Here is a 1,153,433-nt window from a genome sequence, read left to right on the forward strand (position 1 = left end):
TCAAACTGTTGCACGAAGGCCATTGGGGTATTTCTCGGACTAAGTCCCAGGACCGCAGGCAGGTTTATTGGCCCGGTATTGATTCGGACATCGCCCACATGGTTGCTGCGTGTGGTCAGTGTGCTCAACAACTGGCTGCACCTCATACAATGCCCTCTCCGTGGCCTGATCCAGCTCAGCCATGGGAACGGGTGCACACCGACTTTGCCAGCCCCTTCCTCGGTACTTATTGGCTACTGTTGATTGACGCCTTCTCGAAGTTTCCATTTGTTGTTAGATGTCCGTCACCCACCACTGCAGCGACGACGCTGGCTTTGTCCAAAATCTTTGCGCTAGAAGGTCTTCCATCCACGATCATCATGGACACTGGCCCTCAGTTCTCTTCGCAGGCCTTCCTTGATTTTTGTACTGGACAAGGGATTCATCATCTTACAGCACCTCCCTTCCATCCGCAATCAAATGGGGAGGTCGAGCGCCTTGTCCGCACTTTCAAATGCCAGATGAAAAAATTCCTTAGTGATTTTTCCACAGATGACGCTCTGCTGCAATTTCTGAGTTCTTATCGCTTCACGCCTCTGGGTGATTGCAGCCGTGCTGAACTCTTGCATGGCCGCCAACCGCGCACTCTACTGCACCTGCTTCACCCTGTCAGGCCTTGTGCTGTGTCCCCTAGTGCGGGAAAATACTCAGTGGGCGCCGACGTGTGGGCACGAGGGTATGGATCTCGCCCTAAATGGATTCCAGGGGTGGTCAAGGCTTTTCGCGGCCGCCAGCTTTGTGAAATACGTACGGGCGATGGCACGGTTGTTCGCCATTACGACCAGATGCGCCCACGAGTGGTGGCCACGCCGGTGCCACCGCCCCCTCCTTCGCCTCCACCAGCCCGAGAAGCCAGTCCTGTCGCTGCTGCCGATCTACTGTACGTGTTGATGCAGCCGACGTTGCTACCGCTTCCGAGTATGCCGGAACCGGCCCCAGTCGTGACGCCGCCTTCTCCGGGACTCATCTCGCTGGAGCACACTTCCAGGTCCATGACACCTATGGATGCTGCTCCAGAGTTTTCACCCATCATTTCATCCAGGAGGCACGTTCCACACACGATCTTCCGTCTTGGACGTTTTCGACCATACTCTCGTGTCTCTCCGTGAGATCTCCGTGGGGCCTCACAAGAGGCCATGGATGTCTCCGCACTGTCCATGTCTCCAAGGAAGTGAGAGTTTTTTTTCCAAGGAGGGAAAAGTGTTATGACAGTGCCACGACATTTAACAGTGCTGCCACGACAGTGCGCCCAAACGGCGATAGAGGCGCTCCGCAAATCGGCTGAGCGCGGGAGCGCCACCTAGCTACAAACGGCGCCGGCCGCATGTCACGGCACGGCAGTCGAATACGAGAGACTGAGTTGTAATCATGTGATCAGCTATTGTTTCTAAGAGAAGGTGTTGAATATCCACGCAATTATTGTGATTAAAGGTTATAACAGCTCTGTGCATATTTCACTTCCATGTGTTCTTGATGAATCTCAAAGTATGATTTTTTTGTTTATGAAAATTGTTTTCAAGCAATCTACAATAAATCAGGAAGTTACCCTGTGAATAATAATTTTATGAATACTTGCTTGAATAAGAAACTAGTCATTTTACATTACTCTTAGTATACAGTATGTATTACATACATAATAGAAATAAAGGGGAAAATTATCTTTAAGGAGTGGAATTGTAGCAAATGGAGCCATCCTGCCTTGGTACATCTCATCAACCTCCTTTGGACTACACAGATAATTATTACCAGTAGGTAGCTGTATATACTAGTGGGGGGAAAAAAGGACAGTGTATGGTCTGGGGACATTTGGAATAACAAGTCATACATGGCAGCACTAACAGTGGAGGGTGTATAAAGCATTCAGGAGGAGTGCAGAAAACAGTGAAGTAGTTGTTGTAATGCAGAAATGGAGTGATTTATCTGATGTCCGAAAGATCTTCACTGGCTTTTGGATTAAGGATCTAAGCATTTCTGAAATGACTAAGTTTGTAAACTGTTTGTGTGTGACCATGGTTAAAGTATACAGTGCATGGCAAAATCACGATATCCAAAACCGTCAAGTGTGGTGCACCATGGGCCATAGATGACAGGGATGAGTGACAGCTGTGGAGCTGTGTACAGGTGAATAGACATGCCACTGTTGAGCAACTGATTGCCCAGATGAACCAAAGGGCTACCAATACTGTCTCCTCAGTGACTGTTCATGAATATTGCTGCATATGGGCCTCTGCAGCAGGCATCTAGTTCATGCACCCATGCTGACTGCAGTTTATCAGCAATAAGGCTGGAATTTGCAAGCCAATATTGCTATCCAAAACCAGCACCAAGGCAATTGTGGTGCATCATGGACCATAGATGGTAGGGGTGAATGACAGCTATGGAGCAGTTTACAGGTGATTATATGTGCAACTGTTGAGCAATTGACCACACAAATGAACCAAGGGGCCACCAACATTATCTCCTCAGTGATTGTTCGGTGGACGTTGCTGCATATGCACCTCCACAGCAGGCACCTGGTTCATGCACCCATGTTGACTGTTGTTCATCAGCAATGAAGGCTGGTATTTGCATGCCAATACCACTACTGTACAAGCACCAAGTGGCCAAAGGTAGCCTTTTGAGCTGAATCACATTTTATGCTCCCTCAGACTGACGGCTGTTGGCCTTCACACCCCCTATCAACTGTTGGAAGGGTCCACACCAGAGGAGGGAGCATTGTGGTCTGGGGACTATTTTTGTGGCATTTCCTGGGTGTTGTCATCATTCTGGAAGGCGCAGTGGATCAACACAAGGATGCATTTGTTCATGGCAACCATGTCCACTCTTGCATGTAGTTTCTTTTAATTGGATAGATGAAAAATTTACTCACCAAGCAATGACAGAACACACACATAGAAGATGTTTCTAATTAGGCAAGCTTTCGGAGCCAGTGACTCCTTCTTCAGGCAGAAGGTTTGAAGGGGAAGGAAGAGGGGTGAAGGAAAAGTACTGAAGAGGTTTAGGAAAAGGGGCTGATTTTGGGAAAGTCACCCAGAACTGCAGGTCGGGGGTCTTATCATATGGAATGAGAAGGCAAGACTGGTTGTTGGGGACTGTATTGAATGAGCTTTGAAAAGCTGAGAGCTTGGAGGTGGAAGACAGGGTAACATGCAGGACAGTGATTACTGTTTAAACATCATGCATGTGTTAATAAGAGAAAAAAGCTAAGTGCATTATACATAACAGAGGTGGGAGGGGGGGGGGGGGGGTGAATAATAGCTTGGTAAGACTATGAAAGATATAGAAAACTAAAACATAATGAAGAAAAGAGTAGTTACCGTGAAGAAATGCTGAGACAGAAGAAATTAACATAAAGTAAGGTCAAGTGGGTGGCGAGAACCACGGACATGCTGTAATGGTAGTTCCCACCTGCAGAGTGCTGAGAAACTGGTGTCTGTAGGAAGAATCCAGATGGTGAAACAGGTGCAGAAGTCACAATTGTAGAGCATGCTCTGCAACAGGATATTGCATGTTACCAGTATATGCCCTCTGTGTATACCAATTCATTTTCATTGTTATATTTAGCCTATATGAATTTTGTTTTTCCTTGGCACAGTGGCATCTTCCTGCAGTACCATACAATATGTGACACCATTCACAATGCACTGCATGGTTTGAAGAGTTTGCTGCACTGCTTTGGCCTCCATACTCCCTCAATTTAAACCCAATTGAGAATCTGTGGGGCCACCTCGATCAGGCTGTTCATGCCTTGGATCTCAGCCAAGAAACCTAGCACAGCAGGCCATGGCACTGGAGTCAGCATGGCCCCACATTCCTGTCGATGCTTTCCATAACCTCACTGACTCTCTTCCTGCCTCTCCACACTGCGAAAGGTCATTATTCAGGCATTTGACAGCAGGCCACTTTAATGTGACTAGACTGTGTATCTAACATCAGTTAGTAGGGAAGTTGCTGTTTTGAAAATTGTAGCTGTGAGAATTACATAACATACAATCTTTAGATGGTCTGTAAGTTTCTTGGAAAAAATATTCAATTTTGAACCATATAGTGTAGCAATTTAGAATTCTAGCCAGTAGTCGCTTCCCACATTACACTTTAACACATAATACAGGGTCAAGGTGATCTTCATCCTACAAGACAGAACTTAAAAAGTAATTAAAATACATGTTATTTAGCTGTAGAAAGAAATTAAAATTTTTAAACCATTTTAATAATATGAGAGATTTACTTTTGGTCCTGAAACACCTTTCATTGAGAAATTTAAACCAATATTATACAGTCCCTATCTGTCACGAGAAAAGACAATGCATCCTTTATTTATTTTTCACTCACTATACCTGTCTTCAGAAGTTCCAAGTACTATTGTCCACAAGCTCTGGGTATAGCTCCCACTGCCTGGAATCCACTGTTCCACATATTTTAATATCATCCCAATCATTTTCTCTTGCGTGTTAGCTGTTCATGTTACATTACAATTGAGCAAATATTTTACTTGAAGTATATTAAAGCAAAATTGCATTCTTAATGTAAATTGCTTTTTATTAAAAAAGAAAATTAAACATACTTTTCATGTAATTAAATGTTTATTATAAAATTTCATTAGTGTTCCTTGTCTAATCAGTCCATTTTCTTTCAGTGCTGTTTACAAGGGACTGTTTAAGGGAAAAAATCTCAAATGTTTCATAAAACATACATATAGAATACCCTAATACTCAAATTTTAAAGTTAATTATGTTTGTGACATGCCATTATTCTGATAGAAACACATATTATTAATGTCAATGAAAGAAAGTTAGTCATATAAAATAAATCCATAATACAAAACCTCCTAAAAGAAATCCTTGCATTACAAAGTGCTACAAACAAACCATGTTCTCCAAATCTGGTTGGTTCAAATAGCTCTGAGCACTATGGGACTTAACTGCTGAGGTCATCAGTCCCCTAGAACTTAGTACTATTTAAACCTAACTAACCTAAGGACATCACACACATCCATTCCCGAGGCAGGATTCGAACCTGTGGTTCCAAATCAGGTCTCCAACATTCCTTCTCATCACAATATTATGGAAAGGATAGTTGCTACTCACCATTAGTGGAGCTGCTGAGTCGCAGAAAGGCACAACAAAAAGACTGTCACAGAATAAGCTTCCAGCCAACAAGGCCATTGTCAAAAATAGATATCTCTCTCTCTCTCTCTCTCTCTCTCTCTCTCTCTCTCTCTCTCTCTCTCTCTCTTACACACACACACACACACACACACACTCGGGATAGCAGGGTGGGGGTAGAGGACAGTGATGTGCTGCCTGGGTGCTTGCAGGGAAAAGGTGGGGAGAGGGCAGGGCAGCTAGATGCAGTTGGGAGGCTAGACAGAGGGCAGGGAAGGGGTTGGGGAGGGGCAAGCGAAAAGGAGAGAAGTAAATATACTGGATTTGTTGGTGGAATAGGGCTGTGTAGTGCTGGAATGGGAACAGGGAAGAGGCTAGATGGGTGAGGACAATAACTAACAATGGTTGAGGCCAGAAGGGCTACAGGTATGTAATATATATTGCAGGGAGAGTTCCCACCTACGCTATTCAGAAAAGCTGGTGTTGGTGGGAAAGATCCATATGGCACAGGCTGTGAAGCAGTCATTGAAATGAAGAATGTCATATTGGGTGGGATGCTCAGCAACAGCGTGCTCCAGTTGTTTCTTGGCCACAGTTTGTTGGTGGCCATTCATGCGGACAGACAGCTTGTTGGTTGTCATACCCACATAGAATGCACCACAGTGGCTGCAGCTTAGCCTGTAGATCATATGACTGGTTTCACAGGTAGCCCTGCCTTTGATGGGATGGATGATGCTTGTGACCAGACTGGAGTAGGTGGTGGTGATAGGATGTATGGGACAGGTCATGCATCTAGATCTATTACAGGGATATGAAGCATGAGGTAAGTTGTTGGGAGCAGGGGTTGTGGATGGATTGATGAGTATATTGTGTAGGTTCGGTGGATGGTGAAATACCTTTGTGGGAGGGGTTGGAAGAATAATGGGCAGGACATTTTCCACTTCAGGGCACGATGAGAGGTAGTCGAAACCCTGGCGGAGAATGTAATTCAGTTGCTCCAGTCCTGGGTGGTACTGAGTTACGAGGTAATGCTCCTCTGTGGCTGGACAGTGAGACTTTGGGTGGTGGTGGGTGACTGGAAAGATAAGGCATGGGAGATTTGTTTTTGTACAAGGTTGGCTACACTGTACGGAAGGGACGTCTTGGTGTGGAATGGTTGGCAACTATCGAAGTAGAGATACTGTTGGAGGTTAGTAGGTTTGATATGAATAGAGGTAGTGATGTAGCCATCATTGATGTGAAGATCAACATCTAGGAAGGTGGCTTGTTGGGTTGAGTAGGACCAGGTGAAGTGAACGGAGGAGAAACTGTTGAGGTTCTGTAGGAATGTGGATAGGTTGTCCTCAGCCTCGATCCCGATCAGAAACTTGTCATCAGTGAATCTGAACCAGGTAAGGGGTTTAACATCTGGGTTTTTAGGAAGGATTTCTCTAGATTGTCCATGAATAGGTTGGCGTAGTATGATGCCATGGGGGTGCACATAGCTGTAACCCAGATTTGTTTGTAGGTAGTGCCTTCAAAGGAGAAGTAATTGTGGGTGAAGATTTTACTGGTCACAGCGACTAGGAAGGAGATTGTTGGTTTGGAATCCATAGGGCTTGGGAAAGGTAGTGGTCACTAGCATTAAGGCCTTGGGCATTAGAGATGTTAGTGTAAAGGGAACTGGCACCAATAGCGACGAGCAGGGCACAGTGTGGTAAAGGGGCAGGAACTGTGGAGAGTCAGTGGAGGAAATTGTTGGTATCTTTTATAAAGAAAGGTAGGTTCCAGATTATAGGCTGAAGATGTTGGTCTACGAAAGCAGAGATTCTCTTTGTGGGGTTACAATAACTGTCCACAATGGTGTGTCGTGAGAGGTTGGATTTATGGACCTTAGGAAGCATGTATAAGGTAGGAGTGTGGGGAGTGGTAGGGGTGAGGAGGAGATGGACTCTAGGGAGAGGTTCTGGAATGGACTTATGGATATGAGGATAGACTGGAGATCCTAATGGATTTCTGGAATGTGGTCATTGTGGCAAGGTTTGTAAGTGGATGTATATTACAGCTGGCAGAGTCGTTCTGCCAGGTAATCCTTGCAGTTCAAAACAACAGTGATGGAGCCTTTGTCTGCAGGTATGATTATAAGTTTGGGATAAGTTTTTAGATGGCAGACTGCGTTTCTTTCTGTAAGGTTAGTTTGTATGTTGAGGGATTTGGGAAATGATGGTGAGGCAAGGTTTGAGGTTAAGAAATTTTAGAATGTTAATGATTTGTGGACAGTGTGACTGGGTCACAATTGGATGGAGAAGTGAAATGAGTCAGACACAGTTGTTCAACATTGGTATATTGTTCTACTTGGTTATTTGAGGATTTAGGTTTATCACGACAACCACAGGTCACAATCAGTTAAACATACTGGTTATGTCTTGTATCTGTCCTGATAAATTTAATTTCAACCAATGTTGTTACCCCTGTAACAGTGCCTGCTATACCTAAATTTGAGGATTCATTATCCAATTTGGGCTATATCTGATGAGTAAGAAATTACAGCCATTCCTGAACCCAGTCCTTCATGTGTAGTGCTTATTGCCTTCCTTTTCAATTTGTCTGAAACAGCCTGCTGGATGTGGTCAGCTTCTGCACTCAAGGGCAAAATGTATTGCCTGTCTGGTGTATTTAGATTTGTGTGTATCATAAAATGGCTATTTCTCATGTTTTAAAAGTTGTGGACATGATGCCCACTAAAACACAAAGTGCTTCAGTGGATGTCATCCTGTAAGCTTTCACTATTTTTAAGTTGATTAATCATTGTACTCTGTTAATTCTGATGCAGTTGTATTGTTTCCGTAGTGCTTCTACCCACACTGGCAAGCAAGGTGTATTACAATGTTGATAATATCACTCCTTTATAAATATCCAATTTTGCTTCATTTCACCCATACAAGTTTAGATAATCTTGAGGGAGCATTCATTAAAGCCATACATTTATTTTTACAGTGTAGATAATCTTGAGGTAGCACTAATTAAAGCCATACATTTATTTTCACAGTTTAGATAATATTGAGGGAGTGTTAATTAAAGTCATACATTTATCTGTAATGTGTTGAATGTAAACTTACTATCACATTATGACTCCCAGATACCAACCTGTGGAAGTTCTGCGTTCCTAAAGTAATGCTAATAATGGATGGATATTAACCAGCAAGGGTGCCTTTCATGTCATTTTGTTCATTATCTACACATTTACATTTTCAGCTACATCCATTGTCTGCAAACCACTGTGAAGTGCATGGCAGAGGGTACCTCCCATTGAAAAAAATGGTTCAAATGGCTCTGAGCACTATGGGACTTAACTTCTGAGGTCATCAGTCCCCTAAAACTTAGAACTACTTAAACCTAACTAACCTAAGGACATCACACACATCCATGCCTGAGGCAGGATTCGAACCTGCGACCGCAGCGGTCGCGCAGTTCCAGACTGTAGGGCCTAGAACAGCTCAGCCACCCCGGCCGGCGTTCCCATTGCACCAGTTACCATTGTAGTGATGGTATTGTAATGGTATGGTATTTAAAGGCCTCTGCCCATACTGTAATTAGTCTAATTTTGTATGTGTGATCCCTATATACTGAAATTTAGGCAGTTGTAGATTCATCACTTGTTGATTCTAGAAACTTTCTAAATAGGCTTCGACAAGTTAGTTTGCATCTAACTTCAAGAGTCTTCATGACACTCTCCCATGGATCAACAAACCTGTGACCAGTTATGATTCCCTTCTTTGTGTATGTTCAGTTCACCTTTTAGTCCTATTTGGTGCAGGTGTCAAACACTTGAGCAATATTCTAGCATGGATCGCACAAGTAATTTGAAAGCAATCTCCTCTGTAGACTAATTACATTTTCCTAGTATTGTGCCAATCAACAAAATCTACTGCTTGCTTCACCCATGTCTGAACCTATGTGATCATTGAATTGAATTGAATGAAATTTTATTGTCGTTTAGCTATTACAGCAATTGACAAAGTCAAGTTCATACATACAAGTTATAAAGCATATATACATGAAGATCAGTATGTCTCTATTGGTTTTCCATAAAATACAGTATTTAAAATCAAACAATATGAAAACATTACATCATAAATTACTCTGTTAAAGAAATTATGCTGTACTCTCCAAACCGGTACCACTATGATATTTTACAGTCATAAAATTCCTGAAGTGAGTAGCAAGGATTTGCAGCTAACAAAAGGAATAATTTGTCTTTAAATAAATCAAATGGTGCTCCTACCCATTCTAGTGACAGTTTGTTAAACATCTTCATACCCATCACTTCGTAGTTGTTCAGTAACTTGGATAATCTGTAGTAAGGTACGTCAAGATGGCTACTATTTCTGGTTCCATGAGAGTGTACATCTCCTGTATGCTGGTATTCTGCTAAGTTGCTCTTTATATGCAGTATTGCAGTGTAAATATACAAGTTTATAACAGTTAATATTTTTAAGTTGATAAACAGTGGTTTGCAGTGGGCCAGCTTATCACTGTTTGTGGTAATTTGAATTACTTTCTTCTGAAGTACCAAAATGCCCTGAAGGTGTAAGCTGTTGCCCCATATTAAAAGCCCATAAGATATAATGCTTTGAAAAAAAGCAAAGTAGGCCGATCTTACATAGGCCGCAGGTACATGGTTTTTTAAGTTCCTTAACAAATACACCACTCTAGACAGCCTTGCACTAATGTATTTAATATGTGGCTCCCAAGTCAATTTACTATCTATAAAAATACCTAAGAACTTAACACTATCCATGAAGTCTGCTACTGGCAGATCTCTTAAACTAAATACAATCTTTTGAGCTTTACCCTCATTAAGCAGGAACCCATTAGCTCGAAACCAGACTGATGCTTGTAATATTGTGTCATTTTCCATAGTTTGGAGTATATCCATGTCTGAGCTGATATTGAAAAAAGTGGTATCATCTGCATAGAGAATGGAGTGAGTATTTATGTAAGATGGTAGATCGTTTGTCATTAGGATAAATAGCAGAGGTCCTAATACTGAGCCTTGTAGCACACCGCACTTAACTTCAACTAGTTGTGATCTCTGTTTACCAATACAAACAATTTGTTTATGGTTGCTGAGGAAAGATTCGAAGATGTTGTTAACTTCACTGTTTGTGATTCCATAATAAACTAGTTTGTTGAGGAGTGAAATATGTTCCACACACTCAAAGGCTCTGCTAAGATCACAAAAGGTAGCCTGAGCAAATTTTTTTCCTTCATAAGTGTTAAGTACTCTTTTAATCAGGGAGTAATGGCATGGACTGTGAATCCCTTCCTAAAGCCAAATTGTACCGCAGTAATAATGTTATTACATGTCAGATAATCACACAACTGGGAGTTGATGATGGATTCCAGAACTTTAGATACAATAGGTGTCAGAGATATTGGGCGATAGCTAGATGGGCAATTTTTGTCTCCATTCTTGTAAATGGGCACTACCCTGGATAATTTTAATACATCTGGGAATACTCCTTCAATTAGACATCTGTTTATATATTTAGTAAGAGGATATACTATGTTCCCAATTATCTTTTTTAGCATATTACAAGAAATACCATAAATATCTTCACTGTCAGAGGATCTAAAATTATTTACAATAGTTAAAACAACATCTGGTATGACCTCTGTTACAAAGAATCTGTCTTTCAGGGTGTAGTCTACATTATGATTTTTAATGAGATCAGCTACAGTTTCTTTCGGCCTCCCAATGCTTTCCCTAATTTGGTTAACACATTTTGTACAGTAGTTATTAAATTCATCTGCTGATATTTCTTCCTCAGCTTTCTGCTTGCTTTTGGCTACTTAATTTATTATAGTCCATGCTTTTTTGCATTTATTTTTTGATGACTCAATGCTGACTAGGTTATGTTGTTTTATGGCCTCATTTAAAGCATACTTATATTCTTTCTGTGCTCTTGAGTACCTTTGTTTAGCCATATCAGTTTTCTGAAGCCTGTAAGAAACTCTATACAACAACAACCTCCTTTTCGTAGGGGCTAGTTGAGCGGTATACCATGGATTCTTATCTCTGTCTATTACTGTTACTTTTAGGGTTAACTTTATGTTTGTATTGAGGGCAGTTGGGTTCGAATATATTTAAGAAAGAATGAAAAAATCTGTTGAACAATGTATTTGCAGAGCCCTGGGCATTATTATTAAACATATGTGTCCAGTCATAATTACTGAGTGAGACCATGAAGTTAGACAATGTTTCTTGCATTATTGACCTTGTGATGACTATTTTAGGGGCTTTAAACTCCTTATAGTCCATATTAGGCCTGTCTGTACCCATTTTTACCCAAACTGAGTCATGGTCTGAGAAATCAAAGACAGCTACATCTGAAGACAGTAACTCTCTATTGACATTTGTATGTTGTCGAGACAAGCGGACTGTCGTGTGGGTTTGCAGCTCGTAAAAATGATTCCATTTCACATCCTTACAAACTGTTACACCCAGGTATTTGTACGAGTTGGCTGATTTCAACTATCACTAACTGAGATTGTAGCCAGAGGATACTAAGTTTTTTCATTTTGAGAAGTGCACAGTTTTATATTTCTTAACATTTAAAGTTTCTGGTCTTTGTACCACTTTGAAATCTTATCAAGAACTGACTAAATATTTGTGCTAATTGTTTTCAGACAGTAATGCATTATCGATAACTGCATCATCTGCAAAAATTCTGAGGTTACTATTAATATTGTCTGCAAGGTCATTAATATACATTATGAACAGCAGGAATCCCAACACACCTCCATGTTACTTCTACGTCTGTTGTGGCTCTCCATCCAACATGACATGCTGCATCCTCCATAACACAAGACTCCCAACAGAGTCCTAAATTTTGCTTCATACGCCAGATGATCTTACTTTCATAAAAAGCATAGGTGTGATAGTGAGTAAATGCTTTTCACAAATCAAGAAATACTGCATGTGCGTGACTGACTTAATCCATGGCTTTTAGGATGCCATTTGAGGCATGCGTGAGTTGGGTTTCACATGATCAATGTTTTCAGAATCCATGTTAGTTGCCATGGAGGATGTCATTCTGTATGAGATACCTCACTACACTTGAGCTCAGAATGCACCCTAAGATTCTACAACAAATGGACATCAAGGATGTGAAATTTTTTTGTTCAGAAGATCTACAGTAGATTATGGTTAAAAGAGGTGTTAACTAGGCCACAAATTTGGTATAGCATCTGACAGAGACTCCTCTAGGCCTTGAGCTTTTTCCAGTTTTACTTATTTCAGCTGTTTCTCAGCAGCACTGAGACAAATATTTGTATCACCCATATTTGTAATAGCATGAGAATTAAATTTGGACAATATTCTGGGATTTTGCTTTTTAAAGAAACATTTTAAAATGAAATAAACATTTCTGCTTTTGCTTTGCTACCATCAATTTCAGCTTCTGTCTGATCTAAGAGAGTCCAGACACTAATTTTTCATCTTTTCAAATGAACAAATGCATTTGTTTACAAAATTGTGGTAATGTTGAGTTTCATAAAGAATCACTATATTTTAAACTTGAAATCCATTACAGTTTAGTTTTTTTGTAGAAATAAAGTATAATGCCAATATTCCGAAACTTCAGGCATGCAAAGCTCTGTATCAGGACATGTGATTAGTTTAGAAAGAAGAAAATATCATGTTATCCAAGACAAAAATATATGACATTTTGCTGTCCCTAAAGACGGTTTGAAGACACAGGAACATTTTGTTAAAAATCATGACTGTCCTGGAAAAATCAGGACAAATGAGAACTCCAATATGTGAATGCCTCTTTATCTAGCTTAATGAATGTGCAAATCTTTCTGCTTGCTTTAGTTTCCTATTGTTCTTGTTAATGCTACCTCTTAGTCACTGATACTAGTTTCAAAATGGACATCTCCAAAGAGGTCTGAACTGTTTGTTGCCATTGGATGTATCATATTTCATCATGAACTAGCCTACATGCTATTTATTCTATGTGGTTTTCAGAGAAAGAGTGTAATATATTTTCTCATGAAGTTTTATTTCACACTACACTTAGAAAACTGTAACTACCTCAAGAAATTGTTGGATGATTTAATGTCTCATCCAATGATGACAGTATGATCGGAGGAAAATATATGTTAGCAAGCTGAGATTTCCTCTAATGTTTTTCGACTGCATCTTGAGGTGAATCTAGTGGTTGATAAAAGGATAAAATTATAAGTTTATGACCAGCCTTGATACTGTTTCTTGTCCAGATAATCTTACACACAGCCTTAATTTAAATCCCTGTACCCTTTGACAAATGTGGCCATCTTCTCATTACCTTATACTTCTGGTATACACTTATACCTAGCCCAAACATCTCACTGCTGTTAATTTTGGGTTTTAGTTAGCTTTCTGTGCATAGTATTGTAGGATATAGCTTACTTTGTGCACTAGTACACACAGTTGTAAATACATGTTACATAAAAGTAACACTGATCAACAACACAAATAAGTTTAAGCACATAATACAGTACAGTAAATCATTGAAACATGGTACATTAAAAATAGTTTAAATTCATCCACAGTGTGATAACACATGTCTTACAAATATGTTTTTAGAGCCACTTTGAATTTTTGTATTTCTTTTATTATCTTGATTGGATGGGGAAATTTATTGTAAGGTGTTTTGTCAGTTTACTGTGGTCCATTTTGTCTGAGAGCTGTGCATGCATACTCAGTGTGAAGGTCCGATTCTTGTCTGGTGTGCTGCGTGGGGTAGCTGCGCAGTCTGAGGAGCCTTGTCATGGCCCATGCGCCCCCCCCCCCCCCCCCCCATCCCCCCATCGGAGGTTTGAGTCTTCCCTCATGCATGGGTGTGTGTGTTGTCCATAGTGTAAGCTAGTTTAAACTAGATTAGGTAGTGTGTAGGCTTAGGGACCAATGACCTTAGCAGTTTGGTCCCATAAGACACTACCACAAATTTTCAAATTTGCCTGGTGTTATGTGTGTGGAGTGCTTGATTTGTACATGCTCCATTGTTTTTAGTCTCTGAAATTTTCTTTATGTTAGTAATTATGTCAAGAATTTGTGGGTATGGCAGTGGTAGCATCTGGAGTGCTTTATAAAGGAGTTTGCAAGAGTTTCCAGGTGTGGTACTTTCAGTTACCCTAATGATCCCCTTCTGTGCTATAAAACAGCTTTTGCTTCTTGGTGAGTTTGCCAAAAAATTATCCCATATCACAGTAGTGATTTTACTTGGGCATAATACACATTTTTGTATGTTTCTTTTGTTTTCACCTAGCAAGTATTTTTATGCCATAGCATGTCATGCTGAGCTTCTTGCTGATGTAGTAGCACTTCATGTTGTCCTGAATCCATATTCTGAGAAATTTTGTTGAGTTTACAGTTTCTAATTGTTTATTAAACAATGGAAAATCCAGGGCGGAATGTAACAATATTATGAGAAGGAAAGTTGCTAATCATCTGCACTCGCGCAGACGCAGCTCACACACGCAACTGCAGTCTCAGGCAACTGAAACCACACTGCCCGTGTGGTTTCAGTTGCCTGAGACTGCTGTCGTGTGCGTGAGTTGCATTTGAGTGTCTATTGTTGATGAATGCCAATGGCTGAAAGCCTTAATTGTGAGAGCCTTTTTGTTGTGTCTATCCTCAACTCAGCATCTGCGCTATATAGTGAGTAGAAACTTTCCTTCTCATAATATAATTGTTTATTAAATAGACTTATGGTGGTGGTTAAAGGAAGTTTATTTTGTGGGATATGAAGGTTCATTGCAACAGGTTTCTGTGTGTTAACAACAAGATTGTTTGTGGTGAACCACTTTGCAATGTGTGTGGTACAGTTCTGTGGCTCATATTGAAGCTCTGCAGCAGTTTTGCCTTTTACCAATACATTTGTGTCATCTGCAAATTTTATATGTTTTTGGGAGTTACTGGATGACTTTAGGTCATTGATAAATGTCAAGAACAGCACTGGGCCCAAGATAGGACCTTGGTGTGCACGATACTTACTTTCTTTTCTTTTAGATTGTTTGATGTATACAATGTTTTCTTCCTGATGCACAATTTCTACCATCTGCTCTATTCTTTTCAGGTATGATTCACTCATTCACGTGCCAAGCCCCTAATTCTTACCTATTCCAATTTTTGAAGTAGTAAGTTGTGACCTATCACATAAAAATCTTCTGTGAGGTCCAGAATATTGCCGATAACATGTTCTTTCTGGACTATTGCAGCCAAGGCTTCATTACCAAAATTAAAAATGGCAGTCTCTGTGAACTTGAGTCTTCTGAATCCATGTTGGATGGCTGATCCAAAATTATTTTGTTCTATGAACGAAATTGTTGTTGTTGTTGTTGTTGTTGTTGTTGTGGTCTTCCATCCTGAGACTGGTTTGATGCAGCTCTCCATGCTACTCTATCCTGTGCAAGCCTCTTCATCTCCCAGTACCCACTGCAACCTACATCCTTCTGAATCTGCTTAGTGTAATCATCTCTTGGTCTCCCTCTACGATTTTTACCCTCCACGCTGCCCTCCAATACTAAATTGGTGATCCCTTGATGCCTCAGAACATGTCCTACCAACCGATCCCTTCTTCTGGTCAAGTTGTGCCACAAACTTCTCTTCTCCCCAATTCTATTCAATACTTCCTCATTAGTTATGTGATCTACCCATCTAATCTTCAGCATTCTTCTGTAGCACCACATTTTGAAAGCTTCTATTCTCTTCTTGTCCAAACTATTTATCGTCCATGTTTCATTTCCATACATGGCTACACTCCATACAAATACTTTCAGAAACGACTTCCTGACACTTAAATGTATACTCGATGTTAACAAATTTCTCTTCTTCAGAAACACTTTCCTTGCCATTGCCAGTCTACATTTTATATCCTCTCTACTTCGACCATCATCAGTTATTTTGCTCCCCAAATAGCAAAACTCCTTTACTACTTTAAGTGTCTCATTTCCTAATCTAAAACCCTCAACATCACCCGACTTAATTCGACTACATTCCATTATCCTCGTTTTGCTTTTGTTGATATTCATCATACTCAAGTTGATAAGAGTTCCTGATAAACTGTTGATAATTCTCAGGATAATAACTCAATGATTCCATGAAATTTTGGACAATCATCCAAAATTTCATGCAGAATCTGCATGACAAGAAAGTTTAAGATCTCACAACACTTAATACTTCTGACTTGACTTACCTTTCAGGTTTTATAACCAACAGGGAGCAAAGTCTTCATCTACATCAATTTATTTTCCCACAACCATTGTGTGTTTTGACATTCAAACTGTTGTCTTTCATCCACAGTCAGGGGTTGCAATGGTGAATTCTCCTCTGTGCAGTATGCAAAGTGATGTCAAACAACTATTTTGGTAATCAAGATAATTACTATGAAGATTTTTGTAGTCTGTGCCAGCTCGAGTGGTATTTATTTCAAAGGAGGTCATGAAGAAGTTGAAGATGACAAAGACTCCAAGGTCCAACAGAATCTCCATCAGGTTACATACTGAGCTGTCAGCTGAGTTAGACACTCTTTTATCTGTAACCTGTCATAGAGCCCTCAAACAAAAACAATGGCCAGTAGTTGGAAAAAAGCACAGAACACAACCATTTAGAAGAAAAATAATAGAAGTGATCCACAAAACTACCATCAGGTACCCTTAACATTGATTTGTAGGAGAATTTTTGGACATATTCTGAGCTGAAACATAATAAGTCATCTTGAACATAATAAGGCATCTCCTCCATGCCAACCAGCATGGATTCTGAAAACATAGATCATGTGAAACCCAACTTATACTGTCTCACATGACATACTGAACACTTTGGATCAAGCACTCAGGTAGTTGCAGTATTTCTTGATTTCCAAAAAGCATTAAGCATCTGACTCCTTACTACATCTACACCTATTGTCAAAAGTGTGATCATACGGGATACCTACTGAAATTTGTGAGCGGATTAATGATTTTTTGGTAGTGAGGAGGCAACATGTTATCTTGGATTAAGAGACATTGTCAGATATAAAAGTGACTTTGGTTGTGCCTTAGGGAATTGTGTTGTGACCTTTGCTGGTCATGTTGTCTGTTAATAAATCTTGTGGACAATATTAATCATAACCTCAGACTTTTTGCATATGACACAGTTATCTATATTGAAGTACTCTCTGAAAGAAGCTGCATAAATGTTCAGTCAGATCTTAATAAGACTTCAAAATTAAAAACTTGCTCTCAGTATTCAAAAATGTAAAATTGTACATGTCACAAAATGAAAAGAAAACTTATTATCTTACTACTATAAATCGATGAGTCACAGTTGGAATTGGACAACTCATACAAGTACCTGGGTGTAACACTTTGTAGGGATGTGAAATAGAATGATCAAATAGATTCAGTCATGGGTAAAGCATGTGGCAGACGTCAGCTTATTGGTACAATACTAGGGAAATGCAATCAGTTTACAAAGGAGATTGCTTACAACAAATCACTCATACGACCCATTCTAGAATATTGCTCAAGTAAGTGGGATGCATGCCAAATAGAACTAACAGGGGATGTTGAATGTGCACAGAGAAAGGCAACATGGTCACAGGTTTGTTTGACCTGTGGGAGTGTCTCATAGAGATATTGAAGAAACTGAAATGGTAGACTGCTGAAAATAAATTATCCTGAGAAAACCTTCTTAAAAAGTTTAAACAGCCAGCTTTAAATATGACTGTAGGAATATACCCTACCCCATTCAAAATCACCCAAAATCTTATTCAGGCAGTATTTCACTAGATTTCATTATTCACAGTATAGCTTATAAACTGTTGATAACAGTACTATATTTACATCATATGAAAACATTTTATTTCAAGAAATACACATATTTTGCAATACCTGTAATTCATTTGCACATCAAAATTCAACCCACTACAAACTGTTGGTTTTAAGATTGACAGCTTGTTCAATAGCCATCATTTTCCACTTCCAAACAAACATTTTACTTTCTCCATAAACTTGTTATTTCAAAAGTTGTTCATATAAAACACATTGTGTTCTGGTATATTCTAATCTTAATATTTAATTCTTTCCAAAATCCAGTGTTAGTTTTGTATGCCTCATTTTTATGTTTCCAAAACTGTATACTTTCACAAAAATAAAATGTTAGCTTGTTAATTATTAAAATTAGAAATTTTCACTTTTGAGAAAATTCTTGTCACTTTGGAAGTCCCTGTGCACATTAAAACTTCTTCTTCATAAGATAGTACTGTACCTATCATTTTGTCATTTTCTTATTATACATTAAATGGATTTACTTCACTGCCTATTGTATTTTTGTATCTTTTGTAATTTTAAATCTTTTAATATCTAAAATGTAGCAGTCCTGTAATTCTGTAATATGTGCATCTGTAAATTGATATCATACAAAAGCAACAGGCAGTCACTCTCTGGTGATGATCTTGTGAGGTAACATATCATTCACCATTGTTGCTGAGAATTATTATCAGACAGCAGTCAAAATTTATACTTCCTTAGTGAGTGTGCACAGTATTTCCAAGTCTGCATTCAGAAAGCACAATGTGCTGTTCTAAGTCAGTCATTGCCACTTGTGAACTTTGTGAAACCCCTCCTAGTTTGTGTAGCATGCCAATCAGTGATATGATATTGACATTAATACAGTTCAAGAAAGCTGAGAATAATGTGGCGTTAATAAATATGTACGAAAAGTAAGTGTAATATGTTTGATAACAATGTTTGTTCTGAAGTGTTGAATCTAACGTCAAGGTGTTGAACCACACCTGATGAAGTGGCATTTGGGAAGGTGAGGTATGGGAGAGGTAGTGGCATTGTGGGAACCTGGGTGTGGGGGACTATTGTTTCAGGGGCTGGATGTTTTGAGGTTGATTGTAGGGTGGTGGGTTGACTGATGATGTATATATTTGTTGGGTTAATTGAGGAATATTCTAAGGAGATGTCTATGATTGTTTCAGATTCATTTTAATCTTATAGGGATTTAGAGTTATGAAGTTTCAGCATTTAGTAGTGAACAAAGTATGTAATCTAAAAATTATAAGGTGGGGACTTGCACAAATACAGCAGATTACTATAGGGGATGGTTAAATCTATGGTAGGGAGGGGGAAGAAGCACTCTCCCACTTTGCAGAGTGTTCACTTTTTCTATATACATTTATTGAGATTGGCTCTACCAATTCGGTGGATTTCATTTGCTGATTTTTGTGTAAGTTTTGGTATGCATTAAATATTATGAATGTTGCTTATTAGCTTGTACCTTTCCAACACTTCCTAATTCCTGTGGTTGTCCTGTTAGTTCCGTGTTCTTTGAATTATTTTGATTATAGTTAGTACAAACTTTTTGCATCTTGTATGTGTGATGTCATGGTTGCCATATTGTAAAAGGGAAAAATGGTGGCTCGAAGCTGATGGCTGGTACTGGATATTTTGGTATTTCCCAATTTTAACAGCATAGTGTACCATGAATTCTTACCACAAGATCAAATAGTCAATAAGGAGTACTACTTACTAGTTCAATGTCATTTGCTTAGAGCAATTGGAAAAAAATGACCAGCTTTGTGGCAAAACAATTCATGCCTTTTGCGCTACAATAATACACCTGATCACACTGCATTGCTTGTTCATAAGTTTTTGGGCAACAGCAATATTTTAATGATGCCCCAGCCTCCATATTTGCCAGATATGGCCCCATGTAACCTTTCTTTTTGTTCCCAAAAATAAAGAAATCCTTAAAAGGCTGTAATTTTGCAAGCACGGTTGAGATAAAACACTCATTGCAGAGTGAAAAGCTATCTCCAACATCTAGTTCCAGAACAGTGTAAGAAAATGAAAAAAGTGCTGGCATAAGTGTATAATATCTAATGTGATAATTTTGAAGGAGATAGCATTGATACAGATGAAAAAATACAAGAACAAAAATACCCATTATTTTTAACACACATTGTACTGCCATTAAATTATTTCTGTATTGAAATATGAAACTCTAATGTTGTCTTTTTATTGTGGTCACTTAAGGTTTTTGTGATTTGAGAGATTGGAGGTTACAAAAAATACAGGAGATTTTCCAGGGATTTTTCAGAAAGGAAATGAGCATAATAGATATTTTTAATTTATATTTTATTTGCATGAATATGACTGTGTAGGAATAAAGTCTTAATCTAAATATTATACATTAATCTGTAAAAAATACATGACAAATTCTCAACTTTTGTTAAAGCATCAGGCTACTCCTTTTGCCTGCATATGAGATCATGTTTACTAATATTCTACTTTTGTAATATTTCAATCACATGTTTTTGTATTCAGTGTTATAACTTTCACTGACATGGGACTGTGATTTCATAATAAAACAATACTGAAGAAACATTAAATAATAATAGATCTCATTCTTATTTGGTTCTGTAAAACTGACTCATGCACACAGTTTCTGAAGATATTTCAGTCATTAGTTTAATTTATCATCTGCAGCAGTTCTTTCCCATGTCTAAGGAAAACCGTAGCATTGCCTCCTCTAAATTAGTTATCCAACATACAGTGTGGACTTCTCACTGACAATGAGGAGGTTATTCAATTTCATGAGTAATTACACAGACTTCAGTTTGAGTAAGCTTTCATAAAATTGAATGCTGCAGCTTTCTTTAGAGAAACTATACATATACAAAACTGAAAATTACATATTTAAGACATAAAACAGTTTTTTCAGATTTTTTTCAGTACAGCTGCATTAAAATCATAATCAGACCCACTTTGATTGATTCAGATACAGTTAACAATAAGACAAAATTACAGTTCCTAAAACTATATTTACAATATAACACAAGAACTAACTCATTAAGGTATATATGAACTAAATACAGTTTTTTTTCTGGTACTGCATAACTTTACGAGTCATGTAATTGCCCAAGTGGTTCTCAACAAGCTGGTTTATGAAGTATATGCAGTTCTATGTTACAAATAAATTTCTGTAATTCATGACATCCAATAATGGAGATCCATGAAGGTATGATTTCTCTGTGAAAAAAGAAAAATCACTGCTATAGGACTTCGGGATCTCGTTTTACAACCACCAACATCAGAGGTGTCGTACCATATCTGTCTTGTTCCAATGTATAAGAATTATCACACTTAAATAATAAAGTTGCTTGTTATGGTAGCTGTAATGTCCACTTATGTTTCTGATTCAAATGCTGGTTATTGCATGTATTTTCCTCTTAAACACAAGCTGTACAACTGGAATACAAATAAAGTATTACAATCCTTTGAGTTAATTTGACCAGTTGCATTCTTTCTGAATGTGACATTAATTATACAAGTTTTATAAAGTCTACCATAATTTTAATAATATATTGCTTGCTTTATCCGCCCATTAATCAATACCAGTAGCAGAAGCAATCAGAATATTGCTGTATTTGGCATTGTCTCAAACTTTTATGAAACATCTTATTTGGCTCTTATTATTTGTGGTGTATATTTATTTTCATCCATATTTACACCTGTCTTTGTTAATTTTCAGTTTAACTATTTCCAGTGCCTGGACTAAAAAAATACAGTATGTCTTTTGCAAATAATCACATCAAACTTGTACATCAGTGCCTGATAGGATATTGCACAACACTATGGCTCTCTTGAATAATTTCTGGTATACTGTGATGTGATTCACATTTCAAATTTTGTCAAAGTGCCAGGTATGGAGAAATTGCAGTAACTGCAGAGGAGATGCTGAAAAACTTGTGCTATGTGAAGTGCCAAAGAATTTAATTACACATTAATTCAAATTTGGTTGATAGATTATGTGATTCTGAAATTTTTGTGTCTTTGGCTTCGGAGACTTTTTTTAAACATTTCAGACAGTTTAGATTTATAAGGAATCAAGTAAACTATGGACCTTATAAAGTAAACCATGTTGTTAGCACATATAATTTGTCTAGTCCTTTCATTGTCTTCTGGAAGTTATTTGAACAAAAGATCTACAGTTTTATTATAAGCATTAACTAACTAAGAAAATTTTTGCATGATACTGGTCATATGGTCAAACACTGTGGTTACATTCAGGCCCCTCATGCCATGTCAGCAACAGATCAATAAGGTTACACAAAACTTTGTGTGATCCTATCATCAGCATGCCATGGGGGCTACTACCTGAGATCCCTTCTCACCTCTCTCACCATTACTCTTCTTTCTGAGCTGTCTGTATGCACTTAATTGTCTTGAAATACATATCTTGCAACACACAACTACTCAAAAGAGCTCTGTAACACATATACTGTTACCACTTCATAATAGCATAAAGATAAATACTCTAATACAACATTAACTATAAACAATACATTTGCATAATATATAGAAATTATGTACAGCAATACATACATGGGTTAATTATGTTACTCTATGAGTCATTCTATAAATACATTTACAATACTCCTGTACTGTGTGATAATTTTAGTTCAAACACCATAAATACATTATTCCCATGAACTGTTAATGGGAGACACAGATGACTGCAAATATCTATAAAACTGAACAGAATGGGGTGTTGAATCTGAAGTGAAGTGTGACCTACAGTCTATAACAATGGGCTAGATTTCACATCACAGGTAGCAGGCTGCATGAGCCTAAACTTTCTACAATCAAGTCATCGTCCTCATAAGTACCTGTTTGCTGTGGTGTCGCTATCTAGTACAGTGTTGGCAACAGCAGCTGAAACAAACAAAGAGAAGTATATTTTTATTCCCCTTGTAACCTGTTATTGCAAGATACCATGCTTGCTACCAATTCTTTTCTTTACTGTTCTGTGCTAACTTACAACTTAAATTACACTTATTTATAATGCCAAAGTGTAATCTTCATACCATTTATCCTCTATGATTGGAGCCCATATTTTTAAAAAAATATTTAATTATAAAATAATTTTTTGAAAGTACAGGGGTTGAAATATATAGGTCCTGATGAAAGTGCTTCACATGGTGACTGATTCTTGATGGATAGTGCTCACCTTAAATGCTGAGTCGTATACAACTGGTGACAGAGATGCAAAGCTTGTTATTCTCATTGTTTGTTTCAAAGAATTTGTTTAGAGTTACTTACATATTAGCTGATGAACAACAATTGGAGAATCACATATTTTATTATGGATGCTGATGTCTTTTTCTACCTTGTGCCAATACAGTGAGTTATGGAAATGCTGCTGAAGTGATACTATCTAATAGCAGAATTTTATTCTTTATATTCATCCTTTTGTTGAAAATGTCATTATCAAATTATGGGCATGATCATAAGAAGAACTTTTAAGATGGTATGGAAGTTTTATATTGAAAGAAACTCTCAGTAATAGAGTTATGTTCATTTATCAGTTGCTTCTTGTGCTAGCCAATGTATTACATATTGTGTGCCACATCATTCTTAATAACTTATTTTGTCAATGCAACAGCTATCTAATGATTAATGGTATGTTATCAAATTTATGTGAATTGTGATTTATTTGTTTCTTATTGTGTATTTACTAATCATATGATTGGGGGGCAGGAGAGTAATAAATACGTCTAATATAATTTCAATTATGCAAAACTAGTGTCATTGAGAGGCAGCAATTTTTAATACAGCCCCCCCCCCCCCCCAGCTGATACTATTAAAATAATAGAAGTTAATTAATTGCTGAAGCATTTACAGCAAAATGCCAGAGTCTGATGTGCTCCTGAAAAGCTGCGAATGTCACATAATACTAGTTACAGAAATTTGTGTGAAACCTGAAACTGATAGCAGTGAGATTTTTGGGGATAACTGAAGTGTATATCAAAATAATAAGCTAATACCAAAAGGAGGTGTTGTATTTGTCAAAGTACACAAGAAATTCAAATCTACCAAGCTAGAAAGAAACAGAAGCTGTGTAATGAGATAGGAACTGAAGTTGAGGGTAGAAACACAAAAGCTGAAATGCTTAACTCCATTTTCAAATGTTCATTTACAAAGGAAAACCCAGGAGAACAGCTCCAATTTAATCCTCATACCTCTAAAAAATAAGTGAAATAAGCGTTGGTATCAGTGGTGTTCACAAACAGCTGAAATCATTACAGTTGAACAAGGCTCTAAGGTCCAATGGAATCCCAAACAGGTTATATACTGAATTTTCAGCTGAGTTAGACACTCTTCTAACTATAACCAGTCATAGATTCCTCAAACAAAAACAATGCCCAGTAGTTGGAAAAAAACACAGGTTACATTTGTTTACAAGAAAAGTAGCTGAAGTGATCCACAAAACTACCACCAGTTATCCATGACATCAGTTTGCTGCAGAATCTTAGGACATATTCAGAGCTCGAACATAATAAGGTACCTCAAAAAATCTGACCTTCTACATTTTCTGAAAACATTGATCATGTGAAACCCAATATACACTTTTCTCACATAACATGCTGAAAACTTTGCATCAAGGCAGTCAGGCAGATGTAGCATTTCTTGATTTCCAGAAATCATAAAGCATATGACTCAGTACCACATCTACACTTATTGTCAAAAGTATGACCGTATGGGGTACCAAGAAATATTTGTGACTGAGGACTTTTTTGGTAGAGAGCAGGCAGCATGTTATCTTGGATTAAGAATCTTTGTCAGATGTAGACATAACTTTGGGTGTGTCCCAAGCATTGTGTTGAGACCCTTGCTGTTCATGTTGTATATTAATGACCTTGCAGGCAATATTAATAGTAATCTCCACCTTTTTGCAGATGATGCAGTTATCTTTAATGAAGTATTGTCTGAAAAAAAGTTGTGTAAAAATTCAATTAGATCTTGATAAGATTTCAAAGTGGTGCCAATATTGGAAATTTGCTTTAAATGTTCAGAAATATAAAACTGCACATTTCCCAAAATGAAAAAAATGTAATATCCTATGACTATAATATCAATGAGTGACAATTGGAATTGACCAACTCGTACAAATACTTGGATGTAGCACTTTGCAGGGATATGAAATGGAATGACCGTGTTGGCTCAGTTGTGGGCAAAGCAGGTAGTAGCTTTGATTTTTTGGTAGAATACGGAGGAAATGCAATCAGTCTACAAGGGAGATTTCTTACAAATCACTTGTGCAACCCAGTCTAGAATATTCTTCAAGTTTTATGGGATCCTACCAAGTAGGTATAATGGGGGATATTTAATGTATGCAGTGAAGTGCAGGACGAATGGCCACAGGTTTGTTTGACTTGTGGGAAAGAGTCACAGAGATGCTGAAGAATCTGAACTAGTGGACTCTTGAAGATAAATATAAATGATCCCAAGAAAGCTGAGCTACAAGGTTTCAATATATGACACTAGGAATATACTGCAACCCTCTATGTATTGCTTCCATAGTCACCATGAGAACAAGAATAGTTACAGCATGCACATAGGCATTTAGACAGTCATTCTTCTCATGCTCCACGTGTGATTTGATTGGGAAGGAACCCTAATAAGTGGTACAATGTGACACAAACTGTCTTGTACTTCACAGTGGTTTGGGTTTGCAGAGTATAGCTGTTGCTGTAGATATAGAGAAACTGCAATCTATATAAATTACCAGTCTGTCCTTCATGAACTCTCCCACTGAGTAGATGTCCCAGATTTATATGACTGATGTAATTCCATAAATTAGTACCACACTTCCTCTATAGAGTGGATGAACACAATCCATTTGAGTTCCTCTGTTTGAACAATGTGGCACTGTGACCAGTGGTAGTTTTGTCCTTAAAATTTATTACATATCTCACCTTTGTTTGTAAATAACTTAATTACAAACCACTGCATGTGTCACGTCATTATACTTTTCTGTTGACTAGCTCTGTAATGCTGCTACTGAGAGAGGTGCCCCAGTGGGCAGTGGAGGACAATGGTTTAAACTGCTTCTCCACCACCATTATTTCACTAAATCATTTAAGACACATGGTGAAATGATTACTATGCAATTGACACAGCCAATTTGCTTCTCCATCTGTTTCTCTGAGTTTGTGCTCTATGTCTAATGGTTGCTAGACACTGTAGAAAAGCAAAAAGTTCTTACAGTGTAGGTTTCATGGCCATTGTGTATGCCCTTGCTGATACATGGTTTCTGGTACTTAGGCTACCATGTTAAGTATAACTTTCAGTGTAAAATTTCATCTTCTGTTACATGAGATATTATCAGAGGCTATCCTGATAAGTTTTTAACTCTCTGCTTTTAAGTGCTTTGAAAAACTGTAACTCAGAACATTGTTAGAAACAATGGTTCAATATGCTCATCTATAACATTCAAGTCACTCAGTTACTGAGGATGAGACACCTGTGCACACCTTCATGTGATGAATGAGACAGAAAACAATGCATTTTGACCCTACAAGGGAAAAAAGACAAACTCAGTTTCATTTATTGGAATGATTATGACCAGTATGCTATGGGGTGCAAGAGAAAATAATCTTATCAGTTTTTTAGTAAATGGTATAACAAGAACTTAAGTCTCCATGACAAATGTATGGTGAAATAAATAGAGTAGGTGTGCATTATAAAAGAAATTAAACAAACCCTCGTCAGAACAATGCATCATCTCACAGAAGTGTTTTGGCAAAGAGAAAACTGGTGAATTTGAAATATTATTTGTTGGAACATCCATCCTTTTCACAAAATTTGATACTGTCTTTCACCTATCTAAAGAAATTTATGGTTGTGCTTTGAGTACATTATGATGGGTATTTTGCAGACTTTTCAGAATCACACTTCAGAGATGGAATCATACAGTTAATGAGGGAAACTTTTTACCAGTCAGGATATCTTAGTACCACTTAACCACTATTGTTTTAAATAGCTGCTGACCTGCCAAATTGCATTATTTCTTTCATGATTTCTAGCTAATACTTCGTTTGTCTTTCCAACTTCCTGCCACCTCTGAGGTTTGTGATTATCCTTTAATTGCACTGTCTATGAAGAGAGTTTCTGATGACAGTGATTTAAGTTGAACAATGCCAGGTTGATACAAATATCTTGATATTTCAGTACTGAATTAATGCTGTTTGTTTTTACTTCTTACTAACACATTATTTCCTTCTGAAATGATCTAAATTTAGCTAGAGCATTGGATACAGAAAAAATTCTTCGTTTTTAAAGACTGCTCTAATGTCTACCTGAATGACACTGTAGCTTTGTACCAGCTTTGAAATTGGAGCTTTAGTCTAATAGGGCACAGTTAATATACATTTTCACTTTGCCAAGCACTCAGTAACTATAGATGTAAAATGTTCCACTGTCTGCTGCAATGTGTAATTTATTTTGTGTCCAGTATTAAACAAAAAATGGTAAAAAGTGGTGCCAAGGTGCCCCAACTGACTGTAGTTACTGGCAAAATTTTAGACAAAGTGCACTGTACTAAAAGGAACTGTTGTTGTGGTCTTCAGACAAAGGACTGCAGCTCTACATGCTAGTCTAACTTGTGTAAGCCTCTTTATATCTGCATAATTGCAGATATCCATTTGTAGCATAGTTCTATGAGACTAATGACCCCTTGATGTCTCAGGATGTTCACTATCAACCAATTCCTTCGTTGGTCGAGCTACATTTAACACAGGATACTTTCCAATTGCTAGCCAGAGTGCCTGCCTACGTGTGTGGGTAACCTGACTGCTTCCACTCCCTACAGGTTTGGGAGCACATTCAGAGGCTGACTACACCTGCTGGCAACAACAAATCTGACGTGGTTCATGATCCCAGATGTAGAATCACCGTATCACAGAAGGTAGAGTAAGGTACAGCAGATAGGGAAAGAAACTCAACTAAGAAAGGCAAAATAACAGAAAGGCTGACTTCCTGATCATGGGCAGAAACAATGGAAAGAGACAGTGTTCTCACAATTTAGATGCTTGCATGTCCTTAGTCTACATAATGGTTTTCATAATCATAGTGCTTAGCATAGTGGATGAATCACCTTAAACTTGCACCACAAATATTCTGGTAATGGAAAGTGCTATTGATGTGTGGTTTTCAAAGAATGGATTGGTAATCAGGGGTTCATATTGTTAGCCAATAAACAGATTGTAATAATACTTAGAAAGAGTATTTTTGTGTAAATAATACTTAGAAAGTATATTTTTTGTGTAAACATACACTGTTTTAATGGAACAATACCTACTGACACCAACAGACTGAAAGTAGTGTAAATTAAAATGTCTGTGGTGTTTGTTGCAGGATTCTAGTGTGAGTCATTTACGAGATATCATATTTTGAAAAGTTGTCACACCAACACCTTTTTGTGCCATTCAGCTTGCGCAGTTGCTAGGTACTATGTTGTTTGCTTACAGTGTGCTTGAGACCTGCTAGTCAGTTAATGTGTGCAGTAGGTCGTTAGTAGACAATGGGATTTACCAGTGCAGAAAAAGCCAACATGCTCTTGGCATGGTAGGTGGAGAATGTAGGAAGAATGCAGATCATTTTTGTATGGTGCGTGTGGCAAGACAGACCAACAGATGTCAACTATCTCAGCAGTTATTTATCAACCTCTTCAACCAGTTACATGAAAATGATACTATAACACCTAGACAACATAACAGAAGTAAACAGAAGAGGGGGGGGGGGTGAGGGGGGGGGGAATAAAAAGTTCTTGTTGCTGTTGCTTGCAATTGATCTGCACATAAGCTCCCACACAATCGCACAAGGATGTGACATGAGCCTGGCAAGTGTCCTAGACATTCTCCATTGACATAAGATCCATTCCTGGTGGGAGAGACAATGCTTCAATGTGTGAATCACCTCCTTATCTCCTCAAAATGTATTCCATGAATGGCATCCTTTAATGCATGTGTCCTCATGAATGACAATATCAGCTTGGTGCATGTCATGTGAGGGCTGTGGATGGTCTCCCCAAAAGCTGCAGATCATGGAGCTTCGCCGAATCACCTTCTGATGACCTCACCCTTTGTGCCCAGGGACTAACTGTACTTTTGTCGATAGCAGATGCTCCACAGACTTTGCACAAGCGTTTGGGAATATTCCCCGCAGTTTCTTCCCTGTAGTGAGAAATTCAAACTATGATGTGCCATAAATGACTTGCACTAGAATTCTGCAACAAAGACCACTGACATTCTCATTTACCCTAGTTTTAGTTTGTTGGTGTCAATAGGCATTGCTCCACTAAAATTTGTATGTTTACACAAAAAAATACATTGTCTAAGTATTTTTACAATCTCTTGATTGGCTGGTGATATGAGCCCTTGAGTACCAATCCATCAAGTGGGAATTGCACACCAGTAACACTTTCCATTTCTGCAATAGCTGTTTATTGTGTTTTCACTGTATGACGACCAGTTTCATATCCTCAAAGTATATCCTTAGGTCATATCTGCATATAGAATGAAAGAACATAATAAGTAAAAGCAGTAATAGTCAACATAACCTACCAAACAAAGTAGACAGTAAAGCGATGTATGCAAAAAACTAAGACTTTTTGTGCCATGATTTCCAAGCTGCAGGTGTGCATAAAAACATGTTACTCCTTGGGAAAACCGTGGATGAAATGACAGATGGGCATCTGATCTGAACCATGCATGATCAGTAATAAATCTCTAAAACACTGTCAAAAGATGAGCCTGGACAGCAAATGGCAATCCACGTATGATAGGATGAAACCTATGACCACAAAACATTGTAGATTGAAGGTAATGTAAATTAAAACACAGCTCCCAGTGTCAGGGGAGTATAAAAAAGGAGAAACTACCTTTGTCAAAATCTGCTGGGGAAACAAAGAAGTAAAAGATAAACATAGTTGTTGTTGTGGTCTTCAGTCCTGAGACTGGTTTGATGCAGCTCTCCATGCTACCCTATCCAGTGCAAGCTTCTTCATCTCCCAGTACTTACTGCAACCTATATCCTTCTGAATCTGCTTAGTGTATTCATCTCTTGGTCTCCCTCTACGATTTTTATCCTCCACGCTGCGATCCAACGATATATTTGTGATCCCTTAATGCCTCAAAATATGTCCTACCAACCGGTCCCTTCTTGTCAAGTTGTGCCACAAATTCCTCCCCAATTCTGTGCAATACCTCCTTGGGAGTCATCAACAGACTAAAATATATTGGGAGGTATCAAATAGAACTGCATGTTACAGCATTAGCTACACACTGAATACCGTGAAGCCAACCGTGCGCCACACCATCGTGGGTTGAAGATTGTAATGTCTAACAGTAGGAACCAAATTAAAAGGACATGCAGACTGGACCCTGGAAATCACAGTAACCATGGATTGTCATGTGCTGTTTGGGCTTGTCATTTGACAGCATTTTGGAGATGTACTAATGATCATGCATGGTTTGCGTTGGATGCCCATCTGCTGTTTCATCCAAGATTTTACCAAGGAGTGATATGCTTTTACATACACTTACCCTTTGGAAGTCGTGTCACATAAAGTATTAGTTTTGAGAGTACATAGCTTTACTGACTACTTTGTTCCATAGTTTTTATTGTCTATCACCATTTTAATTGTGTAGTTTCAGGCTTACCTGCAGGGTATGAAACCAATCATAATATAGTGAAAATACAATAAACAGTTATTGCGGATTTGGACTTTTACTCAGTTTAAATAGACTATTTTACCATCTCTGATTTTAAATTGTTTGATTGATGTACAAGTTTTTTAGCTGTTGTTGTCCAACCTATAATGTTATTTGTGCCTTCCATTTCTGCAATATTTGCACTGCAAGTTTTAGGTGGTTCACCCTGTATACTCAAAGCAGTGAGTGTACGCTTTGATTTTATGTTGTGAAAATTATGATGTCAAATTTGTGAGAGTTTGTAGCTATTGCATGACATATGGCACAGTGACATTAGCAGTGACACATCAAAAATAAACTCATTTGTAGGAAATTTAGTTTGAAGATTTCAATAGTCATTAAGTTTTCTGATAAGATAAAAAATAAAAAAAATAAAAAAATTCATGCTTGCTATGTGAACTTTAAGTATTTATCTAAACCTTTGCAGAGAATATAATCATTTTAAATTATACTTATGTGTAATTCTTATTAATGATCCAAACAATTTGCAGGTATCACATTGCTCTGTTAGCTCCTATGAACCTGGTTTTAACTTGTAGCTTTTTGTACTTGTTAAGCAGTGAAGCATGCATATAAAAATAAATCACATTTCTGAATGTACTTATATAGTACAAGTAGCTGTCTGTGCATCATATGACCATAACTGCAATTTCATTTGGTCTAGCAGTTCTAGGCGCTCAGTCCGGAGCCACGCGACTGCTATGGTCGCAGGTTTGAATCCTGCCTCGGGCATGGATGTGTGTGATGTCCTTAGGTTAGTTAGGTTTAATTAGTTCTAAGTTAGGCGACTGATGACCTGAGAAGTTTAGTCACATAGTGCTCAGAGCCATTTGAATTATCTAAAGTCCAAAATTTTAGAGGTTTTAACTGCCAACTACCAATGAAATTGATAAACTCGGCAAAATGAAATTTTGAAACTTTCTAACCTATGATTATTTCAGTAAGATTTTTTATGATGTTGTAAAAGCTATAAGTGTTCTAACATGTGATTTTCCTGACTGACAAAAATACAGTTTCAAACAATTCTTGTTATTTTTCTGGCTACCATTGTGTTGTGAAAATAATTTGGTATCTTGATACCTTTAAAACATTAAAATAGTAATGAATCATGAAAGAGGGCATCCAGGATTTGCAGAATGAGTGTCTAATGTAGTGAAATACTTGTTTGTTCTAAAATAAAAAAAAAAAAAAAAATAAAAAAAAAACAAAGTAAAACACAAATGTGACAGTAGCATTGATTTATTTTGCCAATGTGTCATGTGACAACAACAAGTAAATATAGTGAGAGTTGTTCAAAATTTATAATATTTATTTAAAAGATATAGAAATTTTGTCAAATTTAAATAAGAAAAGGCAGCATCACAGTAAACATGTACAACAAGAATGTTTGAAATACAAAAATTAGGTTTTTGGCGTGAGCAACCAGAGAAAGTAATAATGTATGTGTGAGGTCTGCTTGCTTGTGTGAAAGTGTATGTGCTTTTCTTTTCTAATGAAGGCTCTGGCCAAAAGCTTAACACGTAACAGTCTTTTCATTGTGAATGTCAAAGGATTTGAATGCTTGGCGTATTTTTTTGATTTAACTGAGGCATTTGAATGTGTTGATCACAAAATATTGCTCCAGAAGTTGGACCATTATGGAATACGGGGAGTAGCTCAAAATTGGTTCACCTCTTACTTTAACAACAGGCAGTAAAAGGTCATTATTCACAATGTTGATAATGGCTGTGATGTGGAGTTTGAGTGGGGTACTGTCAAGTGAGGGGTACCCCAGGGGTCAGTGTTGGGCCCACTGCTGTTCCTTATTTATATAAATGATATGCCCTCTAGTATTACGGGTAACTCTAAAATATTTCTTATTGCTGATGACACTTGTTTGGTAGTAAAGGATGTTGTGTGCAACATTGGCTCAGTTTCAAATAGTGCAGTACATGACCTAAGTTCATGGCTTGTAGAAAATAAACTAATGATATATCACAGTAAGACTCAGTTTTTACAGTTTCTAACACACAATTCAACAAAACCTGACATTTTAATTTCACATAATGGGCATATGATTAGTGAAACTGAACAGTTCAAATTTCTAGGTGTTCAGATAGATAGTAAGCTGTCGTGGAAAGCCCACATTCAGGATCTTGTTCAAAGACTTAATACAGCCATTTTAACTATTTGAACGATATCAGAAGTGAGTTATCATTCGACATGAAAATTAGTCTTCTTTGCTTATTTTCATTCGCTTATGTCATATGGTATTATATTTTGGGGTAACTCTTCCCATTCTAAAACGATATTTTTGGCTCAGAAACAGGCGGTTTGGGCAATAAGTGGTATAAGTTCACAAACCTCTTGTCAACCCCTATTCACAAGTCTAGGTATTTTGACATTGGTCTCTCAATATATATATTCCTTAGTATCATTTCTTGTTAAAAGTATTAGCTTATTCCCCTGAATAAGCAGCTTTCACTTGGTTAATACTCAGCAGAAATCAAACCTGCATTTGGATTGGACTTTCTTAATGTGCTAAAAGCTGTGCAGTATAGTGCTGCATCCATTTTCAATAAGCTACCAATCGAATTAAAAAATCTTAGCAGTAATCCACGCACTTTCAAATTGAAACTGAAGAATTTCATCATGGGTAACTCCTTCTATTCTGTCGAGGAGTTCCTTGAAAAATTAAGCTGATTCTTACTGTATTGTTGATTGTATTTACTTAAACTTATGGACTGACATTTTTCAGGTTCATAAACATTTATTTTTTATCTGTTATTACTTTTAAGTTGCAATTTCATGTACTGAAACGCTCCATGACCCAGGAGATTTGCTCCTCAATTTGGTCCTACAGAACTTGATGTATAAATAAAAAATAAATAAAATACAATTCAACATGTCATATTTACAGTGAGTAGCAATTTATTCTTCCCATAATTGTTGATATTCTGACCTAGACTTTCCACTGTTCAAAATCACAGTTCTTTTGCTAACATTTAATGGAGCTTCCTAATACAATTAGTGAGAAATACTGGTCTTTGTTGACATTAAGAGGAGAATTTAAAAGTTAAAATAAAAAGTTGGGACATATTTTGCATTGACTAGAGGCATCAAGTCTTTCCTTTTATTCTTGGAGATTACCAATGGTGTTTTATAGGCCTCCATTAGTTTCCAGTCATTAATGATTTGTTTCCTTTTTTCTGGTGAATAGCATTTATGTTTTTCGTGATGTGGATATCTTCTACCTTTCCTCACCCTTTCCCGATATGATGTGCTTTTTTCCTTCGATACAGACTTTACTTCAAATATTTCCTCTGCTTCATAACTCCCACTTTAAGATGTTTGGTAGAGCAACCTAAAGAGGTCTTTTTGAAAAATCAATTCATTTCCAATAGAAAATCATTTAAGGTTTGTGTTCACCATTATATGTGTGCCTAGTTTATTGAAAATATCTTTGAAATCAATGAAATTGTTGTATGACAATTCAAAGTCATCATAAAATTGTGGCTTTCTAATGACCTGAAAATATTGAAGTGCAATATATACTAGGCCTCACTTATTTGCTCTCCTTATCTCTTTTTCAATCATCAGATGTGTTCTATCACCTTAATTCTGTGTATTCCCTTTTGTAAAGTATTTATGGGTAATTTACTTAGTTTTCTGGAATTTGTGAAAGATGTACATGTATATGACAATTGTATATCTATTTTTTGTTGTTGTTGATGGCAGCAATTGTCTTCCTTGTTTCGTTTTGTAGTCAAATATTGTCAGATTGTAAGTAGACAGTTTACCTTCTCCATAAAAATTGAGGTGTCCTTCATAGGTATAGGAAACCACATAAAAAAAGAATCTCAATTCAGAGCTGAATATTTTTGAAGACATAAAGAGAGTACCATTAGTCTTGCCATTCTTTTTGTGATCTTCTATGCAGTCTCTGTATAAACTCACAATAGTTCTTCCTCCTTCTATAATCTTGTGGATGCTGGTAGGTAATGACTCTCAGTGCAAGGGATTGATTTAATGTGTGTATGCATGTTATTTGTAATGTTGTTACCAACTAAGGCATGATAACCTTGTTTGCCCCAAAGATCCTCTAGTACAACTTCACCTTTAATTCATTCAGATCTACTTGACACTGTTCATCTGATAATATCCAAAGTAGACAACAAATAATAATAGACTGTCAACCATTGTCCATCCTTTACAGAATGGAACACATGCTTTATATCCTTCTTGGAATATCTATATTGTAGCTTTATTTCAGTGGTATGATGTACGATATATTCCCATTGCTTAGACAAATCCCCTATCTTCTAGTAGTTTGAAAAAATCACTCTCCTGTCATCTTCAATGAACTTTGAGGTACAAGTTTAAGAACGGTTTTGACATGGTAGCTTAGTACTCCTAAATGCTATATATTTTAAAGAAGTTACAAAGGGCTTGTGCTTTTCTGTGCTTCCATATGGTAGGATGTGGCTTCCTTCTTTTCTTTGGAGTTTATTTTATTTTTGGTAGCCTGGTTTTCTTCATTGCTAGTACTAGAATGAGAGAGAAGCCGATTGCAATCTAAGTGATTGTTCTTTTTCACTTGTTGATCCTTAGAAGTAAATGACTTCATGCTTTTGGTATTCTCAACTGAAATTTTCATAGGAGCTCAGCCTTTTTTATGCTGTGTGTCCACTTGTTGTCAATGTGATCTTTAGATAACCGTATACTTCTTCTGATGTCAAAGGATTTTCTATGCTGACATCACTGTTAAGAAGGTGTTCGTAGTTATTTTTTGGTTGGAACCACATTCTTCTGTGTGAGCATTTGACTGGAGGAGGAGATGGCAAAAACTGTCTTCTAAAAGGAATCAAGTCCTGCTTACTTTAAGACTGCAAGTATTGAGCACATTCATAACCACACAGCACCCAAACGTTCCCACTATTAATCTGCTTCTTAAAATTAAAGCAAGCATGGTTTCATCTAGTTCTTTCATCTTACGTAATCATTCTGGTTCTGGATGATCCTCAGTGTTTTGTGCCTTTGTGGTTAAAACATTCTGGAGAAATCAATAAACATGCGAGGCAATACTGACTCTGCAGCTTATCTCAGAAGATAGGTTGGAAAAAGGAAAACCTATGTTTATAGCATTTGTAGATATAGAGGGAGCTTTTGACAATGTTGATTGGAATACACCATTTTAAATCCTGAATGTAGCAAGGATAAAATACAGGGAGCAAAAGATTATCTACTACATGTGCAGAAACCAGTCTGTAGTCATAAGAACCAAAGGACCCCATACGGACATAATAATTGAGGAGGAAATGAGGCAGGGTCAGGTGCAGCTACAGGTTCAGAAGGGTAGGGCATTATCACAATGTGAAATGTGATTTATTCATCTCGTTAAATACAATTTTCAAATCATTTCATTTGATGTGACAATATTGACAAGAAGATCCAAGCTACATGTTAAATATATTACTGCTTTTACTTAAATTAAAATTTTTAACTCCTTATAATATTCTGGTGGTTGGGCATAGAGTTTTAAACACTACATCAGAAGTTTAAATTCTCTCTGTGGTGAGTGCTGCAGGTGTGGTGAAAATGGAAATTGTCAAGTCTATTTTTTTTTCTTTTCTCTTTTTTTTATTTTTAATAACAATAGCAGATCCTCATAAATGTGTTGTTGTTGTTGTGGTCTTCAGTCCAAAGACTGGGTTTGGTGCAGCTTTCCATACTACTCTATACTGTGCAAGCCACTTCATCTTTAACTACTACAACTTGCATCCGTTTGAATCTACTCACTGTATTCATGCTTGTCTCCCTCTCTTCTCTCAATACTAAATTTGTGATCTCTTGATGTCTCAGAATGTGTCCTATCAACTGATCCCTTCCTCTAGCCAAGTTGTGGCACAAATTTCTTTTCTCCCCAATTCTGTTCAGTACCTCCTCATTGGTTATGTGATCTACCCTTCTAATCTTCAGCAGTCTTCTGTAATATTACTTTTCAAAAGTTTCTATTCTCTTCCTACCTAAACTGCTTATTGTTTCTGTTTTGCTACCCATGTGGCTTCAATCCATATAAATACTTCCAAAAAAGCATTGCTAACACTTAAATCTACATTTGATGTTAACAGAACAGAGAGGAAACCTTTATGTCTTCTCCCTGTACGTTATTTCCTACTCCAAATTCTTCTTTGGGGTCATTCACTGCTTGCTCATTGTACAGTTTGAAAAACATAGGGATGTACTGCAACTCTGTTTCACTCCCTTCTCAGCCACTGCTTCCCATGCATGTTCCTTAGGTTTCTGTACAAGATGTAAAGAGCCTTTCATTCCCTCTATTTTATCCCTGCTGCTGCCAGAATTTCAAAGAGAGTGTTCCAGACAACATTGTGAAAAGCTTTCTCTAAGTCTATAAATGCTATACATATAGGTTTGCCTTTCCTTAATCTATCTTCTAAGATAAGTCGTAGAGCCAGTATTGCCTTGCGTGTTTCTACATTTCTCCGAAATCCAAACTTATCTTCCCGGAAGTCAGGCACTACCAGTTTCACAATTCTTCTGTAAAGAATTAGTGTTAGTATTTTGCAATCTTGTCTTATTAAACTGATAGTTCAGTAATATTTACATCTTTCAACACCTGCTTTCTTTGTAAGTGGAATTATTGCATTCTTGTTGAAGTCTGTGGGTATGTTGCTTGTCTTGTACATCTTGCTCATCAGATGGAAAAGTTTTTGTCATGGTTGGCTCTCTTAAGGCTCAGTAGATCTAACAGGATATTGTCTACTCCCAGGGCCTTGTTTCAGCTGACGTCTTTCAGTGATGTGTCAAGTTCTTCTGCCAATATCATATCTCATCTTCATCTGTGCCCAATTCCATTTCTATACTACTCCATTCAAGTTCACCTCGCTCCTATAGAACACCTTCCACCTTTCAGCTTTCCCTTCTTTGCTTAAGACTTGATATTCGTACAGCTGTTCCCCTCTCCAAAGGCCTTGCTTGTAACTTTGTGTGATATGAACAGCAATAAGTCTTTTTTAAAAAGCAGCCTAGTATTTTTTATTTTGTCATCCATTTCCTCTTCTCAAGACCAATTCAAATACATATTACAGTGAACAATTCATCTAAACATACCATTCTTAAAAACAAAGCACAATCCTGAGTTTGAGACTCCTGTACTAGCACACAGTTGATGTACCTAGGAAAACAACTTGTCCTCTTGCCGAAGTTAACAGTAAACAAATGGAATCATAAGGAAAATGCACACCAGCCATTTAGTCAACAATCTTCAATTGGTGGTTTGTGTGAGTTGAATGTACACCAAAGAAAAAATAGAAGCACTACTCATCTATGGAGAAAGTGTGTTAGCAGAACAGCAATTGCAGTTATGTTTTCTTGTTTATAATATGGGTAGATGTAGCATAGTACTGTAGTAACTTTTTAAACAATATCTTGTCTACAGTAAAGGCAATAATGATGATGCAGCTTTTAATCAGTGATTGACTTTACAATACACAACACATCACATAAAAGTAGAGTACAACATGTACCAATATTGTAAATAAAAAAACATTATTGCAGTTACTGTTCTGCTACCTTATGTTCTCCATAGATGAGTAGCATTGTTACCTTTTCTTCATTGGTGTACTTTGTACTTCAGCTATTAGATTGTTTTACAACAGGTACAGTGTGAGTCCGTGACGATGTTACACACTTTCATCATGGTGGAGAAGAATAAATGTATCAATTTGAGGTAAATGACCCTATCCAAAATCATTTGAGTCAAAAGGTATAAGTAAAAACCTACACAAGTTTCACCTTAGCCTCACACAGTGCTCAAACCATGGGCCTTAACTTTGGAACCCTGATCATGGTGTGCAGAGTTTCCACTGAATACTCTACAGTGCACTTTGATCATTTCTCCGGTTGATGGATTAGTAATGGTGAATTTAAGTTGATGTCAGGGAGGGAGGGAGAGGGTGTGTGTGTGTGTGTGTGTGTGTGTGTGTGAGAGAGAGAGAGAGAGAGAGAGAGAGAGAGAGAGAGAGAGAGAGAGAGAGACTAAAAACAATAAAAAAAAGGTCAATACTCAATAACCATTTAAATTATCATAAAATATAATTTGAATGGTTACTGAGTCTTTTGTGTTGTTATTCACAATGTCTCTGAGCCATGTTTGTCCTTTCCAGACAACTGTTCGTAGAAACTGAAAAAACCTAAGCCTATGGTTCAGTAATAATAAGTTTCATTTACCTGCACATGTTTCACAAGCTGCTGCATTTACAACAGTTGTTCAAAATCGGGTCCCCCGGCATCAATGCAGTCTTCGCATCATAACACAAAATTCTGTCATACCAATTCTAATATCCCCAATGTCATTTGAACAATGTCACAGAGAGTGAGAACTCTTGCCAGGAGATGCTCTTCAGTCTCAATAGGCTTTCCACAAGCCCCACAAGTAGAAATTAGGTTGGGTGAGATCAGGTGAATATGGTGGCCACAAAACAGGACTTCCTCTGTCTATCCACTTTTCACAGATTGTCTGGTCCACATTTTCTTGAATCCTCAGTCCAAAATGAGGTGTGTATCATGTTGGAACCGATCTATTGATGGATAACAGACTATGTTCCCAGAACCAAGGTATCATACCTCTGATAAACATTGTACACACTGGAGCATTCAAGTGGTGAGGAAGAAGAAAAGGGCCTACTATGTACTTACTGCCTATTCCTTTCGCTACATTGATAGATAATCTGTGTTGGTAGCTCTTCACAATTGTAGTGCGGGGATTCTCATCGCTCAAAACATCATTGCTGCGACTATTTAGCATTTAGTCTCTGGCGATACAGGCTTCATCCGTGAATAGTACCTATGCAGGAAAGTGGGGAATGATCGTAAGGCGTTGCAAAAACTATTTACTGAACACAACATGAGGTCCAAAGTCAGCAGGAGTTAAAGCATGCACTTTCTATGGATGGTAGGGATGTAGCTGTGTCTTCTTTAATGGTCACCACACAGTACTCCATGAAACATTCATTTCACCTACATGTGATCAATTACTGACTGCAGATGCCTCATCCACTAGAGCAAGCACTGCATCTCCTAAGTCGAGAATCTATGTAGTTCATTGTCTCCCTCTGTTGTTGTATTGAGGTACTAACTGCCCTGCTCACTTAATCATTAGAACAGTTTTAGAAACATGGTATGAGCCAGATGTTTTCTACACAGATATTTAATACTGCAGAACCTTTCCACTTCTCTGATGTTTCCATAAGCTTGCCTGCAAGTTCCATTACCAGGTACAACTCCATTTGGTTAGGGCTGATCGACATTAGTACTTCACTACCCTACATAACCTGCAGTCTACTACAGTACAGACATTGTACACCAGGACTGCACATGTCACTACACAATACGCCATCTGCATTGGATTAGTTGAGTCATTTTCCAAAGCTCTATGCCTTAGCGCTTGTTGGTATTGCCTACCAACAGTACTAGTACATGTACTCCAATGTCAGAAGTTAAAAAAGATTTCGCATATAAATTTCAACTCGGCCCCTTACCTCAAATTGATACATGTTGGCCATGTTATCCAACTCTCCACCTTCCACATTGTTTCGTGTGAGTACACGTCATGCTTCCCCACGAACACACACACGATGTTTGGACTTAAAGTTGTCGAATGTTTCTTTCGTTTATTTTTATTGGGCTGGTGCATAACTTCGTAGTGTTTTTCGATAAGTTTAAAAAACACAATAGCTACACATAACAGGGACTTTGGTCATCAATAATATTTCTTTCTTCACTGTTTACAACAGTCTGTCAATCCTGGCGTAAATTTAGATTCCGCGTCTGAAGAAATCATGTCGTTTTGAGGTGAAGAACTTGTTGAGCCATGTTCGAAGCGCATTTTCACCCAGAAAGGAAGTTCTTTGAGTGTTGTTCGACATAGAGCGGAAAAGTTGAAAATCTGAGGGTGCAAGATCAGGTGAATAAGGTGGGTGTGAAATGACTTCCCAATTTAACTCCTGTATAGCGTTTTTTTGTCTTTCTAGCAAAATGTGGGAGGGCATTATCGAGGAATAGCAGTGCTTCATACAATCTTCCTTGTCGTTGTTCTTGGACTGTGTCTACAAGGCCTGTTGACAATAAATGTCAGCAGTGATGGTTAAACCGTGGGAAAGCAATTCGGAATACACCATACCGTCGCTGTTCCGCCAAATTCGCAACATTATCTTTTTTGGATGAAGGTCTTTGTAAGTGAAACTGATTTGTTTGGAGTCAACCATTTCTTTCTTTTGCTTACGTTAGCACAAAGACATCATTTCTCGTCACCAAGAACGATAAAGGGTATGAATGGTTAGTGTTGTTCACGAACCAGTCGATAATGAGCAAGCGGAGATGCACATTTAGGCATCCGCAGATTTTTGTGATTTGGCATAGAGCATGTGGTACTCGTACACCCGATTTCTAAACCTCCCTCATTGCATACAAATGGTGGAATGATCACAGTTTATCACATTTGCCAGTTCTCCAGTTACAATGACTTGGATCAATGCGTTTAAATGATCTTCATAAAATCCCAAAAGTCTTCCTGACTGAGGAGAGTCTTTTTTTTTTTGTGATCAGTCTACTGACTGGTTTGATGCGGCGCGCCACGAATTCCTTTCCTGTGCTAACCTCTTCATCTCAGAGTAGCACTTGCAACCTACGTCCTCAATTATTTGCTTGACGTATTCCAATCTCTGTCTTCCTCTACAGTTTTTGCCCTCTACAGCTCCCTCTAGTACCATGGAAGTCATTCCCTCATGTCTTAGCAGATGTCCTATCATCCTGTCCCTTCTCATTATCAGTGTTTTCCACATATTCCTTTCCTCTCCGATTCTGCGTAGAACCTCCTCATTCCTTACCTTATCAGTCCACCTAATTTTCAACATTCGTCTGTAGCACCACATCTCAAATGCTTCGATTCTCCTCTGTTCCGGTTTTCTCAGAGTCCATGTTTCACTACCATACAATGCTGTACTCCAGATGTACATCCTCAGAAATTTCTTCCTCAAATTAAGGCCGGTATTTGATATTAGTAGACTTCTCTTGGCCAGAAATGCCTTTTTTGCCATAGCAAGTCTGCTTTTGATGTCCTCCTTGCTCCGTCCGTCATTGGTTATTTTACCGCCTAGGTAGCAGAATTCCTTAACATCATTGACTTCGTGACCATCAATCCTGATGTTAAGTTTCTTGCTGTTCTCATTTCTACTACTTCTCATTACCTTCGTCTTTCTCCGATTTACTCTCAAACCATACTGTGTACTCATTAGACTGTTCATTCCGTTCAGCAGATCATTTAATTCTTCTTCACTTTCACTCAGGATAGAAATGTCATCAGCGAATCGTATCATTGATATCCTTTCACCTTGTATTATAATTCCACTCCTGAACCTTTCTTTTATTTCCATCATTGCTTCTTCGATGTACAGATTGAAGAGCAGGGGCGAAAGGCTACGGCCTTGTCTTACACCCTTCTTAATACGAGCACTTCGCTCTTGATCGTCCACTCTTATTATTCCCTCTTGGCTGTTGTACATATTGTATATGACCCGTCTCTCCCTAGAGCTTACCCCTACTTTTTTCAGAATCTCGAACAGCTTGCACCATTTTATATTGTCGAACGCTTTTTCCAGGTCGACAAATCCTATGAACGTGTCTTGATTTTTCTTTAGCCTTGCTTCCATTATTAGCCGTAACGTCAGAATTGCCTCTCTCGTGCCTTCACTTTTCCTAAAGCCAAACTGATCGTCACCTAAAGCATTCTCAATTTTCTTTTCCATTCTTCTGTCTATTAGTCTTGCAAGCAGCTTCGATGCATGAGCTGTTAAGCTGATTGTGCGATAATTCTCGCACTTGTCAGCTCTTGTCATCTTCGGAATTGTGTGGATGATGCTTTTCCGAAAGTCAGATGGTATATCGCCAGACTCATATATTCTACACACCAACGTGAATAGTCATTTTGTTGCTACTTCCCCTAATGATTTTAGAAATTCTGACGGAATGTTATCTATCCCTTCTGCGTTATTTGACCGTAAGTCCTCCAAAGCTCTTTTAAATTCCGATTCTAATACTGGATCCCCTATCTCTTCTAAATCGACTCCTGTTTCTTCTTCATCACATCAGACAAATCTTCACCCCCATAGAGGCTTTAAATGTATTCTTTCCACCTATCTGCTCTCCCCTCTGCATTTAACAGTGGAATTCCCGTTGCACTCTTAATGTTACCATCGTTGCTTTTAATGTCACCAAAGGTTGTTTTGACTTTCCTGTATGCTGAGTCTGTTCTTCCGACAATCATATCTTTTTCGATGTCTTCACATTTTTCCTGTAGCCATTTCGTCTTAGCTTCCCTGCACTTCTTATTTATTTCATTCCTCAGCGACTTGTATTTCTGTATTCCTGATTTTCCCGGAACATGTTTGTACTTCCTCCTTTCATCAATCAACTGAAGTATTTCTTCTGTTACCCATGGTTTCTTCGCAGCTACCTTCTTTATACCTATGTTTTCCTTCCCAACTTCTGTGATGGCCCTTTTTAGAGACGTCCATTCCTCTTCAACTGTGTTGCCTACTGCACTATTCCTTATTGCTGTATCTATAGCGTTAGAGAACTTCAAATGTATCTCGTCATTCCTTAGAACTTCCGTATCCCACTTATTAGCGTATTGATTCTTCCTGACTAATGTCTTAAACTTCAGCCTACTCTTCATCACTACTATATTGTGATCTGTCTATATCTGCTCCTGGGCACGCCTTACAATCCAGTATCTGATTTCGGAATCTCTGTCTGACCATGATGTAATCTAATTGTAATCTTCCCGTATCTCCCGGCCTTTTCCAAGTATACCTCCTCCTCTTGTGATTCTTGAACAGGGTATTCGCTATTACTAGCTGAAACTTGTTACAGAACTCAATTAGTATTTCTCCTCTTTCATTCCTTGTCCCAAGCCCATATTCTCCTGTAACCTTTTCGTCTACTCCTTCCCCTACAACTGCATTCCAGTCGCCCATGACTATTAGATTTTCGTCCCCCTTTACATACTGCATTACCCTTTCAATATCCTCATACACTTTCTCTATCAGTTCATCTTCAGCTTGCGACGTCGGCATGTATACCTGAACTATCGTTGTCGGTGTTGGTCTGCTGTCGATTCTGATTAGAACAACCCGGTCACTGAACTGTTCACAGTAACACACCCTCTGCTCTACCTTCCTATTCATAACGAATCCTACACCTGTTATACCATTTTCTGCTGCTGTTGATATTACCCGATAATCATCTGACCAGAAATCCTTGTCTTCCTTCCACTTCACTTCACTGATCCCTACTATATCTAGATTGAGCCTTTCCATTTCCCTTTTAAGATTTTCTAGTTTCCCTACCACGTTCAAGCTTCTGAGATTCCACGCCCCGACTCGTAGAAAATTATCCTTTCGTTGATTATTCAATCTTTTTCTCATGGTAACCTCCCCCTTGGCAGTCCCCTCCCGGAGATCCGAATGGGAGACTATTCCGGAATCTTTTGCCAATGGAGAGATCATCATGGCACTTCTTCAACTACAGGCCACATTTCCTGTGGATACACGTTACGTGTCTTTAATGCAGTGGTTTCCATTGCCTTCTGCATCCTCATGTCGTTGATCATTGCTGATTCTTCCGCTTTTAGGGGCAATTTCCCACCCCTAGGACAAGAGAGTGCCCTGAACCTCTATCCGCTCCTCCGCCCTCTTTGACAAGGCCGTTGGCAGAATGAGGCTAACTTCTTATGCCGGAAGTCTTCGGCCGCCAATGCCGATTATTTATCAAAATTTAGGCAGTGGCGGGGTTCGAACCCGGGACCGAAGTAGTTTTGTTTACGAATCAAAGACGCTACCCCTATACCAGATACTAATCTGAAAACGATCGTCCTTTGTCATGCTCTGTCCAATGGTATTAGTCCCATACATGGCCCACATGTTTCAGGCTCCCTCTGCAGCTGTCACCCCTCTGTTGAACTCAAAAAGAAGAATATGTCGAGTAGCCGACTGGTTCTAGGCGCTACAGTCTGAAACAGCGCGACCGCTACGGTCGCAGGTTCGAATCTTGCCTTGGGCACGGATGTGTGTGGTGTCCTTAGGTTAGTTAGGTTTAAGTAGTTCTAAGTTCTAGGGGACTGATGACCTCAGAAGTTAAGTCCTATAGTGCTCAGAGCCATTTGAACCATTTTTTTGAAGAATATGGCTGAAATGTTCCGATTTCTCCGCTTGGCACTCTATGTTCCAGCGTCAACAGCTCCACTCACTACCTCTAAATGACAAAACGACAATATGTACACTACAGTAACAGTACAGTAACAGACAGTAACAATGAACTAAACCCACAGCATCCGGAATATCAACATGCAAACCATAAACGCTTCGGATTTATGCACCAAGCTAATATTTCCTGCTTCGCTTTAATATTTTAGAAAGCCAGAAAAGGAAATGAATGAATACCTCAGAACATCTGTAACTTAATGTTTTTCGCGTACGATTGTGAAGTCGTTGGCTCACGCAGTGGCAGAAGCATCACATTGGATAGTGCTAGGGCACGGCTGGCGGGGCTCACCTCCGCTGGCTGCCTTGCAGTGCCCTGCGAACTGGGTCTCAATGACGAAGCCCGTGGCGCAGGCGTCCTTGAGCATGTGGCACCAGGTCTCGTACGTGTGGTTGTTGGTGCCACAGATGGGGCCGAAGGGCGCGGCGTCGGCGTGTCCGTGAGCCCTGCGGTGGCCGCCTCCCGCGCCCGCCGCCGCCGCCGCCCCCGCCGCTCCCGCGCCTGCCCGGCCGGAACCTCGGGGGCGGGGGCGGGAGCGCGCCCGGGGGCAGCGGTAGCTGCACGTCACACAGCGGGGGGCGCCCGTGTCCGGCTCGGTGAGGCACGTCTGCCGGTCCCCGCAGCGCACGCTGCTGCAGCTAGCGCCCTCTGTAACAGCACACCAGCCGCTTGGGACGCCCGCCTCCACACTAGCGCGTCACAGCATGCACAGCCAGAACAAAACACATGGGACTGCACAGAGCTATAGGAACACCGTACAAAAAAATTAGTCACCCCATGAGACATCACGCTACTACCCACAGCCTCGATAATGCTCTTATGGTTCCTCCAGTATGCCATAATTTTTATGATTACATCATGTAGTGCCACCAAACTATGGGGATGTTCATTGTTTCGTTTCATTCGCTGTTCCAATCCTAGACATCGTCAGTGGGAGTAAGATCGATCGAAACTTGAGTTGCTCCTGGCGTATACAACTTTCAAATAACTTCCGGGAATTCAGCCAGGTAACACTTTCAGCGACCGCCGATATTTCGGCGGAGCACCCTGCCATTTTCATGGCGAACTGCAACGGACAGGCTGCGTACATGCAAACCTCGGTTCTCGGACTGAAGCACGAAAGATAACAAACACACACACTGAACACTGGTGCCACCAAAGATAACCAAAGTCAGAGCCATCGATAGTGAGGCTATGAATTCGCAGGTGAGGTGTTTATCGTATTCCTTGTAGCTGCGGCATGGCATATATTGGTCAAACTATCAGGTCCGTGGAGGACCGATGTACTGAGAATAAACGGCACACACAATTACAGCAGCCAAGTAGATCTGCTATTGCGGAACATTGCTTGGATACTTGTCACCCCATGTCATATAACAACACCGAGATATTGGCATGCACGTCCAGCTATTGGGACAGTGTTATTAGGGAGGCAGTTGAGATTAAATTAGCGAGCAACCTCGTTAACAGGGATGGAGGTTATTGTTTGAACTCTGTTTGGAATCCGGCTCTCTCCCTTGTCAAAAGACTGAGGAACAGAGTCAATGCTATCTCACCTGCGGATTCATAGTCTCACTATCGACAGCTCTGACTTTGGTCATCTTTGGTGGCACTAGTGTTCAATGTGTGTGTTATCTTTCCTGCTTCAGTCCGAGAACCGAGGTTTGCATGTACGCCGCCTGTCCGTTGCAGTTCGCCATGAAAATGGCAGGGTGTTCCGCCGAAATATCGGCGGTCGCTGAAAGTGTTACCTGGCTGAATTCCCGGAAGTTATTTGTAAGATCGATTGATTTAACAGGCCAGTTGATGTGCACTAGGACGCCTGAGGGTTTGCTCAACCAGGAACATATGCTTGCTGGCCTCCACCACGCTTTTTATCATATTGGAAGACGGTAGTGTGCACAACAAATTCATTGTGAAGATTTAGGGGCAACACTTTTTCATCGAGAATGTTCAATAAACATTCTGCTTCATGCTTCAGTGGTTAACGAACGATGCGCCGGATAATGTTGTGAAAACTGCACAGTTTTTCAACGAGACAGATGCTCGTCATCTACAGGTGCTTGGTGACGTATTGCTGCAGTGGCTCGTCCTCAATAAATGCGCTGGCTCGCTAGAAGAGCGCAGTCACTGCGGGATGTAGCAATAACATCATCGTAAACGAATCACAAAGGACGACGACAGCAGGGGGGCACTGCACGTCATCGTCCTCTATGCTTTGTTTACGATGATGTTATAGCCCCATCCCTTGGTAACTGCGCTTTTCTAGCAAGCCAGCGCGTATAATGATGAGCCACTGCAGCTAGAGCAGCTGTCTCGTTGAAATACTGTGCAGTTTTCACAATATTATGCGATTCGACGCCCATGAACCACTGAAGCAGTTACTACGCCATACCCAACCATGGTATGAAAAACACTCGCAAAGCTTTACAAAACCATCTCCAGCGTGAACTACAGCCTCCACGCACTGCTGTTTAAATGTATTTGGCCGTAGTGAATTCGACGCCTATCATCGTTTGAAAAATTCGCGACTTGTCAAACCACAGTACAGACTACAGTCAGCTAATGACCGAATTTTCTGTGTTGATTTCGCCAGCGAAGGGGTGCAGTTTTATCTGCCGCCGTGGGCAAAGGTTTTTGCGAGGTATTTGACTAAATGTCCATTATATGTCACTTCACAATGTTTGTTCAAAAAGTGGTTGTCTTTTGCGAGGTATGTGACTAAATGTCCATTACACGTCACTTCACAATGTTTGCTCAAAAAGTGGTTCAGACAAGGCGTGACGCTCGTCTGCAGTTCCTGTTGGTTATTGTCTTTTTATGACGACTGCACTTATACCGCATTGTGCTGTTACGAATGGTACATCACTCCGTGCAGACAAGTTGGACAGTCCGTGTTGGTACATCAACAAATCGGGCGACTTCATTCATTATGTGGGAATGGTACGACCTAACACGAAAGCTCCTTTCCACCATCGTCTCGCATCTCCACATCGAACCGCCATACTTTGCTAATTCCATACAAGCGACTGGTATATATAAGGGGCAATATCTGCAGTGTATATGTATTGCATCACGACACCGATGGATGTGTATAAACACCGATATGTAGGCGAGGGCTAGTGTGGCATTCGTGTCTTTCGACATACGTGTGATAAATGTGGAAACGTGAACTATGGGGATGTTATTGCCAAATGCGTCCAAACAGGTCCAATGTGCGGTTATTATTTTCTTGAATGCCGAAGGAAAAATATTGATAGACATTCATCAGAGAATGAAGAGTCTATAAGGGGCAGTATGTGTATCGAAAAGCACCGTTGTGGAATGGTATACCAAGTTCGGTGCTGGTCGCAGTTCGACACAGGACACTGCGACCTCTGAGGCCAGCCTCATCCATTACAGACAACAATGAGGGGGCAGTTGATGATGCGTTTGGGGTGGACCTGGCGCACAGCCATTTGTGCATTAGCAAGGGATCACGTCGTTTGCTTCGGTAGCGTGCAACACATCATCTGGCAGGAGTTAGGCACTGTAAGGTCTGCAGCCAGTGGATACACCGAGAGTTGAACGCTGAATAAAAAGTAAACTGGATGGCTGTCTGCCTGAAGCACATGAGTTATTTCAGTATGTTCAATACGTTCCATTGTTGCAGGCGATAAAAGATGGTGCCACCACTGGGAGCCGGAGTCAAAGGCGTCGACCCATCCCTTCGTCCCAAGAAGTTCAAGACCAACCCATCTGGTGCAAACGTGATGTTCACCCTGTTCTTTGATTACTGGGGCCTATTGCTTATTGATTTCAATGAACCTGGTGTCTCCATCGTTGGGGAATGGTGCTGCAGAATGCGAGCAATTAAGGTGAACGTCAGAGAAAATTGCGACAAGAGGTGCTGGTGCTTTGTGATAACGCACGTCCCCATATCGCAAATGTCGTAATGCAGAACTTACACCAACTCAAGTGGGAGACACTTAAGCATCCTCCCTATGGTCGTGGTCTCTCCGCATGCTCTTATCACGCATTCGATCCCTTAAAAAGGGTTTGAAGGGTCGATAATTCCTGTCGGACGAGATGTATAACGCTCAGCTTCGGACTTCTTCGTGCTGCAGGACGCGGTGTTTTACCAAACGGGTATCTTCAAACCGATGCGTCGGTGATATGACGGCCTCAATGATCATGACGATTCACTGCCATGACAAGCACCAGTGTAGGGTCATATGACCATGTACCAGTCGTACACCATCTACAGTGCTCCAAAGGGAATACTGTGCTCTGTTAAGAGGTGACTAATATTTTTTTTTTTTCTGGTGGGGGTATCATAACGCACAAAATGGCTTCTATTGTTCTCGAAGGTATTGTATGCGCAGAAGTAACTGTAGCGACATGCAGCAAGACTTAGTTTACTTATGTGTCCTACGCAAGTAGTGAAACATATTTGTACAAGATGTTAAACGTAAACTTTTACAATCGCTCATTCTGCCGAAAGTCCGTTATCTCTGTGTAATACAGCTTGAAGCAAGTAGCGAAATCTCGTGACTATCAGAACCAACCAAGAATTCTTGCGTGCAGTAGATCTGCAACACATAGTTGGCGTTTTCAGTGCTTCGTACACCCATTTAAAATGGTTGCTGCCAATCAAGTTAAGTTGCCGTGTAACATATCTGTCACGACAGCTTACGTCTGCTCGTCCTCTGGCTATTGCGAATGCCAGGGATGGCTTCTAGTGCATGGGGGAAAGGGGGTTGTCCAGCCAGGAGATGATGCCAGGGTCTTTCCAACGCATGAATTCTTTCCTTGAAGCTGTTTCGCTGAAATAACTAAATTTTAAAAATACTTTCGTGGCGCAGTTTGAAGCTAGTGAAATGGAAAGGAAGGTATGTGTCACTCCTTTTGGGGCGCCAGAAGTAAACTTGAACCCTGTGGGGCGGAGGTGATCTGTGATGTAGGAGGGCGCACTGAAAAGTAATTCCTCCAAAGTTTGTCTGAGATAACTCTTAAAGCTTTTTAAGTAAAACAAACTTTCTACATCTTTATTCTTCATGTCCACGCATTTGCAATCCTCTGCCGCTGGAAGACTGCAAATTGTAGCGTGTAACATGGCGTTGCATAACCTAACTATGTCTGTCCTTGAGAAACATCGTGCTGTGGTCGAGTTTCGAATTCGAGGAGTTCATCCAAACGCGGAATATCTTCTGCTTCAGCACGACAATGCTAGACCACCTAACAGCGCTGCAACATCTGTAACAATCCTACGCTTTGGGTTCAATGTAATTGATCATCCTCCATACAGTCCCGACTTGGCCCCATCCGATTTTCGTCTATTTACAAAACTTAAAGAATACCTCCTATCCCCATGAACCATGGACCTTGCCGTTGGTGGGGAGGCTTGCGTGCCTCAGCGATACACATGGCCGTACCGTAGGTGCAACCACAACGGAGGGATATCTGTTGAGAGGCCAGACCAACGTGTGGTTCCTGAAGAGGGGCAGCAGCCTTTTCAGTAGTTGCAGGGGCAACAGTCTGGATGATTGACTGATCTGGCCTTGAAACCCTAATCAAAACAGCCTTGCTGTGCTGGTACTGCGAACTGCTGAAAGCAAGGGAAAATTACAGCCGTAACTCCGGTAGTGGCGAAGTGGTGCAACTAGAGGTAAGGTTGTGGCTCCGTCAGCAAAATCAAACATTCTGCAGTGATGGTATCAACAAATTGGTCTCTCGTTGGGAGTAATGTGCAATGTGTTCGCCGCCGGCGTGACTAAGCTGGGAAATAAATATGTAGACACGAGAATAAAGAAGAGGAATGATAATAAAGTCCGTTTTATTTAAAAAGCGTAAAGAGTTTTCACGTAAAAATTTCGGAGACATTACTTTTCAACTCGCCCTCGTATTTTCGAAGTCGGGAGTAGGTGATCATTCGTAGACTACCAATTATTTCTTCCATCAGGGAAACCAGAAAGAATACGAAACTACAGTCCCCTGTGATGGAGTGAATTTCGGATCTTTTTGGTTTTCCAGGCCAGTGTTGTCGTTTAGTGACTGTGCAAACGCTCAGTAGACAGAAACCTCGAATTTAGTTCTGGAACCGAATGATGATGTTTAGTGAACGATATGGGCTTGAAGCCAATAAATTATATTTGTTTACATGGAGGCCTGAAGTGTAATGTATTGGTGTGACTTTCATTACCTACTGACTCTGACCTGTTTTCGTTTTATCTTTGCTGAAGATTATCAGCGAGGGTTGCCAGAACTAGCTGGAGGCGATCTATGTACTGTTGGCAGTGCTTGTTTTCCAGCCTAGTCGTCCGATCGCGGAATGTTCTGAAAGTGCTTGGATTGCTACAGGACAGTTACTGTTGGCATGCGAGTAGTGAGATTTTTAATCCCGTCTCGCGCGTCAAAGCGAGACTGGTGACCCTTTTTCAGACTTGCTTAATAGTGTAGCAATGTTGAATATTAATCCGGGTCCTCGGTCTGGTCACATGTGTCCTGACCGAGTCCGTGTCCAGATACGTCCGAGTATCGGCCGTGACCCGTAGGACGAAATGTACCATCAAAATACACTACTGGCCATTAAAAGAAGACGTGCTACAGACGCAAAATATAACCGACAGGAAGAAGATGCTGTGATATGCAAATGATTAGCTTTTCAGAGCATTCACACAAAGTTGGCGCCGGTGGCGACACTTACAACGTGCTGACATGAGCAAAGTTTCCAACCTATTTCTCATACGCAAACAGCAGTTGACCGCCGTTGCCTGGTGAAACGTTGTTGTGATGTCTCGTGTAAGGAGGAGAAATGCGTACCATAATGTTTCGGACCTTTAGGTCGGATTGTAGCATATCGCGATTGCGGTTTATCGTATCGCACATTGCTGCTCGCGTTGGTCGAGATCCAATGACTGTTAGCAGAATATGGAATCGTTGGGTTCAGGAGGGTAATACGGAACGCCGTGCTGGATCCCAACGGCCTCGTATCACTAACAGTCGAGATGACAGGTATCTTATCCGCATGGCTGTAACGGATCGTGCAGCCACGTCTCGATCCCTGAGTCAACAGATGGGGACGTTTGCAAGACAACAACCATCTGCACGAACAGTTCGACGACGTTTGTAGCAGCTTGGACTACCAGCTTGGAGAACATGGCTGCGGTTACATCACATCACAGACAGGAGCGCCTGTGATGGTGTACTCAACGACGGACCTGGGGGCACGAATGGCAACACGTCATTTTTTCGGATGAATCCAGGCTCTGTTTACAGCATCATGATGGTCGCATACGTGTTTCGCGACATCGCGGGGAACACACATTGGAAGCGTGTATTCGTCATCGCCATACTGGCGTATCACCCGGCGTGATGGTATGGGGTGCCATTGATTACACGTCTCGGTCACCTCTTGTTCGCATTGACGGCACTTTCATCGGTGGACGTTACATTTCAGTTGTGTTACGACCCGTGGCTCTACCCTTCATTCGATCCCTGCGAAACCCTAAATTTCAGCAGGATAATGCACGACCGCATGTTGCTGGTCCTGTACGGGCCTTTCTAAATACAGAAAATGTTCGACTCCCACCCTGGCCAGCACACTCTCCAGATCTCTCACCAATTGAAAACGTGTGGTCAATGGTGGCCGAGCAACTGGCTCGTCACAATACGCCAGTCAGTACTCATGATGAACTGTGGTATCGTGTTGAAGCTGCATGGGCAACTGTACCTGTACACGCGATCCAAGCTCTGTTTGACTCAATGCCCGTTATTACAGCCAGAGGTGGTTGTTTGGGTACTGCAGAATGGATGGGTCGGGAGAGCTCAGTGACTTCGAACCTGTACTGGTCATTGGATGTCACCTGAGAAACGAATCCAGCAAAGTCACTTAATCCTTCTAAACACGCCCCTAGTCGTTTTTTGGTGACGTGATTATGAACTGGAAACTCGAAGCAAAACCAAGGCCAAACAGGCCATAGGAAGTGTCGGGCATTGGGGAGGGTGGTTGTGAAACATAGCAAGAAATCAGCGGAAGGACTCACTCTTGAGTTTCAAAGCGCTTCAAGCAGACCGTCCAGTGCAATGATCGTGCGTAGGGAGTTAAAAAGAATTTGGTACAACCGTCGAGGAGCTCTTCACAAGCCACACGTTTCCGTAGTCAATACTAATCGACACATGAGGTGCTGCAAAGAGAGATGCCACTGGACAGTGGGTAACTGAAAATGAGTGATGAATCAAGCTGTACTAAGTGGCAGTCTGATGGAAGGGTTTGGGTTTTGGTCATGTATGTAGAACTTTACCGTCATCTTTGTAGTGCCAACAGTGGAGTAAGGAGTTAGTGTTACGGTATGGGGCTGTTTGTCGTGACAGGGTGCGGTTCCTCTTTGTGCTTAAGAAAACGCTAAATGCGGAAGGATATGAACACATTTTATAGCATTGTGTGCTACATACAGTAGAGGAACAGTTCGGAAACGATGACTGATTGTGTCAACGTGACAACGCACTCTGCTATAAAGCAGCATCTCTGAGGCAGTGATATGTGGATAGTAACGTTTCTGAAATGGACAGACTGCTCCGAAGTCTCGCCTTGAACCCAGTGGAACACTTTCTAGCGAGTTAGAACGCTAACTTCATCCCAATGCCCAGAGTCCATCTCTGGTTTCGACTTTTAAGGAATAATGGACTGACGTTCCTCCGCAGACATTCAGACACCTCACGGAAAGTGTCCCCATCGGAATTAAGCCATCATAAATGCAAGGGTTTGACACATTCCATATCAGTGTCCACTAACAAGTGTCCGGACATTTTTGAACAGACTGTGTATCAAGTATTCTAGCTGTGCCCGTCCATAAAACAAACACGTTCACAGACATCTTTTCCACTGCTGCTGTCCCCTTATGGAGCAAGTTACTCAGTAGGGCTGCTCTGTGCGCAATTCGGTGTCCTGTTGCATTCGAGAGAAAGCTGAAGCCCTTCCGTTTGTTGGTCTCACAACTTTTTCCTAAGAAATTATCAAGTATGGTCGTTTCTCTCTTTGGTTACGGTTAGTCACATTCAACATATAGTCTAAACTTCCCAATTACTAATAGCTTTATTGATTTGATTCTTTTTCGAGAGAAGTGGCATAGTGGTTAAGTCTCTGAATTAATATTCGGAAGGCGCAGGGATCAAATCGACATCTGTCCGTCCACATTTATGATTCCGGTCGCTTCCCTAAAAATCACTTTGAAGAGTCGCTAAGATGGTTAAGGCCACGACCATTTACCTGCAGCATGCTTCCCAAACCTGAGTTTGTGTACCGCCTCTAAGATCTTAGTGCTCGATGGGACATTAAACGGAACCCTCCTCCTTCCTTTTATGGTTTTTCCTGCATTTGTGAAAACCAGTGAACTTAACTCGTAACGAAGCTGGCGGAGAAGAACGAAGTCACTATCGTTTACTGGAGAGAGAAGTTAAGTGGAACAGAATTTCAAACTTCGTTACCACTGTATTACCGCATCCTCTTATTTTGAATTGCTATTCACTGAAGACAGAACGTTGTATTCAATTTGAATTGCTATGCAGAAAATCTGCGGAATAACTAGGTGTGCTAAAATCTGGATTACATTCTTCCATTGTGTAACGGCCTTAGAAACATCCTTTTTTAATGCATTCTCTTTGTATGCCTTCTTTTTTTCACCTAATTGCTACGAGGCAGTATTCCATTTTTCCTCTGAAATCTCTGTGATTTACTAATTTCCTTTGTCAATGTGTAATTTTTGCGTCGATCTTCCATTGTATTATGCAAGACTTGAAAAGCTGTAGAACATTTGTTATCCAGACGATTGCAGGCATCCTCTGACAGCAAATAGTACAAACATAAATTTTCACATTAAAAGAAACGTACTTCTTACGAGAGCAGCAGCAAGTTAAGTACTACATACAAAGATCTGCAAAGATATCATCTGAAATGAAACAAAAAGAAAAGAAAGCGCTTTATGCTGGCTACATAACATTAAGCTCATTTTTCCAGAGACGATTAAACATTCCATACAAGAATTTATTAGAGTAGGAAGGGAAATAAAGAATGAGTGTGCACAGCTAATCACAACTACTTTGCTCTTGAAATCAAAATCGACAAATAGAGGCTATGGAGTTCAACGCATACCAACTGCAAAACACAGAATATACGAATGCAGCGTATTAGCTCATGCAAAGCCGTCTTCGTAAATGTGCAAGAAACCAGGTGCTCACCCAGAACCAAGAGACGTGAACCTCAAAGAAGGACAAAGAGTGAGCAGCCCTTAACGCTCTGTGCTGGTTGAAAGGCAGCTCATGCAGATATCTGGGTCTTTGAAATTTTATGACAGCAATGAGGTTTCCAGCAAGTGTAATAACATTCTATGCTGCGCTGTAACTATAAGGAACTGACTTTACAGCCACTTAAGGGCTAATTCAAGAAAAGAATCATCTGAATGCTATTCTGCATAAAAATACTCATATTCGGTAAAGTGTTGGTGTCAAATGAGTGAAGTTGCGCGGTGGGCACCGGACTTTCTTGCAGGAGGAGCGAAATTCAAATCCGCATCCGACCATCCAGGCATACGTTTCCTTTGGTTCCCTTCGTGTGTTAAAACGAATGCCGGGGTGGTCTGTCAAATTGGAACTTGTGTTTCGTTTCTAGTTGCCTTCTCTATGTTTTTTAGGGAGGAATGACTGAAATTTGTGTATACGCATATCGTTATTTCCATTGCGAAGTCGACTGCATTTTCAGTATCACAAAAGCATGAACAATAATTGATAAAAGCGGAAAGTAACACAAATATTACTTTTGGAGGTGGAGGCTGCGAGAAATAAATGTATTAATAGGCAATTTAAATTATTAGCCGTGAAAAGGGTAATATAAATTGACTGAAAGAAGATCTCAATTTCTGGGTATATTCTTCGAAAACGGTAGGTTTTAGTTATACCAGTGAGAGTAATTACACCAACATGTGAGTAAGATTCGAAATTAAGAAGAAAGGGCGTTTACCTATTGGAACCACGACTATTGCAAAGGTTTTCGCAGACAATACTACACAGAATTAGCCCTTTAGACAATGAACAGTAATCCCTGATTCCTTAAAGAATCAAACTTCTGATTACTTCACAAATGAGTTATTGTGTTAAATATTTGACTTTAAGCGTGTAAGCGAGAAGAAGTTTGGGAAAATTTTGAAATTTTGTTAAAAGTTTGTTGAAATTCGCTAAATGCTACCATTATGAAACCCTGGATGAGTGGAGTCTGGTTCCCGGGTTCGATTCCCGGCGGGGTCAGGGATTTTCTCTGCCTCGTGATGACTGGGTGTTGTGTGATGCCCTTAGGTTAGTTAGGTTTAAGTAGTTCTAAGTTCTAGGGGACTGATGACCATAGATGTAAAGTCCCATAGTGCTCAGAGCCATTTGAACCAACTGAGTCTAGGTTGTATGCGCTCCGTTCTAGGCAAAAGCTAGATTTCTTTCGAATCTCAGTGTTCATGACATCGTATCTCCTGAAGTACGTGGCGTACAACGATATAATTTTGCACGCACTTTCAGTGGTACATGTGGATACTGTCTGCAAAATGTGTTGCGAATAGAGTTAACTGTAAAGAACTAATACATGAAAATGCCATGTTAACAGTAAAGAAGTAGTATATGAAAACGCTATGCCTAATGCTGAAGTCTGCAAGAACAGTGAAAACGTAGTAAGCTATAAATTTCTTTCCTTTCATTATTTTGTGGGTGGTGTCAGCGAGTAACAGTTTCAGAATGGTCTCAAATTATATATTAAGTGTATTGGAAGTCGCTAAGTGCTGTCATCCTCAAATGCTGGAAGAATATAGTCCTTCTATTTTAGCGCTGGCTCAAGACATGTACACTGTTTCTAACTGGAAATCTTTTCTTATTGTGTTATACGTGTAACGTAAGATTACACCTCCTAATCAGTAGATTTTGACAGTCTTTAAAAAATTTAAATTCGATCAATATTTGTTGCCCCTGAAAGCCATTAGATAAAAAAAACTTTCTACTGTTCCTGGTTACTTTGTCCCGGGTTATTTGCAGAGAAATATATTAGGTTGGTGCATAAGTTCGTAGCGTTTCTGTTTTGCATATTGGTATTCCGATTACTATGGGTTTATTTATTGACTGTCATTTTTTATTTGTAGTTCACTGTTGCTATTTCAGTTTACATATTGTCATTTTGTTATTCGGAGACAGTGGGAGGAGCTGTGGACACTAGGAAAGGAAGTTTAAAATGGAGGAATCAGAACGTTTCAGACATAGTCTCCTGTTTAAGTGTATGGGTGGCAACAACGGAGGTAGCTAGAAACATTTGCACCATGTATGGCGATAATGTTACTGAACAGAGCACGGAAAGAAAATGGTTTTCTCATTGTAAGGAGGATTTTCACATTAGTGACTTTCCACGGTCAGGAACACCTGGGGGGTTTTATGATGATCGGTTAAAAGCATGAATCCATACCGATCCACGTCAGTTACTCGATAACTAGCGAATGTGACGAACTGTGCTCATTCCACCACCGTGCAACATTTGCATGCAGTGGGAAATGTTCAAACATTGGGTGTGGGGAGGCTGCGTGCTCTAAGTCAAAATTACACGGTAAATGGTGTCTTTATGCTGGAATAAAGAAAACAAAGGATTTTTTGGACCTAAACAAAGCAGCAAATCCCCGTACAAAGACATGCACACATCCACAAAAAATAATGTTATGCATCTGGTGGAACTGCGACGATGTGGTGTGTTACAAATTGGTTCCAAAGGTTTAACCATCACTGTTAACATTTACTATAAACAACTGAGACATCTTGCAGAAGCAAACCAAGAACAACAATCAAGAAGCCATGACAACGCCCGACCGCCTTCTGATAGCCTGGCAGAAAATACTACACATGAGATGGTTTAAGAAATAATACTGCACACCCCTTATTCACCTGATCTGTGCCCTCAGCTTTTCGCCTTTGCGGCTCTCTATCGAACACAACCTTCAAGGAATTTCCTTCCCGGATGAAAATGGGCTCCGAACAGACTCGACGAGTTCTTTGTGATTTCTAGTCACAGAATCGAAAAGTTACCCCACGGTTGGAAGTAGTAGTGAAGGAGAATATATTAGTGATGACTAAAGTCTTTGTTATGTTTATCTGTTGTGTTTATTTAACTTATGGAAAAACGCTACGAACTTTTGCACCAACGTAATAGATATTTCAGACGTATTATGTGCTGCATATACTTTAATGTTAGTTAAAACACAAGGCATGTCAAGTCAACTTGTGGTAACCACATTAACTGATGCAATATTGTAACATGCCTATATCTCTTTATTCTTCTGTGCACCACTCTACATCCTAGATAAATACAATTCGTGCACATACATACACACAACCTACGCACCAGTCTACCAAACAGGAGTTCTCAGCTCATGACTTGCTTTTCATGCTTTCTCGTTAAACTGTTTCTCAAAACATACTTAAATACAAATAATCTCCCAGAACTGATTATCTCCAATAGGAGTTCTTCACACATTTTTTTCATGCATGACGCATTGTTGTTTAAAAAGCTTTACTAATATCGTTAGTAATTTTTAATGTTATCGATAAAAATCTAGTTTCTGAATGACACTAAACTTGTTAAATCTTACATTTGATGATGTTCACATAACAACTGTCATAATATAACTGTTATCGATTCAGTTAATGTGTTACTGCCTAACTCGTAATTCTCACCATATTTTTTTCGGAGATTTCGCAGTATTATGACTGCGATCAAGAGCTACCGATGGAATACATAATTTCTGTATATCAGTGTATCAGAAAATTTTGCTAGCATTATTTGCGTGTTTCAGTAATAATTAGCAAATGGCGTTATCAGAACATACAACGTTAATCAGCCACAGTATTTAGTAGAAACTGATCTGCAACTACCGTCCTGAAAGTGTTCGTAGCAAAATTATGTCATCGTGCTAAACTTTCAAATTACGAATTAAGTTCGTGTGACTATTACGCAACCAAAGAGAGCACAGAAAGCATAAGGAGGTCGCAGCAGTTTGTCGCTAAAATTTGCGTGATGTTTACTTGCAAATCGAGGTTTATTCTTCAGAAATAAATCAAACTGCCAAAAATAAAAAAAAGTCATTCATTACTGTTAGGACCCTTAACGCTGGCTACATGGTTATAGAGGGTCAAATTCGAAAGCGGTTTTCCGGTTCCTCTGTTTACCTCACAACATAGAAAAAGTCTTTCAGGCCGTAGGGTATTTATGTTTACTTCAGTATTGGGAGAAGGTTATTCCATTCAAAAAGTGAAAAATTTGGCGCACATGTGTGTGTGTGCTATGTGAATCGAAGTAAAAGTCGTTGTCATATGAACAAACTATATGTAATTTTCATTTTTTCATTTCCCAACCAAAACTGGCAGGACGAGTGTTGTAGAGGTGTGCTGTTGCCACCTCAGCTCAGGGTTCTGAGATGAGATGGGGATAGTTGTAATCGAGAGTGTAACGCTAGCAGAGCGTTTCGGGCTGTCACTTTCAGTAGGAAGAGGAAAGGAAGCGGACGCCACACAGAACAAAACAGAAGAACGGCTGCTAACCTGAGATGTGCCTCGTTCGATTCTCGTCTGCTTCGACCGACGGCCCGTGGCTTCCTGGTGCCGAAAAGGAGGAATTAAAATTATACAGGTTCGCATGGTCACAGGTACGAATGCAAAGCTCTCATACATGCGCACAATACACATACATATTATATTGCTCGTTGCCCTTTCTCCTAGCCTCCCTTCTTTTCTCTCTCTCTCTCTCTCTCTCTCTCTCTCTCTCTCTCACTCTCTCTCTCTCACTTTCACTCGTAAACATATGCACACATTCACATCCCCAGACATACTGACACGTACATATATTTTATGTATGTTTGCAGCTACGCTTCGGTAAGTGCCAGTATATATACAGTATACATCAAAACAAAGTAGCGGCAGGTAGCAGGGAAGCTAATACTTGACACAACAGTTGATTATAAAGTTTCCAGCGGTATCGATCAGTTCAGTGCAGGACTTCCTGACTTGGTGTCGGGAAGTTCAGTGTTGTTGTCGGAAAGTCTGGTATCGGTCACTACACTGTTTTTGTGACGTGCGGTATCGGTTTTTTTTATGCTTTTCGCGAGGCGAAGTGTCGTATATTTCTTATATCAGTGTAATTTTGTTAGTTCAAGTCAGTTTTGTAATAATGCGAATCTCAAACGTGTTTTAATTTTTCTCTATTTGTGTTATGAACTTCGTAAACTGCAACGTTTACCATTATTACACTGAAGTTCAAAATGTATTTTATATAGTAGCTTTACTTTCCTGCCTATTCTAGTAAATGTATGCTTTGTAAAGTTAGTTCTTCGTCAAAACTTTGCTTGAAAAGTCATAGTGAGCGGACGTAATCTGGCGGGTCACTGAACAAAGTACACTTAGGTGACAAAGGTCAAGAATGGATGGAGAGGGTTTTAAGGGCGCACGACGGCAAGGTCTTCAGCGCCCGCTCAGTAACAGATTGAGATTGGTGTCAAGAAAAGACTCAGAACAATAAGATAAAACAGAACGTAATGCGCAGGAAACTAGCTTGGAAAAATATATGCCTACCCACACTGAAGCGTGGGACGAGGCATGCCGCCAGCAATAAAACATGGACAACTGAGGAAGAAAGTGGTAGAGGGAGCAGAGTGGCTGGCTGACCGCAAGGAAAAAGGGAGGAGCCAGTCATTTTGCAATACACTAAAAACTCCAGCCTAAAAGTTTAGACCAGAGTCCAGACACATCACAAAACTTTAAAACCCTAAACACACACATCTCATCATTAGCTAAAAAACAGGGCAGATCCCCATCAATTTGTGCTTCTGCCCTTGCACCACGGTATAAAATGCAGTCTGTTAAAATGTGCCGGATAGAGATGTGCACACCACAAGCATTACAAATCGGGGGATCTTCCCGCCGTAATAGAAAGCTATGTGTGAGAGGACAGTGCCCGGTCCGAAGACGTGTGAGGGCCACCTCTTCCCGCCTGAGCATCCGGCAGCAGGAACGCCACTGCCAAGTTGTTGACTTCACCGACCGCAGTTTATTGGCCGTCACAGCCAGCCATTCTTCCTCCCACAACTCCATGCACTTCTTATGGGGTGCAGAAATGACAGGCTGCAAGGGAATAGGACACTGGACGACATCCTGCTCTCTGCATGCCTCCTTGGCAGCCCGATCGGACTGTTCGTTGCCCTATATTCCTACGTGACCAGGCACCCAGCAGAAGGACACCTCATCACCCCGCCGTTGGAGCAAGTACAATTGGTCATGAATCAGCTGGACCGTCTCTTCAGTTGGGTACAGGTTCTACAATGATTGTAAAGCACTAAGAGAATCGGAGCAGAGGAGAAATCGATTGCCCCGAACACGATTCATCCACTCCAGTGCCTTCAGGATCGCGTGGAGCTCCGCTGCAAACACGGTATATTCATCAGGGAGGCGAATCCGGATAATATGATCAGGGAACACTACAGAACAGCCAATGAAAATCTCCTGTTTGGAGTCATCGGTGTAAACGACGGTAAAACCGTGATGCGCATCTAAAGTGTTAAAAAAAATGAGATTGGAATGTAAAATCTGGTGTACTATCTTTCTTAAAATTAGTCAAATCTAAAATAAGCCTGGGTCTCCGGAGGAGTCAAGGTGGAAATCTGCACCACCCACGTCGGAAAACATGAAGACCAGCCATATCCATCGCAGAGAGGCAATCCTGTGCGCGAATCGCATAGGGCCGAGTCGCTCGTTGCCGGTTATGAAAGAGCCGTGCCAGAGGAAGCTGAGCAACGGTATGGTATGCAGGTGTGTATGGTGTGGAGAAAGTTTTATACGCCTGGCGCACCGTAAGTAGCCGCCGCGGCATATGAAGTGGCGGTTCACCAGCCTCTGCACAGGCTTGGTATGGGGCTAGTTCTGAATACTCCAGTGGCCAACCGAAGCCGTTCGTGGTGTACAACGTCCAACATCTTTAAGTAAGAAAGCCTCGCAGACACATACACTGTGCACCCATAATCGAGCCGAGATCGCACAAGCGCCCTGTAAAACTGGAGCAGACAAGTCGTGTCGGCTTCCCATGTATTGTGGCTAAGACACTTTAAAATACTTAAAGCCTTAAGTGGCCGTCGTTTCAGGTCTTTAAGATGAGGTAACCACGTAAGCTTCGAATCAAAAATGAGCCCCAGAAATCTCACCGTGTCTTTAAAAGCCCGGACAGTGTCCCTTATCCTCAACTCAGGAAAGGTTAAAATGGGATAGCGATATGCAGATATACAGATAGCGGTGGTACCCCCTACATAAGGTATAAAAGGGCAGTGCATTGGCAGTGCTGTCATTTGTACTCATTCGATCCACGTGAAAAGATTGCCGATGTGATTATGGCAGTACGAAAGGAATTAGCAGACTTTGAACACGGAATGCTAGTTGGAACTAGTCACATGGGATGGTTCCATTTCGGATATCGTTACGGGATTCAATATTCCAAAATCCACTGTGTCAAGAGTGTGTCGAGAATATCAAATTTCAGGCATTTCCACTCACCACGAATAACGCAATGGCCGACGGACTTCACTTAACGACCGAGAACACAGCGTTTGCGTAGAGTTGTCAGTGCTAACAGACAAGACACACTGCCTGAAATAATCACAGAAATTAATGTGGGACGTATGACGAACGTATACGTTACGACAGTGCGGCGAAATTTGGTGTTAATGGGCTATGGTACCAGACGATCGATGTGAGTGCCTTTGTTAACAACATGACACTGCCTGCACCAACTCTCGTGGGCTCGTGACCATATTGGTTGGAACCTGGACCACTGGAAGACCGTGGACTGGTCAGAGAGTCCCGATTTCAGTTGGCAAAACTGATGGTGGGGTTCGAGCGTGGCGCAGGTTCTCAACAAGGCAACTGTGCAAGCTGCTGGCTGCATTTTGGTGTGGGCTTTGTTTAGATGCAATGGTCTGGGTCTCTGGTCCAACCGATCATTGACTGGAAATGGTTATGTACGGCTACTTGAAGAACATTTGCAGCTATTCATGGATTTCATGTTCGCAAACAACGATGCACTATGTCGCCAGGCCACAATTGTTCACAATTGATTTGGAGAACTTTCTGGACAATTCGAGCGAATGATTCGACCACCCAGATCGCTCGACATGAATATCGAATATTTATGAGACATAATCGAGAGCTCAGCTGGTGCACAAAATCGTGCACCAGAAACGCTTTTGCAACTGTGGACGGCTATAGAGGCAGCATGGCTCAATTCTGCAGGTCACTTCCAACGACTTCTTGAGTCCATGACACGTCAACCTGCTGCACTAAGCCGGGAAAAAGGAGGCCCAGCATGATATTAGGAGGTATCCCACGACTCTTTTCACTTCGATGTGTATGATGTTCAATTTTCATAAACAAAAAGTCATTTGTTATAACGATGTTAATGAACATTATTTTTTGAAATACCAATGACCATATAACGAATCTTTAAATTATCTGTCAAGGATCTGAAAGCGAATTATAGTTGACATTTAAACAATGGACATCGTGCTGTATAACTACAAAGGATAATTAATTTGTCTACTATATTCCTATTTTGCTTAGTTAATTTCTGTTACATAACGTCCAAAATGTCCGTTACATGCATCGATACAGAACCAAATTTAACTACCGAGCCGCTGGTAGCAAAATTTGGAAGTTACAAGATACATAGACTGAACTGGCGTGCTGAGCAAATAAAAGTTGAGTGCCAGGAAACAGGACAACTTTAGAAATTGGTGAGAGAGGGCAGTTACGGTTTAGAATGCGTTCAGAATAAGCAGAACTGTGTCTCGATTCAGCTGTTGACAAACAGCAGAGGAGCTCGCTTGATACGACCACAAGTTTGACTGTTGTTCATTACCCTTGCGTACAATCTAGTTCCTACTACACTAGTGTCGAAAAGTTGCCGCACTGTCAGGAAAAGAAACACATGGGAAGAGCAAAATTGGATAATCGCGGGGAATTGCTGTTAAGGGTTTCCCAAACATCAGGGTTGTCCGTACGAAAAGAACATTACCTGCTACAAACAGGCACATGCTTATACAATTTCCGAAAGTGCATTTCACACATAATATGTGAAGTTTGTTTGTATTCTATTTTCAAATACGCGTGGCACTTTGGTGAAGTTTTTAACATAACGACACAAGGCCGCCATTAGGACACTTATGTGCAAGGTTGAATTCTCGTGCAAAAAAATCGGGCGCTGGCTGCAACCTCAGTGCTGTTGAATGTACCAAAAATGTAATTTGAAGGCCTCTACAAACGTTCGGAGACATAGGAAGTGTTTGATATGGATCAGTACAAAGTAACCACTATAGAGCAATCACCACAACATGACTGATATGCCTTTCACTGCATGACGAAGTCAGTGATGCCTGCAGAAACTTACAATTGTCTAGGAAGTTCGGATTTCTCCACAACCTGTTTTAGGTGTTGGGAAAAGCTGATCTGCATGGCACAGGTTCGACAAAAAAGACGGATTCGAAAGATAGTGAATAGAGTTCTCTAGAACTGAAATGGAATTATCGTAATTTGTAACCTAGCGTGGGGTAAAAGAATAAGTGGAGAATATTACTAAAGTCCTCCGAACCAACAGAGCGACAAAAGGGGTACAAGAGACAGATTGGTACAGAGACAAAAACTCATCATTCATCAGGACAATGCAGGCATCTCAGAGTACTGTTAGCTGCGGGAAAACAGAGAGATCTGAAATATAAATTATTTTAAAATGCCCCTCATTCATCATATTTGGTACTGTCTGACTTTTGGCTATTCACACGTCTAAACCGAATTTTTGGTAGAAAATTTTTTCTGTTCAGTGAAGAGTTTATGAAAGTCGTATTTGCGGATTTACAGATCTTCCAGCGTCGCGCTTCAGAGATAGAGTCTAATCATTGGAGAATCGTTGGACATATTAGCTGACCTAAGAAGGGATCACGTCGAAAGATTAGTGCTTCTTTTCGTTAAAAGATGCAGCCCTTCACTGCCAGACCGAAATATTTTGACCTGATTCTAGTAAACTAAAGACATTGATACCTAAATATGCCAGCAGCGATGGCAATTTCTGCGATATGACCTTCTTTCGATTCAACTATATTGTGCCCCGCTGGACTAGCCTAGCGGTCTAGGGCGCTGCAGTCATGGACTGTGCAGCTGATTCCGGCGGAGGTTCGAGTCCTCCCTCGGGCATGAGTATATGTGTTTATCCTTAGGATAATTTAGATTAAGTAGTGTGTAAGCTTAGGGCCTGATGACCTTAGCAGTTAAGTCCCATAAGATTTCACACACATTTGAACATTTTTTGAACTATATTCTCCCAAACAACTAAATGAAGAAAATTACGCCTTCTGGGTTCGGTGTCAAGGCTAGCTTGGTCGATCCATTGGCTGTGGAAGACAGCTGTCAGAGGCAATTCCCCTCACAAGCTGCTGAAGCAGAACCCAGCCCCCCCTCCCCCTCCCCCCTCCCCCTCCCCCCTCCAGCTTCTCAATAATATTTCACTTAATATCGAAAGATTTATCTATAAGAGTTTGCCTGCACAATTTCATGGAATATGTGAAATGTCCTTCCATGAAGCAGTCAAAGTGATTTTGTCGCCCAGTTGCTCTCTCATGGACGAACAAGGGTATGAACAGACATGCTGTCTTGAACAACGTAAGTCAGTAGCCTAATGTCTCTATTACAGTTATGTATGTCTTGGAGTAATATATCTCCTATACAAATTTAGATGAATAGAGTGCAACACAGTACATAGAGAGTGATTCTCCTAAGAGTCGTCAGACGCATTTACTCTGGTATTTCGGCAAATATTGTTAATCTTATGTTTGAAACTTGTAGCTGGATGCCACTCATCAACGTCTTTCAAGCGACGCCCAGCGGCGATGGAAAGCATAGGTTTGTTTCCCGTTAGAAACAAAATTATATTTAAAGCGCAATTTTACGTATCTATTCGATTAAGTGGTCCCAAATTAGTCTAGTGCGGTATTCGTTTTACCGGTATGCACTCGTATTAAAAGGGATAGTAAAGCATCGAGAACTACGAGTACTCCAGTAACGAGGTCACTGTCCTGGCCCGCGATCATGCGATCGCCACGCTGAAACGTGCTGCTCAGTCGCTGTTAGAGCACTGGCTATTCCCCGTATTTTACTGTTTCTGTTAACACATATCGGTAAAACGAATATCGCACTCTAGTAATATGGTAGCGCTCAGTCGAATGGGCACGTAAAATATAGATTTAAAAATCATTTTGTTTCACACGGGAAACAAACCAATACATTCCGTCGACGTTGGGGTCTCATGAAAGACATGACGAGCAGAATTTGTTTGGGCTGACACCAGCTGCACGCTGTAAAAACGAAATTGCAAATAACTGCCGAAATACCAGAGAAAATGCGCCTGGCCTATCACGGGAGAGACAAGCAGTACAGAAATACGAATATACAGGATGTCTCAAAACTTTAGGGTCAAAATTATGCAAATGGCAAGGGAAGCTATAATGACTACTATGATATAAGAAACTATTGGTCGGATATCAATCTATTAGGCACAGCAAGAAGAACATAGCAACTGTTTCATAAACAATAGCATTCATGACTAGGGAGCAAGAGCCAGACTAAACTTACATTTACCAAGACTGAACAAACAAAAAACACAAAACAGCGTTTTCTACAACGAAATAAATTGTAAGATTAAGAGCTGGCCGCTGTGGCCGAGCGGTTCTAGGCGCATCAGTCGGGAACCGCGCTGTTGCTACGGTCTGGGTTCGAATCCTGCCTCGGGAATGGATGTATGTGATGTCCTTAGGTTAGTTAGGTTTAAGTAGTTCTACGTCCAGGGGACTGATGACCTCAGATGTTAAGTCCCATAGTGCTTAGAGCCATTTAGACGATTTGGAAGATTAAGAACCAATTAGAAAGCAAATATTTAAATATATAGTTAAAGCATACCTCTTAAATAACTCATGCTACAAAATCAAGGATTATTTAGGAAACTCAGAACAAGAAGTGGCAAATACGACAGTTATTCCGTAAGTCATAACAACTATGGTATATCTTGTGATAAAGCGGCAGCATGAAAGTTCCACGATGTGGATTGAACTGGTATAGCAGTGTGTATATGAATGCCAACGTAAAGTAGGGTTCCAGTAAAGGAGATCACGGCAGAGGTTGAAAAGAAACACATGCATTGCAACTCTGTAAATTTATTGTCGAAGAGTAGAAATGGAACAAAAATGAACAAAAATTAACTACCGTGCTTCAAGATAGTCCTCCAGTGCATACAGACGGCATTGCCAACAATGGGGAGTGCACTGAATGCCATTGGCATTCCCATCAATGTGTGCCACCTACCGCCGAAATGCCGCTACGACCTTCACCCTTCTGAAAAAGCGCCTCCCATACAATGGTTTTCTCAGTTGTGGAATGAGGTCGAAGTCACGTGAACTGAGGTGTAGTGAATAGAGTGGCTGGGGGAAGAACCATCTTGTACTACGGCTGACCTCACGTTGAACGTTTCAGGCGCTGGTGTCGAGCCATACTCGCATGCGGCCGCATTGTCTCGGTTGATTTTGGTAATGTTTGCCAAGGGCTTTCGAATGTATTTACTTCGATTACGATTATGCCACATATTCGCACTATGTACTGTTGTTGCCATGACTTATAGGATGACTGTCGTATTAAAATTATTTAATAATAAACAACACTCATTCTCCAGTAAATTGCCATATTTTAATTAATATTGCGGTAAAATCTTACGGCCAGCTCTTTCCATTTTCTTGAGCTTCAAATCTCATTAATTACGAAAGGGTGCTTACTCATTTCTTTTCCTGCAGGCCAAAGGTACAACGTAAAGAACTGAAAAGAATGGCTGAAGTATCTTGTAATATTTCTGACACAATTTTGCGAATGTCTTAAAGTAACTACCATAGCTTGTGCAAGTTTTAAAAAATGAGACGTTAGCATCAAAAAATGAATGGCCTTTGTTTTGAAAGCTCGTCCACTCGCGAAATGTAGGAGATGATACACTAACAACTAGGTGACATACCTCGAATGACTGTGTCTCAGTTCATGCACTACAACGGGGCATAAAATATTGCCATCCTCAAATATCCCTGTTGTCTGTTTTACATTGAGACAGGCGGGTAAGATCTTAAGAACCAATCCCTCTTCAGTTTAGTTTCAAACAACAACGACTTCATGTAGCACCGTAGGGAAAAAATCATTAGGGAGAGATCTGACGATCTCGCTGCCCATGGGGCAGGAGGATCCCTTTCAATTTATGTATCTGTATATGTATTTATATCAGATAGATGCCTCGCATAAACATCCGGCAATGTTCATCAGTCAAATAGAGTTGCACCAAATAAGATCGGAATAGTTCACGTAATGTAATTTTAAACCAGAAGTTGTAGAGAATCGTTTTTGGTGGCCTGAGAGAGACTGGCGTATTAATGTTTATTCCTTAAGACACAGCTGTTTCGGTAGTTGGAAACAGCATCACAGTTAAAAGAGAACTTATCTGTAAACTATACGTGCTATAGGAAGTTCGGCCCCGCATTACAACACTGGATAATTCGTTGACAAAACTGTACACTTGGTTGAGAATCATGTGACCCAATTGCTTTCACATGTTTTGTATTACAGGGCTGTTGTTGCCGCTCCACCAACACTCTTCACACCACATTCTTCGAATTTCACTGTGAAGCTGAAGGTGCCTTCATGAATTGTATACTACACGATCTAGCTCTCCATCTGCTCAAATTCTCTCTTTGTAGAGAGTCTCGATCAGAACTCTGTCGTCTGAACGAAGTGGTTCCTCTTAAGTTTTCATCCCTGATGATAAATTTCTTCCAATTAGGAAGTTGCGTAACTTTTCTCTACACATTAGTTCGGCACTTCGGGCACCATCCTGCAGCACCATTCATTAAATGGGTGTCCGTTAGTTCCTGCAACGTGTAATTCTCCATCTTTGACCAACTAATCATGAACTGTGAACAGTAGTAAGTACACTTCATCGTATCCATATCATATACAACTGTACATCGTTTTTCAAGGGAGTGTCACGAGCGTCTACGCTCCGAAAACTTGTTTGTTACATAAACTGTAACTTTGCGATTTCAGGACCTCGTATGGTCTGAAACATACGACTCGAGCATTGATTCTTCATCTCAGAATACTCATCTTAGGATCGTGTAGCGTCTACATAATTTTCACTCTAATGGTTCGCGACAACGAGTTCAAACAGTAGAGGCGAGCGACGAAGAGAGACAAACAGATGGTTGTAATACACTTTGCTTATGAAATATACACTTGTGGAAAATAGAAGTGTTACACTATGAACACCTTGACATAAACTTACGAGAAACTGATAATAGTTTATTACGACGATGAAATTTTAGTAAACATTTCCCACAGATACGAAAGTATAAATAAATTCTGTCCTACAGATGAAGAATGCTGTAAGCACAGCGTGGCTGTTGGTTGTGTCTAACGTTTCTGGAAGTTTCCAGGTGGAGATCACAACACAGCGCACCCAGAGGCCGTGCGCATGCAGCTTATCGCCATCTATACCATTTTCTGAGTTATACCTGACAGTCTACATCTACAACTACATGACTACTCTGCAATTCACACTTAAGTGCCTGGTAGAGGATTCTTCGAACTATCTTCTGATAATTCCTCTACCGTCCCAATCACTAACAGCGCTTGGGAAAATTGAACGCTTAAATCTTTCTGTGCGAGCTCCGATTTCTGTTATTTTATTGCGATGATCATTTCTATCTAAGGTGGTTAACGATAGTAAAATATTTTCACATACGGAGGAGAAAGATGGTGATTGATATTTCGTGAAAGGATCTCGCCGCAACGAAAAACGCCTTTGTGTTAATCATTGCCACCCCAACTCGATCGTCATATTCATGAAACCGTCTCCCCTTTTTCCCGATAGTACAAAACGAACTGCCCTTCTTTGGACTTTTTCGATGTACTCCGTCAATCCTACCTCGCAACGATCCCGTCCCATACGGCAGTACTCAAGAGGACGAATAAGCGTAGTGTAGGCAATCTTTGTAGTAGAGCTTTAGTATCTCTCAAATGTTCCGCCAATAAAATACAGTCTTTGCTTTGTCTTCCCCACAATATTATCTATGTGATAGTTCCAGTTTAAGTTCTTCGTAATTGTAATTCCTAGATATTTAGTTGAAATGATAGCCGTTAAATTTGTGAGATTCATCATGTAACGAAAATGTAACGGATTTCTTTTCATACTCACTTTTCGTTATTCAGAAACATATGCCACTTTTTGCGCCTCACAGATATTTTGTCTAAATCATTTTGAAATTGGTTTTGATCTTCCGATGACTTTGTTATACGGTAAATGACAGCATCATCTGCAGACAATCTAAGAGGGTTGCTCAGAGGGTCTCCTAAATCGTTTGTATAGACTGAGAACAACAGAGGGAGTATAACACTTACATGGGGAACGCCAGATATCATATTACTACGTACTGTTACCTATCTGACAGGAAGTCACGAATCCAATCGCACAACTGAAATGATACTGGACAAGCATGCAATTTGATTAGAAATGTCTTGCGAGGAACGGTGTCAAAAGCTTTCTGAAAATCTAGAAATATAGAATCAAGTTGAGATCCCCTTTCGATAGCACATTTTACTTCATGTGAATAAAGAGCTAGTTGTGTTTCACAAGAACGGTACTTTCTGAACCCGTGCTATGTGACAACAGACCGTTTTCTCCAAGGTAATCATATTATTCGGACACAATAAATGTTCCAAAACTCTACTGCAAATGGACGCCAGTGATATGAGTCTGTAATTCATCGGATTACTCCTATTTCCTTCCTTCAGTCTCAACGCTACCTCTGCAACTTCCTAGTCTTTAATAGTACCGATCTTCTGTCGAGCCAGCGGTTGTATATGATTGCTAAGTACGGAGCTATTGTATCAGGATACTCCTAAAGGAACCTAATTGGTCTACTATTTGGACGGAAGAGTTGCCTTTATTGAGAGACTTAAACTGCTTCGCTACATCGAGGATACCTACTCCTAAGTTGCTCATGTTGGCAGCCGATTCTTGATTTGAATTCTGGAATATTTACTTCGTCCTCTTTGGTGAAGAACTTTTGGGAAACTAAGATTAATAACTCCGCTTTAGTGACGCTGTCGCCGGTAATATTACCATTACTATCGCACAGTGAAGCATTGATTGTTTGTTGTCGCTGGTGTCTAATCATTGGCACGAGGGACATAGAAGCATCATTTCGAATGATCGCACACAAAGATGGCTCTAATGCAATCATTGTAGAGCAAATGTCGAGGTGCTCTCAGGATAATAGCGTGGCAAGGAGAGCAGGCAAGTGTCCTTCCAGAAGAGCTACACCGCCAGAAGATCTTAGAACTGATCATTTGGCTCTGACGAATAGACAGATGACGACTGCTGAAATCCGAGAACAGTCTGTAAGCATAGTGACAGCACAAACAGCTGGGAACAAGGCTACTGGAAGCTGGGTTGAGACCTTCATTTGCTGTATTTGTCTTTTACTGCAAACACTATATGATAGACAATGGTTACAGAGCCAAAGTCAACTGGGACATTGAGTGGCACTCTGTTGTGTTCAGTGATGAGTTTCATTTCTGTAAATGGCAGTCAGATGGACGCTGACGAGTCCATAGGTGACCTGAAAACAGGTCTGAATAAACAGTGATCCTAAAAACCCATACCTCTCCATTTCCTGGAATCATATTGTGGGGAGCTATTGGATATGACAATTGGTAATTGTTAAATGAAGGCTGAATGGTCGCCAGCGTGTGACAAGAATGTTAAACGTTGTTGCCGAATCCTTCATGATTATGGTCTCACTTCCCATATTCCAGTAGGATAATGCAAGAGCCCCACTGCAACTGACACAACAAACGCCTTGAGGAATGAACATGTCCATATTTGGCCTTTCCAGTCTCCTGATTTGTCACACAAAGAGATGTCTGTGATGCGATTGGAAACGGCTACCATTGTTCACGAACCAGCAGCATTTGTTTTCAGGCATGACAAGAAATCAAATAAAACTATACGGTTCCAGAGGTCTTTCCATGTCTCAAACAGCTTTTTTGTATATATGCAGACTGCAGCGACGAATGAAAATTTATACCAAGTTCAGAATTCGAATGTGGTCTCCTGTTCATTAGGCAGATGCGCTAACCACTATTCCTCCGTACACATTGACTTAGCACAGTTGATCAAATCCCGGCCTTGGCACAAATTTTCATTCATCGCTTCAGTATACAGGGTGTTACAAAAAGGTACGGCCAAACTTTCAGGAAACATTCTTCACACACAAAGCAAGAAAATATGTTATGTGGACATGTGTCCGGAAACGCTTACTTTCCATGTTAGAGCTTATTTTATTACTTCTCTTCAAATCACATTAATCATGGAATGGAAACACACAGCAACAGAACGTACCAGCGTGACTGCAAACACTTCGTTATAGGAAATGTTCAAAATGTCCTCCGTTAGCGAGGATACATGCATCCACCCTCCGTCGCATGGAATCCCTGATGCCCTGATGCAGCCGTGGAGAATGGCGTATTGTATCACAGCCGTCCACAACACGAGCACGACGAGGCTCTACATTTGGTACCGGAGTTGCGTAGACAAGAACTTTCAAACGCCCCCATAAATGAAAGTCAAGTGGGTTGAGGTTAGGAGAGCGTGGAGGCCATGGAATTGGTCCGCTTCTACCAATCCATCGGTCTCCGAATCTGTTGTTGAGAAGCGTACGAACACTTCGACTAAAATGTGCAGGAGTTCCATCGTGCACGAACCACATGTTGTGTCGAACTTGTAAAGGCACATGTTCTAGCAGCACAGGTAGAGTATCTCGTAGGAAATCATGATAACGTGCTCCATTGGGCGTAGATGGAAGAACATGGGGCCCAATCAAGACATCACCAACAATGCCTGCCCAAACGTTCACAGAAAATCTGTGTTGATGACGTAATTGCACAACTGCGTGCGGATTCTCGTCAGCCTACACATGTTGATCGTGAAAATTTACAATTTGATCACGTTGGAATGAAGCCTCATCCGTAAAGAGAACATTTGCACTGAAATGAGGATTGACACATTGTTGGATGAACCATTCGCAGAAGTGTACCCGTGGAGGCCAATCAGCTACTGATAGTGCCTGTACACGCTGTACATGGTACGGAAACAACTGGTTCTCCCGCAGCACTCTCCATACAGTGACGTGGTCAACGTTACCTTGTACAGCAGCAACTTCTCTGACGCTGACATTAGGGTTATCGTCTTCTGCGCGAAGAATTGCCTCGTCCATTGGAGGTGTCCTCGTCGTTCTAGGTCTTCCCCAGTCGCGAGTCCTAGGCTGGAATGTTCCGTGCTCCCTAAGACGCCGATCAATTGCTTCGAACGTCTTCCTGTCGCGACACCTTCGTTCTGGAAATCTGTCTCGATACAAACGTACCGCGCCACGGATATTGCCCCGTGCTAATCCATACATCAAATGGGCATGTGCAAACTACGCATTTGTAAACATTGCACTGACTGCAAAACCACGTTCGTGATGAACACTAACCTGTTGATGCTGTATTCAGCACAACAAATACTATAAGAATCACTATAAAAATTTGAAACAATTTTTTTCATTGCAGACCTGTATTATTAGTTTAGTACTTCCTTGACGTTGTTACTTCACATTAGCTTCATTAACAATGGTTCTGGGAAATCGTGCTGATGAAATGTCTGAACTTGTGCGGCACTTCAAACATATCCTGTTCGGAATGAATTAGTCCCCTCTGTCCATTCGTGTTGATGGAAAGCACGTCAGTGATGTTGACAAATGGTGCATACACTTACACATCTCGGATGAGGCTTGTCTAGAGACTTTTGACCAATAGTGCATCACAGGAAGCGAAAGGCCACCGAGAACGCTCCACCCCTCCCCTCCCCCGAGGGTCGCTGCACTGCAACGGGGCAAGTTCTCTTTGCCCCGGCAGTAAGCTTTCACTTGTCTCTCGTAAAGTTTGATTGAACACAATCCGCTGGCTCACGTATCTCGAATGGCAAGAGAGAAATATAGAGACGCTGTTAATGTAGTCCATTTAACTATCTAAGTCCCCGTGCTACGGCGATATTATGGCTTACCGACAAAATACAACCTTTCCGAAATTGCCCCGAGCTTTAGCTTAACGTGTAGATTACCACTGCAGAAAGTCTTCTTGCATCCCCCTTCCCTCAGCCCCGCCAACCCTTCCTGCCCCTCTGTTCCGTAAATTAAAGCGACAAACATCTGAGGAGGACACATCACGACGACATTGACGACCGCTTTTAACTGCACGTAAAACGTAATAAACTGATGTACCGAGAGGCCTGTCCGGCCGCCTTCCTTTTTACTGTTTCCCTTCCCCTGCCCCCTCCTCTCTGTCTCTTCGCGGCCATTAGGCCGTTAGCAAAGGCTGCCCGCCAGAAGCTTCCTGTAAGCTAAATCCCCTGAGTAATAAAACGGTAGCGTTTTTTTCACACTCATACATCTGTTGCCAGCGACCGAGTCAGATAATAAAAATAGAATACATCCAGGAGTGTATCTACGAGGAAAGCAATTTCACGAATACCTCTGACCTTTTTTGTCATGTTAACAAGATATATAAATAGTTCCATACTCATGGAATTAGCGTAGAGAGAGCAGGTGCAGGAATTCTGTATGGCTGCTCGTGGCGAGGTCCTACTGGAGGTTGTTTGCCGCTGCCTTCCTCCGACCTGCTACGAAGTGCCCAGTGTGTATCTATGTCGTGTGGGTGACTGGTATGAGTGATTTTGCAGTGCTGTGTTGCGTTTACGTTGGGATGAAGGGAAGCGAGAGTGTGATACCCAGTGCCGGCTCATAGCCAACTCCTCTCGAAAAGCGGTAAGGGGACCGCTGAGATTAACATCGCTATCCGACTGACGAATCACCATTGACAGATTAGATTAGATTAGTACTTGTTCCATAGATCATGAATACGACACTTAGCAATGATGTGGAATGTTTCAAGTTAATAAAAGGTGTTTATACAATATATTACATTAGACAAAATATTACATGACACTCAATAATTTTTTTGTGGAAGTTGGGAAATTACCCACTTACTATATCCAAAAATTCATCTAATGAGTAGAAGGAGTTGCCATTAAGAAATTCTTTTAATTTCCTTTTAAATGCTATATGGCTATTTGTCAGACTTTTGATGCTATTAGGTAAGTGACCAAAGACTTTTGTGGCAGCATAATTTACCCCCTTCTGAGCCAAAGTTAGATTTAACCTTGAGTAGCGAAGATCATCCTTTCTCCTAGTGTTGTAGCCATGTACACTGCTATTAGTTTTGAATTCGTTCGGATTGTTAATAACAAATTTCATAAGTGTATATATATATATATATATATATATATATATATATATATATATATATATATATATATATATATTGTGAGGCTACAGTGAAGATTTCTAGCTCTTTAAATAAGTGTCTGCAGGATGATTTTGGATGAGCTCCAGAAATTATTCTGATTACACGCTATTGTACAATGAACACTCTTTTACTCAATGATGAGTTACCCCAGAATATGATGCCATACGAAAGCAGAGAATGAAAATAGGCGTGGGAAGCTAATTTACTCAGATGTATATCGCCAAAATTTGCAGTGACCCTCATAGCATAAGTAGCTGAACTCAAACGTTTCAACAGATCCTCAGTGTGTTTTTTCCAGTTCAACCCCTCATCAATGCATACACCTAGAAATTTTGAATATTCTACCTTAGCTACCGATTTCTGATCGAAGTCTATATTTATTAATGGGGTCATTCCATTTACAGTGTGGAACTGTATATACTGTGTTTTGTCAAAGTTTAATGAGAGCCCATTTGCAGAGAACCACTTAATGATTTTCTGAAAAACATCGTTTAAAATTTCACCAGTTAATTCTTGTCTGTCGGGTGTGATAGATATACTTGTATCATCGGCAAAAAGTACCAGCTTTGCATCACATCCTCTCAATACGCGAGACACTGCGGAGAGGTTTTGGAATATAGCCTGGACATTGACGCAAAGACTGGTGATGAGAAACTTTACGCCACCACCTGTTAAGAAGACACACTGACAGAAAAAGGAAAGTGACACATCATGAAATATCGGTCCGATACTAATCACTCTGTCGACACTTTCATGACGTAACGGATTTTACATATTAAACTTTTCAGTCGATTCGGAAGTGACGTCCATCATCAACATGAGATGTGACCGCTACAGTCACGAATACACTTCTGCATTCGTCGTGGAGTGGAAGCAAATACCATGCGAATGTCATATTGAAACATTTCTTGCTGTGTGTATTTGCAGACTAAAGCGACGGATGAAAATTTGTACTAACTTCGGGATTCGTACTTGGTTCTCCTGCTCACGAGGTAGATGCGCTAACAAATACGCCACCCTGGCATCGGGGCTTTGCGCAACTGCACAGACTACCCTAGAACGCCTCCCTCCACAATTCAAATTCCCAATCACGCCTCAGCCAAAAAATGGTTCAAGTGGCTCTGAGCACTATGGGATTTAACATCTGAGGTCATCAGTCCCCTAGAACTTAGAACTACTTAAACCTAACTAACCTAAGGACATCACACACATCCATGCCCGAGGCAGGATTCGAACCTGCGACCGTAGCAGTCGCGCGGTTTCAGACTGAAGCGCCTAGAACCGCTCGGCCACGGCGGCCGACACGCCTCAGCCCACTTGGTGTTTCTCCTGACTCGAACCGCATTGCAGAGGCTCCTCCCATTGTCTGCTCTCCACTGCAAGGTCGAGCTACTGTCAGTGTGGGTGTAGTCACTCTGCTGACCACATTTCCATTATTCCTTCGCTGAAGTGAAATTTAGTTTTGTGTTTATTTTGAATTCTAGAGGTTGTGTGAACTCTCCTGATAATTTCTGCTATTCTTGTGGGGCTTATATTGTTGAAAACAAAAGGGAAACATAACTGATTTTGTTAAAAAGGTATATTTTGCCTACTTTGGTACTAAACTGATCGATCGAGACAAATCATGTGCTCCTTACAAAGTGTGTTCTGTGTGTGTAGAAAAACTGAGACAGTTGTTTCCAGGTAAGAATATATCATTTCGTTTTGTAATGCCTATGATCTGGAGATAACCGTAAAATCGCAGAAAAATACTATATTTTTTGGTCTTGCTGTGGGCAACATTTTAATTTCAAAAATGAAAAGAAGATTTTGTATCCAAACATTCCTTCAGATATGCGCCTTGTTTCTCATGGGCTTCATTTACTTGAACCTTGTTGTGCAGCTACAATGTAAACAGTTTAGATGATGCTGATCAGTTGTCCCATGGCAGTGATGACGATGACAATGTGGTAGTTTTGAGCCCCTCAACAGTGAGCCAAAAATCTTCACACAGTAGGAACTGAATTATTTACTTAGAGACTAACGTCTTCCAAAGGATTTAGCTGAGGTTTCAGGATTGAGGTTGAAACAAAAGGGTTTGTTGGCTCCTAGAACATCCTTTTCTTGGTAAAGAAGTAGAGAAAAAGAGTTTGTGCCATTTTCTCTCTAGTGGGTGACCCCGTGTTTTGTACTAATGTTCCTCAGTTGGTGGAGATATTCAGTATCAAATATGAACCTGATGGATGCAGAATTTTCAGTAAGTCCCCTAAAAGAAGCCTAAAACCTGTTCTTCTGCACAACAGCGACCAATATCCATCTGTACTAGCAGGACATTCAGTTCATTTGCAAGAATGTTATGAGAACCTTGAATTGGTCCTTAACGAACTTAAGAACTCTGATCATAAGTGGACCATTTGTCCTCACAAATGGTCCGCTTATGAGCTATGAGCAGAGAATTCTCCATGCTACTAGGCCAACAGAGTGACTACAAACTGTTCCCCTGTGAATGAGATAGCTGTGATCATAAACAACATAATGTTAAAACAGAATGGTCAATAAGAGAAAGGTTGGTTGCTGGAGTTAAGAACGTTGAGAAGGAGAGTCTAGTGGATTCTAAAAACATTTTACTTCCGCCACTTCACATCAAGTTGGGCTGATGAAACAATTTGTCAAAGCATTGCCTAAGAAGTAGAGTGTTTTAGATATCTTTGTGAGCAATTCCCTGACCTCTCTTAGGCAAAACTTAAAGAAGGGGTATTTGTTGGGCGTGACATAAGAAAGCTTATGAAGGATGAAAACTTCATGTTGAAAAGGGAAGATCAGGAAAGGAAACCATGGAAGTCTTTTAAAGAAGTGGTAACCGGCTTTCTAGGAAATACGAGGGTTCTTTGAAAAGTTCCCGAAATCACCACGAGAGGTCTCCGCTGGAGAAACAAGATGTTCACGCGATATTAATTGGACTGTTGCCTGTAAACACTTGCCATGTCAGTGCTCATGGAAGAGAGCAATGGCGGCGACGTGGTTCTCTTGTTGATCCCGGGTAGTAATTTGCGAAAATGGAAAAAATCTAGACTCGAGCAGTGATTAAGTACTTCGTAAAGAAAGGTATGAATGCAAAGGAATTCATCCTGATTTCCAGACTACACTGGGTTATTCTGCTGCTTCATATACATCTGTTTTCAAGTGGACAAATGAATTTAAATTTGTTCGGTAGAGCTTAGATGATGATCCATGCAGTGGTCGACGAAAATGTTCAGTACTCCAGAAGTCATTGCAAAAGCGCACAAAATGTTCATGGAGGATTGCCGATTGAAAGTGCGTGAAATTGCTGACACCTGCCTGATGTCATCTCAAAGGGTATATCGCACTTTAACTGAAGAACTATAAATGAAAAAAATTATCTGCAAGACGGGTGCCGCGACTCATGACGCGCCCTCGCACACATGTGCCGCCGCCATGGCAAAATTACACGAACTAAGGTATGGATTGTAGCCACACCCGTCTTATTCACCTGATATGGCTCCGCCAGACTTCTACCTCTTCCCAGAACGGAAAATTTTTCTTGGTGGACGAAGATCAATTTCAAACGAAAAACTGATAGCCAGAGTTGACTACTATTTTGCAGGACTGGAGGAATCTCATTTTCGAGATGGGATCAAGGCACTGGAATATCGTTGGACCAAATGCATTAATCTACAAGGAGATTACAATGATAAATTTAAAAAAAACGTTTCAGTGATGTAAGTACTTTTTTTTTCTATTTCGTTCGAGAACTTTTCAAACCACCATCGTAGAAAAGACCCAAACTGCAAATAATTGTTACTGATCTGGTATCTAACTACAAATTGTTGGGCTGCAACATGAGTGTTAAAATTCGTTTCCTTCATTCTCATCTGAACTATTTTCCGGAAAATCTTGGAGCTGTCAGTGAAGAACAAGGAGAACGATTCCATCAAGACATAAAAGAAATGGCACGAAGATATCAAGGACACTGGGACGTGAACATGATGGCTGACTACAGTTGGATGTTAAGAAGAGAAAATCCTCAACTCTACAGCGGGAAAAGTACAAAAAGAAGTTTGGAAGAACAAAGGAAACGTTACTACAAAGACAGTGTTTTAATAAAGCCTTACCAACTAATCTTGTATCAAAATGGTTCAAATGGCTCTGAGCAGTATGGGACATAACATCTGAGGTCATCAGTCCCCTAGAACTTAGAACTGCTTAAACCTAACTAGCCTAAGAACATAACACACATTCATGCTCGAGGCAGAATTCCCCGAACCTGCGACCGTAGCGGTCGCGCGGTTCCAGACTGAAGCGCCTAGAACCGCTTGGCCATACCGGCCGGCCGTTCTTGTATTGTATTGTATGTTAAGCGGGGGCTTTGAAACGACAGAGAGGCTCTGTCTCCGCCGCAGCCGCAGTGGTCCACAACCCCACGACGACGACCGCTGTCCTCTTCACCCCTACACCACCCCACATCAAACTCTTTCAGGTTTATTGTGCGGTTCGGCCCCCGATGGACTCCTCCCCCCCCCCCTCCCTCCAGAGAACGTCTCACACCAGACGACAGACGAGTGTAACCCCTATGTTTGCGTGTTAGAGTAATGGTGGTGTACGCGTACGTGGAGAACTTATTTCCACAGCAATCGCCGACATAGTGTAGCTGAGGCGGAATAAGGGGAACCAGCCCGCATTCGCCGAGGCAGATGGAAAACCGCCTAAAAACCATCCACAGGCTGGCTAGCTCATCGAACCTAGACACAAGTCCGCTGGGAGGATTCGTGCCGGGGACCAGGCGCTCCTTCCCAATCCGAGAAGCCGTGTTCGACCGCAGGGCTAACCCGGCGGGCTATCAACTAGTCTTATTCTATGTTTATGATTAACCTGAGTTTATTGTGGTTTAATAACATTGAACATAAATAACACTGATATAAAAAATTGCCTTTTTAGTAACTTTCCTAAAAGTTTTACCTCTTTTTGTAGACAACCCTTACATGATAGAAAAAAAAAAAACATTTCTGAAATCAGCACCAAATACTACATTAAAATCAGTATCAAAACGAAAAAAAATTCAATTTTTTTTTTCAGACCTGTGTAATTATTCTGATTGGTCTAAGAAACTGTCTAATAAGGACCTCCGAACACTGAAGCATGCAGTACGATCCAGTTTAGACCATATCTACATCTATATCTATATTGCACAAGCCTGCCAACCTTACGGTGTATGGCAGAAAGTATTTTCTATTCCACTCCCACTCATCCCCCTTCCCCTTCTGCTCTGGGTCTCATCCAGTTCACGATCAGTGCTCGGGAAAAGAAGGACAGTTAGCAAACCACCGTATGAACCTGACTCTTTCCAACTCTAGTTTCATAACTTTTTCGAGTGACTTATGTAGGAGGAAACAATATGTTGGTTAGCTTTTCTAGGAAAGCGCACTCCCTGTACTTAAACAGTAGAACACACTGTGCACACATTTGCACAATCTGCTGATGGATTTATACGAGCATCTTCATAGTAGTTACTGATGCGAGTCACTATGGGCCCAAAACATTTAACAGAAGGATTGTTGTTGTTGTGGTTTTCAGTCCTTAGCTCCCCATGCTACTCTATCCTGTGCAAGCTGCTTCATATCCCAGTACGTACTGCAACCTACATCCTTCTGAATCTGCTTAGTGTAGTCATCTTGTAGTCTCCCTCTACGGTTTTTGCCCTCCACGCTGCCCTCCAATACTAAATTTATGATCCCGTTATGCCTCAGAACATGTCCTACCAATCGATCCCTTCTTCTAGTCAAGTTGTGCCACAAACTCCTCTTCTCCCCAATTCTATTCAGTACCTCCTCATTAGTTACGTGATCTAACCATCTAATCTTCAGCATTCTTCTGTAGCACCACATTTCGAAAGCTTCTATTCTCTTCTTGTCCGAACTATTTATCGTCCATGTTTCACTTCCATACATGGCTACACTCCATACAAATACTTTCAGAAATGACTTCCTGACACTTAAATCTATACTCGATGTTAACAAATTTCTCTTCTTCAGGAATGCTTTCCTTGCCATTGCCAGTCTACATTTTATATCCTCTCTACTTCGACCATCATCAGTTATTTTGCTTCCCAAATAGCAAAACTCCTTTACTACTTTAAGTGTCTCGTTTCCTAATCTAATTCCCTCAGCATCACCCGACTTAATTTGACTACATTCCATTATCCTCGTTTTGCTTTTGTTGATGTTCATCTTATATCCTCCTCTCAACACACTGTCCGTTCCTTTCAACTGCTCTTCCAAGTCCTTTGCTGTCTCTGACAGAATTACAATGTCGTCGGCGAACCTCAACGTTTTTATTTCTTCTCCATGGACTTTAATACCTACTCCGAATTTTTCTTTTGTTTCCTTTACTGCTTGCTCAATATACAGATTGAATAACATCGGGGACAGGCTACAACCCTGTCTCACTCCCTTCCCAACCACTGCTTCCTTTTCATGCCCCTCCACTCTTATAACTGCCATCTGGTTTCTGGACAAATTGTAGATAGCCTTTCGCTCCCTGTATTTTACCCCTGCAACCTTCAGAATTTGAAAGCGAGTATTCCAGTCAACATTGTCAAAAGCTTTCTCTAAATCTACAAATGCTAGAAACGTAGGTTTGACTTTTCTTAATCTAGCTTTTAAGATAAGTCGTAGGGTCAGTATTGCCTCACTTGTTACAATATTTCTACGGAATCCAAACTGATCTTCCCCGAGGTCGGCTTCTACTAGTTTTTCCATTCGTCTGTAAAGAATTCGCGTTAGTATTTTGCAACCGTGACTTATTAAACTAATAATTCGATAATTTTCACATGTTTCAGAAGGATATCTGAATGTGAATTAAACTATCTCGCTCCATAACATAGACAACGTCCATCTATAGTCAAAAACAGTTATTATAAATGGCAAGCTTGTGGTATCCATAATGTTTGCACATGAACATTAAAATTTCGATGGGTAAGTCTTTGCTCGTGGCCAACTGTGACACAGAACCAGCGATTTTGTATATCTCAATAGCAAATTCCGACAGGTCTTTTTTGGCCAAAACATAGAACATAATGTTACCTGTTCACAGATATTGTGTTGAATTGGAGTAAGGTTCCAGTATACTTTGCAGCAGTGTGTTTCACAGAACGGTTAGCTGAGGTGGTGCATCTGATATTGAACAGCAGGAGAAGCGGGTAGTCTGACGAGTAATGAGGCGCCTAGCTGCGCAGCCCTTTTCTATTCGACTATTTTCTGCGCTAGTCGGCGGTAGCACAATGCTCTAGGCGCGGTCGATGAGCATGAAGGGGAAAAAAGAAGCCGACGGGCAGGGACTGAATGCCTCCTATATAAGACTCCTCCACCTCCGAGATCCAGGTCTGCAAAACGACGTCTGTACGGCGTAACGGTGCTGTCTGCCGATACACCGAGTCTCGCTGCTGGGAGAGTATATTCCTCAGGGAGACGTGCATTCGTGTATTGAAGCAGGTAGCCGCAACTAATCTGACGTAGAGCTTCCCCGTTTTCTATCGTTTCCAGATAGATTCCACCTTCTCGTTGTTTGAAGCTACAATTTCCAATACAGGGAGTCCAGAGCAAATGTGAGCTATTCTCTGTTGTTAGGGCATATCTGATTCATAAGTTTCTTGGCGATGGGTATCTTGCTCGTTTTTGTAGTCCTCTTACACAGGATCAGAAGCAATGTCTACAAAATTGAGACCTCGCAACGAAATAAATGTTATGGAATGACTGTTGTAACATTGCAGAGACCCATTTGAACACAGTTTAAGAAACGCCTACCACGTCGGAACTGTACATTGCAGCCACTAAAACGAAACGAAACTTTGCTTATTGTTTGCAAGTAGAAAAGTAGGAAGTACACATGATTAAATATGTAGGTGATTCGGAGGTATACAGGATGCAAAATTTATTGGACATTGTTGCCAACTTCGGTAGCGACAAAGGCTCTAAATCTTGGATTACTCTTCCCGCTGCGGCAACCAATCCTTGTAAACAGTGTTAACACACATGGCTCGTGCCTCAACCGACCCGCCCTCAAAATGTTACTTTCTTCTACACACTTTGTCATCTGGAACTCCCAGTTCTGTACTTTGATTTCCGGCCAAGTCCTGTATAAACCATAAGTTTGGACGGAATCGGTGATGACGAGTAATGGCGGTCCCCTTGTGAGTGGATGAAGATCCCCGGAGTCGCTTCTCAGAATGAACAGTTTAGCTCTTCCAGCGCAAGTCTACATCCTAACTGGTGACCGTTGGAGGAGGTCTTTGGAAGGCCAACGCCAAGGTAAGGCAGCCCCTGGGTGGCCGTGCGGTTCTAGGCACTACAGTCTGGAGCAGAGCGACCGCTACGGTGGCAGATTCGAATCCTGCCTCGGGATTGGATGTGTGTGATGTCCTTAGGTTAGTTATGTTTAATTAGTTCTGAGTTGACTGATGACCTCAGAAGTTAAGTCGCATAGTGCTCAGAGCCATTTTGAGCCAAGGTAAGCATATCGCACACGTTTTCTGGAGCAGACCTCAAACGAACGTGCTTTCAAGAAAACGACAGTAACGGTGCTCGGAAGAACTGTTTAGCAATCTGAATAAGATGGGTCATTATCCCTCTGGAATATCGCCGCAAGTCACTGCTGAAGAAGTGGTAGTAATAACTACTGCTAAGAGGGGGCACTGTCTAAGAAGGAACAATAATACCTCTTGCTATGATCGCTCCTAATCTCGATCAAAAAGTTTCAGTTCGAAGACCGTAGAGAGCAGTATCGGTATGCCAATCAGGTAAAATTACCGTGAGCACCTACACACCACGTTGAAGATATCCGTTTGGCAGAACACGATGTCCTGCTGCGTGAAGTACGTGACTGCCTGCTGACCAATCTTGTCGACTGGTATCGTCGACCTTTCAAAGCCTTTTTAAGGAAGAGACGGAGTGATTATCCTTTGGGAAGAGATCAAGACTGTAGGGTGGGTGGCTGAGTGTCTCCCGTTTGAGTTGGGGTAGCATTTGCCATGCGGGGGCGTGCGTCATCATGAAGCAGCAGTACCCCTTGTTACGCAATTCCACAACGGTGCTTTTGGACAGACTTTCTGTCCTTCGGTAGCCAAAAACCAATAACAGCACTTTGATCCTGTTTGGACGCATTTGGTAATAACGCCGCCAAATTTCACGTCTTCTACCGCACACACATTGGAAAGACACGAATGCCGCCATCACCCCTTGCCTACATGTCGGTCCTTATGTAGCCGCATAGGAGTCACGGTACGTTGCATATATGCAACAGCAACGCCCTCAGATGAAACTTTTTTATCGCTCCATATAGATACCTCACAGTTCGTAACATAGCACTGAGTTGCAGTCCACGCTCCATTCCGCTATATTCAACCTTTGTGCTACGTGTTGCGTAATAATCTCACTACCTATACTAATTATTAATTCTATGTAACTAACTGCTGTTAGGAACTACAGTGTGCTGGACATATGCACAGAAAAATGCATAGGAACCGAAGCATTGTGAGCCAATATGGCCGACTTCACGGCACTCCTCGCTTGGAGATCGCATGTGGCACTGGTTGAAGGAATAGGGAGCCTCCAGATACAGTTTGGGTTGCTAGCCTCGAAGCTTCTAGAAAAACGGCGCATTGATACTTCACCTGAATTCTTATGTCACGGGGTAGTTTCTCTGTGCGGTCACCCCTTCGCTAGAAGAAATGGGACCGCCCATTTACCAGAACAGGGGAAGACATAGTGCGCAAGTTTTTTTATATTTTTTAAACACTCTGCTTGTAGTTGGAGAACGGAAGGTATGACAAATTGCCTGAACATTCACAATCGTGGGCTAATGAACACTTAGAATTTAGAAATTACTGGCAATTTTGAGTAAATGTGTTGTGCATGAGGGTTATTTTGTTATCATATGGTGTTGTTGTTGTTGTTGTTGCTGTTGTGGTCTTCAGTCCTGAGACTGGTTTGATGCAGCTCTTCATGCTTCTCTGTCTTGTGAAAGCTTCTCCATCTCCCAATACCTACTGCAACCTACATCCTTCTGAATCTGCTTAGAGTAGTCATCTCTTGGTCTCCCTCTACGATTTTTACCCTCCACGCTGCCCTCCAATACTAAATTGGTGATCCCTTGATGCCTCAAAATTTCTCCCCAATTCTATTCAATACTTCCTCATTAGTTATGTGATCTACCCATCTAATCTTCAGCATTCTTCTGTAGCACCACTTTACGAATGCCTCTATTCTCTTCTTGTCCAAACTATTTATCGTCCATGTTTCACTTCCATACATGGCTACAATCCATACAAATACTTTCAGAAATGACTTCCTGACACTTAAATCTATACTCGATGTTAACAAATTTCTCTTCTTCAGAAACGCTTTCCTTGCCATTGCCAGTCTACATTTTACATCGTCTCTACTTCGACCATCATCAGTTATTTTGCTCCCCAAATAGCAAAACTCCTTTACTACTTTAAGTGTCTCATTTCCTAATCTAATTCCTTCAGCATCACCCGACTTAATATGACTACATTCCATTATCCTCGTTTTGCTTTTGTTGATGTTCATCTTATATCCTCCTTTCAAGACACTATCCATTCCGTTCAACTGCTCTTCCAAGTCCTTTGCTATCTCAGACAGAATTACGATGTCATCGGCGAACCTCAACATTTTTATTTTTTCTCCATGGATTTTAATAACTACTCCGAATTTTTCTTTTGTTTCCTTTACTGCTTGCTCAATATACAGTTTGAATAACATCGGGGAGAGACTACAACCCTGTCTCACTCCCTTCCCGACCACTGCTTCCCTTTCATGTCCCTCGACTCTTATAACTGCCATCTGGTTTCTGTACAAATTGTAAATAGCCTTTTGCTCCCTGTATTTTACCCCTGCTACCTTCAGAATTTGAAAGAGAGTATTCCAGTCAACATTGTCAAAAGCTTTCTCAAAGTCTACAAATGCTAGAAACGTAGGTTTGCCCTTCCTTATTCTAGCTTCTAAGGTAAGTCGTAGGGTCAGTATTGCCTCACGTGTTCCAACATTTCTACGGAATCCAAACTGATCTTCCCCGAGGTCGGCTTCTACTAGTTTTTCCATTCGTCTGTAAAGAATTCGCGTTAGTATTTTGCAGCTGTGACTTATTAAACTGATAGTTCGGTAATTTTCACATCTGTCAACACCTGCTTTCTTTGGGATTGGAATTATTATATTCTTCTTGAAGTCTGAGGGTATTTCGCCTGTCTCATACATCTTGCTCACCAGATAGTAGAGTTTTGTCAGGACTGGGTCTCCCAAGGCCGTCAGTAGTTCCAATGGCATGTTGTCTAATCCGGGGGCCTTGTTTCGACACAGGTCTTTCAGTGCTCTGTCAAACTCTTCACGCAGTATCGTATCTCCCATTTCATCTTCATCTACATCCTCTTCCATTTCCATAATATTGTCCTCAAGTACATCGCCCTTGTATAGACCTTCTATATACTCCTTCCACCTTTCTGTTTTCCCTTCTTTGCTTAGAACTGGGTTTCCATCTGAGCTCTTGATGTTCATAAAAGTGGTTCTCTGATCTACAAAGGTCTCTTTAATTTTCCTGTAGGCAGTATCTACCTTACACCTAGTGAGATAAGCCTCTACATCCTTACATTTGTCCTCTAGGCATCCCTGCTTAGCCAGTTTGCACTTCCTGTCGATCTCATTTTTGAGACGTTTGTATTCCTTTTTGCCTGCTTCATTTACTGCATTTTTATATTTTCTCCTTTTATCAATTAAATTCAATATTTCCTCTGTTACCCAAGGATTTCTAATAGCCCTCGTCTTTTTACCTATCTGATCCTCTGCTGCCTTCACTACTTCATCCCTCAAAGCTACCCATTCTTCTTCCACCGTGTTTCTTTCCCCCATTCCTGTCAATTGCTCCCTCATGCTCTCCCTGAAACTCTGTACAACCTATGGTTCTTTTAGTTTATCCAGGTCCCATTTCTTTAAACTACCACCTTTTTGCAATTTCTTTAGTTTTAATCTACAGGTCATAACCAATAGATTGTGGTCAGAGTCCACATCTGCTCCTGGAAATGTCTTACAATTTAAAACCTGGTTCCTAAATCTCTGTCTTGCCATTATATAATCTATCTGAAACCTGTCAGTGTCTCCAGGCTTCTTCCATGTATACAGCCTTCTTTTATGATTCTTGAACCAAGTGTTAGCTATGATTAAGTTACGCTCTGTGCAAAATTTTACCAGGCGGCTTCCTCTTTCATTTCTTTGCCCCAGTCCATATTCACCTACTACGTTTCCTTCTCTCCTTTTTCCTACTACCGAATTGCAGTCACCCATGGCTATTAAATTTTCGTCCTCCTTCGATATCTGAATAATTTCTTTTATTTGATCATACATTTCTTCAATTTCTTCGTCATCTACAGAGCTAATTGGCATATAAACTTGTACTACTGTAGTAGGTAGGCTTCGTATCTATCTTGGCTACAGTAACGCGTTCACTATGCTGTTTGTAGTAGTTTACCCGCATTCCTATTTTCCTATTCATTATTAAACCTACTCCTGCATTACCCCTATTTGATTTTGTGTTTATAACCCTGTAGTCACCTCACCAAAAGTCTTGTTCCTCCTGCCACCGAACTTCACTAATTTCCACTATATCTAACTTTAACCTATCCATTTCCCTTTTTAAATTTTCTAACCTACCTGCCCGATTAAGGGATCTGACGTTCCACGCTCCGATCCGTAGAACGCCAGTTTTATTTCTCCTGGTATCGACATCCTCTTGAGTAGTCCCCGCCCGGAGATCCAAATGGGGGACTATTTTACCTCCGGAATATTTTACCCAAGACGGCGCCATCATCATTTAATCATGCAGTAAAGGTGCATGCCCTCGGGCAAAATTACGGCCGTAGTTTCCCCCTTGCTTTCAGCAGTTCGCAGTACCAGCACAAGGCCGTTTTGGTTATTGCTACGAGGCCATATCAGTCAATCATCCAGACTGTTGCCCCTGCAACTACTGAAAAGGCTGCTGCCCCTCTTCAGGAACCACACGTTTGTCTGGCCTCTCAGCAGATACCCCTCCGTTGTGGTTGCACCTACGGTACGGCTATCTGTATCGCTGAGGCACGCAAGCCTCCCCACCAACGTCAAGGTCCATGGTTCATGGGGGGCCGATTATTTGGTGAATATGCTTATATTAGCTCTGAATACAACTGCTCGCCTTTAACCTGTGTGTATGGGCACCATCAGTTGTTTTAGTGGGAAGGCACTACGGCAGAACACTCGACATGAGTTTCTGAGCTGAAACGACTGACAGTCGAGCATGTTCTGGGGCTTATGCTACCAAGAACTCGAGAGAAGCTTCGCTATTACCGTTGTTTTTTTTTTTTTGCCACGTTGTATTCAGCCGAGGGCCGCTCGAGCGTCGTCAAAGAGATCCGTGTAGTGGAGTTTAAGATGGATGTGCAGTACAAACATCTGCCGCACTTGTTAGATAAGTCTCCGATGAGCTAGCACTTCGTGTGTGTCTTGGCGATATTAACAAGAGGCTAATGGCTGCATGGTCGCGATTAGAAACTTTTCCCTGTAAGTGCTCAGGTTTGTAGTGAGATTTTTCGATTTGTGAAGTACAATGAGTTGTAGGTAAGAAAATATTGTTTTTGGTGCGTTAATGTAAAATATTCGCGTAGCAGAGCACGGGATAGCGTGAGCAGTACTAATTTATCAATTGTTCAGAAAGGTGAGGGATCTTACACTATCATAAAATAGTGGTAATAGAAGCGTGTCTCGGGAGGAACATGCTCACAGTATTGAGATCGGTTTTGCCCTTACTGTGGACAGGCAGAAGTGTATTCGGGGAAGAGCTATCTCGTGTATGTATAGTTTTGTGGGCCAAAGGCCTTGCCCCAGTGGTAACACCGTTTCCCGTCATACCGCCGAAGTTAAGAGCTGCCGGGCTTGGCTAGCACACTTTGGTGTCCGCCCCCGGTAGCTGAGTGGTGCTGGCACGGTAACTCAGCGTGTTTGGTCGGATGGGTGCGTGCTCTCTGTAATAAAAAACTGAATCGAAGAATCAACGATCAACTTGAAGGGATGTCTTGTCACGTCCGCCCAGACCAAACGCAGCGACCTACAGCGAAAAAAAATGTAGTGGTCAGCGCGACAGAATGTCAATCCAAAGGGCCCGAGTTCGAATCCCGACTGGGTCGGAGATTTTCTCCGCTCAGGGAGTGGGTGTTGTGTTGCCCTAATCATCATTCTTTCATCCCCAACGACGCGCAAGTCGCCGAAGTGGCGTCAAATCGAAAGACTTGCACCCGGCGAACGGTCTACCCAACGAGAGGCCCTACTCACACTCCGGTGGCTAACAGTCCGTTCTGCCGAGCGCAGCTGGCAAGCGAGATGCACTCATCCCTTGTGGGGAAAATTGAGGAGCTACTTGAGTGAGAAGTCGCGGCTTCGGTCTCGTAAACTGGCGTACGACCGTGAAAGTGGTGTCCTGAACGCATGCCCCTACATATCCGCATCCAGAGACGCCTGTAGGCTGGGATGACACGGCATTCGGTCAGTACCGTTAGGGTCTTTCCAGACCTGTTCGAACGAAGATTAGTTCCGCTTCAAACTACACTACTGGCCATTAAAATTGCTACACCAAGAAAAAATGCAGATGATAAACGAGTATTCTTTGGACAAATATATTATACTAGAACTGACATGTGATTACATTTTCACGCAATTTGGGTGCATGAATTCAGAGAAATCAGTACCCAGAACAACCACCTCTGGCCTTAATAACGGCCTTGATACGCCTGGGCATTGAGTCAAACAAAGCTTGGATGGCGTGTACAGGTACAGCTGCCCATGCAGATTCAACACGATACCACAGTTCACTGGCATATTGTGACGATCCAGTTGCTCGGCCACCATTGACCAGACGTTTTCAGTTGGTGAGAGATCTGGAGAATGTGCTGGCCAGGGCAGCAGTCGAACATTTTCTGTATCCAGAAAGGCCCATACAGGACCTGCAACATGTGGTCGTGCATTATCCTACTGAAATGTAGGGTTTCGCAGGGATCGAATGAAGGGTAGAACCACGGGTCGTAACACATGTGAAATGTAACGTCCACTGTTCAAAGTGCCGTCAATGCGAACAAGAGGTGACAGAGACATGGCATCACGCCGGGTGATACACCAGTATGGCGATGACGAATACACGCTTCCAATGTGCATTCACCGCGATGTCGCCAAACACGGATGCGACCATCGAGATGCTGTAAACAGAACCTGGATTCATCCGAAAAAATGACGTTTTGCCATTCATGCATCCAGATTGAGTACACCATCGCAGGCGCTCCTTTTTGTGATGTTGCGTCAAGGGTAACCGCAGCCATGGTCTCCGAGCTGATAGGCAATGCTGCTGCAAACGTCGTCGAACTGTTCGTGCAGATGGTTGACTCAGGGATCGAGACATGGCTGCACAATCCATTACAGCCATGCGGATAAGATGCCTGTCATCTTGACTGCTAGTGATACGAGGCCGTTGGGATCCAGCACAGCGTTCCGTATTACCCTCCTGAACCCACCGATTCCATATTCTGCTAACAATGATTGGATCTTAACCAACGTGAGCAGTAATGCCGCGATATGATAAACTGCGATCACGATAGGCTACAATCCGACCTTTACAAAAGTCGGAAACGTGATGGTACGCATTTATCCTCCTTACACGAGGCATCACAACAACGTTTCACCAGGCAACGCCGGTCAACTGCTGTTTGTGTATGAGAAAGCGGTTGGAAACTTTCCTAAAGTCAGCACGTTGTCGGTGTCGCCACCGGCGCTAACCTTGTGTGAATGCTCTGGAGAGCTAATCATTTGCCTATCATAGCATCTTCTTCCTGTCGGTTAAATTTCCCGTCTGTAGCACGTCATCTTCGTGGTCTAGCAATTTTAATGGCCAGTAGTGTAAATTCAGTTTCTTTTCAAATGGTATTTCTGATTAATTGGCCGAAGGCAATATACCATTTCTCTATGAAAGCACTCGTTACCCCTTAATCGTCTGTGTAATCGGCGGAGCTCGTTTAATGCGCATTTTGCTGTGATCCACAAGTAGGTAAGCGTTGCAGAGCTGCAACAATATTCTGACCATCAGCAAAAATGTGAGCGGAGGTGTCTTCCTCACTCGGTCCTAATTAAACAGCCAGTAGTACGCCACGCCGCAAGTTCGTAGAAGTAAGTCTCTGGTAGAGCATCCGTCAACAGTTTCGGTCATCCTACGAGTACTGACCCACTGACACAGCAGTATCGCTGTGAGACTTGCGTGGGGCACGTGGCGGTGCGCATTCTACTGGGGGCGGTGTGGCACAAAGCGAGTGCTCTCCTCTGTCCTCAGCTGTCCACCGTTGCTATGCGGTGATCATTTACTGAAGGGCTGTTCCGTAGCAGCTTTCCAACAGAGCTATCGCGCGATCAAACCTTTTCTATTGTTCGCACTGCGTCCTACGTTTGTCGCCGCTGGGACATAGCCTGGCAGGAGAAACACTGTATCAGTCCGGACAATCGACTTTCACTGCTTGTAGTTTTCCCAATGCCCCATTAATCGTACTCGAGAATGGATAACTGAGCACAGTAACTCTAAGCATGAGGGTGTGTGCGCAGCTATTCGGAGATAATAGCGTCACAGGTAAACGCAGTTGCGCACCGCGAGTATCAGCTCAGGCCTTTCCACTGTTCAAAGTTTTCTATAAAGGCAGCGTATTTATTCTTTAAAAAAACCGAATTGCTGTTAATTTATTCACTTGCCGTCTCTTAGGGTCTTATGCAGGGTATTCAGAAGCAAAACAAAAACAAGCATTGCTTACAAGAGCAATCGGATTGTTGTAACTTTGTGTATTTATGGTACTTGAATATCAGAACTCAAATATTAATTCCCCAAAACAGGTCGATGCAACTCAAAAAAACTGACGAGCAAATCGACTTTGAAATTTTTCAGCCGTCTTTTATTTGCTAAAGGAGAGTCAATTTTTCTCTAAAGATCGTACGGCTATATGGTGGACAATTGTCTGCCACATAGGAGCTTTCTGTTCGATTCCTGACTGATGCCAATTTTTAAACAGAGGTACATGTTCTACAGGCAATTCCGTGAAGTTTAAATTACATAATGATGGAAAAAAGCAGACTGGTAAACGTTCGTTCCCGAGTCTTGTTTCGTTCATTATCTTTTTTGTTTTTCCCGTTAAGTTGACTCCCTATGTCATATAAATATAAAATTCATCTAATGTATGCCAATTAACAGACATCTAATTGCTATTTTTACGAAAATGCACATATTCTTATTTCTAATTATATAATGCACACAAAACTCCAATTCTCGTTGCAAATGTAAATTCTTCTTTACCGATCGTCTATAAAACAGTATTTAAAATTTAAAAAAATACAAATGTATTTCTTTTTCGTCCTTATGAATTTTACGCTTTATGATAATGTTCATGAACGTGTATCTTTGTTTAAAATTTTACTTGTGCTTGGACTCGAACCCAGGCCACACCCATGATTGGTAAATATTCTACCACACAGCAACGCAACCTCTCGACAAAAACCGACTATGGTGAAAACTCAGGTTCTGTATGTCTGGAGCACAGCATTGAATGGAAGAAAAAAATCGAAGCGTTTTAGATGTGGTGCTACAGAAGGATGTTGAAAATTAGGTGGACTGATGAGATAAGAAATGAGAAGATTCTTCGCAGAACTGACGAGGAGAGGAACATATCAAAAACATTGACAAGAAGAAGGGACAGAATGGTGGGACATGTGTTAAGACATCAAGGAATAGCTTTCATGGTACTTGAGGGAACTGTATCTGTAGGGGAAGACAGAGACTGTAATACACACAGAAAATAATAGAGGACGTAGGTTGCAAATGCTACTCTCAGATGAAGCGGTTGGTACGGCGGAGGAATTCGTAGTGGGCCGCATCAATAGTCGGAGTAATGATAACAAAAAAAAAAAGGCTCGAGTTCGCTGCCAGCCACTGGGAACCTGAAACCCAGATGAATGCTGCACTGTTTCCTCACAGAACGGTTCCAATTACATTTTAGCAAGTTCATTTCAAAATGTGTGTGAAATCTTATGGGACTTAACTGCTAAGGTCATCAGTCCCTCAGCTTACACACTACTTAACCTAAATTATCCTAAGGACAAACACACACACACCCATGCCCGAGGGAGGACTCGAACCTCCACCGGGACCAGCCGCACAGTCTATGACTGCAGCGCCTTAGACCGAGTTCATTTCACAAAGCATTTGCACTACAGAAGGAAAATTGTATCTAACCAAAAAGAAAAACATTTAGTGACAAGATAGCTCCCTAACTGGTAATCCACTTCCATGTATTTATTCGCAGTTGAAAAACCCTCTGAAAACAGACGAAATATTATACAAGTACTTCATATGTCATCAGACTGATGTCCACTGCGTTCGGAAAGATCTTTCGCACTGTGTGGTTTACTCACGTTTGCAACATTACTTCTAGTGACATCAAGAACAAATAAGTTTTATTTTAAACCGAAACTGCAACACAGAAAATTTCTCTTACAGATATCAAATTGTCAAATACATTTGTTCGTAGAGAAATTTGAGAGAATAACTAGAAATCAACGATCCCAGCTAAGCAAATGAGTCCTTTCGTTACGCTGACCTTCACACGTGTCGTGTGCGTGGCGTAGGCTGCACAAGAATCCACGCATCCTGCGTTGGCGCAACAGTGGCAGATCTTTATCAGGGAGTTGAGGACACCTGCGGTCTGTTATATGATGGTAACACTGATCACCACTGTGCCGCCACAGTACTGTTTGGCAGCATATATTTAACACTAAGGCAGATACTCAGGAGCCTTCGATAATGTAAGGTGGAAGAAGGTGTATGAGTTACTGTGACGAATGGAGAGCTGTCAATGTTAGTAGCTGTCGATGTGGACTTTTCTTCTTTAAAAAACTATTTGTACATAGTTATTACTGTAAAAAAACTTTTACGTACTATGGAGGGCTCAAAAGAGCAAATTACTTTTGTTCAAATCTATATATATAAAAGAAAGTCTTGTTAGTTACACTACTTATAACTCAAGAACGGCTGGACCGATTTGGCTGAAAATTGGTGGAGAGGTAGCTTAGAATCAGGAGACAGACATACGATACTTTTTATCCCGTTCGACCGCTATACAACGTGGTATAACAAAAACGCATCTGGCATGGAAAAACAAAACGCAAATGTCAGCTAAACGTCACTATAAAACGTGGTATAACAATAACGCATCTGACATGGAATAACAAAACGCAAATGGCAGCTGAACGTCTACGGTTAAGTATCAGTATATATATCATTAATTAAAAATTTAAAGAAACAATTTGTAGCCGGTCTGGGTGGCCGAGCGGTTCTAGGCGCTACAGTCTTGAACCGCGCCATCGCTACGGTCGCAGGTTCGAATCCTGCCTCGGGCATTGATGTGTGTGCTGCCCTTAGGTTAGTTAGGTTTAAGTAGTTCTAAGTTCTAGGGGACTGATGACCTCAAATGTTAAGTTCCATAGTGCTCAGAGCCAAATAATTTGTATTTTATTTTATGATGGAAATGGTGGTTTATATTTCCTGGATGCCCCTGGTGGCCAAAGTTTTATCAGCATCCAAGATCATCATCTGGGACGAATGCACAATGGCGCATAAACGTGCATTAGAGGCACTTAACCGAACACTGAAAGATCTACGCAATGACACGAGATGTTTTGGAGGAGCAATGATTTTACTCTCTGGCGATTTGCGCCAAACACTGTCAGTACTTCCAAGATCAACGGCTGCAGACGAAATAAATGCTTGCCTCAAATCATCAAATCTATGACTTTATGTGAAGAAACTTTAGCTGACAACAAACATGAGAGTTGCATTGCTTAATGATACATCTGCTGAAGATTTCTCTGAGCAGTTGATGACTATCGGTAATGGTCGAGTACCTGTCGAAGAATTGAGCTGATTGATTTCATTTCCTCATAATTTCTGTAGCTTTGCCTCATGGAAAGACGAAGTTATCAGCAAAGTATTCCCAAACATCATTAATAACGACAAAAGTAATGAATGGTTGAGTGAGCGAGCAATTTTAGCGGCTAAGAATAAAGATGTAGATGACCTAAACTACATAATTCAGAATGAGACCAGTGGTAAAATGCATTCAGTCAAATCTATCGACTGTGTTACAAATGAAGATGATGTCACCAACTGTCCAATTGAATTTTTAAACTCCTTGGATGTGTCTGGCTTACCACCGCATAATTTACGCCTAAAAGTTGGCTCCGTAGTAATCATGCTTCGAAACATAAACCAGCCAAAACTGTGCAACCGTACGCGTTTGGTGGTAAGCAAATTGATGAACAATGTTATTTACGCGACGATACTCAAAGGAAAATTCTAAAGTGAGGAAGTTCTCATTCCGAGGATCCCGATGGTCCCAACGGATCTGCTGTTAGAGTTTAAACGATTTCAATTTCCGATCCGTCTTGCATTCGCCATGACCATTAACAAATCATAAGTCCAATCCTTGAAAGTTTGTGGTTTAAATCTGGAATATCAATGTTTTTCACATGGTCCATTATACGTGGCATGTCCACGGGTTGTAAGACCATCTGCGTTGTTTGTTCTTGCGCCTGATAATGATACAAAAAATGTCGTGTATCACTAGGTACTTAATTGAAGAGTGGAAGCTATGCACAAAAAAAAATATAACGAATAAAGAATGATTAAAATACTGAATTTTTATATTTGTATTTCCTAATAAAAAATTGAACTTAACATTCAAAATCTGATTGTTTATTGGATTTAAGGCGGAACAGAGTTCGCCGGGTCAGCTAGTTATGGAATAAAGTTCCTGCCGCAAATTGTGTAAAATAAAGTACAGCCTAAGGTTTCACCATGAGTTTTAATAATTATTTGGCGGCTGAATATCCCCACATGCAAACATACAAAAACATCGTTATTTGATGCTATATAGATCTCGTTTAATTTAGATGGATTCAAGGTAAACGTATCACTGATAGTTACGACGACAGACTTCACAGTGTACGCTGGTAACATGGAAAGAATGGTTCAAATGGCTCTGAGCACTATGAGACTTAACTTCTGAGGTCATCAGTCCCCTATAACTTAGAGCTACTTAAACCTAACTAACCTAAAGACATCACACACATCCATGCCCGAGGCGGGATTCGAACCTGCGACCGTAGCGGTCACGCGGTTCCAGACTGTAGCGCCTATAACCGTACGGCCACTCCGGCCGGCAAGGAAAGAATGAAATGACACCGATTTCATTTATCACACTCCAGACAGATTTTTAATTCTATTGGCTGCAGAAAACATAGGAAAAGAAATATCGGCTTAGTTATAATTACGAGAATACATGACAATGTATAAGGAAGCGTACAACGAAGGAATACCTACAACAGGTCATGCCTCGTTGATTCCCCTCCCTTCCCCCCCCCCCCTTCCCCCATCTGTCTCCAACAGCTACAGCTCCGTCTCTATTGTGGTCACCGTCTACGAGAAGTTAAATTCTGAAACTTTCTTGCTAAATTACGCTGACGTGATTCAGAAGAAAACAAGGCGATGTTAAAGTTCAAAATACATCCTTCTAAATTACGATTACATCATTCACCGCTGTACACTGTGGGAACAATCGCCCATTCAAAGGGCAAGAGTCTTAGTTATTTCTTTGACACTGGTGTCAGTTTTAGGTACTAATCTGTTTCTGCATGTGATAAGGATCCGTATGCGCACAAATTCTTGATATGTCTTGAAGTTAATAGATGGATGAGTCCCGTATGTTTTGAAGTGTGTATACGCAAATTCTTTGCAGATTGCAGCAAGAATTTTGAGCATAAGTTGCGTGCTAAGTAAAAAAAAAACTCATCTGTAATTTCAGACGAGACAGAAGAACTCAAGAAAGGGTAATTAGAATGATTTTGCATTTGCGCGGCGAGTGTTACTGCTTGGGCCACCTATTGGTAGGAAGAAGTTACTGCCGGGTTGTCGACCACTGAAAGTAGCCCCCGGCGTCCGAAGGTATCAACTAGAGACGGGCTGAGACGTCTAGACTCATCGATCGCCGTCCACACTGATGGCTGGATGAAGGCGGCTGCAACGGAACTAAGAATTTTAAGTCGCTCTCGGACAAGGAAAACGTACGAAATGTTGCCGGCTGATGCTAATGAGCACACTACAGGCAATCATAAATAAAATTATGCACATATCTGAGCGCGTGGCGCTGTACTGTCCTCGGGCGAAAAGTCCCGTAGTAATTGCCATGCAGTGCGGATAACGGTTGCTCAATGGCGTAAGCAATCAGAACAGATGTTCCGTTTCGAAGGATGAAAACGGTCACTGACTGTAATGAATCAGCACAATAATTTCGATAATCAATTCCCAAGTTTCGTTATGCGGCGTACAAGAAGCTGTCTATCTCGAGTGTATTGAAAATGATTTTGCAAATATTGGAAGATTGAATTAATCCTCGCTGTTGACGAAAATAGGGGAGTAGTTGCGCCAGTGCAGCGTAGTGGATAGCGACGCGAGACCCATTTTACCGTAGAACTATTAGGCTTTCAGAGGTGTGTGTGAATTCCGAGCGGAGTGAAAAGAACACACCTATTTATGCCTTGACCGTGTCGGATTTTGTACCGTACTTACAAAAGTGTTACTCATCTGCTTTCATCTAACGAAATCTGCTGCGGAAAGTCATCGTCTATGGAAGCGTTTGGAGCACATGTTCTGTCGGAAAGGACATCAGAGATTGATTTCGACGATTCCAGGACAGCATTTTTGAGGTACGTGACTAAATGCGTCCTGGTCGATGTGGCCTAGCGTGAACTGTTGCAACTTCGTCAGAATGCTTATGCCGGACGCTAAGAAGCACAATAACACAATTTGAATTGCGCATTTCAAGAGAAATACCCGAAATATGTTCAGGGAGATGACAAAGTCATTCTGCTTCAAGCCGATTCCAAGTCACATGTTGAAAACCGACTGAAGGAAACCCTGAAGGGACTTAGAGGGGAGGTCTCAACCCACCCGCCATATTCACCAAACATCGTGCCTTCCGATTTCCGTTTGTTTCGTTCCAAACAGCACGGCCTTTCTGAACAACACATCCTTTAACGCTCTTCGAAACTGCCTCCATTAGCAGATAACCTTAAAAGAACCTTATTATTATTTTGCCGCTCGAAAAGGTTGTAGCTGCCGAAGGAAACTACTTTCAGTACGTCATCCATACCACTCTCCTAAGTTAAACATGTGTTTTCCGTCCAACAAAAGGCGCGAATTGATATAAATACCCAGTGACTCCAGATTAATTCTGTCCTAATTTCCCATTTACTCGTCTGTCTGTAACAAACTGTCTGAATCACCGTTTTCTAATGTGTCACACGTCTTCTATTTCTCATCGACATTCTTTCGTCTTACAGAAAAAAGATGCAATTTACATGCGTGGGACACAGGCTCTTGTGACGTGCGCACGTCGATGAGTGTAGAAGACACTGATGGCTTTAAATATCACCTTAGTCAGAAACCTGACGAATTAATGTCAGCTAAACGGGGAAACCTTGCTATTGGGCCGCCGCGACCATTCTACCTCATATCAAACGCGCGTGTTTGGTGATATCGTTCGTGTTCGCGTGTTGTACCACCGTGCATAAGCCATATCGGATGCTTCCAGGAAAGGTTACTTCATCCCGTGCATTCTAACACGCTTTTCCAAACATGGCATGATCTTCACACTGCCGGCGAGACACTGTTATCCAATCTGGTCCCATTATGGGACGGCGGCTGTCCTGAAGTCATGCATTGTGCGATGGGAGTTCAGCGTGCAGACGTTCAGCGCACCACAAGTTTCTACTGACCCCTAGCATATGCAGTCGGGTTAACATCAGCAAATACTTAAGGATCTTCCATTCGGCTGGTTCCTGCCTCCTACGGGAATTTGTCCATGGGGTGGGCGTGATATGTCAGAACATTATCGTTTCGAGAGGTGACCCCGTCATTGAGAACTCTAGACAGGAGGATCCTGTCTATAGTCCGCACAGTTCTCAAATTGCCGCCATTCCCTCGGTAGCGATGAGCGGAGATTGACACCCGACCTTCTTCTGCTTGTTCTTCTTGTCTTTTAGTTTGGGCCATCAGTCTTCTGACCAGTCTGATGCAGCCCACTATGAACTCGTCTCCTGGATAACCTCTTCGTCTCAGAGGGCACTTGCAGCCTGCGTCCTCAGTTGTTAGTTGGACGCATTCCAATCTTTGTCTTCCGCTACAGTTTTTACCCACTTAACTTCCCTTGAGCTCCCTCTAGTATCTAGGTGATTACTCCGTGATGTCTTAACACGTATCCTATCATCCTGTCCCTTCTTCCTCTCAGTGTTCTCCATGTTTCCCTTCCCTCGTCGTTTCTGTGGAGAACCTCCACATTCTTAATCTTATCAATCCACCTAATTTTCAATATTCTTCTGTAGCACCACAGTTCAAACTCTTCGGTTCTCTTTTGTTCTGGATTTCACTCTGTCCATGATTCACTACCATATAATACTGCGCCGCAAAAGAACATTGTCAGAAATTTCTTTCTGAAGTTAAGGCCTATGTTTGATACAAATAGATTTTTATGGCCAAAAATGCCCTCTTGTGCTAGTCTGCTTTGTATGTCCTCCTTTCTTCATCAGTCATGAGTTAATTTGCTTCCAAGCTATCAGAATTCCTCAACTTCGTCTACTTCGTGATCACCAATTTTGTAGTTAATTTTCTCGCTATTTTCACTTGTGCTACTTCTCGTTACTTTCGTGTTTCTTAGGTTTACTCTCACTCCATATTATGTACTCATTAGACTGTTCATTCTATTCAACAGATCTCATAACACTTCTTCGCTTTCACTGAGAATAGCAATATCATGAGCGAATTTTATCACTGATATACCTTCACTCCGAGTTTTAACCCCACTCTTGAACCTTTCATTTACTTCTTTGACGTATAGACTGAACAAACTACATCCCTATCTTACACACGTTTCATTCCGAGCACTTCGTTCTTGTCTTCCACTCTTATAGTTCTCTCTTGGTTCTTGTACTTACACTACTGGCCATTAAAATTGCTACACCAAGAAGAAATGACGATAATAAACGGGTATTCATTGGACAAATATATTATACTAGAACTAACAAGTGATTACATATTCACGCAGTTTGGGTGCATAGATCCTGAGAAATCAGTACCCAGAACAACCACCTCTGGCCGTAATAACGGCCTTGGTACACCTGGGCATTGAGCCTGGGCATTGAGTCAGAGCTTGGATGGCGTGTACAGGTACAGCTGCCCATGCAGCTTCAACACGATACCACAGTTAATCAAGAGTAGTGACTGGCGTATTGTGACGAGCCAGTTGCTCGGCCACCATTGAACAGACGTTTTCAATTGGTCAGAGATCTGGAGAATGTGCTGGCCAGGGCAGCAGCCGAACATTTTCTGTATCCAGAAAGGCCCATACAGGAGCTGCAACATGTGGTCGTGCATTATCCTGCTGAAATGTAAGGTTTCGCAGGGATCGGATGAAGGGTAGAGCCACGAGTCGTAACACATCTGAAATGCAACGTCCACTCTTCAAAGTGCCGTCAATGCGAACAAGATGTGACAGAGACATGGCACCCCATACCATCACGCCGGGTGATACACCAGTATGGCGATGACGAATATACGCTTCCAATGTGCATTCACCTTGATGTCGCCAAACACGGATGCGATCATCGAGATGCTTCAAACAGAACCTGGATTCATCCGAAAAAATGACGTTTTGTCATTCGTGCACCCAGGTTAGTCGTTGAGTACATCATCGCAGGCGCTCCTGTCTGTGATGCAGTGTCAAGGGTAACCGCAGCCATGGTCTCCGAGCTGATAGTCCATGCTGCTGCAAACGTCGTCGATCTGTTCGTACAGATGGTTGTTGTCTTGCAAACGTCCCCACCTGTTGACTCAGGGATCGAAATGTGGCTGCACGATCCTTTACAGCCATGCGGATAGGATGCCTGTCATCACGTCTGCTAGTGGTACGAGGCCGTTGGGATCCAGCGCGGCATTCCGTATTACCCTCCTGAACCCACCGATTCCATATTCTGCTAACAGTGATTGGATCTCTACCGACGCGAGCAGCAATGTCGCGATACGATAAACCGCAATCGCGATAAGCTACACTCCGACCTTTATCAAAGTCGGAAACGTGATGGTACGCATTTCTCCTCCTTACCAGAGGCATCGCAATAGCGTTTCTTCAGCTAACGTCATCTTGGTGGTGTAGCAATTTTAATGGCCAGTAGTGTAACTTAGGGCGTGCCCTAGCGGAGTGTTATAGGACCATTACTTTTCACAATATAACGTCGGAAGTTCCACGAGGCTTTTAGGGGCTGGTGCTGTTGTATGCAGAGAAGTCGCAACGCTAGAAAATTACAGCGAAATGCAGGACGCCTGCAGAGGATTGACGTTCTGTGCAGGAAGTGGCAGTTGACACTAATTAGAAACGAATTTAACGTATTGGGGACACGTAGACGGAAATACGCTTTATAGTATGATTGCAAATCTGCAGAACGATCATTGGAAACATACAGCCTACTCCATAAAATATCTAGGAGTATGCGTACTGAGCGATATGAAATGGTACGAACACAGAAGTTTAATCGTGAGCAAGGCAGTGCGAGACTCATGTTCACTGGAAGAGACCTCAGAAAATATAGTCCACAAATGATGAATGTAGCTTATAAAACACTCGCTCGAATTGCTCCCCATTATATGATCTGTATCAGATAGGACTGACAGAGGAAACAGAGAAGAAAGATACAAAGAAGAGCAGCACATTACTTTATAGTTAATTTAGTAAGCGTGAAAGTCACACACACAGCCAATCCTAGTGGCATACGCTACAGGAGAGGCGTTCTACATCACGTTACGATATAGTGTTAAAGTTCCGAAAGAGCACATTCCTGTATAAATCAACGAACATATTGCTTCCTCCTGCGTATATCTCAAGAAAAGACAATGAAGATTAAACTAGGGAGTGCGAACCCGCACGAAGACACCAACAATCCTTCTTCCCGCGGCTGACATAGGAAAAGGGAGGCAGTGACACGGTAGACAAAGTACTCTGCACCACACGTCGTACGGTCCCATGCGGAGTACATATGTAGATGAAGATGTAAATTCGTGAGAGATCAGGCATCTTGCTGGTCAGAGTAGTTGTTTCCGTATGTGGGCTTGCATAAACGCTAGGAAAGATACTGAATAAATCAGCAGCTGGTAGTCGACGGTTATAGAGTCATAAAAAAAATGCAGCAACTGCGGTCCCAGGTTCAAACAAAATTGTGCACTATTTTGTTGTTAACTGTCAGGCCGGAAGTGTAAAGAAAGCTGACTGCATAGGTTCGCCGAAAGGGATCCTGGGGACTGTGCACGAGGACGGGAAGAAACTAGCATAGCCTTGAGGCGACCAAAAGAGCGGAGAGAAATGAAGGTCAGTGTGGCGGCGTTCCATTAATCACACCACATCGCAGTCACGGTGACTGGCAGATAATTGAGCTCACGCATACCACCGCCCACCTGACCTCGAAACGCCCGCCGGCCCAGACAGACGGCTAGCATCCCAGCAGCCGCGCGCGTCTTTTCGCGGATACGGCCGCCGCGCAGGATCCATGTGCGCCGATCGGCAATTGCGAAGCAACAGTGAGGTTTCTACGGTGGACGATTTTGCTGTGAGCGTGTATCCTCAAGTAGCTACTGGTAGGCGATGCCGACTTACAGTCTTTGTCCATCTAGAACAGCTCTATTGGAACACTCTTATCACAATTTCCTGCAGCCATTCCGAGAATCCAAGAGATTCTCGAAAACGGAAGCAACTAACGGCAGAGTGATGTACACTGATGTAACAGAAGTCATGGGGCAGCGATGTGCACATATACAGATGCTATAGTAGCACATACACAACGTGTAAAAGGGCAGCGCATTGGTGGAGCTGTCATTTGTAAGCAGGTTATTCATGTGGAAAGGTTTCTGACGTGATTAGGGCCGCACGATACGAATTAACAGATTCTGAACGCGGAATTCTAGTTAGGGCTAGACGCAAGTGTCATAGCATATCAGTAGTCGTTGTTGTTGTTGTTGTCTTCAGTCCTGAGACTGGTTTGATGCAGCTCTCCATGCTACTCTATCCCGTGCAAGCTTCTTCATCTCCTAGTGCCTACTGCAACTTACATCCTTCTGTATCTGCTTAGTGTATTCGTTTCTTGGTCTCCCTCTACGATTTTTACCCTCCACACTGCCCTCCAATGCTAAATTTGTGATCCCTTGATGCCTCAAAACATGTCCTACCAACCGATCCCTTCTTCTAGTCAAGTTGTGCCACAAACTTCTCTTCTCCCCAATCCTATTCAATACCTCCTCATTAGTTACGTGATCTATCCACCTTATCTTCAGTATTCTTCTGTAGCACCACATTTCGAAAGCTTCTATTCTCTTCTTGTCCAAACTAGTTATCGTCCATGTTTCACTTCCATACATGGCTACACTCCAAACAAATATTTTCAGAAATGACTTCCTGACACTTAAATCTATATTCGATGTTAACAAATTTCTCTTCTTCAGAAACGCTTTCCTTGCCATTGCCAGTCTACATTTTATATCCTCTCTACTTCGACCATCATCAGTTATTTTACTTCCTAAATAGCAAAACTCCTTTACTACTTTAAGTGTCTCATTTCCTAATCTAATTCCCTCAGCATCACCCGATTTAATTTGACTACATTCTATTATCCTCGTTTTGCTTTTGTTGATGGTCATCTTATATCCTCCTTTCAAGACACTGTCCATTCCGTTCAACTGCTCTTCCAAGTCCTTTGCCGTCTCTGACAGAATTACAATGTTATCGGCGAACCTCAAAGTTTTTACTTCGTCTCCATGAATTTTAATACCTACTCCAAATTTTTCTTTTGTTTCCTTTACTGCTTGCTCAATATACAGATTGAATAACATCGGGAAGAGGCTACAACCCTGTCTCACTCCTTTCCCAACCACTGCTTCCCTTTCATGCCCCTCGACTCTTATTACTGCCATCTGGTTTCTGTACAAATTATAAATAGCCTTTCGCTCCCTGTATTTTACCCCTGCCACCTTTAGAATTTGAAAAAGAGTATTCCAGTCAACATTGTCAAAAGCTTTCTCTAAGTCTACAAATGCTAGAAACGTAGGTTTGCCTTTTCTTAATCTTTCTTCTAAGATAAGTCGTAAGGTCAGTATTGCCTCACGTGTTCCAACATTTCGACGGAATCCAAACTGATCCTCCCCGAGGTTTGCATCTACCAGTTTTTCCATTCGTCTGTAAAGAATTCGCGTTAGTATTTTGCAGCCGTGGCTTATTAAACTGATAGTTCGGTAATTTTCACATCTGTCAGCACCTGCTTTCTTTGGGATTGGAATTATTATATTCTTCTTGAAGTCTGAGGGTATTTCGCCTGTCTCATACATCTTGCTCACCAGCTGGTAGAGTTTTGTCATGACTGGCTCTCCCAAGGCCGTCAGTAGTTCTAATGGAATGTTGTCTACTCCGGGGGCCTTGTTTTGACTCAGGTCGTTCAGTGCTCAGTAGTCGTTATGGAACTCAATATTTCGAGAGCCACGGCCTCAAATACCCTCTCAGCACAGGTAACGCAGTGGCCGACGAACTTCACGTAACGACCGAGATCAGCGACGTTTGCGTATAGATGTCACTGCTTACAGACACGCAACAATGCGTGAAATTACCGCAGAAATCAATGTGGGACGTACGACGTTCGTATCCATTAGAAAAGTACGGCGAAATTTGGCGTTAATGAACTACGGCAGCGGACGACCGACGCGAGTGCCTTTGCTACCGGCACGAAATCCCCTGCAGCGTCTCTCCTGGACTCGTGACCATATCGGCTGGACCCCAGACGACTGTAAAACCTGGCCTGGTCAGATGAGTTCCGATTTCAGTTGGCAAGAGCTGATGGTACTGTTAGACTCCTTGAAACCATGGAACCGAGTTGTCACCAAAGCTGTGTTCAAGCTGGTGATGTCTAAACGATGGTGTGGGCTGTGTTTACATGGAATGGGCTGGATCCTCTGAATGTACTGCAACTTGGAGACCGTTTGCAGCCATTCATGGACGTCATTTTCCCAAACAATAGAAGTTTTATAGAAGACAATGTGCTATGTCACTGGGCCACTGTTATTCGAGATTGGTTTGAAGAACATTCTGGAAAATGTGAATGGTTTGGTAACCCAGACTGCCCGACATGAATACCATCGAACATTTATGAGGCTTAATGGAGAGGCCAGTTCGTGCACAGAATCGTGCACCGGCAATACTTTCACAATTACGGACGACTATCAGAAGCAGTATGGCTCCATATCTCTGCGGGGAACTCTCAACGATTTGTGGGGTCTATGCCACGTCGAGTTTCTGCATTACACCAGGCTAAAGGATAGCCGACGCGATACTGGGTGGTTTCCCATGGTTTTTGTCACCTCATTGCAAGTGGGAGCAGTGAATAATCCTGTTGAAGTGTGACTGCGAGGTGTCGTCTCTGTGATTGTAGTCGTAGAAGGGCAACTGATCGGCTTCAGGCGAATGAAAGTCTCAGAGATGTACCTAATTTAACAAACAGCGTCGATTATTTGTTTATAATATTCGTTATTGCTTTTACAGCCATGTGGTCGTTATCAACTGAAGCACTGCGGATATTGTGCTTAAAAATGTGACGCCAGTGATTCAGAACATTATGACCAATGTCCCATGCGAGACTGAATGTCACCTGGTGGTGTGACACCGTAAGGAAAGTATTAAAGTGGAGAAGCGACGAGTGGGGGATCATTATAGCGACTTGAGGAAATCTACTGACAACGCAACTTTGACAAAGGGCTGATTATTATAGCCCGGCGTCTGGAACCTTGGAAACGGCGAAGACGTTCCGCTGCTCACCTGCTACTGTCGCGACCATCTGAGCAAAGTGGTTGAAGAAACCGGAAGTAGGCGACAAGGTTTTCTCGATCAACGCCTCAGAACGTGGAGAATGGATACTTGCCCGCTCTGTAAAGTACGATTAGCGGCGATCTTCCGCAGATTTGACCGCAGAGCGCTGTGATGATGGAGGCACAAGTGAACCAGAGCACACTGCTCTCTGCAGATCGTTGAACATGGTGCTTCGCAACTGACGATTTTTACGTGTCCCTATGTTGACCAAACGATGTTGTCGGTTACAATTGCACTGGGCACATGATCATAAAGATTAAACTGTATATGAATGGGGATGTATTGTTGATCAGTTTAATCATGTTTCTTGTTACACCAAGTCGATGGTTGTGCCCCGACACATCTAGACGAACAGCTGCTCGGAAAATGCACCGCGTCACGTATGCATGCTAGTGGGCGCTGTACTATGCTATGAAGGACATTCATTTGAGTTTCCATTGACCTGTGACAGTAATCGAAGACACTATGGCAGCAGTCGTCTACGTGAACATTACTGTGAACAACCAGTGGCAATGGCAATGGCATCTTCCAGCAGGACAACTACGTCACAGCGCCAGAAACGTACTACAACGGTTTGAGTAGCATAATAGTTAACACACGTTGACCACTTGCCTACCTGAACCCGATGGGAATCACGTGGAACGATATCGGAAGCCACCTCCGCGTCTACAAACTACAGGCCAGTAATTTAGGCGAAATGCGTGACCCGTGCCTAAAAGTCCGGTACCACATATCTCCTAAAACCTACAATGACTTGTCGAATCCATGCCACGAAGAATCACTGTCATACTGCATTCCAAAGGTGGACCAACACGCTTAGAAGGAAATATAACGTTTGGCCTAATCAGAATATCTACTCTACTGGTCATTAAAATTGCTACACAAAGAAGAAATGCAGATGATAAACGGGTATTCATTGGACAAATATATTATACTAGAACTTACATGTGATTACATTTTCACGCAATTTGGGTGCATAGATCCCGAGAAATCAGTACCCAGAACAACCACCTCTGGCCGTAATATTGGCCTTGATACGCCTGGGTATTGAGTCAAACAGAATGGCGTGTACAGGTACAGTTGCCCATGCAGCTTCAACACGATACCACAGTTAATCAAGAGTAGTGACTGGCGTATTGTGACTAGCCTGTTGCTCGGCCACCAGTGAACAGACATTTTCAATTGGTGAGAGATCTGGAGAATGTGCTGGCCAGGGTGGGAGTCGAACATTTTCTGTATCCAGAAAGCCCGTATAGGACCTGCAACATGCGGTCGTGCATTATCCTGATGAAATGTAGGGTTTCACACCGATCGAATGAAGGGCAGAGCCACGGTTCGTAACACATCTGAAATGTAACGTCCACCGTACAAAGTGCCATCAATACGAACAAGAGGTGACCGAGACGTGTAACCAATGGCACCCCATACCACCACGCCGGGTGATACGCCAGTATGGCGATGACGAATACACGCTTCCAATGTGCGTTTCCCGCGATGTCGCTAAACACGGACGCGACCATCATGGTGCTGTAAACAGAACCTGGATTCATCCGAAAAAATGACGTTTTGACATTCGTGCACCCAGGTTGAGTACATCATCGCAGGCGCTCCTGTTTGTGATACAGCGTCAAGGGTAACTACAGCCATGGTCTCCGAGCTGATAGTCCATGCTGCTGCAAACGTCGTCGAACTGTTCGTGCAGATGGTTGTTGTCTTGCAAACGTCCCCATCTGTTGACTCGGGGATCGAGACGTGGCTGCACAATCCGTTACAGCCATGCGGATGAGATGCCTGTCATCTCGACTGCTAGTGATACGAGGCCTTTGGGATCCAACACGGCGTTCCGTACTACCCTCCTGAACCCATCGATTCCATATTCTGCTAATAGTCATTGGATCTCGACCAACGCGGGCAGCAATGTCGCGATACGATAAACCGCAATCGCCATAGGCTACAGTCCGACCTTTACCAAAGTCGGAAACGTGAAGGTACGCATTTCTCCTCCTTACACGAGGCATCAGAATAACGTTTCACCAGGCAACGCCGGTCAACTGCTCTTTGTGTATGAGAAAGCGGTTGGAAACTTTCCTCATGTCAGCACGTTGTAGGTGTTGCCACCGGCGCCAACCTTGTGTGAATGCTCTGAAAAGCTAATCATTTGCATATCACAGCATCTTCTTCCTGTTGGTTAAATTTCGCGTCTGTAGCGCGTCATCTTTGTGGTGTAGCAATTTTAATGGCCAGTAGTGTATATATAATGTCTCATTTTTTTAAAAATTGGGACACTGCTAAAATTGTTCTTCAGAACGTGTCAATATTTTTAAAATACCGGATATTTCTTAACTACGAGGGCATGGTGAAATGTAATACCTCCGAATTTTTTTGTGGACACTCTTAAAGCTTTTTGGATATGACAAATGTTATTAACATTCTACATCTTTATTCGTCAAGTCTATACACTCGTGTTTGCAGCCGTCTGCCGTTAGAGAACCCCAAATCGAGCATATTGCATGTAGTTGTATAATGTAATTACGTCGGTCCGTAAGAAACAGCCTGCTGTAATCGAGTTTGGAATTAGAAGATTTCGTCCACACGTGGAGCATCATCTCCATCAACATGACAATGCCAATCCACACACTAGCGCTGCGATATCTATAACAATCCGACTCCTTGGATTCACTGTCATCGATCATCCTCCGTACAGTCCCGATTTGGCCCCATTCGATTTTCATCGGTTTTCAGAACTTAATGCAAACCTTCGACAACTTCAGTTTGATAGCGATGAAACGGTGGAAGCAGAGGGGAGGTTGTGGCACCGTCAACGAAGTCAAACATGCTACAGTGACAGTGCCAACAAACTTGTCTCTCTATGGGAGAAATCTGTTCGTCGCCAGGATGACTACGTTGTCAAATAATTATATAGATATGAAGAATATACAAGTAGAATGTAATACCGTATGCATTATTTAAAAAGCTTTAAGAGTTTTCACAATAAAAAATTGAATGATTTACTTTTCAGTACGCTCTCGTATTTTGAGATGTGATGGATCACAATTTTCGTAATATTTTACTTCATAATAACATAGGACCGAAATGACAACACTAGATTTCATGAAAATAATTTTTACAGTCAAATACGACCACGAAGTCGTTTAAAAAATTTTACACAGCTTAGAAACCCAGCCATGAGAAGTTAATGAGATGAGCGTAACTATTGGCCCTCTTCGCTGGCATCAGTCAGTTGCAGAACTGCGAAAGACACGTCACGCTCTGGTGTACGATCTTCTCAGACAACGAAAAATCTCCTCTGTGGGAATCAGCAAGGACTGCATGGTTGGCTTATCTTTGCAAAACCTAAAGAACGAAACGAATGGCAAACTTAATAGTAAAATCTATCTACTGGCTTTTCAGCAGCGTTTCTTCTTCGCCATTGCCCATTTCTAAGAACAGCTTCATCATCAGGACTTCGTCTGTTATCGGAGGACCTTCACAGACATGCGTTTCTGGCCGTTGACATCGCAGTGAAAGTCATCTGGTAACAACTGGAGCACTGATGATGAAGTTAAACTGCGAAATGTGCAATGGCGGAGTAGAAACACTCTTTAAAAGACTGTAGAGAGGTTCTACTATAAAGTTACCAAGTACAAATTTTGCAAATAGCCATCTTACAAATTTCAGAACGCAGTGAGAGATACAGGTCGATGCCGTGAATATTGGCCTCGTGAAGTTTTGGCAAAGTTCTTCTACACTCCTGGAAATTGAAATAAGAACACCGTGAATTCATTGTCCCAGGAAGGGGAAACTTTATTGACACATTCCTGGGGTCAGATACATCACATGATCACACTGACAGAACCACAGGCACATAGACACAGGCAACAGAGCATGCACAATGTCGACACTAGTACAGTGTATATCCACCTTTCGCAGCAATGTAGGCTGCTATTCTCCCATGGAGACGATCGTAGAGATGCTGGATGTAGTCCTGTGGAACGGCTTGCCATGCCATTTCCACCTGGCGCCTCAGTTGGACCAGCGTTCGTGCTGGACGTGCAGACCGCGTGAGACGACGCTTCATCCAGTCCCAAACATGCTCAATGGGGGACAGATCCGGAGATCATGCTGGCCAGGGTAGTTGACTTACACCTTCTAGAGCACGTTGGGTGGCTCGGGATACATGCGGACGTGCATTGTCCTGTTGGAACAGCAAGTTCCCTTGCCGGTCTAGGAATGGTAGAACGATGGGTTCGATGACGGTTTGGATGTACCGTGCACTATTCAGTGTCCCCTCGACGATCACCAGAGGTGTACGGCCAGTGTAGGAGATCGCTCCCCACACCATGATGCAGGGTGTTGGCCCTGTGTGCCTCGGTCGTATGTAGTCCTGATTGTGGCGCTCACCTGCACGGCGCCAAACACGCATACGACCATCATTGGCACCAAGGCAGAAGCGACTCTCATCGCTGAAGACGACACGTCTCCATTCGTCCCTCCATTCACGCCTGTCGCGACACCACTGGAGGCGGGCTGCACGGTGTTGGGGCGTGAGCGGAAGACGGCCTAACGGTGTGCGGGACCGTAGCCCAGCTTCATAGAGACGGTTGCGAATGGTCCTCGCCGATACCCCAGGAGCAACAGTGTCCCTAATTTGCTGGGAAGTGGCGGTGCGGTCCTCTACGGCACTGCGTGGGATCCTACGGTCTTGGCGTGCATCCGTGCGTCGCTGCGGTCCGGTCCCAGGTCGACGGGCACGTGCACCTTCCGCCGACTACTGGCGACAACATCGATGTACTGTGGTGACCTCACGCCCCACTTGTTGAGCAATTCGGCGGTACGTTCACCCGGCCTCCCGCATGTCCACTATACGCCCTCGCTCAAAGTCCGTCAACTGCACATACGGTTCACGTCCACGCTGTCGCGGCATGCTACCAGTGTTAAAGACTGCGATGGAGCTCCGTATGCCACGGCAAACTGGCTGACACTGACGGCGGCGGTGCACAAATGCTGCGCAGCTAGCGCCATTCGACGGCCAACACCGCGGTTCCTGGTGTGTCCGCTGTGCCGTGCGTGTGATCATTGCTTGTACAGCCCTCTCGTAGTGTCCGGAGCAAGTATGGTAGGTCTGATACACCGGTGTCAATGTGTTCTTTTTTCCATTTCCAGGAGTGTATATGGCGTTGTGAAGAAAATGAGAACCTACTTCGCCGTACATTGTATAGTGGTTTGTGGAGTTATGACGAGAGAACTTGGCGGCAGATAAAATTCATCATGTCAGTCTGATCAGGGACTAATCACCAGGTACAAATGTGACTTCAGACGAACCTAACGCGTGCGTCGTGGGCCGTCACCGGTGACGACGTGTTTATGATCTCGTTGATAACATCAAAGCTCTGTGAAGCATTTCGTCGATGAGATTATTGTACACAGAATATTCGACACAAACGAATTGTAGACTTTTGTTGCGAATGGTCACTGATTGAAATCAACGGGAAAAGTTGAAAATTTGTGCCGGGCCGGGATCAGAAAGCGGGTCGCCTGCTTATTAGGCGGATGTTATGACCACTGCGCCATCAGGACACAGTGGTGATCGCAACTGCACGAACTATCCAAGCACGACTCCCGTCACACTCAAATTCTCAACTTACCCACACGTTACTGGAATAGTGCCCCTTTCCGATTATCCCCGTTACTCGCAGCATTTAACCGATTCCCGTAAGAGTTCCAGCCTGTTGTGCATCTGTGCTGAAGAGAGCACTGGCCACCTCGCCTTAATTACCACATATGCATACAGTGAAACTCCAAAGAAACTGGTATAGGCATGTGTATTCAAATACAGAGATATGTAAATAGGCAGAAGGTGGCGCTGCGGCCGGCAGCGCCTGTATCTGACAACAAGTGTCTGGCGCAGTTGTTAGTCGGTTACTGCTGCTGCAATGGCAGGTTATCAAGATCTGAACTTGGTGTTATAGTCGGCGCACGAGCGACGGGACCCAGCGATGAATTGGAGAATTTCCCCCTACGACCATTTCACGAGTGTACCGCGAATATCAGGAATCCGGTAAAACATCAGATTTCCGACATCGCTGCGGCCGGAAAAAGATCCTGCAAGAACGAGACCAACAACGACTGAAGAGAACCTTTCGACGTGACAGAAGTGCAACCCCTCCGGAAATTGCTGCAGATTTCAATGCTGGGCCATCAACGAGTGTCAGCGCTCGAACCATTCAATGAAAACGTAATCGATATGGGCTTTCGGGGCCGAACGCCCAGTCGTGTACCCATGATGAACGCGCGACGCAAAGCTTTACGCCTTGTCTGGGCCCATCAACACCGAAATTGGCCTGTTGATGACTGGAAAAATGTTGCCTGGTCGGACGAGTCTCGTTTCAAATTGTATCGAGCGGATAGACGTGTACGGGTATGGAGACAACCTCATGAATCCATGGACCCTGCATGTCAGCAGGGGACTGTTCAAATTGGAGGACGCTCTGGAATGGTGTGGAGCGTATGCAGTTGCAATTGTATGGACCCCTGATAAGCCTAAGTCGGACTCTGACAGGTGACACGTACGTAAGCATCTTGTCTGATCACCTGCATCCATTCATGTCTACTGTGCATTCCGACGGACTTGGGTAATTCCTGCAGGGCAATGCGACACCCTACATTTCCAGAATTGCTACAGAGTGGCTCCAGGATCAATCTTCTGAGTTTAAACACTTCCGCTGGCCACCAAACTCCCCAGAAATGAACATTATTGAACATATCTGCGAAGCCTTGCAACGTACTCTTACGGACTTCTGCGGGATTCATGGTGTCAGCTCCCTCCAGTATTACTTCAGACATTAGTCTAGTCCATGCCACGTAGTGTTACGGTATTTCTGCGGGCTCGCTGAGGCCCTACACGATATTAGGCAGGTGTACCAGTTTCTGAGGTACGGTTTGTTCTTTCGGACGTGTCCAAAAGAAAAGGCTCCATTATTGATCCACTAGCCATTATGAATTAAGACACAAATGAATTGTAGACCATGACTGCGAAAGGGCATTGACTGAAATCAATGGGGAAGGTTAAAAATTTTGCAGGACTGGGATTCGAATCCAGGTCTTCTGGTTACTTTCTGGATAAGTTGAGAATTTGGGTCTGATGGAGCGGGAGCTAGGGCAGTCCATGCAGTTGCAATGATCACTATGTCTAAGTGGCTCAGTGATCAGACAGTGCCTAATGAGCAGGAGACCGGGGTTCGCATCCTGGACCATCACAAATTTTCAACTACCCCCAGTGATTTCAAAGGAACGGACATGTTGGAAATACCAGACACCACATACATACAGTATATTCGCAATATCTATAAATTGTAAGAAATTTCTGGAAGATCTGAAGTTAATCGACTCTGAGTGCGGGGACTGTTGGCTGACCCTCAATACTAAGAAATGTATCGCACTGCGCACAAATAGTAGTAGGGAAGACGCATTATTGTTCTATTACGCGATTGGCGATAAATCACTGGAGACACTGAGAGACTAAAATGTCTATGTGTACACGACCTCAGAATCTAGAGAGAGACGGCTACGGCTACTTACCATAAAATATCTGAGAATAACCATCCCGTGACCTAAAACGTAATGGCCGGAATGACCATGTAAAGGGAAAGCAGATGCCAATCTGAGATTCATAAAGACAACGTAATGCGCAGGTAATTCACTCACGAAGATATATGTTCTAAAACGCTGCCGGCCGGAGTGGCCGAGCGGTTATAGGCGCAACAGTCTGGAACTGCGCGCCCGCTACGGTTGCAGGTTCGAACCCTGCCTCGGGCATGGATGTGTGTGATGTCCTTAGGTTAGTTAGGTGTAAGTAGTTCTAAGTTCTAGGGGACTGATGACCTCAGCAGTTAAGTCCCATAGTGCTCAGAGCCATGGAGAAGATTCAATGAAGAGCGGCGCATTTCAACGCGGGATCTTTTAGCAGGCGAGAGAACGTTACCGAGATGTTCAACAAACTCAAGGGACCGGTGCCACAAGAGAGGCGTTGTGTTTCACGGAGAGGATTAAGATTGAAATTCCGAGAGGGTACGTTACAAGTACAGTCTAGGGAAGCGTATTACTTCAGCACATTTTCCCGAAATGATCACGAGGAAGAAATCAGAGAACGTAGAGCTCATACGGAAGCTTAGCGACAGCCTTTCTTCCCATGCGGCATTTGCGAATGGAACACGGAAATAGCAAAGTGACAGTACTGACGGGAGTACCGTAATTCACAAGCCGTAAAGTGGCTCGCGGAGTGTAGATGTAAACGTAGATAACGTCGCACTCTCTACGATGCTGTTCGCGGATCACGCTGTATACAGACAAATCGCAACGACAGACATTTGTACTGAAATGCCGAAAGACCTACAGAGGGTCAACTCTTCACGCAGTGATTGGTAGTTGAACCTCAACATAAACAAATGCAGCATACTGCTCATAATTAAGAGGACGGAACCAGTACTGTATGATTAAAATACTGCAGCACATTTACCAGGAGCAGTCATTTAAATATCTGGGAGTACACGTAAGGACATATGGACAGAACTAATCGCAGGAAAGGTAGATGCCAAGCTGAGATTGGCTGTAAGTATCCTCAGCAAGCAAAACTCGTCGGACAGATACTTAGTATCACAGTCTCTGATCCGTTCAAGATAGAATTGAAACGAAAAACAGAGAAGATCCCAAGAAGAGCGGCACGTCCCAACGCAGCTTCGTTTATTAAGCGCGAAATCATCAAAGAGATGCCCGTCCAGCAGCAGGCGCTACAAGAGAGGCACTTTGCAATTCAAGATGCAGTTTACAATTAAAATTCCGAAAGCGTACGATTCCATAATATATTGCTCTCTCCTACGTTTATAAGATGCAATCAAGTGAAAAGGAGACAGATGGAAAAAAGTAAGTGAACTGTTCATTATTTCAAAAGTAATCGCCACATTTGTCCCACTGTGAGACAGGGTAGATAATGCGTTTATGGAAAAATGTTTGTGAATGCCAACGGAGTCATGACTGCACTCAGGCGAGACTTTCTTCGTCCTAAGCAAATCGACGGCCACGAAACATCCTTAGTAACATCCTTGGTAACAGGCACTCGGGAATTTTTGTGGCAGATTGTTCCGAGTTCGCTGCAGGAGTTGTGTTGGGTAGCCCTTACACATACTCCATACAGTCCCGACCTCTCCCCATGAGATTTCCAAAATTTTGGAACCCCGAAGAGAGATATTCGTGGCCATTGGTTTGCTTCGGAAGAAGATATGCACGCCCGGGTACAATTAACAGAAAATTGTTTCTCACGAAGACGCTGGCCGTCACGCCCCACATAAGATAAATGTATTAACAGTTACGGCGATTACCTTTGAAATAATAAAGAATTTCCAGAATGAGATTTTCACTCTGCAGCGGAGTGTGCGCTGATATGAAACTTCCTGGCGGATTAAAACTGTGTGCCCGACCGAGACTCGAACTCGGGACCTTTGCCTTTCGCGGGCAAGTGTTCTACCAACTGAGCTACCGAAGCAAGACTCACGTCCACTACTCACAGCTTTACTCCTGCCAGTACCTCGTCTCCTACCTTCCAAACTTCACAGAAGCTCTCCTGCGAACCTAGCAGAACTAGCACTCCTGAAAGAAAGGATACTGCGGAGACATGGCTTAGCCACAGCCCGGGGGATGTTTCAAGAATGAGATTTTCACTCTGCAGCGGAGTGTGCGCTGATATGAAACTTCCTGGCAGATTAAAACTGTGTGCCCGACCGAGACTCGAACTCGAGACCTTTGCCTATCGCGGGCAAGTGCTCTACCAACTGAGCTACCGAAGCACGACTCACGTCCGCTACTCACAGCTTTACTTCTGCCAGTACCTCGTCTCCCACCTTCCAAACTTTACAGAAGCTCTCCTGCGAACCTTGCAGAACTAGCACTCCTAGAAGAAAGGATATTGCGGAGACATGGCTTAGCCACAGCCTGGGGGATGTTTCCAGAATGAGATTTTCACTCTGCAGCGGAGTGTGCGCTGATATGAAACTTCCTGGCAGATTAAAACTGTGTGCCCGACCGAGACTCGAACTCGAGACCTTTGCCTATCGCAGGCAAGTGCTCTACCAACTGAGCTACCGAAGCACGACTCGCGTCCGCTACTCACAGCTTTACTTCTGCCAGTACCTCGTCTCCCACCTTCCAAACTTTACAGAAGCTCTCCTGCGAACCTTGCAGAACTAGCACTCCTGGAAGAAAGGATATTGCGGAGACATGGCTTAGCCACAGCCTGGGGGATGTTTCAAGAATGAGATTTTCACTCTGCAGCGGAGTGTGCGCTGATATGAAACTTCCTGGCAGATTAAAACTGTGTGCCCGACCGAGACTCGAACTCGAGACCTTTTGCCTATCGCGGGCAAGTGCTCTACCAACTGAGCTACCGAAGCACGACTCACGTCCGCTACTCACAGCTTTACTTCTGCCAGTACCTCGTCTCCCACCTTCCAAACTTTACAGAAGCTCTCCTGCGAACCTTGCAGAACTAGCACTCCTGGAAGAAAGGATATTGCGGAGACATGGCTTAGCCACAGCCTGGGGGATGTTTCCAGAATGAGATTTTCACTCTGCAGCGGAGTGTGCGCTGATATGAAACTTTCTGGCAGATTAAAACTGTGTGCCCGACCGAGACTCGAACTCGAGACCTTTGCCTATCGCGGGCAAGTGCTCTACCAACTGAGCTACCGAAGCACGACTCACGTCCGCTACTCACAGCTTTACTTCTGCCAGTACCTCGTCTCCCACCTTCCAAACTTTACAGAAGCTCTCCTGCGAACCTTGCAGAACTAGCACTCCTGGAAGAAAGGATATTGCGGAGACATGGCTTAGCCACAGCCTGGGGGATGTTTCCAGAATGAGATTTTCACTCTGCAGCGGAGTGTGCGCTGATATGAAACTTCCTGGCAGATTAAAACTGTGTGCCCGACCGAGACTCGAATAATAAAGAATTTACTTACTACTTTTCCATCTTTCTCGTTTTCATTTGACTGTGCCTTCCATTTCACGGGAAAACCAAGAGGATGGATAAAGAGACGGGCATGCCCATACGAAAGCTTATCAAAAATCAGTCTTCCCGCCCTTCGTCCCCACTGGAGCAGGAAATGGGGGAAGTGTTAATGGTACAAAAACTTCTCTCCGCCACATTCCCTAAGATGGCTTGCAAAGTACAGAGGTAGGCGTGCGTAATATAGATATTGGCTACAGTTACTTGAGAAAGGAAGTCCAAAAGTTACTTCAGCTATGCCATAACAGTTGAAGTCACTTATTGATTATTAGGTTCCTTTACACTACGAACTTTCGTTGTTTTTACTGCTACAGTTTACTCGCTGTTCCAGTAAAAAAAAAAATGGCTCTGAGCACTATGGGACTTGACATCTATGGTCATCAGTCACCTAGAACTTCTTAAACCTAACTAATCTAAGGACAGCACACAGCACCCAGTCATCACGAGGCAGAGAAAATCCCTGACCCCGCCGGGAATCCAACCCGGGAAGCCGTGTGTGGGAATCGAGAACGCTACCGCACGACCACGTGCTGCGGACGCTGTTCCAGTCAGCTCGAGCAGCTACAATCTTAGCAAAATCAGTACCAGTACATTTACGGTTCTCCATTATCGCTGAAATTCTGTAACAGCATCGTGGAATCACTCTGTACGAGTGTATTGCATTCCGGTGTGCAAGCTACCAAAACACTTACACGGACTAGGTTATCGATTTAGCGAAACACAGTGACTTTTCCATACCCTTCTTTATTATATGTTTCAGCCTCAGGTCTCAAAATGGTTTCGTTACAGATTACCATGTCGTCATCTGAAAACAGACTAATGAAAAACAATCTGATGACAACTTCGTAACAAGTCGGACCAGGTACTGATACCCAGTGTTTGACCTCAGGCTGAAATATACAATTTAAAAAAAAACTGCCAGGAGATTTGCGCTGTTCGTGGAACAAAACACGTATCGCATTCGCAACATTGGAAAGTTATCTCAAGGTCGACTTGATCATCACAGTTCATTACTAGGCGCAGACGTAGATTGAGATGACAAAAGTCATGTTATACCCCCAAAAATCGTGTCGGACCTCCTTTTGCCCACCGTAGTGCAGGAACTTGACGTGGCATGGACTCAAGTCGGTGGAAATCCCTTTCCTAAATATTTAGCCATGCTGCCTCTATAACCGTCCTTAATTGCAAACGTGTTGGCGGAGTATGATTTTGTGTAGGAAATTATCTCTCGATTATGTTCCACAAACGTTTGATGGGATTCATGTCGGACAATCGGGGTGGCTAAGTCATTTGCTCGAATTGTCCAGAACGTTCTCCAAACCAGTCCCGAACAGTCGTGACCCAGTGTCATGGTGCATCGTTGTTTGGGAACATGAAGTCCATGAATGGCTGCAAATGGTCTCCAAGTAGCCGAAAATAACGATTTCCAGTCAATGATCGGTGCAGTTGGACCAGAGGACGCAGTCCAGTCCACATAAACACAGCCCATACCATTATTGAGCCACCACTAGGTTGCACAGCGTCTTAGGTCCATGGCTTTGTGGGGTGTGCGTCACTACGATCGGATCTTACCAAATAAAATCGGGACCTGTATGACCAGGCCACCATTTCCCACTCGTCTGGAGTCCAACCGATATGGTCGCGAGCCTAGGAGAGACGTTGCAGACAACGTCGGATGTTGGCAAAGGCTCTCGCTGCGGTCGTCTGCTATCAAAGACAGTTAACGCCAAATTCCGCTGTACTGTTGTAATGGATAGGTTAGTCGTACGTCCCACATTGATTATTGCAGTTATTTCACCCATTGTTGCTTATCTATTATCACTGACAACTCTACGCAAACGCCGCTGCTCTTGGTGGTTAAGAGCGTCGGACACCGCGTTGCTCGCGGTGAGAGACAATTTCTGAAATTTGACATTCTCGACACACTCTTGACACCGTTAATCTCGGAATAATACATTCCCTAATGGTTTACCAAAAGGTATGTCCCATGCATCCAGCTCCAACTACCATTCGTGTTAAATTTCCGTCATGCGGTGATAATCAAGCCAGAAAATTTTTCACATGAATCACCTGAGTACAAATGACAGCTACCGCCATCTGTGTAACTGCATATTGCTGTCCGATGACTATTGTCATCTGAGCGTACTGGTAGTGCTTTGCCTTTCTCCAACACAAGAACCGGCTTTCATAAACAGTTACAAAAAATGGTTCAAATGGCTCTGAGCACTATGGGACTTAACATCTGAGGACATCAGTCCCCTAGAACTTAGAACTACTTAAACCTATCTAACCTAAGGACATCACACACATCCATGCCCGAGGCAGGATTCGAACCTGCGAACGTAGCGGTCGCGCGGTTCCAGACTGAAGCGCCTAGACTCGCTCTTCCACACCGGACGGCTAACCTGTTACATGGTAAACTGCAGTTTAGTATGGAATCGTGTTGCACGTTTATATTTACGCTTTACTTTAGTTACGCCCCAAGTGAGTTATGTCAATGAGCAAAGGAAAACTGAGAGATGGTTTGATCATTTGCTGCTTGAGAGCACTGAAGTTACACCCACGATCTTACGGCGACCGACTGAACCACTGCTTCCTTCATTCCGCCCGGCGCATGCTATACAGAGAGATGGGAAGAATGGCATCTTCATTACTGTGAATGTAAGGGCCCAAGACTGGCAAGCAGACTAGCGGAATTCATCTCCCACGAAGAACTCTACTCGGTGATTCAACAGAGAAAAAACAGATAAGTAAGACAAAGGGAAGATCGTTTTCTCTGCAGCGGTCCACCGGAGTCGTTCATATGCTGATAAGGAAAGGACGCTAGCGACAACAGTGGGTGATTTATTCCCCGATTGTGGGCAGCAGATATAAATCGTGCACCGCCTACCGCATATATTTAGAGGAGCGCGCCACGAGAGGCGAAAACAGAGATAAATCTGGATGGGAGATAACGTCTTTAACAGGAGACCTGCCCCCGCCCTCCCCCCTCCGCCGCAGGTCGTTATTTAATGCTGTGTGCAACAAGCCACTGTTATTGACAGATCCCCTGTAATACGGCTCCGGCCAGTGGTCTCGTCGCTCCCTGACACTCGGTAGACGAGGAGAAGCATACTTGAAAAAGAAAGATACACCAACGTACGCTAGGAATGCAGTGCACAGAATCTCTCTGGTCAGCGTTTCCGCTCTCACAACGAAGTGAATCAGCGACTCGCGGATTCGTGCGCCTGTACGCTGACGGGTAGAGCGTCTGAAGAAGGAGTGCTTTTAACGCAGTCAGTAAACATGGGCGACTCCGTCCCACGAGACATCACAGTCTACTATTAAAGAGGAGCAGCCGTAACGGCGTGTGACAGTAAGAAGAATATCCCGGAGCAAGAGGTCCTCGGGAGGGGAGGGGGGGGGGGGGGGTTGGGGAGCGTCTGCCGTAGGAGTTTCGTCAGCATCCCCGTAACGTTCTCGCGCTTACTAAACGAACACGTGACAAAAGGCTCCGTTATTATTTAGACCTTGTCTAATAATCATAATTAGTAATAATCTCAAGCTGATGATCAGTACTCGAGAATGTCGAACATCGGTTTTGTAAGCTATCCATTTAGTGTATATCGTATCCTTGGAACTCTTCCAGTTTCTCTCATTACGGTCACTGCGTTTCCTACAGCTTTTATCATGGGAGAATTATCTGTATTGGATAATTTGTTTCACCATTATGGAACTCGTACTTTTTGTACTGTCCGACATTCAGTGTGATCAGCTTGGACTACGTACTTCTTGGAGATGTTAGCTATAGATTCTGTGTGTTGAGAAAGAGTTGAAGACAACGCTAATTTTATGTATCTATGTAAGAGAGATATTTTTACAAAGCGAGAGCCAACATATGCTTAAAATGAAGTAGTGAATTCTGTAACGTGTTTTTATCCTAAGTCATTAATTAAATAATAATTTTGTGTTACCCCCAAGAACCATGGACCTTGCCGTTGGTGGGGAGGCTTGCGTGCCTCAGCGATGCAGATAGCCGTACCGTAGGTGCAACCATAACAGAGGGATATCTGTTGAGAGGCCAGACAAACATGTGGTTCCTGAAGAGGGGCTCCAGCCTTTTCAGTAGTTGCAGGGGCAACAGTCTGGATGATTGACTGATCTGGCCTTGTAACCAAAACGGCCTTTCTATGCTGGTACTGCGAACGGCTGAAAGCAAGGGGAAACTACAGCCGTAATTTTTCCCGAGGGCATGCAGCTTTACTGTATGATTAAATGATGGTGGCGTCTTCTTGGGTAAAATATTCCGGAGGTAAAATAGTCCCCCATTCGGATCTCCGGGTGGGGACTACTCAAGAGGACGTCGTTATCAGTTCCTTTATCGTCAAACCAGTCTCAGGACTGAAGACCACAACAACATGGTAACAAATAGGCATTACTCAAAATGGAGTACAAATGAAGTTCTTTTAGCTGTAACAGCGTATCTAAATATGAGTCACGGATCACGGATCAGCAGTACTAAGGCACCCCCCATGACGAGCATTACGAGGGGGTGGGGGGGTGGGGGGGGGCAGATGGGGGTGCTTTATGTCCACCCAAAAAAAGTAAAAAACAAAACTCGTTAGTTGTTCTTAACTCTTATAAACAACACAGTATTTACAGAGGTACTGACGTGGTAAGCAGGGAACAGAAAGTGAAAATATTTTTTACCACCTTATTTGCTATATTCGTGCATTATCAGTAACATATGCTACCAAGCTTGGACTACTTTATGACCACTACAAAAATAAAAAAAGGAAATGTTGTTAATTGTTGTTGACTTTTACTCAGAACATACAGTTTAAAGAGAGATTAATGAGAAAGCAAGATCTTAAACTTGACAATGTTGAATGTGACAATCATTGTAGAAAGTGGCATCTAGGGGAGTTGCCGAAATTGTACGAGCTCCAAATTTGTACAAAAAGTATAAAATTTGAATCCCTTCCACTATCCGACATTCAATACACTCAACGTGATCTACGTGTTTCTTAGGAGCATACCCTCAGCTTGGAGTTCTGGTTTTGAGGAACAGATCGCCTGAAGACAACTTTCATTTTGCTGTAGTTTTCGTCTAACTTCTTGTGTATGTAACGAAGAGATTTAGTGTTATAAATTATGCGATAACATAATGTTTTATTTGTATGTAAATGTACAAGAAAGAACCTTAGTTTGCAGACAGTGATGAATCTGAATTCGTTGGGGTTCGTTTGTACGAAGCCGACAAATGGGAAATGGAAACGTTGCCTCTAATGAACCCCTGTAAGTTTCCGATATTGTTTTTGTGCAATTTAAGACACTTGCTCGTATAATGACCTTGAAAACATGCATTTATATAATTAATGCATCATAACGTCTGTAAGTGACGTGGCGAATTTTCCAATGCCTTCTTTATCCCAATTTTATAAATAAGTAATTATTTTCTAATGCAGTGTGGCAACAGGAAGGTATTACGGAAAGTGTAACACGGATGAAATTCATTTAGCTCTAACAGTATATCTTACTGGGTTCATGGATTGAATTAATGCGGACGTATATGTAACATTCGTAAGACAGCAATTATGGGGAACAGTAAAATAATAATAAAAATGTAAACAGGTATACAGAAACTTTTGGCCGCAATAAAGTGTGCTCCAACGCAGCTGAAAACGAAATTCTTACAAGTGAAAGGATGAGATAGGTTTAAGCATGTCGGTCGTAATAAAAGTTCGATATTGCAGAACGAAACGGACTGCCTCACAATTTCAGTACAGAAGAAGCCATCGCAAGCAAAAAGTAGGTCGAAGGTGTCCATCCAACACATATCGCCAAACCGAGGGCAATTATGAAAGCTACCAGCAAACTTTTTTTAAAAAAAAAGAAAAAAAGAAAAGAGCTGACCGACGCATAGGAAAAGAAATCCAGAGCTACAGCCCAGCCTGTGGAAAGGAAGTGTTTTAGAGGCTCCTTGTGGACAGAAACTCATTAGTAAAACAGAGGAATGGTAGTGCGTGTTGTGCGAGGAAGAAATGATCAGATGCACGAAATGCAAAACGTGGATTCGTACAAAGTTTGCAGAGGTGGGGAAAGCAGTGAGAAAGTTATAGTTGCAATGCCTACAGATAGTGATTTAAGAACTGAAATACGGAACATTCTCTTAAACGTAGACTAATACAGATCTTTAAGCTCAAGGATTTAGTCTAAAACGGTGGTACAGTTTATTCAACCACTTGTAAAAATTAGGGAACCAGATTCCTAACTTGTATTACTTGCAGACGTTTAGAAAATTAAATGTCGTGTGTTTCTCAGAATTTCCATTCTTTCAATTACATACCAAGAACAACAGCCTCCAGTTGAAGATGTAATTGTTAAAATAGAATTGTAACTTACTGTTTACGTTAAAATAAATAAAATCTGAGATGTGTTACAATTTAGGCAACTACCCGTACTATTTCCACTGATTTGTCGTCAATCGAACCGTTATGGATGTCTTCCTTTGTTTATACGCAGTTCGTTACATTAATTTACATTCAGAGTTAACTGCCAGCCCCTCCACCAATGATCTATCTTCCTCAGATCTTCCTGCACTAAGCAGCAGTCATCTGGCGTTGCAACTTTCATACAGACTACAGCAGCTTCTGCCGAGTGCCTCAAAGGGTTACTGATGTTACCCACTATATGATTTATGTAGACGGTCCAGTCACATTAATATGACCAGGCCTATGTTCGATGTCAACGTGTACTAACCACTCACAGATGGTCGGCCGGTGTGGCCGAGCGGTTCTAGGCGCTTCAGTCTGGATCCGCGCGACCGCTACGTTCGGAGGTTTGAATCCTGCCTCGGGAATGGATGTGTGTGATGCCCTTAGGTTAGTTAGGTTTAAGTAGTTCTAATTTCTAGGGGACTGATGACCTCAGATGTTAAGTCCCATAGTGCTCAGAGACATTTGAACCATTTGAACTCACAGATGACAAAGGGTAGCACGAGCAGTAGAGGGTATAAGCATGTTCGGCAATTCCCTTTTCAAACTTCTACGAGTTGTAGAGGGGAGTGAGTATTTTAAATGGGAACGCATGCCCGGAAACACAGTTTCAGTGCTACCACCTTTTGAATACATGTTTGCTACATAAGTATGCAACAGAGTGGTCACGGTGGGCCGCTGCTTACGTCGGACTGGCTGATGTCGTTTGACATCTACTCTACCTCTCTGAACTGCTTCGAGCCTCATTCACGTGTCTGTTAGTATTAACGCAACATGGGTGAATACGCTTTTGGTGCTCTAAGGAGACGCCGCACACTCGAATTGGAAACGGCCGTATTGCATCACGGTAAAGACAACCCGACAACGAGTAAACAAGCAATTCCTTTGGCTGTTAATGAGTGGAATTGTAAAACAAGTGATGTACTGGATCACGCCTGATCAGTTACTTGTAAAAGTGGTCGCATTGTCAAGATGTTTTCAAATGGTTGTAGCACGGAAGCCGTACGTTTCCAGGCATGAGGTCCAGTTCAAAATATTATCTGTTCACTCCTCCCTACAAGTCCTAGAAGTCTGTAACGGAAATTTTTGAACACTCTGTAGAGTGCGTATCGGGTGAACGTGGAAAACAATACATTCGTCGACGTAACGCGGAAACGGAGAGATTTATCCGACGTCCAAAAGGGCGTGATCATTGGCTTTCGGGCTAGGGGTGGAATCAACTCTGAAACGGCGAATTTCGTAAACGGTTCGCATGCCGCCTTCTTAAAGTATACCGTGCAGGACAAAATCGTGGTGTTCAGAAATGACGCGGAGGCAACTAGGATGCAGCAAGCGCCATAGATGACAGGTGTTAACGACGGCTGAAGAGATGTGTACGGGCGAATACACGTGTAACGGTTAGGAAAATGACCGCCCAGATGAATCAAAGGCCTACCAACAGTGTCTCCTGAATGATCGTTCGGCGAACGTTGCTGCGTTTGGCCCTCCGCAGCAGACGCTGCTGTTCATCGGTGGAGTGTGAAAGCCCATACTGCAACTGGAAATCCTCTGATTGGCTACAGGTGACTGTTTCAAGTGATAGAGGGCTAGATGGCCGCTTGCGTGTACAACGTGAAACATCTGAAAGCAAAAGCCGTGCAGTAATTGTCGGAAGGGTACAGCCCCGAAGGGGAGCGTTGTGATCTGGGAAAGTTTTGTGAAATTCTCTGTTATATTCTGATTCTGAAATACTAGTACACGTCTACCCTTGGGGACCATGTCCAACCCTACATGCAGTTTGTGTTTCGTCGCCACAGTGGCATCTACCAGCACAAAAATGCAACGTGTCACACAGCTCGTAGTGTACGTGCGTGGTTAGAAAAGTATCGGGATGAGTTAACCGTACTCGACTGGCTACCAAACTCTCTTGATTTAAGCCCAATAGAGAATTTATGGAACCACATCGATCGGGCTGCTCGCACTTGGGATTATGGACGGAGAAACCTAACCCAGCTGGTACCGCACTGGATGCAGCATGTCTCCGCATCCCTGTCGATACCTTCCAGTACCTCACTGACACTCTTCCTCCACGTATTGCAGCGGCCTCCGTTGCAAAAGGTGGTTATTCAGGCTTTAGTTAGGTGGTCACATTAATGTGACTGGACAGCGTATTAGCAAGCAGTAACGGTCCTAAAACACAGTCTACAGGTACTCCAGAAGTTACCTTTACGACGGCCGATTTCGTCTCGTTAAGAATAAAGTATCGAGGTCTGTCTGCTAAAAATTCTTGACTTCAGTCCTGACTACAAATCTGCTTCGATACCCAGTAAGCTCGAATTTTGTTCACTAGACAACGAGGCTGTAGCGATATTAGCGCGAAGTCTCCTGGATCTGACCGATTTTTTAACCGGTGCTTAATTTGGTTGCATTTCCGGTGCTCGCAGCCCCTCTGAGTGCGAGAACACGCCGCACGGGCTCGCGGAGCGGGTTGCGGGCTCGACAGGCGCGGGGCGGCGGACGGCGGGCAGAAGCACAGGCAGAGGCAGATGCAGATGCAGGTGGTGCCAGCACATCCGACGCCCGCGGCTGCAGCGTGACCGGCGCTCTCCTTGAGCGGTCTAGACGGCCGCTAGACGCGTGGGACCGAGCGCTCCCCTAGAGCCGGTTCCATAATTGCGGCTAGCGTACTCCGTCAGCCGCCTGATGGCCCCACTTGAATGCATATGAACCTGCACCAAATTCTACCGTGCGGAGGCAGTAAACGCCACGCTTCTTAATTGATTCTCAGCTACTGGGACGAGTTGCAGGGCAGCCTCCAGCTCCGTTAACCGAGGCGCACTGTTATGAAAGAAAGATTGTTTCAGTCACTTTTACTTACATCCCTTTTATTTACATCCGCTGTATTTGAAGACTAGTCGCAGTTACAACACGAAACATCCGCTATTTTATCCACAGCCGCATGATCAATGTACATAATGGGCATACATTGCTTCTAACGTAACTTACGGTACGGACAATACACACACACACCCATGCCCGAGGGAGGATTCGAACCTCTGACGGCCGCGCGAAACATGACAAGACGCCCGGGACCGCGCGGCTGTTCGTCGAAAAACAGGTGCATAGATGAATAAATCTCTTATGAATGAAATGGAAAATGGAAATGTCGTGTGGCTAAGGCCTCCCGTCGGGTAGACCGTTCGCCTGGTGCAACTCTTTCAAGTTGACGCCACATCGGCGACTTGCGTGTTGATGGGGATGAAATGATGATGGTAAGGGCAACACAACACTTGGCGCAACACGTATTTACAAATGATGCAAATAATGCGGTAATAACTAATTTTGCCGTTTGAACACATTATGAAGTGCTGTGTAAGTAACTAAATACTTACGGCATGTCAAACTGAATCGCTCATCGAGATACACTACGTGTGTTGTTTAAACCGATTTTAATCCCTCATAATTACTCCCCAAAATATATGTGGCACGCCATCGATTGGCCCCTGATATTTAAGCAACATTGTGCCAACATCCTAACAAAAAAGAAAAAAAAGCTTGGCTTAAAATTGAATTTCCTGCAGAAGCTAGCAGGAAACGGTGAAGGTATGCTACTGGCGAATACTGCACTCTTAAGCAGGGAAATAAAAACTTTGAGGTTCGCCGATGACATCGTAACTCTGTCAGAGACAGCAAAGGACTTGGAAGAGCAGTTGAACGGAATGGATAGTGTCTTGAAAGGAGGATATAAGATCAACATCAACAAAAGCAAAACGAGGATAATGGAATGTAGTCGAATTAAGTCGGGTGATGCTGAAGGAATTAGATTACGAAATGAGACACTTAAAGTGGTAAAGGAGTTTTGCTATTTGGGGAACAAAATAACTGATGATGGTCGAAGTAGAGACGATATAAAATGTAGACTGGTAATGGTAAGGAAAGCGTTTCTGAAGAAGAGAAATTTGTTAACATCGAGTATAGATTTAAGTGTCAGGAAGTCATTTCTGAAAGTATTTGTATGGATTGTAGCCATGTATGGAAGTGAAACATGGACGATAAATAGTTTAGACAAGAAGAGAATAGAAGTTTTCGAAATGTGGTGCTACAGAAGAATGCTGAAGATTAAATGGGTAGATCACATAACTAATGAGGAGGTATTGAATAGAAATGGGGTGAAGAGGAGTTTGTGGCACAACGTGACAAGATGAAGGGACCGGTTGGTAGGACATGTTCTGAGGCATCAAGGGATCACAAATTTACCATTGGAGAGCAGCGTGGAGGGTAAAAATCGTAGAAGGAGACCAAGAGATGAATTCATTAAGCAGATTCAGAAGGATGTAGGTTGCAGTAGGTACTGGGAGATGAAGAAGCTTGCACAGGATAGAGTAGCATGGAGAGCTGCATCAAACCAGTCTCAGGACTGAAGACCACAACAACAACAACAAGTAGGGAAAAAGTTACTTGTAACAAAGATTGACATCCAACTGAACGAAGTAATGAGAACCAATAGCGGCATCTTCAGGTGTTACCAATGTTAGTAAAAACTGCTTCTGGAGCTCTGAAAATCGAAACTGTCAAGATACGAATGTTAGAGAAGAAAATATCCTGTGCGTCTATCTTTACGAATATAAACTAACAGCGAATTTATTGTCTAGGATTTAGGGACTTACTGATTCCACTTTGCTTCTTACGATAGTTTTTATTCAGTTTGCTTTGCGATTTGGGTACCTACTATTACATATTCAATTCGTTTTGTTTACAAGTGAAAATGCCTAGAAAAGGTAGAGTCTTTCTGCATACCCCACAACGGTTAAGAGACTGAGGACTATGAGGTATTAACAATCCAGTGACAATGGCGAGGCGAGACTTTCTGCGGTTCGAGAACATCAAACTTTAACTCGCTCTTTGGAAACCCCTTCCGAAAGCGAGGCGCAAGGTAACTCTGATCAAGAGCATCATGCAATATCTCGCTCATCAGAACCCGTCACTAACAGAGACTTAAAGTTACTTCTCTCCAACGTTACTTCATACAAGTGGACATTTAGACGGGAAGTAGGGCAGTCGTGCGAGATTTTATATCCCGAATCCCGCTTATTCCTAATAGTTTCCCCATTTTGCTTTAAACGTATATAATTCCCTGTGAGATTATGCTATGCAATGACCATAAAAAAATCACAAGGCTAGACGCTGCGTGTTGTGGGCATGGAAATTAATGTCAGCTGCTTTTCGTACAACCACCTCTACGTGGCTCTCTGTTCTGTTGGTGATGCAAAAAAATCCTTAGTTCATGTCCCCAACCATGCTACTTCAAACGTTGTATACAAAGAAGGTTTAATAAGCGACAAATAAATTTCACGCGTACGAAATCTCACATACAGCTATAATTAAATACCTGGGCGACGCCAGTTTTCTCAGCTAGTACGACAATAATAATAAAAATAAGAGTAATAATAATACGATTAATAATACAATATTTCGTCTTTAGATGGGCACTTCCGTTGGTGTGGTAACGTTATGGATGTGAACCCAATCTGTCTGAGTTCGACAGGAACGAAGTTAGACCACCCTATGTTGAACAAAAATTGGCCATTATTGCAAGTAAAGTGATTTATTGTAACCGAAGTTCTTTCCGCAAAGTGCTGAGGCCATAGTTTTCTTATGTATGTAGGAGGTTCTCTGTGAAAGTGTCGTGATAGTGAGAGTAATCTGCTACGAAAGGCTGTTATTTGTAAGTAAAGAGATGGTTTTTCATGATGAACGTCTCATAGTTATTGCTGCATACTGCGGTAACCGACGCTGGGATAATATGAAGTCCATTACGTTTTTTGTATCTGGAGCGCGTCCGGAAGCTACCTAGTTTGATTTTTTCATTCGCGTTTCGATCTCTAAAACAGCCCCAGTAAGAGACGGAAATCTCCTCAGCGTATACGTGATGCATGTAATTACACTTTTGAACAAACATTTTATCAGAAGGGGCGAAGCTAAGAAGCATTTCGGCAGGCGTGTAGTATTGCTTAAATTATAGCAATAACACCTCGTTAAAATTTCATTGGCCGTAAATAATTTACCGAGTAGGTAGCAGATTAGATTTAAATTGCTGGCTGCTCGATCGTTTCCACGGTAATAGGGGTCACACACTTTCCAGTGCGCGTCTTCTCGGACGCGTGAATCTCTGAAGCGAACCTTCTTCTGCTTCGTAAGTTGATATGATCTGCTCAGGACAGAGACCCTTCGTATCCCCTCGCGGCGAGGAACAGTAATGCCTAAATTCGTAACACATGTCGTGTAGACCTTGCAGTGTCCCAGAAATATGACGAGTGCATTTGTATCTACTCGTATTATGGACTGCTGATAAAGTAATTTTTTATCGTATTAAACACGTAATACAATTTTACAACGGGAATCTGATACTTGATACGTAGTTTAATACCTCTTATACTGTCGTACGAGCGATGCTGTGGGACATAGGTGGAAATAGTTTCGCTGTGTAGGTCGTTGGAGGTCGTGGGAGGTAGGACATCCGGTGCGAGTACATCGAGGAGGTGAGGTCAGCGATCTCTTCATCTACATCTACGTCCCGCAAACCGCCTTGTGGTATATGGCGGAAGATCCTTTGAAAATAATTTTAATTATATAGCATAATAACATTTATTCCGCCTCCGTAGCTGGGTGGTCAGCGCAGATGAATGATCGAGCTCGATTCCCTGGTGAGAGGAATGGTACAGAGGTGCAGTCAGCCCCGTGATACTACTGACCGACTAGTAGCGCCTCCAAGGTCGGCAAAATCTGCAAAACGGCCGGGAGTGGCTCAAATGGCTCTGAGCACTATGGGACTTAACTCCTGAGGTCATCAGTCCCCTAGAACTTAGAACTACTTAAACCTAACTAACCTAAGGACTACACACACATCCATGCCCGAGGCAGGATTCTAACCTGCGACCGTAACGGTCGCGCGGTTCCAGACAGTGGCGTCTAGAACCGCTCGGTCATTCCGGCCGGCCGCCGGGGGTGTATGTCCTTCCATACCGCATCCACACGACGCCGCAAAGCAGAGGATGAGACGGTGACCGGGGCTTTACTGCGTGGATGAAGAGCTCCTTTTACAGTAACATTTGTTTTTAACGAGGTGACTAGTTTGAGCCGTTTGCATACATCCCTGTATTATAATGTACCTTGTAATATGTAAGAAGTATGTGTGGACTAATGGATGGCCTGCTGGAGTGACCGAGCGGTTCTAGGCGCTTCAGCCTGGAACCGCGCGACCACTACGATCGCAGGTTCGAATCCTGTCTCGGGCATGGATGTGTGTGATGTCCTTAGGTTAGTTAGGTTTAGGTAGTTCTAAGTTCTAGGTTACTGATTACATCCCATAGTGCTCAGAGCCATCTGAACCATTTTTTTTACTAAAGGTTTCTAGTAATTAGTCCTACATTTGGTACTTCCGTGTTACTCGAATCTTTTGTAAACAGTGTTAAATTTCTATGTGTTACCATCTCCTTCTGAAATAGGTAATTTTATAATTAATGAAACCTAGGTAATTTTATAATTATCGGAACCTGGGTCAAGTGTTCTAATAAACAAGTCTTACGCAACTGGCTGACTGATTCTTTCATCCTTTCTGAGTCTTCTGCGAAGGCATGCTCTCGGCAGTGATGCGCGCCCCTGTCTTGCAGCATATGCCACTGGAGTTGGGTTAGTAACCTCTTGACACTTTCGCGCTTTTTGAATGCAACTGTGACGAAACGCGCTGCACTTCTTTGGATCTTTTCTGTTTCCTCTACCAATACCATCTGATAAAGGTCACGAACTGACGAGCAACCTCAAATATCTGTCGATGGAGGGTTCTATAAGTCACGTTCTTTGACGTGACTGTACACCTCTTGATGATTTTTTCCAATACATCTCATTTTTCCATCTGCCTTTCTTATTGCTGGTCGTGTGAGATCTTTTCATTTAAAATCGCTCAGTACGTATGCATCTAGATGTTGAATGAATGTGAATGCGTCCAGTGATTGTTTGGTAATAACGGGCCTGTGCGCTTATTTAGAATACTTTGCATCAGTTTAGGTTGAGGGTCAGTTTCCATAGCCTACGCCAAATGTTTACACCCTCAGGTCTTTCTGCATTTCACTAAATTTCTAGCGTTGCGAATTTTGTATGAATAACATCTTCTCGGAGCTCGCGACTTTATCGGATAGCACATTTTCGATGATCAGTGACGAAGTCTCCTATGACGTTTGTATATCAAAAAACTCTCATAAGACGAAGTCGAATTCCAGAAACCGTTTCTAGCTCTTATCTTTACAAGTTAAGTTAAAACCGATTTTGCTTTCCGTTGAACACTAACGGTCTCTCTGAAACCGGTTCCGAGAGTTCCGGAACCTGTACAGAAAATAGGAATGGAGATCAACATAAACATCATTTCCGCCCTTTTTATTGCTCATGAAAACCACACGTTGCATAATAAGATTTTCACTCTGCCAGGAAGTTTCATATCAGCGCACACTCCGCTGCAGAGTGAAAATCTCATTTTGGAAACATCCCCCAGGCTGTGGCTAAGCCATGTCTCCGCAATATCCTTTCTTTCAGGAGTGCTAGTTCTGCTAGGTTCGCAGGAGAGCTTCTGTAAAGTTTGGAAAGTAGGAGGTGAGGTACTGGCGGAAGTAAAGCTGTGAGGACGGGGTGTGAGTCGTACTTGGGTAGCTCTGATGATAGAGCACTTTCCCGCGAAAGGCAAAGGTCCAAAGTTCGAGTCTCGGTCCGGAACACAGTTTAATCTGCCAGGAAGTTTCACACGTTGCATGTTGCACCACCATACAGCGAGACCTTCAGAAGTGGTGATCCAGATTGCTGTACACACCTGTACCTCTAATACCCAGTAGCAGTCCTCTTGCACTGTTGCATGCCTGTATTCGTCATGGCACTATCCACAAGTTCATCAAGGTACTGTTGGTTCAGATTGTCCCACTCCGCTGATTCGCCGTAGATCCCTCAGAGTGGTTGGTGGGTCACGTCGTCGGTAGACAGCCCTTTTCAACCTATCCCAGGCATCTTCGATAGGGTTCATGTCTGGAGAACATGCTGGCCACTCTAGTCGAGCGATGTTATCCTGAAGGAAGTCATTCACAAGGTGTGCACGAAGGGGGGGGGGGGGGGGGGGAATTGGCGTCCATGAAGACGAAGACGAATGCCTCGCCAATATGCTGCCGATTGGTGGCAGTATGGGTAGGAGGATGGCATTCACGTATCGTACAGCCGTTACGGAGTCTTCCTTTACCACCAGCGGCGTACGTCGGTCTCACACAATGCCACCCCAAAACACCAAGAAACCTCGACCTTGCTGCGCTCGCTGGACGGTGTGTCTAAGGCGTTCAGCCTGGCCGGATTGCCTCCAAACACGTCTCCGACGATTGTCTTGTCGAAGGCATATGCGACACTCATCGGTGAAAAGTACATGATGCCATTCCTGAGCGGTCCATTCGGCATATTGTTGGGCCCATCTGTACCGCGCTGCATGGTGTCGTCGTCGAAAAGACGGATTTCGCTATGGACGTCGGGATTGCAGCTGCGCGTCTTGCAGCCTATTGCGCACAGTTTGAGTCATAACACGACGCCCTGTGGCTGCACGAAAAGCATTATTCAACACGATGGCGTTGCTGTCAGTGTTCCTCAGAGCCATAATCCATAGGTAGCGATCATCCACCGCAATAGTACCCCTTGGGCGGCCTGAGCGAGGCATGTCATCGACAGTTCCTGTCTCTCTGTATCTCCTCCATGTCCGAACAACATCGTTTTAATTCACTCCGAGACGCCTGGACACTTTTATTGAGAGCCCTTCCTGGCACAAAGTAACAATGCGGACGCGATCGAACTACGACATTGATCGTCTAGACATCGCTGAACTACAGACAACACGAGCCGTGTACCTTCTTCCTGGTGGAATGACTGGAACTGTCGGACACCCTCCGTCTCATAGTCGCTGCTCATTCATGGTTGTTTATATCATTGGGCCGATTTAGTGGCATCTCTAAGAGTTAAGGGGGCTGTGTCTGCGATACAATATTCACAGTCAACGTCTATATTCAGGAGTTGTAGGAACCGGGGTGATGCAAAACTTTTTTGATGTGTTTATTATGACCATTGCCCAGCGGGAGACGGGAGACTGACGGACATCTGTTGGTATTGCGACCACCTGGCACGTTTAAGAAAGGTGTGTGGGGAATCATTCTAGCCATGATACGTGTCGTAAGAGGGGGAATCCACTGACATATGCGACTTTGAAAAAGAACAGATTGTTATGGCTCAGCACCTGGAAACGGTTCGCGTGCCACTGTCATGCGCTTCGATGGAAAATGGTTGAAGGGCAGTGAATGCAAAAGTAGGCGACAAGGGATTAGACGCCCCTTGTCCCATTACAGAATGTGGAGGCCGGAGGTTTCTCCGCTCTGTAAAGCACAACAGGCGTTGATCTGTGCTGGACCTGGCGACAGAGTACAGTGCTGGTACAGGTAAAAATGTTCCGTAGAACACTGTTCAGCTAAATTGTTGAACGTGGGGCTCCGCAGCAGACGAAACTTACGCGAACATTATTGCTGACCAACACACGTCGGTCTGGAATCTGGAGTACAGAGTTTTTTTACTCGTTATAGAATTCTCACACACTTCTAAGGTTCTTTGGGATGTTATACTTTTTCATATCATCTATAAAAGTTGGTTCTGAGTCACACACACGCACACACAGACACACACATAAACACACACACACACACACACACACACACACACACACACACACACACATCACCCAATTTTTTAAAAACTGCAATCATTTGTTTCTCTGAACATGTACACCACAGCTACTGATTTCCGTCCCATTCGGATAATTCATTCGTGGTGCCTAATTTTTTTTGACTTGAAGTGTACGCTTCATTCAGATTAAGAGCATGTTCTGAGCACACTTGACCTTTCATTTTACTGTGGTTTACTGTATTATTTAGCTAATGTGCACCCGATAATAAATATAACTTTGTTTTCAGATGATGTTCTCGTTTTGACTTGTATCCCAGTGGCGTCCTTGATAACAATCTACAATGTATATTTTCAATGTATATTTTCATTTCACCTTAAAGCTACCATACACTTTGTTGCTGCAACGTAAGCGCATCCTTAAAGTCCGTAAATCACGATCTTGCAAGCCAGTTTGGTTTCAGACTGTGGTGCTGAAGCTGTCTGTTCCACTCTTTTTTCCACGTATTAAATGCCCTCACTTTTAGTTGGGTGGTCGGATGCACTGTAATCGGCGAGAAGCTAGTGACAGTTGTGCTTTTGCGCATTGCGGAGGACTCGTTTTATAGAACGCCTAGATACGCTAGCATCCAGGTGGTTAGACACATTTATGCGCTCCTACTAAGGGGGAAGCAGGCCTTCGCCTTCTGTTTACCTTCCGCTTCCCCGTCCTCAATTTGCTTATCTATCTCGTTACTCCCTTATTACCCCTTTCTTTCTATAACTGCTAAAGCTGATGGAGCAAATAACAAATTCCAAGCCACGTAAAGCGAATTGCGTGGTGCACAGCAGTTTCCAGGCATCATCTCCGAGATCATTAACTGAGGTTGGTTGTACTACGTCTCGCGTCGCCGATAAGTGCCTTAAGCTACTAAACCAGATGTGAGGAGAGATAACGTAATGTTCAATTCTTTAACAAAGAAGTTTTTCCTCCGTGAGCAGCTCGTAATGGTCGGAGGAGGTTGCAAGAACGAGGATCGGCGGAAAATTGTAGCACAGCGGGCGCGCCATGGTGCAAAACTGTAATTTCGCGGCAAAGTGATTTATCAGCGCAGGCCATGCAACCGAGCTAGGGCTTCGAGCGGAAAATATGAGTATTGCGTGTTCAGTGGCCGGACACGGAAAACTGCACTAGAGAAAATTAAGCGCGTCTCACAACATCGTTACCGTTCATCATTTGTTGTTCACAGAAAAAAGGGTAATGCTGAGATGGAACGTTCCTAGGAGCACATTCCTGAGCCTACACTTGACTGAGGCTGGGTGGTTCGAGAATACCAGAGCCGACTAGGGGACAACGTCTCTTACTATCCCAGCTGTCTAATCGCTGCAAACTTTTAGACATTGCAAACAAGAGACAGCATTATTATTGATATTCGTCCTAGAGATTTCGTTGTAATATATTTCATAATTCTAAAATAATTCTAAAATCAGTTCGCCATTAATACGATTGGCAATTGTGCGACTACTGCACATTGTGAAAGAAACATTCTTAATCGAAATTTACAGACAAGTTACTACAGCAGACCCAACACGACACGTCAAGTGAACATACGTTTCGAAATGCTTCGCTTTTGTAATTATTATTGAAAGCACATTTCGTTTAATGTTTTCACCACAAACATTCGAGGGCTATGAAACACTCTGGAAGATTAAAACTGTGTGCTGCTCCTGAACTCGACCCCGGAACATAATCAGGTGAAGAAATTTCGATTAAATAGCCTTTTTATCAATGAAAACGTCGCTCTATTAAAATGAAAAAATACAGTTGTATTTGACTTTATTTAAAAATACAATGGGTAAGTTAAAAAGGGTCTATGTATTGCTTTGTAAATATTGTTCGATGTGTTTTATGTATATATTTTCTCTACCACACAAATATCGATGTTCTCAAGTAATTGAACGATTTCACTTCTCCTTTTCATGAATATGCGTTATAAATTTTGCTGTGCCCATTAATAAACATTATCCTTTAGTCTGATAGCATAAAGGGCATGTATAAAAAGTAATGAGTCAAAATTCTGAAAAAAGATATGGGGAACGGAATGAGAAGCGGTTCATGTTAACTTACGTTGGTGGCCGGTCGCGAAAGGCACAGCCGGAGGCTCTGCCTTCCAAAAAGATGTCTGTTCTGCTCGACGTCTGGATTACAAGAGAAGAGAAGCAACTGTGTTCTGCCCAGCAGGACGCTCCGGCGTCCACACACGTGATCGGTATCCCGGGCACGCTATTGGCTAAAATCAATGACGCGTGAATTCGCTAGCAGTTGCGGCAGAGGGTTCAGGGCGTCTCCTGCCAGCAGCTTTAACTGGACAGAACCGCCTCGGTTTTGAAAGGCAAGCGACTTGTGTCACGTAGACACGGCGTCAATTACTCTGGGAGAAAACTTGTAAAGATTCCACTGTGCCTTTGAAATAAATTTCTTAAACCAATTCCCTAAAATATTCCTTGACTGGCTGCCATCCTGTACAGTATTGTTACTAACAAATAAAACTTTTAAAATAGGACCACTGAAGTCCACTCACATCATCCAAAGGAGGCTGTCTTCGCGCAGGCAAATACAGTGGGGTGACAAAAGTCACGCGATAGCGATATGCACATTTACAGATGGCGGTTGTATCGCGCACACAAGGTATAAAAGGGCAGTCCATTGGCATCGCTGTCATTTGCATTCAAGTAATTCAAGTGAAACTGTTTTCGATGTGATTACGTTCGCACCACGGGAATTAACAGACATTGAATCCGTAATGGTAGTAGGTGCTAGATGCGTGAGACAGTCCATTTCGAAAATCGTTAGGGAATCCAATTTTTCGAGATCCACAATGTCAAGAGTGTGCCGAGAAACCAATTTTCACCAAGGACCACGCAGTGTCCGACGGCGTTCACTTAACGACCGAGAGCAGCGGCGTTTTGGTAGTGTTTTCAGTGCTGACACTGCTTGAAATAAACGCAGAAATTTCCACGCGGAGTGGCCACGCGGTTTAGAGCACCATGCACGGACTGCGCGGCCGCTTCCATTGGAGGTTCGAGTCTTCTCTCGGGCATGGGTGTGTGTGTTTGTCTTAGCATAAATTAGTTTAAGTAGTGTGTAAGTTTAGCGACCGGTGTTCTCAGTAGTTTGGTCCCTTAAGAATTCACATACGTTTGAACGTTTTTTATACGAAGAAATCAATGTGGGGCGTATGACAGACGTATCCGTTAGGACATTGCGACGAAATTTAGCATTATTGGGTATGGCAGCAGACGTCCGACGCAAGTGCCTTTGCTAACAGCACCACATCGCCTACAGCGCCTCTCCTAGGCTGGTAACTCTATCGGTTGGGCTCTAGACGACGGAAATATCGAGGCTTGGTCAGATGAGTGCCGGTTTCAGTTGCTGATGATGGGGTTCAAGTGTGGCGCAGACTCCACGACTTCTTGGACCCAGATTGTCAACAAAGCGCTGTGTAGGATGGTGGTAGCTCCATAATGGTGTGGGCTGTGTTTACATCGAATGAACTGGGTCCTATGGTCCAACTGAACCGGTCACTGACTGGAAACGATTATGCTTGGCTACGTGGAGACCATTTGCTGCTATTAAACGATGGAATTTTTATCGATGACAGTGCTCCATGTCACAGGTAATAATTATTCGAGATTGCTTTGAAGAACAGTCTAGGCAATTTCGAGCGAATGGTTTGGCCATCCAGATAGCCCGAAATGAATCCTCTCGAACGTTTGTGTTACATAATAAAAAAGTCAGTTCGTGGACAAAATCCAGCAATGACAACACTCCCGCGTTTATGCAGCCGCACAGAAGGACGGTATCAGAAGGTATCCCATGCCTCCCTCCGAGAGGAGGGACTTTACTGGAGTTGCGGAAGCACTGCTATGATGTACCAGACCATGTTGTCTTTGTCCTTTGAATGCTATATTCACTCGGGCGAAAAGGATGAAGTTCTTCGGGATCACATGAGAACGTAGGCAAGCTGGGGAAGTGTTGCAATGCTGCTCGAGACCACGCTTGTCATTGACCACGAAATAGCTGTGGCTTGGTTCATTGTCATGACGCAGCTTCAAATTGGCGGCAGTGCCTGGCCCCACTTGATCAACGGTTGCGTGCAGTCTTTCCATCATTTTCACATCGATCGAGAATACAAACCACAAAGAAACTCTGGACAAATGATACAAGGTGCATTTCGATTATGTCTCCCCCCCCCCCCCCCCCCTTTTCCCTCCCATTCACGGATCCTGTCGAGTTGCTAGATAACACTTAGCTGTACAGAAATGTATTGATCAATTTGTCGTGAATGTAAAAAGACGCAACAAAGACGAAGGTGACTAGCCCACGGACTAAAAGTTGCACTTCATTGTATGGATAAAGAAGAACTGTGGAGGAACGCTGCTGCTGAATTTGGTGGTGAAGCTTCAGGCTGTCATATTGGAAGAATAATCTACTGGGCAGATATTTGTGAGTCTTCTGGGGCACTCTGCATATTTTGCACCCGTCGCAGTTCGTTAAGACATTCGTAATCATTCCAGGATCCTCAGACGTAGGAGTTCGTGACGTTAAGACTGACTGAGGAACGAGAATGACGCTAACTAACTACTGTTTATTGTTTGTTCATTTCTAGACATGGTGATTGATTAGCTGAAGTTGTTATGACGCTTGCAAATACAACAAAATAGACGAACAAAATAATGATTTATTTGGGACACAAAATAGAAATAACTTCGGCCGAACTAATGCTGGAGAAACGCATGCGTGACTGTGCAGAACATAAACGAGATAATAAACTAGCTCCAAAGAAACTTGTTGATTATTTTAATGTATAAAACTCGATTTCTCAATATCGGCCCAAATGTTGTGGGAAGGTAATGTATAATTCACATGATTACGTGTAAATAATTGTAACGTATATGTTTATGGCATTCAACCAATCTCTTTCCAATTTTTTTCTCAACTTCCAAGTTGTCAATCTTCCAGGTAATACAGATGACCTGTGCTCCCATCTAGTCTAGGAAAACGAGGTTCCACTGTATGTCGTAACCTCACTTTCACCGTTTAGTATTAGGCTAAGCCAAGTGACATTGCATTGTCACAGCTAGGTGACGTTTACCAATTCTTTTGCGTCTGTCGACGTCGAGGAAACCATCTAATTCAGTGAAATGAGGTTCACTTTCACCATTCAGTATTGGGCTAAGCAAGGTGTTGTTGTGCTGGAGCCACAATTACATGTTGTCTTCATTTCTGTTGGTGTCCGATGTGTATCGACTGAGTGGAGCTGAACCGTATGAAAAGTGTGGAACAAGAGCAGTTTATGCGACTAGCCACAGGAATTCAGTGCCCCAGTTAAGACTCCCAGCAACAGTGAGGAACAAGAGCGGCTGACGTTACTACGGCGTGGGAATGCAGTGCTCCAATTAAGACCGCCAACAGTGGTAAGGAACGAGAGCAGGAGACATGACTGCGGCGTGGGAATGCAGTGCTCCAGTTAGGATCCCCAGCAATGGTGAGGAATGAGAGCGGCTAATGCGACTACTCTGCGGGGATGCAGTGCTCCAGTTAGGACTCGCAGCAGCAGGCTGCAGCCTAGAGGGAGGGGTTTGGCTTTACTTTGCGAGGCAGCAGAGCAGAGCAAGGTGCTTGAGATACTCACGCTTGCAGCGGCCCTTGTAGGCCTCAGGGATGGCGCGGCCCTTGAGGCAGGCGGCCTCGCGCAGGTGGCAGGCGCTGGGGTAGGTGACGCCGTCGGCGCCGCACACCTGGCGGCTCGCGGGTTGCGCCGAGGCGGCGGCGGCGGCCGCGCTGGGGCACCGCTGCGCGCATCGCACGCAGTGCGGCCGCAGGTTCTGGTCGAGCAGGCAGTGCCGGCCAGCGCCGCACTGGACGCGCTCGCACGAGCCTGCGCACCAAAGCATACGCCCACTTGTACCGCAGTCGAGCTGTCGCGACAATGGTGGCCGCGTGGCAGTTGCAGGGACGCCTGCGCACCCAGCGGCGAGAAGCCAAACGTCTCTTAACATCAGACTCGACTAGAAACAACAGTCATTGTATTAAAATATCAAAATGAATAAATAAGTGGGTGCCAGAATGAGATTTTCACTCGGCAGCGGATTGTGCGCTGATATGAAACTTCCTGGCAGATTGAAACTGCGTGCCGGACCGAGACTCGAACTCGGGACCTTTGCTTTTTCGCGGGCAAGTGCTCTACCAGCTGAGCTACCCAAACTCGAGTCTCAGTCCGGCACACAGTTTTAATCTGCCAGGAAGTTCCATATCAGCGCACACTCCGCTTCAGAGTAAAAATCTCATTCTGGAAACATCCTCCAGGCTGTGGCTAAGCCATGTCTCTGCAATATCCTTTCTTTCAGGAGTGCTAGTTCTTCATGGTTCGCAGGAGAGCTTCTGTAAAGTTTGGAAGGTAGGAGACGAGGCACTGGCAGAAGGAAGGCTGTGAGGGCGGGGCGTGAGTCGTACTTGGGTAGCTCAGCTGGCAGAGCACTTGCCGGCGAAAGGCAAAGGTCCCGACTTCAAGTCTCGGTCTGGCACACAGTTTTTATCTACCAGGAAGTTTCAAATAAGTAGGTGGCTTGGAAAACATTCGTTCGACCTATACTTGAGTATCGCTCATCGGTGTGGGATCCGTACCAGGTCGGGTTGACATAGGAGATAGAGAAGATCCAAAAAAGAGCGGCGCGTTTCGTCACAGGGTTATTTGGTAAGCCTGATAGCGTTATGGAGGTGTTTAGCAAACTCATGTGGCAGACTCTGCAAGAGAGGCGCTCTGCATCGCTGAGTAGCTTGCTGTCCAGGTTTCGAGAGGGTGCGTTTCTGGATGAGGTATCGAATATACTACTTCCCCCTACTTATACCTCCCGAGGAGATCACGAATGTAAAATTAGAGAGATTCGAGCGCACACGGAGGCTTTCCGCGCGAACCGTACGCGACTGGAACAGGAAAGGGAGGTAATGACAGTGGCACGTAAAGTGCCCTCCGCCACACACCGTTGGGTGGCTTGCGGAGTATAAATGTAGATGTAGATGTAGAATTCAACAATTGTTGCTCAATGAAGACTTTGCCTGTTGCCGTATTTGCTGAGGAAGCTTCCAGGTGGTATAGTCGTAGCCCATGACACTTTCGTGTATTCTATTTCGCCCAGAGTTGCGTTGGACATCTTCAGTTGTCCAACACATCTCTGAACGAGAGTTACTCCTGGTCAGTCGGCAAGTTTCAGCGTGACCAGGAAAAACTCTGAAGGTATTCAACACAGCTCTAGCCGAGATGTGTTCCTGGTAAATCGACAAGACTTAACGTAGCCAGGAGCACCTCTGAAGTTGTCAAACATAGCTATGGACGAGAGGAGTTCCTGGCCAGACATCAGTACTGAATATGAAGCAATTAAGAGGGCGTGCTGAAAAATAATGCCTCAGAATTTCTCAAGTGAAAACTATTAAAACTCTTTAAATTAAAGAAACATTACTAACTTTCTAAATCTTTATTCGTCATGTCCACGAATTTGCGGCCCACTACCTCTAAATGACTCCGAATGGCGGCGTGTAACATGGCGATGTGTAACGTAACTATGTCGGTATTGAGAAACAGTATGCTGTAATCGAAGTTCCGATCCGAAGAGTTTGTCCACACGAGGAGCACCCCGTCCTTCAGCATTACAATGCCAGACCACACACGAGCTGTCCCATATCTTGGGTTCATTCTGTCATCACTCATCCTCCATACAGACCAAACTTGGCCCCACCCGATTTCTATCTGTTTAAACTTAAAGTACACTTTCGGTGACTTCCCTTTGGTAATGATGAAGCGGTACAATCTGAGGCAACTTGTAGTTCCCTCAACAAAGTCAAACATTCGACAGTGACTGTGTCAACAAACTGGTCGCTCGTGGGGAGAAACGTGTTCGTGCCCAGGTTGACTTGTTGTTGTTGTGGTCTTCAGTCCTGAGACTGGTTTGATGCAGCTCTCCATGCTACTCTATCCTCTGCAAGCTTCTTTATCTCCCAGTACCTACTGCAACCTAAATCCTTCTGAATCTGTTTAGTGTATTCATCTCTTGGTCTCCCTCTACGATTTTTACCCTCCACGTTGCCCTCCAATACTAAATTGGTGATCCTTTGATGCCTCAGAACGTGTCCTACCAACCGATCCCTTCTTGTAGTCAAGTTGTACCACAAATTTCTCTTCTTTCCAATTCTATTCAATACCTCCTCATTAGTTATGTGATCTACCCATCTAATCTTCAGCATTCTTCTGTAGCACCACATTTCGAAAGCTTCTATTCTCTTCTTGTCCAAACTATTTATCGTCCACGTTTCACTTCCATACATGGCTACACTCCATGCAAATACTTTCAGAAACGACTTCCTGACATTTAAATCTGTGGTCGATCTTAACAAATTTCTCTTTTTCAGAAACGCTTTCCTTGCCATTGCCAGTCTACATTTTAAATACTCTCTGCTTCGACCATCATCAGTTATTTTGCTCTCCAAATAGCAAAACTCATTTACTACTTTAAGCATCTCATTTCCTAATCTAATTTTCTCTGCATCTACCGATTTAATTCTACTACATTCCATTATTCTCGTTTTGCTTTTGTTGATGTTCATCTTATATCCTCCTTTCAAGACAATGTCCATTCTGTTCAGCTGCTCTTCCAGGTCCTTTGCTGTCTCTGACAGAATTACAATGTCATCGGCGAACCTCAAAGTTTTAATTTCTTCTCCATGGATTTTAATTCCTACTCCGAATTTTTCATTTGTTTCCTTCACTGGCAGCTCAATATACAGATTGAATAACATCAGGGATAAGCTACAACGGTGTCTCACTCCCTTCCCAACCACTGCTTCCCTCTCATGCCCCTCGACTCTTATAACTGCCATCTGGTTACTGTACAAATTGTAAATAGCCTTTCGCTCCCTGTATTTTACCCCTGACATCTTCAGGAGTTGAAAGGGATGTACAGGTTGACTATGTTGAGAAATAAAACTGTAGACATAAAGATGCAGAATGGTAATGACGTTTGCTTTATTTAAAAATCTTTAAGAGTTACCACATAAAAATTCGGAGGTATTACGTTTCAGCACGCCCACGTAGATTGAATAAAATTATTCATATGTTGGAATATCGAATGAAGCCTAAGAATGCACAAGTCATCAGGCTCCGTTATTATGTGACAAGATAAGAGGTTAACGGAACAAAAATATCATAGAAACCGAGGTATGAAAGTCAACCATATTTTAAATAAATACTTGATCCTCTGTCTTAAGAAAAAAGACCCTCTTACCTTATTCTTAAACCAGATCAGGATGCCGATAAAGGGAAAGTATCGGGCGAGATGGGAAGATACGTTTGAAAATATTTCCTCAGGCATATATAGTAGCCGCGCGGGATTAGCCGAACGGTCTAGGCGCTGCAGTAATGGACTGTGCGGCTGGTCCCGGCGGAGGTTCGAGTCCTCCCTCGGGCACGGGTGTGTGTGTTTGTTCTTAGGATAATTTAGGTTAAGTAGTGTGTAAGCTTAGGGACTGATGACCTTAGCAGTTGGGTCCCACAATATTTCACGCACATTTGAGCAATTTATGAGTTTTGACTCTGGATTTATTTTGAACCTGTTCATGTCTCTTAATATTTTACTGATGCGATGATATAAATATTCTTTGGTAAATCATCTGACACCGTTATTATATGATGAGGAAAGTGACGATCGTATTAAAAATAGACTGGCAGATAAGTACCATAGAAACCATCTTAAGAAAATGAATCATATTATTAATAAATATTGGCTCCAGGTTCTTAAAAAAAGACAGCCTTTAATTATTGCTAAGCCAGATCAGAATTCCACTTAAGCGAAAGTATTGGGCATAATGGAAAGATATGTTTGAAAATATTTCGTCAGGAACATGCTGAGTGTGGCGGCGCAGTGTTTATCACAATGGACTCGCATTCAAATCTCCGTTCCAGTTTTACGTGATTTACCAAACTTGCTTCAGGAAAATGCCGGGATGGTTCCACTGAAAAGGGCACGAATGATTACCTTCCACATTCTTTTATAATCAGTGCTGTAATGACCACACTGTCGACAGAACATTAAACTTTAATCTTCCGCCGGCCGCTGTGGCCGAGCAGTTCCAGGCGCTACAGACCCGAACCGTGCTGCTGCTACGGTAAGGTTCGAATCCTGCCTCGGGCATGGATGTGTGTGATGTCCTTAAGTTAGTTAGGTTTAAGTAGTTCTAAGTCTAGGGGACTGATGACCTCAGATGTTGTCCCATAGTGATTAGAGCCATTGGAAACATTTTTTTAATCTTCCCTCCTTATTTCCTTCAGAAATTCAATGTAGCTTATGTCATTTCATTGATGAGTTTATTTATTTCATTATTGTGTATTGTATTGTTTATTGAATCGGGGTCCTAGCACCGACAGAGAGGCTTCGTCCCGACATAGCCCTCAGTGGTCACAACACCAGAACAGGCCACAGCAGTCCACCCACCCCATCGCCGCTCCACACCGAACCCAGGTTATTGTGCGATGGATCAACTCACCCCTTCCGGGAGCGTCTCATACCAGACGAGTGTAGCCCCAAATGTTTGCGTGGTAGAGTAATTATGGCGTACGCATACGTGGAGGCAGTGTTTGCACAGCAATTGTCGTCATAGTAGTTTATCGTTATTCATGTCTCTCAATATTTTATTAATATTTCAGATGCAATAATATAAAAACTCATATGCTACTGTTTGTAAAAAGTGAAACAATGGTCTGCAACACGCCACGATAAGAGGACGCGTAGAACGGCTGAACAATAACAAGCGCTTTAAAGGACAGAGAGTTGGCGTGGACGTAGGCTCAACGGTACCCTCTTTTGTGTGACCGGACACCTCAGTGTTACGCAAAGCTCAGCCGGTGTGGAGCCATCATACATAGTGGAAACGTGTAACCAAGTGCCACTATGCCTCCCGACATCACGAGGTGGAATATCAGCATGTGGGTGCATTCGAACGGGGCAGAATGATTGGTCTCCGAGAGGCGAGTCTCTCGTTCCGTGACACCGCTTCGTTCAGGACACGCTGCTTCAACAGTGAGGCATACGTGGAACCAGGTAGAGGGCCGTATACAGTGCCAACAAGATACTGGACGATACAATGTGACCACAGTGCGAGATGACCGCCATCTTGTCCGATTGGCCGTGATGGACAGAACAGCTTCGTCCACAGCGTTGGCACTAATTGGAAGCACAGTATCAGGTGTGGACATCTCTGCGTCGACGGTTTTACAACGTCTTCTGCGGGCTCAACTGGCAGCATCTGTTATGTCTGCAAACAGACGGCCCCTGCCAGGCAGACTACAGTCAAGACACCTCAGTGTACCATATAACATTCACAAGCACTTGCAGGCGCAACCAAGAGGAAAACAATTCTTCAAAACAAACAGAACTTGCTAGAGACTAATGTGAACCTTTTTCTACAGAGGTCGCCTCACAGATACAGGGAAAGTTGGAGTACTCCGCCAGCTTTATAAAGCCAGTGCCGCAGTAGTACTGCCAGTTCCTCGCCGAGCTAGGACCAGCTCCTACAGACCCCACCGACGCTCTTGATGAATGGTCGTCTACAAGCTATTTGTTTTTGTGTGTATATAGATATTGTTCAAGAAGTGTCGTTCAGTTTCAATAAACGACAGTATACTGAGTGTTCTACAGTACTGAGTATTCTCCAGCATCCCTGCCATTGCGTCGGCATCCATTGACTAGAACCCACCAACGCTACAGACTACAATGGGCACGTGAAGGCTGGAACTGGCGTGCCGAGAGGCAAAAGTTAGTGGTTTCGGACGGGCCCCCATTTCAACTTGTCCTACAGTGATGGCCGCATATGCATTTGACGCCGCCATGGTACTGCAACTGTTTTGTTGAACGGAATAAAGCTCAAATGCCAAGTTTGATGGTTTGGGGTGCCATAGCGTATATGACTTCTCTCCATTGAGAATGACATGCTGCGTTCTGTTATCTAGAAACTCCTCAATCCAATCACACAATTGGTCTGATAGTCCATATGCTCTTAATTTGTTCATTAAACGACTGTGGGGAACTGTATCGAACGCCTTGCGGAAGCCAAGAAACACGGCATCTACCTGTAATCCCGTGTCTATGGCCCTCTGAGTCTCGTCGCCGAATAGCGCGAGCTGGGTTTCACACGACCGTCTTTTACGAAACCCATAGTGATTCCTACAGAGTAGATTTTTAGTCTGCAGGAAAGTCATTATACTCGAACATAATATGTGTTCCAAAATTCTACAAATTCTACAACTGATCGACGTTAGAGATATAGGTCTATAGTTCTGCACATCTGTTCGACGTCCCTTCTTGAACACGGAGATGACCTGTGCCATTTTCCAATCCTTTGGAACGCTACGCTCTTCTAGAGACCTACGGTACACCGCTGCAAGAAGGGAGGCAAGTTCCTTCGCGTAATACTAATGTTGGTAAGCTAACATGTAAGTGCCCATGTCCTGGCATTTTACAAGATGAAGAAGTCTGCACAGGATAGAGTAACATGGAGAGCTGCATCACACCAATCTCTGGATTGGAGACCACAACAACAACAACGGAACTGAAGCGAGTTGAAAACTACATGTACCCTTGAATAAACGTAAAGTGTGAATATTACTTACAGAAATGCTGTATAGGTGCTATGATGGCAGAATAACGCTCGAACAGAAGACACATCCATCCTGCAAGAGGTGTTCAAAAAGTTCCCCATCCATCTCAGGGCGTTGGAGGGCGTGTTGTGTGTGTTGGACATCATCTTGGGGGGCTTTGATGCGGGCTAGGATATCACAAAGGGGGGCCCGAGAGATGATTGAGAGACCAAAGTTGGTGACGTAACAGAAGAAGGTGAAGGTCAGAGTGGCAGAAGAAGCCGCGGCGCGGGCGCGGGCGGGAGTTGGGAGGCCGGCAGTGGGCGGAGCGGCTCGAGGCAGAGCGAGGCGGCCGGCCGGCTCGCGCACGCGCAGGCGGGCCAGGATTGCCCGAGGTTCAAGGCCGGCGCCGCCGCGTCACAGGCAGCGTCACCGCCACCGCCGGCGTCATTCCCGCGGGCAGGCCTGCCCGGTGCCCAGCGCTGTCCCTGAGCCCCCCCCCTCCACCTGCCCTCCCCCCCCCCCTCCTCTCTACCGTGTCGACCCAGTCAGCGCCAAGTTCCGCTTACTCGGCCTCGCCCTCACAGGAAGTACTCGTTACAGTGGAATGTACCTTGAACTGATGCTCGGGGCTCTCACCCTGTCCGTTCTCTCCGATCTACCTCCAAGACGATAAAGGCTACAATAGTCTGCAGATTTTGCCTTTTCTTCTTTGCAGGTTCGAATCTTGCCTCGGACATGGATGTTTGTGATGTCCATAGGTTAATTAGGTTTAAGTAGTTCTAAGTTCTAGGGGACTGATGACCTCACAAGTACTCAGAGCCAGCCTTTTCTTCTTCGAGCTCCTCCTGCTCCTCCTCCTCCTTTGTAATGGTACTTGAATTACGCAACCATTACGGCAACTCACCTGAACCTCTCGATACCAGCAGTATTCTACTGTGTTTCTGTAAATTACTTAACGCATTTCTGAGACAACATTCAGATTTGATTTCATTTGTGACACATCGATATGTATATATGAAACAGGCGAAATACCCTCAGACTTCAAGAAGAATATAATAATTCCAATCCCAAAGAAAGCAGGTGTTGAAAGATGTGAAAATTACCGAACTATCAGTTTAATAAGTCACAGGTGCAAAATACTAACGCGAATTATTTACAGACGAATGGATAAACTAGTAGAAGCCGACCTCGGAAGCGATCAGTTTGGATTCTGTAGAAATGATGGAACACGTGAGGCAATACTGACCCAGCGACTCATCTTAGAAGCTAGATTAAGGAAGGGCATACCTACGTTCCTAGCATTTGTAGACTTAGAGAAAGCTTTTGACAATGTTGACTGGAATACTCTCTTTCAAATTCTGAAGGTGGCAGGGTTAAAATACAGGGAGCGAAAGGCTATTTACAATTTGTACAGAAACCAGATGGCAGTTATAAGAATCGAGGGCCATGAAATGGAAGTAGTGGTTGGGAAGGGAGTGAGACAGGGTTGTAGTCTCTCCCCGATGTTATTCAATCTGTATATTGAGCAAGCAGTGAAGGAAACAAAAGAAAAATTCGGAGTAGGTATTAAAATCCATGGAGAAGAAATAAAAACGTTGAGGTTCGCCGGTGACATTGTAATTCTGTCAGAGACAGCAAGGGACTTGGAAGAGCAGGCATTTGAACGGAATGGACAGTATCTTGAAAGGAGGTTGTAAGATGGACATCAACAAAAGCGAAACGAGGATAACGGAATGTAGTCGAATTAAGTCGGGTGATGCTGAAGGAATTAGATTAGGAAATGAGACACATAAAGTAGTAAAGGAGTTTTGCTATTTGGGGAGCAAAATAACTGATGATAGTCGAAGTAGAGAGGATATAAAATGTAGACTGGCAATGGCAAGGAAAGCGTTTCTGAAGAAGAGAAATTTGTTAACATCGAGTATAGATTTAAGTGTCAGGAAGTCATTTCTGAAAGTATTTGTATGGAGTGTAGCCATATATGGAAGTGAAACATGGACAATAAATAGTTTGGGCAAGAAAAGAATAGAATCTTTCGAAATGTGATGCTACAGAAGAATGCTGAAGATTAGATGGGTAGATCACAAAACTAATGAGGAAGTATTGAATAGGATTGGGGAGAAGAGAAGTTTGTGGCACAACTTGACCAGAAGAAGGGATCGGTTGGTAGGACATGTTCTGAGGCATCAACGGATAACCAATTTAGTATTGGAGGGCAGCTTGGAGGGTAAAAATCGTAGAGGGAGACCAAGAGATGAATACACTAAGCAGATTCAGGAGGATGTAGGTAGCAGTAGGTACTGGGAGATGAAGAAGCTTGCACTGGATAGAATAGCATGGAGAGCTGCATCAAACCAGTCTCAGGACTGAAGATCACAACAGCAACAACATTGATATGTTTATATTGGAATGATAATATTCTTATGTGTATTCTCTCTTTTGTCACTACGATCTTTCACGTACTTGTAACTCTGATTTTTGGGCGCGTAAGCGTTTATTAGTTAGTTAGAGTCGCACCTTGAGAAAGTCAAGTCTTGGACGTCATGTTGGAAAGACGCATATTGTAGCCAGTTTATAAAATGTGATCTTTAACAGCAGGGAAGATGTTTTCAAGTATGTTTTGTATTGTGAACTGATGTTATGTGTGTTACGTGTTATTGCAATAAAAGCAATTAAAGGGAAGTGTAACTTAAATTCGGAGTGCTGGTTATTTTTTTTTTTTTTACATCACTATTGTGCTATCTTTGAAAGGTTTTATCTTCAAGAATGGTTTGTGAAGCGCATCTACAAAACTTTTAAATATAGCAGAATAAAACACATGCCTCTTTGCATCCGAGCTTGGAATCATCACCACCTAGATTTTCGACGATTGAGCCATGGTTTTACAACGAGAGCAGCGTGGGAAACACGAAAAGATGAGTGCCTAGTTTATTCATTATTACATGAAATGACTTTATTAACTGTGATCTAATGACACCTGCCACATAATAACTTTGTTGTTACCCGAAAATACAGTATTTAGCAGCGTGAGCAACACCACAATCATTAAATTTTGACCTTTGTTGTGGTAGGGTTGTTAGAACTTGAAGCGTTAGATCCCTCAACTTCAACGATCTCAAAAGGGATCTTAACGGATCGCCGATTTTAATCTTCTTTCGAGTGAGTGTAGCACTTAGATGGTGCAACTGCTGCTCTTAACACTAGGCATTTCTCAAGCGTTTCACTTCAGTCTGGAATCGGGCGACCGCTACGATCGCATGTTCGAATCCTGCCTTGGGCATGGATGTGTGTAATGTCCTTAGGTTAGTTAGGTTTAATTAGTTCTAAGTTGTAGGGGACTGATGTCCTCAGATTTTAAGTCCCATAGTGCTCAGAGCTATCTGAACCGTCAAGCGTTTCACAACTGTATACCATACGGTAGCGCCACCCGTCGCTAAGGCGCATGGCTGCCCATATTGCGTTCTACTCGACTCATTTTTTCCTCAGTTCGCAACCAAACAGTTTTATCTCTTCAGCGAATCATGTTTCTTTGGAAAGGAACAATAACAATAATGATAGGCATTCTGGCGAGATACGTGGGTTATTCGGAAAGTAAGGAACGATCGCTCGCGAAATGGAAATCACAGTGAAAATCCGACGAAGTTTGGCACATGTGTGTTGCGCAGTGTCTCTAGTATGCCCGTCGATCATGTTACGTCCTACTTTTTAGTTCTGAGCACACAAGGGGCACATAAAGATACCTAGAACAATAGTGTCTCACGCCAAGTACAAGGGCCTGGTAAGAAGTTTCACTTAAAACTATGCAGCCAACATTGTCGTGCGGTTTCTTCTTCACGAGAATTCTCAGACGCATTCTGTAGGGGCAATGAAAATGCTCCTGCATTGTTTTCAATTGGAAATGTTTGATTACCAACAATACAGCCCGTTATTGTCTCCCTCTGAGCTTCATCTCTGCTTTCATGAACGGCTGGCTATGAAAACAACCGTTTGGCACAGACAACGACCGCTAGGCCAGCGTAGAGAACTGGCGGAAAGCACTGGCGGCTGCCTTCTATAACGAGGGTATTGGAAAGTTGGTACAAGCTACGACAAACGTCTAAGTCGGATCGGCGACTACGGAGGTAAGCAGCTGGAAGTTGTAGGTAACTGTTCCAAATGAAAGAGTTATAATTTTCACTGTGGTTTCCATTTCGCGACCTATCGTTCCTTACTTTCCGAATAGCTCTCGTATAATGTGAAATCGTGATGAAATGAAGCTTTTAAAAATTTAAACAAACGTTCACTAAAATGTTTAATATGTCAGTATTTCTCCAAGTGCCGACGGCATATTCCAAAACGAACATTTATTTATCCACATTCACGAACGTATCCCAAGTACTGTGTACATTATTCAGAGCAGGTATATCCCTCTGGGATACGTGCATGGATGTGTCCATAACCAAATTTTCATTTTTAATATACACTGCCGGAAATAAATTAGTAGAGCCGGAAAGACGACGTCGATTTTGATCCTATGACGGCATATGCCACCTCGGGACTAGGAGATGATATGTACTGATAATGGTTTCAACGTCGTGCGCCAACAATAACGTAGTGGCATAGCCAAAAGAGCGCCGTCTGTGACTACCCTTTAATGGAGAATATTTACAGCCGGAAAACTCGGTGTGATGCAGACATATGAAGCAAGCAGGCAACAGTGCATTCGTGCTCCTACAGCCTACTAAGCGAGTTTGAGAAATAGTCTAATTTTGGCCTTCCGATTGGCCGAAAGGTTCTCTAGGATAACTGTCACACAAGCTGAACGTGCTGCGTTAGTTGCGCTACGATTCTGGTATCAGTTGTTACTTGAACACTCTCACAACAGTAGGCGTTGTTCTGAACGTCCACGCAGCGCAGAAGCCCGACAGGATAGTCGTATTGTAAGGGCAACAGTGGCAGATCGTACAGCTGCACTACAGATAAGAGGGCTTGTGAGGCCAGAGGTGTCAACGTGAACTGTTGCGAACCAGTTATTAGCAGCGGGACTTCGGGCCTGCACACCTCTAGATCGCCTTCCACTCACGTCACAGAACCGACGTGCTCGGCTTGACTGGCACCTTCAGAGGATCACTTGGAATGGCGCGCAGTGGTCTCCAGTGATGAAAGCAGATTCTGCCTGCACGCAAGTGATGGTGAGTGTTGTAGAGTGCATTCGTCCTAGACACACTGGTCCCATCCCACGCTTTATGATCTGGGTTACAATAAGATAAAATTCTCTTCCTCCTTTGGCTTTTCTGGAGGGGACGCACTCGATACGCGCAAAATGTTGTTGTTCCTGTTCTTTAGCCGTTCTTGCAACTGGAAGGTGATTGGTTACTCCAACAGGATAATGCTCGCCCAAACACTGCCCATGAAACTCAACGTGCCATGCAAAACGTGCTGGAGCTTCCATGACCAGTATGATCTCCTGACTTGTCTCCCATCGAGCAAGTGGGATATGATAGCCCGAGAAGTAACTCGTGCTACTCGTCTACCAACTCTTGCAGAACTACGTGGAAAGGTCGAGCAGGCGTGTATAACGTATCTCAGAACATGATTCGTCATATGTACAATAGACTGTTCGCCAGCACCAGCATTAGCGCCCATGGAAGCTACACCGCGTATCAACATAGGTGTTTGAGCACGAGTCGAAACCTCAAAACCGTTTGATCTGTAGATTTCATGTACTCCATATGCACAGGCCGGCCGGAGTGGCCTAGCGGTTCTAGGCGCTACAGTTTGACACCGCACGACCACTACGGTCGCAGGTTCGAATCTTGCCTCGGGCATTGATGTGTGTGATGTCCTTAGGTTAGTTAGGTTTAAGTAGTTCTATGTTCTAGAGGACTGATGACCTCAGAATTTAAGTCAAATAGTGCTCAGAGTCATTTGAACCATTTTGAACCATATGCACAACTGGAAACCTCTAACGTGGTGCAGTATTTTTTTCCTGCAGCGCATTTTTATTACAGTATATTGTCGCTACTTGTCTTTTTAATGATTACCGGTTTCGTTCAAATTTTGAAACAAGTAAAAGACAGGCCAAGTTTGACCTTCCTAATCTGAAACACACACATGATAAAAATAAAAATATATACGATTGTATATTATTATTGAAGAGCAACCTACCAGTTTTATATGCTATGTGCAGCATCCGTGAGGTATTAATCTGCACACACTACAAGTCGTGAGTCGTGCTTGGGTATCTCTGTCGGTAGAGCACATGGCCGCGAAAGGCAAAGGTCCTGAGTTCGACTTTTGGTCCGGCACACACTTTTAATCTGCCAAGAAATTTCATATCAGCGCACACTCAGATGCAGAGTGAAAATTTCTTTCATGAATACTACGAAATTTTCTTCTCCTTTCTCAGATCTCTACTTTCAAAAAACTATACACGGAGGTGACGATCAAGCTATTGCCTGTATGGCAAACGAGAATATTACTTCATTTGTGAGAAAAACAGTGGAATGCAGCAGAAACCTCCCATTCTTAGTGTACAAAATGCACTTCAACTAACACGAGGTTGAACCTGGGCTAGAGCCGGCCACTGTGGCCTAGCGGTTCTAGGAGCTTCAGTCCGGAACCACGTGGCTGCTACGGTCGCAGGTTCGAATCCTGCCTCGGGCATGGATGTGTGTGATGTCCTTTGGTTAGTTAGGTTTAAGTAGTTATAAGTCTAGGGGACTAATGACCTCAGATGTTAAGTTGGATAGTGCTTAGAATCATTTGAACCGTTTGAAACTGGGCTAAAGCAGTGTCTCCTCGATTTTCTTGCCTCTTTGCGTTGGCCGGACAACTAAATTCGAATGAATAACCAAAACTTCTTAAGTGAAAGCAACCATCCTTCTCACCATGGCCGGGTCTCGCCTTCGATATTCGTGCAATAATATCAAACTCAATTATTCTTCGAGGACGGCAGAGGCAGCATAGCGTCCCCTCCTCTCAGCTAGTTCAGGTACTGGCTCTGATCGCAAAAGCAACAAGCAGGTTGCAGTCATTAAAACTGGTGAGGCTTGTCTCTCCTAATGAGATACATTGACTGCCTTCTCCCGATATGAGGACCCTAAGACGACAGTGAGAGTACACCTTCCCAGTGTGAAAAACGCGAAGTCTTGGGGTATGAGAGGACAATTTCATCTTGATCACAGAGTTAGTACAGATTTATGGCGTGAGAGAACGGACACCTCTGTAAGTGGAGCTCGAACGTATTACTTCTTCGCAAACGTGAGAGAGTGACGCCAAACGGTTCGCAACGAACAGCAGATATTGTTGTACACTATCTGACTGGAAGTAGCTCATTCCCTGAATATTTAAACAGAACCAAAAATAAGCCAGCTGGGATTTGAGAACTATTGGTACATCTAACCGCATCCTATCAGAATATTCTGTTTATGAGTTATTGTTGGAAGAAGGGAGACAGCAGCCTCAGGCACTCCTGCATATGGGGCACTGAGCATGAGGCGAAATTGAGACTTTTGAACGCAACAGCTCCATTCTTCTCGCAGACAGTCAAAGGAGATCGTGCTAACTAATGCGCAGCCAGGGCAGAGAGGAATGATCTGTCGAGGAAGAGGGTAACGGCTTCTCCAAAGCCGAGTTTTCTTCGGAACCGATGTCGAGTTCTAAAGGGGTACTGTATTTCCAGCGTCCAACCCTGTACGCAGGCGGCGAAACTGGAATTGTTTCGATACACAGTCGACTTGCTTCCGGAGCCAAGACCCCTGTAGCTATTTCTAAAAGGAAACTGATTGAATACTCTAGCCTCTGAGATAAGATTACCAAAACTTCACCAGCTTTGATTCCATAAGGAACAGTTGCGCGCAGCGACTGTATATTTTTACGAGGTAGGATTGGAATACAGCAATCAGTCGCAATCCCACTGGTATTTTTATTGGTCTTGCATATCTAGATTTCAGCCGTAAATAGTCATTTTCAGTGCTAAATTATGAGAAAATCACAGAATCAGAACTTATTTGCCATAAAACAATAAATAAAACGCCACATTGTCCAATAAAAACGATCTATTTTAGTCAACATACCATTTGAGTGAGTTATAACTCCCAGTAGTACAAGTCACCATATGACATTACTGGTGTAGAGGCAGAAGGAAACTGCGCCTATTGTTGTTTACAACAACTTATTGCACAAAGCTAAGAAGGGCAGATTCATGGACCTCCTGCAATGGAGGAAGATATACTGACATCCGAGGTCACGTAGCGTTCACCTGCTCGACGCGCAAGTGCTAGTGAAAACGACCCGGTTTCGGAAGCTTCTCAATGGTCTCTCTCTTTAGGACAGGACACGTCACGACCCAGAAGGGCATTAATATTGGAAGGCTGGCCTGTCTTAAATATGACAACACTAAGCATGGTAGTATGTGTGAACATAACTTATTATTATATGTGGATCGGCTTGTCATCCTTTTCATTGGCACTATCCTGTGCTATATCGGTTTTATCACCAAACAAGTGAAACATCATTCAAGCATTAGCCTTAGGGGCTAAGCATAAGGCAATGTGTTATAGCGTTCTTTGCAAGCAGTGCTCCGTAATTGGACCTTACATGTTATGTAAGCAAATTACATCAATAGAGGCCGTTAGTAGGTTTTATTACTTTTATCTGGTTGAAGTAGCCCTGTCGTCTTGACCTTCAGTGTTTTATTATGATTTTAACAGATCTTTAAAAAACGATTTGTCTGAACTTTTATATTTCTTTTAAATTAGTTATTTAGTGGATCACTGAACCACTATGACACTAGCGACTACTCTAGATTTTAGCTTTTGACGAATTCCAATTTGTATGTAATTATACTGTATACGATCTTCAAAGAATTTTTAATTTTTAGGTCGAATGTGATGTGAAAGATTTGTAGGGGACTGCTGTATGAACTGATTAATGATCTGTCGCTTACGATTTGGTAGATCGTTTACTACTAACATATGAATACGTACATTGAAAATCGGCTTTTGATTATGTATTTTAAAGATGATATGCCAATAATCCTACTGATTTTATTTAATAAAAATGAGTTTGAAACTAATATGTCAGAAAGAAACTGAACTAGTTAGTTTTGGAATACACAAGGCCTTACTTACACTACGTGACTCAAGACTGAGGCTGCCGCACTTGTTTTTTAAAGGACAACCTCAGTTTCCTTCTGACAGTATGCCAGTTAAATCATATGATGACATGTACTGCTGGCAGTTATAATTCACTCAAATGGTGTACTGACTGAAATGGATCATTTTTATTGGATAATGTAGTGTTTTGCTTATTGTTCTGTGCAAATTAATTCTGATTATGTAATTTTCTTGTATTTTAGCACGGAAGTTGATTACTTATAGCTGAAAGCTAGATACGCTAGAATAATAAAAGAAACCTAGTGGAATTGCGACTGATTGCTGTTTTCCTATACTTCCTTATATGACCAAAAACTGTCACAGTAATAGTCAAAAAAATGGTTCAAATGGCTCTGAGCACTATGGGACTCAACTGCTGTGGTCATCAGTCCCCTAGAACTTAGAAATACTTAAACCTAACTAACCTAAGGACATCACACACATCTATGCCCGAGGCAGGATTCGAACCTGCGACCGTAGCAGTCGCACGGTTCCGGACTGCTCGCCTAGAACCGCGAGACCACCGCGGCCGGCAGTAATAGTCGCTTGAAGTAAAGAACTATATATTAGAATTCTGATGGTTTAAACTGATTTAGAGTTAGATTAAAAAATCACAACCCCAAAGACTTTTGAGTGAAACAAATCTGACTGCGATATTTCAGCTCACAAAACATCTGCATGTTGGAGGACGGGTACTTTATTTAGATGCAAATCCGATAAACCATGCACTTACCTGTTCATTCTCAGTGAAATACAAATTCATTCTACGGTAGAGGAAAAGTTTACTGCTCTTTTAGAGCAACCTCTGGGGACAGCAAATAGTTCCTGACAATAAAATCGCACCGTTCCTATCTACCGCTATGTGGTCGAAAGGAAATAGGGTGTGCCCGTGAAGTGGGAAAGGCCGCAGGGACATGGGCAGGGTGGGCAAATTACTATTTCCTACTGGTCTATTTGCAGGGCGCTGCGGCCGCGACAGGAGATTGGTCCGCTGATTGGCACGTGCGGACGAGCCAGGGGCGCGGCAAGCGGCAAGCGGCTCGCTCATTAGCGCTCTTCAATTGTCCGCGTCCACACGTGGTGCGAGCCGAGCCAGACATTTGGACACGACCGCCGGCCGCAGACGGTATCCATTTGCTCGTGCCTGTCTGGCGCAATCGCTTCACTGTCGGCGCTGTCCTTTTGGGACCATTTTCGCACCTACGGTGCCAAGGTCGTCTGCATTGTTCATCGGTCTACCTGTACCCTAAAAAAGGACCGTATACCATTTAATTATTGGATTTTTTCCCTTTTATTTAGTGCTTCTTGCGTATTCATTTCGTGCTAGAAACTAAGGCGTGGTGTACGAATGCGTGGTCTCGCGGCCATACAGTTTAATAAAATATACTCAGACTTCGAGCCTCAGAGCCGGCCGCGGTGGTCGAGCGGTTCTAGGTGCTTCAGTCGGGAACCGCGTGGCTCCTACGGTCGCAGGTTCGAATCTTTCCTCGGGCATAGATCTGTGTGATGTCCTTAGGTTAGTTAGGTTTAAGTAGTTCTAAGTTCTAGGGGACTGATGACCTCAGATGTTTAAGTCCAGTAGTGTTCAGAACCATTTAGAGCCTGATCACAATCTAGGAACTCTATGGACGAGCACACCGCGCTAATTATACCACGGTAACTACTGACTGCAGGGCGAATGACGACGTTGTTCCTACGCAGTTGCGCTGCCTGTTCAAAAATGGTTCAAATGGCCCTGAGCACTATGGGACTTAAAATCTTAGGTCATCAGTCCCCTAGAACTTAGAACTACTTAAACTTAACTAACCTAAGGACATCACACACATCCATGCCCGAGGCAGTCCCGCGGTTCCGGACTGCAGCACCAGAACCGCACAGCCACCGCGGCCGGCTGCGCTGTCTATCTTGGTGCCACTGGCGCCTAGCTGTAATTCTGGATAACCTCGAACTAGAGAGGTATACGACGCCGAAAGCAAGTACGGCCTATGATAAGAACCACTTTTCGCTGATTTCTCACGACACTTCATAGAGGGCCGACAAGATCTCTGAGGCGCGCAACAACGGTGTTACATTCCGAACGTTTTGTCTCGATTATGATAACAGTTAACTGATTTTTGAAGCAGCAGGTCTTCCAACGCTCAAATATCGGGCAATTTTTGAGGCCAGTGAAGAACTACATGATACCCAGAACGCCCAGTGCATTTACAATACCGTTCGACAGAGCACTTTTGGATTGACAGCCAGGAATGAATTCTTGGCTTCAAATGGCTATGAGCACTATGGGACTTCACTTCTGAGGTCATCAGTCCCCTAGAACGTAGAACTACTTAAACCTAACTAACCTAAGGACATTACACACATCCATGCCCGAGGCAGGAATCGAACCTAAGACCGTAGCGGTCACGCGGTTCCAGACTGTAGCTCCCAGAACCGCTCGGCCACCCCGGCCGGCGTAATGCTGAAAGTTCTTCAATAAAAATACCAATGGGATTGCGACTGGTTGCTGTATTCCAATCCCTCCTCGTAAAAATATACCTCTGAGCCGCTTTAAAAACTTTTCGTTCGGATGGTTTGACTATTTCCCCATCTATATGAAAAGAAAACAAATTTTTATGTGTCTCGTATGGATTTTCGATACTCAAACAATACTGCAGGATTCATCCACGTCATGGACTTATGAGTAATACACACACACGGTCCAGTCACATGAATGTAATCCCGCTTACGTTCGACGTCAACGTGCAAAACTCATAGACGGCACGTGGCAGCACTGGCAGTGGAGAATATACAGTATAAAACGTGTCGCGGAGACGCGGAAAAACAGTATGCTTTGTTATAATGCGGATACTGAGCGATTTATCTGCAATACAAAAGAGCATGATCATTGACTTTCGGGTTAAGGGTGGAAGCATTTCCGAGACACTTCACATGTCGCCCTGGTTATAGTCTACCGCGCATAGGAAAATGGGGCTACCAAAAACCGGTGCCGAGACAACTGTGGAGTACCATGAGCCATATACGAGGTGCGACGGTAAAGTAATGAGACTGATTTTCTTTGCAAGATGTGGCAACCCTGCAGGCTTGCGTAGGCACAATATCTTTGACCTATAAGCTGCTTCTAGTCCAAACTGCACATTGATGCAACTGTTCAGTCGTGAATTGTTCTGTTATAAGTTAACAAGTGTTTGTGCCTCTCGTCGCGGAAGTGGATCCGCATAATATTGCACAACAGTATGCCATTTCTTTTTGCGTTACATTGGGTGAAAACGCGACACCAACTTAAAGTAAGCTTTAAAAGACTTTTGGACATGAGGTTATGTCGAGAGCTCAAGTTTTTCGTTGGCATAAAATGTTTAGTGAAGGCAGAACAAATGTTGAAGATAAACACCGCAGTGGACGACCTTCAGCCTCATCGACGGATGTCAATTAGGCCAGGGTTCGTGAACTCGGACGATCTGATCGAAGATTATCAGTGAAAATGATTGCAGAAGAACTGAACATCAATCGAGAAACGGTTCGTCTAATAATAACTGAAGATCTTGGCAGGAGAAAATTTGTACAAAAATGGTCCCCAAAAGTCTCACACTACAACAGCGAGAAACACGGGAAAATGTGGCAAGCGATCTGTTAGAGCAAACGGAAATCAATCCAGAATTGATGAGCCGTGTTATTACTGGTGATGAAAGTTGGTTTTTTCAGTACGATCCAGAGACAAAACGGCAAAGTTCGCAATGGTGTTCGAAGGCATGACCCATACCAAAAAAAGCTCGCATGTCAAAGTCAAAAGTGAAATGCATGCATGTGTGCTTCTTTGATTCCAAGGGAATTGTTCATAAAGAGTGGGTGCCTCCTGGACAAACAGTTTGTAAGAGGTCCATGAGTAAGGAATTTATTGCTAGCGCACTCGAGCAGATGAAATTCCGATGGATTGCTCACACGCTGCCTGCGATATGTGAGCTATAAGAGAATCTCAGACCAGAGAGCAGTGTTGTATGCAGTAGGAACTGTGCAGCAGTAGTAGAAGTAGTAGATAGCAGTCTGGTGTATCGAGTTGGCTGGGCCGGTCGTGGAGAGCGATGGCGGTGCGTGTGCGATGTAGCATATGGTAAAAGCAGCCCCTCGCATATGTACTATTGTTATATCAAGCCCATGTAAATGTTTTAAAAAAAACCTCTTAGTAATAAACTTCCTCGTAAAAATTAACTTTTGTCAATCATTCATCTTAATTTAAAGAATTTGCTAATTTCACCAATCCATGGTCATTTCGATTGCTGTATAGAAATATCAGTTGTTTCTTTTTATACATGACAAATCTATCGGCCATCATTGCACTGGGCTGTGCCAGAAAAATTTCTTGTAGGAGCAGATATATACGCGTTATCCGGCGACCTTATTGAGGTAAGGATCTTCAATTTATTCAGTATGATCTTTCAGGGCCATGACACAGCACTGCTGACGTCCAAATTTACGAGGTTAGATTCACAGTCAATTATTGAAAGGTTGTAAGTGAGCCACAACTTTATTGAGAGATTAGTCACATTTTTATTATTGGTAGGTTACGGAATTTGTCTGTTGGTAGGTTATACTGAATGTGAATGAATGATGTAGTTATATATTTTTAAATGTTGGGAGGTTACACTAAATGTGAATATACTTAATATTTTTTTCGAGGGCAGGTTACAAGTTAACCAATATTACTACAAAGAAATTTTAGAAAGGCTTTATGAGAGAGTTCTTCGTGTCCGTGCCAACATTGCTGACAATTGGATTCTGTATCACGATAATGCGCCGTGCCATACTTCTCTGTCAGTAAAGCAATTTTTAACCTGAAAACAAATTTCAGCACTACGACAGACACCTTATTCACCAGATATAGCTCCGTGCGACTTTTTTCTATTTCCGAGAGTCAAAACGGTGGTCAAGGGTCACAATTTTCAAACAACACAAGGTGTCCGAAAAGCTGTGGCGAGGGTCTTGGAGGATATTACAGAAGATGAGTTCCAGAAATGTTACTATCGCCGGCCGCGGTGGTCTCGCGGTTCTAGGCGTGCAGTCCGGAACCATGCGACTGCTACGGTCGCAGGTCCGAATCCTGCCTCGGGCATGGATGTGTGTGATGTCCTTAGGTTAGTTAGGTTTAAGTAGTTCCAATTTCTAGGGGACTGATGACCACAGCAGTTGAGTCCCATAGTGCTCAGAGCCATTTTTTTTTGTTACTATCAATGGCAGAAGCGCTGGAAAAAGTGTGTGTAATCAGAAGGGAACTACTTACCGTTTTAGTCAAATTTAGTGTTGTCTTCTTGGAAGGAGACAACACTAAACTTGACTAAAACAGTAAGCAACATGTTTTTTTCACATCAGTCTCATTACTTTATTGTCGCACCTCGTATGACAGGGGTGACCGACGGCTGTGGAGATGTGTGCGGGCGAATCAGTGTGCAACTGTTGAGCGACTGACGACCCAATAAACCAAGGTACTACCAACAGTGTCTCCTCAACGACGTTTCAGCGAATGTTGCTGTTCTTAGGCCTCTACAGCAGGTGTCTGTTCCACGCCATCATACAGACTGCCGTTCATCGCCAACGAAGGCTGGAATTTGCAGGTCAGTACCGCATCTGGACGTCTGGTGAGTGGCGACAGGTGGTCTTATCAAATGACTCACGTTTTATCCTCTTTTGGACAGATGGCCTTTGGCGTGTACGACCCTGCACCATTCGTCGCAAAGATTAAGGCCGGAGGAGGGAGCATTATGGTCGAATGTTTTCGTGGCATCCCCTGGGTGATCTCGTCATTCTGGAAGGCGCAACGGATCAACACAAATGAGCATCTTCCATTGGTGACCACGTCCGCCCCTATGTACAATACGGTTTTTCCTCGGCATGATGGCACCTAACAGCAGGATCGTGCGCAGTGCACATGGGGGTTTGAAGAGTACCAGAATGAGTTTGTGTCCTCCCACAGTCACCAAAACCCCGGATTGAAACCCAAACGTTAATATGTCGGTCCACTTCGATCGACCTGCTCCTGCAATGTATCCTCAACAGAGAAACCTAGCACAACTGGCAATGGCCTCGGGTCGGCAAGTCTACACGTCTCTGTCGGTAGCTTTTAGGGAATCTCATAGACTCTCTTCCTGCACGTCCGCGCCGCAGAAGGTGGATATCCAGGCTTTTAAGAGGTGGTCACTTTAATGTGACCGGACCGTTTACAATACACCTAGACGTAATACACGCCTGGAAATTGAAATAAGAACACCGTGAATTCATTGTCCCAGGTAGGGGAAACTTTATTGACACATTCCTGGGGTCAGATACATCACATGATCACACTGACAGAACCACAGGCACATAGACACAGGCAACAGAGCATGCACAATTTCGGCACTAGTACAGTGTATATACACCTTTCGATGCAATGCAGGCTGCTATTCTCACATGGAGACGATCGTAGAGATGTTGGATGTAGTCCTGTGGAACGGCTTGCCATGCCATTTCCACCTGGCGCCTCAGTTGGACCAGCGTTCGTGCTGGACGTGCAGACCGCGTGAGACGACGCTTCATCCAGTCCCAAACATGCTCAATGGGGGGGCACAGATCCGGAGATCTTGCTGGCCAGGGTAGTTGACTTACACCTTCTAGAGCACGTTGGGTGGCACGGGATACATGCTGACGTGCATTGTCCTGTTGGAACAGCAAGTTCCCTTGCCGGTCTAGGAATGGTAGAACGATGGGTTCGATGACGGTTTGGATGTACCGTGCACTATTCAGTGTCCCCTCGACGATCACCAGAGGTGTACGGCCAGTGTAGGAGATCGCTCCCCACACCATGATGCCGGGTGTTGGCCCTGTGTGCCTCGGTCGTATGCAGTCCAGATTGTGGCGCTCACCTGCACGGCGCCAAACACGCATACGACCATCATTGGCACCAAGGCAGAAGCGACTCTCATCGCTGAAGACGACACGTCTCCATTCGTCCCTCCATTCACGCCTGTCGCGACACCACTGGAGGCGGGCTGCACGATGTTGGGGCGTGAGCGGAAGACGGGCTAACGGTGTGCGGGACCGTAGCCCAGCTTCATGGAGACGGTTGCGAATGGTCCTCGCCGATACCCCAGGAGCAACAGTGTCCCTAATTTGCTGGGAAGTGTCGGTGCGGTCCCCTACGGCACTGCGTAGGATCCTACGGTCTTGGCGTGCATCCGTGCGTCGCTGCGGTCCGGTCCCAGGTCGACGGGCACGTGCACCTTCCGCCGACCACTGGCGACAACATCGATGTACTGTGGAGACCTCACGCCCCACGTGTTGAGCAATTCGGCGGTACGTCCACCCGGCCTCCCGCATGCCCACTATACGCCCTCGCTCAAAGTCCGTCAACTGCACATACGGTTCACGTCCACGCTGTCGCGGCATGCTACCAGTGTTAAAGACTGCGATGGAGCTCCGTAAGCTACGGCAAACTGGCTGACACTGACGGCGGCGGTGCACAAATGCTGCGCAGCTAGCGCCATTCGACGGCCAACACCGCGGTTCCTGGTGTGTCCGCTGTGCCGTAGGTGTGATCATTGCTTGTACAGCCCTCTCGCAGTGTCTGGAGCAAGTATGGTGGGTCTGACACACCGGTACAATGTGTTCTGTTTTCCATTTCCAGGAGTGTATTATCGTAGTAGTAACAGCATGTTACAAGTCAATTACAACCCAAACCTCGGTCTTCGTAAATATATCCTCCGATAGCCAGATCATGCCTACATACTATGTAACCTTTAAACACTTAGCTAAGAGCTATTTGTAAGCAATAACCAACTGAGGACCGGTTACCTGAATACTGGATGGAACCTAGTCGTTAAGAAGCTTAGAGTGCAGACCGGGTGCGAAATGGAAACATCCTCTCTTACAACAATCGATCAGGTCCTGGCCACGTACCGACCGATATCGCGGATATTTAACGATAACACCAGCAACTACACGACTGACAACGGAAAGGAGTAGTAAGAATAAATCTCGTAGAGTCTGAAACACTTGACGTGTATGGAAGCACTGGAAATTCAAAATGGTTCAAATGTCTCTAAGCACTATGGGACTTAAAATCTGAGGTCATCAGTCCCCTAGAACTTAGAGCTACTTAAACCTAAATAATCTAAGGACATCATACACATTCATGCCTGAGGCAGGTCACGGTCGCGTGGTTCCATACTGAAGCGCCTAGCACCGCTCGGCCACACCGGCCGGCTGCACGGGAAGATTTCGTTATAAATGTAACGGTATGTGCCTGTATGTCGCCCGAATGTTGTGGCCGAAGCCAACAATGCGTAGGTGGATCTCCAGTACCCCAGAGACAATGTTGCCACACACGAAAACTACCGCGCAGAACGACTAGAAGTGTTCGACAGGCGAGCGTCATGTCGTTTTTGCAGAGCCATACCAGGAAACTGACAGTGTACAGTGTGATCGCCGCCGATTTGGATGAAGGGTGCCAGTAACACGTTTCTGCCGCGACTGTAAGGTAAGGCTTCAGCAGACGACGATCAAAGTGAGTACCTTTGCTGAAATTTCGAAACAGAACTCGACGATTGGCGTGATACCGCAAACAACGCCACTGGACCATGAGAAAGTGGAGACTTGGAGCTCGCCCGATGAATCATGGTTCCAATTGTATCGAGCTGAAGAGCGGGAGAGAGTGTACATTACGTCCCATGACGATATTGACCCTGCGTGTTCAGGAGGTGGTTCAGTTATTCACAAGCTCGCAGTTATGCCTCATTGTCCGCTGCACGAATCAGTTGGATTTGTCCTTTATGTGCACACTCTTGCAGACCTTCTGCAATGATTTCTAGCATCTGAGTACCCTAAAGGACATTCCATAGTTCAGCAGGATAATGCAACCGTTCACCACTCTTCGTTTGCACGCAGGTTGCTTGATGAACACTCCAACTGATTCGAGGCCTCGGATCGGTTCCGCCAAATCACCCAAGCAAATATTTATGGGGCGCTGTCGATATGTGTGCCAAACTACACAAGTGCAATTTTAGGTAGCAGTGCAAGATGCGGAGCTCAATACCTTTCCAGAACAATACCGACGCTTCTTAATGCAGTTTTAAGGGCTTGCGGAAGAGCAGCTCGGTGCCTAATCCATGACTTTTACTCACACGTGGTAGGGGAAGGGTGGTCATAATGATCGTAACAGCCATTTGAACTGTGAGTCTATGTAGTGCTGCAGTTGTGCGGCAACTGCGTATAGGTTTTACTCGAAACGCCCTCCGTTACGCATAGTCATTTGAAGGAGAAGAATCTGTGTGTCTATGTAGTGCAGCAATTGTATGGAAACTGCATAAAGGTGTCACTCTAAACGCCATTATTCATAGCCGCAGATTCTTACGTTGTCTAACAGTGAGGCTTTGTATCGTTTTGTGACCATATGATGTAAGGTACATTCTCACTTCATGTAATTATTACAAATTTACGTAACACGTTAGGTTTTACCAACATAATAGTATTGGAAGAGTAGTTACTTAGCGACAAATTAGCATGTCGGCGATTGCTTCATCGGAGGCCGTCGCCAACAACTTCTGTGGAATGGCTTCTAGGCTGGTACTTTGGCCACCCAGTGACCAATATGACTGCCGCTTTCTTCCTTCCATTTTACTGTTATTTGCGATAACAGTTATTGAATGTAACTACAATAAATCATAAATAAGGAATCGCTTCTAGACTGGTACAATGGCCACCCAGTGGCCAATATAACCACCGCTTTCTTCCTTCCATTTTTACTGTTATTTACGACAACAATTATTGAATGTAACTACAATAAATTGTAAATAATAATATATAATAATTATTTTAATAATAAATAGTAAATGTAATATGTACGCAACAATAATTATTACAAAATAATAAAAATAATTCATTGTACCCATACAGCGATCATGTATACATACGAACACAAAGGAGGTCGTCAGTCATGGGATTCATTCGACGTGGAGATATCAATAGCGTCAGTGAAGGACAGCATTGCTTGCAAAACTGCTGCAATTACGTATCGAGTTCCAAGGAATAAGTTTAAGAGGAAAGGTATTGCGGGAATTTCAGTCCGTTTTCACGTCAAAACAAGAGGAGGAAATTTAGAACCATCTCCTGCTGTTGGAAAGAAGATTTTTCGGAACGACAGTTAACGATATGTGATGTTTAGTAATTCAACTGGCCGAGAGGAATAACTTTCCTCACGATTTTAGTAAGACGACCAGAATGATCGGGAAGAGGTGGATTGCTGGTTCCCAGAGAAGGGTTCCATCGTTGAGGTTGAGGCCAAATGTCCAGAATGCGCGATGTGAGCCCACGAAACTGAGCTGCTATTAGTGAAGACAAAAATGACTGTATATACAAAAACTGAGCCTAAAATTTTTAGAACCACTTTGGTTTCCTTTGTAGTGATAATGAATTTGTTTCTTTAAAAAAATGGCCAGGACTCGCGCACTGAGGGTTCTGTACAAAATTAATTATGTATATAGACAATTTATCCATTCCGGGAATTGAGGATATTTACGATTTTTACCTGTTACCAGCATTGATACTAGTACGATTTCAGTCCCAAGGATTCCAAAACTTCAGAGAATGTTTGAATTTCAGGTTTGATGTCGAATAACGAACGACAAGAGAAATATTTTTCGTATTATATAATTACAAATTAAGAATTTCCTAATTTTTTCCTTTACTTGTACTGCGATAAGTTGCTGCTTGAAAATTTTCATGATTCTAGGTCAACGGGAAGTACTCTATAGGTTTTGCTCAGTGAGTTTTCCAGTATCAAAATATGGTCATATATGGTCGTATTTTTTGATTGAATTGGCTTAGAAGTTTAAACTTTTCACACCGGCAAACGACCATCGGCCTTAATGTGTATTACAAAGTTAAACTTGATACATCAACTCTTTGCTGACAAAAAGGGTTCTTAACAGTCGGGCAGACAGACTGGTGGGCAACATGTCGAACCTATATAAGGGTTCTGCTTTTACAGAATGAGGCAGGGAACCCTAAAAAATGAATTATAATTATATTGCGTAGTTATTATTTTACTCTCAACATGTAATTTTTACTGCAAATAAGTTCCATTTTCCTTCGACACATATTTTCAAAGTTAAAAACCGGTTTTCTCAGTGTATTTAACTCTTTTTTAGCTGTGTGTCCACTATGCACTACAATGGCCACTTGGTTTATTTGTAGGATTACTGATTATTTAGGTGCTTTACTTTCGTACAAATAGAATGCAAAAAATCAGGCCGATAGGAGGGTAGTCTAATAAGTACACCACACGAATTTGGAATTACTAGATTGATTAAAAGTTAGTAGGAATATTCCCAAACCTCAGGTTGGCTCTTATGCGCGTCCTTCTCCTACACCTGTGCTCATTCCCTGCGACTGGGAATAAAGTTGCTATGAAAAATCATTGTTACACTCCATTTTTCGTTTCGCCACGTTCCCAAATATCCCCCTGTCTAAGGCACACAATAACAACAGGACGAGCTCCTGCACTCATTGCCAAGCAGTCACTTCTCATGGTAGACCTTCGTAGGCAGCCTTTCTGCAGTGTTTGTAGTGATCAGTCGATATAAACAAATGAATGGCAAAGGCGTGCATTACAGTCCGCACAAAAAAGCTATAATTCCACGTAAACACGGCTTTCTATGAGGTATGTTGAATACGTCAGAGATATTATATACGATCTTTACTCGGGCGAAGGCTGGGCAACCGACCGGAGGAATGATAGGAATGGGACCAGACATTTTATTGGGGGATTATTCGGAAAACAGTCAAACAGAGAGCCGCAGCGATTCGAGGAATTCCTGGGGCGCAAGCAGCCGGCGGCGGCGGCAGGAATGCCGTGTTTTTGTTGCCTACGTGTCTCAGGTCTATTTATACCGTCCCTATACATATCGCGCGGCGGTGCAAGCAGCGGCGATGATAAACAGCGAAAAATCTCAAAGCGGGGACCCACGTGCCCGGCGCGCAGGTCCACTGCATTGCTCTTCCCACCACTCGACACCACACAACACGGCCTTGTCGTAACAGATACAACTAATATGTAGTCCGTGGTACTAGGGCATAAGTGCGTAAATTATTCGGCTTAAACAGGTTTTATGATTAGAGTCGTGGTAACAATGACTCATCTGTCCATGTGTAGGTTTGTTCTCATGAACTGATGACGGTGATTCCTTTTGAAGTGAAATTACGTGGGCAGTACTGGATGTAACGACGTACTGCGTAGTCCAGTTGCGCAGTTTGTTATAAGCATTCTCAATCCAACGTCTAAGGGAGCTCCTATTCATTTTGTTTCAATCTTGTGTGAGGGACAGTCGAAATGAGTTGTTAGCGAGCATTCGGTGAATGTTTAAATTAAACTGTGTTGAGTCATAGCGAATTGCCTCAGTGGGAGAGGGTGAGACGGTTTCTAAATTCCGGGGAGACAAATATTAGTCTTCAGTCATCTTTATACGCGGTGTTGGCAGGTTTCGGGGTTGGGAACAAAGCTTGGAGTGAAACGCCAATTACATTTATATATGTAATATACTTGGTGATCGATCTAGAAATGAACCTACCATAATCCGTCCCAACAGACAGTGAATGAACGAATGAGCGTATGGCATTGTTGGCCGCAGAGGCCACATCCGGGGGAAGTTCGACAGCCGAGTGTCAGTCTTATTTCAGTAGACGCCTCATTAGGCGACATGCGTGCCGATGATGAAGATGAGATGATGATGACAACACAACACCCAGTCCACGAGCGGAGAAAATCCTCAACTCGGCCGGGAATAAAACCCGAGCTCGCTGCACGGGAGGCAAGCATGTAACCACCCAGCTAAGCAGGCGGACCCAACAGACATTGAATCGATTATATAGGGTGTAACGGGTATAAGTGTAGATATTTCTATCGGTGGTTGAAGGCGGTGTACTGGACAATATTACATCAGTATTTACGTCATTTGCAGACTAATAATTACAGCTATTACGAGTTGTAGAAGAAATAAAAACTTTGAGGTTCGCCGATGACATTGTAATTCTGTCAGAGACAAAAAGGACTTGGAAGAGCAGTTGAACGGAATGGTCAGTGTCTTGAAAGGAGGATAATGGTATGTAGTCAAATTCAGTCGGGTGATGCTGAGGGAATTAGATTAGGAAATGAGACACTTAAAGTAGTAAAGGAGTTTTGCTATTTGGGGAGCAAAATAACTGATGATGGTCGAAGTAGAGAGGATATAAAATGTAGACTGGCAATGGCAAGGAAAGCGTTTCTGACGAAGAGAAATTTGTTAACATCGAGTATAGATTAAGTGTCAGGAAGTCGTTTCTGAAAGTATTTGTATGGAGTGTAGCCATGTATGGAAGTGAAACATGGACAATAAATAGTTTGGACAAGAAGAGAATAGCAGCTTTCGAAATGTGGTGCTACAGAAGAATGTTGAAGATTAGGTGGGGAAGATCACGTAACTAATGAGGAGGTATTGAATAGGATTGGGGAGAAGAGACGTTTGTGGCACAACTTGACTAGAAGAAGGGATCGGCATCAAGGGATCACAAATTTAGTATTTGAGGGCAGCGTGGAGGGTAAAAATCGTAGAGAGAGGCCAAGAGATGAATACACTAAGCAGATTCAGAAGGATGTAGGTTGCAGTAGGTACTGGAAGATGAAGGAGCTTTGCACAGGATAGATTAGCACGGAGAGCTGCATCAAACCAGTCTCAAGACTGAAGAGCACAACAACAACAACATTACGAGTTGTATGTTGTTAGGTTGGTTAGTATCTCCAAGTACTGATGGTAAGAGCAAGCAACCGTTCCCCTGGGCAGCAGATCTGGAGTGTGGACGCTTGGATGTCAAATGATTAGTCTGTACTGACAGGCGCAGTCCATTGAGTGGTGCAGTTACGACCGTGGAGAAAACATCATGAAGTAAATTACGTGATTTATTTGCGGGAAGATTATTAGATATAGAGAAAAAAAACAACTAACAGACTGACGTGCGTAACGTATTAAGTCACTACATGCAAAAAAATCTGCATTCATATGCCTTAAATCCTGTATATTTATACTTATTTTTACTCTTCAACAATTGCCCTATTCTCCTATTCGCCCGCATTCACGACCACTGCAGTCTTTCTCTTTCAGGTCTGTCTTCATCACCATTTCAACTACTCCCGCTCTCCATGTTATTTTAGGCCGTCCGCGCTTCTTCCTTCTCGTCGACGACCATTTCAGATAGCTTTTGCCCATTTCCTTACTCCATTCGCCATAACTGGCAGTAACATTGAAGAGACCTGTTCTCAATTCTTTGCACGACCGGTTGCTCCATATCCAATCTTTTCTGAATCTCATTTCTTCTTCCTTTGTCTTGGCTATCGTAGTTGCTCTTCTTATTCCATCCGTCTCTACTAACAGTGCTCTACTTGTCTGCTGCTCCCCCTGGCTCCATTCTTCTGCACTGTATGTTAGCATACTTCCCATCACTCCTTGCAGGATTCTCTTCTTTGTTTCTTTCGATATTGTCCTGCTCCACAAAACCCGATTATGTCTTATCTCTATTTTCAGTTCTGACCTCACAGTGACCACGTAAGAGCACCCCGTTTTCTGGCCACAAGTGGCCTATCGGGACCATCCGACCGCCGTGTCATCCTCAGTTCATACGGATAGGAGGGGCGTATGGTCAGCACACTGCTCTCCCAGTCGGTATGATGGTATTCTTGACCGAAGCCGCTACTATTCGGTTTAGTAGTTCCTCAATTGGTATCAAGAGGCTGAGTGCACGCCGAAAAATGGCAACAGCGCATGGCGACCTGGATGGTCACACATCCAAGTGCCGACCACGCCCGGCAACGCTTAACTTGGGTGATCTCACGGGAACCGGTGTATCCACTACCGCAAGGCCGTTGCCGAGCACGTAAAGATTCTTAGAAAATAGTATTTCCCGTCAAGTACGACGGGCTGGTGAGAAATTTCGCCTGAAGCTATGCAGACCACATAACGTAACTGTCATGCGTTTCCTTCTTCGTGACAAGTCTCGAGTGCGCTCTGTAGGAGCAATGTAGGTGCTGGTGCCGCTTTTTTGATAGGAAGTGTTTGATCACCTGCCATACAGCCTGTAGTTGGCTCCCCCGATTTCATCAATGCTCACATGAACCACTGGCTATGAAGGCAGCATTTTGGCGCAGACAACGAGCTGTAGACCAGCGTAGAGGATTGTCGGAAAGCCTTCTGTGACGAGGCTGCTGGGAAGTTCGTACAGCGCTACAACAGCTGTCTAAGTGAATACGTAGAGAGAAGCTGGAAGGTGTTGGTAACTGTTGTAAATAAAACAATTTTGATTTTCACAGTGGTTTCTGTTTCGCGACCAATCGGACCTCACTTTCTGAATTGCCGTCGTATTAGGTGTACTTCCTGGCTATTAGGATATACCTTCCCACTTATTTGTATAAGGCTAATAATACGATTCTTACAAGGTCGTCCAACCGTAAAACCTGCCTGATCCTCTCGCATCTTTCTCTCAGTTTCATTCTCCAACGAGTTTTTCAGTATAGCGTTAAAATGTCTGCTGATAGATGTTAACACCAGTCCCCCTATAATTGCTCAGATGATTCTTGTATCCTTTTTTACGGATAGCAGACATGTATGACACACACCACTGTTGATATTTCCTCTCGCCTCAAAACAATTGCAATTGAACAATTTACATGTTAAGTATCACCCTTTGAGGGAGGCCCTATTTTCACAAGTCTGTCACAGATCTCCCGGTTCCGCTTGCATTTCCATTTCTTGCCTTTTTTGAGAATCTCTTTTACTTCCTCCTCTAGTGTTACAAAATGTAATGCTTTTGTTGTAGACTTCTGTCACCTCATCTCTCTCTCTCTTTCTCTCTCTCTCTCTCTCTCTCTCTCTCTCTCTTTTTCTTTTCTTTTTTTTTTATACAAGAGCTGCTTTAAAGTGTTTTTTCCGCTGTCCAATATACAGGGTGAGTCACCTAACGTTACCGCAGGATGTATTTCGTAAACCACATCAAATTCTGACGAACCGATTCCACAGACCGAACGTTAGGAGAGGGGCTAGTGTAATTGTTTAATACAAACCATACAAAAATGCACGGAAGTACGTTTTTTAACACAAACCTACGTTTCTTCAAATAGAACCACGTTAGTGTTGTTAGCACATCTGAACATATAAACAAATACATAATCAGTGCCGTTTGTTGCATTGTAAAATGTTAATTACATCCGTATATTGTAACCTAAAGTTGACTCTTGAGTACCACTCCTCCGCTGTTCGAACGTGTGTATCGGAGAGCACCGAATTACGTAGGGATCCAAAGGGAACGGTAATTGTTAAGCTAATTAATTGTTAGTATTTACAGTGAGAACAGTTGAAATAAATTATCGCTATTATTTAACTTGCATCGTGAGTTTTAATGTGTCTCTAATATGCAGGCTTAATAAGTGCAGGCAAGGTATTGACTATTACGTTTAAGCAACAAGTTTTGTATTGAGATGTTGTGAGCATCTGATTCAACACGCAGTAAGTTTCTAGGTTTTACCGCCTAGCAGCGACCAGTTTGATGTATGAACGTGTTGGTGTGATACATTCAAGAGTCACTTCGCCGCCTTAGAATAGCCCCCCGCCCCCCAAAAAAAGAGAAGTCAGCGTAAACAGATGCGGTAAAAGAACGGGGGTACAGAAGCAGCGACTATACACAGCGAGGAATAACCTGTACTACCACAAGGTATGTACGCACACGTTTGTGATTCGTTTGTGATTCTTTCAGGAACACTGAAGAATGTGTAGGGCTGAGTATTAACCACATTGAGGACTTTCTGTAGTGTCAACAGCATGCTCAATGTGTTTGCATGATCCATGTGCCTACAAGTATTTGTTTCTGGACACACTTTTATAGGAGCTTGACAAGAACTACCTCCTCTCAAAATAAAGACACTTCTTTTCAGTTACCTTGTACAGCTATCTATGTCTCCCCTGCTGCAAATAGTAATAATAATAATAACAGTAATAATAATTCTTTGTTCTAAATCTACAGGGTGATTCAGAACAGCTGTACACACTTCGTGGTGTGATGTATGCTTCAAAACAAGAGTAAAACGTTAAAGTTTTGTGTGCATTTGCTTTATTTCAGAGTTATATACCAGAGTAGGGATCACAGATACAACATAAAATTAATTCTCAGATAGCAACAACGCGAAGGAACCCGAAATTCAAATCAGCTACGTACTGTACGTTTACCCAAGGTCATGATTCAAACGATGTCCACGTAGATGAAAACAATGGCTTGCTCTACTTCTTACAGCTCTCGGAATTTTGGAGGCCCCGTTTATCTGATTCTGCACACCGACACAGCCATTTTCAATTCGCTGCTGTAGTTGTACTACACTACTACGAGACAGCACCAAAAGTAGCGATCCGGAGATCTGGCCGACTAAGGAACTGGTCTTGCACGAGCTGTCCACTTGCCGGGATAAACAGCAATGGGATACTGTCTTGCCTCCCCAATGAGACGTGCCGTGAGTCCGTCGACAAAGCAACCTCAGTCGGTATGCAGGCGAACACAATAAGCCAAAAGTCTGTGCTGGCCCATGATGTAATGCCTACCGCAAATAATATTGTGCATCGTAACTCGGTTCAAGTAGCTCTAAGCACTATGGGACTTAACATCTCTGGTCATCAGTCCCCTAGACTTACAACTACTTAAACCTAACTAACCTAAGGACATCACACACTTCCATGCCCGAGGCAAGATTCGAACCTGTGACCGTAGGGGTCGCTCGGCTCCAGACTGCAGCGCCTAGAACCACGCGGCCAAAAGTCTGTACTGGCCCATTGTGTAATGCCTACCACAAGTAATATTGCACGTCGTAACTCGGAAATAAAGTGTTTTTTGACAAAAATTTACTTAATATTTTACTCTTATTTTGATCTACACATTAGACACTTTTGAATCATCCTGTATATCCACGTCTACAAACATACACCACGAGCCATCGTACGATGCATGGTGGAGGATAACTTGTACTATTACAGTCACAATTAGAGCGAGGGAAAAACGACTGCCTATGTGCTTCCGTACGAGCCTGAATGTCTCTTCTCTTATATTCGTGACCCGTATGTGAAATGTGCGTTGGCAGCAGTGGAATCATTCTGCATTCAGCTTCTAATGCCAGTTCTCTCAATTTTCTTAATACTGTTTCGCGTAAAGAGCGTCGGCTTCCCTCCAAGGAATCCGATTTGAATTTATGAAGCTTGTTGGTCGAACCTAAAAGCAACAAATCTAGCAGCCTGCCTGTGAATTGCTCCTATATCTTGATCCCAAACACTCAAGCAGTACACAATAACGGGTCGTACTACTGTTCTATACACTGTCTCCTTTATTGCTGAGCTCCACTTTCCTAGAATTCCCCCAGTAAACGAAAGTCGACCGTTCGCCTTCCCATCAAATTAGTAACCCCTTCCATTGTGCTTGGTTCGAAGAGGTTAATCAACCCGTGAGACGTTGGTATAGAGCAGTACCAATCCCTTGTTTTGAGAATGAAAACATGGTCCAAGTACGCCGTATTTTTTGGTTCAAGTAGGCTGCACCCTTTTTATTATCTGTGCAATTCCCAATTTTAACTGTGGGTCACTTTCAAACACCTATTTTAAGCTTCACACCTCATTCCATTCTTATACATTACACGTGGACAGGTATACATCGCATTTCTGTGCGTATGTGGCACAGAAACTATACAATAGCGTACGTGATTACGTCTTGTTTCTTAAGGTGCTTTCCGTATGCCATGAGTGGGAAGTTTCTGCTGCGTTCTCCAGTTTCGTCGTTAAATACGTAATATGCTGGTTCTTCACTTTTGGCAACAGCTCTGAGTCGTCCCCTACCTGTGGAGTTTTTTAAATGTTGAGAGTCAATAGGACGTCTATGGGATATTCATCTCCTGGAATCCGTCTGGTGCCGGGGAGCACCCTAGCTGTGTGTAAGTGTTGCAATTGCAGTAGGGCGATCAGTATTCTGAGGAACTCACAGCTTACCTGTACTACCCTGCAACTTGTGTTGCATATTTGATTATATTTTTTGATCTCTTTTGTTTCGTTAACTATGAATTCGTGAACTGCGCAAATGAGGAAATCTTGCTGCAATTTCTCCACACAGTCTTCCACGCAGTTTAGTACTCCGCACAGAGCCAGTGCTACTTTGTGTAATTTCCATTGAGAATTTACAGAACTTTGTTCTCTCTCAGTTCCATGTGAACTGTGTGCATCGTAAAGAGCAAATTAAAAATCTGTTACACTCAAACTTGACCTCGATTTCAAGATCCCACGACTGTTCAACACTTTTCCATGGTTAGGCGACGCGCAAATTGATATAACTTGTATAACCGATTTGTTGTTCTCACAATGACGACATTGTCGTACTGTACAATGACCAAACACAAACAACTGCTGTTTAAAGTGAAAGACGGACAACAACGAGATTCACAGACACAATATTTCCCAGTGACGCATGCTCTTTATTTTATATTGCCTGCAACACTACATTTTTCATTTATTTTTTTGTTTTATGAAATTTTATTCTGGCGGAATGTGGCCGATCTTTCGTTGATTTTTATTTATGCAACTATTTCGGACTCTAATGAGAAACTATTGAATTTGAATGTCCATTTTTGTCAAATTATTGGCCTTACTCACATAACATACGAATACAGTAGTCTGCAGGCAGCATAGGCGCAGCTTACAAGCTACGCGAGAAATACGGTTTTTCACTGGCGTAAGCTGCCGACCTGCACCTTCCCTAGCGCGTCGTGGTCGTACACGACAGAGCTCCCCTCAGCACTGCTTTGTCTCTTTCTCTGCCGCACCTTTTGTTTGGGTACAGGCCGAGTCATATCGTGCGCACTCTACCTACATGTGGGCATAACTGAAGAAATCTGACTTCATTACAAGGCCGGAGGCGGTGTTACATGGTATTAGCACGATATCTGCTGTGTAGTATTAGCACGATATCTACTGTGTATTAGTATTCGGTTGTGGGATGTACTTATTTAGGGAATTATTATTGGCTAACAGCCCAGGAAGCGTGAACCAGACCAGAGAGACAGAGAACGTACGGAGAAATTCCGAAGGGTTATTTAGCACGTCCTGCCGTTCCACGACCTACTATCAGCCGAAATATTTTATGTGGTCAATGTGCAGTTGTTCGGAAAGCAAGAAAGTTCGTGTTTGGTTTTATAAGCGACACGGTTTCCGGAATCGACGCGGCACATGCTTAGCGTATAAATGCAGGCACATACCTGGACGTTGAATATAGGTTCACATAAATTTTGGATACATTGCGTAACTGCGCACAGTATTACGTGCACATCACTGTATTTGTTTACGTGTGTAATAAAGCTTGTTTCACTCAAATTTTCCTTGTATACCGTACGCCAAACAACACTAGCGGAAACTTATGACGATAAGGAATCTTGATACAAGCTTGTAGAATGGTTTGTAAAATTTCCAAAGCACCAGGCCATGACTTTTTGTTGCGATTGAAAATTTTATTGCTGGATAGAAAGTACGATGAATTAACTATTTTTTGTGCTAGAATTGTAAAGCAACTGGTTCAATCGTTTGCAATAGGCACTACACAGCTATTTTTTGAGGCTTTCTTCTAAATTTTGAATATTTTCACATTAGAAACTACGAGTATGGATGACAGTAAGGCAGGTAATTAATTGTGAACAGGTGAGTATGAGTTTTAAATTACAACTTCAAATCTTGATGGGAGCACTTTGTACACAAAGAAAAAAATGCGAAGGGTCAATTATTTTGTGAAACGTAATCTTGGTGTCTATTAGTACATAGGTAGACTTTTGCTAAAGTTTCATACATATAATATGCAAATGATCAATTGATTCAGGAGGGAGACGGTTCAGCCTGGCGATATCTTGACTATTAATATCATTAACTTCGTTGCATATTTAACTGTCTGAGTGCGATAGATCGTATTGTAGTTGATCTGTGAGGCGATGTTTCTGTATTTTACCCGTGTAAACAATTTTAAAGGGAACCACATGCCACTTACAATTTATAAAGAGTGTTAAAAAAGTATTTCATTCTTTGAGAGATAGTAGTAAGGATCAAAACAAGAGAAAAATGTTCGGAAACGTGGCTTTACAATGCATCCCTTAAGAGTTATGAGCAGTTGTTCATCTTCGCTACTATGAAACACATCTCTTCCACTGGAAGGTCTTTGCTGTTAAGAACAACCTACGCAAAACAGTAAACAAATGAGAACATATTCGTCTGTTATTGACCGTGGATACAACAAGCAGCAAACATCTGTTAGTGTTGTTACTGCAAACCGCGTTCATAGTTCTGCAAATGTGCAGTGCTTACATTAGTTCTAAAGGAACCAGTGTGTGTTCTAATTAGTTTGAAACATGCTTACGTTGTAGTTTTATCTTTGAGCATACCAGCATAGTAGAAGCCTGTTATTTCACGTGGGAAACGGCAGACAGTACTGAGCACCTCCTTCAGCGGCGGCTCGCCGCGCGGAATTAGCCGAGCGGTCATAGGCGCTGCAGTCATGGACTGTGCGGCTGGTCCCTGCTGAGGTTCGAGTCCTCCTTCAGGCATGAGTGTGTATGTTTGTCCTTAGGATAATTTATGTTATGTAGTGTGTAAGCTTAGGGACTGATGACCTTAGCAGTTAAGTCCCATAAGATCTCACACACATATGAACATTTTCAGCGGTGGCTCACAGTGTAGGTAGTGTGGAATGGCAAGCAGATGACGTTAGAAGCTCCGTTGTTTCACAGTAACAGAATTGCGTGTTCTCATTTGTTTACTGCATTCTGTTGATCGCTCGTAATAGCAAAGAGCTTGCAGAGCAAAAGAAATGTGTTTCATAGCTATTAAAGTATTCATTTTAGAGCCCACGTCTGTTGGATTCTCTTTTTTTCTTAATTGTTTCGGACCCTACTACCACCTCACAAAATATGGAATACTTTTCTTTGACATCATGTGCAAAAATCAACTTTTCTATGACCTTTTGTTTCTGTTCCTCTCCGACAATAGTGGGTTACACTTATTTCCGACACATTTTGGTATTTTTCCGTATTAGCTTCACAGCATATATCACGCAGAAAATGATGTATGGAACAACACAAAGACAGAATCAAACAGATTTTCCAGACCGTCTTCTCATTGTATCATTCTGCTGATCATCTGAGAGTACAGCATTTGTATATACAGGGTGTCCATAATTAAAGTTCCTGATTCTAAACGCTGTATAAAGAGAATCGCTGCTCAGAATGACGTCAAATTCGAACAGCATAATGTCGTCGCAGGGGAAAACGTCATGAAACAAAAGAAAAGAAAAAAATGTAAAGAAAATTTTACCAATAGATAGCATTGTAACCGTCCTGAAGTAAATGGGGTCGGCTGTAAATGACAGATGGATCGCAGTACGACAGCTATGGTCTGAGCTGCACATTGCACCATCCGTATTGTTTAATGTGGATGTGTACTGTTTAATGCGCACAAGTTCGGTAGACAATAGTTGTGGCACTGCTAGTTAGGTGAGCCCATGCACCACGGCTAGGTGGTATCACATCGGATGAGAAATATCGAATCGTCATGATGCCAAAAGTCGCATAAAAAACTAAATGACATCTGTTTTTAATTGTCCTGAGGCGCAAAAACCGCACAGAAAGCAAAATGACGTGGATTTTTAAATGTTCTAGAGCTTAAATTATACAAAAAGCAAAATGACATCAGTTTTTAATTGTTCTGTGGCCAAAAACCGCAAAAGAAACGAAAATGACATGGGTTTCTGTCTGCCGTGAGACAGGAGCAAGACATGCTCAATATGCCACAAACTGAAATCGAGACACTGCACGTTCCGCAACAGAGAGAGTCTCGGGTGTCTCATTGTGTACGTCTATTGATTTGTGTTCGTAGTTGGAGCACTGAACGCGACGTAACGAAATGACGGTTTGTAATTCTAGAATTTGCGACATGCCAGAATGCCTCTGCAGCAGCCGCTTCATTGGCTGTGCATTGTGAGGCGGAGAGCCATCTTGCCTAAAAATGATCCTGCACAGACATCCCCGCTCTTGAAGGGTCGGAATGGCGTTGATGCGCAAAAGACACTCGTAGCGTTTACCAACGATATTAAAGGACTCATCTCCTCGAAAACATACGCCCCTGCGATAAACGATGCCGTCAAACCGCACAACACGGTCACCGTTGCGAAATAAACTGGCACCGGTCGACGTGCGTGCCGATTTTCCGTTGCCCATATTCAGCAGCTCTGCATATTGACATGCCCGTAGAGATGGAAATGGGCTCGGCCTGTCCACAGATCGTTCCATACCCATTCATTGTCCACTTCCACGTGAGCAAGAAATTCCAGAGCGATCGTTAGTCTCGCTGGCAGCTCAACGGGAAGCAATTGCTGAACATGGCAATGCAAGGCGCTTCATAGGATTCGAGCAATGCACACCACCGCTGGAACCCTCCTGCAATGTTGTGGCCTCTCCTTTCCTCCTTCTGCCACAATGCCCTTCAAAAGAACTTTTCTTTTCGATTTTTGTAGTCACTTTGTCCAGATTGTTACCAGAGATCGGACGAATGTCTTTTTACATATTCTTGAGTGTCCGGAACTTCTCCACGCCAACTGGCTTACAATCACCGTTCTTGCGCAAGCGCCTTACCAGCAGTTGACGTTTCCCCCTGCGTCAGTAATATTCTGTTCAAATTTGACTTCATTTTGGCTGGCGGATCTCCTTCTACAGCATTTTCAAGCTGGAGTCTTATCTATGGGCATCTGCTGGAAGTCGATGCACGTGAGGAGTTCGCTCTCTATAATCGAAGGTACACTACTAGCTATTAAAATTGCTACTCCACGAAGATGACGTGCTACAGACGCGAAATTTAACTCACAGGACGAAGATGCTGTCATATGCAAATGATTAGCTTTTCAGTGCATTCACACAAGGTTGGCGCCGGTGGTGACACCTACAACGTGCTGATACGAGGAAAGTTTCCAATCGATTTCTCATACACAAACAGCAGTTGACCGGCATTGCCTGGTGAAACGTTGTTGTGATGCCTTGCGTAAGGAGGAGAAATGCGTACCATAACGTTCCCGACCTTGATAAAGGTCGGATTGTAGCCTATCGCGATTGCGGTTTCATCGTATCGCGACATTACAGCTCGCGTTAGTCGAAATCCACTGACTGTTGGAATATGGAATCGGTGGGTTCAGGAGGGTAATATGGAACGCCGTGCTGGATCCCAACGGCCTCGTGTCACTACCAGTCGAGATGACAGGTATCTTATCCGCATGGCTGTAACAGATCGTGCAGCCACGTCTCGATCCCTGTCAACAGATGGGGACGTTTGCAAGACAACAACCATCTGCACGAATAGTTCGACGACGTTTGCATCAGCATGGACTATCAGCTGGCAGACCATGGCTGCGGTTATCCTTGACGCTGCATAACAGACAGGAGCGCCTACGATGGTGTACTCAACGACGAGCCTGTGTGCACGAATGGCAAAACGTCATTTTTACGGTTGAATCCAGATTCTGTTTACAGCATCATGATGGGCGCATCCGTGTTTGGCGGCATCGCGGTGAACGCACATTGGGAGCGTGTATTCGTCATCGCCCTACTGGCGTATCACCCCGCGTGATGGTATGGGGTGCCATTGGTTACACGTGTCGGTCACCTGTTTGCGACAGTGACGGTACTTTGAACAGTGGACGTTGCATTTCAGATGTATTACGACCCGTGGCTGTACCCTTCTTTCGATCCCTGCGGAACCGTACATTTCAGCAGGATAATGCACGACCGCATGTTGCAGGTCCTGCACGCGGCTTTGTGGATACAGAAAATGTTCGACTGCTGCCCTGGCCAGCAAATTCTCCAGATCTCTCACCAATTGAAAACTTCTGGTCAGTGGTGGCCGAGCAACTGGCTCGTCACAATAGGCCAGTCGCTACTCTTCATGAACTGTGGTATCGTGTTGAAGCTACATGGACAGCTGTACCTGTACACGCCATCCAGGAGTATCGAGGCAGTTAGTACGGCCAGAGGTGGTTGTTCTGGGTACTGATTTCTCAGGATTTGTGCACCCATATTGCGTAAAAATGTAATCACATGTAAGTTCTAGTATAATATATTTGTCCAATTAATACCGGTTTATCATCTGTATTTCTTCTTGGTGTAGCAATTTTAATGGCCAGTAGTGTAATTTCTTTTTCAGTTGTAGCTGCTGAATATTAACAGTTAGAAATTATCTCAGAGTTACGTGACGCTTTATCTAGCGCTACCGTACACCAAGCCCGTTTGTTTTGACAACGTAGAAGACGGTGGTGGTGGCGGTGGTGCGGGAGGGGGTTCTCAGTCGCAGCGGTGGAGCTGCGGTGACACTGCCGGGGCGACGGCGGGGCAGGCTGGGTTGCCTGAGCGCAGGGGCGAGCGCGTACTCACTCTGACACTTGCCGGGGTAGTCGACGGCGAGCGCGGGCACCTTGCGGCGACAGGCGCGCCGGCGCAGGCGGCACACGGAGGTGTAGGAGCGGCCGTCGGTGCCGCAGACCGGGCCCCGCAGGCGCGCGCGCGCCTTGCAGTCGGCGGCGCACACGCAGCGCGGCGCTCCCCGCCGCAGCACGCAGCGCCGGCCCTCGCCGCACTGCACGCCCGCGCACGACTCTGCAACACCGCACCGCTGCCCGGTCAGTCGGCCGCTCCGCTCCCGACCTCCACCTGTTGCACGAGCCATCGGCTCAAACACTTCTCCCGTACGGGAGGCGGCTTCTCTCGTGGAATCGCCAGCGATTCAGGAAGAACCACACGTGTCAAAGTTAGCTCGCTTTCATCTACACGATACTCTCCTGTTCACAAGAATTTGTTCACAGAACGACTTTCAGAGTACGGGTTGACAAAAAAATGCAAACACCAAGAACTCATTAACGTATCTAATAAGCTGTAGCAAAAAATGTTAGCATTCTAAAGAGCTTCCTGGCGGCTGTTTCGGAACGGATAAATACCGGTCCTGTATGGTTTCCAAGGGAATTGTATACCATTTGTAATGGTTCTTTATTCACGTGATCATTACGGCACTCCAACCCCAGTTCTCGATACCAGTAATATCGTACTACTTTTCTGCGAAGTAACAGACATATTTTCTTGACAATATTCACATTTAGTTATATTAATGTATAGGTACTCCGATGTATCGATATATTACAGTGATATGGTGCTTGTGTGTATTCATTTCTGTGAGACTGTCATAATCTTTGACTTACTTGCAACCGTTTTGGCGCGAATGGGCACAGAGCAGTCTTTGTTTCACTTTGCGGAACTTAAGTTGCTATTTCGCTTCGTAAAAGAACAGTCAAGTCTTGTGTTTGGTTAAAGCGGAAATTAAATGTATGAAGATTGATACAAAAATTTTTTCTTTATGATGTAACAATTAAGAAGAAGTATATGTGAATTTACAAGATGTTTAATAAAAATGTGGCTAGTGAACACCAAGTCAAAAATTATTTATACCATACCATTGTTCTCATCTGGGGTTTTTTGGTCATTAAGAATTTCCAGATACACGCAATTATTAGGTCTTCAAATATTGCTAAAATACAGATCTGGACCTTCTAGCAGTCAAAGTGGAATCACCCTAGAATCAACAAGATGAGCCATAACAACTTCGAGGAAATTTACGTAGGAATCCATTCAAGATAAGTGTAAAAATTAATGGCTTTTTTACAGTGACTTCATTATTTCCATTCTGACGATACTATCCACGGTCAATAACTTCGTTGTTGGCCGATAAAGCGAACATATGGTGCGTGAGCAACATTATTAATCTCATTTCTAACCTACTTTGCAAGTGGTGGTATTGTTAGACATTCTTCCTGCAAAACAGTGGCAAGTTTCGGTAACGACGATGGAGATGGATAGCGAATACGCTCCCGTCTCTCCAAAGCAGATCAAATGGTTCACAGGGCTCTGAGCACTATGCGACTTAACTTCTGAGGTCATCAGTTCCCTAGAACTTAGAACTACTTAAACCTAACTAACCTAAGGACATCACACACATCCATACCCGAGATAGGATTCGAACCTCCGACCGTAGCGGTCGCGCGGATCCTGACTGTAGCGCCTAAAACCACTCGGCCACGCCGGCCGGCCTCCAAAGCAGATCGCAAAGGCTCAGTAGTACTGACATCTTGTGACCCTCTTGGCCAGAGACGATACGAAAATTCATCCTCGTGGAGACAAAACCAGTCCTGGACAATGCGAGGTGTGAGAACAACTGCTTTGTCCACAATGAGATTTTCACTCTGCAGTGGAGTGTGCGCTATTATGAAACCTCCTGGCAGATTAAAACCGTGTGCCGGACCGAGACTCGAACTCGGGACCTTTGCCTTTCGCGAGCAAGTGCTCTACCATCTGAGCTACACAAGCACGACTCACTCTCCGTCCTCACGGCTTTACTTCTGCCAGTACCTCGTCTCCTACCTTCCAAACTTTACAGAAGCTCTCCTGCAAACCTTGCAGAACTAGCACTCCTGAAGGAAAGGATATTGCGGGAGACATGGCATAGCCATAGCCTGGGGGATGTTTCCAGAATGAGATTTTCACTCTGCAGCGGAGTGTGCGCTGATATGAAACCTCCTGGCACATTAAAACTGAGTGTCGGACCGAGACTCGAACTCGGGACCTTTGCCTTTCGCGGGCAAGTGCTCTACCATCTGAGCTAAAACTGGAAACATCACCCAGGCTGTGGCTAAGCCATGTCTCAGCAATATCCTTTCTTTCAGGAGTGCTAGTTCTGCTAGGTTCGCAGGAGAGCTTCTGTAAAGTTTGGAAGGTAGGAGACGAGCTACTGAGAGAAGTGAAGCTGTGAGGACGGGGCTTGAGTCGTGTCTGGGTAGCTCAGTTGGTAGAGCACTTGCCCGCGAAAGGCAAAGGTCCGAGTTCGAGTCTCGGTCCAGCATACAGTTTTAATCTGCCAGGAAGTTTCAACTGCTTTGTCGTCTTGGAACACAACATCATTATTGGGAAACAAGTACTGTACCATGAGGTGGACCTGTTCAGCCAAAATTGTCACTTAAACCTCTGCAGTAATACGACCTTGCAGAGTAACAGTGGGGCCCGCGGAATACTACGATATGGCTGTCCAAATCATAATCAAACCCCTTCCCCCTTTTCCACTCTTGGGATGTAAATTCGGCGAGAAGTTGAAAACAGTAGCAACAGGACTGATACGACCAAATGACATTCTTCCGTTGCGCCACGGTCCAGGTTTTACGGCTTGAGCACCACGTTTCCCTGTTACGTGCATTTTCATCACGCATGTGTGGTTTCGGAATTGTAGTTCGCCTCGTAACTCTCTAGTTATGGAGCATCCTTCGTCTTGTTTTGGTACTGAAAGGATTAGTGAGTGTGATATTCAGTTCTGCTGTGTCTTTTGCAACTGCCCTCCCCTTGTTTTTCGTCCCAATCCTCTTCAATAACCGTCTGTCACGATCACTCAACACACAATTGCGACCGCGTTGTGGCTAAGTGGATGGCGTTTTCTGCTTTCCCTGTATGTGGTATAAATCTTCGATATGGTGTCTCTTGACACACCAATCACTTCCTTCCTTAGCTACGGAAACACCCACCATACGAGCACCAACAATTGGCTGTCAACATTCTAATTTACTTAGCTGCGACTCAGTGCACTCACAGCTACACACAACACTGTTCAGACCACGAATGAAACTTTTTAGCGTATTGAGGACGTTTCACATGTGCCAAACACAACAGCACAATCTTCAGGCTTAACTAGTATTTGTATCTATGTCCGAGCATCAATTTCTCGCGGTCCTTCCATATTTTTGAGCAACCTTTGTTTTTCCTACCGTTCACTCTTAAAATAAACATGTAAATCTCTCCTTGATAGCTCTGATTTCTCTTATTTTATTATCTCGTTATGACTGGGTGTTGTGTGATGTCCTTAGGTTAGTTAGGTTTAAATAGTTCTAAGATCTAGGGGACTGATGACCATAGCTGTTAAGTCCCATAGTGCTCAGAGCCATTTGAACCATCTTATTTTATTACGGTAGTCATTTCTTCGCATGTAGATGATAATCAACAAAAATTTTTAGCGTATTACGAAGAAAGGTAATGATTGCAATGTACTGAAAACATATCGCCTTTGTTTTAATGATTGCCACTCCAACTCGCTTACCTCAGATTATTTTGCTTACTGCTGAATGAGTTGTTTTTCTAGTGTTAAAGCAGGATCATCTGTTGCAACTGAAACGGGGTAGGTAGGTTTTCATCGTTCATTCATTTGTTTACTCATTCGCTTGAAGGGACAGGCTTTGCTGGCCTCAAGGGCCCGTAGCCGACTTTCATGGATTCTGCGTCAGCTTAGGCCTAGTCTGAAACAGCTTGGCATCAACGTATACCCCAAGTTGGCGATGAGGCAGAGAGGGACTTTGAACCAGTGTGTTGGCTGTGGGTGCGTGGTCGCCAATTCCCGGTGCTGCGTCGAAGTGTCTCGTAGCTTGTCGAATTTCCTAAAGAGGCTGACTCTTTCTTCCGGATGGCTTCCTGATCGTGTCCATTTGCGTAGCGTTGTGCATGTCTCGAATTCGTTCCCAATGGGCTGGGGAGATGGGGCGGGGTGGTGGAGAGGGTGGAGGATTCAACGAATAACCCATTTATTAGTTGTTGAGTTGCGTGTCTGATGCAATTTACCAGGCAGTGCTGCCTTGGAGGAGGGCAGGTAGAATAGTTGCGTGGTGTAACCGTATCTTAGTGTGTTGACGTATATCAAGGCGAGTGAAGAAGGGAGTGAGGCCATGCGCCATTTGTAATCACCTTCGCCGGTTGCCCTAGATGTGTTTGCTGAAGTATAGTTGGGAGTCTAAAGTGACACCCATGTAATTAACGCTGGAGGACCAAGCTGAAGCGGCGCTGGAACAGCCGAGCAGTCTGAGGCGCTTCAGTCATGGACTGTGCGGCTGGTCCCGGCGGAGGTTCGAGTCCTGCCTCGGGCATGGATGTGTGTGTTTGTCCTTAGGATAATTTAGGTTGAGTAGTGTGTAAGCTTAGGGACTGATGACCTTAGCAGTTAAGTCTCATAAGATTTCACACACATTTGAACATTTGAATACCAAGCTGAGTGAGAAAAACGTTGTACTAGTGGAAGACGCTAGTTTCGCAATCTCATAGGGTATTGAGGATGAGGAACAGTGGTTTTAGACGTCCTTTGAAGGTGTTTGCTTTATTTCTTGTTATTGGTGGAAACAGATTACTTGACTGGTGTTTTGCTGTATTTCCTACCACTGGTGGAATAGGCTAGTGAGAAACGTTCGACAGTTGTGGCTAGTGCTGGCTGAGGCGTGCCAGTACTCGGTGTACTCAAGGCCAAGGCCGCTGTGGTCTCCAGGGCGACACTGTGGGTTGCTTTTCGAGAGCTGTCGTAGCTCTGTTACTGCTGGCAACCAAGACGCTTGAAGTCTGTATCCATCTATTTGTTCATGTTCCGGAACCGTCGGAGAATTTTACAGACTGACAATGCTGTCACATAAGGTGAAGGATTTTACTGATAACACTTAAATTTGTTTGAGTTTTCATGTAACAGAAATTCATGAATTTTTTTAGAAGTCATGTGGAGGACCTCACACGATTTATATTTTAGGGCCATCTCTCACATTTCGGAGAGTGTATATCCTGCCTAAAACATTCTGGAATTCGTTTTGATCATCTGACGACATTACTTGACGGTATATGACCGCATCAGCTGCAAACAATCTAAAACGGCTGCTCATATTATGTGCTTAAGCGTTTACATTACTGAGGAGCCCCTGATATCAATGCGGTAAAGAATCCAGTCGCAGAACTGAGACGATGTTGCACAGACACGCAATCTGATTACAATCTGCTTGTGAGGAACAGAGTCAAAAAAGCCTTCTGGAGATCTGGAAGTGTGAAATATACTTGATCACACAGCACTGGTTTTCAGCATCGATATTTCCTCGGTGACTGCTGACTTATGGACATTAGTTGGTGGTCTTAGGCATGTTTCCTTGCGTATCATTTCGTCTGCTAATACTGGAGATAACATTCTGGGACTATAATTACGTAGTCCACTAGGGCTATTTTTTTAACTTCCGATCTCTTGCTAAATTAAAACCACAGTGGAAATCCGGCGAAGCTTTGCGCAGATAGGTTGCACAGTGTCTCGGGCATGCCCGCCTATGACATCACGTCGCATTTTTCAGTTCTAAGCGCTCAGTGAGTATGTAAAGAAACCTAGACAATAGTGTCTAAGGCCAAGTGTGAAGTGCTTGCTGAGATGTTCTGCCCGATTTCGTGTAGTCCACATAAAATTGTTAAGCATTTCGTTTTTCACGACAGTATTCAAAAAATGGTGCAAATGGCTCTGAGCACTATGGGACTCAACTGCTGTGGTCATCAGTCCCCTAGATCTTAGAACTACTTAAACCTAATTAACCTAAGGACATCACACACATCCATGCCCGAGGCAGGATTCGAACCTGCGACCGTAGCAGTCGCACGGTTCCGGACTGTGCGCCTAGAACCGCGAGACCACCGCGGCCGGCGACAGTATTTTCTCGAATGTTTTTTATTCCAGTCTTTGATCACAATATCAATTATTTTGACTATGACCGGCCGAAATGGCATCGTCAAAACATATAAATATACTCAGCACAGCATCGTCACATAAATCTAAAATAAGGTGTAGAATAGGCCACGTCGTCCATCAGAAGGGAGGGTGAAACGAAACGAATTTTCACGGGCCACAGGGTATGTGATTTTATTTCAGTGATTACAATATCGAATTAAATTTAGAGACAACTGGGCAATATGAGCTAAATTATCAGCATGGCAATGCACACAGCTTGCTTGGATGCGTGCACTGATTCGGTTGGGAAGGAAACCACAAAGCAGTTGCATGTGATCTTGAGGCGGGCTCGCCCACATCTATTCCAACTGGCCCTTGACACCCTGGATATCGATAATGGCAAGGCGTTGACGTCAAAGCTGGTGCCACACACGTTCCGTCGCAGACGGATCTGGTGATCTTGTTTGCCATAAGAGTCCCTCAACATCATGGAGACACTTCATAGAGACATCAAGTGTGGAAGAGTGTCCTGTTGAAAAATGGCACCATGATATTGTTGCAACGAAAGGTACTGCACGAGGACGCATAATGTACGTGACGTACAGTTGAGCCGTCAGAATTTCCTCGCTGTATCTCCACAAAAGATTGGAAAATTGGGACCTCTCCTCAGTTCCCGACCATACTCGCCGACGATGGTCATCCGGGGGTAGTGCAGAACTGCGATTCATCGCTGATCACTAATAAACGCTGTTCATCAGCAGTTCATGCTTCCCGGTCGCGACGTCACTTCAAAGCAACCGTGTCTGTTGTGGCGTTAAAGGCAGTCTGCGTATGCGAAGGTAATTGCCCAGCGTGGCTGCTGCTGCTCTCCGACCAATGATGCGAGATCACACACAATGCTGCTGAATCTCCATTACTTGTTCACGGATGGTAGGCGCTGATGTGAAGGATTTACGGTTTGCTTGTTGCGCAATGCGGCGGTCCTCTCTTGTGGTAGTCAGATGTAGTCGATCGGCTCCTTAATCTGTATGTCATTGACATACAGATTTTTGTCAAGCAGTGAACACTGACGTGACAAAAGTCATGGGATACTTTCTAATACCATGTCAGACATCATTTTGCAACTCGACGTGACATGGAAGCCCCCTGCAGAAATATTAAGCCATGCTGTCTCTATAGCTGTCCATAATTACTGAAGTATTGCAGGTGCAGAATTTTGTGCACCAATAGATCTCTCAATTATGTCCCACAAGTGTTCGCTGAGGTCTATGTTGGGCGACACGGGAGGCCAGATCATTAGCTCCAATTGTCCAGAATGTTCTTCAAACCAATTGTGTCCCGGTGACATTTCACATTGTCATCCATAAAAATTCCATCGTGGTCTGGGAACAAGAAGTCCATGAAAGCACGCAAATGGTCTGCAACATAATCATTTCCAGTCAATGATGGGCGAAGCTCGACCAGAGGACTCAGTCCATTCCATCTAAACGCAGCCCACACCGTTATGGAGCCACCACCAGCTTGCACAGTGGCTTGTTGAAACTTGTATCAAGGGCTTCATATGTCTGCGCCACACTCGAACCTTATCATCTACATCTACATCTACAGCCATACTCCGCAAGCCACCTGTCGGTGTGTGGCGGAGGGTACCCTGAGTACCTCTATCGGTTCTCCCTTCTATTCCAGTCTCGTATTGTACGTGGAAAGAAGGATTGTCGGTATGCTTCTGTGTGGGCTCTAATCTCTCTGATTATATCCTCATGGTCTCTTCGCGAGATATACGTAGGAGGGAGCAATATACTGCTTGACTCTTCGGTGAAGGTATGTTCTCGAAACTTTAAAAAAAGCCCGTACCGAGCTACTGAACGTCTCTCCTGCAGAGTCTTCCACTGGAGTTTATCTATCATCTCCGTAACGCTTTCGCGATTACTAAATGATCCTGTAACGAAGCGCGCTGCTCTCCGTTGGATCTTCTCTATCTCTTCTATCAACCCTATCTGGTGCGGATCCCACACTGCTGAGCAGTATTCAAGCAGTGGGCGAACAAGCGTATTGTAAGCTACTTCCTTTGTTGTCGGATTGCATTTCCTTAGGATTCTTCCAATGAATCTCAGTCTGGTATCTGCTTTACCGACGATCAACTTTATATGATCATTCCATTTTAAATCACTCCTAATGCGTACTCCCAGATAATTTATGGAATTAACTGCTTCCAGTTGCTGACCTGCTATTTTGTAGCTAAATGATAAGGAACCTATCTTTCTATGTATTCGCAATACATTACACTTGTCTACATTGAGATTCAATTGCCATTCCGTGCACCATGCGTCAATTCGCTGCAGATCCTGCTGCATATCAATACAATTTTCAATTGTTGCAACCTGTCGATACACCACAGCATCATCTGCAAAAAGCCTCAGTGAACTTCCGATGTCATCCACCAGGTCATTTATGTATATTGTGAATAGCAACGGTCCTATGACACTCCCCTGCGGCACACCTGAAATCACTCTTACTTCGGAAGACTTCTCTCCATTGAGAATGACATGCTTCGTTCTGTTATCTAGGAACTCCTCAATCCAATCACACAATTGATCTGATAGTCCGTAATCTCTTACTTTGTTCATTAAACGACTGTGGGGAACTGTGTCAAACGCCTTGTGGAAGTCAAGAAACACGGCATCTACCTGTGAACCCGTTTCTAAGGCCCTCTGAGTCTCGTGGACGAATAGCGCGAGCTGGGTTTCACACGACCGTCTTTTTCGAAACCCATGCTGATTCCTACAGAGTAGATTTCTAGTCTCCAGAAAAGACATTATACTCGAACATAATACGTGTTCCAAAATTCTACAACTGATTGACGTTAGAGATATAGGTCTATAGTTCTGCACATCTGTTCGACGTCCCTTCTTGAAAACGGGGATGACCTGTGCCCTTTTCCAATCCTTTGGAACGCTTCGCTCTTCTAGAGACCTACGGTACACCGCTGCAAGAAGGGGGGCAAGTTCCTTCGCGTACTCTGTGTAAAATCGAACTGGTATCCCATCAGGACCAGCGGCCTTTCCTTTTTTGAGCGATTTTAATTGTTTCTCTATCCCTCTGTCGTCTATTTCGATATCAACCATTTTGCCAACTGTGCGCCAATCTAGAGAAGGAAGCACAGTGCAGTCTTCCTCTGTGAAACAGCTTTGGAAGAAGACATTTAGTATTTCGGCCTTTAGTCTGTCATCCTCTGTTTCAGTACCATTTTGGTCACAGAGTTTCTGGACATTTTGTTTTGATCCACCTACCGCTTTGACATAGGACCAAAATTTCTTAGGATTTTCTGCCAAGTCAGTACATAGAACATTACTTTTGAATTCATTGAAAGCCTCTCGCATAGCCCTCCTCACACTACACTTCGCTTCGCGTAATTCTTGTTTGTTTGCAAGGCTTTGGCTACGTTTATGTTTGCTGTGAAGTTCCCTTTGCTTCCGCAGCAGTTTTCTAACTCGGTTGTTGTACCACGGTGGCTCTTTCCCATCTCTTACGATCTTGCTTGGCACATACTCATCTAACGCTTATTGTACGATGGTTTTGAACTTTGTCCACTGATCCTCAACACTATCTGTACTTGAGACAAAACTTTTGTGTTGAGCCGTCAGGTACTCTGTAATCTGCTTTTGGTCACTTTTGGTAAACAGAAAAATCTTCCTACCTTTTTTAATATTTCTATTTCCGGCTGAAATCATCGATGCAGTAACCGCTTTATGATCGCTGATTCCCTGTTCTGCATTAACTGATTCAAATAGTTCGGGTCTGTTTGTCACCAGAAGGTCTAATATGTTGTTGCCACGAGTCGGTTCTCTGTTTAACTGCTCAAGGTAGTTTTCAGATAAAGCACTTAAAAATATTTCACTGGATTCTTTGTCCCTGCCACCCGTTATGAACATTTGAGTCTCCCAGTCTATATCCGGCAAATTAAAATCTCCACCCAGAACTATAACATGGTGGGGAAATCTACTCGAAATATTTTCCAAATTATTCTTCAGGTGCTGAGCCACAACAGCTGCTGAGCCTGGGGGCCTATAGAGACATCCAATTACCATGTTTGAGCCTGCTTTAACCGTGACCTTCACCCAAATCATTTCACAATTCGAATCTCCGTCAATTTCCTTCGATACTATTGCACTTCTTATCGCTATAAACACGCCTCCCCCTTCACTGTCCAGTCTGTCTCTGCGGTATACATTCCAATCTGAGTTTAGGATTTCATTACTGTTTACATGTGGTTTCAGCCAACTTTCTGTCCCTAGTACTATATGGGCGTTGTGACCGTTTATTAATGAGAGCAGTTCTGGGACCTTTCTATAGACGCTCCTGCAGTTTACTATTAGCACATTAATATTGTTATTCCCTGTTGCGTTTTGCCTACTCCTGCCTTGCCGCGTCTCAGGAGGCGTCTTGTCGGGCCTAGAGAGGGAATTCTCTAACCTAAAAAAACCCCATGTGCACTCCACACGTACTCCGCTACCCTCGTAGCCGCTACCGGCATGTAGTGCACTCCTGACCTATTCAGGGGGACCCTACATTTCTCCACCCGATAGCGGAGGTCGAGAAATTTGCACCCCAGCTCTCCGCAGAATCGTCTGAGCCTCTGGTTTAAGCCTTCCACTCGGCTCCAAACCAGAGGACCGCGATCGGTTCTGGGAACGATACTACAAATAGTTAGCTCTGATTCCAACCCGCGAGCGAGGCTTTCCGCCTTCACCAACTCCGCCAACCGCCTGTACGAACTGAGGATGACCTCTGAACCCAGACGGCAGGAGTCATTGGTGCCGACATGAGCAACAACTTGCAGTCGGGTGCACCCAGTGCTCTCTATCACCGCCGGTAGGGCCTCCTCCACATCTCGGATGAGACCCCCCGGCAAGCAGACAGAGTGAACACTGGTCTTCTTCCCCGACCTTTCCGCTATTTCCCTAAGGGGCTCCATCACCCGCCTAACGTTGGAGCTCCCAATAACTAATAAACCCCTCCCCCCGTGTGCCTGCTCGGACCTTGCTGAAGGAACAGCCACATGTCCACTCACAGGCAGAGCGGGCGATGCCGCACGGCCAGCCTCCACATTGACCCTCCGCCTCGTGCGCCGCGAACGCCGCTGAACCCGCCACTCCCCTTGGGGAGAGGGTGGTCCAACCGCGCCCGGTACCCGCGAAGATGTCTCGACAGCAGGGACAGTGGGTGAAGCATGTAACACCTGGGGTGTACCTTGCGACGCACCAGACTCCCTGCTGCCGCTACACTCATCAGCTCCTACCAACTGAAATCGAGGCTCATTTGCCCAGGCCACGGTTTTCCAGTCTTCTAGGTCCAAACGATGTAGTCAAAAGCCCAGGACAGGCGCTACAGGCAATGTCGTAGTGTTAGCATCTGTCCTCTGCTTCCATGGCCCTTTAGCGCCAGCCTTCTCCGCAATGTTCTAACGGATACGTTCGTTCTGCGGTTATTTCACACAGTGTCTCTTGTCTTTTAGCACTGAAAACTCCACGCAAACGCCGATGGTCTCGGTCGTTAAGTGAAGGCCATCGCCCACTGCGTTGTCCATGGTGAGAGGTGATGCCGCACATCTCATATTTTCGACGCTCTCTTGACACTGTGGGTCTCGGAATATTGAATTCCCTGACGATTTCCGAAATGGAAAGTCTCATGCTTCTAGCTTCAACGAAAATTTTGCTCTCAAAATCTGTTAATTCCCGTCGTGTGTCATTAATCACGTCGGACACTTTTCACATGTATCACGTGATTACAAATTATACCTCCGCCATTGCATTGCCCTTTGATATCTTGCGTTCGCGATACTACCGCTATCTGTATATGTGCATATCGTTATCCAGTGATTTCTGTCACAGTGTAAAGAGATCTTGCGCCATTAGACTTCCATCTGTCCGATCCACTCGAAGCTCGCCGATATCATCAGTTTGCTGATGCGGAGACGTTTAAAAATTCTGTGGATAAATCACGTGGACAAAGATGGTGAAAATTGACAAACTGATTACGAATTATGTAGCTGTTACCCTTGTGTATGGTATTTACCTTCTGGATGACACTCGTAATGAGGTGACTGCAAGAGGGCAACGGAGGGGCGGCATGCACGCCAAACGGGTGCGCACCACCCCATAAGACCGTGGGCTGCCACAGGGAATTCCTTGGCGACGGCGGTTTAATGGTGGACAGGAGCATACGGTGGGCTCAAGGGCACACAGCAACAACTTGCACGAGGCAGCGAGTCCGTTTAGAAGAAGAGAAAGCAGCTATGCGACAGAGACAAGCACGAGATACGTTTAGCTAGGTTGGTGCCAACATTAACACTGACGTTTCAAAACCAGCCGGACACGAAACAGTTACACCGTGAAGAAATTATAAGTTCGCCAATGTTCTCACAAATCGTTTATATATTGAAAACATTGTCCTGTTATGATTTCCTGGGGCACATCAGTCGTTCCTTTCGCCACCCAATATCACGGACTAACTACATATTCATCAATCCAGTCACACATTTGCGGCGATAATTAATGCATGTGATTGTACACAGGTGTCCAAAATTATAGCAACAAACGGAATTCTTGCAAGTTTGCTTTTATTTTGCCACAACACAATGTAAACAGGTGGTAGTAAAGTAGAAACAAATCGCATCAGTTTGCAACTGTTGTGCTTCCACTCTTCTTATGGCCCTCCAACGCAGAGAATCTGGTAGGCGTCTTCTTCGTGCCGTACTGCAACATGCAGTTGTTCTTCGTTTTCTCCAGCTCAACGGATTTGCACATACATTCAGATAACTGGTTGATGTGCTCACTTTGGGGTGTGACCACCTCTGGCAGCGGTACAGGTCTGACAATGACGGGGTATGCTGTGAGTAATATCATCAGTTCCATGTTGAGGCAATAACTTCCATTCTTCCTGCAGAGCTGCTCGTAAGCCTTGGAAAGTGGTTGGTGGATGCTGACGAGCTGCAGTCTGTCTCCCTAGCGCATACCAGACATTCTCTGTGAGATTCACACGGGAGAGCGAACAGACCACGCCATGAAGACAATATCTTCCGTTTCCAGTAACATCAACCACTTGTGCTCTATAGGGTCGAACATTATCGTCCATCAGTACAAAATGTGGGCCCACACCTTCTCGCAACAACCGCACATGAGGTCCCAAGAACCGGCCGGTGTGGCCTTGCGATTCTAGGCGCTTCAGTCTGGAACCGCGTGACCGCTACGGTCGCAGGTTCGAATCCTGCCTCGGGCATGGATGTATGTGATGTCCTTAGGTTAGTTAGGTTTAAGTAGTTCTAAGTTCGAGGGGACTGATAACCACTGATGTTAAGTCCCATAGTGCTCAGAGCCATTTGAACCATTTGAGGTCCCAATATCTCGTCGCGATACCTGATACCAGTTAAACCTTGCCGATTCACCTGTACCGTTTCATGAAGAGTTGTTCCAGTGGTCAATATAATCCCTGCTCACACCATTAAGGAACCTCCTCGATATAGGTCTCTTTCCACAATGTTTGGATTCCCAAATCATGTTCCACGAACGCTCCAGATGCGAATGCGCCGAGAATCACTCTCCAGACCAAATCGGCACTCATCTTCCAAAATGAACATTGGCACGCTGTTCGACCGTTCAGGTGGCATGTTGACCACTCCATTGTAGACGATCCCTTCTGTGGAGACGCATGAGATGTACACATACAGAAGGCTTCCCACAATACAGGCTACTCTGCCGAAGCCTTCTGAAAACCGTTTATCTCGATACGACACGTCCAGAGGATGCTGCGAGGTCAGCCGTGCAGTACTAAGGCGGTACCATCGAGCCCTTGCGGCCAAATAACGGTCCTCTCTTTTTATACCTCTTGTCTTCGGGATACCGTTTCGGTCTCTATAAAATGTCGCCACATCCGAGAAACAACAGAACGATTCACAATAAGCCTTCGGGTCGCATCAGTTTGCAACTGTTGTGCTTCCACTCTTCTTATGGCCCTCCAACGCAGAGAATCTGGTAGGCGTCTTCTTCGTGCCGTACTGCACCGCCTGTTACTGTATATACAGCGATTGTGGATCTGGGACTACCTGGCATACACTACCACGTTTGGCGAGTGCCCTGACATCATCGTTGACGTGGTTGTTCATTCACCGGAATGTCATCTTCCATGCAGAACACGATTGCACGGACATTTGTTGACATTTTGTTTGATTATACCGCGAATTAGACACAGCACGGGGAAAAAGTGGTTTGTTGCTGTAATTTTGGACGTCGTATAAGGGGCGATCAAAAAGGTTGCATTCAAAAGCAGCGGGGTCCATAATTTGTATGAGATTCAGGCAAAATCCCCTTAAGCATTGGGGCGATCATTCGACAGATTCACCTGGCTGAAGACTCCCGTTTACTAAATCGGCATACTCAACTGCGTTAAGAAAGCTGTAACTGCCTGCTACACACCCTCGTCCGACAGGAATCGTCAACCATTCGAGGCCTCTTTTGAGGGAACGAAGGCGCACTGGGAGAGATCAGGATTGCAGGGCGGGTACTGAGGGTTTCCCACTTGAGTTGGAGTGACGATATGGGGACGCGCGTTTTCATGAAGCAGCAGCATCCCTTGTCGCAGTTTTCCCGGATGTTTCGTCTTAATTGCACCGTTGTGCAGTACCGTTCCCCAGAGATGGAGACACCAGGTTCCTTGAAATCAATAAGGAATGGGCCCCCATAAGCAAAGATCTGGGTGTGCATCACGTTTCCAACAGATGACTGGCTCTTCTTAGGACGAGGAGATGATGAATGACAGGACTGTATCGTCGATGTGGTTCCGGTTCCCAATGGTGGCACCAGCTTCTGTTGTATGCGCTCAAGGAACGTGTTTGACTTCACTATTGAAAGATGTCAGGCGCTTCAGGTAAACAGCCATCAGCTTTAGATTTTGTTCAGGATTCAACGCCCAGGGTATCGATTGACTGCAGACCTTACGGTAGACTAACTACTGCTGGACGATGTGTTGCACGCTACCAAAGTTGATGTCGAGATCCTTTACTTGCATATAAATGGCTACGCGCCGGTCCCTCCTAATCACATCATCAACCGCTCTCTTGTTCTTGCCCTTAATGGATAAGGCTGGCCACTGAGCTCGACCAGTACCTTGTCTTGAACCGTGACCAGCACGGAACCTGGCGCACCATTCCACAGTGCTGCTTTTCGTCAGATATGCTGCCCCATACTCATTCATCGTTAGAAATAATTTTAACACTGGGGCAACCACAGCTAAAATAAGTATACACGATTTACTGACAATTCGTAGAGCAATGAGTTTTTTTAAATAGCGGTGTTAAAATTATTAAATATGAAATTGAATGAAAAGTCTAGTATCCGCTTTAGCTGTATTTATTCAAGTCAGTTATTGACCCACATAACGGTTTCGAAACTTTTGATTTTTTTGGTGTATACATGGTGGTCCATTGGTCGTGACCGGGCCAAATAAGCGTAAAAAAAAAACTACAAAGAACGAAATTTGTCTAGCTTGAAGGGGGAAACCAGATAGCGCTGTGGTTGGCCCGCTAGATGGCGCTGTCATAGGTCAAATGTTTCAAGTGACTCTGAGCACATGGGACTTAACTTCTGAGGTCATCAGTCCCCTAGAACTTAGAACTACTTAAACCTAACTAACCTAGGGACATCACACACATCCATGCCCGAGGCAGGATTCGAACCTGTGACCGTAGCGGTCACGCGGTTCCAGACTGAAGCGTCTAGAACCGCACGGCCACACCGGCCGGCCACAAACACATGGCTCACAATTTTAGACGAACAGTTGGTAACAGTCAGGTTTTTAAATTAAAATACATAACGTTGGTACGTTTGAACATTTTATTTCGGTTGTTCCAATGTGATACATGTACCTTTGTGAACTTATCATTTCTGAGAACGCATGCTTTACAGCGTGTTTACCTGTAAATACCACATTAATGCAATAAATGTTCAAAATGATGTCCGTCAACCTCAATGCATTTGGCAATACGCGTAACGACATTTCTCTCAACAGCGAGTAGTTCGCCTTTCGTAATGTTCGCACATGCACTGACAAAGCGCGGACGCATGTTGTCAGGCGTTGTCGATGAATCACGACAGCAAATATACGTCAACTTTCCCGCCAGAAAGAAATCCGGGGACGTCAGATCAGGTGAACGTGAGGGGCCATCGTATGGTGCTTCGACGACCAATCCACCTGTCACGAAATATGCTATTCAATACCGCTTCAACCGCACGCGAGCTATGTGCCGCTCATCCATCATGTTGGAAGTACATCGACATTCTTTCATACAGTGAAACATCTTGTAGTAACATCGGTAGAACATTAGGTAGGAAATCAGTATACATTGCACCATTTAGATTGCCATCGATAAAATGGGGGCCAATTATCCTTCCTCCCATAATGCCGACCATACATTAACCCGCCACGGTCGCTGATGTTCCACTTGTCGCAGCCATGGTGGATTTTCCGTTGCCTAATAGTGCATATTATGCCGGTTACGTTACCGCTGTTGGTGAATGACGGTTCGTCGCTAAATAGAACGCGTGCAAAAAATCTGTCATCGTCCCGTAATTTTCTTGTGTCCAGTTGCAGAACTGTACACGACGTTCAAAGTCGTCGCTATGCATTCCGGGTGCATAGAAATATGATACGGGTGCAATCGATGTTGATGTAGCATTCTCAACACCGACGTTTTTGAGATCCCCGATTCTCGTGCAATTTGTCTGCTTCTGATGTGCGTATAAGCCGCTACAGCAGGTAAAACACCAACTTGGGCATCATGATTTGTTGCAGATCGTGGTTGACGTTTCACACGTGGCTGAACACTTCCTGTTGCCTTGAATAACGTAATTATCCGGCGAACGGTCCGGACGCTTGAATGATGTCGTCCAGGATACCGAGCAGCATACATAGCACACGCTTGTTGGGCATTTTGATCACAATAGCCATAAATCAACACGATATCGACCTTTTTCGCAGTTGGTAAACGGTCCGTTTTAACACGGGTAATGTATCACGAAGCAAATACCGTCCGCACTGGCTGAATGTTACGTGATACCACGTACTTATACGTTTGTGACTATTACAGCACCATCTATCACAGAGTGAAAAAAGTGGTCCACCTAAAACATTCATATTTCTTTACGCACCACACGAATATGTAATAAAAAATGGGGGTTCCAATTTTAAAAAATGCAGTTGATATCCGTTTGACCTTGGCAGCGTCATATAGCAGGCCAACCATAGCGCCATCTGTTTTCCCCCTTCAAGCTAGAGGAGTTTCGTTCTTTGTAGCTTTTTCGTTTGATACTTATTTCGTGTGATATTTGGCCCGGTCACTATCAATGGATCACCCTATATAACTGGACTAGGAAAAGTTCTCCGCCCTCCTAAATTGATAAATAATCATCATCAATTGATAAAAAGAAACCATCATCTATTCCCACTGGACGTCTACCGATGTTTGTCCTTCGGCATCCAAGAAAAGCATAACAGCATGTTGGTCCTATTTGGACGCGTTTGGTAATAACGTCGACGCCAGACTCATCCCTTGCCCACATGTCGGTGATTATATGAGCGCATCGGAGTCCCGCTGGATTGCGTATAGGAGCAGAAACGCCCTCAAACTGAAACTCTTTGATGATCCCTTATGTCTTGGTAAGTAGTCGCTGATGTGGTGCGGTGTCGAAAGAGTTTCGAAGCCGGCCGCGGTGGTCTCGCGGTTCTAGGAGCGCAGTTCGGAACCGTGCGACTGCTAAGGTCGCAGGTTCGAATCCTGCCTCGAGCATGGATGTGTGTGATGTCCTTAGGTTAATTAGGTTTAAGTAGTTCTAAGTTCTATGGGACTGATGACCACAGCAGTTGAGTCCCATAGTGCTCAGAGCCATTTGAACCATTAGAGTTTCGAAAATGTAGGAACGTGGAGTCTGTACTTTCAGCAGCATCTATTGTTTGCAAAATCTGATGTGTGAATAAGCTGTTTCACACTTGTAGTTTTTTTTTTTTTTTTTTTTTTTTTTTTTTTTTTTTTTTTTTTGAGAATCAAGAGCAAGAGTTTCATTTGAAGACAGCCAACTGCATTTGTTTTAGAAGGACAATTTTTGTTAAAAGGCAACTACAGGGTGGACAAAATGAAAGTAGCCCGGAAAATACACTCCTGGAAATGGAAAAAAGAACACATTGACACCGGTGTGTCAGACCCACCATACTTGCTCCGGACACTGCGAGAGGGCTGTACAAGCAATGATCACACGCACGGCACAGCGGACACACCAGGAACCGCGGTGTTGGCCGTCGAATGGCGCTAGCTGCGCAGCATTTGTGCACCGCCGCCGTCAGTGTTAGCCAGTTTGCCGTGGCATACGGAGCTCCATCGCAGTCTTTAACACTGGTATCATGCCGCGACAGCGTGGACGTGAACCGTATGTGCAGTTGACGGACTTTGAGCGAGGGCGTATAGTGGGCATGCGGGAGACCGGGTGGACGTACCGCCGAATTGCTCAACACGTGGGGCGTGAGGTCTCCACAGTACATCGATGTTGTCGCCAGTGGTCGGCGGAAGGTGCACGTGCCCGTCGACCTGGGACCGGACCGCAGCGACGCACGGATGCACGCCAAGACCGTAGGATCCTACGCAGTGCCGAAGAGGACCGCACCGCCACTTCCCAGCAAATTAGGGACACTGTTGCTCCTGGGGTATCGGCGAGGACCATTCACAACCGTCTCCATGAAGTTGGGCTACGGTCCCGCACACCGTTAGGCCGTCTTCCGCTCACGCCCCAACATCGTGCAGCCCGCCTCCAGTGGTGTTGCGACAGGCGTGAATGGAGGGACGAATGGAGACGTGTCGTCTTCAGCGATGAGAGTCGCTTCTGCCTTGGTGCCAATGATGGTCGTATGCGTGTTTGGCGCCGTGCAGGTGAGCGCCACAATCAGGACTGCATACGACCGAGGCACACAGGGCCAACACCCGGCATCATGGTGTGGGGAGCGATCTCCTACACTGGCCGTACACCTCTGGTGATCGTCGAGGGGACACTGAATAGTGCACGGTACATCCAAACCGTCATCGAACCCATCGTTCTACCATTCCTAGACCGGCAAGGGAACTTGCTGTTCCAACAGGACAATGCACGTCCGCATGTATCCCGAGCCACCCAACGTGCTCTAGAAGGTGTAAGTCAACTACCCTGGCCAGCAAGATCTCCGGATCTGTCCCCCATTTAGCATGTTTGGGACTGGATGAAGCGTCGTCTCACGCGGTCTGTACGTCCAGCACGAACGCTGGTCCAACTGAGGCGCCAGGTAGAAATGGCATGGCAAGCCGTTCCACAGGACTACATCCAGCATCTCTACGATCGTCTCCATGGGAGAATAGCAGCCTGCATTGCTGCGAAAGGTGTATATACACTGTACTAGTGTCGACATTGTGCATGCTCTGTTGCCTGTATCTATGTGCCTGTGGTTCTGTCAGTGTGATCATGTGATGTATCTGACCCCAGGCATGTGTCAATAAAGTTTCCCCTTCCTGGGACAATGAATTCACGGTGTTCTTATTTCAATTTCCAGGAGTGTATTTCCTGCACCTTTAGATAGGTAACCCCACTTATATTATCCGTACCGGGTGTGGCCGATGTAAGTTGGGTTGCCTATCTAATATTTTCCGAGCCAGTTTCATTTTGCTCGGGCCAGTTTCATTTTGATCACCTTGTAGTTGTCCCGGAAATACTTGCCGAGCAATAGCTGTGTGAGATTATCGACGCGCGGAAATAACACACGTCATGGCTCTCAACGGCAATATCGCTGCAGGCGCCGCTCGTCGGAGTGTGCTACCGTTAGGTAGTGGTTGACGGAGCCGTAGCAGAAGCAACAGGACGCCGTGCTCCGGCAGTGGAGCGGTCACGTACCGAATAACTAGAATTAGATTGCCCGTGCTGCGCTGCCTGCAACAGGATGCACCGCCACAGGCATCACGCACCGAGGAAACTTGTGCTGCAGCTGCGCAGCCCCTGATTGCTGCTGGGACTTTCTGGAAACAGGGCGGAGAGCCACTTAACTTCATCAGCGCGTCGTGCAGTGCGGCTCCTGCTGGCGGGGTGCTCCGATCCCTGACCCCTAAGCTCGAGCTGTTTCCGTTGCAGGTCTGCATCGTCTCTAGCTGCAGACGCCTTTCTGAGAATTTCGCTTGCCACTCCGCACGATATACGAAAACACCGTCCAGTGAAAACCACTGCTCACTGTTGCGGACTACCTGCACCCTGGGAGACTGAGATTAGGCCTTCACGCACCCCGAAAGCCCTCGCCCGACCACAGTGGGTGAACCCTCAGACAAAAACTCTCAGTAGGACTTTCGTGGTGGTCATTTCGTGCGCCTTGTGTGTTTCTGTACTTATAGGCAGGAGAGAAACAATAAGGCTGTTCTTCCGGTAGCAAGAGGTATACGTTGCTGGTCATTTGCTTGACGCCACTGGTGACCGACATTACGTTCTACTATATTTCCCTCTTACATATTCGTATTGCACTGATTTTAATTGATTCAATAATTAAATCTTGCTTCTTCTTTTTTACGACAATTACTAGGTCCTAATATGATAAAACCATGTAATGTATTGCCACCTTAAATAATGTTTTCTTTTTTATTATACAAGCTGATTTTTGGTGTATAATCTATTCTTTAAATATGCGGGAGTCCGAGAAATACTGTGGCAAACGTCGAGGGATCGTAGAGGGTGTCTTGCGGAATAAATCGAGGGTAGGAATCCTTATCCGAAAATGTCATACAAAGACGCTACAGAGCGTCGAAGTTACAAACGCTAGCGCCTGCAATTAGGTCACCTCTTCGGCTGAAAACATGACTGTATGCTGACAGACTACAGTCGAAACTTCTTGCAATGTTGTTCTTATTTATCTACGCAAACTGCTTCCGAAACTTTAACTCAAGAACCTAAAGCTGGATACCTACCTCTCCCATAATGCTGAAACATCGTTTGTAAGTAATTCGTCCGAGAACTGGTAAAACCATTACAAATATCAAATACTGTATATCAAGTGGAATCCGTTAGTTTTTGGCTAGTTGTTATTCATACAGATGTCTGATGTACCTATTAAAGTGCATATCTCGGCAATATACTTCTTGGCACAAACCAGTTGCAGTGCTTTGGTGTGAGGAATCGGCAAATTCATTCAAGCAGTTTGAAGTTACAATCAAATGTTTACGTTAACGATTTATCCAGTTTCACTAACATAGTAAGAGAACTATTAATTTAATAAAGCGATACAAAAAAATCTCTTGGCGAATTGCTGCCCATGAAGCACACGTGCTGTAGCTTTAAAAACGTTCAGACGCCTAAACAACCGTGGGACAAGCCGATCACTTAGGATCTGTTAGTTAACTGACCGAGGGTTTTGATATTACGCTTCTTACGTTACGCTGGTAGAGAATCGATACGGTTAGTCATCAGTAATGACAGAAACAACTGGACGTGTTTGATGGTAGAGAATCGATAAGATTAGTCATCAGCAATGACAGAAACAACTGGACTCGTTCGATGAGTGACCCCTTACAACACTCCATTTTCAGTGTTCAGATACATCTCTGTGAAGTAATGATTCAGCAGTTTCAATCGTTCATAAATTATCTCTCGCTCTCATGTTAGATATTCGCATGGACACGTCCCGTCTGTATGGAGTCGCTTTTGCTCGTTTCAGCTCAGCCTTTTGAAGCCTATTCACAATGGTTACTCCTGCAAGGTAGGTGGGATTGATCGTTTTGAAATACAGCGGCTTTTGCTGCGTGTGTGGCGAGTCGGTGCTACAAGGGCGTGGGACGCTACGGCGAGACGTGTCTTCGCGTTTTATCTGCACGGGAGGGAGTGAGTTGCAAATCTAGGACCTGTTTCCGTAGTACAGCCGGCGCGAAATGCTTGCTTGGTCACGCGCATATCGGAAGAGTATAAACTGTCGACCTGAAGCGAAATACCTGTAATTTTATTTCACAGGACTCAGAACAGCAGCGCTGTCGGCGTGAGAAAGAACAAGCAAGGCTGAGAGAGAGAGTGAAGCATTTACAGACCAGGAATACTCTCCACTTTTTGTAGACAATAAGGGCAACACCTCAGCAGTGCGATGCAACTACCTACAACAGCTTGTTCCATGCACGAGTATTGTCGCGCATTGCAGCAAAGACGTGAAAGGGAAACAGTACTTCGTATGCGACTAGATGGACGTTCGCTCGTCAAACAATTGCGATCGTCCTTTGCGGTGGTATATGCGTGTGGAAACATCGTCTCTGCGATATTCAAGACCCACCCTACACACTTTTGATTTCGGAAAACCGAATTTTTTGTAATCTCTGACAATGGCGTAGCGTGGCATTTTTGTAAGGTAGCCCCAGAATTACGAATTTCGAAAAAAGAAAAAAATCTTAAAACAAATCCTTTAAAACAGGAATACTGCAAAAGTAGCTTAGTTACATATTTCTAATAAGACTGAAACTACTACAGAAACTCTTATAAATAAATGCAAAAAATATTAAACAGCTACGCATTCATAGAAATATAACACATAGTAATGCACCTTTACATCTTTTTTAAAAAAATTGTTCTCTCCTCCTGTCTTTCTTCTGAACATCGATGACACGAATTATGAGATCCCGCCGATTGGTTGAAGACTCACAGTTCTCTTCTCTATGGCCAAAGTCGCCAACTATGACAGTCTGTCATTTGTCATTGTGGGCTTTTACGCGTTTTCATTTACCCATGCTTCTTTTGCAAGACGCAGTGGTTGCTGGAATAGCAACAACCAACGACTGTAATTTGACACATTCAGAGAATACATTTTTTAATCCGTTGTTTTTTTAATCCATTGTTTATATTGGTTTCAAGATGTCCTGAGGCTCTAGACGTTTATCCTCACTACTGTAAATAAACGTAAGTTCCCTTTTCGGTTTTCCATTGTAATTAAAGGATATATGTAGTTCTTCAACTTCACATATAGGGAAATTGATTGGCCAGCTATAATCTAACACCTTCTTCTCATTTACAAGTTCTGCAATATCTGTTTCACGGAAGTCCTGGAACCTAGTTTCGATGTTTACTACTATTGTGTCTCTTATTTCGAATATTAGCCTTCTCAAGTTCTGAATACTTACTTATGTTTCGTTAAAATTATTTTCAGATACTCCTGCTGAATTTATAAGGCTTTTAACTTCCACTACGTATTTCAGAATAACTTCATCACATCTTAGTCTTTCACCAGTCTTAATGAAATTTTCAATTTCAAGCTCACAGAGTCTTAGGTTGTTTTCCTTTCCAAGATGTCAACAAGATATTTACATTCTGTAAAATCTTATTGTACAGCAGCAGTAGAAAAGGAAAAGCCTGGTCATCCTATTTAGCCCAATTACTTGATGTAAGGAATTACCATCTCACCCTTCATTGTATATCACATCATTAAATGCTGCTCTCAGGTCTGTATATTGAAGAATAATGGTTTGTAAAGAGCCTGAATGAATATTGCACCTTGTTTCACAAGGACCTGGTAGTTTAAATCCCCTTTCCCTCAGAATTTCACTTCTTTTACTGAAACGACTATAAAAAGCGTGAAATCCTGGTATATTGCCATAAAATTTTAAACTGGATTATTTTTTTGCGTGAAATCCTGATATATTGCAACAAAATTTTAAAGTGGGTTATTTTTTTGCAAGCGTACAGGAGGACTAGTTTCAACTGATGCGCATAGCAGTGGACAGAGAGAACATGAGGACACGCTTGTTTCACAATAGAATGGACACCATAATTTTTCCGTGCCATTGTACTGCAGCAGTCGTATGTTTGCAATACTAATTTGTTTTTGTCAATATTCCAACTGCTTTGCACTGGCAACGAAACAGTGGCTACGCCTTATGCACCCCGGTCTTTAGATACATTATAAAACCCTACGAATCACTCTTATATTTCTCCCGATTCGTTATTTTCAAAACGAAAAATTACACTCACTTCTAGTTGACACATCCGTTTTTTCATCGGCAATAAAATGACTATTTTTAACTTCACCGGAAACGTCCGTAATAAAAGCTATTAAATCATTCTGTGCGTCAGAGGCAGTGCCTTTAACTACTCCATCGGATGCTAAACAATGTTTCATGTATTGTTCTTCTTCTGAGAAGAAATCCAAAAGTTCTAAATAATTTCCTTTCCTCAGGTTCGTCATGACTTCGAATAGCTAACTCTTGCCATACTAAAAAAACAGTCTGTTCAAATAAGTCTCTTCATTATGCTTCTGTTTCGATCAATCTTCTCGTTGTGTTCCAAAACTTGCAAGAGTATTGCTTTTGAAAGGTCATTGTCAATTCTTTCTGTGCCTAGCTGATTGTATTTAACAGTTCATGTGGTATGTGAAATGGAACATTCATGCTTTTTACCTTTGGAAAGGAAATTTTGAAGGTTCTCTTCGCCTACTCCCCACTTACGATATTCAAAACTGTCATCACCCATGCCAAATACTACACAGTAAAAGAAAAAAAATGGTCCTTACAACGCTGCCACTTAGCCACCTATTTGAATTGTACCATTGTGTTTGGAAACGTCGTAAAAATACTCCATGAGATTTTTTAATAGACAGACTTGACTTCGGATTTCGTTTTTTCACCGGGAATTTATCTTCCAAAGAAAGACGAAAGAAGAATGCAGGGATTTCAATTAAAAAATTCGGTGGGTCATGCGGTGAAATAAACGCTGCCTTGGGAGTTTCAGTCAGCAATACCGTGCTTTACAACATAATGATTTAAGTATTAGACAACTCTCAGTGTCCTTTCAACAACACATTATTAAGACAGATTGGCGGTGACACCTCACACGTGACAGGGCATACCGAAATACACTTCACTGATCAGTTAATCACTACCACTACTTACTACATTTTTGCTAGCAAATTCATGTTCGGGGTTTCACCAAAAGCACGTCTAGTACTGTTGATTTGAAAACCTACAGACACGCTACAGAACTACCAACGCTTGAAATAAGTAAGGCTACTAAATGTTAATCTGAGGAACAATGAACATACATCAGCTATTTCCTGTCATCTTGCAACAACATCCAATGACGCATTCACATTTATTTTCTGTGAATTATGAATGTATTCCTGTTCTTTGTGTTTTGAATTAACACTTGAATGAAGAGTTAATGGTTTCTCATTCTGCCCCTCTTGCTACTGGCGTGCTAGACGATGCAAAATAGCGCTATCTGTTAAGAAACTGCTGAAAGACTTTTCATTACACTTAGGTGTTTATCCATGTGCTGACGAGAAGTATAAACAAATCAAACGTCAGCTTTTAAAAATGCTATCTACGCTGTAGAAACCGCCGTCCGCCAAGTAAAAGAAACGGGCTTAGTGCTGTAAGTAGGCTGTTCATGTGTTTGTATGTTGGCAGCGCTATGTAGTGCCCTGCATTAATAACTCTGACAGCGCTGTGTGCACTCTGTAAGAGACTCTCTGTGGCTGGTCGAACGCAGTTGGAGGTGAACATCCAGCATTGATGGAAGTTGGGAGTGAGTAAACAGCAGCGATGGAGGTTAGAGGTTAATAATTAGCAGTGTTGGAAGGTTGTAACATTAGCGCGAGCGGAGGGTCTGAATGTGTATACGGCATGGAGATTTGTTACTGTTGATCATATAATTTTTTTGAACTGGTTGTCACATGATTAAGGTAAAACCTGGCAAATGCATTGCTTGCTGTGCAACAAAATCTTTCCTTTGCTAACCACATGCCTATTAGTAGTCAGAGACTACGGTAGTTAAAATCTTTTATTTAGCTGGCTTTGTTGGTGTTTGCTGCATTGCAGTAATTCATGTAATGAAGATTTTCTGTGAGGTAAGTGACTTGTGATATGTAAGGGTTACTGTTAGGAATTCTTCTTATTCAGGGCCATTCTTTTGTATTAATTATTTGAACTCAGGTTATCAATTTTTTGAGCAGTCACACTGCATTACGCTAGAATATTATGGGTCAGTGTTGAAATGGTAAAGACAAGCAATGAGACAGTGCGTTCAGTTTCACTCAGCAGTTAATAAGCAGGTTCACTTGCATTCAATATCACTCAGCAGTTGAAGCAAAAATCTTTATTAAGAAGTTTGACTGCGCATGCTCGGAACAAGCACAGAATTCCGAGCTGGCGTTGGTTGCAAAGCCTGAGGAATGATGCATACTGTCGCGTGCACATACGACGTTCAAACGTAAAATACTTGAAAACATTTACTAGGGTACGTGATCAGATCGGATTAAATTCGGTGTGGGCGAATTATTTTGAAATTTCTTGGGTAGGCTCGGCCTTAGAGCCTTAATGGACGCTTCGCCACTGATCTCCGGTTTGCTATGACTGTAGATCGACGAACATTGCGAAAGCTACAGTTTTTAATGAAATATTGCGGAAAATACAGCGGTCTGAAAAACGTAAGGACGAAAGAAACTTCCGCATGATGTGTCACTGCCAAGTGAGATAGCTCGATGGAATTTGGCCCGTAGACAGAAATTACTGCTACAGTTGTTGTTGTTGTGGTTTTCAGTCCGGAGACTGGTTTGATGCAGCTCTCCATGCTACTCTATCCTGTGCAAACTTCTTCATCTCCCAGTGCCTACTGCAACCGACATCCTTCTGAATCTGCTTAGTGTATTCATCTCATGGTCTCCCTCTACGATTTTTACCCTCTACGCTGCCCTCCAATACTAAATTGGTGATTCCTTGATGCTTCAGAACTTGTCCTACCAACGGATCCCTTCTTCTAGTCAAGTTGTGCCACAAATTTCTCTTCTCCCCAATTCTATTCAATACGTCGTCATTAGTTATGTGATCTACCCATCTAATCAGCATTCTTCTGTAGCACCACATTCCGAAAGCTTCTATTCTCTTCTTGTCCAAACTATGTACTGTCCATGATCCACTTCCATACATGGCTACACTTCATACAAATACTTTCAGAAACGACTTAAATCTATACTCGATGTTAACAAATTTCTCTTCTTCAGAAATGCTTTCCTTGCCAGTGACAGTCTGTATTTTATATCCTCTCTACTTCGACCATCATCAGTTATTTTGCTCCCCAAATAGCAAAACTCCTTTACTACTTTAAGTGTCTCGTTTCCTAATCTAATTCCCTCGGCATGACCCGACTTAATTCGACTACATTCCATTATCCTCGTTTTGCTTTTGTTGATGTTCATCTTATACCCTCCTTTCATGACACTGTCCATTCCGTTCAACTGCTCTTCCAAGTCCTTTTCTGTCTCTGACAGAATTACAATGTCATCGGCGAACATCAACGTTTTTATTTCTTCTCCATGGATTTTAATACCTACTCCGAATTTTTCCTTTGTTTCCTTCACTGCTTGCTCAATACACAGATTGAATAACAACCCTGTCTCACTCCCTTCCCAACCACTGCTTCCCTTTCATGCCCCTCGACTCTTATAACTGCCATCTGGTTTTTGTACAAATTGTAAATAGCCTTTCTGTCCCTGTATTTTATCTCCTGCCACTTTCAGAACTGCTACAGCATAGTGCAGAAAGTGACTGAAATACGCAGTTAGACGAACAGAAAAGGACACTGTCATTCAAAGATAATAATAGCACTGAGATCACTGCGATCTGAGATTATCCCCAGGAAATTAAAGAAGTCGAGACGTGGTTCTTAATAGGATATCTGATTGCCACGGATGGCGATATGCTCCCATACTGGCCACAAGGTTGGTAAAGAAGTTCTGTTAGTAGGGCGTTCCATTCATCCACCAGAGCGACTGACAACTGCCGGGAGGTGGCTGGTGCATGTGGACTACCTGCAGTACTTTTCAGTTCAATAAACTTTACCAACAACCATACACTTTAAGATATTTTATTTTATTTCGAACGCAACCAGTTTCGTCAATTCATTTTGCCATCTTCAGGCCCCATACGCTCTTTTTGAATTAAAAAGCTTATTGTATAGCGCCATAAAACTGGATATTGTGAATCCCAGTCGTTGTGCAGCTGTTTCATACGAAAGCGTGACAGCAACTGCTGTATGGGGCCTGAAGATGGCAAAATGAATTGCCGAAACTGGTTGCGCATGTATTGAACGGGATGGCGGTTATGTGGTAAACATTCTACAAGTGTGTCGACAATATCAGGCAATTCTTTTTCTAATACACTTTTCGTAAAAAAAAAGTATAAAAATCTAGAGCACACACTTTTTGAACATGTCTCGAGGGCAAAGTTGAAACTGACTTTAAAATGCACGTGGAGACATATGTGCCAATAAATGGGTTAAAGATGAGAAAGACTCTCCGTGGTTTAGTAATCAGATTGAGAAAACGCTGAGGAAACATAGATTGTTGGACTCTCGGTTCAAGAAAGAATGCTTTAATGTCGACTAGAAAAATTTAGTAGAAATTCACGCGTCCCTAAGAAGATGCACGAAGCATACACCAACTTCCACAGTCACACCTACGCGAAAGAACCCGAAAAAATTCGGGTCGTGCGTGAAGTCACCAAGCGGGTCGAAGCTTCTATCCATACACTTTTTGACCAATCTGAGGTGTCAACAGAAGACTGCAGAAGGAGCTGATGGTTTAAATTTTACGTTTAAGAAATCATATGTGCAGGAGAATCGTACAAACATATCGTCGTTTTCCTGTGGCATAGACCCCCGCTTGGCTGAAATAGAAGTAGCCATCCGCGGAGTAGAGAAGCAACTGAAAGAGCCGAAAACGAATAGGTCGTCAGATCCAGATGGGATCAGTTGGCTTTGAGCCGAAAACGAATAGGTCGTCAGATCCAGATGGGATCAGTTGGCTTTGAGCCGAAAACGAATAGGTCGTCAGATCCAGATGGGATCAGTTGGCTTTGAGCCGAAAACGAATAGGTCGTCAGATCCAGATGGGATCAGTTGGCTTTGAGCCGAAAACGAATAGGTCGTCAGATCCAGATGGGATCAGTTGGCTTTGAGCCGAAAACGAATAGGTCGTCAGATCCAGATGGGATCAGTTGGCTTTGAGCCGAAAACGAATAGGTCGTCAGATCCAGATGGGAACAGCTCGCTTTTACAGAGAGTGCTCTGCGGCATTAGCCCTTTATTTAGCTTTCATTTCTCGCGAATCTCCCACCCAGCGTAAAGTCCCAAGCGAGTGGAAAAACGCCCATGTAACTTTTCTACGTATGTAAGAAAGGTAAAAGAACAGACCCACATAATTACAGACCAATATCCTTAACATCGGTTCGCTGCAGCATTCTCGAACACATTCAAAGTTCAAGTGTAATAAAATTTCCTCGAGACAGGAAAGGCTCTGCCCACAGGCCAGAACGGGATGAGAAAGCAGCGTTCTTGAGAAACTCAACTTGTCCTTCTCTCACATGATATCCTACAAACCATGGATGGTGCACGCCCGGTTAGCCGTTCGGTCTAGCGCACGGCTTTCCGGGTTGGGAAGGACCGCCTGGTCCTCGGCACGAATCCGCCCGGTCAACGTGTGTCGAGGTCCGGTGAGCTGGCCAGTCCGTGGATGGTTTTTACGTGGTCTTCCATCTGCCTTGGCGAATGCGGGCTGATTCCCCTTATTCCACCTCAGCTACACTATGTCGGCGATTGCTGTGCAAACAAGTTCTCCACGTACCCCTACACCACCATTACGCAAACACGCAAATATAGAGGTTACACTCGTCTGGTGTGAGACGTTCCTTGAGTGTGGGGGTCCACCGATGGCCGAACTTCACGATAATCCTGAAAGAGTGGTTCGGTGTGGGACGGCGGACGGGTGAAGTGGACTGCGGTAGTCGGCGTGGGGTTGCGGACCCCTGCGGCTGCGGCGGGGACGGAGCCTCTACGTCGCTTCTGGGCCCCCGGTTAACATACAGTGCAATACAACACAAATATGGATGGAGGGTAATAGATTCCGCATTCCCAGATTTCCGGAAAGCATTTGACGCAGTGCCCCACTGGAAACTGCTGTCGACGGTCTGAGCATACAATTTAGGTTCCAAGACATGTGTGTTACACCAAGAATTGTTAGATACCAGAACCCACCACGTTGTCATCTACAGGGAGTCTTCATGAGAGACAAGGGCGTCGTGAGTAGTGCCCCAGCGAAGTGTGATAGGACTGCTCTTATTCTCTACATACTAAAATGATCCGACAGACAGGGTGAATATCAACTTACGGCTGTTCGCTGATGGCACTGTAGCGTACGGGAAGGTGTTGTTGAATGGGCGCAGTAGTACACAAAATGATTTAGACAGAATTTCTAGTTGTGTGATGAATGACAGCTTCCGCTAAATGTAGAAAAAATGTTAGTTAACGCGGATGAGTAGGAAAAAGAGCCCTGTGAAGTGCGAACGCGGCATTAGTACGATGATGCTGGACACAGTCACATCGGTTAAATATCTAGGTGCAACGTTGCAAAGCGATATGAAATGGAATGGGCACTTCAGATTGGTGATAGGGAAAGCGTATACTCGACTTCCTTTCACAGAGAGAATTTTGGGGAGGTGTAGCTCACCTACAAAGGAGACGGCGTATTGAAGCAGTTCAGAGGCAAGCTGCTAGATTTGTTACTGGTAAGTTCTATCAGCACGTAAGTATTGCGGCGATGCTTCGTGAACCCATATGGGAAGCCGTGGAGGGAAGACGATGCTCTTTTCTCCAGGCACTATTGCCGGAATTTAGAGAACTAGTCTCTGAGGCTGGCTGCAGAACTATAGTGTGCCCCAACATACACTGCGCGTACGGCTTATACGGAGGCTTTTAGAGAGTCGTTTTTCCCTAGTTCTATATGCGAGTGGAACAGGAAAGGAAATGACCAGTAGTGGTATCTGCTACTCTCTGCCATGCAGAAAGCTGTGGATTGCGAGTACGCATATACACAGAGGTGACAGAAGTAATTGGATACCTCCTAATATCATGTCAGGCCTCCTTTGGTCCGGCGTACTGTAGCCTCTGCAGAAATACTGAGCCATGCTGTCTCTATAGCCGCTCATAATTGCGAAAATGTTGCGGGTGCAAATTTTGTGCACGAACTGACCTCTCCATTACTTCCCACAAATGTTCAGTGGGATTCATGTAGGGTGATCTGGATGGCCAACTCATTCGCTCCAGCTGTTCGGAATGTTCTCCAAACCAATCGCGAACAATTGTGGCCGGGTAACACGACGCACTGTCATCCATGCAAATTCCATCGTTGCCTGAGAGCATGAAGTCCGTGAATGACTGCAAATGGTAAATGATAAGTTTGATTGGACAAGAGGACACGGTTCATCCCATGCAAACCCAGTCCACACCACCGTGGAGCCACCACCAGCTTGCACAGTGCCCTGGTAACAACTTGGGACCATGTCTTCGAGGAGTCTGCGCAACACTCGAATGCTGCCTCAGTCCTTAAGAACTGAAATCTGGACTCATCTGACAAGGCCACGATTTGCCAGTCGTCTAAGGTCCAAACGATATGGTGGTGAGCCCAGAAGACGCCCTGTAGGCGATGTGCTCTTAGCGACGGCACTCGCGTCGGTCGTCTGCAGCCCATAGACGCCAAATTTCAACGCACTGTCCAAAGGGATACGTTCGTTGTACGTCCCTCATTGTTTTCTGTGGTTCTTTCATGCAATGATACCCTTGCTCTCAGTCGTTAAAAGATGGCCTTCGGCCTCTGCGTTGTCCGTGGTGCGAAGTAATGACTAACATTTGGTGTTCTTGGCACGCTCTTGACACTGTGGATCTCGGAACATTGAATTTCCTAGCGATTTCCGAAATGGAAACGCTTCTAGTTCCATCTACCATTCTGACCGTAATCACGTCGAAAACCTCATATGAATCACCAAAGTACAAAAGTCAGCTCCGTCAATGCACTGCCATTTTAGACTTTGTGGACGCGAACTTTTGCCATCTGTATATGTGCATATCGCTATCTAATGACTACTGCCATGTCAGTGCAGCTGCAGATATAGATACAATTGAGATACTCTGGAAAATGCTGCTTCCTGCAAGCAATTTCTTTGCAGTGTGTGCTGGAAAGTACTTACCGTCCAGTGAAAGTCATAAGTACTTAAGCCAGCCTAACGGGCCTTGACCACAAGGCATATGGTTGGATTACTGAAAGACCTACTTACTACTTCCAAGCCGAACGAAAGCCCCCATCTCGCAGTGCACCCTCCCCCCAGTAGCGAAGAGGACGGGCACATAGACGCAACAAGGAAGTCATTTATTCTGTGCTTGTTGAAACAATGTTATTCACATTGGTTTAGTAAACAAGTCACTTGTCACTTGATTATATAAGTGGTCTAGCGTGAACTGTCTTAAGCGAAATCTGGAACAGGAAGAAAGGCAGATAATTGTTGGAGGGGCGTTCAATAAGTAATGCAACCCTTTTTTTCTCTCGGTCAGTTTCTGTGCAAAACATGCGGAGTTTGCTATGGGATATCGTGGAATAATACCGCTTCAACTCCTATAGTTTCACGAAGTTTCGATAGGTGCCACGTAGCCTTCGAAATAGAATCTGCAAAGGAGGTGCGTTCAAGGTAGGGAGCTGTCATTGAGTTTCTTTTGGCAGAAAACGAGAGCATCGCGAAAGTGCTTGCAAAGTGTCTGTGGAGACACGGCAGAGAAGAAAATGATGGTGAGTTGTTGGGCGAGGCGTTTGTAATCAGCGCAAACCTATCCAAATTACCACGTGCCGGTCGGCCGGACACAGCTGTGACTCCTGCAATGTTGGAGCGGGCGAATACTCTTATTCGGGACGATCAACAGGTCACAATGAAACACCTCTCTGCACAACTGGACGTCTTTTTGAGTAGTACTGACACTCTCATCCACCAGTTGGGGTACTCAAATGTGTGTGCCCGTTGGGTTGCTCACCGACTATAGTGCGCGTCATTCACGACAGCGGCCGAGTTTAGGTTAGTTCTGCGCATCTGACGTCACAAAACACAGTCAGCCAATGAACAGAGAACAACGTTGCCAAAGCTCGACTGCAGTACAGAGCACGGACGAGTATCTTCAGTTTTAGAAACGTTCAGTCACAAATAAAGTAATTGAACAAAAGCAATGTCTTCGTAGCAGACTTCTTTTTATAGAAAGCTTGGTAAAACATTCTGTACACCAAGTGCTTCGTATTCTATTAATTAATTAAACCAAACAAGCAATAAGCCTCCTAATTCACTCAATATCGAGGAAAGGTGTTTGAATCATTCTCACGAACGGCTTTTTCAAAATAAAGAACAGTGGTAGTTGTTTATTTCCTGTGGTGTCACCGCCAGACACCACACTTGCTAGATGGTAGCCTTTAAGAAGTGGGATACGAAAATTCTAAGGAATGACGAGATACGTTTGAAGTTCTCTAACGCTATAGATACAGCAGTAAGGAATAGCGCAGTAGGCAGTACAGTTGAAGAGGAATGGACATCTCTAAAAAGGGCCATCACAGAAGTTTGGAGGGAAAACATAGGTACAAAGAAGGTAGCTGCGAAGAAACCATGGGTAACAGAAGAAATACTTCAGTTGATTGATGAAAGGAGGCAGTACAAACATGTTCCGGGAAAATCAGGAGTACAGAAATACAAGTCGCTGAGGAATGAAATAAATAAGAAGTGCAGGGATGCTAAGACGAAATGGCTGCAGGAAAAATGTGAAGACATCGAAAAAGATATGATTGTCGGAAGGACAGACTCAGCATACAGAAAAGTCAAAACAACCTTTGGTGACATTAAAAGCAACGGTGGTAACATTAAGAGTGCAACGGGAATTCCACTGTTAATTGCAGAGGAGAGAGCAGATAGGTGGAAAGAATACATTTAAAGCCTCTATGAGGGTGAAGATTTGTCTGATATGACAGAAGAAGAAACAGGAGTCGATTTAGAAGAGATTGGGGATCCAGTATTAGAATCGGAATTTAAAAGGGCTTTGGAGGACTTACGGTCAAATAACGCAGAAGGGATAGATAACATTCCATCAGAATTTCTAAAATCATTAGGGGAAGAGGCAACAAAACGACTATTCACGTTGGTGTGTAGAATATATGAGTCTGGCGACATACCATCTGACTCTCGGAAAAGCATCATCCACACAATTCCGAAGACGGCAAGAGCTGACAAGTGCGAGAATTATCGCACAATCAGCTTAAAAGCTCATGCATCGAAGCTGCTTACAAGAATAATATACAGAAGAATGGAAAAGAAAATTGAGAATGCGCTAGGTGAGGATCAGTTTGGCTTTAGGAAAAGTAAAGGCACGAGAGAGGCAATTCTGACGTTACGGCTAATAATGGAAGCAAGGCTAAAGAAAAATCAAGACACTTTCATAGGATTTGTCGACCTGGAAAAAGCGTTCGACAATATAAAATGGTACAAGCTGTTCAAGATTCTGAAAAAAGTAGGGATAAGCTATAGGGAGAGACGGGTCATATACAATATGTACAACAACCATGAGGGAATAATAAGAGTGGACAATCAAGAACGAAGTGCTCGTATTAACAAGGGAGTAAGACAAGGCTGTAGCCTTTCGCCCCTACTCTTCAATCTGTACATCGAGGAAGCAATGATGGAAATAAAAGAAAGGTTCAGGAGTGGAATTAAAATACAAGGTGAGAGGATATCAATGATACGATTCGCTGATGACATTGCTATCCTGAGTGAAAGTGAAGAAGAATGAAATGATCTGCTGAACGGAATTAACAGTCTAATGAGTACACAGTATGGTTTGAGAGTAAATCGGAGAAAGACGAAGGTAATGAGAAGTAGTAGAAATGAGAACAGCGAGAAACTTAACATCAGGATTGATGGTCATGAAGTCAATTAAGTTAAGGAATTCTGCTACCTAGGCAGTAAAATAACCAATGATGGACGGAGCAAGGAAGACATCAAAAGCAGACTTGCTATGGCAAAAAAGGCATTTCTGACCAAGAGAAGTCTACTAATATCAAATACCGGCCTTAATTTGAGGAAGAAATTTCTGAGGACGTACGTCTGGAGTACAGCATTGTATGGTAGTGAAACATGGACTGTGGGAAAACCGGAACAGAAGAAAATCGAAGCATTTGAGATGTGGTGCTATAGACGAATGTTGAAAATTAGGTGGACTGATAAGGTAAGGAATGAGGAGGTTCTACGCAGAGTCGGAGAGGAAAGGAATCTGTGGAAAACACTGATACGGAGAAGGGACAGGATGATAGGACATCTGTTAAGACATGAGGGAATGACTTCCATGGTACTAGAGGGAACTGTAGAGGGTAAAAACTGTAGAGGAAGACAGAGATTAGAATACGTCAAGCAAATAACTGAGGATGTAGGTTGCAAGTGCTACTCTGAGATGAAGAGGTTAGGACAGGAAAGGAATTCGTGGCGGGCCGCATAAAACCAGTCAGTAGACTGATGACAAAAAAAAAGAAAACCTTTAAATCGACCGCGTTCCGGTAGTATACGTCGGACCCGCGTGTCGCCACTATCAGTGATTACAAAACGAGCGCCGCCACACGGCAGGTCTAGAGAGACTTCCTAGCACTAGCCCCAGTTGTACAGCCGACTTTGCTAGCGATGGTTCATTGACTTCTACGCTCTCATTTGCCGAGACGACAGTTAGCATAGCCTTCAGCTACGTGGTTTGCTACGACCTAGCAAGGCGCCATTATCAGTACTATTGATATTGTAAACCATGTATCGTCAAGAGCGACGTTCGTCATTAATGGATTAAAGTTAAGTATTCCACCAGCTACGTCCGTTTTTCTCAATTCTAATTCCCTTGTCATGTTGCAGACCTCACGCCAGCCTGCGTGAGCTAAAACGCGTGCATTTCGGCCTCCTTTAGTAGCCCTGTGTTGGCTCTCCTGCCAACCATAACATTTCCTGTTGTACGTCGGCAAAACGTGAGTAATTCATAGTCATACCAACAGTGTTTGAAGGTATTTTGTGTGATATTTTAGAGTCCTTCAGGAGTTCAGTTGAATGACGAGCCGCGTTAGCGTAATGGTTAATGTGTTAGGCTGCTAAGTGAAAGGTTCTGAGTTCAATCCTTGTACAGTGTTTATTAAATTCTTTATTTAAAAACAATATCGAAGTGTCTTACTTCATGAATTTTATTCGTTAGAATGTAATTTTTTGAAATTTCTAGTGCTTTGTCTCTTCATTATAATCATAATAAGTTTTCAGTTTTTCTAGTTTTGTCCTCCGATATTTCTTTTCACAGCAATTAAAAACAATGAAAAGGCACACATACAATATTCATGTTATCTGTTTAGTTTGTTTATCTTCTCTTCGGCAGTCGCTGTTTTACAATTCATATGCGACAGTATTAAAAGTATTATTTAGAGCAGAATTTCGGTTTGTACGTTGCCGAGATACTTGATTGTCTGACGCAATTCTTCGCTTCGATGCTTTGGCAACATCATCATATTCAATGTTTTCGTCGACTGATCTATTTTTTGGCAAGTATTTGCCTTCTGTTATGGCAAACACAAATTGTTTGCGCACTGCGGCTCACTGACAATATATTTTAGTTTCTATGTTTTTTTATGTCCACAATTCAGTTTTGTTTACCTCGCCAACTTATTTTTTATCAGAACTTTTTAGAATAAAGCGAAATGACTCTGGTATAAATAAAACTTCTATTACAGTCGCGAAAGACGGAATATTTCTCAATATTACATACGACACCTATCTGGTACTTAAATGAGATATTATTATACGGTAAATTTTATATGAAATTTAGGTGTCTTGTTCACATTTCATTCTCAATATTGTGGCAACTAAAATCGACCATACGGAAAGTATACGCTATGGAGTTTTACCTCTGCAAACTCTTCAAAATTTCGTGCAATGGTTCACTACATTTAATGCTGCACAATAACTACTTTGAACATCGAAACAAAATTGTCATTTATGGGGGGAAAGGTATCAGCCAAGAGGATTTGTAAAAATCAAATTTTTGGGGCAAATAGTTTCTGTGAAATCGAATAACAAGTGTGTCAAAGCAGTCGGAACACCATGTGTCTGCACAAGCAAGCAGTGCAGTGATGACAAAATCGCGCACAGAGCGGAATGCGGGGAGCACGTCTCTGTAACAGCGAAAGGGTTAATGCGGCCGTGGTGGCTTTACTTCATAAAATGCGTGCTCCCCCCTAAACGTAAGTTTGCGAACTATACTACACTATGGCGCTGCTTCTCTTGGCGCGTCCGTCGTTTGCAACTGGCAACGCAGCAATCTCCCTCATCTGGGCGGGCATGCGCGAGACGCTAAGATAAAAGAATTAAACTATAACAGAAGACTGTAAATAGCAACGAAGGGCCGTCTGCGCGGAGTTTATTGCGCTTTACGAGGCTGATCTTGGCAATATCATTTTTTTTAACATGGGTTCACCGAGCCGGAAACAAAACAGCAATGCACGGAGTGGCGGCGCACCACTTCTCCTCCGAAGAAATCCACTGGGACTCGAAAGGGGTTATTCTGTTTGATGTCTTCCCTCACGGTGCAACGATCAGCTCTGAAGATACCTTCAGGAAATTGAAGGAAGAACTTCAGCGTATGCGTCGCCACAAAAATGTCTTCTTCATGACAACGCTAGGCCTCACACAAGTCTGCGCACTCTAGATGAGTTCACAAAACTTGATTGGTTTGTTCTCTCTGATCTACCGTACAGCGTGAATCTCGCGCCTCCCGACTTCCATCTGTTTGGCCCACTCGGCGGGAAGCAGTACGTGGATAAAGCAGCAAGACGTTGGCTCCGACATCGACCAGTAGAGCGGCACCGCGCGGGCATACAAGCGCTCCCAGTGAGATGGCATAAGGCCGTCACATTGGTCGGAGATTATGATGAAATCCAGAGCTTTGTAGCCAAAAGAGAGGGGAATAATATATTGTGTAGGAATTCTGAATAAAACGAATCTGCTTTCAGAAAAGAAATGTGTTGCATTAGTTATTGAACGTTCCTCGTACAATTGCGCCACAAGGGATTGCGTGCGCAACTGCATTCACGCCGAACGTTGCCTGGACAGAGCGGTGTCCGTGGGTCACCTCCCGCGGTTCAATGGAAAGACGGCAATAGCAGATCGCCAGCGCCCTGAAGGTGACCTAGAGCGAGCCGAGACGCAGGTGTTTGGCGGATTTCGAAAGAGGCGGCGCGGCGGCTGTTTACGCTGAGGCGTTCCCACGCCCCGGCCACAGAATCCGACACCCCGCGGGCACACCTGCGGCCGATCTCTTTGTGAGAGGCGCGGCGAGCACGTGGGAGCCGCAGACGCGGCAGTAACTGGGCCGCCGCAGCCGCCGCCGCCGCGGGCCACCTGCGGGTGACGCGGCCCGCTCGCGACTGTCACGCGCAGCGAGCGCGCCGTGCCAGGCCTTTCCGAGAACGCCGCCTGACGCGGAAACGTGTGCGATTGGCACGTAGCACCTATCCCACGCCAGCCGCCGCGCTCCAGCCGTTGCGCTGACAAACGCAAACGCTTCACAACAGACTCAATGGGAGTCAGTGAAAACCTCGCAACTCTTTCTTTCTGTCACTTGCAGTGACCAGTAACTCCATTATCAAAGGGACATTTGGAAGCGCGTGATTTCTCTAATCGTAATTACACTATATAGACCCTAGGACTTGTAGACGGCAGTGATTACATAAAATTTTTAACAGGGATCCTCGTAGCCACACGGGATTAGCTGAGCGGTCTAAGGCGCTGCAGTCATGGGCTGTGCGGCTGTCCCGGCGGAGGTTCGAGTCCTCCCTCGGGCATAGGTGTGTGTATTCGTCCTTAGGATAATTTAAGTAGTGTGTAAGGTTAGGGACTGATGACCTCGGCAGTTAAGTTCAAAGATGGTTCAAATGGCTCTGAGCACTATGCGACTTAACTTCGACCGTAGCGGTCGCTCGGCTCCAGACTGTAGCACCACTCCGGCCGGCTGGCAGTCAAGTCCTATCCAAATCCTTGTACGGAAACATATCATTCCGTGCTACAGCCGTTCGGAAACATGTTTGCTAGGTAGGTATGCAACAGGGTTGTATTGGTGAGGGAGGGGGGTTTCTGTCGGATCTGCTGATGTCATTTGACGAGTATCCTACCTTCTGACCTCGTTCGAGACTCATTGAAGCATCGGTGGGTGCTAGAGCAACATGGTTGACTACATGTTTGCAGAATACGCCAACATAATCCTCCTGAATGCCGAAGCTCACGGCATCGGAAGAGCTCCTCGTCGCCTTTATCGAAATCGCTCTCCACAACGTCCGGCTTCATCGCATACCCTTTTCGTCACAATTACGGAACGGCTTCGAGAAAGTGTAGCTTCACCGTCAGCACATGTGTCCGTCGTGCTCCAAGGAGGCGCCGCAAATCGAACTGGAAAAGGCCGTACTGCATCACGTTAAAGAGAATCTGTAAAAACTGTCGCGTTACTAAAATACTTTCAAACGGTTGTACCACGGAAACAGTACGTTTCTGCACGTGGGTTTCTATTCAGTATCTTCTCTACTGACTCTCCTCTACAGCCGGCCGCTGTGGCCGAGCGATTCTAGGCGCGTTATTCCGGAGCCGCGCTGCTGCCACAATCGCAGGTTCGAATCCTGCCTTGGGCATGGAAGTGTGTGATTCCTTAGGTTAGTTAGGTTTAAGTAGTTCTAAGCCTAGGGGACTGATGACCTCAGATGTTAAGACCCATAGTGCTTAGAGCTTTTGAACCCCTCTACAGCTTCAGGAAATCTGGAACAGGAATTCCCGAATACCCTACATGGTTACTCATGTAGCAACTTTATCAGTATCGTTTTATATTATTTTTTATGAAACAGTTTTCGCTTCTCCCGTAAAATTTAACAAAATGGAGGTACGCGGTTTCCTTCAGCTACCATCGCGATATCGCCAAATGGTTCGAATACTTCCTACAACATTGTTCACTCGATGGCAACATTGTAGAAAAAAAAATAGGAAGTGTATGTAGATAAGGTAGGTGAAGCGATACTGTCGGAAGAATCTGAGAAAGCACTGTAAGACCCAGATCGAAAACGAGGCGCCTGGAGAAGACGACGTTTCTCCAGAATCATTAACGTTTGGGAGAATCATTCAAGATAAAACTTTCGCTTAACACACAGGTTATACTGACAGGCCACTCAGGGTGTATAAAAAATTATCACACATTCCTACAGGAAGTAGTATTCATCAAAAATAGAAGCAAATTTCCTAAAAAAATGTGATTTTGTGACGAAGCTTCTATGGTTGTTTAATGTGATTGTACCATCTATACGCAACGACATTAATTATGTAGTATACTGTATTTACTCGGGTACGAAAGTGCTGTCTGTTTGCTTATAATGAATTCTGTTTCTGTATTGTATGTAACTGGGAAACATTGTACTGGGGTTATTCGGAAAGTAAGGTACGATCGGTCGCGAAGTGGAAACCACTGTGAAAATTAAAATTGCTTTATTTGCAACAGTTTGCTACACCTTCCAGCTACTTCTGTACAACGTCTCCGCTCCGATGTAGGCACCTGTGGTAGCGTTGTACCTGCTTTCCAGTACCTTCGTCATAAAAGGCAGCCAGCTGTGCTTTCTGCGAATTCTCTACTCTGGCCTAAGCTCGTTGTCTGTGACAATATGTTGTCTTCATAGCCAGCGGTTCTTCCGAGCAGAAATGAAATTGGGGGGGGGGGGGGAGTCAGTTACAGGCTGTACTGTGGGTGATCAAACATTTGCCATAGTAAACGCTGCAGAAGCATGTTCATTGTCCCTGCAGAGTGCGGCCGACAATTGTCAAGAAGAAGAAAATGCATGACAGTTATGTTATGTGGGCTGCATGACATCAGGCGAAATTTCCGGCCCTCATATTTGGCAGAAGACACTACCTCCTAAACATATTTACGTGTTTCCTGCGCGCTGAAAACTGAAAAGAGCGACGTGATGCGATCGACGGACATACTGGAAACACTGCGCAACACATATGTGCAAAACTTGGTCAGATTTTCACTGTGGCTTTCTGAATAGCTCTGAATATGGTCATCGTTGAATGAAATTAATTAGCCTAGCTTATCAACGAACTTATGCAATCCGTGGCTGTATCTATATCAAGAATTGTTTCAGGAGCAAGTAATGTATCTGGGTTCACTACAGGGTGAGCCAGAATCTAGCAACAAACTTCCAGTGGTTGATTCCAGTTGTCTACTGAGTGCTTTGATACAAGAAACGCTTCGCCTCCAGTTTCATCATTAATCGTTTTGTTGCATACCCCAGTTGTCTTAGCATGTGACCTCTAACGTATCAACTTACTAGGGCAAATTCGTTTTGGTTTTTGTAAAAAACGTGTTTTCATTTACTCATGAAACTATCTATTGACAACGCTGTCACATGCCCACTTGGATTCATAACATTGAAGAACTCGTATTAACGTTCGTGTGGACTTACGATTTTCAGGAGCGCGTTTTGACACTAGTACTGCCACTAATCTAAGTTACGGTAAGAATGTCTGACCATCAACGATTCTATGATGAACACCACATTGAGTGGTCATAGTGCTAATCTGAAAGACTTTCTGTTCTAACAATTTACCAACACGGTAGCATCCAGGCCACGAACAACAATGCGCACCAGTTATCAGTTTCAAGATATGCGTAATGTTCATGTCGACCTTGACTCTCGCAAACAAATTTAAAAATCGAGGACGTGATGTAGTTTCGGGGTGATTGGTTAATGTAGTAGTTCAGATGATTCGACGACAGAGCCAGTCATCTTCTTTAGGTGCAGCGAACTGTGTTGTTGTGTGTTCTCGTTGCCTGGACTCCAACCAGCCTGAAGTACTGTTACAGCTGAGTTCGGCTCCCGGGGCCCGCTATGCTGTTTGATGCACATTTGTTTTGCAGAGCCCACGATGTTTTGCGTGAAATACAAACTCTCTTCACGTTTTGCAGCTCTTACGAACGAAATGGCTGGCGAGATTTTAGTGCCGGACCCCAAGCCTTTCTTCAACTGAAAACTCTGTACTGGTTTGTTAGCTTTTCCAACATCTTTATTTCAATAGCCTCCTTTTTACGCTATCCCTGAAACTTGGTGATAGCATCGAGATCATGGTTTCGTCGTATTTCTTGACTGCACTCGAAGCAGAGTTCGGCGACAACTGGTTCACGTGGTTGTTTCAGTTGCGTGTATCGTTCATGTTGCTCGCACCTCTTCTCGACTGTTCTAGTAATCTGCCCAACGTAAGACGAGATACGCAGTACACACTCGGCTTTCGGAGACCTAGAGCGCCTTTAAAATTACAAAGATGATGTTTTACCTTTGTCGACGGGAGCGAAATACAGTGTGACCCAATAGTCCGTCAACATTTCAAAATTCAATACTTCACGGAATAATGTAGTTCAAAATTGAGACACATGCCTGAAATGACAGTAGGTTTTATTGAAACCAAAGAAAAGTGCACTAAACAACCAACAGACGGCGCTTCACGTGAAAAAGAGCAGTAATAAGCATAACAACTGATTTTTAGCAAAGACGATATTTTAAATAACAAGTGCTCAATATGACGGCAGTCATTCGTCAACAATACTTGTGATCCAAGGACAGTGTTGTGGACAGAGCTGTACGGCATATCGGCAGGTATGGTACGTAATTGCCGTCGGAAGTTGCCATTTAGGATTTGTAATGAAGTCGGACAACCGCGGTAGACTTGCGACTCCAGGTAATCCCACAAGCAGTAATCGCACTGACTGAGGTCAAACATGAAGGGCGTGCCGTGTCAGCACGTGATCCTCAACAAACGACGCGCGCGAGACACCTTTTACGATTGTAGCTATATGGGTGTGGAAGTAGGCTGTTTAGGTTTTCTTATTGGTAACGCCACGTAGCGCTCTGTATGAAAATCACTGGCTGTGCTGTGTGCGGTCTATGGCTAGTTTGCATTGTTGTCTGCCATTGTAGTGTTGGGCAGCTGGATGTTAACAGCGCGTAGCGTTGCGCAGTTGGAGGTGAGCCGCCAGCAGTGGTGGATGTGGGGAGATAGATGGCGGAGTTTTGAAATATGTAAGACTGGATATCATGAACTGCTATATACATTATTACTTTTGAACACTATTAAGTTGGCAGTAGTGGGGCTCGCTGTATTGCAGTAGTTCGAGTTCCGAAGATTTTTGTGAGGTAAGTGATTTGTGAAACGTATAGGTTAATGTTAGTCAGGGCCATTCTCTTGTAGGGATTACTGAAAGTCATATTGCATTGCGCTGAAAAAAAAAAGTAATAATATTGTGTGTCAGTTTAAGCACAGTCTTGTATAATTTTTCTAAGGGGACATTTCAGCTGGATCACCATTCTGCATAAATGTTATACCTTCCTTTATCAGTCAGGCTAGGGAAGATCTAAATCCCTCTCTCACTACATCTCATTTTATACGTGATTCTGTCCAGTGCCATCTGCTGGCCAGTTTTTGCAGTCGTTTTTAGTTTCAATAAAACATCATGTCATTTCAGACACATGTGTCTGTTTTTTCCTCTCTACCAATATTATTCCACGAATCAGTGAATTTTCAAATGTTAACTGACTTTTGAATCACCCTGTACACTGGATGCCTTGTTTCTGTAAGAGTCTTCCGATCTTTCCGGAGATTAAACCAACAAAAAGCAGATAAGCAATTCTTATTTTTGTATTTAATTCTCAGTCTTAATCTATATCTTAGGGACAGAGCGAGGTGGCGCAGTGGTTAGCACACTGGACTCGCATTCAGGAGGTCGACGGTTAAACCCCGCGCCTGGCCATCCTGATTCAGGTTTTCCGTGATTTCCCTAAATCGCTTCAGGCAAATGCCGGGATGGATGCTATGTGAAAGGGCACGGCCGACTTCCTTCCCCATCCTTCCCTAATCCGATGAGATTGATGACCTCGCAGTTTGGTCTGTTCCCCCAAATCAAATGAAACCAAACCTACATCTTAGGTCAATTTTGAACTTGACAGCAGCGCACGCTTATTTTGCGAATCTGAGTACCAATTCCTCCAGAACACTATTCGCAAGTGTTTGGTGACGCTCTCTCCGCCTTGCTGCGTTAGAGAATTATGGGCTAGAGTCTTTAGCTGGGAATTTCTTTATGATCTCGGCTGTAAACAACGGCACAACAGGTCAGTCCAGTTGGAGTCCAGGCAGCGAGTACACACAATCGCATGCAACACTCGAAGAAGGCGACTGCGCTGGTCGCCAAAATATCGTGCAGAGAAATGGAAATAAAAAACGTGAGAGGGCGCAAGTGGAGAGTGGCTCACCCTTGCAGGCGGTGCAGGGCACGCCCCCTCCGAGGACCCTCCAGAAGAAGAGCGTGCCGGCGTCCAGGTCCTCCTCGCTCCAGGCGGTCGCCACGCTCGACGACGTGCAGCACTCCTCCTTGGACACCTTCTGACTCAGCAGGTCGGTGCAGCGGCCGTTGCGCACTCGCAGCGACCAGCAGTTCCCTCCTGAAACAACGCCGCGCCGTCCCCTCTGTCAGCCGCCGATCTACCACCTCTTTTATGCTGCTGCTATCTGCCGCTGTTACACAGGTAAATGTGCATCCGATCGTACGGGGTACCCAAAATGTAACTCTTAAACATACCGCAGAAGCAAGCAAAGCGACTGTCGAGAAAACGTATCAGTTTCAATGAGTTTATATTGCAACTCTTCCATTTGGTCCGTGTTTGCGTAGAAAAACAGTAATATCAGAAAATTGAGTCGGTCTTGATGCAAAACACCCTGCTATTCGTTTATTTATTTGTTGTTGTTGTTGTTGTTGTTTTTGTTGTTGTTATGGTCTTCAGTCCTGAGACTGGTTTGACGCAGCTCCCCATCCTGTGCAAGCTTCTTCATCTCCCAGTACCTACTGCAACCTACATTCTTCTTAATCTGCTTAGTGTATTCATCTCTTGGTCTCCCTCTACGATTTTTACCCTCCACGCTGCCCTCCAATACTAAATTGCTGATCCCTTGATGCCTCAGAACATGTCCTACCAACCGATCCTTCTTCTGGTCAAGTTTTGAAACGAACTTCTCTTCTCCCCAATCCTATTCAACACTTCCTCATTAGTTATGTGGTCTACCCATCTAATCTTCAGCATTCTTCTGTAGCACCACATTTCGAAAGCTTCTATTCTCTTCTTGTCCAAACTATTTATCGTCCATGTTTCACTTCCATACATGGCTACACTCCCTACAAATACTTTCAGAAATGACTTCCTGACACTTAAATCTATACTCGATGTTAACAAATTTCTCTTCTTCAGAAACGCTTTCCTTGCCATTGCCAGTCTACATTTTATATCCTCTCTACTTCCGCCATCATCAGTTATTTTGCTCCCCAAATAGCAAAACTCGTTTACTACTTTAAGTGTCTCATTTCCTTATCTAATTCCCTCAGCATCACCCGACTTAATTCGACTACATTCCATTATCCTCGTTTTGCTTTTGTTGATGTTCATCTTATATCCTCCTTTCAAGACACTGTCCACTCCATTCAACTGCTCTTCCAAGTGCTTTGCTGTTTACAATGTCATCGGCAAACCTCAAAGTTTTTATTTCTTCTCCATGGATTTTAATACTTACTCCGAATTTTTCTTTTGTTTCCTTCACTGCTTGCTCAGTATACAGATTGAATAACATTGGGGAGAGACTACAACCCTGTCTCACTCCCTTCCCAACCACTGCTTCCCTTTCATGTCCCTTAACTCTTATAACTGCCATCTGGTTTCTGTACAAATTGTACATAGCCTTTTGCTCCCTGTATTTTACCCCTGCCACCTTCAGAATTTGAAAGAGAGTATTCCAGTCAGCATTTTCAAAAGCTTTCTCTAAGTCTACAAATGCTAGAAACGTAGGTTTGCCCTTCCTTAATCTAGCTTCTAAGATAAGTCGTAGGGTCAGTATTGCCTCACGTGTTCCAATATTTCTACGGAATCCAAACTGATCTTCCCCGAGGTCGGCTTCTACTAGTTTTTCCATTCGTCTGTAAAGAATTCGCGTTAGTATTTTGTAGCTGTGCCTTATTAAACTGATAGTTCGGTAATTTTCACATCTGTCAACACCTGCTTTCTTTGGGATTGGAATTATTATATTCTTCTTGAACTCTGAGGGTATTTCGCCTGTTTCATACATCTTGCTAACCAGATGGTATAGTTTTGTCAGGAATGGTTGTCCCAAGGCCGTCAGTAGTTCCAATGGAATGTTGTCTACTCCGGGGACCTTATTCTCCCAAACTAGTTTTGGCGACAAATATCGCCATCATCAGTGTTTTTTTTTTTTTTTTTAAATCTAAGACTTGCAGGAAATAGCATAGTTATACAAATACACTACCACGTTATTTCATTTTTACTATTCGTGTTTTTAAATACAGTTTTCTACGGACTCTTTTATACTACCATATTATTGTATGTTACAGCATGTTTTAAGCAATATTTGTCGCTGCCTGCGACATATTTTCTGTGCGCTTTTTGTTTCTGTTGCCGCTTTTTACTTAGCATGTGCAAACATGTGAGCGGCTGTTAGTAAACAAAATACTAAAAGGTGAACTTCGTATGTCAGCAATATATAATTGGGGTTGTGGTAGTGTTGTGGAAAACCAGTTCTTTGGTATGTACTGAGCTGTTACTTAGCTATTCGTGTACTCACGTTCGTTGGATGGTTTGTGGCTGTTTTTATACACAGAAAAACAAAACTTTTGCACTCTGTTTATGATTCAGAAGATTACACCATCTTACTGTACGCGTGTGTCGCGAGAGGTGTATCCCATGTGGCGAGAAAGGCTATGAAAAACTATAATGATCGCGTAATGTTCTGGATCAGAAACAGAGTGCGAAAGTTTTGTTTTTGCGTATATAAAAGCAGTCGCATACCATCTAACGAACGTGAGTACACGAATAGCTAAGTAACAGCTCAGTACACACCAAATAACTGGTTTTCTACAACACTACCACAACCCGAAGTATATGTTGCTGACATACGAAGTTCACCTTTTAGTATTTTGTTCACTAACAGCCGCTCACATGTTTGCTGATGACATGATGTTCGCTAAGTAAAAAACGACAACAGAAACAAAAAGCTCAAAGAATATATGTCGCAGACAGTGACAATAATTGCTTAAAGCGTACTGTAACATACAATAAATAAGGTAGTATAAAAGTGTCCATAGAAAACTATATTTAAAAAAAACGAATGGTAAAAATGTAATAACGTGCTACTGTGTTTATATAACCATGCTATTTTCTGCATGTCTTAGACAAAAAAACACTGATGATGGTGATATTTGTCGGCGAAACTAGTTTGGGAGAATAAATAAATAAATGAATAACAATGTGTTTTGCATCAAGGCAGACTCAATTTTCTGACATTACTGTATCAGTTTCCCACATTCCTCCACGCGAGTGACAGTCTTGTTCCCGATTTACGCCTCAGATAAATAACAGGCGACCAATTAAACCGTGATGTGAAACAGAACGACATATACGTAATTCATAACTTTCCCTCTCGCCTTAAATTGCTGACTGGTGACCAGAATAGGCTCCGGTCAAGCACGGAATAAAGAGAGAAAAAATATCGCCAGGAGGGGGAAAGAATGAAAGTGAGTAAGTGTGTAATTGAGAGAGAATGAAAGAAAGAGAGAGAGAAAGAGAAAGGCAGGAGACATATTTATTTTAATGCGCCTTTCGTATCAATGCGAATAATCTTCTGAAAATCGTTTGTCGGCTGCAGCGTTGATACCACAGGGTGGCGAAAATTGCAGAAGTTACGTCGAATACTTTCTTTCGTGTACATTATACTGAAACTGTTTTCAGTTTTCCACTGTTATGTTGAAACAAGTTTCCGACCTTACTCCCTAGGGAATATGAGTCAGCCAAAATTCTATTCTTCTCGTTAACTGGTCTCGGTGTAACAGTGCAGAACATTTATAAGAATAAAATATTTAACACCGGGATGCAGAGGCTGATTTTCAGTAGACTGGTCAACAAGCGCAGTTGTTCTAAGAAATCTCCCAAGAAGGTCAGGACTAACGTCACCGACAAGTGAGAAAGCGCGTCACAAAGTGGAGATGACTCTGTCACGAATCTCGAGGGACCTACGACGCCAGGTGTGTGGTGCAAAACCACACCGGGAAATCAGTGAGGACATGGGAACCAACAAAACTGAAATCGAATTATACTTAATGATAGAGAAATAGTAGCAGCTACTAAAAACGACAGACGTACGACGTATGAAAACTGGATATTTATTTTAAAAAAGGATAAGAAGTAAGCATAAAAAGCAAGCACCGAGCGGGAGGGTTGCCCTGCGATTGGGTCTCGATTCTCAACGTGCTATCCTGGCAGACCTCGTGTGCTCTGTCCGTGAGAACGTTCAAGGACATACAGGGTGGTCCATTGATAGTGATCGGGCCAAATATCTCACGAAATAAGCGTCAAACGAAAAAGTACAAAGAACGAAACTTGTCTAGCTTGAAGGAAACCAGATGGCGCTGCCTTAGGTCAAACGGATATCAACTGCGTTGTTTTCAAGTAGTAACCCCCACTTTTATTACATATTCGTATGGTACGTAAAGAAAGGTGAATGTTTTAGTTGGACCACATTTTGCGCTTTGTGATAGATGGCGCTGTAATGGTCACAAACGTATAACTACGTGGTATCACGTAACATTTCGCCAGTGCGGACGGCATTTGCTTCGTGATACATTCCCAGTGTTAAAATGAACCGTTTACCAATTGCGGAAAAGGTCGATATCCTGTTGATGTATGGCTATTGTGATCAAAATGCCCAACGGGCGTGTGCAATGTATGCTGCTCGGTATCGTGGGCGACATCATCCAAGTGTCCGGACCGTTCGCCGGATAATTACATTATTTAAGGAAACAGGAAGTGTTCAGCCACGTGTGAAACGTCAGCCACGACCTGCAACAAATGATGATCCCTAAGTAGGTGTTTTAGCTGCTGCCGCGGTTAAACCACACATCAGTAGCAGAAAAATTGCGCGAGAATCGGGAATGTCAAAAACTTCGGTGTTGAGAATGCTACATCAACATCGACTGCACCCGTACCATATTTCTATGCACCAGGAATTACATGGCGACGACTTTGAACGTCGTGTACAGTTCTGCCACTCGGCATTTCATTGCGTGGCAATTTGTAACCAACAGAGGCTAAAACAACGATATATGGGAATGGTTTGACGCAATGGCGTCCATATCTGGGATAAGACCCCACTGCCCACCCTCCCCCCCCCCCCCCAATCCCTAACTCTCAGAGAAAGGAAAAAATACAGTATAGTCAGTGTTTTTCTTTCACGGGAATGATTTTATGGCTACTGACAAGATTCCATTTGTCTTGCGAAATATTAAAAATATTCCTCACCGCAGGTCCAACCCACCCCCTAAGGCTATTGCGGGGGCGCCACTGGTTTGACGTAATACTGCACGTGTCCTGCATCTGCCGACATAACCACAAACGCTGTTCCAGGGAGTCGTATTCCGTCGGCCGCCTGTTGGTTGGCATCATTTCTTTGTACCTGCACCGCAGAGTGAGGCGCCCGCGACAACGGATTTCCCCGAACGTCAGCGACTCGTCCTGCGGCGGGCGGGCGTTCCCACGCGCTGCGCTGCGCCGCGGCGCGCCGTCAGACAGTGGCTTTCCTTGAGTGGCGGACTCGTGTTTCGCCGGCGCGGCGTGGCGCGCGCTCTGCGCAGACGCGGGGACAGGTCGCAGACTGCGCGGTCCCGGCCTTGTGGAGCGGCTGCCCCGTCAATGGGCAGGCGCCGGCACCGCTTACGACACCGGCCCGTCCTCGGGATGGCCGTGGGGCCGCTCACCCACTTACCGCTCAACATTTAAATACGGGACTGACCCTCAATTAACTTCGCCTGTGCACACGTAAACGAAGAGAACGTGGAGCGTGCACCCTGACGCAACGGCACCCTCAGCTCTGTTGTTCTCCGATGATGGTCTCTGGCGTGTAGCTGTTCTAATGCCACAGTTCGCATCCGTTTGCGGTGCAACGTGTCTGTCTTCAGCTTTAACACGGGGTCTGTCTTTCCGTGATTTGTCGAAATGGTTTGTGGTCGCGCGGTTCCAGACTGTAGCGCCTAGAACCGCTCGGCCACTCCGGCCGGCTTCACAATACTAGCTTCATTCAGATTTCACGTGCTACAAACACGTATTCTGAGACATTTTGCGCACACCACTTCCATGTTTCAAACTTGTATGAAATGGTTCAAAGTTTGTAATAAGGTACAGAAATACTTGTAATTAGTGGTCGTCGTCTTTTTTTATGAAAGCTTTATCCGTTGCCACGATATGAGCAACATGGTTCGAAAGACAATAAACAGACCTATACCGGATCAGTCGTCATTCGAGTCAATAAAAATATATATCAGTTGCCAAGCTAAGGCGGTTTAATGTCAAAATTATGGTAGAGTAAAAGTTGGGAATCAGAATGAAAGTTGGGCCTATCGCGGCACATAAAAGGCGAATATGTCCAGGGCAGAGTTAGGGATGTAAAGGAAGGGAAATAGCTTTTCCACTTATCTGGCAGTTTCAAAGACATTTAAATGATTGGTTGAAATGGCTCTGAGCACTATGGGACTTAACATCTGTGGTCATCAGTCCCCTAGAATTTAGAACTACTTAAACCTAACTAACCTAAGGACATCACACACATCCATGCCCGAGGCAGAATTCGAACCTGCGGCCGTAGCGGTCACGCGGTTCTAGACTGAAGCGCCTAGAACCGCACGGCCGCACCGGCCGGCCATTTAAATGAAAACATTTTAATATATCCGCACTTCGTTGCGAGATAACGTACTTTCCCAGAGCAGTGAGCTCTCTTAAAACCACCCCCTGCAGACAGATGGGATGTATCTGCATTAGAAAGTATCTAGGAGTGGGTGTGCATATACAGGGTGTTACAAAAAGGTACGGTCAAACTTACAGGAAACATTCCTCACGTACAAATAAAGAAAAGATGTTATGTGAACATGTGTCCGGAAACGCTTAATTTCCATGTTAGAGCTCATTTTAGTTTCGTCTACCTACGCTCAACGGAGCACGTTATCATGATTTCATACGGGATACTCTACCTGTGCTGCTAGAATATGTGCCTTTACAATTACGACACAACATGTGGTTCATGCACGATGGACATTTCAGTCGAAGTGTCCTTACGCTTCTCAACAACAGATTCGGTGACCGATGGATTGGTAGAGGCGGACGAATTCCATGGCTTCCACGCTCTCCTGACCTCAACCCTCTTGACTTTCATTTATGGGGGCATTTGAAAGGTCTAGTCTACGCAACCCCGGTACCAAATGTAGAGACTCATCGTGCTCGTATTGTGGACGGCTGTGATACAATACGCCATTCTCCAGGGCTGCATCAGCGCATCAGGGATTCCATGCGACGGAGGGTGGATGCATGTATCCTCGCTAACGGAGGACATTTTGAACATTTCCTGTAACAAAGTGTTTGAAATGCTGGTACGTTCTGTTGCTGTGTGTTTCCATTCCGTGATTAATGTGATTTGAAGAGAAGTAATAAAATGAGCTCTAACATGGCAAGTAAGCGTTTGCGGACACATGTCCACATAACATATTTTCTTTCTTTGTGTGTGAGGAATGTTTCCTGAAAGTTTGGCCGTAACTTTTTGTAACACCCTGTATAATAGGAAGTATTCCAAAGTGAGGATCGATGCATCCTAAACTTTATTGACACGTTGTGTCGTACAGCATGACGAGACAATTGCCAAGTTGGAAGACAATTTGGCCTCCATCATGTTGTACGAGATGACATCATACATTATGTTACTTTTCTTGACGCGATGCTTTATACTGGACAACGGATGCTAATAGTAACGAGTTAAAAAGCGCGAACATATCAACATGTTTTGATCGAAATTCTTTAATTTTTTTTGTGTTACGATAGTAGCATTTTGTTCTTCTGGTAGTTTTAGGTATATCTGTTTCCAAACTTCTCGGGTAACTTACTGGGAACAAAGTACGAGGGCGTGATGAAAAGTAAACCCTCCGAATTTTTTATTCCGTTCTCAATATCTTTCAGGTATTGCATGTCATGCGTATTACTCGATCGACTTCCGCTCTGCTCTGACGCAATTTGCTGCCCTCTCCAAATTTTAGCATGTGACTTGGCGGTGTATAACGTATCTATGTCAGTGCACGATAAACCCTCATAAAACTAAAAACACCAATTCGAAACACACATGGAGCAAACGCTCCTTCAGCAGGAAAACTCCACACCACACACAAAAGCTGTGACATCTGCAAGAATCCGACACCTTTGGTTCACTCTCATCGATCGTCCTGCATACAGTTCTGACTTAGCCCAATCCAATTCTGGTCTGTTTCCAAAACTTGAAGAACCTTCGAAGGCCTCGCTTTCAAAGTGATGTAGCGTCGGAAACAGAGGTTAGCTTGTGGCTCCTTCAACAAAGTCAACATTCTACAATGACGGTACCAACAAACTGGTCTCTCGTTGGGAGGAATGTGTTCGTCCCTAAAAAATGCAGAATAAAGATTTATAATGCTGATGAAGTTTGTCTTATATAAGAAAATTTAAGAGTTTTCTTATAAAATATTCCGAGGCAGTACTTTTCAGCATGTTCTCGTTGTACGAAAACAGAGTTTCCAATCTCGAAATTCTAGAAGGATAGTGTGGTATCGTCCAGAGACGCTTATCGATACGACAGACGTTAGGCAGGATTCGGTGCATTCCGCAACGACGCGGTCGTGTAGAACACGGCGCTCCCCACCACTGCAGGCGCCCCCACTCTGAGGTCAGTATAGTATCGAGCATGCAACAGTTCTGTCCACTTCGCTATAGCCCAGCTACAGCATTCAGCATCATCGTCTAGGGCCATCAAGTAGTTACAGTTTCAGATGAACTTCTACCGTTGTAAATGGAGAACCTTATACCTCAAGAGAAAAACTTTTTTTTTTTTTAAATTAGTGCATCAAGTGTTGCCTTGCTAGTTTATGACAGTTGCAAATCTTCCAGTATTTCTGTGGCAAAGATGGATGTCAACGTTAAGAAAATCCTTAATTAATTAATATAATAAAGTGAACTAATATCTCATGTGTTTTAATTCGATGAGCCTTCTCCCAGATCGAGCAAAGAACCTACAGTTATGATCGGAGTAAAATACTTTCTTCTGGTCACGACAAATACTTTTCCAGTTCTTGTTCACATGGATTCGCGTGTGGTAGAAAACATTCGGTCCAGGTAGGCAGCCATTCATCAGCTGACTGCAGCTGCTGCCGATAACAAATCCGAAACAGTTCAAGAATCTACAGGTTTATCCGGAAAACGAGAAGAAACTGAGTAAGGTATAAGAGAAAGGAAAAGTACATCCTCCCCGCTTACCGTCCCAATGAGAACGAAAATAATAAAAAGACCTGTTTCCCAGACGTAAGAGGAAATTATCTAAAGAAACAGCTTTTCCCTCGTTTATTGCTCGCATAGCCATAGTGCACAGACCTCCGTTCACAGTCGCAGGTATTGGTGATTGCACACTTCAATTTCACATTGTGTGACTTTTGATGTTCTGAAAGATGTGGGAATCTGTTGCTATAATCGTTCTGAACTCGAATTACATGGCACACCAACTTCTCAGTTTTAAAGTGACTAATTTACAGATATTGTAGGTTGTTTTTCTGAAATTCAGTTTCTGGGAAGTTACGCTGAAGTCATGTACGAACCATTGATGTTAACGAATTGTTATTACTGTTGTATTCCTTAAAAATAATTTATTATTATTATTGGTATCGCACGCGTAAAGGACACCTTAAAAATGGTGCCGAGAGAAAATTAGATTGGTTAGAGAGGGGTAGGGGGATAGAGATGAGGGGGAGGGTTAGGGTATAGACGGGGGTGGAGGGAGGGAAGACTGTAAGAGATTGTGATCCCGAGCCCCAAAACCAGATTTTGGATCCGTACCATGACTTAAGAGCCAGCGAATTGCCCATATTGGCAGGCTTTTTCGAGCAGATACAGGTTTCGAACTTCTACCTGACCTTCTAGCGTAACTCACACTGCAATAGATTGTAGGACAGGAAGGTGAGTTAGATAAAATCCGCGCGGCTGATTAATGGTATACTTGCAAATCTGGGTGTGATTCTGCTAGTTTCCCACGTTCGTTTATGTAAATGCTGGACTGTTCCTCAATTTCCGCCTCACAGAACATGATTCGCAAAAAGTTACATTACGATCCAACACAGAACAAAGTTTCCACAATTCACAGACGTAGGGCGCACACATTTTCCGCCTATTAGGTAACTGAACTATGGGAACGGCAACCGGCCACAAACTTAAATGCAGTACATTGCCACAACGTGAGTACAGGAGAGCCATTCTTAGTTGGGGAAAACGTAGCCGCAAACAAAGAGTGTAAGGCTGGTTGTAAGCCTCTGAAAAGCCCTGGCAGGAAACAACACATTGCAGGGGAGTGCTATTAGTGGGAGGAGGAAATGGCCAATTATAGCGCGGGCCTGAATTCTGTTATGGTGACTAATTAGTTGGAAAGGCCCAATAATGAAACTAGTTCGAGGGACCGTTCGGAGCTCGCAAAATCGAGGAGTTGATTGAGACTATCCTGGGTGTAGGAGTCGTTGTCCCTTTTTAGGGAAGATGCTCACTTGACTGATTTCTCTGTTAGTAACCCAACGTGATCCACTAAGAGACGGGTTACCTCCTCCCTCCGCATAATAACCAATAAAAGGAGTTTGTTGATACATTTGGTAGTAGAACATACATTAAATTTACGTACCACAACAGTGTTCATTACATTACAAAATGCTCCTAGATTTGGGCAAGAGGTGCCTTAAAAATACATATTCTAACATCGGAGCAGTTGCAAATACATACAGAACACACGAAGACATCTGAAGTATTTGGACACCTATTAGTGTGGATGTACGCCCTTCGCCTTTATGACAGCCTGAATGCTGGGGACACTTTCAGTGAGGTGTCGGAACTGAAGGCCTGTCGAGAAATGGCAGTGGGGATAAAGGTAAATGCATATGACCACCCTTACTCTGTTATATATAACACATCAAATTTTGCTGTGTTGCTTAAGCACTTTACCAGCCTCACTCACGAAATAATTTTTAATTACATCTGTATTTATTATTGTTGGCACATTTGTTCTTCTCTCGTCCAAGTTTGTGGCAGACTCAAATCCTTTCACGGTAAATGTGCCCTCAGTTTGACGCCCGTCTCTCTCACATAAGTAATTACGCAGAACACAAAATGGTTTTGTTATGCCAATAGCGACATCGAATTCCACGTTCAATGACGGCTAGAAAATTTATTTGACGACATGCCGAAGTATTAGTCAGCGTAGCTACGGGCCACTGACAAACGGCAGTTGAAATTCTTCTCTCATGCTACAACATTCTACATCCATGTCATCGTAGTACGTGTTCTGATTGGAAAAATGCTTCCCCATCAACAAACACATACGGCGTAACTATCTCTCTCGCGTTTGGTAAGCCAGAGGGCCCTGCTTCGTAAAACATATTTTCGTTCACACTGTTCCACAACTGTTATTTTTTAACCACTTTTCCGCCTGAATGCTTTCCAACGGGTCAATTTCGACAGAAAATAATCTGTAATCTGAGTCGGCCACTGCTGAGAGAACAATGTGGAAGCAGTACTTATAGTTGTGAAAGATCGACCCACTCGCCTTCGGCTTCACCAGCCGTATATGTTTCCCATCGGTTCCTCCTACGCAGTTTAGGCTTTTCGCACGGGTTTGGAATCCGTTTGCAATGTTCATTGTCAAATTCCGATGCCAGACTGAGAGACGAGTAAAAAAGTTTATTTTATCGAATAGTTTCCTGACAGTCGAATGAGAAAGACTGCACAGCGCAGAAGACAAGCAAATCTGAAAAGAGTGCTTTTTAACTTGTGACGCGAATGTATCATTGCTTTTTTTGCCAGGAAGCACCTTTTTTAGAAGGGCAGCAGGTGACTCGATAATTGGCCCTCCTAATTTGTTCCGAAGCAGGTAGCCGCATGGCTACCAGGACTCTTGCGTCTCTCCGCCCGTTGGCGGAAAAACTCCACTCGTGTGGCTCCGACCTAAAAGTGCGATTCCAGTGCGGCGGCTCTGGACACACAAGCCACGCGGCACTGAAGTTGCGAAACACCAAAGCGGCCGTCGACGGGCTTGATCGGCCTAGCACATGGACAGAATCTTCCGCACGCTGCACTGCGCTGCTAAACGAGGTGTTTGCTGCTAGTCATCCTGTACGACGTTTGTAGCGTTTTTCCTCCTCCACCACGATCGCTGCTCGCTCTTTGATTTACAAAGAGACTACAGTGTGTCCCACTTATAACGGCCTCCCCAAATAACTTTTCGTCCAGAAGCAAAATGAAAAATGTATCGAGCAAATATTGTTTAACTACCACTTCAGCTGTTGCCCTTTGATGGTGATGAGATGAAATGACGAGGACGACACAAACTCCCAGTCTCCGATCGGAGAAACTCCCTGACCGTGCCGGGAATCGGGCTCTAGACCCTGAAAAGTAGAGAAAGCAACGCTAACCACTAGACCGAGAGCTGCGAACAACTTTTAACTGAAGACCGCTGACTGAATGATTGGTGTCCTTTTTCCGTGTGTTTCCTTTTTGGTTACTGTCAACTCCTGCAAGTTGACGAATTACGTACGTACAAAAGTGGCTATGACCACTATGAGACCCAACTGCTGAGGTCATCAGTCCCCTAGAACTTTTCATAAAACAATAATAATTATACAATATTAACCCACCTCCAAAGATGATTAGTGGGTCATAAAATGATACAAAGATTAGATTACAATGCAGCTTCTACAGTTATGTTAGTGAGTTACAGTTGAACTACTACAATGTGTTAGTTTCAGTTTTCTACGACAGTGGGCAATTCGATCTAACTACTTATTACTTAACTAATCTACTATGACTATTACCTGCAGCGTCACAGGTGTGCCAGTTGTATATAAACCTACGTAGGATAGCCAGGCTCAACGAGGTAAACCCGAGGAGCATGCCCCTGGCACTAGGATGGCCAAGGTAAGTAATCGCTGCAGTTCCCTAAATTAGTGTCCTAATCTAAGTCCTACAAAACTAACTACCCCCCCCCCCCCCCTAGTCCTGTACGTGGCGGATTTCAACTATGATGGAAGTCGGCCAGCCCAAGCACAGGCGCTATGGGAATGGGATCTGGACTCAATTGGTTTGATCTACGAGTTGACACTTAATGTAGGTCCCTCAGGTATTCTGCTAACACTTTTCGTGATACCCCATCTGCCAATGCATTCAAAGTGTGAAAAGTGTCTTCTTGTCTGAGTACGTGGTATGTAGAACTTAGAACTACTTAAACCTAACTAACCTAGGGACATCACACACATCCATGCCCGAGGAGGGATTCGAACCTGCGATCGTAGCGGTCTCGGGGTTCCAGACTGTAGCGCCTACAGGCGTGACAGTCAGTTCTGTGTAACGTTTTTAATAACGTCAAGTTTACGTGTTTAGTACACTGTGATAATATATTAAAAAAACTAATAACCCGCCTCGATTGCGAAAAAAGCACCTAGTGTTAAGTGTTAACCCAGGTTTCGGCGTAGATAGCTACACCTTCTTCAGAACAACAATAAAACCCACAACTGCCTAAGAGGACCTTTGTCAATGAGTAGAAGAACACCATAGCTATACATTTATAAACTAAAAATAAAAGGCTTGTAAGTGTGCGACCGTTTTTAGCTGCAGTTTATGGTGGGTCGTGGCCCATTGAACATAGGCTGGTGTGAGGTGGAGCGTACACCATTAAGTTAAGAAGTGATTTTGACGTTGTACATATGTACTGTTTGCATTTTCCTTTTCTTTTTCGTTTATAAAAGTATAGCTAATGGTGTTCTTTTAATCAATGACAAAGGTCTTCTTAGGAATTTGTGGGTTTTATTGTTGTTCTGAAGAAGGTGTAGTTATCTACGCCGAAACCTGGGTTAACACTTAACACTAGGTGCTTTTTTCGAAGTCGGGGCGTGTTATTATTTTTTAATATATTAACCAACGATTGCTGACACTGTGCGATGTTGAAGGTTCTTACAATGTGATAAGTTTTCGAAAAGATATTCAGCAGAGGAAGTTGATTATCAAATTAAAAGCCTGCCGGAGAGGCTGTGCTGTTCTAGGCGCTACAGTCTGGAGCCGAGCGACCGCTACGGTCGCAGGTTCGAATACTGCCTCGGGCATGGATGTGTGTGATGTCCTTAAGGTTAGTTAGGTTTAATTAGTTCTAAGTTCTAGGCTACTGATGACCTCAGAGGTTAAGTCGCATAGTGCTCAGAGCCATCAAATTAAAAAAGGTTATATTTAAAAAATACGTGCTGATATTCATCATAACGAACAGATGTACCAGAAAGGCAGTTATGCTCGTTACTTATGCTGATTACTGTTCCGTTGGTAACTAAACAGCCCTTGCTTGATACGTTTTTTATTTTGCTTCTGGCCAAAAAGTTATTTGGGATGATCAAGGCAAATACGACACGCTTCATACCCAACCTCGTTTTGGCCGTCAAATCTCGGCAAGGAAAATACGTTCGGCCACAGGTACCAGCTACCTCCGGTTCGAACGAACGCCACTGTAACAGCGAGCGATAACGACCTCGAATACGGAGGCGGATGCTGTTGTAAGGAGACCACGTCAGGCGGTTACGTAGACGACGAGTCAAGGATGGCGGTACGTGTTACAGCGTATAGGTGTCCCTTCCCGCCACGACCGCAGTGGCCGTGCGATCGCCGGGAGCTGGCCAGACGGCGTCTAGTCTTCCGCGGCGGCTTCGGCGGCGGCGGCGGCGGCGTATCGGGTGGTAGCTGTCTGCGGCGCGGGCAGGCCGGGCACCGCTGCACGCTCAAGGTTACGTCACCGCGGCCGCAGTTCATTCATGGCGCGGGCGCGCACAGGCGGTCTGCGCAGGCGCGGCCGCCGGCCCGCTGTTCACGCCGGCCACATATTTTATACGCCACCCACTGCCGCTCAGCCGGGCAGCAGGTTGGTCGTTCCGTGACAAGCTCTTTAATAAGTCTCCGCAATCTGCGATCCCTTACACGCGTCATTAATGTGCTGGAAAGCTCTCGTCGATATTCCGATCGTAGCAAGGATAAGATACACGGGGTGGAATATTATATGCCACTTGTACAGATACACGATGTAATCAAAAGTATCCGGACACTCCCAAAAACATACGTTTTTCATATGAGGTGCATTGTGCTGCCACCTACTGCCAGGTACTCCATATCAGCGACCTCAGTGGTTCAAATGGCTCTGAGCACTATGGGACTTAACATTTATGGTCATCAGTCCCCTAGAACTTAGAACTACTTAAACCGAACTAACCTAAGGACATCACACAACACCCAGTCATCACGAGGCAGAGAAAATCCCTGACTCCGCCGGGAATCGAACCCGGGAACACGGGCGCGGACCGACCTCAGTAGTCATTAGACATCGTGTGAGTGCAGGAGGGGGCGCTCCGCGGAACCCACGGACTTCGATCGTCGTCAGGTGATTGGGTGTCATTGTATCATACGTCTGAACGCGAAATTTCCATACTCCTAAACACCCCTAGGTCCACTGTTTCAGATGTGATAGTGAAGTGGAAACGTGAAGGGATACGTACAGCACAAAAGCGTACAGGCCGACCTCGTCTGTTGGCTGACAGAGACCGCCGAAAGTTGAAGTGGGTAGTAATATGCAATACGCGGAAATATTTCCAGACCATCACACAGGAATTCCAAACTGCATCAAGATTCACTGCAAGTACTACGACAGTTACACGGGAGATGAGAAAACTTGGATTTCATGGTCGAGCGGCTGCTCTTAAGCCACACATCATGCCGGTAATTGCCAAACGACGCCTCGCTTGGTGTAAGGAGCGTAAACATTGGACGACTGAACAGTGGAAAAACTTTGTGTGGCGATCTGATGGCAGAGTGTGGGTATGGCGAATGCCCGGTGAATGTCATCTGCCAGAGTATGTAGTGCCAACAGTAAAATTCGGAGGCGGTGGTGGTATGGTATTGTTGTGTTTTTCATGGAGGGGGCTTGCACCCCTTTTTGTTTTGCGTGGCACTATCACAGAACACGCCTACATTGATGTTTTAAGCACCTTCTTGCTTCCCACTGTTGAAGTCCAATTCTGGGATGGCGATTGCCTCTTTCAACACGATCGAGCACCTGTTCATAATACGCGACCTGCGGCGCAAGGGTTACACGACAATAACGTCCCTGTGATGGACTGCTGCGCTGGGGAAAGGTATCGGTTCTGAGCACTATGGGACTTAACATCTGTGGTCAGTCCCCTGGAACTTAGAACTAATTAAACCTAACTAACCTAAGGACATCACACACATCCATGCCCGAGGCAGGATTCCAACTTGCGACCGTAGCAGTCGAGCGGTTCCGGAGGGAGAGGTATCGGTGTCGGTCGGAGAGGCCTGGCTCGAAGTCGACGTTCCAAAACATCCCAAAGGTGTTCTGTAGGACTCAGGTCAGGACTGTGCAGCCCAGTGGAGTGACGTTCGCTGTTTTACAAATTAATTTGCATGTATGCTTCCTACGTCCTTTTTGTGTTCTTATCTTGTTGCTTTAGTGTTGCGCGAGCAGAGAAGTGATAGTCGCCGATTCCCACTAGCTCTCGGAGCACACTGGAACGGAGGACAAGTACTCTAATACGACGCCCTGGATCAAGACTTGTCGTTTTACGTTGAGACAAGAACTAGAATGTATGGTGGCTGTTCTTGTAAAAGTTATTGGTTCTCGGATATCTGTTCATTTTCATTTTTGTCTGTTGATTTTCGTTTTGTCCAACTATTTCTTACTACGGGAGTACACTGACGGGAGTCACGTCCGCAAGCAGCCCTTGCTCTGGTATCCTAGCCTGTAGAGCCGCGCGGGATTAGCCGAGCGGTGTCAGGCGCTGCAGTCATGGACTGTGCGGCTGGTCCCGGCGGAGGTTCGAGTCCTCCCGCCGGCATGGGTGTGTGTGTTTGTCCTTAGGATAATTTAGGTTAAGTAGTGTGTAAGCTTAGGGACTAGTGACCTTAAGAGTGAAGTCCCATAAAATTTCACAAACATTTGAACATCTAGCCTGTTGATGATAAACGTAGAGAAAATGCCATTATGAAAACCGGGCTTCCAACGGGGAGGGAAAATTTTAGGTAACATAGCTTTTAACCAACAGCTATAGTTGTTTCAAAGATATTTCTGTGTAATAAATCGCAGAGAGCCGCACGGTCAACACGTATTCGAAACTCGCTAAGGCTGTAACTAACTCTGTGGTAAAGCGTAGAGCTGTCGAATTAGATGCAGAGTAGAAACTTCAAATGAAAATAAATATGTGTGCGGGTCCGGGACTCGATCAGTGAAATCATAACTTTTGCGGGAGATGCTATTACTGGGTAAGCAAACCAGGTGCAACTCACGACCTGCCCTCACAGCTTTACTCAAGACTGGAAGTGCTTCGGCGTCAGCTACCATAACACGAAACAGCAACGCAACATTAAGAGCTATGTCAACAGTTCAACCACTTCAAGATTACATAATGTTCTAGTGTATTTCATAGGGTGTAAGGTGTTCTCAAATCTGTCTTTTTTGTTTTTATAGCTACATTTTCTGCAAGATGCTTTGCAGTTACTTTTCATTATAAGGGGAGATGGAAAAGTTACCGTTTGAGTACGTTGCTGCAGTGTGTATGCAATGTAGCGCGAATCCGATGCGGGTATACAAACCCTGAAAGGAAGGCAAGGGACTTAGTAACCATACGTGTCTACACTATGTGAACGGGGTAAATGCGGAAACGTGAACTAATGCGACGTTTTTACCAAATGCGCCTGAACAGGACCAACGTGCTGTTATTCTTTTCTTGCGTGCTGAAAGACAAACACCGTCAGACATCCATCGGAGAACGAAGAATTGGTATGCGGCAGCCATGGTTGTGGAACGGTACGCCAAGCTCCGTGCTGGTCGCGAATCCATGCCGGTCGATCTGGGAGGCCGGCAGAACTAGCGTCAACTCAAGGGGGAGACACTCCAGTATCCGCTCCACTGTCTTGATCTCTCGTCATGTGATTATGACGCCTTCGGTTCCTTAAAAAATTCCTTGGAGCGTCGACGGGTCCTTTCGGACGAGGATGAGCAGGGGGCAGTTACGGGCGTCTTTAAGCAGCAGGACACGGTCTTTTACCAAACCGGTATCTTGAACTTGATGCGTGGATGGGATGACTGCCTCAATGCTCACGGGGATTTTGGGTAACCGGCGTACCGATTCTCGACTGTATGGCCTTCCAAAGCAAACTTTTTGCTTCTTACATGTGCAACAACTTGACGTATTTTATATGTAGTGAAAGCAAACATTGCGCAATCAACGATCGGCTATTTTAGTCATAAGAGCGAGTTCGACAGTCATGTAGCAAGCCAAAATAAATTTAAATAGCATGAAAAGTGCTAAACAGGTAACTATGTACTTCGCGACCTCTTTACCATCAAAACAAGCGTTGCCGCAGATTTACTGAAAAACTAATAAACTATCTGGAGATGGCTGATTAGATTGTGGTAAAGAAAGAAATAAGGTGCTAAATATTGATGTAGAGAGGAATGAATTCTTTTTCCACAGCTGTTGTTCATTCATCGTAAGTTGGACGGCTGCAATCGGTCACTCTTTTCGACACCCCACGCACGATCGACTTGCCATGCAAGTTCAGTCAGTATTAAGAACACCACTGTGTCGAGAAGTTCTGCATTGGAAAATCAGCTACCATGTATATCAGCAGTTGCAGTGGATTTCCGAAACCCCACGAGTGCTTGCAAAAAATAAATTTTTAACACACGAGAATTGTAACTTATTAAACTTTATTAAAATACTTTTCTCAGGAACTCTACGTTACTTCGCAGAATATATTACATGTTGCACTAACGCCAAGTAGGGCTGGCCGCGGTGGCCGTGCGGTTCTAGGCGCTTCAGTTCTGAACCGCGGGACTGCTACGGTCGCAGGTTCGAATTCTGCCTCGGGCATGGATGTGTGTGATGTCCTTAGGTTAGTTAGGTTTAAGTAGTTCTAAGTTCTAGGGGACTGATGACCTAAGATGTTAAACCCATAGTGCTCAGAACCAAGCCAACTAACGCCAAGTGGGTTCTATACGTGTTTCCAGTGTGCTAATATAATTCATTTTTCGTTCATTAATCCTCAATTCCTTTGTATACATTAACTGTAAGTATTCACACAATTATGTTTATGTTGGAATGATTGGACTATCAAATCAATCAGCCATTCAATCAGTTAATACCAAAATTACATTGCATTACATGAGCGGCATTGCAGCTGGGGGGGGGGGGGGGGGGCAGAGCACGCGCAATGTGAGGCCGACCCGCATTGCAAAATCTGCCGAAGCGGAAGTCCTCACCCGCTTGTTCAGAGAAGCCACAGAAGTGCACAAACACGAATAGCTTCAACAAGAAAGAAGAAAGCCTCAAACGAATCCTGGATTCCTATTCTGCAGCGAACGGCCGTTGCAGGTAACTAAAGGAGAACAGCACCGAAAATGAAGGAGGAAAAGCACTTGGGCGCGCTTCTGCGGCCGCGAGCTCGGTTCCAGTTCACAACGAGCTTTGACAATGCCAGCCACTCGTGCTGGTAAAACGCCAGAAAAATCATCAGACAAACTACGGCCTAAGAACCCGACATAGAAGCCAACAGACGGTTTGACGCGAAACTTCCTGGTAGATTAAAACTGTTTGCAGACCGAGACTCGAACTCGGGACCTTTGCCTTTCGCGGTCCGGCAAACAGTTTTAATCTGCCAGGAAGCTTCATATTAGCGCACACTCCGCTGCAGAGTGGAAATCTGATTCTGGAGACGGTTTGACATTTATACCTTAGTTTAAAATCTCGAAGTGTCTGTATATAGCGAAGATGTCAATAGCAGCACTACTGATTACCATATCTCTTTATATAAACTGAGAGAGAATTAGATTATATGAAACGTCAGGGGACTTGAATATAACTGTGTAATAAAATTGCCTGAACATTAAAATTAAAGTGTCCTCTTCACATTACAGTAAATATGTCATTTTCTTTACAAGTTAAAAGCTTTAACAGCGCAATCCACTCATAAGCAACTCAAAATCATCAGACGGAGCCCAATGTATCGCGACAATTTCTATGAACTTTCCATCAATTCTACTTCTATAGCACAAGGTACGACACTGTTAATCGCTGCAAAATCGAGGCGTGTATTTTGATTTATTTCTTATATAAATGACAATTCCAGTACCTACTTCATTTATCCGAGTAGCTCGTGGTCCCTGAAGAACTACAAATTCTTAACATAAAGTTCTTAACTCAACGTGTGCCAAGTGAAATGAAACAAAACTGCAGAATCACGCTTAATAACAAGAGAAGAGAGTCGCAGCCACACACCACTGCTAAAAGAGCTAGGCAGCCATACTGTGTGCACCAATCGCTTGCACTCCTACAAACTGCCTGGGATATCCATGCGATCAGCAACCAATCGCACACACGGTTGATCAATAAGCGATGTATCGTTCATGCGAGAAATCGCTGCGATCCGTCACTCGCGTGTGGGGTGGCGTGCACGGTCAGCGATTGGTCGACAGCCGTAGTGCATGTCCACTGGGCGTTATAGCGCCCCTGGAAATAGTCCCTGCTCATCCATCAGTTACCTCGATACAATTCTAGCGAAAATAGTACAATGATGCACGCTAAAGCACTGAAAGTAACCAGAGTTCTTGCTGATCGCCATGCTAACTATTTAGCCGACATACTACTTATTTCAAGCCTCATTCGACGGTCACTACCACTGCCTCCCCCTTCGTGCCCATGTGCCCATGTGCACCTTCAGTGTGGATTTGTTCGTGTGCCATAGTGGAACATAGGTGCGGAAGACAGTTAAAAAGCGGCCAGAAACAGATGGTGTGTGAGTAGAGTAAAACGATGTACCGAACGTTTTCACGAAGTAGAACGGCGCAACATAAGAATGTAAACTGTAGGCCTCCGATTGCTTCATGGATGCTGTTACTGATCGGCTGCTCATGAGAGTGACCGATAACAAGCTCCGGTTCTGCTCTGGAATCTGGAATTCGTTACGGAAAGATGTGAGGGCTACGACTGATAACCGTAAGTTCTGCATTCATTGACTCCGCAACCAGGCACGGATCCCAGCTTTCCTCTGTGACGGCAGCACAGAAGCAGGTCGAAGTGCGAGCAGCAAGGCTAGATCATAAAGGTCCCCTAATAAGCACGCAGCTCTACTCAACAGAACGTGGTTTACATTTCCCAGAAAGGAGAATATAACGACAAAAAAGCAAACGACTATTAGTGAATAACGCAGTGTTGATTTCCTTCTTAAACTACAGTGAACAGAATGTTATGCACAATGTTATTGCAATAAAACGCATTACATCTATTTTGATAACACAAAATTCTGTTCGCACTGGCGAACACCAGTTTTCTGGGACTGGCAAGGGGACCGACCCTGCTCATCCAAATTTTTGGTATATGCAGGACTTCGTCAGAAATCACTATGACAGATATGGGAGCTCCAGATGACCAAACTCATTTTTGGGGCGGCATGAGACATTTACGGCTTAGAGTGGTATCCAGTTAGCGGTTGGCGCAACTGATTACGGAACGTTAATCCTAGGGTCATGGGATTGTATCACCACTATGGGGTTCTTTTTATTTTCAGTTTTTAGTTATTTAAGCCGCAAATAAATCAAAATAATGCTGAGTATATTGTATTTATTAATATTTTCATAAAAGGCGTGAAAAGGAAAGGGTAAGAAAATTAGGAATAGCAAATAAATTTCCAAGTAAGGGTTGTTCTTATAGCATCCATGAGGACTGTGCAAATAAATTTCGAGGAAAGACGTACACGAGTTCGTATACAAAATAAAATCCTCGTCTTCCTCTACAGATGATTTACGCGTCCTGCGGTTAGACCCGTCGTAAAACAGGGGAAGCAGCAATCTTCTCAGCATCTCGTACACGTTATAAACTCTTGCTTTTTACAAATACATGGTTGTCTTAAAGTTTTTGTAGGGAAACAAACTATGTTTACATTCATCAAAGGTTCTCTATCATCGCGCAATCTGCAGCAAAAACACGCGTTTCGTCACTTCCATTATCGTGTGTGTAGTCACTAGAACTGCTGTCAGAATTTAATGACACATCATATAAAAATGTTCTGTGTTATTTACCATTACACACTCACTCTGCCATGCTTTTATTATTACTTCCTTCGTGAGTTTTACAACATTATGCACACCTGACGACGAAGTGTGGTTTATAACGTCCTTTCTCAATCTTTCCATTTCTCTCAGTGTACATTTTTTGTTGTTCCTTGCCACATAAGCCTTAACTTGAGAGCATACGAGTCCAGTGGAGTTGAAATGGCAGTGGTATGATAGCACTCTGAAGACTTTATGACCATATTTTTTTCAGTTGATAAACAACACATAGAGGTAAAGGTCGTTTATTCTGAGCCGTGAGGCCCAGCAATTCACGCTTTCTACTATCTTCTGGTATGGGAATATCAACAAGAGCTACAGAACGATTCACGGATTCCATCTGCATCTCTTTATCTGAGACAAAAATTCCATTGCATTTTAATACATCGATAGATACCAGAAACCAAAGGATAACGATTAATATAAATTCTCAGCTTATTAGTTTGGTGCATAAGTTTTTCCACAAGTCCTATAAAAACAACAGATACATATAACAGAGACTATTTACAACCATGCCGATGCTGGGGTAAGTGCTCGATTCCGCTAGTGTAGAAATCACGTCGTTTTGAGGCGAAGAACTCGTCGAGCCATCTTCGAACTCAACTCCTGTATACCGTTTTTTTTCCAGTCTAGGACAGTGCGGGTGGTGGAGTAGCATCACTTCACGCAGTCTTCCTGGTCGTTGTTCTTGGATTGCGTATGCAAGACATTCCAGCTGTTGGCAATAAACGTCAGCAGTGATGGTTACACTTTGAGGAAGTAATTCGTTCTACACCACACTATCGCTGTTCTTCCAGATGCATTTCATTATCTTTGGTAGCCTCATTCAGATCTTTGTACGGTAAGTTGATGCTTTGTTTGGGCTCAACCATTCCTTTCTTTTCCGTATGTTAGCATAAAGACACCATTTGCCATCACCAGTAACATTCCAGGATACGACTGGTCGGTATTGTTCACGAGCCACTACATGACGGGCAAGCAAAGATGCACCTATGGCCATGTTTTTATCATTTTGGCTTAGAGCGTGCGGTACCGAAACACACGATTTTTGAACTTCCACACTGCATCCAAATGTCTCAAGATGGTGGAATGACCAGTTCATCTCATGTGCCAGTTCGCGAGTACAGTGGAGTAGATTATCGTGGTTTAATGCCTCTGAACGATATTCATTAAGCCGCGCATGTCTTCTTGAATGTGGAGAGTCGCTAGTGTCGAAACCACCTTAGAAAGAGAAAACCATTTTATTGCCGTGATCTGTCCAATATCATTATCCCTATACACGGCACAAATATTCCTGGCTGCCTCCGCTGCTGTCACCATTCTACTGAACTCAAAAAATGGCTCTGAGCACTATGGGTCATCAGTCCCCTAGAATTTAGAACTACTTAAACCTAACTAACCTAAGGACATCACACACATCCATGCCCGAGGCAGGATTCGAACCTGCGACCGTAGCGGTCGCACGGTTCCAGACTGAAGCGCCTAGAACCGCTCAACTCAGACAGGGGAATATGTCGCAAGTGTTCCGATTTCTCTACCTGGCATTTCATTTTGTAGGGTCCACAGCTGCAGTCACTATCTCCAAATGACGAAATGACTATTATGTAAATACAAACAGCAACAGTGAACTACAAATAAAAAATGACGATCGATAAATAAACCCATAGGAACAGGGCTATCAACATGCAAACGAAAACGCTGCGAACTTGTGCACCGACGTAATAGAAATAAAATAACAGAACAATTTATTACATTGATAGAAGTGTTATACCGACTAAAACGGGCGGTACCACGTTAGCATACCCTAGTTTCTTAGAGAAAATAACAATAAGCTTAATAAAAGGTTAAATGTGTATTTGAACTCACAATACTCCGATTAACAGTCCAGTGCTTTGCTTTTACCCTAATATGTCAAAAAGACAAGTAGTTAAATTTAATATTGTTACAGTACATTGTAGCTGCAATGTTAACTTCGACTAAAGAGGTGATTGCATCATTAATTGCATAAGAAACTAAGAAACAGGGACACAAAACATGAGCATAGTGGACGGGGACAACTTTGGCTGCACAGTGGCGTTATGCAAGTGTATAAGTTATAATTATCCCTCATTTTAGTGAGAGATGGCGCTAGTTCCATTCTTAAAAACGATTTCGCCATAGGAAGCGGATTCGAACGGGCAAAGGTCCGTTGACAAATGCAGCTGTGGCGGGAATGATTTAGAAGTTCGAAGCCACGGGTTGTTTAGACGATAGACCCCGTAGTGGCCGACCGAGCACAATCGCACGTCGCACCGGCATTCCATACACTACTGTTTGGTTGGCACTTAGGCGTATCCTCTGTACAAAATCCATCGGCATCATGAACTATTACCTGGCGATTTAGTGAAACGGAGGGCATTTGCGGTGTGGGCGTTTCAAAAGATGGCGGAAGATGACGATTGGCTGAGTAATGTGTTGTGGACCGACGAAGCTCATTTCACGCTCCGAGGGTCTGTCAACGCCCACAACTGCAGAATTTGGGCTACCGAAAATCCTAGAACTGTCGTGGAAACTCCATTGCAAGACGAGAAAGTCACGGTATGGGTTGGATTTACCACATCTACCGTTATCGGGCCTTTTTTCTTCGAGGAAATGCGTGATTCTGGTTTTGTAACTGCTACAGTGACGGGTGAGAGGTACGCCGATATCTTACAGATTCGCATCCCCCTCAGCCTGGCTGTTAAACACCTGCTGGAACGTACGATGTTTATGCAGGATGGCGCTCCACTCCATCGTGATCGACCGACATCTCTAGGGATGCTGAAAGACAACATCCGACGCCAATGCCCCACCACAACTACGGACATGCTTTACAGTGGTGTTCACAAGATAATTCCTCGACTACAGCTAATGTTGAGGAATGATTGTGGACATATTGAGCGTTTCCTGTAAAGAACATGATCTTTGCTTTGTCTTACTTTGTTATGCTAATTATTGCTATTCTGATCAGATGAAGCGCCATCTGTCGGACATTTTTTCAGCTTTTGTATTTTTTTGGTTCTAATAAAACCCCATGTCATTCCAAGCATGTGTGTCAATTTGTACCTCTCTATCTACATTATTCCGTGATTTATTCAATTTTCAAATTTATACTGACTTTTTGATCACTCAGTACAATAGATAGAGACCTTGCTCCGGACGGCCATATGGCTGTACCGAGAGGGAAGACCATCATGTTTCGGCGTATGGCTCTGACGCATCGCACAGCGTCTGAAACATCAATTTAAGTAGCAGTTGGCACCACGTTGGCACAACGAACTGTTACATATCGGTTACTTCACTCGCAGTTCCGAGTCAGACACCCAGTAATGCGCGTTCCACTGACCCCAAACCACCGCCATTTGCGACTTCAGTGGCGTCAAGCGAGAGCTCGATGGAAAGCAGGGTGAAGGTCTGTTGCGTTTTCTGATGCAAGCTGGTTCTGCCTCCGTGCCAGTGATGGCCGTGTCTTGGTTAGAAGGTGGCCCGTGAGGGCCTGCAACCTACCTATCTGCGTGTTAGACTCACTGACATTCACCAGGATTTTTGGCCAAGGGGCGATTTCGTATGCAGCAGGAACACTCTCGTGGTTATCCCAAAGTTTCGGTGCCACTCGTGAACATCATTCCAGGGGGCGTTTTCCAATCGGATAACGCTTACTCACATATCACTGTTGTAACCCAACGCGATCTGCAGAGTGTCGATATGTCACCTTGCCCTGCTCGACTACCAGATCTGTCTGCAGTCTACCACATACGATATACCATCGGTGACAACTCCAGCGACCTCTACAAATAGCATTAACTGCCCTTTATTGACCACCCAAGTGCAGCAGGCATCGAACTCCATTCCACAGACAGACATTCGGCACCTGTACAATACAATGCGTGCACGATGGCACGGTTGCGTTCAACATTCTGGTGTTACCGGTTATTAATGTACCAGCATTTCACATTCGAGTATCTAGCGCTTATATTAACCTGTGGTTTTGTAATATTATTCACATAAGTATGTTACCTACACAAAGCCGGCCGCTGTGGCCATGCGGTTCTAGGCGCTTCAGTCTGGAACCGCTCGACCGCTACGGTCGCAGGTTCGAATCCTGCCTCGGGCATGGATGTATGTGATGTCCTTAGGTTAGTTAGCATTAAATAGTTCTAAGTTCTAGGGGACTGATGACCTCAGATGTTAAGTCCCATAGTGCTCAGAGCCATTTGAACGATTTTTACCTGGACAAATGTATCCTCCAATTTTAATTACTCTACATTAATCATTTTTTGGTGTTGCTATTTCTTTTTCTGTCAGTGTAGTTTATTTATGATCGTGGGTTAACGACTGTGAATCTAACAGTTTCCTTTTCAATATTTTTGAGCAAAAACTAAAACGTTTAGCAAAGACTAGGATAAAATATTTTTGTAGTGAGGCAACAGAATATGCAGATATAGATGCGTATTGGCGCCCCTTCCCTTCCCCTTCCTTGCCGACCTTGCCGCCTGCTATGCCTGGCCTTCTCCCAGCCCCTGGGAAAGCTTGTGTTCGCAGAACAGGCAACCCAGCGAGCGCGAAACAGCTGCGGTTGGCAGATGCCTGGCACCTATCACTAATCACAATGAAACATCAATCACAAAGCAATTTTAATTCTGATACTATATTCCGATTTTTTAAAAATCTTGGATGGTATCTCATTACCTCACTTTCACAGTTCAGTTCTCGGCTTAGCGAAGCATCTAGTGCAGTGGTCGTCAAACTCCAGCAAGTCCAAAGGGATAACGCTCACTCCCATATCACTGTTGTAGCCCATCGCCATCTGCAGTGTCGATATGTTACCTTGCCATGCTTGACCACCAGATCTGTCTGCAGTCTACCACACACGGTATGCCATCTGTGTCAACTCCAGCGACCTCTACAAATAGCATTAACTGTACCTGTATTGACCACCCAAGTGCAGCAAGCATCGAGCATCAAGTATTCTGCGACTCTCCGCAGTATTTTATAGTAATACGAAACTAGTAACTAAGAAGGAAATCCAAAAAGTCAGATACGTTCAAATTTTTTTTAGAATGTAGTTCTCCTGCTCAGTAATAAACAAAATTAGTTGCAGAGCTAGGAACATTATTTTCACGTTCATTTCCGAAAAAGAGTTTAGAATCTACACATCGATAAAATTTAGTTGCTGTCAAAACGGCGCGTGTCATCCCTCGACTTCTGTTTTCTACATGTCTGGAAATCCAGTTGTCGGCAAACCAGCACATGGCAATTGAAAATTCTTATTCGCTATATTGCAGGACTTTAATATCATAAACATAGTCGATCACTGTCAGCAACTGCACAATAATTTTATTCAACGAGAGAGTCTAGTACAGACGACAGTTACTGACAGCCAAGTACTTGTACTTTTACCGGCATCGAATAAACATTTCCATTTGTAACAGACGCTAATGTTTAATCGTTCGTGAAAGAAAAAACTTATAAACCAGTAAAGAATACATACTATCTGCAATAGTTGGCTGTACCTGACTCCCTCGCCGAATCAAAAATAGACTGGAGGAATTACAATAGAGTGCAAAAGTTGACCAGTCATCTTATAGGCGATGCTGCTGCAGGGAAGGCTGTGTTTGCTGTTGCAAGATGAGTGGGAATGTTTTCTTGTTAGTCTTCCAGTGCTGAGAAGTCATGAGCGTGTGTGTTCGTTGTACCGATCAGCTGCCACGGTATAAAGTTCAACCGAAAGTAACATGGATTTGTGAATGCACATTATAGAGACTATAACTTCAAACCGGTACATATTTGTTGCAAGCAATATGATATTAAATTAAGGATGTTATAATAAAACTCAACGAGCAGAAGAAAAGCGACTTTTAAAACATATAGTAAGCATTTGTGATCATATCTCACATTGCATAGTGCATTTACATACAAGAAACAATTACCGTTATCATACAATTAACCATCTGCTCCTACGGATACTACAGGAACACATCGTCAGGCAATTTTAGTGTACAGCTTTGGAGTCGCTGAGAGTGGCAGCAGTCTGAAGTAGAAGATAGTCAACACGCAATCTTCCGAATTTTGTCGCCTTCTGTTGACCAGTAGTTTGTGGCTGGCAGCCAGCTCATCACGCGCTTAACCCTTCGGTGGGCGCGGCTTTCATACTCCCATGAGTGGGCGCATTGCGGCTTTTGCACCGCAATTAGTTTTACATTTTTAACCTAAGGAAAAATTATCATCCCATCAGTAATAAATAGGTAAAATGCATCAATTTCTTTTTCCGTAATTTCGTCACTTGCCTTTGGACCTGGAAAAACTTTTAGGAAGTTCTTGGCCTTGATTTTAGGAGAAGGAAGCGGTTTATTTATCCAAATAGTTTCTTTATCTTTTCCAACGTAAAATCTGTAACCCTCTGTTTGTTGTCTCCCCTCTTCAAGCAGGTGGTCATCTGTTTTCTCTGTTGATTGTTCGGAATCACTGCTGTGGTTTTCTTCATCAATAACTTCCTCATCCGACTCAGATTCCCATGAATCTGACAATTCTTGTAATTCTTCTTGTGACAATTCCCGCAGTGCTTTCTCATAGTCTTCAGAACATTCAATTAGACGGTGCCTGTCAAATTCCTTCTTTTTCTCCATTTCCACGCTTTTATGAGACCTAATGAAACACATGTTTTGTAAAAGTGATATAACTGTAGCAAATCAATATCCAAGACTGCAAAAAGTGATGAAAATTGCATATGGGAACTTTTATTCGATTCGAATGTTCATTACGTACTAATATGAAAGAAAGGCTGCCTTGAAGCGAAAGAAAACACAAGTATAGAAAAAACCTACATCACAAGGCGCATAGCGGCAAACACACCGCAAACGCAACACTCACGTTTCAAACAACAATAGCGACCAAACTGCTGAAAGCATGAATAGCGCAAATGTAGTATGTGGTGACATCCGTTAAGAACAACAAATACGTATCTGGACGTGGACACAACTGTAACGCTATCTGTGATACCAACAGAAAACTAAATGTTGCGGCTGTCTGCGGCAGGCGCGCCCACCGAAGGGTTAATATACCTAGTCTATTGGGTACCCATAACATACTGATTCATGTATGCTACCAATTAATAATAAGGTCGGTGCATTTGCGGCCCACGGAGCCGCCCGATAATGCCAGCATTGGTTCTAGAGTACAAGAGTTTGACGACCACTGGTCCTGTGCGAACACACCTCCACTTGACGATGACGTCAATACACGTTCCTTTCCGTCGACGTTTAGGGTGACTGGACCTTGGAGAACAGCAGCAATCTGTGAGGTACGGCCTGAAGGGCTTGAGAGTAGACGCGACCAGCGCGCTTCCGACCGGCGACGGCGCTCGAGACGCGGCCTTCGCGGCGCAGTGGAGCGGCGCAGCGCTACGGCAGGACGCCTCTTCGCCGAAATCCTTGACCGTCGGCGCGCTGCCGTTGAATGCCGGCTTTATTCCGCGCGCCGACAGGCGGCAAGGTCAGGGGGAGCGATACGGCGGCGCAGGCGGCGCGATAGGCGGCAGCCGACAGCGCGCACAGCAAACCTGGCCGCAGATACCGCGCCGCGGCCCCCGTCCCAGTCGCGAAACGGCCTCTGTCTCCACGGGCCGCGGAGGTGCACGGCGTTCCCTCACTGTTGCCGTGATATTCGTTAGGAGGCCCTTGCGGGCTGTCACGTGGTACGCTGGACGGTCCTGAGCGTGCGTCAGCGGCACCGTCTGTCTAGGAGCGCTCCCTGTAGTACGACGCGCAATGGCCGAGATAACCGCACGAACAACTGGGCCGTGTAACTTCCTGGCAGATTAAAACTGCGTGCCGGAGCGAGACTCTACATCTACGTCTATATACATACTCCGCAATCCGCCATACGGTGCTTAGCGGAGGGTACCTCGTACCACAACTAGCATCTCCTCTCCCCGTTCCACTCCAAAACAGAACGAGGGAAAAATGACTGCCTATATGGCTCTGTACGATCCCTAATCTCTCTTATCTTATCTTTGTGGTCTTACCGCGAAATTTAAGTTGGCGGCAGTAAAATTGTGCTGCAGTCAGCCTCAACTGCTGGTTCTCTAAATTTCCTCAGAAGCGATTCACGAAATGAACGCCTCCTTTCCTCCAGAGACTCCCACCCGAGTTCCTGAAGCATTTCCGTAACACTCGCGTGATGATCAAAGCTACCAGTAACAAATCTACCAGCCCTCCTCTGAATTGCTTCGATATCCTCCCTCAATCCCACCTGATAGGGATCCCAAACGCTCGAGTAGTACTCAAGAATAGGTGGTATTAGTGTTTTATAAGCGGTCTCCTTTACAGATGAACCACATCTTCCCAATATTCTACCAATGAACCGAAGACGACTATCCGCCTTCCCCACAACTACCATTACATGCCTGTCCCACTTCATATCGCTCTGCAATGTTACGCCCATATATTTAATCGACGTGACTGTGTCAGGCGCTACACTAGTAGTGGAGTATTCAAACATTACGGGATTCTTTTTCCTATTCATCTGCATTAATTTACATTTATCTACATTTAGAGTTATCTGCCAATCTTTACACAAATCACAAATCCAGTCCAACTCATCATGTATCCTACAGTCACTCAACGACAACACCTTCCCGTACACCACAGCATCATCAGCAAACAGCCGCACATTGCTATCCACCCTATCCAAAAGATCATTTATGTAGATAGAAAACAACAGCGGACCTACCACACTTCCCTGGGGCAATCCAGATGATACCCTCACCTCCGATGAACACTCACCATCGAGGACGACGTACTGGGTTCTATTACTTAAGAAGTCTTCGAGCCACTCACATATTTGGGAACCAATCCCATATGCTCGTACCTTAGTTAGGAGTCTGCAGTTTGGCACCGAGTCAAGGAATATTGCATCCGTGTGACACCCTTCATCCATGGTTCGCAAGATATCATGTGAAAAAAGGGCGAGTTACGTTTCGCAGGAGCGATGCTTTCTAAAGCCGTGCTGATGCATGGGCAGCAACTTCTCTGTCTCAAGGAAATTCACTATATTTGAACTGAGAATATGTTCGAGAATCCTGCGACAAACTTATGTTAAGGATATTGGCCTGTAATTTTGAGGATCCGTCCTTCTACCCTTCTTATATACAGGCGTCACCTGCACTTTTTTCCAGTCGCTCGGGACTTTACGTTGGGCAAGAGATTCGCGATAAATGCAAGCTAAGTAACTCGAACTCGGGACCTTTGCGTTTCGCGGGCAAATGCTCTAGAAACATCCCCCAGGCTGTGGCTAAGCGATCTCTCCGCAGTATCCTTTCTTCCAGGAGTGCTAGTTATGCAAGATTCGCAGAAGAGCTTCTGTGAAGTTTGGAAGGTAGCAGACGAGCTACTGGCGGAATTAAAGTGGTGAGGATGGTGCGTGAGTCGTACTTGGGTAGTTCAGGTAGTAGAGCACTTGCCCGCGAAAGGCAAAGGTCCCGAGTTGGAGTACCGGTCCGGCACACAGTTTTAATCTGCCAGGAAGTTTCATATCAGCGCACAGTCCGCTGTAGAGTGAAAACTTCAGTCTGACTCCGCCGCGTCTCCCCGCGCGCGGGCTGCGCGCTTCGACAATCGCCTGCAGCGGTTACTAAAATGTTCTGAGGCGTAGCCATCTTTATGCAATAATCGCTGGACAGGAAAAACAATTGGGGGAAGAACAGTCAATGCTCCGTGGATTTTGCTCGAAAAATTTTGCTACAGTATGTAAAATGGTGTGTGTCTCTTCTTAGGATAGCCAGGAGCTTTTTCTCTGATGCCACGCCAGATTACTTTCTCTTGCTAAGGAAGGTATAAAACTTGACTTTTCGGGACAAACCAAAATCTTCAGCAACAAACGTATAGCGCCACACCACCTTGGTAGTTAGACTGAACTGGGAAACAAAGTTTTGTACAGAACTTCCGAACAGAACAGCTAATCAACCAGTCCTCCCACCCTTATCTCTCCTTCCCCTTACTTCCTAACATTACATGTAATATCAGCCAGTATCGTATCAGAAAATATTTCTTGTGCTCTGTAGCTAAATATCTTCTACTGTAAATATTTTTATAAAAAAGTCCAATGACATAACAGATATGCTTATCATAAAATGTAGTACTCAAATGTGTGCCGGTCACTGGTGGCAAAGAGGTTCTAGGCGCTTCAGTCTGGAAGCACGCGACCGCTACGGTCGCAGGTTCGAATCGTGCCTCGGGCATGGATGTGTGTGATGTCCTTAGGTTAGTTAGGTTTAAGTAGTTATAAGTTCTAGAGTACTGATGACCTGAGATGTTAAGTTCCATAGTGGTCAGAGCCGTTTGAACTCATGTGTGTGAATTTCTAAGGGCCCAAACTGCTGAGGTCATCGGCCCCTAGACTTACACACTATTAAAAACTAACTTATACTGAGAACAAAACACACACTCATGCCCGAGGGCGGACTCGGACCTCCAGTGGGAGGGGCCACGCACTCAGTGACATGGTGCCTCTAACCGCGCGGTCACTCAGCGCGGCTCTAGTACTCACATAGATATTATCATAGTAAGCGCAATAAACAGAATCTGTATTTATCATAAGCCTTTAATTAGAGGCCATATTATTAAAAGAAGGAAATAATGCAGTACTTCACTTCGAAGTTTTATTCAGTAAATTTATTGTTAATACAACACGGTCCAGTCACATTAATGTTACCACCACCTACGTTCAACGTCAACTTAGTAACCATTCACAGACGGCCTGTGACAGCACTATCAGTGGAGGGTATATAAAATGTGTAGTGTGGAACGCAGAAATCAATGCAAACGTGGTCGCAATCTGGAAACGGAACGATTTTTGTGATCCATTCTGGAAACATACCCCAGGCTGTGGCTAAGCCATGTCTCCGCAATATCCTTTGTTTGAGGAGTACTAGTTCTGCAAGGTTCGCAGGAGAGCTTCTGTAAAGTTTGGAAAGTAGGAGACGAGATACTGGCAGAAGTAAAGCTGTGAGGACGGGGCGTGGGTTGTGCTTGGGTAGCTCAGCTGGTAGAGCACGTGCCCGCGAAAGGCAAAGTTCCCGAGTTGAAGCCTCGGTCCGGCACACAGTTTTAATCTGACAGGAAGTTTCGGTTTATCTGATGTCCGAAACGGAATGCTAATCGGCTTTCGGGGCAAAGGGTGCAAGCATTTCGGAAGTCTGTAAGCTGTTTGCCTGGGGCCGTGGTTGAAGTATACCGTGCATGGTGAACTGGCGCTATCCAAAGCTGGCGCCGAGGTAACTGTGGTGCACCGCGGGATGCAGATGACAGGGGTGAACGGCAGCTGCGGGAATGTTTACCGGCTAATAGACTTTTGAGAAACCGACTGCCCAGATGAACCACAGGGCTACCGACACTATCTCCTGCACTACCGTTCAGCGAACGTTGCTGCGTATGAGCCTCCACAGCAGGTGCGTGGTTCACGCATCCGTGTTGACTGCTATTCATCGGCGACGAAGGCTGGAATTTGCACGCCAGTACCGCCACTTGACGTCCACTGAGTAGCGACAGCTGGCCTTTTCAGATGAATCACGTTGGCCGTTGGCGTGAATGACGTGAAACGTATGAAAACAAACACCCTGCAACAATCATCGGAACGATCAAGTCCGGAGGAAGGAGTATTATGGTATACAGGACATAAAATCCCGCCTGAGGCCTGTGATCATTTTTATGTTAATTGACAACCAAGGCTGTACAATCGCAATAAAGTCACGAGATGTTCAATTTACTCTTTTATTAGACCATCTTACGCGTTTCGGGAAAGTTTGCGTTGTCAAGGCTGTACGCCTGGTTGGTTAGGAAGGACTTGAAGTTTGTGATGTCTGAAGATGGGTGTAATCCCGAAACTCGCAGCATGTTCTAATAAAAGAGTCAATTGAACATCTCATGCTACTCGGCTCGTCTCCGCGTTGTTTCTGCGGCAGTGTTAGTTGTGTGTTAGCTGGCCGCTATGGACGTCGTGTTTGCGATGTTATGTTGAGGTAATTTCGCAGCGACGGCAACCACAGCGCAGTGCGTTTTTTGCATCTTGAATGTAGACTACATTGTCCGTGGAGCGTATCAATCTGGTGCTATACTCTGTTTAAGACAACAGTCGAGATAGCAATAGCATTTTTTTTATTACGACCGGTTTCGGGTTATGTTACAACCATCCTCAGGTTTTTTTGGGCCCCCTATGGCTAGTGGCAACCGCCTTGCCGCAGTAGATACACCGGTTCCCGTCAGATCACCGAAGTTAAGCGCTGGATGGGTGACCATCCGGGCCGCCATGCGCTGTTGCCATTTTTCGGGGTGCATTCAGCTTTGTGATTGCAATTGAGGAGCTACTCGACCGAACAGTAGCGGCTCCGGTTAAAGAAAACCATCATAACGACTGGGAGAGCGGTGTGCTGACCACACGCCCCTCCTATCTGCATCCTCTTCTTAGGATGACACGGCGGTCGGATGGTCCCGATGGGCGACTTGTGGCCTGAAGACGGAGTGCTATGGCTGGTGCTGGCGGCTCCTAGGTTTTTCACAGTGTACGATGGTGGTATTACGTGGAAAATCGAGGAGCACCAGCTACAGGGGGCCCAAAAAACCTGAGGATGGCTTTAACATAACCCGAAACTGATCGTAATAAACGAACGTTATTGCGATCTCGGATGTTGTTTCAACCAAAGAATTTGCATCTCTACATAAGGCGCATTACTTTCTGTCGTATGTTGTGTGTTGTGCTATTGCAGAACTGCGTGTTACAGAACGTTCCACTATTCTGAAGTTATTTTCTCAGAAAGCGTGGTAACTGGGATAGCAAAGAAATCATAATCACAGTATAATTCTGTAAGGAAGTATTGGAGACCAAGGACTATTACATAAAAATACATAGAAAAACATCCTTCGAAATTTAGTACAGATGTTTCCTAGACAACAATTTCCTATTAACAACTAACCAAACGACAGACAAGGCTAGATCAGGTGATGGTTTTCAACAATGGATCTTCACTTATCTTCACTTTCCTAAATGAATTCGATTAAGGTATGAGCTCTATGTACAAAAAGAAGGTAGACCCCCACCATGCTGAACATGAGAGCGCCGATGAACAACTAGAAACATCTACTAAAACGGAAACCTGTTTCTTATTTTTAAGATGTCCACCGCTCCAGTGAAATAGAGTCGAAGAAGATACGGTGCCGTTGCCTAGTATTTTCGTTAGCTTATCGACATGTTCATCATCTCTGATTATGCATACACGTAGTTGTGACATTAAGCTTTACAAGTGCTGGTTCGAAACTGTTTCAGTTTTGAGTTTCTCATCTTGAATTAAACAAATTCGATGAGTTAAAAGTAGATGGGCAGGAAAATGATGTATCTTAGCACATTCCGGGTTCGGTTATCGACTAGATACCACATGAAGACCGAAATCAATCTGATATGATTTTCTATAGACAATAGTCTATGACGTCTCGTCTGATGTCTGAGGCAGCTCTCCATGATAGTCTATCGTTCGAAAGCTCCTTCATTTCTGAATAACTAATGCAACATATACTAATAACGTGTTTAATGTAGTCAAGACTTGATCTCCCTGTCTATAAGTTTCACTCCTCGCACACTTCACTCAGTAACCAATTTTAGGATTCTTTGATGCTGCAGCATGAGCCCTATCAACCTGACCACTATTTTAGTTAAGATGCGTCAATTTTTTTTCTCCACATATCGATTCAGTATTTCCTCGATATCTTCAGTATTCTCTTGTAGTAGAACGTTCCAGAAGCTTCTATTCTCTTCTTGTCTAACCCGTTTATCGTCCACATTTCATTACCGTACAAGGCTACGCTATAGATATCTTCAGGAGAGATCTTCTAACATTTGAATTTACGGGATCGTTATAATTAAATGTTCGCTGTTTGAGCCAGCGTAGACGGAAAACTGTTTACCATATGGGTGTTCAACTTAATACGAATAACGTTCAGACTGTGCGTGCACGATTTGGGTTCTTAGCAGTGCTAATATCATGACGTGTCATTAGGCGCTGTTGGTGGTACGGCGACGTAGGGTTGAAACACAAACACCTGCACACTGGACTCGCATTCGGGAGGACGTCGGTTCAATCCCGCGTCCGGCCATCCTGATTTAGGTTTTCCGTGATTTCCCTAGATCACACCAGGCAAATGCCGGGATGGTTGCTTTGAAAGGGCACGGCCGACCTCCTTTCCCATCCTTCCCTAATCCGAGCTTCTGCTCCGTCTCTAATGACCTCGTTGTCGACGGGACGTTAAACACCAATATCCTCCTCCTCCCACAAACACCTGTGTGCATTACTGTTGCAGACCGTCAGCATGGGTCTGGACAAGGCGAGCAGAGCACTACTCGTAAAGCTGTTTTATCCAAACAACAGCAGTAGTGCAGCTGTTCGGCGCGAGTGTCGACGCATTAAAGGAAGATGGAGATCTCCTCTTTCCGCAACGGCGTTGAAGAATTTGATGCGGAAATTCGGATTGTTTGGTGATTCAAAATTGGTCCTGGGAGAGACCGACGGCCGAATGCGCCACAAATTGTTGAAAACGTTACTGCTGCCGTAGCTGAGACTGCTGGACGCAATGTGCGATCTTCAAGCAGTGCCACGAGCTCCCACGACAGCCGAACATTCAGTGGACCACCGTTCGAAAATAGCTGCGTGCTATTGTGAAATGGTATCTCTAGAGCGGTTCCACGCTCGCGTGGAAGCAGATGGTCTTAATACTGAGCTACGTTTATAACCTGGAACCGAAACACGGTACCCAATTAACAAATGTCGCTTTTTCATGCCGAAATTAAAATGTGATTCTTTCAACAGTTCATTCGTTATTTCTTGTCCCCAAGTCCTTAAAAATATCTCCAACATTTGTTATCCTACGCCGGTCTACAGTCTGGAACCGCACGACCGCTACGGTCGCAGGTTCGAATCCTGCCTCGGGCATGTATGTGTGTGATGTCCTTAGGTTAGTTAGGTTTAAGTAGTTCTACGTTCTAGGGGACTGATGACCTCAGAAGTTAAGTCCCATAGGTTTCAGAGCCATTTGAACCATTTTTTTTGTTGTCCTACGATCAATTGTTTTTTGTGCTGACCTTCTCGAGTAGTGAAAGTTTAATTATAACGACTTCTCTGTGTTTAGCAAATCACTTTTTTCCAAAAGGCTTCTCTCGCTGTTGCTAGTCTGAATTTTCTAGGCTTTGTATTTTGACCATATTTAGTTATTTTGCCAACAAAGCAACAAAACTAATCTACCATTTAAGGGGGTAGGACGTAAAACGGGCCGACTTGGAGCAGGACAGGCATCACAGTACATTTTAATTTACACTGTCTATACTTTTACAAATAAATTCATAAAACTTTGTTAGCATGACCAGGAAGGATTCAGGATTCAGACTCATAGCAGCTGAAGTTCAAAAACATAACAATACAATTTCTTTTATATGTGAAATTTCGTCATTTTTCCACTTGGTATTAGCTGCATTTGTTGCTGTAGGTACACTTTTCTTCATAAGTAAGAGAGATTCTTTGATGAATTTTGCACAGCATACAAACCATTCTTACAGGTGTATGAAACTCTAGAATTTCCCAAATCTGTTAAAAACTGTGGTAAAAATTGAGAAAATTAACTTTAAAATTCGAGTTTTCTCTTAACATGAAGTTTAAAACGTAACAGCCCATTCATTTTTCCATAGATTAAATAAATTCTGGAGTTTCATTCACCTGTAAGTATGGTTTGTAGGCTGTGCAAAATTCATCGAAGAATCTCTCTTACTTATGAAGAAAAATGTAACTATAGCAACAAATGCAGCCAACAGTAAGTGAAAAAAATCATGAAACTTCACATTTCAAAAAATATATTTTTTTCCTGTTTTTGAACTTGCACTGCTATGAGTGTGAATCCTGAATCATTCCTGGTCATGCTGATAAGTTTTATGAATTTATTTGTAAAATTATAGACAGTGCAAATTAAAATGTCCTGTGGTGCCTCTCCTTCTCGAAGTCGGCCCGTTTGCCCCTTAAGTGCCCAATTTCCTAATCTAATTCAACATTCGCCAATTTAATTCGAGTTCATTCCAATATTTCCCGTTTCATTGACGTTCGTCTTCAATCTCTTTTCAAGACGCTATTCATACCGTTCAAACGTTTCTTCAAGTGCTAAGCCGTCTCTGACAAAATTGTAAGGTCTCCTCCGTGAACGCAAATTATCTTTCCAAATTTCTATTTGGTTTTCTTCACGGCTTGCTCAATAAACTCGCACATATTTAATAACATCTGGGGTTGACTACAACCCCGTCTGAATCCTGTCTAAACTACTAGTTCACTTTCATGTCCGCCTCTTGTAACTGAAGTCTTAGTTTCTGTACAACATTAGCAATCTATAAAAAGGGTAGAGAATCGGATGCACATAATTACCTGCCAATTTCACTGAGATCGATTTGTTGTAGAATCATGGAACATATTTTGTATTCAGACATAATGACCTTTCTAGACTCTGAGAAGCTCATCTGCAGAAACCAGCACGGTTTTAGGAAACAGCGGTCATGCGAGACACAGCTGGCCCTCTTTGTGCGTGATATACAACGGGCTCTAGATACCGGCTCCCAGGTCGATGCCATATTTCTCGACTTTCGAAAGGCGTACGACTCAGTTCCGCACTGTCGCTTGCTACAAAAAGTGCGCGCTTACGGTCTATCCGATGACTTATGCGGTTGGATAGAAAGTTTTCTAACAGACAGGAATCAATATGTCGTACGGAACGGGGTAACTTCAACAAAAACAAGCGTAACTTCAGTTGTTCCCCAGGGCAGCGTAGTAAGTCCTCTGTTTTTTATGATTTACATAAACGATCAGGTTGATGGTATTGACAGCGGCCTTAAACTGTTAGCCGATGATGCTGTAGTCTACAGGAAAGTAGTATCACTCTTAAGTTGTGAACAAATCAATGAGGATTTGCAGAAAATAAATGCGTGGTGAAATGACAGGTAGTTACCTCTCAGTATTAGTATGTGTAATCTACTGCGTATAACGAGGCGAAAATCCCCATTAACGTATGAGTACAAAGTAAATGATCAGTCTTTTGAAGCGGAAACATCAGTCAAGTATCTGGGTGTGACTATTCGAAATGCTCTCAAATGGAATGATCAGATTACACAAGTAACGGGTAAGGCGAACTCTAGATTGCGGTTTATTGGTAGAATCCTGAAGCGATGAAGTCCTTCAACAAAGGAAATAGCTTACAATACGTTAGTTCGTCCAGTCTTAGAGTATTGTTCATCTGTATGGGACTCTTACCAGTTGGGTTTGATTCAAGAGATTCAGAAGGTCCAAAGAAGAGCGGCAAGATTCGTGACTGGTACATTTACCCATCGCGAGAGCGTTACAAATCTCATAGAAATTTTGAAGTGGGACACACTGCCGGCCGGAGTGGCCGAGCGGTTCTAGGCGCTACAGTCTGGAACTACGCGACCGCTACGGTCACAGGTTCGAATCCTGCCTCGGGCATGGATGTGTGTGATGTCCTTGGGGTAGTTAGGTTTAAGTAGTTCTAAGTTCTAGGGGACTGATGACCTCAGAAGTTAAGTCCCATAGGTCTCAGAGCCATTTGAACTATTTTTTTTGGGACACACTTGCAGGTAGGCGACGCGCTAAACAGAAGGAGCTGTTATCTAAATTCCGAAATCCAATCTTCACCGAGGATGTAGAGCATATATTATTACCACCAACTTCCAAATCGCGTAATGATCATCATTCAAAGATAAGGGAAATAAGAGCTCGTACTGAGGCGTTCAGTCATTTTTCCCTCGCGCGATTCGCGAGTGGAACAGCGGCGGGGGGGGGGGGGGGGGGGGGGGGGGAGATGACTTTGGCGCGTATTGTGCCCTCCGCCACACACCGCTTCGTGGCTAGCGGAGTATATATACGTAGATATATAGATGTAGATGGATGTAGAAACATGAAGAATGAAGAAAACTTTTGGTTCCCCGTATTTTATCGCAAGTATCTTTTATAATTTCATAGAAAGTAATACTGTCTCTAAATCTGCAAGCACTGTAAACATCTATTTTTCTTTCTTCAGTCTATCTACTAAGGTACTAGTTGGGTATTTTCAGCAATGTGTGCTTCTGATGTTTATTCTCTTTTCAATAACACGTGTAAGCCCGTTAACAGCCGCAGTACGCGATTTAAGACCATGGCGCTTTTTGTTGATGCAGATCTCGAAAACGTATTGGGACGAGTGGTGCGCGCGTGTTGCGTTTGTGCGTTTGCGACGACAGGTGCACGGCGGGCAGTGGTGGAGGTGGTGGGTTGGGGCGCTGCACGCCGCCGCCGCCGCCGGCTGGTGACGGAGCAGGTTCTGCCGTCAGACGGCGCCCTTCTTCTCGGGCATCGAACCCCGGTCCGCCGGTCCACGGCCCGGCTACCTGCACGTCGGCCACCGCCCGTCCGACACACGCGCCGCTCAGGAATGCGCTGCGTGCAGCCTTGAGAAATGGCCCCATGTCGCGCTGGGAAACTAAATGCGTTCCCTGTGCCGTTCGTAGGTTTAAAGGTAAAAAAAGAGGGAGACGTTAGAAGGTCTACCTTTGTGTACGTGAAAATGTTTCAAGTACATTAAATATTTCGCAGTGCTGCTGATTTGCAGAAACTTCTTTCACACTTGCAAATCATCATATGAGACACGACAATGGTGCTTTCTGAGGTACACCTAACAAGGGAACCTCCCCATCGCACCCCCGTCAGATTTAGTTATAAGTTGGCACACTGGATAAGCCTTGAAAAACTGATCACAGATCAATCGAGAAAACAGGAAGAAGTTGTGTGGAACTCTGAAAAAAATAAGCAAAATATACAAACTGAGTAGTCCATGCGCAAGATAGGCAAAATGAAGGACAATGAGAGCTCAGCAGCGCCGTGGTCCCGTGGTTAGCGTGAGCAGCTGCGGAACAAGAGGTCCTTCGTTCAAGTCTTCCCTCGAGTGAAAAGTTTTATTTTTTATTTTCAGACAATTATCAAAGTTCAGGCACTCACACATAATCAACTTCGCTCTCGAAAATTCCAGGACATGTTCAGATTTGCTTGGACATATGCAGGATTTGACGGTCTACACACGGAAAAATTTGAAAAAGTTAAAAACATATGTTTTGACAGAGCACAGGAAAACTGTGCGACTGTGGAATTGTTGCATTCATTTGTTGCAGTTTATGTGAAAAACTCTTATGTTTTCATCACTTTTTTGGGAGTGATTATCACATCCACAAGGAAACCTAAATCGGGCAAGGTAGAAGAACCTTTTTACCCATTCGCCAAGTGTACAAGTTAGGTGGGTCGACAACATATTCCTGTCATGTGACGCACACGCCGTCGTATATCATATATCAGACGTGTTTTCCTGTGGAGGAATCGCTTGACCTATGACCTTGTGATCAAATGTTTTCGGTTCCCATTGGAGAGGCACGTCCTTTCGTCTACCAATCGTACGGTTTTGCGCTGCGGGCGCAAAACACAGACACTAAACTTATTACAGTGAACAAAGACGTCAATGAACGAACGGACAGATCATAACTTTGCGAAAATAAAGAAAGTGAACTTTTCACTCGAGGGAAGACTTGAACCAAGGTCCTCTCGTTCCCCAGCTGCTCACGCTAACCACAGGACCATTGCGCTCCCGAGCTCGACTCATCCTTGATGTTGCATATCTTGCGCATGGACTACTCAGTTTGTATATTTTCCTTATTTTTTCATAGTTGCAAACAACTTCTTCCTGTTTTCTCGATTGATCTGTGTTCAGTTTTTCAAGGCCTATCCACTGTGCCAACTTATAACTAAATCTGAGGGGGATGCGATGGGGAGGTTCCCTTGTAAGATCCGAACGGCATCAGTCTTGTGTACTCTGCTGCTGAGTACAGTGCACCTGTCTGGTTGGAAAGTGTACGTGTGAAGAAGGTAGACACAAAACTTAACGACACAATCCACTGCATTACTGGTTCCATCAAATCAACCCCATGCCACTGGTTACCTGTACTGATTCACATCCCTCCACCTCACTTAAGGCGAAAACAAGCCCTACTGAGGGAGGCCAAGAAAATCTCTGCATCACCCTCTCTGCCACTGCATCAGGAATTCTGTCATCCGCCACAGCAACGACTGCGATCAAGAAGACCAGCAAGTGTCACTGCAGGACAACTCATCGCGGATGGTTTTGATCTAAATGAAAGCTGGAAGTATGAATGGTCAACAAAAACATTGGGAACAAGAGCCCATCACCTTGATCCCACGAAGAAGCCAAAAGGTTTTGACCTACAGAGGAACCTTTGGTGACCCCTCAACAGGTTAAGAACTGGACATGGTTGTTGCAGCTATTTCAGGTACAAATTGGACTGGATCAGTTCACCAATGTGTGAATGTAATCAAGAAGAGCAGACATTTGAACATTTAGTCCAACGCTGTCCACTTCATTCATATCCTGAATTCCCGATGACTTGTTCTCTCTCACACCCCGCTTAATTAACTGGTTGAAAAACATAGACTTTAAGGTTTAATCTTGTCTTATATAATATGTATATTGTATAAAATCATTTGCCTTATATCAACTGAATATGGTTTAAAATCAGGATTAAATAAATAAATAAATTTGGGCAAGTATTTGCAATTTCATTTTTGTAATCTGAACTGGAGTCAGCCAAGACAAATACTGCTCATCAGGTCCTTCGTGCGACACCCAGCGCCGCCGGGACTCGTCGATTTTTTTCCCGTTACAAACAAAAAGATTTTTAACCGGAATTTTACGTGAACTTTCAACAGAGCTATCATCTCAGATTAGTCTAGTCGCTAGCGTAAAATTGGTTTTATCGCTGTGTATTAGTCCGTGGTCTAGATTAAGCGTCTTTGACTAGTAACCAAAACGTCCTGAGTCCTGCGTTCGAATCCAGCCACAATTTGAATAAAAATTATTAGCAGTGGCCGCCGAAGACTCCCGGCATTAGATGTCATCCTCGCCAACGGCCTTATGAAAGAGCGAAGAAGTGGACAGAACTTTAGGGCATTGCCTTGCCCTTTTTGTGAGATACTGCCATTAAAATGTGGGACAATCAGCATTGATCAAAGGCATGAGAATGCAGATTTTGATGATGTATCTACTGGCAAAATACTCCGAATTAGTCCCCCATACCGTTCTCCGGGAGAGGACTGCCATGGGCATCGTGACCGCGAGAAAAGATGGAATAACCTACGAAGGGCTAAAGTTATACTAGTCGGAGCACAGAATATCAAACACTGGACGTAATAGAGAGCTTTAAAATCTGAAAAAGGAAATGCAAAGCCTCAATGTAGAAATAGAGGGAATCAGTGAAGTAAAATACAAATGATATCTGGTCAGACAAATATAGGGTAATATCAACAGTAGCAGAAAATGGTACAATGGGAATAGGATTCGTTATCAATAGGAAACTACTGAGGGAGGCAGCTAGTGTAGACAGTCCAATGATAGTGTTGCTCTGATGAGATTCGACATCAAACCAAAGCCAACAACGAAAGATCAGGTACCCATGCCGATGTCGCAAGCAGAAGATGAACAGACGGTGAAAGTATGTGTGGACATTGTAAGGCTAATTCAGTATGTAAAAAAGGATGAAAATCTAATAATTATGGGTGATTGGAAAGCTACTGTAGGGGAAGGACTAGAAGAAGTTGTTATCGGATTATCTGGGCTTGGTAATAGGAATGAGAGAGGAGAAAGAGTAATTGAGTTCTACAACAGATTTCAGCTAGTAATAGCGAATAATTTGTTCAAGGATCACTAGAGGATGAGGTATACTTGGAAAATCCCTGAAGATATTCGAAACTTCTAGCTGGATTACGTCATACTTAGGCAGAATTCAAATCAGGTATTAGATTGTAAGGCGTACCCAGGAACAGAAGTACATTCAGATCAGAATTTAGTGACGATGAAGCGTAGACTGAAGTTTAAGAGAATTTCAGGAAGAATCGCTGTGGGAGTATACTGAGATACTGAGCAATCATGAGACGTGTTTGAGGCTTGCTAAAGATATGGATGCTGCATACTGCGATAAGAAACACCAGAAAAGGTAATTCATTTGAAGGTCAATCACACATATTGAATTGTCAGTCGTAGGTACGAGGAACGGAACCCCGAAGAAACCTTGAATAACAAGAAATATTCCAAATGATCCACGAAAGAAAGAAGTAGAAAAATGTTCAGGGAGAGACAGGGATACAGCAATATAAATCACTTAGGAATGCAATAGGAAGGGCAGAGCAGCCAAGTCGAAATGGTTGCGGAAAGAATGTGAGTAAATCGAAAAAGATATCATCGTCGGAAGGGCTGACTCAGCACACAGAAAATTAAAAACAACCTTCGACGAAACTGAAAACCAGAGTGGTAACATTAACAGAGCAATGGAGTTCCACTGTAAAATGAAGAGAAAAGAGCAGATAGGTGGAAAGAGTACACTGAAGGGTTTTGCAAGGGGGACGACTTGTTGAGACGAACCAGACAGAGATAATTTTTAATTCCACTCTGAAAATTCATTCTGAATAAATTGAAAAATCTTACCTCAATGAAGTTGCCGGATAACGCATATATATGTGCTCCTATAAGAAATTTTTGTGGCACAGCCCAGTGCAATGCTGGCCGATAGATTTGTCACATATAAAAAGAAACAACTGATTTTTCTTTACAATAATCGGGATGAACATGGATTGGAGAAATTAGAAAATTCTTTAAATTGAGATTAATGATTGTCAAGAGTTACTTTTTATGAGAAAGATTATTATTAAGTATTTTTTTAAACATTTACATGGGACTTGATATTACAGTAGTACATTACGCGAGGCTACTTTTTTTACCTTATACTATGAGGCTGCTTTTACCTTATACTACAACGCTCACGCACCGCCATCGTTCCCCACGAGCGGCCCAGCCAACTACACACTCCTAGCTACTACTTACTCCTACAGCTACACAATTCCTACTGCATACAACACTGCTCTGTGGTCTGAGATTCTCTTATAGCTTACATATCGCAGGCAGCGCGTGAGCAATCCATCGAAATTACATCGGCTCAAGTGCGCTAGCGACAAATTCCATAGTCATGGACCTCTTACAGCGTGTCTGGCAACACGTATGTAAACTTACTTACGACAGTGCGATTGTAAACGAGAACATTCGGTAGCTCTTAGAATTTATGAGACTACTAATTTCAGCGCATCGAGATGAGCAGAGAACAGTGATTGTTGAATATTGCCGTTCGCTGCTCAGGCAGAAAACACCGCGTGTGCAATAGCACAGTAGCTAGAGCTACAAACATACACACAGACACACACACAGACACACACACACACACACACACACACACACACACACACACACACACACACAGAGCGAGTGAGAGAGAGAGAGGGGGGGAGGGAGGGAGAGGGAGAGGGAGAGAGAGCTGCCGGCGCGCGCCGAGACCGCCGCGGACCGGAAGCGCCGCTGCCGTGGTGCTGGCGGCCGCAGGCGGTGCAGCGCGGGGCAGGGTGGGGCCGGCTGCCAGACGCGCCCTGACCTTCACGTCTGGCCGCCAGGAAATCGATCTGGATCCCCGGCCGCCACCCACACAGCCAGCGGGTGCGACCCAGGTGTTCATTAGCATAAAGTCGCTCCGGCCCCCACTGGCTCGCCAGACGCGACGGCTGGTCACTTGCTTTGGTTATCTCGCCTTCAAGAAATTTTCATCACCTTCCCAGATATGCTGCAATAGCCACTGCAACTATTTTGTCTTGGTCGCGTTCATAGACTCGTCCTCAGAATATTGTAGACGCCACAGCGGTTTTTTTTTTTGGGGGGGGGGGGGGGAGAATGAATTTGTCCAGGTGGGAGATTATGGGTGGGAATTTTCATTAACAAATAACAAGTGCGTACTGGAGTTGAGATACTCGAGTCTGGCGTACACACACACATTCAAGACACGACGTCCACATCAGAGGACGATTCAACCTCTCTACGTCGGACGGCGACCGCCCGTGGAGGGGACAGCAATTGCCCGAGTGTAAGGGAGAACGACCCCATGTTCGGCTTAAAAGCAAATTCCGCTACATTGTGTGGGAGCGCCCAGCCTACACATTCCTTACAAACATAGCATGCAGTTTCAGAGGTTTTCACAGGGAGACAGCAAACGCCAAACGCCGATCCTACAGATTTCCGGATTGGTCGTCTTAAACGAAACGTCATTCTCCCATTTTAGAAGAGCAATGCTGAGTGGCAGATGATATTCCTGAAGCCTTGAGCTGAAGGAGTAATGGAAGAGACTGAATGATATACCCCTTCACGTGTGGCGTGGAGAGGGACCGTTCCGTTGTCGCTCTTGGAGCGAGAACACGTAACGAGAGCGTGTGCGCTCGTACGTGTACTCAAAGAGCGAGGAACAAGTCTCTACTCAGTACTTCACTGGGAAAGCACCTCTGTTGAGAGCTAATCAGAGTGCGACTCTGTATTGAGTCCTTGCGATTAAGCGTTGTTCACTGTGTTGGCCACCACACTTATTGTGCGGTGTGAACGGACAGAGTTATAGTTACACGCCTGCGAGCTAATTTTTGAGTGGCATCGCAGTGGACTGGTTATCTAGCTGGTGGACCACACCAATAGTTAGACTAGGAGCGAATAGGAGTCTTTGACTTCATCAAGGCGTAGGGAGAGTTTGATTGGTAAAGGTCAATCCAGATAGAATGAGAGTTATCTTATTTGTCAGCCGTGAGCGGCGCAGACAGCAGTCATCACAGCTTACGGTATTGTGCACTACAGCTCTTGCGAGCCCCATATTTCCACCACAACAATATACTTCACTGCATTTCACATGGGACAGCCTCGACCGTACCTAGCAACATTCGAACAGATAATTATTCAAGTTGAGTAGGTGCGGCTCTCAGCCATTCTGCCAAGTCAATAACATAGAAATTACATTAGCGAATCATATCCTTAAGAGGTAACTTCACATTCCGAATAGAACCCGGAAATAACTTGTTCAGTTCATATCTAAAAGTTCCATTGTGATTTCTCAGAATTTTTGCAAAATAAATAATAATTTTCGTTAGTTTCATGTTTTTCTTGCACTAAGTAGCACTACTCCAGTACCCAAGTATCCCACTAGTTACGTAAAAAAAATTTTGAATTTTTGTGTCATTTCCTTACGGCAGACGACTCCAGAAGATATTTATTGCCTAAAGCTTTTCAGGCATTTATCTTTAGAACGTTAGGAGCGCCTGTCTGACTTCTGCAGTAGCGTGGGGGTGGAAATTGCATCTTGCAGGAGCCACAGGGTAAAGGGTACATCACAGATTAATCCGTTGCTCAGAATGACAGAATAGCACCCACACGCTCACAAATGGTCTGGCCAACGGTCTTTCCTCAGTTGTAACAATGATTCCCATAAGATCATCTAAGTTACGTGCTGTCAGACTTGGCTAGCAATTGGATGGGAGACCGTCAGAGCCTACCGAGCGCTGTTGGCAAACAGGGTGCGCTGAGGCCAACTTTTTAGGCACTAATTCACAACCGCGCGAGGTGGCGCAGTGGTTAGCACACTGGACTCGCATTCGGGAGGACGACGGTTCAATCCCGTCTCTGGCCATCCTGATTTAGGTTTTCCGTGATTTCCCTAAATCGTTTCAGGCAAATGCCGGGATGGTTCCTTTGAAAGGGCACGGCCGATTTCCTTCCCAATCCTTCCCTAACCCGAGCTTGCGCTCCGTCTCTAATGACCTCGTTGTCGACGGGACGTTAGACACTACCCACCACCACCACTAATTCACTGAGAAGTAGCGTCCCCGTTCACGAAGACCGACAGTGACCAGGAGAATGATGTGTTGACCACATGCCCCTCCACATCCACGTTCTGTAACGCCAATCGTGTGAGGATGACAGGGCGGTCGGTCGGTAACGTTGAGCTTTCCGAGCGCTGTCCGGACGTGGATCAACTTCTTTAACAAATGGTTTGTGTTTAAGCTCGATTAGGTTGCCTTAGATGCCGGTAACTTTCCACGAGGGCAGGTGATTTATACCACTTCTTGGAGATAATAGGTGCGATGTTGATAGCGAGTCAGTCCTCCGCAAGTCCTCAAAGATCAGAAATTTTTCGTAATCTCCGATATACAAAGATCCATATGTCTTGCAACGATTATCATCCCACGTTGAAAATCGCTTGACTCGTGACGTGCTGTCGTATACTTTATACACAAGTCTGTTACAGACGGCTCAGATAACATTTCTAAACTCGCGCAGTGCGCCGCATGCAGCTGCAACATTTGGGCGTCATTAACTGCACATCTTCAAATTGGACAACGTTACCCATGACTTTCTTGCACCCAGTTTGAAAGCTCATGTGTGAGTCATACGCAGTGTTTTACATTCACCTGGATCTAAAAATTCTATCTCTTTATCGTTTAAATTGCTGTAATGAGCAATGAACGATTTTCTCTGCTTTTTTTTTGTGTCATCAGTCTTTCGATTGATGTAATGCGGGCAGCCACGAATTCCTCTCCTGTGCCAGCCTTTCCACATCAGAGTAGCACTTACTGTTGGATATATTCCAATCTGTGTGTTCTCCTAGAATGTTTACCCTCAACAGCTCCCGCAAGCATGATGCGAGTTGTTCCTTGATGTCTTAACACATGTCTTGTCATACTGTCCGGTCTTCTTGTCAGTGTTCACTATATGTTCCTCCAATCGCCGATTATAAAGAGAACCTCATTTCTTCCCAGTCCATCCAGTTTTCAAGATCCGTCTATAGTACCACATCTCAAACGCTTCAATTCTCTTCTTCTCGTTTTATCCATAGTCCATGATTCCTTTCCGTAGAATGCTGCGCTCCAAACATAAAATTTTGGATAGTACTCCATCAAATTAAGACCGACGTTTGAAACTAGTAGAATTAATTATCTTCGTGGGGGACCACGTCATTTACTCGTAGAGCTTTTTGAAAGAAATTTCCGCCATTTAACTGTCAATTGTTTTACAGAATCATGAATTTGGCTTTGTAGCCATTCTCAAGTGCATGTTGAAATGAAAAAAAAGCGTACTACCATACAGAGTAGGTATCATATAGTGTTGGGCATAATAAGTTACTACGTATTTATTTACACGTTAAAATACATCTACCTGCCTGTGACATGTCATCGTCCAAAAAATGTGTTTCTGGTCTTACAGACCAGGTGTCGCATTACAGGGTATGATTACATGTCGGAGATACATAGCGTGACTGACACTGTGCACATTGAAAGGCCTTTAATACAAAATATGGCGTATTTAACAATCAATATATACCTGTGACGTGCAATTGTCACTTTTATCCACCAACTGACATTAACATATTTGAAAACAGTGGCAGAAATCTTAACAAAGCGGCATGACTGTTTGAGTCACATGATCTTTGCATTACCAGAGGCATTAGCAGAAAAGGGAAGGTGGATATTTATTAAGTAATGCTGTCATTGTATTACATGTTCACAACAGCCTTTTACAGGGATACACTATATCCCTTAAGAGGCTTCTATGAACGTATATTGCAACGACACGTTCAGCATTTAGCTAAATAAATATCCATCATCCTTTTCCTGGTAACGACCCTGTCATCTTCGCTCTTTCTATACCGCCACCACTGTCACGTTATCTTTCAGTATTTATTAATTCTCTGTCTCTCTCTCTCAACATTAAAAAGCGTGAATATGTTCACGAGCAAAAATTTTTGGAAAGTTTTAAAGGTGCTGAGGAAGGTAGAGTGAAGCAGCTGGTACCACATTTTTTAGTTCCAGTCTTTTAAATAGGAACATATTCACCTTTTTGTGCTCTGATAGGAGCATTTTTCCTCTGGTTCCCTTCTTTTCTTTGCTGCAACAGGGCATTCAACTCATATGAAAAGAACTTTATGGGTCCATAAAATTTGGGTAGTTTACTTACGTGAAATTGAAATAACATAAAACTATGTAATTTTACATCTCAGATCGGGTGTGTACAAAAGTTTTGCACGTACTTCAGTACTAGAATAACATGGTGTTCCGAGAACGCTTCCGATGATATCGGCGATTCTTTACAGTATATTTCTCGGTGCTACATCACTTTATAAACTAGGATTTCATCTCACACAGGATTTTATGTGTACAAGTAGGGTAACTTTTCCTCTGTAACTTGGAAACGCATAAAGGTATCAATAAATTTTTCAAGGTTTTTCAAGATCTGGATGTTAGGGGCATATTGTATAAATTTCAGCAATTTGCTGTGCATAGCGGTCTTGGAATCCGCGGCTCGGTTTTGGTACCCAAAAACCACGTTTCTCTGGTTTTCTCAGGAACCGCCCATGAACTAAATGGTGAAGTAACTGATTTGCTCCTTTTATCCATGCTGGAGAAAGTGTGTAGTAGTCAAATTATTCCCTGTACTGTAAAATAGTTACAGTAAGACGATCCTTCTGTCGGCTGTACGGATGGTCCCTAGCGCAAGGGCTATCCGGAACACTTGACCCTACCATGGTACGACCAATAGAACCCAAGACCTATCCTGAAAAGAAAACGTTTTTATGGGAGACGCTTTGGAACATCTTGGGTAGCTGTCGCATGTATACCGATATCCCCTTATTTTTCTCATCTATGGGAAAGCATGAAGTCAAACGGGCAAATGCTCCATGTGCAGTTTCGAAACTACCGTAGATTACAGCAGAGTAGTGACGTTTTCCTAGGAGCTTTGGTCAGTAAAGGTAATACCCGCTTTACCTGTACGTACGGTGTGTTGCGTACGCAATGGGCTTTACCTTATAACGATCGCTTTCTTTATGTAAGCCATCAGGGTCTTACTAGAACATCTAAAAACCGTAAGCGGTGAAATGTCTAGTAACTGATTGAGGATATACACACATCAAAAAAAGTTTTGCATCACCCCAGTTCCCAGAACCCCTGAAGATAGACATTGACTGTGGATATGTCTTGTATCACAGAGACAGTCACTTTGACTGTTCAGAGATGTCACTAAACCCGCCCAAAGATGTAAACAACCATGCATGAGCAGCGCCTATTAGACGGAGGGCGTTCGACAGCCGATCGGTTCCACTATTCCACAAGGGAGGGGGTACACAGCTAGTGTTGTCTGCAGTTCAACCATGCCTAAACGGTCAGTACCGCGGTTCGATCGCATCCGCATTGTTACTTTGCGCCAGGAAGGGCTCACAACAAGGGATGTGTCCAGCGTCTCGGAGTGAACCACAGCGACGTTGTTCGGACATGGAGGAGATACAGAGAGACAAGAACTGTCGATGACTTGCCTCGCTCAGGTCGCCCAAAGGATACTACTGCAGTGGATGACCACTACCTACGGATTATGGCTCGGAGGAACGCTGACATCAACGCCACCATGTTGAATAATGTTTTCCGTGCAGCCACAGGACGTCGTGTTGCGACTCAAACTGTGAGCAATAGGCTGCATGATGCGTAACTGCACTCCCGGCGCCCATCTTTGCAACCATGACACCATGCAGCGCGGTACAGATGGGCCGAACAACATCCCGAATGGACAGCTCAGGACTGGCATCACGTTCTCTTCACTGATTGTTGCATATGCCTTCAACCAGACAATCGTCGGAGACGTGTCTGGAAACTACTCGGACAGGTTGAACGCCTTAGACTTACTGTTCAGCGGGAGGTTCCCTGCTGTTTCGGGCTGGCATTATGTGGTGCCAACGTACGCTGTTGGTGGTCATGGAACGCGCCGTAATAGTTGTACGATGTGTGAATGCCATCCTCCGACCAATAGTGCAACCTCATCGGCAGCATATTGGCGAGGCATTCGTCTTCATGAACGACAATTCATGCACCCATCATGCACATGTTGCACTTCCTTCAGGATAACGACATAGCTCGATTAGAGTGGCTAGCATGTGACCCATCAACCACTCCGAGGCCTCTACGCCAAATCGCCGTTGAGGAGTGGGACAACAGTACCTTGATGAACTTGTCGATAGAATGCCACGACAAATATAGGCATGCATCAATACAAGAAGACGTGCTACTGGGTATTAGAGGAACCGGTGTGTACAGTAATCTGGACCACCACCTCTAAAGGTCTTGCTGTATATTGGTAAAACATGCAATGTGTGGTTTTCATGAGCAATAATAAGGGCGGAAATGATGTTTATGTTGATCTCTGTTCTAATTTTCTGTGTAAGTTCCGGAACTCACGGAACCGAGGTAACGCAAAACTTATTTTGATGTGTGTATAAAGGGCTGGTTAACCCACTGAACATTATCCGTAAATTGTTGAATTCTAACGTGAAACAGAGAAATGTTGTAGCGGTAGGAAATGCAGTTACTACAACAAAAACGGAAAATAAAAGAAATGCAACGCGAAAATATATCAAACATCGCTTCAATACTTCAAGGAACCTGAATAAAACACGTTTGAGTTATTCATAAACAGCTTCCGCATTTACACTACTGGCCATTAAAATTACTGCATCACGAAAATAACGTGCTACAGACGCGAAATTTAACCGACACGAAGAAGATGCTGCGATATGCAAATGATTAGCTTTTCAGAGCATTCAAACAAGGTTGGCGTCGGTGGCGACACCTACAACGTGCTGACACGAGAAACGTTTCCAACCGATTTCTCATACACAAACAGCAGTTGAGCGGCGTTGCCTGGTAAAACGCTGTTGTGATGCCTCGTGTAAGGAGGAGAAATGGGTACCATCGCGTTTCCGACTTTGATAAAGGTCGGATTGTAGCCTATCGCGACTGCGGTTTATCGTATCGTGACATTGCTGCTCGCGTTGGTCGACATCCAATGACTGTTAGCAGAATATGGAATCGGTGGGTTCAGGAGGGTAATACGGAACGCCGTGCTGGATCCCAACGGCCTCGTATCACTAGCAGTCGAGATGACAGGCATCTTATCCTCATGGCTGTAACGGATCGTGCAGCCACGTCTCGATCCCTGAGTCAACAGATGGGGACGTTTGCAAGACAACAACCATCTGCACGAACAGTTCGACGAAGCTTGCAGCAGCATGGACTATCAGCTCGGAGACCATGGCTGCGGTTACCCTTGACCATGCATCACAGACAGGAGCTCCAGCGATGGTGTACTCAACGACGAACCTGGGTGCACGAATGGCAAAACGTATCCAGGTTCTGTTTACAGCATCACGATGGTCTCATCCCTGTTTGGCAACATCGCGGTGAACGTACATTGGAAGCGTATATTCGTCATCGCCATACTGGCGTATCACCCGGAGTCATGGTATAGGGTGCCATTGGTTACACGTCTCGGTCACCTCTTGCTCGCATTGACGGCACTTTGAACAGTAGACGGTACATTTCAAATGTGTTACGACCCGTGGCTCTACCCTTCATTCGATCCTTGTGAAACCCTACATTTCAGCAGGATAATGCACGACCGCATGTTGCTGGTCCTGTACGGGCCTTTCTGGATACAGGAAATGTTCGACTGCTGCCCTGGCCAGCACATTCTCCAGATCTCTCACCAATTGGAAACATCTGGTCAATGATGGCCGACCAACTGGCTCGTCACAATACGCCAGTCACTACTCTTGATGAACTGTGGTATCGTGTTGAAGCTGCACGGGCAGCTGTAGCTGTACACGTCATGCAAGCTCTGTTTGACTCAATGCCCAGGCGTATCAAGGCCGTTATTACGGCCAGAGGTGGTTGTTCTGGGTACTGATTTCTCAGGATCTATGCACCCAAACTGCGTGAAAATATTATCACATGTCAGTTCTAGTATAATATATTTGTGCAATGAATACCCGTTTATCATATGCATTTCTTCTTGGTGCAGCCATTTTAATGCTCAGTTGTGTACTATCGTTAACCTTTGATTTGCTACGTCATTTATACAGTGTACCAAAACTACCGTGCCGTAGTTATGGCAGAGCGCAGCTCTACCTATGGGGCTTCTGCTTGCCCATGTGGGCAGTACGCTTAAGTTACCTTTGCTTAAGCAGCAAGGCTTTGATAACGTCATTAGTAATATCTGATGAGGAAATTATAAGAACGGGGAAAACGTGGACGTGGGCGGGGAGCGGCGTGCCCGGCGGCGTGCGGCCCAGCCGGTGCAGGTGCCGGCGGCTGAGTGGCCGTAGGCGCGCAGCCGGAGTTGGCATTGTTCGCAGCTCTCCACGACAGTCGGGAGTGCTCGCGAGGGGCGGTTCTTTGATCGCGGCCACCGCCACCAAGCTCTCCACAATGCGTTTCGCGAGAGAAGAGGAGAGGGGCAATAAAGGCCGCAGCCAGCCACTCACGCAGCCTCGCCGCAGTTCGTGTTGTTTGCCGCGACCACCGCTCTCGAGGCAGCCGGCTAATGCGCGGCGCCAGCTGCGGCCCTCCCACGTACGTCCCTGCTCGGCTGCGGAACTCGCGCAGTTCTCTTGTTTCATTTTAATATTTAAACTATTTTCCCTTATAAAGCTCAAGTTTTAACTTTTCCCATTTAAGAAATCGTTCACGCTGGAGAATAGTGAAAGAGACTGTCGTTTGACCATCTGTTGTGACAGTAGAAAATTTTTATTGTTATTCTCGCTTTTTATTTACCATAATATGAGTCCTGGCTCCATAGGCAAACAGCCGGCCGACATTAAGAAATAGTCCACCAGGACGTAGTGGCAACATAAGCGGCGGAGGTTGCCAAGTATGGCTTGTTGATCAAATAACTTAGTGTTTGACTTCCTGCCAGAGGAAGCAGCATGAATCAAACTTGCGCAATGGAAGAAGCAAACAATAGGGCGATAATACAGCAAGAGAGACTGTCAATCACGTGCGGAAAAGACTCGTGTGGAACCAAATTAAGTTGTGTGCAGCTAGAAACGAAAGTGTCGTGTGGAACCGAAAGCATTCTTGCGCAAGCCGACCAATTAGAAACGAGAGTGTCGTGTGGAACCGTAGGCATTCTTGTGCAATCCGATCGCTTAGAAATGAAAGGGTCTTGTGAAACAAATTAACTCGTGTGTACCCAAGTACATGAGAAACGAAATAAAAGGCCAGGCAGCAGAATAGCTAGCAGCAGAGATTCAGATGCAGACTCAGAGCCAGTGCCGGCAGTTTGGAGATTCCACAGTGAGATGTCAGCGGGGGCCGAGTAGGCTCATAGCGGCCGATATAGCTGATAAAGACTTCAGCTACGAGAAGACGGTGATAGACTCTGGCGGACACTCAGGAACTGCAGGTCAAGTAGGATTTTTAAAGGTTCATTGGAATAGAGTTGAACAGAGACTGTCAGTTTTTGTCTCAATTACTTAAAAAGATTTCAGTGCTAACCAAGAACAACTGATTGCTTTGTACTTGTTTCTTATATGTACTGGCAATTAGCATTGAAGTAGCAAGTCTCAATAAATAGACTGAATCTTACTAAGGGGTTTATGGTCCAACACTTGAGATAAATATATGTGAGAATAAACTTGATAGCCGGCCAGAGTGGGCGAGCAGTTCTAGGCGCCACAGTCTGGAACCGCGCGACCGCTGCGGTCGCAGGTTCGAATCCTGCCTCGGGCATGTCCTTAGGTTAGTTAGGTTTAAGTAGTTCTAAGTTCTAGGGGAGTGATGACCTTAGAAATTAAGTCCCATAGTGCTCAGAGCCATTTGAACCAATAAACTTGATAGAAACTAACCAATCTTTTCTACCTATTGCAATTCTGTAACCTATTTACAGAAAACTTATTTGCTTCAAACCAAGGAGATTCTCTCCCTCTCATCAGCAATTTATAACCAACCCATTGCCGTTAACGTCCCGATTGCGCTACGCAGTTCGCACTTACTTCATTCTGGTATAGTGAGACTGAGCCAGGACGCGACACATCGCAAAAACTCTCGCATGGAGGACGTAGTAATAAGCATCGGCGATCTAGAGAAACAGCTGAAAGAACTGAAAACAAACACGTCGCCAGGTCCTGAGCGAATCCCAGTTCGGTTTCACAAAGAACACTCTACGGCGCTGGCTCCTTACTGAGCTTCCATTGATCGCAAATCTTCACCCAGCGTAGAGTCATATGCGACTGCAAAAAAGCGCAGAGGACTCCTGTATATAAAAAGGATAAAACAACGGATTTGCAAAATTACATACCTATATCTTTAACATCGGTTTGCTGCAGAATCCTTGAACATATTCTCATTTCAAATCTAAAAAATTCCCTCGAGCATCGCTCGTGCGAAACTAAGTTCTTTTCTCACATGAGATCCTGCGAACCATGGACGAAGGGCAACAGACGGATTCGATATTCCTAGATTTCCGTAAAGCATTTGACATGGTACCACTCTGCCGACTGTTGAGGAAGGTATACTATATGGAATAGGTCCTCAGTTATGTGAATGGCCCGAACACCTCTTGTATTGTAAGTAGACTGTTTAGGTTTTTATGTTGGTAACACCACGTAGCGCTCTGTATCAAAATCACTGGCTGTGCTGTGTGCAGTCTGTCGCTGGTTGGCATTGTTGAAATATTCGCTATTGTAGGGTTGGGCAGTTGGATGTGAACAGCGTGTAGCGTTGCGCAGTTGGAGGTGAGCCGCCAGCAGTGGTGGATGTGGGGAGAGAGAGATGGCGGAGTTTTGAGAGCTGATGATCTGGACGTGTGTCCATCAGAAAGAGTAAATTTGTAAGACTTGATGTCATATATATATATATATATATATATATATATATATATATATATAATGACTTTTGAAATTTTTGTGAGGTACGTGATTTGTGAAAGGTATAGGTTAATGTTAGTCAGGGCCATTCTTTTGTAGGGATTTTTAAAAGTCAGATTGCGTTGCGCTAAAAATATTGTGTGTAATTTTAGTGTTGATCAGAATAAGTAAAGAGAGAAATGTCTGAGTAAGTTCAGTTCTGCTCAGCTGTTTGAAAATCGAATAACGCAAGAGGTTTACCAGCTCAGTAATTTATAAATTTTTTCTAAGGGGAAGTTGTAGTATGTTCTGCTCGATGGCCAGTTTGCAACAGAGACATGGGTTTCGTCAGGAGTGCCCCAGGGAAATGTAACGGTACCGTTGTTATTTTCTGTTTACATAAATGATCTGGCGGACAGAGTAAGCAGCAGTCTGTCTGCTTACGATACTGTGGAGTATGAGGAGTTGTAGTCGTTGACTGATTGTAGGAGGATACAATATGCCCTAGACAAATGTTCCAGTTGCTGCGATGAACAGCAGCTGTCTCTAAAGATAGAAAAATGTAAATTAATGGAGATAAGTGGGAAGAACAAATCACTAATGTTCGAATGCGTATTAGTAGTGTGTTGATTGACAGTCACGTCGATTGCAAAGCAACATGGAACGGAATGTGCTTGTAAGGACTGTAGTGGAGATGACGAGTGGTCGACTTCGGTTAGCTGGGAGTCTCATCTGCAAAGGACACCGTATGTAGGACACTAGTGCGATCCGTTGTTGAGTACTGTTCCAGTGTTTGGGATCCGCACAACACGTCAGATTAAAAGAAGATATCAGAGCAATCCAGACGCGGCTTCTAGGTTTGTTCCCGGTAGGTTCGATCAACACAGAAGTATTACGGAGATGTTTCGAGAATTCAAATGAGATGTTCTTTTCGAGCAGCATTTCCAATCTGGAGGACCGGCCTTTGAGGCTGACTGCAGACCGATTCTACTGGCACCAACGTACACTTCAGCCAGGGGACAAGAAGATAAATTAGAGAGATTAGAGCTCGTACAGAGGCATATAGGCAGTCGTTTCTCCCTCGCTGTATTTGCGATTGGAACGGAAAAGAAAAATACTATCAATAGTAGTGGTACAGAGTATCCTCTGCCAGGCACCATGCAATGGCTCGCGGAGTATGTATGTGGATGAAGATGTAGATTAGGGATCTGACACTTACTCCGACTGATGTCGTAAAACGTGACAGACAAGTCTCGAATTTGTTGTACAAAGTCTCTGCTGCCCATTGCTGAAAACATTGGGCGCGCCAGGAATGCTGCAAAGAGACCGTAGTGCATTGTCACATGCTCTAGAGCAGAATATTACACACGCTGTTTTAACAACATTTTAATGAATAAAGTCCCGTGGATTTTGTAACTGTGAATGACCTGACAGTCGAAAAAGGCGAACACACTAAATCGTCTCTCGAACGAATTTTCAAGTTGTAGTGGAGTGAGCGCCAACTTGCCCCTAAAGCTTCTCAGACATTCACAGTGTACACGGCAATCGAGAAAGAGATTGTCAATGAGGGCAGTGGTAAAGTTGCATGCTGAAGAGTACCCAGACATTGCCAAGTACACACGTTATGGCTTCGCAAACATTATTAAAAAAAAAGATCTAGAAACTGGAAATGTGGAGGGTAATACGCCAGAAAAAGAATAGCAGCTGATGAAACAAATGAAATAAACATTTTAACAGCAGTAATTAACTTTTCAAATCTCACTAAAAGGCACCTCTGAAGTAAGAGAGGGATCAACCAAACGTTATTCTACGAACACCATATTCCGTCACATTTCCTTCTCTTCACATTTCATTGAGTCTACAATTTCATGGCAATGTCTTCACCGAATGTTATCTACGAAAAGTGCAAAGTGCTGCGACACATCTATGCAAAATTTTGTTTCAGGAAGAAGCATCGTTTACAAACCAAGAGCAAATCAATTTTCGCAGTATGCACTAATCTTCAGTTCAAAAACAACGCTGACTCAAAGTAGCGGGTGAAAACAACACTCTTCGTCTATCGGTGTCTGGTGTGTTTTTTTTTTTCTTTTTTTTTGTGAGACCCGAGTCACTGGTCACTGTTTTAATTAATGGGAAATTAAATAAAGTATCTCGAGTTTCTCATATATGCTGCTGCCACAATTGTCGAAAGATACCCCACTGAACGTAAGGTATTCAGTGTTCCGCGCATGTAATGACAGGCCCTCTTGGGAGACCATTTCGTCACATTCATCAAACTTAACACTTTTATACTTTCATCTCTGGTGAAAAATAAGACAAGAAGTCTATTAGGGAAGACTGACGCTATCGAAAGACATGAAATAGCTTACAATAGAGTCCTGTGCTACCGTTAACAACAGATGAAATTCAACGTGCAGTTTTGTTTCTCCAGAATCATTGTAAGCACCTGGTGATAATAAATATACGTACCGTATCTGAGTTACCCTTCTGTGTAAATCTAATATAATAAGGCAGACGTTTGTAGAACTTCTATTCCAAATAGCACAACAGTGGCTAGCGGCTCCGTTATCTAGATGCTGTGTTTATCAAGTCACATACATGTTATGCAGTTGACCGTCTCTTAGAAACTTCTTCCAAAAGAATAGCAAAAATTATGTAGTTCCATTAGAAATTAAGTCGGTGTGATAATTCGGCCACTATAAACAATAAAAATTACTTGTGAACCTCAGGAAATTCGCCATGCTGTCCGCTATAACTGTACCTCGACATATTTATTCATTCTGGGTGTATTTGTGGTGGCCTGTCTTAGCTACCTTACCCTGTACACGTAGGTGGCAGAATGTCGTGAGTTAGCCATGTACTTCATAACCATATATTTTGGAACATAATATTATGTTCCAACATTATGAAACTACTCGAAGAAAACGATCTATCCAGACATCCTTATTATGAAACACAAATGGCTCTTTATTCTGATGAAGTAATGAGTACTATCGACAGAATATCTCAAGTTGATTCAATATTTCTAGGTTCCCAATAGGCTGTGGACGCTGTGCGCTGTGCTCTCTATTTTCCGCTCAGTGTTCTCTGTCGGGTAGCGACCATGACGATATGACCTCACTGCTGCGACTCTGATTGAGAGGCGCATCTTTTTAAGCAGCTTCAGGCAGAGCAACGCCCTCAGCAACGAATATAAGGGTACCAGCATTCAAGACGATTTGTTACAATCAAGAACTTTACTCTGTTTTTATACATATATCAGTACCACAGAAGAAACCACCGCACTGGAAGTTATGTACAGCTCAATTATGAAGTGCACATAATATAAATAAACTATTGATGTGTTACCTTGTTGTACATGTCTGGTTGTGTTTATTGACCAGCTCCATTATCGACCCAACACACTGGATTCGTGATGTCTGCCCGAAAGGTCACAGTTCTTAGTAATTGATGGGAAGTCATTTAATGAAACCGAAGTCATATCTGGGGATCCTCAAAGAGACGTTATAGGCCTTTTGCTGGTATAATCTATACAAATGAGTTTTGAATCTCAACAGCGCTATTAGATTGTTTGCAGATGATGCTGTCGTTTACTGTCTAGTAAAATAGTCAGAAAATCCAAACGAAATGCCGTTTTTTTCAGCAAGGTATCTGCATAGTGTGATATATGGCAACTCGCAAAAGTGTGGGGTTTTCCGTATGATTACTAACAAAATTGCATTAAATTTCGGTTTCAGGCTATTCCACTTCAAATCGGACTAGAAATGAGGAAACTGACTTTGTATTTTTTAAATTCATTAATCATTTAACCATGTCAATTACTGTAAAAGAAAACAATTTTCACAAAGTCATCTCTTAAATGTTTACTAGTTTTAGACTTAAAATTGGGTAAATTTTCCGACTGGGACAATTTGTCTGCTTTGTAACTCAGAGCTTTATATCGGATTTCAGTGAATTGGATTTCATTTTGAAGCTGAATATCTGTTCTTCTGTATATAAAAACACTGTAACAATCAATATAATTTTAAAAAGCTTCTATTCGTATATTGAGCTTAAACACCATTTTCATAAAGATTGAACTTAATTGTCTTGAATCTTTTTTGTTACACACTGATTTCAGTTTTAAGAGTTATGGAGTCCCTGTGCCTGAAACTTGGAAAAAATAATTAAATAATGAATATTGAGGCTCACGGTGTACTTAGGTTGCGATGGGTTGCCGTGAAACATAAGCAGCAGGCGATCGACAACGGCCTCGTCGTGACTCAGAGGTGTTGCTGTTGCTTCTGTTTACTTTTTATTTTTTCTACAGCTCTCCATTGACGACACCATACAAACTTTACTGGCATTGTTTTTAAATTAAATGATGGTAGATATGGCATAACTTTTATTCCACTTTAAAATGGTACGTATTTTTTAGAAAAAATATGAAAATTAATATTAAATTTAAGTTATAAAAATACCGCATGAATACAATCTCAAGCTATACAGTACTACCTAAATTTTGATTTTTATGTTAGAATTTTACTTCGAATAGTTTTTGAGCTACGAGGCTCAAAACCGCGGGATTTAAATTGAACTATTGTAACTTAGACCCTTAAAAACACGGAAGCACGTGTTTATCACACCTGCGAGTTTGCAAAAGATGACAGAAAATTTAACTCCCAGGAAACTTTAAGGTTTCCTGTTTCCCGAAATGAGATGGAATTGCACTTACACGGTATGACATAAATTCAAAGGTTGTTGCTGCGACTAAATAGTTAGGGATAGCAATCACGAACAACTTAAATTAGATCCACTACTGGAAAAGTCATCATTGATAAATTCTGCTACAATTGTAAAAATTATTTATTTTTAAAAAGAGAAACAAGACCCTTTTCAAGACCTGTGTCCCATTTTCAGGTGCACAAACGATGCCTTACTGAGGTTAAAATAGTTTAAAATAGTACATCCCTGGTACATAGAACGAAATACGATATCATCTTCAACGCTACGTCTGCCACAAAGCCTTTTGCAGAGGAAGACCAGTAACACAGGCACACCCACCAGACCCGCAGCAAGCACTGCCCAAAGTTGAAAATCGAAGTCCTCTTCCGCGAAATGCGTTCTGGCAGACCTACGATTAAAGAGGATATCCTATTTCGTGCTATGTACGAGGTGTGTACTATTTTAACATATTTTAAGTTCATTTATGCATCCTTTATGGACACACATTTTAATATCGTCTTGAGATGGGACAGAAACACTGAAACCGGGTTGTGCTGTTCCTTTTTGGAAATAAATAATTTTTACAAGTGTAGCAGAGTTTATCATTGATGACAAACATTAGCTGTGGATGTTCCGTCAAGAGAAACATGCAAAAGATTGCTTTTTATTGACAGAACGCATGAAAGATGTATCAGAGAGACTCCGTACACTACGCTTCTCCGGCCCCTCCTGGAGTATTTTGGCGCAGGGCAGGATCGTCACCACATAGAATTGGCGTAGGACTTCGAAAAAGTTCGAAGACGGGTCACTCGTTTTGGGTTATAGCGAAATAGCGAAGAAAGTACCACGCATACGATACGAGAGTTGGGGTGGCAATAATTAAAATAAAAGGCATTTTTCATTGCAGCGAAATACTTTCAGCAAATTTCAATCACGAACTTTCTTCCCCGATTGAGAAAATATTTTTTGACTCCCACCTACAGGTGGAAAGATGGTTTCCAATCGATTTGTCATAAACAAACAGCAGTTGACCGGTGTTGCCTGGTGAAACGTTGTTGTAATGCCTCGTGTAAGGAGGAAAAAAGCATACCATGACGTTTCCGACTTTGACAAAGGTCGGATTGTAGCCTATCGCGAATGCGGTTTATAGTATCGCGACATTACTGTTCGCGTTGGTCGAGATCCAACGACTATTAGCAGAATATGGAATCGGTGAGTTCAGGAGGGTAATACGGATCGCTGTGCTTGACACCAACGGCCTCGTATCACTAGGAGTCCAGATGACAGGCATCTTATCGGCATGTCTGTAACGGATCGTGCAGCCACGTCTCGATCCCTGAGTCAACAGATGGGGACGTTTGCAAGACAACAACCATCTGCACGAACAGTTCGACGACGTTTGCAGCAGCATGGACTATCAGCTTGGAGACCATGGCTGCGGTTACCCTTGACCATGCATCACAGGCAGGAGCTCCAGCGATGGTGTACTCAACGACGAACCTGGGTGCACGAATGGCAAAACGTATCCAGGTTCTGTTTACAGCATCATGATGGTCTCATCCCTGTTTGGCAACATCGCGGTGAACGTACATTGGAAGCGTGTATTCGTCATCGCCATACTGGCGTATCACCCGGCGTCATGGTATAGGGTGCCATTGGTTACACGTCTCGGTCACCTCTTGTTCGCATTAACGGCACTTTGAACAATGGACGTTACATTTCAGATCTGTTACGACCCGTGGCTCCACCCTTCATTCGATCCCTGCGAAACCCTACATTTCAGCAGGATAACGCACGATCGCATGTTGCAGGTGCTGTACAGGCCTTTCTGGATACAGAAAATGTTCGACTGCTGCCCTGGCCAGCACATCCCCCAGATCTCCCACCAACTGAAAACGTCTGGTCAATGGCGGCCGAGCAACTGGCTCGTCACAATACGCCAGTCACTACTCCTGATGAACTGTGGTATCGTGTTGAAGCTGCATGGGCAACTGTACCTGTAGACGCCATCCAAGCTCTGCTCGACTCAATGCCCGGGCGTATCAAGGCCGTTATTACGGCCAGAGGTGGTTGTTCTGCGTACTGATCTCAGGATCTGTACACTCAAATTGCGTGAAAATATAATAAATTGTCAGCTGTAGTATAATATATTTGTCCTATGACTACCCGTTTCTCATCTGCATTTGTTTTCGGTGTAGCAATTTTAATGGCCAGTAGTGAAGGTTTATGGTCGGTGTCGGTGAACAATCTTCATTAGCCGTGTAGAATAATTTCTTCTTTGGTAGTAGCTACAGTGACGTACACGAGTGGGGCGCAGCTCGTAGTGACGGGGTAGTCCACGCGGTTGCGACCGAAAGACGGGTAGCGGCGTCCGACTCGCCTCGCGATCCGGAAACAGTTCCGCGCGGCAGGGCGGCAGAGCGGCCCGGCGGCGTGCCCGGTGTGTGGCAGGAAGCGGCCGGCGGCCTCGGCCTGGCTGGTCTTTTTGCAGCGCGGCGCCACGCCGGCACACGCTCGCCGCCACCTTTCGCGAGCCGCCTACGACACGGCGAGGCGAGGCCCCGCCGTTGCGCAACCGCCGGCGCGCAGATAGCTTCCTGCAGCACACTGGCTATGCACACATGGCTGCACCTGTGCAAAGTGCGCGCGCCACTGGCCTTCCCTTTTATTTGTAGTACTTTTCATTCCCTCCTGTTCCAGTGAAGAGCGCGCTGTTCGAATACTACGATTATGTCCTTTTCAGACGAGGTACTATGTTATTCTGTTCGCATCTTTGTATTAATATCTCTGTGTTGCTGTGTGCGTTCTTGTATCTTTCAGATGGAAATTAATTTGGAGGGTCTTGTTGGGGACGGTATTGGTATCTTACAGGCATGCAAAACTTCGTAAGAACTCTGCCGGTGTTGACATCATCAGTACAGCTACTGTCGTCTCACGCATACGCATTCTGTCTCTGTTCGCGTAGTTGATTTTTATCTAATTTTTGTCGTAATGTCTATTTCGTCCGTTTGCGACCTTCGGTTAATCAGTTCGCTTCGGGGCGAAACGTTCTTCTGTCCACGTACATGTGCCCCTTACTGCGAGGTGCTCCCTTTTGTTCCACGTCTTTTATAGTGGCATATCTACCAGAGGTTAGCGTTTAGTTTCCTCTCATTTTAAACGTCTGGAAAAAAAGAAAAAAATCTCTCTGTGGTCTGTGCATTCTCTGTGTTTGTTCTGGCCGCTTATCTACAGACATTCGCGGTTTCAATGTATAATGGTAATCGATAATACGGCGGTGTTTTTCAGCTAAGAATCCAACCTGGATCGTGTTCCGCAGTAAAGAGTAGGTATTTCCACTCAAAATTTCCAGCTGGCCAGGCTGTATTAATGCTTTCTATACCTCTGTCGTGTTAGATGGGTAGACCACATAACTAATTAGGAGGTATTGAATAAAACTGGTGAGAAGAGAAATTTGTAGCACAACTTAACTAAAAGAAGGGATCGGTTGGTACGATATGTTCTGAGGCATCAAGGGATCAATTTAGTCTTGGCGGTCAACGTGCAGGGTAAAAATACTAGAGGGAGACGAATACGCTAAGCAGATTCAGAAGAATGTAGGTTATAGTAGGTACTGGGAGATGAAGAAGCTTGCATAGGATAGAGTAGCACGGAGAGCTGCATCAAACCAGATTCTGGACTGAAGACCACAACAACAACACCCGTCGTGTAACGTTGAGAGCCGGCCGTTGTGGCCGAGAGGTTCTAGGCGATTTAGTTCAGAACCGCGCGAGTGCTACGGTCGCAGGTTCGAATCCTACCTCGCGCATGGACGTGTATGATGTCCTTAGTTAGGTTTAAGTAGTTCTAAGTTCTAGAGGACTGACGACCTCAGATAGTAAGTCCCATAGTGCTCAGAACCATTTTAACCATTTTTTGTAACGTTGAGCAGGCATAGGCTGAAGAAAACCTTTGGAGTTTACAAGCAAGGCAACCAGATATAGTCTCTAGTTCATTGTACACTTCGGGCTTAAACAGGCTGGTCGAAGAAATGCTTAAGGTCTGTTTTGACTATCTGTAGCGCAACGTTATCCAAACCTATGTTCTGATCTGTCGCTACTTTCCTTTTGTATTTTTCGTATGTCTCTGAAGCGTGCTCATGATAGTGTGATAAAGTTTGAGAATCAGGCACGTTCGAACGACATCTTCATGGAGATGTGCTTACCCCAGGTGCTTTTCACTCATCTGTTGTGTTTGTTTCGAATCATCGGTTTAGATATACAAAGCAAAAGCTCTTGAACCAAGAAATACTTTTCAGCCTCAGTTGAAAAGAACATCAACATTACGTCTTTCTGACTTGTTTGATCTTTTCTGCCCGCGTCCCGTTCGTAACCCGTTACATATATTTCTGTGCGTCTCTCTTGCTGCCACAGCGCCAGCTTTGCACCTGCTGGCCGAAAAGGAACTACTTATTTCCAGCGCAAAATGGTTCCGCATTGACGCATTAGTTGACGTAACAGGTTTTGCTGCCATATAATATTCACAACCCACATTGCATCTCTGTTAGTAGCTGCACTTTAATTGTAACTAACCCTTACATGCACTTGAGTGATACTGTCTAAAGGACTTGTGCCTAAAAATGCAGTTTACAAAATCTGTTTACAAGACGGTCACTACGTCCTATGGCAGTATGCCTAGTCTCTGGTAAATACATGAGATAGCAGAAATACATACAAGGCAAATGACTTATCCATTACTGTTGTCTCTGTTTAGTACCGCCAAATTACTTACGAGTTATGGCAAGACAGTGCACAATTTCTACATCTATATTTTCCAGCCATTGTGCGTCTGTGACAGAGGACGCTTTGTGTACTGCTGTCACTTCCTATCCCCCTCCCCCTCCCTATTCCATTTGCGGAAGCCGGCCGCGGTGGTCTCGCGGTTAAAGCGCTCAGTCCGAAACCGCGTGACTGCTACGGTCGCAGGTTCGAATCCTGCCTCGGGCATGGATGTGTGTGATGTCCTTAGGTTAGTTAGGTTTAAGTAGTTCTAAGTTCTAGGGGACTGATGACCACAGATGTTAAGTCCCAGAGTGCTCAGAGCCAGTTGCGGAAGAACGATGTCGATGCACTTCTGTTCTATATGGACTCCGATTTGTGTACTTTTTTATGTCGTCATTTCGTGATATGCGAATGAAGGAAGAAGCCACATACAGATACATTTAACTGCCCATACCGCTTGGTTTTATGAAACACAAAACGCCTTCAAAATGGATCAAATGGCTCTGAGCACTATGGGACTTAACAGCTGAGGTCATCAGTCCCCTAGAACTAGAACTACTGTAATGTTGTTGCTTTAATTTGTTATGTGACAGCGGTGCTGATAGACAATAAAAGAGGGTTAAAAGCTGTGAGCTATCTGAGGAAGTTAACGTTGCATTACTGAGCAACTGTTTCACCAGGTATCCAATGTAGCTTACCAAATTTCCAACCATACTAACATTAATTATAATCTTTTAATAGTCATACGAAAACATGTGATACATATATAAAAAAGAGAATTTAAATAAAAATAAATAAATCAGTTTATATTTGGAAATTTATTTTAACATTGATCATTGAAATTTCAGCATATTATACTTGAGTCATAACTAAGTTGGTGCCTTATTTTGGATTTGTGAAAATGTGAGTTTGTCATCTTACGGAACACATCAAATAGGGAGCCAAGATTGGGAGACTGCATACAACAATACATTCATAAAACAACACACGAAGAACATTGAAACATATGTAAGAGGAAATTAACCACAACCAACCGATTCAATTTTCACCCAAAGAAGTAACGTTCGTAGCGCAATCCTGTCTGTCATGTAATTACCACACACTGGTATACTAAATTCATACTAACTCTCTGTGAAATCTTCCCGAAAAGAATAGCTGAGAGCTACTTTGATGACTACACCACATGCTTCACGTGGTCAACTTGGTTTACACAAAGAGTGTAACTCCACAATAATTTTGATAATTAAAATAAATTAGATCGAAAAGCAATTTACAAAAGAGAAACCTCTAACTGGTTACTATCGTCTTACTATTAACCTGATGGGTCAAACAATTGTATAAGCACGTGGTACTGGTCTCACGAAGGACACCCCGCGTGGGTTGAACATAAAGAAAAGTTGCTATATTGAACAATATTGTTAAGGCGAGACGTTATAATCTCACGCACATTCACATTTAAGATTTATGATCTTAGTTACAGTTACTGATCAACACGTGGTTCCACTTTACTCACAAAGTAGTGACAAAGCAACTACTGTAAAATATTCTGAAGCTCACACTCGAAATACACTGCGTTGCAATTTAAGATAACATTAGATATTTTAAAGCTAAACCTGAAATAAAGTTGATTAAATTTTCAGTTAGGCTGAACTTAAGAAATCCATTGTCCTGCGGAGTTAGCAGACACGCGCTTAGCCGGAGATCTTACCACTTCAGACGCTCGCCGCGGACAGACTGACCTGCGCTCCAACCACGGGTGCTTCCGTATACAAAACGGAAATGGCCAGAGGGGCAGCTTCCTATACCGACATGACAAGGGACGGACAGAACCATACTAAGGATAGAAACCTCTTTGCTTTTAGAAAGCATAGCTACCTGTTCCGACGTTGGTCTCTAGCAGACAGGCTTGTCTGCTGCCCTCAAGCATGCAACTAGAAATACATTTGCTCATTCATCCTGTCACACAGAAGGGAAGGGGGATGACAGTATCTTATCATATACAGTACATAAAAGAAAGCGGATGTAGGTTCCGTATGAGACTGTGTGACATGAATTGCATATAAACTGTGTTTTAAAGTGTAGTAGTGTGACAGATCGTTCTTGTTTATGTGTAAAAGTAACACGTTCCACTACTCAGTCTCCTCGCAGATAGAAACGCCACAGTAAATTTAGAAGAGGAATTTATGCCGTAAATGACAACAGATTTAAGAAACTAACATGAAAGGAATCCAACAGAGACCTTTCACTACTTAAACCGAACTAACCTGAGGGCACCACACACTTCCATGCCCGAGGCAGGATTCGAACCTGCGACCGTACCAGTCGCATGGTTCCGGACTGAACTGCCTAGAACCGCTCGGCCACCGCGGCCGGCGCATAGTGGAAGATGATCTGCAGAGATAACGAACTGTTATCACGAGGACTGTTGGTTGGCAACCAGTCTAATGGAGCAGAGGCTTTCTTCAGTTGATGTCAGCAGGTCACAACAATGATCACCTAACTGCGATGAGAGTCACTATGATTAAGGCTCTTCCGCCGCCGAATGTTCAAAAACATAAAAAATAATTTACGTCAAGTCGAATACATATCTCGTGCTAACTATAACCGCGATCACGATAGTAGACATAACGTGGTTTGGGCGTTTTCCTTTTGCGCCGAACTCAATAGGAAGAACTTGGATGATGCTCGTACGACGTGTACCCGACGATACACTGCCTATGGTGTTTATAAACTACGGATTTAGGTGCAGAACATCTAGGACGTATTAAAGGTGAACATCCAGGATGGTCACTTCTCAGCTTAATTGACTGCTGGATAGATAGACAGCTCTTATCTCAACTATTCTGTCTTGAAGCTGTCGTCGGTATGCTACTCGTCTTGATATTTTATACATTTCTACGTGTTAGGAACAAAGACAGGTATTCACTCTGATACCAATGTGTCCAGCTCTGTGCCTGTCTATTGCATCCACAGCATGTAGATCTCTACACATAGACGAACCATTAAGTAAATCCTTAACGCTGCTGGAAGGAAAGCTGGTTGGTATTGGCTCACAAGGGAACCTCCCGATCGCAACCCCCTCAGATTTAGTTATAAGTTGGCACAGTGGATAGATCTCGAAAAACCGAACAAAGATCAATCGAGAAAACAGGAAGAAGTTGTGGTGTCACCGCCAGACACCACACTTGCTAGGTGGTAGCCTTTAAATCGGCTGCGGTCCGGTAGTATACGTCGGACCCGCGTGTCGCCACTATCAGTGATTGCAGACCGAGCGCCGCCATACGGCAGGTCTAGAGAGACTTCGCCCCAGTTGTACAGCCGTCTTTGCTAGCGACGGTTCACTGAGAAAATACGCTCTCATTTGCCGAGACGATAGTTAGCATAGCCTTCAGCTACATTATTTGCTACGACCTAGCAAGGCGCCATTATCAGTTACTATTGATATTGTAAATAATGTACCGTCAAGAGCGACGTTCACCATTAATGAATTAAAGTTAAGTATTCCACCAGCTACGTCCGTTTGTCTAAATTCTAATTTCCTTGCCCTGTTCCAGACCTCACGCCAGTCTGCGTGAACTAAATCGCGTGCCCTTCGGCCCCCTCTAGTAACACGGTGTTGGCTCTCCTGCCAACCACAACAGAAGTTGTGTGGAACTATGAAAAAAATAAGCAAAATATACAAACTGTGTAGTCCACGCGCAAGATAGGCAATATCAAGGAGGGTCTGAGCTCAGGAGCGCCGTGGTCCCGTGGTTAGCGTGAGCAGCTGCGGAATGAGAGGTCCTTGGTTTAAGTTTCCCCTCAAGTGGGAAGTTTACCTTCTTCATTTTCGCAAAGTTATGACCTGTCCGCTCGCTCATTGACGTCTCTGTTCACTGCAATAAGTTCAGTGTCTGTGTTTTGCGACCGCAGGGCAAAACCGTGCGATTAGTAAACGAAAGGACGTGCCTCTCCAATGTGAACGGAAAACATTTGATCGCAAGGTCATAGGTCAACCGATTCCTCCACAGGAAAACGCGGCTGATATATTGTATACGACACTGGTGACAGCATGTGCATCACATGACAGGAATATGCTGTCGACCCACCTAACTTGTGCACTTGACGAATGGGTAAAAAGATTCTTCTACCTTGCCCGATTTAGGTTTTCTTGTGGATGTGATAATCACTCCCAAAAAAGTGATCGCATCGGACTGACGAACGGTCAGATAATAATTGTCTGAAAATAAAAGAAACTAAGCCTTTCACTCGAGGGCAGACTTTTTTTAAAGTCTCATTTTGTTCGTTTTTGTTCGTTGCAACTTCTCGGGGCGGACTTCGTAAGACATCCGTTTAAGTTCCTTGTTAATTGATTAATTCAGTTTTTTATTACAGAGGGCAGTTAAACCGTCTGATCGAACACGCTGAGCTACCGTGCCGGCCGACTTGAACCCAGGTCCTGTCATTCCGCAGCTGCTCACGCTAACCACGGGACCCCTGCGCTCCTGGGCACACATTGTCATTGATGTTGCCTATCTTGCGCATGGACTACTCAGTTTGTATATTTTGCTTATTTTTTCCATAGTTCCACACAACTTCTTCCTGTTTTCTCGATTGATCTGTGTTCATCTTTTCAAGGCCTGTCCACTGTGCCAACTTATAACTATACCTGAGGGGGGTGCGATGGGGAGGTTCCCTTGTCAGTAATCTTTTATTTCGACGTGCAGCTATTTAGATCAGCCTCATTAAGTTATAAAAATTGACTTTTTGGCCAAAGCCGCGTGGAGGGAAGTGAACGGCACTCGTTCCCGCTTGATTCGCAGCGCGGAGATGGCGGCCCCAGACAAGCGTTGCGCAGCGACCTCGCTGTTGACGGAACGATAAACTAGGATAAGAAAAGAGAACCGAGTGCCTGCGCCGTGCCGCCGCGTGAGCCAAGCGACCTTGCTCCGTCTGTGTTTACGTCTGGCGCTTGGGCTCAGCTCCGCGAGGCGCCAAGTGCACCGGAGCAAAACACGGCGGCCGACAGGTGCGGTGCCGACTTGGCCTGCGTCCCGGCTCAGGCGACGATTCTTCCGAAATTAAGGTAACAGGAAAAAGTTTATTTAGGAAATCAGCAATATACACTGAAATGACGAAGGTCATGGGGTTCCTCCTAATGTAGTGTCGGACCTTCTTCCGCCACTCCTGGTTCTGCAACTGGACATGGACTCAACAAGTCGTTGCAGAAACACTGAGCCGTGCTGCATCTGCAGGCGTCCATAATTGCTGTTCTGTGGAATATACTCTCTTCCGTTGTTATTGTGTATAATTTTCGTTCACTGCGGTGTGCAAGAAAAAGGGTCGACGAGTGTTTCTTGTGCTCAACTATGCAAGAACAGTGTCACATGTGAATTGTTGTCTCGCCTTCATACAAAATATATTGGTGCACCCTCTCCCGGTAATTCGATGATATATAGACCAGTACGTTAACATGAAGAGACTGGATTTGTCTCAGACAAAAAGTCTAGAAAATGAAATGATATAAGCGCCAGAACAAAACCCAATAAATCCACTCTTGCTGTATTCGCGTGTTTGAGCTGCAGGGTAATGCCTGCTGCCACAAAATAATTTTCAGCACAACGCGACATCACGTGTTTGTATCGTCAACTGGAAAACGCAACTGAATCAAAATCCGATAACTGCCGGGAAGCACTTATTTGACGCTCGGAAAACAACGTTTAACTCTGTGGTTGCACAAGTGTTGAACGTGGTATAATACCAAAATATAGGAGCAGAAAGTACGATGTAGAACATTATAGTCCCTCAGAGCATTCACTAAAAACGTATGGAGACGTCTGGTTTTGTTCCAACCGCTCGGAATTATCGGACTTCGATCCCACCGCGCTGGAGTAGTCCAGCAAGGAACACACTATTGTGACCACAGGGCAGGTTTTATTGGCCACAAACACGTTTTATAATTACATAATGCAATATAGTTCTTATATTATCAATATCAGTTCATCTTCCAAACAATCACACTGTTCATCTGCGGGTACCTTTTCTTCATCAGCGTTTTCTTCGTGAATTTCACTACCATTAAGCAGGTTCTTGTACCACAGGAAACGGGCATCCATTGCCCAGTTCTTTCCAAATTGCTTGACCAGCAAACCTCGTAAATCATGTTTCTTGGCCGCCGTGAGACTATGCCGTACATGTACAGTCTCCAATGTCTGTGGATGGTTTCTGCGGCCCTTCAAAATACAGAACCGCTTCCTTTCCGCAGTTTCATGCTTGTAATTACTGTAGCATTTTAACTGGACTAATGTTTTTGCCTGTCTGTTCTGTCCTTTTCCCTGAACGACGATGTATTTCTTGAAGTTACATCGTTTTATGTCTCTTAATCCAGAGACCTTTCTGTGGGATTCTCCAAGGGATTTAATATTTTGTAAAACAGTCCTGTCCTAAGGTTCGTTCAGTACCACGCTCCTTGTATATAGTTTGATATTCGTCAATTTGTGTTATAACCGGCGTTGTCCTAACGTGCTTTTCAAGTCGTCCGAACGCAAGGTCTGCCGGGAGAAAGCTATGGCTTCTTATGGAAATGTCAAATTTATTTCCTCTAATTGTGCAGGTGATTTGCTGACAAGCCATAACATGATTGTGTGTATGATGTGGGAATTTTTGTTTTGACCCTCACACCCATCACAGAATAATCTCAACATTCTTGTTCCGTCCAATGCCAACGAATCCAAGTAATGGAGGAGTACTGAACCATCCTCCGCAGCACCTCTGCCGCCTACGTCCTCCGTCCATTGATAAAACGTTGGGTTCCACGAGTCAATTTCGACGAAACAAAGAGTATACAAACTGATTTGTCGAGCATAAAATAATTCTTGTATAGGTGTTCGTGGCAGGGGTTGGACTTGTTGTAAGTCAAAACAGAACGACACTGAGTCAGTATCACTGGTTTTACACAAGTTATAAAATGCCTTTGTTCATAAGTTATGTACTCGTTTCTCCGTCATTAAGACACTCTTCCTATGAGGATCTGTTGCATCCTTTATTTTTTGTGCTAGTACTGTAAGCATCAGACGAAGGTGACGGAAAACCAGTATTAAACGAGCGCGTAAATACCTAGTGAAACATAAACTTCTTGATCTGCAAATGCAGACAAACCTAATCGTTGTATAGTTTCTTTAGTTTCCTTTGACTTAGTTTACAGGACAAATAAATACGTTAGGATTTACTTCTGTTATAGTGGCTCTCAGTTGCCGGAAGTTTACCTAAAAATTCTCTCAATTTTACCTTCTTCTCAGCTGATTTTACGAGCTTCCGATCCCCACCTCGTCGTTCTTTAGGAATCCCTCCCTCAAACACTGTCTTAGCTGTTGCATGCACCCTATCCTTTGACAGAAAATACCTTCACAAACAATTCTCTACATACAGGCCTATTTTTTCTTACATCTGTTAGGTAATATGTTGTACGAAATGTAGGTCCTCTGCTTTCCTTTCCTGGTGATACACTACTTTCTATTCGCCACCGTGGTGCATGTACTGCAAGTAAACGGCTAAGCAACACGTCCTGTGCCACTTTGCCTGTTTCAAAGAAGATATTTCATCGATATTCTTGAACATTGTAACTTTGCTGAATTATGGTTCAAATGGCTCTCAGCACTATGGGACTTAACATCTGAGGTCATCAGTCCCCTAGAACTTAGAACTGCTTAAACCTAACTAACCTAAGGATATCAAACACATCAATGTCCGAGGCAGGATTTGAACCTGCGACCGTAGCAGTCGCGCGGATCCGGACTGAAGCGCCTAGAACTGCTTGGCCACCGCGGGCGGCGCTGAATTATGTTTTGCAAGGCTATGGAAGGTCTAATGCTAGAGGATCAGCACCACGAACTTACAAAAAGCAAGCAACCCTTACAAGCCATGAAGGTCAAATGTCCCAATAATGTAATACGACAATACGTTTACCATACAATCCGGTTTGCTCATTCCACTGCTGCTTTCCTTTCTCGTCTTCTGGGTCGGAGCAGGCCTATGTTAATTATCTTTCACTATGCGTCCTTCATCCATTTTAAACCCCACAATACCACAACCCCAACGTGTTGCATGTAGATATGACGGAGCCGTATTACCGTCTGGATGTTTGCCCCACTTGACTGGCATCAAATGATCAGTGTCGAAACACTCCTATAGTCGCAGTAAGATACTATCGAACTACGCTGCTTAAACAAAACCCGGTATATCCAATGCGGTCGGAGCATGATCCGATAACTCCAAGCGGTCGGATCACAACCAGATATCTCCCTTTTGTTGCGTTTAATATCTGCGTAACAGAAAGAGGAATCTGGTAATCAATTGAACACACTGCGTTTCCTGTTACTGCGCCATGGTGTGTTTCTTCTTTCCATAGCTTGTGCAGGCACTCAGAGCTCACTAATTGTTACTTTCTGCATTAACAGCAAATATGGATTTATCGGTTTTTGTTCGGGCGCGCCTCGACCGAAGCCATACAAATTGATGGTAGTTATTGCCTGACGAATTCAGATACTGCTGCTCGTCAGGACTGCAACTGGCCAGTGCAGTCTCTGCATTATGAAGAGGGCGATCCTGCAATGTTCTTTTTTTTTCTCTCTCTAATGAATCGTAGATTCATTTATCTGGATACTTAAACTCACGGAGTAACCGACGATGGAGTTCCGAAAATCCCCACCACCTACATGAAGAGTCTCTGTGTGGTGTAAAGTGCAAAGTACACACTTGGAAATTGGTCAATGACAGTATTATGAAGTGGTGTTGATGACAGCATCAGTTACTAGCCTCATATTACAGACTTCCACCTACCTTCGAATTGACTTAAGCAACATTTCCTTCAGTAAGGTAGAAAAGTCAGTGCAAAATAATTCTGTTTCGTTATCTAGGTAAAGGAGATCAGGTGGGAAGAATAGAGTCGATGAGATATTTAGAGAGGTATCACAAACGCGGATTGCGGAAGGATGGCTCAAATGGCTCTGAGCACTATAAGGCTTAACATCTATGGTCATCAGTCCCCTAGAACTTAGAACTACTTAAACCTAATTAACCTAAGGACATCACACAACACCCAGCCATCACGAGGGAACCCCTGACCCCGCGAGGAATCGAACCCGGGAACCCGGGCGTGGGAAGCGAGAACGCTACCGCACGACCACGAGATGCTGCCGAACGATGGTGAATGAAATCGGGCTGTCTCCTTTTCAAAGAAACCACTCCAACCTTTGCCGCAGTCGATTTATGGAAACTAAGGAGAATCTGTGTGGTGGGGCGGTGATATGAACCGACGTCCTCCCGAATGCACCCCTAGCGTCTTTCTTAAGTAGTGCGCCACATTGCTTGGTGGCTTTTGCTGTCTCAAAAGTCTGTGAAACTGCACTATGTTTTGACGGCAATAACGAAATATGTGTCAATATACACTCCTGGAAATGGAAAAAAGAACACATTGACACCGGTGTGTCAGACCCACCATACTTGCTCCGGACATTGCGAGAGGGCTGTACAAGCAATGATCACACGCACGGCACAGCGGACACCCCAGGAACCGCGGTGTTGGCCGTCGAATGGCGCTAGCTGCGCAGCATTTGTGCACCGCCGCCGTCAGTGTCAGCCAGTTTGCCGTGGCATACGGAGCTCCATCATAGTCTTTAACACTGGTAGCATGCCGCGACAGCGTGGACGTGAACCGTATGTGCAGTTGACGGACTTTGAGCGAGGGCGTATAGTGGGCATGCGGGAGGCCGGGTGGACGTACCGCCGAATTGCTCAACACGTGGGGCGTGTGGTCTCCACAGTACATCGATGTTGTCGCCAGTGGTCGGCGGAAGGTGCACGTGCCCGTCGACCTGGGACCGGACCGCAGCGACGCACGGATGCACGCCAAGACCGTAGGATCCTACTCAGTGCCATAGGGGACCACTTCCCAGCAAATTAGGGACACTGTTGCTCCTGGGGTATCGGCGAGGACCATTCGCAACCGTCTCCATGAAGCTGGGCTACGGTCCCGCACACCGTTAGGCCGTCTTCCGCTCACGCCCCAACATCGTGCAGCCCGCCTCCAGTGGTGTCGCGACAGGCGTGAATGGAGGGACGAATGGAGACGTGTCGTCTTCAGCGATGAGAGTCGCTTCTGCCTTGGTGCCAATGATGGTCGTATGCGTGTTTGGCGCCGTGCAGGTGAGCGCCACAATCGGGACTGCATACGACCGAGGCACACAGGGCCAACACCCGGCATCATGGTGTGGGGAGCGATCTCCTACACTGGCCGTACACCTCTGGTGATCGTCGAGGGGACACTGAATATTGCACGGTAAATCCAAACCGTCATCGAACCCATCGTTCTACCATTCCTAGACCGGCAAGGGAACTTGCTGTTGCAACAGGACAATGCAAGTCCGCATGTATCCCGTGCCACCCAACGTGCTCTAGAGGGTGTAAGTCAACTACCCTGGCCAGCAAGATCTCCGGATCTGTCCCCCATTGAGCATGTTTGGGACTGGATGAAGCGTCGTATCACGCGGTCTGCACGTCCAGCACGAACGCTGGTCCAACAGAGGCGCCAGGTGGAAATGGCATGGCAAGCCGTTCCACAGGACTACATCCAGCATCTCTACGATCGTCTCCATGGGAGAATAGCAGCCTGCATTGCTGCGAAAGGTGGATATACACTGTACTAGTGCCGACATTGTGCATGCTCTGTCGCCTGTGTCTATGTGCCTGTGGTTCTGTCAGTGTGATCATGTGATGTATCTGACCCCAGGAATGTGTCAATAAAGTTTCCCCTTCCTGGGACAATGAATTCACGGTGTTCTTATTTCAATTTCCAGGAGTGTATAAAAATTTAAATGCATGCTTATAATAACTTTCTTTTTTATATTTTATTATTGCTTGGAACATTGGAAAGGATGTAACCTCGGTTTCGTCGGTGCTGTGACTTTGTGGCAGATGTTTATTCGGATACAAGTTTATAGCGGCTGTGGAACCTAAAATACTTTCTTTTCAAAAGCTTGCAGCTCTACCTAAGCTATGTATCGGTGAGGAAGGTTAAGTCTGTTCCCTCCCTATCGTTTGCATAAACAGTTGACTGGGTCCCAAGTGACAAAGTAAACATCGGAACTTTAGTCAGTACTAAGCTACGACACCGCAAAATACAGAGTTCTACCTCGTGTAAACAGCATTTGGACAGGCAACGGGCGACATGGTGGCAGCGTACAACATGTGCACAGTGAGTCTCGATCTTCGTGATATGATTGTTGCCGTGCAGGCACTTAGCGTAATACGAGCGTCTTCCAGGCGAACTAGCTACGAGCCCTGGAGGACGCCCGTAACCTGTGGATCGAAACTGTTACAGCCAACACCACTGAATACAACTTAACCATACCTAAATTTACAGCTTTGACAATATCCCCAAAGAAAAAAATCGTCGGACCGAAGAAATCTTTTTAAATGCAGATTGGCTGTTTCTATATAACTAAATACTGTCTTGTTGATATACAGAATGTAGCTACACAAATAACTTTTTTTTGGGAGCTCTTTGGAAACTCACTTTTATCGATAGGCTACCTGTAACACTTATCATGAATGTGGTCTCTGAAAGATATTACTAGCTAAACTAAACTTCGTCACCGAAACATTATAAAGAAACTTTCATTTCTTTCTTTACCCTCTCTGCACTTAACGCAGCGTAAGGTGTACTGCGTATGGCAATAGGAGACGGATACTGGTAGAAGTAAAGCTGTGAGTACGGGGCGTGAGTCGTTCTTCGGTAGCTCAGATGGTAGAGCACTTGCCCGCGAAAGCCAAAGGTCCCGAGTTCGAGTCTCGATAGGGCACACAGTTTTAATCTGCCAGGAAGTTTAATAGCAAATTGATTACGCAATTTGTTTTCGCCGCAGCAAACTGCATTGCATCTGGCTTGCAATGATCTTATCATAGTTCATAGTTTTTGTTACGTAAGCTGCATGCTTGATAATGACGTGTTAGTCGAAACACGCCAATAGCACAGCAAATAAAAGGTATAAATATACAGCCTACAACGGAAAATGTTTTCCTTTACGAAATGTGTGGACACTATGGATCCACAAATAAACAAGAATATCAAGGAATAATATGAAAAACGTTACGCTTGATACAGACAGTGTTGTACAAATTCAATATATTTAAAACGGCGCCGATGATGCCGCTTTTTAGAAACACGTTATCGTTATCGGAGAATTCAATTTTTTGCAGTGTGAAAATGCACACTCGCTGTAATCTTGAGAAAGTTGTGGATTTTACGCCCCTTTCATTTTTCCGATCACATCTGTATGTGCTAGAAGCTGCGTTTCGTATTACGCCAGCAACTGCACTTGGGCAACGTCGCAGAAGCACTACGAGCTGAGTTATAAAACTGTTTTATTCTTATTTAACGTGACTTTTACGTCCTGCGGCTCGTATCACTTTCTACACTTGCGAAACTTTCACTTTTTCTGGGACGGACTGGCTCAGATTTTCATGCTGTACTCTGCACGTTCTGCGCTGTTATAGTACAAGGGCAGCTGAACTTTTTCCATGATAAAATGAAAGAAATTGTAGTTTGTACGTTTCCAGAAAAAAAGCGATGCTGCTATAGTCATTCATTTACGAGGGCAAGTTTTGAACTGACTTGGGTGCACGGGCTAGGGGGCATGACCTGGCTCTGCTCATCCCTCCCCGCCGCGCAGAAATAAAACTTTACTAAAAGCGTTTATATTTTCACGGATATCAATTTCCAAATTACTTAGATACCTTTGGAAAATGAAAAATATCAAACTGACGAGGTGTTTTAGAAAAATGTTAACTATACTTAAAACAATACATTTTCAGTTGCTCGCTTGAGGGACGCTCATGCAGGCTGACCAACTCCTGAGTGCATTTGATGCAGGCCGAGCGGTTTAAGGCGCTGCAGTCACGGACTGTGCGACTGGTACCGGTGGAGGTTCGAGTCCTCCCTCGGGCATGGGTGTGTGTGTTTGTCTTTAGGATGATTTAGGTTAAGTAGTGTGTGACTGATGACTTTAGCAGTTAAGTCCCATGAGATTTCACACACATTTGAACATTTGATCCATAAAAAGGCGTCTGCAAACGCGCTGGTCACATCTGCTGCCAACACCGAAACCGGCACTATTCTGGAGATGACAGGCACAGCTGGCAAACAACAGGCAGCTGGTAATCGACGAAGGAAAGGGCAAGACGCTGCGCCGAGGAAAGATAAACACAGAAACACTGAATTTCCAGAACGTAGGGGGAGAGGACTGAAGGAACATTCCTCTCATTTTCACGCTCGTACAACCATAGTCTGCAGACTTGTTTTCACAGTCGTAGTGCTACTGAAATACTGATACAGTTGAGTGTACAAAATGGTTCAAATGGCTCTGAGCACTAAGGAACTTATCATCTGAGGTCATCAGTCCGCTGGAACGTAGACCTACTTAAACCTAACTAACCTAAGGACATCACACACATACATGCCCGAAGCAGGATTCGAACCTGCCACAGTAGTGGTCACGCTGTTCCAGACTGAAGCGCCTAGAACCGCTCGGCCACACCGGCCGGCGTTGAGTGTACACATCGATTTTATAATGTGTACATTATTATTATTGTTAGTTATGTTAAAGCGATGAATTAAGCATTAATGTAAGCAAATTATAATATCAAAATATTTTATGTTTTACTATTATTGTTATTAAATATTAGGAAACTGTGGTACATTAGAAGTGGGGGAGACAAATAATTGTATTGAGAGAGTGGAAGTCAGGGTGGAATAAGAAACTGTGATCCCTCCCTTCCGCAAACCAAAACCTTGATCCGTGCCTGACTAATGCAGAGGAATCGAGGAGCATCGATTAAAAATCATTGATTAAAAATATCGATGGCGCAGTACTTAAACTCTGTAAGTTACTAGCAAATGCTTTGTCTGAACTCCTGGCGATACCGATTCATTTATTACTACATGCAAGCCAGTGATCGAGTCAGTAATGGTTACAAAGAGTGTATCGTTGTCTCATGTCACGAATGTCCAAACCTATGGTAACCGGCTTCCACTATGAATAACACAATGATGAACAAAACTTAAGGACAAAAGTAACTTTCGCGTGATTTGTCATTACGAAGAAACATAGCGTGGTGAAACTTGGACCATACACAGAAAGAGCTGCTACAGTATAGTACAAAAGTTAACTAATAGAAAAAAAAATCAGTGAGACAAATAGAGATGACACTTCTGTTCAGTGACAGTAAGAAGTTCGAAATATTGCGCGTACGTCAATGCAAGATGCTTTTAATAATTTCCACAACGAAATTCTGTATCTAAACCTGGCAGAAAACCCAAAGAAAATCTGGTCATACATAAAGCACATCTGTGGCAAGACGCAATCAATACCTTCACTGCGCGATAACAACGGTGAAGTCACTGATGACAGTGCCACTAACGCAGAGTTATTAATCTCGGGTGCCAGCCGAGGTGGCCGAGCGGTTCTAGGCGCTACAGTCTGGAACCGCGCGACCGCTACGGTCCCTCGTTCGAATCCTGCCTCGGGCATGGATGTGTGTGATGTCCTTAGGTTAGTTAGCTTTAAGGAGTTCTAAGTTATAGGGAACTGATGACCTCAGAAGTTAAGTCCCATAGTGTTCAGAGCCATTTGAACCATTTATTAATCTTTTCCGAAACTCCTTCATTAAAGAAGACGAAGTAAATATTCCTGTATTCAAATCCAGGACAACTGCCAAGATTAGAAACATAGAAGTAGAAGTCCTCGGTGTAAAAAAGCAGCTTAAATCACTTAATAAAGGCAAGGCATCCGGTCCAGATTGTATACCAGTCAGGTTCCTCTCGGAGTATGCTGATAAAATAACTCTATATTTACAAATTGTATACAACCACTCTCTCACAGAAAGATCCGTACCTAAAGACGGGAAAATTGCTCACGTCACACCAATACCCAAAAAGGGAAGTAGGAGTAATCCGCTGAATTACAGGCCTATATCACTAACGTCGATTTGCAGTAAGGTTTTGGAGCATATACTGTATTCAAACATTATGAAGTACCTCGAAGAAAACGATTTATTGACGCATAGTCAGCACGGATTCAGAAAATATCGTCCTTGTGAATCACAACTAGCTTTTTATACTTATGTGAAACCAATACTGACAAAGAGATAGAGGGGCTGGCCAGTAATTACCTCAGCTCACTACAGCCGATAGATACACAAAAAACAGTACCGAAAATTTACGTTCCTAGCTTTCGGAATAAATGTTCCTTCATCAGGGAGGAAAGAGGGGAAAGAAAGGGAAGAAGGGAAAATGGATTTAATTACTCACAACCCAGGTTATGAAGCAACAGGGAAAGGAAAACAGGGAGGGTAGCAAGGATGGAGGCATGGTTGTCAGAGGGAAGCCAAAGATATTCTACTGTAAGTACTGTGCCAGCTTCAAACCAATGAGGGTGCATACAGAAGTAAAGAGGTGTGTAGTATAAAGATAAACACAACTATGTACGATGAAAAGATGCGTGAATGGCTAAAGAGGAAAGGGAAAGAGGAGAAGGCTGAAGAGTAAATGGGAGTGAGGTTGTTTAACGTAGGTCCCGTCCAGGGGGATGGCGGGATGAAAGGATGTGTTGGAGTGCAAGTTCCTATCTCCGCAGTTCAGAGGTACTGGTGTTGGATGGAAGAAGCCAAATGGCACATACGGTGCAGCAGGTTCCTAGGTCCCTAGAATTATGCTGGAGGGCATGCTCCGCTACTGGGTATTGGACATCTCCTAGGCGGACAGTTCGTCTGTGTCCGTTCATGCGCTCAGCCAGTTTAGTTGTTGTCATACCGATGTAAAAGGCTGTCTACAAAGCTGTTACCCAGGATCCCATTCCCTCCATCCAGACTGAACTGCAGAAAATCCTAAAAATCCAAGGTCCCTCACAAGGCCTCACAACGGCTTACTCACTCCACCGGAGCCACGTACCCCTACCTTCTACCTATTACCCAAAATCCACAAAGAGAACCATCCTGGACGTCCCAGTGTAGCAGGCTTCAAAGCCCCAACAGAACGTATCTCAGCTCTGCTAGACCAACACCTCCAACCTATCACCTGCAGACCCCCAATCTACATCAAAGACACAAACCACTTCCTGGAACGCCTCAAATCCATTCCACCCCTCTCCCACTTGAAACCTTTCTTGTCACCATAGATGCTACATCCCTTTGCACAAACATCCCACATACCCATGGTCTCTCTGCCCTTCAGCACTACCTCTCCCAACGCCCACCCAAAGATCTTCCAAAATCCTCGTTCCTCATCACACTTACCAACTTCATCCTCACCCATAATTACTTCACTTTTGAAGGCCAGACCTACAAACAAATCAGGAGAACGGCCATGGGAACCAGGATGGCTCCGTCCTATGCTAACCTCTTCATGGGCCGCATGGAGGAGGCTTTCCTGAAGACCCAACAGCTGCTTGCCCGGCCCTGGTATACGTTTATAGATGACATCTTTGAGGTCTGGACTCATGGTGAAGAAACACTCCTTAATTTCCTCCATAACCTCAACTCCTTTTCGAATCTGAATTCCACCTGGTCCTTCTCCAAAACCCAAGGCACCTTCCTGGATGTTGACCTTCATCTTGTTGAAGCTCACATCCACACCTCTGTCCATATCAAACCCACAAACAAACAACAGTACCTTCACTTTGATAGCTGCCATCCATTCCACATCAAACGCTCCCTTCCCTACAGCCTAGGTATTCGTGGCAAACGTATCTGCTCCAGTGACGAATTCCTCAACAATTACACCAATAACCTGATCAGTGCTTTCCTCTCCCGCAACTATCCTGCAGACCTTGCCCACAAACAGATCCCCCGAGCAATGCATTCCTCCCCGTCCAACAACAATGTTCCTACCCCCAGACCACACAGAAGCATCCCCCTTGTCACCCAATATCATCCTGACCTCGAATAGATCAACTAATTACTCTGCCAGGGATATGACTTTCTCAAGTCAACCCCTGAAAAGAGATCATCCCTTGACAAAATTCTCCCCACACCTCCCAGAGTTGCCTTTCGTCGCCCCCCTAACCTCCGTAACATCCTTGTTCAACCCTACAATATTCCCAGACTACCTTCTCTACTCAGCGGTTCTTACCCCTGTAACCGACCCCGCTGCAAAACCTGCCCCATGCATCCCCCCACAACCACCTACTCCAAACCCCGCTACTGGTAAAACATCCCCCTGGACTGAACCTACGTTAAACAACCTCACTCCCATTTACTCTTCAGCCTTCTCCTCTTTCCCTTTCCTCTTTAGCCATTCACGCATCTTTTCATCGTACATAGTTGTGTTTATCTTTATACTACACACCTCTTCTGTATGCATCCTCTTTCGTTTGAAGCTGGCACAGTACTTACAGTAGAATATCTTTGGCTTCCCTCTGACAACCATGCCTCCATCCTTGCTACCCTCCCTGTTTTCCTTTCCCTGTTGCTTGTGAGTAACTAAATCCACTTTCCATTCTTCCCTTTCTTTCCCCTCTCTCCTCCCTAATGAAGGAACATTTATTCCGAGAGTTAGGAACGTAAATTTTCGGTACTGTTTTTTGTGTATCTACCGGCTGTACTGGCTGAGGTAAGTACTGGCCAGCCCCTCTATCTCTTTGTCAGTGTTTCACATCTTTATATGAGATTTTCCATTAATCATTTTTATGCTTATGAAGTAATAAGTGCTATCGACAGGGGATGTCAAATTGATTCCAAATTTTTAGATTTCGAGAAGGCTTTCGACACCGTTCCTCACAAGCGTCTTAACGAAATTGCGTGCCTACGGAGTAGCGCCTCAGTCGTGCGACTGGATTCGTGATTTCCAGTCAGAAAGGTCACAGTTCGTAGTAATAGGCGGAAAGTCATCGAGTAAAACAGAAGTAATATCCGGCGTTCCCCACGGAAGTATTATGGGCCTTCTATTGTTCCTGATCTATATTAACGACATAGGCAACCCGAGTAGCTGTCTTAGATTGTTTGCAGATGATGCTGTCATTTACCGTCTTGTAAAGTCATCAGATGATCAAAACGATATGCAAAATGATTTACATAAGATATCTGTATGGTGCGAAAATTGACAATTGATCCTGAGTACTAAAACACATCCGCTAAATTTCGATTACGCGATAAGTCACACATATCTGAAGGCTGTAAATTCAACTAAATAGTTAGGGCTTACAATTACAAATAACCTAAATTGGAACGATAACATAGACAATATTGTGGGTAGAGCAAACCAAAGACTGCTATTCATTGGCAGAACACTTAGAAGATGCAACAGGTCTACTAGAGAGACTGCTTACACCACGCTTGTCCGCCGTATTCTGGAGTATTGCTGTGCGGTTTGGGATCCGCATCAGGTGGGACTGACGAATGACATCGAAACAGTAGAAAGAAGGACAGCTCGTTTTGTATTATCGAGAAATAGTGGAGATAGTGTCGCAGACATGATACGTGAATTGGAGTGGCAGTTATTAAAACAAAGGCGTTTTTCTTTGCGACGGGATCTTCTCATGAAATTTCAGTCATCAGTTTACTTCTCCGATTGCGAAAACATTCTGTTGCCACCCACCTACACAGGGAGAAATGATCATAACGATAAAATAATTGAAATCAGGGCTTGCAGAGAAAAATTTAAGTGCTCGTTTTTCCCGGGTGCCGTTCGAGAGTGGAATGGTAGAGAGTCAGGTTGAAGGTGGTTCATTGAACCCTCTGCCAGGCACTTTATTGTGAATAGCAGAATAATCACGTAGATGTAGAATTACACTGAAGTCATCGCGATTCATGATAGTACTGTAGATATTAGAGCAGACGGGCTATGGTTCTTAATAGGCTGTTTGATCGCCACGGACGGCAGTGAATGCTCTGCTCACACGCTGGCCACAACCTTGGTAAGCATTTCCATTCCTCGGTTGACTTCTGCTGGATAGTAATTGGTACAATTGGATGTGCTGCAGTACTCTACCCAACGCATTCCACACGTGCTCGATGGGACTTAAGTCGGCGGACAGTCCATTCACTGAATATCCTCTCGTTCCAAGAGCACCTCCCCCTGCGTTTTTTGATACGGTGGTGCATTTTCAGCCATAAAAATGAAGTCAGGGCCGTACTGCTGTATGACAATAACCTCCGGTGTACCGTGATTTGGAGGTGGGTACATCCTTGCAATGTTATGCATCTCCACACCGTTACACCTGGACCACCGAAACGATCAGTTCGACAATGCTGGACTTACCCTCATATGGCGAGAGGTGTCAAAACGTAATGCACCCAGGGACGTTATCGAACGTGGTGACGTTGTTGCTGTAGTGGCGTTGTGGTACTTGTGTGAATGTGTTCGTGTGTGTGCCACCTTTCAACACTGCCGTGCATACTGATGTTTTAAACGCCCTTCTCGTTGCATTTGAGCCTTGAAAACGATTGTGCACCTGTCGGAATAGGCAGTTCTCCAAGATGTCACCCAGTCGGCTGCATTGCCATGAAGTGTTTGAACATTTTCCGCCCCAGGAAGAACTCGAGTTTCACATTGTAACACTGATAGCAAATTGGTACCGAGTAAAAAAAAAAAAATGGAAATGAGCGTATGGCTTCATTTGCCGGGAGACCCCATTCGGGGAAGTTCGGCCGACAAGTGCAACTCTTATTTCATGTGACACCACATTGGGCGACTTACCCGCCGGCAATGAGGATGAAATGATGATGAGGACAGCACAACATCCAGTCCACGAGTGGAGAAAATCGCCTACCCGGCCAGGAATCGAAGCCGGGCCCGCTTGTATCGGAGGCAAGCACGTTTCCACCGAGCTAATCAGGCGGACTGGTACCAAGTAAATCGTAATTTTGTGCAGTATGCTGCAATCCCTGTTGCGTAGGTAGAATAATGCGATGTTGTTGCGCTTCGTCGAGGGATATGGCGCTACAATCCACTTGGAAAAAGCGTCTTAACTTTTCATTGGCTGACCTAAGCATGACCGTATAAAGCAGCGGTGGACTTTTTTGGCCTGTGGTTTGTTGAAACGTTCGAGGTAGAAGCTCCATTGTTGTTGCTGACGTAGTTGACTGGCGGGTACGGTGACGGTGGCCGAAGTGAGCGGTCGCGAGATTGAGGTCACGGAATTGGAAGTCTGAAAAGTGTTTTAGTTGGTCAGAGATCCCAGTGTACTGAAGGACAGAAGTCAGTTACAAAATAAGTAATTTATTGCAGATCTAGATTTCGGCTCTTAACATAATCATCATCAGTGCATTATCAGATGAGTCATATAGGCATAACCACGTCATAGCATAAATGTCTGACGATTGATGCCAGTATTTAGACTCAAAACATATTCTAGAAAATATTAATTGTATTACGAGGCTATAAAGTGTGATATCATTACTCAAAAGAGTTAAATAGTGATTTACGTAGTTAGAGAGTTGCGTAACATTTTATGTGTAGTGACAACAGTGCTGTGGTAAGTGCTGCAGCACGAAATAAATGATAGACATCGTCCCTTAACACAAATTTACGTGCTTTTTACTGAGAAGCTCACCCGTATTCTCCTACACTCGCAGTACCAGTTGATAAACGGAGCCACACCTAATGGTCTGCAGCGAGAGGGACATTCAACTTTAGAAGACGACAGGTGAGATATGTACTTCCGCAGTGTGTACCTGAAGATGTACACAATCAAACAGAGCGCTCTCGTGTACCCCAGCCACTGGGGTATAGCTTTTAGACCAGAATAGTTGTAAGATCCACATCTAATTGCTGTGAATGGCAGTTCTTGCATGTAGTGTACGACTTCGAACAAAACGGTAACGAGAAAAGGGCTACAGAGTGGTGCGGCAACTGTTGTGTTGAGAAACATGGACAGGAGCAGAAATGATTACTGAACAAATTAACATAAACGACAGAAGATTTACGTAACCAATATTTTTCCAAATGTACAGAAACTCGTTACAAATGATGCAAAAAGAAATAGAGCCCAGCTATCACAATGTGAATAGGAAGAGAATCTCTGAACAAAAGCACGAACTATGGTGCCGGCCGGAGTCGCCGAGCGGTTCTAGGCGCTCCAGTCTGGAACCGCGCGACCGCTACGTTCGCAGGTTCGAATCCTGCCTCGGACTTGGATGTGTGTGATGTCCTTAGGTTAGTTAGGTTTAAGTAGTTCTAAGTTCTAGGTGCCTGATGACCTGAGAAGTTAAGTCCCATAGTGCTCAGAGCCATTTTCAACGAACTATGGTTTCGAAGTGTAGTGGCTCAAAGCGCAAGTTGAGATGAGTGGCTGCCGCCGGTCGCCTTATAAGAGGGGAGTGGCGCGGGCGGGGGGGGGGGGGGGGGGGGGCGCTCTCGAAGTACAGAGGAGTTGGAGGCGTGCCTCAGCGGTCAGTGGGAGCGGACGACTGGTTCTGCCAGATCCAGCGTGACTGCTGGCGGCGTCAGACAGAAACTTGCAATTCCGTTGCTATGATTCCCGAGAGCTACGTAGCACAGTAATTACATGTTAGCTCTAAGGGTGGCTTGTAACAAATATCGAAACTGGTATGCCAAATAACAATAAAATGTTATCAATATGGTGTCTCTTCCTGTTTCTCTTCTTGAATCGATTCGATAGCCACTAAGGCACATGTGTCGAGTACGACACCAGAGGAACGTTTCACTGACATCAAGCCTGCCGCAAAGGTTAAAAGCCCCTGAGGCAAGAGCAGAAAATCGAGGCAAAGAAGGTGCCATCCTCAGGCAGCCGTCGGCAGCCCGCTCCCCGGGAAGATACACGAGGGAGGGCGAGCGATCGTAGCCGGCAATTTATTGCCGATTATATTTCAGAGCGCTCCTTTGGCTGCCGCCACCCCAGAGCCTCTCCATCCAACCCCTCGTTTCACGACGCCCCCTAATACACACTTTCGTGACCCCTCCGCGCGGTATTCGCTCCTAAAGCGGCAGCGTAAATGGAAATAGTCGTTACTGTGGGTGAGGTATCGGGCCGGCTAGCGCACGAATTATACTGGAAACGGGCCCGAGAGTTTAATAGCGTTTTAAGAGACGCCGGTCGGAGCGCGGCGGCCGCCCACACGCAGCCAGCCTCTCTCCAAATGAGGAACAGGTTTTAAGTGAGGCTGGCGCGGCGGAGGCGATGGCGCTGGCGACGGCGATGGTGGGCCCAGATCGTCACGCCCTAATGGCCCGCCACGCACCCTCGTGATTTGTGGCCGGCGGTACCTGGCCGCGGGACGGCCCGGGGCGCAGCACACGCGCCGCACCGCACCGCGCATCCCCCCTGCACCTGCACCTGCCGCGGCCATTCGTCGCGTCAGTTTCACCGTTGAAGGGAAAGCGAAGCGCCGCTACGTCCTCATTACGTCTGCCGACAGCCTGCACTTGCCTCTGAACCGTCTCGTCCAGTGTCAACACCTTGTAAGTAGGCTGTTTAGGTTTTTATGTCGGGTACGTCACGTAGCGCTCTGTATGAAAATCACTGACTGTGCTGTGTGTAGTCTGTGGCTGGTTTGCATTGTTGGAATATTGGCCATTGTAGTGTTGGGCAGTTGGATGTGAACAGCGCGTAGCGCTGCGCAGTTGGAGGTGAGCCGCCAGCAGTGGCGGATGTGGGGAGAGAGATGGTGGATAGTGCCGGCCGGAGTGGCCGTGCGGTTCTAGGCGCTACAGTCTGGAACCGAGCGCCCGCTACGGTCGCAGGTTCGAATCCTGCCTCGGGCATGGATGTGTGTGATGTCCTTAGGTTAGTTAGGTTTAATTAGTTCTAAGTTCTAGGCGACTGATGACCTCAGAAGTTAAGTCGCATAGTGCTCAAAGCCATTTGACAAAATTTTTGAAGAGATGGCGGAGTTCTGAGAGTGGATGATCTGTTTGTGTGTCTATCAGAGACAGTAAATTTGTAAGACTGGATGTCATGAACATATATATATCACTACTAAGGTAAATACATTGTTTGTTCTCTATCAAAATCTTTCATTTGCTGACTATGCCTATCAGTAGTTAGTGCCTTCAGTAGTTAGATCTTTTATTTAGCTGGCAGAATTGGCGCTCACTGTATTGTAGTAGTTCGAGTAACGAAGATTTTTGTGAGGTAAGTGATTCATGAAAGGTTTAGTTTATTGTTAGTCAGAGCCATTCTTTTGTAGGGATTATTGAAAGTCAGATTGCGTTGTGCTAAAAATATTGTGTTTCAGTTTAGTATTGATCAGAATAGGCAAAAAAGCGAAATGTCTGAGTACGTTCAGTTCCGCTCAGCTGTTTGAAAATCAAATAACGTAATAGGTTTATCAGCACAGTAATTCACTATTTTTTCTAAGGGGACGTTTCATATGGATCCTGGCAGGGTCGCCATATGAAATATGAAATGTCCCCTTACAAAAATTAGTGAATTACTGTACTGATAAACCCCTTACGTTATTTGATTTTCAAACAGCTGAGCAAAATTGAACGTGCACAGACATTTCTCTCTTTACTTATCCTGATCATCACTAAACTGGCACACATATTTTTGGCCCAATGCAATCTGACTTTCAATAATCCCTACAAAAGAATGGCCCTGACTAACAATAACCATACCTTTCATGAATCAGTAACCTCTCAAGAATCTTCGTTACTCGAACTATTGCAATACAGCGAGTGCCAATACTGCCAGCTAAATAAAAGATCTAACAACTGAAGGCACTGACTACTAATAGGCATAGTTAGCAAATGAATGATTTTGATAGAGAACAAACAATGTATTTACCTTAATAATGTTAAAAAGTCATCACATATATATATATAAATATATATATATATATATATTTATATATCAGTTCATGACATCCAGTCTTACAAATTTACTGTCTCTGATGGCCACACGTCCGGATCCTCCACTCTCAAAACTCCGCCATCTCTCTCCCCACATCCACCACTGCTGGCGGCTCACCTCCAACTGCGCAACGCTACATGCTGTTCATATCCAACTGCCCAACACTACAATGGCAAATATTCCAACAATGCAAACCAGCCATAGACTGCACACAGCACAGTCAGTGATCTTCATACAGAGTGCTACGTGACGTTACCAACGTAAAAAGCCTAAACAGCCTACTTCTCGCTCTTTCGTATGGAGCACAAGAGCAGGGGCGGGAGGGTGTGTGTTCAATAAGTAAGTAATGCAACACTTTTTTTCTGAAAGCAGGCTGATTTTATTCAGGGTTCCAATACACATTATTCCCCACTCTTCGGCGACAAAACACCGTTTTTAAACATAACCTTCGTTCAATGCGACGGCCTTCCGCCGTCTTACTGGGAGGACCTGTGTTGCCTCATGGGATCACTCTACTGGTCAACATCGGAGCCAACGTTTGTTGCATCAGTAGCTCCCCCATATCCACGTACTGTTTCCCGCGGAGTGCATCCCTCATAGGGCGATATAAATGTCAGTCGGAAGGCGAGGAAACCAAAGAGCACAAACTTTTGAGTACCCCACCTGCTGGACAAGGGTGTGACCACTACCATCAGTCCCGTTCAGTTGGCAGCGAAGTCTTTGTAAACCGTCGATCATCTTGAATGAGACTGTCCGCACGTTCTAACATCGCAGTAGCCCAGCTGTGTCTGTCCGGCCGGCACGCGGGAGTTCGGACAAGTTTGCCCAGCCATGTTGCGGTGACGACAGACCCATCACCCAACGATTTACCGTGCTTTTGTTCACTGCCAGGGCTCCATAGGCATTCTACAGGCACTTGTAAACATCTGCGATGCTCTCGTTTTCCGCCAAAACAAATTCAATGACAGCTCTTTGTTTGAAACGCAATTCTGTTATAGACGCCGTCTTGGAAGCTATTTATAGCGTCGCCACTTACCGCAACTTCACAGACGAAGGGCATTTCTAGTAGTCATCTGGGTCGTAAGTGGCATAGTCGTGAATACACTGTTGGCCGTTAAAACTGCAACACCATGAAAATGACAAGTAACAATGGTGAAACTGACACGAATTGTGAAACGTCCTTTTCTGCGTCCTCGAATTTTCAGTGGCGTCGACTGAAATCGCACTCCCAGTCGCAGCCAGAATCGACCCACTCCAGGCGACGTGCAGCGGGCCACACCACTGCATGCAACAGAAATATCTCTCCTGTAACATTGTCGGTGATATGCCTATGCGACGAAGGTAGGTGGTGGGGTGAAGACCTGGATGTTACTGGGCTGGTGCTGTTACCGCGTGACAGCTGACGTGCTGCTGGTGAGAACCAAAAAATGGTTCAAATGGCTCTGAGCACCATGGGACTTAACATCTGTAGTCATCAGTCCCCTAGAACTGAGCGCCTAGAGGTGAGAACCACAATGAAGTGGGTTGGGTCTGCCAGTGTGCAGCGCTGAGAAGACTGCTGGTGCTGCCCAACTTGTAGCGCCGAGAGTGAACTGCTGAAGCGATCAGACGGAACTGCGGCTACTGCTGACTTGAGACGTAAGGCTCAACTGCCTTCACACGGTCCGGCAGTGGCCACTGGTTATCCGCGAGGCGCTGCGAGGACACGTAAACTGTGGCAGCAGAACAATGCCCTACCGACAGCGCTCTCTGCTGTGAGAAGCACTCCTTCTGCCGGCGAGGCTGGCGCACCCCCCCCCCCCCCCCCCCCCCCCCCCCCCCGCCCCAGACTCTGTGGAGGCGACGTGTTTACTCTGTGGTATACAGGCCAGGTCATGACCGACCAGGTTAGCTGAGAGCGCTAATATGATGCTTCCCGGACTCAGGTAGGCCTGGATCGAATCCGCCCGTCGGATTTACCACTAGTGTGGGTGTGCCGACCATCCTGGATATGGTTTTTAGGTGGTTTTCCACATTCCCCTAGGTGAATACCGGGCTGGTCCCCACGTCCCCCTCAGTTACACAGCTCGCGGACATTTGAAACACATTCGCACTATTTCATGGTTTACACTAGACGCAGACAGCTGGGGTACAGAAATTCTGTCCCGAAGGGTATGGGGTGGCGGCAGGAAGGGCATCCGGCCAGTCCGTAAAATTCACCATGCCAAGTTCGTACTTAACTGTGCCAACCCTGTGCAGATGCAGGACAAAGGCAGTAGCGAAAGAAGAAGAATAATACTGCCCGTGCCATACAAGGCAGATTGTTTTGATGAGAGCCGTTTAAACACATACTGCTGGCAGGCCGGCCGGCTGCATGGACTGCCTGATGTGTGGAGGAAACGACTAACAGGCGGATACAACAATGCGTTCCTCATTAGAGACAAAATTTTTACATAACAGAAAGTCTTAATTTTTTTTCCTAATGCGTTTCAGAATGTATTTGACATGTTGAAATGTAAATGAATCTGCCGCAGTCAGTCATCAGTACGCAGTACATGTGCCTCACTTACTGTAAACAACAGGCAGTTCTATGTACTTTACCCTTCATGGTGTGTAAAAATTTCTTGTTTCCGTTTCTTTCCCGTCACTGGTTGTAAACACTTCTGTTGTCTTAGGTTCTCTGAGCTTCGTCTCTATTCTTACTATATAACTGCTTTTTACGTGTCTTTTTCTTATGAATCTATGCTAAACTTTTAGATGCCAAGTTGTGCAATCCTAATCGAACTGACCTTTTCTTCTGGAATGGTAGAATGATCTGCATCATTTGGGCCGCTGAGATGCAGACTGCTCGGCAAGAACTCAGATATTCGATAAAAATGTTACGCTGTTCATTTTAATTAATGCAGTTAATAAAAAAGTGTTGGCTGTAGTACTGAGTATTGAGTATCAACACTTCCACAATTTAGTTATTATAAACTGAGTGAAAAGGAACCGTTAATAACGATAAAACCAAAGGCTTGGCCCAGGTGAACCCAGTTTTATTATGAAGAGAACATCCATTGTACAGGGACTCTCTATAGAAATTAGTTGAACACATGACAAAAAACATCTGATTGAAACAAGAAAACAAGTTATAATATAATGAACACTAATAGTCCTGCGAACGTTATCTGACAAGGAATGAGGTACTTAATAATCAGTTCCTAACCTATTAATTTCGCATACATCGACGCAGGTGGACAAGTCACTGTGCAGAAATAGAAAGGGAATAACAAATACAAATACGAGTGTCCCCCTGTTGGTGGCAGAGTCTGCATGAATTTACTGAAGTACTGGAAAACTACTAACTTCGTACTGTCCTAACCAGCTGTTGCCGCAAGATGTTCTCACCATAATTGTTCAAATGGCTGCAAGCACTATAGGACTTAATGTCTGAGATCATCAGTCGCCTAGACTTACACTCCTGGAAATGGAAAAAAGAACACATTGACACCGGTGTGTCAGACCCACCATACTTGCTCCGGACACTGCGAGAGGGCTGTACAAGCAATGATCACACGCACGGCACAGCGGACACACCAGGAACCGCGCTGTTGGCCGTCGAATGGCGCTAGCTGCGCAGCATTTGTGCACCGCCGCCGTCAGTGTCAGCCAATTTGCCGTGGCATACGGAGCTCCATCGCAGTCTTTAACACTGGTAGCATGCCGCGACAGTGTGGACGTGAACCGTATGTGCAGTTGACGGACTTTGAGCGAGGGCGTATAGTGGGCATGCGGGAGGCCGGGTGGACGTACCGCCGAATTGCTCAACACGTGGGGCGTGAGGTCTCCACAGTACATCGATGTTGTCGCTAGTGGTCGGCGGAAGGTGCACGTGCCCGTCGACCTGGGACCGGACCGCAGCGACGCACGGATGCACGCCAAGACCGTAGGATCCTATGCAGTGCCGTAGGGAACCGCACCGCCACTTCCCAGCAAATTAGGGACACTGTTGCTCCTGGGGTATCGGCGAGGACCATTCGCAACCGTCTCCATGAAGCTGGGCTACGGTCCCGCACACCGTTAGGCCGTCTTCCGCTCACGCCCCAACATCGTGCAGCCCGCCTCCAGTGGTGTCGCGACAGGCGTGAATGGAGGGACGAATGGAGACGTGTCGTCTTCAGCGATGAGAGTCGCTTCTGCCTTGGTGCCAATGATGGTCGTATGCGTGTTTGGCGCCGTGCAGGTGAGCGCCACAATCAGGACTGCATACGACCGAAGCACACAGGGCCAACACCCGGCATCATGGTGTGGGGAGCGATATCCTACACTGACCGTACACCTCTGGTGATCGTCGAGGGGACACTGAATAGTGCACGGTACATCCAAACCGTCATCGAACCCATCGTTCTACCATTCCTAGACCGGCAAGGGAACTTGCTGTTCCAACAGGACAATGGACGTCCGCTTGTATCCCGTGCCACCCAACGTGCTCTAGAAGGTGTAAGTCAACTACCCTGGCCAGCAAGATCTCCGGATCTGTCCCCCATTGAGCATGTTTTGGACTGGATGAAGCGTCGTCTCACGCGGTCTGCACGTCCAGCACGAACGCTGGTCCAACTGAGGCGCCAGGTGGAAATGGCATGGCAAGCCGTTCCACAGGACTACATCCAGCATCTCTACGATCGTCTCCATGGGAGAATAGCAGCCTGCATTGCTGCGAAAGGTGGATATACACTGTACTAGTGCCGACATTGTGCATGCTCTGTTGCCTGTGTCTATGTGCCTGTGGTTATGTCAGTGTGATCATGTGATGTATCTGACCCCAGGAATGTGTCAATAAAGTTTCCCCTTCCTGGGACAATGAATTCACGGTGTTCTTATTTCAATTTCCAGGAGTGTAGAACCACTCAGACCTAACTAACCTAAGGACATCACACACATCCATGCCCGATGCAGGATTCGAACCTGAGACCGCAGCAGCTGCGCTGCTCCTGACTGATGGGCCTAGAACCGCTCGTCCACAGCGGCCGACACACAATTGTTGTTTATTGACAAGTATACTATCTACAGTGCAGATGAACACCATAAGAACTAGTCTGCAATTCAGGCTGTCTCACAAGAAGGGAGATGTCTAAATGCAAGTACCATCTACTGTCACGTCAATAGTATCCGTGCTCTTCGTCGCTCTACTGCTAAGTCTGTCTGCTATGAAGTTGTAACGTCCCCTTAGAAAAATTATACAAAACTGTGCTTAAACTGACATACAATATTTTTTAGCGCAACGCAATCTGACTTTTAAAGATCCCTACAAAAGAATGGCCCTGACTAACATTAACCTATACCTTTCACAAATCACTTACCTCACAAAAATCTTCGTTACTCGAACTACTGCAATACAGCGAGCGCCACTACTGCCAGCTAAATAAAAGATTCAAACTACGGAAGGCACTAACTACTGATAGGTATAGTTAGCAAACGAAAGATTTTAATAGAGAACAATGTATTTACCTAAATAGTCATAATATATATAGCACTTCATGACATCCATTCTTACAAATTTAAAAACTCCGCCATCTCTCTCCCCACATCCACCACTGCTGGCGGCTCACCTCCAACTGCGCAACGCTACGCTCTGTTAACATCCAGCTGCCCAACACTACAATGGCGAGTATTACAACAATGCCAACCAGCCACTGACTGCATACAGCACAGTCAGTGATTATCCATACAGAGCGCTATGTGGCGTTAGCAATAAAAAAACCTAAACAGCTACTTACAAAGTGTCTTTTCAGAAGAGCTGTATAAAAACGCAGTAACTGCTCTACAAAGTGTTTTCTTCCTATAAATCACCCACCAATGAAAAAAAGTTCGTCCAGCTCTAGTCAATGGTGCAACTGTCAAGTAACCACAAAATGTGTAAAAGTTATTCTCCAATCAGCCGTCTTTCCGCTTGTGCTGTTCCAAAAATCCAGACTCGTGAAATTGCATCATCGTCTCGTTCCTTTATTTCGCCGCTCCAAGATCGTTTCACACACAGAATTTCAAAAAACGGTTCGTGGCCTCCCACTCCAGCTATTTTTTAAGAAAATCCAGTGCGTTTCACCTCTCCCATTCCACCAGGTCTTGGCGTCTGTTTGTTGACACACTTTTAACGAACGGTGAAAAAAGAAAGTACAGAATCTGAATTGTTAAGCTGCTCCTGGGAGTGCAGGTGGATAGTGATCTGTTCAAATGCTTCGTCTTTTCGCCCGCCTCCTTAGAATTCATTGGGCAAGGTACATTGCCCTCTGCAGAAAGAGTTTTGATGGGAAGGCCTAGCAGTAAAACATTTATTTACACAGGCGAATCTCCAAGGGCCACCGTTTTTTGCACGTTTTCTAGAGCACTTGGAAAACGTTGGATACGAGCTCTAGAACGACACCTGAGTTGGAAAAACAGTAGCTGGGCTCGTGCCTGCCACGTTCCGCTGGGTCGACGCCGGCTACCGCTGGGTTGCCAGTTGTTCTCAAGTCATGGCCGCTGCCTAGAAAATAATACAGCGGTATGTTCCCTACTCTGTCTTCCCAATACCTCGTGTTACACAGGTGAAAATTCCAACATTACATGCACATAAGTTCAATTAGAATATAGAGAAGGATTAATCGCTGTCTTGAGCTTTACTATCACTGCTATTAAACTTCAATAAAAATATGTTGATAGGTCTAAACATGATTTTAATCGATGATTAACTAAATCTGCTTATAAAAAATCTGGGAAGTGTCAGATTGAGATTAGACTGATGCTATTAATTAAGATTTTGTATTTTATTTTAAAGCATTGTACTTGCGTCATTATTATTTGCCTCCCTCTATTCACCTCCCCTGCTCTGTATAAGCCCACCCTGCAACCTGCCGCCGGCCGCGGTTCTAGGGGCGCAGTCCGGAACCGTGCGATTGCTACGGTCGCAGGTTCGAATCCTGCCTCGGGCATGGATGTATGTTGTGTCCTTAGGTTAGTTAGGTTTAAGTAGTTCTAAGTTCTAGGGGACTAATGACCACAGCAGTTGAGTCCCATAGTGCTCAGAGCCATTTTTTTTGTTTTTTTTTTTTTTGCAACCTGCCTATTTAAGTACTGCCATTTCACATGTCTCGTCAGTTTGGCTGCCCACTCTCACAACGGAAGTCTTGTATGTTCTCGTTATAGGTATTATTTTCTTAAATTGTAGACTAGTTGTTGTACAACATTATTTATTTTCTTTGATGTTGTTCGTTGTTCAAGAAGGGGAAGCAGGAAGGTGGAAGGAGTATATAGAGGGTCTATACAAGGGCGATGTACTTGAGGACAATATTATGGAAATGGAAGAGGATGTAGATGAAGATGAAATGGGAGATACAATACTGCGTGAAGAGTTTGACAGAGCACTGAAAGACCTGAGTCGAAACAAGGCCCCCGGAGTTGACAACATTCCATTGGAACTACTGACGGCCTTGCGAGAGCCAGTCCTGACAAAACTCTACCATCTGGTGAGCAAGATGTATGAGACAGGCGAAATACCCTCAGACTTCAAGAAGAATATAATAATTCCAATCCCAAAGAAAGCAGGTGTTGACAGATGTGAAAATTACCGAACTATCAGTTTAATAAGTCACAGCTGCAAAATACTAATGCGAATTATTTACAGACGAATGGAAAAACTAGTAGAAGGCGACCTCGGGGAAGATCAGTTTGGATTCCGTAGAAATATTGGAACACGTGAGGCAATACTGACCCTACGACTTATCTTAGAATCTAGATTAAGGAAGGGCAAACCTACGTTTCTAGCATTTGTAGACTTAGAGAATGTTGACTGGAATACTCCATTTCAAAATTCTGAAGGTGCCAGGGGTAAAATACAGGGAGCAAAAGGCTATTTACAATTTGTATAGAAACCAAATGGCAGTTATAACAGTCGAGGGACATAAAAGGGAAGCAGTGGTTGGGAAGGGAGTGAGACAGGGTTGTAGTCTCTCCCCGACGTTATTCAATCTGTATATTGAGCAAGCAGTGAAGGAAACAAAAGAAAAATTTGGAGTAGATATGAAAATCCATGGAGAAAACTTTGAGGTTCGCCGATGACATCGTAATTCTGTCAGAGACAGCAATGGACTTGGAAGAGCAGTTGAACGGAATGGATAGTGTCTTGAAAGGAGGATATAAGATGAACATCAACAAAAGCAAAACGAGGATAATGGATTGTAGTCGAATTAAGTCGGGTGATGCTGAGGGAATTAGATTAGGAAATGAAACACTTAAAGTAGTAAAGGAGTTTTGCTATTTGGGGAGCAAAATAACTGATGATGGTCGAAGTAGAGAGGATATAAAATGTAGACTGGCAGTGGCAAGGAAAGCGTTTCTGAAGAAGAGAAATTTGTTAACATCGGGTATAGATTTAAGTGTCAGGAAGTCATTTCTGAAAGTATTTGTATGGAGTGTAGCCATTTATGGAAGTGAAACATGGACGATAAATAGTTTGGACAAGAAGAGAATAGAAGCTTTTGAAATGTGGTGCTACAGAAGAATGCTGAAGATTAGATGGGTAGATCACATAACTAATGAGGAAGTATTGAGTAGGACTGGGGAGAAGAGAAGTTTGTGGCACAACTTGAAGGGATCGGTTGGTAGGACATGTTCTGAGGCATCAAGGGATCACCAATTTAGTATTGGAGGGCAGCGTGGAAGGTAAAAATCGTAGAGGGAGACCAAGAGATGACTACACTAAGCAGATTCAGAAGGACGTGGGTTGCAGTAGGTACTGGGAGATGAAGAAGCTTGCACAGGATAGAGTAGCATGGAGAGCTGCATCAAACCAGTCTCAGGACTGAAGACCACAACAACAACAACAACAACAACAACAACAACAACAACGTACGTTGTTATTTTCTGAGCCATACAACTTATTCGATTGTACTTTGTTTGTCAATATTGTTTAGACAGCCAGTGGACGATGGTCCTGTGAGCCGAAACCGGCCGAGGCGTTTAAAAGAAAGCTAAAAGTGTAACTGGTGCGCTTTTCGATTGCAGATGAACATTACTCTTGTTGAGCCTGCCGCACAAGGCTCCGTAAACTGTGCAATAAACTTTAAAACCAGGCTAAATAACGGACAGCAGCTTCACTTCGACCAATGAGACAGAGATAAATTTCTCACTACTTCAAAATTATAAACAAAGCCCTGTAGCAATCCCACTACTTTCAGAAAGATTTCGAGCTCCGGCCGCTGGACTGGAATATGTTCATCTCTTACAGTTCTACATCGCCTCTAATTTCTTTCTGACAATTTTCGCCGATACTGCCCATGTAACAATATCAGAACACACTTCAATGTCAATAGGAAAAAGTCATACAGAAGCAGCAGTCTCAAATTTCCATGGAAGGGAATATGGTTTTTTGACTTTAATGAAAACCTCGCCAAGATCTCCTCGTTCACTAAACACTACCGTCCACCTGAGTAGTTGGCTGCACACCCTAATTGCGCGTTTGCACTTTCGCTAAACGGCCATACTCGTGAAGAAAAACTGCATGACTTAAATCGAATTCGACGTCCGCACACAGGAACGCTTCCGGAGTCTCTCAGCGTTCCGTTCTGCAAGAAATAACTCGGTTGACCGCGAAGGCTCGCCTTCTCCCAACTTCTGAAATTCTTCGAAAACACCAGACCTTTCCCAGAAGACACACGTCGTCGACACCTCACAAGGACTAACGGCCGAACCCTTTTTCTTGCGAGCTCCAAGCTACTCGGCTAAATTATTACACATTTACGGCTTCTAGCCAATCAGGATAAGGAACAAAATGCAGGCATTATCAGTGGACACTTCCTGCTTCCGCTTAGAGCGCTTGTGTAAGGTGCTCTTTATGGGCAGAACTTAAAGATTCTCCGCCACGGAAACTGGAAAACACGAGCCGTCAAGTGGAAAACACTCGTCCTTGTGTCGGCTACTTATGCCCAGACTATTATCCATTTAGGAGGGGTAGGGGAAGACCGATCTATCATTTATAGACGGAAGAAACACCCTCCCCCCGCCCCCCCCCCCAGAAACCTTCCCTGTCGTAGACAATATCCACAGAAAGAGGCCATAGGCGTGGTCCGGAAATTATATTTTGAAATTTTACGGCATGTTTGGAAATTCAATAGTTGGTAGAGTAGCGCCATCTAAATTCTGTATTATCCAACTGGTTTCTCATTCAGAAATCGAATGTGAATGATGCCCGTTTGTGAGAAGTTCGTGTTATGCCTTCTACAAGATGGAGAACGGTATTACATACGTGTGTTGTAATTCTACAGCGTCGGGATATTAGCCAGCACACGTAGTGGTTTACCGTCTGCGACATTGCTGCTCGTGATAGTTGGAATCATGTGAATGTGTAATTGACTGGTTCGGAACGGCTACGCTCATCGCCATGCAGGATCTGAATGGCCCCACGCGACTAGCGCCCGAGATGAAACACATACTCTTTGTTCGGTCGTGCAGGATCGTACTGCCACGTCATGTACATTGAATCAGGAAACGAGTTTGTTTCCAGCACGTCAAGTACCATCAAAGACAGTGCGACGACATCTGGAACATTATAGAGGATAGTGACCATTGTTGCAGATTCATTTGGTATTGTTTTCTTTGTCCAACACGTTTTTGAAAGATGAAGGAAATGAAATTTGCATATTAGCCTCTAACATCTTATAATTTACGGAGGCATTCTAGTCCAGGAACTTCCTCACTCTTTGTGTTTCTTAGAGTTTTGTCCAATTAAAGAAACTGCTGTTTTCTTCATTGCCATTTTCTTCGATTATTGCGTTTTCCATCAGGCCATCACTTAGTGAAACGTTCCACACGTTCTGCTTAGTCTATCATATTTAGACGTGCTTTTTCCTTTCTCATATTATTTAGGTTCGAATCAGTGTTGGAAGAGACAAAAAAATAACGAAAAATAAGGGAGGATGTTGGTTCAGTAGCTTGTCGGACCATCTAACTTCAGATTTTACGTGATTTTCCTAAAAAGTGAACGGTAAATGTGGAGATGATTCCTCGGAAAAGCCAATTTCCTTCCCCCATTTTTCCTGAATTAGAAATTGTGTTCCGTCTCTAATGACTTCGTCGCCCTCTAGTCGTTAAACTCTAAACTATCTTTTTGCATGCCAAACCTTGTTTCCAAATAGCAAGTTATATGTCAGGAAAAAAGTCTTCCAGCTCTCTTGAGGTATCTTCCATATGGAACATTACCCAGCTTTACTCTTGCTTATATGTTATGCCAACGTTCAGTTGCGCCGCATCATGGAGACGTCGCCTGTTTTTCTTCTGGCAGCTGGAACCCAGTTCCATAACTACAACTATGGATTAATGATATTTAACGTTGTAAAATTGGATCAACGGTCTATTTTGAAAACTACTTTTTTTATTCACAGCTGTCTTGATTACGTTTGGTGGACTTACGACCGTTTACCGATTTCGATTCTTATGAGTCATCTTGAGAACCAGTGCTTTGATCCGAAAGTAAAAGTGAAGATGATTTCAAGTAATAACGATGTGAACTATTTAACTACTGAACGTGTTAATTTCTTAACAAGATATCGGTCCAAGATACCACTCCCGTTGATATGTCGTATAGGCCAAACTCTATCAGCTGTCGTAAGTTCTCCAAATATAATCGAGACAGTCGTGAATGAAAAGGTATAACTGCGGTTGGAGCTGGACATCGTTACAACATTAGTTAGCTGGTTCTAAACGTAATGAGAGTTACAATAAATTACTATCGCTTGTTGTAAATGTTGATTTACACATGTGGTTCACATATGGATCTGAGTTCTCAGACAAACCACTCTCTGTCCAGGATCTCTCATCTCTACAAGATGTAGCCGAGTTCATATAAAGAATTTAGGAACACCCTGGGCGTGTAATGTAACAACGATTCTTAAAGTCTCAGGTCTACCTTTGTGTGTCACCTGCGTCGTTAGGTTTCCTTTAAAGCTTGGAAATCTCGGATAATACTGTTTCTGCGTAGAAGTGATCACAATCGGTAAACTTAGCAATAGTCTCTGTTTATCCATCGTGTATTCGGGACAGTGGCCGGTCCAAATAAGTACCAAAGAAAACTCTCCAAATAGCCGTATGTTTTCAAAAGTTGTTATTTTATTCTCACAAAAGATAGCAACTTATGAAAACATACTGCTGTTCGGTGGTTTTTCTTTGGTAAGCTTAGCAACAGGGTTGCTATATTTTCGCCCGCATCTCGTGGTCATGCGGTAGCGTTCTCGCTTCCTGCGCCCGAGTTCCCGTGTTCGATTCCCGGCGGGGTCAGGGATTTTCTCTGCCTCGTGATGGCTGGGTGTTGTGTGTTGTCCTTAGGTTAGTTAGGTTTAAGTAGTTCCAAGTTCTAGGGGACTGATGACCATAGATGTTAAGTCCCATAGTGCTCAGAGCCATTTGTAGCATTTTTTTGCTATATTTTCGTGTAATGATTCTTGTGAAAAGAAACCGATGATTGTTTTCTCAAGGATGGGTGGTCACTGCGAGGGTGACTCGTGTGGCTAACCACTTCAAGATGCAGCTTATATCATTATTAGCACAGTGGAATAACGTCTTTCAAAATACTAACGAAATGAAGAGCAACAAATTTTTCTACAGATGCGACGTACGCGTCAGCCAAGTTATTAATTTACAAAGTTAATTAGCGCATATTACACTTCAAGATCCGGAACCGGTTATGACTTACAATGCACGTCTGACGAAACTGTGGAGTGGGGAACAGGTGTGTGAGTGAACCAAGGGCGTCACCCCGTTACTGGAGCGTAACTGCGCATAGTGGCCCGAAATGGACGTCAATGTATTCCTTGGCACGGATACAGTTAAGCGGAGTCACGGACTCGAGTTCATTAAAAGTGAGGCAGGAAACAATGTCGTACGGGAGAAGGAAGCAGGAACTGGGAGTACCGGATGTAGGACACGGTTCTGCCGCGTTGCATGCCGGGGTCCAAAGTGCCGAGGAGAGCAGTGCGTTTTAAGACGCTTTATAGCGGCTGTCTTGCAGCTTACACTCCTGGAAATTCGCACACCCATGTTTACGGTCTTCCGAACACCCTCTTGGAGATTCCTGACTCCATTACTGCAATGACATCTGCCACTCATCTTCGATGCAGTCAACCTATTTCATCCATTATTGCCACTCATCTTAGATGCAGTCAACATATTTCCGATTTCTCTTTAGGATCAACCTCCATATTTTCTTTGGCCGTCTGTTATTGTCATCATCTATTCGTTCTAAGTGGCTATGCTGTAGCAACCTCTTCGTCTCAATAGCTTCCATCCTGTTTCCTTTCACTCCGATAATTTTTCTGATTTTTCCATTTCCGGTGTGATATAGCCCTCGTCCCCAGTAACCCATTTCAATGACATGTATTTCATTTTTTCCTGTCTTTTTTATTTCCCAAATTTCTGAGAGTTCTACTATAGTCTGTACGTAATCATTTTCGTTTTGTTTCTGATCTAACTACTCCAAAAGATTGTCTATCTGTCGAATAACACGATTACCTTGTCCTATCCTGTTTTTAATATATTCTAAACTTTTTCCAGTCGCAATTTCAGCTAGATCTTTGGCTCTTAAAATAAGAACATTAATACTATAATTCTCACATCTAAATCATGCTGTTCGCCACATCCCAATGTCACACATCCGTTTTTTTTTAAATTTTTAATTCCACTTTTTTCCTCACTACCTTCGGTAATTATAATCTGGTCATCAGTGAATAGGTGAGCGCATAGTTTATCATCCCCAACAGATACTCCCCTGGGGATACATTTATGCCCACGGCTCGTGGTCGTGCGGTAGCATTCTCGCTTCCCACGCTCGGGTTCCCGGGTTCGATTCCCGGCGGGGTCAGGGATTTTCTCTGCCTCGTGATGGTTGGGTGTTGTTTGATGTCCTTAGGTTAGTTAGGTTTAAGTAGTTCTAAGTTCTAGGGGACTGATGACCATAAATGTTAAGTCCCATAGTGCTCAGAGCCATTTGAACCATTTGATTTGATACATTTATGTATTGCACTTATTATAAATTTAATACTTAGAAATTGACCCTGTCTTGATACCTGTTGCATTAATACACAGTTACGAGTACACAGCAGTAATTAACTTTATACTAAAAGAACAAGAGGGAGAGAGAACTGCAAAAGGAACAAAAATCCAGTAAGTTTCTGTTAGAGTGGCGCTCGAGAAACGTAATGTTCGTCAAGTTACAAAACTTGATACACCGGCTACACTACTCGTATTCCCTGTTAATTAGCTATAGCCGGTTTCCTCGTGCATTTATGTTTCTCCAGCCTCTTGCCGACATGAGACTTGCACTTGTCTTTCCTTTTCCGGCTTCGTGTTCCCAAGTAATAAACTACCACGAGTACAAGGTCAAACAGAAAACAGCATTAAAAAGAAATACTTTTCTTAGGGGAAGCTATAAACTTAGAACTTGGTGCTTTTCGCTGTTTTTTTTTTTATCTTCGATCAAGCAAAGTGTTTAGCAAAGGGAAGTGGCAGATCGACGTAGAAAAATGTCTCAAATGAATTTTCATCCTCCTTGTGAACGGAGTGTAACCTTTTGATGCAGCTCACAACGCAGTGTCATAAAGATGACAACTGAAACTTTTTTTCAGACTGGAATCCTATATAACTGTGAAAGCTCAATGCCGAGACGGGTCGCAGTAAACACAGTGCCGAATGTGCAACTTAGTGTCATTTTAAGTCTTTGGTGAGGATTCTTAGCCGCAGGCAAAGACAGAATATTACAATCGGCAAAAAGTAAACACTGCCCAAGGGCAACAACTGCCCACTGGTGCACGACCAACTACTGCGTGCACAGATTAACCCTCTAACGGTAAGGTGAAGTTTCCTGACATCAACGGTAAGTTGGGGTTGGATCAGACCCCACCCTCCAAATATCGATTTTTCGGGGTAAAAAAACAATGAATAACGGGAAAAAGTTTTATTATCAATTAAACACATACAATATTTGTTATAACAAGTTTTTTTTAATTTTTATAGTCAACAAGTAAGAATATAAAGCACTTTGGAAAAAAATGGGAACCTGATTAGAAAAAAAACCTTAATAGAAATATTCTCTATAAAATTATTGAAAACATAGTAAAAGTCAATAGATTCAGTCATCAACTAGGAACTTGAGTGCTTTAGAATTTCGAAAGATAGGAACTAAATGAGAAACATCTCTTACTACTTGTAGAAAATAATTAGTGTCAGCAGTTTCGAAATATAAAGTTCTCAATAACAAATGTCTTTGTACACGTTATGTAATATGTGGTTTCTGAACAGTTTTCTGCATCGATATTGTCGCCATCCTCTGACACAGCCTCCTGTTGGAGAAACTCGTTGTATATCTCCTCAGGAGTTCTAAGGAGTTGATGCGCCATTTTAGTAAGATACTAGAAGAGAAAACAAAACTTAAATTTAATATAAACATCAATATGGGGTTGTATCCTCCCCACAAAAGAAACTAATAAGTGTGACGTAAACAGTAAGGTTGGGTCGGATCCAATCCGAGCGCGGGTAATGTAGGTTTCGGATAGAGAGGGTAGCTGCAGGCCATTCACCAGACTGACGTGGCCTCCTTGGCGTTCTCGGGACGACCGGCTGGTAGGGTAGCTGGAACCACGGTGCTCTGAGAAAAGGGAGTGGGGAGTTATAAACAAAACAGACTCGCTGGGGTCGCATCCAACCCCAACCTTACCGTTAGAGGGTTACGAAGAATGTGATGTTGCAGGGAAGCAGGAAACGACTCGGTACAAGGAGAGGAATGGAGGAAAACTGTTTAACAGACAGCCAGCTTCTCTTTGTTTTCGAAGTCAAGCTGTCTTTGAACCCGTAGTGTAGTCTGAAATAGAGACAGGATCTTCAATACCTCGGTAAATGGACATACTCTGGTACATCGTAGACTAATTCCTAACCGTAGTGTGATAAGGAAACAGGACATTGTGTATCCCAGCTACTGAAATTAAAGTTATGTACGGTTTTCCAGTAACTGTCTAAATACCTACTTACCGGCGCTTCAAGTGTTCTTTTTAAATAATAAATTTCTGTCTTTTCTATTAATCTTTCCATTCCTTCCCTCTCACATTTTGTTGTCATTAGTTATCTCTCAATATTATTTTAGTTTTTTTCTGTAGCCTCGTGTAGTGTGTGTGTTTAACGGTTGTTGCAATGGATAACTTATTAATTGATATTTAGAGCTACATTTTAGAAGAAACAAATGCAGATGAACACCCCCATCGGAGATAACCATCATCCACATACAGGTTATGAGGTCACTAGTGCAGTATGTATTAGGTACTCTGAGAAATTAAGAAAGAACAAGAGGAATACAGGTACACATGTTCGTCTTTTTTATCCAACTTCTTTCAAAATGAAATATATAAAAACAGCATATTTAATTAGCTGTGTGATGTACTGGAATTACAGAAGACTCTCATAAAAATAACACTTATCAGTGGTTAGAGCATCTTTCCAAATTTAGATTCGTAGTTCAACTAGGTGCCAGCATTTCAGAGCATACAGACAAATCATCTGCTCGCCATTGTCGCATCAAACTACACACATCAAAAAATGTTTTGCATCGCCCCAGTTCCCAGAACTCCTGGAGATAAACATTGACTGTGGATATTGTATCACAGAGACAGTCCTTTTGACTGTTCAGAGATGTCAATAAACCCGCCCAAACACGTAAACAACCATGCATGAGCAGCGCCTGTTAGACGGAGGGCGTTCGACAGCCGATCAGTTCCAGTCACTCCACCAGGAAGGGTGTCTGTAGTTCAACCATGCCTAAACGGTCAGTACCGCGGTTCGATCGCGTCCGCATTGTTACTTTATGCCAGGATGGGCCCTTAACAAAGGAAGTGTCCAGGCGTCTGGGAGTGAACCACATGGAGGATATACAGAGAGACATGAACTGTCGATGACATGCCTCGCACAGGCTGCCCAAGGGCTGCTACTGCAGTGGATGACAGTTGCCAGTACCACCCCACTCTCCATTGTTATATCCAAAATGGCGGCGATGACGTCATTCAAGTTGGCTGAATTTGGCGGGAAGACAGGTCAATTGGGCTATCTCCACTATTCTAATCCCCCTCCTCTCCCCTAGAAAAATGGTGGGAAGTTCAAATCATTTTTTCACAATTCTGTCGATTTGCTTATGTTGTAACTCTCTTTTATTTAAAATCATCCAGTGTTTGTGTGTGTGTGGCGGGTTTAGTGACATGATTTGCATTGTGCGATGTCTAGTTTTCTGCAAGAGGTCGTGGATCAGAACATCTTAATGTCAGTTTAGAAGCTGACACAGACGTCAAAGTCATGGCAGAGAAAAAAAAAGGTATGGCGATGTATAAAGTGTGCTACAGCAGAAACAATAATTCTTCAAACAACGAGATAGACCCACAGGAAACGTCTCTTGTGATTTACAGTATTGTCCACGGGATACGAACATTCTCCTACACTACAGGTGATGAAACCTTAAACTGGCCCCTGCCAGTGGATCGAGAGCTGTATATTTAATAGGATCGTCCCACACCGACATCAGCAGAGGTTTGACAGGTAAATTTACTGACGGATGGGCTGTTCCGTTAGGAATGCTAGGAGGAATGCTATTCTGGGAAGCATCACGACATCTCTCTATCCGCGCTGGAACCCCGCCACAGCTATGTGTCAATGCGCCAGCATCGGTGTCTAGGTGAGTTCTATGGCGGAAGAAGTTAGTGGAGCTTTAATAGTTCGCAATTTTTTTCTATTGAATGGTAAAGAATAACGATGATAGCATGTTGGGCTGATAGATGTGAAATGTTGCAGATCTGCTTCGGACTGTGGTACCTGTATCTGGTTTGGAGACCACCACAATGATTGCATTTCCTTCAAATGGTCAAAACACGGTCCTGTTTCACTAACTCAGGTCATTCTGTTTCTACAAGGGTTGCGAATGTTGGTGGATATGGCTTTCTCCGACTTCTGCTCAGTTCTGCCGTATATTGGGACGATTACTTGCGCTAAGCTGTAGAAATGGGATCACTTGAAAGATGCGTAGGGGTGACTAAAACCATTTTGGAATTTTACTGTAGCAGACAGGCCTGAGAAAGGTGACTCGTTTCGAGATATGAAAGTTCCAGAAATACGACTGAGTAGTTGTTAAGTGAGCTTTTATGTATAATAACCCAATATTTCAAAGCAAAGGGAATTTTAACAATAAACATTACTCCATTAAAAAAAATTATTTACAAACGAAAAATTTTACGCATTCGGGATATATAGTTGGTGGGCCAGTGACCTTTACAATACTGAAAACTTGTATGTTTTAGTCTACAGTCACAGTTTATTTATTTTTCTGACTAGCTACCGGTATCGGTTCGCAGTTCTATCTTCAGGCCATCCTATGACCAAAATATTCCAAAATAAATGGCTGTAAGCACTATGGAACTTAACATCTGAGGTCATCAGAGCCCTACACTTAGAACTACTTAACCCTAAGTAGCTTAAGGACATCACACACATCCATGCCCGAGGCAGGATTCGAACCTGCGATGGTAGCAGCAGCGCGTTTCCAGACTGAAGCGCCTAGAACCACTCGGCCACAGTGGCCGGCAAAAAATATCCATTACATAGTTTTAGCACCGCCGCGGTGACAAGGTGACGTACCGGATTTTTACCTGGTTATTAATAAAAGATTTAAAAAAATAGCCTCGGTCCACCAAATACCCAAAAATATCGATTATTCAGAATTAAAATACCGGAATAGATTTTAACCAGTCGGTTTCTCTCATCCCTATTTCAAGATAGAAAAGCGGAAAAAGCTGGTCTGAAGTGGTCAGAAGAGAGGAAGACAAAAGATTAGAGATGGGAAAAATCGACCGGTTAAAACCGATACCTGTATTTTAGTTCTGAATAACCGGTATTTTTCAGTATTTGTTTGGTCTCGCTTATAACTGGTGTTTTTGATTTCTTAGTCATAACAGAGTAAAAAAATCCACATATCAGTTAACCATAGCAGCAGTCCTAAAAGATGTGGTTTTCAAATAAACCCTTTTAAAAAAGTTAGTTGTTATTCGTTAAATTTCTATTGCTTTGAAGTATTGCGTTACTATAGAAAACGGGGAAAGCGATCGATGCTGTTTTAATAAACGAGCAACTCACACATGGCATAAGAATTGGTGCAGCGTTTATGAGACGATAATGCACCTGCTGTCGTGTGGGGTGGACTATTGGATCGTACGCATGTATGTGGACGACGCGAGACTTGCCTCATGTGATCTATATCAGCTCCTTGCTGTCAACGAAACATATTAGTTGTACTACAGAATGGTACCATGTCTAGTCTGGAAGTATTTAACAAAGTGCGGTATCAATGAAGTACAATGCTCCATTTGCTTTAAAAGATTAAAAATGAGAGAGCCACAACAAACTGGTGACATTATATAAGGAGAAAAAGCTTAACAGTTCGTTCATAACTTACAATAAAGATAGGGAGTAGCTGCTTTGCTACCTGTGTCTACATAAGTGCCTTTATCTGCTTGTGCCACTTGAAAACGGACAAATTAACACGAGAAATAACGTTCTTCGACCTCAGTTTTCACCCTTTAGCACTGATTTTTCGGAATAACCAAACAGTGGTATGATACTCGATTACTACAAGATTTTTGAGCAGAATTACAAAAAATTAGTATCATTAGGAGAATAGTGTTCGTTTTTTGTAGTATTCAACCACTTTTCGAGGAAAGCAGTGAATGGTGGATGGACTAAGCTTTCTTTTAGTTGTCTATTTAATTTAATATTCTCATTCCATGTGTCTTGAGATTGCACGAGTTAAAATTTTTCACAGGAAATAATAGAAATAAAAACGGATTTTTTTTTCAGAAACCGGAATTTTGAGCTGCTTTAACACTCGGGTTAAACTAGCGTTGAGAATAAAAACCGCGATATAACCGAAAACTAGTTAAATGGTAACCGATATCTCTGCAAAACATAGTGAACAGATGCAAGAGCATTGGAAGAAAAGAAGAGATCAACGAATATGGGACTGAAATTGGCATGTCTTCCTTGGATGGCCTTCCCGAAAAGGAAATATCTATTACGATGGTGATAATAATAATAATAATTCTGGTAGTTGGCAGGAGAGCCAACCGTGTTTTTCTAAAGGAGGCCGAAATGCACGCGTCTCAGCTCACGCAGGCTGGCTTGAGGTCTGGAACATGACAAGGGAATTAGAATTTAGAAAAACGGACGTAGCTGGTGGAATACTTAACTTTAATCCATTAATGGCGAACGTCGCTCTTGACGGTACATGATTTACAACATCAATAGAAACTGATCATGGCGCCTTGCTAGGTCGTAGCAAATAACGTAGCTGAAGGCTATGCTAACTATCGTCTCGGCAGATGAGAGCGTAATTTGTCAGTGAACCATCGCTAGCAAAGTCGGCTGTACAACTGGGCGAGTGCTAGGAAGTCTCTCTAGACCTGCCGTGTGGCGGCGCTCGGTCTACAATCACTGATAGTGGCGACACGCAAGTCCGACGTATACTACCGGACCGCGGCCGATTTAAAGGCTACCACCTAGCAAGTGTGGTGTCTGGCGGTGACACCACAATAATAATAATAATTTATTCATCAGTGAATAGGGCATTGTTTTATCATAATGTTCACAAATTGCAATTCAGAAAGCTGAAGCTTTTGAAGAGCGTACTGTACACCCAATCTTGCTTGCGGTGTACGTACAGTGAGTCTAAAAAGTATTCGTCTAGCTGCAAATCTTTTAGAAATACAAAGTCTGTGTAACACGAAAAGAAATGTATACAAAATCTAAAAAGCCAGTCATTTAAGAAGTAGTTCAGTAAGTCATTTTTGTTGAAAAGGAAGAAACGAAATACATCCAGATCGACAGCAAGGTTAACTAAATAGAAAATGTAATACAAGAACTAGTTCATAAAGTATTCGTCCACCATCTGAACCTGCCGAAATTCTGCGCGCAGTGATTAAACTATAACGCTTACCCACGTCACACACTAGAGTCAACCGTGCACGGCCCCACTCTATCACCTGTTGTGGTTCTGAACGGCTCCGATACAGTGCAATTAGCGTTATGGGCCGCAGGGTAGTGAGACGACGCTGACCGAAAGGAAACTGATTCTGCGCTTACATAATAAGTGCAAATCTTCTTACGAGATTGCTAAAGTAGTCGATAGACCTAGACCGACGATCAGTCAATAATAGATCGATTTTGAGCAACAAAATCATTAAGAAACCAACCATGTATCGGACGCCCAGTGCCAACACGATCAGAAATACCTTCAAAACGTATGGGTATTACGGCCGGGTAGCGGGCAAGAAATTTTGGTTCAGTGAACAGCATCGAAAGAAACGTCTTCATTTTGCAATGGAACATAGATTCAAAAAGAAAGACTTCTGAAATAGAGTAATGTTTTCCGATGAGAGTAAATATAACGTATCCGGGTCGGACAGCAGGCGAATTTTGGTTCAAATGGCTCTGAGCACTATGGGACTTAACATCTATGGTCATCAGTCCCCTAGAACTTAGAACTACTTAAACCAAACTAACCTAAGGACATCACACAACACCCAGCCATCACGAGGCAGAGAAAATCCCTGACCCCGCCGGGAATCGAACCAGGGAACGCGGGCGTGGGAAGCGAGAACGCTACCGCACGACCACGAGATGCTGGTACAGGCGAATGGTGTGGAGTAAGAAGACTGCAGAGATGTTGCCACGCAATCTTGTGCTAACGGCTAAACACAGCTCCCTGATAGTGTGGGGCTGTATCAGTGCTGCAGTTGTTGGAAAATTACATTTCGTAGAAGGTACAATGGGTTATGTATATATCAACATTTTAAAGGACAACCTGAATCCTGGCGCCGAAAAATTAGGTCTGCAAGGAAATTATATTTTTCAACAAGATAACGACCCAAAGCATACGGCTCTAAACACAAGGCTGTGGCTCCTCTACAACTTACCACCCTTACTCAGAGCCCAGAAATTAATCCTATTGAACAATTTTGGAAAGTACTGGAAGATAGCATCAGGAGGAGACACGTTTCTAACAAGAGAGACCTAAAAGAAGCACGTCAAGACGATGGGGCAAAATTCCAGCCTCTCTGATGACAAACTTGGTCACGTCGATGCCCAGACGACTACAAGTAGTAATAGCTGCCAAGAGAAACCCCACTAAGCATTAATTTTTGTAATTGAAATCATATTTTCAGATTGTAAATTAAAAAAAAAGAGTGAAGTAGCCCTTGAATTAATTCTCCAATTTCTCAAATTTGTTATCGCTATGAATGTATTTATTTCCTTGCCCATCAATAAAAATGACTTACCAAGGTTTGTTGCATATGACTGGATGTTTACATTTTATGTTCCCTTCCTTTCACGTGATATATACTTAGTTATTTTAAACAAAATTACAACTAGACGAATACTTTTTGGACTCACTGTAGCCGGCCTGATTGACCGAGTGGTTCTAGGCGTTACAGTCTAAAAACGCGGGACCGCTACGGTCCCAGGTTCGAATCCTGCCTCGGGCATGGATGTGTTTGATGTCCTTAGGTTAGTTAGGTTTAAGTAGTTCTAAGTTCCAGGGGACTGATGACCACAGCAGTTAAGTCCCATAGTGTTCAGAGCCATTTGAACCATTTTTCGACTCACTGGTTGTAGATGCAGAGGTCTACTGGCAGATGACCACAACAACACTACTTACCAGTGAATAAATACCGAGCGAGGTGGCGCAGTGGTTAGAGACTGGACTTGCATTCGGGAGGACGACGGTTCAATCCCGCGTCCGGCCATCCTGATTTAGGTTTTCCGTGATTTCCCTAAATCACTCCAGGCAAATGCCGGGATGGTTCCTCTGAAAGGGCACGGTCGACTTCCTTCCCCATCCTTCCTTAATACGATGAGACCGATGACCACGCTGTCTGGTCTGCTTCCCCAACCAACCAAAAAAAAAAAAAAAAAAAAAAAAAAAAAACCACGAAATTGTGTATGTGAATGTCAACACCGAAGGTATTGTGTGTGTGTGTGTGTTTGTGTGTTGGTGTGTGTGAGTTCTTAAGCGACCAAACTGCAGAGGCCATCGGTCCCTAGGCTTACACACTACTTAAACTAACCTATGCTAAGAACAACACACACACCCATGCCCGAGGGACGACTCGAACCTCCGGCGGGAGGGGCCTCCCAGTTAGTGACATGGCGCCTTTAACCGCGCGGTCACTCCGCTAGGCACGAAGGTATTCCCACAAGAATTTGTAGAGGGTCAGAAGCCTGTAGGGCACCATCTAGTACTATGACAGCTGTGTGTGTGTGTGTGTGTGTGTGTGTGTGTGTGTGTATGTGTGGTCGGGGCGCTTAGCAGTTAGTTTTTTCTTGTGGGCGCCAAAGCAGCGTCCTTCCTCAACGGCAAAATGCGGCCCAGTGTAGCGGCAGCTAATGGCAGTGACGCAATGTTGTGGGGAGGTACGGCTGGGCCCGGAGCGCTCGCAGGGTGTGCTGGGGGCGTGTCCGCTATGCGGCGATGATTGATGGCCGGCGCGCGGCGCGTCCTTGGGCAGCGGCGCGCTACTCCGGCCCCGTGCGCCACCTCCTGGCAACCGCCAGGCCTCGCAGGTGCTCAATCACTGCGCTCTGCCCACTGCATCCTCCTGACAGCGCGCCCGGCTCCGGCAGCACTCGCGCAGATGCACGCGTGCACACCTAGGCAGCAGAGTAGCTAACAGATCAGCGGCTCTACATTCTAGGCTCCTTGCATGTGGATTACATTACTTCAACAAAGACAGCAAACAGGCACCCTGTTTATTGCTCGATTTACGCCAAAAAATCGTTCAAATGGTTCAAATGGCTCTGAGCACTATGGGACTCAACTGCTGTGGTCATTAGTCCCCTAGAACTTAGAACTACTTAAACATAACCAACCTAAGGACATCACACACATCCATGCCCGAGGCAGGATTCGAACCTGCGACCGTAGCAGTCGCACGGTTCCGGACTGCGCGCCTAGAACCGCGAGACCACCGCGGCCGGCAAAAATCGTTCAAGATTGTCACCCATTCAGTTGCCGTAAAGCACTTATACATTGAAACTTCGCAGGAGAGCTTCTGTAAAAGTTTGGAAAGTAGGTGACGAGGTACTGGGTACTGGCAGAAGTGAAGCTGTGAGGACGGGGCGTGAGTCGTGCTTGGGTAGCTCAGATGGTGCCGGCCGGAGTGGCCGTGCGGTTCTAGGCGCTACATTCTGGAGCCTGCCTCGGGCATGGATGTGTGTGATGTCCTTAGGTTAGTTAGGTTTAATTAGTTCTAAGTTCTAGGCGACTGATGACCTTAGGTTTAATTAGTTCTAAGTTCTAGGCGACTGATGACCTCAGAAGTTCAGTCGCATAGCGCTCAGAGCCATTTGAACCATTTGAACCATAATAAGAGACAACAGTAACAATTCGTCATAGCCGGCACGGTATCTCAGCGTGTTCAGTCAGAGAGTCGGTTGGCCTGTGTAATAAAATACTGAGTGGAAGGATCAACCACCGAACTTGAACAAGATGTCTTGCGACGTCCGCAACGACCAAACACAACAATCAATAACGAACAAAATTGAAAGAATAAAAAAAAAAAATGGTAGAACACTCACCCGCGAAATGCAAAGGTCCCGAGTTCGAGTCTCGGTCCGGCACACAGTTTTAATTTGCCAGGAAGTTTCAAATCAACGCACACTCCGCTGCAGAGTGAAAATCTCATTATGGTGCTCATACTTACATGTAGACATGCTAGATTAGATGTTACGTGGAATTTACAGAAATCTCATCAGCTGATTTCCGGGATTCATCCTTCAACAAGGTGAAGGTGGCTACAAAAACGAGATGCTAAACGCTGGCATTTCTCCATACTCTCTATACTCGGACTTGAGAGATCCACGCTGGCAGAAACTATGATGGTATCAATTCAGTGCCTTCTTTGCTTCTGAATTCTATTCATCTCAGAATAATTTGTCTCTCCAGTGATTCTTCCCATAATGTGCTTTTTTTAAACATATTTCTGTCAGTAGCTATGTGATAAGAGTTCTGGATATCCAACCACTCCAATTGCACTCAAGAAAGGGTCAGTGATGACGCTGTAACTGACAAGCAGTAGATGAGCAGGTGAGTTTGAGTTAAGTTCCTATGGGACCAAACTGTTGAGGTCATCGGTCCCTAGGTTTACACACTACTTAATCTGACTTTAACTAACGCTAAGGACAATACACACACCCATGCTCGAGAGAGGACTCGAACCTCCGACGGGGTGAGCCGCACGAACCGTGGCAAGGCTCCCCCAAGACCGCGCGGCGTCCATCATATGTGAGAGGTATCACCTTTGGAGAAAATTATGTATTTGTCACCAAGGAAACTGTATTTAACTTGAATGAAATTTTCACTCTACAGCGGAGTGTGCGCTGATATGAAACTTCCTGGCAGATAAAAATTGTGCGACGGACCGAGACTCGAACTCGGGACCTTTGCCTTTCGCGGGCAAGTGCTCTACCACCTGAGCTACCCAAGCACGATTCACGCCCCGTCCTCACAGCTTTAATTCCGCCAGTGCCTCGTCTCCTATCTTCCAAACTTCACAGAACCTCTCCTGCGATTAGACGTCTATGAGAAAATATACAAGGGGCGTTCAATAAGTAAGCAGAGAGCTGTCATTTAGTTTCTTTTGGTGAAAAACCGGACCATCGCAGATATTCATAGGCTCTTGCAGAATGTGTACGGAACCTGGTGGACAAAAGCCCTGCGAGGCCTTGGGCGAGTCTTCAGTCATCATCGCTACAATGTCGCTCATACCTGTCCGATCTCCCTCGAGCCGGCCGGCTGCGCACAGCTGTCACTCCTGCAATGTTTGAACGTGCGGACTTTCTCATTTGAGGTGATCGACAGATCACAATCATACACATCGCTGAACTACTGAACGTCTCAGTACCTAGAGCTGACACACTCGTCCACCAGTTGGGGTAGTCAAACGTGTATGCCAACTGGCTCCCTCGCCTTCCGGCTTCCTTCTCTTTGACCCAATGAAGGATGAACATCGCGGAAAGCAGTTGTGGATGGTGGGAGGTTGTTATGCAGCAAGACGTTGGCTCCGATATCGACGAGCAGAGTGGTACCGTGCAGGCATACAAGCCTTCCCAGTAAGGGGCCGAAAGACGGTCGCATTGAACGATCATGTTGGAAATCTGGTTTTGTAGCCAAAAGAGTGGGGTATAATATGATGTATTAGAGTCCTGAATAAAATCAACTTGCTGTCAGAAAAAAAGTGTTGCACGGTCATAACTGCAACTTTTGATGATGGCATAGTGCTGTTTTTGAAATTCGTCAAAGCTGTGCATACTGTTTACAGAAAATGTACGCTGCGGTATTGAAACAGTCGATGGTGCACTTCAGTTCTGCGTGAGCAGTGTGATTTTACCAGAACTAAAATGAAAAGATGTACAATACTGGACATTAAAATTGCTACAACACGAAGATGACGTGCTACAGACGCGAAATTTAACCGACAGGAAGAAGATGCTGTGACATGCAAATGATTAGCTTCTCAGAGCATTCACACAAGGCTGGCGCCGGTGGCGACACCTACAACGTGCTGACATGAGGATTTTTCTAATCGATTTCTCATACACAAAACACATTGTAGCCTATCGCGACTGCGGTTTATCGTATCGCGCCAGTGCTGCTTGCGTTGGTCGAGATCCAATGACTGTTAGCAGAATACGGAATCGGTGTGTTCAGGAGGATAATACGGAACGCCGTGCTGGATCCCAACGGCCTCGTATCACAAGCAGTCGAGATGCAGCTTATCCGCATGGCTGTAACGGATCGTGCAGCCAGGTCTCGATCTCTGAGTCAACAGATGGGGGCGTTTGCAAGACAACAACCATCAGCACGAACAGTTCGACGACGTCTGAAGCAGCATGGACTATCAGCTCGGAGACCATGGCAGCGGTTACCCTTGACGCTGCATCACAGACAGGAGCGCCTGCGATGGTATACTCAACGACGAACCTGGGTGCACGAATGGCAAAACGTCATTTTTTCGGCTGAATCCAGGTTCTGTTTACAGCATCATGATGGTCGACCCCGTGTTTGGCGACATCGCGGTGAACGCACATTAGAAGCCTGTATTCGTCATCGCTATACTGGCGCATTACCCAGCGTGATGGTATGGGGAGCCATTGGTTACACCTCTCGGTTACCTCTTGATCGCACTGACGGCACTTTGAACAGTGGACGTTACATTTCAGATGTGTTACGACCCGTGGCTCTACCCTTCATTCGATCCTTGCGAAACCCTACATTTCAGCAGGATAATGCACGACCGCATGTTGCTGGTCCTGTACAGGCCTTTGTGGATACAGAAAATGTTCAACTGCTGCCATGGCCAGCACATTCTTCAGATCTCTCACCAATTGAAAGCGTCTGGTCAATGGCGGCCGAGCAACTGGCTCGTCACAATACGCCAGTCACTACTCTTGATGAACTGTGGTATCGTGTTGAAGCTGCATGGGCAGCTGTACCTGTACACGTCATCCAAGCTCTGTTTGACTCAATGCCCAGGCGTATGAAGGCCGTTATTACGGCCAGAGGTGGTTGTTCTAGGTACTGATTTCTCAGGGTCTATGCACCCAAATTGCGTGAAAATGTAATGACATGTCAGTTCTAGTATAATAGATTTGTCGAATTAATACCGGTTTATCATCTGCATTTCTTCTTGGTGTAGCAATTTTAATGGCCAGTAGTGTACATACCGACCGTTTCCAAAATTTATTGCAATTACTAAATTACAGTTTCTAGAAGTATTTTGTGATATTAGATAAAGTAAAACAGGGACACGTTTATGTTGGAGGACTGTACAACATTTACTTAGTGGCTGACAGCTGTTGTTCAGGAATTCGCCTTGCTTTACTCGTGTTCCTCGAGTACCTCTGCAAGCATGCGTTTAAAGCTACGTTTCTTCGTGTGGCCAATTTTCTTGTTTTCATTCGAAAAACAAAACCAATTTTCTAGAAGGTATTCTCGTCGCGTAGTGAACATGCTGCCTCGATTCGAACCTTTACTCCATTTCTTGTAAGGACTCTGATTTCATCACGATCTCAGTAGAAAAACGCCGAAGAAACAGATATACCTGCACTAGCGTAAGACTGCGCTTTAAATGCAGCTGCGACTGGTTCTTTGCGGCACGAGGATCACGTACCAGCCGCAGGCGAGGCCGCGCTCTCCCGCGGTAGTTCAGTTACACTGATCACTATTTGTAACGGCAAATTGGAGCTTGTAAGAGCCAGAGGACGCGCCGACCGACCGCAGAGCATCGCTCGCCCACCCGGCTCGGTTCGCTTTTTCCGCGGCCTACCCTACAGCGACGGCTGTGGCTCCCACTCACACCGGGAGTGCAGTGGGCTCAGCTGCCGCCGCGGGCGAGGCGGGTGCAGCTCGCCGGCCGCCGGCTGCATACGTGCGCGCCAGCAGGGCGGCCTTCTCGTCTGATGCAACTTACACTTGCGTACCTTCTCTGCACACCAGTGGGATGTGCGTGGCTTGGTACCACTCACTAGGGTCTCTCCCCATTCCAACCGCGTGTGGTACACGGAAAGAATGCCTCTGGTACTGAGCCGGCCTTTGTGGCCGAGCGGTTGTAGACGCTACAATCTGGAACAGCGCGACCGCTACGGTCGCAGGTTCGAATTCTGCCTCGGGCATGGGTGTGTGTGATGTCCTTAGGTTAGTTAGGTTTAAGTAGTTCTAAGTTCTAGGGGACTGATGACCTCAGCTGTTAAGTCCCATAGTGGTCAGAGCCATTTGAACGATTTTTCTGCGACAGAGTCGGTTCGGCACGGCGCCATTTTGCCATGGACGGTATACTTTAAGCGCGGCAGCACGCGAATAGTTTACTAACTTAGCCCTTTCGGAAATGCTTCATCCCTTATCTCCAAAGCCAATGATCATCTCATTTCGGAAGTCAGATTAATCGCTCCGTTTCCGCATTACGACAACGACTGCACTGTTTTCCTCGTCTCCTTCACTGCTAGTGCTGCTACCTACCCTCTGAGAATGGTTACTGCACGTTGACGTTGAGCACAGACAATGGTCACATCAATGTGACTGAGTCGTATAAGAATAATATTGCAGTGGTACTCATATAGAAGACTGGAGTGTAACGATCAGTTAATTCGTTTAAGAATGCCTTGTGTCCTGCCTAATATGTAAGTTGAGTTCTTGTGTTGACATCTTTGAAGTACTGAAACCTTTATTTACATTGTGAGCTCTTTAAACTTGCCACCTTAGCAATGTACTTCTCAGTGTACGTATGAGGAAGAAGTTTCATTGGGATGTTACAAGCCAGAAAGCAGCAACACTCTCGGGTTCTTCACATTTTCTAAAAATTCTAGTTTTGTTGTAAAAATAAAAAAAATGAAAGGAAAAAATTTAAACGCTATTATAATTGCGTTATTATAAATGTTCTGCTTGTACGATTTTAGACTATTCGAACTTCCTCTCTTACATTTCAATTGTAGATGCAGGCAGCCAACTTCAAGGACACCAGGGCGTGTCAAAAAATGAAGAAAATTCTCCTTACTTGGTTCCACTTCACTTCAATAAAAAAAATACTTCATACTGTTGTTAAATATACTCTTATTTATACAGACATGTGATACATAACACTAGTAATACTTCATACTTTAAGCAGTAAATCTTTATCATCCTCCTACACACGAGAGAGAGAGAGAGAGAAACAAAATTATGTACGAAGAAAAATGAATGACGGTTTTTTTCTCATTTGTCTGCGCCTTACCGCGCATTCATAAATAATGTCTTTGCCGATGCTTATGGTAGACCGGTGCTTCCTTTTTTGTTTTTAATAAATTTTAACTTTACAATACCCTGGAGGTTTTTTTTCGTTTGTCTGCGCCTTGCCGCGCGTTCATTATTAATGTCTTTGCCGACGCTTATGGTCGATCGGTGCTTCATCTTTTGTTTTTCATAAATTTTAACTTGTACGATATCCTGGGAGTGTTTCACCATGTACCTACACAATATACCGTATTTTTTTGTGTTTATTCTCACGAGCTGCAAGTGCGTTTTTTGTCCTCTTGACATCACAATCATGGTGTTTCAACTATCAGATGCCCTTCTTTTTAACAATGACCATTGAATAGTAATAGATCGATTTTTGCCTTTTATTTCCGTACACATAAATGAAGCGAGACTACTAGTTGCATCTGCGCTTGTAATTGAAATGGTTCTTCTTTGTCTATATTTTTTTTCTTTGCGGGTGAATTACCGATTGCAAAACGAAGAAACGTACTGCCCTGGGCTTATGGCAAAGGAGGAGTGCTCAAGCCGTCCATTCGAGGATAGAGAGAGTGTGAGTGCAGTCCACAAATGGTTGATCAATCTTAACAAGCAGAAACAATCACCAACAACAAACAGTAGTGTGAGGTATCACCAACTTAGATAATTGGCGCCATTTATTAGTGTGACGATAAGTTGCCTCTTGTCACATTGCCACACAGAAGATTATAGAAAGCTTGCAGTTTTGGATAATGTTTTCAAAGAGGGTACCCCAGTGATTGACGTCAGTTTGGGCTGGTCCCTTGTCGCTTATCCACAGTATAGCCCGGATCTGCCGCCGTCCGACTTACGCCTGTTTCATCTACTGAAGGTAAATTCGGAAACAACGATTTTATGACGCAGACGAGATAAAGAAAGCTAGCTTTTTTGGAGTAAATTCTAAAGTTGTGATCAATGATGGCGCCAACACAGTTATTTAGATGAAGATTACGTTTAGTAAGTATTCTAGAATCAGAAATAGCGCCACTAGAAGAAAGATTTGAAAGGTTCATATCAGTTAACACAGAGGTTATAATCACTTATAACCGTTACTTTCGGTACAGCCTGCGAACTCCCATTTTATTAGTATAAAGCAACTCGCGGATTGGCACGTAACTTTAATATTCTGTAGCTCGTTGTGGGAACAACCAACTGCAGAGAAGCATTTGAACTCAGATCAGCCACCCGTCGTTAATGACATTCAGAATAAAAAGAGAGAACAAACAACAGTAATCATGTATAACAAATTTATGTAGGTGTGGTGCCTGTACTTTCGGACTCATGTATATGAATTGGCGAAATGCAGCGAGAAATGGGGAAAATGGGCAAGGGGCACTCCATTAGTAGTGTGTGGATAAGTTGAAAATTTGGGTGTGATGTGACGCGTGCTAGGGCAGTCCTCGACCTAGCACTGGCCATTGTGGCCAGAGGACCTGCCCAGTAAGCGGGAGACCCGCAGCACTGTTTCGCCGTTCTGGCGAGGCAGTGCACGAACACTAACTCACTTGAAGATGGTGGCCAGCTGGTCCGCTGAAATATTGTGTCTGGACGACGACATGATCCGGCTGCAAACCCGTGAAGAATATCAGAAGGGAAGGCTGTGAGAAGAGGTCAGCCAATCGCACACTGACCGACCTCCCTTCCTTCCAGGACGACAACGCTACAGCAGCGGCCCTAGGTGAGAAGGACATAAGCACCACGCCCGACTATCGTCAGTTCAGTTCAATTGCAGCTTCAAGATTAGCGACTTAGGTAGCAGCGCCAACGCTAGTTCAAAAATAGATCAAATGGCTCTAAGCACTATAGGGCTTAACATCTGAGTTCATCAGTCACCTAGACTTTGAACTACTTAAACCTAAGTAACCTATGGACATCAGACACATACATGCTCGAGGCAGGATTCGTACTTGCGACCGTAGCAGCAGCGCGGCTCAGGACTGAAGAGCCTAGAACCGCTCAGTCACAGTGGCCTGCTCAACGCCAGTCACTTCACTTGTACTCTCTATGTAGCACAGACTTGGGATTGCCTATAGTGAAGAAGACTGATTATTTTGTGTGATGTGCTAGCGACACATCTGTGTAATTACCAAAGTTAATTATTGTATCTTTTCTTATTGTAATAAAAGTCATTAATTCGAGTTGACTGATTGATTGTCTAGCTAACCGAGGAAGGTTTCCTAGACGCTACAGATTTTATATATTAATGCAAAGTATATTGGTTATGGCGAAGTGCGTGCCTGGAACGGTTTCTCGATTTAAAACACGTTTAAGTGTTCAATGTGCCACAAATAATGAAATAATATTGAAATTTTTTTTTGTTATTTGTATTGTTGAGAAACATGAATTGTGAAACCAAGTCGTATGCAGTCCGACTGCTGTTTCCGTGGTTTCCCCCTCTTTCCCCACCTCGCACTCGTACATCATGGTGTGGTGGTGGGGGAAGTGTGTAGCCATGTGAGAGCTGAGGCAAGCGATCCGGAGTCCTCCTAGTGTGTGGAATTATAGGGTATTCCTGATAAGGTATTCCTGATAAGCATAACAAAATGTGGAATCTTATGCCAGCTTGTACCTGTCAGCTCTGAGAACGTATTGCAGTTGAAATAGAACAATAACAGTAGCACTAGTTTATATATAAAAGCAAAAGTTAAATGTAACCATTACCATTAGTTCATTACACACACACACAAAAACTGAGTTAATGGATCAATGATGAACTTCAGCGGGCGTCAGAGGACGTCCGCCAAGAACAATTGGTAGAGCACTTGCCCGCGAAAGGCAAAGGTTCCGAGTTCGAGTCTCGGTCCGGCACACAGTTTTAATATGCCAGGAAGTTTCATATCAGCGCACACTCCGCCGCAGAGTGAAAATCTCATTCTAGATACGACATCGTTTAACGTCACAAGCAGAAAAGAGGAGCCGCCGTATTTTATGGAGTTAAACATCGTATTTGGTGGATTTTCTTTCTCACAGAGTATGAATCCCTCGAAAAAGCGTCGTTTTAACGATTAGTTTAATAAAATAAAACTACGCACCGGTAGGTAGGCAGGCAACGGCTTCCTATAGTTGATGTTTTTAAGTTATAACTTGTGTGCTACAAAGGCACAGGGTTTCAGTACTACAGCATAATGATAATATCTCAAAAGAGTGTCTTTTTGGTACAGTTTGCATATTAAATAATGGTGGTTAAAGATACAATTTTTAGACGGTGAACATCATATACAGAGACGTGGAAACTGTGTTGAAACTGTAGCACAGCTGATAACGTCCTCAGATGCAAAATGTGAAGACAAAAGTTGCAGGTTCAACCAAACTTTCTCCAAAAAAATTTTTTTCCAACATTTCTTTTCTAGTCTGGGTCTTTCTTATTCATCTAATAGAGGTATCACCTCAAAAGTCGATGTTAGACATTATAAATAATGTATTTGCTGCAATTCTTGTTGCACATGCTAACGACTGGAATGTTTCTCCAGTGGCCATAAATCTTAACGTGGTAGCGAGTCTACGTCAGAAATGTTTTTTTTCTTAAGTGCAACCGCAGCTGAAATTAAGCTATGTTTCTGAAAGAACCAGCTTTCAGCCGTATGTGAGCTTTTACAGGAACACGACCGGTTTCGTGATGTCAAATCACATCTTCAAGTGTACATCCATCAGTAAAACAATTAAACCCTGATACTGGAAGGAGAAAGACACTGGAAACTTTCCGGTAAATACCATTTCAGCGATTGTGACCTGCTTCAAAAAACTCTCCTCTTCCACTCGAATGAAATTACGAAACGAATCTCGATCTTTAAATCCAAATGACGTTGTTTTAGAGTGTTGGTAGTGAATGCAACATCGAGAATGTGGATATTATGTATACGCAGACTCGCATTATGCACTGCACTTCAACTATATTCAATACAAAACCGAAAATGGCATACAAATACGATTGAGTTAACGAATAACTTTTGCTAGTATGTATCTCAGATCGTTGTACAGCATCATGTAGTGTTCCCCTACAAGCAATTCGCTGTTCAATCCATCGAAGAGTTAAAAATCTTCTTTGCGATTTTCTCCGCTCTTCTTCGACAGTCGCTAATATAGTTAACACACCTCTTTTAAGCGCCTGCATTTTCGTAAGCAAACTGTGTGGCTCTCAAACCAAATAAAGGGAATAATGGCCGATGGAGAGCCCAATTCACATTAAGTAGCTCTTCCTGTGTGCAGATAGTGCTGATCGTCGTGAAGTCGGATATCCCGCCCGCTTCCACGTCAACGTTAGCTGCCTCGTCTCGTGTGACGATGACTTTAGGGCCTTTCCAACTGGCCTACTACTGCCTACAAGGCAGTACGAGAAGCGATATATGGGCGTGGAGCATGTGACCAACATGTCACCAATCTCTCCAGCTGTTATTGCCAGAAGAAGAATCCAGGTGATGCCGCTGCTCCTATGTTCACGTAGCTCCTCATTTGATCTCACGAAGCTGAACGGACCACGTTCCAGACCTACTAACCTCAGGAAAATCCGAGCAGGTACCGATAACTGAGCCCGAGTGCTTCCGCAGCAGAGGTAGCGACGCAATCCAGTCGACTACAGAGGCGGCCGACATGACTCTTCATGTGCTATAATTAATCTTGTTCTCATAGTCCCCACGGGAGCAACACTTAGGGGCTTAACATATTTCTTTATGATGATGGTGATGATGATGATTATATGTTACAGATCCGTCGTGCAACTTCTGCTTTCTCCAGTCGCGCCGATTTCTCGCCATCCATTTTGCAGCTGTGTGTAATTTCTTATGGCTCTAAAGCGCTCCGCAGTCATCATTCTTTCTAGCGCATCCCTTAATAGCAGTCTATTCTAATATAGTATCCTACCGATTTTCTGCTCTATCCGTTGCAGTATGCTTGTTTCAGCACCATGCAGGGCAACACTTCAAACAAAGCATTTCACAATTTTTTTCGTTGTTTACTTAATTGGCCACAGGAAGTACTCTTTCGCAATGTTTTTATTTCCCGAGAACACGTTATATTATTGGTAATTCTGAATCCTGTGTACCTGAGTTTACCAACTTGTTCCACAGATATTCACTTTTATACTCCTCCTTGAATGGCTTCTAAAACTCCTTGGTTCGTCTTCTTCCTATTTATCTTCATTCCATATTCTTTGCAGCTAACGAAGTGCACTCATCTTCTTCGGATCTTCAATATTTCGTCTAAGAATCCTATCTGATAGATATACAGACTGACGAACAGTATTCAAGTATTGGTCGAATGAGGGTTTTCTAAGCTACCTCCTTTAGGGTGGATAACATTTCCTCAGAACTTCGAGTGAATTTCAAGTCTGGAATTTACCTTACCTGCGTTTAGTTTTATGTGGTCATTCTTCTTTAAAACGCTCCGTACGCTTACTCCCACTTTTGTTTACGTTGAGAGTCTATTGCCTGTCCCTGCACCACACGTTGACCCTGTGCAGGTCTTCCTGCATTTCCCTACAGTTGTCTAGCGTTGCAGCTTCTCCACATGGATAGCATCATCCGCGAAGAGCCACATGGAAACTAGTTTTTTAGTCCATTTACACATAATGTGAAAAGGAATGGTACTGTAACACTCCCTTGGGGTATGGTTCAAATGGCTCGGAGCACTATGGGACTTAACTTCTGAGGTCATCAGTCCCATAGAACCTAGAACTACTTAAACCTAACTAACCTAAGAACGTCACACACATCCATGCCCGAGGCAGGATTTGAACCTGCGACCGTAGCGGTCGCGCGGTTCCAGACTGTAGCGCCTAGAACCGCTCGGCCACTCCGGCCGGCCCTTGGGATATGCCAGAAGTTACTTTTACATCTGAAGATTTATTACCATTAAGAATGACGTAGTGTGTTCTGTTTGGTAGAAATTCTTCAGTCTTGCCACACAGCTGGTCTGATGTTCCGTACGCTCGTATGCTGTTCTTTAGTCGGCAGTGCGGAAATGCATCGAATGCCTTCGTTAATTCAAAAAACACTGAACTGTATCGAACGCCTCCTTGCATTCGAGGAACGCTGCATCAACCTTGGTGTCGGTGTCTACTGCTTGCTGATTGTCGTCGACGAGCAGAGCAAGCTGGATTTCTCACGATCTTTGTTTTCGGAAACTATGTTCATTTCTAGAGAGAAGACATTCACCTCTAGAAATTTCATAATTGCGAGATTAAAAACATTCTACAATCAAATGTTTTATAAACTGGTGTGAAAAACTTAAGGACGAAAGTAACTTTGGCATGATGTGTAGCTGCCAAATAACGTAGTTCATTGAAGCTTGGACCATACGTAGAAAGAACTGCCACAACGAGGCGCAGAAGGTAACTGGCAGAAGTACGCAATGAGACGAATAGGAATGAGACTTTTATTCAGAAACATTAACTGCGATTTATGATGGTCCCTTGAGCATTCGAAAAGTCTAAACATGGTTCTTAATAGCAACTATGGACACCATGGACACCAATGCAAGCTCAGCAGCGTGCTACCATGCTGACCACAAGCCTAGCCAGAAGTTGTCGTCGTAGGGCGTGCCATACCTCCACCAGAGTGGCTGACAACAGCTGTGTGGTTGAGCTGCGGTACTTCTCTCGCTAGCCACACTTGCACCATGTGAATTAAGTCTGTGGAACAGGTGGCTAGTCCATTCGCCGAATATGTCCATTCACCGAATATCCTCTCGTGTCAAGGTCTTCTACTTGCACTCTTCGAAACAGATGACCAATATCACCCGTAAAAACGAAGTCATGGCCGAATTCACCGTTGAAAAAAAGGCACATGTGGTAAGAGCACAGCGTCACAGTAACATTGACCAGTGAGTTGCCGTGGTCAATGACGGTCAGTACGCCCATGCAACATTATGCCATCACGCATCGTGACACCCAGACCATCAATATGACCATGTTCAACAGTATTCCTGGGTACATTACCTGTTCCCACGTCTTGCCAAATGGGAGTACGTTCAGCAGTGTCAAACAGAATCGTTTGGTTGCCCAGGCGCTCTGGTATGACGAAGCATGATGTTGCGTGAGCGTAATGGCCAACACGGTACAGTCACTGGTCAACGTTACTGCGACATTGTTCCCCATCCCGATGTTCGTCTTTTAGAGGTCGCATTCGGTTCTGACTTCATTTTTTATAGATGGCAATGAGCGACCGCATCGAACAGCGCACATGAAGGAGTTCTTGGGTCGAGGGGGTATTCGGCGAAAGTTCAGCATGGAAGCACGTTACAGAGCTTGCAAAGCTGTCTGTAGTGATGACAGGCACTATGAAGAATGATATCCCGCCGTTTGTGATGTCCAAGGTACCATCATAAATAGCGGTAACTTCAGTGTAAATATTGTCTTTAAATAAAAGTGTCATTTCTATTCGGCTCATTGTGTTAAAAATGGCTCTGAGCACTATGGGACTTAACATCTCAGGTAATCAGTCCGCTAGAACTTAGAACTACTTAAACCTAACTAACCTAAGAACGTCACATACATCCATGCCCGAGGCAGGATTCGAACCTGCGATCGTAGCGGTCGCGCGGTTCCAGACTGAAGCGCCTTTATTTTATCAGATTATGTTTTTTCCGTAAATGATGACTACATCTAAGCCGACAGTAGCTACATCTAGGGAGGATGTAGGCAAACAGATTTCTGGTAGTTGCTGTACTTCAGTAGCCAGTTGCAATAATGACTGTGTGGACGATGTGGCCTATCCTACACCTTATTTTAGATGGTGGTGGTGGTGGTTAGTGTTTAACGTCCCGTCGACAACGAGGTCATTAGAGACGGAGTGCAAGCTCGGGTGAGGGAAGGATGGGGAAGGAAATCGGTCATGCCCTTTCAAAGGAACCATCCCGGCATTTGCCTTAAACGATTTAGGGAAATCACGGAAAACCTAAATCAGGTTGGCTGGAGACGGGATTGAACCGTCGTTCTCCCGAATGCGAGTCCAGTGTTTATTTTAGATCTATATGACGATGCTATGATGATTATATTTATATGTTTTGACGATGCCATTATGGCCTTATCACTTTAGGACATGGTGTAAAAAAGGTACATTTTACCGTATTTTCTGTACATTTCCCTGGTTGTATGATAGTATATTGTGATACGTATTGCTGTATTATGTTGAAAGACACACTGCTCACTAGGTGTGTATATATTCGTATATTATAGATCTGAGGATGGTCATTACGGACTGAAACCGGTCATCGACCTAAGAATTCATATTATGATCAATGTCTGGAATAAAAAACGTTTTTAAATGTGACACACACATCACCAATGTCATGTAAATAATTTGAACAATAATTGAATACGCAAGCATAACATTATCCACTAATATGTCTTACCTATTTGCGTATGTGGTGTCACCGCCAGACACCACACTTGCTAGGTGGTAGCCTTTAAATCGGCCGCGGTCCGTTATTATACGTCGGACCCGCGTGTCGCCACTATCAGTGATTGCAGACCGAGCGCCGCCACACGGCAGGTCTGATCTAGAGAGACTCCCTCGCACTCGCCCAGTTGTACAGCCGACTTTGTTTGCGATGGTTCACTGACTACATTCTCTCTCATTTGCAGAGACGACAGTTTAGCATAGCCTTCAGCTATGTCATTTGCTACGACCTAGCAAGGCGCCGTATCAAGTACGAATGTATTCTGAGCAGATAATACTGTGAATCATGTACCGCAAAGAGCGACGTTCATCATTAATGGATTAAAGTTATCAAACTAATTACATCCGCTTTCTGAATTTTAATTCCTTGTCATGTTCCAGACCTGACGTCAGTATAGTTCTTCCCTCCTCACGCCAGCCTGCGTGAGCTAAAACGCGTGCATTTCGGCCTCCACTAGGAACACGGTGTTGGCTCTTCTACCAACACAACACTGTAGTTTTTGTGTTACGTTGCAAACTTTGATAATGTCGTAAGGCCGAAACTAGCTAGTGATTTAATTTACGAGGGCTGTCCAGAAAGTAAGTTACGATTGATCGCGAAATGGAAATCACAGTGAAAATCAGAAATGTTTCATTTGTAACAGTTAGCTACACCTTTCAGTTATTTCTCTACGTAGTCGCAGTTCTGACTCAGACATTCGTTGTAGCGTTGTACCAACTTTCCAATACCCTCATCATAGAAGACAGCCGCCAGTGCTTTCCGCCAATTCTCTACGCTGGCCTAAAGCTCGTTGTTTGTACCAAAATATTGTCTTCATAGCCAGCGGTTCGTTGGAGCAGAGACGATTGCGGGCTGGTATTGTGGGTAACCAAACATTTCCAATTGAAACTGGTAGCAGTTACTTCTATAAAATATCTGGGAGTATGGGTGCGGAACAATTTGAAGTGGAATGATCACATAAAATTAATTGTTGGTAAGGCGGGTACCAGGTTGAGATTCATTGGGAGAGTTCTTAGAAAAATGTAGTCCATCGACAAAGGAGGTGGCTTAAAAAACACTCGTTCGACCTATACTTGAGTATTGCTCATCAGTGTGGGATCCGTACCAGGTCGGGTTGACGGAGGAGATAGAGAAGATCCAAAGAAGAGCGACGCGTTTCGTCACAGAGTTAATTGGTAACCGTGATAGCGTTACGGAGATGTTTAGCAAACTCAAGTGGCAGACTCTGCAAGAGAGGCGCTCTGCATCACGGTGTAGCTTGCTCGCCAGGTTTCGAGAGGGTGCGTTTCTGGATGAGGTATCGAATATACTGCTTCCCCCTACTTATACCTCCCGTGGAGATCACGAATGTAAAATTAGAGAGATTCGAGCGCGCACGGAGGCTTTCAGACAGTCCTTCTTCCCGCGAACCATACGCGACTGGAACAGAAAAGGGAGGTAATGACAGTGGTACGTAAAGTGCCCTCCGCCACACACCGTTGGGTGACTTGCAAAGTATAAATGTAGATGTAGATGAAACGATGCAGGAACATCTTCATTGCCCCTGCAGAACGAGGCTGAGAATTGTCTTGAAGAAGAAACCGCACGACAGTTATGTAATGTTGGTTGCTTAGCTTCAGGGGAAAATTCTCACCAGGCCTTCGTACTTGGCGGGAGACACTATTTTCTGTAACATCTTTACGCGCTCACTAAGAGCTCAGGAATGAAAAGAGCGACATAATTCTACCCAGAGTCATACTAGAGACACTGCCCAACACATCTTTGGAAAGCTTACTTTCTGGACAGCCCTCGTACATGCCAGGTGCTTTGAAGGATTAAAACTGACAGCCTACGGTGGTTAAAATGGAGCAATCATTTATAAGAAAATAATAATAAAAAATCGGGACTCGGATTTAGTTGTGTTGACCACGGCGGCAGGAGTGTGAACAGGCACCCCGGCGGCGCGCGCTGCGGGCAGCGGACCACGCTGCGCCTAGCGCGGCCGCAGACGGGGCGTGGCGGTGATTCAGGCCGGGCGGGCGAGAGGCCGGCGCGCGGACACCGGCCTTGAGCGCGCCAGCCGATCTTATCAGCGCCGGCCGAGCCGCGGCCGCCGATTGGCTGTGGCGCCTCAATGAGCGCCGCGGCGGCACGCAGCCGGCCGTGTACTCACTGCCGCAGCGTCCACAAGGCCCAGCCTGAGCGGCCCCTGCACTGTCCTTAATATCGTGCAATACCTCATACTGCAGAACATTCACAGTCTACCGATAAGACTGACGACTGTGCAACATAGCGACGGATCTACCGAAACTGTATATTTTGTGCGAATTGCTTTGATTGGATAGTCTCTTGCTTGTATCTTACACACTACTGGCCATTAAAATTGAAACACCAAGAAGAAATGCAGATGATAAACGGGTATACATTGGACAAATATATTATACTAGAACTGACATGTCATTACATTTTCACGCTATTTGGGTGCATAGATCCTGAGAAATCAGTACCCAAAACAACCACCTCTGGCCGTAGTAACGGCCTTGATACGCCTGGGCATTGAGTCAAACAGAGGTTGGATGGCGTGTGCAGGTACAGCTGCCCATGCAGCTTCAACGCGATACTACAGTTCATCAAGAGTAGTGACTGGCGTATTGTGACGAGCCAGTTGCTCGGCCATCATTGACAAGACGTTTTCAGTTGGTGGGAAATAGCAGAATGTGCTGGCCAGGGCAGCAGTCGAACATTTTCTGTATCCCGCACCGTACCTGCAAAATGCGGTAGTGCATTATCCTGCTGAGATGTAGGGTTTCGCAGGGATCGAATGAAGCGTAGACCCACGGTTCGTAACACATCTGAAATGTAACGTCCACTGTTCAAAGTGTCGTCAATGCGTCAATGCGAGATGTGTAACCAATGGCACCCCATACCATCACGCCGGGTAATACACCAGTATGTCGATGACGAATACACCCTTCCAATGTGCGTTCACCGCGATGTCGCCAAACACGGATGCGACCATCATGATGCTGTAAACAGAACCTGGATTCATCCGAAAAAATGACGTTTTCGCCTTCGTGCACCCAGGTTAGTCGTTCAGTACACCATCGCAGGCGCTCCTGTGTGTGATGCAGCGTCAAGGGTAACCGCTGCCATGGTCTCCGAGCTGATAGTCCACACTGCTGCAAACGTCGTCGAACTGTTCCTGCAGATGATTGTTGTCTTGCAAAGGTCTCCATCTGTTGACTGAGGGATTGAGACATGGCTGCACGATCCGTGGATAAGATGCCTGTCATCTCGACTCCATATTCTGCTAACAGTCATTGTATCTAGACCAACGCGAGCAGCAATGTCGCGATACGATAAACCACAATCGCGATAGGCTATAATTCGACCTTTAACAAAGTTGTAAAAGTGATGGTACGCATTTCTCCTCCTTACACGAGGCAAAACAGCAACGTTTCACCAGGCAACGTCGGTAAACTGCTGTTTGTGTATGAGAAATCGGTCGGATACTTTCCTCATGTCAGCACGTCGTATGTGTCGCCACCGTCACCAACCTTGTGTGAATGCTCTGAAAAGCTAATGATTTGCATATCACAGCATCTTCTTCTTGTCGGTTAATTTTCGGGTCTGTAGCACGTCATCTTCATGGTGTAGCAATTTTAATGGCCAGTAGTGTATCTCTGTCAGTTCAGTCTGCTGTGCTAAACTGTTCACGTTGCACAATTGTGTAGTGAAGTGGAAATGTCCGTAGGAGGAAAGGTGTCTTCTGGCCAGAAAATCGTTGACATTAGCATTTTTTCCGGAGTCAGCATTCGGTGTCAGATTACAGATTCGTGGTAAGCCTCTCCCGTCCCGTCCCCATCTCTCCAACCCATACACTCTCTTCTCCTCCCCCACTTTGCTCTCAGCCAACATGAGTCATTCGAGATCTGTGAGGGGAATAAATTGGTCAGTAGTCTGCGGACACATCATTTGAGGTCTGTGGTCTGTAGTGGAAATATCTGTCCCCACTCTGTACTGGAACCATAACCTACTTATTTATCAATAATAACAACATATTTTGTGTGCTAAAAATAATTTCTATTGCAACTACATGAGCCTAGTCACCATAGTGAGAGGATCAACGTATTCTTTCTAAATAATTTACAGATTATTAACAATAATTTTCCCTCCCTAGAGCAATTTGTCATTTGTGTAGGCCTATGGTTGAGAGAGGATTGGGATGGTCAACAGGAGTCATTCAAGGTCGGTGCTCTGTACTCAAATTTGGCCATTTCTATAGTCCCAAACACGAACATTTGTGTGATAGGCTCTAAAATTGGCAAATTGGCACTAAAATTGACAAATTTGCCAGGATAAGGTCTAAAGTTGGAAAACTGCCAGGATAGAGTGTAAAACTGTTAAAAAATGTCGTGTGACAAGGGCCTCCCGTCGGGTAGACCGTTCGCCGGGTGCAAGTATATCGATTTGACTCCACTTGCGCGTCGTAGGCGATGAAATGATGATGATAAGGACAACGTAATACCCAGTCCCTGAGCGGAGAATATCTCCGAACCAGTCGGGAATCGAACCCGGCCCCTTAGGATTGACATCTGTCGCGCTGACCACTCAGCTACTGGTAAAGTGGTAGTATAGGCCTTACCATTGGTAGGATAGACCGACTGCCTTGTGTAAAAAATGGTGTATGCCTGGGACGGACTAGTCTTTCGTTGTTGCATGAGATCACAAGCGCCAAGTTCTGTCAATGGCGGTGGCCAGGCCACTATTGAGCTCCACCCACACACGTGCCGGCCAGCCTAGTTACCCTGCCAGGCAGCAGTGCACCACCCCGTCTCACCTCACACCAGCCATATGAGATAATGCAACGTTATTCGAGAACCTGTTTCCGTTTCACGGAAATGTACACCATATAAACTAGACTGGAGCGCCGGGGAAACTGGTATAGGCATGCGTATTAAATACAGAGATATGTAAACAGGCAGAATACGGCGCTGTGGTGGGCAACGCCTGTATAAAACAGCAAGTCTCCGGCGAAGTTGTTAGATCGGTTACTGCTGATACAACGGCAAGTTATTAAAATTTATGTGAGTTTCAACGTGGTGTTATAGTTGGCGCACGAGCGATAGGACAGAGCATCTCCGAGGTAGCGATGAAGTGGGGTTTTTTCCGTACGACCATTTCACGAGTGTACCGTGAATACCAGGAATCCGGTAAAACATAAAATCTCCGACATCGTTGTGGCCGGAAAAAGATCCTGCAAGGATGGGAAAAGCGACTACTGAAGAGAATCATTCAACGTGACAGAAGTGCAACCTTTCCGCAAATTGCTGCAGTTTTCAATGCTGGGCCAAACAAGTGTCAGCGTGCAAACCATTCAACGAAACATCACCGATACGGGCTTTCGGAGCCGAAAGACATCTTATGTAACCTTGATGACTGCACGACACAAAACTTTACCCCTCACCTGGACCCGTCAACACCGACAGTGGGCTGTTGATGACTGGAAACATATTGCATGGTCGGATGAGTATTGTCTCAAATTGTGTCGAGCGGATGGACGTATACGGAAATGGAGAGAACCTCATTAATCCATGAACCTTGTATGTCAGTAGGAGACTATTCATGCTGGTGGAGGTTCTGTAATGGTGTGCAGTTGAAGTGATATGGGACCCCTGACACATCTAGGTACGACTTTAACATGTGACACGTAGGTAAGCATCCTATCTGATCAACTGCATCTAGTCATGTCCATTGTGCATTCCGGCGCACTTGGAATTGCTACGGAATTGCTACAGAGTGGCTCCAGGAAATCTCTTCTGAATTTAAACACATCCGCTGGTCTCCAAACTCCCCAGACAAGAACATTATTGAGAACATCTGGGATGCCGTGCAACGTGCTGTTCAGAAGAGATCTCCACCCCCCTCATTCTCCTACGGATTTATGGACAGCCCTGCAGCATTCATGGTGTCAGTTCCCTCCATCACTACTTCAGAGATTAATCGAGTCCATGCCACATCATGTGCGGCACTTCTGCGTGATCGCGAGGACCCTACTCGATATTAGGTTGATGTACCAGTTTCTTTGGCTCTTCAGTGTATATACCATTGAAAGCATCCAGACATTAATATGAGGTCTGCTGAGAGAAATAGCGTAGAGGTTTTTAGCTGGAATAATACGATAATTTCAAATGTTTAGACACACATTAAACACCAGTCTTCCATAAACACAAAGCGATCTAATACGTAGGATAGAATCAAGTAAGCAAGTCAGCTGCAGTGACCCTGACCAGCCAATCACACATGCGGTTATGTGGGTGAAGTTACAAACAACGTGGTACACAAGAATTCAGGGAGGAGAAGGCGACTACACATCGTTGGCCGTTTACGAGGAACTGGACTTGGAATCCGCATATTTACGTACCGGGTGTCCTGTTACTTTGTTCGTTACACGACCCAGTGACTTAACAACAGTGGAATCGGTAACCATTTGCAAACTGCTTGAATATGTTAAATGCAATTCATGACAATAAATATTTGCGTATGAATATTTGCAATCAGGGAAAAACTTCTGAAACACCCTTGATATCGGACTTGACATAGGATTGCAGACATTCAGAATAAGAAAAATTAGCAGTCAATCACCCACCATATAGCTACTCCGACGATGACTCCAATGAAATAATTGGACGTTTACAGGTAATCACATCTTCGACCACTGAATGAAATCTTTTTAGTAATTTCAGAGCTTCGAGAAATACGTATTATCGAATAATTATGGCGCACCTGCTTCATTTCCATTTCCCCTCCTTAACTACTATACTTAAAGGAATAATTCCTCTAATAAGGATCAACATTATTGAGATTCATGATCGATCTGTTGCATGATGTTTCGCCAAACCTTTATTTGCAACACACGCTAAATCGATATTAGAGCGTTTCAATACAGCTCGTGTTATCCTTTGCAAGAATCATTCACATATTCCTGGAGAACCACACAGCATGTTCAACTCGTGGATTGTACGTTTGTTCTCAACTTTTCAAGCATGGAAGCACGCGGTTTGCCCTGCATCACTGGTAAAAAAATATTCAACTTCACTTACAGGCAACCCCTTGAGTGCGACGTCGCGAAAGGACAATGACGTTTACGGCATTCGGCGCTCCACATGTTGTCTACCACGCAAGCACAATATTGGCTGCTAATGGCAACAGGGGGCGGGGCTGGACTGGAGGTATCCAATGGTGAGCACAGCATGAGGCTGTGGAGCGTAGTTGAACTGGTTAGTCGACGAGTAACTCACAATAGTGCTACGGTGTCAGTGGTGTTGATACAAAGCAGAACAATGGAAAGGATAAACAAGTAAACACTGTATTATATGTACAACAACCAGGTGCTGAAGTCGACGTTTTATCAGAAAGGAACCCAAGCAATTTCGCAGAGTAAGAAAGAAGTGGCAGATGAAATATTGGCTTTCTGTAAGATGAGTCATTGGATGTGCAGTGTCGTATACGTGCTTAACAAGCGAAAAGTGACATTGAAACAGGCGTCGAGCCACGTAGCTCATCATCCTTGTTAGACAGAGCGCCAATTATACCGTCTCCAGTGAAACGTAGTAAAGGACAATTGTCGTCCAAAGAGCGGGTACTAAATATAATTACGTACATGGAACATCAACTGCTGCACATTCAAAGGCCAATTATGAACAGATTTAGGACAAGCCCGCAGAGATGTTCGATGCTTTTACAGGATGTGCGTGATACTGACCTACTATGTTACGCACATCAAACTGCGCGCGACATAGATTACAGTGCCTTCAAGAGAAGCAGTGGATGGTTGTATAACGTCAGACAGTGCTACAGGACTGGCAGCCGTAAGATAATGCAATTTCAAGCAAAGTTTCAACTTGATAATGCACAACAAAATTTGCAGATGAGGTAAACAAACTAATTCCATCGTTCAGCAAGGAATTTGCTTTTAACTCTGACCAATCGGGATTAAAAGAGGAAATGCATATGTGTGCGTGATCTTAAAAGGGCAGTGGGGAATATTTTCGTCACAGCAAGCATGAGTGGGAAAATGCTCGTAACAGAAATATGGTATGAGCACTGATTCTGGCCAATAGTTTGTAAAAATTTCTTGCTTTTGCTTGATTCCTGGTCTTTGTTTATAGCAAATAACCCCTCCTGAATAGTGTGTATTGCAGTTCATACCATCTGCAACCACTGGACGAATTCAGCCTCTGGATGTTTTGTTTTTTCCGAGCCTAGAAAGAATATTATTGCTCTATCTGTAGCTACGCCTTAAGGATAGCCAGTTTCAAGATGAGCTCCACAACAGACTGTTTGGCATTCAGGTGCATGCCATCACATTCTATCACTTCTCATCACCCCGTTACACCAATTCGACTGTATTGCATTCACCCAGTTTGTGGACAACCCGCTGAACAAAAGTTCCCCAAATCAGAGAAATTCACTCCTGTCACAGAGCGCGCTTATATTTATATAGCAACAAATATTACATCAATTATTTCTATTAATTTCATACTATTTTCCCACAATCTTTCAGGAAACGTGCAAATGAAAAAAAAGAAAAGAAAAATGTGGTGTGCGTACTGTAAGACCTTTGGTACACACAGCATCAGATTATTTGACTTGTCGCTTTAACGAAGTAGGCGAGTGTCAGCAATATGTCTCGAGGTCTTATCGTAGCGTGTTTATCTTCTGCCGTTAGGTCAGACGATAGAAATGCCACTTGCACGCTTAGAGTAGCAGATTTACGGTGACCAATTTTAAACAGAACTTGATTAATTTTCACACACATTTATTAAAATAGTAACAAGCATAAACCTTATGTAACTTGCTTCTGGATGTTATTTACAATTGACAATCGGAAGTTCCTTTGGTCTTGGTACGTTAATCTTATTCTCACATATCTCTGATACTTGACAAAGTGTCTATACATTTATCTTCATGGATATATACAGGAATATGATAATCTTATTAGGCGCAGACTGAAACATGACCATAGACTGGTACAGACTAATGTAGACTGGTACAGACAGGTGCAGATAAATGCAGACTCGTACAGACTAATGCAGACTGACTGATCGGAGGTCTGTAAGCTCGTTATAATACCTCGCGCGTTCAGGTATCGCTGCGCGAGTGTGATCCGTGAGGAGAAAAGGTTCTACGTTAGCAGCAATCTCATTGGCTGCGTTACATATTAATACGCGGATCGACGGAAGCAGAATTTGGTCCGTCTCTAAGGCAGCGCCGTCTGGTAGTGCGGAGACGGACGAGCCCTGCGCCTGCGCTGTTGTGCTTAGCGGGGCGCGCTCTAGTGGAACAGTTGTGTACGCGCTGACTATGCGGAACTATGTACACAACAAAAAGAAAATGGATACAGCGGGACGAGAACCCTCAGCCCATCTATTTTCGGCTCTGTATGGCGCTGCAACTGTTGATTTCGTTTTCTTTACTTTACCCACCTAACGTTATTGACACTGAATTATAACAAATCCTAACAAGAACGACACGTTTTCACGAATCTGAAATGGGTCGTTGCCGTAAAATGGCTTTCTCTTATAACACACGAGTTATAACACGAAAATAACTAAATACCAAAATTCCTTAACGACCAATACGTTTCCCGCAATTTTATTATAACAAACGTTCCCATAATGAATCGTTCCCGAGTCATTCAACGTGCTGGTGCTTAGAAACTGCATATATTCATAGTGTGTAACGTATAACATAAAACCTACCGAATATGGGCTTCTGCTGCACACGACAAATACAGTATGGCGTCTTGCTTTCTGCTTGCCATGTGGGGGCGTGCATGCTTCCTAATACTTCTACTGTACGTAGCACGTTGCCGTAATATGGCAAAACTGATTTTAATTTTATCCATTGTTTACCAGTGTTTCGTCCGCGACTGTTTTACTTTCGTAAAATAAAGAACAAACCGCCTTCAGTCACAAGTTGCATTTATTTATTGCACTATGCATTTCGAGCCCTGGAGGCTCATCTTCAGGTGCTTTTTAGTGATTTACTTCATGTGTTTTAGTTGTTTGCCTGTTGATATTACATTTTTGGTTACAACATGGTATATTGTAAATATAAGTTTAACAGCGTTAATAATATGAAAGTAACTTACAGTTAACATTGTATACTGTCTGACAGAAGCAGACAGTATACAATGTTAACTGTAAGTTACTTTCATATTATTAACGCTGTTAAACTTATATTTACAATATACCATGTTGTAACCAAAAATGTAATATCAACAGGCAAACAACTAAAACACATGAAGTAAATCACTAAAAAGCACCTGAAGATGAGCCTCCAGGGCTCGAAATGCATAGTGCAATAAATAAATGCAACTTGTGACTGAAGGCGGTTTGTTCTTTATTTTACGAAAACTGATTTTGTGTTTCACGTGACGATGTGGCTTCTCAACGAGATATAACACTGTTCCTACTAACATGAGTGTTCCAGCAAGGGTCGCCGCCCGCTGTGGCCGAGCAGTTCTAGGCGCTTCAGTCCGGAACCGCTCTGCTGCTACGGTCGCAGGTTCGAATCCTGCCTTGGGCATGGATGTGTGTAATGTAATTAGTTAATTTAGGTTTACGTTGTTCTAAGTCTAGGGGACTGATGACCTCAGATGTTAAGTCCCAGAGGGCTTAGAGCCATTTGAATCAGGAAGGATCGATAGCTGGTACCTCAGAACCGCTTGTGTTATTGAGCTGTAAATGTAATCATGTACTCCAGATGTATTGTTGCAACAATAAATCTTGAGTGATTGCAACTGTTGTGTGCACAGTTCTGCGTAGTCAGCGCGTTCACAACTTTCCCACTAGAGCGCGCTCCGCTAAGCACAACAGCGCAGGTGCAGCGCTCGTCCGTCTCCGCACTACGAGATGGCGCTGTCTTAGAGACGGACCAAATTCTGCTTCCGCCTATCCGCGTATTAATATGTAACGCACCCAATGAGATTGCTGCTAACGTAGAACCTTGTCTCCTCGCGGATCACACTCGCGCAGTGGTACCTGAACGCTCGAGGTATTATAACGAGTGTACAGACCTCCGATTAGTCAGTCTGCATTAGTCTGCATTTGTCTGTAGTCAAGTTTCAGTCGGCGCCTAATAAGATTACCATATTCCTGTACATAGCCATGAAGATAAGTGAATACACACTTTGTCAAGTATCAGAGATATGTGAGAATAAGATTAACGTACAAAGAGCAAAGGAACTTTAGATTGTCAATTGTAAATAGCCTCCAGAATCAAGTTAAATAATGTTTGTGATTGTTATTATTTTAATTAATGTGTGTAAAAATTAATCAGTTTCTGTTTAAAGTTGGTCACCGTCAATCTGCTACTCTAAGCGTGCAAGTGGCGTTTCTATCGTCTGACCTAACGGCAGAAGATAAACACGCTACGATAAGACCACGAGACATATTGCCGACACTCGCCTATTTCGTTAGAGCGACAAGTCAAATAATCTGATGGTGTGTGTACCGAAGGTCTTACAGTACGCACACCACAGAAACCTCTAAAAAGTTGTAGTATTTCTTTTCGGCAGTGCCATAACAGATTGTTTTGTGGTATGGATTCACCCACAACACGTATTTTCGTATGACGATGATGAAGTCCAATACTTCGAGGAGTGTAGAGTACTATGCGGAAGACCCGCACCGCTGACTAGGCAAGGTCGTAGCGGTGGTGGTTTGCCATTGCCTTCCTCCGACCGTGATGGGGATTAATGATGATGGTGATGAAGACAATACAACAACACCCAGTCATCTCGAGGCAGGGAAAATCCCTGACCCCGCCGGGAATCGAACCCGGGACCCGGTGCCCGGGAAGCGAGAACGCTACCACAAGAGCACGAGCTGTGGACATTTTTCTCATGGAGCAAGGTACGTTTTTTCATCAGCGTTTGTCGACCCTGGAGACAGCACTAAAACCGCTATCCAACCGTAGCGCGAAATGCGCTAAATGCGAAGGCCAAGGCTGCTGGCACGGCGCAGTTTGTGCCACGCTATGTCATTTATACGCGACAGTCTAATGCTGCACATTAAGCGCATTCTCCGCCTGCTATTCCAGACAGTGCCTCTGAAACATTAAGGATCTTTATATCACTGTGCATCGCATTTCAAAAGCTCTTGAATGTTACTACAGAAATAGCCTCTGCCCGTGGATAAAAGTAGCTGTTGTTACCTATACAAAAGATTTCTCTCCGTTTGCTTACTTTACAAGGTGAAATTTTACTTAGATGCGTTGAAATGTTTATGAAATATTATGAGTGTCTGTATTACAAGAAAGAATCTATGTATTGATGAGTTTCAAGATAAACAGGTAACACAAAGATGAAAATAGTTGCCGGCCGGAGTGGCCGAGCGGTTCTAGGCGCTTCAGTCTGGACCCACGCAACCTCTGCGTTCGCAGGTTCGAATCCTGCCTCGAGCATGGATGTGTGTGATGTTCTTAGGTTAGTTAGGTTTAAGTAGTTCTAAGTTCTAGGGGACTGATGACCTAAGATGTTAAGTCCCATAGTGCACAGAGCCATTTGAACCATTATTGAAAATAGTTATCAATCGTAAATTGGTACAGGCATATTGTCATCTCTATTTGTCTCTTTGACGAATCATAGCAGCAAAGATGATTTAAAAGTATCGGGGAAAATGTAGCAGTAAATGATATACTCGTTCATTCACGCTGTTCGCTTCAGACCATTTAGGATATCGTAATTCTGTTTTCACTCAAATAAATTGTGGAGAAGTTCTCATAAAATGATATACAGTCTCATTTCAAAGCTGTATTAATTACAGAGAAATCGATATCAAGTTCGCTTTTTCGGCCTTTTCGTATGTAAGTATCGTAGTTCATTCTCCAAAGCTCGCTTCGCAGTTTCAGTGAAATCACAGTATTTATAACATAAGATTTATCGGCTGTGAACAAAATACCAATTAGTGCCTTTGATAAAGTTCGTGTTGTCCGTGACTGACGCAAGCTGATGAATCGCTCCAATTTTACGTAGCTAAGATAGCGTAGTACTTACAAAAGAGGAATGGTGGAGAAAAAGTGTAATTTAACACAGATACTAATTACACTTTCTTACGTGTTGCTGGACACACCAACTGGAAGGCGAAGGAAATTGCATCTAAGGACGATTCACTATATGACCGCGGCAACCGTTCTGCTCTTCTTTCTGCCAGAACCTTGAAATAAAGAGGCACGTATCTTTGACCCGTTAAGGTTTCTTCAACGATGTGAGAATATACCACAGAGTGTCCAATAATGGCGCTCCAAACTTTCACACTCCATTGCCTCTGATTTTCAAAGTTCTTCAGCCAGTGCGAGTTCTCAGTGGGGCAATAACACATATTTATTACGTTCACCTTACCTTGATTTGTAAAGGTACTTTCATTTGTGCAGAGAATTCTTTGAAGAAAGAACCTGTGTTATAACAGGGGCCTGTGCTGCCGTTAACAGATGAAATTCAACGTACATTATTACTTCTCCTCAGTCACTTTATAGCGTGTAGCAATGCTCAAGGTAAACATTTGGAGCACTTGGTATGGTAGTCGTGATAAGCACACAAACCGCGTCTGAGTTACGTATTTACTTACGTTTTGTATAACAGGGAGACGATCGTGGAACCTCTTCTCTCGGCGAGGCGAGACAGTGGTTTGCGGCGCTGTTATCTTGATACTATTTGATCGAGTCCCATACTTGTTATGTCGTTGAAGTTCTCTTAGAAGTTTGTTTCAAATGCGCATAAAAAGGGATATAGTTCCATTAGGAACAAATAAGTCGATGTCGTAATTCGGTTACTATAAAAGGTAAAAATTACTGAGAAATGTCAGGAAATTTGCACCATGTTGTCCGATGTAGGTTAGCGAAAAACCACGCCTCATATATATATATATATATATATATATATATATATATATATATATATATATATATATATATATATGCGCAGAGTACGAGTGACAGCGCGGGATTAGCCGAGCGGTCTGAGGCCCTGCAGTCTTGGACTGTACAGCTGGTCCCGGTGGAGGTTCGAGTCCTCCCTCGGGCATTGGTGTGTGTGTTTGTCCTTAGTATAATTTAGGCTAAGTAGTGTGTAAGCTTAGGGACTGATGACCTTAGCAGTTAAGCCCCATAAGATTTCACACACATTTGAACATTTTTTTGAGTACAAGTGACAGACAGACGGACAGTATTTTCTGGTAAGGCCAGGAACAAGGTTTTCATTAGAGCAAAACAGGCGTAAAGGCTAGTATATAATGTCTGAATATCAAGCGACTAACAAGGGAACCGAGCTACTGCGCCAAAACACAGAGTGTTTCGAATGGCAATATGTGAGAGAGGTCTGGACTGAGCAGTCAGTAAATCGGAGTGCTGCAGCCCGGTGGAATCCGCTCAGCCGGTTCGCAGTGCCATAAGGAGGAAAGCCGTCGAGTGCACGCTATTCCTGGAGGACATTAATGTTCTTTCTACCTACGCTGCTACTGCCGTTTGCGCTGCTTAGTTGAGATACTGCCGTTCGTAAAGATGTTCCGGAATTATACCGGACTGAATGTGCAGAACCAGCAGTAGTGTCAACCTGACCTCCCTGCTCACCAGCTGCTTTCGCCAGTGAGAAGTGTGGTGGGAGACTTGCACTAGCCTCAGATCGCTGCTAAAGTTCAAGTCACGCCACTCACCGGAAATTGTCAAACAAGAAACTAACTTAAAGTAGAAAAAAAATCGGATAGATAGACTGCGAGAGCCTATATTGTATGAAAAGAACATTGGAAGAGAGAAGATCATGGCGTAATGTACAACTGACGTCAGGGCGTTAGACACTGTGCCGCATCGGAGCCCACTGACAAACAGTTGAGCATAAGAAGTATCCGAACACTTAGCAGGGTATCTGACTAAATGAACCTGGTACGTTATAAGGCATGGCGAATGTTACACAGAAACGGAAGTAACATCGGGTGTGCCTGAATGAAGTGTAACAGGTTCTCTGATGTTTTAAATACACATAAACGAATTATCAGACAGGATCATCAGCACAACATGTTCGATTATAGTGCAAATGTGTACAGGAAAGTACCATCGGTGGACGTTCGTTAGCATTTGCAGAAAGACTTGGTGTTATAAATGATAGCTTTTATTAAAAGTGGATAAATGTGAGGTACTGTCTACAACACATAGAAGAAAACCATACAATACACTATTCGCCTTTAAAATTGCTACACCACGAAGATGACGTGCTACACACGCGAAATGTAGCCGGCAGGAAGAAGATACTGTGATATGCAATTGATTAGCTTTTCAGAGCATTCACACAAGGTTGGCGCCGGTGACGACACCTACAACGTGCTGACATGAGCAAAGTTTCCAACCGATTTCTCATACACTAAACAGTAGTTGACAAGCGTTGCCTCTTGAAACGTTGTTTTGATGCCTCGTGTAAGGAGGAGAAATGCGTACCATCACGTTTCCGACTTTGATAAAGGTCGGATTGTAGCCTATCGCGACTGTGGTTTATCGAATCGCAACACTGCTGCTCCCGATTGTCGAGATCTAATGACTGTTAGGAGAGTATGGGATCGATGGGTTCAGGAGGGTGATATGGAACGCCGTGCTGGCTCCCAACGGCCTCGTATCCTATGCGCATGTCTGTAACGGATCGTGCAGCGACGTCTCGATCCCTGAGTCAACAGATGGGGACCTTTGCAAGACAATAACCATCTGCACGAACAGTTCGACGACGTTTGCAGTAGCATGGACTATCAGCTCGGAGACCATGGCTGCGGTTACCCTTGAGGCTACATCACAGACGGGAGCGCCTGCGATGGTGTACTCAACGACGAACCTGGGTCCACGAATGGCAAAACGTCATTTTTTCGGATGAATCCAGGTTCTGTTTACAGCATCTTGATGGTCGCATCCGTGTTTGGCGACATCGCGGTGAACGCACATTGGAAGCGTGTATTCGTCATCCCCATAATGGCGTATCACCGGGCGTGATGGTATGGGGTGCCATTGGTTGTACGTCTCGGTCACCTCTTGTTGGCATTGACGGCACTTTGAACAGTGGACGTTGCATTTCAGACGTGTTACGACCCGTGGCTCCATCCTTCAGCCGGCCAGTGTGGCCGTGCTGTTCTAGGCGCTTCAGTCTGGAACTGCGTGAGCGCTACGGTGACACGTTTGAATCGTGCCTCGGGCATAGATGTGTGTGATGTACTTAGGTTGGTTAGGTTTAAGTAGTTCTAAGTTCTAGGGGACTGGTGACCTCAGATGTTAAGTCCCATAGTGCTCAGAGCCATTTGAACCATTCTTCTACCCTCCATCGATCCCTGCGAAACCCTAAATTTCAGCAGGATACTGCACGACCACATGTTACAGTTTCTGTACGGGCCTTGCTGGATACAGAAAATGTTCGACGGCTGCCCTGGCCAGCACATTCTCCAGATCTCTCACCAATTTAAAACGTCTGGTTAATAGCGGCCGAGCAACTGGCTCGTCACAATACGCCAGTCACTACTCTTGATGAACAGTGGTATCGTGTTGAATCTGCATAGGCAGCTGTAACTGTACACGCCATCCAAGCTCTGTTTGACTCAATACCCAGGCGTATCAAGGCCGTTATTACGGCCAGAGGTGGTCGTCTGCTTCTGATTTCTCAGGATCTATGCACCCAAATTGCCTGAAAATGTAATAACATGTCAGTTTGAGTATAATATATTTGTCCAATGAATACTCGTTTAGCATCTGCATTTCTTCTTGGTGTAGCAATTTTAGTAGCCAGTAGCGTAGCCCGTCGCTAGATTGTAACACTGACATAGGAACATCATGTGTGCCTAGGTGCACTCTCCTCCAGACACAACGTGTAACAACAGGTGCGCTGCTATTGTCGTGGTGGGTCATAGTAATCCATACGAAAGTGTAACATAAAGGCTCGGGGAACTAATAGTATGAGAATACGCGTGAGGAGGACGGCGCAGTTCTCGCGAAACGGTTTTAGGTAAATTTAGAGAACTTGTATTCCGAGATGACTGTGCGACCATTATGATACGCCAACATACAGGGTGTTTCAAAAATGACCGGTATATTTGAAACGGCCATAAAAACTAAACGAGCAGCGATAGAAATACACCGTTTGTTGCAATATGCTTGGGACAACAGTACATTTTCAGGCGGACAAACTTTCGAAATTACAGTAGTTACAATTTTCAACAACAGATGGCGCTGCAAGTGATGTGAAAGATATAGAAGACAACGCAGTCTTGGGTGCGCCATTCTGTACTTCGTCTTTCTGCTGTAAGCGTGTGCTGTTCACAACGTGCAAGTGTGCTGTGGACAACATGTTTATTCCTTAGAACAGAGGATTTTTCTGGTGTTGGAATTCCACCGCCTAGAACACAGTGTTGTTGCAACAAGACGAAGTTTTCAACGGAGGTTTAATGTAACCAAAGGACCGAAAAGCGATACAATAAAGGATCAGTTTGAAAAATTTCAACGGACTGGGAACGTGACGGATGAACGTGCTGGAAAGGTAGGGCGACCGCATACGGCAACCACAGAGGGCAACGCGCAGCTAGTGCAGCAGGTGATCCAACAGCGGCCTCGGGTTTCCGTTCGCCGTGTTGCAGCTGCGGTCCAAATGACGCCAACGTCCACGTATCGTCTCATGCGCCAGAGTTTACACCTCTATCCATACAAAATTCAAACGCGGCAACGCCTCAGCGCCGCTACCATTGCTGCACGAGAGACATTCGCTAACGATATAGTGCACAGGATTGATGGCGGCGATATGCATGTGGGCAGCATTTGGTTTACTGACGATGCTTATTTTTACCTGGACGGCTTTGTCAATAAACAGAACTGGCGCATATGGGGAACCGAAAAGCCCCATGTTGCAGTCCCATCGTCCCTGCATCCTCAAAAAGTACTGGTCTGGGCCGCCATTTCTTCCAAAGGAATCATTGGCCCATTTTTCAGATCCGAAACGATTACTGCATCACGCTATCTGGACATTCTTCGTGAATTTGTGGCGGTACAAACTGCCTTAGACGACACTGCGAACACCTCGTGGTTTATGCAAGATGGTGCCCGGCCACATCGCATGGCCGACGTCTTTAATTTCCTGAATGAATATTTCGATGATCGTGTGATTGCTTTGGGCTATCCGAAACATACAGGAGGCGGCGTGGATTGGCCTCCCTATTCGCCAGACATGAACCCCTGTGACTTCTTTCTGTGGTGACACTTGAAAGACCAGGTGTACCGCCAGAATCCAGAAACAATTGAACAGCTGAAGCAGTACATCTCATCTTCATGTGAAGCCATTCCGCCAGACACGTTGTCAAAGGTTTCGGGTAATTTCATTCAGAGACTACGCCATATTATTGCTACGCTTGGTGGATATGTGGAAAATATCGTACTATAGAGTTTCCCAGACCGCAGCGCCATCTGTTGTTGACAATTGTAACTACTGTAATTTCGAAAGTTTGTCTGCCTGAAAATGTACTGTTGTCCCAAGTATATTGCAACAAACGGTGTATTTCTATCGCTGCTCGTTTAGTTTGTATTGCCATTTCAAATATACCGGTCATTTTTGAAACACCCTGTATATTGCACATAGGAACCACGAGGAAAAGATAAGAGAGATTTACTGAGAGGCATACAGGAGTCATTTTTCTCTCGCTCGTTAAGCGAATGGAAATTACTGAGTTCTCAGTCAAGTTCAGTTACGTTTGCTCTTCGTATAATTGCTAATCTTGGAAAATGACGAATCAACCTCTTCACTTTTTTTGTATATTTCCACTCACTAATGTGTTATGGAATAATGTTATGTGGTAACTCAGCACGTAGAAAGAGATTATTGATTCTACAAAAGCGAGCAATAAGAATATGTGGTGTTCACCCACGAACGTCTTGTACGTAACTCTTCAAGGAGATAGGAATCTTAACTGCCCCATCACAATACATACATTCGATAATGAAATTCTTCATAAATAATCCATGATGATCTGAGAAGAACAATGATGTCCATATCTACAGTAGTAGAGAGAAATGACCTGTTTATCCATTATTAAAGCTGTCAGTGGCTTAGAAAGAAGTTCAATATTCAGCAACAAAAATCTTTACCAATAACGTAAAATTTCCGACAATTAGCAAAGCAAGTTTTAAATCTAACTAAAAAGCATTTCTCCTGGACCACACCTTTTCTACTGATGAATTTTTTCTTTAAAAACGGGTAGCTCGTAAAAAATAAAATTTTTTGTTTATTAGTGTAGTTTTATGAGTAGGACTAAAAAGTGTTAATACGAATCACGTGTACGTATCCTGTAAAGTGACTCGTCCCACATCATTTCGCTAAAAGAATCATTCAAATGATCTATGGAAAGTGTAACTAACTAAAATTTCAGGAAATAGGTACCCCTGTGGTATGCATTGTACTGTGCCTTGCGGGATATTTATGTAAATGTACGTCTCAACGGTATACCTTTGTTGACAATGACACTGAACGTGGCGGACATATTTTAGTTTATATTCTTTGGAGTTATTACTAAACATGAGATCTTTGTTGTCTCCTAGTCAGCTAGGGCAATTCTTTATGATGATTCCTTTATATTGGGTCGTGTGTTATTGTAAAACCAAGATGTTGCTATTTAAGCTCATGATACATAATCGAAGGCATGTACGGTCATTGTAAATTTGAGAATTTTCGAAACATGTAACAGGAAGATGAGCCGCTTTTCCACCCAGTATATTTGCTTTTGTAAGTACTTTTATATTTCTCTTCAACCTTTATGTTAACGTTCTGGACGTAATGAATACGTTGCTTTTTTCATTCTTCTGTTGATAGTCTCCCAGTGACGATGGTCTGAGTGACAGAAATCGGCAGCGAATAAAGGTTTATTTATGCAGCAGATGATGAAAACTCTAGTTCTTTAAGTATATGACGACTGGAGAAAGTCACCTCACTAAAATATTAGAAACGTTGACGTGCACTGTGGACTGTCAGCTGTGTGTAACATGTGCGAGTTCCTATTTAAGAGGACAACAAGAAATTCCTAAAGGTGCTAGAATAATGCAGCAGCTTACACAACGCAAACACCATGCCGAAAAAGTTATCATACACGGAAAGTGTTTGGGGATATACCGGCTTTATCTTTGTTAACAGTGATAACTATCACGGGTGAAAGTATACGGAAAAAGGAGCGAAGGCGTCCCAGTGAAAGTGCGTCCGCACACGTTTGCAAGATAATGTCAATGTGTTGTTACGAGACACCACTAATATCTGCACGGAAAATTGTCGTAGTTGATACAAATGTAAATTTTTCGATTAAGTCCCTATGAAATCTGGCTGAAATTTCACCCATGGTCTACCGTTCGGGAATGTGATGCTTGATGGAACACTGGCACATGTTTCTGCTGGAGTAAGATGAAAACTAACTCACCAGTATGTCCAAGATGAGCAGAGTCTTGACCTTGATGCTTGAGATCACATGCCATCTTTCCTTTGGAATTTTCTTTTTGGGGTCATCTAATTAATGAAGTGTACGACGCTGTCGTTGATAAGATTGAAGAGCTTGAGCAGTGAACCGTACAGCCTTGTCAACATTTACAAGATGATTCAAGGGTGTTTGAAAGAATTCGCGGTTCTCCGCGGGGACGAATGCAGTATCGCATCAAAATACACGAACCTCTTTTAACAGGGGCGAGCACTTTATTTCTTGTTTCCGCAGGTCACGGGTAAAATTTGAGACAGATTGTGTGGGGAATTAATAGAAAAGTTGTTGTATTTCCAATACAGCTGTACTAAGGATAACGTTTCAGACTGATGTCAGTGGCAGCTCATAATCATAAAGTAGTAATTATTTCACAAACGCCACTTTTGTCATCGTATACATTCACCCGTGTCAGTTTCCGCTATTAGTTATTATACAGGGTGTCCCACATAGAATTGGTACGCCTCACGCACCGGTTAATCATCTCTAGTCGAATTACTTGTGAGTTGGCAACATTGTCTCGAAAGTTGGCTACAATTCATTTTATCGGACAGTGGAGTGCAGCTGTGTGTTTATGCGTCAGCTGTTTTGAGAAGGTCATATTGTTGAGAAGAAATGGTGTGCATTAGAATAGGTAATTGAAATTGTGCAGTGTTATATGAAGGCGGTCTCCATCACAGAAAGTGGGGAAATGTTGCAAGCGAAGTATCCTGGTAACAAACTCAAAACTACCAGCTCTATTCAAGATCTGTAGAAGAAATGGAGGGCTATAGGAGCGGTTCAGATTGTGCAATGGAATAGGCGACCAACAGAGAACACCCCTGAAACGATAGACAGAGTTCGCATGGACGTTAAGAGAAGCCCGCGGAAGTCGGTAAAGAGGTTACTGCAGCAGGCTGGTGTATATCGTACATCGTGTCATAGTCTACTAAAGTTAAAATCCTATCGTGTGAGTGTGGCGTAACATCGTTTGCTAACGTTTACTTGACCTCCTTGCTGCACTTCATGTCAGAGAGGCCTGGTTTCATTTTGTCAGGTTATGTAAACTCCCAGATTTGCACATACTGGTCGCAGGACGATCCACATATTCTGCAGGAAGAACTTGTCCACTCAGCGAAGACAGGAATTTGGTGTGAGTTGTCCAGTAAGCGCATTATTGGCCCGTTATTCTTCTATTACTCATTAAACAGTGCAAAATACCGAGAGATCTTAGACTCCTTCTGTACACAGTTAAGAGAAGCAGAGATGTTGTATGCCGTATTCTAACAAGATGGAGCAACCTCTCACACATCCGACCGAAGTATGGCCCACATCACCAACGTGTTCCCTGAAAATGGTTCAAATGGCTCTAAGCACTATGGGACTTTATATGTGAGGTCATTAGTCCCCTAAACTTAGAACTACTTAAACCTAACCAACCTAAAGACATCACACACATCCAAGCCAGAGGCAAGATTCGAATCTGTGACCGTAGCAGCAGCGCGGTTTCGGACTGAAGCGCCTAGAATCTCTAGGCCACAGCGGCCGGCTCATGTTCCCTAAAGACAGACTTGTCAGTAGAGGCTTCTTGCCCCCCAAGGTTCCCAGATTTGACGTTTGTATATGCGGTACATTAGTGTGTGGTGACGATCTTCGTACAATTGACGATCTGAAACGGAACATTTCCAGAGAAATTAACAACATCAGGGTGGCAGACTTACAGCATGTTCTTGGTAATGTGCCTGGATGCCAATGGCCACCACTTCCAGCATCTCTCATAAACAGGTAACTCCGTGTTTTTTGATGTTACTACTGTCTTTTCTTTCTCAAATAGTTCATTGTTAAATGGCTCTGAGCACTATGCGACTTAACTTCTGAGGTCATCAGTCGCCTAGAACTTAGAACTAATTAAATCTAACTAACCTATGGACATTACACACATCCATGCCCGAGGCAGTATTAGAACCTGCGACCGTAGCTGTCGCTCGGCTCCAGACTGTATTGCCTAGAACCTCACGGCCACTCCGAACGACGCAGTTCATTGTTACTCGAATCTCGAGCGTGAGGCATACCGGTTTTATGTGGGATACCCTGTGTAACAGGTACATCGGGAGAAAACAAAACCAAAACCTTGTACTTGTCAAATAGAGAACGTTCAGCGTGCTCGTAATCTGTTGGCGCGAAGGAAGATTTATTGCTCTACAAAAAGAAACGAGACGTAGCAAAAGAGAAGTAATTAGCAGTTCACCAGAGGTAGATGAATAGGCAAGGAACAGAAGGTGTTCAAGGATGACGTGTGGGACAAGGCACAGAGACTGGTTCCAGTACGATCGGCCAGTGCCTTCGGAGCTCGGAGCGTTTCGCCATATGAAAGCCGCTTTTGAGACGGCTTCGCAGAAAACGCGGGTTGCACCACGGGCGACTTACGTCAGGCCTGGCAGCTAACGCGAGCTCCCACGTAAATAAACGGTGCCAGGGAGGGCGTCCTTTACCCGCTGGCCGGCGATAACGCAAGCGAGCCGAGTCGTCGACCGGCGTCGGCGGCGGCGGCGCCCGCGCCTGCGCGCGCTTGTTTGCGGCGGGCCGGGCAGCGCAACCGCCGGCGCGTTGCGAAGGTCAGGAAATCTGCCGGGCAGAGGCGGCTCGGCGCGCACAGTGGCGGCGGCCGGCCGCGGCTCGCCGCGCGCCAAACACCGCCTGTGCGAACCGCAAACATTTGCCAGCCGCCGCTGCACCCACTGTATGTACACCCTCGCTCACACGGACGCGCACTCACACTGCACACGCGCCCCAGCTGCAACTGCGCAAACAGTGGCCGGTTCGCGTCATACTGCTTCGCAGAACGACGCGCCGACTTATGCGTTGCTGCACTTCGAGCGGCTCCCAGCGAGGAGGCGCGTCGCTTCAGTCGACATTTTTCCTAGGAATGGCCAGTCAAAACGGATACCGGCATTTTAGTTCTGAATAACCAGTATTTTTCGGTATACAGAGGGGTCCAAAAATTTGTATCCACTGTTTAAAAGACCATAACTTGTAAACTAATTGACGGAGTTGTCTCATTTTCGGTGAATGTGTATCTCAAAGTACAACTTAAAGATATCACTGTAGGTGAAACTGCCTGGCAGATTAAAACTGTGTGCCGGACCGAGACTCGAACTCGGGACCTTTGCCTTTCGTGGCCAAGTGCTCTACCAACTTTTTTTTTGCTCATTTTGTTCGACACTGTTCTTTGTATTTGGTCTGGGGGGACGTCACAAGACATCCGTTCAAGATGATCGTTGATTCTTTGACTCCGTTATTTTTTATTAGAGTAAGCACGCAGCCTTATGACCGAACACGCTGAGCTACCGTGCCGGCACCAACTGAGCTACCCAAGCCCGACTCACGCCCCGTCCTCACAGCTTTAATGCCGCCAGTACCTCGTCTCCTACCTTCCAAACAAAACAGAAGCTCTCCTGTGAACCTTGCTCAGTTGGTAGAGCCCGCGAAAGGCAAAGGTCCCGAGTTCGAGTCTCGGTCCGGCACACAGTTTTAATCTGCCAGGAAGTTTCATATCAGCGCACACTGCGCTGCAGAGTGAAAATCTCATTCTCGATCACTGTAGGTGTTCGAAATGGTCACCATTAACATCCACACACAAACGATGCCGCCGAACTGCAGCACGAACTACTGACTACAACGTGTTCAGTTGGATATTTGCACATGAATGTACTATGGATTCTCGAAGTTCATCCAATGTGCGTTTTTTGTGGTTTTAGGACGCACAACTACAATGGTCATTAGCACCCAGACTAAGTTATGAATACACTGCGAGGTACAAGGTTAAAACAGCAACTAAAAGGGACAACAGTACATAAGGCACATTAACAGCCAAGGGATTAAAAGAAAACAGCATATCAAATGTCCTTAGACAGGTTTGTCAAGTGGATAAAACGAAGAATGCGAGCAGCTGCTCCTGGGTCATCCGCTAAAATGTCATCCAGAGTACATTGCAGGCCAAGATCAACGCGCAATGTATTAAAATTCGGACAGGACGTTAAAATGTGGCGTACCATCAGCAATTACCCACATGGGCAGAACGGTGCCGGCGCAGCCGTCAGCAGATGGCGATGGCTTAACTGGCGGTGTCCAATTCGTAACCGGGCCAAAACGACCTCCTTCCGCCGAGAAGGGCGTGAAGAGGTCGTCCAAGCCGTGGGGAGAGGTTTCAAGGCCCGAAGCTTGTTGTCAGTAAGTGTAGCCCAAACGGCATGCCACAGCGATAAAATGCGCTGACAAATGACCCGGCTAAACCAGATGAAGGCACACAACAAGAGGCTGTCCGAGGCTGGAGGACCACAGCCTTAGCCGCGGCATCTGCAGTTTCGTTCCCTGGGATACCGACATGGCCAGGAACCCACATAAAGGTAACCGGAGAACCGTCGTCCGCCAGCTCCTGAAGAGAGCGTTGGATCCGGTGCACGAAAGGGTGAACCGGATACGGATCACTGAGGCTCTGGATGGCGCTCAGGGAATCAGAGCAGATGACATAAGCAGAATGTGCGTGACTTTTGTCGATAAACGACGTCCTTTATTGTTCCCCACGCCACGGGAGTTAGGTCTAGGGAACGTGGTGGATACTCCACAGCACCTCTACGGCCTATCCATCTTCCTGGAAGATTTTCGTCGAGATACGCCCTAACACGATTTTGGTAGTGGTCTGGGGCATCATCTTGTTGAAAGTAAACTCTTCTGTCTCCATACAAGTCTCGAATGGCAGGTAAAATGGATGTCTGAAGCTTCTGAAGATACACCTCACCGGTAACTGTGCCGTCAAAGAAGAATGGCCCAATCAAGCCCCGATAAGACAACCCGCGCCCCACATTTACTCCTGACAAATTCACAGCTTTGTCTACATGGACCTTCGGATTTTCGGCGGCCCTGTAGATTCAATTGTGGCGATTTACGTCACCATTGAGTTTGAACTGTGCCTCATCAGACCACACGATCATCTCTGCAAACTCTTCATCGTTGTGCACCATGTTAGTAAAACACTCGCAGTACTGCATTTTACGATCTGTATCGTCCTCGTTCATTGCGTGTAGCAATCGTGGAATGTAGCTCTTCCACTTTGCTGTCTTCAAAATTCGCCGGACACTTGAGCGACTCACTCCAGTTTCACGGGCACACTCGGTCATGGATGTGTGTGCTGTCCTTAGGTTAGTTAGGTTTAAGTAAGTCTAAGTTCTAGGGGGCTGATGACCTCAGATGTTAAGTCCCATAGTGCTCAGGGCCATTTTAACCATTTGAACTACCAAAGATAAGACATCACCGTCAATTAGTTTGCCAGTTATGGACTTTTAAACAGTGGATACATTTTTTTGACTCCACTGTATTTTTCGTCTCGGTTACAACAGGTGTTTTTACTTTTTACTCATAACTGGGTGAAAAACCGAAATATTAATTGGCCATAGCAGCAGTGCAATTTTTTTCCTTTTTAGATAAAACTTTTTTGAAGAACGAGTTATGTGTATTCGTAAAATTTGATTTGCTTTGAAATGTTGCGTTATTATAGAAAATAGGAAAAGCAAAAATGCAATTACAACAACAATGCCGACAGAAACGAGCAACATACACATTGAATACGAAATGGTACAGTAATGTAAGGACAATATGTATCTGTTAGCATCTGGCGTGGCCTATTACATGGTATGTGTATGCGTGTGCATGCAGCGTGCAAGACTTGCCATATTGGGCTATATGGTCGTTTCTCACTGTCGGCGTCGTACACCAGTTGCATTACAAAATGGCACTATTTGTAATCGGGAAGTGATTTTATAAAACGCAGTATCAATGCTGTAGCATGCTCCGTTTGCTTTAAAAGATTAAAAGCAGCAGGTGCGACAACCAGTTTGTGACACAATACAAAGAGAAAACTTAAAATTTAACAGTTCATTCGTACATAACTATAAAAATGCAAAGTAGCAGTATCTGCTGCCTGTGTTTACATAACATGCCTTTATCTGCTTGTAGCCCTTGGAAATGGACAAATTACTACAAAAATAGAGTGTTTCAAACACAGTTTTCCTCCATTAGCACTGCCTATTCGTGACGTCCAAATTGTGGTGTGATCCCTGCTTACAACATGCTTTCTGAGCAGAGATTCCAAAAAATTAGAATCAGTAAGAGAATACTGGTGATTTTTTTTTGTACTATCCAACCATTTATCACTTTTAGAGAAAAGCAGCAGGACGGAGTACGTTTTCTTTTCTTTACTTATTTAATTTAATATTTTCATTCTACATATCCTGAAACTGGTGGAGTCCAAATTTTCCAATCTTTGTTCGATTTCTACGTTTATTACAGGAAGTAACTAGAATAAAAGAACCTGAAAATCGATAATTTCAGAAACCTGTTATTTTTAGCGGTTTCCAGTAGTCTGGTTAAATTTGTGTTAGAAAAGATCGGTGCAACGAAAACCGGTTGCTTCAGCGATAACCGTCATCCCTAATCTGTTCTCCGAAAGTCATGTTACGGCGCGTGCGGAGGGGATTTGCAGCACAACGATCATTTCTCCTCCTCCCTTGGTCCACTTGTCAATGGTGCATTGCAGGAAGGACTGTCGATAAAGTATGCTTACGCGAACCATATGTGGCAGGAAGTAATATGCTGCCCTACTCTTCATGGGACGTACACGTAAAAAGTTCCTTTCGCTTGTCCTCGAAGCTTCCGTGGCGTTGAGATAAATCTGCGCCCGCCTCCACACACTCTTGACGGTGTGCGTATCTATTCGAAATTTTAATAGGAAAACTTTAGTGGACCCAGATAATATCCTGCTGTGTTACACTGCCAATCACTCTGGGTAAGTCACCAGCCTCTCTTAGTTCCACGAGAAAGGATTATCCTACTCAAAACTCCAAAGTCAGTAATAAAAGCGCTGTAGCTATCTAACTCCTTTCAGGACCGCTTCTGAGCACCGATGATTTGACTGGAGTACATTTACCTATAACGTTTCAGTAGTTATTTCCAACGGCCTACAAGCAAGTTCCGTCGGTTACAACAATCAAGCGAAAATCTTCAAGGAAGAGTCACACAAAAACATCTCTCTCAACTTTCTACGGGGACAACTATAATTTATTGGCTTCTCCTAAACTTCGCCAAGTGTTTCTCATTCATAAAAGCATCTGGCCATCCTGATTTAGGTTTTCCGTGATTTCCCTAAATCTCTCCAGGCAAATGCCGGGATGGTTCATTTGAAAGGGCACGGCCGACTTCCTTCCCCATCCTTCCCTAATCCGATGAGACCGATGGCCTCGCTGTCTGGTCTCCTCCGCCAAACAACCCGACTCATTCATAAAATACTACTGTCCAGCTGGCTGCTAGCTCCGCGGCCGCGTGTAACACCTTTGCCTACCGACTGTGTACACACTCGCGCAGCCGGCCGAAGTGGACCGAGCGGTCCTAGGCGCTACAGTCTGAAACCGCGAGACCACTATGGTCGCAGGTTCGAATCCTGCCTCGGGCATGGATGTGTGTGATGACCTTAGGTTAGTTAGGTTTAAGTAGTTCTGAGTTCTAGGGGACGGATGACCACAGCAGTTAAGTCCCATAGTGCTCAGAGCCACACTCGCGCACGGGAAAGCACTTTCGGATTCTCTCAATTTTTCGTACTGCAAGAAACAACTCGGTTGAACATGAAGGTTTATCCTCTCTCGGCATCTGAAATGCACTGCGAAACAGCCATAGAGGGCACATGACTTATCCATTCCAACGAGGGCGGCCGGCAGACTAACTTCATTTCTACGAAATTATTTAACGTTTAGGCCTTTCTGTACCTACGTCTACATCTACATGAGTACAACTCACACTTAAATGCCTGATGGACCGTTCATCGAAAAACCTTCCTTTCCTGCAAGAGTGCTAGTTCTGAAAGGTCTGCAGGAGAGCTTCTGTGAAGTTTGGAAGGTAGAAGAGGAGGTACTGCCGGAATTAAAGCTGTGAGAAGGGCTGGTGAGTCGTGCTTGGGTAACTCAGATGGTAGAGCACTTGCCCACGAAAGCGTCGGTCCCGAGTTCGAGCCTCGGTCCGGCACATAGTTTTAATCTACCAGGAAGTTTCAACGTTCAGACTGTTTTTCTACCTTTCCACTCTAGTACAATCGTGGAAAAAAACGATGACTTAAATCTCTTCAGGCGAGCTCTGATTATTACGATAATCATGTCCCTATGTAGGTGGACACAACAAAAAAGTTTGGTATTCGGAGGGGAAATTTTGCCATTGAAATTTCGTGAAAAGACCTCACCGCAGCGGAAAACACCTTTATTTTTAATGATTTCCACTCCAACTCGCGTACGTATCCGTGACACACTCTTCCTTATATCGCGATGGTACGAAACGTGCTATCCTTTTTGGACTTTTGTGGTGTTTCTCGTCAACCCTATCTGATTTGGATCCCACACCACTGGCAGTAGTGCAGAAGAGGACTGCCAAGAGAGGTGTCGGCAGTCACTTTGGTAGACCTGTTGCTTCTTCTTAATATTCTGCCGCCGCGCGGGGTAGCCGTACGGTCTAAGGGCGCCCTGTCACGGTTCGTTCTCGCGGCTACCCCGGTCGGAGGTTCGAGTCCTCCCTCGGGCAACGGTGTGTGTGTGTGTGTGTGTGTGTGTGTGTGTGTGTGTGTGTGTGTGTGTGTGTGTGTGTGTGTTTGTGTGTGTGTTGTCCTTAGCATTAGTTAGTTTAATTTAAGTGGTGTGTAAGTGGTTCAAGTGGCTCTGGGCACTATAGAACTTAAACATGTGAGGTCATAAGTCCCCTAGAACTTACAACTACTTGGACCTAACGAACCTAAGGACATCACACACACACCCATGCCCGAGGCAGGATTCGAACCTGTAGTGTGTAAGTCTAGGGACCGAAGATCTCCGCAGTTTGGTCCCATAGAAGCTTACCACAAATTTCCAAATTTTCCAATATTCTGCCAATAATACGCAGTCTTTGGTTCACTTTACTCGAAAAATTTTCTATGTGATTGTTCCGGGTTAACTTATTCGTAATTGTAATTCCTACGTATCTCTCTCAAATGACGTCCTTTCCGAGCGGTCTAAGGCGCTGCAGTCGTGGACTGTGCGGCTGGTCCCGGTGGAGGTTCGAGTCCTCCCTCGGGCATAGGTGTGTGTGTTTGTCCTTAGGATAATTTAGGTTAAGTAGTGTGTATGTTTAGGGACTGATGACCTTAACAGTTAAGTCCCATAAGGTTTAACACATTTTTTTTTGACGTCCTTTAGAATTCTGTGATTTATCGTATAAGCGAAATTTAAAGGATTCCTTTTAATACTCATATGGATGACTTTACACTTTTCATTATTTAGAGCCAATTGTCTCTTTTCGCACCATACACATATCTTGCCTAAATCTTTTTGCAACTGGTTTTGATATTCTGATGACTTTACCTGACGTAAAACGCTACGGTCGCAGGTTCGAATCCTGCCTTGGGTATGGATGTGTGTGATGTCTTTAGGTTAATTATGTTTAAGTAGTTCTAAGTTCTTGGGGACTGATGACCTCACAAGTTTAGTCCCATAGTGCTCAGAGCCATTTGAGCCTGACGTAAAACAACAGCATTATCCTCAAATAGTGTAAGATGACTGCTCAGATTGTCTCCTAAATCATTTATAAACTAGTAGATTAGGAACCACAGAGATACTATAGACTATAACACTACTTTAGGAACTTTCTGTCAATTACTACGAACAGTGACCTTTCTGACAGGAAAACACAAATCCATTTCACAAATGAGACGATACTCCGTGGCCCAGGTATCTGACTAGAAGTCGCTTGTGAGGGACTGTGTCAAAATCCTGCAGGAAATGAAGAAATATGGATCATTTTGACATCCCCTGTCGATAGGACAGTCATACTTCGTGTGACTAGAGATAGTTATGTTTCACAACAACGATAATTTCTGAACCCGTGCTGACTGTTTGTCAATAGATCGTTCTCTTCTACGTAATTCATGATGTTCGAACACAGTGTATGTTTCAGATCCTACTACAAATCAACGTCTGTGATATGGGTCCATAATTCAGCGGATTACTCCTGTTTCCTCTCTTTAGTATTGATGCATTGGTGCGACCTGTGTAACTTTTCAGTCCGTACGTACGGATCTTAATTCGAACGAGCAGTTGCATACGATTGCTAAGTATGAAGCTATTGTATCAGCATACTTCAAAAGAAATTTAATTGATATACATTCCAGACTGGAAGACTTCACTAAGTGATTTGAGCTGCTTCGCTGCACCGAGAATATTTGCTTCTAAGATGCTTACGTTGGCAGCTGTTGTTGATTCGAATTCTGGAATATTTACTTCGTCTTCCGTGGTGAAAAAAATTCGGAAAATCGCGTTTAGAAACTCCGCTTTAGTGGCATTGTCATCATCACTTTCAGTTTATCAGAATGAAGAGCAGAATAAATGCACTTTCATTGGCCATTTTCCGCACCGACTTACAGCGCTTGTGCGAGGCTCGGCTTCATGCGAGAGGTTTCGGAAACCTCTCACCAATGAGTGTTAGACAACACTGGTCGTCATGGGGACATCACTCGACGAAGGCAGTACCATTCAGGAGGATTAGCGAAAGACCGGCCCATTACCTCCAGGCTGGAGAATCATCTATCACCCACTTAAGCAGCCAATAAGTGTCCTACATGCTCTTGCAGATGGAGTAGTAAACCTCTTCGTGATACACAACCCCTTTATTGTAGTGCCTACCACTGGAGGTCGTTACGCATCACTGTAATGCTTTCCCATTTGCTAGTACTGTGACAAAACGTAGCGCTCTCTTTCTCTCCCCTCATCTCTTTCATCTGTTAATCCAACCTCGTAAGAAACCTTGAATGATGAGCAATATTGAAGAATTGAATAATGTAAAAGTAAAGCGAATTAATTACTGTGTAACCCCCAAATTTTCAGTTACGTTGCCACTGAACCGTCCAAGATGAACATTACCTTGTTTTTCCACGTCGCTGTCCATGGGTAATATCTTTTGCAACGGTGTCCATCAGAATTGTATCCTCTTTGGCGACTACAGTTTAATTCTGGTGAAGACCATGTAACCCGAAAACCGTTTAACGAAATAAATTAACACTGTCGAATAAGCACAGTTAAGTGTTTTTCATTTATAAGTACTATCACTGCTTACAGTAAGTAACCGCAAGTTACTTTCATGTTTACGTTGTTATTGACTAGCGATGATCGATATTTTTTTCTTTCGTGTTTGCAAATTTGCTGCCAGATGAATTTTAATCGTGTATCACTGACCAGATCATGGTTTGTAAATGTCTAGAAGTATCCATTATTGTGAATGTTTCGGATCAAACGTCACATTCACACACGTGTACTGGGTGGTAATAATTAAACTGACGGTGTTCCGAATGCTGCAGTGCGGGCTGTATACATCACAGGACGCTGAAACATCGTAGGCATATTCATTAATCGATGTGCTCTCGCAGTATACTGAAAAAATAATCATTCCACCATGTGAAAATATATGGCGCTCTAAGCAGTCAGAATGTGGTGTGGGTGCAGGAAAACGGGAGGAACGGTTACACACATGATAACGTTGGTTCTAGTACGTTTATTAAGATATCGTCACAAATTGAAAATACGTTCAATATGACCTCCTGACTCAGCAACGTGCTGCATTCGTAACACGGCGTGGTCAACAGCTCCTCGCAGCATATCCGATGTAATCAGCGCGATATGTTGTCTTATGCTATCGTTGGTTTAGGAAGGTTCCGGATACATCCCTGATAGACACGATCTTTCAGATATCCCCACAACCAGAATTCGCATGGATCTAGGTCGGGGGATCTGGAAGGCTACATATCTTGAAACTGCCTAGAGATGATTAGGTCGTTACCGAAGGTTTCTCGAAGCAAATCTTTCACCTGGCAAGAGATATTTGGTGTCACTACATCTTGAGTGAAAATAGTGTTGTAGACACACTCGCGTTCTATCAAAGCTGGAATCATGTGTTGCGTAAGGAGGTCTCTTATAAAGTGCAGATGTCGCTGTACACTTAACAGGTTCGCGAATGCCATCTCCTCGAACATAAACGAACCGAGAATGAAGGAGCTCTTGAAGGCAAACCACACGCTCACATAAGCTTAGTTCAGTGGATGAACCCCATAAGCGACAGTTCTTTGCATTCACGGCACATAAGCTTAGTTCAGTGGACGAACCCCATAAGCGACAGTTCTTTGCATTCACGGCACCATACAGAGTAAAATGTGCCTTGTGGTCCAAAGAATATTCCCCGGTCACATGTCATCCATTTCTATGTGCACGAAGAAACGAAGGTCAGCACTGCCTGTAGAATTTGAGCCATGCGCCGCACGGTCTGCTACAGCTACAGAAACTTTATTAACAACTACTGGGGAATGGACCACCTTCTTCTCCCTGCTGCACCACCTAATTCACTAGTTTCTTCATATTTATTGATCATATTATACAGCCCATTTATTGACATGGGGCCTCTTCGCACCTGTTCATCTTGGCGATATTCCTTTAATGCTGTGCTAGTATCACGGTCGTTCACATAAAGGAACTTCACCAGCAGTGCACGGTCTTTCTTCTCAACAGACATCCCGTTTCTCATGTGAAACTTCAACCTTCTTAACACTTTACGCCAACAGTCACTTCACAAAGGAAATCAACACGCGTCGCCAAGCGCCAAAAGGCATACTGACATAGGAACAGGAAACATTTCACACAAAAGGCATACTGGCATCAGAACAGGAAGCATTTCACACTCTGACTGCTTACAGCGCCACATTTTCACCTGGTGACAGAAAGTGGAACTATTATTTTTCAGCACACTCCACGAATGCTCCGACTGATGATCATACCTACGATGTCTTAGTGTCTTATAGACAGCCAGTAATACAGCACTCGGAACATCCTTAGTTTGATTGTGCCACCCAGTATAGTGCACGACCGGTATGGTGTCCCTATTCAACTTTCAGCCAAGATACGATGAATTACGCCTGTAACTTGTGATCCAGTGGTCAGTTAGGCTGCCTTTAGATGACGGGGTCCCAGGTTCGAGTCCCTGGGTGGTTAGAAATATTTTTCGTGTTATCTTAATCATTTCATCTCACCTTCAGTAAACTCACAAGTCACCAAAGTAGAAATACTTGCGCCAGGCAGACAGACTAGCCCAACCGTGGTCTCCCGATAAATAATGCCAGACGAATATTCCATTTCATTACCGATTATCTTCTCAGATACCAGATACACGAATGAAGGGCTTTAGTGATTGACCTCTGTACGTAACGAAGTACTGCATTCAACATTACTGACGATGGTTCCATCCCGTGAACGCGTATCATATTTTCCGCTTGTTAACACCACATCCACTAAGGCGAACAGTCGTTAATTAACAGTCTGCAAGTCACCCTCATCACTTTACATGACAATGTTCGGGGGGCATATGGCACAAGTTTGATTTATTCAGTCGCTTGGCTTGGGAACTGCCGTACTACCAACCACACTCCCCGTACTCAAGCCCTTGTGATTTCAACTTATTTTCTAAGATGAAGGAATCACTTCATGGCATTTAGTTCAGAACCGTTAGCGAGATTCGTCGGAAAATGGACTGCTGCACTCGAACTAGCAACTCAAATGGCGCTGCTAAGGTTATCCTACGACTTCCACATTGCTGCTATATGTTATACACGATACTGGTGAGTAATGTAAAGGATCCTCTGGAGCCATGGCTGCCTACGTGAATGTTCTCTACAGCATAATGGAGCCGCCGCCAGCTGATATCCGTTCCGCAGTACAGGTGTCAATGAGCTGTTCCCCTGGAAGACGACGAATTCATCAGACCATGCAACACTCTTCCACTGCGCCAACGTCCAGTGTCGATGGTCACGTGGCCATTTCAGTAGTAGATGTCGAAGTCTTGGTGTTAACATTGGTACAATCACGAGTCGTCGGCTGTGGAGCCTCGGATGTGGAGGCCCATCGTTAGGAATGTTCGGTGCACTGCGTGTTCAGACGCACTTGCTCTGCCCATCTTTAAAGTCTGATGTTAGTTCCGGCACAGTTCACGGCCTGTCTGTTTTACCAGTTTGCCCAGTTTACGACGTCCGACATCAGAAACCTCATGACGTCTAGTTGTGGTTTTCACCTTGATTTTTCCATATCTTGAAGACATTCACCATAGCACTCCTCGAACACCCGACAAGTCGCGCAGTTTTCGAAATGCTCATGCCGAGCCTCCGGGCCACCTCAATCTGCCCTCGGTCAAACTCAGATGGATCGCGCGCCTTCCCCATTCTACACACGAACAGCACGCTCATTGATACTACATACATCGTGCGTGTGTCTGACTAGCAGTCATTCCTCTCCAGGTGACGCTGCTATCACCTGGGCGGGTTTATATAGATAGTGCGTCGGTGGTCATAATGTTCTGGATGATCAGTGTATCATCGTTTCTCCTGAAAGCGTTCGGGGTGGACACGCCTAAGTGTTGACAGTGGGGACTGATGCCCTTAATTGTCCGCCCATTTTGTAATAAAATATTATGGGATGATTTCGCATAAATATGCGTGTGATACTGCATTTGTTTATGTTGATAGTCGCCTGCCAGATAGTGTTGTATTTCTGCAGGTTCGGTATTTCAAAAAGCAAGTGATGCAGTGCGAGTAGTCTCGGGTAAGTTTTGGCTTCCTTTTGCATAACGGATTGCCGCCGATCCTTTCTCGTTTGAGGATACCGCGAGGTCCTGACGTAGATTTGAAAAGAAAGATCCGTTTAACAAATTAACTGGTCTGATCTGCACTTTTCACAGTTTTGTTACCAAAATACTAAAGCGTCTATGAACACTGTACTGACTTGAGTATCCCGCTTCTTACAGCTATTTTTCCCGCTGTCGGGGTCCACTTAGCCCTGGTGCTACGCCTGATGCTTTATGCAGCTGTACGATAGTCAGTGAACCTGCGACACGTGCGGCGGTGCTCGGGGACTCCCCGAACTGATGGTTCCCAGGTAGTCATTTGTATAATCGGCTAGCAATGACGCGTCTGCGTCTGTGGATGAGGAAAAGATACGCAGATAGGAGTAATGCCACTGGTCTGCGTGCAACCGGGAGCCGTTCCTCTACCACAGAAAATACCCTCCTGCATTACGCTTTGACTACTTTAAATCAATTCGTGCACATCAGAGTGTCAACAGACAGGCATAGGATAGAATAATAGTGGCACACAGAATAATGTGTGCATGTTTCATAAGAACAGAAAAGAAGAAAGCTACCTGAAGACTACGATCTAACGCAACGAATGTCGAGTCTTTACATCAGTCGTACAGTACAAGTCCGAAGAGCAGATTCGTATTCCAAACTTGGTCGTCCGCCAAATTGTAAGAGCTGTTGACGCCGTGTTCCTTGACTCCCAGATCGCTCTCAATACAGTGCCGCACTGCCGCTTAATGAACAATATAGGAGTGTACGGGATATCGAAATAGAGAGACGAATTTGTAGCAAATAGGACACAGCGGGTTGCTCTCAACGAAGACAAACCTTCAGACGTCAGAGTAGCTTGGAAGTACTCCACAGGAGTGATACAGAAGCATAACTTTGCACAAGATACATAAGTGGTCTAGTGAATAAGGCAAGAGGTTCGGTGTGGCTTCTTCCGAATGATGCCCTCGCAAAGAGGTCGCAACGCTAGAAAACCGTAGCGAAATGCAGGAAGACCTTAGGAAAAATGTAGCTTATTACACGTTCATTTGAAAGAGGACTGGAACTTCTAATTCTAACAGGTTCTCTACCAGGATCTGATTGTAACAGTTACTTTAGGTTCACTCGTATCCCTTCATGTGGCATTCTGTAGAACCGTTAATTCATGCGGAACCCATTCTTGACAGATTCGTGTAAGAAAGCCACCTCGGAAAAATACACTCCTGGAAATGGAAAAAAGAACACATTGACACCGGTGTGTCAGACCCACCATACTTTCTCCGGACACTGCGAGAGGGCTGTACAAGCAATTATCACACGCACGGCACAGCGGACACACCAGGAACCGCGCTGTTGGCCGTCGAATGGCGCTAGCTGCGCAGCATTTGTGCACCGCCGCCGTCAGTGTCAGCCAGTTTGCCGTGGCATACGGAGCTCCATCGCAGTCTTTAACACTGGTAGCATGCCGCGACAGCGTGGACGTGAACCGTATGTGCAGTTGACGGACTTTGAGCGAGGGCGTATAGTGGGCATGCGGGAGGCCGGATGGACGTACCGCCGAATTGCTCAACACGTGGGGCGTGAGGTCTCCACAGTACATCGATGTTGTCGCCAGTGGTCGGCGGAAGGTGCACGTGCCCGTCGACCTGGGACCGGACCGCAGCGACGCACGGATGCACGCCAAGACCGGAGGATCTTACGCAGTGCCGTAGGGGACCGCACCGCCACTTCCCAGCAAATTAGGGACACTGTTGCTCCTGGGGTTGTCTGCGAGGACCATTCGCAACCGTCTCCATGAAGCTGGGCTACGGTCCCGCACACCGTTAGGCCGTCTTCCGCTCACGCCCCAACATCGTGCGGCCCGCCTACAGTGGTGTCGCGACAGGCGTGAATGGAGGGACGAATGGAGACGTGTCGTCTTCAGCGATGAGAGTCGCTTCTGCCTTGGTGCCAATGATGGTCGTATGCGTGTTTGGCGCCGTGCAGGTGAGCGCCACAATCAGGACTGCATACGACCGAGGCACACAGGGCCAACACCCGGCATCATAGTGTGGGGAGCGATCCTACACTGGCCGTACACCTCTGGTGATCGTCGTGGGGACACTGAATAGTGCACGGTACATCTTGCTACACGACTGGACGAATCTACAAATTTGACGAAGCGCACGGACACATGTCTCTCTGCCCCTCCCCCTCCCCCCCCCCCCCCCCCGCTCCTTTACCAATTCCACAAAGATCAACTAAGTCCGCGGACATTAACCTGCTAATAATATCAACAATCATCTTATGGACGCCTCCTCAAGGAAGTAGGAATTTCAACCACTTCTTCACAGGGTTTATATTCGCTGATGAAAATTTTTATTAACAATCCATTTCAATTTCATGATAATAATGATCCCGAAATTCACAACGCTATAAGAAAATTGACCTTTATTGCTCATGATTAAAGCTGTTAATGGCTCAGAAAGAAATTCAGTATGTAGGTGCAAGTCATTTCCTCAATAATATAAAGTGTTCTAATAATATAAAGAATCCTACGAGTAGTAAAGAAGAGGAACTGTGAAATACCCGATTCACGTGTTAGTAAACTTACTCGTTTCACGCAGTTTCCATAAAAAGCGTGGAACTTATCTACGGAACATCGAACTAACTAAATGGGATCTTAAATGTCGCCGTGTCTTCTGTGCGGATTATCCATCACGGAACGTTTCTAACATCTCTCGTAGCAATAGGACAGACATCATGTCCCCATATATCATTAGATGTAACACCCAGTTGTATAGTGCACTACACTTATCACTCAAGTGATCCACTCTCTGTTCACATAAACAATTGCACCTATACATGGACTAGGTTTTCACATTTTCTGTTTGCGATAAACAGTCCCATAATTATAATAAAAACAGTTCCCATCCCTCGGTTCTGACCAGTTTTAAGAAGGATTCCCTTGGTTGTAAGGCAAATGCTGGAAACGGTAATCCACCCCAAGCTATTCCTGATTGGGACTCCCTGTGCCCCATTAGCATCTAGTGTGGGATTTGGCTTAAAACTCCCTGGCCCTGCAATGAGTCATTACCTGAACAGCTCCCTCTCCCTTCTGGGACAGGAAAAGAACAGTTCAAAACACAATTGAGACACAAGTTTTTTATTTCCGTCTGGGACAGTGGATCACATTGTCTCAGAAATAAAAATAGGTTCAGTTCCCAGATTTCGATCAAGATTTTCAAGAGGTTTCCCTTGGTCATGAGGCAAATGGAGTATTTGGCAACGCTAACCAAATATTTCCAATTGCGACCCCACTGTCCGACTCCCAGCCAACTATGTATTTTGCTCGTCTGGGATTTGGCTGACACCTATACCTGGACTAGGTTTTCATATTTTGCTGTCTGCGATAAACTGTCCCAGAATTAAAATAAAAATAGTTCCCTTCCCTCGATTCTGACCAAAGTTTTCGGGAAGTTTCTCTTGTTTGTAAGGGAAATGCTGGAAATTGTAATCCCTCCCAAATATTCCAGATTGGGGCTCCCTCTGTCACCTTACATCTCATCTGAGATTTGGCTGAAAACTCCAGGACTCTGCAATGGGTCATTACTCGAACAGCCCTACCCTCAAGAGTAGGAAATGAACAGTTAAAAAGACACACAATTGAGAGAAAAGTTTTTGATTCCCGTCTGGGACACTGGATCATATTGTTCCAGAAATAAAAATAGGTTCAGTTCCCCGATTTCGATCAAGGTTTTCGGGAAGTTTCCCTTGGTCACGAGGTGAATGGCGGAACTGACAATGCCTTACCAAATATTTCGATTTGAGACCCCTCTCCACGGCTCACAACGGACTACATATTTTGGCGAAAAGAACGATATTCTACAACAACCTCTAAAACTCTCATGATAAGTGTTGTGACCAAGCGAAACTGTGGGTTCTTTGATTTCTCTGGGAGAAGACTCGTCATACTAGAACACACGAAATATTATTTCACTTTATTACGTAAATGACTAAAGGATTTACTTAACTTTGACACACATTTTTGCCACAGGAGCACTGGATGATTTAGAACCGTCATGGACAAGCATAGCAATACTTGATAGACGAATTAAGAAACTATTTTCTTGATGTACAATATTCAACACTGGCGAAATGCAGTTCATCAGAAACTTTGTCTCTGTCCTATTCGATGATGTTAAGCCACGCGGTATTAGCCGAGCGGTCTGGGGCGCTGCAGTCATGGACTGTGGGGCTGATCCCGGCGGAGGTTCGAGTCCTCCCTCGGGCTTGGGTGTGTGTGTTTGCCCTTAGGAAAATTTAGGTTAAGTATTGTGTAAGCTTAGGGACTGATGACCTTAGCATTTAAGTCCCATAAGATTCCACACACATTTTGATGATGTCGACTGCTGTAGGTGAGATCTCTAACTGGGGCAGAGCTTTTCTGTAACTCGACACTATACTGCCCTCAGCGTGAGGAAGCTGCTCCGTTGAGAGGGAGGAGTAGTGGTGTTAAGGAACGCCTCCCATACGTCTTAGCGGATTGCAGTGACCCTCTTTAACGTCGTGGTATCGATTCGCGTTGCCACGTGACATCTGTACGATAGCGTAATAAAAAAAAAAGGGAACGCGTAAAGAAAGGTAAAGAAAGCTGCCGCTCCAGTACAAGATCGTGACTTTATAAAAGGCCGCTCCGCTCCTTGGAGAAGAGAGTGGAAGAAAAATAAATTCATTGTCCGAGTGAATTACTTCCAGGTGGTGTAGCTGCTTTGAGTACTGCGAACGGCCATTGCTCTGGGTACCGATCTAAGGCGATAATAATGTGACTGCATACGTTATGCTAGTGTTTGTAGAAACATAAACTCTCAGCAAGCGCACAATAGCAAGTTGTCCCGCCGTCTAGTGTACTCGTAACCCTGTAAGCGAGGCGCCGTTGGTATGACGGGCAGGTGCGGCCCCTGCTCTGCGTAGCGCGTGCAGCGGTGACGGTCTGATGAGAGCCGGCGATGAGGGCTGCACGCAGGCAGGCCGTGGAGGGCCGCTCCTCTGCCACAAGGTCGTGGAGCCTCAACATGCGGCTCTAAAAACGTGTCCCTCCGGTGTCGTCCGCAGAACAAGGTCTGATGCAAAAGTTAGTACCTCAAGGCTGCACCACAAGCGCAGCAACGAATCGGAAATATCGGCGTAGACACGCCCCCAAATGTTTCCTCATGCCGTCACCGCAAAAAAATTATTTGTGTCCGCGTACAGCGCAGCTCAGGCGACTGACTGTACAATCAGCGACCAATTGTAATTGTCGCCTGCGATGACAGTATAGCTGTAATACAGATTCGGCTGCGTGTGAATAGAACAGTTATTCTGAACATTATATTAGTCAAAGAATTGAACTCTGATGAGAAATTACTATTCTGAAATGACGCACCTACTTCATGTCATATGTGCGAACACTACTTGTTTCCAAAGTTAAGTATTTACCATGTTCAAGTTTTAGTAAATTACTAGTAATTTGTGTGCGTATCGTAAAAATCCGCACTACCACCTCCTGAGCTACACTTGCTGCAATATGCCACAAGGCGTACCCGCGAAGGACACCGTAGAAGAAAAATTAAACTCCACCTGAACTTTTATCATTTGCCTTCGAAGAAGAAAGTTTTCAGTGTCGAACTAATAGACACTCTGAAACTTCCTGTCACATTAAAACTATGTGCTGGACCGAGAATCGAAGTCGGGATCTTTGCCTTTCGCGGGCAAGTGCTCTACGAACTGAGCTACCCAAGCACGACTCACGCCCCATCCTCACAGCATTAATTCCGCCAGTACCTCGTCTCCTACCTTCGAAACTTCACAGAAGCTCTCCTGCGAACCTTGCAGAACTAGCACTCCTGGAAGAAGGATATTGCGGAGACATGGCTTAGCCACAGCTTGGGTGATGTTCCTAGAATGAAATTTTCACTCTACAGCGGAGTGTACGCTGATATGAAACTGCAGGGTTCGCAGGAGAGCTTCTGTGAAGTTTGGAAGGTAGGAGACGAGGTACTGGCGGAATTAAAGCTGTGAGGACGGGGCGTGAGTCGTGCTTGGGTAGCTCAGTTGGTAGAGCACTTGCCCGCGAAAGGTAAAGAATCCGGGTTCGAGTCTCGGTCCGGCACACAGTTTTAATCTGCCAGGAAGTTTCATATCAGCGCACACTCCGCTGCAGAGTGAAAGTTTCATTCTAAGTAATAGGTACTCTATTTGCTTACAAGACTCAGATGATTTGGAATTCGGAAATGTGATTTCCGTCTACTCAACGACGCATCCTCGGCGATGGTTGTGTAATCAGACGAAAAGTTATGGAGTCCTCTCAGTGCTTGTGCTCCATATTCACAGGCTAAGAGAAAAGAAAAATTTGAAAACTGGACCTTGGTTGTGAATTAGCGTATGTGTTTCTCGCCAAAGAAAAACTAAAAAATTACGTTCCGCATACCTGCTGCAAATATTTCTAATCATGTATATATCTTTAGAGATGAGCAATGGATAATACCCAACTTGATAAGTGTCGGAAATTTCCATAGAAATAGTCTTCCTCAGGTTGCTTACAGTAAATCTAAATCTGCACCCCCCCTCCCCCCCCTGCCACTTAGATGGTCATTCCATCTTAAATAGACAGACACCTGTGAGAGACTCCAGTGACTGAGTCTAGAGGGGGAGGGGAGAGAGAGGAGTGTTGTTTAATGTTCTGTCGACAACGAGAACGTTAGACACGTGCCTGAGTCCAACAGACAGATCGCCGACCCGCACTCAAACGCTATCAGTTTTTCTATGTCCATTACATTGCATCTGTTTATCTCTATATCAGGCGTTGGTCATCTGATCTTCTGATAGTCCCTTTGCGGTGTGTAACAAATTTCTAACGGTGCCATTTTCCTATACATCATGTGACGTATTCGGGCATCGTTGTAGACTTACAGGCATTGCCCGACATGTCATTCATACACATCGTAAACAGCACCGGTTGCTCTATAGGCATTGAAGACACATTCGTCGTTGGTCTTTATAGATGGCACGACATAGATCTGCTAGCCAGATAGAAATATATAGTATTTTTAATTAGCATAAACTCACATTCTCAGGCCCCACACTAATTTCCGAGAGTCAGTCATTTGTTACTTGTTCCATACATAAAATTCACGATAAAGGCTATGATGGAACGTGTCGACGGCACAAACATAGATCACAAACATGCGTCTAATAAAAATGAAATAACATTTACGTGTGTGATGTCCTTAAGTTAGTTAGATTTAAGTCGTTCTAAGTTCTAGGGGACTGATGACATCAGAAGTTAAGTCCCATAGTGCTCAGAGCCATTTGAAGCATAACATTTACATGGCTACAAAAAATGGTTCAAATGACTCTGAGCACTATGGGACTTAACATCTGAGGTCATCAGTCCCCTAGAACTTATAACTACTTAAACCTAACTAACCTAAGGACACCACACACATCCATGTCCGAGGCAGGATTCGAACCTGCAACCGAATCGGTCACGCGGTTCCAGACTGAAGCTCCTAGAACCGTTCGGCCACACCGGGCGGCTTACTTGGCTACATATTGGCCATTTACATGTTTTTTCTTTAAAAATGGCCAATTATTTCTATTCAAGAATACCTCTGTAGTGAACAACGAGGTGTTAAAGAGAAATATCAATAATCTACTTTCAAAAACACGACTCTTATCTGTCATACATCTTACTTCCATGGGCAGACAGTGAAATAGTTTTATAGTTGCATATTTCACATCTTTCTTAGCCAAAATTAGATTTATTAAAGGGTGACACAGATGATTAACCTTCAAGTATATTGGAAATATCTCTTATTGTTAAACTCATATAGATTATTGATAAAAAAATTCATAAGTGAATAAGTGTACTGTGAGGATGTAGTCAATATTCGGAGCTCATTAAAGAGATGCCTGCAATATGTGCATGTGTGAACCGCACACATAATTAATTTCTTTTGTGCAATGAATACTTTTTGCTTAACTAAGAGTTACCCCAGAATATTATACCGTAAGACATAATTGAACGAAATTATGCAAACTATGTCACCTACTGAGTTTTATATCCTCAACGAATACATTTCACTCCGAAGAAAACTGCTGTGATCTAAAGTGTTCAAGATTAACGTTCGTGGCAGCCATGAATTAAAAAAGTAGCTGAAGCAGCAATGAAATTTGGCTTCAGTATTAGTGAAATCTTTCTTCTGTCCTTCGCAGTAGTTTTACCATTTTGTAGTGCACTGAAGTTTATTATGTAAATGGGTATGTCAGTGAGTTAAGGTGACGTGGTGAATCACCAATAAGTTTATATTACTGGGAAATTTTTTGGTAGGATTTAAATGTGCCCACTGCCGGGTTATCACGGAGCAAGCACTTTCGAGGTGTCTGGCGAAAACATTGACAGTTTGTCATATTGTACTGTGGCTCCCACCTGGACTGACTTTCTATACTATTAGAGAAAAATCAATCAGCAATGTTGGTCTTCAATTTGAGCCTCTCCACTCTCGAATGGAACTCCACTGACTGACAAGTAGATGCTACCAAGTCTCAACGGTGTGTAGTTTGAAAGAAAGTAATACTGGAAGGATGAAGCTTTGTGGCGGACTAAGAGGTGTGTTGGCATACTCAGTTGGTAGAGATTTTCTCGCCACAGGCAAAGGACCGAAAAGGTGAATACGAAATCTTATTAAACATACCATTCAAATACATGAAGACGCTAAAAAAATGATTCAGATCGTGTGTATGTAGCTACCACCATAGCGTTCTAAAATTGTTACACATCTGTATAACACACACAAATACACAGAATGTTTCACAGTTCTTATTAGAAGTATCTAGAGCTTTTAGAGGGGACTTAGTAGATAAAGTTTTGATAAGAGACCCACAACTTTGAAGGTCCGATCTTCAAACTTATTTTACACGCAAACAGTACATTTCTCTACATAGGTTCCTTTATCAAAACTTTATCTTAAGCCTCTCCCCCCTCCCCCTAGAACGCCTAGAAGCCTGTAATAGGAATTGTGAAACATCCTGTATGTGTGTGTGTGTGTGTGTGTGTGTGTGTGTGTGTGTGTGTGTGTGTGTGCGTGTGTGCTTGTGTGTCGACGAGAGAGAGAGAGAGAGAGAGAGAGAGAGAGAGAGAGAGAGAGAGAGAGACAGAGAGAGAGAAAGAGAGAGAACAACGCACATTGATCAGTATATATGTTTCAGTCACTCTGAATATGATATTAACTTCATGAGATGCAGTTCACTTTTTTGCTCATGTGCGACCCTCTACCGTCGGCTAGAATCAGCAAGAACTGCGTATTTTACATGCCGCAGATAGATTTCGGAATGCCAAGCCATAATATGCCGGAAAAGTTTGCCAATTTAATATGACTTTAGATCAAATACGAATTCGATGCACCAGATTTATGAATCTGTCCCTTTTCTGCATCGTATGTCTCTTGGGACGGATGTAACTGGAATATTAACGACACGCTTTACGGTTAACTAAACAGTGTTATGCTAAATAAACTCTCAGTTGCCAAAGCGGACGATCCGGATGATTTATTGTGTTGCTAACTGACACAAGCAGTGATAAATGGGGTGGAGAGACTCCGTGAGCCAGATACCTGCTTGTTCTGAGAGACCGAAAGAACAGTGGACGCTCTTGCTTTTGATATTAAGCGCTTCTTTATAATGGCAGTTAAACACAGTTTGCACGTACGTAGTGACTACAGCATATAAATGTTCTCACATGTAATTATTAGAAAGTCTTTATTGAAAATACCAAATCTAGGCAGCTCTGGATTTTTTCCAACGTCCAAATTCTAAATTTCATCACAACATGAGATGCGGTGGTCTCGCGGTTCTAGGCGCGCAGTCCGGAACCGTGCTACTGCTACGGTCGCAGGTTCGAATCCTGCCTCGGGCATGGATGTGTGTGATGTCCTTAGGTTAGTTAGGTTTAAGTAGTTCTAAGTTCTAGGGGACTGATGACCACAGCAGTTGAGTCCCATAGTGCTCAGAGCCATTTGAACCATTTTTGAACAACATGAGATGTGTGCTGAGAGCGTTCAATTCACCCTGGTCACCTCACCAAGACCGCTGCCTTTCAGTTGATGCCCCTATTGCAAATGTCACAAGTAACGTTTCTGAGAGGTGGCTCTTGAACTGAGTGATCTTCAGCCGCAAAGTACCACGATACTAATCAAAACCGCTATATAATCAAAGCCTCGACTCTGAACAATAAGTACCAGCTCACCGACTGACGAGTGATCCAGTCCCATCAATCAGACCTCTACAGTAGATGACAATGGTATTGATGATTGGTCATAAAGCACGCTTTATGTTTCATCAGTCTACTTCTTAAAATTCAGGAACCGTGAAGTGGCGCTGACCTGAACTGAGTGGTATAGACAGAAAGAAACGGCGCTACTGCATCGGCATGACAACAGTGGCACCGAAAGTGGAGCGATGCGGAAGAGAGTGCCTAACAGGGATGTAAAAGTGACCAAAATTGCTTGTTCACATAGCAGAACCGACACATTTGAGCAAATCCGATGATGTTCGGCTATTGACGAATTGCTGCTAGCATCTTCAGTAACATCTTCCAACACTGGTAGAACTCTTTTTGCTCGTAGCACCATTTTCGGAAATATGTACCACGAAATGCCACGCCGGTCTTCGGCTGCATTACTACCGTACTGTAGCAAAAACACAACTTCAGCTTTCCTTCGCATTCTGTGTGTTGTTCCACTGTATGTAGGCCAAACTGATGACTGGAATTAGCACTTCACGTAACAGCTATCCTGCAAACAGTGGAACCAGGGCACGTATGTCCTGTAAAATACCTCTGATGGAACTATGCTGTTTATGGGCTCCTGAAGTCAACTCTCGATCGTAAGAGTACCGTCTCCTCCGTTGGTAATTCTGACAGAAAGTACATCTCAATGCTAACGTATACACTCCGATGCGCAGTGTTACGTCTCGGATTAAAGAGAGCACTTTCAGCCGTGCATCTGGTGGCTTTTGACCACACAGCAGATATCCGGCTGAGACAGTTGTCTTCAGGCACACCAATTAGAAACTGCAACATCCGCTATGTTTGAGGACATGTGTTAGGGTAAATAATCAATTAATGACATGTTCCGTAGATTATTTGCACAACTTCTGTCAAAATGATGACGAACCTTATCAATTTACATGACTTGTTTTTGTGCTGGCTGTACGCAGGCCGTTTAGAGATTACGGTATATCACTATTATCCTGTAAAAGAAACTACTGTAGTTGAAGCGTTTCATGAAACCTACAAAAAATACAATCTAGGCATCCAGAGAGATTAGTATGACGTTCTTCCAGAATTTGATATGTGGTTGAGTAGAAACTGCTTGTATCCCGGAGTCAGTCACTTACTTTGGAAGGCATTTCTTTCTCTAAACTAGTACTAAAGACTAGACTCTCACTGGGGAGAACTGAGGTTCAAACCCCCGTCCGAGCAACACTGATCAGATTTTCCATCGTTCCCCTAAACTGATTTGGGCCTATACCACAATGGTTCCTTGAAAAAGGGCTTGTCTTATATCCTTCCTCATTCTTATACTACGTGATTTCTTGCTCAGCCTCGTCGATGAAGCGTCGCAGATCTCTAGTCTTTATTTCTGTCACTCTTCTTTAAACAGTGACAGGTAATGAAATTTTTCCTGCTCATATTTTTACGGTTTGCATTCATTGAGGATTTATTAGGGCATAATTTTATTTTGGATGATGCACACGCTCGATTAATTGGGAAGTATCTCGTTTCCGATACAAGTGGCACAACGTAAGCACTACACACGTCGCATCGTTGTAAAGAGACACTCGATGCTTTACACTGTAGTGACGAGAAACTGCGCCAATTATGAAATTTCCTGGACCACTACAACTGTGATCGGACCGGCACTCGAACCAAACGCCGTGTTTCGCGGGCAGTGCATACATGTCCTTATTGAGTGAGTGTCCCACTCCCCCTCACAGCTGTATTTCTGTCATTAACTCTTACTTTCCAAACAGTTTTAAAATGGTGCACACTACCCTACAGAGAAAACATTTCGTTCTGCATACCATCTCCTAGGCTGTGGCTAACTTCTCCGTAACATCCAATTTTCGAGGAGTGCTAGTACAACAAATGATGCTGGAGAGCTAATGTGAAGCGTGGGAAGTATAAGAGAGGTAGTGGGGGGGAGTGAAACTGTAAGGGCACATCGTGAGTCGTGCCTGGGTGGCTCAGCCGGTAAGAGCATTGTCCGCGAGAGGCAAGGTTACAAGTTTGAATCCCGATCCCGGACACAGTTTTAAATAGCCAAAGAGTCTAAAACAGCGCGGGCTCCACCGCAGAGTTAAAGATACATTCTGGACTATTTACGTTTGTAACTTTAGAAGCGACATTAATGACTGAGCAGCCATGTGTTTCAGGTTATCAGGCTTAAGGAAGCGTGTTTTGATGCTCATGTAAAACGTGGTGTGCAACAGACAAGACATGCACATTCCATACTGGGAGAGGCGTTTATGGAAAACTGATTCTTGTTATTCCAGTAGCAGTGTATCAAATCCATTTTGTTGTTATTAAGTGGATAAGGAGAATATAGGCAATTTTTTCATTTGTTGAACCCACAACAGTAGCATGCACAACTTCACAGTTTCTTCTTGTGCGTTAGCTGAATTACTATAGCGAAGAGTTTTATTTGCAGTGATTTCAGAGCATGTTAGTAAGAGTGCTACATTGTCTGTATGCACCAAGAAAGAATTTACGGGAGTGATATGCTTTCTATACTCTGGACGGACTAGGGCTGCAGCGATTTTCACAGAACGCTGCTGTAGTACGACGATAGCTTTTCCAGTGAACGAAGAATTTAGGATGGATGAATCACTTTGAAAGGGGCCCTATAATCGTCTCTGACGAAGAGCGTTCCGATAGGCGACCCGTTATAAAGATGGACAGGAATATAGAGACAGCTTATCGAATGATATATGACGAGACAGCTTATGGAACGATTTATGACGATCTCCGTGCCAGAATCGCTGATACTGCCCATTAGTTGAACAATAGCGGTGAATCAGTTTTTTCAGTTTTCTAAAAATGCGTAAACTACTGTAAAGTATACTACTGGCCATTAAAATTGCTACACCAAGAAGAAATGCATATGATAAACGGGTATTCATTGGACAAATATATTATACTAAAACTGACATGTTATTACATTTTCAGGCAATTTGGATGCATAGATCCTGAAAAATCAGTACCCAGAACAACCACCTCTGGCCAAAATAACGGCCTTGATACGCCTGGGCATTCAGTCAAACAGAGCTTGGATGCCGTGTACAGGTACTGCTGCCCATACAGCTTCAACACGATACCACAGTTCATCAAGAGTAGTGACTGGCGTATTGTGACGAGCCAGTTGCTCGGCCACCATTTAACAGACATTTTAAATTGGTGAGAGATCTGGAGAATGTGCTGGCCAGGGCAGCAGTCGAACATTTTCTGTATCCAGAAAGGTCCGTACAGGACATGCAACATGCGGTCGTGCATTATCCTGCTGAAATGCATGGTTTCGCAGGGATCGAATGAAGTGTAGAGCTACCGGTCTTAACACATCTGAAATGTAAAGCCCACTGTTCAAAGGGTTGTCAATGCGAACAAGAGGTGACCCGAGACGTGTACCCAATGGCACCCCATACCATCATGCCGAGTGATACGCCAGTATGACGATGATGAATACACGCTTTCAATGTGCGATCACCGCGGTGTCGCCAAACACGGATGCGACTATCATGATGCTGTAAACAGAACCTGGATTCATCCGAAAAAATGACGTTTTGCAATTCGTGCACCCAGGTTCGTCGTTGACTACACCATCGCAGGCGCTCCTGTCTGTAAGGGTAACCGCAGCCATGATGACCGAGCTGATAGTCCATACTGCTGAAAACGTCGTCGAACTGTTGGTGCAGATGGTTGTTGTCTTGCAAAAGTCCCCATCTGTTGTCTCAGGGATGCAGACGTGGCTACACGATCCGTTACAGCCATGCGGATATGATGCCTGTCATCTCGACTGCTAGTGATACGAGGCCGTTGGGATCAAGCACGGCGTTCAGTATTACCGTCCTGAACCCACCGATTCCATATTCTGCTAATGTCTGCGAGCAGCAATGTCGCGATAGGCGACGATCCGACCTTTATCAAAGTCTGAATCTTGATGGTACGCATTTGTCCTCCTTACACGAGGCATCACAACAACGTTTCACCAGGGAACGCCGGTCGACTGCTGTTTGTGTATGAGAAATCGGTCGGAAACTTTCCTCATGTCCGCACGTTGTAGGTGTCGCCACCGGCGTCAACCTTGTGTGAATGCTCTGAAAAGCTCATCATTTGCATATCACAGCATCTTCTTCCTGTCGGTTAAATTGCACGTCTGCAGCACGTCATCTTCGTGGTGTAGCAGTTTTAATGGCCAATAGTGTAGGTGATCGTTGGGTAGCACTTCAACAGACGGAGATGTCGAAACCACATATAAGGCATTCTGAAAGAATCAAGTGCATCCATCCTGCAGCATCATCGTGTCGTCCTGGCTCAGTTCCAAGTGATTTTCTTCTGTTAGGTCCGACGAAGGCGTACGCTTGTGATTGTAATTTTTCATCTATAATTGGAAAAAGTGCACTGAGGTTGAGGGAGATTATGTAGAGAAATGGTGGTACTTGCAATGATGTTCTGCTAGTGAAGTGTCTCTCTTTTTAGAAAATGTCTTTAGTTTTGGACGTGACCAGGCATTCATAAAACAGACGGTCATAGGCGAACTGAGTCTAATAAAGTTATCATATGAAAGAGGAGCCCGCACGAAAGCTTCTGTTGGGGACGGGGTGACTGCCAGCACGAGCTAGAGAACTGGCAGACCCGAGAGTCTAGAGCGTCCAGCTCTGCTCTTGCGTAAGCGTCGGATGCCTGGCGTCTCCATTCGCTAGACTGTTATTTTGACAAGATGCTTACGCAACGGCCATAACAGTGAGAATAATCCGCGAGCGCCTCCGCGGTACGGGCCGAGTGGCAGATAAGCCGGCGGACAGGCGGTGAGATGTGGGGCGGCCGGCGCGTAAACCCGGCGCGGAACTGCACGGCGCGCGCTGATTGCGCCGCCTCGGTTTACGAGCGCCCGCCGACTGTCGCGGGGGCCCCGGCCGCTGCAGCGGCAGCCGCCGCCTCGTCACGCCTGCCAAATTACTCAGCGATACCGCGGCCGGCCGCGCCACGTTTACTGCGGCCACTTCCCTCCTCCGGAGTTCTTGGGCTTTGATGCCGCCCACCACGACTGCCTCTCTCTGACAACCTCTTCATCTGCCACGCACACTTCATACTCAAAGGGTTCGGAGACCGCCTCCGTAGCCGAATCTTTAGCATCGCAGTCTCCTGTGCAGAAGGACTAGGGTTTGATTGTCGGCAGCTCCTCGGCTTCTCCCTGAGGTATGGGCACCGGGGACCACTCAGCCTCGTGAGGTCATCTACATCTACATCTACATACATACTCCGCAATCCACCACACGGTGCGTGGCGGAGCGAGGGTACCTCGTACAACTAACATCTTCTCCCCTTGTTCCACTCCCAAACAGAACGAGGGATAAACGACTGCCTATATGCCTCTGTTCGAGCCCTGATCTCTCTTATCTTATCTTATCTTTGTGGTCTTTCCGCGAAATATAAGTTGGCGGCAGTAAAATTGTACTTCAGTCAGCCTCAAATGCTGGTTCTCTAAATTTCCTCAGTAGTGATTCACGAAAAGAACGCCTCCTTTCCTCCAGAGACTCACACCCGAGTTCCGGATCATTTCCGTAACACTCGCGTGATGATCAAAGCTGCCAGTAACAAATCTAGCGCCCCGCCTCTGAATTGCTTTTATGTCCTCCCTCAATCCGACCTGATAGGGATCCCAAACGCTCGAGCAGTACTCTACAATAGGTCGTATTAGTGTTTTATAAGCGGTCTCCTTTACAGATGAACCACATCTTCCCAAAATTGTACCAATGAACTGAAAACGACCATCCGCCTTCCCCACAAGTGCCATTACATGCCTGTCCCACTTCATATCGCTCTGCAATGTTATGCCCAAATATTAATCGACGTGACTGTGTCAAGCGCTACACTACTAATGGAGTATTCACACATTACGGGATTCTTTTTCCTATTCATCTGCATTAATTTACATTTATCGATATTTAGAGATAGCTGCCATTCTTTACACCGATCACAAATCGTGTCCAAGTCACCTTGTATGCTCCTACAGTCACTCAACGACGACACCTTCCTGTACACCACAGCATCATCAGCAAGCAGCCGCACACTGCTATCCACCCTATCCAAAAGATCATTTTTGTAGAGCAACTGCTCGAATAAAAAAGCAGTGGCATCATCAGGATTCATCTACTGGCGATAATGGCTGGAGGGATTGGCGATATGCCGATCATATGTGCCACGAACATAAGTCGCGCCCCGTGCTATCTTCTAGGCAATAATCGGCTGGGAAAAGGCCTCAGGCCTATTCCGCGAGTGGGATTTACGTTTAAAAGGTTTAAAGATTAGTGCCTGGACATCAGTTACCCAAAGAAATACGACGCAACTGCCAAAAAAGCCTCAAAAAACCGCCTTCGAAGGTTTGAAAACATTCGAGAATTGTCAAGTACAAAAGACCGTCGTAATTAGACGGGACTTTAATCATCCAACAATCAGTCAGTAAAATTACAGTTCTGCAAGCGGTGGACCTCCTGCGAAACATTACTAAATACATTATCACGGAACTAATTAGGACTGATTCTCCGGAGGACCACTCATGATGGAAATATATTGGATCCAGTAGCAACAAACAGGCCTGTTTGAGATTGTCAGCTTAAAAATCTGGTATCAGTGATCATGAGGCAGTTGTAGCAACAATGATTATTACAATACAAAGTGCGACTGAAACAAATAGAAGGATTTATATGTTCAACAAAGTAAATAAAGAGGCAGTAATCTCGCCTCTCTCAATAAGGAACTCCGAAACATTTAGCTCTGAAGGGAAGAATACAGAAGAACTGTGGCTCCGATTTACAAGAACAGTTGATCATGCACTTGAGAGATGTATATGCCCAGTAAAACAGTCCACTATGGGACGGGTCCTCCATGGTATACAGTCACTGTAAAGAAACATTTAAGGAAACAGAGATTATTCCATAATAGGTGTAAAACAAAGCATAGGAATATAGACAGGAAGATACTACATGACACGCGTTTGGCTGTCGGTAGGGCAGTGCGTCAAGCCTTTAACGACTACCTTAGCATGGCATTACCTTACAGTCTCTCAAAAAACCCAAAGAAATTCTGGTCGTATGTCAAGCCTTTTGTACGGAAGTTAGTGTCCAGACACTCCTGGACGAGACAGGGACTGAAAGTAAGGGTAGTAAAGCAAAATCAGAAAATATGAAGTCAGTTTTCAAATGTTCCTTTACAACAGAAAATCGAGGGATATTGTCCCAATTTTATTCTCTCACCACTGCAAAGATAAGTGACAAAGATATTAGTGTCAGTGGTACTGAGAAGCAGCTGACATCGCTAAAATTGAACAGAGCGCTATGGCCCGATGGAATTCCTCTAAGATTCTATACCGAAATTGCAGCCCGATTAGCTCCTCTTTTAATTGTAATCTGTAGATCCCTCGAATAAAAGAACCCTGACAAGTAGCTGGTCACATTCGCCCACAAGATTAGATTAATTATAGCGCACACAATGGCATTTAAAGTTATTCTCCTCCGTTTCACACGAGAATGGAACGAAAAAAGGTCCCAATAACAGGTACAATGGAAAGTACTCTCTGACCCTGCCGTCCACATCACAGTGGCTTGCAGAGTATGAACACAGGTGAACTTACACTACTGGCCATTAAAATTGCTAAACCACGAAGATGACGTGCTACAGACGCGAAATTTAACCGACAGGAAGAAGATGCTGTGATATGCAAGTGATTAGCTTTTCAGAGCATTCACACAAGGTTGGCGGTGGTGTCAACACCTACGACGTGTTGATATGAAGGAAATTTCCAACCGATTTCTCATACACAAACAGCAGTTGACGGGCGTTGTTTGGTGAAATGTTGTGATGCTTCGTGTAAGGAGGAGAAATGCGTACCATCACGTTTCCGACTTTGATAAAGGTCGGATTGTTGCCTGTCGCGATTGTGGTTTATTGTATCGCGACATTGCTGCTCGAGTTGGTCGAGATCCAACGACTGTTAGCAGAATATGGAATCGGTGGGTTCAGGAGGGTAATACGGATCGCCTTGCTGGATCCCAACGGCCTCGTATGACTAGCAGTCGAGATGACAAGGCATCATATCCGCATAGCTGTAACGGATTTTGCAGCCACATCTCGATCCCTGATTCAACAGATGGGGACGTTTGCAAGACAACAACCATCTGCACAAACAGCAGCGTGGACTATCAGCTCGGAGACCATGACTGCGAATACCCTTGACGCTCCATCATAGACAGGAGCGTCTGCGATGGTGTAGTCAACGACGAACCTGGGTGCACGAATGGCAAAATGTCATTTTTTCGGATGAATCCAGATTCTGTTTACAGCATCATGATGGTCACATTCGTGTTTTGCGACATCGCGGTGAACGCACATTGGAAGCGTGTACTCGTCATCGCCATACTGGCGTATCACCCGGCGTGATGGTATGGGGTGCCATTGGTTACACGTCTCGGTCACCTCTTGTTCGCATTGACGGCACTTTAAACAGTGGATGTTACATTTCAGATGTGTTACGACCCGTGGGTCTACCCTTCATTCGATACCTGCGAAACCCTACATTTCAGCAGGATAATGGACGACTGCATGCTGCAGGTCTTGTACAGGCCTTTCTGGATACAGAAAATGTTCGACCTCTGCGGTGGCCAGCACATTCTCCAGATCTCTCACCAACTGAAAACGTCTGGTCAATGGTGGCCGAGCAACTGGCTCGTCACAACATGCCAGTCATTACTCTTGATTAACTGTGGTATCGTGTTGAAGCTGCATGGGCAGCTGTACCTGTACACGCCACGCAAGCCTTGTTTTGCTCAATGCCCAGTCGTATCAAGGCCGTTATTATGGCCAGAGGTGGTTGTTCTGGGTACTGATTCCTCAGGATCTGTGCACCCAAATTGCATGAAAATGTAATCACATGTCAGTTGTGTGTGTGAAATGTTATGGGACTTAACTGCTAAGGTCATCACTCCCTAAGCTTACACACTACTTAACCTAAATTCTCCTAAGGACAAACACACACACCCATGCCCGAGGCAGGACTCGAACCTCCGCCGGAACCATCCGCACAGTCCATGACTGCACCGCCTGAGACCTCTCGGCTAATCCCTCGCGGCACTCATGTCAGTTGTAGCACAATTTATTTGGCCAATGAATACTCGTTTATCATCTGAATTTCTTCATGGTGTAGCAATTTTAATGGCCAGGAGTGTATGTTAATTGTTCACTGAATTATCAGCTTGAATGAAAAAAAACTGAAGTTTCTCTTGGCATCTTTTCTACGTATACAGTAAACTCAATATTACTTGTTGGATTCGAGGCTTGTAAGCTCGTTCATCCAACACCCACAGAGTACTCAAGTTAGTCTGTCCGAATACGTTGTTGACGCATGCTCTTAATTCTAAATCTATATCTACATCATACTCTGCAAACCGCTGTTGAGGGTATGGCTTAGGGTACTTCCCACTGCACCAATCAGTAAAGCTTCTTCCCATTCCACTGGCGTGTGGGGCGCGAGAAAAATATTTTAATGCCCCCTGTTCGAGCTGTAACTGTTTAATCTTGTCCTGATGATCGCTACTAAAGCACTACGTTGTGGGTTGTGGCCTATTCCTACGATCACCATTTAAAGCTCTTTCTTGAAACTTTGTAAGTAGGCATTCTCGCGATAGTTGGCGTGTGTATTCAAACATTTGCCAGTTCAATTTCTTAAGCATCCCCTAGACACTTGCACATGTATCAAACAAATCTGATTCCTGATTGATCTGCTGGTTAAAGTAGTACAAGTACTAAATCTTTTACACAATACAACACACGAAAAATAGCATGGGATTAATTCTAGAATCACGAAGTGCCACACGAAATTTCCCCACGGATACATGTGCCTGTATCTAATAATGACTTTCCCATGGTTTCTCTACGAGACAGCCTCCACTCTCGCAGGAATAGTTGAAAAGTGTGAACAAATTTTTCTCAACGAATAGCTCTCTACATTTTGTGTAAAGCGCCAATGAGGTCAGTTATCTTTGAGAGCCTAGTTCGTCTTGTGTTAAGTTGAAAATCCAAAAGGATTCTGTTGAAGTTTAGTCGAGACCAAACGTGACTCTGAGCCTTCCAGTCCACTAGTAGTGTGCCGCTAGTGCGAAACCAATCCGAGAGGCGAAAATGGTGCTGTTCGTGTTAGTGAATAGAGCGGTCACCTGCTATATAGTCCTCGGTGGCACGGAGCAAATAATAGATGAGCAAATCTTCGTAGGCTGCAGCCGTGACTTCGCTATAAAGATCAACAGTAAATCCCTGCTCTCTGATCGATAGAAAGCACGTAAGTAGGTGTATTTCGGGTAATAACAGGTATTTAAAAGTCGATGTTTGTTAAAAATGTCCATGGAGCGATTTCTCGAGAAGCGTTTGTGTATCCTACTACCAGTGAGTGTGAAGACTCGTGCCACAACCGAATGATGCAACACATGTAAATTATTTCTTTTTACGTATAACTAAAAATACAACACAGACACACACGATTTCTGTAAAAGAGTACAGAATAGAAATAGTAAGCAGAAAATGCGTTTACAAATTTTATATCGCTTTTAAGAATGGGAGGAAATATGACGGAAACACATTCAGGTTGACTGTCAACAAAAGTAACCGCTGATAGCTTTAAGAAAACGAAACAGATCCTTGGACAAAAATCGGTGACTGTCTTTCAAACTGACATAGGAGGTATAGCAACGACAGTATGACTGTTTGATCCAGCACCTGGAACATGGCCTTGCAAGAGTCCGAAAGTGTAATAATTACTTGGAATCAAATAATAGCTCCATCTGCACTTTTATTTCCGATCGCCAAAACCGGGTTCGGCCACTAAGGTCTTTTCAAGACGCTCTCCAAAAAATATTGGAAAACAAGGGACAATAGAATAAGTTATATGAAAAAGAAAGTAACAAAAAGCAACGTCAAAAGAAGCGTAGTAAAATAAATAATGTTGTACTGTATGATGTGATTTCTGGGCGAGTTAATTTATTTTACTTTGCTTGTTTTGACAGTTTTTGTTTTCACTTTCATTTTATTACCTATAAATTATTCTAATGCACGTTGTTTTCAAGATTATTCAGCTAACCACCTGAACATGGCCTTGGTTGCCGAAACCAGTCGTTGTGGTCGATAATGAAAAGTGTAGTTGGTACAGTTACTTGAGTCCAAGACAATACTACTGCCATCCTTCACAAAAGAAAACTATGCTTCCGTTTTCATGCTCGACAAATTACAGCAGACAATATGTATGGAGACAATTCAAATTTCGCTGCAAACCATTATGACAACGGATGATCTGATTTTATCAGTTATAGCGATCGTAGGTTAAACAGACATCGAGGTTACAATGAACACCACATTTAAATGGTCGATCTGAACTGCACCCTCCGCACACGTAGCTGTTGTCAGCGAATGCAGGACCATCTCACCTGTTTCGGAGGGAACATCGCGCAGGAGACTACATGCAACGGACATTCAGTTTCCATTGTTAAGTTTTGTCCGTGTTAGGTCATCGTATCTCATTACTGCTACTGTTTAACTTCATGTTTTTCCAGACGATTTTCGACGTACTTGTCAAATTTTTACTTAACTTTTTTTTAAATGTCATCTGAAGTTGCGGACAGCCCCACTCTAGTAATGACGAATAAAATTAATGGGTCTACAAAACATCTAATACCTACTTTTCACCGGCCGGTGTGACCGAGAGGTTCTAGGTGCTTCAGTCTGGAACCGCGAGACCGCTATGATCGCAGGTTCGCATCCTGTCTCGGGCATGGATGCGTGTGATGTCCTTATGTTAGTTCGGTTTAAGTAGTTCTAGATTCTACGGGACTCATGACCACATATTATAAGTCCCATAGTGCTCAACGCCATTTGAACCATTTGAATCTATTTTTCCGCGGTCATCCAACTTTTATAAAACGCTTAGCTTTTGTTGTTATGATGGTCACACACCTCTGTCAACCCTTTCAGTCAAATTTACGATAGTCGGACTACACCACACGCCTCCAGTCAGCTACTATCCTATCGCCCACTGGTGAAGTGCAGCTCTATGCTCCGCTGTCAGCAATGGTCTTTTGCGAGGTACCCGTTCTACAAGGTGTAACGCTATGAAATGAGCCTTAAGATACAAATGTGTCGATAGGGAACACTTGTTGTGAACGAGCCTTAATTTTTTTTATTTGGTTGGTATGATATCTGTCAAAGATATTTAGCGTAGATCAAGTCATGGAACAAGCAACATCATATGTTGTACCAGAAAGTGATGATTTGATGAAAGCATTAATTTTTTGTTTTCATTTGAAAAAAGTGCTGCATAGTCGCATCGAATGCTTGTCGAGGCATATGGTGAACATGCTCTATCAGAAGCAGTATGCAAAAGGTGGTTTCAATTGTTCAGAAGCAATGATTTTGATGTAAGAAATGAAGAACGTGGAAGACCACCAAAAAGTTCGAAGGCGCTGAATTGCAAGTAATATTGGATGAAGATGATACTTTGAGTCAGAAGCAAATGGCAGCAATGCTAAATGTTGCACAACAAACGGTTTCTGACCGTTTGAAAGCTATGGGAAAGATCCAAAAGAGTGGGAAATAGGTGCCACATGAATTGAATGAAAGACAGATGGAAAACCGAAAAACCATTTGTCAAATTTTGCTTCAAAGACATGAAAGAAAATAAATTTTGCATCGAATTCTTACTGGCGATGATAAATGGATTTATTTTAAGAATCCTAAAAGGGAAAAATCATGGGTTAATCTGGGACAACCATAACCATAGACTGCAAAGCCAGATCGATTCGGCAAGATGGTGGGATCAGAAAGGTGTGGTGTATCATAAGCTTCTAAAACCCGGTGATTTGTGAATACTAATCGCTATAGACAACAAATGATCAATTTGAACTATGAATTGATCGAAAGAGACCACAATGGGCCAGAAGACATGGCAAAGTAATTTTTTTTACACGACAATGCACATAAAGCAAATCTGGTTCAGGATACAATCAAAACACTTGGCTGGCAGCTGCTACCGCACCCGCCGTACTCACCAGACTTGGCCCCTTCCGACTACCATTTGTTTTCATCAATGGGACACGCAGTGGCTGAGGAACACTTCGATTCCTACGAAGAAGTGGAAAATTGGGTATCTGATTGGTTTGCTTCAAAAGACGAACATTTCTATTGGCGTGGTGTCCACAAATTGTCAGAAAGGTGGTCAAAATGTATGGAAAGCAATGGTCAGTACTTTGAATAAAATGTTTTTACTTTTCAATTCAAAATTAGTGTTTCATTTTCACAAAAAAAAACTCTCATTTCATACGGTACACCTGGTAAATGTCCTTTGCATGCAGTTTCCTGCACAGCAACCGACTGGCAAAAACACACCATGGCGTATATCAGTGGTGGAGTCTCGCATGACCACCTGATACCAGTTCACACTATCTACAGCCCACCAAAGCGACCATTGCGCTTTCGGTCCACTGAGTTTACAAACGAATAGTAAATTACCATCTCAGCCTTACCAATAATTTATGATTGCACGTGATCCTTAACAAGCGGATTGTGGTGAAGAGAATTTGTAGACCAGGCGGGACAAGAGGCGGGGGATTTCACACATCGCGGAAGCGCGTGGCCCGGTCCGCCCACACGCTCCGCCTCCCTCAGCGCCCCCAGCTATTCCTGGAGCCACCGCCGCACCGAAGCGAGACTTCCGCGTATCCCAGCATACGATTGCTCCACTGATTTCACTTTACACTGCTTCCAGAAATTCTTCTTCTTTGCGTCGTCTTTGAACCACGGGTGATTCCTTAGACTTTTCAATTGTCGGTGGTAATTTTGCTGGGAAATGCATTAGGGATACCATCATACATTGAATTTTAGAGCAGTTATTCGGTTTTTCACTTCAACAAATTTTCAGAATAATATTACCCGTTCAGTGTTGGAAAACTGTTAGACGGAAGTTGGTCCAACTACGAGGCTAATGTAGGAAGTCACGACCTACTACCCATTCCCATTGATAACAGGCTCTGTCTACTGTCGAATGCCTCGACATGTTAACTCGGTGTTTTGGAAGTACCGGCCTCAAGATATAATTAGTGTGCGTGTGCGATTGTTTGAAACAAATTGTGTGATACCAAATCCTGCGAACAGTGAGGTCAGAGTAGCTAAGTATTCGCTTTTTGAATGCTTGGAAGTTTAAACCTCCAGAAATATACCCTTAAATAAGACGCGTTTGTGATGCGTAAGTGCACCAAAGAAATGTGATAGTGTGATATGAAATGTTCAACAATGGATAAACAAATAGATATAACGAGATTCGATATAGACGTGCGTTACTAATTGCAGATGATTTGAAAACTCAGGTGCAGAACCAAATCGTGAAAAAAGTGTTTCTGAACGGGAACGTTCTGAAAATGATGATGAAGTGAAGAATGCACTGAACAATTGGCTTACTAGGATACTGGCAGCCTAATACAACACGGATATTCTACAGTTCGTGGATAGACTTGAAAATTGATTTTATCGAGAGTCTTTGTAAATAGCACGGTTTTTTGTTGGTAAAAAATATTTCTTGAATTTTATTAAGCCAAACAGGCTTAACTTTCCCGATCACTCATTACTCTAGCGTATTTCTGCTTCGCAAACCAATGTATGCTGTGTGGCGGAGGGTGCATAGAGTACCACAACAGTTTTTCTTCATTAGCAGATCGTTTGTGGGAAGAAGAATATTTGGTGCCCATAGAGACAAGGCCAATTTCCTCTATTTTTCCCCTCCAGGTCACTGTGCGAGATGCGTAAGGGAGGAAGCATTCCATTTCTTGGCTCGCGGTATTTTGACTCTCCATGGTGCACAAATCGTGTTTTTTAGCGTATCTTATTGGTGTATACTGATTATTTTTGTGACGCTGTCGCGCTAGCCAGACAAATCCGCGACCAACTGTGCAGCTTTACCTTTATTTTTATCTGTCTCTTCCGTTAATCCAACTTAGAAGATGGCCCACTACTATAACAGTATTCAATTATTGGTCGAACGAGGGTTACGTGAAAGTATTCTTTCGTGGATAAATAACACTTCTTCAGCATTCTCCCTGTAAGGCATATTTCTACCTTTCTCACAACTAGATTTATACGCTGTATGCGTTTAAAAACTCTCTGGACAGATTGTGCTAAGTACTTCAACGGTTTTACTAATTCTGAGATTTGATCACTGAATTATTGCCACAGTTTAAAGACTTCTTTATTTTTTGTCGCTGATGCCCTACGCAGTTTTTACATATTCGTTGAACGTCTTATCGGCCGTCAAATCTGCTGTGTCCAACACTTTACTTGCAAATTTGTTTCAGTCATATTAAAGTCAAACAATCTGACCATTGCAAGTTTGTGTAAATAATCATTTTTACTTAAGATAATTAACTTGCTGGTCAATGAACGTTGGGGCTGAAACACACAAGTTATTAAGTCTTATAGCAGTTTAAGCCAGATACGATCTTATGCGACTGTAGTTAGCAGCAGATAAAGTATTTGCCATAGCAGCTTTGAGTGTCAATATGACATTCAATAAAAATGACATATCATCTGGTTACAAACTGTAGATTATATTACATTTAATATGTTATGAGTCAGCTGCCAGTGTGCAGGTGACCTCCATATAAAGGTTGATTTAGCTGCCCTGACCTATGGGTTTTGTGCAACCCACAACACTTTCAAAAATCACATATGAGATTTTCATTTTCTCTCACTCGCTACAAGGAAACTATTAGTCCCACAGAAAAAAATGAACATAATCATTTTGTAGGACATTTAATATAGTTAAGTTTTGTACTGGGATAGGCCATCGTTTTCGAGTTATTCAAGAAAAACGCAATTGAATGATTCGTAAACCCTGGCCTCTTGTGAAAACTTATCCTAGTACAAAATTTAATGACGTAAAATTTCCTACAGAAAGGCCATGTTAATTTTTTCTGTAGGATTGATAGTTTCATGTAGAAAGGGTGATGTCAAGTAAATCTTGCTTGCGGTATTTGAGGGCGTTGCAGATTGCATAAAAGTAATAGTTAGGGGTAGCTGAATCACCCTGCATAAAAACGTGATGTAAGCGAATGTCCTCAGCACTCCGTCTTCCGGCCACGAGTGGCCTACCGGGACCATCCGATCGCCGTGTCATCCTCAATGGAAGCTGCGGATAGGAGGGGCGTCGTGTCAGCACACTGCTCTTCCGGTCGTTGTGATGGTATTCTTGACCGAAGCCGCTACTGTTCGGTTGAGTAGCTCCTCAATTGGCATCAAGAGGCTGAGTGCACCCCGAGAAAATGGCAACACGGCATGGCGGCCTGGATGGTCACCCATCCAAGTGCCGATCACGCCCGCGAGCGCTTAACTGCAGTGATATCACGGGAACCGGTGTATCCACTGCGGTAAGGCCGTTGTCCTCAGAAGGTTACAAACGTTGTCTACCAAGCAATTTGTACATGTCCTACTTAGTAGTTGTCCTACCACAACTGAGGTACGCCTGATGCTACTGTCACTTCTGATGTGTATCTGTTGAGGACACAGGGAATTCTATTTGGTAATAAAGTAGGGAAAGTTCTGTTATGTTTCCTAGATTTATCCAGATAAACCGTCTTACAACATAATCTATGCGTAGTGAGCTAACATGTCCTAATTGTGAAGTTTAGTAATTAATTCCGAAGGCCTGCTCATGTAATGTGCAGCGGGCTACCTTGGGAGGTAGGGAGCTGAGGCAGACCCCAATCAGATCTACACGCCGGATTGACAACTGTGGCCAAGCACATCGGCCAGCATGAGTGAGGTTTGTAGACAGTCTCCCAGGCTCGTTTTGGGAAATACGTGACCGGTAGTCAAATTCCACCTCAGAGAATGCGATACAGGAACAATCGAAATACGATAACACACAAAACAATGTTTAAACGATTCACAGACAAGACGCGCAGGCAGCTTCCCTCTCTTAGGTTATCTTGACGACTGTGACGTCAGGAAGAGCATCCAGCCACACACACACACACACACACACACACACACACACACACACACAGAGAGAGAGAGAGAGAGAGAGAGAGAGAGAGAGAGAGAGAGAGAGAGAGAGAGAGAGAGTGAGAGTGAGAGAGACAGAGACAGAGACAGAGAGAGACTGAAACTGGTGCTGGCACATAGTCTTCTGTTCTTGTGTAACAACGTGGGGCTCAGGAAGATTAACCCCATACTTAACAGATAGATCACCAACAACAGTGTCTCCTGGTTCACTCAACAAGACAGTAGAGACAGGTTATTGAGCCTGGATAACGATGTATATTCTGATGCTCTATCACTCCCTTTCTTATCCAAATGTCGAATGAAAACAAGAAATGGCTACTCCGGGGTACGCAACTCCGCTTTAGCGTGCATTAATAACTAGTAGGGAGAGTGCTTTTTGTCTGTTTAGGAAACTTCGAAATCTTTGAAAAAAGTATGCTTGGGTAGCTTAGATGCTAGAGCATTTGCCCACGAAAGGCAAAGGTCCCGAGTCTCGGTCCGGCACACAGTTTTAATCTGCCAGGAAGTTTCATATCAGCGCACACTCCGCTGCAGAGTGAAAATCTCATTTTGGATCTTTGAGGTAGTTTAAAGCCAGAGAGTACAGAGTACAAGCCCAGTGTCTTACAACTAAGCATTTGTCTTTCTAGAGAAGGCTATTTAAATGTGATCCTTTTCTTTTTGCACAGGTTTGATTTGCTTTTCCTACAAGTGTTTGTAACGTTGTGTCGACCGAACTGCGCTGTTCATCAAGTGCAATTACCGGAGAAAACCAGTGTAGCCCTTTTCGTCTTTTATTAAACAATGCCGTTGACAGGTCTCTTCAGGATTAAACAAATCTGCGTCAAGTGGAAGGACTAATATAATGTAATGATACATGCCTACATTGATTACCGAAATACAAAAGTTTATAACTGTCAGCAGTAGGTATGGCGAAGATAACACTGCATTTAAAAATCATCACCATGTTCAAAGTGGCCTCCATGGTATTACAAGTGATTGGGATAGCAGCGGTTGTCATGCAGGATACACATAATCGTACAGAATCGATCCTCCAAATCTGGTGTACGCACAGTCCGCCCCTCCCTGCACGTTCGTCAGGACCCATGATCACACAGAGTCCAAAAAGGGCTTGGAATGTTATGTGATGTATTTGTTTTAATATAGCCGTGCTGGCGCTCGACCGTTTCCATCTGTTTTGGCGTACGAAAACACCATCTCGGCTTGTTTCCGACGTGAATACACTACTGGCCATTAAAATTGCTACACCACGAAGATGACGTGCTACAGACGCAAAATTTAGCCAACAGCAAGAAGATGCTATGATATGCAAATGATCAGCTTTTCAGAGCATTCACACAAGGTTGGCGCCGGTGGCGACACCTACAACGTGCTGACACGAGGAAAGTTACCAGCCGATTTCTTATGCAGAAATAGCAGTTAACCGGCGTTGCCTGGTGAAACGTGTTGTGATGCCTCGTGTAAGGAGGAGAATTGCGTACCATCACGTTTACGACTGATAAAGTTCGGATTTTAGCCTATCGCGATTGCAGTTTATCGTATCACGACAATGCTGCTCGCGTTGGCCGAGATCCAATGACTGTTAGCAGAATATAGAATCGGTGGATTCAGGAGGGTAATACGGAACGCCGTGCGCGATCCCAACGGCCTCGTATCACTATCAGTCGAGATGAAAGGTATCTTGTCCCCATGGCTGTAACGGATCGATCTCTGAGTCAATAGAGTTTGCAAGACAACAACCATCTGCACGAACAGATCGACGACGTTTGAAGCAGCATGGACTATCAGCTCGGAGACCATGGCTGCTGTTACCCTTGACGCTGCATGACAGACAGGAGCGCCTGCGATGGTTCAAATGGCTCTAATCACTATGGGACTTAACTGCTAAGGTCATCAGTCCCCTAGAAATTAGAACTACTTAAACCTAACTGACCTAAGGATATCACACACACCCATGCCCATTCGACCGTACCGGTCGCGTGGTTCCAGACTGTAGTGACTAGAACCGCTCGGCTACCACGGCCGGAGGTTCAAATGGCTCTGAGCACTGTGGGACTTAATATCTGAGGTCATCAGTCCCCTAGAACTTAGAACTACTTAAACCTAACTAACCTAAAGGCAGCACATACATCCATGCCCGAGGCAAGATTCGAACCTGCGACCGTAGCGGGAACATCTACACAAAATTCGATAAATACTGAATTGGTGGTCTATGGTGTGACACTTCCCATTTCCGGCAGTCTGTACTCCCCTTAATATTCTGTCAACATTGGCCAACACGAAAGGAGTGTTATTTCAGCTGCGGGCACCCGACGTTGACGGAACAGGGCGACAGCGTCGGAGTACGAACAGGTGGGGGTGGACATGACCAGCACTCGGCGCCTCGAAGAGTACGGAGACGCCGGAGGAAGAGCGGGAGGATTCGTCGCTCAGTAGGCACTTCTTGCGTGCTATGAATAGAACGGACGCAAAGGAAAACAGGCGGCAAAAAGAGGCGCGGCGTGCGCAGGAGGCCACGTGGGAACGCGGGAGGACCGGATGCCGGCCGGGCCGCGCCGGGCACGGCCCCCACAAAAGGACGGCCCGGCCTGCCAAAAAACGGCACCACCGAGTCGCGCCGCGCGCCCGCTTTTTGCGTGGCAGAGGCAGAGGAACACCGAGGCCGAAGACCCGCCGCACCCGACCCGCGGGGACCGCCGGGTCCCGACCTGGCCTCGGGCGGCGACCTGCCGGGCTGCGCAACCGTGCCTTTAATGACGGCTGCCACGCGTCTCCGGCAGGACTGTGTAGCAGATGTGGGTAACTGACAAGTGAGATCCATTCACACTGGTCGTCAACGAAACGGAACGCGACATAACCTTAGAGACGACTAGAGGGGTTCACACTTTTCCAAATTGACAGCTGCCACCTGGGCCATGGAGAAGAAATAAAAACTCTGAGTGTGTGCCGGACCGAGACTCGAACTCGGGACCTTTGCCTTTCGCGGGCAAGTGCCCTACGACCTGAGCTACCCAAGCACGACTCACGTCCCTACATCACAGCTTTACTTCAGCCAGTACCTAGTCTCCTATCTTCCTAACTTTACAGAAGCTCTCCCGCGAACCTTGCAGAACTAACACTCCTGAAAGAAAGGATATAGCGGAGACATGGCTTAGCCACAGCCTGGGGGATGTTTCCAGAATGAGATTTTCACTCTGCAGCGGAGTGTGCGCTGATATGAAACTTCAAAATGGTTCAAATGGCTCTGAGCACTATGGGACTTAACGTCTGAGGTCATCAGTTCCCTAGAACGTAGAACTACTTAAACCTAACTAACCTAAGGACGTCACACACATCCATGCCCGAGGCAGGATTCGAACCTGCGACCGTAGCAGTCGCGTGGTTCCGGACTGAGCGCCTAGAGCCGCTAGACAACCGCGGCCGGCTATGAAACTTCCTGGCGGATTAAAACTGTGTGCCCGACCGAGACTCGAACTCGGGACCTTTGCCTTTCGTGGGCAAGTGCTCTACCGCGGGCAAGTCTCGGTCCGGCATAGAGTTTTAATCTGCCAGGAAGTTTCATACCAGCGCACACTCCGCTGCACAGTGAAAATCTCATTCTAAAAACTTTGAGGTTCGCCGATGACATTGTAATTCTGTCAGAGACAGCAAAGGACTTGGAAGAGCAGTTGAACGGAATGGACAGTGTCTTGGAAAGAGGATATAAGATGAACATCGACAAAAGCAAGATGAGGATAATGGAATGTAGTCGAATTAAGTTGGGTGATGCTAAGGTAATTAAAGTAGGAAATGAGACACTTAAAGTAGTAAAGGAGTTTTGCTATTTGGGATGCAAAGCAACTGATGATGGTCGAAGTGGAGAGGATATAAAATGTAGACTGGCAATGGCAACGAAAGCGTTTCTGAAGAAGAGAAATATGTTAACATCGAGTACAGATTTAAGTGTCAGGAAGTAGTTTCTGATAGTCTTTGTATTGAGTGTAGCCATGTATGGAAATGAAACATGCACGATAAACAGTTTGGACAAGAAGAGAATAGAAGCTTTCGAAATGTGGTGCGACAGAAGAATGCTGAAGATTAGATGAGGAGATATTGAATAGAATTGGGGAGAAGAGGAGTCTGTGGCACAACATGACAAGAAGAAGGGACCGGTTGGTAGGACATGTTGTGAGGCATCAAGGGATCACAAATTTAGTATTGGAGGGCAGCGTGGAGGGTAAAAATCATAAACGGAGACCAAGAGATGAATACAATAAGCTGATTCAGAAGGATGTAGGTTGCAGTAGGCATTTGGATCCAAAAAATGGTTCAAGTGGCTCTGAGCACTATGTAGTTCTAAAGAACTACTTAAACCTAACTAACCTGAGGACATCACACACATCCACGCCCGAGGCAGGATTCGAACCTGCGACCGTAGCGGTCGCGCGGTTCCAGACTGTAGCGTCTAGAACTGCTCGGCCACTCCGGCCGGCAGGTATTGGGAGATGAAGAATCTTGCGCAGGATAGAGTAGCATGGAGAGCTGCATCAAACCAGTCTCTGGACTGAAGACCACAACAACAACAACCTGGGCCAAGGTCTGTCTCCAGTAGGGCTGTTCAGAACATGCGTTTAATTGACAGCTGCAGGTCGATGCGCCACTGTACGTCAACGGAATGCAACGTGAGGCAACCCCACAGTCAAATGGAGGTGTTCAGTGGGGTTTCGGGATTACAGCCAAACGACTTGTCGTCTTACCACGTTATTTCTCCTGACAATCATACAATTATTTTCAGGTGAGAAGGTTGAACATGGCTGACGTTTGCAGCAACCGTGTACACAAATTTGAAAAATATGTAAAAATCTGCCAACCTGTTGCATAGGTTTTCAATATTTCTTGACCAAGTTTCGTCACCTCTAAGGGTGACTTCATCAGAAGGTAAGGTAATTACTTAAAATGGATATTCAGATTAAATATCTTATCTAATAAAAGTTTACATTAATGTAAACGAGTGTAAAACAAATAGTACTTACTTGACGAACATATCGTCAAGATGTACAGTGATTTAAGTGGGGTAGGACATCAAACGGGCCGACTTGGAGCAGGAGAAGCAGCACAGGACATTTCAATTTCCAGTGCCTATACTTGTACAAATAAATTCATAAATCTTTGTCAGCATCGCCAGGAAGTGTTCAGGATTCACACTCATTGCAGTGGAATTTCGAAAATATAACAAAATAATTTTTTTACGTATGAAATTTCGTTTTTTTTACTTACTAATGGCTGCATTTGTTGCCATAGGTACACTATTCTTCATAAGTTACAGAGATTCTTCGATGAATTTTGCACAGCATACATACCATACTTACCGGTGTATGAAAATCTTGAATTTATTTAATTGATGAAAAAACGAATGATCTGTTGTATTTTAAACTTCATGTTTACAAAAAACACAAATTTTGTAGTTAATTACTCAATTTTTACCACAGCTTTTAATAGATTTGGAAAATTCTAGAGTTTCATACACCTTTAAGTACGGTTTGTATGCTGTCAAAAATTCATCGAACCATCTCTCTTAATTATGAAGAAAAGCGCACTTATAGCAACAAATGCTGCCATCAGTAACTGAAAAAAATGATGAAATTTACATGTAAAAAAATTACTTCGTTATGTTTTCGAACTTCCACTGCTATGAGTATGAATTCTGAATCCTTCCTGGTCATTCTGACAAAGTTTACTGAATTTATTTGTAGAAATTAAAATGTCCTGTGGTGCCTCTCCTGCTCCAAGTCGGCCCGTTTGACGTCCTACCTCCCCCCCCCCCCCCTTAAGCGCTGAGTTGTTCAAGTCATACATTAAAATATAAGACTTGGCAAAGTGACTACGTGACTAGTTGCCACACAGTCAGTCTCCTCGCTCCACACCGGTGTTACTTATGTTTCTAAGTTTGACTTTTTGAAGAACATTATGTCTTAAATTTTAATGTATGACTTGAGCAACTCAGCTCCTAAATCACTGTACATCTTTGACGATATGTTCTTCATGTAAGTACTATTTGTTTCACACTCGTTTAGATTAATGTAAACGTTTATTAGATAAGATATTTAATCTGACATATCCATTTTAGGTAATTACCTTACCTTGTGATGAAGTCACCCTTAGAGATGACGAAACCTGGTCAAGGTATATAGAAAACCTATGCAACCGATTGGCAGATTTTTACACATTTTTCAAATTTTCGGGTGAGTCGTTATCCTGATGAGATTTCTGGCGCTCATCGTTAAGAACAACCAAATTTTGGCGCGGTGGTGCACGGTGCACGCGCATTGGTTACTTCCGTCTGACCGCCCTCTGTTGAAAATTATTCCATGTGCGGCACCAGGAGCGTGCGCAACGGAGATACCGTATGCAGGACATTTATCGAATTGCATTACAGTGGAGCTAAAATTCAGCAATTGAAATATAAGTAAAATGTTGTCTTGTCGAAGATATTAAAGAAATCAGTGGGGTCTACTCTTTATCAAGTTGAAAACGGCATTCACGGTTAATAAGATTTTCCAGCAACTGTATTTACACAGATTACTTAATAAATCTCGCATTGCCAAGGTCTTCGTGGCTGAATAATCCACAGCATCTGCTGTAGAATACAAAGGCAGGCTGCGGTCGACATGCAGCAGTAATCTACCCGCCAAAACTCTGTATGAACTTAACGATGCGCAGCAGCAGTCGCCAGTTAACAACTAACATAAAGAGGGCTGGATTGCTATTAGCCAAAATATCGAGGTATCGAGGCAAGATTAGCCGAAATGTCGTATTAAGGTGTCGACGTCATGCGGTTGGAAAAAAAAGGCTCTGAGCACTACGGGACTTAACATCTGAGATCATCAGTCTCCTGCAAGACTTAGAACTACTTAAACCTAACTAACCTAAGGACCTCACACATATCCATGCCCGAGGAAGGATTCGAACCTGCGACCGTAGCAGTCGGGCGGTTCCGGACTGTAGCGCCTAGAACCGCTCGGCCGACCATCGGGTTGCAGTCCTGAAGCGTTCAAATGTCACTATTGGAGTGACTTCTCGTAGCTCAGAGCTGAAAAATGAAAATTAAGTTCTGAGCCACTATCCTTGATGCAAAAAAGTCGGAATATAGCATGAGGAAGAAGGATCTAACAAAGATGTTGCTGCGGTCTTCAGTCCGAAGGCTGATTTTATGCAGCTTTTCATGATAATCTGCGCTGTGCAAACCTCTTTATCTCTGCACAACTATTGTATCCTTCACCCTGTGAACCTCTTTGCTGTATATAATCACTGGTATCATTCTGCCGTTTTTATCCCCACTGACAGCTGCCATCTGCACGAAGCTCTGATGCCAGTTGGGCTGTTAAGACACTGGACTCGCACTAGGGATGACGACAGTTCAATCCCGCGTCCGGCCATCCTGATTTAGGTTTTCCGTGATTTCCCTAAATCACTCCAGGCAAATGCTGGGATGGTTCCTTTGAAAGGGCACGGCCGACTTCCTTCCCTAATCCAATGAGACCGATGACCTCGCTGTCTGGTCTCCTTCTCCAAAGCAACCCAACCCCCTCCCCCTCCCCTCTTCCCTCCCCAGTTGGGCTCTTCAGTCAACACGTTTAACTGGTGTGTAAAGGCCTATTCATACTGGGCGACAACGAAACGGAAGGAAACGTCACAGTCAATTGGTTACTGTTGGCACTAGATGGAAGTCAACACGTCACTTCCGTTAGCCTAATACTACACGCTAAAACGAGGTTATGAGACACTATCCATAATGCAAAAAGTCGGAATATTCGAGTAGTATCAACAATGTCGGTGTCTTCAGTCCGAAGACCGGTTTGAAGGAACTCTCCAAGCTAGTCTGCCTTATGCAAGCCTCTTCATTTCTACATAACTGCTACAACTTACGTCCATTTCAATTCACGAACTGCAGTCAAGTATTGGTTTCCCTCTACAATTTTTACCCCTCACATTCCCCTCCCCGCCCTCCAGTTACCAAACTGACTACTCCTTGATGCCTCCAGATTTCTCCCACCAACCGATCCCTTATTTTAGTGATGCTACGGCACAATTTTTCCCCGATGCGATTTAGCACCTCGTCACTAAGCTTTCGAACTCCTCATCTAATCTTCTTCTTACTTCTTTATTACTGCATTTCTTAGCTGCTATTCTTTTCCTGTTTGAACTGTTCATTTACGTTTCACCTCTACACAAGGCTACACTCCAGAAAAATTCCTTAAAAAAGACTTCCTAAAATTTTAATTTATGGCTAGGTGTGTACCAGTTCCTTCCTTTCAGAACTGCTTTTCATGCAATGACCAGTCTGTATTTCATATGCTTTCAGCTTAGGGCATCATCAGTCATTTTGCCACCCAAATAACAAAAGCTCGTCTACTGTTTGTGTCTCATTTCCCAACCGAATGCCATCAGCATCGCCTGATTTGATTCAACTACATTCCATTAACTTCATTTTACTTTTTACCAGCACTATAAGATTTTAAATTTTGATAATAAATAACTAAACAATAAGAAACTAAACCTAAATCTTATAATGTCTTTTCAATACAATGTCCATTCAGTTAAACTGCTCTTCCAGGTCCTTTGCCGCCTGAGAAATATCTTCCTTATCAATGGCAAACCTTAAATTTTTAATTATTTCTTCCTGAACTTTAATCCCATTACAAATTTATGATAGTGGTATTTCTTAATCGGCAAAAGAAAGTTCGTAACGGATGTTCTTGATGAAGGTTGTATTGTAAATTTAGCACACGGATGAGAACTGAAAGAACAGGGAAAAACTACTAAAAGCTGACACTTGTTTGTTCGAGAAGAGATATACATACAGACACACCGAAAAGTATTTTAGAAGGCAATATGTAGTGCCATTTTGTAACACTTTATATTTTGTTTTTTCTCTAAGTTCGAAATAACGTCAAAATCCCCTACATTTTTTTTCAGCAGAGCTTTTTTTTACTAATTAAAGTTTTTATCTATTTATATTCCTAAGTATTCAAAACGTAAGTTTTTCTTTATCCAATTTCTGTAAAAATTATTTTTTTATTTCGCTTTCTATTGTTTAGTTTCTTTTGTGGGAGAACAGTCCTATAAAAAATACCCCAACTCTCAATTGCGCAGTAGCTTTAAAAAGCTGAGGACTGAACGCTAAACTCAGAGGACACAAATACAAGCCATCTCGAAACTTCCTGGCAGATTAAGCCATCTCGTTTAAAGAGCAAATTGATCTCTCAGGGAATCTGTAGGTGCTGTAGGACTGCTAGCAGACGGTTATGGAACGCTCCATCACTAACATAAATCATGTTAGTGAAGTGGGGAGTATGTGCCAGTCGGTTGTACGGAGACTACTCACGAAAGTTTAATTGGTATGTCAAAAATAAAGTTATCTAATTAATTTTTTAGTTTGTTTGCAGGCACACTGGAAGCCAGAATAAGATAGCTGGCCCACTGATGTAGTGGATGTGGGCTGCTAAGTTTTGTTGTGGCTCCTATAGTGGTACTATGGTGGTGGGATTTCACGGTATAATGGAAAATCAACTAAAAATGTAATTAACTACCCACATTTTATGAGGTGACGATTAAAACTTTATCAGTACGATTTATTGTAACCAGCGCAACAGGTATTGACATTGAGATCTGACAGAAAGGAGATATCGTATTTTTTACGTCCCCGTGAGCATACTTTGAATGAAGTTGCCAGATTTACCGGCGTTTGAAGCCGCACTGTCCAGCGAGTCTGTAAGGCATCTGGTACCCCTCGTAGCCATGTACTGCGACCTGAGAACAGTGGTCGTAAAAAGATCTTAATCGACATAGACTGAAATCGAGTGTCACATTTTGTCAAACACGGCAGGGATCGCTGCTGTCAGTGAATGCAGGTCCATCTCAGCCAGCTTCCGAACCAACTTTGCGAGGTGAACTGTATGCAGCGGTGGGGTTGGAATCGGTTACCTCGGAAAACGTCATTTTTAACAGCGGCACTTAAAGCTGACTTCAGTATGCCAAACCAAAAAACTGGACAGTGACTGGATGGAGCCTTGTAATGTGGTCCGATGAGTCGCGATTTTGCCTCTTTTAAAATGATGAAAAGTGTCGAGTGCGCCGACGTTCGAATAAGGAGTATAAGCCTTAATGTGTGGAGGGCGTACCTAAAGTTGGAAGCGATTTTCTGCTGTTTTCGGTAGTGATTTTCATAGCGTGACATAGGCCCACTCGTTCAAGATAGCGTGAACTTGAACCAGGCTTTTTGTTTCAAAATTTTTGTGTACAAATGTTACGCATGCTTTACATATCCATGATGTGTATGTTTGAACTTTCCCGTCTACCAGGATGACAACAGCCGTATTCACAGGATTGCACGCAGAGGTTCCTGATTTGATGAACGCTGAGGCAGTCACCTTTTCTCAGCCCTATTGGCTCGCTAAATTGCTTGTACTATTTGGAATGAGGAATGAAACATAGCAACCAACGTGCCCACAATCTGATAGTTCTGCGGATTCTGATCGGCGATCGTCAATCTGTGGCATCAGCTGCAATATAGCATATCTGAAAAAAACTTATCCAGGCTCTTCATCGACTAGTTGACAACATGATCAAGGATAGGAGAGGTGTTACACAGTATTAGTACTACGTCATGGGTGGTTATTAACATTTTTCCTGGAGTGCTTATTTTTCTTCTGTGTGGAAATGAGACAGTGAAACTGTTTTTTGACATAGTGGTTCAGGCCAAAATTTTTCTCCTTTTTGCGGGCAAAAATCTACATTTCGCTGTTATTAATTAATTGGTTTTACCACTCCTCAAGAAGCCTGCCAGTTGTTTTAAATGTGTGTTTTAAACATTTGTGTGGTTTGCTTCCTTCCTAAAATAAAGGGTGGTTTCATATTATTGCAGCGTTATTAAGTCAACATTATGTTGTCGCTTTCGCATGATTTTGTGCTGCTTGTTTGTATTGATTTTATCTACAGGTATCTTTCATTACTATTCGTCTCGGTTGCCGAGTCACCAGAGCAAGCCTTTGCTGTGGCACTCGACTCGCAGGTAGCCAGCGCAAATCTTAAAGATGGAAGAACTGTATTTGTCCGTCAAAGAAAGAACCGGTGGTGATTAACGTCATCACCACTCTGAACGGTCGTACTGGATTGAAATAAAAAACCCTATGTAAGGGCACGTGACAACGTTCATGATGCTACGTCTGTCGTACGGGGACATTAAGTCCGACGGTCCCCTTGGTGTTATTCAGGAGCAGTAGTTTGTTTGCTAGTACCAGATTTCAACTTTCCAGTTCTCTCTTAGCTGTACAAACATGACACTACACTGCACACACGCTCGTTACTATTAAGATCATCGGTATCTGTCAGCCATCAACTGCACAAGACTCCTTCTTTCTCTTATGGCCGTCCTTGGTTCAGTATGTTGTTTGTTGTTTGATTGTTGTATTAACCGGTCCTAGTCACATTCGTCTTGTGTAAGGCCGCTAATAGCCCAAAAGCTCGACTAACTAATACACCATTGATCAAAATCTGTGAATCTATGGTGCTTGCAGTGCTTGTTACGGTGCTTATCGGAGTAATCAAGTGAGAACGGCAACCGAGGGCGTCAGATGTGCAATAGTGTTACATTCCAGTGAATATGTGGAACAGGAACATATTTTGATGTCTTGTTCGCGCTCTTCCAACCAGGCGTGTACTCCTGTAACAGCGTGAATGATAAATTACCTTTCTGAAACAAACAAGCCCCCTCAAGAAAGTCACCCGAGAAAGCCTAGGCTCATAAAGCACTGGGTAGTGGGAACGTGATCATCGATGAATTTTACAAAATCGGCCAAGACTTTGTTTCAAACGGGTACTTTTGCCATAGATTTCAGTGCTTCCGACGCCGCCATGGCTACAGAGTGGGTACAACGGTACTAAAAGGCGTTTCCCTTGCTTTCATTTTCACTGCTACACAGTTTCCTTCACCATACGTCTTAGAATTGCTGTTTCTGACCAGGATGAAGTGCAGCTAAATGCAGTTGTGAATATCATTTTTTTAAAGGAGAAGAATTCCGATTTAACGTTTTGTCGACCTCAAGGTTATTAGAGACTCTAACAAACCTACCACAACAAAGGTCAAAAATTAATTATGATTGTAGTGTTGCTCACGCTGCTAAATATTGCTTTTTCGGGCAACAAATAAGTTATATTATGTGGCAGGTGTCATTAGAGCACAGCTATTAAAGTCATTTCATGAAATAATGGGTAAACCAGGCACTCATCTTTTTGTGTTTCCCACTCTGATCTCGTTGTGAACTCATGGCTGAATCGTCGAAAATTTAGATATGATTCCAAGCTCGGATGCAAAGAGGCCTAGGTGTTATTCTGCGATATTCAAAAGTTTTATAGATGTGTTTCATAAACCATTCTTGAAGATTAAACTTTTGCAAGTTAGCACAATGGTGATGTAAAATTAGAAATCAGTACTCCGAATTTAAGTTACACATCTTTTTTATTACTTTTGTTGCAACAAAACTTCACATTATAAAACATACTTGAAAACATCGTCCTCACTGTTAAAGTTCACATTTCATAAAATGACTACAATTTGCGTCTTTTCAACATGACGACCAATACTTGACGCTCCATAACCGCTTACGAGCCCAAAAAAAAAAAAAAATGGTTCAAATGGCTCTGAGCACTATGGGACTCAACTGCTGTGGTCATTAGTCCCCTAGAACTTAGAACTACTTAAATCTAACTGACCTAAGGACATCACACACATCCATGCCCGAGGCAGGATTCGAACCTGCGACCGTAGTTACGAGCCCAAAAATCAGAGTTACAAGTACGACAAAGATCATAGTGACAAAAGAAAGAATACACATAAGAATAATATCATTGCAATATAAACATATCGATGTATCAAAATACCTCTACATTAATGAAATCAAATCTGAATATTGTCACAGAAATATGTTAACTATTTTACAGAAACACAGTAGAATATTGTGGGTATCGAGAGGTTGAGGTGAGGTGCCGCAATGGTTACGTAATTCAAGTACCATTACAAGACGAAGCACCAGCTCGCACTGGGGAAGAATTCACGTAAAACCGAACCTGAACAGAATGAGGAATAAACCTGGTTCTCTTGAACGCGAGGTACTTGTCGTATCACTGCACTATCTCGCTAGGTAACGAGTACTATCTATTATCATCTGTTCAGCCCCCCCTCCTACTGCTCTGACATATATGCCTACCACTCCTCCACAGGAAAACTTTTCAATGAGTGGAGAAAATAGTGGAGAAAATGGCGTTTCCATTTCGTCAGATTCAGACTCTGAGACGGGCTCAGGGTACTGCTCATCTCAGATGAGGGTTAGAACAATTCTTATAAGTTGGCATGTGTGCTGCGATCTGCGGCTTGAAGGCCTCGTTCTAGCCCCGTGAGCAGCACACTTTAAGAGTGGCCTAATCTGTTCACCTGACATTATTTATTTAAATGAGCGGTCACGAATGTAGCTGCCTGGGGGGAGGCGGGGGTGTCTGCAGGAAGCAGGGCGCGCAATCCGTCAGTGGCCAGCAGGAACAGGTCGGCACCGACAGCCGCGGTAATGATACCGCCCTCCTGTAATTGCTGCCGCGACGCAAAAAGCCGTGTACCATGGCGCTGCAGAGCCAGTTGAAATTACAGGGCCCGGCAACACGCAACGATTCTCTCTGGCATTGACAGCTCGGAACGAAAGTGAAACTAAACACGGCCGTCCACCAGAAATGCACTATGCAGACACAATGTTGTCCAGCGGGAGCTTGCAGTTTTATAGAGATTCATTAGCGGCCACACGCTGCCTGACCAGATGCGTGTGGCTCCAGGAAGAATGTTTCTGTAAATGTTTTCAGTCCTTTGCTAAAACCTCAATGTGTCTACACGCACACTGGGCAAACCACTATACACTGCATGTTCTTTATTCCAGTGCTAGTGCTTCCCTTCCCTGTGCCACTCTCGTATGAAGCAATATAACATCTTTACGGTCTGTACTCTACCCTATCTTTTCGTTACGCGACATGAATGCTGGTGGCAGTTGTCACGTATGCTTGTTCTCTAAACATCTTCAGTAGCGCTTCACGAAAAGATGTTTGGTTTCCTTCTTTCCAAAGGTCCCAGTTAAGCTCACCGAGCATTTTTGTTTTATTCTCATAACGATGTAACCGTTCGCTAACATGACAAACAACGCCCCTGTAAATCGCTTCGATGTCTTCCCTTAATCCTACTTGGTGGAGATCACAAACACTCGAGAAGTACTGAAGAACTAGTCGTCTAATCGATTAGTACCGGTTAACACTTTCCCAGAATTCTCTCAATAATCGTAGATGGCCATTTGTCTTCCCTACAACTCACGTATTTGTTTGTGCCGTTTCATGTCTTTTCACAACGATACCCAAATATATTTAATCGACGCGACCAAGTCAACCAATATAACATTAATATTGTGTCTTAACATTGCTGGAATGTTTTTCCTATCTTTTCACATTAAATTTTTTCCACATTTAAAGAATCTGCCGACACACCACCCGCGAACGCTATATTTTTAGGAATACACGATAAACCTTGGTGTATACAGGGAAGCGCACAGAGCTGCCACTTAAGGCAACAATAATGGCTCTAAGCCAATTGGACATCGTGTGTAACCGAGCTTGGATGACAGATGCGGGTACGTCAATCCAGTTTGCTTCAACTCAGTGCTAGTCACTCGAAACGGCTGGTGGGCGGTGCCGTACCAGTCTCTGGTCAACCCACGGCCAAATATCTTCCGTGGGTGAGAATCTTGAGAACGTGCTGGGCAAGGCAACAGTCGAACACCTTCTGTATTGAGGTAAGAGGAACATGCGGTCTTGCCCTATATTGTTGAAAGATAAAGTCAGAAAACCCTCGAAGACAGGAACAGCACCAGTCTTAAGACGTCAGAGACGTAATGGCTGCTGTCCAAATTACCGATTATCCGAACTACAGGTGATCGAATTGGATAAAATAAAAAAAAAGGTAGTATCTAAGTTAAGCTGTAAGACTAGGACTAAAAAATAGTGGGAACATTAATGTTAACAATAAAAATGTATACTTATCCTGTAAAATGACACGTTCCGCATCACTTCGATGAAGGAATTGTTCAACTGACCAGTGGAACATGTAGCTAACTGTAAACATTGGTACCTACACCATCGTCAGTATGATGATGACGAAAGCAACCTGACAACGCTCGTTCTCTAGAAGCTTCCACGGGAGGATTAGGCCAACGTGATGCTGTACGCAGAGCCGAAACTAAACCGAAAATACAATATGGTGCCACTTTTGTGTCTAGTGTTGTTGTTGGGCGCTCTACTCTTGACGATCCTCCCTCTGCTGCCGTTTCTAGGAAGCCACAACTTGTGCTACTCCACAAGACGTCACAACGCGCGTATGGATACATTTCTTGCTGCAAAAAAAAGCCTATTTCCTGTCTCCAGATACGTGATACAGATGTACGATGGTGCACTGCTGGGCGAGCTATATGTCTGTCTTCTCGGGCTCTATTTGCTTGGTGCCGCTGAGGTCATGCATGGCGCTGAGTGTGATCCTCCTGAACCCACAGTTTTAATATTTGTGTTGGATCGAAACCAATGCGAGCAGCAATATCTCGGAATTATTAACCGTTGTGCCGATGGGCCATATCCCTACCAGTGTGCTAGACATTATTCCTACTTACGCGAGGTATAACACTACCTTCTCGTGAACGAACGACACTCAAATGCTATTTTTGACTGAGAAACCCATTGGTTAGCGTAACTAGATCCTGGGATCCCAGATGCGATTCCCGGTGGGGTCGTAGATCTTCTTCACTCAGGGACTGGACGTGTGTGTTGTCACGGTCATTTCGTCTCGTCTTCGTGGACGCGCAAGTCGTCGAAGTGGAGTCAAGCAGATTTGCAGTAGGCGACCGTACTACCCCAGAGAGGGCCTCCTCGCCAATAATGCCATACGATCATTTCTTAAATTTCCTTACATAGATAATCTGATAAAGATCTGTCTGAACGAAACACGTGCAAAGGTGAAGGTGGGAAATCGCGTAACTGAGGAGTTTGAAATTGTCACAGGTATCAGGCAAGGAGATGGGCTGTCCCCTATCCTGTTCAACTTTGCCCTCGAGAAAATCGTACGCGAGACGTTTCAAAAGAACGAAGGAATTGAAATCGAAGGAAAGATACTGGCATACTTAGCCTATGCAGACGACATCTGTTTACTCTCTAGGTCGGAAGAGGAGCTGGGCAAATGAGAAAAGCACTAAAGGACGCGGCCAGCAAATTTGGGCTAAACATAAACGAAGCCAATACAGAGTACCTTGTTATGACGCGAGGTCATTGTCAGACTGCTGATCATCTACAATCACTGCAGGTTGGGGACCAGTCCTATAAGAGAGTGCAAGAATTCAAATACCTAGGGGCACTTTTCACTGAGAACTCGTCATGTGAAGCGGAGATCAATGCCAGAATACAAGCAGGAAACCGATCTTCCCACAGCTTAGCACAATTGCTTCGGTCCAGATATCTCTCCAGACAGTTCAAGATTCGACTGTACAAAACCCTGATCCAGCCTGTTGTTCTATATGGCTGTGAGACATGGAGTGTCCGGAAGCAGAACTTCCATAAGCTCCTTGTTTTTGAGAGGAAAGTGCTTCGGAAGATCTTCAGTACAGTTCTGGATGGAGATACAGGAGAATGGAGGATCAGATACAACCAAGAGCTTGAGAAACTATACCAGCAACCCAACATAGCAGGAACTGTCAAAGCCAAACGAATGCAGTGGCCCGGCCATGTAGCCCAGATGGAGGATCACAGATGGCCTCGTAAGCTCCTGGATTTCACACCTACAGGAAAGAGACCGCCAGGGAGACCCAAGAAGCACTGGAGGGATGGACTCCATGAAGATTTAAACCAAGTGGCAATAGATGTGGACGGATGGCGGATAGCATCAATGGACAGAATACAGTGGAGGAGGAAACTTGTAGATGCGTGCGGTCCACTGGGCCTGATCACGTAGTAGTAGTAGTAGTAGTAGTAGATAATGTAGATGGCATTGCTGCTGTCTGCTTTGTGCTGTTGTATTCAAATGCTATTCATTTGCATATCGAAGCGTATAGCATACTTTAAATCAATTTGACGTTCGTTGTGTTGCTGTTATTATATCCAACAGTGTAAATGTAGGATTATAAAACCTGTCTTTCCGGCAAATTAACAATCCACAAAATCTGTGTTTGGCATAACAAGGTAATAAACATATACAAAAAATCACGTGAAATTACACCGGGCAGTTGTCTTTGACGACGGTGTGGATATAAAAAGCGAACTGCGTAAATTGTAAATACATATTTCTCAGTCGCAGAAACTGCGATACAAATCATGAAACAGAAAGTGGAAATATCCAAAAGGATGGAACCATTACCTCGCCAATGAATAAAGAACTACTATCGAAAGCACCTGAGCAGCGGGTCAAAACGAAATAGACCAACACGAGTAATGGCGACCTTCAGGCGAGCAGTAAACAGTGATTTTCGGGCCACAGGTGGAGTGTGCTGGAGGCTGTGACCTTGACTTCCGCAGGTGTGGTATTGCGTGGGGCAGGGCAACAAACGCCTCGGAAATTCGAGAGGAAAATTGCCGACTGTGGTCATCATAAGAATGATGCCACGAATGTTCGTGTTTGTGTGTGTGTGTGTGTGTGTGTGTGTGTGTGTGTGTGTGTGCGTGTGTGGGTAGGTCGGTGGGTGGGTGTGTGGGGTCGTGGTGGGTAGGACGCGGAGAGATGTGTGACAACAAAAAGGTGCACACGCGGCTCGGCGCGGCGGAGTGGGTAATGACCGCTTCCTAATGCAGCGGCAGCGGCTGGACTCTCCCCACCACAGCACGGACCGCGACCAGCAGTGCACTGGCGAAACGTGGGCCGGGCCGCACGATTTATTGCCTTGCAAGCAGTGCCGCGTGCCAGCACGGCCCGGCCGGCGTGCGTTACATATTTTCTTGTGTACCGCCCCGCTCATGTCGCCGGAGGTCGCCGGAGGGTTTTTCCGCGAGCTCTGCGCTGTTACGTGACCGCAATGTCAAAGCCTGCGTGTAAATGCCGGCCCGCTGCCGAGCCAGAGTGGGAACGCACGTAGTCTGCCGGCGCTACAGCTGTCTCCGCGCCGCGCTCCTCCCTCCTGGGATTTCTTCATCGCGGCCGTCATTTGCAGAGCTCAGATCGCTTCCTCAGCTGTAGTGTCTCGCTCTCATATTCAGCCACCCTATCCGTCAAAGTTCCTTCAGAATGCACGATTATTACAAATGACTGAAATAATGTACTGCAAGTGTGTGGATCCATGGAAAGTCCGGCAGTTATCGTCCACTGTTGGACTATTTTCATAGTGTGAAAATGATTGTGTTGCCTATATGAACGGTAACAAACTTTCTTCACACTATCTTTCCCAAGAAGCATCTACACTACTGGCCATTAAAATTGCTACACCACGAATATGACGTGTTACAGACGCGAAATTGGACCGACAGGAAGAAGATGCTGTGATATGTGAATGCTCTGAAAAGCTAATCATTTGCATAAGGTTGGCACCGGTGGCGACACCTACAATGTGCTGACTTGAGGAAAGTTTCCAACCGATTTCTCATACAGAAACAGCAGTTGACCGGCGTTGCCTGGTGAAACGTTCTTGTGATGCCTCGTGCAAGAAGGAGAAATATGCACCATCACGTTTCCTACTTTGATAAAGGTCGGATTGTAGCCTATCGGGATTGCGGTTTTCGTATCGCGACATTGCTACTCGCGTTGGTCGAGATCCAATGACTGTTAGCAGAATATGGAATCGGTGGATTCAAGAGGGTAATACTGAACGCCGTGCTGGATACCAGCGGCCTCGTATCACTAGCAGTCGAGATGACAGGCATCTTATCAGCATGGCTGTAACGGATCGTGCAGCCACGTCTCGATCCCTGAGTCAACAGATGGGGACGTTTTCAAGACAACAACCATCTGCACGAACAATTCGACGACGTTTGCAACATCTTGGACTATCAGCTCGGAGACCATGGTTGCGGCTACCCTTGACGCTGCATCACCGACAGGAGCGCCTGTGATGGTGTACTCAGCGACGAACCTGGGTGCACGAATGGCAAAACGTCATTTTTTCGGATGAATCGAGATACTGTTTACAGCATCATGATGTTCACATCCGTGTTTGGCGACATCGCGGTGAACGCACATTGGAAGCGTGTATTCGTCATCGCCATACTGGCATTTCACCCGGCGTGACGGTATGGGGTGCCATTGGTTACACGTCTCGGTCACCTCTTGTTGGCATTGACGGCACTTTGAACAGTGGGTATTACATTTCAGATGTGTTACGACCCGTGGCTCTATCCTTCATTCGATCCTTGCGAAACCCTACATTTCAGCAGGATAATACACGGTTGCATGTGGCAAGTGTTGTACGGGCCTTTCTGGATACAGAAAATGTTCGACCGCTACCCTGGCTAGCACATTCTCCAGATCCCTCACCAATTGAAAACGTCTGGTCAATGGTGGTCGAGCAACTAGCTCGTCACAATACGCCAGTCACTACTCTTGAAGAACTGTGGTGTGACTTGAGCAGTTTTCCAGTCCTTAGGTACGGAACTTTCTGGGAACTAGCGGCTGTATATAATTGCTAAATATGGAGGTATCTCATCAGCGTACTCAGATAGGAATCTGACTGCTATACACTATGGACCGCAGGCTTTGACTTTATTAAATGATTTAAGCTGCTTTGCTACACCGAGGATATCTACTATGTTTCTCATCTTCTCAGTTGTTCTTGATTGGAATACAGGAATATTTACTTCGTCTTCTTTGGTGAAGGAGTTTCGGTAAACCGTGTTTAATAACTCTGATTTTGTGGAACTGTCATCAGTGACTTCACTGCATCTCTCATTATTTCGTTTCGCTATAAGTCCATCCCACCGGTACTTCAGTTACATATTAAACACAAAATACTTAGAATACAAGGATTACATCTGAACATCAGAAAACTTGATAGAAGCTGTCGTTCGGGAATATAGGTTTTGGTTCCGAAGAAAAGAGGCAATAATATCCCTACAAGTTATCTTTGGAGATAGGTTGAAGATAGCTAAACTTACGTTTACAAGCATTTGTACATTTGAAGTTTTTGACGGTGTTGACTGGAATACAGTCTTTCAAATTCTGGGGGTAGCAAAGATAAAATAAAGGGACATTTGCCTTTCGAGTTCAAGTGCTCTAAGGTATGAGACGAGGTACTGGCGGAACTAAAGCTGTGAGGACGAGGCGTGAGTCGTGCTTGGGTAGCTCAGTCGGTAGAGCACTTACCCGCGAAAGGCAAAGGTCCCGAGTTCGACTCTCGGTCCGGCACACAGTTTTAATCTGCCAGGAAGTTTCATTCTATGAAAGTGATTAACAGAGTGTGGGAAAGCAGGAAATGAAAAAAAATCGAAGCGTTTCAGATGTAGTGTTATAGGAGGACGTTGAAAACTATGTGGACTTACTAGACATGCTATGAGAAGGCTCTCCATCGAATCGGCGAGGAAAGAAGTTTCCTTGGTAAACATTGGCTAGACCGAGGGACAGGAAGATGGGACAGGTATTAAGAGATTAGGGAATGTTTTCCGTGGTATTGTAGGGGAAAAAAATTATATGGGAGGACAGAGATTGGATTATAACCAACAAATAATTAAGACTTTTGAGTGTAACTGCTACTCGGAGTTGAAGAGGTTAGCTGAGAAGAGGAAATCTTGCGGATCACATCAATACAATACGGAGACTGACGGCAAGAAAAAAAAAACTGAACAGCAGCCTTTGGTATGTCAACGAACTTACTCTCAACCTTAGGCAACAGTGATAAGCAAGCAAGAAAAATGTTAAGATTTTCGGTGGCGTCACAACTCCTACCTAATATGATTGCGAAGACATTTAGTGTAATTCCGAATGGCTAGTTCAACCTGTTACCTGCGCGATGAATCACGATATTTATGTGTTAAAGTGTATTATCAGTACTTTGCATATATGACAACAGCATAGTCAGAGATACTGGTAAATGCATATACAGTATTTTAACGATTGGTTATTTTTAGATATGTAGTCCTTAATTTCAATTTGTCGGATGCCTTATTAACACGATCGAAAGCAATTCTGGGATGAAAAAATACCTCAACAGCTACGGTGGACAAAATGGTTGTCGATTACTGTAGGTGTCTATTACAACACATGGTAGAGAAAAAGGAACTAAAGTAACAGCAAGTTCTTCACATTGTAGCTAATATTTAAACAGAAATTGTCGGCAAATTTTGGAAAACCGTTTCAAGACTTCGCAATAGAGAATCGAGCACTAAACTAAAGGAAACATGACGCGTTTGTTGTGAATTAGAGATCCTCAGTTACAAGGCTTAATGAACCAGTTTTCTCACGTTTATCCGCTGATACGAGCATTTACTAGTGCGATGCCTTAGATAGTGTTTGCTATACTGTCGTTGGGCATTCCAAGGCCTTTCGTTGGTAATACTATACACGAATCAGGATGGACGTAGCTGTGTGTATGTAGATAACGAACAAACTTTCAAGATGACAATTCGCGAATACGCCAGCTGTACTGTGAAAAGTGTAACAGTTTTTCGTATAATGGCCTCTCTACGAAGAATAGTGTTCCCTCGTACTGATACTCTGTTTTTCCGCCATGTGAATTACCAGTATCTCATATAACCATAGCGAAGATGATAAATGACTAAACCTTTTGTTAATGCTGGTCAAATTTGTGTTTCTACATCACTTAAGTGTGATGCGCGCAAGGGTTTTGAGAGGAAAATGATTGACGAGGAAATCCCTCTGTATCTATTTCATTAGGGACACTATAGAGCACCGGCCGAGAACAACCTTCACGAAGCCTGCAACAGCGCCCGGTGAAGGCCGACGTGTTCTTCAAAGGCGTCCGTTACGACCGAACGCAACGCACCTGAATGAAATTTTAATGTCTGTCTTGACCTTGCCGATACCCAATCTTTATGTTCCAGCTGAGTGATGCATTCATAACGGACAGCGTCTGCGCCTCGCTGGGAAGCGGAATGTCGGCAGGTCACCTCCACGCTCGCTTACTTGCACTGGGTACTCGCGGCTTATGAATTTTTCAGATGTAAATTACTTTCTGTGCGGTCGGTGAGAGACCGCTAAAGCCTAATATATTATGTAAATACGACTTCCGAGTACACTGAGTGTGTGTACTTCGTGTTCCAATTCATGACACAAGAGGGAGTATAGTTTCTAGGAGAGTTTCCATGTTTACATGAGTGAGTTGTAAATTGACTTTAAAATTATACTTTATTTGCTGTAAGAGATACAATCTATATTTCCATTTAACATAAATGAGGCTTATTTACATTCAAGTTCATCAAATTTGTCAGTGAATACTCCATTTTACGAAGCAGGAACGAGAAATGTTATAAAAACCTTTCTAATACCTGGAAAGGCACTTTGAGAGATAGTATTGTGTAAAATGACGTTCCTACAGCCGAAGAGATCTTTGCAGATGAAATTTTATATTGTACTGAGTATTGCTTGTAACGAATCTTCCTAGCAAATTCATCCTTTCTGCCAAATCAGTACCCAAGTCCTAGTTTTGGCCTGCGGGATCTTGGCTTTGATCCAAAATAATTGAAATTGATTCCATGTTTGATATACACTGAGACTAAATTTGAAATGTACTATGCTGCAAAGTAAACTGATCTGTTCAAAAGCGCCGGCCCGTGTGGCCATGCGGTTCTAGGCGCTTCAGTCTGGAACCGCGTGACCGCTACGGTCGCAGGTTCGAATCCTGCATCGGGCACAGATGTGTGTGATGTCCTTAGGTTAGTTAGGTTTAAGTAGTTCTAAGTTCTAGGGGACTGATGACCAAAGATGTTAAGTCCCATAGTGCTCAGAGCCATTTTTGTTGTTCAAAAGCAGTGCGTAGGATTAAACAAGCTCTGAATGCCTCGCAGAAAAATTGTATACCGGAAAACTTTTATCATCTTATAAATTTAGTTCTATGGCAAAGTCCACGAGAGTCTCTTCGAGCTACGAAATCGAAGACTGAAGTAAATGCAGTGGTTAGAAAATACTGTACAGCCACTAAACAGATACGGAATTTCGAGAACTGCTACCAACATTTGGATAAGTACAGCCCTATTGGGATCCAGTTATTAGACTTTGTTGATGGAAGAGACCCTTCTCAGAAGTAAGGCTCCCTCTGGATAATACCAGAAAATCTTGCGTAGTACTGGTATTCAGTGACACCGCAGAACGCCGCGGCAGGCATGTGTGCAATATGAGGTTGGATAAGGCGTATTTGGAGATGAAGCATACCACTGTATGGTCTCAGATATGCCTCAACAAACTGAAACGACAGAGGGTTGTTTTTTTTAGACGAACAGGTTTTTTAAATTAAAATACATTACGTTTGAACATTTTATTTCGGTTGTTCCAATGTGATACATGAACCTTTGTGAACTTATGATTTCTGAGAACGCATGCTGTTACAGAGTGATTACCTGTAAATACCACATTAACGCAATAAATGCTCAAAATGATGTCTGTCAACCTCAATGCATTTGGCAATACGTGTAACAACATTCCTCTCAACAGCGGGCAGTTCGCCTTCCTTAATGTTCGCACATGCATTGATAATGCGCTGACGCATGTTGTCAGGCGTTGTCGGTGGATCACAATAGCAAATATCCTTCAACTTTCCCCACAGAAAGAAATCCGTGAACGTCAGCTCCAGTGAACGTGCGGGCTATGGTATGGTGCTTCGACGACCAATCCACCTGTGATGAAATATGCTATTCAATACCGCTTCAACCGTACGCGAGCTTTGTGCCGAACATCCATCATGTTGGAAGTACATCGCCATACTGTCATGCAGTGAAACATCTTGTAGTAATACTGGTAGAACATTATGTAGGAAATCAGCATATACTGCACCATTTAGATTGCCATCGCCGGCCGGGGTAGGCGAGCGGTTCTAGGCACTTCAGTTTGGAACCACGTGACCGCTACGGTCGCAGGTTCGAATCCTGCATCGGGCACAGATGTGTGTGATGTCCTTAGGTTAGTTAGGTTTAAGTAGTTCTAAGTTCTAGGGGACTGATGACCAAAGATGTTAAGTCCCATAGTGCTCAGAGCCATTTTTGTTGTTCAAAAGCAGTGCGTAGGATTAAACAAGCTCTGAATGCCTCGCAGAAAAATTGTATACCGGAAAACTTTTATCATCTTATAAATTTAGTTCTATGGCAAAGTCCACGAGAGTCTCTTCGAGCTACGAAATCGAAGACTGAAGTAAATGCAGTGGTTAGAAAATACTGTACAGCCACTAAACAGATACGGAATTTCGAGAACTGCTACCAACATTTGGATAAGTACAGCCCTATTGGGATCCAGTTATTAGACTTTGTTGATGGAAGAGACCCTTCTCAGAAGTAAGGCTCCCTCTGGATAATACCAGAAAATCTTGCGTAGTACTGGTATTCAGTGACACCGCAGAACGCCGCGGCAGGCATGTGTGCAATATGAGGTTGGATAAGGCGTATTTGGAGATGAAGCATACCACTGTATGGTCTCAGATATGCCTCAACAAACTGAAACGACAGAGGGTTGTTTTTTTTAGACGAACAGGTTTTTTAAATTAAAATACATTACGTTTGAACATTTTATTTCGGTTGTTCCAATGTGATACATGAACCTTTGTGAACTTATGATTTCTGAGAACGCATGCTGTTACAGAGTGATTACCTGTAAATACCACATTAACGCAATAAATGCTCAAAATGATGTCTGTCAACCTCAATGCATTTGGCAATACGTGTAACAACATTCCTCTCAACAGCGGGCAGTTCGCCTTCCTTAATGTTCGCACATGCATTGATAATGCGCTGACGCATGTTGTCAGGCGTTGTCGGTGGATCACAATAGCAAATATCCTTCAACTTTCCCCACAGAAAGAAATCCGTGAACGTCAGCTCCAGTGAACGTGCGGGCTATGGTATGGTGCTTCGACGACCAATCCACCTGTGATGAAATATGCTATTCAATACCGCTTCAACCGTACGCGAGCTTTGTGCCGAACATCCATCATGTTGGAAGTACATCGCCATACTGTCATGCAGTGAAACATCTTGTAGTAATACTGGTAGAACATTATGTAGGAAATCAGCATATACTGCACCATTTAGATTGCCATCGCCGGCCGGGGTAGGCGAGCGGTTCTAGGCACTTCAGTTTGGAACCACGTGACCGCTACGGTCGCAGGTTCGAATCCTAGGGGACTGATGACCTCAGATGTTAAGTCCCATAGTGCTCAGAGCCATTTGAACCATTTTTAGATTGCCATCGATAAAATGGGGGCCAATTATCCTTCCTCCCATAAAGCTGCACCATATATATACCCGCCAAGGTCGCTGATGTTCCACTTGTCGCAGCCATCGTGGATTTTCCGTTGCCCAATAGTGCATATTATGCCGGTTTACGTTACCGCTTCGTCGCTAAATAGAATGCGTCATCGTCCCGTAATTTCTCTTGTGCCCAGTGGCAGAACTGTACACGACGTTCAAAGTCGTCGCCATGCAATCCCTGGTGCATAGAAATGTGGTACGGGTGCAATCGATGTTGATGTAGCATTCTCAACACCGACGTTTTTGAGATTCCCGATTCTCTGGCAGTTTGTCTGCTACTGATGTGCGGATTAGCCGCGACACCAGCTAAAACACCTACTTGGGTATCATCATTTGTTGCAGGTCGTGGTTGACGTTTCAAATGTGGTCGAACACTTCCTGTTTCCTTAAATAACGTAACTATCCGTCGAAAGGTCCGAACACTTGGATGATGTCTTCAGGATACCGAGCAGCATACATAGCACACACCCGTTGGGCATTTTGATCACAATAGCCGTACATAAACACGATATCGACCTTTTCCGCAATTGGTAAACGGTCCATTCTAACACGGGTAATGTATCACGAAGCAAATACCGTCCGCACTGGCGGAATGTTACGTGATAGCACTTACTTATACGTTTGTGACCATTACAGCGGCATCTACCACAAAGCGAAAAAAGTGGCCCAACTAAAACACCAATATTTCTTTACGTAGTAAAGGAATATGTAATAAAAATGGAGGTTCCTATTTTAAAAAATGGGGTTGATATCCATTTGACCTACGGCAGCGGCATTTAGCGGGCCAACCATAGCGCCACCTGGTCTCCCTGTTCAAGCTAGACGAGTTTCGTTCTTTGTAGTTGTTTCGTTTGATGCTTATTTCGTGAGATATTTGGCCCGGTCACTATCAATAGCCGGCTGGAGTGGCCGAGCGGTTCTAGGCGCTACAGTCTGGAACCGCGCGAACGCTACGATCGCAGGTTCGAATCCTGCCACGAGCATGGATGCGTGTGATGTCCTTAGGTTAGTTAGGTTTAAGTAGTTCTAAGTTCTAGGGAACAGATGACTTCTGACTGAGAAGTTAAGTCCCATAGTGCTCAGAGCCATTTGAACCATCTGAACCACTATCAATGGACCACCCTGTATATGCTTCTTAACAGATTCAGGTTGCAGTAGGTCCTGGGTGCTGAAGAAGCTCGCACAGGATAATCATGGAGAGGTGCAACAAACAAGTCTCTGGACTGAAGACCACGACAACACCAACAGTATATGCTTACCAACATTCGTTATTCGCGCAAACCATTTGCGAATGGTGGTGTGGTTGGGGAAAAAGAAATGATAGTGAGAAACCAAGTACCGTGTCCCGTCTCACCGTAAGTACATATGTAGTTGTAGATGTGGATATTATGTAGCCCACTACAGTGGTCCGGTGCTCTGTGGTTATTCACGGGCGGGAAACGCAGCTTCGCAGTCGGCAGGTCGCCGGCCTGCGCGGCGCGGCTCGTCCAATGCAGCTCAGCGCGGTGCAGCGGCGCCGGGTGTCACCGGCGGCGGCGGCGGCGGCGGCGGCCGGGCGCTCAGCTGGTCCCGCGGCCAGCTGGCTGGAATGTGACCTTGCAGAAGGTCACCGACTCGACTCCGGGCCGGGCCGGTGCCAGCGGCCCCACACCGCCACTGCCGCCGCCGCCGCCGCTGCCGCACCACCTCTGCTGCCGACCTTCCGCCTCCTTCCCTACCCCCACACCTGCCTTCCGAAGTAGCATCCAAATACGTCATGAATACGGTTGTACCGGGTGATCAAATAGTCAGTATAAATTTGAAAACTGAATAAATCACGGAATAATGTAGATAGAGAGGTACAAATTGAGACACATGCTTGGAATGACATAGGGTTTCATTAGAACAATAAATAAACAAATAAATAAATAAATAAAAATAAAAAAATACAAAAGTCCAAAAAATGTCCGACAGATGGCGCTTCATCTGATCATAATAGCAATAATTATCATAACAAAGTAAGACGAAGCATAGATGATTTTCTCTGCAAGAAATGCTCACTATGTCCACCACCATTCCTCAACAATAGCTGTAGTCGAGGAATAATGTTGTGAACAGCACTGTAAAGCATGTCCGGAGTTATGGTGAGGCATTGGCGTCGGATGTCGTCTTTCAGCATCCCTAGAGATGTCGGTCCACCACGATACACTTGCGACTTCAGGTAACCCCAAAGCCAATAATCGCACGGACTGAGGTCGGGGGACCTGGGAGGCCAAGCATGACGAAAGTGGCAGCTGAGCACACGATCATCACCAAACGACGCGCGCAAGAGATCTTTCACGCGTCTAGCAATATGGGGTGGAGCGCCATCCGGCATAAACATCGTACGTTCCACCAGGTGTTTCTGATTCTCTCTCTCATTACAGCTCCTTTTATACACGATTGTCACGCGCAGTCAATGACGTTTTGCTCTCCAGCGCCATCTGGTGTACATTTTGTTAACTTTGTTTTTTTTCTGTTCAAATAAAACCCCATGTCATTCCAAGCGTGTGTGTCAATTTTTACCTCTCTATCTACATTATTCCGTGGTTTATTAAGTTTTCAAATTTATACTGACTTTTTGATCACCTGTCATATAGTCGAATAGGTGCGTCTTTTCTTGTTTAACTTTTTAATATACACTAAATCTCGCAAGTCATCTTTCGGTGTGCGGCGGAGGGTGTATCGTGTACCACCCTCTATCCCCCTCTTGTACCATTACTGTTTGGTGAACGGGAACAACGATTGTCTGTTGGCCTGTGTATAAGTATTTGCTAAATGGTTCAAATGGCTCTGAGCACTATGGGACTTAACTGCTGAGGTCATCAATCCCCTAGGACTTAGAACTACTTAGACCTAACTAACGTAAGGACACCACGCACATCTATGCCCGAGGCGGGATACGAACCTGCGACTGTAGCGGTCGCGCGGTTCCAGACTGTAGCGCTTAGAACCGCTCGCCACAGCGGCCGGCAAAGTGTTTGTTAGTTCAAGAGTTCCTGGAGGGCTGTTCACACTATAGAATACAAATATTCTGCAAGAGTATAATATTTGTAGGAAATGCACAAATGACTGTGTAGATTATCTACTCGCTGGTGCACGCAAAACTCGAAGACATATTGAGGTAACCGCAAACCGAAAGCTAACTAGAGAAACCCACTTTAGCATCACCTCAACACAATAATTTTCGTTGTTCTTTCATTTCACTTACTTTCTGTTTACTTATCATTTTTTTATACCTACGTATTAATTTACGTCATTTATTGTTTAAATTTTGAATATATACTAAATTTTGCCAGTCATCTTTCGGCAATGGCAAGGAAAGCGTTTCTGAAGAAGAGAAATTTTGTTAATATGGAGTATAGATTTAAGTGTCAGGAAGTCGTTTCTGAAAGTATTTGTATGGAGTGTAGCCATGTATGGAAGTGAAACATGGACGATAAATAGTTTGGACAAGAAGAGAATAGAAGCTTTTGAAATGTGGTGCTACAGAATAATTATGAAGATTATATTGGTAGATCACATAACGAATGAGGAGGTATTGAATAGAATTAGGGAGAAGAGAAATTTGTGGCACAACTTGACTAGAAGAAGCGATCGGTTGGTAGGACATGTTCTGAGGCATCAAGGCGTCACCAATTTAGTACTGGAGGGCAGTGTGGAGGGTAAAAATCGTAGAGGGTGACCAAGAGATGAATACACAAAGTAGATTCAGAAGGATGTAGGATGCAGTAGGTACTGGGAGATGAAGTAGCTTGCACAGGATAGAGTGGCATGGAGAGCTGCATCAAACCAGTCTCTGGACTGTAGACCACAACAACAACGATTAAGTTACATCTTTAATAGTGCATTATCTGGCTTATCAGTTAAAAATGTATTGCGTACAGAATCTAAGTGTAACGACTGTGCTGAACGAACTGGTTCAGATACGGTAACGAATGATTTCAAAATGCCATAAACACCTTGAGGTGACGAAAGTCATGGTACACGATATGCAAATACATAGATGACGGTAGTGTCGCGTACACAAAGTATGAAAGGGCACTGCAGTTGTGGAGTTGTTTGACAATTTTTCCGACGTGACTATGGCCACACGACGGGTAACAGACTACGAACGCAGAATGGTAGCCGGAGCTCAACGCATGGGACATTCCCTTTCGGAAATCGTTAGGGAGCTCAATATTCCCATTTCCACAGCGTCAAAAGTTTGCCGAGAGTATCATACACCACACATTACCTCCCACCTCTGACAACGCGGCTGCCGAAGGTCTTCACTTAACGACCTAGAGGAGCGGCGTTTGCGTTGAATTGTTAGGGTGACAGACAAGCAATACTGCGTGAAATAACCGCATAAATCGACTTGGGACCTGCGGAGAATGCATCCGTTGGTACAGTGCTGCGAAATTTGCCGTTAACGGGCTATAGTAGCAGAAGACCGACGCGAGTGTCTTTGCAAACAGGACGACATCGGCTGCAGCTCCTTTCCTGTGCTCGTGCCCTTATCGGTGTAACCCTGAACGATTGGAAAACCGTAACGTGGTCTGATGAGTCCCGATTTCAGTTGGTAAGAGCTGGTGGTAGGGTTCGAGTGTGGCGCAGACCCCACGAAGCCATGGCTCCAACGGGTCAACCTGGCACCTGCATATGTTTACGTAGAATTGACTGGGTTCTCTGATCCAATTGAACCGGTAATTGGCTGGAAGTGGTTGTGTTTGGCTACTTGGGGACCATTTGCAGCCATTCATGGAATTTTCACATGGCCATAAATGACGCGAGTGGTTTCAAGAACATTTAGGACAATTCGAGCGAATGATTTTGGCCACTCAGATAGTCCGACATGAATGCCACGAATTTTACATACTTATTAAGTTATATCTTTATTATTGCTTTATGAGGCTTATGGCTGGCTCTGAGCACTATGGGACTTAACATCTGTGGTCATCAGTCCCCTAGAATTTAGAACTCCTTAAACCTAACTAACCTAAGGACATTACACAACACCCAGCCATCACGAGGCAGAGAAAATCCCTGACCCCGCCGGGAATCGGACCCGGGAACCCGGGCGCGGGAAGCGATAACGTTACCGCACGACCACGAGCTGCGGGCCTGAGGCTTATGTATTAAAAGCTTATGAAGCAGAGAATTTTCAGTGTTAGTATGTACTGAACGAACTGCTTTACATACAGTAAAGAATGTTTTCACAATGTAATAAATAAATAACATGTAACATCATTTCTGATTTTAATTTGGCCTCTCCGTGACGGATGGAAGTTGGCAGACTTTGTGCCATTCGTTGTCAAGCTTAGCTGCGTAACAGTATTGTGGGCCATATAACAAGCCGTTGTGAATATAGTGTTGATCCGTGTGCGATGTTGTGCATACTGGTTGTTAATATTATTTGCAAAAATGAGCGAGAGGCCATATGTACCTCTTCCATCAAGCGAGTCTCCATTACCCTACATGTTCGTTTATTCCATAAGCTATGAGCTGGCTGCTAAGGAAAAAGGAGGTGGGGCTTGTCTCAGCAGCCAGTGCGTTAAGAGCTGATATCGAGCTTCCGCTTCAAACGTCCTCCACGCAGGGTCCAAGTAAAAGTGTGCAACCAGTAAAATGTTCGTGGATTCTTCATTCAACAAGCATACTCAGAACCGCAATAATAGGACCCTCTGTAATATACAAATCCTCTGTTGTTGCGTCACTCACTCCTACTACACTTGGACGAACATTTCTATGGCGATCTCGAGCGTACTACAAGAACCCACGATGGGGCGTACTGCTCGTACTGGGTCTTGTCTATATCCTGTATTAATCCTCCTTTGTATGAGTCGCAGACTGAAGAGTAACATATACGAATCGGTCGATCAAGGGTTTTATAAACTACCTCCTACAAGAAAGAATTCGTTTCCTTTGAATTCTTCCTGTCTACCTTTTGCCTTCAAAATAATTAGCTGAATGTGATCGTTGTATCTTCAATCGCTCCGGACTTATCTCCCTTGGACTGATTCCAGAGTTTGATTGTCGTGAAATAAAATACCTATGAATTCTGACGTCTATTACGAGCATTAAATTACATTTCTCTAGGTCGAGAGTGCATTTCTGGTCACTTCCACGAGTGAATGCTGCCTGGCGGATTTTCAGGGACGTGATAACTGACATCTAGGAGTTGTAGAGGGGACATAGTAGTTAACATTTTGATACTGATCCTATGTCTGCAAACGTACCCTTTATGTAAAAAATAAGTTTGAAGATTGGATCAGTTTCAGATCTCCCGTTTCAGGGTACGGTACATACACTACTGGCTATTAAAATTGCTACACTACGAAGATGACGTACTACAGACGCGAAATTTAACCGACAGGAAGAAGATGCTGTGATATGAAACTGATTAGCTTTTTAGAGCATTCACACAAGGTTGGCGCCGGTGGCGACAACTACAACGTATTGACACGAGGAAAGTTTCCAACCCATTTCTCATACACAAACAGCAGTTGACTGGCGTTGCCTGGTGAAACGTTTTTGTGATGCCTCGTTTAAGGAGGAGAAATGCGTACCATCACGTTTCCGACTTTGCTAAAGGTCGGATTGTAGTTTATCGCGATTTCGGTGTATTGTATCCCGACACTGCTGCTCGCGTTGGTCTAGATCCAATGTCTGTTGGCAGAGTATGGAATCGCTGGGTTCAGGAAGGTAATGCGGAACGCCGTGCTGGATCCCGGCGGCCTAGTATCACTAGCAGTCGAGATGACAGGCATCTTATCTGCATGGCTGTAACGGATCGTGCAGCCACGTCTCGATCCCTGAGTCAACAGATGGGGACGTTTGCAAGACAACAATCATCTGCACGAACAGTTCGACGACGTTTGCAGCAGCTTGGACTATCAGCTCCGAGACCATGGCTGCGGTTACCCTTGACGCCGCACCACAGACAGGAGCGCCTGCGATGGTGTACTCAACAACAAACCTGTGTTAACGAATGGCAAAACGTCATTTTTTCGGATGAATAGAGATACTGCTTACAGCATCATGATGTTCGCATCCGTGTTTGGCGACATCGCGGTGAACGCACATTGGAAGCGTGTATTCATCATCTCGTTACTGGCGTATCACCTGGCGTGATGGTATGGGGTGCCATTGGTCCCGGTCACCTCTTGTTCGCATTGACGGCACTTTGAACAGTGGACGTTACATTTCAGCAGGATAATGCACGACCGCCTGTCGGGGGTCCTGTACGGGCCTTTCTGGATACAGAAAAAGTTCGACTGCTGCCCTAGCCAGCACATTCTCGAGATCTCTCACCAGTTGAAAACGTCTGGTCAATGGTGGCCAAGCTATTGGCTAGTCACAATATGGCAGTCACTACTCTTGATGAACTGTGGTATCGTGTTGAAGCTGCATGGGCAGGTGTACTTGTACACGCCATCCAAGCTCTGTTTGACTCAATGTCCATGTCTATCAAGGACGTTATTTTGGCCACAGTTGGTTGTTCTGGGTACTGATTTTTCAGGAGCTGTGCACCCACATCGCGTGAAAATGTAATCACATGTCAGTTCTAGTATAATATATTTGTCCAATGAATACCCGTTTATAATCTGCATTTCTTCTTGGTGTAGCCATTTTAATGGCCTGTAGTGTAATAGTAGAGCTCACATGTGTCGAGAACGTTTTCCGTATCTCGGCTTTACATTCAGGACAGCCCTCGCAGTATCGACCTGTACCACCAGTAGAAACGAAGTTAGGCTGTATCGCTACACACGCTATGGTGCTTAACGTAGAATAGTATTAATTCGGGGCCGGATGGGGTGGCCGAGCGGTTCTAGGCGCTACAGTCTCGAACCGCGCGACCGCTACCGTCGCCGGTTCGAATCTTGCCTCGGGCATGGATGTGTGTGATGTCTTAGGTTTAAGTCGTTCTAAGTTCTAGGGGACTGATGACCTCAGAAGTTAAGTACCATAGTTCTCAGAACCATTTGAACCATTTTTATTAATTCCAATATTGTTTTCACCTGTATCAGTGGGAAATTCTGTACCTGTTGTTCTTTGTGTAGCCGACAGTTGATACATTACACATGCGACAGATTACAGATGGATAACTAAGGAATACTTAAGATCTAGACCGGTTTAGCGTGTACTGTGTTAGCAGAGTGCTACTGATGAGGCTCTTCATCCTCAGGAGCGCTCTCCTTCTCACCACTGAGAAGAATATTGACACTTAAGAGGCAAGCATTCTAAACTTGTCCCCCCTACGGCCTTTGAAGCGCAACGAGGCCTTCCACTTTTCCGCTTTAAACAGACGGCGCATACGCCGTGGCCTGGTGTGGCACTCGCCTTAGTGGCAGGTCGTCCGTGCAGCCACCTCGGCAGTGATAAGATCGTACCTGTCGGCGCACGCGTGTTCCGCACAATTGCTGGACGCCGGCCAGCGCATTTGTTCCTCGACGGTATCTCCAACGTCGACTGCGGCTAAGAGCGCCATTGTAAGGGGCTGCCTTCGTTACTGGCATATAGCCTCAATTAACGAGTCACTCACTGCGCCAGCAACCCTTCCTCTAACAGATAATGGGCACCTTTAGGTCCAGCACGTTTTGTCCTGCGATAGCAGTCGCTCACTTCATCATCCAACAATTTTCTTTTGTCGACGTATTGTCGTTATTTCCTGGCAGCCACCATTGCTGTCACTTCATGTTATAGAAAGAGGACAGACGTAATGTGGCATCTCAGAAAGTCAACACCGTCCAACAGTACGACCGGGTGCAGACGTATCACAGTCGTTCGTACATATCCAACAGAAACTTACTTCTCTTTTTGTAGCAAGAAAGGATTACAGTCTACATGGGATATTGCAACCTCCCAACAGATAAAAAATATATCATTCACATTCTGTGTAACCTCCCAACAGATAAATTCCGTACCCTACCAATAATACAATTCGACTAACCTCCTAATAAAAAAAGGGGCTCATATGTAACCTTTCAAAAATTAACTGTTTGTGAATCTAAACTGGTAAATTTTGACGTCAACAGTGCTGCGTCATGGCCCTGAAAGATCATACTGAATAAATTAAAAATTCTTACCTCAATTAAGTCGCTGGATAAAGCGTATGTATCTGCTCCTATATGAAATTTTTGTGGCACAGCCCAGTGCAATACTGGGCGATAGATTTGTGATGTATAAAAAGAAACAACTGATTTTTCTTTACAATAATCGGGATGACCATGGATTGGAGAAATTAGTAAATTCTTTAAATTGAGATTAATGATTGTCAAAAGTTAGTTTTTTTTAAAACATTTACATGGGAACTGATAATACAATAGTGTATATGCGCGAGGCTGCTGTTACTTTATACTACATCGCTCAGGCACCGCCATCGCTCCCCACGACCGGCCCAGCCAACTCGATACCTACGACTGCTAGCTACTACTTACTCCTACTGCTACACAATTCCTACTGCAGTCAACACTGGTCTCTGGTCTGAGATTCTCTTATAGCTTACATATCGCAAGCAGCGCGTGAGCAATCCATCGAAATTACATCTGATCGAGTGCGCTAGCAAAATATTCCTTAGTCATGGACCTCTTACTCCCAACATATATAAAATATAATTATATCATTCACTTTTAGTGTAACCTCCCAAAAGATAAATACCGTAATCTACCAATAATACAATGTGACTAACCTCCTAATAAAAAAAAATGACTCATATGTAACTTTTCAAAAATTAACGGTCTGTAAATCTAAACTGGTAAATTTGGACGTCAGCAGTGTTGCGTCATGGCCCTGAAAGATCATACTGCATAAATTGAAAATTCTTACTGTAAGTAGGCTGTTTAGTTGTTTTTATTGGTAACGCCACGTAGCGCTCTGTATGAAAATCACTGGCTGCGCTGTGTGCAGTTTGTGGCTGATTTGCATTGTTGTGTTGGGCAGTTGGCTGTTAACAGCGCGTAGCGTTGCGCAGTTGGAGGTGAGGCGCCAGCAGTGGTGGATGTGGGGAAGTGGGATGGCGGATCTCTGAGAGCGGATGATCTGGACGTGTGTCCACCAGAAACAGTACATTTGTAAGATTGGATGTCATGAACTGCTACATATATTATGACTTTTGAACACTATTGAGGTAAATACATTGTTTGTTCTCTATCAAAATCTTTCATTTGCTAACTATGCCTATCAGTAGTTAGTGCCTTCAGTAGTTTGAATCTTTTATTTACCTGGCAGTAGTGGCGCTCACTGTATTGCAGTAGCTTGAGTAACGAAGATTTTTGTGAGGTAAGTGATTTGTGAAAGGTATAGGTTAGTGTTAGTCAGGGTCATTCTTTTGTAGGGATTTTTGAAAGTCAGATTGCGTTACGCTAAAAATATTGTGTGTCAGTTTAAGCACAGTCATGTATAATTGTTTAAAGGGGACGTTTCATATGTCGATCCTGGCAGTGATTTTCATACAGAGCGCTACGTGGCGTTACCAATAAAAAAATCTAAACAGCATACGAACATTACTTCAATTAAGTCGCCGGATAACGCGTATACAGGGTGAGTCACCTAACATTACCGCTGGATATATTTCGTATATGTTCAGATGTGCTAACAAAACTAACGTGGTTCAATTTAAAAAAAAAAACGTAGGTTTGTATTAAAAAACATACTTCCGTGCATTTTTGTATGGTTTGTATTAAACAATTACACTAGCCCCTCTCCTCACGTTCGGTCTGTGGAATTGGTTCGTCAGTATTTGATGTGGTTTACGAAATATATCTAGCGGTTACGTTAGGTGACTCACCCTGCATATCTGCTCCCATGGCAGCGCGTTTTCACACTATCATAAATACCATCACCAAGACCATCTATACTTACATCATTCCTCGATCCATGAGACCTTGTATAACAATTTACGGGACAGGGTTAGCATCCACCGTGGATGGTGAACTATAGTCACTTGATACTAACAACTGTCACATTCAGGTATGAACCAGTCGACAAGTGTCGCTGCCTTAGGGCGTATCGGACTTAGTAGAAATGTTAATGGACGGTTTTTCAACGCGGCAATGCAGAATTCGTCTGGTACGGGAGTAGAAGTCCGCACGGAATCACGCAGAGTTCATTATCTCTGGAAACAGTGGCCCACATGAGTTTGAAAAGTTGCAAATTGTATCATATCCCACAGTATAAGTATTCGGAGGAGCAAGTAACCAATTAGGATTTTAGTTTTCTGAGTCTCATCCAAGAAACTATAGAGACTTTAGGACAACTACGATGCCTAAATGTCGCAAGAGCCGCTCCTGAAGGAATTTATAAGAGTTCAAAAATGGTTCAAATGGCTCTGAGCACTATGGGACTTAACATCTGAGGTCATCAGTTCCCTAGAATTTAGAACTACTTAAACCTAACTAACCTAAGGACATCAAACACATCAATGCCCGAGGCAGGATTCGAACCTGCGACCGTAGCCGTCACGCGGTTCCAGACTGAAGAGCCTAGAACCGCACGGCCACACCGGCCGCAGAATATTCACATTTAGTGGCTCTGTGGAAAAGCGCCACACTACAAATTCAGAAATCTCAGGTCAGTCCTAGGGTTTTTCGTTCATTGAACGCCATCTCCAGCTACAGGAGATGGACTAAAATACAGAAATACGAAAAACATTACCATGCCTAATAGGGTGTAAGGAGGCAATCAAAACAGCTTCCAGAGCTCTAGGAATAGATAAATACAGGTCCGGTATGGTTTTCAAGGGAATCTTATACCATTCTTGCTGAAAAATAGCAGCAAATCCGGGTAACGATGATGCAGGCGAATAGATGTCACGCACCATTCTCGCCGAAGCAGACAGCAAATACACAATAATATAGAGGTGGTCAGAGGAGATACGACAGTTCATCCGAATGCTCACAAAACCAGTGCTGGACTATGCGAGCTGTGTGAACAGGGGTCATGTCGTCTCTGAGCAAAGCATCACCATTGGGGAACAAAATGGCCACATAATTCTTGGCAATAATGTGAACTTATAGAGTAACCACGGAGCTCATGGGATACCACAATGTGGCTGCCCAATCGTCACTGAACCCCCATCATGCTTGATAGCACACAGTCTGTACCGCAGGCTTGGAACGGCGTTATCTCTGCCAGAAGTTGGAAACAGTGTTAAACAAGACCAAATAACTTTCTTCCATTGCTCCGTAGTCCAGGTTTTATAGCTTAGCCACCACGTTTCTCTATTACGGGCGCTTGAATTACAGATGAGTCGTTTCGAAATTCCATTTTGCCCTGTATTTTCCTTCTTATAGAGATCACCTCGTGTTGTTTTGGCGCTGACAGGACCCACAAATACGACATTAAGTTGTGCAATGACTTTTTCAATCGTCATCGTCTTATATTTCATCACAGTCTTGTTCAATGATCGCCTTTTGTAAGTAGGCTGTTTAGGTTTTTATGTTGGTAACGCCACGTAGGCCTCTGTATGAAAATCACTGACTGTGCTGTGTGCAGTCTGTGGCTGGTTGGATTCATTGTTGGAATATTCGCTTGTGTGGTGGGCAGCAGCGCGTAGCGTTGGGCAGTTGGAGGTGAGCCGCCGGCAGTGTGGAGGGAGAGAGATGCCAGTTTTGAGAGGTTGCTATAGGCGGACAATCGGACGTGTGTCCGCCAGAAAAAGGAAATTTGTAAAGATAGAGGTCATGAATTGAAATACATTGTTTGTTCTCTATCAAAATCTTTCATTCGCTAATTATGCCTTTCAGTAGTTAGTGCCTTCAGTAGTTAGAATCATTTTCTTAGCTGGCAGTACTGCTGCTCGCTCTATTGCAGTAGTTCGAGTAAAGAAGATTTTTGTGAGGTAAGTGATTCATGAAAGGTATAGGTTATTGTTAGTCAGGGACATTCTTTTGGCCGGCCGTAGTGGTCGAGCGGTTCTAGACGCTACAGTCTGGTACCGCGTGACCGCTACTGTCGCAGGTTCGCATCGTGCCTCGGGCATGGATGTGTGTGATGTCCTTAGGTTAGTTAGATTTAAGTAGTTCTAAGTTCTAGGAGACTGATGACCTCAGAATTTAGGTCCCATAGTGCTCAGAGCCATTTTCGAACCATTCTTTTGTAGGGATTATTGAAAGTCAGATTACGTTGCGCTAAAAATATTGTGTGTCATTTTAGTGATGATCAGAATAAATAAAGAGAGAAATGTCTGAAGACGTTCGGTTTTGCTCAACTGTTTGAAAGTCAAATATCGTAAGAGGTTTTCCAGCACTGTCATTTTATTTTTTTCTAAGGGGACGTTTGACTGTCACGATCACTCAACACACACATTCGTCCGTGTTATGACTTAGCGGATGATGTTTATCAGTTTTGCTTGTGTGCGGTACAGATCTTTGATATGGTGCCTCGTGAAACACCAAACACTTCGAACACTTCGCCTACCTTGGTTACAGAAGCAGCCACCAAACGAGCACCACAATTCGCCCACTTTCGAATTCACATAGGTCCCACAAACGCACTCGCAGCTGCACAGAACACTATTCTGACACCGACAGACACTTGAAATGCACTGCGGGCATTGCATAGGTGCAGTTCGTGGCCAAATACAGCAGCGCCGCCTGCAGGCTCAGATAGCATCTGCACTCATGTTGAAGCATGCATTTCTCATGTTGTTTTCTTTTTTCGTCCAGACCTGTACTCGCGATCTGCCGTAAGACCTCTGCCTAGTGAGCAAGTGCAAATTCACAAAACCGCAAAACTCGCCTAGATAAAAAGAAAATGAGTAATTGGAACTGTATTCCCACACGCGGGAACACACTCTGAGAATTCTCTTAAGCTTTCTGTACTGGAAAAATTAACTTCGTTGGTCATGAAGAATAACTACTCTTAACTTTATATGTGTTAAACACTTCAAAACACAATTTCTGCCCTAGAACGCTAACGATTTACCACGTGCATTCAGTGGCGAAATAAATAAAAAAAATTAAATTTATTGATTCTTTGAAAACAGAAAAAAAATTATGGATATGGTACTGCAAATTTAGAATTTTTGAAAGGCTTTTTTACGGACTGTATTGACCGGCTTGAATGCGGACAAATTCAGTGCTGTGTGAAATTTGTCTATAATATAATTTACCATTCCGATTAATTACATTTTTGAATTCTAAGTCATTGTTGATTTATTCAGAGTTCTTACATTAGACGTAGTATTCGTCCTTTTGCCACAATATTAATTCATTACTCGCCATCGATGTTCTTCTCTTTGTTGACCGTGTGTATCTTCCTGAGTCCGCATCCGTTTATTTCACGAAGACGGTTGCAACCAAGGAATACAATGCTACGTCGCTTTAAATAATTCTCGTGAAACTTAGTTACTTCTCACTATTTTTTATTCACAATACAATAAGACTTGCTCTGCTCGTCGCACAAACCATAAATACTAACAAGATGGCTGCCTTTCCGCACACACCCAAAATTATGTCCATTCCCTACAAGGTAACAATCGAAAGTGTCTCTTAACTCCTTCTTGGAGTATGAAACAAAAGAGAATCCAATATGAATATAACAGAGATTATATTCTACAGCCATCTCAATTTAATCTTTGGCGCAGCCTTTTAGGTATTGTATGTCTTTGCGTCGGAATGTGTCATTACAATTCCATAAGGGCTGCCAGACGATGCACCCACTTCATGAGCTCCGAATCGCTTCGTGTGATGTTTACAACATTCAGGCCTTATTGACAGTGTACTTCAGGAGCCGATTACAATCAAGTAACTGGCCACGTCCTGTTCCCCAGTTAGCACTAGCGTGCAATTCTTTTCCTGGCAGTAGCTCTGAAAAAAATTTCAGAACAAAAACAGTATCGGTTGTGAAATTATTTAATGTCAATGACGTTTCGCCCTTCTGGCCCATCATCAGATTGTCCACAAAAACAAGAACCCGACAGATGCGGGGAAATATGGCGCCCTGGGAAAATCATTCGCCTTGAAAACAGCCTTGGAGGCCCTGACCACAACCAATTTACAATACTAGCCATTAAAATTGATACACCAAGAAGATGACGTGCTACAGACGTGAAATTTAACCGAAAGGAAGAGGACGCTGCGATATGCAAATGATTAGCTTTTCAGAGCATTCACACAAGGTTGGCGCCGGTGGCGACACCTACAACGTTCTGCATTGAGGAAAGTTTCCAATCGATTTCCCATACACAAACAGCAGTTGACCGGCGTTGCCTGGTGAAACGTTGTTGTGATGCCTCGTGTAAGGAGGAGAAATGTGTATCATCACGTTGACGACTTTGATCAAAGTCGGATTGTAGCCTATCGCGATTGCGGTTTATCGTATCGCGACACTGCTGCTCGCGTTGGTCGAGATCCAATGACTGTCAGCAGAATAGGGAATCAGTGGGTTCAGGAGGGTAAATACGGAATTCCATGGTGGATCCCAACGGCCTCGTATCACTAGCAGTAGAGATGACAGGCATCTTATCCCCAAAGCTGTAACTGATTGTGTATCAAGTCTCGATCCCTGAGTCAACAGATGGGGACGTTTGCAAGACAACAACCATCTGTACGAACAGTTCGACGACGTTTGCAGCAGCATGGACTATCAGCTCGGAGACCATGGCTGCGGTTACCCTTGACGCTGCATCACACACAGGACCACCTGCGGTGGTGTACTCTACGACGAACCTGGGTGCACGAATGGCAAAACGTCATTTTTTCGGATGAATCCGGGTTCTGTTTACAGCATCATGATGGTCGCATCCGTGTTTGGCGACATCGCGGTGAACGCACATTGGAAGTGTGTATTCGTCATCTCCATACTGGCGTATCAACCGGCGTGATGGTATGGAGTGCCATTGGTTACACGTCTCGATCACCTCTTGTTCTTATTGACGGCACTTTAAACAGTGGATGTTACATTTCAGATGTGTTACGACCCGTGGCTCTACCCTTCATTCGATACCTGCGAAACCCTACATTTCAGCAGGATAATGGACGACTGCATGTTGCAGGTCTTGTACAGGCCTTTCTGGATACAGAAAATGTTCGACCTCTGCGCTGGCCAGCACATTCTCCAGATCTCTCACCATCTGAAAACGTCTGGTCAATGGTGGCCGAGTAACTGACTCGTCACAATACGGCAGTCACTACTCTTGATGAACTGTGGTATCCAGTTGAAGCTGCATGGTCAGCTGTACCTGTACACGCCATCCAACCTCTGTTTGACGCAATGCACAGGCGTATCAAGGCCGTTATTACGGCCAGATGGTTGTTCTGGGTACTGATTTCTCAGGATCTGTGGACCCAAATTGCGTGAAAATGTAATCACATGTCAGTTCTAGTATAATATATTTGTCCAATGAATACCCGTTTATCATCTGAATTTCTTCTTGGTGTACCACTTTTTATGGCCAGTACTGTAGAAGGATAGCAGGAAGGTCAACCCATCATCTCCAGATTTTAAAAAGCCTTCTTCGCATTATAGCGGAAAGTGGCTGTGGTGTACACAACAGCAAGTGATTCAGCCCGCTGATGTGGCCAGAAAAGATTCATTACACAACTTCTTTGTCGTCCAAACCCATTCCCCTTTACACTGTTCTTCAAGAGTACATTTTAACCCCCTACTTGCTGGTACTTCACACACAGAAATTCTGAAAAAAGCTGAATTTGATATTACACAAAGGATTATAACAAGTAATTCAAACCCCCACTGCCTTCTAGATCAGTGCGGGAGCAGCACCTAATGATCGGCAGTTCCGAAACTGCACTGTTTACGATAATTTTTTGAGTACGTGTCAGTACGTGGTGGTCAGAGTGTAAGAAGCTGGGAGCGAGCGAGTCCGGACCTGCACGGCGCTCCGCCGACACGGCAGCGCTTTGCGAAGGCGCAGTCGCCTCTGCAGGCGGTAACGCTCCACAGCTGCCCGCGTTTACGTTCGCTTCTTGTGTTCCAGCATTGCCAGACTCTGTGCTACGTACATCTCAACATCAAGCCTGCACCTCGGTGGAACACCGCACGCGGCTGCAAAAGAGTTATCGAGCAACCGTCGCGCAACAAGTTTTCGTTGTCGTGACTTTTATTGAAGGCCACTAACGGTAAGTTCAAAAGCTAGCGCATTTTGACAGGTCGGATAATTATTCTTGTGGTTTCACGGAGCCGTTTGTGTTATGCTTGCTCACAACAAGCTGTTGGAGAATAGATTGCCTGAAAATTTATAATGCTTTCAATACGTGTACGTGAATGTAACGCCATTCTTTTAACAATAGGAGCTAGTTTGCCACGAGGGCCACAAGTTGACTGCACTGAAAAATCCATGGCCCCTGCTACTCCTCAATATATGGGTTGCTTGTCAGCGGCAGTGCCACATCGTTTGCAGGGGGTTTTTCTTAACACATGTCACATCGCAGTTTACCATGATGTGAATATATTTGACATCTTAGGTCAGCTAGCAGTCATAAACTGCTATATATAACATTTTATACACCTTTAATTCGTAGCTCTGGGAGTCTCTTCTAGATATTGCATACATTGAGTCAGTTTTTAACCTAAGCATGCCGATGTGGCCGTGCAGTTCTAGGCCTGTCAGTCTGGAACCGCGTGATTGCTACGGTCGCAGGTTCGAATCCTGCCTCGGGCAGGGATGTGTGTGATGTTCTTAGGTTAGTTAGGTTTAAGTAGTTCTAAGTTCTAGGGGACTGATGACCACAGATGTTAAGTCCTATAGTGCTCAGAGCCATTTGAACCATTTTTAACCTAAGTAAGGCTGTCGCTACTTGTCTAACGTGAGTACTGTAAAATCTGTTATTAGTTAAGGGTAGTGTTCAGGCATTGCGATACTGCGTATTTATCTACTTATGCTGCTACGTATGAGGAAGGAATACCGGAAGTTAACTGTATAACCAGTGATTTTAGATGTGTAAAGCAGATTTATGCGCTGCCACTTTTCAAGTGCTCTAATGCAGATGGGAACAAAAGCGCATACTCGAAAATTGGGTAAAGCCATATGCGTTCTGACAATGCTCAATATCTTGCAATTCACATCAAATCGCACAGCATGATTTTAGTATTTTGCTTGAAAAACTGATAACGCGTGTATCTAGGAAACGTAAATATATGCCTAACGCCATTTCTGCAGGATTTAGGATTGGACAATGGTTCGTTTCTTGAAAACCGACCACTACTGTCCAAGAGATTGAGCCAGTAATTTAGTGCCTCAGAACAAAACTTTTCTCTGATTGTTTCTGAAAGTACAAAATTAACGAGGGAGATTCTTAGTGATCATGAAGTTTAGCTGTTTTTCATTACACTTCTCGTGAGATAAATATTTTTCAACGGTGTTTTGAGATGTACGAAAATAATAGAACAGAGAATAGAATGGCATCACTTATTAACTTATTCGTTACTGAAGATGGTTCGGCAATTGTTGGCATGTCGCAGACAGCTAGCTTCACAGAAGCCGTAAACGAACTTCAGTGTAACGAAGTGCAATGTCAAGATTACACTTATAACTGCAGTTATCAGAATATATTGGTTCCGGGAGTATTTAGCTGCTTGCTATAACATTTTTCTTATATTACTCGGATGATGTTTTGAACTGAATTTCCAGAAAGAGCTTTTAGTTCTTGTGAAGTCTGGCGTGTTTTGATTTTCGGTTCTGCTTTAACGTCAGTAGACATCGCCGACAGATACACGCAGTGAAACACTATTAAATACTCCAACTCTTCTTAAACAGGCTGGTCATTCTTGGCTGTTGTCGAGTCAAACAGCGTATGAAACTCAAAGCTCTTTCAAACTCGGTTTCTAATACCAGATCTCCTACTTATTGCCGCGCGGGATTAGCCGAGCGGTCTGAGGCGCAGCAGCCATAGACGGTGAGGCTGGTCCTGGCGGAGGTTCGAGTCCTCCCTCGGGCATGGGTGTGTGTGTTTGTCCTTAGGATAATTTAGGTTAAGTAGTGTGTAAGCTTAGAGACTGATGACCATGGCAGTTAAGTCCCATAAGATTTCACACATATTTGAACATTTTTTTCTTCTTATTCCAAACTGACACCCATTTGTTCTATTATCTCTTCAATAGACAGTTCCATCCTCAACGTGCTTTTTCCACTTACCAGCTATCTCATCAGCGTCATTCTTTTTGCTCTCTTAATGTTGACGTGCTGTGGATTCCCTTTTTCTAATGTTTTTTGTATTTTATTCTTTCATAGATCAATTTAAGAATTTCTTCTCCGACCAAGGTTTCTTCACAGTTGGCTTCCTTGTCGTTATATTTGTCTGCCCAACTTCTGTGATTGTTTTTAAGTATGTTCACTCCTCTTCAACTGAACTGCCAACTGTGGTATTCATTTTCGTAGTACTACAGCCTCAAAGAACTTCAAATATATATTATCACAGCTCAACACTTACATGTTCCATTTGCTTAAGCGCTGATGGTTCGTGATGATATTTTTGAATTTCAGCTTACTTTTATTAGCGCCTGTCGGAAACTTCAGATGAGAGACAATCATTTCATAGTAGGAACTAGAGTCAGAGCTATGAACTCCTTTAAGTTAGCACTTATACATCAGCTTTGTACTACATTCTTCTCTACTGATCTCTCCTCGACCTTAGCGCTCTTATCTGAACAACATGACAGAAACACCCGTTCCCATCAGAGCAAAATCCTATCTGTCCCACTCCACTGTTAAGCCACTTTCTCGAAGTCTTCAGTAGCAGAAACCCGATGGAACGACCTCCCGCATTATATTAGAGAACTGAATAACATATCCATCCTCAGAGGACAGTATCTGTTGAAGTAGCAATAATGACTACCGTCGGCCCTGTATGCATTCGTTACCACTGTACATACATCTCTTCCAAGAAGCTCTCCCTCATTTCCCAGTACTGTTAGATCCTGCAGTCTCCTTAAATTTCCTTTCCCCAGAGCCTGCTGTTCAAGAAAACATATATTTGGTACATCTGTAAATTCTTTTTATATCTGTCACTAACGTGATTGTTATTGCTGTCATTATTAGTTTCATTATCAGTGGCAGCAGCAATAACAGAAGAAGTACTGCCAGTATTATTAGTTCATGTCTGTATTGTTTCGCCATATCGTCTCTACAGACATTCAAATCATTTTAATACTTTTTCTTCTTGTTGTTGTGGTCTTCAGTCCTGAGACTGGTTTGATGCAGCCTGTCTCATACATTTCGCTCACTAGATGGTAGAGTTTTGTCAGGACTGGCTCTCCCAAGGCCATCAGTAGTTCTAATGGAATGTTGTCCACTCCCGGGGCCTTGTTTCGACTCAGGTCTTTCAGTGCTCTGTCAAACTCTTCACACAGTATCGTATCTCCCATTTAATCTTCACCTACATCCTCTTCCATTTCCATAATATTACCGTGAAGTATATCGCCCTTGTGTAGACACCATATTCCTTCCACCTTTCTGCTTTCCCTTCTTTGCTTCGAACTGGGTTTCCATCTGAGCTCTTGATATTCATGCAAGTGGTTCTCTTTTCTCCTAGGTTCTCTTTAATTTTCCTGTAGGCAGTATCTATCTTACCCCTAGTGAGATAAGCCTCTACATCCTTACATGTGTCCTCTAGCGATGCCTGCTTAGCCATTTTGCACTTCCTGTGGATCTCATTTTTGAGACGTTTGTATTCCTTTTTGCCTGCTTCATTTACTGCATTTTTATTTTCTTCTTTCATAAATTAAATTCAATATTTATTCTGTCACCCAAGGATTACTAGTAGCCCTCGTCTTTTTACCTACTCGGCTCATGCAGAATCTTCACGTCCTAGGTCAACTGCAAAGCACAAAAACCGGCTAATAATTGAATTTTCGATAGCTAAAACATGACCTGTAATACGTCTTCCTTGTCGATTGTATCAACTTAGAAACTTCTATTTTGTACAGAGCGGTGGGACTGCATACCCCAGGACATGACATAAATTTCCAGACGATAAATGTCAACGTTTCCGTGAGAAAGCGAGTAATGTGATTATCTGGCATTACGTCATTACGAAGACTTTTTATCATATTAAAATTATTTCTTAGGTGACAATGACGTGAAAAAATACTGTATGTGTCAAATACTGATCCGATGCAAGAGAGAGCAGAAGGCTTTAATCAGATCAGGTTGAATAAGTAAATGGTGAAGAACGACAAAATAAGGTTCAAATGGCTCTGAGCACTATGGGACTTAACTTCCGAGGTCATCACTCGCCTATAACGTAGAACTACTTCAACCTAGCTAACCTAAGGACATCATACACATCCATGCCCGAGGCAGGATTCGAACCTGGGATTTTAGCGGTCTCTCGGTTCCAGACAGTAGCGCATAGAACTTCTCGGCCACTCCGGCCGGCGACAAAATAAGTTTATGTTCCTGTGTGACAAAAGAATGTCTGTACAGTTAACTGTTTCGGAACACTCATAATTATGTAAGGGTGACGGCTGAGAGAGACTACTTTAATCTCATGGGAAGTGCATGACGCTGTGACGCAGAATACTGTACCAGCTCCACCACTGTGGATTCTCCTCGCGTATCGTCCGGAACTGGTTACTCACTTTTCAGACGTCTGTGTACACACCCATCAGCAGCGCGTGAACAGCCTCTTCTCTCCACGCAGCCCGTACGTTCACCGGCGGACACGTGGCACTGTTCAAACAAACTGAGGTTACCGTCTTTAATGGACGCCACCTCAAGTGTCCAAAGCGATCAACGTTAGCTGTTTCTGTTTCCAGCTTGATGTACTTCCTACTATCACAGTTTCTAACACTGTATTTAAATATTCGACAATTACTCAGTTTTTGTAAAAATGTGCTGTTATATTAATTACAGTACAGGAGATAGGGCTGTTGATAAAATATCGATGTATCGAATTATTTCCAAATAATATCGACATACAGGGTGTTACAAAAAGGTACGGCCAAACTTTCAGGAAGCATTCCTCACACACAAAGCAAGAAAATATGTTATGTGGACATGTGTCCGGAAACGCTTACTTTCCATGTTAGAGCTCATTTTATTACTTCTCTTCAAATCACATTAATCGTGGAATGGAAACACACAGCAACAGAACGTACCAACGTGACTTCAAACACTTTGTTACAGGAAATGTTCAAAATGTCCTCCGTTAGCGAGGATACGTGCACCCACCCTTCGTCGCATGGAATGCCTGATGCGCTGATGCAGCCCTGTAGAATGGCGTATTGTATCACAGCCGTCCACAATACGAGCACGAAGAGTCTCTACATTTGGTACCGGGGTTGCGTAGAAAAGAGCTTTCAAATGCCCCCATAAATGAAAGTCAAGAGGGTTGAGGTCAGGAGAGCGTGGAGGCCATGGAATTGGTCCGCCTCTACCAATCCATCGGTCACCGAATCTGTTGTGGGGAAGCGTACGAACACTTCGACTGAAATGTGCATGAGCTCCGTCGTGTATGAATCTTATGTTGTGTCGTACTTGTAAAGGGACATGTTCTAGCAGCACAGGTAGAATACCCCGTATGAAATCATGATAACGTGCTCCATTGAGCGTAGGTGGAAGAACATGGGGCCCAATCAAGACATCACCAACAATGCCTGCCCAAACGCTCACAGAAAATCTGTGTTGATAACGTGATTGCACAATTGCGCGCGGATTCTTGTCAGCCCACACATGCTGATTGTGAAAATTTACAATTTGATCACGTTGGAATGAAGCCTCATCCGTAAAGAGAACATTTGCACTGAAATGAGTATTGACACATTGTTGGATGAACAATTCGCAGAAGTGTACCCGTGGAGGCCAATCAGCTGCTGATAGTGCCTGCACACGCTGTACATGGTACGGAAACAACTGGTTCTCCCGTAGCACTCTCCATACAGTGACATGGTCAACGTTACCTTGTACAGCAGCAACTTCTCTGACGCTGACATTAGGGTTATCGTCAACTGCACGAAGAATTGCCTCGTCCATTGCAGGTGTCCTCGTCGTTCTAGGTCTTCCCCAGTCGCGATTTATAGGCTGGAATGTTCCGTGCTCCCTAAGACGCTGATCAATTGCTTCGAACGTCTTCCTGTCGGGACACTTTCCTTCTGGAAATCTGTCTCGATACAAACGTACCGCGCCACGGCTATTGCCCCGTGCTAATCCATATATCAAATGGGCATCTGCCAAACATTGCACTGACTGCAAAACCACGTTCGTGATGAACACTAACCTGTTGATGCTACGTAATGATGTGCTTGATGCTAGTACTGTAGAGCAATGAGTCGCATGTCAACACAAGCACCGAAGTCAACATTACCTTCCTTCAATTAGGCCAACTGGCGGTGAATCGAGGAAGTACAGTACATACTGACGAAACTAAAATGAGCTCTAACATGGAAGTTAAGCGTTTCCGGACACATGTCCACATAACATCTTTTCTTTATTTGTGTGTGAGGAATGTTTCCTGAAAGTCTGGCCGTACCTTTTTGTAACACCCTGTATACTGGCGACAGTTTACTCCTCGTTATATTGATATATCGAATTCAAATATCGAAATGCTGATATTTTTACTTCATATTGCATTTTTTCACAATTTGCAGTGCATATTTGAATTTGTTCTTTTGAAACTGTAATAGAACATAAATTTAGTGTCACTCTGTGTCTCTGTCTTGGTATTTCTTGAGCTTTCATCACATCCAGTCCTTATCTTTGACTGTGTGTAGCAAATATATGTGGCACAAGAGAAGGAGTCGACTGCACTGGGGAAGGGGGCAGAGGTCGCGGTGAGAATGGAATATAGTTTTCGGAGGTGAAGAAATAGCTAGCCGAGCGGTCTAAGGCGCTGCAGTCATGGACTGTGCGGCTGGTCCCCGCGGAGGTTCGAGTCCTCTCTCGGGCATGGGTGTGTGTGTTTGTCCTTAGGATAATTTAGGTTAAGTAGTGTGTAAGCTTAGGGACTGATGACCTTAGCAGTTAAGTCCCATAAGATTTCACACACATTTGAACATTTGAAGAAATAGTACTTCAGTTGCATTAAAAAACAAAATGTTAACGCAGCTAGAGTGCATTTCCTCACATCTGCATTCTTCAAAAACATTTGCTGAAAATGATGAACAAAAGTCTAAAGGACAAGGTTGTTCTTTGTGGTGGGCGGAGTCGTGTGACGGGAAATGCTGAGGTAATCGACGCTTGGCGGTACCAACAGAAACTGCAACGTTTAGCTTCACGACGCAATTTTGAGTTTACACTGCTAGGTCACTGGCGTTGGCAGAGATGAAAAAACAGGGAAGTCGACATGAAGTGTTCCGAACAAATCCGATATGTGACGAAACCGAGCTACGGACCCATCGTACGCCTATTATTATGATACTTAAATGTGGTTACCGCCAAGCATGAAAGTGCGTAGTTTTCCCTTCAATTCTTGCTCTAAGGGGGATAGGCAGGCTGCTAGTTTGTTAATGTACAGAATATATAATAATAAATCAATACTTAAACATACAACTCTAAAACCAGCAGTACATTTACAATGTGAAGCCTATATTTCCATGGGCCGGTGCGTCGATATTTTTGTCGATATATCGACATGGAGATACCTTCTCACGTTACATCGGCTGGCGATAATGATTTTTTTTAAAATATCGGTCTGTAGCACACAAGATATTTTTAAAAATATCAACAGTCCTATTAGGAGGATCGAGGCAGTTCACGCACTTATGTTTTCATTTGTTGATATAATCAAAGCTCTAAATGCACGTAAGGACACCATACTTCACGCAGCACTGAAATATTCTAGTGTCAAAAGTGCGGATGAATTTCAGATAAAACAAAACATTTGCTTGATTTACAATACTTCTCCACTCACACATTAAATCAGCAAAACATAGAAACATTCAAAAGAAGCATCTAAACAAAAATACAACATAAACAATCGTCCCTGTAAAATTAATGCTGTTTGTGTCAACAATAATGTTTCTTATTATCTTGGTTGGTATCATTGGTTTATTATTTATAAGTCTCACGTACACCCCTTAATTTTTCTGACGTTTTCAAGTTGAACACTGACTTAAGTACCCCTAAATCTCCTGTCGTGTTACACTGGAGTCCCACTCGGAAGAAGTGAGCTCCAAATCTTGGTATTCTGACGATTCTCTAAATCGGTAAAGTAAATGCCGAAACGCTGCAGTAGTTACTTTGAAAAGGACAGTTTCTCATGCTTTCCCAATTCATTATGGTGCTCTGTTCATTTTTGACTTCGTCGGCTATGGGGCACTAAACCTTAATCTTTCTCTCACGAACCTTCTGCCATGTACTTATTTGTGAATTGCACAACAGTCATGTAGATCTTTTCTCTTTTGTTTCTCCCTTGTTGTAATTGGGCTTACTTTTTGCACTTCTGTTCAGCCTTAGGCATAAATTATCAGCAACACTGTGGTGTGAAAGTAGTTGTCTTTCAACACAAGGTACTGACAGGTACACGAGAAAGGGGGAGCTGGCTGCAGACACGAACGGGTAGGTTAAGCCTCCTAATGGAAAGAAATTTTCTTCCTCTTCGCACGGTGGCCCCTTCCCTCGCTGTATATGAGCGTTGTGTCTTAAGTGTGTCTGTGATCGGTTGCTAGCAGGGTGTTGTCCCATGTTTGTGTTGTCTGATGACGAGATATAGGAGAGGGTGAAACCCAGTGTCAACACACAGTCTACTCCTCTCGAACAGCAAAATGGGAGCCACCGAGATAACGCCCTATCCGATGAACGGATCATAATCAACAGTGCCACATGACCTCGCTGCTCGAAACACTGCGAAGAGGTTCAGAAGAACCTTTGTAAGTGAGCTGTTTAGGTTTTTATTGTTGGTAACGCCACGTAGTGCTGTGCATGAAAATCGCTGACTGCGCTGTGTGCAGTCTGTGTCTGGTTGGACTCATTGTTGGAATATTCGCTAGTGTAACGTTGGGCAATTGGATATGAACAGCGCGTAGCGTTAGGCAGTTGGAGGTGAGCCGCCAGCAGTGATGGATGAGGCGAGAGAAATGCCAGAGTTTTGAGAGTGGACGATCTGGACAGGTGTCCGTCACAAAAAGGAAATTTGTAAGCCTGGATGTCATGAACTAATTAGGTAAATACATTGTTCTCTATCAAAATCTTTCATTCGCTAATTATGCCTATCAGTAGTTAGTGCCTTCAGTAGTAAGAATCTTTTACTTAGCTGGCAGTATTGACGCTCGCTGTATTTCAGTAGTTCGAGTAGCGAAGATTTTTGTGAGGTAGGTGATTCATGAAAGGTATAGGTTATTGTAGTCAGGGCCATTCTTTTGTAGGGATTATTGAAAGTCATATTGCGTCGCGCTAAAAATATTGTGTGTCAGTTTAGTGATGATCAGAATAAGTAAAGAGAGAACTGAGTACGCTCAGTTTTGCTCAGCTGTTTGAAAATCAAATTTTTCCAGCACCGTCAAAGGGGCAGTTTCACCTTGTGCCACCATCTCTTCTAACTGAGCCGGCTAAATACTGAGTGTAAAAATTCCTTCCAACAGTGGGATTCGAACCAGCTACCATCGAGTGGAGAGCAGCCGGGGACAAGATGCGATGTTAATACAGTATTTTGGATGGAACGCCGTACATCTACGACTTGTATGTTATAAATGAACGTGAATTATATCTAAGCTGGCCCTGTACGCAACGACCGACATGCAACGAGAGGAAGCTGGCTGAAAACATGACAGTTACATTAAAATTCATATTATGGCCGGATCGCCGAGTGTGCGAGTACTCCAGTAAAGCATGTGATTACGTACAATACAATTTATTGCATCCAAGTTACTAACGCCTTTAGAAAAGCTTCTCTTTAGGTTTGCATATGTCAGTGAGTGTAATACGCTCGCGGCTTTAACTCATGACTCACAGTAATTCTATCCACAAATATTCCACAAGTGTCGCGGAAACATAACTGTCTGAAGTTTTGCGGGCAGAAACGAGTTTCAGTACCGCTACTACCTACTTAGACTGCATATGACTCCACCTTCCTATGTCTACCAAGCCTACATGTTGTCAAATCCATCAAACATACGCTGAGCTTAACCATGTCTCCTGGGGTAATGAGTGAGAAAACTGGGGAGATGGCACTTTCATCTAGATCAGCACTTTTTAAAAATCGCTGCCAATCGCAGAGCCCATTCCCCCCCTCCCTACCTGCTTTTGCCATTCCTTTTTTATATTTGCATATATTAAATTCTGATTTTCTTGTCTGCCAGACTTACCTCTACCGCAAGCAACTGTTTTCCTGTTGTAAACATTAGTTTTAAAACTGTTAACGTCGGACTAGTGTCTTACCAGTGGCGACTGCAGGAGAGGCGTAACGAGCTAACAGCGCTCTCCGCGGTGCACTCAGCACGGGAGACAGCTCACGAGCGATAAAATGAATACCGCGAGCCGGCCGCGTGATAAATCTGCACCGCAGCCTGCGACCGGGGCAGATAATGGCCGACAGATCCATCACTGTAGCTGCGTCTAAGTGCGCCTGGGTTTCCCGCCACCCACTGCCAATGAACTGCCAGCACACGCGCAGGAAAAGACTGCGTTACTTATTTGCACAGTACAGCTAGTTCTTACCCACCGTTGGCGTACTAGGTATGCAGAAAAATGTCGGTGGAAGGACAGCTAGCTAAATGGAAATGTGTGCTTGAAATGCATGCACTCGTGCATGGGCTTGCACAGAAATGCCACATGTCTCTGAAGATGCTATTCTAATTTCTTGCAACATATCTTTCTCTCTTCTGTCTTTCTCGGGACACTCCATTTTTCTGGAAGTTGCTATTCATTCTTGTTCCTAAATTTGGACCTTTGCAACGATCGTTAGTTTGTTTGTTCTGCCCTAATATGTTTATTAACCCAGTGTGCTGTGTTTGGCCTTGGCACGTAAAGTCTCTGCCAGCGAGCGGAATCGCATTCCCATTGTTTCTATATTAGCAGCGCTCTATTTTGGACTTTTTGTAGCTCTTCTGTCATCAATTTGGCCGTCTATCACCATACAGGAGAAGGATATATCCGTATCGATCTTAAGAGGCTTCGATACAACCCTACAAAAATGGTTCAAATGGCTCTGAGCACTATGGGACTTAACAGATGAGGTCATCAGTCACCTAGAACTTACAACTACTTAAACCTAACTAACCTAAGGACATCAGAAACATCCATGTCCGAAGCAGGATTTGAACCTGCGACCGTAGCGGCCGCGCGGTTCCAGACTGAAGCGCCTAGAACCGCTCGGACACACCGGACGGCAAGCTCTACACTAAATGGCAGCTAGCACACTGTTGTCAATGGGGTCAGGCTATAGGAGTTTCAACCCGCCGCTGCCCTTTTTGCGAAGTTCTTCGACGTCATACTTACAAGTAAGGAGCGTGTCGGGTGTGATTGAAAAATAGAACAAATGAGGATATGAGAAAAATAACACACGAGAAAGGTACCATTGTGGATGAAATAGAGCGCAGACAACAATTAATTTGCACACTTAATGAGAACGGGACAAGAAAGGATACCCAACAATATATTTGAATATGGACTGACAAACCGAAGGTGCAGAGGAAGACCGCGATTGAATGGATTCAGGGGAAAGAAAGGAGTACGACCAATAGAAAGTTGACGGTTCGCAGGGAAATTTATTATCGAGGCGGAGATGCGAGATGCGGCAAGAGTTGTAGGACCTCTGCCAATACTTGAATTCACACAGGCTCTACACCCGTCAGACGCATGTTCTATGGTGTTTCGGCAGATATCTGCAGTTTCGGTTTTGCAATGTGTATACGGAATCAGCGGAAACAAATACAGCTCTAATATGTTTTATGCGACATAGCATTTGGGTTTGTTTCCCGAAAAAAAAAAAAACGTGTTCCTTTAGTTTTGCGAGATGTGTTAACAAGGACAGTAAAACACAAATAATTACCAGTACATCAACAGCCGCTGAGCAGGGCTGCTGCACGGCGATAGCGGACAGCACGGAGCACGGCTGCATACGACACGGGTTTAGTTGGGCAATGAATGTTGCTGGATTGCCGGTTTTTCTTTGTGTTTTACAGTCACTGTTAACAAATATCAATAAAACGAACATCACGCTAGATTAATTTGGGGCGGCTCTGTCCAATGAGCACGTAAAATTCCGCTTTAAAAATAATTTTGTTTGTAACGCAAAACAAACCAATACTTCCCGCTGGCACTACGACTTGCATGAAAAAAAAAAAGTGATGAGTAATATTTGTTTTGTATAACTCCACCTGCACAATGCAAATACGAACCAGATAAACACCAGAGAGATTGCACCTGACGGCTCTTTGGGGAGAAACCCGTTGTACGAGGGTGAGTCAAATGAAAACCTTAAATATTTTTTAAAATATTATTTATTGTGCACAAGTGGTACAAAGCTGTATCAGTTTTCAACATAATCTCCCTCACGCTCAATGCAAGTCCTCCAACGCTTACGAAGTGCATACATTCCTTCAGAAAAAAATTCTTTTGGTAGTCCGCGCAACCTCTCATGCACCGCATACCTCTTCATCAGAACAGAACTTCTTTCCTTCCATTGCGTCTTTGAGTGGTCCAAACATATGGAAATCACTTGGTGATGAGGAATGGCGCCATTCCTTGCCCGCTCTCTTCGTTCCCGGTTGGTGGAAGTGAATCCACGTTTCGTCCTCAGTAACGATTCTTGCAAGGAACCCATTACCTTCTTGTTCAAAGTGCCGAAGAAGTTCTTCAAAAGCATCAACATGTCGTTCTCTCATTTCAGGGGTCAGCTGCCGTGGCACCTATCTTGCAGACACTTCGTAATACTGGAGCACATCATGCACAATGTGGTGTGCTGACCCATGACTAATCTGTAAACATGGTGCAATGTCATTCAGTGTCACTCGGCGGTTTTCCTTCACTATGGCTTCAACTGCTGCAATGTTCTGTGGAGTCACAACTCGTTGTGCCTGACCTGGACGAGGAGCATCTTCCACTGAAGTCACACCATTTGCGAACTTCCTACTCCGTTCGTAGACTTGCTGCTGTGACAAGCATGCATCAGCGTACTGAACCTTCATTCGTCGCTGAATTTCAATAGGTTTCACACCTTCACTAAGCAAAAACCAAATAACTGAACGCTGTTCTTCCCTGGTGCAAATCGCAGGAGGCGCGGCCGTCTTTATACCGATACTGCGACGGCATGTGTGCATCTGCACTATGCTGCCACCTACAAGCCATTCTGCACGCTGTTTGTAGCACGCTTACCAACTTACAGGATAACGGCGAGAAATTTCGATTTGTTATTACTAACTTAAGGTTTTCACTTGACTCACCCTCGTATATAAACAACTCATAATTGTTATCTCACATGAAGGGATACCAATTTTTTTTCATCTTTCTATTCCGAAAGAATCCCATTCAAACCTAAAACTTTCATTTGTGTTTGGGCAACGCCAGGGCGAATAAAAAACTATCTATCTGGCGTGGAATCTTCACACCGTCACTTGAAAGTGACGGTTGAAATTCGTTCTCTATGGTTTAATGTGGTATTTTTGACATCTTTACCTCGGGGCTTGACTTTTGGTATTCCCAGGATGTAATATTGATTGATTATTCTAACAGAGCCAGTGCTTTAAATGTCTCTTGTTATACCTCATCAATGAAATATTTGAGTTGACTGGAAAATCACCAAAATTGGTATTAAGGAAGTTGTTCTTTCACTACGATAACTCTCCAACCTGTACAAGGACAACCACAATTGCGGAAGAGTAACTTTTTTGTTTCTAAGTGCATAATTGCGCACAATATCCTCCTTATTTAACTCCAAATGATTAATGTTGAATCCTCACTTGAAAATATAAGCTAGATCGATGATGTTTTAACTAAACAGAGAAGTGACGCCTTCGTAAAGGAATGCTTCATCGAATTTGATAAAATGGAATAAAAGTTGTCACCTTGCTGGGCCAATAGACCACAGGTCGTAGAAGACAATATTCAGAAATAGAATAACAAAAATACTCAGCTGTTTGTTTACCGCATTTATCAATGTGCCCTCGTACTGCTCGTTTTAACTCGGCGCTGTGTTACACTGGATGTATCAACGGCACAAAATTTCGAAAAAGGACACCGAAGCAACTAATATATTGCATATTATCGTTAATCCACGTCTAGCAGCGTCTCTGGAGTTATGTAAGAGACTAGATTTCAAAGAAAAAGAGCGTGTATTGGCTTTCAGGTGAGAGCCGATGAAGTAATAACAGCCGTTACATCCAATTTAGGTAATAAATCTTACGATACTTTGGCTACGCGTGTGCTGTAATTACTGTTTTCAAAACTTTGTTACTCAAGGTGTGCTTCGTTTTTAACGTATTTCACGCGTTATAAATAATGATAGGTTTGTTCGGCGATCATTAATTTATGATAGCACGTAGCTCGGCAATTATAATGTTATCAGTTTTCTCTTGCTGATGAGCTTTAAGATAGGATCTTACAACAATGTTGAATCCAGTTTTGGGAGAATGTGTCTTCTTCGACAGAAAGCAATTACTTCTTGTGACAGTGGAGAGGCACTCATCGTTGAGAATTATGAATGAAAATAAAGTAACGTGTTTTGTTACATTCGTTTCCTCCGAATAATACTTTAGCAAATATAACATATTTCAAAATACAGTTCCTTCGTTGTACCTTTTAATTTACATTAAATCAGAAAAACTAAATAGCCAGTATTATAAAAGAAAGCCAGTTCGAGACTTGAAACCAAATTGACAAAACTGATTATGATATTTCAGAAGTTTTTCGGAAAGTATTTTCCTGGTATCAATGCAACAACGATACAAATAATTCTACAAGAAAAGGGTCATGAATATCTATTTATTGCAGCCTTCTTAGCTGTTGTCAGAGACAACGGATTTTTGTAGACGAAACGTTTCGTGATATTCACTTAAATATTGAAATAGAGGAAATAAGTAAAATGCTCCAGTTTATCGATACGAAATTATTCATGCCCCTCAACTTGTCAGATGCACTGTCACAATCTAGCACCGCAGGAAATAAGTCACTGATCAATCAAAGAAAGTCAATGAAGTACTTACACGTTCACAGATTTTGTTTGTCATTCAGCTCTATGCAATAAGATACGAACCTTTCATTTGAAATTATTGCGTAACATTTTTTTAGAGTCGAAGATCCTTAGGATGCATCGAAAACATTTGCACAAACTTTAGGGGTGGATTCGTTACACCAAAAGAAGTGATGTAGTCATACGTCAAGATATACAGCAGTTATTTTTGAATTACTGTAAGAAAATTTAGGAACCGGTCTCGATACATAGTTGCCAGTTCATGACTTGGTTCATTCGAGATGTTAGTGCATTACTGTGGATACTTTTATTGATTTTTCACTAAAGCAAATTTGTGATCAGTAGAGTAACGTGCTACATACGTTGTTACATTTCTTTATATATGAATTTTATAAACCGGGAGGCATTATTTTTTCCAAACTGGCACAACGTAAGTTTCTGCGATGTCTTATTCTGACGATACAATTCAGCCTAGACAGGAGCAACAATTTAAAAGCAAAGTTTTCCAGGTGATATAGATGACTGTCAGATAGACCGATACGTCGTACCAAAAAGCTCGCCGACAGTGGTTATAGGTGTCATAATATTTTGTTGACTGTCTGCTGCTGCATGTAAGAAGAATCACGTGGAATGATGGTGCTGTGGTACATTTTGTTTGCATTATCCGAGATCCACGGGCGGGTACCTACCACCTAAGATGAATAGCTAAGGGAGAATTATTTTCACGTTCTGCACGTTTGCCAGACCTAAATTTTGGAGAGCCTGATGTCAGTTGAAATCCCAATTACGGAGACGCCTTTCAAATATGTCATGGTTGCCTGCCAGACGATTAGACAGTTATGAAGAGTTTTCAGGCAGCAACAATCAAAGAACCGATGAGTTCAAGCGCTTGCAAAAGCAGGTAAACCTTGAAACATGTTGAAGGCACTATCAAATAATTCTTACGACACGACAAATATAAACAGTTAATGTGTCACTGTAAACTGATCTGTCAATAATAACTAAAAAGCGCAGCAATTTTGGTGATATTGTTCACACAACTATTTTTTGTGCTGCTGAGGACTCCAGCTGTGTACTTATATATGAACATTGAAGTACATTAAGCATCTCGAATTTCTTTGAGGATACAGGGTTTAAAATAATTGGAGAAAAAGAGACTAAACTGAGTGCATCCGTAGAATATAGTGTGCACCTTACTGGAAATCAGGCTTCACATGGCTGCCTCTACTTTCATGTGTGTGCTAAACTCAGATACAGTTTTCGGAGGGGGAGAGCGCGGTGTACTAAAATATTCCTTTCTTCACTCTGTGACCAGAAATTATTTATCCCAGGATATGAAATTTAATAAAAGGCTCTGAGCACTATGGGACTTAACTGCTGAGGTCATCGGTCCCCTAGAACTTAGAACTACTTCAACCTATCTAACCTAAGGACATCACACACAAGCATGCCCGAGACAGGATTCGAACCTGTGACCGTAGTGGTCGCGCGGTTCCAGACTGGAGCGCCTAGAACCGCTCGGACACTCCGGCCTGCTAAAATTAAATAGTTAATTTACTATTTATTTCCGTAGATTCCTTTTTTTTTCAAGGTGACTGCAAAAATCCACTGTTATGAGCCTACATGAGTAATAAACAGCATAGACAGTAGGTGGCCAGTTACTAAGGAGAAAAAAGTTTTGGATGGCCATTAGGGTATTAATGTAGGATATTTGGTGGTTTCCCTGCTACAGTACAGAAAGTCGGTTGCATCTGTAGTTATTATGCGATGCGAGCTATATTGTAAGATCGAAAGATTTCTACTACATTGAAATTTTCTATTGCTGATTCTAATCAACTTAAAACGGAGGACAACACGGAATACATCGCTAGATACAGCATGTAAAGTTTCTCAATACTCTTACTATGAAGAAGTTTGCTAACATAAATGGTATCTCACTTATAAAATAAGCAAATCTAATGTAATTTCAAGTTCAGTTTTTTGAAAACTATGGCTTTGAAGAGTCATATAGCTTCAGAGGTAAACTCAAAGAGAGAATCTTTCGAGAAGTTGCAATACGTCGTAGCGCTTCAACTAATTTACTTGTCATGGCTGAATAAATATTCCACCACGAGTAATGCAAGAGCCTCATGGAAGCGGGGCAGACTAGGGTTGGCTAGGAGCTTACGTCAGGAGTGACCTGCTGACACAGCAAGTACTGTTACCATTATGTAAGATAGACACCACATAGCCCAGCCCCAGCACAGAGACCAGGGTGTTAATATCATAGGCGCAGCAGAAAGGCAGGACCGCTAGGGTGTGGAAAAACTGCTTCATGTCCGAGCTATGGTTCTGTTGTGGTTTAACGCTACAGGACTCTCCGACTTGTAAAAGCAAGGACAAGGAAAGCCCGTATAAATACTACTCATTCTAGACAGAAGTATGCAAGGTGCCATTATTGGCCTCTGCGGCCCTGCATTTGTGCTGAATCCGGTGCTGCTGACTGAGCGTCCTGTAGCAGGAGGGCCAGCTGTGGGCCTGCTTCAGTCACTGCTGGCCTCCACCCTGGTGGTCTACAGTTCGAGCCCAGAGTTTTACTGCCATCGCCGCCATTGCCTATGCCGGGCAACTCCTGCTGTGCGCTACCGCTTGCGTGGACAGGCACTGTCGCTGAGAACCGCTTTCGCCACAGAGGGCCCCAGCGTGATTCTGCCGCCCCTGTGCGCTCTGCCCCTAGTCACGTGACTGTCCCTCTGTGCCACCGCCGTCGTGGTCAGCCGCCCGCCGCTCGGCCAGGTCGCTGTCGTCATCACATCACCGGCCAAGCGACGCCTCGGTTGGGCTGAGACAAGAAGCTACTCGCTCCCCGCAGCATCTTTTCGCCGAGTGTGTACAGTCTATGGCTCTTTGTGGGCGTTGACGTTCTCCGCACTTCGCCACGACTGCTGTAGTTTGCTGGTCAATAAAGCAGTAACAATGAAATTTTCATGACAAAACGTCGGAAGACAACCATACATCCACTCGCAGTTCGGCTGCTATCCCACCAGGGTGCTGGACTACTGGATTCCTGAACTCTGACAACTCAGATCTCCAACCACGTCAGAGGCCAACCACCGCAGTGTCTACAACAGTGGCTGCCTCACAGTTGTCTACTAGTAAGCTGCGCCTGACCTTAATGATGGCATAAGTTTATAATCATTTTCTTTTTCTAATCCATCGTGTCTCAAGCTGAGGGTCGCAGTGATATTAAAGGATGTCACGAAGTAGCCTAAACAATGATAAAATCTTTTTATGAGGAAATCGCTTATTATGGACATTTTACTTACAATAAGTATACACACAAAGAAAAGAAATTAATGTGATGGTAGTACAGTAAACTCTCGTTACTCCGGCCTCCAGTAGTCTGTCCTCTCAGTAATCCGGCTCACATCCAGCCTTTAGTCGTGACGCAGAAGATAATGAATTGGCGTGTGCGAAAATGCTTTGTTAATTACATTGTTGAACAATGTTATTCGTGTTTGAAATTGAGGCTTTCTTTACGGTTCAACATCATGGGTCCTAAAAATGGTTCAAATGGCTCTGAGCACTTTGGGACTCAACATCGAGGTCATCAGTCCCCTAGAACTTAGAACTAGTTAAACCTAACTAACCTAAGGACATCACACACACCCATGCCCGAGGTAGGATTCGAACCTGCGACCGTAGCGGTAGCGCGGTTCCAGACTGAATCGCCTAGAACCGCTTGGCCACACCGGCTGGCACGGCTCCTAAAAGGGAACACCTCGGCTAAGGTTCGAGGTACGTCGAGCTGAGGTTCTTCACAGAAAGTCATTGCTGCTCAATAAAATGTTGCACGAGCAACTATTTATGACCAAATTTAACAGACGAAGAGATGATCAAAAGCGTACAGGAAAGTTATGATAGAAGTGATGAAGAAGAGGACATCGGAGGAAAAAACACGCAGATATCTCACACTGCTGGTGCTGAAGCTCCAGATATCTTCCTGGAGTGCATTGTGCATGCAGTACCGTTTTAATACTTGTAAAGCTGTTGTGTGATGAAGCATACTGCTGCATCACCTCGGTTCGACGTGAATGCCAAGTCTCGCCTGTTGTGTCGCACTTCAGAGCTGGCACCCCGGCACGGTTCGTCTGCAGCCACTTTCTGAAGTCCGCTGGCGCCGGTCAACTCCTCTGACGGCGCATTAGCAAACGCACAAACTGACACAAAGAAAAGTACCAGCTGTCGCGTGCAGTTGGCTGCGGCTGTGAGCCACGGGCAACTGTCCACGTTTACGAAAGCAGCGATATTTTGGAAGCTACGCTGTACGAGCTTCAACTACACTACTGGCCATTAACATTGCTACACCACGAAGATGACGTGCTGCAGAAGCGAAATTTAACCGACAGTAAGAAGAAGCTGTGATATGCAAACGATTAGTTTTTCAGAGCATTTACACAAGGTTGGCGCGGTGACGACACCTACAACGTGCTGACATGAGGAAGGTTTCCAACCGATTTCTCATACACAAACAGCAGTTGACCGGCGTTGCCTAGTGAAACCTTGTTGTGATGCCTCGTGTAAGGAGGAGAAATGCGTACCATCACGTTGACGACTTTGATCCAAGTCGGATTGTAGCCTATCGCGATTGCGGTTTATCGTATCGCGACACTGCTGCTCGCGTTGGTCGAGATCCAATGACTGTCAGCAGAATACGGAATCAGTGGGTTCAGGATAGTAACGGCACGCCATGCTGGATCCAAACGGCCTCGAATCACTAGCAGTCGAGATGACAGACATCTTATCCGCATGGCTGTAATTGATCGTGGAGCCAGGTCTCGATCCCTGAGTCAACACGTGGGGACGTTTGCAAGACAACAACCATCTGCACGAACAGTTCGACGACGTTTGGAGCAGCATGGACTATCAGCTCGGAGACGATAGCTGCGGTTACCCTTGACGCTGCATCACAGACAGGAGCGCCTGCGGTGTTGTACTCAACGACTAACCTGGGTGCACGAATGGCAAAACGTCATTTTTTCGGATGAATCCAGGTTCTGTTTACAGCGTCATGATGGTCGCATCCGTGTTTGGCGACATCGCGGTGAATGCACATTGGAAGCGTGTATTTGTCATCGCCATACTGGCGTAAGACCGGGCGTGATGGTATGGGGTGCCTTTGGTTACACGTCTCGGTTACCTATAGTTTGCACTGACTGCACTTTGAACAGTGGACATTACATTTCAGATGTGTTACGACCCGTGGCTCTACCCTTCATTCGATCCCTAACCCTACATTTCAGCAGGATAATGGACGATGCATGTTGCAGGTCCTGTACGAGCCTTTCTGGATACAGAAAATGTTCGACTGCTGCCCTGGCGAGCACATTCTCCAGATCTCTCACCAATTGAAAACGTCTGGTCAATGGTAGCCGAGCAACTGGCTCGTCACAATACGCCAGTCACTACTCTTGATCAACTGTAGTATCGTGTTGAAGCTGCATGGGCAGCTGTACCTGTACATGTTATCCAAGCTCTGTTTGACTCAATGCCCAGGCTTATCAAGGCCGTTATTAGGGCCAGAGGTGGTTGTTTGGGTACTGATTTCTCAGGATCTATGCACCTAAATTGCGTGAAAATGTAATCAGATGTCAGTTCTAGTATAATATATTTGTATAATGAATACCCGTTTGTCATCTGCACTTCTTCTTGGTGTAGCAATTTTAATGACCAGTAGTGTATTTACCCAGTGAGGCCGATATGGTTGCGTGGTCGTAAAATTATCTGGAAAATTCATAGTTGAATCATCTCTTTCCTGCCCTCCAAGGGCTTTTTCGTGTTTGATCAATAAATTTTGATGTTCAAATGCACACTGAACAGACGAATGAACATTAGTCCCCCGTTTCATTGGAGGCTGAGGTGCTATTCCAATAGAGTCGGAGAGCCTCTGCAATGCTGTTCGAGTTTAGGGGAGTACCAAGTGGGCTGAGGCGTGAACGGGAGTTTGGATTGTATAGGGAGCGTGCCAGAGGAATCCATGCAGTCATGCAAAGCCACTGCTCCAGTGTGTGCCGTAGTGGCTAGCGCACCTGCCTAGTGGGCAGTAGGCCTGAACTCGAATCCCGACCTTAATACAAAGTTGTATTCGTTGCTTCAGTCTGCATATATACATAAATAACGTTTGAGACCTGAAAAGGTCTCTGGAATCACATAGTTTCATTTAAATAAACTTTGTTTTGTAACATCGCCTTGTGCAGACGCTAAATCCAAACTGGTCACACTACACCTGTACCAAACTCGGTGGGTGTCGCTTCGATTCTATAGAAGAATGTATTCAGAGTTTGACTGATTTTCCGTTTTATTATTTTAGCGGCAAATAGTACTAAAAGCTAACACGTGCGTCTAGTTTTAACGTAATTACTCCCTTTCAAGTTAACATTTATGGCTTCGATGTAACTATGAAGATTTCAATTGTGCTAGTATTGCCACGTATTCTTTTGCGTGTCTCGCTATTAGACCATTTGGTTTGTCGTTGCAGACTAACGCAACGAAGTAACAGTGAGGTGATAAAAAGTGTGGTGAAAATAGTGCTTACAGGAAATAGCAAATAATACATCGAGGACTCACAATATGGCAATAAAAAACTTAATTTTCAGCAAATGTATTGTTGATACAATCGAAATTAAACTCTGGAAGTATAATCACTTTTGAGCACCAAAGATCTGACTATTTCTCGCTAGTTCGTAAATGGCACGAAAGGCCATAAAATACACTCCTGGAAATGGAAAAAAGAACACATTGACACCGGTGTGTCAGACCCACCATACTTGCTCCGGACACTGCGAGAGGGCTGTACAAGCAATGGTCACACGCACGGCACAGCGGACACACCAGGAACCGCGTTGTTGGCCGTCGAATGGCGCTAGCTGCGCAGCATTTGTGCACCGCCGCCGTCAGCGTCAGCCAGTTTGGCGTGGCATACGGAGCTCCATCGCAGTCTTTAACACTGGTAGCATGCCGCGGCAGCGTGGACGTGGACCGTATGTGCGGTTGACGGACTTTGAGCGAGGGCGTATAGTGGGCATGCGGGAGGCCGGGTGGACGTACCGCCGAATTGCTCAACACGTGGGGCGTGAGGTCTCCACAGTACATCAATGTTGTCGCCAGTGGTCGGCGGAAGGTGCACGTGCCCGTCGACCTGGGACCGGACCGCAGCGACGCACGGATGCACGCCAAGACCGTAGGATCCTACGCAGTGCCGTAGGGGACCGCACCGCCACTTCCCAGCAAATTAAGGACACTGTTGCTCCTGGGGTATCGGCGAGGACCATTCGCAACCGTCTCCATGAAGCTGGGCTACGGTCCCGCACACCGTTAGGCCGTCTTCCGCTCACGCCCCAACATCGTGCAGCCCGCCTCCAGTGGTGTCGCGACAGGCGTGAATGGAGGCACGAATGGAGACGTGTCGTCTTCAGCGATGAAAGTCGCTTCTGCCTTGGTGCCAATGATGGTCGTATGCGTGTTAGGCGCCGTGCAGGTGAGCGCCACAATCAGGACTGCATACGACCGAGGCACACAGGGCCAACACCCGGCATCATGGTGTGGGGAGCGATCTCCTACCCTGGCCGTACACCTCTGGTGATCGTCGAGGGGACACTGAATAGTGCACGGTACATCGAAACCGTCATCGAACCCATCGTTCTACCATTCCTAGACCGGCAAGGGAACTTGCTGTTCCAACAGGACAATGCACGTCCGCATGTATCCCATGCCACCCAACGTGCTCTGGAAGGTGTAAGTCAACTACCCTGGCCAGCAAGATCTCCGGATCTGTCCTCCATTGAGCATGTTTGGGACTGGATGAAGCGTCGTCTCACGCGGTCTGCACGTCCAGCACGAACGCTGGTCCAACTGAGGCGCCAGGTGGAAATGGCATGGCAAGCCGTTCCACAGGACTACATCCAGCATCTCTACGATCGTCTCCATGGGAGAATAGCAGCCTGCATTGCTGCGAAAGGTGGATATACACTGTACTAGTGCCGACATTGTGCATGCTCTGTTGCCTGTGTCTATGTGCCTGTGGTTCTGTCAGTGTGATCATGTGATGTATCTGACCCCAGGAATGTGTCAATAAAGTTTCCCCTTCCTGGGACAATGAATTCACGGTGTTCTTATTTCAGTTTCCAGGAGTGTATATAACAACATGCCATCTTGTTAAATTGAAGAATCGCACGAAAATGAGCAATTGTATCAAAAGTAGACGCACATATTAGTTTTAATACCTAAAATATTAGGACTGAAACCAAAAAAATCTGACCACATTTTCCAGAACAAACAAAGCAAGACCCATTGGTGGTGGGACCTAGTTGCTGAAACTTGTCTAACAAAAAATATCTGGTGGCTTTCAAATGGTGGAGTCAAGGAATAATTTACAATCTGTCGTGAATCTTGGACGACGTTTGTCATATTTATGGCGGTTCTCGTTTCTCACCCGTTTCTAAATATTAGCATAGATACTGTACATAAATATGAACATACATATATTTTTACGATATTTGCTTCAACATTAAACACTTCGCGTAGAATCCAATGGGATCGGTTTAATTTCATATTTCTTAGCATCACTTATTTAGATTTCGGTAATTACACCTAGCCAAATAGCTCTAATGCTAAGGTAATATCTTCGTCTGGACATTTGTTCAGACTTGAGACCAATTTATGCGAGGATATTTGTCATACGATGATTATGAATGTGTTAGACTAGTTGCTCATAGCCTATTGTTGATGACTGCTTTGATGTGTACTCTCCTGTGTACCTTTTTTCTGTATAGCAGATGCGGACGTAATAGGCTTTTTGACTGCTTTTTAGAAACTGTCTGAAGTGATTAATTATATCATTTTATGCTCCTAGCATGCATTTCTTCGTCTTGAATTTCAGTATTCTTTTATAAACAAGGAAATGAAATTTAAATAATTTGAAAGACTGCTCCATTCGAGTCATGTGATGCCTGAGACGTTACTGGTTAGCTCTCTGCTCCTGTCGTCGTAATACTTACTCACAGTGACGTTTTGTTTTGGAATTTACGTTTCGGACAACGGGTTGCACATGGTGGATGGTGCCATACGGTACAAATACATCTAAAAAAACATCTGAAAAATTGGTTTTGAATGTTCTAAAGAATGAGAAGATGCGTAAAATATAGTTGCATTGTGCCGACAAATTGCCACCACGTGGACGCATGAGTTCACAACTTGATTAAAGGTGTGTTGCAGTGTGAAGTTAACATTAACTTACCTCCGAGGTATGCTCCCCCACTGTTACGAAATTAAACTCTTCGTGAAACTTGTCATTTTATCTAATTACACTTCAATTACTTGGTAACTCAGTTCTTAGAGCGGTAGACCGTCGAAATTCATGAGATAATGTCCATAGATCGCTGATTCCAATCTAACCCGAAAGAAAATTTTGACTTATTTGTAAAACGACTCGACAGTCCTCTCATATGAAAACAATATCGCAATTAAAAAACTTTACATCGTTCAGAAACAGAATATTATTGTGCTTTACTTGTTGCTTACATGCGCTTACAGTTGCAATAGCTGTTGACACATGTCATGTTCAAAAATATATTTTCTATTTATAAATATATAAATTATAGAGCGCAACAATCAGTCGTCTTTTTTTGCGGGTTTTATTAGGCAAACGCAGATTTCGGCTAGTGCCTAGCCGTTATCAATGTACTATTTTCTAATCTCGATGCATGTTAGTTCCCCGTTGTTCGGGCGTCAGTCACAGTTGAAGACTATTTAAAGAACTGTGTGCGGACGCACATTATCTTCCTGAAACGTAAGACCAGGATAGTTTACCATGACGGGCAACGAAACGAGACGCAGAATGTCGTCGACGTATCAGTGAACCGTAAGAGTGCCGCAGATGACAACCAATGAAGTGAATGAAGTAGCACCCCAGACCAACACTCGTGGTTTGCAGTTATTGGCATACAGTGGTCGATGGTAGTCAGAACGAGGGGAGCCGTGAGCTCACTCCCCTTTTTGTGAGCCGCCCCTACTGAAGCAACAGCTGGACATTGATGATAATGACCATGGCCGGCCAAACGCTGCACAGTGTGCAGACGACCGGGAGTGCTGCACATGTGCGCACGTGTGCGACAGCGAACGGCAGCGACATCTGTTATTAGACATGTGTCCTAAATGAACGGCGGCGGATCCACTTCCCTGTTTATGTGGAACAAGCAAGAGCGCAACATACCCAGTCTCGTTTACCCCTGGTGACCCTAACATTAACAGAGAAGTACTGAGAAATGGCAGGTACCGTGAAAAAGCAAAGGACGGGAGATCTACGTTCTCATTCGTTTAAAAATGACTACGAACTGCAATTATTTTTTATAGCCGTTGGCGAAAACTCACAGAGTTTGCTGTGCCACCGAATAATAGGCGGCCAGCGTATGTTTTCAACTGAAAGACACTACAATACATATCACAAAGACGAGTGTAGTGTACTCAACAGAGAAGAACGGCAAGCAAAGTTAAACGTCATTAAGGAAATGGATGAGACACATCAACTCGATTATCATTTCTCATGATCAGTGATAAACGTGTTTGGATTTATTACTTTCATAATTAAAAATTATTGTTTACTAATTGTGCATTATTGCCTCATTCTGCTCCATGTTACATTATTATCAGGAAAGTGGGTCATTAAACGTATTGTTCCAATGTATACTTACATTTAGGGTTTTCTTAATGTGTGAAGGGCTACGCTCAGCTGAAGTCGATAAAATATAACATTCATCTAATTGTCGGTTATTATGCAGATTTCAGACGGAACTGATGAAAGATACAGCAATAATGGTATTGAAATAACAGGTGATCATCGAGAGGTCTGCGGTTATCATTCTGTTGAGAGGTCATTGAGACAAAAATTACGTGGGTGTAAGTGAGGGCACCGAGAATTAGCTACAGGAAACCTTGCATTAGTTTAATGTTATTTGAAATCGTGAATAAGGTTCGTTGGAAGTCGCTAAGTGCCCTCTTTCTTAAATACTAGGTCAAAAACATTACGCGTATTTAAGTGCCGTCAGTCAAGCTGCCTTAATAAAAACCCACGGTGTTAACTGTATTACTTGTCTTACTGGGTTAAACTGTTAACATAAAAGTAGACGTATCAATGAGTAGACTGCGGAAGTATTTTAAATGTTTAATACGCGAAATACCTTCCCATGGTTGGCTTGCAAGCTGTGGAAAGAGCACTAGAATGCGCTGGTACAGAGTATCCCAGCAAGTGGATAAAGCGACATCTGTGCGTTGAAACATGCACTACGTGAACGCTGACGGCTGCGGCGTGCACGCTGTGACCCGGAAGTTGTACATGTGCAGGAGCACCGCACGCGTGCAGAAATTCTGGCCGGCCCTGATAATGCCGAATGAGTGCCTTTCTGACGGTTGCACGGTTCTAACTTTCCGTCGTCCTCCTAGGTCGATCACTTCCTTTTTGACCCTGCGTTCGGCCATGGTTCACCAATTCCTACCAACATCGTCGAGTAGTGGCATAGCTCATGTTCAAGTGTCCAGCGATTCGACGATTACTTTAACCGGCTTCTTTGAGCCCAATTACAGAATGAGACATCTACTTAAATTTTTCACGCTCCTCTCTGAAAGGCATAGTTACTGCTGAACTGAGTACACGGAATGAAATTCGCGGAAACTTTATCTCCTGGTATCGGCATGTCCCCTGTTTACTATTCTTGTCAGCTGCATGGTGAAACCGCATTGCGGCGCAACACGTTCATCCATCGGCCGGGGAAGGTTTACAGTTTTGCATTTTCCTTCTATACCTGTATGAATATCATTTGGTGATCAATTTGCGAATCTTCTTCCTTGCGCGTCGTCGTTTTTATCTTAGAGTGTAGTTCCACTTTCCGCCGCCAGATGAAAATATCGTGCTGTAAGCAGTCAGAATGTGAAATGTTTTCCGGTTTTATGCCAGTATGCTGTTTTTCGCTCTGACGACGCATGTTGATTTCTTTAGTGAAGTGACTATTGGTGTACAGGGTTATGAAAGTTGAAATTTTCCGTGCGAAACGTATTGGCCATAGAGACGGAGACCGAGCGCTGCTTGTAAAGCTGTTTTATCAGAGCAGCAATTAAAGCGTAGCTGCAATGCGTGAATATCACTGAGAGAAAAAGCTGTGAAGAGGTCCCATGTCATTGAGCTCAAGAAATTTGAAGACGCCGATGAATTAGGTCGTGCAGCAGGGAGAAGGAGGCGGCTGATTCCTATGGCAGTTGTTGATGAACTTACTGTAGTTATAGAATATCCATAAGCACATGGCTCAAATTCTGCAGCCAGTGTTTGAGCTGTCTCACGAGAATTGTCTCTTTATTGTCAACAGTTCAAAGGATTTCGCGGGGCAGTTTAGACTGGTATCTATACAAGATTCAGAGTATGCACCAAATAAAGCCCGCTTCAGTTTGGAACTGCACGACTGCTACGGTCGCAGGTTCGAATCCTGCCTCGGGCATGGTTGTGTGTGATGTCCTTAGGTTAGTTAGGTATAAGTAGTTCTACGTTCTAGGGGACTGATGACCTCAGATGTTAAGTCCCATAGTGCTCAGAGCCATTTGAATCATTTGAAGCCCCAAGATAGGCTACAGCGCCGTAACTTTGCCCTTAGTTTTTTGGCAAGCATGGAAATAGATGACATGTGCCCGGGGAATATTGTTTGGACGGACGAGGCACAGTTTAATCTGCACGATGCCGTGAATGCGAGGAAGTGTCGTATTTGGGGTTCTACTCCGCCACATGTTGTGCGGAAACATCCATTGTATTCAGCACATGTGACTGTGTGGTACGGTTCCACAAACTCCTTCATTCTCGGACCATGTTTCTTCAAGGAGCTGATACCTCGATGGCCTGTTAGATGAAAGTGACATCTGAACGTTATACGACCTCCTTGTGAAATACGTGATGCCAGTTTTCAGGAACGCAATTTTCGTACAAGGTGGGATGATACCACATGCCATTTTCAAGGTGACAGATTTGCTTCGAGAAACCATCGGTAACGACCTTATCATCTCTAGTCAATTTCAAAGTGTGTGGCCCTCCATATCCACAAACCTAAATCCATGTGACTTCTCTTTGTGCTGTTATTAGGAATATACTAGGGCTCTTCCTCATTTTAAGTATAGCATATGGCTCTGATTACAACGGACATGGTGCGAGAAACTGTCGGCCATGACGTGTTACGAGTGCAGCATGTTGCTAAGTCGATAACCATATTGAACACATGTTCTAACTTGTGGCCAAATTCCAATAAACGTCCCAGAACCACTGCTGTCATGCGTTTGCCCCTTTCCCGCACCCACATCACCATTCTGACTGTATACACCCCCATTTTCTCACCTGGTGGAAGAAAGTGGAACTATTATTTTTTTCTGCATACTCCATGAGAGCACCGATTAGTGAACGTACCTACGATGTTCGAGCGTCGTGCAGTGTATGCAGCACTCAGAGCACTGTCAATTTAATTATTGACATCTGGTATATATGATTGTAAAATATACGCTTCTAATTTTTTTAAATGTAAAAACGATGTGTTCGTTGTAAAACAATGCCATCATTGTAGAAATAGTGCTATTAGGCGGAGCTGATTTCCTTATGATTCCATGCCAGCGCACTTGTGCTTTGTGTGATTAACTATGGTTCAAATGATTCAAATGGCTCTGAGAACTATGGGACTTTACTTCTGAGGTCATCAGTCCCCTAGAACCTAGAATTACTTAAACCTAACTAACCTAAGGACATCACACACGTGCATTCCCGAGGCAGGATTCGAACCTGCGACCACACCGGTCGAACGGTCCCAGACTGTAGCGCCTAGAACCGCTCGGTCACTTCGGCCGGCGATTAACCTCGACATGATACTTTGTATCAGTAAGATTTTGGTAATTGCAAGTTTTGCTGTCTTCATATTGTATTTAATTGATGTTGCTCATATGTTTCTCGATGTATGATTATCCTTTTTCGTTTAGTTCCTTTGAATATGCCTTAATGTAGAAAACGTGGAGGGATTAATAAATGTTATAAATGCTTGTTGTCAAGACGAGTGTTTCATTATTAGTTCAGATTTCATACCACTAAGTGTCAGAAAACGTTTATGCAGTTTGTATCTAAGATAATAAAAAGAAAGAATGAAACGATGTGGGTGAATCTGAGACTAGCATAAGTGAGGATTGGATTAGCGATGTACCAGTGTGTGAAGGAAACCGAAGAGAGCCGGCTCTTAACCCTAGCAATACTAAGGCATTTTCCATAGTGTACATTACCAAGGATTAAGTAGGGCCCATAACCTGAAAATACCTTATAGCACATTCTTAGCCATATCATCGCACTTTCAGTAACGTATACTACCGACGTTACCGTCACCAAATAAAATTTAAAAAATTCAAACTTCGTTCGTCAACATACTTTTTAAAGAGACACTGATGTGCAAGTAGGCGCTGAATCTAGAAAATTGAATACAACATTCACTGGGGAAAGTGGCAGCTACTACTGAGACCTAGATGTTTGGTTAAGTCTAACTGAAAAATTTCTAATAGAAGAATTCATTAAATACTTTTTCATTTTCTAAAAAAATAATTTAAATACATTAGAATATTGTCAAAAGTGTGAATGATGTAACTCCCTCCCAACACCGCCCCTCCCTCGTCAGTTGGTATTGCTAGAGTTACGGTCTTCTGGTGCGGTGAGGAGGGGAATACAAAATTCAGTCTCGAAGGCGATCTCAGGCTGAAAGCGCCGACCTCTAAAGCCGAAGGTCAGAGCGCAGTGTTTACACATTTCGTTAGACGGGTCGCTTTCTGCAGACGTGCGCGCGTGTGCAGCGGCGCAGCGGCGCGGCGCTGAGCAAGTGGCACACGTCAACCGCCACTATTGGAATTGGCCGCAGAGAGGCGGGCGCGCCACGAGGCAAGGACGCGCAGGTTGGAGGCTGGCGGCAAATTGAGCGGAGCTGCAGCCGCAACAAAGTGGGCACAGCCCGGCTGGCAGCGCCGGGTGACGACTGCCGCCCGCCCGCCGCCACGGCCGCTGTCCTGGCCTGGCAGCCGCGAGGATTATTTTTATGAGTATCGCTGCAAAAAGACACGTGTGCACGCCCGCTGGCGGACAGGCCCCGCCCGCCCGATTGGGCAACAGGTTATATTTGTGGCGGCTGAAACCGGAGTTACCCCAGCGTGCGTCGCCGCTCTCTTCACTCTGCATCTCAATCTACATTTATACTTCGCAGGGCACCTTACGGTGAGTGTCAGAGAGTACTTTGTGTACCATTGTCACCTTTCCCATTTCCTGTTACAGTCGCTAATGATGTGCCGGAACCGTTCATTCGAAGAAGAATCAACCGACATCTGAGTTCCTCTCACACATAAGTAGGAAAAAGTACCATAAAGGATTAGGGGCCGCAGACTGGCCTGTTGCACCTCTTTACCCACGCTAATGGCCATTAAAATTGCTACACCAAGAAGAAATGAACATAATAAACGGGTATTCATTAGACAAATATATTATACTAGAACTGACATGTGATGACATTAGCACACAATTTGGGTGCATATATACTGAGAAATCACTACCCAGAATAACCACCTCTGGCCGTAATAACGGCCTTGATACGCCTGGGCATTCAGTGAAACAGAGCTCGGATGGCGTGTACAGGTACAGCTGCCCATGCAGCTTCAAGACGATACCACGGTTCATCGAGAGTAATTCCTGGCGTATTGTAAGGAGCCAGTTTCTCGGCCACCATTGACAAGACGTTTTCAATTGGTGAGATATCTGGAGAATGTGCTGGCCAGGGCAGCAGCCGAACATTTTATGTATCCAGAAAGGCCCGCACAGGACCTGTAACATGAGGTCGTGCATTATCCTGCTGAAATGTAGGGTTTCGCAGGGATCGAATGAAGGGTAGATCCACGGGCCGTAACACATCTGAAATGTAATGTCCACTGTTCAAAGTGCCGTCAATGCGAACAAGAGGTGACCGAGACCATCACGCCGGGTGATACGCCAGTAACGAGATGACGAACACACGCTTCCAATGTGCGTTCACCGCGATGTCGCCAAACACGGATGCGAATATCATGATGCTATAAACAGTACCTCGATTCATCCAAAGAAACGACGTTTTGCCATTCGTGCACCCAGGTTCATCGTTGTGTACACCATCGCAGACGCTCCTGTCTGTGATGCAGCTTCAAGGGTAACCGCAGCTATCGTCTCCGAGCTGATAGTCCATGCTGCTCCAAACGTCGTCGAACTGTTCGTGCAGATGGTTGTTGTCTTGCAAACGTCCCCATTTGTTGACTCAGGTATCGAGACGTTGCTGCAAGAACCGTTACAGCAATGCGGATAAGATGCCTGTCACCTCGACTGCTAGTGATACGAGGCCGTTGGGATCCAGCACGGCGTTCCGTATTACCCTCCTGAACCCACCGATTGCGTGTTCTGCTAACAGTCATTGGATCTCAACCAACGCGAGAAGCAATGTCGCGATACGATAAACCGCAATCGCGATAGGCTACAATCCGACCTTTAGCAAAGTCGGAAACGTGATGGTATGCTTTTCTCCTCCTTACACGAGGCATCACAACAGCGTTTCACCAGGCAACGCCGGTCAACTGCTGTTTGTGTATGAGAAATCGGTTGGAAACTTTCCTCATGGCAGCACGTTGTAGGTGTCGCCACCGGCGCCAATCTTGTGTGAATGCCTTGAAAAGCTAATCATGTGCGTATCACAGTATCTTCTTCCTGTCTAGCACATCATCTTCGTGGTGTAGCAATTTTAATGGCCATTACTGTATAATCGAGCCTTGGTTTCCATCTATAGTGTTTCCCCTCCACCTCGCATAGCTACCTCCAATGATTCCATGACTATTCCTTGATGCCTCAATATTTCTATCAACCGACCCCTTCAGTTCCCCACGCAGTGTCATCACTTTCTTTCTCCCCATTTCGCTTCAGTACCACCTCATTAAATACAAGGAACGGCGGACGGTTACTTACAGCTTGTTTAGAAACCAGGTGGCAGTTGTGAGTCGAAAGGCATGAAAGGAAAACGGTGGTTGACATGGGAATGGGACAGGGTTGTAAATTAATTTCGACGTTGTTCATTCTGTTCAATCAGCAGGTGGTAAAGGATGGTTCAAATGGCTCTAAGCACTATGGGACTTAACATCTGAGGTCATCAGTCCCCTATACTACTTAAACCTATCTAACCTAAGGACATCATATCTGCGACGGCAGCAGCAGCGCGGTTTCAGACTGAAGCGCCTAGAACCGCTCGGCCACAGCCGCCGGCGTTGGTAAAGGATACCAAGGAGAAATTTGAAAAGGAACTTAAGGCTCAGAGAGAAAAAGTGAGTCTGAGGTTTGTCGACGACACTGTAATTCTGTCAGAGACAACAAAGGATTTAGAAGAACAATTGAACGGAGTAAGTAGGCTCTTGAAATAAGTTTCTAAGATGAACATCAACATAATTAAAACAAGATTCAGGAATCACACGATGCTGAGGGACACCAAAAACAGTAGATGAGTTTTGCTATTTGGACAGCAAAATAACTGATGATGGCCGAAGCCGAGAGGATATAGTAACTGAAGCGTTTCTCAAGAAGAGGATTTTGTTTACATCTAATATAAATTTGTGAGCTACAAAATCTTTTCTGAAGGCACTGCCTGGAGTGTGGCCTTGTGCAGAAGTGAAACGTGGACGATTGGCAGTTCTGACAAGAATAGTCCGAAGCTTTCGCAATTCGTTGCTACAGAAGAATGCTGAAGACTAGATGGGTAGATTGAGTAACTTATGAGGAGGTACTGAATCGGACCGGGGAGGTAATAAAAATTTATGGTTCAAAAATGGTTCAGATGGCTGTGAGCACTATGGGACTTAACAAGTGAGGTCATCAGTCCCCTAGAACTTAGAACTACTTAAACCTAACTAACCTAAGGACATCACAGACATCTGTGTCCGAGGCAGGATTCGAACCTACGACCGTAGCGGTCACGCGGTTCCAGACTGAAGCGCCTAGAACCTCTCGGCCACTGCGGCGGGCAAAAATTTATGGCACAACGTGATTAAAAGAAAGGGTGGGTTGAAAGCACGTATCCTGAGGAATAAAAGAACAGTTTGGTAATAGAGGGACGTGGTAATAAGAGTCGTAGCGACAGACGACGGGATGATACGGTAGGAAGGTTCAACTGGGTGAAGGTTGCCGTAATTATTCAGAGCTGAAGAGTTTTGTGAAGGCTAGAGTATCATGGACAGCTGCATCACAACGGTCTTTGGAATGAAGACCACAATAATGACCACATCATTAGTTATTAGATCTTCCCATCTAATCTTCAACATTCTACTGTAACACCATGTTTCAAAATCTTCTGTTCTCTTCTTGTATAAGCTGTTTATCGTCCTCATTTGACTGTCGTGAAAGGCTACACTCCAGGCTAAAATCTCGATAAAAGATTCCCAAAATGTATTAAATGTTATCAAATTACTCTTTTTTCAGGACTGCTTGTCATGCTATTATATGTCTGCAGTTTATATCCTCTCTATCTCGGCCATCGACAGTTATTTCGCTGCCCAAAGAACACAGCTCATGTACTACTTCTAGAGTATACCACATCACTTACAACATTTTCAGATAAAGCACGTTCTTATTGAAAACAGCCTTCGCTTGATGCCAGCTTTAATTTCATTAACTCTATGTAGTGCTATAAAAATAATTTCAAAGGGCTCAGGACAACAGTAAAATGTCTGCGGAGGATGTTATATCTTCATCTTACAGGTCTATGTTGTTCAAATAGATTTCGGGCTTGCAGCCGGTCGTCGTAAACTTCTTCGCACTATATTTCGGCTGGACAACTGCCAGCCATCTTCAGGTGAGCCGAACGAGGACTGACGAAGACGTTCTCCGTTCCGTCTTATATAGTGCGCTGATAGTACTGCCGCGCATGCGTTGCAGTCGCGGAGACAGAAGAACCACACCGCCCAGCAACAGCGCCCTCGCTGGTGGAACTGCGAAACTCAGGTGCCGTCGGTATTGTCGCTGGCCGCAGGTATCGATGTCTTCTGGCGTCTTCGTCTCGAGAAAATTTCTGTGATGACGGGATTCCATGCATTATTCAATTGGTAACCACTGTCCCGGTTCATTAAATTTGCAGCACTGCGTATTTCAACGGATTCTTTAATAATGGAGTCCCAAAAAGTTGTTTCTGTGGCCAAAATCGAAGTTTTGTCGTACTCCATTGAATGTCTGTTAGAAATACAATGTTCCGCAACTGCAGATTTACTGGGTTGCAGTAGACGGGTGCAACGTTGATGTTCTATACAACGCTCTTCCACACTACGTGTTGTCTGTCCTATATAGGCCATACCGCACTGACACGGTATTTTGTAAATTCCCGCCTTCCGTAGCAACAGATCATCCTTCACCGAACCCAGCAAATCTGAAATCTTAGAAGGCGAACGAAAAACAACTTTCACATGAAAAGTATTTAGAATCCTTGCTATTTTAAAAGAGATATTACCAACGAAGGGAAGAAAAGCTAGGGACTTGGCTGGCGCACTCTCTTCTTTATCCACTTCCCGGTTCCTGGCTCTAGTTGCGAAGGCCCTGTTAATTTGCCGGGTCGAGTAACCATTGTCTCTGAACACCGTCCTTAAATGTGCAAGTTCCTTAGGCAAATTTTCTGCATCCGACACCGTGTGTGTCCTGTGCACAAGGGTTTTAAGTACACTCATGGTTTGGGATGGGTGATGGCAACTGGAAGAATGCAGGTACAAATCAGTGTGACTCGGCTTTCGGTAAACAGAGTGTCCCAACGAGCCGTCACTCTTCCGTTTAACCAGAACATCCAGGAATGGAAGGACACCATCTTTCTCTAGTTCCATGGTAAATCGAATATTCTGATGGATGGAGTTAAGATGATGAAGAAACTCCATTAACGTTTCTTCTCCGTGGGGCCAGACTATGAAAGTATCATCTACGTACCTCCAGAAAATAGTAGGTTTACAAACCGCTGATTTAAGTGCTCTCTCTTCAAAATCCTCCATGAAAAGGTTAGCCACCAGAGGGGACAGAGGGCTGCCCATGGCGACACCGTCAGACTGTTCAAAAAATTCCTGGTTAAACATAAAATAAGTTGAGGAAAGAGCATGTCGAAACAAAGCAGTGATGTCCGATTCAAACTGTTTACCAATTAGAAACAAGGAATCCCCAAGAGGTACTTTTGTGAAAAGGGAAACTACATCAAAACTCACTAGAAGATCCGAACTACTTAAGTGGAGAGACCCCAGTCTATCGATAAAATCAGCAGAGTTCCGTATATGATGTGAACATTTGCCCACAAATGGTCTCAGCAAGGAAGCTAGATGTTTGGCTAAATCATACGTGGGTGCATCAATATTACTCACTATAGGTCGTAAAGGCAGACCTTCTTTATGCACTTTAGGAAGACCATACAGTCTCGGTGGTACGCTGCCATGTGGTCTTAACCGCTTGATGGTCTCTGGAGCTAACGACGAAGAGTTTAAAAGTGCACACGTCTTCCGTTGCACACGTGCTGTTGGGTCGTGAAGGCGGGAATTTACAAAATACCGTGTCAGTGCGGTATGGTCTATATAGGACAGACAACACGTACTGTGGAAGAGCGTTGTATAGAACATCAACGTTGCACCCGTCTACTGCAACCCTGTAAATCTGCAGTTGCGGTACATTGTATTTCTAACGGACATTCAATGGAGTACGACAAAACTTCGATTTTGGCCACAGCAACAACTTTTTGGGACTCCATTATTAAAGAATCCGTTGAAATACGCAGTGCTGCAAATTTAATGAACCGGGACAGTGGTTACCAATTGAATAATGCATGGAATCCCGTCATCACAGAAATTTTCTCGAGACGAAGACGCCAGAAGACATAGATACCTGCGGCCAGCGACAATACCGACGGCACCTGGGTTTCGCAGTTCCACCAGTGAGGGCGCTGTTGCTGGGCGGTGTGGTTCTTCTGTCTCCGAGACTGCAACGCATGCGCGGCAGTACTATCAGCGCACTATATAAGACGGAACGGAGAACGTCTTCGTCAGTCCTCGTTCGGCTCACCTTAAGATGGCTGGCAGTTGTCCAGCCGAAATATTGTGCGAAGAAGTTTACGACGACCGGCTGCAAGCCCGAAATCTATTTGAACAATTGATTCGCCGGGAAAATTTCAAATTTTACAGGTCTATGTTATTCTTACAGAGTAAACTAGTCAGTCCTAGGATTTTGATCTGTCACTTATCACTTATTTTGCCTCTGACAATTTTTGTTAATATGAAAAACCGATTTTCGCCGTGGTTCGCAGTGAACGATGAACTATAGTTCCCTCCGTAACAGTTGGGTTAGACAGTTCCAACTTCGGAGGAAAGGAACGGTATACCCCTACTACTTAGATCATGCCTAGTAAAGCACTGGCGTGTTCAATCCAACCTTTGAGTTGGTGACACCTTTACATTTACCTTACTTTATCCAGCATCACACCGCATGACCGCAAAACGTTTTGGTTTTTTGTTCATTTTGCTGACTTGAAAGAGATCAGAGGTGACGTTCTCTATCCTTCAAAGCTCCAAGACCTTGAGATGTGACCTATTTCTTCTGATGTATTTATTGGTGACTGTTGGTCTTGATGAACGTTTGTTTGACGAAATTGCAAGGGAACAGCTCGATGTGGTTATTAACTATTAGTTATGTACGTTATCCATTCCAGTGGTCGGATCTCGAAATATTTCGGAACCCAGTGAGACTGTGTGTCATTACCTCACCCTGTCTCGCGAATGAAATCGAGGCTGGCGACATGTATTAAGACCGTAAGTAAGTGAAGCACTGATAAATATGATCTGGATCCATCGACAACAGTTTTCTTGAAATGTCAATCTTTCTCACTGAAATTACCCAACGGAATATATATTTGGCTTCAAAACACATGTGTCATCATTCTCGTACACATTGTGCTGACTGATTGTATGTATTATGTTCTCGGGTCCACATTGATGTATAAAATTGAAAAATAAATAATATTTCATAATTAGTACATAGCACTTCTTACTTTGAAAATTAGAAGCATCACTGTAATAAAAACACAGCAGGATTGTTGATTTTGATAGCCATTTTAACTTGCTATCACACAAAGAGAGAGAAGATGTATCAGTGTGGGGAAGTAACTTTATTGGCACTTGGAATATCTGATAATGCTGCTGCACAGGCCCATGAAAGTCAAGTAAATGTTTTAACAAATGTGCCTTACTTACTGCAAACCGTGCTACCAAAGCAGAACGAATCTTGTGACTTGGCACTCATAAATGAGATGCGAGATTTGTTATGTCACTAATTACTGGTTGTCACAGCATAACTGTGTACCACCTAACAGACTCCTTGAGTAGGGATTCTCCACACCGACTAGGACATAAATTCTAAACGGTACTGGCTTTTTTGGAAACTACTATAAGCCTGGTTATCGGACTTTTTCCGAAGGTTACCGCAGCCAAGCACAGTCCGGTAAAATCTGAGTATCGAGATGTCTTTCTTGCATAATGATACTGTTCATTTTATTGGGAAGTACGTTGAGATTTGTTTCTAAGTAATAATTGAAAGAAAATTTTACGTGCTGTTACCTGTAAAGAATGAGCAGGTGAATAATTCGTCTAGTCTTTCCACAGAATGTGACAATATTTAATTACATTACTAGGGATTTACTGGATTATATACAGCATAGCTGATTTCTGAGTGCGCATGAGCAGTACCATGGCTTGCACGTTCGTCCAATATCAATGCTTCGCCCTTGAATTGTGAGAAATGTACAAGAATTAGTTTATGCTGAGCTGATTTCTCAACAAGTTATGGGAATCAGACAAACCTTTCAACATACACTCCTGGAAATTGAAATAAGAACACCGTGAATTCATTGTCCCAGGAAGGGGAAACTTTATTGACACATTTCTGGGGTCAGATACATCACATGATCACACTGACAGAACCACAGGCACATAGACACAGGCAACAGAGCATGCACAATGTCGGCACTAGTACAGTGTATATCCACCTTTCGCAGCAATGCAGGCTGCTATTCTCCCATGGAGACGATCGTAGAGATGCTGGATGTAGTCCTGTGGAACGGCTTGCCATACCATTTCCACCTGGCGCCTCAGTTGGACCAGCGTTCGTGCTAGACGTGCAGACCGCGTGAGACGACGCTTCATCCAGTCCCATACATGCTCAATGGGGGACAGATCCGGAGATCTTGCTGGCCAGGGTAGTTGACTTACACCTTCTAGAGCACGTTGGGTGGCACGGGATACATGCGGACGTGCATTGTCCTGTTGGAACAGCAAGTTCCCTTGCCGGTCTAGGAATGGTAGAACGATGGGTTCGATGACGGTTTCGATGTACCGTGCACTATTCAGTGTCCCCTCGACGATCACCAGAGGTGTACGGCTAGTGTAGGAGATCGCTCCCCACACCATGATGCCGGGTGTTGGCCCTGTGTGCCTCGGTCGTATGCAGTCCTGATTGTGGCGCTCGCCTGCACGGCGCCAAACACGCATACGACCATCATTGGCACCAAGGCAGAAGCGACTCTCATCGTTGAAGACGACACGTCTCCATTCGTCCCTCCATTCACGCCTGTCGCAACACCACTGGAGGCGGGCTGCACGATGTTGGGGCGTGAGCGGAAGACGGCCTAACGGTGTGCGGGACCGTAGCCCAGCTTCATGGAGACGGTTGCGAATGGTCCTCGCTGATACCCCAGGAGCAACAGTGTCCCTAATTTGCTGGGAAGTGGCGGTGCGGTCCCCTACGGCACTGCGTAGGATCCTACGGTCTTGGCGTGCATCCGTGCGTCGCTGCGGTCCGGTCCCAAGTCGACGGGCACGTGCACCTTCCGCCGACCACTGGCGACAACATCGATGTAGTGTGGAGACCTCACGCCCCACGTGTTGAGCAATTCGGCGGTACGTCCACCCGGCCTCCCGCATGCCCACTATACGCCCTCGCTCAAAGTCCGTCAACTGCACATACGGTTCACGTCAACGCTGTCGCGGCATGCTACCAGTGTTAAAGACTACGATGGAGCTCCGTATGCCATGGCAAACTGGCTGACACTGACGGCGGCGGTGCAGAAACGCTGCGCAGCTAGCGCCATTCGACGGCCAACACCGCGGTTCCTGGTGTGACCGCTGTGCCGTGCGTGTGATCATTGCTTGTGCAGCCCTCTCGCAGTGTCCGGAGCAAGTATGGTGGGTCTGACACACCGGTGTCAATGTGTTCTTTTTTCCATTTCCAGGAGTGTAGTTCTCTGATCTTTGAAAGATTGTAATAATCTTCTTGGGCATGCTCTCGTGTGTGTACAAGCAAGAGAGTGATATTTCTAATATTTTCCATGTGTTTTGTGAGTTGATAACTTGTAACAAATCTCAGGAGCTGACAACTGTATGCAGATAATATACCATATTAAAATTTTATTTCGACAAGAATGCGAAGCAATTACGGGCACGTGGTTACGCGAAATTTTTTCCATTGTTTTCGTGAAAATAATCTGCTCCCCGATTGCTTAAAAGATTTTGTCTCCCCTATGAAAAGATTGAAGGTTTCGAGAGATCGTCTTGACTGAGACCGGAAGAAGTCACAGATCTCAACGAAATCCCTTTCTTAAAAGTCCGCAGCTCGTGGTCGTGCGGTAGTGTTTTCGCTTCCCGCTCCCGGGTTCCCGGGTTCGATTCCCTCCGTGGTCAGGGATTCTCTCTGCGTCGTGGTGACTGGGAGTTGTGTGCTGTACTTAGGTTAGTTAGGTTTAAGTAGTTCTAAGTTCTAGGGGACTGATGACTATAGCTGTTAAGTCCCATAGTGCTCAGAGCCATTTTGAACCTTTCTTAAAAGACCTGTAATCAAAATCTCTACTGGACGGATGTATCACTTTCGGGTCAATCGGGACGACTATTTGGGGAAGCAATTATTTGATTTGAACTGTAATTTGAGCAATGGTTGCATATTAATTTGAGTTTCATCCGCTTTACGATTGCGCCTTGCGACTTGAGCTCAGCTGTCAGCGAAGCAAACCCACGTTCTGCCAGATTTTTTGCAAGCATTTCTTGTCTGCAATCGTATGATTTTTTCCTATTCGGTACAAGTGGGTTCTTGTTGAGATTCACAATGCATACTTATTACTGTTATTGTAGTTTGATAAGCTCGCATAGGTTCTGGAAACTTTCTGGTGCGTGAGAAATAATAGTGCGAGTAGTTTTGTGGTGAGTCATCATTAACCAGAGAACTTCCAGTAGCGGCAGAAAGGATTCCAAAATCAATTTTACTGCACCTCCGAGCAAACAAGTTGAAAAGCTTGTACAATTTCGTAACTTTCTTGGAGTCGACATGTACGCCTTTTGAGTGTGGAAAGTGAATTGCTTCCTTTCTCAAGGGCGTTTCCGGTATGCCGCCTCAAAGTTCTGATCAGTAATTTCCAGTTTTTGTAGGCGAGTGTTGCCGGTTAGTGCGTGCGTCAGAGATCAGTAGAGGCCTTGTGTTAGGCCGTAGCTGGAAAAAAAAGGAAGATTTGTGTTAAGCGTCCCGGTGATAGCGCGGTCCTTAGTGACGGAGCACAAGTTAGTGACACGAAAGAACGAGGAACAGAATAGGCCATGCCCTTTTGAAAAGAACTGTCCCTGCATTTACCTGTAGCGATTTAGGGATATCACGGAAAACACAGATCTCGATGGCCGAACGGGGTTTTGGATCGCCGTCCATCTGAATGCGAGTTCAGTTTGATAACCATTGCGCCACCTCCCTCGATCGTTGGATGGTGGAAGTGATGGTGACGGAAGAGACAGACTTGGTAGGGTTTAATTAGCCAAAAAGACATTATATGTTTACGTTGAAACTTGAAGCATTTTGTTTTGGTGGGACTCTTGGCTTTCGTTATTTTGTCCTGTAATGCTACTTCGACTTTGGAGATTCTGAGGTGGTACGTTAACTATTAAGGTGCACATTTTCCTGTTCACTGGTCGGATCCTGAAATATTTCTGAGAGTTGTTAAATTGTTATACGGTATGTAAACTCACTGGACAAATTTTAGTAACTCCATTAAAAACGAGCATCGGTCGCTTTGGAGCGTTGTAGCTGGCTTAGAACTGGTAGGAAATCCCCATGTGACCCTATGTCGCTGAAGTAAGCCATGCCACTGAAGTTTTATGTATGGGACGGTCAATTGTGAGGAACAACGCAATGAGATTGGTAGAAGTGGAGAAGTAACAAGAAGGTAGAAAGAAACTGCTCTTTTAGCACATGCTCGTAACGAATACGTGAATGAAATTGCCTGATTTGTTGGAGTATTAAAGCGGAATGTCCGACATGTTGACAACGAATGATATACTACTCGCAGCCTTATAACATGGCGTAAGAACAGTGATTGTAACAAAGTAGTAACCGACAGAGAACGACGCCTGGACTCTCGCGTTGTGAATTACAATCGGTTTCAAACCCGACAGGAACTGCTGTTGTCAGTGAATACAGATTCCACCAAAGCAGTTCCGAACGAAAGTTGCGAAGAGAATTTCATGCAGTGGACATTCGAAGCCGGGCAACTCGCAAAAGACCATTGCTCGCAGCAGCACATAAAGCTGCACGTCTTCAGTGGGACAGACAACACAAAAACTGGACAGTAGTTGAATGGCGCATGTATTGTAGCCCGACGAGTGGTGATTTTGCTCTTTTCAAATGATGCGAGGCATAGAGTGGATCGACGGCCAAATTACGCGTTTAAACTGCAATTTATGGAGGACGTACTTCTAGCCAGATTTGATTTTCTGATCTTTTGTAAGTGTTTCTCATGCTCTAACTTCGGGCTACTCATTCAGGTTATCACGAACATGAACCAAGATGGTTTTACCAACATTCTGATGTCGAACTGTTGACTGTGTTCTTCATGTTCGTGTGAGTGTGCTGTGAACATTCCCGCCTTCCAAGAGACAACAGCAGTGTTCATGCATACGTTCCTGGTTTGACGAACGCTCATGCACACCTGTCGCATTTCTTCAAATGTTCAAATGTGTGTAAATCTTGTGGGACTTAACTGCTAAGGTTATCAGTCCCTAAGCTTACACACTACTTAACCTAAATTATGCTAAGGACAAACACACACACCCATGCCAGAGGGAGGACTCGAACCTCCGCCGGGACCAGCCGCACAGTATGACTGCAGCGCCTGAGACCGCTCGGCTAATCCCGCGCTGCGGCGCGTTAAATCAATGGAACTTAATCACACAGAACATGTCTGGAACCAATCTCAACGTCGGGTGAAAGGCAATTTGACACCACTAAGGGGCCTAATCATCAATGCCAGATATGCCCTTCATGAAGGAAACTGTCGATTCTCTTCCCTGTCAATAGAAAATAGGGCGTCGTTACATGGTATTAACGTCATGTTTCCTCTCAATAAGTAATTTTGTTGTTTAATTTGCTTATAATTAGTGCAGGAATGGTGACTGCTTTAAACCTACTCGCGGCGTCAAAGCGACCCTTGTCAAAACTGCATTACAAGAGTAGCATCATTAGGAATCGATCCGCATCCATTTGTAAACGTTTCCTTTTCTAATCAGTGGTGCGATACGTCGCTTAATTTGGTTCACGTGTCGTACATCGTTAGAAGCTCATCGATTCTGGCCACGGAGGCCGTGAAAAATGTGGCCAAGTGATGGGAAGAGTACAAGACAGAAAACGTATTTGTGATTCATCAAGCTAAAACAAGGTCCGATAAATGATTCACCTTCGACACTTTACTTACGAGATTATGGAAATGATACTCCATAAAAAACGGCCTTTCATAAGCAAGTCGATAAAAAAATGTCAGTCGTAATTGTGCTTTAAGAATTTCCCCGTACCCACTAGGGAAGACAAAGGAACTCGCATCTCAGACGCGATGCAAGATTTCAGAGAGTATCGGGCCTAACTGTTCGCGATGATTTAACGTAACCAAAACGCTTTTTCCAGGAAAAGAAAGATAAAATGCTAACAGAGCCATTAATTCTGTAAAATTCACTCGTACGTAGTTGCATGCATTTGCATAACGGCTGCAGCTTGCAGGCACTCTAGCATAATTCGTGAGTGTAAGGCCAGGGTTGCTGGAACATTTCCAGTGCTTATGGATCACAAACAGCAGACACACACGTAAACATTTGCATCTCGGACAGGACATCGTGCCTCACAAAGGTAACGACGGAGTGGAGTGCAAGCGCTGCCCTTTGGTTAACTGCGGCTAGTACAACGTTTTTCTACGTCGAAAAGGTAATGTTCATAAAGATGTCACCTTGAAAACAGCTAATAAAGTGGGGTGTAAGCCTTGCGCAATTACTGGGAAAGGCAGCACAGTAGTGAGAAAACGGAAAATGCATTTTGGTCTTGAATGTTTTGTGCGTTAGTTCAACTGGTTCTTTCCCTACTTCATTTGAAGTCAGTGGAAACTCGTCCTCCTATATTTTAGTGAGGTGCTTACAGTGTTATTGGGAAGGTTTGTATCTCGGAAGTGGTTTTCCATAATTCTACACTTCGTCATTTATGTTGGATGAAGGCCCTATTACGCAGAAAGATAATTATATTTTAATTTAAATTGAGTGCACTCTGGAAGTCACATGGTCTGTATACAGATGGAGCGTGATTCAGCCCAATTGATAGTATTCACCTCTCTCTCTATCTCTTTCTCTCTCTCTCTCTCTCTCTCTCTCTCTCTCTCTCTCTCTCTCTCTCACACACACACACACACACTCACTCACTCTCTCTGTGTTCGTGTGTGTGTGTGTGTGTGTGTGTGTGTGTGTGTGTGTGTGTGTGTGTGTGTGTGTGTGTGTGGGTGGGTGTGGGCGTGGGCGGGTGGGTGGTTACGTACGTTGATTCTCAGATGAATACAAGACCCAGTACGTGATTTGTCTAGGTAGATGTGAAAAAGCACCTAAAACCACAAAGCCAGTCCACCAAAGTTCATTATTCTGGGATTTAGGATAGATACGGTCTGGGTAGCTTCCTCGTCTCTCAGACAAGCACGTTGAGAGTTGAGTGAACCAAATAGACAACACTGAGGTCTCTTCTCGATTCCTACTGCGGTGATCGTTCGAAAAGACCTTTATATGGAGCTGATGTTATGAGAGATACCGGAAGCATAAGAAATCCAGGTATATTACTTAAATATCGCGCTGAAGCTGACTTCCGAGCTTCCGTGTTACCGGAAATTTGATAATAGTTTTACTTTCGACGACAAACCACCATCTACTTACGTAGTGCTCGAATGCTGAATTCATTCATAATGGATTAAGGCAGTAAGTGGTGCAGATATTAATACTACACTACCAGTACTCTTACTGGCATCAGACCGAAGGAGACAGCGAAATATGTAAGAACTCGTGATTCAACTGGCGACTTTCCAACAGATTTTTGGAGAGAATGTACGTATCACGCTTCCTGTGAACGGTAGAGTGGGTAGATGTGATAACTACTGCACAAATGATGTAATGCTACAAGCTATAAAAATTCCCAGATAAGTATAGATGAAGAAACTTGCACAGGATAGAGTAGCATGGAGAGTTGCATCAAACCAGTCTCAGGACTGAAGACCACAACAACAACAACGAGTACTTTTATGGAAGATTGATGGATAAAACTGAAACTGAATTAGGAGGTGACCAGTTTTGGTATTAGCTGCAGCAGGAGCTGCAGAGAAGCAGTTTTAGCGTTGTGGCTAATAATTTATCAAAAATAACAACAGTGGAACAGATTTTTCATAGATTTAGGGAAACGTTTTGAGAAAGTGAAATAAAACAAAATGTTTTCATTTTAGGCAGTGTAGTATAAATGACAAGGACAGAACGGTAATTCATTCTCTTGATGCGATGCAGACTGGAAAAGTCATCACTTACGGAAAGACACAAGAGGTTAAAATAGGGATAAACTAATTATTGTTAACTAATTATTGTTAACACTGATGTTTCATTCGTATATCGAAGGAAAAATGAGCGAAGCAAACGTCTCTCTCGATGTTGGAATCATTTGTCACGTTTAGAATGTTAGCGTGATGACATAACAGTGGACGTCGAAAATAAACAGTAATTAATACGTGTACAATAGAATGTAACGTAAACTAGTTGATAGCTATAATATGCACATAAACAAAAAGAGAACTATATGGTAATGGAGTGCGCAGCTTGTGAAAGTGCTAGATGGAAGAATGTTTAATTTAGAGAAAGGAACTTTGAAGAGGTGGATGAACTTTGACAACTAGGAAGTAGAAAAAATGTAAAAGAAAATGCAAGAAAGACATAGCGGGAAGTGCTTTCTATAGTAGAAACAACTGCTATCATCCAAAAATATAAACCTTGAGACATAAAAAAAAAGTTAGTAGTAAGCTGTGTTTGGAGCACGATTATGTATGGATGCAAAACATGGACAATGTTGTTGACAGAAACGAAACGATTCAAAGTCTGTGAAACATTGTGTTGCAGAAGACTGCTGAAAAATAGTTTGGTTGATCAAGTAATGAAAACGTACCGCAACGACTAAATGCGGCAACGATGATCGGGCAGAAATTGCGACTTAATGAAAACTAATGGAAGGGATTGTGAAAAGAAGGTATTGCAGTGGCAGGCCTTGATATGAGCCCAAAAGGCAGGTCGTTACTGTTGAATGCAACAGTTATCCTGAAATGAGCTGTTAACAAGCGCCAGGCATGGAGAGGTGCAAAATACCAGCCGTGGGGTTGATGACCGTAACAACAGCAGTCACTGACGTCTATTACTCTGCTTACTTTACTCGTTCACCGACGAGTAGCACATTATCACCACAGAGCCACGAGCGTTCCCCATCAGCTTCGTGGCTGATTCGTGATACCTCCCTACTCTAGGTCAAGACTGCCCGCAAACTGCACCCGCCTAGAAGCCGCTACGAGAGCCGGTTGTGATCCTGGGAGTCGTTTAACCTCACTTGTCTTTAAAAAATTCTGCAATGTCACCGTAATGGACAATATAGCTGGGAAAAAGAGTGGTTTCTGGTAAGCACCTGTCTACGAGAGTAAGATTCTCCGTCGTGAACTGTTGGTAATATCCTCTCTGTCATGTGCAGCTTCTATGTGGATACCATGGAGCTATAATAACGGGGGGTGACGATACAGGCTTAGATGCTGTACATTCTTTTGAAGCAGCTGCCGACATGTTAATAGGGCCTAAACGTTAGCAGACTACTGTTTACAGTTGATTATTGTTCTCAATTTCTGACGCGTCCACGCAACAGTTGTTTAAATGATACATATTACAGAGTTTTCGTGAATAACACAGCGTCAGGGAGGCATTTTCAGATGTTTTACTGATCTTAAAGGGATATATGCTCCAGTAATATGACGCCTTTGGCCTCGTAAAAGGAAGTTTATTTACGTTACACATTTCGAATAGCTGGCCGGTGTGGCCGAACGGTTCTAGACGCTTCAGTCTGGATCCGCGCGACCGCTATGGTCACAGGGTCGAATCCTGCTTCGGGAATGGCTATGTTTGATGTCCTTAGGTTAGTTAGGTTTGAGTAGTTCTAAGTTCTAGGGCACTGATGACCTCAGATGTTAAGTCCCATAGTGCTCAGAGCCATTTGAACCATTTGAACATTTCGAATAGCAAACAAGCGAAGTAAGTGATGTGAAAAAGCTGCTTTCGTAATACAGCATTTTCCTTAATACGGAATGATGAAACTGATGTTGCGTCTATGTCCTCCTCCCGAAAACGCTAAAGACATATTTTGCTAATTTTGCTACGTCTAGACTGTTTTCAATATTTCCTTCTCACAGCGTTCAACCAGAGCGCTCGAGTCGTATTGATTTTACATCTAAAGACGAGTTACGGAAAAAATCTGCGCAACTAAAACCCATGTATGTAAAGAAAATATTGCTTGAATGAGATCGATTTGTTTTTAATTTAGCCTACAATGTAAATGATGCAAGCTAGAATTATTTTTATCTAAACGCTCCGATCAGAAGCAAATGTTTGACCGTACTAACAGCAGTCGTGGGCTTCAAGTTTGTGCCATTATGACAACTTCCCTTATTATACCTCCGTGGTGAAAACTCGCTGCTGCCCTTCGAATCTCCGACTGAGCCGACCAGACTGCCGGCAAGGCTATGGACCCATCGTCTGTGACTGCAAAATGGTTCAAACGACTCTTAGCACTATGGGACTTAACATCTGAGGTCATCAGTCCCCTAGAACTACTTAAACCTAACTAACCTAAGGACATCACACACATCCATGCCCGAGGCCGGATTCGAACCGTAGCAGTCGCGCGGTTCCGCACTGAAGCGCCCAGAACCGCTCGGCTACCGCGGCCGGCTCTGTGACTGCACTCACTGATTTAAGAGTGCTTCATCATCTATTAGATTAGAAACTTAAAAGTAACTTATAACTCATAGTCCAAAATACCCTATCGCTTGAGTGCCACATTTTGTTGCCTATATTATTTCCATACGTTGAACCATGTATGAGAATGAGTTACGATGAGGTACTTGTGGTTCATGTACTTAGAAACGTGTTCTCTGCCAATAGCGTAGGACTGTTCAAAAGGAAATTGATTTCATGGTTTTAAAAACGTGTTAATGATTTTCATAGCCTTTAAATCCAATTAAATTTATAGAGCTCTATTATTACACTGAAGCTATATTAATGCAGATTTTGAGAGAGAAAATATTTCGCACAACTAGACCAATAGAAGGAACTGGTTGTAAGACGTGTATATGTTTCAAGGTTTACAGGACACTTCCTGAAACTTCAAGGAATAGTTAATTTGGTAATGCAGAGAAATTGGGGAAATGTGTTTAGGGAAACTAAGGCTGAAATACAGTAAACAAGTTCAAATGCAAGTAGATTATGGTAGTTATGGAAAGATGACGGATGGCTCTGAGCACTATGGGACTTAACACCTGTGGTCATCAATCCCCTAGAACTAATAACTACGTAAACCTAACTAACCTAAGGACATCACATACATCCATGCCCGAGGCAGGATTCGAACATGCGACCGTAGCGGCCACGCGGTTCCAGACTGAAGCGCCTAGAACCGCACGGCCACACCGGCCGGCTGGAAAGATGAAAATACGAGTACTTTCACAGGACGGACCCACGCGGAGAACTTTATCAAAACTATCTTCCGACTGAAGACGGCAACAGAGTCATTTTACAGATTCCAGAATCAGTCTTACTCTCTGCAGCGAAGAGTACGTTGTTTTGAAACTTCCTGACAGATTACAACTGTGTGCCGTTCCAGGACTCTAAACCGAAATCAAAGCTTTCGCTGGCAATGCTCTTAGCTACTGAGATATCCAGGTGCAACTCATGACCCTCTCTCGCAGCTGTACTTTTCTTGTATCTTTAGAAGGTAAGAGTGAGGTAGAGGTACTGGTGTAAGTAAATCTGTGAGCATGGGTCCTGAGTCGCGCGGATTAGGGCTGGTGTTTGTCGCTGAAGCAACCTGTTTTCGGTTATGTCATTTTTTTTTTCACGCCAGTTTAACCTGACTCTTAAAACTACTCAAAATAATCGCATAACCAATTTTCAGTATTTTATTCCTATTATTTGCAGTAATAAACATATAAATTGGAGAGAGATAAAAAAAATTCTGACTGTCTCAATTTCAGATAGACTGAAAATATTAAACACGGAAATAAAAGAAAACATGATTCGTCCACCGTTCGCTGATTTTTTTGGAAAAGTGATATGTTACGGCGTAAAGCCGAACGCCGTGACGCCAGTCGGGAACGATAAAGCAGAGAGGGCTGTGAGAATATGTCAGCCAATTGCACACTGTTCGACCCCTCTCCAGGACGATAACGCGACAGCAGCTGCATCTATGCGGACATAAGCACCGCACCCGACTGGTAGCAGCCAAGGTTAGTCACTTGTATAGCAGCGACAACTCTGCTCACTTCTACGTAACGTGGACTTGGGAATTGTTATACTGAAGAACACTGCTTATTTTGCAGGTCGCCCTTTGCTTACGACCCATCTGTGTAACACAAAGTTAATTATTGCATTTTTCATTTTGTAATAAAACTCATTAATACAATTTGTTTGAATGTTGTCTAGCGACCCGAGAAAGCAGGTTTCCTAGACACCCCATATATGTGATTGAACATCACACACACAAAAAAAAAATCACCAGTATTCTCTTATTGATTCTAATCTTTTGAAACTATGCTCAAAAATCAAATTGGTAATCGGGATGATGCCACTATTTGGGCATTACAAATAGTAAGTGCCAAATGGTGAAAACTGAGGTTGAAGAAGTACTCTATTTTTTCGTGTTCATTTGTCCGTTTTCAAGAGCTACAAGCAGATAAAGGCATGTTATGTAGACACAGGCAGGAGATCGGCTACTTTCTGCTTTTGTTATGTATTATGAATGAACTGTTAAGTTTTTAATTTATTTCTGTTACCATAATTTCCTTCCTCTTGTATTATTTCATAGAAAGGCACATAAATCTTTAATGTTTTAAAGCATATGAGGCATTGTACTTGATCGCAATATCACTTCGCAAAAATGTTTCAAGACTAGGATTGGTGCCATTCCGCAATACAACGGATTTCCGTTGAAGACAGCAAGAAAATACCATACAGACAAGGTGAGGGCGAGTCTTGCACACAGCACGTGCACACATACCTAGGCTACGACACGTGGCAACAGCGACATTATTGTCTCAGCAATGCTGTTCCAATTCTTATGCTATGTGGTTCTTTGTGAGCAGAGTGACTTGAGGAAAAGCTGGAGGATTGGAGGAAGGCACTAGAAGAGAGAGGGATGAAAATTAGCAGGACAAAGTCAGAATATTTAGCACTGAAGGATGTGCAGATGATATCTTGCAAGATCCAGGATGATGAGCTGAAATCGGTCTGCAAATTTAAATATCTAGGGTCGTACATACAGAGGACGGAGAACTGGAAAGACAGATACAACACCGAATAAATTGCGGAAATTTGTAAGTAGGCTGTTTAGGTTTTCTTATTGGTAACGCCACGTAGCGCTCTGTATGAAAATCGTTGGCTGTACTGTGTGCAGTCTGTGGCTGGTCTGCATTGTTGTCTGCCATTGTAGTGTTGGGCAGCGTCAGCTGGATGTGAACAGCGCGTAGCGTTGCGCAGTTGGAGGTGAGCCGCCAGCAGTGGTGGACGTGGGGAGAGAAATGGCGGAATTTTGAAATTTGTAAGAATGGATGTCATGAACTGCTATGTATGTTATGACTTTTGATGATATTAAGGTAAATACATTGTTTGTTCTCTATTAAAATCTTTCATTTGCTAACTATCCCTATCAGTAGTTAGTGCCTTTCGTAGTTTGAATTATTTAGCTGGCAGTAGTGGCGCTCGCTGTGTTGCAGTAGTTCGAGTAACCAAGATTTTTGTGAGGTAAGCGATTTGTGAAACGTATAGGTTAATGTTAGTCAGGGCCATATTTTTTGTACGGATTTTAGAAGGTCAGATTGCGTTGCGCTAAAAATATTGTGTGTCAGTTTAAGCACAGTCATGTATAATTGTTCCAAGGGGACGTTTCATAAATTGAGTGGAGTGTTGTGTGACAAGAAGGTGAGCATTGGATGGTGTTGGTGGTGGTTAGTGTTTAACGTGTCGTCGACAACGAGGTCATTAGAGACGGAGCGCAAGGTCGGGTTAGGGAAGGATTGGAAAGGAAATCTGCCGTGCCCTTTCAAAGGAACCTTCGCGGCATTTGCCTGAAACGACTTAGGGAAATCACGGAAAACCTAAATCAGGATGGCCGGAGACGGGATTGAACCGTCGTCCTCCCGAATGCGAGTCCAGTGTGCTAATCACTGCGCCACCTCGCTCGGTGAGCATTGGGTTGAAAGGAAAAGTGTACGAGTCGGTGGTAAGGCCTGCCATGATATACGGTGCAGAGACTTAGCCCAGGAAAGGAAGATGGAAGTGGCGGAAATGAGGATGCTGAGGTGGATGTGTGGGGTAACAAGGAAGGACAGGATTAGAAATGAATTTGTTAGAGGAGCTTTGAAAGTGGGACCCATGGGAAAAAAGATACAAGAGAGCAGACTAAGGTGGTACGGACACTTACAGAGAAAAGGGGAAGAGTATATCGCAAACAAAGATATAAAGATTGAAGGAGAGAGAAGGAGAGGAAGGCCGAAGATAAGGTTGAAGGATAAGATATCTGGGAACCGAAGGGAGAAAGGATGGAAGACGGAAGAGGCAATGGATAGAGTACCATGGAGGAGAAGGATCCAGAAGAGCAACGCCGACCCTAAGTGACCTGGGACAAGGCGACGACAAAGAAGAAGAAGAAGACGAAGTGTTTTTTGCTCGTTTATAGCGGCATCGTTATTAAAATAACACGATCGCATTTCTCATTTTGTATAATAACGTAATACTTAAAACTAATGCAAATGCACGACGAACTCCAGTGGCAGATGCGACATGAAAGGTATTGCATAAGGTTTACTATTGAAATTCCGAGAGTGTACCGAGCAAGATAGGTCGGGCAACGTACTACTCCCTCGAACATACGCTTCGGAATATGACGAGAGTCGTTGGAACTGATGTAGAATTTTATCGATAGTAGTTCTCCCCAAGAACCATTAGTGAATGGATAGTGGTACGACAAGCACACTCTGACACACACCGCAGCGTGGCTTGCGGGGTACGGTGTAGATGCAGAGCACACCTGCCGACGTTTTCTAGCAGAGCACCGAAGCACCTGAAGACACTTTTCTCTCGTGTTATCCTTCGCCCCCATAGCTGACAGTACACTCTTTGCTCCCTTCGGGTGAGTTAATGCGTGTGCGCTGCTGAGTCGGCCGTTTGCCTGATGGGCTAGCCACCTGCGCGGCTGCATCTTGACCTAGGTCCGAGCGTCAGGCTCTGTGGCGGCGGCGGCAGCGGCGGCACGGCCAGGAATAGCCTGGCTGCAGCCGCAGCGGACACACCACACCACGCCACACCACACCGCAGCACAGCACGGCACGGCACGGCGTGTTTGCTGCCCAGGAATGCCGTCACCGCTGCCTGGCGCAATGCCGCCGCACGGCCTCACGTTTACTGGCCGGGTATTTTCTTCACCTGGCCTGCTTGCGCAGTCGAGCGTCAACCTTTCGCGCCCCTCGCCCGAGCAAAATAAGAAATGAAGAGGTCGTCCGTAGAATCGGAGGCGGGACGAACATGTGGAGAACACTGACAAAAAGGAGGGACAGAATAGTAGGACGCGTTTTTAGACAACAAGGAATACGTCCCACGGTACTTGAGAAATCCGTAAATGGTAAGAACTGCAGCGGAGGACTGAAGTTGGAATATATCGCACAAATAACTCAGGTTGGTGCAGAAGAGGAATTCTGAAACTATTCTGAAGTCTATAACCACTCCCCCCCCCCTCCCCCTCCACTCCACAAGAAACAGTAGATCCTGAGGAATCAATGAGTTGTCAGTTTGGGAATGGAGATAAATGTGGGGGGGGGGGGGATAAACTGTAGAGGGAGACGAAAGTCTAGTTTATTTATTTATGTTTTCTATGTCGTTTCTCTACAGCACAATTTTCAAATCCCTTTGAAAACGGCCTAATATAAAGGTCGAAACTAGTAGTGGATTTATTAAGGTTCTCATTAGTATCTGGAGCGACTTTTCATTAATATAGTAAGCAGGTTAAAATGGCTGGAGGTTAAAGTAATTATGCAGAGATGAAGAGGCTTGCACAAGATACACTAGCGTGGAGAGCTCCACCAAGGCCATCTTCGCAATGAGAACCACAATAACAACAATAACGTATATTCGACTCGACATCAAGTGTCGGAGGCACCGTGTCATCGAAGTTCTAGTAACATAATTACAACTGAAGTACTCCAGCTCTAACGTACAACACTGAATAAAAAATGATTTTAAAATAGGTACATGTGTTCTATCAACCATCAAGGTTAATTGTGAATAAAACTCTGCATTTGTGGTACAATCAACGTTTGATTGTTTTCCAGGAAGCAAATTACGTTAAAGGCATTACCAGCAAAGACAAACAAATACTGCCAAGGTCTGGATGTATATACTCAAATATTTATAGATAGTGGAAATTTCATGCCGGATACCTTGGTTTTGTATTCTTACAAATTGAGAAACCGCAAGTCACCTTGTATAATCGATATTTCTTCATCCATCCTCATTATGTTAATTGCAAGTAATACCGCGTTGCAGAGCTATTATAACATATACGTTACAGAGGCGACATTCCTGCTGCATCAGTCGATAATGAGTCTCTGTGACTTTTCACATGTGACTACTACCCTGCATGCACACCGAAAATAAGCCCTAGCCAAGTGTGTGTTCCGTCCCCTTCCGCTATGCTTTTAACACTTCACTGACATACCAAGTTTGGACTTCGATGACGAATAAAGGGAGAATGTACGACAACGCAGCAACTTCTATTTTGAGAAAGTATTGCGTGTTTTGAGCACAATATAGCATTTTGCCAAATAATTCCTCATTTATGACTCTTCTGAATCTGATGGTGACAGTTTCTGTTACACGGTACTGATTCTGCAGCAACTTTGTGCTACTGAACTTTTTAGACCAGTTAACCTTCCAAAATCGTTTGCGCCCAGATGCAGATGACCTTGATGAGTGGTGGAATATACACATCTCCCGTCTTTTAAAACGTTTTTATTCTGTTTTAGCAGTTTCAGGTGGGGTACTAATCTTGTTACATGTAATGCTCGAATGAAAGTAATAAGGCACCAATAATAATAACACAAAGGAAAGGCAACTGAATTATTTTTACATCAGCGGCAGCGGTATAACCGAATATGCCTTCAGTCTGGATAGCAGTCTTTCCATCTTGTGACATCTCGCCGGCCGGGGTGGCAGAGTGGCTCTAGGCGCTACACTCTGGAACCGCGCGACCGCTACAGTGGCAGTTTCGAATCCTGCCTCGGGATTGGATGTGTGTGACGTCCTTAGGTTAGTTAGGTTTAAGTAGTTGTAAGTTCTAGGGGACAGATGACCTCAGAAGTCCCATAGTGCTCAGAGCCATTTGAACCATTTGTGACATCTCTATTTTGGAGTCATATATTTTCATTACTTAATTTTATTTGGTTCAGTTTAATAGAGCACGTAAGAAGAAGCCTACAGCGCAATGAGTAAAATGTTATTAAAAACGCGAATACGACGGCTCTGCAGGAACAGGACTTCTTTCGTTCACACACGAGACGAGGGCATGTGGTTCAGTTCACGGCAAGTAGCTAGACAGAAGCTAACAGTTGATTGTATTAGTTGAAACGTGAGAACGAATATCCGGAATTATCTGGCAAAACAATGAAAAATTCAAATTGGGATAACTGGATTATTTAAACAAATTTGTCTCATCCTTATATGAACCTCTTTCGTATTTACCAAACCATTTCAGCGACTCACGATTGTTATAGCGTAGCCTATGAGGCATGGAAGTAGTTAATATTCTATTCCGTTTATTTCATGGAATTACATTTTCATAACACAATAATGTGGGTATCAGGCATGTCTATAAAGAATGGAAGAAGTTTGCCAGGAAAAATAGCAATGTGTGCCAAGGTTGATAGTGAACCATGGTTAGTGAATCTATCTAGTGAGTAGGAGATCCGAGTTCGAATCCCAGCCTTGGTGCAAATTTTCATTCTTCAATTCAGTCTGCATATAAACATCACATATGTTTGAGACTTGAAAATATCTCTGGAACCAAATAGTTTCATTTACTTCATTATATTAAAGCGTCTATGCCTGGATTTCAGGCAGGATCCCTCGTTTCGTTCCATGTTGAGGTGCTATTCCAATACAGTTGGAAGAGCCTCTACAATGCTTTCGAGTTCAGGGCAATACCTTGTGGGATGAGGCGTAATTAGAAATTTAGATCGACGAGGGAGGCATGCTATATTAGTCCGTGCAATTGTGCAAAGGCACTGTGCTAGGTGGTGTAGTGGTTAACGCATCTGCCTGGTGATCAGGAGATCTAGGTTCGAAGCCCAGCCTTGATACATTTCTCATTCATCGCTTCAATTTGCATATATACATCATCTACTTAAGTTTGTGAACCATCGGTTCCTGACTATAAGTCTTCAAGTCTTGTGGAAATCGTGGAAGTGTTACATACTTTTTTACCACTACTTAAGGATATCGTTGTAGTATGAAATTGGTTTATCTGAGTTGAGTTCACTGCTGTTCTGTTCGAATCAGTACCTGTTGTCAGCTGTAAACTTCATGAGGGAGCAGATTTACTGAGAAATCATGTTAAGAACCCTCTTACTTAAATATTGGCCTAAAATATCTTCGTGGATGAACATCCAATACGGTTCTGTCGAAGACACTTCTAGAACGACGTTGTTAATCACTGATAGTTTCTATCTTTCTATAAACACCTCGTGTAACTATCTTGGCGATAAAATTAAAGAATTTTATGAAACAAATTAATGCCAGACGTAACCAGGAGAATGATGGAAGAGTTTTAAACTGGCTTCCAACAAACAGGGTAAATTTCAATCTTATGAAGGCTCATATTACGCAACTCCGCCGGCCGGAGTGGCCAAGCGGTTCTAGGCGCTACAGCCTGGAACCGCGCGACCGTTACGGTCGGAGTTTCGAATCCTGCCTCGGGCATGGATGTGTGTGATGTCCTTAGGTTAGTTAGGTTTAAGTAGTTCTAAGTTCTAGGGGACTGATGACCTCAGAAGATAAATCCCATAGTGCTCAGAGCCATTTGACGCAACTCCAAACATATAAAAATGTCTTTCAAAAATATGGCTCTGAGCACTATGGGACTTAACATCTATGGTCATCAGTCCCCTAGAACTTAGAACTACTTAAACCTACCTAACCTAAGGACATCACACAACACCCAGTCATCACGAGGCAGAGAAAATCCCTGACCCCGCCGGTAATCAAAAATGTCTTTCAGGCAGTGGAAGTAGAAATCAGTGTGAAAACTGCCATCCACGTGCATAAAGAACTGAAATGTCACCATAACAAGTTAAATCTCAGTTCTGCCTACTTTGCAGTTAAAAATCTTTCTCATAGTGTTTACCTGTACTTACGCTAAGTACTGTCGTAAGGTAGGATTTATGGGGCAATGGAGCTATGTTCGAAGGAGTATTCATTCTACAGAAGCGTGCACTAAGAATGTCATGTAAATAAAACCGATAACCAAACATTTTGAAAAAAACCTCTTCCAGGACCCTGAGATTCTGACACTTTACGCGACAATACACTTTCTTCCTAATGATGTTTTTAATTAATAATAAGAGTGAAATTAGGATGAAAAGTGTATTTCACAACCACAGTACTAAAACTAAAAATAATTTCGTAATAGACTGTGGGTCACTGTCTAGCGTGCAGCATGGAGTTGTCTTTTTATTTGCGAAAGTCAATTGTAGATTTCTAATCGACATTCATAGAAATTAATAGTGTGCTTCCGGGTGTTCAGATCGTCCGAACACCAGTAACCTATCATACCGAGAAAACATTAGAGATTAAATCTCCCAGAAAATTGAAAATCCCAGATTAAAAAAAAAACATGTAAAAAGAGTACCTTAATAACCAATCCATCACGGAAAAAAAAAAATCCAATTTGCTTGTCTCGACCCGCCACTCAACACCATGCATGGGTGGCGGGGGACAACTTTGAAATCTTCTATGGGAACCTCCATTTTTTATTGCAGATTACGATTTCACCGCAGAAACTATATACTTTTGTGTGATGCATTTTCTTCGTTTCGCCTTAGATGGCGCTGTAATCAGAAGAATAGAAATGGGTACGACATGCTTCTCAATGGCCCTAGCATATACAATGTCACGTGGGACCCCACCTCCATGTTGGGAGAGTAGAACAGGCCAGTATTTCATAACTTCTAATTGGAAACTCCATTCACATCATTGTATTTCCTCGACATATCGGACAGGGGGTTACATGACGCGCCACCGTATAGCGAACTACGAAGGCAACAGGCAATAGGCAACAGAAGGTAACAGGCAGTACAGTGCGATCGGAGCTCAGGTATAATGCAGACGCAGAACTTACAGCGGCTGTAAACATTAGAATACGTGCACAGTGTTTATTGCCTGCACACCTACTCATTATTTGGAGGACAAACGTGCAAGTGGACAATGAATGTTTCAACCACAGAAGAAAAAGTTGAAATGTTCCTGGTTTATGGAGAATGAAGGAGAAATATTGAAGCTGCTCTTGCCTTTTATGCCGAACGTTTTCCAGAGAAAGTTAGCTCTCGTTCATTCTTTTGCAAGGTTGTGAACGCTTTTACGTCTCGTGGCAGCATACAGACCTGCAAAAGAAACAAAGCAAACGTGTTACAAGAGAAGCTAATGAAATAGCAGTATCGGCGGCAGTGCACCACAACCCGAAGGTAAGCAGCCAGCAATATCACCACTTTTCCGGTATGTCCGTAGGTAGTACTATCACAGTACTGCATCGTCATAACAATTATCCATACCACACATCACTGCATCAAGAACTTCGTGGCGCCGACGTCCATAAACGGGTAGTGAATGGGCACGCCAAAAAATGCAGACGACACCAGGGTTTTGGCGAGGCACTATTTTCCGATGAGGCTACATTCACAAATCATAGTAGCGTTAACTGGCATAATATACATTTCTGGAGTGTAGACAACGCCCACTGGTCACAGGTTGACCATCAGCACCCTCGGTCGGTTAACGTGTGGTGTGGCATAGGGAACAAACTCATTGGTCCGTATTTTATCGACAGCACGTTGAATGGACGCAAATATTGAACGTTGTTGAAACAGGAACTATCGGTAGTACTACAGGATGTTGCCTTGAACGTTCTAGAATGTATATGGTTTCACCATCACGGTTGCACAGCGAATTACGCAGTTGAAGCACTGCAGACATGGACTGTGCGGCTGGTCCCGGCGGAGGTTCGAGTCCTCCCTCGGGCATTGTTGTGTCTGTTTGTACTTAGGATACTTTAGGTTACGTAGTGTGTAAGCTTAGGGACTGATGACCTCGGCAGTTAAGTCCCATAAGATTTCACACACATTTGAACATTTTGAACACTGAAGGTTGAAAGGTCTCTGTTGGGTTCCTTTCATGTTAATTTCTTAAATCTGCTGTCATTTACGGCATAAATTCCTCTTCTAAATTTACTGTGGTGTTTCTGACTATCTGGGCGGAGACTGAGCAGTGAAACGTGTTACTTTTACACATAAACAAGAGCGATCTGTCGCACTACTACACTTTAAAACACAGTTTATATGTAACTCATGTCACACAGTCTCATACTACTTTTCTTTTATATACGGTATATGATAAGATACTGTCGTCCCCCTTCACTTCTGTGTGATGGTAGCAGACAAGCTTGTCTGCTAGAGAACAGTAGGACCAACGTCGGAACAGGTAGCTACGCTTTCTAAAAGCAGAGAGGTTTCCATTCTTAGTATATTCCTGTCCGTCCCTTGTCTTGTTGGTATAGGGAGCTGCCTCTCCGGTCACTTCCGTTTGTATTTGTGAAGCACGCTCGGTAGGAGCGCAGGGCAGTCTGTCCACAACGAGCGTCTGAAGTGGTGAGATCTCCGGCTAAGCGCGTGTCTGCTAAGTCCGTAGGACAATGGATTTCTTAAGTTCAGCCTAACTGAAAATTTAATCACCTTTATTTCAGGTTGAACTCTAAAATATCTAATGTTATCTTAAATTGCAACGCAGTGTGATTCGAATGTACAGTTCAGAACATCTTCCAGTAGTTGCTTTGTCACTACTTTGTGAGTAAAGTGGAACCACGTGTTGATCAGTAACTCTAACTAAGATCATCAATCGTAAATGCGAATGTGCGTGAGATTATAACGTCTCGTCTTGACAATATTTTTTCAATATAGCAACTTTTCTTTGTATTCAACCCACGTGAGGTGTACTTTGTGAGACCAGTACCACGTGCTTATACAACTGTTTGACCCATCAGGTTAATAGTAAGACGATAGTAACCAGTTAGAGGTTTTTCTTTTGTAAATTGCTTTTCGATCTAATTTACTTTAATTATCAAAATTATTGTGGAGTTACACTCTTTGTGTAAACCAAGTTGACCTCGTGAAGCATGTGGTGTAATTATCAAAGTAGCCCTCAGCTATTCTTTTCGGGAAGATTTCACAGGGAGTTAGTATGAATTTAGTATACCAGTGTGTGGTAATTACATGATGGACAGGATTGCGCTACGAACGTTACTTCTTTGGGTGAAAATTGAATCTGTTGGTAGTGGTTAATTTCCTCTTGCATATGTTTCAACGTTCTTCGTGTGTTATTTTATGAATGCAGTGTTGTCTGCAGTCTCCCAATCTTGGCTCCATATTTGATGTGTTCTGTAAGTTATCAAAAACTCACATTTTCACAATCCTAAATAAGGCACCAGTTTAGTTATGAATCAAGTTTAATAGGCCGAAATTTCAGTGATCAATGTTAAAATAAATTTCCAAATATAAACTGATTTATTTCTTTTTATTTAAATTCTCTCACCGGTTGTCGTATGACTGTTAAAAAATTATAATTATGTTAGTCTGGTAGGGAATTTGGTAAGCTAACTGGATACCTGGTGAAACAGTTGCTCAGTAATGCAAGGTTAACTTCCCCAGACAGATCACAGCTTTTAACCCACTTTCATGGTTTTGAACATCAGCACCGCTTACACCTCAAATTAATGCAACAACATTAGAAGGTATTAGTCCGTGTTTACACTGGACGGTGGGTCGACAGAGATGGCCCTATTAACTGGCGGTATTGAAGTTGGCGGTACTTCATTTCAACACCTACTCTAATTGGAAAAGTAGAGTAGCGCTCGCCTGGAGCGTCGGCTACAGAGACGCGTCGACTAGTCGCCTGTTCGATGTCGGAGGAATACGACGTTGCGAACGTGGTTCCCAATTAGAAGTTATGAGATACTGGCCTGCCCTACCTCGCAGCGTGGAGGTGGGGTCCCATGTACCATTCGATATTCAACGGCCATTGAGTAGCATGTCGTAAATTACGATTGTGTACCCATTTCTATTCCTCCGACTACAGCAGCATTTGTGGCGAAACGAAGAAAATACTTCAGACAAAACGTATGTAGAATTTGCCGTGAAATCGTAATCTGCCATAAAACACAGGGTTCCATTGAAGATTTCAAAGTTGTCTCCAGCCACCCATGCGGGGAGTAGGGTGGGGGGTGGGAGTCGAGTGTGGTATAATTGGATGTCCCATGTCCCCTTGCGAGACAAACAAATTACAATTATAACATTTTTTGATACGACGTGTAGTTTTCGAGGTATTTCAATGTCTTCCATTAAAATGAAGACCCTGTATGTCAGGATATTTCGAACTCATGATGAGAATTCTCCTTAACACAAATGTTTTAAACTCTCCTGTAAATTGACAGCTGATTATAGTCGATAGTAATAGTAACGTCACATAAATCCTTAGTATTAAATTATAGATGAAACAGCAGCTGATTAGTGTAAAAGGAAGGGGAGTGGGTATTCAGAATATTTGCTTTTCTCCTACATTTTTTTTTTTTCGTACATACATGATGGTCTAGGTAACATCCCTTTTATATCGTAAACGGTACAGTATACTGAAACAAGATTTACGGAAATGATACTACTAATACTCTTAATTCTTGTTTCAACAGACACTGAACCATTTTCAAGTGCGGTTTTTAAATTGAAAGGCATGCTTTTATTTGCGGCATTCAGAAACTTTAGAGAAGATCAGTTGAGTGACATAGCGTTTAATACTGCAGCCGCTGAAACTTTTCACTGAAGTACCTGGAAAATGTACTACAATATGTGGCCGAGGGATTCTAGGCGCTTCAGTCCGGAGCCGCGCTGATGCTACGGTCGCAGGTTCGAATCCTGCCTCGGGCATGGATGTGTGTGCTCTCCTTAGGTTAGTCAGGTTTAATTAGTTCTAAGTCTAGCGGACTGACGACCCCAGATGTTAAGTCCCATAGTACTCAGAGCCATTTGAACCATTTTTTTGGTACTATAATAGAGAGACACTACGATCGATATCTCTTACTGTGATGTAAACATCCACAAACGGGACTTTCTTGCCAGCTTCTGCGTTTATTTGTAGGAAGCGCAATAGTGTATACCAGCAGCTTTGATTCTCAATTTTAGCACGTTTCCAGATGCCTTAGCGAAAAGTTTCAGCTTCAACATTAACGCACTGAATCACTACACCCTTCTTTTCAAGCCATTCGTAACGCGGTTAAAGAAAATACATCATCTGGACTACAGTATTAATATAAATGCCGTTAGTAGTGTTCTGTTGTTAGAATGCCCATTAATTTAGCTGTCGTCAACCTGTAGGAGAGAACTGTAGCATTTTAAGTGACATGCCCCTATTGCGGGTGGTATGGTCTTCTTTTCTCCGTCCTTAAAACCCACGTACCCAGCCAGTTACATTGGTATTGACAGTTTTACATGAACGACCCGGTGCAACTAGACATTTTTCGCATGCACAGATCACTGCCAAAAGTGAAAGAAGCGATAAATTTCAGAAACAATCCCAGAATCAACTGTCGGATGATCCCTGGGCCTTTGGATTCACAACCGGAAGTTTACTCCCACTATCACCGAGCCACATGTCGGTTAATAAAAACTATTTTTTGTAATTCCATTTTTTTATGTAAGCGAGCTTCGTGAAATTAGCATTTAGTTGCTAATGGAACATACTCCGCAATATTCAGCACATGTGGGTGTAACAAAAGTCGAGACGACCAGTTTGATAAAGGACACTTGAAATCTATCAAGCCTGGAAATAGCCTAAAATTGGCCAAGCTACAGCGCACATGCGCCGCGTCGGATTTTCAGTATCCTCTAGCTGTCTTACTCCACAGGCTTACTCAGCTGCTTTATTAACGTTATTAATTTAATTTTTCCTGTGTTCGCAATGCAAGAAAGACCTTTGTAAATGTTATGCAAAAACTAAATACGTTTACAATTCGATCTAAACTTAACCCTTTATTAAGAAGGCCAGACATACAAAATGATTCAATTGTTGATTGTACACTGTGGAATTTCACAATATTCTGAGGTCAAATTTACGCAAACCTCAATTTGACAATTTATAACTGCAAGAACTAGAGGATTTTAATATTCAAGGACGATTTTTTTTTCAAAATATCGCGCAACGCGCATGCCATGTTTTTTAGGTTGCTTTTGTAGACCAATTTTAAGTTGTTTCCCTGCTTGGTAGAACACAAGTGTCCTATATCAAATTACTCGTCTCGACTTCACCTACACCAGTGTCGTATGTTATAAACAGTTATTCTTAGCACACTGTAAGTGCAAATGGCGTGGTCAATATTACTTGAATCTCAGCAGAACTTTATCCGGTTTAGTTCTTCATAATTTACCTATCCTATCGATTCTTCAATGTTCAAATGTGTGTGAAATCTTATGAGACTTAACTGCTAAGGTCATCAGTCCCTAAGCTTACACACTACTTAACCTAAATTATCCTGAGAACAAACACACACACCTATGCCCGAGGGAGGACTCGAACCTCCGCCCGGATCATGCAATCAATCAGTGCGAATCAGTCTTGCACCACACACTTTGAACAGCGTGTAGAACAGTGCACATAAAATACCGTCATTATCAAATCTGTATCTGTCGCAGTACGGAAAATGGGCGAACAAGAAATCTGCTGTTCTGACAGCGGAAAAAAAGGCAGAGGGGACTCGAAAAAAGAAATAAGGAAAGGTAGTTCTGAGTAAGCTGATAGCATCGCTAGACTACCAGCTGCGAAGGTCGGCAGAAAGTCAGTTAAGAAGAATGAGGAAGTGTTTGAAGGGGAAAAAAGTTGCAAAAATGAAAGCTACGCTACTCAGCAACGAAGTCAGAATCATAGAGACAAGGATAACTCTGTTTTGGAGCGACCAAGGGTAACTGTCGATGCCGACGTGGGTTACGTCACCAGCATTCGAGGAACTCCTTAGTGCAGGCTCTTTACCAGTGTTGGGCGTGATCTATGCGCTACAGAGTAAGGGAAAGGTCCAGCGACCCTTGCATGCGACTTCCTTAAGAAACGAAAGAAGGAAGATTAAGGTTAACGTCCAATGAACGAGGAAGTCATTAGAGACGAGACCGATCAAAAGCTGGGGTTGGAGAAAGATGGCAATGGAATTCGGCCGATTCCTTCACAAAGGAACTAGCTCGGCATTTACTGTAAGCAATGTAGGAGAACCATCGAGAAGCTAAACCTGAATGGCCGGACGGGGACGTGAATTGCCAACGTTCGAATGCGAGTCTAGTGTCTTAATACTGAATAGCCTCACTATTTAGTTGCTTAACTCCTCTTCCCCCATCCCTCCCAAACACGCCAACAGACCAACCACTGTCATAACCATCTGGTTCGATATAACTCTTTAGGATTTGAAAGAGCTGAGTAGACTGCTCGCAGGCAGCATTTAATGAAAAACGGTTTATGTCAACAGTTATAAAGAACTTTATTGAAATGAACGACAAAAAATTTAAAACTGCATGAAGTTTTATCTTTCAGTGATCGTAGCAATACTGTTTCTACGGGAGCGCACTCGAGCCTTAAGGCTTATTGTGCCTCAGTCATAGCGGTTTGTGACTATGGTTCGCACCGATCTGAACATGTTTGTTGAGTGATGGCTGGAATATTCTAGGGATGTGATTAATGATCAGTTTGTGTCTCTGGAACTTATGTTTACTCTATACCATGAACGTGCTTGTTTCAAAATAGGAACTTAGAGCTACATCGTTCATGTGAAACGCATTTAGCTCTAGCTATTTTCATACAGAGTATTTCGCGAAAATGGACGCATACAAAAGGTGAAGTTCTATTGACTCCGTATCACATCGAGAACACATTAAAAAACTGAATATTTTTGATTGGTAGATGCAATATGCGCATTTGGAGGGCAAGTGCTCATCGGATTTATGACAAAATTCGAAAGACCCCGAGAAAGTGTAATAGGATCGTTCTTGTTCTTAATATACGTGAACAATTTCTCAAGATGTCGTCAGAAAATCCTCATTGCTCACCGACGATGAAGTTGCGTACAGGAATGTTAACACTGACGATGAACTGTAGGTAAACTAAAAAGCAAATTAGACAAAATATATCCTACTGGACAAATTGCTGCAAAATGGCGAAGTAGCTACATTATAAAAGAAGAGAGACCAAAGATAGAGCATCAGTTTGTCGGGAGGATTTATAAACAGAGTTATGCAGCAGTATGAGGCAACCTCCGTTATGCATTTCACGCTGATCACAGTATGTATACGTATTTAAGAAAGTAACGATAAAGTTGAAAGTGCTGAGCTCAAGGGTAAGTGCCGTTTTCGTGTTAGACCATAAAGAGGGTAGTGTCCTGTTAACATCCCGTGGTGTACTACTCCCATAAGCACAGCTAACTTAGTTTCAAAGTTACGAATAAAAAAAGAGGACAGTATTCATCAAGGTCAGAATCATGTGTACTAGAGTCCACGATAACTATAATCAAATGGCTCTGAGCACTATGGGACTCAACTGCTGTGGTCATTAGTCCACTAGAACTTAGAACTACTGAAACCTAACTAACCTAAGGACATCACACACATCCATGCCCGAGGCAGGATTCGAACCTGCGACCGTAGCAGTCGCACGGTTCCGGACTGCGCGCCTAGAACCGCGAGACCACCGCGGCCGGCGATAACTATAATCACTTTGGTCTAACCACGTAAGTGTAATCATCGCCCACTATAGACAGCGCCTTAGTCGTCTTTCTTTGCCTCTCGTCATCTGCACCACTCGACTGCAAATATTGCTGCCCATTACACTTTGCAGTATGACTGTTCTGAGAGTTCCTTTTAATTTTCTTCCTGGAGTTTCATTAAGAAATTGTCCAGTTTAATTTTTATTTTTGTTATTGCTTTAACCAGTGATTTTTAAATACTAGGTCAGTGGAGGTTTTTTTCAATCCAGGATGTTTCTTTCGGTCTAGGATGGTTCTTCTCGATGTTTACATATCCACAGTTTCAAATGCTTTCCCTTTCCTGTTTCCTGACAGTCTCCGATTCGCAGCCGTGCATAATAAATAGATCTTGATAATCTTTTCCACATTTTATAATCTGAGGTGTTTTTTCTCTTTTCTTTTTTTTTTTTTACAACTGTTACGTTTTCATTCCGTCCAGGCTTACTTGGTCGTCACCCAATTGATAGTTCAAATCCATGAACCCTGGGTTGCCTCAAATCACTGTGCTGTCCAAGTGCCAGAAGTCACTTACTTGATTTGGGGTTATACTCCCTATTTTAATGTTTAGTCTCGATGTATCTACCGCCATCGTGCTGGTTTCGTTTGTGCTCAGCTTATGCTAGAGCAGCAATCAAAATTCTTAGCACACAGTTCATATCCTTTTCGGGGGATGCTACGACCACAATATTGTCAGACAATCTCGCGCGATATATTTCTTTAATATATATATATTTTCTTTTGAGTTGTTTTTCATCCAAGTCATCTAAAAGTTATGCCTTGTCATTGCAACCACTGTCTTCTACGTCGTGCTTTCTTCTTCATTTCAAGATAATTTTGGAAGTTAGTTTCTTCTAATAGACCTTACACTGAAACTTCCTGGCAGATTAAAACTGTGTGCCGGACCGAGACTCGAACTCGGGACCTTTGTCTTTCGCGAGCATATGCTCTACCATCTGAGCTGCCCAAGCACGACTCACGCCCCGTCCTCACAGCTTTATTTCTGCCAGTACCTCGTCTCCTACCTTCCAAACTTTAGAGAAGCTCTCCTGCGAACCTTGCAGAACTAGCACTCATCAAAGAAAGGATATTGCGGAGACATGGCTTAGCCACAGCCTGGGGAATGTTTCCAGAATGCCAGGAAGTTTCATATCAGCGCACACTCCGCTGCAGAGTGAGAATCTCATTCAGGAGACCTTACACTGTTTTCGTCCTTGCCCTGTTCTTGGTTTTCTTTCGCAAAATCCTTCCTTCCAGTGTGTTAAAAACTTAGCGCATATCAATAAATGTCCAGAAAGTTTTGTTTTCCTTATTCAGAAAGTTGCTGTGAAGTCTGTCTGCCCGTGGATCTGTTTGAGAACACCTAAATTTGTTATCGCTTCTGTTAACTTCGTTCTCGTAAACCCCCTTGAGGGCCACAATTCCAACGCTTCTACTCGATGTCTGTCCGTTTTTAACTATGTTCAGCTTTCACCGCCATGTTGAACGGCATGATACTTTTTGTTGCTATGCTACACTTATTTATGAGTGCTTATATTCGTTCATTGAAACGACGTTTAGCTATTGCAAACTTTTTGAGATTACCATGAGGCATTCTGTAACTTTGGCTCCTAAATAATAACATTTCTGAACCTTTTCTATTTTACTTTGAATTTAGATCACAGGTTTGTATTGATTTCTGATTTGCTAAGCGTCATAATTTTTTGCTGTTGATTTTAAATTCAGACTTTTTCATAATTGCTGAAAATTAAGAAAGTATATTTCGCATCTTTTTCCACTGTATCTATTGAGATACAGTTCAAACTCGTTTATGTGGCCTTCATCAAGGCAGATCTCCGGTTCATCCCGATCGTTTTAAATTTAAGTTCAGCCAATCTCTATACACAGATATGGAAAAGTGTCGGTTATCTAGTTGACACTGAGGCGTATTGTACGACAGTGCGAGTGTAGAATGAGGAAGAAGGAAGTAGCTGTTACAGTCCACACACGAAAAGTGATCTGCCCAGCACGCATAAATGAGAATTTTTGAAAAATATTGCTGCTGAATTTGGTGCCGAAGCATTTTCAAAAATTCCAGAATACCTAGACAAAAACGACTGGCTGGGTAGTAAGACGCTACCTATGGTGTGATCCTACATAACGAAATTATCGCCTCTTGTTCGTCTGCTGACAGGGACGATAATGATATTGGATTAGCTGACGAAAATCGGGGTCAATCGGAAGCCGATTTGACATACACATAGACAACAACGCAGCTGCGCATATTAATGGTTTACTTCACGCGAAGGAAATCCGGCCGAACTAATGCTGGTGAAACGCTTAGGTGATCGTGCTGCACCTACGAATCTGGATCGAAAAAAACTTACTGATTACTGCAGTGTGAACAAGTCACTGTCTTCTTTCTTCAGTATCAGATCATCATTTATATGGAAATAACATATAATTTGTGTATTTACTTGAAAACAAATATAACCTGTGTCACACTGACTTCGCCGGCCGGTGTCGCCGAGCGGTTCTAGGCGCTTCAGTCCGGAACCGCGTGACCGCTACGGTCGCAAGTACGAATGCTGCCTTGGGCATGGATGTGTGTGATGTCCTTAGCTTAGTTAGGTTTAAGTAGTTCTAGATTCTAGGGTACTGATGACCTCAGAAGTCCCATAGTGCTCAGAGCCATATGAGTCATTTTTTTCCTGACTTCCCGGAAAATGCGAATGTTCGATTATTAGGATAAGATACGGTCCCAGCTAGTCCGGATAAAACGACTTTCCACTCTAATATCAAATTATCATACTTATATAAATAAAATAAATAGGTATAGAGAGATGAAAGAAGTGAGCGACGCAGGAATGCTTGTGCCGTCTGGGAGGCCGTCTGAGAACAGACGGGTCGTATCTCACGGAGGGAGAGGTAATGGTGCAGCGGAGAGTGAGAGTGAGCGTGTCCGCCTTAAATTTAGCCGGGCAGCGGCAGCGGCGGCGGCGGCGGCGGCGGCGCACCGGCCGCTGTGACGTCGGCCAGCTATGCAGCGCGCCGGGCCGAGCGCTGGCCTCGATATTTCATCCACGCTTTTAGACCGCGGCCTCTCCGCCAATATGAAGTGCTCTTGTCGGCGGCGTTTGAAATATCTCGACGTTATTTTCGCTGCGCCGACGGGTAGAGATCTCTCAAGTGGCTGCCCGGGGAGAGGGCTTTGGCGGCGGGCGCGCCTGTCACCAGGGTTGGCGTTAACAAATGCACCGGTTAGCTGCCGCTTTGTCGGTGTCGCGCCCATCGCTCCGCACCCCTGTCTGCCGTGCCCTGAGGATTCCACAGCCGCGAATCTTTTAGTCAAAAGCAGATAGGTATTTTCTGTCACCTTACATACGCCGAACCATGGTTTGTACTAGGAAGTGCATTTTTGCCTTTTGCCCTTAATATTGGCCAAACTATCCATTACCGACTATAGAAGTTGGGAAGTAAAATAATTGACCATAAAGGGCATCAACTGCCAAAAAGACAGAAAGAACTTCAGTTAATATTTCTTAGATGAAAGGCCATGCCGGCCAGAGTGGTCGAGCGGTTCTAGGCGCTACAGTCTGGAACTGCGCGACCGCTAGGGTCGCAGGTACGAATCCTGCCTCGGGCACGGACCTATGTGATGTTCTTAGGTTAGTTAGGTTTAAGTAATTCTAGGGGACTGATGACCTGAGAAGTTAAGTCCCATAGTGCTCAGAGCCATTTGAACTATTTTTTTGAAAGGCCAAGGTCGACAATTAAAACTACTACCCGACCGTTTCGTCTCCGACAGTGGGAACACATCTTCAAAGGTAAAACAGCAACTGCATCAAGAGCTCGAGGGGTCTCCGAAATTAGAGATGTTAAAGGGCACCACCAATCGTACCTCTACATATACACCACTGGCCATTAAAATTGCTCCACCACGAAGACGTGCTACAGACGCGAAATGTAACCGACAGGCAGAAGATGCTGCGATATGCAAATGATTAGCTTTTCAGAGCATTCACACAAGGTTGGAGCCGGTGGTGATACCTACAACGTGCTGACATGAGGAAAGTTTCCAACCGATTTCTCATACACAAACAGCAGTTGACCGGCGTTTCCTCGTGAAACGTTTTTGTGACGCCTCGTCTAAGGAGGAGGAATGCGTACCATCACGTTTACGACTTTGATAAAGGTCGGATTTTAGCCTATCGCGATTGCGGTTTATCGTATCGCGACATTGCTTCTTGCGTCGGTCGAGATCTAATGACTGTTAGCAGAATATGGTATCGGTGGGTTCAGGTGGGGAATACGGAAACCGTTGATGGATCCCAACGGCCTCGTATCACTAGCAGTCGAGATGACAGGCATCTTATCCATGGCTGTAACGGATCGTGCAGCCACGTCTCGATCCATGAGTCAACAGATGGGGACGTTTGCAAGAGAACAACAATCTGCACCAACAGTTCGCCGACGTTTCCAGCAGCATGGAGTATCAGCTCGGAGACCATGGCTACGGTTATCCTTGACGCTGCAATAAGAGACATGAGCGCCTGCGATGATGTACTCAACGACGAACCTGGGTGCACGAATGGCAAAACGTCATTTTTTCGGATGAATCCAGGCTCTGTTTAGAGCATCATGATGGTCGCATCCGTGTTTGGCGACATCGCGGTGAACGCACATTGGAAGCGTGATGGTATGGGGTGCCATTGGTTACACGTCTCGGTCACCTCTTGTTCGTATTGACGGCACTTTGAACAGTGGACGTTACATCTCAGATGTGTTACGACCCTCGGATCTACCCTTCATTCGATAAATGCAAAACTCTACATTCCAGGAGGATAATGCACTGCAGCATGTTGCAGGTCCTGTACGGGCCTTTCTGGATACGGGAAATGTTCGACTGCTGCCCTGGCCAGCACAATCTCCAGATCCTCACCAAATGAAAACGTTTGGTCAGTGATGGCCGAGCAACTGGCTCGTCACAATACGCCTGTCACTACACTTGATGAACTGTAGTATCGTGTTGAAGCTGCATGGGCAGCTGTACCTGTACATGTTATCCAAGCTCTGTTTGACTCAATGCCCAGGCTTATCAAGTCCGTTATTACGGCCAGAGGTGGTTGTTCTGGATACTGTTTTCTCAGGATCTCTGCACCCAAATTGCGTGAAAATGTAATCACATATCTGTTCTAGTATAATGTATTTGTCCAATGAATACCCGTTTATCATGTGCATTTCTTCTTGGTGTAGCAATTTTAATGGCCAGTAGTGTACATCTACATTCTGCAAACCACTGAAGTGCATGGCAAAGGACACGTCCGACTGTACCAGTTTAAGGGCTTCTTCCCGCAGCGTTCGAGTATGTAGTACAGGAAGAATGACTGTTTAAATGCCTTTGTGCGCTCTGAAATTTATCCTACGGGAGCGATATGTAGAGGGTTATAGTACACTACCCAATCACATTAATTTGACTACCTGTCGAAAGCTTGAATAACCACCTCCTGCTGAGCGGACCGCTGCGAGACGGGTAGGAACATTGTCAGGTGAGGTTCTAGAAGGTAGCGACAGGGATGTGTAACCATGCTGACTCCAATGACAGCCAGCAGCATTTCTCGGTTGATGATGCATGGCGCGAACAGTTCGATCAAGATTGTCTCACAGATTCTAAGCTGGGTTTAAATACGGGGAGTTGGCCGGCCAGGGGAATGCGGTACGCCGGCCGCTGTGGCCGAGCGGTTCTAGGTGCTTCAGTCCTGTACCGCGCTGCTGTTACGGTCGTAGGTTCGAATCCTGCCTCGGACATAGATGTGTGTGGTGTCCTTAGGTTAGTTAGCTTTAAGTAGTCCTAAGTCTAGGGGACTGATGACCTCAGATGTTAAGTCCCAATGTGCTCAGAGCCATTTGAACCATTTGGAGTGCGGTTAACTCCTGCTGGTGCTCTTCGGGCCAACGACGTACACTGGGAGCTGTGTGGCACGCTGCATTATCCTGCTGATGGATGCTAACGTGGTGAAGAAAATAAGGTATATGTGGAGATGGAAATGGTTCCCAAGGATATATGCATACTTGTGTTGATCCATCGTACCTTCCAGAATGACGAGATCACTCTGGGAATACTACTAAAACTCTTCGCAGACCATAACACTCCCCCCTCCACCCTTTACCCCTTTGCTTTCACTTATTTTATGCCGTCCACGCCAAGTGCCTCCCGTCCGATGGAGCACAAAACGTGACTAACCTGAAAAGGCTGATGGCTCTCGATCTTCCACCATAACCGAGTTCATCAACAAGAGGTAGCAAATATGAAGTAGCCAAGGAGGTGGAAACGTGGGTTCTACTATGCAAAGACTGCTTGGTAGCTACAACAGGAAAAAAACAATTAATTAGCACGAGTACAAAATAAGAAAGTATTTATTACTTTGTCGTAGTCCATGATCTGTTGGTTGACAGTTACAGAAGACGCGAATAGATTAAGCGGCTGTAGAATGACATAATTTACAAATCACAAATCTTGCATTGTCGAATTAATCCCTCTTAATGTTGAATGTCGAATCCGATGGATCTGAAGGCTAACTTGGCTGTCGACATGACAGAAAGTAGAATTTTTTATAACTGCCAACTTAGTACTGTTGACTTTACGGAATTTTACAACTGGGCTACAAAGACTTGACGGCAACAATGACTGAGCTGCAGACGATGACTGACAGAAATCGGCGCTGGCTGCCCACTGAGCGCTGCTACGAACTGTAGACTGGCACAACTGCACTACTCTCCTGCTACACATGACGTGGCCTCGCGGCGAGCATAAGCACTGCGACTGGCTGTATACTCTTTGGCTAGCACAGCCGCTCTTCTGTACCGTTTATCGAGAGAATCGCATCCGGCGGATCGATCTCTTAGGCGGCGGTTTGGTCGTATGACTGACGACACCACAAAGGCCAATTGCCGCCACTTAGTGCACGTGCGGTTGCGATATTGCAAATTCCGGCCTTCGTCGCCGGCGAACAGCAGCCAGCCAGGGTGCGTGAAACGGTGCCTGCTGCAGATTCCAGACCTGTGCGCTGTAACATTCGCCGTATAGTCGTTCAACAGAGACTGCAGATACCCCTGGCTTCATCTGGGCGGTCAGTTGCTCAACAATTTGCCCGTACTCATTTCAGCAGCTGTCGCCCACCCCTGTTATCTATGGTGCACCAGTGTAGCCCCGGCACTGATTTTGTATAGCACCAATTTGCCCTGCACTGTACGCTTTAAACACGGCGGGACGTGAACAGGTTACGAACTTAACTGTTTCGGCAATGCTTCCACCCTTAGTCCGAAAGCCAATGATCATGCTTTTCCTAAAGTCAGATAAGTCGCGTCGTCTCAGCAAAAAGACAAGGACTGCACTATTTTGCGCGTCTCCCCAACACGCTTTATATGCACTTCACTGGTAGTGCTATCACATGTCGTCTGTGAGTGCTTATTGCACGTTGGCGTTGAACATACGTGGTGGTCACATTAATGTTACCGGACCGTGTATATTCCATGATTCATCATTTAAAGCTGTTTCTTGAAACTTTGGAAGTAGGCGTTCTCGGCCTAATCTACCTCTATCTTTAAGAGTCTGCCAGTTCAGTTTCTTCTACGTCTCTGTGACACTCTCTCGCGGATCAAGAAAACTTGTGATTCGCGCTGACCTTCTCTGTAATACGTTAAATAAGTCCTATTTGGTAGGGGACCCACACACTTGAGCATTACTCTAGGATGGATGACACGAGTGATTTGTAAGCCATCTCTTTTGTAAATTGATTGAATAACCCTAGTATTCTATCAATGAGCCAAGTGTGCCGTCTGGTTTACCTACGACTGAGCTCATATGATCTTTCCATTTCATATCAAAAACGGTTCAAATGGCTCTAATCACTATGGGACTTAACATATGAGGTCATCAGTCCCCTAGACTTAGAACTACTTAAATCTAAGTAACGTAAGGACATGGCATACATCCATGCCCTAGGATCGTTTCAACCTCATACTTGTTCTACACTTTCCTGTTTGGTATATTATGTGTGTAGACTCAGGATATGTCATCCTTAATAGTTTGACACAGGAGAATATATATGTCAACATAAGCAAAAAAGTTCCAGTGAGCTTGGGTCTGCAAACGAGCATTTGCGAGACATTAGCGATTGTTTGGGTACAAGCCGACACTAATTTAAATATCAGGTACTGCCGCAGTTAGTACAAATTCTTTGGAAATTTAAACTTGTCGATTAAATTCCAGTTTAATTAGGTTCACAGTTTCACTATGGCCTAGGGTAGGCGAATATAGTACATGCTTGGTGAAGCATCGTATATATTTCAGCTAATGTAAGACGACAGCTAACGCTCCAAAATCATCCTAGACGGACCGGTCGAACAATGCCTGTACACTTGGCCTTCGAGATCAGACTTCCGCCCTCTGGATTTTTCTGGAGTACAGCATTCCCGTTGACAAGATTGAAAGGTTGAACAATCAGTCACTGAATTGTTCGGCCTTGTCAAAGTTACTATATTATCCAGGGCTATTTGAAGGAACTCGTAAGCCACTATGGAGACGAGGGCAGTATTGCACCGATATAATAGTACAACCCGTAGAACAGGTGGGACGGTACAGTAAACTATACCTTGTTATGTGCAAATGTAGTATTGTGTTCCTTGTTAATGTAGGTCATGAGTGAATTCTGCGCCCAATTAGATGGACATTTTGTCAGACATTTTATTTCTAAACTATATTTGTACTAACTTGTTCAGTATTATTTACTGATACGTATAGCGGCTTGTAACCAGAAATGCGCACCTTGGCGGAAACGGCTCGTTTGTGGATGCAGGTTTGTTGGTACGCTTTTGTTTCTATTATCGTATACTTCCACCATTGTCATTGTACGCTGTTAATAATTGTACAAAGAGTTCAAAAAAGTGTCGAATGCTTTGAGAGGTGGTAATACTCATCGAAACAAGAAAAATGTGTCCCACAAACATGGGTCGGAATCGCATACTTGCCGAGATAATCACGTGTTTATAGGAAGGGTTGCGGACATAAACCCAGTCGTTGCATTGGCGCTCCGTCAAAAATGTCTGCATGGTATTATGATATCTTAATCACAGTACTCTACCCACCATTAGGTGGTCTGCGGTCAGTTGTATTTAGTTCGAGTTGTGTTGTAGGCTACGTTAGTTTCCCTCGTGTTTGTGTGCCTTATTGTACATTACTATTAACCCTGGTCACCCATTATGGTATTTTACTTTACCTCAAACGCAGATTCACTTATGTGTTTACTGTTACTATGCTGTTTGTATGTACGAGTGGCGTAGTATATTTCTCTCTTCCACCACTTGTTAGCAATGGAATCCTGCTACTTGATAATTGAAATAGCGGATATGATATTTCGTCAAATGAGCGTGAACATCTGACGCAGACATTTCAGGACCACTGGATCGGTCGGAGAGGGGGGCGTGGGGGGGGGGGGGGGGGGGGGGTGCACACCTTGGCCTGCTTGTTCCCCAGATCTAAACCCCCTAGACTTTTGGTTATGGGGACACTTGAAGGAATTGGTATATGCCACGCCATCAACAATTTGCGGACACTGCAGGGCCGTGTCTTCACTGCATGCCAGCCGGTACAATAACAACTGGGTATACTTCAAAGGGTGCGTCATTCCTTACGCCGGAGAGCAGAGGGGTGCACTCTCAGAATAGACGTCACGTTGAACACCATCTGTAAACATATCTTTATCGCAGAAAATATGCACTTCCTGATCCATGCTTATTGGACTAATCTCAGAAAATATGCATTTCCGAAACTCATGTTTATTGGGCTTATTTTTCTTCAAGGTATCTCTCCTTCAGTCTGGAACCGCTACGGTCGCAAGTTCGAATCCTGCCTCGGGCATGGACGTGTGTGATATCCTTAGGTTAGTTAGGTTTAAGTAGTTCTAAGTTCTCGAGGACTGATGACCTCAGATGTTAAGTCCCATAGTGCTCACAGCCATTTGAACCATTTTTTTCCCTCCCAAGAGTCATTAAGCACATTTTCTCTGGTGTTTCGGCAGATATTTGCAATTTCATTTTACCAATGTGCAGATGGAGTCGGCCCAAACAAAAACTACTGATCATATGTTTCCTGCGACGCTCACTGTAAACAGAAAGTACCGATTTTTCCCGTTACAAGTAAAGTGGTTTTTAAGTCGTAAAATTATGTGCCTGTTCGATAAGGCTGTCTCAAATTAATCTAATGCGATATTAGTTTTATCGATATGTATTAAAAGGAACAGTAAAATAAGGAATAGTAACCAATATTCAAGCAGCGACTGACTAGCGCTGACACATGGTGGTAGCGCACAGCGTGGCACACGGCGCCAGTCGCTGCTGGAGTACTGGCTATTCTCCGTGTTTTATTGTTCCTTTTAACAGATATCGATAAGTTGAAAGTCGCAATGAGCTAATCTGGTAACGTCCTATGGAATGACATGTAAAATTTATCTTTCAAAATGATTTTCTTTCCAGTGGGAAACAAATCGACTCTCTCCTGTGACACTTGGCATCGCATGAAACATGCGATGCGCAGTATTTCTTTGAGCCGACTCTATCTTTATGTTGCAAAAACAAAAGCACCGGAGAAAATGCGCCTGACGACTCTTCAGAGAGACTCCCGGTATACACTGAGGTGAGAAAAACCATGGAAGAGCGATATGCACATACACAGATTGCGGCGGCTGCGCGTACACAAGATATAAAAGGGCAGTACATTGGCGGAGCTGTCATTTGTACTCAGGTAGTTTCTGTGAAGAGGTTTGCGACGTGATAATGGCCACGCGACGGGAATTAACAGACTTTGAACGTGGAATGGTAGTTGGAGCTAGACGAATGGAACATTCAGTTTCGTAAATCAATAGGGAATTCAGTATTCCGAAATCCACCGTGTCGAGAGTGTGCGGAGAATACCAAATTTCAGACATTACCTCTCACTATGGTCAACACAGTGGCTGACGGCCTTCAGCTAACGATCGAGATCAGTGGCGTCTGCGTACAGGTGTCTGTGCTAACAGACAAGCAGCACTGCATGGAATAAAAACATAAATAAATGTGGGACATAAGACGAACGTATCGGTTACAACAGTGCGGCGAAATCTGGCGTTATTGGCATATGGCAGCAGACGAACAAAGGTTTCTTTGTTAGCAGTACAACATCGCATGCAGTGCCTATCCTGAACTGTGGAAGAAATCTTCGGACTCATGCTTTCAGTTTTGTGAGGGTCTGTCACGCACCTACCTAAGTAAATTACTCACAGCCATGTTACGTGGTTTTATGTGGGTCTAACAACATCTCGTGGCATTTATGTTGCTGCCTTTAGGCGTGAATTACAAATGCGCCACACCTTGAACGTCCTGTATCACTGTGGGCATGACATTACTTTCTGATGTCATGGCCTTGACCTTTTTTCGTCGTCAATGATCCTCTGTGGCGGAACTCAGTTGATGCCCTCTTGTTTTCAGGATCACAATGGTGAGCCTAGCTTTCATCCCCTGTTACTATGTCGTTGAGGAACCCATCACCCTCCCGCTCTAAAGGCAAAGGAAACTGATACAAATGTCCTGTCTCCTCTGTACCATGCACGCAGATTTCTCGGCCGCAGTTCTGCAACGATGGCCTTTACATGCTCTCATGAAAGACACACTTGCCTGAGAGTTCTGTCTGTATTAACCGACGATTTTCTCTGATCAGTTCGTCAACATGCTTCCGATGAGTCTCGTCGGTTGCTGCGCGCGGTAGTCTACTCTGAGATCTGTCACACATCTTGAATTTAGCACCACTGTTCCTTTCATGACGAGCACGAACGACTCAACGTCGCACATTAGTGATGTCGATGCCATGGCCGCCGTAATCAGCTCTAATTCACCTATGGATTTCGATTGGGGGGGCAGGTTTTCTGTGGTCAGATACTCTATTACAGCATGCTGTTTCTCACGCGCCGACAGTCACGTTACACACCAACATGTTACACGCTACAATTCGGAGTCCTCTAGCGGTGGAGGATTGCAATTTGCAGCAGCGAAGCGGGAAACTCTTTCGAATAATATGTAATGCCTCAATCCGTATCGAGAACAGAATAAAAAATTCAGACTCATTACTTTTTAGCACGCGCCAAACACTTACAGCTTTTTAAATAGAACAAACTTATTTAACATTCTACATCTTTATTCTTCATGACTACATACTGGCAGTCCTCTGCCGCTATAAACTCCGAATTGTAGCGTGTAACATGTCAGTGTGTGGGACTCCCTAACGCGCGTGAAAAATAGCGTGCCGTAATCCAGTTTCTAATTAGAAGGGCTCAACTGCACGTGGACACCCTCCCCACCAGTATGAGAATGCATGACCACACACGAGAGCTGCGACATGTGCAACAACCCGACGCCTTGGGTTCGCTGTCATCGATCATCCTCCGTATTGTCCAGTCTTGGCCCCATCTGATTTTTATCTGATCCAAAAGTTAATAAGAACAATATCGAGGACTTTACTTTGACATTGATGAAGCAGTTCAAAAAGAGGTGAGATTGCGACTCCGTTAACAAAGTAAAACAATCTACAGCGGCAATAGAAACAAACTGGCGTCTCACTGGGAGAGATGTATTTGTCGACAGCGTGACTATGTTGAAAAATATATATGTAGACATGAAGAATAAAGATATAGATTATAAATAACGTTTGTTATTTGAAAAGCTTTAAGACTTTTTACATAAAAATATTCACAGGTATTACTTTTCAGCACGTCCTCGTTCTAATCTTTCCCCTGCAGCTTAGCTCGCGTACCTGTTTGACACACATAATTTACACACCTCCTCCTCCTGCCTCTGTGTAGACCTCTTTTTCCTCCCCGTCTCTGTCCATCTCCTCTTCTTCTTTTCCATGACCATCTCCTCTTCCCCTTCTCTCTGTGTCTGTCCCCCACTTATTCATCTCTTCAGCCTTTGTCTGTCCACCTCTCCCTCCCTCCTTCTCTGTCCATCCTTTCATCCCCCGCTCTCTGTTCCTCCTTCTTCTTTTCTGTATGATCACTGTCTCCTCCAAGCTTTCTCTGTCCAACCTCATGCTCCCCCTCTCTCACTATCCATCTCACCTGATACGTCCTGCTGCTCACCCAAGGACTTGTAGTCCCTGCATATTATGTCGATACTATCAGCACAACATGTGTCTTGCAATTCCTTCCTGTCCATCTCGTCCTCTCCTCTCTGTCCGTCCAATTCTTCCTCTGCCTCACTCTTTGTCCAGCCCCTCCTCCCCTTTCTATCTTTCCATTTTCTCCTTCCCTCTTTCTGTGTCCACTTCATCCTCTACACTCTCTCTGTTGAGTCATACCCATTTGCATATGTGACCAATACAAGGCATGCCAATATTACCCTTACAATATGTCTGTTATGCAGGGATGCCAATGTGTCAGGGGTGGAAAAAGCTTTTTTTGCTCATATCTACGCTCCTATGGGTGATAGGAGGTTCTAGCTCCAAATGCTGATTCTCATTCAACACGTTGTATGTGTACCAAATTTGGCTGAAATCGGCCTAGATGTGATGCTGGACATACACACATGCATATAAGGCAAATGAAAACTTGACAATAGAAAAAGCAATTAAACTGTTTTTATTATAAAAAATAATCACTATAACTGTTAATAGATTTATCCCACTGTGATTGGTGTCCACCTCTTGATATGAAGAAAAATGATGGCCATAAATGTCTTTTTTCAGAGCCCCATAAATATGGAAATCGTGTTTTGAGACATCGAAATTGTTTGGAGGATGTGTAACAGCTTCCCAGCTAAACTTCTGCATTGTGGGGCTACCAATATGTTGCCAAGGTTGTTTCGAATACGCTTAGAAGTTTCGCTGTGATGCCCTTACACGTGCTTCATACAGCCCCCAAGCGTTTCGTGGCGATCGATTTGCCTTGAAGAGATGTACAACTAGTACAGTCATGGTTCCACAGGCAACCAGACACATTTTTCCACGAAGGCACTGACTGTCTTGTCCCACAGTGGGATAAATGTATTAACAGTTATGGCAATGACCATTGAAATAATACACACTTTACTTAATTTTTTCCATCTATCTTGTTTTCATTTGACTGCCCCTGGTGTGTTTTTTCTAAATTTTTGAAGATAGAACACAGCCAAACTTTTTGTCCAATGAGAACATGTGGTATTTCATCTCTAATGATTTGTCGATGGGACATCCAACTCTAATCTGCCAATGGTCTCCAGATCTGATTAAAAGGTACATTGGCTTGGCTTGTTTTGGGGGAAGAGACTACTAGGTCATCAGTCTCATCGGATTATGGAAGGACGGGGAAGGAATTCGGCCGTGCCCTTTCAAAGGAACCATCCCGGCATCAGGATGGCCGGACGCGGGATTGAACCGTCGTCCTCCCGAATGCGAGTCCAAACAGGCACATTAAAATTTATTTAAAGTTCAATGTTCCACAAAACTGTAGGGGGTATTAAGTAGCACTAGTAGTGGGGCAACATATTCATGAGCACAATTTATTGGTGCAGGTTGCCTGGATCAGGGGTAAGCGTATATTCAGGGGCAAAACTATTGTTCTGTGAAGTGGTTTATGACCCCCTGGGGATGATTCTTCCTTTTGAAGTTAAAATCTCCTGGGCTATTAGGCCGCGTCACGTTTCTTATAAAATGCTGGCATCTTCATCAGTATCTTTTGGTGTCCACTACTCCTAGAACACTGTCAGAGACGAGTGTGGCGTCCACTTATAAAGGGGGAATTTTCTGGCGTTCGTGCTGTAGAAGTGATAGGATTGGTTAAAATTCATATAGCTACCATTGGTGGGCCATAATCACAGGCTAATACTCCATCTCTGATGCAGAAGAAAGGGCGTTGGTAGATCATCTCCTGTGGATACTATTGGTGGTCCATCGTCACTGGATAGAATGGCACTATTCCACACTTAGGCTGGAGAAGGGTTAGTTGAAATGCCTGCTACCGCTACTGGTTGGTCGTCATCAGTGGCTAGATTCGAAACGGACAGACCAAGAAAGGGGCAATGTTTACCCAAAATATTATTGTCCACCGAAGTGACTTGCAACGCGTTGTTTATGCCGCTCACACATCGCGGATGCGTATTTACTTCCTTGATGGGGGGGAGCCACGATGCCGGAAGCCTACAGCCGTCATCTCTATTGAAATTAGATGCATTCTTAGAAATTTCAACCGCTTCTAGGACCTTTCTTCTATAAATGTTTGTTTCTTTAGACAGTTCACGTACGTTTTTAAAGTCGATGTCAGAGACATAGTTCTCATGATTTTTCGCTACTGCCGATTTTGCACTTCGCTTTACCCCCAAGTGCCGTTCGTGTTCCTTAATGCGTTCTTTAACAGTTCTTCCCATTTCGCCTATATACAATTTACCGCAGCCCCATGGCACTTGATGGACGCCTGCACTGTGGAGGTAATCAGGTGCATCCGTTTTCCGTCGGAAAAAAGTCTTTTATTTTGTTTTGACTAAAGAAAGATGTCTGAGTACCATTTTTCTTTAAAATTCTGCTTATGCGGTCAGTGACCACAGAAACGAACGGTAACCTGACGGAGTGAGAAGACGGTTCCTCGTCATTCTAATTAGCTGTACAAATATTCCGCCTAAAACCCCTGTCGATTGAATAACTATCATACCCATTTGCCTTCAATGTCCTCTTTAAAAAATTCAGCTCCGATTCCAAGTTGTCGTCATCGCTCATAGGGAGGCACGTGAAGACAGAGAGATGAGTACTGCTTGCTTCTGGGCTGAGTGGTGGTGCGAAGTGGCATCTAAATACCTGTTAGCCGGCTTTCTATACACTCATTGACCTAGAGTGTTATCAAATCTTCTGTATACCAACATATCTAGGAACGGGAGACTGACCTCACTCTCAATCTCTAAGGTGAATTTGATTTTGGGGTGAATTCCATTTAGGAAATTGTGGACCGCATGAAGTTCTTCTTCGCCGTGTAGCCATATAACAAATGTAGCGTCCACATAGCGGAGCCAGCAAGAAGGCTTCAAAGGAGCACTACTTAACGCTTGTTGCTCAAAATGTTCCCTAAAACCGCCAGCTGCAACTGACGAAATGGGTGAGCCCATAGCAAGGCCGTCAGCCTGTTCATAGAATTCACCATTGTATTTAAAATAGCTCGAACGAAGACATAATTCAATTAAGTCACAAACAACTGGAGCAACATTGTATCTCCATTGTATCGGAGGCTTCAGCAACACATATAACGCGTTCAATTCACGTTTTCCTCTTAAATAGTTTATTAGCTATTTGTAAGGCAAAATAAGAGAGCTGAAAGCAGAAATGTATCCGTAATTTCCTGGCAGATTAAAAAATATATGGCAGAAGGTGACTCGAATGCTTAGCCCGGTCTTTCACATGCAATAATCAAATGAATTAAGTTATCCGAACAAGATCAGGCCTCACAGCTTTAACATTACCAGTAACCCCCTTCTACTTTCCATACTTCATGGACGATCTCTTGTTCATCTTCCTGAACTATCCATCCGCTGTTGAAAGATTCATTTTGGAAACAAATCTTGTAGGTGAAACATTTCTTCTAGATGTCTTTCCTTCCAGGAATGCTAGTCCAGCAAGGTACGCAAAATGTCTCTGCAGTTTTATTGATAGTTGGGAGGTACTGCTGGAACTAAAAAGTGAAGGCCAGTTGCACACTGAAAGCGCAATTGGTGAGGCAATTCCCTCAAATGGCGACGGTCCAGGACCGTGTCTTAACCTGACACACAGCTGTAACCTTCTCGACGTGTTACACCTCAAATGGTTCAAATGGCTCTGAGCACTATGGGACTCAACTGCTGTGGTCATCAGTCCCCTAGAACTTAGAGCTACTTAAACCTAACTAACCTAAGGACATCACACACTTCCATGCCCGAGGCAGGATTCGAACCTGCGACCGTAGCAGTCTCACGGTTCCGGACTGCGCGCCTAGAACCGCGAGACCACCGCGGCCGGCCGTGTTACAGCAAACCACATGCTACTGCAGAATGGAAGATGCATTTCAAACTGGATTTTGTAGGAGTTACACAAATTTTCTTGAGTTTATTAACCACAATTATATATAATGTACTGGTGAAACGTCCGTGTCTACAAAGATGCTACGTTAGAGACATTGGTGATATTTTTCTCCAGCTATACTCTGACGGGCCGAAACTTTATGATTGTTTGCTTAAAGGAATGTTGGTACTACATTGGATCCCAATGCGGCACCGATTCTTCGTGGTGTTTGTTCGACGAGTTCTTGGAAGGCATCCAGGGCTATGTGCAGTGAGATCTCTACAAAGAGGCTACGTAATTCCCATAAACTACGGGTCGTTGGTTTGCGAGTGCCGATCAGGCGTCCGATAGCGTCTCAGATATGTGCTGCCGGATTCAAATTAGAAGAATTTTGTGGCCAAGATGTTAACGTGGGTTCACTGTCATGCTGCCCAAACCACTGTATCAAGATCCTGGCCTTGTGCCTCAGACAGTTATCCTGTCGGAAGACGTTATTGCCCTGGAGAAGACATCAAGTATGAAATGATGCAGGTGATCCATACGATTGGTCTCGTAGTCCATATCTGTTATCGTACCTTTGATTACTCCGTGACCTCCCAAGGAAGACTAGGTAAATATTCCTCTTGGCATAACACTGCTACCATCGGTCTGCATCAGTTATGCGGTACAAGTTTCGAACAGCTTTCGCCTGGATTATGGTGTGTCCAGTTCGGCCATAGATCTAGTCTAACGAGCAACGTGATTGATCTGGCCAGGTGACTCGTTCCAATTGATCCGCAGCCGGACCTTTATGATCCTGTGCACACTGAAATCGTAATTGATAATGCCGGTGGGTCAACATGGGAACACTTAGCGGTCGTTTGCCGCGGAGCCACAGATTCATCAATGGACACTGAACGGTGTGCTCTGAAACACTTCAAACTACTTATTAACAGGTCATTAGATCTGCCACAGTCCTGGCTTTACAGACGGGCATGTCTCCAGTCTACACGTTCTGTGATTAGGAGCGGATGGCCAACAATTTGTCGCCTGTTCGTAGTTACACCGTCCTTCAAGCTTCAAGGACTTTCAAGGGATGCTTGCGATAATAGCAGCCGACCTGCTTCGACATTTCTCAGATGCTCGTTCCTACTTGGTGAAGTCCTCCTTCGTCACGTTCTTTATGGCGGTGGACTCCTCATTTGCGGCTCATTTAGTCGCGAGAATGACTACCCATTCGTTTCTGCTCCTCTTCTACAGTGTCATTCAGATGCACCTACCGATAGGTTTTATGCAACCCACAACGCCTTCAAATACCACGCCCAGGAATTTCATACTTTCTCGCTCGCTACGTGCAAGCTGTTAGTCCTACAGAAAAATCGATCAGGATCTTTTTGTAGGAAATTTAAAATTTAATGTAGCTGTATTTTGTGCTTGGGTACGTTTTATGCTAGAGGTTGTAGCTTTCGAATTACTCGAGGAAACTGTACAAAAGTGACTATCAAACGAGTTTTTCTTGAATAATTCGAACATCATGACCTCAGCAAAGACGTGTCTCAGTACAAAACTCAACAACATTAAATTTTCTGCAGAAAGTTCTTGTTCATGTTTTCTATGGGACTAATAGTTCTGTGACCGAGCGGTTCCAGGCGCTTCAGTACGGAACCGCGCGACCGCTATGGTCGCAGGTTCAAATCCTGCCTTGGGCATGGACGTGTGTGATGTCCCTAGGCTAGTTAGGTTTAAGAAGTTCTAGGTCTAGGGGGCTGATGACCTAAGATGTTAAGTCTCTTAGCGCTTAGAGCCATTTGAACCATTTGATTTGAACTAATACTTTACGCATCGCAAGAGAGAGAATGTGAAAATCTTACACGTGGTACTTGAAGTCATTGTATGTTGGGTAATATCTACGGTTAAGGGGCAGCTGATTCATCCTGTATACTTTCCTTACTGTGTCACGTGCCCACAGCTCCACCTGGCTGCATTTGTTCTCACAATGAGCACCGGCCATAATATTTTAACTCATCAGTGTACAACTTTTATTGTGAACTCTTTGCAAGAAAACGTAGATGAAAACAGATATCAACTGTTTTATCGTGTCATCTTCACAGTCAAGGATGTTCTACCAGGACCTTGCACAAAACGCGATTAAATCTTCGTGGAGCCGTGTTACACATTGCATTCTTCCGCATTTGATACGGGAATGGGCACTTTACCGGAACAGTTCCCTAACTTGTTTCAGAAAGGTGCGAACACAGCGGCATCCGGGAACGTGATGCCTCACTTTATTCATTATGATGCGGATGTAAGAGGGATCTAAGCACCTTCAGAGAGCGGGTTTCCCACGGCGGCAGGGAAACTCACTACAGTGTCTAATGAGGATGGAGACAACGCTCTTATTTTTACTCCCCTGATAATCATCGGCGTCGACAGATTGAACCGCGGTACCCACGCAGCCGGAAGAGCCTCTGGCGAGCTTTCCCTGCCGTTGGGCAGGTCCGGGTTCGCGAGCAGCGTACGTCCCGTGAGACCGTGTCCTGTCGCCCGGACAGGCGTGGGACTCCGTTAAGATAGATGTCCGCTAGGGCTCCCGTCAACAGCGTGCCCTAGAGGTCAACATCTGTGTGAGCAAGGTGCTACGTTCCTTTCCTAAAAAGGAAAAAAGAATATTCTAACTGTTAGGTTTCTTCAAATGGTAATGGCGTTCTTCAACTGCTCAGATATTGTACGTGATCGTGATTTAAAACATATGGACCAAATGCTGATTCGAAAAAGAATATATTTACATTGATATTAAAATTCTTGGGATTATGGTACAACCCGATACAATTTAATAAACTTGGTGCAGTGCCTTCAGCAGAGACCTCCTTCGAGTAGGTAGAATTCCTTTGATGCGACCTGCTTCTAAAATTTGGCGTCTAATCTGCAACTAAAATGTGGAAACACGAAGCTCGCGCGCTGACAGATGCACAGTGAAACACATAATTGTAAAATATAAACTTTCATGGCTGGAAATGTCACTCTTATTAAAATATTCCAGCCTGTCGGATGAATTTCTTGTTGAAATCCAACGTTTCATTCCCGTCTGCGGCGATCATCTTCAAGAGGATTTTGGCTTTTTCGACGGTTCAGTGCACATTCTGGTTCGTTACCGAGTGACTCAGCAGCGAGCCAGGGTGTGCAAGATTTCTTCCTCAAACAGGGGTGAAATGTTGGGTTTCAACATGAAACTCTTCCAACCATGGTATAACAGCCCGGAATATTTTATGAAGTGTCAAACACATAATCTATTCTCACTGACTGACCTAGTGTGTGAATACCACGAAATACCAAGCACAGTGTGAAAGGAAAATTAGTCCGACCTCTAAAGCCTCTCTCTTTTTTAAATTGTGTCCATTTGTGTTATAATGATACTTATTATTTTGCTCACGAGCATTTCACGCAACAAGAAGCACCGTTCAGTCTTCTCGAAAGAGTGCATTCTGTTTCAGGTCATAACTGATGAAAGAGTTTCGGTCTCAGTTAGACAGCTATTTCGAGAGGATACGTAAATCGAACCTATGCTCTCGTGAAGAGATTTTCCTCGCTTATGAAATATTAAATGAGATGTCTGTCCGCAACAGCGTTTCAATCAAATAATCGGCAAAAGTATTGTGGTAATTGTGACAGTAATACTGGCTATGATTGTTCGATTTTGAATTTCATATTGCTGTCAACTTTGGCAGGCGCATGTCAGTGAAGTTATGTGTGGGTGGGAAAGGAGGCAAAGGCTTACTAAACATCTGAAATATTAGGTGAAGTATTAAACTATTTTGGAAAAGTTGTCGAGGATATAGAGGAATATATAAATAAGATTTGTTAGAACGAAAATAGAGGCTCTACGTCAATAAGATTAATGCTTTTATTGGGAATAATGGCAGGTTTGTAGAATTTCATAGTGAGAGTAAATCCTGCAATAAAGAGTTGGGAACATTGCAGCAGCACTACATTGTTCTGAAAGCTAGATGCTAAGGTAGGTGTTTCATTATTGTCCTTTCAAAGGATGATCCATTATACAGTGTAATCATGTGATTTTTACCGTTTCATAAATTAGCACAAATTGAGTGGAACGGACAGGGTAAAACTCAGTGAAGGCATACACCCATCTTCACTTTAAAACCACGACAAGATTAATGGCTGATGATCTACATTCTCAAGTGACCTCACACCTAAAAACTAAGCAAAGGTTTTAAGTTTAATTCTCAACATCTTGGCTAATTTTGATAACAGGGACCTTAATGACACTATCTTATATCCCCTTACTGGTATCATTCCTGGCAACGAAAATTTCTTTGTGTATCAGGGTTCCAATCGAATCTCCGAGAGACTAAATAGTATTTTGATCTAAAGATTTCCGTCCCTAAATAGAATGAACGTTACATTACTTCATGAAAAGATTCCAAGAAATACAAAGCTCTTCTCTCAAGTGGGAAGACCTGTGTTATCCATTTTTATTCATGCAATAGAGAAATAAAACTACATTGACACTGCGTGCAATCAATATTTCTTCTGCATGGTGCAACCGCTAAGAAAGAGAATTTAACTGATAACGTCACAGGTGCGGTCTCACAGACCGCTAATGTTTATTGTTATTCTGTTGCTAATGGACAGAGGTGGGGTATATGATTATAGCGTTGTCTAGTTGTTCTTTCCCGAAAGTGCCGTAGTTTACTTTGTCAGTAGCTCTTGAACGTGACCTGGATTGATGCTATTACTGCGTCTTTCGTGGTAGCTGTCTCTGAGACCCCATCTGGGACTATGTTTTGCGGATGCCAGGACTGAGTCTATGTTCGTGATTGTTGTGTTGTGGTCTTCAGTCCTGAGACTGGTTTGATGCAGCTCTCCATGCTACTCTATCCTGTGAAAGCCTCTTCATCTCCCAGTACCTACAGCAGCCTACATCCTTCTGAATGTGCTTAGTGTATTCATCTCTTGGTCTCCCTCCACGGCTTTTACCCTCCATGCAGCCCTCCAGTACTAAATTGGTGATCCCTTGATGCCTCAGTACATGTCCTACCAACCGATCACTTCTTCTAGTCAAGTTGTGCCACAAACTCCTCTTCTTCCCAATTCTATTCAACACCTCCTCATTAGTTATGTGGTCTACCCATCTAATCTTCAGCATTCTTCTGTAGCACGACATTTCGAAAGCTTCTATTCTCTTCTTGTCTAAACTATTTATCGTCCATGTTTCACTTCCATACATGGCTACACTCCATAAAAATACTTTCAGAAACGACTTCCTGACACTTAAATCAATACTCGATGTTGACAAATTTCTCTTGTTCAGAGATGCTTTCCTTGCATAGCCAGTCTACATTTTATATCCTCTCTACTTCGACCATAATCAGTTATTTTGCTCCCCAAATAGCATAATTAAAGTGTCTCATTTCCTAATCTAATTCCCGCAGCATCACCCGACTTAATTCGACTACATTCCATTATCCTCGTTTTGCTTTTGTTGATGTTCATCTTATACCCTCCTTTCAAGACCCTGTCCATTCCGTTCAACTGCTCTTCCAAGTCCTTTGCTGTCTCTGACAGAATTACAGTGTCATCGGCGAACCTCAAAGTTCTTATTTCTTCTCCGTGGATTTTAATACCTACTCCGAACTTTTCTTTCGTTTCCTTTACAGCTTGCTCAATATACAGATTGAATAGCATCGGGGAAAAGCTAGAGCCCTGTCTCACTCCCTTCCCAACCACTGCTTCCCTTTCATGTCCCTCGAATCTTATAACTGCTATCTGCTTTCTGTACAAATTGTAAATAGCCTTTCGCTCCCTGTATTTTACCCCTGCCACCTTCAGAGGGTTTGAGGACAGCTTAGGAAGTTATATTGGATTAGATAGTGACAACAAAATCGAAAGTGAACATAACTGAGAATCAGAAGCGTGTGAAAGCGAAGAGAATTTTTTTTGCCACGAATGAATTCCTTGAGTGAAGCAAATTATCAGACTGACGAGGACAGAAGTGTTGGGACTAAACTTTTAGCTAAATATTCTGCTAGAAATATATTTGGTCGAAACAAATATCGGTGATCGTCAAAGCCCCTTCTGAAGCGATCTCGTGTTTTGCAGCACAACATCATGCGTTTACCGACAGTGCGACCAACTGCTCGAGTAGGTAATAATCCAAATCCTCTTACTATTTGGAATTTTCTTATGACTGACTATATTTCGAATATCATATTGAAATGGAATAATGTAAAAACAAACAAAGAAAAGGCTGCAAATGATTCGAAGATTTGGTATGAAGATGATTTATGTGAATTAAGCAGTTTTCGGTTTACTTTTTTATTCAGCTATTTTCAAATGCAGGAGAGAAAATTTCAATCTCATTTTATGTCACAGATATGTTGTATCCAAAAACGTGTTTGGTTTACTCCTAACATGCCTGTGATTCGATGACTCTGCAATCCGTTTTGAACGCAACCAAAACGATCCTTTAGCCCTAGTGACAGGAATGTTTACAATTTTATTGATAACTGTCGAATGTTGTACTGTACTGAAGAATAAGGATGTACCGAAGAAATGCTGGTACTATTTCATGGGAAATGCAGATTCAAAATGTACATTCTGAACAAACCATGCAAAGCCACGTGTCTTACTGATGCTCGCACTGTTTATCTGTTTAATGCATATGTTTGAACAGGAAAGGAAACAGGAGGACAAAATCTAAGGACACGTTGGATATAAGTGGAGTGAATGCCTTTGTCCTTCCCAGCTCCTATAAAGACACTACTCAAACCACCAGTTTAATTTTTCGAAGAAGCCTGCATACAAGTTGGTGATACTACAAACGGAAAAGCGAGCCAACAACTCTCAAATACGTCGTGAACTTCGTGCATCCATTCGCCGTGTTTTGGGTGTAGCAGAACGAAGAGCAGAGGCCGTCGTAGAACGACTGGTAAAACGCAAAACATGCTCCACCTGTGATCCAAAAAAGAAGAGGAAGAGTTCTTATGTTTGGCTTTGTTGGAAGTAGCCAATCTGCCTTGAATGCTCTACAAAAATTTGCAAAGCATGCAAAGAAAACTTCTGAGAAGGAAACTAAAAACCAAAAAAGTACTAGTGTAATTTTTATTTTTAAAAATATTGCATGGGAGTATCTTACGTTTTTATTATCTCTTGTATAAAAACAATAAAAATATAGCAAAAAGTAAAATTTAGAGTGCAGGTTGTTTGACTTTTTATAGCTTTAATATTATCATGTAATATTAGGTTCATTTTGTGCAGTTTTTTTCGTAAAAATAATTTTTTAAATTTATTTTAATGTTTTTTCTGGGTGGTATTAATGTAACATTTCACATAAAAAGCTGTATTGTCACACTGTCATTGCTGAATGCAATTTTTATGGCAATTTAAACATAGCCATTTGTCAGACCGCACGTGGACAGTGCCTAAAAAAAAAAAGGACCTGCGAAGCTAAGAGTTACGCAGCGGCCGACACGCTCTGCTCTCTTCCAACAGCAGGGTTGGAACGGAGCGTTATTCCTCAGTAAGACTAAGACAATGTGGACGGAGTAGGCATTATGTTGAAGTCGCCACCCAACATGAAATAAATTGCACATTAGACGTGTAGATGGAGGCGTGCGATATCAAAAACCGATTACACTGCATTTGCATACTTACGTAAATAGCAAGGACGGGAATCCACTTTCGTGGTGCGTGGGTGAGCCGGCTGGCTGGTTAGCGTGTAAGAGGTTCTGGCAGAGGCGCGGGAGTGCGGGGCGGAGGCCCCGTCTGTGTTTGTCAACGGTCGCGCCAGGCCGCCCGGCATTAGCCTTCATTGTTACTGGGACGAGACGCAGGCGCTGGCCCGATTGGGCCGCGTCGCCTCCGCGTAACTACCACCAATTACCGGCGTGCGAGAACAATTCACCTATTGTTAGTCAAGGTCAGGGGGAGGCGTGGGGCGGCTCGCCGGGCCCGGCTGTCGTCCGGCTCAAGGAGACGCCGAAACAGCCTCCTGCGAGACGCTCGCCGCTACGGGCCCTCTGCTGACGCAAGCGTAAGAACTCTCGGGCGCTGATGTGATTCAGGCTGATCTCGTCGCGCTCGCGGTAAAAATGTGTGTGCTACAACCCACTGTGTGCGAATAAGTAACACTTTTATTCCCAGTGCGGAAATGGAAAGTATTATACTGTGAGGCACCATTCCGTTTATTAAAGGGGGTCAACACATAAGAGGTATTTCATAAATTACCTTTCGAAAACATTATGAGCAGTACGAGGTGTGACCCCGACAGGCACGAATATTCTCTTATATTCGTTGTGGTATAAGAACAAACAGTTCGTGAAAATTGCTGGCTGGAGGTAGGCGTGAAAGTCTACTTCTTACCGTCGCATCCCAAACATGCTCTATGGATAACACACCATTGAATAGGACAGGATCATCAAGGATCCGTACATTCCGCAAGAAAGTTGTGATGTAAACTGCAATATGAGGTCATTAACCTGCTGGACTATGAAATTCGATATCCTGAAGGGTATGAAAACGTGGATTACCATTCTGAACACATACTGCCAAGCAACCAGCCTCTCTTCAGCTAATACCAGTCAGTCGTGTTGTCGTATCCAACAGTTCCCCACCTCATCGTCCAGGAGTTGGAATGGTACGGTTTCGAGAATGTGTCCTGTTACCTTTCGACAAATCCCTTACGAACATGTTGGCGTCAGTCTGATTGGCACAAACGGAAGTGAGACTCACCGCTGGACGTGACAGAATGCCTGCAGTATTCCACTTGAATCTAGTTCCATAGCATGCCACTGTCGAACTACGCATGTAATTCTGGATCTCATTACTGTTTCTAGTAATCGTTTCCGACGGTGCGTGTGAGCCTTGACCGGGTTTCATCTGTTGTAATTCGTCTGTTCGTTAAAGCCAGTCGAACAATCCTACGGTCATCTAGTGCTGTAGCCTTTCAGGAAGAACCCAAGCATATTCCTCCTGCCACGCAGGAATAGCCGATCGGTCTATGGCGCTGCAGTCGTGGACTGTGCAGATTGTCCCGGCGGAGGTTCGAGTCCTCCCTCGGGCATGGGTGTGTGTTTGTCCCTAGGATAATTTAGGTTAAGTAGTGTGTCAGCTTGGGGACCTTAGCAGTTAAGTTCCATAAGATTTCACACACACACACACACACACATATTCCTCCTGCCACGCTGTTGTCCTGAATTCATTTCGTCACCACTCGTTCCGCAGTCATCGCTCTGCAGCCAATTGTCTGTGCGATATGTCGGTGTGGTCCTTCCATCCATTTTCCTAATGCCAATGATTCGAACTTACTCATAATGTGGAAGATTGTGATAAGCTACACGTATACAGCCTGTGGGGATGCTGTGTTGTGATTTCCACTTGACAGGTTGCAGGAACGTTAGATACACCCAATAGACGACATACATTCACAGCGGTCTTCATCTGTTGGATTTTTTTTTTCTGTACTGAAAAATTGTAAGCAAGTTCGCATGAGGATGAAATTTGAATCATCATACCCTACAACAATGAAATATTGGTACCGTTCTACCAGGATGTTCATGAGATAACTCCATTTCCGTCAGTGTATGTAAAATTATAAATGCGAATTATTACAGTAAAATAGGAGCCATCACATGGTGATGGGTCATGGGTCGTCTAGTACTGTAAAGTAATTGAACCTAAATTAAAAAAAAAAAAACACTATGATTCTACTGCCCTTTTTTTTTTTTTTAAAGGGGGGAATTGTGGTGCTGTTGAGTCTGGCATTAGTATAAGCAGTAATAGATACACCCGCTACTATAATAGATAAAAACATATACCTTTTCTGCTATAGGAAATTGGACGCTACAAGCAAGTAATTTTTTTTAAAAAAATAAAGCTCGACTGACTAATGCAAATTAAGAAGAATCGATATTAAAACTGGGGTAGCTCGCTTACGGTGCAAAAGCTATGAGTGGCAAATGTTGATCACGTGGATTTGTTACTTATCATTAGCTAACTCTTGTTCCAAAAGGTGCCAAAACAGCCACTGTAATTAGCTGGTTCACGTCTTCGTAAGCGTCCTGACATCTTTTAATATTTTTGATTAATCACTGACTTACGTTGAATTATTGTTATTTCAACATCTTGTAGTTCGTGGAAGACTTTTTAGTTACGTATTCGTATATATTGGACATACTTGGATACTAGGAAATATAATTTATTAATTTCTCTTCGAGCATAATGTGACTCAACCATACCGTAGTTTAACAGCCCATCAGGGAAAAACTACAGAAGGTTCAACAAATGACCATAACTGTATAAGAAACGAGATATTCTGTGTCTTAAGACACGCTGTTAGCAGATGCACGATTTTCTCACACCGAAGTAATTCGTATCTTGTAGGTAAAAAAACGAGTCTTTTGACTTAATAGACAGTTAATTCCTATTCAACTACAATACATTTCACTTCTGTCTGACTTCCCTAACGCACTAATACTAAAATGTAATTGTACTACAACGTAATTACGCCACAGTGTGCTTAAAATGCCTGGCTCGCATTTTGGTAGCTAATATTGTGAAGTGGTACACAGTTGTTATAGAATCCCATCCCCCCCCCCCCCTCTCTTTCCCATGTTAATGCAGATCCACTAGAACAGAGTTATCATTGCATCTCATTGTGTATTCTTGACAGCGAGGTTTTACATGAGATTTTGTATGATGTTTGTCAAGAATGTAACGCTTCTACCTAGGTTGTATTAAACTAGAACCATTTCGAATTTGTCCGAGAGCCATTTATGCAATGGTGTTGCGAGCACTGAGCCATTGATGCAATAGTGTCGCGAACGCTGAGCCACTTATGTAAAGGTGTCACGAACACTTTAAAAACTGAGAAAGCATTCTGAATTGCAAACGTAACGTGAATGTTACGTCCTTCTCAATGTTAAGTGAATATACGATGAGTTGGCAGACCTTTCATAAAGGAGTGACCGCGTACCGAAAGTAGCGTGCAGTGAGAACAATCTGTTAATACGTGCGCTGAACATCCGATAAGAAACACTAAGAATATCTTGACAGGCTGAGTAAATTCTTACCTCTGGTAGTGAAGATTATTTTATTTTTCTGTGTGAACCACGTTCGATGCAATTGGACCCACCTTCGTATTTCCTTACCGATTACAGTGGTGTCATGAGATCCGGAGCACAACCTTACGTTTTATAAAGCCATCAATGGAAGCATCTGCTACATTTTTCTGCAGTTGTTTAGGGAAATGACAGAAAACCTAATCGTTTATTCTAGAGCAGGATCTGACTTAAGAGGCAGTCTGTACTGCGATACGGTGCTTTGGACTGTTGTGACATCTCACCTAGTTTTTCCAGAGTTTCACTGTATCCCCACCCAGACACTGACAGTGTCGCATTCCTTCCGCGGACGTGTTAGCACTTTCCCTGTACATTAAACAAGAAACCTTATTGTGTCATTACATATGCTTTATGTTTCTTGAACAGAGACAAAACTTTCCCAGCGCTTAGAACTGACAACATGTTCCGACCACACGCTAGAGTGGCCTCGTGTTTGAAGCACTGTGTCAAGGAGAACAGCCGTCCTGCAAGTGAGCGTTTAGGCCTTGCGTCAAACACAGATGTTGCCTGCACCTTCCTGCAGCTCTGACTTGTAACACACGAAAATTTTACCTATTGATTTAGACTCTGGCTATCGTGTATCTTTCACTCCTGCAGCGAACTTCCTTAAGATTGGAATTGGATATCTGACTAGGACTCGATCCTGTACGACATTTTCATCACATTGCAGGTTCCTCTCCAAAGTCAAAGATTCATTCTAGAAATAATCCATAAGTTAACAACCATTTTTGTAATCTATTCCTACTCCCAAACATCCTAATCCTAGAGGATATGCTCGAGAACCCGGTCCAATTTGGAAGTATGAGGGATGTAGGTAGTGGCAAATTTAACCAGTGAACCGGGCAGTGGGGTATGGGCGGCGGGATATGGGCGGTATGCTCCAGTTCAGAGCAGAGAGCATTGTTACTTCGATAAGCAAGTGTAGCGCGCTAATAGCGAGAATGGGGATTTGAGTTTTGTTCTACTTACAATCTCATTCTCTTCAGAGTGATAAGACTATATCCGGAAAATAAAGGACTGCTAAAAACTCTACTCCCAGAACTTGTAAGTAGACCTTCAATTTTTTTCGGTCTTTTCCATGCTTCTTCCTAAAGCGATGAAGATTGTATCCTTTCATACTACCAAGACGGGCTGAAATTTTGTGTATTCTGGAAAGGAACAAAGGTTTGAGTCTGACATTTAGCTGTCACCGTGGTCGATTGCTCTGTTGGAGTAAACAGCTATCTCAATACGCACATCAAGAGACTTAGAATAAATACACGAAAAACTTTAATAGGAATGGGTGATCGTATGCTTTAGCCTCTTAGTTCCGAACCTGTGTTCAGAGCGTTGTCCACGAGGTCACCTCGTTCAGTAATAGCGCTCGAGGGTTACCTAGTAACCGTGGTAAACCAAGCGTTCAGGAATATCAGTAACATTTGCCGTAAACAGTGGAGTAAATTTGTATAGATTTTCATGTGGAAACTGTCTTTTCAACCGAGCAGTTGACTTCCGTTACAGTAGGGCTACGTTATCCTCCAGACGGACCGTGAACGTCACGGTACCACTACTATATTGTTTTCGTTTCGAAAATTGGTGTTGGATTGCTGTTCGTAGCAATTTAAATATCCAATGTACAATTTCATTCAGAGATAACCTACATCCATTCGCAGATTTATGTCTTGTAGGTTAGTTATTGATTAGTTTTCGTTTCCAAAGACCTCATACCTTTCGTATACTCATGAAATTATTCTGTGTCTGTCTTGGTTTCCTGAAGAGCTTTAGTCTTTCATTGCTTTCCTCAATATCACCATCTAGATATTTCGCATTTTATTCCCATGCTCTAGCCTATGATATTCAATATTTTCAAGTAATTCGTCAAAGAATCTACATTTCCAGCTCGATATCTCCTTCCCTTTCTACGACAGGCGATTCATTTCACTGATATATTTCGTGGATGACCATCTCAGGCCGGCAGCAGTGGCCGAGCGGTTCTAGGCGCTACAGTCTGGAGCCGCGCGACCGCTACGATCGCAGGTTGGAATCCTGCCTTGCGTATGGATGTGTGAGATGCCCTTAGGTTAGTTAGGTTTAAGTAGTTCTAAGTTCTAGGGGACTGATGACCTCAGAAGTTAAGTCCCATAGTGCTCAGAGCCATTTGAACCATCTCAAGCACGTTTGGTGCGGTTTTTGTCGACATCTGTCGGCACACAGGTCCAGCTAATGGGGAGAATGTATGTAGAAGCTCTTGTCTTCATAAATTTTCCCTGATGAACTATGACACCTCTGCCGCAAAATTATAACTAGTACCTCTGGATGAACGTTATACGATATTCACGACATCCAGATTCCCATATAAGCATCCTTCGACAGGCAATAACACAGTTAGCGAGCATTTCACCACACACCAGGTTCGATCCGTCGGTAATGCTCCCGTATTCTAGAGCAACAGTAAGGTATACGACAGCCGTGAGATGCCAATTCCAAATCAACATAGAAACTTAAAACAAATTTGTTTCCGATGATATTAAGATCGTACTTTTATCCTAACTGGTTCTTGAAAAGGCGGTACTTTGCATCAAGAACCAATGCTAGAAAACAAAATTGTCCTTTGCTGTCTTTAAATTTACCATCGATTAGTACAGCAATGAAAATTCAAATAATTCCCAATAACTTGATTCAACATTCGCGAACGCAATTCACGTACCATTGCTTTACAGTTTTCAACATCAACATGACATCGATACCCCAATTTTTATATCACTGTTTGTTCCTAAAATTCGCCGACGATGTCGTCGCACAAATAAGATATAACCCTTTCAGGCTCATATGTAGGGCCTGTCATAATTAATGCAAAAACTGGCAGGTGTGAAAGTTAAGATAGCTTAACCTTTCAGTAAACGTGGTTCCACAAACTAAACGTTCGCAAGATATTTGCACCAGTGACTTCAGTCTGAAATGTTGCCCTAGTGGGTAGCCCGTTAGTACGTATGTATTTAAATTTTAAACTTTTAGCGTAAGATCTCATGCAATTCACCTCGAATTTTAGTCACTACTACTTCATCTTCTAATTTACAGTACACACGTACCTGTTAAAAGGTGTGTTCCTAGTGCGGTTGGGTTGGGTTGTTTGGGGGAAGAGACAAAACAGCGAGGTAATCGGCCTTATCAGATTAGGGAAGGACGGGGAAGGAAGTCGGCCGCGCCCTGTCGAAGGAACCATCCCGGCATTTGCCTGGAGCGATTTAGGGAAATCACGGAAAACCTAAATCAGGATGGCCGGACGCGGGACTGAACCGTCGTCCTCCCGAATGCGAGTCCAGTGTCTAACCACTGCGCCACCTCGCTCGGTCTTGCTGTCGTCCTCGCGGTTGGAATACCATACTGCAGTTCTCTCTGCAGGGGAAAAGAAAAAGATCGTCACTTAAATCTTGACGAATATAATTATTAGTCGAAACGCGAATCATAGATGTGGCCGTAGCGGGAACAGTCTAGGTCACGTGACTAATACAATTGCGCTCCAGTTCAGAGTAGAGAGCATTGTTAGTTCGATAAGCAAGTGTAGAAAATCATATGAAAATGTCTTTAGCTGCAGCCACAAAGCCTTACGTTTAACATCATTAAATTCATTAACGGTGAGAATGAGTGTGAGAGCGATGAAATGACGGATGTTTCGGAAGAGCGCCTTTCATACACCGCGGGACCGCTCTATGCTCGACGCATGTCACTTGTTTTTATCACCGGCATTCAGTCACGAGTCGCCTCTTTCCGCTAGTACGAGGTATCGTTGCCCAAGTGTTTCCGACAAATTTCGCTACACAAAACTTAACAGGAGTTAGACAAAAATATGCAGACACAGCAAGAAATGAAGGTGAATGCAACTTGTAGCCAAGCCTGCAGGCTACACTATTGCATTTGACAATGAACAGCACCTCTACTCTTTCCTAAATACGTTGCGAGTGTCAGTCGGGGTAAGAACAGCGTCGCGTGTAGTTGTGAGTGAATTATGTCGGAGCTAAGTGAATTCGAACCTGGGCAAATCGTTGATGCTCGTGTTGTGGGTGCTTCCGTAACCAAGGCAGGCAAAGTGTTTGGTATTTCAAGACGCACCTGTCGAAGATTTATAGCGCATACAGGGAAAGGAGTAAAACTTCAGTCTCTAAGTCACAACGCGGACGAAAGTGTGTGTTGAGTGATCTTGACAGACGGACACTGAAGATAATTGTGACGAAAAGTAAGAGGACGACCGCTGCAAACGCTACTGCAGAACTAAAAGTCACACTCGCGAACCCTGCCAGCGCCGAAAAAACTCAAAGGAAGCTCCACAAGGAGGTAATTGTAGGGTGAACTGCAATTCCAAAAGCATACATCAGTGATGCAAATGCCTGTAACAGGAAACCGTGTTGCCGAAGCCATAAAACGTGGACTGTGAAGCGATGGAAGAAAGTAATTTGGATGGATGGTTCTTGTTTCATACTGTTTTCAACTTCTGACCGAAACAACGCCGTCCCAAGCCTATGCCACAGACTGTTTGCTACCAATAGCGAAACATAGCGGAGGTTCGGTGATTATTTGGACAGCCACATCGTGGTATTCGATTGGCCCCATGGTTCCTGTATAAGGTCGCATAACTGTCAAGGACTGAGAGACCATTTTGGTTGGTCAGGCGCATCCCATGGTACAGTACCAATGGTGATGCTGAGTTCCAAGACGACATGCCCCTCTTCACACAGCTCGTGTCGTCCGGGACTGGTTTTGTGAACACGAGGATGAATTTTCGCATCTCCCCAGGCCACCATGGTCACCAGATCTCAGTATTATTGAGATCTTAGGGTCTAGTTTGGAGAGAACGGTTTATGATCGTTATGCACCTCCGTCATCGTTACCTGAATGAAGAATGTTGTAAGATTTACTTGAGGACTCTACGTGGCCTGTATTTATCCATTATGAGACGACTGGAAGCAGTTTTGAATACCATCCGTTTTCCTACACATTGTTGTTGTTGTTGTTGTTGTTGTTGTGGTCTTCAGTCCTGAGACTGGTTTGATGCAGCTCTCCATGCTACTCTATCCTATGCTAGCTTCTTCATCTCCCAGTACCTACTGCAACCTACATCCTTCTGAGTCTGCTTAGTGTAGTCATCTCTTGGTCTCCCTCTACAATTTTTACCCTCCACGCTGCCCTCCAATACTAAATTGGTGGTCCCTTGTTGGCTCAGAACATGTCCTACCAACCGATCCCTTCTTCTGGTCAACATTATCAGGCATAATGATGAGTTGTGTTTTTTGGTGTTCCGATATGTTTGTCCTTCTTATTAGTCACCCGGAGCTGTACTGTATAGCAAGTAGACTTGCGGACATTTTGTCCAATGTGAGTATGAGTGCATTTGAAAAATAAACATCGGAGCTTTGGAAAGGTAAGCAGCCTGCCGCGTACCGCGCAATCGTGTTCAGTTCATTGGCAACTGCGTTAAAAGTCAGGTTAAGTGAAATCGTCTGTTTTTGCGAGATTTTGTGTGTAAATTTACGTGCAGAATGTAGTGTCTTTGTTCACATTCTGCTTGTTTCAAAACACATAGTGATCAGAATACGTTCCTGATTAGGGATCTGTAATCTCACGTGACTAAACAATTGCATTTCGTACTGATTCCCACGTTTTCCGGGGATCTGTAATACATTTCGCTTGTGAATTTGAGATGTTGCTTCGGAGGGAGTGTTAACTATTACTACTCTGTGTTCGTCCATCGTCACTATTGCGAAAACTGTATAGTCCGTTTACCAGTAAATTACATGACTCACGTAGTGTATTTAGATCTCGTGGATTCGTTAACGTGTACCTTTTCCGGGTATTAGCTGTTTCAGCCACGAGTATTCGCATCCATATTGGAATTTTCATGTACTTTCATGGGGTAGTATGCCTCTTGTTGACTGATGAAGTATTCAGGGTCAAAATGCACATCCATTACTTCTTAAGCTTTTGTATGATAAACAATTCTCAGCATCAAAAGTAAATTGCAGCTGATACTGCTACTCAGAGATCTGAGCACAGAGATTACGTGATTGCAAATCACTGCATTCATTATACAGGATAAATATGATAGGTTATTAGTTAAAGTAGGTAACGGTTAACAAACACACTTGTCCTTGCACGATTAGGGCCTATAACCTGTGATTTTGACACTTATAGGTTATGGCGCAGCTGTTTAATACTTTCATGCACGTTTTCAGGGTCCAGTTGTGTTGGTTCCGAGTAACTTGATCCATACTGCTGTATTAGGCGAGATCTATCTTCCTCCTATAGTTAATAAAATGGTTATATTGTGATACCCATGGGTCAAATTCACATTATGCGTGTAAATTTTGAGGCATAAATTATGTTAATTATTCTGCACAATTACTTGCAACTTCTCGGGTAAGAGGGGGCTTGCACAGTACAAATAAAATGTTTAATTTTAGTTAGTCGATGGTGTGCAAAAAACTGTAGGATGGAGTGGGATTCAGATATCTAAAACCTAAGTGCATGTTATGAGTATTCTCTTGTGCTATTTGCAGTAATATCTGTGGTTATTATGAATAGTGCAAAGAACTTTGCTGCTTTTCTTGCACAGAAATAATCTTCAAAGCTGGCAAAGAATCTCTTAGAAAATTTACTTGGTTTTAAAAGGCGCCAAAATAAACGGGTCATCATGTGTGGGAACTGGACGATGTAGTCAAGGAAAAAAAAAAAAATACTACACTGAACTTCACAACATTCTTTCGATTGGTTGGCAGCTCTCCAACTTGGCCCGTCAGAAGCTAATTTCTACATTTCTGCAAAATAAGAGGCTCTAAAACTTGTTTTAAAAATGTCAGACATCCACGGGATATCTTTCCTTGTACTATTGCTTCTACCAAATTTGCAGGTGGGTGAGTGCTCGTATTATGTGACCAATCCGTTGATGTCTTCTTTGTTCGCTCGTTCTCCTAAATGATCTTCCGCAAATTCTTTGCAGGACTTTCTGGTTAGTGGTTTGACATGTTCACTTTAAGAGGCGCCTCCAGCACCACATCTAAAATGCTTCAAGATATTGTACTTAATGTTTGCTTACTGTTCACGTTTCACAGCCATGAAGTAGGCTACTACGATTCATATGCAGCTCTTGACCACCTTTCTCCACACTTCAACATCTGCGTTGTTTAAACAAAGCTTTTTTCTTTAATTCATGAACTTTACATTCGTTCTCCTGTTTCTTTGTTCTATATCTTCTTTGTTTCTTCTTACGTATCTTACCTCCTAAACATTTGCTTCTTCTTATTTGTTTTATTTCATTTCCTCTAACTGTAATGTTTATTTCTACTGATTCCTTGGAGCATACGAGTATTTCTGTATTTTTGAGTTAATTTCGTTCTGTGCTCATCCTTCAATACTGCAGCCATAACTTCTAAAATTCTTTGGAGATTTTTTTCTATAGCAGTTACGTCACCCATAAACCTAACCTTCCATATTACATCTTGGATAAATGTTGTCTAAGTGTGCGAGGAATACTGTCAAATCCAGTCAATTTTTAATTTTTCTGTTACGCTACGCACGGAATATGCTGTTACTACCTCCCCCCCCCCCCCCGCCCCCTGTTTCGCAGGCATAAACACGTCCCTGCTGGCGCTCTAACTTATTCCTCACAAGGGAACCTCCCCATCGCACCCCCCTCAGCTTTAGTTATAAGTTGGCACAGTAGATAGGCCTTGAAAACGTGAACACAGATCAATCGAGAAAACAGGAAGAAGCTATGAAAAAAATAAGCAAAATATACAAACTGAGTAGCCCATGCGCAAGATAGGCAACATCAAGAACAATGTGAGCTCAGGAGCACCGTGGTCCCGTGGTTAGCGTGAGCAGCTGCAGAACGAGAGGTCCTTGGTCAAGTCTCCCCTCGAGTGAAAAGTTTACTTTCTTTATTTTCGCAAAGTTATGATCTGTCCGTTCGTTCATGGAAGTCTCTGTTCAGTGTAATAAGTTTAGTGTCTGTGTTTTGCGACCGCGCCGCAAAACCGTGCGAATAGTAGACGAATGGACTTGGCTTTCCAATGGGAACCGAAAAAATTTGATCCCAAGGTCATAGGTCAACCGATTCCTCGACAAGAAAACACGTCTGATATATTCTCTACGACACTGGTGACGGCATGTGCGTCACATGATGGGAATATGTTGTCGACCCACCTAACTTGTACACTTGGCGAATTTGTAAAAAGATTCTTCTACCTTGCCCCATTTAGGTTTTCTTGTGGATGTGATAGTCACTCCCAAAAAAGTTATGAAAACATAAGAGTTTGTCACATAAACTGCAACAAATAAATGCAACAGTTTCATAGTCGCACAGTGTACCCTGTGCTCTATCAAAAAATATGTTTTTTACGTTTTAATACAACGTCCCCTTACTACGGCGCAGTTACCTCGCATCGGACGGACGGACGGAGAGATAATAACTGTCTGAAAATAAAATAATAAACTTTTTTTAGTAAGATAGAAATATGAGAGGGGGCTCATGCCACCTCTCAGGAGCCGGACAAGAATCTCTGTCCAGTTATCTAGACTGTGGCACAGAAATGTAGAACTCGAAAGAAACAAATTGAAACTGTGTGCCCGACCGAGACTCGAACTCGGGGCCTTTGCCTATCGTGGGAAAGTGCTCTACCATCTCTTTTTTTTCTTTTTTTAGTAAAATAAAAATAAAAATAAAAACGCGGTTCCTTCGCTTTATGATCCAACAACACGACCACTTTTTTTGGTAACGGGAAGGCAGGCTAAACAAACAATCTTTATTTGTACAATTGTGCTGTCCTAGGGGAAAGTATCAAGACAGAAAAATAATTTGGAAACCATAAAATATAAAATCAACGTAAAGGCCGCCCTCTTTTTTTGTGACATGAATAAAGTAAATGAGAATCCTAGTGACGGGCGGGAGTGAAAATGAAGTTATCATCTGCATCACAATCCCTGCAGCACGCGGTGTCGCATCATAAATCTGGCAGCAAGCCATATAATCTTGACCATCTCTTCCAATTTGGACGGCATGTATTTCTCCTGCGTCTACCATTCGAAGGACCATTATCTGAAATGGTTTCGGTGTTTACCATCTTTTTTCTTTTTTTTCACGTGAACGTAATCCAGTTATAATTGGCGCCAACAGGTAGGGGCCAGTTTTCTTCTCAGTGTGCCATGTGCCAATTTAATTGAACCGCACAGTACTGTCTCTAGTAGTTCTGCTGCAGGAGTCTTCTCAGTTGTGGGACACCCCAGCTGTCGGGCGGATTGTGAAAAACACTGCCTAAAAAATTGGAAAAGTAAGTCCTGTATTTCGTATGACTGCGTATGAGCTCGTGTTGGTCTTGTAAATATGTCCAATAATCCATCACGGACTTATTATCGTACGAATACAAATATTTCTTCGCATGTCCAGCGATCCAACTGACCGCATAGTCTTTTGTTTGGGAAAAAGGTCTTGCCCGGTAGAAAGAGTACATCCGATTTGATTTCTGTGTAGGTAGTGCGCCGAAGGAAGGCCAGTATTCGATGCGTCAGCGTCCAGACGTCCCTCGCTGCGCCACACACTAAACCATGTTCCTCCGTTGCTAACAGTCCACAGTCTGTGCAAAGAGGAGAATCGACCATTTGAATTGTATGTAATCGACTCTTGGTCACAAGTTTACGGTTTATAAGAATATACCACATCGATCTCGTTGCTGTTGACAGTAATGGAGTATGCACTGCACACCAAATGTGGTTCCAAGTTCGCGACGGATATTTGAATTCCATTATGTTGCGGCCATGTTGATCCATCAAGCACCTATAGATCTCCCGAGTCGTGGGTATTCTCGTCGAAGGTACTTTCAGATGAATATAACTGTAATCAACAAGAAATGAGGCAAAGTGCGCAAGAGAAGGCGAAATATTGCCCACCGCAATAGGGGGTTCGTACGAAGGCGGAACAAGTACTTCTATCAGAGCTGACGTTATGGTATGCTTACGTTGCTGCCAATTTCGTATCATCGCTCGCATATAAAGCGCCGGAGCTTTGTTTCGCACGCTTGTGAGGTTGAGGCCACCGTTCCGGAACTGCAGCGTTAACGTGTCATATTTAATCTTAAATAACGTCCCAGTACTAACATAGTAACCAAAGGCAGCCATGAGGCGGTCTGCAATACCCTTCGGTATTGGTAGGATGTGTGCTAAATGGGGCAGTCGGGACGCTATGTGCACGTTAGTGTATGCCACACGTTGGATCATGTCAAAGGCTCTCAGTGAGTTGTTGCGTATCGTCAGACGAACATTCTGCAGAAGCCGCCGATAACTCGCCGCCGCCGACCGCCGTAGTGAACGGGTAAATGTGATCCCCAGAAATCTCAACGATTCCACCGCCTGAACGGTCCCAGTATGTCTTCCAGACCCCGTCCAATGTGTATAATTTTGGATTTCGTCATGTTAACGACACTGCCTGCCGCCGTCCCGTAAGAGTCTAGATCCTCAACAGACTGACGCACTTCATGTCCTGACCTGACGAGAAGCATCATGTCGTCCGCATATGCGCGACAAACGAAAGAGTTCTCATTAAGCGCTATCCCAGTAAGTGAGCGCCTCATAACACACATCAGCGGCTCAAGTGCTATCGCAAACAGCATCACTGAGAGTGGGCACCCTTGTCGGACTGAGCTGTTTATAGGAATCGAGCCCGCTTACCGACCATTTACAATCACCTTGGATGTAGCCCCTCGTATGAGCCTCATAACGATGGAGATGGAGACAGGTGGAATCGCCATTCGGCTCATGACTGACGCCAAGAAGTCATGGTTTATCCTGTCGAACGCACGATCGAAGTCCACAGATATCATCGCTGCTCGCATTTTACACGTTTCCGCAAGGGAGATAATGTCACGGTATTCACTTAACGCCGAGGAGATGTTGCTTCGCTCCCCTAGACAAGTCTGATCAGGGGATATTGTCCTGGATATCGCCAGCTTCAGACGAGACGCTAGTAGTCGTGCAAAGATTTTATAGTCGGTGTTTAGCATAGTGGGAGGCCGATATTGATTAGCACTGCGACTCTCCGCCATCTTTGGGATGGGAAGAAGAAAGCCCGTCACAAAATCCGACGGTAGGCGCATGTCTGGACGCATCGCCTCATTGTACATCGACACTACCTGTGGCATCATCATGTCCACGAATTCTCTATAAAACTCTAGCGTAATCCCATCTGGCCCTGGTGATTTATGGGCCGCTCCTTTTGTGAGTGCCACCTTTATATCGTCTTCTGTGAGTGGCTCCATAAGCGCTGCCTTATCCGTCTCTGTCAGTGTCGTTTGCAGATGTTGCAGTATCTCTTCACCCACCCGACGGTCTGTCGGTGTACCGGCATAGAGATGGCGGAAATGCTCTAAAAATTCTTTTGCAATGTCCTATTGTGTTGTCAGTTGACGGTCATCTAAACCGTGGAGCACTGTTACCAATGCCCGGCGGTAACGTGTGTGTTCCCACGACACATGGTGCATCGAGGTACGTTCCCCAGTGATGGTGTCGAGAGATCTTGCCCGTATTGGGATGCCACCCAGTCGTCGTCCCGTGATCGATAGGATTTGTGCCTTGACACGATGAACTTCCGCATGACGTTCTGCAGACGGCACCTGGAATGACAGCTCACGAAGTATGGTGTAATAGTAATCAAGAGTGTCTCTTTTGCCATCTCGTCTCATCCCGACCATACTGTATTAGAGCACTTCTTATTGCCGACTTAGTTCACTCTAGCTACCATTGAAGCACGGAGGTATATGTTGGTAGACGGCGTTGACATGTGGTCCATACCGCCTCGACTCTGTGACGACATTCGGGGTCCGCCAAAAGTGACGAATTGAGCTTCCATGTCCCGCGGCTTCTCCACACACTTTGCCTAGGGAGTGACATGGTACAAATGTAAGCCAGATGATCAGTAAATGCCGCAGGCGATCGTTCCGCGTCGACCACCTTATCCTGTAGGCCAACCGAAACATATATTCGATCGAGTCTGCTCGCCGAGTGACTGGTAAAAAAAAGTATATCCCTCACGGTTCCTATGCATCCAGTCCCAGGTGTCGCTTAAATCCATATTCCGGCATAGCACATGCAATTCACGATAGGTATGGTAATGTGGAGTCTGGTCTTTTTGGCCTAAAACACAGCTGAAGTCACCACCTATAATGAAATGATCGAATCTGCCGGTAAATAAGGGCACAATCTCTTCCGAATAATATCTCGCACGCGCCCGTCTGTTGTCTGTGCCGGAAGGGGCATAAACATTGAGAATGCGAATTCCGTTAACAGTTATCGCCAGTCCTCGTGCCGAAGGTAGATAAGCCAGGTCGCGAACCGGAATCCCTTCCCGGATCAATATCGCCGTTCCTCTGTCGTTGTTCGAGTGCGGCGAGGTGTACGAGATGTATCCGTGTACTTCCTGGAACTCAGGAATGTAAATTTCCTGCACCATCAGTATATCCACATCCGACGCGTATATCATTTCCCTAAACAACTGCAGTTTCACAGGCGATCAATGGCATTTACATTCACTGCCTATTCTGTATGCCTGGGGTCGAGTAGCTGTCATCTCCACATGATGTTAAAATTGCACAGTTTCACCGTATCGATAGTCCCTTTGCACATCCGCAGAGGGTCGCCCGACGGACGTGTCCCTGCAGCATTAGGTGTCTTGAGATGCGGGCGGATACAAGTCCCGACCAATAGAATGGTCCGCATCGTTGATTTCGTCGTCCTGCTCATACCAGCTGATATTATTGGGGTGCTCCAAATTTTCCAGTGCGGCATTGATGTGTGACATTTGCTGTTCTTTCGCAGCATTAGAGTCCGCAGCAGAAGGGGTATCAGGCCCCTGAGCGGATGCGTCGTCTGAACGACATGACATCTTTTCACCGTCCGAAGTCATATGGTCTGCGACGTCCGAAGCTTGTGGTTCCAAGTCAGACAGGTCCATAGAGTTAGACTCATCTGGGCCCCCAAGAAGGGGAGCGTCTCCTCAGAGTTTAGTCGGGTCTTCTTGCGGCGCTTTGGCGAGCGTTGTTTGCGGGTTCCAAACTCGGCCTCTGGTGTTGGCGAATCTTGTATCTCCTGCTGTCTCGCCACCGCCACAGCGCCTTGGGGCCTTTCCACTTCAGCTTCCATGCCTACTGGGGTGCTGTCATCCTCTTTCTGCACCGCCTGTAATGTCTGAGATTGGAGGTTGGTCGGAGCCATTCCTTCGTCAGTGGGGTCCGAAGGCGCCTCAATCAACTGCGGCGTCGGTTCGATAGGGTGTTCCGACCTCGGCGTCACCTCCCCGCTAAGCGCCGCCACGTAAGTCATCGGCAGTGACGTCGGTGTAGTCGGATTCTGGAAGTCTCCGCTGCGGAGTTGCACGAGTCTCCTCTGCATACACACAGATCGCAGATGTCCTTCACCACCACACCCGAAGCATGTTCGGGGCTGTCCATCATAGATGACAATAGCTCTACAGCCGCCGATGTTTATGTACGATAGCACATGTTTCGTAAGGGCAATTCGCACCTGTCTGACACCATTGAGCATCGGATACGTGCTAAAACTTGCCGAACGTTCGGCCGAATGACTAATAACTCTGCCATATGGCTGGAGTGATTCAGTGACCAATGATTCGGTTACCTCGAGAGGCTGCTGGAAGACTCGAATCGTACGCACTCCCAGGCCCGAATGAGCGACTAAAACTTCGCCAATATGACCATCGGAGTGTCGGAACTTGAATCCTCGTTTGGCGGCTTCAATGATCCTATCGCATGCTGCGTCGTCAATCATCCGTACGTAAAGAGTGCTGCTCACGATTGACAAATGAATTCCAATAATCTCCGTGTAATTAAGATGCACTTCGTCCCTCAAGAAACGTTCGATTTCGAAAGCGTTCGGTCTTGCATACTCGTTACAGAACGTGTACTGTATTGTGGTTTTTCGGAAATTGTGTGCCATTGCGTTCGATTCAAACAGTAACGCACTCGAGTAACGACGGTGTAAAGACCGCTTCTTCCGCGAACGTTCGCAGCCGGGATGTAAACAAGTCCGAGCTGCTCCGCGGCTAAAGGCGGACTGTTAATAATTGTCTGAAAATAAAAAATGAAACTTCTCACTCGAGGGAAGACTTGAACCAAGGACTTCTCGTGCCGCAGCTGCTCACGCTAACCACGGGACCACGGCGCTCCTGCGCTCACTTTGTCCTTGATGTTGCTTATCTTGTCCATGGACTATTCAGTTTGTATATTTTGCTTATTTTTTTGATAGTTCCACACAACTTCTTCCTGTTTTCTCGACTGATCTGTGTTCAGTTTTTCAAGACCTATCCAGTGTGCCAACTTATAACTAAATCTGAGGGGGGTGCGATGGGGAGGTTCCCTGTCAGTTCGCTTTGCCGAGCAACACCTATACTGTCGGGTATCGATTGTTATGCGACCAAGGTGCATTGCTGAATTAAAGACGTCCGTATTGGGAGCGATTAGGAAACGCGACTGTATGCAGTGGCTGTTGCCGGCGGTGAGCGCCGGCCGCAGGCTGCCGTAGGTGAACGGCCGCTGCTGCAGATGGTGGCGCGTGGCCCAGACGCTGCCGCGCCGCGCCGCGACCTACGCCAAGGGGCGCCGCCATAATTGCGGCGGCCGGCGGCAAGGTCAGCGCGGAGCTGGGTTCGAGCCCCGGCCGCGGCAGCGGCTTCACGAAGTGAGCGGCCCTGACTGGCTCACTGATAGGTATCAACGCCGCGCCCAGCCACGACAAATTGGTCTCGAGGCACGCAAGCCAGCTCCCTGCGTGCCGCCTTCCAGACGCCACTTGCCACTTACTGTCCCAGCTAGCTGGGGGCGTGCCCGCACGAAGACGTGCTCGCTGCCACGTCTGTAATTGCGAGGCATTCGTTACCGTTCTAAAGCTCCCCACAGCTATGCGCCAGCAGTCCGCTTTTTCATTTTACGCGCTACTCCCCCTAGCATTGCTGCAGCAGCTCATCCGAATGAAACTTCGGAATTGCGATGGGGATGAGAGTGAATCTACCGCCATCAAAACTGGGAAGCAGACTATAGCTTTTTACCTTATGATGAGTGCCTGTTGTGAACGATATAGCTTATTCTTTACAGACTTTCGAGTTATGATTTTTTGTTTTTTGTTTTTGTTTTTTATGGTGGGTAACCAGCCCATCGCACAGCCCTCTTCCTGGGAACCGAGTACCTTCTCTTAGTAAAATGCTGACCAGGACTTCTACCTCCTCTTTTCTTCTCTGCTAATTAAGTCGCAGCAGACAGGATTGCTGCTTCGGCTCTTCGAGTCATTGTAGGGAGCGCCTATAATTATACAGGAACGGAATTTACAAGAAGTTCATATCGCTCTGAGCACTATTGGACTTAACTTCTAAGGTCATCAGTCCGCTAGAACTTAGAACTAATTAAACCTAACTAACCTAAGGACATCACACTCACCTATGCCCGAGGCAGGATTCGAACCTGCGACCGTACCGGCCGCTCGGCTCCAGGCTGTAGCGCCTAGAAACGCACGGCCAAATAATGTAAGTGTAGACCAGACGTGGCTTGAATTCAAAGAAATAGTATCGGCAGAAATTGAGAGATTTATACCAAATAAATTAACAAACGACGGAGCTGATCCTCCTTGGTACACAAAAAGGGTTAAAACGCTGTTGCAGAAACAACGAAACAAACCTGCCAATTTTAAACCGACGGAAAATCCTCAAGATGGCGATCTTTTACAGAAGCTCGAAATTTAGTGCGGACTTCAATGCGAGATGCTTATAACAGTTTCCACAACGAAAATTTGTCTCGAAAACTGGCAGAAAATCCAAAGCGATTCTTGTCGTATGTTAGCGGCAAGAAACAATCAATGCTTTCTCTGCACGATAGCAATGGAGATACCATCGGAGACAGTGCTGCCAAAGCAGAGTTACTATACACAGCCTTCCGAAATGCCTTCACAAAAGAAGACGGAGTAAATATTCCAGAATTCGAATCGAGAACAGCTGCCAACATGAGTAACGTAGAAGTAAATATCCTCGGAGTAGTGAAGCAGCTTACATCACTTAATAAAAGCAAGTCTTCTGGTGCAGACTGTATACCAATTAGGTTCCTTTCGGAGTATGCTGATGCATTAGCTCCATAGTTGATAATCATATACAACCGTTCGCTCGACGAAAGATCCGTACCCAAAGACTGGAAAGTTGCACAGGTCACACCAATATTCAAGAAAGGTAATAGGAGTAATCCACTAAATTACAGGCCCATATCGTTAACGTGATATACAGCAGGATTTTAGACAATATATTGTGTTGGAACATAGTGAATTACCTCGAAGAAAACGGTCTATTGACACACAGTCAACATGGGTTTAGAAAACATCGTTCCTGTGAGACACAACTAGTTTTTTTTCACATGAACTGCTGAGTGCTATTGACAAGGGATTTCAGATCGATTCCGTATTTCTGGATTTCCAGAAGCCTTTTGACGCTGTACCACACAAGCGGCTCATAGTAAAATTGCGTGCTTATGGAATATCGTCTCAGTTATGTGACTGGATCTGTGATTTTCTGTCAGAGAGATCACAGTTCGTAGTAATTGACGGAAAGTGATCGAGTAAAACAGAAGTGATTTCTGGCGTTCCCCGAGGTAGTGTTATAGGCCCTTTGCTGTTCCTTATCTATATAAATGATTTGGGAGACAATCTGAGCAGCCCTCTTCGGTTGTTTGCAGATGACACTGTCGTTTATCGACTAATAAAGTAATCAGAAGGTCAAAACAAACTGCAAAACGGTTTATAAGAAATATCGGAATGGTGAGAAAAGTGGCAGTTGACCTTAAATAACGAAAAGTGTGAGGTCATCCACATGAGTGCTAAAAGGAACGCGTTAAACTTCGGGTACACGATAAATCAGTCTAATCTAAAAGCCGTAAATTCAACTAAATACCTAGGTATTACAATTACGAACAATTTAAATTGGAAGGAAACACAGAAAATGTTGTGCGGAAAGGCTAACGGAAGACTGCGTTTTATTGGCAGGACACTTAGAAAATGTGACAGATGTACTAAGGAGACTGCCTACACTATGCTTGTCCGTCGACTGTTAGAATACTGTTGCGCGATGTGGGAACCGTACCAGATAGGACTGAATGAGTACATCGAAACAGTTCAAAGAAAGGCAGCGCGTTTTGTATTATCGCGAAATATAGGAGAGAGTGTCACAGAAATGATACAGGATTTGGGATGGACACAATTAAAAGAAAGGCGTTTTTTGTTGCGGCGGAATCTTCTCAGGAAATTCTAATCAGAAACTTTCTCCTCCGAATTCGAGAATATTTTGTTGACACCGACTTACATTGGTAGGAACGATCACCAAGATAAAATAAGGGAAATCAGAGCTCGTACGGAAAGATATAGGTGTTCATTCTTCACGCGCGCTATACGAGATTAGAAGGATAGAGAATTGTGAAGGTGGTTCGATGAACCCTCTGTCAGGCACTTACACGTGATTTACAGAGTATCCATGTAGATGTAGATGAGCGTTGTCAAGCCGGCCGCTGTGGCCGAGTGGTTCTAGGCGCTTCAGTCTCGAACCGCGCGACTGCTACGGTCGCAGGTTCGAATCCTGCCTCGGGCATGGATGTGTGTGATGTCCTTAGGTTAGTTAGGTTTAAGTAGTTCTAAGTTATATGGGACTGATAACCACAGCTGTTAAGTCCCATAGTGCTCAGAGCCATTTGAAGCATTTGAGCGTTGTCATGTACAGTGGTCACTTCGGACTTGGCAGATACCGAAAGCGCTTGCGGCGATTGTCGGGGTGTGCCTTAACCACTCAACTACCATTTTTTAGAGACAGTATTTTAATTAATGTCGTAATCAGAAGTAACAATATGTAACGAATATATCCCGCCATTTCACTTTCTAAGACGGGGAGCCCATAGGATGTACCTGTATCTACTTGGTTTCAGAGGGCGACTGAGCAAAAGCCACAAGATATACAGGAGACAGACGTACAACAGTGCATAGAGCATCTCTCCATGTTTGTAACTCATATTGCAGGTGGACAGTAAGGGCTTTGTGCCGTGATAAAAGGCAGTATGTGCGTGCAATTCGTTGACACGATATTTCTGGGAAGGCGCGACTGCAGTCCACTTTGCAAATATCGTATAAGCAAGTGCGAACTAATTCCATGCGACAATACGGAGACTAGGGTCAATAATGAAACTTGGGAACAGCTCAACCTGCAAGTGCAAATCGCAACTGTAAGAATTCTGCATACCAACAGCAGGCTTTCCTTTGACATCGATGCACAGCAGTAACATGCAGATAATTTCCTGTTATTCTCTGGCAACCTATCGTAGGACACATGTGTCCTTTTGGCAGTCAAATGGTAAAACATGACCGTGGCCAGTTTCCTTTGCTGTCTTTACCCACTCGAAGATTGTACTCAGTCTCTAATAACCTCGACGTCGGCGGACACTAATTCTAACTGACGTTCCCGCCCTTTTTTTTGTTATTGAGGTATTAAACCCTGGACGTTCACGTGCCTTCGAGTGAACGCCATCTTGTCGCCCAAACGGATGATGAGAATTGGTTTCACCAGCAGTATTCAAAGTTGCTAACTGCGCGTTGGTAATACTGCGTTGCGTCACTTAGGTCATCTCGACGCGGGGACGAAGTAAGTGCGTTCGTCGTGCGGCAATAAATTTTTTACTATAGCCGCATCAAGTAAATTTCTGTAGCAGGTAGTTAAAGAAATGTAGAGAGCTGGCTGACAGCCGTGCGACACTGCGGAATGTTAAATTAGCCTTCGCAGAATGGTATTGCATGGACAGTTGTATTTCTTTTGCATCAATAAACAGAGAGGTACCAGATAACTACCCAACTAGAAGACGCCCAGAGTGCTCCTCTGAACAGGAGGTCTTAAACGACGCGCTGCAAAAAGGCAGGAGTCGACCATAAAAGTTTGCAACTTTGTGGCGGATTACTGGCTTCGTGCTATTGCACGTAGCAGTCGTAATGGCGGCGGGGAGAGCCGCGGTCCATTTATGAGCGGACAATACCATCCGTATTAATTGAAGCCACGCCACGCCACGTGACGCCGTGCCGCGCCGCTCTGTGCACGGCACGCGAGGATTGGCCCCCGGCGCGACTGCTGACGAGAAGCCTGCATATCCGCCGGCAGCACGGTCACGCCAGCAGTCCGTCTACGGAAACCTTGCACAGCTGGCCATTAAAACTGCAACACCTCGAAGCCTCGAAGGCTGCTAGCAACACAGGACAAACTGGCAAGTGTACTATATACTTGGATACGCAAGTGATCATTATTTCAGTGCAACCGTACAAAGTAGTTAGATACAGGCCACCTCCACTATTGCTCATTAAAATTGCAACACCATGAAGATGACGTGCTACAGACGCGAAATTTAACCGACAGGAAGAAGATGCTGTGATATGCAAATGATTAGCTTCTCAGAGCATTCACACAAGGTTGGCGCCGGTGGCGACACCTACAACGTGCTGACATGAGGGAAGTTTCCAACCGATTTCTCATACAGAAAGAGCAGTTGACCGGCGTTGCCTGGTGAAACGTTGTTGTGATGCCTCGCGTAAGGAAGAGAAATGCGTACCATCACGTTTCCGACTTTGATGGATTGTAGCGTATCGGTATTGTGATTCATCGTATCGCGACATTGCTGCTCGTGTTGGTCGAGATCCAATGACTGTTAGCAGAATATGAAATCGGTGGCTTCAGGAGGTTATACGGAACGCCGTGCTGGATCCCAAAGGCCCCGTATCACTAGCAGTCGAGATGACAGGCACGTTATCCGCATGGCTGTAACGGATCGTGCAGCCATGTCTCGATCCCTGAGTCAACAGATGGGGACGTTTGCAAGACAACAACCATCTGCACGAACAGTTCGACAACGTTTGCAACAGCATGGAATATCAGCTCGGAGACCATGGCTGCGGTTACCCTTGACGCTGCATCACAGACAGGAACGCCTCCGTGTTAATCCCTCCAAGACCCAGGCGATCATCATAGGCCATACCACCCACTCCTTCCGCCTACTTGATTTCTACCTCACCATTTATGGCCGTCCTATCCACCTCACTCCTACCCTCAAATACCTTGGCCTCATACTCGACCTTCACCTCACCTGGACTCCCCATCTCCTTACCATCCAAAATGAAGCTCACAAGCGCCTCCGCCTCCTGAAACTCCTGTCCGGCCAGACGTGGGGTCTGCATCCTGCCACCATCCTTCACACCTACAAATCCTTGATCTCCCCCATCCTCTGTTATGCCAGCGTTGCTTGGATTTCCGCCCCTCCCCTGTTCTATCAAGCCCTCCAAATCCTCGAACGCCATGCGCTCCACCTCACCTTCCACATACGCCTTCCATCCCCCACGCACATCCTCTACGACCTCATCCCCTTTCCCCACCTCCTCCTATTCCTTGAACACATCCGCACACTCTATATTGTCCATCGCCTTGATCACCCTCACCCCCTGGTTTCTCTCATCCTCTCACCCGCAACCAGTTGCCGCGCCTTTGCCGTTGTGTCTCACCCTCTCTTCATCTCCACACCCTCCATCTCCTTTCCCAAAATAACTTCCACAGTCTACCCCTCCCGGATGATGAGCTTCGCCCTGACATCTACCTTTCCTACCAACTCTAACCCTTCTTCCTGCCTCCTCCTCTGGGCTCCCTTTCCTCCCCCTCCCCCCTCCCTCCTCCTGAGCGGCTTCCCATCCTACTCCCCTTTCCATCTCTTGTGCCTCCTTCCAGTGTCTCTGCACTCCCTCCTGCCCTGTCTTCCCTCTTCCTCTCCCACCCCACGTGTCTCCTGCTTCTTCGTGAACCCACTGATGCCCCTCCTCTCTTCATCCCGCCGCTTCCCCAGCTGCCCCTTGCTCTCCCCTCCTTTTCCATACTCTCTGACCTTTTCCCTCGGCAGGTCCCACCTGGCAGTTTTTATTGTTCGTCGTGTGTGCTCCAAGTGGGTTTTAAGTCTGTTGTTCCGTAGTGTTTTTACTACTGTGGCCGACTTTTAACCTGTGCCTGCGCATTCAGTGTCTTCTCTATGTTTTAAGAAACGCCAATTGTGTTTTTTAACTTTCTGGTGACTTTTTTTTAACTGTCTCCCATGAACGTCTCCATGTCAATGTATATTTTACCTCCATTTTCTCCCCTTACTCTGTTTTATGTTCCCCTTTTTTTTCTCCTTATGTATGTATCATTTTATTCTTGTTTTAGTTGTAGTGTCACTCGGCTGAAAAGCGGCGGATTGTGCCTCTGACAGCCCTCACCTGCCCATATGGGGAATGAAATCACAATAAAGAAAAAAAAAGCTTGCCAGTCGGCCAGTTGGTCAGCCAGGTCAGTGTGGGGCAGTCAGTGCATGTCTGTCATCCGGAGTGCTAGTATGTGTTAGGCCGCCAGTTTGCTCGAGTTTTTTCAGGCAATGGTCATTGGCGGTTGGATCGATCGGTTGGTCGGTCGCGCACTGAGACACAAGATGACTTGTCCGTCTTGAGCGTCGGCGCATGTGAGGTCGCCACGTGAGCCCAGTGGCCCGCGCCGTATAGCTAGATGTAGTGGCTTTGCGGCCAGGAGTCAACCCGCAACATCGGTCTGGCCGGCGAGAGCTGCCACTCCGTGAGACGGGAGATCGGCTCGCCTTTCTGTGTCCATTGAAGCAGCTGGCAAGCGGACGGTTCGGGAGAGCGTTTTGGGGGTACTGCGCCAGGTCTTCGCCAGACATCGTAGTTTATTAGAAGTTAAGTGATTCGTGATATGTTGTTACATTTACTTGTTAAATTCTACTTGTTTTCTTTGTCAGTCTCTCGTCCCCAGCTTGCTCGTCTCTCTCCCGTCCGCATTTGTTAGGCAGTTGGTGTCTGTCTGTCTGTCGGTCGGTCTGCCGTACGTTAATAGCTGCCTCTGTCATGTTTGTCGGATTTGGTGTTAACGAATTTATTGCTTGAAGTGTAACGGCCGAATTCCTGAAATAGGTTTTTATCTTCCTACCATCTTGAGAGGCGGTATATATGTAATGTAAAGCATGTTTGTCCAACTTTGTATATTTTATGTAAGACTGCACTTCATGGGTTTTCATTTAAATGGTTATATTAGTATATTAATTTGCCACCGTAAGAGATTTAAAAAAAAAAGTTGAACCTTCGGTGGCAAGTTAATCTTTAAATGTGAGTGTTGTGTACCATTTCCATTCCTCCTACGGGGTACATAGTTTTTGTGCTTGTACGAATTGTTAAAATTTTTAGGTTAAAGTAATCTGGTGTGTTGCAGATTTGCACCAGTGTAGTCTTTCAGAGGTTGTTGTGATCGGTCGTGACTACGACCGTGTCAAAATGGAGCAGCAAGATTCTCAGCGCGAAAGCTCATACTGTTAGCAATTTGTTCTTTCTGCCTCTGAATAACTTGTAACTTGATATTTAGAGGGTACTTTCTGATTATAATTTTAAATCTGTTTAAAAACAAGGTCTTTTAGGAATAAAATTTCCATTTGTTGAAAGAAATTTGATTTGTTTTCATCAGTTACCCACTGCAACTACTTCCACGGTCACATAGTGTTATTAATTGATTTTATTTTCTTCATGAATCGCTAGTAATTATAGTAATTTCTTGTTGTGTACATAGTTCCGCGTAGTCAGTGCGTACACAACTTTCCCACTAGAGTGCGCCCTGCTAAGCACAACAGCGCAAGTGTAGCGTTCCCCCAATCTGCGTATTAATATGTAACGCAGCCAATGAGATTGCTGCTGACGTAGAACCTTTTCTCCTCATGGATCACACTCGCGCAGCGATACCTGAACACGCGAGGTATTATAACGAGCGTACAGACCTCCGATTAGTCTGCATTTATCTGCACCAGTCTGTACCAGTCTACATTTGTCTGTACCAGTGTATACTCAAGTTTCAGTCTGCGCCTAATAAGATTATCATATTCCTGTACATAGCCATGAAGATAAATGTATAGACACTTTGTCAAGTATCAGAGGCCGGCCGTGGTGGTCTCGCGGTTCTAGGCGCGCAGTCCGGAACCGTGCGACGGCTACGGTCGCAGGTTCGAATCCTGCCTCGGGCATGGATGTGTGTGATGTCTTTAGGTTAGTTAGGTTTAAGTAGTTCTAAGTTCTAGGGGACTAATGACCACAGCAGTTGAGTCCCATAGTGCTCAGAGCCATTTGAACCAAGTATCAGAGATATGTGAGAATAAGATTAACGTACCAAGACCAAAGGAACTTCAGATTGTCAATTGTAAAGTTACATAATGTTTATGCTTGTTATTATTTTAATAAATGTGTGTGAAAAGTAATCAAGTTCTGTTTAAAGTTGGTCACCGTCAATCTGCTACTCTAAGCGTGCAAGTGGCATTTCTATCGTCTGACCTAACGGCAGAAGATAAACACGCCACGATAAGACCACGAGACATATTGCTGACACTCGCCTACTTCGTTAGAGCGACAAGTCAAATAATCTGATGGTGTGTGTACCGAAGGTCTTACAGTACGCACAGCACAGTTCTTAAGAATAAGTTTCGAAAGTAAATTCATGGTTCACATAACACCCTTAAAAATCGGGACAGCGCGCAAAAATCGAGAGATCTGTCGACACTAGCGGTAACCGTGCAATGGCCGTTGGCGTGACGTCGCGGTGCAGCCGCCGCTGATGACGGCTCTGACGTCGCCTCGCGCTGCCTGCCGCTGCGCATACCGGCGGCGTTCCCATTCCTCGGGCCGTACTTCGCGCGGACGTGTTGCACCCGCGCGGGCACGTGCACCGTGCCGCGATTAATTGGCTGCGAGCTGCGCCGAGGTGAGGTGAGGCAACGGGCCCGGCGCACAGCCAAGCCACAGCCACACACACTGAGGCGCGGACCTGCAGCGCCGCGGGCCAGCCACGTCCCACGCCGTGCTCATTTTCTCTTCTCCGCGCGGCGATCAGGCTCGGCAATCCGCGTAATTGGCATCCACCGCCTCTAACTCGACGCGACCTGTAAGTTTGTGCAACTCTGTTGCAAAGCCCGAAAACTCTGCCAGGGCGAACAACAGTGTTATTTTCAGCGGCGTTTGAACCTCTGAGACTTTATTCGCTTCCAGGCATTGTCTTCTTAAAATACGTAGCGACGTCAACAGTTTATTAATGTTTGCGATCAGTTTTGGTACTCCCACTGTGTAAACAAGTGCCTCGGAGCAACGACTGTGCCACTGAAATACACTACTGGCCATTAAGACTGCTACACCAACAAGAAATGCAGATGATAAACGGGTATTCATTGGACAAATATATTATACTTGAACTGACATGCGACTACATTTCCACGCAATTTGGGTGCATAGATCCTCAGAAATTAGTACCCAGAACAACCACCTCTGGCCGTAATAACGGCCTTGATACGCCTGGGCATTGAGTCAGACAGAGCTTGGATGGCGTGGACAGGTACAGCTGCCCATGCTGCTTCAACACGATACCACAGTTCATCAAGAGCAGTGACTGGCGTATTGTGACGAGCCAGTTGCTCGGCCACCATTGACCAGAGGTTTTCAGTTGGTGAGAGATCTGGAGAGTGTGCTGGCCAGGGCAGCAGTCGAACATTTTCTGTATCCAGAAAGGCCCGTACAAGACCTGCAACATGCGGTCGTGCATTATCCAGCTGAAATGTAGGGTTTCGCAGGGATAGAATGAAGGGTAGAGCCACGGGTCGTAACACATCTGAAATGTTAAATCAAATGGTTCAAATGGCTCTGAGCACTATGCGACTTAACTTCTGAGGTCATCAGTCGCCTCGAACTTAGAACTAATTAAACCTAACTAACCCAAGGACATCACACACATCCATGCCCGAGGCTGGACTCGAACCTGCGACCGTAGCGGTCGCCCGGCTCCAGACTGTAGCGCCCAGAACCGCACGGCCACTCTGGCCGGCTCTGAAATGTTACGTCCACTGTTCAAAGTGCCGACAATGCGAACAAGAGATGACCGAGACGTGTAATCAATGTAACCACAATCGCGATAGGCTGCAATGCGCCCTTAATCAAAGTCCGAAACGTGATGGTACGCATTTCTCCTTCTTACACGAGACATCACAACAACGTTTCACCAGGCAACGCCGGTCAACTGCTGTTTGTGCATGAGAAATCCTCATGTCAGCACGTTGTAGGTGTTGCCAACGACGCCAACCTTGTGTGAATGCCCTGAAAAGCTAATCAGTTGCATATCACAGCATCTTCTTCCTGTCGGTTAAATTTCGTGTCTGTAGCACATCATCTTCGTGGTGTAGCTATTTTAATGGCCAGTAGTGTACCTTCCACTGACGTAAATATATCACGCACCGTCGGTAGCCCACAAGATCTCTGGACGTGGATTAGCACACTTATCTGTGAAATGAAACGTTTTCATCAGAATATCGGAGAAACTATTTAGACGTGGAAATTCTATACGCTCGTTACAGTGATAGACAGTCGAACTTTCTTGTATGACAAATTACGTTCAGATTCGAATTAGCAATGACTAGTGGCTAATAACGTGTAAACAGTGATTGAACCCACAACGGACAGACCACGTCTGTACGTCTTCCACTAGCTGTTTTGCCTGTGACGCCATGGCCTGCGCGTCATTGCTACGGATTAGCTTTGTCAAAAATTGTAATCGCCGTAGCGTGGAAATCCATATACCTACGACATAGATTTAGGTGCTACTATGTAGAGCTTTCGGAGCGTAAATACAACCCAACGTGTGACACTAAATCATTGCCGGAATCCAAGTGAAAATCGTTATTAAATTGAAAATAGCAAAATAATTAAACATGTCATCTCGTACGAATGGTGAATATGCTTGGAAATAAAAAAAACGAAATTCACAGGAAAGATCGAGTCCACATGAGCCCAAAAATCGCAAAATGTCCAGTGCCGAGCTTATGCGAAAGTGCTTATTGCAGCGTCGAGAAGGAAATCAAAAGACGGCTCAGAGCGATTACGCAGCTGGTCAATCTGTCACATAGCGGGCAGCGACATTCCAAACGTCTATGGATGATGTGAGAAACTAAATCATTTGCCGGAATATAAATGAAAATCGGTATTAAATTGTAAATAACAAAGTAATGAAACATGTCGTCTCGTACGAATCGTGAATGTGCTTGGAAATAATAATAATAAAAAAACGCATTTCATAGGAAAGTATGAGTCCACATGAGCCCAAAAATCGCAAAAAGTCCAGTGCCGAGTGTATGCGGAAGAGCTTATTGCAGCGTCGAGAAGGAAATCAAAACACGGCGCAAAGCGATTACGCAGCTGGTCAGTCTGTTATATAGCGGACAGCGATATTCCAAACGTCTATGGATCATGTGAAGGCGTTGTTGGAATGCAGTACATGAAACTGTGATGATACAGACATCGATGCAAGGTGACGGCGGCAGAGGAAAGTGTATCGCGACCACCAGATATCGTCGGTTTGTAAACCGACGCTCCGTGCGATAAACTTTCATTTATCTATTCTGTAAACATCCATTGTATTAAGGATACTGCCGGCCGCGGTGGTCTAGCGGTTCAGGCGCTCAGTCCGGAACCGCGCGACTACTACGTCGCAGGTTCGAATCCTGCCTCGGGCATGGATGTGTGTGATGTCCTTAGGTTAGTTAGGCTTAAACAGTTCTAAGTCTAGGGGACTGATGACCTCAGATTTCAGTCCCATAGTGCTTAGAGCCATTTGAACCACCTTCGTATTACGGTACAAGTTAAGCTGCATCATATTACTTCTCCGTACGGCTCCTGCCGATAACATAGTCCCACTTCCAATCAACTTTTATTTTTATTTATTTGTAGGTTATTTGACTGGATAGTTTCTGACTGAGAATCACTAATACGAGCAATGAACTCTGACATTTATTCACAGTTATATTAGCAGCAAAATAAAGCACAACGTGTTTACACACATCTAATAACCACTCATACAACACGTCACTAATCTTCATTACTCCATAGTGATAAGGGATCTACCATACATCACTTTTTCTTATCTTCTCTCACCACCGATGGCATACACTCAGAATCGATCTTCACCGCTCCCTTGAGATGTAAGTACAATTAAGATTCCCGTAAAAATGAGACGCGGGAAGATACTACAACCTCATAGATCGTGCGGTACGCAGTACACTCTCCGCATCTTTATATTCATCTGTGTTTTGTATATGGACGACATCATCAGACACGAAGCCGTATATGGTTTTTGTTTTTTGCATGTTTTCTTTTTTGTTTTTCGGCCTTTTTTTCCGCAGTTGCAGTTGTACAAGTTTTATCGGTTATTTTCCGTCTACTGCATCTGTAATGAAAATCTTACTAATACCAGACGCGTTTCGCTTTATTCTGAAGCATCTTCAGTGGTCAGTTTTTGTTGTTGTTTTACGTTATTATTGCTGTTCTTCCATGTGTATGTGTTGGATTTAAGCACACAGTGCTTTGACTCCACTAAGCACATTCACATTTCTGTGTTGTGAAGAACAGCAGTTGTTTCTGTGATGTTAAAAAAAATAGGGCTCTTAGCACTATGGGACTTAACATCTGAGGTCATCAGTCCCCTAGATTCTAGATCTACTTAAACCTAACTAACCTAAAGACATGACACACATCCATGCCCGAGGCAGGATTTGAACCTGCGACCGTAGCAGCTGCGTGATTCCGGACTGAAGCACCTAGAACCGCTCGGCCACCGCGGCCGGCTGTTAAGAACAACAGTTGTTTTTGACAACACACAAACGTGAATATATTTAGTGGTATGTGCTGAAATCCAGCACATACAGTTGGAAGAACAGCAAGAATGACGTAAAACAACAAAAACCTGATCACTGAAAATGCTTCAGAATAAAGCGAAACGCGTCTGGTCTGAACAAGACTTTCATCACAGATGCAAAATACGGTAATTAACTACACAACTTGTTTTTGTTTTAATTTTATTTTATTTTGATATGCAGTGTAGTATGCGTGTGAACATATGCATTGTTTGTTTAGGATGAGCGAACGGGACTCGTTACAAAATGTAATTCGGTCACACGAATTTGCGTTGCAGGCAAGTTTCAGTGTGTCTGGATCCACCTGACAATGGAAAACAAGTATTTCTACTTAAATTTCAATCTATTGCATTTGTCGACAGATTTTTCGATTATATTTAGTTACTGAGTGCGTCCTGCTGCAATTTTTACGGATATGTGACTGAAAAGATGTATAGAGGAAAATATTCGCTCGTTTGCATGTTATAATTTATTGAAAAATTAAGACACACCACCATGATCCGTTTATAAAACATTAGGGTAGCCTTGTTACGTAGTGCTCCATGTAGATAATGTAACAAATTTTGATTTATGGTGTTTGACAATACAGTGTACCTTTAAACGGAGAAGTCGTTCAGTGACCTAATCCATGAAAATAGTATCTTAACAACAATACACGCCATTTAGTGAAATAAAGACTATTATTGTTGGAATCATACGCCTTTTTCCGCCCCAACGAACGAGGCTGCACAGTAACTGAGATAAATGACTCATCCGGGAGAAGCCGAGGTTCAAATCTAAGCCCGGCCACTCAAAACTACGAGGGTTACTCAAAAAGAAATGCACACTATTTTTTTTAAAATCCGTCTTTTATTCTACATGTTTGAAAGTTTTACAGTGTTTAGATACATCCTTTAGGAACGATATTTTCATTTGTCCACATAATTTCCATCCCTCTCAAGTGCCTTACGCCATCTTGGAACCAGCTCCTGTATACCTGCACCCTAAAATTCTGGACCAAAGTGTTGGAGCCACTGTTTGGCAGCGTGCACAAGGGAGTCATCATCTTCAAACCTTGTTCCACGAAGATAGTCTTTCAGTTTCACAAAGAGATGATAGTCACATGGAGCCAGGTCAGGACTGTAAGGCGGGTGTTTCAGTGTTGTCCATCAGAGTTTTGTGATCGCTTCCATGTTTTTTTCACTGTCATGTGGCCGTGCAACAGCAAAACATCCTGCTTTTGCTCTCGACTCGACTCTGTCGAGCTTGAAGTTTCTTCAGTGTCGTCACATATGTATCAGAATTTACGGTGGTTCCACTTGGCATGATGTCCACAAGCAAGAGTCCTTCGGAATCGAAAAACACCGTTTCCATAACTTTTTCAGCAGAAGGTGTGGTTTTGAATTTTTTTTTTTATTGGGTGAATTTGTATGATGCCTCTCCATTGATTGCCTCGTCGTCTCTGGTGAAAAATGATGGAGCCATGTTTCATCACCTGCCACAATTCTTCCAAGAAATTCACCTCCACCATTCTCGTCATGTTCCAAAAGATCGCTGCATACCGTTTTTCCTGTTTCTTTGTGAGCCACTGTCAACATTCTGGGAACCCATCTGGCACAAACCTTTTTTAACGCCAACACTTTGAGTATTCTGCAAACAATTGCTTCCCCTATTTCAACGTAGCGTGATAATTCGTTCACTGCGATGCGTCTGTCAGCAGTCACCAATTTGTTAACTCTCTGCACATTGTCTGGAGTGTGTGCAGTACGAGGCCTGCCGCTGTGAGGACAACCTCAGTGTTGCCGTGCCCGCTTTCATCACGTAACCTGCTTGCCCACCGACTAACTGTAGTGCAATCGACAGCTGCATCTCCATACACCTTTTTCAAGCTCTGGTGGATGTTTCCCACTGTCTCGTTTTCACAGCACAGGAATTTTAAGACAGCACGTTGCTTCCGACGAACGTCAAGTGTAGCAGCCATCTTGAAGACATGCTGTGACGGCGCCACTCACGGGAACAGGTTGAATTAAGTTTGAAAACAAGCGGGAAGGATGTATCTACATACTGTAAAACTTTCACACATTCAGACTGAAAACTGTATTTTTACAAAAATAGTGTGCATTTCTTTTGGAGTGATCGTCGTATGTTACTCTAAGTAGCTTCACGTGTTCATTGTCTTAGATGATTACATCAGTGACAAAACGTATTACAGCCTTCTTTGCGAAGACAGTTATATTTAAATGAAATATTTGTGGGACAGCGAGGAATCATATGGTTTCTTTCTATTCTCGCCTGACTCTTTTGCTTTCATGAGACATGTCGCAAGGGTAGCTCTCTGGAGCTTTCCACAGAGCCTGCCGCGCGTCGCGCTACCATTCTGCACATGTTTTGAGTTGGCTTATCTTATCATTGCGACCGTGGAGGATCTGCACGTGGCGTATTTTGAGGTGCTTGCGCACTCGTCACAGACGCACCTGTGCCAGGCTATTGCCGCAGCGCGTGTGGCGAGAACAAATTCTCACGCTGTCAGAGGCGGCGGGTGTGTCGGTTTGTTCTGTAATGCGCCTCGAAGTAGAGAACAGTATCTCTTCACCCTGAAAATGAAGCAGACCACTGAATTTTACCACGAGTAACTGAAACTATACAGCCTACAAGCAAAATATATCACACAGGTAAATACCCTCAGACTTCGAGAAGAATAATAATTGCTATTCCAAAGGCGGCTGAGACTGGCGGGAATATCATCGAACTATGTTTAATGAGTTATGGTTGCAAAATACTGATACGAGTTATTTGCAGAAGAATGGAAAAACTCATAGAAGCCAACCTCGGGCAATATCAGTTTGGGGTCTGGAAAAATATCAGGAACACGCGAGGCAATACTGATCCAGCGACTTAGAATGAAGAGTGATGAACCGCAAATACTTTTATAGCATTTATAGGTATAGAGAAAGTTTTTTACAATGTTAAGTTGATTTCACAATCTGAAATTCTAAAGGTAGCAGGGATCAAAATAGGAAGCGAAAGGTCATCTACAACTTCGGAAGAATGTCATGAAAACAAAGCAGTAATTGAGAAGAAAGAGATACAGGTTTTTAGCCTGCCCCCGATGTTATTCAATTTGCACATTGAGCAAGCAGTAGAGGAAAACAAGAAGAAATTTGGAAAATTAATTGAAGCTCAGGAAAAGATTGTTGTTAGTCGATGACATTGTAGTTCAGAGACGACAAAGGACATGCAATAGCAGTTGAACCGAATTCTTGAAAAGAGTAGGTTATAAGACGAATGTCAACGAAAGTAAAACAGGAGCAATGGAGCGTACAGAATTACATAACGAGGCTGATAGAATTAGGAGATGAGAAACAAAAAGTAATCTATGAGTTTTGCCGTTTGGGCAGCGAAATAACTGACAGCGGCCAAAGCAGAGAGGATATAAAATTGAGACTGGAAACAGAAAGAAAAGCATTTATGAGAGAGTGAAATTTTTTACATCGGAAACAAATTTAAGGGTTAGGCAGTGCTTTTTGAAATTAAATGCAGGTTGTGCAGTCTTGTACGGCAAAGAATCGATGACGACAAGCAGTTCAGACAAGAAGCGAAGTTTTTGAAATGTGGTGCTGCAGAAGAATGTTGAAAATTATATGAATATGTCAAATAAACAAAGGGGAATTATTTACTCGAATTGGAGAGATGAGGAATGTATGATACAGCTTGTCTAAAAGAAGGGCTCAATTGACAAGCACAGCACAGTTGACAGGGCACATTGTTTGTCGTCAAAAAATCGTCAATGTGATGATAGAACGAAGTACAGGTGAATGAAGGTGATAATCGTAGAGGGAGGCCAAGGCTCGAATAAAGCAAGCAGGTTCAAATAGATGTTGGCCAAAGTAATTGTGCAGAAATGAAGAGGCTTGCATAGGATACACTAGCGTGGAGACGTGCATCAATTTTCGGACTGAAGACCACAAGCACAACAACAAATGAAAGCACTGTATGATTTCTGCTTTTATGAACAAAGAAAGATCGTCGAGAAAGATAATAGAAATGTCATCAGACAAAGATACGTCCACATCGTAAAACCTAATAATAAATTTGTGGAAACTGTTGTTCTTAATTGTCTGCAGTTTCTTTGTGTGATCGATGAGAGAAGCGAAAAACTGGCCACTTTTTTACAGAAGCTGCTGTAACAGCTTTTTGCTACGAGGCAGCGAAGCACTTTCTTCTGACACGCGTGTCCTATCTGTATTTCAATAACAGATGGCAAAGGTCGATGCTAGGCGGCAGTTCTGTTAGGTTGAGGCTGCATATTATTTGAAAAAAGTGCTTTATTCAACATTATCTGCCAGTGTCTAGTAAACATTTTCAAGAGTAACTTATGGGAACCAGTCTTATCATTTAGTTTCAACAAATTAATTTTTGCCTTTGATGTACCATGAATGTACACAAAGCATTTACAAGCGAATCTATATTACTAAACGGCTAAATACGGTTTTCAGTATTTCGGATAGTTATTGACTGGATTTAAAAATTTAAAATTTTGTTATAATATACTCATTAACGGGGAATAATCTTATGTTAAAGGCTTAAAACAATAAAAGAACTATGCATTTGGAAAGTATGTCCATATCTCGAGGCAGCATAAGTTTCCGTACACAAATACCCATACTTTATTCTCCCAGTATTTGAAAGTGAGAGCACTTACTGACTTGCAATAAGCTTGACACTCCCTGTTAAATGATGAAAGGAAAAAAAAATTTATCGCTTAACATTTTTTGCTGTTCATGCAGTAACACAGAATCAGGCACAACGATTTATTACTTCTGTACTACTAACTGTATTCGCAATTCATTTTTCAGTCATTCTCCACACATATAACTGAATGCACATGCAAAATTATGTCACTGTACGACAGATAATTCAGGAGATATGATGTCATAAACGTTGAGATGCGTGAAAAATAATTTTTGCTTATAACAGAGCGCACGTTACCGAAAGTGTACTCATCCAGTGTTTCCTAATAAGAGCAGTTAGCAACTTCGAACAAAGTCTAAACAAAACTTCAGGCCTTTTTTTAACTTTTTGTCGCTTACATTCATTATGGCAAATATGTAACACATTAACTCGCGTGTAAAGTGAACAGTGATTGAAGCTGTTTTCTAAATGGGAGTTGGATTCTTTAAGGAATCGGGGTTTACTGGTGTTGAAGCTAACTGAGAACATTCGTTTCAAAAAGGTGTTTTTCAACATGTCTGTTAATTTGGAATTTCTCTAATATGTGTGAGCAAAGCGTCTTATTCAAATGATATAAAACCTCAACGAAAGCGTGACTCCCTTTCAACAAAAGTAAATGCTAAATGCAAAGCGTGTAGCCCGGGAGCTCCTGGTACGAACAGAATCAGCGGAACATCGCTGTTGAGGTGTCTGCCACGAGACACTTTTCTTCTCTGTTCCGTTCCCACTAGGGTTGGCGGTTATCGCTGAAACAACCGGTTGTCAATTATGTTGTTAACCTGAGAGTTAAAACCGCTCAAAATAACCGGTTTATGAAATGACCGATTTTCGGCTTTGTTCCTATTATTTCCTGTAATAGACTCAGAAATCGAACAGAGATTGAAACATTTTGAATCTTTCATTTTCAAAATACATAGAATCAAAATATTAAATTAAGTAGGCAAATAAAGCAAAAATTAGTCCATCCACCTGCTGCTACTTTTCTTGGAAGGTGATAGGTGGTAAAATACTCGGTATTCTCCTACTTATTCTAATTCTATGAAATTCTGCTCAGAGATCATGTCTTAATTGGGTGTCATACCACTATGCAGGCATTATGAATGACCAGTGCTAAGGGGAGAAAATATGAAGAACTCTGTTTTTCGTGTTAATCTGTCATTTTTCAAGGGCTACAAGCAGATAAAGGCATGCTATGTAGATACAGACAGCAGAACAGCTACTTTCTATTTTTATTGCATGCTGTACATTGTTGTTAAGTTTATAATGTATTGCTGTCGCCAAAATTTCTTTCCCGTGTTATTATTTCAGAGAGTGCAGACAAATCTTTAATCTTTTAAGGAAAATAAAGCAAAGTAGCAGTGGTGCCATTCAGCAATGCAACGGACTGGAGGAGGGGGAGGGGGAGGGGGGGGGGGGCAGTCTTGCACACTGGACGCACACGTGTACATTGAGCCACGACACATTGTAACAACGACATTATTGTCTCAGAAATGCTGTGCTAATTCTAGTGTCATGTATTTGTTGTTCGTTTCTGTCGGCATGCTTAGTAAAATTGCACTGATCGCTTTACCTATTTTCGTATTTCAAACCAATGCAAATTTTACGAGTAAGAATTACTTTCAAGGAGGGTTTATCTGAAACGAAAAATTTTAGCACTGCTGCTGTGGCTAATTGGTATTTCGCATTTATTACTCGGTCATTTGGAGAAAATAAAAAAAAATCATCCATTATAACCGGATACCGAAAATACTGGTTATTCAGAACTAAAATAACGGAATCGGTTTTACCCATCCCAAATTCCACCTATCTGTCACTGTGCGGAGAAAATACACAAACCAAAAACAGTTTTGCATGACCCTGGTTCCCAGAACTCCTGAAGATAGACGTTGACTGTGGATGTTGTATAACAGACACAGTCCCTCTGACTGTTCAGAGATGTCACTAAAACAACCCAAGGATGTAAACAACCATACGTGAGCAGCGCCTATTAGACGGAGGGATCCAGCAGCCGTTCAGTTCCAGTCATTCCACCAGGAAGGAGGTACACGGCTCGTGTTGTTTGTAGTTCAACCAAGCCTAGACGGTCAGTATCGTGGTTCTATCGTGTCTTCAGTGTTACTTTGTGCCAGGAATGGCTCTCAACAAGGGAAGTGTCCAGACCAAAGCAATGTTGTTCGTTCACGGAGAAGATACAGACAGGAACCGTCGATGACATGCCCCGCTCAGGCCGTCCAAGGGCTACTACTGCAGTGGATGATCGCTGCCTACGAATTATGGCTAAGAGGAACCCTGCCAGCATCGCCACCATGTTGAATAATGCGTTTCGTGCACCCACAGGATGTCATTTTACAACTCAAACTGTCCGGAATAGGCTGCATGATATGCAACTTCACTCCCGACGTCCATGGAGAGGTCCATCTTTGCAACCACAATACCATGCAGCGTGGTACAGATGGGCCCAGCAACATGCCGAATGGACCGCTCAGGATTGGCATCACGTTCTCTTCACCGATGAGTGTCGCATACGCCTTCAGCCAGACAATCGTCGGAGACGTGTTTGGAAGCAGACCCGGTCAGGGCGAACTTCTTAGACACACTGTCCAGCGAGGGCAAAAAGGTGGCGGTTCCCTGATGTTTTGGGGTGGCATTATGTGGGGCCGACGTACGCCGCTGGTAATCATAGAAGGCGCCGTAACGGCTGTGCGATACGTGAATGCCATCCTCCGACCGATAGTGCAACCATATCGGCAACATATTGGCGAGGAATTCGTCTTCATGGACGACAGTTCGCTCCGCATCGTGCACGTCTTGTGAATGACTTCCTTCAGGATAACGACATCGCTTGCCAGCCGGAGTGGCCGAGCGGTTCTAGGCACTACAATCTAGAGCCGCGCGACCGCTACGGTCGCATGTTCGAATCCTGTCTCGGGCATGGATCTGTGTGATGTCCTTATGTTGGTCAGGTTTAAGAAGTTCTAAGTTCTAGGGGACTGATAACCTCAGCAGTTAAGTCCCATAGTGCTCAGAGCCATTTGAACCATTTTGAACGACAACGCTTGACTTCAGTGTCCCGCATGTTCTCCAGACCTGAACTCTATCGAACATGCCTGGGATAGATTGAAAAGGGCTGTTTATGGAGGACGTGACCCATAACCACTCTGAGGGATCTACGCCGAATCGCCGTTGAGGATTGGACCAACAGTGCCTTGATGAACTTGAGGACAATATGCCACGACGGATACAGACATGCATTAGTGCAAGAGGACATGCTACTGGGTATCAGAGGTACCGGTGTGTACTGCAGCCTGGACCATCACATCTGAAGGTCTCGCTGTGTGGTGGTACAACATGCAATGTTTGGTTTTCATGAGCAATAAAAAAGGAGGAAATGATGTTTATGTTGATCTATATTCCAATTTTCTGTACAGGTTCCGGAACCTTCGGGACCGAGGTGATGCAAAACGTTTTTTGATGTGTGTAAAATGTCGGCCGGTTCCGAAGACAGACCGCGAACTTCGTTCACCTACTGGCCACTGAGGGCGGTCGTGCGCGGGCAGCGCCGGAAACGATGCGAGATTAGTGGCTGCAGGAAGCGGCCCTGCCTGCCATATGGTTTGGGGTTTATGTGAGTCAGAAGCTGCTTCCGCCGTGCGCACTTCCTTCGGCGGAGAGAGGCTGCATGCCAAGCAGGCGCGGCGGCCCGCGGCACGCGGCCTGCTCCCGCTGCCAAAAGGGCGCTTCGTAAATCACGTCGCGCTTAGTTATCTGTTCTCCGGCTTCCGCGCTGAAACACTGTGCGCACCGCGTCTCAGCCTGTGACCGCTTGAAAATTTGCCCATTCAGCTTGGCACCTCAAAAAATACACACTGTTCTCTTCTACCTGCAGACCTGCAGTGGCCAAATCCCTTCGTATTGTTTACATTCTTCTGTCTGTTAACAGGCAAAGAATTCGAACCAGAAAATTTTTACGTTGACCTGAAAATAACATCATTTGTAGCAATGAGATTCTTCTGAGATCCTTGCGAAGGGCACATTTTCTTATGTTGTCCGATCTAGATTCTGAACACTCTGGCTATCGCATAGTAACAGTTCATTTGGTTTAAATGTATATACACTCCTGGAAATTGAAATAAGAACACCGTGAATTCATTGTCCCAGGAAGGCGAAACTTTATTGACACATTCCTGGGGTCAGATACATCACATGATCACACTGACAGAACCACAGGCACATACACACAGGCAACAGAGCATGCACAATGTCGGCACTAGTACAGTGTATATCCACCTTTCGCAGCAATGCAGGTTGCTATTCCCCCATGGAGACGATCGTAGAGATGCTGGATGTAGTCCTGTGGAACGGCTTGCCATGCCATTTCCACCTGGCGCCTCAGTTGGACCAGCGTTCGTGCTGGACGTGCAGACCGCGTGAGACGACGCTTCATCCAGTCCCAAACATGCTCAATGGGGGACAGATCCAGAGATCTTGCTGGCCAAGGTAGTTGACTTACACCTTCTAGAGCACGTTGGGTGGCACGGGATACATGCGAACGTGCATTGTCCTGTTGGAACAGCAAGTTCCCTTGCCGGTCTAGGAATGGTAGAACGATGGGTTCGATGAGGGTTTGGATGTACCGTGCACTATTCAGTGTCCCCTCGACGATCACCAGAGGTGTACGGCCAGTGTAGGAGATCGCTCCCCACACCATGATGCCGGGTGTTGGCCCTGTGTGCCTCGGTCGTATGCAGTCCTGATTGTGGCGCTCACCTGCACGGCGCCAAACACGCATACGACCATCATTGGCACCAAGGCAGAAGCGACTCTCATCGCTGAAGACGACACGTCTCCATTCGTCCCTCCATTCACGCCTGTCGCGACACCACTGGAGGCGGGCTGCACGATGTTGGGGCGTGAGCGGAAGACGGCCTAACGGTGTGCGGGACCGTAGCCCAGCTTCATGGAGACGGTTGCGAATGGTCCTCGCCGATACCCCAGGAGCAACAGTGTTCCTAATTTGCTGGGAAGTGGCGGTGCGGTCCCCTACGGCACTGCGTAGGATCCTACGGTCTTGGCGTGCATCCGTGCGTCGCTGCGGTCCGGTCCCAGGTCGACGGGCACGTGCACCTTCCGCCAACCACTGGCGACAACATCGATGTACTGTGGAGACCTCACGCCCCACGTGTTGAGCAATTCGGCGGTACGTCCACCCGGCCTCCCGCATGCCCACTATACGCCCTCGCTCGAAGTCCGTCAACTGCACATGCGGTTCACGTCCACGCTGTCGCGGCATGCTACCAGTGTTAAAGACTGCGATGGAGCTCCGTATGCCACGGCAAACTGGCTGACACTGACGGTTGGCGGTGCACAAATGCTGCGCAGCTAGCGCCATTCGACGGCCAACACCGCGGTTCCTGGTGTGTCCGCTGTGCCGTGCGTGTGATCATTGCTTGTACAGCCCTCTCGCAGTGTCCGGAGCAAGTATGGTGGGTCTGACACACCGGTGTCAATGTGTTCTTTTTTCCATTTCCAGGAGTGTATTTTGGAATGGTTTATGCTCCCACTGAGCGGCTTCACAGCCAATAATCATTAGATGGTGGGTATTCGCAGAAACCTTTCTGTGGAGCCAGTGTGTAAGTAACTGGATAATCGTATTTAGTACTGTTGTGCATGTTTTCAGTAACTCCACCTAAATTCATTTTCATCAGTACCACAGCCAAAGGGATTAGGTGCATATGGCTTTAAAAGTGAACCTTCTGTGAATGACGACCAACTAGTGATGAAGTTGCAATGGCTCGACAACTGTATAGTTTAATAAATAAATCATTTTAGCTGACAATGCAGTGGATAGTTTGCGTCGTCTCATATCAGCCGCTGTTACGTAAATTTGCTTGACAACCATGCTATCAAGTTTGAAACAAAAATGTGGTTTGCAGACTGCAGATGAAGATGCAGACTTGTATGGGAGTTTTCATTGTCACTGCTGATTGCCTGAAAACAAATACGTTGTACTGCTATCAGCTTGTTCAACTGTTACTCGAAATGTTTGTGGAATTCTTCTGCAGATAACCTCACCATAAAACTTTGAACATAGCTGCTGAGGTTCAGTGACCGTCTCAGAATTATATTAGAACAAATAAGCCCTAGGTCACAAATATTAAGTCAAAATAAGTATCTTGTGGGGTTCTTGCGAAGGGCACATTTTCTTATGTTCTCCGATCTAGATTCTGAACACTCTGGCTATCGTATAATATTCCATTTGGTTGAAAACAGAAAGCAGTCGCTTGATAATATTTTGGAATGGTTTATGCTCCCACTAAGCAGCTTCACAGCGACTAATCATTAGATGGCGGGCATTCGCAGAAACTTTTCTGTTTAGTCAGTGGGTATAGCTGAAGATGTGTAACTGAATAATCGTATTTAGTCTTGTTGTGCATGTTTCCAGTAACTCAACCTAAATTCATTTTCATCAGTACCACAGCCAAAGGGATTAGCTGGACATGACCTTAAAAATGAACCTCCTGTGAAATACTACCATCTAGTGATGAAGTTGCATAGGCTCGACAACTGGATAGTGCAAAAAAAAGTCATTTTAGCTGTATCACACAAAACAAAATTTAAAGACTAAAAGACAGTGGTTCAGGCAGAGGTAACATACGCAAGTGAAACTGTCTTTAAAGTCAATCAGAGAAACAGAATGGACAAAATCCTAGAAGCAGAAGGAAGAATAGCTTGAAAATGTGTAAATAAAAAATATCAAAACAGGGCAATAGAGCATGGTGCCAAATGTTGTTGTGTAGCGTATTACACTACTGTACATAAGAGGAGGATTTCTTTCCTTGGCCATATCATGAGGACACCAAAAACCGGATTTACAAGATGAATTGTAGAGAAAATCTGGAATCTGAAACAACGATACAAGGATCGACGAAATTAGAAAGGGTGTGGAAGGACTAGAAATTAGCCTGGGTGAAACAATAGATAAAAAACTTCAAGAAATTGGAAAACAAGAAAACAAGATTTAGACCAAAATCTACAGACCACATACAGGTAAAAGGATATTTACTGTTGAGAAAAGAAGGAAAAGATTCAGAAGGAATGAAAAGATGTTGGGCTATTCGGAAGGAACGAAACACACGATAATCAAAGAATATGACCAATAAATGACTGACTAATGTGAACCAATGAGGCCATAAAAGTATATAATGATGATGATGATTATAATAATAATGTATTTTCAAAATTTCTCATTATTTAGGAAATATGGATTATTTAAAATTACATCCATTCATTGATAAAGACATGAACGATAGCACTTCTAAAAACAGGGTTTTTGGTACTTACAGAATAATCCAAACTTTCACTTGTTTTGACAGAATTTATTTTTTCCACCTGATAACGCACATATTGATTTTCACATCGCCAGGATGTAAGCGTTTTATGAATAATCCAGTCAACCCCAATCCTCTAAAGAATCGAATCACCATGTATAAAAAGCTTCAAACATCTGATTACGTAACAAATGAGTTAATGTGTTAAATATTTGACGTTTAACATGTAAGGGAGAAAAAGTTTAGAAAATCAGTAGAACAAAAACAGTGTACTTGTTATTCTACCTTAAAAAAAAGTTTAGAAAAATTGAAATTGTGCTTGAAGTTAGTGCTCTCATTTTGAAACACTGGCTGAATAGTCGAGGTAATTTGCACTCCGTTTTAATAAAAAGCTTGATTTTCTCGCATCACCATGTTTTTGACATATCTCCTATGGGTCTCACAATGACATAATTTTGCAGGTACAGTCAGTGGTATATGTGTGTACCACCTGCAAACTGTGTTGCAAATAGTGTCGGTCGTAAAGAAATGATAAATTCAAACATAATGTCTGATGCTGAAATTTTAGTGCATGTACAACGAAAACTTAGAAAGCGACAAAATTTTTCCCTTTCACCATTTTTTGGCGAGTGTCAGCGAGAAAAAATTTCGTTGGCGTTTGAAATTATACGTAAAGTTCGTTGTAGCCGATAATTGCACTCATTCTCAAACACTCGATGAATAAATTTTGGGTATTTACACGCCGTCAGTTACACTGCCTCAAAACAAACACACTTTTTCTATGTGCAATACATGTCTTTTGTGTTAAGCTTTTAAAGCAAAATTGTATCTGTTAATGAGTAGATTATGACAATATTTTAAATTTTTAAGCCTCTCATTAACTACAGAAAAGATTTAAATTCATTTTTTATTGTCCATGGAAGTCGTTAGATACGCATCCTGCAACTGGTATTCGGTTCCGGACTCCGGGAAAGTGGCTTATTAATACAGATATGGTCTCACTCTCAACTGCAGACTACACACACCATCAGTTGGATTGAGATTTTTATTCACTTTATGGTGAAACAAAAATTAATAGTAGAAATGCAAGGAAAAGAACGGAAGATTAAGACTTAACTTCCCGACGACGAGATTATTAGAAGCAAAGCACAAACTCCGACTGGGGAAGAATGGAGAGGGAATTCGGACGCGTCATTTTCAAAGGAACTATCCCGGCATTTCCTGTAAGCGATGTATGGATATCTCAGGAGACCTAAATGCGGATGGTCGACGGCGATTTTAACTGATTCCAATTCCAATGTCTCACTACGGCGCTGCTTCGGTGGTAAAAATCAAAGATTCAGTTGGAAGCAGCCGTCATTGTAACGTTGTGACAGTTTACAGTTTTCATACCTAAAAATATGAGATTAATTTGTAGAAACTCTAAATAGTTGGCACAATAAACGAAAGTAATAAAATGCCGAGCAACGAAAGACTTTATTGTCAATAATGTATCTTTTAATTTATTTCAGTGATAGGTTGTTTAAAAAAGATTGTCACCTTTGAGTAAATCTGCCTGTCATACAACTCCTAAACAGCAACAATAAACCTTCATAAGTGCTCTGCTTTACTCCTGTGCGGACAATCATTTGCTTATATACGTTAGTAGGTTGCTCCTGGAAATATAGCGTACTTCTGATACAAAGCTGGCCTAAATTTCAACTGTAGGATGCTGTTATCTCTTACTAAAGGTCAGTCTGTAGATTATGCTATAGCTACTGTTTTCGCAGACTAAATTATGGTACAAGTTGTCGACAAAATCACGTCATAATTAAAACAAATCATAACTTGGAAAGTATTAGAGACAGAGCATGGTGGTTTGTTGTAAAACATTAAGCAGCTATCAAAGTTTTCTTTTCTGTTATGTCAGAATTTCTGTGCGTACTCCAAACGGCGCTCGTAGAACATCAAGGCCATACTGAAGTTCTGTGTTGCAGCATCAAGAGTTCCGATTGCTTCCCTGGTTCGTGCACGAAGGGTAGCAATGCCATTGACTGGTTTCGTATACCCTTGATCCTTGACGTAACACCACAAAAAGAAATCTGTTGGCGTGACATCGGGAGAGCACGAGGGCCTTGCGATGGGGCCATCACGACTCATCCATCTCCCAGAAGAAGCGTCATTCAGCACATCCCGCACGTTCATACTCCAATTTGGGGTGCACCAGAACATCATGCTGCAAGATGATGGACAGCTGCAGCTCTTCGACCTGTGGTAGCAGGAACAATCCAAGCATGTACAGGTAAACATTTCCCGTTATTGTTTTCTTTGTGGAGAAAGAAGCCCCTTCAAACGTTAAGGTTTGGGATATGACTCATATGGCAGTCCACATTTCCAGTAATGCCGAACGTTGGTTTATTTGAAAACAGACTCTTTTTCAGGTAGTCATTGCCAACATCAATGGAGGTCAGAATGGAACACTTGAAGGTATAATGTAAAGGAGGATCGTTTGGGTGGAATGCTTGAACGATGTGTACATTTGCAGTTGGTGCGCAAAAATTCGTACTCGCCTATTTATCCCTTCCTCCAGTTCGTGTGATTCACGACGAACTGATTTCTGCGGAGACTGCGGTGAAATGCAGCTTGAACTGTGTCAACACATGCTTGAGTCACGGGGAGACGTCCGCTTTGAGAAATGTCTTTGATATTGCCTGCCTATTTAAAGTTTTTGCACTGTCTCATTATGATTTTTCTTTCGATTGTGCCTTCCCACACTGGCGTCGATAATTGCGCAGGACCTTTGTGACAGAAGTGGATTTTGTATACCAAATGACACACTGCGCCTTTTCCTGTTCTGTAGCCACTTTGATGCACTTAAGGTCCGCAACAAATATCAAAGGAAAAAAATCTTTGATGGTTTCTAAATGCTTTATAATAAACCACTATTATCTATCTCCAATATTTTCCAAGTTATGTTTTTTGAAAAGATAGTTCCCACTATCATGGACGCCCTATACATCATCCATTCAATAGTGTCAGTCTCACTACACATATCTGTCCTTCCGTTGAGCGACCATTCAACAATATCTGATGTATTCAAAGCATTTCTATTTAATTGTTCAAAACATGTAATACTATTATTTCGTCTAAGAACAATACGGTCGCGTCCTTTTATTCTTCATTCTTTCTGCTTGAAAGCTCTTTGAAACAACAGTATTGTGTGGACTCTGAGGCGTTCGAAAGTCATTAATTAATTTGCTTAGCTCAAAGTTCCCATTAATGGGCTGAGTCGATCGGCATCACAATCCATTTTCCGTTAGTAGACGCACAATACTTAACTTGCTGTTTAGCTCCCATTTTCTTTGGGCTGGTCCATAGTTTTACAAGATTAATTTTAGTGGTTGGTAATATGTAAAACGAAGAATAGAAAGAATCTGTCGATTTTATGCGCTTGTTTCACTACGGAAGCAAACGTAATTAAACGTCAAAATCGTTGCAATCCATGTCAAAACTGTGGACAGCTTTATTTACGACCTCAAAACAATGTATAGTATGTATAAAACGCGATTACAACAGTAAGCCGTCAGTTTCATACAGAATACCAGCTCAACCATCATTTGTCGCCTGGGATGTTACTGTTTAATAATACAGTGTAACTTCATTGTGAGTTACAGGTCAGCTGATATGATAAGTAAAATGTTGCTACATGAAGACTGTTTTAGGAAATCAATATATAAATTAGAGTTATTATGGGTGTCCTCAGAGTTTTTCATTTGGTGTAGCAACACTGTTTAAAGCCTTTTAATTGAAATGACTTTACTTGAATAATGCAGCATGCTTGACATCACGAAACAACAGTTACCAAATTTCCCCTAAAATCCAGACTTTTAGAAATACTGCCGTTTTGTCAGTCACTTGCATTATGCGTTCAGAGAAACTTTCTGCTGTTGAAATTCTCCCTGCTGAAAAGACGGTATTAATGTTTTAATGAGATAATTCAGTATTAATAATACAATATAATATTTTCGTTACCTCCAGCTGTCTATGCTGAGATAGTTTTATACATTGTGTTCCCTGCAATAGCAGTTCACTTTCATAAACAGTGTAATCAAAATTATTTATTGCAAATAACTACATTTCCGGTGAGATGAAAGTATCACCATAAATGACTAAAAAGCATAGTACGACACTGTTGACGTCGAAGGAATTAACCACCAAATAAAAATTAGTATTTTTCGTTTTGTCTGAAATAAAGATTATGTTTTACCTGTATCTAACTTTAAATATCTCGTGAATGTAGGTAACAAACCAAAGTATTCCAGTCTGTAGGGATCGATCAGCGGATCAGTGATGTAATTACTATAGTTGGGTAGGATACAGCGACCAGAATCAGTTGACATAAAAGTTCTCTTGATATGATACAATGTTACACTATAAAAAACTATAACTGTTGAATCCAATGTCCGGGCACTGTACAGTGGATTTCATGCGGTAACGCACTCAAAAATCAAAATGTCGACTAATACGATTACATCACAAATTATCGTATTTGTTTGTATAGTCCTTGACTTTAATTATCTTACGGTCGTTGCATTAGGTATTTCGTGATCTAGACCTTGCTCGTTAATTGTAATGGTTGTTACGCTACAAACTTTTGGAATATGAAAAATATGTTTTCTTTGGATGGAGCTTCTTCCAATGAATCACAGCCGAAAAATAGTTTTTGTGGTGTCACCACCAGACACCACACTTGCTAGGTGGTAGCCTTTAAATCGGTCGCGGTCCGGTAGTATACGTCGAACCCGCGTGTCGCCACTATCAGTGATTGCAGACCGAGCGCCGCCACACGATAGGTCTAGAGAGACTTCCTAGCACTCGCCCCAGTTGTACAGCCGACTTTGCTAGCGATGGTTCACTGACAAAATACGCTCTCATTTTCCGAGACGATAGTTAGCATATCTTTCAACTACGTTATTTTTCTACGACCTAGCAAGGCGCCATTATCTGTTACTATTGATACTGTGAACCATGTAATGTCAAGAGCGACGTTCGTCATTAATGGATTAAAGTTAAGTATTCCACCAGCTACGTCCGTTTTTCTCAATTCTAATTCCCTTGCCATGTTCCAGACCTAACGCCAGCCTGTGTGAGCTAAAACGCGTGCATTTCGGCCTCTTTTAGTAACACGGTGTTGGCTCTCCTGCCAACCACAACAGTTTTGCCCGAGTTCCGATGCAGCCGTACACTATTTGACTTTCATAAATAAAGAAGCTTTAGTGCTGCGGCCATGTTATGCAGTCACAGGGTGACTGTGATGCATTTGACCATGCAGAAACGGGGAAATAAGTATTACATGGTTTCGTGAAATCTGTGTGAATTTCCAGAGTGTTCGCTGGGCCTGCCAAAGTGCCTTCAGAGCCGCAAAGTTTTGATACAATGATCTTCTAAAAACCCTGCATTACAGCAGCAGCTTGAAAACTTGTACTAGAAACACACGAAATTTTCACTGGCGCAACAAGCTTTGGAAGCTTCCTCTTGTACTCATGAGCAGGTGGAGGTGCCAGTGTTTATCTGTTGCGTCTGGAAACAACGATGAAGTGTTTGCAGCTGTCGCACCTGTGCTAGCAGTCAGTGGTCCCTCAACTCTTTACACACCTTTCAGAAAGCTGTGGAGCAACTGCTAACGAGAGAAACGCTGCACCAGCGGCCTTAGGGTTTAAAATTAAAGACGACTGATACGACCGTATGTCTTAAACCGAGACAAAGTAAAGTTGTTAAGCAAGTTAACCTTCGCAGTCGTATTATCTTTCAAATACTGGGTAAAAATAACAAGGACAGAATTGAGGTATTTTTCAACGGAAGTGTCTTGTTGTTAGTGAATAATTGGATATAGAAAATGCACATGCACACATCGAGTGAATAACATTGGCATACTTCCGTCGTGGTGCCTGACTGCTATCGTAGAGACGATGATAATTGCTATTCAGATACATAGCTCAAATTTACATTTTTATTAAGTTGCCTTCGATGTATTTTGTAGTGCTCCAGTCGAATCATTCTTCTGCATATCGAACAAGCTTCCCTCAGGCACTCGTTGAACACGTTCACGTGGTGCAGCTCACTACTATTCTAAAAGGCATTAAGTACACCTTTCACCCTCGTATTCAAAGATAACTTAAAAGCTGTTGGCTATACACTATTCAAGCTAGCAATTAATTTGTTGGAACAGATAATTTTTATTTAGAAAATGAGAATTCTATGAAACTAACTCATTTTATTCAGAAACATGTTCTCTCAAGAAATACATTATTTCCGTCAGGTTTTTCATTCAGTACGTTATGTTTGTTTCAACCTTTATGATCAAATTACACTAACAACAAGAGAGCCTAAGCTTCGTACTTTGAGATGAGGAACTAATGATCGGAAGTAACTAGCTAGTTTTTTTTACACAAACAATTTGTACTCTACAGCAAAAAATGAAGTTCTCAGCAAGTCTTCGAGGTTAAGACTGCCAAGTTGACGGGCGTTACATTGAATAATCTTCGTCCACGTTCCTTCACCGAACTATTCTTTGTCAGAATTTCTTTGCGGCCTGAATGACCCAGTTTCTCGTACGTTGCTGTCAATGGCTGTAAATTTCTTCTAATAAAGGTGACGCCTCTTGCAAAATGTTTCTCTTGTTCGGTTTTCAGAGTACTATACCATGCTGCACCATACATTGCATCTGTGTGTGCAAATTCCTGTAACGAAATCATTCACCGCCTTAGACAACCTGCCATGAACTCTAAACAATGGTTAATTCGGCCTTGGAAGTATCACAGGTGATTGTGTCTTGTTATTCAAGGTGACTCGGCATGCAGTTATTTTTTTTTAAACATAAACCGTTTATAAACATATGCTTCACACACATTGCTGTTCCAAGGTCTCGTTTCACCTGAAACATTCATTTGCGACCATGAGTTCTTTATCTCAAAATACTCACTTCAGGATCCTTCACACTCTCTTTAATATTAACCTTAATGTTTTGAGATACCATGTATAGACATGGCGTTTGAAAATAAATAGTGTTTTTTAATTGAACAGTGATCTCCAACATTGAGTATTGATTGAATGTAAGCCACTGGAAGAAGAGAACAAGCTCGAAACCGGTTGTGCGTTAAATAAAATCACATTTCGTTGTGGCTGGTAGCGGTTATTGCTCCACACCCTATAAAGGAACAGTTACTGAGTTCAGCTGCATCCACTATAGATAAAATTCATAGGATATAAAATTCTTTAGGAGATGGAAGTATAAACTCATTCGAATAAAACGTTTCATATATCTTGGTCCTGTTTTTACTCGTTACAGATGTACAGCTGTTTCAATGTACCCAAGCAAATACTCCCAGATCTTAAACATAGACAAATGATTAGGTTCAAAGTTGATGTTAATGCATTGTACATCTAGTAGATCTTCTGAGGTAGTCTTGGCGTTCTTTTATGAGGGCAGCACTATTCGTAATCCGGAGGATCAGTTTGTCTCTTGTGTTTAATTTTATTTGTAGACTTCATCTTTCGACCATCTCCTAATCAGGAATCTAAAGGGGTAAGGTCTGAGAACCCGGTGGGCTAGAATCATGATTTCTTCCTACCTATCTTCCGTAGAGTGTTAGGTTTCGATGCTGTATCACCCAGTGCAGCGGCCCAGTCATGCTGGACGGACGTACCTATCCTTTTAGTCAAAGAAATCTCTTCCAGTAATGCTGGAAGCTCTTTTTGAAGACAGTACAGATAACTAGGCCCCGTAAGACTGTACTAGCCTCGCATAGTTTAGTGAAAGCACGACTGAACTCTCCTAAGTCTCGTAAACTGCAGTTAGAAAATCGTCTACCACATTCTGTACAACTAGCAAACTTTCATTACAAAACTCATACAAAAATACTATATCGACATACTCGTTCGTTATACTTAAACGATACGTTGGAACTGGCTGACAGATCAATCATAACCACAACAAGAAAAATGCAGTAGTGAAGACTCAACCACAACTTTAACTTCGAAGTAGAAACTACTATCAATAAATAAAAAAGACGAGGATAGTGGAATGTAGTCGAACTAGATTAGGAAATGAGACGCTTCAAGCAGAAGTAGCGTTTTGTAATTTGGGCAGCAAAATGACTGAGGATGGTCGAAGTAGAGAGGATATAAACTGTAGACTGGCGATGGCAAGGAAAGCGTTTTTTAAGAAAAGAAATTTGTTAACATCAAGTATAGATTTAAGTGTCAGGAAGTCTATTCCGAAAGTATTTGTGTGGCATGTAGCCATGTAAGGATGTGAAACATGGGCGACAAACACTTGAGACAAGAAGAGAATAGAAGCTTTTGAAATGTGTTGCTAGGAAGAATGCTGAAGATTAATTGCGTAGATCACGTAACTAATGAGGGGTACTGAATAGAATTTGGGAGAAGAGGACCTTGTGGTACAACTTGACTAGAAGAAGGGATTGGTTGGTTGCACACGTTCCGAGGCATCAAGGCATCACTAACGTAGTACTGGAGGGAAGCTCGGAGGGTAAGAAACGCAGATATGGACCAAGAGATGAATACGCTAAGCAGATTCAGAAGGATGTAGGTTGCAGTAGTTAATTGGAGAGGCTTGCACAGTATAGAGGAGCATGAAGAACTGCATCAAACAAGTCTTTGGAATGAGGACAACAACTACAAATAATTTGGTATGAACTGGAGTAACAACACATGTAACGAAAACTTTGTAAGCACCCGCATCTATGTAACCAAAAAAAGGACACTTGTTACACGGAATCTTTTACTCCAATTAGTCTATACACCACTTCCTAAATATTTACTGTTCCTTCTGAAACATCTTGTACAGGTCATTGTATAGGTTCATTATCTGGTTTTCATTCATTTGTTTGCGACGTCAGATGCAGTGTGCCTGTCAAATTTGAAAAGATTTATTTGTTCGATATATGTTGTTTTGCTTTCGTGATTATTTGGGTGATGCATATCGGGGTGGAGCTGCGAAGTCAGCTTACATTGATAAGCGAAGCGTTACAACCCGCCGAAGACGTGCACAGACCCACGGCACTCCTGCATGCGACTCGATCTGAGTCTGATCCACTACCTTATTCCGTAGCGTTACCTGTTAAGTTACAGAAACAGGTAGAATAATCTTAGTTACATAAATATCCTTCTAAAAGCAACGAAACATTACAATGAACCAAGAGAAACTGGTGCAACTTTATGCAATGTGATGTAGCGTAAATCGGAATACACTGCGCTACACAAGTAAAGGGCCACATTTTCGAACGCCGTAATTGTCTTTTATTGCGACGTGTAAGGTTGAAATTTAGTTCAAAGGTGCCTACAACCTTCACTGTAATGGTGCAAAAGGCTGGTGTCCTATGACGTCATCCTTGTGCTCGGCATTGCTTCAGACAGAAAGGTGTCAACAGATGCGAAATAAAGGCTACAGCTCATTAATTCATGTGAGCTCTAAGGTGTATTAATGATATCACATTGGTACCAAATTTCACCACAATTCTGCCTAACGCCATCGTGGGGATGGGAAGGTCATCATACCACCTCTGGTCCAAATTTCACCGCTTCAAAGCCATTCGACGAAGTTTGAACGTAACCCGAAGCAGCAAAGGATGTTTACGCATTTTCGGCCTTTCTGTGGCGTGATCAGGGGGTGCGTGGATGTGCAACATTGACTTGTGCGTGGATAAAACGGCAATTCAATAACACCCTTCGTCCCATCCGCGCACCTTAGTTGAGCACGTTAAGAATATACCTGCCAGAAACTTCGACACCCCTTCAGGTTCGCGGCTGGTGAACCGCCTGAAGGCAGACGAACTCCATCTAAGGGATGTGCTGTGGTCATGTCCCAGGAGTGCACAAAACAGGAAGATTTTAAAAGCGTAATACACATTGCTGCTTCTGATCACCTTCACGTTCCGTGGAATGTTTACGAACGGTCCCTAGAGGTTTCACTCTGTGCACCAGAGCAAAAATTTCTGTCGCACTACACTCCAAAATGTTGAGAACACGTTCAGTGCGTTTGCAGCACCACGCTGTCCTTAGAGCACGGCTGTAATGCCGAGGGGGAGGCAGCGGTGTCTAACGTTGTCAAGAACGGAGTCCTATTGCGCATCAACATGCCAACTATCGTTTTCGATCGCAAAATGGTTGGTAATCAACGCCGCAGGGGAAGCAGCAGTTCCGTTGACTCCCTTTGTGTCGCCCCGTGGGGCGTTATCGTGCCGATGCTGACAGTGTCTGAAACGATTTTCTCACACACCCACTAGAAAACCGCATGATTTCAACGCTGGCTGTCACGGTTCTAACGGTGGCTGTCACTGTTCTGGCCTCCATCGCAGAGGCGTCAAAGGAAGGGGTAAAATTTGGGTAAAAGCGGGCGTGAAGACCTTCGCATCGTGTAACACGTCCACTATGATGTTAGACAGATTTTGCGGCGAAATTTGCTGCCTACCTGACGTCATTAACCCGCCTCACAGCTCACATGAACTTCAGAGCTATGGCCATTTTTTCGCACAAGTCGACACCTCGCTGATGAAACGTTGCCGAGCCAGACTGCGACGTCGCAGGGCGCCACGCTTTTGCCCCTATACGTGGGAAAGCTATAGGCACCTCACAATAGAAGACAATTACGCGTTTAGAAAAGCTGATCTTTCAACTGTGTTGCGCAGTGTATTTTGAAAACTAATATTTACAACAACAAAAAACGATTTTCTTGCTAACAATGTTTTTAAAGCAGATACTTATCGTATTGCAGCATCCAAGAAGAAATCTTGGGAAGACTTTGGAAACAGGTTGGAGACTATGGGTCAAGCTGCTGGAAAACCATTCTGGAGTGTAATTAGCAGTCTTCGAAAGGGAGGTAAGAAGGAAATGACAAGTATTTTGGACAGGTCAGGAAAACTGCTGGTGAATCCTGTGGATACCTTGGGCAGATGGAGGGAATATTTCGAAGAGTTGCTCAATGTAGGTGAAAATATGATCAATAATGTTTCAGATTTTGAGATAGAATGGGATAGGAATGATGATGGAAATAGGATCACATTTGAGGAAGTGGAGAAAATGGTCAATAGACTGCAGTGCAATAAAGCAGCTGGGGTGGATGAAATTAAGTCGGAACTCATCACATACAGTGGTATGTCAGGTCTTAAATGGCTACACAGGATAATTAAAATGGCCTGGGAGTCGGGACAGGTACCATCAGACTGGACAAAAGCAGTAATCACACCAATCTTTAAGCATGGAAACAGAAAAGATTGTAACAACTACAGAGGTATCTCTTTAATCAGCGTTGTGGGTAAAATCTTCTCAGGTATTGTTGAAAGGAAAGTGCGAGTATTAGTTGAGGACCATTTGGATGAAAATCAGTGTGGGTTTAGGCCTCTTAGAGGTTGTCAGGACCAGCTCTTTAGCTTACGGCAAGTAATGGAGAAGTGTTATGAGTGGAACAGGGAATTGTATCTACGCTTTATAGATCTAGAAAAGGCATATGACCGGGTTCCTCGGAGGAAGTTATTGTCTGTTCTACGAGATTATGGAATAGGAGGTAAACTTTTGCAAGCAATTAAAGGTCTTTACATGGATAGTCAGGCAGCAGTGAGAGTTGACTGTAAATTGAGTTCATGGTTCAGAGTAGTTTCAGGGGTAAGACAAGGCTGCAACCTGTCTCCACTGTTGTTCATATTATTTATGGATCATATGTTGAAAGCAATATACTAGCTGGGTGAGATTAAGATATGTGAACACAAAATAAGCAGTCTTGCATATGCGGATGACTTAATTGTGATGGCAGATTCGATTGAAAGTTTGCAAAGTAATATTTCAGAGCTAGATCAGAAATGTAAGGACTATGGTATGAAGGTTAGCACCTCCAAAACGAAAGTAATGTCAGTGGGAAAGAAATATAAATGGATTGAGTGCCAAATAGGAGGAACAAAGTTAGAACAGGTGGACGGTTTCAAGTACTTAGGATGCATATTTTCACAGGATGTAGCAAAGCTAATGCAGTGAGCGCTCAGCTACGATCTACTCTCTTCTGCAAGAAGGAAGTCAGTACCAAGACTAAGTTATCTGTGCTACGTTCAATCTTTCGACCAACTTTGTTGTATGGGAGCGAAAGCTTGGGGGATTCAGGTTACCTTATCAACAAGGTTGAGGTTTCGGATATGAAAGTAGCTAGGATGATTGCAGGTACTAGTAGATGGGAACAATGGCAGGAGGGTGTCCACAATGAGGAAATCAAAGAAAAACTGGGACTGAACTCTATAGATGTAGCAGTCAGGGCGAACAGGCTTAGATGGTGGGGCTATGTTACACGCATGGGAGAAGCAAGGTTACCCAAGAGACTCATGGGTTCAGCAGTAGAGGGTAGGAGGAGTCGAGGCAGACCAATGAGAAGGTACCTGGATTCGGTTAAGAATGATTTTGAAGTAATAGGCTTAACAGCAGAAGAAGCACCAATGTTAGCTCTGAATAGGGGATCATGGAGGAATTTTATAAGGGGGGCTATGCTCCAGACTGAACGCTGAAAGGCATAATCAGTCTTAATGATGATGATGATGATGATACTTATCGTAAGGGGGCAGCCTGCATAAACGTAAAGTTGTATAGTATTATAGTCTAGGAGACTGCAGAGTGGTTTGTGAAACCGCCTTTTTGGAAATAGAGCAGAGGTACTTAGTTCCACCAATACAATAAGCGGTTTCTACTTGCTTTTTACGCAGTTTTTGTCCTACCTGTAGTTCTCTAGAAAATTTAGAGGCCAGCAAGTAGTCGATGTTTTGTGGAAACCTCAAGCTGTAAAGCAGAAACAACGTATAAAAAGGAATGGTGCGGTGGGATGGAGCAGCCCCGCCATGCAGTTGTACCAGTAGAGGCGGTAGCGCAGCTGCCGGCGCGGCGTTGCACTGAATGAAGCAATCGCGCCAGTTCCACTAGGCTCGAGCCGAGGCAACCTCCGTTCCCTCGGCCTCGCCGCAGCAACAGCGCACACGGCCACAATAGAAACCTGTCTGCACGGAAGCTGCAGCTACGACCTTCTAGGCGCAGGTGAGGCCAGATGCTAGGAGAAACGGCTCTTCTTAAGTCGCCACTCTCTAACGTTTCCAGGTGCATCTTCTCAGTGACGTTTAATGTGTTTACATGAGGGCTGTAAGTCCAATTCACACCCTGGGAGGGATGTGTCCTTTAATAAATGTGCCCTTATAGCAGTTGTCCATAACAGCAATGGAATTAAAGAAGAGTGAACACATGTGCGTCCAGTTCCATAAGATGACCACTTCAACTAACCTTAATATTGACATCAAAATATAGACATGTATAGGGGATAAACGCTGTTTTTATGAACTTGTGTACGGTCCTGGCCTACGCAACAGAGCCATGGCACGCCCTAGAGGAGCCAAATCTACGTGGCGTAACCGACTAATAAAGCAGAGACCTGACAGACAGCGTCATCTGCGACCTCCAGCTGTTAGCTGACGGCACTGTAATGTACGGGAAGGGCGGCCGTTGGGTGGCTGTAGGACGATACAAGAAGATTTGTATAGAATTTCTACGTGATGTAATGAATAGCAGCTTAGATTATAAAAGGCAATATCGTCATCACATGCTACTTTATTAAAACCTGATAGCCGGTTTCGGCTTTGCAACGATAATCAGAGCTGAAAATTACACTAGTGACACTTAGATGCAGAGTCGGTACTGAATTTTATAGTCTAATCCGATACTAATGCCGCCATTCTCTACTGCCTCATTTCACAACGAAAAAGTGCTGTAAACGTGGAAAAACCCAATTTAATGCAGATGAACAGGAAAAACAATCGTGTATCGAATACACTATTAGGAGTATGCACCTTGATACAGTCACATTGATTAAGCATCCAAGCGCAAGTTACAAAGCGACATGAAATGGGACGAGCACCTGATATCTGTAACAGGGACGGCGGATGGTGTATTGGAAGAATTCTACGGATCTATATCACACCAATAAAGGAGACCGTGTACAGATTACTTGTTCGACGCACTCTTGAGTACTTCTCGGATGTTTGGGATCCCCACCAGGCCGGATTAAAGGAAGACAGTGACATAAACCAAACGAGAATCCCAAGAGGTAAGTAGACGTCCTATTCACAAAGCACCATTGAGAAGGTCTGGAGAACCGGCAGGTGCGAGAAACTGCAGAACGATTTCCGGACGATTTCCTTGACTTTCGGGAAGCATTAGATACTTTTCTATATTGCAAGAAGATTGTTTCCGGTCAAAGAAGGTGTACTGGTTTTTTATCAGTTGACACTTTGCGGAAGAAGGTAGCCCATACTGCCTGCTTCATTTTCAACAAATCCTCAGTACTATTTCTAATGGCCATCCCGTAATACTGCTGTAGTTCATCAGTCATTTTGTCTGTCAGCTTGTCTCTTATGGTTTTACCATTAGAAAGTTTCTTGTCCCTCAAACTTTGTTTCAGCTTCCTCAGTCTGGTGCCCATCCTCTCCTGGACATGACCAACACATTCCAGTTTTTTGATAATCTTCTCACCATAAGGCAGAGCGACTACTACACTGTTATATGCAATTGAGTCTCCATTACCTAAGACAGTGTGTAATACACTCCCCTTTCGTTCACAGATCGGCTAAAAATTTAAATATCTTCAGAGGCCTCCATACTACCACTTGTTCCTTCATAATTTCTGTCACAGTATGCCCTTCCTCATTCCCTGATTTACAGTTACAACAAAGTTTGGTTAAAATCTGGAAATCTATTATCTTTCCAGTATCCACATTGGTCACTGTAACATCAGAATTCTTAGAACCGTAGCCGCGCTTCTGCCAATTGCCATCAAAAGCTACTGGTATGTCACTCATACCATCATTTATTTCAACAGCTTCGTTTGCAGCACCCTTCATTGACTCACAAGCAACAGATTCCGTAGCAGCACCAATAAATCCTGCATACTTGTCGATTTTACAAGGTGGGCGTGGCATATTCATCACGGCACACATTGTTTCTACTGCAGTGTGTCCTTTGCCAATATCTCTTAATCCATAAAACCACCTAACATTTACTTCAAAATAAGTATCTTTACACTTATCAGTATTCTATATTAATGAGTATATTTACAATGGCACAATTAATGATAAGTTTCCTGGCTAGTCCATTTGATACCTCACTGTCTCCACATATTTTACAACTCACACATTCACCTAACACCCTTGTTAGGATGTATAAATCTATCAGAATATAACCTAACCTACCATTTACATCAATTTCGTTTTGAGAAAACTGTGCATCATAACGTTTTATTTTGATCTACGAAGCACTAATGGCTGGTCCTCTGGATCTGACGAGTTTGCCTGTATTTCATTGTCTGTAACTTCACATGCCACACGTTGAACAAAATGTTTCCCTATATTAGAAAATCTATTACCATGAAATGCACGTTTCTTAAGAACACTTCGTTTTGGCGTCATAGTTTACTTTTTGAGAGATTTACCAATCTAATTGTCAGTTTTTCCCAGAAGAACGTTAGCACTTCGACATGCAATGTGTGTTTATACTATGAAACAATACGATACTGTCTTTGACAGTGCTACCGATACAGTTTAACTTCTATAAAGCAGCAATCCACAGGCTTCTATACAAAAAAAATTGCCGATTTTATTAGATCTTGAAGTAAGGCACGTACAAATTTTAACATTTTCAACAGGTGTAGATTATATTTAAAAAAAAAAAACTTCCCATGTGAGTTTATAAGTGATACATACAGGGTGAGTCACTAACTATTGCCACCTATAATAACTCGGAAAGTTTGATAGTAGCTGCAAAGTTTGTGGGACGAATGTTGCATGGGACAACAGGAGCCATAACACGACATTCTTTGTTGCTAGGTGGGGTCGCTTCATCGATATGAAGGCCAACTTTATTTTTTGAATGGGATGCTCTCGTTTGGTACTTATTTTCTGATAGCGGCTATCGAGGCGAATCCAATGATGTGTAACAGTAAGGTCTTTGAAGGTCAGCGGAGGTCAAAAACGAGGCCTGAACGTCCATTTACAGGTGTTCGAAGTGATAACCATTGGTATCAATGCAGTGTTGCAATCTTCTTATCATGGATTGAGTGGTATTCCTTATCACTTCGGCACTTACCGGAGCACATGCTCCGACAATTCTCTCTCGTATGTAGCGAAAATAGTAAATATTCGCCGAATATGGAGTATCCATCTAATTTTTCATTGACATGTAAACACCATTCGTAGGTTTCGCAATACAACACTAATAGGAACGGTAGGGATAGTATCGTCGAATCAAGCGAATGTGATTGATTCCTTCGAAGAACAATTCGATATGCTTCTCATTTATGGAGAATGCCAACAAAATTCAGTAGGAGCTAGAGACTTATATGCTTAAAGATATCCTCAACGTACTCACCCTACACATCGTACATTTAAATATGTGTTTGAGAAATTGAGAACAACTGGATCTTTAACGCATCGGAAACGTATCCGGCAAAGGAAAGTTACTAACGAGGAAACGGAAATTGGTGTTGTTACCACTGCAGTTCGAGATCCTTGTGTTAGTTCGCGTCAAATCACAAGGGAATGTGGCATGAGCCAGAGCAGTGTTGTTCGTGTTCTGCATCGCCATAAATATCATCCTTACCATATATTTCCTCCAAGAATTAACTGGTAGGGGCTATATGCATCGCATTGAATTCTGCTGATGGGCTCAACTTCAGATTCAGAGGGATGGCACACTTATTAATTTGATTTTATTTACTGACGAGGCTACATTCATGAACTATTGAAATGTTAATGTTCATAACATGCATTACTGGGCAACTGATAATCCATGTTGGCTGCTGCAAAATGCATACCAATAACCGTGGTTGGTGGACATATGGTGTGGGATTCTGGAGGACAGAATTATAAGCCCTTATTTCATCGAAGGAAATCGTAGTAGTAAGAATTACATCACATTCCTGCAAGAAATATACGTAGGTCTGTTACTGGAAGAAATACCTATAGGAACAGGGAACAAAATGTGGTATCAACACGATGGGTGTCAGGCACTTTTTTCGCTGATGCCTAGAAATGACTTGCAGAGACAATCCCAGATCGTTGGATTGGACGCGGAGAAGATGTGTCGTGGCTAGACTTGACGCCGCTGGATTTTCTCTTGTGGGGATTCGTAAAAGCCATTGTTTATAAAGACGTTCGGACTACACCTGAAGATATGCGAGAGAGAATCGTCAGAGCATGTGCTTCGGTAAGTGCCGATGTGATAAGGAATACCACCCAATCCATGATAAGAAGATTGCAGCACAGCATTGATACCAATGGTCATCACTTCTAACACCTTCTGTAACTGGAAGTTCATGCCACGTTTTTGACCTTCGTTGACCTTCAAAGACCTTACTGTTACACATCACTGGATTCGTCTGGATAACCGCTATCAGCTCTGAAGCGACCCCACTTAGCAACAAAAAAACCAAAGACATATTATGGCCCCCGTTGTCCCATGAAACTTTTGTCCCACAAACTTTTCAGCTGCTATCATACTTTCGGAGTTATTCTTGGTGACAGTAGTTAGTGACTCATCCTGTATATCATTTTATTCGGAAAATTCCAAATTTTATAATGAGATAAAAATCCGAAAATGTGAAAAAAACATTTCTGTTCTAGCTCCCTTTAATAGAGCTAATATCAAGGAATTCGCAGTCCCCGGATTATTTTCGAAGTATTTCGTACAGCTGTGGATCATCAACGGTGTCGGTCCTTTCAGCATTCGTGTAACAATTCATTTATGTCGCTGTTCGCCACCACATTTCACCCAAATTTGTTTGCAAGTTGTGGTGCTACATGCCACTTCAGAGAAGTAATGCTTATATCGTTCAATGACAAGTCAGGAATGAAAACCATAAAACAAGTTATGGTAGAGCAGACCGTAGGTACTGTGCAGCTTTGTTATTTTATTTGCTTGTGGAAATCCATACCAAAGGGAGACAAATGTCTTCAAGATGAATGGCGATTGCAGTAACTTCGCGAGGGGATGGCCCCGTGCGAATGCGAGTATGGAAGCTCCTAGAATCGCCGACCTTCGCTGTAGAAGCACTAACTCCTCAGAAAATATTCATGTTTTTACAATACTTATAATGTTTACTCAGACAAATGAAATGCTTATGAAATGAGAAATGACATTAAGGTTCATTCTTTGTTTGGACAGACTACCATGTAGACGTTTCGTGCTGGACGTCATGATTTGATGGAAGTTTGGTGTTATCCAGTTAATGTCGTCTATGTTTATGAACAATATAGAGATTGCATGTATGGAAAGTGTTCCTATATTATTCAAGAGGAGTAGCAGTATTAAATTTCCTCGCAGCAATAACAATGGAAGGATAAGACAAATTGTCGTAGCTGCATGCAACACCACAGTCGAGCAACTAAAAAGTAACGAAGAACAATGTTAAATCATCATTGAATAATTCAGGTCCAACAAAAATGAAACACTATAAAGGTAAGGCACGTAGACCGCGAGATAGGGCGAAATTGGAGGCCAGTTGTGCAGTGCGGTATACGTACGCCCCTTACTGCCGACCCATGGTTGAGGCAACTCGTTAAAAAGTGGCCTGACAGGTAGATGCCACTGCGGTGGCGTTCCATCCTGTTGGAAAATGAAATTTTCACCATATTCTCACAGTTGGGTAATAAACGAGCGAGGTAGCGTGCTAACCGTAGCAAGGGGAGACTCGTACCAGGAACTCATAAATTTGTAGTTTCGACGTGTAAACTAAAGGCCGAGCGGCTCTAGGCGCTTCAGTCCGGAGCCGCGATGCTTCTACAGCCGCAAGTTTGAATCCTGCCTCGGGCATTGATACGTGTGGTGTCCTTAGGTTAGTTACGTTTTAGTAGTTCTAGGTCTAGGGGACTGATGACCTCAGATGTTAAGTGCCATAGTGCTTTGAGCCATTTGATTGTCTTGTAAACTAAAATTCACAAATGAAACTTCCTGAAGATTAAAACTGTGTGCCCGAACGAGACTCGAACTCGGGACCTTTGCCTTTCGCAGGCAAGTGCTCTACCAACTGAGCTATCGAAGCACGACTCACGCCCGGTACTCACAGCTTTACTTCTGCCAGTTCCTCGTCTCCTACCTTCCAAACTTTACAGAAGCTCTCCTGCGAATCTTGCAGAACTAGCACTCCTGAAAGATATTGCGGAGACATGGCTTAGCCACAGCCTGGGGGATGTTTCCAGAATGATATTTTCACTCTGCAGCGGAGTGTGCGCTGATATGAAACTTCCTGGCAGATTAAAACTGTGTGCCCGACCGAGACTCGAACTTGGGACCTTTGACTTTCGCGGGCAAGTGTTCTACCAACTGACTTACCAAAGCACGTTATTTAAACGGACCAGTACTAACTGCAGCTACGAACCTACGGCAATTAGTCGTAGACGATAGACGTCAATCGTTAATGGCCCAAATTCGACATTAGTTATGAGGATTGATGGTACCACTTTCAGACGTGTTTTTTAAAAATTCCTTCATTTAATACGATCGGTCACCACGCCGGTTGCGTTGAGTAAAGGAATTTTAAAAACACATAGCTGAAGGTGGTACCACCGCTCCTCATATACTGACCAGCCGTCGTCCCGTTTCTCATAGAAGAAGAATATAATAAACAACATTAATTGTTTCTTGTACGAGTGTGGTTAACATCGAAGTAATAATAACTAGTTCACCTCCTGAGCAAGTGACTATGCGTTTATCGAGAAACATGAGAAAAATATCCATGGCTAGCATGCGTCAGTAAAATTTCTACAACACGAAATGCGTAAATTATAATTTACACTGAGGTAACAAAAGTCATAGGATACCTCCTAATATCTTATCGGACCTGCTTCTGCGCTGCGTATTGCACCTACCCGACGTGGCGTGGACTCAACATGTCGTTGGCAGTCCCATGCATAAACACTCAACCACGCTGCCTCTATAGTCGTTCATCACTGTGAAAGTGTTGTCGGTGCAGGATTTTGTGTACTAACTGTGCTCTTGATTACGTCCCAAAAATGTTTGATGTGATTCATGTTGGCCGATCTGGGTGGCCAAACAACTTGGTTGAACTGTCTAGAATGTTCTTCAAACCAGTCACGAACAACTGTGGCCCAGTGACATGTCTCATCGTTGTTTGGGAACATGAAGTTCACGAAGCTGGTAGCTGAACATAACGATTTTCAATCAATGATCTGTTTAGTTGGACAAGAATACCCAGTCCATTCCAAGTGAACACATCGCAAGCCACTATGGAGCCATCACAATCTTGCACAGCGCTTTGTTGACAACTTGGGTCCACGGTTCACATCTACATCTACATTTACATTTATACTCCGCAAGCCACCCAACGGTGTGTGGCGGAGGGTACTTTATGTGCCACTGTCATTACCCCCCTTTCCTGTTCAAGTCGCGTATGGTTCGCGGGAAGAACGACTGTCTGAAAGCCTCCGTGCGCGCTCTAATCTCTCTAATTTTACATTCGTGATCTCCTCGGGAGGTATAAGTAGGGGGAAGCAATATATTCCATACCTCATCCAGAAACGCACCCTCTCGAAACCTGGACAGAAAGCTACACCGCGATGCAGAGCGTCTCTCTTGCAGAGTCTGCCACTTGAGTTTGTTAAACATCTCCGTAACGCTATCACGGTTACCAAATAACCCTGTGACGAAACGCCCCCCTCTTCTTTGGATCTTCTCTATCTCCTCCGTCAACCCGATCTGGTACGAATCCCACACTGATGAGCAATACTCAAGTATAGGTTGAACGAGTGTTTTGTAAGCCACCTCCTTTGTTGATGGACTACATTTTCTAAGGAATCTCCCAATGAATCTCAACCTGGTACCCGCCTTACCAACAATTAATTTTATATGATCATTCCACTTCAAATCGTTCCGCACGCATACTCCCAGATATTTTACAGAAGTAACTGCTACCAGTGTTTGTTCCGCTATCATATAATCATTCAATAAAGGCTCCTTCTTTCTATGTATTCGCAATACATTACATTTGTCTATGTTAAGGGTCAGTTGCCACTCCCTGCACCAAGTGCCTATCCGCTGCAGATTTTCCTGCATTTCGCTACAGTATTCTAATGCTGCAACCTCTCTGTATACTACAGCATCGTCCGCGAAAAGCCGCATGGAATTTCCGACGCTATCTACTAGGTCATTTATATATATTGTGATGTCTGCGACACAATCAAACCTAACACCAGCTCTTAAAAACGGAAATCGGGTCTCATCAGACCAGGCCGAAGTTCTCCAGACGCCTAGGGTCCAAGCAATGTGGTCACGAGCCCAGGAGAGACGCTACAGGCTACTGTGCTGTTAGCAAAGCACTCGCGTCGGTCGTTTGCTGCCTCAGCCCATTAAAGTCTAATTTAGCAACACTGTCCTAACGGATACGTTCGTCATAAGTACCACACTGATTTCTGCGGTTATTCCAAGCAGAGTTGCTTGTCTGCTAGCACTGGAAACTCTACACAAGCGTATGTGCTCTCAGTCGTTAAGTGAAGGCCGTCGGCCACTGCGTTGTCTGTGGTAAGACGTAATGAATGAAATTTGGTATTCTCGGCATACTTTTGACACTGTGAATCTCGGAATATTGGCTTTCCCAGCTATTTCCGCAATCGAATGTTTCATGCGGCCGTAATCACGTCGTAAGCACAAATGACAGCTCCACCACCGCATTGTCCTTTTGTTACTTGTGCACGTGACACTACCGCGATTTGTATACGTGCATATCGGTCTCCCTAGACTTTTTTCATCTCAATCTATAGTTACTGTTACTAGTATAGTTTTTTTTAATGGCTAATAATTGTAAGAAATTGATGACGAAAGCAAAATATATAGGTAGACACGAATTTGTCAGAGATGAGCTTCATGATGGACTGATATACACCACTGGACATTAAAATTGCTACACCACGAAGATGAAGTGCTGCAGACGCGAAATTGAACCGACAGGAAGAAGATGCTGTGATATGCAAATGATTAGCTTTTCAGAGCATTTACACAAATCTGACGCCTGTGGCGACACCTATAACGTGCTGACTTGAGGAAGTTTCCAACCGATTTCTCATACACAAACAGCAGTTGACCGGTGTTGCCTGGTGAAACGTTGTTGTGATCCCTCGTGTAAGGAGGAGAAATGCGTACCATCACGTTTCCGGCTTTGATAAAGGTCCGGTTGTAGAGTATCGCGATTGTGGTTTATCGTATCGCGACATTGCTGCTCGCGTTGGTCGAGATCCAATGACTGCTAGCAGAACATGGAATCGGTGGGTTCAGAGGGATAATACGGACGCCGTGTTGGATCCCAACATCCTCGTATCATTTGCAGTCGAGACGACAGGCATCTTATCCGCATGGCTGTAACGGATCGTGCAGCCACGTCTCGATCCCTGAGTCAACAGATGGGGACGTTTGCAAGACAATAACCATCTGCACGAACAGTTCGACGACGTTTGCAGCAGCATCGACTATCAGCTTCGACACGATGGCTGCGGTTACCCTTGACGCTGCATCACAGACAGGACCGCCTGCGATGGTGTACTTAACGACGAACCTGGGTGCACGAATGGCAAAACGTCATTTTTTCAGATGAATCCAGCATTCGATGGTCGCATCCGTGTTTGGCGTCATCGCGGTGAACGCACATTGGAAGCGTGTATTCGTCATCGCCATACTGGTGTATCACCCGGCGTGATGGTATGCGGTGCCATTCGATACACGTCTCGGTCACGTCTTGTTCTTATTGACGGCACATTAAACAGTGGACGTTACATTTCAGATGTGTTACGGCCCGTGGCATTACTCTTCATTCGATCCCCGCGAATCCCTACATTTCAGCAGGATAATGCACAACCACATATTGCAGGTCCTCTACGGGCCTTTCTGGATACAGAAAATGTTCGACTGCTGCCCTAGCCAGCACATTCTCCAGATCTCTCAACAGTTGAAAACGTCTGGTCAATGGTGGCCGAGCAACTGGCTCGTCACAATACGCCAGTCACTACTCTTGACGAACTGTGGTATCGTGTTGAAGCTGCATGGACAGCTGTACGTGTACACGCCATCCAAGCTCTGTTTGGCTCAATGCCCAGGCGTATCAAGGCCGCTGTTACGGCCAGAGATTGTTGTTGTGGGTACTGATTTCTCAGGATGTATGCACCCGAATTGCGTGAAAATGTAATCACATGTCAGTTCTATTGTATTTGTCCAATGAATGTCTGTTTATCATGTGCATTTCTTCTTGGTGTAGCAATTTTAATGGCCAGTATAAAGAAGAGCTAATATGCTTAAGAGTTTCGAGTTATCATTAGTGAGTCGTTTTGGTGTGTGGTAGAAGTAGACAGTCATATTAAGAACTTGAGTGATGTGGCAGATCCCCAGTGGGTACTCGGCACTCCGCGCTGGGCGCTGCTTCATGGCGCAGCACGCCGGCACGTCCTCGCTACACGGCGGCTGCGTGCAGACGAGTGCGCCTGCCGCTGACACAGGGCCTGTTGCACAACGCGGCCGGACCTGGCGCGCGGCTAATTTTAAATGATCAGTACGGGCGGATTCCAGCGCCTCCGCCTCCGAGTGCATCCGAGGGTGACACGACGCGCCGGCACGCATTCACAAACGGTGCGCTTTTCTGCCGCACCGGCACTGCTTCTTACGCGAGTGCTGTGCGAACCGTAGCTAGAGGATCAGACTCTTCCACCCTGTCCCCAGAGCAAACACGTAGTTCTGCAGTTCCCGATTGTGGGCTTTGCGATTCGCGACGTTACGTTAACGTGGTGTTTCCGCCCACAAATATTTTAGACGTGGATTTTCTGACCGGTTTAGTAACAAGAACATCCCTTGAATGAGATTTTCACTCTGCAGCGGAGTGTGCGCTGATACGAAACTTCCTGGCAGATTAAAACTGTGTGCCGGATCGAGACTCGAACTCGGGACCTTTGCCTTTCGCGAGAAAGTTAAGAACATCCCTTCACGTTTTATCCAGGCATAGGACTGGCTGTGCTTGTAGTACTTACACATGCTTTAAACTCTTTTTCTTTTATTAATTTCAAAACGTCTTCGTTAAATTCACTCTCCTAACTATAGCCAGGATTCTGAGTCGTCCTCATAGCTCCCCTTATTGCTCTACACAATCCAGTCTTGGAGTTCTCATATTTTGACGTATTTGCGACGGAATGTGAACATAAATTTTTCAGATCTTGAAATTCCTCTTCAAACATTTGGAAAAAAGGCATCGCCGTCCTTGACGGTCTCCTTCTTGGCAGTTTTGCATTGGTTTTTAGTATGCACATGTGTTTCGTCAGATTGTTGAACCATGCCACATCGAATTGCTGCTGTACGTCCGGCAAACGAAGGTCCAACTCGATGTTAGGAGGTATCCTATGACTTTTGTCACCTCATTGTGTTGTGATATTTTATCTCCATAATCGACTTACTGACCTTTCTACTGGCTTACTACTTTGCAGTTTAGCTTGGAAGAGACGGAGATGAATCCGACTATGCTAAACCTGCCACTCTAGCCCTTGTGGTTTACTACTTTGCAGTTTAGCTTGTAAGAGAGGGAGATGAACCCGACTATGCTAAACCTGCCACTCTAGCCCTTGTGGATTACTACTTTGCAGTTTAGCTTGTAAGAGAGGGAGATGAACCCGACTATGCTAAACCTGCTACTCTAGCCCTTGTGGTTTACTACTTTGCAGTTTAGCTTGTAAGAGAGGGAGATGAACCCGACTATGCTAAACCTGCCACTCTAGCCCTTGTGGTTTACTACTTTGCAGTTTAGCTTGTAAGAGAGGGAGATGAACCCGACTATGCTAAACCTGCTACTCTAGCCCTTGTGGTTTACTACTTTACAGTTTAGCTTGGAAGAGACAGAGATGAACCCGACTATGCTAAACCTGCCACTCTAGCCCTTGTGGTTTACTACTTTGCAGTTTAGCTTGTAAGAGAGGGAGATGAACCCGACTATGCTAAACCTGCTACTCTAGCCCTTGTGGTTTACTACTTTACAGTTTAGCTTGGAAGAGAGGGAGATGAACCCGACTATGCTAAACCTGCTACTCTTGCCCTTGTGGTTTACTACTTTGCAGTTTAGCTTGTAAGAGAGGGAGATGAACCCGACTATGCTAAACCTGCTACTCTAGCCCTTGTGGTTTACTACTTTGCAGTTTAGCTTGTAAGAGAGGGAGATGAACCCGACTATGCTAAACCTGCTACTCTAGCCCTTGTGGTTTACTACTTTGCAGTTTAGCTTGGAAGAGACAGAGATGAACCCGACTATGCTAAACCTGCCACTCTAGCCCTTGTGGTTTACTACTTTGCAGTTTAGCTTGTAAGAGAGGGAGATGAACCCGACTATGCTAAACCTGCTACTCTAGCCCTTGTGGTTTACTACTTTACAGTTTAGCTTGGAAGAGACAGAGATGAACCCGACTATGCTAAACCTGCCACTCTAGCCCTTGTGGTTTACTACTTTGCAGTTTAGCTTGTAAGAGAGGGAGATGAACCCGACTATGCTAAACCTGCTACTCTAGCCCTTGTGGTTTACTACTTTACAGTTTAGCTTGGAAGAGACAGAGATGAACCCGACTATGCTAAACCTGCCACTCTAGCCCTTGTGGTTTACTACTTTGCACTTTAGCTTGTAAGAGAGGGAGATGAACCCGACTATGCTAAACCTGCTACTCTAGCCCTTGTGGTTTACTACTTTACAGTTTAGCTTGGAAGAGACAGAGATGAACCCGACTATGCTAAACCTGCCACTCTAGCCCTTGTGGTTTACTACTTTGCAGTTTAGCTTGTAAGAGAGGGAGATGAACCCGACTATGCTAAACCTGCTACCCTAGCCCTTGTGGTTTACTACTTTGCAGTTTAGCTTGTAAGAGAGGGAGATGAACCCGACTATGCTAAACCTGCTACTCTAGCCCTTGTGGTTTACTACTTTGCAGTTTAGCTTGTAAGAGAGGGAGATGAACCCGACTATGCTAAACCTGCTACTCTAGCCCTTGTGGTTTACTACTTTTCAGTTTAGCTTGGAAGAGACAGAGATGAACCCGACTATGCTAAACCTGCCACTCTAGCCCTTGTGGTTTACTACTTTGCAGTTTAGCTTGTAAGAGAGGGAGATGAACCCGACTATGCTAAACCTGCTACTCTAGCCCTTGTGGTTTACTACTTTACAGTTTAGCTTGGAAGAGACAGAGATGAACCCGACTATGCTAAACCTGCCACTCTAGCCCTTGTGGTTTACTACTTTGCAGTTTAGCTTGTAAGAGAGGGAGATGAACCCGACTATGCTAAACCTGCTACTCTAGCCCTTGTGGTTTACTACTTTGCAGTTTAGCTTGTAAGAGAGGGAGATGAACCCGACTATGCTAAACCTGCTACTCTAGCCCTTGTGGTTTACTACTTTGCAGTTTAGCTTGTAAGAGAGGGAGATGAACCCGACTATGCTAAACCTGCTACTCTAGCCCTTGTGGTTTACTACTTTACAGTTTAGCTTGGAAGAGACAGAGATGAACCCGACTATGCTAAACCTGCCACTCTAGCCCTTGTGGTTTACTACTTTGCAGTTTAGCTTGTAAGAGAGGGAGATGAACCCGACTATGCTAAACCTGCTACTCTAGCCCTTGTGGTTTACTACTTTGCAGTTTAGCTTGTAAGAGAGGGAGATGAACCCGACTATGCTAAACCTGCTACTCTAGCCCTTGTGGTTTACTACTTTACAGTTTAGCTTGGAAGAGACAGAGATGAACCCGACTATGCTAAACCTGCTACTCTAGCCCTTGTGGTTTACTACTTTGCAGTTTAACTTGTAAGAGAGGGAGATGAACCCGACTATGCTAAACCTGCTACTCTAGCCCTTGTGGTTTACTACTTTGCAGTTTAGCTTGTAAGAGAGGGAGATGAACCCGACTATGCTAAACCTGCTACTCTAGCCCTTGTGGTTTACTACTTTGCAGTTTAGCTTGTAAGAGAGAGAGATGAACCCGACTATGCTAAACCTGCTACTCTAGCCCTTGTGGTTTACTACTTTGCAGTTTAGCTTGTAAGAGAGGGAGATGAACCCGACTATGCTAAACCTGCTACTCTAGCCCTTGTGGTTTACTACTTTGCAGTTTAGCTTGTAAGAGAGGGAGATGAACCCGACTTTGCTAAACCTGCTACTCTAGCCCTTGTGGTTTACTACTTTGCAGTTTAGCTTGTAAGAGAGGGAGATGAACCCGACTATGCTAAACCTGCTACTCTAGCCCTTGTGGTTTACTACTTTGCAGTTTAGCTCTTAAGAGAGGGAGATGAACCCGACTATGCTAAACCTGCTACTCTAGCCCTTGTGGATTACTACTTTGCAGTTTAGCTTGTAAGAGAGGGAGATGAACCCGACTATGCTAAACCTGCTACTCTAGCCCTTGTGGTTTACTACTTTGGAGTTTAGCTTGTAAGAGAGGGAGATGAACCCGACTATGCTAAACCTGCTACTCTAGCCCTTGTGGTTTACTACTTTGCAGTTTAGCTTGTAAGAGAGGGAGATGAACCCGACTATGCTAAACCTGCTACTCTAGCCCTTGTGGTTTACTACTTTGCAGTTTAGCTTGTAAGAGAGGGAGATGAACCCGACTATGCTAAACCTGCCACTATAGCCCTTGTGGTTTACAACTTTGCAGTTTAGCTTGTAAGAGAGGGAGATGAACCCGACTATGCTAAACCTGCTACTCTAGCCCTTGTGGTTTACTACTTTGCAGTTTAGCTTGTAAGAGAGGGAGATGAACCCGACTATGCTAAACCTGCTACTCTAGCCCTTGTGGTTTACTACTTTGCAGTTTAGCTTGTAAGAGAGGGAGATGAACCCGACTATGCTAAACCTGCTACTCTAGCCCTTGTGGTTTACTACTTTGCAGTTTAGCTTGTAAGAGAGGGAGATGAACCCGACTATGCTAAACCTGCTACTCTAGCCCTTGTGGTTTACTACTTTACAGTTTAGCTTGTAAGAGAGGGAGATGAACCCGACTATGCTAAACCTGCCACTCTAGCCCTTGTGGTTTACTACTTTGCAGTTTAGCTTGTAAGAGAGGGAGATGAACCCGACTATGCTTAACCTGCTACTCTAGCCCTTGTGATTTACTACTTCGCAGTTTAGCTTGTAAGAGAGGGAGATGAACCCGACTATGCTAAACCTGCTACTCTAGCCCTTGTGGTTTACTACTTTGCAGTTTAGCTTGTAAGAGAGGGAGATGAACCCGACTATGCTAAACCTGCTACTCTAGCCCTTGTGGTTTACTACTTTGCAGTTTAGCTTGTAAGAGAGGGAGATGAACCCGACTATGCTAAACCTGCTACTCTAGCCCTTGTGGTTTACTACTTTGCAGTTTAGCTTGTAAGAGAGGGAGATGAACCCGACTATGCTAAACCTGCTACTCTAGCCCTTGTGGTTTACTACTTTGCAGTTTAGCTTGTAAGAGAGGGAGATGAACCCGACTATGCTAAACCTGCTACTCTAGCCCTTGTGGTTTACTACTTTGCAGTTTAGCTTGTAAGAGAGGGAGATGAACCCGACTATGCTAAACCTGCTACTCTAGCCCTTGTGGTTTACTACTTTGTAGTTTAGCTTGTAAGAGAGGGAGATGAACCCGACTATGCTAAACCTGCTACTCTAGCCCTTGTGGTTTACTACTTTGCAGTTTAGCTTGTAAGAGAGGGAGATGAACCCGACTATGCTAAACCTCTCGTGACTAGTTGCCTTTCCATGAGCATCTACACTGATGCCCCAAAGAAACTGGAGTAGGAACGCTTAATGAAATACAGGGAGATTTAAACAGGCAGAATGCGGCTTTGCTGTCGGCAACGCCTATATAAAACAACAAGTATCTGGTACAGTTGTTAGAATAGTTACTGCTCTACAGTGGCAGGTTATCAAGCGTTAAGTGAGATTGAATGTGATGCTATAGTCGGCGCACGAGCTATGGGAGGCACCATCTCCGAGGTAGCGATGAAGTAGGGATTTTCCTGTCCTACCATTTCACGTGTGTACCGTGAACATCGGGAATCCGGTAAAACATCAACTCTTCGACATCGCTGCATCCGCAAAAAGAACCTCCACGAACGGGACAAACGACGACTGACGAGAACTGTTCAACGTGACAGAAGCGCAACCCTTCCGAAAATTGCTGCAGATTTCAGTGTAAGGCCATCAAAAAGTGCCTGCCTGTGAACCATTCAAAGAAACATCTTCGACATGAGCTTTTGGAGCCGAAGACCCACTCGTGTACCCTTGATGACTGCACGACTGAAGCTTTACGCCTCGCCTCGGCCTGTCAACACCAGCCGGCCGTTGTGGTCGTGCGGTTCTGGAGCTGCAGTCAGGTACCGCGGGACTGCTACGGTCGCAGGTTCGAATCCTGCCTCGGGCATGGGTGTGTGTGATATCCTTAGTTAGGTTTAAGTAGTTCTAAGTTCTAGGGGACTTATGACCTAAGATGTTGAGTCCTATAGTGCTCAGAGCCGTTTGAACCATTTGGCCTGTCAACACCGACATTGGACTGTTGATGACTGGAAACATGTTTCCTGGTCCGACGAGTCTCGCTTCAAATTATATCGAGCGGATGACGTTTACAGCTGTGGAGACAATCTCATGAATCCATGGACACTACATGTCAGCAGGGGACATTTCAAGTTGGTGGAGGTTCAGTAATGGTGTGGGGCATGTGCAGTTGGAGTGATTTGGGACTCCTCATACGTCTACATACAACTGACAGGTGGCACGCACGTAAGCATCCCATCTGATCACCTGTACCCATTCGTGTCCAGCGTGCAATTCGACGGGACTTGGGCAATTTCAGCAGGGCAATACGACGCCCAACACGGCCGGACTTGCTACAGAGTGGCTCCAGGAACACTCTTCTGAGTTTAAACGCTTCCGCTGGCCACGAAACTCGCCTGACGTGAACATTACTGAGCATATCTGGGATGCCTTGCAGTGTGCTGTTGAGAAGAGATCTCTGGCTCCTCGTAGTCTTCCGGATTTATCGACAACCTTGCAGGATTGATGGTGTCAGTTCCCTTTAGCACTACTTCCAACATTAGCCAAGTCCATGTCACGTCGTACTGCGGCACTTCTGTGTACTCGTAGGGGCCCTACTCGATATTAGGAAATCGTGCCAGTTTCAATGGCTCTTCAGTGTATGTTAGTAAACAGCTAACTCGGTTCGTGACAGACAGTCACAATTGCAGGTTGCCTGTATAACGGCTTCCAGCGACAGTGAAAATGTTGTGCTCAATATTTCACTTAACTGTTGATCAAATTTAAAAATTTGAAATTCTGTCATCTCATAGTTTATCGTTTTAGCACAGTAGGACAAGTATTACACTCTTGAAGCAGAACTCACCATGCACAAATACGCAGACAGTCAGGTGGTCACAATTAAACTGACGGTGTTCCGAGTGGTGCAATGCGAGTTGTATACATCGCAGGACGCTGACGCATCACATGTATGTTCGGTGCGTTCGCAGAGTGCGCTAGAAAATAATAGTTCCACTTGCACCAGGAGGTGAAAATACGGCGCTGTAAGCAGTCTGAGTGTGGTTTTGGTTCAGGAAAAGGGTGTGGAACTATCCAACACATGATAACTCTGGTTACGGCACGTTTTTTAGGGTACGATCACAAGCTACAACATGTGTTAAATATGGTCTCCCGACCTAGCAACGTGCTACACTCATGGTCGACGGTTGCTCCTGCGTATCTGGTGTAATCAGAGTAATATACCGTAGTTACTGGAAGATTTCGGACACATTCCCGATAGACACGATCTTCCAGATGTCCCCACAACCAGAACTCACATAGATTAATTCGAGGAATCTGGAACGTCACGCACCTTCAGACTGCCTAGAGATGATGTGGTCGTTGCTGAAGCAAATCTTTCGACTCGAAAGCGACTTGTGGTATCGTACCACCTTGCATGAAAATAGTGGTTTGAACGTGGTTGCGTTCTGGCAAAGCTGAAATTACAAGTTACACAAGGAGGTCCGTGTAAAGTGCAGATTTCACTGTATGCGTAACAGACCCACGAGGTGTCATCTCCTCGAAGAAAAAACCGACCGAGTGAATTAAAGAGCCTGTGAAGGCACATGACACAGTTACAGAAGACAAGTGCAGTGGATATTCCTGCACTACATGCGGCGGAGTAGCGCCCCACATACGACATTTCTGTGCAGAGTAAAATGTGGTTAATCCGTTCGAAGAATATTCCACGGTCACATGTCATTCACTTCCTTGCTCGCCAAAAATTGAAGCACAAAATCACTCCGTTGTTCCTATCTCAGAGCTTCATTTGGTGCATATTCTGGATCTTGTAGGGATACTAGTGCAAAATCTGTAGAATTGTTGATCATGGGGGGGGGGGGGGGGGGGCACAATTGCTGTGACAAAGGACGATCACTGGCGGCAGAATTTGAGGCACGTTATGCACGTTCCGCTGTAGTTACAGAAATTTCATCAGGAGCCGCCGTCGAAATCGACCATCTACCAATTTCGCCTGTTTCTTCAAATTTATTGATTATATTTGTGGGTATGAGGCCTCTTCGCAGCTGTTTCTGCCGGCAATACTCCTGAAATGGAGCGATCCTGTTGCTACCGTTCTTTCTTCTCAATAGCCATCGCATTTCGTACGGTAATCTTCAAACTTCTTAACCCTTTATACCAACAGTCACTTCACAAAAGAAATAAACATGCATCGGCAAGCGCCCAACAGCATTCTGATGTCAAAGCAGGAAACATTTCACATTCTGACTGCTTACAGTGCATTATTTTCACCTGGTAGTAGAAACAGCAACTAATATTTCCTCAGCATTCTCTCCGAGCGGACCGAGTGATGAACACACCTTCGATGTTTCAGCGTCCTGCGATGTATGTAGCCCAGAGTACAGCACTCGGAACACCGTCAGCTTAATTATAACCACCAGCTATATCTATTCAGTATTTGAGAAAAAAGCACTTATTGACTTGCAACGTATTTACACAGAATTTCAAACATTTACGAAACATTTTCTCGCTGGCGACCATCACAAAATGACGAAAAGAAGAAGGTTTATATCGCCTACTGTATTCTCACCTTTCACGGAATTAAGCTGCCGCATTAGACATGAGATTGTAATTTATTACTTCTTTACAACTAACTCTGTTCGCAACAAATTTTGCACACAGTATACAGGTACAGCACTGAATGTGCCAGCAAAATTATATTATTGTGCGACACGTAGTTCAGGTTATACGTTGTTGTCATAAACATCGGGAGGTGGAGGGGAGGGGGCAGGGGGGGGAGACAGGAATGGCATCCGCCCACTCTCTACCAAATCCAGAACGACATGCCAACTCCTTGAAGACATAGGATAATGTCAGGATGTTTGATTTTAGACTAGAATTATATATCGTTACTTACATTCTTGTTCTGTAACGTATTTTGTGTCACTAAGTACTTAAATTCCAAATTGTTTAATTTCTCTTTACGGTTTACGCAGTTCACCCCGATAGTCTAGATTCAAGCTCATAAGCATTTAAATTTAACATCCTTTGAACTAACCAGGCTACGTACTTCTCTTAAAAGTCCTAGTTTTTTCATGAGTTCCATGTACAGTGTCGGCTCCATTTCCGTGCAGAGTTTGTCATTATATTGGATCCCCCATCACTGTTATTGGCAGAACCTAGATTTTAAACGAATCTTCGTCTATCTTGTTACAAATGAATTTCTTCTAGGTTCTTCTCTCTATTCTCTTACGATTATGAGGTTGAAAGATTCTTATGTATAATTAAATGTATCAGTGAAGACTTTCCTTCTCACTGTAACAAATGAACTCTTTTTCCAGACAGCCGTAGGCTTCTCGGGACAATTGTATGTCCAAGTACTTTGAGATGATATAAAAATACGTCCGTCATTGGAATTCTAGGGAATTCAATTGGGAAGTAATTTTCCGTCTGTGGCAATGATGTCTATTTCTGCTCAGTTATATATTTAATAGGAATCTGGCTTCTCGGAGAGGAGGATAAGAGCGCGCGACGGGACCCGCTGTCACAGAAAGAAGGAGAAAAACGTAATAAAAGCAGGAAAAATTCTTTGAAATTTTACAGACTTGAGACAGCAATTTCCGTCGCCTAGCTCGAGACGTCGCGTGAACGCTGTGAACGTCACCATTAATTTTTCTACTGCCACGAGACTTGGCAGCATGCTCCTCGAAATTTTTTGTAGCTCAAACTGTCGCAACGCCAACCAAACACGAAGGGCAGGACGACAGAGGAACACAATAACATGTCCGCTCCCATTTGATCGTCTACAACTGACTCTGGCACAATACTTTTGGAATTCTTGCAGAAACACTGGGCGCTAAGAAAATATATACTTGGTAAATACATTTTGCACTTTCGAAGAAATATAACTTCATTCCCTCTGCTGAAAGGGAGGAAAACCGAACCGATATAAAGAGATACCGCCGTACCTGACTTTTCTATCTTCTCTGCAGAGTACATTTGACAGCCTTGCTGAGTCGATTAACATTAGTTTTACATGCTTTCCTCATATACCGAGCAGCACAATTCAGTCATCAAATCTGATTCAACGATAGTTTTGAGTTCGGTCAATTGCTACTCATTGACCTTGAAGCAACCTGAGACGAAGTCTTTTTGTTGCAACTCAGCATAAAATAAGCTTTTTAATGTTATCCTGAAATTTTTCTTAATTACTATTTGTGCGTATGATCAAGGCTCTATCTTAACTGACTCGCTCTGTTTTCCCTCGAGAGGTCGGCGTGGTTGCAAAGTATTCCGTCCAGAACAGATCGGTTTCTTTATTCAATCAAGTCACGTTGGAGCTGAGGTTGTCGAAATGAAATAAATTTTGTGACGATGCCTCCTCGAAGACAATGGCCGTGAGATTGGCACGGTATTATTGTGTAAACACTCGAGAAACACAGCTCGCATTTCGCCAGTGCTACTTTATGCTGCTATCATAAAAGACGTGCAGTTAAAGGCAATGTAGTTTAACGTCACTCAAGAGAGCTCCTAAAGTTCTTCTAAAAATTATAATTTACTGGATTTCAGCCTTTCAGTAAGACTTGTACCAGCCAAAAAGAAACAACATTGCAATTTTCCCCTGTAGAATTATGAACACTGTTTTCAAATTTCTGTTGTGTGTTTGATTTTCAATAACATTTTTCTTTTGGTATTATTAGGCCCTAAGCCAACGATTTTATAGTAACGGGCCGTGCGTTGTCCTTCTGTTTAGTGATTTGGAGAGATCCCCGTACGTCCAAATGTGTGTGCCATGAAGCGTATCACACACAACCACCAAAGTTCACTTTGATTAATAAAATGGTGGTTCGTTTGCTTTATATTCCTGATGCCGATATTCTCTATTTTACAATAGTGCGCAATGACAACTGCGTCGAGATAATGAAAAAGACATTGCACATAAACTAATGATTTTACAAAAAGTTCATGTTATCTTTGACATTAACGTTTATTTAAACTTGGCCGCATTGCCTGGAAGCGATTGAGATTTACGACTATATTACGAAATTTATAAAATAATACTCTCCACTATTTTTCCTTGCAGGCTTGTGACAGGTGAAGCTTGTCATTTCACTGATCCCTGTTTTTTGTTCTGACGGGACGTAGTAAGTAATATGGCGGGGGTCTCTCGTATTTAATTGGACAGAAGTACAATGTCCAAGACTCTAGGTCTTCATTACTTTTATTTCCAACGTGAACCCAGATCATGATGATTTGTTGTTGTTGTTGTTGTTGTTGTTGTGGTCTTCAGTCCTGAGAGTGGTTTAATGCAGCTCTCCATGCTACTCTATCCTGTGCAAGCTTCTTCATCTCCCAGTACCTACTGCAGCCTACATCCTTTTGAATCTGCTTAGTGTATTCATCCCTTGGTCTCCCTCTACGATTTTTACCCTCCACTCTGTCCCCCAATACTAAATTGGTGATCCCTTGATGCCTCAGAACATGGCCTTCCAACCGATCCCTCTCCTAGTCAAGTTGTGCCACAAACTCCTCTTCTCCCCAATCCTATTCAATACCTCCTCGTTAGTTATGTGATCTACCCATCTAATCTTCATTCATCTGTAGCACCACATTTCGTAAGCATCTATTCTCTTCTTGTCCAAACTATCTATCGTCCATGTCTCACCTCCATACATGGCTACACTCCACACAAATACTTTCAGAAACGACTTCCTTGCACTTAAATCTATACTCGATGTTAACAAATTTCTCTTCTTCAGAAACGCTTTCCTTGCCATTGCTAGTCTATATTAAACCTCTCTACTTCAACCATCATCAGCTTTTTGCTCCCCAAATAGCAAAATAGGGAATTATGTTAGAAATGAGACACTTAAAGTAGTAGATGTACTTTAAGTGTCTAATTTCCTAATTCCCTCAGCATCACCTGACTTAATTCGACTACATTCCATCACCCTCGTTTTTCTTTTGTTGATGTTTATATTATACCCTCCTTTCAAGACACTGTCCATTCCGTTCAGTTGCTCTTACAGGTCCTTTACTGTCTCTGACAAAATTACCATGTCATCGGCGAACCTCAAAGTTTTTATTTCTTCTCCATGGATTTTAATACCTACTCCGAATTTTTCTTTTTTTCCATTACTGCTAGCTCAATATACAGATTTCTCTAAGTCTACCAGTGCTAGAAACGTGGGTCTGCCTTTTCATAATCTAGCTCCTAAGTCGTAGGGTCAGTATTGCCTCACGTGTTCCCATATTTCTACGGAATCCAAACTGATCTTCCCCGAGGTCGGCTTCTACCAGTTTTTCCATTCGTCTGTAAAAAAACCGCGTTAGTATTTTGCAGCCGTGACTTATTAAACTGATAGTACGGAATGTTTCACATCTGTCAACACCTGCACTCTTTGGGATTTGAATTTTTTTTGTATTGGACGAAAATATTCCCACCGGTACAATGGTGGCTTCTTTGGTTTGCTTCTGAAGGATAGAGAGAAAGATAAGAATAATTACTTAACTTTGTGCAATCCATTTCCACAGAAGTGTCGTGCGTTTTCATAACTCACTATGGACATTGAAGTATCACGTGATGCAGAGACATTAAAAGTCTCCCAGTCAGAGTACATTTGACAATAACTTCTACGTAGCGTTCAGCCTAATACATTGATTGCTCTGCTGACCTACTAAAAGATGATGCTATGGTATTACTCGATGATCGTGGAGCTGACAAACCGTTGTGGTAGTGTAGTGAAACGTTCGTGGACGTAGCTACGCCGGTGTTATTCAACTGTTGGCGGCTACGCCGGTGTTATTCAACTGTTGGCGAGGCTTGCAGTAACTACCTTTCTTGTGGTCGTGTTGCTTTGGCACCTCACTCTTTGGACGACACCACTGATTTGTGTGTGTGTGTGTGTGTTTGGAGCTCACGGGCTATCAACGCCGAAGTTATTAGCGCCCCTCACTGATTTTATTCTGGCTCGGGAGTTCCTGTCCTACTTCTAAAAGTATCTACCCATATCGTTATTACAAGGGCGTTCAAATAGTACAAGGGCCGATAGTGAGTCTGGTAATATAAGGAGCGAGCACAAGCTTTCCACCGCGCGGGGTAGCTGCGCGGTCTAGGGCGTCTTACCACAGTCGGAGGTTCGAGTCCTCCCTCGGGCATGGGTGTATGTGTTTTCCTTAGCATCTACATCTACATCTGCATACATAATCCGCAATCCACCATACGGTGCGTGGCGGAGGTTACCTCGTACCGCAACTAGCATCTTCCTGTTCCACTCCAAAACAGAACGAGGGAAAAATGACTGCCTATATGCCTCTTTACAAGTCCTAATCTCTCTTATCTTTGTGGTCTTTCCGCGAAATATAAGTTGGCGGCAGTAAAATTGTACTGCAGTCAGCCTCACATACTGGTTCTCTAAATTTCCTGAGTAGCGATTCACGAAAAGAACGCCTCCTTTCTTCCAGAGACTCCCACCCGAGTTCCTGAAGCATTTCCGTAACACTCGCGTGATGATCAAACCTACCAGTAACAAATCTAGCAGCCCGCCTCTGAATTGCTTCTATGTCCTCCCTCAATCCCACCTGATAAGGATTCCAAACGCCCGAGCAGTACTCAAGAATAGGTCGTATTAGTGTTTTATAAGCGCTCTCCTTTACAGATGAACCACATCTTCCCAAAATTCTACCTATGAACCGAAGACGACCATCCGCCTTCCTCACAACTGCCATTACATGCCTGTCCCACTTCATATCGCTCTGCAATGTTACGCCCAAATATGTAATCGACACAAGCGCTACGCTACTAATGGAGTATTCAAACATTACGGGATTCTTTTTCCTATTCATCTGCATTAATTTAAATTTATCTTTATTTAGAGGTAGCTGCCATTCCTTACACCAATCACAAATCCTGTCCAAGTCATCTTTTATCCTCCTACAGTCACTCAACGACGACACCTTCCCGTACACCACAGCATCATCAGCAAACAGGCGCACATTGCTATCCACCCTATCCAAAAGACCATTTATGTAGATAGAAAACAACAGCGGACCTACCACACTTCCCTGGGGCACTCCAGATGATACCCTCACCTCCGATGAACACTCACCATCGAGGACAACGTACTGGGTTCTATTACTTAACAAGTCTTCGTGTCACTCACATATTAGGGAACCAATCCCAGTCAAGGAATATGGTATCCGTCTGATACCCTTCATCCATGGTTCGCAGGATATCACGTGAAAAAAGGGTGAGTTGCGTTTCGCAGGAGCGATGCTTTCTAAAGCTGTGCTGATGCATGGACAGCAACTTCTCTGTCTCAAGGAAATTCATTATATTCGAAAAAGTTTACATTAGATTAAATGGTTCAAATGGCTCTGAGCACTATGGGACTTAACATCTATGGTCATCAGTCCCCTAGAACTTAGAACTACTTAAGCCTAACTAACCTAAGGACAGCACACATCACCCAGTCATCACGAGGCAGAGAAAATTCCTGACCCCGCCGGGAATCGAACCCGGGAACCCGGGCGCGGGAAGCGAGAACCTACCGCACGACCACGAGCTGCGGACTTTGATTAAGTAGTGTGAAGGCCTAGGGACCTGTGACCTCAGCAGTTTGGTCCCATAGGAACTCACCACAATCTTCCAATTTCCAAAAACTTTCCATTTGAATACATTTCTATAGTGTATATGCAACACATAGTGACTCTGATGCGGGTATACTGAGTGATTGTATACAGAGTGAATCTTATTAACGTTTAAACACCCCCAAAGCGACGTAGATGACGTTCAGACACATGTCAGGGAACACCTCAAAAGTGAATTAGAGATGTTGAACATATGACGTCCCTAGTTGACGTACTTCGCTGCACGTGTAGCTGTTGATCGTGATGATACTACTCTCGCTGGTAGGGGGCAGTGCTACAATTCGCTCCAACAAGCTGTCTTGTTCCCGTAAAAGTAAACAGATTCACCGTAGCCTTGTACTACCACTACCGCAAGCACTAGCGTTTCACATCGGATAATGCAACAACGAAAACGGCGAGGCTCACGAGAAAGACAGGCCGTGGCGCGTACGTCACAGCACGTGATACTACAGGTCTTACACGAGCGCCAGCAGCCGTTACGGCGGAGAGCTGGTACCCATTTCAGGCGAGTTTAATACACTCCTGGAAATGGAAAAAAGAACACATTGACACCGGTGTGTCAGACCCACCATACTTGCTCCGGACACTGCGAGAGGGCTGTACAAGCAATGATCACACGCACGGCACAGCGGACACACCAGGAACCGCAGTGTTGGCCGTCGAATGGCGCTAGCTGCGCAGCATTTGTGCACCGCCGCCGTCAGTGTCAGCCAGTTTGCCGTGGCATACGGAGCTCCATCGCAGTCTTTAACACTGGTAGCATGCTGCGACAGCGTGGACGTCAACCGTATGTGCAGTTGACGGACTTTGAGCGAGGGCGTATAGTGGGCATGCGGGAGGCCGGGTGGACGTACCGCCGAATTGCTCAACACGTGGGGCGTGAGGTCTCCACAGTACATCGATGTTGTCGCCAGTGGTCGGCGGAAGGTGCACGTGCCCGTCGACCTGGGACCGGACCGCAGCGACGCACGGATGCACGCCAAGACCGTAGGATCCTACGCAGTGCCGTAGGGGACCGCACCGCCACTTCCCAGCAAATCAGGGACACTGTTGCTCCTGGGGTATCGGCGAGGACCATTCGCAACCGTCTCCATGAAGCTGGGCTACGGTCCCGCACACCGTTAGGCCGTCTTCCGCTCACGCCCCAACATCGTGCATCCCGCCTCCAGTGGTGTCGCGACAGGCGTGAATGGAGGGACGAATGGAGACGTGTCGTCTTCAGCGATGAGAGTCGCTTCTGCCTTGGTGCCAATAATGGTCGTATGCGTGTTTGGCGCCGTGCAGGTGAGCGCCACAATCAGGACTGCATACGACCGAGGCACACAGGGCCAACACCCGGCATCATGGTGTGGGGAGCGATCTCCTACACTGGCCGTACACCTCTGATGATCGTCGAGGGGACACTGAATAGTGCACGGTACATCCAAACCGTCATCGAACCCATCGTTCTACCATTCCAAGACCGGCAAGGGAACTTGCTGTTCCAACAGGACAATGCACGTCCGCATGTATCCCGTGCCACCCAACGTGCTCTAGAAGGTGTAAGTCAACTACCCTGGCCAGCAAGATCTCTGGATCTGTCCCCCATTGAGCATGTTTGGGACTGGATGAAGCGTCGTCTCACGCGGTCTGCACGTCCAGCACGAACGCTGGTCCAACTGAGGTGCTAGGTGGAAATGGCATGGCAAGCCGTTCCACAGGACTACATCCAGCATCTCTACGATCGTCTCCATGGGAGAATAGCAGCCTGCATTACTGCGAAAGGTGGATATACACTGTACTAGTGCCGACATTGTGCATGCTCTGTTGCCTGTGTGTATGTGCCTGTGGTTCTGTCAGTGTGATCATGTGATGTATCTGACCCCAGGAATGTGTCAATAAAGTTTCCCCTTCCTGGTACAATGAATTCACGGTGTTCTTATTTCAATTTCCAGTAGTGTATTTATTAACTGCCTGTTTAAATGCATGCAAGTTCTCGGTAGCGCACGACAAAGTTAAGGTCTTTAGATGATATCTTTCAAGTAAATACTGATTTCCCGTGGGCCGTGCATGTTGCCGAGAGTTCGCGAAGTGTGGCCGACGAGCCAACCAGTGTGACGTCACAAGTTCGTTGCTGGGCCCGTGTATTTCACTGTCCCCAGAAAACAGAGTACCGTAGCCTAGTGACGTCGAACACTGCCACCTACCGGCGAGTGTAGGATCGACAAGCCCAATCGTTGCACGTGCTGTAAGGTACATTATCTGGTGACGTCACATGGTCAACATTTGTCGTCCATCTTTATTTATTTCCTGACGTTTTCGGCCCCCATGTGTCTTATTTTAAATTATGTGTCCCAGCGTCATCTACATCGCTTCGACGGATTTTTGAACGTTAATAAGAATCACCTTGTATACCGACATGTAGGAAATGAAACTTTTGATCGTCCCTTATACTATAACGTGTCCTCTGATAGTCGTTTTGGGTAACTGTGTCCTCCAGGATTGCTACGAGTTCAGCTGTAAGGATTGATGCCGTTGAATTTGCCTCTCTGTCGTGTTAAACTAATAATGTATCAACTTTCTACTGTTTCTGCTGTGAGGGAGAGGGGGCGGCGAGATTCATCGGACCTCCAGTATATATCGATCTAACGGAACACCATTCGGATATGTTTCCCGAAGGGATCTTTCCGCTGATTTGGCTGTACGTAAATTGGATCTGCGTACGAATATTTAGCACAGGTGCGATATTTAGGTATTGTCTACGACAACGGGCCAGAAACTGGAGAGACAGACCTTGTGTGTAGCGGCGGGATGTGGTTATACACATCCGCTGGACTTGAAAATTCTTTGTTCATTCAGAACCTGTCAACATATCAGTATACTGTCAACGATAGGTAAGCTGGGCATAGGCTTCAGTTCACTGGCAGGATATTGGCAAAACGTGGTCCATCTACAAAGCACTTGCGAGTCCCATGTTATTGTGTGCAATTCCATACCACATAGAACTGACAGTGGATACTCAACGAACACAGACGGGTGACAAGAGTGGTCAAGGAGCATCTGAATCACCGGAAAGAAATACGAAAGTGTCGACGTACATGAATTAGCAGCCTTTTGAGGATAGAATATATAAGTTATCTTAATTATAAAAAGTCAAGACCAGTACAAGGTGAACAGTACAGAAATGTTCTTCAGCCAACTACGTATCGCTTCTGTAGGGATCGTGAGGACAGGATTAGACAAATTACAGCACCCGCAGAAGCATATAGGCAGTCATTCTCCTCGTGCTCAATTCGTGATTGGAACGGGAAGAGATGGGGTGCCATAAGAACGTAGTTTTACCGCCTCAGATTTCTATATTATTTCAAGTTCTCGACTACTTTCTCTGTCGTCATCGTCAGCAGCTATGCGCAGTCCCTTTGGCAGTTTATTTAGTTGGCCGACTTAAGTCACGAAGACGTCACGAAGTCAACTTTCATATAGTACCAAAGATTATATGGCATTGTCCATGATGAAGAAAGACTATGTCGCTACGGTTTAGTTAGATGGCGGATGATTCAGCGTAACGCCTTTTCAATACTCCACTAAGGGTATAGCCACTGTCCCAGTTGGACATTCGGACGTCAACGACTTCTGAACTGGTTCAACTGGCTCTAAGCACTATGGGACTTAACATCTGAGGTCATCAGTGCCCTAGACTTGGAAGTACTTAAACCTAACTAACCTAAGGACATCACACACATCCATTCCCGAGGCAAGATTCGAACCTGCGACCGTACCAGCAGCGCGGCTCCAGACTGAATCGCCTAGAACCGCTCGGCCACAGCGGCCGGCACGACTTCTGAAATCCATATTAACTCATCACTGGACCCGCAAAGAGCACCGATGCCACGTTCAATACTGAGATTTCGACAAATCTGCTGTTCCGGAGCAAAGAAACTGAAACTAATCTCCGTGTTCACGGTCTGAGCTTCGAAATAAGAACCTGAAAGAGGAAGCAACTCGTCACGGCAATAAACAGCTTTGTATGTTATGTAACATTCCACTAGTAATTTGGTCACTGACCACAATGGAAACACCATGGTATTGAAACAACACATTAGTGTATTCCTGATTGTATTTGTTGAAGAAGGGTCGCCAAATCGTGGGAGAAGTTGTAGGAAACGGAGTTTAAGCATGGAAGTTGATTTCACAAATTACTAAACTTTATTTCACATTTAAAAACATCATGGTATCTTACTTCACTGTTACTGTTAGGAAACCAGAACACAGAAACCTAAACTTAAAACTTCCGGGCTGATAGGCCGTGCTCGAAGTATAAAACTCTCCCCTGACGTATCGTCTCCGACTGCGGGAGACACCCTCTGAGGTACAGCGGCGAAATGTACCTCCGAGGATGTCTCCCGCAGTCGGAGACGATACGTCAGGGGAGAGTTTTATACTTCGACCACGGCCTATCAGCCCGGAAGTTTTAAGTGAAGACAATACCGGCCGTGAAAGCCAATACTGTATGATCAAAGCACAGAAAATTAATGTGAAACACTGAATTACATGGCACTTTGAAATACATCGACATGAAGACCGAGTGACCAGTAAAATCAGAGCTCCTCATCTGCGCAAGTCGCGTTTCCAGATTAGCTACAGAAAATAATCTAATGAAAATAATCTAATGAACTATGCACTCCAGATGCGTAAATAACTAGTCAGATCCTAGGTGGTCAGAGTGCGGACTCTGTAATTGAAACTAGCAACGCTTACGATTAGTAAAACCGACAGTTACATCTTCAGATTGCGTAGTCAACATGGGAAGACAGCCAGGAAGCGAAAGATAGTCGAAATAATTATGAAGAATCCGCCTCGATTGCACAAACTACCTTGTGTTTAACTAGGTTTCAGCGTGGGTAACGACGCCCTCTTCAGAACAAATATAAAACAGTTTGCCTAAATATGCATAGTCAAAAGCTAAAATCAACACCTACAGCGGCAAGACCCCATAACATTTTTTTTTTACAAATACACGGTACATATTTACCAAGTCAATAATATTACTTATCTCAACCCTGTGTGTGCTGCGACGCCCCAGCCAACGTACGATGCTCACAGGCTCTCCCTAGGGACAGCCTGTGACCATCGTACGCTGCCTCTCCAGGGACAGCCTGTGACCATCGTATGTTTGCTTGGGCGAGGCAGCACACACAGGGTTGTGATAAGTAATATTATTGACTTGGTAAATATGTACCGTGCAATTGAAAAAAAAAATAAAAAAATAAAAAAATGTTGTCTTTCCGCTGTAGGTGTCGATTTAGCTTTTGACTATGCCTATTGAGGCAAGCTGTTTTATATTTGTTCTGGAGAAGGCGTGGTTATCTACGCTGAAACCTAGGTAAACACCAGGTAGTTTGTGCAATCGAGGCGGAATTTTCATAATTATTTCGATACTTACGATTGCTGACGCTCTGCAGTGCTGAAAGCTCTGAAAGATAGTCGGCAGGGGACGATTCTCGGGAAACGAAAGATAAGAATTCAAAATACTCTGTTCTCTCTATTGGAGGGTCGACAGCATGCTTGTAGCCAAAATGAAAATGAACGCAGATATTATTCCTGAAGAGGGGGAGTAATCTTTTCAGTAGTTGCACAGAATGCTTTATTATACTATCGAGCGCTTCGAACAAAATGGTTCAAATGGCTCTTAGCACTATGGAGCTTAACTGCTGTGGTCATCAGTCCCCTAGAACTTAGAACTACTTAAACGTAACTAACCTAAGGACATCACACACATCCATGCCCGAGGCAGGATTCGAACCTGCGACCGTAGCGGTCGCTCGGCTCCAGACTGTAGCGACTAGATCCGCACGGCCACTCCGGGCGACCTGCGCTTCGAATCTGGTGTAACTCACGGCACAGCCTGTGGAGGTGCTACTCCCCCTGGAGTACACCACGGAGCCACGTAGCGGTGTGGTCGAGATGACGAGCTCGGCGCTGCCGTGTGGTGTCGCAGGGAGTGACGCAAGTGGGCTCCACCTTTCACGGCAGGTAACGGATGCGGCGGTATGTAGGTGAGCGCTGGCGGCGCGGCTGCGGCCCGGCGCGGCGCGGCGAGGCGCGCTGCCTTGCGCCCGGCGCGCCAAGGCTGCAGCGGTGCAACAACCTCTGCTCTCCTCTCCTCTCCTCTCCTGCAGCGAGCGCCGGCCGAGTGGCAGCGCCTGCGGGCGGACCACCACGCACCGGCTGCGACTGGCGAATTCGCTTTATGGCTGCTCCTGCGTGCCGCGCCGCGCCAGCCGTAAAAACGGTCGCGGCTGTAAAACGCAGCCCGGCGCGACGACGAGAGGTGCCGAGCGACGCCCTGCCGGCGCACACCGGCAGCTACACTGCCCCTCATTTATAACACTGCCCGCTCCGATACTCTCTATAAAGAGCGACCAGCTTGTCATCGTTACCGCTAACGAGAGATGTGGAGCAGTCGTGAAGGCACCGCGCTCGTATGGAGTGAGTCTCACATCCCCGCCAGGCACCCATCGTTTGAGCCCGGGATCGGACGTCAACATCTTCAGTTCAGGCCTTTGCTTGTACTCTAGGTGGGTACAACGACATTCTCGTGGCGTCGAACAAGCCTTACGTCACAATTATGACGTAAGCCAAATTAATCCTGATGGCCATACTATACAGATAATTCAGTGTGTCCAAATGACACTGGGCGTCCCACACAAACTGTCAGTTCTGATAGCATGCAAATGTGTTCATAAGCCGGCCGGAGTGGCTAAGCGGTTCTAGGCGCTACAGTCCGGAACCGCGAGACCGCTGCGGTCGCAGGTTCGAATCCTGTCTCGGGCATGGATGTCTGTGGTGTCCTTAGGTTTAAGTAGTGCTAAGATCTAGGGGACTGATGACCACAGCAGTTAAGTCCCATAGTGCTCAGAGCCATGTGAACCATTTGTGTTTATAATATATTGATTGAAGGAGAGGAATGAGCTAAAAATATACAGAAATGAGATGAAAGGAGCTAAAAGTATACAAAAAGAAAAATTACCAGAAAAGTATAAAAATAAGACTCAAACAGACTGTTAACGTGATGTATGTGAAACGATTCCGTTTGATTAGACTATGACGAATTTGAAGCCGAGTTTTGCCCAGACAAAGTGTTACGGAAGTTATTGATGTATCCTTATCAAACGTCTCTTAACAAAAACTAATTATTTATCGGTTTTGAGGTATTTTAACCTCCTGCCTTGAATGAAGTACCGGGTGATCAAAAAGTCGGTATGAATTTGAAAACTGAATAAATCATGGAATAATGAAGATGGGTACAAATTGACACACATGCTTGGAATGACATAGGGTTTTATTAGAACAAAAAAAGACCTACAAAAGTTCAAAAATGTCCGACAGATGGCGCTTCATTTGATCAGAATAGCAATAATTAGCATAACAAAATAGGACAAAGCAAAGATGATGTTCTTTACAGTAAATGCTCAATAGGTCCACCATCATACCTCAACAATAGCTGTAGTCGTGGAATCATGTTGTGAACAGCACTGTAAAGCATGTCCGGAGTTATGGTGAGGCATTGGCGTCGGATGTTGTCTTTCAGCATCCTTAGAGATGTCGGTCGATCACGATACATTTGCGACTTCAGGTAACCCGAATGCCAATAAACGCATGGACTGCGGTCTGGGGACCTGAGAGGCCAAACATGACAAAAGTGGCGGCTGACCACATCATCATCACCAAACGACGTGCGCAAGAGATCTTTCACGCGTCTAGCAATATGGGGTGTTTTTTTTTTTTTTGGTTCTGTTAAAACCCCATGTCATTCCAAGCACTTGTGCAAATTTTTACCTCTCCATCTACATTATTCCGTGGTTTATTAAGTTTTCAAATTTATACTGACTTTTTGATCACCCGGTATATTTCTCCACCCCTCGTGGTAACGCAGATCGTGAAAAATAGCGGGTGATCAAAAAATCAGTATAAATTTGAAAACTAAATAAATCAGGTAATAATGTAGATAGAGAGGTACAAATTGACACACATGCTTTTCATGACATGGGATTTTATTAGAACCACAAAAATACAAACGTTCAAAAAATGTCCGACAGATGGCGCTTCATCTGATCAGCATAGCAATAATTAGCATAACAAAGTAAGACAAAGCAAAGATGATTTTCTTTACAGGAAATGCTCAATATGTCCACCATCATTCCTTAACAATAGCTGTAGTCGAGGAATAATGTTGTGATCAGCACTATAAAGCATGTCCGGAGTTATGGTGACGTATTGGCGTCGGATGTTGTCTTTCAACATTCCTAGAGATGTCGGTAGATCACGATACACTTCAGGTAACCCCAAAGCCAATAATCGACGGACTGAGGTCTGGGGACCTGGGAGGGCAAGCATGACGAAAGTGGCGGCTGAGCACACGATCATCACCAAACGACGCGTGCAAGAGAAGTTTCACGCGTCTAGCAATATGGGGTGGAGCGCCATCCTGCATAAACATCGTACGTTCCAGCAGGTGTTTATCAGCCAGGCTGGCGATGACGCGATTCTGTAACATATTGGCGTACCTCTCACCCGTCACGGTAGCAGTTACTGACGTTCTGCTGTCCAGCGCCATCTGTCGGACATTTTGTGAACTTTTTTTTTTTTGGTTCTAATAAAACTCCAGGCCATTCCAATCATGTGTGTCAATTTTTACCTCTCTGTCTACATTATTCTGTGGTTTCTTTTTGATCACTCGGTACATCAAGGCTTTTCGGTAAAAGTGTCATTATTAAGATGAGCAGTGCTCTCATGTCAGAGTTAGTTGATGGAAGCTATGCCTCAAAAAACCTATTATTTCACTGCAAACAAGAGGGTTTTCTTTCAGTATATGCTAGTAAAGCTGGGGATAATTTCTGGAAGACAAACCAAATATGAGAACTTGAATCTCACGAAGAAATAAAGGAATTAAAGACATTAGATGCCAGTGGGCATTAATTTATATCAACGGAGCAACTTGAAAATTTGTACTGGACTGGGATTCGAAGCAAGGTCTTCTGCTCAGTAGGCAGATCCCGCTACAACTACTCCGTCCAGACACAGTGGACACGGCAACCTCGCGGATGATCCCAGCACCTTTCCTTCAGGTCCAAATTCTCAACTTATATCACACACTACTGCCGGAGTGCCCTTGGTCATTAGCCTCATAAATCGCGGCATCTCGCCGATTCCCGTAACAGTTCGAACTTGGCGTGCATCTGCACTGAAGAGATCATTGGCTGTCGTCGCCTTAATTATATACGCGATGTCCGTTCTTTCAGATATGTCCGAAAGAACAAGCACCGTTTTGATCCTGCAGTCACTATGAATCAAGACACAAAGGAAATGTAAACAGTAGCTGCTAGTGGAAATTTATTTATCTCAATGGGGCAAGTTGTGTCGGGTTGGGATTCAAACCTGGCTCGCCTGGTCAGTAGCCTGACCACTTCGCCATACGGTCACAGTGGTCCCCACAATCGCGTGGGCTACTCTAGAAAGGGAAGAATAATTTCAAGTCACTTTGTGCTGTGACAGAAAAGATCTGTTGCGTTACATCAAACCAAATTTCATTAAGTGGATTTTGAGTTATTGCGAACAAATCGGATTGCATTTGGAGCAACAGATTTGGAATACACCGATTCATCGCAGACTAACTCTTATTTTTAAAAAGGACGTCGACTTCAATTGTATTATATCACAATATAGACTTTGATTGTATTGGAAGAGGTTCCATGAACGTGCACAATAGCGGTCGTGAAAATTAGAACACTAGTAAAGTAACAGAAATGAACTTCATATAGTTCTTTACGCACAGGATGACACAAGAATGATTGGGATACTGAAGTCGACTGATTGGCCCAATACATTTTTGGAAAGCCATGCCCCACAGCTCATAAACATGTGAAGAACGCCATGGTTTACCGATAAGATCTCCCTGCTAAAATTTCTCTATTTAACAACCAGTTTCGGTCCACAGACCATCATCATATTCCTGTGTAACAATTGGAAGAACGTGTAAAGATCATTACAAGACTAAATTGCCAAAATCCAGTTAACTGGTATAAATGTTAACGAAGACACACACACAATGAAGTGTCACATACATAAAAGCATTTACTTCATCAAACTAAGCGATATAAAATCATTGGCGTCAGATATTTTAATTCTCGTACATTAGACGCAAATGTCAGTTTAATTTGCTATGTGCTAAAGAACCGAGCCTTTTACATCTGTTACGTTGTAATATAATCAGGCAATATTTTAAACGTACAATGGATGTATCTCATACTTGAATCAGTGGGTTTGTTTCATTGTAGTATTAAATACTGTGTCAAGTCACGTTGGTCACACACTTCATGCAGCTGTTATTTCAGTCAGTGACAATGTAGTGTATTTGAGCTATCATTCCCTTTTTATTTCTAACTAGGTTTGCCTTGTACCATTGACAACATATTTGTAATTATTTAAATCTCTGCGTACCGTCATCTTATTTTGTATAGTTTCTCTATGATACTACTTGCCTTGCGCTATTGGAACCTACGTTTATTGTATTTCGTACTGTGTGGAGCATGATATGCTCCATACTTCAGATCTGTTCTCTTGTTGCCCCAACTACTTTCAGCTGAAGTATCGTTTGTTTTCCGGAAGTCACTGTACGACGAAGCAATGCATGTGTTGAATATGGCTGTAGCTCTTTTCACAAAAGTGTGTGTGTGTGTGTGTGTGTGTGTGTGTGTGTGTGTGTGTGTGTGTGTGTATGTAAGCCGTTTCTTTTATCAATGTGGTTTGTGTCACCCCAACCGGTCTCGGAACACATCTAAGTTGCTACTGGATACCGTATACAGACTGTTATCTGTTATGACACATTTACTCGTTGTAGCATATGACAAACCACGTATATAATCTTAAGATACTAGTCACTGCACTCGAACTATGGTGTATGCAGGTGTCTAGATCATTCTTGGTTCAACTGGTAAACAGAGATTGGTTGTACAGTCGGCAGCATGTAGAATGTCTCCGATTCCATCATTAATGCTGACCGTTGATATACCACTTTATGAATGACGATATAATTTATATTACCATGTGACAACAGATAACTGTACAAATGTGTTGCATCTATTTTTTTGTCATATAATTTGTTCGTAGATCGTTATTGTGAGCGTCTTAACTTTTATTCCCAGCAACGAATTCATGGATTTTATTATCTGACGCCAATGATTTAGTATCGCCTAATATGATGTTGTAAGCGATTTTATGTATGTGACATTGTACTACTGTGGCTTTTAGTTACCATTTACTTCGGTTAGCAGGATTAAGACAGTTTAATCTCGAAATGCTCTTTATATTTTCTTTCAATGGATATACAGGAACCTGATGGTGTTATGTGGACCGAAACGGGTTCTTAAACAAAGAAATGTTGTCAACAACTCTTGGTGATAATCATGACGTTCATGAACACCAAAAAGCGTTTCTGAAAAGGAGTTGTTTGTCAACATAGAATATAAAGTCTTTTTTGAAGGTACTTATCTGGTGTGAAGCCTTGTACGGAAGTGAAATGTGGAGAATAAACAGTTAGACAATTAGGGAATAGCAACTTTTCAGATGTGATGCTACAGGAAAATGCCGAATATTAGATCGTGTGACGAATCAAGAGGTACACAATTGATCGGTTTTATAAACACAGCCTGAGACATCAAGTCAGTTTGATCATTTGGCGGGGATGGGTTTAAGGGAGTGATTTTGGGTGGTAACATTGTGGAAGGAGACCATGGGTTGACTAATAAGAACTTTCAAGTGAACTGATGTTGCCTTAGTTACGCAAAGAGGAATGGCCTCCCACAGGATAGACTAGAGTGAATTACATCAGACCAATATTTGGAGTGAAGACCACAACAACGACTTCAAAACAGTACTGATCTTTAGCGCTGAGAAAGCGTTATGCTGTGAAGCCACCTCGCACTATAGCCTCAGCCTTTAGCATTGAGATACGCAGGAAGCAGGAAGGCAGGAATGTTAGGATTTGACGTCCCGCCAACAAAGAGGACGTTCGAGACGGAATTTGGAGGACTGGTGAAGGAAATCAGGCGTGTCAAAATTGCTCTGAGCACTATGGAACTTAATTGCGGAGGTCATCAGTCCCCTAAAACTTAGAGCTACTTAAACCTAACTAACTTAAGGATATCACACACATCCATGCCCGAGGCAGGATTCGAACCTGCGACCGTAGCGGTCGCGCGGTTCCAGGCTGAAGGGCATAGAACCGCTCGGTGACACCAGCCGGCCGGCGTTGCTTCTTTCACAAACATAGTGTAGTGCTACCCTCAACATACACATGGATGTCAGGAGGTGAGCCTCTTAAAACAGAGTTCTTTGAATCCGTGTCAAGCAGAATCGTAAGGTTTCCTAAGAAATGGGTTGAAACAGATAAAGTATAGACAATGTTGTACGCACACCGAGCTGTAACGCTATTTGTTAAAATTTGAATGCTGAAATAACCGACAGTGGCAGTGAAAATGGACGTGATAGTTCTCCCACACGTGTGGCTCCCCCTAGAATTGACTAAGAGCAGATAGAATGTGTTTTTTTCCTTTGTTATGTATTTACATCGCTGCTTACGACACTAAAGAGGTGGGGAATATAATACAGAAATGTTACACGCTGTCAGGAGCTGATAAAATGCACACGACTTCACTGTTAGCAAATTTGTGGCACTGAAAATATCTCGCATCTTCAGGATTCCAATCGAACTATTTGACAGAATGCCACAGTGTGTTGGCGATGTATTATCATATAACGCGGAGACATATAACAACTTAGAACAACAAATTTAAATGTGTAGAAACGCATAGTGTTCATACGCTCTTCGGGAATCAGCACTTTGCACGTTACTGAAATAACGTATTCAGATGCCAGCCTAAAGGCTTATGTCTCCGCTAGAGTCTTTGCCAGCCACACTTTTCAGGTGATGCAGCTTTTCCTCACAGATGAGTCGGTGTGGAGGCACTCTGTCTGCTCAGATAAGGAGGGAGGCGATAAGGAGATGAAGCGCAAGTACAAGGTCAGTGCACTCTCCTGCCGGCGGCCTCACAGTTTCCCCTGAGCGCGAAAGAATCACCAGGAGCGGTGAGACAAGAAACGTAGTACCAATGTCGAGGGGGCCTTTGCTTTCTAGCACTGAAACAAATCAGTTTGCCTCCAACAATGCCCAGTCTGTTACTACTTCGGAGAAATACTGTCACATAATTAGTTACAAAGTTCATGTTCCATAAGGTGGTTCACGGGCACCTCGAACCTGCTACGAATGCGATGCGAGATGGAAAGGTGGAAATTCATTTTGATGCGAACAGATATTGTCACGTAGAAGAAGGTGTAACTAGATGAATGACGTACACCAACTTCACTTAACTTGCACATACAAGAGCGCGGAGCGAACTGCCTCCGGCCAGAACACATACAGTATACATACAGCTAAAGAACTTTCCAGGACAATGATTGTTGACCTTTATGGATACTTGTAGAATGTACTCGAACCGAATATAGAAATTAAAACTGTACAGTCCAGGTGAGTTTCGAACGCACAACCCTCCACGCAACAGTTTAGTATCGTAATCACTACACCACAGTGCTCCTCAGCTTCTTCTGCGGGAGTATTATTAAGGGAAATTCAAGTCAAGACTCGGTTAGCACGAACATTACAATATTTTTCTTAAATCTACACATATTTTAGTGAATAATGGTTTAGATTTTACGTGTAGGTTAGGTTAAGAACTAGGTGGCTACAATTAAAGTGCAGCTACTAACGGAGGTCCAGTGTGCACTGTAATTATTTCGTGGCAGTGAAACTTGGTAGATATGTTAATGCATTAATGCGGTACCAATTCACGCCGGAAAAAAATAGTTCGATTTTTGGACGTCACGTGCAAATCTGCCGCTGTACAGCATCTCGACTTTCTTGCATTCAAAGCGCCAGATGTGCACCTGGCAGCCAAATTTGGAACTAATTTTTTCCAACGTAAACCAGTTACTCTTCATCGCCTTAAAATATCTACAAGTTTCCCTGTCAACGATAACGATAGTGGAACCGCGCGACCGCTACGGTCGCAGGTTCGAATCCTGCCTCGGGCATGGATGTGGGTGATGTCCTTAGGTTAGTTAGGTTTAAGTTCTAGGGGACTGATGACCTCAGATGTTAAGTCCCATAGTGCTCAGAGCCATTTGAACCACAACGACAGCCCACGACGGACCTCTGCGATTAACTGCACAACCATTATAGCCACCAAGTTTGTCTAAAATCAACTCAGCATCGCAGATTACGTACATGTCAAAACATAAACGTTTATAAGTGTAAAACTGTATATACTTTCAATTCAGTATGATCAGACACCTCCCGCGGGCTCCTATAAACTACAATAACGGCTATAAACGTCGTAAAATGGAATCGAACTGAGATATGTTCCTGCGAAATCTCCCCATGTTATTTATATTCGAGCACGCAGAGCATCCGCGATGGCTGCTGAAACACTGTAACGGCCAACTAGTGTACCACCTCTTTCGCAGAAATATTTCGTTGACGAAAGCGTCATAGAGATGCTCAGCCAGTCCTAGTGGCAGACGCTGCAAGATCGGCATTGTGCATGACGGTGTGGTTTACTATTAAAATTCCGATCGTACGGTCATAGAATGGTCAACTAATACATTGCTTCCTCCTACATATATTTAGAGAAGCGAACCATGAACGTAAAATTAGAGAGATTCGAGCTCACTCGGAGGATTACCAACAATCGTTCTTTCCGCGAACCATTCGTGACTGTGACAAGACAAAGTGCCCCCGCCACGCACCGTAACGTTTCCTGCGAAGTGTAGATGTAGATCCAGATTTGCACTCCGCTTGGCGGCTCTTCATTAATACCTTAAACAGTGGTGGCATATACGCAATCTCATTCCATTCTTCATCAATTATTCCTGACACACAGGTGCGAACGCGGATTCGGGTCGTTATTTGAGATTTCTCCAGCGCTAGAACCACGGAAGAGATTACTTAAGAACCAATACTGAATACAAACAATATAGGGGAACACAGAGGAAATATATGAGAAACCCGGGAAAAACAGCAGTTTGTGCCAAGCTCTACAGCTGTGTAACATTCCCAGCGGACGGAAACTCTTCAAGAGGAAAAGCAACTTGGAGAAAGATAAATACAAGTAATTTGAAAAAAAAAATAATAACAGGAAGAAGGTTTTGCTGCACAGTCCAGTGCTCAAGTCGACCATGTGAATTGCGTAACGGTCTAGAATGGTAATGTGTAAGCTAATATTCAAAAGAGTAAAAAACACAAGCTATGCAAAGAAACACTGAAAATTTCTCGCGTCGTATTTATATGGCACATAACAGCTCGTTAGAGAATAAGATTTCTAAGGTTTTCGAATGTTATGGAGTTACTTTTTAGAGCCAAAATTAAACTGAGAGGAAACAGACGGACTAAAAAACAAAAGTTAAGAACATAAGCATTAAGATAGAAAGTAAGTGCCTAAGGTTTAACGCAACATTTTTTGGGAATTTGTATTGAATAAATTGTTAATTATCTGTAAGCCCCGTGAACGTTATTAATTTCGACCTTCTGTCAGTATTTGGCAAGCGTTATTAGTGTTATTAATTGAGGTAAATACACAATACTGTCATAAGCTTGTATTCCATGACTGTCATGCCAAATGCAGTTACAAAAAACAAGCAAAGAAGAGGATGAATGGAGTAATAAATTAATGAGAACTAGAGGCTCATGTGGGTACTGATAAAATAAATTAGGGCTATGAAGATTAATATGTCAGCATAAGTGCTGTACTTGCCAGTTATGATATACCCCATTTTACAGAAATTAAAATCGTCAGTACAACATTTTATGAAAAGACAGAAATAAATAGTGTAGCTAATCATGGTCTGAATTGCTTGCGAGCGGTGTTTTGGAAGACTGTTTGGTAGCCTATGAATGAAAGAGTGGCAACATATAATTTGCTGTCAAATTCACACATTTTATTTATGTATGGGAGCTGTATCATGAAATACAATTTAGTGTTTTGTCTATGAAGCAACGTGTTGTTATAACTGCCAGCTACTCACGGAGGTCCAGTATGGGCAGATGCGGAACCTATTTTCGCTGGAAATAATTAGTTCCACGTTTGGCCACCAGGTGCAAATCTGGCGCTGTACAGCATCTCGTCGACGTCTCCTGTGCTCATATTAAACAAACCAAGTAAGTGGCGGTCTATAATAAAATCAACATTATGCCTTTCTCATTTGTTTGACCTTCTCTGTCATGACCTATTTCTAACGTATTACATACGGAAACATTTCTATATGGCTTTCTAGCTTTTCACAAATGGAGGTCAAAACTGGAACTTTTTTTTCCAGTGTTCATCGGTTCTGCATTGACGCTTTAGGGTATCTACAAAGTTTCGCTCCAAAAGATAATCACAGCCCAAACAGGACCTCTATGAATGACGCACTCCGTCTTCAGGCCACAAGTGGCCCATCTGGACCATCCGACCGCCTTGTTATCCTCATTGAGGATGCGGATAAGAGGGGCGTGTGGTCAGCACACCGCTTTCCCGGTCGTTATGATGGTTTTCTTTGACCGGAGCCGCTACTATTCGGTCGAGTAGCTTCTCAATTGGCATCACGAGGCTGAGTGCAACCCGAAAAATTGCAACAGCGTATGGCAGCTTGATGGTCACCCATGCAAGTGCCTGCCACGCCGGACAGCGCTTTACTCCGGTGATCTCACGGGAACCGGTGCATCCACTGCGGCAAGGCCGTTGCCTCACCTCTGTGAATAGTTGCACCTTAATTATAACATTCTGGTACTTGGAGCACTAAAAAATAAATTGAGCACAAAACATTTGATTGTTAGACCACGCTATAGATCTGCAAAAGTTAAAGCCACAGAATAAGGTGAAAAGCTCCTCAGTAGTTGTTTCACGTCAATAAATGAAGAAGTGGAAGAGTTCTCCGGAATAACAACAAAAACAGGGTACACTGAAGGCGTAGGAAGACAGCACAAATATTCACAGGTTTATTCGACATGTTAGAGAGCTGCTCAAGAACCTGAATTGGCACACGACTGAACGTAGATTAAAAGTATATCATGTGAGCCTATGTGAGAAAGTTACAAAACCAGCCAAAGTCAGAAATCCAGAATGTACTCGTACTACAATCTCCTAAGTATCATTCATGTAGGGATCACAAAGACAATATCAGATCGCGCACACAGGCGTTGAAGCAGATATTCTTCCCACTCTCCATATATGAAGTACTACAATGGGAAGTATCCTCTGCTATGCACTGCAGTGGTCTGCGGAGTTTGGGTATGGATGCAGATTTGTATGTACGCAGTAGTTTTCGATTCTTTATTTTTTTTGACTTGTCTGTGAAATGTGTGATCCAGTTACACATTTAACGGTCGAGTGCTTCAGCTACGCTTTTTAACATTGTAAGAAACCACAGTCAAATTATCTCCACTATCGGTAGAAAAATGGTTCCCAATTAGTCTCAGTACAATTATGTGTATAGAGCACACACATCTTTATGTATTTGCCATTTTTCATATCCGTGCGACGATCGAAAGTAGAAACTGTGCTTTGATTTTCTTTGGAGAGGCAATTGCTGATAGCATAGTATGGGCAGAGTACGCAAGTGAGAGTGGTCCGATCTCCAGACTTAATTTTGTACACAAACAGCAAACACTGATTCATTATCCAAACTTTATCTACTAAGTCCCCTCTATCACACTTAGAAGCCTGTAATAATACCCACAGCCGAACCCTTTCGAGTTCTCAAATGAAAACTAAAACACTTCTACATCTACATCTACAAGGATACTCTGCAAAGCACATTTAAGTGCCTGGAAGAGGGTTCATCGAAAGACCTTCACAGTTCTTTATTATTCCACTCTCGTGCAGTGTAAGGATCCCCCAGCAGTATTCTAAAGCGGACGGACAAGCGTAGTGTAAGCAGTCTCCTTAGTAGGTCTGTTACATTTTCTAAGTGTCCTGGCAATAAAACGCGGTCTTTGGTTAGCTTTCCCCACAACAATTTCTGTGTGTTCTTTCCAATTTATGTAGTTCGTAATTGTAATACCTAGGTATTTAATTGAATTTACGGCTTTTAGATTTGACAGATTTATCGTGTAACCGAAGTTTAACAAGTTCCTTTCACCACTCATGTGGATGATCTCACACTTTTCGTTATTTAGGTTCAACTGACACTTTTCGCACCATTCAATATTTTTTCTAAATCGTTTTGCAGTTTGTACTGATCTTCTGATGACGTTATTAGTCGATAAACGACAGCGTCATCTGCAAACAACCGAAGACAGCTGCTCAGATTGTCTCCCAAATCGTTTATATAGATAAAGAAGAGCAAAGGGCCTATAACGCTACCTTGGGGAACGCCTGAAATCACTTCTGTTTTACTCGATGACTTTCCGTCAATTACTACGAACTGTGACCTCTTTCACAGGAAATCCCAAATCCAGTCACATAACTGAGAAGATATTAAAGACGCAATTTTACTAGGAGCCGCTTGTGTGGTACAGTGTCAAAAGCCTTCCGGAAATCCAGGAATATGGAATCGATCTAAAATTCCTTGTAAATAGCACTCAGCACTTCATGTGAATAAAGAGCTAGTTGTGTTTCACAGGAACGATGTTTTCTAAACCCCTGTTGACTGTGTGTCAATAGACCACTTCCTTCGAGGTGATTTATAATGTTCGAACACAATATGTTCTTAAATCCTGCTGCATATGATGATGATATGGGAGTGTAATTCAGCGGATTACTCCTACTAACTTTCTTCAATATTGGTGTAAACTGTCCAACTTTCCAGTCTTTGGGTAGGGATCTTTCGTCGAGCGAACGGTTGTTTATGGTTGTGAAGTATGGAGCTAATGCATCAGCATAATCCCGCAGGAGCCTAACTGGTATACATTCTGGACCAGAAGACTTGCTTTTATTAAGTGATTTGAGTTGCTTCACTACTCCGAGGATATTTACTTCTGCGTTACTCATGTTGGCAGCTATTCTCGATTCGAATTCTGGAATATTTACTTCATCTCTTCTACATTTTAATTAATTTACACCATCTTGAGGACCCTTGAACAACGTAAGTTGGGAGTAATCCAATCTGTGCGCAGTCAGAACAGGAGGCAATATTAAATGACCCGGGTCGGAGATCTTTGGCCTACACGAAACTATCCAGTCCACTTGTTTGCGTGAACCAGAGATCTACGGACGCCGGTTCTTTAATATCGGCACCGAGCGGGATGGCACAGTGGTTAGCATACTGGGCTCGCATTCGGGAGGACGACAGTTCGAACCTGCGCTCGGCCGCCCTGATTTCCATAAATCGCTTAAGGTAAATGCCGGGGTGGTTCCTTGAAAGGGCACGGCTGATTTCTTTTTCCATCTTTCCGTATTCCGAGATTGTGCTCCGTTTCTGATGACCTTGTTGACGACAGGTCGATAAACAGTAGTTTTCTCCACCTCTTGCTTTAATATTGGCTCTTGTTATGACTGCGCATGAGACTGGATTCCTCTGAATTTATGTTGGTCAAGGGGTCTGAAGATGGCGTGATGGGACACTGGTTGTAATTAAATGAAATGCAAAAGAAACGGCCGCAGGTGTTTTAATTTTCATTTCATATTGAACAGCTAACCATCTATTACAAGAACGGACATACAAAGATTATTTCTGTTCTGGTTTTGTCAGTGTTTCCTAGATAATTTATCACAAGGGGTGGAGAAACATACCGGGTGATCAAAAAGTCAGTATAAATTTGAAAACTTAATAAACCACGGAATAATTTAGATGGAGAGGTAAAAATTGACACAAGTGCTTGGAATGACATGGGGTTTTAACAGAACAAAAAAAAAAAAAAACACCCCATATTGCTAGACGCGTGAAAGATCTCTTGCGCACGTCGTTTGGTGATGATCATGTGGTCAGCCGCCACTTTTGTCATGTTTGGCCTCCCAGGTCCCCAGACCTCAGTCCATGCGTTTATTGGCATTCGGGTTACCTTAAGTCGCAAGTGTATCGTGATCGACCGACATCTCTAAGGATGCTGAAAGACAATATCCGACGCCAATGCCTCACCATAACTCCGGACATGCTTTATAGTGCTGATCACAACATTATTCCTCGACTACAGCTATTGTTAAGGAATGATGGTGGACATATTGAGCTTTCCCTGTAAAGAAAATCATCTTTGCTTTGTCTTACTTTGTTATGCTAATTATTGCTGTGCTGATCAGATGCAGCGCCATCTGTCGGAAATTATTTGAACGTTTGTATTTTTGTGGTTCTAATAAAACCCCATGTCATGAAAAGCATGTGTGTCAATTTGTACCTCTCTATCTACATTATTACGTGATTTATTTAGTTTTCAAATTTATACTGATTTTTTGATCACCCGCTATTTTTCACGATCTGCGTTACCACGAGGGGTGGAGAAATATACCGGGTGATCAAAAAGTCAGTATAAATTTGAAAACTTAATAAACCACGGAATAATGTAGATGGAGAGGTAAAAATTTGCACTAGTGCTTGGAATGACATGGGGTTTTAACAGAACCAAAAAAAAAAAACACCCCATATTGCTAGACGCGTGAAAGATCTCTTGCGCACGTCGTTTGGTGATGATCATGTGGTCAGCCGTCACTTTTGTCATGTTTGGCCTCCCAGGTCCCCAGACCTCAGTCCATGCGTTTATTGGCATTCGGGTTACCTGAAGTCGCAAGTGTATCGTGATCGACCGACATCTCTAAGGATGCTGAAAGACAACATCCGACGCCAATGCCTCACAATAACTCCGGACATGCTTTACAGTGCTGTTCACAACATTATTCCTCGACTACAGCTATTGTTAAGGAATGATGGTGGACATATTGAGCTTTTCCTGTAAAGAAAATCATCTTTGCATTGTCTTACTTTGTTATGCTAATTATTGCTATGCTGATCAGATGAAGCGCCATCTGTCGGAAATTATTTGAACGTTTGTATTTTTGTGGTTCTAATAAAACCCCATGTCATGAAAAGCATGTGTGTCAATTTGTACCTCTCTATCTACATTATTACGTGATTTATTTAGTTTTCAAATTTATACTGATTTTTTGATCACCCGCTATTTTTCACGATCTGCATTATCTTCAGGTTAATGTCTGCGGACGCCGCTGCGGCGCCAATCCTGGTAAAACTAGGCGCCGTCAGTGGGGAAACTGTGGACGTACGGAGCACGCGCAAGGACGACTGTGGCTGCGGTTGGCGCACCTGCCTGCAGTGCAGCGGCGGCGGCGGCGGCGACTAGGAAATGGCGTGCTACACGTTGCGGCGCGGCGTGGCGCGGCAGCGACTGTACCCCGTGCTGAGTCACTCGCCAAGAATGCCTCGCAGCGAGAGCAGACACCCGCTTTAAACTCATAAAAACGACGCGGCCGCACCGCACTCGCCCCGCGGTCGCAGCTGGCAGTCCCTCCGCCGCCGCCGCCGCCGCCAGCGTTTCCGCGACTGCGAGACACGGCGGTGGGTGGCGCGCGCCCGCCCGCAAGTGGGCAACGCAGCTGCTCGCCTCCCGTGCTCACGGCGACTGTCTTCGTGTAAGGGGGTCTACACTCTCGTAGGATAGGCGGCAATAATGGGCTGCAAATAAATTAAAATTAGTTCAGATTCCCCTGTTCCAACCAAGGTTTCCGGGAAGTTTTCCTTGGTTGTACGACAAATGCCAGAACTGCAATCCTCTCCCAAATATTCTCATTTCCGATTCCCTCTGGTCCATTATCAAGCAAAGCGAAACTCCGCGGTCTGAACGTAATGGGTTAGTAGGCATCGACGCGAGCAGTGTCATCCTCCACCAAAGAATCCGAAATGGAGGGGGTGGGGTCAGCACATGGCTCTCACGGCCGCTGTCGTCTTTCGTAACCTTGAAGCCGCCACTTCTTATTCAAGTGCACTACTGGCAATTAAAACTGCTACAACTAGAAGAAATGCAGATGAAAAACGGGTATTCATTGGAAAAATACATTATACAAAAACTGACATGTAAGTACATTTTCATGAAATTTGGGTGTATAAATCCTGAGAAATCAATACCCAGAACAACCACCTCTGACCGTAATAACGGCTTTGATACGCCAGGGCGTTGACTCAAACGGAACTTGGATGGCGTGTACAGGTACAGCTGCCCATGCAGCTTCAACACGATACCACATTTCATCAAGAGTAGTGACTGGCGTATTGTGACGAGCCAGTTGCTCGGCCGTCATTGACCAGACGTTTTCAGTTGGTGAGAGATCTGGAGAATGTGCTGGACAGGGCAGCAGTCGAACATTTTCTGTATCCAGAAATGCCCGTACAGGACGTGCAACATGCGGTCATGCACTATCCTGCTGAAATGTAGGGTTTCGCAGGGATCGAATGGAGTCCGCAGCTCGTGGTTGTGCGGTAGCGTTCTCGCTTCAAACGCCAGGGTTCTCCGGTTCGATTCCCGGCAAGGTGAGGGATTTTCTCTGCCTCGTTATGACTGGGTGTTGTGTGATGTCCTTAGGTTAGTTAGGATTAAGTAGTTCTAAGTTCTAGGGGACTGATGACCGTAGATGTTAAGTCCAATAGTGCTCAGAGTCATTTTAACTATTTTTTTTTTTTTTTTTGATCGAATGGAGGGTAGAGCGACGGGTCGTAACACATCTGAAATGTAACGTCCACTGTTCAAAGTGCCGTCAATGCGAACAAGAAATTACCGAGACGTGTAACCAATGGCTCTCCATACCAACACTCCGGGTGATACGCCACTATGGCGATGACAAATACACGCTTCCATTGTGCGTTCACGGCGATGTCGCCAAACACGGATGCGACCATCATGATGCTGTAAACAGAAACTGGATTCATCCTAAAAAATGAAATTTTGCCATTCGTGGACCCAGGTTCGTCGTTGAGCAAGCGTTCCTGTCTGTGATGCAGCGTCAAGGGTAGCCGCAGCTATGGCCTCCGAACTGATAGTCGATGCTGCTGCAAACGTCGTCGAACTGTTGGTGCTGATGGTTGTTGTCTCGCAAACGCCCCCATCTGTTGACTCAGAGATCGAGACGTGGCTGCACGATCGGTTACAGCCATGCGGATATGCTGCCTGTCATCTCGACTGCTAGTGATACGAGGCCGTTGGTATCCAGCACGGCGTTAAATATTACCCTCCTGAACCCACCGATTCCATATTCTGCTAACAGTCATTGGATCTCGACCAACGCGAGCAGCAATGTCGTGATACAATAAACCGCAATCGCGCTAGGCTACAATCCGACCTTCATCAAAGTCTGGAACGTGATGTTGTGCAATTCTCCTCCTTACACGAGGCATCACAACAACGTTTCACCAGGCAACGTCGGTCAACTGCTATTTATGTATGAGAAATCGGTTGGAAACTTTCCTCATGTCAGCACGTTGTAGGTGTCGCCACCGGCGCCAACCTTGTGTGAATGCTCTGCAAAGCTCATCATTTGCATATCACAGCATATTCTTCCTGTCGGTTAAATTTCGCGTCTGTAGCACGTCATCTTCGTGGTGTAGCAATTTTAGTAGTGTAACTCGCTGTTCAACTGGTGTCACAGGTGAGTGCACCCCTTTCCAGTCTTCCACCAAGGAAAAGTCTCTGGTAGTATAGGGAATCCTACCTGGGTCCATTTGGGCGGAAAGCGATTCAGCTCCGACGCCGAGGTGAAAGAAGAGGTTCATAACTTCCTGAACAGCTTGGCGGCGAGCTGTTATGACATGGGCATACAAAAACTGCAACGGCGTCTACAAAAATGCATCGACATAAATAGTTATTATGTCGAAAAATAACAAAATGTTAAAGCTGTAAACCGATATGAACCATTGTATAAATAAACAGGTCTGTGTACTTATAAAAAAAAAAAGGAGACCTTACTTTTAGGATTGCCTTCGTGTCTGTCGTAATACCACGAAGGCACGGACGGAAAAGGCTCTGAGCACTATGGGACTTAACATCTGGGGTCATCAGTCCCCTAGAACTTAGAACTACTTAAACTTAACTAACCTAAGGACATCACACACATCCATGCCAAAGGCAGGATTCGAACCTGCGACCGTAACGGTCGCGCGGTTCCAGACTGAAACGCCTAGAACCGCTCGGCCACTACGGCCGGCGGACGGAAAAGGATATTACGCCTTATGCATCTCTACAAGAACAACGAAGATGTCAACTTCTTTTTTTTGTTTTTATTGCGGCACAGATTGTTTCAAATGAAGCTGCACAAAGCAACATTGGCAACGTACTCAAAATAATCTGAACATGTCAGAAATGCAAATGGAGTTCTGAATCGATGTAGAATGAGAGGAAATCGAGAAGCTTGATCTTATTTCTAGATGGATACAAAATTGTCCGTTTGTGAAAGGCATTCTAATGCTGAAGCGGCCCTGTTAGTTGCGCTAAGTGATTAAGGACGTGGTCATTTCGTTCAGCTCCTGCGGTCGAGGCGTGGTTGGTGAGACGCGGTTCATTTAACCACGCTTCGCTCTCGCTCGGACCTGCTCAGCGCAGCGAGGCTTATCTCAGAAGATGACTCATAATGCAAAGTGTATTCCGCCTCTGGAGCGATGAAGCGAATCCGTTTGCTTATTTTTGCACTGCAGGGCAGTTACGACGATTTCTGTCCCATTCTTCACGCGAGTTACATCTCTCTGTACCTAATATGCAGAATAAAGAGATCGTTATCAAATGTAAGGTCTATGTTAAGGAACATGGCGTGTTCTCGAGGAGGAACACCGATGACTAGGTTGCTGCGACTGTTGTGTCGGCGACGTATTAAGTTTCCAAATCTATAATTTTACTGTCTCAAAGTTGCTGACTTCCAACTTCTGTTGATACATCCTGCCTTAACGATTAGATGCCCCTCTCCTCCTTACCGGAAGAAAACTTCGCAAACTGAACACAAAGTCTTCCCTGCCCAGCAGGCGTATGTATCAATTCAGTTCAAATTTTTCAAATGGCTCTAAGCACTATGGGACTTAACATCTGAGGTCATCAGTCCCCTAGACTTCGAACTACTTAAACCTAACTAACCTAAGGACATCACATACATCCATGCGCGAGGCAGGATTCGAACCTGCGACCGTAGCAGTAGCGCGGTTCCGGACTGAAGCGTCTAGAACCCTCGGCCACAGCGGCCGGCTATCAATTCAGTGTCAGCTTAAAAAAGCCAGAAAATGACATGGATATTGATCAGTGGCTAGTGTATCCAGGGCCATTTATCGCAAAATTTTAAAACTATTGTGCCATTCACTTGTATGGATCTTTAGTACAGTCTCCTTGGCATAACTTCATCATAGCACCCTACCCTACCTCACGTGCCTCCATCAGTTGTTCAGTCGCTTCTCTCTGCCTTCAAATATCGTTAATTTCATCCTATGTGCAAGGAGCTAAGAACAAGTTTCATGACGCTTTGTACGAAAAAAAAGTGGACGATATTAATTTGAACAACAACGTTGAGTCGCTCCTCTTGTCTTTATTTACGCTCTAAAACCGTTTTCAAACTGTCGATTGCTCAGTTTGAGTTAGACAGAGATCAGCTTGGTTTCAGAAAACGTAAAGGTTTTTTTTTAGAAAAAAAATGATTTTACCTTAAAAATGCGACGCTTAAGACTTTTGTGAACCTTAAAACATCTTATGCAAGTTATAAATTCTGTAATGAATATGGGTTAAAGTAACAGTACTAACGAGTAAATTACAATATCTATAGACTAAGTGGAAACATTCAAAACAAAACCAAAAGTACGTAGAACTGGGTTGCTGGTTGTTGCCAGAGATGTATTATATGATCGTCAAAGAAAGACTACGGAAGTGCAAGAAATGGGAGAAGGGGGATAGAAATAGAAGAGCAACATATACGAACACTATGATTTGTGGAAGAGAGAACTCGTCTGACCGATACTTAGGAAGACTTTGATCTGTGGATGAAAAGGGACAAAATTATTAACACAGCTTATTAATAATGAAATCTATGGTAAAGGCACAAAGAATAGGTGAATAACGACTTGCTTAAGATGGGATTCGGGTTAGGCGGAGTAATGGCAGGTGTAAAAGAATTCTATCTCGGAATCAGGGAAGCAAGAGTAACCATGATGACTGAGGAAAGAGAGCTGTAATAACTAAACTGACACAGGTGAAAAAATCATTCTTTACCGTAAGGTATTTGCTAGAGTTAAATGTTGATAAGTGACCATGGAAGAAGTTCCAGAAAGTGCGCTGACAGTGTATGAAACTGGTAGCATTTGACCGGTCCCCCGTAAGGGACGCCAAATGTCGCAACGTTTGGGCACTGCTAACAGTTCGAAATAAAACTGGTATTCACTTAAAAATGATGAAGTACAATAATGTAGCGAAATGAGTTTCTGAACAGGTCGAGGGAGATAACCATGGTAGTTGAAATACAGTGCTCCAGGAGATGGCGGTCAGTCTACGAACTAAAGAGATGCCTCCACTCTCATCACGTCCTGTACGTTTCGAAAACATTCAGCTGCGTGGCTTATACTGTTCTGTTATTATGGCCACAGTGCTGTTTTCTAAGATATTGCAACTTCCAGCCCAATCTTGCCCACTGACTGCCAGCGCCAATTAATGCTGCATTTCCATTCACTGGCGGTGAATGCCCCTCGCGCCCGTCTGGATGTGCTTTCGGTTTTTTTTATAAAAAAAGCCGGTTTTTTTGAAAGGTCCTTCAGAATCGCCTTCGCTGCTTTCACTACTCCTTCTGATTATGGAAAATGTCTGCCACGAAGCTGTTTCTTCAGGATAGGGAATGGAAAAAAGTGACAAGGGACTAAATCCGGACTATAGGGAGAATGAGGGCTGCACTTTACATTGATTTTTGCAAGATATTCAGCAACCGACGGTGCACAAGCAAGTCTCACGTAAGTTTTCTGTCACCAACTCGTGGATGGCACCCGATGAAGTTATTCGTCGACCCTCCCTCATAACGACAGTATCGATGATGACGTTTTCTTCGTAAGAGCAGTAACCGAGCGCCGGGTCCAGCTTCATTTGAAACTGATTATCTCCCCTCATTAAAAAATTTAAACCATCTTAGAACTGTGCTGTAGGAAAGAATAGACTGTTCATAGGACTCCTGTAACAATGCGTAAGACTCAGTTTCGAATATTTGTTGAGAAGGGATCAGAATTTCAAAGGCCAGCATTTTTACTGCACATCACCTCCATTGTTGTGGTAGGCGATACTGAACGCCGAGTACCAACCACTCACAGTCGGGAACCATGAGTGCCAACAATGAAACTATGACGGCGTGCTTTTTACTCATGAAGCTAACAGGAAGTCACAAGATTAAAGTTTAGCACGAGAAACTATGACCATAAAAAGTTTTGATCCGTTGTTATTGAACTGATCTTGTAATTGGTAAAATTTCTACCTGTTTCGAAACACGGTAAATATAAAATGAGTGCAGGCACATGTTAGTTATGGATATTTAGTAATTACGCTAACAAGCTTCAGTAACGGCCCATCTTACGTTTCATTAGTATTTTTAAGAAATAGTCTACAATTTTTATTCCGAATTTCTTTCTTCATATTTACTTCTTTAATTCGCGTCATTTGTGTAAAGGAATTTTTGTAGACGAGATTATGAGTTACAGATATCAGGAAGATTATTGGTGGATCCAATTTATTTCATGTAAAATATTTTTTATTGCTTTCGATGAACAGAAAAATACCTCTGCGTACAGCTGTAATGGTGTGCGAATTTTGTTCATTAATGTGACCATCGCCTATGTTCGACGTCAACGTGCAGTAAACTGTCACAAACGGCTTATGCCACTGCCAGAACTAGCGGTGGAGTGTGTATAAAGCGCGTCGGGGGACGCGTGCATTCGATACCGGAATGCGGAAATGGAACGATTTATCTGACGTCCAAAGGAGAATGATCATTGGTTTTCGGGGCGAGAGTGTAAGAATTTCCGAAACGCCTGCAAACTATTCGCGTACCGTCGTGGTTAAATTATGGCAAAAGTAGCGCTATCCAAAACTGGCGCCAATGCAACAGTGGTGTAGCACGAGACATAAATGATTGGAGTGAGCAACGGCTGAGGAGATTGTACGAGCGAATAGACATGAAACTGTTGAGCAACTGATAGCCAAGATGAACCTATGGGCTACCAACAGTATCTCCTCAACGACTATTCACAACCATTCAGCGAACTTTGCTGCGTATGAGCTTCCGCAGTAGGCACCTTGTTCATCCACCGGTGATGACTGATGTTCATCAGCAACGAAGGCTGGAATTTGAACGCCAGTACACAACTGAGTGTCTACTGAATGGCCTTTTGGGTGGAATATGTTTGCCGCTAACATTTCAACAGACCGCCTGCAACCGGCTATCAGAAACTGCCGCCGGTAATCACCATCACAACAAAACAGGAATAAAGTTCAAAGTAAGTATGGGAAGAGTCACACTAAAACTCCACTATCAAATTTCCACGGAAACGTAATTTATTGGCTCCAGAAAACATCGCCAAGTCTATCTCGTTCACTAAAACACCACCGCCCACCCGGTTACTGACCTTTTGAGAAGAACCAAGTTCTATAGTCCATCTGATAGAAATCCGCAGAGGGCGACCCTTCGTGATCAGCCGAGTTATATTCTGATGCACGGAAAAATGAGTGTTCCCGGAAGTGCGTTTCCGCGTGCGGGCTTGGATTTCGTGTTGAACTTTACGATGATTTAGGCGCTTGTTTCCTTTAACAGTGTGTGCCCGTGTCAGCAGGCAGAGGCCTGCAAGGCGGATCGCAGAGCCAGTAGCCGGCTGGGCGGTGGTGCTTCAGTGTACGAGACAGACTTGGCGAGGTTTTCTGGAAGCCAATAAATTATGTTTTCGTGGAAATTTCATAGTGGTTGTTTTGTGTGACCCTTTCCCTGCTGGCTTTGAACTTTATTTCTGTTTGGTTGAGATGGTGGTAACCGGCAGCAGTTTCTGATAGCCCGTTGGAGGCGGTCTATTGAAATGTTAGCGGTGAACGTATTTCAGCCCAGTGGTCGGATCTCTGAACCTTTCTGAAAGTAGGTGGATTGCTACAGGATTGATTATTGGCGCTGGAGCAGTGAAAAGATGAGCCCTGCCTTGTGGGGAAAAGCGGGGCAGCCGACCATTATTTATATTGATTTGGTAGTGTAGCAATTCAGAGAACCAATTCGGGTCCACCAGTAAAAGTTTCCAGTTCGTGGAGCGGTACGCCAGCGTTCTGCCAGCGATTTCTCAGTCTCGACACTCTGGTAACCGGATGTGCCAACACTAGACACTAGGTAGGTGGTGGGCGCTGCAGCCGGCCGGCCGGCGCTGTTGGCGAGGTTATGGCCGCGGCCTTGCCGGCCAGCCGTTCTGGCGCGGAGCGGACGCGTCCGCTCTCGCCGCTGTCCGCCGCGCTTGCTTTCCTTTTGGTATGGCAGGGACCGCACATTATCATTACCGTCCATCACAGCGGCTGTTCGCGTCTAGTTAATCGCGAGCGCCAGGCTCGCGTCTTTGCTGATGTACGGTACCTTCTGCTTCCGAAGTCCGACACCGTTTATATACTGATAACGACCAATTGTGGTCTTTATTGAGAGCCGTGTGTTGTATAAGCATCAGTGTTTAGGATATTGTGGCACCGTGTCTGTTTACCACTTTAAAGCAATTCTTATTTGGAGTGGCACGGAATTTACGACTATGTGACGCTCAAGTAACATACGAAACTTCCTGGTAGATTCATTCCGGAACTTACATAAGACTTACAAGGATACTTCTCTCTTATGCAAGACATAATCAATTTACCTTGCCTCATACACGATTCTTCCGTAGCTTCAACACACAAACTGTATGTTAGGTAAAGCTACTTTTTTGTGTTGGCCGTGGTCCATGGAATTCTTCTATTCCTAACGTTTCGTCCAATACTACGTAGGACAAATTCAGAGGTATGGCTGGTCCTGCTGAGTCCTGCCTACTGAAAAGAAGAGGCCTTGAAATTAAGCGAGATATGGACAGTGGCGTTACAGAATCGATAAGTGATTTTTATCTATGACGGACTATTATCGATAGTTACATTTTATCTTTGACTAGTTTTCTCTCTGCTACTATGTGCAAGCTAGACGACGCCCACTTTCCTCGGCATTTAATCCGCTCTCCGACGCCCGACTCGTGAGTCGGCAGGACTCAGCAGAACCAGCCATACCTCTGAAGATGTCCAACGTAGTATTGGACGAAACGTTAGGAACAGAAGAAGCCCATGGACCACGGTCATATAACCAGTTAGAATTATCAACAACAGTACCATCCGGTCATGAAAACCTTCATTGTATGATTCATTTTTTGTATTGCTAAGTACGCTCGCAGAATTTTAATACCGAGGATAAACTTCCCCGCCCCCCTCGATGGGCAGGAGTGACGCTCGCTCACGCTGTGACTGAATAAAACCGTAACGAGACGCACAACTTTTTCTTCCGGTCTTTTTGTCCCCTCCGATGCTGCAGCTTGCTAACAACGCAAGATCGACCAACAATACTGAATAATTGGTTGAACGAGGTTAAGGTAGCGTGTTTGTGCGTGAGTGACTGTTTACATGATGGTTATGAAAGATTTCAGCAGTCAAACGACGGTGTTTCTTCTATTTGGAAGCATCACATTACATTTACGTATGTTGAGTCTCATCTGACAGTCTCTTGGATTTCGCATCAGTTTTCTACGGACGTGGCATCCTAGCACACAACAGTGTAGTATACGAACAGCCACAGACATTGGCAAGGGTTGTCTGACAGCATATTAGCAATACCGATACTTCATCATGTTCGTCACTCCATTTACGGGAATATTATTTACCGACTGTTATCTGTCAGTCACCGACAAATTCTATTTTATACTCTCGAAATTAAAGTTGAGAACCGTATCGATATTATCACGTGACTTATGGCAAGTCTAGTATATTTCTCTAGTAACAAAACGAAACAGATATTGTCGAAATAATATCGGTAATGGCAAGCATCAATGAGTATATTTGGTTCGAAAATGATCCAATAACTTTCTCGAAAATAAATGCAGAATTCCAAAGAAATAAATGAAAAGTGTGAGAACATATTGACTAAAAATGTAGGAGAGAATACCGATAGACTCAAACTATATGGATAGACAGTTAGGGCATTGCTGCTGAGAGACAAGGTTGCGTGCTTGACCCTCACACGACGCTTTTCTTAAGATTCATCAGCAAAAATCTTCAAGTCATTCGGGTGAGATCGCAGGCTACACTGATTCTTGAGAGAATATTCTTTCCGCTGTATTTAGGTGTATTTCACCCCATACGTTTTACACATAAAAAAGTGCAGACAGTAATCGTGTTAAAACACTGCTCCGTATCTCAAGGGGAGCACAATTATTCTCAGGAGCGGCACGCTCAATGTGATTAAGCCACAAGGAACGACAAGCAGCGTTCTACAGAGTCCACCTGTCAAAAGCCTGAATAGCTGCCTTTTGTAGGTCGAACCACTGCGAGAAGTGCAGGAAGAGTGTCAGTGATGTCCTGGAAGGCACCGGCAGGGATATGGAGCCATACCGACGCCTTTGCCGTGGCCGGCCGCACAAGGTTCCTCTGTTGAGGATCGATGGCGCGTACTGCCCGATCGGGGTGGTCCCACAGATTCTCCATCGGGCTTAAGTCCGGTGAGTCTGGCGGGCAGGGGAATACTGTAAACTCGTGCTAGGGCTCTTCGAACCACTTTTGTTCATCCTTTGTGCCATCTAGAAAGAAGAGATCACCCAGGGAATGCCCTCCGGCCTGCACCCGTCCGACGATTCTTGCACGGTGTTTGTTTTCAGACGTTTCACGCCGTATACACCAACAGCCATCTGTCAAGTGGAGCATAAAAGGTGGTTCAGTTGCAGAGACCACCTGTCGCCACTCAGTGAAGGTCCATTTGCAGCACTGGCGTGCAAATTCCAGCCCTTCTCGCCGATGAACTGCAGTTGGTATGGGTGCATGAAAAAGGCGTCCACTGAGGATGCCCGTACGCAATAACGTTCCCTTAACGGACATTGATGAGACATTGTTGGTACCTTTGGATTTATTTGGGCGGTCAGATGCTCAGCAGTTCCACGTCTTTTCGCTCGTTCACATCTCCGCAGCCGTCATTCACCCCCGTCATTTATGTCCCGTGCTGCACCACCGTTACCGCGGCACCTGTTTTGGCTTGCGCCATTTTCCTAAGTTTGATACACTTTAACCATTGCGGCACACGAACAATTTACAGACATCGCAGTTTATAAAATGCTTTCACCCTTGTCCTGAAAGCCAATGCCCAAGCCCTTTTGGATGTCAGATTAATCGCTCCGTTTCCACATTACGACAACAGCTGTACTGTTTTTTCCGCATCATCCCAACATGATTTATGTACCCTCCAGCTGCTAGTGCTGCCACCTATAGACTACATATACATCTACATCCATACTCCGCAAGTCACCTGACAGTGAGTGGCAAAGAGTACTTTGAGTACCTCTATCGGATCTCCCTTCTATTCCAGTCTCGTATTGTTCGTGGAAAGAAAGATGTCAGTATGCCTCTGTCTGGGCTGTAATCTCTGTGATTTTATCCTCATGGTCTCTTCCCGAGATATACGTAGGACGGAGCAATATACTGCTTGACTCCTCGGTGAAGGTATGTTCAAGAAACTTCAACAAAAGCCCGTACCGAGCTACTGAGCGTCTCTCCTGCAGAGTCTTCCAATGGAGTTTATTTACCATCTCTGTAACGCTTTCGCGACTACTAAATGATCCTGTAACGAAGCGCACTGCTCTCCGTTGGATCTTCTCTATCTTTTCTATCAACCCTATCTGGTACGGATCCACACTGCTGAGCAGTATTCAAGCAGTGGGCGAACAAGCGTACTGTAACCTACTTCCTTTGTTGTCGGATTGCATTTCCTTAGGATTCTTCCAATGAAAGTCTGGCATCTGCTTTACCGACGATGAACTTTATATGATCATTCCATTTTCAATCACCCGTAATGCGTACTCCCAAATAATTTATGGAATTTACTGCTTCCAGTTGCTGACCTGATATATTGTAGCTAAATGATAAGGGATCTTTCTTTCTATGTATTCGCAAAACATTACACTTGTCTACATTGAGATTCAATTCCCATTCCCTACACCATGCGTCAATTCGCTGCAGATCCTCCTGCATTTCAGAACAATTTTCCATTGTTACAACCTCTCGATATACCAGAGCATCATCCGCAAAAAGCCTCAGTGAACTTCCGATGTCATCCACAAGGTCATTTATGTATATTGTGAATAGCAACGGTCCTACGACACTCCCCTGCTTCACACCTGAAATCACTCTTACTTCGGAAGACTTCTCTCCATTGAGAATGACATGCTGCTTTCTGTTATCTAGGAACTCTCCAATCCAATCACACAATTGGTCTGATATTCCATATGCTCTTATTTTGTTCATTAAACGACTGTGGGGAACTGTATAGAACGCCTTGTGGAAGTCAAGAAACACGGCATCTACCTGGGAACCCGTTTCTATGGCCCTCTGAGTCTCGTGGACGAATAGCGCGAGCTGGGTTTCACACGACCGTCTTTTTCGAAACCCATGCTGATTCCTACAGAGTCGATTTCTAGTCTCCAGAAAAGCCATGTTGGTCATATTAATGTGACTGGACCGTGTATATTACATTATACTCTCCCTTCCTTTAAATTTGTATGCCTGTACTGGAGAGTGGGCCTGGTAAAGTCTAAGATACGTTACAAAACCAGGGAAAGATGCTCTCCATGACGCATTTGGTGGCAGATCTTAGAAGATATCACTTCGTTACTGTTAACACTGCGGAAGTTGACGCCTACTCATTCAATATGAGCTAGCTTTCATTACCTCTGGAGCAGCCTTGTACAGATTGAGACCAGTATTATTTAGGACGCTTCGCGTTCGTATGTTCGCAGCTATTTCAGTCGTTTTTATTACGCAATTACTCCGTCTGCACCGTGACCAGCAGGCGGTACCACGATATCACCACTGCTGACTCGGTAAGCGTTATCGTGCCGTCCCTTTTTTGCGTTAGTATCAGTAACTCGTCATGGATTTCTCATTACATACGCGTAGAAGTTCATCTCAGTGCTCCAAATACCGTTCTCTAGAGGCTGGACGAGTTATCATTTGTGTTTTATAGCTTTTCCGTTTAGTTTTCTTTTCCTACAGTAAAACTTCGCTTGACAAGTAACTCAAGATTGTTGGTTTATTTCTTTCTAATTGTGTAAGAACACTAACTCGCATTTACTCTTTTAGAAGAGCAACATACTTCGCAATTTTTAAACCGCTTTCTGTTACTTGCCTGTCCCCCCCCCCCTCTCCCCTCCCAGAGCAATATAAATTTATAGAATTCTGAACCTTCTTTATGTTACTTGTCTGAATGTTTCCTTCCGCCCTTCATTAGTTATATAAGTATTGGAACAAATAAGCCCTCGGTCACAAATATTAAGTCATAATTGACCTGGTTTCAAAGCTACTATGAGCGTCGTCTTCAGAATTAGACTAACTGTACTAAAACTTATTAAAATTAAAAATTGTACTAACTCGAAAAGATGCAATACTTACAAGTCACATATTAAAAAAGATCTAAGCCGGAAAGGCGACGTCATGAACAGTCTTGTTGCAACCCTTGTTCACAGTACGAGCAGCCCTTTGCGGCTCGCCATCTCACAACTGTTCATGACGTCGCCTTTCCGGCTTAGATCTTTTTTAATATGTGACTTGTAAGTACTGCATCTTTTCGAGTCAGTACAAACTTTAATTTTCTTAGTGTACTATATACATAATATGTTTTAGTACAGTTAGTCTAATCCTGAAGACGACGCTCATAGTAGCGTCGAAACCAGGTCAATTTAGATTTAATATTTGTGACCGAGGGCTTATTTGTTCCAATATAATTCTGACACGGTGACTGAACTTTAGCAGCTATGTTCATAATTATATAAGTAATACTGGCACTCGAATCAATTTGCAGTAAGAGAAAAGGTCCGATGTCTCCACATTTAGCGGACGGAATGTTGGCAGGGGTGACTCCTTTTACGTGTTAATAGTCAGGACAGCTGATTCTTACATTCCTCTAAACAACCAAGTCTATAATCTGAAACCTATAACCTGCAACGAGATTTCTAAGATCTGCGAACTGTTTGCGAAATTAGGTAAGATAGAAATGTAGGTATTAGAAAAAAGTTCAATGTTGAACCAATAAACGATGTATTAAATAAATACGGAATTAAATGGCAGGACCACGAGAAAAGAGTGCCGGATCGGCCATTGCCACCATAAGAGATGAAAGATGTATTACATGGAAAAAAAATCTTGGAAGACACGAAAAGAGATCGTATGAATAAAGGTGACCAATGAAACGGAATATGCCTCACATCTAATTCTTGAAAGTTGTGATGATGACGCTTTTGAGTTTCGTTTTCTACGATGTTTTCTTTGAGATGTCGCAATTTGTTCCCAGTGCTGTACTCATAATCAGAGGGGAAAATTGGTATCAAACTTAAATCGTTCATTTTTATCACCGCCATTCACTAGTGAGATAACTTTTATGTTTTATAATTGTTCAGCAATGCGTTTTGGAATAATATGTTGAAAATTTTCATTGGGTTGATGTAATCTGCACGTTACAATCAGGATAAATAAAAATGTTGTTATCGCTGTCGACGGTCTTCGAGCAAGTTAAGATGAATACGTTGAGCATTCCGTCAAAGGAAGCTGTCGTGTTCGGCGTTTCTTCAATCGTGACCTGCGCACTCCAAGCGGATGTCGTGAGAGTAAGAAACAAAACATAAATATAAATATTCTGCAGCGAACACATGGGCACGCAGTTTCCCATCCACCAACCCACCCGCACACACTGCGTCCCGCGGCTGCGTACTGATTCCCACTTAGCGTGACTCCGGCTGGCGTGCTTAATAGCAGCGGAGCTCCGTACGTGGCCGGATTCGCTGAGGTATTTTCGGCAGGATGTGCCGCCGGCTGCGGCTACGAGACCCCACTGTATTATGAAGGCGATCCGCGAAGGCACGCGGCCCACTCCTCCTGTTCCTGTCCTCCCTCTGCTCCCCCCCCCCCTCCCCATCCTCTCCCCCTAGTTCTTCTCTCTTGTCATACCATATCCCAAAATGCTAGCGTGCTCGAAAGTTGGCAACGCTGCTACAGCAGCCACCACCGCCGACTGACGTCTTGTAGCCGCAGACGCCGTGCGTCGTTCCATATGACATAAGCCGAGTCAAAGCTCGAGGCCCAACATTCACTCATTTCTTCCCTCTCAGCTGTTACCAGTAGCACATTCACTCGCTCCTTCGGCATAAGCACAGAAAAAACTTTATACCCATCTGTCCTAAGTAGTTGCAGCTACAGCAAACAAGCAAAGGTGAAACTGAATTAATTATAAATCATCAAAGATAATTGCTTCTTTTGGGTGTGACGCAATATCGAGGAGGATTATGAAGATAAGTGCAACATATGTTAGACAGACTGGGGACATGTTAAGGTGAGAGTCCCATGGGTTCTGTTTTGGTCGAATGCTTTTCTTGACATATATCTATGAGTTGCCATTAAACATGAGAAGATTCAACAATTTTCCTCATCACAAATGGCACAATAGTTACTGTGAAAGGCATGGAACTTAATCTTTGATCGAGATAATACAATAGTCAGTAACATTAGCACGATGATTTCAGAGAATATATTAATACTTAACTGCAACAAATTCCAATGCGTAAATCAGTCAATTCCTTCTGGGTGTGCGCCAAAAGCTTGATAAAGGTGAAGAAAGATACCGTTCCACCAGGTTGTATTTTAAAATTGTACTTTATTGAGCACTGCTAGCTTCCACCCTAACTGCCTCCGTAGCCGAGTAGTCAGTGATACCAGTTTTTTTTCTTCTGCTTGAAGATTTCAGAGAATATATTAATACTTAACTGCAACAAATTCCAATGCGTAAATCAGTCAATTCCTTCTGGGTGTGCGCCAAAAGCTTGATAAAGGTGAAGAAAGATACCGTTCCACCAGGTTGTATTTTAAAATTGTACTTTATTGAGCACTGCTAGCTTCCACCCTAACTGCCTCCGTAGCCGAGTAGTCAGTGATACCAGTTTTTTTTCTTCTGCTTCAGTTGCAGATTGGTAATGAATGTTTCCTCAGTAACTCCACACATTAAGTGATGTACATAATGTGGATAATCTTGCCAAAGATGTGTGACATGTTTTTGCTGTAATTTCATCAGTTTCTTTGAGTTATGATGATTTCAGAGCTTTTAAACTACGCGTGAAATAAGAAAATCTGTTCTCATAAATTAATAATTAGTCTAGATTAAAGTTTGAATAAGCCTATAGTTTTTTTATAACTACACAGGGGTTTTCAAAAGATGGCTCCAATTCATGATTTGTATTCCATGAAATATAAATTGTACATGAACAGTCTATATTCCAGTGGAGGGAGAATGTGGAAACATCTGAGCGGTAGCCAGACTCGTTCCTCACTTTAAGAAGCAGTGACACGGTTCCGCAGGTCGACCAGAGTTGTTCGTAACCCAGCCTGACAAGAAAAAAGTCACAGGGCGTGAGATTAGAAGATGTCGGTGTCCAGAAGTGTGGAGCCAGGTCTTGATAGCCCACACAACCTATCATTCACCGAGGAAAGAACTGACTGAAATGGCGGTGCCAATAGGGCGCAGCACCGTCCTGTTAGAAAACGAAGTCTTGTGAATCTTCGCTAAATTGAGGAAAAAGCCATTGTTCTAACATGTGCATGTAAGTTACTCTACTTAAAGCGATTTCCGCAAAAAAAGAATGGTCCATAAACTTTTGACCTTGATAAGGCACAGAATACGCTTAAGTTCGCTAAGTCTCTCTCATGCTGCATTCTTGTAAGGGGATTTTGCAGACTCTATACGCGAACACTGTGTCCGGTCACTTTTCCTCTAAGATGGAACGTAGCTTCATCCCTGTAGATTAAGCGCGACAGAAACGCGTCATCCTCCATCATTTGTAGCATATCACTACAAAATTCAAAACGCTGTTTTATTGTCACTGTCAAGGAGAGCCTGCATAAGCAGTAAGCAGTAGGGCTTGTACAGTAGACACCGTCTCAAAACTCACCATACAGTTGGTTGAGATATTGCCATTTTCATATGGCTTTGCTGGTTGCCTTACGTGGACTACTAACAAAACTGCCCCGTATTTGATGTCCTCCTCTGACACATGCAGTCGGGCCGGACTTTTTCCTTTGCAGAACATCCAATTTGTTGAAACTGCTTAAACTAACAGCTTGCTCTGGTTCAGTGCCGAACCGAAGATGAAATGATCACTGTAGCTGCCGACTCACTTCTTGCAAACTCAAGAACACAAAAAAATGTGATGAAGGGTAGCTATCTTACAACTGCTTAGCGGCCGTTTAAGCGACTATCATCGCCCTGGTGGCAGTTTGCCCAAATGAAAAAAATAAAATAAAATAAAAAATAAAGAAATTGGATCTTCCTCTTTCTTTTGGTATGTAGATTGTTCATGTCCCATTTATATCTCATGAATTACGAGTAAATTAAATTGGGTCCCTGTTTTTGAATAATCTTGTATGTAGAAATTCTTGTAAATTAGTAAAAATTCTTGTGAAATGGTTAACGTCACTGTTTACGATACGAAGGACCCGTGTTCGATTCCCGGTACCTGCTCAGATTTATTTATGAGATATAGAGATCTGGACTGGGGTCTACTCAGTCTCGGTGGGCCAGATGAGCGGTCTGAATAAAGAAGCAGCACCGTCCCAAGGATTCGACTACTGGCAATAACGGCTTAAGGGGTTGGCGGCACACTGATCTCGTTCCCCACTGTCACAGGTCGCTCCTCATAGTGCGTTGTAGGCAGCAGTCGGCCAGTCGGAACAAGGCATGCTGCTGATGATAAGTGCTTAAAGAGACCAGACAGCTAAAGCTATTATTCTCCTATTCACCGCCGTGGACAGAAACATTGAACCCAATGTGTCTTCACATAGAGTAAATTCTTTGTGCATGTATGAGAAGGGGTTCTAAATGTCTGCTTAACTTGTATGTGAGACGTAATATCAGAACCAGTTCCATATCCCCCTAGTAGGATGTAGGAAACCGTTTAAAAACCACATCCAATTTTGCCGGCACAACGACACCTCGTCGTTAATTTGCCAGGTGGTCTAGATTCGGGGCTGACATACCTCCCCGTCCTGAAAGCGGTTGCATGAACACGAGCGACTGCCCGAGCTGGTGGGAAACATCTAAGATCTAATCCGTAATTGACGTTTTCGTTTACAGCGTATGCTCGTAAATGATATAAAGATCAAACATCGCTCGACACTGACATGGGGAATGCAGATGCCAGACTGGCTTTTGTTAGTAGAATTCGAAGGGAACTAATTCATTATGGACGTCACTCACGAAATTCCCTTTCGTTTCAGTCTTGTATACTCGTTGTTCATAGATTTTTTTCCAAAATGGGTCAACTGAAGACGCAGACGAAATTAAGAAGAACTACGTGATGCCTCGGCGGTGTGCTTGTTCAGAGCGAGAGCGTTTCAGAAATTTTCAACAATTTGTGAACGGAAGACGCTCAAAGAAAGGCGCTGTGAGTCGCAGAGACCCTAGCTCTCAGAGTTCCAATACACTCCTAGGGGAATCAAGAAATATATTAAGTCTATCACGTGAATGTAAAGGTGTAATTACAAAAATTCGGGGCATATGCTGAGAATGATGGAAATCTTTCTACAGGCGTACTATCCTCGAATGCGTAATGGAGTTAAAGCACTTCTGGTACCAAATGTGCCTACTGCCACGTGCCACACAGATGTAACTGTAGATGTATAAGCAGATTGCAGGATCACAACACAGCATGGAATGTGGCTTGCCAAAGCCCTCATTCGTTCCTTTCTAAGTAACAGAACGAAACGTACTTTATTCATCCTCATTTCATTTGTCGTTGATGCCTGCGACGTGATAGTTTCTTTATATACGACGAAGGTTTGTCAGGCATTAGTACAGGAGGCAGTCTCTAAAAACAGCATTAATCACTGTAACCAAGAGCTGTGCTGAATGTTGGACGCTAATAGCAATGTCATGATCGCCGAAAGCAGAAATGCAGGAAGCAATACGGACACAAATCATAATGCAAATCACAAAATTTGCTATCAAAAGTCTACGTAAAAATTAGACCTTTCAAAGGGCAACACAAAGTACTCTGAAGTAGTGAGTACTACAAAGCCGAAACTATGGCGTATCAGAATTTGCCAAGTAGTTCAAAAGAGAAGTTTGGGACGGAGTAGCTCATTCACACAACCAGGATTTTTTAAAAAAAGGGAATAGAACTGAAAACACCAAGAGAAAATTTTTATGTTCTGTTTCAGTGTTTGCAGAATATAATAATGAATTAAAGACTGTCCGCCAAGAATTTTTGAAACAAATAGAAGAAAAAATTGTCTCCTTGAAAGAAGACGAACACTCTTAAAAGCATCACTAAGAGAAAAGATACATTAGGAAGTTCACGAAAATGAATCTTGAGAATGCGCTACATGAAACCTCCAAGTAGGCGGATCAGCTACGCATAAAGTTTCGAAAACTGTTATGAATGCCAATAAAACTCACTTAAAGACAAAAAAATTCTTAGTTTGGTAATACCTTCATTTTAATAAGCACTTACCGCAACCTTGTCAGAGCATTACAACAGGCACATACACTTCAGAACAAATCTATCCGGACACCTTTTTGTGGACTTTAATGCAGGGTGTGATCACCCTCCGCCTTTATGAAAGCTTCTTGGTCTCTGCTAGGGGCACTTTCAGTGGGTGTCTGAATACCTGTTGAGGGGTGGCTGCCAATTCTTCCTCAACAGCCGAAACCAGAGAAAGTATTGGTGTTGGACGCTTGGTCTGGAGCGAAGTGTTCCATAGGACACAGGTCGGTCTCTAGGCAGGCTGTCCATTTCAGGGATGTTTTTGTGCACAAAACATTACCTCACAGAAGATGCTTTATGACGGGGCGCATTGTCAATCTAATACAAACAATCGTCGTCTCCTAAATGTATCTCTACTACATGCAGCACACTGTGGTTTGAAATTAGATCGTATCCTTCAGCATTTATTGTCATTTTAAGCGTATTAGAAGGCCGCAGTCTAATTACAGAGAACAACATGATGCCGTAACACCACGTCATCTGTACTTCAGTACCGAGCGAGGTAGCGCAGTGGTTAGCACAATGGACTTTCACGTAGAAGGAAGACGATTCAGACTCGTGTACGGCCAGCCTGATTTAGGTTTCCCATCCTGATTTAGGTTTCCCGTGGTCTCCCTAAAGCGCTTCAGGCAAAGTCCTGGATGGTTTCTTTGAAAGGGCATTGCCGACTTCCTTCCCCATCCTTCCCCAATCCGATGGGACAGATGACCTCGCTGTTTGGTCCCCTCCCTCAAATCAACCAACCATCTGTACTTCACTCTTCGCAGTTCACACGATGACTGGTAGCGTTCTCCAGTCGTTCGCCATTTGTAAACCGTTCCATCGGGTTTCCACAGGGTATAGAGTGATTCATCACTCATTTGCAGTCATCGACTGCCCAAAGGTTTCGCTCTTCACGCCACCTCAAGCGTCGCTTAGCATTGGCTACAGAAGTGTGTGGCTTTTGACGAGCTGCTCGACCATTGTACCCACTATTTCTAACTCCATGCCTACAATCAACCAAAATTCGCAAGCCAATTTACTGATCAGTTCGCCAAAAATTTCGTCAGATGAAAGGAGCTTCACTGTAGACAAATATCGAAGTAAATCACTTGTAACATTGATGTTATAAGTATACAACAACTCTTACTGGTTTCGCATCTTTATACTAGTTTTATATATTCATGGCAATTCTATAAACTCCGCCATGTTTTGTCTTCTGTCCTTATCTCGTCTTCTATAGCAGTAAACATATAACGTCCTCAGTGACCAGTTCTACTTAATTTTATCCTCCGCGCATTCCAAACCTTTAATCGATGTTCAAGCTGTCGGCAAATGTCAGCTAACCTGACCCTTATCTAATCTTCGTACATCCATATTTAAATTGGATGATGGTGGGACATCAGCTGGTATAATATTTATTAAAAATGAAACTACTGCAGTTGCACTTCAGATTTCATATTTATTTGGCCTCTAGTTTCGAGGTTGCGCCCACGCCATCTTCAGACCCGTACACTTTGATGATATCAACTGTGTGTAGCTGAGTACTAGAAGTCCGCGGTGAGACCAATATATGCTCCACATGTATGGCGGGTATAACTAGTGTTACCCTTATTCTGATGAGGCTGTTGCATAGAAATATTTCCCCTTTGTCTTGTATATCACCTCTTACTGGTCCACTTAATTCCAAAGCGCCAAATTCCAAAATGCTTCCTCTTTCTTCTCGTCAGACTTTCGAGCAATTCTGTGCTCTAGAACTATGGATTCAGAGAAGGCTGTCAGTCAATACCGGTGAAGATCTTTTACTGCAGAATACTTTCTTCACCTGCCCTTTTATACTTCTGTGCTCCTTGTTTGTGCCGTATTGGTTAATTATGCTCCGTAGATATCCGAATTCTTTTGCTGATTCTTCTGTGCATTTGTCAGTCACGATGGTCATGAAGTCACTGCTTATCCTATCGACCGCTAAAGGTCACTTTTATCTTCCCTTCGGATTCAATGCTGATGCGTCAATCATTTAAGAAAACAGTGGAAATGAAAATCTGTATAGTCGAACTGGGATTTGAACCCCGATTGTTACTTTCGGTCAGAAAGAATATAGCGGAGAACATACGCTATGGTAATAGCCATTAGGTATTCATAGTGGATTAAATTTTACTTTTATTTTTCGATTCTACTGCGCAGGACGTCCCAGAAGCAATGGTCAATTTTCAGTAATATGATGGGAACGATCATTAGACGGAAAAAAGTTTTTTAAATATGGGCTCTAAAGGGCACACTTTAAGAGCTATCAGCACTTTTTCACTATTCTGAAACACATCTCTTGTACTGAACAGGTGCATACAGTTCTTAATGTACGGTTTTTAGAGTTCATGTATACCAGATTTTGCATCGAATGGTTGTTCCTTTCATATTCCTGATCCTTGACCATTTCTTCTGAGACATCCTTGTCTGATACATAACAGAATACCTTTACGTTAGGCACAACGAATGGGCATCCTATGTGGCAACTGGATGTGAGAATTTTTACCTCTCTTTCTTCCAGTACTAAATGTTTTAACATATGCCGTGCTAAATTATAAAGAGCTTTTGATTTGGATTTTTCGAATTGAAGATGGCCGTTTGAGTTGGTAGAAACAGGTAATCCAAAGAGAATAACGCCGAGAAATAAAAAAAGAGAGTTCTCACTGTTTTAACAATTACGGTCGTCTACAGACGATATGTAAAAGTTATTTCGAATTTTGTAAAATTTAGGTGCGTTTTCAACCCACTAGTGTGAGAGCAAATGCATATATTCCTCAGACTTCCTGGCAGATTAAAACTGTGTGCCAGACCGAGGCTCGAACTCTGGATCATTGCCTTTCGCGGGCAAGTGCTCTAGCAACCGAGCTACACAAGCACGAATCACGATCCGTCCTCACAGCATCACTTCCACCAGTTCCTCATCTCCTATCTCCAAAACTTCACTGAATTTTCATATCAGCGCACACTCCGTTGCAGAATCAAAAATTCATTTTGGAAATAGACTAAGCCATGTTTTCGCAATATCCTTTCTTCTAGCATTGTCAGTCCCGTACGTTTTGCAGGAGTACTTCTGTGAAGTTTGGAAGCTGGGACATGAAGTACTGGTGGAAGTAAAGGTGTGAGAAAGTGTCGTGAGACGTCGTTGGGATGTTCAGTTGGCACAGCGCTTTCCCGCAAAAGGCAAGAGCCCGAGTTCGAGTCTCTGTCCGGCACACAGTTTCAATCTGCCAAGAGGTTTCATGTCAGTGTACACTCCGTTGCAGAATGAAAAATTCATTTTCAAAACATACAGCCCTAAAACGTTGCTGATGTAATCATAGTCTTCAGTGAGAAGACTGGTTTGATGCAGCTTTCCGCATTAGTCCATCTTGTATAATTCTCATCAAATATTCATAACTACTGCAACCGGCAACCAATTAAATCTGCTTATTGCATTCAAAGCATGATCTCCCTGCACCGCAAAGGCTGGCCGTAAAGCTTTAATTATGACCTCGAAAAAAATAGAAAGTAAAAAACCGCTGCGACCATGAAACTTAATGATGGTGTTTGTCTTCCTCTACATATTTACCCTGCAATTGGATGCATTTTTCCCAAAGATGGATGACTTCGTGGAGACCTCTATTGTAGAAATCTACATTTTGTCTGATTGTTAAACATTCTACCACGAAAATCACCTCTTTGCCATTCTGGAAATAAATGCCTCGCGTTGATTTCTTCACCAGAAGAAAATGCAAGAAATCACTGGATGTCAAGTCAGGAGAATACAGGGGGTGACGAAATGATTGACATCCAAAATAAACAGCACGCGTGACTGTGTACAGCGCAGAGTGACGTGGGGCTCTGTCATGGAACGAACGTAGCCCATTAGATGGCTTGCCACGGCCATTCTTCTTGACACGTTCTCGTCATAAAGAGCCTTCGGTAGTACGCTCCTTTGACGGTTTGCCCTTAACGAGCATAAACGTATCTGTTAGCACCACACCAAGGCAGTCTCAAGAAATACTCTTGCCCGACGATAGTTGGCTCTTCGCCACTTACGGTGGCAGTGAATACACATTGCCGCACTGCTTGCTTTGAAACTTTCTAACGAGGATATAGGGAAACACTGAATACTCGTTTACGATGGTCAAACTGCTAAAGATGTGAATTAGTCTGACGTTCCTGCAACTTTTCCACCGTGCCTATGTTCGACGGGCTATTTGAATGGATACGAGCAGTTGCCGAACACAGCGGGCGGCGACCTTACGTGCAGATTGTTGCTCAGATGTTGAAAACTGAGCCAAGTCTCATTTTCTCCACTACTGAGGTTGTAACAACGGAAAATCGTACTGAAATGCAGGAGGATCTGCAGCGAATTGACGCATGGTGCAGGGAATGGCAATTGAATCTCAATGTATACAAGTGTAATGTGCTGCGAATAAATAGAAAGAAAGAACCTATGTCATTTAGCTACAATATAGCAGGTCAGCAACTGGAAGCAGTTAATTCCATAAATTATGTGGGAGTACGCATTAGGAGTGATTTAAAATGGAATGACCATATAAAATTAATCATCGGTAAAGCAGATGCCAGACTGAGATTCATTGGAAGAATCCTAAGGAAATGCAATCTGAAAACAAAAGGAAGTAGGTTACAGTACGCTTGTTCGCCCACTGCTTGAATACTGCTCAGCAGTGTGGGATCCGTGCCAGATAGGGTTGAAGGAAGAGATTGAGGATATCCAACGGAGAGCAGCGCGTTTCGTTACAGAATCATTTAGTAATCGCGAAAGCGTTACGGAGAAGTTAGATAAACTCCAGTGGAAGACACTGCAGGAGAGACGCTCAGTAGCTCGGTACGGGCTTTTGTTGAAGTTTCGAGAACATACCTTCAGCGAGGATTCAAGCAGTATATTGCTCCCTCCTACGTATATCTCTCGAAGAGACCATGAGGATAAAATCAGGGAGATTAGAGCCCACACTGAGGCATACCGACAATCTTTCTTTCCACGAACAATACGAAACTGGAATAGAAAGGAGAAACGATAGAGGTACTCAGGGTACCCTCCGCCACAGACCGTCAGGTGGCTTGCGAAGTATGGATGTAGATGTAGATGTAGATACCCTCTCAGTTGCGAGCACCAGAGGCTCCTCTTGCATTCCCAGTTTTTCACAGGGTGATAGTCTGCCACTATGTTCTTCATCATTCAGCTATATTTATTCGCACTGCAAGCTTCTGCGTATCCTAAACATTCTGCCACATGATGATGTATCGTCACCATACACTCAGCGTGGATGCTGCGATGTTGTTTCCCTTAAAATGCTGCACGCTAGTGCTACAGCCGTTTATATTGGCTAAAGAAGTGCTGCGGAACTGTGACTGGGGGATTCTAGTGTTTGCCGACTAACACCCGTATTTTTTACTCACCGACATTTCCATCCTTTACCAAATTAATTGTTCCTTGATGCATCAATTCCGAATATAAGAACATTATGACAGGCCTTAAGATGGCTACTCTATCCAGATTTATTCATCACTGTAATTTGTTTATGTGATGTTTTCAGTAAGAACATTTCTTTTTTCGTTTGAGATGGACCACGAAGTGAAGTGAAAGAGCTTTTGTAGCGAGCACACAGAGCAGTGCTTTGTACGCAAAGGCGGTAAAAAGCACAGCGTAAAAACCTAAGAAGAAAGTATCATTTGGGTGAGAGGAATGTCGCCCCAACTGCTATCACATTGTATCTAAGAAAATCGCCTCTCCACCCACACAGTGCGGGGTCGCGGCTTCCGCTGACCCGGGAGACGTTAGCGCGGCCGCCGTGTCCGGAGTGTCATTAACAGAAATGGGCCGTATCGGGCGCTATCGTCGCACTGACCAGACGGACGGCCGCGCCGCAAGAACGAGGCGCGCCGTTATCGCCGCGGAGTGTGGGTGGCCGCCGCGGTTTATCTCGGCGTCTGGCGCGGCCGCCTCCAACGCCTCCCACCTCCCGCCCGCGCCTGCGCCCCGATATTTCTGGCACAATTAGCCGCATTTTCTTCTACGCAGCCGGCTGCCGCCCACGCCGGGCTTGCAAGAAAAGCGCATAACTCCTCCGGCGGACCACGCGGGCCGTCTCGACGCACCGCGCCGCTGACTTTTAGAGGAAACTGGCCGTGCGAGTGGACGCCTACATACTTCTCACACTAGACGGGCAGTTCTCACTAAGAGGTGGTCAGCTTTCTTAAATCAGCAACATATTTCTACATAGTACAGAAAGCAGTAATATTGGACTAGTGAGTAAATTCAAGTACGTTTTACTGAGATAACGTCGGTCTATTAGACGGATAAAAAGTCCTGTCTTTGGACGCCGCAGCGCCATTCTCTACATACACTACTGGCCATTAACACTGCTACTCCACGACGTGCTACAGATGCGAAATTTAACCGATAGGAAGAAGATGCTGTGATATGCAAATGATTAGCTTTTCAGAGCATTCACACAAGGTTGGCGCCGGTGGCGACACCTACAACGTGCTGACTTGAGGAATTTTTCCAACCGATTTCTCATACACAAACAGCAGTTGACTGGCGTTGCCTGGTGAAACGTTGTTGTGATGCCTCGTGTAAGGAGGAGAAATGCGTACCATCACGTTTCCGACTTTGATCAAGGTCGGATTGTAGCCTATCGTGATTGCGGTTTATCGTACTCCGACAATGCTGCTCGCGTTGGTCGAGATCCAATGAGTGTTAGCAGAATATAGGATCGGTGGGTTCAGGAGGGTAATGCGGAACGCCCTGCGGGATCCCAACGACCTCGTATCACTATTAGTTGAGATGACAGGCATCCTGTCCGCATGGCTGTAACGGATCGTGCAGCTACGTCTCGATCCCTAAATCAACAGATGAGGACGTTTGCAAGACAACAACCATCTGCACGAACAGTTCGACAACGTTTGCGGCAGCACGGACTATCAGCTCGGAGACCATGGCTGCGGTTACCCCTGACGCTGCATCACAGACAGGAGGGCCTGAGATGGTGAACGAATGGCAAAACGTCATTTTTTTCGGATGAATCCAGGTTCTGTTTACAGCGTCATGATGGTCGCATCAGTGTTTGGCTACGTCGCGGTGAACGCACATTGGAAGCGTATATTCGTCATCGCCATACTGGCGTATCACCCGGCGTGACGGTATGGGGTGCCACTGGTTACACGTCTCGGTCACCTCTTGTTGGCATTGACGGCACTTTGAACAATGGACATTACATTTCAGATGTATTACGACCCGCGGCTCTACCCTTCATTCGATAAATGCGAAACCCTACATTCCAGGAGGATAATGCACTGCAGCATGTTGCAGGTCCTGTACGGGCCTTTCTGGATACAGAAAATCTTCGACTGCTGCCCTGACCAACACATTTTCCAGATCTCTCACCAACTGAAAACGTCTGGTCAATGGTGGCCGAGCAACTGGCTCGTCACAATTCGCCAGTCACTACTCTTGATGAACTGTAGTATCGTGTTGAAGGTGCGTGGGCAGCTGTACCTGTACACGCCATCCAATCTCTGTTTGACTCAATGCCCAGGCGTATCATGGCCGTTATTACGGCCAGAGGTGGTTGTTCTGGGTACTGATTTTTCAGGATCTATGCATCCAAATTGCGTGAAAATGTAACCACATGTCAGTTCTAGTATAATATATTTGTCCAATAAATATCCGTTTATCACCTTCATTTCTTCTTGGTGTAGCAATTTTAATGGCCAGTAGTGTATTAAAGGTAGAAAAATGTCGCTAACAAAATTTCGTCCTATGCATATTTTCGATGGAAAGTGAACGTTGAAGAGAGACAATCTGGCAACATTTTAATCACATCTACCACAGGTGTCGTCATTCAGTACCTGTCCTACCCAGTCAGCACACTGGATAGAGTTTTGGGTTAGAATACTCGAGTACGATTGCTAAACTAGTCTCAGAACTAGCTGAACATAGGAATTATTATTGATCCTCAGAAATATTCTCGAAGACTAATAACTAGTTAAAAATAAACTACCTGAATAGAGGTAAGGATAATAGTTGGTACTAATCCAGAGAAGCAGTGGGAGGACGGTGTATCGGAAACTGGTTTCGAATGTAGTGGAAGTAGCGCAGAAAAATACACTTGAACGATGTTACTACGAGATATGCAGTGTTGTACCTACGAGAAAGGAAGTGGAGATAGACTAACTCAGCCCCACAATCACACGAGTATTCTATCGCAAAAGTTCTGCCCTCACTAACTAGACAGTACAGACACACACTATTGAATGATAATATTTATCGTACACTCGTGTCCAAAACAAAAGCAACAAACCGCTATTTCCCTGCCCGTCGTTGTCATACCTGCACTGCTGCCAGAGGGGGTGACTACCCCATCTGAGCACCAGTTATCGGACTGTGTGTTCAAATCTGTCAAGTTGGACAAATCGAAGGAGTGTGCCTCCTTTGGTTCAGTCTACATGTCTATACCTACACGAGTATTCGGAAAGCCGCCACACAGCTTGTGATGGTGGGCCTTCTAGAGTCACTAACTGCTCGACCCCCGCCACCCCCCAATCTTCTTCCATTCGCGAGTGCTGTATGATTAGAGCTAATTTCTCTGGTTTTCTCCTTGTGATTATGTAGGGGACGTATGTGGGTGGAAGGACACGGTACAGTAACATTAATGTGATCACCTGGCAAAAGCCCGTATAATCACCTTTTGCAGCACGGACGCGTGCAGGAAGAGAGTCATTGAGGTTCTCAAAGGCACCGACAGGGCTGACGCGGACAGTCCGAGCGGGTGGATCCCATGGATTCTCGATTGCGTTTAAATTCTGGGACTTTGGAGGCCATGGCAGTGTGGTAGCATCATCGCGGTTCTCTTCGGACCACGTATCTATACAGCGAGCTGTGTGACACTTAGGTAGTTGCAAGTGTGCTGAGGGAAAATCAAACTGCGAGTATGGGTGTACATCTTCCCCAATGATAGATGACCCACTCTGCCTTCCAGAATGACTAGATCACCCGGGGAATGTCACGAAAACACTCAGCTGCGCGGGAATAGCCGAGCGGTTCAAATGGCTCTGAGCACTATGCGACTTGACCTCTGCGGTCATCAGTCGCCTAGAACTTAGAACTAATTAAATCTAACTAACCTAAGGACATCACACACATCCATGCCCGAGGCAGGATTCGAACCTGCGACTGTAGCGGTCGCTCTTCTCCAGACTGTAGCGCGTAGAACCGCACGGCCACTCCGGCCGGCAGCCGAGCAGTCTGAGGCGCTGCAGTCATAGACTGTGCAGCTGGTCGCGGCGGAGGTTCGAGTCCTCCCTCGGGCCTGGTTGTGTGTGTTTGTCCTTAGGATAATTTAGGTTAAGTGGTGTGTGGGATTAGGGACTGATGACCTTAGCTGTTAAGTTCCATAAGATTTCAAACACATTTGAACATTTGAAAACACTCAAGAAATAGTTTAAATGGCTCTAAGGCACCTAACATCTCAGGTCATCAGTGCCCTAGACTTAGAACTACTTAAACCTAACTAACCCAAGGACGTCACACACAGCCATGCCCGAAGCAGGATTCGAACCTACGACCGGAGTGCGGTTTCGGTCTGAAGCGCCTAGAACCGCTCGGTCACAAAGGGCGGTCGAAAACATTCCCCAGACCATAATGCTCCATTAATACGATTGCTGCATGGCCGTACAAGCCGAGGCCATCTGTTCAATTTGAAACGGCCACCTGTCGTTACCCAGTGGACAATGACGTTGAACAGCAGTCAGTAGTCTGGTGCATGAAACAGGCGCCTGCTGCTGTGGACCCTACACAGCAATGTTCGCTGAATGGTCATTGAGAACGCACTGTTGGTAGCCCCTTGGTTCATCTGGGCGGTCAGTTGCTCAACAGTTGCTTGTCTACTCACCCATACACATCGCCGCAGGTGGTCGTTCACCGCTGTCATCCATGTCCGGTGGTGTTCCATAGATGCCTTGGCCCCATTTTGCCATTTTTCCATGTATGGCGGCATGCGAACAGTTGACAAACAAGCTACACACCAATTATTCATGGAAAGTGCAAGCTTCCTGCTGGCTTTCGACTTCACATCTGTAAACGCCAGTGAGTTTTGCCTCGTCCTATCGTAGCTTCTCACTTTTATGCCCTTATATGGATGACGTCTGTTTCACCAAAGACGGATGCAGAATACACGTTGTGGAGAAGCAAGATGTAACTAGGATTGGTAATGAATATCAATCAGCTTAAACCTTTAAATGTTAATACCGTTTCGTAGAACAGTTTTGTCTTACTTACGGAAAATTCAACGTATATTGTACCAAGCACTGAACAAATTATATAAACTTATGCGTCTGCTTTTCTCAATCCCCTTTAGGCCAATGAATCGGCCAGTATTTGTTTGTTTGTGTTCATATGACTCTTGAATTCTTTCTCTATAAAACCCTAAGCGACCTGTTACATTGACGATGCATATTAATATTAATGTACAGTTCCTATATCTCAGATAATTTTAATGGACACATTTAACACTCCACCACAGTTTCAAGTATATGTTCTGCTTATACGCTGTTAAAAGACATACTGCCAGAAATGTGGAAATACAATGAAAAATCACTAGCCTAATAATTTTTGTGCTGTATTTGTCAGTACATACTGAATGACAAAAGCGACTTTTGTTAGAAAAGAAGCTTGTTGCGTGTTGTGAGTGGTACCTTGGGCAAGTTATTAGTGTGTTGCCCTGACCGATATTATTTTAAACAGTACGCATGAGCTAAGAAGTGACATCTGCGTCCGAGATCGCACACTCATGCTTTGGTGCCTGACACGGTAACAGGCGGTTAGAATCCCGGTGGTCCAAGAAATTATCACAGTCAGTAATTGTGCGGCAAGTTGAGGGAAACTGATGATGTAGATTTCGTAATCACCATATTATGCACCTATTACTCAATATATAGTTATTTATCTCAAGCGAGCGAGCGACACAATTAACAGCAATGATGGGGGTGTCAAGTTTGGCGGATCTTTGTGTGATCAGATACAAGCAAGCCATGTAGCACGGCACCGCTGAATTTCACCCTCTCCGTCTCTTGCTTTCGTTGGCCTTTGTAGCCGAGCGGTTCTAGGGGCCACAGTCTGGAACCGCTCCACCGCTACGGACGCAGGTTCGAATCCTGCCTCGGGCATGGATGTGTGTGTGATGTCCTTAGGTTAGTTAGGTTTGAGTAGTTCTAAGTTCTAGGGGACTGATGACCTCAGATGTTAAGTCCCATAATGCTCAGAGCCATTTGAACCATTTTTCCCCCTTGCTTTCCATATTCATCGAAGACATTCAGCTCCCCAACCGCTCATCATATGATTCCACGCAGTACAGATGCACTCTTCACACTTTATAGCATGTCTTGTCTTCGGTGAAACATCACCAGATAGATGTATAGGACTCCTGTATATTTTCCAATGTTCCCTGACGAGTCTGTGCGACTGATTGATTTAAAAGATTTTAAAAAACAGGCGTGGTCCATAACCTCAGTGTGTGTGTGTGTGTGTGTGTGTGTGTGTGTGTGTGTGTGTGTGTGTGTGTGTGCGTGTGTGAAGAATGCTAGACAGAAAATTTCACTGTTACGTATTGTTTGTCCGACAAGCAAACTGCTTAATATTTTGAGAACTAAGGTACATCAGTAAAACAGATCTACGCAAAATACATATTGACGAGCAGATACATACACCGTAAGGTTAGCACGCAAACGAAATAATACGAAGTTATTATAGTGCACATACTTATGTGGGAAAAATGAAAGTGTGTCTGAAGTACCTCCAGGAGAATAGGATACAGATATCTATAAAATTTCAAATAAGACAGCCAGAGGATTCGCCAAGATAGATAGAGGATACAGTAGAATACCACGGACGGAAACATCATACAGGACTAGAAGCGTTTGACTTTGAAAACCATTGTTTCAGAAGTGATTCGCCATGTTTCTATTATAGAATAAGCATTGTTTTGATGAAGAAACGGGTCTAAGGCGCTGCAGTCATGGACTGTGTGGCTGGTCCCGGCGGAGGTTCGAGTCCTCCCTCGGGCATGGGTGTGTGTTTTTGTCCTCAGGGTAATTTAGGTTACGTAGTGTGTAAGCTTAGGGCCTGATGACCTTAGCAGTTAAGTCCCATAAGATCTCACACACATTTGAACACTTTTTGATGAAGAAACCGAGAACTAAACGAAAATGGCAGATGAAGGACAAAGGTGCCTGAAAAAATTTTGCTTAAATGAGCCGTCTCATTAAGATGCCAACACAGATACTTCTTAAATAAGGCTATGGATACCTCAATTACAGATATATGCTTTTCCTTATTCAGTTTCTGTAATTGAGGGTATCATTATGTAGAAAGATGACGCACAGTGGTAACATTACACAGGTTGTTGTGCATGTCCGTTAAGAGCGTAATACAAGTTGCGATGTAACGGTACATCTGTACTTCGCAGCCTGCTCTACGGCGTGTGACGGAGGGTACACAACACCCATGCAACACTTGTGTGGCTGATCACATTTTGCGAATCCTGATGACACCCCCTCCCCTGTAGATTCGCAACTGCAGTGAAGTAGCAGTCCCGCATTTGCCGGTTAACCTCGCTGGTGAGGCGGCGCGCGCTGCGGGCTGCCGCGTGTCAGGGGCAAGGCCGGCCGCCCCAGCGCCTCGCTCCTGCCGGCCGGGCGCTTGGGCTGGCGCCAGTGGCGGTGGCGGTGGCGGTGGCGTCTGCGCTCGCCACGACCGCGGCTGCGTGCCGTTCCGCGCGCTCCGGCGCCTAATTGTCGGCCGCGACCCGCGACCTGCCGCCAGCTCCGTACTGGCGCCACGAAACGCCGCGCCCATCACCGGCTAATTCATCTGTCGGATTCGGCGTTCCGAAGCACCCGGCAGCGAAGCACTTACATCCCACTTCTTTTCGACCTACCGAGCGAGGTGACGAAGGTTGTTAGATTCGCATTTTGAAGGAAGGGATACAAATGTCTGACTATTCCTAAACGCTTAAGGCAAATGCTGAGAAATTTTGTTTGAAAAGGTGAGGTGCGAATTCCTTCTCAACGTCACCCAGAAAAGTTACTATATTTCTTACGTTACTCCATATGTTTCCAATGTAGAGTCATTTGAATTATGTCCTATCTAAAGGATTTCTGCCCAATGACTTGCATGTGTCGTGTGTGTATATTGTTTTTTTAATTGTAATGAAGAGCAGATTTTTTAAACTTTTTTCAAATTAGAAAGTATAAATGTAAATAACTGATCTCTATCTGACGTATCATAATACTGTTTCTGATACTGCTCAGGTCGGTAAAGTACTCTGGAACCTTTTCTTGACTTCCAAGCGGACCGCGCCTAGTCCTTGTTAGCGATTTCATCAAAATTTATGGTAAATGCAGTGCCTGACTGGGGATCAAAGCGACTGAAGTGCGAGTGCCAGATGGTCGAGAGCTTAGAAAAAAAGTAGCATTTCTGGCGTGGGTCGGGTGAGGCATGATTCATTTATGTTTGCGTAGTTTTCAGGCAGCTGTCGGCGCAACGGAAAGAATACAGAACGGCAATGCGAGGGTCGTAGAGTCAAGTCGCTATAAGGAAATATTTTTTTATTTTCAGTTTTTACGTTACTTACACTGCAAGTAAACCGAAGTAACACTCACTACACTGTATTTATTAATATTTTCATAGTTCTAAGGAAAATAAAGGCAAAGGAAATTTGAAATTGCAGATAAATTTCCATGAAGGTATTTAATTCAGCCATATAAGACTTAGTTACGGGTGGTTTTCTGCCAAGCTATCTGATCAGACATAACGTTTTATGAATGTAAACCACGTTAGCTTTGCAGGATAGATTTTAAAACAATAATGTCATTGTAAAAATGCGACGATTATAACTTGTGGAAGGTGCTGAGAAAATTGGTGCTTCCCGTGTTTTTACGCTGGATATCAACTGTAAAATAATAAAAGCTTCTAATTTTATATACGAAGTTCTCGGGTACACATTACAATTCTTTTCTACAAACTTTACAATTCCATGTTTTTCTTTGCCTTTCCTTTTCATACCCTTTTTGAAAATATCCGTATTCGTAAATACAATATATTCATAATTAATTCGGTTTATTTGCAGTGTAAGAAATGCAAAATCTGAAAATAAGTGATGTTCCCGCTTAGAGACTCGATCCAATGGCCCTCAACCTCTCGACCCTTGGGTTACCGTTCAGTACTCTTCCCGCTGCTCTAAGCGCTGACTGCAGGCTACACTGTCATGAGCTGCTGTAGACTCGCCCGACCTGCGCCAAAAATGCTATTTTTTCTAAACGCTTGGCTATCTGGAACTCTCACTTCTGTCATTTTCATTTCCAACCGAGCCGTGCATGTGCGATAAATTTGGAGGAAATCGATGAGTAGGCGCCGTCCCCTAGCTAGCAGTGGCCTAGCGGTTCTAGGCGCTACAGTGCGGAGCTGCGCGACCGCTACGGTCGCAGTTTCGAATGCTGCCTCTGGCATGGATGTGTGTAATGCCCTTAGGTTGGTTAGGTTTAAGTTGTTCTAAGTTCTAGGGGACTGATGGCCGCAGAAGTTAAGTGCCATAGTGATCAGAGCCATTTGAACCATTTGAATCTTGCTAGCACGCACTGTTACGGTAGCGGTTGCGAGTCAACTGTGGGCAGAAATCAGTGGAGTATTATGGCAGGAGAATGTCAGTAACGAGTAGTGGTAGTGGGCAGTTAAATACGCTGCAGAGTATTGAACGAAGGGTTGAAAAGTATTTAATTGCAGTAATAAGTCGCCTATTTAATTGTGGCATCTGATGCAACGCTATAAAAAATTTATGTTGCTCATTCCGCTTGTTCAGCTAGCATGAGGTTACGGAAAAGCAGTATGAGGAGCTGGAGCTGAAGATATTGCAATGTGTTGCCTGATTACTGCTCAGTACGTCTGTATATCATTAGAACGGCAAGAAAGTTTTCGTTTCTGTAGAGCTGTAAGAAAGATCAGTTTAGTTCTTAAATATTTTTGAACAATACCTTAGTACTGTTGAGAACAGGTTTTTCGTACGGAAAGGTTGTCTTCGTTCCCGTCCCAGTTGTGAATACTGGCACTGTTGTTTAATTGAAAATACAAAATGATGTACAAAATAACTCAGGCCATTAGTGAAGATCAAGTGGAATGTGTTTTAACAACTGCGTCAAAAATATCTACCAGACATTTCGGTAAAATCACTATAGTCTTTTCAGTAGTTTGAACAGGTGTTAGTTATCCTTTCTTCAGAATTAATATAATTAAAGTATAAAAATAAAAAAAGTAAAAATTTCATTAAAAGTTTTAAAGTGTAATTTGCTAGACTTTTCATGTGTATAGTTTATTAATCTGTAGCAACCCAAGCTTATAGCAATGTCATGAAAGTTGGCTGAGGCGATTTTACACTCGGGACAAATAATACAAAAAAGTGAAAATGGTTGTTTCAACCCCAATTCGAAATTATGCTCGGGCGACAATGGTCGTATCGTCGACGAGACATTAAAGTGCAATCTTTCTTCAGCTTTCCGACATTATGATCTCCCTTCTTATATTGATTTTTAAACTTCTGCCGCTTACAACCACAAATGTATTTAGATACCATTAACTATTTATTATCAACTAATGTTGATGAAATGGGAATGACACTGAGCAACAGTTGTTGTGAATACTGGAACGTGGCATTTCAAGTGGAAGGGACTGTGTAGGCATTGTAGCTCTAAACAGAACAACAGACATCAGCAAGTATCATATTTACATCTTTGCTTGCTTGACATTTTCAAGAGGCTGTTACTAGTCAAAGACTTTTTTCCGAATTTATTTGAAATGAACATGAGTATCTTCATATTATGAAGGCATGTGTTCATCCGAGCCCTGTCCACTTGGTAAATGTGGCACACTAAAAATTATTGCTTCCTTAACCGACAACATTTTGATACCAATGGTCAGTAATGTAAAAGCTTTTCTTTCTTAACCGACTTTTTGATAGTAATGGCCAGTAAACTAAACGCACAGTTGTGACTTTTCCAGTTGTTCTCAGCAAGCAGCGAGCGTCTTTTACCTTGGGTGAATGGCATTTGAGACCGCAGCTGGCGCCTAGCTGAGTGAGACAGTGGAATGAGCGGACCGTCATGTATGAACGCCATTCGTTAATGAAGCGATGCTTTCTACAACACAGCAACAAGTATTAATCTGGGCAGCTAACTTTTCACATAATTAATAATAAAAATATTACCTGACAAAAGAAGTGAAGCATCCAGAAGGAAACGAGTAAAAATAATGAAATGCCACGAATTGAGAGTGTATGCGATGTTATTTCAGTGGTTATAAAATCTAGCCAAAGTTCCAAGTAACTTGGCAGTATGAGTCCACTTACCAGTAATGTGTTGCATCTCCTCTGGCTTGGATGCACGCACTGATTAGACCGTAAAGCCCATTGTATCCTCTGCTGGAGCACGCAGACCCACAAACTGAATGACATGCGGGGTGTGCCAGTCGTTAAAGGGTTCCGCAAGCTTCTTCCGTAAGTGTTTGGTCTAAACTGATGTGCTTGAAATTTTGGTCGTCTGTTCACTACTGGTCTGGTCGTTGCTAGGTCTTCCATGGCTGGACGCTATGTTATAAGGTGTCTTTCGTAGTTTTCTCGTAATTTATTAATTCTTGTTTGAAGGGGGCTCAACGCTGGCGTCATATGGATTAGAACACTGGGCATCAGTTCTGGGAGTCTAGTTTTGTCTTGTACAGTCGTTCAGCTACTGGTTTTGATAGGCCACCTAGGAGCGGTTACGTACTACAGAACCAATCTTCAAAGGTTTCATATGCATGAAATGCTGTTGTAACACTGCAGCCATAGAAACGTTCTTGTACTTTGAGAACGAAACAGATCGTTTCACGTGTTTATTGCTGTAATGCGGGAATAGTACGTCGTCAGACATGGTTTCCTGTTCTAACAAATATTTACACAGGACCTTTTAAACACTCTTTCGAAAATGTACGCTAAAAGTAGACACAGCGCATTCATATAACTGTATAAAGCCGACTTTTTGGCCACGACTTCAGTGGTGGCTTTCTGCTGGGTCTGCTGGTGGTCTATGCCTAGCAAACGACTATAGTGTTCAAACCAATGGTTGCGCTGATGGCAGTTTTACCTCTTAATAATAATTATTGTATGCCAGCAGATCCAGAGGAAGTTCACTTCAACTGTGCCCAAAATGTCGGGTTTATTCAGTGACTGTTGTTTTACAACATGACATGGAGCCATATCCAGAAAACTTTTATGTTAACTGACTCTGGCCGCGAAAGCCTGTGCATGCATATAACTACATTGCAAGAAAAAAATATTTTCAGTCAATCCAGTGCATGAAGGAACCTCAAAACACCGAATTCTTCCAGGAAAATACCTGTACAGATAATTTTGGAGGGAAAAGAATCATATGTTGTGACATACATTGATTCCTCTTGTTGTTTCAGAGGTCTCATTTGATCGTGAGCTATAACTTCTGAACATTAGTTGGCTCATTTTTTAAATTCTGCACTGAAGCTAATCTAAAAAGCTCTTGCTTCGCTTCCAAATTCTGCAGCAGGCGCTGGAAGATTCTAGACTACCATAATATATAATTTTGTAAATGAATACGTCACTTCTCCAATAACTGTACCGTATATTCTTTGTTTTAAATACAATAACTCTTCACAGCAACATTTCCATATACGAAGCTCCACAACAATTTCTAAGTCTGAATGTCAATGCAAACTAAACAGTCCGCGATCTCTTCTTGAGTCATCCTCTGAATGGTTTGATCCAACCCACCACCATTTCGTCTCAGAGTAGCGCTTGCAACCCACGTCCTCAATTATTTGCTGGATGCATGACAATCTCTGTCTTTCTCTACAGTTTTTGCCCTATACAGCTCCTTCTAGTACCATGGAAGTCATTCCTTGATGTCTTAACAGATCTTCTATCATAATGCCCCTTATCCTGGTCAGTGTTTTCCGCATATTCCTTTCCTCTCCATCCTGCGCAGAACCTCCTCACTCCTTACCCTCCCAGTCCATCTGATTTTCAAAATTCGTCTGTAGCACCACATCTCAAATGCTTCGATTCTCATCTGTTCCGGTTTTCCCACAGTCCCTGTTTCGCTACCATGTAATGCTGTTCTCCAAACGTACATTTTAGGAAATTTCTTCCTCAAATTAAGGCCTACGTTTGATACTAGTAGACTGCCCGTTTTGCTTATGAGGATCTGCTTTTTATATCTTTCTTGCTACGTCCATCATGGTTACTTTCCTGCTTAGGTAGCAGAATTCCTTCATCTAATTCGTGATCACCAATTTCTATGCTAAGTTTCTCAATGCTCTCATTTCTGCTACTTCTCATTACTTTCCCTATTCTTCGATTTACCCTAATCAATATTCTGTATTCATTCGACAGTTCAGTCCATTCAACACATCCTATAATTCTTCTTCACTTTCACTGAAGACAACAATGTCATCAGCCGACTGTATCATTGACATCCTTCCACCTTGAATTTTAGTTCCACTCCTAAATCTTTCTTTTATTTCCATCATTGCTTCTTAGATGTTCAAATTGAACCGCAGGAACGAAACGCTGCATCCCTGTTTGAGACCTTTTTAATCCGAGCACATTTCTCCCTCTTGGTTCTTTTACATATTGTATATCACCCGTCTCTCCCTATAGTTTCGGGCATGGATGTGTGTGATGTCCTTAGGACAGTTAGGTTTAAGCAGTTCTAAGTTCTAGGGGACTTATGACCTCAGAAGTTAAGTCCCATAGTGCTCAGAGCCATTTGAACCCTATAGCTTGCTCCCATTTTTCCCAGAATTTCGAAAATCTTACACCATTTTAGATTGCCGAATTTGATTTCCAGGTTGACAAATCCTGTGAATGTGTCTTGATTTTTCTTCAGTCTAGCTCCAATTATCGAGACATAACAACAGCATGGGAAGCTCTGTTGGAGAGATAACTTTTCGTCTCTTGTTTTCGGAGACATCAGTAGCAAAAAAAAAATGTTCAAATGTAAAATCTTATGGGACTTGAGTGGTGAGGTCATCAGTCCCTAAGCTTACACACTACTTAACCTAAATTATCCTAAGGACAAACACACACACACCCATGCCCAAAGGACGACTCGAACCTCCACCTGGACCAGCCGCACAGTCCGTGACCGCAGCGCCTGAAACCGCTCGGCTAATCCCGCGCGGCTCATCAGTCACATTGTCACTGCACGCTCTTTATTAGATGGCACGCCACGCGTCTCCAAGCCGGGACTCCAAGGTGCAGAATAACTGTTAATCCAGGAGGTACCGCAGCACGTAGTAAATTTTGTCGTCGTTCCACCGTGGGGTCGTGCGGTGTCGACCAGTACCAGTTTACATGCACAAACAATAACAAAACTTTGAAACAGTTTACGATTTTACTTAAGTAGTAAAGTATTTTCAACTGTATCTGCCATCATCCGTCGGTTAGGATGATATTCGGTGTCACACAACAATTTAACAAAATGTTACCTTACACCACAGTACATACAGCTAGGAATTATTACAACAGACAAAAAGGAAAGACGCGAATTACAGTGTCGGAGAAGTAAAACCTAGCTTGTAACAGTGCTCTTCTGAAGTGTGTCGAACGTCTTGCGAGTCGATCTAAAACGAGCGCTGTTTGTAAACACCCAGCAACTGTGCCGAACCAATAACAGGGCTAGTTCGTTATTCTAATGACGCGCTCCATTCCGGCTGGGTGGAATTTGAGATTTACGGCGGATACCCGTCTTCCCGATAAATAATCGGGAGGCAGACGGAGCCGACTCCCCGAAATAGCCCGCCCGTGTCACAGGAGGGACATAAAGACTTCTGTCCACTCATTAACGTGTCCCGCCGTCCGCGCGCAGCACGATTACAATAAACATCGGCGACGGCTCTTGTAACGAAGACTGCGGCAGAAGTAATTAACATAGATGAACAGATAGGCGCCTCCGAGACGACACTGACGAGTCGAGAAACAAATGCTGAGTGGCCGGTGCGTCGGAGGTGGTGAGTGGGCGGCCGTCGCCCGCGGCCGGCTCCGTCCGAATTCCTCAGATGCGTCGCTTGGCGCGGCCGGGGCGCCCGCCGCGAGATAGCGGCGCAGGAATGCGGGCTACTGGACACTCGATACGGAACCACTGCCAGATAAATCGCGGCGCGGCGCCGTGGCGCCCACCGCAGTGACGTCACGAGGCGCAGGAATGTGGCCGACCAGGACCTGGTGGCGGCCTGGCGGCGGCCGTCAGGAAAACTGCTGTTTACTTCTGTTTAGAGAGCAACGTGCCTCCTGCCCACAAATTAATATTGGTGCCAATGCAGTATTCGGAAGGATAAAAGTTATTCAAGTCAGTTTGATGTCTTACATGTGTATCTACTTGATTACTCTCCAACTCACACCTCAGTGTTTGGAAATGGTTCATAGAGTCTCCTTCAGACTATTTGTCGACCGTTCCATTCTGGAGGAGCACTTCGGAAATAACACATAAATCTATCCACATTGAGCTGTGATTCCTCTTATTTTATCACTATGTTAATTTTCCGTAGTCCGCAGCTCGTGGTCTCGCGATAGCGTTAACACTTCCCGAGCATGGGGTCCCGGGTTCGATTCCCGGCGGGGTCAGGGATTTACACCTGCATCGAGATGACTGGGTGCTATTGTATCGTCTTCATCATTATCATACATCACCATTACGGTCGGAGAAAGGCAATGGCAAACCACCTCCGCTACGACCTGGTCTAGTACAGCGGTGCGGGTCTCCCGCATCGACGGCTACGCTCTGTCCAGGAGTGTGGGACCTCATCATCATCATCATCAGTTTTCCGTATGTAGTGAGGAGTCAACATAATACGCTGTAAAACACACAAAAAACTATAAAAAGACGCACCGTGAAGAAATTATCCGCCGGCCGGTGTGGCCGAGAGGTTCTAGGCGCTACTGTCTGGAACCTCTCGACCGGTACGGTCGCAGGTTCGAATCCTGCCTCGGGCACGTATGTGTCTGATGTCCTTAGGTTGGTTAGATTTAAGTAGTTCTAAGTTCTAAGCGACTGATGACCTCACAAGTTAAGTCCCATAGTGCTCTGAGCCATTTGAACCATTTTGAAATTATCCGACTGGAGCGGAAATGGGTAGATGTGATGTACAGACTAACATGTGATCTACAATTTCAGAAAGATGGATGAGAAACAGCTTCACAAAAAGAGCAAGTCAATAACGCGTTTGTCCATCTCTGGCCTTTATGCAAGCAGTTACTCTGCCACGTATTGATTGATATGAGTTGTTAGATGCCTTCCTGGCGCTTTAGATCGCCAAAATGGCGATCTGGTTGGAGGGCCCTGCCCATAATGCCCCAAACGTTCTCATTTAACATAGTTGTGCTGAAATGTAAGCCAAGGATGGCTTTCCATGAGAGGCAACACAACAGGGCGTGGAATATATCATACTGCTGTGCTGTAAGAGTGGCTCGGATGACAACCGTTTGCCTCCTGCTTTAACGTGATCACTCCTGGTCATCTTCCTGTATGGTGGCTGACAATCAGGCTGGTATACCACCACTGTCCAGGGCATCTCCAGATGGGTCTTGACTGCTCAATCGGGGTTCAATTCGGAGCAGTACCCATCACAGAAGACAGTTCTACTCCAGTACATAAAATTCGAGGCCGAATGTGCCCAACACCACTCCAAAAGGGCCTATTGGTGTACAGAGGTCAATGGTAGTCGGTCGAAGGGGTGCCGTAAGCCCAGCTCCCTTTCTGTGAGCCGCCTGTTAAATGATTTTTGTGGTCACTGGAATCCACGCAGGCTACGGTGGCCGATACACAGTGTCCAATTTTCGTCCAAAGCGCTTGGCGATTTCATTCGCGTGCGCAGAAGGGGAGGCCGACACTGTTTGTCACCTTTCAGCCGATCCACGATGACAGAATCGAGGCGCATGCACTGCAGTCTTTAGCAAACGATTTTAGGATTCTGTAAAACAAATTCATTTTTGCGTTACCTATAACTTTGTGTGTCAGTTTCGTGATGAGGTCACCATCAATTCGTTAATGGTCATACTTATTGTGATGTTTACATGAAAATAAGGCACTGCGAGAAATTAGAAAAACCTCGTAGAGGTCGCTATGATTTTGCGTATGATGTATATTACGAGATGCATTCAAGTTCTAAGGCCTACGATTTTTTTTTATAATTAACTACTCACCCGAAATCGATGAAACTGGCGTTACTTCTCGACGTAATTGCCCCGCAGACGTACACATTTTTCACAACACTGACGCCATGATTCCATGGCAGCGGCGAAGGCTTCTTTAGGAGTCTGTTTTGACCACTGGAAAATCGCTGAGGCAACAGCAGCACGGCTGGTGAATGTGCGGCCACGGAGAGTGTCTTTCATTGTTGGAAAAAGCCAAAAGTCACTTGGAGCCAGGTCAGGTGAGTAGGGAGCATGAGGAATCACTACAAAGTTGTTATCACGAAGAAACTGTTGCGTAACGTTAGCGCGATGTGAGGGTGCGTTGTCTTGGTGAAACAGCACACGCGCGCAGCCCTTCCCGGACGATTTTGTTGCAGTGCAGGAAGGAATTTGTTCTTCAAAACATTTTCGTAGGATGCACCTGTTACCGTAGTGCCCTTTGGAACGCAATGGGTAAGGATTACGCCCTCGCTGTCCCAGAACATGGACACCATCATTTTTCAGCACTTGCGGTTACCGGAAATTTTTTTAGTGGCGATGAATCTGTGTGCTTCCATTGAGCTGACTGGCGCTTTGTTTCTGGATTGAAAAATGGCATCCACGCCTCATCCATTTTCACAACCGACGAAAAGAAAGTCCCATTCATGCTGTTGTTGCGCGTCAACATTGATTGGCAACATGCCACACGGGCAGCCATGTGGTCGTCTGTCAGCATTCGTGGCACCCACATGGATGACCCTTTTCGCATTTTCAGGTCGTCATGCAGGATTGTGTGCACAGAACCCACAGAAATGTCAACTCTGGAGGCGATCTCTTCAACAGTCATTCGGCGATCCCCCAAATCAATTCTTTCCACTTTCTCGATCATGTCGTCAGACCGCCTTGTGCGGGCCCGAGGTTGTTTCGGTTTGTTGTCAAACGATGTTCTGCCTCCATTAAACTGTCGCACCCACGAACGCACTTTCGACACATCCATAACTCCATCACCACATGTCTCCTTCAACTGTCGATGAATTTCAATTGGTTTCACACTAAGCAAATTCAGAAAACGAATGATTGCACGCTGTTCAAGTAAGGAAAACGTCGCCACTTTATGTATTTAAAACAGTTCTCATTCTCGCCGCTGGCAGTAAAATTCCATCTGCCGTACGGTGCTGCCATCTCTGGACGTATTGAAAATGAACGCGGCCTCATTTTAAAACAATGCGCATGTTTCTATCTTTTTCCAGTCGGGAGAAAAAAAATCGGAGGCTTTAGAAATTGAATGCACCTCGCACCTAATATGTTGTTACATGCGAAACGTAACTAACGCATCGAATTTTTCTGTAAAGGCACGAGGGAGGCAATTCTGACTTTGTGGTTGGTAATTGAAGCAAGACTGAAGAAAAATCATGACATTTTCAAAGGATTTTTCGACCTGGAAAAAGCATTCGAAAATGGAAAATGGTGCAAGATGTTCGAAATTCTGAGAAAAATAGGGGTAAGCTGTAGGGAGAGACGGTTAATATGCAATATGTAAAGAGCCAAGAGGGAATAATGAAAGTGGACGACGAAGAACGAAGTGCTCGGAGTATAAAGGGTGTAACACAGGGATGTAGCCTTTCGCCCCTGCTGTTCAATCTGTACATCGAAGAAGCAACGGTGAAAATAAAAGAAAGGTTCATGAATTGTATTAAAATTCAAGGTGGAAGGATACCAATGATAAGACTCGCTAATGACATTGCTATCCTGAGCGAAAGTGAAGAAGAATCACATGATCTGCTGAATATAATGAACAGTCTAACGAGTACAGAATATGGATTGAGAGCAAATTGAAGAAAGACGAAAGTAATGAGAAGTAGCAGAAATGAGAACAGCGAGAAACCTGATGCTCACGAAGGAGTAAGTTAAGGAATTCTGCTACCTAGCAGCAAAATTACTCTTGGCGGATGGAGCAGACGGGGACATCAAAAGCAGTCTAGCACTGGCAAAAACGGCATTCCTGCCCAAGAGAAGTTTACTACTATCAAACACAGGCCTTAATTTGAGAAAGAAATTTATGAAACTGTACGTTTGGAGCACAGCATTGTATGGTAGCAAAGCATGGAGTATGGGAAACCCGGAACAGAAGAGAATCGAAGTATTTGAGATGTGGTGCTACTGACAAATGTCGAAAATTAGATGAACTGATAGGGTAAGGAAAGTGGAGGTCCCGCGCAGAATCGGAAACTGACAAGGAGAAGGGCAAGATGATAGGATCTTCGTTAAGACATGAGGGAATGATTTCCATGGTAATAGAAGGAGCTCTGTAGGGCCAAAACTGTAGAGGAAGACAGAGATTGTCATATATCCAGCAAATAACCAATTGAGGATGTAGTAGGTTGCAAGTTCTATTCTGAGATGAAACGGTTGGCACAGGAGAGGCCGAGCGGATAGCGCCAGGGCTAAGGCACCTTACCACGATTCACGCGGCTCCCCCCGTCGGTGGTTCGAGTCCTCCCTCGGGCATGGCTGTGTGTGTTGCTTTTAGCGTAAGTTAGTTTGAATTAGATTAAGTAGTGTGTTAGCCTGGTGGCGGATGACCTCATCAGTTTGGTCCCAGAGGAACTTACCACCACCACAGGAGAGGAATTCGTGGGGTCGCATAGAACCAGTCAGAAGACTTTACATTGAACAGCCCCCCCACCTGCCCCCCAGCCCTACAAAATAGCACGCTGGTCTTTTGCAGCGATGAATGTGGTGACATGGAATCAATGCATTAACATAGTTGGACGTGAAGACGTGACAGAATGGCGAATAGTAGTTCTCATGTTTGGACGATCCCATGACCGCACCGGGAATGAAGTTGCCTTATCCTACGTGTCTACAAGAAGTCGTGTAATATGGCAAAATATCAGTGGCCCCAAAAATCTGCTAAACGGCACGGCCCATGAACAAGTGCCATGCCTTTTCAGTGAAAATCAGTTTCAAACCCAATAGCAATTGCTGCCGTCTGTGAACGCAGATCCTTCTCAAATTGTGAAAACTGCATGCAGTGGAATTGGAGTTGGGTACCTTAAATAAAGCCATTGGTCGCAGCAGCAAATAACGCTGCCAGTCTTCAGGCAGTGAAACAATACAAAAACTGGCTAGAGACTTGTAGTGTGATCCGGGGAGTCGTAATATTGCCTCTTTTCAAAACAAGAAAGGTGTTGAGTGCACCGACGGCCCAGTGACGCGTTTCACCTTCAGATGCGGCGTCGTTCATTATGGTTCTGCCGTGGACTCTCCCACCTTCCAGTGTGATAAAAGCTGTGCTCACAGGACTGCATACAAACATCACTGATTTGACGAACGGACAGACATGCTATCGCGTCTCAACTGGCCCGCTAAATAACCCGAGAAAATATCTGGGACTTTTTGAACAGAGTGTGAAACGCAGGTACCAATGTTGCAGCAAATTAGTTATTCCACGATATATAATCATCAATGACTGGCATAATTTGGATATGCCTGACCCGTGACCCGAAAAAAGTTGTGAACTCCCTTATACGCCGACATGAGCAAATTTTCAAGGTTAGAAGAGATTTTATGTGATAATAGTGTGACACTTCCAAGGTGATGAAATTTTTGTTCTTTATATTTATACAATGGACAAAATACACTACTGTCTATTAAAATTGCTACAACACCAAGATGACGTGCTACAGACGCGAAATTTAACCGACAGCAAGAAGATGCAAATGATTAACTTTTCAGAGCATTCACACAAGGTTGCCACCGGTGGCGACACCTATAACGTGCTGCCATGAGGAAAGTTTCCAACCGATTTTTCATACACAGTTGACCGGCGTTGCCTGGTGAAACGTTGTTGTGATGCCTCGTATAAGGAGGAGAAATGCGTACCATCACGTTTCCGACTTTGATGAAGGTCGGATTGTAGCCTATCGCGATTGTGGTTTATCGTATGGCGACATTGCTGCTCGCGTTGGTCGATATACAATGACTGTTAGCAGAATATGGAATCGGTGGGTTCAGGAGGGTAATACGAAACGCCGTGCTGGATCCCAACGGCCTCGTATCACTAGCAGTCGAGATGAGAGGCGTCTAATCCACATGGCTGTAACGAATCGTGCAGCCACGTCTCGATCCCTGAGTCATAAGATGGGGACATATGCAAGACAACAACCATCTGCACGAACAGTTCGATGACGTTTGCAGCAACATGGACTATCAGCTCGGAGACGATAGCTGCGGTTACCCTTGACGCTGCATCACAGACAGGAGCGCCTGCAATGGTGCACTCAACGACGGACCTGGGTGCACGAATAGCAAAACGTCATTTTTACGGATGAATCCAGGTTCTGTTTACAGTATCCGTGTTTGGAGACATCGCGGTGAACCCGAGAGACTCACTGGGATACATTGCAAGTTGGCTCGCTGAGTGTATTTGTAATATCAGATGCAGCTTGAAGAGGGATGCATTAAAGACCTGACACTTTGCAGAGCTCTGCCTGTCGGTGTATAAGGGTTTACAATTGTGGTGTAGCCACGTGGTGTATCAGAGACCTTAAGCTAAATGTGGTTTAATAGACGGCTGAATTTTGCAATAGAGCTTATCTTAAATTGAGGTATACGGGAACAGGTCGTGTGTATTTTGAGTAGCAGCAGGTACGGAGCGCAGCGCGGTGCAGTCAACTCGGCTGAGTTGTAGCGTATAACGCGGGCCCTGCCGGGAAAATGCTACATCGAGAGCAGAGCCGAGACCGGGAGGCTCGCAAAGTGCGGTGCGGCTGTCCCGCGAGAGGCCGCCAACGAAAACAAGCAGATCCCGGGGTCACCAATAACAAACCACCAGTGAAAATAGCTGCCGCTCTTACAGAACAACGGCGCCGGCCTATGTCCCACATTCCCGACTTGCACAGCCTCGCGTGGCAAGGCTGGTCCCGTACGTTTGACGTCAACGAGGGAGAAGGAATGCAGGCGGCTGCGTGCGATGCGTGGCAGGTGGTTGGCGCTGTCGCGGCGCGTCGCGGACGGGGAACACGTCAGTGTTACGTGCAACAGCTGTACGTGGTAACACTCTTCCCCTTGTCGTCTAGATAGCAGAATGTGACATATTTCCTGACCGCGCCTTTGTGGTCATCCTGTTCACTATTTTGCAAGCCAGGGCTAGTTGGGGTTTTTTAATCGTGTCCTGTAGGCGATGGTCATGTCTTTCTTTATTCATTCTAAATGCGTTATGGACTGAGCTCACTAGATTGACTTAAGGCAGGGCCTCCCAACCCGGGGTCGCGGACCCCTTAGGGGTCCGCCGGCTCTTTACAGGGGGTCCGCGGCCACCTTTCACCAAATCGTGTAAAATAATGAGTAAAATTATTGAATAAAAATGTGAAAATCAAATTCATCACTATTTTTCTTTTTCGTGTGAAAAACATGTGTACTTTTACTTCAGGTATCCCCAAGCAGCCTTTGCGGTTCCTAAGTGAGAACGTACACACAGTTTAGTGCCGGAGAATGCGGCCTCTCTGATCGACTGTTTCGAACATTGCGCAGGTCGTTTGTGCACTGGCTCACGGCGCTAGATGCACTGAAACCTTTCACGCATGCGCGGAGCGAGCTTTGTCGACCAATGACAGCGCTCGCTGGCACGCATACGGCCCCAGGCATAATTAAATGTTAAACTTGCCTTGTCAGTGCACTACCAGTTTTATAAGTCGATTTTTGACCAGTTTGTTACTTCTAACATGGATCGGTGGTTGAAGTCAGGATCATTGAAGAAGGCTGCAGTTTCTCCATCGCCTTCACAACAAGGGAAGTTTCGAGTTGAAAGGGAGGGGGACCAAAGGAAGACTTTACATACATCTGAACATTTTTCTTCGGATTTCACGAAATATGCATGCTACTTACAGAACAGTAGCCAAACAGTGGAAGTGAACAGACCATAAGCGACAGCTTGTCAACAGCGAACAGTTTGGACGTGACGTTGATTGCTCTTGGAGGAAGACAGCTCCATCGTGTGAAATTTCAATTAGTAAGTAATTTTAATCAGGCTATAGTGTGTTGAACAAAGGGAGTAAATCCGCCAGTAAGTGTCTGGATACAGTGTAAATTCAAATTGGATTGTTAATTTCAAGTTGTTTTCATTCATCTCTAAACCAAAGACTTTTGATACTTCGGGGGGTGGGGGGTCATTGGGAACGTGGCACCTGCATTAAGAAGCTTTCAGTTCCCTTGGGTTTCGCTCTGAAATCTGAAGTTACTGTGCTCTTGACTGACTAGGGGTCCGCCATGGATTTTCGACTAAAGAAGGGGTCCGCCAGCTGAAAAGGTAGGGAAGCCCTGACTTAACGTCTTCTGACCTCATGACATTAGGCGTTTTTCAACACCCTTTGTGAAGAAACCCCTGAAAACCGTGGCAGGAGTCAGTACCTTATAGAAATCGCGCGTTAAAGGGGGCAGGAAACAGCAATGGCAGTGCCTTATCTGCATTGCTGAGGTGAATGTTAAATAATTTCGAGGAGTGGTTTGGAGCTCGCTAAATCTAGAAGTCAGTCGACAACTCCCTTGTCCATCTGAGGTGTCAAGTCGTGGTCCCTGAAGGTGTTTGTTTAGCTGAAACCGCGAGCAAGTGACCCTTCATGATCAACAAAGTTACTTTTGAAGTATCGAAAGAATCAGAATTGCGCTACCAAGCACTGGCATGGAATTATTTAGTCATTTTCCGGTTTTCTGGGCCACTGATGCATTTCACTGAGCGTGCACGTGCTCGATAGCAAGAGCCATATTAAAACGAGGAGAAGTTAGTTAGCAGGAGGTAATCTTCACTGATCGAAGCGGACCTGGTGTGGTTTATTTGAAACACATAAATTCCACTTTATTCTGGGGAAACTGCATCTTTTGAGCTATTAACTTTGAACTGCAAACCTGTTTTGTTGTTTGTCGGCGGAAGTTACTAGGAGTCCGTTGGAGGCGGTGTATGAAATGTTAGCGGTATATATATATTCCAACTAGGTAGCTGGGTTTCGCAATTTTCCTGAGGGTAGTTAGATAGCTACGATGATTTCAGTGTAACTATTGTCTTTGAATGGAAGTGTCATCTCTATTCGCCTCATAGCGTATTGTTTCCAGTTACCTACTGTAGTCTTTCTATTTATGATCCAAGATTCATCGAGCCATGTTAATTGTCTGTGACACATCATGCAAAAGTTACATTCGTCCTTGCGTTTTGCCAGCCAGTGTATATTAGATTAGTCTCAAGGTAGAAGAATTGTATGTCCGCGTACAGTGCCTAGGTGAATAAATGTTTGATAACCAAGTTCTGTAGCAGCTATTTCACCCCGGAATTTCCTCTAATTAATTAATCTAGTGAACTCAAGGATTTCAGTGAAAGAGGAGCGTCTCTACCCTAGCTCCGAAGACTTCACCGAAATACTACCCTTCAAAACACAGCTGCCCAGCTTAACTCACAGTGGGTGACTACATATCCAGTGAAAAATGGATCAGGTGACAGGGTCTTCTACCCCTATAACGCCTTTCCGCTTTCATGTTTAATGCATACCACAACTAGCAAGAAAAGAGTTTCTGAAGAAGAAAAAAATTGAAATCCTTACAAATGTATGTGCTAGCAAGGCTTTTCTGGTAGTATTTGATTAGAGTGTCGTAGAGATGGATGTAAAACGTGAGGAAAAAGCAGTGTGAAGGAAAAGAGAATAGAAGGTTTCCAGATCTGGAACTACTGAATAATAATGAAGGCTAATTTGGGTAGATCTGATAACTACTGAAGAGCTACTGAAAATAATTTGGCAGGAAAAACTGTTTGGGACAAGTTGAGTAAAAGAAAAGACTAGTTGTTTTCATACGCCCTGTGCCATGAAGGAATACTGTAGCTAGTACAGTGCTAAATATGAGGAATTGGGGGGGGGGGGGGGTTACGATATAATATATTCTTCTTATAGAACTCCCTTGACTTCAACTGTAGCTGATTACACTAAATTTTTAATGACACTAGTATAATTGTTATACATTCAGGTTACGAAGTGACTGATTTAACAAATCAGTTTCAACATAGACACAGAAAACGGGTAACAAATACAATAGAAAACACTATTATCCTAGTTTCCCACACACAATTCAATTCGCGTTGAATATCAACTGCCTTACAGTCGTAAGTCCGAAGACAGGTTTCTGAGACTGAAAACAAATCGTGTACTTTCCCGGAAGACAGGTGTTCAAGGCCTCCTGTAGATACTGAATGCAGAATATTGTCCGTAATCAACAAAGCCAACGGAAATGTGTATACGTATCATACACCTTGTTTGTAGAAAAAGTGGGTTATGTATAAACTTACGATTCGTAAATGTTATCACGGTAATGGATCATGCCTAAAATTAGAAAAATGAAAAGACAGATTTTTATTTCACCATTCCCTTATGGCAAAATTCTTTTACAATTTATATACACTACTAAGCAGTTGTGAAGTATGATCGGGTGGCTCCTTTGGAAGATAACTCTAACAAATGTCGAAATTTATTCTGGATGAATAGGGTAAGAACTACGAATTATAATAAGTTGACAATAAACATGGACATCAGCAGCCCGGTACAAATGATGGTACGTTTACTGGCGTATAAAATCATATTTAGCATGAAATTTTACCTTTGTTTCTGACCGTTTCTGCGACCACGATAAAATATCACTTTATGATCTAATGCTGATAATTCATACTGCTCATCTTCCAATAGTTGGCATTTACATAACTCATCAGACAGAACTTTTCGTTCTCTTCCTTTAGTATTCCAGGAATCTTATATATTTTTTGACTTTTAATCGGTTTACTGAATCAGTACTGTTTCAATGTGTAAAAAAAGTGTCCTCGATAATAGTGCATTGATAATGATTGAGAATTTTCGTTGGCAAGTAGACTCAGAGTCGGTATTATTATAATGTTATTAACTCCATATTCTCAGACCGTAATGTATTTAAAGTACCTGTGTCTAATAACGACAAGCATCACTTTCACAAACAAACTAGTGTTAATAACATTTTTGCGTTCTCGAAAGTCAATCAACTGAGCAATCTCGATAATGTAAGAAGGACGAATTTTGATCCAGCTCTCGTTTTATTTTTCAGTGTAACAAACAATAAACTTGTACGAATTTGAATCACGCCCGGAGGCGTCGCCAGATGCAATGTACGTAATACGAAATGTTGATAGTGCAAAATATATCCTTCGTGGATGTGCAGTGAGGAATACTATGCCTTGTAACAATTGCACCCAATAAGAGACATTAATGTACACAGCCGTAAGTATGCTACTTATATGATGTTCGTACACCCTAGATGTTAATGGACAGCATAATAATTCTTCACACGCAATATTTAATACGTTTGGTATCCCAGAAATAAAACAGTCATAATCCTAACCATAGTATATAAATCATTCAACTTTGGCTTGTACTTTTATCTGTTCAATGAGAAAGTGAATTTTAATACAACTTATTTATTTTCAAATAATAATTGTATTTTTGCTCTGAACGAAGTGCGTATAGACTGTAAATTCTGCAGCTATACTTAAGTACATTTAATCTTGAAATACACATGAGTCAGTCACGAATGTAAACTAGTATATATATAAATGTATAGTACATACCTTTGATATAAGAGGACGCCATTCCGTTGTATGTATGTAAACAACTATACTGTAGAGGGCTAATCAGCGATTGGCATGTTAAATTAGTTGTCAGGCGTTTTCTATGTATCAACGGCAGTCCTTCAGCTGAGCGATATTCCGGACGAAATTTCGATATCACTCATTCTGATAATTTATTTTAATACGTTTCTTGTTCTGTATTTTAGAGAATACTGTGGAAGTATTTCTTGAGCTTATGTGATACTGTAAGTAAATAGCCTTTCATTTCATAATAAAGACTATTAATCGCAAGAAACTGATGACTATCATTTTTATTCTAAATAATAAAAAATTAGTGCTCTTAAATTTTAGAATATTGCAGGTGATGTAGTTTTATGTCACTAATTAAGGCAATGACTTTTGGTACTACGGAACATTAATTGCAAAATTGCCGGAGCCCTATATATTTGCACGTGCTTAGAAGGTAATGTTAAGTTAAGCCTGTATTTAAACCAGAGAAGCTGTGCTTTTCGCTGCATAAAATAGAGAATTAACCTACACTTATTTATAATTCGAGATTATGTTTCAAAAATTTCTCAGTACAAATATTTCTTAAATATATGGATATTTTAAACGCTTCATTTAATTATGTACACGCCTGTTCTTAATGAAAACACATAGTTCCTTGTTCACTGTAGTCGTTTTTACAGACCTCCTGAGTTAGTTTCGCAAATATTTTAGCTTAGATGCTATGGATTATGAAGGACAGAGACAGATATCTAGTCCTGTGTCATAATGGGGATGGGAAGACATGGTGGTGGTGGTGGTGGGGGAGAGGGGGAAGTAAGGGTTTTGAGAAGTAAGAGATTACCGTGTCGATGGCCACTTAAGATAAATATTAAGAACGAGGGTGTACATAGCTGTTCATTTCTTTTGGGATATTTTCCCCTAAACAGACGATTTTTTTCATGCAGGCATAGAGGAGTAAAGATTACTTTTACATAAGTGAATGCAGCACTATAAATCTACGAGGGACTAAAGTACTAATAATTTCTCAACTTTAGGATTTTCAAAACAATTTAATAAATTGTGGGCATGCACAGTTAAGAAATACATTTTCTAGATTGGAATAACTATAAGAAATTAAATACAGTTTCTGTTTTTGGGATTAACGTCAAATATTCAGTGTTTACCCCTATATCTACAACCTTCATACTAAGCCACTCATTTGTCACGTACATGCAAAAAAATGTGTGCTACTTACTTCAGATTTTGCTATGCACAATATCATACATGTTAGGCTCTAATTACTTCAGTCAACGTGTGATGAATTCCTAAATAAAACAAAAAGAACATTAAGTTCGTCACCATCGTTCGCGCTATACTTTTCTTAATTTGTTAATCCAGAATTGCTCCTTTGAAGAACTCTGCGTGACAGATATTCTATATTTACAAACAGTGCGCAGGATTCTGACTGTCAGATTGAATTTTTTGGAGAAATATGAAATTCAGTGATACGCAAATTACTAATAATTAGAACCACGTAGCGGTTCCGTTCCGCGTTCTTCGCGCCACATAGACCATACAAATTATTCCTGATATTGTAATATTTGTCCTTGCCTTAACACATAGTTAAGTCGTCTTTTCTTATTGATGTAGTAGAAGCATACTACAAGTTAATGAAATTTTCTGGGGTGTTAAAACAGTGTGTCGGAACGGGATTATAAGCATGTGCCTTGTCATTCACCAGCAGTAGGCTTACCGACTCAGCTACTCGGTCACGATTTCTCTACTTATTAACCGAGCTTGGCCTTAAATTTGCTTCAGGTCGTAGGATAACAAGTATCTACTGTTTCTAAAAAACATTGCTGATGCGTTTCGGACATGGTCCGTGATCAGAATATCAGAAACAAACTCTATACAAAATATGTCAAATAGTAACAATACATCAGTGCTCGGTGACACCATTTTGACATGGGACTGAGCAAAAGTGAAATTATTTGTGTTGCGTCATTTCCCTCGTTTCTATTTAAATTAGATGTTTAAAATTTTTTCTTTGCGACCAGCTTTTTGACTAGATGCCCCTACCAGCGTAAATCGTTGGCCGATATTAAAGAGGTTCCAGCTTTCGTAAGCCGTGATGTACGACTGGTGTCGAGCTTAGCGAGAAATGTTTAATGCGCAACCGTAGGCTAATTAAATAGAAAGACTTTAGCGTTAGAGAAACCATCAGCTTTTACTCTCCCAACAGTGAGTTCCGGTTGCCGTCATGCACTAGTCCAGAAAAAGATTATTCGGTCAGGTAGAATAACAGCTACTTACACCGTACGTTACTCGGTCAGACAGAACAACAGCTACTTGCGCCATAGAAGTGTGACTACTGCTACGTGAGTTGAGTTTTGGTGACTGTGGATGTGGTTAAATGTGTGATTAGTGGTGGGCGGGCGCGTGCAACTCATGCAGGCATGCAGTGTGTTTATGTACGAGCCCGGGCTGGCGCGCCACTAGCTCATGCTGTTCCATGCACTCTGTGTACTGCGAGCTAGGAGTAGCTACCATGCTGGACCAAACCTTGTGTCTGCTCGCCCGCTCGTGCTCTACGCATGCAGAGGTCACGCTGCGCGCACCCCTCGTGTAAGTTAGTATGTAGCTCGCTCGCTTGCTATCTGTGCCCGACTGACGCCACATGCCATGCTGATTAGCCCTCGTCTTTAGTCTATGCGTCTTTCGTGTGTGTATGTTTGCGGTTAGTAGGTGTAAAATAATGAGAGATTGTGTCAGTACTTAATGAAGTTACTCACTGGAATTCCCACGTAGAATGGTTTCTGAAAATGTTACACTTAAAAAGTGGAGTACGTTACCTTGGCAATAGAAACTTCTGACAGATCCGGCACGCACGAGGGAAGCTGTCGGCAGTGCAGCTGTAGTAGCATACAGCGTTAGTCGGGAAGAGATTACGACATCCGAAAAGGGATCTTGAGATAGCTGATTAATCCACGACAAGGGATGAAATATTTTCATGTAACAAAAGCGCTGGAGAAACCTGATTTGCTCACGTGGAGCGTGCCAGGAATACGTTGCGTTTCACTACTGCGTTAAGATGTAAGATTGTTCGGGTAATGGTTGGCATCAAAAAGTGTCCTAAACTATAGATTTCTTAAACGAAGTCTGTCTAGAATTTTAATGAATCCTCTGCGTTCACCTTGAGTAATACGTGCGCTAGAAGTGGACAAATGGTGAAGCACACTCTTCGAAACTAGAACACATATGGCGGCTTCATCAGTCTAGCATGGAGCTGCTCAAGTGAACTGGAAAAAAATTATAGGTAGCGGTTTCGCTTCAAAAACATGCATATCTTTCAATATATCAATTTTACAGCCAGCTGAAAAATGCTTTACTAATTAATTTTTTATCTAAATAATCCATATTTATCACGACTCCTGATCAAGTGTTTGACCAAAATGAACTTTTCACTGGAAACTATGAACTAATGAAATTTGTGTAGTACAGAACTGTTTCGGCAGAAGCCTCTGTAACTCGTTTCTTAAAGGGCGTGGAGTTAGATTATTTGGCTCTGTCTAGCGTTAGCAATTCAAGAAAATTACATATCATGTCATGAATATTGGGAAATTTCTAAAAAATTGCACATCATGCCACGAATATTGGGTAATTTCAATTAAAATTATTGCGAACAAGAGAATGACCACACAGTTACATAATAGTTCAATAACATTACTTCCATTGACACACAATTTTAGGTCAGATTTAAAAGTTATGATATTCTCGTAAAACACGGCTAGCTGTACCTGAACGGAAGAGCGACCCCACAAAATACGAAAAGTGAAGGATACTTTTATATCAGCGCGTATTATAATAACAACGTCTGGGATGCAAATGTTCGTTATACTTGCAGAGTAAACCGTAATTTTTTCCGAAGCAACATTTACAATAGCAGTGACCGTACAAAGTTGGTTTCCAGAGCTCGGTCCCTATCAGATTTGAGTAGGGCGGTTGAATGGCACTCGACACATAATTTTAAAAAAACAAGAGTTAAGAAGATATCACTCTAAAGCGCGAAGGATGGACTGTTCATGTGCATTTTATGTATATATTTGATAGCAGACGCTAATAAGAAGCTTTCTAATTCAAGAAGATTACGACAGTGTTACTCTTTGAACTTTTGTTCCCCTACAGACATAGACGCTTGAGACAACCGAACTGGAGATGCTCTAGTAGAAATAAAGTTATTACAGTGGGATGTCCTATACAATACAATTTCTGTTCTTGTCCTGCTGAGAACCAAACTTCTCCTTCTCTATTTCTAGACCAACGCTGTTATCACAGATCATTTTCCTTCAATAAAAACCGAAAGAAATGGGTGAGTTCTTAACAAAGCGAATGCGCATTCGGAAGGAGCAGCTACGGGACAGTCCCTGAATCAGCTGTGGCAGCTTCTTCCCTTCATCCTAGAATTGAGTAACGACATGTAAGTCAGCGAGAATGTAAACCCTATTCTTCTTCTTTCCTCACGCCACTAATGCCTGCCAGGAATTCGTGCTACGTAAAGCGCTCAATGGAAATTATCGAGGGAGGAAGTGCAATGGTTAAGACTCTGGACTCGCTTTCAGGCAATCCAGGTGTAGGTTTTCTGTGGTTTTCTTGAGCCACGTAAGCCTAGTGCTGCTGTGGTTGCTGTAACGAGGACATGGATAATTTCTTTCCCTGTCCACGTCCAACCAGATCTTCGGTCGACGAAGTGCACACCTGGGTACGGTCATGCTTCCTTAGAAAACCGCAAACATTCTTCTGTGATGTCACTGATCGCCTTGTCTGACAGTGTGATAACTATATTGACAGTATGGCGATTACCTTTAAATAATAAACTGTTTAATTAATTTTTTTCATCTGTCTCTTTCCTATTTGATCGCCCTTTACATAAGGTACAGTGTTGGGACAGTGAATTTCCTATCTCGTTGTATGGCAGTAAACTTTAAATTACACTGTTCTCAAAATATTAAAAACAGTGGCAAACATTTTATCACTATTGTATGTTCACCTGATCACGAACACTATAAAAACAGTACACAGTTTCATTTTTTTCAGACTAAATTGAATATGATAATATGTGAGTATTGGCCGCATATATATCCGCACTTATTTTCTACAAGCGGTATTAGGGTGTGTGGAGAAGGGTACTTCAGATTTCTTGCTACCCACTGCCTTTATACTATTGCCCTATATACCAGAATAACTACTTCAGGTACTCCAGCTAACAAAACAATTTCATGTTAATTTTGATTAAATCATTCCATCTTTAAGTAACAATTTTCTATGTGCATAAACGCCTGACGATGAGCCAAAGGTGCTGGAAATGCGTTGCAGTATGTTGAATAAAACATAAAGCAAGTAAAAGTGACTGGCAGCGTAAAGCACAGATAATTATTCCACGCTGGCCGCTGTGGCCGAGCGCTTCTGGCGCTACAGTCTGGAACCGTGCGACCGCTACGGTCGCAGGTTCGAATCCTGCCTCGGGCATGTGTGTGTTGTCCTTAGGTTAGTTAGGTTTAAGTAGTTCTAAGTTCTAGGGGACTGATGCCCTAAACTCCTAAACTTGGCAAGCATATCTCAATGAATCAATCTACTATGGTTTGACGTGTTTTTGTATCATGTCTTGAGCGGACTAAAATCAAGTAACCGTGAGCTTGCTGCGGAATGTGACCAGGATGTGATTTTCTCAGTGACCAATAGGTGTCATCACCGATATATCGCGTACCTAACCAACTTCTGGACTTGATTCGTATTAATGAGTTTATAAGGCTAGAGGTGGTGTTCTAAGGCATTAAAGTGATGGCCTCCGTGGGTGACTAATAATTTGTGCGGTGTGCTCACATGAACGGATAGTAGACTCCTGTATCGTGCGCGTATGAGAGGCTATACAACATGTATCAGAGACCGCATTACATTCCGTTTAAACATTCCCATAAGAGAGTATTTTCATTATTAGCCTGAATGAAACGGGTTGCATCGACGTACCCTTACCCGGCGATCGGCGTATAACATGTCCCGCTGCTTCACTATAAAGATGATTGCCGGCCGCGGTGGTCTCGCGGTTCTAGGCGCTCAGTCCGGAACCGCGCGACTGCTGCGGTCGCAGGTTCGAATCCTGCCTCGGGCATGGATGTGTGTGATGTCCTTAGGTTAGTTAGGTTTAATTAGTTCTAAGTTCTAGGCTACTGATGACCACAGATGTTTAGTCGCATAGTGCTCAGAGCCATTTGAACCATATATAGATGATTAACTTTACATTTCGAGCGTCTAAGGCGCTAGAGCCGGTTTCAGATATCCGGGGGAAAGGGGCTTCAGAGGCTTGGAGATGATGATTGGGTTTTCCATAATCCGCCTGTGCTGCGCTGAGTGGCCGAGTGGTTTGAGGCGTCATGTCACGGACTGCCTGGCCCCTCCTGCCAGAGGAGGTTCGAGTCCTTCCTCGGTCATGCGTGTGTGTGTTGTTCTTAGTACAAGTCAGTTTAAGTAGTGCGTAAGTCTAGGGACCGATGACCTAAGTAGTTTCGTCCCTTAGGATTTCACACATATTTGAACATAATCCGTCTAAATGGATTGTGGAGGAGACCTGCGAGATGACTCAAGAACGACGGTTTCTCAGAGTGGCATGTGTTTTCGCTGAATCTGTTGGAAATAAAATTACGAAAACCCTTAGCAGCAAGCGTAATTTCGCATTTGTTATTAGTGCGGGCAATAACTGGCCAGTAACACAGCCTGATTGTAGCTACAGAGTTCGATTAATAAAAGTCTGAATGTTGAAACAACTGTCGTCGGGCAATTTTGAGCTCGTGGACTCGAGGTTGTCGGCAAACAGTTGTCGTGAAATGTTGGAGGCAAATCGTGGACCTTGTCGCAGAGCTATGTTTTAAAGTGGTTATCGTATGCGAAGTCGAGAGATATAGGGGAAAATCGGGAAAGAAGAGAATATAAGCGCTTAAAATGTGGTGCTATAGAGTGATTCTAAAAATTAGATGGAGTGATAGGAAAAGAAATGAGGAGGTTCTCTGCAGAATCGGCGAGGAGAGATAAACATGGAAAAAATTTCATGTAAATGGGATAAGATGACGCTACATGCGGTAAGACATCAAGGAACAACTGCCAAGGTACTTAAGGGAGTTGGACAAGGGAAAAAAGTGAGGACGCAGGGTGCAAGTGAAGTTTGAGGTGAAGACGTTGGCACAAGAGAATAATTCGTGGCAGGCCACACCGGACGAGTCGTAAGTCTAATGATACAAAAGAAAGTCCTCATCATCTATATTTCAACTAGGAAAGGCTTTGAAAGAATTCGAAAGTGCGAATTCGTGTGCGGTCGTGGACTACTGCTTGGTCACGTTTCCGGTCATCTAGATTCTAGTCTCGGCAAGTGTTGCATCTTCGAACAGGTGCTCGGAGGTGCCCAGCCATCATGTCGGTTTGGCAGTCCGGTAACTAGCTGGAGACAGTGTCCTGCGAACGAAACTGACTTGGCGAAGTTTTAATGTAATCAAATAATTCCGTTTGTTTCCATGAAAACGTGAAGTGTTGTGTTTCAACTCAGTGTTGACTTTACAGTTACCCTGTTTCATCCGTGGAGGTTTGTGCCGTAAGCTACTACGAGCCAGTTGGAAGCGTTTTATCTACATCTTCATATATACTCCGCAAGCCACTTTATAGTGTCTGGCCTTGGATACTTTGGATACTACTCCCCTTTTCCTGTTCCAGTCGCGAATGATCTGAGGGAAGAACGATTACTGGGAAGCCTACGTTTGAGCTCCAATATCTCCATCTTAACTTTTCCACGAGAGATATGTAGTTGGGAACTTTATATTGGTTCACTATTCTAGGAATTAACTCTCTCGGAACTTCAAAAGTAAAGCATACCCTTTTGTACAGCGGTTTTCTTGCAGCATCTGCCACTGAATTTGGCTGAGTATTTGAGTGACGCTTTCGCGCTTGCTAAATGAATCTGTAACGAAACACACTGCTGTTCATTGGATCCCCTGTTTCCCTTACCAATCCTGTCTGGTACGTATCCAAAACTGACAGCAATATTCAAATATTGGCAGAACGAGTATTATGTAACCTGCCTCCTTTGTGGGTGGACTATATATCACGGGGATTTTTCTAATGACCAGTCTGGTTTCTGCTTTACATGTGCTTAATTTTGTGTGGTCGTTCCTCTTTGTATCTCTCCCTACGCGCCCCCCTAGGTATTTAACGGGTATGACCGCTTCCAGAATGATCTGAAATTTTCTAATCGTACGATGATGGTTTTTTCCCCCCTATTTATACAGAATACGCTATTGTTATGTTGAGTGTCAACTGCCAGTAGCTGCACTAAGCGTCTATCCTCTGAAAGTCTTTCTGCATTTTGCTACAGTTTCCTAGCATTGCCATTTCTCTGTGCACAACAGTATCATCCGGGAAAATCCTTATGGAACGTGCGTCATTGTGTAGCAGGTCATTTATACACGGTATCTCTCCTGAGAGTCATCCGGTGCATTTTCTCTGGTGTTTCAGCAGATAACTGGAATTAAGTTTTTGCATTGCGTACCTGGATTCAGCCCAGAGAAACGGTGCTCATCACGTCTTTCACGCGACTTCCAGCGCCGACGGAAAGCGTCGGTTTGTTTCTTGTTACAAACAAAATTATTTTTAAAGCGGAATTGTACGTGTCCTTTCGACAGAGTGGTCCCAGATTCGTCCATGGTGATGGTTGTTTTATGGATATGTATTAACAGGAACAGAAAACTCGATGAATAACAAGTACTCCAGTATCCACAGCAGTTCTCTGGTCCGCGCTGACCGCTACCGCCAAGCATGCAGTGCTATGAGTCGTTGCAGGATTTCTCTTTATCCTTCGTGTTTTACTACCCCTCTTAATACATATCGACAAAACGAATATCGGATTACACTAATTTAACAGACCTCTATCGAGTGGGCACGTAAAATTCCGATTTAAAAGTAATTTTGTTTGTAATGGGAAACAAATCCACGCTTTCTGTCCACACTGGTAATCACATGAAAGACGTGTCGAACAGTGTTTGTTTGGGGGGGAACCGTATCGAATACGCAATGTAAGTCAAGGAACACGGCATTAGCCTGGGCGCTGGTCTCTACCGTGTTGGGCGTCCCGTGGACGAACAACGAACAGAACGAACTGGGTATCACACTATTCACACGATGGTTACGCTACTGGCCATTAGAGTTGCTACACCACGAAGATGACGTGCCACAGACGCGAAATTTAACAGACAGGAGGAAGATGCTGTGATATACAAATGATTAGCTCTTCAGAGCATTTACACAAGGTTGGCGCTGGTGGAGACACCTACAACGTGCTGACACGAGGGAAGTTTACTACCGATTTCTCATACACAAACAACAGTTGACCGGCGTTGCCTGGTGAAACGTTGTGATGCCTCGTGTAAGGAGGAGAAATGCGTACCATCACGTTTCCGACTTTGATAAAGGTCGGATTGTAGCCGATCGCGATTGCGGTTTATCGTATCGCGACGTTGCTGCTCGCGTTGGTCGAGATCCAATGACTGTTAGCAGAATATGGAATCGGTGGGTTGAGGAGGGTAATACGGAACGCCGTGCTGGATCTCAACGAACTCATATCACTAGCAGTCGAGATGACAGGCATCTTATGCGCATGGCTGTAACGGATCGTGCAGCCACGTCTCGATCCCTGAATCAACAGATGGGGACGTTTGCAAGACAACAATCATCTACACGAACAGTTCAACGACGTTTGCAGCAGCATAGACTATCAGCTAAGAGACTATCGCTGCGGTTACCCTTGACGCTACATCACAGACAGGAGCGCCTGCGATGGTGTACTCAACGACGAACCTGGATGCACGAATAGCAAAACGTCATTTTTTCGGATGAATCCAGGTTCTGTTTACAGCATCATGATGGTGGCATCCGTGTTTGGCGACATCGCGGTAAACGCACATCGGAAGCGTGTATTCGTCATCGCTATACTGGCATATTACCCGGCGTGATGGTATGGGGTGCCATTGGTTACAAGCCTCGGTCACCTCTTGTTCCCATTGACGGCACTTTGAACAGTGGACGTTAAATTTCAGATGTGGCTCTACCCTTCCTTCGATCCCTGCGAAACCTTACACATCAGCAGGATAATGCACGACAGCATTTTGCAGGTCCTGTACGGGCCTCTCTGGATACAGAAAATGTTTGACTGCTGCCCTGGTCAGCACATTCTCCAGATATCTGACCAACTGAAAACGTCTGGTCATTAGTGGCCGAGCAACTGTCTCGTGACAATACGCCAGTCACTACTCTTGATGAACTGAGGTATTGTGTTGAAGTTGCACAGGCAGCTGTACCTGTACACGCCATCCAACTTCTGTTTGACTGAATGCCCAGGCGTATCAAGGCCGTTATTACGGCCAGAGGTGGTTGTTCTGGGTACTGATTTCTCAGGATCTATGCACCCAAATTGAGTGAAAATGTATTCACATATCAGTTCTAGTATAATATATTTGTCAAATGAATACCCGTTTATCATCTGCATTTCTTCTTGGTGTAGCTTTTAATGGCCAGTAGTGTATTTGCGGAATCCGTATTGGTTCTTACAGAGGAGATTTTCGGTCTCCAGAAATGTCGTAATGAACCACGTTCGTGCTATACGCCACGGACACTCCGAAGACGGACGAAAGGAATGTTTCAGTTCGTGAATAGCTTACTTCCTGGACGTCTGTGGAGATGAAGTGAGCCCTGTGTCGGGCACCCGCACATTGCTCGATTATTGGGCGAGTACAAGATCTGAAGACGTCCCAGCCACATAAGGAGATTCCCTCAGTGGCAACACATTTAAAAACTACATTCACGTCTGAGGCGGGATTAGAATCCGGTGCTGCATTCGCGACCCTGCTGCGACGCGCTACTCCGAGGTCGTGGGATGTCAGGCAGGGGCGTAGTTGCAGCTGAAGCGGCGACTGCGAGAGTGAAAGGAGACGCGCCGCTGCGCGGGCTTTGATGTCGGTCGCCGCACGGCGGAGCTGCAGCGCGGAATTGGCAGAGCGCGGCGGCGCGGCTGGCGCGGGCGGCGGCGGCGGCGGCGGCGGCGGCGGCGGGCCGGGGCGCGTTATTTCGGGGGCGGCCTCCGGCCCCCGGCTTCGGCTCGTCAAACGCGCCCAAGGCTGACGCTGTCTGCCGCGGCGCTGCCCCGGCCGCTCTTACCGCCGCAATAATTAATAACTACGGCGCATTGCCGCGTCTGCGACGGCGACGGCCCACGGCGACGGCCCAAGGCTTATTTAAAGAGCCGCTCACACAGCACCGAGTCCTGCTCTGCGGCGCCGTCGCTCGTAGAGGCTCAACACCCTGTCTGCTGCTTCGGGGCACCTGGACGTTACCAGGTAGCATTTTCATCCCATACTTTCAGAGGACTATACTCTCCATTTGGGTAATGTCCAAGAACGCGCGAGCTCCGAATGATACACAGGGCCAAATATCTTACGAAATAAGCGTCAAACGAAAAAACTACAAAGAAAGAAACTTGTCTAGCTTGAAGGGGGAAACCAGATGGCGCTAAGGTCGGCCCGCTAGATGGCGCTGCCGTAGGTGAAACGGATATCAACTGCGTTTTATTAAATAGGAATCCCCATTTTTTATTACAAATGTGGTTTCCCCCTTCAAGCTAGAAGAGTCTCGATCTCTGTAGTTTTTTCGTCTGATGCTTATTTCGTAAGATATTTGGCCCGGTCACTACCAATGGACCACCTTTTATATGACGGCGTGAGTCCCGTAGTGGCAAATATGGATACTGCTTATTGTGGTAACTAGGCCGACGAAAAAAGACGACTTTTTACTATCTTAATAAAAATTACAAAGGTAACAAGTTATTCACTTACTTTAATCGTCAGCTATGTCCTCTATATGGACTATTCCATTAGTTGTGTATTCCACCGGAAGAAATTCTTAATTCTCACAACCCTGGTTCAAAAAATGGTTCAAATGGCTCTGAGCACTACTTTACCCTTACTGACCTAAGGACATCACACACATCCATGCCAGAGGCAGGAACCTGCGACCGCAGCAGCCGCGTGGTTCAGGACTGAAGCGCCTAGAGCCGCTCGGCTTCACAACCCGGGTACTTTGTAGGTATGTCTCTGAGGAAAATCTGGAGAACCTCAGAATGTTGAATTTTCAAGCCGGCCGTGGTGGCCAAGCGGTTCTAGCCACTTCAGTCTGGAACCACGCGGCTGCTGCGGTCGCAGATTCGAATCCTGCCTCAGGCATGGGTGTGTGTAATTTCCTTAGGTTAGGTTTAAGTAGTTCTAAGTCAGATGTTAAGTCCCATAGTGCTTAGAGCCATTTGAACCATTTTGAATTTTCCAACGCAACCGCAAACAGTGGAAGCACAGATACTGGAAGAGTTACAGTACGTCCCTGTCCGCCGGTAGGCCCTCTCTTTTAATCGATGATTTGACGGATTTCCACAGGCGCTCTGTTATGGACAGATGGCTCGTACGAAGAGACAGATTTAACAGAATTATTTACAAATTCATCTTGGAATCCTTTCTTCAAGGTTTCGTAGTGCTTCAAGCCGTCGGCCATAACTTTGGTCTCTGGTACGATTGAGTGGTTCATGAAAAACGCTAAAGTTTTCTTTCCTTCGAATATACACAAACTGGGATTCCCCTTCAAAGCCTCCAACGATCCATATGCATTCAATTTCGTTTTCTAGCGGTCGCCCTTTCTTGTATTTCCGCGTGGCTGGATGCCATTCGTCAATTTCTCCAACTTGTTTTGTCCACCGAGACACTGTCGTTCGTAACTATCATATAGCAGACTTCTCTAAAGAACCTGCCTGGTAACAGAAGGTGTTTGTCGATAACTCAGATTCGGAAGCAGTCACTTGTGGGGTACAGTCTCTTACAGAACACAAGACTAAAACAATGCTCTTTCCGATGGTCAGCTTCCAGTTCTCCAATTATGTGTTTTTCCTTGTCGATGTCCTTTTCTGACACCGCGCACAGAACAACTGAAGTCAGCGTCGGCACCTGTCTTACGAAGTTTCACACAGTTGTCTCCATGATAATGCACCCGATTCCTGAAATCGCCAATTTCATCACTCATTTCTATTCAGAATGCTAAACTTTACACGATGTTACCTTAGCAACGCACTCACCATGACAAGCGTGCGTTTGATGTATTTCGTCGTTGGATATATATATATAGTTATGTGCAAGCTCAGGGGCACCTGAACGTTAACAGGTAGCATTTTCATCCCATACTTTCAGAGTGCAATACTCTTCATCTGTAACACTGAAGGCTTTGGGGGCGCAGACAACACTGAACGACATTAGGTAAAGTACTATGAGATACTGTATTTATTAATCTATGAAAATTTAATTCCTAAATAATGTTGTCTACGAGATGAATTTTTAATCCACGTTTATCTTAGGTGGAATTATTTGTGGCATCATTCGTCTAATATCTCTCATGGAGTGACTATGCCACAGTCCACTCAGGATCCACAGAGTTACATGAAATGTATTCGCATTTGCAAATGCGAGCAACCATCAGCTATATAATGGAATGATGAGAGTGAAAATTTGTGACGGACTGGGAGTTGACCCCGAATTTCCCACTTATAATGAGATGTCGCCTTATCATTAGGCTATCCGAGCACGACAACAATGTGTCTATAAACCGCACTCGTAGATCTATTATATGCCGTATATTCCTGTACAGGAGAGACGTTTTAATTGAAAGTCGCCTGCCCAGTGTCGGCTGAAAAATACTATACTGAAGTGCCTGTGTTCTTCAGAAGTACGATGCGATGTTCCTTTCGACATACAAGCATATCCTATTTATCATCCGAGACCGGGAAATGGACTTTTGATTAAAATGTCTCTCCTCCACGGAAATATGCATAATGGATATACGACTGCAGGTTGGAGGCACACGGTTGACGAGATATGGAAGTTTGATCTGGCCGTGAGTCGTGTTCGGATAGCCTAATAATGGTGAGGTGAACGATTGCGATAAGCGGGAAATTCGGGATCGAGTCAAGTTTGGCAGAGATTTTCATTCTCGTCATTCCATTACGCAACTGATGGTTATTCGTTTTCGCAACTGCGAATACATTCCATGTATTTCGTAACGGCTGTAGTCTCCGCAGTGTCTGTTCCTTCGGATATGCATGCAAGTCCGAAGGTACGATGCATCGCATTTGTGAACAATGTAGACGTTGCATTATAGTGTCCACAGCATTGTATTATGCCTCGCGTCTTATGGTTTCAAGTGTATTACATAGAAATTGTTGTGACTGGGCAAAACTACTTACGTCTGGCTACAAATGTGGGTTCTTTGATTGCTCTGGGAAGAAGTCTTATCAAAGTAGAACACATGAAATAATAGTTCACTTTATTACGTAAATGAATAAAAGATTTACTTAACTTTGACGTACTTCTTTGCCACTGTCGTGGACTAGCAAAGCATCACTTGATGCACTAATTAACAAACTGTTCTCTTGAAATACAATGTTCAACGTAACAGCATTACAAGTGCAACTAAGACTTTAACAACTCGCTGGTTGCACCGATGACCTTAGTAGTTTGATCCCATAAGACCTTACCACAAATTTCCAAAATTTCCAACTCGCTGGTCCTGTAGTGTGATGGTTACTGTTTTCGCTGAGATCTTGAACTGGGCAGAGCTCCTTAGCTCGACGGTGTATTGACTTCAACGTGAGGGTGCTGTTGTGCTGGGTGGCAGAGCATGGTCTTCAGCAGCGCTTCCCATACGTCTGCGGTATCCGTTCGTGTTGTCGACTATGTGGCATTGTGATCTCTCGACGATACCCCATAATCGCTGATTGTATTTCTTAAAAAAATGATGGCTAGGGCAAAAAATTGAATTTCCTCTGATAAACTCCAAAAATATGAAGCATAACGTAATTATATGGATACTGAGAGAATCTCACAGATTTTGATCGATGTTAAACCCACGAAGCACCAAATAATGTCTCCGAAAACTAAACGTGCATTCAAAATTCATCTCGTAGAAAATTGCTGTAATAATTAAACTTTGGTAGACAATTTCTAGTGCTGGCTGGAGTGCCCGTGCGGTTCTAGGCGCTACAGTCTGGAGCCGAGCGACCGCTACGGTCGCAGGTTCGAATCCTGCCTTGAGCATGAATGCGTGTCATGTCCTTAGGTTTGTTAGGTTTAAGTAGTTCTAAGTTCTAGGCGACTGATAACCTCAGAAGTCAAGTCGCATAGTGCTCAGAGCCATTTTAACCACAAGTTCTAGTAATTAACTGATGCTCGATTTGAATTACTTGCATTGCATAAAATATAGTTAGGGGCATATGAGCTGCAGTACTTGAACTCTGTTACTAACAGTATATCGGATTTGCGTTACTTTTTATTCGTAGCTCGAAGTGATTGTGTGTTGCATAGGGACAATGATTTTAATTACATTGTGGCGCCAAGCTGAGAGGGGTGGCAGTGGTGCCCAAGTACAAAATACATGTTTTGTAATTAGCAGCGAAAACTGAAACAGTTGTAAGTATAGGAGGGATTTTTTGTTAGCGATGTAGAGCCTCATAAAATGACTTGTCATCGTTATTTAGATCCAATCTCATCTTAGACTGCTCAATGTGAATATATTCAGGGACAACTGAAAAGCACGATAGGTATTTGGATATAGTTAGGAAAACGTTTTATTTTCATATGTAAAGATAGTGACATGCTATCCAAGTGAGTGATTTCTAATATATGAATTAACGTTGTATCGTTCAATAAAAATAATGTCAATAAAGAAGAAAAAACCGATGGTAAATTACGCATTACGATATCCCTTGTCTTTTTATTAAAACAGAATCTGGAACGCGAAAATAGCAAATGAGGAAAAAGGGGCCTGATTTAATGGGAACTCACACTGAGAGATATTCCAGGGTACAAATGATTGTCAGTGAAGAAAAAACTGAAGTTTGCGAAATTAGCTGATGGTCTTTTACGGTTCACATTTGTAGAGTACAAATAATGTACCTTCCCAATTAACTGAAAGAACATACTCTGTCATCGTTTATGATCCTGTGTTTCAGCTGCACAGGCATAAAGGTTCACTAATACTGGCGTTATTATTAAGTGAAATGGCCTTCTTATAATGTTGAGCTGAACACACTTGCAGCATGTACGTCAGTACATACACTGGTGATTTAGCTAAATAGCTATAACCAGGAAAAATAAACTTTTGGCGAGAAAATTAAAACAATGTATATCACAACAGTACTGTTCGAAAACATGGCACATGTACCACCGGCACTGGATTGCTTAAGCCACCCGTGTATTGTACGAATCTTCATATCTGAGACTGAGGACGGTGCTTGTGCTACGAGGATAAGTGAAAGAGGATCAGCGGTAAAAAACCAGACGGGGTTGGGACGGCAACTTGATCGAATGACGTCAAGGAGTTCCTTACCAGGCAAACTCGGATGGAAGGCATTGCAAAATCTGAGACAACAGCAGCTATGTAACTAAATATTCGTCATCTGTCGGCCATAGACTATGACAATAATTTAACGAGTGCGGTGGTGAAGTTCTAAGACGCTGGATACGCTTTTGAGATGACGAGGATTCCAGTTCGGTCCATCCGGACGGGTTATCCATCACAAAGTTTTCTCTTATCTGACCGAATCGCTTAAGCAAATGCAGCAATGTTTTCTTTGGAAGCTATACGGCCAGTTTCCTTCTCCAACGAGAACTTGTGCTCATTCTTTAGGAGTTTAAAATGTAAATAATTTCTAAACATAGGTTGAACAACTATAGAGTTCAGCCAGCGCCGCAACAAAGTTCTGACGCATGTCGATTACCAACATTCGCTGTTAATAAATTCGGCAGAATATGACGGTAATCACGTCTTACAAATTCTCTCCACTTGTCACAATCGGTAGCATTTAAAGTATGCACGACAAACATGTATATATATTTTAGCGGTAGTCAGCAAGGCATACGTGCCTTCAAAGATGAGTCCCAGTCTAGTACACGTAGTAATGTATTATGTTGTGGTAAGAGGCTCGACGCCATCATCTAGCCAGCATGCATGAAAAGGAAACGTTCTGACAATACAGTGATTGTGGGGTGTGGTATGTCTTTCGGTGAACGCACACACACTCATGCCCTATCACGCTCAGAAGTATCCGAACAACCAGACTGCGTTCCGCCTGATTTGCATTAAGTCCACATGACGTCACTGTCTTGCAGGAACTCTTTCGATAGAGTCGTTTGATTATAAAAAATGCTTTCCACAAGTGACCACTAGAGAACAATGCTTTGTGTGACAAGTTCTCCTGATATAAATAAATACCGCAATCCTACAAATATCAGGAAACACCTTAGTAGATATGACAGAGTCCTTAACCCTTGTAAATTGAATTTTATTGCAATAAGTAAAGTTGCTAAAATGTTAGCATTCTCATTAGTATCTGAGACAACTAATGCCCGTAACTCTACCACATAAATCATTCCGTAATCCGTTTTCCGAGTAGTTTTCAATATGAGACCATGATTAACGGTGTCAAGCTGTATGATCTCCTTCAACAGCATATCACTTTTAATTTCATTATATTCATGACGGTATGTGGACCTACGAGCAGTTCAGAAGTCACCTGTCGCCCTTATTATCTACCGTATTGTACGGACTATAGACGCATCTTAATTTTTAAATAGCTTTTGAAAAAAATATTATTTTTACACTTTTTGTTATTAGTCTGCAAAGCTAGACTAAAAAAAATATTCTTAGCTTATAAAACCGAACAGATCATCTAAAATCCCTGAAAATCATCAACTTATAACGTTGGCCATTTTGCATTCAGTCCTGTATTTGCACATTTAATCTTCCTCATTTTTTTCAGTTTTTCGGTAGTAACCCGCTAATCACGAATGGTTTTTTTCTGTTGGTGGAGGGCCGAAATGCCACTCAGCTGCTCTGTTTCCACGTTCTTCTGCATATGATGTTACTTTCAACTCGTATCCCGTATCATATAAATACCTTTTATTTTTTTCCATTACGAAACTAGCTACTAACAAAAATATTGTTCTGTTACCGATAGCACAAATCACTTTGAATTCAAGTTGACTGGCACCGTAGACTGCAATGGCGCATCATAGGGTAGACAGTGTTCTGGGTTTGTGATGCCGGGGCCGGAGGGTGACAGTGTTAGCAAGCTTTGTGAATCCACTCAACTCATGTTCGTCGCATCCGTGCAGTGCTGCTGTCAGTTGAATCCGGTGTTGCTGCATCGAATATGTGGCCATTTTTGAGACTGGCGGAAATTTTAAATAAAAAACTGGACATTTTTATGTTGCACAAGACGCATCTGAATTTTGGAAGCAATGTTTCGAAGAAAAAAGTGCGTCTTATAGTTCGTAAAATAGGAAACACGAAGAGACATTAAAAATCCAAGTTAATCTTGAGCAGTTGTTGTGCATGTTTTTGAACGTTAATGATACGAAGAACTGTTTGCTACCACTCTAGGCTCCGCCCACTTACAAAAATGAAATGTGCCTTCGACCGTTTTGCAAAAATAAAGGATAAAAGAAAGAGTAAAATACTTTCATTTTATTTGTTTAATTTTTTATTTTTACTTTTTTATTTTTTTAAATCTTTTTTCGGAGGTTTCCACAGCAGCCCACGTTAGGGTGCCCAGGTCGTGTTCTCGTTCAGCGATGGTTAAACACCTTATATTACCGTCTATGTCTCTCATCAGTCCATCCTGTGCTATATTTTCAATTTGTTCTCACACCTGGTACACCCTAATGGTCTGCAGGGTGAGCAAGCACCGACCCCAGGTAATTCGCAAAGAGCGAACTATACGACGCCTTGCGCTGCAAGACCGTGTAGTTGCTCGATAAATAGTGCCAAAAAATCTTACAACTCTGCTGGCCGCAGACATCAGGTGATCGCTCTTGTCTGACATCATTCCTTCCATCTCGGACGCCCAATTACCAAGTTGGAGGGTGGTACTACGTGCGACGGATGATGTTCATCTGGTGTCTTAGCCGCACAATATCCAGGAGGCTCGTCAGTGACTTGAGCGTCGTCAAACTGTCTTTGTCCTTGGGCGAAGGTTACCGGCAGTCAAGCAGGACCCGTTAGAGAGGGGTCCACAGCGTGGACCGCAGAGGAATTTTCCTCATCTTCCATCAACGTGTCTCCATCTTGAGAAGCGTTTCTTGCGGAGAGCCTTCTCTTCTTTCGTCATTTGGGCGACTTGGGCTTGCGGGAACACGTCTCTGCATCCTGTGGATTATGACGAACGGTAGGCACGTCCCGCATCTCAGCGCCTGAGCTTGAATCGACCTTGAGGTGCCCTTCTTCCTCACACAGATGAAGTGCAGACGTGTTCGGTGCTCTCGAGCACGTCGATGGTTCCGATGCAGGCCGTGGAGCCGTGGGCGCGGAAACCGTGACAGCTCGGGTCGGCAACTGGAAGCCAACAGCGTCCGCGTCCGTCATGTTCTTCACTGCCTCAAATAATGTTTTGTAGGCAGCGCCGTCGGTTGCCAAGCAGGCGTCGCGTCTGCACAAGGAGTCTCTGCACGCATTCAAAGCGAACATGCCCCTCCTGCCCGCACCCCGAACAAGTCCGCGGATGACTGTCATAAATGACGATCGCTCGACAGCCCCTAACGGTCACGTACGAAGGGATGTGTTTGCGCAGTTCGATTCGCACCTGACGCACTCCGTTGAGAGCAGGATATGTCTAGAACGTGTGCTACTTTTCTTCCACGTGACATACTACGTCCCCATAAACCACATTGTGTTAACCACAAGCTTGACCGTAACTTCAAATGGCAGCTCGAAGATTCGTATGTTCCGAACTCCGAGTCGACAGTCACTACCCCACATTGCCGTCCGAGTGCTGGAAACGATATCCATTGGTGGAACGGCGAATAAGCCGTTTTGTTGAAAAATTTCAGGTAGACTGTGCTGGAGACGATCGAAAGACTCATGACGACGAGTTCCTGCGGATTGACGGGCATTACACGCATGAAACGCTCTACTTCGTATGCCTTAGGTCGTGCATACTGGGCATGGAACCCTAATTTTATCGTGGCCTTTCTGTACGAAAGCGCCATCGTCGTTCGAGATGATCTGTTTACACTACAATACCACTATTGGCGCGAGTAAACAACCTCCCGATTGCGGAGTGTCGCACACAGCCCCACGCACGTCTGCTTCGCAACACGTCTGAGAGCCGACTTAATGGGATTTTCGTAGCGCAGGTGTGCCACAACAGATGAGAATTCTGACGCCCCGGGTCCCTTGAGAAGATTACAACCTGTTTGTGGCCGCCCGAAGTGGCCGAGTGGTTCTAGGCGCTTCAGTCTGGAGCCGCGTGAACGCTACGGTCGCAGGTTCGAATTCTGCTTCGGCATCGATGTGTGTGGTGTCCTTAGGTTAGTTAGGTTTAAGTAGTTCTAAGTTCTTCGGGACTGATAACCTCACATGTTAAGTCCCATAGTGCTCAGAGCCATTTGAACCACAATCTGTTCAAAACAGCATTTCTTTGCTCAGTCGAGCGCCATTAGCCATTTGCCTTCCCTACCCAACGCGCACATTCGAATTAATTTTGTATTCACTGAAATAAAACTGAATGACGACTGTCTTGACAAACTGCCAATACTGTTGGATACGGAAGTATTCACAGATAAAGTATAGTCTTCCACTTACGCTGCTCTGCTGCATAACGTATCAGTGGCATATATCGTAGGTTTACATTTCAGCAAGCTAAGACCCGTCCGCACACGGCTAGAGATACATATATAAACCCCTCACCGTGTGCGGATGGGCCTTATTTTACTGCAATGTAAGCCTAGGACGGCTTGCCATGACGAGCAACAAAATGGGGCGTAGAATATTGTCGAAGTACCACTGTGCTGTAAGGGTGCCGTGGACGACAATCAAAAGAGTCGTGCTATGATAAAAAATGGCATCCCAGATCATCACCCGAGGTTGTTGGACCGATGGCGGGTCTCAGTGAGTTTGTTGACACACTGCTGTCCGAGTAATCTCCAGACATGTTTTCTGTCTGGACTATCATTTTTTTTTGGCAATCATATTGGCAAGCGTAAGGTTACTTAATATCTTAGTTTAGATTTCAACTTGAAATATTTTCGATAAACTGTGTGTGAACCATGCTATTACAACAATGTTGTACCCATTGCTCAGGGATCATGTGACGTGGGGAATACTACTCATAAGTAAGTGGTCGATTATAGTTGTTTACGGCTTAGAAAACGCAGTGTTAAACAGAAAAAGTTTGACATTCATGATATTTCGTTCTCTTTCCATTTAATAGAGAGATGAAGGAAATCGAAGAGTTTGAACATATGTACCATGTGCAGAGTGAGAGGTATAGTAGGAATCACCGCAGAAAAAATTTGAGTTGTGTTGACATGAATTATTCGCCACATTCAGTAACCCTAACAGCTGTAGCTCTGGCACTTCAGGGATAAACGCCGGTCTCCCGCGGGATTGGAATGTAGAACCAACGCAGCCTTCACTTTAAATCGCAATGACGTTCCCACACGCCTAGCGAGAAACTGCGGCAGTCAGTGTCCTTCTTTGTCCTATTAACTATTCGCAGTGAAAAGCAGAAATTAGCTATAGTTTGCGTGGAATGACCGTTATGGACTAAATACACGCATTCGATAGTTAGATGACACACCATAAATGAAAATCGTCCAGGATATTTAACTGAAATACAGAATAAATATCAAATGAATTTTGCGGGATAGTTATGTGTCACTCGAAGAAATTACCCGACTACCACATGGTTGCCAGACATTTTCTACAATGTGGCCAAGTCCCAATCATCTTTCGCAGCAGGAAGCTTTACGTTCGCACGGCCGATGTTATTCTTGAGCGGGCTAGCAATCTAGGAGTAAACTTGCGCTTAAAGACGTGGCGCTAACAGCCGCCAGATTATCAGAAACCTGAAGTACGACAGGTATAAGCAGATGTGTATAAGGGACCTGTAACACCATAAAATAATAGCAGGGAACATTAATTGGACGGCCCTCCTCGTAAGAGCTGTGATTATTTTATTTTTGTTTCAGTCCCTAGCTTATTAGACTATTCATAAAATAATTTACCGCTGATATTAATGAAGGGCTCAACAGTAGCAAGTCCTTAAATAAAAAGAAACTTTTAAAAAAGTAGCCTGGAGAGGCGTCTACGCACAGCGACCCACAGTAACATTTGAGGACACGAATGCAATGGTATAGATTGGCAGACAGTGCTGCAATATGCGGAGAATATTCAGATGCTGTAATTTATTATGTTAAACTGCCATGATTCACAGACAGTGTTCGTTGTCAATCAGATTATTACTCAGACTTACTCAGCAGTGTGGGAACAGCATCGAAACTTCTGTATCCTTCACACAGCATAGTCTCATCTCACAAGGTAGTTACTGTTGAGCACGTCTGCTTTCTCTGCTGTACTCGGTAACTATAGCGGTCCTCTTATTGTTTAAATTTTTTATGCATTCCGAGCATAATCCATCATTACAACATTATACAAAAAGACTTCATGCATAATTTTTCATTTGATGGTGGCAGTAGTCGAAAAATTCACATTAAACGTGGTGTCCCTTCGCTGCCGATTAGAGATTAGGTTGGCACTAACAAACGCAGAAGTGGCAGCATGTAGAAGTTCTGTCACCAGTAACATTTTCTCTCCTAATAATTCTATTTTAATTAATGAACCAAATGCGATTTGCGGTTTAAATGTTCAACACATTGGTTCTGGGCTGAGATTCGAACTCATCTCTTCCTATTTGCAGAATTTGATCCCTTCGTGACGATACAATTCAGCCGACTCTTTGATTTCTCAAGACTGCAAACTCCTCAAGATCTCTACGTAAGATGCGCATCTGGGTTTGATCCCTTGTAACCCACAATAGTTTTCATCATGTGTTTTACAAGCTCTAGCATGAGCACACTTAACAGCTGGTGCAAAATAATTTTATTCTTAAAACCTACCAAATCGCTGACAACAATAGCGACATCTGATCGTTTCGACCCCAGTGAGCCAAGAACTTTTCGTCATATCATATATAGTTTAAACATGCCACTCCTTGCTGGTGGTGAAAAGGAATTCGATCTTTAACGTCTCTTCGTGTGTAGTCAAAGATGATATATGAGAGGTGCTATTCCCGGTCAGCACTGAATACTTCGTCGCGTTATTTCTTGTTGAAACATAAACGCATCCCACTAATGATGAAAGAAACCTGTACTTAACGCCCATTCATGGCTAGAAAGCAATGGCGATAGGTGCCGCGTTGGAAACCCAGTAAGACAGAAATTATTCATTTCTTTCGTTATTTAAGTTTTAAATATCTCGCTACTGGTGAGAAAATTTAACATCTGACATTTGATTGTGTTTAAGTTAACAAACCGATAGGGTGCTGAGTTCCCCGAAACTTTATCCAACAGAAAACTCTGACTCACGTCACCTCAAATTTCAAACCATATTCAACATCTTTAGTGATCAGTTACCACAGATAGTACTTGCTGGGTAGGAGTTTCGGTCCAGTGCAAAAAATTTTCGTATTTAATGTCCAGTTCATATTTGCTAACTGATACTAGATAAAAATGAGATGCACCACGTCTTTCCATTTCTAGTCAGCAATTTAAATCATTCCTGTGTCCGCGTCTCGGTCAGGTACAATAGCTTTGCTTAGTAGCATTGCCTACAGGTGCTGGCTTTGAATCCAGATCCAGAACACCGCAGTTGTTCATATCATTTAACATTCAAACACATGCACAAATAACTGCTCATGATTAACTTGGATTTTTAATGTCACTTTGAGTTTTACCACGAGGGTGACAGGTGACATTTGAACTACACATGGATCCACGTCTCCTCACGAATACAGTGAAATTACTAGTGGTACGTTGTTCGAGGAGATGATACCGCTTGACTGTGTTAATGATGGTTTGCTGCACTTACTTTAAAGAGTGCCCCTTGTGGAAAGTGGGACGAAATTTGTCGGACATGTTCGCTGACATACTCTACCGAACATGTTAACAGTGAGTGTCAGTTATCGACACGCGTATAACCTTCCACCGTGGTTGGCTGGACTTTATTTTTGTCGAACTAGTGATTGGAAATTATTTGCAAGGAAGAAAGAAGATCACATTTTTATTTCTTAAAGACGGAACTCAAGTTCGGGTTGGACAACAAAATCGGCCGTGCCCCTCCCAAAGGAAACATTGTGGCATCTGCTTAAGCGATTCAGTCAAGCCGGCCGCTGTGGCCGAGCGGTTATAGGCGTTTTAGATCGGAATCGCGCTATGGTTACGGTCGCAGGTTCGAATCTTGCCTCGGGCATGGCTGTGTGTAATGTCCTTAGTTAGTTTTAAGTAGTTCTAAGTCTAGGGGACTGATGATCTCAGATGTTAAGTCCCATAGTGCTTAGAGTCAAAAAACGGAAAATTTTATGGTTGACAACCCGTCTGGGTGATCGGAACTGGAACTCTCCTACTCTCACAATCGAATCAAGTGTCTTACAACCGCACCAACAAATTTGGTAAATTATTTCCGCAGTCTATGGCAAACACATGGACGAATGTTTAATCACATAGCTACCGCTGCCTCAAATTTGGCAATGGTTTCCATCCGACTTCGCCTGCTAAATGACCCCTCTACATCATTAGATCAAGTTGCCTTCCCTCACTCTATCTCTTTCTCTTATCCTCGTAGCACAAACACCCTCTTAAATCTCAAAGATTTGTACAATGTACGGGTGACATAAGCACTCCAGTACCCGTGTTACGTATGCGACATTTTCGAACAGGACTGTCGTGATACACATCATATTAATTTTCTTATCAAAAACATTATTTTTCCTGTTTGTAACTATTTTGCCAATTTACGGAATCCAGTGTACATTACTAATGTAAATGCTACATGTTATTAAAATTCACTACTGGCCATTAAAATTGTTACACCAAGAAGAAATGCAGATGAAAAACGTGTATTCATTGAACAAATATATTATACTACAACTGACATGTGATTACATTTTCACGCAATTTGGGTGCATAGATCCTGAGAAATCAGTGCCCAGAACAACTACCTCTGGACATAATAACGGCCTTGATAGCCTGGGTATTGAGTCAAACAGAGCTTGGATGGCGTGTACAGGTACACCTGCCCATGCAGCTTCAACACGATACCACAGTTCAACAAGAGTAGTGACTGGCATATTGTGACGAGCCAGTTGCTCGGCCACCATTGACCAGACGTTTTCAATTGGTGAGAGATGTGGAGAATGTGCTGGCCAAGGCTGCAGTGGAACATTTTCTGTATCCAGAAATGCCGTACAGGACCTGCAACATGCTGTCGTGCATTATCCTGCTGAAATGTAGGGTTCCGCAGGGATAGAATGAAGGGTAGGCTGAAATGTAACGTCCACTGTTCAAAGTGCCGTCAATGCGAACAAGATGTGACCGAGACGTGTAATCAATGGCACCCCATACCATCACGCCGGGTTATACGCCTGGATGGCGATGACGAATACACGCTTTCAATGTGCGTTCACCGCGATGTCGCCAAACACGGATGCCACCATCATAATGCTGTAAACAGAACCTGGATTCATCCGAAAAATGACGTTTTGCCATTCGATCACACAGGCACGTCGTTGAGTACACCATCGCAGGCGCTCCTGTCTGTGATGCAGCGTCAAGGGTAACCGCAGCCACGGTCTCCGTGCTGATAGTCGATGCTGCTGCAAACGTCGTCGAACTGTTCGTGCAGATGGTTGTTGTCTTGCAAACGTCCCCATCTGTTGACTCAGGGATCGTGACGTGGCTGCACCATCCGTTACAGCCATGTGGATAAGATGCCTGTCATCTCGACTGCTAGTGATATGAGGCCGTTGGGATCCAGCACGGCGTTCCGTATTACCCTCCTGAACTGACCGATTCCATATTTTGCTAACAGTCATTAGATCTCGACCAACGCGAGCAGCAATGTCACGATACTATAATCCGCAATCGCGATAGGCGACAGTCGGTAACGTGAAGTTACGCAGTTCCCCTCCTCACACGAGGCATCACAACAACGTTTCACCAGGCAACGCTGGTCAACTGCTGTCGATTTGCAGTAGGTTTTTGGAACGTATACTGTGTTCGAATATAATTAATTACCGCAAATAAGCTATCTGTTACACAAAACACCGATTCAGAAAGTACTGTTCTCGTGAAATAAAAAAAAAGGTTACATGTGTGTGAAATCTTATGGGACTTAACTGCTATGGTTATCAGTCCCTAAGCTTAGACACTACCTAACCTAAATTATCCTAAGGACAAACACACACTCATGCCCGAGGGAGGACTCGAACCTCCGCCGGGACCACGTGAAATACGACTAGCTCTTCATTCACACGAAGGTGCTTTTGTCGTAAGGATATTTCAGATTGATTCCATGTTTCTGGAGTTCCAGAAGACTTTTGATACATCTCTTATAAGCGGCTCCTAATGAAACTGGGTGAAAGTGAAATATCGTCGCAGCGGTGTGAAGGATTCGCTATTTCCTGTCCAAAAGCTCGCTATACGTAGTAATTGATAATCAATCATCCAGTAAAACAGACGTGAGGGCAGACCTGTTAGATTATAAGCAGATGATGCTGCCGGTTAACGTCTGGTAAAGCCATTAAAAATCAAAACCAATTGGAAAATGATTGTGCCAAAAGTGGTAGTGACTCTGAACAATAAAAAGTCTGAGGTTATCCACAAGATTACTAAAATGAGTCCATTAAATTTCGGTTACACGATAAACTACACACCACTGTTAATTCAGCTAAATACCTAGGAATTACAAATGCAAACAACTTAAACTGGGATGATCTCACAGAAAATATTGTGGGGAAGGCGAACCAAATACTCAGTTTTATTGGCAGAACACTTAGAAGATACAACTGATCTACTAAAGAGACTGCCGACATTACGCTTATCCGCCCTCTTCTGGACTACTAGTGCGCGGTGTGGGACCCTTATTAGATAGAACTGACGGAGGAAATTGAAAATGTTCAAAGAAGAGCAGCTCGTTTTTTATCATCGTGAAATGAGGAAGGGATTGTCACGGACACGATACGCGAGTAAATTTCAATCACCAACTTTCTCTAAGTAAATTTTTTTTTTACCCCCACCTAAGTAGGGAGAAACGATTACCGCAATAAAATAAGAGAAATGAGAGCTCCCACGGAAAGGTCTAAATGTTCGTTTTCCACACGTGCTGTTCGAGAGTGGAACGGTACAGGAATTATCTGACAGTTGTTCCATAAACCCTCTGCCAAGCAGTTAACTGTGAATTGCAGAGTAGTCATGTAGATGTAGATATCTGCAGTACTACACTGAAATGTATACGTAGAGACTACACCTTCCTCACAAGTGAAGTACAAACACGAATGTTATATGATGGATGTACAGCACTGCTCAACGTTATTGTTGAGTGATATGCCTATTCGAAGAATAGGAAATTCCTTTCTATGAGTTTAAGTGAGTTCCGGTTTATGGGGAAACCTTGATTGTCATTCACAGTGGCTGGTCACTTTCTTTCTTCCATGTATCCCCAGATATACTCTATGACGCATCGTTTTCTCCCCTGGCGGGAGGACCCACCTGTGTGCAGTTCGTGTGGTTTACAGATCTCTTTACAAAACATTTTAACATAATACGTTTTATTTTAAGATACGTGGGCTGCAGCCGGCTCACCATCTGATCCGCCCTCTATTTTCGGAGACGAATAAATCGAATGTTGGTTTGAGGTTAAGTGTGATGTTTGACCTACATAGTTCCCGTGGTGACGAGTCCATCTGTTATTATTCTATTGGTCATCCAGGAAAAGTTTTCGGTTATATTATTTTAACCGTTGTGTAGTTATAGTCTGCACGTTTTAACAATGTGTTTCACAAAATGACTCGAGCCAGAAGTACTTCGGTCTTCTGTGTGAGAGTGTGAATACGAGTGAGAGAAGTTGGAGCAGGATACAGGAGGTTCATATTTCCTATTTATTTCTTTTAGTACATAATGTTTTAAAAATTAGCTATATGCATCTCCAGTTACTTTAGTAAGAGCACTGAGAACCTCGCTTTTGAGCATCCTATTCCTGTCACCTCCACCACCAACACCAATCATGCCTAGGTTTTCGCCGTTTATCGCACTCAAATACTCGCTTAAGATAGTGAAATGATTTAACCATCTCCTATTTGTAAGTCATTTGCAGTAGCCCAGTGTAATTTTGATCTAAGATTCCATCTAAATGCGTTATTCTACGAATACTAGTAGGAGCGTCACACAAAAGGTGGCACTGAATGTACTTGGAGACAGCCTTGGGCACATGGGGACGTGTGACCGGGTCGCAACGCAAAGTGCAACCTGGAGTAAAAGTATTCTATAACCTGTTTCGTATTTTCTAACGCAGCTTCTCTTGGCAAAAAATATTTTATGGCTTTACACCAATGTATTAACACAGACCGGTCTGAAGATGATGATAAGTGATTACAAAACTAGTAAATGAAATTACAGAGCATGTTGTGCTCAAAGACTGATACAGATTCTGCATTTATACATGGGCTGCTGAAAAGATTGACAAGTCGAATCGGATTTAGTCATTTAAATATTTAATGCAATTATATTGACTGTTAAAGTAAAAGTTATCAGTGTTGCTCTCGGTCGGTAAGATAGCGAACATGAGCAATTTAGTGTCCTTACAGCGCCAAACACCTGTTTATCAGATTATACACGATTTACTGGGCTTTGCCTGCCGTGACAAGTGGACAGGGAAGTGAGCACCAACTGCATGGCTTGTAAGTTCGTTCAACTATACACCGTTCGAACACGTAAGAGAGTTAGTGTTCGAAGTGGACATTCTCTGCATAACCATCACATGGTAACCTACAAAAGCTTCCGACTTTGTGTGCGGGTCTTTGATGAGGTGCAGCGGTTCATGATCCTTTGAGTTCAGAATAAAGATGATGACATTTTTGACACTATCTCCGACTATCTGTGAGATTAAAACATCGTGAACAAGTCCAGTGAGCTGAAACAGAGAGCCTGGCTCTGCACAATACTTTCCCATTAATAACTCGAAGATTACGCACTAGCGGTGATATGCTTAAAACTTTGTCCTGGTATTTGTATTAAGAACCCGTGGAAACTAAAATTTGCCCATTATTTCTCATTTTTTCATGGAGTCCTCTCTAATAGCGAAAGTTTAATTCAACCTGTACATTCACAAGCTAAAGGCAGATTAGCGCAGCAACATATGCTACGGCTATGACAGATAAAGGAGACTTCCGAAATTCTTCTGCCTGTCTGCGGTAATTGCTTCTTGTGGCAAGAAGAAATTCCAGAGTATAAAAAAACAACAATGATTATATGTTTGTGGTTCTGTCTGGAAATCAAGTAATAGGTCCCTAGATTGCACACGCGTTGAGGACCTACCCACAGACCACAAGAACACGGCACAAGGGCACATCAAAGCCATTCACCGCAGCACTAAATGTCTCTATCAGGAGATCAGGAGGAAGACTCTTTCCAAAGATGAAACGACAAAGAGAGAGAGAGAGAGGGAGGGAGAGAGAGAGGGAGGAGCGGGGGGAGGAAGAGAGGGAGAGAGAACGGCATAAGTAAGAATTGAGCTATGTTACTCTTACGCCGAGGACGTCATGATATTTGTGCGAGGCAATATTGCGAAGATAAGAGACTTCCATTTATCTTTTGTTTACAAGGGACACATGCTTGGACTATAAGTAATTTTCAAAGACTACTCAAGGAAATGTCATCATACAGACATTGTTTGTACTTCGATATCAAATAATGAGCGTGCGTGTTAAAGCGCCGCTTCCGGGACGGGGAGTTGTGCCGGCCCCGGGTCGAATCCGCCCGGTGGATTAACGACGAGGGTCGGTGAACCGACCAGGCTTGATGTGTCTTTTAGGCGGTTTTCCACAATCAACGAGGTGAACACCGGGCTGGTACCCATGTTCCACCTCAGTTACACGATTCACAAACATTTCGAAAATTTGCGTTCACTTTCTGATGAACTGACAGGCAGTTGAGGTAGACACATTACGTGCCTGGTGGTAACGGGTGGCGACAGTAAGGGCATCAGACCAACTCTTAAAATTAACCATGTAAAATCCGTTCATGACAATGCCGACATTGCACAAAAGCGAGACAAAGTCACAAGAGAAATAATTATATGCAGAATTGTGTCCTATTTTTCATCGTGTAGTAGAAGCGCGGCAGGGGTGGTGGTGGGGGAGCGGTGAGAGGGGAATTCCACTAATATTGGAAAAGTGAATAAAACCACTATTACAATAACAATGAGATAAGTCACTGATTGTCATTAAATCTGATGAAACATTTTAACTATATGCACACTATCACCATTCTAATATTATCGAGGTTTTTGAAAGGTTGTACGTGTTATACTGTGAGATACGGTAGACTAAACATAGTTTCGGCATTACACGTTAAATGAAGTTGCCGTAACGTAAAATTACCGCAATTGTATTTAGAGAATCACACGATAAAAAAAATCTATCATAAGTTATTCGAGCTGCTTGAGTACGAGAGAATTAGTAAAGTTAACTACTGTACTGAAAAAATGTAGACAGACACAAAATATCGATACCTTATGTATGAAACGCACAATTCTGGTCTACGGTTTATCTAGTAGTTGTAGCCTCTACAAAATTTGAGGTACCGATAGCCACGTTGATTGGTTGGCTGGTTTCGGGGAGGGGGCCAAACGGCGAAGTCATCCGTCCCATCGGATTACGGAAGGATGATGAAAGAGCTCGGCCGTGCCCTTTCAAAGGAACCATCCCGGCATTTTCCTGAAGCGATTTAGGGAAATCACGGAAAACCTAAACCAGGATAGCCTGACGCGGGTCGAACCGTCATCCTCTCCTAAGCGAGTCCAGTATGCTAACCACAGCGCCACCTCGATCGGTGTAGTATCACGTGTTCTACGCCGTCCGCAATAGTCACTTATCGACCAGAAAGAAGCAAGGATTATTTTACTATGTGGATCCATCAGGTGAATTGAGTTTATTATAGTTTGTCATTTTAGTTTTATTCTTTTTGCGAGCTGCCGCAGTGATGGTAAAAAATTTGGTAGTGATGATAACATCGTAACAGCATTTGGAAACGTAAGTTTCAAGGAGTGTGGTTGTCTTCACAGGTTACTTAAATAATACTGTAATTATTTCAAAGTGATGACTAGATGTTGATAGGTATTTACGATGTTGTTTAATCATGTTCCTAGCAAGTGGTATACATTAAATACACTGGTGTCCAAAATTAAAGCAACAAACGGAAATTTTGCAAGGTCGTGTCTATTTTGCCACAAAACAATGTGATCAGGTGATAGTAAAGGAGAAACAAATGTAAAGAATACCCAGTGTAAACAACTGCAGTATGCATAATGGAAGACAAAAATGTTTTTGTTTTTTTCCAACTTGATTTGCACACACTTTCCGACAACTGGTTAATGTGCTCAGTATGGGGTGTGACCATCTCTGGCAGAAATACAAGCTTGATAATGACGGGGAATGCTGTGAGTAATTTCATCAATTCCATGTTGACGCAATAACGTCCATTCTTCCTGGAGAGCTGCTTGCAAGTCTTGGAGAGTGGTTGGTGGATGCTGAAATGATGCGACCCGTCCTCCTAGTGCAGCCAGACATGCTCTATGGGATTCAAATGGAAAGAGCGAGCATGCCACGCCATGCGTACAATATCTTCCGTTTCCAAGAAAACATCAACCGCTTTTGCCCTATGAGGTCGATCAATATCGTCCACAGCGCCTCGCAGCAACCGCACTTGAGGTCCCAAGATCTTTTCAGGATACCTGACAGCAGCTAAACCTTGCCGATGCACACATAATATTTCATGATGATGTGTTCATGTGGACAAGCCATTCCTGCCCGCAACATTAGGGATCCTCCTCGATATCGGTCTCTTTCCATAATTTCTGGGTCCCGAAATCGTGTTTCACATTTCCTCCAGATGCGAATGCGTCGAGAATCACTCTCCAGACCAAGTCGGGACTCATCTGCGAAAAGAACATTGGCCCACTGCTCGACCGTCCAGGTGGCATGTTTGACGACTCCTTTCTAGACGTTACTTCTGTGAAGTCACATTAGGTGTACACATAAGCAGGTGTCCAACAATAAAGGCCACTCTGCCAAAGCCTTCTGAACAACGTTTGTCTCGATACAACACGTTCAGTGGATGCTGTGAGGTCAGATCCCAATTGCCATGCAGTACTAAGGCGGTACTGTCGTGTCCTTACATCCAGATAACGGTCCTCTCTTTCTGATATCACACGCGGTCGACCCTGTTATGGTCCTTTTGTAATGTTTCGGTCTCTATAAATTGTTGCCACATTTAAGAAAAAACAAATGGATTAACATTAAGACATCGGGTCTCATCACTTTATGAAGCCATCAGGGCTCATCAATTTGCGACTGTGATGCTTCCATTCTTCTTGTGGCCTTCCACCGCAGAGACTCTGGTAGGCATCTTCTTTGTGCAATACTGCACCGTCGGTGACTGTATACACAGCGATTGTGGATGTGGGACTACCCGGAGAGGATTATACCATTTCATAGTGCCCTGAGGTCATCGTTGACGTGATTGTCCGTTGGCTGGAATGCTATTTTCCATGCGAAGACGATTATACGGACGTCTGTTGACAGTTTGTACGGTTATACGGTGAATTACACACAGGACGGAAAAATAGCGGTTCGTTGCTTTAATTTTCGACACCAGTGTACTAACAAAATGAAGCTCTTGGATGTAGGTCTTAGTAGTCATCAAAGCGCTACTCGACTGACACTCAAAAAACCACAAATTGTACGGTGTAAGAGTTTTACTATTAATCGAGCATAACTTCTGAAAAAAATTAACTTCAAAAATTAGACCGTGAGCACCTGTTGCTAAGCGCTTTCACTTAGAGAGATGGTTGTAATGAGAAAAACCATAAATATCTAGTCAAGGGCGACCTGTGCAATTCTTCTGGTCTGGTATATGCTGGTTTACTCAATTGCGAGCTAGTCAGTTGATAAGGAAAAATGTGGGTAACAGTAGGAAGCGGCCAATATGTGGACCTGGAGGACAGCGACGAGAATGAACTGGACACAGTAAATAGGAGATCCTAAACGAAATAAATGAACAAATGCAACTTCCCAAGCAAATAGAGAGGAGAAAGGTAACACTGGTAGTTGATATAATAGGACATAAAAAGTGGATGACAAAAATCTATAAAACCAAAATACTGCGTGATGTAGGCAGGGAGAGTTCCAGAAGACAACTCTGTGAAGACCAGAAGAGAAAACTGAGATGCTAAAAGTAATGAAAATTGAACAGATCGACGAGGAAAATAGTTACAGAACGAGTTGGAATCTCTAATATGGTGATTAACTTATGCTGTCTAGGCACCGACTCGCCTTTGTCCGTCCGCGGTGACCGAGCGGTTCTAGGCGCTTCAGTCCGGAACCGCGCAACTACTACCTTCGCAGGTTCGAATCCTGTCTCGAGCATGGGAGTGTGTGATGTCCTTAGCTTAGTTAGGTTTAAGTAGTTCTAAGTTCTAGGGAACTGAAGAGCTCAGATGTTAAGTCCCATAGTGCTCAGAGCCATTTGAACGATTTTTGGAACTCCACTTTGCTCATTTTCTCAACCTGATAACGCCACTGGTTGTCTATAAAGTCTAGATATAAAAGTAGTGTCAAATTTACTTTACCTGACGACGGAGTTATAATACTCAGAAATAAAGTAAAGTGATTCACTACAGGCGTTTTAATTGTTTCAAATGAGAATGAAGCTTTACGATTGAGGTCGGAAGCTGGTTCCGTTCTTCAGCCACTCCCACAGCACGTAAGCCGATGGTGAGATTCGGGCACAGCAGTGAAAGTTGGGACGAAATAACTCAAAGTCGACTCCTAAATTAGGAGACAAGGTGTGTGGCCCTGGGAAGGCATTAATTCAGAGGCACTATTGTTTATCAGCGTTATCTGATGCCACACTGTCAGTGGTCAGTCACCAGCGCGAGCACCTAGACCACCGGTGGACATAAATTAAAGCGTGCTAAATTTACCGTTCTGTTATCTAGCGGTCCAGAGTTATATCAGTAGCGTGGCTTCTCCTGAAGTCCACAGGCTGCCCTCAAAGACACTCCTGCGACAACCGGACAATTTGGAACAACAGTCACGGGCTTTCCAAGGTCGTGGCTGCTCGCCTCTGTTTTTGCTGGCAAATGTGTAACCACCGAAGTAACGAGCACTTTTCACAGAGGAAAAACGAAAACATACATTTTCGGGTGACTATTCTTGGTAGTCAGGAAAAGTGCAGTAATAGTATCTTGCGGCGAATTCGATACAGCCACATGTAATATCGCAGAGTTATCAGTTTTTCAGTATGAAGCTCGCACTGATCTTTACAGGATGGAGAATTTTCGGTATGGTAGGCACCATGGGTATTTTCATTTTATGTTCTTTCTTTATGTATACTTGAATGCCATCCTCCGACAGTTATGCAACCATATCGGCAGCATGTTGGTGAGGCATTCGTCTTCATAGACGACAATTCGCGCCCCCATCGTGCACGTCTTGTGAATGACGTCCTTCAGGATAACGACATCGCTCGACTAGAGCGGCCAGCATGTTCTCCGGATATGTACCCTATCGAACATGCCTGGGATAGATTGAAAAGGGCTGTTTATAAACGACGTAATTCACCGAATTGCAGTTGAGGATTGGGGTAATCTGGACCCCAGTGCCTTGATGAACTAGGGGATAGTATGCCACGACGAATACAGGCAGGCATCAATGTAAGAGGACGTGCTACTGGGTTATTAGAGGTACCGGTGTGTACTGTAATTTGGAACACCACCTCTGAAGGTCCCGCTGTATGGTAGTACAACATGCAATGTGTGGTTTTCATGAGCAATAAAAAGGGCGGATATTATGTTTATGTTGATCTCTACTCCAATTTTCTGTACAGGTTTCGGAACTCTAGGAACCGAAGTGATCCACAACTTTTCTTTATGTGTATATTTTTTGACTGGAGGGGACTTCAGCATTTCACTATTCTAAGAAAATGAAACGCCCGGAGCTGTCCTTATGATCTTATTTATTGTGTAGCTACTAGTTTCGGTTCTTCAATAAACCGTCCTGAGGCGGCAGTTAATGCTTGAGGGATTATGACGCTCCATAAATGCACTACATTAGTGGCCAACATAACTGGTTTACGTGGACTACCTGCAATTGTGGTGTTAGCACTCCAACCATCAATTCATTTTATTACTTCGAACTGTTTCCTCAGTCACAACACAACCAGTATAGTACGCATCTGGGAGAACCAATGGCAGGACAGGAAGGCAACACAGCGATTCTAACGATTGAAATCGTAAATTCGCCTGCCAAAAGACTTTCAGCACCGCTACTGAGCGTAGTGGCACTAAACAAGCTGTTATTGAGCTTATGAAACGGCGGTAACAATGCTAATTGACTAAAAGGTCGAATTGTTTACTGATTTTCTGTAAGTTCTCTTCCTTTAGTTTGGATGGAGTCGACCGGCGGTTCCGAAGAGTGAGTTGGCAGTAGGCATCCTGCGAGGGAATAGCGTCTGTGGGTACCTTGTCGTGTTCAGTGTAATGGAACGAGACTTCTTGCTAACAGATCGGTATAGGAGTAGAGTGTTAACCGGCTGGAGGAGGCTACGGTTGGTTGCATTAAATTTATTGAACGGTGTTGTTTCAGAGGAAATCGAAGTGACCGATTCTCATGCCTCTTTACTATTACGAAACATTTTGCATCCTAAAGTTTAGAGGTCGCCTTTGTTTTAGTCCGAATATGTCGCTATTTATGTTCACAGTAAATAGAGAAAGCGATGCTGTGGGTACTACAATCAATAGTGCAGTCAGAGTACAGGACACTCAAAACCAAGTATCGCTCAAGACCGTGTCGATTGGCAGAGTCCAACGTATTAACACCTGGCCAGAATCTTTTTTCTAAGCATTTGTCCTCGTGACAGCGTTGTAACTAACACGTGGCGTGATGGTACAGAATTCATATGCTTCAAGCGTTGTTAGTTGCATTTACAGTCCAGTGCAGGTAACTAAATTTACATCTATATTCCGCAAGCAGCCTTAGAGAGTATGGCGGAGGGTCCTTTTTGTACCACACTTGCATCCATCTTTCCTGTTCGAGTAGCGAATGGTCCGCGAGAAAGCGATTATTAAGCCTCTGTGTGAGCTAGAATCTGTTTGATTTTATCTTCGTGATCGTTTCATGAGATATGTATAGGAAAAAGCAATATATTCTCTGACTCTTCTGGGAACGTACGTTGTGGAAATTTTAAAAGTTAGCCACAACACGATACAACATGCCTCTCTTACAGAATATGTTACTGGGGTTGACTGCGGATGTCAATGATGCTCTCGACCTTACTGAACGAACCTGTCACGGTATATTTACTCTTCAGTCATATCCGATAACGTTCCCAGAGCGTCGAGCATACTCAGGTACAGGGCGGACGAGGGGTGTCTAAGCTGCATCCTTTATGTGTGGGCAGCAGTTCCTGAGGATTCCATGAGCGAATCTTAGTCTGAGTCTGCCTCTCCTACGTATAGTTTTATCTAATCATTCCACTGTAAACTTTTCCATACACATACTGATTACATCTGGGGATTGTTCAACAGTCGCGTAGTCGTATAATAACAGAGATTTCAGCCTATTTATATGCAGTATATTGAATTTTTTTCATTTTGAGGATCAACTGGCAATCCCTGCACAATCCGTCGTTTGTCTGCAGGTCTTTCTCATTTTGCTCTAATTTTCTAACTTTATACTTTTCCAATATACATCAATATCATTCGCGAACAGTACCATAGGGAGGAGAGTGTCGCGGATATGGTAAGCATGTTAGGGTGGCAGCCATTAAGAAAAAGGTGTTTTTCGTTACGGCAAGATCTCGTAACGAAATTTCGCTCACCGTCTTTCTTCACCAATCGCAAAAATATGTTGTTAATTCTCACCTACATAGGAAGAAACGACCATCGTGATAAAATAAGAGTAATCAGAGATCACACGGAAAGGTTTGGATTCTTCATTTATCCCACGACATATTCGAGAGTGGAAAGATCGGGAAATAGTCTGAAGACAGTTCTATGAACCCACTGACAAGCACTTAAACGTGAATTGCAAACTAGTCACGTTGATGTAGATGTAGCTTATGACGTGTACCGCTCTTAGATGTGTAATGAACTGTAACTGTCCTATGACGCTCCGTTGAGATACGGCCGATATCCGAGACTTGACATTGACTTCTCCAGGAAGGCCCATACGTATGGGAGCACCCTTATGAAACAAAAACATTTGGATGCACAGAAATATAAAGTAGTATGAGATAGGAGATTGGTAAAATCTGTGAGGGAACGTCACCAACATGATGGCCAGTTTGGAAATCATCATCTTGGATTCAAACTGTGATTTTGAAATGGAAAGTGGTCGTATGACATATGAGACAAATAAAGATTTCTTTTTATTTGAGCATTAATTCTCAAGTCATGGGGGATGTTTCTTCCTTGCTGGTCACGAGACACCTGATGGCATGAACACACGCCAAATGGAATGAGATCGTTCTAATGCTACGATAGCGGTGCACATGCCATTGCACAGGATCACATGGTTCAAATGGCTCTGAGCACTATGGGACTCAACAGCTGAGGTCATCAGTCCCCTAGAACTTAGAACTACTTAAACCTAACTAACCTAAGGACATCACACATATCCACGCCCGAGGCAGGATTCGAACCTGCGACCGTAGCGGTCTCGCGGTTTCAGACTGTAGCGCCTAGAACCGCACGGCCACAACGGCCGGCTGCAAAGGATTAAAACCAACGCCATCCAGACGGTGGTGAAACTCCTCGCAAAATTCTGTTAGACCTAGAATTGGACGATCGAAAACGGTTACGGATGTAGCACCCTCCATAATGTCCTCCCATCTTCCAGCGAGATACCACAGTAGTCGTCGCATGTCGCTGGAAACTACGGTCAGTCGTACATCAGTAATGACAAATTTATGCACACGTAAATAGCACCCCTACAGAACGCAAGTGTTACAATACCTCACCGAGGACGATCCAGATCATCGGATAAGTTTGCAGAATGCGGTACACGCAACACGGAGGGTAGACGAAAATCGTAAGTTGTAATGTTTACGGGTGACACTAATTTCTACATGACCGAATATCAACTCCCGCTGGATGGACCCATCGAAAGTGGCGGTCTGGTGTGGATCAAGGGTCCTTGTCTTTTTGGGTCCTTCTTCGTTGGGGGTACATTAACGGCAGCCTGCTGTCAGCAGCTGTTACACGAAGAAGTGCTGCCGTCGCTGTTGCTGAAGACGGGTTATTACCAACTTTATTACAGCATAATGGTGGCCTATCTCATTACAGGTAAAGTGTCCGGGCGTACCTGGTTATTGAGTTTCACCAGAGATGGACAGCTCCTTGGATTTAAGTCCGCTACTTATGTATCTGTGGTATCTTGTAAAGGTAATTAATTGTGTGTACTGTGACGAACAGTAACGCTGCACAGTCAGAGAACGGATTGTCGATGCTTGTACCCACATTCTGGTATATCCGTCGTTTAAGGTTGCAAGGTTCCCTCACTTCTAAACTGATACTGTTATTACTCAGGTTAGCCGCGAGTCCGTAGAGGGTGGTGTATGTGACGTACAGTAAAACTGGTCAGCATTTCCACCCGGAATTTGCGAGTGTAAGTCGGAGCTTCCTCGATCCGCCTCGGTGGGTCGTGTCGTCGGATTTCCTCCTACCTGTGCGCGGTGCAGCTCTCGTAAATGTCGTCCCGTGCAGAGTCTTCATTGGCGCGTTGGATGTCTCTGTCGGTGGAAGCTAATTATCTGAAATTGCTGTCGATCAACTCTGGGATATCTATTTGCTCGAAATTAACTTTCAGAAGGCCGTAATATCACTTTTATTCGCATTATATCAATAATGAAACACTCACGTTACAAACTACTCGTATATGAGAGCATGGCTACCATCGAACAAGACAGGAAGAGCTCTTAACGCCGACTGCAGACTTTGGCGCGCAGTTCGTATCTCTTACTAATTTCGTCGCAGTTCGTGGACTTCCTATCAAGTTCGTACTTACTAAGATATGCATTTGTTAATGAATGGGTGTGAATTTTAACGAGGCAAAATTATGATAAATAGTTTTATACATCCAGAGGCTCCTCCTAGTATTCATGTTGTCATGAATGCCTTTAATTATGAAATATAAATAAACAAAATCGTTGACTTTGGCGCTAATATGGTGGTACTTCCCGTCTTTCCCAGGCTGACGCTTGTTGCTACTGTCCAGCCCCACTCCACTACGCGCGACCTATGGTCGCTTCGTCACCTAGCCAGCGTGGGAAATGCTCTCCGACTCATGGCCGGCTACGGACTACAGCACTTCCTAACTATCGTGAATACATCAATAGGAGACAACAATTTATTACACCGGTAAAAATGTCTTCCTCACGGAAGAGACGCCTTACAAGGTCCAGATGGTATGGATGAAGCGGATGATGGTAATACCCTTACAACGTGCACGACCGCACATCAAGCGCATCCTTTGACATTTATGCGTTATCAGCAGCATTGTCCGGTACAAAGTGCGACATATCTCAAAGCTTTCAGTCTCCCCCATCTCATAACATTCCCGCCTGTTTTTGCTTTTGGAAGGGCGATTTCACACCTGTGGAACATTACCGCCTTCCAGAAGACACCGTGTAGGCAACCGTATGATAGTCATCACGAGCAGAGAACCTGGTGGCAGCGTGTGTGGAGAGGCGGTGCTAGTCTCACTGGTGCCCGCACGCTCGGAGCGTTTGAGGGACGGTTGTCGTGGCGGGCGCCTCGGCGGTTCGGGCAGGTGTGGGTCGGCGGCCGCGGCCGCAGCCTCAGGGAGGAATGTGGGCGTCAGTCGGACTGTGAGGTCATCGTGGGCAGACGTTCCTCAGACGCGCGCACCTGGCCCGCTGGGCCGCGGCCGCGCTGCGCTCCTCCTCACTCACGTAACGAGAACGCCCCAAGGACACAGCGCCGCGCACCCATCCCTCGGATTACTTACTGCCGGTGCTGACTGCAGCTGCTCTGTGCCTCCTCCCAGCAGCATGCCAACACAGCCACAGTGCTTCCGAATATCCGGATCATTGTCGAGCTCTACACTAAAAGTCATATTCTACACTACTGGCCATTAAAATTGTTACACCAAGAAGAAATTCATTGGACAAATATATATTATACTACAACTGACATGTTCTTACATTTTCACGCAATTTCGGTGCATAGATTCTGAGAAATCAGTACCCAGAACAACCACCTCTGGTCGTATTTACGGCCTTGATACGCCTGGGCATTCAGTACGCTTGGATGGCGTGTACAGGTACAGCTGCCCTTGCAGCTTCAACACGATACCAACACATCATCAAGAGTAGTGAGTGGCATATTGTGATGAGTCAATTGCTCGACCATCGTTGACCAGACGTTTTCAATTAGTGAGAGATCTGGAGAATGTACTGGCCAGGGCAGCAGTCGAACATTTTCTGTATCCAGAAAGGCCCGTACAGGACCTGCAACATGCGGTCGTGCATTATCCTGCTGAAATGTAAAGTTTCGCAGGGATCGAATGAAGGGTGGAGCCACGGGTCGTAACACATCTGAAATATAACGGCCACTGTTCAAAGTGCCGTCAGTGCGAGCAAGAGGTGACCGAGACGTGTAACCAATGGCACCCCACACCAGCACACCGGGTCATACGCAAATATGGCGCTGTCGAATACACACTTCCAATGTGCGTCGACAGCGATGTCGCCAAACACTTATGCGATCATCATGATGCTGTAAACAGAACCTGGATTCATCCGAAAAAATGACGTTTTGCTATTCGTGCATCCAGGTGCGTCGTTGAGTACACCATGGCAGGCGCTCCTGTCTGTGACGCAGCGTCAAGGATAACCGCAGCCATGGTCTCCCAGCTTATAGTTCATGCTGCTGCAAACGTCTTCGAACTGTTCGTGCAGATGAGTGTTGTCTTGCAAACGTGCTCATGTGTTGACTCAGGAATCGAGACGTGGCTGCACCATCCGTTACACCCGTGCAGATAAGATGCCTGTCATCTCGACTGTAAGTGTTACGAGGCCGTTGGGATCCAGCACGGCGATCCTTATTACCCTCCTGAACCCACCGTTTCCATATTCTGCTGAGTGTCATTGGATCTCGACCAATGTGAGCAGTAATGTCGCGATACAATAAACCGCAATCGCGATAGGCTACAATCCGACCGTTATCAAAGTCGGAAATGTGATGGAACGCATTTCTCCTCCTTACACGAGGCATCACAACAACGTTTCAGCAGGCAAAGCCGGTCAACTGCTGTTCGTGCATGAGAAATCGGTTGGAAACTTTTCTCATGTCAGCACGTTGTAGGTGTCCCCACTGGCGCCAACCTTGTATGAATGCTCTGAAAAACTAATCATTTGCATTTCACAGCATCTTCTTCCTGTGGGTTAAATTTCACGTCTGGAGCACATCACGTGGGTAGCAATTTCAATGGCCAATAGTGTACAATGAGGTGACAAAAGTCATTGGATAGTATATGCGCGAATACAGATGGCGGTAGTATAAAAGAGCAGTCGACCGGCGTATCTGTCACAGGTACTGAGGCGATTCACGTGAAAAGATTTCCGTCGTGATTATGGCCGCACGACGGGAACTAACAGACTCTGAACGCGGAATGACGGTTGGAGCTGGACGCATTAGATTTCGGAAATCGTTAGGGAATTCAGTATTCCAAGAACTACAGTGTCAAGAGTGTGCCCCGAACACCAAATTTCGGGCATTACCTATCACCACTGACAATGCAGTACCCGACAGCCTTCGCTTAACGACCGAGAACAGGGGCATTCGCGTAGAATTGTCTGTGCTGACAGACAACCAACACTGCGTGAAACAATCGCAAAAATCGATGTGGGTCGTACGACGAACGTATCCGTTAGGACAGTGCGGCTGAATTTGACGTTAATAGGCTGTAGCAGCAGGTGACCGACTCGAAAACCTTTGCTAACAGCACGACACCGCCAGCAGCGCCTCTTCTGGGCTCGTGACCATATCGGTTGGACTTAGATGACTGGAAAACAGTGCCCTGGTCAAATTAGTTCAAATTTCAGTTGTAAGAGCTTATGTTAGGGTTCGAGTGTGCCGTAGACCCCTGGAAGCCATGGACCCTAGTTGTCAACAAGACGTTGCTCAAGCTGATGGTGGCTCCGTAATGGTGTGGACTATGTTTACACGGAGTAGACTGTGTCCTCTGGTCCAGTGAATAATTCATTGCTGATTATTATGTTTGGCTACTCGGAAACCATATGCAGCCACTCATGGAGTCCATGTTCTTAAACAGCGATGGAAATTTTATGGATGACAGCGCACCCTATCAATGAGCCACAGTTGTTCACGATTGGCTTGGAGAACATTCTGTAAATTTGAGAGAATGATACTGCCATTCAGATCGCCCAACATAAATAAATAAATAAAAAGGTTCCACTGGCTCTGAGCACTATGGGACTTAACTTCTGAGGTCATCAGTCCCGCCGGCCGGAGTGGCCGAGCGGTTCTAGGCGCTTCAGTCTGGAACCGCGCGACAGCTATGGTCGTAGATTCGAATCCTGGCTCGGGCAGGAATTTTGTCGCACCTCCACGTCGGGCTAAAATTTGTGTGCTATTAAGTGTTGTTGTTTGCAATGAACATGGCGACGAGCGATACCGTGGAAGTAATCAGTGAAATTCTGCAATCGAACGTGGACTATTAAAGCGTATGTATGAAACTTTATCTTACCAGGGAGAACTTGACGAGCAGCAACACCGGTTGAGTGAGAAGCAATAAAGCACAGCTCGAAAGTCATAGACACCAAGCAAAATGCCTTAGGCAACAAACCTTCCTTGAATAGCAGCAGTAACAACCCACAGACCGTCACGTGACTAAGGTAAAGGGATTTAAGTTTCGTTTAATATATATTCTGAATGAAGGCCTGACGACAAGTCGCAATTCGAAACATCTAACGACGTGTTTTACCGAATAGGGACATGTACATGGCATAATGAATGCTTATTTTGCGACTGGCATCGGCAGTATATAAATTTGATTCTCATTGTAAACTCAGAATATCTACTGCCTAACATGGGAATGAAAATAACAAGATGACGCTAATTTCTCCGGTGAATCGAACTAATGCAAAATTTTCATTTCTAGCCCAACCGATTCCTCGGAAAATTGGGACATTTACACTAGCTTACATGTGAGTCCTTAGACGAGTTTCCCTGTGATGATCTACGAATGACATGATGTCACAGAAATACAATGAAACTTAGCACCTTTACGGCAAACTCACTCGGCAGCAGATCTGATGTTCTGCATGAACTGGAAAATGATAATGAAATTGTTGTTGGTTTTTAGATACACCAAAAATTGTTTACGACTATCTTTAGAATAGAAATCCACGATCGTCCCTGTGAGTAAGAATGCTCCTAATATATGGGTGAATCGTCACTTCCCCTCTGGTTTTATTGGAAGGAGATGTGTGACGATTTATAATCTAACACATCAGACATACTCATAGCGCATAATGTATTTATGTATTAAATAGTGCTAAGTAGGGGAACAGTACCACGAACCATTTATACGAAAACTGTATGAAAAACAAAAAAAGCTGAATTAGTATGTACCAATCAACGAGAAAGTATTGATTGATTGTAAGAGACGATCCCTGTTGTTGCAATAGGGTGAAACTTTAAAACAGTTCTGAATTACTATAGCGTGTGTGTGGCATATACTTGTAAACTAAGGTACATTTTATTACGGAGGCTATAGAAATAAAGAGCCACAAAGAACTGCAGGAATCATGGAACCAGAGAATATATAAACGCCGGCGGTTGAAAATGAGGTAGCAAGTATTGTAGAGGCTAGAGAGGTGGGGAAACCTGGATGATAGTAAAGGAGTTTTCTTGGAACAGAACAATCTGGCGTTGACCCCAAGCGGGACAAGTCGTAATACAAGTAAATGACTGTAATGATTGTCGCTCGTTATTTATGTTCTGTGACATGAAATGTAGGGTACATTCCAAGTTGTCTATTAAGCAACAGCGATGTACGATCGGGCAAGCGGCATAGCTTACAGTACGTTACAATATTAATGCCACTGTGTCGGGAATAGCTCGACTTGGCCTCGTTGCAGCAAACCCCAGTTACTCACATTTTGTCTTCATATGAAGGGAAATCGCTCAATGTACTGTTGGATGTTGAACACTTCAACTGAAAAAAATATTTACAATCTATCGTTTAACTGATTTCGCCATAGCTTTCAAGAAATTTACCAGCGTGGAACACTTGCTTAAAGCTTCGGAAGTAGCCTCTTTCAGGTGCCCATCCACATTAGTTTTGTTACAAACAGTAATCTGGCGCAAATGCTCATCTATGGTGAAGAGCTTGGGCAGGAGAGGAATATGTAGTGGGCCGCGTATTAATGAAGTGTGTGCTCAACTCCTTCTGTACCTGTAAATAACACAAGAAGGTGGAAAATTCTCCGTCGCTACTCGTCAGATGAAGATATTACCACGGTACGAAGGAAGACGAAATTGACCGAAATTTTGAGTGGAAGTTTATGTTCGGATGTAATCTCCGCTGTTTAAGCTTGACTACACGGACATTTTAACGATTTAATATATACTAAGGTGGAGATCTTTTGCTTCCAGGTGTGTGCTTACAACTCCAGTTTCTTTGGCACCGATAACTGGTACCCCTATAATTTCTCGTTATGGTGACTAAGAGCTGTACCAATTGACATACACTCCTGGAAATTGAAATAAGAACACCGTGGATTCATTGTCCCAGGAAGGGGAAACTTTATTGACACATTCCTGGGGTCAGATACATCACATGATCACACTGACAGAACCACTGGCACATACACACAGGCAACAGAGCATGCACAATGTCGGCACTAGTACAGTGTATATCCACCTTTCGCAGCAATGCAGGCTGCTATTCTCCCATGGAGACGATCGTAGAGATGCTGGATGTAGTCCTGTGGAACGGCTTGCCATGCCATTTCCACCTGGCGCCTCAGTTGGACAAGCGTTCGTCCTGGACGTGCAGACCGCGTGAGACGACGCTTCATCCAGTCCCAAACATGCTCAATGGGGGACAGATCCGGAGATCTTGCTGGCCAGGGTAGTTGACTTACACCTTCTAGAGCACGTTGGGTGGCACGGGATACATGCGGACGTGCATTGTCCTGTTGGAACAGCAAGTTCCCTTGCCGGTCTAGGAATGGTAGAACGATGGGTTCGATGACGGTTTGGATGTACCGTGCAGTATTCAGTGTCCCCTCGACGATCACCAGAGGTGTACGGCCAGTGTAGGAGATCGCTCCCCACACCATGATGTGTTGGCCCTGTGTGCCTCGGTCGTATGCAGTCCTGATTGTGGCGCTCACCTGCACGGCGCCAAACACGCATACAACCATCATTGGCACCAAGGCAGAAGCGACTCTCATTGCTGAAGACGACACGTCTCCATTCGTCCCTCCATTCACGCCTGTCGCGACACCACTGGAGGCGGGCTGCATGATGTTGGGGCGTGAGCGGAAGACGGCCTAACGGTGTGCGGGACCGTAGCCCAGCTTCATGGAGACGGTTGCGAATGGTCCTCGCCGATACCCCAGGAGCAACAGTGTCCCTAATTTGCTGGGAAGTGGCGGTGCGGTCCCCAACGGCACTGCGTAGGATCCTACGGTCTTGGCGTGCATCCGTGCGTCGCTGCGGTCCGGTCCCAGGTCGACGGTCACGTGCACCTTCCACCGACCACTGGTGACAACATCGATGTACTGTGGAGACCTCACGCCTCACGTGTTGAGCAATTCGGCGGTACGTCCACCCGGCCTCCCGCATGCCCACTATACGCCCTCGCTCAAAGTCCGTCAACTGCACATACGGTTCACGTCCACGCTGTCGCGGCATGCTACCAGTGTTAAAGACTGAGATGGAGCTCCGTATGGCACGGCAAACTGGCTGACACTGACGGCGGCGGTGCACAAATGCTGCGCAGCTAGCGTCATTCGACGGCCAACACCGCGGTTCCTGGTGTGTCCGCTGTGCCGTGCGTGTGATGATTGCTTGTACAGCCCCCTCGCAGTGTCCGGAGCAAGTATGGTGGGTCTGACACACCGGTGTCAATGTGTTCTTTTTTCCATTTCCAGGAGTGTATTTATTGCTTAAACGAACACAGGAGGAGTTATCCCGTTATCGTTGAGGAACGCCGATAAAGTACGCTTATTTACTACTAAGAAATACTGTAACAATGAAAAACAGTGGAAAACAAAAATCGACATGTGGTATTACTCGTCACCTACAACGCCTTCATAAAGGCGACTAGACCCTTCCTGCAACGCTATATATTTCATATCACACGTCATCAGAAATCACCGGTGTTTAAAATGGCAAAAATACAGTGGTTCCTTGACGACAGAAATAATGCTGTAAATGTATTAGAAGCATAAAGTGCCGTCCCGTCTTTATCGTAGGATGTATGCTGGAATAAAAGAAAAATAGGAGTCAGTGTTTCATATATTTCCCAGAAACATACCAATTGCACTACGAAATGGGTGACCACATAGTTTGTCTATGGTCGGCACATAAACTTCCTCTTCTGCTTGTAGATCGATTTCGATGATTAGAAAAAAACTGTTACCTATCTTTTATAGTTATGGCGTAATGGACTTTAGGAACAAGTGAAATCTAAATCCTTTTCATTAGGCAGACGCACTCTACTACAGTGGGACTGACAGTTCAGAAAAGTGCTCGCCGTCCATTTGGTTCAGAAAGTGATTGTTTGCGTTGTGGCGGCAGGAGTAAGAGTCAGCGGTGGAGGGAGCTGGGGTTTTCTTGGCGCGGAGCTCTCTTCCGGCTCGGGTGCGGATGTTTCACGCATTTGTGCGGTTTAAAAATAGCCGTCAGTCGCGCTATGTACGTCGTATAGCCGTATTTCATTCTCAGAATAGCTCGGGAAGCGCTAGAACTTAGCTCCCGTCTGCCTAACCCGGCTACCGAGTTCGCTTCGTGAAAGTCTCTTGCAACGTGGGACTCTTCTGCTATCTTTAAAGAGAAATATGGCGCTTATTGCAAACAAACGACGTCAATTTCTTACAGATACGGAACTGTGTAGTTTGGATCAAAACGATTTCCTTTCCGATAATGAAAACTATTGAAAGCTATTTGCTTCAAGTGCTCGAGACTCTTGGCACTCGTGTCGGGATCTTCGACTGATGATCGTTTAAATAAATACATACATATTAAACAACCTTCTGGAGTCGCAGGTTCGAATCATGCCTCGGGCATGGGTGTGTGTGAAGTCCTTAGGATAGTTAGGTTAAAGTAGTTCTAAGTTCAGAAGTTAAGTCCCATAGTGCTCAGAGCCATTTGACCCATAAACAACCGTCAGCCAAAGATCCCAGGAGAACTCGTCATGAAGGGATTGCGAAAGGGTCAATAATTTTTGTTTGCACGACTGCGGCCAGCTGACTATTATAAACTTAGCTAGATTCACCCAGTAACATCTAATTTGCGCATTCAATAGCCGCAAAGACCGTCAATAGCTACATGGAAATATAATGTAGTGACAAGAATGTTGCAGCCTATGAGCACAAGATTGATGAATTACAACTAATGTCGAGGGAAGTCACAAGATAGACAGAAGTTTAAGGAGGCAGTTCAGCTGAAAATGGACATTTGGAAAAAGGAAGGTTATAGTCTTATCGAAACTAAACGTTCTTTCAGTTGAACTGTTTAATGAAAAAACTTTGTTGGTCAGCAGGAGAATAAAAAAACTATTTTCTTTCGTCTACAAGTTCATAGTCTTAAGAACAAGTGCCGTGCGATGTAAATGTTTGATATTAACACCACGTTGGGATTGTAAATAGAATGATCACAAGCACAGTCCCAGTCCGTGGTAAAACAAGAAACAGCCTTCGATTCACACGTAGGACCATTGCTTATGCACAGTTTTATGATTTATAAAGCAATAATGCCATTTTGATCTACCGGCAGACATCAGGCGTATGGAAATAAGGGGAACATATACATTCGTCTCGCGGAATGGCCCCAGAGAATTGCTGGAAAATGAGACAGAGTTACCACGATACAGAAAAAAATGAATGTGGGTTTCTAAAATTCACTTTTTAAATTGGAAAGTATGAAAAATTTTAGCTCTCAAGATCTACGTTGTGGACAGGTGAAGTATCCTGACCTAACATTCCAGATGTTGGACGACAGTTGTGACGAATCTAGGATTCGAAGAAAGATCTAGGCACCCATCACTCTTCCGGTTGGTGAATGACATTCTATACTACGTTGCCATTATTTTCAGCTCTAAAGACACCTACTATTAACTTCCATTACATTCTCGAGTCCTTTCTACTTCTACAATTATTTTGAAATCGATACATCTGCTACTATCAGTTCAACTTTCCTGTGTGCTTTGCTACATCTTCCATTAACCTGGGACTTCTTTCTTTGCACGGCCATTCATTCGAACACTTCTTTATTTCGCACTTTGTCCAGTTTCCGGGACTGTCTCCATTTGAGAAATTTTGTTGCCTAACTGATATAGCGTCGTAGCCAGTATGCAGCGAAATGAGTAAGGAATATGTAGAGTTACCATCCCATCTTATAAGTAACAGCTACAACTGTGAAAATGAAAGGAATCTCACATCACTGATGGATGTCATCAGAATAGCAATTATCCTCTAGTCACACTGAAAGCTACGTGGTGTGAAGTCACCGAACGGTCAGAAGTGGGAACGTCGAAGGATAGTTAAAAACAATGGAATTCTACATAGACGTCGCGAATTGTGAAAGTGGGTTAGCAAAAGCATCGTGATATGTGACTGACTAGAAGATTTTCGGCTGATAGAACACAATATGTTTCACTGAATGGTGAAAGAGGTTATTTTTCGTGTTTATGGCTACGAAAATATCCATTCGGAGGACACAAGATAGATATTTACATTGCGAGTATACCATCTAGTCCTGTTCAAATAAGTGAATAGCACTTGGCAACAGACGCTGTCTGACAAAGAAAGTGAAGCACCCAGAAGACAGGGTCGGATATCAGTGTAACTTTTACAAGTGCACATAACTGCGGGATATGTCGATGATTAGAATTATAAAGCACTGCGACAGGGAGAACGGCCACCAGAGTGCATTAGTGTAGTTCGTGTGTAGTGTTGTACCAAGGCTGGTAGGATATATAAGGGGCTTGAACAGCGTCAGATGTTGAATGATCACAGTGAAGGACACGGAGACGAGCAGTCATTTGAGAAAGCATTGTCAGCACCTTGCAGTTTGAAATGACCATCACTGTGCGTCTCCATTTGACCGACTGTTCGAATCGTGCATTATCCAGATTTGTGGAGCTTTCGGACGAGACAGTGGTCCGACGCTGGACTGCATAGGAACATGAGGGCAGGCAGGCATACTCGTCGGCAAGGTTCCGAGCGACCACGTCTGACCACAACATGGGAGGACCGTCGTATTGTGTGCTAAGCACATGAGAACCTCTTCACATTCACCATCCGAAAACAAGTGATGAACTTCCTGGAACATTCTGTGTCATCCCGTAGCAGCAGGAACTACCGGCCCACGCGCAGGCTGCCATAACCACCACAACACAAACAGCAGCAGCGTTTGGAGTAGCGCCATGATTGGTAAATCATGGACTGTTGATGTGCGGCGTCATATTGTGTTCAGCGATGAATCGCTGTTCTGCACTACCCCAGATGACCATCATCGGTGAGTATGGTGGCGAACTGGGCAGAGGTTCCAGTCTTTCAACGTTTTGCAGAAACACAGCCTCCTAGTGTCATGGTGTGGGGAGCCATCAGATATGACTTCAGAGCCGTCCGGAGTGGCCGAGCGGTTCTAGGTGCTTTAGCCTGGAACTGCGCGACCGCTACGGTCGCAGGTTCGAATCCTGCCTCAGGCATGGATGTGTGATGTCCTGAGGTTAGTTAGGTTTAAGTAGTTCTAAGTTCTAGGGGACTAATGACCTCAGAAGTTGAGTCCCATAGTGCTCAGAGCCATTCATATGACTTCAGATCTCGGCTGGTAGTGACTGACACAACATCAGTTGGTCATCGACTTCCTGCATCTTTATGCGTTAACTCTCACTTTGCACATGCCATTAAGTCGGTAAGTAATCTTAAAGTTGTTCTATGAACCGTTTGACAGCAACTTAAGTTCCTTTATCTTTTGTCATTTAGCTACAATATAGCAGGTCAGCAACTGGAAGCAGTTAATTCCATAAATTATCTGGGAGTAGGCATTAGGAGTGATTTAAAATGGGTCGGTAAAGCAGATGCCGGACTGAGATTCATTGGAAGAATCCTAAGGAGATGCAATAAGAAAACAAAGGAAGTAGGTTACAGTACACCTGTTCGCCCACTGCTTGAATATTGCTCACCAGTGTGGGATCAGTACCAGACAGGATTGATAGAAGAAATAGAGAAGATCCAAAGGAGAGCGCCGGCCGATGTGGCCGAGCGATTCTAGACGCTTCAGTCTGGAAACGCACGATCGCTAGGTTGCAGGTTCGAATTCTGCCTCGGGCATGGATGTGTGATGTCCTTAGGTTAGTTAGGTTTAACTAGTTCTCAGTTTTGGGGGCTGATGACCTGCGATGTTAAGTCTCATGGTGCTCAGAGCCATTTGAACCATTTGAACCAAAAGGGAGCAGTGCGCTTCGTTACAGGATCATTTAGTAATCGCGAAAGCTTTACAGAGATGATAGATAAAACTCCAGTGGAAGACTCTGCAAGAGAGACGCTCAGTAGCTCGGTACAGGCTTTAGTTGAATTTTCGAGAAAATACCTTCACCGAGGAGTCGAGCAGTTTATTGCTCCCTCCTACGTATATCTCGCGAAGAGACCATGAGGATAAAATCGGAGAGATTACAGCCCACACAGAGGCATACAGACAATCTTTCTTTCCACGAACAATACGAGACTGGAATAGAGGGAAAACCGATACAGGTACTCAAAGTACCCTCCGCCACACAACGTCAGATGGCTTGCATAGTATGGATGCAGATGTAGATGTAGAAACCGCGGAGTAGCTATGCAGATTTACGTGTAAATGTAGCAGGAGCTGCTTGCAGCCAGCACTTCCCGGAGCTTCTGTCAGATGTTGAAAAACGCAAGCCGTAATGGAAACATTATTCCCCCGAACAGACTCTATTCTGGAAGCTATGGAAACGTCCAACCCAAATTTTGAGACTGTGCAAAACCCCTTGTACCATACGTACCGCAAACGGTCTTGGCCTCCACAGTAACAAATGAGACAGTCTGATGGGCTTGGCCAGGAAATACGTTATCAATTCTTACGCTTTGATTTCCGTCGTTTTGGTTGTCAGTTTCATTGTGGAGTTACATGATTGATTCTTATATTCTTCTTGTAATGTGATCCAAATATGTACCGACTTATTGTATGACCTAGTATCGCTGACTCAGAAGTCTAGATCAGTAAGGGGCAAATAGTAGGATCTCTGGCGTAGACAGTAAATTGGGATCAGTGGCTGCTCTAGTGTTAAGAGAGCAGGGCCGGGAGCCGCTGAGTGTGTTAGGCGCGTACCCCGGGCACGCACACAGCGCAGGCCCTCCGCAGCCCCAGGCGTTGTTTACACGCCGGAGTTGGCAGGCCTCCAGGCCGCCAGTGGCACGCACCGTCTCGGTCAGAGGACTGATTGTGGGGGGAGGGGGGGGGCGGGGGGTAGCGTGCCGCAGACGGGCCCGGGGCAGCGCGTAATGCGACACCGCGCCGCGCCGCGCCACGCTGCGTCTCCTCCCCATTCATCCCGCTCTGACTCAACGCGTAAACACAGCACGCCACAATCCGGAGCTGGACAGCGCCACAGTCAGCGCTGCTCCCCTCTGAACAGGCCAGCGGCGCCGTCGCCTTCCTGCCAATTGCTTACTTCCACGAATTTTCTTTCATTTGTGCTCTCTTGACTGACCCACCTAACGTCAACAACCGTATCGTTCCACAAGCGGTCTCACATATCAGAAACTGGCCTCTGCAACCGAGATCGCTAATACGAAGGCATTCGATCCGGAGACAGCCGGTTCGCATTGTGATGGTGGACGAATCTATCGTTACAAATCTTCGGCCAACAAGAAAAGGGCAAGTCGCGAACTTCCTGTTCTTCAAACACTGTAACAGAGTTGTGTGTTAAATACAACCCCTAACGTCTTGAGATGTTACCGTTGCACTGTTACGTTAGCAGAAGATGTACCCCACGAACCGTAGACTAGGCCCCAGTGTTTGTACGATTGGTTTACGATGACAGGGTGGACCAGCTGGAGAAGGAGGCCAGTGTTCCTTGTCCTACATCTACATCGCAATCCGCCATACGGTGCGTGGCGGGGGGTACCTCGTACCACAAGTATCATCTTCTCTCCCTCTTCCACTCCCAAACAGAACGAGGAAAAAATGACTGCCTATATGCCTCTGTACGAGCCCTAATCTCTCTTATCTTATCTTTGTGGTCTTTCCGCGAAATTTAAGTTGGCGGAAGTAAAATTGTACTGCAGTCAGCCTCAAATGCTGGTTCTCTAAATTTACTCAGTAGCGATTCACGAAAAGAACGCCTCCTTCTTCCAGAGACTCTCCCACCCGAGTTCCTGAAGCATTTCCGCAACACTCGCGTGATGATCAAACCTACCAGTAACAAACATAGCAGCTCGCCTCTGAATTGCTTCTATGACCTCCCTCTATCCGACCTGAATTGGATCCCAAACGCTCAAGCACTATTCAAGAATAGGTCGTATTAGTGTTTTATAACCGGCCTCCTTTACAGATGAACCACATCTTCCCAAAATTCTACCAATGAACCAAAGACGACTATCCGCCTTCCCCACAAATGCCATTATATGCTTGTCCCACTTCATATCGCTCTGCAATGTGACGCCCAAATGTTTATTCGACGTGACTGTGTCAAGCGCTGCACTACTAATGGAGTATTCAAACATTAAAGGATTATTTTTCCTATTCATCTGCGTTAATTTACATTTATCTACAATTAGAGTTATCTGCCATTCTTTACACCAATCACAAATCCTGTCCAAGTCATCTTGTATCCTCCTACAGTCACTCAACGTCGACACCTTCCCGTACACCACAGCATCATCAGCAAACAGCCGCACATTGCTATCTACCCTATCAAAAAGATCATTTATGTAGATAGAAAACAATAGCGGACCTACCACACTTCCCTGGGGCACTCCAGACGATACCCTCACCACCGATGAACACTCACTATCGAGGACAACGTACTAGGTTCTATTACTTAAGAAGTCTTCGAGCCACTCACATATGCTCGTACCTTAGGAGTCTGCAGTGGGGCACCGAGTCAAACGCTTTCCGGTAGTCAAGGAATATGGCATCCGTCTGTACCCCTGTAAAGAACGTCAGTATATCCTCCTCCAATTTCAAATTATGAATACGGAAACTGGCATTGGAAGTAAGCGCAGAGGATTGACTGGTCTCAGTAAGCCATAAAGATAAGTACTACGCTTCGATCCAGTCAATAATTAGGAGCTCACCCTGATTTCGAAAATTGCACGCTAGCTGGAAGCTGATAACTGCCTTAGTATCAATGCGTACGACCCATGGTTCAACTCTTTCCCTCACACATCGAACAGAAATCAAGGATGATCCCTTCTGCGACTGTCAGAAGAAACACGAAAGAGACGTAAACCACTTGCTGTTTTCCTGCAGTTTGCTCGAAGAACAGCAAGACTGTTTACTACGACGAACTGTGAAATTGAAAATGCCTCTTACAAAAAGTGCTACTGTTTTCTTGTGTCATGAAGAGTCCCAAATATTCCAGCCCGGATATCCGTACTTGTTTAAGTGCTGTTTCCCAGGCCGCGGAGGTGCGACGATCGCGGATCGAATCCGCCCGGCGGATTAACGACGAGGGACGGTGTACCGGGCAGCCTGGTTATGGTGCCCAGGCTGTTTCCCGTATACCACGAAATGAATAACGGGCTGGTCCCCAAGTCCCACCTCAGTTACACGATTCGTAATATTTAAAAAACTTCCGCTCACTTCCGCATGAAGTGGCAGAGTGTTGGGTTACGCACTTCCGTCTCGGAAGATATGGAGTGGCAACAGGCAGGGCATTTGGCCATTCCAGAAACTAACCACGTCAAGTACGTAAATAACCACAACAACGCTGCGCCGATGCCTGACACCGGCACAAGAAAAGAAGAAGATAATGAAGATCCTCAAATATATAAAGATTACTTTTATTTTACACGTGAGAGTAACATGTGCATATCATATTTTGCGTCATATATACGTTTGCATTATGTACGAACTCGAATATTTGTTGACTATTTTTAACATTCTATTTTGTCTGTAGTTGATATGCCAAGATTTCTTAGTAGTAAGTATCGTACCTGTGTGGACATTGTAAAATAACATTACATCATTACTCAAACTGTATTGTTGTGGCTTCTCTGTGTAAACACTTTTACATTTGCACCAAGATTTTGGCACTATTGTTCACAAACGCAAGCCAAATAAAAATAAAAAAGAAACAATACACTTTGACGCAGTGAAATGGTGTCTACATGAACATTAATGCTCCCCAATCTAACGTACAGTGCATGGTGGAGGTACTTGGCACCAATATTATCAGTTTCCTTCCCTATTCCACTGGCGTACTGAGTGACAGAAAAATGTCTATATTGCTTTGTACGCGCTATTATCTCTGTTATCTCAGTCTCGCGATCCCAACGAGAGATACACGTGGCAGCGTAATGGTCGTGTAGTCGTCTTCGATTAAACTTTCTTTAAGTTTAGCCAACGGCATTTTGTGAAAACTGCGTCGTCTTTCTTCCAAGGATTCCTATTTCAGTTCCCCCGTAGTTCTCTGTTACACTTCGTTAATGGCTATACCGACCTGTTGCCATCCGAGCAGCAGAGATAATTGAACCGTAGTATGCAACTATGTCGGAAGGCTATCTGTGGGCACCTGTAACATTTACCAGCCGGCATAACCTTGCTATTCTGGTACTGCGGGACGGCTGAGAGAAAGGGGCAATTATTGCCATACATTTCCGGACGACACGCAGCTCCGCTGTGTGGTTTATGCATGGTGGTGTCCTCCTGGGTAAAACATTTTGGAGGTAAAATAGGCCAGCTTTGGATCGCCAGGCAGGGTCAATTTAGGAGGATATTGTCACCAGAAAAAATACTAAAAAGCACAAATCTTTTTTCTACTGGCCGGAGAAAAGAATTTTATATCCATAAGCCACGGAGTTACGGTTTCTGTGCTTGAGAACTTGAAATATTATCGAATGACTTGCAGGAATAGAATAACGTGAAGAGCTACATCAAAACCAGTCATCAGAGTAGTGATTACAATAACAGTAGTAGAATATCACGAAGATACAAGGGTCGATTAAAAAGTTTCTTTTCGAAGGCCACACTAAACCCCTGCCTACATCGGAGTCACGCTGGGTTGCATATACAGTGCAGCAATACCCACAAACGGAAACTTTTCGATCGCCCCTACTGTTCCCCTGCTTTTAATATGAGATTTTCAGCATGAAAGGAAACGCTCACAAAAGATGCAGCAACAATAAGTAAACGTGATGTGTATTAAAAACACCACTGTGGGAGGTCCCCAACTAGCTGTAGCTATGTTGACGTTCGTAATAGTTAGTTCACAATAGTTTATTCTTGATTGTGGGTCAAATGTCCTCAGTTTCCATTTGAGCGTTTTGATGTGACATTTTCTTCTTCATGCATGAGTTATTTTTTATGTTAAAATCTGAGCAACAGCTATACTGCTTACTAAAGTAAGTTCACTGATGGCTCTCATTTAGCCGTAAATCTACATCCAGTCTGGGAGGAGGTACTCGGTATTTTCACAGTTAGAATGTCCTCGGCCTCTTCGTCGGCGTTACTTTACCAATCTGCATAATGACTAGGCCACTAGATTAGAGTGCTTTTCGGCTCCGCCATATACGGGTCCGAATGTTCTAGTGAGTATCGCGCCACTATTCCTGAAACAATTTCATTACAGGAATTAAATGTTCAGATTTCAATGAGTCCCAAACACACTTTCATATCGAAAAATTCACTTTATCCGGCGCTAAATTCGCCAACATCTTAGCTCACTTCCGTACACGTCATTCGTGTACGTGAGATTCTCTGTCATGATCCAAAGTGGCCATCGAATATCTGTCCAGTGATCAAAATCAGACTACGACGTTGTACCAAGAGCTGACATGGAATCACTCCACTAAAATGTGTTAATGTCGTGATGGTAAAGGCAACAATAGCAGGCTCCGTGATTACTCCTACCCTTATAATCTCCGCAGCATGTCCGCACCCGTGGAGTGCATACGTAAAACACTGTTACTGGCGATGGTTTTGTTGATGAGGACGTGAAGTTCGGTGACCACGTTGGTGCTATTTCATAGGAATGAAAAAGAAAGAATTGGGGATGGATGGCTTTCTCAAAGGAAGCATCCCGGCATTTTCCTTAAGCGGTTTAGGAAAATCGATGAAAATCTAAATCTGGATATCAAATTGGGAATTTGAACTAGGGTTCTTTCGAATGTGAGTCCAGTGTCTTAGCCACTGCAACACTTTGGTCGGTTATTCCATAGGGTGAAGCTGTAAGCCGCCAATGTCACTGGGTTTCAGAATCACTAATACGACACAACACTATAAACGCAATCAATCAAAATCACCGATGACAGTCAGCTACAAAAAAGACACAACATTCACTGTTCGTAAATGAATTTGTCCAAAGATACTCTGAGGTGGCCAAGTTCAGCCTTACTTTGAGCACGTTTCGCACATATTTTTAAGAAATAATGAGCTGCAAACGCTGAAAAATTTGCATCACTATGATAACATGGTCGAGAGCTAATGTCGTTAAATAGTATATGGTATAGTAAAAAATATATCGCCACGTCAAAATCTCGACGTAAAATATTAAGAGCATTCGCCAACTTAATATACTCGCTTGTTTGGAACTATCATCCACTGAATTCCTTTTCTCAATACCTGTTACCATTATGAATTGTTAGAGACCCTCACGGTTGAGGACACTTGTAATCGAGTAATCATTTGAGATGTGAGATTCATTGAAGGTGTCAAATGTGCCGTGACAGCTCTCACCGTACACCTCTATATAGGTTTGCCATGCCCGATAATTCATGTGCGACCTCGTTCCCTTGCTTCGCCTGATTTGATACTCGTACAGCATCGAATTGAAATCTCTCTAACTGAATGAACTATCTTAATATTCTCCTAGCGCCAGCTTTACTTTTTCGTGGAAGGTATAATCAGAATGATTCATCGTTCCATTTCTTATATTAAGGCTCCAGATTTCATACACCCGTCTCTGTAGGTGATCTACATAAATTCTTAACGAAGGAGACCAGCAGCCCTCTCTAGCAGACGCGCTCAAAGATATAGAAATGGAAAAATCCATCCTTAACCAGATAGCCCAAATGGAACGGCAGTTACGAGATACGTTCTCAAAGCTGTTAAAAAGAGCAACAAGAAATGATCACAGAGAAGTTTTCAGAATATAATAAAGCTTATCAAAAAAAAAGTTATTGGGTGTAGGATGGTCTTCCCACGCAAATTTTTCCCGCTGGCGCCATAATTATTCTTTTCTATGTATAAAAATAATGTTATCTCAGTTTCTGACTCAAGTAGGGCGCACCATGTTCTCAGCATGCCAAGGGTGTTCAATAAAAAAAAAACAGCTTAGGTAGAATACACTGAACCGTAGCTGCCCAATCGTGAACCGTGGAGAATTGGATCGTAGATAGAGACTTAACCGAAATCAAAATTCAGCCGTGTGGAAGACGGCTTCTTGTATAATGATTTATCAATGTCATTAGTAAGGAAACCACTGTTCGAAGGCAACGTTGTTAATCAATTCGCAACAAGTACTGGTATGTAATGACAGGTACGTAATGACCTAGATAGCAACTTAGATTTCACAGCTCAGAGTCATAACCAAGCGAAACATTCACGGAATTCTCGAAAAAAAAAAAAAAAAAAACCAGCTTGATTACGTCCTTCGATCAGTTTTGTATGCACGTATAATTGCCATTGAGTACAGTAGTACTGGATGATGTACTTCCGAGAAGTGGGGAGGGAGACCACATTAAACACGGCACAGCGTTACAAAATTTATGTTCATAGAGCTGCGCATATTAATTTAAATAAACAACGTGTGCTACATTTGACGTACTTGAGGCGAAAAACGAAAGTGTTCCAGGAAGAGCTGTCGAGTCCTTAGCATCTGGCAACAAACAAAATTCCATAAACGGTTAGACTCTAATGGGCAAACGTACTATTATGTGATCAGAGGCTTTCCCAGCGTATGTGTTATTTCCAGGGCTCTCAGGTGTCCAGCTGGATGCGATCGTTGAAGTCCCACGACATTTCGGCGAATAACCTTTCCGCCATCATTAGATGATTCTAATGGAATGGTCTGTCTGCTCATGTCAGTGTCACCTGATGATGGCGGAAAGGTGGGACTTCAACGATCGCATCCGGCTTGACACCCGAGAGCCCTGGAAACAACAAACGTACACTTCTTTCGAAATCATCGTTCATAAAACGGAAATTTTTCCGTTCCTTTTCCACGAAACAAGGAATGAAAAATCCGAGACTGTGAATCCTATTGCCGAACACCTTTGCACTTAACTACCAGTACTACTCAGTGACTTTAAAGGTCGCAAGGTTTTTACATGAGAAACACAGCTCATGGAAGTAGTCATCTGACGTACACCTTGATAATATTTAACTGACAGTGCTCTTCGAGGCAACACATTGGTCGTTAAATTTCATGTTTCAGTTTCGAATTACAGGAAGTCGCTATCTCGTTAAGGGAATATAAATGGCAGAAAGAAAATCATCTTTGTAGTTATACAACAACTGCAGCAGAGTGCAATGCCACATTTTAAGTTGGAGAAATAGAAAAAAATGGGGAAAACGTGAGGATCATTCGACACATTCTGGGAACTACCACGAGGAAATCGGCAACTGCAAATTTAGAAGCAACAAAGAACTCTGTCAAAAAAATTCCCAAACTCTCAGGCACAATCCTGAGAAGCAGATCCGCTTCTTTTGGCGTGTGAAAAGAATAGGGGGCAAAAGATGAACTAAAAGAATCTTCGGGTATTTCACTGACAAAAAGTGCAAAAACCAATGACTCAAACACACTCGAAAAGATCTGATGAGATCTACATAACTGAAGATATTCAAACGAGAGAAAAATTCAGAACGAAAACAAAATAAATGCTTCAAGTGTTTTCAAGCAAAATAGGAGAAACGTGGAAGAATCGTCACCCAGGAAGAAAAACAATAGCAGAGCGGGAAATGAAAAAAAATACTGGCAAGACAGATAGAAGAAATTTTTTCGATGGAACAGCAACTTTAAGTAATCGTTTTACGTGGTTCGTGGTTAGCCGGATTCGACGAACGGAGAAGAAGGCAAATGTAGAGGGAACCACCGAAACACTGTCGACGAGACGTGATACAGCCACTTTCTGTTGTTATATGCACGCTGTGTCTAAAATTGTTGGGCATATTTCTAGGATAGTTACCAATGCCAAATCAAGAAAAACATCATATTCACCGATGCGCTTCCCTGAGTTGCTATTGAAATAACATTTTCTGTAATTTTGCCGATTAAAGTGATGACGCGCTCGGGCCCTACAAAATTAGTCCCTGTTAATAAGAAGAACTTGCGATATACGCATGCTGAAGTTCCAAAACGATTTCTTCACATTACTTGAGCTGTACCCTAAAGTGCTCGACAAGCCTGATGGTCTGCACATTCGTCGCACCCAGTTTTTTCAAATTTGTATTTGTAGAAATACCTTAAAGTGTTAATGTTTTCAACGAAGATTCATTAAAACCAAGGAAAATTTTCGACTTGTGTGTCTTCGAAATTAAATGATTCTACAAGGTCAAGAGGGTACGGGGGCAAGGTGAGTACATTTCAAACATCTTCTACGACGGTCTGAAAGTTCGTGTGTTGTAGACAGTTTGCACGGAACACTGTAAATAATTACCACTGTGTTCAAAGCCATTCTTAAGTTTTTCAAACAGATCAGAAACAATTTTTCAAGTGTCTTTTGCAGCAGGGAACATTCATTACCATACAGTTTTTCAGTCGCTGCAGAAAGCCGCTTGTAAACAGATCGAGCCTCTTTGGACGGTGCTTACAAACTTTTAAGCCTACTGCTTAATCGATATCACGATGAAAAAACCCAGGACCTCGTCGTCACCTTAGTTTTGAGCAGCTGTGTGACATGAGACAGTCTGTTCCTAGCTAATGATTTTACTAGGCGACAACAACACGTTTTAACACTGATCTTGCGCTGAAGGACAAAAGCATTATTCTCTTATGCACAGACATTTTCGAGTTTTCCATGTAACATCCACCTCTTGTTTCTAATTTCGTAGTGATACAAACACGTTAGCCGCCTGTAGCTCCTATATTCATAATGTGAGCTGGATTAATTTCTAAGTTTCCAAGTGTATATTTTTGTACCAACTGGTACTTTTCATGTGCTTCTCCATCAATCAGCGTGGTACCCAAAAAAGTATAGCTTCCTCAATATATTATTTTGGAGAGTGATCTGAATACAAAAGATGACAAGACTAAGAACGCACCTCTCCGGTACCACAAAGGAGGAGCATGTTCCTGAATGATTATTTATACTGCAATGACCTTATTTTAAGTGATGGGTAGAAGATCGGCGTGTGCGTGGAGGCTTCGAGAACAAACACACCTTTATGAAACTCATAATATTGTGCACGACCTTCTCCAAGCGGTGGGGATATTTCTTAGAAGAATCCCTTGCACGCCTTCGAGAAAAATTGTGCTGTAACGATGATTATCATTTTTCTTTGTTTGATTACGACAGAAGTGCTGGGAGAACATAAGGTTCACGATTATAGAACCCAGAAGGACATAAAAGCTGGTTAACTTATGGTTGTTAACTTTCAGTTCATGAAATTTACCTATTGTGCTTTCTGTTTGTGCCAGTCGAAAATTCTACGGAAAACGTTTCTTTGTTGTCACAGAACATGAAGTGCTCCAACAATTGTTACACAACTGTTATGTGTAGTTAAACAGTAAGTGATAATGACTGTGGTTGGAGAGTTTTGGATCAGATGAATCACTCATTTCAGATATAGTATTTGTCAGTAAAACTAATTTCGAATAAGACCTCGAGCTTAAAATATGTTGTTACTAATTTTGTATCCACTTCACGTGTGAACAGTCAAGCACATTCATTGCCAATAATTAACGTTCCGTTACGTGACAGAACGCATAGATAAGTAGAAAATATAAATAAATGTATATCATTGTCACAGCTATGTGAAAAGAACGGAAGTCTTTTGGTTCGCGACGTTTAGATTAATCTTATGCTACGGAATAGGAAATTCACGAAACAAATCTGGTGGAGGCCAGCAGATGCTAGTGACTGTTGCAGTCAAAATTCTAAACTGAGGGCAAAATATAGTTGTTGATAAACCTTCCATGAACATGACATTTCATTGGTTGACCTTAAAATTACGGGCTCGTACGGCAAAAAGTCTTTTTTGAACTACTTCCCAATCTTTGTGGAGAAGACGAAAGACGCAGTTTGCTTGTCATGGACACAAAGAATGACAAAGTTTCTAAACCTGCTCTGGTCAATAACAAAGCAATTAGACACGGGAAGCCTGTTTGAGTCTTGTGTCATAACTTCTAAGAAAGAGACGCTGTAGAGCCACTATAAGATTTGCATCGCAAGTTTAGGATGTAACCCTTATGAGAACGGTCATACACGAAACGGATCATATGACAGACTTAAAAGGCTTGTTTTTTACTCGTGACCGACCTACTTAGGAAAACATTCCTGTCCTGTGGCAATACAGATGGAACTGATTTTTTCGTACAAAAAGTGAATTAATAATATTAGAATATCATGAAAAGCTATAATCGTATTTTAATTGTGAAAGATGCAGATGTCAAACTTTCAGGAAGAGAGAGGCGTGTGACAATAGAAAGCATAGCAGAACTGTATATTTAGGTTAACATGTGCTGCATCAATAGAAACACGCTAAAATGATACACTCGGAGTTGCGAGGAAATTTCCAAGTTACTTGCCGAGCCCGACGAATGTTTTAAATACGCCTCTGTAGGTGAAGGTTGGCGTAATTCTTTTCCATCCATCGTCCAATTTACAGTCAGATCAGAAAGAAGACGTTCCGCCAGTTGCGTTAGCAGCGAAACATTTAAAACTAAGATTGCAAGAACATACGTCACGGGGGAGGGGGGGGGGGGGGGGGGGGAGCAACGACTACTCCTGATTCGCTACGAGAAATATAAGACCGTAACCTACAAGGTCAGCGAAAACTTATATTTAATTTCAGACAGTGAGTACCACATGACAATCTAACTCGAGAGGTATATACCAAAGGGGAACTGTTGTTCAACCCAGTTTCCAGTCAGCTTGCTGCAGGGAAAGAGTCAAGTGTTTGCAGAAGAATGATCTGTATGCATAAGCGAGAAACCATTCTGGCATTTGGATAGAGAGGTTTCCACGAATACAGGAAGGACGAGCCTGCGTAGGCACCAAATCAGGTTCTTGCTGTGGGTTCGTTCAGCTTCCTAGAAATATGTTACGTTCCTTGCTTCGATCAGACAGTTTCTTTAAATTCTGTAATCAGCCACCTTTCATTTTTCGGTAGCAGGATAAAGTTATAGCCTGGAGATCTGCCATCCACTTCTATAAAGCCCCCCTGAACCTCATTTAGTTCCAGGGATAAGACTATTATGTTTATAATGTTACAGAAAACATTAATATATTTGCTTTACAATTTTTGTTAAAGCGTACATTTAAAAATAAACTTACGTTAGCAGCATTAAGTAATCTCTGCCTACAGTCTGCGTTTTATTATATTTTTCTATTAAGAACAACCACATTAAGTGCACTCAAAATTCCCGAAACCATTAGCTTTATTCCTTTGATAGGAAACAGTTTACACATTTCACAATATCATTTTGCTTTTATCACTGTTAATATTCCATATGAGGAAAAGGAGAGTATCGGAAGGAAAATAAATAGTAATTACATGAAGATGTAGATACTCGTATGTTACTCGAACAAGCTATAGAAACATAATGTTTTGATTTAAAATAGGAAAAGTGCAGAGATAGTTTGAAAAAAAGTGTTTCACTACTTGGTAATCATATATACGAAGATAATTCTTGTAAGCAACTAATATCTGTCTTATTTAATTCATATCTCATGGACATCATAAATAATTATTTACGAAGACAATCACAAATAATGCACTGTCTGGTAGCAAAAGCATCAAATTGTTTGCATTAGTTAACAACGTTCTTCAAAAGCTATTACAGTCCCAGCTGGAAGTAATTACTTCTAATCTCTATGACAACCACAATGACGCACTTTCACAAAATATTCACAAATAGCTCGAGCTATGTTGCTTAGTTTGTGATACTGGAAACAGTTAATCGAGAAGCCTAAAGGTAATACCGAAATCAATAACCAAGCGCAATGTACATAACTGGACCTAGAAGAATGGAAAAAAAATCATAAATGCGTTGTAGCTATCGTAGTATACGAATAGTTTCTTGTTAACATCGAGTCGAAAATAAACAACGGTTATTTATTCTGTCGATAAAAGAAATTCGTTGTAGGAAAATGGATCTTTCACCGTGGAAAAGTAAATTTGAATAAAGACAATCGCTGTTGAAAGCTGTCATTATTGAGTCTACAGTTGCAAAGGAATATCGGTACCTTCACATTAAAATTATTGCTTATTCTACGTGTTTCAACAGATCCTCGTGTACGCAGGACAAAATAAAATTCCATTGAAACACATATAAGAAAACAGCAAAACTCGTCAGTCATGATTCATTGCAGCTACTATATCTCCCAGAAGATACTAATAATAATAATACTAATAATAATAATAATAAAGCAGAAGCAGCTAAGGAACGGCACAAAACACAAAAATAACGAAAACAGACACGTTGCTGGTTTTCCATCAGACTCGTTCACTATAAGACGCAGTACACAAACCATATAAAATAATAAAGGCTGAAGACTGTCTCAGTTTCAATAAGAAGTTATCTATGTACGTAAATTAAGATGTAGCGGTTACTGCGCGTCAAAAATAAACCAAATTTAATAACTGAGCGCGTTCATCTTTACAGCGAATAAAATTCGGCAACGCTTCTGCAAGAAATTCTGTCGTATTAGTTGACTTTCGGTCGACGGGAGTCCCACGTTACGGACGGGCAGGAATTGGCCGTGAATACAGCACGCGGCGAGGGGCGGCACCTGGCTGCCGATTATCAGAGGCGCAGCACGCGGCTGCCCGCCAGAGCAACAAGTAGGCCCCACGTGCACACGGACAGTCCATCCTCTCTTCCACGAAATTTGAAGGCGGGCGACTGCGGATGTAAAAAGCAAGCGGTGTACGAACGCAGTTAAGTGAGAAGACGCGAAGTACGGGGACGAAAGAGGCGGGGAAAATTCAAGAAGCTGGCCGGCAGAGCGAGAGCAGGTCTTTGCTCCTGCGGACGCGGCGAGCACGTGGCAAAGGAAAGCGCCGCGCCACTGGCAGCGGCAGCGGCTGCGGCCGGCTACCGAGGCCGTCAGTCGAATTCGCGCAGAGCGGCGGCGGTGCGGGCCGAGCGCAGCCGGCCACTGAACCCCGCGCAAACCTGTTCGGCGGCGGCGGGCAGAGGCGGCGGCGGCAGCGCCGGCGGAAGGACTCACTCACCTCTGGCTCCCGGCATCAGCAGCGTCAGGACCAGCAGCGACAGCAGTATCGGCAGCATGGGCGGCACGGCGGGCGTCGGCAGCATCGCCACGGCTGGCAGGAGCGGCTGCGGTTGCGACTGAGGCGGTGGCGTCCGGCTGCGGCCGGTGTCTGGCGACGACTGGCCACGTGGGCCATGGTGGTGCGTGCACATGGTGGCCGCGCGCGTCCGTCACATGACGGCGCCGGGCGGCGGCGGCGGCGGCGGCGGCTGCTGCTGCTGCTGCGCGGGCTCTTGTGCGGCGGCGGCGGCGGCGGCGGCGGCGGCTCGCGGTGCCGTGGCGTGGCGGCGCTGGCCGCTGGCAGTCGGCTCGCTCCGCGCTCTGCTGCTGGCGGGAGGCAGGCGGGAGGCGAGGCGGAGCGCGCCGCGGGCCGGGCCGGGGCCGGGCCGGGCCGCAGCAGGCCGCGGCGAGCCGAGCCGAGCGCAGCGCCGCGCCGCTCCGGACAGCGCCGCGAGCCGGCCCGAGCGCGCCCGACCGCCGCCGGAGCCGCCCGAGCCGCCACGCCGCGCCCCCACCACCGCCACAAAAACAGCACCCACCGCCGCCGCCGCCGCCGGCTCACTCGGGGGCAGAGCTCCGCCACGGCGGCTGCTCGTTCGCTAGCCGTCTGTGCTGCGGCCGCTGTCGCCGGCACTTGCGTAAATATGGTACCCCTCGTTTCCTTAAACAGATTATAGACCACCTTAAGCCAGAAATCTGGGTTTCTTCCAGGGTATAAAACGTCGAAACAATTTACTAGTATACCGTCTTCGACAACCGCCGATGTTTCGGCAGGTCAACGGCCCGTCATTTTCAGGGGAGAAACGGAAAGAGACAGGCCAGTGCAAGGAAATTTAAGCACTCCGTAGGCGGAGCTACGCCGACCAACAACAATACTACCGTGTATGCAAAGAACACACACACATAAATCGTAAACAACTAGCGCCTCACACAGCCAATGATGAGTAAAGTTACAAGCTACCGTCAGTGAATGTTAATTGGCAGCGAGTGGACAAGTGACTCTAAGTCTGTTGTTTGATCAGGCTGAGAAGATTCCGAAATACAATTTATGGGCAGACCTCCGACTCCATAATAAACTTTCTAACTTAACACTTTGAGGGTCAGTGTGATTTGTGCCTGAAACCAATTTTTAATTATATTTTTTATTTAATTTTTTTAACGTACCAGTGTCTTTTGCATAACAAGCTGTTGCGAGACCTAGCGGTACAACATTCCAAAGTACAATTTAAGTAAAGACCTCCGACTCTATAATAACCTTTCTAACTTAACCCTTTGAAGATCAGTGGGATTTGTGCCTGAAACAACTTTTTTATTATTCTATTTCATTTAATTTTTTTTTGAAGTACCAGTGTCTTTAGCATGAAAAGCTGTTGTGAAACCTAGCGGTACAAATGGGCAGAAGTGGTTCTAAGTCTGTTGTTTGACCAGCGAGAGAACATTCGAAAGCACAATTTAAGTAAAAACCTCCGACTCTATAATAAACTTTCTAACTTAACTCTTTAAGGATCAGTGTGATTTGTGCATGAAACCAATTTTTAATTTTTTTAATTATTTTATGTTATTTAATTTTTTTGAAGTACAAGTCTCTTTAGCATAAAAAGCTGTTGCGAGACCTAGCGGTACAACATTCCAAAGTACAGTTTAACTAAAAACCTCCGACTCAATAATAAACTTTCTAACTTAACCCTTTGAGGATCAGTGTGATTTGTGCCTGAAACCAATTTTTTATTATATTATGTCATTAAATTTTTTTGAACTACCAGTCTCATTAGCATAAATAGCTGTTGCGAGACCTAGCGGTACAACATTCCAAAGTACAATTTAAGTAAAAACCTCCTACTCAATAATAAACTTTCTAACTTAACCCTTTGAAGATCATTGTGCTTTGTGCCTGAAACCACTTTTTAATTGCTGGGTGATCAAAAGTCAGTATAAATTTGGAAACTTAATAGACCACGGAATAATGTAGGTAGAGAGGTAAAAATTAACACACATGCTTGGAATGACATGGGGTTTTATTGGAACAAAAAAAATAAACACTTCATGTTGCTAGACACGTGAAAGATCTCTTGCGCGAGTCGTTTGCTGATGATCGTGTGCTCAGCCGCCACCTTCGTCATGCTTGGCCATCCAGGCCCCAGACCTCAGTCCGTGCGATTACTGACTTTGGGGTTGCCTGAAGTCGCAAGTGTATCGTGATCGACATCTCTAGGGATGCTGAAAGACAACATCTGAAGCCAATGCCTCACCGTAACTCCGGACATGCTTTACAGTGCTGTTCACAACATTATTCCTCGACTTCAGCTATTGTTGAGGAATGATGGTGGACAAAAAAATGGTTCAAATGGCTCTGAGCACTATGGGACTCAACTGCTGTGATCATCAGTCCCCTAGAACTTAGAACTACTTAAACCTAACTAACCTAAGGACATCGCACACACCCATGCCCGTGGCAGGATTCGAACCTGCGACCGTAGCAGCAGTGCGGCTCCGGACTGGAACGCCTGGAACCGCACGGCCACCACGGCCGACTGATGGTGGACATATTGAGCATTTCCTGTAAAGAACATCATCTTTGCTTTGTCTCACTTTGTTATGGTAATTATTGCTATTCTGATCAGATAAATCGCCATCTGTCGGGCGTTTTTGGAATTTTTTTTTTTATATCTAATAAAACCCAATGTCATTCCAAGCACGTGTGTCAATTTGTACCTCTCTGTCTACATTATCCCGTAATTTAATCAGTTTTCAAATTTATACTGACTTTTTGATCACCCGGTATATTTTTTTATTGAATTTTTTTGAAGTACCAGTGTCTTTAGCATTAAAAGCTGTTGCGAGACCTAGCGGTACAAAGGGGCATTCCTACGAATGTAGTGCATTGTAGTAATCACTTATAGCGTCAAAACAACAGTCGGCACTAAGATTGCGCTATACGATTGTAGGAGATTATGATACATCAGGTAACCCTCTATTCAGAGGCTGTTGCACGCAAAGACTGTTATATTGGCTTGTAAATAATAGATTTCAGCTATCAGTCGTCATTTTGAAATTTTATTGGCAGATATAGATTTCAGCTACAAACTAGTATTCAATGAACTGTGGATGAAGCCCGACCAACAGGCATTACATGCATTGATCAAAAATGATAGTTCACTGAAAATGGCTAGTTTATAGGTGGGTAGGTCAACGGCCCGTCATTTTCAGGAGAGAAATGGAAAGAGAAAGGCCGGTGCAAGGTAATTTAAGCAATCGGTATGCGGAGCTACACTGACCAATAACAATAGTACCGCATATGCAAAGAGCACACACGCATAAATCGTAAACAATTAGCGCCTCACACAGCCAATGATGAGTAAAGTTACAAGCTACCGTTAGTGAATGTTAATTGCCAACGCAGGGCAAGTGGCTCTAAGTCTGTTGTTTGACGACGGAGAGAACATTCTAAAGTACAATTTAAGTAAAAACCTCTGGCTCTATAATAAACTTAGTAACTTAACCCTTTAAGGATCAGTGTGATTTGTGCCTGAAACCACTTTGTAATTACCGGGTGATCAAAAAGTCAGTATAAATTTGAAAACTTAATAAACCACGAATAATGTAAGTAGAGAGGTAAAACTTGACACACATGCTTGGGATGACATGGGGTTTTATTAGAACAAAAAAATAAATAAAAAATAAACAATTCATGTTGCTAGACGCGTGAAAGATCTCTTGCGCGAGTCGTTTGGTGGTGATCGTGTGCTCAGCTGCCACCTTCGTCATGCTTCGCCTCCCAGGTCCCAAGACCTCAGTCCGTGCGATTACTGGCTTTGGGGTTACCTGAAGTAGCGGTGTATCGTTATCGACCGACATCTCTAAGGATGCTGAAAGACAACATCTGAAGCCAATGCCTCACCGTAACTCCGGACATGCTTTAGAGCGCTGTTCACAACATTATTCCTCGACTACAGCTATTGTTGAGGAATGATGGTGGACATATTGAGCATTTCCTGTAAAGAACATCATCTTTGCCTTGTCTTACTTTGTTATGCTAATTATTGCTATTCTGATCAGATGAATCGCCATCTGTCTGACATTTTTGAGCCTTTGTATTTTTTTTATTTCTAGCAAAACCCCATGTCATTCCAAGCATGTGTGTCAGTTTGTACCTCTCTATCTACATTATTCCGTGATTTATCCAGTTTTCAAATTTATACTGACTTGTTGATCACCCGATATATTGTTTTGTTTAATTTTTTTGAAGTACCAGTGTCTTTAGCATTAAAATCTGTTGCGACACCTAGCGGTGCAAAGGGGCATTCCTACGAATGTAGTGCATTGTAGTAATCACTTACAGTGTCAAAGCAACAGTCGGCACTAAGATTGCGCTATATTATTGTTGGAGATTATGGTATATCAGGTCACCCTCCATTCAGAGGCTGTTGCACGCAGCGACTGTTATATTGACGTGTAAATAATATATTTCAGCTATCAGTAGCCCTTTTGAAATTTTATTGGCAGATATAGATTTCAGCTACAAACTAGTATTCAATGAACTGTGGATGAAGCCCGACCAACAGGTATAACATGCATTGATAGTTTCTAGCTGAAATGTAGATCTGCCAATTCAATTTCAAATGGACGACTGATAGCTGAAATCTATTTTATTTTCTTTATTGTGACTTTGATCACCTTATACAAAGGTGGGCTGTCAGCAACATAGTACGCCGCTCTTCAACCTTGAGTTTTACAAGAAGCATTACATATAGGTAGCACAGAGAATACAATCAAAATATGTAGACACTAAAAAACAAAAACATGGAGCCGTTCACGCTGGACGAGAAATATCACTAATACTAGTTGACACGGCGCACATAACATGGATGACGGCGACGGCTCACGTGAACAGTGGTGGCGTGACGGCGAAAGAATACTGCACACAAACGAAGGCGCACACACACGAGACACTGATAACGATGATCTCCGGTGCGCGAATGTTCACTGGGCGTGTGGGACCTGCCAAGAGAGGAGGAGGAGGAAAGGGAGTGGGAGAGGGAGAGGGGAGAGCAGAGATGCCATGGGCACGGGAGATAGGGGGAGGGAGGAAGGGGGAGGGGAAGCCTGGGGGGAGAGGAGCAGAGAAAGGGGGATGGGGGAAAAGGAAAGAGATGGGAGGGAGGGTGCCTAAAGGAAATGACACAGGAATTAGGGGGGGTGGAGATCAAAGTTGATAGGAGGGGTAGATGGAGAGGAGGAGGACACCATCAGGGAGGGGGAGCTGGTGGAAGCCACCTTGGGAGAGGGTACGGAGGGTGGAGAGGTGGAGACTGGGTGGGACATGGGAATACAGGCGTGGCAGCGAGTGGGGGCGGGAGAGGATGGGCGAGACAAGCGGGTGAGGAGGATTGAGTTTGCGGGAGGTGTACAGGATCCGTATCCTCTCAAGGAAAAGGAGAAAGTGGGGGAATGGAATGAGATCGTACAGGATCCGCGTGGGGGAGGGGAGACAGATGTGATAGGTGAGGCAGAGAGCATGGCGTTCAAGGATTTGGAGGGGTTTATAAAAGGTAGGGGGGGGGCAGAGATCCAGGCCAGATGGGTGTAACAAAGGATAGGGCGGATGAGGGATTTATAGGTGTGGAGGATGGTGGAGGGTTCCAGACCCCACGTACAGATGGAAAGGAGCTTGAGGAGACGGAGTCGGGAGAGTGCCTTGGCTTGGATTGTCCGGAGATGGGGGGTCCAGGAGACCTGAAATCTATTATTTACAAGGTTATGATATACTTTTTTTCGTATTGACCATATTGAGGAGACAACTGACAGTGGAAGTACGTATATCTAAGTTATCGTAACGTAAATTTGCGTTTGTACTACTACTTTTATGACAGGCTACGAAATGAAACCACTGGGTCGTATTATAAAACCGACACACAGCAAGGACGTATGTCTGACTGGAAATGAAGGAAAAAAGGTCTTACGAACATGTGTCCAGAAGTGCATCATTGCCACGGTAGATAGCGCTGACGACTGCAATTCCTTGACACATGCCGTGCATTCCTTGTGTGTTACAGGCTGTCTGATTGACGCAGCGTACTGTAAGGAGCAGAATGGTTCGGTATTCGTGTCAGGAAAAGCAGAGATGGTGTGCTGCCAAGCAGATCGAAACGGTCGAGAGGCAGGCTCCCCCCCCCTGAACATTCGTCTGTGTGAAAAGACCCATGATCACACAAGCGCCGAACAAGAGCTTGAAATGTTAGGTGATGGGATTGGTGTTTGTTAGGGTACTTGTTTTGGTGCAACCCTATTGCCTCTCGACCGTTTTCATCTGCTTGGCAGTAAACAAACACAATCTCGGCTTGTTCCCGATTTTTGTGCACTGGCATTTGACAGACTGGTGGCTGAGTTGATCGCGTCACCAACACATGAATGACATATCAGTCTACTCCATGTCGTGGCTCTTGTCATCGATAGTGGAGCCTTCTGTGTTGTCCGCCTACGTTGTATTCCTCTTCAAAATACAGAAATACTGCCATCTTCGCAAAATTATTTGTATAGAAATTTTACGTGACCTAGCAACTCAAAAATTTTTAATATCGTCACCATCTTCTTTGTGATCTGATCCGTCTATGCAACTAAACAAAAGGCTGTTTGTTGTTATGCCACTCGCGTATCGTTTCCTTATATTTGTGAAGGATCATCTGTAGCATGTAATACATATTTGTAGCATGCGTGCACAAAAAATGTGTATTTTGACCAAAAGATAATAATGTAAAACTGCGTTGATAATATGCATACGACAAACATTTAATATGCGCCATTGAGGTTGCTTTGTACATAAAGGGAAACAAAACTCATGTGGCATAGAAACAAACAACCTTTTATTCAGCTAGATAGACGCATCACGTGTCTAGCAAGAAAATAATTTAATTGTTATTATACAAGCTACTAAAGAGTAGCAAAAACATAGAAATGACGAATTTAAGGATTTTACCATCAACATTAATGGGAGCGTGGCATAGTGCGTGAATTTCGTAATTTTACGTGATTTTTGTAACAGATGTCCACCTCCGTAGACGAGTAGTCATCGTATTTGGGTGCCATGCGGAGGACTTGGGTTCAATTCCCGCTACTGCCAGGGTTTTTCCTCCGTGGGAGTACTGTAACGGATTCCACACAGCTCTGTGATGCTTGAATGCGAAGTGGCATTCCAAGGTTCCAATACGCTGCGATGGCTGGGAGTGCGAAGTACTGACCCTGCCCCACCATATGCATTGGCAGAGGATGAGACACTAGAAGCCAACTGTTCTAAACCAAACTATATACATGCTGCTTCAAGTATACACAGTGGCCATCTAGTACTTTTTTTAAAAAAACTTTTCTGTCGTTTGTTTCAGTCTGAGGTCACGTAGATGGTATCAGTGCCGATTTTGACTTTTACCAAGTCGTCATCAGATGATCTGATTACATTATATACCAACTCGTCAAATGAAGAGTTTACTTATTTAGAAGCATTTAATTAAAACAATTTTATTTTATTTTGGTGTTCACTCTGTTTGACTACCTACACATGTTTCAGCATCTGTGACCCATTTTCTGCGAGTCTCACTTTATTTTTAATGCACGTCTGACGCTGGGTAGAAATCAACAATGTTACCTGCTTCGGTAGATTTATGGACTGATAGTGTCATCTTCCCCCGCATATTATCCTTCATCGATGTCTTATCTGAACTGTTTCATATGTCATTTTTTATGAGTTTCACGTTTCTAAATCATTTGGCCATTACCTCGATTTCACTTTATACACTCAGGAATCGATGATACGCCGATATACGTAAACCCAATGCATTTCCTGTAAGCAGAACACTTTTAATGTGTCTCCAAATGTTTTATTAATTATTATTGAAGTATTTCAGTTCCCTCTTTGAATGTACAAAAAACTTCGTATCTGTTATACCACATGTGTTTCGTTTTATTCATTTCAAACGTTGTCAGTGGTATGAAATGAAACATTGACAATTTGTTTCAGAATATAAAACCAGCAAGTCTTAGAAATCATACGAAAATTCTGTAAGTAGAAACCACATCTCAATACGTTTTTAAATGAGCTCGTCTTGGATCTAGAAGCAAAGCACAATTTACTCCACTTCCTACTTTGAAAGTTGAATAATTCTGGTGAAACTATTGCAACTTTCAGTGAACATACATGAAATGACATGAGGAAAGAAGTGCTGGTAAAAAGTTTAAACCAACTAATTGAAGGTCCAAAGAACAGCTATATCTTTATAAGATGTCCACACAAACAACAGACAATTTCAGTTGTGACTGCTCGTGATGTTCAATATGTTTTTTTTTAAGTTTATCATTTTTTACATACAAACATTCCAAATAAATCAGGATGTGCGTTGTACAAGCTGAAGTTTGTCATGCTTTCCCGGACAGCAAAGCAGGCAGGAAAATTACTTGGGAAAAGTTAATATTTAGTCTTGAACTCCCTTCCGACGCACTTCTCTCGTCAGCTAGGAAAATTTACCAGCAACTAGCTGTACCCAGTATGCGTTGCAATGCCACGGAAAGAAAAAAAGAGTGTTTGGTTTTATAATCTGTCTACTGAAGTGATTTTGGATAGCGAATATTTTCAGTTTGTCTTTCTGGTGCGTACACGAATTAATCAGACTGTTTCCCAACGCTTGAGGAGCATGGAAGTTACAGATTTATTCCACACATTTGTACTAATTGTTCCTGTGCCTTGTTGATGGTTACTGTAAATTCGAGTCGTACCGGAAACTACAAGCGTTTAAACTCGAATGGCGTTTCTGTCGGAATTTTTGGGACGCCTGGTAACAGCACATCTTCTCCTTTAAAATTTCCTTTTAATATTGGAGCTTCCATGATACTGTTAAAGTTTTTCACTGAATGTCTGGTACCGTTCCAAAGTGGACTGATATTTCTGAGAAGATGAGAGACACGTCAATTTTTAATATCAATTCGTATGGCGGCATGCTCGGCAAATCAACTGAATTCAAAAACTTAGTCAGGTAATTTACAACTTCGTTCGATTCATAACAGTGTCGATGGACTTATAAGTTCTCATCTCGCCTGCGATTTTGTTTTGAACGCTGTAACTGATGGCATCGAGATCGCTGTTCTTAGCTGCTAATGTAGTACGTTCACTGAGCCGCTCGTGACTTTTATAGCCCTGTGCGATACTTGGGAAAAACTTTGTGAATCAGTTCGTTCGTGGTTACTGTGTTTTTACATAAGTTTGGTGGCAATGTGATATTACTGGGGTTCATCGATTGCCATTTTACAATTTCCAGTTTCCAACAACTGTTTTGCGAAACGTTTAGCGGATCTATCCAATTGTATTTGTACACGTATATTGTTTTTTAATGTCAGTATCTGTACATGTCGCCATGACGATTTGAGACATGCATTTCATTGAGGTTTCTTCACATATGAAATGCTTGAATTGAATACGCGTGCGGGCTGCTACAAAAATAGGTATATGAAAACACGCCCGTATTAGGATGCAATGTTGTATTAAAAATCAATCTTTCAAGAATATTCCGAGATTTGCTATTAAGAACAAACGAATAGAAACTGCAAATGTTCCTAATCGTAAGCTCTTGACCAGCTGGTGTGAGATTTTGACATAACGTTGCACTGGAATAGACCCTTGGTTCTACATACTGTTCTTAATGCGTTGCGAATAGCTTTAGTAATACAGAAATAACGTCGCTCCTGACGTGGCAGCTTCTCACGTGTCTCAATGTTTATGACATCACGCAGTGATATAAATTTACCAGCTCATTTAGTTATATATGTGGATACTCTATGCAAAATATGTAGCGAATAGAGTTAGTAGTAAGGGCCCCATACAGACGAACAATACTCACTGGACGAACTAACGTATTGTAAGCTATTTCCTTTGTTGAAGAACTGCATCGATTCAGGATTCTACCAATAAACCGCAGTCTAAAGTTTGCCTTACTTATTACTTGTGTAATCTGATCATTCCATTTGAGATAATTTCGAATAGTGACATCCAGATACTTGACGGATGTTACCGCTTCCAAAGACTGAGCATTTATTTTGTACTCGTACATTAATGGGGAGTTTTGCCTTGTTATACGCAGTAGGTTACACTTACTAATACTGAGAGATAACTACCAGTCATTACATCATGCATTTATTTTCTGCAAATCCTCATTGATTTGTTCACAACTTTCGTGTGATACTACTTTCCTGTAGACTACAGCATCATCGGCAAACAGTCTAATGCCACTGTCAATACCATCAACCAGATCGTTTATGTAAATCGTAAAAAGCAGCGGACCTATTACGTTCCACTGGGACACACCTGAAGTTGCGCTTGTCTCTGTTGAAGTCACCCCGTTCAGGACGACATACTGCTCCCTGTTTGTTAGAAAACTTTCTATTCAACCGCATATGTCTTCGGATAGACCGCAAGCGCGCACTTTTTGGAGCAAGCGACAGCGCGGAAATGAGTGGAACGCCTTTCGTCAACGTCCAATAGCCACTCACAGACGGCACGTGGGAGAACTAGCAGTGGATGGTGTACAAAGCTTGTCGGGGGGGACGCAGTAAACAGTGCAGTCGTTTCCCGGCTGTAAGATGGGGTACTGGCGAAAGTAAAGCTGTGAGGGCGGATTTTGAGTCGTGCTTGGGTAGCTCAGTAGGTAGAGTACTTTCCCGCGAAAGACAAACGTCCCGACTTCGAGTCTCGATCCAGCAGACAGTTTTAATCTGTGAGGAAGTTTCATTGCAGTGACGCGCCAGGTTAGCCGAGAGCGCTAATGCGTTGCTTCCAGGACTCGGGTAGGCACGCCGGCCCCGGATCGAATTCGCCCGGCGGATTAACGACGTGGGCCGGTGTGTCGGCCGGCCTCGTTGTGGTTTTTAGGCGGTTTTCCACATCCCGCTAGGTGAATGCCGGGCTGGTCCCCACATCCCGCCTCAGTAACACGACACACAGACATCTGTAACACTTCCGCACTATTTCATGGTTTACACCACACGCAGACAGCTGGCGTACGCTGATTCTGTCCTGGGGAGTATGGGGTGGCGGCAGGAAGGGCACCCGGCCACCCCTTTAAATTAACCTTACCAAATCCGTTGTAACCTCGCCGACCCTGCGCAAGTGAAAGAAAGAAGTTTCATTGCAGTCTTTGTCATGAGGCTGAAATGGAGCGATTTCAAAAAATGGTTCAAATGGCTCTGAGCACTATGGGACTTAACATCCATCCCCTAGAACTTAAAAATACTTCAGTCTAACTAACCTAAGGACGTCACACACATCCATGCTTGAGAGAGGATTCGAACCTGCTACTGTAGCGGTCGCGCGGTTCCAGACTGAAGCGCCTAGAACCGCTCGGCCACAGCGGCCGGCGGCTAAGTTAGTAAACTGCTGGCTTAGCCCGAGGCAACAGTGGCTCACCATAGGCCATAGATGACAAGGGAGAACGACAGCTACGGGTGCTGGTGAACAGATGGCTTTTCTAGATGACAGATACCCATTTGCGTGCATGGCGCGAAACTTATGAAGGCAGAACACTGCAACCATCGTCGGAAAGCTCTGAGCACTATGGGACTTAACATCTGAGGACATCAGTCCTCTAGAACGTAGAACTACGTAAACCTAACTAACCTAAGGACATCACACACATCCATGCCCGAGGCAGGATTCGACCCTGCGACCGTAGTAGTCGCGCGGTTCCAGACTGAAGCGCCTAGAACTGATCGGCCACCACGGCCGGCATCGTCGGAAGGGTCCAGGTCGGAGGAAGGAGGTTTATGGTCTGTGGAATGCTTTCGTGGCATTCCCTGGGCGATGTCGCTATTCTGGAAGGCGCAGTGAATCAACACAACTATGCATGTATCCTTGCGCACAATATCCACTCCTACATCCAATTTGTTTTTCCTCTGCACGGTGGCATCTACTAGCAGAAAAGGGCAACGTGCTACACAGCTCGCAATGTAGGTGCATGGTTCGAAGAGCACCAGGATTAGTTTACCATACTCCTTTGGCCACCGAACTCCCCGGATTTAAATCCAATCGAAAGTTCGCGAGAACACCTCGATAGGAATATTATCGCCATGGATCGTCAACCCGAAAACCTAGCGCAGCTAGGCACGGTGCTGGAGGCAGCACGACCCCACATCCCTGTCGGTACCTCCAGAACCTCACCGGCCCTCTCTCTGCATGTCTTGCAACGGTGCAAGATGCAAACGGTGATTATTCAGGCTTGTGAAAGGTGGTCACATAATGTGACCATCTGTGACTTGACAGTTTAGTTCACCAGAGACGGAGCACACATTTTGATAAGACAATGATGAAAATAGTTTTCAAAGGAATCATCCCTGCATTTGCCATAAACGGTTTAAAGGAACCTAAGGTAATTTTGCTCCCGGGCGCGTATTTGAAATAGAAGTACCTTCCGTTTTTACGCAGTGTCGTGTATTCTGAAGTTACATAATGGTCCGTCAAAGGGACATACTGTATGTACAGTGAACTTACCACTTAATTGCAATAAAGCAAATCTACGTCTGACATTCGGCCTTTCATTTTTAATAAGGTGTGCAATACCGTACACTACATTTCGAATGTATTTTATCTTTAATTTTGTTGTATAAACAATGTAGTGTGGTGCATCATAAAACGAAATTAAAATTACTGCCTCAGGATGTTATTGGAAGATTTATTTTCGCTGTAACGTCCTTCGCATATCGAGACTGATAAAGGTTGCCGTGTGCTGTTGTAAGGTGCTTCTGTTACAGTTAATAGCATTCCAGTGATCTCATAAATTCGAGAACTGGAAACTCTTACCCTAAACAATATTATAGAATCTAGAAAACTAAAATAAGCATAATTGACACGTACTCTGATAATTTCTCTATTCCCTAGTAGGTCAGAATATTGTATAGATATCTGTCCTATACAAACATCTAATACGCGAAAAACTTAAATAGATATACTCCAAGGAGTGAAAATTATACGCAGGGCATTTTAAGCAGAATCATTCAATTTCAAAAGACTATATCCTCTACATGAATGAACGAAGAAACATGGAGTAAATTTTAACTTACGCATAGGATCACAAAAATTTTATTTTCAAAACGACCAAGTTATTTTTACCGGGATATATCTTTTATATGCTTCCACATACAACCTGGAAGTACGTTTTACATTTACGTTCAGGATCAAAGGTTCTCTCTAGCTTCCACAAATGTTCCATGTCCCGTTCCCCACACGCGCGACAAACATCCATATGATACCTAAACTTTATCTGTTTACCTATTAAGCCATTTGCAGCCAATGTAAAATATATGGTTGTTGTCAGTACGCATACATGACTTTTAAAATATATTTTGGCATACCGGAATTTACTTATATTTATAATAACATATAAAAAGACCTTAGTAATCCACACGCCATCAGTTTCATACATTTTTAGTAAGATACTGACTTATGGTATAACAATAGTGCTCTCGCACATATACTTTAAGAGCTCTTCAGAAGGAATACATATTATTTACTTACTGAGAAATGTTACATCTCTGCCCGCTGTATTCTGGTTTCTAAGTGAGAAGGAAATCATTTATTAACTACTCTCCTTAATCCTAGTCTCTAACTTATACAACAGATTATGGTAGTCAAGTGTATCAGAGGGCTTTTACAGGTCTAATAATAGTCCTGACACAAGGCTATCCTGATCTAACGCTTGGAAAACGACATTTGTGAACCGTGCAGTTGCGGTTTCTATCCCTCTGCCAGGTCTGAAACCAAACTGGTCTTAGCAAAAGACTTAGATAGCTCATAAGACTGTTTTTCACTATAGATTCTATTTCTTTTTAAAGTGATGACAATAGGGCAATATACATATAATGAAGAAATTGAAATTCCGACATTAGCTGCAATCGGACATGAAATAAATGCAATGGCGACAAGCGGACGGGAACTCGAAGCCGTATTTCCCACTTTAGGTGAGTGGTCTCTTTAACGGCTTCAAATTCCCAACTTGTCACTCACTGCATACATACTGTCCCCTGTCCGTTACTATCCTTGCTCGCAGCCTCACACTGATTCTCGCAAGGGGTCGGACGAAGAGTGCCAGTCGGCACTTTCACTTGTCACCATTGATTTAATGCTTGATTGCGACTAATGTCGGAGTTTCAATTTCTCCGTATAAATGCTGCAGGATAAAAACAGAATGTATCTGTTCTTTTGGACGTGTCCGAAAGAGCAGACACCATGCATATAAATATACGCGCCTTGATGGCGGTTAATGATAATTCAGTGCAGATGCACTGTTCGTCCGACCTCTTGTGGGAATCAATGTGAGGCTGCGAGCAATGAACGTACTGAACAGGGGGCGATACGTACGTAGTGTGCGACAAGTTTGGAATTTGGGTTGGGCGTGAAGCGTATTTTGCGTAATCGAAGTGGTTAAGGCGAGTGCTCGCGTAAAGCGGGAAATCCAGGTTGGCTTCCCAGTGCACAATTTTGCACCTGTCGCCACTGAATTTATTTCTAAGCCCGATGGTTGCTATCTCGGAATTTTAATTTCGTCATTTTTAATCCTGTTTCTGTTTCCTCCTTGCTCAGGACGGCTGGTGTTATCTGGTTCTCGGAACTTGTTAGAACTGACCAAAGGAAGATGTGTATTTGAGTTCAGGCAACATTCCGATGGTGATTCTCATGCTTCCGTCATACCTGAACTGCTTGGCGTTATATTTCTTCACAATGCTTTCTGGACTATAGATATAGCTCCAGTCGTGTTCAGATTTAACTGCTGTTGTTCAAAGAGACAGATCTTCTTCCATGGTCGTTGCACACTATCATCATTTCCTCTGTGCAACCATGTGATTAGCGTACTGGATTTGTTAGACTCTTGCTGATTTAATATTGCTTAAGTATTCGGGTGTGTATGGAGTTGAATTTTGTTCTGATTTTCATATATCGTGGACTTGTATACTATATAGTCCACCATGAATCAAGTATGAATTCATTGTGTGTCATTGGCCATTTATTTGATTATTACTACCTAGAAATTTCACGAAGGCACCTTGGATTTATTTTCCTCTCCCACTCTTTTAGAAAATAAACACAAGATTTGGACGGTACGAGTGCTCTTACATTTATTATTGCTATAATTCTTCATTTGGGCACCACCTTTACAGTGAATTCTGCCTTCAACAGAATTATAAATCAAAATGAGAGCAACAGCTATCACTACAAATTTTCCTTACAACTTTTAATGTGAATCAGCATTGTTGAGACTGAGAGACTGTTCAATATTAAGTTCAAAGTGACTGTTATATTTCAAGTTTATGTGGGTCGGCTTATATTTGAGCTTATACACCCATACTGCATATGATCTGCATTCAAGAGAGGCCCCATCAACACTTCAGTCATGCTAAGTCAGTACAACATATAATAACGATCTGAAAGACATTCAAATATTTGTTCATACGCCCATTTCTTTCCCGTTGCGGAATGAAAGCATATCCTACCCTTCCGTATTTCCATCAAACCGTGGCCATAGTTTAGTTATTGTTTTAGGGTGAATATTTGGTAAAAAAGGGGAATATTTTCAGGGTGCTTTCCTGAAGTCACATATTTCAGATATTCATTTCGGCTCTAAAGACAGGGAGAAGAGTCTTTCAATAAACACACATACACGCTGGAATTACATCTCAACCGATTAAACTGTTGCTCTTTAACTGCTTACGGCGACATTCCGTACTTGGTTTCCCCGTCGCAGTGGGGAACAATACCACTTAAATTGCTGTGTACTTCTCTGCTGGCACATTACAATGTTTTTGAAAAACTTCCCTGTAAATTGGTTACCATGCTTCTGGACTAGATATTTACGAATAGTGTAGCAGAGCTAATTACGGTATGAAAATTGTGATTCCAGCACATCTTGGTGACAGCATTCCATGAATTTCAGTATTTGCACATTCAGGGGACAGCATTTCAGGAACTACAGTTCCAGCGATGAGGCAGTTGTACTTGGCATATTCAAGATCAGCGTACTGTTCCCAGCCAATAGGGATCTCTCTGTAGCGAGAGGATCATTATGTGGGTATTTGTTATTATTAATACTAACAAATTAATTTTAATATTATGCCATTTACATGAATGAGTTTCATTATTCGAGGTCTCCATGCTCTAGTGAGAAGACCATCAGCAGCAAAGTTAAAAAATAGCTGCAAGTATTACCATAATTTATTACGCAAGACATAGACTTTGCTAATGACATCATGGCATATTTTGCAAAGTGATGGTACATACTGACACAAAATATTTTGGCGTTGTACCATGTATAAATTAATGACACCATAGCATGTTCTGCAAAATACTAGGACATTACAGCGCGTGTATTTAATTTAATGAAATAATGCTAAATTATGAAAAATGATGGAAAAAAGTGTTACTCCGTTCACTCCTCTACGTAAATAGTGTGTGTATGTGTTCGGCAGGGTGCTGTCGTACCTAAAAATTATAGCCAATATTCCATAATTAATGGCCCAAAATGACTTTAGAATCTCACTTAACACAATTAGCAGCAAAGTATTGCACATTTTCTGTTATTCTATGCAAATACCAACACTAAGTACCAGAATGAAGTCTCTGCTACGAGGAAATACGACCCCCTGAATTCTTGCACTGCCTCCACTCAAAGTTGGGTGTACCTTTACATTAAATATACTACAGATATGCAGTCGCGACAGGCAGACTGGGAAGTTGGTGTCCATATCTCACCTATTTGTTTGGTGTAATATGTCACACATGTCAATTAGGCAGCGGCAAGCTTTGCAAGCCTCAGCCTGTCTTGAGAAAAGCATATGTGCATTTCTGCTTCGTCGGTGATGTATGGGAGACTGCGAAAGTATTCATTCGTTAAGTACTTTTGCAAGGGCTAACTTGTCAGGACTTGTCTAGATGGTGTAGTGTGACATTACAGACGGACATTAATATGAGATTCATCTGCAGAACGAATCGGATGCTGTGCGTAAGCACTCTCTTGAAAAAAAAAAAAAAAGTAAGAGGACCTGCAAGTGCAGTTAGCAAACCACAGAACGACATTCAGACAATTAAATTACTGCTACTACTACATTTACGCCACTACTACATTAGTTTGTGTGTGTGTGTGTGTGTGTGTGTGTGTGTGTGTGTGTGTGTGTGTGTGTGTGAGGGAGAGAGAGAGAGAGAGAGAGAGAGAGAGAGAAAGAGAAGAATGGTGTATTCTGTGAAATGGAGCAAAACTTTTCGAGTAAGGAGGAAGACTTGAACATTTTCGTTACAAAGCATAACATTGTTTCTAAAATTGGTTCTTGCAAGTTATTAGATGTTTTGGATTGCAAATTCTATAAAGTGGTGGAAAATGTTAGTCCACCCACTCTTCTAACCAAATTGTGTGTGACTGGGGGCTATCTTACTTAATAATTGGTTGCCAATATTATTATAATTAATGGTTCAAAATGGTCAAATTCAAATTTCGTATCTTAATTGAAACAATTAACAACAAAGCATCAGGCATTTTCTGTAAGCACTACACAAATATACGCTCTACGTACGAGGGCGTACATCAAAGAGACAATTGCTATGAGTAAACATGTCCCTAGTTTTATTTTCTGCGTCTACCACCTTCGTAAAATTAGGCCGGAGGAAACACCCAAGTAGTAACCTTCAAACGTGGGCAGGGGTGGTAAAATTAGGCTAGAGGAAACACAGAAGCAGTAACCTCCAAACGTGGGCAGGATTGGTGAAAAGCACCTGACACGACATGTCTTTGGACCAGCTGCAGTTCGCTCTGTGCCTTCCCTTCAGGCATGTAGTGTTTGTCTGCGACCACCAAGAGATGCGGAACGTAATCCTTGTACATAAACAGCACCTTCAGCTCGGCGTCTGCAGTGACAATGTGGCCACGTCATAGTGTGTGCGTTTTAGATGTAGTAGCAGAAGCCATCCATTGTCCATCGCTGTTTTACATTTTTTAGACTGATATGCACCCAAATACACACGTTTCCATTCTAAAATGTATATAAATAAATACAATGTTGTAATGTGAAATGTCGGGAAACGTTAGACCTATATGAGAACTATGTGTGACAATGTAATAGCCTCCAATCAGGCTGATTAGAGTCCAACTACGGATGACAAAGCTTCGTACTATACCCTAAAGGTATATGATTTGTATAAGAGGTGGCATTCGCGACAGTGATGTTCGAGGAATTGACTTTCTCATATCGTAAAAGCACGTAGCTCAGTTACGCTATTTTGTATTATAAACTAACCTAACAATGATGCCATCCATTTGAACTTTAGCATATGTTAATAATACAGACTACAGTCCAACTACAGCTGGTAAAACTTCACATATACTCTAAATGTGTAAGATTTGTGTAACAGATTACAACAATAATAATAGTCTTGTAGAAATTGACTTTATACAGAAAATAGCGTAGTTAAGCTAAGTGTGTTTACAATAGGATAAGGTTAGTTCCCGAAACATTGTTGTTATTATTATTGCTGTCTTTATAAAAGTCGTATAGCTTTAGAGTACGTGCACGAAGGTTTGCGAGCCATAGTTGGACTGTGTTCTGTGTTATTAATATACGTGATCGTAAAACTGGATATCATCATTGTTACGTAGTCGAGGAGCAATCCTTTTGTAAGAATCAGTAGGCATAAAGCTGTATTTAAGATATCTGCAGTCAGCAATAAATATGTGTAAAAATGGATATCATCATTGTTACGTCGTCACGGAGCAATCCTTTTGTAAGAATCAGCAGGCATAAACCTGTATTTAAGACATCTGCAGTCAGCAATATATATGTGTATTTTAGTGTATATTGGCTTCGGTACCTACCAATCTGTCAATTTTACAACCTTTTCTGCTGATTTTTACTGCCAGATTACCAAAATTCGGATTTCATGTCCTACTAATTTGGCAGTTTTATAACCATTCACGCTAATTTTACGGCCAATTTTGTCAATTTCCGGATATATTATCCTACCAATTTGCCAATTTACAGCCAATACTACCAATTTCCTACGAGTTTGCTATTTTTGGAGCCCATTTTACCAATTTCCAGTTTTTCCGCCTTTCGACTAACATTTTTCTCAGTATTGTAGAATTTTAAATACAAAAAAAAAAAAAATCCTCATAACCACAGCAACATAGGTGCCTAGAACTAGTCACCATCAAGAAATAAAGAAAAAAGAATCTCAATGCAACTTATGACGGAGCTACAAACATTTATTTCAATTATAAGACAAGCTGCGGTCCTATTTTTCACCCGCAACATCTGCAAGTTCGTCAACATTTTTACTCATATGTACAGAAAGACATAACATTAATAAGGAGTTACCTTACTGTGGTGACAAGATATATAGGCATTTATCTGTGTAAAAAGCAGCATTGTTTAACGTTTCATACCTTATGTGAAGTGTTGATGTAAACAGTGGAATATTTTTAAACAACAACGCTAAGATTACTTCCTTTTCTCCTATTATTCTCGTTTTCATATCCTACCATTCGTGTTCCACCACACATAGAAGCCAAAACTGATTGTTTGAATGAAACTGTCAGACACTTTCTGAGCAAAATCCAGCAGCTCATAGATATGCTCAACGGTATACATGAGTTAACACCCGACATCGTCATTCCCACTGCAAAATAATAATAAAAGGAATGCTGGCACTGCGGTATGATTGACACACACTCGCACACCGAAAACACGTAGAAGCTAATGTACATTGATAGTGACCGGGCCAAATATCTCACGAAATAAGCATCAAACGAAAAAACTACAAAGAACGAAATTCGTCTAGCTTGAAGGGAGACCAGATGGCGCTATGGTTGGCCGGGTAGATGGCGCTGCCATAGGTCAAACGGATATCAACTGCGTTTTTTAAAATAGGAAGCCCCATTTTTATTACATATTCGTGTAATATATTAATGTTTTAGTTCGACAACTTTTTTCGCTTTGTGATAGATGGCGCTGTAGTAGTCACAAACGAATAAGTACGTGGTATCACTAACATTCTGCCAGTGCGGACGGTATTTGCTTCGTGATACATTACCCGTGTTAAAATGGACCGTTTACCAATTGCGGAAAAGGTCGATATCGCGTTGTTGTATGGCTATTGTGATCAAAATGCCCAACGGGCGTGTGCTATGTATGCTGGTCGTTATCCTGGACGACATCATCCTAGTGTCCGGACCGTTCGCCGGATAGTTACGTTATTTAAGGAAACGGGAAGTCTTCAGCCACATGTGAAACGTCAACTACGACCTGCAACAAATGATGATGCCCATGTAGGTGTTTTAGCTGCTGTCGCGGTTAATCCGCACATCAGTAGCAGACAATTTGCACGAGAATCGGGGATCTCAAAAACGTCAGTGTTGAGAACTCTGCATCAACATAGATTGCACCCGTACCATGTTTTTATGCCCAGGAATTGCATGGATACGACTTTGAACGTCGTGTACAGTTCTGCCACTGGGCACAAGAGAAATTACGGGACGATGACAAAGTTTTTGCACTCGTTCTATTTAGCGACGAAGCGTCATTCACTAACAGCGGTAACGTAAACCGGCATAATGTGCATTATTGGGCAACGGAAAATCTACGATGGCTGTAACAAGTGGAACATCAGCGACCTTGGCGGGTTAATGTATTGTGCGACATTATGGGAGGAAGGATAATTGGCCCCCATTTTATCGATGGCAATCTAAATGGTGCAATGTATGCTGATTTCCTACCTAATGTTCTACCGATGTTACTACAAGATGTTTCATTGTATGAAAGAATGCCGATGTACTTCCAACATGATGGATGACCGGCACATAGCTCGCGTGCGGTTGAAGCGGTATTGAAGAGCATATTTCGTGACAGGTGGATTGGTCGTCGAAGCACCATACGATGGCCCGCACGGTCACCTGATCTGACGTCCCCGGATTTCTTTCTGTGGGGAAAGTTGAAGGATATTTGCTATCGTGATCCACCGACAACGCCTGACAACATGCGTCAGCGCATTGTCAATGCATGTGCGAACATTGCGGAAGTCGAACTACTCTCTGTTGAGAGGAATGTCGTTACACGTATTGCCAAATGCATTGAGGTTGACGGACATAATTTTCAGCATTTATTGCATTAATGTGGTATTTAAAGGTAATCACGCTGTAACAGCATGCGTTCTCAGAAATGATAAGTTCACAAAGGTACATGTACCACATTGGAACGACCGAAATAAAATGTTCAAACGTACCTACGTTCTGTATTTTAATTTAAAAACCCTACCTGTTATCAACTGTTTGTCTAAAATTGTGAGCCATATGTTTGTGACTAATACAGTGCCATCTATCACAAAGCGAAAAAAGTTATCCAATTTAAACATTCTTATTTCTGTACGTACTACACGAATATATAATAAAAATGGGGGTTCCTACTTGAAAAACGCAGTTGATAAGCGTTTGCCCCATGGCAGCGCCATCTAGGGGGCCAATAATAGCGCCATCTGGTTTTCCCCTTCAAGCTAGACAAGTTTCGTTTATTGCAGTTTTTTCGTTTAACGCTTATTTCGTGAGATATTTGGTCCGGTCAAGATAAATGCATCAACCTGTATATGGATGCCAAGGTTTGTTCCAGATTCCAAGGCATGAACACTCATATCAGTATCCGCTCCCACATGCTGTGAGACTGGATCAGCCGCCTGAACGAAGTTTTTCTTCTAGTGAACTTGACTTACACGAAATGTTTACTGTGGAGGAGGCCTTTGCTACTACGCAGATTATTAATAACGCATCCTTACTGGAAATATTCTCGGTATTTAGAAAGGTGACGTAAAAATGCTGTACACTGAGGTGACAAGTCATGGGATAGCGATACGCAAACATACAGATGGCGATTGTATCGCGTACACGAGGTATAAAAGGGAGTGCATTGGCGGAGTTGTCATTTCTGCTCAGGTGATATAGGTAAAAGGGATTCCCGACGTGTTTATGGGCACACAACGGGACATAACAGACGTTGAAAGCGGAATAGTAGTTGTAACTAGATGCATGGGACATTAGTTTTCGGAAATCGCTGCGCAATTCAATATTCCGAGATCCATAGTGTCAAGAGTGTGCCGAGAACACTAAATTTCAGGCATTACCTCTCACCACAGACAACACGGAGTAGAGGCTTGATTAGGAGAGGATGGGGAAGGAAATCGGTCTTTGCCTGAAGCGATGTAGACAAATCATGGAAAACCTAAACAGGATGACTGGACGCGGGTTTGAACCGTCGCTCTTCCGAATGCTAGTCCAGTGTACTAATCACGGTGCCAACTCGCTCGATACGATCAACTCGAGTGTCTTTGCTAACAGATGGACGAGGCCTTCGGGGCCCATCCTGGGCTCATGAGCATATCGATTGGACCCTAGTTGACTGGAAAATCGTGACTTGGTCACATGAGTTCAGATTTCAGTCGATAAGAGCTGATGATAGGGTTGGAGTGTGGCACAGACCTGACAAAGCCGTGGACCCAGTGACTGTACAAGCTGGTGGTGACTCCATAGTGGTGTGGGCTGTGCTTTCATGACGGGGACTGCGTCTTCTGGCCCAAGTGAACCGATCATTGGCTGGAAATAGTCATGTTCGGCTACTCGGAGATCACTTGCAGCTATTCATGAGCATTTTCCCAAACAAGAATGGAATTCTTATGGATTACAATGCACCATGTCACCGGGGCACTTGTTCGCGATGGGTTCGAAAAACTTTCTGGACAATTTGAGCCAAAGATTTGCCCACCCAGATCGTCTGACATGAATCCCATCGAACATTTATGAGAGACAATCAAGTGATCAGTTCGTATGCAGACTCCTACGTCTGCAACACTTTCGCAATTATGGATGGCAATAGAGCCAGCATGGCTCAATATTTCTGCATGGGACTTCCAACGATGAACTGAATTCCAAGTCACGACGAGTTCCTACACTACGTCGGCCCAAAGCAGGTCCGACACGATATTAGGAGAAATCCCATAAGTTTTGTCACCCAGTGTATGTCTTCTGCTGACTGCTCTGACAAGACGAAAGCTTGTTAGCGACATATCAGCTTCTTTCTGACAGGAGGCCGAGAGAGATACCGAGGCAGCAGAACTGTGGGACATACGTGTATAAGGGATATCGGCGACTGGCGGGTCAACAAACAATTGCAGCAGTCTTCCCAGAGTATTACCAGGAAAGTGCCCAGATAGCTGAATGGCCAGCGTGATGGATTGCTGTCCTAAGGGCCCTCGTTCGATTTCTGGTTGGGTCCGAGATTTTCTCCGCTCAGGGAGTGGGTGTTGTGCTGTCTTCATCATCATTGCATCCCCATCCGGCGCGCAGGTCTCCCGACGTGGCGTCGAATGTAATAAGACCTGCACCAAGGCGGCCGGACCTGCCCCGTAAGGCGCCTCCCGCCCAATGACGCCAAACGCTCATTTCTATTTTCACCTGGAAAGTCGAGTGTGGAGGGATATCTGTAGGTCTCCACAATCTTAAACTTGTTTTAAATAAAGCGCTTGTCTGTCTTATTCTCATCCTATGCCGACAGGGTAATTTTTTTCCAGTGTGAATTTTTTATTCTTTCTTACTCATTTATTTACGAGCTCACTAGAACAATCTTGTAACAGTGCCATGTACTGGTCGGTCTGTGCTCGACGGTGCACAGTATTAATATGTTCCTAAAAACCGCGTGCGAAAATACGATTTTTCGGGAGGCCATGTATCGGTCCTATTGATTACTGAGATAAGGAGTCAAGTGTTTTGGAAAGCCTTTAGCCAAGTGACCATTTCAATACCTGTCAGAAGAACGGGCATACTGCAGCTGTCCTGCAGTATAGGGTCAAATTTTAAACATTACATACTTCCTCCAGCCAAGGCAAATTGCACAGACTGGCTGGTTCCTCTGCATTAGATGTGGTCTAGGGTGGACCCTAGCCAGCTTGTAAAAGCACCACATGTTCAAAGTTGCCATACTTAGGCAGAAAACCGCAAAAAACTGATTTTCCCGCTTTGGCACATTGGGCTGCAATTATCTAAATAACTAACTGCAGCACATAGCTCAGATTTTAACTGTATATTCTTTAGACATTCGTCTATGAACGCCATTTCCCTGTTTTAGAAAATCTCTCTGTATTTGCCATAGTTACGCACTTAAAATACGCACATAAGATATGCATGTAAAATATGCATGTAATTACTGATGTGAGGGATGAATGTAGTTTTAAGTGGCGTAGTGAATACGTGAAAAAGCTACTAGGGTCATCGAAAAGGTTCTGAGGACATTATTTTTATACCAATAAAATTTTATGTCACACTGTGTCTGTATGACGGCCTTTCACTCCTACACAAATATGCCCAAAGTGGTACTGCAACGACAAAAAATGGGCTGAAACTGTCTTAGAATTGTAAGGTGGCATGGTATCCTGATCTTCATTTTTAACATATTCCAACCTCACCATCGTATTCTGCGTATCAAGACGTTGCATTCGAGCTCAAACTGTATAGGGTAATTTTACATATTTCCATTTAATCGATATGCAAATCTAATAAATAAATTACAAGTGCACACCAAGATTAAAAAGTCGAAGCTGGCGTACACAAACATTCAAGACACGACAGCCACAGGTGTTTTTGTTCGGCAGAGGCAACCAGCCCGCTGGAAAGTCCGTAGGAGGGTAAGTTAGCACTCAGCTGCGCCGGCCGGCTGACCGCCCATGGACCAAAACAATTTTGCCAGAGAAAAGGCATAATGGCCTGTGTGTTCACCTTAAAAGCAAAACGCGCTGTATTGTTTGGGAGAACCCCAGCATATGCATTTTTGACGGACCTAGTGTGTAGTTTCAGAGTTCTCACAGATGGACAGTAAACACCTAATGCAGATGCTATATTTTTCCGGATTGGTCTGCTTAAACAGAGCGCCATTCTCCCGTTTGTAAGAGTAACGCTGATTGGCGGACTATTTCTGACACAGTGAGGCGAGGAGTGAGGTAAAGACAGTGGGGGATATACCCTTTCAGTTTTTGCATGGAGAGGAGTCGCTCTGATGACGCTCTTGAAGTAGGAACACATAGCGGAAGTGAGTGCGCTCATGAATGTACTCAGAGAGCGAGGAACAAAGTGTCTACTTAGTACTACACTGAGAGAGCACCTCTGTTGCTAGCAAATCCGAGCGATACTCTCTATTGAGTCGCTTGCGATTAAGTGTTTGTTCACTGTGTTGGCCGCAACACTTAATGTGCATTGTGAACACAGACACAGTGTTAGCTAGCGCCTGTGAGCGAACATTGAGTGGCATCGCGGTGGACTGGTTATATGACTGGTGTACCACGCCAATAGTTAGACTAGGGGCGAATAGGAGTCCTTGACTTCATCAAGTTGTAGTGAGAGTTCGATTGGTGAAAGTCAATCCAGATAGAAAGAGATAGTTTTGTTATTTTCCGGTGGCAAACGACGCAGGCAGCAATCATCGCAGCCCATGGTATTGTGCACTATGGCGTATGCGAGCTCCATCTTTCCTCCATTAGAAATAACATACTTCATTCACGTCACACCATTACATTTCTCACGCAACAGCCTTGACTGTAATTGCTGGTACAATAGGAGCGTCTGTCTGACTTCTTTAGTAAATTGCTTCTTCCAGGAGCCAAAGGGTACTTGTCAGATCAATCTATTGCGCAACTCGTCAACGTATCACCCACACACTGACAGCATGCCTGAAAATAACTTAAAATCACTGTCAAAAATTATGTAAAAGTGGAATATTGCAAATTCAGTAAATTATTTCTAATAATATGTTTACTCTTTTAAGACACAAATCATAAGTTGGGTATTCTCGACGAACTGCGATCGCTGAACATAGTATCGAGAAAAAATATATAGCAAACAATCTTTCGTTAACCTAATGTTGTGCATATTTATTGGTTGTTTATATGTATAAAAGTAAATAAATTTGTCGAAGTATATAAATAAACTTTCAAACCTTTACTGGCCTGAAGAATTCGATTTGTGTAAGCAATAGTCCATGCTGTAGCAGGGACAGGAAGGGAACCAGCGGAGGAATGCTCCTGTAGGAGCACAGAAAAGGCGAATATATTGCTCTTTAAAGAACTCTGACAGAATAGTGGGGAATCAACCGCCTCAGTCCTCATTCCTACGGCCTCACAAAAAGTGTTGGCATGCGAACGTTTTCATACTTTTTGTGCCGAAAAAGACTAGCCGAGAGACAGTGGCAGTGAAGGAGAGGTGAAACAGTGCCAGTGGAAGAGAAAGAGAGAGTAGACAATGGAGATGGATGAGAAATTGTGGCAATGAAAGAGAATGAGGGATAGATGATTGCAATAGTAGTGGGAGCCAAAGAGAGAGGAGACGTTGATGGTCAATGAGATAAAGTGGCAGTAAAAAAGAAAACCGGATGTATGGAAACAGAATCAGTGGGAGCGAAAGAGAGAGGAGAGAGTGGAAACGAAAAAATGGATGAATGGTGAACACAAATAGGCTTTGGGAGGGGTAGGGAGGGGATTCTGGACCCTTTAAGGGGGGCGAACTTTTACACTTAGGTCTAGGGAAGGGGGCATTTTGGACAGAAATTTTAAACACATGGGTATAGGGAAAAAATAAGCAGACCCCTCCCCCCAGTTTCCGAGTTTAAGTGGAAACAGTGTATGTGAGACAGGAGACAATGGCAGTGGGATACCATGGAAATCAGCAGGAGAAAAAGGAGATAGTGGGAGAGAGACATATAGACGGTGGTAGTAAGAGGGAAATGATGAGTAATAACTACAGATAGGGGCTGGGTAAAGAGATTTAAAATATTCTGAGTAAACAGAGAGCGAATATGTTCGCATGCTAAAATTTTTGGTGAGGAATGTAAAATGAGGATTGAGGCAGCTGGTTCCCCATTTCTCTGCAAGTCTTTTAAAGAGCAACGTATTGACTTTCTTTCCGACAACATTTTTCGGGTGGTAATGCATACTTTATACGTATTTGCTGCAGTGAGTTGTTTGTTTGGCGTGCGGTAGGCATCTGGTGTTACGGTCATATTTGCAGAACATACCATGTAATGGAGCTTCCTGGGAGATTAAAACTGTGTGCACTTGCCCGCGAAAGGCAAAGGTCCCGAGTTCGAGTCTCGGTCCGGCACACAGTTTTAATCTGCCAGGAAGTTTCATATCGGCGCACATTCCCTTGCAGAGTGAAAATTTCATTGTGGATACCATGTAATATTTATCGCCATTTTAAAGCAGTTTTCAATCATACTCGCCGAGAATGCTAAGGACTACAAGGCAGTATCGCAATATAAACATAGGCTATAGGCAGATGGCAGTAATTATTTATAAAGCTTCACAATCCTCAAAACACATGTTATAAGTTGATCACGTCATCATGATATCACATCTGGTAAAGAATGCTGAATTTAGAATACGTAAAGACACTATGTGTAAAAATCACGTTACATATATGGTGGATATTACACTGTCCCACATAATGCGCCTAGATGACTAACATTTGGCGACATTTTACAGAATCTGTCACAACATCGTATTTACTTACATATGGAAACGCAGATATTTGGGTGCAGTCGAAAAAATGTAAAATAGTGATGGGAATACTTATTCCGCTCTATTTCGAACACACACACACACACACATACACACACATACACACACACACACACACACACACACACAGACAAATAATGTAGGTTTGGCTTAGATTTAGTGTGTAGAACCATTTTATTTATTTGCCTATTGTGCTGTGGGTTAAATTGCACCTACATATTTTCTTGCTCTTTTTTTTATCTTGCGCGAGAGTGGTAAGTGGCATAATCATTATTTACTGCTTTACACACAGCATACGATTGGACCAACAGACGAATGTCATATTACTGTCCGTCTGCAATTTCGTATTACATCGTCTAGATAAGTCCTGCCATGTTATGCGTTGTAAAAGTACTTAGTCAGCTAGTCAACTTTCGACATCTCCCACACATCACAAACCCGGCAGAAATACATGTTTCCTTTTCTCAAGACTGTCTAAAGTTTTCAAAAAACGCGTGTTCAGGCTTGCTGCTGCCTAATCGACTTATGTGAAATGTGACACCAAGAAAATAGCGTACAAAGTTATTCCCTAACATGCGGACACCAGCGGCCTAGTCTGCCTATCGCGATGGCAAATGCTTAGTATGTATCACGCATATTCACAGTACCTGAATTTTACTGTGAGTGTGCACGGAAGCGTGAGAGGAGGCAGTGCAAGAATTCACGTGGACGCATTTCCTCGTAGCCGTGTATTCAGCCTCGTACTTAGCGTGGGTATTTGTGAAAAAGTCAGCTACAGTTTAGAATATTACCCAACTCTGTGCTGTTAATTGCCTTGAACAAGATACTACAGCCATTTTGGACTATTAATTATAGCAATATTGACAATTACTGCTAGGTTGGATGGCACCCTGCTAAACACACAGAAACGCGATTTGCCTAGAGGAGTGGTCGGACTAAAATTTTTTCCATCATTTTGTATCATTTACCATGACATCGTTAAATTAAACACACAGACACTATAGAATCGAAATACCTAGCTTAATGTTTCCCGGCATTTTGCAAAATATTCCATGACGTCACTAACTTATATGCAGTAAAATTTAAAATGATTTTACGTTTTTTAGAATATTCTATGACATCTTAATTTATACACAGACTGTTAAGTCAAAGTGTCTTAAATTACGGTAATATCTGCAGCCACTTTGAACTCTGCTGCTGATGGGATTCTCACTATAGCATACGAACCTTGAATGATGATACTCGAATTGTTGTTGTTGTTGTTGTTGTGGTCTTCAGTCCTGAGACTGGTTTGATGCAGCTCTCCTTGCTACTCTATCCTGTGCAAGCTTCTTCATCTCCCAGTACCTACTGCAGCCTACATCCTTCTGAATCTGCTTAGTGTATTCATTTCTTGGTCTCTCTCTACGACTTTTACCCTCCACGCTGCCCTCCAATGCTAAATTTGTGATCCCTTGATGTTCTACCAACCGGTCCCTTCTTCTTGTCAAGTTGTTCCACAAACTCCTCTTCTCACCAATTCTATTCAATACCTCCTCATTAGTTATGTGATCTACCCATCTAATCTTCAACAATCTTCTGTAGCACCACATTTCGAAAGCTTCTATTCTCCTCTTGTCTAAATTACACTCCTGGAAATTGAAATAAGAACACCGTGAATTCATTGTCCCAGGAAGGGGAAACTTTATTGACACATTCCTGGGGTCAGATGCATCACATGATCACACTGACTGAGCCACAGGCACATAGACACAGGCAACAGAGCATGCACAATGTCGGCACTAGTACAGTGTATATCCACCTTTCACAGCAATGCAGGCTGCTATTCTCCCATGGTGACGATCGTAGAGATGCTGGATGTAGTCCTGTGGAACGGCTTGCCATGCCATTTCCACCTGGCGCCTCAGTTGGACCAGCGTTCGTGCTGGACGTGCAGACCGCGTGAGACGACGCTTCATCCAGTCCCAATCATGCTCAAGGGGGGACAGATCCGGAGATCTTGCTGGCCAGGGTAGTTGACTTACACCTTCTAGAGCACGTTGGGTGGCACGGGATACATGCTGACGTGCATTGTCCTGTTGGAACAGCAAGTTCCCTTGGCGGTCTAGGAATGGTAGAACGATGGGTTCGATGACGGTTTGGATGTACCGTGCACTATTCAGTGTCCCCTCGACGATCACCAGAGGTGTACGGCCAGTGTAGGAGATCGCTCCCCACACCATGATGCCGGGTGTTGGCCCTGTGTGCCTCGGTCGTATGCAGTCCTGATTGTGGCGCTCACCTGCACGGCGCCAAACACGCATACGACCATCATTGGCACCAAGGCAGAAGCGACTCTCATCGCTGAAGACGACACGTCTCCATTCGTCCCTCCATTCACGCCTGTCGAGACACCACTGGAGGCGGGCTGCACGATGTTGGGGCGTGAGCGGAAGACGGCCTAACGGTGTGCGGGACCGTAGCCCAGCTTCATGGAGACGGTTGCGAATGGTCCTCGCCGATACCCCAGGAGCAACAGAGTCCTTAATTTGCTGGGAAGTGGCGGTGCGGTCCCCTACGGCACTGCGTAGGATCCTACGGTCTTGGCGTGCATCCGTGCGTCGCTGCGGTCCGGTCCCAGGTCGACGGGCACGTGCACCTTCCGCCGACTACTGGCGACAACATCGATGTACTGTGGAGACCTCACGCCCCACGTGATGAGCAATTCGGCGGTACGTCCACCCGGCCTCCCGCATGCCCACTATATGCCCTCGCTCAAAGTCCGTCAACTGCACATACGGTTCACGTCCACGCTGTCGCGGCATGCTACCAGTGTTAAAGACTGCGATGGAGCTCCGTACGCCACGGCAAACTGGCTGACACTGACGGTGGCGGTGCACAAATGCTGCGCAGCTAGCGCCATTCGACGGCCAACACCGCGGTTCCTGGTGTGTCCGCTGTGCCGTGCGTGTGATCATTGCTTGTACAGCCCTCTCGCAGTGTCCGGAGGAAGTATGGTGGGTCTGACACACCGGTGTCAATGTGTTCTTTTTTCCATTTCCAGGAGTGTATTTATCGTCCACGTTTCACTTCCATACATGGCTACACTCCATACAAATACTTTCAGAAACGACTTCCTGACATTTAAATCAATACTCGATTTTAACAATTTTTTCTGCTTTAGAAACGCTTTCCTTGCCATTGCCAGTCTACATTTTATATCCTCTCTACTTCGACCATCGTCAGTTATTTTGCTCATCAAATAGCAAAACTCATTTACTACCTTACTTTACCCTCCTAATCTAATTCCCTCAGCATCACCCGACTTAATTCGACTACATTCCGTTATTGCAGTTTTGCTTTTGTTGACGTTCATCTTATACTCTCCATTCAAGACACTGTCCATTCCGTTCAACTGCTCTTCCACGTCCTTTGCTGTCTCTGACAGAATTACAATGTCAAAGTTTTTATTTCTTCTCCATGGATTTTAATACCTACTCCGAACTTTTCTTTTGTTTCCTTTACTGCTTGCTCAATATACAGATTGAATAACATCGGGGATAGGCTACAACCCTGTCTCACTCCCTTCCCAATCACTGATTTCCTTTCATGCCCCTCGACTCTTATAACTGCCATCTGCTTTCTGTACAAATTGTAAATAGCCTTTCGCTCCCTGTATTTTACCCCTGCCACCTTCAGAATTTGAAAGAGAGTATTCCAATCGACATTTTCAAAAGCTTTCTCTAAGTCTACAAATGCTAGAAAAGTAGGTCTGCCTTTCCTTAATCCTTCTTCTAAGATAAGTCGTAGGGTCAGTATTGTCTCACGTGTTCCAACATTTCTACGGAATCCAAATTGATCTTCCCCGAGCTCGGCTTTTATTAGTTTTTACATTCGCCTGTAAGAAATTCGCGTTAGTATTTTGTAGCTTTGACTTATTAAACTGATAGTTAGGTAATTTTCACATCTGTCAACACCTGCTTTATTTGGGGTTGGAACTGTTATATTCTTCTTGAAGTCTGAAGTTATTTCGCCTGTCTCGTATATCTTGCTCACTAGGTGGTAGAGTTTTGTAAGGCTTGGCTCTCCCAAGGCTGTCAGTAGTTCTAATGGAATGTTGCCTACTCCCGGGGCCTTGTTTCGACTTAGGTCATTCAGTGCTCTGTATAACTCTTCACGCACTATCGTATCTCATTCCACCTTTCTGCTTTCCCTTCTTTGCTTAGAACTGGGTTTTCATCTAAGCCCTTGATATTTATACAAGAGGTTCTCTTTTCTCCAAAGGTCTCTTTAATTTTCCTGTAGGCAGTATCTGTCTTACCCCTAGTGAGATAAGTCTCTACGTCCTTACATTTGTCATCTAGCCATCCCTGCTTAGCCATTTTGCACTTCCTGTCGATCTCTTTTTTTGAGACGTTTGTATTCCTTTTTGCCTGCTTCATTTACTGCATTTTTATATTTTCTCCTTTCGTCAGTTAAATTCAGTATTTCTTCTGTTACCCAAGGGTTTCTACCAGCACTCGTCTTTTTACCTACTTGATCCTCTGCTGCCTTCACTATTTCATCCCTCAAAGCTACTCATTCTTCTTATACTGTATTTCTTTCCCCATTCTTGTCAATTGTTCCCTTATGCTCTCCCTGAAACTCTGTACAACCTCTGGTTTAGTCAGTTTATCCAGGTCCCATCTCCTTAAATTTTCACCTTTTTGCCGTTTCTTCAGTTTTAATCTACAGTTTTTAACCAACAGATTGTGGTCCGAGTCCACATCTGCCCATGGAAATGTCTTACAATTTAAAACCTGGTTCCTAAATCTCTGTCTTACCATTATATAATCTGTCTGATACCTTTTAGTATCTCCAGGCTTCTTCCATGTGTACAACCTTCTTTCATGATTCTTGAACCAAATGTTATCTATGATTAAGTTATGATACTCGAGTAACTGACATAAAAGTAAAATTAATTTGTTATTATCAGTTTTAACAAGTGCCCACATCATGATCCTCTCACTACAGACCACACAGCTCGAATGAGCCTTTTGACCGGGAACAATGGGGCCCTGCGGTTGCTAGCCAAGAAAAGCAGTGCATGATTGGTGAATATTTATTACTACAACTCCCTCATGGTCTATGATACCGGTTTCAACGTAGATGTCCTCAAACATATCAAATATTCAAGTAACACGGGAGTTATTTCGCCTTTAGCGTCTGTAATAATGTGTTATTTAGATACCACTTCATTATGGTCGCAAAAGACCCAATAACTCACGTATTGTATTACTTGTAAAAATGCGACTGGGGAAGAGAGGATAAAAAAAAATGTACCCGACTGGAAAAAAAAGAAAGAAAGACATACATGTACCCGACTGGTAAATAGTTCAGATCGTTCGGATACTTTTAGCACAGTCCACTTGGGGCTACATTATACTTAGCTCTTGCCCGAGAGCGGTGAAATCCCGTGACTATTGGCCGAGGGCAGCAGCGCTTGACGACACTGACGTTTTTTATGTAATGTAATTGACCAAGAACAAAGTGGGGTTGGACAGAGATGGAGAGGGGCTAGGAAAGTATGTGAGTGACCTTGAATGTAACGAGCACAAGTGCCTCAACACAGGAAGTGCAGTTACTAGGGCGCTAACACCGGACTGTGGTGATGCTGCAGTTCCTGGATAACTGATACTTGAATTCTTTTCAAAATTGGTACTAATAAAGAACTTTTACAAAATTTGCTGTTTTTTTGGGATACTTCTACGCTTTCTTTGATCCTGACTTGAGTGTTTGAAAACTTCTACTTCAAATTTCATGTCTCTTGTCCTGGTAGCTCTGCTTTGCAGAATGTACCAGTTTCTCATTGGCTGACTTCCCATAGAAGTTTTGTGGGTTTGGGCAAGCAACCAGAATCGCTAGAACTGATAGTAGAGCAAACGTTGAGCACAGTTTTTTACTGTTTTCGAATCTATTTCTTTCTGGTGGAATTAATACTTTCGGAAATGTTTCTTCAAATTTTAGTTTAATCAATGACATGAAAACTGGGAAGTTCGTTCAAATAACTTACGGGTTTGCTGCCGGGTGACGTCGTCGACCACCGCCGATATTTCGACAGGAGCACACACTGCCATTCTCAAGGCACAAATGCAAAAAGGAAGCAATGTGCAAGGAAAGTTAATACCTCGGTTCACAGAGGAGAATCAAGGAAGATACCACACACAGTAACCGCAAAGTAAACAAATCAAAGATAACCAACATCAGAAATGTCGATAGTTACTATTATTCAACAGGTGAGGTAGCCCTAATTCTGTCCCTCTGTTTTTTGATGAGAGACAGAGCCGGATTCCAAGCAGCATTTAGAGAAAATCCACTATCTCTGTTTATAAGGTTGCTTGATAGTTTGATTTCAACCGCTTCCTTAATAACACTATCCCAATAGCTGGACGTTCAAGCCAGAATCTCCGTGTTGTTGTATTTCATAGGATGACCGGTGTCGAGGCAATGATCTGCAATAGCGGATTTGCTCGGCTGTTGTTAGCGTGTGTGACGCTTATGTTCAGTACACCGGTCTTCCACAGTCCTGATTGTCTGACCAATATATGACATGCCACAACTGCAACGAATCCGATAGACACCAGCCTTACGCAAACCAAGATCATCGTTTACGGACGCCAACAGGGCCTTAATCGTAGAAGGTGGTCGAAAAACACATTTCACATCAAATTTCCGCAAAATACGGCCAATCCTGTTAGAAATGCTCCCTGCGTAAGGCAAAAAGGCCTTAGACTTAGGTGCTCCTGTCGAAATATCGGCGGTGGTCGACGACGTCACCTGGCAGCAAACCCGTAAGTTATCTGAACATTCAATTCGCCGGGAAAAGTTAAGGTCTCACTGGGAAGTTTGTTTTGGCATCTGTTTGCCAAACGTTGGCTGATGATGCTACCTCTTAAGGAAATACCAGCAATGGATGAGAGGGATCACGTCAGTATGTATACCTGGGGGCCTTTTTGAGCGTAGTTAAGAGGCTATTCCGGCAGCCATTTAGAAAACAAAGTACACCCAACTGCAAATTGTCGCGCATTGTAACGCGCCATGCCTATTGTTTCGGGCAGAGGTTACACTTGGATAGTTTCAGTGACTGACAAAGAAACTCAGAGTTTCAACAAAGCTCACAACCTCTAGCACTGTACCCAGAACTGATCGGGAATTTCTGGTTCTGAAGTGAATACAGGCCTTTAACCAGATACTTCGAAGGTTCTCTGCGAAACTAGGCTGACTTCTTGGACTGGCGCCGTAGCGGTGAGAATTACAGGGTTCTCGTAGATGAGTCAGGGGAGCATTTCATGTGGTAAACCACTGCCTACTTGGCTGACACAGTGTGGGGTGCAAACAAGTATTATTATTATTATTTTTTTGGCTTAGGCTATTATCCATCCACTCCAGCTAGAAGACGCCAGCTACAGGAGGCCTCGACGTATTAGGCTGAGATTAAAAGAAATGGCCCCCAAAAATGAAACGACTGAAAGTCTAGTTATCAACTGACGAAGCATCCGCACCAAAATCCCAGAGTTTGAAGAAGTCCTCAGAAGCATTGCTCGTGTATTCTAGGCTGCTACGGTGAACTGACTAAACCCATAAATTGGCAGCACTGAGATTTTTGGGGAAAATGGGAAAAAAAGGTGGTGTATTGGTCGCTGTAGACAAGGAACTCAAATCCACCGAGATGGAAATTGAAGCTGTAGGTGAGATTGTTTGAGCTAGACTCAGTAATATTCGAGGCCATAAATGTGTAATTGGATGTTTCTATCGACCACCAGGCTTACACCGAGATGTAACTAAAACTCAGTTCGCTAGTACGAACATTTTTCAGCCATACTGTCGTTACTGTAGAATACTTTAATCATCCATCGATCGACTGGGGAAATTACAATTTTATAAATGGTGGGCGTGACAGGACATCCAGCGTAACGATACTAACTGCCTCCTCTGGAACTACCTAAAATAGATAATTAGGGTGCCCTCTCAGAACGGAAGTATGTTAGATCTAATAGCAACACATAACCCTGACCTATACTTTTCCTTTTATTTTTTATTTTTTTTTTGAGTTCTCTCTTCTGCAATCGCGGTTTTAAAAACAATACCAGTTGTTTCGTCTTTTCCGACTAAAATGAAGTTTTATCCAAATAACATATTATTACAGACGCAAAAGACAGAATAACTCTCATATTACCTGAATGTCTAATGTATTGGAGGATATCTACATTGAAACTGGTATCACTGAACCTGAGGGAATTCTAGCAACAATGATTACGAAAGAACAAAGGGCAGTTAAAACAAGTAGAAAAATTCACATATTTAATAAGTTAGACAAAGAGACAGTTTTGTCACACGTAAAAGATATACCCACTTTATTTACCTCCGATCAGGAGCAGGTAGAAGACTGGATGGAAATGTATGTAGTAGAACAGTTCATGAAGAAAGTACTCTGTATGGTACATGGCACCTGCAAAGAACCAACTATAGAAGTATCACCTTCAGCGTAATAGATGTAAAGCAAAGCAATAGACCACAAAGAGACAGAGGGTGAATGAATCACATTTGGCTGTCAAGAGAGCAACGAAGCCTTCACTGAATATCGTAACAATCTTATCGAAAGACCTCTGAGAAAATTCAAAGAAATTTTGGAAGTATGCAGATGCTGTCATAGGTATCAAAGTTAGTGGACACATACTAGTGGTGGCATGCAAATTGAACTTGAGAGTAGCAAAGCATAAGCAGAAATTATGAGTGAGACAAACAAAACACCGTTGTTATATCCACAAACATTTATTATTTGTTACACGAAACGGTTTTTGGCTGTTACCCCATCGTCACGTACAAACATAAGTCTGCGATGCAGCGAAATTTTTGTTTGATCAAAGCTTTCCAACTCGTGCACCTATGGACTCTCTCCATTTCCAGAGATGAAAAATGTTAATGTTAGAATTAGGAATAAAACAAGAGGGACCATGTAGGCATAAATGTGATGTAAGATTGTTTAACTAAGATAAAAACTGTGACACATTAACTAATGAACTAAAGAAAAATTTCAACAGTTGCACCTAGAAGAAAGTAACTGAACAATAAACTGATGACATATTCCAAAGGTGTGGCTGAACAAAGTAATCTTTGTCTATGATAGGTCCTAAATTACAAACAGATAAGATATAATAGTGATATTAAGCAGGTGAGTGAAGTAGGTGTGATTATACAAAGTAAAGTTTTTTGACACGATGAGAGAAATTATAGTAGCTGGAATACAGGAAAATGGAGCATGTGAATAAGAGGGATAATTTACAGCCTGGCCTGGATGTGATTACGAGTACTATCTGCAGCTAGAAGTGGCGAGTAAGGGAACTATGCGTCGTCATTCAGTAGTAAGCTTGGGTTGACGGACGTGTGTTTATTAATTTCCAAAATTTCTGTGTAGTTCAGCTTCCTTCCTTTATGGCTGTGATGCAAAACTTCGTGCTTCGCTTTGTAACTATGGCCGTTTTTAAGTAGGTAGTCTGCGAAAGAAGAGTCTCCTTTTCTAAGTTTCCAACTTCTTTGGCGTTCACCTTAGTACCGCTTCGTATAACATATAATAAATATTGTAGAACATTACACTTGCGTTGTGTGTGTTTCGTTCATAACGTATCAAATATTCTACCAAGAACCGACGGAACAGTCAATCAATGGCAAAGCAAATATATTGATCATGAGTTCCGTACTGTGGAATATTCGTACGTACTGACGCAGTTTACGTTTTGCACCACTGAAAAAGTGAGTGATACTAATAGCCCAGCCAGTGGCACTGAAAGCAGCAAAAAACAAGGCTCCAGGACATGATGCGGCCCCTGTCACATTTTGCACAGAATGTGCGTATATTCAGTTCAGTTAGCTGAGATTTTACAATAACAAACCATCACCACTTGAGGACAAAACTGAGCCTACTGATCGGAAAAAATCTAAGGTCACACCTGTCGACAACAAGAATAACAGGAGGGACACATAAAGCTGCACCAATTCCACTGATGTCCATCTGTTGTAGAACTCTATAACATATTCTCAGTTGAAAGAGAACGAGATATCCCGAATATGCTAACCACAGTGGATTTCGAAAACATCGGTCAAGTAAAACCCAACTCGTACTCTCCTCAAATGACATCCTAAAAGTCATAGGCCAAGGAAATAAAGTAGATGCATTATTTCTTAATTTCCGATAAGCATTTGTCTCGGGACGCCACCAACGCTTATTCACCGAAGTACCACTACAGGAGGTATCTAACAAAATCTGTGACTAGGTTGAGGATTTCTAGTTAGGTGGGATGCACAGAATCATCGAAAGAAGTAAAAGTAAACTCAGGCGTCCCCGAGACAAGTTTCCTGAAACCTTCGTTGTTGTATATTAGTGACTTTGGTGACAATATCAATAGCACCCCCCCCCCCCCCCCCCCCCCCTCCCGATGAACACTAGACCTTGCCGTTGGTGGGGAGGCTTGCGTGCCTCAGCGACACAGATAGCCGTACCGTAGGTGCAACCACAACGGAGGGGTGTCTGTTGAGAGGCCAGACAAACGTATGGTTCGTGAAGACGGGCAGCAGCATTTTCAATAGTTGCAGGGGCAACAGTCTGGATGAATGACTGATCTGGCCTTGTAACATTAACCAAAACGGCCTTGCTGTGCTGGTACTGCGAACGGCTGAAAGCAAGGGGAAACTACGGCCGTAATTTTTCCCGAGGGCATGCAGCTTTTCTGCATATATAATGATGATAGGGTCCTCTTGGGTACAATATTCCAGAGGTGAAATAGTCCCCCATTCGGATCTCCAGGCGGGGACTACTCAAGAGGACGTCGTTATCAGGAGAAAGAAAACTGGAGTTCTACGGATCGGAGAGTGGAATGTCTGATCCCTTTATCGGGCAGGTTGGTTAGAAAATGTAAAAAGGGAAATGGATAGATTAAAGTTGGATATATTGGAAATTAGTGAAGTTCGGTGGCAGGAGGAACAAGATTTTTGGTCAGGCGAATACAGCATCATAAATACAAAATCAAATAGGGGTAATGCAGGAGTAGGTTTAATAATGAATAAAAAAAATAGGAGTTCGGGTAAGCTACTACAAACAACGTAGTGAACGCATTATTGTGGCCGAGATAGACACGAAGCCCACGCCTACTACAGTAGTACAAGTTTATATGCCAACTAGCTCTGCCGATGACGAAGACATTGATGAAATGTATGATGAGATAAAAGAAATTATTCAGGTAGTGAAGGGAGACAAAAATTTAATAGCAATGGGTGACTGAAATTCGATAGTAGGAAAAGGAAGTGAAGGAAACGTAGTAGGTGAATATGGACTGGGGGTAAGAAATGAAAGAGGAAGCCGCCTGGTAGAATTTTGCACAGAGCATAGCTTAATCATAGCTAACACTTGGTTCAAGAATCATGAAAGAAGGTTGTATACATGGAAGAACCCTGGAGATACTAGAAGATATCAGATAGATTATATAATGGTAAGACAGAGATTCAGGAACCAGGTTTTAAATTGTAAGACATTTCCAGGGGCAGATGTGGACTCGGACCACAATCTATTGGTTATGAACCGTAGATTAAAACTGAAGAAACTACAAAAAGGTGGGAATTTGAGGAGATGGGACCTTGATAAACTGAAGGAACCAGAGGTTGTAGAGAGTTTCAGAAAGAGCATAAAGGAACAATTGACAAGATTGGGGGAAAGAATACAGTAGAAGAAGAATGGATAGCTTTGAGGAATGAACTGGTGAAGGCAGCAGAGGATCAAGTAGGTAAAAAGACGAGTGCCTGTAGAAATCCTTGGGTGACAAAAGAAATACTGAATTTAATTGATGAAAGGAGAAAATATAAAAATGCAGTAAATGAAGCAGGCAAAAAGGAATACAAACGTCTCAAAAACGAGATTGACAGGAAGTGCAAAATGGATAAGCAGGCATGGCTAGAGGACAAATGTAAGGATGTAGAGGCTTGCCTCACTAGGGGTAAGATAGATACTGCCTACAGGAAAATTAAAGAGACCTTTGGAGAAAAGAGAACCACTTGTCTGAATATCAAGGGCTCAGATGGAAACCCATTTCTAAGCAAACAAGGGAAAGCAGAAAGGTGGAAGGAGTATATAGAGGGACTATACAAGGGCAATGTTCCTGAGGACAATGTTATGGAAATGGAAGAGGATGTAGATGAAGATGAAATGGGAGATATGATACTGTGTGAAGAATCTGATAGAGCACTGAAAGACTTAAATCGAAAAAAGGCCCTGGGAGTAGACAACATTCCATTAGAACTACTGACGGCCTTGGGAGAGCCAGTACTGACAAAACTCTACAATCTGGTGAGGAAGATGCATGAAACAGGCGAAATACCCTCAGACTTCAAGAAGAATATAATAATTCCAATTCCAAAGAAAGCAGGTGTTGACAGATGTGAAAATTACCGAACTGTCAGTTTAATAAGTCATGGCTGCAAAATACTAACGCAAATTATGTAGAGACGAATGGAAAAACTGGTAAAGCCGGCCTCGGGGAAGATCAGTTTGAATTCTGTAGAATTATGGGGACACGTGAAGCAATACTGTCCCTACGACTTATCTTAGAAGCTAGATTAAGAAAACGCTAACCTACATTTCTAGTATTTGTAGGCTTGGAGAAAGCTTTTGACAATGTTGACTTTAATAATCTCTTTCAAATTCTGAAGGTGGCAGGGGTAAAATACAGGGAGCGAAAGGCTATTTACAATTTGTACAGAAACAACATAGCAGTAATAAAAGTCGAGGGACGTGAAAGGGAAGCAGTGGTTGGGAAGGGAGTGAGACAGTGTTGTAGCCCCTACCCGATGTTATTCAATCTGTATATTGAACAAGCAGTGAAGGATACAAAAGAAAAATTCGGACTAGGTATTAAAATCGATGGAGAAGAAATGATGACGTTGTAATTCTGTCAGAGACAGCAAAGGACTTGGAAGAGCAGTTGAACGGAATGGATAGTGTCTTGAAAGGAGGATATAAGATGAACATCAACAAAAGCAAAACGAGGATAATGGAATGTAGTCAAATTAAGTCGGGTGATGCTGAGGGAATTAGATTAGGAAATGAGACACATAAAGTAGTAAAGGAGTTTTGCTGTTTGGGGAGCAAAATAACTGATGATGGTCGAAGTAGAGAGGATATATGTAGACTGGCAATGGGAAGGAAAGCGTTTCTGAAGAAGAAAAATTTGTTAACATCGAGTATTGAGTTAAGTGTGAGGAAGTCGTTTCTGAAAGTATTTGTATGGAGTGTAGCTACGTATGGAAGTGAAACATGGACGATAAATAGTTTAGACAAGAGGAGAATAGAAGCTATCGAAATGTGGTGCTACAGAAGAATGCTGAAGATTAGATGGGTAGATCGCATAACTAATGAGAAGGTGTTGAATAGGATTGGGGAGAAGTGAAGTTTGTGGAACAACTTGACTAGAAGAAGGGACCGGTTGGTACGACATGTTCTGAGGCATCAAGGGATCACCAATTTAGTATAGGAGGGCAGTGTGGAGGGTAAAAATTGTAGAGGGAGACCAAGAGATGAATACACCAAGCAGATTCGGAAGGATGTAAGTTGCAGTAGGTACTGGAAGATGAAGAAGCTTGCACAGGATAGAGTAGCATGGAGAGCTGCATCAAACCAGTCTCAGGACTGAAGACCACAACAACATTACACAGGCCGTCATCGGATCAAAATCGACGTCGTCATTCTAAGTGGACAAATTATTTTTCTGTCGGGTATAAGGCAGTTTCCTTTTCTCTGCTTACATCTGTATCTACATGATTAGTAGTAAATGCTATGTATACTTTTATTCTTGTTGCATAATTGTCTAGTAATAACACACCAAAAATACTGTGTGCTATGACGTTTATAATTCAAGTGCAGCTACACTTAGAGGTCAGATATGGACTGTAATTATTGTATGACAGCGAAACGTGGTATTCGTTCTAATGCCTTAATGCGGAAACGACTTATGCCGGAAAAAAGTTCCAATTGTTTTCAGCTGGTGCAAATCCAGCCCTGTGAATGGAAGAAAAACGTGTAGAAATGTTTCCATATGAAATGAGTTAGGAACGGTGCGTGGCCTGAAAAGGTCAATTAAGTGAGGAAAGCATAATGGTAATTTTATCATTAACAGATACTTACACAGTTTGTTCAATATAAACACTGGAGAAGTCGACGAGATGCTGCATACGTAAAACGACGTGATCAGTAATAGTTGCTCGCAGCAGTTCCAGTGGAATCTGAGCAACGTGTTCCTATATACTGGCTTTCAGACCGGGTAGAGACCGGACGTGTCCGTGGTAATCGCAATATTTTAGATATCTCCACAGCCAAAAGTCACTTTAACTCCGACCAGGTGATCTTGCAGGCGACGCATGTGGAAATGACATGTTCATGGAAGGTTGCGTTAAGCATATCTTTCTGATTGCGGGTGACATCGGGTGTTGCCCCATCTTGCTGGAAAACAGTGGGTTCCACGCAATTATCCTTTACCAAAGCAGGAATCATATTTCATACAATGAGGTCTCGGTAACGTATAGACGTCACGTATAGCTGACGGGACCTCTGGGTACATTCTTTTTAGTGAAGTGCGGACCGTGAATAAAGGCGCTTGTGAAACCTAACCACTCACGTATGACGATTGCAGTGGCATTTCGGGCACACCAGTACCTCAAATTCGGCAGTTTTGTGCGTTCAAAGCTCCCTGTAGTGTAAATTGCGTCTCGTCATTTAATAAAATATTGTCCATCCACGTCATCAACTTCTATCTGTGCCAGGAATCCAAAAACAAATTCAGAACGTTGGTGCACGTCACGACGTTTCAGTTGCTGCGCCATCCGGATGTTGTACGGGTACCAGTGTAAAACAGACCAAAAAATTTCCGCTCTGTTGACCACGAGATGGACGATTGTCGTAACACTGCACGAGCACTAGCACTATCCCGGGCACGTGCTGAATGGTCAGTTACAGCATCAGCACCCTGGACAGTAACTTCCACCGGGATAGGACACCTTCCCCTTCCAAACGCCACATCAAACCCACTTGTGTTTTCGAATTTCATTATCATCTTCTTTAAACAAATTAATGACATAGGGCCGCGCCTCAGACCATTCACCCGGCGATATTCACTCATAGCACCACTACAATTATTACCATTCACTTAAAACAGTTTTACTAACAGCGCTCGGTCTCTCTTCTCGGTATCCACACTGTTCCCTCACGTTATGGCTTGTCAGATGACGTCGTGGATATTACACCGTCGTAGAAACATTGTACAACGCCAGATTTGCACCTGATGGTCAAAATTGGAACTACTTTCTTACAGTGTAAGTCGGTCCCAAGTTAATGCATTAGCATATGTTCCACGTTTCGATACCATACGATAATTACAGACCACACTAGACCTGCATGGATAGTTGCACTTTAATAATAAGAACCTGGTGCACTGAACGTTCAGAAACGTGTTCTGATATCTTCTGGTTCACACTTTTCTGGGTTCATGCCTGTTTTAAGATTTGCATGGATTTTGTAAGAAATATTCCTAAATAACGACAGGAAAAACGCATATCTACGGCTGCTTGCTATCTCTATTGCAGACACTTAAGAGTGCTTTCCTGCGCTTAATAAATTAATATCATATCTGAACAAGTGTAAGACCATTCGTAACATAAATAAATGATCCTCCGTCTTTCATAGAGATTCTGCAATAACAACATGCTTATATGTGCGAGGGTATATTTTTTTGTACAGTTCCAGTTTCTTTGTAGCAGTGCTCTTTGGATTTCCTGAATCTACTAAACTGCCTATACATTGTAATGCAATTTCCATCCGTTACACTTTGTATTTTATACACAGAATGTTCTGGTGGTTCTTTTAGACAATCAGTGTTACTTATCTTGGTGGCTTCTTGCTCAGAGTTGCGGCAGTAAAAAATCCTTCAGATTTTGTGTCAGCCTGCTGCTCCATGTGCTGTATTTGTGGCTGTTTCCTTTCCTGCTGCTACTGTTACTGGAACTACTACGGCTGTTATCGTTTGTACTGCTTTGGCTGTTTTTTGTGCTGTTGATGATGCTGTGGCAGTTATTGGTGCAGCAACTGTTGGTGGTGGTGGTGCTTCTGTTGTTGCTGCTACCAATTATTGGTGATGTTGCCATTACTAATGGGCTGGTTAGTCCGTTTTGTGTCGATACAAGACGAGGCTTATGTATTTATTTGTATGCATACTTTCAACGATTTCATTTATTTTAGAGGTCAGAAACTTCATACCATGAAAATTAAGTACGCACCATGCACTGTGTAACATTTAGTTAGCACGGATTCCGTGTCCGGAACGTTTCTGTTTCTTTACACTTTACATGTTTTAAGAAGTTGTGTGCTGGTCTCCATAAATTCCTGGTTTATATAGGACGATTCAATAATTAAGTCTTATCTTTGCGGTATACCTGTAACTATTACAGTTTCATTTTCCTACTGTGAACAGAACATTCTTTAAATTTTGAACACCACTTTTTAATTACTTGCAGTAAACGTCATTAGCGCCCTAGGTTACGACAGACATGTTTTCTTCTGCAGCATTAGCGTACTGTAAGTCCCTTGTCCCATGTTTTTGCATGCTTAACAGTAGTTATGTGAAATCTAATGGGACTTAACTGCTAAGGTCATCAGTCCCTAAGCTTACACACTACTTAACCTAAATTATCCTAAGGACAAACACACACACCCAGGCCCGAGGGAGGACTCGAACCTCCGCCGGGACCAGCCTATCAGTAGTTACTGCCGTTGTTAAGCAGCTTCGCAGTTCTCCAAAATAGAGAAGGCACCCACATTGCATCTTTCACAAACATAACAGAAAGATCACATACCATGAGATGAGGTGACCTTGAGGATCAGTGGTGTAATGTTAGATGTATACGGCTCTAAGGCTAATCCATCGCTGAAACCGCCCCCTCGACGAAACTCACGTTATATAGTTGTAACTGAACTGTTTTGTCGAAATGGAGATCGTAAGTTGCATTTTCTTATTGTCTTGCCACCATCTTGACTCGGCGCCCTTAGAGTATGAACGAATAAGCGAGCGAGCTACATATAATTGGGATATCACTATCGACAATAATGTGATCCAGCATGATACAATTGGCACTAAACTTTTAGTTTCGGTGCACAAGTTAAAACGTGTCCCATCTTCAATCTTCATTAATATAGAACACACAGCCTTTTGAAATCAGAAGCTTATCAAACACTTAGCTAGGAACAACGATATACGGTGCGTTCTGCAGAACATTTACCTGGGAGGCGGACAGTTAGGTGGAATATCTGCCTGTGGGGCAAACATCGCTGTTCTCTGACATGCATGAAGCAACTGTTTAATATTTGCATTGATCTGAAAATTTAAAATGAATAAAATGTTTAAATTTGTAGATTTTAATTGTTTATTCGATTTCAGAGAGAAAATCCATCATCTTAAACAAAATTTTATGTGTTGTGGTGCAATATTTTAGCTATACAAAATTGTCTAGGAACATTGTTGTCTTTAAAGTGTTTACACCAGTAGCAAGAAAGAGAGTATAATATTGTCAGTGTTAGGAAATTTTACAAAGAAAAGTGATCTGACACAAGAAACATATGCATTATATAAGTAGGGTACTACTGCAGTTCCTAGATCAGAAAAATCAGCATTTCCGTTGTCAGAAGACAGCTGCGACAACTGTTCTTGTTATCTTCAAGGTACTGTCGCCTTCCCCTCTCTTCCTTTTCTTCTCATCCTCCACTTTGCTCTCGGTCAATCGCATTATGCTCTTTGCCAATAGGAACAAAGTTCCACTACCTTTTTTTATTACAAAAAATAAAATTGCTTCTCATTCCAGGTCTATATGCCATAGTTAAACGATCACCGTGAGGTACTACCAGCAGGAACCAGCCACACTGCCTGTGGTCAGAATAAAAGGCAGAAGAAGACTGCCAGAACTGAGAGTAAGTACACCTGAGCTGTGCTCAAAAGTATACAAACGATCTAAATTAGTTGTCAAAAAAACATGTCATTAACCTCTCTCCCCTCTATAGTATGACCCCATCTAGCCTGTGCTCAAAACTATACAAACTATTCATCAAAAAATATAACGGAGTATCTTAACCGCGTAAAAAATAGCGAAATATGTTTGGATTACTGATTTCCAAACACTTTTCATAGACTGGCTCACCAGCAAGTTCAGCAAATTTCTTTTTAATCTACATATAATTCGCTATGGAATAGTGGTATGAGATTATAACATACTGTGTACAAAAAATTAAAAATTAACGTTTGTAATAAATGTAAAGCGGAGTGTATGTATGTCCAGGATGTCCTTCCAGATACCTTCATCGATTTCAACGAAGTTTGACAACAGAAACGACAGGCCATATGACTATCAGCACAATGGGATTTACAATCTCCTAGCTTCAATAGGAGCGGAGGTATGGACTCATGGTGTAAAAGCCGACCTGCGTGAGATGCATGTTGCGTGGGAACAGTATCATCCTGCCAAATAAATCTGGTTTGCAGGGCAAACTACATATCAGGCAAGAAAAGGTTTACTGAGCTCCACCATATATGCTGCCCTGCATAAGAGGAGAGTTGTGTTGGGGTGATAGCCTGCTTTATAAATCTGCTTTGCCGGCTTGCCTGTACATCAGGGACATGATGTTTAGGCTGCTCTTCTTGACAGGTGCGTTGTGGGAGGAGTATCAGCCTACTTTATTGAATTGTATTTATTCGGTTCTGTTATGTTGTACCCTGGTGTAGGGATAGCGTCTTTGACTCGTCCGCCACTGCTTAAATTTTGAATAAAAGTCATCAGTAGAGACTGGATTATATGCATCATGAAAATCTTAAAATGTGCACGGAAAATGCTTAACAATGCATGAGAAGTGCCTAAATATGCAAGATCAAATAATAAAAAACATTGTGGTTACCGCGTTCAATATATCTCAAAGTCGAACCTGTGCATATCAGTTACGAGAAAGAACCCTGGCCACAAGAAAAATGGGTACATTTGGAATGCTGATATCATTTTCTGACACTTTCTGGTAGAGGTTCGGAAGGGGTCCTATCTGGCATTGTTTTCTAAAAATATGCAAAATGGGGACGCATATCGTATTTCAAGAATTCTTTGCTACTGTTGTCAGTATGCGATGCGTGTGAGTCGCAGCGAAACAATCGTTATGTACAGGAGCAAGTTCGAGATATATCGCATGCAGAGAGCATGCTCGAAAACTCCATAATATTTTATTTAAAAAGCAACATACAATCATGAATTTGTTTTGAACAGCATTAACTTTTAATTGATACTGTTGGATCAAAGCATCATTTACAATTTATTTTTCATTTTTCTACTGTTGTAAACATAAACGACCAAGTAATACTCCAAATTTTCGGTAGTAAGATTATGTCTTCTGTCACATCAAACATTTTTATAAGCAGAAAAGGACCGTTGTACATCAAGTGAGGTAACTGGGTAGTATTTGAATATGTGTGCTATGATGGCTGTTATTGCTTCTGATAATAGTTCCCCCGTCCACTTAATAAAACTATCAATTGGGCCGAGGATTTCAAAGCCTGGGATATTGTTTAAACTGTTTTCCAACTTTTCTTGGGAATACTTCTGGCAATGAGGAGTTAACTAGAATAATTTTATTCATTAACTAAATAGATTCATTCAGCGCCAATGTCTTTTTCAATACCGGAGTTATTAAAAGCTTCCTTTCACTGCCAAGGCCTCGGTACTATCAAAGTCGTTTACTACCCCTCTAATGACCTCGAAAAGTTCATTGTAAAACAACACAGCTTCGACCCACGTACCCCAACGAGTTACCACCAGGCACATTTGGTAGTTTTTCTTTGTTGGTCTTGATGCGTGCAGGAGCCTTTAGAACACTTTCTTTGTGGATGAAATCAGTTTATGTACATTCACAAACGTCAAGCGTACTTCTTCAGCAAGGCGAAGTACTCCATGAGCGATCACGTCATATGAATCAAATTGGGATAAAATTCTCGAAGGGCTCATATAGGGAGCAGCATCTGAAGTAAACGAAAACACCTTTTCATCTGCAAAAGATTCTGGAAATATTTTTCTAATACCCTCATTCACAAATCTGGCGGCCGTAGAATGATTTACTTTTTAAAGTTCTTTGCAGGCCGCTAAATAGGAAGAAGAAGGCTCCTCTTTTAAAGCACCAAGAACTAAATTTACAATGTAACGGCCACAAGTGTCTGTAATTTCGTCAACCGATATCCAGATAATGCTGAAACTTTCCTGGCAGATTAAAACTGTGTGCCCGACCGAGACTCGAACTGCAAGATTCGCAGGAGAGCTTCTGTAAAGTTTGGAAGGTAGGAGACGAGATACTGGCAGAAGTAAAACTGTGAGGAGCGGGCGTGAGTCGTGCTTCGGTAACTCAGATTGTAGAGCACTTGCCCGCGAAGGGCAAAGCTCCCGAGTTCGAGTCTCGGTCGGGCACACGTTTTTAATCTTCCAGGAAAGTTTCATATCAGCGCTCATTCCGCTGCAGAGTGAAAATCTCATTCTGCAGATACTGCTGTCCTTCACTGCGTGTTTCTTCCAGAACATTTACGTAAATTATCGGTACATAATTTTTAGGCAATGTTGATTCATCTGGTATATTTACATCTATGCAATATTTGCGCAGGAAGCCTTTGAGAATACGTTTTGGAAGTTTGTGAAGAGGAATATTGCTTGCAATGAATGCTTCACATGGATCCACGTTAAATCGGTCTTTTTTTGTTGCCTTTGGGCAAATCCCTGCTACTGCAACTTGCTGTTGTCACAAGTTGTCATGATCCATTCTTCTGCATTCCCATGATATGAAGACTTGTCTTGACATGCTAGTCTATTTGAAACTTTTTTTTTTGCACGAAATGTTTTTCTCACAAACTCGACAGTATAAAACAATTCCGTCATATGGATGGTCAGCTATCCACGAAACGACGTTTCTTTTTTCGGCTGGCATGGCGCACAACACGTTACACACCCCACGTCGTAAACACGTTTACGTGTGTATAAGTAAATAGAAAACTGAACTAAAACAATGGACGTGAGACTAAAAGCTTGCGTAATTTAATTTAATTGTATGACAGCGGAGGGATTAACCGAGGGCGCGGGCGCAGGAGCATTGACTGTGACTGCCTGTTGCTGTTTCTCTTCTGTAGTGATTTCGCTAGGCAGCGGCCTCTCGGTTAGCGACTGCACGCATTTCTAGGTCGTGGACAATCTATGAGGCATCAAAACTAGATCGAGCTAGAGACCGCCCGTCTAAATTTTAAAAATATTATACACATGGAGCGAAAATATGCACCGTCACTAGTTTTTAGTTAAAGTATGCAATAACAGGTGAAAAGAAGCCAAATATGGAAATGCATATGCAAAATGCAAAAGCATACAATCCGGTCTCTGGTCATCAGCAATGACTGCCAACGCCCTAGTCAAAGACGGTGGAGGAGCAGACAGAGGCAGAGGTCACTCTCTTGGTATTAGCATGGGGAACAGCCCCTAAAAGGTGGAAGAACCAGCAATGTTTAACGGCATAACGATGCAGAAGGCAATGATAACCACAGCTCTATAGAGACATAATGTGTATCCACACGACATGTGTCTTGTAGTTGAAAGCGCATCATGATCACTTCTCCAGCGACAAAAGATTCTGAACTGGTTCCCCATTCAGATCTCTGGGAGGTAACCGCAAAGGGGAAGGTGAACATGAGAAAAATATTGGATAACCAACGAAAGACTAAAGTTCTATGAATCGGGGTGTGGAACGTCAGAAATTTCAACTTGACAGGACAGCTATAAAGTGTGAAAGGGGAATTATTAAGGCTCAATATAGTTATGGGGGGGGGGTCATTGAAGTGAAATGGAAAAAAGGATAAAGATTTCTTGTCAGATGACTGTAGAATAATACCAACTGCAGCAGAAAATGGTATAATGCGATTGGGATTCGTAATGAACAGGAAGGTATGACTTTGAGTGAGTTGCTGTGAACAATTCAGTGATAGAGTTGTTGTCATCAGAATAGACAGCAAACCAACACTGGCAGCAACAGTTAGGGCATACATGGCGACATCATAAGCAGAAGATGAAGAGATTGAGGAAGTATATGAGGCTACTGAAGGGGTAATTCAAGTACGTAAAAGGAGACCGCACTTTAATAGTTATTATGAATTGGAATGTGATTGTGGAGGAAAGAGTAGAAGAAATGATTATGGGGGAATATGGACTTGGTAGTGGGAAAGGAGAAAGTCTGATTCTGCTATAAATTTCAGCTGTTAATAGCTAACAGTCTGTTCAAGAATCACAAGAGGAGTAAAAGAGCGGGAGATACAGCACGATTACAGTTAAATTACATCATGGTCAGGCAAAGAGTCCGAAATCAGATATCGGACTGCAAGCTGTACCAGGAGCAAATATAGACTTAGATCACAATTTAGTAATGCTGAAGATCAAGACGAATTTCAAGACACTATTGCGGTAGAATCAGTGCACAATGAAGTGGGGTACTGAAGTGTTAAGGAATGAGGAGATATGCTTGAAGTTATCTGAGGCTATAGCTACCGAGATAATGAACAGCCCAGGAGGCAGTTCAGTTGGAGAGGAATAGACATCTCGAAAAAGGGCAATCAAAGAATTTAGAAAGAAAAGAAAAGATACATAGAAGGCAACAGAGAAGAAATAATGGGTAACTGAAGAAATACTTCACTTGATCCACGAAAGAAGGAAGTACAAAAATATCCAGGGATATTCAGGAATACAAAAATACACTTTACTTGGGTATGAAATAAACAGGAAAGTAGGTAAGCTAAGGCGAAATGGCTGCATGGAAAGTACGAAGCAATTGAAATAGAAATGTTTGTTAGGAGGACTGACACAGCCTGAAGGATATAGAAGAGTCAAAATAGCTTTCAGTGAAATTAAAAGCAAGGATGGTAACATTTAAGAGTGCAGTGGGAATTCAACTGTTAAATATAGAGGAGAGAGCGGATAGGTAGAGAAAATACATTCAAGGACTCTATGAGGGAGAGGACTTGGCTGATGACGTGATGGAGGAAGAAACTATAGTCGACAAGGAAGAGATAGGGGATCCAGCAGTCGAATCAGAATTTAAAAATAGCTTTGGACTACTTAAGATCAAATAAGACAGAAGTGATAGATAACATTCCATCGGCATTTCTAAAATCACTTGGGAAAATGGCAACAAAACGATTATTCACGTTGGTGTGTAGAATGTATGAGACTGGCGACTTTACATTAGACTTCTGGAAAAAAATCAGCCTCACAATTTCTAAAACTGGAAGAGCCGACAAGTTCGAGAATAATCGCACAGTCAGCTTAACAGCTCATGCATCCAAGTTTTTAACAAGAATAATATACAGAAGAATGGTACAGAATCTCTTAGATGACGATTAATTTTGCTTTAGGAAATGTTATTGCTTGAGAGAGGCAGTTCTTACGTTGCGGTTAATAGAGGAAGAAAGACTTTAAAAAAAATCTAGACACGTTCATAGGATTTGTCGACCTGGTAAAAGCGTTTGACAGCGTAGTATGTTGCAAGACGTTCGAAATACTGACCAAAACAGAGGTAAACTATAGGGAGAGGCGGGTAGTACACAGTATGGATAAGAATCAAGAGAGAGAATTATAAGGGTGGAAGACGAAGAACGAAGTGTTCTGATTAAAAAGGATGTAGGCAGGATTGTAAACTTTCACCCCTACTATTCAATTTGTAAGTCAAAGAAGCAATCACGAAAATAAAAGGAAGATTAAAGAGTAGGCTTAAAATTTAAGGTGAAAGAATATCAGTGGTAAGATGTACTGATGACTTTGCAATCCTCAGTTAAAAATGAAGAATTGTAGGATCGATTGTATAGAATGAACATTCTAGTAAGTACAGTTTATGGATTTAGAGCAAAGATGGAAGAAATGAGAAGTAGCAGAAATGGGGACAGCAAGAAACTTAACATCAGAACTGGGGTCCCAAATTAGACAAAGTTAAGGAATTCTGCTACCTAGATATCAAAATAAACCATGATGGATGTAGCAAGGAGGACATGAAAAGCAGACTCGCACTTGCGAAAAGAGCATTCCTGTCCAAGAGAAATCTGCTTTTATCAAAGATGGGCCTCAGTTTAAGGAAGAATGTACGTTTGGAGCACAGCATTCGTGGTAAGTAAACATGGACTGTGGAAAGACTGGAACATAAGAGAATCGAAGCGTTTGAGATGTTGGAAATTAGGTGGAATTATAAAGTAAGGAGTGAGGAGGTTCTCTGTAGTATCGCCAACAAAGGAATATATGGAAAGCACTGACAAGGAGAAGAGAAAGGATGATAGGACATCTGTTAAAAGTCAGAGAATAGTTTCCATGATGCTAAAGAGAGTTGTAGAAGGTAAAAACTATAGAGGAACACAGATATTGGAATACATCCATCAGTTATCTGACGATGTACGTTGTAATTGCAGCTCTGAGATGAAAAGGTTAGCACAGGACAGGAATTTATGTTTAGCTGCATCAAACCAGTCAGAAGACTGATGACTCAAAGAAAAACAAAAGGTGCATGGACCACGTTTGTCGATGAGAGTGGCTGGGGATAGACTGAGATTGCTTGAGGAAGGGATGAACAGAGGAAGGAGGAGGAGGAAAATGACAGAGAGAACGGAGGAGGGAGTGATGCATGAGGCAAGTGTATGGTGCAGAGGGTGATGGGCAAGTGGAAAAGAAATAGGTTGAGGTGGAGGTGGAAAAAGAGGGTGGGAGGGGGATATTGCCAGAGGAAGGGGGGTAGGATGATATGGTCAGAGAAAGAGTCTGGGGGAAGTGTGTTCAGTATATGTGTCGAATGGTTGCATGGGCAAAGCTGTGGGCAAAATGCTAGTTTGCTTATAAAGTGTAGTTAAAAAATTAGGGATACATAGTTTCTGAACGTCTTACTTCAAATTCTATTCTGCAAAGGCTGAAAATCAGTAAATGAGAACAACTGTTGTTTTATGTCCCAGTTGATCACTGACGCCACCAAATGATTACATGGTTGAAAACGCACATTTTTCAATCTTTGTGCTGTGAGTTTCTTACTGTCATCAACAGATGAACCCATTGTTGAAAACGAGCATGGTTTGGTTCATGTAATACGAACTTCGTTCTGTCACCGACAGATGTTTGCACTGCTGAAAAAAGATAACTCTTCGTTCTGCTTATGGCATTTGGTTGAAGATTAGGCTGAACCATAAATTAATTATTTTCCACATCTGAGTTGCTTTGCAAATGCCACAATGAAAAAAAAAAAATTGTATGGCGTTGATAGCTGGGAGTCGCAACCTGGGAAAGTTCAGCCACCGAGTTGCAAGTCTTTTCAGCTGCCTCCACATTGGGCGACTTGTGTGTCAGCGATGATGAAATTGTGATGAGGATGACACAACACCCAATTTTCAAGCTGAGGAAATCTCCGACCCGACTGAGAATCGAACCCAGTCCCACTGTATTATGGCACTCTGACATGCTGACCGCTTAGCTAACTACAGGTGGGAGTGGGTGGCTGTAAATGATAGCCCATGCACTCGTGTAGGTGAATAGTGTGTAACCTAGTTTAAAATGGTATACAGTATTACCAGAAGTAAGGTGGGTAGAACGTCAAATGGGCCGACTTGGAGGTGGGGAGGCATTGCAGGACATTTTAATTTCCAGTGTCTATACTTCTACAAATAAATTCATAAAACTTTGTCAGCATTACCAGGAAGAATTCAGGATTCACACTCATTGCAGTGGAAGTTCGAAAACATAACAAAATAATTTTTTATGTGCGTCATTTCATCATTTTTCACTTACTAATGGCGGCATTTGTTGCTATAGGTACACATTTCTTCATAAGTAAGAGAGATTATTCGATGAATTTTGCACAGCATAGATACCATACTAACAGGTGTATAAAGCTCTACAATTTATTTAATTTATGAAAAAACGAATTAACTGTTCTATTTTAAACTTCATGTTTAGAAAGAATACAAATTTTATAGTTAATTACCTCAATTTTTACCACAGTTTTTAATGTATTTGGAAAATTCTATAGTTTCATACACTTTTAAGTATGGTTTGTATGCTGTGCAAGATTCATCGAAGAATCTCTCTTACTTATGAAGAAATGTGTACCTATAGCAACAAATGCTGACATTAGTAAGTGAAATAAATGATGAAATTTCACACGTAAAAAAAATTACTTCGTTATGTTTTAGTACTTCCACTGCTATGAGTGTAAATTTTGAAACCTTCCTGGTCATGCTGACAAAGTTTTATGAATTTATTTGTAAAAATATAGACAGTAGAAATTGAAATGTCCTGTGGTACCTCTCCTGCTCCATGTCAGCCCATTTGACGTCCTAAATGCTTTAAAATAGCTATCTTCCAATTTTGTGATTTAATCAACACAATTGGCAGCAAAGTACTGGACGTTATTCTGTAAGCACTCCACTTTCAACTCTTTTTAAGTACGAGACCTTGCAGCAAATGAAGCGATCGCTATGATCAAACCCATGGCCAGAATTCTTTGAGATCGTCCCCATTAATCCTCCTGCATCAATCCCCTTGGTAAATTTGCCTTGGAGTAACGACCCTCGGCAATTTCCTTCAGATATGGGCAGGAGAGATTATGTATTTTTCACAGACTGATTCTAGACAAGCTGCACTTTGCACTATGCTTTCAACTCATGCATGCATGATTTTTATTAGTAGTGGTTAATTTATACTAATTATAGCACTGAAGTTATGATACTTATAGTACACACGTCGCAGTTTTCAAAGCTCGATATATAATTGCTGTTGTCCATCTGTAACCTATGTAAAGACATTAACCCCCTCCCACCCTCACCCAAAGATATGATGGGAACAGTATAGGGAAGCATTTTATTTAAAGCAAATTAAGAAATTGGAGATGGTGGAGACTTACACATAACTGTCCATAGTGGAATGGGCCCAATGCACAGACATCACACCAAGAAAGTCTGTGTGCCAGAAGTTGCTGCCTTGCCACAGATAAAAGAAAGGCAACACATTCATATATACCTCAGAGGTGCCGCTCTATATGAAGCAAATGAGATCACTAATGCTAGTAGGTTTCATCTTGTTGGAGCAGCCATCAGAGATACAATATGCAAGCAATCGAAAAATTTTTGTATTTCATGTCTCACTAAATACAGGAATATTTCCAGTAATGACATGGTGTTGTGAACATATATTGCTTGAAGGATGCAGTATATGTAGCAGTGGACAGACTAAGTCAATGGTGAACCCTTTGTAGCCCTTGTGTAGCTTTATGATGATACTGTAACGTGTGCATTCAGATGTATAGTTCATGATGATGATGATTTGAGATGGGTATGTGTGCAAGCACATGCATCAAGAGTTCAAGGCCAGATGGTATGCCTATGCCAATAGATTTGAATGTAATAGGAGTGAAATTCAATCCATATAAAAAATAATTATTTGCAAACGTCTGTCACATGGTGAATGGGTTGATGTGGAATGAAAAACAATGGCTATGTTTTGAAGTGCAGTGTGTATGATTACAGTTGTCACTATGTAACAGTACTATGTGTTTTTATAATTTATGAAATTAAAATATTGTAAGAAATTGACATTTTGAAGAGTTGTAAAAATGTGTTCTATTCTTTTACTTGAGTTATTATTATTACCATTATTATGTTTCCCAAGGAACAGATATGACTTAATGGAGCTTAATACCATACTCTTTAGTCAGGAAGATGTAATTGTGGCTTTTTTGTTTTATAAGACGACTATCTAATCTTAACTCTTTACACAGTCCAACTGCAGCTAGGAAAGCTTTGTATATACTCTGAAGCTGTAAGATTTATGTAACATTGAATGATAATAATAACAATAATAATGTTTAAGTAACTGACTTTACCCTTTTGTAGACAAATGTAGCTCAATTACGCAATTCTGTGTGTCCATTTTCATGTTAGGCTTCAGACCCCACCCTCACCCCCTCCCCAGTCCTGTAATGCATGGATCTACTTTTGAATCCTACCTCAGACTTAGCATGGTTGGATTCACTTTTCGACGCTAACCCTTGCCTACTGCAAATGAATCCACCTTTGTAGACTACCCAGGGTTTAAGGAAGAGGATTCATCCTGAAAAATATACCAGGCATAATACTGGTGTATCCACTTCTGAGCCATAGCACAAACACGCCCAGAACCGTGGGTATCCCACCCTTAGACCCAAACATAAAAATAGTGTAATTAAGTTTACAATAGGAGACGGTCCAGCTGCTAAATAACTCTTGTAGCTTTATAAGTCATCTACGCAGCTTTACCAGCCATTGTAATGCTCTATTCTGTGTCATTAACATAAGAGAAAATACAAATGGATGTCATCATTGTTAGGTGATCATGGAGTGATTTTTTTGTGAGAATCAGTAGGCATATAGCTGTATTTAAGATCTCTAAAGTCAGCAATCCATGGGTATGTGTGTCTTTTAGCGTATATAAGGGTTATCATTGTGTGTTGATGGATGTTTTCTTTCTGGATTGTCATTTTGAAGGAAGAAATGACCTTGCGGACACTTTGTAGAATCTTTCTAGTCTGCTAGAGGGATTCAAACCTCTGTTGCATGCAACAGGCATAATCTAACCTTTTACATTTACACATAGAATACATATATGGAAAATACGGAAACTATGGAAAAATGTTAAAATGCAGATACGAAATGAGAATACAGGATATTTTGTATTTATGCAGAGGGAGTAATCGAATATCCGCCATAAGCACTGGATATATTGGAGATGAATGACACTACACACACCCACCCACACACACACACACACACACACACACACACACACACACACACACACACACTTAGAAATAATAGGCATTATGTAGAAAGAGGAACTGGAATTTGTGGTTTGACTTTTAATGTAATTTCTAGATAGATATGGAAGAGGGATGACACTACATTCTATCAGGGAAGGGCTGGTAACCATTCAGAGGAAAGTATAAAAGGTTCTATAGAATACATAATGATCGTAACACTACCAATCTGCTAATTTTCCCTGTCAGTTGTCCAATTTTTCGGCATATCTCACCAAATTGCCAGGTTTATTGCCTTTCCTACCAATTTCAAATTTTTCCTATCGGTTTACCAATTTTACAGCTTATCTACCCATTTTGAACCAATTATTCCGACCAATTTACCAATTTTACGACATGCTGCACAAATTTCCTGCCAATTCTACGGCATATTCTTCCAATTCGCCAATATTACGACCTAAAGTGCCAATTTTCCGATTTAGTACCACAAAAAATCGTATGGAATTCATAATGAACGCAGCACTTCCTAGGAAGAAAACTGGTAAACGTTAAGGAATTATGATTTTAGTGCTAAAACCGTAGACTTGACAGACAGTACCAGGGTTTGTTGACATGCATGATATCTCACAGATTTAAAAAGATGCAATGTTATTCCATGATTTTACTGTCAAAACGTTAAACTGTCAGACAGTACCACTCTTTGCCAATGGGGCACTGTTCTATAGTGTTAAAAATTTATTTGGTCCCCAAAGAGTACTGCTAGTAAGACATTTAAGCCTGTATTGCACGGTTCTGTATACACAGGCTATCATGATTGGTAGAATTCAGCTAGGGAAGGGGGGACTGCATGTTTATAAACCCACCAGTTCACCTGATTGTTAGTATGATGGTGCTGTTCACAAGAATGTTTTACTTGGCTGACTGTGGTTCACAGTATGTAAATGACGATATTTCATCAGATTTTGAGTTGAGGTAGTATTTGAGATAGAAAATGTTCTGCACCATGTGAAGGTTCGGGACAGTCTAATAGAGTTCAAGCACTGGTGCAAAAGACTATTGCACTTTGGGAGCCAATTAAGCGAGTACAAGTCAGAGGAAATCAATTTGATGTTTTCTCCAGCAACAGCGACGTCAACACTAGCAACAGCTTCATCATCTTCAGCTGCAGCAGAAATAGCCGTCTGAGTACCTAAATAGCAAGCGTGTTGGCTGGCACAGCATTTAAATTATTGGATTCGGTGATTATGCATATTGCTTGTTGGAAAACAAAAGTGACACAAATCTCCAGGAGTTGTATGATGTGCAGGGTATTTAGCGGAGGTCCCATTGCTGCCTTAGTCCCCCCCCCCCTTTTTTTTTAAAGTACCTAAAAGATATTTTTTTCAATTTGGTCCCTAAAGTACACCGTTTTTGAAATTTTTCTCAATGAAGCTTAAGAGGCATCTTTCATGCTGCAGCTGGCTGAAACCCTTGTCTCAGCATTTTGGTTTCTTTTCAGCTCCTGCATGTACAGTAAGTTTCCTGTCGAAGGGAGTGCAGGGAGTGATGGCAGGAAATTGACGGTCGCGGAGACACAGTTCTATGCAGTGACAGCAACTCTTGCCTGCGCGACTTCCTCTTCTTTTTATGGTAGAAATGACGCATGGAAGTATTTCCATGTATTGGTTGTAGCTCCAATGAGACGACTTGAGACTCCTACCGCCGAATATCCATTGGAGGCAAGGCATGCGGATAGCCGCTAAGAAATGTGTTACTGATTTCAGCTGCGATCGGAAACATTGAACTACTGTGTTCGGCGGCATTACTACATCATTCATGGCCACTGTACGTTTCAGTTGCGCCACACTGTATTTCGTAGCTGCGGTAAACCATTACCTGAGAAAAATAATTGCAGCACTTAGGAAAGCTGTCGGGAAGGTAGATTGTTAGCTATGGCTGTGAAATACTACGACAGTACACTCGGAAGAATTAATAAGTATAGTAACTACTTTCGGATTAGCGTTGTGTCTCATGATGCTTTATTAATGATTAGGCGTAAATATGAGCTTTGCATATGTCGTGTTATGCAAGTACTCTTAAGGTCACTGTTGTAATGCCAGGAAAATAATTGGAAATAAAGTTATCAAACAATTTTAACTTGCTCACAGTCAATGTTGAACACTGTAGATTTCAAAACATATTTTTTTGCGAGAGTTCTTACACTGCTAGCAAACCCTTAAGAGCAGGGATTGTTCAGCGTTTTTTCGCAGCCAATAACCATATCGAACATGGAAGCGATAAGATACCTCACGATATGTCGCAAGTCTTGGACTAAATTGACAGCACTTGCACTCAACAATGTTATACTCGAGTGGGGTAGTGCTGTGACGGCAAACCGCAGTTCTCAAGTTGGTGTTCGCGAGATTTCGTAAACACATTAACAACAAATTTTAATCTTCATTTATTTGTAGAATCACCACTGATTATACAGTTAATGTAATTGAATTTAAGTTGAAAAATCGAAAATGTTCAAGTGTGTGTGAAATATTATGGGACTTAACTGTTAAGGTCATCAGGCTCTAAGCTTACACACTACTTAACCTAAATTATCCTAAGGACAAACGCACACACCCATGCCCGAGGGACGACTCGAACCTCCGCCGGGACCAGCCGCATAGTGACAAACCAAATGATAAATTTTAACTACATAAAGTTGGCGAAATTTGGGCTGCTCTCACTCCAATGAAAGCTTCTTTGGACGTAATAATAGTGTACTACAATTACGTTGTGTAGTAATAGTCAAATGTTGGTTGCAGATAGTATAATCAAAACGATACGATATGCATTTTCGTGAGAAAAAAAAAGATCGGCAGAATTTCAGACAATTACGTTGTGTAGTATTAGTCAAATGTTGGTTGCAGGTAATATCAACAAAACGATACGGCATGCATTTTCGTGAAAAAAAATCGGTTGAATTTCGGAAGATGGCTGAGAGCCAGTCTGTGAGTCTACATTTACAATTTTCGTGAGTACTCTACGGTCACCTAAGATTTAGTGACCCCTGTCGCCCTTATTACGTTGGGGAAAACTCTGTGTACTGCATGTACATAACTGAAGTATTTGACATTTTTATTTAATTTCTGGCTCATTCTTACAGGTAAGCTCCAAATTAGAGGTTGAGTGTTGTTATAATCCCATTTTACCAAACCTCGCATCATTCGTGTGAGATTTGTACCACAGCATGTTAAAGTTACGAAATTTATGTTGTTAGTGGTGACGACATGCCCGGCACCAATTTACTGCAGGATATACGGGCGATTACTTCGCTCGTAGATATAGGACATAAAAGTCATAAAGTCATAAAGTCGTCTCGATATTTTACTTAAACTGAGCCAAAAAATCAATTCTGAATACTATACATTCAACGCACTTTTTTTTTGAGACAATCTTTAGACAACAGTAAACAAGGACCAACTTTTCCCGAAACAAAAATATGCGCAGAAATACACAAATCACGATGGATAATTTAAAACACATTGTAGTAGAACAGTTTGCTCACTTTCACGTGATTCCGTATTCGGCACTTTCTGTATTTTACACTTGTTTCTATCGGTCCACCTGAAAAATGTAAAACTGAAATTTTACTGTATGTCCTTACAATTAATTAATTAATCATGTGTTGTGTATTTAATTACACTTTTTCCACAGATAAGTGTGCAGTAAATCGTTGTGTTTGTGCTGAAGTTCAGAGAGGACAGACATGGGGATATGGAAGGTAAAATAAGCTTGCTTCAACTGTCCTGATTTTATGGGTATTTAATTGTATCATGGGCAAAGAAATGTTCAAAAATATCATTGTTCTAATCGGGGTGTCAGAATTATTTTAGTGTTGACCGTGGATTCTCAAGAATTTACCACCATTTTGAAACGAAAGCTCATAAGAAGAATTGTAAGACAAAACTGCACCCCTCTAACTAAGGTTAGAAAAAATTGATTCTACATGTTGTGTAAGAGAAGTCGATTCAAGTGATGAGGGCCAGACAGCTTCCTCTACAGAGGTATCTTCTGGACATCGACCATAAACTGTACCACATGGCCAGATGGAACTTGCATTTTCATGTAACAAAGGAAAAATGATGAGTTTGGTATTCATGTGGACTGTAAAATCAGTATTGCATAATTACTCACTGAGTAACTACAGTTATATGCAGAGATTTTCAGGGAGATGTTTGGAAATTTTGTGCCTGACGATTTTGCTTTGTCTCCTTAGAAATTATGTGTTTAATTGCTGAAACTCTGGACCCTAGTGTGGAAGCAAAGTGCAGATTATGGAAGAAGTTCAGCGTATACACTGTGCCATGACGAGACCACAAATGAAGCCAGCAAAAAAGAAAAGCAAATTGCAATATGGTGCTGGTCACCAACTAAAGAACTTGTTGGAAATCATCTTCAGATTTATTTCTTGGGTCATCGTAAGGCAAAAGATCTGCATAAAAATCTTGTTTCCACAGGAAAGAAAGCAAATCTTCCTTTAAGTAATTTGCTTGTGATTAGTTGTGACGGTCCAAATGTGAATGTCGTTGTAATAAAATTAATGAATGAAAGGGTCCTAGAAGCTCACAGCATATCTTTGATTGATGCTAGTACGTGGTTTCTGCATAATATTCATAATTGATTCTTTCATGTCTTTGTAAATTTCAAATCTGATCTTTAAAGCTTATTATTGCAATATTTCACTATTTTCATGACTGGTCTGCAAGATGGAAGGATTTTCAGCTGCTGGCCGGGATGGAGGTGGGTTCTGGGCGCCACAGTCTGGAACTGCGCGACCGCTACGGTCGCAGGTTCGAATCCTGCCTCTGGCATGTATGTGTGTGATGTCCTCTGGTTAGTTAGGTTTAAGTAGTTCTAAGTTCTAGGGGACTGATGGCCTTAGAACTTAAGTCCCATAGTGCTCAGAGCCCTTTGAACCATTTTGATTTTCAGCATTGCCAGGAGAAATCTGGATCATCTAAGCATCGTTGGCTAACTGTAAGCCCAGAAACCCAAAGGAGCTTGTACCAATGGTGAGCTGTCCATAGATATTTCCTCACAGTTTTACGTGCTAAATCTACTTCAATCTGAGAGAAGTCGAAAGAAATAATCAATCTTATAAAGCAACCTCATATTAAAGTGTAACTTATATTTGTTTCTTAAAGTGCCAACATCTTCTCATTCTACTTGCTGTCCTTTCGGAAAGGACCTTTTATCCACCTTTTGTATGAACATCCAAGGGAACTTCTAATGAAGGTGGAGTGGGGTTTGCTAGTCTGACATTGTCTGTAATTTCTCCGTTGTGGAAGAAAACTTTTTACGTGTGAATAATATTTTTTGCTGTGAATTATGCATCAAGGACCTGAATAATGCGAGAGAGAAAGCTGCTGCCTCTTTTCGTACAGGCATGAAATGCCATTGTGTTGAAAGTTCCAAGTAGTTATCAGAAAGTCTCAAACTGAATGAAGCACACAGCACGATAGAGTGTCGTTTTATGCAACTTCTTTGAAGGTTGGAGAGCTTAGAAGCTTTTCCTCTGATGCGAAAATTGGAGCTTTAGATAATGTTTTACCTTTCGATGTGGATGCAGCTACACTGTTGAGAGTGAAAACTCTTGAAATTTGAATCAGAAGTTCCCGACGGTGCTCATACAATTGATAAATAGTGGTCCTATATTTTTAATTTAAGATCTGCTTCAGACCTTTTAAAATATCCCACTGTCATGAAAGTTGTAACAGGGACACTTTCTTTGTCTGGTGGTAGTGTTGACATAGAAATAGGGTTTTCTTTTTTGAGACATGTTTTAACAGATGATAGTGGTTTAAATTCATGGTAGAATAATTCATCTGTCATGAAATTGTACAATCGTCAGGCACGCTTGCTTCGCATTATAAACTTCAGATGTTGGCAAGAAATGTGTACCCAAGTTACAAAAGAAGAAAAAAAATTGATCAAGAAAAATTGTTGAAGGAAACTGACAAAAGACGAGCATTGGAAAAACGCACATAAAAGTTGAAGATTCAAACTGTTACCGGTCTGAATGAATTTTCAAAAATTTTAATGCAGAAAAATGAGGAAAAGGAGTTACGAGGAAAATCTGCTGGTCAGGGGCTCGAAGAAGCCACCCAGTGCATTGTAGAAAGAATTAAACATAAGGATTATGGAGAAAACATTGTAGCCCAAGGTAAGCCATCTGGAGGTGAAAGAATTAGAAGGAGAGAAACTAAAAAGTCTGATCCAGTGCCTACTATTGCAGAAGACATTAAACAAGAAACAAGTAAAATATCATACCACTTTAAGGAAAAGTAATCTGCGTCTTTTTAATTGCCAAAATCTCTGGTATTTGGATACTGTGGAGATTTTAACACTACTGAAATTTGTTTTATAATTTGAGTTTTTATTTGATTTGTAATTTCAATATTACAATAAGTAAAAGGACGATAAAAATAAAATAAAATTGTAAACGAAACGAAAGTGGTACCCCTTAAGTGATTATTTAAAAAAGTTATTTTCTAATATTATACTAAAGTTTTGTTGTGTATGTATTCTCCCACTGCATCCTGGCTGAAGGTAACAACTGTGATCGTGATTTGCAATTAAAAAAAGCTTTGATTGCACTTTATTTATAAACTGCCAACTTGTTTCACCTTTTTGATCATCTTCAGAACAATAGGTATGCTTCTGCTGATATGGATCAATCAAACTATGAAGTCAAAATATCCAAGACCTAAGACTAAGCACAAAAGACTGAACTTTGTATCTATATTATTGTGATGATGCCTCAAACAGGAAAAACACATTAGCAGTAAAGAAATGACGTACAGTCATGACTGTTGTTTATTTGCAAATTTTTGTTGTGTTTTATTTTTTAAATAATATTTCATCTGGATCAATTGGTCGGATTCTTCGTTAAAAAGAAATTTGTTGATGCCTCGTATTTTGTTTCCCTGTTGATCTCTTAAAAGTCCATTAGGCCATTTTTTAAAGTTGATCGCTTAAATCCTTATTTGTTTTCAGGTTTCTACTACGAACATTGTAATGTGGTATATTTTGCTGCTGATCAAATATATCGAGAAAGAGAAGAAGTGTTCGGTGACATTGTGAGGACTATAATGAAGTACCACCTGTAAGTGGATCCCAAGTCTGCAAATTTCATAGCTGTCCACAAACAAGATTAAATATTTGCTAAATGCAATGCGTATAAAAAAACAATTGACAGATATTGTCAAATGACAAATGGTTTTGCTGGAAGGAAAATGAACAAGTATTAAAAGTCTCTGCACATGAAACAAATGTAATAAATTATTGTTGTTTAAAAGTTACAAGGCATATTTAATTTCCTCCACTAAAGAACACGCTTTTAAAGTGTGATTTATAACAATGGAAGGAATTGTTCGAGTACTGGCACTGTGATCTAGAACTACAGCTATAGCTCGAGTGTTCTACAGGAATATTAGTAGAGAGAGAGAAACATATGACATCAATGAGGTAGAGGGAAACCGTGTGCACACCATGGGAATAGTAATGTAAGCAGTCTCTCTTTACCACATTTCTTTCATCTTATTCTAAATTTTCTGGCAGTACTGTGACTATGGCAATACACACTGTTCATATGACGCTTCGGATGTGGTAAAGATTTAAGAGTAGGTAGTCACATTATAAAACACAAACTTACCCTGACTAAAGCGTGTGCTATAAAGCTCCGTTAAGTCAAATCTATTCCCATGGAAACACAATAATAATAATAATAATATGCATTAAGGAGTTAAGCAGACAGGGTGAATAAAAACGCCACACTTGGCAGTCGAAATGCAATTCCTCATCCAAATTCAAGACAGAAGTGTATGCAACAAAACCTAGTCTCACGAATAGGACATATAGAAATGTGCTTTTACAAACGAGGCTCTGGCAACGCTGTAACTGTATTCAGTGTGGCCAAGAACAGGTAGCATGACATCTACGAAAAAATGGTAGGCTACACTAGATTACACATTATGCTACGGACAATAATTTAATTCTGTACGTTTGATGCCCAGGCCTATCCTCACAGAGACGGCAGGAACACGTACGAGCAATGTTCACTTGAGAGAATATGTTCAAAGCGACAACCTTGCCTTAGCAAATGCTTCGACACTCTCTGGATCATGTTCTGCTGGATCCTACACAACACACTTGCGTCCTGCCGGCCGTTGTGGCCGAGCGGTTCTAGTCGCTTCAGTCTGGAACCGCGTGACCGCTGCAGTCGCCGGTTCGAATCCTGCCTCGGGCATCAATGAGTGTGATGTCCTTAGGTTAGTTAGGTTTAGGTAGTTATAAGTTCTAGGGGACTGATGACCACAGATGTTAAGTTCCATAGTGCTCACAGCCATTTGAACCATTTTTTGAACTTGCGTCCACCATTGCAGAAGCAGCACGCACGCAAGCTACTGGGTCGCGTACATCCATGGGCGGAGTACTATAAGGCTCAGGGATAAACATGTTCCTTTAAGTGCCCCCACAAATAAAAATCTCGTGGACTAAGACCCAGGGAACGTGGAGGTCAGAAATTGGGCCTCTACGACCATCCTATTTCCCTGGAAGTGCTTCATTTATGTAGTTACGCACAATAATTGCAAAGTGAGGCGGTGCACCATCATACTGAAACCGTAGCTGTCGCCGAAGACCAAGTGTAAAGTTTTGTAATGCGCCAGGCAAAGTTTTGTGTAGAAATGTACGATATAGGAACGCACTCTGTGGTGTCACCGCCAGACACCACACTTGCTAGTTGGTAGCCTTTAAATCGGCCGCGGTCCGGTAGTATACGTCGGACCCGTGTGTCGCCACTATCAGTGATTGCAGACAGAGCGCCGCCACACGGCAGGTCTAGAGAGACTTCCTAGCACTCGCCCCAGTTGTACAGCCGACATTGCTAGCGATGGTTCACTGAGTAAATACGCTCTCATTTGCCGAGACGATAGTTAGCATAGCCTTCAGCTACGTTATTTGCTACTACCTAGCAATGCGCCATTATCAGTGACAATTGATATAGTGAACTATGTGCCGTCCAAACCGACGTTCATCATTAATGGATTAAAGTTAAGTATTCCACCAGCTACGCCCGTTTTTCTAAATTCTAATTTCCTTGTCCTGTTCCAGACCTCACGCCAGCCTGCGTGAGCTAAATCGCGTGCCTTTCGGCCTCCTCTAGTAACACGGTGTTGGCTCTCCTGCCAACCACAACACACTCAACGTGTCCGGTAATAGGTAATGGCAAAAAAGCCCTCCTGCCACAGTTCCAACCTACAGGTTTAGGCCAATGCGTTTCTGAAAGTCACGTTCACAGAGGACATGTGGTCTGTGTTCCGACCAATAATGGTAGTTGTGGAGACTGAAAATACCTTAGCGAGTGAAACTAGATTCATCGGTCATTATCATGTTATTTATAAAATCTTCGTTCTCTTCCACTTGACGCAAAAGCCATTCAGAAAGCTGTACTCGTCGAATGCGGCCTTCTGGCCGATGGTATTGAGTTAATGTGTAATAATGTGGATGTAGTTCTTCATCGTGCAGGACTCCAACAAACAGTCTTTGAGATATCTTGAAGTGCCTTGCAAAACACAGGAACTTCGCCGAGGTGACTGGCGAATGGTTTCAAGACTCGCATCCTCTGTTTGTTGGCTGCATCTAGTCCTTGGACGACCTCTGTTTATCACTTCTGGTTTTGCTCGAGGCGACAGAAAATATTCTTATCGGGATGGCACCTTTGAGGGTACAGTGCAGCAAATCAACGGCAGCAGCAACAACATGCTTATCGGACGCACTCAGCATCAAAAACATATCGACGTATTCAATGTTTGTGTACTCCACCGGGAAGCTGCCCTACAGGAACTTGTCAAGGCCAGTTATAGTTGTGCGACATGCGGTTAGTAGACAAATGTATGCAGATTAACGGATCCGACTGTCATGCGATAGGATATTGCCATGTGACAAAGTGACGTCAGTGACGAGATTTGGGGAACAGACGTCTAAAAAATAAAAAAGGAAACTGACGACGATTCTAACCATAGCTCCACGGTGGATGTGGTTTTGATAGCCAGCAGCCTACCGTCTTTCTACAGCTCAAAACTAGGAGAGGAAGCATAACAAAAATGAAAATATTCGAATTAAACAAATACACTGTTTTGTAACGATATCATCCTACGAGCGCTCTTCACTAAGGGAATGATACGTGTTCTTGAATAAATAAGGAAAAGAGAGAAAAAAGAAAATTTTAATGGGTAGGTGAGCATAAGAGCGATCCACTACGGCACTTCTGTCTCTGGGCACATCGTCGTGCAGAACTGGAGGAGATAACCGTTCCACTCTTTGCCTCTTCATCGCGTTCAGCAAAAGCTTCTCGTATCCAGGACGTTACAGCTGCTCAGATGATCTCATAAAGTACTCCTCAGCAAATAAAAAAAATGCTGTTCCTATTTCACTTGCGCAAAATCACCTTACGTCGTTCATGCACGTGGTTCCGGAAGTCCAGTACATTCTTCAGGCCGTCGCGAAATAGATAATGCATCGCTTGACCTCATAGCCATGTCACTGCGTTTGTCTTGGCTCATGCGTGGTACATTCTGTCCGGAAGAAGAACAGTCGAAGAGTCTTGGCAGTCATCTACGTCACTAGATGCCATACTTACACCGAGGGACCGCACATAAGACTGTGAGCGTCGTCGTCTCTAAATCTGACACACGCGGGCTAATGGGGAGTTCAGCATATTGATGGCGTCGAGGTGGGATCCTTTGATTTGTTTACCATTAACTTTCGGGTACCACTTGTTCGTTTTCCTCTGTCAGCGGTTGTATGGTGAATCATTCGCCTTAGCACTGGCTAGTGTACTCTGGTGCAATGTTTCCAAAGGATTGGCGAAGCGCCTGCTCGTGAGTGCTCGGTAGACGTCGCACGCAGTCTCAGGTCTATGGCCAGTGGATCTGTCATGACATAGAGATGATACGATGATATGGTTGGGAAATGTTCTTCACGATCACGGGCGCAATTTGAGAAGCTGGTGACAGTACGTCTATCAAGAGTCACGACGGACTCGACTGTTGTCTAAAACACGTATTTAACATCGTGCTGAGATAAAGGATCACTGTGTGATCATGAACGTGTAAGCATGTAAGAGCCCGACGCAGCCTCTACCAATGACTAGGGTTAGGGCATTGTATCGGATCTTGAAGAGTAATCGCGCACTCACGGAGAATCCAGATGCACCCAGTATGCATCGAGAAAATGTCTTCAGCATCAGAAGAATCTGTGCGTAGTGGGAAATACATGAGGACATTAGGTATTTATGTTGGCGACCCATTGACTCATGTCTAAGGCACTCTTCACACCGTTCTGGGTGGCTTGGAGCAACCTGTAGAAATTGATTGCCGCTGTGCGTCGTACGTCAGTCATGAACATGATCATCAGACACTTTATATTGTCCTGTGTCTGGAAGTATGCGATTCAGTCAATAAACAGTCCAATTCCAATATTCAAGGTGACCGATTTGTTCATGTTCATATGGCTACCCGTAGCGGCCACAAATCTATTGATGCCATCCAACGCTGCATCTGTGTCTTTGCCAGTCTGCACCATCAGTAATAAGCCGTCCGCATACATCTTGTACTGAAAAACGTGTCCCCGTATCAGAAGCCCTGTCAAGCATTGGTGAAGACCGCTGAGAAGTGGTTCAAGGACAAGTGCATGTATGATCGCGGATAAGGGACGTCCTTGACGGATTGATCTCATAATAGTAGGGGGCCCTAGCAATCGGCCATTAACATACATTTTAGAGGTGGCTCCATGAAATAGCTGCATCACCACGGGGCTGTGGGGCTGCAGGCACTTCATTTGTATCAATACTTCCATAAGATAGGAATGGCTGAACCTATCAAAGGCTCGATCGAAGTCTGTTGATGTCAGAAAACCACGTAGTCGACATGTTTTCTTTAGTCTAGTCGAATCGTGCAATTCGCTGAGTGCCATCTCGATGTTGCTATCGCCACTGAGGGATACCTGGTTCAAGTGACATGACGTTATGCAGGGTAATTGTAATTTGTGCCCCCATAAGTTTGGCAAAAATCTTAAAATAACAGTTAATTTGTGTTAATGGGGGGTAGTCTCTGAGTTATATGCCATCTGAAGGGTTAGGAACTGGGATGATCCATCAGCACCTCTACAAAGGGACGCAGAAGTGGCACGTTGGGAGACATTAGTTCAAGGCAGATTTCAGTCCAACAGGGAGCCATCAAATGTTGAAAGGTCTGATGAAACTCGAAGGCTATTCCGTCTGACCCCGGCGACTTGTTGGGCGCTCCCTTGCCTATATCTTCTACCACTTCGTCCTTGTCATTTGCGTCCAGTAATATGGCCTCCATTTCTTGATCGAGTGTCACAAAGAGTATGTGTGTAACTTCTGGGCTCGGGTTGTAACGTTAGAAGTGATCCTCCAGCGCTAGCCCACAAATGAAGTCGCCTCTGAGGCTGTAACGCACGAGCTGGTATAGCAAGAGCGGGGTTATTCCTTCCGCGCAGAAGTGCGGTCGTTGTCTTCCTTTTTCCATGCCAGATGGCATGTTGGTGTTGATAAGCCGCACTGCATATACCGTTACAGGCATTCTGCTTACTGATGACGACCTCCGCTACGATGACTTCCCTACAGAGTATCCCTATGAAACTACCAGTTTCTCAAGCTGGTGATATCAAGCTGTCGTAACCACAGAGGGACAGGAACTCCTGTAAAAGAGCATTATCCATATCTACCACATGTAGCGTATCTTTGAAAAAGGTCGTCTTGACCTGTGATCCTATTAGTACTAATGGATACGATGCGGAACGCCGCTTGACGTCCTACGTGCGTTATGGGGCATGCACGTTAGGCGCACAGTTACCTTGAGGGTCGCATCAGTGAATCGGCCACCGTCATTTATAAAGCGGGCTCTGTGGAGAGGTTTCACCTCAACCATGGTGCTCGCGGTTGCAGGCAGCTGGATTTCCTCACTGTCATTGGCCTAGTTTTGCCAAGACAAATTGTGGCTGGTCCTTCTCAGTCACATCTGTTATGGCGGTATCTTCCCCTACTGTTCCGAGTTCTGGAATATCCGAAGGATGTGCCTTAAAGATGTTACTGGTGTTGAGGTGACGTTGGCATTTGGTAGTGTGACATAAGTCGTCGTCGGAGACCTGAGCACTCTCTACTGCGGCATCGTCATCGTCTGTCCGCTCTCGTTCATCTTCTACCGTATGAAGAAAACAATCGTCCAGTGCATTGCAATGTCCTTTCTTTCATCATTTTGGTGACCACCGCTTGTACTGTCGTACACCCTCATCCATATCCGAATGCTGTTTGCAAGCTCTGTCGTCTTTAACGTCGGGGACAAAATCAGCTGTTAGTACCACCAGCGGGCCGTTTTTCCTATTAATCTCTGTTCCTGCGATATCGGACTTATGATGTAGCTACTCAGTGGGGGTACATCGCTTGGACGCATTGTCATCCGCCTGTGTCGACTGTGCCATGGGATCGTCAGTCATTTTGTACTGAGGAACGTGGATGTGTGAATCATCCGGAAGGAGGCAGCGTAAGTAAGAGTCATGAATGCTGTCGTCTGGGTACAGTTTCGCCCGTCCGTACTTGAATTATCCTCCTTTGGACGTACTCTGAGCATACACAGCTCTCCTAGCCACAACTTGAGCATGCGATGAGTAGCCCATCGTAAATAGTTATCACTCTATAGCGATCAATAAGGAGATAAGAAGGAACAGGGCATGTTAGCTCGACCCGAAATTGCCTCACCCCATTAAGAACGGGGTATGTCGTAAAAGTTGTTCATTTTTCGGCGACAAGGCTGAGTACGCGTTCATAAGGCTGTAAAACATTGACCATGACTTGTTACAAAACCCTTAAGGGAAGTTCAAAAACTTTAATACTGTGGAATTCGAGTTGCGGGTTATCGATTGAAATTGTCCCCACATTACCATTAGAATGTTAAAGTTTCAGCTCATTCATATGGTCATGTACAATTTTATCGCTTACTTTGTCGTTAATCAATTTGTGGTAAGCCACATAATTCGTTATAAGGACGTGGATACCTGTTAGGTCCTGTGGATCTGCTTGGATCTTTTCGCGTAAAAATTGTTTGACTTTGAAAGTTCTGGTTTACATGAATCCAGTACGGATGCAGATATTGTTGGTTGAGTTATTAAATAAGTGAGCTATGTTGTGTCTACAGTATGGTCACTTACGAAAAACAAAAGAGGTAAACGTTCTTTCGTGTGCAACGCTCCGCAGCATAGATGTAAACAGATGTCTTTGCCCCTCTGCCACAGTAAGTGAACTGCACTTAGCGACTTAGCGAGCTACGACAGCTGGTGTCGTAGTGTGGAGAGGTACACAAATCTCTGTAGATTTGGATGTACTGTAAGACATGACAGTGTTTCATACATGTGTTTCCAAAATCACCTGATCTGATTTTGCTAGATAACGTTTTGTCTTGAATTTGGATGAGGAATTGCATGCCGACCTCCAAGTGCAACATTTTTTTCTTCGCCCTGTGTATTGCAACCTTTAAAAATATCAATTTGATACATTTGTTAGTTTCATGTAATACACATGGTGTAATACGTACAAGTGCAGAAATTTTTTTATGTTATACGTTTAGTGTACACATTAATGTACATACTATGTACACACAACAGGGTGTTGGTTGTTTTTTTCTCTACATCTAACAGTGAACCCACAAACTCGTCACGTAATTTACTACCTGCTGTTTACTGCGTGGCTGTAACTGCACAGCTAAGTGGGTTATGACTGTCAGAATTGATTAATCGTCTTGCACCTACTTGTCCACACTTCTACGTTTGACCTGCTTAAGCATTAATGGTTTACTCTTGCCACATCTGATTGGAGGTACTAACCAATCTAAAAACATATGACTTGTAAAATCTATGAGTATTAATCTGCAAATGAGGTAAATACTGAATCAGTATTAGCCATTACACCAACCTCAGTCGCTAACAGAAGTATCTGCACATATACCCATTACACACTGCATTGCATACACAAACAGGCATCTGACATAGTGTCAACGCTGATCATACATATTCTACTTTAAAACGTAGCCATTATCCTTCATTCCACGTGAACCCCATTCTCCATACGCCAGTATTTTGCGAATAATTGTTTTTGTATGGTATGACTTCCAGACGTATTGCATTCAAATGTATTGAGGTAGGTAAACCATTTTGCATTAACTTCCGATGAATCTACTTACACAGGTACCTAACTCAACATGATCATTATGTACTTCATGTTCCAATTATTTATTCTCAAAAGCATTCTCTGCTTTAAAATATGTCAATTGTTCTTCATTCCACATATAGCTCTTTCTCCACACGCCAGTATTATGCAAATAATTGTTTTTGTCTGGTTTGACTTTCAGCTGTATTGCACTCTAGTCTATTGCGGGATGTAAACCATTTCGAATTTATCTTCCGATGAATCTACCCACACAGATACCTCACTCAACATCATCATAATGTACTTCATGTTTTTTTTTTTTTTAGATTGTCTGTATACTGTGTCTTCTGCTGACTACTCTGACAAAATGAAATCTGATACAATTAGTCATCTCGGTTGCTTTCTGTTGGATGATGCCACTTCTTAGGTGTATATGTATCATATGTGTGTCAGCTTATCTTCCATATGCAGCATGATCGCAAGTTCTGACAATCAGGATTTGCTGAAGTGATGTCTGCATGTTGGCCCCTTTCGACTATGGATGGTTACATGTTGTTCTCTACCTCCGCCCATTTCTTAAGCGGTTTCAAATAAGCTCTTGGTCTATTCTATTCCCATTCTATGTTTTTAATGGTAATTGCTGCTACGATATAAATTTAGCAATGAGTTGCAATCGGTATTTTTCCTCCATTGTTTATTTACTAGTATACTAGGAGCTGTCTTATAGCGATGTCACACATTTATAATATAGGGATAATATAATTAAGCCTTTGCCTGTAATCATAGCATTGTGTTATTTTTTAACATGGGATAAGTATGTATTTGTTACCACAATTGTGCAGAATATGAAATGATGTAATTACGAGTAATTTCTAGTATTTAACCAGATACATGTGTCAATGTGTCTTAACTTATAAATTATGATAATATTTACTGCCATTTTTACAGCATTACAACTCCATACTCGCCAAGAATGTTAGATTTGAAGTATCGTATATTTATCAAGTCATCATGACATTACTTTCGGTAATGACTGTTAAAATTAGTATGTATTGTAATAATCCTTAGAAAATCGCATTGCAAAATTACAGGATATTACACAGTCACACTCAGTTCGCGTCGAACACTAACATTTTCCAACATTTTGCGGAATATTTCGTGGCAATATATTTGTAGCGTTCTCGCTTCCCGATCACGGGGTCACGAGTTCGATTCCCAGCGGGGTGAGGGATTTTCACCTGCCTCGAGATGACTGCGTGTAGTTGTGTCGTCCTCATCATCATCATTCATCCCCATTACGGTCGGAGGAAGGCAGTGGCAATCCACCTCCGCTAGGACCTTGCCTAGTACGGCGGTGGGGGTCTCCCGCATTGTCCCCTACGCTCCGTCAAGGAGTATGGGACTTCATCATCATCATCATATTTACTTATATATCTTAGAATGGAAATATGGGTATTTGGGTGAAAATTGTTCTAAAATGTATGTAGAAATGGGGGGTGGATATCTGATGTCTTTGACATCGTTACTGCAGATGCCACACAGAAGGTTTTGTTTCTGGAGGAGGACTGTGCTCCACATCTCTCAGTGGTTTCGGACAAATATTGTGTGTCTTAAGTTGAAAGCATAGTGCGAACTGCAGGTAGTCCTAGATAAGTCAATAGAAAAAATAACATGTCAGAAGCACCGCACCACTCCCATTCACTTCTATAGGAAATTTGCTTGGGTATTTCCTCCAAGTTAAACTTACCAAGATGACTGACACAGAGGGAGTGTATAAATCAGTACAAAACAACCCCAAAGAATTCTGTGCATTTGTTTGATCATAGCAACAGTTTCAAATAAAAAGCAATAGGGGGCGAAGTGCTTACAAAAAATGAGCAATACTTTACTGCTGAATGTGTTGATTAAGTTACCAAACTTGAAAGTAGCCATTTTAAAACACCAATTGTGGTAAAATTTGCTACCATTTTCAAATATGATTAGCACCTGTCACACATAATTCATCTAGAGGAGTGGATGGACTAACATTTTCTGCCATTTTGTGGAATTTGAAATGCAAAATATCTAATAACTCCCAACAACAAAATTTTTGAAGGTACATGTGTTTGTAATATACAAGTTCCTCCTTCAAGCATGTATAAATCCGTCTTTGTGAATCATCTACCATGTGGAAAACTTTTTACGTAATTATATGAATTTAATGCCACCAGATTACTTTTTTCTGCTAACCTATTAATAATTCAAGCAATACAGGCAATTTAAGTGTGGAAATATTTAGTGTGATGCTTCACTTTGCTTGCAATGTCTGTGAAATCTTAGGTACTACAGAACATTACGTTTGTTCGAATTTTTATAGAGGTCTTGCATATTGCAAAAGGTTTAAAAGCTGTGTGCATTTTAATTATAAATATGTATGCTTAGCATAGTATTTTAGCTATCACGGATATTATGTAGTTATTGGCCTGGTAAGGGTAGTTTTACGGCATTGATTCCTGAGGTCTATGTTCTAAAATGTCAACTGTTATTAGTCATGGAAATAGCACTGCAGTACTTACTTTAGAGTTTTAGTGTCTAATTTGGCGTCTACGTGTGTATGTTGAAATTAACATTACGGTTATCGACATAGACATTGCATTTTCATGCACTACAGATGTATTTTTAGGAGTTTCATACTTGGAAAGAATATTATGGCATTTGCAAAGCAACATAGATGTGAAAAATAACTAATTTAAGGCTCTGTTCCCCCATGAACCATGGACCTTCCCGTTGGTGGGGAAGCTTGCGGGCCTCAGTGATACAGATAGCCGAACCGTAGGTGCAACCACAACGGAGGGGTATCTGTCGAGAGGCCAGACAAACCTATGGTTCCTGAAGGGGGCAGTAGCCTTTTCAGTAGTTGCAGGGCCAACAGTCTGGATGACTGACTGATATGGCCTTGTAACATTAACCGAAACGGCCTTGCTGTGCTGGAACTGCGAACAGCTGAAAGCAATGGGAAACTACAGCCATAATTTTTCCTGAGGGCATGCAGCTTTACTGTATGGTTAAATGATGGTAGGGTCCTCTTGGGTAAAATATTTCGGTAAAATAGTACCCCATTCGGATCTCAGGGCGAAACTCAGGAGAACGTCGTTATCAGGAGAAACAAAACTGGCGTTGTACGGATTGGAGTATGGAATGTAAGATCCCTTAATCGGGCAGGTAGATTAGAAAATTTAAAAATGGAAATGGATGAGTTAAAGGTAGATGTAGTGGGAATTAGTGAAGTTTGGTGACAGGAGGAACAAGACTTTTGGATAGGTGAATACAGGGTTACAAATACAAAATCAAATAGGGGTAATACAGGAGCATGTACAATAATGAATAAAAAATAGGAGTGCTGGTAAGTTATTACGAACAGCATAGTGAACGTATTATTGTAGCCAAGATAGACACGAAGACCACGCCCACCACAGTAGTACAAGTATATATGCCAACTAGCTCCGTAGATGATAAACAGATTGTAGAAATGTATGATGACGTAAAAGAAATTATTCAGTTAGTGAAGAGAGACGAAAATATGATAGTCATTGGCTACGGGAATTCGACAGTAGGAAAAGGAAGTGAAGGAAAAGTAGCAGGTGAAAATGGAATGGGGGTAAGGAATGAAGGAGGAAGCCGCCTGGTAGAATTTTGCACAGAGCATAACCTAATCATAGCTCACACTTGGTTTAAGAATCATGAAATAGGGTTGTGTACGTGGAAGAGGCCTGGAGACAATGGAAGGTTTCAGATAGGTTATATAATGGTAAGACAGAGATTTATGAACTACGTTTTAAATTGTAAGACATTTCCGGGGGCAGATGTGGACCCTGACCACAATCTATTGGTTATGAACTGTAGATTAAAACTGAAGAATCTGCAAAAAGGCGAGAATTTACGAAGATGGGAACTGTATAAACTGAAAGAATCAGAGGTTGTAAAGAATATCGGAGAGAGCATTAGGGAACGATTGACAAGAATGGGGAAAAGAAATGCAGTAGAAGAACAACGTGTAGCTTTGAGAGATGACATAGCGAAGGCAGCAGACGATCAAGTGTGTAAAAAGATAAGGGCTAGCAGAAATCCTTCGGTAACAGAAGATATATAGAATTTAATTGATAAAGGACAAAATATAAAAATTCAGTAAATGAAGCAGGCAAAAAGAAATACAAACGTCTCAAAAACGAGATCGACAGGAAGTGCAAAATGGCTAAGGAGGGATGACTAGAGGCTAAAAGTAAGGATGTAAAGGCATATATCACTAGGGGTAAGATAGATATTGTCTGCTGGAAAATTAAAGAGAACTATGGAGAAAGCGAACGACTTGTATGAATATCAAGAGCTCAGATGGAAAATCAGGACTAAGCAAAGAAGGGAAAGCAGAAAGGCGGAAGGAATATATATAGGGTCTATACGAGGGCGATGTACTTGAGGGCAATATTATGGAGATGGAAGAGCACGTAGATGAATATGAAATGGGAGATATGCGTGAAGAGTTTGACATAGTACTGAAAGACATAAGTCGAAACAAGGCCCCGAAAATAGACTACTTTCCATGAAAGCTACTGATAGCCTTGGGAGCAGGTGTTGACATGTGTGAAAATTACCGAACTATCAGTTTAATAAATCACGGCTGCAAAATACTACCACGAATTCCTTACAAAAGAAAGGAAAAACTGTTAGAAGCCGTCCTAGGGGAAGATCAGTTTGGATTTCGTAGAACTGTGTGAACACGTGAGGCAATACTGCCCCTAAAAGTTATCTTAGATTAAGGAAAGGCCATCCTAAATTTCTGGTATTTCTACAGTTAGAGAGAGATTTTGACAATGTTGACTGGAATACTCTTTCAAATTCTGAAGGTCAAACATAGGGAGCGAAAGGATATTTACAATTTGTACAGAAACCAATGGCATTTATAAGAGTTGAGGGGCAGCAAAAGGGAAGCAGTGCTAGGGAAGGGAGTGAGACAGGGTTGTATCCTATCCCGATATAATTCAATCTATATATTGAGCAAGCAGTAAAGGAAACAAAAGTAAAATGGGGAGTAGGAATTCAAATCGAAGGAGAAGAGACAAAAACTTTGAGGTTTGTCCATGACATTGTAATTCTGTAAGACACAGCGAAGGACTTAGAAGAGCAGTTGAACGGAACGGACAGTGTCTTGATAGTAGGATATAAGACGAACATTAGCAAAAGCAAAACGAGAATAATGGAATGTAGTTGAATTAAATTATATGATGCTGAGAGAATTAGGTTCGGAACTGAAACACTTAAATTAGGCCCGCATCTCATGGTCGTGCGGTATGCGTTCTCGTTTTCCACGCCCGGATTCCCGGGTTCGATTCCCGGCGGGGTCAGGGATTTTCTCTGCCTCGTGATGGCTGGGTGTTGTGTGATGTCCCTAGGTTAGTTAGGTTTAAGTAGTTCTAAGTTCTAGGGGACTGATGACCTAAGATGTTAAGTCCCGTAGTGCTCAGAGCCATTTGAACCATTTTTTTTTTTTGAACTTAAAGTAGTAGATGAGTTTTGCTTTATGGGGAGCAAAAAAGTGATCGAGTTTGAGGTTAGAGAGGATATAAAATGTAGATTAGCAATGGCAAGGAAAACGTTTCTGAAGAAGACAAGTTTGTTAACATTGATTATAGATTTTGGGGGTCAGGAAGTATTTTCTGAAATTTTTGTATGGAAGTGAAACACGAACGATAAATAGTTCGAGACTGGTTTGATGGAGCTCTCCATGCTACTCTATCCTGTGCAAGCTGTTTCATCTCCCAGTACGTACTACACCCTACATCCTTCTGAATCTGCTTAGCGTATTCGTCTCTTGGTCTCCCTCTAATTTTTACCCTTCAAGCTGCCCACCAATCCTTTGATGCCTCAGAACCTATCCTACCAACTGATCCCTTCTTCTAGTCAAGTTGTGCCAAAACTCCTCTTCTCCCCAATTCTATTCAATACCTCCTCATTAGTTATGTGTGATCTACCCATCTAATCTTTAGCATTCTTCTGTAGCACCACATTTCGAAAGCTTCTGTTCTCTTCTTGTCCAAACTATTTATCATCCACGTTTCACTTCCATACATGGCTGCACTTCATACAAATACTTTCAGAAACGACTTCCTGATACTTAAAGCTATACTCGATGTTAACAAAATTCCCTTCTTCACAAACGCTTTCCTTGCCATTGCCAGTCTACATTTTATATCCTCTCTATTTCGACCATCATCAGTTATGTTGCTCCCAAATATCAAAACTGATTTACTACTTTAAGTCTCTCATTTCCTAATCTAATTCCCACAAAATCACCCAATTTAATTTGACTAAATTCCATTATCCTCGTTTTGCTTTTGTTTTTCATCTTATAGCCTCTTATAGTTCGGTAATTTTCACATCTGTCAACACCTGCATTCTTTGGGATTGGAATTACTATATTCTTCTTGAAATCTGAGGGCATTTCGCCTGTCTCGTACATCTTGCTCACCAGATGGTAGAGTTTTGTCAGGGCTGGCTGTCCCAGGGCTGTCAGTATTTCTAACGGAATGTTGTCTACTGCCGGGACTTTGTTTCGACTCAGGTCATTCACTACTCTGTCAAACTCTTCACACAGTATCATATCTCCCATTCCATCTTCTTCTACATCCTGTTCCATTTCCATAATACTGCCCTAAGTAAATCGCGCTTGTACAGACCATCTAAATACTCCTTCCACCTTTCTTCTTTCCCTTCTTTGCTTAGGACTGGGTTTCCATCGGAGCTCTTGATATTCATACAAATGGTTCTCCTTTCCCCAAAGGTCTCTTTAATTTTCCTGTAGGCTGTATCTATCTTACCCCTAGTTAGATAAGCCTTTACATCCTTACATTTGTCTTCCAGCCATCCCTGCTTAGCCATTTTGCTCTTCCTGTCGATCTCATTTTTGAGACGTTTGTATTCCTTTTTGCCTGCTTCATTTACTGCATTTTTATATTTTCTCCTTTCATCAATTAAATTCAATATTTCTTCTGTTACCCAAGAATTTCTACTAGCAATCGTGTTTTATCTACTTGATCCTCTGCTTCTTTCGCTACTTCATCCCTCAAAGCTACCCATTCTTTTTCTACTGTATTTCTTTCCCCCATTCCTGTCAATCGTTCCCGAATGCTCTCCATGAAACTCTGTACAACCTCTGGTTTAGTCAGTTTATCCAGGTACCATCTCCTTAAATTCCTACTTTTTTGCAGTTTCTTCAGTTTTAATCTACAGTTCATAACCAATAGATTTGGTCAGGGTCCACATCTGCCCCCGGAAATGTCTTACAATTTAAAATGTGGTTCATAAATCTTTGTCTTACCATTATATAACCTTAGAATATCTCCAGGCTTCTTCCATCTATTCAACCTTCTTTTATGATTCCTGAACCAAGTTTTAACTATGATTAAGTTATGCTCTGGGCAAAATTCTACCAGGCGACTTCCTCTTTCATTTCTTACCCCCAGTCCATATTCACCTACTACGTTTCCTGCACTTCTTTTTCCTACTATCGAATTCCAGTCACCCATTGCTATTAAATTTTCGTCTCCCTTCACTATCTAAAAAATTTCTTTTATCTTATCATACATTTCTTCAATTTCGTCGTCATCTGCAGAGGTAGTTGCCAATTAAACTTGTACTACAGTAGTGGCGTGGTCTTCGTGTCTATCTTGGTCACAATAAGGCGTTCACTATGCTGTTTGTAGTAGCTTACCGGTACTCCTATTTTTTTTATTCATTCGTAAACCTTCTTCTGCATTACCCCTACTTGATTTTGTATTTATAACCCTGTATTCACCTGACCACAAGTCTTGTTCCTCCTGCCACCGAACTTCGCTAATTCCCACTACTAACTTTAACCTATCCATCCCCCTTTTTAAATTTTCTAACCTACCTGTGCAAATAAGGGATCTGATATTTCACGCTCCGATCCGTAGAACGCCAGTTTTGTTTCTCCTGATAACGACGTCCTCCTGAGTAGTCCTCGCCCGGAGATTCGAATGAGGGACTATTTTACCTCCTGAATATTTTACCAAAGACGGCGCCATCATCATTTAACCATACAGTAAACATTCATGCCCTCGGGAATAATTACGGTTGTAGTATTCCCTTGCTTTCAGCCTTTCGCAGTACCAGCACAGCAAGGCCGTTTCGATTAGTGTTACAAGGCCATATCAGTCAGTCATCCAGACTGTAGCCCCTGCAACTACTGAAAAGGCTGCTGCCCCTCTTCAGGAACCAGAAGTTTGTCTGGCCTCTCAACAGATACCCCTCCGTCGTGGTTGCACCCACGGTACGGCTATCTGTATCGCTGAGGCACACGAGTCTCCCCACCAATGGCAAGGTTCATGGTTCATGGGAGAGTATTGACGCTAACAAACTAAAAATAGGATGCTTAGAATACCAGTGGTGTTTGTTGGACGATTCTAGTGCGAGGCTTTTTCGAGACATCGTATTTTGAGATGTTTACACATCGATACTTGTTTGTGCCATTCGACCTGGGTAGTTGCCAGGTACGATGTTGTTATGTTGGCTTGTAGTGTGCTCCTGTGTCCATTGAGTGCATTGCGACTTGCTGATTAGTTGGTGTGACAGTCCAAACAGTTGGTCTTGAGTAAACGATGCGATTTACCAATGCAGAAAACGACGACTTGCTCATGATGTACGGAGAGTGTAGGAAGGATGCAGTTCCTTTTGGTGCGGTGTATGCAACAAACATCCCAAGAGACGTCAATCTTCTCGACAGCGTCTTCAACCAGTTATGTGAGAGTGGTTTTGTAACACCTAGACAACGTAAAAGAAGAAAACAAACTGAACAACTGGAAATGAATGTTCTTTCTGCTATTGCAATTGATTCGAATGTTAGCTTCCGTGGAACCGCACGAGGAAGTGGCGTGAGTCAGGCAAGTGTCCAACGCATTCTCTGTCGACGTAGGTCCCACCGTATTACATCTCTTTTCTGAAGTGCTGCGTGGAAACTATTACGAGAACCATGTTAACTCCTGCATATAGGCATTAAGATATGATGCTTCAGATGCATCATGTACCTTGTTTAGTGATGAAGCTACATGTTCGAATAGTGGCCACATAAACCACAGAAACATGAACTATTGGTATGTTGACAATTGCCTTTGGTTCCGTCAGGCGGAACATCAGCGTCCATGGAGAGTGTGACGTGTGGTACAGTATAGTGAACATCTATCCATAGGCCCGTGATTTGTAGACGGGACACTGAACGCGTACAAGTGTCGCAACTTCCTAACAAGACCATATTCCAGGGATGATAGAAGACGTTCCTCTGCAGACTGGGAGGAACCTGTGATACCAACGTGATGGCTGTCCAGCCCACAGTGCACGAAATGTTGCAGCATGTTTTCACGAACTATTTGGAAATAGTTGTATTGGAAACAGAGAACCTTTACCTTCACCTGTCTGTTCCTCGGATATGACGCCTGTAGACCTTTTGCTATTGGGCAAAGCTGAAGGACGCCATCTACAAGGACAGCCCCGACGCAGACAGCACAATCTTTAATACTAAGCTCATGAAGATAAATTGTTAATTCTGTTATAATTGTAAATAAAGTTGTTATACTGTAAGGAAGTTAATTAGAGACTATTTATAAATCTTATTTATTGAAGGTTTTACTTGTTTCAAGATATTTCTCGAAAAAAGGGTGAGTTTCTGCGTACTTTAATGTAGGATTTCACAAAAATTCAAGACGTTTACGTAAGTATTAAGTGAAGAATCTAAGTTTTTTGGTTACACAAATATTTATTAGTGCAGTATCTACTCGGGGAATTAAAGATTCTAAGTTCTATCTTCTAATTCTTTTGTGCGTCAAGTCCATGTCACCCATATGCTATCCTAGGGTCGCCAAAATTTCGGGTATACAGTTTTTGAGTTTTAGCGTTGTTTTAAGTGCATTACACTACTATATTAATAGTATACCCATGCATTAGTGTTACAAATAACTTCAGAGACTTTTGTGATGTATTGAATATTACTTTTATTGGCTAGATAAAATTTGCAGAAAGGTTGTAAACAATCATTAGCGAGAAGTGCTTGAGCTGCCACAGGAAAGTTAATTCTGATGTTCCGTGGAGCTGTTGTGACAGATGGTTACATTGGGATGAATGCAGTGGCATAGGAATGGGGGAAGTAAGTGGGTCTCTTCCATGGTATTGCAAAGTATGTTCAAGGCATTGGAATATAACTGAACAGGAAGGGAAGATTGGAGCTCTTAAGGCTGAACTAGATAGTGCTGGGGAGGAACTGATTATGTTAAGGGGGAAGGGTGAGTATAGATAGGAAGCGGTGGAACAGCGCCCACAGAAAGAGATCAGTATCTGGCTGTTTTATCACTGGAGCAAACAATAGAGTCGTCTTGCAACCTCAGTTGACAAAGAAGTTGGAGACAAGTTCAGTTGTTAGGTAGTAGCTGTGGAAGAGTGCTGGCCAGCTCTTGTAGGAAAAATTAGGTGACAGGTAACACGTCACAAGTTTTTTTCAAGCCCACTGCATGTATTAGCCAAGTCAGTCTTGTGACTGACACCCGAACAACAAGGATTTACATGGATTGAGAATAAGAAATAGCACATTGAGAATGGCTAACTACTAGCCGAAATCTGGATTTACATAATAAAGTCTAAAAAGGATGACTGATTGCTGCCCTCTATAATTTATAAATGTTGGCTTGGTTCCTGATTTTATGCAGGGTGATCGGCCACTATCGAACAGCTCTGCCAGCGGGGTCAATATGGAGTTAGATCAGCTGCTACCAGTGGCTTTGTCAGCCACAAGGTTGGTTTCTGTTCACACTGTTATTAAGTGGGGAAGAGTAAACTGGTCAAAATGATAGCAAAATCTTTGAGGACAGCCATTGAAACTCATGGGAGTACGTCTTTTTTAAGGCTAATATCAGCGTCCAGTGACCCAACATTGAATGAAATTAAGCTTAATAAGAAGCTCAGGCAGAAAGTTACTAAGATGTTAAAATATCACAACATTCTCATATAATTTGAGTAAAAAATAATATTAGTATATTGCATAAGAGTATCTGGGAATTAAAAACAAAGTAGATGAGCTTCGTATTTGTTTACAAGATTTAGAAACTGACGGTGGAATAGATATGAATATATCTGAACATCACAGATATGGAGAAGGTAAATGTAGGTGTGTATAAGCTTTCAGAAACGCTATGGAAAGAGGAGAAGTTGCCATATGTTAAAATTTATAATAGTTTGAAAAAATTTAGAAACTAATTTTTTTTTATGTAGATCAACATATAGGAGAATGCGCCTGTGAACTTCAACTATATAACTGTATTTTTATAATAGGAGCTGTCTGTAGGTCCGCAATGGATAATTATCAGCTTTTTCTGAAAAGTATTCTTTGTTGCGCTATCTGTCTGCAAATTGTTGTTTGTGGCTATTTCATTGTAGATTTTCTGAAAGAGTCGGCTAGAAAGAATGTCTTTGAAGTATTACATGGGTCTTTCAATCTGATATGTTATTAGTTTCCCTACTCGGGTTGTACAAGAAACAAGCTCTCTGACAGATAATGTTTTTCTAAACCAAGATAAATTTAATCAAACAAAAACTTTTGCTCTGAAGGTAGGTCTTTCTTTTCATGACGCACAGTTAGTTACCATATATGACATATCTCCATAGAGTAATGCAAAACAGTCTTCGAAAATAGGGCATTCAGATAACAATTGCAAATTTTAAGGAAATCTTGCAACACTTTGACAGCAATGAACTATACAAGAAACCTGATGCTAATTTAAAATTTAACCTGTTTTGCGATAAACTTGTGAGTATATTTGAAAATAGTTTCACTAATAAAACAGTGAAACACAATTGTAAGACGCCATCTAAAAGGCCACATAGCTAGTAGGAGTAATGCTCCAGAAACAATCAAACATTATAAAAACTACTGTACTGTACTAAGAAAAATCATTAAAAAGAGCAGAAGAATGTGCATTATGTCTGAGATTAGCACCTCTGATAATAAAAATAGAAGAATTTGGAACGATGTTAAAACGGAAACACGGCAACCAAGAGTACAGAAAGACTGTACTTCTACCAAACTCAATGAGAAGTTTGGCAACAAAAAGTCAGGAGTACAAAATATTCTTAACAATTATTTTTCAAGTGTTATAGAGAAAATAACATCCAGCTGTTCTATAAAACTGCAAGGCATATTGCAGAACTGACAGTTCGGTACAACTGAAATTCAACCCACTTTTTCTACTGAAATTAGGAAAGTAATAAATTCGGTCAAAAGTAAAAGCTAGCAAAGAACTTCTGGAATTTACAACAAAGTCCTAAAAGCTTTTTCCGAACAGATAAGTAGTGTTCTCAGCCACATATGTAGTAGCTCACCGAAACAGGGCTTTTTATGGAAAGATGGAAATATGCTATCGTTAAACCATTGTGTAAACAGGGTTCTCAGTCTGTAGCTAGCAGCAACACTCCTGACACATTCATCCAAAATGATTGAAAATGTAATATATTCAAGAGTAGTATCACATATTTGTAAAAATGAAATACTAACATAATGTCAGTTTGGTTTCCAGAATGGCTTTTCAACAGAAAACTCTATATACAACCTTTCATTGACCAAATGTAAAATTCTCTGATTAACCTAACATCACTCATTGGGATTTTTTGCGTTCTCTCAGAGGTTTTTGCATGAGAGAGTCATGAAATGCTTCTAGATAAGATTAAGTATTGTGGTATGACTGGGATAGTACACAAATGGTTTAACGCATATTTAACTGGAAGAATGCAGAAGGTTGAAATTAACAACACAGATAATTTGCAAAAATCAGCAGAGTCCTCTTACTGGGGAGGTATCAAGAATGGTGCCCCACAGGGCTCAGTCTTGGGTGTCTTATTGTTCTTAATAAGTTTTAAAGACTTGCAGCTCTATATCAAGAACATGCAAAACAAATTCATTTTGCTAACGACTCAAGAATGGTAATCACGCTAAACAAACAAGAACTAACTGAGGAAATTGTAAATAATGTCCCAGAAATTTATTAAGTGTTTCTCAGCAAATGGTCTGTCACTAATTTTTTTATATACACAGTGTATGCAGTTCTGTGCAGTAAATGACATGACACCATTGTTAAAAATATACTTTGAACAGAATTCTTTTACTAAGGCAGAACATTCAAAACTTCTGGGTGTGTGTGTTGCTAAGAAATTGAATTGTAAGAAACACATTACTGATCTACTGAAACGTTTGAGTTTATCTACTAAAGCTATTAGGATTATTGCAAATTTTGGTGATAAACATATCAGTAAATTAGCTTACTATGCCCACTTTGATTCACTGCTTTCATTTTGCATCATATTTTGATACAATTCATTATTAAATCCGTTCACCAAATCCGTTTGCTGCGACTCTCAACAATCCTGGAGATAATTGACTTTGAAATTTTCCGATTGTCTTTAATACACTAAAGTAAGGTCGAACTTGCTCTTGACCTGGAACATCCGCCTGTAAGACAGTGTAGGTCAGGAGTGGAAGCAAGTTTTGTTGGGTAAAACTTCACATCGATGCTCATGACCTCTACACAACGATTGACAAGAGGACTACCCCTATTCGTCACGGCCGATTTCATCCAAATTTATGCTATGTGCAGGTTTTGGGCAGAAATTAAAGTGACAGAAGTGGGAGATGCAGATGGCCAGGCGCTTAGGAAAAAAAGCTATCTTTGAGCGAGTCAGGCGAGGCAGGAGCCATTTTTGTCAACACTGGTTGCAAGAAGAGTTTGGCGCAGTCGAAAGGTTGCAGAATGGTAACCCGAGCGTCGTGTGCTCGAGTCTCCGCCCCGGAGGCTTTCTTTTTCTTTTTTATCTTCAGTTTTTAAGTTACTTGTAGTGCAAGTAAACCGAAATAATGTTATATGTATTGTATCGGCCTGTGAGGCACGTGAGCAACAATAGTGTCAGTTCAAGAGGTGGCTGAATATTTGCTCTTACCTGGGATGTAAAGTGTAGGCGAAACGTACTCTCTGGAACACTTTTGATACCAAGTCGATGAGCTAATTAATTAACCTACTGTTCTGTTAATTGGTTCATGACCCACTGAGGGTTGATGTATGACTGCTGGGTGATCTACATCTACATCTACATTTATACTCCGCAAGCCACCCAACGGTGTGTGGCGGAGGGCACTTTACTTGCCAGTGTCATTACCTCCCTTTTCTGTTCCAGTCGCGTATGGTTCGCGGGAAGAACGACTGTCTGAAAGCCTAAGTGCGCGCTCGAATCTCTCTAATTTTACATTCGTGATCTCCTCGGTAGGTATAAGTAGGGGGAAGCAATATATTCGATACCTCATCCAGAAAAGCACCCCTCTCGAAACCTGGCGAGCAAGCTACACCGCGATGCAGAGCGCCTCTCTTGCAGAGTCTGCCACTTGAGTTTGCTAAACATCTCCGTAACGCTATCACGATTACCAAATAACCCTGTGACGAAACGCGCCGCTCTTCTTTGGATCTTCTCTATCTCCTCCGTCAACCCGATCTGGTTCGGATCCCACACTGATGAGCAATACTCAAGTATAGGTCGAACGAGTGTTTTGTAAGCCACCTCCTTTGTTGATGGACTACTTTTTCTAAGGACTCTCCCAATGAATCTCTCCTGGTACCCGCCTTACCAACAATTAATTTTATGTGATCATTCTAAGAAACTCCTCCTACTGCTCCTGCCCCATCACACTGGAAAACCCCAATCGCCCCTCGAAAATGCAAGCACACTTTTGATATCGAATTAGTTGGTTAATTAATTAACTAATTTCCCCTTGTGGGAAACCCTCCAGACCTCCCCTCGCCCCCACCCCGTCCTCCTCTCCCGCCATCTGCAAATTGGCAGGAAAAAGACTCAATCTGTGCTGTAGAGGAAGGATCTCACAACATGGAATTCAAATCAATTCCAGTAATAGTACGCCTTTAAATTCAGTTAGCATATTCTTTACTTAATAAGCTTTCAGGTGCCATGGGTCCCACGCATGGGTAGAGTTCACGTCTGCCCTCCCCATCCCCCCTTCCCATGCCGTAGTAACTGTTCGCACTGGGGTATGTAATGCAGCGCAATATATTAGCCACTATTTTGTGTCGCCCACGCTTGTGTCTGTTTTCCAGGCGCCGCCGCGGAGGTCAGTTCAAGGTACTGAATACCACCAACCACGGACCAGATGTCAGCCTCCTTTGATCTCGCGGTCCCGAAAAAAGCATCAGGTGGTGGCGCTCTAGTGACCGGGAAATTCCAGACTCATTTCTTCCCTATGTCTTTCTTAAGTGGTTACTTCATGTTTGTGTTTGAACCAGCGTCCCCAAACACGCAGACGGAGGTTCTCTTTCCTCCTCAGAATACTGTGATCCTATTGGCTAATGCTGGAGACAAAGGGAAATTGTCTGTTTGCACTACCCTACAAAATTATTGTTTAACGATTTACAGGAGCTAAATAGATCAACATCTACACCTACATAGATACTCCGCAAGCCACCGCACGGTGCGTGGTGGAGGGTATAATGTACCACTACTAATCATTTCCTTCCCTGTTCCACTCACAAACAGAGCGAGGGAAAAACTACTGTCCATATGCCAGTGTATTACCCCAGATTTCTCTTACCTTATCTTCATCGTTCTTCCTCACAATGTACGTTGCGGCAGTAGAATCGTTTGGCAGTCAGCTTCAGTGCCAGTTCTCTACATTTTCTCAATAGTTTTTCTCGGAAAAAACGTCGTGTTCCATCCAATGACTCCCGTTTGAGTTCCTGAAGCATCTCCGTAACACTTACATGTTGTTCGAACCTACCGGTAACAAACTTAGTAACCTGCCACTGAATTGCCTCGACGTCCTCCCTCTAATCGACCTGGTACGAATCCCATACACTCGAGCAGTACTCAAGAATAGGTCGCACCAGCATCCTATTTGCAGTCTGCTTTACAGGTGAACCACTCTTTCCTAAAATTATCCCAGTAAAGCGAAGTCAACCATTTGCCTACTACTGTTCTCATCTGCTAATTCCATCTCATATCGCCTTGCAACATTACGACCAAATATTTAAACGACTTGATTATGTCAAGCAGGACGCTGGCAATACTATATCCGAACAATGGAGATTTGATCTTCCAACTCAACGGTATTAACATTCATTTTTTCACATTTAGTTCCAGCAGCCATTCATCACACCAAATGGAAATTTTGTCTAAGTCGTCTTGCATCTTCCTACAGTCACTCAATTTGGACACCTTATCACACACCATGGCATCATCAGCAAACAATTGCAGATTGCTGCCCATAGTGTCCGCTAAATCATTTATGTATATAGAGAACAACAGTGGTCCTATCACACTTCCCTGGTTCACTCATGGTGATACCTTTGTCTCTAAAGAACATTCGCCGCCGAGGATAACGTACTGGAGTCTATCATTTAAGAAGTCTTCGAGCCGATCACATATCTGTGAACTTACTCCATATGCTCACACCTTCGTTAACAGCCTGCAATGTGGCACTGTGTCAAATGCTTTCCAGAATTCTAGAAATATGGAATCAGCCTATAGCGCTCCATCTATAGGTCGCAGTACATTATGTGAGAAAAGAGAACGCTGAGTTTTGCACGAGCCATGATTTCCAAAACCATGCTGATTCGTGGACATAAGCTTCTCAGTCTCAAAATGAGAATATGTGGACATAAGCTTCTCAGTCTCAAAATGAGAATATGTTCACGGATTCTACAGCAGACAAAAGTTGGGAATGTTGATCTGTAATTTTGCGTGTCCGTTCTTTTACCCTTATTATATACTGGGATCAGCTGCGCCTTTTCCAATCGCTTAGGACCTCGAGCGTGGCGAGAGATTCATAATAAATGCGAACTAGGTAAGGAGCCAATGCCATAGACTACGCTTTGTAAAACCGAACTGGGATTCGATCCGGACCTGGTGATTTAGTAATTTTAAAATCTTTCACTTGTTTCTCTACGCCATGGATGCTTATTCTTCTCTCGTCCATGCAGGAGTCTGTCTGACGATCAGATGATGGTATATTTGAACGATTCTCCAGTCTCAAATATTTCTTGAACGTCGGCTTCCGTTTTGCTGTCTATCGCTTAAAGCACTCACCAACACATTACGATGATTCTTCTTCACAAACTACCTCGAAGTTTTCATCTTACACTAAACATATATGGTGGAGAGAGCCTTCAGATCGCACATACTCGCGATCGCGAAGCTAACTGTTGGATAGCAACACCGCTCGGGGAGACTTGCACGCTGCCAGCTGCACACCTATCCACATGCTAGCTGTAAAAGATGGTCAGAGGTCAGAGAGATTTCACCATGACCGCCAAGTAGTCAGCCAATACAGTTACGTGGGGGGAATAATCGTAAATCGCAAACACTTGTCACAGTGAATCTTCTCACGCGACATACATGTCTGCTTCTGTTGCCGTTCACCCAGCATACTGTCTAGTTCACTATTCAGTCATCCAGAGAGTGCCCCGCAGCTGTGGCAAAAAAGCTTGGAGCTGTGCACAAAAGGTTGGAGCATTGTTTGTAACTAACCAGCCATCACAGGCTAGCCGTGGCTTCCAGTCCATCGAACCCTTCTGTCTAAGCCTGCCACAGGCCACGGCATACTGCAAGGCCAGCACGCATGACCTGGGTTCTAACTGCAAATCCAGTATCGACATAGACACTCCCCAGTTTAAAAAATCCACTTTACCCAATCTGAGACAGGGATACTGTTGTAGATACGCATCAAATTTCTCAATCGAAATGTAGATTCTTCCCTTCTACATGTGTTATTTTCGAAGACAGAAGAAATCGGAGCATACACACATTTTCACATCGCTGAAGTATCGTTACTTGTGAAAATCCCGTATAACAACATGGCATAAGCTATATTTCCTCTAAATATTCTCCCATCAGGTGGAAGAAAATCTGTTATTTTCAGCTTAATATATGTCACGTCCTGTACCACTAATCTAAGACTATACTATATCCCTGTCACAGGATGCCTCCTCACTTCCGAACTCTCTTACAGTAGCCAAATGCCTCAATTCCTATAAAGTTTCTCAAGGAAGAAGCACAGAGGAGTTGGAAATATGAGGTTAATGCTACGTATCACCTCATAAATTCGGTAATATAGCGGCTTTTATTACGATGGATATCTGTTCCTGTGTGGGTGGGAGATTGAAATTTCGCCAAAAGATTTCGCCCCAAGGAAAAACGCCTGATTACCCCGCCAACTTGCGAATCATGTCCGTGGTACTCTCACCCTCCCCTCCACCTTCCCGGTGACATTTCGTTAATATCAAACTAACTGACTAATTAATAAAATTGACCATGAGAGCCTCTTTGAGTGGCGACTAGTTTTTTTCCCTGCAGCCGGATTACGTGCGCTACATAACTCAAGCTGTGATCACTGGAGGGAGGGCGATGTTCTTTTCGAGGGACGCTGTTAAGGAATGACATTTAAAGCTGATCGCAGAAAGATTCCACCGCCAACAACATATATTACGTGGAGGAGCACGAAGATAAGATACGAGATACTGGCACTATTTGCAAGTGGAATAGGAAAGTAAATGACTTGTAGCGGTACAGAGTACCCTCTACGACGCGCCGTATGATTGTTTGTCAAGTATACATATAGATGTAAACGTAAATTTAGTCTACCTATAAAGATGTCAGCCCATCCATTTATAGGCACACAAAACTCGCAGAAGGATACTGTTTATTGACAAAACAAAAGACGGAACATGTGCTGTTGACTATCTCTCGGTAAAAGTCTTCGTATTAGCCCCTGATTTTCTCATAGCAGTCATGTCGGGAGATTTATGTGAAAGGTTGCCATATGATTGCTCGCAACACTTGGAAGAGTCGGTGTAGAGCCTACCTCTCAGCTGCCCCTTCGTTGAGTATCGCTCACCTGCATCACTCTCACGACTCGTGCATTCTTCTATACATAGCATTTCGACGAGTAAGATCTGTCTTTCGCGAAGTCACAGATCCCTGATAATTCTCTCGAAATGTCACCACGTTCCTAAGGCACTGTTCCATTATTATAATACTGTCTAGTACTCCACCCGTCGCTGACTAGGCACACAGATATCAGAGTGAGGAAAATACTAAACTAAGGTACAGGAGGCAATTCACAACAGTTCAGAGTATACGCAGACTGCACAAAGAAATTCAGAAGCATAACACGTACAATTCATCGATAACGAATGACTGCCTATAAATATCCGTCTGTACTTGTACATGTCCTAATCTCCTTTATCGTATTCCTAATTTACCACGCCAGAAATACGAAAGTGTTATGGTGTCAGAGTCGTCGTTGACAGCAGTATGTCTCTCTCTCTCTCTCTCTCTCTCTCTCTCTCTCTCTCTCTCTCTCTCTCATAATTTTTGTAACATCCGACGGAGTAAAAATACGAACTAGAAAAACTTCGCTAACGGTACCTCAGAGACAGCAAAGGACTTGGAAGAGCAGTTGAACGGAATGGATAGTGTCTTGAAAGGAGGATATAAGATGAACATCAACAAAAGCAAAACGAGGATAATGGAATTTACTCGAATTAAGTCGGGTGATGCTGTGGGAATTAGATTAGGAAATGAGACACTTAAAGTAGTAAAGGAGTTTTGCTATTTGGGGAGCAAAATAAATGATACTGGTCGAAGTAGAAAGGATATAAAATGTAGACTGGCAATGGCAAGGAAAGCATTTCTGAAGAAGAGAAATGTGTTACAGCAAAACATCGAGTATAGATTTAAGAGTCAGGAAGTCGTTTCTGAAAGTATTTGTATGGAGTGTAGCCACGTGTGGAAGTGAAACATGGACGATAATTAGTGTGGAAAAGAAGAGAATAGAAGCTTTCGAAATGTGGTGCTACAGAAGAATGCTGAAGATTAGATGGGTAGATCACAGAACTAATGAGGATGTATTGAATAGGATTGGGGAGAAGAGAAGTTTGTGGCCCAACTTGACTAGAAGAAGGGATCGGATGGTCGGACATGTTCTAAGGCATCAATGGATCAGCAATTTAGTATTGGAGGGCAGCGTGGAGGGTAAAAATCGTAGAGGAAGACCAAGAGATGAATACACTAAGCAGATTCAGAAGGATTTAGTTGCAGTAGGTACTGGGAGATGAAGAAGCGTGCACAGGATAGAGTAGCATGGAGAGCTGCATCAAACCAGTCGCAGGACTGAAGACCACAACAACACCTGGTAGAGTATTCGGTAATTTTTACCGTATCTTTTTCTTACGCTATATCGGAAAGAAATACCGTCTACGTGTTGACATCAACCATTGAGTGGTGATCATTTTCATTATACGTGTATTGGTCCATTGGAACAGACGGTCGGTGATCGAAGACGCATCGACGGAGCTATGTGATAATTTGTCGCCAGTACCGGAGGAAGACCATATACCACAGCCTACCAGTCACAATTGTTGTTTCATAAGCAGTTTGATACATTGTTTTTTTTCTGTAACACATCGCAACAGTGTATGACTACATCTGTGTACTCAGCCATACATTTCATTTTTCTACCACGACCCTGAGGCCTAAGTGAGGTGCTAAACCAACATTTAACACGCTTCGAGTCATTGGACCTTGCAGAAAACTGGAAGTCGCCTGGTAAACTAAGCTGCTTTCACAACACACAGGATAGTCGAAGTAAAAGACAGAGGCGGTGTGTCTTATTTATAAAGATGTGGAAGATATCGCAACATATGGAAACTGGAAGAACTTGCAGCATTGTGGAGCGTTTCCAAATAGCTGTTCGAAGGAATACTTTTAACCTCATCTTCCACAATGTACATCTACATCTACATCTACATGACTACTCTGCAATTCACATTTAAGTGCTTGGCAGAGGGTTCATCGAACCACAATCATACTATCTCTCTACTATTCCACTCCCGAACAGCGAGCGGGAAAACGAACACCTAAACCTTTCTGTTCGAGCTCTGATTTCTCTTATTTTATTTTGATGATCATTCCTACCTATGTATGTTGGGCTCAACAAAATATTTTCGCATTCGGAAGAGAAAGTTGGTGACTGAAATTTCGTAAAAAGGTCTCGCCGCGACGAAAAACGTCTATGCTGTAATGACTTCCATCCCAACTCGTGTATCATATCTGCCACACTCTCTCCCCTATAACGCGATAATACAAAACGAGCTGCCCTTTTTTGCACCCTTTCGATGTCCTCCGTCAGTCCCACCTGGTAAGGATCCCACACCGCGCAGCAATATTCTAACAGAGGACGAACGAGTGTAGTGTAAGCTGTCTCTTTAGTGGACTTGTTGCATCTTCTAAGTGTCCTGCCAATGAAACGCAACCTTTGGCTCGTCTTCCCGACTATATTATCTATGTGGTCCTTCCAACTGAAGTTGTTCGTAATTTTAACACCCAGGTACTTAGTTGAATTGACAGCCTTGAGAATTGTACTATTTATCGAGTAATCGAATTCCAACGGATTTCTTTTGGAACTCATGTGGATCATCTCACACTTTTCGTTATTTAGCGTCAACTGCCACCTGACACACCATACAGCAATCTTTTCTAAATCGCTTTGCAGCTGATACTGGTCTTCGGATGACCTTACTAGACGGTAAATTACAGCATCATCTGCGAACAGTCTAAGAGAACTGCTCAGATTGTCACCCAGGTCATTTATATAGATCAGGAACAGTAGAGGTCCCAGGACGCTTCCCTGGGGAACACCTGATATCACTTCAGTTTTACTCGATGATTTGCCATCTATTACTACGAACTGCGACCTTCCTGACAGGAAATCACGAATCCAGTCGCACAACTGAGACGTACCCCATAGCTACGCAGCTTGATTAGAAGTCGCTTGTGAGGAACGGTGTCAAAAGCTTTCCAGAAATCTAGAAATACGGAATCAACTTGAGATCCCCTGTCGATAGCGGCTATTACTTCGTGCGAATAAAGAGGTAATAGATGTCCCGTTGTCCCGTTTATGAAGATACCAAGAGCACTGATTAGTCACATTGGCGGCGCATATTGTACACAGGAATATGATCACTGTTTCGGTGTCCTAGGTGTTGGTCATCTTGACACTGAAATCTTTGAACACAGTGTCTTTCATTTTTGTGGCTTACAATGCATAGCCACATGTGGTACAAAGGGGTATTCTGCAGAATTTAAACCCATAGAGCGCAAATGGTATTACACATTAGTCGTCAATCCCACCGGTGGAGGAATGGAATAATTTTCATACACTCAGGCGACCATGTAATATCCCCGTTCCTCCAAGCTTTTGTTATATTTTCATCAATTTTACGTATTTTCCATCAATTTTCTTAATTTTACCAGGTTGTCCATAATTTAAACGCATTTTATCGTGTCACTCGAAATTCAAACGACCTCTTGTACGGTTTGTCACGTCATATAGGTACGAAACGGGGGTTGACTTGCCTTCAACTACCTAGTTTCAACTGATATCCAGGTCATCCAACTACCAACTATCCACATCCGAAATACATGCACACAGATCATCATAAATAGAGAAATTAGAGGGATCTGTGCCAGGTTAGCAATAAGATATGTAAATTTTCGCCTGAAAATTTTATTAATTTCTACATATTCATTTACACAAAGAAGACAACTCATTCTTTCTTTTTGGTTGTTGTGCTATTAATAACGTGCACCTTAATGTTTATCTTATTACTTAAATCTCCATTGTACTCTTGTAATTCTTTCTCCAGTCAGTAATTTGACACATAAAAAGAAGGTATGTTTTCGAATTTCAAAACATATCTAAATTTTTTCTGTTATCTATATCGTTTATGGTTTCAACATCTAGCTCTGTTCCTTCCGGCAGTTCTTTTAGACGAGAGCACTCGCTTTTTATTTCCTGCATAATGCTAGTGTTATGACGTTCTGGATCTTCCTGGGTGTAAGCTAACAGTTCTTCCGCCACATATTCGTGTGGAGTTTCCGTATAGAACTTTATGTTTACAGATTTTGCAAAAGAGTGATCACTAAATGTTGTTACAGCGTAGGTTTTAAGCACTGCAAGGGATTTTTCTGTTGCTAAATGCATAATACGCTGTCCAAGAGACAATGTAGCCATCCTTTTTAAGCAAATACAGGTGAGAGTGGAGCTTTATAAAGAGGTGTTTCGTGTGTCCTTCACTGCAGTAAATGTCTTTGATCCTATACTTTTCGGACAGGACTCAAACGTATAGCCACTTACCAGTACTGTAACATCAAATGCAGATATTTTATATTCCCATGTGATAGTCAGATTTCGTCACACACCATGTTTAAAGCAATAGGTAAGCCTTTCCTACGCATTTGATATAGATTCCTGTTACAGTTGCATTTCATATTCTTCGCTATTACTCCAGTCTTAGTTTTTTGGTTACGATCTACACTCCTGGAAATGGAAAAAAGAACACATTGACACCGGTGTGTCCGACCCACCATACTTGCTCCGGACACTGCGAGAGGGCTGTACAGGCAATGATCACACGCACGGCACAGCGGACACACCAGGAACCGCGGTGTTGGCCGTCGAATGGCGCTAGCTGCGCAGCATTTGTGCACCGCCGCCGTCAGTGTCAGCCAGTTTGCCGTGGCATACGGAGCTCCATCGCAGTCTTTAACACTGGTAGCATGCCGAGACAGCGTGGACGTGAACCGTATGTGCAGTTGAGGAACTTTGAGCGAGGACGTATAGTGGGCATGCGGGAGGCCGGGTGGACGTACCGCCGAATTGCTCAACACGTGGGGCGTGAGGTCTCCACAGTACATCGATGTTGTCGCCAGTGGTCGGCGGAAGGTGCACGTGCCCGTCAACCTGGGACCGGACCGCAGCGACGCACGGATGCACGCCAAGACCGTAGGATCCTACGCAGTGCCGTAGGGGACCGCACCGCCACTTCCCAGCAAATTAGGGACACTGTTGCTCCTGGGGTATCGGCGAGGACCATTCGCAACCGTCTCCATGAAGCTGGGCTACGGTCCCGCAGACCGTTAGGCCGTCTTCCGCTCACGCCCCAACATCGTGCAGCCCGCCTCCAGTGGTGTCGCGACAGGCTTGAATGGAGGGACGAATGGAGACATGTCGTCTTCAGCGATGAGAGTCGCTTCTGCCTTGGTGCCAATGATGGTCGTATGCGTGTTTGGCGCCGTGCAGGTGAGCGCCACAATCAGGACTGCATACGACCGAGGCACCAGGGCCAACACCCGGCATCATGGTGTGGGGAGCGATCTCCTACACTGGCCGTACACCTCTGGTGATCGTCGAGGGGACACTGAATAGTGCACGGTACATCCAAACCGTCATCGAACCCATCGTTCTACCATTCCTAGACCGGCAAGGGAACTTGCTGTTCCAACAGGACAATGCACGTCCGCATGTATCCCGTGCCACACAACGTACTCTAGAAGGTGTAAGTCAACTACCCTGGCCAGCAAGATCTCCGGATCTGTCCCCCATTGAGCATGTTTGGGACTGGATGAAGCGTCGTCTCACGCGGTCTGCACGTCCAGCTGAACGCTGGTCCAACTGAGGCGCCAGGTGGAAATGGCATGGCAAGCCGTTCCACAGGACTACATCCAGCATCTCTACGATCGTCTCCATGGGAGAATAGCAGCCTGCATTGCTGCGAAAGGTGGATATACACTGTACTAGTGCCGACATTGTGCATGCTCTGTTGCCTGTGTCTATGTGCCTGTGGTTCTGTCAGTGTGATCATGTGATGTATCTGACCCCAGGAATGTGTCAATAAAGTTTCCCCTTCCTGGGACAATGAATTCACGGTGTTCTTATTTCAATTTCCAGGAGTGTATTTTATTTCTAGTTTTGTTTTTCGTGCATACATCACATTAATTACAGTTAAAGGCGTATTTTTTAATGGGAATGGCTGAAGTCTCTGTGAGATTTTTGCTCTCTTTCTCAGGACTTGAGGAATAACGTGGTTCGTGGGTCAGTCCTCATTCGGCGATATAGAACTTATAAGGTGGTTATTGTACACACCTGGCCTTGTTATACGTCTTTACTCTGCAATTGGAAGTCATCCACGATAAACAGTCTATTTTGTCTTATCGTTGTCCTCAATCACATTGCTGTTTCCCTGGCTGTCTCCCTCCACGCAGAAGGTGAGGTTTGATGTTAGCAGTCGCACATTTCGGGTAGTTAAAAATGCAACGAAGTCTTACGTTATGTCTGAAACCAAAAAGTAATTGTCTACAAGTTGCTGTTGCAATATTCCAAGTAGCGCTTTCATTAGAACATCCATTTTAACGTCAGATAATTGCATTGTACTTGTTATAGCTGCAGGATTTTTATATTTATTCGCAATGGTTTCCAGTACTTCCTTTCCGATTTCAGCGAGTATTCCTCTCGCTGTCACACTATTGCTCCCGTGTAGGATAATTGGTAGTTTCGCCTTGACACCATATCTTGCAGGGACGAACTTGGAGAATTTACTACGTAGATAACAGTTAAATGAACCACACATCTCCTTTAACAAGACACATCTTCCCTACACTAATTAATCCTGACAGTCGATATGATGACAGATTTTAAGTACCATAATCTTATAACAAAACGGTTCTGTAATATGAGTAAGGACATTTAAATTCTTCTTGCTTAGGGGCGTAACATTTTCAGTGTAATTTATGTTGCCAGTGTCAGATACAAGATTGACTATGTTGTCCATTTGTAATTGTAAACCAAAGCGTTTGTTAGTTGGTCTTGTCCTGCTCCCTAATAACTGAGACATTGGAAAAACCCATGTTGAAATTTTGAACTACCACAGAAGAATAAGCAGTTAGGGCTGTCAAGGCGCTTTTTACACTCCAAGGTGGAGGCGCTTCGCCTTATGTGTTCCTCCAGTCATACATTCTAAATCTGGTTGTACTTGCGATCCAGTTGTGAAACCCTAGCAGGAATGCGCTATTTTCTGTGCAGGCCGTCTGTGGGAGGGAGTACCACTCTATCCTGCTCCTCACAATCACGCTATCACGCTGGGATACAAAGTTACACTATTCCATCGAGAGACTGCGCTGTACCATCCTCCCAAAAACTGTGACCAGGTACAACGCTATACTCTACTGTCCGAACGCTGCGCTGTACCACCCCGTCTGAAATTGTCTCAGGTACAGCCCTATGCTCTGCTATGAGTAGCCAGAAGTCACCCGTTGGGATTTTTTGTGATCTATCAAAGGCTTTTGATTGTGTAAATTATGGAATACTTCTAGATAAGCTCAAGTACTGTGGTGTGAATGGGACAGTGCTGAAATGTTTTAAATCATACCTAACTGGAAGAGTGCAGAAAGTTGAAAAAAACATTTCACATAATGTGCCAAAAACTTGTGATTTCTCAAACTGGGGAACAATCAAGAATGGGGTGCCGCAACGCTCGGATTGGGTCCTTTGCTGTTCTTAATATATATTAATGACTTTACTTTCTATATTCACGAAGATGCAAACCTGGTACTTTTTGCCGATGATACAAGTATAACTATCACACTCAACAGACAAGAATTAACTGGTGAAATTGTAAACGATGTTTTTCAGAAAATCATTGAGTGGTTCTCTGGAAATGGGCTCTCATTAAACTTTGACAAAACACAGTATATACAGTTCCACACAGTAAATGGAATGACACCATTAATTAATATAGACTTAGATCATAAATGGGTAGCTAAAATAGAATATTTAAAATTTGTAGGTGTATGCACTGATGAGGGGTTGAAATGGAAAAAAAACACACTGAGGATCTGCTGAAATGTTTGAGTTCAGCAATTTATGCTATTAGGGCATTGAAAATTTTGGCGATATACATCTCAGTAAATTAGCTTACCACGCCTATTTTCATTCTGTACTTTCGTATGGCATCATATTCTGGGGTAACTCATCACTGATTAAAAGAGTGTTCATTGCACAAAAGCGTGTAATCAGAATAATTGCTGAAGCAAGCTCATCCAAGATCATCCTGCAGACACTTATTTAAAGAACTAGAGATCTCCACTGTAGCATCGCAATATATATATATATATATATATATATATATATATATATATATTCACTTCTGAAATTTGTTATTAGCAATCCGAACGAATTCAAAAGTAATAGCAGTGTACATGGCTACAACACTAGGAGAAAGGATGAACTTCACCACTCAAGGTTAAATCTAACTTTGGCTCAGAAAGGGGATAAATTATGCTGCCACAAAAGCCTTTGGACACTTACCTAATAGCATCAAAAGTCTGACAGACAGCCATATAGCATTTAAAAGGAAATTAAAAGAATTTCTTAATGGCAACTCCTTCTACTCATTAGATGAATTTTTGGATGTAGTAAGTGGGTAATTTCCCCTACCCCCAACACAAAAAAATTAAAAATATTAAGTGTTATGTAATATTTTGTGTAGTGTAATATCTTGTATAGACACCTTTTATTAACCTGACACGTTCCACATCATTTCGAAATGTGGTATTCATGATCTATGGAACAAGTACTAATCTAATCTAATCTAATCTGTGGAAATTGCACAGTAGTGGACGGAGCCGGGAGCGTGTCCCGCGAGGCCAGACAGCCGCGGCGGGGATAGTCGCTGAGACAAGGTACTGACCTGTGCGACTGCTGTCTCCGCCACGATCAGAACAGAGGTCCGTGGCGCATGGTTCCAGCCTCCATGGTACGACCCAGAAAGGCTATGGCGCTACTGCCAAGGCAGTGGATTCCAGTTACGTCAACAAAGCTACAGTCGCAGCAGCATGTGCGCCTGTAAGCTTCTCACAGCCACCGTCGTCGCCACCTAGAATATTACGAGTGGAAGCAATCCTTGCTCAGAGAGCCAACAACCAATGCATTGCAGCTGATCGATAAATGTTGTTATGCTATCGTCAGGAGCCATCCGTAGGCTCAGTGCCAACGTCCTCTTACTCAGGCCCGGTAGACAACCCGTTTGAATCCGGCAACGGGCAGTGGAGTCACGCATCTGTTTACTCTGGTGTCAGGAGGACTGCTAAGGCAACATGGAGGATGGACCTCGTGGAGTTAGGAGTCAGCAGAATGGAACATCTTCACCGGTGGTGTGTCACACAGTAAGAGCCTATTTCAGTTATCATAGGTTTCAAGCCTGTTTATCTGTCCCTTTTCCTGTCTTTTGCTTGATCATTTTTGTATTCTTTGGTACACTTTCCTCTTGATTAAATTTTAGTCACCGCGAATGAACTTTCAGCTGCTGAAGTTATTGAGCAACTTAGGGAACATGTAGATAAACTACAGATAGAGGTAAATGAACTCACAGCAGTGGAGAGGGAATAGTCACATCCCAACCCACCTACCTTGTATGCCACCGCTGCGGGACTGGTTATCCCGCTTTCAGGGAAACAGGAATAAAATGTTTTTATCTTTTTTTACTATTTAACTACAGCTACCAAATTCGGGGACGCAGAAAGAAGCATTTATTACGTGTTGCTAGACTGAAGTTAACGAGAGATGCTTGAGCACATGTCATGTGTAATGAGAATGTGTGGGAGGCTAAAATATTTGATGATTTTCAGGAAGAGTTAATAGAGTGATATCGGAGGAAGAACACGGCAAGACATTTTCGGGAACAACTGAAAGTTCGCCGACCTTATTTGTAAAATCAATGTAGGTACCTATGAGCTCACAGATGATGATAGGGTTAAGTTGGAAATATCAAGAAACGTTAGTTTGGAATTTCTTGAGTATTTAAGTGAAGCAGTGGATAGTACATCTACATCTACATGGATACTCTGCAAATCACATTTACGTGCCTGGCAGAGGGTTCATCGAACCACCTTCACAATTCTCTATTTATTCCATCTCGTATAGCGCACGGAAAGAATGAACACCTATATCTTTCCGTACGACCTCTGATTTCCCTTATTTTATCTTGGTGATCGTTCCTCCCTATGTATGCCGGTGTCAACAAAATATTTTCGCATTCAGAGAATAAAGTTGGTGACTGGAATTTCATGAGAAGTTTCCGTCGCAACGAAAAACACCTTTCTTTTAATGATGTCCATCCCGATTCCTGTATCATTTCTGTGACATTCTCTCGCATATTTCGCGATAATACAAAACGCACTGCCTTTCTTTGAACTTTTTCGATGTACTCCGTCAGTCCTATCTGGAAAGGATCCCACACCGCGCAGCAGTATTCTAAAAGAGGACGGACAAGCTTAGTGTAGGCAGTCTCCTTAGTAGGTCTGTTACATTTTCTAAGTGTCCTGCCAATAAAACGCAGTCTTTGGTTAGCCTTCCTCACCACACTTTCTATGTGTTCCTTCCAATTTAATTTGTTCGTAATTATAATACTTAGGTATTTAGTTGAATTTGCGGCTTTCAGATTAGACTGATTTATCGTGTAACCAAAGTTTAACGAGTTCCTTTTAGCACTCGCGTGGATGACCGCGCACGTTTCGTTATTTAGGGTCAACTTCCACTTTTCGCATCATTGAGATATTTTTTCTAAATCTTTTTGCAGTTTGTTTAGATTTCCTGATGTCTTTGTTAGTCGATAAACGCCAGCGTCATATGCAAACAAACGAAGACGGCTCCTCAGATTGTCTCCCAAATCGTTTATATAGATAAGGAACAGCAAAGGGTCTAGAACACTACCTTGGTGAACGCCAGAAATCACTTCTGGTTTACTCGAGGATTTTCCGTCAATTATGACGAACTGTGACCTCTCTGACAGGAAATCACTGATCCAGTCACATAACTGAGACGATATTCCGTAAGCATGCAATTTCACTAGGAGCCGCTTGTTTGGTACAGTGCCAAAAACCTGTCGGAAATCCAGAAATACGGAATCGATCTGAAATCCCTTGTCAATAGCACTCAGCACTTCTTGCGAATAAAGAGCTAGTTGTGTTTCAGAAGAACGATGTTTTCTGTGTGTCAATAGACCGTATGTTCTAAAATCCTACTGCATATCGACGTTAACGATATGGATTACTCCTATTACCTTTATTGAATATTTTTGTGACCTGTGCAACTTTCCAGACTTTGGGTACGGAACTTTCGTAGAGCGAACTGTTGTATATGATTTTTAAGTATGGAGCCATTGCATCAGCATACTCCGAAAGGAACCTAACTGGTATACAGTCTGCAACAGAAGACTTCCTTTTATTAAGTGATTTAAGTTGCTTTACTACTCCGAGGATATTCACTTCTATGTTACTCATGTTGGCAGCTGTTCTCGATTCACATTCTGGAATATTTATTTCGTCTTTTGTTGTGAAGGTATTTTGAAGGCTGTGTTTAGTAACTCTGCTTTGGCATTACCATTACAGAAAATTGAGTCATTCTGTAGGTCACGTAAACGTCGGACAGTGTTTAATATGGACATAAATTGTTTTCAGTGTGGTCGAAAGGGTCAGTTACAATGAGATTGCAGAATGCAACGTTGCAGGTATTGTAAAATGTCTTTAGAATGAAAATTTCACTCTACATAGGAGTGTGCGCTGATATGAAACTGCCTGGCATATTAAAACTGTGTACCGGGCCGAGACTCGAACTCCGGACCTTTGCCTTTCGCGGGCAAGTGCTCTACCAACTTTTTTTAATTTTTTTGTAATTATTTGTATTGAAGAAACTAAAAGTACATATATATTCACTATGCAAGAGTTCTTCACGGTACCATTCCATTTAAACATATACAAATGACTGTTAGTTAAGCAAAAAAATAAATCAATACATTAAAAAGAAAAACATTAAATACAACAAAGTATAACATATTCTGTCTTCTTGCTTTTTTTAATTATTTTATTACATATATATATATATATATATATATATATATATATATATATATATATATATATATATATTTTGTCGATGCATGGGAACGTGGACAAGGGTGTTGCATCATGTGACAGGTATGCATGGTACACCCCAGCTTTGAGGGGGGTCAAGGAAGACGCTGCGGAGATAACCGGCAAAAGTTTGTCGGTAAGATGGTTTTCGGGTGAGGGTGCTATGCGAGGTCACAGCTTTGTACCAGAAGTCAAGGACTGTATGCGGACCATTTTGAAAGAGGTATTCTAAAGCCAGTCCTCGAAACCAGATGAGAGTATGGTGCTTAGCAAGAGGGTACTGCAATGTCTGGGGCAACAACAGGAAATCCGGGGTTACCGTCGTTGGCGGGGCACGGAGGTAAAAGCCCACTATTCGTTGGATGAGGAGCCATACGTTTTGTTTCAGGGGGCACGTAAGACGATGCTCGTCGGTGTCTTCGAGCTGACAGTCAGGGCAGAGTGGGGAGGTGGCCAGTCCTATGCGATAAAGTCGACTGTTAGTCGGGAACTTTCCATAAACTAAAACATACCAGAGTGCAGACACAGACGACGGTAAAAAGGGTGCATGCACACACCCCCAAACTGTGCGCCAGTTAATGTCAGGATGCCGTAGCACCATGGGGTTGCAAGGGTTGGACAGCATAAACAAACGATAATAATCTTTTGTACGAGGAGGACGGGCGACTGGAAGATCGGCCCGAACGTAGCTGAATTCTATGAAACAATTGGCGACGTGGTACAATAATGGAGAAATAGGTGCCACATTGATCGGTGGATCGAGAGAAGCTGGTCGGAGGACTACGTGTTAAGGACGGAACCGTCCCCTGCCAGTGCCGCAACAGAGTGTGGACAAAGACTGCAGAAGATCGTGCCCGCACGTTGACGAGTCCGAGGCCACCTTTTGCAGGAGGCAATGTTAAAGTGCTGTAGCGGACTTTGAAAAGTGCCCCTGCTGACACGAAATATCCAAAGGCTGATTGGATGCGGCGGCCAAGGAGTAACGGCATTGGGAGGATCTGGGCGACGTGTACCAGTTTAGGGGCTACATACATGTTGACATAGGACACACGTTGGAGTAGGTTTAAGTTACGGTGCACTTGACCGCGGACATGGTGCCGAATCGACTGCAAAAGCCGCCGGTATGCCAGGGCCACTGTGCGGTGTGTGGAGCTCGTAAATTCGATACCCAAGTAACGATGGGTGGTACTGACTGGGAGTGTGTTAGGCACCATAGCCGGGAGGCCGCGCCCAATGTGCATCATAGTCGATTTACGGACATTAAGAATGCTACCAGAAAGACGTCCATACTGGTGGATCCATTGGATGGCGTCATTGAGTTCCGTGGAGGAGCAGGTGAGAAAGAGGAGATCGTCCGCATAAGCCCTACAGTGAAAGGTGTAGTCAGGCAAAGTGAGGCCCTGCAGTCTAGAGGTAAGTCCAGTGATGAGGGGCTCAAGTGCAATGGCATATAGTAAAGTGGACATAGGGCATCCTTGACGTACAGAGCGGCGTATAGGAATCGGTCCTACAAGCCTCCCATTGACTTGAACCATCAAGACGGCGGGAAGTAGTAACCGGCGAATGGCATCGACAAAAAGTAATGGGAACCCCATACGTGTCACCACAATGAGGAGGAATGGGTGTCGAACGCGATCAAAGGCACTCGTGAAATCGACGGATACCAGTGCTGCACGAAGGCGACAAACCGACGCCAGTGCAATGAGGTCACGGCATTCTCCTAGGGCTGTTTGTAAGGTGGCCCCACAACCACGTGCAGTCTGCTCAGGTGAAAGGACCGTAGGTAAGACGGTGGGCATGCGCGCTGCTAAGAGGCGTGCATAGATTTTATAGTCTGCATTCAGGAGTGGAAGGGGGCGATATGCAGAGACATGAGACCCTCCCTTCGGTTTAGGCACAGGTAGAAGAATGCCAGTGACGAATTCAGGTGGAATTGGGAAGGATGGAGTAAAGAGTTCCTGAATCATTTCCGTCCAGCGAGGAAGCATCAACGTGGTGAACGCCCGGTAAAACTCCACTGGGGGACCATCTGGTCCTGGTGATTTGTTCTTGGCCCCTCTGTTGATCGCATCTACTACCTCTTCTGCGGTGATTGCAGACATCATGGACGTTGACTCCGCTACGGTGAGTGTCCGATCAGGGGAAGGACGGAGATCATCAGGAATGGGCGTCGCCATCTGTTCATCATCATAAAATTGGCGATAATGTTCAGCAAAGGCAGACACCACCGCCGCCTGTGTTGTGTGGTGAACACCATCGGAGGTCGTGATGTGGGAGACGAAGAGTCGACGTCGACGACTGTGGTCGGATGCGACATGGATTGTGGATGGGGTTTCGTCGTGGAGGAGGTCTTGTCGTCGGGAACGCACCACGACACCAAGCAGTCGTGCACGTTGAAGAGAGAGGAGACGAGCTTTGGTACGTTGTCGTTCCCTATGGGTGTCAGGTGATGGAGGGAGCGCATCGAGCTCACGGAGGACGGCGTAGTAAAAATTTGTGGTGTCTCGATGCCATGCTGCTGCTTCCTTGCCACATTGTATGAAGGCCTTTCTGATCGCAGGTTTGGCACATTTGAGCCACCAATGGAAAGTGGATGTGTACTGCGGAAGGCGTCTTTCGCAAGACGCCCACGTAGTGGCGATACATTGTCGGCAATGTGGATCATTAAGGAGGGAGGTATTAAGCTTCCAGTAACCTCTGCTGCGCCACACTGACTGAGGTGGCAGAGCCAGGGAGAAAATGACGGCGCAGTGGTCCGAAAATGCAAGGGGCCATCGTTCAGCTTGGGCGACGTCATTGCCAAGGTGGGCAGAGACATATAACCGGTCCAGTCTGCTCGCAGAATGTGCTGTATAATGGGTGAAACCGTGGGTATTGCCATGAATTTTCTCCCAAACGTCCACTAGGTGAAAATCTTCGATTAAGGTGAGAAGCGCCGGGCATGGCGAATAACCAGGCATTTGGTCCTGCGGATGGAGGACACAGTTGAAATCGCCTCCCATGATAAGGCGATCATAGCGGCCAGAAAACAGGGGCGCCACGTCATGTCCGAAGAAAGTGGACCGCTGCCCACGGTTCGTGGAGCCAGACGGAGCGTAGATATTAATGACGCGCGTGTCGAAGATGGTAACAGCCATGCCTCTTCCACAGGGAAGGATTGTCGTGTCCTTGAGTGGGATTCCTTCGCGTATGTAGAAAGCCACTCCACGCCCTGATTGATCACATGTGGACGTGTATGAGTCGTAGCCGTAGACTGGTGGTAGTGTGGCAACGCGTACTTCCTGAAGAAGGGCGACGTCGACGTCAGAAGCCCGAAGCATGTCACATAGGAGTTGCAGCTTGGGTACAGTGCCTATCATGTTGATGTTCAGCGTGGCAAACCGATACGTTTGTTTCAGTGGTGGTGGACGCGCATCTACCATCACCAAGGGAAGTAAGAGGAGGGCACCGACAGGAAGTCCCGTCCCATCAGCTGCAGGGCCTCGCTTTTGATGTTAACAGGCAGCCTTGTCCGGCGGAGGCAACTCATCCGGAGGAGGGGGCGTATCTTCCTCCATCTCGTCGGCCCATGCTCCTGTGCCATGGGTCCGTTCAGTTCCATGGGAATTGCGTCGTGGTGAGAGAGATCTGGAGTTGTCGGCGGGGAGACAGGCGTCTCAACCGGCGCACCGATAGTTACATTGTGCGTGGCGACCTCCATAGTGGTCCCGTCCTGCGAAATGTCTTGATCATCGTGAAAGTTGTCCGCCGACCTCTGCATGGAAATGTCGGTTGGTTGGGTGTCGTCTTCGTCGTCGCGGGTGGCGACGCTTTGAGAGCCCGTGGGTGAACGGCGACGGCGTTTGCGCCTACGTGGCGAGCGTTGTTTGAGCACGTGTTCCTCAGTGCCGGACGACGGCAAGGAAGAGCGTCGACCTGGTTCGAATGCGTCGGTGGGTACAATGAAATTGTCAAACAGGTGTTGTGAAGAAGTACTGTTCTCCTCAGCGTCCGGTGCGGGAGCCTGTTCGGCGGCAAGGTTGTCAGGTGGGACGTCCGCACCGTCCATAGGTGACTGGGACGGTGGGACGTGCCGATCGCAAGGACCGGGCGACGGACTGGACGAAACTGTAGACGTGGCAAGAGCCGCTGCGTAAGTGACCGGTAGGGCGGTCATCGTGGGTGTGACGGACGCTTCCGACAACGGGAGCTGCGCGACACGTCGTTGAATGCATTCAGACCGTAGGTGACCTTCTTTCCCGCAACCGGAACAGGTTCGAGGTTGGCCGTCGTACATTATAATGGCACGGCAGCCTCCGATACGTAGATAAGAAGGCACGTGTTTCTGCAACTCGATGCGGACCTGTGTAACACCGTTTAAAACGGGATAGGTCTGAAATTGTACCCATCGTTCGGCAACATGTTCCAGAACGTTGCCATAGGGACGGAGCGCCTCGATGACGACGTCTGCAGGTAGTTCGAACGGCAGTTCGTAGATCCTTATCGTCCGTGTGCCGAGACCTGCGTGATCGACGGTAACGGGTCCGACGTTGCCGCCGGAATGGCAGAAGCGCAGTCCACGTTTTGCCTCTTGAAGCACCTTGTCGCACGCCTCATCGTTGATCATTTTGTGGTAGACGGTACTGCTAACTATCGACAAGTGGATACCAATTAGATCCGTTGGTGGTATCTTAACTTCATCGCGAATAAATCGTTCTACCTCCAGGGCCTTGGGTCGGGCAAAGTCGGAACAAAAGTTGAAACGTAATGTCTTCATCCGATAGTTGTGCGCCATGGTGGTCTAGAAGGGAAAACGGCACTTACAGCGGCCGAAGTAAACACAAACACACCGTACGCGCCTCGCCCGCAGCGCTCTGGCGCGCGACCGCCTCGCAGCACTGCCGGCGGCAGACTGGGCTACCCAAGCACGACTCACGCCCCATCCTCACAGCTTTAATTCTGCCAGTATCTCCTGTCACAGAAGCTCTCCTGCGAACCTCAGATGTTAAGTCCCATAGTGCTCAGAGCCATTTGAAACAGGCATTCGCAAAACTATCATGTGAGCAGTTTCTTCAGTGATATGCAAGTCAAACAGAATTTTTGTTCATTTACTTCTTTGAGGGAAACACGTGAAATATCATTTGGACACGAGTGCTTCAGTTACATTGCTCAGTCGTCATACATATGAACTGTTAGGCTCCCCATGCCTCTCTAACACTAGCACGCAACAAACGGATTATAATGGACAAATCATTCCCATTCTCAGAACATATACTTCGCCTGCCATGCATCGCTCGCATACAGTGCTACAATCACGCGATTGTGAGAATATATGTGGTCTTGATTCTTTTGATTTTTTTTGTGTTAACATTCAGGACAAAGTGTTGTCAGTGTCTGCATTCAATTCTAAATACAGCGTATCTAGCTTGCCCAAAGAATTACTGGAACTCTTTTGTGAAGGTATAGGCAAAGGTAACAATTTTAATGCATATATTACTTTGAAAGACAATGCTAAGCCGAAATTTTTCTGGGTCAGAACTGTTCCCATTGCATTACAGGACAAAGTCTCAGCTCAACTTAAAATCAGGTGTCCAAACGCGTGCGAGTTACTAAGGGTCCAAACTGCTGAGGCCATCGGTCCCTAGACTTACATACTACGTAAAATAACTTATGACAAGAAGAACACACACATATCCAAGCCGTTCGGGGCGGGAGGAGCCACGCAATCCTTGACATGACGCCTCAAGCCAAGGGGCCATTCCGCACGGCGGTTGAACTTAAAGAATTTCAAGATAGCGGCGTTATTGCGCCCATAGCAGCTAGTCATTGGGGAAATCCACTGGTTTTGTTCCCCAAATCTTCATGACGCATTCGCCTCTGTGTTGACTTTAAGTCTACAGTCAACTTACAAACTGTCATTGATACTTATCCGTTGCCACGCCTAGAGGATCTCATGGACAAATAAGGCGCTGCACACAACTTTTCAAAAATAAATACCATTCGTTGAACATTCTCAAAAAGTGTGTGTAGTAAGTATTCCTTTGGGCTTGTTTAACTATTTGCCTTTTGGCAGTGTTTCCGCATCCGCAATTTTACAACAGTATATGGAACATTTGACTGCGCAAGTGCCAAACTGTTCAAACTATCTGGGCGACATTGTCGTAGCAGGTCGTACTTCTGAAGAACATATTGCAAATTTACGTGCTTTGTTTCGTGTGTTATTTGTTGCAGGAATAAAGTGTAGACTGGACAAGTATGAGTTTTTTCAACCTGAGTTGCAGTATCTTGGTCATGTCATAAACAGTCAAGGTGTACATCCTCTTCAGTCACATTTCTTAGCCATACGAGACTTGCCAGTTCCTCGCAATATCACAGAATTGCAGTCAGTTTGAGGGAAAATGAACTATTATATTCGGTTCTTACCGAATGCTGTACAAATCGCAGCTCCATTGCATCGCTTGCGTCGCAAGTATGTCTCCTTTGTTTGGACAGATGAGTGCGCAAGTAGCTTTTCAAAACATAAACATGCATTGCTCAGTGATAGATGCTTAGATAACTTTGGTCCTGAAAAACCATTTGCATTGCAAATTGACGCTTCCTCTTACGGAATAGGTGAAGTGCTTTCGCACAGAATTTGTGATAAAGACAGGCCTATTGCTTTCGCATCAAAAGTGTTGTCCAAGGCTTAGTGTAACTATTCACAAATTGAGAAAGAGGCTTTGGCTAGTGTGTATGGTGTCACGAAATTTCATCACTATTTGTGTGGTAGAAAATTCTACTAAGTAACGTATCACAAGCCTTTGCAGTCCTTATTACATCCAACGAAAACGGTTCCTGTGTGAACTGCCCAAAAATTGCAAACATGGGCTTTATTGTTGTCTCAATACCAAAACGAGATTGTGTATCGTCCGACAGCTCAATATGGTAATGCGGACGCACTTTCACGTCTTCCGATACCGACTTTGACGCTTCTCCTTCATCTTGTTGTCACGTTGATGCTCAGGATTCTGAATTGCTTCAGTCTTTTCCGCTGAACTATAAGAAAATTGCTCAGGCTACGGAAGCTGATCCAGATTTGAACATTTTGCTCACACACATTAGCACATCTTGGCCGCGTTCCTTGCATAGCATAAAGGACCCCCAGTGCGCCGATGCTTTGCCCGCCGGCATAGCCTCGTCATACAGAAAGGTGTAATTCTTGTTCAGAATGACAGTGGACAGTCACATGTGTTAATCCCTAAAGCTTTCGACTAAGGAGTGTTGCAGTTACTTCACCAAGGACACTGGGGGACTGTTCGTATGAAAAAGTTAGCGTGTCGACACTGTACTTGACAGGCTATGGACGCCCAAATAAAACAGATGACGTCACAGTGTCATGCATGTGGCGAAAATTAGTCCGCTCCGCCACAAAAATTCTCTGCTTGGCCTATGTCGCAACCACAATGGCAACGTGTCCACACAGACTTTGTGGGACCGTTTTGGAGCACTGTGCTAATGAACTAGACAACGTCACGAGCACAATCCGGTTTTGTCATCGATATTTTGCCTCGAAGGTTTACCTGAAGTAACAGTGTCCTACAAAGTACCTCAGTTCACGTCAAATGAATTTGGAATATTCTGTGAACACAATGGTATACAGCGTCTAACTAGTGCAGCGTTCCATCCACAGTCAAATGACGAAGCGGAAAATTTTGTCCGAACATTCAAACAGCAGATGGCCAAAATTCTCTCCGCAGACACCAGGGATGAAGCACTGCAACTGTTTCTTGCCTCATATCGTTCCCACACCCACGAGATGGACCATCGCCGGTGGAATTACTTGACGGCCGCCGCCATCTGACACTGCTCCACCCTCCTCAGCCTGTGGCGCCGAAGCGACGTCGCAAGTATCGCTTTGCGCCGCATGGTATTGTCTTCTACAGGGTATTCAGCGGCAGCAGTCGGTGGACGCAAGCCGAGATCGTCCGTCGAATTGGCGCTTGCATGTATCTTATTTCAGGCCCAGATGTCTTGTAGCGCCGCCTTCAAAATCAACTTCGCCTCTGTCAAATGCATGATGATCTTTCAGTGTATCTTCCCCCAGAGTCGCGGATCCAGGGGACAGCGCGGCCACAAGCAGCCGACAGAGGACGTCACCACGACACCGCAGGACGACCCCATGGAGACAGAGCCTCCGCCTCGTCCGCCTTCTCTCGCCCTACCGATGAAGCTGGACCCGACCGAAGTGCAGCAGTCGCTGCCTTCTTCACGTGGTTCATAGCATCAGGAGATGGATGATTACCCCTTCTGGTCTTTTTAGGGGGGACGTTTCCGCCAGAGCGCAGGCCGGATAGCAGGGTATGACCGGAAGTTTGACGTCCCCTGCAGCCTCTGTTCCGGTCCTGCGAGGCGCCACCCTCCTGCCTCCTCCGGCGTGGTCGCAGTCCCTACACGACGACGGTCCGTCGCTGGGGGGGGAGAGGAATGTTCCAGCGTGTCGACAAGCTCCGGCATGAGGATGAAGGAAGCAAGAGCAGGGAAGGCGGTGAGACGTCAGCTAATACCGCTGGGACCGCACCATGACAGGAGCGCCCTCTAGCAGAAGAGGTGTTTAGGTTTTTATGTTGGTATCGCCACGTAGCGCTCTGTATGAAAGTCACTAACTGTGGTGTGTGCAGCCTGTGACTGATTGGCATTGTTGGAATATTCACATGTTCCTACTCCGGGACAGGAGAAGATGAAAGTAGCATCTGGGAGCAGCACCTGTGAGCACATTCAGTCCATGAAGGAGGGATAGAGCATGGAGTCTTATCGAGTTAGTTCCATTATATTAAGAGTGTGTCTTAGAATCAGTTAAGGTACGTTCTGTCTCGGCATGATTATGTCCGACCAACAGTGGACATTAACGGTAAACTGCAGCATTTGGGCACTCGGGAACGAAATTCAGAGACTGGAAGAAACGTTTTAAAAATTGTAGAGCATGATGAATAATCAGTAAGAGTATAGCGGTACACAAGGAAAGTATTGTCTGTTACGGTCAGAGTTTGCAAAGCTACAGATATGTCAATAAGGCATTGCAGGAAGTTTGGAAAGAGGTAGAAAGCAACCAGGAGGCAATGCATTTGCACACAACACGTCTCGTCAATTTGCAAACCGATATGCTGACCAATAGTCGGCAGCTTCGTGAGTTGGCTCCTACTTCAATGTCGCATGTTAGGTCATCTCTCGAAACCACCAATTAGGACTCGAGTGTTATTGGTGATCTCTTGGTCAATACTGATGCACAGTTAATGGTTACCATATTATTACGCACTCTTACTGATAGTTTGATGGATGTTCGTATTGAAACTGGGGAGTTGCAGGAAGCACTGTAGTACGGCATTCAAGGGAACCTTACACCAATTCTACTACCACTCGAACAACTAGTGTCGTGTTTGAAAGAAAGGGTGGAGTAGTTGACTATGTAATATCCCTTGGCTACCGTTACGAGCCACTTGGAAGTTGGCGTACAAATACCACTAACATGTAGAGACTACAGTTTTAGTGCTATGCAGTACACACATACCCAATAGCATGGGAGTCTTTGTGAAAGCACGTCCAAACATACAGGAGATCTTACTAGTGGCATCAGACAGACGCACTTGCCACGCAGAGTGTCAGCGGGCGGTTTGAGGCGCCATATCACGGATTGCGCGGCCCCTCCCGCCGGAGGTTCGAGTCTTCCCTCGGGCATGGGTGTGTCCTTAGTATAAGTTAGCTTAAGTAGTGCGTAAGTTTAGGGACCGATGGCCTCAGCAGTTTGGTCCCTAAGGATTCACATACATTTGAATTCTGACACAGACGCACTCATGCGAAAATGTCTACACAAGAGTTGCTGCGCCGTCGCACCGAACCGGTTATTATCTGCACACGAAGTTGGCGCATACAGTGTCAGTGTATTGCAATTTCGTATTGTTTCTTCTGAGAAGGGGTCGTCTTATGCCCTAAGGAAGTATTGTTGGTGGAGGAGGAATACGTACAGCAGCTAGGACGGCACTGGTTGAATTCGATGGCAGAGCTGACAGTCGTTATTTGTACATGTTACAAGCAAGGCAAGCTGGATGGCAAACAAAAATTGGTTTTGCTGGGTCAAGGATTAATACTCTATGGAACTCTTGTGAGATATGTGGATCCACTTTCTGCTTACCATCTACATAACAGGAACCATAGCCATCAGTATTGTCTATTGCTTAATTTATGTACCTGACCTACCTTCCTCGGTTTTGCCTCATGGACACCATTCGTTTCTTAATGATACCATTGACAAGGCCCGGCTCACCTTTCTGGATCAGATGATCGCTACCCAAGAAAGTCATGTTCAAAATGGTTCAAATGGCTCTGAGCACTATGGGACTTAACTTCTGAGGTTAGCAGTCTCCTAGAACTTAGAACTACTTAAACCTAACTAACCTAAGGACGTCACACACATCCATGCCCAAAGACAGGATTCGAACCTGCGACTGACGTGGTCGCGCGGTTCCAGACTGTAGTACCTAGAACCGCTCGGCCACTACGGCCGGCAGTGGTCATGTTACCATGGAAGATCTCGTAGAGTACGTGAGAAGCTACAGAGGTAAGCAGCAGCAGAAGCAATTGGTAGTCACTGGTTCATCAGCTTCAGCCTCTTGTGTATTGTTCGCGTATGGTGATCGGAGTTATATATTTATTAATCAGGAGAAGAGTTGCCTAAATTGCACCCTTCCCAACTTTCAGCCTACGGGTTTAAACGGATACGAACGGCACCTCCATCCCCTAACCAAGGCAGTGTAATGATTGGACAGTCATAAAGGCAAAGACCAAGTATGCTCAACGACCATTATGAACAATGGTGAGTAAGAGGAAGAACTTTTGTGTAATTAGAAGTCACAATCACAATATATAGTTTCAAAGGAAGTGAACCGTGTAAATATGGTACAAAACCAGTATTAGAAGAGGGTTCGAAACCATGTAAATAGAGTCAAGTGTAAATAGATGTAGAGGCAGAATGTGGGGACGCATACTTTTCATAGAAGGGATAAACATACAGGGTCAAATGATTAGAGAGGTTAAGTTAGTTGAAAGTAGGAGTTTTTTGGTAATGAAGTCAGTTAAAGTGTGAAAGTAGTAATGTTCTGCATTCTGTTGTGCAGTTCATTATTATGGTACCGTGATGTAAGTGGGTCGGCGGACTGCCAAGTTCGGCGACACGAAGGAGAACACTGTGTCACTGGCCAGCGGAGGACGTGACAAGAAGCAGCTCGCTGCATGCTATGGTGTCAACATCGAGGGCGGTAAATGGGTCCGTTACGCCAGCCGAGCAACACCAGACTGTTCCACTGACCTACTGGGGAGGAAGAACCGCACACATCAGCAGCAGAAAACCATATTTATGGACCGTAAGCCAGCTAATCAACCGCCGAGAGTCATTGGAGGGGACAGAGCCTGTGTCACTCAGCACCGAAGCTAGTTCAGAGTCGTCACTGCCACTGCGGTCACTGTAATAGTCAGCGTCGTGAAGCAGGTCGTCACATTGAAGGTGACCGCTCCCGGTAGCTGAGTGTTCAGTGGGATGGAATCTCAGTCCTAAGGTCCCGGGTTCGATTCCCGGCTGGGTCGGAGATTTTCTCCGCTCAGGAACTTCGTTTTGTGTTGTCCCAACCATCGTCATTTAATCCCCATCGATGTGCAAGTCGTTGAAGTGGCGTCAAACTGAAAGACTTGGACCCGACGAACGGTTTACCCGACGGGAGGTGGCGGCCGCGGTGGCCGATCGGTTCTAGGCTCTTCAGTCCGGAACCGCGCAACCGCTACGGTCTCAGGTTCGTATCCTGCCTCGAGCATGGAACTGTGTGATGTCCTTAGGTTAGTTAGGTTTAAGTAGTTCTAAGTTCTAGGGGACTGATGACCTCAGATGTTAAGTCCCATAGTGCTCAGAGCCATTTGAACCCGACGGGAGGCCCTAGTCACACGTCATTTACAGTTACCTAGGAGGTGCCACAGTGACACCGCCACTGTAGTCATCATCGCCACAATCGTGAGACGCTGTCAGCAGGCAGCCTCCTGTAATGGGTGTCACCCCCTGCGGTGTGTTGTGGTAACGCAATATCGCCATCATTCTGGTACGCTGCCTCTACGAACACTGTGATTGGAACTGGAGGCGGAGCCCCTGGCCCGCCAACGACAGACAGCCACCGGTGGGAATGGTTGCTGAGACGGGGCACTGACCTGTCTCACCGCTGCCGCCGCCACGTCCACGACCAGCGATCACAACAGAGGCCCGCAGCGAGTGCTTCCGGCAGCCGCGATACGACGCAGCAACGACTCCAGTGCGGCTACAGTCGCAGCAGCGTGCGCATCTTTGAGCGCCCGCCGGCCACGTTCGTCGCCGCCAAGAATATCGGGAACCATAGCAGACTAGGTCCAGTGGGCCAAAACCAATGTATTGCAGTTGATCAATAAATATTGTTATTCTCTCAACAGCAGCAATCTGTGAACACGCGCCCACTATCCTCTTTCTCACGCCTACCAGAGAACCCACGTTCGAATCCGGCCATGGGCAATGGAGCCCCGTGTCTGTTGACAGGATCATTTAGAGAAGGAGATGTGTGCCTCATTCAACTATTATCTACGTAGTAAATTCTTCAAGTTCGTCACTCCAAGACATGGTGTCAAGGCGAAGCTGCCATTTCTCTTACATGAGAGCGACAGTGTGACAGCAAGAGGAAGACTGGATAAAATCGGCAAGGAAGCACTGGAAATCATTTCGAAGGATTATAAAAATCCGTAGCTACACCATATAAAGTGGAATTAGTTGGCGTTGAAATAGATGTTCTGATGAGAAAGCTGCCTGGAATATTACAAAAATTATGTGTACACGACAGTTACCTATTAGATTTGGACATAAAGTGAGATTTCGCTGGGATTTTTAATGAAATCACGATTTCTGCATGGAAGGAGACCGCCAGAGAAACAGCAACGAGATTGTGGACAACAATAATACAATTGGAACAGGCTGCTTAACGGGAATGACCTCCAGCTATAAGTAAAGATAACGAATTTATGTTTCAAATCACAAGCCTAGGTGTAAACAAAGCTATTGGTAATTACATTATAGATTTCATAAATTGTTCAGATATGCAACTAACAGAAACTTTTGCGTCCTCCTTGGCTAAACAGTATGATGTTACCAGACTGGAGGCTACAATATGCAACTACAGAATAGATAGTGTGTTTGATCCTGTACAAAACTGTTTAAAACTTTCACAAACAGTATTTACAAAGTGCTCCACTGCACTCCTCGCCAATCCCATCCACGTGCTTTCGACTAATTAATAACTTACAGAACAGCTGCTGCATAGTGTTTAACAACATTCAGCAGTTTGTCTACTGGGTAATAAGAATATCCAGAAAATTGACTGGAATGCAGGTAAGTCTCCTAGACTCTCAAGACCAAGAAAAGCTTATTACTTGTAAACTGTCTGCGACAGTTTTAATTGTGTACCTGTAAACTAAGTAGAGATTTCCAGAATGAGATTTTCACTCTGTAGCGGACTGTGCGCTGATATGAAATTAACTGTGTGCCGAACCGAGACTGGAATTCGGGACCTTTGCCTTTCGCGGGCAAGTGCTCTACCGTCTGAGCTACAAGCATGTTTCCAGAAATTCTCATTCTGGGAACATCCTCCAGGCTGTGGTTAAGCCATATCTCCACAATATCCTTTCTTCCAGGAGTGCTAGTTCTGCACAGTTTGCAGAATAACTTCTGTGAAGTTTGGAATGTAGGAGACGAGGTACTGGCAGAACTGAAGACGTGGCGACGACTTCGTGAGTCGTGCTTCGGTTGTTCAGATGGTAGAGCACTTGACCGCGAAAGGCAAAGGTCCCGAGTTCGAGTCTCGGTCCTCAACACAGCTTTAATCTGATGGGAAATTTATACGTAGAGATTCTTAACACTGACTCCAGCAATGATATGAAGTATCACAAGGAATTGCTATATTAGAGCAGGGAAAAAATATTTGTCTCAATGCAGGCCACCATTGTCCACTATACTATGAGATCAAGATATGTAGTTCCACAACTCCTAGGAAAAAGAATAAAAGTCTCACACAGACTTAAAAAAACATTACTCCTTTAACTGCAATTAATGTCGTGATTGTAGGGAACACAAAACCAGAAATATAAGAGATGGAAGCCTAATAATGAAGACTGGAGTAACAGCGAAGACAACTGCCATATAGGAAGAGTATAAACTGCAACTGGAAAAAGAAGATATTGCAAATACGCAGGCAAGACTTACGCACTGCTTAAAATATGGTAAGCGAATAAATCTGACTACCACATGGGAATATAAAATATCTGCATTTACTGTTAATAGCACTGGTAAGTTGTCATATGTAGGAGTCCTGGTGTAAAACTATGGATTGAGCATATTTCCTACAATAAAGCACTAACGTAAAACCTGTTTATAAAGCTCCAGTCTCACCTGGATCTGCTTAAAAGTGATATTTACATTGTCTCTAAGTGTGATGGACTGTATATTGTGCATTTAGAAACAGAAAAACCGTTTTCAGAGCTTAAAACAAACGGTATAACAACATTTAATGACCACTCATTTGCAAAAGCTGTAAACATAAAGTTCTATACGGAAATTCCACACGAATGTGCGGCAGAAGAACTGTTAGCGTACACCCAGGATGATCCTGAGCGTCATAACAATAGCATTATGCAGGAAATAAGAAGCAAGATAAAAATTAATTAAGTTTCCCAGGAGAAAATTTACATGTCTTATTGCTAACCTAATAAAATCCCAAGAATTTCCCAATCTACGATATATTTAGGATATGGGTGTGGGTAGTTGAAACTAGGTGCCTGAAGGCAAGATAACAGTCGTTTCGTACCTCTGTGACGCGAAAAATTATCGAGAGTGGTGATAAAATGCGTTGAAATTACGGATAACAGGGTAAAATTATGAAAATTGAAGGAAAATACATGAAATTGAAGAAAATACGACAAAATTTTGGAGGAATCTGTGGATTCAAATCATGCAGAATACCCCCTTGTTCCACATGCGGTTCTGCATTGTAAGTCATAAGAATGAAAGACACAGCGTTCAGAAGTGCTGGGGCCAGGATGACCATTCCCTAGCACACCGAAACGGTGATCATACACGTGGATGCAATATGCAGCACCAAAGCAAAGGAATCAATGCTCTTGGTCTCTTAGAGAATGGGACACTGAGACTTCTGCCACCTGATCACTGTGGAAAATAAGGTCAAATGGAGAGGTCATCACCTTTGGACAGTTGTTTGGAAACGCTTTACAATGCCGTAAATTCTTCCAGTTACCGTACGTTGCGATGTCTTCCACAACTTTATGAATAAGACACACCGCCTCTGTCTTTTATTTCAACCATCCTGTGTATTTTGGGAGCAGCTTAGTTTATACCATGCGATGTCCAGCTTTCTGTGATAGCCAATGGCTCGAAGAGTGTTAAATGTAGGTTTAGCACCTGACACAGACCTCAAAGGAAAGGAAAAAGAAAAGGAAAATGTATGATTGTGTACACATATGTAGTTATACACTGCTGCGAAGTGTTACAGCAAAAATCAATTAATCATACTGCTTATGGAACAACAATACAAGACGCCTCTATTGTGATTGATATTCCGTGATATATGGTCTTCCTCCAGTACAGGCGAAACGCCTTCACACAGGCCCATGGCACCTTCCATCACTGGCCGCCTACTCCAATGGACCAATACACATATAATTAATGGGATCATAACATATCGCGGACATCAGTACGTATGGAAGGCGTGTATATTTCTATTGTTTATTGTCAAAAAACAATTTATGAAAGATGTTTATATTTTATTAATAGGATTAAGTAGGAATAATTAATATTTGTCATGGTGGAAATAATTGTGGTAGCAGGGAACGTCTGCACCAAAGTATTGTTGGCAAGAAAGAAGGCAAATTGATATAATTTTAAAAAGGGCGGCAGAGACCTCATATAGATACATTTTAAGAAAAGAGCGGGAAAGACCGCTCATTGATACATTTTGTAATGGTAGCAGGGATTGTCTGCACCAGAAAGCATTGTTGGCAGGAGAGACCGCACTTTAGCGTTCGTAGGAAGTCAGTAGTAAGCGAGATGTGAAGTGAGTCGGTAGCAGGTCTGAAGCGAGAGGTTGAGAGGAGTAGTGTGCCTGCCAGCCACCAGCTATGATTTACGAGGGATTGTAAACGGATGTACAGAGACGTCTGCTAACTATTATTGCAAGAGGACCTAATATTGTTGAATTATTTTCTTTACGAAGCTCAAGACTACTGGAGGTATGTTTGCGCAATGCTAGATGTAAGATTATTGTAAAAAGTAAGTCCCATTTGAACGTTTGCAAAATCATTTCATTAACAGCAGTAAATATTTGAAGAAACGTTTTCAGAATATAATTAATTTTTGCCAGCAGTGTTGCATTACTGATTATAATCCATCCCAAAAACCATCAACGTAAAACTTTGCAAAAATTTTATTGTTGTCAAGAAAAAGTGTAACTATGAATTACGTAACTTCAGTCAAATTAATTAAAGAATAACGTCAGATTTGCTATTAAAGAATAACGTCAGCTTTGGTAATAAATACAGTCACTTATTATGACATCCCACCAGCAGTTAATAGAGTATAGTAAACCAGAGTAAGTATATTCATGTCGCAGTTCGATTTAGGAGTCAGATGGCGGTCCAGTAACAGTAAAAAAGGTAAGGAACAGTTTTGGGTTATTGCAGATAACGACTGAGGGCCACGACGACGACGACACATTCTATGATTCGTCGAAACAATCAGAAAATCATTTTCAGTAAGCAGCAATTAAATTTATATGCGAAGATTGAGACAGAGAATAAATTTCAAAGAGAAGATTTCATTTGTTATTACTAAGCAAGAGACAGAAATCCTAAGGAAAGGTATCATAGGTTATTGTAGAAGGGAAGGATACTTAAAAAAAAGAGATAGAGAGGAGACGGGAAGGTTTCACTTGGCGACATCCAGTCAGTAAGACTCTTTAGTGAATCTTCTGTGCAAATGAATATACTGACTCTGACAATTGTATAAATAAGCTAGTGTTAAGTGGCTCAACGCTTATACTAAACTGTATACCTTTAATTCACAGCCAACAGGCAATTCTGTTTGCTCTATTGATTCTGCGTTGAAAAGTGTTTGTTCAGTGTTGAATCCGCTTTGAACAGTGATATATTTTGTTGGGTGTGTTAATTATAGACAATGTCCCGCAGAATAATTACTCTTTCTCAAAGTGATAAAAGTGTAGAAAATACTGACGAGAAATTCTTTTCAGGAATAGACAGAAGCAATGCTTGTGAAAAACCCGATAGGTGAACACTTTCGAGAGTAGTAATGATATGGAATCTTTTGACGAACAACCAACTTCAGAAATGCCAACTGATAATGAGACATTAGTGCAAAATAACTTGTATTTAAATACAACCGACGCTACACACTAACAAATTACGCGTAGCAGACATAATAGTTTCAGTAACGAAACCACTATAATGCAGTCAAACAGTGTGACTCCATTACGTGCCGAAACAGATTCAAACGGTACACAGCTACACAATCTGCGTAGCAGATACCACAGTTTTATTGACAAAATTTCCGAAACCACGGAAGAGGTGACACGATTACAATCGTCTCAGGATGTTTAAATGAACACAGATGTACAACCTTTAACAACGAATACAAATGCACACAGAAGTCAATCCGAAACTGATCCAATAATGGCATTTTTGCTACAAATGAGACAAGACATGACTCAAAACTTTAACAGAAGGGCACAAGAATCAGCAGACCTAAAAAACCAAATCAAGGTAGTATCTGAAAAATCAAACCAAGAATTACACGCAAAGATTCAAGAAATAACAGATAAACAACGCGGTTAGCATACGAGAAACGATGAGAAAGAACTTTTCTAAACAAAACGCTCACATTGATGAACGTTTTAACAATCACACAGAAAACTGTTTGATACGTCACCGCAAACTGGTGCGATCGCGGGTTAAAGAACGAAAAGAACTACTACAAACAATTAATAAACAGCGGCAGGACGACAAAAAGAAAGCGTTTGCTCAGGGAATAACTTACATATACAATCACATACACATGATTTCGGAAGAAATCGAAACGGTTAAGGAGACAAATATTCAAATACAAGAGAGGATCACAGAAATCCAATCCCACACAATTGAGGCCGAAATTCCTGCAGACACTGAAATCCAGAATATTAGGGACAAATTAACAGAAGTAGTTCTGACACTAACTGACTAAATGGAACACATAGAAATCAATCAAGACTCAGAAAATTTGTAAGCAGATGTTACGAAAGTAACCAAAAGTAATCGTAAAATACGAAACGAATTGGCAGAAAAGATCAACGAACTCACTACAAGAATAGACCTGTTAGATATTAACAATGACAGTAAATCAGATGACACTACACCAATCTTAGCTCAACAGATTTCTAATAGTAAAGATACGCAAATTACATATGTGCAACTAAAAATCGCAGATCTAGAATCACGTAATAATTTGTTACATCGGAAAATCAATTATTTGCAGAAAGGGATAGCTGACATACAAGAAACTACTGCAAACAAACAATTCCAACAGAACACACACCATTACGACATGTCTCAGATGCACAATGCATATAATGTTGGTAGACTTCAGAGAGTAAGAGATCTTAATCAGGCAGAAAGACACATAAATTCATATGCACAACATTACGAAAATAATTACACACAAAGACATGACTGTTTCGACCACAAGCATTTCCTTTCAGTGAGCAAGTTTAAAACATTTAAAAACGACAGGACGCAAATACATACACTGGACTGGATCCAACAATTCAATGCGGCCCTCTCACCATCATGGACAGTTCAACATAAGCTAGAATTTATTATTAGTTTCCTTGAAGGGGAACCAGCGAGAAGAATGAGACCAATTGACAGACAGTGTTTTTCAGTAGAAGCATTCCAGGAAGCGTTTACAGCAGCATAGTGGTCAGATACCAAACAGAGTAGCATTAAAGATCTGCTAATTAGTCTGCCAAATTTCGAGAATCCTACTTTCCCAACAATCACACAATTTTTCGAGTATATGGTTGAACAAAACTAATACCTCAATGAGCCGTACAGTCAATCCGCATTAATACAGTTGTGTATTTCAAAACTCTCCAGAGCATTAAAAGTGTCATTATTAACAGGCCAGCAAAAGGACAGCGTGCACGCATTTAGAGACATCCTGCAATTGCTAGAAGTACACCAGGGACATTATGCGTTTGTTAATAAGAACTTTTCACGACATAACGCAAACCAGACTAACAATACTAATTTTGAGCTAACACGATATGGCAATAACAATCATAATAAACGCTTTCGCAGCGAAAATGAAAATTTTAATCGAGAACACACTCAGGGATTTAATGAACAGCAGTATAATAACAATGTACAATACAATTCATGACAGCAACAAAGCCATCCAAATATCACGACACATATACGACAGGAAATGCCGAACCGGTCAAACTTTCACATGACTCATCGCCAAGAAAATGCGAAGGGTGTAAGCAATTACACGGGTCAGCCGCAAAATACACAAAACGAACAAAGACAGCCTTTTCAGAGAAACACGCTTGCCTCCCAGTATAACCACAGTTATAACGACAGAAGGAGAGAAAACGAACGTCGACCGCATACGACATTCTACAATGATAATTTTCATAGAAATTCAAACAGTGCACAACAACTATGTCATCATATGAATGTACCAGACACAAGATTTCATCCGTCACATACCGCTAATAATCAAAACGGTAGAACAGTAGAGCTCATAGAAAACACACAACACTCCCCCACAGAAAATGAAATGTCAGAACATTTAAGACTAGAGATAACTTGTGATGAATCTCTACGTGACGACACTATGGATAAGGACAGAGAAAAGATAACGATAGAGAATGCCATTACATTCGATGACGTGCGAGACACATTGTTACACGAAAAACCGATCATGCAGAAAACTATATGCCACCCAATAATCCAGATAAGTTTAAAGTCACAAAATATTTTAGCAATAATTAATTCAGGCTCACCAATGTGCGTAATTAACGAAGACACATTTAATAGATGCAATAGCAATAATGACTACCAGTATTCACGTTAAATAAAACTAAAGTTAACGGAGCATTTCCAGGAAAAAGCATTAAAGTCAAAAGACAGACACAATTAACGCTTGTTTTTGCAGGGAAACTTTCCACAGCAATTGTTGGTTAATTCCACATTTAACAACTGATATAATATTAGGAATGAATTTTCTCGTACAGTACGACGCCAAGATTGACTTTAAATCGTCATACCTAACATTACAAAAGGAAGGCAGTGAAGTGGTAGTGAGATTTCAAAACGCAGTATCCTCAGAAGAACAAAATATGCACAGGATCGAGATTATTGCAGATTCTAATGATAACTATTGTTATCTCACACTATACACGAATACACATAATAACGACATGACAGAGGAACAGGAGTATAATCTATTAGAGACAATTATAAGCAAGGTTGGAAACAAGTACCGCAAAAGATGACACAGAACGCACAGAATTAGAAAATATTCTTGTGAAACATAAAACAGTTTTTAACAACGTTCCAGGAACGATGACAGGATTTATGTACGAACTTCAGATGAAACCACACGAGACTTTCAAAGCAAAATACTATCCAATCCCGCATATACACACAGAAGCAGTTAAGAAAGTGTTACGAGCAATGTTTGATCAGGGTATAATTGAACCAGCAGTAAGCCAATATATAAATCCATTATACATCGTTGAAAAGAAGGATGGATCACTCCGTTTAGTTTCAGATTCAAGTGAGGTTAATAAATAATCATTACAGAAACTGACCGACCACAGACGTTAGAAGAGTTGCTGCAAGACTTTCGTGGCACCTCTATATATACCACCCTCGATCTCAAATCAGGATTTTGGCAGACCCAGTTGCATCCAAATTACCGAAAGTATACGGCATTCCATTGCTTTGGTGAATGTTACCAATTTTGTAAACTTCCGTTTGGACTAACGATTTCGTCTGCAGCCTTTATACGAGGCATGAATACAATTCTCTCACAATTCTCACACAAAATTACTACATACGTAGATGACATTCTAATTGCAGCAGCAAACTGGGAACAGCACAACCACACTTTTCAACAATTACTGAATACACGAGGGCAGAACAGTGTAGCTATAAACCTCCATAAATTTGAATTTGGAAAAGCCTCAATAAAATTGCTAGGTCATAACATTTCACAAACAGGTATTGCACCAGACTACGACAAATTGCAAGCATTGAAAGATATCGAAGTGCCAACAAATAAGGGACTACGGAGCTTTTTAGGCCTTATTAATTATTTTACAAAATTCATTCATTATAAATCATTAGACAAACCCTTGCTATACCAGCTCACATGTGAAAACACAATTTGGTCATGGAATGAAGACACTGAAGCTGAATTCGAGAATTTGAAAGAAGCGTTACTAAGGGCACCTTTGTTATCACATCCTGACCCAACACAAAACTTTTCCATTGCAATAGATAGTTCAACTACAGCACTAGGAGTACATATTTTCCAGGAAGTAGAGGAGGACGGTAAGACAATCGTTAAACATATTGCGTTTGCAAGCAGGATACTTTCTCCAGCAGTGCTCAATTACTTTGCAACAGAATCAGAGACGCTATGCGTAGTATGGGCATTGACGAGATTCCGTCATTATCTATATGGAAAACACACCACAGTATATACGATCATAATGTAGTACACATTGAGACACTCAGAACAAAGAAATCGAGAGGAAACCATCATATGTCAAACATAAAGAAATTCTTTAAATAGAAAAACCTTCTTACAGGGATAAATGTAGACAGAGTATAACAACGAGCTTTTTGACACATTCCAGCAAGCCCGAATAAGGTGAGCTACTAATGGGTTATTTATGTGCAGAACAGGTCACCTCGATTCGACTGCAGATAAATACACTGAACATTAATAGCAGTCTTAGAAGCGTTCTCGCAGGACATTTATTTCACATTATGTAAGGTAAGTGAAGCAATTAACAGGACTACTTTAAATGTAAATGTATAACATGTACAATTAATTTTCATACAGTAGTAGCAATTAGATGTATTCTTTAACCCGTGCTTGCAGAAAAGCTTTCATTTGAATTTTGTGTATTTCCTCCCAAGCACCGGTACAAAAACGTCCTTCGAAGGGGCCTCGTAGATCGGAGGAATCACGTTTTGAACTTCTTTGAAGAGCGACTGGTCGTGTTGATATTCGTCCAGATGTCCAGTAGTCTGTGCAATGCTAGTTTCCCCTGCCGGAAAATTTTGGTGCTGTGGGTGGTCAACCGTCGAACACTTGTGGAAATACTTTGCCCAAATTGCTTTCTTCATCTGTTCCACCGGATTGGAATGCCGTTGGATTGCCAAACAGTAGTATGTCGTAAGCTCCTTGACCACTTTATCAGTTTTAGTCATAGAGAAGCACATAGAATAATTTTTCGCGGCTACGAAGTCGAAATTTCCGAAAAAAATGATGCGTGAAAAAGGCCGCTATCTGGCAGGTGTATTTTTTTGTTCAATGGCGAACAGCAAACTTTTCCGTTCCGTATTCGGAAAAACCGTTTCAGGGGTGGATTCTAAACACTTTTATGGATTCAAAATTGCAATTTTTAAAAAAATCTATTTTTTGAACCACAAGTTAGTAAACCTCCCTTTAATTGAATAATATTTTATTATTGACAGTGATCTAAATTCCATGTTGTGAGATCTTTCCTGTCGAGCACAGACTGAGAGTTTTCTCCCACTAATTTACAGATTGTGGGAGGGGAGAAGGGAGAGTGGAGTTAGGGACGTCTGTGGGATTTCCTAGAGGGGGTGTGGTTGATTAATTAATCAATTAATTTGATATCAAAAATGCGCTCGTATCGGCAAGGGGAGGTTTGTGATTTGCGGAGAAGTGGCGGAGGAGAAATGGGAGGGTTGGGGGGTTCTCAAAAGAACTGATTATCCCCAATGGGTCATAAATCAACCCTCAAGTGATCATAAATCAATTAGTAGAACAATACATCAAGGGAAGGGGGTCGTTTAATTGATCAATTTAATTAATTAGCATATCAATTTGGTATCCCAGAACGAACTTCGCCCTATGGCTAACATCGGCGTGAGATGCGGTATAGGTTCGGAGTTGAACCAAGTTTTGTTGGCTAAATTGGCACGGTGAGGCACTACATCTACTCCTCATCACCAATGTATTCCACATTTATTGTGTATGCAGGGCTTTTCCATAAATGAGAGCGACAAATGTTTTGTAGCAGGGAGGACAATGGCAAGCAATGAAAATCTGAGCTTGCAAATAAACTTTCCGGATGGGCTTGTAAGGCGTTCATTAGAGCATCATATATAAAATTAGATACTTTTATTATAATTTTATATATGATGCTCTAATGAACGCCTTACAAGCCCATCCGGAAAGTTTATTTGCAAGCTCAGATTTTCATTGCTTTACTTTTATTATCCTCCAGGGACTCTCATTTGAGTTCCCTAAGCCCATGAACCATGGACCTTGCTGTTGGTGGGGAGGCTTGCGTGCCTCAGCGATACAGATGGCCGTACCGTAGGTGCAACCACAACGGAGGGGTATCTGTTGAGAGGCCAGACAAACGTGTGGTTCCTGAAGAGGGGCAGCAGCCTTTTCAGTAGTTGCAGGGGCAACAGTCTGGATGACTGACTGATCTGGCCTTGCAACATTAACCAAAACGGCCTTGCTGTGCTGGTACTGCGAACGGCTGAATGCAAGGGGAAACTACAGACGAAATTTTTCCCGAGGACATGCAGCTTTACTGTATGATTAAATGATGATGGCATCCTCTTGGGTAAAATATACCGGAGGTAAAATAGTCCCCCATTCGGATCTCCGGGCGGGGACTACTCAGGAGGATGTCGTTATCAGGAGAAAGAAAACTGGCGTTCTACGGATCGGAGCGTGGAATGTCAGATCCCTTAATCGGGCAGGTAGGTTAGAAAATTTAAAAAGGGAAATGGATAGGTTAAAGTTAGATATAGTGGGAATTAGTGAAGTTCGGTGGCAGGAGGAACAAGACTTCTGGTCAGGTGACTACAGGGTTATAAACACAAAATCAAATAGGGGTAATGCAGGAGTATGTCTAATAATGAATAGGAAAATAGGAATGCGGGTAAGCTACTACAAACAGCATAGTGAACGTATTATTGTGGCCAAGATAGATACGAAGCCCACACCTACTACAGTAGTACAAGTTTATATGCCAACTAGCTCTGCAGATGACGAAGAAGTTGAAGAAATGTACGATGAAATAAAAGAAATTATTCAGATAGTGAAGGGAGACGAAAATTTAATAGTAATGGGTGACTGGAATTCGAGTGTAGGAAAAGGGAGAGAAGGAAACACAGTAGGTGAATATGGATTGGGGCTAAGAAATGAAAGAGGAAGCCGCCTAGTAGAATTTTGTACAGAGCACAAATTAATCATAGGTAACACTTGGTTTAAGAATCATGAAAGAAGGTTGTATACGTGGAAGAACCCTGGAGATACTAAAAGGTATCAGATAGGTTATATAATGGTAAGACAGAGATTTAGGAACCAGGTTTTAAGTTGTAAGACATTTCCAGGGGCAGATGTGGACTCGGACCACAATCTATTGGTTATAACCTGTAGATTAAAACAGAAGAAACTGCAAAAATGTGGGAAATTAAGGAGATGGGACCTGGATAAACTGAAAGAACCAGAGGTTGTACAGAGTTTCAGGGAGAGCATAAGGGAACAATTGACAGGAATAGGGGAAAGAAATACAGTAGAAGAAGAATGGGTAGCTCTGAGGGATGAAGTAGTGAAGGCAGCAGAGGATAAAGTAGGTAAAAAGACGAGGGCTGCTAGAAATCCTTGGGTAACAGAAGAAATATTGAATTTCATTGATGAAAGGAGAAAATATAAAAATGCAGTAAATGAAGCAGGAAAAAAGGAATACAAACGTCTCAAAAATGAGATCGACAGGAAGTGCAAAATGGCTAAACAGGGATGGCTAGAGGACAAATGTAAGGATGTAGAAGCTTATCTCACTAGGGGTAAGATAGATACTACCTACAGGAAAATTAAAGAGACCTTTGGAGAGAAGAGAAACACTTGTATGAATCTCAAGAGCTCAGATGGCAACCCAGTTCTAAGCAAAGAAGGGAAGGCAGAAAGGTGGAAGGAGTATATAGAAGGTTTATACAAGGGTGATGTACTTGAGGACAATATTATGGAAATGGAAGAGGATGTAGATGAAGACGAAATGGGAGATACGATACTGCGTGAAGAGTTTGACAGAGCACTGAAAGACCTGAGCCGAAACAAGGCCCCCGGAGTAGACAACATTCCATTAGAACTACTGACGGCCTTGGGAGAGCCAGTCATGACAAAACTCTACCAGCTGGTGAGCAAGATGTATGAGACAGGCGAAATACCCTCAGGCTTCAAGAAGAATATAATAATTCCAATCCCAAAGAAAGCAGGTGCCGACAGATTTGAAAATTACCGAACTATCAGTTTAATAAGTCACAGCTGCAAAATACTAACGCGAATTCTTTACAGACGAATGGAAAAACTGGTAGATGCGGACCTCGGGGAGGATCAGTTTGGATTCCGTAGAAATGTTGGAACACGTCAGGCAATACTGACCTTACGACTTATCTTAGAAGAAAGATTAAGAAAAGGCAAACGTACGTTTCTAGCATTTGTAGACTTAGAGAAAGCTTTTGACAATGTTGACTGGAATACTCTTTTTCAAAGTCTAAAGGTGGCAGGGGTAAAATACAGGGAGCGAAAGGCTATTTACAATTTGAACAGAAACCAGATGGCAGTCATAAGAATCGAGGGGCATGAAAGGGAAGCAGTGGTTGCGAAAGGAGTGAGACAGGGTTGTAGCCTCTCCTCGATGTTATTCAATCTGTATATTGAGCAAGCAGTAAAGGAAACAAAAGAAAAATTTGGAGTAGGTATTAAAATTCATGGAGACGAAGTAAAAACTTTGAGGTTCACCGATGACATTGTAATTCTGTCAGAGACGGCAAAGGACTTGGAAGAGCAGTTGAACGGAATGGACAGTGTCTTGAAAGGAGGATATAAGATGAACATCAACAAAAGCAAAACGAGGAAAATGGAATGTAGTCCAATTAAATCGGGTGATGCTGAGGGAATTAGATTAGGAAATGAGACACTTAAAGTAGTAAATGAGTTTTGCTATTTAGGAAGTAAAATAACTGATGATGGTCGAAGTAGAGAGGATATAAAATGTAGACTGGCAATGGCAAGGAAAGCGTTTCTGAAGAAGAGAAATTTGTTAACATCAAGTATAGATTTAAGTGTCAGGAAGTCATTGTGTGGAGTGTAGCCATGTATGGAAGTGAAACATGGACGATAACTAGTTTGGACAAGAAGAGAATAGAAGCTTTCGAAATGTGGTGCTACAGAAGAATACTGAAGATAAGGTGGATAGATCACGTAACTAATGAGGAGGTATTGCATAGGATTGGGGAGAAGAGAAGTTTGTGGCACAACTTGACTAGAAGAAGGGATCGGTTGGTAGGACATGTTTTGAGGCATCAAGGGATCACAAATTTAGCATTGGAGGGCAGTGTGGAGGGTAAAAATCGTAGAGGGAGACCGAGAGATGAGTACACTAAGCAGATTCAGAAGGATGTAGTTTGCAGTAGGTACTGGGAGATGAAGAAGCTTGCACAGGATAGAGTAGCATGGAGAGCTGCATCAAACCAGTCTCAGGACTGAAGACCACAACAACAACAACAACAACTTTTATTATTTTATAATTGTTGATTTACATGTCTAGGGGTAACATTTAGTGCAAAAACGGTATCTTGCAAATGCTATAAATACCATAGTTTTACAGTTACATGGTCTAACGTTTCAAAAGGGAAATGAACTTACTTTACATTCATAAACGATACTCCCTAATCGCACAGTTTGGCAGCAAAAGACATGGAATGCGTTATTTCGTAGTAAAAGCGAGGGTAACTGGTGAGTACAACACAATGTATTTTTAAGCAGTTTTTTAGGGTATGATTTCTTCTTCTCTCTTGATAAGGTAGGACACTCTTTAAGTTTCCTGATCAAATTCTTTAACTGATGGCAAAAACAGGCATCGCGGGGTAGCATCAGCGGGGTGCATTGAGGGGAATCAATTTAATACTGCATGATAAAAATCTTTCTTCATCTAGGCAAACCTTTTCGTATAATTATGGATGTTTCTCACTTCCACCAGTCACCAAACAGAAGAAATGTGCTCTCCCGCACGCAAAATTTTTTCCTCTTTCCATTGCACGTCTTTTATGAAAACTTTAATAAATGCGATGTGCTGAACACTTAACTGTAGCGTAACTAATGTAAGAATTGAAGATAAAAATAAGAAAAAACAAGTTTTACCACCGGGACGCGACCCCACAACTCTCTAATTATCATTCTCTATACTTTCCGCTGCGCCTAACGCTGCCTGCAAATTAGGCAAACATACTGGCTCATGTCTCGCCTGATCAGCGCCATAAATCTGTTTGTTCCATCTGGAGCCCCCACGTCCGCCACGTTCATTTTCGGCCAAGTCCTGTAAATACTACATATCTGGACGAAATCGGTGATGACGAGTAGACACAGTCCCTTTATAAATACCAACTGAGACTGTCGTAGATGGCTACAACCCTAGGGCGATCTACAGGAACTCTAGCGGAACAAACGTAAACCATATCCAAGTGTTAGATCAATGTTCTGTTCTAGGTGTGAAACACCTTGCATTTTGTGACCATCTCTTGAACTAATTATTTAACGGAACTATAAAATATCCGAGAGAAATTTTGGCTTCTAACGTTATTAAAAGTAAATACAACAGAAATCTATCCTGCACCTACTTACGTCAGTTTCATTAAATATTGTTCTTCAGCCTCAATCTGTTTGAAATGCATGTTGTACGAATATTACACCAGAGGTGGTCCTAAGTGGCTGGTGGTGTTGGGGCTGCTCTCGTAGTACAACATTTCTCCGGAACTGAACATGTCCTACAAACAAGCTGTCAATCTTTCTGTATGTAATTCATGTTAGTGTATTTTAACAATGACATTTAGAAAAATTTCAGTTACTCTCACACCTGTCATCACACCTCTTCTAGTGTGGACTATTCTAAAAAGGAAAATTTGCAAGTAAGTATCTCAAACTTTATAGAGGAGAGTGGATCACCTCCAAAAAACATTTTAGTAAAAACCATACACTGAGGTGACAAAAGTCATAGGGTAATGATACGCACATTGACGGATGGTGGTAGTGTCGCGTACACTAGGTATAAAACGGCAGTTCACTGGCAAACGAATTTGTCATTTGTACTCAGGTAAATCGTGTGAATCGGCTTCCTACGTGATCCCGGGGGCACGGTTGGAATTAACAGACTTTGAATGCGGAATAGTAGTTGGAACTAGACACCTGGGACCTTTCATTTCAGAAATCGTTAGGAAATTCGTTGTTATGAGATTCACGGTGTCGAGAGTGTACCGAGAATATCGAATTTCGGGCAATACTTGTCACCACGGTCAAGGCAGGGGCCAACGCCGTTCACTCAACGACCGAGAGTAGCGGCGTTTGGATAGAGTTATCAGTGCTATCTGGTAAGCAACAATGCGTGAAATAACCGCGAAAATCAAAGCGGGACGTATTAAGAACTTAAGCGTTCGGACAGCGCGACATAAACTGGCATTAATGGGCTGTGGCAGCAGACGACCGAAGCGAATGTCTTTGCTAACACGTCGACATCGCCAGCAGCGCCTCTCGTGAAGTCGTGACCATAGACTATAGGCGATTGGAAAACCGTCGCCTGATGAGTCCCGCTTTCAGTTGATAAGAGCTGATGGTAGGTTTCGAATATGGCGCAGATTCCACAAAGCCATGGACCCAAATTGTCAGCAAGACGTTGTGCAAGCTTCTGGTGAGTCCACAATGGGGTGGGCTGTGGTTACAGGGAAGGGAGTGGGTCCTCTGGTCGAAGTGAACGGGTCATTGACTGGAAATGGTTATGCTCGGATACTTGGAGACCATTTGCAGTCATTCATAAACTTTATATTCCGAAACCACAATGGATTTTTATGGATGACAATGCATCATGTCTGCACACCACAACTGTTTTGCAACTGCTTTGAGGAACATTTCGGACAATTCGTGCGAATGATTTTGCCACGCACCTCACCCGACATTAATCCCATGGAACATTTGTGGGACATAATCGAGAGCTCAGTTCCTGCATAAGATCCTGCTCTGGCAATATTTTCATTGGTATGAATGACTGTAGAGGCAGCATGGCTAATGTTTCTACAGGGGTCTCCAACGATTTGTTGAGTCCATGCCAAGTCGAGCTGCTGCACTATAGCGGGTAAAAGGAGGTCCGATACGATATTAGGAGGTATCCCATGACTTTTGCCACATGGTATACCTGTATCATGGATGTAATTTGAAAGAGTCCGTCATGTTTAGCAAATATTTTGCTTAAAATTTTCTGGTTGTATATTTCGAAACCATCACTGAAAAATTTAAATTTTTTCTTTAACAATATTTGTTTAAGTAATCCGTGGTACAAGATGATATTGTTCGGTGAATCACGTCCACTTTTACCTCTGATCAGATAAAATTAAGTGCTATAGACAAACTGCAGGCGAGAAAGTAATAATAAATTCGGTGTCCTAAAGCAAGAATTTTTAAGGAAAAAATGATTTTAATAGTCTTAAACAATTAAAATGCTTAAGGAACATTAAAATATTTTGAAACTAATGAACAAAAGCAACCGAAATATCACAAAGTAGATTATGCATTAAGGTACATCTACGCAGTAGGATGACCACTATTTTACATTCTAGTTTGCAAAACAACTTCTTACAATACATATCCAGTTCTTCGAGCAGAGTCACCACACTCTGTTGGTCTAGGTTGTCTTACTAAAATATCTTCATTTACTTCACGGGCAACTTGTGATTCACTGATAAAGTTACTGCTTAAAGCATTTAGCTACAAAAAATTAAATATTGAATACAAAATCACTCACATTTTTTGAAATAATTTTTCCTACGTAATATCCTGCAGGATTCGTTTCCTTCTGAAAGCCCTTAAGCACATAATGGTCACTCTGTAAGGTAAATCTTCCCAATTCCATCTGTTCGTCAGTCTCAGATGATTCCTCATCAAGCGTTTGTAAAAGATTGTTTATGTTATCACCTAGGTCGTGATTTGTGAGCACTTTAATTTCATTTTCAGACCCAGGTGAGGTACTACAGAGTTGTTTCATACTGTTTTACGTTTTGAGACAGGTATAATCGCCGCTGCACACCTTAGATCTCGTTGTAAAACATCTCGAGATTACTTCTGTTGAAGCTGGTTCCTCGATATAGGCTTGTTTTCTTATCGCTAAAGTTTTTGCATGTCTTTTCGTATATAAGTGCGTCCTCTCTTTTCCTTAAATTTCGTCTTCATCCTACTTAGTTGGCATCTTGTTAATATTAGCAACTTCATACTTATATGCAATGATTATAAAGCTTTCACATGTCTTTGCATAAATAAGTGCATCCACTCTTCTGCTGAAATTTCGTCTTCATCTCACTTACTTGGCCTTTTATTACTACTGGCTATAGCATATTTACATGCAGTGACTCTGGCTCCCATTTTTTGGTATGATACTTACAAATTTAATGTGGTGCGAATACATAGAAAGAAAGATCCCTTATCATTTAGCTACAATATAGCAGGTCAGCAACTGGAAGCAGTTAATTTCATAAATTATCTGGGAGTACGCATTAGGAGTGATTTAAAATGGATTGATCATTTAAAACTCATCGTTGTTAAAGCAGATGCCAGACTGAGATTCATTGGAAGAATCCTAAGGAAATGCAATCCGAAAACAAAGGAAGTAGGTTACAGTACACTTGTTCGCCCACTGCTTGAATACTGCTCACCAGTGTGGGATCCGTACCAGATAGGGTTGATAGAAGAGACAGAGAAGATCTAACGAAGAACAGTGCGCTTCGTTACAGGATCATTTAGTAATCGCGAAAGTGTTACGGAGATGATAGATAAACTCCAGTGCGAGACTCTGCAGGAGAGACGCTCAGTAGCTCGGTACGGGCTTTTGTTGAAGTTTCGAGAACATATCTTCACCGAGGAGTCAAGCAGTATATTGCTCCCTCCTACGTATATCTCGCGAAGAGACCATGGGGATAAAATCAGAGAGATTAGAGCCCACACAAAGGCATACCGACAATCCTTCTTTCCACGAACAATACGAGACTGGAATAGAAAGGGAGAACCGATAGACGTACTCAAGGTATCCTCCGCCACACACCGTCTGGTGGCTTGCGGAGTATGGATGTAGATGTAGATGTAGATACTTGACCTCGTAAGAATATTCCTCTCAGCCAGTTTTCTTAAATGATTGCAAATTTCAAAGTAGTGTAGTGAATCTGACACTGCAGCATTAACTGCGCGAGGAAGGAAAGTTGTAGGTTTGATTCTTTGACTTCATAACGCGGCACATTTGAGAATATCGGCGAAACAAATACTCACATGACTTAACATCGATGCCGTTACTTTCGAAAAAACGTATATGTTATTACTTGGAGAAAATTTGTTCTGTAGGTTGTATATAATTTGTTCCTTTTCTTTCGCACCCCTGAAAGGAGTGACTTGGTTGAAAAGAGATCTTATGCTTCTTTCAGCGCTAGATTTGGTTGTTCTGTTTGGCTACATTTATTTGTGATAGGAGAAATGGAGAATTTTGAATTTTTCGTCATTTTTGCTGTTCATCTGATTTAGTTTTGTGAATGACTTTGACATGATGATGCAATTTGTAATCCTGGTAATCTCCATATAGGAGAAAGAATCCCTTTAGGAACTCATATGCATTAACCTACATATCAACAGATATTTATGTATATTCCTTAATGTGATATGCACTGCGGCAAAGTAAATATATTGCCATTCTAATATCTAACATTACTTCCCTGCACTTTCTAGAATAGATGCGAGAATTTATTCCCTCTATATTTCTTAAATGAAAAAAAGACATTACGAAGTCGCTATCCAGTGTTCAAAGTCATTTTAATCTACTAAGCCCCCCACTGATGATCAGAGACGACAAGTTGTAGTTCCCTGTTTCATTTTTCGATAATAGGAAGTGGCATCCATTATGAGTTTAAAAGCGAAACAAGTCACCGATTAATTATTTTACAGTATAAGTAGAATTCAGCTGAATTCCGCTTTCTTTGATAGATTCCTGTAAGTAAAAACCGTCTGTATAAGACTAGTGGTAACAGAAGATGAAGTACAGGACAAGGAATATGTGAAGGAGGTTGTAACAATACCTCCGACTGTTATATTTGTAACAAGCTTACGAAATTCGTTAGATTAAAAATCGGTACAAAAAATGTAGCCTGACCTTACAAGCAATTTGTCTTTTAAATAATTTCACTTTTTCGTTGTTACAGCCTAGGTGTGCATGACATTCTCCACTATCGTCGCGTCAGCAGGCCCTTTTGGTGCAGTACCGAGAGCCAAGACTTGACGGACAGCTGCTTTGTTAACCCAAAATTACCACAGAAAGTGGTGAGACAGCGACAGACTGTAGCATGAAGAAATAAAGACATTGCTCCGAACCTAAGATCGTAATGACAACATTGTTTACGTCAAAGGCTGCGAAAAAGTAAGAGGCTCTGAGTCACGCTGCGTAAGATGGCTAGTCTGTGCACCTGTAACACTAGAAAATGTAGCTGTATTATGAACGGTTTCGACTATTGAATCTTTGATTGTGATCTGCATCTGAGACATTGAATTTCTGCAGGATAGGAAAAAAGTAGCAGACCTTCCCAAAGGGCAATGCCACATGGCCATCAACCCGAGCCAAGCTACAGGTAGATTTCTTAAAACCTGAAGTAGAGCTTGGTAAATATTGCCAGTGCCTGAGGACGAAAATGTTAAGCTGTGAGGCTGCTTACATAGATGAGCAGCCACCGGAATTTATATCGTGGAGTAATGTACAGGAATAGATGGTAGAAAAGCGGAATAGACTACATACTCATACTTAAGTGATGAACTCCCGTGGGATAGCGGCACATACTGGAAAAATCTGATGTGGCGCCAACCCAGGGCCCGTGCACGGCTTTGTGAAGATCCATTGCCATCCATAGCTCACGCATTTAGGAAAGAAATTCCCTTTTCTTTTATTGAAAATAAAGGACTCCCATACTCAATCTGTCAGCACATGTACAATAATTTCTTGAATAAATATTATTCAACAGAAGTCTCTGGTGTCATCTACGTCAATTTCGTATATCACAATAGACCTCTTTGTATTAATTATCCATTTATCTTTTATTTAACATTTATGTTTATTTTATTATCAGTCCCAGATAACGCATAACAGTTTGACTGCAGTATCACAGCTTCAGATTATTATTTGCAGCTACTTAGCTGCTGGGCATGAAAGCAGACATGCATGGCTCGATCTTACGAAATTATCGAATTATCCTTTTTAAACAGAACCGCGATTAGCTGAGTTACCTAGGGTAAAATCAACATCAGGTAAAGTTGCATTTGATTTGCTTGTATGGATTTGGTTTGATTGTATGGAACACTGGTTAGAGAAGCTACTACTCAGTGGCTATCCATTAAGTAATGTTGCATAGTACACCATGAAAAACAATACCTGTTCGTGGGTTGAGAAGATACTATTTGCAACAGATAATTAATTATTGATTAACAAGTGCATTCAAAGAATGTAAGAGTGTATACCAACAGTGCTATTTACTCTCCAGAATCAAAGACAAAGAAGTGGAATATTTGTAGATGTGTATTTACACTATGAACAGTATCTTCTGAACAGAAACTGAAAGGAGAAAAACATAGTGAAAAAGGTAGATCCGAAAAGAACTGAGATAGCAATTGCTGATGTAATCTAGAGAACCAGACACCGTAAAGGAAGTAATTTTATGTGGCAATAAAAATAGTATTAGCATGGATTAGAGAAAGTAAGCTACTTTGTGTGGTGAATGCACAAAGATCACTGGCATATCAGGTGATGTAGAAAGAAAAGACTAGGGAAATGGCTTAAGCAAACATAAGCAACACAAAATAAATTGCTCCTTATTGGTTCCGTGGATTCTAGGCTTAACTATGATGAGTTTCAGAGATACTAAGTGTAAAGAGTATTCCAAACCAGCTACAGAAATTTTTGCACTACTGAGCAGTTACCTAGATTTTGGCTAATTTGGTTAGCTTTGTTTGGTTTGCACACGTTGTGAACTCGCTGGAAATTAGTTTGGTGGGGAAACAGGAAAGACACCAAGTATGTAGCATTCTGTGTTGTCAGTTGCTGTATGGAGGAACCACTTGAGCTTGAGACGGCAAGCCAAAGAAATAAATAAAGAAAATGTTGGTCAGAAGTGATACCTTAGGTTACCCGTACTTCAGATCTATTTGATTTATTTGTTTTAAAGTGACTGACTTTATCCTTTGCATAGTTTTTACAATAGTGAAAAATTTCGGAGAGCAGTCAAACGTTATATTATTAGGATGTCAGACAGACTCGCGTTCACAGGTTGACAGTACGAACTTTCAAAACTTTAAATAAGTGAGTCTTGAGTGTGTGATCTGACAATACATGGGGCAAAGGGCAAGTAAACTTCTTCAGTGTAGGCAAAAAGTGAAATGTGTTAAACATTTAGCCTCAGGCAGCAATGCAAGTATTGAAATTGTGAACTCCTATATGTGTGAGTGATGAAAGTGATGTTTTATTAATGAATTATTAAAGGATTCTCGGTTTTCCGGCCATGTCAGGTGGTCAAAATCCTACGAGCTTACGACTGAGCTTTCCTCAGCCATTGTCAAGCGGTAAATGACTGCTTGATCGCCATGACCTCGCCATTGTATATCAGCTTTGCTGGCTCTGAAGTCACTGGTGCTCCCTTCTTCGTCAAATATGGTAATGATTCCGTCCTGTGTCTGTCACGCCTGTTTCAGCCTCGCAACAGCCGGGTCCCAGGCTGTGCTGGTCTGCAAACCGCCGTCCTATTGAAGCTTTTTTCTGGTATTTTTATTTCTGTAGCTTCTCTTATAGCCCTATCCCCATACCCATCGTCCTCATAATGACAGGTGTAACATTGAATAGAATTGGGTGTCGATTGGCTGATAGCGTAGGCATAAGCACCTCTCGCATTCAGTCTGATGTTGCTCCACAGTGCGTACTGTTTAGTTGACTTAATAGCATCCTCCCTAAAATGGCTTCCTGTATACCCAGGTGTTCTAAGCTCTAGATAGTCCTCCATTGGCCTCATGAGCTGTCGTATTTTTGGAAACATTAGCCAGCTCCTGAAGAGACACATCTCATTAGCGTTGAGGCTCCCAGCAAAAATACAACAGCTCATAAGGCCTGTGAAGGACGATCAAGGGCTCAGAATACCTGGAGTGTGTAAAATACCACGTCACTGTAGCTGCTACTACGTCACCCAAACAGTAGGCAGTGTGAATCAACATCACACTGAATACGAGAGGTGCTGACGCTTACTATTGTCCCGAAAACCCACCAGTTGCAGAACACGCTTCGGAAACTCAATACCTAATTATAGATTGACGTAACATCTGTCATTCTGAGGACAAGGGGATATTTGAATAGCGTTATAAAGGAAGCTGCAGAAATAAAAAAATCTGAAAACACCTTCAATAGGACGGCAATTTCCACCTCATCATTGCCTGAGACCCGGCTATTGCAAAGTTGAAGTAGGCGTGACAGAAAAGGGCCGAAAACGTTACCATATTTGGCGAGAAAGAGAGCACCAGTGACGTCAGAGCCAGCAGCGCGGCGAGGCCACGGCGACACAGCAGTCATTTAGCCCTTGACAATGGCCGAGGTGAGCTCAGTCGAAAACTCGTGGAATTTTAACCACCTGATGCGGCTGCAAGTCCGAGAAAATTTCATTGAAAGTAATGTTATTTATGAAGGCTGCATTTGAATCTTTAATTTGAGGTTGCGGAGCAACGAACAAATGACTGGCTCAGCCAGAAGACATCTTATAACTAATAGAGTTAAATTTTAACACTGATAGCTCCTTCTAATCTACACGATTATAGCTTGTGTTAGGCTATAGGCTAAAGTTTTATTGAGAGGTATACGGCCGACTCCTATTGATTGATTAATTACTTACGCTTTTTTTCATCAGGAGGCTATTAGCATTTCTATACGTTTCTGAAACTTTTGTTCGATTGCTTTATTTGAACCTGTCATCCCTTCTTGGATGGCAGTTATGCTAGCTGCACGTCCGGCACATCCGATCGAACCTAGGATCCGAATTCAGTGCCCATATGTCACGTCCTCGGCTGGGGCGAATGCTGCACCGTCGACAACCACATCTGTCGTCCGCATAGCTGATCATCGCAGTGGTTGTTGTGCAAGGCTTGTATCTGAGAATTAAGCAACAACTACAAGCAAGAAGTATTATCACAACTGTATAAACAACTACTTCTACGGACGAATTTATTTAAAACTACATTGCAACAAACCGTCTTATTGCATCTGTCATGAGAAAACTAATATTTAATGAACTACCTCGTGACCAAGATTAATGGTGTTTAAAACTTTCTTGAACTGTAAACTTTCACTAATCAGAATCGGAAGTAAAGTAAAATGACATTGTAAACGATACGTTTTTGGTAAAATTAGAAAATGTTTTTTGAAGATAGAGGTTTCTTGGGTTTTCCGTGGAACAAGACTAAATTTTGGGGGGGCGGGGGTTAAATAATAATGCTGATCCCAGGTGATGCAAAACTCCAACCTCGTAATAAAAATACGACGGCGATGAACGCTGATGTGTGTAATGTAAAAAGTAGGGCACAACTAATTTATAATGGTAACATGTATCATATAGGAAAAACAAGTTGTATAATATTTATCATTTAGTGTCGTGCAACAGCCTAATGTCATACATCAGGTTAGCACCTTTATTGTAAAATGCTTTTAGTTTTATATACGCCAAAACAGAAGTAATAGCCGGCGTTCGTCAAGGAAGTGTTATAGGCCCTCTATTGTTCCTGATCTATATTAACGACATAGGAGACAATCTGAGTAGCCATCTTAGATTGTTGGCAGATGATCCTGTCATTTACCGTCTTGTAAACTCATCAGATGATCAAAACGACTTGCAAAATGATTTAGATAAGATATCTCTATGGTGCAAAAAGTGGCAATTGACCCTGAATAAAGAAAAGTGTGAAGTTATTCACATGAGTACTAAAAGAAATCAGCTTAATTTCGATTACACGATAAGTCACACAAATCTGAGGGCTGTAAATTCAACTAAATACTTAGGGATTACAATTACAAATAACCTAAATTGGAACGATCACATAGATAATATTGTGGGTAGAGCAAACCAAGGACTGCGATTCATTGGAAGAACACTTAGAAGCTGCAACAAGTCTACCAAAGAGACTGTTTACACTACGCTTGTCCACCCTATTCTGGAGTACTGCTGTGCGGTGTGGGATCAGCATCAGGTGGGACTGACTGATGACATCGAAAAAGTACAAAGAAGGGCAGCTCGTTTTGTATTATCGTGAAATAGGGGAGACAGTGTTACAGACATGATACGTGAATTGGAGTTGCAATCATTAAAACATATGCGTTTTTCGTTGTTGCGACGGGATCTTCTCCTGAAATTTCAATCACCAGTTTTCTCCTCCGATTCGAAAACATTCTGTTGGCACCCACCTACATAGGGAGAAACGATCATCACGATAAAATAACAGAAATCAGGGCTCGCTCGGAAAAATTTAAGTATTCGTTTTTCCCCGCGTGCGGTTCGAGAATGGAACGGTAGAGAGACAGCATGAAGGTGGTTCATTGAACCCTCTGCCAGGCACTTTATTGTGAATAGCAGAGTAATAACGTAGATGTAGATGTAAAAAAACTAATGTCTAAGAATAAGGTATTGAAAGATAACCTAATCCTCCACCTCCTACGGAAAGAAGGACAAAAAAAAAAGCACCCACATGAATAAAAAAAAATCTTCCAAAACAATAACATGGCTATAAAAATCAATGGAAACAGCATTAAATAAAATGAATGACGAGTAGAATGAAAATGACATCACACTTTTTTTTAGAGTAAATGTTATCGATGGGGGCTGTATAGTAAATCGTTTTACATAGAGATATTATTTGCGAAAGGAAATTGTTTAAAGACTAGTGGCCATTTTTAAAAGCCACACTTCTACATTTAAGTTTGTTGAGACTATGAGATAGCTAAATTCTAGACAAAATATTGTATTGAAAAATTATGATCTATCAGAGTTAATTGTAGCTATGTAGAATATAACATGAATGTACTGTAACTTCACGATAATAAACGTTGAAAGTGCTATACTACCTACACATGTTCGTCATTGAAGGTATCTTTACTATCCTATTTATTCAATAAGAAAAGCATAATTGAAAGAAAGAAAGTATTTAAATAAAGATAAAACATGCCACATTTCAGAGCCCTATCTGGCTGGCTGGAAGAGTCCGTATTAAGACTATTTTATTTTGTCGATTTACAACCCTGCCGCACGAGTCATTTCCAGAGATTAATATTATTCATGTAAATCGTCAATAGTAAGGACTGCGTTCTGATACGTGAAGTAAGGAGCACAGCTGCTGCTACTCTTGTAGCCGTCCATTTATAATGTTTCCTGGCAAGAAACATTATAATTACTTTTCTGCGACGTCGCCAAGATTGCGCGGCTCAGCCTGGCGGCTCTGTGGTAGGTAAACAGGCTCGTTTATGAAATCGCATACCAGCGCCTCTGTGCCTGCCAGCACGCCTCACATACTGCTGCAGTGCAGCTGCCTGTCTCACGGTAACGCCCAAAATTAGCGACGGCATTACATCTACCTCTGCGCGTACCTGAATGGGTTGCTTATTGGATCTCACTTGGGCAACTATTTATATTGCGAATATTTAGATGCTGATAGATTTGCTAGCCACGGACCATCTGTATTCTTCTCTTCATGTGTGACTACAACTTTATGACAACGTATCGTGGCGCGGCCTGGTTTTGTGAGCTGTCCGTGAATAGCGTGCCGTGCAGGAGCCACTTCTTTACTAACAAGTGAAACACCCAATCGCACTCCCCTCAGATTTAGAGGTAAGTGGCTCAGTGGACAGCCCGTCAAAACTGAACAAAGGTCAAGCATGAAAACAGGAAGAAGCTGTACTGAAGTGCGCCGCGCGGAGTGGCCGGACGGTTTGAGGCTCCATGACACGGATTGCGCGGACCCTCCTGCCGGAGGTTCGAGTCCTCCCTCGGACATGGGTGTGTGTGTTGTTCAAAGCATAAGTTAGCTTAAGTTAGTTTAAGTAGTGCGGAAGTCTAGGGACCAATGACCTCAGCAGTTTGGTCGCTTAGGAATTCACACGCATTTGAACATTTGAACCTAAGTGTGAAAAAAAGAAGAAAAATAGAAACGGTGAACGCTCCGAGGTCAGGATGTCCAACATCGAGAGAAACTGAATAGCCACGGCTTTGTGATTATGTGGTCATGGTATTGAACGGCCTTTATGTTGATTTTATGGTTTCCAAATTGTTTTTGCTGTCTCGATACTTTCCTTATCCCTAGGACAGCATAATTGTACCAATAAAGATTGTTTGTTTACTCTGTCTTCCTGTTGGGAAAAAAAGTGGTCGCGTTGTTGGACCACGAAGCGGAGGAACCGCGTTTTTATTTTTATTTTATTTTTTTTCTTAAAAAAGTGGTCAGCGTGACGGATTGCCGTCCTACAAGCACAGGTTCAATTCCTGGCTGGGTCAAAAAAATAAAAAATTTTGAAGAAAGAGAGCCATGTTCAAATCTCCTCTGGGGCTCTTTTTTTTCATAAAACTATGAACTGCCCGTCAGGTCATTGACGTGTCAGTATCGCGATGTAGCATCAGTTTGGGACAGCGAGATGTAAAGAAGGGACCTCCAGACGTACATACCTCCTATCTGCTCTACACAAGTATTACATGTTACGACACTTGCGTTCCGTTTTGGAAGTTTTGACTATCGAATTTCTTTGTTGCAACATATTTCAGACCCGTTCATTTGTCGTTTTTATGTGATAGGTCTCTGCAGGATCTCACCTGCTCTCACTATTCATCGCATTAACTTGCTACGGGAATATATTCTTACCACATGACTCATATTCTATAACAAGTGTATAGTATGACAACTGCCAAAACTACAGAGGGAGAACAGACTTGTCAATGACCAGACGGAAAGTTCATAATTTTGCAAAGGACAAAAAAAAGGCGCAAGGGACATTTGAACACGGATCTCCCAATTTGTAACCCATAACACAGCGACGCAGCCACGACGGTGCGGTCCGCGTAGTCTGCTCTATGTTGCATATCTTCAGCTTGCAGCGTTCACTCTTAACACTTTTCTTCTTTTTTCAAAGTTCAGTACAGAATCTTCTCATTTTCATGCTCGATCTATGTTCAGTTTTTGGCCGGTTAACCACTGGTCCATTTTACCACTAAATCTGAGACGTCGCGATGGGGAATTTCCCTTGTAAGTATCGATTCTTCCGGCGCTTTGTTTCTCTCTCGTCTATTGCTGGGAGACGACGCTACGCTTGGCCGGTAGAGTACACGCGTAAGCCGCTGCGAACGGGGTATAGGCTGGTGCTCTAATAGCTATGGGGCAATGCCTCAAGCATTATGTGAAAGAGTAGGCCACCAAGATGTTCAACAAGCTCGACGCTCTCATAGGCAAAGTACGTCAAACGGATTTAGTAGGGACAGTTGCTGCCGCCCCAAGACACAAAGTTCCAAAAATCAATAGTGTTCAACCCTCCATAAACCAAGACATTAAGACCTAGAGAGATAATCAGTCCTACATATCCGCCTATGCAAAGGAAACGAAATTAAACAAAAATGGATTCAAGGAACCCAGTGACTGCCCAAACCCTGGCTGACTGAAGCACTAATAAAATGTGCAAATATTTTACCTGTACTTACACTAAGAAGTAAAGATCACCAAGTGTGATCAAAATTCGTGGGGAAGTAACTGGCTCGGAGCAGACGCCGTTGGAGGCACATATTGGCTGGAGACGTGTGAACGTTCCGTGTTGGGTGAACATAGGTGGAAGGCGGCGGCCTCGGCTGTATAGGGTTATATTTACCGCCACGCCGGTTGGGATCTTGAATATCATCCACCAGCGACCGTTGAACGAAACGAGAATGCTTCTGGAATTCCACATTCTGGACTATAGGGAGACCTTTTGGTAACAGGCTTTAATTTTGTGCATAAAACTGCATCCAGGTTTCCTCCATGCTTGCTTGATTTTTTATCTTTCTCTGGACTGGTGATGTGCTCAAAAGACGCTCGCATGTTTTCGCGAATTATGGCGAACATGCACAAAATTTGAAAGTTTGTCATCTGTTTGCCACGCTAATGAGCAGAGTGGGCGGCCCGTGGTGTGCGTAAGAGCCGCTTTCTGTTGTATTATCTGGCAGATTACCTGCCCAGTTCTTTTGTCTGATGTTCTTTCAGTGTTTTTAAGGTGCTTGGAATTTGCTGAAAGTCTTCTAGCAGCTACTGCTAGGGTACGAATAATTGTAATGCTTCACATACTGCGTTTTATGAAAATACTCTTTATTACATTTTTTTATATTGTTTCCGGTGCTTATTTAATTTACTGTATGCACTGGCTTTAAATTTAAAACTGTTTACTTCTGAATACGTTATAGGGCAGATTAGCCATTAAAAAATCGTTCAAATGCCTCTGAGCACTATGGGACTTAACTTCTGAGGTCATCAGTCCCCTAGAACTTAGAACTACTTAAACCTAACTAACCTAAGGGCATCACACGCATCCATGCCCGAGGTAGAATTCGAACCTGCGGCCGTGACGGTCGCGCGGTTCCAGACTGTAGCGCCTAGAACCGCTCGGCCACTCCGGCCGGCGAATAGCCATTACTTAATGCATTATTATCAGGGTCATCACTGTATGATTTACAAGGGGAGGCCACGACGTTGGGATCACATATTTACTTCCAACTTTGTACGTCCTTAGTAGGTCATTAAAACAACTTAATGTGGTAGTAGTAAGGTGCACTAACGCCTCAATTATGTACCTGATGTATCTGTGCGAAGACATCACCAGCAAGAGGTCATTGTGGTCAAGCGGCTCATTTCCTGCTTCGCGCGTCGAACGAATAGGTGCCGGCCGCGATGATCTCGCGGTTCTAGGCGCGCAGTCCGGAACCGTGAGACTGCTTCGGTCTCAGGTTCGAATCCTGCCTCGGGCATGGATGTGTGTGATGTCCTTAGGTTAGTTAGGTTTAAGTAGTTCTAAGTTCTAGGGGACTGATGACCACAGCAGTTGAGTCCCATAGTGCTGAGAGCCATTTGAACCATTTTTTTTGGACGACTATTAGTTCGGCCTCTACCGTAGCGCTCCGTGTTTTCCTCGTGTCCGTTTAGTGTGGTGTTGGTCACCGTGCGTGTCGCACCGCTGGTTGTCGGCTAGTGTTTGGTGTTCGTGCAGCCCTCCCTGTCACGGCGCCGTCTCGCGCCGTGATGTCCACCATGGTTCCCACGGAAATTCCGCGTACAGGTACTGTCAGCTTCACCTTCGACAAATCCACGCGTCCCGTCCAGCCCGCTTCTTTGGGGATACATGACTGGTTAGTCTATACAATTAAAGTCACTACTGATCAGATGCAGACTGCATATTTTGACAGCGAATTATATGTATTTTTTATTAAGTTTCTTGACCCGCTCCAGGTTGATAGGATACTTTCTCGTCACGGTTTTCAGGTACCCTTTACGCATCGTGATGGTTCCACTAGTATGGTTCTCTTGGAAAATGCAGAAGTGATAGACACAAATGTAGACGACTGTTTTCTGAGGGCAGTTTGGCTTCCTTATGGGGAAATACGTCATATTCGAAAGGAACGCTGGTCTGCTCAGCTTCGCTCACATGTATTCGGTCGGTGGAAATGGCGTTCAAAAAACATATTCCTTCTCATCTGCAGGTATGTGGTTATAGGGTCAATATTACGTACAGTGGCCAAGAAGGAACATGTTATTATTGTAATCAAACCGGTCATTTCCTTACTAATTGTCCGCGGCGTGTGGTGGTATTAAACCCTACATACGAACAGCGTAAAAATTGACTTTAGCTGATCTTCTCCCACAGGGTCTCAGACTGAATCGCTCCCTGTTGCTGAGGGACGCAGTGATCCGTTGACCGACAAGTCCCGTTATTTTCCCCCGCTGTCCTTGCGTCGAGATGTTGATGCCGTTAATCCCGATGTTCCGGCCATGATTTCTCGCAACAAGTGTCGCCGAACACAAGATGATGCAGCAGATGAACCTTCCCTATTGGTTCGCCCTTCCGTTGGGCCTCCAGTAAACGACCCCATTTCTCAGTCTGAAATCGTGGATGAGGACGCCACAGGTACAGATCTCTGACGCCTTATCTGGCGTTGTTCCTGTTGTCAAGGCCACCCCTTTGGAGACGCGCGTGAAGGGACCTGCTTCCGGTTCCCACGTTTCTTCTCCGGTTCTCTCGAACACTTCTCCTGTCGACGCAGTTTCCCATCCCCCTTCTGCGACTCCTGTCGCCTTCTCTGGATCACAGCCTTCTCCCATGAAACTACTGATTGATTCTCAAGAGCCAGTGGATCCCGTTGTTATTCACCAACCGTCCCTCAGTAAATCCACAAAGAGCAGCGCCACGGCCGAAGAAAAAGCAGTGGGAAGATTCTGTTTCGTAGTTCTTCTCTCTCTGGTTCGGCGATTGGTTCTGGTATGGTTACTTGTATATTGCTCCGTCAACTGACGGATCTCTACCGTTCTTTGTTCTTCTTTCTGGGTTGAAGTTCCATGCAAGCATACACATTTCTTACTCTGAATATTAACAGAATATGTTCTGTGTTTCGGCTCGCCGCTTTCCGACAGTTTATATATCAATCTGAGGCAGACGTTGTTTTTTACAGGAAGTCTTATTAGACTAGTTTTCCATTCCTAGGTTCTCAACCTTTTTTAACGTAGCTTCCGAAACTTCCTGGCAGATTAAAACTGTGTGCCGGACCGAGACTCGAACTCGGGACCTTTGCCTATCGCGGGCAAGTGCTCTATGAACTTATCTACCTAATCACGACTCACGCCCCGTCCTCACGGCTTTACTTCTGCCAGTACCTCCCGAGTTCGAGTCTCTGTCCGGCACACAGTTTTAATCTGCCAGGAAGTTTCATATCAGCGCACACTCCCTGTAGAGTGGAAATTTCGTTCTAGCTTCCGAACTTTCTACGGGCAGTGCCATGCTTTATAGGGAGGTATTCCGGTGATGAATTTCAAAGAACACGACAGTGGAAGGGGGATCCGCTGCACGTTTTGTGACCTCAGTTTACTTCTTCTTTATGGCCCTTCTGGCACAGGTCGTACTACCGCACGTTCGAGTGTCTATAAAGAAGAAATGAAGCATCTGCTTCATAAATCCCCGACGAAGATTATCTTAGGTGTGGATTTCAATTGTGTTCTGAGGCCGGTCGATCAGTCTCCTAATTTTAATTTCAGTAAGGAACTCGACGACCTGGTGCGCTCCTTGCGTCTGCGTGACTTGTTGGTTTCTCGCTATCCTACACTTATGCGACATACATAACTTACTTCCACGTCTAGCAGTCGCCTCGATCGCTTTTACCTTTCCGATTCCTTGTGTGGGTAACTTCTGGTTGTTGATGTGATACCAGCCTGTTTTACTGATCATTGCGCCGTAGCCGTCACGTTTAATTAAGAGCGGCAACCGGTAACATTGTTTCGTCCTTACTGGATGCTCAATATAGCCTCTTTGCAAGGTGCCTCCCTTGGTGTCGTCCTGGAGGATTTATGGGTTCGTTGTTCCTGTACTATGGCCCGGTACTCGTCTATCGTGGCATCGTGGACACTGCATGTTAAACCACAAATCCGTAGGGCTCTCATACATTATGGAGCTGCGAGGTGGCAGACGATCGACTAACCAAAGAATTTCACTACTCTGTCTTACATCAACACAACGATAGTGCTACGCATGCTCCCCTACGGGTTACTGGTATGCAGCGCATCAAAGCAAAATTTCTGCAGCTCAAACGCATTCAAATGGAGGGACTGCGGACGAGGTCTCAATCACGTTCCCTTTTACAAGACGAATTGACGTCACTATACCATCTAGTCCGTTTACAGGCGCGCCAGAAACGTGTGCCTTGCCTCCCTCACAACCTCTGACGGCCACATGTTCACCTCTCACCGTGACGTTTCCGACTTTATTTACACCTATTTTACTGATCTGTACGATACCCATGTCCCGGCTGAAAACTATCGACGACTTTACATCCTTGTTGCATCGCCTCGTCACTCCTCAATTAAATGACGCCTTTCTGCGTCCCTTTGACAAGGATGATATATATGATGTTGTTACAGGATCTCAGTCACATGGATTAGACGGTATTCGTAAGGAGTTTTATGTTCAATTTAGGCCACTCATTGGTGACACCCTAACGTCAATGGTGATGCGGGAAGTCTCATTTCCTGCTCCTTTTCAGGAAGGTAAACTGGTGCTCCACCCGAAATCCACAGGTCGACCTGCAATTGATTCCCTCCGTCCTATTACTCTCCTTAACTTCGATTATAAAATTGTTGCTCGAGCAATTAATATCCGTCTTTCTAAGCTGCCGCCTACCAAAACTGTGTGCCTGGACGCAAGGGGTCCCGGCGGAAGTTCGAGTCCTCCCTCGGGCATGGGGTGTGTGTGTTTGTCCTTAGCATAATTTAGGTTAAGAAGTGTGTAAGCTTAGGGACTGATGACCTTAGCAGTTAAGTCCCATAAGATTTCACACCCATTTTTTTGGACGCACGGTACTGACTTCAGTTCTCGAATGTCGCGATGTAATTTCGGTGGCGGCTGCCGCTAATGTCCCAGGGGCTTTACTCCATCTTGATTTTGAAAAAGCGTTTGATCGTGTCAGTTATGATTTTTTAACGAGAATGCTCACCATGTCGGCTTTAATAATGATGCTCGACAGGTCTTAACTCGCCTTTTTACTACAATCAGTGACTCGGTGATTGTGAACGGTCACCCTACCCCCCCCCCCCCCCCCCCCTCGGATATCGATCAGACAGGGTTTCCCCCACTTAATCCCCTTATCCATGTCCCTTTTTGTCTTGTTCTTAGAGCCCTTGCTTCGCCGCCTCGCCATGCAATTACGTGGCTGGACTATATCGGGGGAACTTTTTTCGGTCCGTGCACACGCCGATGACGTCATGGTTTTAGTACGACTTGTCAAGGACAAGGATACGTTGGATTCATTTTGTCGTCTTGCTAGTGCTCGCATTAATGATCGTAAATGCACGTTCCTACCGTTGAGAGGCTTCGATCATGTCGTCATTCCTTGGGCAACAGTTGTAAATCGCCATAATACCTTAGCGATCTTAGTGTATCGCAACCCGATCAAAATCCGGCCCTGAATTGGCGTGAGGTTACGAGTCGTGTGCCTTGGGCGATTCTTGAACATGAACGCCGTTCCTTTATCCTCCTTCATAAGGTACGGGTTTTAGAAATCTATGTCTTCAGTAAAGTATATTACGTTCCGCAGGTCTTTCCGCTTCCCGCGATGATGGCCTGCAAACTGAAACAGTTGTGGCGCCGCCGTATCTTTCGTGTCCGGTATGAAGTAGTGGCCAGGCCTCTAAAGCTGGGAGGATTGAGTCTTTCCGATACCAATGTGAAGACACCAACCTTACTTTCCCGCCGCAATGTTTTAATCTGTACGCCGGCTCCGCATTCAGTTACCTCTCATTTACTTTCTCGCCTTCGGCAGGTCTGTCTGACCCCTCTTGTTGATGTTGAACGGATTAATACTAAATTGCGGAACATACGTGAATACTTTCTTGTTATCGGTATTCTAGGTGCTGATATACTTTTTATGACGCACATTAATACCAACATACTATCACCCCGTTGGGGTGCACCATGTCCCCTTTCTTCTGTTGAACTTGCTTCCCCATCAATGTCTTGGAAAACGGCCTGGTCTCATCTTAGACTTGCTATATTGGCGATGGAGATTGCTTCAGCGTGGTATAAGGTCATTCACCGTCTGATACGTACTGGTGATCGTCTTTTTCGTATTGGCCTTCGTCCGTCTGATCAGTGTGAGGAAAGTCATCAAAGTGACACTTTGATTCACAGGCTCGTTATTTGAGGACGGGATCATTTGCTCAGGGTCAGACGGTAATTAGCTTTCCTTACTTGAGGGCCTGAATCCGCTTTCCCAGACGATATTCTCCTGCATCCGGTCATATCCTTTTTTCCTCAGACATAAACGAACACGATTGTCTGGCTCTTGGGTTACTATGTTCACTACGTCGCTGAAGGCGGTAATGACCCAGATCCTCGCGTTTTTCACCATTATCTGACAACTGTGCATTGGAAGTGGCAGCGGTTGGCACGATACCGAACGCTTTTTGTGAATATGCTTTTTCTTATGTTTAATCGTCAGGGTGTTGGTTAAGCTCCCCTGTGGTACCTGTTTCTTCCCTGAACTTGAGTCCCTTACAAGAAGGGTGCGAAAATTGGTTAGTCTTCCCGTTTAGAATTTAATAACTGTTTGTGCTTGAAGTAATTTGATTTTCTTTTTGCAGCTGATAAGCTGATATTACATGATAATTTGACTATGGTTCTCAGATTTTCATGAAAATACCAAGTGAATCTGATTAAAAAAGCGATTCGAATCCCACTTCTATTTACGTCCATAATTAATTTTTTTCATCATGCGTCACATTATTTAATTTGTGACTTTTGAGAGATAATGTAATGAAAAAAACACGTCTTTTTTCATAAAGTTACAATCTATGTTCTCCATGTCTGTATGAGAAATACCAACCTGCAACGTGTGATGTGTAGAGCACATCCGACGAATTATTCTATATTACTCTCGTGGTCTGGTAAATTGTGACTTACTATAGTACTCATTGTGAATAACGTCATTCGCATAATTATTCATCGAGATTTGACTTGGGCTTTCCAAGCCTGTCCCTCGTCTTTGGAAATTTAATTACAAGTAATAAACAGTCAAATAACATATGAAATTCACAACAGCTTCATAAAAGTGCTCCTGTTTTTTAATCATTATATTGCCTCCCAAATGTCATAAATTAAACAATGTGACCAATGATGAAAAAATATTAAGATATCGAGCGCTAGTGGGATTTGAACCGCTTTCTCCTCCACAACCGACTGACCACCAACGTTTCGTACCAGTAGATGCTTCGCACAAGTACATCAGTTACATAATAGACGCTTAAAATTTTCTTGCGACTTTCTCGGGATTGCCAGAGTAGTGCACCTTATTACGTGCTCATTATGTTCTTTCAACGGCCCACTAACGGTGTACAAAGTTTGAAGTAAATCCGTGATCCCAACTTCCTGGCCTCTCTTCTTTAGTAAATATGGTGACAGTCACTACACAGATTGTGTAACAAGTCAGTCAAAGGAGATCTCTTTTGGTAAGGCATCTGGTCGTCTGATTACATTAAATCGGTACTACTTCCCTTTTTCTGCCTCTCCCTCTCTTTTTTTTAACTGGCCTCTGTCCGTTTATTATTTGTTTTGTGATGGTGCCCGCTGAGCTTGCTCACTCTGAATATTTGAATGGCTACTGTCGTTTTCTGCCACTAGGGGGTTAAACATGGGTCTGGGGAGGAATATTATTTTATGTGTGTGGTTTGGTTTAAAAGATTCCTTTAAACCTTTAAGTGAATCCAAGAATCACACCACAAAGGCGTTTATTAGTGTAAGTTCAGCCTAGTGCCGCACGTCCTTCTATTGTTAGTTATGGACTTCTTGTATTTTTACCATTTGTAAGGTTTGTTTACATTACCGCAAGACGTTAACTCAGTACCTGTAATTTCTTTAAAATACCGTTATAATTCCTTGTAAGTAAAATTTTAAAATTTTGTTCTGGCTATAATTTTAATTTTAGTACTTATGTTCTTAATCTATAATTGTTCTTTGTTTTTCTCACTGCATCCGCTTCCTCACTGTGGTAGGCTTTTGTCATAAGCCTTTAAGCCGTAACGCTGTTGCGCAGAATAAGTTTATTATCTGCTTTTATTGTACTTACCTGTAACTCTAAATATTTTGACTTATCGATGAAACACACAGGTTCTGGGCAATTTTCCAGCTGCTATCTTTTGTTAACTGCTTGTACTGTGCCTACTTGTAGCCTTAAATTATTTTTACTGACAAAAAGTATCTTTCATTCGGCTTGGAGCCAACTTTGCAGCTGCTAAGTTTTGCCAAACTAGTTAGCGTCCACTAGAGAGTAGTTGAGACATAATCGGTCTTCATTTATAACTCGTTTGTTCTGCAACTGTTTAAAACATAAGTCTTCGCTGTTGGAGACGCTTAAGCTGTGGCCTTAAGCCATTCTTTTGTATCTGGTTGTCTTGACATGTTGCCACTTGTTCACTACTCATGCTGTAGGTTTTCTAAAACAAATATTTTTTTTGCTTACTGTCATCCTCTTATTTATATACTTTTCTCGTTATAAAGATTTTATTGTTAGTGATAAATTGGTGTCTAAATATACGTTATTTGTGGCCTCTTTGTTTGTGGTCTCAGTACTTTTCTACTTTCCAGTCAGCTCTCTACCGTTTCAATAATTGCGCATCCATACTTAATGTATAATAAAGAATGCTTGTTGCATCTTAGCAGGTGTAATACTGAAACATTGCCGTCTCCTCTGTATCTCTATTGTTACGCAACCTTCCCTTCTACAATAACCTATGAAACCTTCCCTTAGGATTTCTATCTCTTGCTTAATAACAACAAATGAATTCTTCTCTTTGAAATTAATTCTCTTTCTGAATAATAATAAGTGCAATCTTCGCATACAAATTTAAATGCTGATTATTAAAAGTGATTTGCTGATAATTTCGACGAAACATAGAATGTGTAGTCGTTGTGGTCCTCAGTCGTTACCTGCAATAACTCAAAACTGTTCCTTACCTTTTTTTATTGTTACTGGATCGCCATCTGACTGGTACATCGAACTGCGACATGAATATACTTACTCTCTTTTACTATATTAGCTGCTGGTGGGCTGTCATAATAAGTGGCTGTATTACCAAAGCTTACGTTATTCTTTAATAGCAAAGCTGACGTTATTCTTTAATTAATTTGACTGGAGTTAGGTAACACATAGTTAAGCTTTTTCTTGACAACAATAAAATTTTACAAAGTTTTACGTTGATGGTATTAGGATGGATTGTAATCAGTATTGCAACATTGCTGGCAAAAATTATATATATTCTGAACGAAATTATTTTACAAACGTTCAAATGTGACTTACTTTTTACAATAATCTTACAACTAGGATTGCGCAAACATGTCTTCAGTAGTCTTGAGTTTCTCAAAAAAGTAATTCAATAATATTTGTTCCTTTTATGATAATAGTTAGCTGAAGTCTCTGTACGTCCGTTTATAATCTCGTGTAAATCGTAGCTGGTGGCTGGCAGGCACACCGCTCGTCTCAACCTCTCGCTTCAGACCTGCTACCGACTCACTTCACATCTCGCTTACTACTGAGTTCCTACGAACGCTGAAGTGCGGTCTCTCCTGCCAACAATGCTTTCTGGTGCAGACAACCCCTGCTACCATTACAAAATGTATCAATGTGCGGTCTTTACCGCTATTTTCTTCAAATGTATCCATACGCGGTCTTTCCCGCCCTTTCTAAAATTATATCAATGTGTGATCCCTCCTGATAACAATACTTTGGTGCAGACATTCCATGCTACCACAATTATTTCCAACATGACAAATATTAATTATTCTTACTTAATCCTATTAATAAAATATAAACATCTTTCATAAATTGTGGTTTGACAAGAGACAATAGAAATATACACGTCTTACAAAACTGATGACGATGAATTGAACTTAGCGTGTGTGTTACGACAACAGACTAAGTATAGGGATCATTGCTACAGAGTTCTTGAAACTGCGGGTGCAGCTTCAAATGCAACAGAAAGCACAACAAGAATAATTGCAAAAGCAACAGCTGGAGTTTGAAATGCAGAAACAAGCATAAAAAGAACAGCAACAAAAACACAAAGCACAAATTATGGGACGGCAACAAATAATACTACAATAGCTCACCAAGTCAGAATACCACCCACCATCGCCAATCGCGCCATTTCATCCAGAACATGAAGAATGGTATTTATAATACAGCCATTGACGCTCCAGGCGAGTAACGAAACCGACGCTGCTGAACGACCTACTTGTCTGCTATCCGCTAACTACCAAGTAATGTGTCTTCTAGAAAAGTTACGTCCCGTCACTAAACCTGAATTTTTAAACTGTCAGGAATCCACAATTTGTTACGTTAACATTACAAGTAGCAAACACATGTCTTAGAAGCTACGCCGGCATATTTTTCGGTTTCGCAAGAAGTTGCATCACACTTATGATGCAACTACTTTCACAAAGCTGACCCGATAGTGTCGACCTCTGTGTGCACATCAAAGTTGTCAACAATCCCAAGTCGAGTCGTTAGAGCGTGACGTAATAATTACATAAGCACTTGGCCGCAGGCATTGATCACGACAAATCCTACTTTCAAGAAAGTGTTGGCAATAGCAAAAACCTTTGAAGTGTCTAATGCAGCTCAGCAATATTTTGATGAAAGTAACGTAGCTTTTGTAAAACCTCTAAAAACATCCACAGCAACACACAAACGTTTTGACGAAAGTGGCGGATCTTGTGATGGCGTTTCCAGTCACGCCACAGTAAGTGTGATCGGAAACCTAAGCTCATATTGCTTTTTCACCTCTACAACCTACATCACAGAGGTTATAATTCTTCAGCAGGCGGCGCTTAGGTTTGCACGGTGAATGTACAGTGTTGGCTTTATGCAAGAAAGTCAGCCGTTCGATAACTTATTTAGTTGTGCCACGACATCAAGCACAAAACATTTTTGGGGTTAATACCTTTTCAATTTTTGAAGGTAAACTGAACTCCGTCTAAACAGGCCTTGGATGCCTAACGGTACCGACCAACCACCGTGTCATCCTCCTCAGGCGATAGACGTCACTGGATGCTGATATGAGGGACATGTAATCAGCACACCGCTCTCTTGGCTGTTGACAATTTTCGGGATCGGGTTTTCATTTCTTTGGTTTTAAAATAATAGGCGCCACCGGCATTATATAAATCGATGGTTGATGCACGAAGCAGTGCTCTTCACTAACACCAGAAACGTAACAACACAGATCTCCACCCGAAGATGTTGGTGTGAACCATCGAAAGGCTGAATACCACAACCAAGAGAAACAATAAGTGCTCTGTAGAAAATATTCACTACTGAAGGGGCTACAGAAACAATCATTTTCGGTAACCACCCTCAATTCTCAAGTAAGGTTTTAAGATTTCTGCTCTCACAATGGCATAATACTTCTGACAACAGCGCCGTTCCACAAATCCTGCAATGGTGGAACCGGTAGTTCCATTCACACCTTTAAGGTGCAGATGCGATAAATGGCGTCAGCCGCACCGAAAGTCGAGGTCCTGACCCAGCTGCTGATCTCCTACAGAACTAAACCAATCCAGGGACGAACCTCGGCCATGTTCTGTATGGTCACCGAAACTGTACGCTTTGGGACCTCCTGGAAAATATTACACATCCCTGCCAGCCTAGCTGACGACCCCATTACTCTCTGGGTACAGATATATGGTGTATCAGATTGGCTACTTGGCTCCATCAGAACCGCTTGGGAACAAAAACTGGAAGCCAGTAGCCACAGGCTGATACCGCATGCAAACCAGATGCGCACACACTAATCAACTTTCAGCTCGATCCAGCCTTTACTGGCCCCAGATATAATTTTAAACGACAGAGGCAAGCCAACAACCACACTTCCAGCGACGTCAAAGCAGGCACCTGTTAGAGTGGGGCTCCTTCCTACCTTCAGCATCAATGACTCCCAGTGGAGACTCGGAGACTGATACACCAGTAGCAGCCGGCACCAGCTGTCGTAAGTAGAGGATGTAGCGCAAACACAGGCACTAGTGGTCGTTGAATTGATATCGAACTGTTAGCTGGCCTCCCTACCCACCTCCCTCCAACCATTTAGGCAATCCCACTACCGACAGGCACACTTTCGACCTTAGAGGCCAGTTAATGGAAGGAGGGATGCTAGGGGTCTATATCTGTGTCCTCTGACAGCGAGGTCTATAGTTTCTGATATACGCTGCCAAAGACTTCACCTGCAGTCGGTAACAGGGGATCACATTGACCTGGTTTCTGACTTCATCTAGGAAGTAAAACCGGCCACTTTGCCACTTGTGCTGTAGTATCTACCTCACTGATCGTGTGTGTATATTACTGTGCTGCTTATTGGGTCTAACGTGGACTACTGTTTGACATAAGAATAGTTGGATGCTGACAGACTTTTGTAACCCCAAGTTAACAAGATCCTTCTCTTGGTATGTGCAACAAAATTACGTTGACATGGCGCAGACTGGTTTTGTTACCTGTCAATGATAATCATGTATCCATCATTACAGCGTAATAAAGAGTGTTTGTTGCACTTTATTAGGTATAAAAAGGATATTGGACCTGTTGTGGCATTACTTTAAGAAGAAAAAACATATTCATATTTACAGGCATTTACATACTTAGAGATCAAGTTTCACAAGCAAGGCGCAGTTAGCTGACGTTGACCTTATAGTAGAAAACATCCCAGTATTTGACTCAAGTAAATTAGGGAAAGCACGGAAAAACGAAATTGGGATGACCAGGTGGGGAACAGAGTTTCCATCCTTCGAACACAAGGCCAATCTGTTAAAAAAGTACAACCTCATTTTCAGTTTATCTTTGTGTACAATAACATTTTGTGTATACATTCTTCCAAAGTAGTTATTTTATACTGTACGAAAGTTGGTACCACATTGTCAGTTCATTTCTCGACCTCATCCAGTGGATATACTACACACATTATGCACATACCATCAGCCGTTGCTAGGACCATGACGATGATGTTCGGTTTGCATTTTAAGTATGCAGCTTTCCGTTTGCTTCCCTCAAAATCTGAGTCACCTTGCTTCCACAGTGAATGAGTTTTTAATAGCGCGGAAATTTTAGTTCTGGTATTTTTTTTTTACTAAACCTATATTCTATATTATCTAAGTAATTCTTCATTACATAGAATGTATTACTCAACGGGCACTTTCTAAATGCTTTTTTTGAAATGAGTTTGTTTTACAGATATCTTTAATGTCTTTTGGCAGTTTATTGTACAATTTTATTTCTTGATAGAAAACACTGTTTTGAGTTTTGTGTCTATGCTTTTCTTGTAGATATAAGCTCATTGTAGATCTTGTTCCGTGGTCATGGACAGATATGTTTTGCATTCTTATTATGAAATTTTTCGAGCGTAAATGGTGGACAAATGCGCTCATTTAGTGAAGCTAAAATTTTGAAATGTTTAGAACATATCTTTACCGTGCATTACCTTTGCACCATCTCACAACTCAAGATGGTTGAGAGTGACACTCAGATGAACTAAGAAAGAAATGGTCGTAGGAGGAATTGATGTAGCTTGCAGGAAGCTTAAACGTAATATCAATGAAGCAAAAGGTTAGGTTGTTAAGATACGAGATGGAACTTTCCAACGGTACAGCCCATTAGACTTCCCTAAGATTGAGAAGAACCGCACCGAAATGGGCTATGAAAGTAGATGTTTACTTGGTCGAAGTAGGTGATTCTGTAGTGCTGCCAGATATTGACACAGTGAATGATCTGAGATGAAATAAGTCAACATTTAAAGGTAGAAAACCGTGAGAGGTGTGTAACTAGAAATTCGTTTGATCTAGTTTTGAAAGAATTCCAGAACAGCGTTATTACATCACTATCGATGAAACAATGAGCGAATCAATGTGAAAAATATTGAAAGATCTGTCACAAATATGAGTAGACTAATGTACAGAAGAATAGAAAGAAACAATGAATATGTACCAAACGGAGATAATTTTGGTTTTTAGAAACGGTAGGGGTACGAATGAAATTTGGGCAATGCACTTGACAAACGGAAGGACAATTAAAGAAAAATTGGCATACCATCATATTTTGTGATCCAAAAGTAAGCTGCAAGGTTGAAATTGGCGGCCTGTAGGCCAATGATTATAAAGCATTCACAATGTCTAGGCAAACCATATGGGGGCAATTAAACTGATAAATCAGGAAAAGTTGTGGTTAAAAAAGGTACCAATTTTTTACAGCTGTAGTTTAACTCGAGCATTGAATCAGCAACGAAAGAGGTGAAATGAAATACCAACAGGAATAAGAAAACAAGTAGTGAAACGTTCCTTTTGTCCATGATTCGGAGCTTCCATGGAGTTGTAGGAAATAACACTCGTGTCCGAGGCCAGAAACCACGTACACTTGGGGCAGTGTGCGGCGTTCCAGACAAATTATGCGATGTACTTGTCCATCAATTAATGTGATCATTAGTTACCGGAACCGGATCGATTGTCTGAATTGATATATCTATAAATAGAGTAAATAATGGCAGCCAACCTCGCTGACACATTAAAATATCTTAGCTGTCGAACATCAATAATTAAAGGTCCTTTAGAAATTCACAAGATCTGACCACAGACCCGGAATACGTTCACTGCGTCTAACTAGTTATTTGCAGTTTCCCCCGATACATGTCACGGACTGCGCGGCCCCTCCAGCTGGAGGTTCGAGTCCTCCCTCGGGCATGGGTGCGTGTGTGTTGTTCTTAGAGTAAGTTAGTTTGTTAGTTTAAGTAGTGTGTAAGTCCAGGGACCCCTGACCTAAGTAGTTTGCTTCCATAGAAATTCATACAAATTTGGACATTTTTCCCGATATATACTAGAACAATGAAACAGGTATACAGTTCTAACCGAGCACGAAAACAGTCACATCAACAAACCACAGTCTAATTTGTAAATAAATGAATATAATATATTGGCTTCAATGAAAACCTTGTCCAGTCCGTCTTGTTCACTAAACACAACTATGTACGTCCACAACCTAATTGTAGGCCTACGCCCATTGCATTCGTTAAATGGCAGAACTCATGTAGAAAACTGGACTCATTGAACTCGAAATCTACGACCGCACAAGGGATCGCCCATTCGGATTGACTGTTTTCCATATTGCAAGAAATAGTTCGCTTGATTTCGAAGTGTCACCTTCTTCCGGCTTCTGAAAAACACTACAAAAAGACCAGGTCTGCACCAGAGGACAAACAACTTTTATACTCCACGAGGGGTGCCGGTCAGCGGTTCGATTCTGTGTGCTCCAAAACACTCCTCGAAATTACTTAGTGTGGTGGCCTTACATTCAGTCAGTTGCTCGGAAATTTTATTAATTAATTTATTGAATTATTGATTTATTTAGTACGGCAAGATTAAATACAACGCTGTCAATCGAAAGTATATGGATTGAGCAGCTTATTTACTATGGAATGTTGATTGAGGATCCAAAATTCTTGTGTTATGCCATACCTTCCTAAGCTGGCTCCTCAGCCAGCAGCTTGGGCAGTTGGAAGGCTGACTTCCAAACTCCAATGCTACAGCTTGAAAAATACTGAAATATGGCAGAGGCCTTTGCTTTGACACTGTGGCAAGTGTGGTTACCACACCTGGAACTGACACCTGCTGCCTAGACTGGAAGTTGCCCCTTTTCGTAAAAATATCAAAGCAAGCAAATATAAGTACCAGCGACCCAAATCTAAGAATATCTGTCGTTGCCTGCTGCCTACGCTGATAACGCCTCCATACCAGACAACGACCCAATGTCGTCTTAGCTAAACCTAGTCCTGATGCTGCCAGGACCTGAACTGGCGCCTGCTGCACGCCGACATCAACCAGCTCCTGGGCGAAAATGGGATATGAACAGACCTGACGTTGATGAACATTGTACAGAATTGTCCAGTGCGTCAGATAGGAAAAGAGCTGCAGTTGTTTAAGTGGCCCAATAACTGTAGGAAATTTGCCCTGAGGTGTTTAGAAACAGCACAGTCAATCATTTGCATAAGAGAGATGTTAAGTGCTATTGGACACTGGAATGTGAAAGTGCATTCGGAAAACTGAAGGAACTGTTGACAATTAGCCAATTTTAGTCCTTCTGATAATGAAAAGGAGTTCATATTATCCTCTGATGCTAGTAATCATGCATTGGCCCCTTGTTTAAAGATAGAGGGGAAGGAACATCTATGCCCTGCAGCAATTAAACGAAGAAGATATGAAATATACTACCATGTATGGCATACATGCTTTCTCTGCTCTTTGTGTGGGAGAATGTTGAAAGTGATAATGAATCATGAAGTGTTGAAGAGGTTATTTGGATTAGTGTAATACACTAATGTGTTGGTCATTGAAACTAAGTGAGTTCAATTTCGAAATAGTCCCTAAATCTGGTAGAAGTCACAGTAATGCAGATGGCCTCAGTAGAAAGAGTGGTGTACTATGAACAATATGTCGTACTGTTGGATAATGGAAAAGAGTTCAAGGTGCTGATAAGGACTGCAAACTATCTGCGATGCAGCCACAGTTTGTCATACATAACTGTGCCTTATGACAGACCTCGAACCTTGGACCCCATGTCGTGGTTACAGTCATATTACAAGAACAAGGCACATGATCACATTTTATCCGGTGATGGGAGCATGTAGAACCATGGAACGATGACGGTGTATGTTACTGGTGGTGTAAGCACATCAAGATGTTGAGTTGTTTGTTAAAAAGCTGTGTGGTACGTGCACATTGGATGGGGTTGAGCAAATGATGTATTCCACTGCAAAGATTGCCAGAAGCCAGTAGACATTTTTGAAATAACTGTGATAGACATTTTAGTATCTTTCCGATAGAAACTATTGGGTAACTGTTATATTCCGACCATAACAATCAATTCTCATTATATGTAGGAATGGTCACTACTCCAAATCAGCAAGCCGACACAATAGCACAGGCAATGATGAGTAATTGGTCATTGAAGTTGAATGTTCCAGAAACTTTAATCATTGGTTAGAGAACCAATTTTATGTCAGAATTGATAAAGCTGATATGCCACTTCTTTCATGTTATTAAGCTGAGGGCAAGCACATTACACCAACGGCCAAATGGGAGAACGAAATGTGTACTTCACACAATATGAAAAAGTCTAAGCCACTAGGTGATTAACAATGATTGGGATGTTTTATTGCCATAAGATGTCACAGCTTACAATTCGAAGATTCATGAAAGTACCAGCATATCATTGATTGAATTATGTCTAACAGCATTTGAGATAATCAAACCTAAGGCGTGAAAGATTGGTGAGCAAATGAATTGTGAGAGGTAGGAAGTGGATACAGCAGGGGCAGTAACGAATGGGGCAAAACAATGCTAAACCATTTGAGTGCTGTGTAGGTCAATAGATAACTCTGATGAGCCCATACATCTGCTTCACCGGGTATCATGGTTCACATCAGATAATCGGAAGGTCCTCACCAGTGAACTTCAAGCAGCTTCCGCCGTATACTTTGGTTGTACATAATAGCGAAACTGTTGGAAAAAAGGCTATACTTTGTGAAAGATGGGCTCGAATAGCTTAACTCATTCAAGTGGTTGGCTATATTTGAAAACCAAGTTTTGTCAACGTTGTTTATGTTGGATAAACTTTCTGTAGTTAAAAAACTTTGAAAATATCGGGATTTTTTCAGTTTTTGAAAAATATCTCCGCTTCTTGTACTCCTACTGATTTAGCATATATTTCCTTTCCAAAGGAACACAAAATTCTCCAAAAATTTGGCTACTACAACTTTTCTATACACAGTGCCAGAGGTGCTACAGTTCGCCAAAAATTACCGGTTTTTCAAATTCTGTGCAAGATGGCAAAATACCAAGTTTTTGACCACTTTTATTACAGTTTCCATTTTTATGGTACAAATGTATTACGTGTTATGTTACACATAACATCAGAACACTATGTAGGTGCATGAAGTTAGTACATTGACTGAGATGGTATGGACTTGAGTAAGCTGTGTTATTGTATTTTGCCGCACCCTTCCTTCCCTGAAAGCCATCTTAAAATGACTATCAACATAGATGTTGTAGGAGCGGAGGTGGGTCATCGTCACACGTGGCACGAAGAGGACGACAGAAGTGTCAAAAGGAAAGTTGGTGACACTATCCAGAATGTGAAGTTCCATAGAGAAGATAACATTGTGACTCTCCTCTCTGTGGTCAATATTATAAAATTTGTGAGCAATTAAGTTACTCCTGTTGATCCTATATCTCTTTTTTAAAATAAATAAATTGGAGAATAATTTAAAGTCTTTCTCAGACATGAAACTGAGTAGGTTATCAGTCCCAGTTCGGGACGAGATAACGATCTTATCACATGGCGCCCCTACTCCCTCACCCAGGGGAACCAACAGGAATTGATCAGGTTCACCCAGGGGAAATCACCACAAGAATAAGGAGGAAAAACTGTTACATGACATAAAAATGGTGATAACTCACTCTCAGTCAAGAGGATCACAATAAAATGCCAGGATACCCTTCCTATTCCCCCTCTGGACCAATGAGGACCAAGCTTCCTCTCACCCTCCTCGTCTTCATCTTTTGTAACTGGGACAATTGGATGGGTGCACCTGCCAGGGTAGCTGAGAGCACTAACGCGCTGCTTCCTGGAATCGGGTAGGCGCGCCGGTCCTGGATCGAATCCGCCTGGTGGATTCCGCCTGGTGGATTCACAGCTAGCGTCGGTGTGTCAGCCAGCCTGGATGTGGTTTTTAGGCGGTTTTCCGCATCCCGCTGGGTGAATACCGGGCTGGTCCCCACGATCCGCCTCAGTTACAGGACTCGCCGACATCTGAACACGTTCTCACTATTCCATGAATTACACTAGATGCAGACAGCTGGGGTACACTAATTCCATCCCGGGGGGAATGGGGTGGCGGCAGGAAGGGCATCCGGCCGCCCCTTCATCCTAACCTTGCCAAATCCGTTCCTATCAATGCCTACCCTGCGTCAGTGCGGGGCATGTCACCAGTGAAAGAAAGAAAGGAAGACCACTTGGATGGGCGCATTTCACTCAGGAGGAGGGCATGATAGGAAGGGAATCAGGCTGCATCTGTTTGTTAGTAATAAATTACGTTAAATCACATCACTTTAGTTCTGGGCTATGGCTATTTGTTGATGACAATTGGATACTTAGCTGTAGAAAGGTGCAAAGTGCTAAATTTATGACCTGAACTTATGACAAACTATTTGTAGCGCAATTTTTTAATTATTTATTCCTCAAACTTTTCCATGTTCCAAACAAGAGTATCTTATCGTATATTAGTGGTGGTTTCATAACACAGTTAAAATTGATTGGTGATGAAGGCAATTCAAACAGAAAAACTTATGAAAGGTGCTAAGTGCTAACGAATTATTCTAGGCGCTATGTTCTTAGTCACTCTCCACAGATCTGTTATAATATTCTTTATGCTAATTCTTTTACAGTTAAGGTATCATAGCCGTTAACTCTTTCTTCTTTTCATCTGTTATTGAATGAATTGAGAAAACAGATTCAAAGGTAGCAGATTGAATGTTTCATGCATGTTTCCCTTTTTTGAGCACATTCACCTTACGGATCCTTTCCATGTCGGTGTAACATTCTGTTATTGCTACACGTGCTGCATGTATTGAATCATACGTGATGCTGACATCCTTTGAAATATTCAGCTTTTTTGTAGAGAGTATCTCGCCATCTACACCTTGAATATTAAAAAAATCGTAAGTATTCACAGACATTACTTTCAAAGGTTTAATAACCTCTGCTTCCTCGGACATTCTGCATAGGTCGCTGGCTACAAATGCCTCCGTCACCGCCTTCGTTCTCTCCATCAAGGCAGAATCAGAGTCGCAGGGGAGGAGGCTGTGCCCAGTAATAAGAAATCGCGAAATCAATGTTCTGATCGTGTGAATATCCCATTTGGCACCACAAAAATAGAAACAAATACCGTCATACAATTCTTGCTTCGTGCAGCACAGTAGTCACTCCAAACAATAAGGTTCTTCTTCATTGTTATCCCCGTGTTTAACACTTTAAGGATGGATGACGCGAATTCATTTCCACCCCTACCAGCGATACCCTCGTCCCAGATGCACATTTAAGATGGAAGGATGTCACTTACAGACACTGCCATGTTGTAACAAGATAACTGGCGGCGATAAAACACCTTGGAGTGCTTTAGTGTGCACAATCATAGCCTATTGCGTATCAGTCTACATGCAGCAAACTGAAACAAACACACCTGAATGGCACATTGCATCATTCTTATGAAATCAGGAGGCCATTCAGCACCATTGCCATCTAGAGTGGCAAATGTATCCACTTACAATTCTCGGTGGACATAGCAGTTTTGATATGTAATCCTCCTTGGTATCCTGTACCTTTCAAACCATGTATCACATTTTGATGAATTTGACACTTAGCACCTTTCTACAGTTAAGTATCCAATTTAATATTACATCATTCGAGGCGCAACGGAGACTACATCCTGGCAGATAAGTAAGTACTGTTATTCTTTCACATTTTTAGATATCTATCCATATTTTTTTTTGTAGTTTCCTCAGATTTACACATTTTTCAGCCATTTCAATATTTTTGCTGGGTTTTCCACAATTATACGTATTTTACTACATTTCTCGTATTTGATCCTATTACTTAAGATCCACCCTGCTGTTCCCGAGGTCGTGTCGACGTCATGACGCTCTCAGAGGACCACAATACAGCGAATTATTTATCATTCCTACTGAAGCACTCTTTCCCCTCTTCATATTTTTTTAACTGGGGCATCTGAGTGGGCACCATAAAGAGAGGTTGTAGGTTGTGTCTGTTACTTAATAACAAAGTACGTTAAGTCAACTCACGCAAACGTATTTGTTAATAATAATTCAATATTACGTCATTCGAGGTACCAGCAGAGGACATGCGCAGACAGATGAGTGAGTACTCTCATTCTTATGAAATTTTATATATTTTTCACGCAATTTCATCAATTTTTTGCGGTAACGCGGTTACTGAGGCACTGCTCTTGACGTCATGACAACGTCTTGATCTATCAGCCAATCATGTTGCTGAATGGGCCCGAGTTGTTTATCATTGCTAAGCTACCACATCATTACTAGTGTGTGACATCATAGCGTATGCGTTAGAAATGAACACAGAGGTAGAAATAATGATGTCATCCTGTAAGTAGAAAACAAGAAATTGATTTGAAATGTCTAGTAACATGTTTGTCCATTTCGTACGCTTGTCCTAGAAAAAAACTTTTCATCTCGGGACAACGTATTTGGAAAAGTAGACATTACCGCTGCGCGTATTGAAATCACGAGCGTGAGTCGCTGACACGTTGGCCACGACGGCCTGCGAGGCTGTGTCAATTGTCGGCAGTCCTCGTTTTACCTGTGCATATGTTATTGCAGCTCTATTGAACGTTGGGATGGAAGAAAGATTTACTATCACTGAACGCTTCCCACAATGAAGATCTCCTGCACGACCGACATTAGTTGCTGTTCACTAAAGGTTTGTATAACATCATTCTCTATTTTTACTCTATTACTTTGCGATTTTGTCGTAACAAAGTGGAGTAGTTATTTTTATCTTTAATTCTATATGCGTAACGAATTTTCTGGTCTGATGTGCTGTCGTTACATTATTAAGTAAATCACGCCAGAATACAGCTCACGAGTACGTATTTCACTTACGTAGATTGAGAAATACTGTCTCTTTACTACCCCTCGTGGAAGGCAGAGGCCCACAACGCGAAGAACGTGCGTTGGAAGTTGAGGAACAAATTCTGGACGGCATCAACGAAGATATTACTCAATGTACTAGAAGCATCGACCGCCAAGTGGGTGTTCGCACCCTGTTTTTTATCGCACTTTGGAAGAGGAGCATCTCCAACCTTACCGTATTCAACGCGTACAAACGTTGGAAGAACAAGATTTCCCTCCGCGAAGAGCATTCTCAGAGTGGGTTTTGTTACAAATTGCGTAGTATTATTTTGTAAACAAAATAACCGTCACAGATGAAGCGCGTTTCTGTCGCGATGGAAAAACCAATTTCCATGACATGCACACAATGGGTGTACACAATCCGCTCCAAGTAGTAGTAATACATTTGCAGCGTCGCTTTCCCGTAGGGGCGGGTACAATCGGTCATTACAGTATTGGACCTTGCGTTTTACCTGCACAATTGACTAGTAACAATTACCGAACCTTTCTAGAGGAAACATTGTTACCAATTTTATTAAAGTATATTCCGTTAGTCGTGTCTAACGCGTGGTTCCTCCAACATGGTGCTCCACCCCACGTTGTCCACGGAGTACAAAGATTTTTGAACTGGTGATTTCCAAGACGATGGGTACGACGTTTCGGTCCACGTCGATGGCCAGCACGCAGTCCTGATTTAAATCCACTGGATTTGTACTTTTGAGTCGACATGAAGGAATTTATTTGTGCTCAGCAAGTAAATATTGTGGACTAACTCACACAGACGATTTCCAATGCTGCGAATACCATAAACTCAAATGTGCGTTTGCGTGAACGAGTGCGACAAAACTGGGTTTACCATAATGAAGCTTGTGTCGAATCGAATGGTGGGCATTTTGAACTCCTATTCTAGCATTGATGTAAGAGGAAACAAAGTAATGTGGTTTTCATTTTCGTTACGGTACTGTTGTAGAAAAGGAAAAGAATCTGAATTTAATTTTCTTTATGGTATTGTTGTAGAAAGAAGAAACAATTTATTACTTGGTAATTGGTTCGTTGTGTATTAAGGGAAACACATTTTATTTGATGTTAGCTTTCCTTTGTTACCACGACGTTCGTTGTGAATGAGAAAACGTCTGGTTGTATTCATTGTTTACGTAAGACGAATTACACGTTCTTGACAAGTAGCAGCCACGCCGCGTCCTTGTACCCGTCCAGCGTTACATTACTCTGGTTCGTCCGTTACTTTTCTCAGACCGCCGCATCGATACCGGTAACACACAAGCCAGGCCGTGTGCCGTCGGCTGACAATGTTAACAAAATTAGTCTATTACCAAACCTACAAATATCTGTCTTTCAGGAATACATAAAGAACGGGACAAATAATAATTTTAGCAGCTTATATCGTTTACACGCTGTATACGAAATACCACACTGCCATAGACCAATCTCCCAGTAAGTCACCAATACATTACTAGATTACAATGATACTCTTTGTACCATAACACTACAAAATACGTACTTTTGGGGGGAGCTGACCAGTATTTGCAAATACCTGCTAAAGTTTTTCGCCTGCAGGGTAGGCCACAGCCCTAAAGCTTACGTGTGGAGTATAGGCGCAACCACAAACACTGATTCTTGGCGTATGATAATGAACACAACACCACTAAGCTAACGAAGACTGAGAAATTTCCACCATGTATGCATACTTATCTCTGGCCTCTTGGGATACGGCCTAGGCACAGTAAATCTGTGGCTGCATTTCCAGATCAATGTTGCTAAAATTTTAAGCGCTAATCACTCGACTTCCTCACCCAATAAGAAACAAAATCCTTGTCCTCATCCCACCAGCATGCTTTTAGGACTTGTGTGTGTGTGTGTGTGCTTATCTTAGGAAGAAAAATAAACGTTTATGGAAGTAGTTCTTGTGATAGGTAAAGCTCACATCCATTAATCCAACAAGGTGTCTCAGACTGTCGATCAGATACTGTATTTTGTCGTAACACACCGCAAAAATCCTAAATATTTTATGTATTATATGTTATGAATAATTATCGTTTCGAAGCCCAATCGTATGTATTTATTTACAACACCATATTGACATTAGCATTGTGTGGTGGAAGCGTAATACATCTGGAAAGACTATGTTTCCGCCAGTGCATAATAATGCTAGTTTTTCAGTCTTTGTTATACAGGAAGTAATGTGGGGGGGGGGGGGGAGATGATTTTATTTGCCCAGTGGAATAACTCTGAGTTCCACCATCAGATCGACTACAAAAACAGTTGGCAGTACTCTTGTTTATTGTGTAATCGACATCCACATTAAAACTATAGACATATATTACACAGTTTTATAAACCATTAGAGGTACTCAATGTCTTTTCTAAATTCTTAATTAAATTCGAAATACACCTCTTATCGAGCTATGATATTGCACCCTGCCATTACCAAATACACCACTGAATCTGTAGTCTTGCGTACGATGTATCCACCCACCTAAAAATATAACACTTATTTTAATTTCAGGCATCTTAACAGTAAAAAACATCATTATCAACAACTTGTAAGGTATAACTACATCCCAGTAGACAAAATTGGGGTACTGAAACTATGTGTTTAATTATGTTTATCATTTAAACAATGAGGTACAGAATTTTCCGTGGCAAAGACAACTCAAACTTAAACTTATTGATCTATTAACCACAATATACAAGCCCCATGCAGTCTGACTGCTATAAAATGTCAACATAGCTAGCAACAATTAACACAAAAGAATGGCCCCGTATTGCGAGAAATCTTAACAATAACAAAATTTCAAAAAATATGAAATTAAAGAAACATGAAACTGCCCCCAACTCTGTTAATTGCCTAAACTCATTTCAGTCATGAATCCGATATTTTTATAGGTCACTTACCTCACATAAGATCTTCATGACACGAACTACAGCAATTACAGCAAGCAGTAACTACAGGCTGTTAAATAAAAAGATTCTAACTACTATAGAATCTAACTACTAGGAGGCATATGGTTAGTAAAAGAAAGATTTTGTTGAAGAGCAAACAGTGTATTTAGAAAAATTTACCTTATTCATGTCACATACAGTTCTAAATATTATATAGTTATTAATAATTCCACAACCCAAACATTACCAACAACATTCATCCTCATATTACACTTCCTTTCGTCTCACTCTACAGTGCACGTTCTACCAACAAAGAGTCTTCACTAACAGAAACATGGCCATACGATTCTCCATCCACTCTCTAACTGCTGGTCCGTCCAACGACAGAATCTTTTGCCGAGGGTGCAGAGCGCTGCCAGTGATATTAACATAGTCTATAGCGCTGCCAACATACGAACAAGCTACTTACAGATTATCCATAGCGCGTACAGCACTATCGAGTATTCCCGTACATCTCTATTGGGTTTAAATTCAGGGGGCTTGTTTGTCAGGGGAGTACGATAAACTCATCGTGGTGCTCTTCGAACACCCACGTAACTGTGTGACACGCAGCATTGCCCTTCTGGCAAATGCTGTCGTATCTTGGAAAGACAAACTACGTGTAGGTGTGGATAGGGTCCCCAAGGATAGATGCACACTTGCATTGATCCAATGTGCCTTCTAGAACGAAGAGAGCACCCATGGAATGCCACGAAATCATTCCCTGCTACAGCCTGGACACTTACGCCCGCATCTCGTGGTCGTGCGGTAGCGTTCTCGCTTCCCGCGCCCGGGTTCCCGGGTTCGATTCCCGGCGGGGTCAGGGATTTTCTCTGCCTCGTGATGGCTGGGTGTTGTGTGTTGTCCTTAGGTTAGGTAGGTTTAAGTAGTTCGAAGTTTTAGGGGACTGACGACCATAGATGTTAAGTCCCATAGTGCTCAGAGCCATTTGAACCATTTGAACTTCCGATTATTGTTGCAGGGTATTTCCTTTCAGACATTTGCGTGATTTAGCATAAAATGTGATTCATCCAAAGAGGCCAATTGTTGCCATTCAGAGGACGTATGGTTGCGGTATTGGCGTGCAAGTTCCAGCATTCGCCTCCGAGGAACAGCAGTCAGCATGTCAGGGTGATGAACCAGCTGCCTGCTGTTCAGGCCCATACGTAGCAATGTTCGCTAAACGTTTGTCAAAGAGACATTGTTGGAAGCATCTTGGTTCACCTGGTGGCCAGCTGTTCAACTGCTGCATGTATGTTCGCCCGTATACATCTCCACAACTGTTGTTCGCCCCTCTCATCTACGGACGTTGGTACACCGCAGTTGGCTCACAGCTAGCTTTGTATAGTTATAACGCCTCTTCTTCTTGATAAATGTGGTTTGATTTATACTTGGCCTCAGCTAAAACTCGGCGACAGTCGGTAGAGTGTTGAGATAGTTATCAAGTTACGAAGACGACGTTACACAAAATAACAGTGCTGAACCGAAATGTCGACGTGCGTGAGATATTTACTTCACCAAGAATCCTAATTAATGGTTCGTAATCGATGTTTAAGTGATTAACGATGAAACATTAATGATAAAACCAATACAGTCACATCCACAACAAATTCCCTACAAGCCGGTCGTAATTTAAAGTATCTAAGAAATCGTAAAAGTGGGCTTGTTATTTGAGTCCAAGATTCTACACAAGCACCGAGAGCTACAGTCAAATATTATCGCTGCGCTTAATTATTACTCGGGAGTTTCATGTCAATAATTTGATAGAATTTTAAATCACAAATGCACGACTTGGCACGAGAGGGTGTTTTATTGCACAATATCAGTCACTTCCTAAGCGAGCCTTGAGAAGAAAACATTCCTAGGTGTTGGGAGGATTTAAATTATATGCTTCGGACCTATCACTGAAGTTCCATAAAACACTGGCTATTATGAATGAAAATTGTCTATCAGTCTTCGTTGCCTAAATCACTGTCTAAGTAATGTTTAGGTCAATTATCTAGTTAAGAGTTCACTTTATTCTAGTAGGTAAAAGTCCTCCGTTCGAATTCTAATGTCGTGATATTTGAAGTCAGAAGATCGTATTACTGCGTCATAATAGATCGCAATTATTCAATCCCAAAAACAATCTAAGCTAGCCTACATGTACGAGCATTCAAATATATGACCTGCTTCGGCTAAGTCTCGTAACGTAGTGACAATGCGTTGAATTATACTTAGTCATTACTCACGATTCCTAAAGAGAACTAAGCGGAGTATTCTTTGGGGTCGTTGGTTCTACTTTGCGAATGTTAATTTATGCTAATTTTGCGATTTATTATAATTTCATGTTAATTTTACTGAAATTTAATCTCTCTTTCGTAGATTGCTAAATTGTCAAGTTTTAGATTCCTGATTTAATTACTTGTTATTGTCCTAATAATAGTGATAAATGGAACTTCGTTCGCTTATTCACTTTTCTGGGAATTTGGGACTTGGGGGAAATATTCGCGGTATTGGGAGCTAATTTTTGATTTTTATTTCTCGTCTGAGGAAGTGGCATTACATAGTGCCATCTTGCTATGCACGGTATACTTTAACCATAGCGACGTGAACAATCTACAAATTTCACCGCTTCGGAAATGCCTCCACTCTTGGCCGAAAAGCCAATGATGATGCCCTTTTGGACGTTAGATAAATGACTCCATTACCACGTTACGACAACGACTGCACTGTTTTCCGCGTCCCCAAAAGTTGCTTTATAAACAGTTCACTTCCAGTGCCGTCACCTGTCGCCTGTGAGTGGTCATTGTACGTTGGCTTCGTACATAGGTGACTGAACATTGTGTATCTTATCAAGATGTAGAGCATGCAGAGCATTCACATGGAACCCCCTGCGAAATGGTCAGAGGAACTAAGAGGAGAGGACAGATTTGTGGAGGATTTATCTTGGTCCTCTGTGACTGCGGCGCCACTTGTTTAACGTTGCAGAGAACGGATTGGGTTTAAAAAAGTGTTTTACCTTTTTGAGAAAGAGAGCAGTGCCATTTTTACTTATCGCAGTTGCCTGAACTTCAGTTTGTTGCCGTGTTGTACATGGCCAAGTAATCTTGCTCTACCTTATTGAAGTTTTTCCCGTCCTCTTTACGTAAACCAGTCGGCTTATTTGGTATGTTCACCGCTTTTTAGTAGTAGATGTGGCTCTATTCAAGCATCTTGGATGTTTACATAGCATATTTTCGTCTTCTTAGTTGTTCTCCCCATATGAAAGAGAACAAAGCTTGTGATGAGGGAGCCTGGAAGTTATTTCACTCAATTTTTCTCCTTATCGATCCAAAATCAGTTGCAGACAATTATCTAGGATTGTCACAAGAAACAGAGTCCATGACTCAGGCTGAGTTATACCTACAACCCAAGTATCTCTCTTAAAACACAATTGTCACAACAATATTAGATGTGTGAGCAGTTTATATACTGTGGCCAAGAGCTCAGTAAACAGAGTGACTTACATTTCTGAAAGTAATAAGTCATTTATCAGCTAAATAACGTTCAAGCAATTCTCGATTCATGATCAACAAACTTTTGAGACGGCACTAACGATCTTAAAAAGGAACAAGTAGACGTAAGATGTCAATGTATGAAGGTATATTAAAATGTATCATAGAACGAGTTTTTACGAAAAAATTAAAATATGGAGAACAGTGTACAGAATATACAAACGTCTCAATGGGGAAATAACACAGCTATCCCTTTGCAAATAATTGATTAATACATTCAACAGGGTTTCGACCCTTCTGAGGATGTCTTAATGAGAATCAAAATTTAAAAGCTGTAAAGTTATGTTGCGGGAGGGCAGTTATCAAATGTTTAGAGCAGATTTGCTCAAGTCAAAAGGCTGGAAAGTTCTTAATTTTTAATTTTTGGCCTGAGCATGTCTCCTCCAATCTTTGACTATTGCCTTCTCAAATTGTGACTTAACGGCTTTTAAATTTTCATGCTGTTGAAGACATCTTTAGAGGTATATAAACCAATGTAAATGTGTTAAACAATTGTTTGGAACCGGTTGGCTGTGTTATTCCTTGATTGAAACTTATATACGGGTGCTGAAAGGCAGCCACGTTCAAAAATATAAAATTATAATTATGAGGTACGAATCATTGAAAATGATGTCAAGATAGTTTGCGATTTAGATACACAGTTTTTGGGAGTATAAAGGTTTTCAGTGTAGTCTGTATATTGTCACCTTTTTCTGTTTTTTTTTCTCTTTTTTACATGTTCGCAGTGTAGTGTGAAACAGATTAGTAAAAAAAGAGATTTTAAAACTGATGAAATGAAATGTGAGTTGAATGAGTTACGTTTTTGGGTGTTAGTTCTCTGCAAAGCGAACTTGCCGTATGATGTCTATTAAGTTAGTGGGTGCATTATAAAGAATAGTTTCGGGAAGTGATAGTTTTCTTCGAAAGCTGCTGAGCCGAAATTTCTTGAGACGTTCATTATGTGAATGAATTTACTCTATCAGTCTAATACTTTTTTCAGAAGTATGGGAAGATCGTTTCTTTGGCTGGCATTTTACATGTAAATTCTCTATATAAATTACATATATTTTGGATGAACAATAGACTACACTTATGTCAGTATCGCTGCAGCAAAATAATTCGTCATCTTCAGAAGCAACAATAGATTTATGACGACATAATTGGTACGCAAAGATTTCATTCATCTGTATGCTTTGCAAATGCCGTAATAAGATTACACAGTTCAGTCGCGGGAGAGATGTTCTCCTTAAGGTAGTCTGCTGTTGCCTGCCTCCGACTTATTATGACTCAAGTGTGTATCAGTGTGGTGTCGATGACTGTAACGAGTGCTTGTGTACTGCAGTGCTCTCGTTGTTCGGGTTCTGTGAGACACTGCAAAAATCCGGGATTTAACTCGAGACATAGACACATAGTTAGGCGATCGGGATTCGTACATCACCACCTCCCCTCCCCGATGTCGACCAAACAATAACAAAGAGAATTTCTCCAGAATTTCTGCAGTGAATTGACGCATGGTGCACGGAATGGCAATTGAATCTCAATGTAGACAAGTGTAATGTGATGCGAATACATAGAAAGATAGGTCCCTTATCATTTAGCTACAAAATAGCAGGTCAGCAACTGGAAGCAGTTAATTCCATAAATTATCTGGGAGTACGCATTAGGAGTGATTTAAAATGGAATGATCATATAAAGTTGATCGTCGGTAAAGCAGATGCCAGACTGAGATTCATTGGAAGAATCCTAAGGAAATGCAATCCGACAACAAAGGAAGTAGGATACAGTACGCTTGTTCGCCCACTGCTGGAATACTGCTCAGCAGTGTGGGATCCGCGCCAGATAGGGTTGATAGAAGAGATAGAGAAGATCCAACGGAGAGCAGTGCGCTTCGTTACAGGATCATTTAGTAATCGCGAAAGCGTTACGGAGATGATAGATAAACTCCAGTGGGAGACTCTGCAGGAGAGACGCTCAGTAGCTCGGTACGGGCTTTTGTTAAAGTTTCGAGAACATACCTTCACCGAAGGTATGCTCCCTCCTACGTATATCTCGCGAGAGACCATGAGGATAAAATGAGAGAGATTAGAGCCCACACAGAAGCATACCGACAATCCTTCTTTCCACGTACAATACGAGACTGGAATAGAAGGGAGAACCGATAGAGGTATTGAGAGTACCCTCCGCCACACACCGTCAGGTGGCTTGCGGAGTATGGATGTAGATGTAGATGTAGATTAGAAGCTGCTACGTTCAAGTAGACCCCACCAACCAAACGTGCATTAGCGACCTCGGCAGCGGAGAAGGATTGTGAAAACCACTTGAAAATGGCTGCACAGTAGCGAATGCAAAATAGTGGAATATATTAAACGAAACATCGGCAGCCAGAGTTACAGAATATTAACTTTCAGAAAAAAGTATGCAAAGACAGATTAACAGTTTCTGCAGTGTTATCATTTATTACCTTTTCTGATTAAGCTTCTCTACTTGCTTGATAACAATACCTACAGGACCAGTCTGCCCCCTAATTTAAATAAAATGTTAAACTACAAGGACAGAACAAGAACAAGAATTGATCTTTGACAGAATGCTGTAGATCGTTGATTGGAATATCTCCCCACGTAGATAATCTGTAGTCCTTGTGTCAAGCCTCCTTATTAGGCTGCCTGTAATAGAACTAATCAACCTAAATAAAATTTTATGTTATTAAGAAATAGTCATAATAGTCATCTGCAGCATGTAGTCACGAAGGAGGTATGAGACCTTCTTGAAAACTATGTGCAGCCTGTTAAATGCTGAATAGGTCGCCGAGGAAAAAGTCATAGGCTAGAAACAAATTGATTTTTTTATACCGATATTACGCGATTCGGCATTGTCATCATCATATATCCTGCAACATCATGTTGCATATAGATAAAAAAGTTACATGTTGTAGTAGTAACTATCATAAACAGACTGCATGCTTATAATCGTTACTCTACAACATGTAACCTTTTCGTTTATGTACATGTTGTTCCAGTGTGTCTGATGATAGAAATACGTAATGAAATGCATAATCATAGAAATGCGTAATACTGGAATAATAAAGTCAGCTTCCTTGCAGTCGATGACTTTCTCCTCAGCGACCTATTCAAGACTTTGTAAACTGTATATATGTTCAGAAGAATAATAGATACCGATCCTCTGTAACGCCCCTAAACTATCCCTTCAACAGATAATGCTTATCCTTCTGTGAACGGCTCGCTTTTAGGATGTCTCGAATCGGAGCAATTTGCCATGCAGGTCCAAACAATATGTTAAATTATTGATGGACACTCGAGAGATCATGTGGGAAGGTCCACTGAAATATCTGTCACTGCAGATAATGTGTTAGTCTCTTGTGAATTGCTGCTTTAAGGCTGCTTGTAATGGGTCAGTCCATCTCCTTATCCAAATAAAATGTCTAATCTGTTGCCTGTTCAAATGACTCTGAACACTATGGGATTTAACATCTGCGGTCATTAGTCGCCTAGAATTTGGAACTATTTCAACCTAACTAAACTAAGGACAACACACACATCCATGCCCGAGGCAGGATTCGAACCTGCGACCGTAGCGGTCGCGCCGTTGCAGACTGAAGCGGCTAGAACCACTCGGCCACAACGGCCGGCTCGGTTGTCTGTAATGGACCCGATTCGTCACGCTGATCCAAATAATTTGTCAGTCATTAAGATAGAGCGAGAACAATAATGGACCTTGGATAGATCCCTGTGGAACGTCCACTAAAAAATTTATCCGTGAAGAAAATTTGATCTCCTGGGAGAGGCTCGCCTGCAACAGCGTGGTGTAGCAGCCCCTGTGGGTGGAGTGAAGGTCGCCGGTTGGTGAGGGAGCGTCGGCAGGTGTTGCATCATCGGAGGGGAGAGGGGAGCGGGCCGCACGTGGACGCCCCGGGCAAGCCCACGCGACCCCACGGAGCGGACGGCCGCTGCCTGCGCAGGCAGCACGGCGAGTCCAAGGTGACGGCCGGCCGGCAGTCAGTCAGCGTCCTTGCGCCCCGACCTGTCCTTCGCTCAATGAATCCTTAACCTGCGAGCGTACAAAAAGAGTGGCAGGGAAAAACGTACACGTGCTGCCTCCGGACCTGGACAACTGGTTCCACAGCACAAAGTAACGAACATTCCCGACGCAAGCTTTCAGTGAATTCTCAAGTGCAAGGCTGCTGAATAAGTTTGTGGCGTTCTCGTTCGTTATCTTACCGATGCATTACTGGGCCGCTGCACCATGTGTTCCATCTATCGTATGCTATTTAGTGCATTGTGACTATAAACGTTACGTTAAATTAGAAGGAAGAGCGCTTAGTTGCGATCTAAAGACTGACGACTACGGGCCATACCGTAAACCGTGTCTGCTCTGACAGCGTGATTAGTTTGGCCACTCATACGAAGAAAGTTCAACTGCTCTCTGTTGGATCTCAGGACAGTGTTTAGTATATACTGTTTGGTGGTGAAGCTCCAGCAACATTCGATAAATGGTACCTTTTAATGCGCAAAAGTTTGGCGAACCTATAATTGCATACCAAAAAGTGTATTAAAACCAGGTTGTGCACTATCCACAGATATCATTTAACAGCCAAGCGATCGGTGTTTTGAAGTATACTGACGAAAATAAAGTCGCAACACCAAAATATAATTGATGTAGAGTAATAGTGTAGAGGATAATGGAATCTAGTCGAATTAAGTCGGGTGATGGTGAGGGAATTAGATTAGGAAATGAGACACTTAAAGCAAAAAAGGAGTTTATTATATGGGGAGCAAAATAACTGATGATGGTCGAAGTAGAGAGAATATAAAATATAGACTGGCAATGGCAAGGAAAGCATTTCCCCAAAAAGAGAAATTTGTTAACATCGAGTATAGATTGTCAGTGTCAGGAAGTCGTTTCTGAAAGTATTTGTACGGAGTGTAGCCATGTATGGAAGTGAAACATGGACGATAAGTAGTTTGGACATGAAGAGAACAGAAGCTTTAGAAATGTGGAGCTACAGAAGAATGCTGAAGATTAGATGCGTAGATCACATAACTAATGAGGAAGTATTGAATAGAATTGGGGAGAAGAGGAGTTTGTGACACAACATGACAAGAAGAAGGGACTGGTTGGTAGGACATGTTCTGAGGCACCAAGGGATCACAAACTTAGCATTGGAGGGCAGCGTGAAGGGTAAACATCGTAGAGGGAGAGCAGGAGATGAATACGCTAAGCAGATTCAGAAGGATGTATGTTGCAGTAAGTACTGGGAGATGAAGAAGGTTGCACAGGATAGAGTAGCATGGAGGGCTGCATCAAACCAGTCTCAGGACTGAAGACCACAACAACAACATTGAAATTTAGGGAAAATATTTGTGTAGGTAACCTATTTAAGTGATTTACATTGTAAGATCACAACTTAATGTAAGCGCGAGCTAAGATTTTGCAGATGTGAAATGCTAGTCCATTAATAACCGGTGTAACTGACGGATTGCTGGAAGCAAGCATGCAAACATGCATGTATTGAAACTTCCTGGTAGATTAAAACTGTGTGCCGGATCGAGACTCGAACTTGGGACCTTTGCCTTTCGCGATCAAGTGGTCTACCAACTGAGCTAGGCAAAGCTCCCGTGTTCGAGTCTCGGTCCGGCACAAAGTTTTAATCTGCCAGGAACTTTCATATCAGAGCATACTCCGCTGCAGAGTGAAAACCTCATTCTGGAAACACCCCCCAGGCTCTGGCTACGCTATATCTCCGCAATATCCTTTCTTTCAGGAGTGCTAGTTCTGCAAGGTTCGCAGGAGAGCTTCTGTTAATTCGGAAGGTAGAAGTAAAGGCAGAAGTAAAGATGTGAGGACGGGTCTACATCTACATCTACATCCATACTCCGCAAGCCACCTGACGGTGTGTGGCGGAGGGTACCCTCAATACCTCTATCGGTTCTCCCTTCTATTCCAGTCTCGTATTGTACGTGGAAAGAAGGATTGTCGGTATGCTTCTGTGTGGGCTCTAATCTCTCTCATTTTATCCTCATGGTCTCTTCGTGAGATATACGTAGGAGGGAGCAATATACTGCTTGACTCTTCGGTGAAGGTATGTTCTCGAAACTTTAACAAAAGTCCGTACCGAGCTACTGAGCGTCTCTCCTGCAGAGTCTTCCACTGGAGTTTATCTATCATCTCCGTAACGCTTTCGCAATTACTAAATGATCCTGTAACGAAGCGCGCTGCTCTCCGTTGGATCTTCTCTATCTCTTCTATCAACCCTACCTGGTGCGGATCCCACACTGCTGAGCAGTATTCAAGCATTGGGCGAACAAGCGTACTGTAGCCCACTTCCTTTGTTGTCGGATTGCATTTCCTTAGGATTCTTCCAATGAATCTCAGTCTGGCATCTGCTTTACCGACGATCAACTTTATATGATCATTCCATTTTAAATCACTCCTAATGCGTACTCCCAGATAATTTATGGAATTAACTGCTTCCAGTTGCTGACCTGCTATTTTGTAGCTAAATGATAAGGGACCTATCTTTCTATGTATTCGCATCACATTACACTTGTCTACATTGAGATTCAATTGCCATTCCGTGCACCATGCGTCAATTCGCTGCAGATCCTCCTGCATTTCAGTACAATTTTCCATTGTTGCAACCTCTCGATACACCACAGCATCATCTGCAAAAAGCCTCAGTGAACTTCCGATGTCATCCACCAGGTCATTTATGTATATTGTGAATAGCAACGGTCCTATGACACTCCTCTGCGGCACACCTGAAATCACTCTTACTTCGGAAGACTTCTCTCCATTGAGAATGACATGCTGCGTTCTGTTATCTAGGAACTCCTCAATCCAATCACACAATTGATCTGATAGTCCGTATGCTCTTACTTCGTGAGTCGTGCTTGGGTAGCTCAGTCGGTAGAGCACTTGCCCGAGAAAGGCAAAAGTCCCGAGTTCGAGTCCTGTCCGGCACACAGTTTTAACCTGCCAGGAAGTTTCATATAAGCGCACACTCCGCTGGAGAGTGAAAATTTCGTTCTAGGTGCATGTATTGTGTTGCACAGGTGCTGGAAGTCAGTTTGTACGATGGAGCTGCATGCCTGCTGCACTTGTTCGGCCAGTACAGGGCGGTTAATGCTCGTTGTGGATGACGCTGGAGTTGTCTATCAACAACGTCCGATATGTGCTCTATTGGTGACAGGTCTTGTGATCGAGCAGGCCAAGGTAACGAGTCGACACTCTGTAGAGCATATTGAGTTACAACAGCGGTATGTAGTTGAACTTTATCCTGTTGGAACACACACCCTTGAATGCTGTTCATGAATGGCAACACAACAGGTCCTGTCACTAGAATGACGTACAAATGTGCAGTCAGCGTGTGAGAGATACGAAATCTCACTCCAGACGATAACCTCACGTGGTGGTGCAGTGTGTCTAGCACACAGGTAAGTTGGTTGTAGGCCTTCCACTGGCCTCCTAACTACCACAGAACCATCACTGGCACCGAGGCAGAATCAGGAAACGTAACAGACTTCCTCCCTGCCTTCCATTTAGCTCTCGCTTGACACCACCCAAGTTGCAAATGGCGTTGCTTAGGTGTCCGTGGAATGCACGCTACAGGATGTCTGTTTCGGACCTGTCCTTGAAGCAACCGATTTGTAACACCTTGTTGTGTCACTGTGGTGACAGTTGCTACTCAAATTTGTGCTACAGACGCAGTACGATGCTCCGGAGTAATACTCGAAACCCGATGGTCTTCGCTCTCGATAGTGCCACGTGGCCGTCTGGATCTCTATCTTCTTGCGACCGAACGTTCTCGGGAACATTGCTGCCAGCAATCTTATACAGTGGCTACATTCCTGCCAAGTAGTTCTGCAACATCGCAGAAGGAACATTCAGCTTCTCGTAGCCCTATTACATCGTTCACATGCAGTGAGGCGTTCACAATTGCGTCTTTGTTGCCTTAAAGACAGTTTTGACTAACATCAGCTAAACACGCCAATGTCAAAGGTAAATAACGCTCACGGCCGGTACAGTGTGTGTTTAAAGCCAACCTTATTTGCGTCATCGTAGTGGACCTAGTAGCGCCAGTCTTGTGAAATTTGTGCGAATTGAATAGACATCACCTTTCACATGTAGAAACACGTCTACTAACTTTCATTCATGCCGCACTACTCCTTCATGGTGTTGCGAGTTTTTTTCTTTTTTATGGTGTGAGTGTATATTATATATGTTAGTCAACTAACTTTTTTTTAAAAAAAACCACTGATTAGCTTTTTAGTTCACATTTATGTCTCTGCCACTATATTACGATTTGTGCAGTCATATGCATGATTTTTCTGTTTTGGGATTATTTTGATCACTAGTCATTGTTATCCCAGGATTACAGAGACACAATTTATTACACAATGTTGATGTCAGCGACAGTGTGGATCTAAGGAATACGAACATAAACAATCGGTATATAGACGAAAGCTCGTTTGTAAGGTTTAAGCCGCGCGGGATTAGCCGAACGGTCTGGGCGCTGCAGTCGTGGGCTGTGCGGCTGGTCCCGGCGGAGGTTCGAGTCCTCCCTCGGGCATGGGTGTGTGTGTTTGTCCTTAGGTAATATAGGTTAAGTAGTGTGTCAGCTTAGGGACCAATGACCTTAGCAGTTAAGTCTCTAAGATTTGACACACATTTGAACCTTCTTTTTTTTTTTGTAACTTTTAAATGGGCCTATAATTAAGAAAAACATATGTAGGTCATCCATAGCTCAAATTACAAGGATATGCGGTTCAGCTAGTGATTAATATACAGCATGTACAGCATTCGCTGGTGGAAAAAATCTAGCAACACCAAGAAGGAGGTGTACGACATCAACGAAAGTCGGTAAGCGTGTTTCTATACATGAAAGATTATGTCTATTCAAATTTGGCGCCAGTCGCATAAAGGTGGCGATAGAAAAATTGGTTCAAATGGCTCTGAACACTAGGGGGCTTAATACCTGAGGTCATCAGTCCCCTAGAACTTTGAAACTACTTAAACCTAACTAACCTAAGGACATCACACACATCCATGACCGAGGCAGGATTCGAACCTGCGACTGTAGTGGTCGCGCAGGTCCAGACTGAAGCGCCTAGAACCGCTCGGCCACAGTGCCGGCGGCGATAGAAGCGCCACTATAATGTTACAAATCAGGTTTGCCTTGAATACACGCAGTAACGGTCGTGAGAGTTACTTGCCTTTGAGATTGGACCTGGTGAGTTGATTCCAGTCATGAATGTCTTTAAGCTGACAAAGACTACATTATCAACACCTCACTGAGCGAGGACGAGGCCATGTGATTTGGCTAGAAGCTGGACGTTCGTTCTGCGATACTGATCGCTGGCAGCGATGGTCACGGGTATGTACGATTGCAAGAAGACCATCCTCCGGATGGCCACGTGGCACTACGGAGAGGGAAGACCATCGTGTTCGGTGCATGACTCTGGGGCATCGTGTTACATCTGCAGCAGAAGTCTGAGTAGCAGTTGGCACCACAATGACAACACTAACTGTTATAAATCGGTTACTTCAGGGACAGCTCTGAGGCAGACGACCTGTAGCGGTGTCGTTATGAGGAGGCCTGTCTGCGTACTAGAAATACTGGACCACCACCTAGAGTTATTGCCTGGGGTGCGATTCCGTAGCCTGCGCACTGTCACTGCCAATTTATTAGGCAACTGGTTGCGCTGCCATTCGTGAATGCATTCCAGGTTTGTTTTTCCAACAGGATAACGCTCTCCTACATACCACTGATGTGACCCAACATCCTCTACTGAATGTCGACATATTGACCGACTAATTGCAACAGAGATGCAGCGCCATCCCACAAACTGATATTCGGTATCTGTACAATACAATTTCTGCTTCTGATGGTTACACCACTTATTAATGTTCATATTTGTAATGGTGTATCTCGCAGCTACATTAACCTATGATCTTACAATGTCTATGACTTAAATATATTACTTAGAGAAATGTATTCTCGAAAGTTCATTGTTCTATATAAGTTATTTCTTGTGTTGTGACTTTTTTCCGTCAGTGTATAATCTGTAATATCTCCGGAAACAAGGAATGAACCTTTTTTGGCATCAAGTGCCAGATATTGTCTCGATAAATGAAGACCATATAATCTGCAGTGGCTGTGTTGAAACAAGGATTTAAGTCTGAGATGGATGAAACTGAAGGTATTGTTCTGAGCTAAATTTGAAGTTATATGTGTTGTACTCCATCTTTGTACCTTTCATTATATTTGTAATTCTGATGATTGGTCACACTATTTCATTTGTCTATCGTACTAAGTTTTTTGCTTTTATGAAACTGTACAAACCTCGTATGAAATTTTTAGAGCGATGTAATTACTTCTGGGTGGTCAGAGATTCATTGTTGTTGAAATATTGACCATAAAGGGAATGGTAGCTGACAGCTTTGGTGAAAGTATAGGCCGGTCAATGTATCCCCAAATCCATGCTAACTTTGACGGCCTATATTTTTTCCATTACTTCCTCTGCATTTTAGGAAATTGTTGTAGTTAATTAGCATGTAATTCATTCATACTTGCCCTTAAGTTCACTGACATAAGTAACAGAACTTAAAAAAAATCATTATAACCACATCTGAATCTGAAAATCGGCCAGAGTATACCCGGTTTAGGGCACCTTCCGACAAGCTTCGATATTCTTGTCGGACCATTCGGAGACAGCTTCACGGGAATTAGGTCACCGCAGTTCAATTTTTGAACATGGAGATCGCACACGTTGCCGAAGGACCCGTTTGAGACTGAGATCGTCTGACCATTTGAAAACAAGTAAATTTTACCGATACGTACAAGGGCAAGTCAGAAACCAGAAAACTTTTTTCAAAAAGAAGTTATTATTGGGCTATATCTTTATAGGTCGCTTACTTTCTCTAAAAATGTCCCTCGACTTCTATGCACTTGATCCTTTTCTTATGAAGCTTTCAAATTCTACCATTGAAGAAGTTTAGGCAATGGTGCACATGCACTCTTTCATCGTCTCAGCAAATTTGCCATCCGACGAAAACTTGGATTCACGCAGGTACTCCTTCATCGGGTCAAAAAACTGAAAACCGCTGTAGGAAAGTGAATAAAGGCAGTGTTTTGCGATATAAAAGGTTCACTGCTGATTCATTACACTCCTAAAGGTCAAACGGCGAATAGTGGCAGCTATTGTGAGACACTGTGAAACATTCAACTCAGAAGAGGAGAGGACAAGGAAGCTTTCAAAAGACATGATGGTGGTTCAGGGTAGCGAACACTGGGGAAAAATGTCCAGTGTATTCAAGATTTTGGTTTTGAGCAGATGAAGCATTCATCAGAATCTGTATGTAAACTATCTATAACGGAATTGAATTTGTAGAGATCCCTTAGGGTGCAAGTCCTACTCGCATTTGTCCGTTTTATTAACCTCCGTGTATTTAAGAAATCTTGCTTAACACAAATCGACTGTTTTTGAAAAATATAACTGCGCTTTTGATTTCATCAACAGTTTTCTGTATTGACTTTTTCATTGTATGGTGCACGACCATGCAAAGCACTTGACACATGGAAGGTTAAAATCAACGCGGCTGATTTCATGTTTCAAACATGTCTGCTATTATGACAGTGATTTTATCAGTTTTGGTGGCAATAGCCACTTTGAAATACTTTCTGCAGTGTATCTTTCTTTAGGTTGGCGATACTGTAGCTTGGCGGCGTCTTCGGTCATGTCCTCATCATCATTTCATCCTCAACACCGGCCCGCGATCACCCAACGTGGCGTCGACTGAAACAAGACTCGCACTCGGCGGCCGAACTTCCCCGGATGGGGCCTCCCGGCCAGCAATGCCATACGATCACTTAATTTTTTTTCACTCTAGAAAGTAAGACTTAAATTAAGTCTCACGATCCTTAAAATATGTCATGCGGCGTGGAAACTAATATTATTATATTACTATATTACTAATAGTTGTCCACCCATCGTTGCATTTTCAACAGTTAAGTAATTTTTAATTTTATCAAATAACTGTGCATTAAAAAGTTTGGTACTGTTTTCTTTTTGCAAATTATAGTTTGTGCAAAACATAACTGTGAGTTTTTGAAATGCTATGTAAGTGATATTGTAATTTTGTGCAATATGATTGTTTTGCTAACAGTGACAGATCTGCTTGCAGGTTGTTGCAAACGAAAATCGGTTGGGTTGAATGTATCACAAAAGAAAATATATTCAGGTCTGACAGGGAACCAAAACAGTGGCAGGCTGGCTGCTCACTGAGACTTACATTAATTTACTGGAAGGAAAACGACATCTAAAGTTAAGCAGACATTGGTGAGAGGACTAAACGTAAGAAACAATTTCTCGAATTTCTTAATAAGAATTATTGACTGATTATGATCTTGACTGACTAATTAACCTGCACTGTTGCCAAGGTACGGTTGCATGCTTCGCCTGCAGACATATCTTCAGGTTTCATGATGACCCAGAAAAACAGAAAATTATCAACCTTTCCTAAATTCAGTTTGTTAAAACTGTACAGATCTCACTTAAATTTCTTGCACTTAAAGGCGACATGTTTGACTTTTGTCCTGCAGCATTGAGAAATATGTCCTGCAAAACATTAAAATACTTACTTTTTATATACACGTCTTAAATAGTAAAGCTTGAAAAGAGAGAAAATGTACAAACACTGAACTCTATAGGTTATTCATGCGCTAGTATATACATGTAAAATTTAATAATGTAATATGCGTACAATTATTGTTATAAAGAGCAATATGAGCTACACTTGAATGGAGGGTGTTAATTCAAGAAAGAATAAGGTTGAATTGAGAGCTGAATCAGTGAACAAACCAAAAGCACTGTGAGCAGAACCGGTATGTCAGGAGTGGAGAGCATTAGCAGAGCTGTGAAGAGTGGGGGAGTGTGGAGTGGCTTCACAGAGCTGAAACAGAATCGCTGAGTGAGCCAAGGGTACAGAAAGCGGGATACCTCCTCAGTTGGGTGTAGTGAGTCACATCCTCGCATCTCACTCACTGCTGTGTGAGCTGCCAAGCACTTCTGTTCCACAGAACATACCCTGGTGAAGCCTCAATCTGCTGGCATGGCAGCTCCTTGCACGTTGTCTTTTCAAATCAAGGACAGCATTAAGAGGCGAGAAACAGTTTTCTGCATTAATCTACAAAACTGACCTTTTTTTGATTTGCATTCTTTTCAAGGTTGATAAAAGATGCTAACAACAGTGAGATATACAAAGAGATACAGAAAACATAGTTTATGCTATAGTGACTAATTCAGCATGTTGACTGAGATGATGATGCAAGGACCTGCTCTCGAATCTTCATTCTGCTCAAAAACATCACTGAAGGTACATTTCAGATCCAGAGCTTCCACTCCATATTTTGGAGTAGCTGATCACTCACTCTGCTGCTGAATCTAACTATACGAGTCACTTCAGTTGTGTATTGCAAATCTCTAGTTCAAGCTCGGTAGAGAAATGTCACAAAAAACTACCACATTGAAAAACTATGGAAACAAAATAAATTTACTGGTATCAGTCAACCCTACCCAGGTCTATCTATTTCATCCAACATCACCTCCATCTAGCTATTGGTTCCATATCCTGCTCTGAGGCCTGTTTTTACTGAGCAAGTCTTTACTCACTAGTCCGCAACACTGGTTTAGAAAAACGGGGTAGTGCCTAAGCAGAATTCGACACCCATACACAGGAACACCCTTTTGTATACTTCATTGGCTTTCTGTACCAGAAAGTAGAGTAGCTGATCACGAAGTATCAGGAACTCCAGACTTCAAAATGATAACCACTTTATGCCACGAACTCCGCTCTCTAAGGCGAACTGTGCCCCAGAGGGCCCACGACTCGCTGCTTCCACCTAACGAGGGATGCTGGCCGACTCCTCAGTTTTGCGAGCTCCCGACCATTCACGAAAGTGCTCAATATCAGGGCCTTCCAACTAATGAAGAGCATAAATATAGGCAGTCTCATTGGTCGTTTCTTCCTCCAGTTTACAGCTTTTCTGTAAGGTGCTACCACTTCTGCAGTTGATGTTGGAAACACTAGCTGTCATGGGGAAATTACTTTGTTTAAGCCAGCCGCATAGGCTCTGGCCACAATCCACTAAGGAGGATTAGGTAAAGTCCAGCCCACCTTCTTCAGGCAGAACAAAACCCCTCTTCCACCTGCAGCCGGAAACTGACAGAAACCACTACACTAATGGACAGGGCTATCCAAAAAATACAGTACACAGGTTAATAGCTGCATCTGCCTGCTGCGAATAATCTCTGCAGCTCTAGTTTCTTTAGATTACAGGAAACTAATCATTCTCATCCTTTCTCGTGCATACAAACAAAAGGGCACTCATTTCAAGACTCTCTGAAAGCACTATGAATAGAAATATTCACCGACCTAAGCAGCTAAAGTAGAAGAACGACGAAGAGGTTAAGACATGACTTAATTGAGTCTGTGATGTCAATCTATGGACGAGAGAAATTACATTCATTTACTGACTTTGTCCTCGCAGGCTGCATACAATGTAACTATTCCAAGAATCGGGAAAAGGTCTTAATGTAGAATGAAAGGTGGAAATACTGGCAAGATTTTGGTATACTCTGAACCTTGATAATGTACACTTTCACTGCCGAGCCTCTGCTAATCTTAACACAGTCCTGTACAAACTCTTTCATTCACGTAAGCAAGTTTATGGTAATGTGTTTCCCGAAATCTGAACAGCTACTAAGCACGAATTGTTCTTAAATGAAAATGCTCGCCATACTATTATGATTATCGGTGTCTAATGCACTCAAGGTTTTAGTCACCGATCTGTTCAATATGCCACGCGGATTGCTGTCTTTTCTCATACACAAAACTACTTAAAAAATCCGTACTTTCTATTAAACACACTGGAATAAATATGCCTTCACTTTAAAACTCTTTTGAAATATGGCGGCGTACGTGGCCGAGCGGTTCTAGCCGCTTCAGTCTGGAACCACGCGACCGCTACGGTCGCAGGTTTGAATCCTGTCTCGGGCGTGGATGTGTGTAATATCTTTAGGTTAGTTACATTTAAGTAGTTCTATGTTGTAGTGAATTGATGACCTCAGATGTTAAGTCCCATAGGGCTCAGAGCCTATTGAACCATTTTTGAAATATGTAACACAACTAAAACCAGCAAATTATAACTTGCTTCGGATCTCGTACTACACACGACCGTACCGTTGTATGGCTGGGCTCCGACTACATTAGACTGCTGTAAGCATTCCATATCTCCAATAGAAAAGACGCGCGAACAATACTCCGTTGTGACTGGTCAGTTTTCTATAAGGCCAATACAAAAACATTATTCTCCCGCGTCAGTCTGCGCTTTTCATGTCCAACCAATCAACACATTCATCTAACACACTTTTGAACTGTTCTTTTTCCCGAAATAAATATTATCATTCTGATATTTTGTTTATACTTTACGTTATTAACTATTTTCATTAGCACTCTAATTACTTTTCCTTTTACCATAAAATTACTTAACATATTATGATACAAAATTCCCGACGTCTGCATTCACACTATCTTAAAACTTCTCGCTAGTTCGTACAGCATTCATCAGTAGAACAATGATCTACATATTTACTTATGGCCGAATTCACGCATCATTCACACGACTACAAGCATTTACCAAATTTTACAAACACAAATAAACACAAAAGCCTTCAAAAAATAAACAGAACAATTCGCAAAAACATTCTATTGCTCTGTTTCTTGAATGTCTGTGTACTACTGTCGTCTAGCAGATTAGAACCACGTCCTCGACTGAATGCGCTTCAGACAATCTGTCACTGTTGACACACGAGTCATTCTTCACAGGCTCTAGACAGGAGCGACAAACATTCTAGAATTATGCAAATTATGAATCCTGCCTTCAAATTTTCAATCTTTAAAAAATTTCTCATTTTTATAAACTAAAATTACAGATTTCTTACTCCACACTTGGCAGTCTACAACTAACCTAGCGTAATCTTTTAATTTCTTTTAGGAAATCATTTCTTACTCGACATAACTGATGCAAAGTTTCAAAACAAACTGTCAACATTTTAATAACTTTTTCAACATTTTTAAATTCGTTTCATCAAAGGCTTTTCAAGTTAACTACTTGTTCACTTTTTTACTTAAAGGCACTTTAATTTGAATCCTTCTATTTAATAATGGTATTTCACCCTACCTTAGCACTAGGTAGTCTTTCCGTCACATACATTTCCCTGGTTTTGGTTATAGTACCTTTCCGTTGTAGCATCCATAACATTCCTCGGTTCTCCACATATCTGTCCTTTCGCGGTTTACATGCAAAGTTGTTCCTGAAACCATACTTCGTCTAAGACATCTTAATAAACAGCCATTTATTATTACAAGAAATTGTTTACAAATTTTATATTTCGTTTAACTTGACTTCAAATGACAGTAAATTAACAGAGTGTTGCTTCTTTATTTTACTTTAATCAGCAAGATCAAATATACTGGAAATTCTTTCCAGAATTTATTTCCCTTAGAAAACTAGCTATTTGCTATAGAAAGCAAAATTTAAACTGTTTCTTTACTTCAACTCAACTTGAGAATATCTAATTGTGGAAAATGCATTTCACACAAAGCAATTACTTACGAACGTTTTATAAAACATAGTTACCTCTTTTACACACTGTCTCTTTGCATTACTTCTTCATATTTTTCCCACTTTTGAACAGAAACCAAAATTTTTTATTTACAATATATATACAGTCACCACATTCATTCATATGCCTGTCACAATAAACGTTCTGCAGCTTTCGTCATATTTGTTAGACTTCCTTTACTATGTGGCCTTGCATATCCCTTGTCATCATGAGAACACGCCTTTTGCTGACCACTACACTTCAGTGTTCATCATCAAAGTCTCCTTTATTAACTGCACTTACCATATCCAGTTACTTTCTTTTCCCTATATTTCGTTCAGCCTCCAATTTATTACAGGATATTGCATCCTATCTGCCATTATTTTAACTGATCATTAATGTTTCGTACATTTCCACATACCATGAATTAACTTCTCATATTACTAAAGTCAATCCTTATTGTTAGCTTTAAACAGGATAATGCACCCTTTTTCTACTTTCCCTTTATGTCATCACCTTCGTACCTTAATTATTTTCCTGCATCAACATACTCAATCGCCGTCACTTCACTGCATCACAATTTGACCCCCATTTCTCTCACTATAAAACTTATTTCCTCGTAAGACACCATAGCACCCTCTGAGGCTCTCAAACACTTTACCTTCACTGATAGAGAAGAAAATTAAAGATTATAGATTCAGCTCACAATGACAGAAGAGGAATATTGACAATATGAAAAAAAAAAAACACGAAATAGCATTGTAAATAACTGGAGCACGTGGTGTTCGTCAAAAACCTAGCATTGCATATGTTGCAACGCTCCCTGATGCCTTCAAGCTTAGCTCACTCTGGACGAATGTATCTTATGAAGACTGAGATTTTCACTCTTCAGCGGAATGTGCGTTTATATGAACCATTCCTGGAAGATTAAAACTGTGTGCCGGACCAAGACTCGAACTCGGGACATTTTGCCTTTCGCGGTCAAGTGGTCTACCATCTGAGCTACCCAAGCACGACTCACGCCCCATCCTAACAACCTTACTTCTGCCAGTACCTCGTCTCCTACCTTACAAACTTTACAGAAGCTTATCAAATTGGTAACATTTCTTACTTGTACTACATTCATGTACTCACGGTCCACCCCTACATCATCCCCGTACTCATTGTAGCCCTCCTTCTACAGTACCTAATTGGTATACTGACTTGTTCAAATTATTTTCTCGAACAAATGGTGCAACCACATCTTTCACATTTATTTCAAGAATTACATTTTCATTAAAGAAAATAGTGCCAGTGGTCAGGGATTATAAGGAAGTTATGGAGTACTTGCACACCTTTTATTTTTACTGGCAACAGAACTTTGTGTTTAACAGTTTTTAACTTTTCCTGTAGGTACAATTATGTGCAACTGCGTTACTGACATTGTTACAAGTTCATTTCTATTTGGCAACGATTCTATCCAACTTTTACTCTGCTACCTTCAAAACACTGTACTTCTTCGTTACTCACTTGCATACTAATTACTGGCTGACTCATCCCTTCCTTTCGTTGCTAGTGTCAGAACCCCCCTCCAACAAATCGTTTACAGCCTCCCTTCTATCGAAACTTTCCCTATTTCCAGAAATTACACTGATTTTTGCAGAATAACCGTCATAGATTTTCTCCCCCATACTAACTATTCTGTACACTAATGACAGCTCAAAGTTTTTTTCCAGTGTTTCGCCATTCTCCCTTTCCTCTCTCCCTTCCTTTTTTCTACAAGTATTGACTGACCCCCATTTTGGTCACCATTTTCATTTTCCTGCTTCTCCCTTAGAGCCTCACAAACGTCATCTTTTATAGAAGCTAGTATTTCTTCTACACTCACATCACTAATCTCCCATAATTCCGCAGATTTTGTACTTCCTCCAACCGCAGAGCAAGACTCGACTTAAACTTGGTTGCTAAAGACTTTCTGTCAATCAGGTTCTGTCACATTTTCCGCTAATATCACCCATTTCATCTGCAATACAATGCTTATTTAGTTTATGTCTGTCTACAAAATCCCCTAAACATCCGTTAAATGTACAGATCTTTATGTACCTTATTTTGTCTGTGGTTACTACCTTCTTCTGCTCCTCACTTACAATCTCTGTATGTTTAGTGCTAACATGTACAAAGGGTTTTGCTAGCGGGTTAAAATTACTAATACCCGTCTTGGAAACGCTGACAATTTGACAGACGACATTTAGTTTAATGGTTACTGGGATTCTGTACCATTTCCTACGTTTACCCTCATTTGATGTCGCCTTGGTGCAACATCATCCTGTCGCACCAGAGAATACGATCGATAATTGTGGGTCTACTCCCCATTATTTCGCCAGTCATTTGCTGGTTAGCGCTACCTCCCTGCACGTTTGCTCCTGCTATTTCCACGGTACCCGCCTGTTCTGTTAATGTTTACATTCTGTATTATTTGGTGGTCTGACATTACGATTTGCATGCTCCTCCTTATACAACAACTTCTCAACTCTCTCCAAATAACTAACGAATTTATGAACGTCATCCCTCGGAGCTGCAATAATTTTGTTTCGCCAGTTCATGGGCAGCTTAACTTCCAGGCCCATAGTAAATCGTTCTGGCTCGACTTTAATGTTTAAATATGACAAATTTGTCATCCACTTTAACGTGAACTTTCTTACCCTATTTTTTCTGGGATTAAACTTTTCCCCAGCCCGGAAGCTATTTAGCAACTCTATTTGTTTTTGCTTGCCACAATATTCTTTAAAAAGCGCCTCTTTAGATAAATTTAAAGTATTTTACTCTTCACTATCGATAACCCCTGAAGTCTTAGCCTCTGCCAAGAATTAAGACGTAATAAACCCTATTTTTGTCTGTCTGACCGCAAGTTAGGTAGAGCACCTTCAAAGTCATTCCAAAATTCTCTTGGATGTACATTTCCTGTTGGATCAAAACGTAAAAACAGCCTGTTAGCAACACTAACATAAATATTTTGCCCCTTCACTGTGAAATTCAAGTCTGTAGTTTCTTCTTCAAATGCAACAATATTTCAGCTTGCACCTACTAAAAACACAGCCTATAGTCAGGCACACCATACATATACTTGCCACGAAATCCACAAGAAAAAAAGTATTCGTACCTGCAACATCAGCTCACAACATTGTATTCGTGACTTACTCTCTAAAATATGCAGGGAATTAAACTGTTCCAACATACAGAGTCTTTAAGTGTATCAGTGTGCCTGAACTTGCAGCGCAGGCACAAGCGATTAATTTGAGATACGACTTCCATACCATTCCTGGATATGAAAGACCAGCTCCATGGATTTTCTACCAAACTAACTCTATTATTTAATAGGTATGCTCCCCAAAGACCGGAAACCTGAAGGGAAACCTGCACCTGGGGTAGCGGAAGAGTTAAAACGGTTCATGAATCTCAGAGATTTACAAACGGCCTCCTACCCTTGAAAATAAAATTGATTACAACCAGAAAAGAAGCAGAGTTAATCAATCTGAGAGAAACGGTAACTAAGACATACCAGTACATTAATCTAAAATAAAAGTGACCGCAGCTCGTGGTCGTGCGGTAGCGTTCTCGCTTCCCACGCCCGGGTTCCCGGGTTAGATTCCCGGCGGGGTTAGGGATTTTCTCTGCCTCGTGATGACTGGGTGTTGTGTGATGTCCTTAGGTTAGTTAGGTTTAAGTTGTTCTAAGTTCTAGGGGACTGATGGCCATAGATGTTACGTCCCATAGTGCTCAGAGCCAAAGTAAAAGGACCAGATGATCTGTGGAAAAGCTTGTGTGATCTAGGGAAGAGTAATCAAAGTAGAAATTGCAGCTGGTCCTACTGTCCCAAACAAGGAACTAAACCATTACTAGACTTTAGCGATAACATTCACTGAACCGAAAACGAAGCATAGACTTACTGATTTCTTCACAGAGGTAAATGATTGCAGTAATGAAAAATTCTGTCTTGAGCTGACAGTGCCGTCGAAAAATACTTCAGCTCAGCATTTATTGTTTAGCTCGAAGTCGCAGTCCAAATGATCGGGATTACTGATGACCTACCAGTGTTCATTACACCTACTGCCCCCTAGACCTTGAACCTCTTACCTGAAGAACACAGCAGAAACAATTGTTCCCATCAGAATACAAGCACTAAAGATCCGATTGCTAAGAAGAGTAGCTGGGTACATTATGTTTGACAGGAGAGTGAATGCACCCATCAGAAAAGAACTGAGAGTGACAAACTTCAGTGAACAAATCGAAGTATACAGAAACACTGGAAGGATTATGTCACGGGAATGGAGGGCGACAGATTACCAAAATTGGTTATAATTGTTACCCAACGGACAGAAGGCATTTAGGAAGACCGAGGAAAACCAAAAATTTCGGCCAAGAGGGCGTAACAGGCAAATGCCTAATATATGATTGGAGAAGGAGAGATATTATATTCATTATGTAGGATATATTATATTAATTATATTATGATTTTTAAGTAAATGTGATTGAAATAAGTTTTGTAATTACATGTAGAACTCTGGTCTGACGTAAGAGGATACCTGAAGGCATAAATTTGTTCAGGTTAAATGAATAAATAAAAAATTAAACATCGTATATAGGCTGCCCCAGGATGAATGGGCAATATTCAGGGATATGACAACGACGATAATTTGAAGCACAAAAATCCATGTAGACGTATGCACTGTTGTGAACGGTTTCCTAGATACAACATTTTTAATGTACATTGTTAACAATTTTCTTTATTGTTCAGTACACTGTCATTGTTTGCAACGTACCGTAGTAGCGTGGACGAAGTCGAGACGAAAAATTTGTTATAGGACATGTGGTCTATCAAGTTGGGAAACTAGCCTAAACTGGCTTACGTACACCTCAACGCATGTTACCCTCTCCATGTAACCTGTTAGTCCTCGAGAGAAAATGAATTGGACCTATTACAGGAAATTTAACGTAGTTTGAATTTTACTGCGAAAAGTTTTCGCTAGAGGCCGAGGATTTCGTCTTATTCAAGAAAAGCGTACAAAAGTAACATTACACATGTTCCATCTCAGAAAGCATTTGGAATAGAGAAAGTGTCCATAGTCAGTTTTTTGCTTCAAATGGTCACTCCTGACATTCTCTGAATATTGACAATTTCTCCTGAGACAATCTTTATACATGGAGAATGATGCGTATTAAAATAACGGTGTGTTATATATACTGCTATATTTCGTATCCTATCCACCCAAAGTAATTAAAACCTTCATAAAGGCTAATTGATACTAGCTTAAAGGCTACCAACACAGCAACAACTACTACAAATGCAACAGACGTAGAAGAAGACGTAATAGTACACCTAACAAGAACGCTCAAACAAGAAGAAAACAGAAGAGCAGCAACACAGGAAGACATCGACTAGAACAAATCAAATAATGATTCAAAGAATAAAGAGCTGAACTCGGATGGAGGGATGGTCTATCAAGAAAGCGAGTTACAAACTGTATCACTGTGCCAAAAGCGCAGAGAACAGAGTGACGCCTCAAGTCACCCTGTGATCTGCTCCGTACTATTTCGTCTGGGGGGGGGGGGGGGGGGTAGCCAGTGAACTATCTTGCAATCTGATCAGTAAAAGAGTGATGGGGGAGCAGTGAGCTAATCAGCTACATTGCAGTCCGATCCCTGGGAATGGTGGGGAGCAGTGAGCTAGAGGAACAGCTTACAGCAGTCCGATTTGTTTGAGTGGTGGGGAGCGCTGAGCTGTTGGGAGGGGAGTAAAGCTGGGGTCGCTTTGCGAGACGCTCCGACCACACAGCATTTGTGCTCGTTGCTCACAAATTAAGTCAAAGGATAAAAAGCAACAACTCACTTAAAAGTCTGTAAACGCTATTGAGCTTCTTAAATTTGAGACATTCATCACTGGCTCTTTTGCCTCAGTAACTGCACATTCAACGCAGTGTATTGTGAATTAAAGAGACCCAGGTTCAATTCCTGGTTGGGTTGAAGATTTTTTTCCGCTTGGAGACAGGGTGTTGTGTTATGCTTACTTCCATATCATCATAACTAGAATTACTATTGAGATTGCTAAATGGGTACTGCCCGACAGCCAATAAATTGAAAAAAAGAATAGAGCTTTATTTATTTCTGCTTTCACGGATGAGAAAAACTTCGTGTACTAATAAGGTATGCAAATCTACATGTGCACAGGTCTATTACACATTTTTTGTAGCTTTGGAAACTTATTCTTAAGGAAGTAGGGTGGGACGCCATTGCAGCAGCGTACTGTAGAATTTTTATCCCGCTCATTACGGCCACCAGATACGTATTTTGAAATCAGATGAGCCGCCATTCATTTTTTCTGCGTCATCCATCATCCACTCTCGAGAAGTATCTGGCTCTTTGAATCAGTTCAGGAGCAGAACGTCCGTCTGTAATGTCAACAGTTGCGACGAAACACCCAACACTGCATCCACAGCCATCATAACAACACCTAAGAAAAAGATAGTAATACACCTTGTCTCGCCACCAGGAACTAGAACCGGGACGTGGGTCGGCGTTTGGCTGCACTCCTTACCGGCAATGAAGGTGCTCCCTTGGAACGAGGGAATAGTCTCCTGCAACTAGGGAGCTAGCAAACAATAGAAGAGGCAATGCGACCACAACGCTCCCCACAGTGCCCAAGGAACCAGGAGAACATACCTATGGACTGGGGAGCGATGGAGTTCATTGTGAAATGTGACAGATAAGATCTGACGTTGAGTTGGCTCCTTGTTGAATATAGTCGACAAATTCTGCTTACTCGGTTCGCTAGTGTCAGAAGGTCTTTCTCTAGACGACGAAATAAATGCAAGAACTATCGAAGTGGTGAACACTTTCGAGAAGTTCCTCACAAGAAAATGAGTCAACAACACCTTACGGCGACCATAAAAACGCTCGTCTGTCAAGCATGCTTGACGAAAACCCTCTTGTATTGTACTGAAGCCAAGACGTCTTACGCCAAACAAGAATGTAAGTTCAACACCTTTCATCTGCAATGCTTTCGAAACATTCTAGGGATACCACGGAAAAACCATGTGACAAATGAGAAGGTCATGCATGCTGCGAATCTACCAAGTATTACCGCCACTCTCAAGGAACGTCGCCTGCGGTGGCTAGGACGCTACTTGCTGAGATAGCACATGCAAAGATACCTCCTGGAAGACATGCATTGTGCTACAAAGACTGTGTCAGGCTCGATGTGAAAACATTTAATACTGACTGCGACACATGGGAGGAGGTCGCTCAAGTCTGCAGCAGATGGAGCAAACTCATCAAGGATGGCAGCAAATGCCACGACGGAGCCTGGCTTAACAACTTAGCTGGGAAACGAGTGTGTAGACAAGCGTGTCCATTGAACGCCTCCTTTGGTATGGTATAGACTTGCCTCACCTGTAGGTGCCAAGTGGGCTCTTCTATTGATTTCCTGAGTCACTAAAGGGGACGTCCATTCATTACATGATTTCAAGAAAAGGGAGTTGGGGGATATGGAAAAATCTCACCAAATCTCCTTAGAAGGGAGGATAATGAAAATCTCATGTCAACTTTTTAATTCAGAGAATACATATTAATGCAATGAACAGTATTAAAGTGCTCACCAATCATTATGGCCTCTCTGAAATGAACTGAATGGTGTACACGTATGCTTGCTCGGGATTTCCTAGTTCAAAACAAGTGTCAGACTTCATTCGAGGAGTCGAAATCACTGAGTGTCAGGCAGCGAGTCAGTCATGATATTCTGCAACGCATATAAAGTCGATGTCATTGAATTCAGTGATATGTGAACCGCGATGCCGAAAAATTGAAACACAAGTGCGAGCAAGAAATTTATCCTTTGTAGAAGGAAGCTAACCTCAATTTTACCAAAAATTCTCTGAGTGACCATATAAATCAAGAGATTGAAAAGCTAGGTAATCAAAACGTTGAAAGAACGTTCAAGCAATGTTGCCTACCATCTGATAAATAAGTAAACGTTTAGTGAATATTTGATTTATACAATATACGAATAAAAAGTGAATTTAGGGACCCATCGAAACAGATAAAGTTATTTTTGTACAGCCATTTTGTCCGTCTGTCCCTTTGTTTGTCTGCCTGTCCTTGGGAATGGTGCTAAGGTTTGGCATGTTTCAAATAGCGTTTGAATCACTAGCTGAAAACTTTCCAAATAAAATATGAGTTTATTAAAAACACGTTAAAAATCATTTTTGTATATTTTTACCGGACTGCAAGGAAAACCTCACGTGAGGAGAAGCGTGGGAGGGGTTCCACCATATGTCACAAAATCTGATCAAGGGGGAATGGGATCCAAATTTTAAGGAAAACTACGCACATAATTAATGTACTTAATGGACGTCCCCAAAACAGTGCAGGTACAGACCTTTGGTGAGTATGCATAATTATGTTTGGTAGTAGGCGTAGTATTTACTGATAGTAGAAATAGTTTTTTCTGTTCTTATAATTGCTATTATTATTCCAAAATGAGATTTTCACTCTGCAATGGAGTGTGCGCTGATATGCAACTTCATGGCAGATTAAAACTGTGTGCCGAACCGAGACTCGAACTCGGGACCTTTGCCTTTCGCGGACAAGTGCTCTACGAACTGAGCTACCCAAGCACGCCTCACGCCCCGTCCTCACAGCTTTACTTCTGCCAGTAACTCGTCTCCTAACTTCCAAACTTTACAGAAGCTCTCCTGCGTACCTAGCAGAACTAGCACTCCTGAAAGAAAGGATATAGTGGAGACATGGCTTAGCCACAGCCTGGGGGATGTTTCCAGAATGAGATTTTCACTCTGCAATGAAGTGTGCGCTGATATGAAAGTTCTTTTTTGTTAAATCTCATTTTGTTCGCTTCTGTTCGTTGCGTATGCTCGGGGCGGACGTCGTAATACACCTGTTGAAGTTCGTTGTTGATCGATTAACTCCGTTTTCTTTATTACAGAGGGCAGCTAACCGTCTGACCAAACGCGCTGAGCTACCGTGCCGGCCCATCTGAGCTACTCAAGCACACTCCACTGCAGAGTGAAAATCTGGTGGAAGTGAAGCTGTGAGGACGGGGCGTGACTAGTGCTCGGGTAACTCAGTTGGTAGAGCACTTGCCCGCGAAAGGCAAAGATCCCGATTTCGAGTCTAGGTCCGGCACACAGTTTTAATCTGCCAGGAAGTTTCATTGGTATTATTATTGATAGTAATGGTAGAAATAGTTAAGGTGATGAGAAGTAGTATCTTTTAGGAGATCATAATGTATATTCGATAATTTGTGTAAGAATCTGTATAAGAAATAATACGGCTTGTGTTTAAGATATAGGTAACAGTCTACAATCTAATAAATAAATAACTTTTAATGCTACAGACACCAGGGACTGAAGATGCAAATCTTGTCATTAGGCGTACCGTGAAGACACTGCTAAACCGATGACCCGCTCTGCGACAAAGAAACGGAGCGATCAGTAGAGAGGACGGTGCAGTAGGAGTGGAGAGGTAGGGGCGGGACGCAGTGACCGGATTAGCGCGCGCAGTTGCGCGGCGACTAGATCAAAGCTAGGCGCGCGCCCCGGCTACCGCGGCCGCCGCCGCCGCCGCCGCCGCCGGTGCCGCCACCGTTATCTGCGCCGCGCGGCGAGCGGTGCGGAATAAAGGGCCAAAGGAACTGGCGGGCCTCTGGCGCTGCGGACGCTCATTTTTCTCTTGCCTGGCGGGCGGGCGGGCGCTCTGAAGCGAGAGCACAGCGGAAGCTGCGGCCGGCGCTGCGACGGAACCCGCGGGCTGCTGCCGCCCCAGTCTGGCTGCTGCGGCCTTCCCGGAAGGCTATTTGCGCGGAGGTTTATGGCCACGCTTCTGTCGCCTGCCGCCCCGTTCGAGGAAGCGTCACTGTCCGCCCACTGCGGTGGCGGCAGCGGCGGCGGTTACATATCTGGCCACCTGAGTCGTATCCTTTCACGAGATTCCGTATTCACCTTAGGGAGGTGACCGGGTGCGGAACCGAGGAAGGGTATGATCAGCGGCTCTGCCCAGGTGGGTACACAGGTGCTTGTCGGATCGACTGTCAAGCACTGCTCGGCGTAGCCAGTACTTGGATTGGAGATCGTCCGGGTACGCCTCGCGGTGCTGGCAGTTGCCTTTACGGCAGAGGGAGCAGAAGGGGTGGTTGCGTAAAATCCCCGATCACCAGTGTTTGCGCGAATGCCCTGGGTTAAATTCCAAATCTTTCCTCAGTGTTTCATAAAGTGACGCATGAGAAAGCGTTTGACACCATTCCTCACTAGCGACTTCTAATCAAGCTGCGGGCCTATGGGGTATCGTCTCAGTTTTGCGACTGGATTCGTGATTTCCTGTCAGGAAGGTCGCAGTTCGTCGTGATAGACGGCAAATCACCGAGTAAAACTGAAGTGATATCAGGTGTTCCCCAGGGAAGCGTCCTGGGACCTCTGCTGTTCCTGATCTATATAAATGACCTGGGTGACAATCTGAGCAGTTCTCTTAGGTTGTTCGCAGATGATACTGTAATGTACCGTCTAGTAAGGTCATCCGAAGACCAGTATCGGTTGCAAAGCGATTTAGAAAAGATTGTTGTATGGTGTGGCAGGTAGCAGACGACGCTAAATAAAGAAAAGTGTGAGGTGATCCACATGAGTTCCAAAAGAAATTCGTTGGAATACGATTACTCGATAAATAGTACAATTCTCAAGGCTGTCGATTCAACTAAGTACCTGGGTGTTAAAATTACGAACAACTTCAGTTGGAAAGACCACATAGATAATATTGTGGGGAAGGCGAGCCAAAGGTTGCGTTTCATTTGCAGGACACTTAGAAGATGCAACAAGTCTATTAAAGAGACAGCTTACACTACACTCGTTCCTCCTCTGTTAGAATATTGCTGCGCGGTGTGGGATCCTCACCAGGTGGGATTGACGGAGGACATCGAAAGGGTGCAAAAAAGGGCAGCTCGTTTTGTGTTATCACGTAATAGGGGAGAGAGTGTGGCAGATATGATACGTGAGTTGGGATGGAAGCCATTAAAGCAAAGACGTTTTTCGTCGCTGCGAGATCTATTTACGAAATTTCAGTCACCAAATTACTCTTCCTAATGCGAAAATATTTTGTTAAGCCCTACCTACATAGGTAGGAATGATCATCAAAATAAAATAAGAGAAATCAGAGCTCGGTCAGAAAGGTTTAGGTGTTCGTTTTTCCACCGCGCTGTTCGGGAGTGGAATGTTACAGAGATAGTATGATTGTGGTTCGATGAACTCTCTGCCAAACACTTAAATGTGAATTGCAGAGTAATCATGTAGATGTAGATGTGGATTTAGACGCTCCTGATGGTGATCCGTTCCTCAGGTGGGGTCCACTCGGTGCCCTCCGAAAGGATTAGACTATATACCGGTACAGCTACTCTCCCTTCACTCATTTCACCCTCTCCCTTCTCTCATCCTCTGCATCTCAAGCACGATATTACAACAACAAAACACCCATTTCGATAGGTAACAGTTAACACTTACGCATACAGTATCATACTTCTCGATGGAATAGTGCATGCAGCCGGCCACAGTGGCCGAGCGGTTCTAGGCGCTTCAGTCTGCAACCGCGCGACCTCAGGCATGGATGTGTGTGATGCCCTTAGGTTAGTTAGGTTTAAGTAGTTCTAAGTTCTAGGCGACTGATGATCTCAGAAGTTAAGTCCCATAGTGCTTAGAGCCATTTGACCCATTTTGAACCAGATGCGGAACCAAGGAAGGGTGTGGGTGGTACCAACGGGTCTGCCCAGGTGGTTACACACGTCCTTGTCGCATCGCCTGTCAAGCACCGCTCGGCAGTAAAATATCTGGGAGTATGCGTACGGAACGATTTGAAGTGGAATCATCATACAAAATTAATTGTTGGTAAGGTGGGTGCCAGGTTGAGATTCATTTGAAGAGTTCTCAGAAAATGTAGTCCATCAACAAGAAAGGTGGCTTACAAAACACTCGTTCGACTTATACTTGAGTATTGCTCATCAATGTGGGATCCGTACCAGATCGGGTTGACGGAGGAGATAGAGAAGATCCAAAGAAGAGCAGCGCGTTTCGTCACAGGGTTATTTCGTAAGCGTGGTAGCGTTACGGAGATGTTTAGCAAATTCAAGTGGCAGACTCTGCAAGAGAGGCGCTCTGCATCGCGGTGTAGCTTGCTGTCCAGGTTTCGAGAGGGTGCGTTTCTGGATGAGGTATCGAATATATTGCTCCCCCCTACTTATACCTCCCGAGCAGATCACGAATGTAAAATTAGAAAGATTCGAGCGCGCACGGAGGGTTTCTGACAGTCGTTCTTCCCGCCAACCATACTTGACTGGAACAGGAAAGGGAGATAATGACAGTTGCACGTAAAGTGCCCTCCGCCACACACCGCTGGGTGCCTTGCGGCGTATAAATGTAGATGTAGATGTACTTGGGTTGCAGACCGTCTGGGTACGCCTCGCACTGTTGACAGTTTTCCCTTTGCCTTTACAGCAGAGGGCACAGAAGGGGTGTTCCGTAAAATCCCTGATCATCAGTGTTTGCGGCAATGTCCTGGGTTAAATTCCAAATATTTCCTCAGTGTTTCATAAAGTGACGCAAGAGATGCTCATGATGCTGATCCATTCCTCAGGTGGGGTCCCATCGGTGCCCTCCGAAAGGCTTAGGCTATATGCCGGTAAGCCACTCTCCCTTCACTCATTTCACCCTCTCCCTTCTCTCATCCTCTGCAGCTCAAGCATGACACTACACTAACAACACACTCATTTCGGTAGCTTACAGTTAACACTTACGCTCACAGTCTCATATTTCTCGAAGGAATAGTGCATGCAGCCGACCGGAGTGGCTGAGCGGTTCTATGCGCTTCAATTTGGAACCGCGAGACCGCTACGGTCGTAGGTTCGAATCCTGCCTCAGGCATGGATATGTGTGGTGTCCTTAGGTTGTTAGGTTTAAGTAGTTCTAAGTCTAGGGGACTGATGACCTCAGCTGTTGAGTCTCATAGCGCTTAGAGCCATTTTAACCAATAGTGCATGCAAGCGCAAAGAACAGTGAAAATAATTCCAATTACGTGGCGGAACGTGGCCTTTGGGGTCTCCTAGCCATTCGTGCAATACGACTTTACATTATCACGTGGCTTATGATCCACTCCCCTTCGAAAGAACATTTTAGTAAAATACAACAAAGAAACCGCTAAAGTTGCCAAAAATGGCTCCGAGCATTATGGGACTTAACATTTGAGGTCATCGGTCCCCTAGACTTAGAACTACTTAAACCTAACTAACCTAAGTATATCACACACATCCATGCCCGAGGCAGGATTCGAACCTGCGACCGGAGCAGTAGCGGGGTTCCGGACTGAAGCGCCTAAAAACACTCGGCCACAACGGCTGTTATAGATAAGTCACAAGGTGTTAGGTCTGGAGACCTCACAGACCACCGGCGATGAAGTTCATCTTCTGTTCCTCCTTTTCCAATGCAATGCCCTGGAATGATGTCATTCAGGTGGCAGTTTCGTCTATTATGGACAATGTTGCAAGGAAAATGATTTTTAGTTGAAAGGAAAATACATTATGTGATCAAAAGTATCCGGATACCGCCAAAAACATACGTTTTTCATATTATGTTCATTGCCTACTGCCAGGTACTCCATATCAGCGACCTGAGTGAGAGAGCAGAATGAGGCGCTCCGCAGAACACACCGACATCGAACATGGTCAGGTGTTTGGATGTCGCTTGTGTGGATACGTGAAGGGACACATTCAGCACAAATGCGTACAGGCCGACCTCGTCTGTTGACTGACAGAGACCGCCGACAGTTCAAGAAGATCGTAATGTGTAATAGGTAGACACCTATCCAGACCCCCACACTGGAATTCCAAACTGCATCAGAGGACTGCAAATACTATGATAGTTAGGTGGGAGGTGAGAAAAATTGGATATCATGACCGAGCGGCTGCTCATAGGCCACACATTATGCCGGTAAATGCGAAGCGACGCCTCGCTTGGTGTAAAGAAAGTAAACATTGGACGACTTATCAGTGGAAAAACGTTGTGTGGAGCGACGAACTACGGTACAAAATGTGGCGATCCTATGGCAGAGTGTGGGTATGGCGAATGTCCGGTGAACATCATCTGTCAGCGTGTGTAGTGCCAACAGCAAAATTCGGAGGTGGTAGTGTTATGGTGCGTCGTGTTTTTCATGGAGGGGCTTGCACCCCTTGTTGTTTTGCGTGGCCCTATTACAGCGCAGGCCTACATTGATGGTTTAAGCACCTCCTTGCTTCACACTCTTGAACAGCAATTTGGGGATGGCGATTGCATCTTTCAATATGGTCGAGCACCTGTTCATAATGCGCGGCCTGTGGCGCAGTGGTTACATGACAATAACATCCCTGTAATGGTCTGGCGTGCTCATAGTCCTGACCTGAATCATATAGAACACATTTGGGATGTTTTTTTAACGCCGACTTAATGCCAGCCCGCACAGACCGACATCGATACCTCTTCTCAGTGCAGCACTCCGTGAAGAATGGGTTTCCATTCCCCCAGAAACATTCCAGCACCTGATTAAAGTATGCCTCCGAGAGTGGAAGCTGTCATCATGGCTAAGGGTGGGCCAACACCATATTGAATTCCAGCATTACCGATGGAGGGCGCCACGAACTTGTAATTCATTTCCAGCCTGGTGTCCGGGTACCGTTGATGACATAGAGTATATATATTTGGAACTTTATTAGGCCCTTTTTAATCCAGATGTCTGTTTCTCCCAGAACTTCTTTTTTAATTTTTTTGACCCACTGCTAGAGGGTGGCTTACGGTGAGCGGATGAAGCAAGATTGGCGTCCACAGAGACCGCCACTACGAGAGCAGCTGTGTGCGGGAGGAACAAATTTTTCCTGCCTCACATAGTGCTTCATGCTTGCACGAAAGCACAAGTCCCAAACGGAGGTAATAACCGCCTGTGTGTTGTTTACAATCGAACCTGAAGCCGTCTTATGATGATTCTTTCTGTGACATTTACGTACACTTATTACAAGCAGACAAAGTAGTGTGAAAGAGAGTGAAGTAAACCAAGGTAGCACAGAAGACAACAATGATTACTTCACACAGTACTGTCAGCTGGGTAAAGTTGCTTGCAGCCCGAAATACATGACTATTTATATATTTTATAACTTCACAGAGTGAGCCGCGGGATTACTAGCTATGGTGCGTCGTTTTCTACTAAAAGCCAGCTGTAAAGCTGCAGAAATAGTCTCTTTGTCTTTTTCTGCAGCTTGACTCAGTCCTGTTATTTACGCTCTCTCTTTTCTCTCTCTTTGACTTAGTTGCATTGTTAAGTAGAAAGAATACGATGTGTAAAATATATTTTGGAAGAGGAAACAAGCTACTACGTTATTAAGAATAAAGTACTTAACGACAGATGAGTTTCTATAGAAAAAGACGTCCCTTTGCCGTCTATTTCAAGTAGGAGTGCTTCAGTAAACACTTAGAGCCTGTGTCACCTGCATATAGAGTGAGTCAGAAGGAAAGGTACATGCCTTGAGAGTTAATACTATCAGAGAGTCTGGACAAAAAACTTACATGAAGACACGCCCTATTCCGAATGGTTTCCGAGAGAGAGAATATGTTTAAAACCACTTTTGTTCTTTTTATTCAATAACTAGATGACCATACCCTCCAGCAAGAACATTGAAATTTCCTACAAAAAGCGTCCGATTCCATTTTTCCTTAGAAGTAATATTTTGCTGGAAGAGAGTGCGAGAGTATTGGAGATCACGCGCGACACGCATGCGCTGTAGCTAAGGTAGCTTTTGTAGGCCAGTTTGGAGTTTCCCGACCTACCAGACCGCAAGTGTCCCATACGAAATTGATCGTCTCAGCTTCCTCCACGCTGCTGTAGTACATTATAAGCAACGGTAGTGTTTCAATGTGCAAAAAATAGACAATAATGTACATTAAATCTTTGTGTGTGTAGGGTGGTTCAGCTGCCCATAAAGTTATGTTTTATGCTATCCGCAACGCCCTGAAACGCCAGATGCCAGGTTTTTATAGCGTCTCGCTCACTGTGTGCGAACTTTAGTCCTACAGACAAAGTGAATAGTTAATGCTTTTCTGGGATCCATTTTTCTAGAGGCCATAGTTTTCGAATTATTCTAGAAAGACCTACCGAAATGACCTCAAAACGCGTTTCTCTTGAATAAAGCAAGAAACTGTGGCCTCCAATGAAAACGTGTCCTTGTACAACATTTAACTACATTAAATTTCCTAGAAAAAAGTTCTGTTCGTTTTTTCCGTAGGACTAACAGTTTGCACATAGTCAGCAAGAGATTATTAAGATCTTGCATGTGGCACTTCAAAGTGTTGGAGGCTGCATAAAACCCACATCGTTCACAATGACATACACATGAGATACACACCTTCAATTTAAAACATTTCCTCACAGGACCTTAAAGTGAGATAACTGGCAGCTGAATCACCCTCTACATACACAACAACGGAGCTCATGCTGCAACTTCGTTACGGTATTGCAGGACCTCAAAGATCTGCGATTGGGTGCTGAAGGAAATATGCTATTTGACTAAAGGCCTTCGAGTTTTGCCGAATAAGCACTGCAGCGAAACTGTTTCAGCAAGAAGGCCTTAAAGCGTTTAACAAAATAATAAGTGCAATGGGAAACAGCTCTCACAGTTAACAAAACACTTTATCTCACTTTGCCAGGAAGCGTTTTAAATGAAGGTGTGTATCTTACCATGAAAAATATGCATCTGATTTAGGTGAAATATATAGTAGAGATATTGATATAGCACGGCTATAGTCGGATTAAAATCTGGCGCTGGTTTCCTCCTATCAGAGCGCTCAGTGTCGCGTCTAAACTGTTCGGCGTTGCCAGACCGCCGCAACAAGTGGTTAGTTCACTTCCAGTCACTTGTCCGGTTTTCTGTCTTGACCTGCTTGGTTCCCGAACCTTTCATTCCACATTTCATCAGGCATGATAAACATATCAGAAACGCAAATTTCGTACACAGCACTAGCCAAACACTGCTGGGTCCTCCCGGATCCTTTCACTCAAAACGCGATTGGCGTCGCATATTAAATTACACTGTAAGACAAGAAGCATAAAAGATCGAAGGACCACGAATTATCCGATGAGACGGAAACCGTCAGATGTGATGTTCATGTACAGACAAAAAAGTGATTACAATTTCAGAACAATTGGATGGTTCATTCAAGAGAAAGATTATTCACGGACTGAGCGAGTCAATAATGCGTGGGTCCACTTCTAGCATTCCTTTTGAGTCATCACTCTTTTCACTGGTTTCAGGTGGGCCCCCACGTATTCCTCTCCTGCGACAACCTCTTCATTTCAGAGTAGCACTTGCAACCTCCTTCCTAATTATTTGCTGGATGTATTCCAATCTCTGCCTTCCTCTACAGTTTGTGCCCTCTACATCTCCCTGTAGTAGCATGGAAGTCAGTCCCTGATGCCTTAACTAATCTCCTATCATCCTCTCCCTGCTCATTGTCAGTCTTTCACAAAAGCTTTGGCATAATGAAAGTGACTTCTTAAGCTGGAAGTCTTTGGCCGCCCATGTTGATTATCAACCAAAATTTGCATGGTGGTAGTATTCGAACCATGGACCGAGAACATGTTATTACTAATCAGAAACACTACCCAAAGAGTTTATAGCTGTTATGCAAGCAGTAATTTGACTTGGCATTGAGTCTTAGAGTTTTTTAAGCTCTTCCTGAGAGACATCGTGCCAAATACTGTATAATTGGCGCATTAGATCATCAAAATCTTAACTGACATATTTAATTTTTCCTTAGTGAACGGAATATACCCCACTGCATGGAAAAGAAGCATAATTCGACCCATCCCTAAGATCGAAAACCTGCAACTGCCCAGTGATTACCGACCAATTAGCATACTGCCTGCTGTTTCGAAAGCACTTGAATATATTGTTCATGACCAAATTACTGAACACTTGCATGAATTCAGTCTATATGACAAATTTCAATCCGGTTTCCGTAAACATCACAGCACAAACACTGCTCCAATTAAAGTAACTGATGACCTGAAATATGCCATCGACAATCGAAAGGCAACAATATTGACGCTACTGGACTTCAGCAAAGCTTTTGACACTGTTAAATTTGACATATTGCTCAGAAAAATGCAACAGCTTAATTTCTCTGATAGTGCAATGAGATGGTTTGAAAGCTACTTAAAAGACAGACAGCAATGTGTTGTCTGCGTAAATGATAAATCTTCCTGTAAACATGTTTCTTCGGGTGTGCCACAAGGATCAGTCTTAGGACCACTTTTGTTTTCTTTATATGTCAACGATATTTCGTCGGTTCTGTCCTCCTGTAAATATCATTTCTATGCCGACGACCTTCAGCTCTACCTGAGCGTCATACCTGAAGATGTAAACACTGCAATCGCTCTGATGAATGATGATCTGTCTTCAGTAGTGACATGGGCGAAAAACCTGGGGCTTAAACTAAATGCAAAAAAGACGCAAGTAATCTTAATAGCCCATCAGAAATTAATAAGTCCAGATTTCCGCGAACGGCTACCTCCTATTATGCTCGACGGTACTCCAATACCATATCAGAAAACAGTGAAGAACTTGGGTGTAACTTTGGATGAGCATCTCAACTGGGCGGAGAATACAGTCGCAGTGTGCCGAAAGACGTCTGCTTGCCTCTATGCTCTCAAAAAGTTTCGGAAGATATTTCCACAGGACTTGAAACGCCAGCTCGTGCAAGCACTCGTTCTACCGAACCTCCACTATTGTGATGTGATTCAACAAGGCGTGAGTAGTGAAAACAAAAGACGGCTAGTGCTAACCATGAATGCCTGTGTGCGTTACACCTGCAACATTCGCCGATATGATCATGTTAGTGCTTCATACTCCGAGCTAGGGTAGCTGCGGCCGGACAAATTGCGTGACTACCACACTCTGTCTACTTCACCGACTCCTCGTCGCGCAAGCACCCCAGTACCTTGCTTCAGAGATTAAAAACCTGTAATGCCATCATAATCGAAACACGAGGTCACTCTTATTTGGTATCCTAACTGTGCCCACTCACAAAACAAAAACTTTTGCAAACTCCTTCTCAGTTGCCGCTGTCCGCCTCTGGAACAAACTGCCCCTTACCTTGAGGAAAATTCAATCTCCTGCTGCTTTTAAGAAGACGTTGAAGCATTTCCTACTATCATCCTCATAAAGTTCTCCACAAAATTAATGTACAAGGCCAATCCTCTCATCTGTCAAATAGCAAAGCTAGCGTCTCCTATCTTGCTCCTGAGATGCCTTCCTCTTCATGTATCTCTATTAGCCACGCAATCTTCTTTTCCTTTATATTTCCTTAATTATGTTTCATCATGTCTCTCTATTCTTCTCCTCCCTTCACCATGAGTCTCCCTCATACTCCCTGCTGCCAGCACTCCTATCTAAAATCTTTCTCTTCAGTAATGTATTTTTCCATGTGTACCTTTCTAATTGTTTATTTGACTTTTTGTACTAGATGTAGTTTAACATGCCTACTAAAACTTTTGAATGTAAAATAAGTAGAATGCCTGGTTAGATGTAAGAGAGGGCCTGTTGGCCCTAATCTTCCCAGGTTAAATAAATAAATAAATAAATAAAATCTTCAGCTAGTTGGAGGCCCCTGCCCATAATGCTCCAAACATTCTCAATCGTGGCCTGATCCACCGACCCTGCTGGGCAACGTAGGGTCTGGCAATCACGGACTAGCAGGAGAAACTCTCGTCGTGTGTGGACGAGCGTTACCTTGTTGAAATGTAAGCATAGGAACGCTTGCAATGAATGGCAATAAAAAGGGGGCGAGGAATATCGTCGACATGCCGTTGTGCTGTAAATGTGACGCGGATGACAACCAAAGGAATCATGCTATGAACAGAAATGGCATCCCAGAACATCATTACTGGTTGTGGGACCATGTGACAGGCCATTCCACTGTTGTCTGGGGCGTCTCCAGACACGTCTTAGGTTCAAATGGCTCTGAGAACTATGGGACGTAACTTCTGTGGTCATCAGTCCCCTAGAACTTAGAACTACTTAATCCTAACTAACCTAAGGACATCACAAACAGCCATGCCCGAGGCAGGATTCGAATCTGCGACCGTAGCGGTAGCGCGGATCCAGACTGTAGCGCCTAGAACCGCTCGGCAACTCCGGCCGGGACGCGTCTTAGGCCTGGTATGTTATTGAGTGGAGTGGAATTGTCTTAAGTGAAGAGTCTCGCTTCGAAAACAGGGCCGATGATTAGCGAAAACGTGTCTGGAGAAACGCTGTACATTGGTGGACACCTGTTTGACTGTTGACCGCCATAGGGCCGACAATCAGATGTGATGGCCTGGAGTGCCATTTCTTTTCATAGCAGGATCGCTTTGGCACCCTTAAAGCGCAGAAGTACGTTCACGATGTTCTACACCCTGTTTTGTTGGCCCTTTATTACAAACCATCCAGGACTTATATTTCAGCAAGATAAGCCCGTCCGCAAAAGGCGAGAGCATGGCCAGCAAGGTCTCTGGATCTCTCTCCAGTTGAGAACTTTTGGAGCATTATAGATAGGGTCCTCCAGTCATCTCGGGATTTTCATAATCCAACACGCCAATGGGGAAGAATTTGGAACTATATCCCTCAGGAGGACATCCAACAACTCTATCGCTCAATACCAAGCTGAATAACCGCTTGCAGAAGGTTCCGAGATTGACCAACTCTATATGTGAATCTCGTACTATTGAATAAATATTCCAGTTAGTCTGGAACTATAATCATTTGTTTGTCCGTAATGTCCATCGCACCTACTGATTTCTGCCCCATTCAGATAATTATTTCGGGGTACATCGTTTCTTTTCTTCCCTTGGAGTGTATTATCATCAAAAAATTCGGCGTGCAGTAGATAAGGTTCAAACGACACTTTATGAGGCCATATTTTCTGAAGCCAATAAATTATCGTTGAGACTTGTTGTGTAGAGGATTAAATACAACAGAAAAATTTGTAAATTTGTGGTAAGTTCCTATGGGACAAAACTACTGAGGTCATCGGTCCCTAGGCTTACCCACTACTCAATCTAACTTAAATTAACTTACGTTACGACCACACACACACACACACACACACACACACACACACACACACACACACACACACACACATATGCCCGACGGGCGAAGCCGCGCGAACCCTGACAAGGCACCCGAGACGGCGCGGCTACCCCACGCGGCCACAATATAGGAGAGCTAATTGTTTGAGTAGTGAAGTGGTTAAATTATAATCATTCTGTGTAGAAGGTTGTTGGTTCGAATCATTACAGGTGATATTATTTTTTATTTTTAAATATTTACCAAAATAACTCTGAATATTATTTTTAATCCGTTAACTGGTTTAAAAGTAACGTTTTATTTTTAATCCTTTGTCCTGTCATTTTCATAATCGTATTGACGTTTTTAGATGCTCTTATTTTTTCTCTCTATCATTCACTTTTCGTTTGGAATCCGTCTGTATTATCTATAATTTGTAACCGAGTGCCAACCAATGAACAAAGCGAGAGTGATTAATATTTCTGCTGCAGTTTGTTGATCACTGTTTTCTCCGATACTTTTCACATCACAAGGTTGTGGGTAGGTGGAAGAAGACTGTAAATTCAGGGCTTCAAAACGCGTCGGCTGCTGCAGTTTAGTTATTAGTAACTCAAAATCTGCTGTGGACAGAGAACATTGCGCTGCAGCCACACCTGACGCCGCTTCCAGCACTGCTCCCCAATACTTTAACAGTACTTGAGCACTTTGTGAAGCGATACATCGCGTTAGTACGTCGCCTTAAACCGAGCGGCAACCTCTGCGCCAACATTGTAGCAGTAACTGACAGACGTCAGCTACCACGTAATTTTAATTGGGCTATATTTAAAGCTATAGTTGCCTTTTAGTTCTAGGTCAAAGAGCAGAATAAGAGCACTGAAACATGTTCTCATTGGATATTTTAATGTTTTCTCAAAGTATGAGTTAAGAGGTACTTATCCAAATGTCAAAATAGCTTCCCCAAGTACTGCAGTATTGTACGTTAAAGCAGACAGTTAACAGAGATAATCAGATAGTTTTATTCGCTCACAATAAAGATTTGCGAAGTAAAATTAGAGTATGAACTAAATTATTAGAGGGATTATTCCTCATATCTTAATTACAGCCCTTTCCCTTCCGTTAATAGTAATGAACTAACTACTGACAATTTGTGAAGAACAAATAAAATATGTTCTTTATTATTATTGTTGTTAATTATTTGCGTATGAACCCTATTGTTTCACGTAGCGTTTTTAGATTCCTTTTTCTGATCTTTCATATGGTTCTCATTCTCTCGCTGCAGGCTATTGTTCTTTCTTCTATTTCACTTGGTCTCTGCTGTTTTTTATTAGGAATCTCATTTTACGGTACAGTTTATCTTTTGACTAAACGGATTCCTGTCGGCTACTGCTTCTACCCGGTCTTCCTCGAAGTCCTTTTTAACTTCTTGGGTCTATGGAATTTTCATTAATTTTCCGTTGCCTTAATCTTTTGCGAAAGACTCGTTGTTGGACTCTTTGAACATGACCGTGAAATTTAAATGCTCATTTTCTAATATCTGCTGCCAGGTTTGACAATTTCTGTGTTGCTATACAGGATTTCAGTTTCTACCGGTCCTCCATATTCTCTGGTCAAGAACATTCGTCACATTTGTTCGTTATTTCTTCGGATGTTTTCCATATCACCTTTCCTGTTGAGAGACGTAGACATTGACTTGACCAAATGTATACAGAGTGGGCGAAAACACCTGAAAAGCTTATAAGAATGTTGCAGTGTAGGTTGAGCTGAGAAATAATTTTTAAGAAAAAAATTGGATTAGTTGCACTGTTTTCGGGTAATTGGCATTGAAGTCATCCCATCAGGTCGTTGTGTGTGCAAATGCAAGCGGCTCGCCGGAGATGGTGTCGCCAAACGCGTTCTCCGTTTTTTTCCTAAAACCGAACAGTAGAACCATACAAAAACTGGACATGGGACAATAGTAGAAATCGAATCCAAACCAGAGGCTGAGGAGTCTCGCGCACTATGATCTACGATCTGAAAACAACTTGACACGAATTTTACCTAGCGGGTTGCTTGAATTTGCGTGCAACGGCCTGGTTGGCTAACTTAATCGACAATTAACTCGGAAGCGGTGCAAAGTATCAAATATTTTTCCTAACAATTACTTCTCAACACAACCTACCCTGCAACAACTGTTGTTGACAGTTGTCCGGGCCTACAAACACATGCGCGCATGCACACGCACACGCTCACATCACATGAGGCGATCAAAATGTTTGGTTTGAGGGCAATGTTGCAGCGCACTTGCGGTGCAGCGCGACTCTGATGTCAATATATAAGCACCGACACGAATGCAAGGGATCAGTGTGGCATTTGTGTCTTTCTGATGGAGTTGGGGTATACATGGGAATGAGAGCTACGGCGACGTAATTATCAAATGCGTTCAAAAAGGACCAATGTGCTGGTATTCTTTTCTTGACTCCCAAAGAACAATCACCGGTAGACATCCATCAGCAAATGAAGAACGTGTATCGGGCAGCATGCCCGTCAAAACCACCGGTGTGGAATGGTGAGCCGAGGTCCACTCTGGTCGCCATGCGACACAAGACGCCGGTCAGTCTGGGAGGTCAGCCCATTGATTATTGATTTCGAGGAATCTGGTGTCTGCATCAGTAGTGAACGGTACTGCGCGAAGCTGGAGAAATTACAGCCTACAATTAAGGCGAAACGTCAGGGAAAAACGTGACATGGGGTACTCCTGTTTCGCGATAAAGCACATCAAAAAATGGTTCAAATGGATCTGAGCACTATGGGACAACATCTATGGTCATCAGTCCCCTAGAACTTAGAACTACTTAAACCTAACTAACCTAAGGACAGCACACAACACCCAGTCATCACGAGGCAGAGAAAATCCCTGACCCCACCGGGAATCAAACCCGGGAACCCGGGCGTGGGAAGCGAGAACGCTATCTCACGACCACGAGCTGGATAACGCACATCCCCTATAGAAAGTTTCGTATTGTAGAAGTTACGCCCACTCAAGTGAGAGACACTCGAACAATCGCCCTTAGTCCTAATGTCTCCCCATGTGATTATCCCGCCTTCGGCCAGTTAAAAAGACCTTGAAGAGTCGACGCTTCCAGTCGGACGAAGATGTCAGCAGGCACTTACGGTCTTCTTCAGCCAACAGGAGTTGCTGTTTTACTAAATGGCAACTCGGTTGATCGATGAGATGGTCGTCTCAGTGTTTACGGTGGTTTTGTTAGATTGTCATAGCGATTCTGCACTGCACAGGCTTTGAATGGAAATGTTTATACATAATGAGATTAGCTCTACGTGATTTGTATACCAGGTACGATAGTATTACTTGTTAATGCAATCTCTTCCTTCATTTGCCCGTGTCAGAAGCGGGAGAGGAGCTTCGGAAGGGTGACCTAGAGCCTCATCTCTCTGAAGGGCTCTTCTGATATTAGTTATCCGTTAGTGTTTGTACAGTTAAGACCTACTACATTGTACATGTATTTTTATGCAAAATATTACAAACTTCACACGTTTCGCAGTTTGCATCTTACACAGTTTTCATGGTCATGTTTGAAAACAATTATCCAAAGAACTAACGAAATAGATGTTACTATGTGTATACTACTTGTAAGGTTGTTGCAGTCGTGTGGTGTGATAACATACGGTATGTGTATCTTCATCTGGTTTATGTGATGTGTTCGTGCCATCATCTGTGACTATATGTTCGTCTGTTACCATGTCAGAGTTTGATTCTGTATTGTTCCATGTATCGTGTTCTGGTGTTCGTGGTCTTGTATATGACTGTTCCTGCTTATAAGTCTTGTGTAGCGCTGTTGACATTTCATCAGAGATGTGATTAAGTATGCTCTATTTATATGGATTCCTTTAAGCTTGCCCTATGCCTTCGATTTTTCTCATCGGTCTTACACTTGTGAGTGCGCCATATAGCAGTGTTTCGGGTTCTGTGGCCTCACGTTCCCACATGCATATGTTCACTTTGGCTAAGGCCAAAGTGCAACAGGTCTGAAGGGTAAGGGCCATGACCCCTCAGAAAGTGTACCATACCGCGACTTGGGTCAACATGTCTCAGCTTCCACTGTTTCCGAAGCTCAGGAAGAAGGAAAAGATGCAGCGGTCCTTGTCAGATACTTCTCATTCTTTTGCCATGTCTCACCATTCCAAAGATTTAATGGCGTTTCCCGGTAATACGTTCCCCTGTTATCTCATGTACCTTATCCAGTCTTTTCCTTTCGAGCGTTTTCCGTAATATGTTCTCCTGTTACCTCATCCACCTTATCCAGTCTTCTCCTTTCGAGGCAATATCTTCTGCTCACGTCTGACAGTTATGTGCATAGGGTATGTTACAACTACAAGGCGTATGGCTTCTATGGACGTGGTGCCAAACGCCCCTGACATCCTGAACAATACATTTGGTGTTATGGGACATGGAGAAACAGTCGATACGTCTAGGCACTTGCTGCGAAGTACGTTGAAATCCCTGGGTTAGCAGGACAGAGCGAATGCAGTTATATTTGTGGAAAGGGGACAAAATAAATTACTGTCAGTTGCACTCAACATATAAACATTATTTCTTAAAACACACAACCACACAAGCAAGAAACAAAGCTCTCAAGGTTTTAACGAAAAATCCTTTGATTTAATTTAGATCCGCTGAAGGCCACATCAAAAATCCAAGGCAGAAGGCCTAAGGAAGGAAATGAGGTATAGTAGTTCTTCTGGAGGTTTCATCTCAATATAAATAGGATGAAAGCCTCAGCTTAGATTTTTTACATAGAACTCGGCTGAAGGCCTCACATTAATCAAGAACAGTGTTACGGCTTAAGGAGGAGACAAAGATTTTCAAAGTTCAATCTAAATAGGCTGAAAACTCGGCATATCAGCAAAACAATTTATCGGCTTAGGGCCTAGGAGGAAGAGCTTTCAATTTGAAACGGCTGAAGGCCTTATCTTAAAATATTTCGAGTAAAACTCGGCTGAAGGCCTCAACTAAAGAATAACAATCTTATGACTTAAAGGCAAAACGAGGATTTTTAATTTTTAATTTAAGAGAGATTAAAACTGCTTAAGGCCACACACCATGCATAAAACAATTTTATGGCTTAAGGCCTAAAGGGAATAGTTTCTAAATTTTAACTAAAATAGGCTAAAGGGCTTTATCCTAAAATGCTTCACATAACTCTCGGCTGAAAGCTGCATATGAAATCCAAACAATCTCACAGCGTAAAGCCCAGACAAAAAAATTCCAGTTTTCAATTTAAGCCGGAAAACTCGGCTGAAGGCCACATAAAAACTAGAAAATATATCTTACATCTTAAGGCCTAGACAAAAATTTTCAACTTTTGATTTGAAAGGGCTGAAAACTCGGCTGAAGGCCACACAGAGTACTTACGACTAGAAAGGAAATCAATATGTAACACACAAGGAGCAGCGCGCAGAAGACCAGTTCTGCTCCGCCCAACCAGAAAATGACAACAAGATGTCAGCAGCACAACTTTCTGGATACTGGTACCCAATACAGCCAAGTCAGAATAAACATCGAACAACACGCCATACTGGACAGCATCAACATGCCAAGGAAAATACACTGGCAAAAACTAAGTCAATGGCCAAGACAGATCATCGGAACGTCAACGGCCACATGCCAGAAGATATCACTGGTACACTTCATTAATGAAGGAATGATTTAAATTAAGTTAAACACCACACAGGAAGATGGCTGCAATCCTAGCCGACTTTAATGTACACACACTGTTGCTCGCGGTAATCTCCGAGAAAGTGAGAACCAGGTTCAAACGAAGAGATATGATAACAGTTGAGGCTTGATAGCAGGTAAAGTGAGCATTCAATTTTAGTGTCCAGGGCGATGAACGTTGCAACCCTCGCAAGAAGCGCCTCAGAACTCCAACCGCGCATACACGCCGCCAGCGGCTCCGGCCTGACCACGCGCTACAGAGAGTTCCTCGCCGCTCTGCCCCAAATGACCGACTGCGTCACATACGGAAACGATCAAAAGGAATAAGAAAATGAGGCGGCAGTGCTGCAAAAGAAGATGACAAACAATAAATGGTATAAACACAAGTTGCGCGCCGCACACACGTAATAGAGTGAAAGAGGGCTGTATGATACATTATCAGTGTCTGTAACGGTAGTGAATCGTTAGATGAGTTTAAAGTAGCAAGTTTGTGCATTGGTCTTGTCACTTTTTCAGTTGCCTTATGTGTTCGTTGAAGGTCAGTCGTTCGTCGAGGTGTATCCCTGGATGTCTTGTGGTTGCTCTTCTTTATTTACTAGTGTTGTTCAGTCTAATGATGGGGTTTCCATGCAATGCCCCTTCGATCAGTAAACATACTGTTCTGTTCCCGCAATGGTGAGCTTGTTATGGCTGCACCAGCTTTGGAGATGCGCTCTCGAGTTTGCAGTTATTGCTATTGGTAGGTCGTCAGTATAAGCTAGTATATCCTCAACCCTATCGTCTTCGTCTGGATTGTTTAGGAGTGCAGATTGAAGCTTGTGGGCAACCTTTAGTTCCTTTAGTTGTTTTCTTGATACTTGTTTGTGTTTCTGCTTGCCATAGATTCATTCTACTTTTGCAGTAGTCGAGGAAACTTATTGTATAGAACTGTTGGTATCTGCATCTCTTGTAACCTTGCTAACAAAGCAGGCCGCCAAAGATGCTATGTCTATTGCTATTGGTACTGAGTATTTTTCTTGTACGTTCTGTGTTATTTCCAGCGTGTGGTGGACTGCATCGTCTATTTAGCTTTTAGATCAAAAGCAATAATGATATGGACTGTGGCCGAAATGCCCCCTGTGTAACTATAGACAAACACACAGTACCCTCTCCTGCACTTCAGCTAAAGTGTTCAAGGGGCAGATGGGCCTGTAAGTCTTTAAGTCTTTGGTACTGTTGGGTTCCGGCCCTCGGATTTTTTGATGACAACCACGTTCGTAGTTTTCCATGGGGCAAAGACCCGACCTTGCAGTAATGTTTCATTGTGGAAGAAGAGGGATTATCTGTGTAATTATATTTTTAAGTGTTTCTGAGTGTATGGGCCAAAAGTCTTGTTATTCTTTATTAGCTTAACTGCTAATGCTACGTCTTCTTGGGCAAATGAGACACTAATGGAGCCATTTGTGAAGGTAATGTTTCCTTCCGGCTCTAGCGTTTTTTCTTAGTCTTCTTAATTCAGTTGACCATAGGAGTTTCTGTTTCGGTGCAAAATTGATTTTTGGGATAGGTAACTGTTGTACTTTTTAAGCAGGTCCGTCAGTTTGTGTGCTTTACAGTCTGTGCTATTACTGACTGTATTAAGGGGAAATTCTCCAGTCACATCCCTCAATTTTTCCAGTCAACCTTGTTTATAAGAAGTCGTTGTTCTTGTTGTTGTGGAGGGTATGTGTGTTTGTGTTTGCTGATGTGTCTGTGTGGATGAGTATGGCCTTATAGTTATTGTGTGTAGCATTATTCAGTACTTCCCCTTTGTCGACGTTTGGATATTTGCTAGTGAAATGTCGATATTTCTGATGCTTCTTCCACAGTTGATTTTTGTAGATGTTTGTCCTCCTTTGTTTAGAAAAAAGAGGCTGTATTCGTTTGTTGTGTCAACTAAGATTTTCCCCCTGTTGTCTGTTGTATCTGCTTGCCATAGCGTCTACTGCGCATCGATCTCACTAAGCATGGGTAGCCTTTTGTCCCTTGAAAATTGTGCTATATCTCTTATTCGACCAGCAGAACGTTCTGTGTCATAGAAATACTATGCATACATGGATGTGGCAATCCAAGATTCTCTTCCATCAGTAATTTCAGCTGTGGCTACATTTCCAGAACAGGTGTTGTTTTTGTGATTGTCTAATTCATATTCGCTATTAACAATGGTGGCCTTAGCATCTTCGGTTCCAGTAATTGTTATGAGATGCTTGGGAAGGCCTAGAAGTTTCCCGCCACGGGCATACGACTCTTGGACACAGATTATATTTTCCTGTTCCTCGTTCACAAGTTTATCCATTTCTATGGCAACTAAGTGCTCCTTCTACTGTTTAGTTACATGATTTTCACAGCGTGTATCAACTGAAAGCAAAAGATTTAGGTGTTGTCTCTTTAGTGTCGGAGTAAACACACCCATGCACCCTCAAGATATGGGTCAACTTAATCAAGCTTTAAACCCTCACCTCTTCATACTCGCCGGCCGCGGTGGTCTCGCGGTTCTAGGCGCGCAGTCCGGAACCGTGCGACTGCTACGGTCGCAGGTTCGAATCCTCTCTCGGCCATGGATGTGTGTGATGTCCTTAGGTTAGTTAGGTTTAAGTAGTTCTAAGTTCTAGGGGACTGATGACCACAGCAGTCGAGTGCCATAGTGCTAAGAGCCATTTGAACCATCTTCATACTCTTTTTCCCCCAGGAGTCTACGGAGCTCACGATATTGGTTTACGGGTTCTCCGTCCTAAGTATAATTCTGTCTGTCCCCTCCATTGTTGGGAGACATAGAGGGTGATGAAGGAGGAATGTCGTATAATTTGAGGTCATTCTACATGTGAAAATACCCGGAAGAGTCCTAGGAATATGTGATCGATTTTCGATCTTTATGGAACTGGATTGGGTTGAAGGCTACACATATCCATGAATCATTATGAAGTGTGAATATTATTTATGAAGTCCTCTGTAGACGCTGTGATGGACAGAACAATGGTGGGACGGTTGACTGACACACCCTACAAGAGATGCTCACAGATTCCTCCACTTATCTCAATGCACTTGTCAGTGCCTTGGAGGGTATGTTGTATTGCACATCGAACATCATCTTCAATGTGGGCAACAGCGTCAGTAAAGCAAGCGACAAGTTCTTCACGTGTATCCACCTTTGTAGCTCACACACCTTCAATTAATCAGCCCCATAAACAGAAGTCTAATGAGGTTAGGTCAAATGGTCCGGCAACCCACTTAATGGGTCCTCACGGCAAATCTATCGTTGAGGAAATCTTTTATTCAGATACTGGAATACTTGTATGGTACAGTGAATCGGTGGTCCATCATATTGCAGATACATCTGTCGTCGTTGCTCTAATGTCACGTCTTCCAAAAGTGCAAGTAGACCTTCTGTCAGGAAATATGCGTATGTTGGGGCTTTTTCATGTGATTTGGCAGGAACACAGTCCCCATCACCATGTCATCAATCATAATACACCAGACTTTCACTGAGAACCTAACTTGGTATCTTAGTACCCTAGTGTCATATGAGTTCTTCATTGCCCACGTATGAGAATCGTCTGTGTTTATGGTACCATTGCTTGTAGATGTAGGTACATCTGTAGCTAAAGTGTACTGCACGACGTCCCTGTGTACAACCAACTTCTGCTTATTCTGAGTCACCTGGATGCAGATGTTGCATGTCTGCACATGGAATGGGCACAAACCCTCTAAATGTAACGCACGCCAAATTCGCCTTTGTGGAATATCGAGCTGATGGCTAGTGCGACATGTACTCGTGGAGAGATTCTACCATTGCAATAATGTCGTCCCTTCCCTCAGATGACTGGATCGCCTCACGTTCTGATTCTACATGTACACTGAGTAGTGTTCCAGATTCAGGTAGTGTTTGAGAAACCCTGGTAAACACCCGTAAACACCCTGGTACAGGAGATTCGTCGATCAAGGAAACGTCTCTGATATTCCGTCACAGCTGCATGAGCACTGCAATTATAGTATTTGTAGACAAATAACATGTCTGGGTATTCTGCATGGGTGAATTTATGTGGCATGTTGGTGGTCATTGACGCAATGCTCTTGCTCAGTTAAACAACACTCAAGCACAACATGCACACGGCCTCACGACTGCTCACTGATCCAATCCACGATTGTACTCTGTGTATGCTTTCAGCTGTTGGCTGTTCCACGTCACCGTACTGCAATCTGTTGGAGAACCCCGACACCTCTTGTAGGATGGATCACTCATCTGTCCCACCATTATTCTGTCTACCACAGAGACTAGACAGCATTTCGGTAAGTAATATTCACACTTGTCTTCACATCCATTCACTGATGTGTGTAGTCTTCAACCCGCTGCTGTTCCATAAGGATCGAAAATCGAACAAATGTTCGTAGAACTTTTTCGGCTTATCTTCGCATTTAGAACCACCCTGAAAATTGTGTGGCATTCCTCTTGAACCAGCCTGTATTTCCCCACATTAAGATTATTGAGGTGCATCACCAGACACAGAGGAAATAATTCTCTATTTTCTAATCTACTTGTGCATAATTTACACTCAAAGCCATCATAATCAATTAAGTTGTTCTTTTATTGCTTGGAATTTCTGTGTGTCCCGTGATACATGCTGATTCTTATCTTCCTATATTGTTAGTGTAGACTGGGAGTTGTGTGTGCTTGAAGGGTTTGTAACTGTATTATTAGGCAGATTGTATTTTGCATTGGGCTTTCGGTGTCTATGTTATTGTAGTATTGTTTACCCTACCTCGAAGTCATTTAGAAACTCAGTGTCTTCTTTGTGGCTACTTCCTTGTGTGCCTGTGTTGTGCGTACTGCCACCATATATAATTTGTACAGGTTATATGAACTGTCTGTATTCACTAGAGTGATATTCTGACGTTATTTTAATGATGTGTTTTGGTCTAGTTAACTGTTTACAAGTATTATATCTTTTTGTTGTTTCTTATGCTATGTATATCTGTTTCTTGTTCTTCTGTGTCATGCCCTTGGGCATCCTATTATGGACATTTTTTGGTTATTGTGTTACGTTCCTAGTCGAAGGCTCCCAATATCTAAATACATACATCTACCAATTCAGGAGCAGGGAGATGATTGGCCAACTTACAGTTAACATACTGCTCACAGATGCTGGATCAATGTTACCAGTTTAATATCAAGTTGTACAGTTCTGCATCTCCCATTTGTAGCGAGTGTAAAACGACATCAAGGAGTACCATTCAAAAGTTAGATGCGGTGCATAGTACTGTTAAAGGAGAGATGACGAGAATCTTTATTGCTGAATTTGAAGTTGGAACTTCAACAGTGTCAGTTTGGAGGAATAATCCAAGAGCGGCTTTATTTGATGACGCAGTTTTACATTGAATAAAGAAGCTGGTTAGTAAGTTGACCTGTCAGAGTTCGTTGAAGCATTTACAAATCTTCCAGAATGCTCTGGCATCGGTGTTAAATTACAACATATGATCTTTTGGCCCCCCATACGTTCTAACTCTTTCTAGACTGCAATTTTTGACTGGAAAGGGAAGCTGTTGTTTGATTAGTCCAAAGAAGATGGATCAGAGTTTCCTTAATTCTCCTAAATGAGTGCTAGATGGAACCGATCATCCATTGATCATGAGTAAATCACACGTGACGTCTAGGGCACAGTCCGGCTTTAGCAGCCAAATGGAGTCTGTGTGCTGTGTGTTTTCGCCTGCAGGGCGAGGACATTCACTTTGTTTTCTTCCTATGGCCAACACTACCTTGCGCCAAAGCGCAACAAGATCATAGCGAATCAAAATCGAAAGTCAGCATTGAAATTCGTATTTCGAGACAACTTTGCCAGACCAAAAGCATTCGACTTCGAGAGTTTTTGAAACGAGGACGTCAAGAATCCAGCCGACATCATTGGCTTCGACTTTCCCATCTTAGTAGTACAGTCTATATTAGATTTATTAACGACACCACGTGTGACAATCTTCTCTGACATGTGAAGCAAGGATTCCACTTCTGCCAGGCGGACGGAAATGTTAGAAAAGTCAAGATTGACTATACTGGATTGGGGCTACATGTACTACACGCATTTTCCAATTACCCTTTGAACTTATGGCGGCAGACATTGTGGTGGCACTCTGCAACTACAACACAGTACCAGAACTCGCGCAGAAAAGTGGACCCAATTTAAGATGTATCCAGTCCTCAACCGTGTATCCTAAGTGCGCATTGACCTCCAATGACAAGTGCAATCATACCTCCATATAGGAGGCTACTGGGCCATAATTATTTATGTTGGCCAGCCTGAAACGTGTTCTGGATGTGGCAAGGAATGTCACCTACGTTCTGAGTGCCACCAGTGTCGGATCACACGACTTCCACCACAGGACGTGAAAGAAGATTATAGTTAAAGAAGTAAAAGATCCACACAGTGCACACCAAATAAAAAGCTACTCCTTATGTATCATATTTAGACTGCAATTATAAAATGGGAAGGAACTGCTAATTAGAACTCAGGGAGAAGTTTTAGTCTAACTGACATTCAATTTATTCATCTTAAACATGACAAGACAACAAAATTATTAAAGAAAGATCACACATACATTTTTAACAAACGCCTTACTAACATGGGATCTATGGTGGACAAAGTGATCTGCTGGGGATTCACACACGACACTAACCAGAACAATAATCGCTCTATTTGACTTCACACACATGAATTCAGGTTATGGCACCAAACTATGCCACCACCAAGCATCTATATTCTACCATACGAAAAAAGGAACATATGGTTCGAAAGAACAGGGTGCTGAGTAATATATATTATAGCCCTATGTTGCAGCAGCGAATACTTTACCCTCCTGCTGGTCAAGGTGGCACACCACGACGTGTTTGGCGACTGAAGTCATGGACAGCCGCAGTGTGTTATGAAATGCACGTTCCCGAAAAATGCAAGTACATGGGCTTGTGTACGGTTAATTCAGAATGCAGGTACTTCCCTGTGAGCCTCTGAAACCCTGATATATTCCAGTGTGTAGGTGGACACGTTTGCTGGTCTGCCAGACCAATTTGACTCCGTGCCACGACTGTGCATGTCGGAATATGTCAAATATTTAGACGGTCGACTCAAGACAAATGAGTGCACGCTTGCATCACTCGTTGTGACCATGATAATATGTGGAGTACCTCTGATGGTTGAGAAGGTGACTATTACTATGCGACTTAGAGCCTGTGCCACAGGACACAAGTCTCACTATTTAGGTAGAGACCTGCAGTTCTTTACTAGCGAAGCGCCAGTACCATAGACTTTGAAGTGGTGGCTCCTCCGTGCCAAACTGGCAATCCAGAAGAACTTACGCAGTTTGGCAACGAAACAGCTGCACAGCACTGACAGACGCTGTACTTTTACTATGCAGCCCTCAGCGACCTTGACGCTCTACCACAACGCTGAACACACAATTAGAAAGACATTAAATGACTACTGTCATTGGCAAAGCGCCGATCAGAAGGTGCCATAGCTTGTTCGAGACAACACGACTGAATGGCCAGAGAGGCACCCACTGTGCGTCACATTGTGGCGCACATGGTTATTTGTAAGCCCAATGACGTTCGCTTCTGTATAACCAAAGTAACCATAGTCAATCATAGTTAACCATGGTTAATCATCTTTACCAGGGAAAAACCATAGATGATTAAGCCACTGCGAAAGGATTATAGCAGATGACACGCACTGTCGCATGGTAACAGTGACAGTATTAATGGAGGAAGTTTCGCCTGAAGAAGTGCAAGGTGCCTTGGAGAAAACTGCAGTCATAAAGTCACCAGGGCCTGATGGGTTACCAACCAAGTTTTATCGAATGATCCGTGACTTCATGATGCGCCCCCGGATTATAATGTTCTGTGAACGCACTTTCCTAAACTGCGCTCATTTTTATTTATTTATTTACTTTTTATTTTGAGTCAACAGTCTTCTGACTGGTTTGATGCGACAGGCCAAGAATTCTTTTCCTGTGGCAACCTCTTCATGTCAGAGTAGCACTCCCAACCAACGTCTTCAATTATTTGATGGATGTATTCTGTATTCCTCTACAGTTTTTTCCTCTACAGCTCCCTCTAGTATCATGGAACTCATTACCTGATGTCTTAATAGATGTCCTGTCATACTGTCCCTTCTCTTTGTCCGTGTTGTCCATGTATTCTTTTCCCCTCCAATTATCCACAGAACCCCTTCATTCCTTACCTTATCAGTCCACTTAATTTTCAATATTTGTCTGTCGCAGCACATCTCAAATGGTTCGATTCTCTCTGTTCCGGTTTTCCAACAGTCCATGTTTCACTGCCATACAATGGTGTGCTCAAACGTACATTCCCAGAAATTTCTTTGTTAAATTAAGACCTGTGTTTGATACTAGCAGACTTCTCTTAGCCAGGAATGCCCCTTTTTCCAATGATAGTCTGCCTTTGATGTCCTCCTTGCCAATTCAATCACTGACTGTTTTGCTACTTAGGTAATAGAATTCCATAACTTCATCTACGTCGTGACCACCAGTCCTGATGTTAAGTTTCTGGCTGTTCTCATTTATGCTACTTCTCAGTACTTTCGTCTTCCTTCGATTTACTCTCAATCCATATTAAACAGTTAATTCTATTCAGCAGACCGAGTAATTCTTCTTCCTTTTACTGAGGATAGCAATGTCATTGGTGAATCGTATCATTGATATCCTTTCATCCTGAATTTTACTTCCACTTCGGAACCTTTCTTTCATTCTCATCATTGCTTCTTCGATGTAGAGATTGAACATAAGAGGCCAAATGTTACATCCCTGTCTTACGCCATTTTTAATCCGAGCACTTCGTTCCTTCTCGTCCACTTTTATTATTCCCGCTTGGCTCTTGTAAATATTGTATATTACCGTCTCGTCCTATAGTTTATTCTATTTATCTCAGAATTTCGAACATCTTGCATCATTTTACATTGTGGAACGCTTTTTCTAGGTCGACAAATCCTATGAACGTATCTCGATTTTTCTTTATTCTTGCTTCCATTGTCAACTGCAACGTCAGAATTGCCTCTCTGGTGCCAAACTGGTCGTCATCTAACACATCCTCAATTTCTTTTGCATTCTTCTGTATATTATTCTTGTCAGCAACTTGGATGCTGAGCTGTTAAGCTGATAGTGCGATAATTCTCGCACTTGTCAGCTCTTGCAGTCTTCGGAATTGTGTGGATGATACTTTCTGGAAGTCAGATGGTATGTCGTCAGATTAATACATTCTACACACCGTCGTGAATACTCGTTTTCTTGCCATTTCCCCCAATGACTGTAGAAGTCTAATGGAATGTTGTTTATCTTTTCAGCCTTATTTGTTCTTAAGTCTTCCAAAGCTTCTGATTCTAATGCTGGAACCCCTTTTCTAAATCGTCTACTGTTTCGTCATCTATCACATCACAGGCCGGGGCGGCCGAGCGGTTCTAGGCGCTACAGTCTGGAACCGCAAGACCTCTACGGTCGCAGGTTCGAATCCTGCCTCGGGCATGGATGTGTGTGATGTCCTCAGGTTAGTTAGGTTTAAGTAGTTCTGATTTCTAGGGGACTGATGACCTTAGAAGTTAAGTCCCATAGTGCTTAGAGCCATTTATTTCTATCACATCACACAATTCTTCCCCATCATAGAGCCCTTCACTGTACTCTTTCCATCTGCCAGTTCTCTCCTCCGCATTTAACAGTGGAGTTCCCGTTGCACTCTTAATGTTACCAACCTTGCTTTTAATTTCACCGGAGGTTGTTTTGACATTCCTGCATGCTAAGTTAGTCCGTCCGTCAGTCATTTCTTTTTTGATTTCTCCACGTTTTTCATGCAGCGATTTCTTCTTTACTTCCCTGCACTTCCTATTTATTTCATTCCTCAACGCCATGTAATTCTGTATTCCTGAATTTCCATGAACATTTTTGTACTCCATTCTTTCATCAATCAACTGGGTTTCGGGCTCCGCTGAATAGATCAAGTGTCCACTATACGCAGGAGGCAGCTACACGGGTAGCAGGGGCTGTGTGGCGTGGAATAGGTGGTTTTTTAGGTTAGTGGGTCTCGAGAAAACACAAGAAGGGCTTCAGCCAAAAGGGTACTGGTCGAACACAGGAAGCACACAGGAAGAACGTAGATACTGGAACAATCGGTATAACAGTTGTAAATTGTCGTAGCCATGTTGGGAAGCTCCATTAGAAAGCACTGATGCTGAAATCGTTATAGGCACTGAAATCTGGCTAAAGCCAGAGATGAGCTCATCCAAAATTTGGCGAAGAATCTAACGGTGTTCCGAAAGGATAGGTTAAACACGTTTGGCGGTGGCGTGTTCGTTGCTGTTAGTAGTAGTTTATATAGTCGCGAAATTGGAACAGATAGTTCCTGTGAGTTTGTATGGGCAGAGATCGTTGTTGGCAACTGGAATAAAATAATAATGGGATCCTGTTACTAACCTCCCAATTCAGATGATACAGTTGCTGAAAGCTTCAAAGAAAACTTGAATTTGATTTCAAACACGTACCCGACTCATACGATAATAGTTGGTGGTGACTTTAATTTACCCTCGATATGTTGGCTAAAATACATGTTTAATTCCGGGGCTGCCCATAAAACATCATCCGAAATTGTGCTAAACGCATTATCTGAAAATTAATTCATGAGCCCACACGAATAATAAATCATTGTGAAAACACACTTGGCCTCTTCGCAACATATACTCCTGAGTTAATATCGAGCATCAAAACGGATACACGGATTAGTGAACACAGGGTTGTCGTAGCGAGATTGAATATTGTAAACTCAAAATCCTTAAAAAATAAACGAAAAATATACCTATTCAAAAATTCAGTTAAATATTCACTTGATGCCTTCCTGAAAGAAAATCTCCACTCGTTCCAAATAAGCGAAGACCAGATGTCGCTTGAATTCAGAGAAATAGTATCGGCAGCAATTGAGAGATTCATACAAATAAATTAACAAACGACGGAGCTGATCCTCCTTGTTACGCACTGTTGCAGGAACAGCGGAACAAACATGCCAAATTTAAACAAAAGCAAAACCACAAATTTGTCGATCTCTTACAGAAGCTCGAAATTTAGCGCGGACTTCAATACGAGATACTTATAACAGTTTACACAACGAAACTTTGTCTCGGAACCTGGCTGAAAATCCAAAGAGATCTGGTCGTATGTTAGCGGCGAGAAACAATCAATACCTTCTCTGTGCGATAGCAATGGCGATACTACGGAAGACAGTGCTGCCAGAGCCGAGTTACTTAACACCGCCTTCCGAAATGCCTTCACAAAAGAAGATGAAGTAAATATTACGGAATTCAAATAATGAACAGCTACCAACATGAGTAACGTAGAAGTAAGTATCCTCGGAATAGTGAAGCAACTTATATCACTTAATAAAAGCAAGTCTTCAAGTCCAGAGTGTATACCAATTAGGTTCCTTTCTGAGTATGCTGATGCATTAGCTCCGTACTTAACAATCATATACAAACGTTCGCTCGACGAAAGATCCGTACCCAAATACTGGTAAGTTGCACAGGCCACACCAATGTTCAAGAAAGGTAGCAGGAGTAATACACTTCATTACAAGCCCATATCATTAACGTCGATATGCAGCAGGATTATGAAACATATATTGTCTTCGAACATTATGAATTACCTCGATGAAAACGGACTATTGACACACAGTCAACATGGATTTAGAAAACATTGTTCCTGTGAAAAACAACTAGCTCTTCATTCGCATGAAGTGTTGGGTGCCATTGACAAGGGATTTCAGATGAATTCCGTTTTCTGGATTTTCAGGAGGCTTTTGCATTGTACTACACAAGCCGCTTATAGTGAAATTGTGTGCTTATGGAATATAGTCTCACTTACGTGACTGAATTTGTGACTTCCTGTCAGAGAGGTCACAGTTGTAGTAATTGACGGAAAGTGAGTGAAACAAGTGATTTCTGGCGTTCCCCAAGGTAGTGTTATAAGACCTTTGCTGTTCCTTATCTATATAAACGATTTGGGAGACAATCTGAGCAGCCGTCTTAGGTTGTTTGCAAATGACGCTGTCGTTTATCTACTAATAAAGTCATGAGAAGATCAAAACAAACTGCAAAACTATTTAGAAAAGATATCTGAATGGTGCGAAAATTGGCAGTGGACCCTAAATAACGAAAAGAGTGAGGTCTTCCACATGAGTGCTAAAAGGAATTCGTTAAACTTCGGTTACACGATAAATCAGTGTAATCTAAAACCCGTAAATGCAACTAAATACTTAGGTAGGACAATTACGAACAACTTAAATTGGAAGGAACACATAGAAAATGTTGTAGCGAAGGCTAACCAAAGACTGCGTTTTATTGGCAGGTCACTTAGAAAATGTAACAGACCTACTAAGGAGACTGCCTACACTAAGCTTGTCCGTCCTCTTTTAGAATGCTGCTGCGCGGTGTGGGATCCTTACCAGATAGGGCTGATCGAGTATATCAAAAAGTTCAAAGGAGGACAGCACGTTTAGTATTATCGCGAAATAGGAGATAGAGTGTCACAGAAGTGATACAGGATTTGGGCTGGACATCTTTAAGAGAACGGCGTTTTTCATTGCGGGGGAGGCTTCTCACGAAATTCCAATCAGAAACTTTCTTTTCCGAATGCAAAAATATTTTGTTGACACCGACATACGTAGAGAGGATCGATCACCACGATAAAGTAAGGCAATCAGAGCGTACGGAAAGATATAGGTGTTCGTTTCATCCGCGTTCTATACGAGATTGGAATAACAGAAAATTGGGAAGGTGGTTCAATGAAAACTCTGCCAAGCACTTAAATGTGATTTGCAGAGTATCCATGTTGATGTATCTTTGTCGGTGTTGTTTTGGTGTCGATTCTGATAAGAAAGACCCCATCACTGAAGTTTTCACAGTAACACACTCTCTGCCCTACCTTCCTATTCATAACGAATGCTACTCCCGTGATACCATTTGATGCTGCTGTTGATAACCCATCTGACCAGAACTCCTTGTCATCTTTCCATTTCACTTCACTGACGCCTACTATATCTGTACTGAGCCTCTGCATTTCGCTATTCCGATTTTCTAGCTGCCCTACCACTTTAAAGCCTCTGACAGTTCACGCCCCGACTCGTAGAATGTTATTCTTTCATCGCTTATTCAATCTTTTTCTCACCGTCACCTCCCCTTTGACAGTCCCCTCCTGGAGATCCGAACCGGTGTCTATTCAGGAATTTTTTGTCAATAGAGAGATCATCAAGACACTTTTTCCATTTACTGGCGACATGTCCTGTGGATACAAGTTATGTGTCTTGAATGCAGTGGTTTCCAGTGCCTTCAGGATCTTCATGCCGTTGAGCATTGCTGATTCTTCCACCTTTAAGAGCAGTTTCCCACCCCAAGAACAAGAGAGTGCACTGAACCTCTGTCCGCTCCTTCGCCCTCTTTGACACGGCCATTGGCAGAATGAGTGTGATTTCTTATGCCGGAAGTCTTCGGCCGCTAATTCTGATTGTTAATAAAAGTATTGGCTTGTTTCGAACCCAGGACAAAGGACCGAGGACTTTTTGATTATTAATCGAAGAGAATACTTCTTTTGTTTTTTCCCCTTTTTCCCCTAGACCTCTTGCACTTCAGACGTTGGCTCCTATCACACGAAATACCCCTAAAAATCCATCTAACCTAAAAACAAAGGTAGTACGACAGCCACTTTCTCATTAAAAGCAAACTAGGGCGGTTGTTTGCCATCATTTCAGCCTTCGTACACGAACAAAAATGAAATACCTCTCTTATCGTTTTGTTAAAAAATAAAATGATGAAGTAAAGGGTACAGCTCTTTTACTATATTTTATTTGCTTCATTTTTTGTTAAGTTTTAACTTTTTTATATCTTCTTCCGGTGGTGTCCACAGCAGGTAGACTGCAGGATGTCCAGGTCGTCTTCTCGTTCAGCGAGCGTCAAACATCCTATAATTATCGTTGATGTCTCTCATCAGTCCATCATGTGCATTATCGGCAGTCTCTTCTCAGTACCGTCACACCTCAATGGTCTGGAGGGCACGTAAACAACGACCCCAAGGAATTCTCAGAGAGCCATCCTTGGGCCGTAAAACCGTGTAGTTGTTCATTAAACAGCGCCAAAAATCTAATAACCCTGCAACACCCTCACTGAAAATGTATAACAGTGCTATATCCTTAACCACACCGTGGCCTTATGACGAGTAGCACGGTAGTAATTGCCCTCGGAATGTATCAGTTCGGTGGGCTCTACAGAGAGAGGTATCCGTCGCAAGAACAATGCCAACATGCGCCATGTGAGGAGCCAGCAGTTGGCAGGCGTATCACAAACGAAATGGTGAAACGGTGCATGGCGAAGTCGAAATCGGCGCATCTGAGGCAGAAGAGGTCCTCGGCAATATGTATAGTGTATCAACATTGTCGGTTGGGAAATTCTTCAGTCACTTTCACATACCACAGGGCCCTCACCGCAGGGAAGGAAGGCGAGTGTTCTTACTCCACATCCAAGCGCCGGGTCTGCAGGCAATGTCCGTTGAAAGTAGGGGTAAAAGGCCTTAATTCAAGGAGCCCGTGTGTTAGGTAGGACATCCAACAATAGCTCATGTCGACTAGATAGGTGCGAATGTGGCACAGTGCTGGCACAGCCAGAGGGATTCAGGCGCCACCTCCTCAACATCCGTACCAGTGAGGGTGTGATGGTGCACTTGTCTGAAGTAAGTAGGCGATGCATCGTTCGCCGAAAGAGAGCGCACGCCCTATTGTGCACTTTTATCATTCCAGTGCTGCCTGCATGTGTGGGCAACGTTAGTGTCTCGTAACGCGCCTTGAACACCCTACCAAGGCTGATGAAATGATCTAAGGCCGCCTGGAACTTGATAGCTTTGGTGGCGGCCATTGGGAGAACGTGTGTGAAGTGATTAAATTTCGGAGCGAGGTACACAATGACAAAATGTACCCTCATGGCCAAGTCAAGTGTTCTAAACGTACAGAGATGAACTTGCGTGCGGATCACATTAATTATTCAGCTGCTGCTGCTGCTGTACACTGCATGTTCCCACTGAACGTTACTCCCCGACATTTCATCGCCGGGACCTGGATAATGGGCACCGACGTGCTGATATTCAGTTCTCTGCCAACATCCTTGCAGTGTGACTGTCGCAGGTTGATACGGTTTCCGGCGAAAATGCACTTTGCGGAGTTGAATGCCCTCCAAACGCTGCTGTAGACCATGCAGTGCAGCCTCGAGTGTGACGGCGAAGAGAAAGGCTGACAGAGGGCATCCTTGTTGCACTCAGCACTCAGTAGTGAACAGTTGCGAGCGGTAGCCATTGACGAGGACTGTGGAAGGGGCTCCTTGGATGAGACGAAGAAGCACACCTGCCGATATTGGGGACAGGCCCATCTTCTCTAAGACAGCCTGAAAGAAATGGTGATCAACTCTGTCAAATGCGTGGTATAGGTCAGCTGTCACGAGGGCCCCTTCTAAGCGGCCTGACGACATGAGCGCCACCACATCTCTATAAGAGCTTAACGCCATGTGTATATTACTGCCATCTCCCAGACATGTTCGCCCGGCATGAGGGCGAGGCGAGGAGACGAGCATGAAGTATGCGTGCAAACAGCTTGTAACCCAAATTTACTTATGTCAACGGCCGGAAATCTTGCGGTCTGCACCACCCGTTTGACTTTGGCACAGGAATTATCATTCCCTCCAAGAATTGAGACGGGGTGGGGACGCAAAAGTCTGGATGCAGGAGTTAGCACCACATCTGCAGCCAAACTTCTCCCATCAGGTCAGAAAAAGTGCTATAAAATTCAACTGGAAGATCATTAGGCCGAGGGGATTTGTTCGTCACGTCCCGCCACAGGGCCGTGCCCATTTCGTTCAGCGTGACGGCCTCCAAGAATGTATCGTCTCCTGGTGCCCTACCCGAACGCAGTGCAGGACGTCCTCAGCGTCCCTGTCGGGCCGTTGTCCAACCAGATAGAGAATGCAGTAATAATCTGTTATGAGACCGGAGATGGCAGTGTGTGTCTTTGCGCGTTGCCCTCTGCCGCAATAATTGCCGCGATGAATCGTCTGTTACGATGTCTCAGTTCTGTGAGAATGTGCTAAAGAGAAGTACATTCCTCTTGGATGGAATCTTGTAGTGTCGCTCGAACCAGCGTGCCGCCCGATTTGACACCCGTGATCTGCAAAAGGCGTGCTTGTCTCCGGTGGCGGCCGTTTGGTGCTCTGGCGGAGATTTTTGCGACGCTGGCTACCACAAGACCGTTTAGTAATACTCAGAAGTCGATCGGAGCTACACCGCCCTGTCCCACACATACGCCAATAGCTGGTTTGGGGCAGTGCATCAACCATCGTCTCGTGAAATCATGGGTATGATGTCGTCGTCGTTTGTGCCAGGTATGAGTGATGGCTATACGGCAAGACTTTTCTCGGAGATTGCTGACATTAAGAGTCCAAGGTCGTTTTCCACGGCTCGTCTGTTGTCGTGGCAGAGTCACGGTGCAGGTGAAGGCCTGATGGTCGGTGAATGCAGTGAGCAACGGTTCGGCACCGACAGTGGCTGCCCGAAGACGTCGAGAAATGTAAATTCTCTCCAACCTGCTGACCGATTGGCTGGTGATGTGTGCACATCCACGTCGGCCACCGCGGATTAGTGTCGATGTGCCAGGCAAAGCGAGGTCCCTGACCATAGCATGAAGGGCTAGACATGGGGCATGATGAGGGATCTGACCCTCAGGGCGTAAGACGCTGTGCAAGTCCCCGATCGCCACTAACTGCTCTGTAGCACCTTGAAACAATGGCGCTAACTCAGCAGAATAAAAGAGCGTTCGCTCCCGACGCTTCCCAGTGCCAGAAGGGGCATAAACAAGGCCGACTGTGCCGTTGGTGAGCGCAACACCTCGCGCTCATGGCAAATATTGAATATACGTTGTTTCTATGACATCGCATAGTAGTATGGCCGTACTACCATTGTAAAACGTGTATCCATAAACATACAGGCACAGATAAGATTGTATCTCTTGGAAAAACACGATATCAATGTCCGCCACCCGTAACATGTGCTTTAACAGCTGGGTTCTGATCGTGGAACTAATACCACTGATATTGACTGCACTCATCCGATACACCTGGGTCAATGGATAGTACGATAACGTAATCCGGTAGGCTCCACGACGCCTGTTTGACCGTTCCTGTCATAGCAGAAAAAGTTTTGTATCACCTCGGTACTGAGAATTCCGGAACCTGTACAAAAAATGGCAATAGAGATCTACATAAACATCATTTCCGCCCTTTTAATTGCTCATGAAAACCACACACTGCTTATTGTACCACCATACAGCGAGACGTTCAGAGGTGGTGGTCCAGACTGCTGTACACGCCGGTACCTTTAATAGTAGCACGTCCTCTTGCATTACCTGTATTGGCACGCTATCCACAAGTTCATCAAAGCACTTTTAGTTCATATTGTCCCACTCGTCAGCGGCGATTCGGCATAGGCCCCTCAGAATGGTTGGTGGGTCACGTCGTCCATAAACAGTCCTTTTCAATCTATTCCAGGCATTTTCGATAGGGTTCATGTCTGGAGAACATGCTGGATACTTTAGTCGAGCGAGGTCGTTATCCTGAAGGAAATCATTCACAAGATGTGTACGATGGGAGCACTAATTGTAGTCCATGAAGAAGAGTGCCTCGCCAGTATGCTGCCGATATGGTTGCACTATCGGTCGGAGGATGGCATTTACGTATCGTACAGCCGTTACGGCACCTTCCCTGACCAACAGCGGCATACGTCGGCCCCACATAATGCCACACCAAAACAGCAGGGAACCTCCACCTTTCTGCACTCGCTGGACAATGTGTCTAAGCCGTTCATCCTGACCGGGTTGCCACCAAACGGGTCTCCGATGTTTGTCTGGTTGAAGGTATATGCCATACTCGTCGGTGAAGAGAACTTGATGTCAATCCTGAGCAGTTCATTCGGCTGTTGTTCGGCCCATCTGTACAGCGCTACATGGTGTCGTGGTTGCAAAGATGGACCTCGCCATGTACGTCGGGAGTGAAGTTGCGCCTCATGCAGCTTACTGTGCACAGTTTGAGTCGAAACACGACGTCCTGTGCCTGCATGAAAAGCACTATTCAACATGGTGGCGTTGCTGTCAGGGTTTCTCCGAGCCACAATCCATAGGTAGTAGCCCTTGGGCGACCAGAGCGAGGCATATCATCGATAGTTCCAGTCCCTCTGCATCTGCTCCATGTTCATAAAACATCGCTTTGGTTCACTGCGGGATGCCTGGACACTTACCTTTTTGAGAGCCGTTCCTGGCACAAAGTAACAATGCGGATGCGATCGAACCGCGGTGTTGACCGTCTAGACGTGGTTGAACTACAGGCAACACGAGCCGGGTACCTTCTCCCTCGTGGAATGACGAACTGATCGGCTGTCGGATCCCTCCATCTAATAGGCGCTGCTCATGCATGGTTCTTTACGTCTTTGGGCCGGTTTCGTGACATCTCTGAACAGTCAAAGGGACTGTGTCTGCAATACAACATCCACAGTCAACGTCTATCTTCAGTTCTGGGAATCCAGAGACAAGATGTGCATCCGATGACCTGCCGACCGTGGGCGTCAGTTTGTCACTCGAGTCTGACATCATTCTTTCCATCTCCATCCCTGACGCACAGTCACAAAGCTGGAGGTGTGCTATGCTAGGCCACGGAGGACGTTCATCTGTTGTCTTATCCGCAAAATCGCCAGGGGGCTCGTCGGTGGGTTGAGCATCGTCGTCTTTGTTCTTGGGCTGACGATGTCATCAGCGAACCAGGAACTGTTGGAGTGAAGTCCACAGCGCGGGCTGCAGAGGGATTTTCTTCATCCTCCTGTAACGTGAAGTATTTTGTGAGTACAGCATCCTTTTCTTGCGTCGTTTGGGCGACTTCTACTTGCACGAACGCGTGCCCACGTCCTGTAGATCACGACAAACAGTTAGCACCTCCCGCATATCCATATCCAAGCGCGAATCTATCTTCTGGTGCCCTTCTTCTTCGCAGGGCGGGAGTGCAGACGTGGTCGCTGCTGTCGAGCTCGTCTATGGTTCCTAAGCAGGCCGCGTCATGGTGGGTTCGGAAACCGGGCCCGCGATTGTCGGTAACTGGAACGGAACAACGTCAGTGTCCCTCATCATCGTCGCTGCTTCAATTAATGTTTATTAGGTAGCGTCGTCAGCTGCGATGTAGGTATCGTGATTGCACATGGTATCTGTACGAGGCGTTTCTGGAGGCATTCACAGCGAACATGCCCTTCCTGCCCGCACCCCGTACAAGTCCGCGATGGACCGTCATAAATGACGATCGCTCGGTAACCACCAACGGTCAAATGGCTCTGAGTTCCCCTAGAACGTAGAACTACTTAAACCTAACTAACGTAAGGACATCACACACACCCAATCCCGAGGCAGGATTCGAACCTGCGACCGTAGCAGTCGCGCGGTTCCGGACTGAAGCGCCTAGAACCGCTTGGCCACAACGGCCGGCCCAACGGTCACATACAAACATATGTCCTTGCGCAGTTGGATTCGCACCTGACGTACTCCGTTCAGAACAGGATATGTCTCGAACGTGTGCCTCTTTTACTCCACGTGACTTAGTATAGCGTTCACGACATTTGTGGCTGGAACTTAACACACCAGCTCGAAGATTCGTATGGTCCGAACGCAGAGTCCTGCTTGGTCGAGAGTCACTACACCCATGTTGCCGTCCGAGAGGTGGAAACGATATCCATGTGCGGAACGGAGAGTAAGCCGTTCGCATGCTGCTGCTTCGACAAATTCAAAGTGAACTGTGCTGGATAAGATCGAGAGACGTATACCGAGAAGTTTCTGTGGATCAACGAGCATTACTACACGCGGGAAACGCTCCACTTCGTAGGTCTTGGGTCTTACATAATAGGCATGGAACATTAATTTAATTGTGGTCTTTATACACTAAAGCGCCATTGTCATCCAAGGTGATCTGTTTACACTACAGTACCACTACCCGTACGAGTAAACAACACCCCGCTCTCGGAGCGTCGCCCAGAGCCCCGCGCACCTCCGCTTCGCTAGACAGTTGAGAACAGACTCGGCCATAGACCACAGATGCACTGTACGAGCTATATGTCAAGGGACTTCTTGTACAGGTACACAATCATTTGAACAAGAGGGGGGGAGCAATTGGTCAATGACTGTCGGCCACTTAAAATGTTGAACGCCAACTGCGAGGTCTTTGCCACGATTTAGGCAGACCACAGTAAGACAGCATTGCCGATCATCCTTACGTTGAAACAGACGTCACAGGGGGAGATTACGATTTACAAATGGCTGCCACCGACTGCAGGGGCTTAATAGTGATGGCATCGGCGTTCCGCCGGATAGTGACAATAATCAATATCGATTTACATCTTTCCCCAGTAGAGTGCACCATAATTTCTCCCTACAGATAATGGACCATAAGGGGTTTCCCCCAAACCTCATCGACACCTTTCAACGCCTTTTCGCAACAGCCAGCTTTCAGATCCAGGTCAACAGACAGGCAACGAGCCCAATACACATCAAGAGTTCTCTAGGTATGTTTGCCCCTTTTCTACCTATCTTTATACAATCACAGTCAGGTCACTCCTCAAAGGTCTCAACTGCAGGCTATCCCATAGATCATCACCTTCCACTGGGGAGTGTACGCTGACTACCTGCTATTGCTGATTCGTTCCGCCAATGCAGAGTACTAAACTGGATCGACTGATATGGATAGACTACGTACAGTCGCCTGAACTTCACAAGTCAGTGGCCTCAGATATCGGGTATGGTCTCAGGCTGGGTGCTGTCGTTTCCCTCCAGTCAGTTACTCAACTGGGATTTTTAGAAGTCACTTTTGTGAAGGATCGCAGAGAATGGCCACGGTAAGCTGTCGATGGTTACTAAACACTGAACGCGTGATGGTGCAATGTAATTTGCACTGGAACTTGAACCAGATGCAATGGATGGAATACCTGAGCCTCTCAAAGGCATCAAAACTCAGTCACGTGACTCAGGTCCTCAGCCTACTAGCAATAATAAGTAACAGACTTCAGGTGGCCTTCGGTTATTTCCTATCCACAGGGCACATATTTAAGGTACGTTACTACACTCTTACCCATGTCCTGCATGACGGAGGGCAGCTGTCCTTTGTATGCGCAGTACATGAAAATAATGGGTCAGTCATATGCCTCCCTCGGGGGTCACCTATTAGACGTTTTGGGTCAGTCTTTCAAATCCCACTGGTCTCGGTGGTGCACGTTGCAACACAGCCCTTCCATGAGTCGACAATCATTCTCGAATACAGTTACGTAATCTCGGACCTCCCTGCAACGCGCCCGCCAAAGACAAATGATTTTCAAACCACCCTTCTGCAGATGGTTCCGCCTAACTTGGTACAAACTAAATCAATTGGCCACGAGTGTCGAAAACTATACAGCACTTCCTGCCCACCACCTTGTGCGTGACGCGGTATCAAGTCATCATATAAAAAAAAGAAAAATGAGACGCTCCACGCTGTCGGAGACCGAATGCCCCCTATGTCCTGAGTGTCGCCTCCTGGACAACCATGGAGACTGCTTCACGTACTTGTCCGGCGTTTGGTGACTGACAGAGAAGAGATTAGTTACCTCTGTGTCACACCTAGAGTGACTGAGCCTTGGACCCTCCTACGTCAGGACGAGTGTTACTCTCTCCCCTCAAAATATCATTCACACCGAGGTACCGTTATTTTTGGAAATTTATCGTAAGGACTTATGGGACCAAACTGCTAGGATCATCGGTCCCTAAGCTTACGCACTACTTAATCTAACTTAAGCTAACTTGCACTAAGGACAACACACACGCTCATGCCCGAAGGAGGACTCGAACCTCCGACTTCGAAATTTGAAACTTTCATCCATGTGGCTTAGCAAACTATTGTACGATTTGACCGCTGTCGTCATAACATCTGGTGGGACTTAGAAAGGGAGCTCGAAGCCCCTCAGAGTGAGGACACCAAATCCAGTTGGGTCAGCCGTATTCATCTCTTGGTCTCCTACTACGATTCTTAACCCCCAATCCCCCACTCATCCTTCCAGTATCAAATTGGTGACCCCTTGGTGTCTAAAAATGTGTCCTATCAACTGGGCCCTTCTTTTGGTCAAGTTGTGGCACAAATTTCTTGTCTCCATAATTCTATTCAGTATCTCCTCATGACTTACGTAGTAATTCTTCTGTAGTACCACATTTCGAAAGCTTCTAATTTCTTTTTGTCTGAAATGCTTATCGTCCGTGTTTCAGTTCCATACACTCCAGAGAAGTATATTCAGAGAAGACTCACTAACACTTAAATCTACATTGATGTTAACAAATGACTCTTTTTTAGAAATGTTTTTCTTGCCAGTACCAGTCTATATTTTATATCCTCTCTACTTCGCCCATCATCAGTTATTTTGCTGTCCAGATAGCAAAACTCATGTACTATTTTGGTGCCGTTTCCTAATGTAATTCATGTAGATCATGTGATTGAATTTGACTGAATTTCATTGCCCATGTTTTGCTTTTGTTAATGTTCATCTTATACCCACCTTACAAGACATTGTCCATTCCGGTCAACTGTTCTTACAAGCCCTTTACTGTCTCTGACAGAATTACAGCTTCATCATCAAAGTTTTTGTTTCTTCTCCCGGAACTTTAATTCCTACTCCACGTTTATCTTTGGTTTCCTTTACTGCTTGTTCAATTCACAGATGAACAACATCGGGGACAGGCCTCAACACTGCGTTACTCCCTTTTCAATCGCTGCCTCCCTTTCGTGCCACCCGTCTGGTTTCTGTAAAAGATGTAAATAGCCCTTCGCTTCCTTTACTTTACCCTACTACCTTCAGAATTTCAGAAAGAGTATTCAAGTTAACATTTTCAAAAGCTTTCCGTAAGTCTAAAAATGCTATAATCGTGCGTTTGTCTTTCCTTAACCTACCTTCTCAATTCTAAGAGATGTCGTAGTGTCAGTACTGACTTGCGTGTTCCTACATTTCTCTTGAATCCAACGTGGTCTTCCGCGACGTCGGCTTCTACCAGTTTTTCCATTCTTCTGTGCAGAATTCGTGTTCGTATTGTGTAACCATGACTTACTAAACTGATAGTTTGGTAAGTTTCACAGCAGTCAGCTACTGCTTTCTTTGGAATTGTTACTACTACATTCATCTTGAAGTTTGAGGGTACTTCAGTGGTCTCATACATCTTGCACACCAGATGGAAGAGTTCTGTTATGGCTGGCTCTTTCAAAGCTATCATAATTCTAGCGGAATGTTACCTACCCCGGGGGCCTAGTTGTGGTTTAGATCTTTCAGAATTCTGTCAAATCCTTCTCGTAGTGTCATATCCCCTATAGCATCTTCATCTACGTCCACTTTCCTTCCAATAATATTGCCTTCAAGTTGGCCTCCCTTGCATAAACTCTCCATATACTCCTTCCACGTTTCAGCATTCCTTTCTTCTTTTAAACTATCTTTCTCCTAGTTAAATATGCTTCTAAATCCTTACGTTTGTCCTCTAGCCATTCCTGCTTAGCTAGTTTCCTCTTCCTGCCAATCCAATTTTTAAAAAGTTTGCATTTACTTTCACTCGCTTTACTTGCTGCATTTTTAGATTTTCTTTCATCAGTTAAAATTAAGACCTCTAGTGCTAGCCAATGGTTTCTATGTAGTCTTGTTTCTCTACGTATTTGATCCTATACTGCCTTCACTATTTCATCTCTAAAAGCTACCCACTCTTCTTCTACTGTATTCCTTTCCCCTGTTCTAGTCAGTCGTTGACCAATGCTCCCTCATCTTAAGATGATGATGTCGGGGAAACTTGAAATTGTTCTCGATATCATTATCCGTTACCGAGGTACATAGGTTCAAAGTTACCGTACGTAGGCACATGAAATAGGCACGTAATATCCCGTCCGAGCCGTAAATGTAATTTTAACTGACATGTTAAACACACAGCAAGCGGTTTAGGGTCAACGCAAATGTTATGAATTACCAAGCTGTATATTTAGCCAGCATTTTTCCCCACTAAAGCTTTATGATGCACTGTCCGTATAATGGGCACTTCACCCATATACAATTATGCCCAAAGTGGTACTGTAATGACAGATAATTGGCTAAGAAGTGTCTTAACTTACCTGAAAAGATCTTAAAATGACTGTAAATAGTATATAAAACTCGAAAGATTGCAAATGTAACAAAAATTTTCTGGTAATATTTTTTACTCTTTTAAGTTACAAATCATAAGCCAGGTGTTTTCAGTGAATTCCGAGCAGTGAGTACAGTGTCCAGAAGAAAGTATAAAGCAAACGACTTTGTGTTAACCTTATATTATGTGTACTTATTTGTTGTTTATTTGTTTCAAAGTATATAAATGTGATGAACTAAATAAATAAACTATCGCAACTTTATTGACATATTTTGTGACATAGTTTTGACATTTTCTGCTATCCCGTCTTCGTTATGTAGTCAAAACCCTTTTATGCTTTCACCTTTTTTGCCATACTCTTCCCAAATTTTCTGTACAGGTGTTAAAGATGCTCTCGTCATATCCCCGGAACAATGCCATCTTTTTATCAGAAACAAAGAGTAGTTCTTTTATCAGAGGTGTGCGTTATAACAAGTGGCTACGTACGAATAGTTTCCTCCCTTTTACATTTCAGCGGACACTCTGTTCAAATGGTTCAAATGGCTCTGAGCACTATGGGACTTAACATCTGAGGTCATAAGTCCCCTAGAACTTAGAACTACTTAAACCTGCCTAACCTAAGGGCATCACACACATCCATGCCCGAGGCAGGATTCGAACCTGCGACCGTAGCAGTCGCGCGGTTCCGGACTGAGCGCCTTAACTGCGAGACCACCGCGGTCGGCTAACCTAAGGACATCACACACATCCATGCCCGAGGCAGGATTCGAACTTTCGACTACAGTGGTCTCGTGGTTCCAGACTGAAGCACCTAGAACCGCTCGGCCACAACGGCCGGGGCTAAGACAGTTTCTCCGTGCCATTGCTTCACAGCTATACCGCAGGGTCAACAATAAATTAGTAACAGGCTCAGACAAATGAGTTAAAACGTTTACTTATCTTTGTGACTTGTCGAATAATGATGTCTGCAACACTGCGTATAACATGACACAAAAAGGACCTCAATGGGTAAATGCAAATAATCGTAGGTAAGCTTCACAGTACATAGCAAATGGAATTTAACAATTGTCTGTCCACTTCTAAGAGTTTACTAAACGACGTTCCCTGTATAAGCCATCTCTCGAAGATGACGTATAACCAAGTGAGCAAGAGCTGCTTTTCTATCTTCCGAGTAGGCTTCTGTCTTTTGTCGTCCGGTCATTGGCGGAATGTACTCGGCCGGCATTGGCAAGTGACGAGTCCCTACGGCACAGCCACCAGTTCTCATACTTGCGCCTGTGGTGCTCTTGTCCTAGGTGTCTCTTGTTATGACGACACAGCTATGGAAAATCAAAATAAGGAAGGACGATCGGAGACGAATCACCGTCCTCTTGAATACGAGTCTGGCGCCTCCGCGCTGCACCACCTCCCTCTGCGAGTAGAACTGTGGCCGCCAGAAGTTAAAACCACACTGTCCGAAGAACGAAATCCACATTTACTTTTACGCAGAGCCAACTGTACCTGGATCAGCAACACTTTATTTTTATAAATAAAAAACCACTATTGTGTAAGCTAGCAGGGAAAAAAGGGAACCAGAGGAAAGTGCTACTGTCGTGGCACAAAAGACGGATATGTTCCGCTCTAAAACACTCTGACAGAAAAGTGGGGAACCAGCTGCCTCAGTCGTCATTTCGCCTTCCTCGCCAAATATGTTGGCATGAAACATAGTAGCGCTTTTTCTGTTGAAAGAGATTATCAGAGAGACGGTGATGGTGGAAGAGAGAGGATACAGCAGTGGATGAGAAAGAGAGAAGACTGTGTTGGTGGGAGAGAGAAAGTGGCAGTCGAAAGAAAAAGAGATGGCTGAGAACAACAGCAGAGTGAGTCGAAGAAAGAGGATATACTGATGATCAGTGAGAGATAGTGACAGTAAAAGAGAAACAGACAGGGATGTAGATAGTAGCAGCTCGAGCAAAAGGGAGAGGAGACAGTTGAAATGTCAGTGGCAGCGTGAAAGAAAGACAAAAGGAGACAGTGTAATGGAAACAGGAGACGGTGGCAGCCGGATATATCGAAAATCAACGGGAGGAAAAAAGAGATACAGCTACAGAGACTATCTAGACAATGACGGATATGCTGAGACAGAAGGCTTAACTACAGAGAGAGAATGAGTGAAATGATTTATAATGTGTTAAAATAGCATGAATATGTCCACTTTGTAAAACCTTTTGTGAAAAAGGAGAAATGAAGATTGAGGCACTTGGTTCCCCACTTTTTTGTCATCGTATTTTAAAGACGAGCGTATTCACCTTCATTACACTGCGGCAGGAGCGTTTTTTCTCGAACAAAGTTACTTGATTTGATTGTGATCAGTTTTATATTCGTCAGGCAGAGACACAGTGTGTTAATGGAGCGATCTAGTATCATTAGTCAGAACTGTGTACCAAAGCTTATAGTAAGTGCAGTGTGACATTTGACGTCATTCAGGGTTTTCAAAGTAGTAAACAGTTATCATTGTGTTCTGCGACAGCACTAATGTATATTGTCATTCATGTGGACAGAGATTGCACCCCGGGTTAAGTATTAGAAATTAATAAGTGTATGTTGCAGGTCCCATTCGACCTCCTCCAGAAGTAGAACTATTGAACTGCCTTCTAGGTTGTTACAATATATATATATATACGAGTACGTATCAACTAGTTTGGCTGAATATTAATGCATGTAGGGATTGCAGAATTATCACTCCGCATATGGTTGGCATGTACTGAGTGAAGGTCACAACTACCAGACACAATCTCACGTTCTATACTTAGCAAACAAAGGCCAAAAACCTCACCGTGTTGGAAACCACGGAAATATGCAAACATCTGGCCCACAGAACTGATTTAATATTAAATTACAAAACTCAGCTCAGTACTTTCCATCTAGTAAACTTCACTTCATCGTCATAGTTTTCCAGAAGTTTCCCACACTGTCTGTTTCTTTCTCTTCCTCCATATCTCCTATATTTATTTGTTTGGATCTAATTGCTTCTGTACTCAATACATTCTGACGATGCAATTGTCAGTTCTATCTTTTAATCTGTTTATGTATCACTTTCGATATATAATACCTCTTCAAGTCATTCTTTAATACTCTTTTCAAGTACTCGCGTATGTTACTGGGATTCTACACTTAACTTGTCATATAGGTATTGCGAGTGCATCATTCGTAATAAGAGGTTACAGAGTACTGTGACCCCCTTGGGAGGGTGGGGGGAGGGGTGTTGGAAATTCACGCTTCTTAAAACGTTATTTTAAACTTGCGAATACATTTATACTGGTAAAAATGAAGTTTTCGAGCATACCACATCTCCAAATCTGCTGTTCTGACTTTTTATCGTGAGATATACACGTGCAGGGTACCGGTGCATACTGTCACAGATCGAGCACTGGGTTCTGTTTCCCAAATTTAGTTTTAATTTTTTCCCCTAGTTTGCTCTCTTTGTACTTATTTACTATTCTGCTTTTTACCTGTTTGATTGCATCACGGCTGCACTGCCAAAGATGACATTTACTGTGTATTCGTGCCTCAGCCTAGGTGAGTTACATCTTTCCCAACGTTGTTTGGAAATACTGCAACTTCTTTGAGGACGTTAGTCAGTTAAGGTTTGATGATGGCCTTGTTAGCCGAAAACTCATGAACTAAATAGGTTAATCCCGTAGAACAAACACAACAGTGATTTTTTTTATAAAAAGAACTTGTTGCTGATCGAGGTACAGTTTGTTTCATGTACAGGAAAATGCGTATTTCTTAGGTCGCACAGTGTGGCCAAAACTCTACTCGCAGAGAGACCATCCTTCCTTATCTAGATTTTCGATGATTTCTCTAAATCTTTTATGGCAGATTTCCTTTTCTCTCCTTTCCCAGACTAAGCTAGTGCTCCGTCTTTACTGACTTAACTGTCGACGGGACGATAAACTTGCTATTCCTATTTTCCTGCTATCGGCTTTATGACAAATAACAAGAAACTGCAAAGCCTGGCACAGAAACAACAACGCAGATAGATCGTACAGGATTTTTATTCTGATATACCTATCAGGAAGATACATAATGTTTTAGCATATTATGTTAGTTTCTACATTAAATAACTATACAGTGTCCGCCGAAATATAAAAGGGAGAAAGCTACTCGTACGTAGCCATTCGGTTGTTGTGACGCACAACTCAGATAAAAGAAAAACTACTATTGTGTCTGATATAACGGTAGCATAGTTCCGGGGATATGACGAGAGCATCTTTAATACTTAGAAAGAAAATTAGGGAAGAATATGACAAAAAAGTGAAAGAGTAAAAGGATTTTGACTGTATGCTGAAGACGGGATGACTGACACACAATCTCTGTCTCTCTCTCTCTGTCTCTCGGTGTGTGTGTGTGTGTGTATGTGTGTGTGTGTCTTGTGCTGTATCCTTTGCTTTTGCTATTGTCAATTGAAATGTAAAGGACAAAGTGAGCATGTATTGTCAGAAAGAGATTGGAAGCATTTTTAAATAATGTAAAATGTTACGCAGTAATCAAGCAATGAGCCAGAGATAATATGACAACTAATAACGAGCAGCAGCCCTGTGTGCTGTATGAAAACAGAGACAGATTATTCCTTGTATTGATTACGTGGAAGGTAGGGAACAATAAGTGCAAGGTTCAAAATGGTTCATATAGCTCTGAGCACTATGGGACTTAACTTCTGAGGTCATCAGTCCACTAGAACTTAGAACTACTTAAACCTAACTAACCTAGGACACCACACACATCTATGCCCGAGGCAGTATTCGAACCTGCGACCGTAGCTGTCGAGCGGTTCCAGACTGTAGCGTCTAGAACCGCTCGGCCACTCCTGACGGCAATAAGTGCAAGGATTTTGTGAAAGTAACGGATGTGAATGGACCAGATGTTAGGTGATGAATCATAAACAGTGAATGTTGCACCAGTGCTGATATAAAGCTTTCTCAAATAGCAAATAAAGATGTCCTTCCGTAGATGACTCTAATAATTATTCTTGTAAGAGTTTTAGGGAACATGTATATGAGTATAAACGGAATATATCTGCGTATTATATAAGGTTCATTTCACGCATTTTCATTTGCTCACTTGATTCTTAATATTTAATGCTTGGTAGCGAAGATGTGTGCAGGATGACTGGGTAATAAGCAGTTACTCTAAAGTCAATGCCCACTTTGGTAGATATTTCTTTAACCAGAATTCCCATACTAAGTGCAACACTACAACAGATATTCTCTTAACGTCCAGCACGGTGAGCCGTCACAGCACACAGGCAGGCTCCCCTCTGCTTACACGCCTCCGTTCCATGGCACCAGCATGGTTTCCTTCACCGGTTTGGAAGCTAGATATTCGGTTAAGGTAACCTCAGTAGATTTACTCAGTGCACACACTTTTCATTCCTTAACAAATTTCTGTATTCTAAGGTCCATTTCTGTCCAAAAGAAAAGCTCTCCCACTTTTTCCATAGTCATATAAAATCCCATGTGTCTTCCCACAGGAGACACATGAAAGTAATGCAATCTCGGTGGATACAACTTCTTTCCGATTGTGATCACCGCATTTTTGATAACATAAAATACCTTTCCTTAATGAGAGTAATTCTCATCTCGATTTATTTAAATGAATATATTCTTAAGGTTCGGGGTCTTGATTCTCAGAACTCACTATACCCTGAAAAACTGCCGTTAACTATGGTAGTACAGCATCAATCTCCTTGGAACTTTCTCCTAACAATTCACACTCCTTCTCATGTCACTGTTGGACCTCAAACATGCAGCTCAAAGCACCTGCCGCAACGTCATCCATCCCTATACAGGATGAGTCACCTAACGTTACCGCTGGATATATTTTGTAAACCACATCAAATACTGACGAACCGATTCCACAGACCGAACGTGAGGAGAGGGGCTAGTGTAATTGTTTAATACAAACCATACAAAAATGCACGGAAGTATATTTTTTAACACAAACCTACGTGTTTTTTAAAATGGAACCATGTTAGCTTTTTTAACACATCTGAACATATAAACAAATACGTAATCAGTGCCGTTTGTTGCATTGTAAAATGTTAATTACATCCGGAGATATCGTAACCTAAAGTTGACGCTTGAAACCTCCGACGTTCAGTTGCGTGTTGTAACAACACGGTCGGCGAGCAGCATCTGCAGGGACATGAATACGATGACGACCGTGTTTACGAGTGTGGCTGTAGTGCACTGTTGTGGTTTGGTCTAGCTGTCGCAGTGTCCGCATGTAGCGCTTGCTGCTATTGTTATTCTGCATTCGTCTCCGCACGCAGACCAACTGTAGTACACCGTGTTACCAGACGTCTGTGATAGTGTAGTGTTGTAGGAACTGTGACCATGGTGTATTCGAACTCTGATAAGGCGGAGATGATACTCATCTATGGCGAGTGTCGACAAAATCCAGCTGAAGCCTGCAGGGTGTATGCAGAACGGTACCCGGACAGAGAGCATCCAACGTGCCGCACATTGCAAAACATCTACCGCCAACTGTATGCAACAGGTATGGTTGTAGCACGCAAACGGGTCCGTAACAGGCCCGTCACAGGAGAATCGGGTGCAGTTGGTGTGTTAGCTGCTGTTGCCATGATCCCACACATGAGTGCACGGGGCATTGCGAGAGCCGGTGGACTGAGTCAAAGTAGTGTCATCGCATATTGCATCGTCACCGCTTTCACCCGTTTCATGTGTCGCTACATCAGCAATTGCATGGTGATGACTTTAATCATCGAGTGCAATTCCGTCAATGGGCATTAACAGAGAATGCGTTGCAGTTCTACCTGTTTACCGATGAAGTGGGTTTCACAAACCACGGGGCAGTGAATCTACGGAACATGCATTGCTAGTCCGTGGACAATCCTCGCTGGCTCAGACAGGTAAAGCGACAGCTACCGTGGACTGTAAATGTATGGTGCGGAATCATTGGCGACCACCTCATTGGTCCTCACTTCATTGCAGTGGCCCAAACAGCTGCAACATACATCGCGTTTCTACAGAATGATCTGCCAACGTTGCTCGAAAATGTCCCACTGGAAACGCGTCGATGTATGTGGTATCAGCATGATGGTGCACCTGCACATTCCGCAATTAACACTGGGCTGACCCTTGACAGGATGTTCGACGGGCGTTTCATAGGACGTGGAGGACGCATAAATTGGGCAGCCCGTTCTCCTGATCTTACACCTCTGGACTTCTTTCTGTGGGGTACGTTAAAGGTGAATGTATATCGTGATGTGCCTACAACCCCAGAGTATATGAAACAACGTATTGTGGCAGCTTGCGGCGACATGACACCAGATGTACTGTGACGTGAACGACATTCATTAGGCCAGAGATTGCAATTGTGTACAGCAAATGATGGCCACCACATAGAAAATCTATTGGCCTGACATGTCGGGACACACTCTATTCCACTCCGTAATTGAAAACGGAAACCACGTGTGTACGTGTACCTCACCTCTCATGGTAATATACATGAGCGTCAGTGAAAAAGACCAATAAAAAGGTGTTATCATGTGGACGTGATTTGCTGTTCCAGTCTCTTCTGTACCTAAGGTCCATCACCGTTCCCTTTGGATCCCTATGTAATTCGGTGCTCTCCGATACACACGATCGAACAGCGGAGGAGTGGTACTCAAGCGTCAACTTTAGGTTACAATATCTCCGGATGTAATTAGCATTTTACAATGCAACAAACGGCATTGATTACGTATTTGTTTATATGTTCAGATGTGCTAACAAAACTAATGGTCTTCCATTTAAAATAACGTAGGTTTGTGTTAAAAAAAACATACTTCCGTGCATTTTTGCATGGTTTGTATTAACCAATTACATAGCCCCTCTCCTCGCGTTCGGTCTGTGGAATCGATTCCTGAGTATTTGATGTTGTTTACGAAATATATCCAGCGGTAATGTTAGTTGACTCACCCTGTATATGCCAAACCTGGACCTTAAAGGCCAATATGTGAGTAGTCCCTCTCGCTATCCTACTGATTTTTCTTGGGTGACCCAGAAACCACCTAAGGACTTGACTATCAGTTTCCAGCTCAAAACGAGTGTATTCAAGATATACCTTAAACTTCTGCAAAGCAAACGTTTCATATGGTTTAAGGCATGTGAAGCAAAAGCAACTAGCATATGCCTTCCCGGTGCTGTTGCATGTAAGGTTCCATTGCCCTTCTGCAATGCATCAGTTTGAGCGAGGAATGTCTTATTGAAGTCTGGCAAAGCTAGAACTGGTGCTGCCCTAAGTGCTTCAGTGAAAGTTAACATCTTTCTTTCTTAACGTATTAGAGGAAGATGCCTTCTGGGCAAATCCCTATGTAGATGTACGAAAAACTACTGCTATATCAACGAATCGTGTCACCTGATTTACATCAGAAGAGGTAACAAACTTCGTAATGGGTCTCTCACAGTCAATAGGTAGCCTTTTGGCGGAGACAGCGTGCCCCAAAAACTGTATCGAGGAACTTGCAGATTGAGCCTTATCTGTGTTAATTATAAGTCCCGCTTTCCGAAATCTCTTAAATATGGTCTCAAGATGATTCAGATGCCTCCTCATAGAGCCATTGTACACCACCACATCATGAAGGTTGTGATAAAGAAACTGGAACTCAGTTCCTCCAAACACAGTTTCTAGTAACTGAGGGAAAATGGCTTCGATCTGGACAGCCAAAGAGGACTCGGTTCAGTTCAAAAAAGTTCCAGTCTGTTCTAAAAGCTGTTAATAGCTTCTAAGTCTCCTCGAGGGGTACCTGGTCATATGCCGGATTCAAATCTAGACAACAATTTCAGGATTATTGAGCCAGGCAAAGCATGAATGCAGATTGGGGAGAGGAATGGACAGTTTAATAATCATCTTGATGAATTCTCTGTAACCAACTACCGATGTAACTCCTCTGAGGCTTACTCACGATGAAAATAAGGAGATGATGATGGCAGTAGTACGGCAAAGTGGGCTTCAGCACGTAGGCTCATGCGGGTTGCCTACACCAGGGGTAAGTATACACTCAGGGGCAAACCTATTGTTCTCTTTTGATTGACAGGTAATGACCCCATGGGGATAATCCTTCCTTTTGATTGACAGGTCATTAACCTATTGCCCCCCACTGCTACTCATCTCCCTCTCTTCTCCTCCTTCCAACCCCTCAGGGCATCTCGAAGCCACCCCCCTGCCCCTCACTAATATAGATACACTTGTAGGTCTGAGTTCATCAAAGAGTCCCCTCCAACTCTTATCAATCTGATTGATCAATTAATTAACACCTACTCCTCTGGTAAATTCCTCCCAACCCTCTCTGACCACTCTCCCCCACCACTCCCCTATGTAGAAATTGATGGCTCTGTGCTGGAGAGGAACGATCTCAAGAAAAGAAATTGAATGACATACATGAAAGTATATTGTTTGTTTTTAAATAGGTCAATTTCCCGGCGTTGGATTTCTCTTGCTTATCATTATCTGCTGTTTGAGAAGATGGTCTTGCAAGAAGTAATTACATCGATCGGTTTTTTTTAAGATTCTGATTGCACAGGAACATCACATCATGAAACACCAATCACACATAATTATGATGTTAAAAATCAGTCAATCGTGAAGCATGCATTGTTAATTGGACCGCACAGAACGCCACCTACACAGGCTGCCAGCCATGCCACACCGGCGACAGCCTGAGAGGCAGCTACCACGCCCACGTATCTGCTCGGCCCCTGTGACTGACAGACCATCCTTCCAAGGCAAATGCCTGTCTGAGAATCGATTGCGCCATGGACTCTAAACTTCCCCAGCCCCCCTGGTGCATTTTCTTGTGCTGCATTTCACTAACTGCTTTGGAAGTTATCGTCACATACATAATACATTTGGTGTTGCAGAATATCGTCACATACATAACTTGAAGATATCACAGGAAATAAATGTGCTACTGCACAATGAGAGAGAAAAAGAGATTTGCAGATGATGTAAGAATATTTAAACAATTTCGAGGAATACCTTCACTGCCACACTTGAACACAAACTCTAAAAGACCACTACTCTGAAACATTTGCATGCATTAACAAATTGGGTAAAGTATTTACAGCCTTTAATATATTTTCAAATCTTGCTTTAAGCAATTTTTGTCATATACACTCACACACAAAACTGTGCACTGTACTCCCAAGTACATGTGGAACAGAAATCCATTATGGCAAAATACGTTCGAAAATAAGTACAATACATCACTTCGAAACTCTGAAGATGATCCTGCAAACTATTGTTAAATACACTGTCACAGTAGTTTTCTACATGAGACATGATTGTCACTGGGGTACTCACAGAGTGTCAGCATGTATGCCGGCAGCTCCAGCTCACAACAGAGTACTGTGCAGACCAGAAGCTGGGCTCTCTCCAGGTGGATCAATGACTGTGTGAAAACCACGACTGGCACCAACTTGTCATTCGTGCTATGACCAGCATTCATCTGCAGGTAGGGTAGAATGTCACACTCCTGTGAAAACTTCCTGAGACACTATACACGCTTTTGTGGGAAACAGATCCTGAAACTGATATCAGCTGCAGTATCAGATTTCTACACACCAAGCCCATGATATTTTCAAGACCAAATAAATATGTCAGGAACTCAAAACAGGACGCTCCCCACTTTTCGAGTTTTAGCTGCTTGTTTGAAGGCGGTGCTAGAGAGAGAGAAAAATTCCTATGTCATACAGCTGCTCTGGTGTTCATCACTTTTCTAAACGGTGAGTGGAATTACCTTATATTTGCTGCTGTTGGAGTCAGGGAGGTTCTTTTTTCTTCACCTCTCGAAGCACACACTGGTGTCTAAGCACACATGATAAAATCAAACCAATTACACAAACAGAATTCGTAGCACTATTCTATAGACGAGAAAAAGGTTGTAATTTTCGGTGAACTTTGGGTGTCCTGTAGATGCTGGTCTGGTGCTGCCCTAAAGCCACAATGGCAGTTGAGAGAAGCATCCTGCCAGACGAGGATGGTCTGCTTGGACGTGTCTCTGAATACTCGTAAAGAGAAGATATGGGATGGCTTGTGAATGGAGCATTCCGATTGGCTCTTACTGAATTGACCAACTACACTGCTGTTGCTGCCAATGTGGGAGCACTGCTCGCCATTTTTTTCCGTAGACGAGACTTTCAGTGGAAAAACTTTTTTTTACAGACTGAAAGAAAAATCCATACAGCAGCCATATTGCACTGACAGTTAAACAGTGCAAAAATTATCTACAGATCATGAAACACAGAAAGACATTTCCTCAAATACTGTGCTCTGCTATTGTCGAGAAGAACTCGAATTTTTCCATGTGAAACTTTCAGCGTGGTCTACAGATCATGAAATACGGAAAGACAGTTCCTCAATTACACTGCTCTGCTACTGTCGAGGAAGGCTTGAATATTTCGGTGTGAAACTAAACTGTTGTACAAAGTCTAGGCTGGTTCCCCTCAGTACAAAGACGTTACCCCTCATGGCCCCGACCTGCTAGCATGCTTTCTTGCTTGCTTTCCATGCCCTTTTACAGACTCTGGGATTATAAAAATATCACTTTTCCCACGTTTTGTCATTTACGCGACAGTTCTCAATATCGAGCATATAGCAGTATGCTACTGATCGCTTGCACAGAATAACTCCAAAGATAAGGACCTGGAATTATATCTCTAGAACCCCAAAACTTTAGCGACGTACAGCGAGGTCGAACATGATGCAAACTACTCTAATGAGTAACTAGAAATCTATCTCATCTGCAAATATCTTTACGTGAAAAATCGAAAAAATAGAGGAAACTGATACCAGTGTCAATGATACAACAAATTCAAAATCGTCCTTCTACTTTACAAAGTCAACTAAGGTGTTTACCATATAACAGAACCAGGAAACGTGCCTTCCTCGTGTCTTTCACCATTCAGATGCACACGACACAAACCACAATCGATGTTCTCTCAACCAAATAAAGACGGGAGATGTGCAGAAACAATCAACCAGATAATGTACATGGGAAGGAATAATGGTCCAACGCAAACACACGTCCGTATTGAATCTTCTCAAATTTCCACGCAGAACACACTCGATCACGAGGGCTACCCAACACATATTCAGTGTTCGCTATTCAGTCGTCCAGAGGGCGACTCTTTTAGCTTAGCCACACTCCTGTTTCCCAGCTCCCTCTCCATTTGGACGGGCCCCACTATAAGCCATAATGTCAATCGTTCTGGCGACAAGCAGTCGCAGCATTGATCCCCACTCCCCAGACAAAATCGTACTAGGAAACTAGCCACATATATTTTAGCACTGTACTTATAATTAAAAATTAGGATCGGACACTCAATCTGACGATATTCGATGGTGAGTGAAGTATTGGGGATACCACTCCCAATGGTTTTGGCTCTACAAACATGAATATACCATTCTTATGACTCGACATAGTTTTGCACATAAAAATATCTTTCATTCCCCTTAAGGCTATCACAGTTTTCCACATCAGATCAATACCTTTCTTTATGACAGACCAAAACCATTTTCCTTGCACATTTTGGAACAGACACATACTTTATAAGCCCAGTGCACACGCATCCCCTACGACTAAGTATAATACTTAGCCAATAACTTAATGCTGGCAGTACCAAACAATACTGAGCGAAAAAATGAGTCTCGCAAGTTTTGCTTCGCAGTGGTACCAATGTGTCTCAGAAAGGGAGACGTAATCGTTTCACAGGCTACCAGATGTGGAAAAACAAAATCCCAATGTCACAAGCCTTCTTGGCTCTACAGCGGCTGCAAGTATCGTTAGCGATGCTAAAAGCTGTACAAGTCTTATAAATCATGGTGTGGCATTATCTCCAAATGAAGCTGTTTTTCACACAAATGCTGTGACACTGAAAACAGTTGGTGATCGCCAGGGTATGTGTTAACAGACTGACAGTGCGGGTACACGTCGCTGGCGGTGCAAGGACGCAACAAAATCACCGAATTTAGAAAGTGATCGGCTAAGGAACGTGCTATGAAGCCGGTATTTGCAATTCCCTCATGTTTCTGGTAGAGTTTTCCTGTATTCGTAATGCGTTCTATCCTGATACCATGTCACAGCTACTGTGATATATCCCCTGAGTTTTAGACGATGGTTGACTCAAAGTGATCATGTACAGTTTGGGGGGGGGGGGGGGGGGGAAGGTGGTTGCTGTGCTAAGAATCACTTTAAGAAAGAAATGTAGCTAGCTTTCCAGATCTACAGTGTTAGGCTCTCTGGCAGAAACGTTGTCTGCAATTTGGAATCAAGTCTGTCCATTCAACCACATACCTGCGTTGGATCCTATGGAGATGTCATTTAATGATTACAGCTACTAGGGAATCATATTCGTGGCGCTCTCATCTCTCGGATCGATTCATCTTTTTCGAACGTATTTGCTGCAGCAAAATTCCAATGTGATTTCGACAGTCCCTACGCGTCTTTTAACCCTCCCTCAGACTCTGCCCCACGATTCCTGCTGCTTTGTGCATGTGATTGTGCCAGTTTAAGTTGGAATGGAGCAGAAGTCAGAGATTGCTACTTCTACCACTTCTGCAGCCTGTGCAGAAATAGGGTGAGCTGAGTAATTGCGACAAGACCGTGTTTTGACCACTCGGTGGAAATGGGAACATGTTTTGTAGTTAAAATGGTTCTGAGCACTATGGGACTCAAGTGCTGAGACCATTAGTCCCCTAGAACTTAGAACTAGTTAAACCTAACTAACCTAAGGACATCACACACATCCATGCCCGAGGCAGGATTCAAACCTGCGACAGTAGCGGTCTCGCGTTTCCAGACTGCAGTGCCTAGAACCGCTTGGCCACAACGGCCGGCTTTTGTGGTTCCACCAACCGTGTATGCACCAAATGAAGCCTGCTCCCGCAAAATGAGGCAATAGAAGCAGTTACGAGAACTGGGAGAAGGACAAGAATTTTGCTGCTGCATTGCAGTGAGTCTCCTAACTACAAACAGGTACTGCAGTCTGAAGCAGTTCTGTCTCACAGGATCTATTCACGTCTGCCAACCAAACTTTCTCTCTATCATGCACTACCCAACAGAGAATAAAAGGTTACAAACTATAAAAAGTTCTGCTAACTTCGTCTGACAGAACTCGATACTCTCTCTCTCTCTCTCTCTCTCTCTCTCTCTCTCTCTCTCTCTATATATATATATATATATATATATATATATATATATATCGACAACAAACATCGTCTGTGTGCTGGCATTGTGGCATCGACACTCTTTTAATATACAGTTATTGATCCACTCAGTCGCCTGCACAGACCAGAGTAAATTGTCATCACCTGTACTGTAGGAGGAGGACCACATACCATATCCCACAGACTATCAGTCGCAAAAGAAGGTCCCTGTGTAAATGTGTTATTGTTTGAAACATTGTTTTTTTCTGCTGGCACACATCCAAGCAGCATGTGATACAGTTTTGTACACTGCCATACATGTTTCCCCCCACAATGACTTCAAGGCCTTTGTCAGGTTCTAAACTGAAGTTAACACATTTCGAGTCTGCCTGAAAACCCGACATTGCTCAGTATATATTATGTTGCTGCTGCTCCCACAAACCACACACTGGAAACTGGAAGCGTTTTGTGGCGTTGTGGAGCATTTACAAACAAGTGTCTGAAGGTGATTGATGATCTCTACATGTAAACTCATCTTTCACAATGATGGGATAGCAGATGGGGTGTGTTCCATTTCGAATAATTCCTTATATTGCAGTTATGTACACAATCACTGTTACGGTGCTAGTCATCGCCGGAAGGTGTTGCCCCTCCACCAAGTCTTTCTCCATCTCAAACAAGTGATGCCAGTAAATAATGTGTGGTAATCACCAGTGTTCCAGTGGATGGATGAGTGGAAATGGCACTGATAATGTACTGTAACAGTAAGTATCACAGTTGATAGTGCAATTAATTTTAGCAATTATACCATAATTTCAACACCGACCAATGACACGGCAGCATAATTCTCAGTTTTGTATCATCGATAAAACGCCCCTCCACTACATGACAAGCACTTATACTTGATTCTGAATGTAGATGCATGACTTTGCACTACGTTCATTCATGGTTAATTCTCGAAAATACACACCACCGTATATTAGAAAACGATCTACATATTTCTAGCACTTCGATCATAGCTCGTAATTTTACAATCTTTCTCCCTGGAGGTCACAAACCAGTCTTGCATTCTTTGGATAGATTATGAGATTGGAAGATCTCCGCGAATTGTCTTTGGTCTACTCTCACTGCATTACTGTCACTAATTTAATCTGCGGTAGACCACTACATTCCGCGTCTCATGAAGGAATACAGTGAGCTGAGTCCATAACTGATGTTCTGCTCCAATCTTGCTCATGGTACCCAATCCAGATGCAGAAGGTTTCTCCGTGTGCACGAATATTGAGAAGGTTAGCTCAACTTATCCGTGCATAGTAGTAGATATGAAAAAGTTGTGATGTAATAGCAGACGGTTAAGAAGTAGGAATAGGTTGTTTTTAAGCATGATGGAGCTCCAGGAAGACAGCGTTCGAAGTATTTTACGTAAATCAAGAGGTATTGGTAAGAGAGAACATAAACACATGCACTCCTAAGACTACACAGTTCTGCACTTAAAATACATATGTTAGAGTGGTGCGGTTTCCGACCTTTTAGTCATGTGAATGCAACGCTGTTAATCGCTGTTAGTATTTTCCTAAGAAATATATTTGCAGCACATGACATTCATTCTCCTTGCAGATTTCCTTACCATAAACTATGGTGACAAATTAGGAATGAAAAAATTTCTTCCTTAAAACAATCGATCCTATGTCATACATGCGGAGTATAGCTTTGCAGAGATGCATATCGAGCACTATTCACATGCAATAAAGTTTCAGAGATTATACTGTGCTCTCATCAGTCCTATATAAAATGATCATCATTAGGAACAGACAATGCCTCTTACGAGGAAAGAGACAAATACATAGCAGCAACGTTTGACGTACCACCACCAACTCTGTAAACAGGACATCTGTCAAGCAGACGTTTACACAGAGATTGCAGTACCTCAAACACCTGTCGCTTATTTGGAATCACCGTAGTTATGAAACTAAAGACTCAATTTTATGCCCAAGATGCGGCAGGGGAATGAAGTACGTCGCATTAATTTTCGTTCGTCTAGAGAAAAGTGCTGAAACAAGATGGACATGAAACTTCCGGGCAGATTAAAACTGTGTGCCGGACCGAGACTCGAGCTCGGGACCTTTGCCTTTCGCGGGCAAGTGCTCTACCAACTGAACTACCCAAGCACGACTCACTCCCCGTCCTCACAGCTTTACTTCTGCCAGTACCTCGTCTCCTAACTTCCAAACTTAACAGAAGCTCTCCTGCGAACCTTCATCTGTTACGTTTGGAAGGTAGGAGACGAGGTACTGGCAGAAGTAAAGCACGACTCACGCCCCGTCCTCACAGCTTTCCTTTTGCCAGTACCTCGTCTCCTAACTTCCAAACTTAACAGAAGCTCTCCTGCGAACCTTCTTCTCTTACGTTTGGAAGGTAGGAGACGAGGTACTGGCAGAAGTAAAGATGCGAGGACGGGGCGTGAGTCGTGCTTGGGTACCTCAGTTGGTAGAGCACTTGCACGCGAAAGGCAAAGGTCCCGAGATCGAGTCTCGGTCCGGCACACAGTATTAATCTGTCTGGAAGTTTCATACCAGCGCACACTCCGCTGCAGACTGAAAATCTCATTCTAGGGTGGACATGGTTCATCATCATCACACATGAGATCGAAGTCCTCTGATGATTGAGACATTTGTTGCTAGCGATCGCAAGTAGGTACTGCTCTAAGTCATACACTGAACACGCAGTTGTATACGAGTCGAACACAGGTTATGCCACACAACAGGTGCATCCCAACAGAACTACGGAGAAAAATTGTTAAATGACCTACAGCAACATCTCCCTATCTCTCTCTGGACTACATCATTAGTCTACAATTAAATCATACCTTGTTACAATTCCATCTCAACCGATCACTCCTTCCACTTTCTGTCATCCTTTAAGGCAAATGCAAATACGTTTAGAAGGAGATGGATCTCTTTCTTCCAGGAAAGCGTCAAAGACAGCAGTCAACTAGCGTGTGTCACTGTATCTCAATAGACATACAGTGGAATGTCGCCATACAGCAGTTGTTTGTCAGCTGACACTGCAAGGTTGTGATTGGCAGGAAAGGTGGGATCACCTTTGAGGGCAGTACAGTGTATGTTTTGTGTGTGAGCGTATTTGAAAGAAATAGTTTAAAGAAATATTGCAAATGTATTGAGGCGTTAAATAGTTTAAATAGTTTATCTAACTTGTTTATGCATGCTAATGTTTTGTAGTAGAGGAAGAAGATTGAAAAGTTTCACAAGTGTGCCGCAATCTTTTTTAAGAGTCAGTGGCAGTATGCATTGCAAAACTGACGTAAGCTACTGTGCAGCGATCTTTTTGAAAGTGCGTTTAGAGCCATATTCATTTGGATTTAGTAGCTCCTGAAGGAGCTCGTCCTCAGGGACATGTATTTTCCGAAAAAGCACGCAAAGTGAATTAGGGACGGTTTTACAAGTATGTCGCGCTATTTTCTTTTAGAGTATGCCTTCAGGTGTGGCTGTGGAGATGTTGCTCGTAATTGTTTAAATATTCTTATTTGCAAAACTCTCTCTCTCTCTCTCTCTCTCTCTCTCTCTCTCTCTCTTTGTCCAGTGGTGCATTTAATTCCTGTGATATCTTCAAGTTATGTATGTAACGATTTTCTGAAACACCAAATGTAATACCTCCCAAAGCAGTTCATGAAATGGGAAACAAGAAACTGCACCAGGAGGGCTGTGTCAGTTTAGAGTCCATGGCAGAATCGATTCTCACGTGCATCGGTATTCAGTGGTCACTTGCTGGGTAAACACCGCTTTGTTTGCGGTGTGGTATGGTTCAAATGGCTCTGAGCACTATGGGACTTACCTTCTCAGGTCATCACTGCCCTAGAACTTAGAACCACTTAAACCTAACTAACCTAAGGACATCACACACTTCGATGCCCGAGGCAGGATTCGAAACTGCGACCATAGCGGTCGCGCGGTTCCAGACTGTAGCGCCTAGAACCGCTTGGCCACTCCAGCCTGCAGATGTGGTCTGACAGGCCTGGCAGGACGCAAAGAGAAACAGAGAAGGAGTATGTGTTTCGACAGGAATTTTTTGGCTGCTTTTGTTCAAGGATTAGTGAGACATCCGGTCTGTCAGTCACGGGAGCCGAGCGAACACCTGGGTGTGGCGACTGCTTCTCAGGCTGTCGCTGGTGAGGCGTGGCTGGCGGCCTGTGTAGGTGGCGTTCTGTGCGGTCCAGTGGACAGTATGTGCTTCGCGATCGAATGATTTTTAACAGCATAATTATGTGTGATGGATGTTTGATGATGTGGTGTTCCTTCTGCGATCAGAATAAAAAAATGCCCCTCGAGGTAATTATTTATTGAAAGAGCTACGTCTTGTCAAACAGCAGAGAATGATGAACAAGAGAATTCCACCCCTGATAACTGAATTTTTTATATACAAACAATATACGCTCATCTATGTAATTCAATTTCCTGTCATAAGATCATTCCTCTCCACCACAGAGCTGCCAATTTCGAGGTAGGTTAGTGGAGGGAGAGACGTAAGTGGGAGGGTTGGGGGCTTTACCTCGACAGAGGGGTTGATAATTCATTAGTCAATCAGATTGTTAAGAGTGAGAGTGGGCTATTCAAATAACTCAGACCTGAAAGTATACCAGTATGAGCAAGAGGGAGGGAAATTTCCTGAGGAGTTGTGAGGAGGAGTAGGAGGGGGAGGGGAAGGGTGAGGGAGCAGTAGGTTAAGGACTTGTCAATCAAAAGAGAACAATAGGTTTGCCATGAGTACATTTAATCTCACTTCTGGGCAATGTGCCTTGCTACCTCCAAGTCTGTAGCGTGAGTGTAAGCTGGCAACTGACATGATGTCTTTGATCCATATACATCACACTTTGAATATAGCGGGTTGACTGGTCTGACTGTTGGTAATTTGTGGACATTAGGCACAAGAAAGCTCTGTGCCTATCTTCTGATCTCGTATCTTTTGCAATTTGACTAACCACCTGTTGTCCACATAATTTAATCCAACGCCCTTAACACTACTTTTCGCCATGCACACATAATCGACCATTGTGTCATCAACATCCTGTTCTCTTGCGCAATGCAAGTGCACTAATTCTTGAATGCTCGCCCTTATCTTGGAAATTCAGATCATGAATTAAGCTAGCCCCTAAGGTTCCTATATTACTAAAAAACTCCTTCCAAGTTATTGGGCATCCTAGGAAAAACATTAACCGTCCTAATCACTTGCATTGGGCTAACTGGTCTAATCTTTGATTCCCCTTCCTTACTTTCACTTCTAATTTCTCCGCTACCCGAACTTAACCATTCCATTAATTCACGTACGGAAACCTCCTAATGTTCCGATTGTTGGTCTATCTTCTTGCCTCCATTAGCCTCGTTATGTCTCTGAACCTATTTTCGTAGGCGTTCGCGAAGGATGGTGGCCGAACATTAAAAAGTTCTAAAATAGATCGCATCTCTGCAACAGCGGCGTTTATTACCGTCAGTGTGTACTGCTGTCGGCCAGGAACAACACCCATAAGCCGGTGAATTTGTTGAGAACGTTAACTTGTTCTGGTATCGTACTGCCTAATGGCTTCCTCAAACTCGTAGCTCGTAGCACAACTTGATCTGCCTAAGTAGTTTCACATGCTGTACAGTAGGAGTACCCATGCTGAAACAATTCAGAACGTATTAGAAGCAAGATGTACTTTACCAACTCAACTTCAATCGGCCCAGATGTGGTGGGGAGTGGAGGACTGGGATTTTAGTGGCTGACTAGGTTGAGCTGAATAGCATTTATTGAAGAATAAGCTTGTGACAATAATATCAGAGTCCACAGTGGTGATTCCGTCGTGGCCCCGGATCCCCCAGCCTGGGAGGCGATGCCAGGCACTACGGTCCCCCATTAACGAGCCACAGATGCAATCGCTGTAAATGAGATAAGCATGAGTATCAATACCCACTTACATGTTACCACCCTTCAAATGCTACAGACAACACGAGAAAACTAGAACTCTTGTGTCAAAGATACTTTTAAAAGATTTTTATTTTGAAATTCCATAAATGCATTATTAAAGAATTAATAAGGTATTTTAAAAAATCTCTAAAATCGACAGATTCTCATTTAATAAAAAGGAAGAACTGACTCCAAATTCCACAATTTCTTGAGAAGTTGACTTTATTCTTGTAACAATAAAAAATCAATTTAAATGATCGATAGCAGAACTTAAATTATCCTTAACTTTAAATTACACGACATTTAACGGACCATAGTAATTTACACACCTTTAACAGAAAATGAACTAACGAGCACAGGACAACACAACACAGAACTATGCGTACCCAGTGCACAAACTTAATGGTACAAAATTACGCACTATGCTTTCTACATGCAAAAGCATCAGCCCACATGTTTTCTTCTCGTGCAGGAGAACTTTAAATACTTAACATCCCCGAGGATAGATATATTTTGAAATAGGCCAGCTTAACAGTGCTAGATTTTCGTAGATACTACTTACACTAGGTAACTAATAAATAAACTGGCATAGCGTAGAATTTCTCAAATTCGTCCTTTTAACTAAACACACACTGGCAACCAATACCGAAAGGCATCGCCGATTGTGCCTAACCACATCATCAACTCTTTGCCAATAGTGAATGTTGCGAAATCCCAGTACACTTCCTGAAACTTTAATAGTTTACCGTGCGAACTTGGGCTGATGCTCTTGAATGTAGAATGAATGAAAACATATTGCGTAATGCTGTGTCATTAAGGTGGCGCACAGGATACTCACAGTGCAGTGTTGCCCTGCGGTCATTGGTTCATTTGCTGTTAAATGTGTGTAAATTGTTATAGTATGTTAAATGTGATGTAATTTAAAGTTAAAGAACATACTGATCATTTGAATTAAGTTTTTATTGTCACAAGAGTAAATCAACTTTTCAAGGAATGGTGGAATTTGGAATCAGTTTTATATTTTTTATTAAATGAGGATCTGTCGATTTTAGAGATTTTTTTAAAATAATGCCAAAATTCTTTAATAATGCTTTTATGGAATTCGAGAAGTAAAATCTTTGCAAAATATCTTTGATAAAAAGCCTTTAGTTTTATTGTGTTATCCGTCACGTTTAAAGGGCGGTTACGAGTAAGTGGGCTATCGTTTTTATGCCGATCTCTGGTACTGTAAGACATCTGTGGCCCGTTACTAGGGGATCGGTGATGCCTGACATCGCCTCCCAAGCTGGTGGACTCGCCGCTATGACGGAATCTCCACCGTAGCCTCTGATATTATTGTTACCAAAGTATTCTACCTGGTATATTTCTCCTGGGTATCTAAGATGTGTAATATTTTCACAGGAACTTACGCTAACGTCGCAATACTCCGTTTTTATCTCGCGTGTGGCGCCGTTAAAGGAACTCTGAACAAGAATCGCCGGCCGGAGTGTCCGTGCGGTTGTAGGCGCTACAGTCTGGATCCGAGCAACCGATACGGTCGCAGGTTCGAATCCTGCCTCGGGCATGGATGCGTGTGATGTCCTTCGGTTAGTTAAGTTTAATTAGTCCTAAGTTATAGGGGACTGATGACCTCAGAAGTTAAGTCGCCTAGTGCTCCGAGCCATTGGAACCATTTTTTGAACAAGAATCGGAAATGCAATCTTCCACGATCAACACGCATGCATAAAACTGTAGTCACGGCCGTCAGAGGAGTGTAAAACGTCAGTTGGGAGGCACTAAACGCAGTAAGCACAGAGGGGAAGAGCATTAAGCTGCTCGTGGCTTGATGTTAACCTTAAATCTGACAGGCAGAATAAGAGCAACACCGTGCGACAATACTGGGGTAACTGAAATTGGCCGCGCCGCGCGCTATCGTGTGGCGTCAGACACTGACAACACTGGCCTTGTTCCATGCATGTTGATGGCCACGTAATCCACGACGCAAAGTTCGTTGCTAATCTGTAGTGTCTGCTGCCCAGGAGCATCCGCAGAATTCCAGTCCTCGTTGCTGCATCAGCTATAGCACCTCCTTCCGCTGTAAGTTATTTTCTCTAACCAGTACTGAACACTCGCCAAAACCAGTGAAGCCAAGAAGGTCGCCGTAGCAGCAGTGCTGGAAAAAATCCAAACTGTACTCCACTCACAATTTCGCAAACCGTAACGTATCTAAATAAAACTACCATCAACTATGGTGACGACGCTTAATTACACCGTCGGGAAAAAAGTACATAGTTTAAAGGTTTTCAATTCACTCAAGATTATAGATGCAACAGTGCGTATGGGGTACATGAAATGATTACATTTGCAGATCAATACCACAAGATTTTATGAGGTACCCGGTATCGACCCTTGCTGGAATACCCATATCAGTATTTGGTGTAAACTCCACAGGCTGCAATGCATGCACTGAATCTAGCATTCAGTCGATCATATAGATGACGAATACGTTCTGGAATAAGGTATGCCAAGCCTGCTCGACCACCTAATCCCTTAAGAGTTGTTGGTTAACGAACCCGACGAGTCTCTTCTCGCTCTATCATATCCCAAACGTGCTCCATTGGAGACAAGTCTGGCAATTGTTCTGGCCAGGGAAATTGCCGCGCGTCTTGCAGAGCAAGTTAAGTTTTCCAGGCAGTGTATGGGAGAACATTAGCCTATTGGAACAACACACCAAATTTCGTTTGCAAGAAGGCAAAAGAACGGAGTTAACAACATTCTTCACGTACAGGGCGCTGATTAGCGTCCCCTCCAGAGGGTTGGAGCCAGTGTGACTTGGACGAATGTATTGTAGGAGACATGCTCACCATGTCTACGTTGTAAGCGCAAACGACTATTTGCGTGCAGGCAGAATTTGCTTTCATCACTGAAGACCGCGGCGGACCGTTAAGTCTCCGAAGTGATCTGACGGCATCAATCTAGCCGTGCACGACGATGCTGTAGCGTGAATGGAAGAATGGCTAGAAGTGTGCTTGCTCCTAAAAGCACAGCTTCACGACAGTTCGAGTTGACACGTCTGGGCTCACAAGCCCTCTTATCTGTGCTGTGGCAGCTGTAAGATCTGCCACAACTACAATAAAACGACCGTGGCGAGCGTCTGTGCTGCGTGGACATCCAGAACCTCGTCCACGGGAGCTAGAATATTCACTAGACCACTGATACCAGCATCGTAGCACAACTCAGCGCAGTACGTTCATCTTGTGTTCCAGTTCTCCGAAAGGACAACCCCGCCAATAGGAAGCCCACAACGTGACTCGTTCCAAACGCCCTCAGTTGGCTGTACAAAACACGTGTGCGTCTTCGTGCGGATCGTTGCCTTCTTGCTCCGCACGTTTGCACTTCACTTGGCCTTCTGGCTGTGAACGTCCTTATTATAGGGTAGATGCAAGTGGCACTTTATTTTTTTTTAATTATCGTGTGGCATTGCTGGCCGTGAAGCCCCATTCGGGGAAGTTCGGCTGCCAAGTGTAGGTCTTATTTCAGTCGACGTCACACTGGGCGACTTGCCCGCCGGTGATGAGGATAAAACCAGTCCAAGAGCTGAGAAATTCTACAACCAGGCCCAGAATCTAACCCGGGCCTGCTGCATGGGAGGAAAGCACGTTACCACTTTTTTTCTCTGCCATATTTTTTATTGTAACAATAAAAAACGTAAACTGCTTCTAGCATTTTTTTTAAATATATAAGAGAATGACTTTGTAAAATAAAATTTTTCGGGGAAACGAAAATAAGGGGACTTGTTATTTTGTTGTTGTTGTTTTACATAATAGTGAAAAAAATATCCTGCTTCTGTCAGGACAAAACAATAGCGGTCTACGTTCCTCTTTCAGGCGCGTACCTCGCTAATCCCGTCATACCTCTCGTTGGTGTCGGGTACGTCTTCACTTGTGTTTGTGGATCCTCTCCACTGTCCTGGTTCTTTCTTGTTCTGCTACTTATAGACAATGATTACATTCTCCTACCCGGGACACCCCAACTGGGTGGGGGATCAAGCAAAGGCACTCCCTAAAAAAATTTGCGTAATATTTTTCGATATCTCGGATGTCTCATAAGCTGTGAGTGATGTTCCTGTAGTAAGGCCCAGAAGTCAAGCACATTCTTACTGCCGTCTCAGAAAAGATAAGTCATCAGTTAAAGAAGACAGAAAGTACGATTCTTTAGAATCATAGATGCTGATCAGTTACAACAGTCAGCGTACTGCAAGAACAACTGGAGACAATTTTTTAAGGAAGCACAGAAAATGAGAATTAAATATCTCTCCAAAAAATATTCTACAATGCTACGAACCCACAATTCCTTTGAAACATTCCAGCGCTAACTGAAGTCGAAAGAGAGATAAAGTTTTTAACACTTTCACTAAAAAGGGTAACATTTCACCGGAAGACTTCAGGCACAAAATCAAAAATCCCAATATATTTAATACAAACTAAACGAGTAGTTTACTCTTCACTCCCATGTTTTATCAGAATGTTCTGACTCAGGTAAATGACTTCCGATTCACACTATTGCTGATATTAACCAGTTTTAACTATTCCAGAGTGTAGAAGCGGTGATGTTCTCTAAAATGAGTAAGGTTACATAAAAGTCGGCATTAGGTAGAGAATAGAACCAGAAAATGAATGTTACAAAAGGAATGCAGTAAATTTTTTCGAACCAGCAACTTCTCTGCTTTCATAATTTTATTTGTATACTTTACATGAATAACCTTGAGTGCCTTCATCCGGCTGTTAAAGTATCTCTTGACTTGCTAGGCAGAATAAGACTTATGGATCTTGATGTAGCAAAGAATAAATAAAGACAATAACAAAAAGGAATAAAAAACTACTTGAAATGCAAGAATGCCAGAATAGCTTTCAGGAAGAAAAAATTCTTCCTCCCCCAACACGTTCTCGTCAAAGTAAGGTTTGCCGCAGCTGCAGCTGACATCATGAACTCTGACTCCATATGCAAATTCACCAAGACGATAATAATCAACAAAACGTTTCCTGAACATCTAATTATGTATTCACAAAAACGATCATCAATAAGGAAACATTAGGATATTGTCAAACAGCACTATCTACAAGAGTGCGACAGCCTAAATTACAGGAAATCGCAGCAACAGATACATTTCAGGAGTTTTTACAGGCCATCAAAACCAAATTTGACTGTATCTATCTACGTAAGACCAAAAAGCCTCCTGCAGGCAGGTCAAAAAAGGTAAGACTAAAGAAAGAAAGACTGTAGTGTACTAGTGAGTTGACAGAAATTAAAATTCATTGTATAACTGTTACACGAGCACTTCAAAGTAGCAACAGGTCCCAGCTCAAAGGAAATGCTTTACAGAAAATATTTACAGGAAATAGAATTTTTAGAATGGATGTGGAAGAAGCCAAAAAGGAAAGCAAAGACAGCTTCATTGAAGCAGCTCACATACAGTACAAGGCAGTTTTTTTAGCAGCATTACAGGAAGAGGCAGATGAATTGGAAATGTGCTTGACTCGGGCATTAACAAGTTTCCAGACTCCCTCATGAACCTGTAGGCAGTTGGAGAGATAATTTCCACAAGAGAGAAAAATAGCTCAAGTTTTCTGTTTGGTATCTCATTCTGTGCCTGTTACTCACAAGAAGTATTTGAGATTTTTCAAACTGAAAAAGAAAGAGCTGTTTATCTTGAACATCTGGAGATGCACAGATTCTGGTGCGTCTAAGTTAACATGAATTCACTGCGTGATTTGCTGATGACGATCCTAAACGAACAAAATTTGATTTTGTGTCCCCTATTAACTCAAATATATTTGAAATTTTGTTTTCACTTTCACACTGCGCAGCTGATCTACCACTTTCATTCATAGCATGCTGAAGTTCTGTTGCTCCCAGATGCATTCGATTTTCGTCAGGCGTTTCCCGGAAAGCCAGTTACAGTAATAAGTACGAGTACAACCATAAAATATCGATGGAACACATCCCATTTTTCATCCTCGGTAGTTCTAGAGTTGTAATATAATAACGTCCCGTTTTCTCATCAAGGTAGATTTATGTCTCTATAGTACTTTCCAATTGGAAATATTTGTGACAGATCTGTAACAGCACAACGGCAATTAGTATTACTGTCCTTTGTCAAAAGATTTGCGTTAATGACAATTATTCGACAGCCCGAATCGTATTAATCTTGTCAACTATGCTGACTTCAGAAATAAATGATCTTGGTGATTTTTATACACTGAAACCAAAACCAAAGATGACAAAACAACTCTCCGAAGAGACTCAAAAAAGGCCTTTATCAAGACCATCAGTAGTGACAACTTCCTGCGATATTGAAGGCTTATCTGTAAATAAAGAAATTTTATTATCTGACATGTGCAAACGAAACAACTGTGATGTTTTAGTGTTACAAGAAACACACAGGGCACCAACTAGCCATAGACCAAAAATACAGGGCATGAAATTAGTTCTTGAGAGACCACACGAAAGGTACGGAAGTGCTATATTTGTGAAACCGAACTTAGACATATGCTCCTGTGCTCTGACCTGCGAAGAAATTATAGAAATTTTAACAATTGAGCTACATTCATGTACTGTAACATCCGTGTACAAACCACCCAGTGCGAGGTTCAAATTTACGGAGCCTGGAAACTTCCATTCTAAAAACATTAAAGTTATAGTAGGAGATTTTAACTGTCACGGTCTCGCATGGGGTTATAAAGAGATAAATGACGATGGTGAAAGGCTGGAGATCTGGGCAGACCAGGCTAAACTGAAATTGATACATGACCCAAAGTTGCCTGCATCATTTAACAGCGGAAGATGGAAACGAGGATATAATCCAGATAACATCTTTGTCTCCGAAAAGGTATCCATGCAAACTGTAAAGCAAATCGAGGACCCAATTCCAAGATCGCAACACAGACCAATAACATGCTGCATTACTGCAGTAATCAAATCAGATGTAATGCCCTTCAAGAGACTCTTCAATTTCAAAAAAAGCTCATTGGGAACTTTTCACAGAGGACCTTGATAAGGAGATTTTGGAAAATAAACCAGAGATACAATCATATGAAACTGTTATAGACCTTGTCAAGAAAATCTCTCGACGGCGCATACCTAGAGGGTGCCGCACCCAGTATATCGCTGGACTCAATGGTAGCAGCAAGGAAGCTCTGAAAAAGTATGAAGAACTGTACAACAAGGACCCCTTCTCAGAGGAAACGATCCAGGCAGGTGAGGAACTGATGTCTGGTGTATCCGAAGCGAGAAAGGAAAAGTGGTGTAACCTCCTACAAGAGACGGACATGAAGCACAGCAGTAGGAAGGCATGGAAACTGGTCAAAAGTCTCAGCAACGACCCAAGAGAACCACAACCTAATTACAGTGAAGTTACACCTGATCAGATAGCTCACCAACTACTCATGAACGGAGAAACTAAAAGGAAGATCAGGAATGGCAAAATTAAAAGAAAACTGAACGAGGAGATTAGCTTCCTAGCTCGCCCGTTCTTCATTCAGGAGCTACAAGATGCCATCAACTATTTGAAAAACAATAAGGCCCCTGGCCTCGATGATCTGAGACCTGAGCAACTTAAACATTTTGGACCGGGAGTACAAACATGGATCCTAGAGCTAATGAATCACTGTATTACAACAATGCAAATTCCTAAACTGTGGAGGAAAGCTCAGGTTATTGCGTTACTAAAACCAGGGAAAGACCCAGCTGAAGTTAAAAATTTTCGGCCTGTCTCACTGCTTTGTCATTTATTTAAAGTGCTGGAGCGAATGATCCTCAAACGCATAGCCGATTATGTGGACAAAGCCCTCATGAACGAACAAGCTGGATTTCGACCAGGAAAATCATGCTGTGGCCAAATCCTTAATCTCACATAGTACATCGAAGACGGCTATCAGAGAGGAGAAGTAACTGGGGTCGCATTCCTGGATCTCAGTGCTGCATATGACACAGTTAACAATAAGTTGCTTACCCAGAAAGTGTATAACCTCACTAAGGACTACACCCTTTCTATGTTCGTGAAATGCATGCTACAGAACAGACGCTACTATGTAACCTTACAATCTAAAAACAGCCGATGGAGGACACAGAAAAATGGACTTGCGCAGGGTAGTGTCTTGGCTCCAATATTATTTAACATCTATACCAATGATCTTCCCATCAGCCACCAGACACGAATGTTCATATATGCTGATGATGCAGCAGTGGCCACACAGGATAAAACCTTAGAACAAGTGGAGGAGAATCTCACAGGAGCCTTAACAGAACTTGCTACCTATTACGACGGCAATAATCTCAAACCAAACCCTAGTAAATCTCAAGTATCGCCTTCCATCTTAGGAACAAACAAGCCAAACGGAAACTCCGAGTCATGTGGCAAGGGGAAGAGCTGAAACATACAAACAGCCCAAAATACCTGGGAGTAACATTGGACAGAGCACTTACTTTTAAGCAGCACTGTCACAACACTAAAAAAAAGGTCTGTGCCAGGAACAACATACTGCGGAAGCTAACAGGTTCATCGTGGGGAGTTCAAACACATGTTTTGCGCACCACGGGTCTGGTGTTGAGTATCTCAGCAGCGGAATTTGCGGCGCCAGTTTGGAGGAACTCTGCTCACACTAAGCAAGTTGACGTCGCCGTAAGCGAAACTGTACGTATTGCCACAGGATGCCTCAAACCAACTCCCACAGACATCATTTATCCCATCATAGGCATAGCACCACCCACTATCCGCAGACAAGTAGCCGCCGAGATAGAAAGATCAAAACAAGTGAATGATCCCCGACACCCGTTGCATATGCACCGAAAACAGCGTGTCCGGCTGAAATCCCGCAGGAGTTTCATTGAAACTACCAAAGAGCTCGCCACCAAGCCCGCCGCAAGGCGGCTATCTCTTTGGGAAGAAATGGTGCCACACTCCACAATGGAACTACTTGAGGAGGGATCTGCAGGATTTCAACTACCTTTTACAACTTGGAGGTCTTTAAACCGGCTGCGTACTGGAGTAACTGGGTGCAAATCAAACCTATTTAAATGGGGTTACAGTGATAGCGATAGGTGTGAATTCGGAGCAATACACGACTTGGACCACCTACTGATTTGCCCAGATATGTCTATAACATGCACTAAAGATGATATTTTGAAAGTCAATGACAAAGCAAACTACGTTGCTAATTACTGAGAAGGGAAGATATAATTGGTGCATCCGGATACGGAAGAAGAAGAATACACTGAAACGCCAAAGAAACTGGTACAGGCATACGTATTCAAATACAGAAATATATATAAACAGGCAGAATACAGCGCTGCGGTCGGCAACGCCTATATAAGCCAACAAATGTCTGGCGCAGTTGTTAGATCGGTTACTGCTGCTACAATGGCAGGTTATCAAGATTTAAGTGAGTTTGAACTTGGTGTTATAATCGGCACACGAGTGATGGGACACAGCACCTCCAAGATAGCGATGAAGTGGGGATTTTCCCACACAACCATTTCACGAGCTTACGGTGATTGTCAGGAATCCGGTAAAACATGAAGTCTCCGACATCGCTGCTGCCGGAGAATTATCCTGCAAGAAGGGGACCAACGATGACTGAAGAGAATCTTTCAACGTGAAAGAAGTGCAAGTCTTCCGCAAATTGCTGCAGATTTCAATGCTGGGCCATCAAAAAGTGTCAGCTTGCGAACCATTCAATGAAGGATCATCGATATGGGCTTTCGGAGCCTAAGGCCCATTTGTATACCCTTGATGACTGCACGACACAAAGCTTCATGCCCCGCCTGGGCCCATCAACACCGAAGTCGGATCTTGATGACTGGAAACATGTTGCCTGGTCAGACGAGTCTCATTGCAAATTGCACCGAGTGGATGGAAGTGTACTGGTATGGAGACAACCTCATGTCAGCAGGGACTGTTCAAGCTGGTGAGGGCTCTGTAATGGTTTGGGATGTGTGCAGTTGGACTGATGTGGGACTCCTGATATGTCTAAATACGACTCTGAAGGGTGACACATCTGATCACCTGCATTCATTCGTGTCCATTGTGCATTCCGCCGGACTTGGGCAAATGCAACAGGACAATGCGGCACCCCAAACGTCCAGAATTGGTGCAGAGTGGCTCCAGGAACACTGTTCTTAGTTTAAACAATTCTCCTGGCCACCAAACGCAGACATGAACATTATTGAGCATATCTGTGATGCCTTGCAATGTTCTGTTCAGAAGGGATCCCCACCTCTTCGTACTCTTGTATATTTATGGACAGCCGGTAGAGCACTTTTCCATGCGAGGCAATGGTCTTAGTTCGAGTCTGGGTCCTGCAAGTAGTTTTAATTTACTAGAAAGTTTCCTATCAGCGCACCATCCTCCGCAGAGTGAAAATTTCAGTCTGGCAAATCATCCAAGCTGTGGATAAGCCATGCCTACGTAATATCCTTCCTTCCAGGAGCATTAGTCTCGTACGTTTCACCGGAGAGCTTCTGTGAAGTTTGGAAAGTAAGGGATGAGATACTGGCGGATGTAAAGCTATGAAGATGGGTCATGAGTCGTACTTGCATGGTTCAAAATGGTTCAAATGGCTCTGAGCACTATGGGACTTAACATCTGTGGTCATCAGTCCCCTAGAACTTAGAACTACTTAAACCTAACTAACCTAAGGACATCACACAGATCCATGCCCGAGGCAGGATTCGAACCTGCAACCGTAGCAGTCGCGCGGTTCCGGACTGAGCGCCTTAACAGCGAGACCACCGCTGCCGGCACTTGCATGGTGGGTAGCTCAGTCAGTTGACATGTTAGCGCTCGCTGCTACGTCGCTATCAAATTCTGACCTGCAGTGGCGTTTGTGCTGTGCGACTGTAAAGATCACTTTTGAAGCTAAATATGCACGATTTGGAGCACACGAGATGGAACATTTCACAACTGAGGACCTTCATCTCGCACCTCAAGATATTGTCAGAATTCACTTCTCCATCACGAGCAGTGTCATCTACATCAAACTGCGCACAGAAGGCGTTTGTGTAGATGTTGTATGACAGTTCATATTGTGACTGAAATTCAAACACCTTCATAGCCAGTTCGGAGCTGTTGCGGTTGATGATGACGTTGGGGTCGGCCTCTGCACACCCTTTGAGGCATCGCAAGACGTGGTCGTACCTGCTACGCAACCTTATGGAAACTTCATTAATGACGCCGCAGATAATTGCAGACCCTCGAGACCTACCACTTCTTAAATGGCGTGCACAACTACAGACCAGAACTGTCAGAGCTCGTTTCTTCATATTCGGTGTTTGGCGGCGTGTGGGCGATGGTAATGTGTGGTAGCCACCCGGTAAGTTTTGCAAGCTGTGGCCAGAAGTGCCATGTCCTGTCGGACACAGTACTCCGTGTCACCTACGCGACTGTTACAGAGGTGTCGGATACAACAGCCCAGATTCCTTCTAATCTGCCGTTGGTGCCATGCACTGACAGCGACGCGTCTTCAGATTCCCTCTAGATCGCCTCTGGCAGAAAAGACGCCCTCTGACGACCGTCTGAATCCGAGAAGCGATGTTACAGTAATGATGGACGTCAACTTGGGTGTCGTAGCAACCTCTGCTTTCCTTCCGATCAGGGTGGCGCCGGATGACGGCCGAACCCACTCTGATACGGAAGAAGGTGTTTGGAAGCAGAAGTCACCGAGTAAGCGCAAGAAACGAAGTCATACGCCGTCTGACGATTGTCTCCTTAGGGTGACCGCACGCGATGGCGAATCGATATCAAGAGATGCATCAGTCTCGGAAGGCCGGCTGTTGAGCGTGTCTACTTTCTCACCTACCTTATCGGTTTGTCGTGTACAGCCTGTGACGCCCTGATCTACGCCGCTCGCTCCCTCTGTTGACTAGCCATCTCTGGAGGTCGCCGACGTGTGGTGTTCGAGTGATGATTCTGCCCTTGGGCGGACGTTGTAGAGGAGGACTCGGGATGGCCTGTGAATACTGTGGGTGGGCGCGTTCTGCTCCGCTACGTCATCACAGTGACCGCCACAGCTTCGACTGTATTGTTCTGTCTGCCCCAGTCGTACGCCACTGGTAGATCCTATGTCTCGACAGCAGGAGCGCTGGATCGGACGTATCGTCTAGATACGATGAGTGTCATTGTTATCCACGCCCCACATAAACTGATGATGTCCGCAATACATTTCATTTGGCGGCCTAAGACTGGCCTTCTTACAAGAAGTGTACGTCGATGATTTTCTTAACCCATCTCGGGATATACGTTCTGTCCCCACAAATCAGATACCGGTAGCGGTGCGGCGATCCTCATCCTTGACAACGTCCTTTATCTTCCAGAGGTGAGGGGCATGGCTTTAATACTCTCCAGTGTCCAAATTATTAAGATCTGCGCTCTTTCAGGACTGAGGAGGCGGAAGGAAGGCTCTGCCTTCTTTTCAGGGGCAGTCTTACCCTATTTCCATGCAGCGGCAAGATGGTGGTGATTTTAATTCCACTCTCCACCATAAAAATCAACTGCTACGTCATTCGCCTTCCACAGGCATGGCCATGATCGTCGACCGTCTCCAACTTGTGGACATATGGCAACACGTTCAGGGCGATGGCACTAGTTTCATGTACTACACCGAACACTCTTCCAGCCTTGGTCGGTTTTACATCTCGCGCTCTCTGGTGAGAGGAACCTGACTGGCTGAGATTTGGCCTGTCACTTTTCCCGACCATACGGCATATGCCCAAACCATCACACTCACCTGCCAGAGGGTATGACATGGAAGGGGTGTTTGGAAGCTGAATGTGGCAATATTGGCGTCTCCCAACTTATCGGGGTGTTTTGGGATTAATGTCGCCGCTGCCGTGGTGCTTATCTATCTCTGTTGTCGTGGAGGCTGTCCTCTGCAAATTTACCTTATACCGGGCCATAATGGCGTATTGCAGGGACTCGGAAGCTCGAAGGAGGTAATCCCTGTACTTTTATGACCAAATACTGAGCGATTGACCTATAGTGCTTTTCTCGCATGAGCGATGTACAACAGCGAATTGTGCCGAAGCAGTGCTCGCAGCCCTGACTTGCCGCTACGTTGAAGGGACGTGGATGCGAACCCTTTTGACCATATGGCTTTGGAAGCTCCGTCAGTTTACCACCTTCTAGCTGACAGGCGACTACGGAACTGGGCCCTGACTCGAGCCATCACTGATGAAGAAGGCAGGCAATATGACACTGAGTGCGCCACTGGACGCACTAAAAAAATGGCTCTGAGCACTATGGGACTTAATTTTTGAGGTCATCAGTCCCCTAGAACTTACAACTACTTAAACCTAAGTAACCTAAGGACATCACGCACACCCATGCCCGAGGCAAGATTCGAACCTCCGACTGCAGCTTTCGCGCGGTTCGAGACTGTAGCGCCCAGAACCGCACGGCCACTCCGACCGGCACTGGACGCACTCTTCACACTCATTATGCTAGGTCGTACACTAACCATTCGCATTTACTAGTTGTCATTGGTCTCTCACGTCATATCCAACACAATATTAGGGGACTTGGCATTGGCAATGAAGGCACCGCTAACAGAAGACGGTCCTCGTTGCCATACGAGCGGGAGCTGCTAACATGTCACCTGGCTCTGACTGCATCCTCCTCTCTTAGCGCACATACGGACTGCAGAGAACTCACGTCCCCCATCATGAGGGTCCGTGATGCCTTTCTAGGCACCTCTATTCACAAACCCTTTAGGGGTCCACACATCAGAGACTGACACTGCTAAATAACGATACGAAGATCTTTCTTTATACGCCTTTTGGCAGTGCGATTTAAGAGGACGTCTCGCCATATCGTGTGCTGTTATCAGGCCTCACTACGTGGAGTGTACTACATCAGGACAAAACTCTACTGCTATAGGTATCTGATCGCCCTCGCCCGAACTTAAAGTTCGCCCGTGGCTTTGGCAGTGCTAGATTTCAGTGAAGAATCTGATAGAGTTGACAATTCTTTTCTTATGGCTGTCCTCTGTCATATGAGACATGCTGCCTAACGGTATGCTCATTGAACTGATACTGATCAGGTGTTCGGTGTGATAGGAATGCCCCCTGTTGGCGCTGCTCTTATCGTCCGCCTTAAAACCATTGCTATGTAGTCGACGACTACGATTGACGGGCATGTCGCTAGATGCTGCACCACCTATGTGGACGATTTTGTCCTCTGCCTTTGAAGTGCCGATGACACTGGGGCGGCGCTTACATGGTGGCGACCTACGGCGAGGCGTCAGGCAGTCTCCTTAATGTGCGTAAAAAGCAAGCTATGTATATCGGTACAGACCTGTCTGCGTTGAATGTTGGCCTGCTTAATGCGGCCGACACCTTAAGCTGACTCGGCATCGATTTTAAAGCTGACCAGCGGCGCTCTGTGGGTCTCAACTGCAGATGACTGCTGCAGTCGATAAGGTTTGGCCTTACTGAACATCGCCTCCACTCCCTTGACCTCCCCCAAGGTACTTACTATGCCAACATGTACATAGAGTCGCTAACTTTTTCAGTTTGTTCACACTGGCTAGCCAGATTTAGTTGCAAAAGGAAAAATAAATAAATAAAATAATAAATAAATAAATAAATAAATGGCTCCGAGCACTATGGGACTTAATTTCTGAGGTCATCAGTCCCCTAGACCTGCTTAAACCTAACTAACCTAAGGACGTCACACACATCCATGCCCGAAGCAGGATTCGAACCTGCGACCGTAGCGGTCGCGCAGTTCCGGACTGAAGCGCCTAGAACCGCTCGGCCATCCCGGCCAGCTGTTAGCTGCAGTTAGTTCCTTTTTTAGTCAGGGGACGGTAAGATTCGCGACTTGTTTTCGGGAAGAAAGTGGTTACATTTCCAGACCGTCGTTTTTCTAAATCTGTTAAGACAGATGCCGGGATAGTTCCTACGAATGAGATCGGCCGCTATCGATCCCCATCATCGCCCAATCCTAGCTTTTGTTCAGTCTCTATTGACCTCGTCGTCGATGCCAACCGCCCTCCTCCCACCGAGTAAAATACGAAAGTAGGGAGGTTTAATATAATGAATTAAAGAAAAAAGTTGAAAAATATTTGCTCATCCATCTCAGAAAATATCTGACTTAGATGGCTAGTGTCACATTGTGGAGCTCCAGGAATGGGAAAAACAACCAAAGTATGATTGTAAGAAGGTACCATAATGTTGGGTTTTGACAGAATACAACCGAACGCCTGGGATGAAATATCAGTTCACGCTAATGATGTGTCTCTGCTTTACGGGATGGGTTCCACTTCACAGGAACATACTGAAGAAGTCGAAGGAAATTTCAGTCTCTTAGGACTCTTGTGGTTGCGCTAAGGGCTAAGGGCGTTGCTGATACGCAGAAAGCATAACAGCTTAATGGTTACCTCAGACGTGCCATTAATTTCCTGGAGAGTCACTCTCAACATTTCGAGGAACGAGTTTTGCAGAAGAGGTAACTATGGTAGCGTTAGAGCAAACATGAAAAGAAACAAAGCGCAGTCCGTACTAAGAAGTAAGACGAGAACCGTTATTTGACTTTATGCTGTGCATTATTCAGGAGTATTGAAACTGCTACAGGCGCATAAGCAGTTGGCATTGTCTCGAACAATAAAGCCAGACGACAGCTGACGTGGTGCTCTGTAAAAGCTCTGATATCACCTCGCGTTTCGGTACTTGTTTACAACTCAGTTAACCGTTTCGTGCCATTTATTGTTTGTTCAGAAAGTGCTCCTGGATAGAGCAATTTGTGGGTATGACCACTATGGGACTTAACATCTATGGTCATCAGTCCCCTAGAACTTAGAACTACTTAAACCTAACTAACCTAAGGACATCACACAACACCCAGTCATCACGAGGCAGAGAAAATCCCTGACTCCGCCTGGAATCGAACCCCGGAACCCGGGCGCGGAAGCGAGAACGCTACCGCACGACCACGAGCTGCGGCCAGCAATTTGTGCATCAGTCAAGAGGTTCATATAATTTTCTGGTGGTCAGTTACTTTCCAAATAACTTTTCAACCTTCTCGTTTTAATTACTTTAATTACAATTTTATGAAGCAGGTGGCAAACATGTTTTTCCTCATTGCCTCACACGATGCTCTGTAGAACACTTATTTAGCAAAATACGTGTAAATTTAACATTACACTCACCATACAGTTCAAATTTATAGAAGCTGAATAATCCAGAGGTAGAAAGATCCATCGTCAGTTTTTACGATAATACGTTTTTAGTAATTCTGTGTAAAGCTTTCCTGTAATCTGAGTCTAAAGCCTGGTGCCCAAAAAAAGAATAGTTTTAAATCTCTCATTCATACAAATAGCACTACACCATCATAGTGCACAATCAAGCATTGGATCTTCTAAAATGGATATCTGTTGCGAAGTTAAAACCTTAAATTCATACACACTTGATGTTTTTATTGAAATGTGGCAACACTATGTTTGACTGATAAAGAGTCACCTGCTGACCCTCCGGTGCGCGCGCCTCCCTATTTCGCGTAACTGGGTGCGCAGCGGCATTTAAACCGCAATTTCGTCTTCACGTAATTATCCTTTCTAGACAAACCGGAGGTTAAAAGCTGAATATAAAACACCTTTTCGTCGTGTTAATTATTTATTTCACGTAAAAAGGACTAAAAAAGAAATCATCTTTATTAAATTAGTTTATATTAATAAACATCCTGAATCAGGACAAGTCTGCATCTGCTGGTCATTGACATCACAGGAGAAACACACAACTTTAAGACGAGAATGCTTCTAGCAAATATTTTGTCCACATCTACTGCAAGAAGTCTTCGTCCTGACACTTCTGTATTGTCCAAATACGTTACGTATTGCAGGTCTATGTTCGTCGTCAACTGGCCCCACATTTCTGAATCTTTCTAGAAATATTTGTACATCTTTTGGAAGGTTCGTTAGTGTTACTCTTCGTACTAGATAAGCATCCAAAAGGTTATATAGTAGGTTTTTCTTTTTGGAAAAAGCCGTCTCCTATCTTTATTATCTAGATTGCTGTGGCTGAATACGATATTCGAATTTAGTCCAGCGATATGAAGGTGGCGTTAGAACAATGCAAGTGGACATCTCGTTGTTGTTCTGATTGTTGTATATAAAGACCACATCTGATCCGCAATCTCCACCCCTCCCTTGATTCTTTTGTAGTCAAAATTTACTGCCAACTGTCCAGTTTTGACGTCAATTTCATTTGTGTCATACGTTGTAGGGAGAAGAATCACAGCTTTGTTTCGTTTAGTGAGAGTTGAAGATAAACAGAAATTGTTGTGAAAGCCATGAAGTGTCATTTTGATTTCCCCTGTATCACTAGTCTGTAATTCGAAAGTGATTTCCGTCTTATTTTTCTTTCAAACTATCGATGATGGTCAACTTTTTATCCAGCAAATTCTAAGACTATAGCTCGTGTAATAGTAATCAGTCGCAACATTATTCATTCCACCTATGCGGGTTATCAGTCTCTTGAGAACATCTTCAGGTTCATTCGACTTTAGGTATCGTCCACCCAACTGTTTGCCAGTAGGCTTCGAAATTTATGGTATAAAATGTCTTTGCGTCGCTAAGGACGTATATTTTGATGCCATACCTCGCAGGATTATTTGGAGTGTACTGCACAAACCCACGACGGGATCTAAAAGCCTGCAGTATTTCATCAATAGTAACTAATTTGGTGACATTATAGTGAGCAGTTGAATTACTACACATTTTTGGTGAAACTCATGAAGAGGGACCAAGTTATCTGTAAATTTTCGTTCAGTGTAGTTTCTATATCGTCTACATCTACATCAGTACTCTGCAAATCACACATACGTGCTGGCAGAGGGTTCATGGAACAACCTTCTCAATAATTATCTATATTTCCAATATCGAAAAGTACACAGAAAAAAAGAACACCAAAATTTTTCCGAGCGAGCTCTGGTTTTCCTTATTTTATTATGATGATCGGGACTCCATATGTAGGTTGAAATCAACAAAATATTTTTGCATTTGGAGGAGGAAGATAGTGGTTGAAATTTCGCGAGAAGATACTGCCGCAACGAAAAACCCCTTTGTTTTAACGGTGTCCACTCCAGGCTGATGTCGTGGTTGAACGGCCTGTATACGCTGAATTGATATGGGTGTGACAACTGTTCACGTATGGTCGCCCCGAGTAGAGGGTGTGTAAAGAGGAGGTACAGTTTCATAGGGGTGTTCTGTGTGCCCCAAATTTTTCATTGTCCAAGCTGGTAGGAGGTCTAACGTACGACGCTGAGAGCAGTTGGACACTCTCAGGCTCAGCAATCTAATTAAATCGACTGTCGCGGCTCACTTGCCCAACATGGAAACACGGAGATAAGCATCGAAGAACACACAGAAATATTATATTTCGCGGAAAAAAGAGTACTAATGAGTTTGTTTCAAGAATCAGAAATATACAACGACGTTCACAGTAAACCTGCTTGCATTCTGAATGATGAACTACAGTTAAGAAACAAAATGTGCCTCCAAACCTTCATACAACTCTTAGAACTTTAAATGACAGAAATAATAATTATTGACAGAGAGAATATTCATCATGGCCATTACCAACAGCTTTCAAACCAAAATTAATGATCTTAAAATGGTTTGCGCTATATAGAAAAGTCTTTGCAGTAGCTCCAGAAGTATTCCATATCTGTACACATACCATGTTCTTGGACAGATCAGATCAGTAGCCGATGTATAAAGATGCGTCCACCATCTTGTATTTCATTTAGCTCATGCATCATCCATGATCGTAAAAAAGATCAAACGTCTCTCTTATAATAAGAACAGGTGAGATTTTCCCGAAGTAAGGCCAATGAATAGAGCCTACTTCGTGTAAAACCTTTTTGTAAACTATGTAATCACCAAAACTATACTACTGGCCATTAAAATTGCTACACCACGAAGATGACGAGCTACAGACGCGACATTTAATCAACAGGAAGAAGATGCTGTCATATGCAAATGATTAGCTTTTGAGAGCATTCACACAAGGTTGGCGCCGGTGACGACACCTACAACGTGCTGACATGAGAAACGTTTGCAACCGATTTCTCATACACAAAAAGCAGTTGACCGACGTTGCCTGGTGGAACGTTGTTGTGATGCCTCGTGTAAGGAGGAGAAATGCGTACCATCACGTTTCCGAATAGGATAAAGGTTGGAATGTAGCCTATCGCGATTGCGGTTTATCGTACCGCGACATTGCTGCTCGCGTTGGTCGAGATCCAATGACTGTTAGCAGAATATGGAATCGGTGGGTTCAAGAGGGTAGTACGGAACACCGTGCTGGATCCCAACGGCCTAATATCACTAACAGTCGAGATGATAGGCATCTTATCCGCATGGCTGTAACGGATTGTGCAGCCACGTCTCGATCCCTGAGTCAACAGATGCGGACGTCTGCAAGACAACAACCATCTGCACGAACAGTTCGACGACGTTTGCAGCAGCTTGGAGTATCAGCTCGGAGACTATGGCTGCGGTTAGCATTGACGCCGCATTACAGACAGGAGCCCCTCCGATGATGTACTCGATGACGAACCTGGGTGTACGAATGGCAAAACGTCATTTTTTCGGATGAATCCAGGTTCTGTTTACAGCATGCTGATGGTCGCATCCGTGTTTGGCGACATCGCGGTGAACGCACATTGGAAGCGTGTATTCGTCATCGTCAATCTGGCGTATCACCCCGGCGTGATGGTATGGGGTGCCATTGGTTACTCGCCTCGGTCACCTTTTGTTCGCATTGACAGCACTTTGAACAGTGGACGTTCCATTTCAGATATGTTACTACCAGCTGCTCTACCCTTCATTCGATCTTTGCGAAACCCTACATTTCAGCAGGATAATGCACGACCGCATGTTACAGGTCCTGTACGGGCCTTTCTGGATACAGAAAATGTTCGACTGCTGCCCTGGCCAGCACATTCTCCTGGTCTCCCACCAACTTGAATCGTCTGGTCAATGGTGGCCGAGCAACTGGCTCGTCACAATATGCCTGTCACTACTCTTAATGAACTGTGGTATCGTGTTGAAGCTGCAAGGGCAGCTGTACCTGTACACGCCATCCAAGCTCTGTCTGACTCAATGCCCAGCCGTATCAAGGCCATTATTACGGCCAGAGGTGGTTGTTATAGGTACTGATTTGTCAGGATCTATGCACCCAAATTGCGTGAAAAGGTAATCACATGTCAATTCTGGTATAATATATTTGTCCCATGAATACCCTTTTATCATCTGCATTTCTTGTTGGTGTAGCAACTTTAGTGGCCAGTAGTGTGTGAGAGAGGTCCGTCTCCCTCGGCGGATGCGGGCTGGTGCTCCTTATTCCCCGTCAGCTACGCTATGTCGGCGATTGCTGCGCAAACAAGGTCTCCGCGTACGCGTACATGAAAGAGTGTTTCGGTGTGGGGCGGCGGAGGGGTGAAGCGGACTGCGGTAGTCATCGTGGAGTTGTGGACCAATGCGGTGGCGGCGGGGCCGGAGCCTCTCCGTCGTTTCTAGGCCCCCGGTTAACAAACAGTACAATACCATACAATAGCAGTGGAGGCGGATAAATGCTCAAAGCTCTTGAAGTATGCGTTTTAGAGTCCACGTTCACTGGATATTTTTATCTTCTTTTGCTCTGTACTACCACTTCTCAAAATATGGAATACTTTTTTAACACTCTGTATAAATTGCTTATTAGCCTCATTTCCTTCCACTTAATTTTTACATTCTCCAGGACATGTAAGAGTTTAATCCACTGAACTCTATCAAAGACTTTTTCCACGTCGTCAAAACTAAACAAACTACTCTATGTTTTATGGGTTTGTTACACTAATTATTCGTGCAGTCCAATTACAATTGCCTGTTCTGAAACCAAACTGTTCTTCGATCGACTGTCTCTCAACGACTCTCTCTCAATTTTTGATTCTAATCACGTGTTCATCATTATTAGCAGATTTTTTTGCCGAAGGAGATGTCACACTTACCTATACATTTCGTGATATCTGTTTTCTTCGGTATTGAAACAATCACGTCTCTGTGAAGTCGTTTTTCGTTAGAGAGTTCATACCACAGTCGCGACACTCCGCCTTGGTTTTATTACGATCGTGACAGCAGCGCCCTAAGCGGCCAGCAAGCCACACTTCTGAATACGATATCGCATGAGTGCGAATACAAAGTTTGTACTGATTTTTGACACACTTTTCTTTACATTAAGGAGTGTAGGTAGTGCCATAAAAATCGACAGTAACTAAAAAAAATGGCGACACATTTATCATTCTTTAGTTTCCTGACACTGGGTGGTACGAAACGGTACATAGCTCATTTACGATTCTCTTGTAACGTGCAGATATTTGCCGAATACTCTCGTTTTCCTTTAATAATAAAAAAATTGTAGTAAAAACCTGAAGACCTGTCCTTTTTGTGTCAACCTAACAAAGTGGAGTTTTGTTAGCTACATTTTCAGCGAAATTAGTGAATGTGGAACGTAGGAAACGTATATCGAATATAATACCCACATTATTTAACGTACTAAATAAGCCATCACCTCTGTAACTTAAGGGAAAACCACACAGACGTAATAATAAATAGTCAAGAGCAATAATACTATTTCCCAACACAGAAGAAAACCATACTACAATTGTTGCTAACTCTGAGCCACAAGAGTGAATCTGCAACACATTCGGTTTTGAAGCAAAAGTAATCACCGTACATTTACTAAAATGTTCATGTATTAGAAGTTAGTGAAATGCAGGAATGGGCGACTCACACTCCACTCCACTCCACTCCACAAAATTATTTTAAGCATCAAGGAAAGTGTCTATGGTAATAACAAAAGAAAATTACATAAATACATACTTATCAGGCATGAAATATGTGTTTATGTTTTTTTGCTTTCAGCCGAGCAAGCTGCAAATGTACACATATTCGAAAGTGTTTCTTCATGAGTAAGTTATAGGTTTTGTCATTGAATCGGTGTGATTCGGCTGGTCATTTTTTTCCATCTGTTCCACTGTAGTTCATGTCTCTTGGTAATTAACTAACGCACAGAACGGAAAAGATAACAGCTGTTTGGTTAATTAAGTAGAAAATAACTGAAATCAAACACTATTTTCATGACACATTTGACTGTCTGCTTCCTCACCGCCTGGAATGCTATGCTCCAGCTGTCAAATCGCTACAGAGAGTGTTGTGAATGTATGTATTAGACGGTGATCATACTGTGAGGTATGGTCTCCCTACTTTGTCCATACAGGCAGACGGACCCATCCTCAGCACTGGACCTGCTGTGGTGTGGAGGCAGCGGATCGTGCAGAGAGCAGAAGCGAGCCGCAACCTGTGCGGCCGTGATGTGTCCGCATGGCGCCCGGGGAGCTGCCCGTATGCCAAGTCGCGGCCGGCCGCGATCCAAGCCGGATGCACTCTCCGCCAGTGGCTCTGCCGCCGCCGTCACCTTCACCTGCCGCCGCCTTCTAACGCTGCCCGAGCGCTGTGACTGTGTGCAGCTACATATGCATATTCTCTCCGGAAGACATCTTGCGGTGTGTATCATCACCATTCCCTCTTGCTGCCTTTACCAGTCACGAATTGTGCGCAGGAAGCCTTGTGTTCTTGACGTTCTCTTCATTCCGAAAACTAGTCTCGTGCAGCTCTCCTCGCTAATTCATTCTAAGTCTCTTCTCCTCTGCGTAGCTACTGCAGCTTACATCCACGTGGACCTGCTTACTGTGCTCGAACCTTGTTTTCTCTATACACTTTTGATCCCTCACCCCACCCTCTGCATCCCACGACTGCCAAACTCACGGTTCCTTGGTGTCACAATTTGTGACTTGTTAACCAACCTCTTCATTTAGGCAGGGTGTGTCATAAATTTCTTGCTTCCCAAATTCAGTTCAGTACCTCCTTACTAGTTATTCGAGCTACTCATCTAATATTTAACACTTTTCTGTAGCACCGCATTTCGAGAGCTTCTCCTCTAGTCTGTACTGTTTGTCGTCCAGTTTTTACTTTCACGCTAGGCTACACAGCTCCAAAAAGATTGCTTAACGTTTATATTTATCTTTGATGTTAACAAATTTGTCTTGTCCAGAAATGCCCTTCTTGCTATTGCCAGTCTGCGTTTTGTATCCTCTCTACTCCGGCCATGATCATTTATTTCGCTGCCCAAAGAGCAAAATTCGTTGACTTCTTTACATGTCTCATTTCCCAATCTAATTCCTCAACATCTGTTCAGAAACACTCCATGTTCTTGTTTTTCTCGTGTAATTTTCTGTTTGGTTTGTCCTATGATCCCATTTTAATTTTAAAATTACTAGTTGCATTTAATATGGAGGCTTCCAAATTGGCCGCCGTGTTGGTAACATAGATCCACAGATTTTTTCACCTCTCGTAGCAGGCAGACTAGAACAGTTCTGGGACCGAGCGTATTGTTGGCAGATTTCGCCCTCTCCTCTTTGACATCACGCACTGGTGCCAGATTTCCTCTCACACCCCACCCTATTCCCCCCCCCCCCCCAATTCACCTGCACACCAACACTGACATAGGTCAGTTGTCCTATGTATAAAACAGTAGGAAATGGTAGTAAATTCAAAATCTGATAAGAAATTAAAAATAGCCAAATTGTGCTACAGGCATTTCCCCCATTCCTACGACACCATTGCTGGAAGCAGGGCAGCTGTCATAAGTATAAATTGGCAAGAGCATTGTCCTGTTGAAATGCAAAATGACAATTCAAAATGGTAGATATGGAATTGTAGCCAGGTGTCCTGGGTTCTTCCAGCCTTCATGTTAGTCTGAGCCAGCATGGGATGTTATTTATAGCCAGGGAAAATGGTGTTTTGTTTCCCCTGCAGGTTCCAACCTACCTTTTTAAACAAAAAATGTTGTTCTCCTGTCAGTGCAAGCCTCTTCGCTACTTCGAGAAAACGTAAACATGTTTTTCACCCTACAGATGGTAAACAGTTTGAAACTGCCTTCTGACCTACTTTCAGGGACTTGAGAAACCACTTTACACGTTTCCCCACGCAGGTGGAAAGTTGTTATTCGCTCAGATGTGTAGAGACCTGTAGAGCTATTTATAGCAGTCATGGTTTTCAGATATTCCAGCTCACTGGTGCAGCCTGCATGGCTGCTAGGTAATTTCTAGTAAGTGTATGATTCAGTTTTCGTTTAAAATGGCGGGAAATATTTGGTTTTCCCATCATACTATAGTTCATTTGGAAACAGTGGAGCGTGCCTGATTAAAAAATTCCCCCAACCCCTAGGATATTATAGTGAAAACAATTAAGTATATTCAGCATGGCACTACTGCCTCACAGCCTGCAGCAGATATACGAGTCTGGCACAACATCAGCCGTGAGGCATGCAATCATCGGGTGTTGGTAACCAGTCACGTACAGCACTGAGCCACACCAGAACAGACCAGAACAGGCCACAAGTTCTAAATCTCGGTGCCCCTAGAGTCATGGCACCGCCCAACAATGGCAGCTTTGTGCACAAGGATGCCACAGGCATACTGCTGATTCAGTTGCCTAACGGGAAGCGCAGAAAGTAATTATGATCATTACTAGTAGAATGCTGTTTGTGATGGCACTATAGTCACAGCCTAATGTGACCTAAGTTAAACTGGCTTGCGAGATTTGAAAAATCTTCCAAGTTTAAAACTATCTACATCCCATACATACATGGTGCAGAGGAAATCCAAAAAAGTAAAGAGACGCACCCAACTCTTTCTCACGGGAAAAGCACTTCTGCACTGGCTCAGCGAAAAAGCTCAGCTACTATGTTTGCAAATTTCATGACAAAAAATTTGTATGTGGGGGTGGATGGCAGCTATGAAAACAAGCTATCTACATCTATATCTTCGTGATTACTCTGCTGTTCACAATAAAGTGCCTGACAGACGGTTCAATGAATCACCTTCGAGCCGTCTCTCTACCGTTCCACTCTCCAACGACGCTCGGGAAAAACAAGCTCTTAAATTTTTCTGTGCGAGCCCGATATCTCTTCTTTTATCCTGGCGATCATTTCTCCCTATGTATGTTGGTCTTTGCCAGCTACCACAGAGCTACTAAATACGTTCATCAAGCAAATTTGTGAATGAAACACTTTTATACTTAGGTACAATTCCAATGGTTCGAGTGAACACACGAGGCCTCGGACCCAAGTTGTCAACAAGGAACAGTGAAAGCGGGTGGTGGCTCCATAACGGCGTGGGCTGTGTTTACACGGAATGGACTGGATTCTCTGGTCCAGCTGAACAGATCATTGACCAGAAATGGCTGCTTGGACACCACTCGCAGCCATTCAACGACTTCATGTTCCCAGATAACGATGGAATTATTATGAATGGCGGTGGCCCATGTCAGCGAGCCACATTTGCTCGCGATTAGTTTGAAGAACTTTCTGGACAGTCGAGCGAATGATTTGGCCACCCGAATCGCCCGATATGCGACATAATAAAAAGGTTCGTTCGTGCGTAAAATCCTGCACTGGCAACAATTTCACAATTATGAACGGCTAAAGAGGCAGCATCGCTCAGTATTTCAACAGGGGGCTTTCAACGACGTGTTGAGTCCATGTCACGTCGAGTTGTCGCACTGTACCGGGCCAAAGGAGGTTCGACACCATATTGAGTTGTATGCTGTGACTTTTGTCACGTCAGTGTAAGACTTTACTCCCTGCTTTGTTCATTCGTGGATATAATGAGGTACTCCCTCGTTCATAGAAAAAACGTTCAGACGATATATCCACGGTGCCAATGCTTTATGCATTGTCGAAGCAGTCGAATTTTGCTGCACTTAAGCAAGCTTCGAAAAGGTGTTTCCGGCCAAATATTGATCGAGTGGAGAGCGAGAATGACTCAGGAAAGACATTTTTAATCTCTGACTGTCCAACTTTAGGAAAAAAAAATTTGCAAACACACTCGAAAAAAAAAAGATCCATAACTAAGTCGAAATCTTATCTCCCAATGACATTCTGAGAACTCTGAAAACCAAGTTACCGACTGAGGCATAAAATGGCGTCAAATTACATTATTTATGACGTTCACATCATATCATGCCTTTTCCCCTCATTATCACAAAAAAGTTATAGCGCGGTATTAAAAACTGCAAGAAATGATGGAAAAAGAACAGTGCTGTGCTTTATAACTTCTCCCTTCCCTGTTTCCAACCAATCAGCGCGTAATATGAAAAATGACACCAGACATACAAAACAACAGTTACGAAACTTTAACTTCAAAGTCTCTTTATTTCCATCTTCAACTTTTGTAATCCTGTCTTCCTTAGTTGCGTGTAATATTACGGTATATTGATAATTTTTTACTTATGGACCGTCTGACAGCAACTGAATAAAACACAATTTTAGTGCCATACGCGTTCGCCTTTATTTTCTGCAAGGCATCATCAGTGAACTTAAAAACCAGCCACTGATGATGCCTTGCAGAAAATAAAGGCGAACGCGTATGACACTATAATTGTGTTTTATTCAGTTGCTGTCAGACGGTCCAAAAGTAAAAATTATCTATATACCGTAATTTCTTTATTTCATTGAAAGTCAAGGAAAGTCATTATTTTCGGCATTAATTTGATGTCCAGATACGTTATTTACATACCGACGAACTGAGTACTTTATTCTACCTCTCTGTCCTCTTTCCAACCAACCAGAACGTCTTATTTAAATGATGCGCCAAAGATGCAGTAAAAAATTCATAACCCTTAGTTTAAAGTCTTCCACTTCCTGTGAAAGTCACATACCTCAGACTTAACATTAAAGGCATTTCTCAGATGGAATATCCCATGGCACTACCTCCAACCGCCATTTCACGTTCAAAGTCTATTAATTCCTATCGTGCTGCCATAATCACGTCGGACACCTTTCCACATGAATCACCTGACTACAAATGACAGCTCCGCCAATGTACTGCCCTTTTATACTTTGTGTATGCGATACTCTTGCCATCTGTGTACGTGCATATCGCTATCTCATGTCTTTTGACACCTCGACGTATTACCCGAGAGAGTACATATGAAACTGTCGATGTTTAAGCAGTTTCCTCTCCATTAACACTGTTGCAAAAATTAATGCCGTCTCCAGCGTACCATGTGTGTGAAGTGTTAAACTCACTGTGGGGACAAACTGTTCATTCTGGGTATGATATGACAACGGAAGTGAAACATATATCCGTTAAGATCACGCATTTTACAGCGACAATTCCGCACTGATTATAAATCGGACCTGAAGTCCTGATAGAGGCGTGCTACCATAATAACCGTAACTATAGAAGTGAACTTAAAAATTCTGGTAAATTGCACTAGCAAAACAGATTCATATGGTACTGAATCCTTTATTATGCTCATGATAGACCATCGTTAGATGACCTGGTATTTATTATTTATTTATTTATTTCATTAAAAGTACAGAGTAATCCACCGCCTTGAAATGTAAGGTGCGTCGGATGCTTATGAATCTAGCAGCAAAGACTTCTCATTTTTACAATATTATTGGTATACAGTTGTTAATGCTTTTTCTTAAGTGATATAAAGAACATAATATATAAATATTTGTCTGAGGTTACAGCCAACTGAATTCTTACCAACTGTTAAAATCATTCCATATAATTTGTTATTACCTAGTTGATGAGAATATAATTTATTAAATGCAAATGTCAAAGAAAAAGAAAAAAAGAAATTGTAATACAATGAGTGTGGTGAAAATAATTTACAGTATGTATAGGGAACTGATATTCTGTATTTGGATGTATAATACAGTCTAATTAGCATGTTGGTCGATAATGGCCTCTTTCTACCTATTTCAGATGAGAAGGTCTCGGTACAACCTCGAGCTATTCTCATCTGAAATAGTTTGTGCTGATGTATGTTTACACAGATTATACAGATTAAATACTGACTGAGAACCTCATACATGGAGTACATGAATTTTAGCTTTACATGAGAAATACACTTATTTTTGTAATTTGTTAGTAGAAATAGTATATGGTTCACTGCTACTTGAATGCATTATTCCTTAAAAAAATTAATACATTTCTGGTATAGAAAATTCATTGATTGTAGCTCTGAATAGAGAAGAGAATATACTTCTGTCTGCACACAGTAAGACGAGCAGTACATTACTGCTTGTATGCAATATTCTTTAAACAATATGCGGTATGTCCTTGGGAAGGAGGAGCCTCAGAATAAAAGTTTTTCAAGCTTTCTCCTCCAAAGCAACACTACCTTATTTCTACAGTCTTAGTATGTGGTACCGGTGTTTACTTGTTTTATGATTTTTGTGTTGTTTATGACTATGTTGTGGCATGCAGTGTCAGGCATGTTGGTTTTGGTCCCTCACATTTTGATGCCTTCTGAGTCATGTACACTTAGTGTTCCTTCCTCGGTTTCGGAATCAGTGGTCGTGTTTGTGTCCTCCCTTGTGGTTTGTTGAGCTATTTTTGTCTACGCCTCCTTCCATATGCGTTTTGGCGCTTGTATTCTTCGTGCAGAGTGTTCGATACAACATCGGCTGCGTTGTTTAATTGTGTTCCAGTCATCGGTATTACGTATTATTCTGGCGATGTTATTGTCGTTCTGTGTAGGTCTCACTTGTGGTAGTGTGTTTCACAGCAGTGTGACATGTTCTGGTGTCTCAGTTTCTCCGCATACGCATACTTCGTCGTTAGTTAGTCCCATACGGTTTAAATGTACCGTACCCGGCATGGGTCGACATGTTTCAGTTGCATCCTTTCACATACATCAGGAAAGAAAGAGCGTACTCGGCGACCCTTGTCGGATGCATCCCACTCTCGCTGCCATGTTTGAATCCGCCATTGTTTCATTTGTGTTTTGTTCATAATGTTGGTTCCCGTAATTTCGGTGACTTTATCGAGCCTGTCCCTCTTAAGCCAGTAAAGTGCAGCTCTGTAACGTATCAGCAGGTCCCCATCACAACACAAAGTGCCTGTAATGACGTGGTGTTGAGAACTCCGCTCATTCTGAGAAATGCACTACGTTGACCTCATCTTGCAATTGTCTTGTTAGTCTGTATGTTCAGTTTGTGAGCCCAAGCACTTGCACCGAAGCATGCGATGGGTTCAAATATCGCAATGTGGTAGGTCCTTATCGTCTTAATAGGTAATCTGTACTGAGTTGTGTTTGTCTTGCTAGTTTGCGCATAATTTTGGAGGCTTTGTCAATTGTCAATTTTATATGAGTGTGGAAATTCTATTTTTCATCAAGATGCAGTCAGAGATAACGTGTGGCTTGCTTCCTCTGTATGCTTGTATTGTCTAGTTTTAGAATTGGATTCCTCTGCAGTGTCCCTCTGAGCAGTATATACTCAGTTTTGTTGGAAGCTATTTTTATTTTCTTTGCACCAGCTGTTAATTTTCTGAAGCAGTTGCGTGACTTTTGTCTCTAATGCTGCTCTCGAGTTGCCTGACACCACTACGAGCAGGTCCTCTGCGAAAGCCACCACACCCCTTACCCTGTCGTCAGTATCCAGGCTGTTCAGCAAGGGCTCGATTGCAATATCCCAGAATATTGGTCCGCAGATCGAGCCCTGTGGGCATCCCTTTATTATTCTCTTGACAACCTTCCGCGTACCAGCTCTCCACTCCTCCGCTCTGAATCTGCAGTAGTCGAGGAGGCTATGGTAGATGGCAACTGATAACCTCATTTTCCTTAACCTGGCGAAGAGGGATAGCTGCCACAAGTTGTCAAAAGCCACGGCTATGTTGATTAGTACGGCGGCCACGTATTTGTCGCTGACACTATTTTTAACTGTCAGTGCTTGGCTGACGGTGTCTTGTATTGATCTATCTTCCCTGAAGCCGAATTGATGAGGCGTTAGGCCTAGGAGGCGTCTGTGCGATTGTAAACGGTCACACAGGAGCCTTTCCTGTACCTGGCCAAGAGTGTTTAAGGGACAGATCGGTCGGTACGTTTTGGGGTCTGTTGTGATTTCCTGATTATTACTACATTAGCAGTTGTCCAGAGGTTTGGAGTTCTGCCTGTTAGTAGTGCCTCGTCGAACATGCTAGTGGGAAAGGGTGTGATTTGTGTTAATGTTTTTTTAATGTTTCTGAAAGTATTTTGTCTGGACCGAGTGCTTTTCGGTTTTTAAGCCTGCTGATCGCCGTCTTGACTTCCTTCTTGAGCGAATGGCATGGTTACACTGTCACTGATGTATGTTTGCGTTATGCTCTATCTTGCGTCAGCGTGGTGTCGCTCGTCTTGTGTGGGGTCGTCATCTGGGAGGAGCCTGTTCAGAAGATTTTCTCCTATGCTTCTCCATCCTCTGGTCACAGTGCCGTCAGCTTGTTTTAGTGTTGACAGAACTGTCGGTGTCTTAACTCTTTCTGTTTCTATCTTGAATGGTTGTCCCCAGGTGTCGTTCTATAGCTGGGTTTTTACAAAATTGGTTCAGTAGTCTTGCATTGTTGTCTTTTGTTGTTTTTGGTATTTGTGCTTAGCTTCACGATACAGATCAAGTCTTATCTGTCTTTCAGGAGCTGTCTTTGCTTGTTGGTAGTACTTTCTTTTGTCCCGTGAATCCTTCCTTAGTCTTGCCAGCTCTGTCGACCACAGTTGTTTCTGTCGCCTCCCACTTTTTGCCAGTGGTATATATGCTTCCTGTGCTCTTTGTAGGACATCTGTCAGTTCAAGCGTTTTGTAATCTATACTGCCTTTAATAGTATGTAATGACGACGCCTGAACAATACATCGAACATTTTGCCAGTCGGCTCTTCCTATGAGTAAATTCTGCTGTTCATTGTCCATGTTATGTGTATTTATATATATGTCCGTGGTTATGATGATAGCGTTGTGGTCGCTGTGTGTGGCTCTATCTAATACTAGTGGAAGAGATTTTGTGTTCCCTACAGGAAGGTCTATGTTACTTACATCACTGGCGCCTCCGCGGTAGGTAGGCGACTGACTCTCCCTATTCAGTATGAAGAAGTTGCATTCATTTATCACGGGAAGTACTAGTTGCCCTCTGCCGTCAGTTCTATCTGAGTTCCACAAGGGGGACTGTGCGTTGATATCTGTTCGAATGAGCAGCCTTTTTCTTTCTGAGTGTCGTGAAATACCGTTTATTTTGACTAAGAAAGGTTCTATATCATACGAGTACTGAACGTAAATAGACGACATGAGCCATACATCCTGTCCGCCTGTTATTCCTGCTGTGGCAATGTGTTCAAAGCAAAATTGGGTGATCTGTGTTGTTACCACAAACTGTATTTTATGATGTCATCGTCTGCTGCCGACCAAGTAAGTGAACATCAATTTGCCACAAGAGTGTTTAACTTAACCGGTACAACTTTGTCTAGGAAAGCTGCTCGATAGAGGCTTAAATTTTAACCTGCCTCCAAACTCTGATAATGAGCTTTTTAAAGAAGTAATTTCAGAAGTTAAGAGTGGTTGCAAAGTGCTGAAGTTATCGAAATCTGTACAGGCGAATACAGCCGTAAAATCGTGTAATGTGCTTGCACTCTCTTATAATAAAAATCTACCTTTGCAATTTCTTTTTAACTACGAAAAGAAATCAAATTCAAAACTGGTAAAAAATAAAGTGTTGGTCACTAAGGCTGACAAGAGTTCCTCCATTGTTCTCACTACTGATGCCAATTACACTTCCAAAACACAAAAATCTTTTGAAGAGAATGAAACCGTACAGGTAAATAAGCAGCCGCTTGCAGCTTTTGCTAATGATGTTCGGAATGCTATTAACAGTTCTAAAATAGTTCTAGATACTAAACGAAAAACGAGAAGTTACTTGTGGCGAATCCAAAAATGCCACTCTTGCTAGAAAAGTCCATATTACTCGGTAAACAGCGTCTGTCAAGCTAAAATTAGAGTGCTTTTACGTTTCAAAAATTGTAGTGTGTCAAAAATCGCTTTGAGGTGGTACATATTTTACAAAACACAGTCTTTCCTGAAAATGCACTACTTGTATCTTTGATATTCAGAACTTATATATCAGTGCTTCCGAGCTACTGGACTCAGTTAAAATAGCCTTAGATTTTAGTTATTTTACTTGTAATGAGAAAGTCTATCAGCAGAATGGTGGCCTTCCAATAGGCTCAAATATTTCAGGCATCCTTTCAGCAATGTTTGTAATTTTTTTTGAGAACTAAATGTTTAATACGCACACTAAAATATCTAGAAAAGTTACAAATTTTGATGGTATGTCGACGACATTTTCGTAATTTTACAGGTGATGAAAATGAGGTTCAGGAGTAGGAATATTCTTAATTCCTTACGCAGAAATATGGAATTACTCATGAAATCGAAGCAGAGGGTTCACTTAATCCTTTTGATTTAGAAATTACCAGACTATGACATACTGTTAAAATTGAGATACATTGTAAGCCAACGGCTATGAATTTGATTATATTGCAAGATTCATGCCACTATCCAGCTCAAAAGCGTCCATTATTTACATCAATTTTTTGGCAGCTAGCTAGGCTAGGTTGCTCCAAAGCTGTGACTGAGCAAGAAACTCACTTGATTGTTCACATCTGAGTGGCTAATGGCTTCGCAGGGCGGCAATCAGGAGGTCTAAAAGAAAAAAAAAAATAGAGTAGGAAAGAAAGTAGTGGTTAACAAGTAGGCGGAAAAGTATATTTCGTTCCTATAGTATGGGTCCATGTCAGATAGGATAGCAGATGTCTTCCGCATATATAAAATTGCAATGGGATTTCGAACGAATCATAAACTGTGTAAATCACTGCGACATAGCTTAGAAACCAACCGAATAAATTCTGCAGTGCAGGTATCTATAAGATATTCGCGGTTCACTTAAGAGATATCACCTCGGTGAAAATGGAAGACAGTCTCCAATTAGATGCAAGCAGTGGAAGTCAGTTAGGATGTCATTCTAAGGATAAACAACATCAGCCTAAAAACAACAAAGACGACTTGTCCATTTCGATTTTTGGGAATAAGGTTATAGTACTGGACATATTAGAAGAAATTGAGATGTATGTTAGTGATCAGGTAGACCCAGAACGTATAATAAATGAACAGATTTAAAGCAGTCGTAGGTGGTTCTTCGATTTTGTGAATTATTTATTTGTGGGTAGAAAAAAAATAATCCCCATCCGACTATTCTTTCTTTTAACTTTCTCTCTGTTCCATGGAAATTTTAATGATCGCGTGTACTTTTATTAGTGAACTGTGTTTCATAAGTCAGGCTGCACAGTAAAGACGCCACGTAACACTACGTTTGCTTTATGACATTTGTACTATTTCACTGTATTTTACTGTCAACTTGTTTGCACAATTGTGCTAGAAAAACAGATATAAATATTTTAATTAATTTTGTTGTATTGTATTAGCAAACTTTGTATCGGTTGTGATGCCCATTCCTGAAATTATGAACAAATCATACCGAATGTGGTCCTATATGACGGTGTTGTAGATGAAATGTGTTGCACTGTTATATAGTTTACGATTTACCTTCTTGCACATTAGTGCTGATTGAACTTTTATTGTTCATGTTAAAATTTCGATTTTACATCTCATCAGAAGTGCTGCCCTCGAGCGGCACGAGCTTATGTTGTCGCTCCGGTAGCTGTGCCCTGGCATTGTAACTGTAGCCGGCCACTGGTCAGGTCTAAATCTTGTATACCACAGCACATGTTTTGGTTGACATTTGCACAGGCATTATTCAGTCTCCTTGTTGATGATCTTAGATGGTATGTAATTAGGTTCATCAGAATTGTGTACGATTAAATTTTTTTGACATATACATAACGTCATTCACATTAGTAAAGCTGTGTTCTATGATATCATTATTCATACTTCTCTTTATTATTTGTTACCAGATCATTTGATAATGCGCTATAGCCGAAACGCGTCTTGAGGACAGTAATGGATGCAATACCATGTTCATCTGTATTATTTATGTGACTTTCCCATATTTTAAATTAAATATTTTTAAATTCAATATTTTTAAATTCATATATTTTTAAATTCAATCTTGTACTGTCCCTAGAAACAGTTATTTATTTACTGACTTCATCCGCATGGCAACGACAGAACGCCACTGTGGAAAGTCGTGCCCTATCTGCCTTCTACTGTCGAATCTCATGAAACTTTGGCTGTGGCTAAGCCATGTCTCCGCAATATCCTTTCTTCCAGGAGTGCTAGTTCTACAAGGTCTGCAGGATAGCTCCTGTGTAGTTTAGAAGGTAGGAGACGAGGTACCGGAGGAATTAAAGCTGTGAGGTCGAATCGTGAGTCTTGCTTGGGAAGCTCAGATGGTAGAGTACATGCCCGCGAAAGGCAAAAGTCCCAAGTTCGAGTCTCGCACCGGCACACAGTTTTAATCTGCCAGATGTTGTGCCTAGGAATCGCGAGTACTCGGTTCGCTAGACAATCAATCAAACAACTCGTATTAGTGAGTTTTATTACAACAAGACAATACTTAACTTTGATCCGAGAATTCTTGTAGTCGTTTTTACATGATCGTCGTCTGTCCACTGAAATGCAGTGACTTCTGATCTCTAACTGTACTTCGAAGATATTGCTAATAAAAAGGCTACAATGCCTCAGCTAATGAAGTGGCTAACGTTAAAAGCTGCTATCTAAGTGGGCTGCCACCACTCGTGCGTGGCGTTTACGTCGTCCTCACCTAGGGATCTGTGGTGTCGCGTTGTCGTCCTGGAGGGAGGTCGGTCAGCGTGAGACTGACCTTTTCTCACAGGATTCTCTTCTCTGTAGTTCCCGACTGGCGTGCCGGCGCTGACTTTACACAGTAACATTCGTCCCAAAGCAACGGACCGCCGTCGTATGTGGAGCACTGGAGCACGACTACTTTGCGGGGGGGGGGGGGGGGGGGGGTGGACGCGCTCATGGACCAGAAGCTGTGGCTGCAAGGGACGTCAGACCTCCAGTCGTACCTCGCCATCCCGCCTGCGCTGTGTTGGGAATGTCCCACAGAAAACGCTCAGAAGGTTGCGTACTCGTCCACCTCCTGAGGCTCTTACCCAAGATGTAGAAGGCGTCGGCTGCTGCAGCTTGGGTGGGTCCAGCTCCATCTGTAGGATGAGAGGAGGCGGAGGAGTCGGAGGCTCGATGGGGTCTTTCCACGGTGTAGTGATGACACCCTATGGCGGCTGCTGTGGGCTCACTGTACTCGGGATCCGTGGATCTGGGGAAAGAGATACACAAGGGTTACCCTGCACTTGACAGTGGTAAATTTGACTGTAATATCGGCGCTGCAGTCCGTCTGGGCCTGAAGTCGTAGGACCGTTGCTATTCACAATATACATAAATGACCTTGTGGATGACATCAGAAGTTCACTGACGCTTTTTGCAGATGATGCTGTGGTGTATCGAGAGGTTGCAACAATGGAAAATTGTACTGAAATGCAGGAGGATCTGCAGCGAATTGACGCATGGTGCAGGGAATGGCAATTGAATCTCAATGTAGACAAGTGTAATGTGCTGCGAATACATAGAAAGAAAGATCCCTTATCATTTAGCTACAACATAGCAGGTCAGCAACTGGAAGCACTTAATTCCATAAATTATCTGGGAGTATGCATTAGGAGTGATTTAAAATGGAATGACCATATAAAGTTGATCGTCAGTAAAGCTGCTGCCAGACTGAGATTCATTGCAAGAATCCTAAGGAAATGCAATCCGAAAACAAAGGAAGTAGGTTACAGTACGCTTGTTCGCCCAGTGCTTGAATACTGCTCAGCAGTGTGGGATCCGTACCAGATGGGGGTTGATAGAAGAGATAGAGAAGATCCAACGGAGAGCAGGGCGTTTCGTTACAGAAGCATTTAGTAATTGCGAAAGCGTTACGGGTATGATAGATAAACTTCAGTGGAAGACTCTGCAGGAGAGACGCTCAGTAGCTCGGTACGGGCTTTTGTTAAAGTTTCGAGAACATACCTTCACCGAAGAGTCAAGCAGTATATTGCTCCCTCCTACGTATACCTCGCGAAGAGACCATGAGGATAAAATCAGAGAGATTAGAGCCCACACAGAAGCATACCGACAATCCTTCTTTCCACAAACAATACGAGACTGGAATAGAAGGGAGAACCGATAGAGGTACTCAGTGTACCCTCCGCCACACACCGTCAGGTGGCTTGCGGTGTATGGATGTAGATGTAGGTGTAGGTGTAGATGTAGAAATAAGATACGTGCATGCGCCAAGTCGACGAAGGATCTCGCCTCGCGCCCTCCGTCTGTCGCTGCGAAAAACCCTGTACTAGCTGCTACGACAATATCGTCCAAATAGTTTGAAGACTTTGGTGCTTGAGCAGACAGTGAATACAGTACCTGACAACACGTTGTCTTGAGTCTGAAAGCTAAACAAATCAAAAGAATCAAGGCCAAATATGTTTCACAATCGCTTGATTGTAGCACAGTGAAAGCCACAGTTCGGGTATGCGAGCGATACGTGGCAGTCAAAATACATTTTCTGAGAACGGGAATGTCTTGCCCGTTATAAGCCGTCAGGTGCGTGCTAGTTTTAGACAATCCTGGGGGAGCCTAACTTCAGATGTGGTACGATCCAGCAAGTTGACAGGGGCACCCCTGTTCAACTGAAACTTCGCACGTTTTCCACTATGGTGCAAATAAAAAAAATGTTTTTTGGACTGGCGTAGCACTGAAGAAACTGTTTGCTTGCTAGTTTTGCTAATGCCTGCAGCAGGCTTTGGATACACTGGATTGATTACATGGGCCTTGTCGCTAGATTTTTGTGAGTAGGCGGAATTCTTATGTTTGTTCTGTTGTAAATATATGGATTGTATGTGGCCTTTGTTGCCACAACCGTAACATGCGTTTGTGCCGTAAATAGCACTGAGGGCATGACTTAAATCTGTTCACTGGTGTAGCTGTCTGTTTAGAGAATTGTTTACACGGTTTGGCATGTAGTGATGTTGCTGAGTACTGGGCCGGTCGTGAGCAAAGGACGACTCTATCCGACAAATTGGTGGCCGGTCAAACATTTGAATTTGCATTTCCTCGTCTTACACTGAAAATCTGTTACCCATTTGTGATAAATGTGTTCTGACCTTTTCTTGCAACAAAAGAATTGGTACCTAGCTGACACCACATTCACTTGTTGGTCATAATAGTTAGAGAAACTACAACCCGTTTAGTGAAAAGTTCACTCGGAGTTGCGTTAAGGAACAATTTCTGAATGACGCGAAAGACTGCAGAATTTCCTACCGTTGACAAAAAGTAATGTAGTTTCGCAGTACCTGATATTTTGTGAACAATGATGTGAAATGAATACTGTTGCTACCACTCGAGCGAATCCTCTTCTTTTATGATAAACTGACGAAATTGCGGCATGGCACTTGGAGCTACAGTTGTTGCATGTTGGTCAGGTGGTCGCACGCCGTTTGTTGCTTGGTTGGCCAGTAACTGCTGTAAAGTGTTTAGAAGGGTTGAAATCCGCTGCGTCTGAAACCGAAACATCTCTGTTAGCTGCGTTGCATCTATCGCTTGCAGCTGAGGCGCCTGAGCAGGGAGTGGGAGAGGTGAGTTAGAATTGGCAAATCCAAGAAACAGAGAATGCAAGCAATAAAAAGAAGTGCACAAATAAGGAAAATTTCTGCAACGCCCACCTGAAAACACAATAGAAAATACTCAGTAAGAGACACCGCTACAACATGTAAACACACCCCTGAAGAGAAACGTCAAGGTAGAATTAAGGCGCAAGCAAAACACAAAAGCCCACGACCAAACAAAACAGAGACAACCTGTGGCAGCTGGTGGGATGGTTGGATTGTTTTGAGGGAGGAGACCTGACAGCAAGAGCATCAGTCTCATCGGACTAGCAAGGACGGGGAAGGAAGTCGACCATGTCCTTTCAAAGCAACCATCCTGGCATTTGCCTGGAGCGATTTAGGGAAATCATGGTAAACCTAAATAAGGATGTCCAGACACAGGACTGAACCGTCGTCCTCCCGAATGCGAGTCCGGTGTGCTAACCACTGCGCCACCTCACCCGCTGCTGGTGGGTCTGGTTTCGAAACGTTAACAGATTGTCGCTATGGTATTGTTCCTGTATCGTGGGCTCCATGTTAGTTGTACATCTTGTCGCCATGTTGTTGTGTCTAGGAATCTTGTACACTAGGTTCGGTAGACAAACAATCAAACAACTCGTATTAGTGAGTTTTATTACAACAAGGCAATACTTAACTTTGATCGGAGAATTTTTGTAGTCCTATATACATGATCGTCATCTGTCAACTGAACTGTGCTGACTGCTGATCTCCAACTGTGCTACGTGAACATTGCTAATAAAACGGCTATCATCCGTCGGCTAATGAGGTGGCTAACCTTAAAGCTGCTATCGAAGTGGGCTGCCAATGCTCGGACTCGGCGCTTATGTCGTCTTCACCTTGGGGTCGCTGCTATCGCATTGTCGTCCTGGAGGGAGGTCGGTCAGCGTGCGATTGGCTGACCTTTTGTCACAGCCTTCTCTTCTCTGTCGTTCCCGACTGGCGTGCCGGCGCTGATTTTACGCCGCAACACCAGGAAGTTTCACATCTGCGCACACTCCTCTGCAGAGTGAAAATCTCATCCTGGGAACATCCTCCAGTCTGTGGCTAAGCCATGTCTCCGTAGTACCCTTTCTTCCAGGATTGCTAGTTCTGCAAGGTCTGCTTCTGTGAAATTTGGAAGGTGGGAGACGAGGTACCGGCCGAATTAAAGCTGTGAGAACCGGTCGTCAATCGTGTTTTGATAGCTCAGATGGTAGAACACTTGCCTGCAAAAGTCAAAGTTCGCGAGTTCGAGTCTCGCTTTGGCACGCAGTTTTAATCTGCCAGGAAGTTTTCACTGCTTAACGGTCTCCAGCAGCAACTGTTGAGTGCCTTTAATTTCACTCGCTTCAGTTTTCGGTTTAGCGATCGCTTTATATAAACGCACCTGAGCATTTTCAGATCTGAAATTTCATTAGTTAAACTACCATTAGACTCGAATTCCCTTCGATAAATCTTGTATAGTCGGCATATACGTTAAATTCTTTTTTGTCAGTGCATCTGCTTGTTTTTGCGACAACTTGGTTTAACACTGGAGACAATGTTCCGCACAACACTTCGATTCTGCGGGATGTTTTCGCGAACGGATGTCTATTCCCTTGAGTTGTAGCAATCGGTTCAATATTCTCGGCAGTAGGCTGAATATTGCTTTCGCCCATTCGACGCATCCTTGCTTGATTTTTCGTCTTTACCATAACATCAAAAATTTCAGTAAACACTCGAAATTCTCTAGGTGACTTTTAAAGTAATAAAGAAGTAAACACAACTAGTAAGTATTAACTATTAATTCCATAAAACCGCTATGGTCGCAGGTTCGAATCCTGCCTCGGGCATGGATGTGTATGATGTCCTTAGGGTAGTTAGGTTTAAGTAGTTCTAAGTTCTAGGGGACTGGGAACCTCAGATATTAAGTCCCATAGTGTTCAGAGTCATTTGAACAATTTCTTTGACTATGCTTCAGAATGCTTTTTATTTAAGACTTAAAATAATCGACTATTATTAATTTTAATGTGAGAGAACCTGTAATTGTACTAGGTGGCTGGATAAGTATCGAATGCAATGCTATGCGCGATGCTAATGGTCAGCGATACGTTTAATTTTATTTTTATTTTATGTTTAATTTTTATCGATATTGTCCGAAAGAACAGATACGACACATTCACGTAATTATTTGCCTCGATGGGCAATGAATGCACAAACCTCAGTGCAGATGTACTGTGTCGTTCGGCTTCCAGCATTAGGAATGTAAAATTAGCACATGGGATAAGGACAGGGACTGCGGCATGTGGGTTAGCAGGGTGGGGGGGGGGGGGGGGGGGGGAGTGGAAGGGGCGTGTCGTCAAGGTAGCCGCGGATATACACTATGTCTGGATGGCGATGTGCAACCTGCACTGTGAGAGGGAGATCCAAGGTTCCTGGTTCAGCACACATTTTCACTCGTCACCACCAATTCCGCGTAAAAGTCCCGATGCAGCTGATATCATCAATTTCTTCTTTTTCCTTTCGTATCTGACCCCCTCCAATTCATATGTACATAAGAATGTTGTTAATGACAATGGTGCAAATAACCATAAGTATATGCTACTTTGTGATTTTTGGAGTGCTCACAAGGACACGACAATTGTATATGATTCATTTGCCACTAAAGACACTGAATCCATGATCATGTCTCCAAAGACAACAAAATACGTACAGCCTTCAAACGTACGCGTATTTCTTGCCCCAATATAAAATAGATGCAAGAAAGATAACAGATTGTTTAAGGACTTTTTGCAGTGACCTCGATACTTAATTAGGAAACAGAGTTCTCATAATGAAAATGCTTTGTGTTATTCACAACAAGCTGTCTGCTCTAGTGTATCAGCCTATGTTTCAGTATTCCTGGCAAGAGTCTGGGTACAATACTCCAGCACGTGTTGCTGGATTCAATAATGTGAGTCAAGTGGTAATTGATTTTGATTCTGAGGAACGTCAAGATACTGGTTTCGTCAAGTGTGCCTATTGTGATTCTGCATATTGTTTCAAGCATTTTGTTGAGGAGCCTCACGTACATTTTTAAAGGCCGATAGTGTGCAAACTGAGAGTAACACGATCGAATGCTTTCAACATTATGATCAGAGTAATATGTAAAGCTTGTAAATACTGTTAGAATACCGAATTCATGTTCGAGCCGAGAGACTTCCCTTGTAAGAGCTGCCACCCACTGCCTACACAAACACTGTAAACTGTGGTAACTCACTGGACTGAATATCGCTGCATAGTCGGCATACAGACTCGGTTAACCTGAAGATTGCGTTCTTGGAGCGTTTTGTTTTCTATTTCGTTTCTGTATGTGATGTAAGCATTAGTCCAATACGAAAGACTGATAGTGGTGAATGAAAAATGTTCGTCCTGTTTCATTAGCATCTAGACTCGCCTGATCATACGACTTAAGAATTTTGTCATTTGAGTATCCTCTGCCCTGTAATACATTAAAATGTTTAGACACCGTTGGAATAACTGCATTCAGTCACTCCATGCGTTACAGGCAATGGACGACTGCATCAACTCATGCTAAGTGTGTACAACTCCCCGTTTTTTCTTGTCTAGAGATATGGTAAACATGTTCATACCTCCTAGAGATTTTTACTAGTTTGAATGACACTGTGCTTAAGTATTTAGGTTGTAAAGACCGGAGTTGTAAAAGTACTGTAGGTTACTGTAGACTGTTACAAGTAAGCATAGATTACAGTACTTTTCCTAGTAGCTTTGTTCACTTATGATCATAACCGCATTACCTATAGGTTACGTGTGTTGCATACCTATCAGGCGTTCATCTACATCTACGTCTACATCTACATGATTGCTCTGCAATTCACATTTAAGTGCTTGGCAGAGGATTCATCGAACCACAATCATACTATCTCTCTACCATTCCACTTCCGAACAACACGCCGGAAAAACGAACACCTAAACCTTTCTGTTCGAGCTCTGATTTCTCTTATTTCATTTTGATAATCATTCCTACCTATGTAGGTTGGGCTCAACAAAATATTTTTGCATTCGGAAGAGAAAGTTGGTGACTGAAATTTCGTAAATAGATCTCGCCGCGACGAAAAACGTCTTTGCTTTAATGACTTCCATCCCAACTCGCGTATCATATGTGCTACACTCTCTCCCCTACTACGTGATAATACAAAACGAGATGCCCTTTTTTGCACCCTCTAGATGTCCTCCGTCAATTCCACCTGGTGAGGATCCCACACCGCGCAGCAATATTCTAACAGAGGAGGAACGAGTGTAGTGTAAGCTGTCTCTTTAGTAGACTTGTTGCATCTTCTAAGTGTCCTGCCAATGAAACGCTACCTTTGGCTCGCCTTCCCCACAATATTATTTATGTGATCTTTCCAACTGAAGTTGTTCGTAATTTTAACACCCAGTACTTAGTTGAATTGACAGCCTTGAGAATTGTACTATTTATCGACTAATCGTATTCCAACGGATTTCTTTTGGAACTCATGTGGATCACCTCACACTTTTCTTTATTTAGCGTCAACTGCCACCTGCCACACCATACAACAATCTTTTCTAAATCGCTTTGCAACTGATACTGGTCTTCGGATGACCTGACTAGACGGTAAATTACAGCACCATCTGCGAACAACCTAAGAGAACTGCTCAGATTGTCACCCACGTCATTTATATAGATCAGGAACAGCAGAGGTCCCAGGACGCTTACCTCGTTTCAGTTCTTTTGTTAGCATACGCGATCAATATCTTACGAGATACACCTAGAAACCGAGTGCGGTGAACCGTCTAGAAAGTGAATTAGCATATATGAAGGGCCATGTATACTATGGAAAATTTCTGCTGTGCACTGTTATCCTCCTGTCTATATCTTCGAAATAAAGATTATTTGCTGCAAATTTGAATTTGGAAATGTCAATGTTTAAATTAGGTTTCATTCGAAAACTGTGAATTTGTAACGTTAAACGGAGGAATGTTGAAGTGAAAATAAAAAGAAAAAGCGATACAGATTTATCACATTACACTAGAAAATGCAGTTTCCTTAAAGAATCAATCATCACTTCAATACTTCGTCGATCTTATGTAAAACCTATTGTTATTCATAAATGATTTTCACACTTATGAATAATGTTAGGAAAAGTCTTTCCGTTGATCATTATAGAGAACGTTCTATTAAGTACAAAACAACTTCAATAATTATAAAGTCTTCTTATGTTTATGGGTGTAAACTGTACTTGCACCGAACCTAGGTTTAGGGCAATGAACCCATTTTCAAGTATATTACTGGGAATCAGTAACGTACTTGAAAATTTGTTTATAACCCGAAACCCAGATTGTGCAATAAAATTAATAATAAATTGTGAAAGAAGGCTAAAAACAAACAAAGAAACCACAGTTAATTCAATTAAAAGAATTTTTATTACTTATAAAACGCAATTTATGTTTTGTAAGGTTGTAAAATACACAATGGACAACAATATACGAAATGATGTTCTACTTACATGCGAAAGAAGAAAAACAGACATCGTCAATCCCTAGTTCCTCTCTCACATTCATCTACCTCCCTTTGCCTACCAGTGCTAGTAATACTAGCAGTAACTACTACCGTTTAGTACGTCATTTATGTACTGTATCAAACCCTACTGAAGGGTAGTTTTGGTAGAGAGCAGCTCTAGTTAGAAACGAACTTCAGTTTCCACCATCTTCACTGACCGGATCAGTTGAAGCGCCTTCGTTTACTAGTTCATCCAGCTTCGATTCAGTCAGGCCATTTTATTCATCATTCGGATAAACCTTTGATTTTATGCAACATTGCCGCTGCGTTGAGTGTGGTACTTAAAAGTCCTTGCACAGAGACTAACAGTAATTTTTCTGGTTACGACCATCTAGCTCCCATAAATTGCGAAGTCTGCTTGACTACTCGTTTGTTTTCTTTGGACAACAGGTTAATAAATTACTAGAAGCAATTTGTGGATCGTCGTAAGCGGCAGTTTTTCACTGAAGTTCAATTTGTACGAGATTATGTGGTAGCGCGCTGGTGCTGCGGAGTGCGGCCAGCTGAGTTTGTATGTTAGTTATTGCTACGGATAACGGTGCCGGCCGTTACTGCTACTTGGAATCCATTCAGTCAAGGTAACACAACTACCGGAATGTGTCCGCTGTTGTTTAGTACGTTGTTGTTCACAATGCCACGATTGCCACAAGACTGCGACGAATGTGCCATTATTACATTTGGAATGGAAGCAGAATGTGACAGGAAATAATGTTAGATGACGGTCGCGAGTTCTCAGAAGGTAAGCTAAGTGGATCTTTGGTTTCTTTTACGAGACCTATCTGGCAAAAAGGAGTGCCACATTAAAACGAGGATAATTGTAACGGGCACAAAATTATCCAGTTTTTCTCTTCTATCTTTTGATAATGTCACACTGATGCTTTGTACGTGACATATTTTTGAATGTCATGGGTTTGACACTCGTTTCTCAAGCTGGAAGTCTTTCCTTCTCATACAGAATTACTTCAATTTGAAGAAAGGGTCGTCTTCTTTATACGTGTGGTCGCATTTCATAGTTCAGTAGGTTAGGAAAGCTCTGCATATAAACGCTTGATTTTTCCTTCGTTACCAGTCACGTTTCGCAATTTTGTAGTAAAAACATAGCCAGCAATATTCTGCACTAAAATCTCTACCAGCACTAATTTTGTAATTTGTGATAGTATTCGAGTCCGATGCATGTTATATGTGGCGGATTGTTAATGTTATCAACGCAAATTCCCTACACGGATTCGAGGCAAGAATCTTATGAAATGTAAACGGAGGAGGTAATGGGAAAGCTATCGTCCGACCAGATCTTGTTTCTTTTTATCCATGAGACTCATTAACTGTAGTTGTAGAGAACATCCAAGAAAGGGTCAATTTTTATTACAGATTTGACAAGTCCGTTTAAGAGGACAGAAGTAATAGCCAACATTACAAATATGGGATATCGAATGACAACAAAAATATCTATTGAACGCAAAATTTCTAAATATTAACGAATTATATATTGCATAAAACGGTTTTACCTGGATCAGTACGCCAATCAGTATTGTAATCCGACCAAACTATTGAAAAAGCCACCTGCACAGAGTTAAGTTAGAAGAAAGCACCATTGATTAGTTTATTGGTAATCGTTCTGAAATTGTAAGAGTTGGGCATTTTATAGACAACTGTCCTTACCAGTCAAAAATTTTTGTTTCTCGTGAGTGCGCTTATCGTTTGTTATTACGCTCACTTACGTCAGCTCAGACGTTTCTATGACTGCCCTGGACGGCCGAGACAGGGTATGGCCGGGGAAGGCGATTCAAGCGGTTCCGCCGGCGAAGAGAGGGAAGTTGCCGACTGCAGTGACCGTGGCCACTCTTCCTTGTGGCTGCTGGCTGTTCCAACACAGGGAGGCGGCTTGGCTGGTGACCGAGTGTGAGGCTGGGCGGCGGACTACATCTGCAATGGTGCTGATTTTCAAGCGGCACCGATTATAAGGAATTGCCTCTCAGAATGGAACGCAGCCTGGAATGTTGGTCAACTTCTGTAACGAATTTGGTACTGGTTGTCCCCGAGAAAAGATTGCATGGTGAATAAAATCTGAACATTATCTCCCTGTGTTCCGGAATATTGCTAACGAGGCTGATTTGTTACGTTCGGTATGTCAGACATTCGTAGTTGCCATCACCGGAATAACGATTGATTCACTTTCAGTATCGAATGGATAACTTGCTAAAGAAAATATAACGCTACAGTTCGGCTATCCTGATATAATAAATATTTGCATGTGTCTATAACTCTATGGGCACGACGGCCGTAGTCGTTGTCGTGCAGCGAGCGGGAAGTTGGAAATTTGGGTCTGATGAGAAGTATGTCCAGATGGCCGAAGCGGTTAAGGCAGTTGTTCTAGAGAAGCGAACGAGACAAGTATTCAAAATTGGTCAAAAGGTTCTTGTTATGCGTTTGTGTCTCGTACCCCTTTCTCCCACACCCACAGTGCCGGCAATGGAGGGGCACGTGCGCGGGCAACAGGGAACATATGCAACCACCTCCACCCTGGTATCTATAGTACAAAGATTTTATTCATATATTGAATAGACAACTATTAATTAACGAGGATATGGTATCACTTATAGAACTTAGTTCTTATGACATCACGTATCTCAAAAATGACCAACGGATTTATATAATAAATGGCAAATATACACTCTTGACTCCCCCTCAACACTCAGAAAAATTTCTGTGGATGATGATGCCCACATATCGACCCGTATGAGAAGTACGTAGTTTTTAACCCTAGAGTGCTTTTTCCAGAAGTTATATGAGAGGCAAGTTTGTTGAAAACCATCCAGTGCTTTAGAAAGAGATGTGGAACGTACATTAGTAATTGTTTTTTGAGTAATCAGTCTTCTTACTGGTTTTATAGGACCCATCACGAACTTCTTACCTGTGTCAACCCTTTCATCCCAGATCAGCACTTGCAAGATATGTCCTCAATTATTTACTCGATGTATTCCAATCTGTGTCTTGCACAACAGTTTTTACCCTTCACGACTCACTCTAGTACTATGGAGGTAATTCCCTGATGTCTCAACACATGTAGTATCATCTTGTTCCTTTTTCTTGTCAGTGTTTCCTACGTACTCATTTCCTCATCGACTCTGCGGAGAACCTCTTCATTCCCCACCTTATCAATCCATCTAACTTTCAACATTCTTCTGTAGCACCACATCTCAAATGCTTCAATACTCTTCTGTTTCTTCCGGTTTTCCCACATTCCACGTTTCACTATCATACAATGATATCAGTAGCTTCTTCCTCGAATTAAAGCCTATGTTTGATACCAGGAGATTTCTTTCGGCCAGGAATGTCCTTTATTCCAGTGTTAGTCTGCTTTTTACGTTCTCCTTGCTGCGACCGTCATGGCTTATTTTGCAGCATTCCTTAACTTCTGCTTCGAGATCACCAATTCTGATATTAATCTTCTCATTATTCTCATTTCTTCTACTTCTCTCAATCCGTATTTCGCTCTTACTAGACTGTTCGCTCAATTCAACACATCCTGCAATTCTTCCTCATTTGCACTGAGAACAGCTAGCGAATCTAACTATTGATATCTTTTCATCTTGAATTTTAATTCTACTCTTGATGCTTTCTTTCATTTCCTTCGTTGCTTCTTCGATGTATAGATTGAAGAGTGTGTGAGAAAGACTAAATCTGCCTTATACCCCTATTAATCCGAACACTTCGTTCTTGGTCTTAAAGTCTTATTGTTCGGTAATGGTTCTTGTACACTGTATATTATCCATCTTACCATCTAGCTTACCCCCTTTTTTAAGAATTTATAACATCTTGCACTATTTGACTGTGTTGAAAGCTTTTTACAGGTTTACAAATCCTATGAGCGTGTCTTGATTTTTCTTCAGTTTTGCTTCCATTATCGAAAACAATGTCAGAAATACATCTCTTTCGTCTTTAGCTTTCCTAAAGCCAAATCGATCGTAAACTAAGACCTCGTCAATCTTCGTTTTCATTCTTCTGTATATTATTCTTATCAGCAGCTGTCAGCTCTTGCAGCGTTCTGAATTCTGTGGATGATGTTTTTCCGAAACTCTGAGGAAATGGCGTCAGACTCATACATTTACACACCAACAAGAATAGCTGATTTGTTGCCACTTTCCTCAATGTTTACAGAAATTCCGAAGGAATGTTATCTATCCCTTCTGCCTTATTTGATCGTAAGTCATCCAAATTATGATTATAATACTTGATCCCCTATCGATTCACTATTGACTCCGGTTTCTTCTCCTATACCGTCATCAGGCAAGCCCTCTGCCCATAGAGGCTTCAGGCCTTCAATGTACTCTTTTCATCTATCCACTCTGACCTCTGCATTTAATAGTGGAATTCCCATTGCAATCTTATTGTTACAGCGCTTGCTTTTAATTTCACCGAAGGCTGTTGTGACCTTTCTATATGCTGAGTGATACCTTGAGACAATAATTTATTTTTATATTTATTCCCATTTTAGTGCAATAGTGTCCTTTCAGCTTCCTGCACTTCCTATTTATTTTATTCCCAAATGACTTCAGTTTCAGTATTCCTTCATTTCGGTGAACCTTTTTTACATCCTTCTTCCATCAACTTCATCTGTTATCCATGGACTTTTCGCAGTTGGTTTCCTTGCACCGAGAGTTTTCTGTCCGAGATCTATGACTGCCATTTTTAGAAAAGTCAGTTCCTCCTCAACTGAACTGCCTCCTGAGGTACTCGTGGTCGTGGGTGGTCGCAGTATCTGTAGCCTCAGAGACCTTTACACGTGTCTCTTCGATCCTTAGTACTTCCGCATTCCACTTCTTTGCTCGATCACTTTTCCTGACTACTCCCCTAGACTTCAGCGTACTCTTCATCATAACTAAATTGCGATCTAGTCTATATCTTCTCCTGGGTACGCCTTAAAACCAGTATCTGATTTCGGAATATTTGCCTCAGCGTGATGACATCTAACTGAAATCTTCTCGTATTTCGCGGCCTTTTCCAAGTTCAGCTTGTGGTGCCTCCTATTGCTGCCTACTGGCACTTCCACGATTAGCGTAAGTGTAATGTCTTCTTTGTATGCCTAGCCAGTATTCTTCACCTGGTCAACATACGTGAAAGCGAGGCAACACAACACTATCTGCCACTGCAGTCAATATATGCTGATCAATAAGTTTAAATTCAAGTTATTACCATCGGCTAGCTGATTTGTTTAGCGGTTGCCGCCAGAGATGCTCATTAGCAGTTATTAGGAGCCGACCTCGAGTTCCAGAATGATGTCTTTGTTTTGCGTATCCCATGTACACCGAATTAATTCCTTCAAAGGTCATCAGATTCGTTAAACACAGAACGATGTTTTGTCGATTCCCTTTAATATTAATATGGAATAAACAACCTAGCCGGCAGGTCTCAGCAGAGGAGCCAGACAAAGTGTGCCTCACAATGACCCGTCTTATATCCTATTCCCTACCCTCTCCTCAGTTACCATCCCTTTTCTTTCTCTAATTACCTTAACACACCACTGCCTTGTGGTTGGTCTCGGGAGGGATTAAGGCTAAGGGAGAAAACCCTGAAACAAAACCTGGAGTGGGGCCCCAAAGGCGGTTGGAAGGCGTACTACGTCCCCTTTCGGCAGCTCCTGCAACCGAAGTGATACCAGACGTATTGGCTTGCCTTTCCTTTGGATATTATCATTTAGGTCGAGAGGGAGACCGTGATGATTGGGCAACTTACGTGTATTCATATTTATCGCTCAGGCTTGTAGCATCCTGGAGAGGACACTTTAGCGACGTCCAGTGACTTCGGAACAACACGGGAAGAGGCAGTTACCGGTTGTAAGCTCTGTCTGATTGGCGTAAGACTCGAGTGCCAGAGGCCACTTCCGACTGTGGGAGAGATAATTGCATCTCATTGGACAGCTACCGTGCGCCTCAAGCTGGGCAGCCCCCAGCCAATAAGGTGCTGTCCCACCACTATCCGCCTGTTTCACGGGGTGTGTGAAGCTTAGAAGTAATCTTCGACAAGCAGGTTGATATAGTACACCTACCAACAACAAAAATGAAATAATAAAGAAATCACTATTTCGTATTGCCACCTGGAATGTTAGGACCATGTGTCCAAGGTACATTGATGATGCCTAAGAGATTGATTTCATCCGTAAGACTGCCGTAATTGACAGAGAGCTCCATCGTTTGAATGTAGACATCGCGGGACTGCGGGAGACGCGGCTTTCAGACGCGGGCTCTATCAGGGAGGATAATTACACATTCTTCTGGTAGGGGAAGTCTCAAGACGAGCCAAGACTTCATGGCGTAGGATTTTCTGTTAAAAACGCCCTCCTGGACTGTACTGTGCCACAATCCGGTGGAACAGAGCGAATTATTGCTTTGAAAATATGCTCCTCAAGTGGCACTGTCAACATCCTAAATGTGTATGCTCCTACCTTATCATCCAGCATGGAAGAGAAGGATCTGTTTTATGACTTATTCAGTGACAGAATAGCCAATGTACCTAGCACCGAGACACTGTAATTCTAGGGGACTTTAGTGCTAGAGTTGGATCAGATAACGACATATGGCCGAATTGCCTGGGACATCATGGGGTGGGAAAAATGAATGATAATGGCCAGAGACTGCTTGACGTTTGCTGCTTTTATGGACTCTGTATCACAAACACATATTTCCAGCTTAAGGATTTAGTCATCGCCAGGCGTACTGGTCTCAGAAATGTGCTACTGACACGAAGTTATCATAGTGCCGATTGCAGCACAGACCACGCCCTAGTGGCGTGCACATTGAGGCTCACTCCTAAGAAATGTCACCACGGTAAACCGAGAGGTCGTCCCCGTATCAACACAGATCATGTTCATGACACACAAAGAAAGCAGGATTTTGCCAGTAATTTTGAAAGTGCTTTCCCAGGAAAAGTGCAATCAGAAAGGAATGTTGATAAGAAATGGGCAAAACTCTCAGGTGCAATCTACAACTCAGCAGTATTGGCCTATGGAATAAAAGGAAAAAGATATAAGGACTGGTACGAGAAAAATTTGGAAGAAATGGAACCAGTCACTGAGGCTAAACGGAAAGCCCTGCTTGCTTACAAAAGAAACCCAAATGAAAGAACTCGAGATGACCTACGAAAAGCAAAGAACAGGGCACAACAAACATCCAGGAGATGCGGAAATAATTACTGGCTGAATTTATGTGCAGCTATACAGAAAGCGGCCGAGTCTGGGCATGCTAAGGCAATGTACGATGGTATTAAGAAAGCAATTGGACCAACTGTCAGAAAAACAGCTCCTCTGAAGTCCAAGACGGGTGAAGTCATTGCTGATGAAGGCTAACAAATGGAACGCTGGGTTGAACATTACCTCGAGTTGTATGCACCCGACAATGAAGTTAGCAAGAATGCATGTGACGCCAGAACTAGATGCAATGCCTACTATGGAAGAACTTAGTAGAGAAATAGATTCTCTTGCTAACGGAAAGGCCCCAGGTGAAGATGGGATCCCTGCAGAGGTTATTAAGTATAACAAGTCTGTTCTTCTCAAACATTTATATTCACCCATCACAACCAGCTGGGAAGAAGTTATGTCCCGATGAGTATGCGGAATTCGAGGATAGTTACCCTATATAAACAGAAAGGGAGCAGAAGTGACTGTAACAATTACCGAGGCATTTCATTACTAAGTGTAGCCGGGAAAGCTTATGCAAGAGTCATCCTAATGCGATTACAGATCTTAGCTTCCAGAATCTACCCAGAATCTCAGTGTGGCTTCAGACCCGGCCGATCAACCGTAGATATGATCTTCTCCTTAAGACAGCTACAAGAGAAATGTCGTGAGTAGCAGAGGCCACTTTATATTGCTTTCAGACCTTGTTAAAACGTCTGATTTAGTGAGCAGAAATGGGCTTTTCAAACTGTTGCAGAAGATTGGATGCCCACCTAAACTACTACAGATAATTGTCTGTTTCCATGAGAAAACACAAGCAACAATTTGCTTCAACGGTAAAACATCAGAACCATTCCCTTTTAATAGCGGTGTGAAACAGGGGTGTGTGTTAGCTCCTACATTATTTGGGATTTTCTTTTCCCTTCTGCTCAGATTTGCCTTTGAAGACTGTGAGGAGGGATGTATCTACATACGAGATCTGATAGAAATCTTTTCAACATTGCTCGCCTCAAGGCCAAGACCAAAGTAAATACAGTTGTTATCCGTGTGTTGTTATATGCGGACGATGCAGCTCTAGTAGCGAACGCGGAAGATGAGCTGCAGTATATAATCAACAAATTATCAAATGCCTGTGAAACGTTTGGTCTACTCATCAGCCTTCAAAAGACTAAGATCATGGTGCAGAGCACTACCAACCTTCCATCCATTAGCATTGATGGCAATCCACTCCAGATAGTTGATGATTTTACCTACTTTGTATCCACAATATGTAGCAACTTGTCCATGGACACTGAATTTACTAACAGCATCCCAAAGGCATCATCTGTAATGGCTAGATTGAAAAACAGAGTATGGAACAACGGACTGCTTACCACGAAAACTAAATTAAAAGTCTACAACGCTTGTGTTATAAGCAGCCTTCTCTATAGCTGTGAGACATGGACAACTCTTTGTAGGCATGAATCTCGACTCAACAGCTTCCATCTCCGCTGTCTCCGGAAGATCCTTCAGATCTCTTGGAGAGATAGAGTTCCCAACACCGAAGTCTTTCATCGTGCAAGCACAACCAGAGTCTTTGCACTCCTGAGTCATCGACGTCTAAGATGGTTGGGACATGTCAGGCGCATGGATCCTGAACGGATACCGAAACAGCTGCTGTATGTCGAACTTCAGGAAGGTGTGAGGCCAGTGGGACGACCGCATCTTCGTTTCAAGGATGTCAGCAAGAGAGACCTGACCAAGACCAGACTCAATCCAAGTCGCTGGGAAAGCACTGCAGATGAGCGTGTCAAGTGGGGAGTAACTGTGCGCAACGGCGTCAAGCTCTCAGAGGACGAACGCACACAGGAACAAATCAGGAAAGGGACAAAATGAAGAGACAGAGCGGCTTCTGTTCGAAGTCCCTCAGATTCCACATGTCCAAACTGCGGTAGGGATGGCCACTCGCGAGTGGGACTCTTTAGCCACAGCAGACGCTGCAGACTCTGAACCAAGCATGTTACACCATCATCCCTCAAGGATGGACGGATGCCATTATTGTTATTATTATTATTATTATTGCCCAGAGAGAACCCAATAAACGCTTCACTTCTCGTGGTATTCTGTTCGAAATAGTTGGATGCTACAGTTTTTCCTTAACTAGATTTTCATTAACATAGTTTCTTTGATATGATTTAGTACGATGAATGGTCATGCTTATGCCCGGTATAAATGTCTATAATCTAAAGTCAAAGAAATTTACTTTTAATTACCTCGGCTTCCGATGAGGTTAACTATTTTACGCAGTGGCGTATGAACTTAAGATACACGAATACGCAAGGCTTATACGCTTTAAGCTTGGACACTAAAATCTCGACTCCCAGAGGCTAGAGACATTGTCAATACATGCGGTGGGCTTATACTTATATAACAGTTATGAAACAAAAGGGATGTTCGTTTGAAACTCTTTGAATAAAGCACCTTGATTGTTTGCATTGGTTCTTATTATTCTCTTCTTTAATTTTTCTGGTTTAAAACGAGATTTCGTGATTTTGTATGAAATATGGAAATTGTTCATGGCCAGTTCGAATAAATTTTAGTTTCAAAAACAGAACAGATACATAAGGTTCTCCTCTTTTCATGGTTGAACACAGTATTCGCTATTACTAGCTGCTATTTATCGCAGAACTCATTTAGTCTTTCCCCTCTCTCACTCCTAGTGCTAAACACATTTTCTTCAGTAATATTTTTTTTTGTTCCTGTTCATGTTAACTCATTCTATGCCGTACCTTCCTACTCTTAACGAGTTCTGTTTCCATTACACAATTTTCTGCTGCTGTTGAGATTACATTGTACTCGCTTGATCAGAAATCCGTGCTTTCTTTCCATTTCCCTTCATTGTCACCCACTGTATCTAGATTGAGCCTCAAAATTTTCCTTTTCAGACTTTCTAGTTTCCCAGAAACGTTCAAACTTATGATTCCACGCTCTTACTCGTAGAACATTACGCTTTCGTTGGTTATTCAATTTTTTTCTCGTTGTCAACTCACCCTTGGCCTCTCCTGATATCCCAATGGCGGACTAGTTTGAAATCTTTTGCCAATGGAGAGACCATCATAACACTTTTTTTATTACAAGCCTAATATCCTGTGGATAAAACTTACATATCTCTAATGCACTGGTTACTACTGCCTTCTTCACCCTGATACAGTTGATCATTGCTGATTCTTCCACTCTTTAGGGTCAATATCCCTCCAGAAGGGTAAGGCAGTGCCCCCAAACTTCTGTCAGCTCCTCTGCCCTTTTTGGAAAGGTCTTTTGTCGAATGAGGGCGACTTCTTCGGCCACCATTGCTGATAATTTTTATACAAAATTTAAGGTGAGGTTATTTTCGAACCCGGGGCTAATTACGTTTCGATTACTAGACAAGGATGCCACCCCTATAATACAGCTCAACCCTCCTGTGTATATATGTATTCCAGTCGTGTGTTAGGGCACTCCTCGTCCCTCCTCTCCATGTCCATCTCGTCCTTCCTCTCTTTCTGTCCACCGTATCCTTCCCGTCTCTCCATCTACCACTTCTTTCTCTTTTCTCTGTCTATTTCCTCCCCCTCTTTATCTATTCCCATCTCCTGCACCCCCTCTCACCTTCAGTATCCTCCTCCTGCTCTCTCTGTCCATCTCCTTCTCACCTTTCTTTCTGTCCATCTCCCCTTCTCCCTGTCGGTCCATAACTTCCTTCCCCTTTCTTTGTCAATCTTCTTCCCTCCCCCCCCCCCCCCGCCTCTGACTGTCCATTTTCTCATCCCCTCCTTTCTCTGTCCATATTCTCGTTCCCCTTTCTCTCTCAATGACCTGGTTATCATTTGAATCCCATTCCAATCAATGGTGGTTTGGTGGTTTTTACCATGACAGCCTTTCATTCCACCTAGTAGGTAACATGAGTACCAGGAACGGTCGATATAGCTCTGGAGATTACAAGGACATGTTCAACATATGCGTATGTGGCATACAGGTTGTCCTAGAAAGTTGCGACAGACTTCGAGGGTTTGTAGAGACTGTATTGAGAAACAAATCGAGGATAGGAAATCATGTCTGAAAACATCATCCATCGACGCTACAGAGCGTCGAAATTATTGGCGGCAGCGCCTGTCACTAGGCCAGTCTTCAGCAGCAGACGTGACTTTGTACGCTGACGGACACTGGGCGGATGGTATCACGATGTGGTTTGTTATTCAGTGATCGCCACTGACTGTCACGAGCGCCAGGGCAGAAGATGGAGCTAGTTGCTGCACAGGCTGCCCTCATCACCTATGCAATGCTCTGTTGCCTCGGTGAGTGACGCTTTTGGACACTGGTTTCCATCTGCCGTTTATTTTTCTCCTATATTCCGGAAACATTGGAGATTTTAGTGTGTTCCAGAAGAAAACTAAACTGCAGATGCAAACTCGAGTCCGAAACAATCATCCACCGAGGCAACAGAGCATCGCATTCATAGGAGACAAGGCCGTTCTACGCAGCAGGAAGCTCCATCTTCTTCACTGGCGTTCGTGGTAATCAGTCGAGATCACTGAATAACAAACCACATTGTGAGATGTTCCGCCTACGGCCCGTCAGCATACAAAACGTTTGCTGTCGAAGGGGTGGCCTAGTGAAAGGCGCCATCGTCTTTAACTTCGACGCTGTGTAGCGTCCTTGGATGACGTTTCTGGAGTCGGTTTCCTACACTCAGGTTTCTATCCTCGACTTGTTCCTCAAGACGCTCTTTGCAACCCCTCTAAGTTTGTCGCAACAGTTCTGGGGTACCCTATATATTACACCCATACTTGATTGATCCTCTGCTCTTCTACAGAATACGACACCAAATAGGATGTTACATTTTTCTACGGTATTTAGACGTTCGGATTGTTCTTAGGTGGTGAAGCATGGTAACAAAATGGTTGGTCCGCAACATTGGTTATTCTCGCGGCCCGGTTGACACACTGAACAGCACAAATAGAGGCAAATTGCAGTATTCAGGTCAACTAAACACAGGAAATAAATACCAACAGCTCATTTTCGAACATTTTAACATTATCTCTTCTGTTGCACTCCCTGCCCTTAGTGGTACTGCCAATGTTAATCTCACAATACTTTCATACAAATAATAAGTCGCTAGCGGAAAAATGCTCCTAGGGCAGCTCAATAAATGCCATAGACCAGTTGTTTTGGGCTCACAAATGAGATATCCTCCTAGAATACGTGTTTATTAATAGTAGACACGGAAGCATTCCTATCGATATTGATTTCCAACTGTTGCCAAAATCTGGTTTAAGTGTCAGTGTCTCCAGAAAATAGTTCGAGCTTAATTGACGTAAGAATCCCAGTCGCAGGCGAGCTTGGATCAGTTGCACACAATGTCGCGATGGAAGCAGATTTTTTTCCTCAGTACTCTCTTGAGCCTTGGAAATTGCGTGTTTCGCTTTGTAAGGATACTCGTTGGAATGAACTAAGTCCGTGTTACACTCTTCGTCCGGTAGATAATCGTCTAAGGTGTCATCAAGCTGTGACAGAAGTAACACCTCTTGTACCACGCATTTATTGCAGTGTTGAGTACTCGCTGTCGGTGTGTAATCTGACAACTCTCCAATCACTGATATACTAGACGCGTGATGAAACTTCTCTGGCGAGATCATTTTCTTTTCAAACTTCGTAACCCTTCAAGAGGCATTGTAGTTCTTAGCTCTCAATTAATATTCTACGCACGCTTTCAAATATCCCACTGTTTCAAAGGAGCAAGGATTCGCTATGTGAAGCAACTCGTGGATGGCCTCAGATGCTAGTGCGTATCGTGTGAGACAATTAAGGAAAGATTTTAAATTAAATATGCACACCCACATGGTGCTTTTTCGGCTCGACAAGACACTTCCTAATGTTTTGCTAACGACAACAGCAGATCTCGCGGCCCATAGTTACCTTCTTCACAGCTGTTAGAGCAGAGGGGAGTGCTAAAAGTCTTTTGAAGAGTGCCTACTCTACAGCATGTAAATGCGCTTCATTCCTTTTCTGATCTTGCAGTAGCTCCGTCTTCCGTTAGTGGGAAGAAGACGGCAGTAACAGCTCACAAGCTCCCAGTCCCGGGATTCGGCACTACAAACGTCTCCGTCGATTTGCGAAAGTGAGGAAGTACAAGCCGATCACTTTTCCAAAGTATTTATTCACGCAGCTATGACAGCAGACAGACAAAGATATTCAATAAGAAAGTCACCGATGTTATAGAATACATAGATAAGACGATAAAGTGCTCAGGACCACGAAGAACGATGTCGCCTATCTGTTACACAGCCAACACCCTCTATTTATGTCCTATATGTAAAGGGATGGGGCAAGCAAAAATTTTTTTACATAAAATAAAGGGAATTCAAATAGTATTTATAATAAAATACAATTTTGCCTTGAGGCGTACAAATACTAGAAATGGTGTTACATTACGTCGTATTGCCCATTTTTAAAAGGATGGGTTAAGGTAAAATGATTTATATATACATGAAAACACGGGGGACTCAAGTATAATTTTTTACATATACGTAAAAATACGGTGAATTCAAATAACGAGTATAATAAAATGCCGTGTTGCTTGGAGGCATATAAATTCAAAAAATCATTCTGCAAGTGTTACATTGCAGTGAATCACTTATAATGAAGTACATCGTAATATAAAACTTTTTTCCATAAAACATTGGACCAACATTAACGACCTGGTGTAAAATTATAATTTACCATTCTTAACTTGATTGGATATTCTAGATGTAAATCATAATCGCTACTGTACTTGCGGAGAGACACTGCGTGTTGCAATTTTGAAACATACGTCTTAGCTGCACACCGAATATGACATATAGTAAAATCTTTATAATCTGTTTATAAACCACAACATATGTGGCATACATAGATATTAGAAACCATACTATAAAATATACACTCTACAAATGCTGGAAAGGCGGCTTAGATTTTTGGCTATACAGCTCTTATCCGTTTTGATGTACTGTCAGAATTTTAATACGTAGGTTGAAAGCATTTTCTCCATAGTTTCAAAACCAAGTAGTCCTCTATCTCTTTACCCAGTAAAATACAGTAATGGACTCAAACATCTCAGAACAAACAAAGAAAGAACAACACACATCAAATAAACAATCAGAGGAAAACGAAATCTTAAGACTGCCACCAGAACAAGTACAAATAGAACACGAAGTGACACACACGTTAGATATAGAAGAAAAATTTCACCTGACATATCTAGAATACAAAGACACAAATACAGACATTAGACCATTCTTTCATAGACCGCCAAATAACCCACAAGTCGAAACAACAATAAAAACTATCAAAATAATCATACACAACAAAATAAATGAAAAAACAACTATGGAAGAGTTACAACTACTGGTTTATATAGGAGCACTCACTACACTAAATATACACACTAGGCAGAGATCAGAACCAACCACCACACGGAAGAAACCCACAAAACCAGCATGACAACACAGGCTACAGATCAGAATAGAAAAACTGAGAAAAGACATTGGACAGCTAACACAATTTATAAGACATCCAATGCCAGAAAAAAACGAAAAAGGTTATTTTTATTTGTTATTGCCTTTATGTTGTAATTTCATTAATTGACACGTTCCATGACATTGAAGATTTGCTACTCAATTTTGTCCTACGGAACTAGACGTGTACCGAGCGAGGTGGCGCTGTGGTTAGCACACTGGACTCTCATTCGGGAGGAGGACGGTTCAATCCCGAGTCCGGATATCCTGATTTAGATTTTTCGTGATTTCCCTAAATCGCTCCAGGCAAATGACTTGATGGACCCGTTGAAAGGGACGGTCGACATCCTTCTCCGTCATTCCCTAATCTGATGAGATCGATGACCTTGCAGTTTGGTCTCTTCCCCCAAACATCCCAACCCAACTAGACGTTTACAATAAAAAAGTAAAACAAAACATCGGACTCTGATGGACTAATGCTTGTACATGCTCGAGTCAGATTGGAATGTGTGCCTTATACCTGCAAATGTGTCGCGTTATATTAAATTGAGTCTACATGACTAATTAAAATTGCATTTAATTGTGTAATTGTAATTGTGTACAAATCTGATTTGACGTTTGATCAATGTGCTGTCCTCTATGTCTGATTCTTGTATTATCTGTATTTATAACACTTAATGCAAGCTGCTCTTTCTATTGAAATCTAGATTTGCAGCGCAGTAGGAAAGACAGACCACTGGCGCAGACCTCCTTATTGTCCCAAATTAGTCTATTGTGATATTCGGTTTCTCGATATGAGTTACCAGGGACGATGAATAACTAAGAAAGTAGTATCGGCTGAGTATGGTTGTAGCAGACATGACTGTCATAAGGGATAACTGCCGATAAGGTTTTGTTTTACAGCCATCATGTTTACTTTCTTGTTCCTGTAGTGGATCTTACTGACAAGATTCCCTGCAAACGTGTACTTCAACTTGCCATCTCACCTGATTCTCAGAAAATAGGCAATTGTTCCGGAAGAAAACAAGTGTTAAAAACGTTGGTTTTATGAAAGCAAAAGAAGAAGAAGAAGAAGAAGAAGAAGAAGAAGAAGAAGAAGATGTTCGCCATTAGAAGTCGGTCACAACAAACCGCTAGCAGATACAACCCGAATGAACTGGTAGTGCATTTAGCCTTATTGCTCACTTTGACAGTGGTGGGCAGTGATTCGTGTAATAATGAAATACTATCTACTGAACAGGAATTTCGAGAAGCGATCGGTTATCATTTGAAGTAGGAGGGAAAAATAAAGTAAAGTTTCATTTGAGAACATTGATTCAGACCTAGACTCGGTAGGATGTTTTAGGGGAAAACGAGTAACTCGTGCATCTTCTCTTTCCTCATATACTGTGGGTGTATCAGAATCCTCTATTACCATAATTGTCGCAATAAACTCAGTATCAACGAACAGTTCTGACATTTAAAATGGATTGTTAATGTATACATATTTGTACTTTGTTAATTGCGAAAAATGGATCGCTGTTGTTAGGAGATATAATTCGTTTTGCTTTTTATAGTAGTAGACTGCTGCCTAACCTAATTTTCTTATCAGTAGTGTGAAGAGAACTGTAAGTATTTTAATAAGAAACACAGACAATTTCGGTGCGGAAATATTTAATTTGAAATTGCAACGTATTTGGAATCGTGCGTATAATGCAATTTCATATTTACTCGAATTTTGGTAGATATCTTGCATACTGTGATAAGCTTGCAAGTTGTGTGTATTTTAATAAGTTATACAGACACTTCTACAAAGTATGCAGAGCTTGAAAATGTTGTAGACATATCAATGATTCGTCATAAACAAGCAAATGCGGCAGCAGTGTGTTTGAAATATTTGTCTCTGACTGTATTTTTTTCTGGTGATGCGCCACACACCGTCAGGTGGCTTGCGGAGTATGGATGTAGATGTAGATGTAGATTTCACTCCTCCTTCCCACACTCAATCTGCTCCTAAGAAACAAATGTTAACTGATGACAGTCCACACGTTATCAAATTAAATACATTTTATGTACTTGGATAGTGATGCAACGTAAACCTTGCATTTTCTTGTGCATTATTGAAAATTGTGGCGCTTCTGACAAGCATTGTAGAGAAAGCAAAATAATTAATATAAGCCTTAAAACGTTTTTCATGTACTTAGCCCTTAACTAGGCGCCAAATCATTTGTAATAATTGGTGTGGAGTATATTTTTCCAAATGATGCATTATCTTTGCTCTCCCCGCCCCCTGAGACATAATTTAGAATTCACAATCAAGTTTTATAGATGTAAAATACCCTGAACAAAAAATAACACCGTGACAATCGATATAAACGTTCCACTTTTTGCATTGCTCACGTATTTTCCAGACATTTTAAAATAATGTGATATCAATGTTGTGGAAAACAATTAACTTATGGAGTTGTTGTATTTACAACTGAGTGTGGTCCATATATAGAATTTTTAACGTTTTTATCAGTGCAGCCTCCTGTTGATGACAGTGAGAACAACTCACGCAGCAAGAGATAAAACTTTCCAAGCCTTTTAACAGTGGACCATGTGTTGGCGACAGTAAGCAACTGAGATGTGAAACAGAAGTTCATTTTAAGTCTCGTCTTCATAGTTTACGGAATAGTATTTATGATAAAACTGATGTTCGATAAACTGGATTTTTAATACTGCACTATGATTGGCTGGAGATATGGGATGGAGGACTTTTCATTTCTGATGGTACAACTGATCTATTTCCGCCATCTTGGATTTTTCATGGTTGTTCCATTTTTCTGGAGCCCTCTGATGTGCCAGAGATAAGAGAGAGGGTGTTTTAATTGCCCATTAACAAAATTGTTATTTTTGCCATTTCGTGTTATGCATTAGGTGTTAGAGATGTGAGTGTGTGTGTGTTTTGTTTTTATAGGATGCCTCAGTTTAAACCTTTACTGTTTGGTTGGGAAGAGGAGGAATAAGAGGCTGGGCACAGAACACAATTTAGCTGGTCAGATATTTTTTTCCAATTTCTGATCAATTAAAAAAAATTCCAAGCAACTCCATCTTCAATATTTTTCTTAAGTTTCCTGTTACTTTTCAACTTTTCTATCATCTACAATCTTGGATTTTTTTAAATTTCTCCCCGTTTTATGCATGGGGCAATTGGTCTATTTTGAATCAACTAAGTTCTTTAATTTCCCGTCATTAGTTCAGAAGCCGGATTGAATTAATTCTATGAGTTGTCTGTTACGTGATGTCAGTCTTTTATTTCCAAAAGTTTCCCGCCACGAACTGCAGGTAGCTACCAGCAATGTCAGTAGGAAGGAACATAAGGTTTTCCGCAGCGAACAAAGGCAGACAACAAAGCAGATTTCGCAACTATTTCTAGCAATGGTATGTGGACCTTAAATGTAGTATTTCCTATTGTACGACTTATATGGATGCGCACGTGGTCTAAGGGTTGCATTTTTGACTAGTAGTGAAAATGTTCTCAGTTCCTGATTCGAACCTCAACACTCCTTAAATTTTGAATAAAAATCATCATCAATGACGCCCGGTGACTTCCAATTTAAGAGGTCACCTTCGTTCTGCCAGCGGCCTTGTCAAAAATGACGGAGGAGCGGACACAGGTTCAGCACTATCTTGACCTTGCTGTAGGGAACTGACCCTAAAAGCGGAAAAAATCGGCAACAATCAATGTCATGAGAATGCTGGAAGCAATAGAAATCGCTGCATTAAAGACATCTGGTCTGTAGTTAAAAAAAGTGTCATGATAATATCTCCACCGGGTAAATATTCCGGACTAGTCTCCCATACGGATCTCCTGGAGGGGCCGCCAAGGGAGAGGTGACCACCAGAAAAAGACTGAAGAATCAACTGAGGGTAACGTAATAAAAATCTGGGTGTGGAATGTCAGAAATTTCTGAGTCTAGAGGTAGAGGGGTCAGTGAAGCGAAATGGAGAGGCTTTATGGTCTAATTCAAATGACTATAGGGTAACATCAACAGCAGCAGAGAATGGTATAACGGGAGCAGGATCCGTTTGGAATAGGAAGGTAGGGCAGAGTGAATTACTGTGAACAGTTCAGTGGAAGGATTAGAGGAAAGTATTACTAGAGAATAAGGGCTTAGCAATAGGAATGAGAGAGGAGAAAGAGTAAAAGAGCTCTGCAATAGATATCAGCTGGTAATAGCGAATATTATGTTCAGAAATCACAAATGCAGGAGGTGTACTTGGTAATGGATAGGAGATACGGAAATGTTTCAGTTAGATTACATCATGGTCAGGCAGAAATTCCAAAATCAGATACCGGATTTTAAGGCGTACCAAGCACCAGATTTAGATTCATATCTCAATTTAGTAATGATGAAGAGTAGGCTAAAGTTTAAGGAACTAGTCAGGAAGAATCAATGCGCAAAGAAGTGGGATACGGAAGCGCTAAGGCATGAAGATAAATGCTTGAAGTCTTACATAGCTTTACATGCTGCGACAAGGTGTAGATCTGTAGACAGTTCAGCTGAAGAGGAATGGACATAAAAATACGGAAGTCACAGAAGTTGGACAGAAAACTGTAGATGTAAGGATGGCAACTGCGAAGAAACTATGCGTAATAGATGCTGATCGACGGAAGGAGGAGGTACTAAAATGTTCAGGACAATTCAGAAATACACAAATACAAGTCACTAAGGAACGAAATAAATGGAAGCTAAGGAAAAATGGCTGCATGAGAAATGTGAAGAAATAGAAAAAGAAATGGTCGTCAGAGGGACGAACTCGCACACAGAAAAGTCAAATCAACCTTTGGTGAAATTAAAACCAAGAGTAGTAACATTAAGGAAACACGAGAATTCCACTGTTAAATGCAGAGAGCGGATTGGTGTAAAGAGTATAATGAAGGTCTCTACGGGTAGGGCGGGGGAAGGGAGAGGATTTGCATGACGACATCATAGAAAAAGAATCAGGAGTCAATAGCAAAGCAATAAGGGATCGAATACTAGAATCGTGGTTGAAAAGAGCTTCGGTTGACTTAAGAACAAACAAAGTAGAGGAAGTAGATAACACTCTACCGGAATTTATGAATAATTGTGGGTAGTGGCAACAGAACGATTATTCACGTTAATGTGTAAATGTATGGAACAGGTGGTATTTTATCATACTTAGGAAAAACATCTTCCACACAATTTGAAAGATTGCAAAAGCCGACAAGGAGGGAATTATTGTACAATCAGCTTAACAGTTCAAGCATACAAGATGCTGACAAGAATAAGATACAGAACAATGGAAATGAAAACTGCGAATCTGTTAGGTGAGGATCAGTTTGCTTTTAGGAAAGGTGAAGCCACAACAGAGCTATTTCTGACATTTCACTTGATAATGAAAGCAAGGCTAAAGAGAAACGGACACATTCATATTATTCGTCAATCTAGAGAAGGCGTCCGACAAAGCAAAATGGTTCATGATCTTCGAAATTATGGGAAAAATAGGAGTAAGCTACAAGGAAAGACGGATAGTATATAATACGAAAAAGAGCGAAGAGAAAACAATAAGAGTGGAAGACCAAGAACGAAGTGCTCGGATTAAAACAGATATAAGGTTGGGATGTAGTCTCCTCCCCCCCCCCCCCCCCCCCCCCCACCCTAAACCCTACATTCGGCAAATAATCGAGGACGTAAGTTGCAATTGGTACGCTGAGATGTAAAAGTTGGCACAGGAGAGGAATTCTTGGCGGGCTACATGAAAACAGTCAGAGGACTGATGACAAAAGTACGATTTTTAGTATATCTCACTCAGTAAGTGACGCAAACGCAATCTGAAGTAGTGCTTTTGCTGAAATATAATTCATTTGCAAGAGGACAGGAATGTTACAGGAAGCAGACTGCCATTCGTTTTTCCCTTGAGTCTTACATCTATGGTGTAGGAACGAGAATGACTGATTCTGCTGCTCGTTCCCTAAGCCGTGTAAGCTTACCGCTCAATCTCTTGTGGAATAGATATACATATAAAGTTGCCAATAAGGAACAATTATCAAATTTGACCGTTAAGACACGATGTCTAAAATATTCTTAAGCAAGTTGAACTTACGGCTGAAGGCCTTATTGACCAGAAATTCAAATTATTTGTCAGCTGAAGGCCCCAATAGTAATAACTCAAAAAACAATTTGACGGCTGAAGGCCAGGATAGCAAATTCTTAAGAACCAGTTAAACTTCTCCAAGACATACTTTTTTTTTAAAAAAAAAGAAGGAAAATAATGAAAATTTCACTATCAAGAGGCATATCTAATTGTAAGTTCATTAGACCAATTGCGTTCATGGCTGAAGGCTTTATTGACCAGAAATTCAAATTATTTGTCGGCTGTAAACCCCAATGATAATAACTCAAAAAACAGTTGGATGGCTGAACGTCTGGATATGAAATTTTAGACAAGCAATTAAATTTCTTCGAGACATATTTAAAGAACAATCATCAACATTTTAAAGTTAAGATGTTTAGTTTAATTAAAATTTCTTAAGACAAGTTACACTCATGGATGAAGACCTTATTAACAAGAAATTCAAACTCTTTGTCGGCTGAAGGCCCGAACAGCAATAAATCAAAATTAAAATATTTTTTTTTAAAAAAAACAATCATCACAATGTTACGAAATCAAGAGGGAAATGGGCCTCAGACAGTGCCCCAAGGATCGACCTGGGAAAGTCGCTCAATTTCGTAAACGATGAGACAGGCAGCCAGGAGTTATATTCACTTAACTGGATGGCAACTCAAACAGGTGACAGCTTAAACGCAAGCCAACACTGTTGCAAAATCTACCTAACGTCTGATAACCAATACAATAACCCCGGCGGATAGCACTGCGTCTTCAGAATCCGGGGTTTAGAACATCCAGAAGCAGAAGCAACCACTACGACCAAAGTAGTCCAAAAGAAACAAAATATCCGAATCACAAACAAGGAAGCTGTCAAACTACACGCCTTACCGCACAGCAGCAGCAAGGCGAGGAAAAGTACACTCCACGAAAATGCGCTAACCTCCAGGGCAGGTAACTGGGGCGTTAGCAGCCACTATGCAGAAAATCACCACTGGTTGAACTTCACCAATAATAACGCAACGAATTCAATGATTAATAATAACAAGTGGAAGACGGCTAATTAATTTCGCCTACTCCAAACACTCCACTCGTTTGCTCTTCGTCTCAGCGACCCTGCGAGCAGCAACGCGCGAACAAACGGCGTGATTTAAAAATAACGGAGGTTTCACTACTGGGTTAATGTTCACTCAGCTCACACGACTCGTGGAGAACGAGGCTGTGGCCCTCGCAACTACAGCCCCTCAATCCGACAGTGTCTGCATGCCGCCAGCAGTCCCGGCATGTTCCCGCACTGCCAGACCTCACTGCTGTTCCGTCCTAACCGAACTCCCCAACACATTCCGACCCGGAAAACACTTAACGTCCCTCCAAAGTTAGTACCACCTTACTAGATATCGACAACCGTTGCTGCTGCCACTCGTGGACAGGCAACGCTAGCAAACGTGGTGGTGCCAGTAAACACGAGAAGAAAACGAGACGCCCCTATCCCTATTACACGATGCCAACCTACCAACGGCAACAACGCAAGCCGCAACACCGCTCATTATTATTTGGTGCCCCCATCCCCACGATGCAACTGGAGCTGGCAGGCTCAGACAGTTTCCGACTGACGCTACGGGCAGCGTTTTGAATTTCACCGACAACGAAAATCGTGGCTCAACCATCAGCCTCCGTTCCTGAACCAATTAGATGAACTTCCGAGTTTGAGAAGCAGAGGCCACAGGCAGCAACGAATGGTTCATATTCGGCGTTGGCGTACAACAGTTCCAGTACAGAGTTCGAGGGTTGCAGCTGGTAGTTCATAGTGGAGATAAGCCTGCGAGATTTAGTCTACAGGTGGAAGTCAGCCTTCGCATAGGGACAAGTGTTTACCATAGTGATTGACAGTGTGGCGCCCAGGACAGGCAGAGTGTTTTTGGTATTGTGTTCAGTAATGCACTCCTTACTCCTTCAAAGACCACTGCTTAGCTGTATTTGTCCGCAAGCACATCCAAAGAGTTGCTATGCAACGTAAGTATCGCAGCACAATAAAGTGTTTATTTGTGTGTCACTAATATATTTGCACTGTCACAGTTTCTCCGCTCACTTTGGATCATCTAAACCTAATACAACGTGTGTGAGCCGTTCTACCCAGACGACACGTACACATCAGAATATAGCACGTAACTACCCACGCTGCGGCACAATTGCAAACACCTTGGGCGAGCTTTTTAGATAGTCAGTTGACTAAAGAACAGTATTCTATATATTTTAGCCACGTTGAGTGGCCGCGTGGTTTGAGACCCCATGCTATGGATTGCGTAGCCCCTCCCGGCCGAGGTTCGAGTCCTCCCTCGGGCATGGGTGAGCGTGTGTGCTGTTCTTAGCATAAGGTAGTTTAAGTTAGTTTAAGACGTGTGTAAATTTAGTGACATATGACCTCAGTATTCTGGTCTCTTAAGATTCCACACACGTTTTTATATGCTTTTAACTGCCAAAAGGAAGAACAGTGTTTTTGTGGAAGAATAGCGGTTTTTGGGATCGAAATTATAGCCAAGTGCAGTGGCGCTATAGTAAAAATAATGAGCTTATCTTCTGGGGGACTGGTCATCCATAACAGGATTCTACATGGTTTCCCTAAATCTTTTACAGTAAATGTCGGTGTGGTTTCTTTGGAAAAAATGTGACCTATATCTTCTCTCATCTTCCGGTTATCTCAGCTCGTATTCCCTCCCTAATGAGCTCGTCGTCAACACTGCGTTAATTCCTTATATTTCTTCGTTTTCTCGTTCAGAAGTTTCCACTACGTTTTTGGGACACCTTGTTGGAGAGGCGGTTACTGCTGCACATTTTAGACGTGGTGAAGTATTTTGTTTTTCGTCTCTTTTCGACCAGAATGATCCCATTCATACTCATTGCAAGTCAGTGGACGTGGCAACCACTATTTCTACGTTAAAGTTTATTATCATCAACTTCTCTAAAAACTGCTTGTGAAGACTGCTTTCAATTTAACAGTCATATTCAAATTATCCGAATGGCGTACTGGGCGAACTGACGGTAGCTTTTAAGTCCAAAAACAGGGCTATTTAATTATTAATCATGTTTACCTGAAATGAGATATGGTCGGAATAGCTACATTTCTGAAGAACTTCTGTCCCCAAGGAGCAATATTTGCAGTTACTGAGCAGCGCTGGATCTGGTTGAAAGTCACTTTGCATCTTCTTCATTTTCTTTCCCTCTGCGGCCCTCATTTCTTGATGCAGGTGCGCTAGAACGTTAGGAGTTTTTGATACCTATTTGCGCTATAAATATGTGTACAGGGTCAGTATGTAAGAAGCAACGCTCCTTTTATTTCGTGAACGGTGCTAGATATGAAAACGAGCTTCCAGAAAATTGATATTATGCAGCGGGGAAGGTAATACTTTATATGGACAACGCTCTGAAGTCTGCTATAAACCGAGATACTGAAAAAGTGTGTTTTTTAATGGTACCGCATAGTTTTCATAACTGCATTCCGTAACTCTTGGAAACACAACTGCTGTGATATAGCACTTGTTAATGATGACATCTGATCCTTTCACAAAAGAGACCAAGGGATATTGTGAAATCAGAAAGCAATGCGGCCAAAGTCGGCTATAGTGATGTAACACCGCCAAGCACAACTCTCGTGCGAGGATTCGTCGTCACATGCATCAGGACAGGCCTACGCTACAAAGATTAAACCTCGTTTCCTGTACAACGTAGATACAGGGTCAGCTATGATTTTTGGATATGGAACTACGGGATTTCTAGTTTCTAGCGCATCAGCTGAGCCCGCCGGTATGGTCGAGCGGTTCTAGGCGCGACCGCTACGGCCGCAGATTCGAATCCTGCCTCGGGAATGGATGTGTGTAATGTCCTTAGGTTAATTAGTTTTAAGTAGTTCTAAGTTCTAGGGAACTTTGACCTTAGAAGTTAAGTCCCATAGTGCTCAGAGCCATTTGAACCATTTTTTAGCATCAGTTGAGGCTTAAGAAAAATGTTTCAATTATGTGTACGTCTCCAGATTTTAATGGAAACAATTATAGTTGCATCAGGCAGTTTTCCATTTAAACCTTCCACGTTGCTGCTTACGTGTCAAACGTGAAACAGAAACAAATCAGGCGTGTCTCCTCCTGGAGGCTCCTGAATGCTTCTTCAAGTTGAAACACCTGCTGTCTGTAGATACTAGTGGAAATTTTAAGTAGATGAAATACACTTTCAATTAACTAAATATTTTATTTAGGGTGACTGACGATATGTCAGCGACAAAATAGACATTTTACTTAGGATAAGTAGTTTACGGTCTGCGAGGCTTATTTGCAATTATCGTTTGCGAGATAGATGAAGAGCTGAAAGTACATTGGATGATATACCGTTGTATGCTGTGACAATTCGACGATACATATCGTATGGCATAGTTGGGGTTTCCTGCTAGACTCAAGAGGAGTGAAATTAGCCTAGCTGACGGGCCACTGTTATGCAGCATTCAGTACTGTACAACGATCAGGAAACTTCTCGTTCAGTATTTGCGCTGCAGCACAGGTACCATGTTGGTACCACTTTCACTGTTTTTTTATCTAGTGGTACTTACCCTAGAAAAACAAATAGAATGGTCGTAAGAAAGTGTACAGACTTATTTACATTTAAACACTGCTGGGCTGAAGTAAGATGCCACAGTGGAATTTACTATGATGCCGCACCATACGTTTACGCCCCACGCTCGTTGGTGTTGTACGTGACGAAACCGGCGCGAATTTTTAGCTGCCCAGTAGTGCATGTTACGGAAAATGAAATGACGTGATAGTGTGGCATTGTTGGCCAGGAAGCCTCCTTCGGAAAAGTTCGGCCGCCGGGTGCCATTTTTTTTTTTTTCGGTGATACCACATCAGTAGACTTGTCCGTCGGTGATGATGAGGACAACACAACACCCAGTCCACGTGTGGAGAAAAATCTCCAACCCGGCCACGAACTGAATCCGAGCCCGGTGCAGGGTAGACAAGCACGTTACCGCTCAGCTAAGCAGGGGGCCCATCTTGAGGAGATTTACTCAACCGTGGTTCGTAAACGTAACTTCGTCGATGGAGAGCACACGTTGGGAAAACGTAGTGCCCTTTCCCAGATGCTGCAGAGTAAACCAACAAAATACTACATGGCGTTCTAAAACACATAGCGACAGATGTTGGTGGAATGAATATCGGCGTAAGATGCGAATGACAATCGTCTGGCTGATCCCATATTCCCTGGCAATAAATTTCGTGCTACCATGCGGTCGATAAGTGTGGTACTCACAACAGCTTCTTCATGTGCTCTGTTAGTCTGCCAGTTGCAGTCTTCTTCCTCGCCGTCTCTTTGACGTCGAAGTTGACTGTTCCCACCAGTAACCTTAAAGGTCACGCAAGTGCCTCGCACGACAGACCGCGCCGATCAGAATGGACATCCTTACACAGTCCTATAGGTTCGACAGTATTTATTTGATGTTCACTGTATAAAAGTAACATTTCTAACTTCTCCTAATTGGTGTACACGTCTACATGGAAGGAAAGTTAAATCTGGACTGATTTGCACATAGACGGGACAGTTCTTGCTTCTTGTGCAGCGAAGACAAATAAACAGTCGAAAGGTTTGATACAAAGACGTAGCCTGGAATGTGCTTCTTTACAACGCAATCACGGACTCCAGCAGACTTGACTTTCAATTTTAGAATATTTCTCAGATTCTTCTGCGAAGACTTTCAAGCTGAAGATTGACGAATATTATATGAAAGACCAGAATGTATCGATATAAAGCAGTATAATAAAATGAAAATATTCTGTGTCGTGAGATAACACAAAATGAAATTTGATATTCGATGTTTCTGGCATCGTTTTCTGCTTGAGCATGACTTTAGAACCAGAGAAAAAAAAAATAATACGCCAATAGAGAAGTATACTTGACTACCAGTAATAAATTGTCACTTCTCGAAAAAAGAGTAATCTGAGGATGTGAAATCTAACAGCCATTAGGCATCAAAAATGAAACCAAGATTTCTTGCGAGAAGACTAGCGAATCGCGAGAAGCTATCTTCTTTTTTGTTTCAGAGCTATGAAAGTAAGTCTATAAACTGAAACACACAGAGCTAAAGCTATTACCACTAATTCGGAGAACTTAAGACCTGCCGACCGGTTTTCTTATCGGGCTGAACTTGCTGTTTGGTAATTTTCACAGCAAAGGAGACATTTTTAACGATCGTTGTATTTTGCCGTTACAGCCGGAGTCACATGCATATAAGCGTTTGTGGCCCCCAGCTGGACACGTTTCAGACAGCGTCTAGAGTGACCCAAGACTTTACTGCTCGGTATCAAGTACAAGAAGTTTATTATTTCCACTGACTGTGGTACTAACAAAAGCTATTAAGAGTACGGCACATTTGAAACATTACGACTTCGTATTTACGAAACGGTCCGAACGTTATGTCGTGCTTGAAGGTTGCAGACCACTAAACAGATTCAGGAAACTACAGCGCGTTATGTAAGAAACACTGACATGGCTTGTCCCACATGTACTAAGGTTCTTATGAGCCTTGAGCAACATCGAAACTTTACAACGTCTTATAGTTTGTTCTTGTCCGAATTTAATAGTAGTTGGGAGAGAAATAAAGTGATTTAAAATTAGTCACGCAGGAGACTTGAAGTAATTTGCACGCTGCCTTTCACAGCGTATGGTGGTATTTCATAAAATAAAAACGAGCTGTATGTGAAGGTATTCTGACAGTTGTATTTATGTGTAGCTAAAGTTTTAGTACTGTTGCCACAAATGGTCGATCCGCAGCGGCGCGGTTTCTTCCTACAATTATATTTTCAAAGCGAGGCAGTTGTATTCTTAATTTCTGCATTCTTTCTTGTAGCTGCTCGGTACAATATTATTTTAGTTGCGTTACTGTGAGTGAGCATGCTGCCCGGCAGTAAATATTATGCGTAACTGTGAAAACACGGTCAATTTGGCTCTATGCCAAGCGCCATGTGAATACTTAAATTTTTGTAGCTTGATGCAGAACATTTTGTAACCGAGAATGAATTTTCGCAATGCTGTGGAGTGTCTACTGAATTGAACTTTCTGGCTGATTAATACTGTGTGCTGGACTTTGCTCGCTCATGTGCCAGTCCTGCATTCCAATAGAAATTTTGTGAAGAAAGGTACTATTGGAAGTAATGCTGTGAGGTTGGGTAGAGGGTCAAGGCTGGGTAGCTCAGTCGGTAGAGCACTCATCCATGTGAGGCGAAGGTCGCATCTTCGAGGCACGGTCAGACATGCACTTCTAATCTGCCAGAAGATTGAACTTCTTGTAATGTTTTCTCATACACTGAGACCAGACGCCTTGCGGCCGGACAGCTATCCCCCATTATAGTCGGACGTCGCAGGCCAGGTAGTTTGGTAAAATAGGACAGTCGGCGAACTGTCGAGGAAGTAACATCAGACTTTAATGTAGATCAGAATATAAGTTTATTTGAACGCACGGTGCATCAAATAGTCCTCCACAGCCGTCGACAGATGCATGTGCCAATGTTAACACCACGACACTGGCAACTACAACTGAAGCGGAAACATGACTGTCGTCTGTGGGTTTTGGCGCAATATCGGGGCATTACATGATCTGATGAACATCGATGCCTCTTTATTATGCCTCTGGAAGGGCATAAATCCGCCATCTTCCAGAGAAACAGCTACTTGACACCTGTACTGCGGAACGGAGACAAGCTGGCGGCGCCTCCAGTATGCTCTGTGGAACATTCACATGGCGTCCTTAATCCTGTGGAGTCCGCAGCTCGTGGTCGTGCGGTAGCGTTCTCGCTTTCCCCGACCGGGTTCCCGGGTTCGATTCCCGGTGGTGTCAGAAATTTGCTCTGCCTCGTGATGACTGGGTGTTGTGTGATGTCCTTAGGTTAGTTAGGTTTAAGTAGTTGCAAGTTCTAGGGGACTGATGACCATAGATGTTAAGTCGCATAGAGCTCAGAGCCAGTCCTGTGAAGCTCGTGCAAGGTACCGTGACGGCCAAGTAGTGTCGTACACTGATTGCAGACCACATGATATCAAGTTTTCAGCCGCCAGTGACATTTTTCAACAAGATAATGTGCCATGTGACAAGGCTAGGACTGTGATGGAATGGTTCGAGGAACACAGCGGCAAGTTCCAGCTGACATGCTGGCCCCCCATCTCGCTAGATCAGAACCCCCGTCGAACACATGTGCGCTGTGATAGAACGGTAGCGTCAGAGCTCATCGCCCCCCTCCCAGGAAGTTACGAGCGTTAGGTGACTTGTGTTTGCAGATGTAGTGCCAATTTCCTCCGCGTCCTAGCGTGGCCTAGGAAAGGACAAGGAAAAAAATTCCCGGGTTTTCTCGGACCTTCCCGTTAAAAATACATTTTCTCCCGGGTGTAAATGCACTTTTTCCATGTTAGGTGACAGTATACGTTCCGTAGGAACAGTAAAAGATCAATCATTTGAATGGATATGGTTTTATGCAGCAGCGTATAATTTCTCGGCACTTTAGAGAACGAAACTGAGGGGGAAAAAACACGTTTTGGAAAGATCTTTGCCGGCCGTTGTGGCCGAGTGGTTCTAGGCACTACAGTCTGGAACCACGCGACCGCTACGGTCGCAGGTTCGAATCCTGCCTCGGGCATGGGTGTGTGGGGTGTCCTTAGGTTAGTTAGGTTTAAGTAGTTCTAAGTTCTCGGGGACCAACGACCTCAGATGTTGAATCCCATAGTGCTCAGAGCCATTTGAACCATTTTTATTTAGGTAAATAGCGCCGTTACCGGTTTCGAACTGTTCATCATCAGACGGCTGTTCACATGATTTCCAAGATACACCTTACATTATCGTCCGTTTTCGATTTTTATTATTCCATTGTGGCGAAATATTTTTGGTGTCTTGTTGCCGTCGAAAATTGCGCACGATTTTGTTGCGAAGTTGCAGGACCGTATTAAAAAAAGAAAAAAAAAAGAAAAAAGAATAAAAAAAACAAAAAAAACACACCTAACTTCGCAACAAAATTGTACGGAATGGCAAAACTTGCCAGTTCGAAACCGGTAACGGCGCTATTTACCTAAATAAACAGCAGTATTAATAGTGGCTGGTGCTGTTTTCTTCTCTGTAAGAATTAACCTACATTAAGCTAAGCTTTCACATATAATGTTGATCTATTTAGCGCATGTTACACTTTAAGATACTTCACACAAATACGCCAGTAAAGCTTTTATTACCGACATAAATCTCTGATCTTATCGGCTCGAAATTCTTCCAAATGGCACATCATAAAAGAGGATTTTTAAATGAGAGCAAACGCTCTGTGATTTAAGAAATTCATCGTACATTGTCGGACATTGTTCACATTGCGTAAACGGAAATTTACTTTGAAAATAACGCTTTTTGAACCACAGATCGGAATATTTTCCCGCAACCTGCTAGATTCATTTCAGCAGTTTCCAGAGAGCGCCAGATAAGAGGCGTCACAGCGCTTGAGCAGCTGCGGTGACGTAGGAAGCCTGTATGTTTGTACGTGTAAAACATTGAATGATCTTACTTATATTGTCATAAAAAAAAATCAGAGGATACCCCAAAGAGCGTCGAAATTTCGTGAACCACACTAAAATGCATAGTTCGCCTTAAAGCGCACATTCGTATGACCAGATTCCCAATGACATACGCCTCTACCTGATATTAAGCGCCGGCCGCGGTGGCCGAGCGGTTCTAGGCGCTCCAGTCTGGAACCGCTCGACCGCTACGGTCGCAGGTTCGAATCCTCCCTCGGGCATAGATGTGTGTGATGTCCTTAGGTTAGTTAGGTTTACGTAGTTCTAAGTTCTAGGGGACTGATGACCTTAGAAGTTAAGTCTCATAGTGCTCAGAGCCATCTGAATTGATATTAAGCTTTTCGGTGTAGTTTTCGAGACGTAAGTTTTTTTTGCAGTACCAGTACTGTGTAATCTCATGTTTCGTGCTTTGTTATGGCATAATGCCATACATGCTAGAAGATGACAACGTGCACCTGAAATGTAGCGAATAGTTGAAACGAGCCAATAGTGTGGAATTAAACACCTCGTTTCAAATAAATTTAGTGCATCAGCAGAAAAGCTTAATAAAATCCAAAATTCTTTAGCAAACCGACAAAAATAACTTTATTGTTCTGCAAGGTGATTAATGGTTTACTGTCAGAAAGGTGGAAAAAAATAAAATCTGAAACTAGTAACATGTTTTACCCTTCAGTAGTTACGTGAATGCATTTTAATTCACTTGACAGCTCCCACCCACAGAATTTCGTCTTGTTTTCATATGACGTGAGAGCAGTAAACGAAGAGGAAACAGAAAAATCAGTAAATGTAAACACGGGTCACGTCGAGACTACCCCCTCCCCCCCCCCCACTATAATTCAGACTGCTTTGCGCAACGGTGCATCAAAAAAAAAATTTTTTTAATAAGACTTTTCAAAAATAAGTTCATTTTGTAGCACTCATCTTTCTGAAGATGGCTGATACATAAAACATGTATCTTCCAGGAAATGTAGGACATTTTATTTGGTCTTAAGTGTGCCGATGTGCAGTGCCACGCCTCTTCTAACAACATTCTTATACCGCATGTCACTGTATTTCGCTCTCTGGAACTAAAAAGTGTGTATTTTGTTGTGGAAGTCATCAAAATATTTCAGGACAGTGGAAAATAAAATGTCCTGTAATGCCTCTCCTGCTCCCAGTCTGCCGTTTTGCCATCTTGTCCAGTTTTTTTTAAACAAAACTCGCAGTTAGTACTGGATGAGATTACTTGTAACCGGGAGAACAAGAACTCTTCAGAAAATCTGCACTCTTTATTGCCTATCAGCTAATAACTTGCTTTTTTCTGTGACAACATAACATTGAGCATAGGGTACAGAGGCAAGAGACAAGCAAGACAGTACACATTTCTTCAATTCTTAAGTCCAAGCAAATTTTTCTCCTTAATCTTGCTACAGCTTTACATGGTGTGCTTCCGTTTCTGAGGAAGAACTATTACCTTATCACAGTTCGCCAAACGTTTTGCTACTTGAAAAATAGAAATGTTGTCTAATAATGAAAAAGCCGTTAACACAAATAGTACTGGTGTGATTTCTCGATCTGATTCCGTCTATTTTGTCACTGTGTGCTGGATAAAACAAAATAGGCCTTTCTAATATTGCAGCAATTGTAACACACACCAAATAAGCGAGATTTTTTGGCTATAATGATCATTTTTGTAGTACGACAGTATAATTCACGAAGTATCAATACGAAATACCTATTTGCCCTACTGCAATCAAAAAGCTTTGTGTTAGGAAATAGTTTCACATTTAATTCATACGTTCCAGTTCTTCCATCTTCGTTCTAACAAACAATCTTGTCATCACTGATTCTGTAACTATTACTAACACTGTAAAAACTCATTCTCCTGTTAACTTTACTAAACCTGCCACAATCACCGGTTTAGTTATCCAGCGATTATTCTCCGGTTAGGCGTTATTACGTGTTCGTACAATGTATTTTCCGCGCCGCTCCCAGAATGGAACTTAAGCGGCTGCTAGCCGGGGACTACAAATGGCTCTGTCTAGTGTAGCGATCTGGCACTAAATTTACTGTCAGAATTTCACTTTCTTGGATATATCGTGAAGATAATACATAACCTTTCTTACCTGTTATTCCTGTTAGTCGTTTATTTCCACTCTGGTAGCCTGAATCTACGGATTTCGCTGGTAATTATAACAACGCTGAACATTTGCAAACCGAATCAACCACATAAACAAGAAGCAGTTGGCATTCACCTGCTCGGTTTTATTCCACTCAGCTCGTATAGCCCCGTCCCCTTTTGTCTACACGAAAGTTCATTTGTAGATGCGACGAGGATTCCCCTACACTATGGACGCATTCAGAACTCAACTCATAATTCATCCAGAAATCAACTTAGACTGTGTTCAAAAATGTACAAAGACCAGCTGGGGTTTGTTTCAAAATCAGGTGAATAATCGATAGACCGACGTGCGCTGGCTGCTAGGTCCTTTGTGAAACAAGGTTTTTTCCTCAAGAATATGAATTTGCCCCCTCCCCCGAAACTGCCGCCAGGTTCAGATACCGCGGTTTGCCCCCCCCCCCCCGCCCCCCCTTCTCCCCCACACACACTAGATGTGGGCCTGCTAAGAACGCGTGAATCGGGCAGCTTGGGCGCCCATGTGGCTGGTTGCTGCTACTGCTGCTTACACAGCCAACAGCCACACTTCTGTAGCGCGAGAAGATATTATTCATAAGCGACTCAACTGCTCGTGTGCATAAGCCCGCTCGTAACTGCTTAAATGAATCTAATGTAAACAGTTGTGACGTCACGCACATCGGAGGCAATGTGTTGTTACGTAGCATTGCATAGTCTTCCTAAAGCCTTTGTTACATTTCACTGTTGACAGACGTTTGTATGTGCACTGTGTTATTTTATATCGTGTATTTCCCAATGCAATTTAAGTTTTATTTTCGTTTTTTTCTCTTGTTCATGAATTAATGCTACAGTATTATTATGCAGTAGCGGGATACAGTAATATCCTTCGTTAGAGTATAGGTTCTTACCAGTCACAATCACAAAAATTTAACTGAAAAGTAAAACAACGAAAAATTCCCGGAATTCTATAAAATACCCGGGTTTTTCCCGGATCTCAAGGTTGTCCCGGGTCGTATATACCCTGGTGGCCTCATTGCTTCCATGCCACGATGCGTCGCCGTTCTTATCCGTGCCAAAGGAGGACATTCCGGCTGTTAGGCAGGTGGTCAAAATGTTCTGGCTGATCGGTGTACACCGTTTTTGCTTCCAATTGGCTCTCTGCCGTGTTGCGAAGCGGACGTGCGTGGGGCTCTGAGCGGCTTTCTGCGAGCAGGCAGTTTACTCGTAAGATTAGTGGCACTGCAATGTCAACAGATCACCTTGATAGGCAATGGCGCTCTCTTACAGAAAGGACAATGTCAACAGATTACCTAGACAGACGATGGCGCTTTCGTACAGAAAGACCACTGTAAAATTAACGTTCCGTTCCCAGTACACACGACCTAAAGCATACGAAGCACAGCGTTTTCTGCGTGAAGTAATGCATGTCAGTCCACAGGAACTCCTCGGAATATATCTCTCCATAGTCTCCATCACGTTTTGTCTGAAATTAGTAGATGAAGCAGCGTGCGAATGGCTTATTCGCCGTCCCACCGACGGATATCGTTTCCATCACACGCATGATGAAGTGACTGTCGACTATGCAGGACTTGAGGTTCGGACCATACGAATCTTCGAACTGCCATCTGAAGTTCGGGCAACACTGTTGTGGAAGTGTTGCGAAGTTACAGAGAGGTATTAGGTCACATGGAAGAAAACTGGCCCACGTTCGAGACGTATTCTGTTGAGAACGGAGTGCGCCAGGTGAGAACTGTACTGCACAAAACATCCAACAGTACGTGACCGTTTGTGGATATCAGGCGATCGTTATTTATGACGGTCAACCGCGGACGTGTTCGGGATGCGCACGGATGGGACATGTTCGCTCTAAATGCCGGCAGAAGTGCATCGTATAGGTACCTCATACTGACATAATGCCAACATTGCAACCGACGCCGCTGCTTATTACATACATTGAGGTAGCGGGCTTGGTTTCCTCCTCCACGTTGCCACGGCCTACGTCGGTTCTGCCGATATGCTCGACGGCAGCGTCCCCTTCTGTGCTTAATCTGTGTAAAGCAAAGGACAATCTGAAGGTCGACTGAAGCTCGGATGCTGAGGTGCGGGAGGTGCTTAGTGCTCATCGTGATCCACAGGACGCAATTACTTGTTCCCACAAGCAGAAGTCGACCAAGCGCCGAAAGAAGAGGAGGAAGTCCTCAGGAAATGCCTCACAAGATGGTGTGACACATTACAAGAAGGTGAGGACGATACCTCTGTAGCTTGGGTTGCGGATCCTGCTCTAGCAATTTCTGGTTCACTGCTGGAAATAGACGCCCAAGGACGATGTCAATTCCTGACGGGATTCCTGGCGATCATGCTTCTAAGACACCAGATGAATATCATCCATCGCCTAATGTACCGCACGTTCATCTTGGTGATTTGGCATCTGAGGTAGAGATGGAAAGAATGATGTTAGACTCGAATGACCACCTGATGCCCATGGCCGGCAGTTTATTGGATGGACATCTTGTCTCAGCCAATCACTAATATGCATGTTTCCAGTGACAGGGACAGCCAATCAGGAAACGCGGTGCTAACGGCTGTGGCATACATCATACAATAACCCAGGTGTTTTGGATAGGTACAATCAGTGCCAACTGCATCAGTTCCATGATCTAAACCCAGCTGTTAGAGGACATGATTTGGGTGGTGGACATTGATATAATGCTTCTTCAAGAGGTTTAGTCTGATATGCACCTTGATGTTTATGGAAATCCAACTACCAGAGGTGGAAGTGGTACAGCCATACTCTTACGTTATGGCATAGAAGCAATGGATTTACACTATTTTCCGTCAGAGCAACGCACTGCACTCAACATCGGTCCAGTCTGCCTTGTGAATCTATATGCCCCATCTGGCACGATGAAGTGTAGAAAGTGAACAGTTTACTATTCAACTGAGGTGGCTTCCTTGCTTCAGGGAGCCATAGAGCACTTAGTGGTGGGAAGGGACTTCTACAGTATCTTATCCCCAGAACATCAGATCCCTCATCATGTGACGACAAGGGGCCTAGCACAGCTTGATACATAGACACTCATCCACGGTGAATATCGCGGTTGTATGTACCTCATCAGCCACTCAGCCAGCAGGTTGGGCAGGATTTAGTTCCCCAAGGTGTCTGGGCCAAGACTGATGGTGCCAAACTGTGGTCCACTGCATTCACCAACCATCAGTCTTTCATCTGTGCTGTTGCCCTGTCATGACAACAGAGGTGCCGTAGTAGAGGACCCTGACCTCTTATCATCACCGTTTTCTGGAATGAGGCTAGTCATCGGTCACTGATACCTGGTACAAATGTGAACGACGACATCATACCTACGATTCTGGACACATTGCACTAAATCTGCTATTCATCACATGGCCTACAGGAGCGACAAAATGTTTTGGCAAAGGTTGACCTCTGAGTTTTAGTAAATGGCTTGAGGGAGCTAGCGCCGAAATCACTTTCGCCGGAGAGCCAAACGGCCGTCCATCAAACGCAGGTGTGCCTCCTGGAGATCATAGCGGCCAAACTGGAACGCACATTGGTTTGAGCAAGGCTGCGAGATTCCGTCCCAGATGAACACGCATCACTCTATCACAAAATCAGAGAATGGAGACATCGTAAGAGTCGATTCATCGCTGCAGTTATTGTGTCAGATAGGCAGCATGGACAGACACACGCTGCCATGTTCCATGTCATCACATGCCACTACCATGCTCTCTATCTGACTGTTCAAGGGCTTGACAATGATGTTGAGGACGTACAGCACAACCTGTTATCTTCGGAAAAGGCACAAAGAGACGACACATTCTTGGAGGCTGCCACTCGGGAAGAATTGTGTTCGGCCCTGTCACAGAGCATGAGGAACAAATCCCCAGGTTCTGATGGTGTACCACTTGAATTTTATAGCACCTTTTCTGACCAGAAGGGGGAAGTCTGACGACAAATGTGCTGTAAACTTCTGGATCCGGATGTGCCCATCCTTCTCCAGATTTTTGGAGGACGTTTTAATCCCTGTGCCAAAATCGAACAGGGGGTGCAGCCCAGAAGACTTTCACCCGCTGACGTTAGTGAATTCGGATTATAAGCTGTTCATACGCATCCATTGTACTCACCATTCATGTAAAGGATGCCATTCACGTCAACCAAACGTATCTGGCGGGTGGCAGTAATATTCACGTGGTGTTAAGCTTTTATAGAGATATGGTGGCCGTCATGTCGACATGTCGTTTAGAAGGTACCACCGTGGCGGTCGACACAGACCATACACTCGACTGAGATGATCACAGTTTTTTGCAGGCTGTCTTGGAGAAGAATGTCCTGTGTCTGGTATCGTCTGGACTCAGCTTACAGGAAAGTGAAAACAATCTTTGGTGAAATTAAAAGAAAGGGTGGTAACATTAAAAGTGCAAGGGGAATTACGCTGTTAAATGCAGAGGAGAGAGCGGGTAGACGGAAAGAGTACGAAGAATGCCTCTGGAAGATTCGTCTGATGTGAGAGAAGAAAAAAACAGGAGACAATTTAGAAGTGGTGGGGGATCCAGTATTAGAATCGGAGGGTAAGAGAGCTTTAGAAGACGTAAGACCAAATAAGGCCGAAGGGATAGATAACATTCGTCAGTATTTGTAACTTTATTGGGAAAAGCGGCAACAAATCGACTATTCAAGTTGGTGTGCAGAATGTATACCAGCTGACGTTTAGAAAACTATGATCCACACAATTCCGGAGATTGCAAGAGCTGACAACTTCGAGTACTATAGCAGAATCAGCCTAACAGCTCATGCATCCAAGTTCCTGACAAAAATAATATACAGAAGAACGTAAAAGAAAATTGAGGATATGATAGACGACGCACGGTTTAGCGTTATGAAAGATAAAGGAAACAAAGAGGCAGTTCTGATGTTGCGGTTGATAATGGAAGAGAGACTAAAGAAAAATCTAGACACGTGTATATGATTTGTCTACCTGGGAAAGGCGTTAGACAATGTAAAATGGCGCAAGATGTTCTAAATTCTGAGAAAAATAGAGATAAGCTTTAGGAGAGACAGGTAATATACAATATGTACAAGAACCAAGAGAGAGCAATAAGCGTAGACGACCAAGGGCGAAGTACTCGGATTAAAATGGGTGTGAGACAGGGATGTGGTCTTTCGACTGTACTGCTCAATCTGTACATCGAGGAGAAAATGATGGAAATAAAAGAAAGATTCAGGAGTGGAATTAAAATTAATGGAGATCGGATATCAATGATACAATAATGATACGATTGGGTGATGTCATTGCTATCCTGAATGAAAGTGAAAAAGAAATACAGGATCTGCTGAATGGAATGAACAGTCTAATGGGTATTGAACATGGACTAAGGGTAAATCGAAGAAAGACGAAAGTAATGAGAAGTAGCAGAAATGAGAGCTGCTAAAAACATCAGGATTGATGGTCACGAAGTAGATGCAGTTAAGGAACTGTGCTACTTATGCAGTAAAACAACCAACGAACGGACGGAGCAAGGAGGACATCGAAAACAGACTAGTATTGGAAAAAAGGGCATTCCTGACCAAGAGAAGTCTGGTAATATCAAACAGAAGCCTTAATTTGAGGAAGAAATTTTTGAGAATGGACGTTTGGAGCACAGCATTGCATGGCAGTGAAACATGGACTGTGGAAAAACCGGAACAGAGGAGAATCGAAGCATTTGAGCCGTGGAGCTACAGACGGATGTCGAAAATTAAGTAGACTGATAAGGTACGGAATGAGGAGGTAGTACGCAGAACCATAAAGGAAATGAATATGTGGAAAACAGTGACAATGAGAAGGGACGGAATGGCAAGATAACGGTTGAGACATCAGAGAATGACCTCCATGGTACTAGAGGAAGCTGTAGAGGGCAAAAACTGTAGAGGAAGACAGAGATTGGAATACATCCAGCAAGTAAATGAGGACGTAGTTTGCAAGTGCTACTCCGAGATGAATATGTTGGCACCGGAGAGGAATTCGTGGCGGGCCGCATCAAACCACTCAGGAGACTGATGACTCAAAACAAAGAAGATATAAATGTTAGCGGAAAACGCCTGAAGTGAAAGGGATCTAGACCGTAAACAAAACAAATTTTTAAAAATCACAGTATAAAAGTATTCAGAGTAAACAGAGTTCTGCCACCAGATACTGCAGGGTCTGTCATAGCATGCCAAACTTCAGGCGAACTGGATGTTTTGGCTACATGAGGGCCAAAACTTGACCTGTCTTGATTTTTCCCCAGCCTCCTCGGAAGTACCAGTACAGCAGATTACAAATCTGCCTACTGTCTCAAGCCATGGCATTTGATGTTTCTGGTTCTCACTTCAATTTTCTATATGAGATGAACCGCTCGGCTTCACCTAATGCAAACTTGTGGCTACGCTTGTCTCACAAATATTTTTCTATTATTAATATTTTGTTGTGTTTGTAAAAATAATTTTTTTAGCTGGCTATATACAATTTTAGGGCCCGCTCCTACTGAAGAGGATATTTTTAGAAATATCTAAACCTAGGGCAAGGGCTAATAAATCTTTGTTTTGCAACTGGTTGGCCGAGTTTTTCATCCTCTTCAGATTTTGCATATTTGCAGCCATGTTTCAGATTTAGGTTATATATTACTTCAAAGTACTTTGATTGAGTTAAATATTTCGATTAATAACAGTTATTGTTGAATTTATGAAGAAAAAAGAACAGCAGGGGCGACAAATAGACCATCTGGTATGTATTGCAAGCTTTGAATTTTAAGTTCACTTGACCGCTCATTGCCCACAGTATGAGTCATTCATTGTGACCTTTAAAATAATTACAGGCATAGTTTTCTAAATCTCTTGACAGCGTTTCCAATGTTATACGCAGTGCGAATGCATTGGCATCTGCAAATGGTGGATCCACAGTTTGCCATTTTCCCTCTCTCCCACTCAGACAGCATGGTACGGTAGTAGGGGAACGTGTCACTTGTGTCAACACTCAAAAGCTTCAGCTCCGTTTGGACTTGTATGGAGGGAGATTTTATAAAAATCATTTCATTCTGTTTCTTCAGAATTCTGTCTTCAAACCTTAGCCACACATATACCTCATTCACGTCCAATTCTACTCCTACACCACCAAAATTCAGTACAACGTTATGCTCATTTAAAGAGTCTACTCCAAGAATTGCACCTGTACTAGGTAATGGAGCTATCAAAAAATTCACAAAAATCTTTTGGCCCTGCATTACAAATTGGCACTGAGTTTCATTCAAAACTTAAACACTGTTTTCCACAATTGCTCTTTCACTTTATCTGCTGTAGTGGCAGTGCTGTCCAGCCAACGATCTCTTACACAAAATGCAACTTCATTCGTAACAGAAACAGTGCTCCCATAATGCAGAACACAAGATAAACTGAAGTTACAAGCTAACATCGTAACAACAGTACGGATTACAAAATTTTGACTGCTCTGAATTTCATCTAATAACACATCCCTCAGATCGTTTAAATGTAGTATATTTATAACATTGGCTGCAGTATCCTCCACCATGCCAAACACTCCCTCTGTTTTCCGAATTGTATGATGTGATTGTCATGTGAAACCATTTTCTCTCTGATTATAACGTTGGTCCTGAGATCTAATCCCAAAGATTCCTACTCTTCTCTGTAGACTGAACCTTCCTTGATTATGTTGGTTTGGGTTAAATCTGTCACTGTGAGCATCACAGTTAAAGTTATTTCCTTTTTCTATACCTTCTCTGATTTGAAGAGCTCTGCTCACCGTTCCTACTATGTAGTCTCATCCATTTTTGCTAAACTACACTGTCGAATGCCAATTATTTGTACGCTAAGGCTGGTGTCTGGAGTCTTGTCTCTCATTCTCCCAATTATTAAACAGTCCCCCTGAATACCACTTATTTCGTTGGTCATTCAGAATTTGTAATTTTTGTCTACTATTATCCTGATTGTTTTTTCTTGATGGACAGTCACCATTAAGAAATTCAAGTTCTTATAAAACGCCTTGGTACGCTTCAGTGGCAATCTTACAGTGATCCATTAGCACAGTCTTCTTCAGATGGACTGGTAATTTGGTGAGAGATATTCAGATAAATAAATAATAAAACTATCATAGCTAAGAAACACAGCCCTTAGTTAAATTATACACTAGGAAAAATGACTGCTGGTACTATTAATTGTTTGACACAAGCTGGTTTTTGCGCTCCCATGCAGTTAGTTTCTCATTCCATTTAACTACTAAACCACACTAGGAATAATCAAAATGCCTCTCAAGCCTGTTCACATCTCTTGTTAGAAGATACCACTTCGCTCCACTCGTACAAGATCACAACATTTCAACTATCCGTTCAAAAAATACTGCAAAATCACAGTTTTGTTTTCACAAGCCAAGTAAAACATAGTAATCCAGTTAAATGAAAACACGTAAAATAGCTATACCCCTGTGCAGCATTTCCAAGACAGTACGAAATTGCTAGTTTTATAAATTGTAGCTCAACATAAAATTCAGTCTGTAAAATGAAATAACGGATTCATGAACTAGATTCACTGAAAAAGAAGTCACTAAATGTATACGCTACATTAACTACTGAAAAATCAATTTCATGTACGGTACTGCACGCAGTAAATATTTACAAACATTGCATGTTACTTCCCAACAGGAAGACAAGGTTCTAGTAAATGACACTTCACCCAAATTATAAAGATACAAATTATGAAATAAGTATGCACAAAAAACTGAAATGACAAATTAAACACTTGTAGCTAACATGGTTGGAGACAGATCATTTCGATTGACCACTAATCAGAATATGCCACTGTAAACGGAATTCTCGGTGTACGTCGACAATAGAAACCTTCTGGGTTTATACTTAATGGCTGTACAGACGGTATACTATAACACAGGTGAAACCTTCATGTCTGAAATACTGTATAACATTTGTAACCTTGTCTTGGTAGGTGCACTCTTGCCGCACCTCAAGTGAGTTCTCACACGAGAGGTCTGACTGCTGACAGTTGAGTGTATGTGAGGAAGTCTCTCTGGATCATGACCTGAGCTTGCTAACTGTGGAGGCCCACACGCTGCGTTTAGATGGCGGATGCTTACTCGGACGAGTGTGCCTGCGCTTCATGACTTCCCTCTGCGTTTGCGGTAACAGGGCATACCCTGGAGTTCGACTAAAGCTGCTTACAGGTGCCTTGGTTGGTAGAAGTGGCCACATACGCCATCCTTAATTCTCTTACGGCTCATACGGTATACGGAATAAAGGTGAACACTATGTGTTACGTGCGTAAAGTGACCGCCTTTGTTTCTGAAAACTGCTGTGCTGTGGTAATGAATTTCGTTTGATGTGCTTTTCGTGACATGTTACGATTTATACTGCTGGCCGTTGTTTTAGACTGAGTCATTATTGTGGTATTAGTATCTTGGTAATAAGATGATACTGCAGTTAAACATTGATTTGATTGTAAGCAGCTTTCCATTTTATGCTTTTCTGTTCCTGAGTACTTGGTCTAGAAATACTTGCTTTTGCCTGCACTATTGCTGCAAGTGTTTTCTAGGTATAAGTATCTCTAAAAAAAGTTTCATTCTCTGTTAACTTTGATCTACAAAGATTTGTCTATACATGCACTAATGGTGAGTGTATATCATAGGTTTATCTATCTTTGAAAGGTTTTGTTGCCAATTACCTTTGATGTAGAAAGATTTGTTCTACTGCACCATGTGTTTATGTATCTTAAATATTTTTCATTTTCAGTTAAGACTGAAAGGCCCATGTGCTATTTGCCGTTTAAATGTTACATTGTTGTTGTCTTCAGTCCTGAGACTGGTTTGATGCAGCTCTCCATGCTACTCTATCCTGTGCAAGCTGCTTCATCTCCCAGTACCTACTGCAACCTACATCCTTCTGAATCTGCTTAGTGTACTCATCTCTCGGTCTCCCTCTACGATTTTTACCCTCCACGCTGCCCTCCAATGCTAAATTTGTGATCCCTTGATGCCTCAAAACATGTCCTACCAACCGATCCCTTCTTCTAGTCAAGTTGTGCCACAAACTTCTCTTCTCCCCAATCCTATTCAATACCTCCTCATTAGTTACCTGATCTATCCACCTTATCTTCAGTATTCTTCTGTAGCACCACATTTCGAAAGCTTCTATTCTCTTCTTGTCCAAACTAGTTATCGTCCATGTTTCACTTCCATACATGGCTACACTCCAAACAAATACTTTCAGAAACGACTTCCTGATACATAAATCTATATTCGATGTTAACAAATTTCTCTTCTTCAGAAACGCTTTCCTTGCCATTGCCAGTCTACATTTTATATCCTCTCTACTTCGACCATCATCAGTTATTTTACTTCCTAAATAGTAAAACTCCTTTACTACTTTAAGTGTCTCATTTCCTAATCTAATTCCCTCAGCATCACCCGATTTAATTTGACTACATTCCATTATCCTCTTTTTGCTTTTGTTAATGTTCATCTTATATCCTCCTTTCAAGACACTGTCCATTCCGTTCAACTGCTCTTCCAAGTCCTTTGCCGTCTCTGACAGAATTACAATGTCATCGGCGAACCTCAAAGTTTTTACTTCGTCTCCATGAATTTTAATACCTACTCCAAATTTTTCTTTTGTTTCATTTACTGCTTGCTCAATATACAGATTGAATAACATCGGGGAGAGGCTACAACCATGTCTCACTCCTTTCCCAACCACTGCTTCCCTTTCATGCCCCTCGACTCTTATTACTGCCATCTGGTTTCTGTACAAATTATAAATAGCCTTTCGCTCCCTGTATTTTACCCCTGCCACCTTTAGAATTTGAAAAAGAGTATTCCAGTCAACATTGTCAAAAGCTTTCTCTAAGTCTACAAATGCTAGAAACGTAGGTTTGCCTTTTCTTAATCTTTCTTCTAAGATAAGTCGTAAGGTCAGTATTGCCTCACGTGTTCCAACATTTCGACGGAATCCAAACTGATCCTCCCCGAGGTCTGCATCTACCAGTTTTTCCATTCGTCTGTAAAGAATTCGCGTTAGTATTTTGCAGCCGTGGCTTATTAAACTGATAGTTCGGTAATTTTCACATCTGTCAGCACCTGCTTTCTTTGGGATTGGAATTATTATATTCTTCTTGAAGTCTGAGGGTATTTCGCCTGTCTCATACATCTTGCTCACCAGCTGGTAGAGTTTTGTCATGACTGGCTCTCCCAAGGCCGTCAGTAGTTCTAATGGAATGTTGTCTACTCCGGGGGCCTTGTTTCGACTCAGGTCTTTCAGTGCTCTGTCAAACTCTTCACGCAGTATCGTATCTCCCATTTCGTCTTCATCTACATCCTCTTCTATTTCCATAATATTGTCCTCAAGTACATCGCCCTTGTATAAGCCTTCTATATACTCCTTCCACCTTTCTGCCTTCCCTTCTTTGCTTAGAACTGGGCTGCCATCTGAGCTCTTGATATTCATACACGTGGTTCTCTTCTCTCCAAAGGTCTCTCTAATTTTCCTGTAGGCAGTATCTATCTTACCCCTAGTGAGACAAGCTTCTACATCCTTACATTTGTCCTCTAGCCATCCCTGTTTAGCCATTTTGCACTTCCTGTCGATCTCATTTTTGAGACGTTTGTATTCCTTTTTGCCTGCTTCATTTACTGCATTTTTATATTTTCTCCTTTCATCAATTAAATTCAATATTTCTTCTGTCACCCAAGGATTTCTAGCAGCCCTCGTCTTTTTACCTACTTTATCCTCTGCTGCCTTCACTACTACATCCCTCAGAGCTACCCATTCTTCTTCTACTGTATTTCTTTCCCCTATTCCTGTCAATTGTTCCCTTATGCTCTCTCTGAAACTCTGTACAACCTCTTGTTCTTTCAGTTTATCCAGGTCCCATCTCCTTAATTTCTCACATTTTTGCAGTTTCTTCAGTTTTAATCTACAGGTCATGACCAATAGATTGTGGTCAGAGTCCACATCTGCCCCTGGAAATGTCTTACAACTTAAAACCTGGTTCCTAAATCTCTGTCTTACCATTATATAATCTATCTGATACCTTTTAGTATCTCCAGGGTTCTTCCACGTATACAACCTTCTTTCATGATTCTTAAACCAAGTGTTACCTATGATCAAGTTGTGCTCTGTGCAAAATTCTACTAGGCGGCTTCCTCTTTCATTTCTTAGCCCCAATCCATATTCACCTACTATGTTTCCTTCTCTCCGTTTTCCTACACTCGAATTCTAGTCACCCATTACTATTAAATTTTCGTCTCCCTTCACTATCTGAATAATTTCTTTTATTTCATCGTACATTTCTTCAATTTCTTCATCATCTGCAGAGCTAGTTGGCATATAAACTTGTACTACTGTAGTAGGTGTGGGCTTCGTATCTATCTTGGCCACAACAATGCGTTCACTATGCTGTTTGTAGTAGCTAACCCGCATTCCTATTTTCCTATTCATTATTAAACCTACTCCTGCATTACCCCTATTTGATTTTGTGTTTATAACCCTGTAGTCACCTGACCAGAAGTCTTGTTCCTCCTGCCACCGAACCTCACTAATTCCCACTATATATAACTTTAACCTATCCATTTCCCTTTTTAAATTTTCTAACCTACCTGCCCGATTAAGGGATCTGACATTCCACGCTCCGATCCGTAGAATGCCAGTTTTCTTTCTCCTGATAACGACATCCTCCTGAGTAGTCCCCTCCCGGAGATCCGAATGGGGGGCTATTTTACCTCCGGAATATTTTACCCAAGAGGATGCCATCATCATTTAATCATACAGTAAAGCTGCATGTCCTCGGGAAAAATTACGGCTGTAGTTTCCCCTTGCTTTCAGCCGTTCGCAGTACCAGCACAGCAAGGCCGTTTTGGTTAATGTTGCAAGGCCAGATCAGTCAATCATCCAGACTGTTGCCCCTGCAACTACTGAAAAGGCTGCTGCCCCTCTTCAGGAACCACACGTTTGTCTGGCCTCTCAACAGATACCCCTCCGTTGTGGTTGCACCTACGGTACGGCCATCTGTATCGCTGAGGCACGCAAGCCTCCCCACCAACGGCAAGTTCCATGGTTCATGGGGGGGGGGGGGGAAATGTTACATAAATATAACGTATTTTTTGTAAGTGTGTTTTTTAATCTGTACCGTACTGAATAAAGAAACAATTCGGGGCGTGGGTTAATCCATATGTTTCAGCAGCCTCGTTGCTTTACATTTGCTCTTGGTTGCTGTTATGAATAACTGTTTGTGCTTGTTGATTTAATAATGGTCACTTTCTTATTTTGATGCCTGTACGAAAATCGCGTATTCTCCTATCTTGAAAGTTTTCTAATGTCTGAAGTGTACGCACATTTTGATCTTCGTAATATTGATTTCTAAATAGCTGAAACTACTGTTTGATTAAGTAAGTGACTCCAAGACGATTTTTTAATGTTTATAGTGTTCAAAAGGTTTGTCTGATTTTGATTACAAAAACAGAATTTGCTGTACTGTTGTAGAAACAGTTATTTAAATTTACTTATTTGGAGTGTTCCTGTGAGCTTAATGGTTCGCAATTTCTTCAGTTGAACTTCGTCCATGCTTCGAATAAGTATTACTCTTTTTTTTTCGATGTGACATTTGGCCTCTGTGGTAAATAAATATGATGAAAGGTTTTTTTATATATAATTTGCACCTTACCACTTCCAGACCATAGGTCCATTTCAATGATCTTCCTATTTAGTACTCCGAATGTAGAATGGAAGACTCAGATAATAAACTGCTTCATTTGTAAATAGTTGTATTGGTTTAATCTCAACCGGTTTCGAGCGATTATAGCCCCATCTTGAGGTGAACAAGACCGATGAGGCGCGTAACCGCCGCACGTTGGACACCAGGCTACTGGCGGGTGACAGGCGCGCGTGAATTGTGACTGGTGTGTAATTGTTAATCTTTGTAGTCAGCAGACTTTTAATATGACTGTGATATGAGTGTATAAGTTTGTGAATATGAAAAGTGCCTGTACAACACGATTCATATATAACAGTACAGATTTTTCTACAAGCACAGTTGTCAGTACAGTAACGGAATTTTACCTAGCATCTGTGACTGATGAAATTCCAGCCGTAAAGACTGTGGTACTAACTGACACGCAGGAAACTACGCGGTATAAATGTTAACTGTTGTCCGAATACTCCGAAAAACTTTTGGTATGGCCCTACCAATAACTCTTTCCTGCCAAACGATGATAACGAGGCTGAATTCAGTTCTGCCATCCCAGCTCTAAAGCAGTACTCTGCATCACACCGAAATAAATTACTAGCTTTTACTAAAAGCACTTAAATAAATCAAGCACTGCGCAATGTGTGTGAGCATGTAAGTACGTAGCACGTTTTCAGTCATCAAACGGAAATATGAAGCTCCGAGATCAATGAAATAAAAAATCCTATTTCAATTAAACAGCTGTATTTTAAATGAGTAAGCATGAACGATAAACAGGTTTAGTACTTGCACTTATGAGCTCTGTGTTAAACTTTATTGTCGTTAACAATGCCTGAAAATGAATATATAACAGATAGATCATATATTAAACATCCCAGAAAAATCGTTTTTCTGAATTCAGCACTCTTAAAAGGAAGAAGAGGGATGTGATAATGTCCTGAGATCGTATGTGGTAATCAATAAACAGTTACCCAGGCAATATTCTCTTAACTAAGAGCTGAACATTAGCATCATGACTTTCAAAAGAAAAGTCTCTGTATGTCCGGCTTTTGTAGAGATGGTTGTGGGACTCGGCTGTTCGATAGAAGATGTCAAATTAAATACCTTTCAGCCCACTACTTTCCAACCTTATTTAATTTGGCAACCAGTTTCAGCGTTTTACTACACCGTCTTCAGCCTCTAACCTACGTGTAGGAAGAATCTACTTCGGTTGTGATCAAAACAGGGGCGGGCAATACTGGTCTTAGTAGATTTTTACTATAGTGATCACTTCAACCATCACCTGCCGACAGGTCGGCAAATGTACATTACCTTATTTAGAGTAACCCGAGATGGAGAAGACGACATCCCCTACGAAGCACTCCATGCCATCTGTGAGAATAGTATAAACCCAAGCAAAGCGCACGCCCAGCCACAACTGACTGACGTCGTCTACCCATACATAATAACTCCTTGTAGCCCAAAGTGAGCTCCTCCACAACTGTCCTCTTCAACCTAGCTCCTGTGCCAAAGATTACAAAAGCACTGCCACTTCTCCTCATACAGCCATCTTACAACTGGATCACCCATGTCCTCCAAACCGACTTTTATATCTTCCTCTACCAAGTCATGCGGCAAGACCTCCCTACAATTAGCGCCTTCAGTGTACCATTTCCACTTATCCGCTCCCTCCATTGAGCTCAACTGTGGAATTCCCACGGCATTCTCGACGTTGCCGCCCTTGCTCTTACTTTCAACGGAAGTTATTATGACGTTCCTATATGCCGAATCAGTCATTCCAATGACGATTTGGTTTTCGAATTCTTCACATTTTTGCTGCTGTCATTTCGCCTTGACTATCCTGCACTTCTTATTTATTTTGCTTATATGTGCCATATTTCTCTATTTCTGAATATCCCTGAATATGTTTGTACTTCCTTCTTTCGTCGCTCAGTTGAATTATTTCTTCTGTTACCCAGTTTTTCTTCACAGTTATTTTTCTTGTACGTACGTTTGTCTATCCAACTCCCGTGAGTGCCCTTTTTAGTGATTTCCTTTCACTTCATCTCGACTGCCCACTCCAATTTTCGTCATCGCAGTATCTGTAGGCTCAGAACCTCAAACGCGTCTCATTATTCTTCAGTTCTTCACTGTACCATTTCTTTCCACACTAATTCTTCCGGACGAGCCTCTTAAAATGCATCCTAGTCTTCACCGTTACTAATCGACTCCTGCGTACGCCTTTGAACCCAACATTTGATTTTGGTACGAGATTATGATGTAATCCAGTTGTAATATTCTCATATTCCTCCAGGCCTTTTATAAGCATACCTTCTTCTCTTGTGATTTTTGGATGGTGGATCTACTATTAGTACTGAAATTGAAGGCTAGACTCAATTAGTCTTTCTTGGCTATACTGTTTCGATTGTAGAATGACGGCTTTCACGACCGGGTGACATGGCTGTTGATATACTTTCCGGGATGTGAGGTCGTGGTCCAAGAACTTTTTCTGCTCCTTACGTTTCGTCCAGGACTGCGCTGGACTTCCTCAGAGGCGCTGTTCCGCTGAGTCTTGCCGGCAAGAGTCAGCGGAGCAGCGCGTCTGAGGAAGTCCAGCGCAGTCCCGGACGAAACGTAAGGAGCAGAAAAAGTTCTTGGACCACGACCTCACATCCCGGAAAGTATATCAACAGCTATACTGTTTCGCATCTATTTCATCTATTCCCTGTTAACCCGTTCGAGTCCTCCGTCATTAGTAAATCATCTCCTTTCATAAACTGATTATGATAGGAACAACCTTATCACAGAACTGTTAGCAATAACTCACTCTTCCCTCCTTTTCTATTACTAAAGAATTCTGTCCCTTTTATTCCATTTTTTCTACTACCGTTATTATCCGTATCTTCTTCCCATTTCGCTTCATCCCCCCCCCCCCCCCCCCCCGCTCTCCTCCCCCCCTACAGATTGATACTTTGCATTCCCTTTTTCAGATTTTCTAGCACCTAAAACACTTTTAAGCTTCTAACATTCCGCGCTCCGAATAGTATTATATTATGTTTTCGTTGATTAGTCAGTCTTTATCTCATGGTTACTTCCACCTTTGCAGTTCCCTCCCGGAGATTGGAATTTGAGACTAATACGGAATTTTTTGTCAATCATTACGACACTTTTTCGATTCCTAAAACTAGTCCGAATGATCACGACATTCGACCGTGGATACTAAGGAATTATAGTGACATGAAAAACTAATCACCATTTCGAACATCTTTCTTTTGCATTTTGACCGAGATGCGAGCTGCGCAGACTGGCCATCTAAAAGCAGAACATCCCCAAACCCCTCTATCAAGAGAAGTAGGACGTGGATGGCCCTGAAACCATTTATCGTCGGCTTATAGTAATCATCACTATCAGTGGCTGCAACAAGCTCTTCCTGAGGATTTTCGTTCTTCGCTCAAATTGTGTGATTGTTCTTCAGCTGTTCCAGTCTGTTTTTTACATGCTTTTATTTGCGTCAAACTTAAAAGATGCTTTTGCTTCCAAAATTAGTGAGTTTGTTTCCGGTTTTTGCGATTTATACTTCATCTTTGATATTTACTAGATTACTATTGAGGCTGATGTTCCTCGGTAGATACATGCGCGAACGCTGATATAATACGTTTCCTTCCCTATTGTTAAGAATGTCTCTTTAAGGTCTGTCATTGCATCTACCTCATACGGGCTAAACGGCCACTGTGACAAACAGGGAATATTATTATGCCGCTTTAACATACCGTATGTTACTCGTTCAGCACTATTTCAAGTTTATTATGTATCATATGAAGAGACGTCGGTAGTTTTCGTATGTTTTGGAGTCACAATCATGCAGAATAGTCTAAATGATAATGCATTCACAATTTGACTGTTATTTCGTTTCTTATTGGACAGTATACTAATTTCATCTCTATTTCAGTGTTTCATTACTATCCATTGCACAGTAGTATCCGTCATATAAAACAGAGAATCATATGGATACAGAGACTCGATTCAAATAATATCTAAAATGGAATAAAACGACCGTCGAAGGTCGAAAGCCTTACCTTTTATGTAAAGCACTCCTCTTTGTTTGTTATGTCTTCCACGTTACCTCATGGACGTTCTATTTCAGTTAACATGCTCAAATCTGTATTTAAGTTTATAAACGCCACCGATATATTCACGTTTTGCTTCATTCGCTTTTCCCTCTACAAAGGATAAAATAACAAATAGTTTGCACAACTTTTTTGTTTTATTTTTATTTTGCTACATATGAAACTAGCGACTAACTTGGGATACAAAAAATTATTTGCTTTTCTTGGTTGTGAATTCTTGTAAATACGAAAGTATGCTTTTTATATCATCGAGTCTAAGAGCATGTCGAAATATATTTTAATTCATAAAGTACCCTGAGATCAGTCACTTTGAAGATATTACGTTGATAATTAAATGCTTCAGTGCACTGAAAAACTCTAATTTCTGCAATGTACGCTCATTTCTTCAAAATTATCCTTTCCCTTTCTTCGGTCATGTTGCTGGACATTTCTCAAAGAAATTTTCTGAGAGTGTTCTCAATTATCCGGAGTTTGTTCTGTTCTTAAAAGCCACCATAGCATCTTATACAAACATTTCTCGTCTTCACTCCGCAGCTGTATTAATTTTTCCGGTATATAAAGCTAGTCTTTATAAACTTTTCAATGTTGTTATTTTTAACACGATTTTTCTCGGAACCATCCTCTAAGAGAAATTTAGCAGTCTGCTATTTGCATTTCTGCTCCCCCTTCCTTTAGACTCTAGCTGATTTCGTATCAAAGTGACATATTATTGGCTTTCTGTCGTATTTTGTGCTTTCTTGCGTTCTTTTCTGGTGGAGTTCCACTAAGTTGCTCCTTTAATTTTCGCTGTACTGAGAGGTTCTTCACCGCCTCCTTTACACCGTGTCACTCTCCTGCTGGTCCTAGTGGTACGCTCTCGGAAAAGGGCGCTAACGACCGCGCGCTTTAGCTACCAACAATTTTGAATCCATGCATCGTGTCCATCTTCCGTTGGACTAACCTGGATGCTTTCATCACATCTGGTTATAACGTTTTCTGAAAATCTCGAATATGTCTGATCATTTCCTAAATGTGACATTTTTAGGACATCCCCTTTAATTTCTACACTGAAATTTATTTTTATCAAAGAATAAATAGCCTGATATCATAGCTTCACTTCACATGTCAAACGTCTGTTTGTTATCCGATATATGAACCTTTGTTTACCCATGATACAGAAAAACCAGCAATATCTCATAAGAAAGAAGTAATATCAGCAGACAAACCACTAATCATATCTACAAGGAGGAAAGGGAAGATCAGTCATGATGAATATATTTTCATCTGGTGTAGAGAATGATAACCGTAAAATAACTTCGTCATGAGATGTGATGTTGTATTATAGACAATAAAGAAAGATTTTTTTACAAAAGAAAAACAGAGACACTACGCATTGATCTTCCCAAAATTCTAGAACCGTTTCTTGTCAGTGCTGCAGCTCATGGACACGCTGAGATGCTCACAGGAAGTCTCTTTGTGAGTGAACTGGAGATCGTAGCTGGGTGCATGGCTGAAGCAGCAGCTACTACCTTTACGCAGTATAAGTTATTCTCTTGCTATATTTTTACGATTTTGCTATGTTTTTTTTTTTCACCCATCTCCTGTTAAAATCAAATTTCTTTCTAAAATAACACTAGTGTCTAGTTCGACGATACCTCGGCCGTACCACCAACTAAATGCCAGTGTACCTCAGCTTGTTACTGATGCACCCTGTATCCGTGTATAATTACTTACTTGTAATACATTAAAAAGGATATATTTGAAACTGATATAAAAGTACCGTACAAAGTTTATTGTTTTGCGAGGCCTTCAGTGGTATTGATATTTACGCTTGATAGATAAAAGCTATAATTTTTAAATAACACTTCCATTGTTTATCCACGAAAGTATTCATACACTATTAACGAAGAATGAAGGTTTATATATGATGACGAACTACAGTTTCAAATATGAAATTTTATTCCCGAAACTGACCTTAACTGTAAAATGTGTAGACGCTCTTCCTGAAGCGACATATGGAAATGTGTACCATGCCGGGGCTGGAATCCAGATTTCCTGCTTATTGCGGTAAGGTGGAAATCTGGTACGAGTCCCAAACCGGTACAAATTTTCGTATGTCGCTTTAGGTAGTACATATATGCTTATCACAGTTTAGGTGAATTTCAAGAACGAATGTTCTTGTTGTTTGACACACGCAGAACCAATTTGCGTTGACTAGTAGACAAATTTCCTTGTGAAAGAGGTAACTTCTAACGTGACGTTATCTGCTTTCGACAGTTACGTCATATGACTAGAACTGCTCTTAAGTGCTTAGGAAACATTTCGCCCACTTTAAGAATTCAATAACAACAATTGAAATGTCACAACTGTGTAATGTATTGAAGAAACAACTAAAATAAATATCGGCACATAGTCAATTACCACGCCGAAGAAAAGATCACTTCTTACTACACCAGTTTTATAAACCATCCTTCCCATCCCATGGAGCAGGAGACGAGTAATTGCTCCGCCACGGATGTACCTGATCTGATTCATGTAATTTGGAAGAATTCTTGGACTGTCAAAATCATTTAATAGTACGTAATATCTTGTAATTAAATGCTGATAAGAAAATTTATTCAGGCAATGTAGTCAGTGCGGCTTCAGTATCCGCTGTTAGCTCGATGTGATTGTGATCAGAGACGCTTGTACAACGTTCCAAGGGAAGCTAGGCAAGGAGCCTTCTTCGTAGAAATAAAAAGTGCATTTTCTCAACGTCTTGCAGAAGAACCTAGACCGATGCCAGCCTCTTGTTTTTCCTTTTTTCCCCCAGTTACGCTTATGTGACTACCCACTCTCCTACTCGAACGGAATGTTACCGCTACTTGTTTTGCTCATATGATACCGGTTTTAACCCATCGACCTATTAATTACATAGTCTAAGTCTCCTATAATTTTACTGTCATTAAGAATTCTTCAGATCCCAAACTCCGCAAACCGTCTCTCTATATCTGGTTACTAGTGACTAAGCTATATTTAAGAGCCATGGTGATCGTATCTGTAACAGATTAAAGTCTGGCACCGCATCACGAGCGAAATCCATATCTCCATCTTCCGTCCACTGATACTGATCTAGCAACTTGTCTGTCGGAACGCATCTCACACACAGCCATGCTTCCATTGTTACTATCTCCCTATTGCATTTTGAACCGTATTCAGGCTCACGTGCTACTCAAGGCCGACAAGTTCAGCAGTGGCATACAAGAATTATTCAGATTCCAGCCACCAAAATTGTTTTCTAAGTGTGATAAAAAATAAAAATGAAGTGGCAAAAGATCTGAATGCAGACTGTGTAAAATTAAATGCCACAGAGGACAACTATAACTCACAATACAATAAAAAGCATGACATGCTGTCAGAGCATAATAGCAGGCCACCCTACGGTACAAGACCTTCAAAAGAAGAGACTGGACCATAAGCTCTGTACTGAATGCAAGAGAGACTTGGATAAAACAAAAAGTGAAACGTTAGAAATGAAGGAAGAGAATGGATTAATGTCCCGTCGACGAAAGGGGTACACTCATGCTCATAAATTAAGGATAATTGCAGAATGTGGTGCCACACAACGTGATACTACACAAAACTGGCGCTAGTAGCATAGGCACAAAGGGAACACACGCAACACAGATCTATAAGTCCACGGTACAGGTGATAAGTTGAGAAAACCGTCGCAAAACACATGTGCTACAAAACGCCACTGTTTCCTGCACATGTACCCCGACATCAGTATGGAATATGATCACCATGCACACGTACATAGGCCGCACAACAGGTTGGCATACTCTGGATCAGGTGGTCGAGTAGCTGCTGGGTTACAGCCTCCCAATCTTGCACCAGTGCCTGTCGGAGCTCCTGAAGTGTCGTAGGGGTTTCAAGACGTGCGGTGATACGTCGACCGAGAGCATCCCATACGTGCTCGATGGGGTTTAGGTCTGCATAACAGGCGGGCCACTCCACTCGCCTGATATCTTCTGTTTCAAGGTACTCCTCCACGACGGCAACTCTGTGGGGCCGTGCGTTATCATCCATCAGGAGGAAGGTGGGACCCAGTGCACCCCTAAAAAGGCAGAAATACTGGTGCAAAATGACGTCCCAATACAGCTGACTTATTACAGTTCATCTGTCAAAGACATGCAGGGGTGTATGTACACCAGTCATAATCCCTCCCCACACCATCAAACCACGACCTCCATACAGGTCCCTTTCAAGGACATTAAGGGGTTGCTATCTGGTTCCTGGTTCACGCCAGATGAAAACCCGGCGAGAATCACTGTTTCAGACTATATCTGGACTCGTCCGTGAACATAACCTAGGACCAGTGTTCCAATGATCATGTACTGTGTTCTTGACACCAGGCTTCACGGGGTCTCCTGATGGTTCAAATGGTTCTGGGGGGGGACTTAACATCTGATGTCAACAGTCGCCTAGAACTTACAACTACTTAAACCTAACTAACCTAAGGACATCACACACATCCATGCCCGAGGCAGGATTCGAACCTGCGACCGTAGCGGTCGTGCAGTTCCAGACTGAAGCACCTAGAACCGCTCGGCCACACCGGCCGGCCGGCTCTCCTAAGACCAGGGGTCAGTGAAATGCACATTGCACGTCTCCGGGTGAATAAAACATGTCTGTTCAATCGTCTGTAGACTGTGTGTCTGGAGCTGTTCCAGTGACTGCAGTAAGTTCTCGAGCAAGGCTACCTGCAGTACTCCGTGGCCGTTTGCGGGCACTGATGGTGAGATATCGGTCTTCTTGTGGTGTTATACACTGTGGGCGTCCCGTACTGTAGCGCCTGGACACGTTTCCCGTCTGCTGGAATCGTTGTCATAATCTTGAGATCACACTTTATGGCACACGGAGGGCCCGTGCTATGACCTGCTGTGTTTGGCCATCCTCCAGTCGCCCTAGTCATAACGTAATCAATATGTGTTCTTTGAGCCATTTTCAACCCACAGTCACCATTAGCACGTCTGAAACCGTCTGCACACTTACTCGCTGGACCGTACTCTGACATGCACGAACACACCTCTGCTTATGTGGACTGCTCCTGCCAGCGCCACCGTGCGACGACCGCAGGTCAAATGCACCGCATGGTCATACCCCGACGTGATTTAAACCCCCAAACCGCCCACCAGAGCGTTGTTTCACCATATATGAGCATTATCCTTAATTTATTACCATGAGTATTGTTAGCGACAGAATACGAAAAGAGGAATGTGTGATATAACACTTCAGAAGGATGTAGATTATTTTGTGGATATACAGGGTGTTCGTTGCTACTTGAGGTAACTAAATATCTCGGTACAAATGCATCGTATTAAATAAATGTTCTAGGTGAAGAATTAATATCAGTAAAGGGGCATCTGTGTGTGTTACAACTGACGACCTGCTAAGCACCCCACAGGCACTCCTATACCATAACATGTCTATCATTTGCTGAAACCATTGTTTTTCATTCGTGGTAGATGGCGCTGTAATATAAAACTGTCAAGTGTGCCTGTAGTTTGCAGTTAAGAACCAACGTATTTGATTCTACATTTCATTTACGATGTAAATGTAAACCTTCCCGTTCTAACGGCTGACGTTGATGTTCAGACGTTATTTGAGTGTTGCAAATGTGACTGTGCAGTACAAATAATATGGCTAGACACTGACATGCTACTTGGATGGTAACGTAGTTTTCTTTCGCCTGAGGGGTTGACTGGTGAATCAGCAAGCAGTCGGAACGCTTGATTTCGTTGGCTCCCTCGAACACCGCCATCGAGATGACTGACTTCGGTGTGTTCCTATCACTGTAACTTTCGCGCTCGCCGATAACCGGGAACTGACTAAATATAACCCATAATAATTGTAATAAGTTAAAACCTCTATGAAGTGATTTTGACAGGCGCAACTACCATATATACTCATCGCAATCGAGCACCCCAAGGGTGGGAGGCAAGGGGACTCACCAATATCAAGCATCCCGATGGACACAGAAAACTATTACAATGTCGTCGTTGTTCCTGGATAACCCTAAACGTAGTTCCTATCCTGACAGTGGAACGGCTGACGATGTTGTTCAGTTGGTTCAATTGGCTCTGAGCACTATGGGACTCATTTGCTGTGGTCATTAGTCCCCGAGAACTTAGAACTACTTAAACCTAACTAACCTTAGGACATCACACACATCCATGCCCGAGGCAGGATTCGAACCTGAGACCGTAGCAGTCGCACGGCTCCGGACTGCGCGCCTAGAACCGCGAGACCACCGCGGCCGGCGACGATGTACTACCGCACAATGAAATTTGCAATTGTAAAGTACATTTCGAACTTAAATATCAACCGTTGGAACACAAAGCTTTACATTTACGTCGGAAATGAAATGTAAAATCAGATGAGTCGGTTCTTAATTGAAAAAACAGTCACAATTGGTATTTGTCGATTATAGCGTTTTCTACAGTGAATGGAAACCGTTCGTTTTTTTTGTTTTTTTTTGTTTTTTTTTGCCGTAGAACCCGGATATGCAATAAAAATTGGGGCTTCCATCTGAAAATACAAAGTAGATTCTGTCCACACAGGAGGGGCGATCACGAGGTGACTAGTTGTAACTCAGAGGGTTGTCACCTATAACATTGTTTCTTGTACGCTGTGTTATTTTCGAGATATTTAGCTGTATTAAGTTAAAACAAACACCTTCCGTAATACACACATAGATAAAAAAGTTTTTCATAACCCCGGTTACCAGAACTCCTGACGTTGCCTGTGGATATTGTATCACAGACACAGTCCTTTTGACTGTTCACAGATGTCACTAAATCCGCCCAAAGATGTAAACAACCGTGCATGAGGAGCGCCAATTAGACGGAGGGGGCCCGATAACCGATCAGTTCCAGTCATTTCACCAGGAAGAAGGGTCACAGCTCTTGTTGTCTGTAATTCAACCATGACTAGACGGTCACCTCCGCGGTTCGATCACGTCCGCGTTGTTACTTTGTGCGAGGAAGGGCTCTCAACAAGGGATGTGTCCAGGTGTCTTGGAGTGAACCAAAGAGATGTCGTTCAGACATGGAGGAGATAGAGAGTAACTGTCGATGACATGCCTGCCTCGGGCCGCCCAAGGGCTACTACTGCAATGGATTACCGCTACCTATGGATTATAGCTCGGAGGAACCCTGACAGCAACGCCACCATGTTGAATAATGCTTTTCATGCAGCCACACGCCGTCGTGTTACGACTCAAACTTTTACCGCTACCTATGGATTATAGCTCGAAGGAACCCTGACAGCAACGCCACCATGTTGAATAATGCTTTTCGTGCAGCCACACGCCGTCGTGTTACGACTCAAACTGTGCGCAATAGGCTGCATGTGGCACAATTTCACTCCCGACGTCCACGGCGAGGTCCATCTTTGCAACCACGACACCATGCAGCGGGGAACACATGGGCATAACAACATGCCGAATGGACCGCTCAGGATTTGCATCACGTTCTCTTCACCAAGGAGTGTCGCATATGCCTTCAACCAGGCAATCATCGGATACGTGTTTGGAGGCAACTACATCAGGCTGAATGCCTTAGACACTCTGTCCATTGAGTGCAGCAAGGTGGAGGGTCTCTGCTGTTTCGGGGTGGCATTATGTGGGGCCGATGTACGCCGCTGATGGTCATGGAAGGCGTAGTAACGGCTGTACGATACGTGAATGCCATCCTCCGACCAACAGTGCAACCATATCGGCAGCATACTGGCGAGGCATTCATCTTCATGGACGAAAATACGCGCCACCATCGTGCACATCTTGTGAATGATTTCCTTCAGGGTAAGGACATAACTCGACTGGAGTGGCCAGCATGTTCTCCAGACATGAACCCTATCGAACACGCATGGAATAGATTGAAAGGGGCTGTGACCCACCAATCTTTCTGAGGGATCTTAGCCGAATCGCTATTGCGGCGTGGGACAACCTGGACTAACAGTGCATTGATGAACTTATGGGAAGTATGCCACGACGAATACAGGCATGCATCAATGCAAGAGGACGTAGTACTGGGTACTAGAGGTACCGGTGTGTACAGCAATCTGGACCACCACATCAGAAGGTCTCGCTGTGTGGTGGTGCAACATGCAATGTGTGGTTTTCATGAGCAATAAAGAGGCCGGGAATGGTGTTTATGTTGATCTCTGTTCCAATTTTCTGTACATGTTCCGGAACTCTCGGAACCGAGGTGTTGCCAAACTTTTTTGACAAGAACATTTCAAGAACTGTTTTACAGTAAGAAAAGAGAAAATTGCTGGAGCACGTATCCAACCGACTGAACGCTCTCATATAAATGTTTCTGATGCGACTGGTACTGAGACAGGTGGAAGAAATCTTGTGTTTAGTTTGCGTCAATAACTACCATTTCTTCTCTTCGGCAAAATAGAAAATTGTATAGCGGCTTAATGAATTCTATAGCGTATGATATGTGCATTTTGAAGGCCACCTTTTATTTTTGGCAACCGTGTTACAAAAAAAGGAGCGCTCATCTGTGTCCACTCAGCTTCCAAGCTTCCAGAAGAAAACAAACTAGGTCTGCCTTTCTTCATTTATTTTTAGGCAACTGAAAACGAGTTAGTGGCAGAGATAACATTACGCAACTGATCACCTAATGGATAATATAGAATACTTGAAATGAAAAATAAAGGAGAAAACTTTACAGAAAACCACAAAAATAAATATAAGCTAAACTGTACCACAAGGGGAAAAGTTACTTAGCAGCCAGGAGAAATGTGCTATAACACGACAATGCTTGACCTTTATATCAGCAAATTTTGTAACGAAATTCCGCCTTATGAGTGGCGTTACCGGTGATTTTACTTCACTTAGACGTGTTTCAACAAGTGATAGATTATCTTTAGCGAATTAGTACATATAACCTGAAGAATTATGAAACTGACATTTCCCGAAAATGATTGTAAGATTAAGACTAACAGTACTTAATTGAAACGAGACATTGACTGCAGTTCTCTTATGAGGATGTGGCTAATGTCTATGACATATGTTTCAGAGATAAATAAGCACATATGTCTGGTTAAAATCTTGTGAGTTTTAGGGCTACAAACAATGTTTGGAAATTACAAAACAAAATAGTTATAGTCTCACATGTGTAAGGTGTGTTGTATAACGAAAATGAACGACTACCAAGAGCGGTTAAGTAAAACCGTGAAGTACTAAACTATCGAGAAATATATTAGTGTTTCTGCCCTAGATAACAAATTAGAAATGCGATATGACCACAAATGTAAAACAAAATAGTTGTATGAAAACACATTAGCGTATTGCTCACATCTGGTTTGTGATACGTGGTATTTAGTATTTTGGTCTGTAATTCGAAGATTGGGTGGTTTCTGACCTCCTCGACGGTGCCCAAATGACAGACACACGCGCAGATACCCCAAATGGCGGCTATTACACTGCATGTCACCTCATTTCTCTGAGCTTGAGGTTATTACATCATGGGAGGGTGTGCAGGCAGGAGCTCTACTGAAGCTGAGGAGCCATCTGCCATCTTCTGATGGTGGCACTGTGCACTAGATAGTCCATCGTTGCATGTCGGTGTGAGCACACGCACGAAATTTTTCCAACAAGACAACACCTCCAATCTTCAACAGTGTAATTACGTAACTAGGACATGTAGTTCAGGATATGTGCTTTTGCTGCCAAATAAAAGGGCTCAACCCCTGAAATTCGAATTTCATAATTGAACAGTATGCCCTCTGCTATGTAATTGACATTGACTTCGATTTTGAGTTATGAGATGCTACATCTTCAGCACAGACTCAGTGCATTTTTCGGCAATTTCCAGATGGCGTTGGTGAGGGGACCTGTCAGACAGGAGAAGAGGGCTGACTGATTTCCCAAAAATGGAGGGGTTAATAAATCAATTGATTTAATTATTTACTCAATTAATTTGATATAAAAATGTGATTGTGTTGGAGAGGGCGAGCAGAGAGGTGTTTCGACTTTCCCAGAGGGTTGGGGAAAGTGGATGTGGAGGGGTAGGGGGGAGGGAGGGGTTACAGGAAAAACCATTTAGCAGAGCAATAGGTTTAGGTTATAAATCAATCAGCTGTCACTATGTAATAGATCTGAATATCAGTTTGATATCTAAAGTGCGCCAGAACGCAGGTTACTCTCCTGCTCCTATTTGTTCCAGAATTTTTGGTCAAAACCAAAACTGTAATGGTGTCCCAGCCTCCATATTTGCCAGAAAAGGCACCATATGATCCTTATCTGTTCCAAAAGAAAGAAAGAAATTGCAAAGGTCTGTAGCTATATGACCTTCATGCCAAATAAAAAAAAAAATGTGCATGTTATTTGATGCCGATTAATTTCAAGGAGGTAAGACTGATGTAGAAGAATAAATAACATCTCTCCACAAAACATAAATTCCAGTTATTTTTTGTGCAGATTTCGTATATTCAGAGTATGTTGTTTGATCGAGGCGGCCGCTGTAGCCGAGTGGCTCTAGGCGTTTCGGTCCGGAACCGCGCTGCTGGTACGGTCACTGGTTCTAATACCTCCTCGGGCATGGATGTGTGTGCTGTCCTTAGGTTAGTTAGATTTAAGCAGTTCTACGTCGAGGGGACTGATGACATCATATTTTAAGTCTCATAGCCATTTGAACCATTTTTATGTTGTTTGATCGTTCCTAACCACATAAATCATTATATTCGACTAACAGTAGTAAAAATATGTTTCTAGCCGTGAATTTAGTATCATTTAGAAAAGGTATTTATGATTGGCATGACAGGAATTTCCGAACGTTGTACCCTCCACAACTATTTAACTGAATTCCTAGCGTGGTGTCGACGAATTGTGAATATAGAAGTGAAAGTGGATTCAAATAAGATCTAAGCGGTAGGTAAAGTTCAACCTTTCCCTCTCTGCCAGTAGGATGAGCCAACTCTGAAACGTCTCCAGAGACACTTGTGCTGTAATGGTTGCTTCCGTATGGGAAAAGAATGCGTCATTATAAGCTAGCAAGACGTAACTGAAGGACTGTGGCGGAAGGGAACGAACAGTCCTGCCAGCGGAAAGAAAACGAAATTGAGTTTCCTGACATGACTGAGCAGTTCTGTAACATTATGGCTAGACATATAACTACGTTACTCTGGTAAAATAAACATACTGGTTTTTATGTTTTTCTTTTCATGTATATTTCTCTGATTCAATTAAACGTCCGAAAATACTGAGGTGTCAGGTCAGAGGGGTGTTCTGAATACAATTTCGACACAAAGCAGCTGTGGAGTGAAAGGGGTAGGCTAGCAATAGAACAGTGCATCACCATTGACTAGACACTCATTTATTGAACACGTAAGTCAGGTATTACCCAAAAGGAACAATCAGTACAAATTACAAATAATATTCTTTTCCTTTAAGTCACTCAAACATTTAAACAGGCAAATAGCAATCATTTAACTGAACGCCTTTTAAAAAAGCAAGACTAGAAAATTTGAATGATGAGTTAAAATCATATTTAAATAGGCTCTGAACGAGCACATATTTTAAAACGAAATACTTCCTTTATGGAACCAGCGATCAAAATTAATTACATAATTATCAACAACCATATTACATCCAAGACATTTAAGATTAAACAGTATTATATTACATCGGAGAGCTGCAGTCCCAAGTTTTAAGGAGCACGTTTCAGATGGACTGCACTACAACGTTCACAATACAAGTCCCTCAGAGGATCTCCCCACACAGGAAGTTATTGCCGCAATCGACAAAATATCAACATCATTCCATGTACAGACATAAAAAAACTGAAAGCTCTCTTAAGTTTGGTACAGTTAATTCCCTTTCAACATAACATACATCACAAGTCTAGCCCTAGGACGGCACCGATACCCCACAATTTAGCACGCGAAAGACTACAGCGATGCACTCATCACGTATCCTTATAAAATCCGAGAACAGAAAGCCGGCTCCCCAATAGCGGAACATTTAACCACGCGCAGCGTGCGTGTTTGCGGGATGCTGATCTCGCCCTTAACCTCAACACGAGTTCAAGTACTAGTCAGCCTACAATCTTGAACCACCATACACATTCCTTCAGTTAGTGCACAGAAAGCCAATGTGATAGGCAAACAGACCAGCATATGATAAAAGCTTAAGCAATTTCCTTACTAGACAACCCTTATGAATAGTAGCCGTAGTTTTTTTTTAACTTGAGCACACCAACAATCAAAAGACAAACAAAGCGCATCATAAGGACAGTAGCACATAAGCAAGTGTCAATGGTAACTTCTGCTTATATTGGCTACAAATCAGCTCATGATTTAACACACCAGAGAACAGTCTTTACAACATAACCATCAGTACAGCAGCAAATTACTCACACGTATACTCTACCACGATTTCGATTCGCAAAGCCATAGACAAAACGTGGAGAACGTATCACTTGGACCAACATAATGGTGCTCCCTCAGTTACCCCAAATAACTGACTCCCTTAGTTGCGCAGCGAAGAACCAGACCTAATGAAGCCACCACAGTTTCCGCCTCTAAATTGTCACAGTACAAGTGAGACTCAATCACAAATGTAATTTTACATCACCAATTCCCGTATAGTCAATACAAGCGCCTGATTTTCACCCGTTTATAACGGCAGGCAGCAACACCGTACGGGAAAGAGCGTAGACACAAGCTCTTACCAATTCTCTTCTCCGAAAGCAGCCACCGCAACTCTCGGGAACCACTGGGACATCCAAACGCAAAAATCGTTACTCCTTCCCACAAATTACAGGACGCCCGCTTCCCGGTGCTTGCTACGGCGCCTTCCGTTGAGCCAACTTGTATATCTCCATGCGATAGGTGCGGCCCAACCCGACAACCGTCTTCCACCACGTCCCGGAGCACACCCCCCACAGGACCTCGCCTCGTTACTCCTCGCGTAGGCCCCAGAGGGCGCTGCTTACTGCCCTGACCGTGGCAGGAAAGATAAACCACCAGAGTGGCCCTATAAATATGAGCCGTCACGGCTCAAATACCAAATAGAAATTATAACAGTAGTTATAAGTGCAATTCGAATAATAATAGTGAAAATGATTATAATGACATGCAAGAAACCCGCCATCCCTTACCCAGGTTCTGCCTGGCACAAGCCAGCACTAAGGGTGAGCGATAGAGGAGCTACAGAATTTTAAAAGCCTTTGCCTGGGTGGCCCAACTGGTAGCATTTCGTGAGAGGCCTTTGCTTGGTGAAGACAGTCAACAGTGTCGAAGAAGGAAGAGGACCTAAGCCTCAACGGCGGAAAAAAATTGAGGAATTGCCTTCAGTAGAGAAGATGAGTGCCTCCAAGTGGAGAAGTGAGACCAATAGATGAGTGAAGAAAGACTAAAATCAAATCCTGCCCGCTCAGAGGAAGCCTCGCTGCTGGGTATCGTTTATTTACTAAAATATTCTTTAATAGAAAACGCCGGATGTCAGGAGCAATAAGGAACTGGAAACGGCCTAAAAATCCTGGCCCTGGTGCTGATGACAATGGCCGAAGAGATAACAATAGAAACGATCAGAACAACTAAATGACGTACCTTCATTAGTTATGAATTACAAACATATTTTTATTAATTCCACATGTAACAGTCACAAAATTTGTTTCTAAGGGGGCCTGGACTTGAAAGAGAGCGTTTGCACCCTATAATTTGAGATTACATCATCCTTTAACCACTTAGGAAGTTGCAGTTTTACACCAACACTTAAGAGTACTGGATAAAGCAATACTGGAAAAAGTGTGTATGGCAGTTGTATTATTAAAAAGATTGTCTTGGAGATGAATTTTGTAAGCGTGCTTAAATTTCGTTGACATTATCTAAGACCGCGTTTCTTAATGCAAAAGTACGTTTCAGTCTTTCAAGACACCCCCAAATGTGATATTTTTTCCATGTGCAAAAGCAAACACATAAAGTAGATTAACACTTTTTTTTACTATGGAAATACTATGAGCTACAAATGTTACAGATGCAGCACTCCAGAAAACAGTTCGGCGATTCATTTTTTATATTCTAGCCATTTTATCTGCGGAAGATTGGAAGACATTAAAAATCTTGCGACACGCCTGACATGAATTCGCGACACATTATTGTGTCTCCACAAGGCGAGAAATGCTGACCTAGGGCGTAATAAAACTAAATACAGTGCTAGTTTCTACAAACATTTAAGTGCTACATTGAATTATGTAATGCCAATGGCTAACGTTTACAAACTACTGCTGTAAGAAATTATGATTTTTAACACTTACTTTAATGTAAGCAAATAATTCAGACTTATATATAACGAGAATTAACCTGAAAAAGGTGCCTTGAAGATGCACCTGGTCGTTTAATGCAGCTTTTAAATGGCATCGGAAAACCATTATCGCATTTCTCCTTCTTCCGCTTCTTACTTTTCGTGTATGTAGACAGGTGTCTTCCTCTCAAAACCCAGGTCTACACATGAAGAGATGGGCTGTACAATTGTAAAAGAGGTCTTACTGATTTGGTGAACAACAAGTTCGAAACGGTCTGTAGGTGCAGTCACGCTCTTAATAGTGTTAAAACAAGGTTTGTTTGTGAAAATCGTTTCTCCCATTCACTGGTGCATATCGACATGCAGCTAATTTTGTTTTTCAGAGGCAATAAAGAAGCTGGACATTACTTTTCTTCTAGAAACTCTCGAAAGTCTGATTCCTTTTCTTTCGGGAAATATGAATGGTTGATATAATTTTTATCTTCCTTACCAAAAGTTACGACAGGATTGTCAGGCCGTTTAAGAAGGATCAATTAGTTTATCGCATGAAGAAGAATCAGCTTCATCGCTTAAAAGTCTTTCCTCCATTCGCTTGCATAACCTTTCATAAAAGGCTGTTGGATCAGTGGAATTATACCTAGCACTTTTCGTTTTCTTTCTGAATGGAAATTCTCCTGAACCGTAATTGTTCCTTTGCATTGAGATCTTTGCTGTAATATGGTCCTTTATGCAGCTTCCTCTTTTCTGCGATATGCTTTTATTTTTTTGATGGCAGTGTGAACATTGATATTACAAGCCTGCAGTTATAAACCAACAACAGATAACTCCTGTAGCACATTACACAATAAACCCAGACCCAAAATAAGGTCAGCACTGGTGATTTTATTTAGAAGATTTTCATATATTTTTGTAATTGTTGTCTCTGCGCATATCACTCTTAGCACTTGAAAAATGTGAAACTAAAGTCTCGTAATTTCTCCAGACTTCCAAAGCTAGAGGTAACCCACCGAGTACCCAAGATTTCGTCAATTTAAGAACATGGGTTTCACGTTCTTCTGTATTTCTTCTTATTTCACTGGAATGTTTTGTCGACTGATTGTAGAGGGTGTACGGCCTGTACAGGAAACATTGGAAATGATTGATTTCTGAAGAAAAATCACCAACAGATAGCTCTAGCTCATGGCTGGCATACCGCCAACAAAAATTTGTGGTACAACTTATTTCATGTATTTAAGTACACCTTCATTTTCACCCAAAAATAACTTTCGAAAATCAGCGACAGCATAAATGAGATTTTCATTAAAAAATATTGGTGAAAACTGGTAGTCTTTGAATCATCCATGACAGCATCGGATATGTCTTCAGCTGCCGTGCTTTCTATTTCACTCGAATCCAGGAAAACTTTAGTTGTTTCCGTCAAATCAAGTAGCATTACTCGAATATAAAGAATCAATGAATACAAGTGGCTGATTGTTGAACTTTCATAAAGCATCAAGAAAATTTTGCTGTTTGATTCAGTTTCATTCTGATGACTCTCGCTTCCATTTCGGCTGCAGTGTGACTTAATATGTTAGCAGATGCAAACCTGGAAGGAAGAATGCGACCCATGTACTCTCCATTTAATTTCTGCAAGTCCATTTCTGACTCAAAATCATTTAATAGTTGATACCTTTTGTCAACTTTGTAGGCAGTTCTGAAAACAGCTATCTGTCAGTCAAGTGCTCTGCCGCAGATTCCAAAGATTTTTCACTCACTGCCGATAATATTTTCAAAGTAGCCTTATGACCTGAGCTTCCTTCGTGTTTAATGATATTTCAGAGAGGTGTGATCTGGTCTTTTTTTTGCTTGTCGAAAGCAAGACACTGACATAGTCGACAACTATTGTGAAATATTCATTCCTGGTTTACTTCGTTCTGGCACTGGTGTCCCAACTTCCTTACAACTTTAGCACCCCAGTTTCTTGTTCCTTAGAATCAACCACTCATTCTCCTTCCAGAATTTTTCTTTCTGGCCATTTTCCAACTGTCGGGAAGATCACAACAGGCACTATTTACACAATGAAGCCCACACCTGTTGGGCACACCTTCCTTTCTTTCATCAGCTCTGGCGTTTTTATCGCCATCAAACAACTTAATCTGTTTATGCGCTGAGTTTGAGAAATACTCCGTAATATTATAATTTATTTCGACTCTCAACATGTAAGAGAATGCCACATGTCTTTTTAACCTCTTCAACGTGGAATCCGGAAAAGAACAAATGAAATTACATCATTAGTACCTTCTCTAAATGTGTTTTAAAATCTGACCTCATAGAACTATTCTCTGTTTTTATGGGTATTAACATTCTCATGTGGAACAATTTCAATAACATTGTACACGTGGATATTTTAGTTACATTTCGCAAATACTGGGAGAGTGGCCACTATGTCACGTGAAACTCTGTCGGAGTTTCTGTAAACGGCCGTACCCTCGGCTCACCGGGAGGCGTTTTTGCTGCGTCTGTGACTTCTATCCTATTACCTCATCGCTAAACGATTCTAAAGCTCACACAGCACCAGATTAAATTAGAGAATATTGAAAAAGAGGTTACATTAGCGCATGCAATCACTGGAATTACAATAATCTGTTAAAACTTTTATATTTCAAGAGCTTGCCTACCTTCTCTCAAGTCAAAAATGTATAAAATAAAATGAAAAGAAACGAGCTGAACGAACAGCCACTTTTCAAACTTTATACAATAAATTTCAGCTAAGCAGAACACATATTTCTTCCGTACCACTATTACGAAAGCAATGTAGCCAAAATATAGAGATTTTTCAGTCGAAATCTCTTAGAAAATTTTTATTTGGCCTCATGTAAAAACATATTGTAAGCTGCAAAGTCTGTGTATGTGCATCTATACCAAAAACGATTCTCGTAGGAACGTCCTGAAAATACATGCTATGATTGACATAGTATACTATGTTATAGTGTCATTAGCAGGAGTGAATTAATGAATAATTTAAGCATCCAGCGTGGGAGTAACAATATAGTAGCCTTAACTGCCGTGGATTGTCACCAAATGGCCGAAGGAGGAAGATCTGCTGAAGCAGCTACCATGGAGTCTGGAGAGGACAGAAAACTGGCTAATCAAGAAGAATATGCATCTGGAACACAATGAAAGAGATTTGATTTTCAGTACTTCAGTTGTATCTTCACAACAGTGTCAGCTATATTTATCAAATTTCTTCCAAATGAGGATTTTGATGATATATTTGTATTATCCCAAATACATTCTAGAAATGTGCCCATGTGGAAATACTGCGTATCACTGTTGGTGGTATTTTTTTAAAACTATTACAATTAAGGTTAAAACTTATTTTCTCAGGTAAACTCTAAACTACAAGACTTGGTGCATAACCTGTTTCTATAAAGGTGGGTGAAAGTGCCTTGGCGAGCATCTATGCTGGCGCCCCGCCTATTGTTTTGTATAAACAGAAGAGCAGGCGGGACGCCAGCAAGTATGCACGCTGTATGACTCATCTTAAAGCATTCGTTCTGGACTGCGGAACTGTATCATCAGAAGGTTGGCACATATACAATGTTAAGAAAATTGCATTCGGCAGGTAAACCTTTCCCACAAAAAAAAGTTACTTTGACATACCACAGATTCAGAAGGAGCCACAAAATTGCCAACTAGACTCGAGCTCAGTTTTTTTAGCTTTTTCCAGGGTTTCTGTTGTGTGCCTAGCTGTTAGACGAGAGAATACCAACTGGTGAAACTGATATGAAGTCATGAGGACGTGACACGTAGAGCGAACTTAAAAAAGAAAGTGGAGGAAATTGACTAAATTTGTTTTTTAACGTTTCGTCTCTTCTAATAGAGATGTTTTGTTACGGCAACAATTATCCCATTGGCTGACAGATATAACTTGTAAGAGGTTTGGTGGTTAAGTTTTTCATAGTGACAAGAAAGGAGAAGTAATTTTCTTATTGATTTAGAAGGGACTTTGTCACGGCTTTTGGCGCTGAACAGATCCACAAGCCACAGGCTGCACACTAAACTGGAAGTCGGGTAGGGTACAACGTTCGAATACTCAGAAGAAAGACTCTGTCGTTGTACTCCATGATAAAGCGACACCACTCTGCTCATTATACACCAAGTATTTTGGTGAACATAGCTACAGGTTTGCCATGACAGGATAACCGAAAGTTTGTAGTTCAGATTCATGACAAGATCTACTGTCCAGTGCTCGTCAGTGCATCATCATATACATGCGGTTCATCGGTTTTCTGTTCAGTAAGTCACTCTAATCGATGTGTAGGAGGCTGAGGTAAACTTCATAAGGGAAGATGCATGGTTATTAAGAATGCCGAACCTTTCATGTAACTTTGCCAACTGATAGCTCCATTTTTGTAAATGTCATGGTTAGTTCTGTTCGAAACTTTTTTTGTTTCAACACTGTTTCAGATGCCTTTTCTTTTTAATTTATATATACACCACTGGCCATTAAAATTGCTACACCACGAAAATGACATGCTACGGACGAGAAATTTAACCGTCAGGAAGAAGATGCTCTGATGTCCAAATGATTAGCTTTTCAGAGCATTCACTCAAGGTTGGCGCCGGTGGTGACACCTACAACGTGCTGATATGACGAAAGATTCCAACCGATTTCTCATACACAAACAGCAGTTGACCGGCGTTACCTTGTGAAACGTTGTTGTGATGCCTCGTGTAAGGAGGAGAAATGCGTACCATCACGTTTCCGACTTTGATACAGGTCGGATTGTAGCCTGCGGCTATTGCGGTTTATCGTATCCCGACATTACAGCTCGCGTTGGTCGAGATCCAATGCCTGTTAGCAGAATATGCAATCGGTGGGTTCAGGAGGGTAATGCGGAACGCCGTGCTGGATCACAACGGAATCGTATCACTAGCAGGAGAGATGATAGGCATCTTATCCCCATGGCTGTAGAGATCGTGCAGTCACGTCTCGATCCATGAGTCAACAGATGGGGACGTTTGCAAGACAACAACCATCTGCACGAACAGTTCGACGACGTTTGCAGCAGCATGGACTATCACCTCGGAGACCATGTCTCCGGTTACCCTTGACGCTGCATCACTTACAGGAGCGCCTGTGATGGTGTGCTCAACGACGAATCTGGGTGCACGAATGGCAAAACGTCATTTTTTCGGATGAATCCAGGTTCTGTTTACATCATCATGATGGTCGCATCCGTGTTTGGCGACATCGCGGTGAACACAATTTGGAAGCTTGTATTAGTCATCGGCACACTGGCGTGTCATTCGGCGTGATGGTATGGGGTGCTATTGGTAACACGTCTCGGTCACCTCTTGTTCACATTGACGGCACTTTGAACAGTGGACGTTACATTTCAGATGTGTTATGACCCGGTAGCTCAACCCTTCATATGATCCCTGCGAAACCCTACCTTTCTGCAGGATAATGCACGACCGCAGGTCCTGTACGGGCGTTTCTGTTTACAGAAAATATGCGACTGCTGCCCTGGTCAGCACATTCTCCAGATCTCTCACCAATTGAAAACGTCTGGTCAATGGTGGCCGAGCCACTGGCTCGTCACAATACGCCAGTCACTACTCTTGATGAACTGTGGTATCGTGTTGAAGCTTCATGTGCATCTGTATCTGTACATGCCATCCAAGCTCTGTTTGACTTTATGCCCAGGCGTATCAAGGCCGTTATTACGGCCAGAGGTGGTTGTTCTGGGTACTGATTTCTCAGGTTCTATGCACCCAAATTGAGTGAAAATGTAATCATATGTCAGTTCTAGTATAATGTGTTTGTCCAATGAATAGCCGTTTATCATCTGCAGTTCTTTTGGTGTAGCAATTTTAATGGCCAGTAGTATATTTCTGTAATATTCTAAAGAGTTCATCATCTTGTGTTTATTATCACATTATATATCTTTTTCTAACGATAACATGTAAATTCTCCTCCTTAAGACTCGTTTCTAGGGCCGAAATATTTCATAGCATTAATCACCACGTTTAATGTAATATTGGGTTTCAAGTGTGTATCTATCATGATCAAATTTGATTCAGTTAAATTCACCACACACATGTCAGACAATAGAAGATGCGCAGACAGATTTTCCCATGTTCAGCAGATCCTCTCCCACCCCCCCCCCCCCCACATCACCGTCTCATATTCGTCTTTGTCAGATGACAAGGTTTCTATGGTTTTTTCTATGCGTAAGTATATTCCCACTATAGTTTTTGCACAGCTTCCTCACGCTGGCTCCCATCAGCCTTTGGAGATGACCTAAGCAGTCCAGCTCCTGTATTACACATAGTCTTGTATGGCTTTCGCAATCTTTGTGTATAAGAAAGCTTGCATTTTTAAACGCAGTGAGACGTTTCTTTTGTTTCATACATAAATATTCCATGGCGTCCTTATGAACAGCTGTAATTGTAAACTGCTCGATGTAAAAGCCTAGTGTATTACTTAACTGCTTTAATAATGCCCTCTTAAATGTTATAAGAACAGAAGTAACACTGCAAAAAGCAAGTCACATTTTGTAAGGTGTCAGGCAAATCCAACACCTTCCATGAAAACCCTGACATGATAAGCAAATCCAGTAGTATGTCACATAGCTCCGACTAAATCGTGACATTAAATTAACCAAAGTAATACGAGTAACGAGTGAGCAAATGGAATACCACATACTAACACAAGAATGCATAAATGCATGTCATACCTTCCCACCGTGAAACAGACACAGTTCAAAGGGGAGAAACGAGAACAAAAGCCGAGAGCAGAACCGTGTTAAGCAAGAAGGCCCTACGATAAGGGACGGACTGGACACCCAGGTCGCCAGTTAACCACTAGGACAACGCCAGCTGCAAGTTTTAGCGTGAGAATTTTTCGCGTCTTTGTTACGTCAAGGACCACCCCCCCCCCCCCCCAGCCCATGTTAACAGCTAGAGCCCTCCAGAAAAACAGTATAGATCTTACGATAACACAAAAAGGGGTCACCACCCGCAAGTTTTAGCGTGAGACTTTTTCGCATCTCTGTTACGTTAGGACCACCCCCCAGCCCATGTTAAAAGATAGAGCCCTCCAGAAGAACAGTATAGATCTTACGATAACGCTAAAAGGACAACACCAGCTGCAAGCTTTAGAGTGAGACTTTTTCGCGTCTCTGTTACGTTGCAAACCTTAAAAACATTGCCCCACCGCGAAAAGTATAACGTTTCTCATTGGATAGACAGAATTTTTGTAGGCGGAGCTTAAGGTTAACACTGAGACACCGATTGGTCAGATGAACACACAGCCAGATAGCTTTTTTCAAACCAACTTCGGTAAATGGTGGTAAGGAGAAGTTAGGAGAGTTACTTCCGAGTCGGCGAGATGAGCGGAGCTGTGCTGCCTGCGGCCCCCTGACGAACACCGACAAGGTAATGCACGCACGCGATGCCGCAGAACAGCGCATAAAGCTTCACTCAGAACTGCAGAAGTCTCATCTGTTACACCCTCTTTTTGCGTAATACTAGTGTCGATCGTCAATTAAAGCTCACGGAGTTCACATTTGCCACTTGAAATAAAAATCTGAAACGCGATGATTTTTCTGTTATATAGTTATTGAGAAGCCACATCAGCCACTGTAATTTACGACAAGTCAGATAAGTAATTAAAGATACTTGAGGGTTACTGTAGACCATTTTGATAGTTTGCTCTTTTGTGAAAATGTAAACCTAGATTATAGAAGTGATATGGCATAGGTCATCTTTCGATCCATTGTAGAACTTGGAAACCCACTCAGGGAATATTCGTTCACATTTTTGTTGAACGCAGTCGGTTTTCACAATCGTGCATTGAAACATTTCCTTTTATCAACAGTGCAATTTATGAACAACGTTTTGTCAGTAAAATAAAATTTCCAGTGGTAAACTTAACTGCTTTTTCGACGTTATTTTACCAGCTAACTAAAAATAGGAAAGCTTTGAACCCCTTCCACACAATTTAATTAGTATAAATATTCTTTTACAGGGAGTGCAGTGGAGCTGACGCTGAAATTATTAAGTATTTGGTTATATCATCGCTAGTCTCACTGAACTCTTCTGAATTCTACATGTCATGTGGTCTGGCGCCTCCTTACCAGCAACAGGTCCCAGGTTCAAATTAGTCAATTCCCTAAAAAAACACGCTCAGAGCGTCGTTGCGTGAAAGTGGTAGGGAGACACGATATAGAACCACAGACACCACCATGAATGTTTAGAATTTTTCAGACGTGCCAAACCGAATTGCTACTCACGAGAACGACCATTCACAGTACACATTGACGAGCTTTTCTTTGTGTATATAAGAAACAAAAAGAAGTATGTAATACAAGGCAATTATTTTTCACCATAAACAGAATTCACTCTTCCCATGTAAGAGGTAAGATTGAGATTAATGCCCATTGCGGAGTGAGTTGCAGTACAGCGAAGACATCTTCTTTAGTAGGGGAGTCCTCGATGCATATGCCGTTATAAGTAAACTTCATTTATTCTTTAGTTTTTAGAAGTACTTTTACCATATAATGCAGTACTTGTAGCTGAGTTAGCTGCAGTTCATTTGTCCATTTGATTACTTAAGTACAGACTTACTGAGTGTACACTGATTTTCCAACGGCCAGTTTCAGTTTTTCATAGACCAAACATAGAAGCAAAAACGTAGTACTGAACTTACACGTTTAGCTGATGAGCGAACGAAAAGTCTACCCATCGCTCATTTTACAAGGGAAGTGTACACTCAACGAATCAACAATTTTTCTCATCTTTCGTACTATTGTAGTACTTACTTACACGTAACAAGTGCTGATCTTGTACGATGCGATCCTCAAGCATTTGCAATACATAGATATTCAAAGTTTTACGAGTGTGCAGAGTACTTGCTCTATACAAGAGCGCCAGATTTCGAGCAGCAACGTTAACGCCATTGTCTGAGGCCGCAGACTATAAGTATGCCCTTACAGTGTTCGAGTCTCATAACTATTTTGGTTAATCTTGCACCAAACAGTTGTATCGTAACAAGGAATCATACTTCTGTGAAAAGAAATAATGCTAACAATGATATTGGTAGAGATACATTCGTGGAATGGTATAACAGATAAAGAATCGATACACCGGTGTAGCCTTTTATAGCCAAGCCAAAAATTTTGCAAAATGATTTCAGAATGTGTTTGAAGATTAGAGAGGTTTGAATACACATGGTTCAAAAATGGTTCAAATGACTCTGAGCACTACGAGACTTAGCTTCGGAGGTCATCAGTCCCCTAGAACTTAAAACTACTTGAACCTAATCAACCTAAAGACGCCACACACATCCATGCCCGAGCCAAGATTCGAACCTGCGACCGTAGCGGTGGCGCGGTTCCAGAATGTAGCACCTAGAACCGCTCAGCCACCACGGCCAGCAACACACATGCTTTAACGAGAGTATGCTGGAAAGTAATACCTCCTAACTTTTTATTTTGTGCTCGATATCGGTTGAGATATTACATATTAGGGATATTAGTCTGTCGACTTTCCTGCATTGCTGATGCAAGTTGCAACGCTCTGTCGTTGGAGGGCTCCAAACTATAGCCTGTAGCGTGGATGTGAGTAGCGTAACTATGTTGGTGGTGAGAGATTCTCAAAAAACTGAAAGCACGTATTCGAAAAGTTCGACGACATACGGAGCACCCTCTGCATCAGCAGACATAGCCAGATCACTCACGAGAACTGCAACATCTCAAACAATCCGATGCCTGTCATCGATCATCTTACTTATAGTCCCCTGTTGGTATCATCCGATTTCCAATCGTTTCCAAAACCAAAAAACACCTCTGTGGACTTTACTTTGATAGTGATGAAACGGTACAAGCTGAGGTGAGGTCGTGGCTCCGACAAGAAAGTCAAATATTCTACTATGATGCTATTAACAAACTGGTCTCACTGTGGCATGAATGTGTTCGTTGCCAGGGAGGATATTTTGAGAATAAACATATAGAGGCGAAGAATAACGAAGCAGAATGTTAATAAAGTATGTTTTCTTTAAAAACTTTAAGAGTTTTCACATAAAAAATTTCAAAGTCATTGCTTTTGAGCACACCGTCGTGTATCGTAACGGCCATTCTTTTGAAATATTAATGGCGAGGGTTTCGCTGTCATGATTGAAAATCAATATGAACGTTAGATTGTTGTATTCGTAAAATGGTGAACGCTTATACTACAGCTTGAGAGCCGAAATGTTATGAACACCATCCACGGCAAGACTGAATGTTACATGATGGTGTTGCAGTCACATGACAGAGTGAGGAATGTACATGGTTTGGATAAAAAGTAGTGGCAACAACGCTGTAATACACTACTGGCCACTAAAAGTGCTACACCAAGAAGAAATGCAGGTGATAAAAGGGTATTCGTTGGACAAATACATTATACTAGAACTGACATGTGATTACATTTTCACGTAATATGGGTAGATAGATCCTGAAGAATCAGCACCCAGAACAACCACCTCTGGCCGTAATAACGGCCTTGATACGCCTGGGCATTGAGTCAAACACAGCTTGGATGGCATGTACAAGTACAGCTGCCCATGCAACTTCAACACGATACCGCAGATCATCAAGTGTAGTGACTGGCGTATTGCGACTAGCCAGTGGCTCGGCCACCATTGACCAGACGTTTTCAATTGGTGAGAGATCTGGAGAATGTGCTGACCAGGGCAGCAGTCGCATATTTTCTGTAAACAGAACGACCGTACAGGACCTGCGGTCGTGCATTATCCTGCAGAAATGTAGGGTTTCGCAGGGATCGTATGATGGGTAGAGCTACGGGGTCATAACACATCTGAAATGTAACGTCCACTGTTCAGAGTGCTGTCACTGCGAACAAGAGGTGACCGAGACGTGTAACCAATGGCACCCCATACCATCACGCCGAATGACACGCCAGTGTGCCGATGACGAATACACGCTTCCAAATTGCGTTCACCGCGATGTCGCCAAACACGGATGCGACCATCATGATTATGTAAACAGAACCTGGATTCATTCGAAAAAATGACGTTTTCTCATTCGTGCACCCAGGTTCGCCGTTGAGTACACCATTGCAGGCCTCTGTGATGCAGCGTCAAGGGTAACCGCAGTCATGGTCTCCGAGCTGATAGTCCATGCTGCTGCAAACGTCGTTGAACTGTTCGTGCAGATGGTTGTTGTCTTGCAAACGTCCCCATCTGTTGACTCAGGGATCGAGACGTGGCTGCATGATACGTTACAGCCATGCGGAATAGACGCCTCTCATCTCGACTGCTAGTGATACGAGTCCGTTGCGATCCAGCACGGCGTTCCTCATTACCCACCTGAACCCACCGATTGCATATTCTGCTAACAGTCATTTGATCTCGACCAACGCGAGTAGCAATGTCGCGTTACGATAAACCGCAATAGCAATAGGCTGCAATCCAACCTTTATCAAAGTCTGAAACGTGATGGTACGCATTTCGCCTCCTTACACGAGGCATCACAACAATGTTTCACCAGGCAACGCCGGTCTACTGCTGTTTGTGTATGAGAAATAGGTTGGAAACTTTTCTCATGTCAGCGCGTTGTAGGTGTCGCCACCGGTGCCAACCTGGTGTGAATGCTATGAAAAGCTAATAATTTGCATATCATATCAGTCTGTACCACATCATCTTCGTGGTGCAGCAATTTTAATGGCCAGTAGTGTATAAAGGATGCGCGTCACATGGCATGCCCGCCGTCAGTATCTGATGCAGAATGTCAGTTGAAGCCGCGCAGTGAGTGGCGATGGCTCTATTTGAGTCGTTTGCTGTGCGTAGTTTCTGAAAGTGCAGAAGGCGAGTTCGAGCGCCCCGACAGTATGTCGGTAAGAAAAGTAACGTATGTAGTTCATGACTGAAGCAGTACGTGGTCAGAGGGCACAACAGTGTCTCCTTCTGGTGCTGCGTACCATCATCCTTCACGATGGTGCATGGTGGCATACGGCGAACCCCGTACACGAGCTGCTGCACACGGTGCTGTGGGAGATACTGAAATATCCACCGTTTTCACTAGATATGAGGCGGTGCGTTTACGTCCTGCTCGCCAAAATGAAGGGGCCTCTTCGTGGTACTCGCTACAACACAAGAGAAGACAGCATCCAAGGAACAGGATGGTCCTTGCAAGGCATCGACTGAGACGGCGGTATACGTTGATAGTATACGATACCTTCCACCTCTGTGGAGGAAGGTGATCGAAACGCGATACTATTATATTGTGGGCATGTAGTATGCTGAACGCCTCCCAGTAACGTCTGGTATGCATTGTAACCGTGTTGTCACTAATTTTTATCCAACCCATGTACATAAGCATGAAAGTGGCGTATGGAGATTCAATAGAGAGACGATGCGGGCTGAATGTGGGGACACCGACATAATCGACTTCAGTAAAGGGAAGAAAGTGAAAAGGCACGGCACCTGAGAACGAGCATTTCGGAAACGGCGAAGTTGCTTGGCTTTTCGCTTTCTGCTGTCGTGCACGTCTGTGGAAAGCAGCGGAACTAGGGTGAAACCACTGGTGGGCAACAAGGTGTTGGACGTCCACGCCTCATCACGAATGTCAAGGTTAGACACTTGCTCTCTCTGTAAAGCACGATAATCGGTGATCTGTGGCAGATGCTGACGTCGGCGAAATTGGTTCGAAGCACAGAGTTCAGTGCAGATTATTGGAGCTCCACAACAGGCAAATTCAAACTGTTCCCCTGTAGACCCAACGATGTCGTCAATTACGATTGCAACTGCCAGAGGATCATAGAGTTTGGACCGTAAATCGATGAGTGCGCGTCACCTGTCTTTATGAACCATGTTCATTTTACACCAGTACTACGGTCGTGTCCAGATACACCGTCATCCCGATAAACAGCTGTTCGAAAAATGTACCACGCGACGGTTGCAGTCTGATTTCGGCAGCGTTATACTACGGGAGTATTCACCTGTTACACCGTAAGACCTTTGGTAGTAGTTGAAGGTATGGTGGCAGCAGTTGGGCCACGTGAGCGTCGTTGGTGACCGCCTTCCTGCTCTTTGGCTCCTTCCGGGAGGATAACTGTGCTTGTCACAATGCAAGAATCCTGCTGCAGTGCTTTAAGGAGCGCGATAGTGAACTCAATGTTGATAACATGGCCAACAAATTCTCCTGATCTGAACCCGATGGACCTCATCTGTGACGCTCTACGGGTAATTTACGGGAATCGCGTGACCTGTGCGCAGACAGCAGATTCCGCATACCTCTGCAAAAGTGCATAAAACTTGTCGATTCCATGCTGAACAGAATCGCCGCTGAAGTGGTCCTGATGTTTTGTGTCAACGGCGTAAGTTTTTCATGCCTGGTCCAACCTCTAATGCCGTCATCCTAGCAATGACGTCGAAGAATTGAAAATATAATGATTTCATTCCGATAATTTCTATATGATCATGAATTCATCTAAAAATAAACATTCACATTATCACAATTCCTTCTTGTACCTAGATTGTGCATCACCATCGAAGTACCATGTGATTGACATTACTATTACTTTTCTTGCGGAAATAAAATTTGCTAAGGGCGATACACATGTTTAGTCGAAGATTAGAAAAAACTGAGATTCACCTTTGTCGGTGGTCCTCACGCCACTGTTCGACGAGTGGCGCTATTGTATGGTACTGCAAGGCTCGTATAACATTGAACTTGGATTTCTCGAAAACACTTGAGAAGAGCATCGTACTACAGCAGAGCATAAGTATCTATTAAAACCATTTGATAGATGGGTGCCATGGATGACCGTTGGCTGGATGCTCTCTTGTAGGACGCGACATGCGAATCCATATACGCAGTAGCTCAGGGAGGCTGTACAGCTTAGTCACAGCCGCGCTGCCTGCTAATGGTCTCCAATGCGCACTTCCCTTAACTCCCACCCACTCTACCCCTACCTATTATTGTTGAAGGGATCTCTCATCTCTCCCCTGCCCTTGGAAAAGCTTTACTACTCTTCCAAGCTGCAGCTGTGGACTCTTGCGCAACTCTATCTTTTCTTGCGCAAGACATACCTCCAGCGGCGCACAACAGAAACGCTTCTGCTCCTTAAGTTATTTCCGCAATTATTAGTTATATCAGAACGTTTATAGTGTGTTGTACATTTGGATTATACTTCAGTTAAATTGCAGCTCGTTTTATACGTGAACGGTACATTTTGAACAGCGCACATTATGAATTATCTCCAAATTTTGGCGTATCGCCAGAAACAATTACGAAAGATGGAGATAAGCAATTTCGTTTCCAAGCCACGATATTACACATTCTGCTTATATTCCGACACTGCACTCATTTTTCTCGAAGCTTTCTGTTTCTATGAAACGAGGTTCTTTGAATAATCTGCACAGAATGGCGCGACTTGGGGACTCAGCCAACACCAAATGCATCTTCGAGCAGCGCGCTGGATTCAAACGCATCTGATGACGTTAAGGAAGTGGTGTTGATACTATTTGGGCTTTCGCTGTATCATTCATCAAGCTCCATATTTTCTCAATGAAGGGAAACTTTCAACGAAATGGCAGGAAAAAAGTTACGTACTATAAAAGAGCAGCAGCTACAGATGTGTTACTGTATACTGTCTGAAAAATATGACTTAACTGCAGTAGCCTGTAAGTTCATTAAATAACGTGGATGTAGTGAAACTTACAGGAGAGAGGCTACTCTTAAGGAAACTGTTGCTACCTCAGTTAACGGTTATCCTAAATGGTCATTTTCTATCTACTACTGCTTATTTAATATTTACGTGAATGCCCTCATAATTAACAAAGAATAAAAATTACATGTGTGCTTTGAGATTAAGGTATAATTTACAATGTAAATTGCTAACGGCCTTATTTTTAATGTAGTACACGATAATATAGTCTATAGAAGGAGCTACATTGTCAATATCCCAGAAAATTTGTAGCCATTCCCGGCTTATGTTTTCCAGCAGGTTGTCAAAGGCATGTGCGACAGAATCCAGAAATTCATTGTTAAGGCAATGCAATCGGCGAAGACTACATGGAAATTAATTTTGTGTGACGCAGTGTGGCTCTGTAATTATGATTCACTTGAGAGATATACGTATTGTTAGTTACAAATACTTTAAAGGAATTGATGTTTTGGGCAGCTACTGTAAGAATTATAAAGTCCTTGTAGGCCTCTAGAAAAGTGAGATTATCGTCTTTGCACAATATTGTTATGCGATAACAGCAGCAACGAGAGAACTCCAAAAGTTCTGGGAATTAAAGCCTTTTGATATTGCAGGATTCGATATTTGTACCTAGCGTTGTCTTCAATTAAAACTCGTCTGACTGTTATACTTCATTTACATAAGAGTTTCCCGATCGAATTAGTCTATTATTAATGCAATGCCTGCAGTAGAGGAAACGAAGTGGAACTTGATGGGTTGAGAGTGCATCTGATGTTATTTCATTGATTGCAAAATAGTGTCAAATTTACAAAGCATTTAGTATTATCATTCTCCTTGTCAATAAAACGTTACACTTCCTCCAACGTGGTCGCATGCACTGATTTGGTTGGCAAAGGTATCACAAAGCACTTGCATCCTCTTCTGCGCCAGACTGTCTCATAACTATTGTAACTGATCTTTGATCTCCTGGATACTGGGACCGGCACAGAACTTACATCACAGCTAGTCCCCCCCCCCCCCCCCCCCATATGTTCCACAGGGGACATATCTGTGGACCCTTTGGCCGCAGGGATACTTCAACTTCACACAGACTATTCAGAGAGGCATAGGCCATATGTGAACAATCATTGTCCTGCTGAAAAACTGGCACCACGATGTGATACTAACACATGAAGAAGCAGGATGTCTGTGATGATCACTGCGCTGTCAGAGTCCCCTCAGTCCCTGTTGGACTTTGAGCTCCCCACACCATGATGACAGTAGTAACACCGCTGTGCTTCTCTGAACCATCTGAAATAAGTGACCCCTCGAGAGATTGCCCCCACAGTCACTGACGATGGTCACCCAAATCAGTGCAGAACCGCAATTCATCACTGAACACAATATGACACCACTCATCATCACGTATGCTTTTCAAAATAACACCACTACCAACGCAGCGTTGTCTTGTGGTATCAACAGCAGCTACACGCGGGCAAGAATTCCGTAGTCCAGCTTCTGCGATGATACAGAAAGTAGAAGTAAGTCCATTACTTATCCTGATATGGAAGATACACATATGAAGGAATGTAATTGTATGCACTATAATCGATCCTTCCTTGTGGCTAGACAGACTTCTGGTAGAACACTGCTGTCGCAACATGATGGGATTTAGAGAGAATTATCAGGGATTTGTGTCTTGGCTCGGGGAATATATTCTTACATATCGAACACTGGAAGACTGGTGTGAATGTGGAGGTTAAGTGATACTGTGATAAAAGCGACACTGTGAGGTGGTCGCTTTACTGCTTCTTCTAATTGTTGGGAGCAAATATATTACTCCTTCCCACATATATGTCGTGAAGTGACTGAAAAGAGAAATTCAGCGGCTATACTTCAGTTGATCAAGGAAGTAC

General features: G+C 43.3%; 1 protein-coding gene and 1 long non-coding RNA gene across 4 annotated transcripts; one reads left to right on the forward strand and one right to left on the reverse strand.

The window, feature by feature from the left end:
• Positions 1–20,281: 20,281 nt before the first annotated feature.
• Positions 20,282–769,309, reverse strand: LOC126272576 (follistatin). Of its 2 annotated transcripts, XM_049975499.1 has the most exons (7): positions 769,019–769,309; positions 226,716–226,904; positions 182,285–182,506; positions 140,642–140,887; positions 59,630–59,683; positions 45,332–45,688; positions 20,282–22,880 (listed from the first exon to the last, which is right to left on the reverse strand). In XM_049975499.1, the coding sequence occupies exons 1-7, from the start codon at positions 769,209–769,211 to the stop codon at positions 22,825–22,827; spliced, it is 1,317 nt and encodes a 438-aa protein (XP_049831456.1). In that variant the 5' UTR covers positions 769,212–769,309; the 3' UTR covers positions 20,282–22,824. The 2 variants fall into 2 exon arrangements, with proteins under 2 accessions (XP_049831456.1, XP_049831457.1); XM_049975500.1 differs by lacking the exon at positions 59,630–59,683.
• On the forward strand, positions 460,004–832,864 carry LOC126272577 (uncharacterized). 2 transcript variants are annotated; one of them, XR_007549242.1, is made up of 3 exons: positions 460,004–460,192; positions 814,577–814,682; positions 832,608–832,864. It is a non-coding gene; the product is annotated as an uncharacterized LOC126272577 (long non-coding RNA). The 2 variants fall into 2 exon arrangements; XR_007549243.1 differs by lacking the exon at positions 460,004–460,192 and adding an exon at positions 703,495–703,589.
• The last annotated feature ends 320,569 nt before the right edge of the window (positions 832,865–1,153,433 follow it).

Source organism: Schistocerca gregaria, chromosome 5 (assembly GCF_023897955.1).
Source record: "Schistocerca gregaria isolate iqSchGreg1 chromosome 5, iqSchGreg1.2, whole genome shotgun sequence".
In the NCBI taxonomy this organism is placed as follows: Eukaryota; Metazoa; Arthropoda; class Insecta; order Orthoptera; family Acrididae; genus Schistocerca; species Schistocerca gregaria.

Coding starts and splice junctions, on each gene's coding strand:
- LOC126272576 (XM_049975499.1), bottom strand. CDS start 769,211: ATGTGCACGCACCACCATGGCCCACGTGGCCAGTCGTCGCCAGACACC. Junction 182,507..226,715: donor GCCCTGCACCGCCTGCAAGG/GTGAGCCACTCT, acceptor GCGGTGTTGCAG/AGTCGTGCGCGGGCGTGCAG. Junction 59,684..140,641: donor CTACAAGGGCCGCTGCAAGC/GTGAGTATCTCA, acceptor TTTCGGCACCAG/GAAGCCACGGGCCGTCGGTC.